This window comes from Homo sapiens, chromosome 1, assembly GCF_000001405.40.
Source record: "Homo sapiens chromosome 1, GRCh38.p14 Primary Assembly".
NCBI lineage: Eukaryota > Metazoa > Chordata > Mammalia > Primates > Hominidae > Homo > Homo sapiens.
In genome coordinates, this window is record NC_000001.11 from 50,027,875 (window position 1) to 51,181,307 (window position 1,153,433).

The following is a 1,153,433-nucleotide window of genomic DNA, read 5'->3' on the forward strand; positions in this document are numbered from 1 at the left end:
GGTGTAAGGCCTAAAAATAACACTATATGCTGCCTTCACATCTAGTAAAAACAGGAGGGCCTGGAATTACCTAACCACAAGTTCTCCTCCCCATTCTCCTCACACAGATAAGGTCTCCAAGTCAAACAACACTCCTTATCAAACAGATCAGGTATAGTTCCGATTATCCCTGAGTGGTTTCAGTTCCCTACCAATCCACAGAATTATTCAAACAAGCCAATTAAATCCTCTCATAGGAAACAGGGAAGCACTCAACCCTTTTGAAACTACAAAGCCTGCTTCCTACAGCCACTGATTGTTCACTGTGTTCCTGAGTATAACCTCCATTTGGCCCTTTGATGGTGTACAATGTCATCTTCTCCTGGGCTGTGAGTATATGTGACTAATAAACTGCTCTCAATCTCATCTGTCATGTCAGGTGTCATGTATTCAGCCATTCCCATAACGCCAGGGCAGGAATTTCCCCTCACCAATGGGGTGAATGGAAAGTAATTAAACAAGTAATTAATGCTTTCCTCTATAAATCAGGAAGAAGAGAAGGATGTCCACTGTCAACACTTTTATTTAATATTGCACTGGAAGTCCTAGCCAGTAGAATAAGACAAAAATAAAATTCAGATAGACTGAGAAGGAAAATATAAAAATGTCTATATTTACAAAAGACATGATTGTTTGTATACTTAGAAAATCCAAAGGAATGTACAAAAAGCTACTAGAACTAATAAGCGAGTTTTCTATATGCACGTCAATTGCATTTCTATATACTAACAAAAAAACTTCAGGTTAAGAAAATAATACTATTTACAACATAAAAATAAAAGTACAGATAAATTTAACAAAATATGTGCTAGACTTGTACAGTGAAAACTATAAACTATTTTTGAAAGAAATTAAAGAAGACCTAAATAAATGAAGATATACACCATGTTCATGGATCAGAAAACAATATTGTTAAGATGTCAATTCTCCTGAAACTTATCTATAAGCTCCACTATCCAATAAATATCCAATAGCTACATGTAGCTATTTAACTTTATATTAATTAAAATTAAATTAAAATTAAAGTTCTTTGGTCAAACTAGCCAAATTACAAGTTTTTAATAGCCATATATGGCTAGTGGCTACCACATTAAACAAAGCAGATAAAGAATAGTTCTCAGCTGGGCACAATGGCTCACACCTGTAATCCCAGCACTTTGGGAGGCCAAAGCAGGTGGACTGCTTGAGCTCAGGAGTTCAAGACCAGGCTGGCCAACATGGCAAAACCCCATTTCTACTAAAAATGCAAAAATTAGCCAAACATGGTGGTGCATGCCTGTGGTCCCAGCTACTCAGGAGGTTGAGGTGGGGGGATCATGAGCCCAGGAGGCAGAGGCTGCAGTGCAATGAGCCAAGATCATGCCACTGCACCCCAGCATGGGCAACAGAGTGAGACCATCTCAAAATAAATAAATTAATTTAATTTAATTTTTAAAAAAAGAATAGTTCCATAATCACCAAAAGTTTCATTGGACAATAGCAATTTATAAATTCAATGCACTCTCCATCAAAATCCCAGTCATTAAATAAATTTTATAATTAAAAATGACAAGCTAATTTTAAAATTTATATATAAATAAAGGAACTAGAAGAGCCAAAACATTTTGTAAAAGAAAAACGTACTAGGCTAGGTGCCTTGGTTGCTCATGTCTGTAATCCCAGAACTTTGGGAGGGCGAGGTGGGTGGATCACTTAAGGTCAGGAGTTCAAAACCAGCCTGGCCAACATGGTGAAACTCATCTCTACTAAAAGTACAAAAATTAGCCAGGCATGGCGGCCAGTGCCTATAATCCCAGCTACTTGGGAGGCTGAAGCAGGATTGCTTGAACCCGGGCAGCAGAGGTTGCAGTGAGCCAAGATCACACCACTGCACTCCAGCCTGGGCAACAGAGCAAGACTCCATCTCAAAAGAAAGAAAAACATACTTAATAATAAATTACTAAATTGAAGGACTTACACTACTTGGTTTCAAGGTTTACTATAATGCTACAATAATAAAAACAGCATCTGATTTGCATAATCACATAACATACAGCATATAGACATATTTTATAGATCAATACAACAGAATAGCATCCAGAAAAAGGTTATACATGTATGGTACATTGATTTTTTTTGACAAAAGAGCTAGGGTAATCAATGGGGAAAGACAGCTTTTTAAACAAATGGTAGTAGAGCAATTGGTTATCTATATGCAAAAGTAACATGAACTTGGACCAATACCTTTACCATATGCAAATATAAACTTGAAGTGGATCATAGACCTAAAACTAGAATAAAAACTGTAAAACTTTTAGAAGAAAGCATCAACAAACATTTTTGTGACCTTGATTAGGCAGAGTTCATAGGACACAAAAAGCGTAACCATAGAAAAAATTGATAAATCAGACCTCATCAAAATTAAAAATTTCTGCTGTTCAACTCAGTATTAAGAAGACAAAGACCAACAACCCAATTATGGACAAAATGGTTGAACAAGAAGATATGCAAATGGATGATAAGCATGTGAAAAGATGTTCAATATCATTAGTCATTAGGAAAATGCAAGTTAAAATCACAATGAGATACCACTACCAAACACTATAATGGTTAAAATTTCAAAGACTAAGAATACCAAATATTAGTAAGGATGCAGAGCAACTAAAACTCTCATATATTGCTGGTGAAAATGCAAACTTGCACAGTTACTTTGGAAAACAGTTTGGCAATTTTTTTTTTTTTTTTTTTTTTGAGACAGAGTCTTGCTCTGTCAGCCAGGCTGGAGTACAGTGGCACAATTTCAGCTCACTGCAACCTCCACCTCCCAGGCTCAAGCAATTCTCCTGCCTCAGCCTCCTTAGTAGCTGGGATTACAGGCATGTGCCACTCACATGCCCAGCTAGTTTTTGTATTTTTAGTAGAGACGGGGTTTCACCATGTTGGCCAGGCTGGTCTCGAACTCCTGACCTCAGGTAATCCTCCCACCTCGGCCTCCCAAAGTGCGGGGATTACAGGCATGAGCCACCATTCCCGGCCAGCAATTTCTTATAAAGTTAAACATACTCTTATGACCTAAAAATTCTACTCCTAATTATGTACTCAAGACACTAAAACCAAGTTGCTGATATAAACATGAGCTAAATAAAAGTGGTAAATCCAGCTACCAAGAAAAATAGAAGTGAGGCTGTTGGCCTAACAAGGAAAGGAAGAAAACTTGCAACAGATGGAGACTGTATCTTGGAGCAATAAAGAACTAAGGAGCAGGTATTTTATTAACTTTTTTCCCAGACCATATGACTATCTTCAGTGGTCTCCCAGCAATGTTTAGAGGCATAGGAAATTATTTTCATGTTATGGACTGAATGTTTATGTTCCCCAAAAATTTATATGTTGAAGCTTTCAATGTGATAGCATTTGGAGTTGGAGACTTTGGGAAGTAATTAGGTCATGAAGGTGGAGCCCTCAAGAAGAATAGTACCCTTACAAGGAGAGGCCAGAGAGCTAGCTAGCTATCTTTCTACCATGTGAGGATACAGTGAGAAGTTAGCAGTCTGCAGCCTGGAAGAGGTCTTCAACAAAAGCCAGCCACACCTTCACCTTGATCTTGGAATTCCAGCATTCAGAACTGTGAGAAATAAATTTCCGTTGTATATAAGCCACCAGTTAATATTATTTCTTATAGCAGCCTGAGCGAAAACACTTCATATAGAGAGAAGATCTGGGAAGCACATATCAAATATTAAAAAGAAAAAATTTAAAGATGAGCATGAGTGAACATAGCTAAGTTAATGAGGAGGGTCTCCTTGATTACATGAACACATATAAATGCTGGATAAAATACTAAAATTTTAAAACATGGCTTAATTCAAAAGAAAGGAAAATATTCTGAAGTTAGAAGGAAGCTTGAAAAGATCATGCTCTTCATTAATACATTCCATTACCTCCCAGCCTTCCCCATACCAAGCTCTCAGATTATATCGATAACTTAAAGGCAGCCTAACTTAATGGGCAGAGTATTTTCTCGATGATGGCTGAGTATCTGGATGAGTCAGACTTGATACTGGCTTGAAGAAACTCACAGCCTAGGGAAAGAGACATTGTAGCAATTTAAAAATGGAGAAACCTCTCCCCTTACTAGCTCCTGTCTCTCAATCATGGTAACTCATGCCATCAAAGAGAATTTAACTGGCACTGACACCACTCTTTCTGGGTAACAAAGTGGAAGAGCCACTGACAGCTGGTTTAGTGGGTTTGAAAAATAAACCAAGCTCAGGAGAGTACCAACAGCTTCCTAGCACAACAATATTATACTAGGGGCTACTCTTCTGAAAGGAGCAAAGCTAAATGCGACTGATAGAAAGGAAATGCTGTCCTTACTAAATTTTTTATTGTCTCCAAGAAATATGAATGCCCAACCCACTGTCTTGGTGAAATGTGATAACTTCTTAGGAAGCAAATGAGGAAATCAACAGTGATTCATTGATCTTATAATGGCTGAGAAGGGTAGTAATCGATGGAAAATTGACCCAAACCAGGTATACTGAAAAGGTCAGAGAGGCAGACTGTCCTCCTTTAGAGATGAAGAGCACAGTTCCTAAAGGAGGGAATGAGAACATGGCCCTCAGGGATCTGGAAGGAGATGGAGTTAAAGAAGAAAGGTCAGGTAAATTGAGAAGGGAAAGAGGTCCCAAGGATGGAAATCCTCACAGAGGCCACTCTCTTTTTAAAGGCCCAAATCTGAAAACTTCCCCTTTTCCATTAGATAGACTGCTGAAAATAGATGGGCTGCATTCTGTGTTTCTGCCACTCCTTGCTAAAGATAACTCCTTAAAGAACTTTGTAAACTTCACATAATTCTTCATTTGGATGAGATTAGCAGGACAATGTAGTTCAAGAAGGGCCAGACCTCATTGACCTCTTAGTATCTAGGGACTTAGTGAACATGGGGCTAGCAAAGGCATTATGGCCATATGTAAATTTTTTAATGGGTATATTACACCAGATACTGTTTATGCCTTAGTTTCATAACTTAATGTTAATTCATAAGAATTTCTTCATGTCATGAAGTATTCTTTGAAAACATTACTCCTGTTGCTATAAAATCATCATAAACGTGCATCATAACTAATTAAAGCATTCCCTTCTTGGATATTTGAGTCCTACTTTTTTCTGTTATAAATAATGCTGCAGTGAACATCTTTGTATACCTTTTGTCATCATTTCATCACTTTCTTGGTTTGGATTTCTATACATGAGGTCACTGGGTAAGGGGTATGAAGCGTACAAGGCTCTTGAAATGTATTGACAAATTGTCCTCCCCAAAGACCTCATCCCTTTATGTTCCCACTGTCGAGTATGCAAGTACCTGTCACATGATACCTTTGTCAACATTGTGCCTGTGATATTACAGGGGAAAATGTTTTATCCAATTAGCCAGGACACATGACTTGAACTTAACCATCTGCCCAAATGAAATTTGAGAAGTTTGGTTTAAACATGGAAACATGGAAAAGCTAATTGTACTTCTCACAGATGTGGCACCAGCAGAAAAAGGGAAAAATTGTTTTCAACATTTTATTTCCATCAGGAGAGAGGGCTTATGAACCCCAGGCTTCATTTTTCTTTCTGGAAAAGAGTATGTGGTATGAACTAGGTATGCTAGATCTCTATGGTTAACTGGAGAAACAGATAAAGATCTCCATTTCTCTTCATGCTCATGCCCTTAACTGGTACTTATTTACAGGGTATTTGGAAGAAGACAACATAGGGCATGTAAGCCTAGTCTATTTTAATGGCATCAGATGTTTTGATTCTTTAAATTTATTGAAGGATTAAAAGAGTTGGAGCTAAGAGGCTCTGAACACTCATTTTGCTACATCCCCAAGTATCATTAAAATTTGACTTTCTTACTGATGTAACAAAATATTTAAACACACTGAGATTGAAATTCTAGGGAATAAAACAAGGCTGTTGCTGGCTTGTTCAAGGAAGTGAAGACATTTAGACTGAACAGGAGGCCATAGAACCTCATTCATTCCAAATTTTAGAGTATTAGAGTTCCATCGTGGAAACGGAATGACCATTTCAGAAGAGATTCATAGATCATGATGTCAGTGAACCTAAATTTTCAGAATTGCTCTTGGAGTGCAGACCTTAGGATGTGACCAAATATATATATAAGTATCTCCTCTATTAGTTTTGTTTGTTTGTTTGTTTTTTGTTTATTTCTTTGTTTTTTTGAGATGGAGTCTCACTCTTTGCCCAGGCTGGAGTAAGTGGCACCATCTCAGCTCACTGCAACCTCCACCTCCTGGGTTCAAGCAATTCTCCTGCCTCAGTCTCCCGAGTAGCTGGGATTACAGGCATCTGCCACCATGCCGAGCTAATTTTTTTGTATTTTTAGTAAAGACAGGGTTTCGCCATGTTGGTCAGGCTGGTCTCAAACTCCTGACCTCAGGTGATCCACCCGCTTTGGCCTCCCAAAGTGCTAGGATTACAGGTGTGAGCCACCATGCCCAGCCTCCTCTATTAGTTTTAAGAGGAGATGATTGATATAAAAGTTAACTATGTCCAGTAGAGTCATAGTATCCCTGAAATCATGTAGGCAAGTATATAAATCCCAGAACTACATGGACATTTATGGCTATGTAATGAAACACTAGGCCATAATTTTCTTTATAAAACAAGCAAAAAGCAGAATATCACAAATAGGGATATAAATCTAGAATTAGAATTTAGGTGTTCTCTGATTTAATATACACAACAGTTTTAAAGAATAGTTTAGCCTTCTAAAAACATATATCCTCACAAAATAGATCAATGACAAATACTATGCCTAAAACTATATGCCTTTTTCCTAGTAATAAATGTAATTAATTTTTATAAAACCTTCATATGACATCTTAATTCCACATTTTTGAACAGCCTAAAGGTTTCACTTTCCATCACTGTATTTAAAAGTATGATACACATAGATAACGTTCTATTATAGGCATTATATAGGTTTGGAGAGCAATAAGTCTAGTTACAAATCCTGGCTCCATCACCCCATAAAGTTCTCTCCTTGACCTTTAAGAACCTACATAACGTGGAGAGGTCTGTCTTTGTGGTCTCACCTCCTACCACGTTCTTCCCCACTCATGATGCTTCAGCCCCATAGGCCTCCTTTGGTTCCTCAAGCACCTCAAGCTAGCTTCCCCCTTCACAACCTTCAGTGTTCTCTCTGCTTGAGCTACTCTCCCCTCACATCTTCACATCACTTGCTCTCTCACTTCATTCAGGCCTCTTTTCAAATGTCATCTCCTCAGAGAACCCTTCTCTGTCCATTCAATCAAAATAGCTCCCACCCTCGGTTACTCACAATCTCACTACTCTGTTTTTCTTTACTGTCTAAAATCATAAATTCTATTTAATCATTTATCCACGTATTCATTGACTTTCTTTCCAATAGTAAGCTCTGTGAGAACAGGAACCTTACCTATTTTGTGCCCTGATACATCTTCCATAGCTAAAACAACTTCTGATACATAGTGAGTGAATACTTTATAAATATTTTTAATGAATGGTTGAATAAATGAATGAACAAGAAATGATATGGGTCGGGTGCGGTGGCTCATGCCTGTAATCCCAGCATTTGGGGAGGCCGAGGTGGGTGGATCATTTGAGGTCAGGAGTTTGAGACAATCTGGCCAACATGGTGAAACCCCATCTCTACTAAAAATTCAAAAATTAGCCAGGCGTGGTGTCGGGCTCCTGTAATCTCAGCTACTCGGGAGGCTGAGGCAGGAGAATCGCTCAAACTGAGGAGGTGAAGGTTGCAATGAGCTGAGATCACGCCACTGCACTCCAGCCTGGGCGACAGAGGGAGGCTCTGTCTCAAAAAAAAAAAAAAAAGGCATGATAGGTCCATGTACAGATAATTGGAGAGTACAAAAAAAGATCACCTAATTTAAACTTTCAGTTGAAACAGAGTGTAACCAAAGGAGATTTCCCAGAGGAAGGTAAAATGTGAGCTGAATTTTAAAGGATCATCAGAAGAAAATGAGGATCCTAGGTCAAAGAAACAGACATGTAAGGATAGAGGTAAGAAAACACAGCTTAAATACTAACTGCAGGTGATCTGAAATGACTTGACAATAAGTTAAACAGTAGAAAATGGCTTCTCTGTGGGTGGAGAAGTTGAGTATAGTCCTAGAAGCTCTATAAATAATTTGAATACCAAAAGTGGTAAAAACATTGTATTTCTAAAGCCCCCAGAGATGACCAAAATCATGTGGACTTTCTTTCTAACACAGTTTACAGCAAAACAGGAAGTTTAAAATAACATTTATTGGGGAACTTCTCATCTTCAAAATCCTCTGCATGTGCCCTGTTCACCTCCCTCTCATACACGCTCTCCAACTAAGATCTGGCAGAAACTCAGGCCAGTTACCCTTTAAGACATCCAACAAGATCCATAATTATAAGCCAGCTTCTCTGATGGGATTAGAGACAGATTCTGTATGGTGAGTTCATCTCACAGTAGCTGTATTTAATAATATCCAGTAATTGCTACTGTTACCACCTGTGTCTTGGCAGATGTTTTAAGTGGTAATCTCCTCCCATCCCTCACCCCTCTCACATGCCACACAATAAACTGATTGTCAGGGATACGATTTCTCATATGTATATTTTTAATGCTGCTACAATTGCCAACTTAACAGCCACATGTCTTCTGAACTTGCCGGCTGGGGCGGGGGAAGGGTATATGTTGCTTTGCAGCAGGTAAAATGGTCCAAACAAAAAACTATATCCCTGCCCAAGTAGTCTGTTATCCAAAAGCAAGAGTAGGCAAGCTTCAGAACGTAGCAGAACAACACCCACACAATACAGGCAGATGGAGTGGCGTATGGCCACCACAGCTGGAAGACTTTGTGAATGATGCCCAAACCATTGCTAGTCTTTGAACACTTCCCCAGTTCAAAGTATAGAACACCATCTATTATCAACAAACTCCTAAAAGCTAAATGAGATGTTTAAGGTGTTCTTCAGTAGAGGTCATATTCCTAAGTGTGCAGACCTAAAATAGAACGCTTTCTGACAAAAAGTAAACTATTGCCCCTTCACAATACCATCCACCCTCAATGGTAACACATTCTGTACCCTTGTTGTCAGAGGCAAGCACCATTTACTGACTTTTTGTGATACGATGCCATTAACCAGTGCTTAAATGGATACTTTAGATCAATGTTTTGGGTGGGCAAACAATGGAAAAGGGTGTAGCAATTACTCTCTTGCCTTATATTGACCAACCATTAAAGCCTGGTACTGTTATTGCCTATTTTGTTGCTAATGTTTAGGAGCAGTAGAAAGGTAAATGGGATATGGTGGAAAGATCATTGGAACTAGGGAGATAAGCTGTAAAATTCTTATCAAGCCACCTCATCTTTCTAAGCTCCACTTTTCTTTGCTATAAAGTGGGAATAAATAGTTGTATCTACTTCACTAGACTATTTTAAAAATTAAGTAAGATAGTATAGGATCATCCAAATGTTAGAACTTATTATGTAACATCCGTTGTTTCTGTGTTCTTCTAAATTTCTGAGGAAGCTCTTAAATGACCCTATAAGCATTTTTATTTGTTGAGCTTTTTAAAATATGAATTTCCATTTTTAGAATAGTTTTAGATTTACAGAAAAATTAAGAAGATAGTATAGAGTATCCACACACCTCACACACCGTTTCACCTATTACTAACATCTTATATTAGTATGGTATCAATTTGTTACAATTAACCAGCTAATATTGACGAATTATTATTAATTTAAGTCTCAATTTTATCACATTTTCTTAGTTTTATCTAGCATCCTTTTTCTTTTCCAAGATCTCATGCAAGATACCACAGTCAACCTTAAATAACTAGATTCAGAAAATATGATTAAGGATAGAGTTTACTTGAACACAAATATTAAAGGTGGTCATGTGGAAACATTGACTCCAAATGAATGGGGTCAGGTTCCCAGGTGAAGAAGTTGAGGTTTCACTTAATAGGCAAAGGCAGAGAAATTTTAGCAGGATTACATTTTCCCCATAGATCAGTGCATATATTACAGCAATTTGATTGGTTACAGACTGCTACATTCCGAGGAAGCTTTTTACTTCAGAAGGAGGGGCAATGATCTGAGGGATTCTTATCTCTGGTGCTGTTTGGTCTTAACTTTTTTTTTTTTTTTTTGAGACAGAGTCCCGCTCTGTCACCCAGGCTGGAGTGCGATGGTGTGATCATGGCTCACTGCAACCTCCACCTCCCCGATTCAAGCGGATTCTCTTGCCTCAGCCTCCTGAGTAGCTGGTACTACAGGCACGTGCCAACACACTCAGCTAATTTTTATATTTTTAGTAGAAATGGGGTTTCACCATGTTGGCCAGGCTGGTCTCAAACTCTTGACCTCATGATCTGCCCACCTTGGCCTTCCAAAGTGCTGGGATTACAGTCGTGGGCTACTGTGCCCAGCCTGGTCTTAACTATTTACGGGGGAAAAAAAGCAGAAGTTGCTACTTCATGCCATGTGACTCAGGCTGCAGAGCCACATCCCTCTCAAGGGTCAGAATAATTTAAAGTTTCAACAGTTTTAAGTTTGAATTATTCTATTTCACACCACATTACATTTAGCTGACATGTCTCCGTAGGCTATTTTTGCTTGTGATATTTTCTCTGACTTCCCTTGTTTTTGATGACATTGACAGATTTAGGGAGTACTGCTCAAGTATTTTGTAAGACGCCCCTCTAATGGACTTTGATGTTTCTCTCAAGATTACGCTGGGGATATGGGTTTGGGGAAGGAAGATTACAGAGGTAAAGTGTCATTTTTATCACATCAAATGAAGGGCACATACTATCAACATGATTTATGACTGTTGCTATTGACCTTGATTACCTGGTTGAGGTAGTATTTTTCAGGTTTCTCTAGTGTAAAGTTACCTCTTTCCATATTACATTCTTTGGAGAAAGTCACAATTTGCAGCTCACAATTAAGGAATGAGAAGTTATGCTCCCTGTATCTGGTTTTGTTTTTATCAAACAAAAGTAGCATTTCCATGGGGCAGAACTTGCCCACTTGCAATAGAGAGAATATTGGGGCTAAATGATATTTCTAAAGAGTTGGTATAAACTCACTCTTTTTTTAGAAGAAAAACTATAGTAAGAGGAGTTTTCTATTCCTTGCCTTGAAGATCATAAGTTTCCACTTTTTCTTTAAGATAATTTTTATCTTGAAGGAAAAAAAAGTTTATTTGTTAGGTTTGCCATTGAATGCTTGAGGGGGCCTGTCTTCTTCGTATACTATTGTCTTTTCCTTCTTTTTACTTTCTTACCAGCATCTTCTCTAAAAAGAGAGCTCATACATTCATTTCTTCTTGTAGAACTTTCCACCATACTACTTCAAGTATGTTGTCTGTATAATTTTCTGAGAGAAAAAAAATTAGAATCCAAAGCTTCTCTCTGAGGGAATATTACCTTTGAAGTTCAAGGAGGCATCAGAATCAAAGCGAAATCTACAATTTATTTCCTTAGGACAAATTCTGGGAAGATAAAACTAACAAGATACAAAAGGAAAAATCTGTTTCAAACTGATAATAAATATGCTGTGATAAGTAGACAAAAGAAAACATGAGGAAGTCATGAAAAAAGTTACTTTGTTTACAACGTTGGATTTCCCAAACCCCAGCAATATGGGCAGCCAAAATCACTGAATCTTTGTATCTCAAACTTTCCTAAGGAAACTTCAATTTTCAGAATACTAGTCTCTGAGGCAGAATAAAAACACAATAAACATACAAATACACACAGTGAAATCTGACACAAGAAATTTAGATAAATTAAACTAAGTCATCAATATTTTGTTTTAAAAGAAAGCTGTGTAGCAGTAAGCAACATTTTTTCTAACGATAGTCACGTGGATACACAGTTCTTGTCTCTTCTCTATCAAAAACATACCCATATCCGGGAGAGAAATTTAGCACTTGGCTAACAAACCATTGAGACAATTTCTTTTTTAACAACAAAAACAAAACAAAACAAAAACAAAAACCCACCAAGATTAACAGCTTCTTTAGTCAAAGGCAATACAGCATAGAGGATCAATTATTACTTTTGGAACTAGAAAGATTGGATTTAAATTATAGCCTCTCCACTTACTAGCTATATGGTCCTAGATTACTTATTTAACCTCCCTGAATCTCAGATTCCTTATCTGTGAAGTAGACACATTAGTGCCTACCTTGTGTGTCCTTATTACAATTAGAGATAAGGTAGTTGGAAACGTAGCAAACAGCCTAATTGAAACATAGCAGGCTCTGAATTAGAGAAAGAGATGATGCTATCCCTGTCTTCACTGGGTTAATAAGCTAATAGAAGAAATAGAGATTAACCAAGGAATAGCAAAAATAAATGTAAAATTATCAAAATAATAAATTATACAAAGTGACTCAGAATTATTGAGGTATCATGGGAACTACATGGCTGGGAAAAGAAGTGTCTATTCTGTCATGGTCAATGGTAGTTCCATAAATTTTCTTTGTTTTTAGATTTACCTTGATTTTAAAAATTATAATGTTCAAACAGCTAAGGAACAGATAAGCTGTGAGATATAAATCACAATTTCACTAATTGAATGTATTTTCTCACTTTCTCCCAGCTTTTTTCCTTGGAAACACTGGGAAGGGACATAAGGTGGCATGAGAGAACACTAGATCCCTGTATACTCCTCCTGGAGATCCCACCATTATGGGTTAAAAATAGAAGCTGTTGAATTGGTGAACTGGATGTAGTTAAAGCCCCACTGTAATTAGTGCAGGAGCCCCACAGATTGTTAATGAGGCTGTTTGAATTAGCACCTGCTCCTGCAAGGGTCCGTTTTGAGCCGGTTGGCAATCAGGTCCCTTGGGTCAGTAAGAGGGAAATGGGAGTGGAGGGGGTGGAGTCCCTGGGCTGTCTTGTAGGTGTTTCTGAGAGTCTCTGAATCAATTTTATTTTCTGTTTATTTTACTACGTGCAAAAGGCTGGGCCAGATGTTAAAGGATATGTAAAGGTGAAAGACACACCGCTTGCCCCCCAAGAACTCACACAGAGGGGCAAGACATTTACACAAGGAACAAGTCTCCAAAGCATCTATGAAGCAACGCAGTTCAGCAAGAGAACTCTGACCTGGGAGTGAATCATGGTCCTTCTACTTTCTAGCTGTGTGATTTTGCAAAGTTGTGTAATCTTTCAAAGCCTCAGTTTCCTTATCTGTAAAATCAGGATTATTGGATATTTATGAGGAATAAATGATAGCCATGAGTAAAGTGGGCAGTATATCACTGGGTGAATAATAGGTATTCAGTAATTAAACTGACTTCAAAACCAAATAAATGCAAAAAGTGCAAAGAAATACCAATGAAATGCTTTGGAACTCCAATGGAGGAAGGTGTCATATCAGGAAAAACTTTTTGGAAGTGGTATGTGAGATGAACCTTATAGCAGTTGTCTGATTTTAAAAGGAGGCAATGTAGTTGGGGAAAAAGATTCCCAGGGACAGATGGCATAAGCAAAGGCATGAAGGCAGGAAAATCCGTGACACTCCAACTAGTAGATGTGTTTTTTGCTTAAGTTGTAGTTACATAGACCATAAGTCAGTCTCCAACCTCAAAAAGCTCATAGTCTAGTGGGGAGACAGACACACAAACTGAAATTGACAAAGCAATGTGACAGCAGTTGTGATAGAGGACTGCAAATGTGCTGTGGGAATCCAGAGGAGGCCCACTTGGATCAGCTGGGCTAGTGCTGACCAGGTGGTATATCAGAAGATGAAGAGGGTGTGCTGAGATTCTAGAGGATGATAGAGAAAATGCTGGGCACATGGCCCATGCTCAGTAGAAGTGCCAGGCATAACATCATGCTAGGCACACAGGATGGGACCTAGGAGTTGAGAAACACGATGAGAACGAAAACTGGGTTGGTAGCACTAAAAGGGTAAGAACAGTGACCAGGGAAGAAGCAGGAATATGAGAGAAAAATGGCTGAATTCTAGAGCTTGAGGGTGGAGCCATTTAGTACTATAATGAAGCCTGAGATCAGCTGTGAACCTAGGTGGCTGAAATTGAGGAGAAGGGAGACACTGGAGATTAAGAGCTCAAAGATTACGGGGAGTAAGCAACTTGAAATATCACTGTTGTCTGATGATGACCCAGAAGGCAGAGATAGAAGGAAGCCTATGTGGAAAAAAAAAAATCAATAAGCCAAGTCTAAAAATCACTCCGAAAGAAGGAATTGTGTCCTGAAGGGCAATAGATGGCTTTGGTATTTGAAATGTGCTAGCTACTTACTGCTGAGCACCAGTTTTATGCCAGGCACTTTAGACTCATTATGGTATCTTCAGTTGTGTTGGTTAGGATATTGGTTAGGTTGCTGTGAAAGGAAGGTCCAAAATAACCATGACCAAAGTAAGATAGAAGCTTATTCCTCTGTCATGTAAAAGTCTGGGTATGTGGTCCATGGCTGCTATGACAACACATAATCATCAAGGTTTCAGAGGCTTTCTGTTTTGTTGTCCTGCCAATTTCTATCTCAGCTCCCACCATTACAGCTCCATGACATCTGCATTCCTGATAGTTGGAAAGGGCAGTAGATAGCATGGCCCAGAATCACTAAGAGTGACCAACATTCAAAGGTAGGAGGATGAGATTCCCCTCCTGGTAAGGGAGTGACAAGGTCACAATGCTGAAGAGCAGGTGGGTAGGAATATACATTAACCAGCTAATAAAGCAAGTTCTCTGTGAATGCCATTTTTTCATCTACCAGTATCCACAGAACAAATACTTTTTAAAAGTACGTATTTCCTTCTCCATTCTAAAAGGATTTAAGGGATACGTGTTAGAGTAGAAATGCCAGTAAAATGAAATAGTACTCAGAGATTTTGGTTGTCAGCATGTTGGAAATGCCCAGTGAACGGTAGCCATAGCCAACTGGGTTCTATTTGTGGATCTGCTTCTCACAAGCTGTGTGAATTTGAGCAGATCACTGAGCTTCTTTAGACCTGACTTTCCTCACCAGTAAAATGAGAAGGATAATATCAATAATTTCTAAGGTCCTTTCCAGCACTAAAACCTACATGAAGACTGAGTACTCTTTCTCTTATTTCCTGCTATCATGATTGGCCGAGTTATTGTCAACTACTAAGCAATTAATCGTCTAGTCTATTAAGTGCAAACGACAACTGTTAAGGAGCAACTAAGAATAGTTAAAACTGTGAGAGCAAAGGCTCTAATCAAATGTTTCTGAACATATGCTCATGGGCTTACTTGAGAATAGCACTTATTCATTGTTTGCATTAAAATCTCATGTGATGAAATATTAGAGATTGCACAAATTTTGTTGTATCCATAATAGTCAATAAAAGTATTATACAATGTAGCTTTACTATGAAAGTAGAATACATTTATTTCACAGCTATGTAAAGTAGATATTTTTAAAAAGTACCTCATCAAGCTTTGATGTTCAGCTTTTCTAACTCCTGCTTCCTTAAAATTCAATACTGGAATCGTTTTGGTTCCCACCCCACCCCTGACCCGCTCAGAACTATCCCAGTAACCACCCTCCACCCACCCCCACATATACACATACACACAGCCAAGCTGCTTTGGATGCTCCTGCTCTGCACTCTAGAAGTCCCTCTTGCTTCTTTCTGTGTTGGTACTTGTTACACTGTATTGTCATTGTCTGTCATTTCCTCACCTACAGTCTCCTCAAGCTGTGATCATCTCGAGAACAGAAGACAACTCTACCACCAGGGGTTAGAGTGAAGCGTGGACATACTAGGTGCTCAATGAATTCTTGATAAATGACTACGGTTCCTTTGTTCCCCTTAGGAGATGTTGAAATGAATACAAGCCATGTTCTATCTTATGTCAAGTTCCCAAATTCTTCAAATATCCATAATTTCACATAAGCCAATTCTTATGTTGGTGTGCATAGTTGGAGTTTGTTTTGAATGTGCCCAATGCAGAGGTGAAAGCGGAAAGAGAAGCAACTAGTATTAAGCAGCCACTTTACATATTTTTTCCAATAACTTTAAAAATCATCATCTTCATAGCAACCTATAAGGTAAGTACTATTATTTCTATTAAATACAAACTGAGGCTCAGAGAGAAAAAGGAACTTGCCAGGGATCATGCAGCTCCTGAATAACAGAGGTGGAATTCATCTGACTCTAATACTACACAGCACTCCACAGGGAGGAGCTGGGCTAGGGGTGTGGGTGGAGACTCACTCTCATGCTCTGAAACCTCTGTTTTAAAATTGACCTATCCCCTACATTTATGCTTACTAACCCTGAATTTTAGCTCTTTACATGTAGGTTCAGCAACAAGTGCTCCCCACCATAACTAATACCTCTATTCTTCACCATTCATTATTTGAGCCATGGAGTTTACATGGATGCTATTGTTAAGTTGTTCTCATTAAGAGAGAAACAGGGCGGGACAGGGGAGGAGTGTGGCAAATCAAATCCTCAGGTCAGATCAACAAGATGAACAAAGAAACACAGGTGCCCTTATAACTGAGGTGCACAATGAGCTTGTAATGCCTTTGTGTGAAGATTTGGGACTTTTAAAGAAAAATAACATTGTCCTTAATACAGGAATTGCCTTTCCAAGGAAGAAAGTAAGTTTCCATGCTCTTACTGATTGCTTTGTTACATGAAGTTGACTATTCTAGAGCCACAATATGACTAGTAATTGTAAAATTGTAGATTTTACACGTTTACAAATTTGGGCAAAATGATCACAGATACTATTTATGGTTTGTATTGGGAAGGAATATAAATTAATAATTTGCTTTGGAGATTTTTAACATAATTCCCAAACACTTACTTTAAAATAGTTAATACTATCCTGATAATATTTTAACTATGTACATATATGTATACAGTCATATAAATACATGAGTAAGCCTAAAAAATTTTTCAACTGATGAGAAACTTTTTTTTCCTATTACATGGTTCTTAATTCTATGATGAGGTACTATTTTGATAAAATTTTTCATGTAAGTGGTATTACCTTAATATATTTGATTCCTAGACCTTTCTTAGATTACTTCTGAAATATCAATAAGATAAACAGAAATTATAAAATTGGAGTTTTATTTTTAAAGTCTCTCTGTGGAGTTTTTCAATTGTTTTTGAAAGAGCTAATAAATCCAGAGAATAGATTAAATCATTAAATATAATAAATAAAATGTACAATAAAGTCCTATGTATGCCAGATTTTTTATTTTGAAGAATTCATAGCTGAGCTGACTTTGGAAAAGTTAAAACTGAAAGAATTAATAATCTTTGTATGTCTTGTGTCTGGATTTAACTTCTGTTTTAGTAATATGAGCATATGTAAATGCTACATGGGTTTCTTTTAAATAGGGACAGCTTTCCACTATGAATTGTGACAGGTCACACATTTACACAACCTTTTAGTGTTAAATAACAATATGTTTATATATCAATATAAGGAACACGTACTAAAATCTTTATATTAGAGTGTGACAAAGAACTTAAAATTTTTTTAATTTGTAATCATTTTTACCAGGGACTGTTCTTAATGCTTTCTGTATATTAACTTCTTTAATCCTCAGAACAAACCCCATGAAGACAGTTCTAATATTATGCCTATCTTACAGATGAGAAAACTGAGGCACAAAGAGATTAAGTACGTTACCCAGCATCACAGAGTTACTAAGTGGTAGAGTTGTGAATCAAACCAAGACAGGCTTTTACCCACCACACTAAACAGCCAAATTAGATTCCCTGGAGAGGTGATTTCAGTAATAAGATGGTTATAAAGAGCAAAACTTGCTACAGGGTTCTGTCTAAATCATTAAAAACAATAATGTGCATCAAGTTTTTGTACATATGCCTACCAGTGTTAGGCTACGTGCTTTAAATGATCCCTTGCACTTAATCCTCACAACCACACTATGATATGTTTATCTAGCTGTGTAAATTTGGGCAACTTATTTAACTTCCCTATTTAAGCCTCAGTTTCCTCATCAGCTGACGTGGGGAGGATATTCTAGAGTGATTAGCACAGTGTCTAGTACAAAGTAAAGTCTTAAAAAATGTCAGCTATTAATATCATTACTGTTTTTAGGCTTTAGAAGGATCAAGCAACTTGTTCAAGATGACATATCTTGAAGAGGAAAGAGCTAAGATTTGAACTTAGGTTTCATCAATACCCTAACTACAGTGGTTAAGACTATATTCTTTACTATGCTAAACTGCACTGAATTTTTGCCTGCTGGCCTTTGCCACAATGCTTTGCTCATTGTAGTTATTTTGATAATAATTAGAGATAGTGATACACTAAAACTAATGTTTTATTTTAATTCTAAAATAATAAACATTTACTACTGATTTTTAAAAAAAACACAGGCAAAAGGGAAATATGAATCATGCATCATCCCACCTTCCAAAATAACCAGTTACCCTTTCAAAAAACAGGATCATTCTGAAGATACAATTTTATGAACTGCTTTTCTCACTTTGAAATATATTGTGAACAACTTTTCATGTTGATATTCATCAACTGTATCATTCCTAATGTCTCCAGAATATTCCATTGTATGATCAGTCTTCTTTATTGACTGATCTGAAAAATCAGTCAACAAAGATGTTCACAATATCAAGTTGACTGATAGAAAAGTTATAAATAATATTGATAATTTTTCCATATTTCAAAGAATGCCCCAGCAAAAATCATAGACCCAAATCTTTGAACATGTTAATGATTATTTACTTAAAATAAATTTATAAAAGTGGAACTACTGGATCAATGGATTTGAATTAGCAGAATTTTGAGTTGGTATATCCCCAACTGCTCAGCAGCAAAATTCCTTTGTATTATATAACCAAAGAAGATTGTAGGAAAAAAGCTTTTATAGCCATCAGTGATTGTTCAATTTTAAGGCTGCACTAAGAAACTTGAATTGCATGAGATGGTCCATGGAAAGTACATAGCGCTTGGCATAGTGTCAATAACATAGCTATTATTATAATGAAACCATCATCAAATTTGTTCCATTTGTCATCCCAAATCTTTTTACTACCTAGGATTCCTCTTTAGTTTATTTGGGCCTATTTGAAGTTCTGAATCTTGCCCAAGTCTTAAAAACAGGGAAAACTTGAGAATGCTGACAATTGTGAGGTAAAGCAATAGGCTAGGGGTCGGGAGAACTTTTATAATTTTTCCTCCTGATTCTTTTGTAATCTGGGGCAGGTCTTCCCTGGACCTCAGAGCCTTCACCTATAAAGAGACACTGGATAAGATGACCTCTTTAATATTTCCATTCTAACTCTTGATACTAAGCTTACCTTAGCCCAATAATTTTTACTGATACCTGTATTTCCTGTATTTTGAATCAAGGTAGATTTTCTTTAGGCAATAGTGGCCATTCTCAACAATTCAACTGTTAGTTTCTGAGCCCTAGGAGTAGAATTTTATGAAGGTCAAGGAGGGCCAAACAAGCCACTTTCCCATTTTTAATGATCATCCCATTACCTACCACTGAACTAATGTTGTGTTATTCAAACATCTAGCGTGGTTTAAAAGGCCACAGAGTAATGGAAGGGCCAGTAACTATTTTTACGTGAAATCATAGCTCACAAAGGACTTCGGCATTTTGTTTGGGTCAATTGTTTCCATTTCTCACTTTACTTTGGACATATCTTAGACACCAAACAGCCAAACATGACTTGAAGGATCTACTTAAGGTGTCTACATTCCCTGCCAAAGACAAGCCACCTTCTCCATGCTCCTCTCCCCAAAGGGTAAGATTTATTCTAAGGGTTCTGAATTCGTCACATTTATAAACCCCGTGGGTCCGGCACAGCAATTAACATTGGTCCAAACGGTGTCAGTGAACTTTAGCTGCAAAGAAACTACCTCATTTAAAATTTAAGCAGACCACAGGGAGTAGCATTGGAGGAAAGAGAGGAGATTTTCTCCTTCAACATTTTGAGCATACTGGAATGCCAACCCCCTAGGTAGGTGCCAGGGCCACCACAGGAACCTGACTCGCAGGAGTCGTCCTCCGTCTCTACGCGAAGCGCCCCCTCGAGGTGGGCAGGGGGTGGCGGCGGCGACGGTGGCGGAGCCGCAGAGCGAGCTAGAGAGCGAGAGCGGTGAGACTCTGCGGACGTCTTCCCGCCCGCCGCGCTCCGCCCCACCCAGCCTCCGCAGCCTCGGGCCGGATCGCCCGGCGGGGAAGATGCGCCTCAAGAACCAGGTAGAAGCGCCTCGGCGCAGGCCCCGCACCCCCGACTCTGCCCGCCCTCTGTTACGGACACCCGCTGGGCCACGTGGTCGCGACTGGCTTCTCCCAGCGGCCAGCCTGGCCACCCCGACTCCCAGGGAGGGGGAGAGGGCCCTTGCAAGAGGATCCTGCCCCCGCGCTGCCCAGACCTGAGGGCTCCTGGCGACCCCACCCGCAGCCCATCTGGCGGCTCTGGCCCCGCAGGTCAGGGTCACACCCCTGCCGGCCTCCTGAGACTTCCCGGCCCCAGGGGAGAGAGCTGAAACTTGGGTTGACGCGCGCCCCCTCCCCAGCGACAGGCGACCCCGCAGCAGCCCCGCGCCACTCCTCTCTGCGCCTTTCCGTAGTTGTCCTCGAGGTGGCTTTGTTGAACGTCCTGGTGGCGCCAAAAAGTCCAGGCAGCTTCGGGCGATCAGGGTCCCGAGGCGCTGGGCGCGCGGACTTGGATCCTCAGGGGGCCCCTCTGTGTGACTTTCGCTAATTGTCTCACAGGGAGGGCAGCACCCTCCCCTATCTTTCCTCTATTACACCCCGCTGTGGACCTGGGACTTGGGTATTTCTAGACGAGATTGGGAAGGCGCGTGTGTTACACTAAGCAGTGCTCATGTTTAGCTGAGGAAGAAGGAGCCTCAAGTGTTCGTAGGGTGTACCTGTGTATGTTGTAATTGTTGTCTCTCTTTGGGCTGGGGGCTGTTATACATGTAGGATTTAGTAAACACAGGTCTTGAAGTCTTGAACCTGCAGGAGACTCATTTGTTTCTACAAGGAGAGAACCTCCCCTCCCCCAACATATGTTAAGGGACTTGAGGAGACCACAGGGAAACCGAAGGGAGGGACTTCTAGAAAACAATTCCAGGTTTGGGGGAAAATGAGTCATATTGATTCCCAAGCTGTTAGCCAATACCACTCAAGGGTAATAATTTTCATAAAATCTTCCCACTGGGGACTTAAATACAGGGCTCCACAACACAGTTTGTTGAGAGCTCTCTGGTGCCTTTAAGCCTATCCATGCCCCTTACCTAAATGCTTTAATTTAGTAGAGCTCCTTGAGAAGCTGCCTCACATTATCCTCCTGCATTTGTGCGCCTAGCTTTTAATATTTTATAATACTTGCAAATTGACACTGAACAAGCTTTAACCTCCATCATTTCAGAATAAGTTTGATGTTTTAAGTGAGATGTGAATGGAACTCCATTCATGAGGGAAGTAGTCTGTGTGAAGTGTTTTGTAAATGTGAGTGGGTTGAGTTTAAAACACTGAATAAAATTAACGTAACAAGGAATCAAAAGGTTCAATCCAGATGTTTGCCTCCTTGCTTCTTCAATAAAGTGACAGTACAATGCTGCATGACACCACTTGCTTCCTTAATAAAGTGACAGTACAATGCTGCGCGGCACCTCTCCTTTCAGTTTTTAGGTAGGGTAGACTGTGGCACTGTGGCTTATGGGGTCAACCATGAGCAAGTGGATGGCTGGATTCCTTCCATTCATTTTTTAAAGCACTAACAAAATCCTTGGGGCCGATGGGGTTGTGACCCACCCACCTATACAGAGGATTTTCCTCCTCTACTAACTACTCTAGAAATACATGAGGGATTTACATGCAGGTTTTTAGTTGAAGAACTAAAGTAATCCTCTTTAGTTATCATTAGTATTAGCCTCTGAAACCTTTACTTGCTTGCTAAGATAAGGTACTTGGGTGTGGGTTGTAATAGAGGTGGAGTTGTGAGTTAGAGCTGGTGGCCTTACTAATTCCTCTACTTACTGTGTGCTTTGGGTTGACAGAAAACTCCTTAGCATTTGTGTAAGTGCAATATAGTTTAGCATGAGAGATTTTAAATTAGATATTCTTGGTTCCGGTCTGACCTCACCACTCAGTAGTTATGTGACTTGCATAATTAATTTTTTGGTCCTTCCTGCCACTTTTTTCGCCATAGATACATGGGGTTAATACCAACCTCGTAAAGTTGACATGAGAATTAATATTATATATGTACAGTGCCTGCCATATGGGCATTCAGTAAATACTGCTATTATCAACCAAACATAAACAGTAGCTATTACCACCATTGCTACTACATCTGCTTAAAAATGGCTCCTTGTAGTTGGGGAGGGAGATTTGGCTACAAAGGGACAGGAGGGAGCTCACTGGGGTGACTGAAATATGCTTTATCTTGATTGGGGTGTTGGTTACAAAGGTATATCCATTTGTCAAAACTCATCAGAGTGAACCTTTATGATCTGTGCATTTGATTTTATGTGCATTATATATCAATAAAGTTCATGCTTAAAATTAACATCCAGATGTGTTAAGTACATGCCTTTGGGAGGCCTAATTCTGCATAATAGCATACCTTCTTCGTAAGTTTATCCTGAGCCACAGGAAAGTTAGAGAAGGTGCTTTAATTTTTCAGGTTGATGTCAGGAGTGATGGTCCATGGAAAAAAGTGATTGTCTTGTGCCAAGATTATATTTAATTTGGTACTAGTTTTCATTAGTAGCTTAAAAAAAATTGAAATGTTTTATTTGAGCAGTACTGCTCATTTGCATAATATGATAATGGATATTATAATATCCATCCATTATTCACAGTTGCTGAAAAATCATAGTGATTTTGCATCCCTTTTCCTGCTTTCAATAAATTCTATGCATTGTTTTAGCTAAGTGAAATATGTAAAGTGTGTTTAGCACAGTACCAGGCACATGGTAAATACTGATACATGCTAGCTGTTAGTTTTTAAGTTGATATATTCAAATTCATCTTTTTTATAGGGCAGAATCAACACTATATAGATTATAATATCAATCTATCGTAAATATGCTGTTAAAAGTTTTTGAGGTAGAAACAAGCCAAAAATTATTAATAAAATGTTGTAAAACTGAAATCTCACTTATCTAAACTTAGTAGTCATGAACTTTTTACAACATTATGTCTTGGGAATATAGGCAAATCTGTGAGGGAAGCAAAAACTTTTCTCAAAAGCAAACATATATCCACAAAGAGTATGCTAACTCATTTACTTAGAGGCAAGCTCCTCTCATATTCCCTCAAGCCTTTTTATTTTTACTTCAGACATAGTTCTAACATGTTTAGTTCCTTAGTTTCTCAGCCTATAGTAGTTTAGAAGCCTTGCTAGATACAAGTTTCAAGAAATATTAGCTGAATGTAAGGGGCGAATGAATTATAAAGATAAGACATGAGAAATCAGTCTTATTCTTGGGCCAAAGTAAAACTTGAATTAGAGTACTGAATAGTATTGCTGATTTATTGGACATTTTAATTTTTATTCTTTAAAAAAGTTAAATTGTATATTCTCTCTAAAAAGTGGGGCAGTATATAATGATGTATTTTAGAAACATTTCCATCTGATAGGATTAGATTACAAACTTAGGCTTGTTAAGGGCAAGCTTCAGTTATCTGGATATCTTACTTAATGTGGAATGACTTATTCACTCATGGTACTGCATAAATGAGGCATCTATCAACTTGTGATTTTTTTATTGGGAACTGGATTTTTAAAATCTATTTCATCTTTTGATAGAACAATATGATGAGATGAATCATACATAGAGTATTAGTTTGCTAGGGCTGCCATGACAAATATCACAGACTGGGAGGCTTAAACAACAAAAATTTATTTTCTCACAGTTCTGGAGGCTAGAAGTTCAAGATGAAGGTGTTAGCAAGGTTGTTATTCTGAGATCTGTCTCCTTGGCTTGTAAAATGGCTGTCTTGTCTATCTCTTCATATGTTCTTTGCTCTGTTTACGGCCTAATCTCTTCTTTAAGAATACCAGTCCTGTTGGATTAGGGCCCACTCACATGACCTCCTTTTACCTTAATTACTTTTTTAAAGGCCCTATATGAAAATACAGTCACATCCTGAGATACTGGGGGTTAGCACTTCAACATATGAATTTGAAGGGACTTAATTTAGCCAGTAACACATGGTTTTAGTAAAAAGCTGTATTGATTCTTTCAAAATAATTCAGCATGCAGAATATGAAACAGGTGAGATTTTAATTCTTGTTTTAGAACAGTTCAATTTGGATTTACATGTGAGAAACCCCAAAATACTCATCATGTACCAACACACACACATACAGATACACCTACACATACACACCCCACACTTTTTGTGTGTAAAGCTGATTATAACTGAAGCTGAGTTAGGGTCATTGTCCAAGCTGAGTTTAATCTGTGATAAGGTCCACTAGCAATGTCTTTCATTGATCAAAAAAGACAGCTGTGCAGTAGCTTCCTAATCTTTCTAGTTTTATAGTATCTTAGGTGATGGAAGCAGAAGGTTTGACTTTCTCAGAAGAAACCATTTACCACTTTGATACTTTCATACCCCCTTGTCATTTGAGCTCTTTGACCCTCTGGTATCTCTGAAACAAAATAATTATACTAATCCCTTGATGCATCTTTTCCACATATTCAAACCATGAATTTATGGACCAAAATTTGCCACACAAGCACCTTTGTTCACTCAAATCAGAGTCTGGCAATAGTTTACTCAGAGGAACCTAAACTGCCTACTACACAGTTTATTCTCCTCACTAGTTTGAAGTTCATCTCTGTTCCACATGTTCATGCATCAGAGTATGATATTTTATCCAAAGAAAAGAAAAAACTGCTAAACTTATGTTGTGCAAAAATGACTCCCAAAAACCCTATGTGTGTTACTGTTACTACCAGTTTGTGCTAATTTGCACAGCCTCTGAACAACTGGCAAAGTGGCTAGTGTTGACATTGCAACTGCTACGGAGTTCCCAGTTGCTGTAGGAATTTTTAAATTTTATTAGTATAATAACAGAGTTTACAGTTATTCACAGTATGTTAATTGCAAACGCTTATTATCTATAGTACCAGCTTGATACTTGATCTTATGTTTCTTTTAATAGAAATACTGCAGCTTTTACTTTTCATTGTAATGAAGGTTAATCATCACTATGAATTTTCACCTATGAGCAACAATTTTGCAACAAGTTATAGTTGGGGTGAGTCTATTATATTTAAAATATAACACCAAAATAGCTTCTTTTTGTACTTTTAATACTTCCATTGACAAACAATTGCTCATGTCTCTGAGCCTCCTACAACCATTTCAGATGACTGATGGATGATTGGTTTTTGTTTTTTATGTTTTGTGTTTTTGAGACGGTCTTGCTCTGTCACCCAAACTGGAGTGTAGTGGCATGGTCACAGTTCACTGTAGCCTTGACCTTCTGGGCTCAAGCAATCCTTCAACCTCAGCCTCCTGAGTAGCTGGAACTACAGGTTCACGCCACCAAGCCTAGCTAATTTTTGCATTTTTTTGTAGAGACAGGGTCTCTCTATGTTGCCCAGGCTATTCTCAAACTCCTGGCCTCAAGTGATCCTCCCACCTCAGCCTCTCAAAGTGCTGGGATTATAGGCAAGATTGATTGATAGATTCAGTGAATGTTTATTGAGTGTCTGGTATGGACCTGGCCCAGTTGTAGCTGTTTAGGATGTATCAGTGAACAAAACTCAGCTATCCCTGTCAGCAAAGGAACAAGAGAAAGTAGACATTAAAAATAACCATAATCAAGAAGTGCGTCATAGAGCACGTTAGACAGTTATAAATGCTATGTGGGAAAAAAAATAGAGTAAGATAAAGAGGGATAAGGATTCCAGTGGAGGATTGCAGTCTTGAATACAGTAGGCCTCACTGGTAAGTGATATTTGAACAAAACTTGATGAAGATGAAGAAGTTTTAGTTGTGTGGCTATCTGGGGGTTATAAGCAGAGGGAACAGCCAGGGCAAAGGCCATATGGCAGGAGTATACCTAGAGGGGTTCAAGTTACAGCAAGGAGGTCAGTGTGGCTTGAGAGGAGTGAGCAAGGAGGAAAACTATTGTAAATTGAGTTATAAGTTTTATATACTGAGTAAATGTTGACGTAAATATTGTCTACCAGTAAGTAGATGCTTAGCATAGTGATTCTCTCCAAATGCTTGTTGAATGTTTCTTTGGCAAATGAATTTGTGCTTATAAGAACTGGTTCTGAAGTGCAATAGAAAATGGACTTCTGCTAATTCTGCTGCTGGCAGAAGTTAGATTAGGATCTGGAAAAGGGAGGAAGGCAGGAAAACAACCTGGTAGATGCTGATGTGTAGGTGTCTGAGTCCTGCCCAACCATTGTCACTCCCATCTTGCCAGGGGAATTAATTTTTCACTTATTTAATACTGAAAATTCCCTTTTCTGTTTGATTTTTGTCCTCATGATTGGAACTTTTAACCAGAAAGAATAAATTCCAGTGTAAAGAATATACTAGATTTAAAAGTGTGAGATCTGTCAACCTTAGAAGACTCATACCATAGATTGGTATTATTCTTTTTTGTTTATTTCTTATAGGATAGACCTTATAATTATTATATTTGTGTATTTTGTTTACAGTTTACAAAGTATTTTTACATATATTAATATTATTAATTTGATCCTCACAGCAAATCTATGTGAGAGGTGGACAGCCATTATTAAGTTTTGGGCTGAGTATCTTTCATTTGCCCTTGAGATGTTACTCTCTACCCTTTTCCCAATCCTTTCTGTGGCCTTAGGGCTGACCTTCATAGCTTCATCAACAAGCTCCCTTGCACTCTTGCTTCTGGAAGGATTCAGCCAATACGGAGCACTTACAGGATATCTCAGACAGAAGAAAAGTGAGTTTGGAATATTTACTTCTCCAGCTCCCTCCCTTCCAGGTTACTGGCTAGCAGTGGCTAGCAGTGGCTGCGTGGAGGCCACATCACCTATCCAATCTACAGCTACAGCTTTCTCTCTCTCTATGGGTTCTCTCAAGATCTAGGGCTGGGTCTCCACTGTTTCTATCTTCAATGACTTATCTTCATTAAATCCTGCGCAATTTCCCTTTTTGAATATGCCTTCTGTTTCCTGTTGAGACCCTGACCAAGACACCACTTTAAAAACGACAGTCTTGGAGAAGTTGGATGACTTGCCCAATAATAGATATCCAGTAAATGACAAGAATAGGGACTTAAATCCTGGTTTTGTGACTTCAAAGCATGATCAATTTGTTTTGTTTTTTTTTTGTTTTGTTTTTGTTTTTGTTTTTGTTTTTGTTTGAGACAGAGTCTCGCTCTTTCTCCCAGGCTGGAGTGCAGTGCCGCGATCTTGGCTCACTGCGAGCTCCGCCTCCTGGGCTTACACCATGCTCCTTCCTCAGCCTCCCGAGTAGCTGGGACTACAGGCGCCCGCCACCACACCCAGCTAATTTTTTGTATTTTTAGTAGAGACGGGGTTTCACCGTGTTAGCCAGGATGGTCTTGATCTCCTGACCTCGTGATCCACCCGCCTCGGCCTCCCAAAGTGCTGGGATTACAGGCGTGAGCCACCATGCCCAACAATCAATTTTAAATATACCACAAAGGAACTTATCCCAACTGGTGGATAGTGTTGAAAAAATCTTTCTACTTTGACCTTCAAAATTCTATATAGGCCAGGCACGGTGCCTCACGCCTGTAATCCCAGCACTTTGGGACGATCAACAAGTTATTTATTGAGCAAATGACTTAGTATGAGGCTCCTTCAACGAAAACCTTTACAGGAAAAGTTTTGAAGTTGTGCTGACTTGAGTTAAAATTTCAGAGAGGTAGGGTGGAGATGGGAGTAAGGAGAAAATAAAAAGCAAAAGTTCTGAGTAGTCATCAACTGCAGACTGCCTAAATAGGAAGTCTACGCCAGGAAGTCATGTTTTTGCTGCTGGAGGTTTGAGTAGGACTCTGTATAACTTTGCTCTCTTATGCAACTTGTGATTGATCTGGGTTAGTTGGCTCTGCTGCTATTATAAAAGGGATTTCCTTTTCTTTCCCTGGAGATTGGGTGCCCATCTTTTTCCCTACATTTCTGATAGTAAAGGTCTTTTTATTCTCACAGCATGAGTTTCTGGACAAAGGGTCATCTGGGAAGCAAAAGTTGAGGATCTTACTCAGGTCACTGGAACTAGTGTTCTAGAAGTGCCTGGTGCATGATGGTAATAATATAAGTCACACCCCAAGTTTGTATTACTAATAAGAGTTTTGTACTACAAACTTTCCCTGTCTGTTCTTGTTGAGGGGGAAATGGCACTGAGTGTAATACTGTATGGTCATGCACCACATAAGTACGTTTAGGTCAACAACGAAGTTCATTTATGATGGAGGTCCCCTAAGATTATAATGGAGCTGAAAAACTCCCATTGCTTAGTGACATCATAGCCATTGTAACATCGTAGCATAATACATTACTCATATGTTTGTGGTAATAGTGGTGTAAACAAATCTACTGTGCTGCCAATCATATAAAAGTATAGCACATACAATTATGTACAGTATATAACACTTGATAATGTTAATACATTACTAGGTAACTGGTTTATGCATTTACTATACTATATTTTTATCATTATTTAAGAATGTACACCGGCCGGGTGAGGTGGCTCACGCCTGTAATCCCAGCACATTGGGAGGCCAAGTCAGGCGGATCACGAGGTCAGATCGAGACCATCCTGGCTAACACGGTGAAACTCCATCTCTACTAAATATACAAAAATTAGCTGGACATGGTGGCGGGCGCCTCTAGTCCCAGCTACTCAGGAGGCTGAGGCAGGAGAATGGCGTGAACCCGGGAGGCAGAGCTTGCAGTAAGCCAAGATCGTGCCACTGCACTCCAGCCTGGGTGACAGAGCAAGACTGTATCAAAAAAAAAAAAAAAGCACACCTACTTATTTTAAAAAATAGTTTATTGTAAAACAGCCTCAGGCAGGTCCTTCAGGAGTTATTTCAAAATAAGGCATTGTTATCACGGGAGGTGACAGGTCCATGTTTGTTATTGCCCTTGAAGACCTTCTAGTGGAACAAGATGTGGAGGTGCAAGACAGTGATATTGGTGATTCTGACCCTGTATGGGCCTAGGCTACTGTGTGCATTCTTATCTTCATTTTTAACTGCAAAGGTTTTAAAAGTAAAAAAAAAAATAATAGAAAAAAGCTTATAGAAAAGGATATAAAGAAAGAAAATATTTGTGTACAGCTGTACATGTGTTTGTGTTTTCAGCTAAGTGTTATTATAAGAGTCTAAAAGTTTAAAAATTTATAAAGTAAAAAAGTTACAGAAGCTAAAGTTAATTTATTATTAAAAGAAAAAACATTTTTATAAATTCAGTGTAGCCTAATTGTACAATGCTTATAAAGTCTACAGTAGTGTACAGTAATGTCCTAGGCCTTCGTATTCACTCAGCACTCATTCATTGACTCACTCAGAGTAATTTCCAGCCCTGCAAGCTCCATTTATGGCAACTGCCTATAAACATGTACTGTTTTTAATCTTTTATTCTCTATTTTACTGTACTTTTTCTATGTTTAGATACACAAATACAAGCATTGTGTTACAGAGGCCTACAGTATTAACTAGTCACATGCTGTCCAAGTTTGTAGCGTGTGAACAGTAGGCTATCCCATATAACCTAGGTGTGCGGTAGTCTATACCACCTAGGCTTTGTGTAAGTGCATTCTGTGATGTTTGCATGATGACAAAATTGCCTGACGTATTTCTCAGAACGTATCCCCATTGTTAAGCAACACGTGACTGTACTATAATATGATGTCAAGTTACCATGTTGTTTGGGACATATGACAAGAACAGAGCTCAAGAAACTTTTGTATACATGGGACAATCTTGTGAGTTGAAATAATATTTCTCTCACCTTCAAGGGTGTGATTTATTCTTTTTGGGTATAAATTATGCAAGCAAAGCTAGAGTATTCTTACAATAAAATAATTTTAAAAGACAGCACCGAAACATTTTTCCAAATTAAAGGAAGCTTGAGTTATTTTTTTCTGATTTTTGAAATGGAAGAACCAGTCCACGGGGGGAAGTGATCAGAGTAAACTAAAATTTAGTGCTATGTCCCTCTAATCACAAAGTGGTGTCATATAGGGGTCACAGTGGACCATGATCTGCTTTTATAGATAAATGATGTTCTGTGGGAGACGTTCTCCAATTCATAAGCTAGAGAACAGATTTAAATTTACAAAACCAAATTGGGATAACCAGTACTGTAAACACTGTCATTATAACCATGGAGCACTAGATTGATGTGAGATGGATTGACATTCAGCAGGGGTAAGGACAGGATAGGATATATAGGAGGAAACCAAACCACAAAAAAATTAAATGGGAAATTTTGAAAGGGGCAGCATTCTTACCTTATGTTTCTATAGCACCCTTTCACTTTTCTTTTACACTTATCCACATGGAAAGGTTGTTATAAAGGGAGCATGAAAATTGAAGATTAAAAAGTAAAAATGACTTCACTTGACTAGCCTAAAGAAAAAAAAAAAGTAAAAATGGACCTCCGCATTAATGGTAAGAATTCTAAGATAATTCCTTTTTTTTTTTTCCTGACAGTGTCTTACTCTGTCACCCAGGCTAGAGTACAGTGGCACGATCAGGACTTACTGCAGCCTCCACCCCCCAGGCTCAGGTAATCCTTCCACCTCAGCCTCCTTAGTAGCTAGGACTATAGGCATGCACCACCATGCTTGTATTTTTTTTTAGAGATGAGGTTTCCCCATGTTGCCCAGGCTGGTCTCAAACTCCTGGGCTCAAGCAATCCATCCCCCTGAGCTTCCCAAAGTGCTGGGATTACAGGCATGAGTTACCGCACCTGGCCCAGGATAATTCTTTTATTATAAGTGTTCTTGTTCCTTTATTCACTATTCTGGTTAATGGCACCACCATTTACCCAGTGGCCCTAGGCAGAAAAATATTGAATCTAGAAATTATCCTAGATTCATTTTTCTTCCTTACTGCCTGCATTAAATTTTTCAGTCTCTGGGTCCAGGTGGTCAAACTGATACCTTTAATTAGCCAACATTTATTGAGTGCCTAGTAGAGTGGTATAAATAAAAATTGCCACCCTTGTAGAGCTTGCATTTTCTTAAATATCAATCATATTTCTCTGATTCTAAGATAAGATTTCTGAGATGGAATGCATTTTACAATAAAGTTTAAAAAATACTACACTAAAACTTAGCAAGTTGTGATGCAGTTGTCATTGCCTATACATGCACGGACTTAGTGGAGCTCACAGAAAGTACCTGTTAAACTGTCACTTCAGTTCATTTATTTGCATTTGGAAGCCTCATATAAAATGAAATTTTAACTGAAATTTGGATCCCTGATTGTTATTTAAAATGTTAAGAAATAGCCAGCAAACACATAAAAAGATGTTCAGCGTCATTAAAACCATAATGAGATACCACTTTACACCTACTAGCATGGCTATGATTTAAAAAAAAAGTATTGGTGAGGAGGTTTTTTAAAAAAAAAAACCGTTGGAGAAAATGGAACCCTCCTGTTTTGCTTTCAGTCCTTGGCATATATACCCAAAGGAATAGAAAACAAGTATTCAAGTACAAGTACACACATGTTCATAGAGGCATTATTCATAAATGGCCAAAAGGTAGAAACAGCCCAGATGTCCATGAATGGATGAATGCATAAACAAATTGTTTTATATAATGCAGTGGAATATTATTCAGCCATGAAAAGAAATGAATTCTGATATATGCTACAACATGGATGAACCTCCAAAACATAAGTGAAAGAAGCCAGACACAAAAGGTCACATATTATATTATTTCATTTATGAGATATCCAGAATAGATAAATCTATAGTGTCAAGGCAAATTGGTGGTTGCCAGGGGTTAGGGAGCAGGGGTGAATGGGGAAAAACTGCTTAATGAATAAGGGGGAATAATGGAAGTGTTTTGGAACTTGATAGAGGTCATGATTGCACAAAAATGTGAACCTACTAAATGCCACTGATTGTTCACTTTAAAATGGTTAGTTTTGTTTTATAAATTTTATCTCAATAAAGTATTTTTCAAATATTCCACTGTGCTACAGAATTGAAATGAAGTTATTGTATGCCCTAAAGTTTACCTGTCATATACTGTTCATTACAAGTAAAAACAGAATAGTCAAATCTCTTTATACAAAACCTAGAATTTCAGAGTTCAGAGAGATTGTTATGACCTTTTCAAGTGTCATCAAGGAATGTCATTTAGGCACCTGCCGTCTGTTTATCAAAAGCTCGACTTCCAACAGAAGCTGTATGACTTTTCATGATACATAATTGGGTATAACAGGAGTGTCCACATTCCTTTTCCCCTCAGCAGCTCAAACTACATCAATATGCCACAATCAGGAATCATAAGTGATGTCATGCTTTGCAGCTAAGTCATAGAGAACTGGTGGCAGAGTCACAACTTGGCTCAGGATCAAGATCCAGAGCAGTGACTAAGGACTTCATGAAGCAGAATCTCCTGCTCTTACTATGGAGGAGGGCCTGGGTCGGCCTCTAGCTGAGAAGGTGCTACACTGGGTCCTCTGTTCTAACTACTGCACTGCCACCAGTATGATCCTACTTGTAGGAATACTTTCCCACTGTCACCTGCCAAGTCTCAAACAAGTCTCAGAACTCAGTGAGACTCATAGGCACAGTGAGCCTATGTCTCCACACTTTACAGGCCCAGAACCTGATTTCCCCACACCACTCCATCTCTTCTTTGTCCATTGTGGCTGGACAAAGTTGTCTGCCTACTTCCTCTGGCCAGGTACCCTGAGTGCCTTGTAGCACTCAAGCATGATTTACATCCCTCATTCAAGATAATTTTTCTTCTATTTCCCTTGTTGGAGAGGAAAAAGAAATAGACATGTGTTTAATATCCAGCACAGAGTATCTCTATACATTTAAAAAATCAAAGCTTTGAATAACCAAATGCAGAACAAACCTCAATATTCCGTGATACCTCTTGAGATTGTAATATCAATCCTAAAGTATCAAAGAGGTCAAGTTCACCAGCATGGATTTTGAAAAGTAAGGTCCTTATGATGCTCTGCGCTTAACTGTCAGTGAACAAAAGTGATGGAGAAGATATTTACATAATAGCTTTGGTTTGTTCATAAAATTATATGCCAATTTAGTTTTCAAGGTTTGACTCTTTGCTGGGCTTGAATAGTGGCTATTTTCTTTGGTATTGTTTTTAACCTGAATCCCTTAAGGCAAGGCATGTACTCTCCAGTTAGGCTATAGAGACCATGGGCCTCCTTTCCTCTTTTTTAGGTCCATTTACACATTTATGTTTCCTACCTATCCCCTGTAGTCATTTGAGTTTATAATTACTAACATAGACTCAAGTTTTAAAATTACATGTAGTTGTATAGATAACTCACAGTAAGACCAAATCCTTAAATAATGCATACTAAATTCTGGGCACTGTTTAACATGTTTAATCCATAGTAACTAATGGAAACCTCACAACCCCATCAGGTAGTGTGGCCCTCATGGAGGTGCACCATTCAGATCTGCCTTTAAGAGGAAGCTTATGTTTGTTTGCAAGGAGTGCAGTTAGATGACAGTCTCCAGTTGCAGTGCCTGTAGGCCATGCTTTTGCTGGGCGGTCCTAGCCAATGACTGAACACTCTGGGAGTACTAAGGCCTGGCCATTTCTGCCCAGTGTGGGAACTCCCCTAATGGGTAATCTTTATTTCAGAGCTCTCCATTAGGTTGGCAGGCCTTTGTCTGATTTGCCTCATAGTCTGAGACTCTGTCTCCAATTCTACTTTCTTCACCCTCCTCGCCCCAAAATTTTCACAGCAAACTAATAAATCTCTTGCACTTCTGTCTGTCTCATTGTCTGTTTCTGGGTAGACCCAACTAATACGGATAAGTATTATTATTATCCTCCTGTCACAGATGAAGAAACTGAGGCACAGAGAAATGGCTCAAGGTGTCACAGCCAAGTGAGTTTCAGTGTTCTTCATCATGTTTTTAACCATTATGGTATGTTGCCTTCCCTTTCTGAAGTTCATGTTCATCCAGTTAAGTATCCTTTGTATCCCAGAAACTTGGCTGGATGCTAGAAGTATATAGATGAATAACATAGCCTTTGATCTCAAGGAGTCCACAATCTTGTGGAGAAAACAAGGAGAATAAGCAGATAGCATCGGTCTTTGCTCTAAATGCAATGATGAGATATGTGCAGGGTGCCCTGAGAGCCCAGAGGAGGGACCTAATTTGTGTCATTTCTCACTTCTTCTACCTCTGAATGGACTACTCTTCCTCCTCTTGTTCCTGTAGCCATGCCATCATATTTATCTGGGATGCCTGTTATGTCTTTGGACCACCCCAAATTGAGTTGGGCATGACTATTCTGTATTCTTACAGGAACCCTCTGCACTTACCATACCACACCCACCTTAATTGATATTTCCCAGCCTGTGTCCTGCTTGTCTGTGTGCTCAGTGCTACTTCATGCCTGCCTTGGGCCCTGGCCCCTTGAGGAGCTTAGGAAGTGTTTGTTGAATCAATGAATGAGGAGAATCATTTGTTTGCTTGGCCTGTAAGATGTGAATAGAAAAGAGATTTGAAATAGAATACACAGGAGGGAAAAGGTGGGGGCAGATGAATTCTACCATTCTCTTGAGAGTATCTCACCTTATTTCTCACTGTCATCAGCAGGTGTGGATTTGGGATGTTTCCATTCCCCTTTAAATTTTTGGTTCAAACATGGACACATGCTTTCTATCTTGCTTCCCGATGATACAAATATGTTAAGCTGAGTTTTTATCCATTAATCCATCCATCCATTCACCCATCCATACTTGTTTGTTAAGTCTACCAACCCATATTTATCTAGTACTCTCATGTGTCAGGCCCAGTGCCAGGTTCTGTTCACACAGTGGTGAACAAAAAGCACAGTCTCTGTCCTCAAGAAGGTTTCATTCTGGTAGGATAATTGGATTCTAAACAAATGTAACCTGAATGTCCTCTAGACCCCTCCAGTTGGATCCTAGGAGAGGTCACTTTAAATATTTCCAGTGGATATATAGTCTTCCACCTACAAAATGGCACACTGTCAGCCTTGCTCCTTTCTTGTATCTCTCTGGACATCCTCGAGGCCATTTTTTCCATATGAAATAATGCATATTATTAATAGATTCTTGGTAATTGAGTAAACGCTTCATACATGGTGAATATTATTTTTATTATTAATGATATTTATATAATGTGTTCTGCTACTTACAGTTTTGCCTTTCTTTTCTTCCGATGACTCTTCTCACCATATTTCCTGGTCATTGTCTACTGTTGTTTTGTTTGTTGCTTTAAAGCTGCCTGTACCTTTCTCCTATGCTACTGCCACTGTAGGAAACACGTACATGTTATATTACCTGATGGTTTTTTAGCTTCCTCTATGGCCACTGTCTCCAGATCTCTGTTCCTATATCAGCATTTGCACTCATCTATTTTGATAAGCTTATCTCTCTGGCTAACCACCCTCTTTCTGTAAGACCTCTTCGAGCGTTTCCACCATCACTTGGGGACTTTTGCCATTTTTCCTGCTTCCAGATCTCAGGTGCTCCTCTCTTCCCAGTTCTTGGTGAAGCATTTTCTTCTTGTCTGGACTGCCTTCATGGTAGTCCCATAGCATTGTGACATGCGACCCTAGTAACAGAATTATTTCATTCTTTATCACACTGCCTTCCTTTTCTCAGACTGTTAAATGTGGCTTTCAGTTAGAACCTCTTACTGGACCTGGAACCACCAATCTCATCTAGCTTCAGGCCCACTGTATCAGCCTCTTTCCTCATGTATGGTCTTTTCCCACCCAGGGATTCCTGTTTTCCCTATTTTCAACTGGAAGTGACATTTAAACTAAGGAATAAAGGAAAATTAGGAATTATCTAGGGGAAGAGGGAAGGCAGGATTGAGTATGGTACATAGAACAAATGAGGAATCCCAGAGAAGGAAAAGCTTGTGCCAAGTCCCAGAGGCCAGGAGCAGCATGGGTGTGTAATAGAGAAAGGTGTGCTGAGAAACTGCAGTCATTACAATGTGTCTGGTGTGTCATAGAGTGCAAGGGCATAGGTGGCAAGAGGTACCCCTGGGAAGTTAGGTTGTGTTAGATCAAGGTGGGTCTTTCCTGGGTATTGAGAACAGAAAGAAAATAATCTGGAAGTGAAACTGGTTGAATTTTCTCAAGTGCAGGTGTTTTATTCTTACCGATTTTTTCCCTGGCCCCTAAGGGCTAGAACACCACCTGCTGACATTCTGTATGTATGATGCATGGCTTGCATTGCTTCTTGGCCCTTTTCTCTATCTTTTTTTCTACTCCCTGGACTAGACTAATCTTACTATTCATTTTCTAGATCTATTGATTGGCATGACGTGGTAGTTGTTTCAAGTTTCCAGGATCCAGCTATCAGTCCTGCCAACTTCTGGATATGTTGGAACTCTCAGATGAATCTTTTTTGTCTACATACTAGGAATTGGCCTTGTCCAAAGTCACCAGATTTAAATAGTCACCACATGAATATCTTGAAGATACAGTCACCATGACAACCCAAAACAAGAATCATACACCTATGGCAGTGACAGGCTGTGTTCCCACAGAGAATTTCCCATCCTATTATCCCTCCCATGTGAAGGCTTGCTGGATAGATCTAACATACTTTTCTCTCACTCCACTTTGAACTCTGGAATCTGACTGTTTATTCCATTCATTTGACAATTAGTAATACCCTCTTACTTTTCATCTCTTACTGTTCCTTTAGCCTTTTGTATATTTCTGTCTTGCATCCCCAAGTGGTGTTGAGTTCCATGAGGGCAGGGAATATGGGTTTAACTGCTTTGAAGCCTCCTCAAGGGCCAGTCTTGTGCCTAGAGACATAGGGGATATTTGGTATATGTTCAGTAAGTGGAACTGTCGGCTGGCAATTAAGCCTTAAGGAAGGCATGGAGAACCTGGAGACCATTCAGAAGAGTGGCCAGGCAACATGGGTGTTGGCTGTGGAGTTACTAGACTTGGAGTTACAGCCCAACCAGTCTGCTCACCCCCCACCTTTTCCTCTCACCTCTATAAAACAAAGGTGATGGTGGAAACTTAATGCTTATTGTAAGGATCAAATGAAATAACATATCAACAAATGAAGTCAGTTTTTGCTGTTATTTATAGAAATGGCCTTTTGAGTTAGAACAATCAGAAGTGAAGGAAAAGGTTAGAACAGATTATACCGGAGAAGACTGGGAAAAGTTCCTATTTGTTGGATTAAGGAAAAGATGCTCTTTCTTAGATTAAGTGCTGCTCTGAGGTTGGACTGCCAGATTTGAATTTCGGTCCCATTGTTTGCTAGCTGTGCAACACTGGAGCAAGTTAACTTAACCAATGTGCACCTTGATTTTATTATAATCTATAAAATGGGAATAATAATATTTACTGCATAAATTTATTGTGAGAAACAAATGAAATAATCAAATAATCCCTGCAAAGTGCTCATTAGCAGAATGCCAGACACATAGTATGTCTCGGGGTGGACTGGTTTATTTATTGTTACTTGTATCAGTTACCTATTGCTGTATAATTAACCACCTCACATGCAATGGTTTGAAACAGTGAATGTTTATTATTGCTCATGAGTCTACAAGTCAGTTCTTTTTATCTCAGTTGGTCTTATTCTTATGTTTTAGTCAGCTCTTGGGCAAGAAGGTAGCTCTGCTGATCATGACCAGGTTCTTTCACATGTGTCGGGGTTGAGGGCTATAGGCTATCTAAGGATGGCCTTGGCTGGGCTCACTGGACTATCTTCCATGTGATCTCTTTTCCTCTAGAAGGAGAACCAGGGCTTGTTCATATGACAGCTGGGCAGGGTACCAAGAGAGAGCGAAAGTAAGGAAGAAGTGACACGGTGGAATTTCTACTGCATCCTATTGGCCAAAGCAGATGACAAGACCAGCCCAGATACAGGAGTGGGGAAAGAGATTACATCTCTTTTAGGAAGATCTGCAAAGTCACATTGCAAAGGGCATAGTTATAGGTAAAGATTGTGCTAGTTTTGCAGTTGATCTACCCTACCACCCTTACATTCCTTCTAGAAATAAGAGAAACAAATCGTTGTATCATGTTTTACAGATTACAAAGACCTTTTGCCTGTAACCACTGAGTCTTGCAATGAGACTGTGAGTTAAGGATGTTTTAGCCTTCATAACATGCTAGATACTATCTTAGGCACATACTTCTTTTGAAACCTTTTTCTTGTCCTTCCAGCACACATTGATCGCTAACATTTGAATAGTAAGTTTTCCTACTAATCCTACTGCTTTCCTGATTCTTCAAGGCTTATGTTATTTTCTTTCATCATTTCATGTTCTACCCATATGCAGAGAAATTGATACTCCAGCCTAAATCCCCCAGAGCTTTGTTTTTCCATGTCTAACTGCTGTTGGCCAACTCTTCATACTTGTCACATGGCTGCCTCAAACTCAGCACGTCCAGATGCATAACCAGACATCTTATTATTTTAAAATATAATTAGACTCATAATTTGCAGAGTAAAAAATACTATGAAGATAAAAAATACATGTAGTAATTGTTTGACTCTTTAAGTCCTGTCTGTATGATTTTTCACCCTCTAAAGTTTTGGATACACTGAAAATGGCTTTCTATAATTAATATTCTTAGGAAAATACTCTCTACACAAAAGCATTTTTTACTCAGCCTTAATCTTAGGTCAGTAGGTAGGGTCCTGAATGCAGATGCCAAAGAGCTTAGGAAATTTTCAGAGTTTTTATTTAGGGTTTCAGTGGTGCTTCTAAATATAGCATGTCCCATTTTTCCTTTTCCCTCAAACTGTCTCATTGATGTAACATGAAACCAAATAGAACAGTGCCGAACAGCTTGAAAGAGTGAATATCATGTGTTGAAAAGGAATATCACAGTATCACCTGGTAAAAATAGCTTGTACCCACAGCAAGCAGAGATTGGTGCACTCTGGGAGAGTGCATGTTTTTTAAAGGTTTTATTCACTTTCCCCTCCCCAAGAAATTGACAGGTGTTTGCAAAAGCCCTATCAAGTAAGAGGTTGATGGATTGTAGGAGGTGGGAGGAAAGAACCTTTAAGCTTAGTGGCCAAGTAATTCTTAAAAGGAAGCAACAGAAATGTGGTTAAAATGGTCCTTTACTTTTCCTTGTCACCAATCAAATATGTTCGTATTCTTGAGGATTGAGGTAGTGATTTGACAAAGTTAAGATTAAGAAGCCTGCAGAGGAACAAGTAGGGAACCATATCATGTATTTATTCCATTTAACAGGCATTAACCAGGAAACACTCTACCTCAAGTGTCCAGAAGATACAAAGGTGAAATAGACATGGATCCTCAAGGAGTTTCCAGCCATGTAGGGAAGATATATGTATGTATATAAATATGCATATAAATACTACCAAGTTGAAAGGGACAGATGTAGTCAGAAAGATATAGGTAAACCGATACAGGGTTTGTATGTTCTGTCATTTATTTATTCTGACAAAAATTGATTGAGTACCTATTGTATCCAGGCACTGTGATAGGTGCTGGGGACAAAGTTTACATTCTAGCAGTGCATGTAAATAACAAGCTTATTGTATTAGTCCATTCTCATGCTGCCATAAAGGAGTGCCTGAGACTGGGTAATTTATAAAGAAAGAGGTTTAATTGACTCACAGTTCCACATGGCTGTGGAAGCCTCAGGAAACTTACATTCGTGTCAGAAGGCGAAGCACACATGTCCTTCTTCACATGATGGCAGGAAGAAGTGCCAAGCAAAAGGTGGAAAAGCCCCTTATAAAACCATCAAATCTCCTGAGAACTCACTCGCTATCACAAGAACAGCAGCATGGAGGTAACTGCCGCCATGATTCAGTTACCTCCCACCGGGTCTCTCCCACAACACGTGGGGATTATGGGAACTATAATTCAAGATGAGATTTTGGTGGGGACATAGCCAAACCAGCCAAACCATATCACTTATAAACCACTAAACAGACAAAATAATGCAGTTTCAGATCATCATTAAGTGCTGTAAGGAAAATAAAGCAGGTTAAGGGGGATAGGTTAGGGGAACTTGTTTTTCAGTAGGTGGTCAGGGATATGTAGAGATAGGGGTGGCAAATTGAAGATCTTCCTGAAATCTAAGACCATGCATAACTAGACATGGGAGAATAAGGATGTCTTCATGCAAGAGCAGTCCACTTTGGTATGGCGGTGGGTGAGAGGGGGTAACAAAGCTCAGAAATGTAGTGAATCTCCATATTCTAGTATTTTGAAGGATTTTCAAGAGGTAGAAGACAGGACCAAGCTGGGACCAATGGCTGGAGGTTTCAAAAGTGAAAATCTATGCTGTCTAGTAGTAGAGTGTAGAAGGGCTTCTGGCACACTGTTGTTAAAGCCTGGTCAACTGCTTATGAACTCCACAGGGGCACAGGAGTGGTGCCTTTGTCATTGTCAAATCCTTGTCATCTGCCTCAGTGTCTGGCATGTAGTAGATGATCAAGGGTTGATTTTTGAACTGCATTTCTGACCGTCACATGTCTGGTTGTGTGAAATCTGTGGATATTCTAGGATATAGTAGGTGATTAAGAACTGATTTTTGAATTGCATTTCTGAACATCATGACTGGTTGAGTGAAATATACGGATAAGTTAAGATGGCTATGGATTTAAATGGAAGTCTGCAGATAACATTTTCCAAAAAGAATGATCTATTCTGGTTTCAGCATCCCTGGATGAAATGAATTAATAACAACGCTTTACTTAATAGACAGTTTCTCTTTCTAGGATCACAGAGTGGTTTTATTGACCATAGAGCTGTACCTGATTTAAACAGGGTATGGTAACTGAATTTCATTTATTCCACTTATTCACAAAACATTTATTTATTTTAGAGAGAATAAGTATTTTACCCAGGATTTCACAGGTAGTAATCACTGAGGCCTTGTGGCTCTAAGTCCATGCTCTTTCTACTACATCCTGCTGTCTTACATGAAACAGATTTTATTTCATTTTATGCATTTCTGTTTATGTATCTCTATGTCATATTTTAATTTCTGTAACAGCAGCATCATTTACCAGCTAAGAGGACTGCCTGCTTTGGATGGAGACCTAGCCACTGTGGTGACAAGGACACCTCATTCTCTGTGAGGTCTTCTGCTTAATGAAGCCCTTCTGGACCTCTCTGGCCTCTATTATTGTCTCCTGTCTCTGATTACCTATAGCATTTGTATACTGCTCCACACCTCACACTTAGCTTATTTTCTTGTTAATTCTGGTTGAGTCTTGTCTCCCTAGATGTAGAAAATCCAAAGGCTGTTTTTTAAACCAGAAGCTCCATTGTCCAACACTAGACATGGGTGCCTGTGATCTATTTGTTTGATTTAGAATCATTCATGGCTGAAAGGAAAGTTGAACTCTGGCCCAGAGAAGTTGTTCAATAAATATTTTTTGGATGCATAGTCTTGGTTCCCCTACAACCTTGCAATTTATTCTTGGCATCATTGTTTTCCGGTGTTCCTCTTAGTGATGTTGTTAACCTCACCATCCTTGAATCAACGTCTGGGGTTTATCTCTGTAATAATAATAGCAGCTTATTTTTTAGCATTATTACTGCATATAAAGCATCATACTAAGTACTTTATACAAATTCTCTTATTAAGCCCTTATCATCACTCTCTGAACCTAGACAGCCTGACCCCAGAACCCACACTCCTCACCTGGGTACTATATTTCCTTTGTAGACCCTTCTTGTGCTTACCAACTCACAAGGGTTCAGCCCTTATGAATTTCTGGTGAAGGTGTGTTGAAGATATTACCTAAGTATTGTAAACATTTCTAAGTCCTTTCTATTTTAGTGTCAAGGCTGTTTTTAATATCTTCTATAAAATTCTGTGGTTTCTTTTTCCTCTTAGGTAGATTTGCTAAGTATAGAAGTGTGCAGGGAATAGCTAGACTAGCATAGAATTGATATATTTGCCACTCCTGGATTTGCCAGGCAACAGGATTCCTTGTTTTCCTGAGCTTTCTTGACACTGTTAATGGTGTTGGACATAGAAGGATAATGTGGGATGTAAATAATGAACACTGGAATGAAGTGGATAGCAGTTCTTGGGACAGTGTTTCTAGTTTTTAGGAAATAGAATAAAACTTCAAAGGCCAGAGAGGGCTGAAGACTGCATTTATTTTCCTGAATCCTTATTTGGATTCCCACTCATTTATTACTATTTGACAGTGACTTATTGGGGATAGGGAGAATGGGGTCCTCTATGGGACTCCCTGCCTCATCATTTTCATTTTCCTTTTAACTACCCTGTGCTTTCATTTGATAGCAAGACTAAAGAACATGAAAATGCCACCGTGGCTGGGCGCAGTGGCTCATGCCTGTAATCCCAGCACTTTGGGAGGCCAAGGCGGGCGGATCATGAGGTCAGGAGTTCGAGACCAGCCTGACCAACATGGTGAAACACCGTCTCTACTAAAAATACAAAAAATTAGCTGGGCATGGTGACAGGCACCTGTAATCCCACCTACTTAAAGGGTGAGCCAGGAGAATCGCTTGAACCCAGGAGGCGGAGGTTGCAGTGAGCAGAGATCGTGCCACTGCACTCCAGCCTGGGTGACAGAGTGAGACTCCATCTCAAAAAAAAAAAAAAAAAAAAGCCACTACTAAACGGTGACGTTTCAGAAGGGCAGATAAAGTTACATAATATTTTTAGGCTTCAACTTTTTGCTTTGGAAATACCACATACTCCATAGGACTGTTGGTGGAATAAATAAGATCCAAATTCCTAACTGTGGCTTGCAACATCCAGTATTATCTGATCTCAACCTGCCTCTCAGACACTCAGATCTTGTTGACGCTTGCTCACCCCACTTCAGTCTCACTGGCCCTCTTGCTCTTGTTCCAGGATGTCCAACTGGCTCCTTAGCGCCATCCTGCTATACCTGCACCTCCAGACCCTCACACGGCTTCCTCCTTCACTTGGCTCAGGCTTCTGCTCTCAAGGACCCCCCCTCAGAACAGTCCTTCTCTCATCTGCAGTCCAGAAGAGCTCTCCCTCCCTCCATCATTCTGCCTATCCACCTTATCCTGCCTTGTTTTCCTTATACTACTTATTGCTATCTAAAACTATTTTAATTTTTTATTACTTGTTTGTGCTACCTTCATTTGAATGTAAACTCTATGAGGGCAAGGATTTTGTCTATCTAGTTTCCTTGTCTCCTCATTACGCCATGGACATAAATGTGCCTGGCACTATTCATTCCACAAGGAATGTTTAGACTTCCTAATTTCAGCTTTGTAACAACTTTTTTTCTTGAGTCGTGCATCTTTTATTTTTGCAAATGTAGCCAATAAAACTTAATTTGACAATTTGACTAGCCTCAGAGTCAAATTGAAGTTCATCGTGAATGCAGCTTCCTACTGGACCACATAGCCACATACACAAAAGATGCCTTTTGTGTAGGAAACATTAGGGGCAGGCCTATCACTAGCAGGTGATTTTGAGAGAAGCAGCTAAGGTAAGATGGAAAGAATTGAATATGAGTAAATCAAGAGAACACCAAGAGCTGTATCTGAACATGACGGAAACTGTAACCAAACTGGATGGGCAAGGGGTACCAGAAGCCCTATACTTATAGGGTGACTTTGATCAAGTCCTTTTACCTCCTCTGCATTTCAGTTTCCTTGGGTGTAAAATGAGGCCCATAGGTGGAGAAATGGGAGGAGGAGAGGCTCCCTACCACATAAGGGTGTTGAAAAACTGTTGAGAGAACATACGTGATAGCAGTCTATATTGAGTAGCACTCACATAAATTGACATAAATGCATATAAAGTGCTTGGCATCCAGTAAGTAGTCAACAAATAGTACCTATTACTATTAATATTAACATTATTAAATCACTTGGAAATGATTTGAAGCACTTGTAAAGATTTGGATCTCTTACTAGTGTTAATGATTATTTTCTTTGAATTTAAGCAAAATTTCGAATTGTCTTCTGTTCCTGTTTGCATTTATAAGCATGGGAGGGCCCATGAGTGCAGTGAGTAAGAATCTAGACTCTAGAGTCAAGACAGAAATGGGTTCAAGTCCTGAAGTAAATGAATAAATAAATAAGCAAATTGACTAAAGTTCAAACCTAATCTTACCCCAAGCAAGCTTTTATTTTCTTTCTCTATCAAATTCCTGTCCATCTTGTGAAGGAGACACTGTGGCCAAAAACTAGGAGCAAGAGAAACTGTAGGCTGGGTAATTCATGGATGCCTTTTGTACCTCTCTATGAACGTGAACCCCCTGTATTCCTTCTCCAGCAGAGACATGAGCATGCTTTGTCCACACAGCCCCGCTGGGCCTTCTCACTGTTTTATGAGACAGATACCAAGACACATCAGAGTGGCAGCCCCTCACTGCCATCATCACTGATGAATGACAAAAGTTTGGAAAAGAAAGAGCTATGGACAAATAACTCTCTCCCTCAAGCTCATCAAGTGGGGACACACATCCTCCTTGTCTCAGTGGTTTCCTGATGTACCTTGAAGGTCCTTCACATCTGTGGTCCTTGCAACTGCTGGGAATGACATAAATCATAATCCTGATATAAAGATTGATTGAATTCTTGCCAAATGCCAGACATTGTGCTTAATCCTTTATCTGAATCCTTCTACAGCACTAGGAGTTGTAGGTACTATTATTGTCCTCATTTTTACAGATGAGGAAACTGAAGTTTCAAGAGATGAAATAACTTTCCCAAGGTACCCCAGTTAAAAAGTAGAAGAGTTAGGCTGTCAATCAAAGTCATCTAACACCAGAGCTTGTCTGTTTTCTGCCAGACTGTAAACTCTTTGGGAGGAGAGACAACCCTCTCATTCACCTTTAGTCCCCATCTATACCCAGTTTCACCTCAGTTAGTAGTTATTAAGATGAAATTTTAAAATCTTTTCATGTGGATGATGCCCTAATGTACCATGAGTGTATCTTGAGTTGCAAGGTAGAAGCTGTCTTCACCTGTGCATTCTACTCAGCCTTTGCACAGACACACAGTCTCCCTCTAGCCTCATGGTACCAGGGAGTGGAGGGTACATCTCTACAGAGGAAGAAACATTCTGCCAGTCCTTCATAGTAAGTGGTGGAGTTAGGATATAAGCTGAGGGCCCTCAACTTCATATTTGGCCATTTTCCCTCTTCTGTATCTTTAAACTTTAAAGAAATGTGGAGATTTTGTGGATGGGGACAATGATATTTGACAAATTCTTTTTTATTATTTTAAAAAATCCTAATTGTGAGGCAAAAGTTATTTTAATCTCTAATACAGGCAAAAATGCTTCATTGATTTTTTTTTTAAAGCAAAGTAATAAAAACCCATGTCCTTTTTTTTGGAATAAATATTATCACTAGGTGTTGAGGTCTGCAAGATGCTAAATAAGGATTCGAGTAAAATGCTTTGCAAAACCATTTCAATGCAAAATCAATAATATGCATTAAAATTTATGAAAAATGAATTAAGAAAAAACAACCCCTTACCTTTTAGTGGATACACACACACATGCACAAACACACACGTACACACACATACACACGAAACATTAACATGAAATGTTAACTTTTGGTCGTCCACTGGAGTTTGAGGAATAATGGCTTCGTAAATGAGAAAAACACCAAGAGCTTTGTATGAATATAATGATTGCCATAACTAACTAGATACGCAAACTAAATGCACAAAGACTAAGTGCATAAGAAAGTAGAAGTCTAACACAGGATCCTAGAAATCCCAGAAACTCTAGACTTTCAGATAAGAATCCTATACCTTTAGTTGCCTTCTGGACATCTTCATTGGATCTTGTGAATGAGACTGTGAACTGGTATTTAGCTAAGCATGGCTGCAAAGCATGCTGAGTCATCAGCATGGTAGGTAAGGAGAGGTGAGTGGTGGCCAGCAGTCCAGAAAACATTATTTTGAAAGGTTTTACTGGTAAAGCTTCAAGATCAAGGGTCCTGGGGCCATAGATGTGCTGGCCTGGCTGGCTGGCTGGGCTGTGCTTCTCTAGTTTATGGCTAAAGCCCAGCCAAATTCCCTTAGAGTAACTTAAGATTTGTTTTATAGTTACTTATATTTTTTGTCTTATCTCTCTGTGAGTTCCTTGAGGAGCCAGTCTCTGACCGGTTCATTATTTTAACTGTTCTTGCTGTATTTACTTCAGAGTAGGCACTCTAGAAATCTCTCTTGAGTGAATTAAAGGATGATTTAAAGAGCATTCACAGGAAGATCGGGTACAAAAATGGTACTACAATAATAATGACAATAATTGCTACCATTTACTGAGCACCTTCTATATGCCAGGTGCATTGTTCGCATTTCTGATTCCTGTCTTTCAGGTCAGCAACCTTTTGTCAAATATTCACTGAGGCTGATTATATGTCCGGTTTTGTATTGGCTCCGGAGTTTTCAGGGAAGAAAGGGACCCAGTCTGTTGCCTTGAGGAATTCACAGAAAAGATAAAGTGCAATTACTATATGGTGAGCTCAGTGCTTCAACAGCTGTGGGAGTTTATGCACAGTGACCTAATAACCTTGGGAAAAGAGGGGTCATGGTGGAGCTAAATCTTAAAGATGAAATAGGAATTTGCCAGATGAAGACACTAGAGGAAGGCAGGGGACAGTGGATCAGTCTGGGTAGACAGAACAGTAAAGGCAGAGGTAGGAAGATGCTCAGCTATGTGATGGGTTTATGGAACATTAATTAAGAAAATATATAGAACACTGGCTGTGTGCTAGGCACTGGGGATGTAATTATGAGCAAATCCTCATAGAGCTTATAATCTAGTATTTATGTTATCTAGGGGATAGCATAAATAATAGTAAAAAGACAAACATTTATCTACAAATTATAGTAAGTTCTATGAAGGAAATGAATTAGATTCTAAGAGAATAGAACATAATTTGGATTTGGTCTTTGTGAGAAAGGTACATTTAAGCAGAGACATAATGGAATAACAAGGAAGTGAGTAGGATGAAGTGTGTGTCAGATGGGGAATTCCATGTGAGTGTAAAGGCCCTAGGGCAGCCATGTTTAAGACGATGTAAGGCCACCAGGGAGACAGCTAGAAAGAGATCACATCAATTCCTTTAGGAGACATTTTAGGGAATTTGCATTTTATCCGAGGTGCAAGGAAAAGGTATTGAAAGGTTTTAAGCAGGGGAGCAGCATGAGTTTTTTCCTTCATTTTTAAATGAAAATTTTGAAGCATACATCAAAGTTAAAGGAATTTTAAAGTGAGCTCCTGTATACCCATCACATAATACCATTTTCATTTTATTGGATACAAAGATGTGATGTATTTTTAAATGCTCTGTCCTCTTTGTAGAAGAGTACTGAAGAGGAAGGAGAAGGGGAAGTGGGAGCTCTAGCCCTAGTCTCATCATTTACTGTCATCGCAGGTAAAGAAGAGCTCCAGCATGGAGGCCTGGAAGGCTGCTCTGCACAGTGTGTGGCAGAGGCCAGACCACAGTGGGTTTTTTGTATCATGCCAGAGTACAGGTGGTCCTATACTTACAATGGTTCAACTTACTATTTTTTGACTTTACGATGGTGTGAAAGCAATACACATTCAGGAGCCCCTCGACTTAACAGTGGGGCAACATCTTGATGAACCCGTCATAAGTTGAAAATACATATTGTCAGCTGAAATTGCTTTTTGACTTATGATATAGATATAGATAGAGAGAGAGAGACAGAGAGACAGAGAGAGAGAGAGTCTCACTCTGTCACCCAGGCTGGAGTGAAGTGGCATGATCTCGGCTCGCTGCAACCTCCACCTCCCGGGTTCAAGCGATTCTCATGCCTCAGCCTCCTGAGTAGCTGGGATTACAGGCATGCACCACCACACCCAGCTATTTTTTTTGCATTTTAGTAGAGATGGGGTTTCGCCATGTTGGCCAGGCTGGCCTCAAACTCCTGGCCTCAAGCGATTGTCCCACCTTGGCCTCCCAAAGTGCTGGGATTACAGGCATGAGCCACCGCACCAGGCCAACTTATGGTATTTTCAATTGAGATGTACCCCGATCATAAATCAAGGAGCAGCTGTATATGTAGGCCATGGGGAGATTGTAGAGGATTTCAGTTGAGAGTAAGGTAACCTCTTATCAGTGGTTTTACTTTCCACAGTTTCAGTGACCCTTGGTACTTGACCTTGATCCCAACCTTCGTCAAAAATGCTACATACAGTAAGATATTTTGAGAGAGAGAAAGAGATCACGCTTACATAACTTTTATTACAATATACTGTTATAGTTGTTCTATTTTATTATTAGTTATTATTGTTGATCTCTTACTGTGCTTACTTCATAAATTAAATGTTATCATAGGTATGTATGTATGTATGTATACAAAAACACCATAGTATATATTGTGTTAGGTACTATCTCAGTTTCAGGCATCCACTGAAGGTGTTGGAACATATACCCAGTGGAGAAGAGGGAACTACTGTAGTGTGAGCAGGCTTGCATATTCCAAGGGTCCTGGAGGCAAAAATGTGTAAGGAAATGTCTGACATGAGATAGACCTGGGCCTGGGAAGTGAGTCTGGAGCCTTTAGTCCTATGCAAGAAAGAGGATAAGCTGTGTTCTGTAAGGCCAGGGAGAATGGGAAGAAAGAGAGAGGGGGAGGGGAAATATTTGACGATTATTTAGGGGTATAATGCCTGAACCATAATAGTTGCTTGATAAGCATTTATTGAGTGAATTAAAGTACAATCAGCAGGACTTAGAAAGTCCTGGTGATGAAAGACAAGGAGATGAGTTGTAACCTGTGCAAGTCACTCAACTTCTCTAAGCCTCAGCTCTTCATCTGTGAGAGGGGAAAGCTAAGGGTACTTCCTATTATATTTGTCAAAAATCTCCAGAGAAACAAAGTAAATGGGATGTTTCTCTCTCTCTCTCTCTCTCTCTCATACATATATGTTAGATACATGACCCTATACTGCACAGCTTATCCTCTTTCCTAAAGAAGACTAAAGCCTCCAGATTCACCTCCCAGACCCAGTTCTATCCCATGTTAGATACATGTATATAAGTAGATACATGTGTATATGTATTAGGTGTAGGGGAGACATATAGGGAATTGGCTCACATGATTGCAGAGGGTCACAAATCCCAAAATCTGTAGTCAGCAAGATGGAGACCCAAGACAATTGATGGTATAGTTTTAGTACAGATGCTGGCAGGCTTAAGCCTGGAAAGAGCCAATGTTTCAGTCTGTGTTCAATAGCAGGAAAGAATTGAAGTCTCACCTTAAGACAGTCAGGCAGGAGGAGTTCCCTCTTACTTGAGGGAGGGTTGGCCATTTTGTTCTATTCAGGCCTTCAACTGATTGGATGAGGCCCACCCAAATTAGGGAGGGCAAATGACTTTTTTCCGTCTAGGGAGGGCAAATGACTTTATTCAGTCTACTGAGCCAAATGTTAATCTCATTTAAAACACCTCACAGACATATCTAAATAATATTTGACCAAATATCTGGTCACCCTGTGACCCAGTCAAGTTGATACATAAATTAACTATCATACTTACCCTGCTTGCTGTGAAATGCTGTTAAGTTTTAAAATACTGTACACATGAAAGGAAGTATCACTATTGATTCAAAGAGAAAAGGTTACTTTAATGATAATAGCTTAATTTTATCCAGTGCTTCCCATATCCCAATTATTATTTGGTCTTACTAGCATTATCTCATTTAATTCTCTCAATAACTTTATCCCTCTGTTTACCCGTTAGAGAGTCCATGTCTACAATTGTTGCTGCACACAGATTCCCTGCATTAAGACATGGTGAAGAGGAGCACAGTCTCTGGAGCCAGACTTCCATGGTTTCAATCCCAGCTCTGTCACTAGCCTACATGACCTTGGGAGCAAGTTACTAACTTCTCTGTCCCTGTTTCCTCTTCTCTGAAATGGGATAATTGCAAAGTGCTTAGGACAGAGCCTGGCATTTAGTATACAAATATATACCTTGTGTGTGTGTGTGTGTGTGTGTGTGTGTGTGTGTGTATATAGTATTTGTGTGTTTATATATCTATGTGAATATATTGCAGTAGTAGTGGTGGTGATGACGACAGTGATTACACAGAGAGCAAACTCTCATGCCTTCAGGCACCAGTCAGGTAATATCAGTGTGTGAAGCGATAAATAATAGGTCAATATGGAGTGGGGGAAGTGAGTGGAGAACTAGGGAGTGTCCTCTTAACTTGAAGGCATTAAAATCCAGGAATTTCCAAAACACTACTTGGGCCACCTAAAACTCATTTTTTTTTTACCCTCAGGTTGCCGTCTGCCAAACTGTAATGAGTGTTTCACAAGTACTTCCCTTAACAATTGTGCTAGCAGAGTGGCCCATTTTACAGATGTCAAATTCGAAGCTCACTTACAAGGTAGTCAGTACCAGGGGAAACTGGGACTGAACAAAGGGAACAGAGGTCTGACTCCAAAGCCAGTAGGGCTATTTGGATGGTCTCAAGGTTCCTAGGTGAGTGGAACTGGAACATTCAGTTCGTCCTACTGTCTGTCATCTCTAACCCCTTTGAGGATACGATCTCTCACTGATCTGTGGCAGAGGTAGAGCAAGTGAAAGAGGAAAGGTGCCTGTGGTGCTTGCAGTCTCCCTGGAATGTCTTCTGTGCTCTCCCTGTGCAAATCCCACATCCTGCTGACACCACCCTCTCTTCTCCATTCCCGTGCCTATCACATGTGCGTCTGTTGGTGGCCATGCAGGTTATGGCTGTTTATGTTTGTGATGCTCCTTCCATTGTGAGCTCAGAAGGGTTAGACCCATATTCATTTTTCCATCTCCTACCTGTTTGAGTTTCCATTGAGTACCATCCATTAAATACCATCTGCTGGATCTGAGTTCTAGTTATTATCCATCTCTCATCAAGTGATGAAGTCTGGGTGATTCATTTGCCATCTAAGATGTTCAGTTTCTGCAACTTTTAATTTGTAATTATTTATTATTATTTTTTAGATGGGGTCTTGCTTTGTTGCCCAGACTGGTCTCGAACTCCTGGGCCCAAGAGATCCTCCTGCCTCAGCCTCCCAAGTAGCCAGAGCTACAGGTGTGTGCCACTACACCTAGCTCTCCATCTTTAAAACTGGGATAATAACTGTCACAAGTTGTATTCCCCAGGAAGTAGATTCTGATGTAGACTAGCATGTAGGAGATTTATTAGGGAGCGTTCTTGGGATCATCACAGGGGAAGAGAAGGGAAGGAAGCAGGATCAGGCAAAGGGAGAAGAGAGGTTACAGTACATTTTTAATGAAGGCCTCAGCCCCTTCCATGAGAAGCTCTGAAGCTAAGATAGCCTTTCAAAATAGTCCTGAGTCAGGGTGAGGGTGTCAGGTCTTTATACCCTATGTTGATCACTCACTGGATGTGGACACCTCAAGAAGGGGGCATGACCTTGGGAAAGACAATTCTCTCAGTCAAGGCAGTTTCAAAGAGAGTTGACAGTTGAGGGTTGTCTAAACTAAAGTTATTCTGTTTCAGAGGAGGACTTGGAAGGCATCACAGCCTCCCAGTAACCCAAGAAACCAAGTTGGTTAACCCAGTTACTCAAGTAACAACTTCACAGGAAGGTTGATACATGTAAAAGCATACTGTAAGGTGTTAAACTTAAGGTTTTAGTTGTTGTTAATGTTAAAAGTAATATTACTGGGGCTGGGTAAATACTTCTTCAACTGAGTTGATTCTGTGTTTTTAGAGCAGCTTCTCAATAAAACTCATGCAGTTAGTATACACCCTTGTTTTATTCTTCTCACTTCCCAAAGACACCCTTCTCCCTCTCTCTTTTGTTATTAAGCTCATCTTAAACGTGCGTATGCCATCCTATTTTAAAACCTCTAGGGTTGGTTTGATTTGATTTCCTTTCCACTGAAATGACTGTTCTGAACTCTGACCTTAATCTGGGATGGTTAGAACAGCTGGAAGCACTTTCTTGACTGTCTATCTATCTTCAGACTTTATATTCCATACAGTCTCAGAGAAAGTTTAAGTGCGGTCTTTAAACATTGCTAACATTAACAATTCCCATCAATGAAGTTAACTAAATGTAAATCAGTACTGGCACTAGCATTCCCAACTTTGTACTGATCCTGGATAGGCTTGTAAGGCTCAGACGTCAGAATATCTTAGCAGAAGCTGACAACAGGAAAAATGAATGTTCTAAAGATCAAGAATATTGAGCAACTATGAGTCAATTCCAGGGACTAGCTGCTTATAGAAAAGAACTGTGTATGGGAGTTCAAAGGTGTAATATGTTGTTGATTTCACACACACACACACACACACACTCACACACATACTGATGTGGTCAGGCAATCATTCTCTGAATTCCATCATCATTTGATTTCTCTCAAATATATATGTGTATATATTTCTAACTCACAAATCTCATTGTGTCATTTCCCTGATGAAATATCTTCTGTAGCTCCCTGACATCTCCATCAGAAAATCTAAAGTCTTAGCAAAGCTCTTATGTTCCCTAAATATGCCAGAATTTTTATGCTGCTGTGTCTTTGGGCATGTCGTTTCCTTTCTGCAGAAAGCTTTCTCATTGCTTATGCATCCTTCAGGTCTCAGTTCAGATGTTACCTCCACTGGACAGCCTTCCCTGGCTTCCCCACAATGACACTTGCTGTTCTGTGCTGCCTTTCCTCCAAGACAGTGAGCTGCAGGATGGAAGGAAATAAATTCGTGGACTAGTTGGAGGGGTGAGAAGATCAGGGTAGAGAGAGAATGGGAGAAGTTATATGCAAAGCCTTTGTACTTAAAACTTTCATCTTGCAGAGTCGATACTCGGTTATATGTATCTCTAAAAGTGTGACTTAATATATCTGATATTTCATTTTGTTCTTGGCTTTAAGAAGAACCAGAATCTTTTGATTCAAGGATTAGAAGAGCTTCTAAAGGTAGGCTTTCTGACAAAAGGAAAACTTTCCCCTGACTGCCCTCTTGTGGAGGTGCCAAAATAGCCCAAAGATGGCAAGTCCATAAAATCATCATAAACCTTAATTGAGAGAGCAGTTTTCTGTACTGTCTGTTGTACTGGTTAGTCAAGCTGCCATATGCATATAATTACATATTTTTAAAATTTGAATGTGGCAAGGCATGCCCCAAACTGAATTCAGTTTGTCTCTGGTAAATCAGATGGTTCTTCAAGAATACAGAATACCCAGAGTGAAGGTTATGAACAGCACATGGAGACAGGCCACATGTGATTAAGAGCGGTCTCTGGTGGATGAAGTGCTAGATGCACACTAGCTTTCACTAGCACTTTAAGTTCCATTTCCCCTAGGCTCATGCCATGCCTAAGAATCATCTGCTGACCTATGTTAAAATGCTGATTTCTGAGCCATTCATCCAGATTCTGATTCAGTGTGTCTGGGCTAGAGCCCAGGAATCTGCCTTTAATAAGCACACCAGGGTGATGCTAATGGATGTAGCCCTTTTGAATCTTGCAGTGGGGATGGGTTTTATAGAGTCATTTACATGCTTTTCTACAACTGGGGCAACTTTCTTATTTTATTTTGAAAATTTTTTATTGTTATACTTTAAGTTCTGGGATACATGTGCAGAATGTGCAGGTTTGTTACATAGGTATACACGTGCTATGGTGGTTTGCTGCACCCATCAACCCGTCATCTACATTAGGTATTTCTCCTAAAGCTACCCCTCCCCTAGTACCCCCACCCCCTGACAGGCCCTGGTGTGTGATGTTCCCCTCCCTGTGTCCATGTGTTCTCATTGTTCAACTCCCATTTATGAGTGAGAACATGCAGTGTTTGGTTTTCTGTTCCTGTGTTAGTTTGCTGAGACTGATGGCTTCCAGCTTCATTCATGTCCCTGCAAAGGACATGAACTCGTCCATTTTTATGACTGCATAGTATTCCATGGTGTATATGTGCCACATTTTCTTTATCCAGTCTATCATTGATGGGCATTTGGGTTGGTTCCAAGTCTTTACTATTGTGAACAGTGCCACAATAAACATACATGTGCATGTGTCTTTATAGTGGAATGATTTATAATCCTTTGGATATAAACCCAGTAATGGGATTGCTGGGTCAAATGGTATTTCTGGTTCCAGATCCTTGAGGAATTGCCACACTGTCTTCCACAGTGGTTGAACTAATTTACACTCCTACCATCAGTGTAAAAGCATTCCTATTTCTCCACATCCTCTCCAGCATCTGTTATTTCCTGACTTTTTAAAGATCGCCATTCTAACTGGCATGAGATGGTATTTCATTGTGGTTTTGATTTGTATTTCTCTAATGACCAGTGATGCCTTTTTTCATATGTTTGTTGGCCACATAAATGTCTTCTTTTGAGAAGTGTCTGTTCATATCCTTTGCCCACTTTTTAATGGGGTTGTTTGTTTTTTTCTTGTAAATTTGTTTAAGTTCTTTGTAGATTCTGGGTATTAGCCCTTTGTCAGATGGATAGATTGCAAAAATTTTCTCCTATTCTGTAAGTTGGACTAGGACAACTTTTTATAGAAGTCATGATTTTACCTATTCTCATCTATTGTCTCCATTAGAGCACTCTTTTTAGAACTTATGCCTTGATTTTTGGCTTGAAAGACATGGTCTTCATTTCCATACATGAGATTGCTAGTAAGAATTAGGCATTTGATCTATAACTATGGAACAGACTTTCTTTCCTGTCTCCTTTCCTCCTTCCCTCCTTTTCTCTGTAGCTACCTACCTGTCTGCCTAACTATGTACCTATGTACCTACCCACCTGTATTTACAAACCAACCTTCATTGTGCCTTGTACCCAGTGAACCAATGTGAACTTCAGAAAAGCCAGCCTTTCAGAATGGGGATTACCCTGGGATTTTGACCTTTTTGATAGGGAAAGATGAAAAAGCATTGGCCAGGAAGTTTAGCTCTCCTAGAGAATAATACCAACAGCCATTTTTTTAAGATATGGAGTCTCACTCTCACTCAGGCTGGAGTGCATTGGCATGATCATAATGCCCTGTAGCCTCAAACTCCTGGGCTCAAGTGATCTTCCCACGTAATCCTCCTGAGTAGCTGGGAATACAAGCACACAACACTTTACCTGACTAATATTTTTTATTTTTTTTATTTTTTGAGACACTGGGTATTGGTTTGTTGTCCTGGCTTGTCTCAAACCCCCAATGTCAAGTGATCCTCCCAACTCAGCCTCCCCCAACTGCCATTTCTTGAACACCTGCCAGATACCAGGCATTCTATAAGACTTTTTAGGTACATTATTACTAATTCATCAAAGTAGTTCACAGGTGAGGAAATTGGAAGCTTAAAGAGGTTATGTACTATGTAAGTCATCTAGAGTCTTTAAGGTTGAACTATAACTTGAATCAGGTATGTCTGACTTCAAAGCTCCTTCCTCTCTCACTGGATGAGCATGTATCTAACTACCTGCAGGTGGATACCAATGGTCATCAGCCTTCTCTGGGTCTACTAGTTAGTTTTGTTGTCATTAAACATAAAATTTGGGGAGAAAACTCCATATTCAAAAAAGTAAGTTAGCAAATCAAGCATTTCTCCAGGGCACAGCTGCTATTTTCCCACTTTCTGAGAAATCTGAAAATCAGTATTGAAATAGAAAGGAAAAGAATGCTTACTGTGAATTTTTAGAAGTTTCTGAAGATTGTTTTAGGACCACACTGGGCAGCCACGTATCTTAATTTTGCATTTTGTAAAGAACCTGTGGCATTGTTGACACTCCTGAAAGGTCAATAACTACTTGTTTGGTATTTCAAGTTAATTGTGAGTTTCTGCATTTTGCATAGCTGAGTCTTTATTGTTAAAAGGTCCCTCATAAATGTTGCATTCCCCTCATTGTTGAGAGCTGCCTTGAATGCCTAGTAGGCCAATGGAAATACATTTGTTGCAGTGGAAAGGCATTTGACTTAACACAGCGTAATTAATTTTTCTTTAGCCATCAGGACATTTTTAAAAATCAAGTTTGTGTTTTTCTGATTATGAAAGAAGCACATGTTCAGTGTTAACAATTAGGAACATATAAAACAGTATAAAGATGATAAATCATCCATGATCTTCTTACCCAAGAGTAATTATAGTAGTAATTTTTTTAAAGTTCTTTAAATAAGGCATGTTTACCATGTGTCAACTCTGTTGTAGGGTAGGTGACATAATTCTAATTTTATAGATTTGGTAACTAAGCTTAGAAAGGTTAAATAATTGTCCTGCTTAGTTTACAACATTCTGTTTTCCCCTAGTTCCAAAGCCTATACTGTCCCACATAACCACTGTTAACATTCTAGATTGTTTCCTCCAAGTCTTTTTTTATGCATATTTTTTCATGGCTGAGATCATACTGTGAACACAGTTTTGACCCTCCCATTTACCCTTCACATAATGGTATAAGCATTTTCCTTATATAATATGGCTCTGCCTCCCTCCCTGCCTTCATCTCATACCTGCCCCCTTCTGTCTTGTATGCCACACTCCAGTCACATTGGCCTTTTTTCTGTTCGTGGAACAAGTCAAGAATGTTCTTGCCTTGGGACCTTTGCACTGGCCATTTCCTCTGCCTCAAACACTCTTGTCTTAGATCTTAATGGCTCATTGGTTAGTTTTTTCTCATCCTTTAGGTAGGTGTCAGCTTCAATATATAGGTTTTCCCTGAAAGTCTTATCTCACATAGGTCCTGTTTTCTTTCTTAGCACTTGGTGGATTTCCTTCATAGCACTTCTTATAACTTACCATTAGTTCATTTTATTTGCCTTTTTATTGTGTTATTGTATCACCTTCACCTTTATAGGTCTGGGCCTAACATGGGCTTATACATGATGCTGCATTGAACATTTTTCTATATAAAACACTTTCTCTATCATTATGATAGTTTCATAGAAGTTCAAACTAGATCAAAGTGTAGGAACATTTTGAGGGCTCTTGCTTCACATTACTGCAAAAATTTCATCCCAGCATCCCAAAGTGTATACAACTATAAGCACTGTGTGGGGGTGCCAGTTTCACTGCATCCTTGCCAGCATCATCAGTTTTTAAAGTCTTAGCTATTTTGATAGGTGACTTAAACCATGCCTGCACACTGTAGGTGCTCAGTAAATTTCATTTGCTAAAGAGATGATATATAAAGTTGACATTTGGCCAGAGTTCCAAGAACACACACATCCTTTCCTGGACTCCTTTTCCTTTGAGGTCACACAGAGAATGTAATACAGAGAACAGCAGTAGCCAGTGCCATGGCGTACACCTATAATCACAGCACTTTGGGAGGCCAAGGTAGGAGGATGGCTTGTGGCCAAGGGTTCTAGAGAAGAGCGGCAAGTAGAGGTGCCCAGATTGGCTCTATTTTCAGCCTTCATAATCTGGGCAGGATCTTCTGAAAACTTTATTTTGCTAGGCCTAGAGGTAGCCATTGTCTAAAAATACAGTTGCCCCTTGCTCCTTTTCCTCTAAATCTATATCCAAATAGTAAGGAAGGACCTATTCAGAGCAAAGAAAGCATATTTGCGTTGTCATTGCTGGCATAGACCTGTCCAAATGCCATTTCAATATTATCTCCTTGACAGATGAGGTACCATTTTTATTCAGATATCTAATTAGCAATCGCTTTAAAAATTCATCATATTTAATGCATGGCATAGTAAATACTTTATCCTCTGAGACTTTAACCCAATATAAAGCTCTTGAACCTGACTGTATTTACAGCTGCAAGCCTCCTTCTTAGGGAGGCAGCGAAGGGGGAGATAGATGCAGAGATATCCCCTTAGCATTATTTTCATGTATGAGTTTTAAAACTAGTTGTGAGGGTAGATGTTTTCCCACATGTTTGTTCACCAGTTGTAAGTCCTATTTGGGGTAACTGTTCATGTGTTTTGTCTGAGTCTGTATTGTGTTTTGTAATACATTTATGTGAGTGCTTTAAGTAGTAAAAGCAGTGATCTTTTTTTTTGTATCTTTGGTAAATATTTTTCCAGCTTGTCTTCCCTGAAACTTTTTCTGTTTTAGACTTCCTGAAGTTTTAAATGTACATGTAGGCCATTCCGTCAATATTTTTCCTTGTTAATTGCTTTTAAGCTTATAAGAGTCCAAGATTGGCTAATGGGTTACTTTTTTTTCCTAGTTATTTTATGGTTTGATAAGCATGTCTTGCTTAGAAGGTCCTTTCTACTTGTATAAAGGAATGTTGAAATTGTATGAAATGTAAATACCTGGTTCCACAGCATTTTCCTTGAAATTGGGAAATTTTTCTAGTTTGGCTTTGAAAAAAATAGATTTCAAAATAAGGTATAACTAGATAAGATTTAAAGGTATTTCTTTGTTTAGTTCCTTGGAACCATTCAGCTTTTATATATATATATATATATATATACTCTCTCTGCTCTGCCTCCTGGAATAGTATGCGGAGGAACCCTTTAGCATACTAATATAATAAGGATGCTTTTTATGGCTTAAGAGATCTTGGGAATCCTTGGGAAATTGTTCAGTGACTCTCTGCAATGGAATTAATGTTTTAAACCCAGAAGCATGCATTCTATATAAGAGATATATTTTCAGAGCTCTTCTTGCTATGAGCTTTCCAACCCTTGCCTCCTACCACCCTGGGAGTGGTGCACCCTCCACACCCCGCACCCTCCACCCCCAGATAATTGGATTGGAGCTAGTGTTCTTTGTTGTTTGCTTTTCAGAGAGGGGTGGTTGTGTATTATATTCTGGAAGGAATAGGTACTGCTGTAGTGTGAGTGCATTCTCTCGGGGACTCTGCAGATCCAAGGCCAGTTCTTCATTCTGAGCCCCTCAAGTCACTCCTTGGCCTCTGCTGTTCTTTAGCTAAAGGAAGAGATTCCCATTGTTCCCATCTATTTTTCCAAAGGGAGAATGCCAGTACTGAGGAAGAGGGTGGGCTTAGAGAGTCAATCAATTATCTTTTGGGCTTAAAACTAAAGAAAATGAACCCATGGTTCAAGGATATCTACTTCATCATTTATTATTTTCCATGTGAAAACCCCCTTGGAGCAGGATAATCTTTTTCTAATCACTGTACTGAATGGATCCCCAAAACAGCCAACCAGAAATGGAATTTTAAAACATGGCTTATTTTAAATTAATTTATTTTCTTTTTTAAACCAATATAATGAGGAAGCAGAGAGGTACAGAAAGGGCTAGGGACTTAGCCAAGGTGACAGAGCTAATTAGTGACAGAGCAAAGATGCTTGCTGTTCATGTCTTCCACTCTAGTACTTTCTACTGTCTCTTTTCTCACAATCTTCAGAGGTGTATAGTTTACAACTGTGGCTATGTACAACAGACTATGTCTTCTAGATTGTAATTTTTTAAACTTAGCTAAAATAACCTATTGAAGATAAATATATTTTAATTTTTATAAATTTCACCTTAGCGATGTGACCTAAAATGTAACCACCTCAAGTAGACACTGAATTTTCTACACGAAATTTGCTGTGGACTAAATTGTGTCTTCAAAATTTGCATATTGAAGCTCTAGCTCTTGATGTGACTGTATTTGGACATAAGGCTTCTAGGGGGTAATTAAGGTTAAATGAGGTTATAAGGGTAGGGTCCTAGTCTGATAGGATTGTTGGCCTTATAAGAAGAGGAAGAGAGAGATCTTTCTCTCCACCATGCAAGGACACAGTGAGAAGGCAGTCACCTGCAAACTAGGAGGAGAGTCCCCTCTAGAACCCAACCATGCTGGCACCCTTATCTCAGACTTCCAGCCTCCACAACTACAAGAAAATACATTTCTTTTGTTTAAACCACCCAGTCTATGGCATTTTGCTATGGCAGCCCAAGTTGACTAATATAAAAGCTTTATTGCCTCACTAAATTCTGGTTTCTAGACCCAGTAGACATACAAATTACAAGATCATTGAGGCTGATCTGTGTTTTAGAAAAATCATTCTGATAGTTCCTTTGAGGCTCTGTGTGCCTTTTGTGTGATTGAGTTGTGAGTGCTTCAGAGCACTTGCTTTAATTGTAAGGAATAGCTTATTGTTGACTGGAAACATCCTGGCTCACAAATGAAATTGATGAAAGCTGGCCTGTCCTTCACTGAACCAGGAGTGAAGGATATATTAGCATTGTGATGTCACTGTGGCCAGAGGCCTTTGCTGGACTGGGAACTCACTTCTGAGTTCCTGAAATCACTTAATTATAGGCGAATACACATAATACCTGAACAGCATCACTGCACTATTTTTGTCTTCCCTTCCATGCTGACTTATTCATTAACATTTGTGTAAACCATCTGAACCATAGAATCCTTTTGGGAGGTCCTCCAGCTCATCTCTTCTATCTGTAGACCAACTTTTCCTCGAGCATCTCTAACAAAACTCAGAGGCTCTCATCTTCCCCACTGAAGAGTTGGTGCCCTTGAACTGATGGATTCAGCTGATGTCAAAATTGGAAACAAATATTAACGAATATTTAATTCAATCTCGGACAAAGTAAGAGATCTAAAAATGTGTGGTCCCAAGCCTCTTAAACTTCTTGAAATCAAAGAAAGCCAACTGCTGGCCTGAAGGTCTTGGCAGAATGGTAATGCTACTTCTATAGCATTAACCACCAAAAGCCCTTCATCTCCAAGGATAGACAGGCTCCTTCAATCACTCGGTGCACTAGAAGCCAGGAAACAAGAAAGGGCACCCACCCACACAGCCAGTCAGCACCTCTCATATCCTCCCACAGACCCTGTTCTCCAAATACTAGACAGCAGAATAATCAGTTAAGCCTTAGTGACTGCCAGGGTGTTTCAGATCCATTCAAATGACTGTGTTGGTTTTACCAGGCTTGGCAATTGTTCTTTGCAGAAGGCTGAGTCTAGCAATAGCCCCATTTCACAGCTGATGGTGCTAACCCATGGCAAGGCTTGAAGTCTCCACAGCAAAGGAATTGAGCAGCTCTGACTACAAGCCACCTGAAAGTGAATGAGCTCCTCAAATATTATCCGCCATTCTGCCACACTGCCAGTCACTAGGATAAAGAGAACCAGAAATGGTCGCTGGCTTTGTAGAATTCTCAATGTAGCAGAAAAGAAAGACTCATAAGAACTTATCATTACAGTGTGAAAAGGGCTGTAATGTTGGAAAGGAAGCAAGGAGGCTACAGGAGCAGAGAGGAGGGTAACCTAATGCAGATTCTTAAAAACTGGCTAAATTAAATTAAAGATGTAAGGCATTGTTAACTTTAAAGGTTTTCCTTTTTAGATTCCAGGATGATCTCTGTACCTTCTAATATAGTTTTTTTGAAAAAACAAACTTGATTTTTAAAAACTTTGGTTTAATTTCAACATTCTCTCATGTTGGCTTTTTAAAAACCTCTTTCTGGCTAGGTGTGGTGACTCATTCTTGTAATCCCAGCATTTTGGGAGGCCAAGGTGGGCAGATCAATTGAGCTCAGGAGTTTGAGACCAGCCTAGGCAACATGGCAAAACACCATCTCTACAAAAAAGTTTTAAAAATTAGCCAGGCATGGTGGCATGTGTCTGTGGTCCTGGCTACTCAGGAGGCTGAGGTGGGAGGATCACCTGAGTCCAGGAGGTTGAGGCTGCAGTGAGCCATGATTGCACCACTGCACTCCAGCCTGGGCGACAGAGTGAGACTTTATCTCTAAAACAAACAAACAAAAAACAAAAAACCATCTTTCTAACCCTTTCTGTTTTTAGCGTGGGCTTGGGGAATGAGGTGTATTTTCTCAGTGATACCATCAGGGGTGGGAAGGATAAGGCCAAGTACAGTGGGAATACAGACGGTTCCTAGGGTCACCTGCAGAAGAATAGCCAGATGGGGAAACTCAACGCCTAAGAGATTCAGATGTTTAAGAGTCATGTAAAAGCCTCAAAAGCATTTGAGGTCCCAACATGTAAAGTATAGGAATTCTCAGGTTGGTATTTGGGCATCAGAGAGTTGGGTGGAGGTTGTAAAAAGGTCTGCCACAGAGGACAGTTGGAAGGTTCTGGTGCTGAAATCAGTGGGGAATGACAGAGGCTAAACAGGCTCAGGCAGAGGTTATGTATGACAACTGAGTCTCTTTTTTCCTCCTGTTAAAAAGTTAGTGATTTTATCTATCTCAAGTTTGTTGTAAGCTATAAATGAAACTCTCACATATAAAAAGACTAGTCCTTGAAAAAATCCCCACCTCTCCTTTCTCCTACCCCCTTCCTCTGCATTCTCACACTACTCTTTTTCACTTTTCAGAAGCCAGTAGTGTAGAGAAAGAGCTATTCTAAAATATTCTATACAATGTGTGCCACTAGGCTTCTAAGGGAGATGGTGATGTAGTAACTTTCAAGACACTTAGTCTAGTATTGCAATTGAAAAAAAAAATTGAACAGTATATATTAGTCAGAATAGGCCAATTACTGTAACAAACAACCCTGAAATCTCAATGGTTTGACACAGTCAGGGTTAGCTCTTGCTCATTTCACAGTTCAGCATGGGTCCATAGGATGCTATACTCCACTCAGTCATTCAGGGACCCAGGTGCCTCTCATCTAGTGGCTCTGTTCTCCTTTAGGGCCTCAGAGTTCTCCTTTGTACCCTTTGCATCTACTTGGTAGGCAAAGGAAGAGAGAGAGTGAAGATGGCACATCATAGAGAAATTGTTAGAGACTAGTCTTAAAAGTGATGTGCATCACTTCCACCCACATTCCAATGGCCGGAGCTCAATCACTCAGCCCCACTGTATTCTAGCTGTATGGCTAGGCAGAAAAGGAAATAGGACTGGGTGGACACTTGGCAGTCCCTGCACCGCAGTCAGAGGTAGCCCAAAATGAGGCAAATTATTGGAAAAGTAGTGAATGAGCTCCCTTTCACTGAAGGTATGTAAGCAGAGTCCAGTGACCCCTTATTTTCCAAGTCCTACTGGAGTAAGGTGGGGGAAATTTAAGCTAGAAGAATGCAGAGGACCTTTCTATCTTTGAGGTTCTCTGATTCAGTAAAGCAGAAGGGAATTGGAGCTGAATTACCCATCTGAATTTCCGGTGACTTAAACTGAGTTCTTGGAGTAGAAATAGAATGTTGAATTTCATTTCATGAATTGTTCTTCCAGCTTGACGTATTGGAGATTTTTAGCACGCACGCTCACACCTGGCTGCTCGCCACCTTCTGCCATTGCAGATACGCTTACAGGAAACCGTAAGTGGATCTGCTTTTGATGCTGGCAGCGTCTTACTAAAATGCTTTTGCTGGCATCATGGAACAGGAGCAGAATTCAGCTGGGACCAATAATGAGGCTATTTAGAAAGTTCTCTCCTCCACCCCCTGACAAGGCAGATGTGGTAGGGATTTTTCCACTCCCATTCTGTCGATGGTGGCCAAAATTAGTTCAAGGCCATCAGAAGTGTTTAGACCTCAAGAGTTGAAACCCCAGACCCATAAAGAGGACAAATCCTCTTCCTCACGTCTAGCAAGAGAAGAAGAAACTCACCCCCAAAGACTCCCAACACAGAAATTTGTCACCTATTGTTCCGTAACAGACTTTAAAAAGGCACAGCCATGTGTCAGTTTGGAAGGAAAAGAAGCACTGACCTCCATTAAAAATATCTCCAAGTAAGTTAAAGTTGCTAATGCTTTCCTTTTCCTGAAACCATGTTGTATTGAAACAACATTTTCTTCTAAGCACTTTCACTTCTATCATCTCATGTTAAAATCCCCAGCCATTGTAGTGTGAGGTAGGGATGTCATGTTTTATCCCCATTTAATAGATGAGACTTCTTGAGGTGCAGAGAGATTAAGTGGCTCGCTTAAGGTCTGTGAGACATGTATGCAAGATGAGTACCCAAATCTCTATACTTCCAAACTCTTTCGCCTAGACCACACAAGATTGTATCAGCTGATGGGTTTTTTGGCCATTCTAGTTCACTGTAACTGACTCTGTCCATCTGTTGATCCATTAATCCATCTGTCCATCCACAAACTGTACCAGGCATTGTGCTTCAGATACAGAGATAAATAAGGGTCTTTGCCTTCACAGCTTAGTAGGAAAGATGGAAATAGAGATAAATAAATGATGGATACAAGTACATATATAGACAAGTTATGATGGGTATATGTGTGGGGAAGGGCCAGGATTGGAAACACAAAAAGAGCATGGTAAGTTCTTCCTTAGAAGGTCAGGGATGATGTCACAAAGGTGACATTTGAGCTGAATCTTATAGGTGTATGACCATCAGACACACAAGGGGTCGGGGGCATCCCAGGCGAGACACCAACTTGTGCAAAGGCATAAAATGTGGCCTATGCAGGGATGTTCTGGCATGTTTCGGGATGGTTTTAGAGAGTAATGAACCCAACGGGGGCACCCTGGCAGCATTGCTGAGCTAAAAGTAAAAGAAGATATTCTGTAATACTTGTGTGCACCCTTGTTCCTGGACTCATGCGACATCTCAATTCTCTGACTTTAGGCAGTGGTTTGGGTCTGACCCACACAATTTAGTCTTTGATTATGTACTCTTGCCTTATTCTGCCCATGTTTTCATCATTAGGCGTGGGCTCCCTAGTCTGACTGTAAACACTAATAACAGTACATTGTGAGTGCCAAGGGACTGCTTGGTGATTTTTAAATATTCAGAAATCAAGCAGTGAGCCCAAGAGAATATGAGCAGGATGTAGCACCATGAGAGGAAAAATATATGGACTTTAGTTCAGTTAGGTAAACCAGCACCATGCCAGGCATGGAGGGCACAGAAGTTGTTGACGTCAAAGAGCTTACAGTCTTGAGTGGAAGGTAGACAGGGAAGCTAGTAATCACAATTCAATAAGGACAAGAGTAACCTGTGGAACAAGTTCTGTGAGAGCTCAAATAGGGAACCATTAATTCTGCCTATTCTCACTCCAATATAAATTCCCAGGGCAGGGGATTTTGTGTGCCTTGTTTACTGTTGAATCCCCAATGTCTGGCACATAGTAGGTGTTCAATAAATATTTGCTGAATGAATTTATTGAAATTAATTCTTGAACTTGATTTATGATCATCAAGGATAAGTGGGGACAAGTGTTCCAGACAGAGAGAGAATAGCTTGGGCAAAGAAACATACATAGGTGCAAGTTTTAATTTGCCCAAATGTTGTTTCCCTAAATGTACTGCCAGAGAGTGTTCTTATAAAGTTTGGATATCATTGAGATTTCTGGATGGTGGCCTTTCTTTCTTTTCTTTTATTATTGTTTGTTTGTTTTTAAACTTTTGATTGAATTCTCCCCACACATTACTGTGCTCAGTGTCTTGAGAAGATTGACCATACTGGCACATTTTAACCAGGGCTTCTGTCAACTGATGTCCTTTTGAACCACCTGCATTAGGGTGCACATTGTTGCATCCTCTACCCTCATCCCTCTGTTGGAAACCATAGTGGCTATCAGGTAAAATTGGTCATAGGTAATGTGACCATGTGACCTGGTTTGCCATTACTGGTTTATGCCTGTTGTCTTGTTGTAATTATTAATAGAGACTCCTTGCACTCTCAAAAATATCTGGGTTTGCCCGAGAGAAGCATCAGTCAAGAAAAGTGGTTGATGTAGAAAGCCCCATTACCAGACATTGGGAGCACTAATTCAACACTTACTTAGCAGATATTTATTGAATGTGATTCTATTCTGGACACTTCAGGGACCCGTAAGTATGAACAAAACGTGGTCTCTCCTTTGCCCTTAATTCAAAGTGATGATTGTACATATCCTAGCTTTCTCGTGGTTATAAGAATAACACAGTAAATACTCTGTGAATATTTGTTGAATGATTATAATGAGTAAATGATGTATGTTATTTAACCTCTTTCTTAGTTTTCCTTATATGTCAATGCAGAGATAATAATAACAGTACCTACCTTATAGGATTGTTGTGAAACTAAGTGAGTAAATACATATAAAGAGCTAAGAGTAGTATCTGACACAGTAAATGCTCAATAGATAGCAGTATTGTCTGAAAGCACTTTGCAAACACAACAGAGCTACCTATAGCTTTCTGCAGCTTAAAAATGAGAAAAGCAGCGATTTGGAAGCTTTGTCTAGGAAAGGTTGCATTTGTTAATTTATTTAACTATCATTTATTATGAATCAGATATAAGCCCCATCCTCAAGGAGCTCAAGTGGGACAGACATGCAAAAGAAGACTATGAATCTACATACATTTATGTCATAAAACCATGTCCTATAAATTTGTGGGTTTTGTTAGAGGTCTGCTGGGTACCACTTTATAGACCATTCATTGACAGTTTCAGCAGAAGGGGTGGATGTTGATTGCTATTAATCAAGGAAGCAATGTGGTTAGATTGGAATTTAAGAAAGGTTACTGTGGCTGGTAGATGGTATTCATTTAAAACTGAAGGTAAAGATACGTTGATGGTAATAATTCAAGACAGGATCAAGATACCAGCTTTATTTTCCCAGCCCTCTCTCAGTATTTGTGAAACCTGTGTTGTCAAACTTGAGTGTTTCCATTGTTAATTGTTGTACTTCATGTTTCTATAAGTAAAGAATAATTAGCTGGGTGTGATGGCTCATGCCTGTAATCCCAGCACTTTGGGAGTCCAAAGTGGGCAGATCACCTGAGGTCAGGAGTTCGAGACCAGCCCGGCCAACTTGGTGAAACCCTGTCTCTACAATAAATAAATAAATAAATAAATAAATAAATAAATAAATTAGCTGGGCTTGATGGCAGGTGCCTGTAATCCCAGCTACTGGGGAGGCTGAGGTGAGATAATCTCCTGAACCCGGGAGGCAGAGGTTGCAGTGAGCCTAGATTGCACCATTGCACTCTATCCTGGGCGACGGAGTGAGACTCCATCTCAAAAATAAAAAAATAATAATAAAAAAAATTATTCGGAGGAAGATTAATTGTGAAGCATTCAGGTAGGTGAAAAGTGTGAGAGGAGTAAGCACTGTTATCCTGTATGCTTGGGAGGCCTCAGCAATGGAGACATTCCATTTGGGATTTCAGATAGCAATGACTGAATGCTTCAAAATGAAAATAACAGACAAGGAGGCTTGAGTTCAGTGGAAGTGCTCAGGGACTTGCCTAAGGTCACATAGCTAGTTTACGGCAGCATTGGTGCTCAAACCCGTCTTTTGACTCCCAGTTCACTTTTCTTTCATTATAGTATTATTTATACTAGACTAGATAAGTCCCTTTACTGATTGCTGAGTTCCTTAGGAACTGCGTGGGTGTGGGGTAGGCATTAATGAGGCCCACCCTTCCCCCAACTAGGAGAACAGCACTGTTCTATTTGTTTATATATTGAGGGTTTTCATAATATTTTGCTTAGAAAAAAGCACTTGCTATAAAAAAGAAAAAAAAGGTTGAAAATAAATCATCTGAAGCTACAAATTAGCTAAATAGCCTGATACTCCTGTAGTGTAAAACTATATAGTCTCCTTTTAAACTAATTTTATATTTATATAATATATAATTTTTACACACACACACACATACAGCCACACATATTAACTAATGTCACTGCCTATATAGATACTCTGTTAAGTACTTGCACTTCCTAGGGTTTTCCCAGAGACCTGGTTGTATAGATCTGAGAATATGGGCTACAATATCAGCAGTGCCTTCCTCTTTTCCATAGCTTTCACACCATCCAGACCTATTGGAGTTCTCTGTGACTAAGACTTTCCAGCTATGGAAGCACAAATTCAGGGGGCAAACCGTCACATTATTCACCAAATAAGGTTGTAGCCAGAGCATCCCCATCTCTATCAATAAAACAGTGCCTGTGTTGAAAGCTCATAGCATGAGCTCAATGGATTTGTTGAGTTTGAAGAGCAACTTCCACTTTCGAGTTTCTGATTTTAGTCACTTGAACATTTCTAAGAGGAATAATACCTTCCGTTGGTAGAGCTTTCTCACAACAGAAAAAAATGATTTTGTGGAAAGGTGGATTCCAAAAGTTTTTGAGTCATCCTTGGGATTCATCTACTCTTCATGTATTTCTAAGAGAGGCCATATCTCAGCCTGCCATATGAATATATTTATTTTACTTTAGCAAATATTTATTGAGCACCAACTATGACAGCCACTGTGCTCAGCTGGAGGGAAACAAAGACAAATAAGAACAGTCTTTGCTCTTGAGTACCTTGAAAACAGGTGGGAGAGACAGACCCGTAAACAACTGTGGTAATGCTCTGACATGAGTTCTGTGGAGTCAGAAAGAACAAGCTAGTATGAAAGCTCAGATAACAAAGAAGATCATTTTGCTTAGTGAGGCTGAGGCCTTGAAGGATGAATATGATTTTCCATACAGAGAAGGCATTCTAGATGGAAGAAATTACAGGCATAAAGACAAGTGTTGTGAGAGAATAGATGGTCATATCTAGAGCTGTGTATAGGGAAAGGAATGTCTTGGAGGTATCAGGAAACTTAAATAAAGACAAAATTTTAAAGAGCCTTGAATGCCGTACTGAATAATTGGCCTTGAAAAAAGCAATAAGGATCTTAGAAAGATTTTTAGGCAGGGGAGTAACAGAACATAGGGCAAACCATAAGAAATTGACCACGTTTGACTGCTTTTAACCTAAAAAACAATTTCATGTTTCAACCTAATAAAAAATAGTGAACATTTTTGAGTAAGTAGCAGCATGTTACACCCCACAATACATGCCTTACATGGATTATCTCATCTAATCCTCACAAGTTTAGGCATTATTGTTGTCCCCAGTTTAAATATGACACAAAATTCAGAGAGTATCTTTGGACTTAATCAAGGTCCTGGTCCCTGACTTTTAAAAGCCCATGGTTTTAATGATTTTAACCAACCATCTCCAGTTCTGCATTTTATTAAAATAGCTTGGTTAGGCACAGTGGTGCATGCCTGTAATCCCAGCACTTTGAGAGGCCAAGGCAGGAGGATCGCTTGAGCCCAGGAGTTTGAGACCAACCTGGGCAACATAGTGAGATCTTGTCTCTACTAAAAATAAAAATAAAAATTAGCTGGGTGTTGGGGAAAAGGCCTGTAGTCCCAGCTACTCAGGAGGCTGAGGTGGGAGGATGACTTAAGCCTGAGAGGTCCAGGCTGCAGTGAGCCATGATCATGCCACTGCACTCCAGCCTGGGTGACAGAGCAAGACCTTCTCTCAAAAAGAAAGAAAAAACAAAACCTCTCGTGACCAGACTGGGCATTAGAGGAACATGCTACTACCCCGGCTCTTTCTTTGAGGCAGATTTAAAAATCTTCTTCAAAAGCTTAATTTCCCTTTAGCCAGCATTATTACAGTGTAAAGTCAGTTGAAAATCTGAGTAAACCCTACTGAAAATGTTGTTTGCTAATTAAAAACTACTTATTTATAAACTCTGACATATTAGAACTGGCAGAGACTTCAGGAATCATCTAGTTTCATTTCTTATTTACTCAAGAAGGTTCTGGTCCAGAGAGGAGAAGTGGTTTGCCTGAGGTCATAGAATTACTAGTAGCAGAGATGAAACTGGCCTTGATGTCTCCTGGCTCTTCCTTTATGTTCCCTAGTGAATTAAAATGGATCTTACTTTCACAAACATGCACTAAGCACCTACTGTGTATAAGGCCCATTGTTCTAGGTATGTTCTTCTGTTCTCTTACACATGCAAATGTGTACAAATTCATGTTAGGTAGATGGTTCAGTTTGGCTAACTACTGACACTACGTCAAAGATATAGGGGGAATCTGTCTTTTAGCTATCCATATCATGGAATTGGCAAACATACATTGATAATAAATTTTTAATAGTGAAGATATCCATTAAGATTACTGTTCTAAGTCCTTGTGTGTTTTGTTTCCTTTTGCCCCAAGGTACCCATGTGCTAACAAATAATAAAGAAAAAATTTCAAGCAGGAGTTTTTACATTACTTGAGTTGTGAAACCTTGAAGATGATGTAAGCATTTCAAAATCCTTGAACAAGATGTAAGTTTTAATGGTATGCATAACATATATGACACACATTTACATTCATAGGATTTTTGAAGGCTAGCAAAATTTTTTGCAAGCATTCTTATTTCACTGACAATGGAAAAATCATCAATGTGATGATTATTTGATTATCCCACTGTCCATTTTATGGATAATGAAGTGGGCAAAGTAGGTATCAAATAATAAAATTAGTAAATACTCTTTATTCACTCTTCTCAGTAAGGGAGGAATAGCAAGTGGTTAGACTGAATAGTGAGTTCAATATCAATAACCCTTTTAAAATAACTTAAGTGTAATTTCTATAATGACCTAGGATTAATGATAACTTGGTTAAAAAAATGAAAAGTTATGTTTGTGAGTAATTTTAGGGAAGGACCAGGGCTTTTCTAGACACTCAAATTTTGTAGAAGCCTAGCATCATTGTGGTTACCTCATAATATCATAAAGGAAGGTTAACATGAAATAAGCACTTGTAGCAAATAAGGCTTTGGGTGTTGTAATGTTAAAACTTCTGTTCAAAAACCTTACATTAAAAAAGTACTCATCTTCATTAAAGATGTGATCCTTTTCACAGAGGTATTTTGAACTTCAAGCTGCTGTTGCTAAGGGGTTGCTACGGGAAATGAGCTACTCAGCATTAATGTGTAACTTTACTCTTCTGCTTAAAAGTAGTTAAATCATTTCCCCAGCTTTAGAGTCAGAGAGGGGAAGAACTAAAAAGGGTCAAGTGGAGAGTTGCCTCTTTCTGACAGTTATATAGCATGCCTCTCTTGTTTTTCACATTTTTTTATTTGCCTCTCATAGAGAAAGGAAGCATCCTTTCTGGGCATAAGAGGGTTGAAAACTAGACTACCAAGTAGGGCAGGGCTTATAATAAATGTAGAATGTCCCTGGCTAAGGCAGAAGGGAAGTGCCTGACCACTGAAAGAAAAGCAGCCGTGGGCTGTTGATCTAAGGCTTCTGCTGGTGACCAACCTCAGGAAAGGGCTTTTTATAATAAGTCAGCATTGAGGATGACTTGATAAAGAAAGTTATGTATTAGTGAATAGAGCATTGACCACCAAATAATTATATCCTAAGCAGTTGGTTCAAAAGTTTTTCTGAATTATTTGAAATCAATAATTTATATCTTTTCTTGAGTGCCCACCATATTCCAGGTACTGTTATTCCATGTGCTGGGGTTATAAGGCAAATAACGTACAATTTCTGCCATGCAAGCTCACAGTACAGTGTGAAAGTAACAATGAACTGGCTGGGTGCGGTGGCTCACGCCTGTAATCCCAGCACTTTGGGAGGCCGAGGCAGGTGGATCACCTGAGGTCGGGAGTTCAAGACCAGCCTGACCAACATGGAGAAATCCTGTCTCTATTAAAAATACAAAATTAGCCGGGCATGGTGGCGCATGCCTGTAATCTCAGCTACTTGGGAGGCTGAGGCAAGAGAATTGCTTGAACCAGGAAGGCAGAGGTTGCAGTGAGCCAAGATCACACCACTGCACTTCCAGCCTGGGTGACAGAGCGAAACTCCGCCTCAAAAAAAAAAAAAAAAAAAAGAAAGAAAAAGAAAGAAAGTAACAATGAACTATAATCCATTGAATGCAATCTGTAATTGAATTGTTTGAAAATTACTGAAGTCTGGAATTATGTTCTCAGTGGATTTTTAATAAATAAAATTTGGAAATATTTGTAAAGATTAATGCTTTGGGACTTTAGCAGACAATTTCATCTGAAGATCAGTCACTCTCTACACCACTTCCAAGCCTGGAGAATGGAATAGCACATGCACGAAATAATGTAGACAAAATGTTTCCCTTGTAATCCTCATAGGACCAAGGTTCTGTTATCACCTGGTGGCAGAATACAGAATTTACAGGCATAGATTATTTTGATTGTTACTGTTTTAAATGTCAATAGAAGTCAAAGACATTATTTTGAATGTTAGTTTTTGAGTATAGAGTAACACAGAAAATAAGACTTAAATATCTTTAGATTCACACTTTTCTGTGTAAGTTGGTATGTTATAGAGAAAAGACTGTGGACTGAGGTTGGGCATACGTAAGCATGAAACTTAAATTGGCCTCTTACTAGTTACATGATCTTGAGAAAATCAGTTAAATTATGTAATCTCTAGTTTTCTTATTGGAAATCTCAGAGTTGTGAGATTAAATGAGATTTATAGGCACAGCACCTACCATAATGTTCAACACACAGTGAATGTTCCGTCAATATTAATTCTGGTTCCTTTTATAAAGAACGTACTGAATAAGAGGTCTGCCCGCCCACAGTCGTCATATCATAACATCCCTCTGTTTATAGCTTTTAAAAATGGAGGAGGTTGGAATAGATTCAGAGGAGCCTTCATAGGGGTTCTGGCTAGGATGCGATGGCTGTCAGTATTTCTTTCCTTTCCCCCTACCCCACCTCTATTCTTATATGAAAAATATTCTGCATTTTCCTAGCCAATTCTTATCATTCTTTGGATCTCGCCTCAGTTCAGGCTTCTCCCACGAAGCCTTCCCCATCACTCCAGATCTCATCCTCATTATCAACTATCTCTAACACTTAATTTTGGTATTCTTTTTACATCCTTCCTTAGGCTATTAGGATTCATGCATAAAAAGGAAAGCTCCTTCCCAATCAGATTTTAAGCTCCTTGAAGGTGGGGACTATGACTTCTATTTCTTTTTATTGTTCACACCAATAATTTAGCACTGAACTTTGCTCACAAGATTAAGTAAATGTTGATTTGCAGCAGGCACTTTTTTATTAGAACTGGAACAGACCATTCAGCCTTTGTTAGTTATGATTTTCTTGTTATTCTCTAGTTGTTTTGAGAGTCTTTATATCATATCTTCCTCAACAAGACTGAATTATCCTGAAACTAATACAAATTTATGCATTTCCTCCCCATTCTACATATTAGTAATAATTGCTGCCATTTAGAGTGATGCCTCCACCAAGTTTTTTTTTTTTCTGGCAACAAACTATAAGTGAAGTATTATTGTGCCCATTTTACAGATGAGGAAATTGAGGCTTATGGAGCCTAACATATCATTTTTCCCTAAGGAGATGTTCAGCCACCCCTAGTTGAATCAAACAAAATGGGCCTTGGGATAGTACTTGAAGTGTTAATGAGTGGGACTATTGATCTTCGTTCATTCCCCATAACTCAGCACTACTTGGAAATAAGGACATATAACTTAATTCAACTACTGCTTGTTGAGCAACTACTGTATGTAAGGGGTTTTTTCAGGTTTAAAAGAGGAAAAACGGGTAGGGTTGGGGACCCAATCAGGTACTCATCCTGCTTTCTAAAATGCTTTGCTTTCCAGCTTTAATCTTTTGTATTTCTCCTATTCCAAATTTACAGCCTGATTATAATAATAGATTAAATGAGATATCTTGAGGACATACCTAGCTAAAAGCATGTCACAAAGAAATCTTTTTAAGAAAATTTTTTTAAAGAATATTTTTTAAATTTTTTAATCTTGCTATTTTTTAGTTGAGAAAAAATTGAGCATGACTTTCACCTTCCCTTTCCTTTCTCTTCTAGTCTGTGCCCATCTTTCTCACTGATTTCAACAAATATTTACTAAGGCTGGGCACAGAGGCTTATACCTATAATATTAGCACTTTGAGAGGCTGAGGCAGGAGGATCTCTTGAGGCCAGGAGTTCAAGACAAGGCTGGGCAAAATACTGAGACCCCTATCTCTACCAAAAAAGAAAAATTCTTAATTAATAAACACAAATATTTACTAAGCATATTCTTCTGTGACATAAAGGAAGAGATATCTTACTTTTAGATAAGGAAAACACATTTCTAGAAGTATGCTTAGATACTATAATTGTCACTACTGACAATTTACTGGGTTGAGTAAAATTGTGTATGTCAAGTGCCTAATACAGTGTTTGGTATACAGTAGACTCCCGGTAAAATATAGCGTTTTCATTTGTGCTTTAGAATTCCTGTTAATTTCATCCAGGTGCGGTGGCTCACGCCTGTAATCCCAGCACTTGGGGAGGCCGTGGCGGGCAGATCACGAGGTCAGGAGATTGAGACCATCCTGGCTAACACGGTGAAACCCTGCCTCTACTAAAAATACAAAAAATTAGCCGGGTGTGGTGGCGGGCACCAGTAGTCCCAGCTACTCAGGAGGCTGAGGCAGGAGAATGGCTGAACCTGGGAGGCGGAGCTTGCGGTGAGCCGAGATGGCGCCACTGCACTCCAGCCTGGGCGTCAAAGCGAGACTCCATCTCAAAAATAAAATAATAAAATAAAATAAAATAAAATAAAATAAAATAAAATAAAATAAAATAAAATAAAAACTCTGCCCTAACTGGCAAGTCAAAGAATTCCTGTTAATTTCGTTATTTCTTCTTCTCCTCCCTTTCTCCCCTCCCCTCCTCTCCCTTTGACCTTTTCTTCCTTCTTTCTCCTCCTCCTCCCTTCTTTTTCCATGGATGTACCTTCTTTGCCTTTTACATCTATTCCTTTATTATTAGTTACAGAATTATAAATGAGTCCAGAATTTTTTTAAATTCCATATCAAGTCATTTTCAAAAATTTATTAAACTGACCAAACACTATATCCTTTAATGGTATGAATAGCTACTCCATACTTTACCTGCTCGTGCACTTAGATTTATAAAAATTTATACATATACCAGGGTTGTTTGTTTGTTTCTTTGTTTTGGTTTTTTATTTTTAGTAAAGCTCATCTGAACTGATATGAAGAGGCCCCAAATCCCTTAATGCAGGGATCTTCAGAAATCTCTGTGTGTTTTCACATTGACCCTGCTGAGTTTTTTGGGGGTTATGATGAAGAATATATCAGGGAAAAGTCCAGACAGCCATTCCACCTAAATCAGATGCTTGGATAAATGTGTATTTACCTTTTTTTTTCAGAATTTTGTAAGTAAGATAGTTTTCCTGTACTTCAAATTTTCTTTCCCAGAAAGACATCCTAGTGCTTTAAGAGTATGGTCAAAGGCACATTTGAAAAAGTAAGCATACACTGACTCTGGAAAGGAAACTTTTACTTTCAGCTACTGTTCTTGCATAAGGCTTAGGAATATGAAGAGAAAGCAGGAAGATGAAGTATGAATCTACTCTTAGGTCCATTTACCTGCACAGGTGAACTCTTGGCGATTTAGACAGGTTAGACATCCATTTGTCACATTTCCCCCCACAGTAGCATTCTTCTAGCTTTCCCACAATCTGTAGTAGACAAAACTACTTAGGAAGGAGAAAGGCATTATTGACTATCAGGTCATATATCTCACAGAGAACATTCGACAGTGAATTTCTGATAGACTCCTTCACATCAGTCTGGTGCATCTTTCTTGCCTCTGTAGTATGTTTGCATTTTCCTATAAAAATTGATTTAATGTTTCTACATGATAAAGAAAAAAAAAAGACAGAAACCAACACCACAATTCAACAAAGGAAAATTAAGCTTTAAATTTTCTCAAAAGCTTTTACATATAGTATACCATTTTCTGGGCAGACTGATTGTATTTTTCCTAAAGAAGGAAATGCCAGCAGTCTAGGTTTATTTTTCAAGGGAAGAGGTAAAGGATGAAAATAAATTGAACCACAGGAAAATGTCAGGTCATAGTCACTGATGACGCTATTTAAATGGTGTGCTATAATCATATTAGGGCAGAGCACATGGAATTCCTGATTTCTGCATGACAGTGAAGAAGGGCCAGCAATTATCTATATGTGTGTGTGTGGATATGTGAGTGTCTGTTCACTCTACCTTCCCACCCCATTTTGCTAATTCAATTGAGGGGCAAGAAGAGGTAATCCAGACAGCCGGAACAGGAGGAAAAGGTCTGCAGCTGTGTTCGGAGGGACTGGTGTGAAGAGAGAGGCTCAGTCTGACTTGGAGTTTTGTGCTGTTGCACGTGAATGCTCTGGAACTGCCCTAATCGACTGAAAATGAGCCGGCTACAGTCATATGGAACAGGTCTGTTTAGCCACATCACTGGATAGCCTGGCAGATGGTAGACCGTCAATGGGTGGTATTGATTGGCTGGATTTGCCTTAGGGTAACAAGACTATGGGTCCTTAAAAACCCGCTTCATCTTATTTTCCTTTGTGCAGCTTCATACAGTAGTGGTTTTCTCTTCTCTCTCCCCCCAGTCCCCAGTATCCCCTTTTACCCTTTTCAAATTAAAAGTCTTCCTTGGTAATCAAAATAGAGAGGTTACCTTGAGATAAACACTCTTTAAATTAGCACCAAGGCAAGAAAACTTGAGAATATTTTATTTACTAGGCTGATTACATTTTAATGTTTGAAGAAAGTGACATTTTTTAATTAGTGTTTAAGACATATGGTGAGTGTACAAATTAGCTTATTTCATACAACCAGAATTTGATGAGAGCAACTCCTCCTTCTCACTCCCCAGTTAAAAATTGTCACTTGAAACTTAATATATGCAAGGAGGTTAAATGGTATTAAGTGATGCCGTCTTGACTTAAAGATGAAGGACATAGTCACTATTGTGTATGGCTAAATACGGCCTGGATGGGCTGGGAAAATATTACTGTCAACACCTGTGTTTGCAAGAAAATGTGGAGGTTCCAGACCTTTAATTTTGTCCAGCCAAGAAAAGAAAATCCCAGGTATCTGTGTGTGTTGGTTTCTGTTTTAGACACATGTGGAACATAGAATGGTGTTGCATGCTTTATAAGTAATAAGATCCTCCTTAAAATCAGGCCATATAACAATATAAGTGATGTAATTTATTTTTGTTCAGGTGGTTCTATATCCTTTTAACATACCCCCAATCACTTGGAGCTTTCAACTTGGGACATTCTGTTTATTCTTGGCAGAGGAGCAGATTAATTGGAATAGAGTGATACAAAGGAGATGCCAAGTTAGCTATACATCCAAAATAGTATACGACAGAAATGTTCCACTTCGAGGCAGATCTTCGGGAAAAAGAACAGCAATGGGTAGAGACATGTGATTGGCTTGCTCTTGTGGTTGTTTATCACTATTCATATAATTGTATTTTTAAAAGAGAGGCTTAATATTTTGTATTTTTTTTCGGTGTCTTTACTTTTAAGCTTTCAGTTATTTCTTATCAGGAAAGACCCACATTAAATAAACCTAATTTCTACCCAGAAGAAAAGTTGCACCCTTAAACTCTTGCCTCCATCTTGTATGTGCTTCATCCACATGCACACTTTTGAGTTTTCATCACTGTGTGTGAATATTTTTCTGTTTTTGCTAAAGAGAAATATTTTCATGAGGTTTTTGGCCTTCCCCATTGCTCTGTGTTGATTGTATTTTCCTTGTTCATCCTTTGCTGAATGAAACAAAGCTTGTTTGTGTTTCATTCTTCGCAGTTCTTATTAGAATTTGTGGCAGTGTTTTGTTTTGTTTTGTTTCATTTCCTTGCTTTAAGTCAAGAGAAGGAATTTTATTTATTTATTTTGACAAGATATAGTGAGAGACAATCTTGCCTGTTAAGATGCTAGTGTTTCTCATGTCACATTTTACACCCAAAAGCTATTCCAAGGGGAAAAAAAAAAGAAATCTTTTAAGATGGTTCATTTGAATCTGTGCACTCTACCCACCTGGTGGTTATATAGTGAACTGTTACTTTAAAGAGTAGTTTAAACACCAGCCATGTTTGGGGCAGGCTGCTCTTGCAAAGAGAGCAGTACATATAACAGGAGTCTACTGTGTGTGAGATAAGGGGAAAATTCAGCTCACTGACTAGAGGTTTTAATGTACGAACTCTAGGGAAATAATATATTGACTGTTCCGTGGTGCGCAAGAAAATTGAAGAACCCTTTGCAGACGGAGTGCTTTGCAAAGGATTCTATCTGTTTCTCTTAAAACAAAATCTGTGGCAAGATGTTTGAAATCAGCAGGACGCTTAATGCTGCTTTGTTAAATAATGAGGTAATATTTTGTCACTTTTTTCTGGGCAGCATCTGTTTTTCCCCCCTCTTCTTTTTTTTCCCTATATTTATGAAGGATTCCTTTTTTTCCGCCTCATGGAAGTCAAGGAAATACAATTCACGCTTCCATTTCTGTTCCTTCCTTTTGGTGCTTTTGGAGAATTTGGTTGTCTTTTTTTATTTGCAGTTTCAGCCGGCTGCTGTTTCCTAGCCCATTGTGCCACGTAAGGCTTCTCCACTGCGCGGAGTAGGTAGTTATTAACGCTGAATTGGCTTCTGGTACAGTCCATCTGGACTCTGTGTGGGAAAGCTGGCTGCCGGCGACTGATGCTGAGATATCTGCAACCTTTGGGATGTGTGCATGGTGGCAAGGGGCTGACTGATATGAGATTACTTCTTTTAAGGGAAATTGTCATTAATGAGTCAAGAAACTGCTCATTTATGGTAAGAGGAATACAGCGGCGCTGGCAGCCCCACAGTGCTGGGATATCATTTTTAGGTTGCCTTAGCTGCTTGAGTGAGACAAGTTTCTTTCTGTGGTGGTGGATTGTGGCAGAAAAAAAAAATCATGCATGACTGGGAGACTCGCCTGCCTGATTCTTGAGATAATATATTGAGAATCTGTTGCTTTACAAATGTCACATCACTGATGTAGCGGTCAGCCCCTCACTCTGAAAGATGAATTGTACTATTGGAAATGCGATAATAAGGTTGACTTTTCCCAACAATAGGATTCTGCCTTTGTCTTTAGAGAAAAGGCCTCTGAGGACATTTGTGCATTTGTTTGAGGATTCTGTTGAAAGACTTTAAAGTGGAGGTTTGTGGAAAAGTGATCAATATACAAAATGCATGAATTTTTAGCCTAGCAAAACCAGCTAGTTATTTATACTGTATATACAGCTACTATTTTGGAAAAGTGGCCAGAATACCTTTTAATATACCTAATGTTAATTTATGGTTCAATAAGTGTACTGAGGTTAGTATGGATGGGAGAAAAGGGTTTTTAAAATTTTTATCTTTTATAACCTCCAGAGAAATCTAAGTAAATATTTTGTTCCAAGTGAGCTGTTTTTATTTGTGTTTGTCAGCATTGTCTTAATGTTTACTTTTCACAATATTTTAATATTGGTGAAATTGCACTCAGAGTTTATGTTGTTGATTTGGGGCACACATACCTACTCTGTGTATATATGCTGAACCATTTAGAACACTTTAACCTGTGAATTCACCCTCAGTACACAGTTCAACAGATACTGTAGTACTATTGTGACTCACAGGACATTTTATACATTTGCTAAAGAAATTACTTTAAAAGTTTACTTAACTGAGTATTGTTCCACCTTAAGGAATTATAGTTTTAACATTTGTACTTTTCTATTTCATGTATTTTCATTTCTAATAGCTGAACGTATTCATACTCAAGTCTAATGGATTATGCAGTGTACCCAACACATATTGTTTTATGATGTATCTGTATTTTCTGAAGTGTGAATATATATGTATGTTTATATGTGTGTGTTCATGAAACAGCATCTTGGACAGAATAGTTTTAATCTTGAAAAATGTAAGGTTATTTTCTTTCCTAATAATTTTTCACAAACCCATTTATTCTTGGACTTTGAAACCCAGAAATATAGCTTATTTTTTGGTCTGTATGTCTACTCTGCCTAGTTCTGTCTCACTGTCAACTCTAGTCAAAGATTAAAGATTACATTGAATTTTGTATTTGGTAATATGTGTTACCACTGTGTATTTATTGAAGAACAAATTGATTAAATTATGAGTTAAATAAATAGTGACACATTAGTCTTTTGCATAGGTGTGAAGCATGAACTTCTCAGGTAAGCCACTTAAAAAACCCAAACCAGAACAAAAAATACACTACTGAAGGCTTGGTAGTGTAGAGGTTGTTAAATGTGTAAATAGGCAGACAAACTGTATACCTCACCATACACTTGCTAAATGTCTCTTTGCAAATCTCTTAAGAGGCCAAAGAAAAAAAGACATCCCTTTGAAGGAGAGAAGCAAAATCACTTATTTAGTTAAGCAAAATGAACACTCTGCACAGGTTTTGAAATGAGGCTGTTGTCAAAAGCATGTTTTACCTTTCTCTAAAGGGGTAGGAGAATGTGTTTTAGTGGATTTTTAAAAATTCAGATCATGTTCCTATCCAACTTGAAAAATAAATTCATTTAAGTAAATCATTCATCATCCTCAGTTTTGAAAAGCTCAGACAGAAGGCAGAAAGGTAGAGGCTGACAGCTGCCCCTCCCTTACCCCCACCATTTTTTTTCTTTTTGTTTATTAGGAAATAGTTTTCTGAGACAAACTTGTATGAACCTAGTTCACGGAGCAAGCTTAATCCCCAACTTGCTTGCTTTTGAAATGTTGGCCATGTTAGCTGGAGAAGGAGCATTACTTACTAAAAATCAGCAATATCTGGAAATAATAAAGTTAAATTGTAGATGAATTAGCACATTAAAGTGCTTTTGTTGTACCTTTAAGCCTACAGGCAGATCATTAAATATGCATTTCGCTAGAAAGCAACTGTCTAGAAAGATAAGGTGGTTGAAAATATTCTACGGTGGAAAAGCCCTCCATCAGAGAGGTGGCACGGTTCGGCCCTCAGGATGGGAAAAGAAGGACCCTCCCACTGTTAGTTTAGGTTTGCAAGCCTCCAGTGACCTGCAGTTGTTACAGTACTTTTGAGCTGGGAGGAGGGAAAAGGTAAAAATACAAGTATGGCTGTTGTTGCTTCAGCCGGGCCTTAATTACCAGACACAAGAAGCAGTTCAGAAATCTGGTCTCTGTTGTTGTAGAGGTCACCAAATCATTAACATCGTCAATCTGGCAGTAGCTAATTTAAATAGCACCTGATGTTGCAACGCCTCCCTTCGTTTCCCCAGCCAATCAGATCCAGGCTTCGGCTGACAGATGGTCCCATAAATGGATGTAAAAAGGGGAAGCTTCGAGCCAATTTCAGCAAGGCTCTGTTCAGTTGTTCTTATCTACATCCTAGAATCGGGGGTTTCAGCTCACTGCTCCTTTTCTTTTTTTTCTTTCTCTCCCCCGCCCACCCCCCCAAAAATAATTGATTTGCTTTACAATCATCCACACTGTGTTTTGTGGATCTTTAATTATATATAACAATAGTAGTCATTTTAAATATATATTCTGAAATCTTTGCAAATTTTAACAGAAGAGTCGAAGCTCTGCGAGACCCAATATTTGCCAATAAGAATGGTTATGGTAGGTATGACTAGATTTATAATCTGTTGTTTGTGTTGCTGGAGGGAAGAAAAGCATCTACACCTTGACCAGTCTTATGCTTGCACAAGAGTTTAGTTCTGTGCTGCTGTTTGGTTCCTACATTTACTATCTCTTTTGTGTAGAGAGTGCGGGTAGGTCCTTTTATTGAAAAGCAATGGGGATATAAGATTGTCATTTTTAGCAAGTCGTTGTCAGTTTTCCCTTCAACATAAAGGCAAGGGGTGGAGGGGGAGGGCTGAAATAATTGCTGGTTTATTGAAAGAGGTTATATTACTTGAGACATAATGGCAAAAGAAGGGTTTTCTTTTTTGTAAGGGAGAGGGGGTTTGTCTACGTGCCTGGGTTTTGTGGGGCTGGGGGTGGATGCAGCGGGGTTAGGAATCTCTCAATTTCCGTGCTGGAAATTTAAACCTCGAGAGGCAGCTCCTGGATACTGAACACTGAGATGGGCAGTTGTGTTTCGGGGGACTGCGCAGTCAAAACGGCAAAGAGAGTGATTTATTTGGGCTTCAGTAAATGCTGCATCTTGTATTTCAAAGAGTTTCCTGTCATGACCTCATAAAAAAGAGGAGGCGGCTTGTATGTGTAGCAGTGCCTGGCGTGTTGAGTTGTTGCTTCCTTCTCTGGGCAGCAGCTCTGTAAGAAGGAATGTCAGCTTTTACATAACGTTCCTTTCCGCTTTTGACACACTGTGTGAGGGTCCATCTTCTTCTGATCACAGATGGAGTGGAATGGCTTGAAGATGGTAAGTGAAAAGAGGAAGGCAGCCTGGAGGTCCCAGCCCTGTGTGTGTGTGTGTGTGTGTGTGCTTGTATGTGTGTATGTGTAAGGATGCTGGACTGTGCATCGTAAATCACTGTGCTGATCGTTTGTGTGTGTATGTATGTGTGTGTTTATTAGTATTTCTCTTTTCTGAAAACCAGAATCCATCTCCAAGTGTAATGGCACTGCATGCACACAAGGCACACACACTGCCTCTTCCAGCAAACACACATTTTAGCCAAGGAAGGTTGGTGTCTTTTTTGACAATCAATGTCACCGTCACTGTTGGCTGGCGTGTCCACCGCCTCTGTGAGCCTTCAACGGAATTACACGACTGCTAAAGTTAAAGGCACATTTCTTTTTCAGTCTCATGCTAGGAGTGATGGGGAAGGATGGGAATGAGGGGTGGAGGAGGTGAGATTCAGTACCAGCCGATGCAATTGTGAAACAGGACTTTCGGATGTGGAAGGGGAAGTGGAAAACCTTTCTGCCGAAGTAGTAAATCTATTTTTAGCATCATCTTTTTCTGAAAAAAGAAGCAGGGAAACTCCTTGAGTGCCGCTTCTGTCGCCTGATGTTGACCCTGAAGATATGGCACAAAATGGCATGATTAGATGCCACGAGTGCCCACTTTGACTTTGAATTTTCACCAGCAATAGGTTTCACAAGGTTTCAGAGCTGGGTATGGGGGCAGGCTGTAAATTCATAACCATCTTACTTATTTTTCCCTAGAAAAGCCTGGGGAGGACTTTTTGCTCTGCATAGATGTTATAACAAAGCTGTGGTCTTTTTCCCATTCTTAGAGGATTGCCTTTGTCTGGCTGCTTGTTTTGATGGGTGTAAAACAAATAAGATTAGACCGAGCAGCCCAACTGAAAGCGATAGCTGGGAGGAAAACCCAATGAAAGGTTGCCGGGGAAACGAACAGAGGAGAAGCCGAGTAGGGAGCAGGTGGCTATCATGAGAACACACTGCAAACAGTGTAAAAAAAAAGGGGAGGGGGACAGGACCTCGATTATCTTTGCTGTTCTTTGTGGCCAGCCCAACTTTAATTATTCGTTATTAATAGGTGTTAATTACATTTCTAACTCTGGTTTACAGTGATTTTTAGAAATCTATTTTTAAGCATCTGTTCTGTCTCCCCTGTTTTTGTGTGTGTGTGCGTGTGTGTGTGCGCGTGTGGTTTTTGTTGTTGTTGTTGTTGTTTAAAAAACCCAGAGAGGAGGTGAGGGGGAAGGGAGGGTAGGGAATCTTGCTTTTTTTTTTTTCCTTTTTCCCCCTTTTCCCTGGTGTGAAATTGTACATGCGAAAAATCGCAAGGAATCCTGTGAGACCATTTGAAAAAATGTAAATTATATTGAATGAAGTTGACGGAAGCATAATAGTGAACTCCCACAGCTGATAGGTTCTGCAAATGATTTCTTAGAAATTTCCAGCAAATATTCATAGGAAAAATATAGGTAGAATAGATCTACCCTAAGCAATGATTTGGGGTTAGGTGATTTTGGTATTTTTACTAAATCGGATGTTGATACTATAGTTTCAGGGGAATTCATTGTACCTCTCATTTTTTTCCTCAGTAGAAATTACTTTACAAAATAATAAATGAAGAGCTTTTTGCTTTCCTTCTTTCCCCATGCCCACAGTCACAGGATCCATCAGGCTTGCACTCTCATAACCACTGCCTTCCATTTGGCATTTGGTCCTGATTCTGGTCTTGGCACAAACTGAGTGAAAAGCTGATTTTTATATTAGTGTCTTTGGACGTCTGGGACCCATGTGTGCACTGGGTGACAAGCATCTCTCTTTTTTCTCTAAATGTGCTTTACTAATAGTCTCTTTTTCTCATGATGGTGGGTACCATAAGGATTGAAAGGTGTAGTATTTGGGTGAACAGGAGATAGCGTAAAAACAATTGAAATGGTGATCTGTTAGGGTTTTTTACTAAAGGACAAAATAGATGCATGATCAGGGAGCTAATTGTAAGCCCAAAAATGAGAGATTTAAAAATGCTGAAATACACTAAAAGATTAGGAAATATAATTGGCTTTATTGAAAGTACACTTAATTTTTGCTCTCTTCATTGCAAATCCCCCCAATTCTTTTTTCCTTGCAGATGCGTCTTTTTGTTTTCTCTTCTTATTAGGGGATTTAAAAATTTTATTTTCACTCTTGAGGTAAAAATAAATAAACTTGTATTTTTTGTCATACACTTGAAACTTGCGGCCATATGTTGAGTGCATAAGCCTGTGTCACCTTTAAAAAAATAGAATTTTTTTAAGTCTCCAATATAGTTTCTTTTTTTATTTTCTGAGAATTTTCTGGCAATTTTTAGTTAGGGGAAAATAATTTCTGTAAGAAGTGTCATCTTGGCTTGGGTTGTAAAAAAGACACGTGGTTCTGATGCTGACCTTTCTCGATCCTTTGTCTTAAAAATATTAATGCCTACTACCTTCATGTGGAGTTGTGCTCTTATGGAAGCACAAGGCTGAATGTGCATTTATTAAGAAGTGAAAATCCAATTGGAAATATTTCTGCAAAAAACATCTGACTAAGTAGCAGTTTTAATGATCAGAATGTCCATATATCTCATAGTAACATAACAGCTAAATCATTTAATATTTAAATTTTTGAAAGGGTAAAATTAACATAGATGAGGAAGTAGCTGAAAAATTACTTTGAGAATTGTTGATTTACAAGACAATTTAATATCTCATTTTTTAAAAAGCTAACAAACAACTTAACCATTCATTTGTGATCTCAGTCCCATTCATTTTTACCTGCCATTCATTCAAGTCATTCTCCTGGCCAGATGTAGATGGCCTTGCTTCTGTTTGATGGTTTGCACAAAACCTTAAAACTTTTTCTCTCCCAATACTCCTTCCTTGGTCCTTTGAAAATTAGGGTGTTGTTATGAGAGGAAGGCCAGATTGTTGTGAGATAATAACAATAGAATATTTAGAAAGAGAGAGAGAGAAAGAAAATGAACTGCGCATTTGCCTTTTAGTTCTAAACTTAGTCTTGAAATTGGATTTGGGACACTTTGGACTTCAGATATTTTAAACTTAGGATTTCTATTAGGTATAAGCTATTTGAAATTTCACATCTAGAAATTATTGTTTGAATGGTGCTTTGTATGTGTGTGTTCAATATCTCTAAAAGGACTTGTGGATGAATTGAGATGTTTTTCTCAAGTTAGAGTTACTGTGAACAACAATGGGATTTCCTCAGAGTAAGTCTTTTTTTTTTTGGTTTGATTTCTTCCCTTTACACTTATTTCCTTATTATAGGTGGGTTCTTTTCCTATATGTAGGCCAAATACTATTTCTTCCATGAGGAGATATGCTGCTTCATTTAGCCCTGAGCATCTTAACACCTTATTTTAATTTTTTTAAAAAAAGAAACAAATTGTCTGTATGTACCTCAAGTAAGAAATGGTTGTCTTCATAGAGGTCATCATACATAGACGAAAGTACTTTGGCCTTGACAAATTTCTTCATTAGCTCCAATGATCTGTGGCCACCAGGCAGTTAATTTATATGCCTAGACATTTAATATGTACATTTGTTGGTGAGCTGGCCAGAGGATGCTAAACACACGAGTATGCGCTGGCAAATGCTGCAATGCAGTATTTTTTTCCCAATGTCATTGGGAATTTTGGGGCTAGGAAGGGACATGAACATTTTCAAGCTTTTATCTTACTATTGTCCAGTCGATGGGCCATGTTGTACAGATTTGGTCAATTCTCCTTTTGAAAGTAAAGTCAACCTTTTATTTACCACTATCCATTCCCCCATCCATGTAATGTATATGTGGAAAGTGTGTGTGTGCGAGAAAGAGAAGCAGAGAGACTCTGTGTGTATCAGTATAAGTGTGTTGCAGATTCCTGCACCTGTCTTAGGCTTTCCTTATTTGGTATTACTAAACATGTATACACACTTACTTGCAAGTATATGTGCATCTATAAATGGAGAGAAAACCAAACTGGGCTGCTTCCCATAAGAACTGGTTTCTCTTCATGACTCCAAGAGTTCTCATATTAGAAAAATATGAAATTTCAAATATTCATTAAAAAATATATATTCAGACCCTGCAGTCTGTTAGTAACCAAACACCTTTCTTTAGCTGCCACTTAAGAAATTATAAGTGTGCAAATGCATAACAATGTTTGTGAGCTAAAAGCCATCCCTTCAATCAAGGGCCTGGGTATGAATTAAAATGTGTGTATGTGAGTGTATATGGATATGTGTATATGTATGGGGGGCGGTGGGCAGGATGTTTTTCTTTGAGGGCATTTGAACCTAGTCTTTACCATTGGTAAAAATAAGGAGGCGGTAAGATGGAAGTGTTAACATCTGTGCTTTGCTTTGTAAGTTGGTGTGCAAGTGTGTGTGTATTAGGAACATCCTTATATTTGTGAAATCTCCACGTATTTTAGGGGTAAAGGGCTTTTATAGGTCACTGGCTTTCTAAGGGTAAAAAAAAAAGAAAAGGTGATCTGTGGGTGGGTGGGAGTCACAAGCAGTAATTGTCTTAAATTAGCTATTTAGCAGTGAAAAGGAAAAAAAGGCTGGAAGACAAGAGTGTAGAAGAGTACCAACATGTGGGTCTGCATCTTTCCGGTATAGGAGATAATGAGTGATAAATTTGAACTGGTGCAGTGCAAGATGCCCGATAATTTCTCTGAACCTTGACTTTGCAGGTCCATTACTTCCTTGCTTGCTTGTTCACACCTTTAATTATATCCAGTTTGGGATGCTAGCTGGGGGCACCACAGATAAGCCATTTTGTTTGTTGTTTACTTCATTAAGTATTCAGGCAGTGTATTCACAGTAGCTTTGGAGCATCAGTGTTAGGAATTGAGCAGTTTGGAAATGGAATTGTTAAAAAAGAACAAAAAAATAAGACAGCAATCAGCCAGCTAGCTTGCTTTGGATGTTCACATCCACTCTGCTTAATGGTAATATTTATGCTTTCCCTTGCACATTAATTAAGAAATAACTTACGCAGTGTCAGGGCTCTTAATAGGCTGGTGACTTTCTCTCTCTTTCTCTGTCTCTGTCTCCGTCTCTCTGTCTCTCTCTCTCTCTCTGTCTCTCACTCTAGCTCCAGCTGTCTCTTTCTCTCCACCCCACCCTTGAGACTGTCTTTGCTCAGAACATTTTAAGACCAACCAATTTTGCTTTAGGGGAGCTCATATTCAGATCCTTGTTGTATCTAATACCAAAGGTATTTCTCCCCTCAATAAAGATCCCCCTCTACAAGGATCAAGAAATGCTGAGAGCCCTAAAGGAATCCTTAAATAAATTTTGGTTGAGAAAGCAGTAGAAGTGTTGAGGAAATAAGGTCAGTGTAATTTTTGTGCTTGCGTTTTTGTTTTTTGTTGTTTTTGGAAAGTCTTATTTTTAACCCCAAAAGTAAAATGCAAAACTAGCATATGGGATTTTTTTAATGAAAAAAATATATATGTCTTAGGTCTCTCCTGAAAATAACCTCCCTTGGACTCTTCATTTGAAAAATAACATGTAAACTTTAGCTTAATTTTTGAATTACTCATTTTAAACTATAAAATATAGTTCATAAATATTTTTTCCATAGGAAGTTTAGTTCTTTTTTCAGGCTATGGGGAAGCAGAGAAATGACCCAGCGAAGATGGTGAATTCTGAAAAAAACACAGCATGGAGGTTTCCTCTGTTTGCACTTCGTAGCATTGAATCTTCTCCTGCTTCTATGAGTTATCCTTTAGCCCTTAAAGTTGTTTTGCCAACAGTGTTCATAATAGAGACTGACTGTCATTCCTTGTTGGGTGAAGATGTATTTGTTGAGGACTTACTATGTGCATTTCTTTGGAACGTGGAATCCAAGGTCACCATTTCTTTTTCTTTTGACAATGATCAGAAGACATAATTAATTAGAGGATAAGTCCCTGTGATTGGAGATGAAGTTAGGGTGAGGGATTTTTAAGGTGGCACATTGCACAATGAGGTTTGTGTCAAATAGTAAGAAAAGGTCTGCTGGAACATTCAAGTACATAAATGTCTTTCCTTCTGTATTTATAAGCATCTAGGTGTGACTCCAAAAGATAGAAATAAGAGATCTTTTGGACATTTTAGTCTATAAGGTTTCATGTGTCCACATCTTCAGCCTCAGGAAGAAATATAGAAGTTTGGACTGTTGAAAGGAACTTGTCTTTCAGTCAGCAGCCCATGAAGCTTGGCTGAAACTGGTTAATTTTACAGAAACACGAATGTCTTGCCTCCTTGCTTCTGATGTAAGTGGCTTTTTGAATTCCTTTTCCTCTGTTACCTCCCAGGAGCATCTGAACAGATAGTGACCGTTTTGGCATGCCAAATTGGAAGTTTGCTAGTGGAGCAGAAATCATAGTTACTTTGTCATATACATCTAAATACTGTGGTGTGTGTGTGTGTGTGCGTGTGTGTGTGTGTGTGTGTGTGTGTCATGTGTTGTAGACAGCTGGGAGCCCCGGTGTGCCGTGGGATGTGCCAATAATGGCTTCTAAAGTACTCTGTGTTTTCCTAAGCTGCCAGTCTAAACCCTTTAAAGGTTTGCTTTCTAATTTGTACATGAAAAATAACAGGCTGAGTTGAACTTTTTTTTTCAAGTGCCCCCTTTGAAGATGCAGCAGTAGTAAATACTGCTCTAATGATAAACTTTAGTTCTAAGTGCTACTTAAAAGTCTGTAGTAGAAAGGCTGAGAACTTGCCATCTTTACTAATGAAGCTTTCCTTAGGAAAATGCTCACTTAAAAGGGAGTAAATGACCAAGTCCCTGAAATTTGTGATTTTTACCAGATTTGACTTATCTTTTCTTATTTTACTTTTTGTAATGCAGCCAACCACACATCCAAAATTCTTGGTATTATACATGTCTTCAACATTAATTATCTCTGTTGATGCACTGGGTACAGATAGTACAGTTCCCACAAGTCCAGATTCTTACTGTAACACCAAAACAAAAGTGATATTTATGAATAATATTGGGAAAGTTGTCCTCATAGTAACCATTCCCCAAAGGAAGCTTTACATAAATGTGCACTTATTATTCAGGATATTAAAAGGGAATCGTTAGCTTTTACTTTTTAATTTGGGCTAAAATATGTAAATTGGTTTTATTTTGGAGTTTCTCTGTTTTAGGTGACTTTGGGGGAGGATAACTTTCTAGCTTGATTATATTTTAATCACCTCTCTAGTGGAAAAGTTAATCTTAAAAGCAACCTGCTTATTGTGATTAGGACCCAGAGGGCCTGTGTTCAGATGGGGCTAAAAACATATTATATTGACCTGTACACACGTAGAAAAATTAGATTTATTTCTACTAGATACCGCTATTACCATGCCTTTGTTGGCAAGGCTATCTCAGAGACCAGAGAACCGTGAGTCTGCCTCTGGCCTCCGAGGAACATCACGGTGTGCCTGTACAGGCAAGCCTCTAAAAAGATTGTTCTTTGTCTTAAGAAACTGGCAAGTGCAAAGGACTTCAGAGTCAGTTGAACTTAAGTTGGAATCCTAGCTCTTCCAGTTACTAACTGGGCAATCACAGATGAGTTACTTCAACATGAGCCACAATTCCTCATCTTTAAATGGTGATGACAATATCTAACTCACAGGGTTTCTGCAAGAATCAGATGAGAAACAGTATTTGAAGGCACCAGTCATACATAGGACTTGAAAATTGAAGGTGCTTTGAGGGTGTTAAGTCTCTTTCAGTCTGTCAGTCTTTCTGTCCCTTGGCAAAAGCCCTTCCCCAGAAAGAGGCCCATCTGCCCATGCCAGATGTCCTGGGCAGTGACATTGTATGCTACCCTCACTGTCTCCATACTGTCCCCAGCATGCAAGAAGGGTGGCACACAGTGTTGTTGTTTTTTTCTATATAGACAAGCCCTCAGTTCTTCCTCGGAATTGTATGGCTTTATTAAGTTTTCTGCATCCTCCTAGGATTTCACAAGCTGTATCCATGATCTCCTTTGGAATTAGAATTCACTTGGGATTTAGTTGTCAAAAGAGAAAAACGATGAAGATAAAATTAATTTTAACCAGTGCTGTTTTTTTAATTTCATGAAAGAGCCTGTTAGGAAAGTTAAAAGTCAGCCAGAAAGAAAATAAAAATAGGCTGAGCTTAATTGATATGGTCCCATCTTTGCTGTCTGTATATTGTAACTTGCAAATTATTTGACTTTTTCCCAGAAACCAACTTACTTCAGATCTATTTTTTTTCCTTTTCACTGTATCAGCTGTTTTCCTCCTTTCCCCTTGTTTTCCCAATAGGCTGAACTTTGAAGTTCTGTTTCTCACGGAATGGTGAAGAGGTTGAGGCAAAAAGTGGCTTAATGAGATTTTTGTAACTTGCCATCAGTTTTCCTTCTGCTTGGCAAGGCAGCATGATGGATGGCTTTGGCAGTGTGAACACCTCTAGAAGTGATCAGATTGACTGAAGAGATGTGCAGGATGTCAGCAGAATGCTGACCCTCAATTCATTACCCTCCCATTTGAAGGAAAAAAAAAGAGAGAGAGAGAAAAGAGGAAAACAACCACAAAAGCCTTGGCGTAGTTGTTGATTACACACACTTGGGAAGGGGTAATGGGTCGCGTCAGGACTGGTGTTAGGTTAAACCTAATTTTGTACCTTTTCCCCAAGGGTCTGAAGGGGGAAATAAATAAATAGGCACCATAAATTAATTCACAAATTGTTCTAAATGGGGACCTGTTGCTGTGACCTGTTGCCGTTATGAAGAAATAATACAAATTGTCCTGAAGGGATTCAAGATTCAAATTGAAAACACAATCTTGAAACACCGATTTTGAATTCTACTTCATATGCTTACAGGAAGGATATAAAGGGAAGTCGATTTTTTTCTTCAATGTAATCCTTAAAGTAGGGGAAGGGGTTATTAGTTGATCTGATATCCCAAATGCCATTTTGCAGGTCCTATGCTAAAAAAAGAAAGAGAGAGAGAGAGAGAGAGGGAGGGAGGGAGGGAGGGAGAGAGAGAGAGAGACAGAGAGAAAGAAAGAAAAGAAAGGAAAGAAAGAAAGAAAAAGAAAGAAAGAAAGAAAGAAAGAAAGAAAGAAAGAAAGAAAGAAAGAAAGAAAGAAAAAGAAAAAGATCCTTTGCTATGGAACAGGCAGACAATAAAACTTTTCTCTTTCCATATGAATCTATTTTAAGTCTTCACCAAGAATCTTTGGAGGATTTTGCAGGTGTGTGTCTATACATATTGTATGTGATGTGCAAGCTCTCTGGAAGAATTTGGTTGGTTTTTAGACTGTGTTTGTATGGGCAGAAATATATCTGTAAAAAGCGGGAGGGACTTGATTTTGGAGAAGGGATGGTATAGAAGATGTTTGTCCATATTTTAGCCTTGGAAAATCTCATGCCTATTAATGAAGGACAAAAAAGAAATGATTTACTGATTTGAGCAGGCAAATGAGAAGGTTGGATATTCTTAGGACCTTCTTGCTAGGTAGGTGTTTGTTTATTTAAAAGTTAAAAATTCATCCATATTTAGGTCAATACTTGAATCTCAGTTCCTTCTTTTTTTTAGATTTCTGGCTGAAGTTTTTCATGAGAAGAAAAAAGACTTGGAGCTTAGAACTGCTTTAGTAAGAACTATTAAACAGGTCTCCAGTCATTGAATTTTGGAGGCATGGGCTTGCAGTTGGTATAATCTTAACAGTATTCTTCCTGAACTATCCCATGTCCATTTCCCAAGAACAGAAGAACAAGTTCGCATTCTAGAACTTCAGCTGTTCTCAGCATAGTTCTGCTTGTAACAGATCTGTGACCATAGAGATCATCTTTCATGTTCACTCAGCCTTGTATAATTTTTGCCCTATGGTGTCAGTTTGATCTCTTTAATGTAATTAGGGCAGGTACTGTTAACTCTTTTTTATAGAAAATAAAGCTTAGCCACTTGACTAAGCTTGCACGTTTAGTAATATCAGAAGTCTTCGCTCCAGAGTGTTTGGGAATATGTCCAGCTCAGCCAAAGTTTACTTTTCTTGGGGGAAAAATAAGGTAATTTCTCTTCTATATCAAATTTTTCGTTGGAGAATCAACAAATATATATATATATATATAGCATGTCTGTTGCATATAAACCATATTCTAGATGCATCCTGGAGCATCATAGTATTTAAAATATATTATAGTAAGCAAGGACAATGGCAAGCAGAATGATGTGGACAGTGTCTCAGCAGAGGAGGTACAATGTACAAAAGAGGGAGACATTAGTTCTTGTTGGGGGAAGGAGACAAGCTTCATGGAGGAAATGCCATTTGAGTAGAGCCAGGGAAACTGGATAGATGGAAAAATTAGAAGAAAGGGGAATTCCACATGGAGAGAATCATATGAATAAAGGCATAGAGATGGGAACTTACAAGGCCTACTTAAGAAACTGTAAGTAATCTGGTGTGAATGCAGCATATGTTGTGTAAAGATAAAGCTAGAAAGAGATAGGTAAAAGCTATGATTTAGGAAGGTTCAGTTGTTTTGACTTGGTTTTGACTTTGAATTGGTAGCTATGGAATGTCTTAGGTCAGAGGACTGTCCTTTCTTAATTCTTTTTCAGGGTCAAGACCTGTCTTTATTAAGCCATTATTTCTCAGAAGTTGAAGTCACCCTAAAGATACTTCTAAATTAGACATTGGTTAGGGGAATCAGCATTAGAGCACTCTTCTGGTCATAATGTGATGTTATGATGATGATGCTCATTGGTGAAGTCACATTAAGGACTGCTTTTAGGGTTATAGTGGCAGAAAGCAGTAGGAGGAAAAATATCGACTTTACTTCAGATTGTAAAGAAGTGTGCTATTAGAGGAGTACACTGCATTCTCTCACCAACAGGTCTCCAGTGCTCATTTTGTGGGATAATGTGTGGCCAGAGAGAAGATGGTGGTGAGTGGGGAATATGCTTATTTTCTCCAGTATAAAAATGTACCCACTTCAAACTTGCAAGTACACGTACCAAAGCATGCTTGTCTTGACTGGTCATCTGTTAGCCCTGGAGGGCATAGATCATGTCAAATCCTCTCTTACTTCAATGTCTAATACATAGTAAGTACTCAAAAAAAATGTTTATTGAATTAGGTTGTCATAATATGGCTTTTGTTGGGGGTTTTGTTTTTATCTCTGATTTTTAAAGAGACTGAACTACAGAGTTAGACTTGTGGATCTTGGATCTGTCATCAACTTCTAGGAGCCTATTTAGCCCAACTAACATAACCTTTCTGACCTTCAGTCTCTTAATATGTAAAACAGAATGAATACAACTTCATGGCTTAATGGGAGGATCCATTGAATTGTATCCTTGATACACTCTATTGGACAGGATAATAATATTAGTAAGTTACTAGATTCTAGTTTTACCTATGGATAGTTTATTGGGTCTCGACCGGCATTAAAAATTAAAACAATGGAATGATAGAATTGAATGAAATAGAAAAGAAAGTATCATTGGGTGGTACTTATTAAGGGTTAGTATTATTTCATGAATCTTTGCTTCAGTTACCTATGTTATGAGTTGTGATATGAAGCTGTGGTGTTCCATATGGTGTTCAATATGTTCCTTACTTTTTTATTTTACTTTGTTGGGTCATGGTCAGAAAAGTTTGAGAAATACTGGTCTAGATAATAGTGAGCTCTGTATTATACAAAGGAAAAATAACAGTCAGCTTTTTTAGAACTATGCAATGCAAGATCTCTAGTATCTTCTGAGTTATTAAAGAAAGGATGACTTCTAGTTGTTTTAGATTTAATATGAAGCATCATATCCTACATCTTTGATAACTACTGATGTCTGCATGATATATGTTGGGGCTCTTTATTAACCAAAGTATTTATTAACTAGGAAACCTTATGCCTTGGTTGTGCTACATAGCAAAACCTGGAATGTAATAATAAAAGTGACAATAATCAGTAGTGAATGTGACCTAGAGGTGGGACTAGAAATAATAAGATTAGTTTTCATTTCTTGAGCTCTTGATATGAGTCAGACACTGTGCCTTACAAACACCATCCCTTTTAATCCTTAGAACAAACTTAAAAGGTAAATGTTAATTTCTCTATTTTATGGACAAGCTAACTGAGGTTTTGGTGGGTAAATTACAGCCAGTAATTGGTTGGGCCAGGATTTGATTTGAACCCAGATTTGTCTGACTCCAGAATAAAATTTCAAAAATTTATTCAGTTCCATGAAAATGTATTAAAGTGCCTACTATGTGTTAGCTCTGTACTCCTCTACAAAGATAAGTCAGTCTCTGTCCTTGAGGCTTTACTAGCTGCCCTTTGTATTTTACTATGTAAGAAGATGAATAAGGATTTATTTTATCACAGCAGGAGATAGGACAGGCACATAGAGTACTGTATATTTTACTTCAGAAGTGTTAAGAAAAGTGCCTGACACACAGTAGGCATTCACTAAAGATTTATTACATTGAATTGAAGTTGGATTAATTCTCCTCTAGGGATTAGGGAACCTTTGTACTAAAGAAACACTGTACATTTTTATATGTTTAGCTGTATATGCCTAGTGGCATGGGTATTCTTACCTGCAATGTGGGCAGATCCATCTGTCCCAAATCCATTCAGTGCCTTTTGGAGCTCCTAAAACTGGCAGCACAGAAAAGCCAACAAGAGCTCAAGAACTCAAATTGTAAACTTCAAGTTTCATTCAGCCAGAGAGAACATTTTCCATCTTAGTGTGAAAAGCAAATCCCATGGCAGAGACATTTGGAGAATGATAAATGGAAGGTGGGCTTCCTTAGAATGGAAAATTGTTATTATCATTGTTAATGTTATTTTTACAATGCCATTTACTAGCTTTATAAATTCAAGCAAGTTATATTACCTCTCTAAGCCTCAGTTTCCACATTTTTAAAAGGATTAATACCACTCAGGATTGTTAGGATTAAATAGACCCATTTGATAAAAACTTACTGAGACTTACTATTTGGTAGTCTGTAAATATGTAGTAGTAAAGGAGACATGGCCCCCCGTCCTCAAAGAGCTGAATATCTGGTGAATGTGCTGTGAGAAGTGGGATTCAGACTCCCACCACCTGCACAGGTCACTATTGATAGGATGCAGCACTCTACAGTCCTCCTTGGGGTATGTATATATTGTCATATACATGTCTCAATTGCATCATCAGAATTTCAAGTTTATTGAGGGTGAGTGAGCTCAAATATTCATCTGTTTATCTCCACCTACCCCTAAGTTTCATCCTTGCCTGTTGACACAATGTTACCTTATACAGTAGTTGCTAGATGAATCCAGCCCAATTCAGCAAATATTTACCAAGTGGCTCAGGGTACAGTGCTGGGAAAGGGAGGGTAACATTTGCTGAACAGAGTTGAATTTAAAACAACTTTAGAGCATAAAAGGGGAACAGTGTCATGAAGTGGTGATATACTACACTAGTGCTAAAAATACCTGTGATCTACTCAGGAAGAAATTAGGGCTCTAAAGAAAATTCGGCAGTAAGCCTAAAAATAATGTATTTTTTCACTCTCCCAGTGCTGTTTTGTTTGTGTTTCATGGAGAAACAGTGTATTTGCTATAAGCACACAATTAAGATGAGATTTCAGAGATGGCTACTTAATTCATCTGTGGCTCAGGACCAAGTCTAGGTAGCTTCACAAAACCCAGGAGCCCCTCTGTGGCCAGACTCCTCTCCTTTCCAGCCTCCCATCTTGGGTCTCTTTGCCTTCTGTTCATGCTCCACTGTAGAACTGCACCACGGTGTTCCCTACTGTTGCTCACACAGATCCCTCGGTCTCCAACATCTTTCTGCTTTCTTCACCTGGCTTCATGAGACAAATAGGAGGCCTGTGTCACCCAGAAAGGCTTGCCTTAACTCACTGTGGGTTGTAGCCATCTCTGTTAACACTGCCAGCATCATTCCATCATTGGTCTTCCACACTCCATAATCAAATGTTTATTTTTCTAGGTTTCACCACTGCCTCAACAATCAGCACTGAGTTTATCTTTATGCTTGGCACCAAGTAGGTGCTCAGTAATTGATTGTTAACTGATGTAGTCAGATATTAATTAGGTGTTTCATAATGTGTTCCCATCAGGTGCCCCCTAGCTTATGAGTGGGATATTGGACCCAAATCCCCCTTGTTGTGAAGACTGGTTTTGACACAGCTATTGCTCACCAACCCCAGTTCTGTAACTTTGAGCTGAAGATCTTGAGTATATCTATTTACATTAAACTTTTTCCCTGATCACCATGACTCACCTGTAATTCCTCAGTAATTCTTCTTTCCTCTAGACTCCTTTATGTCACTTGCTGTCTGTACCACGCAGTTAACAATGACACATCACAATAATAGTGACCCTTTATGTAATGTGTGTGTCAGACTTTGCAGAAAGAACTTTACTTAGGTTATCTCATTAAATCTCACAACGATTCTAAGAAACAGATATTTTTATTCCCATTTTGAAGAAAGAGGACAACGTAGTTTAAGTAACTTGTACAAGGTTACATGGCTAGGAAAATATCAGACTGGGAATTTAAAACCTAGTTTGTTTCATTCCAAAGCCCATGTTCTGTCTCCTATTTTATCTTACTCATCCCTTAAAAGGTAGGAATTAATGAGAAACATTTAGCCTAGTGGTTATTAATAGGGATATTTTTGAGATAGGGTCTCACTCTGTCACCCAGACTGCAGTGCAGTGGTGCAATCACAGCTCACTGCAGCTTCAACTTCCCAAGGAAATAGAGACTTTTGATCAAGACTACCTGGATTCAAATCCTGGCTTTATCAGTTGTGACCTAGGGGAAATCATTTCCACTCCCTATGCCTCAACATTTTCATCTGTAAACTAGGGTTGTTGTGAGGATGTGATGGACCAATGAATATTAAGGATTTAAAACAGTTACTTGGCATATAAAGTGATAATGATCATCATCATTATTGTTATCATACAATATTAATTTGTGTCCCATTCTTCAAATTTTTGTTGAGTGCCTGCCAGACACTGTTCTAGGTAATGGTGATAGCAGTGACTAAGACAAGTCCTTGCCTTTATGGAGCTTTCATTTTAGAGGAAGAAGACAGAGAATAGAGTAAGTAAGTAGTAAGTAGAACATGGCATAGTAGTGTGTGCCTGTAGTCCTAGCTACCCAGGAGGCTGAGGTAGGAGGATCACTTGAGCCCGGGAGTTTGAGGCTGCAGTAAGCTGTGATCACACCACTGCACTCCAGCTTAGGTGGCAGAGACTCTGTATCTTTATTTAAAAAAAAAAAATAAAAGTAGATATTATATATTATGTCGTGTTTTATAATTTCACATAGTGAAATGATGTTTAAAAAATAAAAGATGCTAGATTAGAGAGTTACACTAACGAGTCCTTGTTTGTGGCACACAGTGAGGCCACAATAGTTCAGCCAGTGCCTTGCTTCTGCTTGATGAGCTGGAACCGTCAATGCCCTACTCTGAAAGGCTGAGCTTCATATGTCCAACTACTAACTCTTGGAGACAGGCTTGCCTGACCTGCATGTGGTGTAAGGTGGTCATCTGTGGAATGATTGGACAATTGGACTGAGGTGTCTGAGCCTCAGGAAAACTTAAGATAGAGAACTCATAAAGAGGCCAGGGGTCCCAGCCTTTGAAGAGAGGTCCTATTCTGTGAAATGGGACAAATGTTCCAGGAGGGTCAGGAGGAGGATTTGGCCAATCATTCAACTAAGAACAGGGTCAGCCAGAATGTCTTCTCAATTAAGGCTGTTAAGATCTCCTGATGGCTCCTTGCAGGAGCCTGAACCTAGAAGGTGAGTTAGCCTTGGCATTATCATAGGATTCTACCTTTCCATGAGTGTTCTGCTGGTTAAGGGCATCTTAGGAGTCTGCAAAATGGGGTGTTTTTTTCCTTCACTTACTTGTAGTGGGGTCTTGGTAAAGTCATTAGCCTGTCTGAGCCTCAGTTTCCTTATCTGTAAAATTGGGCTAATAATACCTTCCTCCAAAGCTTGTTTAGAAGATGAACTAATTAACATGTGTAAAGAACCTGAATCGGGGCCCGGCACCTAGTAGGCATCTAATAAAGGAAGATTTTTAAAATAAGCTCAGTCCCCCTAGGGTGTGCATTTTAGGTATTGGTAATTTATTTTGGGGCTCACAGGGAGAGAAGAGAAAAATGAGAGCTACTTCCCATTCTATAACTTTCAAAAAAGTGAGCAGATAATCTCAAAACCAAAGATATGTCATCTCAGAAAGGACTGTGAAGAAAATAAAATTAGATTTGCTGTAAATCAGTATGATTGAGACTGGTCTCTGTCAAAGACTGTGTTGGCCCCATCCTCTTGGTGTCACAGGCTTTTAGAGGCCTGGGGCTCTGTGAAGAAAAGCACTTGGTTAAAATGGCTCTGGAGTCTTAAATCCTGAGTCCAATTCTTTCTAGTAATAAGTTAGAGTATTTACTTTTTAGTGGGGGATGAAGGGGATGGATGATTTGGTTATTTTCATATGTCAAAAATTTCAAGGAAGGACTCCTGTGCTAACTGGAATTATACATAAACCTAATTGATGCTCTGGTGAGAGCAACTGGAAAGCACTAGTTTTAGAATGTAGACATAAACCTTTATGTATTGTATCTCCTGTCTCCATTGTGTATACTGTTACATAAAATTAAAGATTAAAATTAAACTTTTAAATTTCACTGATTAAAATCAATTTACCTGATTAAAATTAAGATTGAAGAGAAAGAGAGAAAAAAGCACAGTTTATTCTCATCCCAAACCTCCTTTGTTTTCATTAGCAATGTGTAGACCTGAAATTACCTTAAAAACAAAACAAAACTCCCCCATGAAACACATTTAAGAATAAAAGAATGATTTTCCAAATATTTGTCAATGCACTTTTTGTACAGGGCACTGAATGAAACTTTAAATATTTTTTTCCTCTTATGGTTAGTGACATGTTAGTATTGTGATTCACTCAGAATTTATTTGACCCCCTTGATCACTAGTTCACATTTGTTTTAATCTTGATGGCTACACTCATCTAAAATAAACAGAGCAGGAAGAGTAAGAGAACGCTTAAAAAAAAAGCATTTTAAAATAAAGAGTCACCCATTCCTCTTACGATTATCTCAGCATGCTGAGAAAGAAGCCTGATGGGTTGGAGATAAGGATGTCTCCTCCTATGTCCCCGTGTGCTCTGCCTCTAAACTCTCCTAGCACCCTGCACCTGCCTCTGATAGCTGATCCATTCAGTGGGCATTGGTTGAATTCCCCATGTACTGCCTGCTGGGAGTAAGAAGTCAACCAAAATTCAGGCCTTATTTTCAAGGCATTCCCTGTCAGTGGGGAGACAGGCAGGTAAAAAGCGACTCAATATAGGGTGGTAAGTACCAGGACAGAGGAGAGAGAGGAGTTGTCTGAAGCTATGTAGGTCAGGGAGGTGGACTCCAGGGAGTCTTGCAAAATGGCAGGGTAATTTAGATGGTGATGGCGAAAGCATTTCAGTGGACATATATGCAAAGACATGGAAGGGACATACTGCCAAAGGCATTCAGATTATGGTACTTGGCTCACTGCATCTGGAACTTTGTTTTCAAATGTCTACTAACCTTCCAAGACTAAATTCCTAGAGGGCAGTGATCAAGTGCCATGGAACTCAGTTATCCAACAGTAATAGATTTAATCTTTGCCACATTCCTGTGAACCACATTTCTGTGAAGCCTATAACATTATCCTATTGATATGCCCCAAGTTACATTTGGAAAACCGAGACACAGAATGGTTAAGTGACTTGTCCAAGGTCACACAGCTAAACAGGAATTTAAACCTGGGCAGTCAAGCTCTAGTGACTGTTTTCTTAACTATTATGCTATGCAATTAGTATTTAATAAATGTTTGAATTGATGTTAATTGAATGGATGTAGAAGTGATTATGTGATAATTTATTTATTCACTTATTTAAAAGAAATAACATGCCAGGCGTGCCCAGATCTAATAGTTGTTGCAGGAAAATGTCAAGAGCCCCCATTGGCTTTGGCTTTGGCTTTGGCTTTGTGACTTACAGAAACTCTTAAAGGTAGAAATGTTCTGCAGGGCTGTGAACCTCAAGATGGTACTTCAGATTTCAGCCAAATTCAGACTCAACGTGGAAATAAAATATGAGTTTAGGCCTGAAACAGAGGAGATCTAATTTCCTATGTGGAGATGAAGAAACAAAGGCTGTAAACATGGCCTTACTTGGAAAATGGAAGGCCCTAGGTTTTGAAAACAGCCTCTTGGGATAGTTTGAAGGAAGTTGAGTGAGACAACAATGATGAGGGCAATATAGCTTTAAAAGAATGAATTCACTCTTACTTTTGCATTGATTCTGAAGAGGAGAGATAAGCGAGGTTTATGGTGAGAGCAAAGTGGTGATGAACAGGCAAGGGAAGCAGATTTGGCTATAGAAAGCAGGTGAGGACCTAGAGAGTCATCCATTTATTCATTTATTCTACCAGCAAAATCATGAGCTCTGCGCTGTTCCCTGGGATTACAAATGAATCAAACACAGTCGCAGTCCTCAAGGAGCTCACAGTCCAGTGATAGAGAAAGATAGGAGGCTGGAGAGTTTCAATGCTATGTGGCACATGTCCGTAATGGAAATGTGTGTGAGAGACAAAGGTAAGAGCCATGATGGGGGATTGGAGAAGGGGCATGCTAGGTCTGATGGCAGAGAGAGGAGGGCTTTCCAGGCCAAGGGAGTGCTTATGTGCAGAGTGTGGCACAGGAGAGAACACAGTGTGTTCTGGTTTGTCATTGCTGGCTGCAGAAGCCTACAGAAGGCTGTGGCCTGGAATGTGCATTCCAGGGCTTATGGAACTTGTAGTGGGTAAAGAAGGAAGATGGGAGTCAGTGACCAGAAGATGTCAGTTCAGATCCAGGCTCTGCACCATGTGAATATTGGCTAGTTAGCTTTACCTTTCATTTGCTCCTTAACCCTTAGTTTGCTCACCTGTAAACTGCAAGTGATGGCAAGGGAAGACACCACCTATCTCTCAGGATCTTCAGGAAAATTAAGTGGGGTGGTGAGTGTGAACGTACTTACAAAATCCTCTGAGTCCAGCATGTAATTTAATTATTATAAATTATTATAAAAAATTATTTTATTATTTTGTAAGTGAGGGTTTTGTAAGGGCTTTGTAAGAGTCTCATTTCTTCAGGGGGAATGACACTTGCTCTGTTATCTCTACACTTCCCACCACACCTTTCTGACTGTGCCCTGGAAAAATCCTCTGGAAGTGCATTCTGTCAGTTTAGCTGCTTATTGGGGTATACAGTAAGAAAGGAGCAGTCCAAGTGGAGGATGGACCAAGAACAACCCTGCTCTTCCACCCTGAGTTTCCTTGTGGGGAGCCGGAAAAGCCCTCTGCTGTCAGTATGCAGAGTGCACTGTGGCAGTGATCTGAAATTTCCCAGGAAAACATGATGGTTTTCCTTGTAGGAAAGCAGAAACCCTAATGACTCTTATTAACATTTGAAGTACCTCACTTGGGCCATTCACAGTGGATGGCTTTTTGAAAGGGCAAAAGATACCAGAAATTGTGTTTGTAAGTGTCAAACATGCTACTTTCATTATTTCTTTTTTTAGAATCCACATAGCCCCTCCCCCTTTGCTATGTGTTTACTGGTTTGGCATTATTGTGAGAGCTTATTAGTGGATGTTTGTGGAGCATTGTGAAGATGAATAGCTATTGGCATAGGTGATGAGTAGTAATGTTTTTAAGTATACTTTTCTATTTCAGAAATTAAATTCCAAGGATAAATCTTACCAGCTCTTAGATTAGTCAACTTTGCCACCTGCAGCACATTTTAATGGGCACATATTTCAGAATGTTACCTTTTGGACAAGGAAAATGAACATGTACTGAGTGCTTACTGTGTACTGAGCTCTGAACCAGGTGCCTTCAGATTTGTTGTTTTTCTCACAGCAACCCTGCAAGACAGATAGAATTGTTCACATTTTTCAAATGAGTAAACTTAAATTGCACTGCAGAGAGTCTGAACTGGCTAAACCAAGGTCAAGGCTGGTGGTGGATTTCCAACCCAAGTCGGATCACCTCCAAATCTCATGCTTTTTCCATTATACCATGTAGAATTTTGAATTTTGAATTATGGTCTTTCCTGTAACACCCATTTATTGGGCAGTATTTACTGACTAATAAACAGCAGATACACAGGCTAGTTGATTTTAATAGGGTTAGATAATTTACATTCTCTAAGATTACTAGGTTGCATTTCATAGTGATAGGAAAAGTCCTCAGACTTAGAGATTGAAGAAAGGGCACAAATTTGGTTTCAGCCTTGGGTTCAAGTTACAGTCCTAGTTAAGTGACAGTGGACTCTGCCTGAAGACTCATTACTCCATCATGTGTAGAGTGACAGCACTTCTACATCTGTAAATGAGAGGAATGACAATACCCACTTCTCAAAGTTGTGTGAGAATTAAGTGAAGTGATGTATGTAAAGACACCTCTCACCATTTCTTATTAGTACCATTGGAAGGACTTAATGATAATTACTTGCCTAAATATTTTCCTGTGTAACTCAAAGCACTTTTTAATCAGCATTATAACAGGATTTCCCTTTACTGAGTGTTTGTCATATTCCAGGCACTTTGTATGTACTTTTTCCATTACTACACTTATGACATTAGACAGTAATTTCTTATTTACTTATTTATTTACTTCCTTGCAGGCAGGAACTCTTTCTCTCTCCTTCATATCTCTGGCATTCAACATAATGGTTTCTGGCCCATCGAAGGAACTCATTAATGTTAGGAAACTTAGCTTGGCTTTTGTTCCTTCTTTTGAGAGCTAACTTCAGTTTGGGGGAGGGGCTGCTCCAATGAAGTACTAAATTAACATCATTAAATTGTGTCTCATAACTTGCCCTCAAATATATACCTGTAACTAAAGAAATTTTAGATTGCTCTAATTGACAATGGATGATTCTGAATATGTGTTAACATTTTACTTTTTAAAAAAGGTAAATTTCTGGGATAAAAAGAATATATTAAGAGTTGCAAGAGTTTACCAAACAAATTTTCTTTGTATCTGTGATTCAAAGGACAAGCTTACCCTACTCAGAAAAGTAATGTTTTAGTTTCAAAATACATGTATTATATCCATTTGATAAATATACATGATAATATACATGTATCATATACTAAATATTCTTAGGGACATAGTAAATTAATTCTAAAAGGGTCTTATCTGAGAATTGTAGATTATGCAGCTTGAATTATAATACAAATGTAATTTTTGAAATTTTATCATGTCTTTTTTATAATTTAAAAGTTTTATTTTTGATTTTTAAAAATGCCAACTTGACTTTTGCCCAATTAGTGAGTGTGACCTTTCAAAAGCATATTTTGAAAAGGCAAAAGATTGTGAAGACAGAAATACTAACTTATTTATTCTCTTATAATCTAAAATTCTATTTTTATGTGGCAAATCATAAAAATACATACAGTAGGAGTTTTTTTAAAAAAATAGAACAATGGGCCGAGTGCGGTGACTCACACCTGTAATCCCAGCACTTTGGGAGGCCGAGGAGGGCTGATCACAAGGTCAAGACATTGAGACCATCCTAGCCAACATGGTGAAAACCTGTCTCTACTAAAAATACAAAAAAATTAGCTGGGCTTGGTGGCGCATGCCTGTAGTCCCAGTTACTCAGGAGGCTGAGGCAGGAGAATCACTTGAACCTAGGAGGCGGAGGTTTCAGTGAGCAGAGATCACAGCACTGCACTCCAGCCTGGGGACAGAGCAAGACTCTGTCTCAAAACAAACAAACAAACAAATAGAACAATGAAGAAAGTGAAATTAAGGGAAACTAAGAGGATTTTAAAAAGATAAATTCAGAAGTAAAATTTATGTTTAAAAAAAAAAAAAAAACCAGAAGTTTGCAGTGAGGTCCCATGCTCTTTACACACAGAAAACTATAGATTTGGCACCCATTTTCCTAATATTGAAAACAAAAGCAAACCCATCATGCAGAGGACAGAGAATATTAGTGGTTTAATGTCATAAAAAGTGCTTGCCTCAGAGCAGACGTAAGTATTCCGATACTTGTGATTTCTGGATTTTGTTTGTTTTTTTCCATTTCTACTTTGCTTGCTTCTTGTTCATGATATTTTTAATCGATACGTATTAGAAGGATGTTCAAATGCAAGAAAGAGAGAGAGAAGCTTAAAAAGCGTGGTATGGAATGCCACTTGACAGTGTCATACATTCACAAGATGTCCTTGAAGATGGAGCACAGAACAGAGATCAGGGAAATTTTGTCAGCTGCAGTTGGGAAAATAAATGGCTGTTGTGTGATTGGGCAGATCCTGAAAGCAGACTCCTGCTCAAACCATGTAATTAACAAAAGTGGGAGCTTTTGTCCAAGTGCAAAATGTTCATAATATCAGAGTTTGTCAGCAGGAGCTTTTAGAACGGATCAGTACTTTTCACTCCCTGATCCAGGGAATGGTTTTCTTATAAATCATCTTCTCTCCTTGCTGTCCTCATGAAGGTTGCTGCCGGGCGATAGGCAGACTTAAGATTGTAACCTTGCTAATTCACAGTGATTTAGGTGAAGGGGAGACTGAACCAGAGACTGTTTCTAGAAATGTGATTTTTATTCATTTGGGCTCCCATGAGTACTCTAATGTAGGAACAAACAGAGTGTGTCCAAGGAGAGATCCTACAGGATAGCTCTGGGGAGGAGACAGAATCATTTTTAATACTGTGACTCCAAACTGGTTTGAAGGACTTGACATTTTCTTTCTTTTTTAAAAAACAACTTCCTTTCAGATTATAAAACTGCTGTATTCTCACTGTAAAAACAAAACAGAGTTGACAAATAAAGATGGAGAAAAGTGTAACAATCACCTGTAATTCTGCCATTTATTCTAGTGTTTTTTATTTTTCCCTCCTACTCTGTACTTGTTTATATAATTGAGATAATCAATCTTTTATTTCACTTCTTTTTCTACATTGATCATATACATTTTCTCACATTATAAAAACCCATTATAAACATAACTTTAGCAATTGCAGAATACTGTATCAAAAAACTGCACAATGAGTTATTTAGCCATCCCCCTTGTTAGACTCCTGGGCTGTTTCCGTTTTTCTCACTCCTCTTAATATAACTCATTGTATGTACTTCTGGTCTGCAGAATTTTGGATTCTTTTCTGAGTTTCAGAATGGACCAGTGGGTCCAAGAATATGAACATAAGAAGAGATGTGCCAATTTATCCTTATACCCATAATTATGAGAAAGACTATTTCACTGCATCTTAGAACTTGACAGTTGCAAACCTTAAATTTCTAGTTTCCATGTAAACATGTTGCCCACAAATAATTCAAAGGCACACTTCTCCTCACCCAGGCCTGAATTCTCACCAACATTGATTTGGTGGAGTCCAGTTTTACTCCTGCCTCCACTACCTTCCCAGGGAATGTTTAGGGGCAATGGTATCCAACTGGCCCTCAGAGGAAGTTTGAGGGATAAAGTTCTCCTATCAAGTCAAAATGTTCTTTTTTTCTAACATTTATCTCTTATAAAAAGAAAGAAAGAGAGAGAGAAAGAAAGAAAGAAAGAAAAGAAAGAAAGAAAGAAAGAAAGAAAGAAAGAAAGAAAGAAAGAAAGAAAGAGAAAGAAAGAAAGAAAGAAAGAAGCAGTGAAGGGAGAAATTAACAATAAACTTTCAAGTGTGATAAAGTAATTTTCAGATTTAAAACTACTCTATCAGAATAACATTCAGGATCTTTTCATGAATGAACATGTAGCTATATGAGGCTATATGAATTGTCCATGAGTATAATTTATCACGGCCAGTTATATATGCATTGAGGTGCTAAGAACCATTTTATTTCACTTATTATCTTCACCTTCAGAATGACTTAATTTTTTGAATTGCACAATTAGAAGAGCCATTGACCTTACACAATTTCTCTTAAAAAGAACAAGACTTCTACACAGATTTTTCTAGACACAAACTCCCTCTACTCCCTTTTACTCCTCCCCTCTTCCTCACCCTGGTTATGTTAAGAAAACAAGTGTTAATTTTCAAAATAAAATATATTTCTATGTAGATTTCTGAAGAATTTAATCTGAGTGTGCATAAAACTTAATTTCAGAGATGTGACCTAATGCTTTAGATCATGATACATATGTGGAATAGCACATTGCTGTTTACAAGTAAACCTCAAGAGTTTGCTGCGACTGAGCCACTAGCCAGGCATTTTATAAATATACAATACTAATGTTTACATGAATTGTGCCATTGGCTATTGTTTATGCATTTAATTGGAAAGATAAGTCTGGCTTAATCAGTTTGTGGGCAGTTTTTCAAATGATTCATTAATTATGAGAAAGACTGTTCTTTGTATGGAAGATGAAGATAATGTATTTCCCATCACAACTGGTTCCCATCCCAACAAGTATCCAGAGATTATTATTAGGCATTTTAGTTATTTTATCCACATTAAACCTTCAGAGTTCAGAGGGTCTTAGGGAGCAGAATGGGAAGAAATTGTTTTCCAATCGATTTTCTTTTTATTAGAGCTGATACTTTTGCAGGAAAGCTGAGCTTGCCCACAAAATTGTATTTTTATTAAAATGCAAACATTTGTCTTTTTCAAATCTGACTTAAACAAAGAAAGCTTATTGAAAGTACGGTACTGTATTTATTTACTGGCCATTTTGGAAAGGAGAACCGAATTGTGGGGGATGAAGGAAACGTTCCCTCATCTTTATAATGTGCTGAATGATCAAGCTGTCCCTCAGCTATGGAGAGTTTGTTGTAAAAGTCAGTTAAAACCAAATACCCAGGGGTCTTACCAGAACTGCATCAGGATGGACACACCAGGAAATCATCTTAGGCCCAAAATGAAGCTCTAAAGAAACACTGTAAAATGTAAAGGAGGCCAGTATTTATTTAGGAGGGGAAATGGGTGTGATGTGTCTGGGGAAGAAGATTAAAACTTGGATTTCCGTGAATTTGAGAATGATGCCTATGAGAAATTAAATTTTGATTATGCTTTTCATATCCGTGCTGGCCCTGCTATTTTAAGTATTAATGCCTCTTGTTCTCTCCAGTGGCTGCTGATTTTTTAAAAGCCCTGACTACCACCACTGAGAATACTTTTGGCATGCCTGGTGTTCATCTCCAGAGCAGAAGTTGCTGTTTGAAAGAAGGGATGCCTCACGCTTACCTCATTGTTACAAATATAAGTTCCTTTTAGATTATAAAGCGCTATATTCTCATTGTAGAAACAAAACAAAGAGTTGACAAATAAACAAGTCATTTGTTTAGGATGTAGGCATTTATACCAGGAAAAGGACAGTCAGTTCAGTATCAAAACAGGTAGGATTAGTCTGAGTGTATACGATTTATATGCTTTTGCTGAGGAGGGGGTGTCATTTGAGAAACTCTGAAGGAGACTGCTTAAAACAAAGGGATATACAATTGATTTTAATGAATTATTTGTTTGCCTGCCCTCCTCTGCCATCCTCCCAGCTTCAACCCTCTACAGGGAGGGACCAGATTATTTTTGTTTTCCCACCTTCTAGAAGAATGCCTTGGCTTATAATTGCATTCAATAAACTTGTGTTGAATTGAATACACTTGTTTTAAGGATATGCTGAGAATTTATTACCACATAACTTCCCAGAGTAAATAGGTCTTTCAGGTTATTTGTGCCTCTGCCCAAAGGTATTATTAAGCTGTCAGCATGTGTTTCTTGGATGGAATTAAATATTTTTTTCTAGAGTTTTCTAGTTACCTTCTGGCAGAAGCTACAGAAACATGGTATGAATGGTTTTGGGAAACATGAGTGCAGTCTTTAGCCACAGTCCCCTAGTCCAGTGGTCTTTGTGAGTCATCACCTGTAATTTGGTTGGAAGGGTGGTATTTCCAAGTTCCCTTTTCCTAGAGTTATCAGATCATCAGTCTCAGCTCCTCCCCTTGGGTCCCATTAATAACATATGTCTCCTTCACAGTTGAATCATAACCAGGAAAGTGTTGCATTTCAAAAAAAAATATTAACCTGAAGGGACTTGAGCGAATTAAAGCCTCTTGAAAAGAAGGACGGGAGAGAATAGATTTTATGAGCTGATCTAAGACACTTTAAAGAAATATGAAATTGGGGAATTGTAACGACATTTTTAGTATCTTTTAAGGAGCAAGAAGAGAAGTGAGGAATTTTACAAAAAAAAATAATGTCTGTCTTCAGGAACACAGAGCCTGCTGTGTAATTTTCTAACTTTGGGAATTTGTTTTTCAGGCTTGGAAAGGTGGGTGAGATGCAGTAGTCTGGGCTATTGCATCCACCAGAGTCTAACATACTACATGTCAGAATTTTACAAGGGTTAAGTGGGAAATTCCTACAAAGAGAATTAGGACTTTTATTTTTGTTCTCATTAATAATTTAAATCTATTTCTTTAATGGTTCAATTCAGTGACTGCCCTTGGTAAACATTATTCTTCATGCACCTGAGAGAGCTTGTTCTATTACATAAGGGTTAGCTTTATACATATATTTTCAAAAATCCTTCCAACATGGTAAAAGAAAACACCTTTACATACTCATTAAAATATTTAATAAAATACATGCATGAGTCTCAGGTGTACACACCTGAGACATGTTTGCAATCAGTACATTCCTTTAACATCTTTCTCGTTTCTGGGAATACTGACTTTTAAAGGTAGCTGAAAGTAGAGGATAAGGGTATTTGTAAAAGAAACATCATGTTCTGTGACCTTCTTTGGTTCTTTCCTCTTGATCCTTTCGCATGAATTGTGCAGTGAGGCTATATCTCCGCCAGAAAACCAGGAGTTAAGGACTGCCAAAAGTATGGTGACAGGTGTACAAGAACCCTGCACTGGGCTCTTAGATGATGAATGTCAGTACTGAGTTCTGTATCAGGTCAGATTCCTGTAATGTAAAGTTGTAACCTTTGATTTGCCTCATGAAGTAAATCCTGAAAGTAGGTGTAGGTTAACTAGATTAAAATATCTAAATGCAAAACAATAACGTGGGGTCGTATGTAGGTAAAGTGGAGGGGATAGGGTAAGACAGGGTTCTAAACCTTGCTATTAAGAAGTAAAAGAGTGTTAGTCTACACTGAAGTATTCCAAAAATGTCACAGGCTTGAATGGGAAGGAACAGTTTGTGGACTTTCCATCTTTATTTTTATACTACCATTTTTAGGGAAAATATTAGGACAAGGACACAATATGGTGTGGTTGGCAGGATGGTAAGAAGACTATGGTAGCAACAATGATTCTCCTCCACTGTGAGGAGGGGGATCAATCCTGTAACTCTAGCCTGATTGCCCCAAACTTGAGAAAATTAAAGCTTTGTGAAGAGTGGAGGATGGAAGGAGGTGTAAGAAAGTCATGAGCTAATGGAATAAATATTAACTACTCAGGAGGTTGAGGTGGGAGGATCACTTGAGCCCAGGAGTTCAAGTCCAGCTGGGGCAACATAGAGAGACCCAGTCAAAAAAAAGGGAAGGAAGGAAGGAAGGAAGGCAGGAAGGAAGGAAAAAAAGTTTTAAGGGAGCTTTAAATACATTTTTAGTACATCCGTACACTTTTAGATTTTAGAATAGTCTTGCTTAATATACTTCAAAGATTTTCCTAGTCACAAGACATGCTGCTGTCTCTTCTCTGACATGTGGACCCTTCATCAATAAATATTTATTTGATTAGTAAATTAATGAATTCTGAGAGCAAGAAATCATATGAAAAGAGTGGTTTGGGAAGGAAGGAAAGGTTTTACTTTTGATTATATTGCTAATCAGCTTTTCTTGTCTAACTCTTAACCTAGTTTCTTAGGTATTGGTTTTTATCTTTCTCCTTGTTCTCTTCTAATAATATTAGCATCAGTCACCACTAGCATCTGTGGAGGGATTACCATGCCAGGAATAGTGCTGAGTGCTCCATGTACATTATCTCACTGAGTCCTTTTTATACCAGTAAGAGCAAAGGCTGCCCTGAACCACCAGGTTCTATTCTTTTCCTTTTGACTCATTAAATAGGGCTGAGATAAAAGTGTGGAGGGGCCGAGTGAAGATGATTGACACTATATGCTGCCAACATGCTTAATTAACAGTTCTCAGCCACCTTGGTGTGAGGTAGGTAGAGGGCAGAGGGTAGGTCAGTGGAAGGGCTGGGGTAAGGCCGTATTCTAAACTTTCCTATCAAGAAGTGAAAGAGTGCTAGTCTACACAGAGGTGCTCCAAAAATGCTGCAGGTTCGAATGGGAAGGAACAATTTGGGAACTTTCAATCTGGAGATAATAGATTGGCTTTAGTGAACATAAAATGCTGTTTGAGTGTACATTTTTCTGAGGATATAGGGCCAAGGCATTCAATAGGTTTTCTGAGGATATAGGGCCAAAGCATTCAATAGTAGACTCATGCCAGCCAAAGCTTTAACCCTCCTGCTTGAATGAGTGCTTTTTTTTTTTTGAGGTGGAGTCTTGCTCTGTCACCCAGGCTGGAGTGCAGTGGCGTGATCTCGGCTCACTGCAACCACCGCCTTCCAGGTTCAAGTGATTCTCCTGCCTTAGCCTCCCAAGTTGCTGGGATTACAGGCACAGGCACCCGCCATCATGCCTGGCAAATTTTTGTATTTTTAGTAGAGGTGGGGTTTCTCCATGTTGGCCAGGTTGGTCTCAAACTCCTGATCTCAGGTGATCCTCCCACCTTGGCCTCCCAAAGTGCTGGGATTACAGGCATGAGCCACCACACCTGGCTAATGAGTGCTTCTTAAAATCTGCATTTGACATAGAGATGGAAAGTAGAATGGTAGTTGCCAGGAGCTGGGGAAAGTAGGGGAATGAGGAGGTATTGTTTAATGGGTATAGAGTTTCAGACTTACAAGATGACAAGAATTCTGCTGGTGGCTGCAAAGCAATATGAAGGTACTTAATGCCACTGAACTGTATACTTTAAAACTATTTAGTTGGCAAATTTTGCTATGTGTATTTTACCACAATTTTAAAAATTGAAAAAAAATCTGCATTTGAAAGAATATTTAAGTGTATGCCTGGCATATAATAGGTGCTCAGTAGGTGACTGGTTGCTTACCTGTCCTGTTCTTTTGTTATCTGTAAAATGGGGATGATATTAGTACTTTATTGGCTTGTACTTCACAGGGTTGTTTGAGAGATCCAGTAAGCTAATGGACATGTAAGGACTTTCATTCATTCTACAGTCCTTTATCTGGGACCTACCGATTGTTAGGCTTTATTCTACATTCAGGAGATGCTGTAATAAACAAAACAGATGTGATCTCTGTGCTGTGGACCTCACAGTTCAGGTCATGAATTTTAATGAACTGTAAAGTGCTATACTCAGAAAAGTATGGAGGTAGACATGTCTCCACAAGTCTGTTGAAGTACATTCTGGTCCTCCACTTTAAAATTACAGGGTTGGGCTTCATGGACCCTAATGTTCTCTGGTATCTGTTGAATTCAAGAAGGGTCTGCTCTTTGTCTTTGTTATCTCTGTATCCCCAGAGTTCAGCACAGATCTCGGCTCCATCTCTGTTTATCTAACATACCCAGATCTAGCCATAGTGGAAGTAAACCCTTTTTAAATGTGCGTATGACCTGACATATCCAGGAACTAGTGTTACAGGTAACTTGGGTAGATAAAAGGAGCCTGGATTGTGTTGAGAGAGGTGCCAGAAGGGAACAGAGGGGTGGCTTTTTAGTTTCCAAGAGCAGGAGGCTGGCTGAGCCTCTGCTCCTTACCTCCCCTCTGCAGATATAAACGACCCTGGTGATGATCCGGCAGCTGCACGTCTGAAGCCTTCCCTCTTGCTTTTGTTGTATATTTTGCAGAAAAGAGTGGTGGGAGGGGTGAGGTTAATGCATTGAGTGTGAGTAATTAGTCATTCAAACCATCGACATTTACGATGACAGGATTTGAGTGCCTACGTTATTGTGCACCGCTCTAATAGTTTATCCCTGAAATTTTCTGCCTGTATAATGTTTCTTAAAATATATCACAGAAACATAAAAGATTTAATGTAGTGCTTTGTACATCCATTAGAGTTCGAAGTCAACTGAACCTCCTCAATGATCTATCCTGGATGCTGACTGTAATTCTGTTCTTAATTGCTATTCAAATGAGGAAAGGAGGGCAAGTCAGGGGCTTGGAACCTGGTCAGCTGCAAAGTTGGCTGTGAGACCCACACAGAATGTTTCATTAAAGTACATATGCACACTTGAGTAACTGATATATTTATTTGCAATGAAAATTGTGCTGTTAGAATATCAAAGGCGTTAGCCTGAGGAAGCAAGTGTTCTGATTTTGCCCAGCCAGCCTCTGTACTTACTGGAGGATGTGCTTTCTACCAACACACATCTTTTCTACTCCTGTTCTGTCCCTCTGTTTCCCAAGCAGAGAGAACAGGTGTCCTGTCTTTGAGGTCTATCATGTAACCTTAAAATGCTGTAGTTTCATATTCGTGCATTTAATATCTTTACATCTTGGCAACTTCTCTTATTTTCCAGGTAATGTTTTAAAATCCTCTTGTTTCATTCACATGTCAGATTTGATTCTGATGTTTTACATTTCTGATTTTTTTTTTCAGCCTGTGTTGCATCCTAAGATGCATCATTAAGACCTGTGAGGGGTCTTATTATAGGATGTATATTAACACATTTGCAAATGTTTCTCAGCTTTCAGACAGCACACTTTTATTGAGAAAACTCTCTTTGTATGTGTCCATTTGTGTGTTTTCATCAGTTCCTTCTGGATACACAAAAGAATAACTGTGTAGTGTAGATGCAGAGCAAAGAGAGCTCCATCTACATTGGATGAGAATGACTTGACCTAATTTATAGATGTGGTCAGCTAAAGTAGCTCAGTAGTGAGCATTGTATCTCATGGCTCCTTTTAGAAGCTAGTTGGGACCAGTTGGGCTGTCTAATCTACAGACAGGACTCACCTCCTGGAGTCAACATAGATTAGGAAATCCACATAGAATGCAAGGAAGGCCACAAAGCTGATGCGGGGACTGAAATTACTTTGCTGCAGCCTTGTTACTTCACAGGCCTTCCTGGAGGAGGTGGACCTGTGAGATGTTCACATGGACAAGTGCTGGCTTTCACCACGTGTCTGAAAACGAAAGATGAACCTGACTATCAGGTGACCTTTATGAGTTTTGGTCCCACAGAATCTCAACATGAAATTCTTCCACATACTCCATCACTAGCACCAAATAAGCTGCCTTGGTGTGGGATATTTTCTAGGTGTTTGTTGGGGAGCTGAAAGAAGGGTAACCTGAAAAAGGTAGAAAACAGAGAAGAGTTTCTAAAGATTGTGGGCCTGGGGGGTTTTTGCCATTAAATCGAATGTAGTAGTCCGGCCTCCTGAATGGATAAATTCTGATTTTCATGTTCATTATCGAGTTGGCAGTGCTTCTTATGTTTGTTGCCTGGACACCTGACTCAGTGAAGCAGTGAGACAACACAGCAAATGGAGGCACTGCAAAGACCCAGAAGGCCCCACAGCTTGGCAGAGCTGAAACCTGCCTCCTAGCCAGGAGTTGTGCTGATGCTCTGTAATGCCATCCCTTTAGCATGCCTCCTTCCCTGGGGACCATCTCCCTGATTCTTTTCCTGGACCCTTGCCTCGAAGGCAAAGTGGCTGAATAGGCTTTGCTGGGTACAACTTCTATCAGTCCTGAGGGGAGCTTGATTTAAGATTCTTCTCAGAAGCTTTTTGCTTTCTCCTTGCTGTCTGGACCAGCCTTCTAGAATCCTAAAGTTGACCTGAAGCCAAGAAGAAAATTCTGGTGATGGGAGAAGTGGAGCCACTTAAATTACTTACATGATGGTAAAGAATCTTAGATGCTCCCCATCTTTCTTAGTCTGCTTTATTTCCTTGGCTCCTCTTGAGCCATGTTTTCCTTTTTGTTTCATTTATCATTTGTGACCATCAGAAGATGAAAGAATTAGAATAACACTCACCTACGTGGGGCATGATGAGGAATAATAGTTATGATGCCTCTGGGCCCTTTGTATTTTAGACATTTAATGTACATTATCTCTCATCCTGAAGATAACCCTGCGTGGCAAGCTTTTTATTCCAGTTTTGCTGAAGAGGAAGCTGAGGCTCAGAGTATTGAAGTAACCTGCCTCAGATCACACAGCTAATAAGTGGTAAAACTAAGTTTTTTGTTTTTTTGTTTTTTGAGACGGAGTTTCACTCCTGTTGCCCAGGCTAGAGTGCAGTGGTGCAATCTTGGCTCACTGTACCCTCTACCTCCCAGGTTCAAGTGATTCTCCTGCCTCAGCCTCCCGAGTAGCTGGGATTACAGGTGTGCACCACCACACACACACAGCTAATTTTGTATTTTCAATAGAGACTGGGTTTCTCCATGTTGGTCAGGCTGGTCTTGAACTCCTGACCTCAGGTGATCTGCCCACCTCGGCCTCCCAAAGTGTTGGGATTACAGGTGTGAGCCACCGCACCTGGCCTAGAACTCAGATTTTAAATCACCTGTTGTCTTGACTCAAACACTCATTCCATTTTTACTATACCACTCTGCTTCAGATGAGAAAATAAACAAAAACAAAAACAAAAAATAGTCTCTGAACATTGATGAGGATGTGGAGCAACTGGAACTTTCATACTCTGCTGGTGGGAATATAAATGGATACAGCCACTTTGAAATACTGTTGGCAGTATCTACTGAAGCTAAATATACATACACCCTATGATCCCAAAAACAGAATCCTAGGACTATCCCCAATAGAAATATGTACATTTTTGTACCAAAATGTTGTACATAACGCTCATAGCAGCATTATCTATAGTAGTTCAAAATTAGAAACAATCCAAATGTTCATCAACAGATAAATAAAATGTAATATTTCCACACAATGGAAATTGCTATAGCAGTGGGAAGAACAATGCATTGTTACATGTAACAGAGCAGATGACACTCCATACATGTGTGAAAAGGCACAAAAGAGTATGTGTTGTATGAGTCCATGTATATAAAGGTAAAAAAATAGGTAAAACAAATCTGTGGACTAGAATTCAGAATAGTGGTTACCTTTGAGGGGTGAGGTAAATGACAGGGATGGAGAACCTGAGAAAGGCATTTGGGGTGCCAGTCATGTTCTGTATTGTGATCTGAAAGGTAATTACCCAGTTGTGAATTGTGTTCACTTTGTAAACATTCTTTGTGTTGTACCCTTAAGATTTATACACTTTATTACATGTATGTTATAGTAAATGAAAATGCTTCCCCCCTAAATCCTCTGAGCAGGCAAATGGTAATAATAATGGAAGCTACTAGTTATCAGATGTCTGCTATGCCTTGGTTTCCTCATCTATAAGACATAGAGAATATTAGAATATGCTTCATTGCCTTCTTGTGAGGAGACAGTGAGAGAAGTCACATTGGATGATTGGCAGAGTAACTAATAAACATCAGTGATTGTGGTTATGTGCCCACCACTGTTCTGGTGCTTTACATAAGTCATATCACTGGATCGGTTCTTACCGCTTTGCCATACGGTGGCATTGTTCCCATTTTTCAAATGAGGAAAATGAAGACTCTTAGGATTTAAGTCCCTTGCCAAGGTCACACAGCTAGTAAGTGGCAGAGTATGATTTCATTTCCAAGGAGTTGATGATCAGTTTCTGAGGAGATGGAAGCCATTTTATGATGGACAAATAGAGGACGGTGTAAGACAAAATGGAAAGTTGCGAATTATGGGCTGCGTTTGGGGCCAGGAAATCCGGGTGCAGGCCTGGACTTTGCCCCCATTTTTCTATGATAACAGAGAAGTAACTGGACATCTCTGGGCTTCATCTCGAATGTGAGTGTTGAGCTAGATTTTGTTCCCTTATGTGCCTTCTGGCTCTGCAATTTTGCAATTCTCCATGTTTGTCATTCCATACAGGGCATCTTCATGACCTGACTTCATGAGCTTAAACTCATTTTTCATATAAAACCCTATTCCAGCATTTTCTCAGAACTGTCCCTAAATCTCCCTATCCTATAAGCAGAAGTAATTGCTTCTGTATTGCATGATCACTGCCCTATACCAGCTGTTTACCTGTCTGTGTCCTCTATAGACTATAAGCTCCCTGAGGATAGGGATTCATTCATTTCTTTATTCTCATACGTGCTACCTGGAACATTCACACCAGCCAGAAATCTTTGTTTAATTAAATATTTTAATCAAGAGAAAGTCCTTTTTGAGTAATATGTGAGTGGACAGCCTCAGGCGGTGCTGGACCTAACGTGGAGACCTAGAGAAAAGTTTGCCTCCATGTTTTTTGTTTTATTAGAGGTCTGGGAGAAACAATAACAGAATGGCTAGATTAAAAAAAAAAAGACATTAGATGACTTTGCAGCTCCCTAGAATGTACCTGTAAAATCTAAAATTTGATCAGTGATTAAGCATCAGTGAAAATTTAAACCCTTCCCATATTGAACAACCCCACTTAATTTAATGTCATTTTATTTTATGAGATAGTTAATAAACAGGTACTGTATTTGATCTTGTGAGTGTAGTCCTCTATATTTAGCTTTTTCAGCTTTAATGGAACTATAATTTTAATCATGATTATTACTTTACATTTTAATTATAATTTGGTGTGGCTTAAGTATACATTTCTGAGAGTGATTGTGTAATGAAAACAGGAATTAGCTTTTCATTAACAAAATAATGGGAGAGTTCCTACTGCATTCTAGTCTGTGTTCAAAATCTATGGGCTGGCCTAAAAATAGAAAGAGGAGTTTAACATTTTGGTTAAAAACATGCTTCTAAATTGGCTGTGTTCACAACCCAGTCTCTTGCTCCATCTTGCTTTATCTTCTTCTCTTTCTTTTCAAAAAAATTAATAAACTTTTAAAAGAGACTTTGTGTCTGAGATTTCAAAAGGCTTTTTCAATTGTTTTTATTTTTATTTAGATAATTAGCACCATGGAGCCTCAGGTGTCAAATGGTCCGACATCCAATACAAGCAATGGACCCTCCAGCAACAACAGAAACTGTCCTTCTCCCATGCAAACAGGGGCAACCACAGATGACAGCAAAACCAACCTCATCGTCAACTATTTACCCCAGAATATGACCCAAGAAGAATTCAGGAGTCTCTTCGGGAGCATTGGTGAAATAGAATCCTGCAAACTTGTGAGAGACAAAATTACAGGTATGCACAGGATTTGAAGCTATGTTGTTCCATTAGATGTGCAGATCTTAGCAGAAATGCACATGTGTGATGGTGCACCTGAATGTCTATATCATGTACCCTGCATGCAAGATGGCATGGATACACAGTCATAAACTCACACTACATACACCACATAAGACCTTATTGTAGATTGGTACTGCTGGGGAGCAGATGAAGATTTTGGTACATCTTCATCTTCATGTAAAATGATCCTTTGATTTTGTCTCCTTTTATTCTTAATCAGCCATTCCTTCCCTTTGTTCTATAGTTTCCAGTCCCACAACTCTGCCCTCCCTATACTATACACTAGTTTTTGCTCATGTATTCTCCTCCTCTCAATATTTGCTTCATGTGTGCCCAGTGTTCTTCCATGTGCCTGAAACAAGTGTTTTAAAGGGGGCCACTGTGGATGTGTGGACAGTTGACACAACTGCCCTTGTCCCTGGGGAGAAACAGGCCCTAAGGATAGCAGATTATTCTGGAATACAACTACTCTGCAGTAGGAGGGAAATGCTTAATGAAGATCTGCATTTGAGGTATTTTGTTTTATTTTATCTGTCTGTTCGTTTTGAAGATACTCTTTGAGATGTGAGGGCATTTTTACTTGAAAGTGAATCAACACCCTATACAACTTCAATACATGAGATTTTTAGGTTCTGATTTTCTCCTAATTGACAACTGTTCATTGAGAACCAAATGTTTGCCAGACACTGACACTATAATTCTTTGGGGGAAAGTTTCCCTATAATCTTATTGGCAGTGAGAATATTTTCTTGGAATATATTAGGCTACATAATGATGGCAGTGAAGCTGCTACTCTCTGATACTCCACTCCTGAAATCATTCATATCCAACTTTGAATACTTGTCAGTTTTGAGTATTGACTTTTGTTTCCCTTTCCCTAGACAGTTTAATTAATCAGCAACTGTCCTAGAGTTTTTTTTTTTTTAAAAAGGAAGCTGCATCATTAAAATAGGGATATACATCATCTTTATTTTAAATCAGAGAATACATTCTATATGTGTGTGTGTAGATATATACATTCTTCTGTTCTCATAATTCACATGTAAATCTGTTCCCCTTATAAATTAAGTAGTTTGCAAAATCATAAAACTTAAATACCACTGCTACTTTCCAAAATACAAGTCACCTAACACTCCAGACATAATTTTCTTATTTGAAAAACTGGAAGATAATGCTTGTCTCAAAGGGCTTATTGTGAGGATTAAATGAGAGACTAGATATATTGCATCTAGCACAATGTCTACTGCACAGTGGTCCCTCAGTAAATAAATCTATTATTGTAAGTACAGCTAGTATGCTTCAAGGAAAGTGGCCAGAACAGAAAAAAAAGTATCTATCAAATTCTCCAAATAGGGCCAGGCTTTGATTATCTTGTACCAGAGCACTGGAACATCTATCCTTAAACAGAATTTCCCATACGTTCAGAAAGCCAATATTTAGATTCCTGAATAATCTTTATATAATAGGATGATAATTCAAACCAAATTAAAACCAGTTAACCATATGATTCTTCCTCCTACTCCTATATAGAAAATGTATTTTTAGTATAGCCTTACCTTCAAAATACAGACTCTGCCAGCTATATTAGTGAATATTATTAATCACCTTTTCAGAATTCCTTCAGAACTGTAGCGAGATTTTTGAGAAGTACTGATTCATGGTGTTGTTCCTTGTTTTCTAAAGACACATGTTTAAACAAGCAGATTCCTTTACTGAAAGAATGCTAATTTGGTAGTTCACCGAGTGGATTTGAATAGGAGTGACAGCTTCGAAGACAGCCTTTAATTTGGTATACAAAACCAAAATTGTCAACTTTGGTTTGTTTAGCACCCTCTCCAGCACAAGCAGAGACATACAGTAGCATCTGAGCTTAAAGAAGAAGCTTATGGGGTTGAAAGCAGAAATACAATTCAGGCATAAATTTATAATTATGCATTCTTCTTAAATTCAGGCCCAAAAAATTTTTATTTGTAGAGAGCTTATGGGAATGAGGCAGGGAAATATAGAGAGAGACCAGAGATATTTGCCCTCATTTGACAGCAGTGTTTAATAGAAGTAAAACTTGTGGTTGTAAAGAGTGCTTATTAAATTCTTCATTTACACTACCTAATTAATTCTAGCATTTTAAATTAACAGTGAAACTAGTCCCTGCTGTACCATTCCATAGATGCAGCATATTTCCTCCATCCACCCGTTGTTCAGGTTTAATTGGCTATGCTAAAAGTCAGAGAAGGAGGGAGAGATAGGGCTGTGGGGAAATGGGGAAGGAGTGGGAATTGCTCTAGCGGAGGACCTCCCCGAGGCCAACATTTGGGGTTAGGTCACAATGCAGGCTGGAAGAGGTGAGGTATATCACACCAGGCAAGTGGAGAGGCTGCAGCTGGTGGTTCAGAAGTCAGGGTAAATGACATCATGGGTATTTTTGTTGCCCTGATTTTTAACATCCTAGTCCCCCTTTTTCCTCCAACACCTCCTACAGATCTCAATGCATCTCGATCCTGTGAAGTTTACAAGGAGTTCTAAATATCCAGTGGGAGGATTGGGGGGTGGGAGGTGGCAAAGAGATAAGAATTCAAGATTAAGATTTTCCAGCCCCAACCACTCCCTAAGAGAATGTAATGGATTCCCTTAGAAGGTTCTGGCTTCTGCAATGTTAAAATCTCTTTACAGAGAGAGGAAGTGACTCTGTTGATAGCCTTACCAGCAGGCTAGATTCATCCCTGGCTGTGAATTGTCAATGAATTCTCCGTTTGAGAACAGATAGAAGAAATTTGGTCATGGAGTTAAGTGTTATGTGCTGGGGACATAAACATCACCATTTATCAAGCACTTCATCTGTGCTGGATACTTGCTAAGCGCTGGACATACCCTATTTCATTTAACACGGAGCCTCCATTTTCTTAGATGAGGAAACTGAAGCTTGGTGATTTCCCCAGGCAGCATAGTTATTAGCAGGTGGTGGAGCTGGGAGTCACCCCTACTTTCCAAAAGCATGATTTTATTTGGAGGCATGTACAGGGTAAAGACCCTGCCTAACCTGCACTTCATAACCCAATGCAACATTGTGTTCTGCTGAGCAGAGGTTGCTGGGCACCCTCTGGAGAGTCTATCTAATGTACCATGGCTTTAAACAAGACTCATGTGTATAAAGGGAGCAAAGATAACAATATTTATCATCCTCTGGGGATATAACTCAGCCTTTGTCTTCCTTCAGAGTAGAACCAAATTTACTGAAAATGCCAGTTTTAAGATACCTTGCTTTTGGACATCTCTGTTACTTATCTTCTCAGAGACATTACATTTTTCTTTTTCCAATTGGGAAAGGACACTCACCAGAATAATCCAGGTACCAGGGAGAAGAAAGGCATATCCTGAGTTGCTTTTGTGTACAGCCGTGACACATCATGGCATTGGAAGCTAAGTCTTTAGCTTTTCTTCTTCATCTACCTGCAGCCTCTGCTGCTGGGGAAAACAAAGGAAGTGTCATGTGACCCACAGAGTTCATGCAACCTAGAAACTCAGGCAAAGAACACCAAATACCTGGTAGAAATTATATTATTCCCATGGACTCCAAGGAGTTGATTTAGTTTCTTATTTTTTTGTTTTGTTACCATTTTGGTTTTGGTTTTGTTTTGTAAACATTGAGATTGCCTTACTGAATCCAAGTTCCTATGTGATCAGTATTTTAGGGGAGAAAACATGTGGCTTGACCAGGGCAAGGTTAGGTGGCTCAGGGTATGTCTTGAAACCAGCAGAGCTGAATTATTATTATTATTTCTTTGCCTTTTTTGCATTTTTATAAGTGTTTATCTTGTTACCGCCCCAAAACAAATAAGGAAAGAAAAAAAAAGAAAAATCTCTAGAAAGAAATTAGGCCAGGCGCAGTGACTCACGCTTGGAATCCCAGCACTTTGGGTGGCCAAGGCAGATGGGTCACCTGAGGTCAGGAGTTTAAGACCAGCCTGGCCAACATGGTGAAACCCCGTCTCTACTAAAAATACAAAAATTAGCTAGGCGTGGTGGTGGGCGCCTGTAATCCCAGCTACTCGGGAGGCTGAGGCAGGAGAATTGCTTGAATCTGGGAGGCGGAGGTTGCATTGAGCTGAGATTGCGCTCCAGCCTGGGTAACAAGTACGAAACTCTGTCTCAAAAAAAAAAGAAAAAGAAAAAAGAAATCAGTGTAAGACAACAAACAGTTTTGACCTGCCTATTTACATTGTGTGATTATTTGCATCACAGTGATAAAAAAAAGAATTGTATTTTTACTTCATGTCACTCTCTGTGTACCCATGCATTGTCCTTTTTTTTTTTTTTTTTTTGAGATGAAGTCTCACTCTGTTGCCCAGACTGGAGTGCAGTGGTGCAATCTCGGCTCACTGCAACCTCCACCTCCTGGGTTCAAGTGATTCTCCTGCCTCAGCCTCCCGAGTAACTGGGACTACAGGCACCCGCCACCACGCCTGGCTAATTTTTGTATTTTTAGTAGAGACAGGGTTTCACCATATTGGCCAGGCTGGTCTCAAACTCCTGACCTTGTGATCTGCCTGCCTCGGCCTCCCAACGTGCTGGGATTACAGGCATGAGCCACTGTGCCTAGCCACAGTGTACTTTGTTTTTGAGGACAGGACAGACCAAACTGAACATTATCAATAACAAAACTGAATCTATTAAGAGACAAGTATATGGAACATGCTATTAATACGTAAGTGCTATAGGTGGTTGGAAGAGGTGAGGTTGGTGTTAGCTGGAGCTGTTGGGGAAAGTTTAAAAGATAGGGTAAGGATTTAGGTAGAGGAAAGAAAAGCAAAGGAATAGAGCTAAAATTTTAGTCAAAGAACAAAAGCATTTTTTATTCCTCTGTGCTTTGGACAAAAGAAGTAGCGCTGGAACATGTCTCTTTGGAAGCAGTGGTCTAATATGAAGCAGCATGGTCAAATGAAGTTAAGCATACCAAAAAATTCAGTCAGTTAGAGTTGTACCCCAATGGACAAAGACAACATTTCCTAAACACCACTTCTAATCCGTGTCTTCATTTCTTCCTTTATAATACGTCTCTTTGGTTTAATTAATATCATTTAGTGGAAAAAGAATAAGGCCAAATAAATGACCTTCACTACTGTGGGCAAGAGGGTGGATATTTTGCTGCTGCCTTTGTATCTGAATTTACAACTCTAATTAAAGGAACCAACTCAGTTTTGATGCAGTAACACTGGGTAACTTGTGTTCTTTCTTGAATTTCTGAAAGTGCTAACAATCCTGAGCGTGTCTCTCTCAGTAGGTGAGATGTGGGAAATGGACCACAGCGGTGGCCACAGTATCTATTAGAGCATCTAGGCTTTGAGTCATGACAGAGTACAGTCTATTGGGTTGAAGAGGAGAGGGGAGTGAGGGTTCTGGATTGTTTTAATGTACCTTATATACTTTCATGTACTGGACTTATAGGAACACTATGGGAATTTGGTTGAATTTTACTTCTGAGATAACTATATAAACAATAAAAGGCTCTGAAAAATCCTAAGATATAAAAATTCCTTGAACTCACTCCCAAAATGTGAATTCAGCCCCAAGGTGAGTTTATTGGCATAATTTCTTACAACACCCAGCAGACATATAAGAATAACTGCAACAGCTTTTATTTTTTGTGTGTGCCTTAATATGTTTACTGGGCACTATAATAATGCTTTAAATATAGTAGCTTATTTAAATAATAAATCAAGCTATCTTGGAGAATCATAATGGCCAATGCTTTTGAGTACTTACTGTGTGCCAAGCATTGTGCTGAGATCAGTAGACGGAGTCTCACATAATCCTCATGATGGCCATTTTACAGATGCAGAAACTTGAAATCAGGAGCAGTTGAATTACTGGCCAACGTGACTTAGCTTCCAAGTTAAGGGAGGTGGTACTTGAACCCAGCACTGACTAATTGTGAATTGTCAAATTTATACTTTATTTCTGGCAGTTTGCCCCAAAATACTAAACTGACTCCTCCCCTTTACAAACTAACTCAGCTTGTATACCTAGGGAATGAAATTTTTGAATACCGGGAAAACATAATTAGAGCTCAGAATCTTTTGTTTTGGAAAATAGCACACAGTGCATTAAAAAGATAAATTTTTGGTATTAAACAGGTCACTGCTTAGCTAAACAAAGAAGACTAGACTTGGAGTGGTTTTTTCACTTCTGATATTCTCTTTTCGTGAAATACTCTTCAGTATGTTCACCTTTTCTTTATTGTGCAGGCACTGTATTGAAATGGATGCTGCCTACAATTTAAGCATAATAAAAACCCAGCCTCATTTAGGCATATCCAAGAAAATCCCAAGATATTGATTAGCTAAATGAACTTTTCTACATGCACATAAGACGGAAAGTGATTAGTGATGGGAAGAGTACAGCAAATGGTAGCATTTATCAGCATATTTTGCTGCTGATTTGGAAAATGTGCTTAGTACAATGTGATGTATCTCCTGATTTCAGAGGAAAATCAGGCAGATTCGCATCTGTCATTTTATTTACCACCTCCCTGCAGTCATACATATTCTACAAAGAAGAATAAAAGAGTTTTGATTTGTTGACTCGGGAAGAGGGGGTTGGCTATTGTTGGAGGTGAGTGGAAAATTTTTAGGTATGGAGAAGATTTGGCAGCCTAATGGGGTTGCAAAACAGGAGAATTGGAGTCTGCCTTATTAAGGGGAACTTGAAGAACGTCAGAACGTGTAGTGCAAACAGTAAACCATGTAATCATTGTGCTTCTTACACACTCATCAGGGGGAATCAGAGACTTTCCATCCTTTCTAATTAGGGCAGGTTGGCAGTTGAGTGGAGCTGTGAGGTTTAGGGTTTGTGCAGGTACATTATGCATCTTCTGACACAATTTTTTCCCAGGATGTCTGTAGTCAGGATTACAGACCAGGTATGGTTTCCTTTTGCCTCCTGGCTGTGTTCCCCTTCATCTTACCTTCCAAATCAGACAGTTCTGCCCTGCTTCCGAACTCAGATAACCGTAGGAAAGTATTCTCACATCCCAGAAGAGATGTCTCAAAGGATTTTTACCTAGGATGTGAATCAGGCTGGGTATTTTAAGAATTTTCTATTTCTGTACTTTAGCTGACTGTTTGGTTCGTAAGACCAATTCCCTGTTCACGCAGCCTTCTCTTCTTCCCCCAACACACACACACACACACACCCACACATTCACTCACTCACTCCTCCCTTCTCTGTAGAATGCCCTGGTTGATTGAGACTAGGAACTAAGGAGGAAGGTAATGTCAAACTGAAATTTCCACACATTATCTAAAAATGTAATTCATCAGCTTCAGGGTAGGAGGAAAGTGCTTTCTGAAATGTGTTAATGGGAAATTCATTTTCTTCTTGTCTTCTGTGAGGTGTAGTAGTGGTGATTTCTTTTTCCAATCTGCCCCCTCGCCCCCATTCCACATCTCCCTGACTGCTCTTAACTGATAAACTCTGTATCTGTGTTTATTCCTCGTAAGAACTAAAGATCATTAAGTTGCTTTTTCGTTTTTTCTACAGTCCCAAAATTGAGCTTTGATAGGAGAAGATATTTCTAGTTTGGAGAGAAGATAAAATTCAGATAGAGATCATATATTTGTATAAGGTTTTTATATTTGTAAAACATTTTCAATCAACCAACAGTATTTATTTAGTGTCTACTCTCTCAGACCAAATAGATATTATTCCCTTTCCTTCCCTTCTCTGAAATTCTGTATCACAGTCTGTGAGGAGGTCAAAATGGATAAGTCATAGTTTGTGCCCATGTGTTGCTGCAGGACCAACGAGCCAGGGAAACCAGAACAAATGACAGCCCTTCATGAAAGTCTGGAAGTGACGGGGAGCTGGCTGCTTATTATGCATATTAACTACACATCTACCTTGCTGTTTTGTGGGCGGGGGCAAGAGGGAAGTGGAGGTTGTTTTGTTTTGTTCTTCACCAAGGCCCAATCTTACTTTTCCTTGGTCCTGGCTATTAATGTCATTGGAAGGATGGTGAAAAAGGATTCATAATGATACAATGAAGTTGGAGGTTTGATGGAATGCCTACTGCGTGTCAGCTACAGTGCTAGGCATATTATAGATGTTATCTCATTGAAGCTTTATATCAGTGTTGCCTGATCAGTGATTTTATTCCCATTTTGCAGATGCAGAACCCAAGACCTAGAATTAGTCAGCTGGTGAGTGGGGTTAGGGCATCTGACTGCAAAGTCTATGGTCTTTCTGTTACCATACCACTCTGTCTGTGCTGAATGAAGACAACATCAGTTATGGGTGTTCAAAGGAGAAAAAGATGACAATAGACTGAGATTCTCAAAGCAAGTGTCAAAGAAAAGCGAGCCTTCAACTTGGCCCTGAATTTGGTAGAGATTAGATTGTAGGAGACCAGTCCATGCAGAGGAGGCAGCTGAGCGAAGCTTCAGAGACATTGTTATGGAATGAATGTTTATGTCCCCGCAAAATTCTTATGTTGAAGTTCTAACCCCCAATGTAATAGTTTTTGGAGATAGGGCCTCTGCAGAAGTAATTAAGGTTAAATGAGGCCATAATGGTAGATCCCTGATCTGATAAGATTAGTGATCTTATAAGAAGAGGAAGAGAGACTGGAATTTTCTCCATACATATGCAACAAGCAAGAAGGCAGCTATCTGCAAGCCAGAAAAAGAGCCTTCACTAGAACCCAACCATGCTAGCACCCTGATCTTGGATTTCCAGACTCCAGAACTGTGAGAAAATAAATTTCTGTTGTTTAAGCCACCCAGTCTGTGGTATCTTCTTATAGTAGCCCAAGCTGCCTAATACAGACATCTTCAAGAGATAATGAATAGAACAGGCAGGACTACTCTGTCGGGTAAATGGGGATACCACCTTTGTGTCAGTGAAATATCTGAAGCTCAGAGATGTTAAATAATTTATCCAGGGTCACAGTTAATAAGCGGTGGAGCTGATATTTGAACCCAAGTCTGATTCTGAGGTCTGCGTTCCTTCTACTTTGCTAGTAACTAACTCTACCTAACACAGAAGGAAGTTGACAGCTTTCAGACTTCCCATGGCGTCTGTGATCTGAGAACCATTATTTATCTCTCTAAGGTGATGTACCCATTTGCTCAGTGACTTGCTTTCCACCTACTTAGTTCTTGCGGATTTCTAAGTTGAGTTTTCTGCATGTCCCTTATTTTGTAGTTGAATGTCTGGTGAGATACAAGGCCTCATAAACACAAAGTGGATACAGCTAGCTAGGGTAATAACTCTAATTCCTATGGCCGCTAATGGAATTTCTCATCACAAACTTCTGGAATCAGATTAAATAATTTTATTGGTGATATAAGCATAAAATATACACTTAGCAATCCCTGATATTTGCCCTTAGTGTTTGTTTTCAGAGGCTTTTATACTCAGTACTTCCTTTGACGAGTCAAGAGCACTTGGCTGCTTATTTTTCTTGCTCTTTCTTCCTCTCTTTTCTTTGCCTGGTTTGTTGTTGTTGTTATATTTTGTGTGTGTGTGTGTGTGTGTGTGTGTGTGTGTTTGTCCTGCTTCCTCTTTCTGCCTTCTTGTTTTTTGACATGTCACTTTGATCCAAAAAGGATTTTCATTGGCTTATTAGATAGTATGGAAAAAACTAAAATTGAAATAGCCATCAATTTTTTTAAAAAACAGAATAGAAGGAAATGGATATAGAATGGTAAAAGGAGACCAGAGGAAATTTAGTAAATTAATTGTGGTTAAATGACTCAAACGGACCACCTAGTTTGAGTTTTCTTTTTTTTTAATTATTATTATACTTTAAGTTTTAGGGTACATGTGCACAATATGCAGGTTAGTTACATATGTATACATGTGCCATGCTGGTGTGCTGCACCCATTAACTCGTCATTTAGCATTAGTTATATCTCCTAATGCTATCCCTCCCCCCTCCCCCCACCCCACAACAGTCCCCAGAGTATGATGTTCCCCTTCCTGTGTCCATGTGTTCTCATTGTTCAATTCCCATCTAGGAGTTTTCTTTACATCAATGAAAATGAATGGTGACAACTTTGGTTCCTTTCTCAAGTAGTTACCAGAATCCCCACACCCTCTCCCACCACTGGCCCTGTAGCCCTTTCTCTGGAGACAGGCCTCTGATTGTAGAGACACTTGCCCACTGTAATGCAGGATTGGATAGAAAGCCTGAAATCATATACATGGAATTTTCCTCATCTTTCTTGCCTGGGTCCATTTTGGATTGATTGACTTGCTTTTTATGGCTAGGGCAGGCAGTAACACAGAGAAGCTGCCTGAGTGGAGTTCTTGTTTTTATTAATATAAGGTATAAACAATGTGCCCTATGGAGGAGGTGTTCTGAAGCAGGCCTTCCTTGCCTGCTGCCCTGAACTGAGGTATTACTGAAGTATTACTGCTTTCTGAGTCACTTCAGTCTTTCCTCTCCCTTCAGACCCCAAGGCTGGACATGCAGGAACTTCAGTTTTCAGCTTCCGTCTTTCTCGTGAGGGTTTCTGCAGTGAGTTCTGTCTGGTTTCTCATTACCCAGAGCCCTGAGCTGGACAACAAACAGGAAACTCAAATGTCACTCTCATATCCTGGTCCTAACTGTGGAAACTGGAACTAGTCCTCAACCACCTTTGCTCTTCCCAGTGCCCCTCACCAGTCAATGGACACAGATCACCCTCTAAGTACGAGAGAGAGACAGCACTACCCAAGAGCTCCGCACACCCCAGCACACACACACATCCCCCAAACACTTTTCTGGCATGCATGTGCGTGCACAGGCACGCACACACACACACACACACATCCCCCAAACACTTTTCTGGCAGGCATGTGCGCACGCAGGCACACACACAAACACATCCCCCAAACACTTTCTGGTCAGAAATACCAAACCCAGTGCATCAGACTAACCAGAATTGAGACAGACTTCACTGAAAGTCCTGCCTTGCCTTCCCCACCCCATACTTGATAGATGTATTTGAAACCTTATGTAAGTCATGTTATCCCTTTGGATCTCCATTTCCTCAATACACAGTAGAGAAGATAAATCTTAACCCTACCTTCTTTGGATGGTACTTGTGAATTCAAACCAGGTGATACATGCGAAGGCACTTTGTAAATGAAAGCAGTCTATAAATGGGTTGCTCCTATCTCGTAACTCCTAACCACTTCTCATCAAGGGTGTTAGCCCTGGGCCAACAGATGGATAAAGGGGGAGGAGAGGGAAGGTGGATGTCTGTTCCTGGTTCAATCCTAGGTTATGTAATTCCAAGTAGGAAGTAGGAGATGGCATCTGAGAAGGCAGGAGAATAGAATGGAAACTTACGTTTACTAAGCACCTGCTAGATGCCAGATGTTAGATGCCGCCTTATATTTATCTCATTTAATCCTGACCACATCTACAGTAGGTACACATTAGTGACCCCCTTATTTAGACAAGGAAACCAAGGTTCCTGGAGTTTAATGTGACTAGCCTAAGGTCACACAGCAAGCAAGTGGCCAAGCCGGCTGCATACCCATGTCTGTCTGCCAGCTGGGACGAGAGACCTTCACAAGAGAGGGTTTCCCACATTCTTGCTGTTTCATCCTGAGTCATGAATGTGGCTGTACATTGTATTCCAGTAAACCTCAGGAATAGCTGCAGAAATAATGAACACCAATTTCAGTGGTTCTGGAAGATTGTAAATGAAAGCCTTTAGTTCAATAAGATGCTCCTCCATTTACAGTGGGATTATATCCTGATACACCGTCATAAATTGAAAATATCATAAGTTGAAAATGCATTTAATACTCTGATAAACCCATTGTAAAGTCAAGAAGTCATCATAAATCCAACCATTGTAAGTCGGGGACGGTCTGTAGTTGAATATGTCAGGATAATTTCTGAGATTTTTTTTAAAATTAGGCCACTTCTATAAGTGGTAACATGATAAAGTGGAAGGATCCACTAAGTTCTTGTTCTCGGGCTAGCTATGGGACTTTTGGTGGATCAAGCCATTCTGTGCCTCAGGTTGTTGTGCATAAAATGGAGATAATACTGACTTTTCGCACCTTTCTGTGTGTTGTGAGATCAGATGATTTGCTAATGTGCTGGTAAATTCAGGATATTACTGTGGTCACCTATAAGATAGGACATTGTAAGCAGGGGATTTATGAGGGTAAAACAAACCCTTAAACCCCCTGTGATAAGCTATCTTTCCTTCCTAGTCTGCCTTCCAGAAGTTTTGCTCAGTTATCTGCGTACATCTCAACAAAAGCTGATTAACTCTCTCAGACATCAGTGTCTAACTGTTATTAATGCTCAAGCTGATCAAATTACAATGCCACAGATCCTACTTGTGCTGTTAATATTAGATTTTGGATTCCGGTCTATAATGAATGATTTTTCCTCCATGCATTGGGAAAATTGGTTAGCAGAGTTCATAAGAAAGTTTAATTAGCAGGCTGTTTGTGAAAATAGCGGCTGTGAGTCATCATTCAGAATGAACTAACATTTCTCAGGCTTGAATTTGTTCTTTTGTTCCTTGAGCAGCCACATAGGATCCTTGTGTTTGGGAAGCTGGTGTCCACATGTTGCCCATTTGAATGGCACCATGTAATAAACTAATAACCAAAACATCAGATTTAAAAAACCAGAGAGGAAGAGGAGGTATAGGGTGTTTGTATATATAGATATGTGTATCTGTGTCTGCTAAGGGAATATTTTAGGCCTAAGCTAATCCAGCACGGTGCTAGACAGGATAGTCTAGTGATTAAGAGCTAGACTACCTATATCTACGTCTCTGCCTTATCATTTACTAGCTGTGTAACAGGCAAATTTTTAACTTCTCTGGGCCTCAGGTTTATCATTTATAAAATAGTGATACTGATAGGATTATTGTGAACATTAATTTATGTAAACTACCCAGAACAACACCTGGCATATAGTAATATAATTCTTACAGGAGTTCTGTGAGATGTAGGTATTATTAGCTCCATTTTATAGATGAGGAAACAGCTGTGTGATCTTGGATAAGAAAGTAACTTATCTAAGATCACACAGCTTCTAAGTGGCAAAGTCGAACCAATGTTTATTTGACTCCAAAGCCTCTGTTTGTATTTACTATACTGTACTAGCTTCCAGGGTCGTATGCCTAGTTCATTAAGTGTAGATACTCTGTTTGTGTGTGTGTGTGTCTGCATGTGTGTATGTGTGTACCTATGAGAGTTTGCTCCTGCTTGACTATCCATACAGCCACACACAATTGTTTTGCATTTTTTTCCTTGGGTCTTTGGTTCTCCTAGTGAAACTTCAGGAGCTCACTGCTGACTACTCACACAGTGAGCTAGAACCAGACTTGTACAACTTGTACCAACATGAAAATGTGTCTTCAGATGTCTGACTCCCCTCCCCACTATGCAATTCTGTCCTGTGTCTAGATTATCCCAGAAGCAAGACTCTGTGATGTCATCTGAGAAGCCAAATCATAGACTGTCACAGTGAAAAGAGACCTTAAAAGTACTCCATGGCAGCCAGGCCTGGTGGCTCACCCCTGTAATCCCAGCACTTTGGGAGTCCAAGGCGGGTGGATCACGAGGTCAGGAGTTTAAGACCAGCCTGGCCAAAATGGTGAAACTCCATCTCTACTAAAAATACAAAACAAGCTGTGCATGGTGGCAGGCGCCTGTAATCCCAGCTATTCGGGAGGCTGAGGCAGAGAATTGCTTGAACCCAGGAGGCAGAGGTTGCAGCAGTGAGCCGAGATTGTGCCACTGCACTCCAGCCTGGACGACAGAGCAAGACTCCTTCTCAAAAAAAAAAAAAAAAAAGAAAGAAATACTCTGTGGCTTGGTCTTATTTTCAACTGGCAGGATTGTTATTTCAGGAACTATAGTTCAGGTTTGGGGACCAGATCCCCCACCTTAAGTAAAAATCTTGAGACAGTATTCAGTCCTGTTTCAAAGGGTAATATTCATTTGAGAATTCCATCTAAAAATCTTTTCCAAAGGCGCTTAATTGATAATGTTTTTTAAAAGGGGTTCTGTGACCAAATGAGTTTGAAAAACTGAAGTGAACCAAGTTTAAAAGTGATTTATTGGTGGGGCATGGTGCCTCATGCCTATAATCCTGGCACTGTGGGAGACCGAGGCAGGCGGATCACTTGAGGTCAAGAGTTCGAGGCCAGCCTGGCCAACATGGTGAAACCCCATCTCTACTAAAAATACAAAAAATTAGCTGGGCTTTGTGGTGGGTGCCTGTAATACCAGCTACTTGGGGGACTGAGGCACGAGAATCACTTGAACCTGAGAGGCGGAGGTTGCAGTGAGCTGAGATCACACCACTGCACTCCAGCCTGGGTGATGGAGCGAGATTCCATCTCAAAATAAAAAAAAAAAATGGGGGGCTCTTTTTATCAGTACTTCTCTGAACCTGTGCTAACACGACGTGAAAAGGAATGGCATAATATGGAGCATTACCCAAGGAACCCTTTTCCCTCCAGCATTTTGTATACTCTCCTTTCTAAGCCAGTAGAGAAGAATGGAGTCCTTGGAGGATAAATTTGAGGGTGGGAGACAAGGAGGCAGTTTGCAACAGTTCCTACATGAAGACCTCATTTATTTCATTAAGAAAGAGGGGAGATCTTCTGCTGCCCCGGGGTGGGCAAGTAAAAGCGTTGGTGTCCTGGGAAAGTCTCACCTACTCCCAGGAGGAACAGAAAATGATGCCATATGGATCCAAACTCTAGCATCAGCACAGTCCCATCTCACACTAGGCATTTTTTTGAAAATTATTGAGTACTGAGCACGTTCTGGGTATGATTCAAACCGTGGGTTCATTTGGTGTCCTGACTGTCAGGGTGACATTCCATTTTCCATTGCCTGGAAGAGCTGAGCCATTAGAAGGTCTTCGTATTTTGCAATCTCACTCGTATTCCTGGGCACTCCTTCATTTTCACATCTGCCACGTACTTGACTCCATGTAATGAAGCTGGTCATTCTTGCTTTGTGTAGCCATTCCCCAAGAATCCCGAGCTTTTTAGAAAATCAAAGAAGATGACGTTCCCCCGCAATTTCTACCCTAAAGACCTATTTCTGCATGAGTTGTTCTTGGGTTTTTATGTCTTTATTTTGCCTTATTTCCTACCTGCAAGTTAAATAGCAATGAAAAGGGAAAACATACTTTTGTTTCTTGTTTTTTTTCTTCTTCATGGATCTGGGAATTTCTTTCTTTTTAAACATTTGTTGAAATCAAACTAAGATGTTAGAACATGGTGGTGAGCTTCATGCCTGGCACTTTACTATCAGCGAACTCCTCGATGATAAGGACAGAGGTGTCCATTTCTGCATTTCACACAGATATTAGTGGTAGATCCAAGGCCAGAGAGCACCTTAGTGTTATTTCAGAAAGGACACGCTGACAGAGGTTTTCAAAGTCCTTCAGCTAACATTTGGCATCCTGACTTATCTCTGTATGGACAAGTTATTTATCTCATCTCCTTGAGTGAGAGCCATAAATGTCTTTCACTTTGAATAAGGCAGTTTTAATGGATTTATATTCTGTTAATGTTTATGAAGTATTACTCTGTGCCAAGCCCTCTCACATAACTTATCCCTTTTGATCTAAATCCCAACATGATATCAGGAGCTTCTACATGCGCTTTGTAAGAATGGTGTCTGGTGGGAGTTTTAGAAGCCATTGTCTTAGTGTTAAATATAGCAGTTCCTTTCATGCACAGACATTTCACCCACAGAAAGTCTCATTTTGCCCAAAGGCTAATTACAGTGTATGTAATTAGTATTAACCTGATAATTTTTTCTATCTCTTCCTCTTTTGTTGCTAAACCCTCGTGGTTAACATCAGCTGCATTGCTGGAATCACCTGTTGGTTTGCATCCACTCTGGGTGGAATGTCTTGTCTATCTGACACCCAGACCTTTGTTTCATGTGAGAGTAAGCCAACCAAGAATTAGGAATTCTGGTTCATTTTTCTGGCTAGCTGGGAGTTTGCCAAAATCATCCTCTTTTTTTTTCAACCCTTGTTAAAAACATTTTTAAACGTGTGACTATTCTTTCCTGTCTTGTAAGAATATTCTGAACATAATTTAATTTAATGTTGCTTCGATTAAGAATCTTTCATTGCCCCAGGGTCATCAGTCTGAATACTCCTTCTTTTTGTATGATAAATGCTGAAGGTGAGATAGTTGTCACTGAGGCTTCTATTGTCCTAGTGCACTACTTAGAATATCTTTTCCTTTTCAGTTTTTTTTTAACTAAGTACTTGATACCAGCTTTTATCTTACAAATTTCCTTTCTTTTCTGAACAAACAGAAGAAAAATCAAGTTCAGATTAGTTCAGTTTTTCGTTTATTGAGGTGTATTTTTGAAATGTGTATTTAAAGATCTGTCATTTGGAGCAATTTATTTTATATAACAAACCAAAAGGGTGGGGGAGTGGAAGACAAGAAAATACCTCCTTTGAGAAATAGTTGGTTGGCCTTTCTTTTGTTTGTTTTTTGAGACAGGGTCTCCCTCTGCCATGCAGCCTGGAGTGCAAGGGCAGGATCGTGGCTCCCTGCACCTCCTCCTCCCAGGCCCAAGCAGTCCTCCTGCCTCAGCCTCCCAAAGTGCTGGGATTATACATGTGAGCCACTGCACGCAGCAGTTGGCCTTTCTTAATGAATAGTGTAGCTTTGTAATTGGTCTTTCTGCTTTTGGGACTGCTAGAAATGAATGTATATAGTCTGTGCATTTTCATGTTCAGAGACATCATTTTACATCTGTGTGAACAATTTGGCTATCTTCTCTGAAATCAGAAACTCTATTAAAGGCCTGTATGGGCTTTGGAGCTGGATGGATGTTCAGATCTTGGAATCTGAGGCCTCCTTGATTATAAATTGCAATGATAATGCTTACCTTGTTGGATTGCTTTAGACAATAGATGAAATGATAGAAATAAAATGTTTAGTATACTGACTGGCACTCACAAAATGATAACTGTTTTTGTTACTATTCATTCACTTATTGAATTCATTCATTCATCCATCCATTCAACATAGATTTCTTGAAAATCTACTATGTACCAGACATTGGTCATAACAAGATCCATGTGGGTCATAATAAGACTCACGCGCCCGCCCTTAAGGAACTTAGGGTCTATTGAGAAATACATTCAGTTCAACAAGCTTATATTAAATACCTACTGTAGGCCAGGCACTTTGCTTGTTGCCATCTTTATGCCACATGATGAGTACAAACATCTACTTAGGAAGCCAGAATATACCCTCTGGAAATAACCAAGGACTGGCCCAAGGTAATTTTAAATACTTTGGGAATTCGGGTCCTGGGTTTGTTGTTGTTGCGTTGATGTTATTTTGAGAGAGAGTCTTGCTGTGATGCCCAGGCTGGAGTGCAGTGGTGTGATCTCGGCTCACTGCAACCTCTGCCTCTTGGGTTCAAGTGAATCTCCTGCCTCAGCCACCCAAGTAGCTGGGACCACAGGCACATGCCACCACACCCAGCTAATTTTTGTACTTTTTGTAGAGACAGGGTTTTGCTATGTTGGTCAGGCTGGTCTCAAACCCTTGACCTCAAGTGATCCACCTGCCTTGGCCTCCCAAAGTGCCAGGATTACTGGCGTGAGCCACTGCACCCAGCCAGTCCTGTTTTTTTAAACAATATTGTTGGCAGAGAGCAGACACACTCAAAATTACAGATGCTTAAATGCTTCCTGAATCTCTGCCAGAGATATAAGGAGATCTCATATACACATCTGAGAATGGATTCAACTTAGAAATGGTATTGACAGTACAGGTTGACATCAACAACAAGTGGAAGTGATGACTATAAATTTCGTGACAGTTCTTTCTTCTCGAGGAATGGGTGCTCATTGTGTCCTCTCCTTCTGGAATGCTCTACTATACCTGTTGCCCTTGACTGCCTATTGCCTGGCTGTCTCCTGTCAATTTTTTCAAATTAGTCTCAATTCAGATATCACATCCTCCAGAAAGCCCTCTCTCATCTCACTATTGTAACACTTAACTATACTCTACTATCACTGATAATTCATGAGTCTGACTTTTCTACTAGATCATGAGCTCCTTGCTTCTTTCTTTGTCCTCAGTTTCCACATCTGTAGAAGGGATTTGAAGATGGCTGATACTAAAGTCTTTTCCAAGATTGTCATTCTATGATGTACCAGATCCAGTTTGAAAGGCACAGCCAAGTTGGGAGATGGGAATGGGATACTTTGGGATATATATTGGAATTAAATGGGAGAACAAAGACTTGGAGTTGGTACTAGAAAACCCATGCTCTCTCGCCGGGTGCAGTGGCTCACGCCTGTAATACCAGCACTTTGGGAGGTCGAGGCGGCAGATCACTTGAGGCCAGAAGTTCGAGACCAGCCTGGCCAACATTGCAAAATCTCGTCTCTACTAAAAATACAAAAATTAGGCGGGAGTGGTGGTTCATGCCTGTAACCCCAGCTACTCGGGAGGCTAAGGCATGAGAATTGCTTGAATACAGGAAGCAGAGGTTGCAGTGAGCCCATATCATGCCACTGCTCCCCAGCCTAGGTGACAGAGTGAGATTCAGTCTCAAAAGAAACAACCCAAACAAACAACCGCATGCTCTCTCAAAGTCTCAGGCATACTATGCTAATGTCAGGTATTTAGCATACAAATGAGCACATATTCAAGAAACCAGGGCACAGCAGAAAGTACACTGGCTCTAGAGTCAGATGGGCCTAGCCACTATTTTCTAGACAAGAAAGCTACTTCTCCCTCTGGGCCGTAATGGGCCTTAATTTCCCCTTTAGTAAAACAGATATCAAAATACCTGCTTCAGAGGGTTGTAAAGATTATGTAAGTAATGATATAAGTGAAGTGCTTGGCCCATAATGCGTGCTCAAAAAATATTTGCTATTATTTTTATTTTCTCAGTTAGAAATAAGTATAAACTGAAACCCACTATGAGCATTGAGTCTAAAATAAATATAATTTAGAACCTTTAAAGGGATCTTATGGGTCAGTCTTACCTACTGCTCTAGCATCCTCAGACAAATAGTAGGTCTGGCTTCTGTTTGCACATGTCTAGGCATGGGGCTCTCGCTACCTCACAAGGCAGCCCACCCCTTAAAAAAGCATTATTAGAAAGTTATCCTTTTATAAAGGCAAAAATCTGTTCCCTAATTTTCTTCCACTGCCTGACTCTCATTCTCTCCTTCAGGGCCCCACATAGCAAGTCTACCCTTATTTTCCCATCATGACCTTTGAAAATATTAGAAGGGACTTTGAGGTCAGGCACAGTGGCACATGCCAGTGCTTTGGGAAGCCTAGGTGGAAGGATTGCTTGAGGCCAGGAGTTCAAGACCAGTCTGGGCAACACAGCAATACAATATAAAAAATAAAAGAAAGGGCTTTGGATACCTCTAGAGTCTTCTCTCCTTCAAACTAAATGCCCACAGGTCTTTCACATGTGTCTTATGGGATCGGGTTCCGCTTACCAACTTCCTATGGACATGGGTAAGGCTCTGGTAAAAAAAAGATTTTGCTGCTTTTCCCGGTCCTTTTATGTTTGGTATTTGGGAGACTGAAGGTAGTTAAGAGAATGTAAATATCCATGTGAATAGATAATATTCATTAGTTTACCCAACAAACATTTACTGGATATCCAATAATGTCATGGGCCCTTTGTTAGTTCCTGGGGAAAGAGAAATGAATAAAGCAGCATCTTGTTCCCATGTTGCTCCCAGTCTAGCGGGGAACAGAGACACATTACCAGACAGTTTTCAAAGGATGTGTCAGTGAGAATGTTCGCCTGATCTGCAAGACTGAGGGGAGGGGGCCACTGTAGTTTTTTCATACATGTCTTATTCAGCAGCATGGTAATTCAGATTGAAGAAACTAAGGGTGCCCCTTTCCTCTTTTCAGTCATTTGACAAGCGTGATGATGGATTGCCCTCACATTCACTTGTGCCACTGCTCCAACATGCCAAGCACGTTCCTGCTTCAGGGCCTTTGCACATGAGATTCCTTCTCCCTGGAATGCCCTTTTCTCTAACAGAAGTGACTGGCTACCACCCTTCAATCACCCCAGCCCTTTCCCTCAGATCTCTGCTCTAACATCATGTTAGCAGTGAGGCCTTACCTGACCATCTGTATTAGTGAGGGTTCTCTAGAAGGACAAGAACTAACAGGAGATATATATATATATAGATATAGATATAGATACACACACACACACACTCACATATATATGTGTGTGTATACATGTATATACTATGCATATATACGTATATACATATACCTATATGTATATATAGTATATATGCATATACACACATACACGTATATATGTATACATATATACGTGTATGTATACGTATACATATATATGCATAAATATATGTATATAGGTATATATATGTGTGTATATATGTATATGTGTGCATATACATATATACACACATATACATATATACTTATATATGTATATACATGTATATGTGTGTATATATACATATATGTGTATATGTGTGTATATGTGTGTATATATGTGTATATATATGTGTATATGTGTGTGTGTATATATATATGTGTGTGTGTATATATATATAAAGGGGAGTTTATTAAGTATTAACATACACAATCACAAGGTCCCGCAATCGGTTGTCTGCAAGCTGAGGAGCAAGGAGAGCCAGTTCGAGTTCCCAAACAGAAGAACTTGGAGTCCGATGTTCAAGGGCAGGAAGCATCCAGCACAGGAGAAAGATGTAGGCTGGGAGGCTAGGCCAGTCTCTCCTTTTCACGTTTTTCTGCCTGCTTTATATTCTAAGGCAGCTGATTAGATCGTGCCCACTAGATTAAGGGTGGATCTGCCTTTGTTAATCTCTTTTGGCAACACCCTCACAGACACGCCCAGGATCAATACTTTGTAGCCTTCAATCCAATCAAGTTGACACTCAGTATTAACCATCACAGGTCCACCCCTTGTCAGCTTGAACCCATACACATCTCTTGAGGTTATAAATAATCTTCAAATAAAGGTAGTAATAAGCTCATGATTACACCTAACATAATACAACTATCCTTCAAACAACCAGAAACGCACCCATCCCCAACCCAAATACCATTATACTGAGTTAACAATACTTAAATGCTGATATGAAGTCAATAAATCTTATGTCACATGATAAAGGAAAAGGAAATAAAATAAAGACATTTTCTTAGTACAAGTGTATACATGCACAAACATGTCTTTAGCAAAAGAAGGAGGAAATACCCATGACAATTACAGTCCCTGTTTCTGTACCCATTTGTATTCCCTTTGCCTTCAGCAAGCACCTCAGCAGGTCATGGTTTTTTTCCTGGTGGAATGACCCAAACCTTCATTCCTGAGGTGTCTGGGCCATTTGCAGTCCTGCCTGGATTGGACTGTTGTAGCTTCCCATTGACCTTAATCACAGGGCGTGGTAATACTAAGAGACACCCTAATGAATCTCCTGTATTCCATGTATATTCTTCCTTACCTCCATTGTGGAGTAGTAGACTAATTTCATCTTGATAGTCTGGGTCAATCACCCCAGCCAACACTGCAACTCCCTTCTTAGCCTGTTGACTTAAAGGTAGGAGGAGCCCAAAGTGTCCAGGCAGCAATCTTAACTTCTAGTTTAATGGAATTGTTATTGTGTCTCCTGTTGGCAGCGTTCCTCCCTCTGGAACTAAGACCTCTAGGCCAGCAGAACGTGGTGTTGCAGGAACAGGAACAAAAATTTTGCTAGTGGATCACTAGAGGTGATGGTGAGTGGTGCCACTTCCACTTCCACCCCTTGATTCCTGGACCCATGAATCCTGGCTATGGGAGAAACAGTACCATATATTGGACACTGATTCAGAGCATACACAGCCTTCTGGAGAACTTTGCCCCAGCCCTGCAAAATATTGTCACCTAGTTGGTTTTGTAATTGTGACTTCAAAGGCCATTCCATCATTCTATCAATCCAGCTGCTTCAGGATGATGGGGAACATGGTAATATCAGTGGAATTCCATGAGCAAGAGCCCACTGCTGCACTTCTTTAGCAATAAAATGAGTGCTTTGGTCAGAGGCAATGTTGTGTGGAATACCATGATGGTGGATAAGGCATTCCGTGAATCCATGGATGGTAGTCTCGGCAGAAGCATTGTGTGCAGGATAGGCAAACCCATTTCTGGAGTAAGTGTCTATTCCAGTGAGGACAAACCTCTGCCCTTTCCGTGATGGAAGAGGTCTAATATAATCAACCTGCCACCAGGTAGCCGGCTAATCACCCCGAGGAATGGTGTCATATCAAGGGCTCGATAGTGGTCTCTGCTGCTGGCCAATTAGGCACTCAGCAGTGGCTGTAGCCAGGTCACCCTTGGTGAGTGGAAGTCCATGTTGCTGAGCCTATGCATAACCTCCATCCCTGCCACCGTGGCCACTTTGTTCATGACAGGGGTGGCTGGGGAAAGAGGCTGAGTGGTGTCCACATAATGGGCCATTCTATCCACTTAATTATTAAAATCCTCCTCTGCTGAAGTTACCCATTGGTGAGCACTCACATGGGATACAAGTATCTTCACAGTTTTTGACCACTCAGAGAGGTCCATCCACATACCTCTCCCCAAATTTCTTTGTCACCAATTTTGCAATCATGCTTCTTCCAAGTCCCTGACCATCCAGCCAAACCATTGGCTACAGCCCATGAATCACTATATAATTGAACATGTGGCCATTTCTCCTTCTATGCAAAGTGCACACCCAGGTGCACTGCTCAAAGTTCTGCCTACTGGGAAGATTACCCTTCACCGCTGTCCTTCAGGGATGTCCTAGAAAGGGGCTGTAGTGCAACAGCTCTCCACTTTCGGGTGGTGCCTGCATAGTGTGCAGAACCATCTTTAAACCAGGCCCTAGTTTTCTCTTCCTCTGTCAACTGATCATAGGGAACTCCCCATGAGGCCATTGGCGCAAACTGGGGAAGAGAAGGCAGGGTGGCAGGAGTGTCCCCAGCTTCATCAGGGTGGCAGGAGTGTCCCCAGCTTCATTAGGATCCTCCCACACATCCCCATTCCAAGTTTCAGGGTCCCATTTTTTCCAATCAATGCCCTCACTTTAACAGTAGACACCTGGCGAGGCTGTGCATGCATCTTTAGTTGCGGGTCAGCCACTCACATGATAAGAGCTCATGTCTGTTTTTCCGTAATTTCAGCTCTTTCTCTACAAGAGATAAGACTCTCACTCAAGGCAATCTCAGTAGATTTGAAGCTCAGTATCTGCTTCTGAAGCTGGGAGACAGAATCCCTGAGTTCATCATTTTCTTTCATCACTTTGTCCACTGAACTTAGGAGCAACCAACCAGCTTCATTATGTTCCTTGGTTCTCCACATACAGTCAAAGGTATCATGTATAGAGTCACTAAACTCCTTGCCACTCACGAGCGGTGAATCAGGAGTATCAAATTCATTTATTTTGCATAACGCTCTAAACAGGTCATGCCAAAGACTGTCAATGTTCTCTGTGCTATTAGAAGTAGAGTTCTTAGCATTTTGGGGTCTAATCATATTAAGCAGCCAACTCCAAAAATCCCAAAACTAATTAAAGAACTCCATCCTTAATATTCTGTTCCTCTAGAACCACTCCTGGTACCAAAATCTGTATTAGTCAGGGTTCTTTAGAGGGATAGAACTGATAGGAGATATGTATATATATATATATATACACACACACATATATATATGTATATATATATATATAAAGAGGAGTTTATTAAGTGTTAACTTACATGATCACAGGGTCCCACAACAGGTTGTCTGAAAGCTGAGGAGCAAGGAGAGCCAGTCTGAGTCAAAGAACTGAAGAACTTGGAGTCCGATGTTCAAGGGCAGGAAGCATCCAGCATGGGAAAAAGATGCTGGATCTCTGGGAGGCTAGGCCTGTCTTTCCTTTTCACATTTTTCTGCCTGCTTTATATTCACTGGCAGCTGTTTAGATGGTGCCCACCAGATTAAGGGTGGATCTGCCTTCCCCAGCCCACTGACTCAAATGTTAATCTCTTTTGGCAGCACCTTCCCAGACACACCCAGGAGCAATACTTTGTATCCTTCAGTCTAATCAAGTTGACGCTCAGTATTAACTATCATACCTATTTAAAAACCATCATACCTTTTAAAAATCGCAACTCCACCCCCTACACTGCCTTTCCTTCTTCTCTGCTTTATTTTCTCCCTACAACTCACTATCATCTGAAAAACGTTATATTTTATTTATGTATTTCTTGTCCATTTCCCTCAACCCCAATCAGAATGTAAATTCAGTGATGGCAGAAAACAAGTAGGTTTTGTTCTCTTTTATATTCCTAGTGAATGGAATATGCCTGGTACATAACACATGCTCACTAAATATCTGTGGGATAAATGTAGTACTTAGATTCAGCCCTCAAGTTCGAATGTCATCATTGTGATAGGGAAACTCTATCAAAACTCTGCTTTATCTTCAAAGCCCAGCTCAAATGTCTCCACCTCCATGAAGCCTTCCCTACTCTACTCAGTCAGAATCAATTTCAACTTCCTCTCTGTTCTTATATATAGCTTTAAAAGAAAAATACCTGTTATATGTATTATTTTTGCTGGGCTATATGTATTATTTTTTCTGGGCTATAATTAGTTTTTATACCTGTGTTTTCCTTCTACATTATAAGCTCCCTGAATGCGGGGACAATTTTTTGGTCATTTTGGGGTCTACCCATAGTGTCTAGCATGTGGTAGGTGCTAGTTATATGTGGGATTTGTGTGCATGTTAAATATTATATGCTCCAATGTAAAAGAAAGGCATCAGAAGCAGCCTCTACCTTCAAGAAGGTTGCGGTTTCATTGAGGAATAACATTCACATAGACCACAGTGTCAGACAGTATCTTGTGGGGCATGAGAGAAGAAGGAAAAGGAACCAACATCTATTGAGCATCTGTTTTATGGCAGCGACTTTACATGCATTATCACTTTTAATCCTCCTATTAACCCCTTGAAAAAAGTAATATTAGCCCCATCTTATAAATGAGTTTATTGGAGCAGAAAGACGCAAAGTAAGAATGTAAATTCTGGGGACAAAAAGAAATAGCATATACCAAGAAATTCTGAGAGCTTTCCCATCAGAGCTTCCCTTCTCTGTTACCATGAGTTGGGTGTGTAGTATCCCCAGAAACCAAGGCACAGGGAGGTTAATTTAACTTAGCCAGAGTCACACAGCAGTAAATTGAAGAACTGGGATTCAGACACACGTCTGACCAACTCCAATTCCCTTTCTTTCCAGTGTTTCTCATCATACTTTAAACCAATGCTTCTTAATCCTTCATGTGCATTTGACTTACCTGAGGATTTTGTGGAAGTACAGATTTTGATTCAGTAGGTCTGGGATGGGACCTGAAGATCTGCATTTCTCACAAGTCCCTGGGTGATGCCAGTGATGCTGATACAGGAACCACACCTTGAGTAGCAAGGTTTTAAACCATTCTTAAGCTGGGCATGGTGGCCTGTAATCCCAACACTTTGAGAGGCCAAGGCAGGAGGAATGCTTGAGCCCAAAAGTTGGAGACCAGGCTGAGCAACAAAACAAGACCTGATTTCTTAATAAACAAATAAATTTAGCCAGGTGTGGTGGCATGCACCTGTAATCTCAGCTACCCTGGTTGCTGAGGTGGGAGGATCGCTTGAGCCCAGGAGTTTGAGGCTGCAGCAAGCTGTGATCATGCCACCATACTCCAGCTTGCGCAAAAGAATGAGACAAAACAAGCAAACAAACAAAAAAACCCCACATACTTAGTTTGAGGAAATTGTGTGAATGACCAAAAGAAAATAAATCCTCTGACTAGTTGGCTGTAGTAACACTGGGCTTGCAGGAAATAAGCCAAGACTCATTGTAAGCCTCTCAGAGGTGGGATGGGAGGGAACAATCATAGGTGCTCCAGAACCCCAAGGGATCCCCAGTCAGTGTGTTAAGAAGGAGAAGAGACCCCCAGTGCAAGTGAATGTATCCCCTTGAGTAACTGCCTGATGCCAGACACTCTGCTGGACACTTAAACTTGGGCCAGTCCCTGTAGAGAGAAAGTGTGAACTGAGATATCCAACAGACTGGAGTTCATTCAAATCCTAGCCTCAGAGCCTACTTGCTGGTTGACTTCAGACAGATTATTTAACATTTCTCAAGCCTCACTTTCCTTATCTGCACAGTAGGCCTGATGATACCCATTTCACACAGAATTAAATGAGGTAACATTAATAAGCCACTTAGCACAGTGCCTGGCACAAAGTAGGCACTGAATAAATTGTAGCTGCTATTAGTCCCCATGTTAATATAATCTTCACAGTGATACTTTGATTGTGAGAATTAAGGGATTATCTCTGTTTTTTCCAGATAAGAGAGCATACTGATAAAGCTTAAATGACTTAACCAAGGTTATACAGCAAGTAGTTTTGAACCACACACACATTGATACATGCAGTAACAACCATTCATCTGACCCTTTCTTGGGTGTGTTTGGGTAGATTTAAGCCTGCTGAAAGCAAGAAAGACCTCTCAGAATGGGCAGTGAAGGAGTCCCAGGATATGGAGTTGGCTGCAATTAACCTAGTATGTGGATTACTGCCATGCAGGTAATTTTGAGGTGACTGGGGATTTTATCATGCACTTTCAGAACAGGATTTCAGCCTGAACTAGGGGTTCTAACTTCCATAAAAATTCCTTACTCAACTCAGAAGTTTTCAACAGCAGCTACCCATCTGGCTGCCTCCTCAGGGGCTTTGTAGATGAGGGGAGTAACTGTTCGGTTTCTGGAGAATGATGGTTTTTAAAAAGCGAAAGAGCAAGGTGTGCAGATTGGCAGTGCAGAAATGCTGAGGTTCTTTCTGGCCAGCTTCTCTACTGCAGCCATCAACCATAAGGATGTCAGGATCAGAATAATCTCCAGGATCCTAAAGGCAAGGAAAAGCTACGTCTATCCAGAATGGCTGGGAAAATAAGGGGTTATAACCAGCTATGCTCTCAACACTTTCTAGAGATTAAATATAACAAAAATGCTTAACACAAACTACTGGAGATAATTTACTCTTTCACAGCAGATTCAAAAAGCCTCTGATACATTTCAGGGTCTCAGAATCATTGTTATTATAATAACATTTTAGTTCAAATGGAGTAACTAGTTGTGGCAGAGAGTACAGGATTTGAAGTCAAATGATCTAGATCGGAAGATAACAATCTACAGCTCATGGGCCAAATTGGGCCACTACTGCCTGTTTTTCTAGAAAAAGTTCTATTGGAACACAGCTACACTCATTTGTTTACATACTGTCTATGGCTGCTACACAATGGCAGAGTTGTCAGGGACCCTAAGACCTACCAAGCCTAAACTACTTACTGTCTTGCCCTATACATAAAAAAGTTTTCTAACCCCTGATCCAGACTATGATCTAGCTCTGTGATCTTAGGCAAATCACCATTTTCTCTGAACTTCAATATCCACATCTATAAAATGATAATTATCTCTCAAACAGGGTTGTTGAGAGAATCAAATGCATAGAAGGATGGGAAAGCATTTTGTAAACTCAGAATCTCTGTGGAAAGGTGGATAAGGGTGATTTTTGTTGTTCATCTGATCTGTGCCAGAGGAGAACCTACCCAGGACATTTCTTGTTTGTGTTTTGTTTTCCAGCCCCCGGAGTCAGTTTATTGTTGTGTCCTCTCTTTCTCACAAATGCAAAATTAATTCCCTGGGTACCCCCTCTTTTCCCCCTCTTCCCCCAAACTTACCAAACATTCTGGTTATATGCTTTCAGTAATGGAGGACTGGTACAAATGCATACATCCATTCTTTCATTTATCAAGCATTTGTTGATGACTTACTATGTGCAAGGATAGAAACTTTTATGAGCTAGTTATTATGGGAAGATGTGTTTTGTTTCTAAGGGGAAAAGTTGGATATACAAATTATTATAACAGAATAAAGATGTTGCCATGTCATAGTAGGAGGAGACATTGTGTATTTGTGTGTGTGCCTATGTGCCTATGCTTTATAAAAACAGAAATATTGAAGTTCAGATTTAAGAGCAGCTTGTTAAAAACAAAAACCTGTTTAATTCAAAATACTCTGAAGTGCTTTAAAGTGTAGCCATTATGTATAGCAGTTTTCTCTTGGAAAGTACATTCTGAATTATAAGTTTCCATCTCAAACTGCCAAGAATGCATTTCCTGCCCATGCATGATAACTGGTGACCATTCACACATGCCTGCTGGACAGGATTATTAGGGACTGGTCACAGTAAGGGTTGTAGGTCACCTGGGCACCAAGGGGCCAAATGCTCACTATAGTTTCTAAATTTTGGAGGCAGTCTTAATTTCATATCTCATTTTTTAATAAAGAGGATTCAATAAATGTAACTTTGATGATTTCCTTTTTATTTGTTCAACTTCCCATCAAAATAGACTCATAAATTGGGAACAAAAATACAGCTTGTTTTAATTTTCTGTTCTGAAAATACTGTTGCCATCCCTATGTTCTCAAATCTTGCTACTGCTGATAAAGGGAGAAGATGTAGCCATTTGGAAAAAAAAAGAAAGAGTAATAAAAAGATATTATTTCTGGAATACAGATACAGATACACTAGCTCTGGGCTCCAGACTGGATCCCTCAGGCCCTCCCAGCATAGCATTTCTCTTGGTCCCCATAGAAAAAGTGTTGCTATTTTTTGTGAATGCGTTTCATCTATTTTTTTCTAGGTACACTTAGCATACAGAACTGCAAATATAAAACCCATCACCAATATATGGCCACCAAAATTAAAACATAAAATTTTTCCTCATTTTACTCTCCCTTACTACTGAAATAGTTTCTAAAAGAAGTAAAGCTTGGGTTTTTTTATTTTCTACATAGAGATTTAATCCTCTACAGGACATGTTAAAAGAGAATGCTTAGATCCATAGAGTGCTTTTTATTAGACTTAGCTGAACTCCTATGATGGTGAGAAGCATGTTAAGAAAACCTGTTCATGAACTAGGCTAACCACAGGTAGTTTCATTGTGGTACCAGACTATCTCATATCTTTCAATTCACAGGCAAGTTTTTCTGCCTCTGTCCTCCTCTTGTTCTATGCAATGTTCTGTTTTAGAGCTTGAAGTTCATTATTTCATATCAAGGAGAATCATCATCATTTTTCCTCTTCCTTTCTGAAATGATGTTCATCTGTTTTTTGTTTGTTTTTTTTTTTTTCATTTTCCCAAAAGCACCCTCATTCTTGATGTTAAATGCAGTCTCTCTCTAAAGTTAGAGCAGGTGATAACACAGTTGTGCTAATTGCAGTCAGGAACTAAGGTGATGGTGGATTTGGGACTGATAGAAGCAGGTGGCTTGACATGATACATCTTGCTGGGCAGGGCTCCTTTCCCTCATTTGACCTTCAGAATCTTCCTAGGACTTGAATGTATTTTCCTTCCTCCAGAAGCAAAGGTCTAAAACAAAAATAAAATATAGAATGTGAAAATTATGCCCATTATATTTATTTTAGATTTTCATCAATATATGAGTAATTTTAGAAAGATGGATAGTGTGTCAGGAGCATGTACCACTCGTAAGCATGATTCCTCCACATATATTCCATCAGTATAAATAAATCAAGTACTACTCCAATGTGAGTTAGGTCTAATTTTTGCTGTTAAGTGGTGTTTTGTTTATATTTTTCATAATTTATTTTAATTTTACGCAAATTAAATTGGGCTGGATAGATTGACCATCTGACCAGTTTCCTAGAACTTATGCATAAGGTTTATCATTGAGATAATTGTTTTAAAAATATCCTTTAAAAGCAGCTCAACTTGGTGAATGTTTTTAAAAAGTGATTATAAGAATACTTTTGTACAGCAATTTTTAAAGCTTCTCATATATGCAAGGTAAATATGACTGAGAAATTTGCATGATGAAAATGTATTTAATTAGGTGAATTATTTAGCTAGGTTTGATGAGGTGACACCAAATTTCGGATAAATGATATTTTTAAACCAATGAAATTGGTCTCTGTATTTTTGTATTTGCAAAATGAAATTTCTGGGAACATATGGCAGGGTCTTGTAATTCACCTCCCCCTGCCCCCACCACACGTACACACACACACACACACACACACACACACACACACGCCACTCACACACCATACTTACACAGTGAGATGGAAAGAGAAGGGTCCCAGCAGCTGGAGTGCACCCAGCATTCTCTCCTTCCTCTTCAGTTACTAATCCTGGCTGGTGAAGGGCATGTCTGGTAAAGTTTGCCCCTGTCTTTCTTCTTCTCACCCTGTTCTTCCAAAACAAAGGAATATCCTAATGGAAGTGTCATTTTGGGTTTTCCATTTGGGGTCAAATGCCATTGAGCTTTCTTGTGATTCTCTTTGCTCCATCCTATAACAAAGTCACCCATTTTCTCATCCAGAACCCAACTTGTTTTCCCAGGTTTCCTCCTACAACCAACACAAACACAGACATTTACCAGCAAAACAGAAGCTGTTGGAAAGATTTTTTGGCCGCTGAAATGGGCTCCTGTCACCAGGACATGGCAGGCTTTTTGCTGTATTATCTCCCAGCCCTGGCCCCCGTACTCCAAAGAGAGCTTTATGTAATCAGTCTTTGCTGACATGTGACGTCCTGTCATTTTCCTCCCCTTCGGCTCTGCTGCCGCCCACAAATCAATAACATTGCTTGGGAAGTTCAGGCTGGTTTTGCAGCCACCCCAAGCTCTGTGTTTCTTAAAGGGTATGTCAGAAAATGTAAAGTTTCCTAATGATATTTCTGGCTGATGACACATGGCAGAGCTGATGGACTATTTATAATCAGTGGCACGATTGCAAGCACATTATTTTTATTTCACTTGGGGGGAGCCCTGTCACTTGCTACCTCTCTTTGCAGACAAGTTGATGCCATCTCCACCTAAAGTAGCTAAATCCTCTTTTCAGAGTTTATTTGCACTCTTAGCTTTGTGTTAGGAGCTCCCCAGCTCTTTCCAGTAGAAACCCCCTCTCCTTTTTCTTTATTGTTCTTTGGCTCAGGGAATGATGAGGGTAAAGAATGATTTGTAGCAACTGCTTTGAATTCTAGCCATGCCTGCATCCTTAACTATACACATCTCCAGTCTTTGCTACTCAAGTCTTGCTACATCCCTCTGAATGTGGGTGTGGCTGGCATGACCGAGGCAATAGACACTGCTACTGTGTCCAGCACTTGCCTCAATTTTACAGGCCTGAGCAGAGCATAGCTGTCTTTTGTTGAGCACCTACTCCAATCTAGACAATGTACTTGGTAGGCATTTTATACACAATCTCTCACTCTCTCAAACCTACCTGAGGTAAGTGCTGTTATCTCCAGAACAGAGATTGGAGGTGGGAGGGGGAGAGAGATTAAATTACTTCCTTACAAAGTCGCACAGCTGATAGGGAAAGCTCTAGGACTCCAGTTTAAGTCTCTTCTGACAAACCACACCTGTTCTCTTTCCGCTACCATGTCCTGCCTCTTCCTGATTATGTGGACACTTGTGTATCTCTTGTGTGGCTGTGCAGGGGCACTTACCCAGTTTTAGCTTGCACAGCTCCTAAAGTTTAATAGCCAATGAGAGTGAGAGTTGGAGGAATTGGAAACCTCTCAATCTGGGGGTAAACCCTGGTGTAAGAGGAACTGTATACCAAAGGAGAGTTTTGACTCACTGCAGTGGGAAGTGTTGCCTCTATAAAGATACTGAGCATGCTCTCTCTCTCTCTCTTTCTCTCTGTCTGTCTCTCTCTCCCTTTCTCTCTCTCTTTTTAATATTTCCACAGGACAGAGTTTAGGGTATGGATTTGTTAACTATATTGATCCAAAGGATGCAGAGAAAGCCATCAACACTTTAAATGGACTCAGACTCCAGACCAAAACCATAAAGGTAAGAGGTGATGTGCTGGCTCCTGATTCAGGAGGCTCTGGTTAAATTTCATTCTGTTGATCTGGTAAATCCAGGCTATGTGGGGGCTGGAAGCAGTGTTCTTGATTTATTCAAAGAACATTTACCATCCACTATACTAAATGGGAGACACAGAGTGTTACAGAAGAGTGAGGTGAGGGTTGAGTAGAGGGAAGGGACCACAAGCTGTGAGACCTCCAATTAAGAGGGCAGATGGGATATTTGGGATTCAAGACCCCACAAAGAGGGCCTGTGAGCCTGAGTCTGCAAAGATGGCCAGAGCTGAGCCAAGGGAAAAGGCTGAGGCCAGGAAGCTGTTCCAGGCAGAGGAAACAGCACATGCAAAGCTGTGAAAATGTAAGACGTTGTGAGCAGGGACAGCATATAAATAGTGTGGCCTAAGTTTGGATGGGAAGGTGAAAAGATGAGGATGGGAGGTGGCAGGGCCAAATCAGGAGGCTTTGTGTGCCAGGCTGCAGCTTGGCTTTACCTAAGGGTGGTTAGGACCCTCCTAATCGAGACTCGAAAAGGGAGCATCAGTTATAAATAAACGCACCAGTGTAATAGGGATGGGTACTATAATAAAATTGATGAGAACATAGTATGGGAATGACAGAAAAAGTAACATTTCAGCAATCTGAAAATAATTAGGTGGGTAGATAATATCTCAGGAAGGGTTGTTTTAAGTCAAAAAAGAAAAACAGTAACCCAGAGCCTGCTCCTCTAGAAGGAGGTTTAAGTTTCTGTCACTGGATAGTCATACTCTGGGTCCAGACTTCACCTATGGGATCCTTCAGGAGGTAGTGCTGTTTGCCTTGGGGGATTCCCTTGGGCAGCCGGTGGTGGTCTAGTGGATGGAGCCTGCCTCCTCCTCGGCCTTCCTTCCCTTTCTTCCCCTACCTCCAGGCAGCGTCCTGCTTAGGGGCAGCTGCCAGCCAATTAATGAGTCCCCATCTTTCATAGCCTATTAAACTGCAGGGAAGTGTCTCCTGGGCGCTCTTATCCTCACGACAGCAGGTCTGACGCAAAGTAGGACAAAAGAGAAACCTCTCCCAGAATGGAAATCTATAGATGGCACCAGCTCTCAGCATCTGAAAACACAAAACCAGAACTTTTTAGTCCAACAAAGCTACTTTTCCAACATCCAGCCTGATAGAGGAGACTACTGGTATAAGATAATCTTAGCTGGAAGGTAATCAAAACAAAAACAAAGCAAAACCTTTCTCTTTTTAGAATATGTGATTATCTTTCTTTCTTTTTTAAGCAGCTTTACTTTTGCAATTGAGTTTAGCTTATTTCTAAAGATGATTGCTTTCCCTGATCTCATACAGCCTGATACACAAAGATCCCAAAATGGACCTGATTCAGGCTCCTCAGTCTAGGCTTAGAATCATTTCCTATGAGTTCTCTAATGAGGAAATAATCAAGAGTTGTTTAATTATGGGGTAGTCCTCTGAGAGGCAGGAGGATTAATTTCTTTCAAAGTAAAAACATACCTATTTTCATGCTTTAAGTAAAGACGGATGCTCATGTCACCTGACTCTTTGATGAGGCCACACTAGACTGAGAGCTGTATTTGTAGGTTTGATTGATTTTCTGTGCTATCCAGTTCAGCATTAGAATGTCAGATGTCTACTCTTCCCTTGACAGACACCCTGACCTTGAACTGAAAAAGGTACTTTTCTTTACAGTTTTCTTGAAACCCCAACTCTTCTCCAGGGGCTTAGGATCAAATAATCAACTTTCCATTTTGCTTTTTTTTTTTTAAGTATTCCATAAGGCCACTGTGGTTCCCCAAAGACTGAGTAGACCTGGCTTTTCTGGTCTCAGATGTACCCCCTAGCCCATCATGCCATCAGATGCTTTATCTAAGTGGATCTTAGAGACAAGGATCATTGATTATTTTCTTTCTGTAAAGAGTCAGTCTGCCTCCTTCCGTTATCTATATTCCTTTCCCCACCCCCTCACCCACCCTGTATCAAAACGCTGCCAACACATTTGCACCCAGCGGTAATGTGGGCTTCTGAGACACTGTAGGATTCAAAATGCACGATGCCATGGCTGAATCAATAATTTCCATTCTCCTCTACAAATGAAAATTTAATGTGCAAACCTGGGGACTTCAGCCCTTTCATTAAAGCAGTTTATTTGCTGTACTAAAAATTAAGTTTGAGTGATAGGTTCCTTTATTAACTTTTCTTCCCTTTTCTAAAGGGACACAATGTTTAAGGTAAAAATCATATTAAAGGAAAGAAAAAAGCAAACCCCTTTTGTATGCTGTTTAATAGTCTCATCATTTATTAATTTTTTTAAATTGCTTTTTTGTCTTTCAGGCCACTGTTTACCTCTGCTTCAGTTTGCTTTGATAAGTGACATGAGATCTATCTCTTTGCTCTGACTCCCATGAAGGAATAGTTAACTTGCCTATCTGGAAAAAAACCAAGTATCTTCTTTGGAAGCGTACATTACAGAGGTCTCAGGACCATCTAGTACATGTTTGTGAACTTTGGTCAAATTTCCCCCTCCTTTTCAAATTTCTGGAGTGCAAAACACTCTACTTTAAATGTTATGCACAAAGTAGGTTCAGGCAAATCAATAGTTAATTCCAAAGCTGTGAAGGTTAATGATTAACAGCTGGATTCAGGGAAGGTTCTGGAAAGCTCTAAGGCATCGGTGGAGACTGTAGTGAGCTGTAAAGAAGACAGCTATTCTGCTGCTGCTGCTAACTGTTTAAACCCAGATTGTTGCCAGATCTACCAGTTGTCCAATACACATGAAAATCTAGATTTTTTTCCTGCCAATCTCCCAATTTTTAAAAGCTAGAAAATAACTCAAAGAATTTTAAGAATTATGTAGGTGGGCCAAACAGAACTTAATAGTTGACCTTTTGACAGGCAGTTTGCAAACCACCCCCCAACCCACCCCCACCAAAAAAAAAATGAACTCAAATTTAAATATGAAAACATCGTTTTGCCAATTGGTAGTGAATGGCTCATTACAGGTCCACTACAGGCTGAGCATCCCAAATTGGAAAATCTGAAACCCAAAATGCTCCAAAATTTGAAACTTTTTGAGCACCTACATGACACTCAAAGGAAATGCTCATTGGTGCATTTTAGATTTCAAGTTTTTGGATTAAGGATGTTGAATCAGTATAATGCAAATATTCCAAAATCTAAAATTTGTGGTCCCATTTCTGATAAGGGATACTCAACCTGTACTAGGAGGTACCCACAAATGATGGTTCCCAGTCAACAAATATCCATTTCCCTTTTATTAGGGGCAGTGTTACATGACTCTGTGTGAATACTGACAGCATTCAGAGAGCAATCTGACCTCTGTTCTCCAGAAGCATGCAATCTAGGCATCGGCACAGCACCAAAGCAGAGAAAGAGCATGATGTGTAATTAAGCTTCCAATGCATAGTGTGGATGGTGACTCCAGGGGAATTGTTCTTTGGGTTATAACTTCTTTAGTGGGAGAAAGTTCCCACCACACATCTTGGAGATCAGGCTCAGAGACACTAAGTGACTTGTCCAAAGCCATACAACAGGCCAGCAGTGGAGCTCAAGTTAGCTTCAAAAGGGCCTCTGAAGGATTCTGCCAGAAGAGGAGCTGCTTAATATGTTAGCATGAGCTTGAAATAATAATAATAAAGATTAATAGTAATGCTAATTTATAGTGAGTATTCACTCTGTATCCAATACTATTATAACCCTTTTACATGCTTAATATCATTTCATCTTTGAAATATCCCTGGAGCTAGGTGCTTTACACACATCAACTCTAATTCTTAAAATAGCCCTGTCAGGAGGTACTATTACCTCCTTTATACAGGTGAGGAAACTGAGGCCCAAGGAGGCTTAGAGACACACCCAGGATGACACAATTGATAAGCAAGACTTGGAGTAAGAAAAAATGTTCTAAAAATAACTCTCTGGCAGTAGGTCGTAAGTGTTGGAATGTCACACTGCCTGCTTGCTCAGCAACACGTGCATTCTGTGAGGGTGTGTGGGTGTGTATTTGGCTCTGTGCACACATGGGTTATACTCTCTGGCATGGGAAGGAGAATAAAAAGCAAACAAATGAATTGTGTGTCTCCTCCAGGTTCTTTAGTAAACAGACATGGCTCAGGGCTTCTGCTATCAACCTAGGGACAGACCTGACTTCATTTCTTCTTGGGTCCCTGCTTTCCAGGCTCTGTGCTAGGTCCTCGGATTTAGGTGAATCAGAAATGACAGTGCCCTAGAGATTCTTCCATCCATGTGAGTCAGAGAGCTATGGAGTATGGACCATGGGCTTACATTCACTAGCCTGCCAGAGCAGCCTGGAACCCCACTTAGGAAACTGGGTCATTGTTCAGTGTTTCAGCCCTGAGCCCAGCCCAGTGGAGATGACTTGCCTCATGTAGGAGTTTGGGATGCTATTTGTTTAGCTTTGTTTTTGGTTTGTGTGTATGTGTGTGTTTGTTTTGTTTTGTTTTGTTTTTTTAGACAGAGTTTCACTCTTGTTGCCCAGGCTGGAACGCAATGGTGCGATCTGGGCTCACAGCAACCTCTGCCTCCTGGGTTCAAGCAATTCTCCTGCCTCAGCCTCTGGGGTAGCTGGGATTACAGGCATGCACTACCACGCCCGGCTAATTTTGTATTTTTAGTAGAGACAGGGTTTCTCCGTGTTGGTCAGTCTGGTTGCGAACTCCTGACCTCAGGTGATCCACCCGCCTCAGCCTCCCAAAGTGCTGGGATTACAGGCGTGAGCCACCGCGCCCGGCTAGCTTTGTTTTTAAAAGTCGTCTCCAATAGGGATCATTTTAGACTCTGCAAATGGCTGTGGATTCTGAAAAATTATTCCTGGTACTCCTTGACCCCACACCTGATGCCTGTCCCAGGCCTGACCTTCTGTTGGGCTCCAAAAGAACAGCTTCTGAATTTACATTGTAATTTTATCCTTTTACTAAGAACTGCTTCAGTGAAGTTGCATTTGGTCCAGCTCTGTCACATTAATCAGGAACAAAGAAAATTAGTACCTTCAAAAGAGAAATACGTTTACCAAAGTTTTGGATTGATGTTCAAATTACATTGAGAACCTTCAGTAAAAAGTGATCCAAAATGGAATGTGAGGGTTTGGTATCACACCCACTAAACCTTTCAGAGTGTTGGGACACCTGTTTGCGTTTTGACCTAAATGTCAGGAGTAGGATTAAACAAGCGTTCACTGCTGGCTCTGCCTCCAGAAGCTCCTGTCTCATGGGGGACACAGACATGCAAAGGACCAACTCTAAAGCAGTGGGACAGGGCAGTCATGGGGCTGCAGAGGTTTCTGTTTGATATTGGGGTTGGGGAGATAGGGAGCTGTGCAAGGTTTGAGTGAGCAAAAGATCTGATCAAAGTAAAGTTCCAAGAAAGTTCATCTGTCAACGACGTGCCACATAGAATGTTTGACAGATGAAACCAGAGCTTGCAGGCTGCTGTGGTAGGTTTTTGTCAGCCTTAGACATTGGTTTTCATCAGCTCTATTAGGAGCCTTATCCACTCATTTTTAAAGCAAAACATGCTTCTTTGTAAATAATTTGGTATGTACAGAATCATATCGTGAAGGCAATATCAGCCATTCCTAAGCCAACAGTGTTAACATTTTTATATATTTATATATTTCCATCCTTTTTTTTTTTTAAATTAAGACAGGGTCTCGCTTGGGAGTGCAGTGGTGCAATTCCAGCTCACCATAACCTCCACCTCCCGGGATCAAGCAATTCTCCTGCCTCAGCCTCCCGAGTAGCTGGGATTACAGGCACCTGCCACCACGCCCGGCTGATTTTTGTATTTTTAGTAGAGACAGGGTTTCATCATGTTGGCCAGGCTGGTCTCAAACTCCTGACCTCAAGTGATCTGCCCACCTTGGCCTCCCAAAGTGCTGGGATTACGGGTGTGAGCCACTGCGCCCGGCCGATTTCCATCCTTTTTTTATTGTATTATATGTGCACAAATGACTTAGTGACTTACCTTTTTCTAATAATTATATTAAGCTATTACCCAAAGGATTAAAATATGATTTTAAATGAAATATTTCCAGAGGACAGGTATTGTGAGTGATTGCAGCACTGGATCTGGGATGAAGGGGTAAAAGAGCTGCTCCTGCCACTCTGAGCAAATCTATGAGAGTTAGCACTCAGGCAGGCAGCCGGTGAGAGAATAAGAAAGACACTTAGCCATGAGGCAGTGGCCCAATTCTGGAGGGAGCAGGAGTAGAGAAGGGGAAGGTGTGTGAGGGAAGGCTTTTCAGAAGGAAACACCTTCCTTCTCTGGGAAGGAGAGTGAGCTCCTTCATTTCCACCTCTTCCTGTTGTGATGCTGCTTAACCACTTCTCCATTTTCGCTTTATTCTTCTAATACCACTAACAGTGCCTCCGGGGGTCTTTCCACACTTGAGCTTTGCAGGTTCCAGTTTGCCCCTCCCACTTCTTTCTCTTGCCAGGGGTCGTCAGGGAGCTGCGCCTCCCCCTCTCCTCCCTGCATCCACCTGCCTTGCTAAGGGCCTCCATTCCGCTGAGGCATCTTTTCTTTGCATTCGGCATAAGCAATTATTTCTCCTATCACTGCTCTTAATGCTTCCTGGAGAGTTAGCAGATCATTTTTTGCTGATGGATATCACCCCACACAGAAATGATGGACTGCCTCCCTCAGTCTTGTTAATAGTAAAAAGGCATTTTCTCTCCTCCTCCATTACCGCTAGTCACAACCTGGGCGAGAATGCTTCTCTGCCAAGGTCAGCAGGGGCGGCTGGATCACTGAATCCCCAGGGAGCCAAGAGAGAGCACGTGGCAATGCCAGCAGAAACCAGAGACACGTTTACCCCAGTTGTGCTAGCAGCCCTCTCTTGTGGGAGATTTTATTTGGCTGCTCTGCTTCCCAGTGCCCTGTTCACTTCCTTTGAGTGAATAATTTCAAATACAAGGATAGGAGTTGGAGAAATGGAAATACAATTCCCCTCTTCTCTCTGCTCAGTGAAGGTGATACGTTCCCAGTATCTTGAAGTTCATTCATAGTGTCCTGTGTCCACATCTAAAAAGGAAATTAGACCGGTATGGGTTGGGAAGGCACAGGTTTTCAGAAGTACATGGAATGGGGTCTGGGGGCTTTAGCTGTCTTCAAGTGTAAAAGAAGCCAACAATGTGATGTGAGCTGCTTCAAAAAAAAAAAAAAAATCAGCACAACTTTAGTTGTGTTGGGAGAATTATGGACTCCATATCACAGAAAATAGTGGTCCTTTCTTGTCCACTCTGGTCAGCCCATCCTAGTGTCTTATGTCCCATTCTCGGCTTCATATTTTAAAAGATTGTCTAAAGGTGAATGACAAAGATGGGAAAGAAGTCTCTGCACCCACCCACAGATTCACCTCACAATGGTTGCTTTTCTATTCTCTAGGAAAGAAAATTCTGCAGTGACCCTGAGGCATTAGTTTGATCCTATATTTCAAGAATCTGGGAAGAGAACCTGTGTAGCTATCAGAGTAGAATGTTTGCCTTGGGTGGTAATGAGGCTCCGATCATCGGAAGCATTCAGATGAACTCATAAGGGATGATGTAGACAGGATTTCAGTCCCACAGTGGAGTCTGACTAAATGATCCTAAAGGTCCCTTCTAGCTCTAAGATGCTATAATTTTGTGTTATTTCTGATTGTAGAGCTGCTCTGTCCAGCATAGTAGCCACTAGCAATATATGGCTATTTATATTTGAATTTAAATTAATTAAAATTTAATAAAATTCAAAGTTCAGTTTCTTAGTCACACTAGGCATGTTTGAAGTGCTCAGTAGCCACTTGTAGCTAATGGCTACCTATATTAGACAGCACAGATAGAGAACATTTTCCTGATCCCAGAAAATTCTGTGGGACAGTGCTGGCCTAAAACATCAGTGGCCCTGCGGATTAAAGACTCATTTCTCCATGGTGCTCCTGCAGCCTCTGGGCAGGATGGCTGGTCTGTCAGTGATCATAGAGCACCACACTCCTCTTCCTTCTCCCCTTTTGTCCATTCAAAAGAGCTCTGAGTTCAGATGGAAAGTCAAGTTCCAGCTCTGTCAAAAACTGCTAAGGATGACCTTGGGCAACTTACTTTACTTCTTTGGACTGGTTTCCTCATCTGCAAAATGATTTTTTCCAGTTCCAACAGTATAACTAACAAATTATAGTGTGATCTTTCTGGCTTGGTAACCTTTCAGGGAAAGTAACAGTTTGTGCCAAGCACACGGCTTTTATTTCACTGTCTGGATTAGTGTGCCATAGTGGAAACATCCCAGAACATGGAATTATATCCCAGTTTGTCTCTTAGTTCAGCTGTGTGACCTTGGATAAGTACTTGATCTCACTGAGCCAGAGTTTGTCATCTGGAAAATGGAACTAATGATATCTTACTTGTAGGGAATCGTAGCTTACAGTGGATGCTCAAGAAATGCTCCCCAGGATGAAGATGATGGTGAATGGTGCTATCCCTAAAGTGAACATTACATGAGGAGAGGGGGGGACTTTTTTCCATCTACATGTTTCAGTGATGAGTAAGGGAGTAAAGAATGAGTCTGAATTTTACTAAGATTCGGGCAACATATATAAAAAGCTTTGTATAGGGGAAAGTATTATGAAGCTTCCAGCTGGCCACAGTAATCGTATCAGTCTTTTATAAAGCAGGAGCCAGGAGTTGCAGTCTAGTGAAGAGACTGAATCTGGGGCCCTGAGCCCAAGACCAGATATTCCACTAACCAGGCCATGAGACCTTTACACAGCTCTCCCTTCTGAAGGCCACTAGATAGACAGAGAGAACTTAGTACGTACTAAGTATGCCTCTTTGATAATTTGATAGATATTTTAAAAGAAGTTGCAAGACACATGAATCTATCGTCACATCTTTTCTATTCTTTAAAAGAAATACTTGTCTGGCCTACTAGGTGCCAGACACCCTTATGATATTCGTAGATACCCTTTAACTGCATGATTCTTTCTGGCTTCTTCATCACATCAGAGTCAGCTCTTAGAAAAGAAGCTAAAATCCGCGGCATAAAGTATATGATACATTTCATTTCACTTGAGAGAGCATTTTTTTTTGAGCTCTTGCCCTGATAAAGCTTTGAGACTAGGTGCCACAGGGGTCTATGGAGATCACCAGAATGCTCAGACTCATAGGGCAGGTAAGGTGTTATCACACTTGTAGTGCCTGGGATCTGGGATCAGGATGCCTGTAGTGGGAGGTAGGGTAAGTGTAACTATTGCCACTGAAATATACTGCTGTGTATCTTCTGTGGAGTCAAAGGAGAGGAGAGTCATTTGTGCCTGGGACTCGTGGAGGAGGTGGCATTCAGTATGGGCTTAGAAAGATGGGCAGGAGTTTATTCTGCCATGATGGTGAACAAACAGCAAAACAAAGACATAGAAATAGAAATTTTCTGGACATATTCAGAAAACTGTGACATGTTTTTGTCTGAACTGGAGCATAGGGTGCATGAAGGGGTTGGCAGGAGATGAGAGGTTGGGCCAGATTCCAGAGGGCTTTGAATGCCCAGGTAAGGGGTTTAGACTCCCATCACAAAATGGCACAATCGGAACTCATTAGAACCATTTCCATGAAGTTTCACCTCTGATAAAATAGCACGTATCAGGTGGCAGGTAGGGGAAGTGTAAAGAGTGGTGCTACATAAGCAGATGCCTGTCCTGCCTGTGAACAGGCCTACAGCCACAGGCACAGAGGTAAACTGATCCTCACAATCAAAGCTGCGGTTTCCAGGAACCAGTTGGCTTCTTTCTTCTGTCCCTGCTCCTAGAGGTGGGATTGTAGGTCCTTGAGAGGATTTGTTCCTAGAAGGCCCTGGCAGCATCAGAATCTGTTCCCTGATTCCATTCTCCTCATCTCCCCAGGGACTTGTCTGCTCTGGGGAGTTTGTATGCACTCAGAGAAAAGGGTGTTACAACAGATTGGGGAAAATCTGCAGCCTGATCTTCTGAAATGATTGGTTTGTGTGTGTGTGTCTCCTCTGCTAGACTAATAGTCCTACATGTCAGGGACTGTTGTATTCATCTCTACACCCTTGGTGTCTAGCATAAGGCCTGATTATACAGCAAGTGTATCAAAGCCATTGTTTATTGAGCATTTACTGTGTGCCAGGCATTGTGCCTAGAAGTCTTAAATGCATTTTCTTGTTTAACCCTCAAACAGCTCTGTAACAGAGCTTCTAAACTATGTATTCAAGTGATGCAGCTCAGAAAGGTTAAGTGACTCACCCCATAGTCACACAGCTAATAACGGTCAGGTTTCAAGTCCACATCTCTCCAACCCCAAAGCACTTGCTCTTAATTGCTGCCTCCTTTTCATTCTAGAGCAGGTGCTCACTTTCAGTTAAAGTAACATAAACAAGAACTTCTTTGGAGTGATTTGTCTCAAAATATAGTTACCCAATACTCTAACTAGCACCTATCAATGAGACCCATAGGATAAGGGGTGGTAAGGACAGAAAAGATGGCCCTGGGGTGTGAAGCTAGAATAATAATAGAAGAATGGAAGCTACAGGGGAGACAGATGTGAACTCAGTAGAAGGAAAAACTTTTCAACAATTAATGAGGCTGGGCATGGTGGCTCTCATCTGTAATCCCAGCACTTTGAGAGGCTGAGACGAGCAGATCATCTGAGGTCAGGAGTTCGAGACCAACCTGGCCAACATAGTGAAATCCCTTCTCTACTAAAAATATAAAATTAGCTGGGCATGGTGGCGCATGCCTGTAATCACAGCTACTTGGGAGGCTGAGGCAAGAGAATTGCTTGAACTCAGGAGGCAGAGGTTGCAGTGAGCCAAGATGGTGCCACTGCACTCCAGCCTGGGCAACAGAGTAAGACTTGGTCTCAAAAAAAAAAATTAATCATGGCCAGCAATAGTGTAGGATGCCTCATGAGGTGGTGAGCTTCCTGTCCTTGGAAATGTATACATTGAATGGTCGGCTGTCTTGGATCATGCCATGAACTTTTGGGGCCACTTCCAGCACCAAATTTCTGTGAAGCAGATTTCAGGAATATAACTTTCTGCTGAGTTCCCCATTGCCACTGTATGTCACCTTTATGTGACACTTACTATGTCTCCACTTACTATGAACCACAGTTATAGAAATTTGCAGTTTTGTGAACAGAATGCCTGGCTCATGAAAAAAATCCAGTCAATGATAGAGGCCACGTCATTACTCTAATCCACAGGGGCCCAACAAATGGCGTTGCTGTTTTCCACATCCAAGTTCTAAACCAATTGAGAAGTAAGACAAAAGAGAAAAGTGTATGGAATCCTAAGGTCATCTTTATTGCCAATTAAGGCCTGGATGGGTTGCATGGACACAGTGGGCTCCATAACACTGAACTTTACACTTTGACAGACTGACACACCCTGTCACAAGTGCTCTAGACCCCACAGGCCGAGAGCAGAGCCTGCCCCCATAAGACTGAGAGCCTGGAACAGAATGTGTGCTTCCAGCTGGCGTCTGGCTCCCAGAAGGGAAGAAGCAGGCAGCATTTGAGCCTCACATGCCCATTTCTTTTATTGAAGCCTCCATTCAGAGGAGTCACTTCTTTTCCCTGGGGAAGAGTGGATGAAGGGATAGCAATAGGCCTGGTCTGTTGCTGCAGGGGGTTCTCTCCACATGGAAGGAAACACTGGGAGTGGGAAATGAGTATCTCCCTGTTGGAAGCAGCCCTCTGTATTGCATGCTTCATTTGTTTACTTTCCTTTCCAGACTGGGATTCGTGAAGCAGAGACATTCCCAACACCCATCCCAGGGCCTGGCACATAGTAGATGTTTAGGAAGGGGAGGAATGAATGAACTCCCATCTTCTAATGCCAGTGTTTTTCTAAAGGAGCAATTTTCTGGGGCTAAAAAGGATGCCTTTTCCCTCTCATTTTATCCTCCTCATTGCACCCAACATGCCTTTATCGTGTTTTCCATGTCCTCTCCCTTTTCTGTATTATGGAGGACAGACAAGGAGTGAGGTATTGCTGGATGATTCAGGGAACATTCTTCCTCAGGTCATGCTGTTCTTCCCACCCTGCCCAGGCCAAGCCCTGTGTATGAACAGGTAAAGGGAGTTGTGGGTGCTGCATGGGAAGAGGCAGCCCTCAGCCCTCGTCCTGATGCCCCATCTGTGATGAATGACAACGCCTGCTTTACCCACCTTGGTGAGACTTGCTGAGAGCAGAATTGGGAAGTCACTTTGGAAAGTGGAAAGTACTTTGTCGGCATAAAGCAGTGGGATCTGTGGAAATGTGTTAGAGGACATTCATGTCAGTAAAGTGGTAAAAGATGGTCCAGACCCCACCAGGGTGGCAGAGGAGGGCAGTGCCTCTACAGGCATTCCCTGGTAGTGTTCCACATGTTTTTTTTGTTTGTTTTTTGGGGGTTTTTTTCCGGTGAAATTGGAGGGTATGTCCCAATGGGAGCTAGATTCCCAGGCTGGCCCACAAAAGCCTGTATGACTCATCACATAATAATATGTGTAAGTATCTACTAAGTTCTAGGTATGTGCTAGACAAATATATCAACTCAGTTCTTACAATAACCCATCAAAGGATAATTGACCCCCTTTTTACGAGCAAAGATGTTGAGACTTATCAAGATCAAATTACTTGCCTAAGGTCATGCAGCTAGTGAGTACTGGAGCTGACCCACAGTCAGGGATCATAAGCATGATGCTATAGCATCCTTCTGGTGGAGGATGGGAAGACTGTGAGCACCAGGGATGGGGAGAGCTGAGGAGCTTGGAGGGACTTCAGATCTTCCATAGAGATCATCTGTAAAGTCAGCTGCTTACAGTCACCTGGCTTTGAGCCACCCCTACCCAGAGAGAGGAGTGGCTTCTTCACTCCCAGCCCTTTCTGAGTTCCAGAAGGAGGTCAGTGCTGGCCTAGAGATGCCAGTCTTGTCTTCAGAGATTCTGGATGAATGAAGCAAACAGGATCCTGACTGAGGCAAGGGGGGTTCTCCAGGGCGCTGGCTCCAGTGTTGGAAGCCCTGTGACTCCAGGCCACTGGCCCAGGGGCATTAATATGCCATCAATGCTGACCCTGAAAATTGGCAATTTTTTGGAAATCTTTCAGCCTAACCAAGGGCCTGACCACTGTAGTCATTCAGTTAGAATTTAATACATGTATATGGAAAGTTGAAAATTTTAGGTACTAGGATGAACATTTGGATATTCAATGCAGGAAGATCTTTTTTCTGTCATTTTTGTTTATCCATACGCCACAGGTTTCATGGACAGGAAACTGAGAGAACAATAGACTTAAGGTTCCATATAGGTGAGAAATACTAAACAGGAATTAGACTTGGTAGAGAATGATTGATGTGCTGTTCACCTTTGGGATTTGTTGCTGCCTTTGGGGATTTAGGGTCTGTCTCTGGAGATGTGTTGCAGTAATTCTCCCTAGCTGAGATTCTACCTATGTTGGAATCAACTTTTGGGGAAATGGTTTTTGTTGTGTCACCAACTTTCAAGTGCCAGCTCCTCTTCCCTGGCAGGGTTCACCCTGTTCCCTCTGTACCCTAGCTCTGGCTGTGCAGAACTAATGGGAGTTAAGGTCATGACTATCCATTATGCATTTATTGGGTGCCAGGTACTGTGCTAAGCCCTTGATCTTCATCACCTCATTTGTCCTCGTGACAGAGGAAGGCTATTATCAGGCCACCATTACCTGACTCCACCACCACCTTTCTCACCACCAGTCTCAGCTCAGCTGTGTCTCCTTCCCGGCCCTTTTAACCTTTGATTAATCTCTCCCTCCTCTGTGTTTTAGTCACACTCATATGTATCCCTGGCATAACACACACATCTTGTGGCACTGTGATAATTGGTCTGTATGTTTACTCATCCATTCTTTTGTTCAACACATTTTATTGAGTGCCTCTTATGTGTTGTCTGTTGCCCTCTTTGGACTTGGAGTTCCTTTACAGCAAGAGACTATGCCTTGTTCTTGCTGTGTTGCCAACACATACCACTGTACCTGGCTCATAGTAGATCCTCAGGAAATATTTGCTAAGAGAAGGCCTCTATGTGAGGTCTAGTCCTAGAACAATCTTCTTTCAGTCCTTCCAGCCCCAGGCATTGGAAAATGGGAAATATGTCCCTTAGCTCTTAGCTTGGTGGAGAAACACAGCTGGGATTCTGGGTGCCTGACTCTCAGTGGTCCACCTTACTGGAGTTACAGTTAACTCCAAAGAGCCAATAATATCAACATCATTTCTCATGAGCTGTGGGTGTTTATTCATTTTTTCAGTAGGTGTTGAACACTTTATAGGTATCAGGCTATGTGCTGGGAGCTAGAGTCACAGAGTTGAATAGGACACACACACACACAAGACCTACAACCTAAAGAGATCATCAGCCTAGATGGAGAGGTGGTCAGTTAAGGTTGAAACGGGTTAAGTACCATGGTTCATTGAGAACACTGCTGGGGAGATTTTTAGGAGAAGGTGAGATTAGAGAAAGCTGCCTAGAGAAGATGTCATTTGATCTGAGCCCTGAAGAGGAGTAGGATTTGGACTTGAGGAAGTAGGTATAAAAAAAATGTCTGTATGAGCAAAGGTATAAAGGTGGTAGGTTGTGTTTTGAGGGAGCACAAATGTCATTCGGATAATTAATTTGTCAGTAATTGGCAAGGTGAAACAAGGGTGACCCTCATTGCCATGGGCATATCACTATGATGTTTTTATTTCCTTCTTCCACTTCTTCCTCTTACTCAAAAAATAGTTCTGCTATTGACACACTTTGTCCCTTAAAGAACAGGGGTGGGAGAACCTTCTGTGGAGTGAAGCCCTGTCCAGACAGTCACATGGGGTTCTTAGTCCTTCAGCCCACACTGCAAATGCACACACTGGGACCCCCTATATAAAGGCCCCTCTACATCTCAGCCATGTGCTGAGAAGGAGCCCACAGAGGCCTCCCAGCCCACCCGTGAGTTTCTAGAAGATGGAGATACTGAAGGCAGCTGCCTCACTCCATCAGCAGGAGGAGGCCAGGGAGGCAGATTAGTCACTCACATCATTTTATCTGTTGAGTCAACATCTATTTTTAGGCATGGAACCCATAAAGGGACCTGGCATGTCTGTCATGGAAAGGGGGAGAGTGCCATGGATGAGGGTTCTGCTCATCCTTCATCTTCTTTGCTAGACCCATTCTCTCCCCTGAAGGTCACAGAAGCAGGGTCCACATTACTGCTGGAGGTTTAGGTCTTAATGTCAAAGGTCTGGTTTAATGTGTTCAATTCCTTTTGCACACATGCTTTTGTGTGCACGCACACACACACACACACACACACACACACACACACACACACACACTCTCACCCCTACAGTCTTAATAGGTCTTATGAATCAGTTGTATGGATTAAATAGAACTTCCAACTGAAAAACGCTAAGGCATATAGGTCTCTTCCTGTCCAACGTTGTCAGATGTGCTCTGAAATGACTGTTTTCATCATCTATTCTGAGCCATAACCACCCCAGAAATAGCTTTAGCAGGAAAGTGCTTTTGTTAGACTAGCTGTAAATTATATTTCAAATGTCTGATGTTGTTTTCTTAAAAAATAAATAAATAAGTAAATGAAAGTCTAAAATTAATGACTGCTGGGGTTTGCTTTGCTTATGTGTACTGCTACAGATTTGGCTTCTTGCAGATGGAATTTCAGATCTGTTTACACTTCTGTGTTAGCTTTTGGGGGGAAGAAAAGCAGTTGAGAGATCTGGGAGGACAAATTTACAAAGTCGAACTTATTATAACCATTGGTGAGGCTCTCTTCTCTCTCTCTACTGCCCTTTCCCTCCCTCCTTTCCATCTTGCCCCCATTTTATTTGTTGTGGTTTTTATCTGCCCTGCTTCAAAGTTAGAGGCGACTGGTCCTTGCAGATGTGACGACAAGGTCACATATCCAGTTTCGCAAGCAGATGTTCATTCAGCCCTATTTCACCAGCACTTTGTCATTTGGTGAGAGCAGACCTCATGGGAACAGACTGGAGCAACACAAAGGATGGAACATAAAAAAATCTTGCAGAGAACCTGATTGCTTTTATGTATTCAGGAAGAAGGGGATGGGGGTAGGGAGGGTGGCAAGGAGAGAAATGTGCAGAGCAGAATTTCATGAGGTTTTTTTTTTTTTTCTGGTTTATTCAAAGATTATTATGTGTTGGATACAGTAAATCATCTATACACCCACTTCCAGGAGGTAAATCTTCAGAACTCCATGTGTGGGTAGCTCTGCATTTAACAGCTGCCATACAGTAGCTATTTTGTTCTGCACTTAGAGACCCTTATCTGTGCATTTGTTTTAAGTTATTGTCAACTCTCCTGTTGTTCCTCTATTGTTGTTCTCCTGGTTCTCATTACTATTACAAGGGTAGCTAAAAATCTGAACTACTGAGTGATTTAAACTGACACCATGAGTTGTAACGGTAGATGAGGGGCTGTCATCTTGGTTGTGGACTCAGCATCTACTCTGAGGGTGATTGCCTATAATGGAATTAGCTCCTCTTGCCTTTTCCTAGGTCTCATATGCCCGTCCGAGCTCTGCCTCAATCAGGGATGCTAACCTCTATGTTAGCGGCCTTCCCAAAACCATGACCCAGAAGGAACTGGAGCAACTTTTCTCGCAATACGGCCGTATCATCACCTCACGAATCCTGGTTGATCAAGTCACAGGTTAAGTGTTTCTTTGTAATTTCTTTCCTTGTATATCAATGTCATCAGCCCTGTTACTCATAAGAGCAGAAGGCTGATGGCTGCTTAAAGCAGATGATATGGATCATGAATAGACAGATTTTTGACTTGGAAGAAAGACTTCTTATCGGTCAACTGCCCAAATTTAAAATGGGCCATCTTGGGAGGTAGGAGTTCTCCATCATGGGACTTGTTTTAGCAGCAGCTAAACTACTTGCCAGGGTTGTAAAAAGGATTCAGGCATCAGGCTGAGAGTGGAACTGTATGACCTTCAAAGTCTGATTCAGCCCTCAACCAAATAACATTACTTTTGTATGTGAAAAGAACCTGTATGCATAGCTGTAACTCCAATTCATAGCATTATAGAGTTAGAAGGAATTGTCCCATTTCACACTTGAGGAAACAGGTTGAAAGTGGGGGATCTGACTCCCCAAAGCTAGTTAGTAGCAGTACAAGGATCTGAACCGAGGATCTGGTACTGGTGTTCTTTGTCCATAATAAAGAAAGGCAGCCACCACCTCTCAGTAAGAAATGTCAGGTACTCTGGGTTGCACTTTTAATGACAAGGTGTTTTCGCCTACCTCCAATTTGATTCCAATTTAGAACTCACCCCCTGAGAATAGTTTAGCACGTTTATCATGTGATTCATGAGACAAACCTTCACAGAAGTCTGCTCTGCCCTAGACATTGTGCAGAGGGACCCTGGAGACCAAGAAAGAAGCAGGCACTGCCCCACCCTTACAGGACTCCAGTGTGGAGTCCAAATACTTGCTAGAAGCTGTCAAGTGCCCCTGAGAGCTCAGGAGAAGGTGTGCCATGCCTGGTGGGAATTGCTAGGAGGGCCCCATTGAGGAGGCAATGTTTGAATAGGAGTTTGGAGGATGTTTCAGAGGTATCCAGCAAAAAGGAGGGACAGAGCAGTGTAAGTGGAGAGGAGAGCATATCCCAAGGCATGGAATCGAGGAAGAACAGTCTATTCGAGGAGGATCAGGCAGTTCAGGGTGGCTGGTGTGAGCCTCAATAGGGAATTTGGGGCCAGATTGCCAGAGGCATTGAATGCTGTGCCAAGAAGTCTGGACTTTATCTGGGTGCAGAATGGAGCCATGGAAGGGTATTTTGTAGGTTTTGTTTGTTTGTTATTCATTTTAGAATGGGAGTCAGTGAAGAATAGGTACTATGCACAAGGTACAAAATTCAAAAAGTACAAAAGAGATACAGAAGATGTTTTTAAAGCATATCATGTGGTCAGAGTTCACTTTTCAAATAGATTGCACACTAGCTACATGTGGAGGACACATGAGAAGACTAGAAACTGGACAGTGAGTGATCAGTTATAGTAACTTTTGGGAGGTGATGATGGGGCAGAGCAGTGATAGAGGACTAGAGGGGCCAGATGCAAGAGAGCCCTGTGTTCTGTGGCTGGGAGGCATCAGTCCAGAGCCATGATAGCAGGAATGCAGGTAAACGTGTTTTGATTGGTGAGAGAGATCAGGGAGCTGGGCTCAGCCCTGGCACCACAGGTGGGCTTACTCCTCACACAATATCCACAGGACCCATCTCTTCCCAAAGATGTTTACCAGTTTGGTGTGTTCACTCTTTACAAAGGCTCTTTCTCTTTCCCCAGGAGTGTCCAGAGGGGTGGGATTCATCCGCTTTGATAAGAGGATTGAGGCAGAAGAAGCCATCAAAGGGCTGAATGGCCAGAAGCCCAGCGGTGCTACGGAACCGATTACTGTGAAGTTTGCCAACAACCCCAGCCAGAAGTCCAGCCAGGCCCTGCTCTCCCAGCTCTACCAGTCCCCCAACCGGCGCTACCCAGGTCCACTTCACCACCAGGCTCAGAGGTTCAGGTAGGCATGCCCAAAGAGGAAGAAGCCCTGCTACAGGGGTTCATAGCTGGGCAAGAGCCAGGGAAGCCCATGGTCCTGACAAATGGGGCAAGGGTAAAAGCTTCCACCCCCAGGAATCACTGTGCAAAACTCCCCCCGAGCCTCAGTTTCCATTCCTGTAAAATGAGACAGTTGGAGCAGATGCCCTTCTAAGCCCTCTTCCAATTTACTACTGTGACTGTATAAACTTTAGATTCTTTGGTAGAAACAAAATGTCTGTATTTAACCAAACATGAAGGTTCAGTTTCAACAAGAGTTAATCACAGATCAGTGACCACATTCAGCAGATTAGACTTAAGGCTGGACAGTGGCTTTTAATAAATTCAAAAAATAGACCATAAGGCAGATCCTTGCCAGAAGGAGTTGTTTTTCCTATCTTCTTTTCCCTCGGCAGGTAACTCTGTTGAGTTCAGGGGAGGGGGAAGTGCCTTTGGTGTTAACCTTATTATGTTAAGTCAGTAGATTCTGGGAAGATAGGGAGGAAGATCCTGTCCAAGCCTGATTAGTGTTTCCTTCAAGTACCCAACCCCCAGGAAGCTCCTGGGGCAGGGGGGCATTGCCCTTCTCCTGGGACTTTTCTAAAAGACAGGTTTCTCTCCATGAAGGCAGTATGACCTTGACTGGTCTCTATTATACAAGAGATAAAAATATGTTTGACTTACCCATGATAAATTCTAAACAATTACTTTATTCCACACCACAGCCCAGCTTCCCTTTGATGAAAATGTTTTTCTCTTTGAGAAACTTCACATGGGAAATAGTAGGTCCTTCTATCTAGGATAGTATGCTCCATCTGGCTACATGAGGAGAAAAATCATCCTCTTTCGTGTCCTCCTATGCCCTGTGAATTTGAAATGGTTAATGATTTCATGAAGAGTCCAAGTCATCTAATTTTTATTTTGCTTGAGAGCACATGCAGTATTTATGTAAAAAGCCTCTCCAGCAGACTTCTAATGGTGGAAACTATCGTTACTACTGCCCTATGGTGTGAATAGCTTGTCCCCAAGTAAGGTAGTGAATGTGAGGAAGATTATAGCGTAATGGCAGTTTGCTGGGAGGTGCTATCAGGCAGTAAACAGTAAGCCACTTTTTAAAAATCTTAACCTGCAAACTCCCCCTGCCTCCCAAAAATGTGTGTAGTAAGATGATTTAGTTAATGTAGCAAGGCTAACAGAAAAGATCTGTTCTGATACATATTGTGTGCCTGTGTATTGTTAATCTGGAACAGAGACCTTTATTTACAAGTTTAATTATAGTAAAAAGGTGAACAATTTAAGAAGCCCCCGCTTTGAACAATTTCACTACAATATAAAACAAAATCCACACAAATGTTCTGAGAGGTGGGGGGAATGGTATTAATTCAGACCTTGAAAGAAAGGGAGACTCATTAGACACTTGCTTTAAACTCTAGCAATGACCTGAACATGAATTACTTGCAGTTAGAGACAGAAAAGGGGGAAACTACCGGTGGATAGACTCCTAAGCAGTGGGGAAAGTTGTTGAGCTTTTCTTCTTTGAAAATGGAGCATTCTTATTAATAGTTCCATTGAGCGATCTTGCCATCTGTGAGGCATTAACCCAGAGACCCTCCTTCTCTTTGCAGGCTGGACAATTTGCTTAATATGGCCTATGGCGTAAAGAGGTAATTAAAACTCCACAGATTGCCAGATGTCCATGTTGGCACAGACTGGGGCTAGAATTTTTTTTTTTTAATTCACTAACTTTACTTTAAAAGAAAAAAATTCTTCCTTTTTCTTCCACCAGCATGTCAAATTCTTAATTTTAATTTCGGACCTCAGTTGATTTTGTTTCTTTTAGGGCACACAAAATGTATTTGTGTGTTTCACTTTTTCTTTTATTTGCAGGTGGGCTTCTCCTATGGTTCAGGTGCCACAGCTACCAAGCCCTTAATAATCTGGTCCTTTGAATGGCTCCCCTAAGGGGAAAGGCTCCGACTCTTTGCTGGCTGGTTTTGCAAACTTGCAGAGCAAACTGTTTTGCATTAGCAATGCCAAGATTCAGTTAAGAGGGCAGATTCCAGCAAATCAGAATTAGAACATTTTGCTAATTGTGGTTGACAATCTTATGATTTTTCAGTAGAAAAATTAGATTTTGGACTACCAGCTCTGGCCAAAGGATAAACAAACACGTGGATGACTTTCTAACTCCTGCCCCCACTTCAGTGTGCATTTCAGAGCACATCCTGAGAATGAAGTGTATCTGTGTGCACCTCAACCAGGGGTTTCTTTTGTTACAGGTTTTAACAGTTCTTATAAATCCTCCCTTGGTTATATGTTATGTGTGTTTTAAACTTGCTGTTCCTGTCACTGAAAGGCTTTTTGTGGGGTTGGGGGCCCAGAGTCAAGGCTTTTGGGGCTCTCTGAATGCAGATTCAAAGTTTTCCAGACCCAGTATGAAATCTGAATCTTGGAAAGTTGGGTGTGTGATGTCACTGTGTCCATGAGATTCCCATATGTGCTTCTGATAAGCTCCACTGCACTGCTAGGGACATAGTGTCTTCATCATCTTGCTCAGTAGAGCTGCACACTTTAATTCCCCTTCCTACAGTCAAGGGAAAGAGATGTAGTCTTTAATAGTCCACATCACACCCCCAGTTCTTTCACTGGCCATCCATGGTAAGTACCCTGACTCTGGGAACTGGTGCATGGTAGAGGAAGTAACCTGACTGCAGACTTCACTATCAGAGGACCGGCCTTTCAAATCTCAATCCCAGCATCAATGAGGATAACTATGAATTATCTCCACATTTCCAGCACACTGTTTGCCTGTTCCCAGGGATTTTACATCTTTCCTAGCTCTATCTCATTCCTTTGCTCCTCTCTGATGTTAGTGAGGTAGTGCTAAATGTTGTGAAAAGAGAAATGCTTATAAATAGATAAGATAGGGGAAGACACAGCTGTAGTAGGCCTGCCACCACCTCCTCCACTGCCCCACCCAGAGTAAACATCACTAGCTGATAATAGCATTCTCTTTTCCTATTGAACCCAGATTTGGATTTAGAACGCTTCCTACCAAAATGCTGCAATTAACTGTCACCAACTAGGATAGAGGCTGTACTTGCAATCTCTTTGCTGGCCCTGACCTTTGACTTATAATAAATACTTAGCTGTTTTCTACCTATAAACAGAAAGAGGTCAGTTCACCAGGGTCAACTCACTTGGTTGGAGGATAGAATATTAAAAAGACAATCTTCAGAAATGATACAAGTTACAAATAGACATGGATTTGCACGTCTAAGGATCTACACCATGATATTTTTTGGCTTTTTCTTGTTAATTGTTTTTAAACAAGAGGGAAGATTGACTTAGTGAATAATAGCAAAAATATTGTCTATTGAGTTGTTATATTTAGCATATATTCAGTAGCCATTTGATTATCCAAATTCTAGTTAGATACAGAACTATTCTTTAATAGGACTTTCAAATCTCCAAGAATATTTGCTTATTTTTAAAAACAGTTGTAGCTCACACTTTACACCATGCTCTTCCCTAGTTTTTGCTTTCTCTCCTTTTCCTATCTCCCCCAGTAAAACCCTGGCCAAATGAAAAGCAAGAAACTATTCAGTGTATAGCATCAAAAATCCGTATATAAGCTCATGCCTGTAATCCCACCATTTTGGGAGGCCAAGGTGGGTGGATCACCTGAGGTCAGAAGTTCAAGACCAGCCTGGCCAACATGGCAAAACCCCGTCTCTACTAAAAATACAAAAAAATTAGTCAGGCATGGTGGTGCGTGCCTGTAGTCTCAGCTACTCAGGAGGCTGAGGCAGGAGAATCACTTGAACCCGGGAGGCAGAGGTTACAATGAGCCAAGATAACGCCACTGCACTCCAGCCTGGGTGACAGAGTGAGACTCCATCTCAAAAAAAAAAGAAAGAAAGAAAGAAAGAAAAAAAAAGAAAAAAGTCCCTATGTAAGTTTGATATGAAACAAAACATTAACAAATATTGTTCTGCTATAGGCACTGGTAACCTAATTGTTTCATCTGGTACATCCCTCACAAATTACACAAGGATTTATTTCATCAGACAGTGAATAGAATTTAAAGGGTCATTTTTTCTTTTCAGGATTGCACAAAAACTGAGAAGATTTCTAAACCTAATACAAAAGCAGTTGTAATAGGGCAAATAACAATTCTATGCTTTTCTAATGTATAGCGATTCAAGATATATAAATGCACAAACCACTTGCAGTCTTGCTTCAGTGATACTTAGGAATAAATTCCAGATAACATAGCATAAAGGAGTAATACATCTTTATTATTATTGCTTGAGTTTGTGGGGGAAACCCTTTTGAATAAATGCTAAATGAAACATGAACCACCCATCTGTTTAATAGCAAGAAAGGCCTGTTCATTGTCACGTATCTCCATCCTCACCAAGAAACATTTGACAACCGTAGGTCAAGGGAGTGCAAAAATGGTAGACTTAAGCACTTTAGGGCCATCTCCTAATCTGCCTTTAAAAAAAAAAACAATGAAATTTCCCAAGCACTGGCCAAAGTGAGTCACTTATTCAACCAATAAATATTTATTGAGCATTTTCTATGTGTCACTATATCTGTGAGATTCCCATATGTGCTCCACTGAATAAACAAATAGAGCCACAGAATGAATGAAATAGACCCTTTCCTCCAAGAGCACATTGTCTATTGTTGGGGTGGGGTGGAGTCGGGGTGGGGTGGAGTCAGGTTGGGGTGCGCTATGAGCATATACTGTGATAGAACTGTTACAGAGCCTTGCTCTGGGAGCCCTGGGAGTCCCTTATGGTTTTTAGAAATTGACCTAGGTCTTTCTCTCAGCATGAACATGCCCTAGCCAGTCAAGCCATTCCCATCAGAGGAAATGACATAGACATTAGTTTTTACATTTTGGTTTTTGAACCCTGAAGACTCTCCTGTAAACACTCACTCAGCCCTCTGCCCCATGTCTGTGTCTGTGCATCTGTGTGTTATCCTTGGTCAGACTGATGTCTGGACCAGTCCCCCCTTCTGCTTGTCCCCCCAGGTTCTCCCCAATTACCATTGATGGAATGACAAGCCTTGTGGGAATGAACATCCCTGGTCACACAGGAACTGGGTGGTGCATCTTTGTCTACAACCTGTCCCCCGATTCCGATGAGAGTGTCCTCTGGCAGCTCTTTGGCCCCTTTGGAGCAGTGAACAACGTAAAGGTGATTCGTGACTTCAACACCAACAAGTGCAAGGGATTCGGCTTTGTCACCATGACCAACTATGATGAGGCGGCCATGGCCATCGCCAGCCTCAACGGGTACCGCCTGGGAGACAGAGTGTTGCAAGTTTCCTTTAAAACCAACAAAGCCCACAAGTCCTGAATTTCCCATTCTTACTTACTAAAATATATATAGAAATATATACGAACAAAACACACGCGCGCACACACACACATACACGAAAGAGAGAGAAACAAACTTTTCAAGGCTTATATTCAACCATGGACTTTATAAGCCAGTGTTGCCTAAGTATTAAAACATTGGATTATCCTGAGGTGTACCAGGAAAGGATTTTATAATGCTTAGAAAAAAAGAAAAAAAAAAAACAAAAAATACCTTTGATGCATTGAATGTTCTTTCATAGCTGTCGTTGTTGAATATAATATACATAGATAGCGATGTGCAGGGATTTTTACCCAGCCAGCTAACTTTACTACCTTCCTTGAAGGTGGATCTTTTTAAGATGACCATTCGCTCATTTGAAGAAGAAAAACAAAAAACAAAAAAAATAATAAAAATAAAACAATTTTTACAAAGTAATGGGATTCAAAGAAAGGAAAAAAAGATTTTTCTTTTTTGTCAAAATATCGATCCAATCAGATTGGTAAAAACCCCCACACAAATTAAAGAGGAATAATAAAAATTGCAAAAATAAAAAAAAACTTTTGCAAATTTTTTTATTTTTCCTTCTTTCTTTTATATCATGTGAACTAAAACAGTCTTCTGTTAGGGGATGGGGGCAAGGGGGATACCTGATGACATTAACAATTTAATAACATTAACATTGTTGCCAAAGAGGTGGTCTCTTTGCTGAAAATGGGTTTCAAGAAAAATCTATTTTTATAAAATATAAAGAATTTTTACAAGAGAATCTGGATTTGAGAAAAAAATATTTTGACTGGCTAATTTAGGGGAAATTGACAACTTTGTCGCGTTCATACTGCACTGGTAACTTTTTAGAGATCAAGATGTGTGTTTTAAACTGGATTCGTAGACTGTTTTTTGAAGGATGGGCTATAAACAGATGATCTTCATATCTTTTCATAGCATGTAATAATAATTAAAAAACAATTATTAATTACTAGGGGAAAGGAGTGTTCGTTCTACCCAGGGTACCACAGTTCCCCACAGTCAAAACCCAAAAGCAAGGAGATGAGTTGAAAGACAGTTTTTCTTTAAGTCATCAGTATGGGATGTCAGCAGAACAAAAATTAAAAAGATTAATTTTCCTTTTGATCTAAAACTTCCTTAGTTTGAGCAGTAGGTGCTACAAAATTATTTACATATCTTAGTATCATAGTTAAATGTAATGTGTTTAGGAGAGGAAAACAAAAGATACATTTGCTTTAAATTCATTAAGAAATTTTCAAATTCACTTTGTAGCCCATGCTGATAGAATTGGGCTGTGTTGGTACATTTGAAACACTGTTTATGTTGCTTGAAACACTTATTTATTTAATCGCCGATGTGATGATGCCTATGGCCGAGATCAAATATAGCTAGATTGGCTAGACTACTTATTTGTTTACTTAAACTATGGGAAGAAGCATATTATTGTGTCATTCTGTTGTGTGTGTATGTGTATATACAATATAAATATATATATATAAAGTTATTTTTTCTTTGGGTTAATTTATTATAAGTTGTAACACTTGGCTAGTTTTGTTTGTATATGTCTTAAAATGTTTTCTTATGATATTTAAGTGACAGTTAAAGAGGTATCAAGGTAACTTGTGTAGAACTATTCTTTGATATATTGTCATGTTTGTTGTGAATATTTTTTCTTACTGCACAGTAGAAAAATAAAAACAACTGAGTCTTTATTTTAATGTAACTCAGATTGGGGAAAACAAAACAGAGCTAAGGGAACAAAATGACTGAGGGAGCACTCTCCCACGTCCAGTGCACTGATCATTTTAGTATGTTTGTGCTTTGTACGGTTATATATTTAAAACGAAAACAAAACAAAAAAATACAAGGGTTCATGCTCTTCCCTGGGTAATAGAAACAGTTACTCGCTATGCATAATCTAGTTGATAGTTAAATTTGCTATTGCTTTTCTTGTCTTGTTATATAAAATCTTTTCAATACAAGTTTAGTCTTAATGGTAATAAAACGTTATGGTTATTTATAACTTGTGCTTATTTTGTGCATTTTTTCCCATGCTGAACCCACTAAGTGCATGTAGACAGGACTGTTGTTTTCACACTGAAAAGGCAAACTTTGTAGTAGTCGTTGTAGTGGTAGACAGATAACGAATACCAAGGCTGCATCATAGACTCCTCCTTTAAATTTTTTTTCTGTTTTTTTTTCCTCTTTTCGGTTTTGGATATAACACCAGATTTCAGTTCAGAGAACACTCGTTCAACATTCAGGGAAAGCTTTTTACGTCACCTGCTATGAATGAACGTAGTTTGCTGGCAAAGTTTTGATGCATTTGCTAAGCATTAGTGGGAAAGGCATGCCAAAATCTTCTCTATAATGTGTTCAATCTTGGGGGAAAAAAAAAGGAAAAAAAATCTTAGGACCAGGCAGTTGTATACTTTAGTTATTAATGAATGACTTCATGTTAATCTTGCTAGTTTAGATGATTTCCAAGGGAAAGTATTGTAAATGTTTTTTTTTCATAATCTTGTTGTGTTTGAATTATTTGTACTTTATCTGTCCAGACAATAAATGAAAGTGTGTAGAATGGATTTGACTTCCCAAATTTTTAAATGTGTTTATTTAAACTTTTTTTCTGTACCATCTTCAGATTTCCCCAATATTTTTATCATTAAACCAGGGAAAAGAAAAGGCAGAGTAAAATTTTATTTTACAGCTTAGCCCAGTCTCTTAAAGTCAGCTCGATATTCAGAAGTCACTGTTCTGGTTCCATGCTATTAAAAGTGTGGTGGTCCCCAACCAGCAGTATCAGCATCATCTGGGAGCTTGTTAGAAATGTAGAATCTGCATTTAACCAGATCCCCAGGTGAATGAATCACTGGTACTTTCAAGTTTAAGGAGCACTGCCCTGGTTCATAAGCCAGAACACTTGGCCTTACCTTTGGTGTTATGATACATTAGCACCTGTTATTCATTTATAAGAAGGCTTGTGACTTGTTCAGAGGACAGGGAGCCACCATTTGCAGAGCACCTATTATGTAACGGGCAGGCTGTATGGTATCCTCTATATTCTCTCACTTTATCCTCAGCAACCCGAGGAGTGTAGACAACCTTATCCTCATTTCACAGATGACAAGACTGAGACTCAATAAGAATAGTAACTTGACACCATAAGCAAATTTCCAGCTGGGATTTGAATCCAAGTCTGATTCCACTGCACAGCACCTCAGCATTAAGGTCGCAGAACTTGAGCATTAAGAAATATTAAGAAAGCAGACCATTTGTATTGAAAGTGACAGCTAAGCAAGAAAGGTCATCTTTTTATTTTAGCACTCATTTCTGTTTAAAAGTAGGAAATATTTGGCTTTCTTACCTTTGAATAGAAACTCAAAACAAGGAATTACTCATAATGTGTCTAAAGAACATGATTTAAGCTCAACCTAGGGAGAAAAATACTGCCTACATTATCATGAAGTCACATTAAAATATGCCCTGAACTTTACAGATTAGCTTTTTAGTGATTTCCTGATACAATCACTCACTGATTATCTACTGTCTTTCATTTTCATTTCCTCACTAACTGAAAATTTATACTCTATAAAACATTGCCATCCATAAACTGACACTTCATGAAATGCCCCCACTGAGCCAGATGAACAAATAGTCAGATTCTCTTCTATTTCTAATTAACCTCTTTTTTATTATTATATTAAGTTACCACATTAGTTGGAATAATTAAATTCAGGGCAAAGAATGAGATTTAATTAACCAAGCTAAATATTAAACTTCTAAGTCAGGCTAAACCTCATATAGTTGAACTTAAAGGTTCTTATTATAGTTTTATCTTAAAGACAAGTCCCTACGTTTCTTTTCTGGAGAAAAAAAAAATGGACATTCAAAAGAACAGTTTCCTACAGGGATAACACAGCTTTACAACCGTGTTTGTAGGTCTAAAAATGTTGCTGCCAAACCTATGATAGTTGCCAGTCATCACCACCCCTGCTCCTTAAAGGTGCCATTTTAGTGTACTTTAAATGGACGGCTGCATTATTTTGGAATATCCAAAGTTAGTAGAATCTTCCCAGTTCATAAAGTTCATTCACTAGCCTCCTCCTACAGATCTATGCAGAAAGTTTTACAAATAGATGTAGGTATTTAAATAGGTCTTGACAATGTCCATAGAAGACATTCTGCATATACTCTCTCAGAAACACTTTCTAGCATCAGCACAATGTGTCTGCCTAACATCTAATAAAAAATTCATCTTGTTGCGAATATAAGCCTGTTACCTTAAATCTCCAGGCAAACATATATAGTTTCTGTAGGTGTTTGTGGAAAACGTCTAACAAATCACAAGAATACTGAGATTATTACATTTCTTTGAGGTCCTAGGTACATTGTATTTTGCTTGGTTGAAAAATTGCATGTCATAGAAAGCTGACGGCATTTACTTAGTGTTATTTTTGTCAACGTGATAGGAGGAGTGAAAAAAATGTGTTTGTGTCTAAAACCACCCCACATCATCACCATCAACATCAAAACTTTACTTACTTCTATTACCGAAGATCAAACACTGACCAAATGATGGTTACTGCCAGAAATTTTGATCACCTGGGGTCCTGTTTATCAAGATCAATCAACCTTTGTTCATTTGTAAATAAAACATTTTAACCCCCAAAGAATAACATTTAAATGTACGTTTGAAACTCACAAGGTCTTGTGGCGCCCATACTCTCCTTGAGTCACTATTTGGGTGTAGATACTTTTAACCTTGTCAAAATGCAGCACACAATTTCCTTTGCCATAGGTAATTCCGGAAACTCCCAGTCCTTGAAATTATTTTGCCCTTACTTCCTGTAGGCACTATGCATTTGTTCCTTAACAGACACACACAGGCAAACATACAAGGCAAGTATTTGTATAATTATGAATTTTTTAACTTTCATCTGTGAATTCAAAAATGATACCTGATAAGATAGCGTTAACAGCAAGAGTGTGTTTTCTAAACCAAAGAGTCATTAAAATCTTAATTTGAGGCCATCCTGCCTGGATCCTTCCACAGCCTTCATGAAAGCTCACAGAACACAGCTTCTAATATCCTTGCACCCTTGACTGCCTTTGTTCTACCTGAAGAAGAGAATAATAAAAGGAAATTACATTTTATTTCCATGAGCTGAAATCAAGTTTTAATATTGTCCAGAAATGACTCGTACCATTCCCTTATCTTATTAGCTTTTTGGCGTATTAGGTAATAAGATAATTTCTCATGGTACAGTATTTATGTAAGAATCATATTTCTCTCTGTGCAGATCACTTACAGAAGTGTCTGTTAACAGGAGAGAATGATACATAATCAGCACTTAAGATTAAAATAGACCTGAGAACATAAAAGTGTTCCTTCAATTAAAGGAATAGCGTTTTTCCCGTCTCATCCTTTTTGTTTCTGCAACAGAATGAAAACTGGTTTAAAATCACCCAACCCCAGGTTAATTCCCAGAAGGCTTTTCTATGCGAGTTCAGCTTAATCTACTAGTGGTTCAAATGCAAAGTGGACTCACATGACATTCCAGTATGCCATGTAATTATTTCAAACAATTTTCGGCAAGGTCCCTAAGGTTTAAGAAATTGTTTCTAGAAAGACCACTGGCATTTATTAAGTTTTTCCTATGGCAGGCACTCTATATGTATATAGCGTTAGTGAGGGGTATCATCCCCCTTTTACATTGAACAGAAAGAAACTCAGAGAGATTAGGTATTTTGTGAAGGTGTGTAAGTACCAGGTCTGTCTGATCCCCAAGATCCCCAGTTACACACCGTGGCTCCAAGTCCATTATGCTAGAATTAGAGCCAAAATAATTACCACATGGTCCACACTTCAACTAAAGGTGAGATGAGTCCTATTATGTAGGAAATAAAGGAAATTACATTCATGTACTGTGCCTGAGTCTAACCCTCTCCCCAAATCTTTAATGGAAAAACAGACCAAATATCAATGGTTTACAAGCAAATTAACAAAGAATAACTAAAAGTGATAGTTTTTAAGCACTGTTGCTCTGCAGTATTTAAAAATGAAATTAGTTTGTTAATAGGTCTATTTTAACCACCACAAATCATTGAGGTAGAAAGGAGTTGAGGATAGGACAGACAGGTAAGAATGTTAACAAGCCAACTTAAGGACCATCAGAGCTGGCCCCATGGGTCTCCCCAAGTGATAGCTCCCACTATGACACACAGATGGGTCCATTGTGTGGACCAATAGCACCATAGTGGCCACTCCTTTCACTATCTGTATTGCCTCTGAATCCTCAGAACAATCCTGGGAAGCATATAAAGTAATCCTCATTTTACATCTAACAAAAACAGAGAAGTTAAATACCTTGCCTAAGGTTACACAGCATGTTGCAGAGTGGGAATTTGCACAAAAGTCATCCGGTTCCAATACAATGTCTTTCTGCTAAACCATATTGCTGGCTTTCAATGTGACACCATTTGTTGATCATCTGCCTAGGTGTGAGGTATGGCAGGGTGGGGGTTGAGGGGAATCAGTCTAAGCCTTGTCTACACTAGAATCCTTACTCTGAACCCCTGCCATATGCCAGATACTGAGCTAGGGGCACGGCAACAAATAAACATGTCTAGCTTCTTTTTTTTTTTTTTTTTTGGTATACCTGTTTTGTGCATGAAATTGTGCAGTGGGTTATGACAGAAAACCAAAAAAGCAGGAAAGGAAATTTAGAGTTCTATTACGAAGACAAGACCTGTGGAGCAATGATCTGGCCACAGAGATGTAGCACAGGTAACTTTTGTGTTGGAGGGAGAATTTCAGATTGTGAAAATCTGTGGGGAATGCAAGGAGTATTCTGGGATCCAGGAAGGAAGGAGAGTTTGCCCTGATGGAAAGAGGACTAGCTTTAGTGAAAAAGTTCTGGGTTTGGGTCCCTGGGACAAAAATTTAATGTCTCTGAAATTCCTGATCAGAGAAGGGAGGATTAGAAGTAAAATATGCCAAGTTCCTGGCACTGACTGAAGAGTAGCAGGAATTAAACAATAGCCAGAAAGAGTTCCCAGAAGAAGAAAACTTTGGCCAGGCCCTTTGGCAGGGAGAGGTGGGTTTAGTGGATGCCCCTGAATGTAAAGAACCAAGAAATCCTGTTTGGTCACTTCAAGTGAGGGAGGGAAGAAATAGTAGGAATACACGTGGGAATAAGTTGCTGGGAATCTCACTTGGCCTCATGGAACTTAAGCTGCTTTTGAAATACAGTAACTCCAGCCACTTGGCAGCAAAAGCTCTGATTGCCCTCAGCAACCAGAGGCCCTATTGGTCCCTCCTCTGGTGTCTGGCCATTACAGTGACTCAGCCACTCCATCTCATTCACCCCTGAGAATTAGACCGCTGGGAGCATCATGGAAGAGTCACAGAGACTTCCCCTCAGGGTAAAGGAGTGGAGGCCACACTAAGGAGCTTAGGTGGGCAGCAGTGGAAAGGGAGAGCACAGGAATAAGAGGAAAAGGGTTGGTCATGCAGGCTGAGGCAGGAAACATCTTTAGGAAAGCAGAGTACCAGAAGGCTTTTGAGCAAGGAAGTGAGGGCCCTTCGTTCATAAATATCTGGTAAAGGGCAAATATCTCCAAGCCCTACTCCTCTTGGCTGTAGGAATAAGAAAGAGTCAAAAGTTCAGTCTCAGCCAAGATGGGAAATGAATCCAATTAAACCATTTGTAAAGGGTAGTCCTCCCCTGCTTGTCACACAATCAGCCTTGTCATTGCCTGGTTACTTAGCTCTGGAAAGCCCTTGAAAGTCAGTTCAACTTCCTCATTTGAATCCTTGGGAGAAAAAGGGTTTTGACTTGTCCTGCCTTCACTTCACCCTATGTAACTAGTTTTCATCTTATTCCACAAATATTAGGGTTCTTCCCCTTAAAATGCCCTTTCCTCCACTCCAAACCCACATTTTTCTCAAAGCATGCATGCACCACCCACCTGGCTAATCCTGCTTGTTCAGCTCAGGATTCACTGCCTCCTGGAAACCTTTCTTGACCCTGGCTGGGTTAAGGATTCCTTGATAATCCCACATCCCTCTGCTTTCCTGTATCACAGCATACTCACATACCATATTTGTACTGCTGCATGCAGCCTCCATGGGGACAGAGGAATCAGGCATGGTGCCTGCGCTGGAAAAGCTCAGGTGTAAGCAGAGTATAGAAGGGCAAGAGCAAAGCTGCAGGGTATTTGGGGAGCATAGAGAAAAGAGCAGTCAATTCTAAATTTGTGGGGTGAGGTAAGGTTGAACTGTAACATGAAAGGAATCCTAGACATGTTTAGGAATCAGCTGTCTCATGAAGGATAGAACAGACTTGGACGGGTAGGCACTGGAGTGAGGCAAGGAGCATCCCACTGGGAACAATGGAAGTGATCCAGGACCAGGAGTCAGAATCCTCAGCTCTGCCCCTGACTTGCTGTGTAGTGTTGGGCAAGTCACTGCCCCTCTCAATTTCCCAGAAGTTAAAGGAAGGTGTGGGATGAGATGGTCTCTGATGGTCTTCCTCCTGCTGACTCCTAGACATTCTTCTGCCCCTACATTTTTCATAGGGTCAGCAAGTATTTATTGGCCACCTATTATGTGTTACTGAGGAAACAATGAGAGGATGAAAAGCAGCTATATACAGCTGAGGTGAGTGCTGTCAAGGTCAAGTACAGGCTGTTCTGACAGTGAGCAACAACACCTGCCTGGCTGAGGAGGAGGAACACCCTTTCTCAGACAGTGGCATTTGAGCAAAGATCTGAAGGATGAGGACAGTGTGTCCCATCCCAGGCCAGGGGAACAGCATGGGCAAAGGGCCAGAGTAGACGGCAGCAATGTTCAGCTGAGGGACTGAGAGGAACCCAGTGACTCAGCAGTGGAGAGGGGAATGGGGCTGATGGTAGCAGGGACCAGATTATCAAGGGTCTTGCAAGCCACAGAAAGGACTTTGATCCTTAAGAGTAATGGGGAGTGCCTACATTTCAGCCAATGGATTCTCTTCTCTCAACCTCAGTTTACTCATAGTGATGAGTAATAATAAATAATAAACCCCCTCTCATATATCTAACCTATATATTTATATCTTTCAATCTATCATCTCCTGTCGGTTCTTTTTCTCTGGAGAACCTTGACTATTACACTTATCTGTAAAATAGAGATGACTGATAACAGTACTTATAAGGCCTCTTATAAGGGCCTTATTCAGTGTTGAGAGGGTCAAATGCATTAATATGTGTTAAGTGCTTAAAACACTACCTGGCAGATAGTAATAACTATATAAATGTTTGCTATTACTATAGCTATCATTCTTAATATTAATCTGACTAATTCTTACACATGCCTCAAAATTCAACATGAATATCCTCTCCCCGGAGCTCATTCCTCAACCTCTCAGACCAAGTTATGAACCATTTCTCTGTGTTCCCAAAGTCCTCTCTTACCCTGTAGAATAGTTTATTGTCTACCTCTATGCCTTCTCCCCTAAACCATAAGCTCATCAATGGCAAGAACTGTGCCCTATTCATCAGTACAAGATTGTTCACAAAAAGAATGCCAGTGAAGGTGTGCAGCTGTGGTAGGCTGAATAATGGCCCCCTAAAAATGTCCACATTCTAATCCCAGGGCATGTGAATATGGTATCTGTCTTAGTCTATTTGTGTTGCAGGACTTTTCCTTAGTTCAGCTAAAGACAGGGTTCTTTGTCCCACAGCCATGAAAATTCAGGTTGGCAGACAATTTCGATGGTGAGTAAGACAGGGTTTTATTGGGTGAAGTGGAAGTAAAGGGGGCACAGGGACTCTCACAAGGCCAGAGTCCCTGCTAGAGCACTTCCCACCTGGCCATTTGAATCCCGGGTCCCACACAGGAAGAGGAGGGGCCAGGCTCTTCCCCGCTGCAAATGTCGGGAACTTCCCCAGGCTCCTCCTCAAATGGGCAGGCTGGATAGAGTTTCTCCACGGACCTCCTCTCACCTGGCTGTCTCATTTGGGCTGCTATAACAAAACAACTTACAATGGATAATTTACAAACAACAGAAATGTAGGGCTCACATTTCTGGAGTCTGGAAAGTCCAAGGTCAAAGCACTAGTAGATTTGATGTTTGGTGAGGATTTGCTGTCTGTCTCATAGTTGTCACCTTCTTACTGTGTCCTCACATGGTAGAAGGGGTGACCAAGCTCCCTCAGGCCTCTCTTATAAAGGCACTAATACCAGTCAGAAGGGTGGACCCCTCATGATCTACTCACCTCCCAAAGTTCCCACCTCTTAATAATACAACATTAGGGATTAGGTTTACATTTACTAATTTTGAAGGAACATACACATTCAGACCATTGCTTTACCTTAAATGGTTAAAGGGACTTTACAAATGTAATTCAGTTAAGGATCTTAAGGGGAGATTATTGTGGATTATCCAGGTGGATATATATATAAATGTTTGCTATTACTATTGCTATCATTCTTATTATTCATCTGGCTAATTCTTACACATACCTCAAAATTCAACATGAATATCCTCCCCCCTGGAGCTCCTTCCTCTACCTCTCAGACCAGGTTAGGTACCATTTCCAGGATTCCCCAGTGTAATCACAAGAATCCTTTTAAAAGGGAGGTGGGAGGATTCAGAGTCAGTAGTAGGAGAAGCAACAATGGAACCAGAAGACTGTAGTAATGCGAAGAAGGACCCATAAGCAAAGGAATGCATTCGGCCTCTAGAAGCTGAAAAAGGTAAGAAAATTGACTTTTTTTCCTGAAACCTCCAGAAGGAACACAGCCCATCTAACACCTTGACTTTAAACCTCTGACCTTCAGAACTATAAGAAAATAAGTTTACATTGTTTAAGCCACTACATTTGTGGTAAGTTTTTATAGGAGTAATAGAAAACTAATACATCAGCCAAGCATAAAGCAGGAGTTAGAAAAAGGATAGTTGTGTGGAGAAGCCAATGTTCAGTCCAGACCCTCCCTGGCTCCTGGCATCGGTGAGAATAGGAACAGAGTTAATGGTGGCCACTGTATCTACCCTCTTAGCACACGCTGACCACTCTGGGCCCTCAGGAAGCAAGCTACCACCACCATATTAACATCATCATTCCTGGATCTCATGGACTTGGTGGATGGTGGAGGGGGAGAAAAATCAGTGGGTCCAAAGATATCAGTGAACTGTCATGCTGGGCTCCAGAAGAGACAATATGGAATGTAAATTAGGTTAATAGAACAGTGGCCTGGGAGATCTAGGTTCCTGACCCAGTTCCTGGGTTCAGTTTTGCATATGATTCTGAACAAATTATATACTCCATACTTGCTCCTTCTCTTATGTTCCACATCTCAATTAATTGTGGGAAACCCAGGAGTATTCCTAAACTCCCTCCCCTCCCCTCAACCATCTAATCAATTACCAAACCCTAACAATTTTAATTCTCCTGAAAATTTCTCAAATTCATCCCCTCCTCCCCTCTTTATTGCCACTATCCTGATTTAAGTCTTATCACCTCATTCACAGGCTATTAACTGAATCCCTTCTATGTACAAGGATTCAGACACTATCCTTATACGAGACCTTTCCTCCTCACCTTCTGCAACTCCACCCACCCCCTCCGTCAGGACAATCTATCTAAAACACTCATCTGGCCAAATCATTGGCCCACCTAAATCCCATCAGTGAATTCCTGTTACCCAGGTGATACAGTCCAGACTCCTGAGCATGACTTACAAGACCCTGTATCATCTAGGCTCTGGCGGCTTAACCAGCCTCATCCCCTTCCTCTTCCTGCCTCACAGTTTGTGGTCCAGCTCTGCAAAATTACTACCTGTTCCCCGAATACAACACAGTGCTTGTCACAGGCCTACTCCTATTAACTCTCTTCTTCCTTACTAACAGAATCCTGATTTTTTTAGGGCAACAAAATGTCTAGCTACAAAACATCTTTCACATCACACAGCTCTGGCCAATGAGAAGTAAGAAGTCCCTTGTGAGTCTTCTAGGAAAGCTCCCTAAATGGGAGCAAACTCAACTGGCACACTGTTTTCCCTTTGCCATTGCCTTCTTTTCCCTCTCCATTCTTCCCATTTGGAATGCTGGTGTGATATCTAAAGCTGCATGTGCCATATTGCAACTATGAAGGAACAGACAAAAACCATGAATGGCAGACTAGAAACACCTGGAAAGCCTATGCCCTCAATGGTGTCCCTAGGCTGCAATAGCCCCTGGATTATCTCCTCTGAACATCTTATTATTTGAGAAAAATACACTCCTTACTGAAGAGCTTCCCAACAAATGAACACATTCTTTATTAATGTGCTTAATTTATTTCTTCAACCCTCTGATCAGACAGGTGGGGCCCTGTGCTGTTAGAGTCCCCAAGCCATTCATCTCTGGCCCCAAACAGCCCATCCCTCTACCCTGCTGGGCCATACAAACATTTTCGTGTGTGTACTGCTGTGTAACAAAATGTTACACAACTCTCTCTCTCTGGTTCAAAGTCTGATTATTGCTCTATCCCACTTGACCATTGCCTATGCACTGAGATTTCCAACGTTCCTCCACGTGTCTCCACTGCCAGAAGCTCCATAACCACCTGCCTCCAGATTTTCATCAAATTATTGCTGCCTGCATTAGTCTGCCATGCATCTAAGACTCCTCTTGGGCCACCCATCCAGTAGCACTGATCTATCTTTGACCCCCAGTGCTCCTTGGAGCCTCAGTTCCTGCCATCATACTGACTACAATATCTCAACATCTTTGCCCACCTCCACATCTCTAGAGCTCCTGTCTCTCTCCCCAACTCTCCAACCCGCCCTCTTGCTCTCTCACTCTTGCTTGTCATCAAAGATCCACCTTTCCTTTCTTTTATCCCATTTTGATAAGGAAGGAACAGTTCTACCACAGAGTTGCTTGGATCCCTAATGACTCAGTAAAATATATATTTGCTGGCAGGGCCCGGTCAGAGAAGGCTAAAAAGAGCTTTACACTATGCCTACAAATAGTGCTCTTTAGCCCTGAACCCATTTGCTACTGTGGTCCTCAGTGCTAGACTTTCTCCTCACCTAATTTTTTTTTCCCAGGAGTCCCCATTATCCTTATTATAATCTGGATTCCCATGCAATGCCCCTGTCCCCATGACCTCAATACCCATCAAATAGGCTTATATATGCCTCATCCTCCAATATGAACCATCCACGTTCTTACTCACGGGGTCTATGCCAACCCAGGGATGTAGCTAGACATGAGAGGGCATGAAATGTACATAGAGTCCTGAGCTTCCTGCTACTGAATGAATAATTAAATTCTCCAAGTCTCAGTTTCCCCAACAGTAAATGTAATAGCAGGACTACCTGGTCTCAGTTTCATCAGCCTGACACCAGGAGGAACCCCAGGGACAAGCTTGAGGCCCCAGAGTACTTTAGAACCAGTATAGAAGCCAGGATAGAAGGAGAAATGAGGGGGAGAGGAAGTTTTCAATCAGGTGCTGGGCTTTCACTGCCAAAAAATTTCCCACAAACAAACCCACCCCAGCAAAGGAAGCTACTGTTGGCTGGCATGCTGCAGAAAAGAAGGCGGGCATGAGGCCTCATTAATCCGGCGGCTGTGGGATCAGTTGCAGATACCCCCCAGCCCACCCACTTTTTGCCATCTGCTGCTGCTGCCGCTGAGCCAAACGTATGCAGCTCTGGTGGGAGCCCAGCCGGAAGCCAGAAGAGGGGCCCAGACCCTTGTGTATGGGGCAATCCCAGCAGCAGGGACCTTTGAGCCCAGGCTCCTGACGCAGCTGTGTCTCCCAACCCCACCCCCATCCCCCATGCAATGCTGCAACACTCCACAAGTTGGAAGCCGCTGAGGGAGAAGTCCCAGGGCCCTGAACAAATATTAGACAAATAACTGACTAAACTGCATTGATTGAGAATTCACTGTGTGCCAGACACATACCTTATATCCCATAAATACTATCCCAAACCACACAAAGATTTCAAAACTACATCTGTCATAATTCTTGATGATTTCAATATGCACAAAGACAATCTTTCCAACACCTCGGCTCCTCAACCTACACTCCTCCTTCCACCGCAGTTACTCCCTTCCTGCTCCTCCCGTAGGGCTTAATAGCTTAATTTCAATGGCAAGCATCCTCTTGTCAATACCTACTTCCTATCTCACTCCCTTTACTATCCTGACTCAAAATAACCCTTCAACCCTCCTGGGACCTTCAACTCACTTTTACTGTCCCTCACCACCACCATGTCCTCACTTCCCTTTCTACCCTGTTTAAATTCCATATAAAACATATCATCCTTCCCTTGTGTACACTTTCATTTTCCTCACCCCTCCCTCAGTTCATTGTATTCTTTTGTTTCAACCAAAGCTCTCCATCTACTGTGTACCTGCACCCTCACGGCTGAACATGCACTGCAAGAGAAAAACACATATTCATGCTGACCAGACTCCCTTTACGTTAGTGACCAGCAGCCTTGCGTGGGCCCTAAAACTGCCTGAAGCTCACACTGTATTTCTCTAGTTCAATCACTCTCCCTCTCCCCTAGATGGTATTTTCCTACTTTCTCCTCTTTCTTCGAACCTCTAACACCTCCCTCATCTCCCTCATCTTCATTCTCAACTGAAGACCCAGCTTCCTATTTCACTGGAAATTGAAGTAATGAGAAGAGAACTCCCACTAGCCCCCTGCTCCCCCTTCTCTCCTGTTACCATGGATGAGCTGTCCATTGCTCTTCTACCTGTGTGTTAAATCCCACCCCTCACCAACTCAAGAACATAGATCCAGCAGTTCTCCTCTCTTATCCTGCATCGTTAGATTATTCCCTCTCTACTGAGTCATTCCCATAAGCATACAAACATACTTTTACTTCTCCCATCTTAAAAAAAAAACTCGCTCTTTACCGTAACTCCTATTATTACCCCATTTCTCATTTTCCCTCAGCAAGAAAACTTCTTAAAGTATAGTGATATTCACTGCCCAATTTCTCTTTTCCCATTCTCCCTTGAACTTTAGTAAGATCTGCTTCCCCACTACTCTTCCCAAACTGCTCTTGTCAAAGTCACCAGTGATCTCCCCATTGCCAAATCCAAATGGCAAGTCTCAGTCCTCGTGGTACTCAATCTTGCAACTGTATTTGTCTCAGCCAATCACCTTCTCCTCCTTGAAAAGTCTTCTTTACTTGCCTTCCGGGACTCCCCATTTGGCATATTTTCTTCCTACCTTTCTGGCCATCCCACAGTCACCTCCTCTGTTTGACCTCTAACTGTTGGAGACTGAGTTCTAGGAATTCTTCTCTAACTACAGTCACTCCCCATGGTCACTCATCTAATGTCGTGGCTTTCAATACAATTAATGTTCTAATGACTTCTAAATATATTTCTAGCACAGACCTATCTCCTGAACTCTGGAGACATATGTTCTACTGTCTAGTATACATTTCCACCTGGCTACCTAAAGGACATCTCAAACTTGCCCCCCACCCCCACAAAAAAAACCCACCCAATTTCTTTTTGCCCTTTCCAGCCAACCTGCTCTCTCCATCTCAACAAATGGAAGCATTATCTTCTCAGTCACTCAGGCCAAATCTCTTAGAGTCACACTTACTTCCATTTTTTCCTACTATTCTCTAAAAAGTCTCCCCATTGTGTACAGATTTGTATCTATTTTGCTTACTATTATAACTTCAGCTCCTAAAAGAGTGCCTAGCCCTTAGTAGGTACTCAATAAATATTTGCCAAATAAAGGTATAACTAAATTAATCAGCTGTTCATTGAATAAATAAAATAATTATTACAGATTGTGATAAGGGATAAGAAAAATGTGCTATGGAATAAGATAACTGAGAGGTTCTACTTAGAAAACAACAGAGGGGTTCTCTTTTCCCTGAGGAAATGACTTTGAAATGAGACGGAATGAGACATTGTGGAAAGAGCCAGGAAAAGAACATTGATGTAAAGGCCCAGAGGTAGGTATGAGCTTAATGGGTTCTAGGAAACAACAGATGGCCAGCGTGGCAAAAGAACCGAGAGAGAAGGGAGAAAGGTACTGGGAGACATCGGGGAGCTGGAGAAGTAAGCAGGAGCGAAGTCATGAAGAGTCTTGAATGCCAAGTGTGGTCATTTTTGCATTCAGCACAGAGATGAGGCCCAGAAAGCCTCAGGAGAGGGAGAGGGTGGGGTGAAATTTAAAGGCCAAGGGAGGGCCACCAGAGACTCCTCCAGATTCCAAGGTCTGCACCTCCTGCTATATAGAAAGCCAAGGACTAGAGTGGCTCACTCTCTTGGTCCACCCCAGGGTTTTATTGTGGGTTTGACAAAACTAACCAACTAAAACTCCAACTAAAAGCGGAGTGGATTGGTTATTCAAACTTAGCTATAAATCTAGTAACTGCTTGTATTTACCTCATGTCACATAGTTTAACTGTCTCTATGGGTGCCCCAGAGGACAGACACTATCTGTGGTTGAAATATGTCTCTCTCTGCAAACCATAATTCTAGGCCCTCCTAAGCTCAGGCCTTGCAAGAATCTCTACTGCCCAACAAGTCCCTACAAGATGGCATTTAAAAGCAGTCCCTCACGCACTGCAAACCTTGAGTGATAATATGGAACTTATAGCAATGGGCATTCTATCCCCATCCTCTGACTTTAGGACAGGGACTAGAATCTAGCACAGAGCACTCAGTGGGTACTTAAAAATGTCTGTTCAATTGAATAATAGGAAGGAATAAATTCAACATCAGTGAGAGCTGCATGGGTAACAATGAGTGAATGAATGAAACCCTTTAGCCTCTCTCACTTGCCTGTCTTCTTATAGAAGGTTCAAACCTCTTCCATCTTAAAAACAAACAAAAGACCACCTTGCTGGATCTCCAGCTCTTCCTTCTAGACTTCTCCTGGAAAACTTCTCTCTCAAATTCCTTTATAGACAGTTTCTTGGGTGTCTATACTTACCTTTTGTGGGAAATTTTACCCAATCCCATGACTATAAGTACAGTTTGTATTCTGATGCACAAATCTGTATCTTCAGCCTCAACCTTTGAACCTATGTTTCTGGTATCCATTAGACCTCTTCAACTGGATGTCAACAGGTACTTTTGGACATGTCAACTTGACATGTCCAAAACAGAACTTAGTATCTTCCCCCTGAAATCTGCCTCCTGAGGTGTTCTCATGTCAGGGACTGTCACCTTCAATTATCCCCATTTTATCTGGGTTTTGCCCTTGACTCCCCATTCTCCCTTATCATACACATCCCACCAAATAGTAAGAATTTCTAGATTCTAAATCTTGTCTCTGAAATGTCAGTTGTCCTTGGATTCTTTCTGTAGGGGGCGTTGTCACCAAGGGTGGCCCCAAACTGTGTGAAGGATAGAGAGATCAGCCAGAAGCTCCTGGGAGCCTGAAGGGAAGGAGAGTCCAGTGGCCCAGCAGCGCTTGGTCCTTACTGTGAGCCTTCTCAGAAATTCTCTCTACAGCAGTGACTCATGGTGGTGAGACATGTCCCAAAGAGTTAAATAAACCAAAGACTAACAGAAATTCTTAGTTTTCAGGATGGCAGATAAGAAAAGAAACAACCTGTCAAAAAATACTGAAACTCCCTCCTCTTATGAGATGAAAGAACAGACTGAAATCAGTTGGAAACAAGATGCCCAACTGGAGCTTGCGCAGAGCGACCTTGCTGACATCACAGCCACCACATTTCATACCAACTCCTCCCGAATTTGCACATGCAACCCATGAGTTAGCATGAAGACATAATTGTGCATGCCCAAGGAATTTCCCGACCTCCCTTTTCCTTCCACCGATCACCTACTTGCTAATCTCAGAATCCACCCCCTTGAGCCTTTTCTAGTAAAAATACTGCCTTAAAGCCAGCACAGGGAGACAGGTTTGGGCTTGACTCCTATCTCCTTGGGAGTCAACTCTCAATACAAAGCTTTTCTTTTCTCAAAAAAAGTCGATGTCATAGTATTGGCTTCCAACACATCGGGCAGCAAGCCCCTTTTGTTTTATAACAGTGGCACCTCTACCATCCCTCTTCACCTCCACCAGTGTAAGTTCTGGTCAGAAACCCATGGAGATGATGTCTTGGGAAAAGCATGAGGGAGTTCACAAATACTTTGGAGGAGGCAAAGGTAAATATGAGCAGCCCAGAAAAAAGAAAATCAAGATGAACAGAGAGAAAAGGACTAGGGATGAAGTGGCTCCCTGAGGATGACCCCAAGTGTGCAAGTGCTAAGATGGAAGTCCCATAGCATCTCCCGGCTAGGGTTTGTTATCCTGCAGATGAGATGGAGGTGGAGCACCAAAGTGAATGAGTGACTTCACAGTAACACCTTCTCTCTTTCTTCATCTCCCACATCTAATTCATCAACCCATCAGCAAACTACCTTTAAAACTAACCCCAAATCTGACCACTTCTCACTGCCTGTCCCACCACTACTGTTGTTTTATACATATATATATAGTTTTATACATATATAGGTGTATATATATAGATGTATATATATAGATGTATATATAGATGTATATATATAGATGTGTGTGTATATATATATGTGTGTGTATATATATATATATATATATATATATATATATATATATATACACAGAGAGAAAGAGAGGCAGAGAGAGAGAGTCTGTTTGCCACAGTAGAAACTAAGCTGCATTGGAATGGGACCTTGATCTTGTTCACTGCTTTATTCCCATTAGCCAGTGGGGTAAAATGGCTGCTGCATAGTTGAGGATCAATAAAATTTTTACTAAATAAATGAATATAAATGGGTAGATTGATGGATGGTTGACTGAATGAACCAGAGAGACTGTATCTTCAGCCTCAACCTTTGAACCTATGTTTCTGGTATCCATTAGACCTCTTCAACTGGATGTCAACAGGTACTTTTGGACATGTCAACTTGACATGTCCAAAACAGAACTTAGTATCTTCCCCCTGAAATCTGACTGAGTGTATATCAGTCAGAATTAGCTAGGTCATGCTACAATAACAAATAACTCCAGAGTCTTGATGACTTAAAACAACAAAGGTGCATTTCTCATGAGATATCCATTGTGGATCACCAGGGAGGCCTTGCTCATTGCAGTCACTCAGGCACCCAGGATTATGGAGGCTTTATCTTGACTGACAGTGGCTTTCACCACAGCAGGGGAAAGAGAACAATCTTGCACTGGTTCTTAAAGCTACCTTCTGCAGGTATTACTTCCAGTCATGTAACTAGCTAAAGTAAGTCATATGGGCATGCCTAAATACAAGGGAGCAGAAACGTGCCTGAAAGGGGAAGATAAGTGAGATCCCTGTGGACAACCTTATGATTACCACAGAGTGAGTGGGTCATATCCATGGAGAGGCATGTGTGCGATATGCAACTAGTGTCAATGATAGTGGAATGAATCTGCATGCAACTCCAGGGGAAATCAGTAAATGCTTACAAGAGTATGCTAGTCAGTTGTTCATATTCTCTCCCCCTCTTGCCTAACCCTTGCGTGGAATCTGTTCTCATTATCCAAGGCCTTTCCCTATGTCAATGCCATTTTCAGAGTACTCTCTCTACTGAGGATAGACAGTCTGGGGCTCCACTGCACCTCAACACCACTGTCTTTTGACAGAAACCCTAAAACACTGGGCCTTGCTTTCATTAAAATAAAGCCCTTAGACTCCTGGAACTTGGTGATTTGACCACCTGCAAAGCAGACCAACAATTCTATTTCTTTCAATTTCCCCATTCCTTATGTTAGCCAGTTTCCACTTTCCATTTGCTCTTTCTTCTTTTCTAAGGACTCCTGATATACTGTATTCCTGGCCTTCTCCTATCCCCATCCCACATACGTACTCCAGCTCTGCTCTAAAAAAAGACACATGCATTATGGAAAGAACATGGGGTTGGGGTCAGACCTAAGCTCAAATCCTGACTGTACCACTTACTGACCATATGACAGTTGGTTTTCTTGTCTTGTAAAATAGGGGCAAAAATGACAACCCACATGGATTACTGTGAGAGTTAAATGAGAAAATATATGTAAATCACACATAGTAAATTAAGACAGCTGTTTTTGCTGTGGTGATCTTATGGCCATGTGTCATATCTTCCCTACTAGACTAAAAAGTCCATGATGGCAAAGACCTAGATTCTTGCCAACACTGACTCCCCGGCCTCAGCAACTAGCACAGTGTCTGAAACCTCATAGGTGCTTAATAAATATTTGTCAATGAATATAAAGAGTTTTGTTAATATCAACTAAAGAAGATCCTGAGACAAGGCAGATAGCACAGACACACCAAACCAAAGCTGGATCTATCCTCTCTGAAACTGGCATCCAGTTGTCATCATTTTTATATATATCAAGAATTGCACACGTTATTAAAATCTCAAAAAGTGACTTCCCTCCCAAATGGCCTTCTGCTGCAATGAAATGACAAAGATCTGACATCTTTATCACACAATTACTAAAACATCCTTTTGAGTTGTCATTTTAAAATATTTGCCCAATTTAGCTGGAGTTTGAGTTTAATTATAGGAAGAAATGTGGGCTTGAGTTAGGTTACACTGGATTCGGGGAAGGGAAGAGCAGATAACTGGATCCCTCCCACTCACCGAAAGACTTCAGCTGGCCAAGACAACTCCCAAATAGGACTAGACATGTCAAATAAAGCAAGAAACACAAAAGAAACTTGGAAACCTTGAAAAGAAAGACAAGGTCATGGAATAGGAGTTTAAGCAGGCCTCGCTGAAGCTTAAAATCCTTCACTAAAAAAAAAAAAAAAAAAATCCTTCACTGTCCCTCCAGGGCCTCAGAACATAGGGCAAGATGCCTAGCCTGGAGTTCAAGCTTCCTGGGATCTTGCCACCCCTCCAATCTCTGCAACCCTTTCTCCTCCCTCTCCCAACTTCCCCCCATCACTATGAATCCCACTGGCCTATGGGCCTTGGAGTCTCTTCCAGCTTCTTTCTTGACTGGGCCCACTTTTATTTCTTCTTCACAGTGGCCTAGACTGGGCAGTTCTAGTCCATCTGCCAACAAATACTTATTTGGGACTTCTTATGCACCCAGCATGGTTCTAGATGCTGGGGACAAAGCAGTTAACACAATAAAATAAAATTCCCTGGCCTTAAAAAGGAAACAGACAATAAGAATAACCACATTAAAAAAAAAACTATAGCCTTTTAGATGTTGACAATTTCTTACTAACTTAGATATTTTTTCTTTTTCTTTTAGGACTGGTAAGTGAAGGTAACAAAACAAAATTCGTGCTTGATTCAAGGTACAGTTTTTGAAACATCTTTCTTTGATCTTCTAAAAACTCAGGGCAACACCCAGAACCTTCCCTTACTATTGTATTGACACCCATTAACTGGTATTTCTTGCACATTATATTGTCCTTCTGACTTGATAGGGAGCTACTTGGAGGCAGGGATGGAGTTTGATTCTCATGAAGCCACTGGAGACTATCTGCTGAAAGAATGAGGGGGAGATTGTGCCAACTCTGAGCTGTCTGTCTAAAAAGGTCTTCTAGGGATAAAATCCCTAACAGCTGAGATGCCTGATGACTTTATAGCGTCTTGGAGAGAAGCATGGCTATTTCTCAACCCAACTCCATGGAAATAATTATTGCAAAACTCACCATCTAGTGAGAATCTTCTATTGCCAGGCACCATGCTGGGCCCTCAACATAGAATGTCTTTTTAGTAAGTAAAAAGTTCTCCTTGGTAATCCTCACAGTGCCAATAACTGTGAGAAGTACATGGAAATTACTAGCTGCTATCAATATTACTATGTCTAAAACTACCGTTTTCCCCTGCATTAGAACAATCTGAACATTGTTAGGCAAAGACATCTAAGCAATTTTAAAATTATTTGAGTCATGACAGAGAGACTCACAACTGAAATATTTACCTTTCAATTTCAGGTGAGGACGTTCCCGGAGATTGAAGATGTGACAAGTTCCCACATCGTGTGAGCATCAGAGAAAACTTCCCCTGACAAGTCACGTGCAGAGATAGGAACCGTTGATTAAGGAGAGGATTAATTTTATCTCCCAAGTATTTCTACCGGTAAATACTCTTAAATACATAGAATAGTGGGGCTGAAAGAGTCCTTCGAGGTCTCCTCCTTAGCTTCTTTGTCTTATGGATGGGGAAACAGAGGCCCAGAGATCAGAATTGCATTCTAATTATTCAGCCCTCCTTCCACTCCCCCCTCCAATCCATCCTCCAACTAGAATTTATTGAATGATTAAAGGAAAAAAAATGAAGGAGGCATTTGGTCTTGATTCGCCCATTCGTTTATTCAGAAAGTATTTATTGAATATCCACTATTTGCCAGGCACTCTTCTAGGCACAGGGAACAAAGCAGTAAACAAACCAGACAAAAATCCCTGCCTTCATGGAGCTCACATTCTAGAGAGAGGCAGTAGACTGCATAGATTGATGAATGGTTATAAATGCTAGAAAGAAGAATAAAGCAAAAAGGAGGGCTAGATACATGGTTTAGCTCTGTGTCCCACCCAAATCTCATGTTGAATTGTAATTTCCAATGTTGGAAGAGAGACCTGGTGGGAGATGATTGAATCATGAGGGCATAGTTCCTCCTTGCTGTTCTCATGATAGTGAGTGAGTTATCATGAGATCTGGTTGTTTGAAAGTGCATAGCACTTCCACCTTCACTCTCTCCTCCTCCTGCTCCAACATGTGAAAATGCCCTCGCTTCCCCCTTACCTTGAACCATTATTGTAAATTTCCTGAGGCCTCTCAGCCAAGTTTCCTGTACATCCTGCCAAACTGTGAGTCCATTAAACCTCTTTTCTTCAAAAATTACCCAGTTTTGGTTGGGTGCGGTGGCTCACACCTGTAATCCCAGCACTTTGGGAGGCTGAGGCAGGCAGATCACTTGAGGTCAGGAGTTCGAGACCAGCCTGGACAACATGGTGAAATCCTGTCTCTACTAAAAATACAAAAATTAGCTGGATATGGTGGTAGGTGCCAGTAATCCCAGCTACTTGGATGGCTGAGGCAGGAGAATCGCTTGAACCCAGGAGGCAGAGGTTGCAGTGAGCCAAGATCACACCACTGCACTCCAGCCTGGATGACAGAGCGAGATACCCTCTCAAAAATAAAAATAAAAATAAATTACCCAGTCTCAGGTAGTTTTTTTGGTTTTTGAAGGTTTTTGTTGTTGTTTGTTTGTTTGTTTGTTTGTTTGTTTGTTTTTTGAGACACAGTCTCGCTCTGTCACCCAGGCTGGAGTGCAGTGGCGTGATCTTGGCTGGCTGCAACATCCACCTCCTGGGTTCAAGCAATTCTCCTGCCTCAGCCTCCCCAGTAGCTGGGATTACAAGCACATGCCACCATGCCTGGTTAATTTTTGTATTTTTAGTAGAGATGGGGTTTCACCATGTTGGTCAGGCTGGTCTGGAACTCCTGACCTCGTGATCTGCCTGCCTTGGCCTCCCAAAGTGCTGGGATTACAGGCGTGAGCCACTGCGCCTGGCCTCAGGTAGTTCTTTATAGCAGTGTGAGAATGGACTAATACAGAAAATTGGTACCAGGAGTGGGATATTGCTATAAAGATACCTGAAAATGTGGAAGCAGCTTTGGTACTGGGTAATGGGCAGAGATTGGAACAGTCTGGAGGGCTCAGAAAAAGATAAGAACATGTGGAAAAGTTTGGAACTTCCTAGAGACTCATTGAATGGTTGTGACCAAAATGCTGATGATGACATGAACAATGAAGTTCAGGCTGAGGTGGTTTCAGGTGGAGATGAGGAACTTACTGAGAACTGGGAACTTACTGGGAACTTACTGGGAAGTAAAGTTCACTTTTGCTATGCTTTAGCAAAGAGACTGGTGGCACTGTGCCCCTGCTCTAGACATCTGTGGAGCTTTGAACTTGAGAGAGATGATTTAGGGTAGCTGGGGGAAGAAATTTCTAAGCAGCAAAGCATTCAAGATGTGACCTGGCTGCTTCTAAAAGCATATGGTCATTTACATAAACAAAAAAATAAACTGAAACTAGAACTTATATTTAAAAGGGAAGCAGATCATAAAAGTTTAGAAATTTGGCAGCTCAACCATGTGGTAGAAAAGAAAAACTCATTTTCTGGGGAGGAATTCAAGGCTGCAGAAATTTGCATAAGTGAAGAAGAGCTGAATGTTAATAGCCAAGACAATGGGGAAAATGCCTCCAGAGCATTTTACAGACCTTCACAGCAGCTCCTCCCATCACAGGCCAGGAGGCCTAGAAGGGAAAAATGGTTCTGTGGGCCAGGCCCAGGGCCCTGCTGCTCTGTGCAGCCTCAGGACATGCATGGCACCCTGCATCCCAAATGCTCCAGCTCAGCCATGGCTAAAAGGGGCCAAGATAAAGCTCAGGCCATTGCTTCAGAGGGTGCAAGCCTCAAGCCTTGGTGGCTTCCACATGGTGTTAGGCCTGTGGGTGTGCAAAAGGCAAGAGTTGAGGGTTGGAGTCCTCTGCCTAGATTTCAGAGGATGTATGGAAACGTCTGGATATCCAGGCAGAAGTCTGCTACAGGGTCAGAGCCCTCATGGAGAGAACTCTACTAGGGCAATGCAGAGGGGAAATATGGGGTTGGATCCCCCACACAGAGTCCCCACTGGAACACTGCCTAGAGGAGCTGTGAGAAGAGGGCCACCATTCTCCAGACCCCCAAATGGTAGATCCACTAACAGCTTGCACCATACGTCTAGAAAAGCCACAGGCACTCAATGCCAGGCCCTGAAAGCAGACACAGGGGATGTACCCTGCAGAGCCACAGAAGTGGAGCTGCCCAAGGCCTTGGGAGCCCACCCCTTGCATCTGCATGCCCTGGATGTGAGACATGGAGTCAAAGGAGATTATTTCAGAACTTTAAGATTTAATGACTACCCTGCTGGGTTTTGGACTTGCATGGGGCCTATAGCCCCTTTGTTTTGGCCAATTTCTTCCTTTTGGAATGGAAGAATTTACCCAATGCCTGCACCCCCATTGTATCTTGTAAGTAACTGACTTGTTTTTGATTTTACAGGCTCATAGGTGGAAGGGAGTTGCCTTGTCTCAGATGAAACTTCCAAAGTCTCTTGGACTTTTGAGTTAACACTGGAATGAGTTAAGACTTTGGGGAACTGTTGGGAAGTCATGATTGTATTTTGAAATGTAAGAAGGACATGAGATTTAGAAGGGCAGAAAGATATGGTTTGGCTCTCCGTCCCCACCCAAATATCATGTTGATTTGTAATCCCCAATGTTGGGGGAGGGACCTGGTGGGAGGTGATTGGATCATGGGGTTGGATTTCCCCCTTGCTGTCCTCATGATAGTAAGTTCTCATGAGATCTGGTTGTTTTAAAACACATAGCACTTTCCCCTGTTTGCTCTTTCTCTCTCCTGTCACCATGTGAAGTTGTACTTGCTTCCCCTTTGCCCTTCCATCATGATTTTAAGTTTCCTGAGGCCTCCCAGCCATGCTTCCTGTACAGCATGCAGAACTGTGAGTACATTAACCCTCTTTTCTTCATAAATTACCCAGTCCCAGATAGTTCTTTATAGCCATGTGAGAATTGACTCATACAACCAGCGAAGGGGAAGTAGTTACAATTTTAATACGATGGTCGTAGAAGTCCTCTCACTTAGAAAGTGATGGAAGCAGGGAATGGAGCCATGTGGCTATCTAGTGAATAAAATCCAGACAGAGGGAATAGAAAATGTAAAGGCCTTGTGGGTCCAAATAGCAATGAGGAGGCCAATGTGGCTGGAGTGAGCAAGACGCGAGATGTTTGTTGGACATCATCCCAGAGAAATAATAGGGGCTGGGGAGGGGGGCACCATATCCTGAAAGTCCCTGTAGCATCAGTGGTTAGTTTCCTCTCATACTCCTCCTCCCCTTCTCTGTACTGCTTCCTTGCCCTCAGGCTTCTGGCTAGATTTGGCCAATAGGAGGCACTGTCAGCAGATTAGAGAGTGGGAAGGAAGAAAAACCAGGTCTCTCTTTTTCAAATGGTGTCTCTAGCAGGGGCCACATCTCTGGCTCTAGCTCCCGACAGACAGACCTGCCATGTTTCCAGCTCCAGTGGGGCAGCTCCAGCTCTCAGACTCCAGTAACATGGACTCCTCTCTTTATTCCCACATGTCTTGGGAGAATTGGTGGGCCCTGCATTTGTTAAATTTGTGGTTACCCCACTTTCTCTTGGTTACTCTTTCAGCTCTTCTAGCATGTTTATAACTAATTCCCTACATTAAATAATCTCTACTAAATTACCTGGTATGGATTGTGTTTCCCAGTTGGACTCTGACAGATAAAGACTTCATAGGCCCCTGTAAGACTTGGGCTTTTACTCTAAGTAAAACAGGCAGCCACTGGAGGGTTTGAGTAGAGATTCATGAGTTGCCTTGAAGCCTGAATGAATAGAAAAACAGTTGTGTCTCCAAAAATGTTTCTTTAATTGAAGACACCTGCCCAACATCACACAGAATTTGTGATGGGACAGACTCATGGTGCCTGCTCCTCTGCTCTCTGCTCCATTTTAAATAAATGGCATTGAGAACCTCAGAAACTTCAAAAACACAGAGGGATGTTTGCATATTCTCTAACAGTTTTGTACAAGACTCCAACTCTTTGAAGGCCTTTGGAGGTCAGAGATGACACTGAGAAGGGCCAGCCATCATTGACAGGACCTCACCAATAATGCAGAGGAAGGTTTTTGTCTGTTTGATTTCCTGGGAGAGTGCCAGTTTTAGCAGAAAAGGGGAAGAAAATCCAGCCCCTGAGGAGCCCCTGCAATATCCTAGGCACGCTGCCAAGCAATTTTACATCCAATGGCTCATTTAATCCTACAAGGACACTGCTCAGTGGATATTAATATCTTTATTTTGAAAAAAAGTGCTTTCAGAGAAGTTAGGTAACTAGTCTAAGGTCACACATCCTCTTATTCCATCAATAAGTGGATCAAGGACCAGTCTAACCCCTCAAGGTGGCCATGAAGGCAGTAGAGTGTGGGAGTCTTTGAGCAAAGTCTTTGAATGAGAAAGCCAGGTCTTTGGACTAAAAGTCATTTTGCCTCTCTGAGTCTCAATTTCCTCATTGGTAAAGTAGGAATAACATCAGTGCTATCCATTTCAAAGAATGTTTCTGAGCATTTAAATGAACTAATGTGTGAGAAGCACCTGGCAAATTTTAAAGCTCTGTACTAAAGACCCTTAACCCAAGGTCCATGTCTGAGCTTTGAGGTCTATGAACCTCTTGAAGATGATGCTAAATTTTATATATATAAGCAGAGACCTGCTGGTCCATCACACAATCTGAATTCCCCTGTGCCTCTTATATGTGAGCTTCTTGCTGTGCTGGAAGTGATTCTATTATTTAAAGAAAGACTTTTTCATACAACATGGCTCCCAAATGTAAACCAACTAACTTCTATATAGATACTACACTATATACTCTGAAGTTTTGAGGGCATTCACAGGATTTGCAAGGGTAATTTCAACTACATGTGATTTTTGTCTCACAGACTATCTTTAGAGCTGAACACCTGAACATGATGTGACTCCTCTGTGCATTTGTGACTGGAGAGTCCATGGCTTCCAGCAGCAGATTTTTAAAGAAGGTGATTTAAAGTTTATTGGGAAGTACCATTTTAGACAAATACTGGAAGTATTAAGATGTTAAAAATGATGAATATGATATGATAATTATAATTACATATACATTAATGGAGCATCTACTATGTGTAGGGCACAATTCAAGAGTGAATTAGAGAATACACTAGCTGCATTCTATAAACATATCCCCTGAGGGCTCATAATGCCATGGGGACAACAAACCACATGTTGCTCGCAGATTTCTTGGAGGAGGTGGGATATGAGCTAGATCCTAAATGATGCTTGGAATTTTAACAGGTGAAGTTAAGATAAGAGCCTGCCAGACAGGAAGACTGTATTGACAAAAGGCATGGTGTAAAGAATGTAGCAGGGCCTGCACAGGGAAAGGTGTGAGCCTAGTATAGGCTGAGATGTGGAATGAGCAGGGAGGAGGCTGAAGTCCGAAGAAGGCCTGGGGTTCAACGTCAGCCAGGATGCAGACTCTATTCTCCATCTCAATTTCCACAACTCATTCAGCCCTTTCTCTCCCCCACTACCTATTCCAGAGCTAAGCACCCTATGGATGCTCAACGATATCTTGTTCTGGGGGAGGGAGACCCTTAACCTGACAAACTTGGATGCTGGTCCTGCTTCACCTACTAGCCAGCTGTGTGACCTTGAGCAAGACCCTTTCCCTCTCTGAATCTCAGTCTCTTAATTTGTAAAATGGGAATTGTCATACTTCTCCTGCCGATCATGCAAAACAGGGTGTTTGCCTCTTAGTGGAAGCTCATCTCATGTTAGTTAAACCGCCATCTTATGGGGTTCTTGGGGGACATCAAAGAGGCAGTAGACGGTCTAATGCTTAGGAACAAAGACCAAGGACAGCCTCAAAGTCTGCATTATTACCGTGGTCACCACCTTTGAGCAGCTCTCACTTCCTCCAGAGGCAGCAAACATTCAGCCTTCTCTCGTCACGGCACGTTCCTCCTTCTGCAGCAAAGGAGACAGAAAGGAGATTCACCAATTGCCTGGGCTGAGGCCAGACATTGAAAGTCTCCCAATGCATGCTAATGCCATCGACCCTTGCTGAGATGTGCTGGGCTATCAAACAAACTTATTTGACTCTGATTCACCTCTGGATAAGGTAAAGTTTATGCTACTGATATGAAGAAATACTAGGGGAAAAGTTGTCCAAACAACTCTTCCCAGACCTCAATTTCATAACTTCTGATTGAGTTAAGATGATACAACCCTTCTTAGAGATGCCATCATACTATCATTCACTCACTTGATTATCTAACAAGTGCTCACTTTAAGTAGACCCTGTGCTGGGTCCTGGGAACACTGAGGGAACATAGAGCAGACTCTGTGCTAAAGAAGCTCACAGTCTATGGGCAGAAAAGGGGAAAAACCCTGAACCCCAACAATTGTGGACATTGAAATATGATGGGTCATTGGACCGGGATAGCCCAGGGTGCTATGGGAGCCAGAGAAGAAAGCACTCACTAGCCTGAGGTGGGGTTTTAAAGACACCAGGCCTACTACAGACTGGGCCCAGTTCCAGCTCAGCACTCCCTGTTGCAGCACCTGTTCACACCATTTGCACCAGCCATGCCAATGACTTGCAGCCTTTCATTTGCACCAGGCTATTTTATGCATTCATGCCCATGGTGGATGGAGTATGTAAAAACAAGGCTTGGGAACCAATAAATGAATGCCCTTCCAGGAGAGGGTTCAAACAAGGTCTCATAGGGAGGTGCTTGATCTGGATCTTGGAATCAGTAGAAGTTCACCCAAGGAGTGGTCAAGGGGAGCTGCATGGCATTTGGGTAAAAGAGAAAGCATGTGCAGGGAATAGTAAGAAGTTCAATGTAACTAGAGCACTAGATAAGTATAGGGGAATTTGTGAGAGTTGAGGCTGGAGGCAGGAGCAAGGTCACCAACGGCATTGGATGCCAGGCTAAGGAGTTAGGACTTTATCCTGTACATAATGAAGAGGACTTCAATGAGTTTTAAGCAAGGTAGTAACTTGCTCAACCAGAATAATGACCCCTGGAGCCCTTAAAGTAAGCTCATAAGAGCCCAGACTTCTATAAACTAGTAGAAAAAAAGCCTCTGAAATTTGACTCAAAGGCAAGAAAGTGCATTCCAGGCCCCTACAGAGATTAGGCCAGCGAGCAATCCCTCCTCCTGCTAGACTCCAAGGGGACCAAGACTTCCCAAGGTCACCTTCTCCTGATAGCCTTTGACGTCTCCACAATTTCTTCACCCTCCAAGACCATTGCCTTTCGGCAGTCTCTGTGCCAAGGACAGATTTGATAGCAAGAAAATGGCCCACTGGAGAAATAAAATGCCTGTGTTTCTTCAGCAGGGAAAGCTGTTGGGGTTTTTTATTATCATTATTATTATTTTTCTCTGAGCTGAACAAGTGACAGGACATAATAATATCGTTTATTCCAACTTGCTCTTGCAAATCAGAACTTTTTAATATTTTCCTTTCAAATGAAAATGCCATTTATCATTATCAAATGAAGTGCTAATGAAAACAACATGTAGAAAAAACACATTCACACAGCAGAGCATGATGGAGCACCTTGTCAGCGGTCCATAGTCTCGCCGTTAATTTGATTTCTGCCAAAAATCACTTAAGTGAGGCTTGGGGATTTTTTTTGTCTCAATGCTCCAGGCCTTTCTGCTGAGGCCTGTTTATTCCTCTCTCCTGAGAAGGCACTGAAATCCCGAGTTCATTTTAATCTGACTTTTAATGGAACTCCCATTGATTGCATGAGGGAAGTGTGCATATCAGGGAGCATAAGGGACTATTCTTGCCTGTCTGTGTGTCATTGCCCATTTCTTTCACCCAACACATATTTGGCTGGTGGGCTTTGGCTGTGTCCTTGTTTAGGTAGTGTGTGTTTGTGTACTTCAATCTGGTGTGCCGCTATGGGTGATTATACGTTTGTGTCCACGAGCCAGGAGGACAGTAATTATGTCTATTTGTTAACCACTGGAGGCCCAGCACCTGGCCTATTGCCTGACACATAGTAGGCCCTCAATAAGTATTTGTTAAATGAATAAGTGAATGTTTCTGTATGTTTTCATGAAGCATGTGTTTTAGTCTGTATGGGTTCAGATATATGTGCTTCTAATCCCAGGAGTGGAAATTTCAGGGACAGGAACTCTGAATCTCTAGTGTTTACTTAGTACTTCACACATGTCAGGCACTTAGAGAATATTTTTTGAGTATATATATATGTTTCCATATTTTTTAAATTAGGTAAAGTTTACATAACATAAAATTAACCGATTTTAAGAGTACAGTTCAGTGGCACTTTGTACTTTCATAATGTTGTGCAACCATCACCTCCATCTAGTTCCAAAACATTTTCATCTTCCCCCAAAGAAACTCTGTACCTATTAAGCAGTGACTCCATATTCCTCCCTCCCCCAGCCCCTGGCAACCTGTTTTCTGCCTCTATGGATTTACCTATTCTGGATACTTTATGTAAATGGAATAATACAATATGTGACTTTTTGTGTCTAGATTGTTTTGCCTACCATAATGTTTTCAAAGTTCTCCATATATGTTTTTACATCTGTGTGTATTTAAGTCTGTAGGTGTGTGTTCATGCGTGGGATACTTGGCACCACAGCCGCATCCCTAGAGCACAGGGCCTGACAAAGAACAGCTGGGCAATGAGGAAAACTCTTGCCATTCCTTTCCCTACTTTCCTGCCAGGTGCTCCTTGGCCCAGATCATCTTTCCTTCCTTACCCCGACCTCTGCTGTTTCCTGGCAAGCTCTGAATGATTACTTGGTGATCTGTCCAAGTGTCATCTATTCCAGGAAGACTTTCCTGACCCCAGGCTAGGTTATAAGACTCTCCTCTGGACTCCCACTGCCCTTGCACTTTCTTTTGTCATCACTTTGCTCCCTTGTGTGATCATTGTCAATTTACTTGTCTCTCTCTGTTAGATCATGAGTTCCTGAAGGAAATGGACTGCGTCTTCTTCATCTATGCAGTCCCAGTACTTAACATGATATTTAGTTTATATTGGGTGTCCCACGGGTGTTGGTTGAATGAATAAATGAATGAATTTTGGGGGAAAAGTCATTCCACATAGAGAGAACAGCCTGTGCAAAAGCCCTAAGGCATGAGACAGCACATTCGTTATTAAAAAAATTATAACAGTTTGATATGACTTGAAGCCTGTCATATGTGAATGAGGAGGAAAGTGAGAGTTAAGATAGGAAATAAGAAGTAGGAATTGGCCTATCATAAACCTTCCTGATGGCAAAGGGAAATGCGTCAATGGTTTAAGCAAGGACATGACATAGTCAGATTTGTGGGTTAGAGGATTCCTTAGCTACCAAGTGAAGAATGGATTAGAGAGGACCAGAGTGGATGAGGATGGACCACTTAGGAGACTACTGCAGAGTACAGGCAAGTGATGATGGCTCAGTTCAGGGTGGTGGCATAGAATTAGAGACAGAAAACTTGAGCAGTGCTCAACAAAGTGGTCTGTGAACTGGGGCTGATCTGTGAACTACAGTCCACAGCAAGACAAGTACAAAAAGCAAGAGAACAAGGACTTTATAGTAATTTGACATTTCTGAGACATTTTTATTGTATTTTACAAAAGTATCAGTCTACAGCAAATTGAAAATGGAAAAATAAAAGGTACTTCACCACAGATAGTTTAGGGAACATGCTAATAAATGGAGTACATTAGCAGGTGGGAGAGAGAGGAAGCAGGAATGACCCCGGCAAGACTGTCAATGACAGAAGCATGTCAGAAGCATTTCCATTTCCTTCCTTGGGGAGGAAATGTTTGCTAAATAAACTTCCAGGGTTCATCAAAAGCTGATGGTTTTGAACAATGTCAGTGATTTCACAAGATGCCAGAAAGGAGGAGGACAAAAAGCTGGGTTCAGAGAGAAAATTGTATCTGGGCCTAGGTGGTCATCAGCCACCGAGAAGTACAGCTACGCTTCCTTCTTCATCTTCCTCCAACTTTTCCCTTCCCCTGCTAAAAGGCATAGGATAGTATGAGCTTCTGTGGAAACTGGGAGTCATGCTGAACTCCTCCCTGACTAATATGGTTTGGCTGTGTCCCCACCCAAATCTCACCTTGAATTTTAGCTCCCATAATCCCCACATGTTGTGGGAGGGACCCAGTGGGAGGTCATTGAATCATGTGGGCAGGTTTTCCCGTGATGTTCTCCTGATATTGAATAAGTCTCACAAGATCTGATGGTTTTATAAAGCACAGTTCCCCTGCACATGCCCTCTTGCCTGCTGTCATGCAAGATGTGACTTTGCTCCTCCTTTGCCTTCCACTATGATTGTGAGGCCTCCCCAGCCATGTGGAACTGTGAGTCCATTAAAACTCTGTTTCTTTATAAATTGCCCAGTCTTGGTTATGTCTTTATTAGCAATGTAAGGACAGACTAATACAGTAAATTGGTACTATGAGTAGGGTGTTGCTGTAAAGACACCCCAAAATGTGGAAGCAACTTTGGAACTGGGTAACAGGCAAAGGTTGAAACAGTTTGGAGAGCTCAGAAGAAGACAGGAAAATGTGGGAAAGTTTGGAACTTCCTGGAGACTTGGAAAGCTCAGAAGACAGGAAGATGCAGGAAAGTTTGGAACTTCCTAGAGACTTGTTGAATGGCTTTGATCAAAATGCTGTTAGTGATATGGACAATAAAGTCCAGGCTGAGGTGGTCCCAGATAGAGATGAGGAACTTGTTGGGAACTGGAGTAAAGGTAGCTCTTGCTATGCAAAGATACTGGCAGCAATTTGCCCCTGCCCTAGAGATCTGTGGAACTTTGAACTTGAGAGAGCTGATTTAGGGTATCTGGTGGAAGAAATTTCTAAGTGGCAGTGTTTAAGAGGAAGCAGAGCATAAAAGTTTTGAAAATTCACAGCCTGATGATGCAGAAGAAAAGGAAACCCCATTTTCTGGGGAAAAATTCAAGCCGGGCAGCAGAAATTTGCATAAGTAACAAGGAACCAAATGCTAATCACCAAGACAAAGGGGAAAATGTCTCCAGTGCATGTCAGAGACCTTTCTGGCAGCCCCTCCCATCACAGGCCCAGAGGCCTAGGAGGGAAAAATGGTTTCCTGGGGTGGGTCCAGGACCTCCCTGCTTTGTGCAGCCTCAGGACTTGCTGCCTTGCATCCTAGCCACTCCAGCCATGGCTAAAAGGAACCAACGCACAGCTCAGACCAGGGCTTCAGAAGATGCAAGCCCTAAGACTTGGCAGCTTACATGTGGTGTTCAGCCTGTAGGTACACAGAAGTCAAGAATTGAGGTTTGGGAACCTCCACTTAGATTTCAGAGGATGTATGGAAATACCTGGATATCCAGGCAGAGGTGTGCTGTAGGGCTGGAACCCTCATGGAGAACCTCTGCTAGGGTAATGTGGAAGGGAAATATGGGGTCAGAGCCCCCACACAGTCCCCACTGGGACACTACCTACTGGAGCTGTGAGAAGAGGGCCACCGTCTTCCAGACCCCAGAAGGATCCATCGACAGCTTGCACCATGCACCTGGGAAAGCTACAGGCACTCATCACCAGCCTATGAAAGCAGCCAGGAAGGGGGCTGTACCCTGAAAAGCCACAGGGGTGGAGCTGCCCAAGGCCATGGGAGCCCACCTTGTGCATCAGCATGACCTGGATGTGAGACATGGATTTAAAGGAGATCATTTTTGAGCTTTAAAATTTGACTGCCCTGCTGGATTTCAGACTTGAATGAAGCCTGTACCCCCTTTGTTTTGGCCAATTTCTCCCTTTTGGAACATGTGTATTTACCTAATTCCTGTGTCCCCATTATGTCTAGGAAGTAACCAACTATCTTTTGATTTTCCATGCTCACAGGCTGAAGGGACTTGCCTTGTCTCAGATGAGACTTTGGACTATGGACTTTTGAGTTAATGCTGAAATGAGTTAAGACTTTTGAGGACTGTTGGGAAGGCATGATTGGTTTTGAAATGTGAGGACATGAGACTTAGGAGGCCCAGGGGTAGAATGATATGGTTTGGCTGTATCCCCACCCAAATCTCATCTTGAATTGTAGCTCCCATAATCCCCATGCATTGTGGGAGGGAGCCAGTGGGAGGTAATTGAATCATGGAGGTGAGTTTTTCCAGTGCTGTTCTCATGATAGTGACTAAGTCTCCCATGATCTGATGGTTTTATAAAGGGCAGTCCTTCTACACATGCTCTCTTGCTTGCTACCATGTAAGACATGCCTGTGCTCCTCTTTTGCCTTCTGCCATGATTGTGAGACCTCCCCAGCCATGTGGAACTGTGAGTCCATTAAACCTCTTTTTCTTTCTAAATTAGCCAGTCTCAGGTACGTCTTTATTAGCAGCATGAGAACAGACTAATACACTGACCGTCATCCCTCACACTTAAGCAGCTACCAAGCACTGTGACCTCAAGAAGCAGTATAATGTGGGGTTGAGGACATGGACTCTGGAGATAGTCTTCCTGAGTTCAAATCCTGACTGACTCCAACACTTACAAGGTATATAACCTTGAATATGTTTCTACAGCCCTCTGGGCATGTGTCTTTGGGTTATTGTGAGAACGAATTTAGTTATATATCAAGCACTTAGAACAATGCTTGGTATATAGCAAGAATTCTATGTGTTATGCATTGATTACTATCATTTTAGTGGTTGCTTCTACTTCTAAGTATCTCATGAATGAACTCCATTCCTTGTACTGCTGCCCCAGTCCAGGCAACCACCATTCCTCCTCATATACAGCAACAGCCTTCACCTCAGTGGCCTCCCTGTCTTCTGTTGGGTCTTCTCCTATTCCACTCTGGCCCCAAAATGCTCTTTCTGAATCATAAATCTAGCATGTCACTTTCCTACTTAAAACCTCTCTGTGGCTGGTTATCCATGGTACCCAGGCCCGGCATGATTCAGCCCTTTTCTTCCCCTCATGGCCTCAGCATTTGCCACAAATTTTTTTGCCCTCCATGTGTCAGTGGCATGAGCCTTTCTTAGTTTCCCCCAACGGCTTTTGCATATTCTGCTCCCTCTGCCTGGGCCAGCATCCCCATCATCAAACCAGTTCTACTGCTTCCTTCAAGTCTTAGCTGGGTAGTTATATCTTCTAAGGTGTCTTGCTTGACTCTCCAGGCAGAATTAGAAGCCCCAAATTTCTGTTCTCATAGCTCTTGTGCCTCCTTGAAATAGCACTGACACAAGAATGCCATCTTTGTTGTCACATATCTGCCTCCCGAGACTGTGAGTCCCTCCAGTGCAGACCCTGGGCCTGATCTATCTGTGTAGATACTCAGTAAACTCATGTGAAATGGGATTGAATTGGAACCAGCCCAATATTGCACTTTAAGAGCCAGAAAGCAGAATAAAGTGGCTGAATCCAACTACTCCAGGAGCGGTTCATGCGTGGGCAAGGGGAGCATGAGATGTTCTTTTCTCACACCATCCTCTTCCTGCTGCCAACCCCCTCCTAGCTGCGTGAGTCTCGTGAGCTGAATACAGAACGGATGGGCTTGGCAGCGACTGCCTGGCTGTGTGCCCACCACCCATGGGCACCCAGGAAACATGCTGAAAGGAGCTGAGCACCACCCAAGCAGTCCTACCCTCTGACTCCTACCATAGGACATTGGAGACAGGAGTAGGTGGAGCACAGAAGGGGAGTCACCTGAACCTACAATATTTCTAGGCCTCAGTCTTCTTCTCTACTAGATGGATTCAATAATCCTGCCTTAATGGTTGCAATGGGGAGTTAAAGAGATCACAGATGTGAGCACATAGTGGTTCCAGACTTGCATGGGGCCTATACCCCCTTTGTTTTAGCCAATTTCTCCCATTTTGAAGATATGTAGTTACCCAATACCTGTACTCCCATCATATCTATGAAGTAACTAACTTGCTTTTGATTTTACAGGCTCATAGGCAGAAGGGACTTGCCTTGTCTCAGATGAGACTTTGGACTGTGGACTTTTGAGTTAATGCTGAAATGAGTTAAGACTTTGGGGGACTGTTGAGAAGGCATGATTGGTTGAACCTTGTTAACCCTTCTGCTTGAACCCTGTTAACTTTCTCATAATCACCAGGGAAACTGAGGTGAAGAGAGTGAGGAAAAGTACAATTTTGGGTAGGATCCCACTTTGATGCAGCATAGGTGAAAGGTGCTCTGCAAATGTACAATATCTTCTGAGAATCTGATTCATTTTTAAAAGCCTTCACAGGTGGGGAACCTGGGCACAGATTTGTAGTGGTAAGGAGTCAGAGATGAGCAGTTCAGGAAACAAAAGATTACATATGGAAAAAAAGTGAACTGAAATACACCACTGCCAATGGTATCTAACATTTATAGAGTACTTATTATGGACAGGGACTGTGTTAAGTGCTTTATACGTATAATCTCAATTAAGCCTCACAATAGCCCTATGAGTAAAGTATTATTATTATTTCCACTTTACAGATGAGAAAACTAGGTCAGAGGGAGTTAAGCAATTTCCACAAGGACCCATTAAAGCAGAGGCAGAATTTGAACCCAGTGGCACCCGATTCTCAAGCCCCTGCTCTTTCCATCCTGTGCTAGATATGGTCAATTGGTCTTTCATGTACCATCATGGCTGGAGACCCAAGAACTACATTTTTCAGACTCCCATTCCAGCTGGGTTCCAGTCTGCTCTGCAGCTGAGGGACACACATGGGCCATCAGAAGGCAGGAAGAAAATTGAAGCCATTGTTGGCTTCTGTCATCTGTGGGAGTGTGGGCTCTTGTATTCCAGGAGCTGCACTGACATTGGCTCTAGGAATGTCTCTTCAGGAGTGCAGCCTCCACTGTCTCACTTTTACTTCTTCAGACCTGGGATCAGTAATCACTTCCTTATAATAACTAATCTCTGAGGAGCTCCCCCTTTCCCCTTTTGCTCTCCAGTCCATCAATATCTTTGTAACCAAGTCTTCTGCTTGAAATGCCCAGAGGGATTTGCTTCACTGCAAAGTGGACACTGGTTGACATGATGTTACTCTTTCTGCTCCTTCAGCTAGAAGGAATACCCAGTTATAGGATCAAGGTGTCAGCCAAGTAGGCTGAGGGCAAGGCTGAGGCCTCTGTAGGACACTGGAGATCTATCACGGAAACTGCAGCAAGCATCTACTGGGCCACCACCAAGAAAGGAGGATATGGATCAGAGAGCTCCCAGCAGGCATCCAACATGCCAGGCTCAGGCTGTGAGCCTAATTCCAGAACCCACCCACTATTGAGGCTAAGCCCAAAGCCATCCTGCCAGCTTCAGGATGGCCCAGGGCCTGAGCAATGCAAGAGAGCCTTGGGGCTGGCAACTGAGCAGGCTAGCAGGTGAGGACCAGCAGACTATCTTCTCCCCGCCACTACTGCCCGTGAGAAACCATATGTGTTGACTGGTCTCTTCATTTGGGAACTTGACTGAGAATAAGCTTTGGGAAATTGACAAATCTGGGAGCCCTCTGACCCATATTCCTTACCAGCTAGTTCTGTGAGTCATTTGGTTCCCCAAACCTGAGCCTCGGTCTCCTTATTTATAAAATGGGGGCTGTCATGCCCATTGCACAAGTGTGAGGATTGAATGAGATAATGTATGCAAAGTACTTAATTCAGCTCCTGGCTGGTTGCAGATGCTTAAAAAATAAGTCTCCCATTCCCCTCCCTTCTTAAAAATAAGCTCCCTTATTTAGTTATTTACAATATCCTATATACATGTCTCTCACACTCCATGATAAGGTCTGAGAAAATAAAGACATGTCTTAGCTTTCTTTGTCTTGCTTAGAGCATCTAGTTCTTTAAAAAATAATAATATGCCTTTAATAATAAATTAAAACCTTCACACTCATAAAAACTAAAAAGAGAGAGATGGAGAAAGAGAAATGAAGCTTCTCTATTCATCCTTAATATTTTGCATCAAGAAAGTCTAAAACTCTACAATCTGCTCAATTTATTTTAGTATAAATTCATTCTTCTTTCCTTATCAGTCTCCTTTCTTCCCTCCCTTTCTTTCTACCACAGATATTTATTTTCAAGGCCCAAAAATGCAAAGATAAACAAGTAGAGTCCTCACCCCGAGGAGCTCAGATTCTAATGGGAGAGACATCATGTCAACAGAGGATGACAACCCACTGGTACAGACACAGAGCACTGATCTACACTCCCGTAGCACAGATCAGTGCCATGACAGAGGGAAGCACAGTGGTGTGGAGGCCACAGAGGAAACCTGAGGAGCCGGGGAGGCTTCCCGGGAGAAATTACTCATGTGCTGCGTCATAATAGAAGAGTGGAAAGAAGCGGTGTGAAGCAGGGGGAGTGGGATGCAGTAAAGGAGCACAGACACAGAATCAGGAGAGCCAAGTTCAGAGCCCTCCCAGCTGTGTGACCCGATGTGACTCATGTCCCCCCTTCTGTAAGGCAGAATAATAATACCTGCTGAACAAGGTGGTCACAGGTTCAATGGCAATACAGAAAGTACGTGGTGTAAAGTAGGTGTCAAGGAAATCAGGTGCCTCCCACCACCACTGTGACAATGGCCTTTCCTGAAGGACAAAGGAACTCAATGTTAGAAGTGTGGGGGACTAAAATGTCTCTCTCTTCTTTTTCAGAAGAGTTTACTTAGGTTTATAGAAAAAAATGAGCAGAAAGCACATATTTTGCATATATCCTTACCCCATCTCCACACGATTTCACCTATTTATTTTTTTTATACTTTAAGTTCTAGCGTACATGTGCACAACATGCAGGTTTGTTACTTATGTATACATGTGCCATGTTGGTGTGCTGCACCCGCCAACTCGTCATTTACATTAGGTGTATCTCCTAATGCTATCCCTCCCCCCTCCCCCCACCCCATGACAGGCCCCAGTGTTTGATGTTCCCCGCCCTATGTCCAAGTGTTCTCATTGTTCAATTCCCACCTATGAGTGACGACATGTGGTGTTTGGTTTTCTATCCTTGCGATAGTTTGCTCAGAATGATGGTTTCCAGCTTCATCCATGTCCCTACAAAGGACATGAACTCATCCTTTTTTATGGCTGCATAGTATTCCATGGTGTATATGTGCCACATTTTCTTAATCCAGTCTATCATTGATGGACATTTGGGTTGGTTCCAAGTCTTTGCTATTGTGAATAGTGTCGCAATAAACATATGTGTGCGTGTGTCTTTATAGCAGCATGATTTATAATCCTTTGGGTATATACCCAGTAATGGGATGGCTGGGTCAAATGGTATTTCTAGTTCTAGATCCTTGAGGAATCACCACACTGTCTTCCACAACGGTTGAACTAGTTTACAGTCCCACCAACAGTGTAGAAGTATTCTATTTCTCCACATACTCTCCAGTACCTCTTGTTTCCTGACTCTTTAATGATCGCCATTCTAACTGATGTGAGATAGTATCTCATTGTGGTTTTGATTTGCATTTCTCTGATGGCCAGTGATGATGAGCATTTTTCATGAGTCTGTTGGCTGCATAAATGTCTTTTTTTGAGAAGTGTCTGTTCATATCCTTTGCCCACTTTTTGAAGGGGTTGTTTGATTTTTTCTTGTAAATGTATTTAAGTTCTTTGTACATTCTGGATGTTAGCTTTTTGTCAGATGGGTAGATTGTAAAAATTTCCTCCCATTCTGTAGGTTGCCTGTTCACTCTGATGGTAGTTTCTTTTGTTGTGCAGAAACTCTTTAGTTTAATTAGATCCCATTTGTGAATTTTGGCTTTTGTTGCCATTGCTTTTGGTGTTTTAGTCATGAAGTCCTTGCCCATGCCTATGTCCTGAATGGTATTGCCTAGGTTTTCTTCTAGGGTTTTTATGGTTTTAGGTCTAACATTTAAGTCTTTAATCTATCTTGAATTAATTTTTGTATAAGGTGTAAGGAAGGGATCCAGTTTCAGCTTTCTACCTATGGCTGGCCAGTTTTCCCAGCACCATTTATTAAATAGGGAATCGTTTCTCCATTTCTTGTTTCTGTCAGGTTTGTCAAAGATGGTTTGTAGATGTGTGGTATTATTTCTGAGGGCTCTGTTCTGTTCCATTGGCCTATATCTCTGTTTTGGTACCAGTACCATGCTGTTTTGGTTACTGTAGCATTGCAGTATAGTTTGAAGTCAGGTAGTGCGATGCCTCCAGCTTTGTTCTTTGGGTTTAGGATTGTCTTGGCAATGCGGGCTCTTTTTTGGTTCCATATGAACTTTAAAGTAGTTTTTACCAATTCTGTGAGGAAAGTCATTGGTGGCTTGATGGAGATGGCATTGAATCTATAAATTACCTTGGGCAGTATGGCCATTTTCATGATATTGATTCTTCCTATCCATGAGCATGGAATGTTCTTCCATTTCTTTGTGTCCTCTTTTATTTTGTTGAGCAGTGGTTTGTAGTTCTCCTTGAAGACGTCCTTCGCATCCCTTGTAAGTTGGATTCCTAGGTATTTTATTCTCTTTGAAGCAATTGTGAATGGGAGTTCACTCATGATTTGGCTCTCTGTTAGTCTGTTATTGGTGTATAGGAATGCTTGTGATTTTTGCACATTGATTTTGTAGCCTGAGACTTTGCTGAAGTTGCTTATTAGCTTGAGGAGATTTGGGGCTGAGATGATGGGATTTTCTAAATATACAATCATGTCATCTGCAAACAGGGACAATTTGACTTCCTCTTTTCCTAATTGAATCCCCTTTATTTCTTTATCCTGCCTGATTGCCCTGGCCAGAACTTCCAACACTATGTTGAATAGGAGTGGTGACAGAGGGCATCCCTGTCTTGTGCCAGTTTTTAAAGAGGATGCTTCCAGTTTTTGCCCATTCAGTATGATATTGACTGTGGGTTTGTCATAAATAGCGCTTATTATTTTGAGACACGCCCATCAATACCTAGTTTATTGAGAGTTTTTAGCATGAAGGGCTGTTGAATTTTGTCAAAGGCCTTTTCTGCACCTAATGAGATAATCATGTGGTTTTTGTCTTTGGTTCTGTTTATATGCTGGATTATGTTTATTCATTTGCGTATGTTGAACCAGCCTTGCATCCCAGGGATGAAGCCAACTTGATCGTGGTGGATAAGCTTTTTGATGTGCTGCTGAATTCAGTTTGCCAGTATTTTATTGAGGATTTTTGCATTGATGTTCATCAGGGATATTGGTCTAAAATTCTCTTTTTTGGTTGTGTCTCTGCCAGGCTTTGGTATCAGGATGATGCTGGCCTCATAAAATGAGTTAGGGAGGATTCTTTCTTTTTCTATTGATTGGGATCGTTTCAGAAGGAATGGTATCAGCTCCTCTTTGTACCTCTGGTAGAATTTGGCTGTGAATCCATCTGGTCCTGGACTTTTTTTGGTTGGTAGGCTATTAATTATTGCCTCAATTTCAGAGCCTGTTATTGGTCTATTCAGGGATTCAACTTCTTCCTGGTTTAGTCTTGGGAGGATATTTGTGTACAGCAATTTATCCATTTCTTCTAGATTTTCTAGTTTATTTGCTTAAAGGTGTTTATAGTATTCTCTGATGGTAGTTTGTATTTCTGTGAGATCGGTGGTATTATCCCCTTTATCATTTTTTATTGCATCTAATTGTTTTTTCTCTCTTCCCCTATTATTAACCTCATGTATGAGTGTGGTACACTTGTTGTAATTGGTAAAATGCCTGTTGAAGATGCTTAGCTGGCTGCAGCATGTGAAACAGCTCCCACCTTCCCCCACTAGATCTCCTTTCTGAGCAGGGCTTATTGCTAATTACAACATTTTAAAAACAGCGAATAATGGAGAATCCAATCCCCTGTTCCCACCCCAACACATACATCCCTGAGGTTAGGACCACCCAGAACACAAGCAGTCCAGGAGACTCACCAGATTTCGGTGAGCCCCTCTCAGTTCACATCTTCTCTGCCCTTTTAGATTTGAGACACCACGACACAAGAAGAAACCATCCCTGACTTTCTTCTTCCCTTTTCAAACTGAACAAGTTCCTGAACTTGTCAAACATAAATGCAAAATTATGAAAAACAATCGTAAGTGAAAACTCCAGTTATTAAAATGTATGGGGACTAATTATTGATCTGATGAAATGCTGAATAAAAAGAAAGAGACACGCTTGGATAAATAGAAATCTTTTAAAGTCATTAATATACATGTGTTTATTTTTCCTCATCTACACTGGAAGCTGCAGCAGGGCTGTATTGTCTAACAAATTAGAAGGGGTGACAATGCCATGTTCAGCCCTATGTGTGATGTCTCTCCACTCAGACTTATTAATTTCTGCCAAATTAAAACAAGCCCTCCCCACCCCTGCCCGACAGGCTGCAGGAATGTGTAGTGCAAATACAAATGCCGTTAGGAAGACCTCGCCTTTGGGCAGCTGCCGGGAGAGCCTGCACACTGGCTTGAAGCTGTTTCAGCACAGACAGGAAACTGCTAGGAAATTGCTGTCCCCAAACTAGGCGCTATCAAAAGGGGAGCTCTTCCAGGCATGGCTGCACCTTGGTTCTCTTCCTGGTAGGGTGATCCTTCCCACTTGTCTCTGCCTCAGTTTTCCCCAGGGGCAATCCTGAGTCCTGCACCACTGACCCACAACCCCATTTCAAAATGATCACCTTGGTCCTGAGCCTTGGTTTTTACAGGCATATTGGCCTGGCCAGCTGATCTCTGACTACTACACACTCTTCAGATTTCTGCAGGAAACTTGGGCCCAGGGCCTTGGCCTCAGAGTGTGTTTGTAACAAGTTTGAGTATCTCTGCTCATGCGCAATTCCTATCCTGCTATGCCACATGGCCAATCCTTCCAGTCTGTGTGGCCTCCTTCAGGAAGTCTTCCTGGAGAGCCCACTACCACCTCTGGTGCCTCAAGTTATGATTACGCCTTCAGATGTCCATCTCTCCCATCTGCAAGTGAGCACCTGGAAGGCAGGGTGTAAGTTGCACCCAGCTCTGAGCCCCAGGGCTCAATACAAGGCCTGGCCCCGGAAAATGGACACAGTAGCTAACATTTATTCTGAACCAGGCCCTGGGCTAACCAATTCACAAACACAATCTCATTTAACCTCACAGTATTTCATAAGGTGAGAAGAAACCTCATACAGTTTTACAGATGAGAAAATGTAGGCTCAGGGAAGTCAAGTCCCCTACTCAGTGAGTGATTGGTGAATCCTGATGAGACTCCATGTCTGTCTTCCTTAGAGCTTTAGCCACTCCAGAGCCTCAACCTTAACCACTGCTCCTTAGGGGAAAGAAAGGAGGGGGAAAGGAGGAGAAATTGCCTCACTTGTCCCTTTCAGCTCTGACTGGGGCAGGGACATCAGTTAGCATCCAAATGGGTGAAACCCCGTCTCTATTAAAAATACAAAAAAAAAAAAAATTAGCCAGTCATGGTGGTGGGAGCCTGCAGTCCCAGCTACTTGGGAGGCTGAGGCAGGGGCACGTGAACCCAGGAGGTGGAGCTTGCAGTGAGCTGAGATCACGCCACTGCACTCCAGCCTGGGCGACAGAGTGAGACTCCGTCTCAGAAACAAACAAACAAACAAACAAAAACTGACAACAGCCTCACTAGGGCAGGGGGAAGACGAGCTGGTGGTAGAACAGAGAGATGCTTAGGAAGAGGCACCTTCAGGATCTGTCCACTTGCTGAATGAGGGAATGCCAAGGGAGTCAGATGGATCAATAGGTAGATAGTGTTGTTGTTGACAGAAATGTGAACTTTGAATCATCACTCTATCATCAGCATCACAGATAAAGAGAGCTAACTTCATGCCAGGCACTGTAGTAAGTACTCTTCATACATTGTCCCATTCAGACCTCATGGCAACCCTGTGAGAAAGTATTATTGTCCCCATTTTATATATGAGAAGATGGAAGTTTCCAAAGAATACCCTGTTGGGGACAGTTTACATAGAAAATTACCTGAACCTTGTAGAGAAATATTTTTACTGAACCCTTTTAACCATGAAATATGTTCCCTGGCTTCTCAGTCCTTCCCCTTAGCATAAAGAGATTGGGGTGGCCTGCAACCCCTACTTATTGCCCCATAGCCACAGTTCCAACATGGGCTGGGCCCATGTGGGACCGAGGGATTGAGGCAAGGAGAGACACTCCACAAAGTTCCAGTATCCCAGGGCCTGCCAGTCCCTGAGACACTCCCCAGCTACCTCTCCAGCAGGTTTAACAAGTCTGCCCACAAATAGAACAAATGGAATAGGCATCCAGGAGTTCTCCAGGGGGGCAGGCAGATCAGCATCCCCCTCACTGAAGTACCCAGATTTCTGACGGCCACCTGGGGCCTATATTCCACTGCTTCTGAAATCCCCCAACTTTCCCACCCTTCCTGCTCAAGGACTCACTCCGTGTCAGGATCACAGCCACTTGGAGCCCCCACCCCTGTAGAGCTATCAGAATTGGGTAAATGCAGCTGTTGTTTTGAAGGAGTAAGTTGAGGGCACTTAGCAAATCAACTTCCTAATGAATCTTTTCAGGTCTGGATGGGAGCTGGTCCGTTACTATGGAACTTGGCTTGATTTGGAAATTAATGTGGTAATTTACAGCCACTCTGCCAGGCAGGAAGATTAAAAGAGAGAGAGAGAGAGTGAGGGGAGACAGAATGAGGGGAGAGAGGCCTCTGCAGTGGCAGAACCTTAAGAGGCACCAGCTTAGTGCATGTCTGGAGGGCTAGACCACATGCACTGGGCACCGTGAAGGTGGTGTCAGCTAGGCTGGGCCCATGTGGGACAGAGGGATGGAAGCAAGGAGAGACACTCCACAAAGTAGATCAAAAATCAGTATCTCAGGCCCATTTGGGACTGTACCAGTGCAGGGAGTCCTCGCTTTAGAGATTGTGTGTGTGTGTGTGTGTGTGTGTGTGTGTGTGTGTGTGTGTGTCCCTAACTTCTGGGATTCATTTCCGAAAGTCAGCTTTTGCCATGACCATAAGTCACCGATATCATTATTTACTTTATGTTTTTCTTTAAATTTACTCAATTTGTATCTTAAACGAGTTTTATATCACTTCTATCATAAATGGAAAGCCAATATTACATACTAAGAAGAAAAAGTAAATGTAAAATTAATTGCACTGAAAATAAAACAAAATTACTAAATTCTAGAGCAGCCCTTGCCTGCCAAATGCTCTGAGTCTGAAACCTGCCCCTATTTTGGGAAAAGCATGTTAGAGAGGTGCTCAAGACATATTAGTGCAAAACTGAGGTGTGAGCACCTCTTGATGTAATCAGACAGATTGAAAGAAGAGTTAAATGGAAACTACTTTTGCACTTGTGAGTCAGTGCTGTGTAATGCTATGATCTTCGCATTTTATTTATTTAGCAAACATTTACATAGCACATACTATGTGTCAGAGGCTGTTCTAAAAACTTTTTAAAAATCAACTCATTTAATTCTTATACTAACCCTAGATAGTATAGCATTATTTCCATTTTAGGGAGAGGAGACTGAAGTATGGAGAGATTTGGTAGCTTGCTAGAAGTCACCTTAAACCATCTAAAATCCTGTACTGGTCATTCTACACTTCAATGGGCCAGAGTGGCCCAGAGCCCCTCCAGCCACTGTCTGGACCAGAGCTACAGACATATGGGAAGGAGCAGTATGCAGACAGGGAGTTCTAGATAACTGCAGACTGATTCCTCAGGGCCAAGGCCAGGCCAGACCAGTGGTGGCATCGCTGGGTGGACCCTGGCGGTCACTCCTCTTAAGCCCTCTGAGGCTCTCCATCTGACTGTAAGTCTGGGTTCTATGGGTGGTGGGCAAGAGACAGTTGGATGCTGATCCAAACAATAGTCTCCAGGAGAGAAGAGAGTGATTTTCTCGCTTTTTGTTTTGTGAAATTTTTTAAATATATAAAGAGATATAACACAAACCCCTAGAGATTCTGCTTTTCTCTTCTAACTGTTCTTGGCAGAAGTCTCCGAACAGTGCTCTAAGGATCAGACAGGGGCTGCCACTGGTAGTCAGGTGGCTGGGATCTGAGGAGACAGCAGGTTCCCTTGGCACAATGGCAGTGGTGGGTGCAGATGGAACAGTGTAGAGATGAGGGGCCCTCTTTGGAGGGAGGGCTTCTGTGACTAGCTGCCTCTGGAAGTGCAGGGAGGTGCCCTTGAGGGGCCTACTGTGGCAGTCCCTCCCTGGACAGCCCATGCCTTGTTCTGGTCTTGGGATGGAAGACATACTGCAATCCGAACTACAATCTGAATTGGGTGACAGGGGCCCTGTATCATTATTAGGATAATAAAAAAGTAGCAGAGGGAATATTTTGGAAATTAATAAAGCATTATTCTCTTTTGCATCCCCAAGTACATGAGTCTTGCCCCATCTAACTAGCATGAAGTTGAGAATCTCTCAAAAGGGATTCCAAGAGAAAGATAAAGTAATATTCAGCCTCTGACATTTAAAAAAAGGCCAGAATTTTATCCTGACCAGAACTAAAAGCAAGAGAGGAGGCTCAGAAGGAAGGTCAGATCATCAACAGAAAAAAAAATACATTCTTTCTGCAGATTTGAGTTGGAATGTGAGTTAAATTTGAAACCCTACTAAATAGCTCACATTGGGCATTTCCTTTGTGTCAGTTCATTTATTTGCCAAATGTTTTATATGTACAGCCTCTTTTAATCTTCTGAATAATCCTGAGGTTAGTGCTGTTACTATCCCCATTGTATGACTGAGGAAAGGGAGGAGATTAAGTAACTTGGCCAAGGTCAGACACCCAGGAGGCAGTAGATCAGGGATTTGAATCTTCAGGCATTTCTCTAGACTGTAGCAATTGTCCCCAAGAAGCTACTAGGCCCCATGGCCACCATGATTCATACCTCCCAAGAGCAACCAGAGCACATCTTAAGAGAGAATCTGTCTTGTCTTCAGATGTCAGAACCAAAATTCTCGGGCTCATGTCAGTCAAGGCCTCACCCAGGGACCCTCCATGGGCCTTCTCAGGAAAGGAGTAATGATTCTCAGCCAGCCCCTCACAGATGCCACAGCACATAAAGGTTGGAAAGGCCATTGGAAATACACGGGCCCCACACTAGAGGATGTGAACTGTGGAGGCATTTGCCTCTTCTGGTCTCCTTACACAGGCTAGGCATGTGCTACCACACAGATTCCAGATCTATCAATAATGCAGATCACATGTCCTCACCAGGATCTGGGGCTTTACTAGTTTTCTCAGCAGCCCAGTGAGCCCCTCAGCTTCCAGAGGCTCAAGGCACCAGCCCACCAGCCCACGTGAGGGTCGCTGGTCCCCTTTCTCCAGTTGGAAGCTCAAAAGTCAGGAAGGATCTGGCTTCCCCACTGGTCCCCTGGACATTGGAGAAGGTCTGCCTCACCTGTCTACCTTCCCAGCCTTGGACCCTTTAGACATAAGCCCAGCAGAGAGGGCATGAGGCCATGTTCATCCGCAGACCTCGCTCCCCTGGGGTATCCAGATCTCTCCCCTTAAGCCTGAGGCCTGGAGGCCAGCCTGGCTCTGCTAATGCTTGCCGCATGATCTTCAACAGGTGAGTTACCGTCTCTGCATCTCAGTTTCCAAATAAAGGGTTGGAGCCTCTGAGGTTTAGCAACCACTGTTCCCCCAGTCTGGAACACCCTTCCTCTCTACTTCTTAGACTGGCTAACTTCTAGGTCTTTCTAGACTCAACTCATCTTATCAGATCATTTAGGAGGCCTTTTTCCATCCTCCATCTTCCAACTCCTATCCTAAGCTGAATTGCGTTTCTCCTCTCTGCTCCAATAATTATTATTATGTTTTCGGTATAATGTCAAACTTTTATTAAGCACTTACTGTATGTCAGGCAGTGTTCTAAGACTTCACATATATGAATTTATTTACTTTTCACAACAAGTCCATAAGGTGGATGCTAGTAGTGTCCTTATTTTACTACAAAGGAAACTAAGAAATAGAGGCAAAATGAATTACCTGAGGTCATCTAGCAAGGAAGTGTCTGAGCTGGTATTTGAACTCCTCCATGGTTCTAAAGAATGATGAAAAAGTACGATGGGGCATGAGGGAAGCCACCTTTCCTGTCAGAGGTTCCATTGTGGTATGTGATCCCGTTCAGGGAGGCCCAGCCAAAGTTTATAGTCAAATCACTTCTTTTACAGCTTAGCAATGACCTCCAAACCCAACTTGCTGCTCCCAGCATCAGTAATTTTGTCTGTTGTCATTGTCACGATTACCCCAAATTCACCCCAGAATAGAAGTCCGAGCTGTGGAAGGACAAGGACATGGCATCATGAATCAGAAAATGGGGTAAGATCTGAGGCTGAGTGTGATTTGGGCAAGTTCCAGCTCCTCTCTGAGCTGTTCTCTCATCTGAAAAAAATGGAGATACAATACCTACCTCAGAGATTTGGGGAGGATGAAATAAAAGAACTGGTGTCTTGGGAAGCCAAGGTGGGAGGATCGCTTGAGACCAGGAGTTTGAGACCAGCCTTGACAACAGTGAGGCTCCATCTCTACAAAAAGTTTAAAATTAGCTGGGTGTAGTGGTGTGCATCTGCAGTCCTATCTACTCAGGAAGCTGAGACAGGAAGATTGCTTGAGCCCAGGAGTTTGGGTCTGCAGTGAGCCATGACCACACCTCTTAACTCCAGCCAGTGACAAAGTGAGATCCTGTCTCAAATATGTATGTGTGTGTGTATATATATGTATGTGTGTGTGTATATATATATGTGTGTGTGTGTATATATATATTATAGTCATACATATATATATATATATATATATATGTATACATATGGTGTCAAGGCCCTGAGCAATTAATTCAGCAAGAACCTGAATAGCAAGGACCTATTCAGCAAGGACCTACGGCTGTTGCTGTCAAAGAGGGAAAAATGTCCCTGCCCTCAGAGAGTTTACATTTGAAGATGGTATTTGCACTAGAGTTGTTCCCCAGATCAACTCTTCCTGAAGGAAACTGTCTCTATTCATGAAATCACTGTGTTCCCATCATATGAGAATCTCAGAATCCATATTGACAGGTACCCTACTGCCCTACTCACTGCTATCTCCTCTTCTCCTTCCTCTGTCCCCACCTAGGTAAATGAGAGGCCTCTGACAGCTCACCCTCTTCTCTGGGTATTCTTCCTCCTCTCTAAAATAAGGAGTTTGGGTTGGACAGATTTCCAAATCCTTCAAGGTGGCCATTGATTACTGAATGGTTTACTACTTCTTTAGATGGTGAGGGTGGCAGGTGGGCAGAAGGATAAACCAAGCATCTATGAGGACCTTAGGAGATTCCCAGGCATGTCCTCATTGAGCCTGAGGCACTAAATTTTACTCTCTGGCCACATCAACACCTTTAAATTCCCTTCACCTCCTACTGAGAATACATTCTGGTTCTCACCCATGTGCCTTTGTCTATGTTGTTTCCTTTGCCTGGGACACTTCCCTCCATTCCTTGCCTTCCTAGCCAGTCCCTATATTACCTTTAAAACTCAGAGCAGAAGTTGCCCCCTCCCTAGTCTGCTATTTTTGCATTCAGTGCATTAAAGTATAATCTCATCATTTGAATATCTGTTTTTCCCGCAACACTGAGGGCTCCTCAAGGACAGGTACTGTATTTTATAAGGTCGTGTCCCCAGCCCCTAGGTCAGCGCCTGGCTCATAGTAGGTGCTTAATTGGTATCAGTTAGATTGAATTGAATGTGATTTAAAGTCACCTGCTGCAGTACCCAATATCAGGAAATGGCAGAACTAGGACTTGAACCCAGGCCTGAAGACGCCAAGTCCAGCACGTATCTTCTCCCTGCAGCTGTCAGGAGAGGCAAAGAGAAGACCCACTGGCAGAGGAGGGGTGTTCAGACCAGTTGCTTTCATCAGCCTTCCACAAGATTGGAGGAATCTGTGGGAGGGGTCCTCAGGGCACACTGAGGCCTCTGTTTGTCCATGCTGCCCATGCTGTTTACTTCCCCTTTTCCCCTTCAGCCCAGCCCCTGGCTTTCTGGGGATTGAAGTCAAGCCGTACTTCCCCACTTCTGCTTCCTTTCCCCAGACCCCTGTAAATACAGTGGGAACCTGGCTTTCTGAATGAGATGGGAGGAGAAAAAGAGAGCCACCCACCCCCATGCCTGTCGAGTGCCCAGTTCATATTCCTGCTGCGACTGTATCTAAATTTGCAAATCGTCACCCCGTGCCCCACCATCATGTGTCATCTTTTATGCATGGCCACCTCTGCCGCGCTGCTCGGCCGGTTGCTATGCAACCAACGACAGCGCCGCGGGGGCCTGACATTAGTGAAAGCAAATTGACCAGAGGAGCCTTCATCCTGCATGCAAAGCAGCCAGGGCCTCACTCTTTGGAGAGGCTGCTGGAGCTGAGGCTGGACCACCTCTTTCTATGGGGGCCAGACCCTTTGGCTGCAGCCTCCCCAGCCTAAGCTGCAGACACTGGGAAACCTTAGTCCTCCTACTTCTGGAAAAGGCTGAAATCTGACCAGTGACAAGAGCTGCTTCCAAAGGGAAGTGTGGGCAAATGCATCTTCAGGCTCTAAAAATCTAAACCTCCAGTATGATGGACATTAGCTCCTGCAGCAAAAGAGTTACTATTCATTGAGCACTTACTATGTGCTGGGCACAATGTTTGGCACAAGAACAGTACGATGCAAAAAGCTCTAACTTCCTGGATCCCAGCCCAGCTCCACCATTACTCAGCTGTGTGTTGTGCATGCAAATTATTTATCAGGACAGAGCCAGCCACTGAAGGCTGTCCCTAGACATCTTGGAAAGCGATAAAAGGCTGGATAATGGGGAGGGGGAAGGAAGCCAGTACAGCAGCAGGAGTGAGAAGATGAGAGAAAAGAAGGAAGGGAGGATACTGCCTTGCACTCCTAGTATTGGAGGCCTCTGAGCCTCCTGTTGGGAAGAACAGAGGAAATTAGAAGCTGGTAGTTCTGGTCTCCCCTTCTGCACAACCCGCCATGGCCCCCACTCCCAGGTATGTGACCTACAATTTCCCACTCGAGCATGCATACACTATTTTGCACTGGGAGGTAGCAAGTTGTGCTGGAAAGAACAAGGCTTTGGAATTCATTAGAACTGACCTCAAATCCTGGTGCTCACCCTTCCTAGCTGTGTGACTATAGCCATTTACTTCTTTTTTTAAATTTCAGCTTCTCAGTCTGTACAATGGGCATGATGATACCTACCTTCACAGGGTTAAATGGCTGCCATATGTAAAGCACCTAACAGAAAATCAGTAAATGCTACTTCCCTCCCCCAAACTTCAATGGCTCCCAATTGTCAGAAGAACAAATCCGCTTCCTTAGACTGACATTGTTCCCACCCACCTCCCCAGCCTTGCCTTCCCAACTCCCTGCACCTCTGCACCTCTGCATCTTTCCTCTGGTGCAGCTTCTCCCTAGAAGCCCTTCCCCTTGCTCTTCATTTTCTAAAATCTAGTCCACCTCTAAGGACTATAAAACAAATTAAAACTAACTTCAGCAAGGAACCCTGCCCACCAGGCCATTCCCCAATCCACTTTCCAGTGGGAAAATTCTTGGAGCGGGGGATCAAGAAAAGACTCTCTTTTCTTGGGTGGTGAGTTTGAGAAGCTATCTCTCAAAGCTCAGTCGCCCATTGAGGAATGTCGTTCTGTGGCTCCTGTATCCTGAGGACTACGTCTCACCCTGAGGATGGGCATGGAGCAAGCTCACAAAACACAGCTCAGGGACTTACCAGACACCCAGCATTGTTCTAGGTGCCATAATACCACTGTGGTTTTGTCCAGGGTTTAACACTCACAACCACTAACTAATTCACAATTACTCATTAACATACCAACATAATCTTTACTTTTCATACAAATCAGTGAGGTAGACATTACCCCCACTTACTGAGGAAGAATGGAGGCTCAGAGAGGAAAGGCAACATGTACAAGACCACACAGTGGGTGGGTGCTGGTCAAACTGGGGCAGGTGTGCAGTTCTACGTGAAAAATGGGCTATGCGGTTGTAATGTGTGGACTTTGTCTACATCATCAGTCATCATTAACACTTCAAACTGGTTTACCCATTTAAAAAAACTCACAAGTTGAAACAAAAAACCACTTACCTGTTTCTCGTAAAGACAAAAAACCTTTACCAAACCCAGAGAGAAGCAGCTTGGGGAGTGCAAAGGGCACCAGCTCAGTTGGATGACCCTGGGCAAGTGACTCCATTCTCTTGAGCCAGGGATTCCTCTCTCTGAAATGGAAGACAAGGTTACCTACCACATTCTCAGGTCTATTTTGAAGGGCAAAAATGATACAGACAAAGAAAGTACTCAAGTATGGAGTTTTGATAGGTATTAATATACCCTTAGAAGTAGCATTCCTCCAAACCAGAGGTTGACAACCTGTTTCTGACAGATGCTTTTCTTTAATTATTCAATGTTGAGAACTGTGTTGTTGTTGTTTAAAAGGAGATGTGCCAATTGTATTGCCTTCATGTTGTATTGAAAAGCATTTCTTCATTATTTGGACTAATTTCCAAACAAATTAAAAACTGTTGTAGCAGTCAAGCTCTGACTGCTCCATCCATTAGATTCAGAAGATGGCAAATTCCTTAAAACACAGATACAAACAATTCTGGTAACACAATCTGATTTTATAATTAATTTTCTGCCTGGGAAGGCAAAAGTTCTCCTTCTCATGTTCTTTGTCCTCAAGTTCCCGACTGTTCTCCCACTTCTGGCAGACTCTTAATTAAGGAAAAGCAGATTCTGTTACCTGGAATTCTGTTGTGTTGCAGGTAAAAAGGCAAATTTTTTCTCAAATGTGCTTTGATCACAGAGATGGTCAGGATAGAGGCAGTCACGAAGATCTTCTGTGATCGGACCTTAGTGGTTCCTGTTTCTACCTTACTGCAGCCACTGTGAACACATCCTCATCAGAGTGTGGTCACTCAGCAAGCCAGCCCTTGTCAGCAGCCTGTAGAGGCCCCACAGTATGCCAGCCTGTGGAGGAAGATGTGTCCTGGGAGTGCTTAAGGTCTAATACATGTGAGACTGAGACAAGAAACATGTGAGCAACAGGTTGTTTAAATATCAAGAGAGTGGCGCACTGGGCCCCTTGTGAGATGATGAGCATATTAGATGGGTCCAGATTTAGTCTATGACTAGGTCAGGGCCAGGTTTATGACTCAATCTATAGCCAGGATCAGTCCTCAGCATGGACCAAGATCAGGGCTCAGGCTGTGACCAAGATTGAGGTTCAGAGAATGATCAGGTTTAGGGTTCAGTCTGTGGCCAGAATCAGAGCTCAGGCTGAGGCCAGGATCACTCAGTCTGTGGCCAAGACCAGGGCACTTAAGACCTGAGGTCCAGGACCAGTCTTTGGCCAAGACCAGGCTAAACTGTAGTCAGGATCATGGCTCAGTTTGTGATCATGGCAGTGGGATTCATGAACGACTTAGATCTAGTCTCTGCTCAAGTATTCCATAGTCTTCTCTGGGAAACATTAAATTGAAATTATTCTATCAACTATTAAGAGTTATGACAGAGGGAAACAGGAAAGAAGAACACAGGACAGTGCCTCCTTTGCAGTCTGGGGCTGGGGGTGGTGGATGTGCCAGGGAACACCTTCCAGAGAAGGTGATGCCAAAACTGTCCAGAAGGGCATGAGTAGCTTCATTTCAATGTCCTTTTTTTGTATCATCACCTTGAGCACGTGGCTTCATTCCCTTTGCAATTTTCCAATTTTCCCCAGCACTCTGCACTGGATGCAATGTGTGCTTTGAGGGACACTCTTGTACTTCCTCTGGACAAGATCCTGGGGAACACATCATTTTCTTCAACCTCAGTACCTCCTATTATTTTCTGTCTACCATATAGGCACTCTGTGTAGCCCTGACACTAACTCCCAGCCGCCTTTGTCTCTTGTTGGTTGCACTGAATTTCTATACAGGGATCCATTTACTCACTTGTACTACTCATCTTCATCTTGTAGTACAAAGCTATGAACATTTTCCCCATGTTTATTTATAGATCCAGTAGCTCACAGAGGAGCAGCATGGTAGAGAAAATCAGATGATGACATCAAGAAACCAGGGTAGGTGTGTGGCCTCAGGTAAGTCACACAGCCATTCAGAGCTTCAGTTTCTTCATCTAGTAAATGAAGCTGATATCTTCCCTGCCTTTATTGTAGGATGTTTTGGAGGCCCACTGAGAGAACTGATGTAAAATGCTCTAAAGATGAAGAGAATTACAACAAATCACTCATGGATGGAGGCAGAACAAGTTCAGCTCAGCTTCATGGGACTGGCCAGTTCTTACTGTGGTCCTAGGAGGTAGGATTCATGGTCTTCTGTGTCTGTTCACAGCCCAAGAACAGGAAGAAGGGACAGAACATGTTTCTGAGCTCCTGCACTGGGGCATGAACACAGTTTGCATTCCCGCTTATATGTCAATGTCTGTACCCACATATACAGTTTGTATTCACATTTATATGTCAATGTCTATACCCACATATGGGTCATAGGTTGGCTTCTTCAGAGCAGACCTTGACATGGAGATACATATGCAAGTGATTTATTTAAGGAAATGTTTCTAGGAGAAACCAGTGAGGGAGTAAAGAAAGCAGGACAGGAAGGAGAAGGAGCCAAATAAGGCTGTGTTCTCAGGCAAAAGTCCTGCAGAGGGTAGATTTGAGCCTGATCCTGAAGGGGAAGTCTGAAATATACATCATCCCAACTCAAGGCAAGGGAGCTGGGCTTTCACTCTCCCCCTTCCAACATCCAACAATTGTTGTAAACTCCCAGACACCTCTAGCTGTCTGTACTAATGGGCTAATGCTAATTCCCAGTAGCCTAAGAGCCATTCACCAAAGAAGAGCCAGGAGTGCTTTTGAAAGCATATTAAGTGAGGTGTGGGGACTTCTGTGGAGCACCAACATTTTCTGCTAGAATGTTCCTAGGTGTGCTGGTCTCCCCAGCCTCACTGGCTATCTCTTCTCAGTTTTGTTTAAGAGTTCCACTTCCTCTATACCTTAAATGATGGCATTTCACCTGCTTAAAACTCTTCCCTGGTTCCTGACTGCCTTGAGGATAAAGTACAAGTCCCTTCACATGATTAAGAAGTCCCTTCATCCTCTGCCCTCTGCTGACTACCCCCAAGCCTCATCTTTCACATGGCCCCTCACTCTACTGCAACCAGACAAGACCTTGCTGTTGTATAGGAATTGTAGAGGGGTCCCACAAAGCCTTAAAACTGCTCATAGACCACTGGAGAAGACAGAAATGTGACAGGCAAATCTAGAAGTTTACGGGAATAGAGATAAGGTACCTAACTTAGCCTGGGTTCAATGAAGACTTCCCATGGGGAACAAATGTGAAGGCAAAGCAGGAAGATAAGTGTAGAAAGAGTGATCCTGGCAGGATTTGCAGCACTGGGGAGAGGTGGGGAATTGTGAGCAGGCATGGAACAGAGTGGTCACAAAATAAATATTTGTGCAATGAATACATGAGTGAATAGCCACACAAGTTTTACACATTATGGGCTTTGGAATTTAAAAGCCTTGATTCCGGTCTCCTCCTAATTACTCACTGAGAAACCTCAGACAACTTATTTAACCACTCTGAACCTCAGTTTTCTCATTTGGAAAATGGGGCTAATGAAAATATCTGATATGAAACAATGGATGCAAAAATATTCTGTAAGCTGCAAAACCCTGTTCAAATATTGGCTTTCATTCATTTATTTATTCAAAGAATAGTTTTGAGTTCCTACTGTATTACAGGTCATGCGCTGGGAATTTGTCCCGGAAATAGGAACTAGATGGGGACTCTGTTTCCAAGTAGAGAGGAGAAAAGTTTAGGAGAGGAGGCAAGGAGACAAGGAGAGGAGAGAAGTTTAGCTCATAATGAGACATGTTGCCATAGTTACAATCTGGGAGCTGAGAGAGCTCAGTGAAGGTTTCACAAAGAAGGTAAAATTTGTATAAGTGTGCCCTGATGGCTAAGGGTGGGTGTGTCAAGTGAAGGAGGGGTCCAAGTAGAGAGAAAATATATGAAGACACAGGGGGTAAAAAAACAGTGTGTTTAGACCAGGGGGATTGGTCTGGATGGCATAGTGTATGTGGGATGGTGGTAGGATGTGAAAAGGAATGAGAAAGTCTTTTGAGGTCAAATCATAGAGAGGAAATTTGAATATTTTTCTATAGGTATTGGGGACCCTTTTTGGCATGAGAGTTGCAGTGGCACTGAGATGACAGGAATAAGTGAGCAAAGCCTGTTTGAGGTCTAGGAAGAAGAGGTGTGGTAACGGTACCTTAAGAACTGGAGAAACTTCTGGACCTTCACTGCCAATGCACAACCATCACCGCCACCAAGCTTCAGCAATCTCTCCCTTGGACAGCTACCTGCTGTGAAAATACTTGCTTAATGTAGTTCCTCTTGAAAATGTTGTTCCTGCATTATGACTTTCATTACACATTTCCCAATGAGCTTTGTTTGGTTATTTTACTTGTGTTTCTATTGACAGGGCATAGGATGAAACACCTTCTAATTACCTCTGAATATCTTTACTGGTTATCTATGGCTGTGTACAAACCATCCAAAACTCAGTGGCTTAACACACCCATTTACAGAGGTCATGATTCTGTAGGTTTGTATTTGGGCTATCTTCAGGCAGGCAGTTCCACTGCTGATCTTGGCTGGGCTCATTCACTTTGTGTATAGTTTTGAGTCAGTTGGGAAGCTCTGCTTTGGAGATAGGCTGGCTATCAACTCTGTGGTTATGGGTATCAACTGAGCCATGTGTTTTTTATCATCTAGGAGGGTAGTCTGGGCTTGAGCACATGATGGTAGTCTCAGTATTCCAAGAAGAGCAAGAGATGTAGCTGCAATGCCTCTTGAACTAGGCTTATAACTCACCCAGTGTCATTTATATTATTGGCCAAAGCAAGTCACAAAGCCAGCCTGAAATGCACTCCACCTCATGATGGGAGAATTTGCAAAGTGCTGTGGCAATTTTCCCAATATGCTTCAAGGTGTATAAACTTTCTTCCATTAATCCTGGCATATGCAAGGAGGAAAGAATGGAAAACATTCCAAAGAAAGTTTTTGTTATTGTTGTTATTTTCTATAACCATAACAAATACTGGAAGCATGATGATTCCCTATTGTTTACACATTATCATTATTATTTATTGAGCACCTCATATGTGCCAGAGACCAGTCAAATAACAATGAAAAAGATATACACAGTACTTGTTCCCATGGGGCTTACAGTCTGATGGAGAAAATATATTAAACAAGTAATTCCAATAACTTGATAAGTATTATGTCTAAAAATTTTATAGCTTTATTAATTTTTCCTTTATGTTTTTGTCTTTGGAGTCCTGAGTTTTAAAGGCTTCTCTGGATTAAATAAATATTAATTTCTATAAAAGGGCTTTTGAAAGTTGCACCCCTAGCAGGAAGCTCTTTTACCTTGGGATGCCCAGTGAGCAAACCTGGGCCCAGCCAGAAATTTAAGAACAAAGGAGAGAAACCCCAGTTCATCTCCAGACCTAGGCTTTCACCCTTTCTGGAAAAAACCAATACTGTGCTCTTTTCACATTGTGTCCTCACCCCAGGTGATCACCCTTCTACAGAGGTTAAAGGCCCTACTCCATCAGCTTAGGCCTGATATTGACACCCCAATTCCAGGCTGTTTTCTGTTGCCCAAGCTCCTGTTGGGCCCCTACCACAGGTGCTTTAATGTACAACCTGATGGATATTTAGAGCTCTCAGAAGCATTTGACTGGACTTCATTCCAGTATATACATACATACATACATACATACATACATACATACATACATAGCGATGATAGATAGATAGATAGATAGATAGATAGATAGATAGATAGATAGATAGATAGATGATAGATATAGATAGATGATAATAGTTTTCTTTTTTTTCCATTTAACATTGTATTCGGAATCTTGCCCTATGGTGTTAAACAAACCCACCCTGGGGGATATATCATGGATAAATGTATATTAAAATATCCTAAAAGAGAAGCTGTTTGTCCAAGCATCTCTCCTTGGAGGGCCTCTCTACCCCATCCACCCATTGCAACTGGGTCAGCTCGGCACTGGGCATAGGGGTAAGCCCCACTCTCTCTTACTCACTCCCTCCACTTTTCTGGGCATTGGGTTAATATTTCCTTGAATCACAGTGGTAAGATATGAGACATACATTTGGGCATTGGTGGCCTGCTGTGGTGTGGGGAAGTGCAATCCTAATGAGCTAGGGGAAAGGCGCATGCCCAGCAGCCCAGCTCAGCTCCCTGGGGTTCTTGGTGCTAGGCATTGGAATGAAAACCTCAGTTTAGAGTAAAGCATGTCTGCGCGCTCCAGTTGATTTGCTAGTCCCCACCCTGTGCAGTAATATCCTTAGAAACATTGACAGGAGAAAGGGAAGAAAAGGAGGCTTCACCATAATGGGATTCAGCTGGTCTTGGGTCCCTCAATCATAGCACCATCTAGTAGCAAACTGGTCTTACAAATATTTCCAACATTCAGCATGGAATGCTGTAAGGGGGAAGCCCACTTCATTCATTTATCTGTTCAATAAATATTGTCTCTTATGTGTGGCGCTCTTCTAGATTCTGGGGTTGCAACAGTAACTGAAACAGACCTAAATCTATGCCCTCCGAGAGTTTGCATTCTGGTGAGGGGCTGAACATAAAATGTGTAAGAAGAAAAACAAGGGAAGCAATAAGCAATGTCTTGGGTGGTAGCTTTAGATTGGGTGGTCAAAGAAGGCCTCATGGAGAAAGTGACATCTGAGCAAAAACTTGGGGGAGGTGAAGGAGAGAAGGGTGCAGGAAAGCAACACAAAAATAAACAGCAGAAATGAAGAAGGGGGCAGAGGTATATCACATGTGAGCCCAGAGAAGAACACCTAAGCCTATTTAAGGAATCTTCCCAGGGAGATGATTGCTGAGAGGGTACTTCAGGGATGAGTGGAAATTTGGCCAGCAGACACAGGCACAAGGGCATTCTAGCAGAGAAAAAAAGTGTGTGCAAAAATACAATGAAGCCATGAAACATGTCTCAGCTGTGAACCATGAAACCCAGACCCAGAGGGGTTCAGCAACTCAGTCAAGGCCACTCAGTAATAACAATAAAACAAACTAATATTAACAATGATGTGTATAATCAACACTTGGTGAGCCCTTACTGTATGTCAGACCCCATGAAATTCTTTCTTTATGTTGACTGCCTTAATCATCACAACAACCCCATGAAGTACTGTGCACAATCCCATTTTGCTAAAGGAGTTGAGAACTCACCCAAGTTTACACAGCTTTTAAGTGCTAGAGCCAAGCTTTGGTGCCAGCAGGCTGGTTTCAAAAGCCACACACTGGGACCCAGGACTGCATCCTTCTCCACCAGGCTGCTTCACTGACTTCTAAAGTTCCTTTAGTCCAGCCCCGCACCTTTGGACTGGTAAGAGATGAATGGCCTCATTTGACACACTAGGCCCTTGAGGCCCAGGAGATAAGAGCCCAGTCAAGTTCACACAGGTAACGATAAAGACCATTTCCATATTCCAGGGAATGTGACCATCTGGGGATCCATCTCACAGGAGACTTTCTTTTCTTTAAAGATGAAGCTCCTAGAGTTCATCCAGTCCAGTATTTCTCAGTCTTTTCTTAACACCACAAATATACTATGTACCTGTTTATGTAATACACATTTATTGTTTTACACATTAAAATAAGAGTACACTCTTTCCACCCTCCCAAGAACCACTTTTTACCCTCTTGAGGGCAACATCACCTGCTTTGAGAATGCATGATCTAATCTAGCCCTGTCATTTTATAGTTGAAGAGACTGATGCCAGAGAGGTGGAGGGAATGCCTCAAGGTCACTTAACTCAGACCAAATAGAATCAAGAGCAGATCCCAGGGCTCCTGGCTCCTCCACTCCACACTGCCTCAAGTATAATCATGGAAGCCTTTGCTACCCCTTCCCCTAATCTGACACTCTCTGCCTTTCCTTCTGCATCTAAGGGCTCCATCCAAATTCAGACCCCCAACTTTCTAAGAGTAAGATGGTCAGCAACTAAGGAGCCAGGTACCTCCTAGACACCCCGGGTTAATAGTCAGGGACCAGCCCATCAGGAGATCCAAAGGGGCACCTGGGCTTCCTTCACAGAAGGCTGGCATGAAGGGACAAGCATTGCTCAGCTCAGGTCTTCACCATAGGGCCAACAGAGATCACACTGACAGTTTCCTTAGAGGTTCAGCTCCATCACCTTTTCCAAATGCAAGACAAGCATAAAACTACTTCAGCAATGGAAAAAAAATCAACTTGGAAATAATTAAACAGCAAGGCAGCCACCCATAATGATATTCTGCAGCACACTTTGGGGACAGTTTGCTGCAAAAGCGCCCGAGCACTCCGGTTGTTTAATTAACATTGAAACGGCAGTTCCACAAGAACTAAAAACCCTGTTAATTTATGTGTCTCTTAATGATGCTCATTTAAATACTGTCAACTTTCCATTGGTTTAATATTCATGATTTTGCGTCATTAAAACACAACGATCAGCTTGGGGTGCGGGGGGAGACTTTCTTAAACACCCAGAAACACAAACCGTCTGAAGACAACAATTTCTAAATCCATACCTTTCCAACCCTCCCCGCAAAAGTTCAGCCCCTTAGAGAAGTTGTAAACCTGCTGGAGTGCTTTCAGAGCTGTGGACTGTGCAAGAGGTTGAGTGTAGTTTTATCATTTACTGCCCACTCACCTTTAAAACCAAGCTGGGCCTGATCTCATTGTCAGCAGATACAGAGCTGGGGAGCTCAGCTGGCAAATGCAGGCACTTGATATGCACCAAGAGACCAGGCTCCACACCCAAGGGTGTTCAGAAGTTTTTAATCATGGCTAGGAGACACAAGTTACCCTGAAATATATTTCTGACAGAGAGGGACATTTAGGGCTGGTCAGGGTAAGATACTAATGAGGGGAGGAGGCATAGGGCTCAGAAGGGGGTGGGAATACCCTTATAGGGAACACGCAGGAAGTCAATGCAAGGCCCAAACAGGAGCTACACACACCATGCAAACTGTGGTGAGCCCACACAGATAACCCACAGACTCAACACCCACAGGTACTGGCAGAGACACAAGCCGACTCTCTGTCAGAGCATGGCCAGTAAGAATTCTGTCAATCCAATTCAGGATTACTGAACTCTGACTACAGTCCACACACTATGATGGGCTCTGAAGATTCCAACCTGATCAAGTGGGGAAGACAAACAAGTTAACAGGCAATGACCAAGAGAAGAGAAAAGAGCCAGGGCAGATGATAGTAGGAGGATGTGGGAAGCTATTTAGAGGAAGGGGCACAAAGGTGGGAAGTGGGACTGGCAACAGAACAGGCGGACACGTGGTAGACACTTTCTAAATGTTAGTCCCACCCTCTTCTCAAGCTCTGTCTCTGCAGAACCACTTCACAATACTGGATCCTGCTTTCACTGAGCTCAAAACCAAGTCCCAGGGTAAGTCAAATATCAGCATCTCCTTATTTATACATCCTTCCCAGACAGATCATGATAAGTGCCATGGGAGTTGACTGGAGCAGAGGTCAGAGCACTGACCTCAACTCTACCTAGAGCAGGGTTCCACTTACTACTCATATGACCCTGAGCAAAATCGGTTAACCAGTAAATGTCCGAGTTTCTCCTTTGCAAAATTGAGATAATAGCACCCAATATTATTTGTATTAAAAATATCTGTTAATAGGTGTGTCTTCTCCACTAGAATGTGAGCTATAATATCTGATTTATCTCCATATTTTTAGGGCATGGCACATAGCAGGGACCAGAGGTATGCTGAGCTGAACTGAACAGCTGACCTCACAGGGATGCCTTAATGAATTAATAAAATGAAAGATATAAAGAGCACTTAGTAGGTCCTCAATAAATTATTTTTGGCAAGGGAGAGGATTACGGAAGGCTTCGAGAAGTTTGAATTTAAAGTAGACCTTAAAGGGTAGTGTAATGTGAGCCAAAGAGAAAAACATCTTAAGTTGAAAGAATAGAGTACACAAAGAACCAGGCCAGGAAAGCCCAGCCCCACCTGTCTCCCTCTCCCCACACCTGGCTCCACCTATATACCTCCTGCTGATCATACCATTCTCTTTCACAACTTCTTTTCTGTCCTCAGAATATTATATTCTCCCTCAATCACCCAGCTAACTCCTATTGGGCTTCAAGAACTGGTTCAGGAGTCACCTGTTCCAGGAAGCCTCCCTGCCCTCCTTTAGGTTCCCTTTCTGGGATCCTGAAACTTCTCTGTCTCAGCCGCAGCACACCATGTTGTCATCACTGCTATGTGCCTGTCTCCCAACTTGGAAGACAAAGTCTGGTTCTGAATCATCACTGCATGCCCAACGCCCAGCACAGAGCCTGGCACAGAAAAGTTTTTGCCTTATAGATGGTATGATGGTTAATTTTATATATCAGCTTGACTGGGCCAAAGGTGCCCAGATTAAATATTATTTCTAGGCATTTCTGTGAGAATGTTTTTGGGTGAGATTAGCATTTGCATCATTAGACTCAGTGAAGTAGACTGCTCTCATCAATGTGGGTGGGCCTCATCCGATCCACTGAGAGCCTAAATAGAATGAAAAGCAGAAAAAGGGAAGATTCATCCCCTTCCTGCCTGCATATCTGTGCTAGGACATCAGTCATCTCCTGCCTTTGGACTGAGATATACATAATGGCTCCCCTCATTCTCAGGCCTTTGGGCTTGGACCAGAATCACACCACTGGCATTCTTGAGTCTTCAGTTTGCAGAGACAGATCATGGGACTTCTCAGTTTCCATAACTGCATGATGACTCCTTATTTTGTGTGTGTATATGTGTGCATGTGTATTTCACTGGTTCTGGATTCACTGGAGAACCTGACTAGTACAGATGACAAGCAAACAGTCTGGGTTTGAACAGCAATTCAAGAACATTGCCCTCTGTACACTGTACACAGACAGCTGTCTGTAGTGGCCACCTGGGCCAAGTCACAAAGGCCTGGGCCAAGCCAGCTTCTTCCTCTTCCTTCCTCCACCCACCATCCAGTCATCATGCACTAGAAGGTCATTAGTCTAATAAGATTCTATTCCAGTCTGGATGTGGTGGCTCACGTCTGTAATCCCAACACTTTGGGAGGCTGAGGTAGGAGGATTGCTTGAGCTCAGGAGTTTGAAACCAGCCAGGGCAACATAGCAAGACTCCATCTCTAATGAAAAAAAAAATTAAAATTATCATATGGGCATGGTGGCATGTGCCTGAAGTCCCAGCTGTTCAGGAGGCTGAAGTGGGAGGATTGCTTTAGCCCAGGAGATCAAGGCTGCAGTGCTGTGATGCAATCACGGCACTCCAGCCTGGGTGACAGAGTGAGACATTGTCTCAAAAAAAAAAAAAAGATTCCATTCCATCCGTCCCTCCACCTCTCTGTCTCTTGATCCCTATTCCCACTGCCCCCTACTCAGGCCCCACCAACTCTCTAGCCTTTTTATTACTTGCCTTGGGTTGCCACTGTCTCCTGCAATCCATTCTCTATGCCTAACCACATAAATTGAGCTAACAATCAGGACTCTTCCTCAGAGGAGATATAACAACCTGACCTGGAAGGCCCTCTGGATACCAGCACTGCCAACCCCTCTGCCGGTCCAGCCTCATCTCTCCACCCTGATGGCTCCAGCCATTCCCTCTCTTATCTCCAAACCTCCCACCTGCTATTTCCTCCACCTGGAAAACACTTTCTCCTCCTCATCCCCCTTTCCCAGATCACTTCTTTTCAGCTTTCAAGTCTAAGGTGCCAGTGTCACCTTCTCTAGAAAGCCTTTCCTGACCCTCCTCAGGCTGAATTAGGCCTCCTCCTGCCTTCACTCGGTCTCTCCCTTAGACAATGGACATTTGTCAGATAAGAGGGAAGGTGCTCGGGTAGTCAGAGATAACATTGTGGGGAGGGAGAGAGTCTCCAGTAGGGCTTGCTCTTTTCTGGTTTATTTTACTCTTGGGGCAGCTCTAAGAAGGTCTCCCCCACCAGCACATCTGTGGGGACTTGGCCAGAGTGGGTGAAGCTGCTGGAGCAACAGCAGCTTCCTCCTGACCTTCTGCCTCTGCATGTTCCCCTGACTCACTGATGGAAAACATCCACCCTTCTGGGCCTCTTCCTTATTTCATCACTTTAATAAATTAAGAACAGATTGAAAAGCAGAAAACATTGTCTCCCGGGCCCCAGCACCCACATTCCAACTCAATTACATGATTTGTTTTTGGGTCTGGCCAGACGCAGAAGCAACTGAGATGCAGCAGAAAGAGTGAGACAAAGAGGTGAGATCAAGAGACCAGAGAAAGTAATTCCTATCCCAGCTCAGTCACTGACCAGTGGCCTCAGGCAAATCCATTCACCTCCCTGAGCCTCCCCATCTCTCCTTATCTGGAAAGTGAGTGGTAACAATGACACATGCTTCACAGGGTGATGGGAGCATGTCAAATGAAGTAGAGGATATAAAACTGCTATGTAAATTGTCAAGTCCTAGACCACGTGAGAAATAGATTATTTCTATTCTACCAATTCTCTTGGTCAGAGATGACATGGCACCAGGCCCTCCCTCCCTTCTAATAGCTTAGTCTTGGAACTTTGAACAAAACTCTTGTATTCCTTGAGGTCAGATCTTCATTCTCTCACTCCTTGTAGCAACTAACACTGGAAAGAGGGACTCTGTGGATCTTCAGTTATATATGCAACAGTTGTCGTTGTTGTTGGTGGTGGTGTTGCTGCTGCTGCTGCTGCTGCTGCTGTTTTCAGTTGACAGCCAGAGTGCTCTATTGGAAAACAAAAAAAAAGAGTATAGGTCTGGATGCGAGCTGTGAGACATAGTTTTGTTCCTGGCTGCACCACTTGATTTCTTGCCAATTGCATCATTTCTGTGGCTTGCAGTTTCAGTTTCTCCATGTATAAAATGAGGGCAGAGGGGCAATGAGTTAATCATCCTTATCTTGATAACCTCATAGGGTGGCAATTAAGATCGAATTAGACCTTTTATAAGCTGTAAAGTTCTATACAAATATAAACTGTTGTTAAAAGAATATTAATAATTCAATTATTGTAATAGTTACTAAATAGTGATGATGAGGAAAAATATCTTAGCTAGATGATAATGTCCCCTCTTCTTCAGGGAGGAGAATTGCACAACCTCTTTTGGTCAGCCCTTCTGAGTTCCCTACAATTTACAACATTGGAAGTCCTTCCTTTCTCTAACCCAATTATCTCATGCTTTAGGTTAAGCCAGTCTCATTTTCTGCTCTTAGTTGGAAAGGAGAATAAGGTCACCATATTCTTTAAGACAACTTTCACCCAATTTAAGGCCTTTCATAAGTCACACTTCTTCCTTCTGACATGCTATCTGAAGACAGCATGTTGGAGGAAAGAGATGAATTCTGTTTTGGAAAGGTGAGTTAGAGGTGCATGTAGAACTTTCAACAGGGATACACAATAGACTAGCTGGAAATAAAGTCAGGAGTTCAAGGGAGTGCTCTGTGCTGAAAATAGTGGTTCAGGCGGCCTCAGAATAAAAGTGGCACCCGAATAGCTTCAGTCTCATTAAACTACTCTCTATTTCCTGGCCAAGTCATTCACTTTCATGCCTTCCTGCCTTTGCTCCTGCTGTTTTTTCTGCCTAGAATGTCCTTTCTCCCTTATCAACTCTGAAATCCTATGCATCACCTCCAGAGAGGGTCTAACATTGCTAAAGGTTTCACTCACCCCATAGCAAAGTATTTCAAGGTATCTTCTATGTTTCTGTGTTTGCTTTACTAGCTCTTTCCTACTTAGTCCTCACAACACCACTATCAGATAAGTATCATTTTTCTCACTTTACGGATGAGAAAATAACTCATCCATCTAAAGCTACACAGCTAGTTAGAGGTAGAACTAGGATTCAAACCCAGATCTTCAGATAACAGTTAGTCCAAAGATTTCAGTGCAACAAGATTCTGCCAACTACTCCAACAGCAAGAGATGTACGTTGGGAAAGGACTAGCTTCCAATTCTGAAGTCAAATTCAGATATCAGCCTTACCTGGGCTGGGTGCAGTGGCTCATGCCTTTAATTCCAGCACTTTGGGAGGCTGAGGCAGGTGGATCACTTGAGGTCAGGAGTTCAAGATCAGCCTGGCCAACGTGGTGAAACCTCTCTCTACTAAAAACACAAAAATTAGCCAGGCATGGCAGCACATGCCTGTAATCCCAGTTCCTCGGAAGGCTGAGGCAGGAGAATCGTTGAACCCGGGAGGCGGAAGTTGCAGTGAGCTGAGATTGTGCCACAGCACTCCAGCCTGGGCGACAGAGCGAGACTCCATTTCAAAAAAAAAAAAAAAAAAGTAGATATCAGCCTTGTCTGAATTTTGGACAGAGTCACTCTGGTTTGGGATTGAGTTGACCAGGTAAATCAGCTGGTGAGCAGCCAGGCTCTCCTTTGAGGTTTGGAGCTCTCCGTGGTACTGACACAACTTCCATCTGCCAGCCCTGAAAGCTTGATGCATTCGCTCCATAGCAACTGTGTGGGTTTGTCAGGGACAGGACCGTGGCCATTTCCCAAACATATCCCCCATCTCCAAACTTTAATCTTGTTTATTCCTATGCCAGATACTGCTCCTTGTTGTACCTGCTGAATTTCTCATCATACTTCAAGACTTGGCTCCCATTGGCTTCCCAATATGAAGAAATCTTCTTTGGCTTTCTTAGAAAGAGTTCTTAGCTACCTACCATGTGTCAGGCACAGTGGTGATGACTTTCATAGGCAATACCACTTATTACATACCAACATACTATATAATTTATTATTTGTGATATTCATTATTTATTGTCTCTGGGGAGCCCTTCTGGAAGTGCCTGCATTAGGAAGAATCCTGAACAATATGATAGAAATTTTGGACTCTGTTCTAAAAATTATAAGTAGCAGGATAATCAGGGACAAATTCCAGGACTTAGGACCTTGGCCTCTTTATTGCTGTCCTCCACTCTATCAAACCTTACTGTAACCAGCCCTGGGAATCCCACACCATCAAGACTTAGGTATAGGAGCATACTTTATTTAAAAGATCCTCATTTCCTGCCTCTTTGTGAAATTCCGCTTGTAGGCAAGGTGGTAACAAGGGTAGGGTTTGCCTTCTCATGTAAAACAACCCCACTCCCCCCAAAAAAACAGACAAAATATATAAAACAATGGTTTTTAAAACAGTGGATATGAAGCAACAATGGTTTGTATTGTTTCTCAAAGAACAATAGTCATCTTTGAGAAACAAGCAAGGTGGGCCCTACCATTGCCCCCAACTTACTGCTTGAGAATTTCCATGCCTCAGCACAGGGAGGGAGGATCTGGTGGACTCCCTGAATAGTAGAGTCAGAGCTGAGAGTCCCAGGAGAGCAAAACTACTAGAGTTCACAGGAAAGGGTACTGGAGAGAAAGACAGCACTGCACAAAGAGAGAATTCTAGAAATCTGTGACAGTTTCCCAGTGAACAATGAGTGCATATGTGTGAAGAAACTACATGAGGCCAGGGAAAGACCCGTCAGAGTCCAGTACTCACACAGGATCAGAAACAGTATCTGTTCCTACCAGCCAACTTGAAAAAAAAATCATAATTCGCAGGGCATTGGGTAGAGCACTCAGAAGAATCTTCTCTTAGTTATGGGGAATAATTTGCTCTAGACCACAAGCTGCTCTGATCCTGCCTAACAGATCTTAAAATAAAGACCCAAAAGGATCAAAATGTTTCCAAGTAACTTAACTGCATCCCAGAACAAATCTCAAGAATACTTAAAGAAATATAAAAATATCCAGCTCCAAACAAGGTAAAATTCACAATGTCTGGAATTCAGTCAAAAACTACAAAGCATGTAAAAATGCAGAAAAATAGGACCCACATTGAGAAGACGCATATTCATTAGGAACTGACACAGATATTAGAATTAGGAAATATAGACAATAAATAGTTATGACTGTATTCTCTCTGTTGAAAAAATTAAGTAGAGTCATGGAAGACATAAATAAGGATCAAAATTAAACTTCCAGAAGTGAAAACTGCAATGTCTGAGAGAAAAATTCAATGGAGTAAATTAAAGACAGACTAGACCTTGCAAAAAAATAGTAAAGTTGAAAAAAATCGAAACTATTCAAAATGAGACACAGGAAAAAAAGAAATTTTAAAATGAAAAGAACATCAGTGATCTACAGGACAACCTCAAGAAACCTAATATATGTATAATGGCAGTCCCTGAAGGAGTAGCGATGCAGAAAAATTATTTGAAGAAATAATGGCCGCAAATTTTTCCAACTTTGATGAGAACTATAAACTCATAGATGCAAGAAGCTCAATGAACCCCAAATACAAGAAAAATTAAGAAAATTACCCCAAGGCACATCACAATCCAATTTCTCAAAATCTGTAATAAAAGAAAAATCTTAAAAGCAGTCATAGAGAAAAGAAATGTTATAAAAAGAGAAACAAAGATAAGGTGAAAAAGGAGTTCTAAAGAGAAATAATGAAGCCAGGAGACAATGGAGCAGCATCTTTAAAGTATAAAAAGAAATCTGCTCAACCTAGAATCTTATACCCAATGAAAATATCTTTCAAAGGTGAAGACAAAATAACTCTTTTTCTGACATATAAAAGCCAAAATAATTCACCACCAGCAGAATAGCACTATAAAAAAATTGAAGGAAGTCCTTCAGTCAGAAGGAAAATGAAACCAAATGGAAATATAAATCCTCACAATGGAATGAAGAATACCAGATTTATAAGATTTTAAAAATATGATTTAAATCTCTTTAAAGGATAGTTGATTGTTTAAATGAAAATAATAACAATGTTTTATGAAGTTTACAAGTAAAATGTATGACTAAATTAGCATAAAGGCAAGGAGGAAAAAAGGGAGGTACACTATTTTAAGGTTTTATACTACATGTGAAGTGCTGCAACAACGCTTGAAAGCAGACTGCAATGTTAAAGATGTATACTATAAACCCTAAGGTAACCATTAAAATTACACACCAAGGAGCTGATAAGACAACAAAAGAAATAAAATAAGAGTCACTTAAAAAACTATCCAAAAGCTACTGCCCAAAAAATGATAGACTGAAACCTAACCACATCAATAATTACATTAAATGTAAATGGCTTCCGTCTCCCTTAGCCTGTTGAAATGAACTTCTGAAAAGTACTCATCCCTCATTATCTGGATTCAGCCCTCAAAGCCATCCTCTGAGATAGACAGATCACAGGTTATTGTCTCCTACCACAGATTAGGAAACTAGGACCACCTGAGGAAAAGTGACTTGCTCAGGTCAACAGTAAATTAGCAAATGAATCCTCAGTCTTCCCAATCCTAAGAAGAAGCTGCTTCAACCAAGCCCTTAAATAGACTCTTCACTTCAGAAACTCATTTATTCCCACCTACTTCTACTCTTCCTCTCTCTCTCTCTCTCTCTCTCTCTCTCTATCTCTATCTCCCACCACCCCCTACCCCCCTGCACCACCACCCCGCCCCCCGCCCCCCACCCCCTGCCCTTCTCAAAAGAAGAAATACAATTTGGCATGAATTAATGATAAGCCTGCTTGGCCAATTACCAGAGCTAAGTGCTGTCCTGCTGGGAGTGGCTCCCACAAAGCACTAAGTGATGTTGGACTAGCCAAGGGGCCCCGCCCAGCCAGGCCTAAGGCCCTCCTGGGTCCAGGCTTAGAGGAAGCAGCTTTCCAATTAGCTCTTGCCAGACAGACTGGCTTCTCTGCACAGCAAATTGGGTTACAGAGCTCTCCTCCAGCTGTTCTCCTTGTCTGGTCCCCTCCGCCCCAGCAAAGAGGATGCTAATCAACTGTAGGCCAAGCCTGCAGATTTCAAGCACCCATGGAGAAAGGTATGTGCAAACCCAGACCCTGTCCCAATAAGGTGGCATTCCATAAGCCAGTAGATATGCCCTATACCAGTCAGACAATGGCCTCAGAGCCCTGAAATCCAGGCTTTTGAGCTAGTCACAGAAAGCAGTGCCTAAAGGAAAGAAGCTGAAGTCCTACACTTTCTGCCTGCCCATAGCTATCTCCCGCTCCCACCTCCCACCCCCACAATAAGGCAGTGTTAGGGCTGCCCCCTTGCCATCAGGCCGGGTTTTCTTTTTCTAATTTCCTTCTCCTCTAGCAATTCAAAGATAGCCCAGCTTGCTCTTTAAACCTGGAGAGAAGTGCTGAGGAGAGGGGAGCCAGGGACCTCAACATGAAGCGTCCTGGACCCTGCATCCCCTCTTTCTGGGCCAGCCTGAGTTCTAGCCCAGAGCTGGCATCCACTGTCCCCATGTCTCCAATATAAGGGCCTGGCCTGCTCTGCCACTCCCCCTAGTGGGCATTGCCACCTGACAGCACTGAACTTTCCCCCACAGAGAGTAAAAACACAGCACTTCACAGTTTACAAAATAATTTCAGAGACATTGTTTAACTTGATCCTCACAACTACTCTACTAGGTATGATGAGCAAGGGTTGTTATTCCCATTTAAGAGGTCAGGAAACAAATTTAGACAGGTGAAGAGAGAACTCAGAACCAGTTTGAAGCAGAGCTGGTCCTGAAGCTCAGGCTTCTCTCCAACCCACTGCTGCACTGGGGAGCATTCTCAGGTCCCCTTCATGGACAGTGTACCACTATTTGACTCAGAGCAATAGGGAAGGGTCTTAGCACAATTTACCCACATATCCATCCAACCATTCACCCATGCAGCACATATTTGTCAGCAGCTACCGTGATCAAGGTACTAGGGACACCAAAGTGAATTAAACCAAGTGTCTGCCTTCAGGGAGCCCACAGACTTGTTGGGAAAATAAACAGATAATGACAACACAGTGTGAACAGTATAATGATGGAGGTGCCCCCAGAGACTGGGAGGTGCTCAGGGCAGGCTCCTTGCCCAGAAGAGAGGTGACACCTGAACCAAGAAGAAGAACAAGTAGGAATTCACTAAGCAAAGATGGAAGGGTGGGCAGATGGAGAACATCCCAGGCAGAAGGAACTATAAAGAAAAGTGAAATCACAAGATGCCTTCAGGAAACTTTTCAGTAGTGCTGTAGCCTGGAGCATGAGGGGGCATAGAGGCATGGCATGGGGCTGAGATGTGGCAGGGCCAGACCATAAGCATTCATGCATGCCCAGCTGTTCAGGTCAAGTCTTTGCCAGGATGCAGGCTCTGCAAGGTGCTGGCTGCAATCCCACTAGCCAGGTTTATGGCCAAATGTTCTCATATCAGCCAGGGGGCTGAGCAGAGACAGGGCCTTTGGGGAGTGAGCAGCTGGTGATGCTGGAAAGTGTCTGCCAAGAGAATTCAGCTGAGAACACTTCCCATTCCCAAGAGGTCAAAGAGCCCTGTTGCTCCTCCCTAGTGGAGGCCCTGAGATCACACTGTCATTCATAATTCACTCAGCAAACACTCATTGGGCCTCTGCTTGTGCCAGGCTCTGAGCTAAGCTCTGGGGACACAAAAATAAAAAGGCATGGTCTCTGCCCTTGAGGAATGCACGGTTCTGGAGTGGAAGAACAGACTTGGAAGTTATTGCAGTACAGTGAGAGATGGGCAAAGAAGGGGAGCAGAAAATCCTTTATGGGAGCCAAAAAGGAGGGGGTGTTGAGCTAGGTTTTAGAGGATGGGTTAGAGTCTGTCATGTAGGAAAGGGCAGTCTAGAAAGTAGGAAGAGTGTATGAAGCATAGGCCATAAAGGGGCATTGAGGCGCAGGAGAAGTGGCTGTGTGTTGGGGTAGATTGTGGGAGATCAGACCAAAAGAAACTGGTTTTTACAGGCTGAGCAGGGATGTTCTCCTAAGGTCAGGTTTGGGTTTTATAAAGATGACTCTGGCAAAAAGAGTGACAAGCTGGGGGCTGAAGCAGAAGGATTAGGTCTGAGAAGCTAAGACAGAGTTGACAGGGCCAGGGAACTAACTGACTGACTATGTGAGGAGAGACATTCATTTGTATCTTGCTTTTTAAAATTGCCATGCTTAGCTAAGTGAACCTCTTCTGCAATGCAAATGTGAGGATTCAATAAGCTAAGGTAAGTGAAAGCCCACTGTACAAACCCCCACCCCTACACCCAGTGGGTATGGAGTCAACATTCAATAAGGCTCTGCTATAGCTGACTCTCTACATGATGCAGTGAATGAGTAATGAATGAACAAATGAATGAGAAAATTGATGGCCTATGGGTCCCCCAGCACGCAGCATCAGAACCACACAAGTCTCTATGCCCCACCAGAAGTTCTCAGAAAAGAAGGCCGGCTTAGTGGTGTGTGTTTCTCAGAGACACCCTCGGGGAAAGTCAATCTCAGCAGCTGCCTAGGGGTTTGAGGTCCAGCTGACTCTCCTTGGAGGATCTGGCCTTCATTCTTTTGGCAGATGTAAGGCAGTGGAGGAGTGATATGTCTGTGCCTGACTCTGGGAAGCCCTCATATCTGGGATACAGGTTTGGGCCTGGCTATACCAGCCTCACTGTGCAAATATCAATAAGACAGAAGACAACATGTGAGAAACAGAATAAAGCTCAGGGTAGTAATTGACATCATCTAGTCACCTACTACGCAGAGGCCTCCTGCTAGGTACATTATTTCTATTATCTCATTAAACATAGCAATCCTGGAAAAAGGAGGATTTATCCATATTTACTGATTAGGAAACTGAAGCATAGAGAGATGTAGCTTTTCCTAGGTCATACAACAATATTCTGGACCAAGTCCATCAATTTGTCTATTCTTGAAGCAACACATTACAGAAAGTTGGAAACAAAGTAAAAGAACTTACAATTTCATCATCCCAACACAGCAACTATTATTTTGCTTATCTCCTGCATGTTTGGTACATACTTGAGATTTTATTATTCATACAATTTGGTTTTTACTTTTCTCCTTATTTAACATTATATCATAAGCATTCTTTCAGATTACTATGTTGCCTTCAGAACCATTATTTTTCATGGCTACAGACTGTCAAATTGAGTGTAAACACCGGATTTTATTCAACCATTTCCAATGGTTAGGTACTTAAATTGCTTCCAATCATTTGATATTATAAATAATCAATCTTTTCTTTTATTTAGAATTGTCTTATTTTGGAAAGATTATTTCCTTAGAGCAGACGCCCAGAAACAGAAATACTAACACAAAAGGTATGAACATTTTTAAGTCTTTTGATACTTGCTACCAAATACCTTTCTTGTGGGGCCTTTCTCCTTCTCCCCCGTGTCTGGGTGCCTGATTTACCTCTCCCTCTCTCTGGTCCCCCTGGCAGAGGCACAACAACCCCCGGACCCTGTCTCCTCATCTATGAGATGGAGTGAATGACCCTCCTCTGCCAACCTCGTAGGCTGGAGAAAAAGTGATTCAAGACCCTATGACAGGCAATACCACAGAGTGGCTAAACAGCATAATGTTGGTGCCAGACTACCTAGGTTTGAAGCCCTGATCTCCTACTCCAGAAGCTGTGTAACCTTGGGCAGGTTACTTAACTTCTCTGTACCTCAATGTCCTTATCTGAAAAACAAGAGTGATGAAAGTAATAGCAACTTTTTAGGGCTGTGGATGAGGCTTTAAAGAACTATTTTATGCAGAAATCATGTAAGGAGAGCTGTGGTTATTATAAAGGTGATGTCTGATGTGGAAGGCAGCACTAGCAGAAAAAGCTTCAGCATTCCTTCCCACAGGGGCTGCCCCGAGGGAAGGGGGCAAGAGCCAGGTGCCTAACAGGCTTTTTGTAGAAACAGCTGATCAGCTCTAATGGCAATGACCACTACTCCCTCCCTGCAGCCTCCCCAGTGCGGGGTCTCAGTCTCTCTTGCCCGCCCCACCCACCACCACCACCTCCGCCCTCTGGCTGCTGTGGCCAGATCTTATCCCTTTTTCATCAGGCTGCCTAACTGACCGGAAAATGTAAACGCATCCCTAAACGCATGCAACTGCTCCCCACCCCCCAGCACTCTCCCCCTTTCCGGGAAGCCAGGCCCCAGCACCAGCCTGACAAGCAGCACTTAATTCTTTATTGAAAACCATTAACTGGAGTTCAGTTCCCTGAGCCCCAGTTTCAAATTACTCACAGGAAACGCCAGACCGGGAGAGTGGCTTTCAAGGGCAGAGCCATCTCCTCTAACAGACTGGCTCCAGAACCCTGGCTATGAGGAATTTTTTTATTTTGAGAGGCAATAACAACAACAAGGACACAGAAACAGCAGCAATAGCTTCAACCCCTACCACGCATGAGAGCTGACAAAGCCCCCTCCTCTTCCTCTCTTATTAACAATAGCCCAGTGCAGCAGGTCTGGCAGGAAGTAGTGCCACTCCCTGATAGATGAGAAAACTGATGGCCTCGGGGTCACACAGGCAGGCAGAAATTGAACTGGGCTCCAGATCCCCCTGCCAGTGAGCCCACAACCCCGGCCCTTCACAGACTTCACAGACCACCTACAGTGGGGCCTAACCTGTGGGAGGCACAGCAGGGGAGACAGGTGAAAAAGATGCGACACCTGCCTTGAGAAGCTACCTGATTGGGAGAGGGACGATGAAAAAGAGTCCTAGACTAGAGCCTCAGAAACCCTAGTTCTATGCTGGGTCTGCCACTAACTGCCTGGCACACTGTGGGTGTTAATTATCATTAATGGCACAGGCAGGAAGGAATAAGGCCAGGGGAAAATGGACAAGAGGAGTGAGGGAACGGAAAAACAAATGTGTCCTTGGTCACCTCTATCAATATTTCTAGCCAACCTAAAAGAAACTGTATTCAGTCATTCATTTTGAATTGCCTGAGGTCTTGTATGTGCCAAGCACTGAGAAAGTACTTTACAAATATTTCTTATTGAATTCTCCAAATAGCCTTTTGGAATAGGTACCATTATTATAACTATCACCATTGACCAATAAGGAAAGGGAGGCTCAGAGAGTTTAGGTAACTCATTCATGATTACACAGCAGTGTCAAGATTTGAACTCAGGTCAGCCTGACACCAAGATTCCCACTGCTCATTGTGTTACTATTAATAGTATCATTATGGTTCTATAAACAACTACACAGTGACCCAACAAGAGCAGAGAGAATAACAGGCCTGTGTGGGATGTCAAGGAAGTTTCCTCAGAAGCTGTAGAATCTGAGTTGAAGGATGGGTGAGACTCAGCCAAATGAAAAAGGCAGGGGAGAATGTTCCACGCAGGGACAGTAGCATAGGCCAGGGCCAGGAAGTATCAAAAGACACAGCATGTTAAGGCAAGTCATGAATTGCTGAAACATCTGAATTAAGCACAGAGAGTACAAAGGGACACTGGCCTCCAGGAGTGTACAGCCCCAGAGAGATGGAAATATGTCAGATGACTTGATTTTTGAGGTGAACTGGGTAAGAATTTTTATCCAAGAACAAACAGTGTTCTGCTTGTGTATCTCACTCACCTCTTCCATACAGCAGTCCTGAGAAGTAGCTGAACAAGGATGCCCTTGGCTGGGGCAGGCAAAGGGCTCTGGCCTCGGAGTCTAGGGGCCTGTTTCCCAGAGGTTGTGCTACTTACCCCCTCTGAATCTGGGTTTCCCTTCTCTACAAAGGGGTCACTGAGAGCCACTTCCTAGCACAGTAACTTCCAAGTTACTGTACTTTCCAGTAGCCTGGAAAGAATACATTGGGGTTTATTTTCATTTACTTCCTTTTAAAAATGTGGTCACTGAGGCTCAGAGACTTGTCTGCGGACACCTTCAGAAAATGCTTGATCTGAAATTTGATCTCAAATCTGATGGATTTCTCTGCCATGCTGTCACTTCCACCTACTGAGGCTAGTTTAGCCCTCTGAAGTCCAATACAATAAGCCTGCTTCTTCGTTCACAATACTCCCTTGGATGGATGAAGACAACAGCTGTGTCCCCAAATCTCCTCTTTCCAGCCAAACACTCCCAGATTTTCACCTAGTAGGATTTCCCAACCCTCAACAGGGCTTAGTTGCCCTTGAGGAAGAGACAGGAAAGAAGAACAATAGGAGTTGCCTAGTGCCCTGGCCAGGACTGAAGCATCCCCATCCTCAGAACCAGCAGCCAGGCACAGAGAGTATCAGCTGCAGCTAACTCCCCATGGAAAACAGCAGTCACAGCCTGTTTGCCTTCTCCAGTCCACAAACTGCCATGGCCAAGCTGGACACCAGCTTGGAAACCCAAGGGACCTGTCTCCATCCCAAACCTTGTCTCATCCCTGCCCCAGATGGCCCTTATTTGAGCTGGATCCATTTTCTTGGCCACCTTACTGAATGCGGTGCACACTCATTCAAGAAAATGCTGACCTCTGCTCCAAGCCGCCTTGTCGGCAGTTTCCCAGACATAGCTCGACTGTTTATTTATTTATTTTTGTGTTAGCAAAAAGGAGAAAATCACATTGGCCTAAAATGAATACTAATGAAATGCTTTCGTTAGCGTCCTTTGTGATAAGAATGAAAAATCGGATTTCCGCAGAATCACAAGCTATACATTTCTTTTCCCCAACTTTTTTTTTTTTTTTTTTTTTTTGCCCTTTCCTCTAACAGAAAGATTAGGGACAGCCTGGAAGGAGAGTAAAGTCATTTCATTAAAAATATCTGCATTTTTAAGGGCGACTTTGTTGCAGAGGGACGTGGCTGTGCAATTTCTCCAAACCCACTTTTCTCAGCCTGTAAAGCAAATGTACCTATTTGTCCTCTGCTGCAACAATGCCAGCTGCATTCAATCAACTGAGAAGCTGCAAGCCATAAACCTTCTTCCCCAGCTAAGGGGGGAAGGGGGGTGGGGAGAGGGAGCAAGCAAGAAAGGAGGCATGCCATAAAAATTCATCAGAATAATGTAGGGATGAGACAAGCTCCGATCGCGGGCAAGCAATCAACCAATCACTCATTCCGTGGCATTTACAGCACGTCTCATTCCCCTGTTCCTTAAGGACAATTGATTTTTCCTGATTCCATTAGCATAACAGCGTGGAAAATGTCTGCAGTGCAATATTTCTGGAAAGTTCCAACAAGTGGGCTGGGCACTGGAGTGTGACCATCTCCATAAAGCTTCCTTAGGCTCTGCGGCAGACGCTGTCATAGCCGCCACAAAAGGCCCAGAGAGAATGACGCAGTCTCCAAAATTTGGGGGCCAAGGGCACCTCAGGGGTGTCAAAGAAGGTAATTGGCACCGACATGAAACCTCTTATCTTCTTGTCCCTGAACACAGAAGCACTCTCTTCTGCAAGATGTGATATCATGGGGTGGTAAGAAGCAAGTAAAACCCACCTCGCCTAGGAGTGACTATGTCACACATACTGAGTCCATTTGTAACCTTCTAAAGCTCCTGCACTTAGAAGCTGAGGAAAGAATGCTTATTGTGATTACTCCTTTGTGTGTGAACAAGAAGGCTGCAGGGGTAGGTGCCCAGGGGCTTTACTCTGCTTTTCTGTCAGCTAGGTCTCCACCACATTCTCCACTGAGACCACATATGCATAAGAAGGGAATGTGAGGCATTTGGAACCATGCAGACCCGGGTTCAAATCCTGCCTCTTCCTTTTATTTGTGTGTTTGGCCATGGGCCACAGGTAATTAACCTCTCTAATCCTCAGTTTCTTGTTATAAAATATGAAGACCTCATTACTTCACAGGTTGTTGGGAGAATTAAATGAGACTATGTAAAAAGCACTTAGCATAGTGCTGATGCGTAACAACAGCTCAACAAATCAGATTCTCCTCCTTCCCTGTTTCTCTGCATTTCATTTTCCTCCTGCCCACCAGCAATATAATTCCCTCAGTATCAGCTTCTGCTGGTCAAGAAAGTGAAACTTTCCAATGCCAAAAGAAAACATATAAAACACAGAATATTTCCATCTGCTTTTGCAAGCAAGATTAAAACCTGGCTATGCCTTTTTAAATGTGCTTTGGGAGACTTCTTCTTATTCAGTCTCCTGAGTCATTCCCTATCTCTTCTCTCACCCCTCCTCTATTCTCACATTACACCAGAAATCTCTCTAAAACACACGTGACCTTGTCACACCCCCGCTTAAAACCCCTCAGTAGCTCCTCACTGCCATCTTCTGTCTTCAAGATTCACCTCAGGCTGTGTCTCCTCCAGGAAGCCTTCTTTGACCCTCACTCTCCTTTAGGATCCCACAACCCCTGTGCACATTCTCACACTCTGTGTCCATGCTTTGTCCATCCTAGACTGTGGGCTCCTTACGGGCAGTTTTCTAGTTCCATGTCCCCAGAACCTGTCATCTCACCTTACGTTTAGTAGATGTTCAGTTGATGTTTGTTGAGAAAACCAACTTACAAAGGCAGTGCTGATCTCATCACCAAGGCTCTAGGTTTATTTAGCTCAGTGTTTACGGAAGGCAGTGTGGGTGCTGGCCGTGGTCCTGAATCTGTAGGGGCTGAGGAGAGAAAATGTAATCAAGAAAACTTGGGTGTGGTGAATACAGTCCTTATTCATTCAAATAACCTCCAGACAGATGGCATTTTGTTTGGAAAGTGGAAGGAGGGCAGGGATTCCGGAAACTTCAGTTTCAGTCCTGGCTCTGCTGTGAACTCTCTACTCAAGACAAAAATCTTTCTGGATTTCCGTTTTTTCATACGTCAAGTGGAAATAAAACCTGACCCTCCCATGTCACAAGATTGTTCTAAAGAATACAAAAGATGATGTCTGTGAATCTCTTTGTAATCTTTTTTAAAGTGCTTGCCATGGAAGACCTCAAAGATTCCTCCCAGCCCTTTCAGTGCTCACTGGTTGAGAGTTATCTACACTGACCACCTCCAATTCTTCACCTCCAGCTTGCTCCTTGGTTCACTCCCATGTGGCTTCTGGACTCATCATCCTGACAAAACAACTCTCAATAATGACCTCATGCTGCTAAACCTATTCTTCAATCCTCATTATACTTGCTCTCCTAGGACTATGTTTTTAGCACTCCAGCACTTACCCCAGGATATAATTATACATTCATTTATGTGCCTGTTTTATTAATACTTTCTCTTTAACTAGACTCCATGAGGACCCAGAGTTCCATGAGTGAACTCCATGAGGCTACAAACTGTGTCTGGTTTTGCTTGTCATTGCACTCCCAGGTCCTAGTAAAATGATCACAAGAAGCAGCCTCCCCCATGACTTGGAAGGTAGGCAATGTGCCCAGAGCAGACCTGGCCATGTCCAACACTGGCAGATACCAAAAGAAATCCTGGAACCTCTATGGAAGTCCCAGATTCAACCTTCCTGTGCTCCACTGCCAAGGCTTCTGCCTGATGTGACTTGGAGCTCTGATGAGGCCTCTGCCTCTTGAGAAACACAGAGAGTACAAGGAGGACTGCATGGTGCCCAGCAGCATAAGCACAAGAGGTGAGTATGTGGGGTAAGATCTGGAGCACCACTAAGTCCAGCTGCCCTGCTGTGTAGAGAAAGAAAACTAAGGCCAGAGAAGAAATGTAATCTAAGATCTTACAATGAGTTAATGTCATTCACAGCCCAGAAAGAGCTAGAGGCAGGAAATGTGATCTCTCAGATCTCCTATGATCCTTGCTCTGGGATACTACGAGCCCTGGGCTGCCCTCTACTATAACACATGTCTGCCTGGGTTGCCATTGTCTGTTCACATGTTTACCTTCTCCTGGAGGACAAGGAGAGTGTCTGCTGAATCTTTGTATTCCCAGGGATAGCCCAATGCATGACACATAGTAGGACTAAACCAATGTTTCTTGACTAGACACTGGATAGCAAAGAGATTAGGAGAGTGGATGCCAAATGTTAAGAAGGCTGACTGGGAGCCAGCTCAGAATCCCTCTTAGCCTGAGACCCACCCACCCCCAAAGCCCAGAAATAGGAAATAGTCAGTCTCAAGCCTGAACATCCCCAAGATCCAGTAGTGGGCTCCATGGTGAAGTCCCTAAAATAGATCTGCTACTGAATTCCTGCTGAATTTCCAGGCTGTTCGTCCAAGAAAGCCAGTGCCATCCTGCAACCCCCTGGGAAGAAGAGAGCTTTAGAGTTTATGATTTGCCCTTACAGGTAACACAAAGCACAGAACATTATTTGCATTTGGAAGCCAGGGAAACTGAGGTTCTTTCATCCATTCCATAAGGATGTAGAAGCAAGTTATATTATTCAGGATTTTCCAGAGAAACAGAACCAATTAGATAGATAGATAGATAGATAGATAGATAGATAGATAGATAGATAGATAGATAGATGATAGATAGATAGATAGATAGATAGATAGATAGATGATAGATAGATAGATAGATAGATAATAGATAGATAACAGGGGATTTATTATGAGAATTAACTCATACGATTATAGAGGCCAGGAAGCCCCACAATATGCTGTCTGCAAGGTAGAGAACCAGGAATGTCAGTGGTATGATTCAGTCAGAGTCTGAAGGTCTCAGAACGAGGAGCTCTGAAGTCCAAACGCAGAAAAAAAAAGGATGTCCCAGTTCAAGTAGAGAGCGTGAATTTGCCCTTCCTCCACCTTTTTTTTTTCCATTCAGGCCCTCAGCGGATTGGACGATGCCTGCCCACACTGATAAGGGAGATATTTTTTACTCGTCTACTGATTCAAATGTTTACGTCTTCTGGAAACACCCTCACAAACACAACAAGAAGTAATGTGTTACCAGTCATCTGGGTATCCCTCAGCCAGCCAAGTTGACACATAAAATGAACCATCACATAGGGGCTTTGCAGTCAAACCCACAACTGTGAATTCCAGCTCCTCCACTTACAGCCATACATTCTGAGTCTACGATGTGGATTTGAGTGGTTATAGAAGATATTGACTCTACCTTCAAGGAGCTTACAATCTAGTGATGGAAAAAATATGTTTACAAGAATTCTAGTGCCAGGCAGAATGTGATTCTAGTGGGAGGCTCACAGCCTACTGGGAGAAAAACTTAATGGAAAAGTTTCTCATTTGAGTCTTTAAAAATGCATGGGATTTTAATGGCAAAGAAAGGAAAACATTCCTGGTGAAGACAGAAGAGAGCATGGGGCATGTTCCTGGAATGGGAAGTAAGTCTATTTGGCTGGAAGGCTTAGGGATGTGTGGAATATAAATGAGATCTGAGGCCATGAAAAAGGAGTTGGGAGAAAGAGAGATTTGAATGCCACTCAAGCGCTCAGAAAGGTTAAATAACTTGTCCAAGGACACAAAGAATCAGTGGAGGATCTAGGACTGGGCTTCAGGACTCTTTCCTTTCACCCCTCTGCCCTCATCTTCAACATTAATAAGGCATAGTGGCTGGCAGGGGCCGGGGGCTCTCCCATTATAAAAGCACGTGAAAAAGAAACAGTCAGAATTAGTGTGGCTGTAGGGGAGGAGCTCAGAGCCGTTTGACAAATTAAAAAGGGAATTTCAGGATGAAAGTAAGTAAGTATGTTCTGTCCCACATCTCTACAAGTGGCATATTCTATTGCCCATCAAAGCCATGCTTAGAATGAGTATTAATCTTTGCTATGGGTACATCATGTTAATATAGTTATCATAAATTAAACATCCCCACACACATTTTTTCTTCAGAAATAATTACCTTTGCTAAGACTTTTCATGGAAAATGCAAAGGTAAATTTCAGGCCCACTCACAACTTCTGAATTTTTGCAAATTTTGAATGTTAGTAGAGAGAAACTGAGATTGGAACCATGTTGATTGATTGAAATATTCAGCATCTGCAGAATAGTCTATCAGAATGTTTCAGAATCTCCCAGGCTCTAACATATTTGAGCAGGGACTCAGCCAGACCCAGGTCCAAGGACCCACTCAGATTCTACCTGTCTGTATGACCCTGAGACCCTCACACCACCTCTCTGGACCCACCTCATATCCTAAATATAAAATAAATCAGATAATGGATTTGGAGTCCATCAGGGATCTCATAATCTAGAGGGGGAGACAGCAAAGGAATAAAGCAGGTGAAATAGGATGCCCCAGCTCTGCAGGGAGGATTCCAGGCCAGAGGTAGATAGCTATTTGGGTGTTGATGGGAGGCATGAGGCCATCTTTTCCTCCTCACACCCTGAGAGGTACTAAACCTAGGCTTTTATGTAATTATGTCTTACTATTGTAAGGCAGGTTATTATGTCCCCATTTTACACAAGAGGTGAATGATGCTCAGAGAGGTTAGTTACTCACCAAAGGCAAAAGAAGGGGCAGATGCAGATTCAAAGCAACGCCTCTCTAAGGGTAAAGCATGAATGCCCCGTCTCTACACTATGCCACCTTCTGCGTGAAGTCTGCTGGGTGTCACTGGAAATCTCATCTGCACATCCACCTTGGAATTCTGGGATATCAGCAGTCTTTCTACAGTGGGGCTCCAAGAACCTTGGGAGTAATGGCAAAGAGAACTTTATGACTGAGGCTCATGTAAGAGTCACAAATTAGAAGGGGAAATTCAGACTGTATCCACCCAGGATGGAGGACTAAGGCAAAGGCGCCATATGAGGTAAAAGAGCATGAAATGCAAGGGTCTCCCTAGGGAAACTAAAGAAGCCCCAAGGTTGGGAGGGGAGCTCCAGCTCAGGAGTTCAAAAGCAAAGTGGTGAGGAGGGGTTGTGCTGGTCCCAGGCCAAGGCTCTCAGGCACTTCCTGCTTCCCACCAGGATGGGTGAGACTCAAAGTGTGGCTGAGGACAGGGAGGGCCTAAATGTACCTGGCTGTGGAGGGGTCTGAGATAGAGGAAGAAGCTGAAAGTTGGGCAGAGTCTGATGCTCATCCTCTTAGGAAGGCACACGCCTGATCAAGGAAGAGCAGTACCCAACACTTCTGCATCCTTCAAAACCCTACCTTGACTTCACTGGTGTTAAAATGATTTCCATGAATTCTTCCCTAGATTTAATTCATCCCTCCCTCTGAATTTCTGTTGAAACATCTTCTTGACCACATTGCCCTTCTCAATGTACATATCTATCTCCTTGTCCAGAGTGGGAGATTCTCTGGGGCACAGACCTACATCTGAGGCATCTGTGGGTCTCTGGGGCCTCGCACAGAATCCTGCATGAGTACAAGCTCAGGGACTTTTTGCTGAAGTGGATGACAAAGAGAGCAAGCATCCAAAAACGACTGCAGAGGCATGAGAAGAACGTGTGTGTGTGTGTGTGTGTGTGTGTGTGTGTGTGTGTGTGTGTGTGTAGAAGGGATGCTTTGGGAGGAGGGACATGAGAAAAGGAAAGCTTTGTCTAGGGAGAGGAAGAGGCCAGGCTCTGCCGCTGACCCCTGTGGGGAGCAGAGCTCATTTCTGAGCTCCCTAGGACTGAGCTGAGCCTCTTGTCTGTACCAATTCCAGAAGTTGTTCAGCTGCCTTCACAGCTTTTAGGTGCTGTAATGGGGTTCGTCAACAATTACTGGTGTTTTCTAATGAAGTTCAACTAGTTAAAACCATCCTCAAGCTAATGAACATTGTTGGGGACTTCCAGGAAAAAAATGCAGATGGACACCCCATCCTTTGCCAAACAAGTCCTCAAATATTTAAATTGGGGTGATTGAGCAGACTCTTCTTCACAGCCATCAGAGGGATCTTCCCTAAGCCTGTCCACATCATGGCCAAACTTAAATTTGAATTTTAAGGCAGTTAGCCCTCTGCCTCTGCCATATTGCTCTCCTCACCCTTTGCCAAGCATAGTTTGCTCACTTCTGTGTCTTTGCAGATGCTGTTCCCTCTGCTAGAAATTCCTTCCCCATCTCCCCATCCCCACTTCATCTGGCTCAGCTGTCCCAAACACAGGGTCTGATGCATTTTAGGAATTGCCTTACTTTGGGTTTCCCCAGAAGCAGATTCTAAAGCAAGGACTCAAGTGCAGGTAGTGAATTTGGGAAATGACCCCAACTGACACTGAAGGGACATTGAGAGGTGAGATAGAGTAGGGAAAGCACCAACAAAGATGCATTTTTCAAGCAAGTTACCTCCATGAGTAACTAGAACCTAACTCTGGGAGCCAGTGTAGGACTCCTGTCTCAGAGTTATCCCACCCAAAGGAAGAAGTGGGGTTTCTGTCCACCAGCTCCTATACACATTGGCTGAGAGCTGCTCTGGGCAGTGGGGGCCAGAGGGAGGTGTAGTGTTAACGCCCCAGTACTTCTAGCCTGCCCCTTGTGCTCAGAATTGGTCAATGCCAGGTGCATGTGAATGGGCACTGATGGCATCTGCTTCAGGCACATAAATTTTGCTGAATGAATGATTGACACACAAACAACTCAATAGTGATAATAATCATAACTAATATTTATTGTTTGGTATGTGTCGGGCACAGTTTAAGTACTTTGTACCTACCCACTTTCTGCATCCTTTTAATAACCCTTCAAGGTAAGCTATTATTACGTTCCTTTTACAGAGAAACAAACAGCAACACAGAGAGCTGAGTAACTTGCCCAAGGTCATGCAGCTAATGATTGACAGAGCTAGGATCGAACCTTCGCAATCTGGCATGGAGGTGCTGCAATCACTCTACCTGCACACTCAGGAGATGCTCCACCTCAAAGGCCTCTGCCATCTCTGACACTCCCAGTCTTATAATTCAAACAACTTCCTCCAACCTCCCAGGACCACCTCACTCTGGTGCACAGACCCTCATGGGCTCCATTTGTCTATTCCATGAAGCAAAAGCAGCCCCAGCATCCTGAGGGGAGCTTGTCTTCCTACCTTCCACTCTACCCACTGAGCTAAGGATCTCAACACATTGGCTACAGGAAGCTCCAACCCAGAGCCGGGTCTGGGAGTCAGATTCATCCTAGCTCTACCATCTCCAGCAGTGTGGCCTTTAGCAAGTCACTTAACTCATTCAAGTCTCAGTCTCCTCATCTATAAAATGATGATCACAATCCCTGCCCTAAAGGGTTGTGGTGAGCTTGTGGGAAGGCCCAGGCATATAGTGAGTGCTCAAGGACAGGCAGTTTCACATTCTTTGCTCTGAAGAAGTACACAAATATATTTCCATTAGGGTAAAACAAAAATATCTTAATGTTCACTTTATTCTAAGCCCTGGAGGCCTTTAGCAGGGCTGACAACTTTGTCTGGAGGATGGTAAATATTTGTCTATTTCAGAGGCAGTATTTATCTTCTAAGGCATTTGTGCCAGTCCCCGTGCTGACAAGCAACTTGTTTATTTATTACCTTAATAACAAATACATTGTCAGGCCTGGAGGCTTTGCACACACTGACTTAAGGATGGGCCGCTTTGAGCCCCAGCCAGCCCAGGCTCTGTCCCGCTCTGGGGGGTCTTGGGAGCTGCGGGAGTAGGGCAAGAAGGGACCTGGCTGCCTTCCATGTCCTGCCATTTATTCTTTCATTTGTTCTACCCAAACCCCTCCCCTTATCGAGCCCATACTGTGAGACTTGCCATGGGCTGGCCCTGGGCTGCAAGGAAGAACCACACACAGCCACTGTCCTTAAAGGGTTCAAAGTCTAGAAAGAGGGAGATGATGGTGATAAAAATAATAAGGATAATAATAATAATAATTAATAATGGCCAGGTGCAGTGGCTCACGCCTATAATCCCAGCACTTTGGGAGGCCAAGGCGGGCGGATCACGAGGTCAGGAGATCGAGACCATCCTGGCTAACAGGGTGAAACCCCATCTCTACTAAAAATACAAAAAATTAGCCAGGCGTGGTGGCGGATGCCTGTAGTCCCAGCTACTCGGGAGGCTGAGGCAGGAGAATGGCGTGAACCTGGGAGGTGGAGCTTGCAGTGAGCCGAGATCACACCACTGCACTCCAGCCTGGGTGACAGAGTGAGACTCCGTCTCAAAAAATAATAATAATAATAATAATAAATAATAATAATAGCAGTAAACACTCTGTGCCAGGCACTGTGCTAGGTACTTTACACACATTGACTCATTTAATTCTACTTATAAGTAGATACTATTATCCCCATTGTATTGATGAGGTAACTAAGGCATAGAGAGTCAAGGGGCTTACTCAAGCTTACCCCTACAAAACTCATTACAGTACACAGCAGGGGTAGATACCAAAACTACATAATAATTATGCAATAATAATACTTACATTTTTTATGATAGCCGCAAGGCTTCCTGGCTATTTTTCCCACATACCAGACACACTCCTGCCTCAGAGTCTTTGTGTTTGCTGTTTCCTCTTTCTAGAAGTCTTCCCCCAAAATCCACCTTGCTCACCTACTTCAAATCTTTATTCCAAGTCACCTTTTCAGTGGCACCTCCTCCATTTACCATTGCTGCCCAATCTGACCCTCCAACCTCCTTTGCTTAATCAGCTTCCATAGCACTTATCACTGTAGTATGTCCTACTTTTGTTTGCCTCTTCCCACTCAAGTGTACTGCCATGGGGCAGGGTTTTTTCTGCCTTGTTCTCTGCTACATTCACAGTATTCACAGACAAGAGCCTGGCACATAGGAGGCATTCAGTTTGTTGAGTGAATGAATTATTCCTTACGGTTTAATCTCTACAGCCCTCCCCTGAACTGCTGGCATTTCTCAGGATCCAGACACTGCTTCTCCTTTCTGGTGTCACCAACACACTCTCCTTGGAGGATTTCACACCTTCCAGGGATTCAGGTTCCAGCCTCCTCTGAGGACTCTCAGATCTTTGTCTCTAGACCAGATCTTGCTCTTGTGTTGACCTCTTTAGGTAAGCATCCAGGAGACTTCACCAGGGCTCCACCTAAGTCAGAGTCCAAAGCCTTCTCACCACCTTCTACCCACATGCACCCCTCCACCTGGGGAACCAAGTCCCAGTCACCCAAGCCAGGAGCCTGGGGGTCAAGCTTCAACTCCTGCCCTCCTTCATCCCACTATCAACAGTCCCAGGTTCTAAAAAGCATCTCTGGTCTTCCCCTTCTCTGTCACCACCTCAATTCAGGCCATTATCAAAAGGGGACTATAGCTCCAGCCTCCCTCCGGGACTGCCACCAGTCCCTCCCTGTGAAACCATCCCCTATGGTGTTTCTAAAACACCAGCATGCCCATTTAACTTCCCTGCTCCAGGCTCTTTAGTGGCCACCCATTGCCTACTGACTAAAGGCCAAGGCCATAGCCCCAACCTACCTTCCCAACCTTATTATCCCAGCCTTGGCATTCCCCCTTCCCCAAACACATCACGCACCCACACCTGTACTTGGCTCACTCTTTCCACCTGAAATGTCTGTGCCCCTCTCCTCTGTGTGTAACACGCCTCCTCACCTTTCATGATCCAACTTAAATGTCACCTCCTGCATGCATCCTTCTCTGAGAGGAGAGGAGGGGCATTGTGAGGACATGGACACAGGAAAGAATGAGACAGGTTTGGGCAATGGACCTTGCAGCTTCAGGGACCCTCCATCAGAGCTGGGCTCCTGGAATCTCCCGTGGGTGGTGAACTTACCACTGGCTTCAAGGTGGGGGTTGTAATTGGTCAGTGTGGGTCACAGACCTGACAGTGGGTCACAGACCTGACAGACACACAAAGCACCTGGACCCTCAAGAGCTCATGTCAGAGGTGTCTGGTGCCTGAGACCATGGGGACTACCAACCACATGATACGCTCTGGGGAAAAGACCTTCCAGATATCTGAGGTATCCTCTCCTGCTGCTGATCACGGGAGGCCAGGGCCCCAACAGTGATCCTGGGAGCTAGTGTGAGGCGGTATGGTGTGGTGGTTATGCCCATAGAGATCCTAGAGCTAGGCTGTCTGGGTTTGAATCCTGGCTCTACCACATTCTACTGCTGAGGCCTTGGATAAATTACAAAAATATTCTGTGCCTCAGTTTCCCTATCTAAAAAAGAAGAGTATTCATTGCACCTACCTTATATGGTCATCATGAAAACTAAATGACTTACCACAAATCAAACATGTAAAATATAGTAAGCATTATTTAGGTATGGTTATTATTGATGTCATTATTCACACTGTGGTTTGTGGTTTGACAGGCGAAGCCCAGAAATGAGACAGAGCAATGACTGGGCATTGCCTTCCAGGAGGGGAGTGGCTTGAAGGGAGTGACCTTGGGGCCAGGTGGGTCTCCTCTGTGTCATTCTTCAGGACTCAGCTCCAACGCACGCTCTCCATTATTCAAGTAGCCCTCCCTGATCCTGGCCCTCCTGAGGTCCCCTGCAGCCCCCCACCTCTGTATCACCCTGTGTTGTCATTATCTGCTTATGTGTCTGTCCCCACACCCAGGCTGTGAGCTCCAAACTGGCATGGTCCACCCCAGTGCAGCTCTTGGAGCCCCAGTGCCTTTCTTGGTGCCAGGCCCACAACATATGCTCCACAACTGAGCCGAGCTGCCAAGTCCTCCCCAGCCCAGAGCCTGTGGCCTGAAATCTAAAGCCTTTAATGCCTGCCTCAGAGCTGGGTGCCACAGGAGGGATCACGCCCTCAGACCTGGACATCTTGGGGGAAGGTTTGTTCCTTTCCAGAGAGTAATGCCTCCAAAGCCACTGAGACTGCTCATGAGCTGGAATTCAAGACCTGGGAAAAACCTAGGGTGTGTGTCTGGTAGAGAAGGATGGGGGCAGGGCCCACTCCCTGTGAGAATCTTCCCTGGGTAAAACTGGACATTTAACAACAGGCTCAACCCAAGGCACTGACCAATCTGGAGACCCTGCTATGCTCACCATTAACCCTGCACTTGCTTGACCATGGGAGGGCTGAGGATCCTAGAGGAGATGACAAGACAGCTATTTGCCAGCCAACATAAAAATATTTCAGTATTTTGACAACCAGCAGGGCTCTATTTGTACAGCCCAGCTATTAGACCTGAATACAGCAACAAAGGAGACTCAAGCTCTTGTCCTCCAGGAATTTACTGCCCAGTGGGTTGCTGGGGAGCCAAGGCTGAGAGACAAGCAAGCAGTCATCACACAATGAGACAAATGCTATAAAAGAACTGCATGCAAAATGCTATGAGAGTCCAGTGAAGGAGGAGTGCCCAGGCTTGGATGAATCTGGGGCTATTGAAGAAGGAGGAGGTATTTTGGAGGCCTTGGAGTTTTAGCCAGCTAGATTAAGAGGAACAGTCACTGCAGGCAGTGAGAACAGCAAGGACAAAGGCCTGGAATTGGGCAGGTATGGGGCATGTTGAGGGAACAAGGCCGGTAAGGAATGTAGGAGACAATGGAGGAGGAGCAGGCAGGGGTCAGACTGTGAAGAGTGAGACTCATATGCCCCATCAAGAAGTTTGGAGTTTTCCACAAGTGCCACAATAAACATACGTGTGCATGTGTCTTTATAGCAGCATGATTTATAATCCTTTGCGAATATGCCCAGTAATGGGAGGACTGGGTCAAATGGTATTTCTAGTTCTAGATCCTTGAGGAATCGCCACAGTCTTCAACCATTGTGTCCTCAACCATCATCCATCTGTTGTTAAATTTCCAATTTTATCCAAGGAAGACTCTCACAGGGAATGGGCCCTGCCCCCATCTTTCTCTACCACACACACACCGTAGGTTTTTCCCAGGTCTTGAATTCCAGCTCGTGAGCAGTCTCAGTGGCTTTGGAAGCATTCCTCTCTGGAAAGAAAGAGAAACCTTCCCCCAAGATGTCCAACCATTGTGGAAGACAGTGTGGTGATTCCTCAAGGATCTAGAACTAGAAATACATTTGACACAGTCATCCCATTACTGGGCATATATCCAAAGGATTATAAACCATGCTGCTATAAAGACACATGCACACGTATATTTATTGAGGCACTATCCACAATAGCAAAGACTTGGAACCAACCCAAATGTCCATCAATGATAGACTGGATTAAGAAAATGTGGCACATATACACCATGGAAGGCTATGCAGCCATAAAAAAGGATGAGTTCATGTCCTTTATAGGGACATGGATGAAGCTGGAAACCACCATTCTGAGCAAACTATCATAAGGACAGAAAAACAAACACCGCATGTTCTCACTCATAGGTGGGAATTAAACAATGAGAACACTTGGACACAGGGTGGGGAACCTCACACACCAGGGCCTGTCGTGGGGTGGGGGGATGGAGGAGGGATAGCATTGGGAGATATACCTAATGTAAATGACGAGTTGGCGAGTGCAGCATACCAACATGGCACATGTATACATATGTAACAGACCTGCATGTTGTGCACATGTACCCTAGAACTTAAAGTATAATTAAAAAAAAAAAGAAATTTGGAGTTTTATTCAATTGGCAGAGAAAAGCCAAAAGTGTATTTTAGATAGGCGAGTGACATGGCTGGATTTGGCAAAAAAACTAAATCTGGCTTCAATGTGGAGAGTGGGTTGGAGGGGGCCAGATGGGAGGCAGGGGGGCCAAGCAGAGGCTGCTGCAGGGCCCCCATTAGGGAGAATGTGGAGTGGCCAGTGAGACAGTTGAAAGATGGGGGGCATAAGTGAGCAGCATCTTCTCAGAAAAAAAAATCAGCCACATTAGGCCAGTCTTGGTCAAAAGGAGTAGTTAATCTTCTGGATGGAGGGAACCACAAAGCATCCGAGAGCCAATGGGATCCTGATAGATAAGGAATTTAATCCTCATGCATTTAGCCAGACCTGGGAACAACAAACAGGGGCAGGTTATCGGCTGGGTCCCCGTAGTAGGCTCCCACGCCATGACTATCTATCTGACTCGCCCATTATAACCCCCAGACCTTGAAAAAGACAGGAAGAAGTAGCTCCAACTCACTGCACAAGGCTCAGTCGCCATTTATCTTTCAACAAGTGGCTCTGTGGGTCAGCATTTGTCATTCGACCCATCAGAGAACAGCTGCAAAGCATGGACTCGGAAGGCCGTGGTTTGAGGCTGAGCCACGGAATGAGTTCTGGGCCAGGGGTCCTGCTGCTGCCACTCACTGGCTGTGTCAAAGGGGACAAAGTCAATCCCCTGCATCTCAGCCTCAGTTTCCTCATCTTGAGAGGACTGTTATGCATGTCACCTGAGGATGGCACCTCTGCTTGCTGTCCATCTTCTGCTTTGAGGTAATGGGCCAGCTACCCAGCTTCTCAGCTGGCACAATGACAAAAGCAACTATTCATTAAGCACCTAGTGTGTGCCAGACTCTGCGAAGGACACTATAAACACATACATGCACACACACACACACACATACACACACAGACACACACACACCCCAAACCCCTCCAATGCAGACAGACACTATTATTACCATTTTAGAAATATGAAAATAAGGCCGGGCCCAGTGGCTCACACCTGTAATCCCAGCACTTTGGGAGGCTGAGGTGGGTGGATCACTTGAGGCCAGGAGTTCCAGACCAGCCTGTTCAACATGGTGAGACCCCATCTCTACTAAAAATACAAAAAAAGAAATTAGGTGGACGAGGTGGCACATGCCTGTAATCCCAGCTACTCGGGGGTGGGGCTGATGACCAAAATGAATCTGGGAGGCGGAGGTTGCAGTGAGCTGAGATTGTGCCACTGCCCTCCAACCTGGGCAACAAAGCAAGTCTATATCAGAAAAGAAAAGAAAAGAAGGCAGAGGAAGGAAGGAAGAAAGGACGGAAGGAAAGAAGGAAGGAAGGAAGGAAGGAAGGAAGGAAGGAAGGAAGGAAGGAAGGAAGGAAGGAAGGAAGGAAGGAAGAAAATGAGACTCAGAGAAGTTCAGTCTTGTTAAAGACCACACAGGGAATAAAGGGCAAACCTGGGATTTAAACATAGATTTGTTGGATGCTAATATGTACAAGTTTCTGCAAGACTAGGCAGACTAGGCAGGTATGAGAATGTGAATGGGACTCAGACGGACTCAGGGCTCCTTGTCACATTCAGCAAACTGGAGGGCCCTTCCACTCCCTCAGGGCTTGCCCTTCTCTCTGAAATATACACAAACCACCTGAAATGGCACACTAACCATCTGCCCTTTCATCCTTTAAAAAAAGTCTTTCTACTTCCCAGTGGAAAATGAAAATATGATTATGGCTCCACCTCCTTATTGTTCTTATAGTTCAGTGATGAAGAGTTTTGACGTTGTTATCATTCAAACCTGTTACTTTCTAGTTGTGTGACCTTGGACAAGTTGATTAACTCCTCTGAGCTTTGATCCCATCATACATAAAGTAAGGACAATGACAACAATAATCTCCTCCTCATGGATTTGTAGTTAATTCATAGGGATCATTTTGCTCCAAGCCTGGCCCACAGTAACAACAGTATCCACAGCACAGATTCTAGACTTAGACTGGCTGGATTCCAATTCTGGCTCCACCATTGGGTAACCTTGGGGAAGTTATGTAACCTCTCTTTGTCTCAGTTTTCTCATCTGTAAAATGGGATCTTATAGAACCTATCTCATAAATGGTTGTGAAGATTAAACAAGTTAATACATGTAAAATGCTTGGGAATTTTGGGGCATCTCATCAGCACTCAATAAGTGTTGCCTATTTTAGATCATCTTCACCATCTACTATGATATACTATAGAAAACCATTTGTAGACACTTTGACTCTTATACAAATATCTGGCAACCTACAGAGAATAATTAGAACAAGAGAACTTAAATTGGGGAAAGAGGGGATAAAAGGGGTATCAACTGGGATCAGCAGGGTTAAAGAACCAGGTATATGTTGGAATGTTGAAACGGAACTCAGGGCAAAGTGCTGGCTAAGACAGAAGGAGTTGCCTCTCCCTCTTTCTCTTCCTCTCCCCACCTCCCTCCCACACTCCCTCCCACCTTTCTTTCAATTGTTGTAAAAATAAAATGGGATGATAATGCATGATAGAGACTGGCTAGCTCTTTACCAAACCCATGTCCTCTTCTCCTGGGCACATGGCTAGACTACACTTTCCAGTCTTCCTGTCATTAGGATTAGCCATACATCTGCATCCCGAACAATGGAATCTGAGCGTAAGTGATGTATGCTACTTCCTGACCTGGCACATAAAAAAAAACTTCCATGCTCTTTCCCCTTCTGCCACTGGGTGTAGATTTAGAGCATGCCTCTAGAGCCACATGTTGAACTTGAAGAGCCACAGTATATAAAGAGCCTGGTCTGACTCACCTCTTGAAGGAGAGCTTCCCATCAGTCAAAACACCCATTCTGGGCTTTATCAGAGAAAGAAATAAACTTCTATAGTGGTTGAAACATATGCTTTCATGGACTTATTTGTTATAGCAGCTAATGACAACCTAACTAATGCTACTGCTTGCAAAAAGTTTAACGCTGTGCCTGGAACATAGTGAGCACTTAGTTTATAGTAGCCAAGAATTCAGGAGATCAGAAACCCCAACAATGCTGCAGATTATAAGATATCAAAACTTGCATTGGTTTCAGAAAACAAGCCTTTTGCACCCTCTCTTCTAAACTCACAAAAGCATAGAGGAGCCTCTTTGGGTCTCTGTGAAACAGACTTAATGAATCCATCCAAAAGAGTGACCCCGAGGCATAAAGAAAATAATTATAATAACTATCATTTAAGCAAAATATGGTTGTGCATTAGGCATTTAACTATTGACTTTATCTGTATTACCTTACTTATTCCTCCTAAGTATACTAATAATTCCCATTTTACAGGTAATGAAACAGAGGGTCAGAGGTTAATGCCCAAGTCACATAAATAGTAAGTAGGCAGCCAAGCAAGGACTTGAACTCAGGTCTGATTGATTATACAGCCAAACTCCTTAAACCACTCCCCTTCCCTGGGTGAGGAGAGGCCCTCCAGGGCCCATCTTGGCTGACTGGCTCCACACCTGGATCCTCAGCCAACAGGGAAGGGAAGTTGACCTTGGAGTCACAAGGGACAATAAGTTGAGACTCAGTGTAAGAGATTTTGGGTCTGTCTGACTTAACCCAGCTCTCCAGGCTTAGCTCCCTCTTCAGCCTCTGCGACCCAGCCAAGCTGCAGCTAGACCCAGTATTGGTGCAGCATGTAAAAAGCTGGAAAAAAAAAATAGGGGAAAATAGGTTACCAGTAGGGAAGAGGAAACTTGTCATCCCACTCCCTTCCACCCCACACTGACTACCAGGAAGCAGTTAGACATTGGGCCCTGGCTTTCCCTGCCAAGGTCACCTTCATGACAGTTCCACCAGGGCTTCAGCTGGCAGCACCCGCCAACGCCAGGCCATGATGGATTACTGCTCGCTCTGGCTACTGTTCACTGCACAATCCAATCTAGGAGACACACATATTTCTCAATTCAGGGACTTCTTTTATTTTATGAAAAAATCAGCCAGCTGCTCAGGCACGAGTAGCTGGGCTTGGCGAGTGCTGTGGATTTTGTGAGTCTCCTCCAGCCCTGTTGCCTTCCTGAACTGCTCTTCCTTCTGTCCTATCCATTACCCACTCTCAGCCCCATAGAGTGTGGAAAAAAGAGCCCAGGCTTTGGAGCCAATTAGTCCTGGGTTCGAGCCCCACGTCTACCACTTACTCTCTGGGGGATTTTGCACAAGTTGCTCTCTGTGCAACTTTCCCTGAGCCTCAGTTTCCTCGTGTGTACTGTGATGGTGATGCTACCCACACTCCAGAATTATTAAAAGGCATAAATGAGTCATGAGTGTGGTGTCCTGGCACAGCAAAGAGCATACCTGCAACTACTACACATAGGAACCTATTCAGTTTCCTCTTCTCCATCTCTATTCTTAATCAATTTCTCATTTTCTCTGTCCTCTGCTCTTCCTCCCTCTTCCTCTTCTCTCATCTCTGCTCCTCTGTAGGTCATATCAACTTTAAAACTTCCAGAGAATGTCCCAGACTGCTCTGTCCTAAAAATCAGAGCAATTACTACCACAAGCCCCTTGAACTAAGCTTCTTCTTTATGCTCTGGATTTGTACGAACAACTACGGTCTATCTTGTGTTATGATTAGAATATAATCCTTATGACTTGGAGAGTGGTTCTGAAACTGTGTTACTGACTTCTGGAAAGGCTGATTCCAACCCTTAAATCTCTTGTCACCACCCTTCCAAATTCTAGTAAACCATTGTTCTCAGTTCTTCGCCTGCTTTCTATATTTCTGATTTTATTGAGGTACCCCTACCAGCTCAAAGACAGAGGAAAGCATTCTCTGTGGGAAGTGATCAGGGGATTATCTTTATGAAACTGAGCAAAAGAAAAAAAATAGGCTGGGAGTGGTGGCTCACGCCTGTAATCCCAGCACTTTGGGAGGCCGAGGCGGGCAGATCATGAGGTCAGGAGATCGAAACCATCCTGGCTAACACAGTGAAACTCCATCTCTACTAAAAATACAAAAAAATTAGCCGGGCATGGTGGCAGGTGCCTGTAGTTCCAGCTACTCAGGAGGCTGAGGCAGGAGAATGGTGTCAACCCGGGAGGCGGAGCTTGCAGTGAGCCGAGATCACACCACTGCACTCCAGCCTGGGTGACAGGGCGAGACTCCATCTCAAAAAAAAAAAAAATAGTAGCCTGATCTGGCCCAGGAGTCCAAGCTCCCCACCACTTCATGAATAATTTGAGTCATCTTGTTAATAAACGTTTAAATGGAAAGAAAAGCAAGGAGATGAGTTAGACTGAAAAATCAAAGCTGGCCAGGTGCAGTGGCTCGCGCCTGTAATCCCAACACTTTGGGAGGTCGAAGCAGGCGGATCACTTGAGGTCAGGGGTTCGATATCAGCCTGGCTAAAACTGGCAAAACACCATCTCTACTAAAAATACAAAAATTAGCCGGGCACGATGGCTCATGCCTGTAATCCCAGCTACTCGGGAGGCTGAGGCAGGAGAATCACTTGAACCCAGGAGGCAGAGGTTGCAGTGAGCTATGATCACACCATTGCCCTCCAGCCAGGGCAATAGAGCTAGACTCTGTCTCAAAAAAAAAAAAAAAAAAAAAAAAACCACACACACACACACACACACACACACACACAAAATAAAATAGTAAAATAAAATAAAAATAAAAGCCAAATTAGTGCTTTAAATGAAGATGAAAATTGAGCACAATCTTAGAAGACATCTCTATGTCTCCTTTTGCTAGTGCCAGCTTGAGGGTTAGACGAGGTTGTTCCTTCAAGTCAAAGGAGACCAGAGACCCTGGATCAGAGACAGCCCCACTCTGAGTACCGGCACCAACAGCCAGAATAGAGCTGGAGGCCTTGGGGTGCCTGAATTGCCGGCCGCCATGTCAACATCAGAACACAACACCAGAACATCTTCCCAAACATCCTTGACTTCCCCGCCTTCCCCACTCAGACACTCAACCATTCTCCAAGCCCTCTCAAATACCTAGCAAGTCCATCCTCTTCTCTCCATCCCATTTCCTCTGTCTTATTCCAGGCCCCATGACCTCTCACCTGAGTCACTGCACTAGCCTCCTCCCTGATCTTTCAGCCCTTGCCCCATCCCAATCCTCTCTCTGCACAGCAACAAAGTGATCTTTCAAAAATACCAAACTGACTATGTCTCTCTTCTCTGTGGAACCGTCAAAGGCCTGCCACTGTTCTCAGGCTAATCTAACTTCTTAGGCCAGAAAACTTCTGTGAAGGGCCACAAAGTAATTATTTTAGGCTTTGCAGGCAAATGGACTCTGTTGTAACTACTCAAGTGTGCCATTGTAGCAAAAGTGGCTATAAACGGTAAATAAATACATGAACATAGCTGTGTTTCAATAAAATTCAACTTACAAAAACATGCAGTGAGCCAGATTCAGCCAGCAAGCCATCATTTGCCAACCTCTGTGACTTAAGCCAACCCATGATGCCCTGGGTGACTTAGCCACTGCCTCACAGAGGCTATCCTCACCAATCACCATGCTTAATTTTTTCTTTACAATCACAAAGTATGACTCAGTTCCTCCAAACAGGCTGTGTTTTGTCAAACCCCCATCAAAACTCTTTCTTTTCCCTCTCTCTCTCTCTCTCTCTCTCTCTTTTTTCTTTTCTTTTTTTTTTTTAGAGACGGTGTCTTGCTCTGCCACCTAGGCTGGAGTGCAGTGGTGCAAATGTGACTCACTGCAGCCTCAACCTCCTGGGCTCAAGCGATCCTCCTGCCTCAGCCCCGTAAGTAGCTGGGACTACAGATGTGCACCACCACGCCCGGCTAATTTTTGTAGAGATGGGGTTTCGCCATGTTGCCCAGGCTGATCTCCAACTCCTGAGCTCAGGCATTCCACCAGCCTAGGGCTCCCAAAGTGCTAGGATTGCAGGTGTGAGCCACTGCACCCAACCCAAACCTCTTTCCATGCTGTTCCTTTTGCCCATGGCTTTGTCTCAGTAGTTCTTACTCATCTTAGATGACTCAGCTCAGTCTTTGAAGGGAAATTTGGTAATGTCCATCAAAATTTGAAACACATATGCCCTCTGTTTCCTCAGCAATTCAACTTCTAGGAATTTGTCCCACAGACAAATTCAAACAAGTGCTTAAAATTGTACCTGTGAGAATGTTTGTTGCAGTACTGTTTGGAGTGCTAAAGAAAATTGAAACAACTTAAATGTTGATCAGTTGGGGAGTGATTACATTGTGGCACACACATGTCATGAATATTATACTGCTATTTAAAATAATGTAGTAAAAAATAGAGTAGATCCAGATGTTCTGATCAGAAATGATTTCCAAGATTATTAAGAAAGCAGGATGCAAAAGATTGTATGTGACATTCCATTTGTGTAAAAAAAAAAAGGATACACACATACACATAAATGTTTGATATGTATAGGACATCTGAAATGATACACAAGAAATGTGACAGTGGTCTTACTCCTGAGGAATGGAACTGCAATTGAATGGTTGAGTCAGGGCTGCCAGGTATTGTGGTAAAGCTTGTGCACTGTGCAAGCCCACTTGGAGCCACATATCTAGACCATAATGGCAACAGTGTCCCCTGGAACTGTGCAACATAGCAGAAGCTCTGATTTTAGAGAAGGGAAACTTTTCATTACCTGCTTTGATAATACTATTTGAATTTTTACCACACCGAAGTGTGGAGCCTAAGAGTGAGCCCTAGATTTGAAGACTGCAACATAGCTATTTGTCAGCCTGCCAGACTGTGAATCCTTTGAAGGCAAAAAGCCTATCTTATTCACAGCACAGTGTAAGTCATGCCATCAAAGAAAGGTGTAAAAGATACAAAGAGAGCACAGGTTAGCCTGATTTGGAACTGGATCTTGCCAGATAGAAAAGCAGGGAAGGGCACTTAAGCCAAAGGGAAGAGCAAATGCAAAGGCATAGATAGAAGAAAGAAGCTGCACAGTCAGGAGATGTTCGGAGTGATACAGATAAATAGCTTTTGCATATGTGCAAGTGGGTATTTGATTTAACAAACAGTCACCAGAACCTACCATGTGCCAGAAAGCACATTAGACAAGTCATGACAGTCTGTGATTCCAGGGTTCCTAGGAAGGGAAAGAAGATGAGAATAAGCTCAGATTCCCTTAGGATAAGACAAACTTTACTGGCATGCTGGAGGTCAGAGGCAAGAGACAACTTCTAACAGGGGCTGTAACAGAAAGCTTCTTGGGGAAGCTGGCATATGACACGGTGCACGAAGGATGAGGAAGATTTCACCAGGCAGAGATGGAACAGGGTAGTACAGGGGTGGGCAACACCTTAAGCAAAGGAAGGGAAATAAGAGAGCCCAGGACACGTTCAGAGAGCTGAAGGACAGAGCCACATGAGAGGAAGGCTGTAGAGAAAATAGGCGAGGTTGGTTTGTAGCTGGAAAGAGCTTTGAACATGAGGCCAAGGATACTGGCCGGTTTCCATGCCTCTGGTAGAGTCTGGGTTTCCAGCTGACATTCTCGGAAGCTAAGGGTCATTATCCAGGACATTAAGTGGCTAATGGGCCCACCCCAGTACCCTGTGCAGCCTGGAGCACAAATGTTTTCCAAAAGCCATTTTTATCTCCTGGCAACAGTGAGGCCAAGCCTTCTGAGCTACAAGCCTGGTACTTGTTGTGGTTCACTCTCCTCTCTACTGCTCATGGCCTAAAGCCCTAAGAACCGTCTCCTCCTCATCACCCCAGCCCAGCCCCAACCCAGCTCAGCCCTTCTCCAGAAACAAAGCCAAGCCCACACCTGCTATCTCTGACCTCATTTCTTCCCCACTAATTGATCAGAATACAATAATAGCAGGCATCAGGAGGACTAGTCCCTGATGGACCCAGGGCTCAGGAGAGAGCCTCAATTACTAATCCTGCACCAGCTACTAGAGCCAACAGCTCTCCTGGGTGCCCAGAAGGGTTGCCTGGTATTGGATGGGGGTGATGTCAGAGTGGAGATGGTGGCTGAATAAGATGCAGCAGCTCATCTGGAGCCATGGGACAACAGGATCTGGTGCCTTGCCCTGAGTAGAGAGACCTGCTGGCCATCCTTGGTGATGCTGAGGGACAAGGCCATTTGGAAGGCCCTGAGGACACTCTTCCCTGGCCTTTCTGCCATAGGTGACTGAGGCCTCCCCTTCTCAAACAGGCCCCCTGCATAGAAACAGAGGGAGAAGAATAACAGAGGCCTTTTCCAGCCATCTCAACTAGGTCCAAGCCTAGCACCATGCAAGTTTTCTCTCCGTGACTCTAAGGGACCTACACCTGGGCGTACAAATACAATTCTCCCACCTCTGCTTGCCCTAGCTGTACCTAACCTCCATGGCTAACCTAACACAAGACTCGCCTCCTCCAAGAAGTCCTTGACTGATTCTACCCTCCCTGACTCATATCTTTCTAAATTGTTTTTATGCTGAGCCACTCCACGGAGTCCACAGAATTATTGCCGGTTTTGCAGTGTTCTTTTATGGCTGTGAGCAGCTGCTGTATTCTTATAAACTTTTTAAGGACAGGGCTCTTCTCCTTGCTTGTGGGAAAAGAGAAAAGGCACAGAACTGGGAGTATACAGGAATAGGTTTCAAGCCTGATCTCTGCCACTAACAAGGTGTGTGACCTCAGAGAAGTCACCCAACCCCTATGAGCCTCAGATTCTTAATCTGCAAAATGGAGAACATAATAATTCCAGCCTCCCCAGACACGTTGAGAAGGGCCAGTGGGGCTGTGCTGCCCCCACCTCTTTACCAAGAAGCTCCACCTCTCACTAGGCCTGCTATCCCCACTCCCCACAAACACTCTGCGCTCTCCATAAGACTTTTACTTGTTTAATTAAAAATGATATAAAACAACGTATGTATTGATGATTTATTGCACTCACCAGGCTGCTGATATCACTTAAGGGGCATGTTCTAAACAGAACAGGTTCCATGCTCAACAAAGAAATACATAATAACAATACCTCTTAAAGTGAAATTCCCTGGCAGATAGGCCAGGAGCCAGGCATGACCCCGGGATACTTTTAGAACTTACTGCTCTTGCAAGAAGGGACTGAGAATTCTGGGAGCCAAGACAGCCATGTAGAAGTAGACCAGGTCTTGGAATCATCAAATATTAGCTGGTTCAAATCCTACCTCTTCTTTGAAAGTGGTCAGTTTTCCTCTGAGCTTGGGTTTCATAATCTGGGGATAATCCTACCTCAAAGCATTGTTGCAACAATCTCTGTAAAATGCCTGGCATATAGTGGGTACTCAATAAACAGTAGCTATTTTTTTGCTGTTTTGGGGGGGGGTTGATCAGCTTTCTTGAGGATAATCCATATACCATAAAATTCACCAATTTTAAGTGTATAATTTGATGACTTTTAGCAAATGTATATAGTCATGTAGTCACCATCAAAATCATGATATTAACAATTCCATCATCCTAAAAGCTTTCCTTGTGCCCCTTCTCAAGCAATACCCACCCCCTGACTCATGGCCCCTAGCAGCCACCAATCTGATTTCTGTCCTTACAGTTTTCCTCTTCTAGAATTTCATATAAATGGAATAACGCATTCTGGAGTCTTTTTTACCTTTCTTCTTTCACTTAGCATAATACACCTGAGATTCATCCATGTGGTTAAATGTATCAGTAATTCATTCCTTTTTATTGATGAGTAGTTTTTCACTGTATGGGTATACCATAATTTGTTTATCCTTTTGACAGTTTGACGGACATTTGGGTTGTTTCTATATTTGGACTATTACGAATATCACTGCTATAAATATTGAGTATAAAGCTGTGATTATTAGTTATTTGGAATCACAGAAAATCAGAGCTGGACTGTTCCTCAGAGATCACCAAGTCTAGCACCTTCATATTGAAGATAAAGAAAATGAGCTCACAGGGGAAAGCTCATGGTTTAACTCCTTGCCACTGAAAGTGTAGCCCATGAATCAGCAGCATCAGCATCACCTGGGAGCTCATTAGAAATGCAAAATTCAAGACCCCACCCTGGACTTAGTGAATCAGAATCTGCATTTTAGCAAGATCCCCAGGTGTTGAATAGTCACATTCGAGTTTGAGAATCACTAGTCTAGCAGACAATAAATGAATTTGGGATTAAATAATAAGTCACCTGACTCCTGGCCCAGAGCTGCTGTCTTTGAATCACAGTGATTGGCAGTGAGTAGTGGGCAATTAGGGCCAACAGCCTCAGGTCCTGAAGAGCTCCTCTAATTTGAGAGGGTCTGCTGGTTTAGTGAAGGGCAGAGCTGCTGCTGCCTCATGGCCTCTTGGGGACATAGGGCCTCACAATGTCTGGGTCAGCTTAGGTCCCAGAGGTCCTAGGATCCTTAATTGAAAAATCATAATTATTTATTTAGATGACACTGCTGTTAGCATGCAGAATTAATGACAGCCATGTGGTCTAGGTTGAGGGAGGCAGAAATGGAGGGCAAAAGACTTCTGGGTGGGGATTTCAGAGCCCAGAGGTGCTCCATAAACTCACCTTCGTGGACACCCCTTAACCATGTTATGTTTATTAAACAGATACACAAAAGCATAAGCACACTTTCCCTTAAAGCTTAAATAATAGCTACGAATTGTTTCCAGTTTTAACAAATTATAAAATAGTTTGTTGTTCTCATTACAGGTTAAGCATCCAAATCCAAAAATACAAAATACAAAGTCCTCCAAAATCCGAAACTTTTTGAGTGCTAATGTGATGGACACTCATAGGAAATGCTCATTGGAGCTTTCTGGATTTGAGATGCTCAATTATAACTGCTAATATTCCAAAACCTGAAAAAATTTGAAATCCAAAACACTTCTGGTCCCAAGCATTTCAGATAAAGGATACTCAATATGTAATTGGTGATAATTTCAGGATGATGGGTTTATAAGTGAAAACAATATTGCTGTCATGAAATTTTCTTTTATTCTGTAATTGGCTGTTACAGTGTGTTTCTTAGCTAGGAAACAAATGTGATTCACCCCAAGATGGGCCAACCAGCCAACTCACCACCTAAGAGAGAGGGTATCTCTTTAAGGTGTCACTGATCTTTAGACACTTACTGGATGTCTATGATGTTCTGCCAATTGAAAGCAGGGGATAGGAAGACATGGAAGAGTACCTGCTCTCTGAGAGTTTATAGGCTAATGAAGGAGGGAACAAGATAAAGCTGAGACAAGATAAATAACCATACACAGCAACCTATCCATGACCAGAGAGTGGTACCAAGTGTCAGTACTTCTGTAGCTCAGAGACCAGAACACCTGTGACTAGACTGAGCAAGGCCTTTAAAAAAAAAAGAAAAAGAAAATGAGAGAATGCACCATAAAGGAAGAACAGCTTGAGAGGAGGTGTGGAGGTGGGAAATCTATATGCTGCAAACAGTCCTTGTATGGCTAGAGTGAGAAGTGGAAGATGACAATGGTGTGAGAGAGATCAATCTAGAGATGGAATTAGGAACATAATTATTAATTTATGTAAATAAATAATTATATGTTTATATAAATACAAAATCAGCAGTCAAATAATAACATGTAACCCCTATATAGCCCACACCAGGCTAAGAAGGCAGGACTTTGTCTTAAAAAAAACAGGGGTCATTGAAAAGTTTATACAGGGGCTTGATGTGGTCAGATTTATAACTTTATCTTGAGGAAATTATAGGCCCATAACGTATTAGATACAGAGAGAAGCAATTTGTGCACATGGAGTGTAGTCCACGGACACAATCACCTTATTGCTTGTTAGAAGCATAGATTCCTAGGGCCCACTTTGGGCTAAATTAATGAAAGTTTGGGAATATGCCTTAGTTTAATAACACTGATTTTAAGGCCCTTGTTTTTTACAAGGGGAAACTGAGGCTTAAAATGACAAATGAATTTCCCAAAGGCCATACAGCTGGTAAGTGGCAGAGCCAAAACTGCCTGATTCTAGATACCATCCCAGAGCTCTTCCTTCACCAGACTGATTGAAAGTGTGTTGTGTTTTGTTTTTTTTTTTAAAAAAAACACTTACATTATCCAGACGTTGTGCCCCTTAGACATATCCAATAGGACTATCCTACTCATAGCTTTTCCAGCAGGAAACATTCTAGTACTTTCTGCACACCCATCTCCACTAGCTGCCTTCCAACCTTAACTCCCACCCATGCCACTCAATACAGACCAGACAAGGCCGGTCCACGTCAGTCTTCTGAAGATCTTCCTATTACTGTATATAGAACACTAATGCCTCTCAGCATCTGCTGGACCCAGGTGATGGGTGTCACATGAGCAGATTAGGAGTAGAGAAGGGAGAAGTCAGTCTAATTGCATTTCATGTCACAGAACACCGAGATTTCATCGAGGGTCAAATTATGCAAAACAATTATGCCTTATCCCATGCAATCTTCCTTGATGTGTCCTGCCCTTCAGACTGAGACCCTTGGAACTCATTCTCACAGGTGGGCTAGGAGGAAAGGAGGCATGGAATCATACCTCCTGGTACAGGTGCCCCTGCTTTAAGTGAAGATCCAAAATACAAAATCAGGAGTCAAATAATAACATGCAGCCCCTATGTAGCACTCTGTGCTAGATGCTGTTCTAAGTGCTTTACATTTTTAGCCCTTGTAACAAACCCATGAGGTAATTACTATTATTACTCTCAGTTTACAAATGAGGAAATTAAGACCCAGAGAAGTTAAGTGACTGGCCTTGGGTCTTCAGGCTAGCGAGTAGTAGAGTTGACATTCAAACACAGGCAGTCTGGGTCCAGAGCCCACGCTCCTAACCACAGTGCAAAACCTACTGTTTGCCAAACCCTGTGATGGAAGCTGAATAAAAAGCTGAACCAGACCCAGCATTGAGGGAGCTCACAGTCTAAAGGAAGGACATAATAGTAGTCACCAACACAGACAATAACAACAGTGTAATCAGTGCTGGACAGAGAGAAGCCTAGGGCTCTCGAAGCCCAGAAAAGATTTTCCCAAACCCAACCCAGGGATCAGGAAGGCATCCTGAAAGGGGAGGTACCTGGGTTGCCCTTGAAGGATAATCAGCTGCCAATAATTGCTCCTCAGGAGGCAGGCATTAGTGTTTCCTGTGCCTGGGCCAGCTCTGGTCCTGATAATCCCTTCCCTTCCTAATTAGATCTGTTATTCACAACCAGATCCTGCTCCTAGTGAGAGAAAACTCAGCAAAGCCCTACTTCCTGGATTCTGAATATTCAGGTCCCATTGGAGGCTCCAGCTTAACAGTCTCCCAAATATCCATGACTACACTGTGGAAGAGTACTGCAGTAAACCTTCCAACTAAACACAATTCAATTATGTCCCCAGATCCCAAAATAGAATGATTCTCTTCCTCTCTCTTTTTTAGAATCTTTATGGAGAAAGGAGCACACACGGGACACTGGCTTAATCCAGCTACTGGAAGGTTTCAGCAAAGGAGAGACATAACAGGGAAGTGGACAATAGCCCCCTAGGTTCCTGCCTGAATTATGGGGAGGACAGCCCTTAACTGAGATTATGAACAAAGGATAGCATGTCTTGGCTAAGGCAGCCTGAGCAGCTGAAAACATGCCTAGGGAGTATGCCAGCTGTATTAGTCTTCCATCTGGAGTCCTTTGAACACATAACAAAGTACCTGTGGCTTGGTGTTTGTTTGCAGGGGCACCCCATGCAGAGATGGGCATCCTAACCCATCTCTGGGATTTTATCAAGCACTTCCAAGGCTAAGTACTGAATGGAGGAGAAGACCAGAACTGCCCCCATAGCAAGGGGGAAGTCCAAGAGAACATGACTTTGGCCTGTCTTCCAAACAGACTTGCATGAAGACAGAGTTCTGGGCACTAAGAAACTGAGGGTTGGCTGGAAAGAAATGGGGTAAAGTGACCAAGATTCAGCTTCTGGGCTTATCACTTTCTCAGAGTCTCAGTTTTCTCATCTGTGAGTTGAGGCTAATCATCTGTGATAAACTCATCCCTAGCTCACAGAACTGTTGAGGGAATTGGATAGGATAATGGCTGTGAATTCTCTTTGTAAATGGATTCAGGGTACAAATGTGGGTTTACAATAATAAAGTCCAGTTTTCTTTATGCTCAATCACTTATCCTCATTCAGGAATACAACTACACTTTTGTTTGTTTACACCTATCATTTTATCATCATGGGTATTTTTTTATTCTATACAATTTCTGTATGGTAGATAGGACAGGTATCTCCCATCCCATAGAAGAGAAATCAGGAGCCCAGAGACGTGACTCAAATATAACCCAGGACATTTTCTTCTGTATCAAGCTCTATATATAGGAGGAATAAAAACAATTAACATATATATTGCTTTATTAGTTTATAATTGACAAAACATTTTTCCTCAGATATTTCTTGATTATCCCTGCAACCCTGGAAAAAGGAAAAGTAATCCTTCATCTTATGGGACAACTGATAGTCCTAGAAGCAGGAGCAGCAAGTGCAACGCTACACAACCAGAAAGAGACGAAGCCAGAACTGAAACTCAGCCCTTCTAATTGCTTCTCTCCAGTGTTCCAGCTCAAGCCACTCCTAGGCAGAAATTCCTTCTGGTCAGTGGTTTCAGAAGTTGGGAAATGGATTTTAGCTTTTGGTTCCTGACCTGGACTAACTTTGATTAGTTGAAATGAAGTCTTTTGAACTTCAAATGCACTACTCTATAAATGGGTGCCCCTCCTTTGCAACTACTCTGAGTCCCACATAGACTCCATCATTGCCTGTGACACTTGAATGTACCTGCTTATTTCCATGTCCCACCTTCTACTAGCCTGAGAACCCTCTGAGAGCAGAGACACTATCTTACCCATCCTGTGGCCCCAGTGTCTACACACAAACGCCTGCCATAAATGACTTCATAGTATTATACAAGTCACTCATTTATTTAGATTTCTGTTTTCCTGTCTATAAAATGAAGGAGTAGTAGGAGGAGCAATCACTCTCTAAGGTTCTTCCAGCATTAAAGTTGTTGGATTTCTTGAGAATTATGTTTCCTCTACCTATCAAAATCTCACTCACCTTCCAGTGACAGGTCAGCTCCTACCTGCTCTCAGAGAACTTCTCTAAACCCCGACAGGTCTTTGGAGTGAAAGCAGTGACTATCTGAGCCATTCAACAGACTTTAACTCACACCACCTCATTCTATTACCTTTTTCCTGAGTACTTGTACCTTGTTTCCGCACATTAGATTGCGTCGCTTATTGCCACAACTCTATTGTAGCTTCAGAGCAGAAGCCATGCATTACCCTTCTATTTTACCTCCCTATGTGCTAATTTCAGCCTTGGGTTCATGAATGGGAATCAAGAGAGTTGGGTCCTACCCCTAGCTTCTTCGTTGACTCTCTATGTGACCTTGGACAAGCCACTAGACCCCTGACCCTCAGTTTCCTTTAGTGTAAAATGGGACTAACACAACCTGTCTCTAAGATTATTGTGAGAATCAATTTAAATAACAAGTAAAAGCACTTTGTTAATTATAATAATCTTACAAAGGATTGAGCAGTGTAATTGGTACTCTGGCATGGCTGTTATTGAGTACCAATTGCACTATGGTACTAAGGACTATGGAAGAATAAAAACAGCATGCATGTATTCATTTGTTCAAAAAAGCATTCCAAGCACTAAAATAGATTCCAGATGAAAATACAGGTGAACAAGACATGGCCCCTACCCTGAAAGGCTTCACTGACTATAGGAACCTCCTAGTGAAAACAGATCTGAATTTAGTCAGAGACTTGGGCTTGAATCTCAGTTCTGTCACTTACAAGTTGTGTGACCTTGGGTCAAGTCATTTTTACCTCTCTGAAACCCAGGTTCCTTACATTTATGAGAGGGGTGAACCAGGCCATCCCTTCTAGCTCTAAGAGTCTAGGATTTTATAAGCATAAGAAAATTCATGTCATCTTTTCAAACTCTAGTAGATCTGGGGTAGTGGAGAAGGATACATGATTAACTTCTGAGTGGCGGCTGTCACGCATAGGAAACAGAAAAGTGCACCATGCCTTAAGTGGAAGGCACTGTCCTCAAATAACACATCTCATAAGCACCACCGGGCCCTGGCCTGCCTGTGTCCTTTATCGAGGCCGTGAGGCAGAGGCTGTTTCAGAACCATGGATAGCTCCATGGTGCTGCCCCCAAGGCCGGGAGCCTAAACAGGCCTTTCCACCACCAACCAGATGTTCCTGTTTCCTCAGCCAGCTTAAGGCTAAAACAAACCTTTTCAACCAGGGTTTATCAGAGTTTCTAAATTACATACTGGGAAGAAATTTAATTGGTTTAATTAAGAAAGTTTATTTCATGGTAATTCAGTTTTGTTATGCTGCAAGACTTAATGTGTCCTCTGGTAGGAGCGTCTGTTATAAATATTCATTGCCTCACTCAAATACCCTCTCCTGACCCTAATCTCCCTCCCTTACCCCATAGAGTTTGAAAATGTGTCTGAAGAATATTGAGGAAAGTGAGGCCTTCCTGAGCAAGGACACCAGTCCTGGACAAGGTCAACTGAATTCAGTGTGGAAGGCATAGAAGGTTGGAGTTAAAGGGGCTTTACAGCTATAGTGTGCTGCTCCTGCATCTTATAGATAGGGAACTTGGGCTTAGAAGGGAAAGGAGAAAGGGTAGGTAACACACTTAGTCAACGGCAGAGCTGGACATAGGGACCAAATCTCCTGATTTCCAATCCACTGCTTTTGTCTCACAAATTCTAAAGTTAAACTATTTTAAAACTAACTCTAGAGATCATCTGGTCAACTTTCTTATACACAGAAGAAAAAACTAAGGCCTAAACAGGAAGCTAACTTGTCCTAAGCCACATACAAACCCATCTACCTCCCTTCCTCTGCAGGATTCCCAAGCCCTGAGAATCATGCAACTTCTGCTGGATTACCCTCAGTGAAAAACATTTCAGTATTACATTTGTGCACCTAATGCTGGTCATTAGGGGATGAAATTGAGATTTGACATTACTTTTCCCTGAAGGAGTTTACGGTCTAGTTGGGGAAAGGAGATAAAATGAGAATAAGAGACATAAATGATAATGATGGGCTGAGCTCCGTGGCTCACGTATGTAATCCCAACACTTTGGGAGGCCATTGTGGGTGGATCACTTGAGGCCAGGAATTTGAGACCAGCCTGGCAAACATGGTAAAACCCCATCTCTACTAAAAATACTAAAATTAGCTGGGTGTGCTAGTGCACACCTGTAATCCCAGCTATTCAGGAGGCTGAAACATGAGAATCACTTGAACCTAGTAGACAGAGATTGCAGTGAGCCGAGATCACACCACTGCACTCCAGCCTGGGCAACAGAGTGAGACCCTGTCTCAAAAAATAAAATAAAAATAAATTATAACAATGAACACCCCTTATGCATTGCTCAAACTACTCACAGTTTCTCTAGTGTGCCCTGATCTCTCCTGCATCTGTGCATTTGCACATGGACACCATTCCCCAATGCAGCTGCTTTGTCAACCCCAACTCATTCTTCAAGACCCTGGAAAACCTTTCCAACCTCTCTCCTGACACACACAACCATGACTGTCTTTCTCTCCTGCGTGCCCCACTCTCCTCTACCATCCTTTCTCATAGCATTTATCACGCTGAACAGTTACTTTTTTCACTTGTCTGTCTCCCCACGAGGGTAAGCTCCTTGGAATCACCAGTGCCAAGAGCACTGTCTGGCAAAGACTAGAAGTTCAGCAAATAGTAGCTAAATGGATGAGTATGAAACTGATTTAATGTGGAGTTTCAGCTCACTGGGTTATAAACCCAGAATAGTTTTATTTTTCCAATAATTGCTACCAACTGTGCTCTGTTGAACCCTCCCTTTTCCTGCTGGGTAGCAGACTGCCTTAACAAACTCAATCTGAGGCCATAACTTTTCAGTCACTTCCACTTACTAGAACAGTTTTACTGGGTTCTTTAGGATTCAATCCTATTTAATTATATTTTGTATTCTTACGTTTGATTCAAAGCTCTTCCTACCCAGCCCCTCTTATTCCCTGCCTCCTCCCCTCACCATCCCTAATCCAGTTCCAGCATCTGCTCCCACTCACCTCCTCCCTCTTCCACTGCTCTGGCATTGGGGTGTGAGGAGAGAGACAGGAGGTAGCAGACTTCTGGTGTAACAGCTCACAGTGAGACAGTCCTCTCCTAATTGTACCCTAGCTGCTGACCTGATTTTTTGTCTGTGGGCTCCTTACAGGTGCAGGGGAGACCCCCATAAACCCTACTGATGGGTGCCCTCCCTGACCAGCTTACTATGCAGTGCCAATCCCAACTGAGATTTGCCTTATCATTGACTGACACTCACTGTCATAGTCTCACAAACCCAGTGCCCTGATGCCCCTCACTGTACAAGGTCTCTAATCTCATCCAATCTCTGTGAGGAAGAAAGTCTTTGCCCCTTTTGTCTGGCTAAACCACCACCCTTTTCTCTCTATGCTCTTCGTTTGCTATGGCATAACAAGGCCAGGTAGTTAAATGAAGAAACACAATGTCAGTCTACTTTTCCTTGGGAAAAAGTTCAATCCTTTGTTTCTCCCAGGGAAATGGGAGAGGAGGTAACAGCTTTTTCTCCTCTTCTAGGGAGAAGAGGTCAGAGTAGGGCTGGTTTTTAAAACCAGGAGCCCCTCAGCCAGTCCTGTGAGAAGGTGGGCACCATGACTCTTAGTCTGTTTAAAATGTAAAGACTTTGTGCCTTTTTTTTTCAAGCAGTAAACTTTAGGTGTCAATTCCTAGCTGGGGGCAGGGGCAATGATCTACTCTGCACTTCACTCTGTCCTTCACACTATTTCCTGGAATTGAGGCTAGCACAAGAGAGGTTTTAAAAAGAGTGCTTCTTTGTGGGTAAACAGGGGAAACTTCCTTAAAGCAACAGTCTGAAGTTGAACCTTAAAGATTAGAAAGAATAAAATTGCTGAAGAAAAAATGTGATCTCAGCATGGGGAAGAGGAAAAGGAATCATCATGACATTGTTCAGGAGATAGCACAGTGTTCAGTGTATAGTAGGCATTCAACAAATAAAATGAATTAAACTGTTCCACCTACAACTAGAAGTTCTTTCTTAAACAAACAAAAAAAAAAAGCAGGGACTGCGTAGCTGGACAGACTGAATTCAGACCACCACCCTTCCATTAATTTGGCATCTTCTCTAAGTCTTTTGATCTCTCTGAGCCTTTCTTTCCCCAGATTTTTAAAAAAGGATAATAAAATCATTTAGAGAATTGTTATGAGCACTAACAAGTTGCATAGCACATTGTAGCTGATAAAATGCCATGTGTCCACCAAATAGGTTTATTTTCCTCCTAGGCACACAGTTGCCTTAAGGAACCAAGAGTCTGAATTCTGGTCAGTAGAATGTGGGCAGAAGTGAGGCATGCCACTTCCAGCCTTGGCCCCTAAACCTCCCGTACAATCTTCCATACTTTTCTCTTGCCCTTGTCAATGAGGGTGAAAGTGAAAGAATCCAGGAAGGTAAAGTTAGAAAAGATCTGTTCCCAAGAGTCACTTGGTCTACCACTGACTATGGTGGTTAAGACATAAACTTTTGTTGTTTAATCCGCTGGGGTTTGAAGGTTGTGTGCTCCAGCAGCAAGCACTTTACTTCAACTAATACACACATATAAAGTACTTGGTAAATATTGGCCATTATTGTTAATTATATTTTTATATCACTCTTTAGTTCACAAGTACTTTTTATTTCTTCACATAATTGATTCTCACAGTGCCCTTGTAAATGAATATGGAGAACAGAGAATACTGCCCCATTTTATAAATGAGGAATCTGAGATCAAAACGCACAAGTGAATGGAGGTGCCCACTAATTACACACAAGAAAGGAAGTCACATGACCAAGACAAAAACCATTATACTTGACTGAAGGCCCCTCTTATTCTGCCTGAATCTGAACAGTTGTTTGCTGGGTCACATTACCAGCTCTAGCCCCGCTGGGATCTTTCCAGTCCACAGAGCAACAGTGCCAGGGAGAAACCCAAATTTCTTAGGGTCAGTGGCAAGACACAAGAAGTTAGTAATTCCCAACAAGCCTCAAGTATGAGCAGATAGGCTGGATATCAGATACGAAAGTCAGGTGAGGTAACATCACCAATTCAGAAGACCACATGCCACCATGGAAAGAATGAAGGGATGTGGATTCTAGTTGTAGTTCTGCCATCATCTTGCTGAGCAGCCTTGGGCAAGTCACTGTGCCTCTCTGGACTTCAGTTCTGAATCAAAGTCTATAGCGCAACATCAGGACTGACGGGTCAGACTTTCCTGGGAGGCCTGGGGCCCTCTTGGTTGCAGAGTGATTAGAGTATCCCACCTCCAGGGGACCTCAGGTTTTCCCCTCAGAGGCCAACTGAGAGTGGGCCAGCTCCAGTCCCCACCCTCACCCCACTCAGCTCCTCATGCTCCAAAATCCCAGGCAAAAGGCATCTGTCACCAAAACAAGTGGCCCGCCATTTCAGCAGGGAGCAAAAGCTGGGAACAAATGGTGTTTTGTCTAAACAATTGTTTCGAAGAGCAATTCATTTTCCAGGATGGCTTTTTTTTTTAATTATGTTGGTTCCCTAATTAGGTTGGGACACAAAAATAATTTCCAATGTACAGATAACAAATGCCTCCATCTGAGGGAATCAGCTGTCCTCAAACTGCCAACCCTGGTGAATCACCACCTGCCAGGGATGGAGGAGCCTCAGAACCAGAGACCACAATGTGAGATCCTAAGAGGAGAGGGTAAGCCAGGCGCAGTGGCTCATGCCTGTAATCCCAGCACTTTGGGAGGCTGAGGCAGGCAGATCACGAGGTCAGGAAATCGAGACCATCCTGGCTAACACGGTGAAACCCCACCTCTACTAAAAAAAAAAAAAAAAATACAAAAAATTAGTTGGGCATGGTGGCGGGTGCCTGTAGTCCCAGCTACTCGGGAGGGTGAGGCAGGAGAATGGCGTGAACCCAGGAGGCGGAGCTTGCAGTGAGCGAGATCGTGCCACTGCACTCCAGCCTGGGCGACAGAGAGAGACTCCATCTCAAAAAAAAAAAAAAGCAGCAGGTAAAAGGTCACACACAAATTAGAGACCAGAGACAATGCACTCTTGACTCTGAGTGTAATGTCTGGCCAGTAACTGTTACTAATATAAATATTATCATTATTGTCATTACTATTGTTGTTATTTTAGAACTAGACAGAGCTAGGCTTGAGTCCTGAGCCTCCACTTACTAGTTATAAGCCCCTTTTTAAGTGTCAACTTTTTCATCTGCAAAATGGGTGAATAATTTCTATCATCTCAGGATGATCAAATAAAAAAATATGTAAATTGTCGGGCCCTTAGTAAGCAACTTACCATTCTTAATTAACATTCAAAAATAGGTAGAAAAAGACCCAGAGGAAAAAAATAGCACTGTGGTTAAGGGCACAGATCTAGAGCTGGATTGTAGGGGTTTGAACTCAGTTTACCATTTATTAGCTATGTGGCCTTAGGCAAGCTACTTACCCTCTAGCGCCTCAGTTTCTTCATCTTCCAAATGTGGATAACAACAATGATTATGATAGTGATGATGGTGATAATTCATATGTCATAGGGTTTTATGAGAATAGATGCATACAGTAAGTATTATAAAAGTGCTAGCAGTTATTAATTGCAATTTTGCTTCATTCCCGCTAGGTCTTGAACTCAAGTTTCCAGCTATGAGTCCTGAGTTCCTCCTGGCCTCTGACAACAGCTGCCTAGGCCATGGGGCAGAGTGAGGAGAGAGGGGTCCCCCCCACTTTCCACCAACACTGCCTCAGTTCTATGCCAGACCTAGCTCTGCCATCTCTTGATTGTGTGACTTGAGCAAGTCCCAAGGCCTCTCTGAGTCTCCTTGCCTCCTCTTTAAAGGGGGTATACTAATTTTTGTCCTCCCACCTTCCAGGCCACAGTGAGAACTTGGTGTGAAAATTCTTTGAACGCTGAGCAGGAGTGAGGCAAAATTGGAATTAATATCTGCTAACACTTTTATAATACTCACTGTATACACCTATTCTCATACAACCCTATGACATATGAATTATCACCACCACCATCCCTAGCATAATCATCATTATCATCCACATTTGGAAGATGGAGAAACCGAGGTGCTAGAGGGTAAAAAGTGCTAGTGGCTGAAAGTGGGCCTAGGAGCTACATGAACCAAGAAAGATGAGTGAGAACAGATAACACTGCATGGCTAGCTATGAAGGTGGGCAGGAAAAACTAAGGGTGATAACTTTACCTGAATTGATTTGACCTGTAGGGCCATTAACTTTATGCCTCCCACTTGGTTAGGAGCAAAGCCAAGCCTGACTGCAGCTACTTGCAGCCTATTGCCTCTGCTGCACAGATTAGAGAGAAGAGAGCAGTCGCCACAGAGGAGGAGGCCAGTCAGGGTCAGGACTAGGGTGAGATGAGCAAGGTGCCTAGGGCACAAAATTTAAGGAGGCCCCCACCCTCCAGATTGTGCAAGTGCCTCCTTGGTGCTTCACTTGCCTTACCCTACCCCTGACCCTGAGATGAAAATAGGCCCCAGCCTGGGGATCAGGACCCCTGTATTGAGGTCCTGGTTCTGCTACTTGCCAGGCAATTAGGGAACTGGATTTACCTCTTCCCAAAAATAGAGGTGTGCATCCCTACATTCAAGAGTGATGTGAGGACCGGGTGAGAGGTGCTGAGCTCATACAGTAAAGGCAGCCTTTAGTGACCACCTGCTCTGCAGACAAGGAGACATGCTCCCCACCTGCACTCACCAGCCTCTCCTTTACCCCCACTCCATAGCCCAACCTGTGTGTTCACTCCTAGTATAGGCCCCACACCCCTGCACAGGCTGCTCTTACCTTCTCTCCAGGCCACAGGACCCTCCCCTTCTCATCTCTGGCTGTCTCAATCGTCTACCTTTCCTTCTCTAACCGCCAAGCTCCTCCTCGCACCCCTGCCACATTAGCTCCACAGGACACACATGAGCTGCTCTCGCCCCTGAACCATTTTCTGTGTGCTGGCCTCAGATCTCCAGCAAGAAGGGTATTATGGACTTAATTTTGTCCCCCTAGAATTCATATGTTGAAGCTCTAATCCCCAGTGTGACTTTCTTTACTTGGAAATAGGACCTTTAAGGGGCTAATTAAGGTTAAATGAGGTCATAAGTATAGGGCCCTAATCCAATAGGACTAGTATCCTTCTAAGAAGAGGTAGAGATGCCAGGAGTGTGCACCCACAGAGAAAAATGCCCTGTGGGGACACAACCAGAAGGTGCCATCTACAAACCAGAAAGAGAGGCCCTACCAGAAACCAACCCTGATGGCATCTCCATTTTGGACTTGCAGCCTCCTGAACTGTGAGAAAATTAAGTTCTGTGGTTTAATCCTGTAGTATTCTGTTATGGCAGCCTGAGCAGACTGATAAAAAAGGGCCTGTATCACATTTCACATGTGATCTTGGATGGTCACTTCCTTCCTCCAAGACTCTTTCTATAGCTGAGAAAAGGAGTTAGCATGGCTAGGTGGTTTTCCACCAGCAAAGTCACAGAAGCTTGAAACAGATGAACTGCACTGCCAGGGAAGGTGTGCTCTGAAGACGCTATGTGTGATGAGGCTAAGGGGCAGGGCCAGGTTGTGAGGGTCCTGCTAAGCCACGCAAAGGGCTGTCTCCTTTCTGAGGAGGGGCAGAAAGGAGCCATTGGAGAGTTTTGAAGAAGGGAGTGATATGGTTTGTGTTTTAGAAGGGCCACGCTGGCTGCTATGTGGGACCTGGATTGGAAAGGCAGTGAGGAAGGTGACATGGAAAGCCAAACATGGGGTGCTGCAGGAGAAGGGACAGTGTGAATGACATCAGGAGACAGAATAGATAGGATGTGCTTGTCTGGATGGGGAACAGGGAGGTTAGGGATGCTGTGCCCCATTCTCTACTCAGGAAGTGGCTGGGTGGGCCGGACCAGGGTAGAGAGGGGCCTATGGATGTGGAGGTACTTTCTACATTGTGGTGGCAGGGGCTGGCGGGGGGGCTGTTGTCTACCCTAGCAGCAACAAAATACTAGGTACATGACAAATGCTTGAAAAATATCGGCTCAATAAATAAATATGAAGAAATGAAATGTTAAGGTTACCACCTTGGTCACACTCTTGGTCTAAAATGGAATCTCAGCTCCCAATAATGAAGCTGGCAATCCCTTTAATTACCTCTTTGACCTCTCAACCAGCCATACCCCAGCAGGACCAGAACCAGAACTCAGATCCTACTACTCAGGGGCCATTTGCTATGGGACTGATGCTTTCCCACTCAACACCTGTTTTAATTCCTGCAACAACAGTCTGAGGGAGAGGAGATCAGCCCCATTTTAGAGACGAGGAAACTGGGGCTCAGAGAGGCTCAGCAGCTGGTTCCAGGCCACCTTCCTTCACTCCATCCCATGGTTTCTTGTTTCCTTGAAGGCTACGAACTCTTCACCTTTGATACAGAACAAGAACAAATTCCTGGAAGTCCTCTGCTACACCATTTGGCTGGAAAATATTTCTTTAAAAAGATATGCTGTCATCTTCTCCTTTTTTCTTCATATTTCAGAGTCTTGGGCCGCAGCTCTTAATCTGCTGGAAAATATAGCCTAGCCATGTATCCTGTCACTCTGATCTGAGGCACAGCTCTCAACCACAAATTATTTCCACTTCTCATTAAGAATATACATTCATCACATTCTATCCAGGGCCCAGTTATTCCTCCCTGAAACATATAATTAGAATAAAATTAAAAATTCAGAGTGTCAGAATATTCCCTGGCCTGACCCCTTATTGTCACATGGGGAAACTGAGGCCCAGAGAGGAAAAGGGGCCAGCCCAGCATCACATAGCCACTCCATGGACTTGAACCCCCATTTCCTGACTCCCCTCCAGTTGTCCTCCCACAGTCCTTGCATACTGTAAATGAAATCAAAAACTACATGCAGGTCACTCTTGCCAATCTGCCGTTTTGTTTGAGATGGATTCTGTGTGGTTTTATTACTGAGTTCTGAGCTGCCCACTGGGCCCTCCCTCACTCACTTGCTTCTAGAAAAGAAGTAACCATGTAGCAGAAACACATGCTAACACGGTGGTGTAAAGACCCCATGGAACAAGAAAAGGTGAGCAGAAAGAGATTTGGGGCAGTTGAAAAAAAGGTGGGAGCCAAAGAGCAAAGAAGCAAATGAACCCCTATTTTGAACATCTACTCATCTCAGACACTGTGTTAGAAAAGGTGTGCTCATGTTCTTGTTTAATCCCCTATGAGGAGATTATTAAGACTTCCATCTTAAAGATGAGCAGATTGAGGCTCAGGGAGATTAAAGTAACTTGTCCAAGGTAACTTGCCAATGGGGTGGAAAGATTCACAGTCTGTTTAACCCCAAGTCCAGTACTCAGTCTGTTACATCTGGCTCTCTCTCATGTACAGATTATGTGCCCTTGGGTAGGTCTTTTCCCTCAAGTGGCCCCATCTGGAAAATGAAACAAGTATAGCTTCATCACTGGAGAAAACCAAGAAAAAATAGAACAGTAAGAGACACAATTAGAAAGAGACAAAGGGAGAACCAAGCCTCTCTGCCAACCAAAGCCATTAACAGCAAACTCTGCTGATCAGAGCAGAGGTGGGTTTATGTGCATATCCACTGCCATCCCCACCCTACCCCCCAGGTGTCCACTTTAATATGACTCAACCTCTCCCAGGTTGCTCCTTGGCTCTTTGGAATGTCCCCCCACCAAGGGTAGGGCCTCTGATGGGTTTCCTCTTCCCTGCACTTGGCTCCCAGACTTTTGAGGCCCTCCCTCAGTGCCAGCCCAGCAACAAGCTCACAACCTCCCTTCCTGCCAGGGAGGCCAGGACAGGGAAAGGAAAGGGGCAGGGAAGCCTGGGTCCCTTCCAAAATGCCCATCATGTCCATACTAGGTACTACAATCTCAGAGTCATTCAAGTATGTGAGAGGCCCTATGCAGGGACAGAGAAAGACAAAACTGCAAACAAAGAGCATTAACCTGGTTGAGCCTCAGTTGCCTTATCTGTAAAATGGGCACAGTCTTCTTCATTTAACCCACACACAACCTATGAGGTAAGTGTAATCGTTAACCCCATAAAAGTTCAGCCCAATTCACAGAAAGTGCTCAGTAAACTAGAACTATTATATTACACAAAAGCACAGTCCCTGCCCTCAAAGAGCTCCCATCTTAGTGGGGAGGGTGTGTACCCAAGTAACAAGGTTTGCTACCATTAGGTGAACAACTCCTCTTTTCAGGCACTGAATCTGTGGTATTTCTAATCTTCACAGAATCCTACAAGTCCTAGCATCTTCCATTTGGCACTGAGGAATCTCAGGCCCCTAAAAACTTGCTTCGGGTCACTCAACTAGGATTCCAAATATTAATACCTCCTCTCAGCCCACTCTGTTACAAAGTAGAAATCAAGAATCTCTGGAGTTGACATCCAGGCCAAAGTCTGTATTATTCCTCATTAGCTCTTTTGGAGGCCTGGATTGGGACATTAGAAGAAATCAAGCTAGGAGGAAGTCCCAGCCAGCCAGCTGGGGGCTGGCCCAGAACTGTAGAGGCCTCCGAGGCAAGTGGGTAGCCAAGCCAGAGAGTGCCCACTTCATGGAGTTTTTAGAAGGAGCCACTGGGAAGGGCCAAGCTTCCCCACTACAGAGCCTCTGGGAGGGTCCGGCAAGACCGACAAAGAGGCTGGGGCCATACCCAGGTGGCAGAGAATTAGGCCTCACCGTGACTATGAAGATGGAGAGGAAGGGATGCCCTGTCAACAAGCATCCACAGGACTATCCACTTCAACCCTTTGGGGAATACAAGGAAAATGCCTGAACCCCCACCCTCCTGAAGCCTTCACTTCCCTCTGTGAGAGGGGCCCTAAACATAGGAGAAGGGAATAAATTATTCTTCATAACAACCCCATGCTGCAAAAGTTATCATAAATCCCAATTTTCAGATGAGGAAACAAGGCTCTGAGAGGGGAAGCAATTTGCTCCAAATCACACAGATAATGAAGCTAAGCCCCTCTAGTTTTTGCTCCTCTGAGCCACATCACTCATCCCCTCCTTGTCCAGTTTATCTTGTTCTTATAAGAGGAGAGGAAGGAACATATGGACCTTCACCATGGTGTTCCTATGGGCTGGCTGCATGAGATGCACTTCTAAAGATTTTTAAACATACTGATCCCCAGATCCTGCCCATGCAGATTCTGATTCAGATGGTTTGGACAGATTCTACAAATCTGTACTTTTAAATAAGTGCTGAAATTAATTCCAATTTTCAGTGGTGGCTAAAAGCAAGATGACTCCCTTGAAATATTCCTCATTTCCTACCTCTAGCCCAAGGCCCAGTGAGTAGCGTGAAAAGCAGCTTCTGCACAGCAAAAGAAACTACCATCAGAGTGAACAGGCAACCTACAGAATGGGAGAAAATTTTTGCAATCTACTCATCTGACAAATATCCAGAATCTACAAAAAACTCAAACAAATTTACAAGAAAAAATCAAACAACCCCATCAAAAAGTGGACAAACGATATGAACAGACACTTCTCAAAAGAAGACATTTATGCAGCCAACAGACACAAGAAAAAATGCTCATCATCACTGGCCATCAGAGAAATGAAAAACAAAACCACAATGAGATACCATCTCACACCAGTTAGAATGGCAATCATTAAAAAGTCAGGAAACAACAGGTGTTGGAGAGGATGTGGAGAAATAGGATCACTTTTACACTGTTGGTGGGACTGTAAACAGTTCAACCATTGTGGAAGACAGCGTGGCAATTCCTCAAGGATCTAGAACTAAAAATACCATTTGACCCAGCCATCCCATTATTCCCGACTCCTTCGGGGACTTCAAAAGAGCTTTGCTATGTCTCTCTGTTCCCTCTGCTTCATCCTCCTGTCCAATGTCAACCACCCTTGAAGTCCAGCTCCAATCTCTCCTCCTTCACAGACACCCCACACTACAGGCTAAAATAGACCCCTCCTCTCTCTGCCCTGTGATATAGTTGGCATTTACTGAGTGCTAATCATGTGCTAGGCTCTGCAGTGAGCCACCACAATCATTACCTCTTCTAATCCTGGCTACTACATGAAGTAGATGCTTCTATTCTCCCCAATTTAGAGATGAAATGCAGAGGATTAGGTCACTTGCCCAAGTTCACATGGCTAGTAAGTGGCAAAGTTAGGATTTCACCTTGGGAAGACTGGCTCCAGAGGCCCCACCCTTAATTGTGACATGACACTGCCTCTACATACCACCATTAATGTTCTCATAACCTCCAAGAATTTCTCCTATGGTGGGATTTTTCAGTGCAAATTAAATACAATATGATCCTTTAATTAAAGAGCGCAATTTACACTGAGCAGATCACAGTTAGTTATAACACAGTGGAGGGGAGGAATCTGCTACAGGTGAACTAGAGAAGGAGATGGTAGGCGCTGAAGAAGGCGTGTCCTGATGTCTTTAGGATGCCTCCTTAGAGGGACTCGATGCTTTGTTACTCCAGCAGAGGATTGTCAAGGTGATTGGAGGTCTGAGCTAGTGATAGTGCTGGGTGACAGGGGAAAAAAGGCTGTTCCTCTTGAACAAAATCATGAGGAAGTCTAAAACTGGATTTGCTCTGTGATGTTCATCTTTTACAGCCATACACTTATAGCTGTAAAAGCACCTTTATTATTGACATTCCTGAAGGAAAAATAACATTTTTATGGCGTCTGACACTCTCAAACCCCTAACCTCATTTTCCCCATTGAAGCAATTGTCTCTATAATTCAATTTTTTATAATACAAGATTTCTTAAGAATGCAAACTCCACATCCTAAGAGAGCATAGCACACAACTGGTATCCTTCAGGATGTCTGTCTTCCCTGATTGAGCTCCCCAAGGGTGAACATAGGTCAGCTCCATAGCTGGGGCCTCAGAAACCAGCACAGAGACCAGTCCAGAGCCTGGCATGGAGCAGGTGCCCAACAGCTGTTTGCTAGGTGCTGCCTCTGCCACCACCTGCCATCCCTCCTGAGAACCCACCCTTTATTTCTCTTCTGTGTCATGTCCTTTGGTAAATGTAACATCTCCAGCTGGTTTAACCTCCCCTGATCTGTCTCCTGCAAACAGCCTGAATCATTGCATGCCAGAATTGCCCAGAGCCCTTATTCATGTGAAATCAACACACACCATCTTATGCTGCCACCACTACCATTACAAAACTCTTAGCAGCCCATAGAGAACTGAGTTCAAATCCCCCCTCTCCTTGACACCAAGGAGGCCAGGTGGCAAGCCCTGGATCACACAGGTCCCACAGACCCTATCAGCTCCTTCTGCTTTCATACACAATTAATTTAGCAGAACCCAGAGGCTCCCTCAAGGCAGGAAACAGCACCCTGAGAGGAGGGCAGGTGGCTCTGATGGTGGCCAAGGGTTTGAATAGGCCAGCCAAGTCTACAAACTTAGACACTGAACTAGACCTGCTGTTTGCCTCAATTTCTCCCTAAAAGCCCAAGACCACATTAGCCATGGGATGGTGACACTTCTGCTCTGGTGACACCACTGACAGTCCTGCACCAAGAGCTGGAAGCACTGGGCATTACCTTCTATTCACACAGTTGGCAGCTGTGTGACTTTGACTTCCCCTCTCTGAGCCTCCATTTCCTCACCTGTCCTTCTCCAGGGATGCTAACACCTGCCTTGCACAGTTATTCAAGGATCCCATCACCTATTGGGCATAAAGTACCTAACACAAGACCTGGTCCACACAGGTGTGCTCAGTAAATGGAAACTATTTGAAGGTTATGATGATGGTGGTGATAATGATGATGATGATGATGATGATGATGACGATGATGATGATGAAAATCTCTTCTCAGCAAAGTGAGACCAAGGCCTCAGTGAGATTTGGAGCCCACCTGAATAAGCACTGAGCATGTTTATCCTGATGGGTCAGGGGACACTATTAGAAACCCGGGTGAACCCAAGTGCTACTGAAGGTTATTATGCCCAAACCTGCCCTGCCTTCACCTTCTTCAAGTCCTTGAGTAAAGAAAGTAACCAGGACAATAATTAGAAAATAGAAAGTTAAGTGACACTGATTTTTAACAGAAGCTTTGGCCCCAAACTCAGTGCTGAAAATTGAGCAGGCCTATGGGGAAGTCTCCTTACCTGGATGAGGTGAACCCCTCTGGTCAGAAACTAAGCAGGCCCCCATCTGATTAGTTCAGCCCATGACCAAATGGAAATCCCAAACACTGGCAACACAGCCCCTCTGTACCTGGATAAACAGAGAAGGAGACCAAGGATGAAGGAGAGAGGCTGACCAGTGTCTTAAGAAGAGCAGGGATGGAGCCCAGACGGCAGTGGGGGAGAAAAAAAGGCCACAGCCATGGGCAGACCTTGGTCACCTCTGAAGTCTCTAGAAGCCCCTGGCCCAGAAAAGATCCCGCAGAACACCTCTCCTCTGAAGGAAAATAGAGGGGCCCCCAGATTCCCCCAGGGCCTCTAGGTGGGCCCAGTCCTCTGCAGCTGGCATGGGAGCTGCAGTACATGCTGCAGGCCCTGAGCCCTCCCACTTCATTTCTTGCTGTCCCTGTGTCTCTGCCCCAGCCAGGCCAGCCCCTTGCTGGCTACGGCAGGCAGTGAGACCTGGCTCTAAGGATTCACACAGACACTGTGCCTTGGGATCCAACCCAAATCCTTTAATCTGGTGTTTCAGGCCCAGGTCTCTCCTCCCTACAGCACCAGGCACAGTGCACCTCCATTCCATTCATCCACATCCCTGTCTTCCCATGCTCATTCCAAGCTCTGTTGCCTCCAAGAAGCCCGCCCTGCCTGCCCCAGTCCCCTCCCTCTTCTGAGCCCTCACCGTTCTTCCTCTCTGGTCCCTCATTTGATAAATCAGCTGTAAAATCTTTCATCAGAGAACACCTTGTATTGCTCTGTCTTAACTTAGGATCCTGATTCCCCAGCTCTAGAGAAAGCCCGTTGAGCTCTTAATCTGGCCAAGCTTCAGTTTCCTCCTATGTAAAACAGAGACATTGACAACTAGATTTTTAGCACCCACTCTATTCCACTCCCAATATTAGGGGTTGTGGGGAATACAAGAAGGAAAATGCACAGTCTCTGATCTCAAGGAGCCACTGGACACTCATAACAAGAACCCAAGGTGGTGTGCAGTAGAGGGACAAAGCAGAGACAAGCCTTGTGTGGTGAGGGTTCAGGGGAGGGAAAGATGCAGGCAGTTTTCTTGAAAGAGGTAGTATTTGAGCGGTCACGAGAGATGACTGGTCTCCAACAGGCAGATGTGGGATACAGAGGGGATTCAAGGTAGAAAGATAACATGAGCAAGAACACGGAGGAGGGAAATTTCAGGGCCTGTTTGGTAAAGTAGATATTTCCATTTGCCTGGAATCTATGGTACCAGTAGGCTGTAGAGGAAATACTGCCAAGTGATTTCAGCCTTTGGAGTAAAGCACCTTGAAAGGAAGGATGATAAACTTGCTCCTATTCTGTTGAGGGAAAGTTTTTGAAGAAGACCAAGTATAACATGACCAAAATATCTTCATAGAAAGATTAATCTGGCAGGCCGAGAAGAATGGATTAAAATGGGAAGAAACTGGGACACAAATAGGTCACAATGAAATGCCATTTCACATTCACTAGATGGATCAAAATTAGGATGTCTAATAACACCAAGTGTTAGGGAAGATATGGAGCAGTGGAAATTCTCAGACACTGGTGGTGGGAGTATTAATTACTACGGCCATTTTGGAAAACGATTTGGCATTATCTTACATAGCCACACATTTGCATATGTTCTCTGCGACCCTATAACCCAGCAATTTCACCCCTAGACCAGTATTCTCCAGAGCAACAATTCTCAAATTGTGGTCCAGGGACTTGAAACTTTTTCAGGGGATCCATGAGGTCAAAACTATTTTCATAATATATTTGAAAAGTATTATTTGACTTTTTTACTCTTGTCTCACAGGTGCACAGTATTTTTCAGAGGATGCATGATGGATGATATTGCAACAGATTGACCATGGATGCAGATACAAGAATTCAGCTGTCTTCTGTTAAGCCAGACATTAAAGAAATTTTCAAACACGTCAACAACATCACTCTTTTCTATTTATTTTGTCTCAGAAAATAGTTATTTTTCATTTAAAGTGTGTGATTTATGTTAACATATAATGAGTTTCTTAATCATTTTAAAATGAATTAATAAATACATTTTTCTCAGCTTTAATTTCTAATATAGTGAATATATTTAGATATAACTCACATAAACAAAAGCTCTTTGGGATCCTGAGACTAAAATGTTCGATAACCACTGCCCCACACAAACTCCTGCACATTCTTCTGAGGCTGTGAACAAGGAGGCCTGTAACAGCACTCTCTTGGCTAAATATTTGTAGTAGCAAAAACTGAACACAACTCAAATGTCCACAGACAGGAGAATGGATAAAATAAATTGTATATTTATTTTGGTATATTATACAGCATTGTATATTATAATGGTATATTATACAGCATCGAAAATAAATGAACTACAGCTTTAAAAAAATAGATAAATCTTAGAAAAATACATTGGTAAAAACAAGACAGGTCCAGAAGACAACAAATATTATATCAATTTTACAAAGCTCAAAAACAAACTAAGCTAAACATGTATACTTAAGAATACATACATATGTGATAAAGCTTTTTTTAAGCAAGAAAATAATAAATACACAATTCACCCTCTTGGATGGAGTCTGAGGATTCAGTTAAAGGAGGAGCACATACCTCTTGTTGATAATGTTCCAATTCTTCAGTTGGGTTGTGGCTGATAGGCAGCCATGTTACTATTATGCTTCATAATTACATAAATAATACATATACTCTTTCGTATGTACCAAATATGATCTTAAAAAGATAACCCCTAGTACCCAGACTGTGGCCTCTAAATACCATTTCCCAGTAAACAAACACAAAGGTTCCTCAGAGAGGCAGATTGCAGTTCTGGGGCAGGAAATGTACAAAATGGTACATCTTGTCATTCTAGAAAGCAGGGAAGCTAGCAGAGACTACTGGGATAATAATCAAAAGGGCTCAGAAGCCAAGTTGAAGAGATTTCCATTGGCCAAAAACAGGATAATTTGAGTGTCAATAAGGATAAAAACTGAGCTTCTCCGAGAAAGCACCAAATGGTGGATGACGCCGGTGCAGCGGGGCGAGGGGGAGGCCCTGGGGACCCTGGGATGGGGAACTGCATTGGGTTCCGCGGAGGTTTCGGCAGTGGCATCCGGGGCCGGGGTCGCGGCCATGGACGTGGCTGGGGCTGAGACCGCGGAGCTCATGGAGGCAAGGCTGAGGATAAGAAGTGGATGCCCGTCACCAAGCTGGGCCACTTGGTCAAGGACATGAAGATCAAGTCCCTGGAGGAGATCTGTCTCTTCTCTCTGCCCATTAAGGAATCCGAGATCATTGACTTTCTCCTGGGGGCCTCTCTCAAGGAGGAGGTTTTGAAGATTATGCCGGCGCAGAAGCAGACCCGTGCTGGCCAGCGCATCAGGTTCAAGGCATTTGTTGCTATTGGGGACTACAATGGCCACGTCGGTCTGGGTGTTAAGTGCTCCAAGGAGGTGGCCACTGCCATCCGTGGAGCCATCATCCTGACCAAGCTCTCCATTGTCCTCGTGCGCAGAGGCTACTGGGGGAACAAGATCGGCAAGCCCCACACCGTCCCTTGCAAGGTGACAGGCTGCTGCAGCTCTGTGCTGGCGTGCCTCATCCCTCCACCCAGGGGCACTGGCATCGTCTCGGTGCCTGTGCCCAAGAAGTTGCTCATGATGGCTGGTATCGATGACTGCTACACCTCAGCCCGGGGCTGCACTGCCACCCTGGGCAACTTCACCAAGGCCACCTTTGATGCCATCTCTAAGACCTACAGCTACCTGACCCCCGACCTCTGGAAGGAGACTGTATTCACCAAGTCCCCCGATCAGGAATTCAATGACCACCTCGTCAAGACCCACGCCAGAGTCTCCATGCCGCGGACCCAGGCTCCAGCTGTGGCTACAACAAAGGTTTTTATATAAGAAAAATAAAGTGAATTAAGCCTGGGTTTTTATTTAAGAAAAATAAAGTGAATTAAGCCTGAAAAAAAAGGATAAAAACTGAAATGGATTGAAACATATCTCATGTATTTAAACCCATATGAACTCATTATGAGTTCATAATGATACAAAGTAATCTCATTGATTACCTTTGGATAATGCTAGAGAACAAATTCATTATTTTTAAAACTGAAAACAAATAGGGAGAATCAAGCATTTACCCTGCCTTCCCTGAATGAACAGTACTTCAGGCTAACCAAGTAGTTTATGAAAGGATGTTACCCTTTATAAAAGTCCAGCTAACAAACAAAAAAATGATAAACGATTACAGCTAAGTGCAGGGGCTCACACCTGTAATCCCAGCACTTCGGGAGGCCAAGGTGGGCAGATCGCTTGAGCCCAGGAGTTCGAAACCAGCCTGGGCAACATGGGGAAACCTCATCTCTACAAAAAATACAAAAAATTAGCTTGCCTTGGTGGTGCATGCCTGTAGTCTCAGCTACTCGGGAGATTGAGGTAGGAGGATCACGTGAGCTGGGAAGTCGAGGCTGCAGTGAGCCGTGATCATGCCACTGCATTGGCGCAAGACTGTCTCAAAATAAATAAATAAATAAATAAATAAATATTACTAATATGCAAATTCTGAAGAAATAATGGATCTAGTCAGTAATCATCAACGGCTGCTAATAACAAAAAGAGAGATGACAATTAGGCAGTTTGTGCTCCTTGGTAAAAGTTTGCAGCACCACCTCCAAGGCGTTCTTGCCAAAAATCAAATCTGAATCTGATGAGACCTCTAGATGCAACTAGTGATATACAGGAAACTCAGGGAACAGATGAACACATTAAACACCACCATGGGATTCATTCAGCAAAATCCAAATGTGGAAAATGGATAAACAACCCAGTTTCTTCAATAAATACACAGCTGAGGAAAAATAAGAAGAGGGATGAGCATATACATTAAAAACAAATAAAGACACTATGAGCCAATTGCAACATATGAAATTATTGGGATCCTGAATCAAACAAATTGTAAAACAATAAAATAAAATTATAAGTTAACCTAGGAAGTTTAAACACTATATATTTCATAATATTAGGGAATTTTTTATTATTTTTAGGTATGGTAATGATATTATAATTATATATTTTAATGCATCATTATATTGATAGATGTGATGATATGCTGTTTGGGTTTTGTTTCAAAACAACCTGGAGGCAGGTTAGGATGAGAATAGTGAGCAGCAGCAGGTGAAACAAGATTGGCCACGGGCTGATAACTGTTGAAACTCGCTGACAGGTACATTGGGTTCATCATGTTATTCTCTCTATTGTTGTATAAGTTTGAATTTTCCATAATAAAACATTTTTTAGAGAGCAGAGACAAAATAAAAATATTTCCAAACAACAACAAAAGAGAGATAATGAAGAAGTCGCAATTGTTCAGATGGAGGCCAGTGATGCCATGCAGACAGAGCAGAAGCAGCCTGGAAATGCTGATTCTGAAATGCCACACACCGTTGTTTAAATATCCAACCAGAAATCAGTGTGTCTTGGAAAGATCATCTCTGGGTCAGCAAAGAAAAACATCAAAACTAAACAAACAAACAAGTTCCGACACTGCCATGGAGATCCTTTCCTTATGCTTTTTATCCTGGAAAGTGGTTGCTTATCTCTCCCTTGTGTTTCCTGTCCATAAGCCAGATCTGCTTCTGTGACAGTTTCCCCAGTCCCATGGTGACTCAAATGTGATGCAGCAGTCGATACCTTGGAAACCACTGGAAAAGGGAGGAGACCCTGATGGGGGTCCCAGAATGCTTCTCAGATTAAACGACTTCACTTCTCCTGCCAGAGAGTAACTGAAGCCTACAGAGCTGAGGTCACTCACTAGTGCCCAGTAGAGCCACCTGAGAAAGCAGGGAATGGAGAGTCAGTCAGAGGACCCTGCAGCTGAGCCCAGCCCTGCACTCCCTGGGCAAGTGACCCTAGAAAGCCTTTGATTCCTCATTTGTAAGGTGGGGCCTGCAGTCACACATGCATCACACAGCAACATGCAAGCACACATGGCATGCAAACTCCTGAGCACGTTACAATTCCTGGATGGTGGTTATTTATTATTTAGACAATTCAAGCCTGGTGCCTCCTACCCAGGGCCATTCTACAGTGCCATCACCAACAACAGACATGACCTGAGCATCTACTCAATACCAAACATGAGTCTTCTCTCCTTTCTTTCCTGGTCTTGTGTGAGACACTATCATAGTCTTCTCCTTGCTAATGAATCCTGCCCCAAAATAGCCTGGGAACTGAGTCTCCACTACCCGAAGAGGTGCCAGGATGAGCACAGACCATGGCCTCTGCCTTATATTGGGCTTCCTAGAGACAGACTCTGGAACTAAGAGTTGTGTGCAGAAGGCTCATTGGAGAGTGCTCTTTGGAGTCGCACCTGCAGCTGGGCATGGGGCCAAGCTGACTCATAATGAATTACAACATCTCAGTCTATCCTCTATGGAACTTTGGAGCTAGGGTGGCCCCTCAGAATTGTCTCAAGTTGGGGAAAGAGGGTTGGGCTTTTATATCCCTGCCTCAGCCAATCATGGTCACAGCCACCCCTGAAGGGAAGAGTATGCTAGAGTGAGGCAGTTCCCATAGCCAATGGCAATTTCCAGTGGGCTGCCACAGGACTAGCCAGCAACCAAAATCCCCAGCAGGTGGCGGTTGCTGTGTCGACCCTGGAGAGGGGATCTAGACAGAAACACCACAGTATCCACTACAACCTCAGAGAGACCTGAGTTTCAAACTTGCTTCTGTCAGTTACAGCTTTGTCACCTTTGTGGAGATCTGCTGCTTACTGGATATTGGGAGTCTTAAATAAAAAAGACTGGATAAAATTGTCTGGATAAAAATGAATTGGATAAAAATTGAACTTTAAGGCTTAACTTCTTGCCTTCTCTATACTCTCTCCCCTTAAAATGACAGGAAAAGAGAAGATATAAACCCATAAGGACAGGAAGAAAGGAAAAGGAGTCATTTATGGATGAGAGAGTTCAACAAATTTCTATAAGATTAAAGGGAGATGGAGGTGTGAGTGGTAGAAGCCACAACACAACCTAAGCTTTCATGATCCACCAACACTGGGTGAGCATTCTCAGGGGAGCCACACTCGCCAGTCTCTCTACAAACATTATGGGCTGAAAACCTCGTCAGGTAGGCTGTTCCTTCCAATGCCCGAATACATCTCTTCCAGTTAATCTGTCTGCTTTCCCAGAAACAATTGCTTATTCCCAAACTTGTTTATGCCAGTGGCACTTGCTTTTGTAATTATGTGATTCCATTTAATATTAATAAGCCAATAAAATATGGTTGTAAAAAGGGAGTTGTTTTATGAAAAACTATGTTGGACACTTTGAAAGACTCAATGAAAGCAGACTGCCATTTAAGAAAAAATGTTTATCAGAGTTACAGACAAGCAGTTGTAATAGACTTGGAGGAAATCACATAAATCTAGAAGGAATCTGTACTCAGATTGTTCCATAAGCGCCTTTTAAGTTTTAGTTGCACAATAAAGGTGAACCTGGAAACGGTAGACAATGTTTTATGCATTGGGATTTGTGCAAGAAAGACCTTATAGAATTCCAACTAACAGGTCCATACTCAAAGAAAATGGAATAGACATCAGTATGTTTTCAGTCAAAATAAAATAAAATCATTTTTAATGATTTATTGCTTGAAACAATTTTTTTTGATTAGTCAACTGGTTTCTACTGAGTTAGATAAGACCTGCAGAAGATGTACCAATGAGAAGAAAGGCAACTGCCTGTAGAGGGGGAAAAGGGCATGAGATTTGAAGGCCAGAAAGGGCTGAAAACAGCAGGATTAACTGAGAATCTGCTTAGGGAACAGCCAGATCCCCCTGCCCCAGCCGTCTTCCCACTCTATAAAAAACATGGCAGTGACTCCAGACCTATCACTATATGCCAGGTTAAAAACTTTACATAAATAAACTCAACAACCCATGCAGTACTATTCTTATTAGGCCTAATTTACAGATAGGAAACAGGCAGAGAAAGATTAAGTGACTTGTCCATGGTCATATAGCTAGAAAGTGGCAGAGTTGAGATTCAAACCCAAGTGATCTGACTCCAGAATCCATCCTCTTCACCACATCCATCCTACCTTACTGAAGAAACAGGGCAGTCCCAAAGAAAAGAACTCCCCTTTTTTGATATTTATGTGTCCCCCCCACAAAACAAAAGGCCAAGTCCTGTCTGGTCCACCCAGAGGGAAATCAGCCCCATCTGCCTTCACAGACATCCAATGCCAGTCAACTTCTTGGACACTTATCCTTAACTATGGACAAAAGCCAAGGACCAGTAAAGATTAAAGAAGCCTCCAACCAACAGGAGGAGAGATGCAGAACCACAGAGAGACCACAATAAAGCAACCAAACAAAAGAGGGAAGCTGGAGGAGACAGAGATAAGTCAGCAAACCGGAGGGAAAAAAATCACTATTGATATCCTCAGAGAGATAAATACAGAGGCTGTATCTATGTTGTGGGGTGGGGGGAAGGAAGAACAGAGAATGAACAAGTATGATAGCTGAAATTAAAAATTCAGTAGAATGGTTGGGACATATATATAACGAAATAGCCTAGAGAGTAGAAGAGAAAGACAAGCAGAAGGGAAATACAGAAAAGTGAAAAGACACAGGAAAAGCAGGGCTGGAGGCCCAAGCTCCAACTCGCAGGAGTTGTGGAGAGCAAGCAGACAGAAGACTACTAAGGAAAAATAAAGTTTCACAGGACTAAAAGACAAGTTTCCACATTGAAAAGGGCCACCCAGAGCCTAGCACAACGAATGATAAAAGCCACCACGTGACAAGTTTTGTGAAATTCCAGAATTCCAAAGATTAAAAAAAAATCCTCAAAAACAGCCAGAGAGAAAGAAAAGCTGCACATAAGGAACATGAATCAGAAGGCATGAAGCTTCTCAAGGGTCACTCTAGGTGTTCGAGACAGTGCAAGGCACCCATGTATAAAGGAGAATGATTTCCAACCCAGAATTCTATGCTTAGCTGAATTATTGATCAAGTGCAAGGGCAGAATACGGAAAAGTCCACATGGATGAAAATTCCCCCACCCCTGCCCAATTTCTTAGGAAGCAATTAAAGTTTTCAAAAGAAGGGAGCAAACCAATAGAGACAGAGGACCATGAAATGATCCTGGAGAGACACCCTTGGACCAGAGGGTTCCTGCAGACAGCTGGGTAGTGCAGTTTGGGAGGGAGCATTCCTCAAGGCAGAATACCGAACATGACAGAGGAGGTTTTGTCGGGAAGCTATAGGATGAGAAGCCGTGGCAGTTTTGATACAGGTTTTGGGAAAACTAACAGCTACATTTTCTTAAAAGGAATGCTGATCACTGAATTACCTAAAAATAGTGCTTCAGATATACCGGGCATGCGCATGGGGCTGGAAGACAGCTAATTCCTTATTTATTCTAACAGGGAGACAACAGATAAAGTCTAGCGTTGGTAAATTAAGAAATCGCAGCATGAGCATATTATTTTGAAGTATGAGGGTAAATGCCAGAAAATACAGGTAAAAGTGGCTAAAGTGGTTGCCATCAGAGTGCAGAACTGGGAGGATGGATTGGGTGAGGCAGGAGATGGCTGTTTTTCCATAAAGAAGAAGCCTTTCCATTTGCATCCAGCCTGGGCCTCAGATTTCCTGAAGCACTTTCACATACAATATGAATTGGTTTCCTCAAGAACCCCCCATTACAGAGACAGGAAGCAGAGGCCCGGACAGAACAGTGACCGCTCAAGGTCACGCAGCAAAGCCTGGGCCCCCAGCGCTGGTTTGGTAGACCCCATCCCCACCCCGCCACCCCGTCACCCCACACCCAGAACCACACCCAGAACCAGAAACCAGCTAAAGGCCAGCTGGGGCGCCAGACGACTCGCCCTGCCCCGTCGACGCCCCAGACGGTGTTGCCGACCTCCGCCCCGCAGCGCTGGTGTGGGCGCGGCCGGACCTCACTCAGCCTGCACTGCCCCGCGCCGCTCGCCGCGTCCACACTGTCCTTGGGAGGACGCGCGGGGAAGCCGCGCACGATGCGGCAGCGCCCCCTGCCGGGCTCCGGGCGCTCCGCTCCCAGCCGGCTCGGCGAGTGCTCCGGGAAAGGGGTCCGGACCCCACACGCACTGGGTTCCAGGACAGGCTCTCGCTCGGGCTGGGCCGACTCTGGCCCGCCTAGGCCCCGGGCACGCTGCAGTGAAGGCGGTACCCTCACCACAGTCACAGAACGTGTCGGCTGCCCGCGCGTCCTCCCAAGGACAGTGGACGGGAGCTGGGGCTGGAGAGGGTAACGACCTGCCCAAGGTCACACAGCACCGCAGTGGCACAGCCAGGACTGGCACCCACACCTCCCGCGGAACCTTGCAGGGGCCCAAACCACCTGGGTTCTAGAGCTCCTTGAACTGGCCTCTTGGGCTTTAGGGAAGAGCTGGGGACGAGGGAATGGGGTGGGGCCACACCACATTAGCACGGACCCTTGGGTGACTTGGGCGGAAGACGGGGCGTCAGGGCCGCCTGCGCGCGCGTGACCTCCAAGGGTCCTTCTGGCGCTCCTCCGGCGCTGCGTGCGGCGCTGGGCTGCGGCTCACCCGACACACCGGCGGCAGCCGCGGCTGCCCCCTACTGGCGGAAGGAAGAGTCGCCGCTCCGGGGCCCTTGGCGGCCGCCGCTCTTCGCGCCTCCTTGGCCTGGCTGCCACCCTTCCACCCTCGGGGGAGACCCCGCGCTCTGTGCTCACTCGGGGAAGAGAGGCTCAATCACGGCCTGGACCAGCACTAGGGACCTAAACGCTCTTCTCAGTGTGCGTGAAGCCAGGTCCTCAAATCCGCCTTCAGTAAGAGCAGCACAGGGTCGTGGTTAAGAGCATGGACTGCAGAGCCCGACTGCATGAGTCCTGGCTCTGCCTCTCCTCAGCTGTGTTACCTTAGGCAAGTTACCAAAACTCTGTGTGTCTCAATTTTTGCTACCACAAAATGAAAATAGTACCTAATACATAGACATTGTATGTATGTGAACGCTTAATTTAACTGCATAGCAACCCTATGACGTTGATACAGTTATTCCCATTGAATGATGAGCCACAGACAGGTCAAGTAACAACCAAGTTTCCGCAGGAAATAAGTGGTGGAGTTAGAATAAAAATCCAAGTAATCTGGCTCCAGGATCCCTGCTTTTATACACCATGCTAGACCCGGATGGTAATAGAACCCACATTTTAGGGTTGTCCTGAGGGTTCTATGAGCTGACGGATGTAAAGTGTTTAGAATGGTGACTGGCACACAGTAGGCAGGAGGTAAGTGTTCACTGAGCACCTACTGTGTGGCAGCACTGTACTAGGCACCTGGGATACAGCAGTGAGCAGGCTGATCCAGCCACACCCTAGTGAAGCTGCCAGCCTAGAGAGGCAGACATTGAACAAGCCTGACAAACATTTAGGGTGCCCTGAGATTGAGGATCCCAGGTCAGAGGGTGGCCCAGACCCATACCCAGCCACTGACAGAGGGCCAACCTCAGGGAAGAATCCAGTACAGAAATCTCAGAGTAGGAGACAAATACCCCAAGCTGAGAAAGGCACTCAGAGGAGGTGCCTTCTGACTTGAGCCTTGAGAGCTAAGGTCTTTGCCAGGCAGAGGTGAGATGGGATAAGGCCCCTCCTCTTGCAGCCATTCACTCTGCCCCCACCTGGAAGTCCTCAAGTCCCCCCTTCTAAGGCAGGAATCGCTGGCGAGCTGGTTTGGATCCACAAGACAAATTATCTTGGTTTAAAGAACCACTCCCAAAGCCCACAGAGAATATTTTTCCAGGTGGGGGAGAGGTGTGATGAGGGGAGCATGAGGCCCCAGAGAGATTAACTCTAAATGGGCCACCTCAGGAGGCAGAGAACTCATCCCCATCAAGGTGGACAAGAGGCTGGAAAGCCACCTGCAGGTGTCTTGTGGGGGCCTCCCTGGGCAGCCAGAGCAGTGGAACAAGCTAACTTCACTGGTTCCTCTCTGTGACAAATCAGATTGCCCTTTCAAAATGTCCTTGTTGATGCCCCTCGGAGGGCTGCGTGGATCTCAGCCGCTCTTCCCCCGTGCCAGCCAGTTTAATCAGATGGCTTTCCTCCAGACTCCTGACTGTAGCCTGAGCTTGCCAGAGAAGGGAGATGTTAATCAGGTAAGGATGGATTCTAGGAAAACAAACAGGAGAACTTTGGTGGGCTGGACAAGCAGCAGACATTTGTTGAGCCCTTCTTTTGTGGCAGATCCCTTACTAGATGCTTTACATTTACGATTTTATTCTTAATCCCCAGAGCAGCTGTGTGAGGCAGAAGTAGTATTTATTATTCCCCATTGTCTATGTGATTGAACCAAGACTCCGGAAGCGGCAGAACTTACCCAAGGTCACAGGGCTGGCGAGCAGCAGAGGCAAGATTTGAAACCAAGTCTGGGTAACATTAGAATGGGAATCTTTTCCACCACATTCCAGTGTTTCCTTAGAGGAGCCTGATGCAGGGTAGAAGCGATGGGGGAGCAGAGGGTTGGGGAGAAAAAGATGGAGGAGGGGTTTTTGCCAGGCAGGCAAAGACAAAGAAATGCAGGTTGGAAGGAGACAATGTCTCAGCCAAGGTCTTCATTTTCTCCCTAGGCCACATAAAATCAGCTGGGCCGAGGCCTCCTCCCTCTGCAGGGTATTTTGAAAACCACCCACCTCTAAATTTCTTCTGTTCCTGTGCTTTAAAGTTCCTCTAAAAAGTTGGAATAAATTTGCCTGTCTTTTCTCCCAGACAAATGCAGAGGAGGAAAACAAAAAGAACACGTATTTTATGAACGCAAATTTGGGACAGTGACACCTCCAATCATTATTTTATGGCATGATGATATACAGTAATTAGGTGTCAAGAGTAATCTATGGCCACAAGAACAGAGTCATCTCTGCGAAAAAAAATGCTCTTTCCTCCCAGAAGGAAATCTGAGTGTGGAGAGGGAGGGGGCGGGAACTGAAGCCTGCAGAAGGCAACGCACAGCTGCCTACTGGGCATGAGGCGAGGAGGCCCAGCAGCTGGGATGGTGCTCCTGGGGGGCGGGAGGAAGGGCCCTTTCCTGGGGGTCAGGAGGAGGCCTAGATATGAGTCTCACCTCCTGGCTCTGACACCCCTTTCCTGTAACCTTGGACAGAACTCATTCCCTCTCTGGAAGACATTTCCTTTAATTGCCAGGACCTGGAGCCCTCCTGGAAGGTTTCCTGAGAAGTGGAGCTGGAGTTGGGCCCCAAGAGATGGGAGGATGTGGATGGGCATGCAGAAGCAAGAAAGGCCTTCTGGGCTAAGAAGCTGGCCCAGGAAAAGGTATGGAAGAGGGAAATCTGCCTTGAGGACCCACTTATGGGGAGAATTGTTTTTAAGACAGCATCATTCACGACAGCTGCCAATTTATTCTTTTATTTCTCTGAGATAAAATGCTGAGTTTTCACCTTTGTTTTCTTTCAAAAACACTACCTGAAAGGGCACTTTGTATCTGATGAACTGGGCTCAATTTATCTCTACCACTTCCTCAAGCAAGTAACTTAGCCTTTCAGCCTCCGAAAGAGGTATAATTTTATCTGAGGCTATTGTGAGAATTACATGAAATAATATAACCAATTCCTAGGCCAGGGCCTGGAATGATCCTCTCCCAGACCTTCACATGGCTGGCTTCTCCGTGTCACCCTTCAAACCTTAGATGAGTCAAAGGTTTCTCAGGGAAGGCTTCTCTGACCACCCAGCCTGGAGGAGGTGTTCCAGTTCCTTCCATCTCAGCATCCCCTTCACCTCCAGGGTAATATTACAAACGAAAGTCAACCTGTTCATCCATTCAGCTGCCTGCTGTCTGTCTGCCCCACAAGAATATAAGCTCCATGAGGGCCCTCTGTCTTGTTTGCAACTAGAGTGCCCCCTAGCACATGATAGGTGTTCAGTTAAATTCTTATGAAGTAAATGAATAAATATGGAACACAGTAGGTTTCAATAAATGTTAGCTTTGTTCCTTACCCTGCCTCACCCTGTCATTTTTACCTTTCTCCTTTAGCCAGGATTCCACTGGAGTGAAGCAGAGAAGCCCAGACCGTATGGCCTGTCTTACAGTTCTCTAAGACTTGACATCTTCAGCCTGTACTGTCTCAGGTTAAACTGAGGCATCTAGAGAGGGTCAGTATCTTGCCCAAGGTTACACAGCTCATAAGTGACAAAGCTGGAACTGACACTGTAGCAGCAAGTCCAGCTACAGAGTTTATGCTTTCAAGCACTATACCATATGCCTCTCCTAACTAACACTATTAGGGGTCCAAAACAGCTCTAACTACTTCACATATTTTTAATTTTTATTTTATTTTATTTTATTTTATTTTTGAGATGGAGTCTCGCTCTCGTCCAGGCTGGAGTGCAGTGGTGCGATCTCAGCTCACTGCAAGCTCCGCCTCCTGGGTTCACGCCATTCTCCTGCCTCATCCTCCCCAGTAGCTGGGACTACAGGCGCCCGCCACCAAGCCTGGCTAATTTTTTTTGTATTTTTGGTAGAGATGGGGTTTCATCGTGTCAGCCAAGATGGTCTCGATCTGACCTCGTGATCTGCCCCCCTCGGCCTCCCAAAGTTCTGGGATTACAGGCATGAGCCACCGCGCCCGGCCATATTTTTTATTTTTAAGTGATCACTATTCTCCATTATCTTTTCTTTTATGGTTGGGAGAAACTGAGGCTCAGAAAGTTTATGAATCTTGCTCAAAGTCACCAACAAGTCAGTGGCAAACCTAGCCTCGAACGAAGGTGGACTTGACTCCAAACTTATCAGTATATTTTTAACAAACTTTATTTTTTAAGAAGTTTTAGTTCACAGCAAAATTGAGCAGAAGGTACAGAGAGTTCCTGTATACCCCCTGCCCCCACACACAGCCTGTTCCACTATCAACATCCTGCATTAGAGGGCTACATTTTTTACCATCAGTGAACCTACAATGACATGTCATTATCACCCAAAGTCCATAATTCACATTAGGGTTCACTCTTGGTGTTGTCTCTGGGTTTGGACAAATTTATAACACATATCCACTATTACAGTATCATACAGAATATTTCCACTGCTCTAGAAATCCTTTGTGCTCCACCTATTCATCCTTCATTCCCCACTTGGCATCTTTTTTAGTGAAGTATGTGTTCAGGTCTTTTGCCCATTTTTAAAATAGGGTTGTTCATTTTCTTACTGTTGCGTTTTAAGAGTTCTTTGTGTATTTTGGATAACAGTCCTTTATTTAATGTATCTTTTGCAAATATTTTCTCTCAGTTTGTGGTTTGTCTTATTCTCTTGAAGGTGTCTTTCACAGAGCAGAAGTTTTAAATTTTGATGAAGTCCAGCCTGTCAATTATTTCTTTCATGGATCTTGTCTTTGGTGTTTTATCTTAAACATCATTGCCATACCCAAGAGCATCTAGATGTTCTCCTATGCTATCTTCTAGGAGTTTTGTTATTTTTATTTTACATTTAAATTTATGATCCTTTCACAAAATTAACAAAAATGAGCTAATTTTTGAAAGGTTTAAGGTCTATATCTCGATCGGTTTTTTGCCATGTGAAGCTTCAGTTGTTCTAGCACCTTTTGTTGAAAAGACTGTCTTTTCTCCATCGTATTGCCTTTGCTCCTTTGTCAAAGTTCAGTTGACCATATTTATATGATTCTATTTTGGGGCTCTCTGTTCTGTTCCAATGATCTATTTGTCTATTTTGCCAATACCACACCATCTTGATTACTGTGGCTTTGTAGTAAGTTTCGAAGCCATGTAATGCCAATCCTTTAAATTTGTTCATCTCCTTCAATGTTGTGTTGGCTATCCTAGGTGATTTGCCTCTCCATATAAACTTTAGAATCAGTTTGTCGATATCTACAAAATAACTTGCTGGGATTTTCACTGGGATTGTATTGAATCTATAGATCAAGTTAGGAAGAACTGTCAAATAGATAGTATTGAGTCTGTCTATCCATGAACATGGAATATATCTCCATTTATTTAGTTCTTCTTTGAGTTATTTCATCAGAGCTTTATAGTTTTTCTCACACAGATGTTTTACATATTTTGTTAGATTTATACCTCAGTATATCATTTTTCACAGTGTTAATGTAAATGGTAATGTGCTTTTCATTTCAAATTCCATGTGTTAGTTGCTGGCATATGGAAAAATCATTAACTTTTATATATTAACCATGTATCCTGCAACCTTGCTAAAATTGCTTATTAGTTCCAGAAGTTTGCTTTGTTTTGGTTTTTTTTGTCAATTCTTTCAAATTTACTACACAGATGATCATGTCATCTGTGAACAAAGATAGTTTTATTTCTTCCTTCCCAATCTTAAACTTGTTATTCTCTTTTTTTTATTATTATACTTTAAGTTCTAGGGTACATGTGCACAGTGTGCAGGTTTGTTACATATGTATACATGTGCCATTTCTTGTCTTATCAGATCGACTAGAAATTCTAATGCAATGTTGAAAAGAAGTGAAGAGATGAGACATGCTTGCTTTATTCCTACCTTAGTAGGAAAGCTTCTAGTTTCTCATCAAGTATAATGTTAGCAGTAGTTTTTTGTTTGTTTGTAGGTTTTCTTTATCAAGTTGAGGAGAGTCCCCTCTATTCCTAGCTTGCCAAGAATTTTTTTTATCATTAGTGAATATTGGAGTATGTCAAATGCCTTTCGGCATCTCTTGATACAATTGTGTGATTTTTCTTCTTTAGCCTGTTAATATGAATCACAATAATTGATTTTCAAGTGTTGAACCAGCCTTTCATACCTGCCATAAATTCCACTTGGTCATGGTGTAAACAAGCGTCTCAATACTTTTTTAAAGTTGTCATTATGGACATTTTGAAAAATATACAAAAGTAGGGAGAATGGTGAACCTGCATGTACCCATCTCCCAACTTCATCAGGTACCAATCCCTGGCCAGTCTTGATTCCTCTACATTTCTACTCAGTCACCCCTTCCAAACACTTGGGTTGTTGGGTTTTTTAAGAATCAAATTCCAGCCGGGTGTGGTGGCTCATGCCTATAATCTCAGCACTTTGGGAGGCCGAGGTGGGTGGATCACCCGAGGTCAGGAGTTCGAGACCAGCCTGGCCAACATGGTGAAACCTTGTCTCTATTAAAATTACAAAAATTAGCCAGGCGTGGTGGCAGGCACCTGTAATCCCAGCTACTCGGGAGGCTGAGGCAGGAGAATCACTTGAACCCAGGAGGCGGAGGTTGTAGTGAGCCGACATTGCGCCATTGTACTCCAGCCTAGGTGACAAGAGCAAAACTCCATTTCAAAAAAAAAAAAAAAAAATCAAATACCATTCATTTTATTCCTAAATATTTCAACATGTATCTCTAAAAAGCAAGGATTTTTTTCTCTGTTTCAAACAAATACCCTAACCTAACCTACCTTAAAATTTTAACAATTTATTAATATCATTGAAAATTAAGTCAGCCAGGTGTGGTGGCACATGTCTGTAGTCCCAGCTACTTGGCAGAAGCTGGGATCCGAATAAAGGTCTACTTGGAGTCTAAAGCTCAGCACCACCCACCCTATCCCAGGCCATCCCTCTTCTAGAATCACAGACTGAGCCTCTCTCACACTTGTTGATGGCCACCCAGCCCCTTCCAGTGAGCATGTCCATTCAGTTTACTTCCACAGTCACTGAGCCAACAGTGCTGCTCCGAACTACCTAGGTGGATACCCAGGGCCCAGTACCAGGCCTTTCCCAGGTACTGGGGTTTGTGGACCAGAAGGAAAACCTCCACCTTCTGAACCTCAGAGGTAGACAGTGAGGCAGGGAGAAGAGGGTCTCCAGAGCACTAAGAGGAAATCAGCTATCTATCCGACACCTTCCCCTTCTCTCTCATTTCCCCCGTTCTCCTCCCCTCCTCTTGGCCTCCCCTTCCCATTCTCGCCAGTTTCGTCCCACTCCCCTCCTTCACCCCCATCTCCTCCTCCCTCCTCCTCCCTCCTCCTCCCACTCTCCTCCTTCTCTCTGCCTCTGTCCCACAGCCACCTGCACCCACCATCCCTACTGACAAACCCCCTGATCCCCTTCACCAAGTGTCTTCAACAAGTGAGGGGAGAAAACATAATTTAAACTTGAGCCTCAGGAGAAAAAGACAAAGGAGGAAAGCAGAAATGAGAGTGGCTCCTGCAACAAGGAGTTGTCACTGCCTTTAAGTCAGTGCCAGCAGGGAGACCACCCTGGATCCTGTCATTCTCTGGGCTTCTTATCACCAGCAACCTGTGCCCAGCCTTACTAAACACCAGGAGGGAGAACAAAGGAAGAAAACAGGAAGAAAAACAGGTGTGTGGGGGAGGGCTGAGATGTGTGAGTAATATCACTTAGTTTTAGCCACCTCTAATTTTCCATCTTGTCATCACATACAATTTCTTCTTCCCTCTCCTCCCCATTCCCAGCTGAACAATGATTTCCAAATTAGTGGCTCATTCTGGCTTTATCATACAATAAATCTGTGGGCAGCGCACTTCTCTCACGGAAGACATCAAGTAAGTGAGCGCACTAAAATGGGCCCCCATCTTCTGAAAGAAAGGGAGATTAGGGGCGCTTGTCATCTTTAGCTTCATGACCTTAAGCAAGTTATGTGGCCTCTGGGCATCAGTTTTCTCATCTCTAAAGTGGGGATATATATAGTGGCTCTCTCATAAATTGATGGAGATTGAAGGAGTTACTATGTGTAAAGCACCTACAGTGCCAAGTACATAGGATTAAGTGCTCCATAAATGCTACCTAAGTTATTACCGTGATGGACAGCATCCTCAGCTGCAGCTCTGTGGCTGAACTCTGCCTGTCTGAAGCACGGGCTGCTCCTGGGGGCACAGAAATGCTGTCTGAATACTCTTAGATTTCACTCAGGATACAGACTAAAGCTCAACTCTCATGCCTCTGGGGTTTGCATGTGCTTTTGACCCAGGACTCTTTTCCTCCTTCTCCTTCTTCCTCTTTGAAGAGCTGTGCATCTTCAAGACCTAGCTCAAATGTCACCTGTTCTAGGAAGCCTTCCTGACTTCCCAGACCATTAGTCCCTCTTTGCTCAGTGTACCTGTGTCACGTTGTGCAGAACCTTTACCTAAGGAAGCAGAAGGGCTCTCTGTGTCCAAGGTGTGGTTAGTATCTGTTCAGCCACTTCTGTGCAGCAGGTGGTGAATACATGTTCCCTGTGTGGAGCTCAAATATGGATCCCCTGGATGATGGAGATTCGTTGTTGATTCATTAGCCAGCATTCCACCACAAAGAGTTAGTGAGGACCTGCTGTGAACCAAGGACCAGGTCCTTGAAGTTTTAATCTATAGCTGAAGAATTACCTATGTCAAGAAACAGTCTGTACCACAACATTCTAAACCTCAACCATGTCAGATGTTTGGTAGAAAACAGGACACACAATATCCTCACACTCAGAGTCTTTGTTCTACTCAGGCCAGCTTGTAAGTCAGTAGACATACACAGAGAAAAAGAAAATACAGAAATACAGCAAACCTAAGATAGATTAAAACCAGCTGTCCCCAAAGGGGATAAAAACCAGCATTATGGATCAACCATTTGTTGCTGGAACTTTACATTCCCTGTGTCATCTCATCCCTGTGAGGCAGGGACTATTATCATTCCCTAGATAAGAGAGCTGAAGCTCAGAGAGGTAAAGTGACTTCCCTAGGCTCACAGTCAAATGTGGCAGATCTGAGACTGCAGCCCAGTTCTGTCTCACTGGGAAATGTGTGCTTTTTCTGCTTTATGAGGCTGCCCCAAACATGTGCCAGACGCCATCAAATAATCTCCCCTCCCTCCATTTGACTCGGCTGCCTCCTGAGCTTCATTCACATCCTGAGGTTATTTATGAGTTCACCATTAATCAGAGATCAGTTGTCCACATATATTCTGACTTTGCAGCATCCATGAGGGAAAAAAAAGACCTCCAATCTATTCAAAGCTCTGTGTCACCAAGGCCACCTCTAATATACAGGTGTTCGAGCGAATTACCATAGACATGTGTGTCAGGGACTCAGTCAGATGGCAGACAGGACTCATGTAAACAAGAGAAATAAAACTGTCTGCTGCACATTATAACAGCTCATAACTGGGTGCAGCCGTAAGGTTGACAACACATAATGGAAGATAGATGCTAAATTTCATCCTTATAAAACTCAGGTTAAAAAGGTGACATAAATATTTTAGCCCTTTATCTCAGGCTCTGCCATTAAAGAATCATTATGTTTTTTTGGCCTCTTTCCATTTTTAGAGAGCATGTCCAACCTGAAAGACCTCCCTCTGTAACACCCACACCAGCTCAAATCTCTAAGGCCCTCCCTCATGTCCTAAAAATAACAGCATGTAAAGCCCACTCCACCCGGCTCGCCTTTTCTTTCTCCCCTGCCACCCACCTGAATTGGGAAAGATTTCATGCAGCTGCAAAGGTGTTTGCTGTTTAGACGGCAACTCAGGTAGAATCCATTAGTAGCTAAACATCTTTCTGTTGGAAGCCTCCTGCTCCAAAGGACAGCAGAATTACACAGGGACTGCGGAACTGCACGGTGCCAGTGCCTGCCTTTTATTTTGTTATTTACATAGAGCAAATGCGTAGTGTACACGGCCCTTGCAAACAAGCACCAATCTGCAGGGAGCAACCATCCTGTGCAATATTGCTGGCTTCCCTGCCATGCCAGCTGGAGGGGAAGGCCATCCCTGGGACAGGGAATAATGAGTCCATGAGACTCCAACCTCCTTCTCCTGGTCCCTGGGCAGGCTCGTGATTTCTGTTTGGTGACATTCAGAGCTTTCCAGCTGCCCTCGCAGCACTGCCTGCCTAGAGGCCTCTCTTGAGTTCTCCACCTCTGCAGCTGTTGCCCTCTCTCATGTGGCCCTGGCCAAGACCAAGGAAAAGATCTGGAACAATTGAGTCTCTCACACTCCAGTGCTAATTCTAGCTCTGCCAGTTAATGGCTGTGTGACCTTGGGGAGGTGACTTAACCCCTCTGAACTTCAGCTTCTTAAGGTGTAAAGTGTCTGACCTCCAGATTGTTCCAGTTCTCATTAAGGGGCTTCCACAGAACATGTGTCCCATTCTCTTCAAGAACCTGGGACAAGTATTTGCTGGAAGTCTGGCCTGAAATACATGTCAGAGTCCCTGCTCAGAATTTCCTCTCCTCTGAAGACAGATCACTGAGTTCAGTTCCTGCCTGGACTCCTTTCCCAGATTCCAGGGACAGGTTTTGTTCCCTTTTCTTCAATTCAAGGCTTAATATTGGTGTCCTTAGGTCAGAGTTTTCTTTACGCATCTTTCTCCCAGAAAACCAGTGCATATCCTTGCAAACTAGAGTCCCGGTGAGCCATCCTAACATCAACACTAGCAACAACCTCAGCTAACAGAACTGGGTACTTACTAGGGCTAGGCCCTGTTCTGAGCCATGTGAACTGTATTATCTCATTTAATCCCTAGCATATCCCTGTGAATAAGCATCTGCCTTTTACAGATGAGGAAGCTGAGGCACAGAGAAAGAAGCAGCTAACTCTGAGAGAATCATGGAAGACACCCTGGAGGAGGTGACTTAGGAGCTCACTTGCTGGATGGAGAAGGGGGAGGGTCTTCCACATGCCCCTCTTCCCCATTGTGTTTGTAGCCTAGTGACTGAAATTCTTTAAAGTTCAGATCCCAAGTTGTTCAGATCCCAGCCAGGCTCTGGCAGAAGCAAAGTTCTTAATTTTTGTGCCCATTTACTTATCAAACTAATGCAAGCTGAAAACACAATCTTTCCCAGTGCAGTTTAAGTACAAATTACAAAAGTTTCCTTTGACAAGGAACAGACTCTATTCTGGCAAGCATACTCAAGGAGGAGGGACCTGGGGAGTAGGAGTTGTGCAGGTGCCCAGCGACAAGAGAGAGAAGGTGAGAGAGGGACAGGGTGAGCTGGGCCCAGCTCACTCCAAAAGAGCAAGGGAAAGTGGAGGTGGGCATGACCTGGACCTGCCCACAGGGTGGGGTCCCTGGCCCCATGGTCAGAGTAATGACAACCTCAACTCTAGTCAGGGTTTCTGTATTTGTTGCAGGGTGAGGAGAGGCAGAGACCTTGGCCACATGGTATGATCATATCAGACAGCCTTATGCCCCACCTGCTGAGAGCTGAGGGGGCTCTGAATGGGGCAGGCCTGGACCTGGACATTTGGGATGTCATGCACCAACTGCACAGAGAGCTGGTGCAGATAATGGGGAAAGGATGTGAAAGAGGTTCTATCAGGAAAAGTTCGGACCTGCCTTCTCACCTGTCCCAAACTTCTGTGACCTCTGACTCATTATAACTTCTAAAGAGTGCCTGAAGGTATTAACATTTCTCCAGTTGCCAAGTTAGATAAATTCTGAAATCTCAATGGCTTAACACAATGAAAGTGTATTTCGTGCTCACATTCCTGGCTGGACAACCTTCCAAGTGCTCCTTCAGGAACCCAGGCTCCTTCTATATTGTGGCTCTGCCCCCAGTAGGTCTTTGGTGTGCCCTCCATCCAGCCAGGAAATGGAGAAAGAGAAAGAGAGGGCATGGAACCTCTGATTCCATCGGAAGTTTCAGGGGCCAGGCCTGGCAGTGGCTAATGTCACATCTGCCCACCTTCCTTTGCCAGAAGTCAGCCACACAAACACATCTAACTGTAAGGGAGGCTGCAGAAACAGTCTGTGTGCCCAGGAAGAAAGGGAAATGGGTTTGACAAACATCAAGCCAGCGTTTGTCACTTCAGATCACTTCTTGGCACTTTGAATCACAGAACCCTAGAATCATAGACCCAGAGAATATAAGGACTATGAGAGAATCTTAAAAATAGGGAATTGTTGAACTTTCATGTCTCATAATCATAGAATCCCAAAATAATACAATCCTAGTCTTCAAAGAGTTGGTTGTGGATGTGTCCATCTCCTCCATCAGATTGTAAGTTACTTGAGGGAAGGGAGGGTATGTTCTGAAACTTCTCAGTACCCACCACACTAAGTATCATAATAATAGTGGCAGTCATGGTTGTAGAAAGTACATGGTGTCTACTATGTACCAGGCTCTCTTCCAAGCCCTTTGAATATTTTAATTCATTTAATCCTCACAACAACCCTATGAGGTAGGACTATGATTATCCCAATTAACAAATAAGAAAACTGAGGCAGAGAGGTTAAGGGATGAACCAGGGTTCAGGCAGCTAGTAAGCATTCAATAAATTATCTGTTGAATGTGTAACTGTTGAACTAATGTGAATTGCTGTCCAAATCTAGCTGTTTTCCCTTCACTTTATCGCTCCAGTTGCAAAAGACGAGGACAGTAAGTCATCAGGGCATAAGTGAAATATAAAAGAAATCCACAGATGGAGAACAGTTCACTTTGTCATTTGCTCCCCAAACTTCTGAAATGAATTCCCTATCACAATGGGAAAGCTGTCAGAGCCTTATTAATTTCTGGGAGGGGGTCCGAAGTCGGTTTGAAGCAGAGCTATGGTGGGGCTTATTCAGCCGCTCGTGGAGGAGGCCTCGCTGTCTCCATCTAATTAACAATAAGCCAGATGCCCCTACACAATCCACTTCTACATCTGTAACATGCTGACAGTCTAAAAATGCCAGCCTCCTCCTTGTGTGTCAGCTAAATGTCACTGGCGACATTTGATGCAATTCAGAGATGAAAGTAAATCCAATATTATCACTGACTAAATAACCACAGGCCCAATCAAGGGCCCCCAGGACCCAGAGCAGGATAGGGAGAGGAGGCAGCACAGCCGGAAGGCGGGGGAGCCAGCTCCTTCCCCAGTGCGCCCAACCCCCAGATGCCCACAAACAGGAAACCAACTTGCTGGCCCAGTTCTGCTTGGGAAGATCAGGGTTTGCAACCCCCAAAGCCACCTGGTTAGGGACAGAGGGCTATTTCTCCTCTCTGAGCCTCAGTTTCTTCACCTGTGAAAGGAACAGAGGCAAAACATGACTTCTAGGGAAGAACTGCTGCTGCTGTGATGTGCAGTAATTTATTCATTCAGTCAACCCCTATTTACTGAGCAGCTATTATGTGGCAGGTACAGTTCTAGGTGCTGGGGATATATCACTCCTTTAATCATCTTCTCCACTAGACTGGAGGCATCATGAAGGTAAGTACCAGCTGTTCTCTCATGTTCACCTCTGTATCCTAGCTTGGCCCACATACGTGCTCAGTATATATCTGTGGATCTGCGGAATGAATGCATGGATAAATGAATGAGTCTACTTGCCTGTCTTCCCACTAGCCAGGGAGCTTCTTGGGAGGCTGTGTAATCCTCAAGGGCAAGGATTAGGTGCTTCTTATCTCCTGGTGCCCAGTTCCCAGGAGAGCAATGACAATCATGATGCAAATCGTACCAATTCCCACCATGTGGGACACAGGTGAGGGGAGCAGGTGAGATACTTCCCTGTGTTCCCAGCATTTTAAAAAATTTAAAACACAGCCGGGCGCGGTGGCTTATGCCTGTAATCCCAGCACTTTTGGAGGCCGAGGCAGGTGGATCATGAGGTCAGGAGATCGACACCATCCTGGCTAACACGGTGAAACCCCGTCTCTACTAAAAATACAACAAAAATTAGCCAGGCGTGGTGGCAGGCACCTGTAGTCCCAGCTACTCGGGAGGCTGAGGCAGGAGAATGGTGTGAACCCGGGAGGCGGAGCTTGCAGTGAGCCGAGATAGCACCACTGCACTCCAGCCTGGGTGACAGAGCAGGACTCCGTCTCAAAAAAAAAAAAAAATTTAACACATAGACCAGGGGATGAAAATAACATCATCAACGAGAGGCACATGGACATTGCTTGCCTCTAGATGTTACCCTGAGAAGGACACCTTAATATCACTGTTATTCAGTGCTCCAGCCAGCAGTGAGGCTGACAAAGAGCTGAGAGAAAAGTTTTCCCACGTCTTGTATCATAGTTCCATCTCACCAAGTAGATCACGAGTTCCTCAGGGGCTCCCCGTTGCAGACAGAAGAAAACCGCATGTCCTTAATGTGGCATTCAGGCTCCTTTGTGACTTCCAGCCTCCTCTGACAATCACATCTTTCATCTCCCACCTATTCCTCTACCACACCCGGCTACTCACCATCCCTCAAAACTGCATCATAATAATTGCTGCCTTCATTAAGCAACTGGTCTCTGGTACTGGGTACATCCCTGGGTCATTTCATTTAATCCTCACAACGGCCCTTCAACTTAGGTGCCAGTATTTCCTCTAACAGATGGCGAATTAGAGGCTCAGAGAGGCTGAGTGACTTGCTTAAGATCACACAGCTAGACCCAGACTTTAAATCAGATCTCTTTGATCCCAAAGCCAGGCACTTTCCAACATATTGCACTGTTCCACCCTCCAAGTGCTGCTTGGATAAACATTTCCAAAGCACCCACTCGGTGCTGGGCTCTGTGTTAGGCACTGGGGGTACAGATGCAATCAAACCCCACTCCCAGTCTCCAGGACTGATGATCTGGCCAGAGAGAGGTCAGGGCTGAGGCACGGTAAGGGTCCCTTGTCAGGGGTTAATGTCAGTGTCAGGGTTCCAGAGTCTGGACCTCTGACCCTCGGAGCTGATCTCAGCAAAAAGGTTGGGCCTGGACCAAGTGATGGTGCAGGTGGAGTTGAGAAATCCTTCCCCAGCCCCCTGATCCTGTGAGTCAAGCTTGGCACGGGTTTCAGGTTGCTGCTGGGTTAAAGTGCTGGCCTTTTCCATTAGTCAAGTCTCTGCTGCCCTCTAGTGGTACATACAGAGATGACAGGGAAGAGGCTTCCCCAAGAAAGAAAGAAATCTCTGATAACTCCACTCTGCTCAGCCTAGGGTCTGCGAGCTGGTTCCCAAGTTTGTGAATAGACAGACCTGGGTTTGAGCTTGCAGTTGTGCAGGGGTCAGTCTGCTTCACCAGGAAAGTTGCTCAACTTCTCCCAGATCATACAGTGAGCACAAAAATAACCCCAGACAGAGCCCTGCTAAGACTGAGCCATGACTGTGGTCATAGCCTGAGCCTGACCTTGGCCATAGACTGAGTTATAACTTTGTCTAGAGACTAACCCCACCTTCAGAATCCACCAAACATATGCTGTTCCCCTTGCCTGCCTCCCGGGAGCCCTTTGGCAGCATTCTGCAGCCCTGGACCTCCTGAGGGCCTCTGGGCCTCTCCCCTGCTCTTTTCTCTCAGCTGACCCCACTGCTCCTTCCCCTGTTGCCTGGGTGACCCCTGGTGGATCATCTGAACCAGCACTTACAACACCCTGCACCCCTGCCCTCTTAGTCCGCGGCCCAGTGACCCACACCCCCACTCCACCATCTATCTGCTCAGCTCCTGTGCTGGCTGAAGTAGGCTTCCCTGCTATGCAGAAGGCTCCAGCACACCTGGTCCACCACAGCAGGGCCCCCACACTGCCCTACTCTTGGCTCACTCTCTAGAAGCACTTCCTCCCATTCCCCTTTCAAGATGCCTGCACCACTCTTCTCCAGCTCATTCAGCCCCACCTGCTATGCTCACGTCTCACTACAATGGGAAGATTGAGGCATCAGGCTGGAAGCACCCCACACTCCCCTCACACACTATAAACCACTCCTGCCGCCTCCCCTTCCATCTTAGAAGATAAGCATCCCTCCTCTGTCCAAGTCCAGCCTGTCCCCAGTGCCTGGACCCTCAGGGAGCACACATCAGCCCCTCTCAACTGGGCATCATTAACATCTCCCCTCAATCTATAAACATCCTCAAGTCTCTTCTGCCCTAAAGAGAAAGAGAGAGCGAGAGCGAGCGAGCAAGCGAGAGAGAGAGAGCCTCCCTCAACCCTTTTCCCTTGAGCTTTACCAGTGTCCTCCTTATCCCGTTTCACAGTCAAGCTTCCTCCAGAAGTATCTACCCTCATAGATGAACTTCCTCATTTGCGCACTTTCTCTGAATCACCTGCAGCCTGACTTCATCTGCATTCACCCAGCACTGTTCTCAAGGTCCCCATGCATCCTCATGTTGCAGTGGACTCTTTTCCATCATTCCTTATCCTGGTTGCATTTGCAACCACCTTTCCTGATTTTCCTCCTGCTCCTCAGTCTTTTTGCAGGGCCCTCTTCCCCTCCCCACGTGAGAGTAACATGCCGGTGGTCCCCAGGCTTCCATCCTAGGCCATTCTCCTTCCACCTAATTTCCTTGGGAGATCTTGAATATTTGCATATTAGTTGGGACTCTTGCTGGTAGGAACAGAAGCCCCCTGAAGTCAGCTGAAACCAAAAGGGATTATAAGACTATAGGAAATCTCAAAATCCCAAGGACAGATGGTCTGTGATATGGAAAGGAGGCAGGGAAGTGCTGGGTAGAGAGGGGCAGGGTCCCTGGTGAGGGCTCCACCCTCAGGCCTGTGCCCACAGACCTAAGTGAGGACAAGCACTCCTGTTTTTGCGCCCAAATGTTGCATTTTCCAAGACCAGTCTGGCCCATCACACCCCCCATCCTGTGCCCATTAAAAACCTGGGACCACAGCAGGCACACCCACAAGCAGCTGGACATCAAGAGGAGCAGAAGAGCACACCAACAGACACCAGCAGACACTACAGGCCGTTGAGGCAGGATGATGCAGAATTCGATCGGGAGCCCAACTCCACCAGAAGACCACCTTCCCACTCCATCCCCCTTCTGACTCCCCATCCACCTCGCTGAGAGCTACCTCCACCACACAATAAAACCTTGTGCTCATCTTCCAAGCCCACGTGTAATCTGATTTCTCCAGTACACTAGGGCAAGATTCCGGGACACAGAAAGCCCTCTGTCCTTGCGATAAGGCTAACTGAGGGTCTAACTGAGCTGATTAACACAAGCCACCTGCAGACGGCAAAACCGAAAGAGTGCACTGTAACACACACCCACTGGGGCTTCGGGAGCTATAAACACTCAACCCTAGACACTGCTATGGAGTCGGAGCCCCATGACCTGCCCTCTGCATGCTCCCTAGAGGGGTTTGAGCAGTGGTGCACCAAAGAAGCAAGCCACACCCCTGCTTCACACCCTGTGAGGGGGTAAGAGAACTCCCGTTTCATCACGATCAGACCAGACCAGGGCCTGGAGCACTGTAGGGAGCCCAGGAATTTTTTTTTTTTTCTTTTTTGAGATGGAGTCTCACTCTGTTGCCCAGGCTGGAGTGCAGTGGTGTGATCTCGGCTCACTGCAAGCTCCGCCTCCTGAGTTCACGCCATTCTCCTGCCTCAGCCACCCAAGTAGCTAGGACTACAGGCGCCTGCCACCATGCCTGGCTAATTTTTTGTATTTTTAGTAGAGATGGGGTTTCACTGTGTTAGCCAGGATGGTCTCGATCTCCTGACCTCGTGATCCACCCGCTTCGGCCTCCCAAAGTGCTGGGATTACAGGAGTGAGCCACCGCGCCTGGCCAAGCATTTCTTTCTCTTGGTGTCTCTCCTTTTCTCTTAATGTCTGCCTCATTTTTCTCTATTTCCAAAACCACTGCACAAAATATTCCTGAAACAAATAGCTCCCAAATTTACATCTCATAAGAATCTCTGAGTCCCAATTTCAAATTTCCAGGAAAGGATGCTGATCGACCCAGTGTCAAGCACCCCCGCCAATCCCCAGCAAACAACTATGGCCAGAGCTGAGGTTTCTGAAGAATATGACATTTCTACAGCAACCATGAGAACAGGTCAGAGTGAGTCCCAATTCCAAAAAAGCAGAGGGACTGGGCAGAGAGAGCACTGGTATCACAGGTAGTGAGCCAGAAAGCTGGGATAAAAAACAGATCTGTGCCGGGCGCAGTGGCCCAAGCCTATAATTCCAGCAATTTGTGAGGCCAAAGTGGGAGGATCACTTGAGCCTAGGGATTCGAGACCTACCTGGACTCGAATGGACCTGCCACATTTGGCGAAAGCCCACTTCTACAAAAAATACAAAAATCAGCTGGGTGTGGTGGCAAGCACCTGCAGTCCCAGTTACTTGGGAGGCTGAGGTAGGAGAATCGCTTGAGTCTGGAAGGTTGAGGCTGCAGTGAGCCAAGATCATGCTACTGCACTCCAGCCTGGGCACCAGAGTAACACCTAGTCAAAAAAAGGTTGGGGGGAATCTATCTAAATTTGATGCCAGTGCTCTTTTCACCATGATATTTCTCAGAGATTATATCTGTTTATTTGTTAATTTATTCATTCATCAGTTATTTATTGGGCATCAACTGAGGACAAGGTTCTGAAGTTTCAGCTGTAAACAATACAAACAAGGCCTCTTTCCTCACAAACATCAGAGACTATTAGGAGCAGATATTGATAGATCATTATAACATCACATCTAGTTTCTGCATGAACACTTCCAGTAATGGGGAACTTATTACTGCATGCAGAGGTCAAATCCATTATTAGTCATCTCCAGTTAGGACAATAGATGTCCACAGTTTGGAGAAGAGCTTCAAGATAAGCAGATCCAGCCCCCTACATTCTTCAGGCCAATAAATGAATCAGTCTTCCAGGATGTGAACTGCTACACATGGCCTTAAAAACTTGGCAGGAAGGTGCATCCGTTATCAATGGCTTAAATGCAAGAAGAGTTTTGTTCTCTCTTTATCTCCAAGAAGTCCAGAAGTAGTCAGTGAATGATTAGTAAAACCCTCCACATGAGGGGGACCCAGGCTTCTGTCCCATTTCTCGGCTATGCTTAGTCTCCATTTCCAAGGATACCTCAGGATTTAAGGCAGCTACTGGTAGAAACATCTATACCCACATTCCATATAAAAGGGAAAAGAATAAAGAGAAGAAGGGCGCATCCAATCTCTTAAGGACATCTCACATAAGTTTTGAGCATCACTTCCACTTACATCTCATTGACCAGAATATAATAACCTGGCTGCATCTAGCTGCAAGGAAGACTGGAGAGTGCAGTCTGTATTCTAGTCAACCATATGTTCAACAATGAATTGAGAGTGTTATGGGTATTGGGAACCAGCAGTCTTTACCATAGAAGTCTTTCCTTTTAGCTCCCTCTCAGTCATCTCCACTATTGGTATAGATTCTGTTAGGAGCTACTTAGAGCAAAGTTGTGCCCTTTTTCACCCAACAGCAGTGCTGTGCCGGAGCTGACTCATACCAGATTACAAGAGCCAATCATTAAATTGGAAGTATCTTGCAAACCAGTTGGTAAACATCACTATTATTAAAAATTAAATTATATAGCCTGTAATCCCAGCACTTTGGGAGGCCGAGGCAGGTGGATCACCAGGTCAGGAGATCAAGACCATCCTGGCTAACACGGTGAAACCCCATCTCTACTAAAAATATAAAAAATTAGCCTGGCATGGTAGCGGACGCCTGTAGTCCCAGCTACTCAGGAGGCTGAGGCAGCAGAATGGCGTGAACCCTGGAGGCAGAGCTTGCAGTGAGCCGAGATCGCGCCACTGCAATCCAGCCTGGACAACAGAGCGAGACTCTGTCTCAAAAAAAAAAAAAAGTAATGACAATAATTTTTTTGAAAAACAGCAGATTGAGATGCAATTCCATCTGTGAAGTTATGGTTGAATCACAACCATCAGTTAGCCACAGATATGAGTTTGGCAAAAAACAGTGAAAGAATCCTGAGAAAATCAACTCGCTATTTAGAATTTACATTAAAGAATATTGTATATTTTATTATTATAAATTTTGTGTTATTCATATGGGTAAAATTTATAATGAAGTTATGTATGTATAAATATACATACATTTTTGGAGAGTTGGTTACTAAAGTTTTGCTAGCACACTACTGGCCAGCAACCCTTTCAACACCCCGAAGCAGGAAGCTCTATCCCTCCTTCTATAAAAGGCCTGATTTACTCATGTCTGCCTACACCCAGCCCCCTGGTACCAGGGACCTCGCCTCCGTTTTCCCTGCTCCCTTTCCTTTCAGAATTTGGATCTCTGATTTGTTGTATTTTTGCTTATATATTTTCCATCTGTATCTTCTTGCTTTACCTTTCTAGATACTCCCTCAGCTTTATCTCATAACCCCTCGTAATTGAGCTTTTTATTTATGCTCTCAAACGTTTAACATCCAAGAGTTTTTTTCTTCCCTGATCATTCCTTGTCGTGGCATCTTGTTCTTCTTTAATGGATGCAACAGCTTCTCTTGGATCTGAAAATATTAATGATAGCACGTTGATTGTTTTTTAAGTTCTTATCTCCCTGGTTAGTCTCTGCTTCTGCCAAGTAACTTGTATCTGTTTCTTCTGTTTTGTCTCTATCTTTCCTCCTGGAAGCTCTCCTTGGCTCTCTCATTATCTTTGGCTGTCTATGTGAGGCATTATTTAAAAAAACAAACAACAACAACAAAAAGTTTGGTTGAAAATCTGGCTAATTCCTGGCCTGGGGCGGGAAAAGTAGTAGATGAGCCCAGAACATCTCTCTGTGACAGAAAGTACTCAAACAATTCGGGACATATACCAAAATGACATAAGAGCCAGCTTGAAGGGGCCTCCGATGGGGAAACATAGAGCAAATTGAGCACACACACACACACACACACACACACACACACACATATATGTAGTAACAACTATGGCTTTTGGTTGAAATACAATCCAACAGTCTGCACTGATATAACTTAATAAATAAATATATGGGACAAGGATGTTTTGAGAGCCCCCAGCTAAATTGAGGTCCAGTGCCAGAGCAGCTAGCCACCCAGCCTTAATGGGAGACAAAGGGGGCCTGGATGTGGGTGTTTACGGTGTGTCTTTCACAGGATGCTTCTTTTAGCTGGCAGGTGGCCTAATGCCTACTTGCCTAAATTGTGACCGAGAGTCCCTCACACAGGAAACTTGTTTAGACTGCCAGATGTATAGACCGCTGTGATTCCTGTCTGACCCATGTCTGTTTGTGCCTGCCTGACCATCGCTCTGGCTCTGGGAACCTGACCTTCTGTTCTCCCTGGTAAGCTGGGGAAAACCCAGCCTGGGGTAGTCCCTGGTTCTTTGGATGCAAGGTGCAAATTCAATGCACCACCACAAAAGGAAACAAGTTCAAAGATTCTTTACTTGCAGATCCTGGGCAGGGAGGGAGCCATGAGTTGGGAGAGTTGTCCTCCATCCCCAGATCATGTGAGGCAGGAAGGAAGAGTCTCTCGTTACGGGCTAATGCAGATGGTGACTGTCAGTTGAAGCCAATGCTCATTTACTATTCTAAAAATCCTAGGGCCCCTAAGCACTATGCTAAATCTACTCTGCCCGTGCTCTAGAAATGGAACAACAAAGCCAGGATGACAGCACATCTGTTTACAGCATGGTTTACTGAATATTTTAACCCCACTGTTGAGACCTACTGCTTAGAAGAAAAGATTCATTTCAAAATATTACTGCCCAGTGACAATGCACCTGTTCCCCCAAGATCTCTGATGGAGATGTACAAGGAGATGAATGCTGTGTTCATGCCTGCTAACACCAGGTCCATTCTGCAGCCCATGGAGCAAGGAGTAATTTTGACTTTCAAGTCTTATTATCTAAGAAATACCTTTTGTAAGGCTATAGCTGCTATAGACAGTGATTCCTCTGATGGATTTCAGCAAAGTAAATAGAAAACCTTCTGGAAGGGATTCACCATCCTGGATGCCATTAAGAACATTCATAATTCATGGGAGGAGGTCAAAATATCAACATTAACAGGAGTTTGGAAGAAGTTGATTCCAACCCTCATGGATGACTTTTAGTGGCTCAAGACTTCAGTGGAGGAAGTAACTACAGATGTGGTAGAAACAGCAAGAGAACTAGAAGTAGAAGTGGAGCCTGAAGATGTGACTGAATTGCTGTAGTCTCATGATCAGGTTTGAACAAATGAAGAGTTGCTTCTTACAGATAAGCAAAGAAAGTGGTTTATTGAGATGAGTCTACTCTGGTGAAGATGCTGTAAACATTGTTGAAATGACAAGAAAGAATTTATTATTTTACTTAAACTTAGTTTATAAAGCAGTGGCAGAGTTTGAGAGGACTGATTCCAATTTTGAAAAAAGTTTAACTGTGGTTAAAATGCCATGAAACAGCATCACACACTACAGAAAAATATTTTGTGAAAGGAAGAGTCAATTGATGTGGCAAACTTAATTTTCATCTTATTTTAAGAAATGGCCACAACCACCCCAATCTTCAGCAACCACCACCCTGATCAGTCAGCAGCCATCAACACTGAGGCAAGATCCTCCACCAGCAAAAAGATTACCACTCACTGAAGGCTCTGATGATTATTAGTGTTTTTTAGCAATAAAGTATTTTTTATTTAAGGTATGTACATTGTTTTTCAGACATGGTGCTATTGCACACTTAGTAGGCTGCAGTATCATGTAACCATAACTTTATATGTACTAGGAAACCAAAAAATTTGTGTGACTTTCTTTGTTAAGATATTTACTTTATTGTTGTGGTCTGGAACTAAATATGCACTGTTTCCCAGGTATGTCTGTATATATATTTTTTCTTTTCTCACTCTTTCTGAATTTTTTCCTGATAAGTTCGTAGTGGCATCAAGTAACCTCTGTGGTGAGTGACAGTCTCCATTTATGCTTCCCGCTTCTTGGTCCGGCTGATTATCTTGGGTCGTTTTGGTTCAGTGCATAATGACGAGGAACACCTGGGGAAGAGGTACCTTATTGTAGACTCATATGCCGCTGTCTCCTGTTGCAGGGTGTGCCCATCACTCCTCTGAAGGATCAGGGTCCGTATCTACCAGTACAATCATTTTTTAAATTACTGCTAGGGTTGGCTCCCAAACCCCAGGAGTGTGGCACTAGAGCTTTGCATGTTTACAGGCAGCAGCACTGAGCAAAACTCACACAGCTTCCGTGGGAGATTTGCATTTATCTAAGAGCTTCTTTACATCCACTGGTGTCTTTAGTGGGGCAGGGATCAGGTGTTCATGGCATTTGTATTTGCCCACTACAGTGCCAGTGATTAGACCCATGATACTCCCTGGAGTTGGGGACAAAAGGAGACAGCAGCAAGGAATGCGGCAACAGAAGAGGCACATGCCCCCGTGGCACCTACTCTTGCAAGGCTTCATGAGGACTCAGGTGAAGTCACCCCCCTCTGAGGTTAGGGTTAGGCAATTTGATCCTTTCACCCCAGCTACACGTCACCAACACAGAAAGCCCAGCATTGTATCACCCTCTCTGACTTTCCTACGGGGGAATCCTTGCTCTGCAGGAGCCTGGGAGCCTGTATCTCTATCACCAGCGAGATGGAGGTAGAGCTCCACCATCTTGACCAGCTCGCTCTTGCTCAACGCCAGGATTTCACAACCTATAGCCAGCACAGTCCTGATTACTAACAAGATCCTAGGTCATTGGAACTGTGTACCTGGCACAAAGGGCTACATAACCTAAAGTAGTAGCCCATTGTCTAAGGACCCAATCCTAGGAAGGACAGCTGACGCCATGCAGGAAAACACATCCTTCTTATACTGGGACCTGCCTGCAGAGAGCTGCAGGGGAGTCCTATGGTTCCAAGTGCTATCCACAGCCACCACAATTTCGAGAGAATCCCCAAGGCAATACCTGACAACAGCACGACACAGCAGTGCAAAGCAGCTATAGTTACTAGCAAGCAGTGGTTCCTTCCCAAAGGGACTGGGCCATCTGGAAGAGGCCGTTAGTACGCCATTCACAGCTAATAGACATTGTGAGGTGTATACCCTGCACTAACACATCCCATCCTTCATGGCCAGTTGATTTGAGAGCCCCCAGCTAAATTGGGATTCCAGTGCCAGAGCGGCTAGCAATGCTGTTCTAACAGCAAATGAATGGAACTGGATGAGGGCGTTTATAGTGTGCCTTTCACAGAATAATCGTTTTACCTGTAGGATGGCCTAATGCCCATCACCAGGGGTGCCTCACATGGGAAACTTGTTTATGCTGGCAGATGTCCTGGCAGCTGTTGCCTGACCTGTCTAGTTTATATCTGCCTGACTGTCGCTCTGGCACCAGGAATTCAACCTTGTGTTCTCCCTGGCATACTGGGGAAAACCCAGCCTAGGACAGCCCTTGGTTCTTCAGATACAAGGCACAAATTCAATACACCACCACAATAGGAAACAAGTTCAAAGCATCTTTACTTGCAGATCCTGGACAAGGAGGGAACCATGAGTTGGGAGGGCAGCAGCTCTTCAGCCCCAAATCATAGGAGGCAGGAAGGAAAAGTCAGGCAGAAATAGAAAAGCGTGAGGCAATTGAGAGGAAAGCGTGGGGCAATTAGTGGCATATATTAGGGAATAGGGTGAGTCACTAAGTTTACAAGCAAATGTCTGAACGTCCATTTAAAGGAAGTGGCAGGAAAGTAAGGACCCCACTCTGCTGGCAGGGAGAAATGTCTCAAAGAACTTCTCTCTGAACACTGGCTTGGGCCATTTGGGTGTGGTGTAGACCTGGAAGCTGTCAAGGGTGACTGAGCCCTGTTCCTATTATGGGAAATTTAAACTTATATTCAAAATGAATGCAGAGGGCCGGGCACAGTGGCTCACGCCTGTAATCCCAGCACTTTGGGAGGCCGAGGCAGGCAGATCACTTGAGGTCAGGAATTCAAGACCAGCCTGGCCAACATGGTGAAACCCTGACTCTACTAAAATACAAAAATTGGGGCGGGGCCAAGATGGCCGACTGCAAGAGCCAAAACAGCATGCAAATCCTGCACCAGCAACTGAAGTGTCCAGGTTCTGTCATCAGGTCTGACTAGGCGATTGGCATGACCCATGGAGAGGAGGGAAGAGCAGGGTGGTGCGTCAGCCCACCCGAGAGCCACACGGGGCAGGGGAGCCCCTACCCGCAGCCAAGGGAGGCAGTGAGTGAGCATGGTACCCAGCCAGGGAAACAATGCTTTTTACTTGGAATTGTGAGGCCACACCACCGGGCCTTGGGTCCCAACCACGGAGCCACGCAGATTGTCAATAGCCACTCGGCTGGAATCTGTCTAAGACCACCCAGTTCCCAGTGGGAGGGGCGGCCATTAACAGTGCTGCTGCCTGCTGCTGAAGCCATCTGAGCTCCTTGGGGGAGGGGCGGCAGCCACCACTGCGGCTGTCTGAGACAACCGAGCTCCCTGACTGAGAGGCGGCCCTCACCACTGCTACTGCCTGCTGTCTAAGCCGTCTGAGCTCCCTGAGGGAGGGGCAGCAGCCATCACTGCTGCTGGCTGCTGCTAGCTACCTAAGACACTAAGTTACCAGGGGGAAGAGCGGCAGCCATCACTATAGTTCCAGGCCGCGCTTTTCCCCTTCTGGAGCCGGGGAGACTGGACAGCTTGGTCCAAGAGGTATTCCCCACAGCACAGCACACTGGCTGTGGCAGGCCGTGACCACATTGCCTCTTTAGGCCAGACCCTGGCTCATCCCTCCTCACTGGGCAGGGCCTCCCGGCAGGAACTCCAACGACTCCAACCAAGGGCTCAGGGACAGAACTCTGATCTCTCTGGGCCTGAGCCCCTAGTGGGAGGGTTGGCCATGGTCTCCAAGGACCAGCAGTCTTAGTCTTTCCTCCTGCAAGCTCTGAGGAATCCAGGCAACTTAGACAAGTGCGTTTCCCCCCAGCACAGCACATCCCCTCCACCAAGGGACAGCCAAAGTGCTTTGTTAAATGGGTCCTGGTTCCTGTACCCTGCAACTGAGTGAGACTACCCAACAGGGGTCACCAGACACCCTATACAGGAATGTTCCTACTGGCATCACGTTGGTGCCCCTCGAGGTCAGAGATCCCAGAGGAAGGAGCAGGCACCCATTTTTGCTGTTCTCCATCCTCCTTGGGTGACACCTCCAGGTGCAGAAGTGACCCAGATGAATACAGCCTGAAATGAACCCCCAGCAAATTGCAGCAGCCCTACAGTAGAGACAGTAGAGGGACTTGACTATTGAAAGAAAAACAAACAGAAAGCAACAACAACAGCATCAACAAAAAAAAGTCCCCATGAAAACCTCATCCAAGCGTCAGCAGCCTCAAAGATCAAAATCAAGCAAACTCATGAAGATGAGAAAGAATCAGTGAAAAAATGCTGAAAACCCAAAAGGTCAGAGTGCCTCTTCTCCTCCAACTCATTGCAACACCTCTCTCAAGCAAGGGCACAGAACTGAATGGAGGGTGAGATGGATGAATTGACAGAAGTAGGCTTCCAAAGGTGCTTAATAACAATTTAACTGAAGTAAAGGAGCATGTTCTAACCCAATGCAAAGAAGCTAAGAACCATGATAAAAGGTTACAGGAGGCTGGGCATGGTGGCTCACGCCTGTAATCCCAGCACTTTGGGAGGCTGAGGTAGGCAGATCACGAGGTCAGGAGATCAACACCATCCTGGCTAACATGGTGAAACCCCGTCTCTACTAGAAAAAATACAAAATACTAGCCAGACGTGGTGGTGGGCACCTGTAGTCCCAGCTACTCAGGAGGCTGAGGCAGGAGAATGGTGTGAACCCAGGAGGCGAAGCTTGCAGTGAGCTGAGATGGTGCCACTGCACTCCAGTGTGGGCAACAGAGCGAGATTCCATCTCAAAAAAAAAAAAAAAAGGTTACAGGAGCTGCTAACTAGAATAACCAGTTTAAAGAGGACAATAAATGACCTGATGGAGCTGAAAAACACAGCATGAGAACTTCATGAAGCATACACAAGTATCAATAGCCAAATCAATCAAGCAGAAGAAAGATAATCAGAGCTTGAAGACCAGCTTGCTGAAATAAGGCAGGCAGACAAGGTTAGAGAAAAAAGAATGAAAAACAAACAAAAAAAATGAACAAAACCTCAAAGAACTATGGGACTGTGTAAAAAGACTGAACCTACGACTGACTGAAGTACCTAAAAGAGACGGGGACAATGGAACCAAGTTGGAAAATACACTTCAGAATATCATCCAGGAGAACTTCCCCAACCTAGCAAGACAGGCCAACATTCAAATTCAGGAAAAACAGAGAACCCCAGTAAGATACTCCATGAGAAGATCAACCCTAAGACACATAATCATCAGATTCTCCAAGGTCAAAATGAAGGGAAAAATGTTAAGGGCAGCCAGAGAGAAAAGCCAGCTCACCTACAAAGGGAAGCCCATTAGACTACCAGTGAATCTCTCAGCAGAAACCCTACAAGCCAGAAAAGAGTGGGGTGGGGGTGGGGGGCAATATACAACATTCTTAAAGAAAAGAATTTTCAACCCAGAATTTCATATCTGACCAAATTAAGCTTCATAAGTGAAGGAGAAATAAAATCCTTTTCAGACAAGCAAATACTGAGGGAATTCATCACCACCAGGCCTGCCTTGCAAGAGATCCTGAAGGAAGTACTAAACATGGAAAGGAAAAACCAGTACTAGCCACTGCAAAACACACTGAAATACAAAGACCAATGACACTCTGAAGAATCTTCATCAACTAGTGTGCAAAGTCACCAGCTAGCATCATGATGACAGGATCAAATTCACACATAACAATATTAACCTTAAATGTAAATAGGCTAAATGCCCCAATTAAAAGACACAGACTGGCAAATTAGATAAAGAGTCAAAACCCATCAGTGTGCTGTATTCAAGAGACTCATCTCACGTGCAAAGACACACAGAGGCTCAAAATAAAAGGATGGAGGCAAATTTACCAAGAAAATGGAAAGCAGAAAAAAGCAGGTGTTGCAATCCTAGTTTCTAACAAAACAGACTTTAAACCAACAAAAATCAAAAAAGACAAAAGAAAGGCATTACATAATGGTAAAGGGATCAATTCAACAAGAAGAGCTAACTATCCTAAATACATATGTACCCAATATAGGAGCACCTAGATTCATAAAACAAGTCATTAGAGACCTACAAAGAGACTTAGACTCCCATACAATAATAGTGGGAGACTTTAACACCCCACTGTCGATGTTAAACAGATCAATGAGATAGAAAACTAACAAAGATATTTGGAACTTGAACTCAGCTCTGGATCAAGTGGACCTGATAGATATCTACAGAACTCTCCACTCCAAAACAACAGAATATACATTCTTCTCAGTGCCACATGACACTTATTCTAAAATCAATCACAGAATTGGAAGTAAAACACTCCTCAGCAAATGCAAAAGCATTGAAATCATAACAAACAATCTCTCAGACCACAGTGCAATCAAAGTAGAACTCAAGATTAAGAAACTCACTCAAAACCTCACAACTACATGGAAACTGAACAACCTGCTCCTGAGTGACTCCTGGAGAAATAATGAAATTAAGGCAGACATCAAGAAGTTCTTTGAAACCAATGAGAACAAAGAGACAATGTACCAGAATCTCTGGGACGCAGCTAAAGCGGTGTTAAGAGGGAAATTTATAGCACTAAATAACCACATCGGAAAGCTAGAAAGATCTCAGATCGACACTGTAACATCACAACTGAAAGAACAAGAGAAGCAAGAGCAAACAAATCCAAAACCTAGCAGAAGACAAGAAATAACTAAGATCAGACTGGAGCTGAAGGAGACAGAGACATGAAAAATCCTTCAAAAAAATCAATGAATCCAGGAGTTGGTTTTTTGAAAAAAAAAATAGTAAAATAGGTAGACTAATGAAGAAAAGAGAGAGGAATCAAATAGACACAATAAAAAATGATAAAGGGGATATCACCACTGACGCCACAGAAATATAAACTACCATCAGAGAATACTATAAACACCTCTATGCAGAGGTGTCCTACTATAAACTAGAAAATCTAGAAGAAATTGATAAATTCCTGGACACATACACCCTCCCAAGACTAAACCAGGAAGAAGTCAAATCCTTGAATAGACCAATAACAGGTTCTGAAGTTGAGGCAGTAACAAATGGCTTACCAGCCAAAAAAAGCCCAGGACCAGATGGTTTCACAGCCAAATTCTATCAGAGGTACAAAGAGGAGTTCATACCATTTCTTCTGAAACTATTCCAAACAATTGAAAAGGAGGGACTCCTCCCTAACTCATTTGATGAAGCCAGCATCATCCTGATACCAAAACCTGGTAGAGACACAACAAAAAAAGAAGACTTCAGGCCAATATCCCTGATGAACATTGATAAGAAAATCCTCAATAAAAACTGGAAAACTGAATCCAGCAGCACATCAAAAAGCTTATCCACAATGATCAAGTCAGCTTCATCCCTGGGATGCAACTCTGGTTCAACATATGCAAATCAATAAATGCAATCCATTATATAAACAGAACCAATGACAAAAACCACATGATTATCTCAATAGATGCAGAAAAGGCCTTTGATAAAATTCAACATCCCTTCATGTTAAAAACTCTCAATAAACTAGGTATTGATGGAACATGTCTCAAAGTAATAAGAGCTATTTTTGACAAACCCACAACAAATATCATACTGAATGGGCAAAAGCTGGAAGCATTCCCTTTGAAAACCAGCACAAGATAAGGATGCTGTCTCTCACAAGTCCTATTCAACATAGTATTGCAAGTTCTGTCCAGGGCAATCAGGCAAGAGAAAGAAATAAAGGGTATTCAAATAGGAAGAGAGGAAGTCAAATTGTCCCTGTTTGCAGATGACATGATTCTATATCTAGAAAACCCCATAGTCTCAGCTCAAAAGCTCCTTAAGCTGATAAGCAACTTCAGCAAATTCTCAGGATACGAAATCAAGGTGCAAAAATCACAAGCATTCCTATACACCAACAATAGACAAGCAGAGAGCCAAATCATGAATGAACTCCCATTCACAATTGCTACAAAGAGAATAAAATGCCACCTAGGAATACAGCTAACAAGGGATGTGAAGGACCTCTTCAAGGAGAACTACAAACCACTACTCAAGGAAATAATAGAGGACACAAACAAATGAAAAAACATTTCATTCTCATGGATAGGAAGAATCAATGTCATGGAAATAAACATACTGCCCAAAGTAATTTACAGATTCAATGCTATTCCCATCAAACTACCACTGACACTCTTCACAGAATTAGAAAAAACTACTTTAAAATTCATATGGAACCAAAAAAGGGCCCATATAGCCAAGACAATCCTAAGCAAAAAGAACAAAACTGGAGGCATCACACTACCTGACTTCAAACTATACTATAAGGCTACAGTAACCAAAACAACACGGTACTGGTACCAAAACAGACACATAGACCAATGAAACAGAATAGAGACCTCAGAAATAAGACCACACATCTACAACTACCTGATCTTCGACAAACCTGACAAAAATCAGCAATTGAAAAGGATTACCTATTTAATAAATGGTGCTGAGAAAACTGGCTAGCCATATGCAGAAAACAAATTGGATCCCTTCCTTACACCTTATACAAAAATTAACTCAAGATGGATTAAAGACTTAAATGTAAAACTCAAAACTGTAAAAACTCTAGAAGAAAATCTAGATAATACTATTCAGTACATAAGCATGGGCAAAGACTTTATGATGAAATCACCAAAAACAATTGCAACAAAAGCTAAAATTAACAAATGGGATCTAATTAAACTAAACAGCTTCTGCACAGCAAAAGAAACTATCATCAGAGTGCACAGGCAACCTACAAAATGGGAGAAAATTTTTGCAATCTACCCATCTGACAAAGGTCTAATATCCAGAATTTACAATGAACTTAAACAAATTTAGAAGAAAAAAGAAAAGCAATCCCTTCAAAAAGTGGGCAAAGGACATGAAAAGACACTTCTCAAAAGAAGACATTTATGCAGCCAACAAACGTATTTTAAAAAGCTCAACATCACTGATCATTAGAGAAATTCAAATCAAAACCACAATGAAATATCATCCCCTGCTAGTCAGAATGGTAATTATTAAAAAGTCAAGAAACAACATATGCCGGCAAGTCTGTGGAGAAATAGGAACACTTTTACACTGTTGGTGGGAATGTAAATTAGTTCAACCATTGTGGAAGACAGTGTGGTGATTCCTCAAGGATCTAGAACCAGAAATACCATTTGACCCAGCAACCCCATTACTGGACATATACCCAAAGGAATATATATCATTCTGTTATAAAGATACATGCACACGTATGTTTATTGCAGCACTATTCACAATAGCAAAGACATGGAACCAAATGCCCATCAATGATAGACTGGATAAGGCACATATACACCATGGAATACTATGCAGCCAAAAAGGGATGAGATCATGTCCTTTGCAGGGACATGGATGAAGCTAGACGCCATCATCCTCAGCAAACTAATACAGGAGCAGAAAACCAAACACCACGTGTTCTCACTCGTGAGTGAGAGTTGAACAATGAGAACACAGAGACACAGGGAAGGACACAACACACACTGGGGCCTCTCAGTGAGGCGAGGGGAGGGAGAGCATCAGGACAAATAGCTAATGCATGTGGGGCTTAATACCTAGGTGATGGGTTGGTAGGTGCAGCAAATCACCATGTCACACGTTTACCTATGTAACAAACCTGCACGTTCTGCACATGTATTCTAGAACTTAAAATAAAATTTTAAAAAGTAAATAAATAAATAAGTGAATAAATGAAAACCTCACATTCTAAAAAGCAAATAAACCAACAAAAATTACAGGCACATGCCTGTAATTCCAGCTACTTGGGAGGCTGAGGCAGGAGAATTGCTTGAACCCAGCAGGTGGAGGTTGCAGTGAGCCAAGATCACATCACTGCACTCCAGCCTGGGTGAGAGAGACTCTGTCTCAAAAAAAAAAAAAAAAATGCAGGGCAACATAATTTCTAAGAATTCACTACACAAGGGAAAGCTCTTCCTGATAGTTGAAAACAAACTGATAAATATAGAAAAAATAGTGGAATTAGAAAATTACCACCAGATAGCATCATTATAACAATTGATTCAAGCAAGAATCATCAGTGATGCTAAAACTAGTAAGAGATAGGTGCTTATTAATTACAAAATGAAAAACAATAACTACACTGGAGAAACCTGGCAGGCACCTCCTTAAACATGTGATTAAAGTTAACATCACCAGCAACAGTAATAGATACCATGTGCCTCCTGATATGATGCACTGAGAAAAACACAGCATCACTTCTGTGATGTTCCTGCCAACAGTGCACGACCTAAATGTAGCTTGTAGGAAACATTAAACAAATTCAAACTGAGAGACATCCTGCAAAATACGTGTCCTATACTCTTGAAAAAAATGTTAATGTCATGAAGGCAAAGAAAAACTAAGGAACTGCTACAGATTAAAAGAGGCTAAAGAGACATGACAACTAAATGCAGTACAAAATCTGGAATTTTTCTGCTCTAAAGGACATTATAGGCACAGTTGGCAAAACCTAAATAAGTTCGTTACATAAAATAATAGCCCTGAATCAAAGTCCCTTCCTTCCTTCCTTCTTTCCCTTCCCTTCCCTTCTCCTTCCTTCCTTCCTCCCTCCCTCCCTCCTTCCCTTCCCTTCGCTTCCCTTCCCTCCATCTTTCTTTCTCTCTCTTTCCTTCTCCCTTTCTTTCTTTCTTTCTTTCTTTCTTTCTTTCTTTCTTTCTTTCTTTCTTTCTTTCTTTCTTTCTTTCTTTTCTCTTTCTTTAACAGAGTCTGACTCTGTCATCCAGGCTGAAGTGCAAGTAGCATGATCTTGCCTCACAGCAACCTCTGCCTCCTGGAATCAAGCAATCCTCCCACCTCAGCCTCCCAAGTAGCTGGGACTCCAGGTGCCCATCTCCACACCTGGCTAATTTTTTTTTTTTTTTTGTAGGGAAGGGGTTTCACCATGTTGCCCAGGCTGGTCTTGAACTCTCAGCTCAAACCATCCTCCTATCTTGACCTCCCAAAGTACTGGGATTACAGGCATAAGCCACAGCGCCCAGCCTAAAACCCATTTCAAAGTTTAAAAGCATGTAAAGGGATAAAGGGGCATCCTTATATTTTTTAAAATGCACATATTAGGGGAATCTGGTGTGAAAAGTAGATAGGAATTCTTATAATTTTTTCCCTGTCTGAAATTTAGGGAGAAAAATTTTTTAAAAGAGAAAATTTAAAAGCTGGTCAGGTACTGTGTGCACATGGGTCTGGTTTGTTGACAGTAGGCAGCCCTGGAGTCGGGGTGTTCTGACTGGGCCATTTCATTGGGTGTCTCCCCACACCAACTCAGTACCATCTTCCAGTCTCCTGCCTGGAAGGAGGTGCTAGGAGCCCAGTGAGGCAGCAAAAGGGTGCTGTGCTGAACATGCAGGACATAAACATTCACCTAATCTGTGTTCAGTACAGGGTTCCCACTCCCAAGCACCTCCCCTCCCAGGCCACAGACCCTCTGTTTTATCCTCTCTAAATAAACCTCTAGTCTTCTGGATTATAGGGGGAGAGTGTCATCTGACTGCAGGAAGAAGAATCAAGGGCTCTAACTACTTTCTGTTTTTAGCCTAACCTACTTCTAGAAGTGCCTGAGTATTCTGGGGGTTCCCAGTGTAAACCCAGTTGCTCATGTAGACCTGTTAGGGTGTAAGATGCAGCTTTCTGAGGTCTGTTGCGTCAAATGTTGCTCTCTGCTCCAGCTTCCAAAATGCTGCTTGAAATTTGCTAGGAGGGTAAGACTTAAGTATTCTCACTACACCAAAAAAGAAAAAAAAAAAAAAGGTAACTGTATGAGGTGACAGATACGTTAATTAGCTTGGTTGTGGAATCATTTCACAATGTATGCCTATATCAAAACATCATGTTGTACACCTTAAATATATACAATTTTTGTCAATTATACCTTAATACAGCTAGAAGAAGATTTTAATGCTACTGTCTTCGCTGTTGTTCTCTTTGTCCTTGTGGGTTTGAATATTTTAATAAAATCTCTTTGCTGTCATTTTAGTAGAGTTTCAGGAAAAACCACATGTCCAACCTGTCATCATCAACTGGAAGTCCTTTGCTATGTTTTCTAATCTTCTACAATGACATGCATTGCTTGTGCAATTTTAAAATATATTTAAGCACATAAAAGAACTAAATGTTGTGAAACCATATAAAACAGTTTAGAAATAGGATGTTCATCAGGCTTCTGACGGGAGGATAATTAAGCTCTGAAAAGCGGCTGGGTGATGTGAAAGAACTTGAAGATTGGGCTCACATCCCAAGGCTGTCTTTCATTGGCATTGTGACATGAAGGTGAATACAATCCTCTGTGAACGCATTTTAACCCTCGGTTACCATATGAGGGGAGGCGTCTGTAGGGTCAACTGCACAAGGCTTGAGAGTTCAAATCTCGCTGAATTCTAGAGGCAAAAAAGGAGGTCCTGCACCCAGGCCAAAGCCCTCCTTTGGCGCTGAGGCTCAGGAAAGAGCACGTCAGTACCCGCTGTTAACTCGGAACTGAGGCTGCAGCCAGGCCTCTGTCCCCCGCACCAAGAACAAGGTAAAAATAAATCCAGAGAGTGAGTCAAGTCAGGGGCTCGGCGCCAAACCCACAGCCCCGGCCCCATGGATGCATAGGGCGGTCCACACCTGTATCTACCAGCGCTCACCTCCAGCGTTAAACCCAGGTGCGCGGCGGCCGGGATAAAGTGGGGCACGCGAGGAACTGACTTTCTATATTATACCACACGGGGGCAGCAGAGGACAGGCAGAGAAAACCGAGAGGGTCTTGGGAATGGGGTGGGAGAAGGTAGGAGACTGGGAGAGAATATAAAGGGACAGAAAATACACTAAAAAGAGATGGCAGAAAAAAGAAGGGCGCGGGAGACAGACTCGGGGCGATAAAGGGAGGAAGCACTACTAACGTAGTGATCCCGCACATATGGACAGTTACTATGTGCAAGGTGCTGGGCACTCACTGTGTCATGGAGTACAGGAGCTCGTTTCATAGTTGAAGAAACAGGATGGGAGGTGGCGTGGCCAGCCTTCAGTCACAGCATGGGCACCAGCACCTACTGGCAGGGTTATTTAACTTCTCTGTGCCTTGCTTTTCTTATCTACCTCACAAGGTTGTGAGGATGAAATGAGATAACACGTGTAAAGCTCCAGAACAGCACCTGGCACATGGCTAACATTCAACAAACGCCAACGATGATGATGATGATGGTGGTGGTGGTGATGATGATGATGATGGTGGTATAATGATGATAGTGATGATGGTGATGGTGATGATGGTGATGATGATGATGGTAATGGTGGGGGTGATGGTGGTGGTGGTGATGGTGGTGGTGATGATGATGATGGTAGTGATAATGATGATGATGGCGATGATGGTGATGGTATAATGATGTTGGTGATGATGATGGTGATGATGATGATGGTGGTGGTGATGATGATGGTGATGGTGGTGGTGATGATGATGGTGACAATGAAGATGGTGGTGATGATGATGATGATGGTGGTGATAATGATGACAGTTATGATGGTGATGGTGATGGTGATAATGGTGGTGGCAATGATGATGGTGATTATGATGATGATGATGATGGTGATGATGATGATGGTGATGACGATGGTGATAATGATATTGTTGAATCCCTACATGGAGGAGGACCCTTGGTTTCCAGGTTTGTGGAGTGCTGTTGAAAAAATCTTCCCCCATATTTCAGATGGGGAACTGAAGCCCAGTAAGATTGCATGACAGCACAGGGACCTACAGCCATGCAATACGAGGGCCAGGATTCAAAATCAGGTCATTTGACCCTTTCCACCTCACCCTCTACCTCAGCACGGGACAGAAAGTGCCTGTTCATCCCAATTGCTAAAATATGTGCCACATTTACCTGCTGAGTGCAGCCTGATGCCAGGCCCAGGGCTGACACCATGTTTTGCTCTCAAGCAGCTTACTCTTGGGAATGAAAGGTCAGAGCGAAGAGCAGGTGGGAGGTCTGTTGGACGTGCTCACCATCCCTGTTGTGGACAAAGAGAAGAGGATCCGGTCCTGCTCATGTCTCACACGCCCAATTTCTGGCCTGTCAGGGACAAATATCTGGATAGTGAGCATGCCAAACAGATGTCACCAGGAGAGGGAGCATGTTGCTATGGGAGGAAGGCTGCACCTGGTCTCCAAAGCCTGACCTCCAATTGCAGCTGGGTGCCCCTAGGTCAAGTACTTAAACATCCTCCTCTGCCGCAACCTCTTCATCTGCAAAACGAGAATAATAATGATCCTCTCTTCCTCAACAAGGCAGGGTGAGAAGATGAAATGATGCGATTAATGCAAAGGGTCAGCCTGGCACACAGGATTCTCCAAGCAGGGAGTTCTGTTATCTGGAAAAGGAGAATGATAATATTCTCACTGGGTTATTTCATAGAGTGACAGAAATTATTGGTGTTCCAGTGCCTGAGACACAGCAGATATTCAATCAGCCCTGCTGCGTTAAATCAGATCTGCTGCCATGCTTCGTAGCATTGGAGTCCCTCACAGGGATGCAACGTCCCAATACAGGTTGGCCTTTTCAGCTAACAACAATAACTTGGGAACAATGCCTTTGCACCTCTCAACCATGTACCTCAAGAAGAATGTGTGCATGGGACGGTGAACACTTCAAAGGAGAGTGAGCTTCGGGACCTCCTTCAAGGAGCCCTGGGTCAGCCCCTGCTGTGTCCACTGGTGACCGTATGGTCCTCTCTCCTGATGCATCCCCTCCTTCCTTGGCCCTCACTCACTCTTAGCGGGTGACCCCAGACTGATTCACAGAGCCAACTGTGGCCCCAAAACAACCCCTAGCAGCTTTCTTTTCAACAGTGGCCAGCAACCTCCACAATCCTTGCCCCTGTCCTTCTGCCCCTCTGAAAAGCAGAGTCCTTTCTCTGGCCCAAAGCTACTCTCTGCCCATGCACCTCTTCATCCACCAGTTCCTCTCTCCTGGCAGCTTCCCACCAGAAGTGAAGCTGGCTCCACACGCCAGCAGATCGCCGCCACAGTCTTCGCTTTCTCCCCTCCTGCCCAAATGCTCTTCTCCTCTCCCCTGGCTTCCACCTCCACCCTACTCCTCTGAAACAAAGGCCCCTTGTCGCCTCTTGAAAGTTTCTCACCCTCTCTGAAGAGGCTTAGTGAATTTTCCAAACAAGCAATGAAAGGAAACCTCTCTATTTACCAAAGCAGCCCTTTAGCAGCCTGAAGCAGTGTCAACCCTCCCTCCTTAAAAACCTCCCATGCTCCTTTGATGCCAGCGCTCCAGGTTTTCCTCCTATCTCTCTGCCCACATCTCCTTTGACTCCTCAGTAGACTCCTCTTTTTCCCTGCTGACAATTCCTGAAATCTCTGTCTTCAGCCCAAATCTTTCACCTGAGCACAGACTCACATGCCCAGCTGCCTCCTCTCCATCTCCACTTGCATGTCCCACAGAAACCTTTGACCCAAAGTGTCAACAAATGAGCTGACTTCCTTCTCCCCTCCTCAGACTTTGCCATCTCCATGCCCTCAGCCAACCAAGCCCAAAAACTCTGCCAGACCCAGTGCTTCTCTTGTTCTCATCCCCGTGGCCAATCAACCTTCATGTCCTGTCAACTCTGCTCTCCAAAACTCCCTTGGGTCCACCTTCCTCCAGTCAGCCCAGGGAACACTCAAGACTACATTCCTCCAGTCCACCTGCTCTGGGAAGTCTTCCATGCTTGCCCCAGGCACCATTAGGGGCTCCCTCCTTGGAGCCCCCTGCCCTCTGTACACCACAGGTTGTGCACTGGCCACTCAGGGACCACAGCCAGCCTTCAGATGTGTAGTGTTTTCCTTCACTATGAAGGCCATCACACAGCTTTTAAAAACAAGTCACTACCAACTGTTGCCTAGAGCTGCCTAACATAACTGGCTGACTTAAAGTAACAGAAATTTATCCTCTCACAGTTCTAGAGACTAGGAGCCTGAAATCAAGGTGTCGGTTAGGTATGCTCCTGCCAACGGCTCTAGGGGAAAATGCTTTCTTGCTTCTTCTAGCTTCTGGTAGATGCCAGCAATACTTGGCATTCCTCAGCGGTGGCAGCATCACTCCAATCTCTGTCTCTGTCTTCACATGGTCATCTTCCCTCTGTGTCTCTGTTCTTGCTTTCTCTTCTTAGATAAAGACACATTGGATTAAGACCCACCCTAATCCCTATGACTCCATCTCACATCTGCAAAAAAACTATTTTCAAATAAAGTCATATTCTGAGGTTCCAGGGAGACATAAATTTCGGAGGGAAAGTATTCAACTCAATACTTTTTTTCTTTAAGTGATGATGTGTCTCCCTATGTTGCCCAGGCTGGTCTCAAACTCTTGGCCTCAAGACATCCTCCCATTTCAGCTTTCCAAAGTGCTGGGGTTACAGGCATGATCCGTGACACCCACCCTCAACTCAATACATTTAAAATAAGGAAATTTCAAATAAATATCCAGATTACCACTTCTCTTTTAAAAAATTGGATTTGGCCCCATATCCTGCATCTCAGATTCTTGCGTAGCTGCTGACGCTGAGAAGCAGCCTCCTCAGTCCCATTTGCACCGGGCATATATTCTCCACTTATCACAGTCCCTTCCACAAGGGGTCCAACAACTGCAATGGCAGGAAAGTGTTAAAGAAATATCCCAAACTTATCCCCCTGGAAACTAGTAGTAACTTTCTGTCAGAGTAAGAGAAAGTGGCAAAGGGGAGAGTTGTGTGCAACTTTTCAAGAGGAACCTGCTGTCACCCCAAGCACTTCTCTCATTTACATTATCTGCCTTGCCCCTGTAGGAATTTTCATCTGGAGCATGGCTGTACAACAATGGCATGTTCATGAGACTCTCACTCACTGGATGACCCTGTCCATACCCCACCCATATCCCCTTGTCCTTATTTACCATTCCTCAGCCTGTCTACTCACCTTCCAACTTCGATCATCTATGTTACTTTACCTAAGAGCTTCCTCTGGCTACCAGAGCCCCTTCTTCCTACCCATGGGCCATCCCTTAACCACGGATTGACAAAAGTTGGTGTATCAATACATCAGCTCCCTCACCCCTCAGGTGGAATCATTCTAAGGCATGAGTTCTACACTGGAGTGCTCACAGTCCCCCCGCAGGGTGAAGCTCCAGCTACTCACAGTGGCAACTTGTTTCTGTACCATACCCTCTGTTGGCTCACTACCTGCCCTGTCTCTTTTCCCTCTCTCCTGGAGAAGTGCTTCCTGGGATCCCCTGTCGAATAAGCTATTTGCACATGAGCCCTTCTCTCAAGGTAGGCTTCTGGAGAAAACCAAATTGGAGGACAGAAACATGGCCTGTTTGCCATATTCATCTCCCCATCCACAGAACACAGCACAATTAATAAGCACATCATAAAGAGTACTCATTATTCATCCATTTATTCAGCTATGTGTGTCTAGCTCCACTTCATGCCAGGCCTGGGCTAGAGGCTGGGATATATTGATGAGAGGGTGCACTAATTTTCCTGCCCTCCTGAAGCTTCTAATCCAGGAAAAACCAACTTTCAAGAAAACAGAGACTGCTTTCCCCTAGAAGCCAACAACATGGTCCTGAATAAACTTAGAAATGTTAAAAAAAAAAAAAAAAGTGGAGAAATAGCACAAGCTAGCAATGAGTAGGAACTAAAATGAGTGAGTTGATTCTTCATTCACCTGGCAAATATCCACTGAGTACCTATTCAAGCATTCCTGGCACATGCATGAATACTTAAACAGTCAAACAGAATACCAGAAAGTCAAAGTCAGTGTTCCCATAGAGAACACAGAGAATGTGGCAGCACCAAAGAGGAACTAACTCAGCCTGGCAGGCCAAGAGGACTCCCTGGAGGAGGCGTCACCTGAGCTGGGTCTTGAAAGACAAAAAGGTATTTGCAAGACATAGAAAGGAAAAAGCATTCTAGGTAAAGGAAACTGCAATAGAAAGATAGAAAGGTGTGACAAATAGATAATCTAAGATCACATCTCAAGGAGCTAGAGAAGCAAGAACAAACCCAAACCCAGCAGAAAAAAGGAAATAACCAAGATCAGAGCAGAACTAAATAAAATTGAAACAAACCAAATACAAAGATAAATGAAACAAAAAGCTGGTTCTTTGAAAAGATAAATAAAATGTGTAGGCTATTAGCAAGATTAACCAAGAAAAGAAGAAGATCCAAATAAGCACAATTAGAAATGAAATGGGAAACATTTACAACCGATACCGCAGAAATACAAAAGATCATTCAAGGCTACTATGAACACCTTTAGAAAACCTAGAGGAGATGGATAAATTCCTGGAAATATACAACCCTCCTAGATTAAACTAAGAAGAAATTGAAACTCTGAACAGATTAATAACAAGCAGTGAGATTGAAATGGCAATTTAAAAGCTGCCAAAAATAAAGTCCAGGACCAGATGGGTTCACAGCTGAATTCTATCAGACATTCAAAGAAGAATTGGTACTAAACCCATTGACACTATTTCAAAAGATAGAGAGGGAATCCTCCATAAATCATTCTATGAAGCCAGTATCACTCTAATACTAAAACTAGGAAAGCACATAACGAAAACTACTGACCAATATCCCCAGTGAATATAGGTGCAAAACTCCTCAACAAAATACTAAATAACTGAATCCAACAGCATATCAAAAAGATAATCCACCATGATCAAATGGGTTTTATACCAGGGATGCAGGGATGGTTTAACATAAATGAGTCAATAAATGTGATACACCACATAAGCAGAATTTAAAACAAAAATCACATGATCCTCTCAATAGATGCGGAAAAACCAGTTGACAAATTCCAGCATTGCTCTATGATTAAAACCCTCAGCAAAATCAGCATAGAAGGGATGTAACTTAAGTCAATAAAAGCCATCTATGACAAACTTACAGCCAACATTATACTGAATGGGGAAAAGTTGAAAGCATTCCCCTTGAGAACTGGAACAAGACAAGGACTCCCACTTTCACCACTTCTATTCAGCATAGTACTGGAAGTCCTAGCCACAGCAATCAGACAAGAAAAAGAAATAAAGGATATCCAAATTGGTAAAGAGGAAGTCAAACTGTCACCGTTTGCTGATGACATGATCATATACCTAGAAACCCCTAAAGACTCATCCAAAAAGCTCCTAGAACTGGTGAATGAATTCAGCAAAGTTGCAGGATAAAAAATTAATATACACAAATCAGTAGCCCTGCTATACACCAACAGTGACCAAGCTGAGAATCAAATCAAGAACTCAACCCCTGTTACAATAGCTGCAAAAATAAAAATAAAATACTTAGGAATATACTTAACCAAGGAGGTGAAAGACCTCTACAAGGAAAACTACAAAACAGTGCTGAAAGAAATCATAGATGACACAAACAATTGGAAACACATCCCATGCTTGTGTGAAATTGTGAAAATCACCATACTGCCAAAAGCAATCTGTAAATTCTTTGCAATTCACATCAAAATACCACCATTATTCTTCACAGAACTAGAAAAAAAATCCTAAAATTCAAATGGAACCAAAAAAAGAACCTGCACAGCCAAAGCAAGACTAAACAAAAAGAACTAATCTGGATGCACCACATTACCCAACTTCAAACTATAGTATAAGGCCATAGTCACCAAAACAGCATGGTACTGGTATAAAAATAGGCACATAGACCAATGGAGCAGAAAAGAGAACCTAGAAATAAAGCCAAATACTTAGAATCAACTGATCTTCAACAAAGCAAACAAAAACATAAAATAGGGAAAGGGCACCCTATTCAACAAAATGATGCTGGGATAAGTGGCAAGCCATATGTAGAAGAATGAAACCAGATCCTCATCTCTCACCCTATACAAAAATCAACTCAAGATGGATCAAAGACTTAAATCTAAGACCTGAAATCATAAAAATTCTAGAAGACAGCTTTGAAAACCCCTTCTAGACATTGGCTTGGGCAAGGACTTCATGACCAAGAACCCAAAAGCAAACACAACAAAAACAAAGATAAATAGAAGGAACTTAATTAAACTAAAAAGGTTCTGCACAGAAAAAGAAATAATCAGCAGAGTAGACAGACAACCCGCAGAGTAGACAGACAACCCACAGAGTGGGAGAAAATCTTCACAATCTATACATCTGACAAAGGACTAATATCCAGGGTCTACAAGGAACTCAAACAAATGAGCAAGAGAAAAACAAACAATCCCATCAAAAAGTGGGCTAAGGACATGAATAGACAATTCTCAAAAGAATATGTACAAATGGTCAACAAACATATGAAAACGTGCTCAACATCACTAATGATCAGGGAAATGCGAATCAAAACCACAATACGATACCACCTTACTCCTGCAAGAATGGCCATAATCAAAAAAATAAAAAACTAATAGATGTTGACGTGGATGTGGCAAAAAGGGAACATTTTTACTCTGTTGGTGGGAATGCAAACTAGTAAAAGCACTATGGAAAACTGTATGGAGACTCCTTAAAGAACTAAAAGTGATCCACCATTTGATCCAGCAATCCCACTCCTGGAGGGTATCTACCCAGAGGAAAAGAAGTCATTTTACGAAAAAGATATTTGCACATGTATGTTTATAGTAGTACAGTTTGCAATTGCAAAAATGTGGAACTGGTCCAAATGCCTATCAATCAATGAGTGGATAAAGAAAATGTGATATATACGTGTGTGTATACATATATATGCCCATATATACGTGTGTATATATAAATGTGGTGTGTGTATATATATATATTATATATATAAAATATATATATATAATGGAATACTACTCAGCCATAAAAAGGAACGAAATAATGGCATTCCCAGCAACCTGGATGGAATTGGAACCATTATACTAAGTGAAGTAACTCAGGAATGGAAAACCAAACATCGTATGTTCTCACTCATAAGTGGGAGCTAAGCTATGAGGACACAAAGGCATAAGAATAATACAATGGACTTTGGGAACTTGGGGGAAAGGGTAGAAGGGGGGTAAGAGATAAAATACTATACATTGTGTATAGTGTACACTGCTTGGGTGATGGGTGCACCAAAATCTCAGAAATCACCACTAAAGAAGTTATCCATGTAACCAAACACCAACTGTTTCCCCAAAACCTAATGAAATCAAGGGAAAAAAAAAGAAAGGTAGAAAGGAGTGGAGATGGGTCTATTTGGGTAAGTACAACTGGCTCAGTGTGGCTGGGACAAAGAAGAGGGCTCTCAAGGGAGGAGAAACAGGCAGAGGCAGAATTATGAAGGAGTTCCTGCACCAATCAGAGGCATTCAAACCTCCTTAAGCCTCAGTTTTCTCCTCAGTGGATGAACATCATGAGGCTCTTGTAAAGAGAAAATGCACTATTGCAAGGGAAGATGTTTATATGACATCTGGCATTTCACTGGCCCTCAGGGAGCAGTAGTCACTTTATGCTAAGAATTGCAGGATTTTAAACAGCACAACAGCACAGTCAGCTTGGAGCCTTGAAAGATGCCAGTGAGGAGGCTGCTGTGATCTAAAGGGAGACATTGGCTGCCTGGAGTCCACATGCCCTTGGCCTACTCCAGAGGTCACCTGCATAAGTTCCAAACATGCAAACAGATTCTTAGGTCTTGCTGCCAGAGAACTTGGTCTAGTATTGGATTCTACTTAGCTACATGCAGGGCAGGCCAGAGTGCTGATGAATTAATGCCCCAGGAGCAACTCTCAACCCATAAGGGATGGGCATTGGTGGATACATGGCCCTCAGTGGGACAATTCTGAGGAGCATTCCACACAGCCTCTCAGAGGACCCCTAGTTGGACTGAGCTCCAAGGACCCCTCCACAGGTAGCCCACTCATTAACCTAACCTTTCTTAGCTTTTCTCTCTTTCCTGTCTCACTTCTCCACTCCCTCACAGTGCTTCCTAGGATCACCTCGCAAATAAACTTCTCACACCCAAATTCTCAGGATCTACTTTTGGAGAAATGCAAACTGAACAATTGGTACCAGATGATCCTGGAAAGTAGAACTCAGGAGAGGATTCTGGAATTAAATCACTAACCAACCAGACAGGAAAAAATATATATATAAATTCTGGTAGTAAGTGGCATGCTTTTTGCAACATCACAATTCATTAAGACTCCCCTGTGATGGACTGGGCACATATACAAGTAGAAGGAGAATCAAAGGATATGTCATAGCTCCAGCACTTGAAAGACATGGCAATGGCAGCTATAGGGGCTGTGGAGTTGATGAGTTTTTGTTGTCTGCCACTGAAGCCTTAAAGAAACAGAATCTGTTGAGCTCAGATAAGTACACCACCAGCTCAGGGCACTTTATGAAACCTGGAAAGTCTCAGAGGCACCATTTAAAGAGACATTCATCTCCTGCAACTACAGGGTGGACTGTGCCAAAAATCAGAGCTCAAAATTTTACTGTAAGCATGCTTGAATCAAAAAAGAGACTGAATTCACAGCCCCAGTCAGTCAGGCCCCCAGTACAGCAGAAGAAGTAGGACCATGAGACTTGGTATTCAGACTTAAGAACTTTTGACCCCAACATTCTCCTAAGTCTTGTAGGTTGGCATAAGTGTCTTCCTTCCTCTTACAAAGAACAGCCTCCCATTGCCAGGAGCCCATGCGATAGTCCTCACCTAAAACATATGTCTTCCAAGATAATGGTTGTCCTCCTGCCTCTCCCTCATCATATCCCGCCCTTAGACAAAAACTATGTGTGCTCTCATCCCAGCATGGCTTAAGGGAAGCGGTGTTTCTTACATGGGAGCTTACACATTATTCACCATCAGAGCTGCAGAAATTAAAATATACGGAGAGGAACTGAAAGAATATGTGTGAGAGTGTGTCTTGAGGATATTGCATCATGGTGGAGGGAAACTATAAAGGCTAGGTAGGAGATAGTTTATTGAAGTGGGTGCTCCTGTAAGTTGCTGCTGTAACTCAAGATTTCACATCCTAACAAGAATGCGCAAAGCCAGTCTTAACACATAGCTAGAATAGTTCCTTAAAGCTTGAAGTACTTTAAAGCTTGGAGTACTGTACAGGCCTACAGTAAATTGGGTAGAAATGCCATAACTATGTTGGCAGTGTATTACGGAAGAGATCAGAAGGCTCAGAGAAGTGGGCATGCTAGAATGGATTTATGGCATAAGACCAAACAGCTACTAAGTTGTGTAAGAAGGCTAGAGAACACTCAGCTTGCTAAATGAGTGTGCACTATGGAATAAAGAATGCACTATGAGAAACTCAGTGGTGGCTTTCCTCTGTAAGCGAAGTTGATGGTAAAGATGTAACTGTAGAATTGAACTATCTAGTGTAAATAGGAAGATAGATTCTGAACTTTCAGGGTCCAGGAAGTGACACTTAAACATCAGAGGCAAGGTGTGTGTTATTGGCAGCAAAACTGGAATGGGAAGCAGAGACTCTGACCTTCAGAGATCTGTGATGATGGCTAATAGAACATGGTGTCTCTAGAGATGAGACGCATGGGCAGCCAACTAGTGTTGACTTATAAACCAAAAAATATCGAAAGCATGGAAGCTGAAGACTGACAACCAGTTGCCACAGTGGAAAATCATAATTCATGGCAATTTGAAGATTTGAGCCTGTTCTCAGCCAGAGCCCATTGATTGGAGAGGTGCCCAAATCCCCTTGAGGAAGGACACCACAATGACTTAGCATGCATGTGTAATACATAATTAAGCCCTTTCTCAAAAAGCCCTATAATCAGTTACCAGACTAATTGTCTACTGGAGAAGGGAGAATACCCAAGTCTTTTTTTCAGCTTTATTGAGGTGTACTTGACCTCCTGGGCTCAAGTGATCCTCCTGCCTCAGCCTCCCAAGTAGCTGGGACCACAGGTGTGCACCACCATGCCCAGCGTTTTTTTTTTTTTTTTTTTTTTGAGACAAGGTCTCACCATGTTGCCAAAGCTGGTCTCAAACTCCTGGGTTCAAGTGATCCTCCAGCTCCCAAAGTGCTGGGATTACAGATATGAGCCACCACACCTGACCTGTATATATTTAAAGTATACAATGTGATGGTTTTGTATACATATATATTGTGAAACAATTACCACATTCAAGCTAATTAACATATCCATTACCTTACATAGTTATGATTTGTGTGTATATGTATTTGGTGAAACACTTAAGATCAACTCTCTTAGTAAACTTCAAGTATACAAAACAGTATTATTAACTATAGTCTCCATGTTGTACATTAGATCTCCAGAGCTTATGTGTCCCGAATAACTGAACCTTAGTACGCTTTGACCAATACCTCCTCATTTCCCCCATTCCTCAGCCCCTGGCAACCACCATTCTACTCTGCTTTTATGAGTTCAACGTTTTTTAGATTCCTCATATGAGTGAGATCATGCTGTGAATCTGTTTCTGGCTGATTTCACTTAGGAGGATGTCCTCCAAGCTCATCCATGCTGTCCCAAAGGGCAAGATCTCCTTTTTAAAGGCTGAATAATATTCCATTGTATATATCTCTCACATTTTCTTTATCCATTCATTCATCAACTTAGATTTTTTTCATATCTTGGCTATTGTAAATAATGTTGCAATGAACATAGGGGTGCTGATATATCTTCAAGATACTACTTTCATTTCTTTTGAGCATATATGTGCCCAGAAGTGGGATTGCTGGAACATATGCTAGCTCTATTTTAATGTTTTGAGGAACCTCCATACTATTTTCCATAATGACTATACCGATTTACAATCCCTTCAACTGTGTATATGGGTTTCTGTTTCTCCACAGCCTCACCAACACTTGTTTTCTTTTGACAATGCCATTTTAACAAGTGTGAGGTTATCTCTTGTGCTTTTGATTTGTACTTCCATGATGATTAGTGATGTTGCACACCTTTTCATGTATCTTTTGGCCATTTGTATGTCTTTTAAGAAATGTCTATTCGGAGGGGAAGGGAAGGGAGGAGGGAGGGAGGGAGGGAGGGAGGGAGGAAGGAAGGAAGGAAGGAAGGAAGGAAGGAAGGAAGGAAGGAAGGAAGGAAGGAAAGAAAATTGGAAAGGCTCCTCCTCTCCCTCTCCCTCCTCTCCCTCTCCCTCTGCCTCTCCCTCTCCCTCTCCCCACGGTCTCCCTCTCCCTCTCTTTCCACGGTCTCCCCCTGATGCCGAGCCAAAGCTGGACTGTACTGCTGCCATCTCGGCTCACTGCAACCTCCCTGCCTGATTCTCCTGCCTCAGCCTGCCGAGTGCCTGCGATTGCAGGCGCGCGCCGCCACGCCTGACTGGTTTTCGTATTTTTTTGGTGGAGACGGGGTTTCGCTGTGTTGGCCGGGCTGGTCTCCAGCTCCTAACCGCGAGTGATCCGCCAGCCCCGGCCTCCCGAGGTGCCGGGATGGCAGACGGAGTCGCGTTCACTCAGTGCTCAATGGTGCCCAGGCTGGAGTGCAGTGGCGTGATCTCGGCTCGCTACAACCTCCACCTCCCAGCTGCCTGCCTTGGCCCCGCAAAGTGCCGAGATTGCAGCCTCTGCCTGGCTGCCACCCCGTCTGGGAAGTGAGGAGCCTCTCTGCCTGGCCGCCCATCGTCTGGGATGTGAGGAGCCTCTCTGCCTGGCTGCCCAGTCTGGAAAGTGAGGAGCGTCTCTGCCCGGCCGCCATCCCATCTAGGAAGTGAGGAGCGTCTCTGCCAGGCCGCCCATCGTCTGGGATGTGGGGAGCGCCTCTGCCCGGCCGCCCCGTCTGGGATGTGAGGAGCGTCTCTGCCCGGCCGCCCCGTCTGAGAAGTGAGGAGACCCTCTGCCTGGCAACCGCCCCGTCTGGGAAGTGGGGAGCCCCTCCGCCCGGCAGCCACTCCGTCTGGGAAGTGAGGAGCGTCTCCGCCCGGCAGCCAGCCCGTCTGGGAGGGAGGTGGGGGTCAGCCCCCCGCCCGGCCAGCCGCCCCGTCCGGAAGGGAGGTGGGGGGGTCAGCCCCCCGCCCGGCCAGCCGCTCCGTCTGGGAGGTGAGGGGCGCCTCTGCCCGGCCGCCCCTGCTGGGAAGAGAGGAGCCCCTCTGCCCGGCCAGCCGCCCAGTCCGGGAGGGAGGTGGGGGGGTCAGCCCCCCCCCCGGCCAGCCGCCCCATCCGGGAGGTGGGGAGCCCCTCTGCCCGGCCACCGCCCCGTCTGGGAGGTGTGCTCGGCAGCTCATTGAGAGCGGGCCATGATGACAATGGCGGTTTTGTGGAGTGGAGGGCGGGGAAGGGTGGGGAGGGGATTGAGGGGTCGGATGGTTGCCATGTCTGTGTGGGGAGAGGTGGACATGGGAGACTTTTCATTTTGTTCTGTGCTGGGAGAGATTCTTCTGCCTTGGGATCCTGTTGATCTGTGACCTTACCCCCAACCCTGTGCTCTCTGAAACATGTGCTGTGTCCACTCAGGGTTGAATGGATTAAGGGTGGTGCAAGATGTGCTTTGTTAAACAGATGCTTGAAGGCAGCATGCTCGTTAAGAGTCATCACCACTCCCTAATCTCAAGTACCCAGGGACACAAACACTGCGGAAGGCCGCAGGGTCCTCTGCCTAGGAAAACCAGAGACCTTTGTTCACTTATCTGCTGACCTTCCCTCCACTATTGTCCTGTGACCCTGCCAAATCTCCCTCTGCGAGAAACACCCAAGAATGATCAATAAAAAAAAAAAAAAAAGAAATGTCTATTCAATTCCTTAACCCATTTTGAGAGGGGGTCTTTTTTTTTTTTTTTGCTATTGAGTTGTTTGGATTTCTTACATATTTTGGATATTAACTCCTTATCAGATGTATGGCTTGCAAATATATTTTCCCCATTCTGTAGGTTGCCTTTTGCCTCTGTTGATTATTTCCTTTGCTGTGCAGAGCTTTTTAGTTTGATACAATCCTATGCAAATCCTTTTGCATTTGTTACCTGTGCTTTTGGTGTCATAGCCAAGAAAACATTGCCCAGACAAATGTAAAGATGCCTTCTTTCTATGTTTTCTTCTAGTATTTTATGATTTCAGGCTTACATTTAAATATTTAATCCATCTGAACTGATTTTTCTGTGAGGTGTGAGATAAGGGTCCAGTTTCATTCTTCTGCATGTGGATACCCAATTTCCCCAAAATCATGTATTGAAGAGACAATCTTTCTATTGCTGCTGATGTGAGTAGGCAAAGAATAAAATAAAACCAAATTTAAAAGTATAAAGAGACCATTCTTGACCCATTATGTGTTCTTGACACCTTTATCAAAGATCAGTTGACTATAGATACATGGGTTTATTTCTGGACTCTCCATTTTATTCCATTGGTTATATGTCTGTTTTTATGCCAGTACCATACTATTGTGATTACTGTAGCTTTGTAATATATTTTGAAATCAGAAGTGTAATGCCCTCCAGCTGTGTTCTTTAGGCTCAAGATTGCTTTGGCTATTTGGGGTTTTATAAGAATTTTAAGACATTGTTTTTGTATTTCTGTAAAGAATGCCATTGGGATTTTGATAGGAATTGAACTGAATCTGTAGATCACTTTGGGTAGTATGGACATTTTACCAATATTAATTCTTCCAATTCATGGACATGAGATGTCTTTTCATCTTTGTCTTCTTTAATTTCCTTCATCAATGTTTTATAATTTTTAGTGTACAAGTCTTTCACCTCTTTGGTTAAGCCTATTCCAAAGTATTTTATTCCTTTTGTTGTTATTGAGTATGGGATTACTTTTTTTTTTTTTTATTTTGAGACAGTGTCTCACTCTGTCACCCAGGCTGGAGTGCAGTGGTGCCATCTCGGCTCACTGCAACCTCCATCTCCTGGGTTCAGGCGATTCTCCTCCCTCAGCCTCCCAAGTAGCTGGGATTACATTATACCTGGCTAATTTTTTTGTATTTTTAGTGGAGACAGGGTTTCACCATGTTGGCCAGGCTGGTCTTGAACTCTTGACCTCAGGTGATCCACCTGCCTTGGCCTCCCAAAGTGCTGGGATTACAGGCGTGAGCCACTGTGCCCAGCCTGGGATTACTTTCTTAATTTCGAATAGTTCATTGTGTATAGAAACACAACAGGTTTTTTTTTTTTTCTTTTCTCAACTTCTATTTTAGGTTCAGGGGTTACATGTACAGGTTTGCTACATGGGTAAATTGCGTGTTGCTGGGTTGGGTATCCAAATGATTTCATCACCCAGGAAGCAAGCATAGTACCCAATAGGTAGTTTTTCAACCCTTACCTCCTCTCATCCTCCCCACTGAAGTAGGTCCCTATTGTTCCCATCTTTGTGTCCATGTGTACTCAATCACAACAGATTTTTGTATGTTGATTTTTTTATCCTACCATTTTGCTAAATTCATTTAAGTCTAACAGTTTTTTGTTAAGTCTTTAGGGTTTTCTACATATATGATCATGTCATCTGCAAACAGATAATTGTGCTTCTTTTCTGATTTGAAGGCCTATTTCTTTTTTTAATCACTAACCTCTTTTTATTGATTGATTGATTGATTGATTGACTTTTTACAGATGGGTTCTCACTATGTTGCCTGTGCTGAACTTGAACTCCTGGGCTCAAGTGATCCTCCTGTCTCAGCTTCCCAAGTAGCTGGGACTACAGGTATACATGCCACCCATCTGGCTTATTTTTTGTTTTTTAATTGACACATGTAATTGTGCATATTTATGGGATACAATTTGATATTCCGATACATATATACATTATATAATGATCAAATCAGGGTAGTTAGCATATCCATCACCCATGTATTTATCATTTCTTTGAGGTGAGAACATTCAAAAGACTGGCCTTCTGGCTATTTTGTAATATACAATACCTTACTATTAACCATTGTAACCCTACTGAGCAGTAGAACACTCCTATCTTACTGTAACTTTGTGCGTGTCTCCCAACCTCTCCCCCTTTCCCTCCTCCCCAGTCTCTGGCAACAACTGTTCTACTCTCTACTTCCATGATTTATTTTTAAGATTCTACATATGAGTGAGATTAAGCACTATTTGTCTTTCTGTGCCTGGCTTATTTACCTTAACATGATGTCCTTCAGGGTCTTCCATGTTCTCACAATTGACAGTGTTTCATTCTTTTTATGGCTGAATAATATTCCATTGTGTATATATGACATATTTTCTTTATTCATTCATCCATTGTTGGACACTTAGGTTGATTCCATATCTTGGCTATTGTAAATAGTGCTGCAATAAATATGGGAGTGCAAATATCTCTTCGATGTGCTGATTTCATTTCCTTTGGATATATGCCCAATAATGGGGTTGCTGGATCATAGAGTAGTTCTAGTTTTAATTTTTTGAGGGACCTCCACACTGTGTTCCATAATGGCTATACTAATTTACAATCCCACCAACTGTGTGTAAGTGTTCTGTTTTACCCACATTGTCACCAAAACTTTTTTTTTTTTTTTTTTTGAGACAGGCTTTTGCTCTGTCTCCCAGGCTGGAGTGCAGTGGCACAATTATGGCTCACTGCAACCTTGACTCTCGGGCTCAAGTGATCCTCTTGCCTCAGCCACCTGAGTAGCTGGGACTACAAGCATGAGCCACTACACCTGGCCTATGTGTGTCCTTAAAACTAAAGTGGGTCTCTTGTAGACAGCATATTACTGGATTTTTAAAATGCTCCAGCCATCTATATCTTTTGATTGGAGAATTCAATCCATTCACATCTAAAGTAATTCTTGATAGATGAGGGCTTACTCTTGTCATTTTCTCATTGTATTCTGTTTTGTAGTTTCTGTCTTTCTTTCTTCCACTCTTGCTATCTTCGTGATTTGATATGGATTCTTTTTTTGATAGTGGTATGCTTTAATTCCTTTTTCTTTATCTTTTGTATATCTACTGGAGGTTTTTTCCCTTGTGCTTACCATGAGGCTTACATAAAGCGTCTTGTAGTTATAACTGTCTATTTTGAGCAGATAACTTAACCACAATCACATATAAAAATATACCCAAGTCTTTTGAGAGCTGTTGGATAACAGGCCTGCACTGGCATTTTTACCAGGAAACCTGTTTTGCCATCATTTCTCCCTTGTTATAGTAAGGTCATATGAAAGATGGTACATGGAGTCCTGGCCCAAGTCCATCTTCCACTAGGGTCCATACTGTGATCATTTCTCTAGTCCTTGGGTACATATTCAAGATAGATATACTTAGTATTGGTTCTCTGAGAAGTAAAAGACCTTATGGGAGAAAAGGTCAAGTGAGAGCCCCTGAAACTTTTCCCCACCCTGGCCAAGACAGGGAATCAGAAGCAATACTACATGATGGGTGGAAGTTAATGGGCAAAAATTAATGCCACCCTTAATGATTTAAAGGATGCAAGGGTGGCGATTTTTACTATATTTCTATTTAACTTACTATTATATCCCCTGCAAAAGAAATATAAATCAGAGTGAACAATGGTGTACTTCCATAAACTTAACCAACTGGTAGATCTGACTACAACCACTGTGCCAGATATGGTGTCTCTACTACAACCAATCAACACTTGGTTGTTGCTATTGATAAGGCAAATGTATTCTTTTTATCCCCATCAAAAAGGAAGATCAAAAGCAGAGTACAGTTATCATTTCACATTCACCTAGTGTGAACAGCAGTACACATTGCTGGAGCTCTGATAATTCTCTTTTCTGTCACAATATAAGCCAAAGGAATTTTGATCATTTTGACATTTCTACAAAACATCATTATGATGGTCTACCATACTGATGACATCATATTCATTAGACCTGGTGAACAGAAGGAGTATTTTGGATGCCTTGTATCTTAGTCAGCTTGGGCTGCCATAACAAAATATGATACACTGGGGGGCTTCAACAAAAGGAATGTCTTTCTTACAGTTCTGGGGGCTGGGAAGTTGAAGATCAAGATGCTAGCCAATCTGGTTCCCTGGTGAGGGCTCTCTTCCTGACTTACAGATGGCAAACCTCACTGTGTCCTCACATGGCAGGGAGAGGGAGGAAGAGAAAGAGGAAGTAAGCCCTCTGTGTCTCTTTTTATAAGGGCACCAGTTCCACCATGAGAACCCTACCCTCATGAACTCATCTAAACCGAATTATCTCCCAAAGGCCCTGTCTCCAAATACCATCACATTAGGGGTTAAGACTTCAACACATGAATTTTGGGAGGACAAATTCAATCTATAGCACCTTGGAAATAAACATGCATGCCAGAAAGTTAGAGATTAACCTTACAATGATTAATATGTCTGTCACATCAATAACATTTTTCGTAGTCCAATGGTCTAGGGCATTCCAGGATATTCCACCACGCCAAGGTAATGGATAAGGTATTGCACCAAGGGATGAAATGTTTTTACCAAAGGGCACTACAATGGTTTCACTGAACCTAAAGCTATGGACTGTCTTTTGGTCATTTCAGATTCTTCATGCTGGTAAGCCTCCAAGCAAAGAGAGGAGTAATTATATTGGCAAGGTATTAATCCTGATTATCATAAGGAAATAGAAGTGTTGCTATATAATGAGAGCAGGAGGGAATGTGTTTGAAATTTGGTGTTCTCTGTGACTAGTGACAATACACAAACGGGCAGTTGCAGCAATCATGGCCTTACAAGAACAAGATAACTAGTGGCCCAGATCCCTTTGGGTAGAAGGTCTGGGTAAGCAATCTAGACTAGCAGAAGTTCTGGCTGAGGCTGACACTAAGAGACATCTAGAATGAAAAGAAGAGGAGGGAGTTGATGAATATCAATTATAGCCCCAGAGTGAACTGTAACAGTGGAAACTAATTTTTGTCCCAAGAATCCTCCTTTTGTAAATTTTGTATTAGGGATTATAAATGGCCACCACCTTGGAGAATCTGACAGCATACAATGGACTTGATGTAGGAACAGAGTGGATCTGAGCAGTGCAAGAAGATACTATAGCAAATTCTGTACATACTTCACCTATGTCCTTAAGTTTTAAAAATTCTAAAGAGCATGGCCAAGTGCGGTGGCTCACACAATCCCAGCACTTTGGGAGGCTGAGGCGGGTAGATCATCTGAGTTCAGGAGTTCGAGAACAGCCTGGCCAACATGGAGAAAGCTCATCTCTACTAAAAATACAAAAATTAGCCGGGCATGGTGGCACATGCCTGTAGTCCCAGCTACTTGGGAGGCTGAGGCAGGAGAATCTGAACTAGGAGGTGGAGGTTGCAGTGAGCCGAGATTGCACCACTGCACTCCAGCCTAGACAACAGAGTGAGACTCCATCTCAAAAAAGAAAAAAAAAAATTCTAAAGAGCATGTGGCCATATTTTTTCAATATAATATAATAATTTCTGTCTTTAAATGATGTGTTTTGTCCATTTACTTGTTTGTGGTTTCTTAGATGCTTGAATTTATTTCTAACATCTTATTTGGGGCTTACTGTATTTCCTCCTTTGTTAATGTTTCTGTTTTCTGTTGCTTTCTACTAGATTGACTGAAGCCTTTTAAATTTCTCATTGTTTTTAAATTGTATACTCTATTTTTTATTCTTTTTTTTTTTTTTTTTGAGCTGGAGTCTCGCTCTGTCACCTAGGCTGGAGTGCAGTGCCATGATCTTGGCTCACTGCAACCTCTGCCTCCTGGGTTCAAGCAATTCTCCTGCCTCAGCCTCCCGAGTAGCTGGGATTACAGGCAGCTGCCACCACACCTGGTTAATTTTTGTATTTTTAGTAGAGACAGGGTTTCACCATGTTGGCCAGGGTGGTCTCAAACTCCTGACCTCAGGTGATCTGCCTGCCTCAGCCTCCCAAACTGCTGGGATTACAGGTGTAAGCCACCGTGCCCAGCCTCTATTTTTATTCTTAGAGCTACCATTAAAATTTTTTTCTGTATGTTTGTGCCTTTTCTTTAACTTATTTTAGGTTCAGGGGTACATGTGCAGGTTTTTTACATAGGTAAACTCGCGGCACAGGGGTTTGATGTACAGATTATTTCATCACCCAGGTACTCAGCCTACTACCCAATAGTTATTTTTTCTGCTCCTCTCCCTCCTCCCAACCTCCACCCTCTGGTAAGCCCCAGTGTCTGTTGTTTCCCTCTTTGTGTCCATGTGGTCTCATCATTTAGCTCCTACTTATAAGTGAGAACATGCAGTATTTGATTTTCTGTTTCTGAGTTAGTTTGCTAAGGATAATGGCCTCCAGCTCCATCCATGTTCCTGCAAAGGACATGATCTCATTCTTTTTATGACTGCATAGTATTCCATGGCATATATATATACATATATATACCACATTTTCTTTGCCCAACCTTCCACTGATGGACATTTAGGTTGATTCCCTGTATTTGCTATTATGGATAGTGCTGCAATGAACATACTTGTGCAAGTGTTTTTAAAATAGAACAATTTATATTCCTTTGGGTAAATACCCAGTAATGGGATTGCTGGGTCAAATGGTATTTCTGTCTTTAGGTCTTTGAGGAATCGCCACACAGTCATCCACAATGGTTGAACTAATTTACACACCCACTAACAATGTATAAGTGCTCCCTTTTCTCTACAACCTCATCAGCAACTGTTATTTTTTGACTTTTTAGTAATAGCCATTCTGACTGGTGAAGATAATATCTCATTATGGTTTTGATGTGCATGTCTCTTCTTTTTGTTTGTTTTTTGAGACAGAGTTTCACTCTGTCCCCCAGGCTGGAGTGCAGTGGCCTGATCACGGCTCACTGCAACCTCTGCCTCCCAGATTCAAGTGATCCTCCTGCCTCAGCCTCCCGAGTAGCTGGGATTAGAGGCATGCACCACCATGCCTGGCTAATTTTTGTATTTTTATTAGAGACAGGGTTTCACCATATTGGCCAGGCTGGTCTCAAACTCCTGGCCTCAAGTGATCCACCTGTCTCGGCCTCCCAAAGTGCTGGGATTACAGACGTGAGCCACCACGCCCAGCCTGATGTGCATGTCTCTAATAATGAGTGATGCTAAGCTTTTTTCATATGATTGTAGGCCGTATGTATGTCTTCTTTTGAAAAGTGTTCATGTCCTTTGCCCACTTTTTAATGGGGTTGTTTGGTCTTTGCTTGTAAATTTGTTTAAGTTCCTTACTAGATCTTTGTCTGATGCTTAGTTTGCAAACATTTTCTCCCTTTCTGTAGGTTGTCTGTTTACTCTGTTTATAATTTCCTTTGCTGTACAGAAAACTCTTTAGTTTAATTATATCCCCTTTGCCAATTTTTGCTTTTGTTGCAATTACCTCTGATGTCTTCGTCATGAAATCTTTGCCTGTTCCTATGTCCAGAATGGTACTGCATAGTTTGTTTTCCAGGGTTTATATTGTTTTGGGTTTTACATTTAATTAAAGGATTAAGCCTTTAATCCTTCTTGAGTTAATTTTTGTATATGGTGTAAGGAAGGAATCCAATTTCAGTCTTCTGCATATGGCTAGCCAGTTATGCCAGCACCATTTATTGAATAGGAAGTCCTTTCTCCATTGCTTGTTTTTGGCAGGTTTGTAGATCAGATGGTTGGAGGTGTGTGGCCTTATTTCTGGGCTCTCTATTCTGTTCCACTGGACTATGTGCCTGTTTTTATACCAGTACCATGCTGTTTTGGTTATTGTAGCCTTGTAGTATAGTTTGAGGCTAGGTAGCATGATGCCTCCAGCTTTGTTCTTTTTTCTTAAAATTGTCTTGGCTATTCAGGCTCTTTTTTGGTCCCATATGAATTTTAAAATAGTTTTTTCTAGTTTTGTGAAGAATGTCAATAATATTTTGATAGGAATAGCATTAAATTTGTAAATTGCTTTGGGTAATATGGCCATTTTAATGATATTGATTCTTCCTATGCATGAGCATGGAATGTTTTTCCATTTGTTTGTGTCATCTCTGATTTTTTTGAGCAGTGTTTTGTAGTTCTTGTTGTAATGACCTTTTACCTCCCTGGTTAGCTGTATTCCTGGGTATTTTATTCTTTTTGTGGTAATTGTAAATGGGATTGCATTCCAGATTTGGCTCTTGGCTTGACTGTTGGTGGTGTATAGGAATGCCAGTGATTTTTGTATGTTGATTTTGTATCCTGAAACTTTGCTGAAGTTGTTTATCAGCTTAAGGAGCTTCTGGGCCAAGACTGTGGAGTTTTCTAGACACAGGATTATAATCATCTGCAAAGAGGGATAGTTTGACTTCCTCTCTTTCTATTTGGATGCACTTTCTTTCTCTTGCCTGACTGCCCTGGCCAGGACTTCCAATACTATGCTGAAAATAAGTGGTGAGAGAGGACATTTTTGTCTTTTGCCAGTTTTCAAGGGGAATGCTTCTAGCTTTTGCCCATTCAGTATGATGTTGGCTGTGTGTCTGTCATAGATGGCTCTCATTATTTTGAGGTATATTCCTTCAATACTTAGTTTATTGAGAGTCGTTAACATGAGGGAATGTTGAATTTTATCAAAAGACTTTTCTGCATCTACAATTTTTAATACACATATTTGACTTAAGATCTAAAGTTAAAGAACTCTACCCTCATTTATATTATACAGTGACTTAAATCTTTCACTCCAATCACTTCCTCCATATACATGTTATCATTTTATAATATTTTTGTTTCAACTTTCTATTTATACCACTCAAAATTAACCTTTATTACCACTTTATATAATCAATGCTTATTTAGTAAGCCCAAATTTATGTATAATTAAATACATATATAATTTTTAAATTATCATTGTATTGTATATTTATTCCTGAGTTAGATTTCCTTCTTTTAGAAGTATATCCTTTAGTTGTTCTTTAACCATAGGTCAATTACTGGTAAATATTTAAGTCTTTATCTAAAAAATTTTCCCCTTACTCGAATGTTTCTTTATTTGGGGATAAACTTCTAGGTAGATACTTATTTTCTCTAGCTACTTTGACAATATAATACTGCTGAACAACTGAATACCAGCTTCTATTGTTGCTGTTGATGTCTAAAATTACTCTAATTTTTATTATCTGTGGCTAATATCTTCATTCTCTCCAGTTATTTCAAGATATTCTATTTGATTTAGGGGTTTTTCATTTTCACTTCAGTGTGTATATGTATAGATTTTTTTTATCTTGCTTAAGATGTTTTAGCCTTTCTACATCTGAAGATTTATGTCTATCATGAAGTCTGGATAATCCTTATTTGAAATTGCTTTGAATATTGTCTCTCCCTCCATTCTCTTTTTTCTCATCTTCTGGAAATTTTATTAGATGAATGCTGAACTTTCTCTTTCATCCCCTATGTTTCTGAACCCATCTTTTACATTTTCCATCTCTGTATCTATGCATACACCCTGGGTAATTTTCTCAGTTCTATCTACCAGGTCACTAATTCTCTCCTAAGCTGTGTTTAATCTCATATTTAGTCATTCATGGAGTTTTTAATTTTAATGATTATATTTTTCATTCTAGAAGTTCTATCTGATTATTTTCCAAGACTTCTTTTTTCTGTTTCATAGTGTCTTGTGCTTTCATTATGTTAAGCAGATTCAGGGTTGTTACTAAGGTACAGCCTGGCTTAGCCTGCCTAATTCAGTATGCTTATTTGCATTGTTATCATATGTCTCCCTACTAGATTATATGCTTATGAGGGCAGAAACACATCTGTGCTTAATCAAGTGAGGTCGTTATTAACTTTTATACTCCAATTATTTCATCTTTGGCCAAGGGGAGCCAATGCTGGCTTCTATGTGCTTTTGACCCAGCTCCACTTACTTTTTGACAGCATCATTATTTTCTAGTAGGAGAAGGTGTCCCAGACTCATCTTGTACATTACCAGCCTGTGACCTGGAATCAGTCATTTTTCCAAAGAGCCCTGGTTCCCCACAGTACCATGATGAGGGAATATTTAGGACCAAGTTCTGGGTGATAGGAGTACTCATTTCTCCTGGGATGCTTCTAAGCTTTTTCATTGAACACAGTGAAGAAATAGAAATATGTTAATATTTTAAATAGTGAATTTAATTTAATATTTCTAATTCAAAATAACATTATAGGAGTCTTAGTTAATTCCTTTGATTTCTTAATAGCTTTATGGATGCATAATTTAGACACAATGAAATTCACTCTTTTTTTTTTTTTTTTTTGACGGAGTCTTGCTCTGTCGCCAGAGCAAGAGTGCAGTGGCACAATCTTGGCTCACTGCAGTCTCTGCCTCCTGCAATCAAGCAATTCTCCTGCCTCAGCCTCCCGAGTAGCTGGGACTACAGGCACACGCCGCCAAGTCTGGCTAATTTTTTTGTATTTTTAGTAGAGATGGGGTTTCACCATGTTGGCCAGGATGGTCTTGATCTCCTAACCTCGTGATTCGCCTGCCTCGGCCTCCGAAAGTGCTGGGATTACAGGCGTGAGCCACTGCGCCCAGCCAAAATTCACTCATTTTTAGGTGTACAATTGTGTAACATCAAAACCCTAAAATATTTTCTCATGCCCCTTTGCAGTTGATTCCCTCTCCTGACCCTCAATCCCTGGCAACTACTGATCTACCTCTGTCACTTTAGTTTACCTTTACTAGAATTTTACATAAATGGTATCATATTGTTAAACAAAAATTATAGGGGGCCTTTTTTGGGGGGGGAAATGGGGTCTCACTCTGTCACCCAGGCTGGAGTGCAATGGCATGTCACAGGTCACTATAGCATTGACCTCCCGGACACAAGTGATCCATCTGCTTCAACCTCCCCAGTAGCTAGGACTACAGGTGTGCACCACCACATTGGGCTAATTTTCTTATTTTTATTTTTTGTAGAGATGTGGTCTTGCTGTGTTGCCCAGGCTGGTCTTGAATTCCTGGGCTCAAGCAATCTTCCCACCTTGACCTCCTGAAGTGCTGGAATTACAGGTGTGAGCCCATGCCCTGCCAGGATGCCATTGTTTTGGACTAAACTCCTATACTGGGCCCCAATGGACGAGACTAAAACTCAAAATGGAGTTACCCCGGCTCACCAAACCAAAACTAAGCTGTTATCTGGCCTTTTGAGAAAACAGGAGTGAGAAGGAGCCTAATTTCCCAAACAGGCCAATTTCAACCTTCTATCAGCATGAGAATGAAGTTTCCTCTGTTTTAATCCTTACAACAAAGAGTAACCTGGAGTAACCTGTTGTTAACCCATCAGTTATCTTCCCATTGTTCTGTCTTCCTGTCCCTGACTTACAAAGAAAGTAACTTGGAAATGACCAATCCACTTTTTGTTATTTGTTTTGCTTTCTTCAGCCCTTTTACTGTCTATAAAACCAACATCCTCTGCTTGAGCCATGGGAACAATTATTCTAGCTTATGGAATAAATGTTACCCAATTCTAGAATCTTGATAAAGCCAACTGAGACCTTTAAACTAAATTTGTTGCAACATTTTTTTGATAATATGATATGTAGTTTTTTGTGTCTGACCTCTTAATGCTTTTGAGATTCATACATTTCTGTATATATTAATATTATGTCAGTTTTTATTGCTGAAAATATAATTCCATTGTATGAGTATACAACAGTTTCTTTATCCATGATGGACATTTGTGTTGTCCCCAGCTTTTGACTATTATTAATAAAGCTGCTGTAAACATTCCAGTACAAGTCTTTGTGTGGACATGTGTTTTCTTTTTCTCTTGAAAACAACACCTAAGAATAGAATTGTTGGAAAATATCAGTGCATGTTTAATTTTATTAGATATGCCAAGCTGCTTTTCAAAGAAGTCGAACAATTTTGCATTCCCATCAGCATGTATGAAAGTTCTAATTATGCCACAAGCTTGTCATCACTTGTATTATCAGACTTTTTCACTTTAATGATTCTAGTGATTGGGTAATGGTATCCCATTATAGTTTTCATTTGCATTTCCCTGCTGATTGGTGATATTGAACATCTTTTCTTATGCAACTCAATTTTACAATTTTCTTTGGCACTAAAATTATAATTTTATAATTTTCTTTTGCACTGAAAATTATGGTTTCTAACAGCTATTTGTTTGCATTACTGGATTTATTTCCCTATATCTTTTCCACTGCTATTAGTTGCTGGCTGTAAGATTCAATAATTCATGGGAAGCAGCAAAGTGAGACAGTGAGGCTTTTGGAGTCTGTATTGACCCTGTACCAACACCTTCAGGCTGAGTGATCTTGGACAAGTCCCTTAAGATCTCCAAGCCTCTGTCTCCTATTTTTTAAATGGAGATTGTTATCATCAATAATAATTGTTATTATTAACTACTGTTCATTAAACACCTTCTAAATTCTAGGCTTTATGCTAAGTGCATTACTTACATACTAAGTATGGTTATGTTATGTAAAGTACTTAGAACAGTGCATAGAACAGAGTGAGCACTATATTTGTATTATATTTTAAAATTTTTTTTTTGTGGTAAAATAGTCACAACATAAAATCTACCATTTTGACCATTTTTAAGTGTACAGTTCAGTAGCATTAATTACCCTCACCTTGTTGTGCAACCATCACCACCATTCATCTCCTGAACTTTAATCATCCATACTAAAACCCTGTACCCATGAAACACTAATTCCTCTTTTCCCCTCCCTTCAGCTCCTGACAGCCACTGTTCTACTTTATTTATCTATAAATTTGACTATTCTAAATACCTCATATAAGTGTAATAATACATTATTTGTCCTTTCTGTCTGACTTATTTCACTTAGCATAGTATCTTCAAGGTTCATCTATGTTGTAGTATGTATCAGAAACTCATCCCTTTTTAAGGCTGCCTTACTTATTTTCTGCCTGGTTGTTTTATCCATTATCGAAAGTGGGTTACTAAATACTATGACTATTATTGTAGAACATTCTACTATCTTCAATTTTGTCAACTTTTCCTTCATATATTTTGAGGGTCTGTTATTAGGTGTATAAATGTAGTAATCATTATCATCATTGTTATTAATCTTGACGATTAATAATTTTTTTTGAGACGGAGTCTCGCTCTGCACCCAGGCTGGAGTACAGTGGCAGGATCTCAGCTCACTGCAACCTCCGCTTCCCGGGTTCAAGTGATTCTTCTGCCTCAGCCTCCCGAGTAGCTGGGACTACAGGCGCGTGCCACAATACCCAGCTAATTTTTGTATTTTTAGTAGAGACATGGTGTCACCGTATTGGCCAGGATGGTCTCAAACTCCTGACCTTGTGATCTGCCCACCTTGACCTCCCAAAGTGCTGGGATTATAGGCATGAGCCACCGTGCCCGGCCAAAGTAAGACCATTTTTATCCCCATTTTGTATATGAGGAAAATAATATACAGAGAAAAGAGGTATCTTACCTGAGGTCAACACTTATGATAATAATTTTTTTTTAAGAGATTAGGTCTTGCTATGTTGCCCAGGTTGGTTTCAAACTTCTGGCCTCCAGTGATCCGCTCACCTCACCTTCCCAATGTGCTGGGATTACAGGCATGAGCCACTATGCCTGGCTCATAATGATAATTTTTAAAAATGCATTTGTCACTATTGGAGATAGCTATTGTGTCCATTCTTAACTCTGAATTTGGCAATTAATGGAAATTATTAAGCATTGATCCTGACTTTCCTATTCAAACTGCATGTCAAATTATATATAACCATAAAGCCTTGGCTGATGAGGAAATATTTATTTCTTACAAAAGAATTCCAGCTAGAAAGTGTTGATGAAATTAGAAAAACACTTTTTTGTAACCCCTCATGGAATAATATTCTAGGTAATAATGAATGGATACAAAATACATTTGATGAAAGTTCAGTGGATATGTTTCCTATTGCTATTGCAACAAATTACCAGAAAGTAAGTGGCTTAAAACAATAATAAAGTAAGTGTATTATCTTATAGTTCTGAAGGTTAGAAGTCTAAAATGCATTTCAATGAGCTGAAATCAAGGTTCACACAGGCTGTGTTCCTAATGCAGGCCTGTCCTAGTCTGTTTTATGCTGTTATAACAGAATACCACAGATTGGCTAATTTATAACGAATAAAAATTTATTGACTCACAGTTCTGGAGGCTGGGAAGTCCAATATCAAGGTGCCAGTACCTGGTAAGGGCCTTCTTGCTGCATCATGGCATGGCAGAAGGCATCACATGGTGGAAGGGCAAAGAGAGGCAGAAGAGGGCCAAACTTGCCCTTTTATAATGGCATTAATCTCACCCATTAGGGCAGAGTCCTCATGGTCTAATCACCCCTTAAAGGTGATTTAATTACAATGGCAATTAAATTTCAACATGAGTCTTGGGGAAGATAAAGATTCAAACCATAGTCAGGCCCTAGGAAAGAATCAAATTATTTGCCTTTTCCAGGTTCTAGAAGCTGCCTGCATTCCTTGGCTAGTTGCCCCTTCCTCTTTCTTCAACACCAGCAGTGGAACAGCTTCAAACCTCTCTCTGACTCTGACCCGCTCTAAGCCTCCCTTTTCCACTTTAAAGGACCTTGTGATTAATTGGGTTCACCTGCGTTATCCATGATACGCCCATGATAATCCTTTTAAGGTCAGCTGATTAGGAACTTTAATTCCATCTGCAACCTTTATTTTCTATTGCCATGTAACAACATATTCACAGGTTCTGGAGATTAGGGCATAACCATATCTAGGAGAGGGCATTATTTTGTCTGCCACAATGGGGAACTGGAGACTTATGAGGTGTCAAGTTACCAACTCACAGATTAGAGGTTGGTTATAAGGTGGAAAACACACTTTAACAATGAAGGAGTCAGACTATCCCCACCTGAACCCACTGGTAGATCTTAACATCTCTAGAGGTGGAACCATCAAACATGGCATGCATTCTAATGTTATGTAATATAAATAACATTGCCCATGAAATAGTCTTACCAAGAAAGCTTTATTTTACTTTAAGCAACCTTTTGGGTCTTTCAGTTTACCAGAAATACAGGGAAGAGTAGAAAAAGTTAAATGATACCATGAAGAAACAATCAGACAAATCCTGAAGATGGGTCATTCTAGTGGAAAGCTGCCTCTATGTCCTTCGTAAATCACTGGCATTTAAAAAAAAACAGTTGAGGGTCTGGCGCGGTGGCTCACACCTGTAATCCCAGCACTTTGGAAGGCCAAGGCGGGCAAATCACGAGGACAGGAGATCGAGACCATCCTGGCTAACACGGTGAAACCCCATCTCTGTTAAAAATACAAAAAATTAGCCAGACATGGTGGCGGCCGCCTGTAGTCCCAGTTACTCGGGAGGCTGAGGCAGGAGAATGGCGTGAACCCAGGAGGCGGAGCTTGCAGTGAGCCGAGATCGCGCCACTGCACTCCAGCCTGGGTGACAGAGCAAGACTCCATCTCAAAAACAAAACAAAACAAAGAAAAGTTGGGGACTGTTCTGGGTTAAATGATACTGGTTCCTCCAGGAGCAGACCCTGATACATGGATCCAAGTTTATTTGGGAGGTACTAGAGATACCAGTAGAGAAGTCAGGCAGTGAAACAGAAAAAGAAGAGAGTCCATGATGGGTTTGTTGTTGAGCTGGCCACCACAATGAGCAGCCGGACCTCAATCCCAGGAGAAACTCACAGTGACACAAAACACCAGATTCACAAAGGGCAAGGCAGCTGAAGTATTTATACACTGACTCACAAAAGTAATTTGTAGAGAACTGGTCCTTGGGTGTGTTAATTTGGCACTTTGGGCCTGTGGTAAACAGGGAAAGCTGTCTTTTACCTGTGGTGGGCCTCAAATATTTCACACCTGTGGGGCATTGCAATTTAAGTCCCTTTCTCTATATGAAAAATTAGGTTCATAAATTATTATGAAATGAAAGTAGTGGGAAAAATTACATAGAAAAGAAATGCAGACAGTGACAGTTCTTTTGTTGAAATCTGTATGTATAAGTATGACATAAAATAATATTAAATAAAAATTACAGGATAAAAAGGAAAACATAAAAACTTTAAAGATAATTAAAACCTTACATTAAAGTCTTATATTTCAATTTTTTTTTCTTTAAAATGAGTGAGTTTTGTACAGGGGGGTTAAATGCTTTTTAGACAAGAAAAAAAAACTGCACTAGAATCAACTTATTCATCATCATTTTCTTCACCTTCATCTTCCTCCTCCTCCTGATCCTCTTCATCTTCCTCCCCTTCCTTCTTCTTCTTGCTTTTTTCAGCCTTGATGACTCCCTTTTTTGCTGCATCAGGCTTTCCTTTAGTTCAATATGCAGCAAGATCCTTTTTGTATTTTTCCTTCAGCTTCACAGCTGTCTTTTCATAAGGCTGCTTGTCATCTGCAGCAGTGCTATTCCACATGTCTCCCAGTTTCTTTGCAACATCACCAATGGACAGGCCAAGATGTTCTTTGATTTGGGGCAACACTCAGAACAGAACACGAAACAGGCTGCAGGAGGCCACTTGGGTGCATTGGACTTGAACTTCTTTTTTGTCTCCCCTTTAGGGGGGATATAGATTTTCATTTCTCTTTCATAACGGGCCTTGTTTGCCTTTGCCATATCTTCAGATTTTCCTTTCTGTTTAGCAGATATGGTCTTCCACCTCACTGAGCACTTTTTTTTTTCTTTTTCTGAAACAGAGTCTCTCTGTCGCCCAGGGTGGAGTCCAGTGGTGAGGTCTTGGCTCACTGCAGCCTCCGCCTCCCGGGTTCAAGCGATTCTCTTGCCTCAGCCTCCCAAGGAGCTGGGATTACAGGCACCCGCCACCACATCTGGCTAATATTTGGATTTTTAGAAGAGACGGGGTTTCACTATGTTGACCAGGCTAGTCGTGAACTCCTGACATCAAGTGATCTGCCTGCCTCGGCCTCCCAAAGTGCTGAGATTACAGGCATGAGCCACCGCACCTGGCCTCTCTCTGAGCACTTCTTAGAAAACTCTGAGAAGTTGACTGAAGCTTCTTATGCTCCTTCTGACAAGTTTTCACAAGAAATGCATATGATAACATTTTGCCTCTTGGCTTCTTAGGATCTCCTTTGCCCATGTTTAGTTATTTTTTTCCTCAGTGAGGCACAGAGTCACCCAGTGCTCATCCGGCTCCCACTTGCCCTGGCGCTGTCTCTATGGAGCTCAATGTACTGTAACAGCTGTCAGAGCAGGCCTCCTCACTCTCTCCACTCTGTGAAAAGTTTCTTTTACATGAAGCAACCCATATATAAATGGTTTGTCAAAAATTCCTAAAAACCAATTTCACAAGTTCCAAAAATGATAATACTGTACATTACTTTGTTTTAGAGGGATGAATTCTAGTGGATTTCAATGGTCTCCAGAATTGAAAATTTCCACTAGAGAATTTTCACAATTCAACACAAAAACAAAAAAACAAACTCCCCCGTTTTATTTTGAAAATCCGATAATATTGCAGAGTGATAGCAAATATTGGCATTATTTGAGTCATTGCTTTAAAATGAGTATATAGCTCTTGGTAGAAATGATCAAGTCATTCAAGCATAGTCTTTTTATTTATTCTGGCATCTTTTGTCATTTCTCCTGGAATTCTTCTTCAAAGTTTGATTCTTTTTTTCCTTGTAAATATCCATTCTTTTTGTGTGGCATAGCCGAAAGTCTTCTCCACATTTTTTATGTGCCAGTGTTCAAGACTGAGATTTACTATACATTACTCAAGGCTGATTCTGGCTCTTCACAAAAATTTTTGTCTTATTTTAATAAATGGCCACAACCACCTCAACTTTCAGCAATCACCAACCTGATAAGTCAGCAGCCATCAACACTGAAGCAAGACCCTCCACTAGCAAAAAAATTGTGACTTGCTGAAGCCTTAGCTGATCACCAGCATTTTTTAGCAATAAAGTATTTTCAATTAAGGTATGTACATTGTTTCTTTAGATATAATGCTAGTGCACATTTAATAGACTATGATATAGTATAAACATAACTTTTATACACACCGAGAAACCAAAATTTGTGTGACTTGCTTTATTATGATATTCACTTTATTGCAGTCATCTGAAACTGGAAGGTATGACTGTATCTCGAAAGTCAACATTAACCTAACATCACAACTAAAAGAACTAGACAGACAAGAGCAAACAAATCCCAAAGCTGGCAGAAGACAGGAAATAACCAAAATCAGGGCTGAAATGAAAGAAATTGAGACACAAGAAATCATTCAAAAGATCAACAAACCCCGGAGCCAGTCTTTCGAAAAAAATTAATAAAATAGACCACTAGCTAGACTAATAAAGAAGAAAGAGAGAAGATTCAAATAAACACAATCAGAAACAACAAAGGGGATTAACACTGACCCTATAGAAATACAAACAACTGTCAGGATAGTACAAATATCTCTATGCACATAACCTAGAAAATCTAGAAGAAATTGATAAATTCCTGGACACATATACTCTCCCAAGACTGAAGCAGGAAGAAAATGAATCCCTGCACAGACCAATTAACAAGCTCTGAAATTGTCAGTAATAGCTTACCAACCAAAAAAAGCCCAAGACCAGATGGATTCACAGCCGAATGCTATCTCATGTACAAAGAAGAGCTGGTACCATTCCTGCTAAAACTATCACAAAAAATTGAGGAGGAGAGAATCCTCCCTAACTCATGCTATGAGCTCAGCATCATCCTGATACTAAAATCTGGTAGAGACATAAAAACAAAAAAGAAAACAAAACAAAACAAAAAACCCACTTTAGGCCAATAATATCCTTGGTGAACATTGATGCAAAAATCCTCAACAAAATACTGGCAAACTGAATCCAACAGCACATCAAAAAGCTTATCTGCCACAATCAAGTAGGCTTCATCTCTGGGATGCAAGTTTGGTTCAACATATGCAAATCAATAAATGTGATTTATCACATAAATACAACTAAAGACAAAAACCACATGATTATCTCAATAGATGCAGAAAATGCTTTCAATAAAATTCAACACTCCTTCATGTTAAAAACTCTCAATAAACTAGATATTGAAGGAATCTATCTCAAAATAATGAGAGCCATCTATCACAAACCCACAGCCAACATCATACTGAATGGGCAAAAGCTGGAAGCATTCCCCTTGAAAATCAGCACAAGACAAGGATGCCCTCTCTCACCACTCCTATTCAACATAGTATTGGAAGTCCTGGGCAGGGCAATTAGACAAGAGAAAGAAATAAAGGGCATCCAAATAAGAAGAGAAGAAGTCAAACTATCCCTGTTTGCAGATGACATAATCCTATATCTAGAAAACCCCACAGTCTCAGTCCAAAAGCTCCTTAAGCTGATAAACAACTTCAGCAAAGTCTCACAATACAAAATCAATGTGCAAAAATCACTAACATTCCTGTACACCAACAACAGCCAAACCAAGAGCCAAATCAGGAACACAATCCCATTCACAATTGCCACAAAAAATTATAAAATACCTAGGAATACAGCTAACCAGGGAGGTGAACAATCTTTACAGTGAGAACTATAAAACACTGCTCAAAAAAATTAGAGATGACAAAAACAAACGGGAAAACATTCCATGCTCACGAATAGAAAGAATAAATATCATTAAAATGGCCATACTGCTCAAAGCAACTCATAGATTCAATGCTATTCTTATTAAACTATCATTGATATTTTTTGCAGAACTAGAAAAAAACTATTTTAAAATTCATATGGAACCAAAAAAAAAAAAAAAGCCTGAAGAGCTAAGGCAATCCAACTCCACTCAAAGTATACTACAGGGCTACAGTAATCAAAACAGCACAGCACTGGTACAAAAACAGACACATAGAGTAATGGAACAGAACAGAAAGCCCAGAAATAAGGCCACACAGCTACAAGTATCTGATCTTCAACAAAGCTGACAAAAATAAGCAATGGGGAAAGGATTCTCTGTTCAATGAATGGTGCTGGGATAACTGTCTGCCCATATGCAGAAGATTGAGATTGGACCCCTTCCTTATACCATACGCAAAAATTAACTCAAGATGAATTAAAGACTTAAATTGAAAACCTAAAACTACAAAATCCCTGGAAGAAAACCTAGGTAATACAATTCTGGACTTAGATTTCATGATGAAGACACCAAAAGCAATGGCAACAAAAGCAAAAATTGGCAAATGGGATCTATTTATACTAACAAGCTTCTGGACAGCAAAGGAAACTATCAACAGAGTGAACAGACAACCTATAAAATGGGAGAAAATTTTTGCAAGCTATGCATCTGACAAAGGTCTAATATCCACAATAATGCAATCCACAATAATGCTATCCACAATAGCATCTATCAGGAACTTAAACAAATTTACAACAAACAACCCCATTAAAGTGGGCAAATGACATGAACGCTTTTCAAAAGAAGACATACATGTGGCCAACAATCATATGAAAAAAAGCTCAACATCACTGATCATTAGAGAAATGCAAATCAAAACTACAGTGACATACCATCTCACGCCAGTCAGAATAGCTAGTATTAAAAAGTCAAAAAACAACAGATGCTGGCATGGTTGTGGAGAAAAGGGAACAAATTTACATATTGGTGGGAGTGTAAATTAGTTCATTGTGGAAGACAGTGTAGCAATTTCTCAAAGACCTAAAGACAGAAATACCATTCGACCCAGCAATCCCATTACTGGGTATATACCCAAAAGAATATAAGTCATTCTATCATAAAGACATGCATGCATGCCTAGGTTCATTGCAACACTATTCACAATAGCAAATACATGGAATCAACCTAAATGCCCATCAACAGAAGACTGGGCAAAGAAAATGTGGTACATATAAGCCATGGAATACTATGCAGTCATAAAAAGAGTGAAATCATGTCCTTTGCAGGAACATAGATGGAGCTGGAGGCCATTATCCTTAGCAAACTAACTCAGAAACAGAAAACCAAATACCGCATGTTCTCACTTGTAAGTAGGAGCTAAATGATGAGACCACATGGACACAAAGAGGGAAACAACAGACACTGGGGCTTACCAGAGGGTGGAGGTTGGGAGGAGGGAGAGGAGCAGAAAAAATAACTATTGGGTAGTAGGCTGAGTACCTGGGTGATGAAATAATCTGTACATCAAACCCCTGTGCCGTGAGTTTACCTATATAAAAACCTGCACACCTGTATCCCTGAACTTAAAAGTTAAATAAAAAAATAAAAATAAATTGTCCTTACTGTGCACACAGCTTAATTTGCCTGGTATAATCTGTTTCAGTGTTATAACTACATTTGGCAGCATTTTTTATAGATGAGGAGAGATCAGAAAGAATGGATAGTTTTTTCTAAAAAGATGCAACAAAAATTTTTTATTGTAAATTGACAATTTATAATTGTATAAATTTATGGGTTACAAAGTGATGTCACAAATTGTGGATACAAGGTATAATAATTAAATCAAGCTAGTTAAAATACCCAATACTTCAAATACATTTCCTTTTTTTTTTTTTTTTTTTGAGATGGAGTTTTGCTCTTGTTGCCCAGGCTGGAGTGTAATGGTAAGATCTCAGCTCACCACAACCTCTGCCTCCCGGGTTCAAGCGATTTTCCCGCTTCAGCCTCCCAAGTAGCTGGGATTAGAGGCATGCGCCATCACGTCCAGCTAATTTTGTGTTTTTAGTAGAGACACGGTTCCTCCATGTTGGTCAGGCTGGTCTCGAACTCCTGACCTCAGGTGATCTCCTGCCTCGGCCTCCCAAAGTGCTGGGATTACAGGCATGAGCCACCACAGTTCAAATACATTTCTGTGATGAGAACATTCATTTTGAAATGTATAATACTCCACTATTAAGTGTATGCACCACTCAAAAAAAGTATAACAGAAGTGTACAATAGAACTCAAAAAGAGTATAAAACATATTTTTCCTGTCTGAGATTTTGCACCCTTTGACCATCATTAAATTTTTTTTTTTTTTTGGAGATATTCTCACTCTTTCACCCAGGCTGGAATGCAATGGCACAATCCCGGCCCACCACAACCTCTACTTCCTGGGTTCAAGTGACTCTTCTGCCTCAGCCTCCCCAGCAGCCGGGACCACAGGCACACGACACCACACCCGGCCAACTTTTTCTGTATTTTTAGTAGAGATGGGGTTTCACCACGTTGTCTAGGCTGGTCTCGAACTCCTGACCTCAGGTGGTCCGCCCACCTCGGCCTCCCAAAGTGCTGGTACCACAGGTACAAGCCACGGTGCCTGGCCTAAATTTTTATGAGGCAAAATATCAATTTCAAAACAGCATCAAAAAGTGAGCAGGCCAGGCATGGTGGCCATGCCTGCAATCCCCAGCACCCTAGGAGGCCAAGGCATATTTTTCTGTACTAAAAATACAAAAATATTTGTCTCTACTAAAAAATACCAAAAAAAGAAAAAAAAAAGCCCACTGGGCATGGTGGTGCATGCCTGCAATCCCAGCCACTTGGGAGGCTGAGGCAGGAGAACCGCCCGCACCTGGGAGGCAGAGGCTGCAGTGAGCCAAGATCACGCCACTGCACCCCAGCCTGGGCAACAAGAGCGAAACTTCATCTCAAAAAAAAAAAAAAAAAAAAAGAGTCAGCGTATTTAACCATCCCCATCTGATAATAGAGCAAATAGGTCAACAGAATAATAATTCATGCTATTGCATGAGTAATGAACTGGCAACAAGAGAAAGTTGGTGGAAGGAAAGGCAGAGGAAATGTGTCTTGTAAGAATTAGAATCAAGGGGCTCCATAATCATCGGACATCCATTCAATGTTGTATCTATGGTTAGAAATGTACATGATAGGAACTCCAGGAATCTTACAGATTCTTCTTTTAAGGTCCCAGTCAACTGTGGCAATAATGTAACACTTATGCTGAGTTATTTCTGTACTAAGCAGTCATCTGCATAGGTTCCTTGGTGTGCACATGGTAATAGTTCAAATCTTGGATCCTTGGTGATCCTTAGAGCCACTCTATACTTCTGCCCCAATTTCTCAATTTCAGCCATTACACAATCAGTTATACAAGGGATACACTTGGCATACAGACAGTCCATCATTGACTGCATTAAGTCCAGTTTGGCTTTTATGGAAAAGTTGATAAAGTTGGTATCAATGAGGATGTGGTAAGGTGGGCCGAGCTGTGTATTATATTGGAAAAATAAGTGGGAAGGGTGTTGGGGAACTTCCCTTTCCTTTAATGTGTTGGGATCCTTCTTTTCTTTCTTTTTAGGTTTTAATCTATCCTTTTCTTTAAGCCTCTGATCTCTGAGACTAAGGATTTGCTTCATGGTTGCGTACTTCCTTGTTCTATTTTGCTTCCCCACGGTCACATCACACTTCTGTTTCTTCTGTAATCACCAACTGAATGGATAATTTTTTTAACAAAGTTTGAACAAATGTCACACATTAAAAACACTTCTGAAAGTGTGAACACCATAAAGATTCAGAGAATGATTATAAAAGAGACAAGTAACGATTTGGGATTAATATCTCCCATTTTTACATGAACTGCACCATGCATACCAAACAAAAATATTGTGCCTCAGAATTCACACTTTGTTTTACTGTTTTAAATTTTTAACACAAATAAAATCTCTAAGAGGGCACATAAAGTAACAGATTTAAATAACTCAGGTTCTGATTCTTCACCTTCAAGTCACTAAACTATCATTTATTTCATATCTACCATTTAAATAGGAATATGTAGTACAACAGAGGTTGGAGAAACAAACTGCACACTGAGCAAGCGCCCACAGTTCCAAACCTTTACAAACTTACTCTTGAAATAAATGTGGCTTATATGCTGAGTCTACATGTGTTGGGACCAACTGTTTAACTGGGATTCCTCTGAATGAACTTCCATGTAGAATACAGTGCATAGTGAAGAATATGTAATTTAAAAGTGATCATTTGGTTCCGGTTCCAGTTAAGATGAAGTAAGCACATTTAGCCCTGTCTCTCACATTAAATGCAACAAAAAATCCTGGAAAGAATGCATGAAGCAGCGATCTGAGGACTCTGAAAAGTAAATAGTAACAAGAGGATTGGGAAAGGAAACCAAAACTTGAAGAATCATTGCTATAGTGGTGAGTTTTCTTGGTTTTTATTCCTCCAATATCTCCCAGCCTGGACTTAGAGGCAGCCTGAATCCCAGAACACCACACCCAGTACTAATACCATATTTAATGGGGAAAGACTGAATGTTTGCACTCCAAAATGGGACAAAGCAAGAATCTCTATTCTCATCACTCCTATTCAATACTGTAGTAAAACTATCCTTACTTACAGATGACAAGATTAACCATGTAGGAAATTCCAAGGAATATACAAGCAAAGCTCCTATAAATAATAAGTGAATGCAGCAAAGTTCTTGATACAATGTCAGCATTCAAATATGAAATGTTCATCTATATAATAGTAATGAACAATTGGAGACCAAATAGGTATAAATCTTAAAAAAAAAAAAAAAAAAAGAAAAGAAAGAAATAGGGGGGCCAGGCATGGTGGCTCATGCCTGTAATCCCAGCACTTTGGGAGGGAGGCCGAGGAGGGCAGATCAAATTGAGGTCAGTAGTTCAAGACCAACCTGGCCAATATGGTGAAAACTCATCTCTACTAAAAATACAAAAATTAGCCAGGCATGGTGGCACATGTCTCTAATCCCAGCTTCTTGGGAGGCTGAGGCAGGAGAATCACTTGAACCTAGGAGGTGGAGGTTGCAGTGAGCCGAGACTGTGCTACTGCACTCCAGCCTGGGTGACAGGGCAAGACTCTGTCTCAAAAAATAAAAATAAAAAAGCTAAAAGCAGGAGTGAAAGAAGGGACATTACTACTGACCTTACAGAAATAATAAGGAACAAATTCCTTATTATAGATATATGTTATAGATCTGAACAGGTCTATAACAAGAGATTGAATTAGTAATCAAAACCTACCCATAAAGAAAACCCCAGACCTAGATGGTTTTATTGGCGAATTCTGCCAAACACTTAAAGAATTAATACTAATTCTTCACAAACTTTTCCAAAAAATCAAAGAGGAGGGACCACTTCCCAACTCATTCTATGATACCAGATTATTTTGGTACTAAAACCAGACAAAGACATCACAAGAAAAGAAAACTATAGACCAGTATCTTTTATGAATATAGATTTAAAAATTCTCAGCAAAATACTAACAGGCTAAATTCAGCAACATACAAAAAGTATTATACACCATGAGCAAGTGGGATTTAACCCAAGATTATGAAGTTGCTTTAAAATTTGAAAACCAATTAATAGAATATACCATATCATGGCAGGGTGCAGTGGCTCATGCCTGTAATCCCAGTACTTTGGGAGGCTGAGGCAGGCAGATCACCTGAGGTCAGGAGTTTGAGATCACCTGGCCAACATGGTGAAACCCCATCTCTACTAAAAGTACAAAAATTAGGCAGGCATGCTGGCATGTGCCTGTAGTCCCAACTACTTGGGAGGCTGAGGCAGAATCATCACTGGAACCCAGGAGGTGGAGGTTGCAGTGAGCCGAGATCACATCACTTCACTCCAGCCTGGACAACAGAGCAAGACTCCATCGCAAAAAAAAAAAAAAAAAAAAAAAAAAAAAAAAAATATATATATATATATATATATATATATATACACCATATCAATAGAGTAAATGATAAAAACCATATGATTTTCTCAACTGATGCAGGAAAAAAACATTTTATAAAATATATAAAATTTAACACCTCATTATAATAAAAACATTCAGTAAACTAGAATAGAAGGAAACTTCTTCAACCTGATAAAGGACATCTACAAAAAATAACAACTAACATGATATTTAATGGGGAAAGATTAAATGATTTCACCTGAAGAACAAGAACAAAACAAGGATATCCAGTCTTGCTGCTTATATTCAACATTTTACTGAAGGTTCTAGCCAGGAAAATTAGGCAAGAAAATGAAATAAAAGGCATCCAGATTTTAAATGAATAAGTGAAACTACCTGTTTTCAAAAGACATAATCTTGTAAAAGGAATATCCTAAGGAACCCACTGAAAACAATTAGAACTAACAAATTAGTTTGGTAAGGTTGCAGGATACTAGGTCAATATTCATAAATCAATCATATTTCTATACATTTGTAAAGAACAATCCAAATATGAAATTAAGGAAACAATTCAATTTACAGCAATATCAAAAACAGTAAAATACTTAGGAATATATTTAGCAATAGAAATGCAAAATTTATACTCTGAGAACTACAAAGTATTGTTGAAAGAAATTAAAGAAGACCCTAATAAATAGAAAGACATCCCATGTTCCTGGATGAAAGACTTAATATTGTTAAGATGGTAATACTTCTCAAGTTGATCTACAAATTTAATGCTATTCACATCAGTTTCCAGCTAACTACTTTGTAGAAATTGACAGGCTGATTCTAAAATTTATATGGAAATTCAAGGGACACTGTGTAGTCAAAACAATCTTGGAAAAGAAGTTGGAAGACTCATACTTCCCAATTTCAAACTTACTACAAAGATACAGTAATTGATACAGTGTGGTACTGGTATAAAGATAGGTATATAAATCAATAGAATAAACTGAGAGTTCAGAAATAAGCCCTCACATTTATGGTTAATTGAGGGATTCTTTTCATTTAGGTTTTTTGTTTTCTTTCATTGTCAAAGCTCTTCTCAGGGTTAACTGAGTTTTGACAAGGGTCCCAAGACAATTCAATGGGGAAAGAATAATCTTTCTTTTTAAAATCTTTGTACTTTTAATTTTTGTGGGTACATATCAGGTATATATTTATTTGGTATGTGAGATATTTTGATACAGACATGCAATGTGTAATAATCACATCATGGGAAGTGGAGTATCTATCCCTTCAGGCATTTATCCTTTGAGGTATAGTCTTTTCAACAAATAATGCTGGGACCGTTGGATATTCACATGTAAAAGAATGAATTAAGATAATATCTCATACATATGCAAAAATTAACTAAAAATGAATTAAAAACTTACATATAAGAGCTAAAACTATAAAACTCTTTGAAGAAGAAAATCTAGATGTAAATCTTCATGACCTTGGTCTAGGTAGTGGCTTCTTAGATGTAATACAAAAAATACAAACTACAAAAGAAAAAAAAAACAGATGAACTGGACTTCATCAAAACTCAAAACTTTTGTGTTACAAAAGACACCACCAAGAAAGTGAAAAGACAAACCACAGAATGGAAGAAAATACTTGTAAGTCATCTAACTGATAAGAGGCTTGTATCTAGAAGATATAAATAAATTTTACGATTCAGTAGTAAAAAAAAAATACAATTTCAAAGTAGTCAAATGACTTGAATAGACATTTTTCCAAAGAAGATACACAAGTGGCCAGAAAACACATGAAAAGATGTTCAACATTATTAATTGTCAGGGAAATACAAATCAGAACCACAACGAGATGCCACTTCACACCCACTAGGATGGCTAGAATTAAAAAGATAGATAAAAATGTCCAGGCAAAGTAGCTCACACTTGTAAGGCCATCACTTTGGGAGGCTGAGGCAGGAGGATTGCTTGAGTCCAGCAGTTCAAGATGAGCTTGGGCAAATAAACATAAGGAGACCCCATGTCTACAAAAAATTTAAAAATTAGCTGGGCACGGTGGCATGCATTTGCAGTCCCAGCTACTCAGGAGGCTGATGTGAGAGGATCACTTGAGCCCAGAGGTCGAGGCTGCAGTGAGCTGTGACTGCACCACTGCACTCCAGCCTGGGCGACAGAGTGAGATCCTGTCTCGAAAAAAAAAAACAAAAACAGATAAAAACAGGTGTTGGTGAGGATGTGAAGAAACTGATACCATATTGCACTGCTTGTGGGAATGTAAAATGATGCAGCTGCTGTGTAAAAAAAAAATTTGGTAGTTCCTCCAAAGATTAACATAGAGAAAAATGACCCAGCAATTCCACTCCTAAGTATATACCAAGAGAATGAACACATATAGCAGAAGTATTCATAATAGCCAAAAAGTGGAAACAACCCAAATGTCCATCAACTGATGAATGGATAAATTATATATATATATATATATGAATATATATAGGAATATTATTTGGCTATGAAAAGGAATGATGAACCGATGCATGATACAACAGGGATGAACCTTGAAAACATTTATGCTAAGTGAAAGAAGCCAGTCACAAAAGGCCATAAATTGTATAATTCTATTTATATGAATTGTCCAGACTAAACAAATTTATAGAGACAGAAAGTAGATTCGATGCAGAAACTCCTCTAGGATTGGGGAGGTATTTACCTGGAGAAGCGAAAACTTGTGATCACACAAAAGCCTGTTTGTGAACGTTTATAGCAACCTCATTTGTAATTACCAAAAACTGAAACAACCCAAATGTCCTGTAACTGTGAATGAATAAACAAATAGTGATAGATCAATACAACTGAATATTATTCAGCAATAAAAAGGAATGGACTATTGACACGTGCAATAATTTGGATGGATCGCAAAGGGATTATGCTAAGTGAAAGAAGCCAGTCTCAAAAGGCTACATACTGTCTGGTTTCATTTGTATAACATTCTGGAAAAGAAGAAACTGTAAAGACAGAGAAACAGGGAACAGATCAGTGGTTTCCAGAGATTAGGGGTAGGGGGGAGGATTTGATTATAAAGGGGCAGCACAGGGAAGCTTTCTGGGGTGACAGAGCTGTTCTGAATCCTGATTGTGATGGTGGTTAGATAAATATATACATACGGTCAACCTTTTAGAAATGTACTATGAAAAAGTCAATTTTACTGTACGTAAACAAAAAATAATAGTTGTGACAATTTGTGATATATATAAATAAAGAAATATGTATAGTGTGTGTGTTTGTGTGTATACACACACACATAATTTAAACTCAACAATCACTGCAGGGCCTGTTTAGACCAACAAAAGTTCTTTGAGGTGAGAAATATTTTATCTCTGACATTGTTCAGAATTGCTGGGAAATGGTAATAACTTAAAAAGCAGACCAACTTTTAGTATTATTATTGTTTTAAATATTCTACAAACAACGAGCCTTCTTATTGCCTTCTCTAGGAAGGATGGGTCCCATCATTACAACCCTGGTATGTCTCCCTTTTGTGGTTCTAGAATAGAAGCCCTTTGGCACAGAGAAACTGATCTTGGAAGTTGGAAATCAGTAGACTGAAAGGTCAAGGGCTACGGGTGGGGCTCTGACAGTGTCTGCTATAGGCAACCAAATCCTGGTTTGAACAAATCAATTGTTAAATTTAAAAAAATTTCCAACTGGGGCAATTAGATAAATGTTAATATATATTGAATATTAGGTTATATAAAGGGATTATTTTTAATATTGATAGTATACTAATGTACTGTGGCTTTGTAAGAAAATATCCTCACGTTTTAGTGATGAGGTATTCACATTGAGGTATTTCAGAGTGACATTTCACAATGTCTGTAATTTGCTTTTAAATACATCAAAGGAAAACTAAGGTGAAATAAATATGACAAAATGTTAAATAGTTATTAAAGTTATGAGATTAGTATACAAATATTCAGATTTATTATACTATTCTCTACTTTCTTATACACTTGAAATTTTTCATAGTAAAAAGTTTTTAAAATAAAAAACACACTGGAAAAGCATTTCTTAGTGCCAAAGCCAGTGAACCCTCACTCTAATAAGATCCCACGACTCTGTTATGGCACATCACAAGACGCTGAATCAAAGAACACCTGGAGCATCTCAGTAGCCTTCGGAAAAGAACATGGAAAAGCAAGTAACATCCTTCTAAAGCTCTTACCCTAAAATGCTAAGACAAAGACAATTTAGGGCTGAAATGGGCAAACATTCAGCTATCCTGAAAGCTTGATTTTCCAGTAGGTCCCATTCCCTATTGGTTCTGGGATGGAAAGATGACAAAAGTCTAGTCAATGAGTCTACTACAAAAGAGAAAGTAGAATGCAAGCCTGAGGTCACCAATGGCCATTTGCACTTCATTTGGAGAAAGTCTGCCTGATATGAAGACAACTTAGAGTACAGCTGATCTAAGAGATGGAGAAAAGCAGCTCAGTTGATGGTGTTTGAGCACCTGGTTCCGACTTTTCCAGAGATAAACTCTGGAAATTTCAGTTGTAAATGTCTATAATTATTATTGTCATTACCATGAAGAAGAAAAAAAGGAGAAAATTCCTTCTTTTTAAGTCAGTGTGACTTGAGAGTCAATAACTTGCAAATAATACACTCTTGTCACATTCTCTGACCTATGAGGTTAGGTCATAAAAGGCCCTGTAGCTTCCACTTTGCTCTCTGGAACATCTGCCTTGGAACCCTGAGTCAACATGTAAAAAGTCTGATATCTTGAGGATACCATGATGGAAGTGCTCCAATCAACTGTCCAGCTGAGCCCAGCCTTCCAGCCATCCATACCAAGGAATCACAGATGTGACTGAACCTGTCTTGGGGTCTCCAGACCAACACATCTACCAGCTGAATACCACCAAGAGATCTTGGTCAACAATAAAAAAAGCTCTGCCCAAATTTCTGACCCATAAATGATGCAATAAAATGGTTATTGTTTAAACCACTACATTTCAGGGTCATTTGTTATGCAACAATAGTTAACAGGAACAGGCAGCCATGAGGGTGCAGCTAAACTGGGCAGTGGCAGATGCAGTTTTTTTGTTTTTTGTTTGTTTTTTGTTTTTGAGACAGAGTCTCGCTCTGTTGTCCAGGCTGGAGTACAGTGATCTCTGCTCACTGCAAGCCCCGCCTCCTGGGTTCACGCCATTCTTCTGCCTCAGCCTCCCAAGTAGCTTGGACTACAGGTGCCTGCCACCATGCCCGGCTAATTTTTTGTATTTTTAGTAGAGATGAGGTTTCACTGTGTTAGCCTGGATGGTCTTGATCTCCTGACCTCGTGATCCGCCTGCCTCAGCCTCCCAAAGTGTTGGGATTACAGGCGTGAGCCACCATGCCCAGCGGGCAGTTGCAGTTTTTAATGGGGCCTGAAGTTTTAAGATAGAAGTCGCTTGACTGTATGCACAAAGTGCAAGACCTTGAGAGGAACATGCCAGGTGTGGAGCCCTGAAGTTTAAGCTTCATTGGTTCACAGTGAGTCTACCTGTGAAACTGGACCCTAGGGAAGGTGAGGAGAGTCCTTAAAGAAGAGAAAAACGAGAAGAGCTTTCCAGGCAGAGGTGACCTTCATGGAAGAGGCATGGTCTGTTATGTTAAGAGGCCAGTCCTCTTGGCACCAAGAGACATGGTGAGAGGGTCTCAACACCTCTCCCAGGCCCATGGGCTCCACTAAGGGAGTCCTGTGTCCTCAGGGGACAGGGAGCTGGGCCACCTCATTCCTCCAAGATAACAGCTGACTCTTTCTACCATTTGGTGTCCATGCTGAGAAGACCTACATGTCCCTCAAACTCTGAAGTTGAACACGAAGCTTCTTCTCCCCGCCATCAAATCTTGTCTCTGCTCCAGGTGGAAATCAGCCCTCTTCCTTACTTACTCCCAACACTGGATCAACAGTGGGTAGTTTGGCTCCTAGCAGTTCTTGAAGGGGCCCTCTTTTCTCCCTCTCCCTACTTCCACTGATCCCTTTTTGGCACAACCATTTGTCACGGCTCCTGAGGGAGAGGTTGGGCCTGTCTCCAAATAATCTACCAAATCCAGATGCAAATCTTACCAGGTCCCGTTGTCAACAGCTCTCAGTACTGAAGTCCAGGCCCAGTTTCTGGCACTCAAGTTTCTCCATGACCTAACGTCTGACTCTGTGCAACCTCAACAGCCTGTCTCCACCTCCTCCCTTTCCATCTGCTAGTCCAGCGGGACCCCTGACTGCCTCCCCAATGTCCTACAACAGATCACAATGCTGCCCCTCACCAACCTCCTCAGGACTCAGCTCACTTCCTCTGAGGCATTTACAGAACCACGCTCTCCCATCTGTCTGTGTGGCCCCTTGCCTTAGGCGGGGTGTCTCCCATAATCTGTGACACTTTAGAGGGCTCAGAAGCCCCATTTGCTCCAGTCACTGGATCCCTCTGAGCTGTTGACTTCTTTGTTAAATGGGGCCACACCATCCACACCAAAGGATATGAGAATTGTAATAGTGAACACCTAGTGAGCAAGCACTGAGCTGAGAGCTTTTGGATATTATTTCATTTACTCCTCACAGCATCCAGAGAGACAGACCCCACTATTCCACCATTTAATTGAGGCAGAGTGCCTTGCGGAAGTGGCCTTCCCCGGCCAGATCTCCCTTGTGTGCACTTGTGTATCCCAGGGTCCTAGAACTGGGCCTGACATACATTAAGTACTTAGCAAATATTTGCTGACTGAAGTAATTCAAGAAAGAATAACCCCAGCCAGCGATTGAGCCTGGACCCCGGCTCTAGGCTCTTCCTGGCCCACCGAGCAGGATTCTGCTGGGGAACATGGTTGGTACAGGACTTGGCATACAGAAGGTGCTAGTGTGTCGCTGCTGCTGCTGTTGTGCAGGAGGGGTGGGGCGGGGAAGCTCCCCACCAGTCGGAGCTACCCGCGGCGGCCCGGGTTCGCATCCTCCCACTGCTCAGACCGAGTCGGCTCCAGCTTGCTTTGGGAAGCATTCAGGAATAAACGTGGACAGTAGCGGTCAGGAAGGAGATTCCCGTTTCCCCTTCTCCCAGGAGGAAAAGAGGTAACGCTGCCGCCACTGCCCTCTCTTTCCAGGGTGGGAACGCCGCCCGAGACCGGGGTACCCCACACTCCTCCCTAGCGCTGATCCCAGCGGAGCTCAGGCCGCAGTCCCCTCCTGCCGGCTGCGGAAGCTCCCAGAAGCGGAGACTCAATCGCCCCCCTGCCCCTGCTACCAGGCCAGAGTCTGGAGTACAGATACTGGCTCCCTGGGGCCTGGGTGTGCGACCCCAGGCCGGTCATTGCAGGTCTCTGCGCCTCCCTGTTCCTGACTGTGCAATGGGCAGCGGGTCAGGGGCGCACCGTGGGCGCAGTACGTTCCCAGGCGCCAAGGGCTGTGACTGACCGACCTGGGCTTCCACCGCGGGGCCTGGGCCATGGAGACGCTCCGGGCCCAGGAACGGGGGACCTCGGGTGCCCCACTACCTCACTCCTAGAACGCCCACCGCTCACGAAGCCTTCCTGAGCTCTACCCGAAGGTGCTGACAGCCTGGAGCTGAGGCCAAGGCGCTTGGGGGCACGCTGCTTCTCCCTGGGCCTCCTATGTTCACGGAAGGAGAGTTTCCGCAAACCTCTCACTCTCGGCCAGCAGACCCCGCTTCATGAGAGGAGGAGACCCACTAGGGGCGGTGGAGAGGCGAAGTGATCCAGGGTCCCGGAAAGTTGGACAATTCCCTGGACCAGATGGCTCTCAGTTTCCTCCTCTGTAAAATGGGGCCGGTAATAAGCAACTCTCTGGATTCACCCCGGTTTGCTGCGAGGATGAACTAATATAATAGTCTTTAAGTCTGTGACGCTCCAGATGTTCTTGGGAATGAGTAACGCGGGTCCACAGGCCGCCCCCTCGGGTCCGGCCAGAGCATCGGCAGGAACCGAGGAGCCTCGGGGGACCCAGCGTAGGTCCTTCCCGAAACCAACACCTTGGGTGCGGTGGGGCAGAGGACGGGGATGAGGCGGCCGGAACCGCCCTACGAGGAGAGGCTGGGAGGCTCCGAAAACCTGGGGTAGGGGGAGCGCACCGGGGCTTTAGAGGGCGCAGCGGCCAAGGGCAAGAAAGTTTACACTCCCAGAAGCTTCCGCACGCTTTCTCCCGCCTGCCTCTTTTCTTTCTAACTCTTCCCTCTCCTGTCTCCTCTCGCCCTCTTTTTTCTCCTTTTTTATCCCCTTTTCGTCCATCGCTCTTGCCGGCATCTTTCTTCTCTGGGTCCTTCTCCCCCACTTTCATCTCATCGCGCTCGCACTTCATCACCAGACAGCCAAACCCCCTTTCCAATTAAAGTGGAATTAGGCAACTCAATCAAATTAGTTCCCCATTAAAGCCCTTCTTTATTAAACCGTTTTCTTGTCCTGCTATTAAGTTTCACTGCCTGGCGGAACTCGAGCCGGCCCCAGAAGTTTACCTTGGGATGTCGCCGGACCCAGCCGAGGGGAGGAGTCATTCTTTTCCTGGAGCGGGGGAGTCACCCTGCGGGGAGCGGGAGGGACTGGAGGTTGAAGGAGAGGGTCGGCCCAGGAGCGGCTAATTTGCTCAGCTCGGCGTGAGGAGGGAAGGTGAAAAGGGTGAGAGACGAGGTCTGGCTCGAAGTCGCGTGCTCACGGCCCCTCTCCCAAATTACACTTTTTCAAGGAAGGCAGCATGCCACCCCCAACTCCCCAGAACCCCATAACTCCCAGGCTGTAGCCCTTGTCAGAAGAATGGTAGCAGCCACCCTGCCCAGCCGTCGCCTTCGTTGCCTGTGGTTCCAAATCTGAGATGGGGAGCGCGCAGTGTGTACATCCAAATCTACACCTCGGAAAGAGCAGGGACTGGGCCCCCAGCCTTGCAAGATCCCTGTGAAGACTGGGGCCGACGATCCAAAAACTAAGAGCCGGGGCAAGGTGACCCCTCCGCAAGGGTGCCCAAGCTGGGGTACACACTGTGTTCCCTCTGCTCAGCGGTCGCGGGTCCTTCGGGAGTTGTGAGCCCCGCGCCACTCTGGTGGGATAGGTCTTCCGAGTACCACAGGAAGTCTCCTCTCCCAGTAGCCCCGAGGGTCGGAGATCCCACGGGACCTCGGACAAGCGTCTCCTTAGCGCCGCGGCCTGAGTGGGAAATCACGACCTTCCCCAGCGCCCCACCCCCACCCCCTATTTCTCGAGGAGCGGGACGGGATTCGGCATTGTTTTCTTAGAAAATAACATTTATTTCTAGCTCATATCTATGCAAAGGAAAGCACAAAGTGCTGCTCTGCAGCAGCGTTTTCCGCTGCGGGCCCTTCAGTCAGGGCGTTTGGCGAGTCCCGGGAGGCGAGGATGGGCCCGCGAGCGGGCGGTTCTGGCTCAGTCACACGTCGCTCTGTTCCTGCTTCAGTGCGCACCTTGACGGCTCCTTAGGGACAGACCAGCCGCAGGCAAGAGGGGCAGGTGGGCAGGATTCATCCCGAGTTTCCAATATATTTAATCTCTAAACCTGATAAGTACAATGCGCGCATAGTCTAATTTTTTTCCATTTTGTCCCTTTTTTTGCTTGTTTTGAATGTTTTTCACGTTAATACCGAGGTCACCTACAGATTACAATTAATAACTTAGAATTCCATTTTATAACATTATACACTGGCTTGTATATATATATGTATAGATTATATATAGATTTATACATATATAAAAACACACTGCACCAAGGAAACCCATGCTTATCGGCATAAGCAACAAAGAGAGCGACAAATACCGCAACGAGGAAAGTGCACCTTAAAACTTGTTTCCTTTTTTTTTTTTTACAATTGTATCGATATATATGTGTGTCCCAAAGACTCAGTGCCAAGAGATTTATACATCCTAAATTTATATTTGTTAGAGCGAATATTTAAATTTTTTAAAAGTGAGGGCTGGGGAGACACAGAAAAGACTCTCGGATTATCCTGCCATCCACTGAGAGCCGGATGAGCACAGCTAAGGAGCCGCAGGAGCCTGCGCTGCTGTCGCAGCCTCTGAATTCTCATGAATTCCCAGCCTTTTGGAAAGGGGGCCGGGTGAGGCTGGAAGAGGGATCCGGAGGTAGGAGATGAGGACCCAGGCCGCGCACCCCCTCCGAGAACACCTGCACCTGTCTGTAGCTGCTCCCCCTTTGCTCAGCCTTCCCCACCCACCCTCCTAAACAAAACCCAAAAACCACCTTAGAGTGAGAAGACGCCCAGCCAGGGCGCAGAGAGAGCGCTGGGCGAAGAGGGGTCGATGGCCCGCGGGAACAGGGCTGGGGTTCCTGTTTGGGGACCGGCCGGCTGCCAGGCCCCTCGCCCTACTGCTTCTCCGGAGCGCCGTTGACCATAGGCCCGTACAGGCCGCCGCCGTAGGTCGGCTCCTTGTGCACCGCCGCAGCAGCGGCGGCCGAGCGGTCACGCATGAGATCGCTAAAGGCGTAGTCCATGGGTGGGCGGAAGCCGAGCGTGGGCACCAAGCCGGCAGTGGAGTAGGGCGCCATGAAGGCCAGACCGCGGCTGTGCGCCGCCGCCGCGGAGTAGGCCAGGCGCAGGGGGCTGAGGCCGAGCGGCGCGCCCAGCGGGTAGGCGCCCGCGTCGGCACCGAAGTGACTGGCGTTGGGCTGCAGCGGCGAGAAGGCCGAGCGGCTGCTCAGCGAGCCCAGCGCCCCAGGCGCCATGGCGCCGGCCAGCAAGGGTCTGTGGTGCGGAGGTGCGGCGGGCCCCGCCTGCAGCGGCGCAGGCAGCCCAGGCCCCCCGGCGGCGGCGGCGGCGGCGGCGGCGGCGTCGACGCGGCTGGGCCACGCGTCGTCTGCAGCTGCTGCAGCACCCACGGCGGCCTTATCTGGGGGCGCCGCAGGGCCCAGGCCGGCCGCCAGGCCCCCACGGTGGTGGTTCAGCACCTGCTCGATGGCCTGCACCACGTCGCCGCCGCAGCCCTGCAACACCAGCTCCAGGACGCCTCGCCGGTGGCCTGGGAACACGCGTGTCAAGATATCCAGCGGCGTCCGCTGCCGTGGACCCGAGCCTCCGCCCAGCCCTGGCGCCGGCGCGGCCTCACCCTCTTCTTTGTCAGCCTCTGAACCGGATTCAGAGCCCAGAGGGCTAGCGGAGCCCGGGCTGTCCTCCTCGCCGCCGCCGCCAGGGCCAGCGCTGCCTGGGCAGCTGCCACCTGCCTCTTTGGAGGCCCGAGCTAGGGGCGAACCAGAAAAGGACTCGCCATCGCCGTTCTCCGAGCCTGAGCCGGGCCGCACCTCTGGGGACGACGTCCCGGGCCCCGAGTCTGCGCCGTCGGGTGATAAGGGCTTCACCGGCGGCGGCAGCGGGCTGCCCGGGCGGCCTGCCTGCAGCAGCGTCTTAGGAAACAGGTCAAACTTCTGCAACTTGGCCTCTGGGAGGGGAGAAAACGTGTCGTGAGGAGCGGTTAGCTAGAAGACAGCAGTCACAGCACCTCGGCCCTTTGGATCTCAGTTTCCTCTCCCTCAGCCCCACAGCCCTTATTCACTAGGCTCCAGTGCCCCTCTTTCTTTTTGCTCTAGCATTCCTTCCGCTCTGAGCCCCTACAGCCCTGACCCCAGGGCTCCCTCTCTTTCTGTACTCCTCAGAACCCCAACTACCTGTGCCCTGTAAACTCGATGTTCAGTGCTGCTTTCCCCACGTCTGTGCCCCAACACCTCCACCCTTAACTGCCCTTCCAGTCCTGCCCTGCCGTGGAGAAGTGGCCAGGTCCAGGGTTCAAACAAGAGACAACATAACTTCTGCCTAACCACGCTGTACAGAAGAGCCCACTGTATAGAAAATGCCTGCCCTGGCAGTGCAGCCTGTAAGGAAAGGCGCCTTGGTTATCTAGGAGGTCCCAAGCTTCTCTACAGGCAGAAGTACAGCCCCTGTTTCTAATCCACCCTTTCCAAAATTGAGACCTGAGAAGTTCTTCCCTCCCAAGTTTAGAGCGGATCCCTCCTTTCCCTCAACGGCTCTGGCCTAATTTCTTCCCTCCCCACAAAAAGCCACGGGGGTCCAGAAAAAGAGGGTGGTGCTAGGCAGGCAGTAGGAAGCGAAGAGGAAAAGACATAGGAAAGCAGACCTGAGAAACCAGGGAGGGTGCGGAAGAAACTAGAAGGAGGGAGGGCGCAGCAAGCGGTTGTCCAGAGGGCGTTAGGAACGCGAGAAGGGGAAAAGAAACTAGGGCGTCTCAGAACCTAGGGCGTCTCAAAACCTAGGGTGTCAGTTAAAGGGGGGGGGATTCCTTAAGGGAGTTGGGAAGGAGCAGAGGGAAAGGGCCTGTGGAGAAGCGCAGAGCGAACGAAGATGCGCAGGTTTCCACCTGGGGAGAAGACGAAGCAAAGAAGCAGGGACCTGCCTGCGTTTGGGTAGAGGCGAGTAAAAAAATTAAAGCGTGTACATTTCGGCCCGATGCAGGAGAAAGGGGTAAAGTGCAAATGCTCCAGAAGCGGGAGAAAGGAGAGTTTCTGTACCCACGCTCCATACCCGAGGCTGGGCGAGCGGTGAACCCTAGCAGTCGCGGCGACTGGACACGGGGGTTCTACTCTTTCTGAACCGAGACAAGCCCCTGGGCCCCGTGCCCCAGAGCTACGATCCTGCTGCCCCTACCTGCGGCCTGGCCGCGCTCTCACCTGAGCCCCCTGCGCCAGCTGCTCCGCCTCCGGTCCCCGCGGGCGCTCCCGCTCCAGGTCCCCCGCCGTCGGCGGCGCACACTGAACCGAAGACCTCGTAGGCGGGCCTCGGGGGGATGATGCCGTTGGCGGCGGCCAGCGCCAGCCCCTCGGCAGTGCCGTAGAGCAGCTGCAGCTCGCGCGCCTCGTTCTCCTCCTGCGCCTGCTGCCTGCGCAGCGCCACCTGCGCCGCCATGACACGCTGGCGCTCCGCGATGAGCGTGCACTTGGCGCACAGGCAGTCCTTCCAGCGACAGTAGCGTTTGTGGCCCTTGAGGGCCGACACCACGCCATGGTTGCGACAGCGCGCGCACTTGGGGGTCCGCGGGTACTTCTCGGCTGCCCGCAGCAACAGTGGCGGCCCCCGCAGCAAGCCGCCTGCCACGCTCACCGGTAGCGATGCAGCGGCCGCCGCGGCTGCCGCCACCGACGCCACCGACGCCACAGGCGGCCCCGTCGCTGTTGCCGCCGCCGCCGTCGCCGCGCCGGGCACGCTGGGCAGCTCCGAGCGCAGCTCCATGACAGGACCTGACGGGAAAGAAGGTGGGAGAGGGGAGAGACCTGGTGAGGAGCACACCGCGCGCTAGGCCAAAGCGCCGCCTTGAGGAACCCAAGCTGGAGAGGGAAATTTGGGCCGCGGAGGCTGGGCTAGAGGGGCCAGAATTGCTGGGAGGAGGTGCAGTCGGAACCTCCTTGTGAGCCCTAGCACCTTCACCCCAGTCTGGCCATGGCTGCTCTTAGACCTGATATACACGCTAGGGGTAAGATTTTGTCTGAATTAGTGATTCCGCTGGAAAAAATAAAGAGACATGTAAAGTGTGAAAGTCACTGATTCAGATGGCTGTAATGAGAATTTGGAAAAGTTAAGATGATACCCCAAAGCTTAGCCTAATTGGGGTGAGACGGGTGAGAGAAATGCTCGTTTGACGGGACTGGGATTAGAGCGACAGTTTTGGCCCAGAAGTTAGGCTGATGCCAAGGGCAAAACAGGAAAACCCGGAGCAAAACGGTCAGTTTGGTGGAAGGGTGAAGAGGAGAGAGATGTGAAGGCGCAGATGTGAAGGCCGGTTGGGCCGGAGTTTTGTTTCTTTTTGTTTGTTTATTTTTAATGCAGTTTGGGGCAGAAGCTTTGGAGAGAAAAATCAACAACAGAAAGAATAGCTTTAGGAAGCAGAGTGAGGACGAGGAAACAACTTGGGCAAAGTTAGGCCCAGTGGCTCTGGGACCCGTAAAAATGTGAGCGCCAAAAGTTCCACGGTGAGGGCCTCCAGAGAGTGAGAGACAAAATGTATGTGGAATTTAGCTTAGGACTGGGAAGTATTAAAGAGAAAAATTCGGCCAAAGAAACTTTCTGTATAGGCAAACCCAGCCCAAAGATGAGCTTCATGGGCAAGGAAAACAGTGAAAAGCAGCTGATCTGGGTGTCCGGGATCCAGGGGCCGCGCCTGGGAGAGGGGAATGTGTAAGAAAAAACCCCACAGGCAAATGCTGGGGGAGGGGATTGGGTAAAACCTGTGGTGCAGTTTTTTAGCTTCGCAGTCTGGAGTAGTAGTCGGGGCGGAAGACGTATCCTGCGAAAAGTTAGGCATTTCGGGAGGGGGATCTTTCTCGAAGACCACCTCACACTGCCCTCCCCTCCCCTCCGGGTTTAGGGACAGAGTCGTCAGACACGCCCTCCCCGTCTTGGGGTCCCAGGGGACCCCTCTCGAGCGCAGGCTCCTGCGTTCTGATCTCAGAGTTGGGGTCCTAGGACACGGATGGCCCAGCAGGCCGCACCAAGCCAGGGGAGTCGCCTTCGCAACTGGCCATAAACGGACACCAGAGTCCCTCCCACGCCGCAGCCCCATAAGGCCCAAGCAGGCCCAGCTCCCCGCTTCTGCCGCGGTCTCCTCTGCTTCCCGCGTTCCCCGTCCCTGCCAGAGCCCGCGACAGAGTCCTTGTGTCTCCGTCCGAGAGTCCCAGACCTCCTCTCTATGAGCGTTGCCTCCTCTCCCAGACCCTTCGGGCGTCCCTAAGGCCCACGGGGCCCAGGCCTCCTCAACAGGGGCCGCAGACCAGGTCTCCACCCACTGCTCTCCCTGCGGCCCTCAACTACCTGCCTTGGGCTCCGGGATCCTCCTCCTCCGCTGGCGCTGCACGCGCCTCCCGGCTCCACTGGCGACGCTGGAGCTCTTGGCCGCTTCCCTTTGCCCCCGGCCCCTTATCTGACCACGTCACCCTCCTTCAGTCACCATGTCCGAACTTCCGGACCCCTCAGAACGCAGCGCAGTCCAACCCTCCCTTCAGAAATCCGGGTCGGAGGCTCGTCTGCGGGCCGCGTGGTTGGAACCCGCGACCTGACTCTCGCCGTGCCGGGTCCCCTCGCGGTGCGCGCCGGACGCTGCGCGCAGCCGGGGCCCAGTTGCCCGGCGCTGCCAGACTCTCAATGAGCCGCTCGCCCGCTCTATTGTTGGTCCTTAGGGCTCCATTAGACAGAATTGGACAACAATGTGGCGCCTGCCATTGGCCAGGGGAGGCAGACGGCGCTCTGATTGGCCGGGCCCGCGCCCGGGGAGCCCCGCATTCTGCAGTGTCCGAAAGATTCGAAACTCCAAAAGCTCCACTGCGTGCCTCTGGGAGGGGAGGGGGCGCGCCAGGAAAGGAGTGGAAAAAAGTGGGCGAGGAGGAGCGTTGAAAATTTCCTGACAAGTAGTTTCCGTGCGCCCGAGAGCGTGTGAATTGCTCCTAATTACCGTGTCCGGTGCGCCTCTCTGCGTAGACTTGTGTAACCTCTCGGCTTCTGGGGCGCCGGCTCGGCTGCACCGCTCTTACTGGCCTGGGGCGCTTGGCAAAGCCGAGCTTCCCAAGTGGCTCTGGAGCCCTGAGGCGGGATGGGGGGCAGGTGACAATTCAATTACTGCGGTCGGGGTAGGGGCGGGACAAGGGTGCGGGGGTGGGGAAGGGAGGGTGTTCAAGGCATAAATGCCAGGACGATTTTTCCTGCCTTCTTCCTGCTATGTTTCGGCGCGCTCCCAAATCCGACGAGTTTGGGGTAGTTGGGGGCTGCTTTGGTTTTTTCCTCCTGTCTCCTTAAAGCTCAGTTACTTTATTTTAAAAGTCCTGATACGATAGTCATCCTGGAGGGTAAGTGTGGTTTATGAAGATTTTCGTGTTTAAAGAGAAGCTCAGCGAAGAGAAATGAGATTGCACTTCCTGTCGGTGCCCGCCACGTCCCTCGCGCCCTGAGCCTTTCCTCTCCCCGCCCCTCTTTTCGCGTCCCTCAGCCCCTTTTGAGCTCTCTTTTCCTCACTTTTCAGCATCTCGATTTCTTTTCCGTGGTGGTGGGATTCTTTTTGTCGTTATTGCAAATGAACAAATAGCCCCCCCCCCTTTTTTTTTCTTTTCTAAACGAAAGTAAAAAGTGGCCTCTGTGTCTCCGCAGATTCTCTTAAACTCAGGACGCGCATCGGTCTGTCCGACCTTCCCGGCAAGAGACAAAGTCACTGCTGGGAGGCCCCCTCGGACAGTTTTCAGTTTTAACTTTCGCCTTATTCTCGTCTTGTCTTGATGTCACGGCCCTGAGGAACAGCTCGTTCTGCAGAAGAGGTAACAGGTTTCAGATTTTGTTTCCTTTTTGAAAGGCTGTTGCCTTTCAAACATCTGGAATTAATGCCGCGGCCCTCGGGCGAGTCGCCCTCGGTTTCTGTAGCTCTGATTTTATCTCTGTGTCTTTTCCCCTCTAATTTCTAAAGTTCTGTTTTTCCCTCTAATTCTGTTTTTCCCTCTAATTTCTAATGTTCTGTCACTCTCGTTTTTGTTCTCTACTTTTCTCTCTCTCCTTCAGAATAAAGAAAATTCGTTTAAATAATGAGGAAAATGAGCGTTCCTGTCGTTCTCCCTCCACTCTTGACCGTGCGTCTCTGCGTTGCTCTTTCGAACCTCCAGGCCGGCGGGAATCTGGGCGCGCAGACTCGGCCCGGGTCGTCGCGGCCTCAGGACGCAGCCCATTCCGCCTGGCACGACTACTGGGCCGCGTCTTGTCAGTCTATCAGCTTCTGAGCCCAGGAATGGGGGTGGGGGAAGGACGGTGCGACTAACGGGCCCCCACCCGAAGACCGCAGAACCTGGCGCCCCGGAAGAGCCCTGGAAGATGCCCACCGGGAGGCTGAGGCTGGAGGGAGGAGTGGGTGGGGGTGATTCGCTGGAGGACCGGGCGGAGAGCTTCCAGAAAGTTCACCAGGCCCCGGCGCGAGGGCGCTCCGACACGGACAAGGTCTATGATAGCGATAAAAAGCTGGTTACTCGCTCCCAGAAAATGCCACTTGCTGGAGTCTGTGAATGGGTTTAGGAGAGAGAAGGGTGTCAGCCCCCGCGAGGGTCTCCCGCGTGAAGTGAGGATAAGGGAGTGCTTCAGGGATAATATGTCCTCTAGGAGCGCAGGACCCAGACCCCACCTTCCAACACCTGGAGGTTCCGAGGCCAAGTATGTCTAGCCCCGGCTGCACCTGGGTAGGTGAGCCATGGGGTCGGGGGAAGAGCGCCGACAACCGCCGGATTCCGCGCAGGGGCCGCCAGGCGCCTGCTCCCAGAGCTCCTTTGGACAAAGTTTTCGGGAAATTCTATTAAACCGAAAACGAAATAAACTATACAAATCTGCCTAGCTTTTGAGGGGGCGGTGGCCCAGGTATCCTTCTCGCTTGAGGCCAGGTCACCGTGAGATTTCCCCACTCCGGACCGGGGATCCCGCAGAAGCCAAGGGTGTAGCCACGAGGACTCGGGAACCCGAGGCGGCCCAGCAGATGCGTGAGGAACTTCATTTTCTCAGGAGTGGGAGGAGGAGCATCCTGGCATCTAACACAGCCCAACCAGAGGGAATCCGCCCAACCCCTAGTGGCGGCATCTCACTCTTCTCTCGCTCCTCTTTTCTGGCATTCACATCCCCACAGGTCTGAGACCCACAGCCTTTTCTCCCACTCCCCGGAGGTTAGGGTGTTCATGTGAGTGAATGTGTTATGGAGGGAGGCAAAATAAACCCGTTATGGAGGGAGGGCAAATAAACCCAAGGTCATCTCACCCACACTTCGACAGGGCAGGATATCCTCTGCCCAGCTTCCCAGGCCGCTCCAGGGCCAGTTCCTCCTGATTTGGATTGGGTTGGTCGGAGGGGAAAGCAAGGGCATGGCCCAACTGAGCCACCAGCACTAGTAGAGCACGCCCAGGTTGAGGCAGCAGGGTCTACCCCCTTCCCAACCTGAGTGTAGCTTCACACTTGGACACACCCCCTCCCACGTGCGTGTGACCACTCTCTGCAAAGTTTGGGACACACTCTCACGCCAGCATTCAGAGAGCACCACCGGGCCCAGGCTCAACTCTGATGCTACCCTCCGGCTCAAGGGGACCCCTTCAGTGAGTTTGACCTCACAGTGTTCTTATAAGCATGTCCCCATCCTGGGCCATCCACTTGGTGTGTGACATTCCCAGACTCCCACAGATTTCCACCTCGGTGATAGCACACGCCGACAGGAGCACATTCTTACGCAGGTATGCCCTGGTTTATGCGCGGAGCTCCAGTCTTACTTCTACAGTTGGGCCCCGGGCAGAAAAAGCCAAAACCCTCCGGGACAAATGAGGCGGCTGAGAGCAGAGGGTCTTCCTCACACATCCACACGCGTACTCTTAGCTCAGAATCATTTGCTGACGCCTCTGCTGTGCCAGGGGCTGGGGGCCCGGGTGAGAGGGCCCAGCCAAGAAAATCCACCCCATCCCTATTCGCCCCCGGCCCCATCCCCCACGCCCACGCCCAGGAACTGGTGGCGTCCAAAGGGACTGCGTTGGGGTGAGGCCGGGGTTGAGGGCCTAGGGCGCAGAGCCGGCTGGAGACGCGGCGTGGGGAAGGGGGCCGAGGGTGAGTAGTGTAGCTCTGAGTAAAAGAGCCAGGGGCGCCGATGGGGGACCCGGGAGGCATTGACTTTTGCGCTGTTTGCCCGCGGCCTCGGAGCAAGCAGACGCCATCTGTTTGCCGGCTGCGACGCGTCCCGTTTAATTACCCTCCCGGCAGCCTAATAGAGATGATATTAAACTAAATCTTTCTGACATTAAAAGTAATTATCCCCAAACCGGTGGCTCCGGGACGGAATGGCCCCTCCCGCACCCACCCCTTCCCTGGCCGCGCCGGATTCCGTTAGTTTGGCTGATACTCTCCGCCCGGGAATGGGGCGCAGAGGAAAGGGGGAAAGTGCCTTTGGGAGAAGGAATCTCCACGGGTTGCCCTACACGCGTTTTCCCGCACAACCACAGACTCTCCTGTTCCTATGTGAACACACGCACGTGTACACACAGACACGTAGCGACATTTTCCTCCAGATCAACTCATGAGTCATGCTGATGAAGACCCTCAGCCGCGCACACCCTCTGTGGACAGGGAGACGCGCAGCTTGGTTTCCTGTCCCCGTCCTCTGACACCGCTAAAATGGTCATTTTCCGTGGTCATAGCCACGGATCTATGCCACGACCTGGGACCGGGCATAATTTCGGAGCCAGAAAGTACTCCTGTGGTGGCGCCGGGTTTCTCAGGCGCTCTTCCAGCTAAGGGCCAGGAGCCCAGCGATTTCCCTACAGTTGCTTACTGAAGTCGCACCATTCTCTGCGAGGCAGGTCCGATTATTCCACTTGTCAGGTGAGAAAACAGACTCGGAGAGGTGAGATGACTTGTTCCACATTATCACAATTAGTGAGTAACAGTGCAAAAATCAAACCCGGGAGTACCCTCATCCAAAGCCAGGTCTGTCTGCACAGTGCAGGCGCAGCGGGCGCTGCGAATCGGCTCCTGGCCCAATGCACCCCTCCACACCCGTTGGCCGGGAACCCGCTGGTGCTCAGCTTCTATCCGGACCCCGGACCTAAAGGCCGGGCAGAACAACCAACTGAAGGTGGAGGAGCGAGGGCACTGGTGCTGATTGAGCGGCAGGAGCCCCCGAGGCGGAGTCCCAGCGGCTGCAGCCCTCCTTTGGATCAAGCCCTCGCGTCTTCCGGGCAGGCGGAAGGGAGGCGTCTGCCCAGTGTCGCCAGGCTTCTCACGATTTTCTGGTTGGGAGCATCTAAGCCTGAGACAAACGCATGGAGAGCGGTGTTCACCGCCCCACTATTTGTTTCTATTTGTGAGCGTCTACTGAGTACAGCCACTCTGATAAACACTCGGTGTGTGCTCTCTTGCTTGGCACGCAGTCCTTGGGGGAAGATGCGATGTTCCACATTTCAGACACGAGGTAGCCAAAGTTCAACAAGGCGACATAACTTGCCTGGGGCCAGAGTGCTGCCGAACTTCGAAAAAGACAGAAATCCAGATCCAACTCCCACTCTTAGGTTTTTTTCTCCTCACCTTCCGTTCCGAGTGGGTAGGATCAGACCTAGGGGCTTCCATTTGGTTCGATTCCATTCAGTTCACTAATCATTCACAGAAACATGAAAGTAGGAGTCATTCATTCATTCACTTATTAATTCGTTTATGTAACAGCATTTGTTGAGCATCTAGTATGTGCCAAGCTCTACGGATCCGAGACAAATCAACCATAATGGGCCCTTACAGAACTTGTTAGCCAACTGGGGACACAGTCACCTATCAATGACCTCACAGTGAGAAGTCTAATCTTGGGAATGGGGGAAGGAGAATGAGGGGAAACTTCCCCAAGAAAGGGACCTCTGATGTGAGAGGTTAGGTTTCCCAAAAGGAAACACTGTTATTGCTTGTTCTGATAGAATAAAAGTCTTATAAAACATTTTAGAAAATTCAGCAAAATATATTTGGTGAATTTTGCTAATTTTTTTTCCTGTTTACCTACACTGACAAAAATATACTTTACAGTACTTGGTTTTTGTTTACAAATATAAGGATTTTAATATTAATCTATCTACATAACCTTTTAAATGATTGTTTAATGTTCCATTGCATGGATCCCTCTTTCTTTAGCCATTTCCCTGTTAATAGGTATTTTGTTTGTTTCCAGTTTTTGCTCTAATAAATATTGCTACCACAAACATCCTTTGTGAATTTGCCAATTATTTACCTAGGATAAATTCCTAAAAATAAGATTGATCGGCCAGAGGCTTTTTACATTTTTTAAAGGCTTTTGATAGCTATCAAATAGCCCACAGGAAAGGTATCAATGAACACACTCAATACAAGCACATCTTGCTGATCTTTTAAATCTTTGCCAATTCAAACAAGAAAAATAGTATATCATTGTTATAATTTGCATTTCCTTAGTTATTCCTTACTTTTTCCTACATGGATCGGTCAGTTAAGTTGTTTTAAAAATTATTTATATACATCATTTGCTTATTTTTCAATCATAGAGCTTCTACTTTCCTTAATTTGTAATAGTAATTTATATATCAAGGACAATAGTATCTTCTGTCTGTAACATGTGCTGCGTTTCCTCACTTTTTTGTGGCTGTCTTGCTATTGTAATGCTGGAGTTTTAAAACGTTTATGTAGACCAAAATTTATATATTTTTTGTAGAATCTATTTACAGTTGTATATGTAAGGATTTCTCAAATCCAACCGTCTACAAGCATTGGCCTATATTTGTATTAGCTCTTTTTTCATTATTTACATTTATATCTTTAGTTTATTGGAAATTAATTTTGATGGAAGGTGTGGTTTGTAGCTTCATTTTCCTCAATAATTAGCCATTTATCACAGCACTCTTCAATGAACCCTTTCCCCTACTGACCATATACTATATACCAAATTCTCAGATGGCTGTAGGTTGATCTCAGCATATTCTCTTCAAGGGAGCTGTTTACTCTTCTTGCACCAGCCTCACCATTTTAATTATTGTAGTTCTGTAGTATTTGGGAGGGCAAGTCATCCTTCTGATTTTTCTTTTTTTCCACATTCTCATGGCTATTTTCAAAATACAGGCTTCTGAATAAATATTTTAGGAATTTTAAAGCTACTTCCAAAAAAGTAAAAAATATTGGGGGGGGGGGGAATTTAAGTACCTTTAGAAATTAATTTGAGGGATATTATGCATCTTCACAATGTGAGACATTTCCATCTAGGACTTGGTGTGACGTTATCATGACTTTTATGTATCTTGGTAACTGCTGTCATTTTTTCTCAACAATTCTGTTTCTTAAACATATATTCTCCCTTCCGTATTTTATGTAGCTATTGTGAATGGAATCTTTTCACCCACTACAGCGTCTAACAGGTTATGACAGGATCATAAGAAAGTTACTCATAATAGTATATTTATCTTGGAACCCGCCTCCTTTGTGACCTCTCTCCCATTAACAATTTTTAAGTTAGTTTTTACAGTTTTCCCACCCAGCTGAGTTTGGAAGGACCCGGAAATGACCAGGAGGAGGGAGGGATGAGGATGTAGAGTGTGATTTGCAGGTCTTCCTGGGGCATTGCGGATGGTGTGCACCGGCTACGTGGTCTTCTTTGGGCCATCCTTCTCCTGGTTTCCATCTCCCAAGAGGACCCCTTGAAATAGCGATTCCGAGAATCGGCTCCGGGGCTGATGAGCCATCCAGATACGGAGCTTCCGCCGCACTGTGTGACCGTGAGCGAGTCGCCAGCCCTCTCTGGGCTCGCCTCCCGGCTACCCCGGAGTCAGACTGCCTGGAGGATAGGCAGCCAGGCCACTACTTGTGGAGAAAGGAGACTGTAGAGAGGAGGGGCATTCGGGCTGGTTCCTGGGCCGGGTCAGCCTGGGTTTGAGTCCAGACTCCCTCCCTCCGTAGTGCGGCGAGTGACCTTCGGCAGCCAAGTAGTCCCAGCCTATTCCCAGCCTGTAACCTTCGGGTTATCCAACAAACTGGAGATAAGGGGAACAGGTCTGGGAGGGGGAAGCCTAATACACACACACACACACACACACACACACACACACACACACACACAGCCCTGTTGGCGGCTTTCCCTCAAATAAAGAGTTCTACTCGGACTTCTTCCCCCACCCCTCACATTTCCTGCTGAGATGCGCAGTCTCCTAGGCTGTGTGTGGACCAGGGAGTTTCTAGCTACCTGACTGGCTCAGGGCCTGCCTGGCCCATCCTTCTTCAACTTGAAGCTCGATACTAGTTGGTGCACAGCCCAACATAACTCTTTCCTGGCAGGGTCGGGGTGGAGGAGCTGGCGCACAAGTAGACAGCCTGCTGCGATGGGAGGTAGGGACTCCAGGCTTGCTGCGGCACTGACGCACATATGTCTGCCTCCTACAGATTCCCAGTCCCAAGACATCAGTTACCTGGAGAACTTCTACTCACCCTTTACGACCCAGCCTCAGAGATCTTGTCAGAGGCACAATAGGCACACACTGACTCCGCAAACTCTCCAAGTACCTCTGCATTCTACCCTCTCCGAAGCCACATAGTTACCCATCTTTACCTCGGATTTATACCAGAGGAAACTGAGGTATACAGAGCAGGTGACTTTCCCAGGGGCATACAGCCAGTGGGGGGAGGGGTGAGAACTGTTCTTTGGGTCTTCAGGAGAGAGCTGGTTGGAGACTTGAAAGTGGGATTGAGGCCACTTTCCCTCCCCAGTTCCCTGAACTGGTTGGGGCACAATGGAGGGAGCACTTCCTTCGCTGTTTGAAAGAAGCCTCTTTCTTTAGGGGCTTCTTCACTCCCTTCTGTGCACCTACAGCCTCCTTTACCCCACAGGATGGACTACCCTATGTTCTCACTGCCAGTCAAATGTTTGACAGCCCCTTCAAGTGTCCTCAGCACCTCTGGTCGCAGGGCCTGGGCTAAGCAGGGCTACTAGTGTGGAAGCTGAGCTGGGCTGGAGTCCTGCATTTAATACATGTAACATGGGGGTAGAAGCAAAACTTTCATTGGGTCATTGTGAGGATTCAATAATGCAATTCATGTAAAGTCCTTCTCAGTGCCTGACATATAGTAAACACTCAAGAAGTGCTGGGTATTATTATTTATTAGGCAGTTACTGAATGAGTGAATCCCTCTCTGCTTTCAGTCCAGAGAGGAACAGTTCCCTTCTCAGCACCCTTCTGCCTTCATGAGAAGGAAGACTGGGGAGCTGGGAGCCGGCAATAGGAGGTGCCTTCTCAGGTGCCTCTGATTTTGAACCATAATCTTAAAACTCCCTTCAGAACCAGAATTCTGGCAGATTTGCATGGCCCAGACCCTTCACTGGCCTGGGATGCTCAAGATCCCAGAGAGATTCTGGGCCATCTCCTTCCCTAGGTCACTTCATCCACTCCACCTACCACCCTCTCCAGAAGCTCAATTAACCAGAACCTGTTTGCCTCAAGGCACAAAGTGGTACTGCCCCAGTAAATAGGAAGAAGCACAGCCCGGGGCCTGCCCCAAGCCTCTATGGGAAGTGCACCTGCCCCCCTTCACCCCATCTCTTCTCAGGGCCTCCACTCCTTGGGGCACACCCTAGCACTGCTGGCTTCTAGTGGGGCTCCCCAAAGGCAGGGGCTGGGCTCCATGCCCCCATGACACAGTGCCACTTTTATTGCAGAGAATGTGTTCTTCTCTCTGAGCCCCTGACCTCCTGCAACATGTAAAAGATGCATAAAATGCACAGCTGGAAGAAACCAAGGCATGCAAGTGATAGCTGCACAAACTAGTTCCTCACTGATGCTTGCCATGGTTAAAGGCATGCCAGAATGGAGGCTGTGGCAAGTCACTTCACTGCTCTGAGCCTGTTTCTCCATCTATAGAATGAGGAAAGGTAGACCTACTGCATTTGGAAATGATCTGAAATGAGACAAGGACTACGCAAACACAGTTAGGAAGATTATGATTCTCGTGTGAGATGCTCAGCTGAGCCCTTGGTGCCCATCTCTGGGAATATACCAAAGTTCCTGACTGCCCACCTGGTTCCCCTTACCTGTGCTTCCACCTGACCCCCAAATCAGAGAAAAGTTTCAGTAAGACTCTCTTCGTTGTCTCCTCAGAAGTCCTATACAAATGTTACCAGTGTGTAAGGCAGGTAACATTTCCAGGAGCCTGGAGATCTGATCCCAGAAGGGCAAGCTCCATTCTGATCCTGTAGGATGCCTCCTTTTTCTAATTCCGGGATCTCAGATTACCAGGCTCCCAGATGGGGTTTACCTATTCCCAGAAGCCTTTCTGACAGCCCGGACTGGGGACCTCCTCTGGGTTCCCACAGCTCCTGGAACTCTTCTAGCACCACCCTGAAATTGGTGGCCCCAACCCACTCCAGCTTGGAAGTTCTGGGTCAAAGGTAGAGGCTAAGGATCTGGTGTTTAAAGACAGCAATGAATGGATGAGTCAAATCTAACCTGCTCTCCATAAGGCAAAGGTACTTAAGTAGTACTTAAATTAAATGCTGGTCTGCCAGAAATGCATGGTGGGAAAAATATTTGCTTTGGAGATAGACAGCCTCAATCATGGGTCATGGATATGTCATATAGTAGTTATGAGACTTTGGGCAAATGACTTAACTACTCTAAGCCTCAGTTTATCAATGTATGAAACAGCTATGGTATGATCCACCTCATAGGGTAGTGTTGGAGTTCATTCACTCATGTAACACTTACTGTCTGTGCCCTGTGTTGGGTCATGTGAAGATGGACCTGTCAGGGTCCAGAGAGGGAGACTTCTGTACAAATAATCACAATAATGTGATAACTGCTCTGCTAGGGGCAAAGAAAGGGACTAGAAGAGGACTTTGACTTGTCCTGGGGGTTGGGGAGCCTTCCTGGAGAAATAGTGAAGTATAGTACTAGCCTGAACTCTGGAGCCAAATTGCCTGTGTTTGAATCCTGGATCCTTGGTTTACTAGCTTTGTGAATGTAGGCAAATTACCTCTTGTGCCTCAGCTTGCTCACAAATAAGTTGAGGATAATAGCTCCTACTTTATACGGTTGTTGAGGAGTAAATGAGTTAAAACAAATAAATCTCATAGTGACCGGCATACAATAAACATGATAGAAGTGTTCACTGTATTATCAATAGGTACTTATCAAGCACCTATGCAGAGTCAGACCTGTGATGACGATAAGACAAGTCAGATTGACCCTACTCTCACGGAGTTTAGACCTTACACAAAATTGGAGCTGAGTCTCAAAGTACAGATTGCCTCTTATCTAAGGAGAGTTTGAGAGAAGAGCAGCAAACTGAGGAAGGAACTCAAGGGCTGCTGACGTTTAATAGGCAGGCAGAAAACCCTACATAAGAGACAGAGAAGGACCTTTCAGAGAGGTGAGAAGAAAATGAGGGCAGTACAGTATCCTAGAAAGCAAGGGGGATGGGAGTATGTGAGGATTTTTATTATACTCTACTCTCTGTGGGTTAGAAGTTCCACCACTGAAGCATCTCAGGAACGGGGACCTCATCAATGAGGGAAAACAGCAAGCATGAGCTTTGGGCACAGATCCAGAGTAGAAGCCCAGCTCCTCTCCCTACTACCTGTGTCTCTGAGACAAGTGACACAATCTTTCTGAATGTTTTCTTAGCTGTAAAATAAGGATAATAATAGTACCAACCTCACAGAGTAATTCTGAGGATGGCATGGGAGGACAGAGTCTATTAAGGCCCTAGCAGTGTGCTGGGCTTACCTAGGTACTCAAAACCAATTCCTTTAGTCTTTTTCTTTCCTCAGCAGCTCCAATTGGTTTTGCTTCAGCTCCAATTAATTAATAGTTCAGTAACCATTGGGTGTGTGACTGTTATGTGCCAGACCCTGGGCTGACTCTGGAAATAAACGGATGATTAAGATCTGGTCTCTGCCCTCTCAATGTTCCCACGAGTTGGATGCTAGAGATGGAAGTGGACATCTAATTAGTACATGGATGCCATTATTTATTTTTATAAATTAAGTTAATAAATCCAAACTTACTGTGTGCTTATTATGTACTAGCCATTTGATTAGGCTTCAAGAATATGAAGTAACTCAGGCCATTTGCGGGGGTCCCAGTCTGGGGGTTAGGGGAGAAAGAGTATGCAAGCTGAGAGTTACAGCTCAGAGTGATCCAGTGCTATGAAAAGGGCAGCAACAAGTCTGAAGACTCACAGCACTCCTGTGTCTAACCCGAGGAGTGTGAGGAGGGTGTGGCAATGGTCAAGAAACCATCTTGAAGGAAGTGAAGTATAAACTGAAAGTGAAGGATGGATGGATGGTAGGAATCTATTAGGGCAGAGGACACAGTGTGCAAGGCCAGAGATGACAGAGAACTGGCACTTTCAGGAAACTGCAGGTAGCTCAGGATGTGTGTTGAGGGCATGGCTGGAGATACAGATGGGGAGGGAGGTAGCGGCCAGATGACAGAGTTTTAAATCCAAGCCAAGAGTTTGGATTTTATTTGGAGGGCAACAGCAAGCCTTTGAGAGGATCAAAGCAGGGTGTGACACAGTGAAGCAGGTGTTTTAGAAAGCTCTTTTTGGCAGTTGTGTGGTGACCGGTCTATAATAGAAGGGACTGGAGAAAGGGAGATCAATTAGGATGCAGTTTTTTTTTTTTTTTTTTTTTTGAGATGGAGTTTCACTTTTGTTACCCAGGCTGTAGTGCAATGGCATGATCTCAGCTCACCGCAACCTCCGTCTCCTGGGTTCAAGCGACTCTTCTGCTTCAGCCTCCTGAGTAGCTGGGATTTCAGGCATGCGCCATCATGCCCAGCTAATTTTGTATTTTTAGTAGAGACGGGGTTTCTCCATGTTGGTCAGGCTGGTCTTGAACTCCTGACCTCAGATGATCCGCCTGCCTTGGCCTCCCAAAGTGCTGGGATTACAGGAATGAGCCACCGCGCCCGGTCTAGGGTGTAGTTTTATAACTCAAGTGACAGACAGTAAAGGTCTGAAGGGAAGAAAAGGTAGTGGGATGAAGGATGAAGGAGCAGAGAATGGATTTTGAAGATGTCAAATAAGTAGAATATATAAGATCCTTCTTAAATCACTGCATGCACTTATAAGGTGTTGCTTAAATTCTAGCTCCTGACACATTTCTATATAACATTAGCACTAAGAACCGTATGAAGAATGAGTATTTTGGAGAGCTGAGTTTACTATAAAAATATGACTTTACCCCTCTTAGCATCCACCAATACTTTAAAAATGTTATTATTATTGCCATTATTAATTGCAACGCCTTCGGCTGGGTATGGTGGCTCACTCCTGTAATCCCAACACTGGTAGGCTGAGGCTGGAGGACTGCTTGAGCCTAGAAGTTCAAGACCAGCCTGAGCAACAGAGCAAGACCTTGTCTCTACAGAAAAAAAAAAAAAAAAAGAAAAAAAGAAAAAAAGAAATGCCTTGGTCATATATGACACTTTCCTTGAAGATACTGTATTGTCATAAACACAGCAGGGGTTTTTGAGTCAAAGGTCTTGGTCCAAAACTCTGCTCTGTTCTTTATAAGCTGTTGAACTCAGGCAAATCATTTCACCTTTTGAGCCTGTTCCCTCTTCAAAATAGGGCCAAGACCACCATCTCATAGAGTTATTGTGAGGTTACATGAGGAAAGAGGTCTGTAATGCTCCAAGCACAGTACTGGGCACATTGTAAGTGCTCAGCAAGTTTAGTTCTCCGCCTCCTCTCTTCACATCATGTTCTCGGCTTTTCTGTAGACACCCGTAACACAGTGACATTGTGCAGGGCTCTCTGACCCTTCTCTGATGGGTCCTAGAGCAGTGCTCCTGGACTTCCTGTGTCTACTTTTCACATTTTCTGTGTCCTCGCCCACACACTTCTCACTGCTGCCATCACCCACTCTCCTTTCCTGTGATAATCCCATGAGTTTACAGAACAGATAACAGCTTCCTAACTGTTCCACATTAATTCACTTAATCTTCATAAAACCTTATCATCCAGGTACTGTTATTTTCATTTTATAGTTAAAAAGCTGAGGCACAGGAATGTGAATGCGAAATGACTTCTTAAGGACACGTTGCTAGTAAGTGGAGGAGTGGCTAAGACTCAGGCAACATGGTTCCAGAGGCTGTGTTCCTAACCACACATCATACCACCTCTGAGAGCCCAGAACCCCAACTAATAGACAGTGTACAAAGAGTTTATAGACTGAAGACTGGAGATCATGTCTCTTTTATTAATATTTTCTTTCAGACCAAACTTTCAAAATGCAACAGTGAGGAGCTGTGTGGCCAGTTGGGGTTAAGTGTCACCTTCCAAAGCAGATTATTTGAGACAAGGACAAAATACTAAATGCAGAGATATTCAAGGCAAGAAAGTCTAGTGATTGTATTTCATCCTCTGGAGGTTTCTTTTAGATAAAAATACGGATTGATAAAAAGAATGGACAGATTCTTCTCCCCAAATAGGATGACGTAAATGGTGATTCTTAAAATTTTTTGATCAATAGGTCCCACTGAGAATCTGATGAATACAGATTCCCTTTCCAGGAAAATACATGTTTAACCTTTCTTTTTTTTTTTTTTTTAAAGAGATGAGGTCTTACTCTGATGCCTAGGCCAGAGTAGCAGTCGCACTATCATGGCTCACTGTAGCCTTGAACTCCTGGGCTCAAGTGATCACTTTGCCTCAGCCTCAACAGTAGCTGGGACTACAGGCAAGTACCAGCATGCCTGGCTAATGAAAAGTTTTATTTTTTATTTATTTATTTTTTTAGAGACAGGGTCTTGGTATGTGGTCAGGGCTGGTCTTGAACTTCTGGCCTCAAGCAATCCTCCTGCCTTTGCCTCCCAAAGTGATGTTTAACTTTTTATGTACAACTGTAGAGGATTCCAAGATCCGTTCTTGAATATAAAATTTAGAGATTCTTGGCCGGGCGCCGTGGCTCACGCCTGTAACCCTGGCACTTTGGGAGGCTGAGGTGGGCCGATTACCTGAGGTCAGGAGTTCTAGACCAGCCTGGCCAACATGGTGAAACCCTGTCTCTACTAAAAATACAAAAATTAGCTGGGCATGGTGGCACATGCCTGTAATCCCAGCTACTTGAGAGGCTGAGGCAGGAGAACTGCTTGAGCCCAGGAGATGGAGGTTGCAGTGAGCCGAGATCGTGCCACTGCACTCTAGCCTGAGCGACAGAGCGAGACTCTGTCTCAAAAAAAAAAAAAAAAAAAAAAAAAAATTAGAGATTCTTTGTAGACAAGCAGTGGAAAATTAGAGTTAGCACTTTAAGTCCTGACCCTTCTACTGACATGCTGTGTGATTTTAGGCAAGCCACTATCCTCTAAGCCCCTTGTGCAAAAATGGAATCATCATCTCTGCCCTGCTTCCCTCATAGCGGGAGACTATTATGATGTGTGAAAGGTGTGTCCAATTGCAAAGTGCTATCAGAATGTTGTAAGGACACTGAGGTTCAGAGAGGTTACTTACCTTAAGGTCACGCAGCTACTAAGTGGCAGAAGAGAGGTTCAACTTGGAAGACACTGAAGTCTCTGGAATGTGTGTGTATGTGGCTGTGGTTATATGTATGTGAAGATCTCTCTTCCTCTAAGAATTTTAAAAAGGATCAAAAGAGAAAATACAGGTGAAAGGGTTACACAGACTATAATGTGCAATGCCTATATGAGTTACTCCTGGACTGAACTAAAGACTCCAAGTCCCATCCACTTGTGGGGACCCAGGACTGGATGGCTAAGGGACAGAAAAGGATGGGTAGAAATGTGTCAATCAGTGATGCTGTTGTGGAGAGAATTAAGACCCTCTCCCACATTCAAATGAAAAAGTCTATACTTTGGGGGAAATTTGCCAGAGCTCTCCACCTCTTAAAAACCTATTCTACTGACCAGCACACTTAGATGTTATTATGTGACTAATATGTTTCTAATGTCAGCAGCAAGTAAAATCTATAAAAGCATAAATCTTACTCTCTTATGTTAAAAAGGTAGATTCCATAAAAGATGCTCTCATTCATCTTTGATTCTGGATGCTTACAATCCAGAGATGAACATCTGTGTGTGCTATAAAACTAGTAGTGCCAGAGAATGGCAACATCCGAAATCAGAAACCTCCAAAAAAATCCCTGCACCTTCTTAAAGGCAATGGGAAATTGGCAACACTTCCTTTAACTTTCAAACTAATGCTGCAACTGCACATCCAGCAGTCCAAGAACACAAGGGAGTAAACTGGAATGGGGGATGACAAAGAGTCCTGGAGCTTCACTGTCAACAGTTGGGCATAAGAATGCCAAGCAAATATTCAGACTGACTCACTTACTGGGCCTGGAGGCTGGGATGTAAAGCCCAAGGAAGCCTAATGGTAGGAGGAAGAACTGCAGAGGACACTGCTATTTCTGTGGTGATGGGAAGTCATTTTAATGCTCTGCTTGTATGAAAAGGATAAAATTGCTTTGGCCTTTTGTCTGAAGCTTAGTAGACCATCATGTCCTGAGTGAACAGTGACAATTAGCTGAGGCCTTTCCCAGTTATGAGGCCTAGAGCATAGGAAATCATGGGGCTGAGTAGGCCAAAAGAACTTTCTAAGGCAGGTTGAAAAAGGTTGTATCAACTTCACACACATTCAAGTAGCATTTAATAACTTCCATGAAATTGGCTTTAGAGTAAAGTCTATATTGTTGTAATACAGAAGTGAAGGTGAGTGGGAGGGAACAATATAATGAAGAAACCCAAGTCAGATGGAACAGGTTAAACATGAAGGTGAATTCAGAGTACCTTCCCTCAAACCCCACCCACACCCCTGCTGCTGTTCCTGAGTATGACCTGAGTTCAGGGCTGCAGCTTCTTCACAGCAGCTACAGAACAAGGTCTACCTAGAAAAAAAAAGAGGTGGTGCCCTGGTGCATCTGTAGCACTGGAAATGACTATCTTGTAGAGCCATTAGATTAGGAAGATAGGAATAGAGCTGGAGAGAAGTGTTCAGTTTGAACTCCCCTGAACACTTCCCCTGAAGGGAGACCCATGGGTCTCTCAGCCTCCCTAGAGAGACCCCTGCTGCCAGAGAAAGCCCATACCTAGGCAGATGTAGCACTAGTCTGTGCTAGATAGTAATCTGGAGAGGTCCCTGGTTGGAGCATCAGAGAAGACACAAGGTGTAATTTTCCTGGCCAACATCCACTTCTGGGCAGAAGGAAAATGAGCAGACCTATCTCCAGCTTTGGTTAGAATCTTCTGAGAACCCCTTGGCCGAGGCTGGGGGAACAAACCCAGCATTTGAACTCTTTTTTGGACAAGTACAAAATGTTAAAATCAGGATCCCAACCCCTAGGATAAAACCCACAGGTGACACAAAAACAGATATGGAGAAATATTTCAAGACTAAAAATAAATCATTGGCTGTGAAGGTATAAACGGTGTTCTCATGATCTAAACCCCAAACCCCAAATCTGTAGATTAAGAAAAATCCACACTTACTAAATCAAATCAAAAATTATTATATGCAGGTTTCAGGCAACACATGTCTTCTGAGTTGAGTCCCCAAGTTTGCTCTCTTCAACATATGAAGTCTGATTTTTCAGCCACAGAATGAGATCCCTTTCATTTGAGTCCAATATCAAATACTAAAACATTAAAAGAATAAAATAGTAGAGCAAGTTCCTTATTACAGGAGAGTCCATGGGGCTGCTCATCAGATTTTGTTGATAGGCAAGGTGCTTAAACACCAAGTGACAAGGTCCAAATGTGTGAGGGAGTAGAGAGAGAGAAAGCAAGAGAGAATTGTGTTCAGTTTACACTGATGGACTAGCAACTTGGGAGCTGGTATCTGTGAGGTTCTAACTGCCCAAATGCAAACCTAACAGTAGCCTCTTGCCATTGGGCCAGATACTGAAGTTTTGGTACTGGCCTCTCTGCACATGATCTCAACATTCACATTGTGTGCTTGAACAGTTTCCCTATGCTGCAATGGAACAGCAAATACCTCCTAGGTAGAACCTGGAGACCCAAGGCAGCAGCAGTAAATAAATATCTTGCATATATGTCAAATTCAGTCCTCAAACAAAACCTGACATCTTAGTAAAGCCATCAGAAAGTTCTAACAAAAATGGTATACTTTTTTCCTACAATGTTTAATCTCCATGCCGACAATGTCTCATTTGACTTTTTTTCCCTCTGCCCCTTAAAATTAGGTGATGAAGTAGAAATTCAGTCATGAAAATAAAAAGACATATATCAAATATACAGCATCCTGGTGTCACAGAACAGACAGAACTGTCCTAGACACTGTGGGGAAAAGATGGGCACTGGAGAGGTAAAAATTCTATTTAGTGATCACTCACACTTGAACAATGCATTCGTCATTGAAGGAGGGTGAAGTGCAGGGGGTAGGGGAGGGTGGCAGAGTTGTAATTCTCTGTAATAAGGGTTGGGAATATATACTCATGGATGGGAAATCTTAAGTAGCTATATTTATTATTACTTTTTCCAGCAATTTTGCAAGAGGCAGAAGTGTGACATTGAATTGAGTGAGACGAGCGTGTGGGTGGGTTGGCGAGGAGCCCTTCTCCTGACGCAGGCTGCTGGCTTGTCAAGGAATGGCTGGTTCCACCGCTGGGCCGTGTTTACTCTTTTGCTTCAAGGAAAAGGGTTTCTTGAGGGAACAACTTTACCTCCAATAATGATTTATTTGGGTCCAGTTGAGTTACCTAAAAAGATGAAGAACACATATTCAAAAGACTGAAACAAGCACTATATTCTCTACATGGCCTTCATTTTATCTATGCACACTGATTCTGAAACTATGCACTGGCACGAAGAGTCTCGCAGTATCTTAGTTGATCTTCAAAATAACCTGCAAGGCAGGTGTTGTTATTCTCATTTTATAAATGAGGAAACCAGGGCTCAGGAAAATCAAATCTCATAGTCAAGTTTGGTGGAGGTACCTTTCTTGCACAGCTCAGCCTGGCTGGCAGAACAGGGGGCCCTTGGGAAAGGTGCTGGTTAACAACTGACTGGCATTCCTAGAGACCTCTGCTTGGTTAGCCCCTAATAGAGGGGAGGGACTCTTCTGCTTGGTGGGACTACAGCTAAGCCTTTGGGGCTGATCTTCCTCTTAGAACTACATTATAAACTGTAGAATGGCCATTCCACCATGCCCAACGATGAAGATCTCCCCTGGTGAGGGGAGGCATATCATACCCTTGTTGATGGTATATTTAGTTTGGAAAAAAAACAGGCAATGTCATAATACAACTTTATATTTTAAAAATTAAAAAAAATCATAATTTTGTAATATGAACTATTGAAAGTCAAGCTAGACAAAATCTTGGCTGAGTGGGATACGTTAATCATACAGGGATCCTAAATTAGGTTTATGCCCTCCTAGGCAACGGGCAGGGATGGGACATGAAGGTCTTCTGAATCTGCGAGTGAGAGAAGAAACAAAACTTTCCTGTTTATCAAAAGAGGTCACAATGTTTAAAAGTTGAGTAATACTGGTTTAGTGGAAACGACACAGGCTTTGGAATTAGAAAGACTCTACTTTAAATTACAGCTGTGTTGGCTATCAGCTTTGTGGCTTTGGAGTTAGTATCAATCTTGCAGGACTCATTGTGAGAATTAAATGAGAAAAAATATATAATTAGCAAAGTGTCTTGCCCAGAACAGGTGTTCCATAATGACTGCTGTGTGTGAGAGCAACTGTAAAGATGGTGGACACACAGATAAATGGGCAACTCCAAGTGTGTGATGGGAGGGCAAGCAATCTCTAGTCAGGCCTGAGGCTGCTGCTCTGCTGCTCTGGGCCTGACTGCAGCACCTGAGGCAGGCAATCTTATCTTCTGCTTAACTCAAGCTGCTCCTAATAAGATGGTTCTGGTGTCTTCTTCCATGGAGGGGTGGGGGATATGGGGAAGTGGAGGCCCTGGGGGCCAAGGCCAAGTATCAAAGGCAGGCTGGCAAGGGGAAGGGGAAACTATCTTCAGCTGTATCTAGATGGAAACCTGGTATGCTCAGGAGGGTCTTTAAAAAGACACATCCGCCCCTGGAATCCTCTCCGCTTATAAGGAACTCAGAGCAAAGCACACTGTATTTGTATCTCTTGGGTTGTGGGCAGATGGACAGGCAAGGAGTGGGAAGGGCCTAGCCTGTCTATCTTCCAATGCACTGAGGGGCAAGCTGCTGGCAAATGTTTACCCACTTCCCCAATTAACGTACAATACTCATTGGCTTCTGTCAACAAACAGAGCTACTCTGCCTCTGCTTCTCATTCGTTGGCATTTTCTGCCCACCTGCTTCTGATATTGTTCTTAATTAACATGCCAGAGCTCTTCCAGCATCTTCTACTTTGTTATTTGTGGCTTGTAAATATGATGTTTGTTGGGAGAAACGATCATTGTAATCGTGTGCTAGGAAGCAAAAGAGGATGGGAGGCTGAAGTATCAGGCCTGAGTTGCACCATGCTGGGGTTGTCATATGCAAGATTAGAGGTTCATAAACCACACCCAGTTTTCATATGAGAAAGCTGCATCCAAGAAAAGTGGCTTTCTTCAGTCACTTTGAGTGGGAGAGCTGGAATTTGAGAAGGAGGAAACTAAAATTTCTTGAACGCCTACTATATGCCAGACAACATATCCATACAACAACCATGCAAGACAGTGGAGATGATTAAATTGAAGCTCAAAGTGGTTACCACTTGTTTACAGCCATATGGTTAATAAGTGTCTATAAAGCACAGTGGTTAAAAAGAGTGAAGCAAACCTAGAGTCAAATCCTAGGTCTGTCACTTCCTACCAGTATGACTTTGAAGAAATTATATAACCTGAGAGCCAGTTTTCTCACCTGTAAAATGGGAATCATAGTTTCTCCTTCATAGGTTGTTGTGATTATAGTTAAATGGAATAATGTTGGTGCAGCCTCTGGTACAGTGTCTGAGCCAATGAGTACTCAGTAGGTTGTAGCCATTACTGACTGGGTAGGGGCCCTGATCTTTCTAACTTCAAAGCTGCAGCTCTTTCACCAAAACCTCCTGGAACCCTGATCTATACCAGGCTATCTTTCTTGTTTCTTCCCCACGGCCCAGCAAGAGTGCCCCCCCTTTCCTGATCAGGTAATGCCTCCATCTCTGGAGACCCCCGTCTACAGCCTCAGTGAGGCTGTGTCACCATTGGATTGCTTCAAAGCAAACACGGCTGTGCTGGCTGCTCCCTCTGGTGCCCTAAAAATAAAATCAAGCAATTTTTTTTCTTTGAAGGTCATTTTAGGTAAGAATTTCAAAGTGAGCAAGGACAATCTCTATTTCCATTCTCATTTGCCTGGCTTGGACAAACCAATTGAGAGAAACCTAGGGGGATGTAGGACATCATGTTTCTCCCCAGCAAGATGGTGGCCATGCTGTGAAACTGTCCTGCAGTGCTCTGGGCCCCATTCAAGAAGGACATGGAGCATGCCAGGAGGGACCTCCTGCTTAGGAAAGAGCCTAAAAGCTATGTTCTCCGAGAGACAGCTAAAGAATGGGAGATATCTCCCTGGAGAGGGGGCACTGAGAAGTGGTGGTGTTGATGTTGCTATATGGGTAGGGAGGGGGCTGTGTCAGCCCTCTTTGAATATCTGAAGGGCTGATAAGTAGAAGACAGAGCAGATGTGTTCTGTGCAGCTCTGGGGGATACAGCTAGGGCTGGTGAAATAAAATCACAGGGAAGCAGAACCCAGCTAGTCAGAAACAACTTTTTACAGACAGACAGCAGCTGCCGACGTGGCTACTACTGCTTCTCTTATCTTTCTCCCTCCTCTCTCTGTTCTTTATTTTCTTGTTCTTCAGTCATCATCATAGCAGCAACTATCACTTATCGAGTGCCTACTATGTAGCTGGGAACCATGTTAAGTACTTTATATACTTTTTATATAGTACCTTAACTAGACCTCACAACAGCTCAGTGAAATAGGTACGATTCTTTCCATTTTATGGATGAAGATACCACAGGTTATCTTGCCCAAGGCTGCAGACAGAATAAGGTTTCATACTCAGGTCTGACTCTAAAGCTGATGATATGAATGATTCTGACTAACATGTCAACAGGCTGCCTTGGGGAAATGGAGGTAGGGAGGGTGGGATGGGTGAACTCTCTGCTGTTCCCAGAAGCACTCAAATAGGGGCTTACTTGCAGATGATGACTATAGAAGCTAATGTTTATTGAGCATTTACTTTGTGCCAGGTATAGTCCAAGCACTTTAATATAAAAGGTAGGTTATCTGAGGTAGGGACAATTATTTTTATTTTATTTCAATAGTTTTTGGGGAACAGGTGGTTTTTGTTACATGGGTATGTTCTTTAATGGTAATTTCTAAGACTTTGGTGCACCCGTCACCCAGGCACTGTATATTGTACCCAATGTATAGTGTTTTATCCCTCATCCCCTGCAACCTTCCCGCTGAGTCCCCAAAGTCCATTATATCATTTTTATGCCTTTGCATTGAGGTAAGGACAATTATTATCCCCATTAAGCCAAAAAGCCAATGGAGAAATTGAGCCCTGGAGCAGATTAAGTAACTTGCCCAAGGTCTCAGAGCTATTAAGGGCAGAGCCAGGCTGTGAATCAAGGCAGTCTAGATTTGGAACCCGCTACATTACATTTTCAGAGATATTGCTGAGAGTAGTTTCTATATAGAGAAAGAAGTTGGATGAGATGATCCTGAAGTTGTTTCTAACCAAGCTTCCGGGATATAAGATCTTCACTTTAAGAATGGCAATAGGTCAAGGGTCAGGAAAAAAGTCCTGAAATGTTTATAAAATATGAATACAAAAACCCAATCTGAGCTTGTGTTGTGCCATTTACTTGGGACTTTACTGAATTATCGACTCTCTAAATCAACAAAGAAGCCCACCTTTTGGGACTCCTTGGGGGAGAAGGGTCATTCTCAGATAAGAGGTATGGCTTGATTTTGTCTATAGTTAGAAAAGGAAAGTCAACCATCTTGACATTTTCTTCACTATACTTAGAAAACCTGAATGGATATATTTTCTCATTAGCTTAATCATTTAGCAAATTGGCTTTGTGAAACATGTTTATGTAACAAAAATGGGACAGGTGTTCTTTGCCAAACAGAGCTATTCCTTTCTAGATCAATTTTCTTAGCAGACTGAAATTTCATATACTGTTTCTATTACTTCCCTGGGCTTCAGTTCCTTTTCTAAAAAGCCTATCACTGCTGTTGAGAAAAATGTGAATCCATGGGACAGATTCTCATCCTAGGCCACACTGCGAATCCTGGAATGTTTGGGGTTGTGGGGGGGAAGCTCCTTAAATGCCAAATTATCTAACCCCTTCATTTCATAGAAGGGCGATCTAAAGCTTAGAGAGGTCAAGTGACTTAGCTGAGGTCACACGGTTGAATAGGAGCAGACGCAGCACTGCATGTGCAACACCCACAGAGTTTCTGACTTCTGTTTTGGGGCTCTTTCTAGTCACATCCTTCTGCCTCTCACTTTTTAGTACCTGAGCATAAACTACAGGATGAGTATCACTAATGTAAAAATCCCAAATATTTCAAAATCCAAAACTTTTTGAGTGCTGACATGATGCTCAAAACAAATGCTCTTTGGAGCATTTCAGATTTTGGATGTTCTGATTTGGGATGCTCAACCAGTAGGTAAATGTTCCAAACTCTTAAAAAATCCAAAATCCAAAACATTTCTGGTCCCATGCACTTCAGATAAGGGATACTCCACCTGTACTATTAGGCTGGGAGCGACCTGAGGGCAGGAGCTGAGTAATACTAAAAAGAATAGCAGCAGCAATACTTGCATAGCCCTTCATAGTTTGTAACATATTTACACAAACATTAACTCACAATCATGTGAGGAAGTTAGATCTTTTACATTTAATATTTCTGAGGTAATGCTTTTATTTTGAAATTGAATAAAAGAAAGTCTGGATCTAATATTTCACTTTTAGAAAAAATGCTAGGTTGGATTTTTTTCTTCTTTTTCTTTTTAATGTTCCTAATGCATTTAACAGTTTATGGGGGAAATGCATTGCGGTAGTACTTGGAAATCAGCCCCACTCTGTAGATTAGGAAACAAGACCCAGAGACTGGATTTGTCTATGATCACATAGGTAAGTGGTAGAGGCAGAACCAGAACCCAGGCCTTCTGCTGGTTCCCTAATAATTTTCATAGTAACTCCCCACCTCTTACAAGTAGCCTAAAAGGGTTCTCTCTCATTCCATGAGTTACAGGCTTTAGGTTCAATATGTGGAACTGGAAAACAATAAACCAACAGAGGCTTCTCAAAACATATTCCTGCTTTTTTTTTTTTTTTTTTTTTTGAGATGGAGTCTCCCTCTGTTGTCCAGGCTGGAGTGCAGGGGCACGATCTCGGCTCACTGCAAGCTCCGCCTCCCGGGTTCATGCCATTCTCCTGCCTCAGCCTCCCGAGTAGCTAGGACTACAGGTGCCCGCCACCACGCCTGGCTCATTTTTTGTATTTTTAGTAGAGACGGGGTTTCACCGTGTTAGCCAGGATGGTCTCGATCTCCTGACCTAGTGATCCGCCCGCCTCGGCCTCCCAAAGTGCTGGGATTACAGGCGTGAGCCACCGCGCCTGGCCTATTCCTGCTTTTAAAATAAAATTTGCATTTGAGAAAGTTCCAGCATCTTAAAGGCAGAAAAGCTCTTGTTACCAAATTTTGTCTAGTATTTGTTTGCTTGCCTTGCCTCTGGTGACCAATAACTTTCATTCTCTAGACTGTGTGCTGATAGCACTGTGAGTTGAAGGGACCCTGAATAGCCTGACTCTCAGGAGCAACCCTTTGCCACGCTGGCAGAAAATCTGTAAGTCTCTTTGAGTCCACACAGAGATCAAACTCCAAAACCTCATCCATCTCATCTTACCTCTTACGCCAATGTCAAGGACAAGCAGGTCTAATCCTCTACATTAGACACAGACAGAGCAAAATAAGTTTCTCCAAGCTTTAGGAAATCCATCCCTTCAGTTATAGACTATGTACTTCAGAAAACCCTCTCCTCTCTGAATTCCTCTGTGCTGACTGCCAAGGCTGTACATTATCTAATGTTATCAGGATATAAAGGACCAGACTATATGGGTTCCAGTCCTGACTCTAGCAGTATGACTTTGGACGAGTCACTTTTCTTGTCTAGGCTTTAATTTTTGCATTTTTAGAAGTGTGAGGGCGAGTCAGTGGAGTAAACTGGATTGCAGTTAAGCTTTGGAAATATAATACTAACACTTAAATTCAAATCTCTTAGCCAAGTCAGTAAGATGCTTACTTGTGCACTAGTTCCCTTCTCCACTGGGTGAAAGGTTATTATAGGGATTGAAATAGCCATCAAGGGCCTGACACATGGAAGCTATTATGATTCAGTGCCTTCTTTATGTGTAAGTAGATGGTGTCTATGTGGTTTGAGTTCCCCAGTGGCTGGAACTGTTGAAGTGTGATCCCAGGGAGGGATACCTGGGTTGGATTCCCACTGCTATAACCTCCTAGCTGTCTGATGACCCTGGGCAAATTCAATGTTTATTTATAAAATTGAGACCTTTTTTTTGCCTCCCAGAGTTGTTGTGAGGGTCAATAATATAAAACTTATAACTCTTGTTGGGGGAAGTATTTATTTCACATTTATGTATCCACATGGAGTGACTTCTGGATGTGTTCCCTATCTCCCACACAGGGGTGAGAACAAACTTATTTGCCTGGTGAATTTGGGAGAAGGATCTGAGCTCAGCCCCTTCCTTTTCCTTTTCTGGAACCAACCTGCTCTCATGTTACAAGGTACGAGGGCCTGCAGTGTCCAGCTATACCATGGACTGAGTGGGCAAGTCTGTTTAATTTACAGGCAAAGAATACATCAGCAAGCCCCTTGGCTGCTTAATCTCAAATCACAATCTCTGATCAACTTTTCCGGTAACAAAGGAGGTGATATTTTTATCCCCACCTGAGTGCTATGTCTATCTTTCAATTGGTCTTATGTCTTTCAATTAGTCTTGAACTAGTTAAGTGAAAGGGTATTATTTAATGGCTCCTAAAATCCCAAAAACCTCAGAGCACTAAGCAAGTACTTAACAATTAGGTTTTGATGTAACATGATACGAGGGTCACAGCTTTTTTTTTTTTTTTTTTCAAAGTCTGTTTGGTCTTGATTAAAAGATGGGAAAATCAACTAGTCAGGGCATAAATAAATTTTAAAATACATTTCCCATCTGTAACATAAAGCCACAACAAAGATTATTCTTAAAGAGATGCTTCTTTAAAGCCAAGCTATTTGAACACAAAATGAATGTGCTACTAAACTTCGTTCTGAAGAATGCATACATAATAGTATTATTTTACAGTTCTCAAAACACTTTCACATATATTATCTAAACGTTAAAGCTATCCTAAGATTGGATTCATTTATCCTCATTTTTACAGATGAGAACACTAAAGCTCAAATAGGGGGACATTTCTTATGCACAGTCGTACAACCAGAAATTGTCGGGGCTCAAACTTGAACGCAGGTCCTCTCCTTTCAAATCCTAAGCTCTTTGTACTCTGAGGCATATTTATGGGCTGCATATGTAAGTTCCCAGATTATAGTGAAGCTGACTATATTTGCTTTTGATTTTGTTCAAAATTAGCATTTACTTTGAACTTGGGGGAACAACTTTTTCTTTCTTTTTTTTTTTTTTTTTTTGAGACAGAGTCTCGCTCTGTTGCCAGGCTGGAGTGCAGTAGCATGATCTCGGCTCACTGCTACCTCTGCCTCCAGGGTTCAAGTGATTCTCCTACCTCAGCCTCCCAAATAGTTGGGACTACAGGCATGCACCACCATGCCCAATTAATTTTTGTATTTTTAGTAGAGACAAGTTTTCGCCATGTTGGCCAGGATGGTCTCGATCTCTTGACCTCCTGATCTGCCCGCCTCGGCCTCCCAAAGTGCTGGAATTACAGGCATGAGCCACCGCGCCTGGCCTAACTAATCTTTTTGGTATGCTATGAGTAATCTATTCTATTAGTTACTCTATTAGGAAAACATGCTATTAAATATCAGAAGCTTAATAAGTAATTATTAACATCATCCCTATAAAAAGTTACCATGGCTGGGTGTGGTGGCTCATGCCTGTAATCCCAGCACTTTGGGAGGCTGAGGCAGGCAGATCACTTGAGGTCAGGAGTTCGAGACCAGCCTGGCCACCATGGTCAAATACTGTCTTTACTAAAAATACAAAAATTAGCTGGGCGTGGTGGTGCACACTGTAATCCCAGCTACTCAGGAGGCTGAGACAAGAGAATTGCTTGAACCTGGGAGGCAGAGATTGCAGTGAACCACAGTCATGCCACTGTACTCCAGCCTGGGTGACAGAGCAAGACTCCATCTCAAAAAAAAAAAAAAAAAGCTACCATTCATTTGGTGTTAGGTGCTAGGCACTAGGCTAGTTGTTCTATATATTATCTAATTAAATGGTCCCAACAATTCTATGAGATAAGTACTCCTATTATTTCAATTTTACAGATGAATTCTCTGAGGTCAAAAATGGTTCTGAGACTTGCTCAAGATTACATAGCTAGGAAAGAGAAGGCCAGAATTGTACCCTGGTTTGTGAGCTTCCAGCCTATATCCAGTCATTACCCTTCACTGCCTCTCAACTTCTGACCTACTTCTAAACGGAGGACAGTTAACATGACTAACTGGCTTTCTGTTGGGCATAAAAAATGCTGCACTCTGCTGCTATGTCATGGCTTATGTCCCTAATGGGCTTTGGTGTTCCAAACAGGAACTCAAGCTGTCTTTTGTTACTGTCAACTTAGTCCTAACAACTAATCGTCTATTTTCTTTAATCACCTTTTGATGAGCTAGGAATCCCTAAAGAAAGCAGTTATACCCACAAAGTATCAGAGGGGGAACTTAGGGGAATTGCTGGGCATATGCTGAGTCAGGGTATAAAAAAATCTTTGGTAATAATAAAGTCCTTTGCAACATAAGGGATTACAATTATTAATAATAATTATTATAAACAACTATGACAACAATGTCAGTTGTACCTCTTAGCAATTTCTTCTTTACCTTTGCTGCAGGTGGTAACACACCCCAAAATGAAACTTCCAATCTGGAAGGGTCCCACTATGAGACTACTCTATGGTTTATCTCAGCTTCCTATGCAATTGCTAGGCCAGTCTGTCTCACTGGACCACAAGAAAGAAGTGGCACTGGGGTGAGGGCTTCCAGGAAACAGTGACAGATGCTCCTCTTTTCATTACTGAACTGTGACAGATCAACTGGGGTGCTAGAGAGTGAGGCTGGGTGGGTGTCTGTGGCTGCAAAGCATAGGTGTCGAGGACATTTTCTTCCTTTGATGACGTTTTTAAGGTGGGAAAGAGAGAATGAAAGAAAAATTAAAGGAAGAACAAGGGGAGAAAAGATTAAAGTAAGAGAGGAATAGAAATTGTGCCTTGTAGGCTGCCCTGTTTGTTCTTTGTTTTATTAAATTATAATAATGGTAACAAGAGCTAACATTTATTGGGAGCTTACTAGGTGCTAACTGTGCTAAGTGCTGTATAAGCACTCATACAACTCTATGAGGGAGGTATATTACCTCCACTTTAAAAATGAGGACAAGAGGCTCAGCGAGATTATATAATCTGCCTAAGAATGCACAGGCAGGAAGTGGCAGAGCAAGGATTTAAAACTAGGTCTGACTTCAAATCTGTGTTCTTAACCACCACAGTAGATTATTTTAGTATTGTAGTCATGTACTAGACTATTTATTCTAAGTCCCTTGCTTGGGAGGACTGTACCCTTCGTGTAACTGAAATGCATATTTCCCCCATAACAGAGTGTATTATTACCTTAGGCATTTGGGTGAAATTTAGTCATTCAATTATGACAGAGCTAGTAATTGTTAGAGCTGGATGGGTCTTTAGAGGTCATCTCTGTAGCATATGGGGACAGAAAAGCCCAGTGAGTGGAAAGAACTTACCCAAGTTTATTCAGCATTCATGGCAAATCTGGATTCTTCATTCCTAGCCTATGCCTTTAGATGGACTGTTTAGTGAAGACACCAGCTCTAAGGTATTATAATGTTAAAATGGTCTCAAACTTGGCACACTGTCGGGGACACCCTGGGCACCAAACAAAAGCTGTAACCTTCTCCTTGCAGTGGTATCCTTGATGGTGGCTTTGGTCACTATACTATTAAATGACAATATAAGTGGGGAAGGCCCAGAGGGGATTCTATTAAGAATGGAATGGGGAGGAAAAAACCGTCTTAGTCTAAAAACAGGAGATGATCCAAGTCTTCAGAATGAGAATAAAGAACATAAAATGAATATACAAAGAACGAGAACAGGCATGTTTCCCCATCCTGGAAAGTCCTGGAATCTGGAAGACATAATTTCAAGCAAATAAAAGAAAGTCCCGCTTTACAGAACAATTTGCAAGCTCATTGCCCCTGAAAGCATAAACTGGACACAGGCAAATTCATAAGTGAAGATTCTGTAGTGTGGCAAGATAAACCTAATGCAGATGAGCCCCAGCAGTGTGCCCAGCTTACAGGTATGCTAAGATACTGATTCTTCTCAACTCTTGGGGCAGCCAGGAACCTCAGAGCTGGGTTGCTTCTGACTCTGAGCAGCCTAGTATGGTTCTCCAGTAAGACACACAAACACCATTTTCAATGTGTGTGGTGACTTGAAAAAGGCTGGGAATCACTGAGTTAGGGGACATGCCTCACTTTCCAAGGCCAATACCACGGAAGCAGCCAGGACCTTGTATAAAAGGTTGGTCCATAATGCTAACCACTGTGTTTGGAACAAGACATTAAGAGACAAATGAAAGGGGAGACACCTGTTTTCTGGTTAGGTTTAGAACTGTTAAGTTAGCTTAAAAGCCTTCTGAGAGATCCTGATTATTGTTAGCCTCAGAGTTTCACTAGTAGGCATGGATTAAGTGCTAATTAGGGAGGCAGTAAAAAAAAGCACTGGTGGATTTAAATCTTAGCACTGCATGTGTGCTCTTGAGTAAGTCATTTAACCTCTTACCATGAGATAAGATCCAAATTTCTCATCTGTAAGTTGGTGACAACATCACCCAACACCACATGGTCTCTTAATAGACCACATCCCTCTGGGTCTATCTCCTTCACACTTCCACTAGTGAGAGTTGAACAAAATGTCTGATCCTGTCCTGCTCCTTCTCAAAGTTCTTAAATGACTCCTTGCCAAAACAGGATAGTTCCCTTTTGCTTTGGCCTCACTTTCCCAGTTTGTACACGGTAGTGTTTCTGAGAAGGCTCCTAGCAGGACTTCAATGAAAGACGTGGCTGGAAAGACAGTTTGGACATAGATCATTAAGAGCTCAAATACCTTATTAGGTTATCATTTAAACTTCTGAAAAAATCTTTTCTCCTTGGCTTCAGAGAGATCTGGAGTGGTGGGCTACATGTGCTCCTCAGGCCCAGTGGGCTAGGGAGAAAGTGAGCATTTTGAATGAATTTTAATATCCAAGCAGGGCCATGCGAGCTGGTGTGTGCATTGCTCTGCACGCAAACACCACTCAAGAGCTGGGGCTTTGAACAGGAGTTAAAAGAGTTTAGTCCCTAACGACATACAAAAGACTTGCCGGTGTGATTTATTCTGATGTATTTACTTATCCAATTACCAAAACAGCAGGAGATCATTAAATTTTCTAGTTACCAGATGCAGCACGTTCAATATCTTAAATGTTACCAAGGCTCTCTCTGAGCTATTTTGATAGTACATTTCATCTACCCAAAAGCTTATAAAACTGGAAGGCAAGAATCATGAACAGAGCACGTGTTTTCTTTGAAGGCTGGTCCAGCAGCGGCCTGTACAATACCAAACCTATACCCAAAATTCCCAAACTCCTGGGCTTAAGCAAAAGCACCATGATGAGAAAGAAAAGTATTTAGGAAGAGAGGATGCTAGGAAAGTGGTACTTGAAGGTGGCTGGAGATATGCATTTTACCTGGCCAGCCTTTTCTTCATGCGTATTCCCTATCAGTTTAGTTGCCATATCCACAAAGGGTCAGGGCTCAGAGCTGGGGAGGGGAGTCAGAGAACAAGCATCATTTGGGGAACTGCAAACCTGCCTCCTGACCCTAGCATACTGCTCTGATTACCTGTGTGCTCTAGGACAAGTCACTTTTTGTCCTCTGAGATTCCTTGTCTGTTAAACAAGGATGTTGATATCTGTCTGGTGTACCACCTTATGGACCTGCTATGAGCATCATCACAGCTTATCACAGTAACAACATTTTAGAAGTGGCAAAATATTTTCTCTCAAAAAATACATCAAATAAGTGAAATCTGGGTCTAAATTTTCGAACAGGGGGTAGGGGCTTGGCCCCAACATTGCTTACTATGCTGATCTCTAAATATTATCCTCTCATAGACCCTATGTGCCAGACAATTAGAGCAGTTTGCTATTCCTCAAATATGTCTTGTGCTTTTCCTCCCTGAACCTTTGCTATGTTGTTTCCTCCACCTAGACTGTCCTCCCTCTCCAGTTCTACCTGTCCCAACCTATATGTCCTTCAAGGCTCAGCTCAGATGCTACTTTCTCCATAAAATCAGGCCTGAGTGACAGAGCCTAAATTAATCTTTCTCCTATTCCTGTAACAGAGTTAATCATAGCTGGAATCATTCACTAGGCCATCGGCTCATGGAACACAGTGACCATATATGTTCATTGTGGTCTCTCCCTCATATGCCTATCCCATTATCCTGCATGTGGTCAATCCATGTTTACCGGACTAATACCTTTATTTCACCTTAGGATCCTCAGACAAGGCAGTTGCCAAGGTCTGCTGGCTGACATAAGGTCAGTGTTTAAAGTGGAATGCAGGTACTGGCAATGCCAACCCTGTCTTTTGCTAAAACAGCATTCTTATACTTTGACCAGGCAAGAGATCCTAGAGGATCTAGCTCAAGGGATCAGCCACAGTTTCACACTGAGTTATCTGTTGTGCCTTTTGATTATTTGTTTATGAGTCTGTCTCTCCAGCCAGGTTGAATTCTGAGGGCACATAAGAGATTTTACTGGCTACCTATCCCCAGGTCCTAGCATACTGCTGGAAACAGTGTAAGTTCACTACATGTTTGCTGAAAGACTGATCTACTGAATGACTAAATGGAAACTCCCCACTCCTCCCTAGAGCCTCCATGAATTCAAAGAAATGGAGTCTAGAGGAGCTGCATCCTCAGACCTCTTCCCCCAGCCTCATTCCTACAGCAGGCAGACTCCGTTGGTGATACCATCAGCAGGTCATTCCAGCAGCTCCCTTGGCTCTGGAAGCTCTCTGGCTCTAGCTTCTGTCAGTTCTGCTACACAGATACAGGGGCTGACAGTAAGTCTGCATCAGTTGCCCTTTCAGAGGGGACAGAATTTTCCCTAAACTGCTGTTGGAATTGGCTAATTAGAAGGATTTAAAAAATCTTAATACTCTAAACAGAGAAAACTGGTTCTGAATTATTAAGCAACATTTTCAATGCATTTGAATAACCTTAGGTGACTTAGCTGCCACCTGATCCTAAGCTCTAGCTCAGATAAATAAATGTGAAATATTGTCAAAGCCTTGGCTTATAGAAGCCTCCAGCTACAGTAAATAAAAGCTTAACTCCTCATAAACTGCCTGGGACAGAGACACTGTCATATAAAAGGAAAGAAGATGATCTTAAATAAAGCCAGTAGGACCAGGAAGCCAATGGTTTTGTTCTAGTTTTCGGAAGAGAGTTGTCAATGGGGCATGTATTATCAACATCCAGGTCATTTAATCACAGAATCACATAATATCAGAGCTGAAAGAAAATTAAGAAAACACTTAATCTCTTCATATTTTAGATAAAGAAAAAAAGACCCAGAGACGTATGTACCTTGCTTGAGATCACATAACAAGTGGCTAGAAGAATTAAAATTTTGCCCCAGGAGACATGGTTCCCAGCTTAACCCCCTTCCTACTGCACTACATTCTTCTCACTTTTGTTTTTTTGATTAAAAAAATTTTGGGGGCCAGGTGCATCACTTGAGGTCAGGAGTTCGAGACCAGCCAGGCCAACATGGTGAAACCCTGTCTCTACTAAAAACACATAAATTAGCCGGGCAGTAGATGGCATGCACCTGTAATCCCAGCTACTCAGGAGGCTGAGGCAGGAGAATCGCTTGAGCCTGGGAGGCGGAGATGGCAGTGAGCTGAGATGGCACCACTGCACTCCAGTTTGGGCGACAGAGTGAGACCCTGCTTTAAACAAAAAAAAATTTTTTTTTTTTAGAGATGAGATTTCACTATGTTGCCTAGGCTAGAGTGCAGTGGCCTATTCAGGCTCAATTATAGTGCACTACAGCTTGGAAATCCTGGGCTCAAGTTATCCTCCTGCCTCAGCCTCCTGAGTAGCAGGGACTACACTGCAGGCTTGTGCCACCCACAATCTTCTAAGAATGTCTTGCTGGAGATGTCAAAATGAGAGGCTGACAACTGGCTATAAAAACACATCTGAAAATTTTAATCAGATGGGTCACTTCTGGTGCTTGAGTTCTAGAAACTCCATGCTCCTGCCATGCCTCCTCCCCCAAACTTGGGAGTGTTACTTCCAAGACCACCGTAAGGAGGAGGTAAGGGGAGGGTGAGAGAGAAAGAAACCAGGAATGTCACTATAATGTGGCCTCTCACTTGCCTGTCCTCAAGCTATGAAGATACCATGAGTTTCTGACTGGTAAGATGGAAAATATAAAACCAACCAACCAAACAAACAAAAATAGTGGATGAATAGCTGGGAACATTTTATTTCTTCTAATTTATTTACTACACAAGTATTTTCGGAGTGTTTACTACATGTAAGAAACCATGCTAGGTCCTGGATTATAATAGTAAACAAGACACTATTTCTGCTCTCAGGAGTATACAGTCTAGGGCAGAATGCTGACAAGAAAAGAATTTAGAACACTGAAATTCAGAACAGTAAAGGGCCACAAGAGGGAAAAGGGTACCAGGAAACTACAAGGAAGGCAAATGCCTGGCTCAGCCCTAGGGTGTCAATTAGTTCCACATTTTTCTTTCCTCCTTGTCTCAAACTTCGTGTGTACAATTTTTTGTTTAAAAAATGTATATCTTACCTTCACTTTGTGACTATGTAAACTTGAACCAGCCATTTCTGCTTTTGGTTTTCCTAAGCCTTGGGCAAGTTACTTCCCATTTCTGCATCTCAGTTTTTTCATCTAGAAAATAGGTTTTTTTCCCCTAGTTTTCACAGTAAAGAATGCATGCATGAGGAAGGCTTGTTCACACAAGGTCTCACATAAAGCCAATTAGAGGAGGGAAAGTGAAAAAAAAAAAAAAATGGAAATAGCAAAAGAATCTTCAGGTTTGGGATTCAGCCAAACCTGAAGATTCAGATTTAGACATTAAACCTGAAGGCTTGAGGTCCTGGTTCTGGACGAAGAACAGGGTGTGGTTTTGGTGAAGTAGGCTGGGGCTGCAGTTGGCACTGCGGTGAGGTCCTGGGGAATCTACCATTTGATGCATGTGCTAATGCACTCTAGAACTCCAGTACTGGCTTTGAAAATTACAAGGAGTGTCTAGAAAAGGTTAATCTGCGCACATACACATTTGCAGTTGTTTGTGTTTACAATGGGGTTATTATACAGACTTTAAGTGAGCAAAGCGTGTCTGCGAAAGCAACTAGAATACGGAGCACAGAACTAACAATTTTTAATTTATGGCTGGATAAAATCAGATTAGATTGTATGTACAGCCTTCAAAAGCTTATTTGATTTCTTGGTCAGGTGTGGTGGCTCATGCCTGTAATCCCAGCACTTTGGGAGTCTGAGGCAGGCAGACTGCTTGAGGTCAGGAGTTTGAGACCAGCCTGGGCAATTCGGTGAAACCCCATCTCTGCAAAAAAAAAAAAAAAAAAAAAATACAAAAATTATCCAGGCATGGTGGTGTGCACTTATAGTCCCAGCTACTGGGGAGGTTGAGGCTGCTGTGATCACACCACTGTACTCCAGCCTGGGTGACAGAGTAAGACCCTGTCTCCAAAAAAAAAAAAAAAAAAAGGTAAAAGTTTATTTGGGGAAGGGTAAATAATTTTGAAAAGGTTATCGACCGGGCGCGGTGGCTCACACCTTTAATCCCAGCACTTTGGGAGGCTGAGGTGGGTGGATCATCTGAGGTCGGGAGTTCAAAACCAGCTTGACCAACATGGAGAAACCCCATCTCTACTAAAAATACAAAATTAGCCAGGCATGGTGGTGCATGCCTGTAATCCCAGCTACTTGGGAGACTGCGGCAGGAGAATTGCTTAAACCTGGGAGGCAGAGGTTGCAGTGAGCTGAGATTGAGCCATTGCACTCCAGCCTGGGCAACAAGGGTGAAACTCTGTCTCAAAATAGTAATAATAATTTTGAAAAGGTTTAAGTATATCAATATACATAAACAGTAATAGTCACTCCATTTTATGTTCAGCATAGTATGGGGAAAGGACCTGGGTTTTGAGAATCAAATATTGATATTGACACTTACTGGACAATATTGAGAAATTTAAACTCTTTGAGCTTCAGTGTTCTTATTTGTAAAATGGAGACAATATCTATCTTTCAGGGAACTAATACCTGGCATACAATAGGCACAAAAAGAAATAGCTATATTCATTGTCATCGCTCCCCACCATTCCAAGTCCTCTGTAAATAAGTTAGAAAGCGGTAAGGGCAAAATTTTTAAGGCTCTGAATTCTACGCAGCTCATCTGAAATGGCTGTAATAACCTCAAACACATTTAAAAAATTCCTTTGTGCACTTCTTTCATCTGGTCAGACGCATACAATGATGGGTTTTCTCATAAAATGCCACTGGTTCCCTCAATATGTCTGTGGTTTAGCAACTGTTTCCTCTTTTTGCCATCAATTTCATCATAATAGCTTAGAAATGCTGAGCATTTACTATGCTAGTGCTTTATGTGTAACACTTCATTTCATTTTTACAACAGCTCTATGAATTTCGTACTATCATTATCCTTATCCTACAGCGAGGAAACTGAGCTACCTAGAGGCTAAGTAATTTACACAAGATCAAACACCTAGGAAATGGTAAAAATGAGATTTAGTCTGGGACTCCAGAACTCAGTCTCCCCTGCCCTGCCCTTTTTTTTTTCTTTTTTTTTTTTGAGACAGAGTCTTGTTCTGTCACCCAGGCTGGAGTGCAATGGCACTATCATGGCTGACTACAGCCTCAACCTTCCAGGCTCAAGTGTTCCTCCTGTTTCGGCCTCCTGAGTAGGTGGGACTACAGGCATGTGCCACCACACCTGGCTAATTTTTTTTTATTTTTAGTAGAGACGATGTATTGCTACATTGCTCAGGCTGGTCTCAAACTCTTGAGCTCAAGTAATCCTCCCACCTTGGCCTTCTAAAGTGCTGGGATTACAGGTATGAGCCACCATGCCTGGCCCAGAACTCAGTCTTTTAACTACTACCCAATAAAGTCTCTCTATGGCTTATCTTCAAATCTGCTCCAGTCACTGCCAGGGGCATTTTCTGGTGTTGAGCCATCCTCACAGTTTAAATCTCTATTCTCTGCTAGAAAGTACCACCTAGACTTTCTCCTGGTCCCTCAGACTCAACAAATCCCAAAGTGAACCTGCCTCTCCATTTATCTTCCTTGATTTTTGCTTATGGTACTATACCATCTTTTTAGTTGTTCAGGCTGGAGACCTCTAAGTCACCTCTGAAAACTTCCTATCCTCCCGCAACCTTGACACAGCCAATTATTAAATCCCACTGATCCTTCCTTCTTCCTGATTCTGTTGTCTTCTCTTCATCCCAAATTGTTGCCATCTTAGTACTGTCTCCCACAGCCTGTTTAATTTTCTAGTGCAATAGTCATATCTGGTCTCCCTTTTCCAGGCTTTCACTACTTTAATCCTTCCTAATCAGAATAATCAACAGTGTTGAGAAGTGGGGAAAAGGCAGAAATGTAGAATCAAAAGACCTAGGTGAAGCCACTGCTCTGCAACTTAGCTAGGTCAATTTGTATAAGCCGCTTGGCAGCTCTAAGTTCAATCTTTCATTTTTAACATAGGGCCTAATACCTACCAACAAACTAGCATTATAAATGGTTTTATGAGGGCAAGAATTCTGTCCTCAATTAGTGGACGTATAGTAGTAAAGAATTCTGTGGAGCACTATGCATAGAATATACTCATTTTTCCATGTATAGTTCTTCATAGAAGTATTCACTACCATGTCCCAAATGTATTGTGCATAACAGGTGCTCAAAAATATCTGTTGGATTAATGCGTAGAAAACTCTTCCATATTTTTTCATCTCTTATTTTATTTCCCTTTATACCTGACCTCATAGCCTAAATTCCAATCACAGAAAACTGTATGCAATTCCCCAAACATATCATACTGATTTATATTTCTATGATTTTGTTCACATTTCTGCTGCTTGGCAAATGCCCATTCCTTTCTTTCTGTTTTCAAAATGTCTTTTTTTGCAGTATATTTAGTGTCATGTTTTTCACATTTGTGTGCTTTTTGTTAGTGATTTTCCTGTTTAAAATGGTTCCCAATCATAGTGCTGAAGTGCTGTCTAGTGTTCCTAAGTAAAGGAGGGCTGTGATGTGCCTTGTGGAGAAAAATATGTGTGTTAGATAAGCTTCATTCAGGCACGAGTTTTAGGACTATTAGCTATGAATTCAATGTTAATGAACCAACAGTATATATTAATGTGTCTTTACATATATGCATGTATGTGTGTGTGTATGTATATATATGTGTGTGTGTGTGTGTGTGTGTTTGTGTATATACACACACTTTTTTTTTGAGGCAGGGCCTGGCTCTCTAGCCCAGGCTGGAGTGTAGTGGTGCGATCACAGCTTAATGTAGCCTCAACCTCCCAGACTGAAGTGATCCTCCCACCTCACTCTCAAGTATCTGGAACTACAGGATGCACCACCATGCCCAGCTAAGTATTTGTATATGTGTGTGTGTGTGTGTGTGTGTGTGCAGAGAAAGGGTCTCACTATGTTGCTCAGGCAGGTCTCAAATTCCTGGGCTCAAGCCTTCCTTCTGTCTTGGCCTCCCAAAGTGCTAGGATTACTGGTGTGAGCCACAGCACGTGGCCTAAGTAAAGTGCCTCTAAATAGAAACACACATAACATATATAACAAAGTTATGTACCGAGTGGTTGATGAAAATGTGACGAGAGGCTCACAAGAACTTAACCCTGTATTTCCCCTAGGAACAGTGGTTGAGTATCCACTAATTCAGTGTTTGTGGCAACATTATACAATATAACTACTGTGAATAATGGGAATCAACTGTATTTCCCAGTTCTAAAACCAATAGCTCCCCACAGCCTATAGAATAATATTCTAATTTCTTAACCTCAGGTGTATTATTACAGTCTGCACCACTGATAGAGGACTTTTTATTCAGCCAAATCTGTGTATTTTTCATGTTGTATCTAGCTTGGCAGTATGTGCCTCAAGTCTGCCAGGATGATCTTCTCCTGTCGTATCTGCCCTGCCACACTTGGTTGGCCCTTATAGACAAGACTGTGTTGTAATTATCATCACACCCTTCAAAGTGTATACCTGTCATTCTTCATCTATCTATCCATCTACCTACCCACAACTCAGCGAGCCTCTACTTTGTGCTAGACCTGTGTAAGTACTGTGCCAGAAACTGAGGGTACAAAGGCAAATAAGACAGTATAGCTGCTGCCCTAAATGAACTTATACAGAGCAATTCCCAGAGGGCCCTGACATAAATGAGGTAAAAAATCTCTATGAGGAAATACGCCTGTCTCTCACACTAGGAAAAACACCATAAAGTAACTCAGGAATATTTCCAATTATGAAAGAAATCTGCTGGTTTGGTAAAACAGAAGACAAATGTTAAACTCTAGATATTTCTAATTGAACACCACTCTCAATCTTTTGTTATTAGGCATGTAAGGCACATTGTTTGATATCTTTACTTGAAAACTGGTAGTTTCCAAACAGTTGATATTGGACAAAGATTCTTTGTCTTCTTGAAACCAAAACACTGAAAAAAAAAAAGAAAAAAAAAAGAGGAAGGAGGGAATGGGGTTGGGGAGAAAAATAATCACCATTACCATCACACCAGCTATACTATTAGATTCTTACCCTGTGTTAATTTTATATATATTATATACATTATATATATTTTATATATTATATTATATATTAATACCAATATATAACATATCAATATTTTATATATATATATACACACACACATATATATAAAAACTTGGGAGGTTGTGCCTGGTTTCTCCTGGACTTTGCCCATGTACCTTTTCTCCTTGCTGATTCTGCTTTGTATCCTTTTGCTCTAGGAACTCATAGCCCTGAGCATAATTATATGCTGAGTCCTACGAATCTTCCTAGGAAATCACATATATATGAATGAAACATTTTATATCGATTTTTAAATGCTCACTACATGCCTCTGAAGCAGGTATTGCTACTTCCATTTTACCAAGAAATTAAGTAACCTAAGATCACTCAGTGAAGAGTTGATCCATTTGACTCCACAACCTGTGTGTTTTCTTGATTCAGTCTACAATGCCTATGAAATGTGACTGAGGAGAGGTAATATTAAATAAATCATCCTTACAGTGTTGATCTGTATTTGTTTATAGTAACAAGCAAGAAAAATAAATATCAACAACTCCTCCCCTTTTTAAAGTAGCCAATTTGAAGAAAGTATTCTCCCTAGGCAGTGTGGGAAAGTGGCTGCAGGCTCAAGGACAACCGTAGGGGTTCGGAGCAGACCATTATAGAATCTGGGGCAAATTTGCATTGAACACGCTGATACTCTACAAACTAGGTGATGGCTATCTCTAGGGATTGTGCTTCCCTCATGATGTCTTGAAAATCTCCTTTGAAAATACAGGTTGATTGGTGCTTGTTAGGATTCTTCTGAGACTACTTTTATACCCTTTGCTACAGGACTAAGTTATGTTCGAAGGTGGGAAGTTTCCCTGTTTATAGAGGTCCCCTTACATATCTAGCAGTAAACTCCAGAAGTGAATTTGAGACATGAATATCTTAAAAAACAAAGTTATATATTCAGAGAAAGGTTAACACAGCAGGACTGCTACTGTTTGAGAGGCCTGCTTACAAGGTTGGCAACTAGAAACTTGGGTTTGAGAAGGGTTACCATTATTCCCAGAACTGATAAGAGTAGCTCATTATGCCTAAACTGTTTGTGCAAACAATATAGTTTATGATGAACACTTGCTTTCCTTCTGGGAGTCTGGCATTTTGGTATATGTCTGGCAGAGTATACCTATGTGTTCAGCACCCAATAAAAGCCCTGGGCAGAGTCCCTATAAGCTTCCTTGGTTGGCAACATTTCACATGTGTTGTCTCAAATCACTGCTGGAGGTAATTAAACACGTCCTGTATGATTCCATCGAGAGGACCCTTGGAAGGTTGTGCCTGGTTTCCCCTGGACTTTGCCCATGTACCTTTTTTCTTCAATAATTTTGCTTTGTATCCTTTTGCTGTAACAACTCATAACCACAAGTGTGATTATATGCTGAGTCCTGTGAGTCTTCCCAGGAAATCACTGAACTTAGAGATAGTCTTGGGGACCCCCAACACATTATATGAAAATGTTTTCTGTTTAGGGTAAAGAGCATAGACTTTGGAGGTTAGAATCCCAATTATCTCAGTTACTATGTGTGTGGTGCTGGAAATAGCACTTAATATCTCTTAGCCCCAGTTGTCTAACCTGTAAAATAGGACTACTATCTATGCTTTAGGGTTGAATGAAAATTAAATGACAGAATACTTTCTGAAATGTCTGCACAAGGTCTGGCGTGGAACAGAACATTAGTAATTGTTAATTCCTCTGTCTAACTGAAAGCTGGAAAAGGCTGTAAAAACTGAAGAGGTCCTGAAATCAGCCATAAAAATTTCAAAGAAAACTTTCACATCGGAGATCCACCACCTCTTGGAAGGCTCAGGCCCAACTGTTCTTAAAACTAGGCAGAAAATTCTACCAACAAAAGTCACTCAAAACTTCTTGGATGTTTGGTCACATTTCCATGTAACCCTAGCTGAGAGGATTTTGCTTTGTGGAAAAAAGTAATGTTGAGAGAAGACAGAATATGCTTCCTTAGAGGAAAGTAGGAGTGAAAGTGAGATGGTGTGATGTCATCCTATACACCCAGAGGTAGGTCTAGTTGGTGAGCTGTGCTATTCTTTCCCAGCACAAGGTCTACACATCTTAAAGCCTCACATGTCTTGAATGTACCATGTGCCATGTCTGTGTCCTCACATTACCTCACTTAATTCTTTATTTTTAAATTTTTATTTTTTATAGAGATGGGGGTGTCTCTCTATGTTGCCCAGGCTGGTCTTGAACTCCTGGGCCCAAGCGATCCTCCTGCCCTGGCCTCTCAAAGAGTTGAGATTATAGGTGTGAGCCACTGCACCTGGCCTTCACTTAATTCTTATATCCAGCGCAAAGGTGGTTATTATTATCTGCCTTTTACAGGTGAAAGAACCAGTTTAGTGTGGTTATGTGACTTGCCCAAGGCCCCCCTAATAGTTGGTTCTTTGTGTTATATCATCATGCTGTCTCCCTGTCATTGCCAAGACTCAGAACACATTTTTACTGCATTTTACTAAGGGGAATGCAATAAACAGTGGACTTTCTTCCAAGGAAGAGTCTGTTATAATGCAACTGGCAAAGTGCAAGTCACTGTCATATTAAGAATGAAGAATGTGTCTAAAAACTTATTTTTTAAAAGGCCAGAGACAGGTCAAAAGTAGTGAATTTTGGGACATGGATTAAAGAAGTTTAGCCATTACCAACTCAAATGGCATGGCCCTCTGCCAGTTACCAAGTATTTTCATTATCACTTTTGATCTTATCATCACAATTTATCTGTGAGGACACATGACATTATCCTCACTTGAAAGATGAAGTAGCTGAAATACAGAAAAGAGAAATGATGTACTCAGAGTACCTCAGCTAACAGGTGGAAGTGCCAGCATTAGAACAAAGATCTGTCTGACTCCAAGTATACAGAGGACAGGAGAATCTATGGGCCATTTACCAAATACTTAGTCTAGGCATTGGTAACCTTTACATCCAATCATCTCTCCAATCTTCCCCTGCCTGGTGGTATTTCTATCATCTCATTTTAAAGACTACAACACCCTTAATTATTCTTCTGGCTTTGGTCTTCATTCCATGTTAATTCATCTTTCCAGGTTAACAGTGAGATATAACAGAAAGAATCACTACCGTCACATTTAAGTGCCAGCTCTGCCACTGCTTGGCTACGTGATCTTGGTTAAAACACTTAATTTGCAGTTTCAGTTTTGAAGCTATAAAATGGAGATAATATCTGCCTGGTATAAAAGGTTTTGGACATGAGTTTGAAATCTGCTTCTTTGAGCTTTTGATTTCTTAACTGTAAAGTAAGGATACTCCAATCTCATAGGGTTGTTGTAAGAATTCAATTACATGATACCTGTAAAGTTCCTAGCACTTTAACATATAATGGGAACATACAAGGGGAACTCAATAAGTAGAAGAGAGCATTATTATTATTTCACAGGCTGTTTGTTAATTTGCATCATTCATTCATTCATTCAACAGGTATTTACTGAGCGTCAGTTAGGTTTCAGGTACTGTCCTAGGTGCCAGGAATGTATTAGTTAACAAATAAAGTTCTTGCCCTCTAAGAACTTTTATTCTAGTAGCAGGGAGACAGTAAACAACTATATACCTATTATGTCAGATAGTGAACAGTTCAGTGGAGAAAAAGAGAGCAGGATAAGAGGAATAGGGGTTGTCAGTCTGGCAGGGTGGGGAAGGTAGGGCAGAGAGGGCAGGGAAGGAAGACTATTATTTTATATGGGTTGGTCAGCAAAGGCCTCAATAAAAAGGCAGTATTTGAGCAGCTACCTGAAGGAAGTGAGAGCATGAGCACTATCTAGAGGAAGACTATTTCAGTAGAAGAAAGTGCAAATGCAAGGCCCTGAAGTAGGAACATGTTTCATGGTGTTGTACAAATAGCAAAGATGCCAAGGTAAATGGAAATGACTGAGTGGGAGAGGGGTCAGAGAAATGCCAGCAAGTTAGATCGAGAAAGGCCTTTCACTCTGAACTGATGGGGAGCTATTACAGGGTTCGAAAAGAGAAGTGACGTGATTTGCCTTATTAAAAAAAAATCGCTGTCTTTTTTGAAAACAAGATTGAAGGGGATCACAGATGGAGGCAGAGGCCAGTAGGATATCATTATAATAATTTGAATAAGAGATTATAGTGGCTTCGGCTAGGGTTCAGTTGTAGAGGTAGTGAGAAGTAGATTCTGGGTATACTTTGAAAGTAAAACCAACAGATTTTGCTTATGAGTTGGAGAAAGGAGAGAAAGAGGAGTCAAGGATAACAGTAAGGTTTCTTGCCTGAACAAAAAGAATGAAGCTGCCATTTAATCAGATAAGGAAGACTATGGGAGGAGCAGGTTTTTAGGGGACAGTAGGAATCAGGAATTAAGTTCTGACTGTTTCATGTGAGACGCCTACTGGATGCAAAGTGGAGATACTGAGTAGATCGTTGTATGTAGAAATGTTTGGAGTTGAGGAGAGAATTTAGACTGGATATATATATTTGTGAGTTGTAACTGTGTATATCACATTTATTGCCACAAGACTGGATGAGAGCGCTTAGATAATGCCAGTATAAAGAGATCAAAGGACTGACATTTATTGAGCACCTGCTATGTGCCAGGTAATGTAAATCTGTAAATTATGGAATAATGTATGGGTAGTTATTCTTACTGTAATGATAATAATGGATGACTACATCATTCTGTAACTCAACAAATTTTATGTGGAATAAAGCCAAGCTCCTTCGCCTGGTATTCCAGTTTTATATATCCTGTCCCCAAACCCCCTTCAGCCTTTTCTCAGGACTTTATTAGACAAAGCCCCCTCATTTCAGCCAGTCTGGTCTACACTCTACCATATAGACATGGCTTTGTGCTTTTCAACATTAGACCTTTTTCCTCAAGCTGCCCTAGCTGGTGGAGAATGTTCTCCTCATAACAATCTACCAAAAAATCCTATCTATCTCAGTTTTGTTCAACTGCTATCTCTTTTACACAATCTCTCTTGGTTACCCACGCCAGCAGGGATCTATTGCCCCTTTTGCTTGACTATTCTTTGGACCCACTGCATGAACTGCAGTATGAGGACTGTTTGTATGAGAGGCTGAAATATTCTTAAATGTGGGACCATGACTTATTCCTTGGCACTAAGCAGAGTGGCTGGCAAAATAAAACTGTATTGGATAAACAGGGTGTGAAATACAACTAAGAGTATATTTTACCAGCATCTGGCAGTGACCCAGAAATAGGAATTATAAGGTGAGATGAATAAATCAGAGATGATGAAATCTTTCCAAATATGTAACACTGAGCTTCATTTACACATTGAAAGTATTTTTCTTTTTGGGACGGGGTCTCACTCTGTTACCAGGCTGGAGTGCAGTGGCGCAATCTCGGCTCACTGCAACCTCTGTCTCCTGGGTTCAAGTGATTCTCCTGCCTCAGCCTCCCGAGTAGCTGGGACCACAGGCATGTGCCACCATGCCTGGCTAATTTTTTGTATTTTTAGTAGAGGCGGGGTTTCACCATGTTAGCCAGGACGGTCTCGATCTCCTGACCTCGTGATCTGCCCTCCTCGGCATCCCAAAGTGCTGGAATTACAGACATGAGCCACCATGCTCAGCCTTGAAAGTATTTTTCTAGATGATAATCCACCTGACTGATTTATTTCTTATTTGGCTCAGGAAGCATGATGGCATAAGGATTAAGAACACAGGCTCCGCAGTCATATACCTAAGGTTTATATCTAGTTTTGATATTTACTATGACACTGGGCAAGTTACCTAACCTCTTTTGTGCCTCAGTTTCCCTATTCCAAAGCAGGGATTGAGTATTTTAAACGTTCTCACCTTTTAAAAAAAGCAGGTGAGGTGACAGATGTGCTAATTAGCTTGATTTACTCTTTCTACAATGAATACATATATCAAAATATCACATTGCACCAGGCACAGTGGCTCATGCCTGTAATCCTAGCACTTTGGATAGCCAAAGTAGGCAGATCATCTGAGCCCAGGAGTTCGAGACTAGTCTGGGCAACATGGCAAAATCCCATTTCTATAAAAAATACAAAAATTAGTTGGGTGTGGTGTCATGCACCTGTGGTCCCAGCTACTCGGGAGGGTGAGGTGGGAGGATCACTTGAGCACAGGAGGCTGGGGCTGCAGTGAGCTATAATTGTGTCACTGCACTCCAGCCTGTATGACAGAGTGAGACTCTGTCTCAAACAACAACAACAACAACAACAAAACTGCATCACATTGTACCCCATAACAATATAAAATTATTATATGACAATTAAAATTTTATTTGTATGTATTTTTTTTGAGACAGAGTCTTGCTCTGTCTCCCAGGCTAGAGTCCAGTGGTAGGATCTTGGCTCACTGCAACCTCCGCCTCCCAGGTTCAAGCAATTCTCGTGCCTCAGCCTCCCAAGTAGATGGGATTACAGGTGCACGCCACTACACTTGGCTAATTTTTTTTTTTTTTTTTTGAGATGGAGTCTCACTCTGTCGCCCAGGCTGGAGTACAGTGGTGCAATCTCAGCTCACTGCAACCTCCGCCCTCCAAGTTCAAGTGATTCTCCTGCCTCAGCCTCCCAAGTAGCTGGGATTACAGGCGCCTGCCACCGCGCCTGGCTAATTTTTTGTATTTTTAGTAGAGATGGGATTTCACCATCTTGGCCAGGCTGGTGTTGAACTCCTGACCTCGTGATCCACCCACCTTGGCCTCCCAAAGTGCTGGGATTACAGGTGTGAGCCACCACGCCCGGCCTAATTTTTGTATTTTTTAGTAGAGGCAGGGTTTCATCATGTAGGCCAGGCTGGTCTTGAACTCCTGACCTCAAGTGATCTGTCTGCCTCAGACTTCCAAAGTGTTGGGATTACAGGCATGAGCCACTGCGCCTGGCCAACAATTAAAATTTAAAAAATTTAAAACTTACAATTTAGAAAATAAATTTCTTAAACAAAATGAATAACCTAAAGAAATATAAACTGCCCTTGCTAGTATTTTTCCCTTTAATTAGGTTGCTGTTGTGTCAGATTAGAGTTTCATATATAGACCTATTTAAGCAGCAGCTGTATTATTCTTTTAAACCTTTTGCTATTTACTTTTTTTTGAATGTTGTAAATATTATGTAAACAGTTTTTATCAAATGACTTCTACCTAAAAATTCAGGTGTCCTGTCAAATAATCCAGGACCAGTTTTCTTTACAACAAAACTTTTGAAAATAAGCCAATCAAGAGGCCTGGGCTGCAGTCCTCAGTGGTCATTAATTAATTGAATGTACACTCTCAAGCAAGTAATTTCATGTCAAGACCTCATGTTCCCCATCTGCTGAATGATATTAACACCACACCTGTCTTGGTATCCCCCAAAGCTGACAGAAGAGGAGTGGGATAATTCTGTGAATGTATTTTGTACCTTAGTGAGGTCTCTTGTTTCTTTCAGTCAAGCAGTTTATTGTGGTTTAATGATGAGATGCATGTGCTGAGGAGGTAATCAGAAGAAGTGAGAAAAGGAGACGGTGTGAAATTTTGAAGATTTTATATGCCATGGTAAGGAGTTTGGACTTTTTCTGCAGGCCATTAGAACCCACTGGAGGCTTTTAAGCAGGAGAGAGACAGAGATCATCAAAGCCGTTTAAAAAAATCACTCAAGAGACAGTGGGGAGCATAGACGTGGGGAGGCAAAACTGGAGGCAGGGAGATGAATTAGGAAGCCATAGGTTTAATTTGGGCTATGACGACTTGGGCAGTGGTATAGAGGGAAAGAGAAGAAAAGAACAGATTTGAGAGAAGTTTAGAGGCAAAATTAATGTTGCGACCATCTAGATACTAGTTGTGTTCCATTACACAATCATAGTTCTTTTTATCTGAATCTTGATTATTTAGGGATACTGAAAAATTTCAAATAACCAGATATAGTGACATAAAATAACTGAGGGGAATGGAACAAGCTCAGCAGTAGTACCTTTAACATGTATTTCACCAATTAGATGCTTCATCTTGGCTTATTTTGAGAACAAAGCTTTTAAGATACAGTCATTCAATTGCATTAAAGTTTTTCCTTCTGGCTCTTGTTTTTTAAAAAAATAAAACTTAGTCTAATATAAATTGAAAATCAATCCCACTGCAATATTAGAGGTATTACCATAGGAAGGTTTTTGTAGTACAAAATATTTTAAAATACTGGTGCTTGCAGCTGCAATTTATTGCATTTACTAGGTGGTCTCTAATGTTGATTTTTCTAGTTCTATGACTCTAATTTTAAAATGGAACTCTATAATTTATTAACAGTTTTTAAAAGGACTCAATAATCTCAAAAAGCAATGGTCATAAGAAAACTTGGATGTCAGTATCAGCTCTGCTTTTATAATTGTTCAAGTGACTTAAGTGCTTAATTTTACCTCCCTTGATTCTCCCACCAGTAAAGTGGCAGCATTGGCCTTCATATCTCTGAGATCCTTTGCAAATATCAGATATTAAGATTTCAATGATATATTCTTAAGCCTGGGTTACAGCTAGATATTTGTAACTCAAATTTGATATCCATCACTGTTCTAGAGAAAGAATTCACTGCTGCCACATTTTCTTTAACTGTAAGCCCTTCCTACCTCTTCTGCTTCTCTCTATTTAGTATTATTACAGCAGATACTGTTTTATGTGCTATGAATATAGTAATTTATATTCACTTAATATAACGCTTACCACAACCCTGTCAGATATTATCATTTCTCTTTCAAAGATGCAGAAATAAAAGTTCAGCAGGGTCAAGTAAGTTGTCCAATGTTCAGTATGATGGAGTGGGATTCACATGCAAGACTAACTACCACTGAACCATTTACTTCTGACTTTGCTATTCTGCTTCCACTCACTGAACATCTCTCTGAGCAAGGCTCAGGTAAAATTAACTTCCTTTATAATACTTTCCGTTATCACAGCCTGCTGAAATTACTTATCCTTCTAACTGTGGGTATAATTTGCAATGCAATTTGTTTTGGATGTGTGTTTTTACTATAACGTGAACTCTTCAAGGTCAGTAACAATTTTTTTAAAATTTCTGTATCACCAGCACCTGGTATGAAGGCTGAAACAAGAGCGGTTGCACAGCAAATGTTTTGCTATAATGAGAGAATACATGAATTAAATGCGAATTAAACTGCTTCTATCTCCTTATGGTGGCAAATAGTATCCATGTGTTATCGATGAAGTCAAGTCAAACTTCATCTAGATGTAGCTTCTGGATTCAGACTGTAAATTCTACAAGGGTGAGATCTATGCCATTGTTTTTCTTCACTGTGTTTGCAGTGTTTAGCTTGGTGCTTAGCATAATAAAAGTGGATGGGTGACAGAGGAAGGAATTTGTATACCCCAAATTTGAAAGGCTTTTCCCCCAGTACATTTAAACAAAACTTTACTGAAGGTCTACTCTAGGAAAACCATGCTGGAGCTTGATTATACTCATTCTCCTGTTCCTTTAAGTCTTAGAGGGAGAAACAAAAATTATGAGTTATAGTTACAGAGATAAAAACCTAGAAAGCTGGGGCAAAATATAAATTCCCTCATTACTTTGTTTTAGATATAAAATATAAGAAAACAGTTTATTCCTGAATGCATGTCTGTCTGTTTGGGGATTCATATCTATAGATCTAGAAAAAGGCACGTTCCCTAGGCTAGAACAGGGGCTGTGTCATTATATCAGTGGCAATACATATGGGCTATCAGTGGACTCTTAGAGTTCATCTGCCATTCCTCATCCTCCTTTCCTAGTGCTTTCCAGTCATTTTATAAATTGAAAGATCTCACTTTCCAATTGTAGACAGAGCTCCTCTGAGGGATGTGGATATGGGTAGGCAAAAAATGGAAAAAGAGTAGGCAGAAAGAAGAGTTGTGGGATAAAGAAATAAGGAGAAGGGAAGAATGGAAAGATGGAGGAGAAGATAAAACAGGTAAAATAGGATTGGAAAAAAGGGAAGGGGTAGAAAAGGAAAGAGGAGAGAAAACGGAAGATAAGGAAGTGGCACAGAGGAGGAAGGCTGGGGGATACTGACAACCTCTTACCAAGTGGCATGAGTGATAATCAGCTTTTCTGGGAAGGGCCTATGTTTGGGCTACCGTAGGTCTGGAGGGGAGCTGGGGGAGCTGGCAGCAATCCCTTACTCTAACTCAGAGACAGGAGTTGGCCTATAGGAGGAGTAGTGGGGTGAGTGTCATTACTCAGCTTTTAGGACTCAACTACCTCATTTCCAAGGCAATGCCCAAGTAAGGCAAATGGGCCACTGATGTACATACGGCTCTAACATGTCCAGGAGGTAGAGCTCTGGAAATAAATACTATTCCTTCTCTTAGTAACTGTTATTAGCAAAATTGGGGAAAACATACACACACACACACACACACACACACACACACACACACACACACACACACACACAAACCCCAAAACCAAGTAACTCAATGCTTCCACAACTTGAATCAGTTTTCTGGGGAAGGCCTATGTCTGCGGCTATTTTGGTTGTCCTACAGTGCTCAGTTCAGGGAATTATGCTCAGCAGACATTTAGTAAATGGTTAGACAGCTCGGAAATCTTAACATGAAGTATTGTTTTGGTTGGGGGCGGGTGGCAGGCATGGGAGGTACAGAAGAACACTTACCAGGTCCTCTGCTGAGAAACCAGTCTCTGCTTTGTGGAGAAAAGGCTGAAGACACAATTAAGACTCCTAGAGTTAAGGCTTATATTATTTGTTATTAAAGAGGCAAGGCCTTAAGATGTGCTTTTTAACAGTCTTTAGTTTGGCTGTAATTTAAGATGACTTTTACAAATTAGATCCTAATCCTTGCAGACACAGATGGCTGTTACAGAATAGCCTTGCAAAAACACTAGTCATTTGACTTGAAAGAGAATTCAGAGAAGAATGAAGGGCCTTTAACTCTCACCCCACCCCTGGCTCTAGGAGGCCTAAAGAGTCCTGGGTGGGCTTTCTTAGTTTAGGTCTGGAATCTGGGTGGGCCTAGAGCATCTGTTCTCATTTGGACCAGCCTCTGTTCATTCTGGAACCAGAGATTAGGGGAGCCTGAGGTTATTAACATTCAACAACAGTTACTGATGCTTATATATGAAGCACTATGCTGGCAACCACAGGGAGATAGTAGCAGGCCCAAGAACACTCTACATTTCACATCACATTTCCCCAGTTTCCTTTCAACAGCAACTTTCCACAGTCCAGAGTTTTACCCTGTGGAAAGAGGTTCTTAATAATGATCAAAAAGCCTAGCTCCTTTTAAGATATTTTCACCCCATCCCTGTCAGTAATAAGCTTTAAAAATTAATTTGAAAGAAAATAAAGTTTAATTTTAAAATGCAAAGTCCTTAAACTCTATTTCTTTCAGTACTTCCATTTTTAAAGATGAGACCCGTTCAGAAAGGGAGTGACTTAAAACTAAGGGTTGGGAAGGGCAAACTTAGCTCCTAAGTTTTTTAAGTTCTCTGAGGTGAGATTTTCATCACAGAACATAAAGTATGAGAACAAGGCTGATCTTGAACACTTTGATAATGGTTCTTTGTTAAATGTTCACACACTGAGAGTTCAACTTCAGTGACAGAAGTTAAGGTAGTTTTCATACTTGGCTGTGTGGTAAGAACATATGCAGGCATGTGTTCCCTTGTGCATGTTTGTGTGCCTTATATACAAATAAAGGGGATGACCTTGGAGCAGTAGGCAGGGCCAGTGAGAAAAGGAACAATAGTCAGCACCTGGGATCCACTACAGTCTCCTGGGCTTAGAAATAAGTGGCAAGATCCTCATTCCACCCAGAGGGGATATTACTAGTTTCTGTCTCTATCCTGCAAACCTGACAGCCAATGTGAGGGACTTAGATGTACCTTAATGAAACTCTGGGTTTTGGTATGCTAGGTTACTATACCTAGATCACAATGGAATCACAGAAGATTTATTGTATATTTCAGAGCTAAGCAAGTCCAAGTCCCATTCCATATAAAGCAGGAATACCAGAGATGAATCCCTCTCCATATATATATCTGTTATTACTGAAAAGAGTAGTATTTGGTAATCTCCAATGATAGGAAAATTAACACTTCACGACACAAGATATTCCTTTCTTAGAAAATGCTTTGTTACACTATGCCAAATTTGTCTCGTGTAACTTTCAACTCATTGGTCCCAGTTCTGCCCCTGCAGCCTCAAAAAATCAGATCCCTCTTTTACAAGGCACGCCTTCAAGTAGCTGAAGACAACAATCACATCTCTCATGGTCCTTCCTTCTTTAGAGGTAATGTTCCTTAAATGACATGATTTCCAGCTCCCTCACCTTCCTACCAGCCCTGCTCCAGACATGCTCCTATTTCTTCAGGCTTCGTTTTTCAGCATGAAGCCTAAAGACTATTTCAGGGGTAGTTTGTTTTTTTTTTAAATTTTTTATTTCCATGGGTTTTTGGGGAACAGGTATTTGGTTACATGAGTAAGTTCTTTAGTGGTGATTTGTGAGATTTTGGTGTACCCATCACCCAGTGGGTAGTTTATCTTAGTGCAGAGTTAAACAGGACCATTAAGTTAATCTCTGGTTGGGATTACACCTCTAAAACAGGAGCTAGCTTTTTTGTTGGCAGCCACAACGCGTTATTAACGTGTATTCAGCTTAATTCGACCATAACCTCTACTAAAGGAATCTATTTCTACACATTTCTGTGAAATTTCTGCAGCTTCATTTTGTGTAAGTTTCAGTATTTTAAGTTTTTCTTGAATCTTATTTTTCATAATCTATAAATCTGATAAAGTCTTCATTTAGGTTGCCAACAAATATGGTAAGTAATAAAAGATTAAATACAGAGCCTCTTGGTTCCCTACAAGGAAATGGTGGTTAACATTTTTTGGACACAACCATTTAATCAGCAATGAATCTAACACATCTATATCTCTCTACTTTGCCCCAGAATACTATGAGAGACTATCAAATATTGTGCTGTAATGCAAGCACACAGTGAATACAGGTCACCCTCTGTAACTTCCCAGGGTAGTAAGACTATCAAATCACAAAACACTGTTTGTTTTGCATGACTCATTCTTAGTGAACCTACATTCATTGACCCTGATATCTAACTGTTAAGCTGTTAAACATACAATTCTCAGGTATATTCTGAGGGCTACAGATATATCTCATTTGAGGAATACAGATGAGACATCAGCAAAGACTGGAATGCTGGAATAGGGAAAACAGCTAGGAAGGAAGATCTAGTACCTAATTTCTTACATAGGCTACTGGGTACATATCTGCTGGCCTGGGAAGCCATACTTTCTCCAAAAGCTAAGGAGAGAATGGTGTGCAGAACAAAGAAGGACTCCTGTTTGTCTTGTAGTTGCCTGCACCATGGGACTTTTCTTGAACTACTTTGTTCAGCTTTAATGATGGCACATCTCCCACCTGGATATACTTCCTGAGATAGGTATGGGAACTTACGTCTCTCCTAGGAAAGGTGCTCAGTAACTTGTACTCATCCCATGGAAATCCTTTGGAAGCTACAAAATCAAAGACAATCTGGAGCTTGTTGCTGGCCAGGAAACGCCGCTCCAAGAACTCGCCACTGGGGGTCCGGATCCGCAGTTTGCTCACAGGCTCAGCATTTTCTTCCTTTGGCTCAGGAGGCAGGGCTTGCTCTAAGGACAGCCGGATGGCCTAGGGAGAGCAAAAACCAGGTGTTAAAATGTGAGAAGGACTGGACTATGGAGAGTGGGGAGGAAGACACCAGAAAAAAAGCTGCTGTTTTCTAGAAATTCATTGAAAAGTCACTGCCCTATTTATTAGCCAAGCCAAATGCTTGAACAATAGAATAATGTATTTTTCATTTTCTTAATATTAGTCCAATAGGCAAGTAATTAAAATAAATTCCACCTTGATGACACATATTATTAAATATATAGGAAACTACACAGAAAAGGCATTTTTTTAACTGAAGGGCTCAGATATTTGTGATCAAAGACATTCATATCAAATACCCAATTGATACCTTTCTAGGGTATGAATTAAAGCTATTAGATGCATTCAGAAAAGACACACACAAACAGAGATATATTTATATTTGAGAAATACAAGTAGAAGTAACTGCAGAATACTGGATTATTATGTTTATGTCAAAATGGAATGAGGAAATTCTGTTTAGGGTGATGAAACATTTTGGAAATAGTGGTGGTGGTTGGACAATACTGTGAATATAATCAATGCCACTGAATTGTATACTTAAGAATGGCAAGTTACTGTATATATATTTTGCCACAATAAAAGAAAAGTTTTAAAAAATGGAAAGAACTTCAAATATCAGGTTTATTGGCAGAAGGAGACCACAGTCCTAGTTCTGGCTTTGCCACTAACTCGCTATGGGATTTGGCCAAATCTTAGTGGTTGATTTCTGGACCTACAGATGGACCAAACCCTTCATTTGACTTAAGCAGGTGAAGCAAACTGTTGGAAGGTCTCATGGCTAGCGTGGGCTTGAATCCAGGTTTTAGTATTACATTGTTTCACATGTGACATTCCATTAGAAGGAGATTGTCTCTGAGGTCCCTAACAACATTGGAATCTATAAAAATCACTAAAACCTTTTTTGTCTAGAACCCTGAGAAAGACTTCATGTTAGAATCCATGAAATTCATCTAAAGCAGTGCTCTGATGAAATTCACAGCCTTAACATTCGTATGCCATTATAAATTAAAGAATAAAAATAAGTGAATTAAGAATTAGATTTTAAAAGCTAAATTATCAGTGTCTGGTAATAAAAAAATTTAAAAGCTAGTGAAAAAAAACCAATAAAATAAGTGGAAGGAAAGCTGAGAATAACAGTATAAAGAAATAATTTAGAAAAAAAAGAAATATATAACTAGTCAGCTTATAAGCTGGTTCTTTGGAGGTAATAAACTTACACAAATAAAAAGAAACAAAAATGGTAACCTACAGAGGGTAGGGGAAACAAGGTGGAAGAGGTGACATCTGGTGTTTTCTGCATATGCCTTTCTATTTTGACCTATGCAAATTATCTGTTAAAAAATGTTTAACCAACAGAAAAAGTTTGCTCAGACACAAGTATGGATAAGAAATTAGGTAATGTGTGTCACGCAGGTGAATTTGGTTGGTTCTAATACTGAACTATTTTTTTTAAATCATTCAAAATTTCTGCAATGTATAGACAAAGCTAGTCTAGCCTATGACTGAGGTTACTTTCCTTCTGGAGGCACTGAATAACCACCTACCTTATAGGGGATTACAGAGATGGGAATTATATAGACCATATATATATAAAATTTTCAGTATGGCATCTGACACATAATAGGCTTCAGTGATAGCTGCTTTTCTTATAATGAAGAGATCTGCACAGAATATCAGATCTGGAAGGGGCTGCATTTGTCAAACAGCCCAATACTCTCATTTTTTATATGGGGAAATTGATGCCCAGAAATGGAGACATAAGAAATACAGTTAAAAATATATTTTTGCTTTTTTTTCAGTCACTTTTGCCCTTTTTTCTGATAGCATGAGTAGCAGTTTACCTGATATTGGTGTTCTGCGACAGCAATGAGTTTCAGCTGAGTATTTCCAAATATTAAACTATTTTAGTAACATTATCATATATTAGTAACCCAGTGAATGGATTAACATCTGTGTATATCAAAATTAAATGCTAGTTGATATGTCAATTACAGCATTCACTATTTAGTACCATAGTTATTTATTTAATGCCTGGCCTTCTTACTAGCCTGCAAGCTCCATAATGGCATGGGAGCATGTATTACTTCTCATTCCAAATACAGTGCATAGCACAAAGTAGATGCTCAATATGCACTTGGAAGGGAAGGAATAAACTAACATGCTAACTGAAATAATATATGTAAAAGTGCTTAGTATGATTGTAGGCACGTACTAGGTGTTCAATAAATGCTAGAAGAATATGAATCTCATAGCCTCTACTTCTAGTAACTAAGAATTAAACATCTTCTCCTTTCTCTGAGGTATGACTCCTCCTTGCACTAACTGTTCAGATTAATTTTCCACATGTGTCCCTTAAAGGGAAACCATGAGTTGCTTGTAAGTATAAACCTCTGTGGATTAGAGTTATATACATTTTCTAAACTGTTAATGGGATCATCTATTTCTCAGTTACAGTGGTGGTTCTTTTTTTTTTTTTTTGAGATGGAGTTTCACTCTGTCGCCCAGGCTGGAGTGTGATGGCGCAATCTCGGCTCTCTGCAACCTCCGTCTCCCAGGTTCAAGCGATTCTCCCACCTCAGCCTCCCGAGTAGCTGGGATTACAGGTGCGTGCCAGCACACCTGGCTAATTTTTGTATTTTAGTAGAGATGGGGCTTTGCCATGTTGGCCAGGCTGGTCTCAAACTCCTGACCTCAAGTGATCCATCCACCTAGGTCTCCCAAAGTGCTGGGATTACAGGTGTGAACCACTGCGCCTGGCCACAATGGTGGTTCTTTACAACCATATCTTTTGAGATTATAAAACATTTTTCCCAATTACAAAAGTAATATAAATTCATTGAAAAAACAGATTAAAAGTAAAACATTAAAACTAATCTGTAGATTCACCATCAAGATAGCCATCACCATCAGTTTATATCCACTAATTTTTAAAATATTTTAACCATTGTTAAATGTACAATTCAGTAGCATTAAGTAAATTCACAATGTTGTACAACCATCACTACTATTTATTTCCAAAACTTTTTCATCACCCAGATACTCTTCCTTAATTTTTCAGGCATATTTTATATATTTGAAACTTTTTTCAAAATTTGAGTCAGTGTTGTATTGTATAAAGCTTTATCCTTTCTGTTCAAAATCATGTATTTTGTAATTGTTTTAAAGTTTTTATTAAAGTATAACATACATATGAAAAAGTGCACAAATCTTAAGTGTACAACTTGATAAAGTTTCAAAGTCAACATATCTGTAAAACTACAACTCTGATCAAGTATCTCAGAAGCATACCCTTTCCTGGGAACTACCTCCCCTCAAAGTCAGTATTCTGACTTCTGACAGTGCAGTTTAAAAAATTTTAATTAAATGCAATGTTATGATTAGAAACATAGGTTTTGGGGTATGACAGACATGCGTTCAAATCCTGGGAATTAGGCAAATGACAGTCTTTATGAATTTCAGTTTCCTCATAGGAATAGAGCCGATAACATCTTCCTCACAGCATCCTTCTATAAGATGCAGAATGTTTTTAGGTGGGCCGCCACACCACACTGCTCTACCTTCCTCTCTGGATCACGCCAGCTGCCTAGTCAGTTCTGATGAGAGAACCTGAATACTTGGTTGCTGGTGCAGGATTCACATGCTAATTATGGTTCTTTTTGATGGGAGACTCTGCTTCTAATCGGCCATCTTGGCGCTGTCCCTGACGCCACTTAGCAAATGCTGACACTTGGTCAGCACTCAGTGACAAGTGCTGAGCATTGATCCTCATGCTATATGTAATACTGTGATCAACATATGACAGCTGTTGGTGTTATCATTTTTGTTATGATTATTCCTTTTCGCCTACTTTAAATCAGAACTTAATGTGATATTTCTTGGTTTTCTCTCCTTTTCTCCCTTTAATCCACCTGTCTGCTTGCTTTCTGTTTTGACATTTCCCTGCATAGTATAACAGATGCTACATTATTGTCTGAATTCAACCAATTATATTACAGAAGAATAAACAACAGTAGCTCGTTACTTCATTCATTATACAGACAATGTCTGCTCCTCAATGTATACAGTCTCCAGGGCTTTTCCCCAGAAAGAAAACAGACCTCATACATCCCACACCAATGGACCAATGTGGAAAACAATGAAGAGATACGAGGTAAATCAGCAACCTTGAGATTTGAATATCCAACAGTTCTACTGCCAAAAAAATAACAAAAATACATCAGTAGTTCAGTTTCAAACATACTGGCTAAGAGCAAGGGCCTCCTGTAAGCAAACACTGTTGTAAAACAACAACATAAAGGACACCTACACTCAAACGAGTCATGGTTAACACCAGTGTTAAACTTCAGTTTGATTTGCTCAACAAATATAGTTTATTTGCATTATTTTTGGTTTGTAATAAAACAAGGAAACCTGGTATAAGTTAGAAATATGAACTGATCTGGTACTTTTTTTTCTACTAAAAATATGTGAGTATTTAAAGCATATCTGAGGGATGAGAAATGGGGCTATTTTTTGAAGTGAAATTAGGCAGTGAAAATAGATACCCACAAAAGACTGTCACTACAAGGTTACATTTTTTAAACAGAAAGAATAATACACACTTACAACAGTCTCTTACAATAAGAATCAAAGACTGCCTTAATTTACTTATATACACAGATGTATACATAAATATATACACACAAAACAACCTCTAGGTTTCTATGAGTATGTATAAATAACGGTTTATAGCTGGCTGAGGCACAGTGTTAAATAGGCTAAAGCTAACATTCATTAATTCCATGAATTCTTACTGAGCATCTTCTATGAGTCAGGCATTGTTCTAAATGATGGCAAAATAGCAGTGAACAAAATAGATAAAAAATTCTGCCTAAATGGAGCCTACATTCTAGTAGGGTAGGGATAAAGACAACAAAGACACACATAAGAAAAGATAGTATGTGCCACATAGGGACTTTTCAGTCAACGATGGACTGTATAAACCATGGAGGTCTCGTAAGATTATAACGGAGCTGAAAAATTCCTATTGCCTAGTATTTAGTGCACTATACTTTTATTTGTTATTTTAAGGTATACTCCTTCTACGTATTTTTTAGAAAAGTTAACCATAAAACAGCCCCAGGCACGTCCTTCAGAAGGTATTCCAGAAGAAAGCATTGTTATAATAAGAGATGACAGCTCCGTGTGTGTTACTGCCCCAAAGACTTTCCAGTGGACAAGATGTGAATATGGAAGACAATGATATTGATGATCTAGACCTTGTGTAGGCCTAGCCTAATGTGCATGTATCTTAGTTTTTAATAAAAAGTTTAAAAAGAAGGAAAAATTTTTAATAGATAAAAACTTATAGAATAAGGATATAAAGAAAGAAAAATTTTGGACAGCTGTACAATGTGTGTTTTAAGCTATTACAAAATAATCAGAAAGTTAAAAAAATTAAGTTTACATAAAGTAAAAAAGTTATAGTAAGCTAAGGTTTATTCATTGCTGAAAAAAGAAAAAAAGTAAACCTAGTGTGGCCTAAGTGTACAGTGATTATAAAGTCCGCTGTAATGTAATGTCCTAGGCCTTCATATTCACTCACCACTTGCTCACTGAGTCACCCAGAGCAACTTCAGTCTTGCAAGCTTCATTCATGGTAAGTACCCTACACAGGTGCAACATTTTTTATCCTTTGTACTGTACCTTTTTATCATTTTTATTGTACCTTTTCTACATTTAGATATACAAACACTTACCATTGTATTACAGTTGCCTGCAGTATTCAATACAGTAACATGCTGTACAGATTTGTAGCCTAGGAGCAACAGGTTATACCATATAATAGCCTAGGTGTGTAGCAGGCTATACTATCTATGTTTGTGTAAGTAAAGTCTAGGATGTTTGCACATCAACGGAATTGCCAATGACACATTTTCCCATCCTTAGGTGATACAAGACTATATCATTTTTCACAAAGTGGTGAGTGCTATGGAGGGAGTGCAGGGAATGCTGGTAGAAGGTGGGGGGAGGGGTAAAATTTTAAATACTGTAAACCTCAGTAAGCAAAGGTCTAAAGGAAAGAGGGTTCCACATGGATATTTAGATCTAAAAGAAGTATATTATAGGCAGGAGTCACAGTAAGTAGCAAGGCCCAGGTGCCTGGCTTGACTGAAGAATAGCAAGGCAGCCAATGTGGCGGGAATGGAATGAGCAAGGGGAGAGGGGTAGGAGTTAAAGTTACAGTGGAAACAAAGGAGAGGGGTGATTAGATCATATATGGCTTTGGGAAGGACAATTAATAATTATTTTCCTATTTTAAAATTAAGGTATAATTTATATACAGCAAACTCTATCCTTTTAAATGTACAGTTCTGTGAGTTTTGACAAATGCATATATTTGCATAAGTACCATCACCAACAAAGAAGAGTTCTATTACCTCTCTCCCCGTTCAAATTTCTTCATCCCTAGCTCCTAACCTCTAATCTTTATTCTGATCCTAGTTTTGTGTTTTCCAGAATGTTATATAAATGTAACCATAAATGTTACATAAATGACTTCCTTCACTTAGCATAATATATTTGAGATTCATCCATGTTGTTGAATATATCAGTAGTTTGTTTCTATTTATTGCTGAGTAGTATTCCATTGTATAGATACACATACAGCTTGATGACCCCTTCTCCAGTTGAGGGACACCTGAGCTGTTTCCAGGTTTAGATGACTACAAATAAAGCTGCCAAAAACATTTTCATACATATTTTTGTATGAATGTAAACTGCTTTATGTGAAAGCAGTTTACTGTTACTTTCATTTCACTTGTGTAAATACATACCTAGGAGTGTGACTGCCGGGTCATATGGTATATGCATGTTTAACTTTACAAGAAAGTTTCAAGCTAATTTCCAAAGTGGATGTGGATGTACTATTTAGCATTCCCGTCATTAATGTGTAAGAGTTCAGTTGCTCCTCATCTTTGCCAGTACTTGGTATTGTCCCTTTTTCTTTTAAAAAGTCTTCTAAAAGGTGTACATATATTGTGGTTTTAATTTGTATCTCCCTAACGGCTAAAAATTTTGAGCATATTTTGATGCACTTATTTGCCTTCTGTATATTTTCTTTGATGAAGTGTCTTTTAAATATTTTGCTCATTTTAATACTTGGGTTGCTTTCTTATTATTGAGTTTTGAGAGTTCTTTTTGTATTCTGGACATCAGATATATGATTTTCCCCTTGTCTGTGGCTTGTTTTTTCAATTTCCTAGCAGTATTTTATAAATAGTACAAGTTTCTAATCTTGATAAAGTCTAATTTACATATTTGTTATTTTATAGGTTGTGTCTTTGGTGTCAGATCTAAGAAATCTTTGCCTGACTCAAGGTCATGAAGATTTTCTCCTACGTTTTCTTCTGGGACTTGAATAGTTTTAGATTTTACATTTAGGTCTATTACCCATTTTGAGTTAATTTTTGCTTGTGATGCAATATATGAATTGAAGCATTTTAAAACTGGTTTTCTATGGGATTTTTTTTGGATATAAATATTCAATTGTTGCAGCATCATGTGTTGAAAAGACTATCCTTTCCCCATTGAATTGCCTTTGTATCTCTGTTGAAAATCAATTGACCATATATGTGTGGGTCTATTTCTGGACTCCATTGATTCATGGGTCCATTTTTTTTTGTAAATACCACTATGTCTTGATTATAGTAAGTCCTGCACTCTAGTAACGTCCAACTTTGTTTTCTTTTTCAAAATTGTTTAGACTATTCCAGTTCTATTGCTTTTTCATATAAATTTAAGAATCAGTTTATCAATCTCTATAGAAAATCTTGTAGATATTTGATTAGAATTACTGTAAGAATTCAGGTTTTATTTTGAGATGTAAGCCACTGCAAGTTTTTGAAGTGACATGATGTGACAAATGATTTTTAAAGGATTTATTAAGACTATAGGAAAGGCAAAAATGGAGATGTGGAATCAAGTTGGGAGGCTACTAAAGTAATCCAGATAACAGACAATGGTGGCTTAGATGAGGGTGATAGTGGTGGAGTTAAACATTTAAGTTCTGCATATATTTGCAGAGCCCACAGGATTTACTCATTAAATATGGATGTAAACGAGATAAGTCAAGGATAATTCCAAGGTTTCTGGCTCTAACAACTGGAAAGATTTTCCATTTACTGAGATAGGGAAGACTGCAGAAAGAGCAGGTTTGGGTGGGGAGGGTAGGATCAGTTGTGCAATTTAAAACATATTAAGTTTCTGATGTATATGAGACATCTAAGTAGACATGATGGGCCAGCAGTTAGATATTCAAGTCTGGAGTTCAGGGAAAGGGAGGAGCTGGAAATATAAATCTGGGAGTCAAACGTATAGACAATATAATATAGCCATATAATATAGTCAATATAATAGTCATAATACTGGATGAGATCACCAAAGGAGTAGAATGGATCCCATATAGAGACAGTTGATTTGACCCGATTCTGCAGTCAATCTCTATTCCTGGCAACCTGGAGAGTATGGATAGCTTACTACTCTACTACTATGACCTCATTTCTGGATAAAGTAAGTAAGGCAAATGATCATATTTCCTAAATCAAAATTCAAATAGATGATTTTTGCTTGCTTCTGGATATAAAGAACAGTCTGTAGGCTGTGATTTGGACACCATGAAGCTAGAATTTCTGGACTGTTTTAATGGTTCATGAGAACAACGGAACACTTCAAACTGAAAGTACTGAAGAAATAGTGGATATACATATATATATAGTCTCCATAATTATAATAAGGTATATTTATGTATTGGCACCTACCTTATTGAATTGTAAAAATTCAATAAGATAATTAATGCCTATAAAGTGATCACCACTGAGTTTAGCACATATTAATTGTGCGATAGTGGTGATAATGCCAATGATGATGATGACAGGGATGATTATAATTATGGCCCAGTGTGGACAAAAGCAACTTACATAAGATAAAAATACAAATTATAAAGAGCAGTTTTACCTTAATAACCAATTTATGGTCCCACCTTCATTCTTTGAATTTGGATTAATAAGTAGAATGAATACTGGATAGAAGCTCTGGTTCTGCTTTTATCAGGCTTATACGTTAGGTAAAAATTTAAAAGTAGGCTTAAAAATATCTTTTTAAAACTATTGTTTTTTTTAACCAAACACCACATGTTCTCACTGATAGGTGGGAATTGAACAATGAGAACACTTGGACACAGGAAGGGGAACATCACACACCGGGGCCTGTCGTGGGGTGGGGGGAGGGAGGAGGGATAGCATTAGGAGATATACCTAATGTAAATGACGAGTTAATGGGTGCAGCACACCAACATGGCACATGTATACATGTGTAACAAACCTGCATGTTGTGCACATGTACCCTAGAACTTAAAGTATAATAAAAAAAAGAAATTATTATTATTATTATTTTTTTTAAATAGAGATAGGGTCTTGCCATGTTGCTCTGGCTGGCCTTGAACTCCTAGGCTCAACTGATCCTCCCACCTCGGCCTCCCAAGTAGCTGGGATTACAGGTATGTGCCACTGTGTTTGGCCAAAAATAGGTTTTTAAATCCTGCTATAATCTTACTTTCATCCTCTGTAAAACAGTAATAATAATATCATCCTTACCAATTGTATTAGTCTGTTTGCACACTGCTACAAAGAACTACCTGAGGCTGGGCGCGGTGGCTCACACCTGTAATCCCAGCACTGTGGGAGGCCAAGGCAGGCAGATCAGGAGGTCAGGAGATCAAGACCATCCTGGCTAACACGGTGAAACCCCGTCTCTACTAAAAATATAAAAAATTAGCCAGGCGTGGTGGCAGGTGCCTGTAGTCCCAGCTACTCAGGAGGCTGAGGCAGGGGAATCACTTGAACCCAGGAGGCAGAGGTTGCAGTGAGCCGAGATTGTGCTACTGCACCACTGCACCCCAGCCTGGGCAACAGAGCGAGACTGTCTCAAAAAAAAAAAAAAAAAAAAAAAAAAAAACCAAAAAAACAAAAAAACAACCTGAGACTGGGTAATTTATTAAGAAAAGAGGTTTAATTGACTCACAGGCTTAACAGGAAGGATGACTGGGAGGCCTCAAGAAATTTACAATCATGGTGGAAGGCGAAGGGGAAGCAAAGCCCTTCTTCACATGGTGGCAGGGGAGAGAGAGAGAGAACAACGGAGGAAGTGCCACATTTTTAATCCATCAGATCTTGTGAGAACTCCATCATGAGAACAGCAAGGGGAAATGGCGCTCCCATGATCCAATCACTTTCCAGCAGGCCCTTCCTTCAACATGTGGGGATTACAATTTGATATTAGATTTGGGTGGGGACACAGAGTCAAACCATATTACCAATTTTGTAGAGTGGTTGTGAGGTGAAACAGAAAACTGAAGAGGAAGTGCCAAGGTTTCTAATTCCATGTTCTTCTGTTTTCCCACTTAGTAGTCATTAATATTACTTAATATTTTCTACTTAAGGTGGCACGAAGGCATAAAAGGAAACAGTTTGGGTAGACAGGCAAAAATTAACTTTTCTTTCTAGAGAACCATCAGCAAAAGGGAATAGCTTAGTATCTATTTTAATTCACCCAAGATTCGCCAAAATTCAGGCCTTTTAGCCATAGCTCTAATAATTCGACTGTGTTCTAAGTTTGTTCATTTACTGTTCCCTGAGCAAGCCCTGTGCCGTTCCCCTTTTGTTCATGACTACTCTTGCACTTCCCTTTGGTGTCCATCCAACCATCCATCCATCTATTCATTAGTCCAGACAAAATGCTCTTCTACTTCATCTTTAACCATCAAAGTCTGTGAAGTCTTTTTTTTTTTAAATTCACATCTCTACGGGCGCACCGTGAAGTCTTTCTTGTTGCCTTCCTAGTTAGATATCAGCTTCCTCCAAATAAACATCCTGTGCTATTTTAGTGGTTTTTATAATGTATGGTATCTTTTCCTGTAGTGATTTTGCATTTGTCTACCCTCTTGCATTAGACAGTAAGCTCCTTGAGGGCTGGACTATGCCTCGCACCTACAGCATAATGTCCACAGCACCTGATTTAATAATTTGCACACAGAAGGAGATTAACTAAATATTTGCTAAATATTGAGTGAATAAAAGATCTGAGACTCAAAAACCTTAGCTGAAAATTTCTCTGCTTACCAAAAACTCAGTAGAAAAAGGCAGTACTCAGGAAGGCTTTCTTGGAGTATATATATTTCACGCATTTCTCTAGTTACTATAAAGTCCATCCCTTAATCAGAAAAAATGTAGTATTTGGGCCTTTGCAGGGATGATTTTACTATATTGTACTTTAGCCTTATGATTTAGAATTACATTTAAAAAGTTTTAAGGAGCTGTCATACATAACTTGCCATTGTCACACATAACTTGCCATTGTCACAGTAGCTATTAGATATAGTTGGGGTTAGTATTCACTACATTGCACAGCTTCCTCTTGAACAGGAATATAGGAAACGTTGCTCTAAAATCTCATTGCTAGAAAATGTGGAAAAATTCTGAGAAACTAGCCTTCAGATCTGATGTTACGCACAAAGTAAAACTTGTAAACTATCATATTTTCCTTTGTTTTGGCCCAAGATAAGTATAGAACAGATTTTATGGAACAAATGTACAGCACCCTATCACATGGATTTGGTGCTTGTGCTAGATTATCTGTTGTCAACATGTTAGTCTTATCTTTGGCATTATCTTCCTTTGTCCTTTTCCTTTATTTCTATATCTACTCTTTCTTAATCCCTTTGAATTGCATGTATTCATGTAAGTTTCTTGAAACTGATTTTGGAAAGAATAAGTACATATATAAATTAATAAAACAGGAGATCTTTGCTGTTGTTTTTCCCTCAGAATAGTCTTACAGCCTTTCTCCTTATTAGGGCCAATGACCAGATCAATATACTTTTCTAGATGTTTGATTTCACTCCAACAGTTATCACACAGCAAAATGAGGCTAACCATTAAGGAATTTCCCTGCAACCAAGGTGATTTTACTGTTCAATACTTCTTTTTTCTAAAGGATCTTAGAATATTGAAGATAATCAAAACAATAAAACCACTCTTGTTTCTCAATGTAATTATATGGGTTAGGATTTCCAGTTAGAAGACAGGTAGTGTTGCTGTGAAAAGTCAGGTGACCCGGCTTCTGATCCAGATTAGGTGTTCAACCAGTTTGGTGACCATAGGTAAACCATATAATCTTTCTGGGTCTCAGTTTCTTCAGAGGTTGCACAATACCAGCTTTTCCCAAACAGTGGTTTGTGATACACTAGGGTGCCATGATATGTTAATTGTTGTTCCATTTAAAAAAGGGGCAAATAAGTTTGGATAAGATTGGACTAAATGAAAATAAACCATTTCTTAATGGTGGGATTTATAAGAGCCTTTGTGACACTTGGTTAAGGGAGAATAGAGTGCATAGTATTATCCAAACTTGCATTTTATGGGAGCATATCAATAGAAAAGTTTAAGTAATGACTAGGTGCAAAATATGGCCTGTCCTCTCCCCCACTGTACCCCAACCTCTCACATGTTAACAGCTGGAATGCATATACTGAATTATGTTTATAGGGTCTTCTGTAAGATGATGGGCTTTTATCTACATTTGGAAAGAAAGAAAGTTTCAGCTCATGGTAAATTAGATAAATCATCAGATGAAATTACATACGCTGCCAAGCTTTAGATCCAGAACACTGAGTTAATTGTGTACCCTTGACATTTTAGCAAGCCAGTATGGTTGACGATACACTAATACACACACAAACACACACAGAGCTAGAGAGTGTGTGCATGTGTGAACGACAGCATAAAGGAGCAAGAATCCTAAACTATATTTCTTGAAATAGCCTAAAAGGATAGTGACTAATTTCTCCCTTATCTAAACTTTTGTGAAACTTGGCATATATGACTCCTGTGGACACAATGATATAGGGTTTTGTACTGGAATGGAGTATGAGAAACAGCTTTATAGTCATAAAGTCCTGGATGAGAATCTCAGCTGTTCTCATTTTTGTATGTGTAACTCCTCAATGAACTTCAGTTTTTTTCACTTATAAAGATAAATCTCTAACCTTGTAGCTTGTTTTAATGGTTAATTGATAAGCATACGTAAAGCAGCTAGCAAACTATTTAATACACAGAAGACATTCAACAAAATATTTTCTACCTTCCATTATTGACAGTCCTCAGAGTGCAGACTAGGGTTTGTCAGGCATAATATCTTGTATATATGTGATAGATACTCACAACAGTTTTGACATGAATAAACTTTGATTTCCAAACAGTTAAGTTTCACTTATCTTTTAAGACCTGACTCAAATATTACTTCATCTGTACATTGTCTGATTATCTCAGCTGTAAAAGATTTTTCCTTTGGCCTTGAACTCTCTAAGTATTTTGCTTTTATTTCTATGTCATTTAGCACATTTTTTCTTGATTTGCTGTTACTCCTAGACAGGCTGTATATTCCCTCTAAGATGTAATATCTTCTTATAGGCAGAAAACGTTTTATTATCCTTTGTTTCCCTGGCAGTGCTCAGCACAGGTCTTCTTCAAAAAACATTTGTTAAACAAGTGAAAGTGGTGTCATACTTTGACTGAGAGTAATAACTAACAGAGTTTTCCTCAACCCCAGTTAGGGCCCTTCAGGCCTTTCCATTGCTTGTTAGATGGCTTCCTCTTTTTATAAGTGAATCTTGCCATTAATCCTACATCTGGAAAAAAGTTCTGAATGTTCTTTTCTATGAAGCCAGCCTAGGAAGTCATTTGACCCCCATTCTGTTTGTGCCTACTGCACCTTAGGCATACCTCTATAATAACGTTTACATACAGTATTATAATTCTATTTTTATAAGAGTAGGAACTCCTGGAGAGCAGGATCCATGTCTGCATCACTGTTCCCTAACAGATTTGGAGCACATAGTACATATCCCAAAAATGTTTGCAAAATGAGTGAATGAAGAAAAATCCTCTATATTGCTATGGACATGACATGAACTCATGGAAAAAATCAATGAAGCTAAATGAATTTCCCATATTTGGGAGCTCAATGCAAGATGTTACAAAAGTAACTCACAGTATCTTTTGGTGGGTAAAGTGAAGACTGTGGAAGGGAGAAGAGATACAATCTTTCTATTCTTAGGGTGAAACAATATGCAGGAAGGATGAGAAATATTTGCCAACAAATATTTGTTGGCACAAAAGGCAAAGATTATAGAAAATCATGAATCTAGTACAAGATCAAGTTTTCTAAGAGTTCCATACAACAGATCAGGAATAATTAAGGAAACGTTAGGTCTTCCATACTAAAATGAGTCTAGGAAAAGTAGAGAGAAATAAGTTGTAAGAAATATTAACAGTTTTGCAGCTGGGTGCGGTGGCTCACGCCTGTAATGCCAGCACTTTGGAAGGCCAAGGCAGGTGGATCACTTCAGGTCAGGAGTTCGAGACCAGCATGGCCAACATGGTGAAACCCTGTCTCTACTAAAAATACAAAAATTAGCCAGGCATGGTGGTGTGCACCTGTCAACCCAGCTACTTGGGAGGCTGAGGCAGGAGAATCACTTGAACCTGGGAGGTGGAGGCTACAACGAGCCGAGATGGTGCTACAGTGAGCCCAGATGGTGCCACTGCACTCCAGCCTGGGTGACAGAGCGAAGACTCTATCTCAAAAAGGAAGGAAGGAAGGAAGGAAGGAAGGAAGGAAGGAAGGAAGGAAGGAAGGAAGGAAGGAAGGAAGGAAGGAAGGAAAAAGAAAGAAGGAAGGAAGGAAGGAAGGAAAGGAAGGAAGGAAGGAAGGAAGGAAGGTAGGTTAACAGCTTCAGTATCAAATACAACCCAGCTTTTGAATAACTTTTCTTAAAATTATGCCCCACCTCACGTTCCTCTTCTTGTTCTTTGCGAATCTGCTCCAAACGAAACTGTTCTGCCATCTCTCTCTCGTGAGCTTCCCTCTGTTGATAAAACAGAAAAGGAACAAGCACTTAACACATACTTGTTTACAAAGAAAGAGAGAAATAAGGAAAGAGAAAAAAGAAAAGAGGAAAGAAAGAGTATGTGACATTCAAAGGCTCATTGTCAACATGACTCAGAGGTATATTGTGGTAACGGAAATGTTTCTAGAACAAGAATGGAAATGAAAGCAAAAACAAAGCATAGGTCTCTGATAATGTTAGGTTCCTATTCAAATACCTTTGATAGCTCTGGGTAAAGTGGCATTCAAGATCCTTCAGGACATCCTTTGGTCTTCCTTTCTGACCTTTTCTATCTACCCTGTACCCAAATCTAAAGCTATTTAATCAGCCTCTATCCATCCTCCATGCATTCTGGACCCTTGATGCTAGCTTATACTGTTTCCTCTTCCCTCCTACTGCTCTTTCTCTGTCCAGTTCACATATACCATCTCTTCTTTGAAACATTCCCAGTATAGTCCCACTCCCTGGCTCTCCAAAAAAAACCTGGAAAAAAATTTCCACTGAAACTCCTACTCACTGAACTCTCACAGAACTCAGTGCTTCCCTTAGGACATTTAGGATTCTTGGCTTATGTTACAGCTACTTGTGTTCTTTACTTAATCAACTCTACCACATTGTGAAACTTCCTTTGAGAGCAGAAACTGTGGCCTATTCACTTCTCTCTCCTTCAAAGCTCAACACAGAAGCAGGTGCTTAAGTAGTATTCAATAAATCAATAGTTCCCAACCCTGACTGCACATGAGAATCACCTAAAGAGCTTTCCAAAAATTGCTGGTTTCTATCATAGACCAACTAAGAAACAAATGAGATAGATACTAGGTTCATCTTTGTTCTCATTTTTCATGAAACAAACTTTATTTTGTCAAAATGAACCATGCTTTAATAACCATGGATAGGATTATATTCTTTCTGTTAACTAAATCTAGCTTTCTCTATTGCAAACCCAGTATTTTTAGGGATCAAAGTGATAAAGGTTGGCATTTAAATAATGAACAATTGAGTTCTTTATCCCAGAAGTACTTGACCAAGCCTACCTTTGCTCTGTCAGCCTCAAGTGAAAGGCGATAGGCCTCATCTTGCTCTCTCTTCACATTTTCTCTGGCTTCACGTTCATCCTTAAAGAAAAAGATTCAAATATTTTTTGACATATAACTTTTTTTTGAAAAAAAAGAGAAAAAAAACTAATGGTAATCCCTTTTTTATTCCTATATGAACTTATAATTAAATAAGAGACTTTTAAAGTGTATAGGACATAAATAAGCAAACAAACAATAAGATGAGCAGCATGGTACATAGTGGAAATAAGAATGTTTGAATCCTAACTCTACAAACTGTGTGACCTTGTATAAGTTATTTAACTTCTCCAGGTCTCAGTTTCCTCACTTGCAAAACAGAAATAATATTTGTCTTATAGGGTCACTGTGAGAATTAAGTGCAATAATATACAAACTATCTAGCAAAGGACCTGGCACTTAGTTCATTTTCATTATTAGTTCTCTTCTCCTTTTCTCCTGATTTTTCTGAGATAAACTTGGAGACTGTCAGTATTGGAACTAAGGACTGGGAGGGAGAACAAAGACTAGGAAGTAATCCCTGGGTCAGTGTAGAAAGAGGCCAAAAGCAAAATACTCTGGTTAACCTCATTCCATACCACACCACACCACACCACTAAAGCTCTGGTTACCAATTTAGTATTTCCCCATTACATTCACACTCATGAAGTGTGAATAACAAAAGTTATCTAAGTTGAAAATCTCTTAGAATATTTTTAGCTTCTGAAATGATTATACCATCTGCCCATATTTAAATCACGAATTCATTTAAAATTAAAAGTTAATTCATGAACAGAATTTCCCATTTGTTATATTCAGAAGTATAGCCAATATACATATACTTAGCTTTAATAATAAATACCCACACCTGTCTACACTAGAGTGTAGGTTCCCTTTTTGGTCATTTATTTATTAGGCAGAACCATATAAAGCCACCAATATTTGTGACCTATAAAACTGGAAATTTCATATAGTTAATTTCTCACTTTTTTGTCTCCCCAATATATGCTTACTCAAGGCTGAATATATGCTCAGCATTCTCTTAGGTGAGATAGCTAATCAAGACTGGCCTTATTCCTGAAGCCTAATACATCTTCTAGTTCCAATAATTCAACTAATTCCTAAAAGCTCTGGTATGAATAGGAACATTTCATTGCTTCCTAATCTTTCAAATAAAAATTAGAAAGAATTAGATGTTGCTGGCCTGAAGGTAATTGTTATACTACAAAATATGAAAAATCATGTTAAACCTGATAATGTCTACCCTTTCAGTCATCGATTAAAGGATTAAACTTCTTTTTTTTTTTTTTTTGAGGGGGAGTCTTGCTCTGTCACCCAGGCTGGAGGGCAGTGGTACGATCTCCACTCACTGCACCTTCAGCCTCCTGGGTTCAAGTGATTCTCCTGCCTCAGCCTCCCGAGTAGCTGGGATTACACGCACCCGACATCACGCCCAGCTAATTTTTGTATTTTTAGTAGAGATGGGGTTTCACCATATTAGCCAGGCTGGTCTCGAACTCCTGACCTCAAGTGATCTGCCTGCCTTGGCCTTCCAAAGTGCTAGGATTACAGGCATGAGCCACCACACCTAGCCAAGGATTAAACTCCTAAGAATCCTATGCCTCTGTGGATAAGTCTATCTTTTCAAATTTAGATATCTCTTGAATGTAATCAACCAACTATGAGAGTAATCTTACCTTTCTATATTTTAAATGGGGGAAATGCACAAGATGTTTAAAATTTTAATTTGACCTTACTTTCCTGACTTCATCCTTTCAAATTAAAGTTTCTCACAACATTCTGTACTTTCCCTTTAAAGCACTTACCATAATTGTAATTAATTATCACATAATTATTTATTTAATGCTAAACTACCCCATGACACTGTAAGCTCCACAAAGGCAGGGAACTTGTCTATATTATATATCTCTGTATTCCACATACTGCCTAGTTTTGGGAGGTGTTTAATAAGCATATGTTAAATAAATTATCTTTCCAGGCATAAAATACTTATTGTTTACAGCAACAATTAAAGAAAAAGACATAGCTCATCCACAAAATGGCTGGCCCAATCTGAGCCTGAAATTGACTGGCTGGGCAGGAATGACTTGTTATGCCACTATGTACACGTAAAAAACGGACCTTCTAAAAGCAATCACAGCTGGAAGCCCTATGATCACAAATACAGTTTATAATAAAAGAGGGTAAACAGCTCTGTTGTAAAACAGACTGTAGGAGATATGAAAGGCCATCAAATACAGGGATCTTGGCACCTGTTGTGTGTTCTTTCCCTTACTCACAGCTCTCTCTGACCATCCTGACAGATGGGCTGGCTTGGGCATGTGGCTCAGGATGAATTTTCCCAAATTTATCATGGTCATAGCTTCTTGTATGTTTGGTAGTTGTTGGTGAATGGTTATCATTTCTTCTTATCTGTTCCTCAGATTTTATACTTGCCTCTCCAACTGTCCTCTTCAGAGTCATCTCCAATTTTGAGAGAGAAAACTGCTTATGTGTTTCCCCCATATTATTCTATATTATCAGATTTTTTAGAAAATCCCAGGTATTGTGGTTAACACTTCATGTATAAATTTGTTCTCATAACCTGTAGATGTGCCTCTGGAACTTCTCTTGTATTCTACAAATACTGTCCTTGTAGAGGTTCCCTTTGCTAAATCTAAGAGGACACATCAAAGTAACTAGAAATTTTTACACATCGATTGGGTGGAGGTAGAACAACTGGATTATGAGATTCAGAAACAGGTCTTACGTGTTGCCTAGGCTATGGCTTGGGCTACTTGTCATTCAAACACTCCTTGCCACACCAAAGTGAGAAGCTGGATTGCTCAGAAGTAAGTAATAGCCCCAGTAGGCAGCTTTCTTTGTAACATACTTGTCACTGCTCTCATATTGCGCTGTGCTACACTCATTTGTGTATTTGTCTCACTGGTCCCTACCTGAGCTGTACACTCCCAGGGGTAAAAGACTCTATTTCATATGTCTTCGTATTTCCTATAGCATCTAGCATACTATCTTACATATGACAAGCATCTGAAGTATATATTTATTGGATGAATAAATGGAATTATCAGTGCTCAACAGTTATATACTAGAAATTCAGAAGCCTCTAAGTATTCTTCAGTCTAGTAACTTTTATTTAAATATATTTTCTGTCCTGAGTATTATGATGAGTTGTTAAGAAGTGTTAGAATTATAATTTACTTATTTTTAGTTAAAAAAATTTTTTTTGAGTACATAGTAGGTCTACATATTTATGGGATATGGGAGATATTTTGATAGAGGCATGCAATGGGTATTAATTACTTCATGGAAAGTGGGGTGTCCGTCCCCTCAAGCACTTATCCTTTGTGTTACAAACAATCCAGTTAAAATCTTTGTGTTATTTTTAAATGTACAATGATTTTTACTATAGTCATCCTGTTGTGCTATCAAAGGCCAGTGTTATTCACTCTTTCCATATTTTTTGTACCTATTAACCACTCCACCTTCCCCCACACCCCACTGCCCTCCCTAGCCTCTGGTAATCATCCTTCTACTCTCTATCTCCATGTGTTTAATTGTTTTGATTTTTACATTCTACAAATTAAGTGAGAACATGTGACGTTTGTAGTTCTGTGCCTCACTTATTTCACTTAACATAATGGCCTCCAATTCCATCCATGTTGTTGCAAATCACAGGATCTAATTCTTTTTTGTAGCTGAGTAGTACTCTTGTGTACATGTACCATGTTTTCTTTATCCATTTGCCTATTGATGGACATTTAGGTTGCTTCCAAATCTTGGCTACTGTGAACAATGCTGCAACAAATATGTTAGTACAGATATCTCTTTGATATACTGATTTCCCTCCTTTTGGGTATATACCCAGCAGTGGGATTGCTGGATCATATGGTAGCTCTATTTTTAGTTTTTAAAGGAACCTCTACACTGTTCTCCATGGTGATTGTACTAATTTACATTCCCAATAACAGTGTACAAGGGTTCCCTTTTCTCCACATCCTCTCCAGCATTTGTTATTCCCTGTCTTTGGGATAAAAGCCATTTTAACTGAGGTGAGATGATATCTTACTGTAGTTCTGATCTGTATCAGAATCAGAATTTAAACACAGTCATTCTCACCATAAAGCCTGGTTTTTCCCCACTGTGGCACACTACGTAGTTCAGCATAGTCCTCTATCTCCGAGACAATAGCCATTGAATTTTATTACAATTCACTGAAAATGATGACTATTAAAAATAAAATATTTTATGAGTTGCCAAATGGTTCCCACAGTAAGAATTTAACCAAAAAAAAAGAAATTTAGATGTAATTTATGACACCCTCAGTAGTGTTAAAGATTAGTAATCATCAGTTAACTCCTAAAAGACTAATTCAAAATTCCAAATTATTAAACTGAAGTGGCTATAGACTTTTTTCAAATACTTACCAAATGCATACACACATAGAACACTTATTGGTTTTTCTGAATGCCCAGGTTGGAATGAATACCCTGCTCCTTGCTCTACCAATAGGTCCTTGTCATCAGAGACATGGCCCTGCTATCTATCTCTAGAGATACAGACCAAGATAACCTGAAGTTCTCTCAATATAAATACTTAGAGATAGTAGGTAAAACATAACAAGTATGTTCAAAAGCATTACTAAGCATGTCAGAAAGAAAGAAATAAAGAAAGAGAAGTTTCTAGGTACCAGAAATAAAGAGGAAACTGAAAGTGAGAGATGTAAATGATGAAGTAATTCAGAACCTGACAAGGTAGGTTATCCATCTTGATAATCCAGAAGCCCCACTGTGACCAGAGATCTCATTTTGGACTTAAGCAAGGTGAGGAGGTGTAAAAGTTATCTCTGGGGACCAAGCACAGTGGCTCATGCCTGTAATCCTAGCACCTGGGAGGCCAAGGCAGGTGGATCACCTGAAGTCAGGAGTTTGAGACCAGCCTGACCTACATGGTGAAACATGTCTACTAAATACAAAAAAATCAGCCGGGCATGGTGGCACATGCCCGTAATCCCAGCTCCTTGGGAGGCTGAGGCAGGATAATTGCTTGAACCTGGGAGGAAGAGGTTGCAGTGAGCTGAGATTGCACCATTGTACTCCAGTCTGGGCAACAAGAGTCAAACTCCATCTCAAAAAAAAAAAAAAAGTTATCTCTGGGATAACTTTTGCAGCCTAATGTAAGTGAAGTTGGAGTCTGGGAATGAGGTGTGGGGGTGAGGTGAAGAAAAGTTACTTTAAGAAATAATCATTGAAATTTTTTCAAATTTGATGAAAATGAGAAAGCCACTGATTCAAGAATCTTAACAAACATTAAGCAAAAGAAACATGAAGAAACTACACCAAGGCACATCATAACCAAATTACTTAAAGTTAATAATAAAAAAAAATCTGAAAAGCAGCTGGAGAAAAGAAAAGACATAATATGTACAGGAAACAATGACAGCCGACTTTTCATCAGAAACAGTGCAACTGAGAAGACAATTGGGCAACATCTCTAAAGTACTGAAAGAAATAAAACAAAAAACAAAAACAACCATCAACCCCAGAATTCTATACCCAGTGAAAATATTTTTCAAAACTGAAGGTAAAATACTTTTCAAACATATAAAACCTGAAAAAATTCATCAATAGTATATGTATTACAGTAAAAGTTAAAGGAAGTCTTTCAGGTAAAAGGAAAAGGATACCATAAAGGAATGGCTTTGTGTCTAGACAAGGGAATAAACAAAACTAGAAATGGGAGCTTCATAGGTAAATTAATAGACTTTATTATTCAAAACTCTTTTTTTTTTTTTTTTTTTTTTTTTTGTGACGGAGTCTCACTCTGTCACCCAGGCTGGAGTGCAGTGGTGTGATCTCGGCTCATTGCAACCTCCACCCCCCCAGGTTTAAGCAATTCTCTGCCTCAGTCTCTGGAGTAGCTGGGATTACAGGTGCATGCCACCATGCCCGGCTAATATTTTGTATTTTTAGTAGAGACGGGGTTTCACCATCTTGGCCAGGCTGGTCTTGAACTCCTGGGCTCGTGATCCACCTGCCTCGGCCTCCCAAAGTGCTGGGATTACAGGTGTGTGCCACCGCGCCCGGGCTCAAAACTCTTTAAGAAACAATTGACTGTATCTCAATGCCATTTTTTACAGAAACAGAAAAACCCATCATAAAATGCATACAGAATCTCAAGGGACCCCTAATAATCAAAACAATCTTCAAAAGTAACAAAGTTGAAAGAGTCACTTTTCCTGATTTCAAAACTTACTATAAAGCTACAGTAATTGAAACCGTGGTAGTGGCATAATGATAGACATATAGAAAAATGAAATAGAACAGAAAGCCCAGAAAGAAATCCTCACATATATGTTGGATTGATCTTCAACAAGGGTGGCAAGACCATTCAATGAGGAAAGAACAGTCTCCTCAACAAATGATGTTAGGAAAGCTGGATATCCACATGCAAAAGAATAAAGCTGGACCCTCATCATACCTCATATTAAAAAAAAAGCTTAAAATGAATCAAAGACTCAAATTTAAGAGCTAAAACCATAACATTCTTAGATAAAAACATAGGTGAAAATCTTCATGACCATGGATTAGGCAATGATTTCTTTAGTACGTCATTGAAAGCATAAAAAGAAAAAAACAGAGAAATTACACTTCATCAAAATTAAACCTTTTTCACTCAAGAGAGTGGAAAGATAATCCACAGAATGGAAGAAAATATTTGCACGTGATGTCTGATAAAGGATTACTATCCAGAATATATAATAAACTCCAACAACTAAACAACAAAGAAACTAAACAAGCTAATTAAAAAATGGTCAAAGGCTGGGACAACTGTAATCCCAGCACTTCGGGAGGCCAAGGTGGGTGGATCACCTGAGGTCAGGAGTTCGAGACCAGCCTGACCAATATGGTGAAACCCCATCTCCACTAAAAATACAAAAATTACCTGGGTGTGGGGGCGCATGCCTATAATCCCAGCTACTCAGGAAGCTGAGGCAGAAGAATTGCTTGAACTCGGGAGGCGGAGGTTGCAGTGAACCGAGATCGTGCCACTGCACTCCAGCATGGGCGACAGAGCGAACCTCTGTCTCAAAAAAAAAAAAAAAGAAAAAAGTCAAAGGACTTGAATAGACATTTTCCAGAGAAGATGTATAAATGGCCAGTACAGGCATGTTCATAGTAGCATTATTTACAATAGCCAAAAGGTGGAAATAATCCAACTGTTCAACAGATGAATGGATACACAAAATATGGTATATACCTACAGTGGAATATTATTTAGCTATAAAAAGATTTTAAATTCTTATATCTACTATAACATAGATGGACCTTAAGGACATTGTGCTTCAAATGTGAAAGGATCAACATTGTGTTTCCACTTACATAAGGTACCTAGAATAGGCAAACTCCTAGAGACAGAAAGTAGATTAGAGGTTGCCAGAGTCTGAGGGGAAGGAGAATGGGGAGTTATTGCTTATTAGACTGGCTAGAACTGCCAATTCAATGGTGAATAGAAGTGATATGAACAGATATCCCTCCCTTTTTCCTGATCTTAGCAGGAAAACATTTGATCTTTCCCCAGTAGGTAAGATGTTAGCTGTAGGGTTTTTTTTTTTTTTTTTTTTAAATAGATGCCCTCTTTATCAGGCTAAGGACATTTTACTCGATTCCTATTTTACTGGAAATTCTTATCAGGAATAAATTAGCTTTTGTCTGATGCCGTCTCTGCATCCACTGAGATGATTATATCATAAATTACACTGACTGATTTTCAAATCTGATAAGGCAAGAAAAATTAATAAAAGGCATCTACAATGAAAAGGAAGTAGAACTCTCTTTATCCACAGATAAAATGATTAGAAATGTGGAAAATTCTAAGGATTCTACCAAAAAGCTATTATAACTAGTAAGTGAGTTTAGTAAGGTTGCAGAATATAAAATAAATAACAAGCAACCCCTTCCCCTTCCCTCCCCTTCCTCCCTTCTTTCTTTCTTTCTTTTTTCTAGTCAAGTGACGCAGTGGGAGTGGAGAAAGAACAAAGAAATTTGTTACTGGTTGTGGTCAATTAGCTGTAAACACCACTGCATTTGGACCAGCCTATATTTCTATATACTGGCAACAAATACTCAGAACTTACAGTTTAAAAATATCATTTATAATAGCATAAAATATATGAAATACTTGGGGATAGATTTAACAAAAGATGCAAACAATCTGTATGTCGAACATCATAAAACACTGCTGAGAGAAATTAAAGACATAAATAAATGGAGAGATAAATAAGTCATTCTTGTGGATTAGACAAATCAATATTTTTATGTCAGTTCTCTCCAAATTATCTACAGATTCAACATAATTCCAATCAAAATACCACCAAAAATTTTTTTGGTTAGCTGATTGTAAAATTCATGTGGAAATGCACAGGACCTACAATAGCCAAAAGAATTATGGATAAAAAATAAAATAACTAAATTAGAGGACTTATACTACTTGATTTCAAGATTTATTACAAAGCTGAAGTAATAGTAATTCTGTATGGTACTGTTGTAAAGACAGAAAAAAAATGGAAAAAAAATAAAGTCCAGATATAGACCTATGCATATATGATCAACACATACGTTTGACAAAGGTGCAGAGGCAATGTAGTGGAAAAAGGAAAACCTTTTAAACAAATAGCACTAGAACTACTGGATATCCATCTCTTCCTGACTCTGAAAAAAATAACTTCAATACATACATCACACTATATACAAAATTTAACTGAAGTGGATCATAGACCAAATGTGAAGTCTAAAGCTATAATACTTATAAAGGAAACATAGGAGAAAATAGTGACCTTAGGTTAGGCAAATATGACCCAAAAGCATGATACATAAAAGAAAAAATATTTAAATTGGACTTCATCAAAATTTTAAACTTATTTTCTCCTAAAGACAATTGAAAATGATATTGAGTGTGCCTATGTTAAAGTATCATGTGTACCCCATAAATATGTACAACTATTATGTATCCATAAAAGTAAAAATAAAAAAATTAAAAATCAAAGTTAAAAATTAAATGTGAGGTATGTAGAAGACAAATATTATTACTACAATTATAAGCTGTTCATCTAACAGTAGACTTAAGAGTTATAAAACATTTCTTGACCAGGGAAATGCTATCTAATATTTATTCTAGTGAATTATCGTGATATAGTAAGAAATATTTTTGAATAGTAGCAACAATAAAATCTCTGTATATTATGTTCCCTCAATAAAACTATAATTCTACTACTAAATGCAAAATATTCACTGCAGAGTACATTGAAATAAGTTGGTATTTATGAAAAAGAAAGTCATAGTGACAAAACCATAGACTGAGAGAAAAATCTTTGCAAATCACATTTCAAGTAAAAGACTTGTATCTAAAACACATAAAGAACTTTCAAAATACAAAAATAAAAGGACCCCAATTTTAAAATGGAGAAAAGATTTGCAGACACTTCATCAAAAGACACATAGACAGCAAATAAGCATGTCGAAAAATAAATGCTGTCTCATTAATCGTCAAGAAAATGCAAACTAAAACCACAGTGAGACACTACTACACACCTATTAGAATGTCTCAGTTTAAAAGACTAACCAGGCCAGGCGCAGTGGCTCACGCCTGTAATCTCAGCACTTTGGAAGGCCAAGGCAGGCGGATCACGAGGTCAGGTCAAGACCATCCTGGCTAATATGGTGAAACCCTGTCTCTACTAAAAATACAAAAATTTAGCTGGGCGTGGTGGCAGGCACCTGTAATCCCAGCTACTCGGGAGGCTGAGGCAGGAGAATGGCATGAACCCAAGAGGTGGAGACTGCAGTGAGCCGAGATTGCACCACTGCACTCCAGCCTGGGTGACAGAGCAAGACTCCGTCTCAAAAAAAAAAAAAAAGAAAAGACTAACTATACAAAATGTTGATGAGGATGTGGAGGCACTGGAACTCTCTTATACACTGCTGTTGGGAACGTAAAATGGTAAAACTACTTTGGAAAACACTTCGGCAGTTTGTTAGAAAGTTATGCATCTATCTACTGTATGTATGATCCAGTCATTCCAGTCTTAAGTAAGTAGTTACCCAAGACAAATGACCATATTACCATATGCCTATATAAAATGTGTACACAAATGTTCATAGCAGCTTTATTTGTAATAGCCAAAAACTAGGAAATAATCCAAATATCCATCAACAGGTGAACATTCAAAAAATTGTGAAAAATATAAACACTATAGAAAGCAGCAGTAGTGGCTTTTATTGTACAGAGCAGACAGGTGTGGTAACCTCTGTTGTAATGTAACTATTTATCATCATAAGATTTCAAAAAATAGGCATAATAAGCCCTTTATCAGTGGCTTTCACATCAACTTTAAGCCAATCATAACTGGGTTTGGAGAACTGAGTTCTCTAATAAAGACCAACTCTCAGTTAGAGACTCAAAGGAAGAGTGTGCTTAGAACTGAGTGACTTAGGGTCAGCAACACAAGGCAGACTCTTAAAACCCAAGAAGACAGCAAGGAAATGCAAGGTTACATGAGACTGCTCAGCCTCACTCCTAAAACAGGATATGGAGAGAAGAAACAATTTAGTGAGAACTGAAACTACCCATTCATAGCTTAGCCCGCTTGATTTTATTAGCAAAAATTATGATGGTCACATACAGGGTTGTATCAAAGACTGACAGTCTTTTCACTGGAGACTGGGGGCACATGAGCATTCCGAGTGAATTAGGTAAAAGTACAGTATTGGTTTCATTGACTGTTTGACAGGAACTAAGGTCAGGCAGTTGACTCACAAGTATAAATTGTATAACCATATCATAGTGCTCAGTGGCTGCTGGAGGCTGGACTTGCCGTATATGTCAGCAGCCTGTTTTAAGATCCAGGTTAGCTAATAATAAAGTGTTGGGGTCTGTTGGAATACTGTATTTTAGTATAGCTGAATATTCAAGCTTTCTTAGGTGTATGTGTGCATGATGGGCTACTCAGAAAGAAAAATACAATATATTGTATTTGAGCTATTTTGCTGTGTTTTTAAACTTTTTTTTTCTAATTTAAAGAAACAGGGTCTCACTCTGTCACTCAGGCTGCAGTGCAGTGGCATGACCATAGCTCACTGCAGTTTTAAACTCCTGGGCTCAAGTGATTTTTTTTTCCTGCCTCAGCCTCTGAGGAGCTTGGATTACAGGTGTGCACCACCATGTCAGGCTAATTATTCTAATTATTATATTAAAAATGTTTTTAGAGATGGGGTCTCGCTATGTTGTTCAGGCTGGTCTCAAACTCCTGGCCTCAAGCAGTCCTCCTGCTTTAGCCTCCTGAGTAGCTGGGATTACAGGTATGAGCCACTGCACCTTGCTCTTATTTTTAAAAAGGCAGTTATGCAAAATTTTTAAATATAAAGGTTAAATTATCCTATTAACACTGTTAATAATTGCTAAATGGTAGTTGTGCAATATTGCAAATACAGTAAATGCCACTGAATTGTATACACTACAGTGGTTAACTGTATCTTATGTAAATTCCATTTCCATAAAAAATTGTATAGATATTGTTAATGGGCCAGGTGCAGCAGCTCACACCTGTAATCTCAGCACTTTGGGAGGCAAAGGTAGAATTGCTTGAGGCTAAGAGTTTGAGAACAGCCTAGGCAACACAGCAAGACCCCTGACTCTACCAAAAATTTAAAACAATTAGCTGGGTGTAGTAGTGTGTGTCTGTAGTCCCAGCTATAGGAGCCTGAGGAGACTCACTTGGGCCCAAGAGTTTGAGGCTGCAGTGAGGTATGACTGCACCACTGCATTCCAGCCTGGGCAACAGAGTGATTCCCTGTCTCTTTAAAAAAAAAAAAAAAATTGCTAAAACCAAAACAAAAAAAAAAGTAACATGGTGGTATATCCATGTGGTGGAATACTATTCAGCAAGTAAAAGGAATGAATTATTGATATATGCAACAATGTGGAGAATCTCAAAATAATTACACTGAATGAAAGTAGCCAGACTAATGAGTATATACCATATGGTTTAATTTTTAATAAAATTCTAGAAAACGCAAACAAATCTATGCTGACAGAAAGTTCAGTGGATATGTGGGACTTGGCTTGACAGACAGAGACAGCAAAGAGGGATGACAAAGGTACAAGAGGAAGCCCTTGAGAGTGATAGTTCACTATTTTGATTGTGGTAAGGATTTCATGGGTGTATACATATGTCAAAACTTGTCAAATTATATACTTTACATAGGTGTGGTTTATTGTATATCAATTGTACCTCAATATACATTTAGAAAATAAATGATTAATACTGCAAAAAATTAATAGATGGATGACACAGTAGCTTGGACATAGGTAAAGGGAGAATTAATGAAATGTGAGTAATCTCAAGAAGTTATCTAAATTGCAACACAGAAAGATACAGAGAAATAAAATATGACAGAGAAGTTAAGAGATGTGGAAGATACAGTCAAGAGTATCCAATATGCATCTACTAGGAAGCCTAAAAGAAGAGAATACAGTGGATTAAGCAATACCTAAAGAGATCATGTTTTTGAATTTTCTAGTATAGATGAAAGACAAGTACCCAACATCAATTTCAATGAAACAGTAGCTTGGACATAGGTAAAGGGAGAATTAATGAAATGTGAGTAATCTCAAGAAATTATCTAAATTGCAACACAGAGATACAGAAAAATAAAATATGAAAGAGAAGTTAAGAGACATGGAAGACACAGTCAAGAGTATCTAATATGCATCTACTAGGAAGTCTAGAAGAGAATACAGTGGATGAACCATACCTAAAGAGATCATGTTTTTGAATTTTCTAGTATAGATGAAAGACAAGTACCCAACATCAATTTCAAATGGTAACACCCAGTTTTAAAGAAACTCCTAAACTGAATAAACAAATAAATTGGTTGTCCTCATCATAGTCAAGGACTAGATCACTGAAGCCACCTCACCTATAGAATACCAGCCCTGATTCTTAATGCTGCTGATCCAATGATAAGACCCTGGATGACTAGGTTATAGTAATAGAAATAGTACTTAGAACCTTGTTAACCAAAGTATGGTCCAAGGACAAGCAGTATTGAAATCAATTTGGAGCTTGTCACAAAAGGAGAATCTTGGGCCCCACACTTCAGAATAACTGCATCAGAAATATGAACTTTAATAAGACCTCCAGGTGACTCCTATCATATGCAGATTAAATTTTGAAAAGCACTGCTTGTAAGACTGTAGAAGTCTTCTGAGTGGGGGATCTTACTGATCTTATAGAAAGCAAGAATATTTTGATTAAGGTAATATATCTAACACTGCTGAAGAGTGGTTGGGATGTTATTTTTGCTTTCAGGAAAGACATGAATGGGGGAAGTTAATCCACACTGGGGGAGAAGAATGGTTAAATACCAGAACTGGGACCTAATCCTTTAGCAGCCAGTCAGGAGTTTGGAAGACAAGACCTGGGCTTTTGAACAGACACCTCACAATAGGTTCCCAAATGGACATGGAAATTCCTTACACAGGAACATGTTCACTGAGAGCATACATTCTGAGAAAGGCAATAGAGAGAGACAGCCAAACACCTATTCCTCTCCAAAATGGCAGCCTTGTTATGTGGTATATCCAGCTAAATGGTCTAGAGAATTTTGGGGGTGTGTGTATGTGAGTGTAACAAAGAGATGATATAATGGTCACTGATAAAAGCTGAATACTATGTTCTGTGGATACTTCTCTGGTCAGGATTCCTTCCTGAAAGGAGACAGATAAGACAATAGAAAAATGCTTACTTTCAATCACAGGTTAGTAAACTATGTATGGTCTTTGGGCCAAAACTGATTTGTGGCCTGTTTTTGTAAATAAAACTTTATTGAAACATGGCTATATTCATTCATTTGCATATTGTTTATGGCTGCTTTTGTGCTACAATGACAGAGTTAAGTAGCTGTGACAGAAAGTATATGGTCCCCAAGGCCAAAAATATTTACTATCTAGCCCTTTATAGAAAAACTTTGCTGACCTTTAAAATCAATATAAATGTTGGTTTCAGCCTTCTAAACTTTCAACTTTCACTAAGCAGGGAATAAAATCCTAATGGGATTTAAAGTTTAGAAAATCTAGGGAGAGCTTCAGGAAAAGGAAAGGTCAAATGGAAAGAGTAACTAATCTGTTCATTACAAAAAAATCAGAAGCTATAATTTAGTTCTGACACTAGTGTGAAAGATTTAAAGTCAAAGGTCTCAGAGCAGCCTTTACATGTGCCAATAGTAGAAAGTCTTGAAAAGGATTTTGCACCACAGATAAAAATGATTTGATTAAGCATATGAGGGCAAAGGAATAATGGACAGGTTTCTAGGTATCTAGGACAAGTGGAGGAATAATTTCTAATTATAGACACAAAAAACCCACCTGTCTTAGAGGCTTATATATAGAACTTTACATTCTGAACCACTTGGTATTTCAGCTTTGTTTCAGGTAATGACTCTAATGAACACCTAATCTTAACATAGCTGGCCTTAGATACTTTTATCAGCTTCACTGTCTGCTTTCCCCTTCCACATACTCTACGCTTGACCCAAACAAGCCCTCTCACAATTCTCACAGACTAGACTTTTGGTGACTCTCTGCCTTTGTCCATCCTTTATCCTTGGCCTGGAATACTCTCCACCCCTTCTCCTTCAGGCAAAATCACATTCATCTTTCAGGCCCAACCTAAGTGTCCGCTCTAAGCAATCACAGGTACTCCCTCCTCCCCAAATCCTGGATTGAGTAGCTTCACTTCTGTACTATATTCACACTGTATTATTATAATTATATATTTACATATTTGTCTCTCACTAGACTGTGAGTACTTAGCTGGGACACTTTTATTAACCTCTGAATTTTCAGCGTAAGTTAATGTATGGTTGATGCTTGGTAGTGAATGCTTACTATACATACCCTTCTAATTATTTTACACATTATTATCTTATTTAATCCTCACATATGTTGAGGGACAGATGACAGAAAAGAGGAAAGAAAAGAAGTGACCATATATACAACAAGAGAAAAAAGGAAAAAAAGCTAAGGTACCTGCTGTAGAAACTCATGGATCTCAAAAGTGTCAATAGCCTTTGCGAGGTAAATGTTCTTGCTTTACCTTCTTCTTCCTGCCATTACTGCCATTACCTCTATCTTAAGTTCTGACATTTAAAAGACGGCTGGAAGAAATGATAATAGGGAGGAATGGGAATGGGAATGGGAAAATAGCTCTACCGAGGAAAATTATCCTTTTGTGTGGAGTGTCAGGTTATTCCAGGACTACTACCTTTTGTAACATAATCTACATGCATGACATATTTCTTTTCATACTGGACACAGGGCAGGGCACTTAGTAGGTATTCAACAGATGTGCACTGAATTAAACTGCAAGGAAAACTAACTGACCTCCTGAGTCACTAAAATAGACAAGCAAGCCCCTGCCAAATTTGTAGACACAGTGATGTCAAAAAGAATAAAAGTAAAGTAACTCAGATATTTGATAATTTAAAGTCAAGTTTTCAAAATCTGCCCCCAAAGCTAAATTGATAATTACATTTTCTAAGTTAGTACCTGGCTGGTGTGAGAACAGAGGAAGCAGAGATTTCAGTAATGAAAACATTTTTACGGGGACTAGTTAGGCACTAGGAAGATGTTAAGAATCTGCCAGGTACAGTGGCTCATGCCTGTAATCCCAGTGTTTTTTGGGGGCCAAAGTCGGAGGATTCCTTGAGGCCAGGAGTTCAAGATCAGCCTGGATAACATGGCGAGACCCATAAAAAATAATTTAAAAATTAGCCTGTAGTCCTAGCTACTCAGGAAGCTGAGGTGGGAGGCTGTTTGAGCCCAGGAGTTCGAGGTTACAGTGAGCTACCATCATGTCACTGCCTTCTAGCCTGGGCAATAGTGTGAAACCCTGTCTTAAAAAAGAAAAAAGGTAAGAACTTGTCTCAATTTCTTCTTTAGTGATTTGAGCAGTGAAAGGTTTTTAAAAAATTTTCCCCAGGTTATGGTCTAATCAGGATAGAATTAAAATTCAGATATTTCAGATCTTATTTTTGAAAATTTCTCAGGTCATAGGACATTCTGATAATCCTGCTTACAAAACAAGATATTTACATACTACCACATATTTTCAAAGTGTCAGAATTAGAGATTTCTCCAAAGAAGATATATTAATGGCTAAGGACATAAAAGTAGTTCTACATTAGTCATTAACGAAATGCAAATCAAAACCACAAACAAGATACCACCTTTATACCAGGATGACTTTTGTTTTTTAAAGGGAAAATAAGCACTGGTGAAGATATACAGAAATTGGAACCCTTGTACATTGCTGGCTGGAATGTAAAATGGTGCAGCCTCTCTAGAAGGTTCCTTTTTGGTTCCTCAAAAAGTTAAACATAGAATTACCATATGACCCAACAACTGTACTTCTAGGAATATGCCCCAAAGATCTGAAAACAGGAACTAAAAGAGATTGTTAACACATGAATGTTCACTGCATCATTATTCACAATAGCCAAAATGTGGAAACAATCTGAATGTCCAGCTACAGATGAATACATAAACAAAATGTGGTATATCCATACAATGGAATATTATTTAACCACAAAAAGAATGAATTACTGATACATGCTACAACATGGATGAAGCTTGAAGACATTAAGTGCAAGAAGTCAGACAAAAAAGTCATATATTGTATGATTCCATTTATAAGAAATATCTAGAACATGCAAATCCCTCAAGACAGAAAGAAAATGAGTGTTGTCAGGGGCTATGTGTAAGTGTGTGGGGATGGAGAGTGACTGCCTAATGGGTAGGGGGGTGATAAAAATGTTTTGGAACTAGACAGATGTGACAGCTGTACAATATTGTGAATGTACAAAATACCCCTGAATTGTATACTTTTTGATTTTATTTATTTGAGATGGAATCTCATTCTGTCACCCAGGCTGGAGTGCAATGGCACAATCTCAGCTCACTGCAACCTCCATCTCTCAGGTTCAAGTGATTCTCTTGCCTCAGCTCCTGAGTAGCAGGGATTATAGGCATGAGCCACCACACCCTGCTAATTTTTTTTGCATTTTTAGTAGAGACGGGGTTTCACCATGTTGGCCAAGCTGGTCTCGAACTCCTGACCTCAGGTGATCCACCCACCTCGGCCTCCCAAAGTGCTGGGATTACAGGCGTGAGCCACTGTGCCTGGCCCAAATTGTATACTTTAAAATGGCTAATTTTCTGTTATGTGAATTTCACCTAAAAAAATTATCAAAATTATAGAGGGAGGCCATACAAGCTGCTGTCTTGATGGCTACCAAGCCAATGGCTAAACAACAAAATGTGGTATTATCCATACAATGGAATATTATTCAACCATAAAAAGAATGAAGTGCTGATACTTTATGGCTAAACAACAAAGCTGTCTGTAGTGAAAAAGAGAGAGAGAAAAATATTTTAATCTTTCCACATCTAAAGTATAAATGATGAGGGCAATGCTTAAAAAAATGTTAAAATTGGCACTCAAAAGAAGTGCAGGCCAGGCACAGCATCTCATGTCTGTAATCCCAGCACTTTGGGAGGTTGAGGCAGGAGGACTGTTTGAGTCCAGGAGTTCCAGAACAGCCTAGGCAACACAGTGAGACCCTATCTCTACAAAAAATTTAAAAATTAGCTGGGTGTGGTGGCACACACTTGTGGTCCCAGCTACTTGGGTGGCTGAGGTGGGAGGATTGTTTGAGCCTGGGAAGTTGAGGCTGCAGTGAGCTGTGACTGTACCACTGCATTCTAGCTTGGGCAATGGAGTGAGAATGTCAATAAATAAATAAATATCAAAAAAGCAAAAGAAGTGCCTGGTAATATGGGCTTCCTGGAGTACTAGGACCAGGACATTCATCTTCCAGCCAAATGACTTGGATTCCAGTCCTCCTTTCATCTTGGTGGCCGAACAGTACAGGGAAAAGGTCATGGGCTTTCAAATACAGACAGCCTTGCTTTGAATTCTAGGTCTGCCACTTAATTTCTGTGCCCTTGGGCAAGTTCCTTGACCGCTTCCAACACTGATCAATTTTATCTCTAAATTAAAAAAAAAATGGCCAGGCACAGTGGCTCATGCCTGTAATCCCAGCACTTTGGGAGGACGAGTTGGGCGGATTGCCTGAGCTCAGGAGTTCACAACCAGCCTGGGCAACATGGTGAAACCCTGTCTCTACTAAAATACAAAAAAATTAGCCGGGTGTGGCGGTGTGCACCTGTAGTCCCAGCTGCTCAGGAGGCTGAGGCAGAATTGCTTGAACCTGGGAGGCGGGGGTTGCAGTGAGCCGAGATGGCACCACTGCACTCTAGCCTGGGTGACAGAACGAGACTCTGTCTCAAAAAAAAAAAAAAAAAAATTTAAATTTAAAACTCCAGTAACTAGATTAACAGAAGGATGAAATGAAATCAATATATCACATAGCATCTGGGACTATGGCATGTAATTGATGACTATTAACCTAATAATAATCCCAATAATATTAATCTTCATCCTTTCAATAACTAGATGTGTGACTTTAGGGAAAATAGCTGAATTTCCCCTAAGGACTGTTTAGGGAGGACCTGGGGCAAATCAGCTGTCACTAAATAGCATCATTTTTCTATAGGTAAAATGGAAATGGTAGAGGGGGGGAAGCAAGGGATGATTCATGAATAATTACATGAACATGAGCCTCAGGTCTCTGAAGCATCCTTCCATTAGTCCCTAACCGACTGTTACACCCCACCACTCAAGTCAGTCCCTATGTGTCAGGGCTCTGATAAGTGTCCCAGGGCCAAAAATAAGAACATTAGAGGTCTTAACCACGGATTATGCACCAGATGGAATTCAGAAGAAAATACTTAAACTGTAAACACATTTCAAAAGTCTGACAACATTCTTATTTTTCTCACAATGATTACTTTGATTTCTGAAATACCAAATTTCAAAAAGGTTTCTCTTTTTTTTAAGGACATACATAAATGAGTAATTTTAATATACTAGTCAGAATAGAGATTACATGTAGAGGAAAAAGATATTTGAGAGGGTTACTAAAGCAGTTTCCAAAGTATTGTTATTAGTCTATTTTTTAACTCAGTGTCAAGTACATAGGTGTTTACTTTATTTTAAACTCTGCCTATGTATTATATACATTCTTTTATATGGAAGACATATTTTATCTATTAAAAAGTCCCCAAATTCTAGAAAGTTAATTTCTTGTCTTCCTAGATTATACATTGAGTAATAAGCTCATCAAATGGGAAAAATTATGTAAGGCTCTCCAAATGCATTTAAACACAGCAAAAGCAGTAACAGCCATGGTAGTAGTCATCTCTTCACCCTAATTAGTGATGGCAGTTGAGGCAGATTAGTAAAGTGAGCCAGGAGACTAGTGACCCAAGTGTCATCTTTTTTAAATTACTTTTAATTATTTTTATACTTTAAGTTCTGAGATTTTATTATTATACTTTAAGATCTGTGTAGAACGTGCAGGTTTGTAACATAGGTATACACATGCCATTGTGGGTTGCTGCACCCATCAACCCGTCATCTACATTAGGTATTTCTCCTAATGCTATCCCTCCCCTAACCCCCCACCCAACCCAACAGGCCCCGGTGTGTGATATTCCCCTCCCTGTGTCCATGTGTTCTCATTGTTCAACTCCCACTTATGAGTGAGAACATGTGGTGTTTGGTTTTCTGTTCCTCTGTTAGTTTGCTGAGAATGATGGCTTCCAGCTTCATCCATGCCCCTGAAAAGGACACGAACTCATCCTTTTTTATGGCTGCATAATATCCCGTGGTGTATATGTGCCATATTTTCTTTATCCAGTCTATTACTGATGGGCATTTGGGTTGGTTCCAAGTCTTGGCTACTGTGGACAGTGCTGCAATAAACATATGTGTGCATGTGTCTTTATAGAATGATTTATAATCCTTTGGGTATATACCCAGTAATGAGACTGCTGGGTCAAATGGTATTTCTGGTTCTAGATCCTTGAGGAATCGCCACACTGTCTTCCACAATGGTTGAACTAATTTACACTCCCACCAACAGTGTAAAAGTGTTCCTATTTCTCCACATCCTCTGTAGTATCTATTGTTCCCTGACTTTTTAATGATCGCCATTCTAACTGGCGTGAGATGGTATCTCACTGTGGTGTTGATTTGCATTTCTCTAATGACCAGTGATGACGAGCTTTTTTTCATGTTTGTTGGCCACATAAAAGTCTTCTTTTGAGAAGTGTCTGTTCATATCCCTCACCTACTTTTTGATGGGGCTGTTTTTTTCTTGTTAACTTGTTTAAGTTCTTTGTAGATTCTGGTATTAGCCCTTTGTCAGATGGACAGATTGCAAAAATTTTCTCCCATTCTGTAGGTTGCCTGTTCATTCTGATGATAGGTTCTTTTGCTGTGCAAGAAGCTCTTCAGTTTAATTAGATCCCATTTGTCAGTTTTGGCTTTTGTTGCCATTGCTTTTGGTGTTTTAGTTATGAAGTCTTTGCCCATGCCTATGTCCTGAATGGTATTGCCTAGGTTTTCTTCTAGGGTTTTTATGGTTTTAAGTCTTACATTTAAGTCTTTAATCCACCTTGAGTTAATTTTTGTATAAGGTGGAAGGAAGGGGTCCAGTTTCAGTTTTCTGCATATGGCTAGCCAGTTTTCCCAACACTATTTATTAAGAATCCTTTCCCCTTGCTTGTTTTTGTCAGGTTTGTCAAAGATTAGATGGTTGTACATGTGTGGTGTTATTTCTGAGGCCACTGTTCTGTTCCATTGGTCTATATATCTGTTTTCGTACCAGTATCATGCTGTTTTGGTTACTGTAGCCTTGTAGTATAGTTTGAAGTTCAGGTAGTATAATGCCTCCAGCTCTGTTCTTTTTGCTTAGGATTGTCTTGGCTATAACGGCTCTTTTTTGGTTCCATATGATACTTAAAGTAGTTTTTTCTAATTCTGTGAAGAAAGTCAATGGTAGCTAGATGGGGATAGCATTGAATCTATAAATTACTTTGGGCAGTATGGCCATTTTCATGATATTGATTCTTTGTATTCATGAGCAAGGTTTCTCTTTTTATTTTCACTGTCTATCTATTGATTTGGTAAATCTGCTCTGTTGGTGTCCATAAGTGCTTAGTCTGCCTTTAGGTAATCACACTCTAAGTGCAGAAAGTGGGGACAGATAGAGGAGGAAGGTACTTTTTTTGTATGAGGGCCCAGAGCAAGCCTCTAGGTTTGCTCTACATTAGGGTAGTCCAGACTGTGAGGATCAAATGGAAAACCAGATGGTGGGACTCTGCTCTGAAATGTACTAAGCGTTTCCAGGCTGGAAGGAAAAATCAGCAATGACTTAGAAGGCCTCATCTATGTGATAAAAACGAATTCTCACTGGCTAGGCATGGTGGTTCACGCCTGTAATCCCAGCACTTTGGGAGGCCAAGGCGGGCAGATTGCTTGAGCCCAGGAGTTCAAGACCAGCCTGGACAAGATGGAGAAACCCTGTCTCTACCAGAAAAAAATACAAAAATTAACCGGGCATGGTGGTGCATGCCTGCAATCCCAGCGATCAATACTTGAGAGGCTAAGGCAGGAGAATTGTTTGAGCCTGGGAGGCGGAGGTTGCAGTGAGATGAGATCGCGCCATTGCACTCCAGTCTGGGTGACCAGAGTGAGACTCTGTCTCAAAAAAAAAGAATTCCCTAGCCCTAGGCCTAACTTATCATTGTGGTTCCATTCTGCAAAAAGTTCTCATTTGGTTTCCATTCTGCAAAAAGTTCTCATTTCCTTGTTTATCTCACCAAATCTACCATTAACTAAGTAAGTATTTGCAAAGGAAAATGTACTAAGTACTAATGAATATCCTCCTACCTATATTTTTACCTAAGACTTTAAATCCTTTAAAGTCTTATATTTCAAAGCTTACAAAGCACTTTTACATGTGATACTCACAACAATTAGGCTGGCCAGGAAGGGACTTTTATCCCTATTCAGAGATGAGGAAACTGAGACTCAGAAAGTATAAGTGATTTTCCCAGAGTCACATAGCTTGTTAGAATGCAGACCTCCTGATACCTAATATACAGCTCTTTCTGTTATTTAATTTATCTTCAACCTACTTGCTTATTGTATTTCTCCATCTCTACATTTTCTTCCTTCCAAACAGTGCAAATACAATCCTTGAATTAGGGTAGCAGACTGTTATGGAATGATTTTCCTGGGTGTGTAAGGAATAATCTGTTTCAACTTGCTGAATGAATTGTATGGGAAAAACAAATATGGGTTTAGTTCATTTAATTCTCAATGGATTCTCCTTAGAGAAGAGCAAGATGCTAAGGAATGATATTTACCTCCAGCCTTATATTATTCTGCAGAGTTGTCACCATTTATTTATATGTCTATTTCTCTTTTCAGACCTTAAGCAAACTGAAGAGACTTTGCCATATTTATCTCTTTATTCTGACCCCCAAGCAGTGCTTGGTGTTTAGCAGATTTTTAAAAAATGAACACCAAATGAGCATTTGGTTCCACATACATCTGCATTATAAGTTCATATCTGCTAAATGGATTTGTCTGTAAAATCATTATCTGCTGGTGCTCAAAAACAGTGAAATAAGGATTATGGCAAATCTGACATGACACTCTTTCAGGTTACTACTTATTATATCAAAGATTGAGCCTTTAATATAATGTTAGACTACCTGGTTATTTTTGTAAACTCCAGTAATCAACAGTTTTAAACAGAGAAATTTCAAAATAGTTTGTGTAGGACTATAAAAACAGAGATGAATTCACAAGTAGCAAGTAACTTCCAAGTCCTAACTGAGATTGTCTTGCTTTGCTAGAATGTAAGTCTCTGGAATTTCTGATGGAGATGTTTAGAAAAGATTCTTTTTCATCTGGATAGAAGTGGTATGTGGGAGTCAGCTAAAAAGCTGGATTTAGGACTGGCTTACTAATTTCTTTAGTGACAGAATTTCAAACTATGGATTGCCATCTCAGTGTCTGCTTTAGATGAAACTGGCTAACTAGTGAGAGTTTATGTTAAGGCTAAACCAATCCAGAGACAATGTACACATCTGCCTGGTAACCTAGGATGGAGCCTGTACATTTTTCAAGAACGATGCCTCAGTTTAGATCCGGTCATCACTAACTCACAGATTATGGCATTAACCTGTTAATCAAGTCTCCTAACTTCCAGTTTTTCCCCATACAATTTGTTCATCCACTTACACATTTATAAAATATTTACTGCACACCTACAAGATGTAGGCCCTGTGTTAGAAACTGGAGATAAGATGAGTAAGACAGTTTCCTTCTCTCATTAGTTGTATGAGATACATATATAAGCTTAGAAAGGAAGTCAATATATAGGAGGGTCTATTATGGTTTAGTCATTTTACATATGCTCTTTCTTTTCATTCCCACAATACCACAATGGGGTATTACTTCTACTTGACAGATGGGGAAACTGAGACTTGAATTGGCTATGTAACTTGCCAATGGTGTATATCTCATAAGGAACTGAATCAGGTTTTGTATGTATTCTAAAGCCTATGTTCTTTCCACTAAACCAGTGGTTCTTAAATTTTAAGATACATAGAAATCACTTGTTATACAGGAAATTTGTGAAAACACAGACTCTCTGGCCCACCTGCAGAGATTCTGATTCAGTAGGTCTAGCTTGGAAGCCAAAGGTATGCTCAAAGACCATAGTTTGAAAAGCACGGTAGTTCAGACAGCAAACAAAATAACAGAAATTATAACAAAATGGTATTATCATAAAGATAGGAACAAAGTGAGTAAGCAAATGTCATACCTATCAAATTAGTTTCCTAAATTGCAAATCTAATCTTGCTAATTTCCTGCTTAAGAGAAGCGATGAATACTTACTGCCCACAGTTTAAGGTTCAAGCTTTATAGCAGAACATAGACATACCTTCAAAAAAATGTGCCCTAATGCACATTTTCAGCCTTCTCCCTCCTCACTTCTGTCTATAAACAACCCCTTCTTGCCTTATTGAATTACTTCTTTCCCACATATCCCAAGCCATTTGACACTTCCAAGCTGTATCACATACCCAAATTTTTATGTTCTTCTTTCTTAATCCAAATGATTCTTCCTACTCATTCTTCCAAACTTAGTTTATATTATTAGTATTACTGCAGATAATATTTCCTGATTATTTACTAGATGTCAGGCACCAGTCTAAGCACTTTACATGTATCAACTGATTTAATCTTCACAACAATCTTATCAAGTGGCTACTAACTGAAGTACGTGAGGCACAGAAAGATTAAGTGATTTTTCTCAAGATTATACAGCTGCTAGGTGGAAGAGCTAGGATTTGAATTCAGGCAATATAGCACTGCAAACTCTTAACCACCAACTTACAGTTATCTCTCATGAGTCATGGACTCTTCCATTTACCCAGGGCCTAATTCAAACCCTATCTCTCTTTAGATTCACCTAGCCTATCCTCATCTCTTATTCTTCTGAACTTCCTTCCATTCCACTTGTTCGTGGACTATATCCCTCCGTTTTGAACCAATCTGGTCTCTAACAGCTTCAGGTACTGAGTTTTCATTTTTAGAGATAAGTGGCAAGTACCCTAAAGGTAGAAACCATATTACCCTGTATACCTTGGCTTGGACTTGTCACATGGCAGACACTGAATGAATTTTTCTTGGACCGAAATACCAAGCACGCATTTTACCAACTAAACTATATTCAGTGGTTAAAGAGATAGCACATGAATGGGTAGAGTCCCTCCAAAGTGAAGAGGGAGTGAGTAGGCAGGTATATGTTAGACAGCTCCTTTCTTGACAAAAGACTAAGAAGCAAATGCAAAATGGCTCTCAAGCATATGTAGGTTTGTTCTCCATGGTTGGCTGGTCCTGACTTTCAAAGTGAAATCCTGTAGTTCAATCTTCCAGTAAACAGTAATTAGATATCTACAGCTATACATTCAAATTTATCTTTGGATTAAAAAGCTGCATAGAAGGTTTCACTCCCTTTCCAGATAAGAGATTTTCACAAACACTTTGGATTGGTTGCAAAGTTGAATCTATCTACTGCTTTGCAGCATGAATAAACTAGTTCAGGATTACAAAGTGTATGTTCTTTGTCTCAGTTACACCTGGAATATTTGCAGTGAACAGACTCCATAGGTTGTATTCTTTGTATTTACATATCATTATTCTAGTATATCTTTTCCTCAGGGTAAATATTTTACAACTACAAAAATGGTATAATCAAATACATTCATGTGCATGTAAGAGATTTATGAAAAAGAGAATTTAAGGCAGTATTTTTCTAATAAAAGTGCATGTACAAATTTTTTAAAAGAAAAATGCTATTTAAAAACAAAATGCTAGAATTCAAAATCATTTGCAAATCTTTTTCCCCAGCCCCTGCCCTTACATACTGGATACCCCCATTATAAGATAACTATTTAATTTGAATTAAGATAAAATAACACTAAAAGGAGAAAAAGTAACAACACAAAAGGCCTGACTCTGTAAGTGATCTTGGGCAAATAACTCATATAGGTCTCAGTTTCCTAAACTGTAGAATAATGAAGTAAGATTAAGTAAATTCTAAAGTTCCTTTCAGATAAGCCTAGATTAAAAATAACAGCAATAATAGATACTTTTATTTACATAGTGCTTATTACATACTAGGTACCAGTGCATGTTAATAGCAGGTAGGTACTATTATTATCCCCATTTTATTTAAGAGGAAATTGGAAACTGGCAATAGGTCAGAGGCCCAGGAATGTATTTTAAACAAGCTCCCCAGGTGATTGTGATACTAGTAGTCACTGTACTATATTTTGAGAACTCCCACACCAATGGCTGCAGTCTATATTAGGAAAGATTGTGCAATCCCAACTGTTGTCTGTCAAATAAGATATTTTTCCAATTAGCATATGACTTGGGAAAGTCATTAAATGCTCTGTGTTACAGTTTCCTTTTCTATAAAATGGGTATAATAAAACCTGCCTTACAGATTTTGCAAATGGCCTAGTCTTATGCCTATAATGGTCACCATTATCAAAGGCATCCAAAAAGTTATTAAAACAAATGAAAGAACAATAAAATTTTGTTAAAACCCATTTTAAAGTCCATTAAATAAACTTACTTTTCCTTTTTAATTTTATTTCCAAATGAACATACAGTAAAATGGATTATTTTTAATGTACAGTTCTATGAATTCTAACGTATGTATAGATTCATGTAACCACCACCACAATCAGGATACGAAACAGTTTCATCATACAAAAAATATCCCTTGTGGTATCCCTTGCAGTCCACGCTTTCCTGAATACTCTCTAGCAGCCGCTGACCAGTTCTCTGTCCCTACACTTTTACCTTTTCAAAAACATCATATAATAGAACTGTACAGTGTATAACTTTTAGAGACTGATATATTTTACAAAGCATAATGCCTTTGTGATACATTCAAGCTGCTGTATGTATCAAAAGTTTGCTCCTTTTTATTTCTGAGCAGTATGCTTATTCGTTTAACCCACCAAAGGTCAATAAAGGATACTAAAGGACATTTGGGTTGTTTTTAGTTTTGGCAATTATGAACACAGCTTCAGCTTCTATAAACACTCATGCACAAGTTTCTTTCTTTTTTTTTTTTTTTAAGACTGAGTCTCACTCTGTTGCCCAGGCTGGAGTGCAGTGGTGCCATCTCGGCTCACTGCAAGCTCCGCCTCCCGGGTTCACGCCATTCTCCTGCCTCAGCCTCCTGAGTAGCTGGGACTACAGGTGCCTCCCACCACGTCTGGCTAATTTTTTGTATTTTTAGTAGAGACGGAGTTTCACCGTGTTAGCCAGGATGGTCTCAATCTCCTGACCTTGTGATCTGCCCACCTCGGCCTCCCACAGTGCTGGGATTACAGGCATGAGCCACTGTGCCCAGCCACAAGTTTTTGTGTGAATCTAAGTTTTCATTTTTCTAGAATAATACCGAGCAGTAGGTTGCTGTATCATAAGTTAAATCTATGTTTAACTTTCTGAGAAACTGCCATGAAACTGTTTATCAGAGTGGCTGAACCACTTTGTATTCTTGACGGCAGTGAATAATAGCTTTGGTTGTTCTCCATCCATTGAAATTCCCAAAGCTGTGCAAAGCTGTGATGTGTATTTTAGCATACAAGCAGTGAATTTCTTCAGTGAAACAACAGTGGGCAGTTGATAATTCCAAAAGCAAATCTATTAAAATAGTTTTCACGGCCAGGCACGGTGGCTCACGCCTGCAATTCTAGCACTTTGGGAGGCCGAGGTGCGAGAATCACGAGGTCAGGTGTTTGAGACCAGCCTGGCCAGCATGGTGAAACCCTGTCTCTACTAAAAATACAAAAATTAGCCAGGTGTAGTGGTGGGCACCTGAAATCCCAGCTACTTGGGGGGCTGAGGCAGGAGAATCGCTTGAACCAGGAGGCGGAGGTTGCAGTGAGTCGAGACCACGCCACTGCACTCCAGCCTGGGTGACAGAGCGAGACTGTCTCGAAAGAAAGAAAGGAAGGAATGAAGGAAGGAAGGAAGGAAGGAAGGAGGGAGGGAGGGAGGGAGGGAGGGAAGGAGGGAGGGAGGGAGAGAAGGAAGGAAGGAAGGAAGGAAGGAGGAGGGAAGGAGGGAGGGAAGGAAGGAAGGAAGGAAGGAAAGAAAGAAAATAGTTTTTACTAGTCTGCTACAATTTTTGATAGGGGCGTTTTGCCTATATATGTCCAGGCATAAAACCAAAAACCTCTAACACATTTTGGTGTGGTTTATGCTAAAAATACTCTGCAAAGATGAGTATAATAGGAAATGAGAAGTATGTATGGCTATTGTTAAAGTGAAATATCTAATCTGAAATTAGAATCTTTCTGCCTAACCAAGTATCCCTAACTTAATTATGATGTGTGTTATTGGCTGATAGTGTACTCCTCCAATCTAACCATCAATTGGAAAAGTACCCTTCTTTCTTCTAGAAGATACTTCTCCACAAGTCTACCTGCCACAATGCTGCTAATTTGTTGTCTCAGCTTTAAAAAATTTGCCCTGGTGAGGCCTAACTCTGCTAGGCAGCTCTAACACCCTACATGTATCTCCATCACGGAATTTATGTCATAATACATGCAATCCTTTGTTTGCATGTCACTGATCATCTAAAGGAATGCATCATCCATATATCTCCTGGTGTTGAGCACAATGCGGATATATAGCAAGTCCCTAAAAAATGTGTAGATTTAATGGTCAAAACAAATTAATGGTAGTTTACCTACTAAATGTCTACATATCATCCTTTAAGACTCAAATGTTTACTCCTTAAGAAGTCTTGTTTGTGTCATTTCCGTATCATACTTATTGCCATTGCTGTTTTTCATACCATATTGCAAGTACCTGTTTCCTGGGATGATAGGTAATTGGAAAGAATAACCAGGGTCAAGGCAAATCTGTAACTGGAAGAAAAATGCCAGATAATTCTCAGTATCCCCCATGAGAGGCATGAAAATCAGGATAAAGTAATTTGGAGAGGTAAAAGTGACATGTCAAAAATACTAATGGAAGGCAACTGAGTATCCTTCTCTGTATTTTTTCTACACAAATTGTCTACGATCTGCAAACTGGACCAACATGAATTCAACTTCTTTACACTATTTCTTTGCTCATGTTTTCCCAATCTTGCAATCATCTCTCCTTTTACCTCTGCACATGCAAACTGTACTGTACTTTCCAGAACCAGATCAAATCTTACCTCTTAGGCCATGCACAGGGGCTCGCTCCTGTAATCCCAGCACTTTGGGAGGCTGAGGCAGGTGGATCACTTGAGTCCAGGAGTTCAAGACTAGCCTGGGCAACATGATGAAACCCCAACTCTACTAAAAATACAAAAAATTAGCTAGGTGTGGTGGTGCACGCCTGTAGTCCCAGCAACTGGGAGGGAGGCAGGAGGATTGCTTCAGCCTGGGAGGTCGAGGCTGCAGTGAGCCCTGACTGTGCCACTGCACTCCAGCATGAGCAACAGAGTGACACCCTGTCTCAAAAAACCAAAAAACTTTAGCTCTTTATTAAAGTCCTTTCTGACTATAAAGATTGTTCCTTCTGAATTCTTCTAGATCATATAACAAATCTTTGCTAGGGATACTTTTTGTAAGGATATGCTTTGGTTCTCCAACTTTAGATGACAAATTCCTTAAAGAACAGGACTGGCACTCATACTGTTTTTTATATATTAATTCATTATTTTTAATTGACAAAAATTGTATATATCATGTATAATCTGATGTTCTGAACTATATATACATTGTAGAATGGCTATATTGAGCTAAGTAACACATGCATAACCTCACATACTTATTGCTTTTTATGGTGAGAACTCACACTATTTTTTTAATGTCCCCAGAAACAACCAGTAGTAGTCCCTCAGTTTAGTAGTAAACAAGGTAAAGGTACAATGCACATGAAAGTGTACTTTCAGCTCCCAAATTCTCGCAAACATGGCCATATAAGGCCCCATGGGAAATAAAAATTCATGAGGAATATGACTGTCTCCAAACATAGGAATTCAAGTTAGTGTTATATTTAAGGCAAGAACAGTTTCTTCCAATTCTTTTTAAAAGAATCTGTATAAGAAGAAAAAATGTTTCTAGGTGCCTGTCAGGTTTAAGACATTGGGAAGGTCTCAATAGCCTCTTGAGAAGGCTTTAGAAGGTTTCAATTTTTATTTGGAAAATACTAAGATGGCTACTTTTTAAATGTTACATAAAAGAAAATACAACTAGATATATTACCCCCAAAGTCAGCTAATATTTCATAACTAGAAAATTAAACATACTTTCTTAGGCCTTGCCATTACTGAAAACAAAAAGTGGACAGGTTGGGCCAGCTATTTAACAATGAATGCTTTTACAGTAATAAATGGTGACAGCCCAAATCAAAAAAGAATGCATTACTGAGATATCATCAATTGTGTTCTGTCATTACATGGCAACTCCACCCAGTCTAAGCTTGTCAAAAAGTGTTACTGTAATCCACGAAGAAGTCTTCACCTCAGGCAAAAGGGAAAAATGTGGAGGGCTGGCTCTGAACAGGTGTGCTGAATTGTAACGCCAATGTTGAGTCACAAATCTCTTTACATCAGTTTCATATATGACAATTATTAACTTCTACTGTGAGGTGTCAGACATGGATAAACTGATCTATCAGCAGGCACTTTAAGAACAACAAATGTAAACAGGGACGGTATGGATATATCTTTTTAAAAGTGAGCATTATTCCATGCACAAAAGTAGAAGTACGCAATTAAGAGAAACTTTCTTATTCTAATCTAGTGAATATAATATTTGCGAATATGGCAATGTCTCATCTGCTCTTCAGATCATCCCACTCAGATCCTACCTAATCTTGGTAAGAGCACTGATTCAGTTTATCCCATAAATCTTTAATATAATTGTACCTCAGTTTTACAAGGGATCATGAGGTATCAAAAGCCTGTAAGTGTGTATTCTGGCCTTTACACAGTTGTATTACCTTGGGCAAATTGCTTAACCTCTATAAGCCTCAGTTTCCTCTCTCCTCAGTAAATGGGGGCAATTACTATCTCTTAAGATTATCATAAAAACTAGAAGAGATGATTTAAAGGAAGTATCTAACAAAGTGCTTGGCCCTAGCAATTCACAGCACAAGCTTAGTCTCTTCTTTAAGATACTTCACCTGACTCCTTACTTCCCTACAAAATAAAAGTTTGGAATTTAATACAGAGTAACAAACTGCTCAGGATTAAAGTTCATGAAGGCAGAGCCCAAATCCTTTCCACTCTATGTCAGTTCCCAGTAGTACCCCGTAAGTACTGAGCCCAAGAATCAATAACTTTTCCAATTTCCAGCCCATAGTAACCTGTCGCTTCTCTGCACTCAAGAATTGAAAACTATATTATTTGTGCTCTTTATTATTATTGTAAAATATACATAACATACAATATAGTATTTTAAGTATACAATTTAGTGGCATTAAGTACAATCATAATGTTGTGAAACTATCACCACCATCTATTTCCTAACATTCTCATTACTCAAAAAGAAACTCTGTACCCTTTAAGCAATAACTTCCCAATTTACCCTACATCTTTAGTTCCTGGCAAACTCAAATCTACTTTCTGTCCCCATAAATTTGCCTATTTGATTGTTTTCAAAAATTTGCCTATTGATGAATCATACATTTGTCCTTCTGTGTCTAGCTTATTTTACTTAGCATATTTTCAAGATTCATTTATGTTGCAACATTTATCAGTACTTCAATCCTTTATTAAGGCTAAATAATATTCCATTGTATGGATATACCATATTTTTATCCATTAATCTGTTGATAGATATTTGGATTATTTCCACTTTTTGGCTATTATGAATAATGATGCAATGAACTTTCAGGCACAAATACCTATTTGAGTCCCTGTTTTCAGTTCTTTTGGGTATATGGCCAGGAGTGGAATACCTGGTTCAAATGGTTACTCTATATTTAACTTTTTGAGTAGTCAACAAACTGTTTTCCATAGCAGCTGCCATTTTACATCCCAATCAGCAATGTACAAGGGTTCTAAATTTGTGTCTACATCCTCATAAATTCTTATGTTCCATTTTTAAAATTATAGCCATCCTTCTAGGTATGAAGTGGCATCTTATTTGTGGCTTAGATTTGTATTTCCCCAAAGACTACTGACATTGAGCATCTTTCCATGAGCTTGTTGGTCATCTGTATATCTTTGAAGAAATGTCTATTCAAGTCTTTTGCCGATTTTTTAATTGAATTGTTTAATTTTCTGTTGTCGTGTTGTAGGAGTTAATATATTTAATATATTCTGGATATTAAACCCTTATCAGATATATGATTTGCAAATATTTTCTTCCATTCTGTGGGTTATCTCATTCTTTTTTATGGATGTATAGTACTCCATGGTGTATATATACCACATTTTCTTTATCTAGTCTCCCATTGATGGGCATTTAGGTTGATTCCATGTCTTTGCTATTGTGAACAGTGTTGCAATGAACATAGACATGCAAGTGTCTTTATAACAGAACAATTTATATTCCTTTGGGTAAATACCCAGTAATGGGATTGCTGAGTCGAATGGCATTTCTGCCTGTAGGTCTCTGAGGAATTGCCACACTGTCTTCCACAATGGTTGAACTAAATTACACTCCCACTAACAGTGTGTAAGCGCTCTCTTTTCTCTGCAACCTCGCTAGCATCTATTTTTTTTTTTTGACTTTTTAATAATAGCCCTTCTGACTGGTGTGAGAAGGTATCTCATTGTGGTTTTGGTATGCATGTCTCTAATGACCTGTGATGCTGTGATTTTTATTCATATAATTGTTGACCACATGTATGTCTTCTTTTGAAAAGTGTCTGTTCGTGCCCTTTGGCCACTTCTTAATGGGGTTGTTATTTGTAAATTTAAGTTCCTTATAAATGCTGGATATTAGACCTCTGTCAGATGTACAGTTTGCAAAAATTTTCTCCCATTCTGTAGGTTGTCTGTTTACTCTGCTGATGTGTGTTTTGCTCTGCAGAAGGTATTTAGTTTAATTAGATCCCATTTGTCAATTTTTGCTTTTGTTGCTATTGCTTTTGGCATTTTTGTCATGAAGGCTTTGCCCATGCCTATGTCCTGAATGGTATTGCCTAGGTTGTCTTCTAGGGTTTTTATAGTTTTGGGTTTTCCATTTAAGTCTTCAATCTATCTTGAGTTAATTTTTGTATATGGTGTAAGGAAAGAGTCCGGTTTCAATCTTCTGCATATGGTGAGCCAGTTATCCCAGCACCATTTATTGAATAGGGAGTCCTTAACCCATTGCTTGTTTTTGTCAGCTTTGTCAAACATCAGATAGTTGTAGGTGTGCGGTCTTATTTCTGAGTTTTCTATTCTGTTCCATTGGTCTATGTGTCTGTTTTTGTACCAGTACCATGTTATTTTGGGTACTGCAACCCTGTAGTATAGTTTGAAGTCAAGTAGCATAATCCCTCCATCTTTGTTATTTTTGCTTAGGATTACTTTGGCTATTCAGGCTCTTTTTTTTGGTCCCATATGAATTTTTTTTTTTGAGACAGAATCTTGCTCTGTTGCCCAGGGTGTAGTGCAGTGGTGAGATCTTGGCTCACTGTAACCTCTGCTTCTCAGGTTCAAGTGATTCTTCTACCTCAGCCTCCCAAGTAGCTGGGATTACAGGCACCTGCTACCATGCCTGGCTAATTTTTGTATTTTTAATAGAAGCAGGGTTTCTCCATGTTGGTCAGGCTGGTCTCAAACTCCTGGCCTCAGGTGATCCACCCGCCTCGGCCTCCCAAAATGCTGGGATTACAGGCGTGAGCCACTGTGCCTGGCCCCCATATGTATTTTAAAAGTTTTTTTCTAGTTCTGTGAAGAATCTCAATGGTAGTTTAATAGGAATAACACTGAATCTATAAATTGCTTTGGGCAGTATGGCCATTTTAACAATATTGATTCTTCTTACCTTTGAGCATGAAATGTTTTTCCATTTGTTTGTATCTTTCAGATTCCTTACAGCTAGTGTACAGAGATACAATAGATTCGTATGGGTTAATTTCATATCCTACAAGTTTGCTGACTTTGTTTTAAGCTCAGTTTTTTTGTTGGTGTGGAATCTCTAGGGTTTTCTCATGTAAGATCATGCCATCTGCAAATAGAGATAATTTTACTTCTTCCTTTCCAATCTGTATGCCTTTTATTTCTTTTTCCTACCCTGGCTAGAAGTTACAGTCCTATGTCAAAAGGCAGCAGGGAAGTTGGAATCCTTGCTTTTTTCCTGATCTTGGAAGAAAAGCTTTGAGTGGTTCACTATTGAGTACGATGTTGGCTGTGGGTTTTTCATATGTGGGCTTTATTATGCTGAGGAAGTTCCCTTTTTTTCCTATTTAATTGTGTGTTTTTATGATGAAAGGGTGTGGATTTTGGCCAATTTTTTTTCTGTGTCAGTTGACTCTTGTTAGTATCAGAGTTACAGATTATGTTGCATAATAATGTGAATGCAAAATACCTGCATGTATATTTCCAGTACACTCTTTCATCTTAATTTGTGTTCCCTATAATTCATTGGTAAAGAAGCTGACATTAATTCCTTTAATACTGAGTACATGATACTCACCCAGATGCAAACCACAAACTTTAGGAAAATTTTTAAGATCATAACTTTTAGATAATAAAAATGAAACATAACATTTAAATAATACTAATGATAGTTTCTAAACAGTAGAAGGTAATTGATATCGTTTGCGATATTTCACAAAGGTTATTTATATCCAGTTTAATGACTCCTGTTTTGACCTGTAGGTTAGCTTTCATATCCCATTTTTTGTAGAGATAGGGTTTTGCCATGTTGCCTAGGCTGGTCTTGATCTCCTGGGCTCAAGCAATTTGCCTACCTTGGCCTGCTCATGGTGGCATGAGCCACCGTGCCTGGCCAAAACAATTTTAAAATTATTTATTATTTCTAGGCTGGGCATGGTGGCTCACACCTGTAATCCCAGCACTTTGGAAGGCTGAGGTGGGAGGATCTCTTGAGCCCAGGAGTTCAAGACCAGCCTGCACAAAATAGCGAGACCCCATCTCTATTAAAAATAATAATAATATTTATTATTTTTAAATAATTTTAAAATTTTTTTCATAGAGATGGGAGTTTTTCTGTGTGGCCCAGGCTGGTCTTAAACTCCTGACTGCAAGCAATCCACGTGCCTCTGCCTCCCAAAGGGCTAGGATTACAGGCATGAGCCACTGTGCCCAGCCTCCACCTTTTGGTTATTATGAATAATGCTACTATAAACAGTCATGTACAAATGTTTACATGGACACAGGTTTTCATTTCTCTTGAGTATATAACTAGGAGTGGAATTGCTGGATTACATGGTAACTACATTTAATCAACTGAAGAGCTGCCAGACTGTTTTCCAAAGCTGTTGCACCATTTTACATTCCCACTAGCAGCCAATGAGGGTTCAGATGTCTCCACATCCTTGCTAACATTTGTTGTTACCTGACGACTTTTTTTTTTTTTTTGAGACAGAGACTTGCTCTGTTGCCCAGCTGGAGTGTAGTGGCGTGATCTCGGCTCACTGCAACGTCTGCCTCTCAGGTTCAAGTGATTCTCCTGCCTCAGCCTCCTAAGTAGCTGGGACTACATGTGCGTGCCACCATGCCCAGCAAAGATTTTTATATTTTAAGTAGAGACAGGGTTTCGCTATGTTGGCCAAGCTGGTCTCAAACTCCCAGCCTCAAGTATCTGCCCACCTCGGCCTACCAAAGTGCTGGGATTACAGGAGTGAGCCACTGTGCCGGGCCCCTGATGACTTTTTTGATTCTACAAATTGTAGCAGGTATGAAGTGGTACCTCATGCGGCTTTGATTTGCAGTCACCTGGTGAGTAATAATGTTGAGCTTCTTTTCATGTGCTATTGGCCACTTGTATATCGTCCTTGGAGAAATATCTTTTCGAACCCTTTGCCAGTTGTTGCTGGGATAATTTGTCTTTTTGTTATTGAGTTGTAAGAGTTCTTTATATATTCCAGATACAAGTCCCTTATTATTAGATTAATGATTTACAGTAATTGTCTCCCAATCTGTGGGTTGTACTTTCACTTTCTTCGTGGTGTCCTTTGAAGTAGTTAGTCAACAGTACTGATTCTGCCTCATCTTTTAAAATTTAACTCAGCTTGCAAAATAATCACTAAGTGAAAAACTTCTGTAATATATATTTCTCACTGATAATAGAATAAAGAGTGATGACTACTTCCACCTCTTCAACATTCATACAGCACATATGACAAGAACTGATTCTTACTTTGCACACATTAGTAGTTTCATCCAACTGTAAAGTATCTCTCTAGTAGTGTTCACAATATACTTATCACTCTTCCATTGACCACCCCATTACCATTGTATATGCCATCCAACAGTGTCATTTGATGAAGTATTTAACCCAAGAACTTACTCTGCTGTCTCTCTCTCTCTCTCTCTCTCTCTCTCTCTCCCTCTCTCCCTCTCTCCCTCTCTCCCTCTCTCTCTCTCTCTCTCTCTGAGACAGGGTCTTACTCTTGCCCAGGCTGGAGTGCAGTGGTGCAATCACAGCTCACTGCAGCCTTGACCTCTTGAGCTTAAGCAATTCTCCCAGTTTAGCCTCCCGAGTCGCTGGGACTACACCACCATACTTGGCTAATTTTTTTTCCCTATTTTTTGTAGAGATGGGGTTTCCACATGTTGCCCAGGCTGGTCTCAAACTCCTGGGCTCAAGTGATCCTCCTACCTCAGCCTCCCAAAGTGCTGAGATTATAGCCGTGAGCCACTGCACCCAGCCTGCTGTCTCTTTTGAGCATTAGCTTCTTATGGCCAATTTTGCAGGGGCTTTACAAGTTTCTTGGCAATAGCAGGGTTTGCATCCATTTTTACCTTGAGTGTACTTATAAACAATTTCTCCTCTGGGATTTTGCATCTTCTCTGCTTTTAGCAATAGATTTTTTACTTTAGTGATATTATTTTTCTTCTGTTCTAAAAAAAATTCTATTGATTTAACAGAGAGGTAGATCATTAGGCTTTACTTAATAATGAAGCAAAAACTTTGAAGGGCTCATGCTTTTATCAAAAAATGTTCTAAGAAACACTGACACTAGGGGTAAATGGATTCTTTCTCTTATATGATCAATTTTTATATATTCACTTCCTAATCAAATTTTCTTTTATGGAAACTAGTATGAAAATAATCACACTCAGATTCAGCTGCCTTGGCATCTTCTATACTGGTACTGGAGTTCCTTGAATTATTTCTATACTAATGTTGAACCACAGTTGACCCTTAAACAACAAGGGTCTGAACTGTGTAAGTCCACTTACATGGAGAGTTTTTTCAATAGAAGTTATACAGAGTGTGCCTGCCTCTTCTGCCTCCTCTTTCACCTCCTCTACCTCTTTTGGCTCTGCTTCCTCTAAGACAGCAAGGCCAACCTCTCCTCCACCTCTCCTCAGCCTGCTCTACGTGAAGGTGACAAGAACAAAGACCTTTATGATAATCCACTTCCACTTAATGAAGAGGCAATACATTTCTTCTTCCTTAGGATTTTCTTAATAACATTTTATTTCTCTAGTTCACTTTATTAATGCGCTATATAATACATATAACATACAAAATACATGTTAATCAATTATATTATTGGTAAGACTTCTGGTTATCAGTAGGCTGTTAGTAGTTAAGTTTTGGGGGAGTCAAAAGTTATACCTGCATTTGACTGTGTCAAGAGTTGACACCCTAACCTCCACGTTGTTTAAGAGTTAACTGTAGTTTGAACTACACTAGTTTGTACTGGTTTGCAGTTATTTATTATACTATATTCATCATTACTTTTATGTTTCAATGAACCATTGTTGAGCCATGATCCATTTTGGGAAGCTAAGAATATAATTGACTTAAGCAAGGAAAAATGAATGTAAATCTGACAATAACATATGAATGACATGAAGTTCAGATGTCAGAGTCAAACACCTCTGTTAAATGAATGCTTGCCAAGACAAAACAATCAATGCAATCAATCCTTATTATCTATTAACAGTCTAATAAATTGTAACAGATGTGATAAATTAAATGGGATTTGGAAGAATATAATTTATCTTACATTCAAAATGTGAAATAAATGTGAACAAAAATCAACCTGTTGCTTATTCATATCTAACTGCTTGGGAATCTTAGTAGATAGGTACTCCAGTAGTTCAGGAATCACACTGAGAAACATTGCCCCAGAAGAAAGAACCCAGCATGTAGCAGGAAGCTGAAGAATAGCTGTTATTATCTACATTCTTACCTGTTCCACCTGCCTTGTAGCTTGAGAACATGTCTGGCTCACCCTGGCTAGTTGCTCCCTGGGCTTCATCCACCTGATTAGTTGATAAACTTTATTGGAATTTCTGGGTTGTAAGCCTAAGGACCTTGTTTATCTTGCTCACAGCTGTGTTCTTAGGCCCTACACAGTGTCTGGTATACACTAAAAGCTCAATAAATATTTATGAAATGAATACATAAATCAAAGTGAGAGAAATTAATTTTCTGTGATTTGGGCCTCAGAAAGGAGAAAAATCACTGGATAAGTAACTATTTTTCTAAGCAGAATGTAGCTACCTTCAGAAAGGCACCTATGGTGTGGTTGGCTAACCATTTAGTAACCTAATCATCAACAGTTAACACAGCCCTTTCTCCTTGAAGTTACTTTTAAATATTAGAACTTTTATAATTTTAGCATTTTCAGTGGAATTCTAATGTTTAAAAATATCGTATTTTTGGATTTTTAATCTCACATATAAATTTATATACAGCTATCTCAGGGAAAATTCTCTTAACAGAACTACTGACCAGTGAGTAGTTTTGCTAGCTTTAAGAAGTGGTGTGTGTGTGTGTGTGTGTGTGTGTGTGTGTGTGTGTATGTATATATGTATATATGTATGAGTGTGTGTGTGTGTATTTTTTAAAGACTAAGAGTAAAATCTCCTTTTAAAGGTCTGTTTAGTAAGTTTTGCTTTAATTTTTGTACCAAGAGATTGTTTTTGTTCTCTGTGTCTTGAGATGATTTATTCCTGCTTTAAAGAAAACAGCAATAACTCATGGTCATAGATAGTAAAAGGATGTTACCAGAGGTTGGGAAGGGTGGTGGGGGGAGGTGGGGATGTTTAATGGGTACAAAAAGAATAGAAAGAATGAATAAAGCCTACTATTTGATAGCACAACAGGATGACTACAGTCAATGATAACTTAATTGTATATTTTAAAATAACTTAAAGAATGTAATTGGATTGTTTGTAACTCAAAGAATAAATGCTTGAGGAGATGGATACCCCATTCTCCATGATGTGCTTATTTCGCATTGCATGCCTGTATCAAAACATTTCATGTACTCCATAAACATATACACCTACTGTGTACCCAAAAAATGAAACAAACAACCAACAAGAACAACAACAACAAAAAACAAACTGCAACAGAAGCCAGAATCAGTATTCTGTTTGTCATTGTTAGCTCTGCAAACAGAAGGGGTATGATGGTGATGAGATTTTAAACAAAGGAAAGGAAAAGGAATGCACTGCTGAAAACAGACTAAGACAAAGCTTAGGGGAAAAAGTTACACACTTGTAGCAAACAACAAAGCCAACAATTTCCTTTGGCAACAAAAAGGCTGCTGTGAGGTAATAAACGTTATCTTCCCTACAGTGTGGCAATGCTGTTTTTAAATCCTAAATTAGAACCCTTTAAAATAAGCCTAGAATGCCCCTCTGGCATATTTTGCCCATGTTCCACTAATGTATTCTTAGAATTCCTAGAGATGAGAATGATGTAACTGCCCTTGAAATCTGCCCTGATCTCCAACATCTGGATTGTGATAATTACCGAGCTATTGTTCAGATACAAGTTAATCAGAGAGGTAAGCCTGGAAGTGAGTAATCCTTGCAAGCAGGATAGAGGATTATAAACTAATTTGTGTTGAATGAATAAACAAATGAAACAATAAATAGATCACAAACTAAGTATCACAAACTCTTGATTATCAGAGGTTTCTAGGTAGCTTAAAAAACAGTGCATATAAAAAAATCAATCCATTTACATGTTAGGAAGCATCTATTATTTGGAATCAGGCTTTAGGCAAAAATAGATTCTAAAATGTCGCTACTGTAATGTAGTAATACTTGTTTTCCTCCTCACCCACTCTTTGCCAATAGCCCCTCATTAAAGCAAAAGATTTCTTTGTCCCAAGGACCTCATCCAGTGATATGTACTTGGTAGGTACTTTGTAAACCTTTACAAAACCAAATACTACTAATGAAAATGTCTAAGAGAGAAAGCTATAGGCAGTTCTGTCAAAAACAGAGATCCATATAATGTATATACCCTGGTTAAAAATAGAGCAATCAGTGATATAAAGGTTAGTCCTTTCTGGGCCACTGAAGAGTGATTCAGTGTATAAATATGGTTCAGGCTTGGGTTTATTTAACAAAAGTTTTAAACATAGGTATTTCCGGTTGTGCTATGGAATCATCAAAGTGATGAATACAATTTAAAGTTAAATTTAAATAAATTCAGGCCTAGGAAGCCAGCCTCCAAACCTGTTCACTGATTTAATTTTAATTTCAAACTTAAGTCTTATTTCTAATTTTTTAAAAATAAAGGCAAATTCACAATTACAAGGGACAGTGTTTCTTGTCACATATTCAGCAGCTACCAAATCATTATGGTCTATGTATAGTCCAAAAGAAGTCTTTAAAGTTAGAAATGCTTTTCTTAGGAACTCTATTATAACTTGAGCTATAACTTTCATGAAGACACTCTAAAAACAAAGAGAAATCCTTACCTCTTGCAATTAAATTTCAATAAAAATTTCAATTATATGGAGCATTGGATTTTTCCTGTAACCCTCATATTCAATTTTGTGCTCAGTATTAAAGGAATTAAAGTAAATTTCTTTACCAGTGCATTATGGGGAACACAAATTAAGATGGAAAAATGAACTGGGAATAAGCATGCAAATATTGTGTATTCATATTCTTATACAGCATAATCTGTAAATCTGGTACTAATGAGACTCAAGATTTAAATGGCTGAAGAATGTTTTTAGTGAATTATTGTCAATCAATGCCTCTGTTCCAGGATAAATGTAATCTTGAAAGGCAAAACACCTATTATTACAAATTCCTAACTAAGTACAGTACTTCATTATTTCAAAATGTCACTGTCAATTTATAGAGTAACAGATAAACATCTTTCTACCATGTATCTGAATGCCTTTCCTTCAGAGTAAATGAAACATTGACTATTAAGAAAAAGTATAAACCATATTTTTATAGCAATAGAAGATACCTAGTGAGCATTAAAACTCTATAAACTAATTACAGTGCTCCAAATTTTCATATTTGTTAATGTGGATATATTGGGTTTCATTTTTTAAAAATATTTTAAAATTTATCTTTTTGGTTTGTTTGTTTTTAAGAGACAGGGTCTCACTCTGTCACCCAGACTGGAGTATAGTGGTGCAAGCATAGCTCACTGCAGCCTTCAACTCGTGGGCTCAAGTGATTCTCCCACCTGAGCCTTCTGAGTAGCTAGGACTACAGGCATGCACCACCATGCCCAGCTAATGTTTTTAAAATTTTTTTGTAGAGATGGGGCCTTGCTATGTTGCCCAGGCTGATCTCAAACTCCTGGCCTTAAGCCATCTTCCTGTCTTGGCCTCCCAAACTGCTAGGATTACAGGTGTGAGCCACTGTGCTGGGCTATACTTGTTACAGGGTCCCACGTTGTTGCCCTGGCTGGAATACAATGGCATGAACATGGCTCCCTGTAGCCTCAGCTCTCCAAGTAGCTGGGACTACAGGCACGCAACACCACCCCTGGCTAATTTTTGTATTTTTTATAGAGATGGGGTTTCACCATGTTGCCCAGGCTGGTCTCTTAAATCCTTAGCTCAAGTGATCCATCCACCTTGGCCTCCCAAAGTGTTGGGATTACAGGTGTGAGCCACCCCCGAGCCCTGGCCAGGTTTTATATCATTGTAACCAAATTTTTTTTTCAAGTTACTTTATTTTATGTAAATTCAAATGTTCATTTATTCAATTGCTTAACAAACATTTACTAAGTGCTGACTTTGTCCTAAGTACACTGTTAGGGGACAGACTTACAAAGATGAATATGGTATGACTCTTGCTCTCAGTTTAATGTAATACAGCGATAAATAAACTAAAATACAATAGTTCAGGGCTATATTAAAATTGTCTATATGTTTCACATTTGCAATACCTAAAGGATAGTCTATTAAAACTATCCTTAGAAACTTTTCATCATTGTTCAGAAATAAAACTCTCCCTTACGTGTTCTAGGGAAATCTTTTAAAAAGAAATTTAAAACACATAAATTAAAAATGATAATCTTACCAATATCTGTGAACATAACATCTCAAATTAACAAATGCTAATATTTGTTTCATATTTTAAGGCTATTTTCTAAATCCAGAAATTTCTTGAATGATCCACGTAATAATGACTTCTTGAGATAATTATTTATAGCTCCTACCAGCTATATGGCCTTGGGCAAATCTACTTAATTTTGACTCTCAGTGTTCTCATCTGAAAAGTATAGATAATCATACCAATCTGTGCTAGATTATCTGCCATTTACCCCCTCAGGATCCATGTTCTCTACACAGCTTTTTGCCCATGGAGGCTCTCCTACCTTCCAGCTTCTAATTAGGCTAAATTAATAGGGATACTAGCAGAAGATTAGAGAAGGAAGGTGAAGCTATTCCCTACTTTCCTCTCTATTAGGCCACCAAGGTTGGCTATATCCCTCTGTCAGAAGCAGTCCTCTCCATACAGCACCCTCTCCTAGGCTTTCAGGCCTAGAGATGATAATGGTTCCCTTTAGCCTTGGGGTCTATATTATCTTCTGCTGATAATTTTTTTGAGACATATTCTCACTCTGTCACCCAGGCTGGAGTACAGTGGCATGATCTTGGCTCACTGCAACCTCCACCTCCCAGGTTCAAGCGATTATCCTGCCTCTCAGCCTCCCGAGTAGCTGGGATTACAAGCACATGCCACCATACCCAGCTCATTTTTGTATTTTTAGTAGAGATGGGGTTTCACCATGTTGGCCAAGCTAGTCTTGAACTCAGTGATCGACCTACCTCAGCCTCCCAAAGTGCTGGGATTACAGGTGTGAGCCCCTGTGCCCAGCCTCTTCTGTTGATTTTTGAAAACCCTGCCCACATCTTTAAAAATGGTCACCTTATTAAACTCTTCTTAAATAACCTAGTTTAAAAGTGTCTATTTACTGCCATAACACTGATTGATATACAACTTCACGGGTTATTTTGAGGATCATATGAGATGATGATTAGTGCTTAGCACAGTGCCTAGCACATGATAAATACTAGGTAAGTATTGAACACTATTGTCATCGATAATGTTTTTATTATTATTTTATTTGAGGTTCTATGTTCATGTTATCTATAACACCTGAATATGTTTAGGAGGTTGAGAAAACACCTGAATATGTTAAGGAAGCTGAGAAATTCAGAATGCTGGAGATCTTTTGCTAATGCTCACAGTACTTCAAAAATATATTCAAATGTAAAATGTGTTTATTGCTAATTAATCTCAATATTTAAAAAGAGTAAGAGGACCATAAAACTGAGTGATAAAATCCATATAGTAGACATAATTTCCTGGACTACAGTTTCTTCTATAAACATGCTTCTGAACTAATTTCTTGCAAATCGACTTCCTGTACCCACCCCAAATCTAGCAAAGTGTAAATAGTACATAAATTAAAACAAATTATTGGGTCTTGGGGTCATAAAAAGAATGGACTGAAAGGTAAACTCCATAGCATAAAAACCCTTGGTAAATTTGGAAATGCATCTTCATCATCCTTATTTATCGATCATATCATAGGCATGTATCATCATTTGACAAATTAAAATCCTATTAAAATCTCATCAAAATCCTATTAAAGATCTGCATAACCTTACCTCGTCCTTTATATCTTCCTGTTGTTGGGCTGTGAAGATCTCCATTGCAGCCATGAGTCTCATCATTAACTCATCTACTGTTGTGTTCCCTAAAAACATATAGAGATTGCCAAACTTTTATAATCATTTTATATATAACTTCAAATTATTAAAGTATTAGAAACTGGAAAGTCATTCTAGAATTAACCAGAAAGGAATAATCAGTCTAAAAAAATTACAGTTAAAATACTTTTGTGGTTTTATTGAAATGTTTCATATGTTCAATAAGAAATAGTAGTATACTGGCAGTTGAAATTTCGGAAGTTATATTTGAGGGAGCAGTTTCTTAATGAGAAGGACTTTTAGCACTATATAGAAGAATGTCCAAATCATGAAGTTCAAAAGTTCTGTCAAATTATGAAAACATATCTTGTTAATAACACTAGCAACAACTACCAATTGTTTATATATCACTGATTAGGCTAAGCACTTTTATACCATCTCATTTAATCTGTACAACAAATCTATGAAGGATTCATTATGATTTGGTTTTAAAGAGAAGAAAAATGAGTCTTAGCTCAAAAAAACCTCTCTGACTAAGGTCAAGCTGGTTAAGTGGTGAGGCCAGAATCTGAAACCAGAAGAGGCTGACTCGAAGCCTGTCCTCTTTGCCGCCCACCTCAGTCTATTACCTTTACTTACAATTATCTTCTATCATCAAAAATCCTCCAGTGAAAGAAATAGTAATTCAATTTCTGAAAAAAAGATTTCTTTTTTTGCCCAATTGATATTTCTCCCTTTCAGCTGCTTTTAAATGATTCTTATGATCTTTATAAAGAAGGTATTTTTAATGTTTGATTTTCTTTAATGTCATTTTATTCCAACCGAGTCCATAACAAACATATAGCACATATGTGCCATTTCCTGAACACATTTAAGTCATTGTTATTTGCTTGGGATGTACCTACAAAAGAAAAATTCATGAGGATATATAAAGATATGACAATTCTCTTCTCTCAAACCTACAGGCAGAAAGAGTTAGGTTTTCTCCAAGGCTTGAGAAGGGATCTTCTTCTCCATTAATGCAATGGCCATCCTTTACAGGACAATAAAGACCAAACATTCTTGCTGGCATTTTTCCAGAGGGCTTGACTAACATGATCTTTCAGTGGTCCTTTCCCTAATTATCCTTATGACCATTGGCAGCATGGGTTTAGGGAACATCTATGGTCCTTGGCAAAAGAAATGATCTAATTTGTTCACATCAGTACTACTCACTCAGTAAATGAGTTACAGGACAAATGCTATCTTGGCACTAAGAAAACAGAACTGGTTTTATAGTCAGAGTTCTAACTCTAATTCCATTACTTACAAGCTATATAATCTAGTACCTGGAAATTGGCACATGACAAAGGCTTTAATGAATATTTATTCAATAAATAAATAAATGAATAAGTGAATAAATGGACTGTAGCTCTCTAAGGATCAATTTCCTTTTCTCAAAATGGAGATAACACTATGTAGTGTTCTTAGAAGGAGTGGAGATAACGTAAAGTATATACAAATCATTGGTAGTTAATATTAATAGATATGACAGATGACAAAAGAAGTTTAGGAGCACCTTCAGTGTAGATTTTTTATTCTTTTGAGACAGGGTCTCGCTTTGTTGCCCAGGTCTCAAGTGATCCTCCCACCTCAGCCTTCCAAGTAGCTGGGATTATAGGTATGTGCCACCACACCTAACCAATGTAGATTTTATTATTGGGCAAGTCTCTGGGTTTCTATGTTTTATTTAAAAACTGTAGTGGCTAAGACTCGGAGCATGGGAAATGGGTACTATATGGAGTACACTGGAATCATCAGTGGGAAAATACTATAGTTGTATAGGTTGACTACATACTGACCACTAATTTTTAGGCTTAAGTCACTGCTTATCAGCTATGTTTTAGCCCTAACTGGAAGGCTCCATTGCCAAACTGGACTTGTAGGTACTACATATTTAAGCCCTTATTGATCAAAGACAGAGAAAAAGTATACCAGTTAATGCAGTTCAGGGCAAACTTACTCTTTATAGTTGATTGCAGCAGTTCTCAAACTTTTTGGTCTCAGGACCCCTTTACACTGTTAAAAATTACTGAGATCCCCAAAGAACTTTTGTTTATGTGGATTATGGCTATTAACATTTACTGTGTTAGAAATTAAAATAGAAATATTTAAAATAAATTTATCAATCCATTTAAAAGTAACAATAATAAACCCATTACATGTTAATATAAATATTACATTTTTATGAAACATGACTATTTTCCAAAAGAAAAAGTTTAGTGAGAAGAGCAGCATTGTAACATTTTTGCAAATCTCTGTAATGTGTGTGCTTAATAGAAAACAACCGTATTCTGTATTCTCGTACCTACATCTACACTAACCAGTTACAATATATTGTACTGGTTGAAATTTACGAAGAAAATCTGGTCACACAAAGATATGTAGTTGGAAAAGGGACAAGTATTTTCATAAATGTGGATGTTCTTTGATAATACACTTAAACTGACAAGTGTAAGTTTTCTTCAAATTAGATGCACATGGAATTTGAAACCGTATCAATGAAATCTGTGTACTCTGTTACATTAAAATCTATTGCCCTTTGAAAGGATCTTTTATCTATACATGATTTTATAACATACATTGGTCATTTGTAAAATATTGGTTCACTGAGTTATGCATTTCTCTGCTGAATGCTGACACACTTCATTATAGGATATTAAAAAAAAAAAATCACAGAAAACATCTTGGCAACTACCCAGGCTACATAAGCATAGTTTGCCTGTCAGTAATATTTTCAAGTAAAAATAATTTCTATAAGAAATAAAAAGCAAGTATTTCAGTGTAAGCAACCACACCAGTGCTTTTCTTCCAGACCACCAGTATACTTTAGTATGCAGCAGAAGTGCTTTACCCATACCTCCCATTGTGCCACATAAACTATTAAAAGGGTTAAAATTTAATAAAAGTAATAATTTTTACTGCTTCATCAAGGACATTCTTAAGGCTTTTTCTTTTCTTTTTTAACTAAATACATGGCAATGAAGAATATGACTACTATTGCAGTTTTGTGTTATGGCTTTGATTCGTGCTAAGGTGCCAAGAGTTTTTATAAACTATTCCTTTTGAGCCACTAGTGCAAATGTCAACACAGTAAAAAAGGCAAAAAAAAAAAAAAAAAAGTCTTATTACAGTTAGGAAAATAATTTTGACCTTACAGATATCCTAAAAGGGTCTAGTCTGATGTCTACAAACCACACCTTGAGAAACACTAGTTCTTGCAACATTGCCTCTGACAGGGAAAGCAGGAATGAAGTGTTATCTTCATTATCCATTTACCCTATGCAAATCAGTTCCCCTGGAGGTCTTTTTAAACACTGTTTATGAAATTGAATGCTCTAGTTATAGAGAAAACATAAAATGCTAGAGGTCTGGTTTTATTTGGGTTTTAAAGGCACTGCAATTTACACATATCCCCTCCTCCCAATCAGACTTAAATGGAGGCAGAAATTAGTATACCAGATATAGTTTTAGCTTGAGGCACTTGAAAATCTTTTCCCCAGTGGCATAGAGAAGATATACTGTTCAACCTAAGCTTTGTAATGAACAAGGTAATATTTTACACCAACCCTTGGAGTGCATTACTAACAGTAAACAAAACAAAATCATTCACTTCTTTTTTGGTAAAGAATGTGCACTGTGGTTAAATTCACAGGCATCCCACAGCTTCATGCTTCAGGGTTGCACCCTAAACATGGAATCATACAAATAAGAAGAAACAATTGTCACTGTGAAAAATTCAATCTTCAATATACAGTGACTGGATTTTCTAGATAACTAAAGATAAGTACTTCTTCCAATTAATCAACATTATAACAATAAATCAATATAAATAGAAATGTCACACTTGACAACTGATTATGTCCTAATTGATAGATTATACAATTTAGCAATTCTGAACATTTAACTTGAACATCCTGTGCCCCAAGGGTTGTGCAATTTTATTAAGATGTTTCTTTTAGATTTTCATGCAGCATATTATTTTTTATAGCACCTATATTTTTTGAAGACATTTTTCAGGATATTCTATATTTTCAAATGCAAAGATATTTACTAATAGAAATATTGTCAGCTTGGGTGGAAAAACTATAAAGTTATCACATACCAGGAAGGCTTTACTCTCCTTGTGACATGTACTTTACCTTGTATCACATTCAACACTTCATTAGATGATCGCTTTCCCATAATAATCAGGAAAAGCGGAAACTGATCCGTTTTTTGAGTCCGAATGGTTTGTGCCACAACACTGCCAAAGTGTCTATTGCACATAGTGAGAAATCTAAAAGGAGACAAAATACAAAGTAAGTTTTGCTTTGTAGTTTAATAGATTTACTAGTACTTCAACAAAGAACTCATTGTGTTATTAGTTATGTTAAATTAGACAGCCTGCCTGATATCAATATGTAAAATCTTGCTATATTGAGTTTTCAAACATATCTGACATAATACAGAAGTGATTATCATATAGAAAAGCAGGAAGCATACCCTAAATGCTGTCTGGGGCTGACAGCATAGGATTCTTTTCTTAGTCTTTTTTTTTGAGACAGAGTCTCTCTCTGTCACCCAGGCTGGAGTGCAGTGTTGTGATCTCGGCTCACTGAAACCCCCGCCTCCCGGGTTCAAGCAATTTTCTGCCTCAGCCTCCTGAGTAGCTGTGATTACAAGCTCCCGCCACCACACCTGGCTAATTTTTTTTGTATTTTTAGTAGAGACAGGGTTTGACCATCTTGGCCAGGATGGTCTTGAACTCCTGACCTTGTGATCCACCTGCCTCGGCCTCCCAAAGTGCTGGGATTAGAGGTGTGAGCCACTGCACCCGGCAGGATTCTTAGCCTTAAACACTACAACACTACCTTTAAACTATGAGAAAAACAAACTACATTAATTTCAAGAGGATAAAATTTCTTAAATAGAATAATATAGTGTTGTGCAAAGATAAATTGACTAGCATCATCCTAAAAAACAGAATTTAGCAACGTTTTCACAAGTCTTCAGAATCAACAACTGTACTTTACAATTATGTTTTCTCCAGTAGTAGTAGGTCTTCTAGTTTCATACTTAGCATGAGATAAAAATAATAATTCTAAGCTTTTGACCAAAAAAAGCTCTGAGATATTAGCATACTGAAGTCTAGCATTAGTATTCTTAACACGATCTGGAATAAATGAAAAAACTGATAAAGCTTTTCTCTTCTATTAGAGGACTGTTTGAAATTAGCATTTCTTTCAAGAGAAAAGGGTAGCTTATGATATGTTTTCAGATCTGATGGTAAAAAGTAAATGTCATAATAATAATGAATTATGAAAGACCAAATGCAAATATAGAATGCTTTAATAAGATCCAATTTAATAAAGTCTGTAAAAATAATGGACTTTTAATAACACAGGTCACAAAAGGCAAAACAGTGGAAATTCTGGGGACTAGCCACTGGTACTGGCTTATTAATTCTTAATTATGTTCATGAAAGGCAACTTAAATCGTGTGTTTTCTTATGCCTTATGATAATATTTTAGGTAACAACTCCTCTGAAATGTATGTTCTAGCTGATGAGCAAAGTCCTGTCATCACATGCATTAGAAGGTAAATCTATTTGAAAAGACAAACGGCATTAAAATGTCATGTGTTCACATTCATTTGATATCCAAATTCAAAACAGAATCAAACCTCTTAATTTTTAAAGCCAATACATTTTCTGTCTATAGAAATTCATCTCAGAAATTTAGACTGAATCCTCCATAAAATCTGTGCTATGACTATAGAAAGTAGGTGCTGCTAAGGGCCACTAGAACTGTTGGCAAGAGTGTTAAGTTAGCACCATTGCAATAAGTTCATTGGAAGGCAGGTTTAAATACACATTCAGAAGAGCAATAACCAGACCTCATGGCAATTTCATATCAGTGCCACCATCAAAATTCAAATTCTCACATTCCACAACTATGATGGGATAAAAGGTGCTCAAGCAGCCTAACCTTCTATGCCAAATTTCACACCCATATAGCTTAACTCATCGATAGGGATGTATAGATCGTGAGATTAGAAAATTAGGATCTTTTTGTGCTTTTTTCTAAAATATTTTGAGTCAGTCTTGACTCTGGCCTGATCATTGGCAACCTCAAAAACAAAAGATGTCAAAAAAATAGTTGGAATGTCATTTCCCACAAAAGGGAGTAAGTCCTTGTTGCTTTCACACCAATGGATTAATTAAGCAGATATAACAAATTATCTGCCCATAAGTGCTATTAAGTACTAGTACTAGCTAAACAGGATACCTACCAAAAAAAGAAAGAACAAAGAAATAAAGGAAAGAAAGAGAGAGAGAGAAGAGAAATAAAAAAAAAGGGAAAAGCAGGCAAGTTCAGTGGTTTTAAGGATTCCATCTCAACATAATTTTGCCTGGAAATTGTGTACTTCCCATATTCTTTTTGTGAAAATGAGCAAGAAGATAAAATAATTATGAAAATGTAGATATCTTATTGGGTATAAAATAATATATAACAAAACTTTCACCACTATACAAAGCATGTTTGCGGTGCAGATCGCAAAGCACACAGCCATTCAATAAATTATATAAAAACAACAACAAAGTGATCAATTTTCTGCTAGTTATTGGAAAATCACTCTAATTTTTTGGAAGTAGTTGGGAGATACACAGGAATCACACAACCAGCTGACACTTTATGGTAGCCTTAACCAACAATTTGTTCTAATCAAAGAGAGACTTAAAATTTTAATTAATCTGATCAATCTTCCTAAAATATGAATTATGTTTGAGATTTTCAAATTGCAATCATCAAGAGCCTGTAGGGCTGATGGACAGTATGAAATTGTAAAAATTCCTACTTGTCAATTCATTCCATTATAATTAACAAGAAGGTGGTACTTCACAGTACAGATGTCAAATCTTTCTCATGGCTAGGAGACTCTGCTTCTTCCTCCCAAGATCATTTATGCACAGGGCTACCATTTATAACACTACCAGCAGCAAAAAATTCAGTTCAAAACATTAGAAGGAAAATAGATGGGGAAAAACCAGTCATTTAAAGATAAAATGCATGGTTCTCATAATTGTGGTATTTTCTTCCTTTTGAAGAGATAAAAGTGTACCAGTGCATCCAGTGGCAGGGCCAAAGTTGTCAACCCAACTGCACATGGCATTCATCAGAGTTAGATGTCATAAAGTGATAAATGGTTTCCATAAGTAAATTCCTGCAATCTCAAACCCAAAGTGGGGAAGCAAGGGCAAACCACTCTACAACAAAGGGAAATGGCTCTGTTTTTAAATAATACAATTTCTGAATAAATTGAACAGCCTGCCCATCATAGAACATTTGAGGAGGGGACTAACGAGTTGCCAAATCAACCCAAGGCCAAATGCTAAAATTACAAATTTGAAAAGACAATAAATGCCCTCACTAAGGGAATGATACAAGGGAAGAAGGGAGAGAAGGATGAAGGAAGGGTTGAGGCAATGAGTGAAATGAAATAGTTAATCATAAGTCAGATATACTTTTATATTTTCCAGTTCTTGCTATTAGAAAACTGGTAAGATAAGATGAAATGGTTTTAATCTAAAGTTTGGAGAGAAATATAAACAGAATATCTGATGGTTAGCATGTATTAATCACTTGTAAAATTTTTCATTGCTGAAGCATAGATATTTCTATCTTGTTAACGGAAACCAGGATTACTAATAAATCAGATATGGCAAAAAGTAATCTTGTTTAAATTCAAAACAGGATATTGTTTAATTTCTTTCAACTTAAGTCATAATTACCTAAGTCACTGGCTTTCACCAAGCTATACTCTAACATAAAATATATATTAAATGGAACCTAGCAATTTAGGGGAAGGGAGATGAAATTCCACAAATGCTCACTGCCTACCTACCGTATACCAGGTGCTGTAAAAGGAAGAATATTTGATAAAAAATAGAGGGCACAAAACTGTCAACTACTCTATTTAAGGGTTCCTGATTACTACATATTTCAGTGTGATTCCCATGAGTTTAAAAGAGCCTCAGGTATAAAGTGGAAATAACACTTACCTTTAAAACACTTGTCTTCTTGTAAGGATGAAATAAGTTAAGATACAGAAAACACTTGGACTTGTGCCTAAAATATGGTAGGCCCTTAAAATTGGTCGCTATTTTACTATTATTAAATGCATAATAATATTTAACACTTTTATCATCATTTCTTTTAGGATTAAAAATGATAGTTTATAGCTACAGGCCAGCTCTATGAGACTTTATTTTGCACAGGAAGATACATTAGCAAAGATTTGTTGACTAAACCAACACTGTCACTGTTTTTTTTTTTCCATTCAGAAAATGAATGGGCAGGTATCAATATTTAGAAAATAAGACAATACATTATAGATGCTGCATTTGTACAATACCACAAAATTTTAAACATTTACAACTGGATACAAAACTAAAATCACTATTTTCTTTTAAATACATTTATATTTAATCATAATATGGCGAAAGGTCAAGGGGGAAGTGGATCCATGTGGAAAGGGCATCCTCCCTTTATAACAACTTGCTCTCCTGGGAAGAAATCCATTCCTGGGATTGCTAAACTAGCTTAATGAGAACAAGAGGGAGAACCCACTACCATGAGAACAGTCAAGGACATGGTGGGTCCATGACCCAGGCATCTCCCATTAGGCTCCACCTCTTAAAGGTTGCACCTCCCAACATTTCCACACTAAGAATTAAGGTTCCCATATGAGTTTCGGTGGGGATGCTCAAACCATAGCATAATCCTAAATCTTTGGTTTAAACTAAACTAAGTTAGGAAAACAGAGTATATGACTAAGCTAGGGGAAACTAAGGTAAAGGCAGTGATCCTAAACCTTTAGTGGCCTATAAATCACCTAGGGAATTTATTTAAAAGGCAAGTTCCTCAGCCCCATTCCCACAGAGAAGGTGATTCAATAGATTTGAGTCAGGAAACAGCCTTTTTAATACGTCTCCAACCCCACCCCAGGTAATTTTGATGCAAGTGATTAATGGCCACACTTTGAGACACATTGCTTTCTGGACACAGGACTCTCTTTGTAAGACTTTAATCTGTCTCTGAAGGCAGTTCTTAAAAGAAATCATCATAAAAATATTTTGGGCAATGATAGCTTCACTGGACCAAGTGTCTAGTCTCCTGAGTCAACCACTTTAAAAATATTAATTCCCACTTGCTTCATTTGTATGGGTAAACTCCAATCTGATCTGAAAAAAATACTAATAAATATCTCAAAAGTCTGTGAGCTCCATGTGATGGAGGGAAAACAAAGCAGGGAAGGGGAGGTTGTAATATAAAATAGAGTGGTCAGGGAAAGTCTCAATGAAACGCTGACATTTGATCAAAGACTCAAAAGAGGTGAAGGAGGAAATGAAATATTTATCTCAGGGAAGAGAATTTCAGGTGTAGAGAACAGGAAATAAAAGACATTGAAGTTGGAAAGTATCTAGCATATTTGAAAGGTAACAAGGAGGTTACTATAGTTGGAGCAGAGTGAAGCATAAAAGACAAAAATTGATGAGTTTTATTAAACTTACATGGTAAAACACACACACACACCACAGAAAAAAACAAAAACAAAAACACCATAACTAGGCCAAAAGATAAATAACAAACGGGGAAATTTTCTGAATTCCAAACCACAAAAAAGAGGCTAATTTACTCATTATATATAGAATTCTTACAAACTAGTAAGTAAAAGATCAACAAAAAATAAAGTTTCTAGAAATGGAAATAGTAATAGCACATAAGCATGTTAAAAAGATATGCAAAATTACACATATTGAATTTGCTCCTAATTATAGCTACATATATATATATATTCGAGATGGAGTCTTGCTCTGTCACCCAGGCTGGAGTGCAGTGATGCCATCTTGGCTTACTGCAACCTCCGCCTCCCGAGTGATTCTCCTGCCTCAGCCTCCCAAGTAGCTGAGATTATAGGTATGTGCCACCATGCCTGGCTAATTTTTGTATTTTTAGTAGAGATGGGGTTGCACCATGTTGGCCAGGCTGGTCTTGAACTCCTGATCTCAAGTGATCCACCTGCCTTGGCCTCCCAAAGTGCTGGGATTATACAGGTGTGAGCCACCATGCCCACCTAAAGCTATATTTTAAAAAAAAAGAAAAAAGAAAAAAAAAACATTTTTCACCTGTCAGATTAGTAAAGAAAAAAAACTGGCTTTGGCAAGGTTACAGGAAAACCAGGAAAAAGTCACTACTATACACTGTTAGTATAAGTGAAACTGATACAATTCCTTCATGGGCAATTTGCCAATAAAAATTATAAATCACACATACTCTTAAACAAGCATTTAGTCTATAGATATATTTTCATGTGGAAATCACCTATGTACACACAGTTAATTACTGGATGTTTGTAACAGCAGAATACTGGGTGTAACCCATCAATTACTGGATGCAGTAGCTCACACCAGTAATCCCAGCACTTTGGGAGGCCAAGGTGGGGGGAGGAAATTGCTTAAGCCCAGGAGTTGAAGACCAACCTGGATAACAAAGTGAGACCTGCCTCTACAAAAAATAAAAAAATTAGTTGGCAAGGTGGCATATGCCTATAGTCCCAGCTACTTGGGAGGCTGGGGCAGAAGGATCGCTTGAGGCCAGGAATTTGAAGTTACAGTGAGCCATGATCATGACACTGCACTCCAGCCTGGGCAACAGAGTGAGACCCTGTGTCTAAATCAATCAATCTTGGTTAAATAAAATTATAGTATATTATGGAATTTAAAGAGATACTATGTAGCCATTAAATAGATTTCTTTATTAACTGATATGGAATATCTTTATGAAGTAATGTTAGTGATAAAAGGAAGGTATTAAATTGTGTTTACCATTTGTGTAAAACTGGGGAAAAATAAATACATATTAATTTGGTTTCTTTTTTTGTTTGTTTTTGAGACAGAGTCTCACTCTGTCGTCTAGGCTGGAGTGCGGTGGTGCAATCTCAGCTCACTGCAACCTTTGCCACCTGGGTTCAAGCGATTCTCCTGCCTCAGCTACCTGAGTAGCTGGGATTACAGGCACGCGCCACCACACCTGGCTAATTTTTGTATTTTTAGTAGAGATGGGGTTTCACCATGTTGGTCAGGTTGGTCTCGAACTCCTGGCCTTGTGATCCTCCTGCCTCAGCCTCCCAAAGTGCTGAGATCACAGGCATGAGATACCGCGCCCGGCCATTAATTTGTTTATATACAAAATAACCTCTGGATGGATAAATAAGAATGTTGCCTCTGGGGAGGGTCACATAGATATGGGTTTAAGAAGGAGACTTTTTATTACATACCTTTTTATGCCTTTGAATTTTGATTAATGTGAATGTGTTAGCCAATCATAAAACTGGTAAAAGAGCAAGTCCCTTACATGAAGAAAAACTGCATGTAATCCCAAACCTTTAACAGTGTTAAACATATTTTTCTATTTTATATGAGTCTTCTGTTCAAATCTATCTTTTTTGCAGTGGTGTGATATTGGCTCACTGCAACCTCCGCCTCACGGGCTCCAGTGATCCTCCTACCTCAGCCATTGGAGTAGCTGGGACTACAGGTAAGCGCCACCATGCCTGGATAATTTTCGTATTTTTTTTTTTGTAGAGATGGGTTTCACTGCATTGCTCAGGCTGGTCTTGAACTCATGGGCTCAAGCAATCCACTGGCCTCACCCTCCCAAACTGCTGGGATTACAGGCATGAGCCACCACACCCGGACCTCAAATTTTTTTCTAAACAGACAATATAATGCCTCACGATGCAAATGCACATATTGTAAGCATGTTGGAGAACAAACCAAAGGTAATGTTAAGAAAACACAGGATGAGATTTTGGGAGAATTTAACCTAAAAAAGCATATCTCATCTGCCTGAGGCTTCCAGTAATAGTAAACTGTTAAATTATCTCAATAGATTAGTAGTCAGAGTTTTAAAAAGCCACGTAATTTTTTTTTTTTTGAGATGGAGTTTTGCTCTTGTTGCCCAGGCTGTAGTGCAACGGCGTGATCTAGGCTCACCTCAACCTCCCACCTTCCAGGTTTAAGTGATTCTCCTGCCTCAGCCTCCTGAGTAGCTGGGATTACAGGCAAGTGCCACCACACTGGGCTAATTTTGTATTTTTAGTAGAGACAGGGTTTCTCCATGTTGGTCAGGCTGGTCTCGAACTCCTGACCTCAGGTGATCCACCTGCCTCGGCCTCCCAAAGTGCTGGGATTACAGGCGTGAGCCACCGCGCCCGGCAAAAGCAATGTAATTTCTTAATCTTTCTCCTTGTTGCCATCTAGAAATAACTCAAATGCAAAAGGCTTTGAGGCACTTAAAGTTTAATAACAAGGGTATAGCTAATCTATAGGAGACAATTTATCCTAAGTTTTTTGAGGAACAATAATCATAAATAATAATTGGCTTTTTCTTACCACTAAGTAAGAACATAAACATTTAAGTACTTGAAAATTTCTTCATAAAAATGGTGTTTACTTTTTCTCAAGTGTTGATCATAGACTCTTAGGAGGGATAATAGAGAACATCTAATTCAATCTCTTATCAAATGCAGAAATTCCTTCTCTAGCAATGCAAAGAAAAGATTCACTTTCCAGGGCCTGAATAAGAGAGCCAATTTATGTTTAATGCCATATAACATTTCTTCTGTGTTTTTGCCTTTTACCAACCAATAAATATTTATGAGGGCCCACCAAATATATGACGAGATAAGACATGGTTTTTGTCTTTAGCATAGTAAGAATATTTTGCCTTTGATAAATCAAGGCCCCCAAACAGTAAATGTAATCTAGTATATTACTGGGGCCTACATTTAGTGGTTCAGATGAAGTGCTGGGGAAAATCAGAGAAAGGAACGGGTGCTTAGAAGTCAGGGAGAACTTGATGTTGTAAGGTGCAACTCCTAGGACAGCTAGTAGAAGAACCATTGCTTACTCACCTCTGTATTCCTAGCACCTACTATATTTGTTGCATGAATGGGCCAATTCATGCTTCAATAACCTTTATCTTCACTATGACAATGTTGACCATACAATCTTCCTTTTTCTCTTCCAACTACTTTTGAAATCAGTTTAATTCAAAGACAGTCAGTGTGAATAATTACAGTCTTCAGGGCCCTTTTCACTGTGTTTCCACCTCCACAGGCCACTTGAACCCTCAAAATAAGCAGGTGTTGGTCCACAAGTTTATGATTCTAAACTTACTGTCTAATTTTTAGCAAACTGTACTTTTTATATAATTTCATCCTGTCACCACCCACTGACTGAAAATGTGACTTAGAAAAGGTATAAAATATCCAAATATTAATATATTAGAGAAATTAGGAATTGCTGCAAGCAGCATAGTATTGTGGGAAGAACAAAGACTATGGAGTCGAACAAATCTGATTTTGTAAATTAGCTGTTTCTTTGGATAACTTAAGGGCCTCAGCTTTCTCATCTATAAAATGAAGATAATAATACCTACTTTTGGAATTGGTCTGTGGATTAATAAATTCTACTTGTTTTTCTTTCTTTTTGTGTGCTTCAGAGTCAAAATTGGTTTTTCCACCCCCATCTCTCCAAATTAAAGGTATGGTGAAATGTTTCCTAAAATAAGTTATAGCACCAATCTCAGACTCAGATCACTAAACAGGAAGTTATTCTTTACACCATGCTTGCCACTGTATTATACTGCTGCATAACTTCTAGAATATGCACCAACATCATTGTAAGATAACGTCCTACTCAGAGCAGAGATTTAAAGTATATGTATCTCTACTTTAAATCTATCTATATATTTAACGTTGTCATGTTCCCTAAATTTTCTAGCTGCCAAATTTAGAGACTTTGTTTTTTGTTTTGGATTTCTTTTAAAGGGGTGGGGTCTCACTCTGTTGCCCAGGCTGGAGTGCAGTGGCATGATCATAGCTCACGGAAGGCTTGAACTCCTGGGCTCAAGCGATCCTTCTGCCTCAGCCTCCCGAGTAGCTGGGACTACAGGCATGCACCACCATGCCCAGCTAAGTTTTAAAAAAACAAAATTTAAGGCTGGGCATGGTGGCTCACGACTGTACTCCCAGCACTTTGGGAGGCTGAGGTGGGCGGACCACGAGGTCAGTTCAAGACCAGCCTGGCCAACAAGGTGAAACCCCGTCTCTACTGAAAATACAAAAAGTAGCTGGGCGTGGTAGTGGGCACCTGTAATCCCAGCTACTCGGGAGGCTGAGACAGGAGAATTGCTTGAACCGGGGAGGTGGGGGTTGCAGTGAGCTGAGATCCCACCACTGCACTTCAGCCTAGGTGACACAGAGAGACTCCATCTCAAAAAACAAAAACAAAAACAAAAAAATTAAGAGACACAGACTTGCTATATTGCCCAGGCTGATCACAAACTCCTGGGCTCAATCGATCCTTCTAAGTAACTGGGATTACAGGCATGAGCCACTGTGCACAGCCAAATTTGGACACTTTGTGATTTTTATCATTATATAAAATGTTTCAGCATCATTTATTTCAGGGTTGGTTGGTTTCTCTTGGAACTTTGACATTTACACATAATGTCCTCATGTATTTGAAAACAACTATCACCCTAATGGATATAAAAATGTGGGAGTGCATGGCTGGGCACCGTAGCTCACGCCTGTAATCCCAGCACTTTGGGAGGCCAAGGCAGGCAGACCACGAGGTCAGGAGATCAAGCCCATCCTGGCTAACATGGTGAAACCCCTCTCTACTAAAAATACAAAAAAATTAGCCGGGCATGGTGGCAGGCACCTGTAGTCCCAGCTACTTGGGAGGCTGAGGCAGGAGAATGGCGTGAACCCAGGAGGCAGAGCTTGCAGTGAATCGAGATCGCGCCCCTGCACTCCAGCCTGGGCGACAGAGTGAGACTCCGTCTTTAAAAAAAAAAAAAAAAAAAAAAAAAGTGGGAGTGCTTCAGTTGCAATCTCACCCACAGGAGGAAAGTCTTTAACAGATAAGTGACCAGGAAAACAGAATATTGGCATCTTAGTCACTCATCAAAGCTTTCAAGCAAGAGCTGATTGTAACCCAGCACTTATTAAGCTCAATTCAGACAGCTGATGTTTAACACAAAGAGCTGAATAGACAGGTTGACTGTGTAGGCTCTTCCTCTAAACTTTATACCTGTTATGAGTTAGGTAATCATAAAGGAGTATTTAAGGACCACATCACCTAAACTCCCTAAAGAATTATCATTACTGAAAAAAAGATTAAATACAAAGCCCTCTGCTTTTACAGGGGATTTATATTTTAAAAAACTATTTAAAATAATCTGTCTTCTGCAAAACAACAGTAGAAGTTTATTGTCTATTACTTTTCCTAAGGACTCTCAAATAAAATCATGCAACAAAACTCTCCCTTGACTTCAGTGTCAGGAAATCTTGAGAAGAACTATTATGATTCCATATGTCAGAAAATGAGAACTGTAAATGGTAAAATGTAAATGCTCTCAGGTGTGTGATCTGGCATATAAGAGAAATACAATAGATACATATGGAATGGACAGATGAATAAATGATTATATGCCTATGACATGTCCTTTCTCTCCTTTATCTGCTGGAATTCTACAGCTAAACTTCAACTCAGGTGCTTATAAATATTCATATCTATTTGCTACTTTTAATTGGTTTTCATCCAATTTTATTTTTTATTTTCCTATTTTATATTGTATGTACAGAGATTATGAGATTACGTATAGCTATTATGTCAATTTTTTAAAGGAGGCAAACTGTAAATGCTAAATGGAAAAAAAACCCAGACATATATACAGAGGGAAAATAAGAGGAGCAAGAATGTTTTCCCAATTCAAGCACAGTATATGGTACACAGTTTAATGGTATATAGTACACAGTATATGGTACACATATGGTACACAGCTTAATGAATACTTTTTTGGATAAAGAAATGAATAGATGGTAGAATGAATGAGACAGTAAAAAGCTAAAATTAATGATAATGAAGTAACTATCATGAGGAATCTGTGTCCCTAAAAACATGTAAATACCATGATTTTAAAATGTACAGACCAGTAAACTTGCTCACAATACCCACAAAACTTTAAAAAGTCACTTAGAAAGATGGTTTATGAACAATTAGAATACAGTAGCGATGAATGGCAGGCAGCATAGGCCCTTAAGAACATACTATTCCCAAAACTAACTGTGAGTTTCCTAGACTAAGAATGCATCAGCATTCCATAAATTTTGACTATCTGGATTTCAGTAAGGCATATAATAAGGTGTTCCAAAAGATCCTTTAGATAAGATTCAGAAATACAGGCTAAGGTAGACAATTCATTTGTCATCAGGAAATTCAATCTGTAGAATGCTACCAAATTGAGAGTAGTCTCAAATAGTTTACTAGCTGGCTTTGTCCTGTTAACATTTTCATAAATATCTGAGACAAATAAAATACTTACATGTAGATAAATGCACTGAGCACTTACTCTGTACCAGACTTTAAAATCAATCATCCCATTTAGTTCTAATAACTCTCTGATGAATGTAGTTTTATCTCCATTTCATGGTACGAAAACTGCAGGCCAGGTGCGGTGGCTCATGCTCATAATCCCAGCACTTTGAGTTGCCAAGGCGGGCGGATCACCTGAGGTCAGGAGTCCGAGACCAGCCTGGCCAACATGATGAAACCCTGTCTCTACTAAAAATACAAAAAAACTAGCCAGGCATGGTAGTGTGCGTTTGTAGTCCCAGCTACTCAGGAGGTTGAGGCAGGAGAATAGCTTGAACCCGGGAGGTGGAGGTTGCAGTGAGCTGAGATTGTGCCACTGCACTCCAGACTGGGCAACAGAGTGAGACTCTGTTTCCAAAAAAAAAAAAAAAAACTTCAGCTAGAGGGTTTAAGCAACTCACCCACCACAGTCACTATGGTGGCCTAGTGGCATAGCTAGAATTCCAATCGTGGTCTGAATAAATCCAAAGCTCATTCATATTCTTAATCATCATGATGCTCTGAATTCTTATAACATCAACAAATAATTATTTAGCATTTTAATAGGAAACAAAAGTGGAAAAGATTGATATAACTCTTATCCTTATAAAGCTTATATTCATTGGAAGAAATAGAAAATAAATGTTAAAGTAAGCAAAAGTAATGGCTTATTATGGAAAGTTCTATGAAAGTGCTATGAAAAAGAATGATGGTGAAGCCTTCTCTAGAAAGGTTCATCAGACCTTTCTGAAGGAATATATAGACAGGATAGAAAAATGGGCTCATTTCTGTCTTTCTGATAACTTCTTTTATTCTCAAGCAACTAGTGGGGGCAGCTGGGAGGGGAGGTAGAGAGGGGAATGATATATTTGGGGAATGAAGAGTAGTATGAAATAGATATCTCAGTTAGGCAAAGAAAACTAACTAGAGAATCCCAAATCCCAGTAGGCTTGCCCAGCATTATTGTGTGCTTATTTGAAGCTTGTGTTTATTTAAAAGAGAGAGAGAAAAAAGAGAAGAGAAAAGACAGTGTGATTTTCTCTAGCTGTGTTCAACTGCAAGGGTACAGGCATACAGAAGGTGAACAGGCGGGTCTAACAAAATGAGTGTAACAGAGAGAGTTTAAAGTATCACAAGGAAATTACAACGATGAACCTCAAAATCTAAACAGGATGAGGAATATGAAAACTGGATATAGGAAAGGGTAGATGGGGTGAGAGAAAGGTCAATAGATTGGAAGGCATGAGGAGATAAAAAAATCTTTAAGACCAGTGATACTTGAACAAATAAATAGGAGTGGTAGGAAGTGGTGATCAGAGCCAGATGTTTGAAATCAAAATATATGAGGCAATATAGTTTCTATTAGTGACCCCATCTAAATGTGGTAAATACAGAGAAGAAGAAAAATTTTCTGGAGAACATGTCTAGGAACCGAGAGGATTATCAAGAATGATGACAGGAGTAGAGATGATAAGGACTTAAGACTCATTTGTGGGTGATAAAACTTGTGAAGGTCAATAGACAGAATCTGAACCCCAAATGATCTTGTCAATCAACTGCATTAGTAAAGAATGGCAGAAATCTGGTTTAGCATCAACTCAAGCTGGAAAACAATGGGGTTTTAGATGATTCCCTGAGTTCAACAGAAGCCCACAATAAAATTTCAGATAGAACTGTGCACAGCACCAGACAAACCTCCTCTAGAGCACTATGCTTGATCCCGGCACCTTTAGAAGGGGCTGGGTCTAGACACACTATCATATGAAGAACAGTGAAAAGAACTAATTATATTTGGTAGGAAGAGGCAGGGAAAATAGGAAAAATGAGAACTAGAGTTACATTGATAAAAGGTTATAATGCTATAGAGAAGTTAGGCTTATATCAGGTAACTGCAAAACCAGAACCAAAAAGGATAAAGTTGAGGAAGCTCTCTATAGAAGAAGCATTGTAGTAAAGACATTTCCAGTTTTCAGAGCAGCTAAAAAAAAAAGCTATCTTTTGAAGCTTTCATTTCCCTGTCTTGGCAATATTCAAGCACAGGCTGGAGCAACATCAGCTAAGCATGTTATAGAAAAAAAGGCCTGGGTGGCTGCAAGTTGTACTGCTAAGGACACGTCTAATCCCTAACTCTAAGACTGGGTGAATTTCACGTTTATTTGTTCCTTGAACAAAAGGTCCATGGACTTCCCTTATACCTCCTGCAGGACTTTGCACACTAGATAATTATCTAGTACATTTTTGTTGCTGAATCATTCAGCATGGCAAGATCATGGGAAAAAAAGCATTATGTGGTAGAAAAGCACAGGTAGCATTGGGATTTATAGCTGGTATAGCCATTGCAATGACCTCACAGAACCTCTCTGAGCCACAAATAGTTTCCTCACATGTGAAATGGGATCTTGCTATTTACCCTGCAGAATTGTGGAAAAGATTAAATGAGGTAAATATATATATATATATATATATATATAGAGAGAGAGAGAGAGAGAGAGAGAGTCTTAAATTAGCACATTTATATAGTGTCTGGCACTATAATTAATTAAGTAGGTACTTAATTAATGGTTGTAGTTGTCATCATGTAGTTTGGCTTCTTAAAAAGCCGTACTATAGTCTTGCTCTTAGCTACTAATATACTTTTAACAGATATTCCTTGTTACAAAACGAAAGAGGAAGAAAATTACTGTCGTCTTCTTCACTACACCCCACTAAAATCACTCTGATCAGATTATTACAAACTGGAAAGGGTAGCATGCTTATGTTATAATCTGATATATCAAACCTCACCAAAATTTATTTTAAAAATGAACCCTTGCTTACCTCACATTTTTCTACTGAAAACAACTGTATCCAAGTCAGAATATTACAGACAAAGGTCTCAGGTCAAATAGGTGAGTCACTCTCTTTTCATAGATGAAAAAGAAAGATCTAGAAATGTTATACTACTTGTCTAATATCATCTTGTTTTTCGTATTTCCAGCCTGACTGAGCCTTACTTCTCAATTGCTCTACATTCTATGATGATTGACATCTGTCTGTCTGCACAAACAATGAGAAAACAGTTGTAATGAAAAATTGTGGTTTCTATGAGCCCAGGAGACCAGCCTGAGCAACATGGTGAAACCCCTGTCTCTACAAAAAAAAAATAATAATAGCTGGGCATGGCGGCATGAGCCTGTAGTCCCAGCTACTTCAGTCAGGAGGCTGAAGTGAGAGGATCACTTGAGCCCAGGTGGTCGAGGCTGCAGTGAGTCAAGATCGTGCCACTGCATTCCAGCCCAGGTGACAGAGCGAGACACACACACACATACACACACACCAGGACCCTGACACACACACACACACACCCCAGGACTCTGACACACACACACACACACCCCCCAAAATAAAACCCAAAGCTTCTAAAAAGCTTCTGCATAGCAAAAGAATGGGAGAAAATACATCCGACAAAGGATTACTATCAAGAATCTACAAGGAACTCAAACAAATCAGCCAGAAAAAAACAAATAATCCCATTAAAAAGTGGGGAAACAACATGAACAGACATTTTTCAAAAGAAGATGTACAAATGGCCAACAAACATGAAATAATGCTCAATATCACTAATCATCAGGGAAATGCAAATTAAAACCACGAGATACCACCTTACACCAGTAAGAACAGCAGAACAGCCATTATTAAAAAGTCAAAAACTAATAGATGTTGACACAGATGCAGTAAAAAGGAACTCTTATACACTGTTGGTGGGAATGTAAATTAGTACAACCTCTATGAAAAACAGTATTCAGATTCCTCCAAGAACTAAAAGTAGATCTACCATTTGATTCAGCAATCCCACTACTGAGTACCCAAAGGAAAAAAAGTCATTATATCAAAAAGATACCTGCATGCATATGTTTATTGCAGCACAATTCACAATGGCAAAGATAGGGAATCAACTTCAAGTACCCATTAACCAATGAGTGGATAAAGAAAATGTGGTACGTATACATATATATATATAAAATTAGGTGTGTGTATATATACATGGTGTATATATATGGTATGTGTATATATTATATATATGGTGTGTATATATATGGTGTGTGTATATATAATAGAATACAACTCAGCTATAAAAAAGAATAAGGTCTTCAATGAAACCCCGTCTCCACTAAAAATACACAAAAAATTAGCTGGGCTTGGTGGCGGGCGCCTGTAGTCCCAGCTACTCGGGAGGCTGAGGCAGGAGACTGGCGTGAACCCAGGAGGCGGAGCTTGCAGTGAGCCAAGATCGCGCCACTGCACTCCAGCCTGGGCGAAAGAGCGAGACTCCATCTCCAAAAAAAAAAAAAAAAAAAAAAGAATAAGGTCTTCTGCAACAACCTGGATGAAACTGGAGGTCATCATGTTCTCACTTAGAAGTGGAAGCTAACTATGGTTATGCAGGGGCCTATAGAGAGGTATAAGGGACACTGAAGACTCAGAAGGGGGAAAATAGGAAGGAGGTAAGGAATGAAAAATTACCTATTGGGTACAATGTACACTACTTGAAAGACGGGTATGCTAAAAACTCAGATTTCACCACTATACAGTTCATCCATGTAACTAAAAACCACTTGTACCCCTAAATCTATTGAAATTTAAAAAGAAAATTGGCCAGGCAGAGTGGCTTATGCCTGTAATCCCAGCACTTTGGGAGGCTGAGGTGGACAGATTGCATGAGCTCAGGAATTTGAGACCAGCCTTGGCAACATGGTGAGACCCCGTGTCTACAAAAAGATACAAAAATTAGCTGGATGTAGTGGTGTGCACCTGTAGTCCCAGCTACTTGGGAGGCTGAGGTGGGAGGACTGCTTGAGCCTAGCAGGTTGAGGCTGCAGTAAGTTGAAACTGTGCCACTGCATTCCAGCCTGGGCACCAGAGCAAGACCCCTGTCTCAAACATAAAATAAAATAATATAAAATAAAATAAAATAAAATAAATAAAATAAAATAGAAAATCAGTTTTCTTTAAGAACAGCAACTGACACATTTTAATGTGTACAAGTCTGCTTCAAGAACTAACAAGTTAATACATAGCTTTCCTAATAGCCACATAATAAAATTTGTTGCTGAGACAGTAAATTATTTGAGAGCTGCTCAGAGAATCCAGTAGCTCATTTATTACTGGGACTAGGCTATGTAATTTCTCAGATTTGAGGTATGGCAATCAAGGCTTTTTAATTTTTCACATAACCTTGCCTCATTCCTTCCTTAGCTGAGGTGTGTAGAAAACTATTTGCTGAAAAGGACTTTCTTGGTGCTGATCATGTATTGAGGGGAAGAAAAGCACATGAAAGCAATCTATTTAGGATTCTTAAATTGTTGCTGTAGCTACAGACTGAGTTAGCCAACAGTAGATAAACTGTCAAACAGCTTTTAAAAAGTCTTTAGAGTTAACTCTGTTTTGAATAATACAAAACTATCTGTCACTCCTCTATTACCCTAATGCTATTAAGTAGAGAGACACAAACATATGCTTAAGGAAAGGACACCCAATCTATTCTTTAATAATTACCTGAACACATCAGAAACAGGATTCCACCTTACTCTCCAATTCCAGACTAACAGAAACTTTGCTTTTTTTGGTGGTATATTTGGCAGATTAGAACATTAAGATTGTTGGGCTTTAAAATATCTTTTAGCATCTATGCAGACTGACAAGCAAACACTGTAAAATATGTCAGAGGAACCAAATTACTTATATCACTGAACTAACATGTTTCTTTTATAATTTCTCTGACTGTTTTACTATCAGTGTTTATAGAAGAGGAGAAATGTGCTACCAATTTCAATGGCATAGGTGATATTATTTAGTAAAAGGTCTGCCGAAATATCATCAATATAAAAATTATTAATGAGAGCAGTTAAGGAAACAAATCTTTTCAGACCTTTTTAATTTCAGGCAAGAAGAAAAGCAAAATACACGATGGCATATATATATTTAAGATATTTCACTTTATAAATATCTTATTTATTTATTTATTTATTTAGATACAGGGTCTTGCTCTGTTGCCCAGGCTGGAGTGCAGTGGTGCAATCTCGGCTCACTGCAACCTCTGGCTCCTGGGCTCAAGCAGCCTCCCAAGTAGCTGGGACTACAGGCATGTGCCACCATGCCAGGCTAGTTTTTGTATTTTTAGTACAGACAGGGTTTCACTATGTTGGCCAGGCTGGTCTTGAACTCCTTGCCTTAAGTGATCCACCTGCCTCAGACTCCCAAAGCACTGGGGTTACAGGTGTGAGCCGCCGCATCCAGCCTAAATATCTTATTTTTAGAATAAGATATTTATCTTATTTTTAGAATAAGATATTTATCTTATTTTTGGAATGTGTCATTAGATTACTCATGTTTTATATCAATATAAAAACTGTATGTTCTAAAATACAAGCATAACCAGCTATTGGGAGTAACTATTTGCATATAACTATACATGAGTACACTGGTGGGGTCGGGGGACGGGTTACAGAATGGGGAAGGATTCAGCAACAGATCACAAACAGGGAAAGGTTTGGAATTAACCTCAAACTTCATCTTGAGACAGTGATGATTCTTTTAATTCTGTGACTCTCATAATCAAGATACCTAGAATATTCAAAAAATATTCAAAACACAGAGTAATTGGGAGATGACCAAGGAGAACACCAACAGACTTATAAGAAAGATCTAGTGCATGAGAAAAATAGAATGTGATAGAAACTTAAAATGTTATTCTTTTGGAATGGCTTGCCAATAATATCACCTTTGTATCTTAGCTTCTAACAACAGTTTTCATAGGCTATTTATTGACAACTGTATCTGAGTTAAATGCATATTTCCTGAATAGCATTAATTAGATTAGTGCAGAGGAAAATGAGCTCTTTTTTAAAAACAAATGCTTTGATTCAAATACGATGCATGTGCAACCAGGCAGTTATAACTGTAGTACTAGGTAGGAGTGTAGGAAGTATCCAAATCAGAGTAAAAAAGGCTCGTAAATTGGTAATTTTAAATTATCTCAAAGAACATTTTTAAAAGGATAATCTATTTTGGCCGGACGAGGAGGCTCATGCCTGTAATCCCAGCACTTTGAGAGGCCAATGCAGGTGGATCACCTGAGGTCAGGGGTTCGAGATCAGCCCGACCTACAAGGTGAAACCCCATCTCTACTAAAAATACAAAAATTAGCCAGGCATGGTGGCAAGCGCCTGTAGCCCCAGCTACTTGGGAGGCTAAGACAGGAGAATTGCTTGAACCCAGGAGGTGGAGTTTGCAGTGAGCCAAGATCACACCAATGCACTCCAGCCTAGGCAACAGAGCGAGACTCCGTCTCAAAAAAAAAAAAAAGGATAATCTGTTTTAAGAATGTTGAATGTACTATAAACAGTTTAGCCATCAACTATATAGAGACTGACTTATTCTCAATTGTAAGAGGCCATCACTTTTATCCATTCTCCCTTTCCTTTTTTCCTTTCAGTACTATTAGGAAACTATTCACAAGTGTACCCTTGGACAATGCTGAGCAGTAATTATGACTTGCTGACAAAGAGATATGAACAATTACTGAGCCCATTTTGAAACCCTACACTAATAAAGTCATTAGATGCTGCCCTTGCCATGATCCCTCTAAAAGCTTCTGAAGTTACAAGAACACACGGCATTGTTTGCAGGGACAATTGCTGCTGGCAGAACGCAAACCTTGAGTTAAACCATGCTGCAAATTGATCTTGACATTCTGTTAAGACCGCCACTAAAAATCAAAAGCAGAAGAGAAAAGGAGAAAATGAGTGGGTAGGATGTAATCATGGAACAGGAGGGGTTCCTCCTCACCTTCTCTCCTCCCTCTTCACAAAACAAACCAGGGAGAAAATGACAAACTCTCCTGGTGTTTTGGAACCTTCATTTTAAAGCATTAATTAAGCCCTTGACCTGGGATGTTTAGGATGGCAATACACTTCCTTTAAAAGTACTGGAAGGAAAATGTTGCATAAAGGGAATAAAGAAGTTTGGAGAAAATTATATGGAAATCTGGCACGAAGGCTCTCCTGAAGTCTTAGTACCCTGACCACAACATGTTCATCTGTTTTATCAGCTACCTCTGCAGAATCCATATTTGTACCTAGGGTAGCAGCTGGAAATTAATACTCCTGTGTCTCCCATGCAGACTCCACACCTGAGCTATATTTGCCAGATCAAATGGAAGTGTAGGGTTAGAGTAACATGGTCAGCAAGGCTTCAGCCAGGCATGAACCACTGAGTAGTTTGGAATTAAGGGTAAGCCACTGTGAATATGGCTAATTACTGAGATGGAAAGTACATGTGAAGACAGCTTACTGATAATAAGTGCTTTAAGTCAATTAACTCTTGCCAAAGATTAAGTAATGTGGAAAACTATCACTTGAATATTAAGCCTAACAAGTACCTGTCAGCACAGCAGCGGAAGTTTGCAGTGACCTGAAATACCACACCCAAGGGCATTAAGTTCAAAAGCTAATACTGACAGGCACAGAATTCTGTCTGTGAATATTGGTATTAAATGTGTGTACAAAATTTAATACAATGCTATGTGTATGTTACAAGCAACCTGTGTAACCCAAGCACTATTGGCAACTCCTGGGGAACTGTTTACAGCTACTATGAACACTGCTTAGAAATAGTGTGCAATGCCTGATTTAACACTTAGTAGCATGTACACTGATGTGCAAAACATTTTCATCTCAGGTACTTACATAAGCAATTCATTTTCCAGCACTCATAGCCAGCTGATTACCCAGTTGGCACTATTCCAGTCAAATTCAATGTTTGATTCTAAGTGTTCTAGAATTAGATAATCTAAACCAGCACCTATATTTGCTTTGTGGACCCTCCTATTCAGAACAAGAGATACCCACTAACCCACTTATTACTGGTTAATACTGGTGGTTCATTGTGTCACATATGTGATGTAGCTTTCCTTGATGAAGCAACTTCAGCTAAGAATCCACAGCTCAGCCTGGAGGGCACAGCCTTTATAGAGGGAAACAGATTAATACTTACTATGCTGGTGCTTTACATAGTACTATTTATGGTTAATTCTGATGGTGTTCTAATAGAACATGCCTGAATGCTTGGTCTCTTCCACCGTGTAGCCACTCTAGCACTCCGGGCCTGGGACATGTTGAATCAGTTCTCCCACCATTGTAGAAGGTTCAGTACCATCCCAGAATGGCCCAATTTGGGAGGCCAATTACTTCTGGGGTATCACAGAGGTTTGGTGAAGTCTGGGGAAGAAACTCTAGAACCAGGATGAACTCATCTGGGTTGGAATTCAAGCCACTTTCCAGATGGCCTGGGAGCACCTGAGGCATATGAGCGTACACCATGACATTCTGGGACCCTACAATGCCAGCAGAAGATCAAGTATCCAGTCTGAACATTTTTAGTTCATTCTGTAAGGAGAATGAAGGCTTTAGTACCATATATTAGTACCATTAGTGGCTACAGGGGAAGATCACACAATTAGAGGAATGTAGCTGTATTTCCAATATTCTTGCCATTACTCAAACTGGTACTCTCTTGCTATTTTTCAATAAGCCTATTAGAGATGATTTATTATCAATATAGTACTTACTCTTTAAAAGGTAGTTGTGGCCGGGCGCAGGGGCTCATGCCTGTAATCCCAGCACTTTGGGAGGCTGAGGCAGGTGGATCATGAGGTCAGGAGTTTTAGACCAGCCTGGCCAATATGGTGAAACCCCATCTCTACCAAAAATACAAAAATTAGCCAGGCGTGGTGGCACACACCTGTAGTTCCAGCTACTCGGGAGGCTGAGGCAGAAGAATCACTTGAACCTGGGAGGTGGAGGTTGCAGTGAGCTGGATTGCGCCACCGCACTCCAGCCTGGGTGACAGAGCGAGACGCCATCTAGGACAGACGGATGGACGGATGGACGGAAGGAAGGAAGGAAGGAAGGAAGGAAGGAAGGAAGGAAGGAAGGAAGTTGTGTAAACCAATGGGATTACAGACATAGCTCCCTCAGGGAGCTGACAACCTAGCAGGGAGATAGACAATGACCATACAATGTAATGAGTGCTATTAGTACAAGTTAGTACAGATATATTATGGGAGCATACAGAATATGCATTTTAACCCTGACTGAGGCAAGAGAAGGATGGGGAGAGGCAAGACTTCCCAGAAGTGATACCTGTCCTGAATTTTAAGAAATTATTCTTTCATAGCTAAGCACTCATTCATTAAGAATACATTGTACTAACAATATTTTTATTAGTTAAATCTATGATGGTTTTCTACATGTTACATATCCAAAAGAATATCTTATCCCTGCTTCACTGTCTGCCTGTAGACATATGCCAATGCTGGATGAATCATTAACAAAACATCTTCTTTGGATTTGTCCATGTTGGCTGGTTGACTTTAATTCTCAATCTGGTTCAGATTATAGAGGATTATATTAGCTAGCCAGCTCCCTCTATTCCTTCTCTCCTCAATTATTTCAACCACTGACCCTTTGTTCCCCATACGTAATTATGAGGCTTTAAACACCAATGCCCTTTAGTAAAGAAGAGCAAAATCTGCCACCCAAAAGACTAGGAATGCTACTATGGTAATATAAAAATCTCTAAATAGAAAGAGTAAAGTTCTAACTTCATCTTTATGTGTATCATCTCTTTCAAGTCCCTCTTTGACCCCCTTGGGTACAGCAACTCTGTATAAAGTTCATCTATACTCCTAAAGTACCTTGTACATACCTCATATTATATATTAGCTCTTATGTCTGTTTTGCCTACTAGACTATATGTGTTTTGAGGGTTAGGATTGTGTCTTGTTCCACCTTTCATTCTCAGATGACAGCACCATTCCTGGTTCATATTAAATATTCAGTGTTTACTCAATGAACAAACATAAGAAACACAGTTGGTCTTCTGCATCTGTGGGTTCTGCATCTGTGGGTTCTGCATCTGTTGATTCAACTAGCCAAGTATCAAAAATATTCAGAAAAAAATTGTGTCTATACTGAACATGTACACTTTTTCCTTGTCATTTTACCTAAACAATACAGTATAACAACTATTTACATAGCACTTACATTGTATTAGGTATTATAAGTAATCTAGAGACGACTCAAAGTAGATGGGAGGATGTGCATGGGTTATATGTAAATACTATGCCATTTTCTATCAGGGACTTGAGTATCTGTGGATTTTGGTATCTGCAGGAGGTCCTGGAACCAATCCTGCATAACTATGAAGTGATTTGCAAGATCTTCTTGTTTACTATTACCTATCTGTTTTTAGCTCTTTCTTTTACAGGTACATCCTACTATTTCCATCAGAACTACTGGTCAAACCAATATTTAAGAAATTAGAACGGGGCATGGTGTCACACACCTGTAGTCCCAGCTACTCAGAAGGCTGAGACAGGATGATTGCTTGAGGCCAGGAGTTTCAGGCTGCAGTGCACTATGATTACACACTCCAGCCAGGGCAACATAACGAGACCTTGTCTCTTAAAAAAAAAAAAAGAAATTATACCTTTAGCACTTCTCAAGACTACCAAGGGCTTCCTGTCACTGTTTTAAGAATGGCTCTGAAATCCAACTAGATAAGGTGGCCCAAAAGACTGTACAATATTTTCCAAGGAAAAAACCTCCAATTTAGATATGCAATATTGAAATTATAAGCAACATTCTTGGATGGAAATAAATGCATACATTCATTTGCTAAATGCTTTCTGGGTTTCTTTTTCCTAGAATTTAAAAAAGTGCCTTGTTTACTGAAACCAACAAAATGAATAAGCTCTTCAGGAGATCACAATTTAGCAGGGGAGATGACAGACATTAATCATTACAGCTAAAGTTTCATGTCTCAGTTCATATTTGGAATGTTCTAAGATCAACCTAAGAATTATTCCAACATATTTTGTACACAGTGGGCTGGAAAATCTAAGTATTCCACTAAGAAAGAAGGTTATTAGAATCATTTAAGAGGTGTAAAAATCCAAATCATCAACATCACAGGGGTTATGACATTCTATAGAAATGTTTCTTTTCTTATTCCAATTTGTTAGAGAAATTAGGAAATTTAATTTATAATAGCAAGTGATACTCATATTCTGGTGACTTCATCAAAGCATTCACTTAGTTTAATATCCTTCACTTATCTCCTACATACATGAGAGATCCACAGTATACTGTGATTGAAGAACTAATGCCTCTATAGGCTTAGTCAGAGTAATCCTTAAGCAAAAGTATATCTGCTTGGCAAGTCTCTTCCCATATTGGATATCAACATCCTCAGCTATAATATCAGATGGTAGTCCTAGGAAACCACTACAAAAACATCCAAATGGCTTACAGGTCCAGGACTCTCTAAATTTTTATGGCCTGTCTGAACTAGGTTAACCAGATATGGGACGAGGCAAGCTATTAACCAGGAATTTATTTCCAAACTTACATCTATCATAAAGAAATAACAGTTAAAAGGAAGCCCAAAACAACAATCTTACTTGTGATGCCTAGAAATCTCTTCTGTATTTCCATATATTAATATGTCCCCATTTCAGCTTGCTAATCATATGCAAATGATGTCATAACACCTTTTGACATGTACCCCATGGATCAATAAATATTAGTGCAAGCAGTCGTCTACTGAATTGAGAGTGAAAGCTTGAGGTTTTGTTACTCAAAGTTAAAAGCATCTAATGAGTGATGCAATCAGTTTTCATGATAAACACCTCTGGATAAATGTGGTGTAAAAATCCAAGAAAGATAATACAGTAGGAAACCCAATTAGACAATTTTATTTAGATGAATCTGTGATATGATAGGTGGCAAGAAAATTGTGGTTAAGTTAAACCCTTTTTTTAAGCAATAAACCAGCCTAATTAATTATCTTACAGTTTCATATGTCAAAGTCAATCCCCTTTTTGGGAATATGTCATTCTAATGAATTTTCACCTTGTGTTTATAAAATGTGTATTTTCCCATTTGCCTTAACAGTAGTAATGATGGATCAAAAGTAGCTATGTAATTTTATTTGTTTTTTTTTTATTACTTGCTTTTTAATTTTTTGACATTTTAAAAAAACTTTTATGTTTGGAGGGTACATGTGAAGGTTTGTTACATAGGTAAATTGGTGTCATGGGTGTTTGTTTTACAGATTGTTTCATCAACCAGGTATTAAACTCAGTACCCAGTAATTATCTTTTGTTACTTTAATATAGAGAAATATAACACCTTTTAAATTTGTAATATGGACAGAACTATTAATAGATTTTGAATAAGGATGCCAAGTATCTTAAATTATAGAAATAATTCCATTCCCCTATTGCCCCATTTGTGGTTCCTATAAATGTTTATTAAATTGAATTCCTAGATGTTCCTATTTTCAGTCTTTAATATTACCTTTTACAAATTTTCATGACAGTTGCTTAATTCAAAATGTAGATTGAAATATCCTATCATACTTAATAGTCAGTCCTGCAGTTCATTGAGAAATAGCTCTAAAGCCTTAAACAACACCTTTATTTAGTGTTTTTAAAAAAGTGTCATAAGGAGTTAATAGGACACAGCTGTACTGGCTCTTTCTAATAAGCAGCTTCTGTCGCTTTGGTCACCACAGGTGTCTCTGTAACCTGCAAACTCTTATTACTAGTGTATCAAAGTTGTGCTACTTAACAGACTTCTTTAGTAAAACATAACAAAGCAATTACATGGCTGTTGATTGCCATCATAAAAAAAAGAAACCCTCAAACACTGTTTTTCAAAAGAAACTACACTGCAATTTTTTGTCATTGTAAAATAAAAGGAACTAAGGAATTAAATGGAGGATAGAACAAAATAACAGCAGGTAGCCCACTGAACTTAGCCACTACAGATGGTTTAGAAATAGTGTTTCCTTCTCCATCAAGTTGTGGATAAAAGGAAAGGAGGAGATTCCTTACTGCCAGTGAATGGCAAAAGATTTAGCCAAGTCTCCAGTCTCTGTATTTTGCCTCATGAAAGACCTTCGATGTGGCATTTTTATCTGTTTTTGGCACTGCTTTTCATCACCTTTAACTGAGTGTGAATAATAACCTGATTTAATTTAAACAAATACAGGTGCTAAAGATTCTTTATTTATGTATAACAGGGAATATTTCCAAGGCAAAACGAAGTCATCTCATGAAATTTCCTAACCATTTGCTTAAAGAAATGAAGTATTAGATTATGAAATAGCTTCAACATTATTTTGCCTCACATTTAAGGAAAGAATCATGTTCTTTTCTGATTCAGATTAAATAAAACAAAGTCTGAATGATGACCAAAAATTCAGTGAGCCATAAAATAACAAAAAGACAAATCAGATGGTTTCTAATTGTTCTATAATCGTTTAAATTAGGTGACTAAAATATGCTTGCCTTGAAATGAATTAATTTAATCTCCCTGTTCATGAACCAGCAGCCTGTGATTATGATTGTGTTAACACACCCAAAGTAGCATCATGGGATGTTACGGCCACATGTGTAATTAAACATGATGAAATATATTTCAGATGGGAAACTGAAATAGGCAAAATATGAAGAAGTGTTAATCACTTGAAGATACTATGATTAACAAACTAAGTAAACTCATCCTGACAACTAGGAAAGGAATTTTTTTTTCCCTATTGAGAATATGGATGTATTGTTGGCTGTGTGCAAAAGAATGTGTGCAATAAAGCGATTACATCAATTAGCATATGCTAGAGTTAAGCTATTACCAACTCCACTGGACTTGTGCAGAAAGTCCTGCCTTCTTCACTGAAGTTATTAAAAAATAAACTTACTACTAGGATTATATATTAGACTTGTTTTGCCTTTTCTGAACATCATTAAAAACATCAGGTTTCTCTAAAAGTTCAAAAACATATTAGAAATGTCTGTTGCACTGCAAATATAAGATGAGAAATGTATTTTTGTTTTCAGGTTATTCTTGAATTTAAAAAGTTTTTATAAGTTAAGGTACATTTTCACAATTGCAAATAACTGCATGTGTTAGCTGCAACGAGCAGCTTTTGTCTAATGAAATGCAATGGTAGAGAGTTTAATGCTGAGGATGAAAAATGTTTATGATGATGATAAACACAATGATTTTTTTTTTAATAGAAGCCCAACTTGTAACTTGTGAACAACAGTATTACCTTGCTCTGTTGGAGTCCTTTGTCAGATCCCAAGCCCAGGTTATAAAATTTTGACTCAGATAAGAAACAATGGATTCAGCACAAAGCATTTGTGAGCAGAACACGTTGGTTAACACACTTTCATCATGGTGGAGGTAGATAGCAAGAAGCTTTCTCTGAAAAGAGGAGAAAAATCTGATCAATTAAAATATCCACTAATGTAAGATTTCTTAAATTTTAGAGAGGCATAATTAGTCTATATGAACAGCAAAGACAAAAATTAAATGCTATTCCCTAAGAGAGTACTTTACATTTTGGAGTTCCTAAAGCATCTAAAATATCAAAAAATTTTACTTTCTTACACTTTAAAAAGGCTGGGATGATTATATCTAATTCTGCAGACTGCTATTGCAGATTTCTGTTGACATGTGCAAGCCTATCTCAAATGAAGTTGCAAAGGAATTGTATTTTGCTTAAAGGAAATGGATTTACTATTCTTTTCATTTAATAGATATATGTAAAGAGAAATATTAACTTTGAACTGTTCAACAATACAGAGAAAAAATATTCTTTAAAACAGAATGACAAAATTCCTCTTACATATTTTTTATGGTTTTAATCTGAACAATGGATAGTCTCTTCCATTTGAAAGGAAAAGGTCTGAAATCAAGTTTTCTTTTTGTTCTATAGATAATTTTAAAGTCCTTAATGTATTCTCATATTAAGCCCTTATTTATCAGCATGTGACATGTAATTGACATTTGAAGAGATAGAAAAATATTCAGTTCACATGCATTCTTTCTAGTTTATATTTCAGAAAATGTCCACTGTGGCTCTTCATATAGAAAATTATTCTTTCCCTTTTGCCATAATAAAAGTTGCTTTCAATAAATGACACTTGGTCTCTTAAATGTGTCTTCTGTCATAGTTGGATACTCAATGCAATAATTAAAACTAAAAACTGAAACTGAACAAGGTAATAGGTATAATAAAAACAATGGCTATAAGTAGCCATTGATGGTTTGCAACATGTTAGCTTTACCAACAATGACTATAATGATTAAAGAGCTTAAATTGTTGACTAACTTCTTGGTACTACCTCAAAGAAGAGCTGAGTTTAACAATACTCACAATTACCAGGGAAAGGAAAGATGAAATTTTATGGTAAAGACAACATACAAACCAATCTTTGAAATTCTGTCAAAGGAAAATTTCAAGGAAGCTTAGTATCTTTCCCTTCAAGTTAAATAAGAATGTGATGACAGCAAATGAAAATTTGCTGTGTGGGATTCTGAACAAAAGAAGGAAACTTACAGAAAAATATAAGGCTCATGCTGATGAAAGGCTAATGAAATCTGATGTTAGGAATTATCTAGATAAAGAATCCAAATAATAGTAATAGTAATCATCATTAAAATTGTTTTCTTCAAAGGTAAATTTCGTAATAGATGAGGGTAGCCACAGTTAGGTAGATTAAGATTCTAAAAGCATCTACTATGAATAGGAGACACTGTTACTTTCACAACCATTATCTACTTTAATTTCCAGAATAAATCTTTAAAATAGCATCCTTAACCCCATTAGCATATGAGGAAACTGAGGTTTAGAAAGCGGACTTGTCCCAAATGTCACAGATAGTTAGTAACTAATACAACGAGGATTGGCTCTCAGATTGTCTAACTCCAAGTCCAAGTAAGTGTTTTTTCTCTGATACTACAGTGGTAGCAGGGAAATCAACCACACTGTAGTCAAGGCTTATGGAAGCACTCATATAACATGAAGATGCCAGACTGCTTTGGGCTGAGACTCAGAGACAGCTTGTAATGGGAATAAGGGCAGGACTCCTGGGTATAAGTAGCTCAGCTGATCCCACCCTGCTTCTATGTGTTAATTCATTTATTCATTCATTCAACAAGCATTTGTTGAAATGCTCTTTGTGTCAGGCTCAGCAGGAAGCAGTGGCAATAAAATGGTGAACAAGAAAGACTCGGGGTTTCTTCATCTATGTTGATGTCTGCAGAGAACAGTATCAGCCTTCTAGGAAGTTTGTAATCAGATACATTGTTAGAGAGATACTTATCTAGTAAATTCCTACTCATCCTATAAGGCTCAAAACAAATGCCTCTATGAAACCTTCCGTGATTCCCTCAGGCAGAGTTAAGAGCTTCCTTTCCTGGGCCTCTATCTCCTTCCATTAGTATTATAACTGTTTACCAGTTTCCCCTCTAGACTAAATTTCTCAAAAGAGAGAATGAGGTCTCTTTCAGTCTTCTTTGCATCTTTAAACTAGCCTGGGTCCCAGCCTGTTTGATGAAAGAAACAAGAACACTGATACAAGCCACAGCCCCTTGGCAAAAAAGATACCCAATAGCAATGGCAATGTAAAATCAGTTTTAGTAAATGAATCAAGAATTCTGATGCTTTAGGGAAAGTAATGTGAACCTGGCACCATTAACAAATTCAGAACTCTTCTTCTTAGGAGCTCTCTAACTGAACAGACAGAGGGATGTCAACCCCTAATTCAGCTTGATCGTATCTCAGCAACTACATTTAATGAGACAGTGGGAAAAAGAGAGCTGTCCACTTTTAAATCAGCATATTTCTAACTAAACAATGGCAATGGCTAAATCTTTAAAATGCCTATTTCTCTCAAGAACACTGCAATGGAACATTTAGACTTTGGGAAAGAGATTAGTGATTTACATTGCTATCTCACTGATTTAATTTAAATGCTCTTCCAAACCAAACACACATGTGCCGAAGAGGCTACTAAGAAACCCAACATGCAGAGTTCTCTATAAGTGCAGCCGACAGTGTTGACTGAAACTAAACTTGGAAATCCAGGGCACTAATGCACAATATCAAGCAATAAAACGGCATCTCTTTGGCAATATTTAATTTAAAAAAGAAGAAAGAGACAGGCGAAGATCAGGCACTGTCTGTTTTGGAGGATCAACCATTCTGCATTTCAAAGCATTGGTCCCTGCAATATCCAGGTTACTGTGCTAGAATCTCGACTATTATATCGCAGTTGTGAGAGGGAGGGCAAAGATGTGTTTACTCAGTGATTAGGCCCTTAGAATAAGCCTCTAGCTCCTAGAGAGACAGCTCACCACTTATTCATTTGGGCCAATTCACAAAGCCTAGGAAGATTAAACATCCATGCTGAGAAGACAAGCGAATGCAGACGGTGAAAAAGAAATAAAAATTCTTTAAAAACTCTGAGATGACTTCATTATTTTTCCACAAGGAAACTTTAGGAAAGTGTTTAGTTAGAGAAAAACCCACATTGACCTCTCTCTAAACCCTTAATCTTTCCTTTGTGGTGGCACTGCTTTGTGGTAAGCGACTGGCTCGCCTCGCCCCTCTTTTCACTGGAAGCTGAGAGAAAAAAGACTCTGGAGAAACAGTTTTCGTTCCAGGGACACAAACCCCTGACACTGTTAAACATGAGATGCCAGGAAAACACACTTAAAAAAAAAATTCCCACTTTAAGCTTTAGACTGAATGTGAGAAAGGAGATGATAAAAAGAGTATCACAAGAGAATCTTCAGGCTGTGGGTACCCCAAAGTAGCTTTCAAAAGGAAAACTAATAATTTTAAAATAATCTTTTCTCTGACATAAGCTTTCAACAAAAAATTTTCTGCTGCTTTTATAACAATAAATAAGCAAAATATAAAGACTCAATAGTATGGAAGTGCTAGTAAATTTAGGCTATATAAATCTGATTAAATTACAGTCACAGATAAATGGACTCCAGACTCAGATTTCTGATTATCTTACTGAGCTCAATTAAGCACAGGCCAAAAGAGTGAGAACTGGATTAAGCATATCAACCAATTTGGAAGAGTTGAAATGGCAAACTAATCAGAAAACTGCTTTCGTGAAGAAAGCAGTACCACAGAAAACGAGTAAGAAAATGTTTTGATTTCTATTACTATAACCAGTTTTTCCTTTGGCCCATTTAATAATTTAGTTCAATAACATTTGAAGAGTACCTATGTATTAGCGATTGAGACTATAAAGATGAATGAAACAGTTTCCTTACCCTCAAAAAGTTGTGGGAAAGAATGTGCGGAGGCAAACGTTTAATTGTATACCATCTAACAAATGATAATATTGGGGCATTAAAAAGAATATATTTTATTTGTCCTTTCTAATTTGGCAGAGAGGGTCTAAGTCTGGCAGACCACAAAGGCAAACAACCAAGCTACATTCTCCTGATTCCCTCTCTGTAATCTAAGTTTTAGTAACACAGTGCAAAAGGAAGTCTCCAAGCTTTAAAGTAACAGAGAGCTCTGTTCTAAATCCAGTTCTGCCATTTAGCAGCTGTGTGACCATGGGGCAAATGGGTTGTTGTAAGCATCGCAGATAATGTAGGTTAAGTACCTATTTACAAGGCCTGGCCCATAGTAGGTGCTGAATGAAAGGTAGCTGTTAGGATGAAGATTCCTGAACTATCCATGCAAAATAAAGGGTTTTGAAAGCAATTTCAAGAGAAATAATGGCCATGAAAATGTATTAAAGATTAAGCAGCTCCTTCATTTTTCCTACTGGCAATAGTGTCTGGGATGCTTATTGTGTCTCTGAGTTCGGTGCCTCACTAATCTTCACATTCAAATCCAGGAGCTAAGGTACTAAGTTGATGCTTAAGAAATGCCCAGCTGACAGCAACCAATGTGACTTGGCCTTGAGCTACAGTAGCTATTGTATTTAGACTCTTAGTGTCACAGAACCATAGAATATTAGAGCTGGAAGAAATGTGCTGTGTCTCAAAATAAGCCAGGCAGAGAGCAGATACTAAGGAAATATTTGCTGATGAACTAAAAAGAAAGGGTTGTATTTTGAGTACCAGAATATCCATAATCTGCATGTTCAATGCTTTTAAAGTTGATATGACAATTTCTGGGAATGGTACAATGTAGTTCATAGTTTTTTTCAGTGTTAAAACTATAGTATAAAATAATTTCCTTGTGTAAATTGGACCTGACTTGCTTTCTCTCCTTCCCATTTCTGTTCTCCTTTTCCCTCATCATTATCATCAGTAATCAGAATCATTATCACTATCACTTTTTAAGTTTGGAGATGGCTCATTGATACAAACAATGGATACAATGATACAATAAACACCTATTTATTCTTCACCTAGATTTACCAATCATTAGCATTTTGCCATATTTGCTTTATCATTCTTTTAATACTTCCCTGAAACATCTGAATGTTTGCAGACACTATGACACTTCTACCCTAAAGAAATGTCTTGAGAATAATACATTCCCTTACATAATCATCATATTTATATCACACCTAAGACATTTAATATTGTTACAATATCATCTAATAAACAGTCCATATTCAAATTTCCCCCAAGTACTCCCACATGTCCTTTGTAGCTGTTTTATTTATTGTTTTAAATCCAGCATCTAATTTGGATCATTCCAGTACTTGCCAACTTCTACAATGCTATTCTTGTATATGGATGTTCATAGGTACCACATAGCATACAATCATGACTCAAGATAAGTGCAATGTGAGAACACAAGCAGGAGAGTAGGAAGCCACACTATCTGGATTCAAATTCCTGCTTTGCCATTGCCCTGCTATGTGACCTTGGGAAAGTCACTACACTTTTGTGCTTGGGTGGCATACAGTTCTGAAGGTCAGAAGTCTGTTAAAACTCTTTTCTAGATGGGAGTAGTGAGGAAGTAAGGCTGGCAAATCAGTAGTAATGAGTAGTAATAGAGGAAGTCCTGGGTTCTAGGCATGAACATCAGATTGGCTGCTTCTTTATGAAGATGATACTTTAAAAAAAAATTGTTTTTAATAGAGATGGGGTCTCACTATGTTGCCCAAGCTGGTCTTGAACTCCTGGGCTCAAGTGATCCTCCTGACCTGGCCTCCCAAAATGCTGGGATTACACACCTGGCCTGCGAAGGTGATACTTGAGCTGAATTTTAAAAGTAGGACATCAATGCTATAAGTAGAAACAAACAAACCACAGTAAAAGCAGGAGAGAGTGACTTCTCTGTGACTGAAGCTGAATTTTTCTTTTCTTTTTTTTTTTTTTGAGACAGAGTGTTGCTCTGTTGCCCAGGCTGATGGCACCATCTCAGCTCACTGCAAACTCCGCCTCCTGGGTTCAAGTGATTCTCCTGCCTCAGCCTCCTGAGTAGCTGAGATTGCAGGCAGCTGCCACCATGCCCGGCTAATTTTTGTGTTTTTAGTAGAGATGGGGTTTCACCATGTTGGCCAGGCTGGTCTTGAACTCCTGACCTCAGGTGATCTGCCTGCTTTGGCCTCCCAAAGTGCTGAGATTACAGGCGTAAGCCACTGTGCCTGGCCTGAAGCGGAATTTTAAATATACGTGAGAGTGAGAAAAAGAAGAGTAAAAAAGATAAAAAACAAAGGAAAAGTTTGGGAAAGGCCCAGCAATGTCAATGGCCCCATATGTTCAAAGAACTCCAAGCTAGTTATCTTTAAAGAGTAAAACACCAGAGTGCAGGTTGTATTGTGAAAAGAATCACAAAACTTAGCCCTGTTTAGCTCCTGAATGTGATTTCAGAGACCAACAAGCATCAACCAAATTGGAGAGGTTCCAAAAAGAAAAAGTCAGCTACTGAAGATGAGGAGATGCCAGGATGGTGTCTTTTTCCCCTCACTTTCTGAGCAGATGTTGGGATAGCATTCTGAAATCTTGAGGACACAGATATCTGAATCTTGCATAGGGAGCACTGTCATATGGAAGTCAGAGGGTTAAAAACAAAAAAAAAAAAAACAAAACAAAGCCTTCCCTAGGTGCAGTGGTTCACGCCTGTAATTTCACCACTTTGGGAGGCCGAGGCAGTTGGATCACCTGAGGTCAGGAGTTCAAGACCAGCCTGGCCAACAGGGCGAAACCCCATCTCTACTAAAAATACAAAAAATTGGCTGGGTGTGGTGGGGTGCGCCTGTAATCCCAGCTACTTGGGAGGCTGAGGTAGAATTGCTTGAAACTGGGAGGCAGAGGTTGTAGTGAGCTGAAATTGTGCCACTACACTCCATCCTGGGCAACGGGGCGAGACTCTGTCTAAAAAAAGAAAAGCCTAAAGTAAAATCAAACTCTCAAAATAAGCTGACAGATGTTCATTGGGTATAGATCTTTATCAGTTTTCATTGCTTAGACTGTAATACTCAGGTAATACAATATATTTGAGGAAGGCCACCATGTGGCAAAAGTTTTTATGAATAAGGACATGAGAAGCTGAAACGATTGGCTCTTACAGCAAGTTACAGAGAAGCAGGCATGCTCTTTGGGGAGGCTGGAAGAGGGACTGGGTAGGCAAGGAAGTAGGCAGTGTCAGGCCAACTCTCATTGGTTTTCCAGGTAAACATTTAGACACAGTACTAAGGACTTTGGTACAGTAGTCTCTTAAAAGTGCAGGAAGGATTTTTCTAACCCTTTACTATTCTCTATGGGGAGGGATAACACTACTCCTAGTCAGCAATAGGCCTGTTAAACAAGCATGACAAAAGGAGTGCGAATGTCAAGTGTACTCCTCGCCCCCACTTTTAGGACACTGAGGAAGAGAACAAGAACCCATAGCCTACTTATATCTACTTCCACATTCCAAAAGGTGACAGAGTATAGCAGTAAAGACTTGAAGATAAATTAATAATTTTTCATTAAAAATATATTAATAATGCATTCTTACTGAAAATCATAAGAATTACAATGATTTATGGGTATACATGTTCAGTAGCTTTTTAATACCATCAAATATTGTCTGACAAACAGGTTTCTAAGTAGAATATTATATATCATAAAAACAAGCTGTGTTTAAGCATATAGAGTTGTATTAACTCTTTTTTTTTTTTTTTTTTTTTTTTTTTTGAGACAGGGTCTCGCTCTGTCACCCAGGCTGGAGTGCAGTGGCATGATCTCGGCTCACTGCAAGCTCCGCCTCCTGGGTTCACGCCATTCTCCTGCCTCAGCCTCCCAAGTAGCTGGGACTACAGGCACCCGCCACCACGCCCGGCTAATTTTTTGTATTTTTAATAGAGACGGGGTTTCACCGTGTTAGCCAGGATGATCTTGATCTCTTGACCTCGTGATCCACCCGCCTCGGCCTCCCAAAGTGCTGGGATTACAGGCGTGAGCCACTGCGCCCAGCCAAATGGCAGTGTATGTCTAAACTAGTAAGTTTTGAACTAATTTAAGAAATAATTTTAATATGGGCACTAAAGATTTTTGCAATTTTAATTAGGCAGATCTGATAATTGGAGAATTAAAGGCAAATTCTAAGTGGTACTAACAAATATACTATTTAGTAGAAATATCTAATTACAGAACAGCAGGTTTGGTATGGTTGTATTTATATAAACTATATCAGCTTTTTGACTGATATACATGTTTATAGATTTTTTTAAAAATCACATTTAGAAAGTAAAAGCATTTAATAAATAGTGGTTATTTTCAGGTTTGGAATTATGTGGTGTCATTTTCTACTTAAAATGCATCTGTATTTTCATTCTCTTACAGCAAATACATTATTTGTATAATTCAAATATATTTTTCTAAAAAAAAAATTAGCATTCTAAGTCTTATTTCACACATGTGCAGGATGCTGTCCCAGCTGTCATACAAAATTACTATAAAAGACATTGTCCTGACTTTAAGGAATTTAAATGGAAAAAATAACACAGACAAGATAAGCAGACTGGGCATATTTTCCAAAGCACAAAGAAGTTTGTTTGCCTGGTTTTCTGGATATTGTGTGGTGAGCTAGAAACTTACCAACTACAGCTGTGGCCTCAAATTTGTATAGAACTTATTTTTCTTAAAAGACAATGAGCAATGATGGCATTTAGATTTCTTTCAACACGAAGCAGTAGAAATAGCATGACTTTAAAATGGGCTGATTTAAAAAATAAATATAATAAAATTTGATAACTAAGAGCACTGTTAAACGTGAACTACTAATTTTTGTGGTAGAAATGTTCATGGGGTTCTCAAAATTCCTTTCTGAAACTGTTCCTAGAACTAGTTCATAATTGAATGAGAAAATCAGTTTTGTTATTTTACAAACATTTCTCAAATTTGTCCAAAACTGCTTAATGGCACCATCTGTCTTATCCACAGTGCTGGGTGCATTTATGGGTAGCATCCCACTTAAGTCTCAAAACAACCTCTATAAAGTAAATACTATCATCATCATGTTTTTTCCATATTAGACATAGGCTCATTACTTGTTTAGGGCCACAGAGCTACTAAGTGGGAAATCAGCAATTGAGTACTGAGTCCCTTAATTTATGTATAATATTTGGAAAAAGCACTGGTGTGAAGTCAGATCTTTGGAGCTGTAATGAAATTACTAATATCAAAGCTCAGACTCCCAAAGGGATGCTTGGGAAAGGAACAATCCTTCACATGGGAGATAAGCCCTGCCATTGAGATTTTTATTCCTGTTGATTTTTAGTTACTATAAATGTCTAATGATTCTCCAGGGTACTTTTGGTGGTGTAGAAGAAGAGAATTCAGGGACAGTAGGCATGAGAGGTGGGGAGGCCCCAAGGAAAAAAAAGACTCATCTCCGCACCGCCCCCCCCCCGCCACCACCCCTGCACCAAGATATGATCTTGTTCTCTTGCCCAGGCTGGAGTGCAGTGGCACAAACATGGCTCACTGCAGGCTAGACCTTCTGGGCTCAAGTGATGCTCCTGATTCAGCCTCTTGAGTAACTGGGACCATAAGCACATGCCACCGCACCTGACTAACTGTTTTTGTTTGTTCGTTTTTCTTTTTTTTTTTTTTGTAGAGATGGTGATCTCACCATGTTGCCCAGTCTGGTCTAGAACTCTTGGGATCAAACGATCCTCCCACCTTGGCCCCTCGAAGTGTTGGGATTACAGGTGTAAGTCACCATGCCCAGCCTAAAAACAGATTTTAAATGTCAGCTAATGCCAGGGCATCACAGGCCCCTTCATGCCTTGGCCCCCACTGATTTTATCAGCATCATGCCTAGCAATGCAACTCCGTCCTGCATTTTTTTGCTCCAGTAATACCAAACTGGTTGTCGTTTCCTCACTTTAATCTTCCATTGCCTTTACTTTTGTTCTTCCTTCTGTTTAGAATTCTGTTATTTGCCTAAGTTTTTCTCATCATTTAAGATTCAGGTCAGAGGTACGTCCTCTAGAAATCTTCCCCCTAGGCTGGGCGCGGTAGCTCATGCCTGTAATCCCAGCACTCTGGGAGGCTGAGGCGGGTGGATCACCTGAGGTCAGGAGTTCAAGACCAGTCTGGCCAACATGGTGAAACCCCGTCTGTACTAAAAACACAAAAATTAGCAGGGCGTGGTGGCACGCACCTGTAGTCCCAGCTACTCAGGAGGCTGAGGCAGGAGAATCGCTTGAACTCAGGAGGCGGAGTTTGCAGTGAGCCGAGATGGCGCCACTGCACTCCAAACTGGGTGACAGAGTGAGACTCCATCTGGAAAAGAAAAGAAAAGAGAAGAGAAGAGAAAAGAAATCTTTCCCCTGAACTTCTAAGGTAGTTGAAGGTACCTCTTCTCTTTGCTTCTATGGTATATTATACTATATGGATTGTTTATATTGTTTTATTTACCTCATTAGACTGAGCAAAAGCAGGAAACCTCTATTTCCCAGATCCTTAGAGAGCATGTGATAAACATTTATAGCCCTCAACTGGATGAGTGTCCTTCATAGTTAAGGGCAAGGAAGGAAGTCATAAAACTGATCAGTACATTATCAGAAGTCAATACTTTGTCACGATATACTTAAAAGAAACATGAAAACTTAGAATAACTACTTTACCAAAGTTGGAAGCTCTGCTTCGTACAGTACTGTAAATTCCTCAAGAAAAAAGGCAAAAAGAACGATGAGTACTCTCACCACCAAGTGCTCTCAAATGAAATCAGTTTGAAGCAGTTTTCATTAAGATGGATTGAATGTGGCATCGTGAGAAACACTTTATCAAATGTAGTGTTTTACTTAGTGATTAACTATATACCAGTTGATGAAGCTCCCCAAATCCTTTGTAATCCCACCACTCCAATAAACATTTAATGAGTATATAAGTTCAAAAAGCCTAGCAGAGGATTTAAACCTTCAATCTTGTTTTTATTTACTCTTGGAACTCAATTTCTCACTTCAAGTGAAGAATGCTGGTGTTTGAGGCTCATCTGTTGCCCTGGTAAAATTAATGTACCTCCCCTCCCACAGTTTAAATTAAACATGTGATATTTAAGATGAAGAAAATTTAGTAAGAGTGCCACAGTATCCGTCATATTTGCCTTAAAATGTTTGAACATGAGCAAACTGTTTTCTGAAAAACGATTCATTCAAAAATTTTAAAAAATAATCTTGAGCAAAATCTGTTTTAACTCTCAAGTGTGAAATATGAAAAGGAGAGATGAAGTTTGATTATTAAATCCTGAAGTACAGCAGTTAGCAATGAAAACTCAAGTGTGGTGGGATAGTGTAAACCATATTTACCTGTCATGGAACATGTGAGCTCTTATTTGGTCCCTACTACTTACTATCAGTGTGTTGTAGGCAAGTCATGTAGCTTTTCTGGACTTTCTCATCTCTAAAATGGGAATATGAGGATTATATATCCCTATTTCACTGTTTGGTTGTGGAGTTCAAATGAGATATGTATAGGAACATGTTTTATAAACCACAGAGCATCACAGAATTCTGAGGTAACATTACAATTACTATACGTACACAGTTAAAAGAAGATGTATACAATCTGCTTGATGACTTCAATAAATGAACCTGTTTAGATTTAATTTTGAATAATTTATCTCTCATGGAGTTAAACTTTAGTTTATAGAAATGTAATAAACTGTACATAAACTGTTGATCTGTAACTTGGAAAAGAGAAATGAGGAAAGAAGAAAGCCCTGGACAAAGAAATAAAGACATTTTTATCAGTCCAGAGAGGTCAGTGGATTTTGGTTACAAATCTAATAGGAAGCAAAATATTTAATTACATGAACCAATAATTTTTCATCTGCTAAAACACCTAGACACTAAGAAAAGCAAACAATCAATTGTTTCATTAGAAATATCCAGGAGTTAATAAACAAGAGCTTATATTCCTCAGGGGATTATCAGTCTGAATAAATCCAAATGCCAATTTACTGTACAAGACACTTAGTAAAAGTTCTTTTGTCTACGATATACTGTATTTTTAAGTGTAAGTTATCTGCATTTAAAGCTAAAATGTGTGAGGTATACATAGTATATCTTACAGAAGCTTTGGAAATGGGCTTTTAAAAATATCTATACCTATTTTGGGAGCTACAGTTTAAGTTACAAAAGGCTGTGACATTTTCTGGTTACTTCAACTACTGGTAAGCAGAGAAATGCACTATTATCAAAGAATAAGTTGAAAAATACATTATTTTGAAACTATAATTAGATATTCTTTCAAACATATTTATGTCTAATAAGTGATTGTTTAAATATAACAACATGGCCATACAATGAGACTCCATAACCATTAAAAATCCTGTTAAAATAAAATATTCAGCATTATTTTACAAAGCATGTCACCTAAATCTAACAAAGCTTTTAGACCTAATATCCATTTTTCAGGAAATCAGAAAAATAATATCACAAGGAAACAATCACACAAATCCAGAATTTGGAACCATCTACAAGTCATCCGGTCTGATTTCTTCACAAAGCAAACGCCAGGAGGAAAAAATGGGGAGAGATGGTGCTTGCTTAAAAGGTATTTAAGATATCTAATACTCAAATATAACTTGTGATCCTTGAGTGGATTGTGGTTCCAAAAAAAACAGCTAAAAAGAAATTCTGGGGATGACTGGTGAAGTTTGTATATGCACTGGATAGTAGATAATATTAGAGAATTATCGTTAATTTTGTTATATGTGAAAATGGTATTGTGATTATGTAGGAGAATATCATTATTTTTGGAAAATGCATGCTGAAGTTTTTAGGGGTAAAGTATGACATCTATAATTTATTTTGAAATGGCTTAGCAAAAAATAATAAATATACAGTATACCCTAAATGTTTCTGTGCAGTTTAAGTTTCAATAACTTCAAAAGCTTAACTGCTAAAAACTATTAAAATTTATTTGAAGTTTTAATTATTTATATTTATTTTATACTTGTTTGTTTTTGTGAATTTTGAATAAATTTTTAATTTATTTTCTGTTCCAGTCAACATTTGTCATTTTTAATCAGAGGAACTGAAACAAAAATTTATAAAAATTTATTCATCAAAATCACAAATCCAAATAAGTATAAAAATATAAATAAATTTCAAATGCTGCTCTTTTGTCAATCTGTAGCAGTTAATCCTTTTAAGTCATTAAGCCTTAAAACTCCATTAAGACTTTGAGATGCCTATATATGGAAGATAAAAATATGGCAAAATTTTCCTAATTATTAAAGGTAGGTATAGGGGATTTGGCTATTTATTGTACTATAGTACTTTTTCTGTATTAAAATTTAAATAATTTTTTATAATAAAAAGTTAAAATACTATAAAAGAAGTTATAATTAAGAAAGTGATCATATAATATTAAAAGGTAAAAAAAGCTGTTATTACAGGATTATAACATGACTAAATTTTATACTAAAAATCCATATATATGGTCAACTAAACATACAATAATATGCAAAGAGCATAACAAAGTTAACAGTTAATCTGTGTTAGAATACTTTCTCTTTGCTTTTCGGTATTTTCTTTTTTCCTTCCAAGAAAGAATATCACCTATTATCCAGGCTGGAGTGCAGTGGCATGATCTTGGCTCACTGCAACCTCCACCTCCTGGGCTCAAGCAATCCTCCTGCCTCAGCCCCCCAAGTAGCTGGGACTAGAGGCATGCATCACCAGGCCTGGCTAATTTTTGTATGATTTTTTGTAAAGATGGGGTTTCACCAGGTTGCTCAGGCTGATCTTGAACTCCTGAGCTCAAGTGATCCACTCGCCGTGGCTTCCCAAAGTGCTGGATTACAGGCATGAGCCATCACATCCAGCCCAGTATTTTCCATAAACCTATATTTATGAACACCATAAACATATATTGCCATAAACATGCAATTCTTTAAAAACAGCCATTTTTATATAGATTGAACAGTTGAAACATAATTGCTTAAAACAGCTTTTAAAAGGGCTATTCTGCTATTCTTAGGGTAAAGAAGTTTCTTACTCTAAATTCATTAGACTGTCAATTATAGCTCTAATTTGATTAATCATCTTGGAATTTGATTTTTAAAATTTATTTTTAAATGAATTTTTCTTTGTATCAGAATTTAACATACTCTAGAAAATAGAAATCTCAGAGGCATCCTTGCACTCTGTTCTCAAACTCCTTGCCCTCTTTAATTCCAACAGCTTTCCCCTCTACTCCATGTACACACTATTCCTTCCTTCTTCCCTTTCTTTATTCCTTGATTTATTAAACATTTACTGAATTTTTACTAAGTACAGGGACATAAAGGATAGTCCCTGCCAAAAGAAAATCAAAACTCCTGGGAAGACATATGTAGAATGGATAATTATAAACACTGTGTTAAGTGTAACAATAAGAGATAAGCAGAGGGTTTTTCACTGGGAAGTGCTAAAGGGGTAGGTGCTGCCAATGTGAGAGAAGGGGAGGAGGTGGAAAAGGTAAGTTTCAGAGGAGGAGGAGGAGTCATCCAGGTAAAGAGCAGAATGAAAGGCATTTCTAGCAGTGGGGAAGCATGAAGAAAGAGTAAGATTATGGGGCAATACAAATGGTACACTATTGCCAGATTTATTTATTAAGTGTGAGGCAGGGAATGGGAAGAGCTGAAGCTACATAGATAGGCAGGAGCCAGATTGCTGATGTCTTGACTGCTGTGACAACATACAAATAGTGATTAGAATCTTCTTGCTCAAAACTTATCTTCTAAATTCTTGTTATGGGCTTCTTCTTATAGACTTCAAGATCACAAAGTCCATTTCTATGTTTAAAACCTTTTTTTGGGGGGGTGGGCAGGGGCCCAAAGTGACTTTTGGGGAAAAATATTGCAGTTGTTAGATATATATCACTACACAGAATAATCATTTTGGGAAAAGACTAAAGAACAAATCTATCAAGAACTAGTCATTTGCGTAACTGAAAAGAATACAAATATGTAGCTTGGTCCCTTCTAAGCACATCCACCTTTTTTCCCATTTAAAAAAAAACCCTATTTCAGTGCTTCACAAGGCCTTCTGCAAGAGCCAGCAGTACCCCTATCACATTAATGTCCCTTGTGAAATGGGTATCTTGGTGAAGACTAGGTTAGCAGATGAACCAGAAACAAATAAAGTCTCCAATCTCAAAATGAAAACAGAAAACGGTGCTTGCTTCAGCAGCACATAATACTAAAATTGGACTTATACAGAGATGATTAGCATGGCCCATGCACAATGATGACATACAAATTCGTGAAGAGTTCCATGTTTTTGGAAAAAAACAAAAACAAAAACAGAAAACATTTAAGCATTGCCTCAGCCCTAGTGGTAAACCTGTGGGATGCACTTTTTAATCAGAAAAGGTCAAACTGTACTTACATCTCGGGCTTTCACATAGAAGGCCTCTTGAAAAGCAGCTTCTAATGAGCCAATAAAAAATACAGGATGGCAATCACCATATCTATAGGAAAAAGTGAGTCTATTAATTAAAATACTTTTCAAATTCACTTCAGATTTCACAAGTCTAATCAATGACTTTTAAGTAAATGTTGGGGCTAATGTCTAGTGCATACTAAACATAAAAACATTTCTTTAAAAGCTTGGAAATGAGCTTTATTGGTTTTTAGAATTCTTCTTGGCCTATACTGATATACTAAAATACTGGAATTTTAAGTACACTTAGCAAATGAATTTAATAAGTGCTATAAAACCATGCCATTTATAAGAAGAAACTCTTGGTTACTCACTTTCATATGATTTTACTAGTTACATTAGCCTTATTTTCCCACTTCAGTTCATTTATTCCAGAATTCCAATAGAAGGAAAAAACTGTTTCTTTTAAAAGTCTCCATATTATATTTCAACAGAAAATATCACTAAAACAATATCATTTACACCAAATTGAGGATTAAACATTAATTCTCTTTATATTTGAATACCTCAGCAGACTCTCAAATGCATATAAAATATTTTATATTTGACACTTAAGGAAGAAATGTAAAGCAATTCCAAAAGAAAAAAATAAAGGAAAAAATTCACTTGGATTTAAAATGTTTAAAGTATTTTTAAATTTAATATTATTTTAAAGGATTTTCCATTTGACTGTCCTAAGATATACTAAAAATTACTATCCTATATCCTAGTCCTTTGGGAATATAATAAAAATATTAAATTAGGATCCATTTATTGAACGTCCATAAACATACAGAAATAAGTTGAATCTATCTCTAAAGTGGCATAAATGGTTTACTGGTTATTTATGTGTTTCACTATTAGGACTATATAAATTAACAAGTATATCCTTTGAATACTTTAAGGAGAAACTTTAAACAATCTATAATTAAAATTGCCCAAGAAAAATCACAGTAGCATAAAACAGCATCAAATTTATATAGTTAATGTCCTAACCCTACCTTGAAGAAAACTCTGCTGTAAATTGTAATAAGGCATCTCCTTCATTTTCTGCGTTTTCTGGCACTAAAAAACAAACAAAAGAAAAAACAAAAACAAAAAAACAAAACAAATAGACACAAAAACAAACCACATAACATCTAATCCCACATATAAGAAATATATTCAATCAATAAAGAGGAAATAAAATTAAATTTTAGCTTCTGTGATATATCTGAGGGGATAGTTTAACTCAACATATATTAGATCTCATCAAACCAGAATCAAAAAGAACCTTAAAATATTCCAAGCTCATAAATTTTGAAAAACCAATGGACACAATCCTGCTAAGCATTTAAAATATGTGCCCAGTTGTCATTTAGGATTTCAATGTTTTCTTGAAATAGACATCTTGTGACTAAATTATATTAAATGGGTCTGATATTATTTTAAAGACTTCATTAATTGGGAAAATAACCAATTTTATGTAAACATCACATCTATTTCTGCCCACAGGAGTTCTCTAATTTCACAAAGTAAATAGGCCATTATTATTTTAGTGGTCATTTTGCACGTAGCATGTCTTGTTATTCTATAGTACACATCTTGTAAGTGGAAGTGAAAGAGATGGTACATTTAGTTTACTTTTTTCCTTCCAAAGATGGGTACCGTTGAATAGAAAAGTAACATTATTACTCTTAAAACTGATATCTCTAATAAGATGTGGGGAAACAAGTATCGGTCACAGAAAGTACACCTGTTTGTTAATCAGCCTCTAGGTTTAAAGAGAGACAGTCATAATTCATTATACATGTAAAACAAAAGTTACACTACCTTGCATTTTTAATGAATTTTCCTAATGCACTGAGAATTTTTGAGTTTAATAAAATCTAAATTCAAAAGGCTCTGGTTCTAATGAAGAATGCCTACTCTCTATTATCTTATCTCCTCAAACCTGGAGGTCAGTAAGAGATGTTTAAGTTTAATGTTCTTCATAAGTTTGTGTACTAGAAGAAAGAATTCTATTGCTGGACCCAAAGAGCTATTAATACTCACTCATTGGAGATTTTCTCAAGGCAGATGACGCCATGCCAAATACTTCTCCATCATCCACCCCAAATTCTGTAGCATCTTCAAAGTCATCTCCATCGCTATCACTAACCATATGAACATCGGTGATTTGCTATTTAAGGAAAGTCCTGATTAGTTTCATATTGATTTTGGCCTATCAAATTCTAAGAATAAGTTATAATAATAACAACAGGACATAAGCGTTATAAAATTTTTATCAAATAAACTCATTTGCTAGAGTAAAGCTTACTATTTTTTCCTTTTAAGGCTTACATACTTCCTAAACTTTCTGTGATACCTGTAGACCGAAGGTCTCCAACCTTCGGGAAATGAAGAATGCTTACAAACTAAATAAAGACAGGGATTTTTGTCTTTTTCCCCAGCATATAGTATACAAGTAAGTGCAAAACAAATGAGAAAATGGGTACAACTGGAGAAGTCAGAGACAAAGTAAGTTATGCGTCTCTCAAAAAGCTCACATTAATTTATATTTGGCAGGTGGAGGCAATGGTAGCATTTCTAAACTTTCCACTTCCTTACTGCAGTGGTTCTCAGGTTTCTCTTTGTGAAATATGGTACACTATCCTCACATTGTTATGGATAACATGAAATACACTACATATGAAAGCTCTTTGTAAACTGAAGATGAGATGTAATAATAATGTTTTACATATGAGTTGTAATAATAATGTTTTAATTCAGTAAAAATTACTGAGAATTTACTACCTGCTGAGCACTGATGAATATGCTCTGTTTATTTTGTTTTCAGCAACATCAATTGAAAAGGTATTAAAAACATCTGCTTCAAAGAACTAGGCTGTTATTCTCTAGGTTAGAATGTGATTCTGAAATACTGAGATATAAAACTTTTGGACTGGGCTGTAAATACTGCTGAATATTCATGCCTTAGGTAAGAAGACGGTCCAAGCAAGATATCTGGCTACATGCTTGTCTGTCCTATGTTCAATAAATAAAGTCTATAAATATTACTTAGTAAATAAAATTTCTATCTTTTAAAATGTGGCACTATGTACTTAAGTTATAAAATGGGGAAACTGATCCTTCAGTCTATGTAGAATAACCTAATATAACATAAATATTTTGCCAGAAAAGCATTAATAGAAACAAAATATAAGACTCATAATTAGCCTGGGCATCATGGCCAGATCTCATCTCTACATAAAAAAAAAAAAAAAAAAAAAGAAAAAAGTCTGGCATGATGGTGTGCCGCTGGTCTTAGTTACTTGGGAGGCTGAGGCAGGAGGATCACTTGAGCCCACGAGGTCAAGGTTGCAGTGAGCCTTGTTTGCACCACTGCACTCTAGCCTGAGTGACAGAGTGAGACCCTGGCTCAAAAATAAAAGACTCATAAAAATTTAGCTAGAGGGAATGTCAGAGGTTAGACAGTTGTTGAATCATAGATTTTAAAGCTGGAAGGATCTTAAAAATCTGTCATCGGCGGTTTTCTAACTTATTTTCATAGGGTTTCCTCCCTCCCCTAGGCCCAAACAAAATATTACAATACATAAAAGTAGGACTACTCTGGTTGATACAGGGAGAGGTCAATGGGGAGCTTAATGCTCTTGGAGTTGGCCTTTTCTTCCTTGTATCTGTTGACACCTGGGGTATAGCCAGAGGATCTCAGGACCCCATGAAACACTTTTTAAAACTGCTCATCTAGTGATTCTAAGAGTTCCAAATGAGAAAGTCAAGATGTTTCTCATTTGACTTAGTGTCAAATGTCAGCATTTCCTCCTTGGGCATACCCAAGCATTAATGCAGAGAATCATAATCATATTTTCCCTCTCAACTTTAAGACAATCTTTCTAATGCTTTGAATAGACAAGATAATGAAGATACATTTGTTGCATGAATAAATAAATGGTCCTTCCCTGAAGCATTTACCTGCCATCTTAACTCTACTTCTCACGGAAACACTGGTCCTCCTCCCTTAATAGTTTGTTCGTAGATCTAAGATCTCCTGGTTTAAGCTAGTCAACAGCTTAAAAATCCACAATGCTTTCTCATTTTAGAGCAGTGAAAGAGCCTCCTCCACAAAACAACACATTTACTAGGACAACAGTGCTTGAGTTCCCGCTGTGTTTCAGGTAGTCAAATATCTGGAGAATGAAGTTGCCTTTAAATTTGAGGCTTAGTCTTAAATAGGTAAAGGCTCAAGATTTACAAGATATACCACATGTTCTTTTACAGTGCCTAGCCAGATTCACAGGCAACTGAAAAGAAACAAAGGACGAGTATGACAAATCTTCTCACATCCTCTATCAGGTAAGCTATCAATTCAGTCTTTGCTTAATCTTGCCTAGTACTCACCCCCTCCTTTGAGGCATCAGGTTAAGAACAAGGGGTGGGAGACACAGGGGAGAAAAAAGGGAATGTTCTATATATACTTCTTTCTATACTTACCCCTTTTACTTTACTGTCCCACATCCATCCTCTTTCTCCAAATCCTGTTCAATACATTAGCTCCTTCTATAACAACAGGACCTTACTTCATACTAAGATAGTGATTTTAATATTCTCCATGTGTCTCCATTATTCGTTTTCCCTTCACAAAGTAGAGAATCCCCAAACCTCTTAAAATTCCAGAAAACAAAATCCTATAACCACAACATCTTCAAAGGGAGGTATCTAAAAAGCCAATTTTGTTGAAAAAAGTATATTTCAAATATGAATTATTGAAATATCTGCAAGAATGAACTACTTAATTATGTATAAGGAACTCCCAGTCTCTTCATATTTTTTTATCAGCCATCTAACAGGTTAGAAAAAGCTTTTTCTAAAAAATAAGATAAACTTTTTTTCATTAATGTTTGCTGATGAGAATAGATAATCTCTCGGTATCTGTCATGGCTGCCCTAAAATTCTTTAAATCCAGAAAAAGTATTTATTCATAATTTTAAAAACAGCTAAAAAATTAGTGATTATGCTTATTGCATTCATTTATTACCTTTAACATTTAACAAACATTTACAAATCACTGTTAAGTGCTACGCTGTTTGGACCTATGTGGAAGATACAGTATATCCTCTCTTAAGGAGCACCATATATTATACACAGAGTGATTAGTGCTATGACATGTAAATTCAGAAGAGAGGACCTAAATCATAGGGGGTAGGAATCAGGAAAAACTTCCTGGAGGAGATGATAACTAAACCGTTTAAGGTAAACATTTAGAACTCATAACTGGCATTAAAGCAAGCTTATAATTGAAATAGATGTTCCTTTCAGCAACATTCACCAACTACCTATTATGTCAAGGCACTATGTTAAAAACTAGGTATGTCAGCCAGGCATGGTGGCTCATGCCTGTAATCCCAGCACTTTCAGAGGCCGAGGCAGGCGGATCACTTAAGGTCAGGAGTTCGAGACCAGCCTGGCCAACATGATGAAACCCCATCTCCACTAAAAACACAAAAATTAGCCTGGTGCGGTGGCAGACGCCTGTAATCCCAGCTACCTGGAAGGCTGAGGCAGGAGAATCACTTGAACGTGGGAGATGGAAGTTGCAGTACGTGCCACTACATCCAGCTAATTTTCATATATTTTGTATAGACAGGGTCTCACTATTTGCCCAGGCTGAATGTGAACTTATTTTAAACTATTTGTCAGGCAATTCGTGTATCTCTAATTCTTTAGGGTCAGTTACTAGAGTTTATTGGTTCCTTTGGTGGTATCATCTTTCCGAAATTCCTTATGATCCTTGTATTCTTGCAAAGGTGTCTGTGCATTTGATGAAAAAGTTACCTCTTCCAGACTTTATGGGCTGCCATCAGTAAGGAGAGACCTTCACCTGTGGGTGTGGAGAGAGGGTAGAGAAGGAGAGAGGCACTCTGGGGCATGCTGTGGCATGGGGTCTAAGGGCACAAGATACCAAGTGGTGTGTGTGTGTGGTGACTTGAGGTCTAGGGGGGACACTGAGTCTTGTCAGCCTAGACAGTTAAGAGTCTGTGACATTGGCACCTGTGTGATCCTTGACGGCAAAAGTTGTGGGAGGTCTGCAGAGGCTGCAAGGGCTACTGGAGTCCTCTGCTGTGCCTCTGTGTCCAGCAACAAAGGGCCATGGCTAGCAACAATGAAGGCCAGAGCCAGTGAAATGCACATCCTCTGGTGTAGAGGCTGGCTGCAGACATGCCTCTGGCAGCAGATCCAGATGTAGCCTCATGCACTGGGGTAAGTGCTGGAGACAGAAACAGGAGATGGGCAAGACTGTAAGAGCACATGTGGGATGGTCAGGGCTGGAAGCTTGCTTATCCTCAATTGCAGGGACCAGCTAGGGTTAGGTGACAGGAATTAGACTATCTGTGTATATGTGGGCAGCTGCAGGGCCATCTGTGATTGCAAGCACAGTGGTAGGGGCAGGAGCCAAGGGGCAAGATCACCTACTTATAGACATAAAACTGTGACAGCCAGGGCTGGCAGCATGCAGTAGCCTAGCTGCTGGGGTAAGCCTCAGGTACATGTAGTGGTGGGTTTGAAGCCTGTGATGAGTGGTCACAGAGCTGTTTTCAGGCACACATGCAGTAGCTGTGTTGTGTCCCTGGGCCAAAGAACCCACAGGGGCAGCAGCTGGGGTGGCTCTGGGGAGGAGGGATTTCAGGTGCTTAGGCACCTGAAAAATACGAAGTCTGCTGAGGAGGGATTCTAGACCCAAGCAGGAGCAGCTCAGGTGACTCCAGGTGGGGAAGGGAGAGGAGTGGTAGGTCACACACCCAGAGACTGTCAAGGCTGCTGGGCTGTGTTCCCAGGCCAGAACAACTACAGCAGTAGCAGTCTTGCAGCTCTGGGTCTTTGCCCATTTTTTAACTGGGTTGTTATATTACTTAGTTTTAGGAGTTCTCTATATTTTATAGACATTGATCCCATATCAGATGTATGATTTGCAAATATTTTCTCCCATTCTGTGGGTTGCCTTTTTAACTCCATTGCTAGTGTTTTTTGATGCACAAAACTTTTTAATTTTCACCAAGTCCAATTTCTCTATTTTTTCTTTTGTTACCTGTGCCATTAGTGTCATACCAAGATATCATTGCCAAATCCAATGTCATAAAACTTTTGCCCTATGTTTTCTTTTAACAGTTGTATTGTTTTAGATCTTACAGTTAGGTCTTTCATATATTTTGAGTTTAGTTTTGCATATGATATTAGGTAAGGGTCCAACTTCATTCTTTCGCATGTGGATATCCAGTTTTCCCAGTACCGTTTGTTGAAAAAACTTCCCTTTCTCCATTGAATGGGATTAGTGCCCTTGTCAAAAACCATTTTATCATAATATGCTGGTATGTTGGGGCTCTCTATTATATTCCATTGGGCTATATGTTAGTCTAGCACTGTACTGTTGAGATTACTGTATCTTTTTACTAAACATTGGAATCAGGAAGAGTGAGTCCTCCAGCTTTGTTCTTTTTCAGGATTGTTTTTGGCTATTCAAGGTCCCTTGAAATTCCATATGAATTTTTGGATAAGTTTTTCTATTTCTGCAAAAAACCACCATTGGAATTTTGATACGGATTTCTGTAGACTGCTTTGGGCACTACAATATTACGCCTTCCAACCCATGTACATGAAATGTGTTTCCATTTATTTATATCTTCTTTAATTTTTCAGCAATGTTTGGTAGCTTTCATAGTACAAGTCTCCCGCTTCTTTTATTAGTTAATTCCTAAGTATTATTCTGTTTGATGCTTTGACATTGGAATTGTTTTTCTAATTTTCTGTTCAGCTTGTTGACTGTTGGTTTATAGAAATGCAAGTGATTTTTGTGTGTTGACTTTGTATCTTGGTATTTTGCTGAATTCATTTTTTAGTTCCAATAGTTTTTTAAAAATGTAATCTTTGGAGTTGTCTACATATAAAATTATCCTCAGTGAACAGAGATTATTTTAATCCTTCCTTTTATTTCTTTTTCTTTTTCTTGCCTAATTGCCCTGGCCAGAACTTCCAGAACTATGTCAAATAGAAATGGTGAAAGGGGTCATTCTTGGCCGGGCGCCGTGGCTCACGCCTGTAATCCCAGCACTTTGGGAGGCTGAGGCGGATAGATCACCTGAGGTCAGGAGTTTGAGACCAGTCTGACCAATATGGTGAAACCCTGTCTCTACTAAAATTACAAAAATTAGCCAGGTGTGGTGGTGTACTCCTGTAGTCCCAGCTACTCAGGAGGCTGAGGCAGGAGAATCACTTGAACCCAGGAGGCGGAGGTTGCAGTGAGCCAAGATCGTGCCACTGTACTCCAGCCTGGGCAACAGAGCGAGACTCTGTCTCCAAAAAAAAAAAAGAAAGAAAGAAAGGGGTCATTCTTATCTTGTTCCTGATTTTAGAGAAAAAGTTTTCAGTCTTTCACCCTTGAGTATGATGTTTGCTGTGAGTTTTTCAGATATGTCTTTCATTATGTTGAAGTAGTTTTCTTCTATTTCTAGTTTTACCATGAAAGGGTGTTGAATGTTACCAAATGCAGATGATGACGTGTTTTTTTCCTTCATTCTGTAAATGTGCTGTATTACATTGAGGATTCCATTATCTCTTGCTTGCACTAGTACAACAGACTCATACCTGATTTCTCTGTCTTCTGTCTTGTTTCTTTTAAATCTAGCCTGTGCACAGCAGAGCGCTCTTCACTAAACTGTGTATTTGTGGGGAGATATCACTCCCCACTTAAAAGTCTTTTACTGCTGGCCAGGTGCAGTGGCTCATGCCTGCAATCCCAGCACTTTGGAAGGGCGTGGCAGGTGGATCACGACTTAAGGTCAGGAGTTACCAGCCTGGCCAACATGGCGAAACCTCGTCTCTACTAAAAATACAAAAATTTCACCGGGCATGGTGGTGGGTGCCTATAATCCCAGTTACTCAGGAGACTGAGGCACGAGAATAGCTTGCACCCGAGAGGTGGAGGTTGCAGTGAGCCGAGATCGCACCACTGCACTCCACCCTAGGCAACAGAGCGAGACTCCATCTCAGAAAAAAAAAAAAAAAAAAAAGGCTTTTACTGCTTTCTACAGTTCCAAATTCTCAATGTGTCATACAAGACTTACTCACTTTCACCTCATCTCTTATCTTCCTTTTCCCCCGACTTTCTTCTGCACTAACAGCAACCTACACTTATCTCTTCTCATTTGCTACATCAAATCATGCTTTTTTTCTCTGAATGGAATGAATGGAATATGATTCCTTTGATTCTTTATTTGGCTGTGACTCATTCTTTATAATCCAATGTGGATGTCACCTCCTCTAGTCTTTTTTTATTTCCTTTATTTAAAAAATATTCATTTACAAATAACTATTCTGTGTCTGTTACATGCCAGGCACTATGCTAGGTGTTAGGGCTACAGAGGGGAGAAAGACAAACAAAGTTCTTGCCTGCAAACATTCTTGAAAGTTACAACCCACCCCCATTATCTATGCTCCCCTAGCATCTCATGCTTGCCTCAATTTTCTCATTAATCATATAATATAAAATTATCAATTTATATTCATCTGACTAGTACATAGTGAGCATTCAATAAATGTTTCTTTAACCATAGTTATAAACTGATGCTTTTAACATTACATTAAAACTTTTTGTTGTTGTTAAGTTTTTGGATTTCTTCTCCTTCTTCACTGTCAACTGAGAACTGAACAATTCCCAAGGAGCCAGGGTCAACAAGGCCCCCACACTGTCTCACCCAAGCAACTGAGGATAAATTGTTACCTAGCTAGGTATCCAGAAATATGGAAAAATCATTAAACGGGGGCTCAGGAACAAGGGGAGGATGAGAAGAAAAAATATTAAATGATCGTAAAGAAACTGTGTCTGTAGGGCCAGAGAGATGATGTAAGAATCAAAATTCTCCCAGCTAAAGGAAATATAACTACAATCCATAAAGTCTAAAACTTGAATTTAACTGCTGGTCTCAAATATTTCCTTCCTAACTCAAAGTTTAAGAAAGTCAACAGCAAAATGATTATTGTTGGCTGGGCACGGTGACTCACACCTGTAACCCCAACACTTTGGGAGGCCAAGGAGGGCAGATCACTTGAGGTAAGGAGCTTAAAACCAGTTTGGCCAACATGGCAAAATCCTGTCTCTACTCAAAATGCCGGGCATGGTGGCACATGCCTGTAGTCCCTGCTACTTGGGAGGCTAAGGCACGAGAATTGCTTGAACCCGTGGGGAGAAGGCTGCAGTGAGCTAAGATTGTGCCACTGTACTTCAGCCTGGGCAACAGAGCAAGACTCTGTTTCAAAAAAAAAAAAAAAGAAAGAAAGATGATTGTCTTAAAACACACAAAGTCATGTAGGAGTAGAACCGGAAGACAGCAGTAGAATCACTGGGTAGAAGGTACAATTACACATATTTCAACTTAATATAAGGAAGACAACAGAAAAAGCTGCTCAAAAATGAAACTGGTTATTATAGGAGGGCAAAACTCCTAATAATAAGATATTATTATTCAGTAATAATAAGATATTACCGAGGTTGTGAATGTTTTAGTTTGGCAAAGCCTCCCAATCCCACACTACCATTTTCTCAAAATAACCTAAATAGTGTGCTAGCCTCACAAACACTGCTCTTCACTATATGGAACTGACTTCTCTCTGCTGATGGGACCACCCAAATAACACATATAATAGTGAGGGTGAGAGAAGAAAATAAATGAAGTGAAACAGTTACCTGTCACCTCTCAGATAGGACACAGAATAATTAAAAATTTTGGTTGGGGCTAGTTGGCCACCTTTTAATGTTAGTGGATTTATCCATTAAAGAGTGGAAGTATGACCTACTCTAGCCATTAAAAACAGACTCAAGCACTTTAAAGAAATATCTCATTAAATTATGTCCGGCAATTTCTGCCAAGCAGTGAAACTCAATATTATCTTTCTTTCACAAGGGCTAGTGAGATAAAGTGCTTTAAAAAAAAATGGTTTGGTCTCTTGAAAAGGAATAAACATTTTTGGAGACCAAGTATAGTACAGTATAATACAGCACAGTCATATTATTAGCAGGGGAAAACACTTCCTTCTCTGTGGTTTTCTAAAAAATGTTAAAAACCAGAGTGGCAAATTATAATTTTCACAGGATGATTATAGACTACAACTTCAATTACATAACTCCATTTCTCTTTCACATGTTTAAGTGATATAAATACGTATTCAAAGGATGGCTGGAGAAGTCCTGTGGTAGCTTCCATAATGGGTGTCCAAAATATATAGGCAGTTTAAATAAAAATGAGCAACCACATTTTGTATAGAATGTAAATGGAAAAAAATTTTTATCTTACTAGCCTAAGCTTTTAAATACTTGAATCATGCTCTGTCTTAAAAAATTCTAGTTTAAGGCCAGGCGTGGTGGCTCACACCTGTAATCCCAGCACTTTGGAGGGCTGAGGAGGGTGGATCATTTGAGGTCAGGAGTTCAAGACCAGCCTGGCCAACATAGTGAAACCCCGTCTCTATTAAAAACACAAAAAATTGAGCCGGGTGTGGTGGTGCGTGCCTGTAATCCCAGCTACCTGGGAGGCTGAGGCACGAGAATCACTTGAACCCAGGAGGCAGAGGTTGTAGTGAGCCGAGATCGCACCATTGCACTCCAGCCTGGGTGACAGAGTGAGATCCTGTCTCAAAAAAAAAAAAAAAAAATTATAGTTTAAATAAAGTTCATCTGTGCTATTTAGTTATGACCTCCATTGTATACACTTTTGAAGTCTTGGTGATGACTTTTCCTAGCACATAGTAAGAGCTCAATAAATATTTCTTAAATAAGTTAAAACATCCATGCTCTCTTTCCCATTTCCTTATAACCATGGTCAGAGTTGGGCATGAAAGTGCTGTTTGTAGCCATGGAACAGAATTTAAATATTTCCTTATAATATTCTTTAGGCTTGGGCCAGGCGTGGTGGCTCACACCTGTAATCCCAGCAATTTGGGAGGCCGGGGGGGGTGGGGGTTGGGGGTGGATCACGAGGTCAGGAGTTCGAGACCAGCCTGGCCAATATAGTGAAACCCCGTCTCTATTAAAAATACAAAAATTAGCTGAGCGTGGTGGCGGGCACCTGTAGTCCCAGCTACTTGGGAGGCTGAGGCAGGACAATCGCTTGAACCTGGGAGGTGGAGGTTGCAGTGAGCCGAGATCGCTCCATTGCACTCCAACCTGGGCAACAAGAGTGAAACCCCATCTCAAAAAAAAAAAAAAAATTATATATATATATATTCTTTAGGCTCACTTAGACCCAAATAGGCACAACACACAAACAAACGTGTTCAATCTTATCTGCCCCTTCTCTTTGTTTCTTTAGGACCCCTGTGTGCAACACTATCACTGCATTTTTTATATTATGCCATCACTATTATTATTATCTTTTTATTTTTATTTTTTTTTGAGATGGAATTTCACTCTTGTTGCCCAGGCTGGAGTGCAATGGCACAATCTCGGCTCACTACAACCTCCACCTCTTGGGTTCAAGTGATTCTCCTGCCTTAGCCTCCTGCGTAGCTGGGATTAAAGGAATGCGCCACCACACCCAACTAATTTTGTATTTTTAGTAGAGACGGAGTTTCTCCATGTTGGTCAGGCTGGTCTCGAACTCCTGACCTCAGGTGATCCACTCACCTTGGCCTCTCAAAGTGCTGGGATTACAGGTGTAAGTCACTGTACCTGGCCACTGTTATTTTATCTATCACCCTTGACTCTCAGCACTTTGGTATAGGTATAGTGTTATTCATCTTTGTTATCTAAAGATATTAAGCACAGTGTCTGCTTCATAGTAAGTGCTCCAACCCAATGAGTTAAAGGACTTCCGGGGTCAATCCTAATGAATCTACTCAACTACACAGTCAATAGCAAAAAAAAGTTTCTTTTTTCTTTTTTGAGATGCATTCTCATGCTGTTGCTTAGGCTGGAGTGCAGTGGCGCGATCTCGGCTCACTGCAACCTCTGCCTGCTGGATTCAAGCAATTCTCATGCCTCAGCCTCCCAAGTAGCTGGGATTATAGGTGTCTGCCACCACACCTGGCTAATTTTTGTATTTTTAGTAGAGACGGGGTTTTACTATGTTGGCCAGGCTGGTCTCGAACTCCTGGCCTCATGTGCTCTGCCTGTCTCGGCCATCCAAAGTGCTGGGATTACAGGCGTGAGTGACTGTGCCCAGCCTAGAAAGTTCTTTGTTAGCCTGATGGTTCTAAGTAAAAATCATTTCAACCAATCCATCTGAATTCCGTCTGTTGAAACATGAAACTAACAGAGCGAGAAGGAGCACATTAGTAGTAACCTTGCATGGACAGTTTCTGCCTTCAAGAATTTACCGAGATTTAATTAATGCTACATTAACTTTATCTGTTCATTGCTCTGGCAGATAAAAAAAAAGGGAAGTGCGCAGGTAGGTGGGGGATGGGCCTTCTGTTCAAAGAAAAGCTGGCAAACAGGCTTACTTCTTCCGACTGTTCCCGGGTCTGTGCAGGTGAAGATCTTCTTCCCACTGTAAGTCGATGGCAGGGATAAGAGAGCCCTGATTCAGCAAGACACATCTGCAAAAAGTAGAATCCATCATTTGTAAACAAAATACGGCCATGTTTCACAAAAGGATTTGACTTTTCAGGTATTTTCTATTATTGCTGAAGCTAGATTAGAAAGCTAACTCTAGTATCCTGGGTATTACATTACCAGGAAGGCTTTGAAAATTTGAAATTTTTCCACACATGGGATGTTATGGTAGCTAAGGCTAATTTTCATTAGATGATAGACTGAGGTTCTAGGAAACTGGTATGAGCCCAAAATAAGGCAAATCATACATACTTGCCCCCAATCCCCCACTGCCTCAATGTGCGTCTGCTACTTTTCTGATTAGCAGAATAATACCTCATTTTCCTAACTCCGAAGGCAGTAGGGATAGAAATATAAAATTGTAGGTGAGATACAAAATTTAAAATTTCCATAAGATACATATATCAGAAATATACAAAAATCTAAGTTTAGGTTTTATCATAAAGGAAGCTGCCTTATATTTGAGTAGTTACAAAAGTTCTCCTATTACAGGGTGCTTCCTCAAATACTTCATTTTCAATACACTGTTTCGACAGATTAGCCTTAAATAACCTGAGTCAATGATGCTTCAGGTTCTCCCAGAGTTTACTTGTCAAAACTGGTTAATAAAGAAGACAATGATAAGACATGATTATTCCTAGAGCTCTGTATAATCTCACAATTGCAAGTATTAAAAGTCCTTATAAACCTGTCTTTAAAAGATACTTTGAAAAATGTCTTGGGAAGATGATGAATATACATACATAGGACAAATGAAACCAAAACAAAACAAAAAATAAGCAAATGAAAAAATTACAACTGTCCTTAATGACACCTAGATAGGGATAGTATTTGATTATTACTTTCTCCACAGCGTAGGGATAATAAGGTTGAGTTTATGGGTAAAGCAATGAGAAAATGCCTAGCACACAGTTGGTGGCTCAACAAACATTACTTTTTACTAGTCTGTGAAGAATATCTGTGGCTTGAGATAAAATGTCCAGCGAAAAGGATGGACTCTAGAAAACATGACTTTAGCAGAAACACCTTCCTCACCTAGACTGTTCCATGAGAGAAGCCCACTGTCACCTTATATTCTGGGGTCTTTCTAAGTTAGCCTGTTCCTTAATTAACACAAGAGTAGTTATCTTATTCAATTCAATTATTTAGTCTTTACAATGTCAACCAAAAAGAAAAAAAAAAGTGACCCTAGTGGTGATGATGATGCTTATATATAAAAAAATGCCCATAGAATTTGAATAAATATCATGAAATATGAGGGTAGCTACAAAAGCAGTATTTGTAAATTAACATTATATAATATTAACATTATTTTAAGTATATGTGTCCAATTAAATAATTTGACAATTATACTACATCAACACAAAAAGTTTATGCATTTAAATTATCCAAAGAAAACCCTTTTTCACAAAAATAATTATTATTTTACAGTATTTATATTTTTAAGGCCACATCTTAAGGAAAAAATAGCTATAGTTGGCAAGAATTTAATTGTTCTTGTCAGCTGTCAATGATTGAAATATAAGGATGGTAAATCATTTTTTGACAAGACATGAAGAAAAATGAACAAAATTAAGTAAATTTGTTCTGTTAAAAAGTAATCCATGGAAAAGGCAGGCACTTAACAAATTCTTGTTGATCCCTAAAGGAACTTTTTCTATTTAGTAACAGGAGACGGCTAAGTGTAGAATGGACTTTTAAACTCAGAGTGTCCTGAGTTCAAATTCACTTCTACTATTCACTCGAATCAATATTTTCCATCTCGAAACTAAGTTTCCTGGCTGGGCGTGGTGGCTCATGCCTGTAATTCCAGCACTTTGCAAGGCTGAGTCAGGAGGATAGCCTGAGCTCAGGAGTTCAAGACCAGCTTGGGCAACATAGTGAGATCTTGTCTCTAAAAACATAAACAAAAGATTAGCTGGGTATGGGGGTGCACGCCTGTAGTCCTTGCTACTTGGGTTGCTGAGGCAGGAGGATCACTTGAGCCCAGGTGGTTAAGGCTGCAGTGAGCTGTGATCATGCCACTGTACTCCAGCTTGGGTGACAGAGTGAGACCCTGTCTCCAAAAAAAGAAAAACCAATTAGCTGGGCATGGTGGAACACACCCATAGTCCAGCTACTAGGGAGGCTGAGATGGGAGGATTGCTTGAGCCCAGGAGGTCAAGGCTGCAGAGAACTGAGATCATGCCACTGCATTCTAGCCTGGGTGATAAAGCAAGAACCTGTCTTTAAAAAAAAAAAAAAAAAAAAAAAGGCTAAGTTTTCTGTTCTGTAAAATTAACATGACCTTTCCTAACAGGCTTTCTGTGAGGATGGCTTAAATGAGAATACACTTGCTACATAGTAGATATTCTATCAGTGAGTGAATACTCAAAGTCCATTTGAAGTTTTTTCTTTTCTTCTTACAAACAGTATTTAGTGTTAAGAACATACTGTGCTGGGCGCAATGGCTCATGTGCTGGGCGCGGTGGCTCACGCCTGTAATCTCAGCACTTTGGGAGGCTGAGGCGAGTGGATCACCTGAGGTCAAGAATTCGAGACCAGCCTGACCAACATGGTGAAATCCCATTTCTACTAAATACAAAAAATTAGCCGGGCATGGTGGTTCATGCTTGTAATCCCAGCTACTTGGGAGGCTGAGGCAGGAGAATTGCTTGAACCTGGGAAGTGGAGGTTGCAGTAAGCTGAGATTGTGCCATTGCACTCCAACCTGGACAACAAGAGTGAAACTCCGTCTCAAAAAAAAAAGAACATACTATGTGATTCTCAAAGTATGTACTACAGGCACAGGGTTCTTGAGATTCTTTCAGTAGTTCCATAAGGTCAAAATTATTTCATAATAATACTTAAATGGCATTAGACTTTTTCACTGTGTTGTATTTATTTATTTATTTTCTTGAGAGGGAACCTCGCTCTGTCACCCAGGCTGGAGTGCAGTGGTACGATCTCAGCTCACTGCAACCTCCACCTCCCAGGTTCGAGTGATTCTCCTGCTTCAGCCTCCGAAGCAGCTGGGATTACAGGTGTGTGCCACCATGCCTGGCTAATTTTTGTATCTTTGTAGAGACGGGGTTTTAACACGTTGGCCAGGCTGGTCTTGAACTCCTGACCTCAGGTGATCTGCCCACCTCAGCCTCCCAAAGTGCTGGGATTACAGGCCTAAGCCACCACACCTGGCCACAGTGTTTTTATACTGATGTTAAAAAAAGCAATGGTAGGCAAATCTGCTGGTACTTCAGCACAAATTAAGGTAGTAACACCAAGCTGTTAAAAATCTCCAGTTCCATTTACTCACTGTAAAAATGGCAGTTTCATTTAATAATGTCCCTGTTAAATCAGTAAAAATTATTAAGTAATTTAATTTATTTATTAAGTAAATTTTGACTCTTAATACATGTCTTTTAATATTCTATGTGACAAATGGGAAGTATGTATAAAGGACTTCTACAGCATACCAAAGTATAATGGATGGGTTGAAGAAAAAGCATGTGTGTTTCAGTTATATGCTGAATCAGCCACTTTTTTTCAGAAACACCATTACTACTTAAACAAATGATGGGCAGACAAACTGTGGTTATTTGGATTTGGTATTTAGACAAGTATCCCTTATTTAAAATGCTTGGGACCAGAGGTGTTTCAGACTTAGAACTGTTTTGGGTTTTGGAATATTGGCATCATATATACCTAACAGTTGAGCATCTCAAATCTAAAAATCCAAAATCTGAAATGCTCCAATGAGCATTTCCTTTTAACATCATGTTGCTGCTTAAAAAGTTTCAGATTTTCAGATTACGGATACTCAACCTGTGATTGAGTATCCCTAATTGCTGAACATTTTCTCCAAAATGAATGAAGTGAGACTACTACTTCAAGGAACAGGTCTGACAGTATTAATTGCCAATGACAAAATTTGAGTTTTCATGTAAAAATTAAGAGTTTTAAAAACTATCAGCCATCATGAGCTTGACAGCTTCTCAATGCTTAAAGCCTTTGTGATGCGTTCAGTGGTTATATTAATATAATAGATGTGACTTTTTATATCATGTAATGAAATGTGTCAACATTTAGAAAATCTGCATAACTCACAAGACCAATATTCTCCAAATGAACAGTGATTGCATGATGTTATAAAATTATGTATGGATAAAGGTTTAATTCAAACTGTGAGGCAGACCAATGTATCTTACTGTGACAAAGTATTAATACAAAATGTATAGTGGTAGGGCTTCAGATTCTACATTGAAAGTAACATTTAGCTTTACCCGAGAAAGCTCCTTGCCACATATACACACACAAAAAAATTAAAATAAAAAAAATAAGACTAACCTTTAGGAAACTACCACTTCTCAAGTTCTAGTTTAGTATCAAAGAATAATATCTATAATTATTTGAAAAGACTATTAAAATACTCCTCCCTTTTCCAACTATAGATCTGTAGGAGGTCAGATTTTCTTCATATTTTCAATCAAAAAAATTCATTACAACAGGTTAAATGCAGAAGAAGGAAGACACGAAAATCCAGTTGTCTTCTATTAAGACAGACATTAAAGAGATTTGTAAAAGTATAAAAACAGTGTCACTTTACTTACTGAATTTTTAGAAAATATAATTACTTTGTATAAAAATGCTATTTATATTAACATGTAATTCACTTGTTATCTTAAATATTATTTTCTTCAATATTAATTTTTAGAATGGTAAATGTCAATGAATATAATCCACATAAACAAAAGCTCTCTGGGGTCTTTGATGATTTCTTTACAAGTGCAAAAGGATCCTGAGACCAAAAAGCTGTGAACTGCTGAACTATGTAATGTGTACATATGCAACTAATTTTCATGAATAATGACAACTATTACTTGAAACAACTGAGAAGACAAAAAAGCTCTTTCAAAATCTTAGAATCTTTTCGATGTTTCTTCTTTACACAATAAACAAAGCATATAGTATTTTCTTTGTATTATTCTTTATGTTATTCTTCACATGAAAATAAAATACTAGGACAATATGCAAAGGAAAACTCCAGTAAACCATCATGACTGATCTCTGGCTATGTCTAACAAGTTGTTAGTAAAACACAGTATTATCATGTTAAGCTTGGTCCTCAGAGCATTTAAGGCCATTCTTAATACTTCTTTCTTTAAAAATATGAATTAGTAGGCTGGGCGTGGTGGCTCGGTGTGAGACACCTGTAATTCCAGCACTTTGGGAGGCCAAGGAGGGCAGATCACTTGAGGCCAGCAGTTCGAGACCAGCCTGACCAACGTGGTGAAACCCCGTCTCTACTAAAAATACAAAAACTAGCTCGGCATGGTGGCGGGAGCCTGTACTCTCAGGCACTCGGGAGGCTGAGGCAGGAGAACTGTTTGAACCCGGGAGGCAGAGGTTGCAGTGAGCTGAGATTGAGCCGCTGCACTCCAGCCTGGGTGAGACTCAGTCTCAAACAATACATATATATTCATATATATATATATACACACACACACTATATATATTCATATACACACATATATTCATATATACACATATATATTCATATGTATACATATATTCATATATACATATATTCATATACATATGAATTAGTTCTTCAAAGTATTTTTTATTTTATAGCCAAATTTTAACCCTCCCCAAATACATGCTTGCAGTCTGTCTTTTTTTCTAATTATAAATGACAAAGAATAAGACATTTTAAGAGTATTGGAAGCTATAAAACCTGTTATGGGACCTTGGGTCAGTAACCAAGAGTCTTAACATCTCCTTTTGTAAAATATAGGTACGACCAACTAAATGGCCTCTCAGATCCCTTCTAGCCCTAATGGGCTATGATCTTCATACATCACTAAGGAGATTTGGTTATGTCACCTGCAGACTCCTTGCTCTGCATGTGACACACCCAGTAACACAAGTGAACGAGATTCAAACTACAGCTTTACTGTTTTTATCTTTTATTCACTCAGTTTGTAAAATACAATTCTCTTGTGTTTTAAGAAGAACAATTAATATGAGACATTTTTTAAAAACCATATCTCAAGCTTGTCATCGTCCTCACAAGACACTGATGTAATTTCATCCAGATTTGGGAATGCTACCGGATATTAGCACTGACTACACTGCACTGATGATCTTTTTAATCTGTGTATTTGTATGTCAAGATGTATCCAACTGTACACTTAAAAAATGTATGGTTTATTACAGGTCAATTATACTTCAATAAGGCAGTATTCAGTGCTATTAATATATGCATTTATATCCTCATATAAAGTATTGCTTTTTTTTTTTTTTTTTGAGACAGAGTCTCACTCTGCCACCCAGGCTGGAGTGCAGTGGTGTGATCTCAGCTCACTGCAACCTCCGTCTCCCAGGTTCAAACGATTCTCCTGCCTCAGCCTCCTGAGTACCTGGGACTACAGGTGCATGCCACCAAGTCCGGCTAATTTTTGTATTTTTGTAGAGATGGGGTTTCATCATGTTGCCCAGGCTGATCTTGAACTCCTCACCTCAAGTGATCTGCCCGCCTCGGCTTCCCAAAATGCTGGGATTACAGATAGGAGCCACCTCACCCAGCCTAAAGTATTGCTTTTTGACATATATATACATACACCCATGAAACCATTCCGTATTTTAAAAAGCAGTTGTATAATAACTGCTACTATTAAGAGCTCAGTATGTATTGTTATTACACAAAGTGCTTTACACGCACTACCCCACTTAATTCTCACAATAACTCTGCCAGGTAAGGATTATAATCCCCACTTTAGAGATGAGGTTACTAAATCTCACACAGAATAAGAAGGTTGCCCAAAGTCAAACAGGTACTGACTGGTGAACCAAAATTAAAACTCAGGCACTTTATCTCACAACCATTTAAAAAGTATCCAATCGAACAACTATTAAGGCTCTAAGATATCTTGTCTTACTATCTGATAACCAGTAATTACTTTCTTTGGCTTAATTAAAACAGCTACTCCTAGATACCATCCATTAGTCAGAAACTACATAGTAAGTGCTTAACATATGTCTACCATACATGACAACTCTGTAAATTAAAGACTATCGTGATTGTACAAATCATAAAACAACCTTAGAGTAGTGGAGTAACCTGTCCAAGATAAATCAGGTACCAGATGGCAAACCAGATTTAACTCCAAAAGCCATGGAGTTTTCTATTACATCACATTTCCAACGTAGATAAGGTTTTTTATAGTAAGGAGTCCTGAAGATGACTTCTAGAATACCCCTTTTAAATTTTCAGATGCTTACTGTTCAGCTAAATAGATTACTGAGGTAGTTTTAAACCGAACTGAGTCATGAGGCTAAAATTTCATTTACTGCCAACCAAAGCGCAACTCTAAAAAGCTTATTTTTATTCACAATCCGAGGTTTCTTCTGCCCTTCCCCCAGCCATTTTTTTTGTCACTTATGTGCTAGAAAAGTCACACAGAGCTTTAATTTGTGGCAGGTTGAAGCAAGCTTATCAAGAATGCTAGTTACCAAGTGTACATGCACTTGTCTGGACTAGCCCACTGCCACATTCTTGTAGCAGGGTTAAACAGCAGTTTAGTCACCTCATAAAAAAGCACACTGTTAAAAAGGAAGTGACTAATAATATTCTGGAACCAACAGAATATTAAAAGACATGTGCAGGTCAAGATCAATTATCAACAAAACTCCTGTGTAAATAGCTCAAAAAACTGTGTTCTCTGCCTGGCCTTGCTGCGTTATAGTCCTCAATTGATTTGGCAAGTTGGTAAAGTTTAATGAAATAAACACCAACAGTTACAAGTTCTCAGGCTTTTTGCTATGTACATAAACACAAACACTACCATGTAAGCAACCGGAGCTGGAAGAAACAAGGATGGCTGCTATACATGGCTTCATTTTACACACAAGATACTAGATTTGGAAGAGTCCTCAGAATTCATCAGTTGCTTGTATCCCAACCAGGAGATCTTGAAGCCTTAGCTGAGTCAAGTGCTACTGCCATATCTTCCACCACTCAGCATCTCCCTTGCCCCATTCCAAGCTAGTAATAAGAATTTCCAGAGAGAAGGTATCAGCAGCCTTCTCTTAAACTTCTATCAGTGATCCCACCATCCCCAACAGATTCCAAATGAAAGGCAGTTTCTCCTCACAAGATAAGGGTCTAATCCTCTCACTTAACAGGAAAAGAAACTGAGGTATAGAGAGGTAAAGTGTTTGTCCCAAGTCTCACATCTGCTTAATGATAGCACAAGCATGTTCTCTTCTTGACTCCTAATCTCGGTTTTTCTTTTTCTTCTTTTTTTGTTTTTTGAGACAGTCTTGCTTTGTTACCCAGACTGGAGTGCAGTGGTACAATCACGGCCGACTGCCACCTCGATCTCCCAGCATCAAGCAATCCTCCCACCTCAGCCTCCTGTGTGGCTGAGTCTGCAGGTGCATGCTGCCATGCCCAGCTAATTCTTTAATTTTTTGTAGAAATGAGGGTCTCCTTATTTTTTGTAGAGATGGAGTCTCATCATGTTGCCCAGGCTGGTCTTGAGCTCCTGGGCTCCCCCTTTTGGCCTCTCAAAGTGCTGGGATTACAGGTGTGAGCCACCACACCCAGCCAGCTATGTGTTTTTTAAAGATGTTACAGTTAATTGTAAAATACTAACAAATATCTTGATTTAATTATCTCATATTTTCTTTTTAAAAGCTTTTGGAAATATATATAGTAATTTTAAATGCTCCTGACTTACTTTTTTGGTTTCTTTCATTTAATCTGGTGGGACTCTCAAAATCAAGGAGAATCACCTGATGCTATTTTCCACATTATAATTACCCACTTTTATGCTTCCTTATACTGTCCCAACATTATCTTGAGATTTTGGCTATCAAACAGAGGTTGCTCAATATAAAAGGTTTTTTTGTTTGTTTGTTTTTTTAATCTTCTAGGGCATTTCATCCCCTAAAACCAGATTATGTCATAGCGAGATAAAGAGCTGCTCACTGTAACAGAATTAGCACAATTTCTAAATGGATATGCTTTTATAACTAAACACAGACATCAATATTCTTGTACTTCATTACTTATTGATTTTAGTGAGTACACTAGAAGAGGTTCTGAAGTATTTTACGTCATTAAAATACTTCTGAAGAGCATTAAGTTACACAATAAGAAATACAACCCAGACCAGCCTAACACTGTCTAATGGCATAGTCCCTCATACCTTTTTAGAGAGAATGGTCAACTTTACCTATATAAAAAAGTACTATCCTCAGGTAAGTAAGTGCTCAAGATGTTATTTGTAAGGCAACTTTAAACCAAAGTTATTTCAGCTCAATCAAGAACTCTGTTTCAAAGTCAACTTTTTTTTTTTTTCACAGAGGCCAATAATCCACACTGTGAATTAAAATAGCCCTTCTTTCACAGTTCCTATCACTACAGCTTTATGCCATTTAGTTGCTTATGAGCACCCTCTGGTGGAGGGCAGAAGAGGGAAAAGAACATATTAAACACATTGCCTATAACCAGTAAGAAGGGTGAGGGGGAAAGAGAGATCTGGAATATGTGCAGATTTCTCTTGACTCTGCTTTTCTTCCTCATATTATTTGATAATTTAGAACTATTTGTTGAATGTTATACTAACCATATAGTTACTCAGAGTTGATAACTTATTCAATAAATATTAAGTTATTATATGTCAGGCACTTGGATCCAAATAACCTGGCCTTGGAGCCAGGCTTTGATAACTAATGTCATTTCTCAGGAAAGCTGCTTATCTCAAAACATCTCAGTTTCCTTGTCTGAGAAATGGGAATAATATCTTTGTTGACAGCAATAAAGAGATAAGTGAAAAAATATGTAGCATAGTGGACTAGATTTTCAACTTTAAAAAAATAAAAATCACACACCACCTCATCTTTGTGTCCTTGCCAGAAGGATTATCATATAGGTGTTTTCAGTTGCAATGCCCAATTATTTTTAAGAATCTAAGCCTAGATGACAGAATTGGTATCATTTAAGTATTTTATATCAACTTATGTCAATTAAATTTAACTGTATTAGTATATGTTCTAAAACATATAACAACCAAATATATTATTCAGTCTTTTCCATACCAAAGATATCCAAATGATGCCGACCAATGTTAAAGAAAAATTTCTTCCTAAGTGAACAAATTTAAATTATAAAGAGAGAAGGGTTTCTTATCATTTCCCACATAACATTCTTGTGAGTGCCAACCTGTGGAGAGCATTTTTGTTTAGATATATTGTAGCTGTGAGAGTTGCTTTTTTTTTTTTTTTTTTTTTTTTTTTGAGACGGAGTTTCACTCTTGTTGCCCAGGCTGGAGTGCAATGGCACGATCTCAGCTCACCACAACCTCCGCCTCCCAGGTTCAAGCGATTCTCCTGCTTCAGCCTCCCGAGTAGCTGGGATTATAGGGATGCGCCACCACACCTGGCTAATTTTTTTGTATTTTAGTAGAGACGGAGTTTCTCCATGTTGGTCAGGCTGGTCTCGGACTTCTGACCTCAGGTGATCCGCCCACCTCGGCCTCCCAAAGTGCTGGTATTACAGGCGTGAGCCACCGCGCCTGGCTGAGCTGTGAGGGTTTCTAAGGGCCCATATCTTATATCACTCATTACCTGCTTACGACTGGGAATTTCGAAAGGATACATTACATAGCCATGTCCAAAAGTGGAACTTGCTCCAGGTTTCCCATTCAATTCCTGCGAGAGGAACTAAACCAAAATTGAGAGAAAGAACAACAGGCTATTGGAGGCAAAAATAACAACAACAAAAACAAACAAACAAACAAATGAAAAACTAAAAAGGTATCTCTGTCTGCTGCAATGACTTTGAGGGACCAGTTAAGCCTCCTGAGAACATTTAGCTTAAAAACATTTAACTAGCCTGTAAGCCACCTTTTTTTTTCCTGTTGCCACCATTAAAGCAAAGCAAAAATTGTTCTTTTACATCTTTAGGCTTCATGGTGCCCTTGTATGACTCCTTTCTGCCATAAGTCAGCCTGTGGTATGATTCCAGGTGTGTAAATACTTGGGAAAAACACTATATATAGAGCAAAGGACCTGGGTTAAAACTCTAAATCTGCCTCTTATTCATTCTGTGACCTTGATCGACTTTCTTCTCTAAGTTTTATCACCTGTATGATGAAAAAATTGGACTAGATGATTCTCATGTTTTCTCTCACCCTGAAAACTTTTTCAGTCTGATGTTCAAGGCCATAACCCTGCCCACCTTTCCAGCCATTACCTCCCACTATTTTTGTATACAGGTTTCTTTGCTCAATGATCCAAAAATGTGCCTTGCATGTGCCTACTCTTAGGCTTCTGCTCAGTCCATTACTCTTGCCTGGGTTTCCCTCACCATTCTTTTCCATCTGTCTATTTCTTAGGCATGTGAACATAATATGAGGAAAATTTAAGTGACAAAACTTCTTCAAAACTCAGCTCAATCTCTTTCTGAAAGCCTTCTATATGACCTCCCCAATTTCACATTTTTCTGTCTCCAAAACACTTGGTATCTTTTGGTAGTCAATCATATCCAGTGACACTCGGACAAATCTTCCAGATAAACCTCATTTATTCAGCTAGTTCCTAAGGGGAGACCCAGAATCCCAGGTGGGAACTGAGTAGACAGAGGCAATGTGGATGTCACAGTGATGCAGGGCAGGCGAGTCCCAAAACTAGGGCTTAGCACAGAAGGGTTCTTGGCTTTGCCCAGAAAAGAATTCAAGGGTGGACCAGAGGTGTTAAGACAGCAACTTTTATTGAAGTGGCAGTGTACAACAGTAGCAAAGCTACTGCTCCTTGCGGAGCAGGGCTCCCCCATAGGCAGTGTGCTCAGAGTAGCAGCTCAAAGGCTGTTCTGCAGTCATATTTATACCTGCTTTTAATTACATGCAAATTAAGGGGTGGTTATGCAGAAATTTCTAGGAAAAGGGGGATAACTTCTGGGTTGTTTAGTTGTTGACATGGAAAGGGGCAGTAACTTCTGGGTGTTCCCATGGTAATGGTAAACAGACATGGCACAATGGTGGACATGTCTTATGGAAAGCTGCTTTTGCCCTGTCCCTATTTTAGCTAGTCCTCAATTTGGTCAGGTGCCTGAGCCCTGCCTCTGGAGTTCAGTCCCGCCTTGCACCTCAATAGACAAAGGTTTTACATGAGTGGGTCAGGAACTGGACCCAAAGGAGGGGAAAGCCAAATTCCTAGAGATCAAAACTCTGTCATCCTACATCTTTGGAAGTCTGCCCAGGCCATAACCATGTATGACATTTCTGTTCTGTTCACTAGGGAAATGGTAATCCTAAGAGAGGCTGCAACATTGCTTCAATGAGTACAACGGATGAGGGGACCTGCTGTCCTAGGAGGGGAGGGGAAGAAGTAGTGTCTTACTGAAGAAGGAGAAGTCCTACCCCAAAATGTCTCCCCCTATCTCTCAAATCATTTGTATCACTGACAACGAAGTATCTGGAAAAATGTGTCATTGTAAGGTAACTTCTTTGGTAGGTAGATGTCACTATACTTCGTTGCAGAGGTATAAAAGCAGAGCAATTATGAACTTGGACTCCAAAGCCATTCTTCTAGGGTTTGAAATCCTGGCTCTGCTGGTTAAGAGCTTGTATGACTCTGGACAACTCTCTCACCTTCTCAGTGCCTTAATTTCCACCTCTGTAAAGTCTTATAAGTTACAAGATTGTTGTGAAGATTCAAGAGTATGTGTATCTGAATCTGTCTATCAACCAATATATCTATCTATGCTTGACTGTATGAATGTTGCTAAATCACTCTGGGGGAACAGACAGACAGTACTATAAGTAGAGTGCAAAATACCATTATCCACTCACTTAACTAATAGTTACTGAACAACCACAATGTGTCAAGACCTCAGCTGAGTGCTAGAGATAGAGCCAATGGTGAACAGTTTCTGCTTTGATAAAGCCAATAATTTTCCAGGCTTTAGGTTTGTGAATAAAGTATAGATCATGCTAGTTCTATTTTATGCTATTCTGCCTAATCCTTGTTATTCCCTCTTAGTAAGAATGAACCTGGCATAGCTTGCCACACCGCCATTTCACAGACAAGAAAAATGAGGCTCATATTTTCACCCAGGGTCGATCACAGACCTAACAGACAGCAAAACTGAGTCAGAACTAACTTCATCTCTAGTATTTATTTGAGGCAAGGTCTCACTCTGTCACCCAGGCTGGAGTGCAGTGGCTTGATCACAGCTCACCACAGCCTTTACCTCCCAGGCTCCAACAATTTTTCCACTTCAGCCTCCTGAGCAGCTGATACTACAGGCACATGCCACCACATCTGGCCAACTTTTTTTAAATTTTTAGTAGAGTCTTGCTATGTTGCCCACACTGGTCTCGAACTCCTGGGCTCAAGCAATCCTCCTACCTTAGCTTCCCAAAGTGCTGGGATTACAGGTGTGAGCTACTGCGCCTGAAGATTCCCAGCTTTTAAAAATGACATCATCTCCACCTGAAACATAAACCAACCAGGCTGACTTGTCAAGCTTTTAATTTTGGGGATGCAGGAACATGGTGAAGTTGAATTATGGAAAAAAAAAAAAAGTTAAGTCATTAGATTGCCCAAAATATAACTATATTTTAAGACCATGAAAAGAATAAAGAGAACAACTTATGTTGCAAAACCACGTTTCACCTGTTTACTCCCCCACACCCCCACAGTTAGCTTCTATAGCCAGGAAATTTATAAACAAAAATCTCACTTTAACTTTTCTATACTCTACTCAGGTCAGGCAAACATAGTCATTAGTGATTTGAATTAGTTTGCTAAATAAATTAAAGTATACTTTTAAAAGACAGCTGTCAAAGAAAAAGACAATGGATTGTGTTTGGAGAACAGATTAAAAAACATTGATCAAATCTTCCGTGGTTCTTACTGTACTCCAATACAGTGGGGTTCATATGATGACTTGCAGGTCATTCAGCTCATTCAAATATATGTATTACCTGTTTCATATATGATCCATATGATGATATGTTCAATACACTGAATACCTCTCAAAGAAACTGAAAACCAAACTTTCAAGCATTTTTCTAATTGTGGAAGTATCCTTTCCCAAAAGAGAACATAATTTTCTACACATTACTTGAGATTTCACACCATAATGGCTTACCACAAAAAGAAGCATGGAAAAAGTTTTCTGTTATTAAAACTACTTAAATATCAAAAAGAAACCATGTTAAAATAAAAACAAATGCATGTTTTTCAACAATTTATATTTCACGTTAATTGTTATTGTTGTTATTGTTTAATTAGGCTGTATGAAAATATCTCTTGAAAGGTATTTAGAAGTTTATACTAAATGGGTGAAAAATCTATCTTGGATGCAATGTGCTCAGGTTATAAAAGCATCAGTGCTTATTTTATCTCCCCACAAAGTGTCGCTGAGATAATTACTGCTGACAGCTTTATTCAAGGTTCATTTCACTTTTTCTGCTGTTTTTCTCGGTTAGAAGTTCAAGAGAGCCCATGGGAAGCCACACCCCTCACACCTGTTAGGCTTCTTCATGTTACAGAGGGCCAGTATGGACATGTCACTTCAAATTAGCATTGTACCAAGGCACTAGCTGTGACAATTACTTATCACAGGTTTAACTAAAGAAAAAAAAAGTTTCTAATTCAACCACAAAAACAGTGTCACAAAATGTAATTTAAACCTGTAAAAGCAGGTTGCATAAAAAACATTCAGAGAGCTACAAAATAGGTTCCCAGGGTTGAGCTTTGTGCAGCATCTGAATTATGCAGGAATGCTATACAAGTGAACATTTCCTTTAAAACAAAATCAAACCAAAAAGGTAAACAAGGCAGCACCAGCAATTACACTTTACCAGCCAGCAATGGTGATGAGTGGGCCTCTTTAAATTTACTTCATTGTGCTGGAGTATTTGATTCACTTTGTTAATTCTTTTGTGTCAAGTTACTAATTCAATAATGAAATTTCCAGTTAAAGCAAAGCAGCTACTTTTAGACTTATGAAAGACTTAGCTTTGTATTAGGGAGAAAGAATTTTCTTCTAATATTTGCTTTTTTCCACTTACAAACCAGAAAATTATCATTAGACAAGGTAGATATTAACACAAAAAGAAAAAGGAAAAACCTCACACCCTTAAATGTGCTTCAAGCTAGTTATTATAAGCCTCTCTGTTTCAAGTGCAAAATAATCTCAAAATTATGCCACCTCTGAAAGACCTAGGATAGTTGGAGGTAGTTAATATGGACTGCTGTGAGGCTAATTGTGGATCTTGAGTTAATTACTTTCTGCGGATAGCAGATTTTAAAAATAAATAAGATGGTCTTTTACTCCATTTTTACTTCAATTTAAACTCAAGGAAACATGAGATGATGATGGTTAAGCTCTGAATACTTCATTATTTGCTGCTGCTATTTAGATGAAGACCCAGAAAGTCTGAGAAATATGTCCACATCATAATCAATGCTAATGTTCACTAGGAAAACAGGAGTGGACAGATACGTATTTTTCACAATGCACAATTTGATTCACAAATACCCACCGTACATTACTTGGTCAGAGTTAACAGGAATTAACTGTCATTTCTCACCCCCCACCAACCTCCCCACATACCCACACACGTATATACACATGCACAGGCTGGAGGACACAAGGCAGAGCTCATGGAAACTGGCTTTGAAACAGAAAGTGTTAAACACATGAAAAGCAAAGGGCAAAATAATGACGCTGAGCAGGAAATTCAACAGAAGAAATTGCTTGTTTGTAGAAAATCACACATATTGGTGAACGAAAACAGTTCGATGGTAATCTTGTTATGGCCACATAATTTCAGTATCTTAATAGTTTGAAAAATTTAAAAACCATCATACACAGGAAAAGTGCATTATTAGAAATGTAACATTTTCTGAAGATATTTTTCTTCATTTTCCTAACATTTAGATAGTCACATTAACAAAAGCATATAAAGTCAACACATGATATATTGATTATAACAGTCTAGGATCTTATCAAAACAAGCCCTTTGCCTTATTCTACAATCACAACAAATTCAGAGAATCAAGACGAAATCTTCAGTTACAATGAAAAGGTTATTTTACCTCAAGCAGATTCCTCATTTTATTATAAGTTTGATAAATAAAGAGGTTCCGTTAGTGGAGAAACCTCATTATTTTAGAGAGCTACTGTATTAATCAGTGGTCATTTCAGCTCATCATAACCACAGAACCTTCAAATATGCAAGGATACATCTCAAGCCTGCTTTGTATGCATGAAGGGTACCAACGAGCCACTTGGCTCATGTCTAGTCAATAGTGAGATGCCATTTACCCCTCAACACTGTGGAACTCTTTGGATAGCAAATATAAGAGCTCTGGATATTTTTCCAGCAGCATCTAATTCCTTGGCAAAACCTAGGCAGTCATGCTAACAACTTTGGTCTCGGGACATGGACATAGTGCTGCTGGGCATCTTGTCCTGGCTTTTCCTCCTAGGAAAAAAGAGTCTGAATTAACTATACCATGTTAGGCACACCAGCATAAATGGGTACTATCTAGAAACAAGAAAAAGTAATTTCACCTTGCCAGTTAATCCTTGCTGGCTCAGCCTAGCCAAGTAATTTTTTTCCTTCTGCTCAACTCTTAAAACCGTTATTGTGAAGCTCTAGAATTAGTGTTTTGTGATTTAAAAGAACTACAACTTTCATTGTATCTGTGTTTAGGTGACTCTAAGGTCCTTGAAGACACAGCCTGGATCTTATATTCTCATTTTTAGCTGCCATGGGGCTCTTAGTAGGTTGCTTTGTATATGCCATGCAATAAATGTCTAATGCTCTAACTTATATGGGTACTTTTCCTACTTTCCTTGCCAAGATAAAATATGAAAGACTTGTAATTTTCTAGAGAAATATATAACCTACCTAGTCCTATAATCCAAGGCCTGGAAACCACTCCAAAGTGAGATAAACACTAAAAACTATCATTAGAGTTTAAATAACTATCTGATTGACATCTGGGCCTCAGTGAAAAGTATAAGGTTCAAAAGCATTCTGACATGATATGGCATATTAAATTTAATTCAGTAGTCACAAAGACTTAAAACTACCAATCAAAATATGCAAAATAAAGACCAAATTTACCTTCAACATAATTTGAACTTACGCATCTTCATTTTTTGACAGACATACTGTTTTCATTTCATACTTAATGTTCCTGTATAATTAGCTTTGCATTCTAATGTATTTCATCTCTGTGGACTTCATGGGAATTACAGTAATCCAAATGTCATTCAGCTCTACGTTGTAAGACATGATTGCTCTTAAATTTATGAGGATGAATAATGTAGCTAATAAAAACATTTTCAAATTTATAATGTATATTAAACATTAAAAAAATCCAACAGATTTGAAATGTCTCACATAAGAATAATACACAAGGAATTATACTTTTTAGGACTCCCACTCAAGTAAATACAAGAAATAGTAAGTAATCACTCAATATACATGTGTTTATTTACTGGTTCTTATATATACACATGCATTGCAAGAAAAATCTTTTATATTAAAAAAACAAACAAACAAAAAAACCAGGCAGGGCATGGTGGCTCACACCTGTAACCCCAGCACTTTGGGAGGCCGAGGCGGGCAGACCTCAAGGTCAAGAGATCAAGACCGTCCTGGCCAACATAGTGAAACCCTGTCTATACTAAAAATACAAAAATTATCCGGGCGTGGTGGCACGTGCCTGTAATCTCAGCTACTTGGGAGGCTGAGGCAGGAGAACTGCTTGAACCTGAGAGGTGGAGGTTGCAGTGAGTCGGGATTGTGCCACTGCATTCCAGCCTGGCAATAGAGTGAGACTCTGTCTGAAAAAAAAAGAAAAAAAACACACACAAAAAAACCAAGAGACAAAAATGGGAAAACCCTCAGATCCAAAACTCTTTTCAAAAATATTTTGGCACATGGTAAAAGAATGATCCATTCCCAAGACAAGCATGTATTCTATGGGCAGACTCATACCTGCAGCACTTATTTACGTCAATGCCACAAATCTGAAAGCTGTGAAGTGTTAACTCTTCAAACCAGGCAGAAACTATTGTTGTGTACTACTAAGTCCGATTATTCAAAAAACTAGTTTACCTGTAACTTCAAGCTGAATAAATGTATTGAAATATTAGAGTTAAGGGGGGAAAAAAAAGAATGTTTATGTGAGTGTAAAAAAACAAAAACTGCAAAATATTTTCTAGAGACTGGGAATAAATCATTTTATAAATTATTTTGATCAACACATAGTAATATTAGAAATCTTCCTTTAAAAACAAAACAAAATGGGCTGGGCACGGTAGCTCACACCTGTAATCCCAGCACTTTGGGAGGCCAAGGTGGGCGGATTACCTAAGGTCAGGAGTTCGAGACCAGTCTGACCAACATGGAGAAACCCCATCTCTACTAAAAATACAAAATTAGCTGGGCGTCATGGTGTATGCCTGTAATCCCAGCTACTAGGGAGGCTGAGGCAGGAGAATCACTTAAACCTGGGAGGCAGAGGTTGCAGTGAGCCGAGATCGCGTCATTGCACTCCAGCCTGGGCCGCAACAGCGAAACTCCGTCTCAAAAAAAAAAAAAAAAAAAAGTTTCCCAGCAAAATGAGAAAAAAAATGACATGAGAATGTGAGCATGATTTATTTTTATTTTTTAAATTTCAACTTTTATGTTAGACACAGGGAGTACATGTACAGGATTTTTACATGGGTATATTGCACCCAGGTAGTGAGCATACTACCCAATAGGTAGTTTTACAACCCACACCCTCCCTCCCTGCTCTAGTAGTCCACAGTGTCTACTGTTCCCATGTTTATGCCCATGTGTGCTCAGTGTTTAGCTCCCACTTGTAAGTGAGAACACACAGTGTTTGGTTGTCTGTTCGTGCATTACTTAGCTTAGGTAATGGCCTCCAGCTCCATCCAGGTTGCTGCAAAAGATATGCTTTCATTCTTTTTCCAGGCAGCATAGTATTCCATGGTGTATATGTACCACATTTTCTTTATCCAATCCACCACTGATGTCCACCTAGGTTGATTCCATGTCTTTGCTATTGTGAATAGCACTGCAAGTGTCATTTTGGTACAATAATCTATTTGCTGGGGAGGGGCTGTATATACCCGTAATGGAACTGTTGGGTTGAATGGTAGCTCTGATTTAAGTTCTTTGAGAAATCTCCAAACTGCTCTCCATAGTGACTGAACTAATTTACATTACCACTAACAGTATGTAAGTGCTCCCTTTTCTATGCAGTCTTGCCAGCATCTACTGTTTTCTGACTTTTTAATATAGTCATTTTGTCTGGTGTGAGATGGTATCTCATTGTGGTTTTAATTTGCATTCCTCTGATGATTAGCATTTTTTCATATGTTTGTTAGCTGCTTATATGTCTTCTTTTGAGAAATGTCTGTTTATATCCTTTATCCATTTTTTAATGGGCTTGTTTTCTGCTTGTTTGTTTCAGTTCCTTACAGATTTTTGGATATAGAATTTTTGTTGGATGTAGAGTTTGAAAGTATTTTCTCCCATTCTGTATGTCATTTACTCCGTCAATAGTTTATTTTTCTGTGCAGATGCTCTTTAGTTTAATTAGGTCCTACTTGTCAATTTTTGTTTTTGTTGCAACTGTTTTTGGGGACTAAGCCAAAAAAATCTTTGCCAAGGCCCTTATTGAGAAGGGTATTTCCCACGTTTTCTTCTGGGATTTTTATAGTTTGAGGTTTTACATTTAAATCTTTAATCCATCTTGAGATAATTTTTGTATATTATAAAATTTAAGGTGCCTAGTTCCATTCCTTTGCATATGGCTAGCCAGTTATCCCAGCACATTTATTGAAAAGGGAGTCCTTTCCACATTGCTTGTTTTGTTGGCCTTGTCAAAAATCAGATGGTTGTAGGTAAGTGACTTTATTTCTGAGTCTTCTATTCTGTTCCATTGGTCTATGTGTCTGTTTTTGTATCAATACCATGCTATTTTGGTTACTGTAGCCTTACACTTTAGTTTGAAGTCCCATTTTGTTCTTTCAGCTTAGTATTGCTTTGGGTATTCAGGCTCTTTCTAGGTTCCATATTAATTTTAGAATTTTTGTTTCTAGTTTAGTGAAAAGTAACATTGGTAGTTTGATCGGAATAACACAGAATCTGTATGTTGCCTTTGTCACTGTGGCCATTTTAATGATACTGATTCTTCCAATGCATGACTATGAATTGTTTTTCCATTTATTTGTCATCTCTGATTTCTTTCAGCAGTGTTTTGTAGTTCTCATTTTAGAGATCTTCCACCTCCTTGGTTAGTTGTATTCCTAGGTATTTCATTTTCTTTGTGGCTAATGTAAATGGGATTGTGTTCTTAGTTTGACTCTCAGCCTGGGTGTTACTGGTGTATAGAAATGCTACTGATTTTTGTATACTGATTTTTTTTTTTTTTTTTGAGACAGAGTCTCACTCTGTTGCCCAGGTTAAAGTACAGTGGCACAATCTTGGCTCACTGCAACCTCCACCTCCTGGATTCAAGTGATTCTTGTGCCTCAGTCTCCTGAGTAGCTGGGATTACAAGCATGCGCCACCATGCCCAGCTAATTTTTGTATTTTTAGTAGAGTCAGGATTTGGCCATGTTGGCCAGGCTGGTCTCAAACTCCTGACCTCAAGTGATCTGCCCACCTCTGCCTCCCAAAGTGCTAGGATTACAGGCATGAGCTACCGCACTCAGGCTGTACATTGATTTTATATCCAGAAACCTTGCTAAATTGTCTATCAGTTCTAGGAGCTTCTGGCAGAGTCCTTAGGGTTTTCTAGGTATAGAATCATATCATCAGCAAAGAGATACAGTTTGACTTCTTTTTCCATTTGGATGCCTTTCATTTCTTTCTCTTGCCTGATTGCTGTGGCTAGGACTTTCAGTACTATGTTAAATAGGAGTGGTGAGAGTAGGCATCCTTGTATTGTTCCAGTTCTCAAGGGAAATGGTCCCAGCTTTTGTCCATTCAGTATAATGTTAGCTGTGGGTTTGTGGTTAATGATAGATGGCTCTTATTATTTTGAGATATGTTCCTTCAATGCCTCATCTGTTGAGGGTTTTTATCAAGAAGTGATGTTCAGATTTTATCAAAAGCTTTTACTGCGTCTATTGAGATGATCATATGGTTTTTGCTTTTAATTCTGTTTATGTGGTGAATCACATTTATTGATTTGTGTATGTTAAACCAACTTTGCATCCCAGGGATAAAGCCTACTTAACTGTGGCGAATTAAGTTTTTGAGGTGCTTCCGGATTCAGTTTGCTAGTATTTTATTGAGGAGTTTTGCATCTTTGTTCATCAGAGATATTGGCCTTACTTCTCTTTCTTTATGGTCTCTGCCAGATTATAGTATTAGGGTGACGCTGGCCTCACAGCATGAGCTAGGGAAGGAGTCCCTCCTCTTCTGTTTTTTTTTTTTTTTTTTTAATAATTTCAGTAGCACTGATACCAGTTCTTCTTTAGGTGTCTGGCAGAATTCAGCTGTGACTCCATCTGGTCCAGTGCTTTTTTTGGTTGGCAAGTTTTTTATTATTTATTCAATTTCAAAGCTTGATACTCGTCTATTCAGGGATTCAATTTCTTCCTGATTCAACCTTGGGAGATTGTGTGTTTCCAGGAATTTCTCTATTTCCTCCAAATTTTCTAATTTGTGTGCATAGAGTTGTTCATAGTACTATGAAGATCTTTTGTATTTCTGTGGAATCAGTTGTAATGTCATCTTTGTCATTTCTGATTGTATTTATTTAGATCTTCTCTTTTTTCCTTTGTTAATCTAGCTAGTAGTCTATCAATCTTGCTTATTTTTTCGAAGAGCCAACTCTTGTTTTCATCTTTTGTATGGATGTTTGCATCTCAATTTCATCATGCACTTCTCCAATTTTGGTTCTTTTCTTCTGCTAGCTTTGGGGTTTATTTGTTCTTTTAGTTTTTTTAGGTTTAATGTTAAATTGTTAATTTTAGAGCTTTCTAACTAATTAATGAGGGTGTTTAGAGCTATAAACTTTCCTCTTAACACTGCTTTAGCTGCATCCCAGAGATTTTGGTAATTTTCGCTAATACTGGTGTTCACTCAGGAGTTATTCTGGAGCAAGTTGTTTAATATCCATCTGTTTGTGTAGTTTTTAGAGTTTTTTTTTTTTTTTTTTTTGTATTTTCAGTAGAGATGGGGATTTACCATGTTGGCCAGGCAGGTCTCGAACTCCTGACCTCAGGTGATCAGGCTGCCTCGGCCTCCCAAAGTGCTGGTATTACAGGCATGAGCCACCGCGCCCGGCCACCTAAATCTTTTTTAATGCCAAAAACTTGTTTTATGAATCTGGGTGCTCCAATGCTGGGTGAGCATATATTTAGGATAGTTAAGTCTTCCTGTTGTGCTGTACCCTTTATCATTACATAAGGCCCTTTATTGTCCTTCTTAATTTTTACTAACATTTGTTTTATCGAATATAAGAATAGCAAAGCTTGCTTTTTTTTTTTTTTGAGACAGAGTCTCACTCTGTCGCCCAGGCTGGAGTGCAGTGGCACACTCTCAGCTCACTGCAGCATCTGCCTCCTGGGTTCCAGCGATTCTTCTGCCTCAGCCTCCTGGGTAGCTGGGATTACAGGCGTGCACCACCATACCACCATGCCCGGCTGATTTTTGTATTTTTAGTAGAGACAAGGTTTCACCATGTTAGCCAGGCTGGTCTCGAACTCCTGACCTCATGTAATTCACCAGCCTTGGACTCCCAAAGTGCTAGGATTACAGGTGTGAGCCAGCACACCTGGCCCCTTGCTCTATTATGTTTTATTTCTGCGTGGTAGATCTTTCTCCATCCCTTTACTTTGAGACTGTGGGTGTCATTATGTGTGAGATGTGTCTCTTGAACACAACAGATGGTTGGGTCTTATCTTTTTATTCAGTTTGTCATTCTGTGTCTTTTAAGTGAGGCGTTTAGCCCATTTATATTCAAAGTTAGTACTGATATATGTGATTTTGATCCTGTCATTGTGGTGTTAGCTGGCTGCTATGTAGACCTGATTGTATAATTGCTTTTCAGTGTCTGTGGGCTATGTGCTTAAGTGTGTGTTTGTTGTAGTGGTATCATTCTTTTGATTCCAAGTTTAGTACTCCCAGAAGGACCTCTTATAAGGCTGGTCTATTTGAAACACATTCCCTCAGCATTTGCTTGTCTGAGAAGGATTTTGTTTCTCCTTCACTTATAAAGCTTAGTTTGCTGGGATATGAAATTCTTGGTTGAAATTTATTTAAGGATGCTGAATATAGGCCCCAAATCTCTTTTAGCTTGTAGGGTTTGTGCTCACAGGCCTGCTGCTAATGGGGTTGTCTAGCCTGATTGGGTTCTCTCTGTATATGACTTGACCATTCTCTCTAGCTGCCTTTAAGATTTTTTCTTTTACATTGACCTTGGTGAATCTGATGAGTACATGCCTTGGGGATGGTCGTCTCATATAGTATCTAACCAGGGTTCTCTGTATTTCCTGGATTTGCATATCAATTTTTGTAGTGAGATTAGGGAAATTTTCATGGACTATATCCTCAAATATATTTTCCAAGTTGCTTATTCTCTCTCCTTCTCTCTTAAAAATGCCAATGAATAGTAGATTTGGTCTCTCTCTCTCTTTTTTTTTTTTTTTTTGAGACAGAGTCTTGCTCTGTCTCCCAGGCTGGAGTGCAATGGCACAATCTCGGCTCACTGCAACCTCTGCCTTCCAGGTTCAAGCGATTCTCCTGCCTCAACTTCCCAAGTAGCTGGGACTACAGGTGCCCACCACTACGCCTGGCTAATTTTTGTATTTTTAGTAAAGACAGGGTTTCACTATGTTGGCCAGGTTGGTCTCGAACTCCTGACCTCATGATCCGCCCGCCTCGGCCTCCCAAAATGCTGGGATTATAGGCGTGAGCCACCGTGTCCAGCCTAGATTTGGTCTCTTAACATAATCCCACATTTCTTGGAGGTTTTGTTCATTGTTTTAAATTTTTTCTTTATTTTTGTCTGAATGAGTTGATTTGAAGAACCAGTCTTTGAGCTCTGAGAGTCTTTCCTCCTCTTGGTCTATTCTGTTGTTCATACTTGTATTGTATTATGAAATTCTTGTAGTAAACTTAGCAGCTCTAGAAATTCAGTTTGGTTCTTTCTTAAAATGACTATTTCATCTTTCAGCTCTTGGATCATTTTGCTAGATTCCTTGGATTGGGTTTCAATTTTCTCCTGAATCTCAATGCACTTCGTTGACATCCAGATTCTCAATTCTGTGTCTGTCATTGCAGTCATTTTGGAATGGTTAAGAACCATTGTTGGGAAACTAGTGGACTTGTCTGGAGGTAAGGGGACACTGGCTTTTTCAACTGCGAGAGTTCTTGTGTTGATTCTTTATGTGTGGGTGAATTCTTGCACTTGGTTTCACAGGTGTATATATTAGCAGGATAATTTTTGTTTTTGCAGTTTGAGCTGCGATCCAGTAGATGGTGCTTAAGAGTAATGGCCAGTAGCTAGGCAAATATCCAGCCACATAGATCTTTTGTACTTTCTTGCATTCTCAGGTGTGCTCTGTGGTGTGGGAGGGGAGGAGATGGCTCCCTCACCAGGTCTGCTTCTGAGCCTTGGGGGTGCCCCCTCCAGTCACTGGCACTGTGCCTGCATTTTCTTTTGTTAGGTGTTCCGGGCCATGGGGCCCCCTCAGGCAGAGGCTGGAGCAGGGAGATATGCCGCACACTTTCCGGACCAGCCCTGTGGAGGGAGGCACACCCTGCTCCTACCCTAGTTCTCAGTCCTCTGATGGTGGGGGCTCCTCCCCTGCTCAAGTGTTGGTCTTAGATCTTGGCTCCATACTCCTAAGCTACATGCCACAGCCCTGGAAGTACCAGGAAGTCCCACAGCTCAGGGTGGGGTTATGGCTGTGCTGGGGTTTCTGATGTGCTCCTGAGTCACTGGGAAAATACTCAGGTGGAACAATGCACTCTGGCTGGGCTGCAAAGGGGGTGCTGTGTACACGCTCCTGCAAGGCAGCTAGGAATGGGCCTTCGCAGGAGCCAGTGAGCAGGAGGGCTTGCAGATATGCCCCAGTCTTACGGGGAAGTTAGCCCCGATCTTTCTTTTTTTCTTTTTTTTTTTTTTTTTTTTTTTTTTGAGATGGAGTCTCACTCTGTAGCCCAAGCTGGAGTGTAGTGGCGGGATCTCAGCTCACTGCAACCTTCGCCTCTGGGGCTCAAGTGGTTCTCCTGCCTCAGCCTCCCAAATACCTGGGACTACAGGGGCGCACCACCACACAGTTAATTTTTTTGTATTTTTAATAGAGACAGGGTTTCACCATGTTGCCCTGGGTGGTCTCGAACTCCTGAGCTCAGGTGATCCACCCACCTCGGCCTCCCAAAGTGCTGAGATTACAGGAGTGAGGCACTGCACCTGGCCCAGCCCCGATCTTTCTTAGGTTGGAGGTTACCTGGGGCCAGCACCTCCTAGAGGAAGATGAGGAGCCCTGGAGGGTGGGTGTCTATGGCTAATCTCTGCCAGAGCTGACCAGCACACAAAAGCTCCTGGGCTCCATGCCGACCACACTCCTGTCTGTCTTGCTCCCTAGAAAGATTCCCCTGCTGGCCAGGCACAGTGGCTCACGCCTGTAATCCCAGCACTATGGGAGGCCAAGGCAGGCGGATGGCCTGAGGTCGGAAGTTCGAGACCAGCCTGGCCAGTATGGTGAAACCCAGTCTCTACTAAAAATACAAAAATTAGCCGGGCATGGTGGCAGGTGCCTGTAATCCCAGCTACTCAGGAAGCTGAGGCAGGAAATCACTTGAATTCGGGAGGTGGAGGTTGCAGTGAGCCGAGATTACACCACTGCACTCCAGCCTGGGCAACAGAGCGAGACTCCATCTCAAAAAAAAAAAAATAAAAAGAAAAAAAAAAGAAAGATTACCCTGCCAGCTCACATGTCCATGGAGGATAAAGGGTCCGCCGTAGCTAGGCTGGTCTGTGGCAAGAGTGAGCTATCCCTCATTTCCTTAATACACCCCTTTCCCAAAAGCTATTCAGGGCCAAGAACTAGCACCAGCATTCAGATACTCCACACAAGGTTCCCAGCTTCCTCCCTTTTCAGCCTTGGCTTCAGCATCTCCTCACCAGCCACTCTTGGCATTTTCTCTCCTAAGAGTTGCCCAAATTATGCTGACTTGATGATTTGGTCTCTCTCGGTAGAAGTGGCACTTCCAGGCCGCATTTAGTTAGCTATCTCATCCACTCTCTTGAGAGTTACTTTTAAAGGATATTAGTACAATTGTCATCCAGGAATCTAATATTACTTGAAATTTACCTGTTTTTAATTGATCCATTTCATTTGCTGAAGGACATGTATTAGAATTTTACAGAATCATAAAATTTCAGAGTTAAGGGAAATCTTGGACTTGGGGGTGGGGAGGATGGTAAAGAGGAACAGAGAGGATTCCAGTATTTATTGGACACCTACTATGACCTCCTCTTTACTAAAGTGGGATATCCCTGAAAATACTGTGAGGAGTAGGGGAATTTGGCTTCTCTGGAGAACGTTTGATAGTATACCTGTGCACACCAGGAAGCAGTGGTAGGCACAATTGGTCATAAATGAGAGGTAGCTTGAAGTTTCTTTTAGATTCTACCCTTATTCCTCAAATCTTCCTCTAGGACCTGATTCTCTCCCTCATTATCTTGCACTTGGTGGTAATCCCATACTGTACCCTAGTTTTTGCTCCCTAGGGCTCACTAATATCATCTTCTCCTACACCATGACCCTGTTCTCACCGGTTCCCAACTTTACTGAACTTTACCTGTATTGCTTCATTTCCTCAGATCCTCAAGTATCAATAAGCTCAATAAGTGCATCGAGTTCAAATCAGCCCATATGAAGTAAAGAGCATTTGAGGACACTGCTAGATTATATTCATTCATTAAAACTGTGGCATTTGGGAGACAATCTTCCATTTTGAGTGTAGTTTGGGAATTTTTAGAAATTTTGGCTCAGGTTAGGACAGGCGTGGTGGCTCACACCTGTAATCCTAGCACTTTGGGAGGCCAAGGCGGGTGGACTGCCTGAGCTCATGAGTTCGAAACCAGCCTGGGCAACATGGCGAAACCCTGTCTCTACTAAAATACAAAGAAATTAGCTGGGTGTGGCGGCGTGCACCTGTAGTCCCAGCTACTCGGGAGGCTGAGGCAGGAGAATTGCTTGAACCCGGCAGGTGGAGGGCAAGTTGCAGTGAGCTGAGATCGTGCCACTTGCACTCCAGCCTAGGCAACAGAGTGAGACTCTGTCTTGAAAAAAAAAAAAAGAAAGAAAGAAAAGAAAAAGAAATTTTGGCTCAGGTTTAAAAAAATTCCTCATAAACCAGAGCACAAATGAGGCCAGGTGTGGTAGCTCATGCCTGTAATCCCAGCACTTTGAGAGGCCAAGGTGGGAGGATCACTTGAGCCCAGGTGTTCAAGACCAGGCTGGGCAACTTGGCAAAACCCTGTCTCTACAAAAAATACAAAAAATTAGGCAGGCATGGTGGTATGCGCCTGTAGTCACAACTACCCAAGAAGCTGAAGTGGGAGCCCAGGAGCCAGGAGGCAAGGCTGCAGTGAGTTGTGATTGCACCACTGCACTCCAGCTTGGGTGACAGAGCGAGACCCTGTCTCAAAAAAAAACAAAGAAAGAAGAAGAAGAAGAAAGAAGAAGAGGAAGAAGAGGAAGAAGAAGGAAGAAGAAGAAAGAAGAAGAAGAAAGAAGAAAGAAGAAGAAGAACCACAAATACAAATGGCACTGTATGCTAGTGTTGCCACTAGAAAGACCACGTAGTTCCGTGGCAGGCAGTCAAGTAGAAATGACTAGTCCTAGTCCAGACACAACTTTCGAACTTTTTTTTTCAGATGCAGTCTATCTCTGTCGCCCAGGCTGGGGTGGAGTGGCGTGATCTCAGCTCACTGCAACCTTCACCTCCTGGGTTCAAGCGATTCTCCTGCCTCACCCTCCCAAGTAGCTGGGATTATGGGTGCCAGCCACCACGCCCAGCTAATTTTTTGTATTTTTTAGTAGAGATAGGGTTTCACTGTGCTGGCCAGGCTGGTTCGAACTCCTGACCTTGTGATCTGCCCGCCTCGGCCTCCCAAAGTGCTGGGATTACATGCGTGAGCCACCGCGCCCGGCCAACTTTCAAACTTTCTAGTGTTCTTGCAAAAGTAATTTATCTCTCTGAATCTCAGTTTCCTTATTTGTAAACAAAACAAACAAAAACAATAACTCCTTTGCCTGATTAAGCAGATATGAAAAAAATGAGTTAATCTATATGAAAGGATTTTAAAACTGAAAAACAGAGGGCTTCAACATATGAAAAGGAAAACAAAAAAGGAAAAATAGATAATTGATTTTATTTCTCCAACATTTTCTAACTAGGCTTATCCTATGCACTAAATAAGAACAGCATTACCATATCTCTAACTTTTCACATATATTCCCTTGGTGTGACTTACAAGACCCCAAAGTAGAATCCAACTGTCATAAGTAGATGTGCAATAAAAACATGTGATTGTTAACCTTCTCCATTCAAAGTGAAATCAGGTTTAACTCTCCCTTTTATACAGCACTAGAATCCCACACTCTTTTTTTTTTTTTTTTTTTTTGAGAAGCAGTTTTGCTCTTGTTGCCCAGGCTGGAGTGCAATGGCATGATCTCGGCTCACTGAACCCTCCGCCTCCCAGGTTCAAGAGATTCTCCTGCCTCAGCCTCCCGAGTAGCTGGGATTACAGGCGTGCACCACCACGCCCAGCTAATTTTGTATTTTAATAAAGACGGGGTTTCACCATGTTGGTCAGGCTGGTCTCGAACTCCTGACCTTAGATGATCCACCCACCTCAGCTTCCCAAAGTGCTGGGATTACAGGCGTGAGCCACCGCTCCCGGCAGAGAATCCTACACTCTTAACAACAATACAGGGAATCCACTACTACAGCATAAATTTGTTCTGATACAACTTCTCACACCTTAAAATCTGGCCATTCCTCATTTCTTCTGGGCATTCTTCTCTAATCATCCTGTCAACAAATATTAAGTATCTACTATGTACCTAAGGATAGAGAGAGAAAAAGAATGGTATTCTTGCTTTTGAGGGGTTCACAAACAGTAGTGAATAAACTTATACACAAGAAGTGTAACTAATTTTACCAATGTGGTTAAGTCCCACAATCAATGCTTTGGTAGTACAAGAAGAGATAATGTCTAACTTTGCCTGAAGACTTCAAGAGAAATGTCACAAAGGAGTGTCAGCTGAGTCTTAAAGGATGATTTAATTAAAGAGGAGGGTAGGCGGAGTGTAAGCACCTTAGAAGAGAAAGAAATGATATGCATAATGGCAAGAAAAAAGGTAACACATCTAAGAAACAAGTAGTTTAGAGTGGTTGGAGGCCAGGTAAGGCACAAAATGGTGAGGAACACAGGTAGGAAGGGAGGCACTGATCAGATTATGAACAGTCAAATATGTTCCATTAAGGAGTTTAGACATTATCTTGTAGGCAACGGGAAACCACTGAGAGATTTGAAGCAAGCAAGTAATAAGATGCAAATGCATTTAATAAGATAACTCACATTCCTCAAGTTCTGGAGAATGGAGTGAGGGAAGTAAGACAGAAAGATCTGAAACAGGGAAATCAGGAGAAAGTTATAAGAGTCTAAACTATGGTAAGAATGGTGGAACTACAGGAGAGACAGATCAATAGATCAAAAGAGCTGAAACCATACTTGTTGTCATGTTTTTGCATATTCCAAAATCAAAGTTAAATTAAATAATTATAATCTTCAGTAGGAAGAATCTATCTGCTTGGGTATAATGATCCCAATTCCTTAAATTTTGTTATTGTGTTATATTTTCAGATGTGTTTCCAAATATGTCATCTTATTTAAACTGACAACAATGTCACAGTTGTTAAGAATTGGAAACTGAGTTTTAGAGAGGTTTATTCATTCAAACAATCTTTATTGAGCACCTACTATCCAAAGGGATTAGGTATGCAATAATGAACAAAAACAGACATATGCCCTTGTGGAACATATGGTATAAAATAGGAAATAATCCCTAAATAAAATATAAAATCACAACTGTAAATGCAATAAAAGGACAGCTTCCATGAAGAAATGTTTGAGTTGAAAGAATAAGAATTATACAGGATATATCAGGGAACAGGATAAAAAGCCCCAATGATGGTACCTCAGAAGAACTCTCAGACCAGTGTAGCTAGTGAACAGAGAACAAGAGGCAATAAAATATAAGATAACACTAAAGAAGTAAGCAAGAAGTAAGACTACTTTGCAGAAGTAAGCAAGAATCAGACTATGCAGTGCCTGGTTAGTCATATTAAGGGGTCCGGTCTTTACATGGGAAGATTTAAGCAGGGAGATTACTTGAGTAGATTTATATCTCTTTTAAAAAGTGTTATTCTGATATAGTACGGAGAGTTGATTGAGGGGAAGTGAGAGTAAATATAGAAGCCCAATTTGGAAACTTCTGCAATAAACAGTCCACAATGAAAAGTTGGTATCTTATATTGGGGTAGTGGCAGTGGAAATAGAAGTGAATGAATGGGAGATATGTAGGAGCTAAAATGGACAGGAATTGATGATGATTTACATAAAGTCAGCAAGACAGAGAGAAATTAAGAATAACTCTTATCTTGCTTGTGGAACTGGATGGATTGTGATGCCATTCATGGAATTAGAATACTTAAGAAGAAGATCAGGCATGCGCAGGGAATAATATGAATTCAATTTTGGATATGGTAAATTTTAGTTCCTTTGGGACCTCTAAGTGAAGATGATAAGAAGGCTCTTCTGGAGCTAACATGAGAAGATGAGGCTAGAAATATAAATTTGTTAACAATCTCACATGAGTGATAATTTAAATTGTAGATATGATAAAGAATACCTAGGAAGAAGATACTAAGTGAGAAGACATGAGTACATGGAACTGAGTCTTAAAGAACTCCTATATTTAGTGACAGGGTAAAGAAGGATGAGCTTGCAAAGGAGATAGAAAAGGAGAAACTAGGAGCCAAATGAAAAAGCGTCTCAGGAAGGAGTTTTCAACAGGTTCAAATGCTCCTAGAAAGTATTTTAAATAGCCCAGAAGTGAAAACTATCTAAATGCCTGCCTCATCAATAGTAGAACAGATAAACGGGTGAAATATCCACACAATGGAATATAATAAAGCACTGAGAATGAATGAGCTATAACTACATAGAAAAATATGGATCCATCTCATAAACGGAAGGTTGGACAAAGAAGGAAGGAAAGGAAGAAAGGAGGGAGTGAAAGAGACAAATAGTACATACCGCATGATTCATAATATATAATGTTCAAAACCAGGCAAAACTAATCTATGGTCTTATCTTTTGGATAAAGGGAATGTGAGGGGGGGCTTCTGGGATACTTTAAAATGTTTTCTTTCTTAATCTGGATGCTGGCTACATGGCAGTATTTACTTTTAAAAATTCATCAAATTGTACATTCATGATTTGTGTATTTTCCTAATTGTTTTCAACAAAACATTTTTTTTTTTAAATGCTGCTAAGAAGTCAAGAACAGTGAAGACTGAAAGTCTACTTGATTTAGCAACATGGCAGTCATTCGTACCTAAAGAAAAGCTATTCTGGTGGAGAAACAAATTGAAAGCCAGAATGGCATGAGTTGACGAATAAGTAGAAGGAAAAAAATTGAGATAATAACTGCAGATAACTCTGAATTTTGGCTGTAAAGAGAAGAGAAAGTAGTAGCTAAAGTCAGGGAGGATTTCTTGGTTTTGCTTTAATGGTATGTTTATGTTTCTGTGTGTGTGTATGCGTGTGTGTTTCTGTTAAGATGAGAGACTTGCCATGTTTAAATGTGAACAGAATTTCTAGTACAATGAGATCAAAGAAAAAATATATTAGATATTATTGATAACATATGTTTCCTGAGAAAATAGAAGGTGATGGGGTACAGAACACAGGTGAAGAAACTTATTTTACTCAGCCTGAACTAGAAACAACATTTTCTGTCCCCATATTCATTGCTCTTTTTCTACACACAGCTATCTGATTTGAAACTGTAGGATTTTGGTCAGTGGCAATACTCTAATGTTCAGTATAAGGAGCTCCCAAGTTTTAATCCTGTCTCTGCGGCCTTGGACAAATTTTAAAGTACCTAGCCTTTTATCTTCATGTTTAACTGGGGATATTTAATATCATTTCTTAAGTTTTATGGATCAATTAGTAAACCCTTGGCTAACAGTTTTAGAGATGAAAAAGGCTAGAAGGACAATACCTTCTCCTTCTTGGATGTCAAAAGCTTAAAAGTGATTAAACTTGTCAACTGTCTCTAGACCAATGCAACTAAAAGAATTGTCAAACAGGTGCACACAGTAGTCACACTTCACAGTAAATTACAGAAAGACCTAGTTACCGTTTTCATCTCACATTCCATAAAAATGGAACTATGGCCACAATGTGTAGCATGCTCATCATGAGTTGCTACCCAGTGAACATTATTCACCTAAAGAACACAGATGACAGGTTTTCACAGACATCCTGTCACTGATCTTCTACTACTAAGAGAGGCACATAGTGTGGTAAGGCCATTCTTTGGGGGTTCAAATCCCACTGCTACTTATTATTTATGTGGTCATATCAATATAATTCAGTTTGCTCAACTGTAAAATGGGGTGAATAATAGCCTTCAGCTCATAGGGTTGCTGGGAAGGTTAAATGAGTTATTATATGTGTATTAGACTAATGCCTTGTATATAATAAATATTTTTAAGTGATATCTATTATTGTTATTCCCAGAGAGGCATGAGCTTAAGGCAAAAAGATCAATCTTATAGATCCAGATAGATGCTTTTTTTTTTTTTTTTTTTTTGAGACGGAGTTTCACTCTTTCTTGTTTCCCAGGCTGGAGTGCAATGGTGCGATCTCGGCTCACTGCAACCTCCGCCTCCCGCGTTCAAGTGATTATCCTGTCTCAGCCTCCCAAGTAGCTGAAATTATAGGTGCATGGCACCACGCCCAGCTAAGTGTTGTATTTTAATAGAGACAGGGTTTCATCATATTGGTCAGGCTGGTCTCGAACTCCTGACCTCAAGTGATCTGCCTGCCTCGGCCTCCTGAAGTGCTGAGATTACAGGTGTGAGCCACCGTGCCTGGCCTCCAGATAAGATTCTTTAAGGAAAATCTCTGACTGTGCATAATAGGTAAAATTGGGGAACTATGCTAGGAAAGAAAGGATAAGAACTTGGGATTTAAGGTTCACAGAGAAATAATTTATGGTATAGTAAAAAGAGGTAGCCTTTAGTCAAACACGGGTCAAGATCCCTTTTCAATACCCCTTCTTTCTGTGTTATTCAACAAGTTGTTAAACCACCCTAAGCCTCAGTTCCTTAATGTGTAAATGTGGGGATAATAACATCTACCCTTCGGGATTGATTAACGTGAAGATTAAAGATAAAACATATAAGGCCAGGTGCAGTGGCTCACGCCTGTAATCCCAGCACTTTGGGAGGCCGAGACAGGCAGATCACCTGAAGTCAGGAGTTCAAGACCAGCCTGACCAACATGGAGAAACCCCATCTCTACTAAAAATACAAAATTAGCCAGGCATAGTGGCACATGCCTGTAATCCCAGCTACTCAGGAGGCTGAGGCAGGAGAATCGCTTGAACCTGGGAGGCGGAGGTTGCAGTGAGCCGAGATCACGCCACTGCACTCCAGCCTGGCGACAGAGCGAGCCTCTGTCTCAAAAAAAAAAACATATCGACGTTCAGCAAAATGCCTAGAACAAAGTAAGATACATAAATATTGTTTAAATATTGTTCCTGTTACTAATTATTTATTAATAAAGCAAAGATAATACAGAAGTCAAGAGAATGGTTACAGTTCATGTAAAAATTTATTTTGGTTCCCTGGAGTCAAGTCACAAAAATACTCCATGTTTAGTTGTAAGACATATTTTGCATTAAACTAAAATTCAAAAAGCGATTTTAGTGCTCACTTCAAAACTTGTGATGTCATACTGTAAAAGGCTAATTTTCATTACATCTGAAATTTACAAACATCTGAAAATAGATAAATATCATAGGTAAGAACTATGATAGCATTTTTGAACTTCTGGATTCAGGAATAAGTTGCCATGTTAGTAAAAAGAGCCAATTCCCTAAATATAACCGTTTTTTAACATGCAGTCTCCCCACATTTTTTGAGACTATATGCCCTTTCCCCCTATTCTATAGGTTGCATAATTTTGTTTGCTTTCTTATTTTGTTTTTAGTAGCAATTATAAACTGATAGTTAAGTATTCTAAAACACTGAGGGAATGACATAATATTAAAGACCTTCTCAGTGGATGACAAAATTCTGGGAAAGTCCCTTTAAATGGATAACCACAGTATTGAAAAGTGTATCATATAATAATACAATTCTTACAAATCTCTTTTTCCTCTTTTGTTTAATATCGTAGTCTCCCCTTATCTGTGGTTTCACTTTCCAGTTTACATATCTAGTGTATCATATCTTTTTTTTTTTTTTTTTTTTTTGAGAGTCTCACTCTGTCGCCCAGGCTGGAGTGCAGTGGCACGATCCCGGTTCAAGCAATTCTCTGCCCCAGCATCCCAAGTAGCTGGGATTAAGGACACCTGCCACCATGCCCGGCTAATTTTTGTATTTTTAGTAGAGATGGGGTTTCACCATCTTGGCCAGGCTCCTGACCTCGTAATCCACCCACCTCGGCCTCCCAAAGTGCTGGGATTATAGGCATGAGCCACAGTGCCCAGCCTCTATTTTCATTCTCCTACCATTCCTCTGCCACACTGCAGTTATCTCTACTGTCTAAACGCATTTTTTTCCTAGCTATCCTGTTCCATTGTTATGAAATGGAACTCCAGTAGTCCCTCCTTATACACAGTTTTAGTTACCTGCAATCAACTGTGGTCCAAAAATATTTTTGTTATTCCCAATTTAATATTTATTCATGTTTTAAATTGCATGCCATACTAAGTAGCATGAGGAAATCTTGCACCAGCCAGATCTGTCCCCATCAGGACATAAATCATCCCTTTGTCCAGTGTATCCATGCTGTATACTCAACCTGCCTATTAGTCATTTAGTAGACCTTATCAGATTTATCAGATTGACTGTCAAGGTATCACAGTGCTTGTGTTTAAGTTACCCTTATTTTACTTAATAATGGCCCCAAAGCTCAAGAGTAGTGATGTTGGCAATTCAGATATGACAAAGAGAAGCCATAAAGTGCTTCCTTTAAGTGAAAAGGAGAAAGTTCTTGACTTAATAAGAAAAAACAATCATGCTGAGGTTGCTAAGATCTCCAAAAAGAACTTGTTTTCTATAAGTGAAATTGCATTTGAAGGAAAAAGAAACATCTGCTAGTTTTGCTGCTGCACCCCAAAGTGCAAAAGTTACAACCACAATGTCTGTGGTAAGTGCTTAGTTAAGATGAACAAGGCATTAAATTTGTGGGTGAAAAACATAAACAGAAAATATTTTCCAATGAATGGTCATGTGTTGCACCAGAAAGCATTGAACCTATATGAAGATTTCAGCAAGGGATCCTCTGAAATAAGTGTTTGATTTTATTATTAAAATGATTGTCCTGTTTTACTATTATTGTTGCAAATTTCTTATTGTGCCTAATTTACAAATTAAACTTTACTACAGATGTACATGTATATGAAAAAACATAGTATATACAGAGGTTGGTATTATCAGTAGTTTCAGGCATTCACTACAGTCTTTAAATCTATCACCTGAGAATAAGGGGGACTACTGTATATCAAAGCAAATGACTGATGATTAAGTTAACAATAAGAAGTAAGGGGTACGATGAACACTATAGGGTAACAGAGTGTTAATAAAGGTCTACTAAATATCATTTGAAAATGTCATATTTGTCACTAGTCTGAAGGTTACCTTTCTTAGTCTGAATTACAAATATTTGAATTTTATGAGAGTTTAGCTTACATCTATTCTAAATAAGACTGAAAGGTTAGAAACGAGTAACACAAATCAGATCTCCAGTTTTCAACTGAACATCTAATTCAAGATAACTGATTGGCTTTTATTAAGCCAAATTGCTCTTCTGAACCCTCATTCATGTGCAATCCATATGCTTGTTCATCAATAAATCAGGAACACATCTATTAGAAATTGGGAACACATCTATTCTTTTTAATCTCTTCAGATTCTCAAGTTACTTCTCTATTTAGTTCATTCTACTTGCTTCCAGTTTAACTGTGAATTACATTTACACTTTAGGGGTAAGATATCTAAATGCTTCCTATCTCCCAGCAGATTCGCATGGTTCAATTTGGGGTAGTGTCTCCGATTCTTCTTGACATTTTTTGTTTTATTTTGTTTTTGGTCTTTTGCCTCTTTCTCAATAACATCAGCTACCCAGACAGTGGTTTCCAGCTCTCAAGGTGTCCCACACTTATGCATTGTTTGTGGTGTTCTTCTTCTTCCAGAATTAAGATTAATAACTCTCCTAGCTTTAACAGTCTAGGTGAAAGTATTGGCTTCTTATGACCTCCTCTATGATCTTTCCAGGTAAAATTCTATTTTCTCTAGTTATTTCTCGAACTGCTTTCCTTCTCAGTGTTCTTCTCCATCATCACAGGTGTTTTCTTCTGAATTTGAAGCAATTCAGATAAGGTGCTATTTTTAAATTATCTATTTTTAATTATTGCAATGCTGAGAATAGTGAAATTATAAATACCCCAACCAAGAAAATGTTAAAATAAAGCTACTTGCCTCTAAACAACAAAATGTTGAAGCAATAGTTTCAAATGAGAAAATGGTAACAGAACTGAAAGATAATTTCTGCACTTTGGATGGAACAGCCAGCAGGGTTCACAAGCAATTTAGAAGTTGGGTGCATTTACTTATTAAACAAGTGGCTAACTGTATTGCCACTAATAGCTTAAAATGTCCAAATTAACTTGTTACATATGGTTGGCGAACATGTATTGATTCTTTAAAGTTTTATTCGTAAAATCAGTCCTGTATCTTCTAACCTGTCATAATTAATTCCATCTCCTTGCACTTTGAAATCTCCACAATAATAAGAACTTTATCAGGCTGGTGTTGGTATGAAGTGGCACAGCAAAACAAAATCCCAAGGGGAGCAGTCCACAGACTTCTCTTCTAAGCAGCAAAAAGCTGTTATCATTTTCTGAATTACAGGAACTATAAAAGGACACTCTACTCAAGCTGCCGCTGAATGTCACCTGAAAAGCAATCACAAAAGGGCTCTGTCTTGGCTTATCTCTGAGCTCTGTCACTACGGCAACCAGCAGGGAATAAGTATCTGTGGGTCTATGAATTTCAGAATCCCATAAAAGCCAGGGCTAAAAAGGCATGTGCAGCCTCTCAGAGATTGACTGCATTAATACATTAGCAAATACTGTGAAACACTGGATAAATGTCAGCAATTATGGAAAAAGCGTCTAATAACGATATTCGTTGCCTGTCAAACCCCCGTGAGGTTTGATATGTAACTGCCACTCAAAGCTGTCTGTAATTTTATCTCTTTTATACATCTGAATCCACAGCATTCAAATTTGTACTTTGAAAGTAATAAACTGTAAAGCAGTTCATTCCATGTTGATCACAATTGTCAACAAACATACAATAAAAGAACAAAAAGACTTTCATTGGCTCTGGGAACAATCAGTACCAGCAATCTCCTGTGGATATTTATTTTTTAAAAACTATATATATTCTACATGTAGAATATTAAACAATGTCATGATGCGAAGCAACAATTGATTTGACTGTTGATTAAGTCACCTTGGGTTCAAAAGGCTACTTACCATGCATAAATGTTCATTTTCAGCCTTCCTTTTGGGTGAGAAAATTTGTAAGACTTTACAGCCAATTAAACACAGTTGTAAGCACCCCTCTATTTTTGCACATCAAAAAAAAAAAGAATTTCTGTTACCTCCAAAACAGTTTATAATGCTATCTTCACAATCTTTCTCAAATACAGAATTATAGGTAATTGATTATGTTTAAAACCCAAGGGTCTAAAAGTACAACTTAATAAGCTGGACTACTACTTCAGCAATATTTCCATTGCTCAAGAAAATGACTTATTAAGAAATCGTATCACATATGTTACAGCTGTTCAAATGCAATAGACAGCATGTTAGCTTGCAAACACAAATGCCAGAGATTAAGTAGTGCACATATGTATTATAAACAACTTTCCATTTTTCAGTTATAAAATAGGGTTGGGTACAAGGCTGCCAACAAGACCTTTCTCTGTAACAAAAAAGAACCTGTTTGTGGTTTTTGTTTGTTTTAAAGAGCAGGGGTGTCTCTGGAGAAAGCAGTAATATGTATTAGAATACTGGGCTAGCAGTTATTAAATGCAATTTAGAGCCAATCACTGATTTTTCAGTGCCATGCTTAATATAATGCAAGAAACTTTTACTATTCATTTTACTCCAGAGGCATTCTGGGCACTTTAGAAACAAAGATGACTAAGACCTGTTTCCTGCCCTCAAGGAGTTCACAGTCTCATAGAAGGAAAATGATTACAAGCACTAGGCAGAAAAGGGTGGTTTCAAGCAACCCTAAGGAAAATTTAGGATAACAGATAGTAACTATATTCTACTGTATATAATTTCTATTAAAAATTAGTCACTTATAATCTACTACTTGGCTCAGATAAGATCATGTACAAGAAATACACTTTGTAAACTACAAATCACTATATACATGTCTCTTAATATACTCATCTACACTTTAAGTAACTGTGAGCACCAAAATAGAGTACTACTGCTATTTCCTGACACATTAATAATATGGCTACCATTCAAGAACACACAGACATACAAACCAAAGTACCATGATGAAAATTTGAAATTCACTTATGTTCAAAGACATACTGCCTACCTAATAAAGGAAGATAAAGGCACATTTTTGCTTGTTTCTACCTTTTACTGAATAATTGTAAACCTTCACATTCAGTTTAATCACATGAAGACAAAGAAAAACTCAGCCTAATTTCTCTACTTTCCCTCTACAACTTGAAATGCAAAGAATCTAAATTATTTTTAGCACACTGTCCTACTCCAGAGTAATCTGGTTGTTGTTTTGTTTTGTTTCTTGAGACCATGTCTCACTCTGTCACCCAGGCTGGAGTGCAGTGTCATGATCATGGCTCACTGAAGCCTTGACTTCCCAGGCTCCAGCAATCCTCCCACCTCAGCCTCCTGAGTAGCTGCGACCACGGGTGCATGCCACTATACCCAACTAATTTTTGTATTTTTGATAGAGATGGAGTTTCACCATGTTGCCCAGGCTTGTCTCGAACTGCTGAGCTCAGGCTGGTCTCAAACCGCTAAGCTCAAGCAAACCACCCACCCTGACTGAAAACTCAATTGTATAGATGCCATTTAGCTCACTCATCTGGCCTTACTGACTCCTTGATGTCATGCCTGGCCTTTGCCATTGGTTTCTTAGATTAGCGCAGAGGTAAAGATAATTGCTCAACTGATAAATAGAAATTTAGGTCAGCTACTAGGGGAATAGACTAAATACTTTGGAAAGCCATCCATGCCTCTTGGTATTATAATTCCCAAACCTCAATAAAGGCATATGGTTTGGCCAGTGTAAATGCAATTATAGGATAAATTGGACTGGATATTTTAAAACTGGAACTGTTCTGAGAAGCAAGGACATATAAGAAATGGCATGGTACAAGAGAAAGCAAAAGGGAGGGGAGACAGATTTGATGTTGAATCCTGGTTCTGTACTTTGTCTTCTCAGTTAAGGTCTCAGATCAACATACTCATCCTAAATCCACTAATTAAAAATAAAACTGATTGAGGTCTAGTTATCTACAGTAAAATGCACCCATTTTAAAGCATATTTAGAAGAGTTTTTATATATCTATACAATCTTGTAACCACTAGTATAATTTTCAAATTATAGAAAATTTCCATCACTTCTCAAAATTTCCTTGTGTTTTCTAGTCAACTACCATACCTGATCTGAGGCAAACACCATGAAATTTGTATTTTCTCTTAGTTTGGGGCGTGTCCTTTTTTTTTTTTTTTTTTTTTTTTTGAGACAGAGTCTCCTCTATCATCCTGGCTTGAGTATAGTGGTGCGATCTCAGCTCACTGCAATCTATGCCTCCCGGGCTCAAGCGATTCTCCTGCCTCAGCCTCCTGAGCAGCTAGGACTACTATACTTTTAGTAGAGAGGGGATTTCACCATGTTGGCCAGGCTAGTCTTGAACTACTGACCTCAGGTGATCCACCTGCCTTGGCCTCCCAAAGTGCTGGGATTACAGGCGTGAGCCACCGCGCCTGGCCTTGTTTTTATTTTTAATCCTGTCTTTTGAAAAGCAAAAGTTGCCAATTGTAATGAAGTCCAATTTATCCATTTTTTTTCCTCTTAGGAGCTTTTAGTGTCCTCTCTCAGAAATTTTTTCCTATCCCAAGATTTTCTCCTATATTTTCTCCAACAAGTTTAATAGTTGTAGCTTTTGCATTTAAGTCATCTCTGATCTAAGATAAATTTGTGTATGGCATAAGGTAAAAGTTGAAGTTATCTATCTTTACTGATATCCAGTTGCCTCATCGCCATTTGTTAAATAAAGAACAAACTGTCTCCACCGCATTACTTTGTTATCTTTGCACAAAACCAATTAACAGCACATACATATGGATCTATTCCTGAACACTCTATTTTACCTATTGATTTATGTCTGTCTTTACACAAATATCACATTGTATTGAATATTATAGTAATATTTTTTGAAATCAGGGAGTGTAAGTCTTCCAATTTTGTTCTTTTTGAAAACTATTTTAGGCTGGGCATGGTGGCTCACATCTGTAATCCCAGCACCTTGGGAGGCCAAGGCAGGTGGATCACCTGAGGTCAGGAGTACGAGACCAGCCCAATAAACATGGTAAAACCCCATTTCTACTAAAAAAAAAAAAAAAAAAAAAATACAAAAATTAGCCAGGTATGGTGGCAGGCACCTGTAATCCCAGCTACTCGGGAGGCTGAGGCAGGAGAATCGCTTGAACTTGGGAGGTGGAAGTTGCAGTGAGCCAAGATCGCGCCATTGCACTCCAGCCTAGGTGACAGAGCAAGACTCCGTCTCAAAAAAAGAAAACAAAAAAAAAAACCCAGAAAATTGTTTTAGGAACACTAGCTCTTTCACATTTCCATACAATTTTTGGAATTAATTTGCCAATTTCTATGAAAAATGCTATTGAGATTTTGATTGGCATTGCAGTGAATCCATAGCTGTCTGGGAGGAGGTACTGCCTTAAAAATACTGAATGTAGGCCAGGCTCTGTGACTCACTCTGTGGCTCACACATATATATATGTGTGTGTGTGTGTGTGTGTGTGTGTGTGTGCGTGTGCATATGTGTGTATACATATATACACATATATATATAGTAATGAAGTCCAATTTACCCATTTTTTCCCTCTTATAAGCTTTTAGTGTCCTCTCTCAGAAATTTTTTCCTATCCCAAGATTTTCTCCTATATTTTCCCCAAGTTTAATAGTTGTAGCTTTTGCATTTAAGTCATCTCTGATCTAAGATAAATTTGTGTATATATATATATACACCAACACATGATCATGGTAGCTCATTCCATGTCTTAATTTTGTTAATTTCTCTCCAATTATTTGCCATTTTCAATGTATAGATCTTATAAATATTTTATTAATGTATCCTTAAATATTTCATGTTTTTGGATAGAATTGCGAGTCATATAAGTTTTCTAAAACCCATTTCAAAATGTTGTTTGCTATTATATTGTAACACAATTGATTTTTGTATATTGATCTCATGGCCCATGACCTTGCTAATTTCACTTGTCACATCTATTAGCTTTTTGGTGGATTATGTTGGATCTACCAAGAAACAAACTACTAAATATTTTGTAAAACAAAAAAAGTTTTATTTCCTCCTTTCTAATCTGCATGTGTTTTCTTTCCTCCTAACCTTACTGTACTAAGACTAGCAGTATAACATTGAATAGAACTTGCGCAAGTGAACATCCTTACATCATTTCCAATCTTAGAGTGAAAGTATTCCCCCATTAAATACGGTAGGTATTGCTTTTTCTTTTTCTTTTTCTTTTTTTTTTTTTTTTTGAGATGGAGTCACGCTCTGTTGCTCAGGCTGGAGTGCAGTGGCGCAATCTCCGCTCACTGCAACTTCTGCCTCATGGGTTCAAGCAATTCTCTGCCTCAGCCTCCTGAGTAGCTGAGATTACAGACGCCCACCACCATGCCCAGCTAATTTTTTTGTATTTTTAGTAGAGACAGGGTTTCACCATCTTGGCCAGGTTGGTGTTGAACTCCTGACATTGTGATCCACCCGCCTTGGCTTCCCAAAGTGCTGGGATTACAGGCATGAGCCACCACGCCCAGCCTAGCTATTGCTTTTTCATAGAGTCCTTCTATCAGGCTGGGGAAATTCTTCTCTATTCCCAGTTTGCTAAGTTAGTTTGCTTTTGCTTTGAAAAAAAACTTATTTTTATGAAAGACTCATTTACATATATAAAATACACCAATATTCCAGTTGCACAATATTCCAATAAGCACAAACACAATTCTAATACACACATTTCTATGACTCCCAAAAGTTTCTTTGTGTCCCTATTGGAGTCAGTCTCCTCCATTACTCCTTGGCAACCCACTGACTGGATTTCTGTAAGTTATAGCTTTGGTTTTTCCACATTTCATAAATGTGGAATCACACAGTGATGTAGTCTTTGTGCCTGTCATCATTAACTTAAGTATTGTATCTATCAGTAGTTTGCTGCTTTTCATTTGGAGTAGCATTCCATTGTATAGATATATCACAATTTGCTTATCATTCACTAGTTGACGGACATTTGGGTTGCATCTGGGTTTTGTCTACTATAAATAAAGCTCCAATAAAAATTCAAGTACAAATCTTTGTGAGAACATGTTTTCATTCCCCTTTGGAAAATATATAAGAGTTGAGATTGTATGTTAAGTGTCTACTTAATTTTCTAAGCAGCTGCCGCTGTTTTCCAGAGTGGCTATACTACTTTGCCTTCCTACCTTGCTGATAGATTTTTATCATGAATGTATGCTAAATTTTATTAAATGCTTTTCCAGGACCTTATTCACCTGATTGTATATGTTTTCTTAGTTTTGTTAATGAAATTAGTTACATTGGTTGATGTTCCAATGTTGCACCATCCACGTACTCCTGAGATAAATCCCAATGATGATGCATAACTCTTTTTGTTCTTTTTTTTTGTCTTCTTTTTCCCATCCTTCCCTCTTCTTTCTTTTTTAAGTAACAGCTTTGGCTGGGCGCGGTGGCTAACGCCTGTAATCCCAGCACTTTGGGAGGCCAAGGCGGGTGGATCACAAGGTCAGGAGTTCAAGACCAGCCTGACCAATATGGTGAAACCCTGTCTCTACTAAAAATACAAAAATTAGCCGGGCATGGTGGCATGCACCTGTAGTCCCAGCTACTCAGGAGGCTGAGTCAGAAGAATCGCTTAAACCTGGGAGGAGGAGGTTGCAGTGAGCCGAAATCATGCCACTGCACTCCAGCCTGGGTGACAGAGCAAGACTCGATCTCAAAAAAAAAAAAAAAAAAAGTAACAGCTTTGTTGTTATTTGTTGTTATATGGTACCATACCATATAACATAAAATTCACCCTTTTAAAATGTATTATTCATGTACTATTCTTTTTATTTACTGTGAAATTCAATTTGGTAAAATGTGTTAAAATTTTTAACATGTATTTCATAAAGGATATTGGTCTGTAGCTTTTTGGGTTTTTTCCCCAATGTCTCGGACCAATTTTGGTATAAATGTAACAGCAGCCTCATAAAATGAGTTGGAAAAGAATATGAAGAGGATTAGAATTAGTTTACCTTAAATATCTGGTAGTGTTTGGCAATGTAATAAGCTGGTCCTGAAGTTTTTGTTGTGGCAAGTTTTTTTTTTTTTTTGAGACAGAGTCTCGCTCTGTCGCCCAGGCTGGAGTGCAGTGGTGCGATCTCGGCTCACTGCAAGCTCCGCCTCCCAGGTTCACGCCATTCTCCTGCCCCAGCCTCCTGAGTAGCTGGGACTACAGGCGCCCACCACCATACCCAGCTACTTTTTTTTGTATTTTTAGTAGAGACAAGGTTTCACCGTGTTAGCCAGGATGGTCTCGATCTCCTGACCTTGTGATCCACCCATGTTATGGCAGGATTTTTAATTGCAAGTTCAATTTTTAAAATTATATTTGGGCTTTTCTAGTTTTCTATTTCTCTTGGATCAATTTGGTAATTTTAACCTTTCAAGCAACTTGTCCATTTCAGCCTAGTGTTGCAGAATTTATCGGCCCAAAGTCATTCACATTTCCTTTTCATCTTTTAACTGTCTGTATGATTTGTAATGATGTCCTCTTATTAATTACTGGCACTGTTAATTCATATCTAGTCTCTTTTTCTCTTGATCAGTCTAGCTAGGAGTTTATCAGCTGATTTTTTTTTTTTTTTTTTTTTTTGAGACTGGGTCTCACTCTGTCGCCAGGCTGGAGTGCAGTGGCACCATCTCGGCTCACTGCAACCTCTGCCTCTGGGGTTCAAGCAATTCTCCTGCCTCAGCCTCCTGAGTAGCTGGGACTACATGTGCGCACCACCATGCCCAGCTAATTTTTGTATTTTTAGTAGAGATGGGGTTTTACAATGTTGGCCAGGATGGTCTCGATCTCTTGACCTCATGATCCACCTGCCTCAGCCTCCTAAAGTGCTGGGATTACAGGTGTGAGCCATCACACCTGGCCTAATTGATCTTTTCAAAGAGTCAGCATTTGGTTTCAATAATTTTTCCTAATTTGTCTTTTATTTCATTGATTTTTTCTTATCTTTACTATGTCATTTAATCTACTTGGATTTAATTTGCTCTTCTTTTTCTATCTTCTTCAGGTAGATGATTATTTCATTGACATTGGACCGCCTTTTAAATATAAGCATTTAAACTATGAATTCTCCTCTAAGCACTGTTTAACTGAATCCCACAAATTTAATATGCTATGTTTTCATTTTAATTTAGTTTAAAATGTTACCAATCTTTTCTGATTTCTTCTTTGACTCATGAATTTAAAAAAATAGTATGTTTTTTATTTCAAATATTTGAAGAGCTTCAGGCCACTGTGTTAGTGATACATAATTTAATTATGTTTGGTTAGTGATAATATTAATTACAATCATCTAATGTGTATTGAGACAATAAATAAATATTTATGGTCCAGGTTATAGTCTATTTTTGTAAATGCATCATGCACACTTGAAAGGAATATGTATCCTGCTATTATTGGGTGAAGTGTCTACAAATTTAAATTAGGCAAAGTTGATTAATCATGTTGGCCAAATCTACATTCTTACCTATCATTTTTCTGTAAACCACTGAGAAAGGAAAATGAAATCTCTACCTGTGTGTCAGCTTTGGCTTTGCGTATTTTGAAACTGTTACCAGGCACATACACATTTAGGATCATTCTGTCTTCTGGATGAAATGACCTTTTAATTATTACAGAATCTCTTTTTTTAGTCCTGATAATATTCCTTGTTCTGGCCAGGCGCGGGGGCTCATGCTTGTAATCCTAGCATTTTGGGAGGCCAAGACAGGTGGATAGCCTGAGATCAGGAGTTCAACACCACCCTGGGCAACATGGTGAAACCCCATCTCTACTGAAATACAAAAAATCAACCAGGCATGGTGGCGGGTGCCCGTAATCCCAGCTACTCATGAGGCTGAGGCACGAGAATTGCTTGAACCCTGGAGGCGGAGGTTGCAGTGAGCCAAGACTGTGCCACTGCACTTCAGCCTGGGCAACAAAGTGACACTTTGTCTCAGAAAAAAAAAAAAAAAAAAATCCTTGTTCTGTATCTTTTCTGATGTCACAGTCATCCCAAATTTCTTATGTTTAGTGTTTGGATGGCAAATATTTTTATGCTTGTTTAGTGGAAGAATGTTAAAAGTAGATCAACCTATTGTTCTCATTTAAAATATAATTCTTGGGCCAGGCACGGTGGCTCACACCTGTAATCCCAGCACTTTGGGAGGCCGACGCGGGGGGATCACAAAGTCAGGAGTTTGAGACCAGCTTGGCCAATACGGTGAAACCCCGTCTCTACTAAAAATACAAAAATTAGCCAGGCGTAGGGGCATATGCCTGTAATCCCAGCTACTCAGGAGGCTGAGGCAGAAGAGTCACTTGAACCCGGGAGGCAGAGGTTGCAGTGAGCCAAGATCACGCCACTGCACTCCAGCCTGGGCGACAGAGTGAGACTCCATCTAAAAAATAATAATAATAAAATAAAATAAAATTCTTGTAGTCAGTTGAATCTTGTTTTTTAAAGTTCATTTTTAATAATCTTTTCCTTTTAATGTAATTCATACTTACTGTAATTATCAATATGGTTAGATTTAAACCATATTGCTGTTTGTATTTATCCCATCTGTTCTCTGTTCCCTTTTTTTCTGTTTTCTTTTTTGTTGTTGTTGTTTGAGACAGAGTCTCATTCTGTTGCCCAGGTTAGAGTTCAATGGCACGATCTTGGCTCCCTGCAACCTCTGCCTCCCAGGTTCAAGCGATTTTCCTGCCTCAGCCTCCCAAGTAGCTGGGATTACAGGCACCTGCCATCATGCCTGGCTAATTTTTGTAGACAGGGTTTCACCATGTTGGCCAGGCTGGTCTTGAACTCCTGACCTCAGGTGATCCGCCCGCCTCGGCCTCCCAAAGTGCTGGGATTACAGGCATGAGCCACCACGCCTGGCCTTTTCTCTGTTTTATTTGTACTTTTTTCAGCATTGCGTTTTATCTCTTTTAATGGATTTTTAGCTATATTTCTTTTTCTTTCTTTCTTTTGTGGCTGCTGTAAGGTTTACAACATGCATTATTAACCTAACAGATTACCTTTGATTAACAGTATACAACTTCATTTATAATGTAGGATCACTAATGGTACACTTCCATTCTGGTTTTTTTTTTGTGTGCTACTGTTCTTAAACATTTTACTTCTACATGTTAAAAATTCCATATTGCTTATTAATTTTTTTCCTAAAATTTATCTTTTAATGGGAACTGTTTAATGGGAACAGTTTCTATTGCTGTATCTTTAAATTCACTGATCTTTTCTTGGGCATTGTCTAAGCTGTTATTTATCCCATCCAGTAAAATTTGTACTTCAGATAGATACTATATTATTTATCTCTAGAAGTGTTACTTTGTTCTTTTAAAAAAAATTTTTCTTTTATTTGAGACACAGTCTCACTCTGTCACCCAGGCTAGAGTGCAGTGGCACGATCTCAGCTCACAGCAACCTCCGCCTCCCAGATTCAAGCAATTCTCCTGCCTCAGTGTCCTGAGTAGTTGGGATTACAAGCATGCACCACCATGCCTGGCTAATTTTTGTAGTTTTAGTAGAGCTGGGGTTTCGCCATGTTGGCCAGGCTGGTCTCAAACTCCAGAGCTCAAGTGATCCTCCCGCCTCAGCTTCCCAAAGTGCTGGGATTACAGACAAGAGCCATCGCTGCCCCCACTCCCACCCTGCCATGATACTTTGTTCTCTTTTATATATTTTATTATTTCCTCTTATGTTTTCACTTAAGTCCTTGAGCACTTTCATAGCATTTATAAAAGCTACTTTAAAGTCCATGTCTGCCAATTTCATTATCTAAGTAACTTCCATGTCTGTTTCTTTTGACTGACTTCTTTTCTGGTTATGGGTCAGATTTTCCTGCTTGTTCGTATGTGCAGTAACTTTTAATTGGATGCTGGACTTTGTTTTTAGAGGCAGTTACCTATTAATCAGCTTATTCCTTATTCAGGCTTCTTTTTAAGCTTTTAAAAAGTCCTGGAGTAGCCTTCATTCTAGGGCCAATTTATCCACTCCACTAAGGTGTTAACTCTTCTGAAGATAGCTACTGAATGCCCTGTGTATTCACTGAGGTGTCTCTACAATGTGTAGTTGGAAGAAACTTGAAGCAGTTTTAGTTTTGTGTAAACTCTGGGGATTGTTTACCTTATAGCTCCAGTTAACTACTCTTTTTCCTAACAATTTCTCTTTGCTTAGCCTTCTGGATTTTCACCCTATGCATGCACAGAGACTGGTATTCAGCTAAAGACTTGGGGAACCCCATGCAGATTTCTGGAGATTTTTCTCTGCTGGTAGTCTGCTTTGCAAAATATAGCCGCTGGAGCCTCCCAAAACTCCAATCTCTGTCCCTTCAACTCAGCGAAATTACCAAGTTCTGTTTTACTTTCCCTTTCCTGCTATGGGATCCAGAAGTTGCCTCCAGGCAGAATTTAAGACTCTCATAGAACTCTTGTTTCCTTCTTCAGAGTCCTGTTGGCTAATATCTGAAAACAGTTGTTTCATGTATTTTATCCTGTCTTGCAGTTGTTTACAGAGAGGGGGAAAATCCCAAAGCAGTTATCCCTTCATGGGCAGAAGCAGCAGTCTACAGGTTTGGGATTTTAATAAACTGAAATCAAGACCCACAGCATCAGGTCTTAGTGCTTGTAAGTTTCCAACTGGGGCTGTCTTGCTTCCATGTGTTCTTCTTCATATTTACTGAGCAAACATTTCCCTTGAGTGCTTCATCCACATTCCCAAACTTCTCACTCTTGTTCAGAATAGAATTCATTTCACAACTTTTCTTTTCTTTTAAACCCAAACTTTCTTCTACTGCTTTCAAAGCTGTTCTTTCCATCTGTTTAGTCTTTGCCTGTGTTATTTGCAAAAGACTCTATATGTTGACAAGGGCAATGAACCCTCTGAAGCTACTGAGTCTCACCACCATCAGAAGCAACATTATCCATGACCTTCCCAAATAATGAAAAAGTCAGTGAAAATGTCCAAAGATTGCCTGAATCTGTCTGCCCTAGGACAGGCTAACAAAGTAATTTAAATAGCATAAGATGACCCTGAAGCTATTCAAAGAATGCTTCTGATTCTGCATGTGTATGCAATATAAAGAAGGTGCTTACTCAAGGGAAAGAGAGTTAATGTTTGTTGAATGCCTACTAAATGCCAGACATTACACCAGGGGTTGGCAAACTTTCTCCGTAAAGGGCCAGACAGTAGATATTTCAGGTTTTGTGGGCCACATGGTCTTTGTTTGCAACTATATATCCCTGCTTATAGTGTGACAGCAGCTGTGGCACAGTACATTAAGAAATCAATGTGGCCAGGCGCTATGGCTCATGCCTATAATCCCAGCATTTGGGGAGGCCGAAGGCGGGGAGAACCTGAGGTCAGGAGTTTGAGACCAGCCTGGCCAACATGGTGAAACCCCGTCTCTACTAAAAATACAAAAATTAGCCAGGCGTGGTGGCACCTGCCTGTAGTCCCAGCTACTCTACTCGGGAGGCTGAGGAAGGAGAATCTCTTGAACCCAGGAGGCGGAGGTTGCGGTGAGCTGAGATCACGCCACTGCAGTCCAGCCTGGGGGACAGAGTGAGACTCCGTCTAAAAAAAGAAAAAAAAAAGGAAGAAAAAAAATAAATCGGTGTGAATGTGTCCCAAGAAAATACTATTGACAAAAACAGATGCTGAGTGAGATTTGGGCTCACAGTCATAACTGTCAACCCCTGCATTATATTATGTGCTTTACATATTAGATATAATTGTATGAAACTTCTAATCTGCAACCATTTTTGTCCCTAAAAAATGGCAACTTCATATGGTCCCACCTAATAATATGTTAACCCATGTAATCTTCACAATAGGTTTTCAAGTGTGTTAATATCATCTCCATTTTGTAGATAAAGAAACTGAAGCTCAAACATTAAGTAACATCTAAATAATAGTAATGTTAGGATTCAACAAACTTGGACTGGTTTGCTCAATTGCATTCTCCTCCACCTCCATTTCCTCTGCCTCCCACCCATACATATATACACACACACACATTGGTAAAAATCGGCTCACAATGTAGCTCTGCACACTCCTAAATCTGTTATTCTACTTGCTGCTATAAAATGCTTAGTTTTGATAACTTAATTTTTATTAGAAATAAATGATTCTCAAAATGTTTATCCAATTACTATACTCATACAAATCGATCCTTTAGTTGTTTATTGCCATAGATGTCAACTTTGTGGAGCACTGAACAATTTAAATAAATGAATGCAATTTAAATAAATGCCTAAAACACTCTTTGATATAAATGTGAAGACATTTCTTACTTCCAATGCTTATAATTTACAAAAGGAGGAATACAAGTATACAAATTAAAACATAATCAAATGTCCCTTTCACTGAGAAGTCATTTTTTCACTACCACTAACTGTTAGCAAAATTGGTTGTTCCCTCTTCTATGATCCCATTGCATTTATATACTTCAGTTGTCATTGTTTATATATGTCTCCCACCAAACTCATCAATCTCTGAGAAGCAAGATCTTATCATTGCAACTTTAAGGGCCAGCACAGTTACTGGCCTGTAAGAGTTGTTAAAGCGAACTAAATATGATCTCAGAAGGACTCTATTTCTTCTTCTTTCTTTTGAGACATAGTCTCGCTCTGTTACCCAGGCTGGAGTACAGTGGCATGCTCTTGGCTCACTGCAACCTCCGCCTCCTAGGTTCAAGCAATTCTTGTGTCTCAGCCTCCTGAGTGTCTGGGATCACATGTGTGAGCCACCACGCCCAGCTAATTTTTTTTGTATTTTTAGTAGAGACAGGGTTTCACCATGTTGGCCAGGCTGGTCTCAAACTCCTGGTCTCAAGCAATCCACCTGCCTCAGCCTCCCAAACCGCTGGGAGTATAGGCATGAGCCACCATGCCCAGCCTAGGGCTCCGGACTTCTACATTTGAGTCCTGGTGGAGGAAGCTTAACCTAACTTAATAGGTAGACAAGACTGAAAACCTAACTTATGAGCATATGCCTATAATAATAGTTAAGTCTTGGCCAATCTCAGCAGCCATTCTTCAACCACTGATACACTGCTAAATGTTCAAACTGTTTCCAAATAAGGCAAATGCCAACCTGTAACCAATACAGCTGTTTCTGTACCTCGCTTCTTTCTGTACGTCACTTTCCTTTTTTTGTCTATAAATTTGTTCTAACCACGAGGCATTCCTGGAGTCTCTCTGAATCTGCTATGATTCTGGAGGCTGCCAATTTGCGAATCATTTTTTTTTCTTGTTCAATTAAACTCTGTTAAATTTAATTTGTCTGAAGTTTTCTTTTAACAGAGTTGTTCCACAAATGTCAAGTGAATGAATAGATAGATTAAAACAATAAATAAAACACAGTAATAGCCAAAAGTCAACCATGTTAAGGCATTCTTTCTAGTACATACTACTTCAGTCTTCAAAATAAACCTAGCAGTAAGTATTCTTGTAACTACTGACTCTTTAATCTTCACAATAACTCTACGAGTTATTGTTCGACAGTTACGGAGACTGAGATCCATAGACATTAAGTTGCTTGTGGTGACCCAGATGAAGCCAGAGAGGAGGAAGGAAGGGAGAAATGAAGGAAACAAATAACAAAATAAGAAAAAAGTGAAAAAAACTTAAGTAGAAGAAGAGAACTATAAATGCATTTCTAAGAGGGTTGGAGAAGGCAGCACGGGAAGAAGGGCATAGGCAGGGTTTCTCAAAGAAAAGGTCTTGGCTGGGCGCGGTGGCTCACGCCTCCAATCCTGGCACTTTGGGAGGCCGAGGCAGGTGGATAACCTGAGGTCAGGAGTTAGAGACCAGCCTGGCCGACATAGTGAAACCCCGTCTCTACTAATAATACAAAAATTAGCTAGGCACAGTGGCACACGCCTGTAATCCCAGCTATGAGGAGGCTGAGGCAGAAGAATTGCTCGAACCCCGGAGACAGAGGTTGCAGTGAGCCGAGATCGTGCCATTGCACTCCAGCCTGGGTGACAAGAGTGAAACTCCGTCTCAAAACAAAACAAAACAAAACAAAACAAAAAAACAAAAAGGTCTTCAAGGAAGGAGATAATTGTTGTAGGTATTCTAGGTGGAAGGAAGAGTATGATTAAATGACAGAGTGGGAGAGTACCAAGTATATTCGAAAAATAGTAAGATAAGTATTTAGCTAAAGCTGAGACACATATGGTGTAATATTCAATCATTCATTCAACAAATATTTATCAAGTATTTACTCAGAGCCTGTATGGGAAAACAAACCTGGAAGGGAAGTTTCAGACTAAAGAATGAAGGGTTTTGAATGCCAGCATAAAAATCTGTACATAAAGGAGCCATTGAAAATAAGTAAGCAAGGCTGAATGTGATTCATGTTGTACTTCTATTTAGAAATATTAACTTTGGCTGGGCGCGGTGGCTCATGCCTGCAATCCCAGCACTTTGGGAAGCCGAGGTAGGCGGATCACCTGAGGTAGGAAGTTCAAGACCAGCCTGACCAACATGGAGAAGCCCCAGCTCTACTAAAAATATAAAATCAGCTGGGTGTGGTGGCGCATGCCTGTAATCCCAGCTACTCGGGAAGCTGAGGTAGGAGAATCACTTGAACCCAGGAGGCGGAGGTTGCGGTGAGCCAAGATCGTGCCATTGCACTCCAGCCTGGGTAACAAGAGCGAAACTCCATCTCAAAAGTTAGGGGGCCTGGCCCTAATTGTTTGTAACTTTAGTAGAGACAGGTTTCAATACGTTGGCCAGGCTGGTCTCGAACTCCTGACCTCGTGATCCGTCTGCCTTGGCCTCCCAAAGTGCTGGGATTACAGGTGTGAGCCACCGTGTCCAGCCTTCAGATTCATTTCTATTTAAGAGTGGGGTGGGGAGAGGGCTGTGTGCAGTTTTCATTTTATGTATTTATTCATTTTAATTTTTTTTTTTTTAGACAGAGTTTTGCTCTTGTTGCCCAGGCTGGAGTGCAATGGCGCAATCTCTCACTGCAACCTCCGCCTTCCGGGTTCAAGCAATTCTCTTGCCTCAGCCTCACAAGTAGCTGGGATTACAGGCATGCGCCACACACCTGGCTAATTTTGTATTTTCAGTAGAGATGGGGTTTCTCCATGTTGGTCAGGATGGTCTTGAACTCCTGACCTCAGGTGATCCACCCATCTTGGCCTCCCAAAGTGCTGGATTACAGGTGTGAGCCATTGTGCCTGGCTCTTTTTATTTTATATAAAAGCCACTGTGTAATGGTTTTACTTGTAAATTATTTCACATTCTCAATGTGAAAATATTTAATAAGTAGCTTTCTGAATCCTAACACACGCCCAAAGAGCTTTGATTCTAAAATTCCTAGTTTCTCAATTCTGAGTGAATATTTTGTGGCCAATGACAGAAATACAGAAGAGCATTAGTAATCAAGAAAGAAAAGTCTGGGCACAGTGCCTCATGCCTGTAATCCCAGCACTTTGACAGGCCGAGGCAGGTGGATCACAAGGTCAGGAGTTCAAGACCAGCCTGGCCAACTTATGAAACCGCGTCTCTACTAAAACTACAAAAAAAAAAAAAAAAGAAAAAGAAAAAAATTAGCTGGGTATGATGGCACGTGCCTGTAGTCCTAGCTACTCGGGAGGCTGAGGAGGGACAATTGCTTGAACCTGGGAGGTGGAGGTTGCAGTGAGCCAAGACCATGCCATTGCATTCTAGCCTGGGGGTGACAGAGTAAGACTCCGTCAAAGAGAGAGAGAGAGAAAGCACAATAATAAAGTATTAAGCTGGGCACGGTGGCTCATGCCTGTAATCCCAGCACTCTGGGAGGCCGAGGTGGGCGGATCACCTGAGGTCGGGAGTTCGAGACCAGCCTGACTAACATGGAGAAACCCCATGTCTACTAAAAATACAAAATTAGCCGGGCGTGGTGGTGCATGCCTGTAATCCCAGCTACTCGGGAGGCTGAGGCAGGAGAATCGTTTGAATCCGGAAAGCAGAGGCTGCGGTGAGCCGGGATCACACCATTGCACTCCAGCCTGTGCAACAAGAGCGAAACTCTGTCTCAAAAAAAAAAAAAAAAAAAAAGTAATAAAACTGAAAGAGTTGGCCGGGCACAGTGGCTTAGGCTTGTAATCCCAGCACTTTGGGAGGCCGAGGTGAGGATCACTTGAGGCCAAGAGTTCGAGGCCAAAAGTTCAAGACCAGCCTGGCCAACACAGCGAAACCCTGTCTCTACTAAAAATACAAAAATGAGCTGGGCATGGTGGTATACGCCTGTAATCCCAGCTACTTGGGATGCTGAGGCATAAGAATCACTTGAACCTGGGAGGCAGAGGTTGCAGTCAGCTGAGATCTCACCACCGCACTCCACCCTGGGTGACAGAGCAAGACTGTCTCAAAAAAATATATAAATAAAAATAAAAACAAAAAACTGAAAGAGTTTTCTTTGTATAAGCATTATTAAATCCAGGAATTTAAAAAGAACTACATGTATTCATATTGTCTGCATTGTAATAAGGTATCTAAACATAATTCACAGTGTTAAAATTATTTCTCCTATCTAGAAACCAAGAGCTTCCTTGTTAAAGTGTAAAATGAGATTTTGCCTACTTGTAACTCCTTGTTCTCACAGCTGAACTGTCACAGCATGAAAACATTTTCCTACTGGTAAAGCTTTAGATACCTATTTCCCTGATCAAAGAGTACAAAAGGAACGGAGTTACTGACAATTCATACAGTATCCCACACCCTATTCGAGTACAACCACAAGCAAAGAAAATACGTTAACTCTGAAGGGAGATGGGCAACAATGTTGTAAATGAGTGTTGACTTCACTGAGTAACCTGAAAATGCCCAAGACTGAAGTCTATTAGGTTCATAAGAGACTCAAGATTATAAAAGAATTGATTACAAGAGGTCTATTTCTTTCTCCTGTTGGGTGAGTCAAAGGTTAATGAGAAGTATACTGAACAAAACATCTCTTGTGTTACTGCAAAGTATTTCTCATGCAGGATAAAAATGTAAGTGAAAAAGTATTTTAATCTAGTTAATTAACTTCTTTTTTAAAAAAATAGCTTCACTGAGGCATAATTTATATGCCATAAAATTCACTCATTTTAAATGTTCAATTATTTTTTAAAACTTTAGAGATGTGCAACCTTTACCACAATCTAATTTTTAGAACATTTTCATCACCCCAAATCCATTAATTTCTTGATCTATGGTATTTTCATAAATTCACAGAATCCAATGATATCTAAGGCTACTGTATATTTAAAGCCACACAAATTTCTTCAACTGAGCAATAAAAGTACAAAATGACCTCACTTTTAATGACCTTTATAACCAATCCTCTACTCTGGCACTAGGAAGCAAATGTTCAGGTGCTTTCTCTGAAAGTTAAACCATTCTAAGTATTAAGTTATGGCACACTGTCTTGGAAAGAAATTAATTATATTTTTGTTGGTAACACATTTCAGGCTGTTTACACAGCTGACATTTCTCAGCTGTACCCAATTCATGCCCTAAGCTGTGAGGACTATTTTGTTTTGTAGCAGATGCCTCCACTTGAATGATTTCAGTAAGTATAAAAACACCACCGCCTGCAACAAATATAGACTACAAGTACCAGTTTTATGAGTTTTTATACTCCTAATGAAAAAGGTTTTACGACATATTATTTGGCCAGGATCTCCTCAGAATACTAGTTATAAGCCATTTTTGGCTAAATTCAAGCACTGGAGCTAGTGAATCTGCTGTGGCATCAGTTAAAAGCAGCCTGGCCCTAAACATCTTTGTTGTATCAAATCATGCAAGCTCAAGGCAACACCCTGCCAATGCCGCAACATTTGCTCTGGGGAGGTGTGGGCAGGCACCACTTCACAGGTTCTGGGACAAGGTGCAAATGGCAATAATGAGGCTAAAAGAATCAAGCCTCTTAATAGGGATTCCCTCTTGTGTTTGCTGTGACTTAAGAGCACCAAGTAGTATTACAGTCTTGGAAACAAACAGTTTTAGCTGCTTTCCATATTTTCCTATAGTAATTAGACTGCATGACAACTCTTTGGCAAAAAATTAAATGTTATAAAAACCATTAAAACATGGGTCTCATAAAAGACCATGCCAACTCAATTCAATGAATTAGCACCTAAAATGTATAAGGCACTATTTTACAGGCAGAAGAATTGATCATATTTCATCGACTTTGCCTATCATTCTTGGAACTTGTACCTGATAAGCCAATTTCAGTCTGGTTTCTACAAGGGTGGGGTGCAAAAGCAGTTGGCTTTTCCAACCCTGTGAAGCCCCACATTTCCAGAGTTTCTCTATTATCTTATGTCCCTGCTCTTAAACAAGACAACTATTTTTGCTTTAAACTTTTTATTATGAAAATTTTCAAATATATACAAAAGTTGAGAGAACAGTATAATAAACCCAATATATGTATCACCTAGATTCAACAATGATTGATAGATGCCTAATCTAAATTAGCTCTATCCTCACTCACTCTGCCACACATAGGTTATTCTGAAGCAAGTCTCAGACATCACTTCATTTCTTTAAACCAGCCAATTCTTGCCTGTAATTGTAATCTGTAATTACAATAACTTTTTTTGCAGTTATCTTAATTATAATGTCGACTCATTTACTGAGTGTCTACTATGAGCCAGGTACTGTATTTATATTATCACTTATCTTCATAATAGTTCTGCAAATTAGTGACAAAATTAAAGCTCAGAGAATTTAATGATATGCTCAGGTCTTAATTATCTTCTTCTATTAATATTACTATTTCTTGTAACAAGTTCTTAGACAATACTGAGAACATTTCTGTTTTCTTCATGCCTCCTCAGGTAAACAGTAGACCATCATGTATGAACATTATTCTTTTATTTTTGTAAAAATAAAGGTAGCACATTTTCTATCAAATTTCTCACTCAAGCAAGAAAAACAACAAAAAAAAAACCACAAGAAAACCACAAACACATCCCTATCCTTAGCCATAGATGACCAGCCAATAATTCTAATTATATACTATAACATCAATGCTAAAATCAGTTTTTCAGAAACAAATTTAAGCACCTAAACCTAAAGATTTTTTTTTCTGGAAGTGTTTATTAAAAATAAAGGGGCTTTTGTTTTTGTTTTTCAGATGGAGTTTTGCTCTTATTGCCCAGTGGAGTGCAATGGCACAATCTTGGCTCACTGCAACCTCCCCCTCCCAGGTTCAAGTGATCCTCCTGCTTTAGCCCCCCAAGTAGCTGGGATTAAAGTCACAAGCCACCACGCCCGGCTAATTTTGTATTTTTGGTAGAGACAGGGTTTCACCATGTTGGCCAGGCTGGTTTCAAACTCCTGACCTCGGCCAGGCACGGTGGCTCATGCCTGTAATCTCAGCACTTTGGGAGGCCGAGGCAGGCTGGTCACCTTAGGTCAGGAGTTCAAGACCAGCCTGGCCTACTTGGTGAAACTTCGTCCTTATTAAACATACAAAAATTACCCGGGTGTGGCGGCAGGCGCCTATAATCCCAGCTACTTGGGAGGCTGAGGCAGGAGAATCAATCGCTTGAACCCAGGAGGTGGAGGTTGCAATGAGCCAAGATTGTGTCATTGTACTCCAGACTGGGCGATAGAGCAAGATTCCAAGTCAAAAATAAATAAATAAACAAACTCCTGACCTCAGGTAATCCACCGGCTTCGGCCTCCCAAAGTGCTGGGATTACAGGTGTGAGTCACCGTGCCTGACCAAAAATAAAGGTTTTGCTATTTTCTGATTATTAAAGTTTCTGATTTTTAAAATTTCATAATCCACAAAGCATGTTCCAAAGGCATACTGTTTACATTGTAATTAGATTCAAGTAGCATCTACATAAATTGTCTTAAAACTTTTCTGTCTTCCACAAAGAATTCTTTTATATTAAAATATATAGTGGTGATGCTGGAAGAGGAGTGAACTGTAGTTATTATCCAGGCAGAAACATAATATTTACTAGAAAATGTTAAAAGATAATTCAATTCCTAGGCATAATCATTATTTCAGTATTGATCATTACAAGATGTTTACAAAGTCCCAATTTCTTTTTAGCCCTATTTATTTTAAAAATTAGATGTAACTTGAGATTTCCAGAAACATTCTCATTTTTACTTTTACTTTTTAAAAAAACTTAGGTATCTGGTTAGAATAAGCAAGTTTATGGGGAAAAGTGGCCAAAACTGAATTTCAGATGGCCTCCTTATATAATGAAATTTACTCTCATAGAAAACAGCAATGAGTGGAAATGACAGAGATAGGAAAGGCTTCAAACATTTACAATAAGGAAATCATTATAAAATATATAATAAGGGTAAAAATGACAGACATTTTCTTCCAGCTTCTTATGGTAGCAAAATTTATGGGTATGTTTGAGATTAAAGTGTTATTAACTATAAAAATTAACTTTTAAGTATCAGTCTACTATGAAAAAGGTAGTTTTAAAATTAAATATAATGATTAGCTTGATTTTGAAATATCTGTAATTTAGGAAAGAAAATGTTTTTGCCTTGAACATTTCATTAGTAGTATCTGAATATATTCTTCTCATCAAGAAAAAAACTAAGTCAAAGTCAAATCCAGCAGCATCAAATTTTTGCATTGATACTGTAACATTACCAACAGAATGTTGACCTGCTTGGCTTGTGATATCTGTTCTAAAAGTGAACTCAAATTATTACAACTTCTCTTACTTTCACATTGCTTGGTTTTAGATATTTCTTTTTTTTTTTTTTTTGAGATGGAGTTTCGCTTTTGTCGCCCAGGCTGGAGTGCAATGGCGCAATCTCGGCTCACTGCAACCTTCACCTCCCAGGTTCAAGTGATTCTCTTATCTCAACCTCCTGAGTAGTGGGATTAGAGGCGGCCGCCAAGTGATTCTCTTATCTCAACCTCCTGAGTAGTGGGATTAGAGGCGGCCGCCACCATGCCCAGCTAATTTTTGTGTTTTCAGTAGAGATGGGGTTTCACCATGTTGGCCAGGTTGGTCTCAAACTCCTGACCTCAGGTGATCCACACGCCTCAGCCTCCCAAAGTGCTGGGATTACAGGCATGAGCCACCGTGCCTGGCTAGATAATTCTTTCAATGGAAGACTCAAAGCATTTAATTGTGCTTATTATCAAAGCCAATTAGACTGAAAGTGGCAAAAGAGAAAGGAGGATATAAAACTGAAAATTTGACTGTCACTTACTGAGTCGTCTGTAGCAGAAGTTGGCCAGCCCTCCCATAATTGGTGGCGAACGGGGATACTTGTAAGGTCATACACATTTCTCTTTACCTATGAAAAGAAAGAAACAGGACAATTAAAATAGAATTTTCACATGACTTACAGTTTCCAATCAATTTATGAGACATACAGTGTATTTCTTGTTTTCTTCTAGATTCAAAACAAGAATTTGAAACTATAAAAACCCAAGTCAAAAAATTTTGTAAAAAAGAACAAAATCAAATTTAAAAGCAGATTCTCAATGAAGACTAGATGAAATAAGAGTTAAGAAATATCCTCCCTCTCTTGTTTTCAACTCCTGGCTGACTTCATTTCTTTTCAGTCAAGAAACTTCAGGCACCCAGTTCACTAAGGGCAAAGTACGATTATACATTTTTATAATTTATTTAATCGTAAAAATGCACAATGATTCAAAACCAAAAACATATATTTCAAGTTTCTATGTGGAATAGTGAAGGGTAGTGGGGTTTTATTGAAGGGCAAGGGGGGCAGGGGAGGAAAAACCTAAAATTGTCTTCATATTTTTTATGTAAGTTTCAAAGATACAGAAACTTATTATTAAAGTAGCACAGGGCCGGGGACGGTGGCTCACACCTGTAATCCCAGGACGTTGGGAGGCCAAGGCAGGTGGATCACCTGAGGTCAGGAGTTCGAGACCAGTCTGGCCAACATGGTGAAACCCCATCTTTACTAAAAATACAAAAAATTAGCCAGGCGTGGTGGCGGTGCCTATAATCCCAGCTACTTGGGAGGCTGAGGCAGGAGAATCGTTTGCATCCGGGAAGCGGAGGTGGCGGTGAGCTGAGATCATGCCACTGCACTCCAGCCTGGGCAACAGAGTGAGACTCCATCTCCCTACCACCGACCAAAAAAAAAAAAAAAAGTAGCACACGTTATTTTTTTGAAATCAATCCAAATTAAAAACTATTTCATGTAATATTTACTAATATCAGAGCTATAGGCCCTTCCTGAAAATTAAATACAAAAAATGCATTAAAGATGAGAAACTATTTTTCCCAACATGCAACATTATACCTTTTACTTTGAAAGGAAAGGAGGTAAACTTATCAGAATAAAGTGTTGGAAGGTTAAACTCTACGTCAGCCAGTAATTAAGAAGTGTTGGCTAGGCATGGTGGCTCACGCCTGTAATCCTAGCACTTTGGGAGGCCGAGGTGGGCAGATCACTTGAGGTCAGGTGTTCAAGACCAGCCTGGCCAACATGGCAAAACCTTGTCTCTATGAAAAATACAAAAATTAGCCAGGTGTGGTGGTGTGTGCTTGTAATCCCAGCTACTCGGGAAGCTGAGGCAGGAGAATGGCTTAAACCCAGGAGGCAGAGGCTGCAGTGAGCTGAGATCGTGCCACTGCGCTCCAGCCTGGGCATCAGTGCGAGACTCTGTCTCAAAAGAAAATAATAAAAATAAAAATAAAATAAAATAAAAGAAGTGTTACTGGGCGTGGTGGTTCACATCTGTAATCCCAGAATTTTAGGAGGTCAAGGTACAAGGATCACTTGAGCTCAGGAGTTCAAGATGAGCCTGGGCAACATAGTGAGACCACATTTCTACCAAAAAATAACAAAATTAGCTAGGCATGGTGGCTCATGCCTGTAGTCCCCACTACACAGGAAGCTGAGGTGGGAGGATTGTTTGAGTCCAGGAAGTTGAGGATACAGTGAGCCATGATCATGCCACCGCACTCCCACCTGGCAGACAGAGTGAGACCCTGTCTCAAAAAAAAGAAAAAAGCAGTATGTCTCTCTTCAGGGTTTTTTTTTTCTATTTTAGTTTTTATTCACAAATAACGAATCATAATAATGGAGAGATTATCCATTTTAATTAATTCTTCAAGTTAATTATGGCATTATTATCCTACTGTATCAAATGAAGTTAGGATTGAAATGCTCCCCATCATATGTTCTATGTTAAGACTTGAGGCCAGGCATGGTGTCTCATGCCTGTAATCCCAACCCTTTGGGAGGCCAAGCTGGGAAGATCAGTTGAGCCCAGCAGATAGAGGCAGCAATGAGCCACGACTGTGCCACTGAACTCTGGGTGACACAGTGAGACCCTGTCTCAAAAAACAAAACAAAACCCAAAAACTTCAATAGGGTTCTTCATACTTCAACAAGCATCATGCATTTATGTTTTAAAAATGCAGAAGCCTAAAGTATCATGTTGTCCAATTATAGCATTTTGTTTTCACATTACCCTTTCTTATACATAATCACATCTAAGTTACCATTCCAGTGAAATAGAGATACTAGTTCACTACGGAAAGGAGAAACAAAAAATAAAACAAAAACACAGAACTCACTCTATTTTTATCTCTAATTCACACCTGTGGAAAAATGACTTAGTAAATGAGATCTGAGGAGCTTGGGGAATGGCTTGATCTGTACTCAATTCAAACAAACAGGTTTTCTTTAGAGGTTCTTAGCAAATGGCTAGTCTACCATGCAATATTTTGTTTATAGTCAGTCACATCATTTGGAAATTTTTATCAGTCATTATCAACCCAACAATTTAACCAAATGCAATTGGGTTAACCTCTAACCACTTTCACTAGCTGTTATTATTTTGTCATTTTTAAACATTAGTGTTCTTAACGAGAAAGGTGTTCCACAAACCGAGAGTGTTACGTTAATAAAAGATGAAGGATAGAAGAGGGAGTATGAGGAGTCTTTAGGCTTCAAGACAAAATAATTTCTTAAAACTATTTCTTAAAATAATTAAGAAATTATTACTTTGAAATAATTTCTTGAAATTATTTTTCATTATGTTATCTAGATATAACCAACCTTATCAGCTATTTTTGAAAAAAAGCAGGACAAATATTTACATCCTTTTGGAAAGGCCGCAAAGCTACCCTAGCATTGTAAAGTACACACAAATACTATAAGTATACAAACAAATAACTTTGGAGTGGGATTCTTTGAATTCCACCTTAATTCCAAAATACAACAATAAAGTATTATGAAATAAACAGTATTTTCTTTTTTCATTAACTCATCTGTAACTGCACTGAATTGAATAACATTCCTTTGCTATTCTAAGCCTGAAAAGCATGTCCTGGCTATAGTGTTATGTTGGTATTAAGCACAACGCCAGACTGATGTGCTGAACAAAAGTGATCAAAGTCAGAGTAATGTTAGCCATTGCACAAGTATTTGGCTTCATTGTTCTCCCCAGAATGACATCTGTTAAGCAACTTGTCATAGAATAAACTGGCTAATGCAGACAGAACTTGGCTGAGAGAGTCCCATGTAAAGCATATTAGGCTAATGTTTGATTGTTCCAATGCAAAGGCTAAATTCACAGAGTATTCTGAGTTTAAACTAAAAGAATCTTATGTTGAACCACAATCACTAAACAACAATTTAGTGTTTTTCAAAAATAATTCCATGCATACCAATGCTGTTACCATACGTAGATGTTACCAGTATATGGATGAAGCACAAGTGATAAGATAGCAAAAGCATCAAAAGAGTGGGGATTTTACTAATAGATTACAATTCCATTTTCTTTATTGATGGTTATATTTAATAAAAAATTGAAATCATAATCCTGCAGGGAAGAAAAAAATCCAAAATGTACACAAAACATAAAAACGATTCTGAAAAAAGTTAGTATTCTAGGAAACCTCAATGATAAAATACAGCTTTGTATAAAATGATACAGATGAATTTAAAGTCATCATGGATCAGATGAAGGACACAGTTCTTTCAGAGAAGGAGGGAAGATGAAGAAATATGAGGAAGAAAGAGGGAGGGGGAAGGGAAAGGGAGAAGAAGGGGAAAAGGGAAAAGGAGGAAAGAGAAGAGAGGAAGATGGAGGGTAAAGAGATAGGGAGAAATAGATGATAGGGAAAGAAAGAAGAGAGGGAAGTGAGAAAGAGAGGGGGAAGGACACTGATTGATTTGGGACTTGAGAGCACTTTAGAGAAGTAAAAAGAACACACGCACAGGCTGGGGTGCAGTGGCTGGCATGCCCAGCTGCCAATATTGTGTTGCTTCTGACGGAGTTTCATCTTTAGAGTATGTTAAATTCCAGTTAAGGACAAGTGGCACTTCACAGGGTAACATTTCCTAAGGGCCTTTTTGTCTTACACATTTTTTTTTTGATCAGCATTGGCTCAAGATCATGCTGAACCTTCATGATCTTTTCAATTCTTGTTTTACATGCAAATGTTTCAATTAGTTCAGGAGGAATTTAATAAATGCTTTGATTACCAGCTGAACATTAAACTTACATTACAAACTATACTGTATTTGGATCTAGAGTTCTAGATTGACAACAGATTTTCTAATTTGCATTCAAGATTTTCTAAAGGTATAGTTTAATTTCTTCCATATCGTTTCAGATAAGACAATCGTTTGCAACTGAGAAAATATATAAATCAGGTTAATTTTTAATAGTATAGAATTAATATGGTACTGATTTGTTTCCTTATTTGTCATTGCTAATAAACACCTGTTTATATACTATAATTAATGTGAAAAACTAAGTAATAATCTCTACTTCAAACTTCATACTTCCTCAATGTCTGTGGGAATTTCAACGCTAAACACAGCACTGGGGGAAAGATCATTTCATTATAAGCTACTCAATATAAAATTATAAAAGTACCTTCATAACATATTCATCTCCCACAAACTTTTCTTTTGATTCATTTAAATTTTCAAACAGTTTTATTTTTTAGTTAAATTTCATCAGAATTTCTTAGGAAAGTAATTCTTAGGAAAAGTTGCTCTGCTAAAGGCTAAACCATGAAGCTCAGATTAGCCTCAAATGAGTTGTTCTAAACTATTTTTATATTGAAAAATATAAAATTCAGTAGATAACATTCTCAGTTATAATAAAACCATTCCTTGTGAGCTAAATATCTATCAAACTATTGAAAAACTTTTAGGGAATTTTAAATGTCATTCAGGTATTATTCTCGTGAAAGCAAACTAATAAAAAAGTCACAAAGTTTAAGGTGTTGCGGCATACCTCGAGGCAGAGAACTAGATTTCTTTCTTTTTTTTTTTTTCCCAAGACAGTCTTGCTCTGTCGCCCAGGCCAGAGTGCAGTAGGTTCTCGGCTTACTGCAACCTCCACCTCCTGGATTCAAGCGATTCTCCTGCCTCAGCCTCCTGAGTAGCTGGGATTACAGGAGTGTGCCACCACACCTGGCTAATTTTTGTATTTTTAGTAGAGACGGGGTTTCACCATGTTGGCCAGGCTAGTCTCGAGCTCCTGACCTTGTGATCTGCCCACCTTAGCCTCCCAAAGTGCTGGAATTACAGGCGAGCTACCTTACCCAGCCAGAGAACTAGATTTCTAATCCTAGTTCTGCTCAACTGTTACTGTGGGAAAATTGGTGGAGCCATTCTGAGACCTCATGTACTCCACCTTAGAAGAGAATAAAACATGATCGTTTCTGATTTTCAAAGCTCCAAAATGTTATTATTTCGTGAAAATACTGGAGTTAATCCTAGGTACAGGAAAAGAGGTGCTAAACATATACAAGACAAGGAAGTAATGAGAGAAAATTTAAAACTATTAATGCTACAAAATGGAGAAACAATAGAAAAAAATATAACAGACATCAAAAAGAAAAATGGCAAATAATTTCACATGAGAAATAAAGATAATAAGCATTTTAGTACTTTTTTTTGCATGAGATTTGGCATTTACTTTTATTATACTTTTTAAAAAACACTAATATTTTCCCCTTATGAGATCTCATTTAAAAATAAAGCCTGTCACACTGGTTTCCCAGAAAACTATTCTATCAATCTAATGTCATCAAAGTGGTTATATGATTTTGCCAGAACGCTACTGTGATATAGTTTTCAAGTTTTATTAATTTATCTCAACATTTAAAATTTTTTGAAATCTGGCCCACGATTCTTCACATATCAAACATTTTGATATGGCAAAATACAAAAACAAAATGTTCAGTAATCAGTGCTTTAGTTTCTAGATTTTCTGAATTAAGATACTATCGCACATCATAGTACAGCCCTTACAAAAAAGTACCCTGAAACTACAGCCATCCATCTCATTCTTTTATCATTCTTAGAAGAAAAAGGACTCTGGTCATATGAAAACCTGAGCTTAGACCGAATTTTAAATATATCAAACTTAAGCTCCCAGTGCATCGCATTATCAGATGTTCTGGTTAAGAGTTTGTTAAATAACTGCATTGAGCAAATAAGTATTTGTATGTGTGTGTGTTTAAATCAAAATAAGGCATACAAACTAGGCTTAATTCCAGTATCCTAGCAATCACTGGCACTCTGAAAGGCTTATAGTTAAGAAAGCAGTCACTTCTGAATCAGAAGTGATTCAGAATGCGTTCTGAACACATACTTCATACCTAAGGCCTTCTTTTCCTCTTGTTTTTAAAAGTATTGTATACACGTTGCAGTTGCACATGGATTTGTTTTACTAAGATGCAAGTTAAAACCCTCCTTAAAATCCTTTCTGAACAAAAAACGCTTGAAACCGGATGGTGCAAGGGGAATGAGAAGGTGGCATCAGTAATCAAATGTTAATTAGCAAGCTTTTTTTTTCTTCCCCCTTCCCCCAGGGCTGGCCTGTGTTGGAGAATTCAAATCAGAAATCAATGCTCTAAGTGTTTAACTATTACTTCTTCTCATTAACCATTAAAAAGACCAAGCTATTCTCTCCTCATAAAAACAGTAACTGGAGACATTTCTTTTTCTCAAATACTATCTTTCCAGAAAACAATGAAGATCTGTTTCAAGAAATCTATAAAATTGAAGTTGCTTTCAATCAGGCTTTGAACTGACTGGATTCTGCAGTTTTAAAAAATCTTTTGCCTCTAAATGAATTCTTCATTCTAATAACTGTAACTTAGTTTTGCTTTGTACCATACTTTAAAAACTTATTTCAACTCTTACTTGGCTATAAAGAAATTTGACAATTGCCTTTCTAAGAGATTACTAGGATGATGATAGTAAAGTTAATCAAATATGTAAACTAATTTAAATATATTAAGTTGGAGACGGATTTTGGCCATCCTGAAACACTACCCAGCATAAGATTTAACACTTCCATGGGTAACATGGTTATGTTGATAATTTCCTATACTAAAAGTCTGATGTGGGTGAAAGCAACTTGACAATTGCAAAGTTAGATATTATTTAAAGTAACAACTAATAATCACACATTTATTAAAATGAATTTGTATCTTTTTTTTTTTTTTTTTTTTTTTTTTTTTTGAGACGGAGTCTCCCTCTGTCGCGCCCAGGCTGGAGTGCAGCGGCGGGATCTTGGCTCACTGCTGCTAGCGCCGCCTCCCGGGTTCACGTCATTCTCCTGCCTCAGCCTCCCGAGTAGCTGGGACTGCAGGCACCCACTAGCGCGCCCGGCTAATTTTTTGTATTTTTAGTAGAGATGGGGTTTCACCATTCACAGGATGGTCTCCATCTCCTGACCTCGTGATCCGCCCGCCTTGGCCTCCCGAAGTGCTGGGATTACAGGCGTAAGCCACCACCCAGCCATGAATTTGTATCTTTAGTAAAAGGTCAAACCTGGATTTTACGATAAAAGACAATTCCTAAAGTGCTAAGAAAATGTTTATAGATGAGAAAAGCTAAACATATTTCACAAATTAAAAAGAAGCTAAATTTTAGAAGCTTTCTGAAAAACACAAGTTTATAGAAACTGTGAAGTTGCAGGGATTATAACTGAAAAAAAAGGTTAATTATTTTTCTACAACAGTGGTTCTTAAAGAGGGTGGCTGGACCAGGTATTAGTATCACCTGGAAACTATCAGAAATGCAAATTCATGGGCCCCACCACAGACCTAGTGTATAGAACACTCTGAGTGCCCAGCAATCTCTGTTTTAATAAGCTCTTTAGATAACTCTTACCAAGATAAATTTTAAGAAGCATTGCTTTTTTTTAAATTTTAATTTCAATTTTTTTTTTTTTTTTTTGAGACAGAGTCCAGGCTGGAGTGCAATGGCACAATCTCAGCTCACTGCAACCTCCGCCTCCCAGGTTCAAGCGATTCTTCTGCCTCAGCCTCCCAACTACCTGGGACCACAGGCACATGCCACCACACCCGGCTAATTTTTGTATTTTTTTAGTAGAGACAGGGTTTCACCGTATTGGCCAGGCTGGTCTCGAACTCCTGACCTCGTGATCCACCCACCCTGGCCTCCCAAAGTGCTAGGATTACTGGCGTGAGCCACCGCGCCCGGCCAGAAGCACCGCTTTAGAATGTGCAAATAATATATAGGCTCTTCCAGAGAGCCATGCCTCTCAAGTTTACTGATACTAAAATTCTTTGAACTCTGCCTAAGGTGGCCAGTCACTTTTGAGAATAAATATAATTAATAATCATTTGTTACAGAAATTCTAAAAATGTTGCAATTTCATTTGGATGATGTGATTTTATTAGCCTAAGAAATTAATGAGAGAAGATACTACCTCTTTACTACAGACTTCATTGCATTCTCAGTTTAATCTAAATTTCTGCTAATTGAAAATCTGTTAATCTTTTTTTTTTTTTTTTTTTAGACAGAGTCTCGCTCTGTCACCAGGCTGGAGTGTAGTGACGCGATCTTGGCTCACTGCAACTTCTGCCTCCGGGGTTCAAGCAATTCTCCTGCCTCAGCCTCCCGAGAAGCTGGGATTACAGGAATGTGCCACCATGCCCAGCTAATTTTTGTGTTTTTAGTAGAGACGAGGTTTCACCATGTTGGCCAGGATGGTCTCGATCTCTTGACCTCGTGATCCGCCCACCTCAGCTTCCCAAAGTGCTGGGATTACAGGCATGAGCCACTGTGCCCGGCCAATCTTTAGTTTTTCTGTCTCAAGCTTAAGTGTGACTGCTTCCTGGTCATAATACATATTTGGAACTTGCAGTAAACCTGCAAACTCACAATAAATGACCTATTGGTCTCACTAAATAAACTTGGAAGATATCTATATATGTCAGATAAACTGAAGAAATGTCCCTAACCACTAGAGAACTATGTTTGAGCCATATAAAACAACTAAACAGAAGGCTGGGGGCGGTGGCTCATGCCTGTAATCCCAGCACGCTGGGAGGCCAAGGTGGGTGGATCACGAGGTCAGCAGATCGAGACCATCCTGGCTAACACGGTGAAAACCTGTCTCTACTAAAAATACAAAAACAAAATTAGCCAGGCATGGTGGCGGGCGCCTGTAGTCCCAGCTACTCAGGAGGCTGAGGTGGGAGAATAGCGTGAACCCAGGAGGCGGAGCTTGCAGAGAGTCGAGATCGCGCTACTGCACTCCAGACTGGGCGACAGAGCGAGACTCCGTCTCAAATAAACAAACAAACAAACAAACAAACAAACAGGTTATGTTTTCCTATCGTAGGCTAGCTGAAACAAGGCCCAAAAGAAATAGGTTAGTTTCCTAACAGTCAGACAAGACCTTGTCACGAAGGGCAATATTTCCTCTGTACACTTTATGGAAACAGTGAGGGAACAATACTTTTCCAATTATTTAATGGCTTAGTAAATAATATGAAAAAAATGTTTCTTACAGCCTGCAATAAATAAAATTACAATCACTCAATAAAAGCTCTTAAAATCTCATTTAAAAATCAAGTAAATTAATCAATTTATAATTCTTTCCAGGAAGGAAAACACCAATTAAGCCCAGTCAATTTTAGAAATAACTGGAACAATTATAGAAACATTTTTAGGAATTTTACTTTAACCTAACACCATTTTGTGAAATTCAATTTTATATAACACTTTAAAGATTGGACACATGAATCAAGAAATACTGTGGACCTGAAATGTTTTGATTTTTAAATCTGAATTTTAGTAGTCAATCTGATACAATGTCAGAAGCAATATACTAGTTAATCTTAAAGACATAATCATACCTGTAACCAAATATTTCGCTACAAGGATATTCATTGCAGCCTTGTTTATCATCACACAAAATCATATCAAAACACAAAATTGGCATAATCTAATATCCAATAATGTAACAGTTAAATAAATAAAATACTGTGCGGTTATTAAAGTGATGAACCAGCATCAGCAAAGCAGAGCCCAGAGGTCAAATCCAGTCTACTGTCTGTTTCTGTCCATAAAGTTACACTGGAACACAGCCACATCCATTTGTTTACATATTTTCTCTGGCTGTTTTTGCACTACCAAGATAGCAGAGTTGAGTACATGTAACAGAGACTGCATGGCCTAAAAAGCCCAAAATAGGAATTATCTGTCTCTTCCCAGAAAAAAATTTGCTGACCCCTAATATGGAAGAATATTTGGTTATATAAAAAGTTGTTACGTGATCTTTTTAAAAACCAGGTTACAAAATAATATGCATCTCTGTTTAAGTTATGTCTGTATAAGTATAGGTACATATGTATGCATACCATATGTATGCACAGAAAAAAGATCAGGCCAGGTGCAGAGGATCACACCTGTAATCCCAATATTTTGGGAGGTCAAGGTGGGCGGATCCCTTGAGGTCAGAAGTTCAACACCAGTCTGGCCAACATGGTGAAACCCTGTCTCCACTAAAAATACAAAAATTAGCTAGGCGTGGTGGTGCATCCTGTAATCCCAGCTACTCAGGAGGTGAGACACAAGAATTGCTTGAACCTGGGAGGCAGAGGTTGCAGTGAGCCCAGATCAAAAAAAAAAAAAAGACCAGGTGATCTGCCCGCCTTGGCCTCCCAAATTGCTGGGATTACAGGCATAAGCAACCGCGCCCGGCTGGACACTTTTTTTGTGTTGAGACAGTGTCTTACTCTGTCACCCAGTTGGAGTGAAGTAGGGCCATCACAGCTCACTGCAGCCTGGATCTCCTGGGCTGATAAGATCCTCCCAACTCAGCCTTCTGAGTGACTACAGATGCATACCACCACACCTGGGTAATTTTTAAACTTTTTGTAGAGAGGAGGTATCATTATTTTGCCCAGGCTGGTCTCAAACCCCTGGACTCAAGCAATCCTCCCACCTCAGCCCCCTCAAAGTGCTGGGATTACAGGTTGTAAGCCACTGTGCCCAGCTACCGGACACTTTTATAATTGTAACGTGTATGAATCTTCTATGAAACCATTTGCACTTAATTCTAAACAGTGGTCATTAAGTAGTAACAAGTGGGTGGGGTGCAGTGGCTCACGCCTGTAATCCCAACACTTTGGGAGGCTGAGGTGGGCGGATCACCTGAGGTCAGAAGTTTGAGACCAGCCTGGCCAACATGGTGAAACTCCATCTCTACTAAAAATACAAAACTTAGCCAGGCATGGTGGCACACATCTGTAATCCCAGCTACTCGGGAGGCTGAGGCAGGAGAATCGCTTGAACCCAGGAGGCAGAGGTTGCAGTGAGACGAGGCCACACCACACTGCACTACAGTCTGGGTGACAGAGTGAGACTCCATCTCAAAACAACAACAACAACAACAAAAACTAGTAACATGTGATCAACTATGGGCAAAGCCCCTCTTATGAGAGCAAATGAGCCTTTCCACAGCTGCTGTGCTGCAATGGATAATGCAGTTACAGTCTGTCCACTTTGTACTTTTAAGTGCTGTAGAGGAAGAACAACTGCCAGAACAAATAGCAACTTGTTATTGTTTCAACAATTGAATGCTTCACAGAAAGGGGGCAGAGTTCCTGGTGTCACACACATCTGAGAAAGATGGCAAGATAAAAAATTTCCAAGGAAAATAAATCAAGGAAAAAGGAGAAGAGCATATAAAAATAGTTAAACTTTATCATGAGAGTTACCAAGGCTCTTCCTCTTATACACTTTTGGCCAATGCCTTCTGAGTCTCCTTCACCCCTTACATTAGTAAGGATTTTAGCTGGAATAAAAGAATATGAAGATATTCACACTATGGGCCTGCTACTTCTACTTGGCCAATGGACAGTAAATCAATTATGCCCTATCCTGTTATTCTAGTTTTCTCTCTCTCCACAGTTGGGCACTCTTGCCAACTCCTCTTCTATGCTTTTGATCTGGACAAGTGAAACTCTTATCAGAAACAGCTGTGTCTTATTTGTAACCTTTGTAAGTTCTAAACTAAAACTGCGTCTATAAGGAAGACAATGTAAAACAGTGCCATTAATCTACTCTGCCCACTTGTTTTTTATAGAATTGCACTTCCTTTTTATTTCATGTGATTTAAAAAACACAAGTGCACACATGCGCAAACACAGACAAATTAAGCTACTTGCCTAAATGTCATTCACTTAGTTAATGTCTAGGTCAGAACAATAATGCGGATTTTTAAAATTCTTAATCCATTTTCCTTTTCTTCAAGAAAAAAGATTTTTTTTCCTTGAAGAAAAGACCATTGCTTCTACAGCAAGCTTCAAACTTTTTAAAATGCTGACAATGTTAATGCTTTTGGCAAAGAACCATCTTTATATTTTGATAATGACTATATCCCTTCCCACTCTGGTAGCACCACGCTGATGCTCAGACGTGATGTGATGTTTATGTTTGCTTTGCTGTTTTCTGTTGCCCATCCAGGCCTTTGCCTTTCTCTGAGATGTGAAAAAAGTGGTGGGAACCATCAGCAACAGAACCTCAGTCTATAATCAGGTCTCTCATAATTTTATCTTTTCTAGTTAACAAAAAAATGCAAAAAACAAAGACAACAAAGGGACTTAGTGTTGGGGTCTGCCATGAATACTAAAGTGGCCTGGGGGTGTGGCTCATCAAGTGAAAATAAACCATTCAAGTCATCCACATCAAGAAGAAAGTTTGGGAACAACTAGGCCAGTGTTTGCATTTGGGGCCCTGGAGTCAGGAGAGTTACATTTCTCTTCTCTCTGCATAACTAACGCACCAAAGACAACCTACTTAACCTCTCCTTTAGGAAATATTAAGTAAGCTCCTCCAAAGAACAGCCCTGAGAGATACTTAAAAGTGTGTCTGGTCAGGTTATCTGAGTCTAACTTGCTACTTTGCAAGATCAGCTTTCAGCATTACTCTCAGAGATTTGTAGGCAGGAGGGCAGAAAGCCTATCTTAAGAAAAGTAGCTGCCTTGGCCATGAGCAAAGTTATAAGAGTAAAGTCACCAAAATTACACACCTAGTTAAGTTTAGGTGAATACAGTAGAGTTGGAAACTGGCTCCAAATGACAATTTAATTAAATCGTATCAAATGAATTGACACTATGAAAGAAAGTCTACTACTGCACACCAAACCCTAAGGACTGATGCTGCCAATGCTCAAAAGCTCCATACGACTGGCCTTTAATTAAGAAAGTAAAACCCAACCCAAGGATTCACTGTTAGGGCTGGCTCTGAAATGTAGATATAGCTATTTTAGAAAGAAAATACCAGGAATACCTTAGCAATCCCACTTAATGTATTATTAAGATCAGGAAAAAAAATTTAACCACATGATTCATTAAATAAGGAGGCATTCTGAATAAACTGCCTGAAGTCTCCTGTTAAAAAATTACTCCTATTTATCCATTAACAAAGCTATTCCTTAGCTCATCCCTGCCATAACCTGCTCTATTCAAAACCATATGGGAAAGGACATTAAAAAACCGCCACAAACCATGGACTTCTGGTATTAGTGCTACACACAGTATACCCCTATTCATTATTCTACCTCCCTTGTTTAATCTATCATTAAGACTCAGTGACCCTACACTAAATTTAAAGCAGATCCTTCCTTCCTCCCATGCCTAAATTCACATACTTTTCTAGTTGGGGATGCCCTCAAGTATTAACAACTCTACGGGGTTTCTCTAATCTCAGCTCTGAACTATGTCATGCTATAGAACCAAGAAATTGCTGTTTTACATCTCTAACTATGGAGGCTTCCATAAAAAAAAAGACCATATAATTTACTTAATAAGATAAAGGGGGGAAAATCACCATTTAATAAGTAGTTTTTCACTGTACATGGTAAAAAAGGCACATGGAGAGACACTGTCATAGACTGTGTTGTCTTAAAAATGAATAATACCTAGAGGCATTACTTTGACTGTATTGATCACAGAACTTAAAAGTTTTAAGGTAAAAATTGTCAGATGTTGACTATCTTAATGGAACAACAAAGGAAAAAAATGTTGATTTAAACATATAGTTGATAAAAAAAATTGGGGGAAAATAAGATTTCAAGAAAGCAAAAGTTAGTATTTCTAGGACATATGAAACTGCATTATCAAATTACAAACAAAAACTGTAATGACAATGTAGCAAAATAAAGGATAAGTAATTGTGTATGTAATAATCTATAAGAGCAAACAGAATTTTCTATGAAGATAAAAATGTTCTTTGTGCTGTCCAATATAGTGGCCATTAACCACATATGGCTACTGAGCACTTGAAATGTAGCTTGTCTGCCTGAGGCATAAAATTTTAAACTTTAGGCTGGGCGCAGTGGCTCACGCCTGTAATCCCAGCACTTTGGGAGGCCAAGGCGGGCGGATCACTTGAGGTCGGGAGTTCGAGACCAGCCTGACCAACATGCAGAAACCTCGTCTCTAATAAAAATACAAAATAAGCCAGGCGTGGTGGCGCATGCCTGTAATCCCAGCTACTTGGGAGGCTGAGGGAGGAGAATCGCTTGAACAAGGGAGGTGGAGGTTGCGGTGAGCCGAGATTGCGCCATTGCACTCCAGCCTGGGCAACAAGAGCAAAACTCCGTCTCAAAAAGAAAAAAAAAAAAAAAAAAAATTAAACTTTAAAAAAATGTTTTAAGTTTATTTATTTATATTTGGAGCAGCCGGGGGTGAGATAGGGGAGGGACAGAGTATCACCCAGCTAATTTTTGTATTTTTTTGTTTGTTTGTTTTTTGTAGCGATGGGATTTCGCCATGTTGTGCAGGCTGGTCTCGAACTCCTGGATTCAAACAATCTGCCTACCTGCACCTCCCAAAGTGCTGGGATTACAGGTGTGAGCCACGGCGCCTGGCCAGCAATTTAAGTTTAAATTGCCACTCACAGCTAGTAGTGACCCTATTGGACAATATATTGATATTACTTAAGAAAGTAGAAAATATAGAGCAACATAAAAACAGACTATTGATAAACTAGATACTTAAACATGCTTCACTTCATTCTTATTTCATTATAGTCCTTGAACTATAAAGGTAGAAATACTGCAGTTAAATTAATTCTTCAAAATTATACTTTTATTATTTTTAATAATGTTATTTTAAAGTAGTCTGAGGCAGGGTGCCTGGATTCTCAGGTTCATGCCTGGAATCTCAGCACTCTGGGGGCTGAGGTGGGTGGATCACTTGAGTTTAGGAGTTCCAGACCAGCCTGGGCAACATGGCAAAACCCCGTCTCTATAAAATACAAAAATTAGCCAGGTGTGGTGATGCATGTCTGTAGTCCCAGCTACTTGGGAGGCTGAGGCAGGGAAATTACTTGAGCCCAGGAGGTGAAAGATGCAGTGAGCTGAGATCCCACCACTGCATTCCAGCCTGGGTGACAGAGTAAGACTGCCTCAAATACATAAATAAATAAAGTAGCTTGATAAGTATCAATAGAAACCATATGCTTGAGTATTTCAAAATTGAAGGGAGATAGAATATATATAGAATGTATGTAAATAATACCTTATTTGAAAAAAAAGGAAATAATGGGCTATATTTATAATCATCAAATAGTCTAAACATTCTTAGTTAAAAATGTAAGTTTGAAGGCCGGGCACAGTGGCTCATGCCTGTAATCCCAGCACTTTGGGAGGCTGAGGCAGGCAGATCACTGGAGGTCAGGAGATCACGATCAGCCTGGCCAACACTGTGAAACCTCATCTCTACTAAAAATACAAAATTTAGCCAGGCATGTTGGTACGAACCTGTAATCCCAGTTACTCGGGAGTCTGAGGCAGGAGAATCACTTGAAACCGGGAGGTGGAGGTTACAGTGAAACAAGATCATGCCACTGCACTCCAGCCTGGGCAACAGAGCAAGACTCCGTCTCAAAAAAAAAAAAAAGGTAAAGTTTGACTTCCATAGCTGCCACATGATGCAACCTAGGATCTAATTTTCATCAATCCATACATTCACAAAACGATTGCTTGAGCATGATTACATTGAATTAGATGTTACTGTAATAGATAATGTTAACTATATACCTGGCAGTTTTTTATTTAAGAGGGTGAGGATTCAAACTTAATCCCTTTTTTTGGGTCAAGATCCTTAATGTATTCACGTAGTAGGTTAGCAGCAGGTGTAATGGATATTACAATCACTACCAGTCTCAGATTCAATACCTTATCGATTCATTAAGTACCTACTGAACATTTTAATTTTTTTTTTTTTTTGAGACAGAATCTTACTCTGTCGCCCAGGCTGGAGTGCAGTGGTGCCATGAACATATTAAATTTTATTATTTACTTTTAGAGACAGGGTCTGGCTGTGTCACCCAGACTGGAGTGCAGTGGCAAGATCAAAGTCACTGCAACCTCAAACTCCTGGATTCATCTGATCCTCCTGCCTCAGCCTCCTGAGTAGGTAGGACAGGTACATGCCACCTAATTTTTACATATTTTTTTGTAGAGAAAAGGTCTCACTATGTTGTCCAGGGTGGTCTTTCTTTTTTTTTTTTTTATTATTTATTTACTTATTTATTTATTTTTTGAGACGGAGTCTTGCTCTGTCACCCAGGCTGGAGTACAGTGGCGCGATCTCAGCTCACTGCAACCTCTGCCTCCCCGGTTCAAGGAATTCTCTGCCTCAGCCTCCCAAGTAGCTGGGATTACAGGCACCTGCCACCATGCCCAGCTAATTTTTTTGTATTTTTAGTAGAGACGGGGTTTATCTTGGCCAGGCTGGTCTTGAACTCCTGACCTTGTGATCCACCCGCCTCAGCTTCCCAAAGTGCTGGGATTACAGGCGTGAGCCACCGCGCCCCAGCCAGTTTTGTTTTGTTTTGTTTTGATTTTTTGAGATGGATTTATTAACATTTGGAGCAGCTGGAGGTGGGATGGGGGAGGGACAGGGTATCACCCAGCTAATTTTTGTATTTTTTTTGTTTTTTGTAGCAATGGGATTTCGCCATGTTGCGCAGGCTGGTCTCGAACTCCTGGATTCAAACAATCTGCCTACCTCGACCTACCAAAGTGCTGGGATTATAGGCGTGAGCCACGGCGCCTGGCCAGCAATTTAAGTTTAAATTGCCACTCACAGCTAGTAGTGACCCTATTGGACAATATATTGATACTACTTAAGAAAGTAGAAAATATAGAGCAACATAAAAACAGACTATTGATAAACTAGATACTTACATGCTTCACTTCATTCTTATTTCATTATAGTCCTTGAACTATAAAAGGCAGAAATACTGCAGTTAAATTAATTCTTCAAAATTATACTTTTATTGTTTTTAATAATGTTATTTTAAAGTAGTCTGAGGCAGGGTGCAGTGGTTCATGCCTGGAATCTCAGCACTCTAGGGGCTGAGGTGGGTGGATCACTTGAGTTTAGGAGTTCCAGACCAGCCTGGGCAACATGGCAAAACCGTGTCTCTACAAAATACAAAAATTTTAGAATGGCCGTGCACAGTGGCTTATGCCTATAATCCCAGCACATTGGGAGGCTGAAGCAGGTGGATTACCTGAGGTCCAGAGTTCGAGACCAGCCTGACCAACATGGTGAAACACCGTATCTACTAAAAATACAAAAATTAGCCAGGTGTTGTGGTGCATACCTGTAATCCCAGCTACTCAGGAGGCTGAGGCAGGAGAATTGCTTGAACCCGGGAGGCAGAGGTTGCAGTGAGCCAAGATCGTGCCACTGCACTCCAGCCTGGGAACAGAGCGAGACTCTGTCTCAAAAAAAAAAAAGAAAAGAAAAAAGAAAATGCATAATGTATTGCTAATAAAGGACTAGAATAATTTCCCAATGGATGTATAAGCAACTGATAAACCTAAGTTTAACAAGTACACTGAGTGCTAATAATTCATGAGCATCCATTCCGTTGTGCAGCAGGCAAAAAATACATACTGAGTACCTAATAGCAGGAAGGTATTATTTTGTAGTAGTGACTAAAAGAGACAAAGCTTCTGTGTTCATGGAACTTATATTCACTCTATAGTATGCTCATGGTGGTAAGGGAGAGTGAGGGCGGAAGGAAACAAAAAGAACTAAGTGAATATATAAATTCATAAATTTCAGAGTTAGATACGTGCTGTGATGGGTGATAAGAGACTCTTGACAGTCATTCTTTATTTTAGATGGGTTGAAATCTGAAGAAGAAGGTATAACTTCCAAGGGTGTTCCAGATAGAGAAAACATAAAATGCAAAGGCTCTGTTAGGTATATTCATATATCCATTACACATATACACTACAGATATATTCTCTAAAACTTAATATCAAGTAACATATATACATTACATATATATTCTCTAATACCATCATCAAGTTCAATGCAGCTTTTATTCTCTCTTTAAAAAATAAACTGAGGGTCCCAAACTCTCCAAAGTAAGTAGCAGAAGCAGAATTCAAAAGGAAATCTATGTGACTCTGAGGCTTTTTTTTTTTTGACATGGAGTCTTGCTCTGTCACCCAGGCTGGAGTGCAGTGGCATGATCTCGGCTCACTGCAACCTCCGCCAGCCAGGTGCAAGTGATTCTCCTGCCTCAGCCTCCCAAGTAGCTGGGGTTACAGGCGTCCGCCACCACACCCAGCTAATTTTTCTGTATTTTTAGTAGAGACGGGGTTTCACCATGTTGGTCAGGTTGGTCTCGAACTCCTGACCTCCTGATCCACCCACTTGGGCCTCCCAAAGTGCTGGGATTACAGGCGTGAGCCATTGCTCCGGGCCCCAAGGCAATTTTTTTTTTTTATTGTACCATGACACATCCCTAAAAACTGAAACTGGAAAACTCTGTTCTTTTTCTGTAGATCATCCCCTCCCCTCACTCCTTGCCAAAGAAATTGTTACTCACACTATTCACTTACTTGGCTAACTCTTCCTTCATATATTTATGCTTTAGTTCAACTAAATAATCATAAATCCTAAATTACTGTCAGGTACAAATTAATAAAGTTTGCTATAGTGATAGCTAACTCAAAGGGATATTTCAGAGATTCTGATCAAAGATACCTTGCCTTCAAACACAGGTGGGTGTTGTTTATATGGTTTTGTGCAAGTGAATATTGTCATGCAGTCCAAAATAAACGGTAACTGCATTTGATCATATTTTATTTTTTGGCGTGTTTTACTGCATTATGACAGTAATAAGTAAATTTGAGGTTGTCTATCCTTGAAAATTGTCACAGCCTGGCAATCATAGCCAATGAAAGTCACTTATTTCAGAGCATCATTCTCTCAATTCCCCAACATTATCACTCATGCTTCATACTCTATATTGAAAAAGAAAAGATGAGAACAGCTATTGCTAGAGCAATGCTAAACCCCTGTCACCTTGTACTATTTTATTTTATTTTATTTTATTTTATTTTATTTTATTTTATTTTGAGATGCAGTTTCGCTCTTTGTTGCCCAGGCTGGAGTGCAGTGGCGCGATCTTGGCTAACTGCAACCTCCGCCTCCTGGGTTCAACCAATTCTCCTGTCTCAGCCTCCCAAGTAGCAGGGATTACAAGTGCCCACCACCATACCTGGCTAATTTTTGTATTTTTAGTAGAGACAGGGTTTCGCCATGTTGGCCAGGCTGGTCTCAAACTCCTGACCTCAGGTGATCTGCCCGCTTGGCCTCCCAAAGCACTGGGATTACAGGCGTGAGCCACAGCGCCCAGCCAGACCTTGTACATTTTCAAGTAAATCTGGTAAATTTTCTCTGTGTGCATATATTAATGTTTCTTCTTTCTTCCTTTCAACAAACATTTATTGAGTGCTTCCTTGAGTTCCAGACTCTCTGGCAGTCACTAGAGCAGCAGTCGAAAATGCAAATTTCAAGAGCCGCCCAGTAAGTAACACAAATGAATGAAATGTGATGGGCAAATGGCATTCAGCCTTTGTTTCGAGGATACAATATTGGAATGTTAGGGACGATGGCAAATTAGAGAGCATTGCCTATCCAAAGAGGCAGATGCTGCTCCAGACTAGCTGATTGCTGTTATAGAAAATGTAGGGTTCAGCATTACCAGGATTTTCTGATTCTTTGCAAGAAGCCAGAAGTCAGGAATCCTGTTTCATTTTATTTTAAATGTGAAACCTCCTAACTTTTAAATGTTGGCAACCAGTGCACATTTAAAACATGCTGGGACCCAAACTGGTTGCAAATAAAATAATCTTGTGGTTGCCAGTTTGCAACCTCTGCAGGAGAAATACAAAGATAGATAAAGACACAATAGTCTTGCCTTAAAGGAACACACAGTCCTCTAAAAGTCATATCCAGAAACAAATGTTTATGATACAATGTGATAGTTATAATGATAAAGATATCAATAAGGTATAAGAGGCCATTATAGTAGCTGAAACTACCATTTATTGAGTAGCAGAGGCACTGGTCCAGGTACTGTGCATGTTACTCTATTTCATGCTCACATCAATTCTATGGGTATAGAAATTGCTTTATTATGTGGTAGAGCTGAATGTGAATTTGAACCCCTATTCTTTGTGACTTCAAAAATCAGTGGGTCTTTTTCCTAACATTTCACACTGCCAGCCATTCCTCCAACCAAGTCTTAATGTTTGGAAATCAATCATATGAACATTTGAAAATGAAACTAGGGCCAGGCACAGTGGCTCATGCCTGTAATCCCAGCACTTCGGGAGGCCGAGGCCAGCAGATCACCTCAGGTCAGGAGTTCAAGTCCAGCTTGGACAACCTGGTGAAACCCCGTCTCTGCTAAAGATAGAAAAATTAGCCAGGTGTGGTGGCAGGCAGCTGTAATCCCAGCTACTCAGGAGGCTGAGGCAGGAGAATTGCTTGAACCCAGGAGGTGGAGGTTGCAGTGAGCCAAGATCACGCCATTGCACTCCAGCCTGGGCAACAAGAGTGAAACTCTGTCTTAAAAAAAAAAAAAGAAAGAAAGAAAATGAAACTAATTTATTTGCCACTTATTTCAGTAAAAAAAAAGAAAAATGTAAATATTATTTTCAATGTAACAATCACCCTGGAATATAATATAAAAATATATTCAAGGCTGGGCACAATGGCTCATGCCTGTAATCCCAGCACTTTGGGAGACCGAGGTCGGCAGACCACCTAAGGTCAGGAGTTCAAGACCAGCCCTGGCCAACGTGGTAAAACCCTGTCTCTACTAAAAATACAAAAATTAGCTGGGCATGGTGGCAGGTGCCTGTGATCTTAGCTACTCGGGAGGCTGAGGCAGGAGAATCGCTTGAAACCAGGAAGAGGAGGTTGCAGTGAGCCAAGATCCTGCCACTGCACTCTAGCCTGGGCAAAAGAGCGAGACTCCATCTAAATATATATATGCATATATATTTTTTTCAAGATGTAATTTTAAGACATTAACACTTGAGATATAGGAGTACATACTTTTAACCAATATGCTATGCTGCCTCTCTCCATTCTATTCCAACTGTGATATACATGAAAAAGGGCAATAAAATACACACAGCAACAAATACTTAGTAGTAAAATTAACAATGTGAATTGGGTGTTTTAGTATTGTTATAAACCATTGCTATATGCACATTAGTCACTTTATAATTGAATAAATACTAAAGTAACTTGGTTCAGAAAGAATAATATTATTAAGATAAACCCATACACAAAGAAAAATGGGTAACTTCACTTAGTAATTAAGGAAATGCAAATTAAAACAAGGTATCATTCTCACCTTTCAACTGGGCAAAAACTAAAAATACTGTCATATCTGTTGTCAGTAAGAATATACTTGTGTATATTCTAACATGCCTGCTCACATACTCTAGCTAGGTGAAGAAGTAGGTAACACTTTTTTGAGGAGCAATTTGGCAATATTAAAATAAAATTCATGTACCCTTCAACCCTGCCATTTCATTTCTAAGAACTGATCCTGGAGAAATTCATGCAATTCATAAAGATGAGCTCTTATGTTTTACATTTCTGAATTCCTGAGTCATTTATAATAAAAATGACTCATGTATTTCTTTAGTAATTAAAAAAGTAAACACTGTGATGGAAAATTGTTATACTTCTGAATGTCAATCTGAATAAATGAAATAATTTCATTTTAGTTCTTATTACTAAGTTTTAAAAATATGAATTGGGGCTGGACACGGTGGCTGACGCCTGTAATCCCAGCACTTTGGGAGGCCAAGGTGGGTGGGTCACCTGAGGTCAGGAGTTCGAGACTAGCCTGACCAACATGGAGAAACCCTGTCTCTACTAAAAATACAAAATTAGCTGGGCATGGTGGGCGCATGCCTGTAATCCCAGCTACTCAGGAGGCTGAGGCAGGAGAATCGCTTGAACCCAGGAGGCGGAGGTTGTGGTGAGCCGAGATTACACCATTGCACTCCAGTCTGCGCAACAAGAACAAAACTCTGCCTCAAAAAAAAAAAAAAAAAAAAAAGAGCAACTAGTTTTTATCGAATTATGCAGTTCTTGCCATCTTCCTTGTATTCTATTTACAAAAATGGTGAGTTTTGTGAGATATGTAGGCTAGAGGCAAAACAGATTCTCTACAGTACCCTAGTCAGTCAATGAACTTACCCTTCCATATATGCTTGGCACTGACACTAATGAACTTGCCCCATTAATATATGCTTGACATTGCCTGACCCATGAGTTAATAAAACTGACATTGTGGTTTCAATAGAGTACAGTTGCCTGGTTACCCAGTCTCTATACACTTGCCTATGAGGCTGATGCTGTTTGAACTTATGAAAGATTGGAGAAATTCCTATGCAGTTTTTAGATTCTATATTATGGGATAGTTCAAGGGGGGTGGGAGTAGTTAAAGCTGGGTGGAGCAGGTAAGGGCCTAAAGTCTAGAGTTAGTTTTGAATGAAAAGTGGTTATATCACACAGTCTTAAGTTATCCAAAACATACAAATTAGTACTTTCCCTTTGTAATTTACACATTTGGCCAGATTTTCTTCTCCAGATCTTTCTTCTGTGCCTAGCCACTAGTTGCTTTTTAAAAAATACATTTTTTGGTCAGGTGTGGTGGCTCACATATAATCCCAGCACTTTGGGAGGCCAAGGTGGTGGATCACGAGGTCAGGAGATAGAGACCATCCTGGCCAACACGGTGAAACCCCGTCTCTACTAAAAATACAAAAATTAGCTGGGCATGGCAGCAGGTGCCTGTAATCCCAGCTACTCAGAAGGCTGAGGCAGGAGAATCGCTTGAACCCGGGAGGCAGAGGTTGCAGTGAACCGAGACTGTGCCACTGCACTCCAGACTGGTGACAGAGAGACTCCATCTCAAAAAAAAAAAAAAAAAAAAAAAAAAAAGGCCAGTCATGGTGGCTCACGCCTGTAATCCCAACACTTTGGGAGGCCGAGGCAGGCGGATCACGAGGTCAGGATGATTGAGACCATCCTGGCTAACATGGTGAAACCCCATCTCTACTAAAAATACAAAAAAGTAGCCAGGCGTGGTGGCAGGCGCCTGTAGTCCCAGCTACTCGGGAGGCTGAAGCAGGAGAATGGCATGAACCCGGGAGGCGGAGGTTGCAGTAAGCCGAGATGGTGCCACTGCACTCCAGCCTGGGTGACAGAGCGAGACTCCGTCTCAAAAAAAACACCAAAAACATTTTTCTGTGCCAGATCTTTTATCTACCAAACATGACAATTAACACACAGTACATTGTTTTGTAACTGCTATATGTGGCAACAAAATTACTGATGGAAAGCAAGCCACTTCCAATTTTTTAAAGCTGTAGTTACAGGCTTTGAATATCAATTTCAGCTGCTCTGCCTATGGAGTAACCATTCTTTATTCCTTTACTTTCTTAAAAAAAAAAAAAGTACAAAAAAAAAGAATAGCATTTCATTCATTCATTCTTTCAAGCATTACATGCCATGTGCTTTATACATTAACACACTCCTCAGTAACCCTATTAAATAGATGGCATTATTTCTACTTCACAGATGAAAAAAAAAAAAAAGACACCTAAGGATTTGCCCAACAGATGATCCTGCCTCTCTACTCAGACATTTAACAGACAATAAATAAAAAGGTAATATAGCCAAAACTAAACTATCCTCCTACCTGGTCCTCTCCAACCAATAAATGGCACTACCATGAACTCAGTTACTCAAGTCATATATTTAGAGATCATCTTTCATTCCCCTGAATCTCACTAGCCACATTTTTACTGATGAATAAAAGTATAACATTATGTAGTTAAAATGTAAAGCACATAGTAGTAAATATAAAATGAAAATATTGGTAACTGCTATTTATTTCCACAGGTAGTTGCATGTCACAGACATTCTAAATGCAAATACTAAAACATAAATCACTTCTGTACATGCATTTACTTTAGTACAGTCTAAACCGCACATCTCGGCAACTAAGACATCTAATAACAATACTACATAAATTCACAATATATTCAATTTCTGGTAAATGACTTAAACAGGAATAAGTTCTAGAGCCTGGTAATAGTTTGTCTTGAGTTAAAATCTAGCTAAAATAGAAAAATCACTTTCACTGTGATAGATCTATAATACAGTAAATGCTTAAGAAATTACTTTTGTTTCATGTTGAATTAATTATAATTCAGAATTAGGAAATCTTAAAATATTAAAATGATGTTTTCCAAGTTGAAGAAACATTTATCTCTGATAGTGTATAACAGATTGATAATAGAAGTACTGAATTAATGTTTTATGAAACTAGGGTTTGACTGTTATTGACACTTAGTTTTATCACTAAATATTACAACTTGTTTTTTGGTTTGTTCCCTGCTATACCTTAAATAAGGTACATTTTATAGAAAGAATGCCTTCACACAGAAGTTATAATATTCTCTCATATTATTAAGAAAACACTTAGAAATATAATATTCTCCCATATTATTAAGAAAACACTTAGAAAATCCATCACAGGGCCAGTGGTTCACGCCTGTAATCCCAGAACTTTGGGAGGCCGAGGCAGGCAGATCACCTGAGGTCAGGAGTTTGAGACCAGCCTGGCCAAACTGGGGAAACCTCGTCTCTACTAAAAATACAAAAATTAGGCGGGTGTGGTGGTGGGTGTCTGTAATCCCAGCTACTCAGGAGGCTGAGGCAGGAGAATCACTTGAACCCGAGAGGCAGAGGTTGCAGTGAGCTGAGATTGTGCCATTGCACTCCAGCCTGGGCGATGAGTGAAAACTCTGTCTCCAAAAAAAAAAAGAAAGAAAGAAAATCCATCACAGATTCTAAGAACTTCTGAGTCAAAAGTGACCTAAGGGATCGTCTAGTCAAAACACTCAATGTGGTAGCCCCCATAACATCAACTTCTGACAAATGGTCAGAATTTCGAGAGTTTTCATCTGTTTCCACAATGCTCAGATCAACTTAAACACCTCTGATTTTCTTGTTTGTGGAGTCAGAACACTGAAGCATAGAATTTAAGCAAACCAATTAAAAGTAGAGTCAACAGAAATCTATATGGTTACCTTAACAGATGCATTTACATATACAAACTAGCCATATATTATAGATTACAAACACTACATTCAGAATAATAATAATAATAATAATAATACGATGATGATGATTTGAGACAGAGTCTCGCTCTGTCACTCAGGCTGGAGTGCAGTGGCATGATCTCAGCTCACTGCAACCTCCGCCTCCCAGGTTCAAATGATTCTTCTGCCTCAGCCTCCCAAGTAGCTAGGATTACAGGTGCCTGCAACCACACCCAGCTAATTTTTGTATTTTTAGTAGAGACAGGGTTTAACCATGTTGGCCAAGCTGGTCTTGAAGTCCTGACCTCAAGTGATAAGCCTCCCTCAACCTCCCAAAATGCTGGGATTACAGGCATGAGTCACTGTGCCTGGCCTAATTAACTTCTATCACTTAACTTTTCCACAGAACAGGCATGGTTTTATTAAAATTTCATCACTTCATTATTCTTTATTTTTTACATCTAGAATACATATTGGAGCTCTTATTTTTAAATATCTTCAATAGCTGTGGTATACAAATTCCACACAGCACAATCTTTCTTTTCTTTTTTTGAGACAGAGTTTCACTCTTGTTGCCCATGCTCGAGTGCAATGGCGCAATCTCGTCTCACTGAAACCTCTGCCCCCCGAGTTCAAATGATTCTCCTGCCTCAACCTCCCGAGTAGCTGGGATTACAGGCATGTGCCAGCCTGTAATCCCTATTTTTTTTTTTTTTTGTATTTTTAGTAGAGACAGGGGTTTCACCATGTTGGACAGGCTGGTCTCCAACTCCTGACCTCAGGTGATCCACCTGCCCTGGCCTCCCAAAGTGCTGGCATTACAAGCATGAGCCACTGTTCCCGGCCTCTTTTGTTTTTTTTGGTTTTTTTTCCTCTTTTTGAGACAGGGTCTTGCTCTGTTCCCAGGATGGAGTGCAGTAGTGCAATCTGGGCTCATTGCAACTTCCACCTCCCAGGCCCAAGCGATCCTCCCACCTCAGCCCCCTGGGTAGCTGGGACCACAGGCACGTACCACCATGCCTGGCTAATTTTTGTATTTTTTTGTAGAGTCAGGGTCTCACTATGTTGCTAAGGCTGGTCATGAACTCCTGGGCTCAAGCAATCCACCCACTTTGGCCTCCCAAAGTGAAGGGATTACAGGTGTGAGTCACCACACTTGGCAGTATTTCAATGTGTAACTGAGTAACTGATGCCAAAGGATGTACCTCTAGAGATAGAGGGTACTTGTACCTAATTAAAACTGTGAGGCTGGGTGCAGTCCTCACATCAGTAATCTCTGCACTTTGGGAGGCCAAGGTGGGCCCATCGCTTGAGCCCAGGAGTTCCAGACAAGCCTGAGCAACACAGGGAGACCCTGTCTCTATTTTAAAAAATAAAAAAATCAGCTGGTTGTGGTAGCACGCACCTGCAGTCATAGCTACTTGGGAGGCTGAGGTGGGAGAACTGATTGATTGAGCAGGGAGATTGAGGTTGCAGAGAGCTGTGGAACTGTGAAGGTTTTTGCATCTTTCAATAAAACCAACAAATATGCATGTCGTCTTATGTTACTTTCTGTTTTGATTTTACCAACAAAATATTAAACCTATTGTTTAAAATGATGGCAGAACTCCAAAACAAAAATTATGTTGGTAACTGATTAGCCTACTTACCTCCTTGGTTACAAAAGTAAATCTGCTATATATTTAGTATTATATATACTGGTATTATCTCAGCCATTTTGAAAGTAACTTCAGGTACTATAACTAACAGTAAATATGGTATACCGAACATAAAACTGAGAACTTCAGGGAGAAGCTGCTATTTTTAGTCTTTTAATATTTAGTGTTAAGATCTGAATATGGCCGGGCGTGGTGGCTCAAGCCTGTAATGCCAGCACTTTGGGAGGAAAAGGAGGGCGGATCATGAGGTCAGGTGATCGAGACCATACTGGCCAAATGGTGAAACCCTGTCTCCACTAAAATACAAAAAATTAGCTGCTTGAACCTGGCAGGTGCAGGCTGCAGTGAGCCGAGATCACACCACTACACTCCAGCCTGGTGACAGAGCAAGACTCCGTCACAAAAAAAGAAGAAAAAGGAAATCTGAATATAGTGCACTTATCTTATCCAAAATTTAACAAGAAATTAAAAATAGTTTCAGGTTTAGATGACAATAGATGTTACATAGGATGGTTAGAAAAACAGTATTTTAAAAAAAAACATATATACATCATGGTTATGGAGGATGTTTTAGAGAAAATACAAAATCCTAATGACTCTTAACATTATACCTCGGCCGGGTGTGGTGGCTCACGCCTGTAATCCCAGCACTTTGGGAGGTCGATGCAGGTGGATCACTTGAGGCCAGGAGTTTGAGACCAGACTGGCCAACATGGTGAAGCCTTGTTTCTACTAAAAATACAAAAATTAGCTGGGCATAGTGGCATGCACCTGTACTTCCAGCTACTTGGGAGGTTGAGGTGGGAGAATCCCTTGAACTCAGGAGGCAGAGGTTGCAGTGAGCCGAAATCGCGCCACTGCACTCCAGCCTGGGTGACAGAGTGAGACCCTGTCTCATTAAAAAAAAAAAAAATTATATCCCAATTTCAATTTTATATAAATGTTACTTTTGATAAAACTGATAGGAACCTTAATAGAAAATACAAGTTGTTTTAATATAGTAATTTTTTAAATGTTTTTGGCCGGGTGCAGTGGCTCATACCCATAATCCCAGAGCTTTGGGAGGCCAAGGCAGGCGGATCACCTGAGGTAGGGAGTTCGAGACCAGCCTGACCAACACGGAGAAACCCCGTCTCTACTAAAAATACAAAATTAGCCGGGTGTGGTGGCACGTGCCTGTAATTCCAGCTACTCGGGAGGCTGAGGCAGGAAAATAGCTTGAACCTAGGAGGCGGAGGTTGTGGTGAGCCAAGATCGCGCCATTGCACTTCAGCCTGGGCGACAAGGGCAACACTCCATCAAAAAAAAAAAAAAAAGTAATATTTTAAGGCCTCAAGACATTACATTTTTTATTTGTTGGTATTATAGCATCTATGACTAGGAAAAATTAATCAGTTAGTTACCTCTTATAATGTGAAAGGAAATCTTTCAGCTAATTTGAGATGGTTCACACTATTGGTTTCCAACTTGGAAATTGAAAGGTGAGTTAGTTAAGCAATAGATGCCAAAAACTTAGTAGTAGCAAAGTCATAGCAGGAGTAGCTTAACAAGGTGATAATAGACAGAAATGCCATCCTTACTGTGCTATTGAAACATGTGTGTTTAATAGCCTTGATTTCCAACAGACTTTTTTTTTTTTTTTTTTTTTGGTTCAAACTCTGAAGCAGAAAGAAACTACAGTCTATGACAATGGACCATTTTAAAACTCAGTCTCAAAAAATTCACTAGATTCTGAAATTCGGTCTCTGCCAGCAGGGGTCAGGCAGTAGAGGAATAAAGCAGCTGATATACTCAATCACTTATTTATTCATTAATTCAGCAAAGAATGTTCCTATCACAGTCGAGGCATTCAGGCAGAGATGAACTTGAAGAAGCTCATACTCTAGTGGGGGTTACAGACATACAACCAATGATATACCGGTAAATGGCTCTCCCAAAACAAAAAGCAGTGTTTTTAAGAGTTTGCCAATCTCCATGAGATAAACGATCCCACTGAAGCCAATTTCAAGGTACCAACACTTTGTCAGATTCACAAAATTCCTGAATATTTAATAATCAGCTTTTTTGCACTAAGCTCGAGCATTCAACTAATAACTTCAATGGAATGTTTGCAAGTTAACACCAATAACTGCTACAATATAGATAGAACGTGATATAGATTGGTTTAATGAAATTGAATTAATTTCAACAAATACTATTTGTTCTTTGACTCTTCTTAAAAAATTCTGTATAGAGAATATAAACATCAGTAAGATATAGTACCCCTCCTCGAAGAGTATATAGGCTATAAGATGGCCTAAACCAATTATACAAATGAATGTTGTATGAGGCACAATATCACTGTGTGGTATTTCAAGGCTAACTCAGGAGATAAGGAGAGGTTATCTTCATATACGACACAGAATTATAGAAGGTTTCCTGAAGGATGTGTCAGCTGAGTGTAGTCTTCTTGAAACACATACGGATCTTTGAATGGCATGAGGAGAAGGGGTAAGGCTGAGGGAGAAGAGCTGAGGGAACTACATGAGCAAGAAATCACATCCTTTTAAAAAATTTATGTGTTCAGAGGCAGGTAAGTAAATATCAGTTGGTAAAATCTGAGGTACATGGAAAGACAAATAACTTCTATAAAAAGTATTCTAGAGTTAATAAAGTTGTATTCACCTACATTGTCTCACTTTCATTCTCACAAACAACATGTGTCAGGGAAGTGATCCTACTGTTATGCTAACTTTACTGATAAAGAGTCCGTGTAGCGAGATAGAAGGAGGGTGAGGTAAACTACTGCTATAGTATATAGTATAGTATAGTTAATGGATGAAAGATTTAGGAAATGGAATCAGAGAAAGCACTACAAATCATAAAATGGGGAAAAGCAATGACCTTACTGTGAACTCTTAAATACTACTTACTTATCTTCTGCATCAGTATCTCTGTTTATATAGCAAGAATAGTTGACTATCAAGTCCTATATTCACATCCTCAGCAGGACCATTGTGTTGCACAGCCAGGAGATGCCATTTTCATCTTGTTCAGCTTTATGTGTACAAGTGTACAGCTACTGACACTAGTAGATGCTTTAAGAATCAAATGAACTAAGGTTGGAGAAATGAGTTGAAAAGTATAAAACATTAACTCAATATGAAGCTTCCTCCTCTTTCCCCTCAATGAAGTTGGCATGAATTTTCAAGGTCAGTAACTAGAATATCACTGACTAGCAGATTTTCCCCAGAAATACACTCAAATTACTATGAAGTAAAAACCATTCTCCTTTCTAATGGATCTCAACTAGAAATATAAATGATACATGATAATTTCCCCATTGAGAATATGCTTTCCTAACAGGCTAATTAATATCTTTATTCCCTAAAGTATTCATCCCCTGCTCAAATACACTTTCACTACATTATAGTAACAGAAAAAATACTGATGGAAGCACTATGCAAGGTTAGTCACAGAAACCCTGTATGATAATGTAAACGGTACCCAATAATAGTACCACTGTCTATATTATAACCTAGAAAAATTGCTATCAACCCACTTGAAATGTTATTCTAGTAGTTCAACATAACTGCCATCTAATAGTCAGAAACAGAGTAGAAATATGTCCCCTTTAAAAAATGTAACAGAAGCTGGGCCCGGTGGCTCATACCTGTAATCCCAGCACTTTGGGAGGCCAAGGCAGGCAGATCACCTGAGGCCAGGAGATCGAGACCAGCCTGACCAACATGGAGAAACCCCGTCCCTACTAAAAATACAAAATTAGCTGGGTGTGGTGGCGAATGCCTGTAATCCCAGCTACTCAGGAGGCTGGGGCAGGAGAATCACTTGAACCTGGGAGGTGGAAGTTGCCGTGAGCTGAGATTGCACCATTGCGCTCCAGGCTGGGCAACAAGAGCGAAACTCTATCTCAAAGAAGAGGAGGGGAGGGGAGGGAAGAGGAGGGAAGGGGAGAGGAGGGAAAGGGAGAGGAGGGGAGGGAGGGGAGGGGAGCGGGGGAGAGCGGAGGAACACGTATAAACTATGGTTCCATAAAACTATCCAGTGCTTAATATCAAACTCAAGAAAACTGTATCCAACATTACAAAGTCTATTTTTTCTTGGTTTAACTTCAATAGAGAGGAAAAACACCTAGGCAATATGACAAAAAGAGTTCTTTAAACTCTTGGAAAACATTGGTATATTGAAACTTGTTTTTCTTTTTTGGGGTTTTTTTTACACAGCACCACATTCTGTCGCCCACGCTGGAGTGCAGTGGCGCGATCTTGGCTCACTGCAACCTCTGCCTCCCGGGTTCAAGCGATTCTCATGCCTCAGCTTCCTGAGTAGCCAGGATTACAGGCGCATGCCACCACGCCCAGCTAATTTTTGCATTTTTAGCAGAGACAGGGTTTTGCCATGTTGCCCAGGCTGGACTCGAACTCCTGACCTCAGGCCATCCGTCCACCTGAGCCTTCCAAAGTGCTGGGATTATAGGAATAAGCCATGGTGCCCGACCTGAAACTTGGCATTTTTATATTTTACCCAAGTGGCATAATTCCCGATTCTCTAGTTTTCCTTTTCGGAATAATTTTTTATTTTGTATGTGTAGCTGTCTTTTAAGCTCTCAGTTCTCCATTTCATATTTAGTTTCCTTTTTATATTTCAATGTACAACTCAGTGGTTTTCAATATATTCACAAAGTCATACAACCACCTTAACCAATTCCAGAACGTTTTATCAATCAAAAAAAAAAAAAAAAAACCCAACCTGAAAAATGGGCAAAGGATTTGCATAGACATTCCTCCAAAGAAGTTCTATAAATGGTCAATAAACACATGAAATGATGCTCAAAACTGGCCGGGTGCGATGGCTCATGCCTGTAATTCCAGCACTTTGGGAGACTGAGGCAGGTAGATCACCTGATGTCAGGAGTTCGAGACCAGCCTGGCCAACAAGGTGAAACCCCGTCTCTACTAAAAATACAAAAATTAGCCAGGCATGGGGCGCGTGCCTGTAATCCCAGCTACTTGGGAGGCTGAGGCGGGAGAACTGCTTGAACCTGGGAGGCAGAGGTTGCAGTGAGCCAAGATCGCACTCCAGCCTGGGCGACAGAGCAAGACTCCATTTCAAAGAAAAAAAAAAAAGGAAATGATGCTCAAAATCACTAGCCATTACAAAAATGCAAGCCAGAACCACGATCAGATACCACTTTACCTCCATTAGAATGGCTATTCTAAAAAATGAAACACGCGGTGGCTCACGCCTGTAATCCCAGCACTTTGTGAGGCCAAGGCGGGCGGATCACAAGGTCAGGAGTTCGAGACCATCTTGGCTAACACAGTGAAACCCTGTCTCTACTAAAAATACAAAAAATTAGCTGGGCGTGGTGGCAGGCACCTGTAATCCCAGCTACTCGGGAGGCTGAGGCAGAAGAACAGCGTGAACCCGGGAGGTGGAGCTTGCAGGGAGCCGAGATCGCACCCACTGCACTCCAGGCTGGGCAACAGAGCGAGACTCTATCTCAAAAAAAATAAATAAATAAATAAAAATAAAAATAAAATAAAATAAAACAAAACAGAAAATAACAAGTATTGGTTAGTACATGGAGAAATGGAAACTGTTCTGCATTGCTGGAGGAAATGTAAAATGGTATATTCACTGTGGAAACCTGTTCCTCAAAAACTTAAACACAGAATTACCATATGATTCAGCAATCCCATTTCTTGGGTGTATACGTAATAGAAATGAAAGCAGGACCTCAAAGATGTATTTGTACACCCATGTTTATAGCAGCATTATTCACAATACTCAAAAGGTGGAAACAACCCAATGGTCTATCAGTGTGTGAATGGATAAACAAAATGTGGTACTTACATACAATGGAATATTACTCAGCCTTAAAAAAATAATAAAATTCCGGCCAGGCGCGGTGGCTCACGCCTGTAATCATAGCACTTTGGGAGGCCAAGGTGGGTGGATCACCTGAGGGCGGAAGTTCGAGACCAACCTGACCAACATGGAGAAACCCTGTCTCTACTAAAAATACAAAATTAGCCGGGCGTTGTGGCGCATGCCTGTAATCCCAGTTACTCGGGAGGCTGAGGCAGGAGAATCACTTGAACCCGGGAGGCGGAGGTTGCGGTGAGCCGAGATCGCGCCATTGCACTACAGCCTGGGCAACAAGAGCGAAACTCTATCTCAAAATAAAATAAAATAAAAATAAAAAATAAAATAAAATAAAATTCTATCATGTGCTACAACATGAATGAACCTTGAAAACAGTAAGCTGAGTGAAATAAGCCAAATACAAAAGGCCACATACTGTATGATTCCACTTTATGAAGTAACTAGGGTGGTTACATTAAGAATTTGACAGAAAGTAGAGTCATGGTTGGCTAGGAGCTAGAGGCAAAGGGGAATAAGGAGTTACTGTTTAATGGGTACAGAGTTTTAGTTTGTAAAGACAAAAAAGGTTTTGAAAATGGGTTAAAGTGATGGTTGCAAGAGAATGTGAATGTTACTTGATGTAACTGAACTATACACGTAAAAATGGTTAAAATGCTAAATTTTGTTATGTATATTTTACAATTAGAAAAAACACAGAAAAAATCATATATATGATAAAGTAACCATCTGACATAGCAATTCTACTCCTAGATATATAACAAGAGAACTGAAAACATATGTCCAGGCCAGGCGCAGTGGCTCACGCCTGTAATCCCAGCACTTTCAGAGGCCGAGGCGGGTGGATCACGAGGTCAGGAGATACAGACCATCCTCGCTAACACAGTGAAACCCCGTCTCTACTAAACATAGAAAAAATTGGCCAGGCATGGTGGCAGGCACCTGCGGTCCGGACTGCTCAGGAGGCTGAAGCAAGAGAATGCCGTGGACCCGGGAGGCAGAGGTTGCAGTGAGCCGAGATTGCGCCACTGCACTCCAGCCTGGGCGACAGAGCGAGACTCCGTCTGAAAAAAAACAAAAAACAAAACAAAACAAAACATATGTCCAAACAAAAACATGTACATGAATGTTCACAGTAGCATTATTCATAACAGCCAAAAGGTGGAAGTAACCCAAGTATCCATTAATGAATGAACAAAAATGTGGTATGCCCACACAATGGAATATCATTCAGTCTTAATGAATAAAATACGGATTACATGTGGCAACACAGATGAACCTTAAAAACATGCCATTCTATTTTCTGTTACTTTATTTTAGAATTCTGAAAATTAGCCTATGTAGGGAGAGGTAATACAACAAAAACAAATTTGTACCCATTAAACATTAAGATTTAAACAGACTCTCCATGTTTATTAAACACTCTACAGTATACATAGGAAGATCATTGTGCTGTGTTTAAATTACATTATATTTCTTTTTTTTTTTTTTTTTTTTGAGATGGAGTCTTGCTCTGTCACCCAGGCTGGAGTGCAGTGGTGCGATCTTGGCTCACTGCAACCTCCGCCTCCCGGGTTCAAGCAATTCTCCTGCCTCAGCCTCCCAAGTAGCTGGGATTACAGGCACATGTCACCATGCCCGGCTAATTTTAAGTAGAAACTGGGTTTCAGCGTTAGCCAGGCAGGTCTCGAACTCCTGACCTCAGGTGATCCACCCACCTCAGCCTCCCAAAGTGCTGGGATTACAGGCGTGAGCCACCGCACCCGGCAAATTACATTATATTTCTTATATAAAATTGTTGCATACTGGCCAGGCATGGTGGCTCACACCTGTAATTCCAGTACTTTGGGAGGCCAAGGTGGGCAATCACAAGATCAGGAGTTCAAGACCAGCCTGGCCAACATGGTGAAACCCTCTCTACTAAAAATAAAACAATTAGCTGGGTGTGGTGGCACACGTCTGTAATCCCAGCTATTCGGGAGGCTGAGGTAGGAGAATCGCTTGAACCTGGGAGGCGGAGGTTGCAGTGAGCTGAGATCGTGCCACTGCACTCCAGCCTGGGTGACAGAGCAAGACTGTCTCAAAAACAAACAAACAAACAAAAAAAACTGTTGCATACAAAGAAAATAATTATTTGAAGAAGTTTAATATTTAAAATGCATTGTGCTACATAACTTGTGATTATTAATGAAATGTAAAAACAAAAACAACAAAAATTCAAACCCAATAGCAACCATTAACTATTTTCCCTTCCCTCCAGCCAGATGCCCCAGAGACTTGCCTACTCTCGGCATTTGATATAAACGTAATTATATAATATGTGGCTTTTTGTGTTTAGTTTCTTTCATTTAGCATGTTTTTAAGGTTCATTAACATTGTCATATGTATCTGTATTTCATTCCATTTTTTTATGACTGAAAATATTCCATTGTATGGATATACCACATTTTGTTTATCCATTCATTCATTAGTGGACTTCCACATTTTGGCTATTATGAACCATCTCCTATAAACATTCACATACACATTTTTGTGTGGATGCATGTTTTCAATTCTCTTGTTACATATCTAGGAGTAGAATTGCTGGGTCAGATAGATGGTAACCATGTTTAACATGTTGAGGAACTATCAAACTTTTTCCACAGCTACTACATTATGTCATAATTCCACCAGCAATGCGTAATAGTTCTCATTTCTCAACATCTTTGCCAATACAACACTTGTCACTGTCACCTTTTTTTTTTTCCAGACAGTTTCACTCTGTTGCCCAGGCTGGAGTGCAGTGGCACGATCTCAGCTCACTGCAGCCTCCATCTCCCGGGTTCAAGTGATTCTCATGCCTCAGCCTCCCCAGTAGCTGAGACTGCAGGCATGCACCACAATGTCCACTTCACTTTTGTGTTATTAGTAGAGATGGGTTTCACCATGTTGCCCAGGCTGGTCTCAAACTCCTGACCTCAAGTAATCCGCTGGCCTTGGCCTCCCAAAGTACTGGGATTACCGGCATGAACCACTGCATACAGCCTACCTTTTAAAATTCTAGCCATCCTAGTGGTGTGAAGGGGTAGTTCATTTTGCTTTTTTCTTTTTTTGAGACAGAGTTTCTCTCTTGTTGCCCAGGCTGGAGTGCAATGGCGCGATCTCGGCTTACGCAACCTCCACCTCCCGGGTTCAAGCAATTCTCCTGCCTCAGCCTCCCAAGTAGCTGGCATTATAGGCATGCACCACCACGCCCGGCTAATTTTGTATTTTTAGTAGAGGTGGGGATTCCTGGGACTATAGGCGTGAGCCATCGTGCCTGGCCATTTTTCTTTGTTTTAATTGACAAATAATAATTGTGTATATTTATGGGGTACAAAGTGATGTTTTGATATATGTATACACTATGAAATGATTAAATTAAGCTAATTAACATATCCAGCAGGCCAGGTGTGGTGGCTGACACCTGTAATCCTTTGGGAGGCCCAGGCGGGCAGATCACTTGAGCCCAGGTGTATCAGACCAGCCTGGGCAACATGGTGAAACCTCATCTCTACAAAAAATACAAAAATTAGCTGGGCATTGTGGCACGTACCTGTAGTCCCATCTACTCAGGTGGCTGAGATGGGAGGATCAATGGAACCCGGGAGTTCGAGCATGCAGTGAGCCTTGATTGTGCCACTGCACTGCAGACTGGGTAAGAAAACAACAACAACCCCCACATATCCAGCACTTGAAGTATTTACTGTGTGTGTGTGTGTGTGTGTGTGTGTGTGTGTGTGTGTGTGTGTGTGTGTGGTGGGAACATTTAAATTCTAATCTTTTAGCAATTTTGAAATATATAACACATTACTAAATATAGTCACCCTGCTGTACGAAAGACCATTAAAATTTATTCCTCCTGTCAAACTGAAACTGTATCCTTTGACCAACATCTCCGCTTTCCTCATTCCTACCCGTCCACACCCCACCACCAGCCTCTGGTAATCACTGTTCTCCTCTCTACTTCTATGAGTTTGACTTTTCTAGAATCCATATATAAGTGAGAACATGTTTATTCACTTAGCATGCTGTCCTCCAGGTCTTCCCATGTTGTTCCAAATGACAGAAGTTTCTTCTTTTTAAAGGCTGAATAGTATTCTGTTGTATATATTCATATATACCACATGATCTCTATCCATGTATTCACTGATGAACACTTACATTGCTTCCATATCTTGCTTATTGTGAACAATGCTTCAATGAATACTGGAATGCAGGTATCTCTTTAACACACTGATTTCAATTTCTTTGGATTTTTTATTTGCATTTCCCTAATGACTAAAGATGTTGGGCAACTTTTCATTTGCTTATTGGCTGTTTGCATATCTTCTCCTGAGAAATGTCTATTCAGATCTTTGCCAATTTTCAATTAGATTATTTGTCTTTTTATTATTGAGTTGTAAGAGTTCTTCATATATCCTAGATACAAGTCTCTTATCAATATACAATTTGGAAATATTTTCTTCCATTCTTTAAATTGTCATGTCATTTTACTGATGATGCCCTCTGAGGCACTAAAGTTTTTAATTTTGATGAAGTTCAAATAACCTATTTTTCCTTGTTTGTAGTTTTAGTGTCCTAACTGAGAAACCATTACCTAACCCAAAAACCACGAAAAATTTTTCCTGTTTTCTTCTATGAGGTTTATAGTTTTAAGTCTTAGATTTGGATCTGTGATTTAAGTTAATTTTTCTTTCTGTCTGGTGTGAGGGAACAGTCCAGTTTCATTCTTGTGCATGTAGATATCTAGTTGTCCCAGCACCATATGTTGAATTTTCTTGGTAATCTTGCTGAAAATTAATTGACCATAAATGTAAGGGTTTCTTTCTAGGTTCTCAATTCTAGTGCACTGATCTATCTGTCTGTCCTTATGCTGGTTCCACAGTCTTAATACTCATATGGAATTTTAATTCACTTAACACAAGTAAAGCTAATGACATCAAATTAGTACCATTTACATTTATTATCTCTCAATATTATAAAATCTTATGTATTAGAAAGCCTTGTTATGTATATATAATTTACTTTTACAATCTTATTGTAGCATATGCATATAAGGTAAAAGTCTACTTTAAGATAAAAAATAAAATTTCTTATTATTCATTAAAAAAATTGATTTATAGAAATTCAAACACCACGGCAACAGAAAACGCTATTTCAACCCTGAGCCCTTTAAGTAATACCTTAAGGATTAAAAGATTACTTACATTTCACAGCAACATATTTACACATTTACTTATACAGTCACTGCCTACAGACTAGCACACACCCCTCTCTCTCACACACCCACATAAATGGTTCAATTGAAGCACACGAGATTTCTAAATTCCCACATAATGACCAAATTTTAGAGTCAATATTTGAAATAAGAATTATCAACAGAAATCAAGACTCTTAAGATATTTACTATATTTCTGATATTTCAAATTTCAAGCAAAGTGATCTATATGTATATGTGTCATTATATATATACATGACATATATGACATATATATGACATATACATGACATGTATGACATATATATGACATATACATGACATATATATAAAAAAAACTGACCAGCAAAAAAACAGCAGCCTTTAAAAATACCTTATTAAGATTTCCTTGTTTAGGATATGAGGAATAAGGGAAACATCTCCCGATTCAACAGCAATGAACTGATATTTAAATGATATGCTTTTCTTATGATGATAATTATAGGACATTATAAACATACCTCTTAGGAGGAATTATTTCACATTTTCATTAGGCAAAGGCAGGCAGGCATGTAAATATAATGTGCCTTTGATAACAGAACACCAAAAGGACTAGAAACAAATGCTAATAGCATATTTTGAATTTCAGCTACATAACCTGTAACTCTAATATTTGCTCTTGAAATTGAGTTTTCATTAAAAAAATCAGGAATCTTACTAATTATCTCACTTATAATTAATTTTATTTAAATGTGATTTTCTTTATAAGTTTTCCTTCATAGTAATGATTATGGATCTCTTCTATAACACTATAGCCAGGAAAAAAAAAAAAACCCACAAAGGTCTCCAAACCAAAACTTTATTAAGTATTTGCTATGGTAACTACCATAACGTGATAACAATATACCTACAAAAAGTTATGGCATGTAGGCCAGGCTTGGTGGCTCACGCCTGCAATCTCAGCACTTTGGGAGGCCGAGGTGGGCGGATCACCTGAGGTCAGGAGTTCGAGACTAGCCTGGCCAACATGGTGAAACCCCATCTCTACTAAAAAATACAAAAAAAAAAAAAAAAAAAAATTGGCCAGGCGTAGTGGTGGGCACCTGTAGTCCCAGCTACTCGGGAGGCTGAGGTGGAGAACTGCTTGAACCCAACAGGTGGAGGTTGCAGGGAGCCGACACAGTGCCACTGGACTCCACCTTTGGCGACAGAGCGAGACTGTCTCAAAAAAAAAATTATGGCATGTATTAAATTGATAGATTCTAACTGTCAGCAAAATAGAAGGAAAGAGGCTAAGAAAGTCAATGTGTAAAACAAAATTTTCTATTCATCTGAATAAAGCTCTAGTTACACATAGATTCTTAACTTTCCTAAATACTTTAAAGATTGTTGGTTGGGCACGGTGGCTCAAGTCTGTAATCCCAGCACTTTGGGAGGTTGAGGCAGGTGGATCACCAGAGGTCAGGAGTTCGAGACCAACCTGCCCAACATGGTGAAACCCCATCTCTACCAAAAATACAAAAATTAGCCAGGCATGGTTGCATGCACCTGCAACCCCAGCTACTCAGGAGGCTGAGGCAGGAGAATCGCTTGAACCTGGGAGGTGGAGGTTGCAGCGAGCAGAGATTGCACCATTGCACTAAAAAAAAAAAATCATCCAGTGGTGCCACCTTGGATAGACATCCACTGTATTAACATCTAAAGGAGGCTTATTTCCAGCAGAGAACAAAAGGGGAATTATATAAATGAATACAAATTAATCCTCTGGAAATGTGTCATTTAACTATACATTTAAGAGGTCCCACAGGTATATAAAAATTCTAGAGTTGCTTATCTTTAAAATCTATAAAATGGAGGGCCCATCTCTTTTATAATATATATGATTTCTCTCTATAAGACAAAGTTTTTTGTTTTTGATTTTGTTTTCCCTGAGACAGAGTCTCGCTCTTGTCACCCAGGCTGGAGTGCAGTGGCGCGATCTCGGCTCACTTGCAACCTCCGCCTCCTGGGTTCAAGTGATTCTCCTGTCTCAGCCTCCTGAGTAGCTGGGATTACAGGAACCCACGACCACACCTGGCTAATTTTTGTACTTTTAGTAGAGACAGGGTTTTGCCATGTTGGCCAGGCTGGTCTTGAACTCCTGACCTCAGGTGATCCATTCGCCTCGTCCTCCCAAAGTACTGGGATTACAGGCGTGAGTCACCGTGCTTGGCCTTTTTTTTTTTTTTTTTTTTTAACTACTTGGTATTAAATGGCTAGGCAAGGGAAATTCTATCAATATTATTTAAGATTCTCCACATGGACAACTTGAAAACAATTCAAATTATATAAGTCAAATAGGAAATCATGGCACCTTGATTTCTAACAATGGAAGAGGTATTACATGTGTAAGATAGAATCTTATTTTGAACATTGCCTAGCTCTCTCATTCCATAGTGTAATCCTGGATTTCCTCTGGAGTATATCTTATGCTCCTCTCCCAAAATACATAAAAAATAAGGTTTACACTTTCCCAAGCAAAGGTAACTTAATGCTACATATCCTCCCAGAAACAGGCCTAATTTTCCTTTATACAGTCTTTCCTTGTTTTGGAGGGAGAAAATGTTCTCTTGGGTGCCTACAGTCATGTCAAAAGCTTTACTAGGTTCCTGTCTCAGCTTCTTCTGGAATTAGTCAAATCACATTTATTTCTTCATTAGATTCTTTTTAATCAACCCCAACAAACATTTGCCTTTGATTGTTATGCCTCAATTACTTAAACTTTGTGGGTATTTGACTTTGCAGCATCAAGTTTTTAGGAAATTATAATCATAATCAATGTGTGGAATAGCTGTAGCCAAAACAGAAAAAGATTCCTTCCTAGCCTTCATCTAAATGGATACCATATATCTCTGGATACTATGGACTAAAACTGTACTGGCATTTTTTTTAAATTCTATTTTGAACTCTAAGTACAAACAGAATTGGTTTCTCTGTGTCACTCATGGGACTTTCCCAGTATTATTCTTTTCCAAAGTACCTTCTTTCCTCACGCTTCCTTCATTCTTTTCCATCAAGCGTCCATGTTCAGTATTATTTTTCCTACTGCCCTCCCTCCACCCCCATGCATTAGCTGTAAGTAGATGTAAAGCTTGGTGTAAGTCCAAAAATTGTATGATCAAAATATATACTTAGCAAATTGTTTGGCTAAATCTTTCATGTAGGATGAAAGATTATTACCACAATTCATTAGCAAATTATAGACTTTGAAATGTAGGCAGACAAATATTTGGCCCTGTATCAATCAATTTGGACCAGCTGGGTAGAAATTCACACAATCCCAGGAAACCTGGGATGTGAGGTGCTCTTTCATTTTTCATTCACTTGAAACATTAAAGAAAAATTATCATTCTATAAAAATGTCCACTTTTCAAGATTTCCGCAAACAATTTTAGAATAGGTCTTATTTTCAGCCAATCACTACTTTAGTGACCAATAAACTAATTTTTCTTGCAATTGATTGTGGAAGAATAGTGCCTAATGCATACAGGGACACTCTAATACTTAGCCATGATAATCCAGTTTAAAAAGCTAAATATTTAATAACAGTTCTATTGCTTTTAAAAGGTGGGGGGCTGTACTATAGACATTAAATAAGCCCAGAAACTAATTTTGCAGTTATTCATGATAAATAATATCATTAACATTCTCTCTCTGGGCCCCCCTAGCATACTGAGGTGACCCTGTACAAAGATTCTGATTGATCCTATGTCTGTCTGTTTTGGTTAAGCTACAGGGCCGTATATAGGAACAGCTGCACTTTGGGAGCAACTTAAAACAAATTTCATCTTAGTGGCATCTAATCCAGTGCTTGGTACAAGACTCATGGAAAAGTCAGTGTCAAAATTAAACAATGCCGGCTTTGCAATGAGCAGATGCTTTTGCCTTGCAGCTGTAAAACCCTAGAACAATCCAGTACTCTACTGTCTGGTCACGCAATGACCACAAAGCAAGGAATACATTTTGTCATTTATATAAAATGTTTACTACAAGCTTTTAAAATCTTTTTTCTCTAAAAAAAAAGTTTTTCAAAATAATAATAGGAGTACATTGAGGGTAATAAGGTACTATACTATAGCCCTATATTGAGCAGCAGGATTTTTTAAAAGAATATTTATCACAAAAAGTATGTTTGAAAAAGAAAAACTCCTTAACTGTATAACACTGAGTCATACACAAGACACATTAGACAAAAGAAAAATTACCATAACCAGATATTTGAAGAGGTTGTAACCAAATAACCTTTGGCATATAAAGATAAACATGTAAATAATTTTCTACATGCAGGCCTTATCTTAATATGCCAAGTCTTGGTCCAGCTTATATTTATGAGCACTTTATATTCACTTACCCATCCTTTGGTTTAATTTCTTGTGTGTGTGTGTGTGTTTGTTTTACAGAGGGTTGGGGAGGAATGAAGAGGTTGGTTACTATTTCTTATCTTAGGACTAGAAGATAGTTAAACATTAAAATAGTTCTCAGCTTAAGTAATGTGGTACTTACCACATCTATGAAGAAATTATAGCCTTTCCCAACACATACCCTAGGAAAATAACCTTGTCTCTGGCATTCAGGAATCTAGGAGTTAATATTTTAATACTGAAAAAGAAAAACCTCTTCTTCATGCATGAGGAGCACTGTCTCTGTGAAACCAAAGAATCAGCCCCATCTAAGTAAGTGACTACATGGTCATGATCAATCCACTTCTGCTAACTGAGGTTCTGCCTTTAAAGATAGCTTTTTATTGTACCTACAAGAAAGAAATCTAGTACCTTTACCTTTATTTTAAATGGTCTGCTGCAAAAAATTTTTTGCAGTGAGTTTTTCTTAATCTTTCATATTTTTTCTTGAAATGTTTTTCTCCCCAAGGATATCAATTCATTAATGCCTCATTACTTACAAATTTCATTGTATATTTTGCTGGTGGAAGGTTTGGGAATTCTCCTTATATCCCTCCTCACCCTATAACTTACATTTCAATGAGCACTCCCAAAGTATGAGTACATTAATATGAATCAAATTTTATTTTAAATATATAAAAGGCATGCTACCTTCTTAAATGAAGTCTTTAAGAAATAAAAAAGATTTTTGGGGTTGCTTGTGCATTTCTGTGTTTTATTTTCTAAAAATGTAATTAAAACTTATTGACATAAAAAGCTTATTGATGCAATATGCCTTTTAAAATATAAATTCTAGACATTAATTTGAAGAGACGATACAAACTTTAAGAAGACTATGAAACATTTACAATTATCATGATGAACTATTGGTATGATTTTGTTGTATTCTTTGATAATAGCTATAATTAAAATTAAAATGAACATGGTGGCGGTAATATATGCCATCAAACAAAAGTAAACAATGCCACTAAAATATATCACAAGAATTAAATTTAGAACTACAAAAACATAAAAAGCAGGTGATGTATATTCCTAAATTTGATTCCTTGTATCCTAACCCACATAGTTTACAATAAGAACTAATTATTTCACAGTCTTAGTATTCCAAATTACAGTACTATACATGAACAGCTTTAAGGATAAGGAATAACTATAAATTTGTACAAACTGGACAGGTTTTTTTAATCTCATAACTTTGGTTAATAATCAGAATTATGACAACAGAACTGTGTGAAAATATTGTTTGAAAGCATATTCCAAAGTAAGATTATTAATTATACAACTGCAATTCACACTTAATGTACTTTATTACATTACATATTTTTATAGGACCATCTAGAGATTTGCAAAAAATGGTTGGCTCAAATAAATGGTTCTCTTTTAAGTGCATTTTATCCCTTTAGGTTCACACAATAACAGCAATATATTTTTAAAGTATATATTTTACTCAAAAAATACATAAGTAAGTCAGAAACCAAAAGCTAACAGATGTGTGACTTCTAATTAGTTATAATAATCTCTGCTTCAATGCCATTAGAATGAGCCTTCCTTTTCTTTTGAAAACTAAAAAAGCTTTCCTTTGAATTTTAAACTGTCAGGGTGCTTCAAAGTCAATGTACAAAATCTGCTTTGATTAAAATTTTAGACATCTACAGTGATAACTTTATGAAAGGAAAATATTAAATTATAATTATCCTAAACAGACACAGTCTTGTGAAACTAACCCTACATTCATGTTAAAACACAAAGAGTTGAATATAATGAATTTGATTCATCCTCGGACACAAAGCTTCACCACAGTAAACTCAGTCAACTGTTGCTCTTGCGCCTATATTCATGGTGCTTAAATAGCGCACTTTAAAACAAAAAAAACTCCAATTGGCTTTTCATACATCCACCCTCCCCAAAAATAACGCACTTGAAAAACTCAAATGATATGAAAGGCTTCAAGGCCTCTTTTCTCCCTTTCATACCCCCCTTTTTTTTTTTATTTCTGTTTGCAGTAATCTGCCTTTCTCTTTCTCATTGCTACAGAGCAAGCGAGGAGGCTCAGAGCTTTGAAAAGGGGGCTGTGTGTAATGGGTCCACTAGAATTAATTTACTTGCACCAAATCCATTGAGCACAGAGGTTCTTTTCCCCCCTCTCTCTCTCTCTTCTCAAATCATTTGGAGTCGAACGCAGCCCCCGGCCTTTGTAATTCTAGTAAAGCACTTAAAGTGCACAGTAGGTGTTCATGAGGACCATCTGGTCAAAAGCAAAACAAGCTGCTGATTTTGCCTTTGAATAGAATGAAGCAAGTGTGAATTAGTCTCTTCAATTAGCACTATTACAACCTGTCAAGTGCATATTGTAAAACAGGATTATTACAGTATTGGTCACCAGTGCAATTATTTACTCTCTGCCTTTTCTTGCATATAAAAAAATCTTATGTTTATTAGTTTCTGATAACTGAACGGAATTTCTCTTAACCCAGGCATTTCAAAACTACCAACACATAAATCACAGATGATGAAATGTGGTCAGCTATCATGTTTGATACACATATCTTAAGTAACAAAAGGCTAAAGACTGTTCTTAATTCTTAAAATGTCATTGCTTCTATCGTCTTGAAATGCAGGTAGACAAATACTTATATGGGCCAAAAAAGATATCCAATCCAGATTATTCTAAAATAGTTCCAGAGAGGGGAAAAGACTTGTCAGTTCCAAAGAGCTGCATTATAAATATTAAATTTATTACTTCAGGGGATAATTTGTTAAGAATCACAGGAAACCTCAATATTTATAAAATGATCCCTACTGATTTATATTCATTTGAAGTGGTATGATTTCAACAGATCTCAGTTTTCAAATGCAACTTGAAACTAATAATATATATGCATATTTAAAAGATGCATAATCGTCTTTTCTGAAAGCTGAATAAAGGCTTGAATTCACTGCCCAGTTGCAGAAGAAATTATCTCTTTCATTCTTGCTAAAATGTCATTCGTGATTTCAAATTTTAAAAAATCAAACTATAATATATGTTAATTAAATTGGTTCATTCTAATTGATCCAATATATGCCATTTATCTTGCAGTAAAAACAAACCACTTACACTTTTAATTAAATAAGCACACAACTTAATTTACCCTCTTGCATATGCACATTCTCAGTTACCCTACTCTTACTTCAGTTCTGTGCCAGCAACCCCAACCCTCCCCATACTGGAAAACAAAACAAACAAACCAAAAAAAACACCCAATACTTTAAAACATTTACAGAAAGGCCATGTTAGTTAAGGAGTTATAGTCAACCCACTACTAGAACATCAATAATTAGCACAATCTGTGAAAGACTACATATTTTAATTACTGTTACTGGCCACCAGCATTAAAGGAGAATAGTCCAAAATATACGCTAGTCAAGCAAGTTAAGAAAGTAGCAAGTAGAATAATAGACACAACATACAAAATCCGACGTTAGGTTCAAATGCTCAGAATCAGAGTTAGCCTTATCATTATTTAGCCCAGATTATTTTTAAGGATTGGTATAATCTGTGTATTTAGTTCATTCAGTTCCTGAGACTTATTCAACTCTATTGGCTTCCCATTTAATCACTACTTTGTACAAACTGTAATAGTACTGAAATGTTTTACTACTCCCTGCAAGATATATCTTTATAGGTTGCCAATTTTCCCCTTTCATGCCATTAAGAACTAAATCAACAATAATAAGAACAGTGAGATTTCTGAGGTAAAGTGAAACTTGGAAGAGGATTTAAATAATTCCAATAGCTATTCATCATGCTTCTTGTTGTAACAGATAAGTAATACTCCATAATTCTGCACTAAAAATACTTAGGTTTCTTATTGTTATTCTGGGTCATGTGTATATTCCTTAAATTTATATGACATCTACAAAGAAAACAATATTTTGCCTAACAGAAGCTTCTGCAGTAGTAAGGCCGATAACAAAGAATCAGTTTCCAAGAAAAGTTGGCTTGATTTCAGAGACTTCATATCCTTTTCCACACCTGGGTTTTGGATTTGCTGAAAGCAAATCAATCTTTTTTCCCCTTAATTTAACCCACCCCAAGTGCATTTGTAACCACAGATCTTTAATAGTATTAGTGAGAATTACTAGAATCTGCACAATAAACTGTTGACAAATCTGAATTCTCAGCGTAAAAAAAATTCATTAAAATAAGGTAAGCCTGTTTAAATTTAAGGAAACTCACAATTTTAAAGTGTGACAAATAGTTAATTTAGGACCCAAAAAGGTTGAAAAGACAGACTATCACAGAGTTACTGTCACATTCTTTGATATTTTTTACAAGCTGTTTGGTCATAATGGAAAACAGAAAAGATTTTTCGTCTTTAAGACTACTTGCAACTCTCTCCATTCTGACCTTTTTATACTGTCACTGCTTTCTCCCCAACCAGGAGGATAATGTAACTGGAAGGATTTGTACAGAGTTTTAAAAAAACAAAATCAAAATGAAAACCCTCAATAACTAACTGGCTTAAATTAAAATCTAGAGCACCTAAAGGACACAAGTCACGCATTGTGAGGCAGCAGACCACAAAGCCAGAATGAACAAACACTTGTACAACTCTTGGTTTATCACCATTAACTTGCAATGACCATATGGTCATTGAATAGTTTATTTGAAATTCAAACTGCATTTTAGTTCTATTTTCTAACTCAGTATTTTAAAAAAATGTACTTTGTTCTAATTAAAAGTTGAAATCATAGTGCCTTTTTCAATCCTGTTTCATTTAATAGAAATTTCCCTCTGGGTGAAAAATAGTGCAAAGTTTTCTTTTAAAAATGCAAGGCTTTCAAAAATTAAAAAAAATATATATATAAAATACACTAAAAAAATGACCAGGAACCTTTGTGTTTTGAACATTTTTTCCTTTCCCTCAATTATATTAGTCAGGATTTATTCTTGGACCTATTAATACTGAAAAGAAATTCCTGAAACTGGTGAGATAGATTAATTTACAATTTAGCACATATGGTATCATTAAGCTTTCACATTAATAAAAGACAAATACTAGCATTATAAAATAAAACTACAAAATAGTTTCACAATTATATTTTTATCTTGATGCAATCAAACTAACTTTCCAATCATGCAACAAGAAAAAATGTACATACTTAAGTGTCATTGTGGATTGAATAGCTGTAGATAAGGGCACCTTGTCCTTCACCTGAAACTACCCCCTCCATCACAGGTGTTGCACAAGTTGAAGCAGAAAAGTCACAGAACTAGGCCCAGAGAGGTCCCACATCCTTTATCTAAGTTGTACAGAATAAAACAGCCTATGTGTACCTGTCTACTCACAGAGAAGCAAGTGACATAAGTAGCAACTGCATTTATTTGTTCCTGGCAAACTAGCATTTAAAAATATTATTTTAAATTAACTTAAAGGGAAAAAAAGGAAAAAGGAGAAGAAACCAAATTCTTGACAAGAAATACATAAGAATATCTGTCTTTGCAAAAATATTTCTGGAACATTTTTAAAATGACATTTAGAAAATGGTATAAAAAAGATTTACTGTTTTAAGTCCTTGAAGCTTAAGATATATTTGATAATCTACATAGCAGGCCACGGAGAACAGTTTCAGCCAACTGTGGCACACAATGGCACATTTACAGAATTTTAAATATTTCTTTTAATAATTGATGTAGTCATTTTGAATCATTCTGCATAGGATATCAGGTGTGAGCAGATTGCATTAACGCTGCTTAAACATTTCAACTTGTCAGTATGGCCAACTCGATTTCGGAAATATTTGCAGTATTTTCCCATCGAAACAGTAATAAAGGCAAAATAAATATATGCCACTACTTTATAATCACCGAACATTAATGAATATTTTATGTCTTTTTAAATCTCCCTGTTTAATTTAAAAGGGTGAAATTAAGTCTCCTCCCTGCAATATGCCAATTATCTGTAAATCAAACAATAACTTGGCCATTATGCTCCTTTTTGTTAATATAAGAGAAGCTAATTTGAAAACACTGAATAGCATTTTTAGGCTATCTGCTGAATAGTCCTTTCTGCCCTCTTGTGGGAGAAAGCTGAAACACACTCAAATAACAGAAACTAGGGGTGGGGGTTGAGAGGGTGGCAGCAAAATTATGGCTAGAAAATTCAACCCCGAAGGAAAAAAAGGCAAACTATATTTATTCATCATACATTATACTATTCTTCAATTATCAAGTCAGCAATAAAATGAATTTACCTCTTATCTTTGTCATGTTGGTTAAACTGAAGTTATTTTAAATCTAAATTTCCTTGTTTCATATATTCACATATACAATTTAGATTTTACTATCCTGTAAAATTTCAGATGCTATAATAACTCGGAGATGGAGCCACGGCAAAACATTATTTCTACCATAAAAACACAAATGATTCTTCAAGGAATTAAGTTTTTTAATTTAGAGAATAAAATACTCATTATGGAGGTTGAAAATGAAATTACAATTTATACATATTTAAAATCCTGAAAAAAAATTAAATAACGCAAACCTACAATTCAGTTTAGGAATCAGATCAGAAAAAAATTTTAAAGAGTTTAGTTTCTAGAGTCAACAAACTATTCAAGTAATCAATGAAGAAAATAAAGCAATGAGTTATTCATGTCAAATTCAGAAGCTGAAATTCATTAACACAATATAAAAAAGGAAACCATTAATAGTCTACAGAAACAGTTCATATATTTCTGAAAGAAAACACTAGGGTGAAAACTGGTTCTTTCAAAATGACATTAAGTGATTATTTTAAGAAATGTAGTCTAAGAAAAACATTATAAAATAATCCAAGATTAAGCATGATTAATTCTCTTTAGAAAAATTAGTAGACAAATGACTGTTGCTTTCATAACTTATAAGGTGTAATGCAACATAGTCATCATTTCAATGTTTCTAAACATAAGTCCTGTCATAGCCTTAAATGTTCCCCCCACCCTCCATGAAGATAGAATTACTAGCTTTTAGGTGGCTGGGGCCCAAGGCATACCAACAAGGTACCTCTTCTCTCTTGGGGGAGGTTCTCTTTTGAAACAGTGGCCCTGGTTGGTCGTGTTGAAGAAAATACTGACACTATAAATAGACTCTTCTCATATTCTAAGCTAAAAGATAGTCTCCAACAGCATCTTAGGCATACTGCCCAAGGGCAGGATGGAGCTGCTTAAGAAAAGTCCCCTCAAATTCCTTTTAGAAACAGGCAGAGTACACAATATAAATAATTATTTGAGAGCAACCTTTCAAATAAAATATAAGCATCCTCCAAAATGAATGTTGTCAACAATTTCCATAGTATTTTGAATAATGACTATAAAACCATGAAATATATTACATAATAATCAGTTATTTTTAAGCAGCGTTTCAAGTTGACTAGTTTAAAAATTATCAAGAGTTCCCATTTACATCTTTCTAGGTCAAGTCATTTAGTATATCTACAGTAATCATTGATGCTCCAGTTAATTAAAATTTAAGAACCCAATAATGAAACATAAAGAGAATTTCCAACCAGAACAGATAAGCCCTCTTTAACAGGGTCAACATTAGCTATAATGAGCTACCTTTATTTCTTAGCTGTGAGACATAACTCACCTCTTGAATAGTACTGCTTCCTGAGAAGTTCAGGTTGTACTCCCGCTGGACTTCTCGGTGGGTGATGATCAGCATGAAGTTTTGATTTAATGACTCCTGCAGGGCACTGAAAGGGTTGAAAGAAAAACAAGGAACTCAGAGATGAACAAGTTCTAGCTTGCTTTACAGCTAGCTGCAAAAACCCCAGGAGTACCCTAACCTCCACACAGGCATGTCTGGGCCCAATGTTATCATATTTTCAGCTCCTAAAGGCAAGAGAACACACTGAGAACAACCAAGGGGAGCTAACCTGTTAACTCTTTCTCTACCAAGGTGTTTTTAAATTTCAAGTCTAAATGCTTTGTATACTTAAGAATTTTCTACAAGTCATAGGCTAATTCATAATATCTGCATACGTATCTCCTCCAACAAAGCTGTCAATTATATCAACTCCAAATATGCTACTAAAATGTATATTCAAAGACTCTGGTTCAATTCCAAGTGAAACAGCTGTTCTAGAATAACAGAAGTATGAAACTATTATTTATATTCATGAATCTGATTTCAGTCAAAATTCAGAAGATATTGAAATCTACAGAACTTCAATTGTTATGTAAAAATTCATTCAAAATAATTGTGCTTTCACTTAGGACTCAGTAATACACAGAATTTAGAAACTGGAGAAATCATAGCAACATTTTGTAAAGCCTATAACAAAGTTCCAAAATTTAGAAATTTATCAGAACCATGAAGAGTATTTGAAATTAGTGAAAAAATCAAGAAATGTAAGTCATGGTTCTATTTTTATCTCCTCCTGGAACTGTCAATTATATCAAATTCCAAATATGCTACTAAAATGTATACTCAAAGACTCTGGTTCAATTACAAGTGAAATACAGAAGTATTAAACTAATATTAAATGAGTATTAAACTAATATTAGAAATATTATTTTCATCAGTATTGAAAATAAAGACCTATCATCAGTATGCCTGAATAATTTCTACTGTCTGTCTCAAGTGTAATTTTGCCATGCCTATGGTACCAGGAAAATATTTTGGGTGTGCTCCATGGTTTTAACCTTCAACTTTCCTCCTTTGCCCATCTGTAACTATGTGACAAATACACACACAACATAAAGATCAGAATTAGACAGATAGGACGGGCACGGTGGCTCACGCCTGTAATCCCAGCACTTTGGCAGGCCGAGGCCAGTGGATCACGAGGTCAGGAGATCAAGACCATCCTGGCTAACACGGTAAAACCCCGTCTCTACTAAAAATGCAAAACATTAGCCAGGTGTGGTGGCGGGCACCTGTAGTCCCAGCTACTTGGGAGGCTGAGGCAGAGGAATGGCATGAACCTGGGAGGTGGAGGTTGCAGTGAGCTGAGATTGTGCCACTGCACTCCAGCCTGGGTGACACAGCGAGACTCTGTGTCAAAAAAAAAAAAAAAAAAGAATTAGGCAGATAATCTGTCTGCCCTATTGTCTTCCATAGCGTTCACAGGTTAATTGTAGACTATACTTAGCGAGCACCAATATATGTAACATGAAATATTAGTAACCAAAATAAAAGAAAATCACACCCAACTAAAATAGAATTTCTTGAAGCAAGGACCTTTGTCATTATATCCATAAAAATTAAGCATAATGGGCTGGGTGCACTGGTGCACACCTGCAATCCCAGCACTTTGGGAGGCCAAGGCGGGTGGATTGCCTGGACTCAGGAGTTCGAGACCACCCCGGGTAACATGGTGAAACCTCGTCTCTATTAAAATACAAAAAAAAATTAGCTGGGCGTCGTGCTGGGCTCCCAGCTACTCGGGAGGCTGAGGCAGGAGAATCACTTGAACCCAGAAGGTGGAGGTTGCAGTGAGCTGAGATGGCACCACTGCACTCCAGCCTGGGCGATAGAGGGAGACGCTGTCCCAAAAAAAAGAAAGAAAAAAGAAAAGAAAAAAGAAAAAAAGGAAAAGAAAGAAAAGAAATTAAGCATAATGTGTGGCACACTACAGATATTTATTGCATAATGAATGGTGAATTTCTAGAAGGCAAGAGTCATTCATCTTTGTATCTCACACAGAAATGTTGCCTTCTGGAAACTACCATAGGAGTTAAGACTTTGATTTTATTCATTTATGTATCAACATTAACTTGATGACTTGCACTGTTCCAGGTGCTAAGGAGCTGCGTGCGCCACCACGCCCAGTTAATTTTTGTATTTTTAGTAGAGATGAGGTTTCACTATGTTGGTCACACTGGTCTTGAACTCCTGACCTCGTGATCCACCCACCTCAGCCTCACAAAGTGCTGGGGTTACAGGTGTGAGCCACAGCGCCCGGCCCGCCCCTGGAACATTTTATAAAGAGAACTAGTAAGATATGACTTACATTTACATTTATACAAGATTATTCTGGCTGCTCTGGCCACAGTGAGCAAAGACTGGGGGTAGGGAGAGCAGACAGGAGGCTGGTTCAGGAAAGAAGTGACAGTAGCTTGGACTAAGGTGGTAGAGGCACAGATGAAAAACTGTCAAGTTCAGAATATATTTTAGAGGTGGAAGTCAGACCACTTACTGATGGAGTGTGAGAGAAAAACATAACCCCAAGGTTTCTGGCCTAAGTAAATAAGAGAATGGAATTATATTTAACAAGAAAAAGTGGAGTAGTGGCAGGTGAGGTGGAGAAATTGAGAGTGAAGTTTTCGTTCAAAGTTTGAGATGTCCATTGAGATGTTTTGAGATGTCTATTAGACAGTCAAAAAAAAAAAATGTCATGTAGAGTTGAATATAAGACTCAAAGGTCAAGTAAGAGAGCCCAGAGCAGGAGAGTCAGTACCATATAGTCAGTTTTTAGGCTTCGAGGCCAAAACAAATCACCTAGAAAAATAAGTGACACAGACAAAAGAGAGGCCAAGATGGAACCCTAGGGCATTTCAGTCATTTGAAATCAAGCAGAGGAGAATGAGTCAGTTTAAAGGAGATTGATAAATCATCAGTGAGAGAAGAGAAAAATCAAGAAAGTCTAGTATAAGGGAGCCAAAAGAAATAACTGTTTCAAATAGGAGGGTGGGATCAGTTACGCCAAATGCTACTGAGGCATTAAAGGTGGGAAGGGCAGAAAAATGACCACATTCAGGAAGCAGCCAAAAGCTCAATGTGACTGCAGTGAAGGCTGCGTGAGAGAAGTCTACTGGGAAATGAGGCTCAAACAATAGATGGGGTCAATGATCAATATATGTATGTTGAATGAATTTGAGGACAGAAATGGCGAGTAATGGAAAGACTTCCTGAGGTTTGAAGGCCTTTCAAAGGTAGATCTATTGTACAACTATTCTCCAAAATGTGGCTTTTTCTCTAGAGCTTGTCTGACATCCCCTCATGTCAAAAACAAGCTCACTACAATCTTTGTTCATATTGTTCTCATCCTCCTTTCCTTTGCTCCCTTCCAAATACTGCACAGCTTTCAGATCACCTTTCAGGCCTCTACTTGGGTTTAGTAATGACCTTCTCTTCTCCTCTGAATTCCTATATCACATACTTTATTGTCTTGTACAGTTTGCTTTGTTTCATGTGTGGATACCCTGAATTCTAGACTATATATGTTTTTATAATAACTGATTACTTATCAGTATATCCCTTGGAAAGTAGCACACTAGAAGGTGATTCAATTCAACTGTATAAAGATTCAAGAAATACTTCTGCATATTCTGAACTGCATACAAAGAACTACTGATTATCATTTTTTTAGCCTGAGGTTTCATTTTACTCACAAAATTATACTTCTGAAAGGTTAATTGCCCCTGGTCATCAAGCTACAAAGAGGTGGAACTAATTGTCCCTGGTCATCAAGCTACAAAGAGGTAGAATCCAGCCCCTAACCTATATTTGATTCTATGTTCTTCAAACCTGAGCATCCTATCTCCCAAAAGGCTAGGCTGCTTGGGCGATACAAGGTGAACAAGACTCCTGCCTGCTAGAAGTTTACCGCTCATTCATTCACTCTATAATTATTTGATTCCTATTATCTGTAATAATACAGGAATAAAAGATAGAAATCACTGACCTCAGAGAGGTTCGAAAAGATGTTAAGATTGTGGAGAAGGGAGAATACTTTAAAGTACTATGAAGAAAAATGGACAATAATTTGATAAGTAGATATGGAGGATGATTTCAGACATAGAACAGTTCAGAAACGACGATGGGGGAATATTAAGAAACGTGTTAGAAAGCAATGAGGAAGAAGTGTAAGGTGATGTGAAGAAAGGTTTCTGACAGAGAAAACCTTAACAATGTTAAAGACCTCCATTATGGAGGGCTTCAAATGCTAGGCTGAGGAGCTCGGAGTTCCAGAAGTCTTGATTGTTATATAGATCTTCCTTTACCTTTACATATGAATCTATGCATATGTTTAATATTTTTAGTGCTTGCCTTTATGCAATTCCTTAGATATGTCTCTTGATCTTGACTGGCAGACTTGTGTAATAACTTTGCAAACAGGTTTGCCAGGACCAGTTTGACTGCCAGACTGCTTTAGAACACCAATTTTGTCTAGTTCTACAATTCCTGGATAGCTGTGGAAGAGGGTAATTTGGCAAGCATAATATTTATGGCTTTAAACTGCTTTGGAGTCATAAAGCCAGATCTGAATCCGTTTCACTACTTGCTAGTTCTTTGACCTCGACAAGTCATTCATTCTTTTTTTCCCCATTCATTCTTTCAACCATATTTATTGAGTGTCTAACATGTAAAAGACCCTATTTTAGGCACTTAACCACTCTGCAAATTCTTAGAAGAGGAAGATAATCCTTCACTCATAGAACTATGAATATTACATTTAAAAACCCTTTTTTTTTTTCGAGACAGAGTCTCGCTCTGTCACCCAGGCTGGAGTGCAGTGGTGCGACCTCGGCTCACTGAAACCTCTGCCTCCCGGGTTCAAGCGATTCTCCTGCCCCAGCCTCCTGAGTAGCTAGGACTACAGGTGTGTGCCACCACGCCCGGCTAATTTTTTGTATTTTTAGTAGAGACGGGGTTTCACCATGTTAGCCAGGATGGTCTCAATTTCCTGACCTCGTGATCCGCCCATCTCAGCCTCCCAAAGTGCTGGGATTATAGGCATGAGCCACCGAGCCCGGCCAAGTGGCATTTGTTTTTTTTTTTTTTGAGATGGAGTCTTGCACTGTCACCCAGGCTGGAGTGCAGTGGCGCAATCTCGGCTCATTGCGACCTCAACCTCCCAGGTTCAAGCAGTTCTCCTGCGTGAGCCTCCTGAGTAGCTGGGATTACAAACACACACCACCACATCCAGTTAATTTTGGTATTTTTAGTAGAGACGGGGTTTCACCATTGTGGTCAGGCTGGTCTCAAACTCCTGACCTCGTGATCTGCCTGCCTCAGCCTCCCAAAGTGCTGCGATTACAGGCATGAGCCACCGCACCCAGCCAAGTGGGAATTTTTATTGCACATAAGTTATAAGGTGAGCTATTACAACTTACTGAAAACAGAACACTTTTGAAGGGTACTCATACTTTAAAATCTTACAGTGATAGTGAAACATCAGCAAAAGGATCTACAGTGCTTTTGTAGTAGTTACTTTTCATGTTTTAGTTCTATCCCCTGGCAGGAGTTCATACAGAATAAAACCTTGTTTTGATCACCAAACATAACTGTATATTGTGCCTAATGTTATCCACACTGACTTTTTTTTTTTTTTTTTTTTTTTTGAGATGGAGTCTCACTCTGTCTCCCAGGCTGGAGTGCAATGGCATGATCTTGGCTCACTGCAACCTCCACCTCCCAGGTTCAAGCGATTCTCCTGCCTCGGCCTCCCGAGTAGCTGCTACAGGCGCATACCACCATGCCCGGCTAATTTTTGTATTTTTAGTAGAGACAAGGTTTTACTATATTGGTCAGGCTGGTCTTGAACTCCTGACCTCGTGATCTGCCCGCCTCAGCCTCCCAAAGTGCTGGGATTATAGGCATAAGCCACCACACCCGGCCTGTTCTTTTTTACAGAGGTCTTGTTTGGGGTTGATTCTACCACATTCGTGCTCCTTATGAGTAGAGTTTGTTTGGAGAAGTCAGATAAGGGTATTATCTTTAAACTTAGACTCTAGCCTGCTCCATTCACTTAGCCATTAATAATAATGACTAACACTTAACAAGCGCTACCACATACCAGGCATTAAGAGATTCATATCATTATGAAGTTATTATCATTATTTCCATTTTACAGATGAGGAAACTGATGTTACTTACTTAATTACTATCATACAAAAAAGGTAGCAATGACCTAGGTCTAACTTCAGAGATAACACTCTTATGATTGGACCTTCAGGTACTAAGGAAGTGAACACAGTAAGATCACATTTCTGCCCTTATTGAGTCTACTGAGGGATGGGCAAAGAAGCAAACTTGCAATTCACATATAGTACCCCTGTGCTTCTGTAATACTGATTTTCCTAAGGTGCTATGGAAACACAGAATAACAACTAAATTAGACCAGTGATGCTTTCCACAGAAACTGGCATGTGAACTGCTTAAGTTTTGTTTTGTGATGACTCTGAGGAGAGGGGTTAGTGGGGAAGGCTGTAAGAAATACGCTATGTTTGCTGGGCTTGGTAGCTCACACCTGTAATCCTAACACTTTGGGAGGCAGAGGTGGGTGTATCCCTTGAGGCCAGGAATTTGAGACCAGCCTGGCCAACATGGTGAAACCCTGTTACTACTAAAAATACAAAAATGAGCCAGGCGTGGTGGCACACGCCTCTAATCCCAGCTACTCGGGAGGCTGAGGTATGAGAATTGCTTGAATCTGGGAGGCAGAGGTTGCAGTGAGCCGAAATCGCACCACTGCACTCCAGCCTGGGCAGCAGAGAGAGACTCTGTTGTAAAAGAAAAAAAAATGCCATGGTAATCTGTGTAATTTGCAAAGACATTTTTGCTAAAATGTTATCTAGGCAAACTGATCCTAGCTTCTAAAGCTAACTATGTGTTGAGTCCTCAGCTGCAGCATCCAGGAGCAATTTTCTCTCACACAGTACCCCCTAATTTATGTTGGTTATGATAGTTAGCCATGGTTAAGCCACCTTGGAGCAGTCTTTTACCTTCAAGTTGGGGGGGCGCTGTGGCTCACACCTGTAATCTGAACACTTTGGGAGGCCAAGGTGGGTGGGTCACTTGAACCCAGGAGTTCTAGACTAGCCTGGGCAACAAGGTAAAACCCAGACTCTACAAAAAATACAAAAATTAGCCCAGCATGGTGGCACGCGCCTGTAGTCCCAGCTACAGGAGGCTGAGGTGGGAGGACCTCTTGAGGATAGAAGGGGGAGGTTGTAGTGAGCTGAGATCACACCACTACACTCCAGCCTGAGTGACAGAGCCAGACCCTCAAAAAAAAAAAAAAAAAAAAAAAGTTCACGCTGCTTCAACTTTTGATCTTCAGGGTCAAAAGGATGAGTGTTAACCAAAGAAATAATGAAACAGTTAAAAAAAAAAAAGGCATGTTTTCTTTTTCTTTTGTTTTGAGACACAGTCTCTCACTCTGTCACCCAGGCTGGAGTGCAGTGGCACGATCTAGGTTCACTGCAACCTCCGCCTCCCAGGATCAAGCGATTCTCCTGCCTCAGCCTCCCTAGTAGCTGGGACCACAGGCATGTGCCACCACACCTGGCTAATTTTTGTATTTTTAGTAGAGACGGTGTTTCACTATGTTGGCCAGGCTGGTCTCGAACTCCTGATCTCAGGTGATCTGCCCGCCTTGGCCTCCCACAGTGCTGGGATTATAGGCATGAGCCATCGCGTCCGGCCAAAAAACTACGTTTTCTTTTCAATTAGAGACAGAAAAAAAGATATAAGCAAACGTAGAACCTTTTAAAAAAAAACAAAGACAAGGTTTTGCTATGTTGACCATGCTAGTCTCCTCCTGGCTTCAAGTGATCCTCCTGCTGCAGCCTCCTGAGTAGTTGAGATTACAACCGTAAGTCACTGCGCCTGGCAAATGTAAAAGCTTTTTTTTTTTTTTTTTTGAGATGGAGTCTTGCTCTGTCACCCAGGCTAGAATGCAGTGGCATGATCTCGGTTCACTGTAACCTCTGCCTTCTGGGTTCAAGCAATCCTCCCGGCTCAGCCTCCCACGTAGCTGGGTTTACAGGCACCCACCATGCCCAGCTAATTTTTTTGTATTTTTAGTTGAGACGGGGTTTCACCATCTTGGCCAGGCTGGTCTGGAACTCCTGACCTCGTGATCCACCCGCCTCTGCCTCCCAAAGTGCTGGGATTACAGGCATGAGCCACCGCACCTGGCCTGATATACAAACTTTTTAAAAGCAGTTTGAATTTTAACTCAATGCAAGAAATGGTTTTGACAGACCATATATTCATTCTCTCTTCACTGGTATAAATATTTTTTTTCTTCATTATGATTTTTTTTCAATAGAAATATTTGCATTATCTTCGCCTGGGTGTCGTGGCTCACGCCTGTAATCCTAGCACTTTGGGAGGCTGAGGCGGGTGGATTACTTGAGGTCAGACGTTCAAAACCAGCCTGGCCAACATAGTGAAATCGTGTCTCTACTAAAAATTAAAAAAAAAAAAAAAATTAGCTAGGTGTGGTGGCGGCCGCCTGTAATCCCAGCTACGCAGGAGGCTGAGGCAGGAGAATCTCTTGAACCTGGAAGGCAGAGATTGCAGTAAGCCAAGACTGCCACTGCACTCCAGCCTGGGCAGCAAGGTGAGACTTTGTCTCAAAAACAAACAAACAAAAAACCAAAACAAACAAACAAAAAAACCTCCACATCTTCATGAACCCTCAGACGCTGGAGCTGGGTATCAGTTTTTTAGCCAGCTTTTGTGGGAACTGCCTTTGACAGACCTATTAAAGAAGGAAAGGGGGTATGGAGTCCCAGCCACTCAAGAGACTGGATATCCCCCAAGAATGGCTTGGGTTAACAGCTATGGACCCTTGGAAGATGAATCAAATCCTTCTCCTCACTGGTTTTTCTTTGCAAATTCATTTGCTTTTATTTTTCTAATAACTCTAAGCTCTGTCTATTTTCCATGTTCTCAGAGCCCCTGGGCAGACAGACACAGCTTGATTTCAGAGCAGACGTAGGCCAAGAAACCATAGCATTGAGTGTCCTGAGTCCAGACAAATGATATTTATATACACATCCAAATTTGAAGAGAAAATGTATTTCTTTAGGTTTCAAACACTGTAACAGATATAAAGTAAAAAAAAACCTGTTGCAAAGTTCTAAAAATATATATCTATTTGCATTATCAACAAGGACACAATTTGGTTTCTACAAACAGAAAAAGACTATTAAAACTAACAGTTCTTCATCTACCCTCAGATATAGACTGAAGTTAATGTTCAAAATATAATCAGAATCACAGACTTTGTCCCTGGGGCTCCAGTGTTATTTGCAACAAAATAAAATGAAAGTTAACATTATTAAGCACTGAGTATGCAAAATGCTAGACATTTTCAAACATATCACCTTATAATTTTTCTATACTGTTTCTTAATTTTAAAATTGAAGGTGGCGGGGTGGGAGCCAGGCACAGTGCTGTGTGCCTGTAATCCCAGCTACTTAGGAGGCGGAGACAGGAGAACTGCTTGAGCTCAGGAGTTTAAGACCAGCCTGGGCAACACAGAAAGGTCCTGTCTCAAAATAAACAAACAGATAAATAAATAAATAAATCTGGCATGTAACAGAAGATACTATTAAAATATAGATAGATAACCACTTTAAAATTCTCAGTACTATTACTAAGCATTAATACCTATGCCATTAACAGTTCTAGAAATCTTTTTAGTAAAACTTCTTTTCTCTACTCTCTTCTTTGTCCACAAGTCTTAGGCTTCCAATGCTCTTTCATTAGCAGAATGTCCATCTAGCTATGCCTGGGGAGATCCCATTCCAATTTAACTATGAATATTTATCAGGAACAGAGAGGTTACCTGTAAAATACCAGCCTTCTAATGAGTACCAATGTAATTTTAAGTCACCGGCTTAGTTTATACATTTTACATACCCCTCCACATTTTTTAAAAAGGGGAAAATTAGGTATAGCAAATTTTAAAACATAGGCCCTAATAAATTTGAAGCTCTAGCACAGGTATTTTTATATATATGAACATACAAAGCCATATATTATTAGCTTACATATATCAAGTATTGATAAAATCATCAACAACACAAAGAAAATAAATGTAACACTCTTTATTGTCTTGACTGAGTTTATGTCTCATTCAGAGAGTACTTCTGCAACCCACTTGTAAGAAAGCACAGGGTTATTTTAATACACAAAGTAATTTTTCAAGGTGAACTTAAGGTTGAATTATGTTAGTAAAACAATCCACTTTATTAATTCCTGATGAAGAAGAGGAATGACTTCCCTCCTGCCAACTAGCAGCAGGCCCATTTCACAGGGTACAATAGTAGTAGGCAAACTGTCTTGAACCAATAATAATCACAGTAATTTAAGGATTTCCTCTCTAGGAATTCCTTGAATCCAGAACTCCCTCTTAAAGTCTTCAGTAGACAGAAGAATTAGCTAAACTAACCCATAGCCCACCTATTAATACATTAATAGTACTAGGGGAAGCACTCACTATTATAAAGTATACATCAAAATTAAACAACTAGACTAGGAAAGATTAATTCATACTGAGAGGTGAAGCCAGCTGGACTTCCTGGGTCGAGTGGGGACTTGGAGAACTTTTCTGTCTAGCTAGAGGATTGTAAAATGCACCAATCAGCACTCTGTGTCTAGCTAGACAATTGTAAATACACCAATCAGCTCTCTGTAAAACCACACCAATCAGAGCTCTGTGTCTAGCTAAAGGATTGTAAATGCACCAATCAGCACTCTGTAAAAACGCACCAATCAGTGCTCTGGGTCTAGCTAAAGGATTGTAAATACACCAGTCAGCACTCCGTAAAAACACGCCAATCAGTGCTGTGTGCGTAGCTAAAGGACTGTAAATGCACCAATCGGCACTCTGTAAAATGGACCAACCAGCAGGATGTGGGCAGAGACAAATAAGGGACTAAAAGCTGGCCACCCCAGCCAGCAGTGGCGACCCACTCGGGTCCCCTTCCACGCTGTGGAAGCTTTGCTCTTTTGCTCTTCACAATAAATCTTGTTGCTGCTCACTCTTTGGGTCTGCACCACCTTTAAGAGCTGTAACACTTGCTGCAAAGGTCCGTGGCTTCATTCTTGAAGTCAGCGAGACCACCAACCCACCAGAAGGAAGAAATTCCGTACACATCTGAAGGAACAAACTCTGGACACACCATCTTTAAGAGCCGTAACACTCACCGCGAAGGTCCGCGGCTTCATTCTTGGAGTCAGCGAGAACAAGAACCCACTGGAAGGAACCAATTCCGGACACAATACCTGGGCTTCAGGGCTGCTATGAACTGAATGTTTGTATACTTTCCAAAATTCATACATTGAAGCCCTAACCCCCAATGTGATGATTATTTGGATATGGGGTCTTTGGGAGGTAATCAGGTTTAGGTGAGGTCATGAGAGTGGGGCCTTGATGATGCAATTAGTGTTCTTATAAGAAGAGAAAGACAGATAAGAGCTTTCTCTCTCTTTCTGCCTTGGGAGGACACAATGAGAAGGTGACAAAGCCAGGATGAGGGACTGATTTTGTCAGCACCATGGTCTTGGACTTTTGACATTCACAAATAAAGGGCTATTGTTTAAGCTACCCAATAAATGGTATTTTGTTATGGCAGCCCAAGGGGACTAATATAAAGGCTTTTAGGGCCTCTGTATTCATAGTACTCAAGTAAACAGCTGTCATGAGTTCAGCACAGGCTTCTAATGTACAAATCCAAATTGAAATCTCACTCACTAAAATCCCTTTTCATAGGGTATCACAGAAAGCAATATACTTTTGTCAAAACTCGTATAACTCAGAGACACTTAAGACCTGGCTGGGAATGGTGGCTCATGCCTGTAATCCCAGCACTTTGTGAGGCTGAGGTGGGAGGATGACTTGAGGCCAGGAGTTCAAAACCAGCCTGCGCAACATAGCAAGACCTCATGTCTGTAAAACAATTTTTAAAACAATTGTATGTTTATTGTATATGAATTATAACTCCATAAAAACATTAACCATAAAAAAATGCCTGAATAATCGAATAGTGACCATTTTTACAGTTACATGGGCCCTATATTTTTAACTTCAAAAATACAATCCTTTATTTATTTATTTATTTATTTATTTATTTATTTATTTATTTATTTATTGAGACGGAGTCTCGCTTTGTCACCCAGGCTGGAGTGCAATGGTGTGGTCTCGACTCACTGCAACCTCCGCCTCCCGAGTTCAAGCGATTCTCCTGCTTCAGCCTCCCAAGTAGCTGGGATTACAGGCACCCGAGTAGCTGGGATTACCACGCTCAGCTAATTTTTGTATTTTTAGTAGAGACAGAGTTTCACCATGTTGACCAGGCTGGACTCAACTCCTGACCTTGTGATCCGCCTGCCTCAGCCTCCCAAAGTGTTGGGATTACAGGCATGAGGCACCGTGCCCGGCCACAATCCACTTTTAATCAGTGTAAATGGGAACCATGGACTTGCTGCATCAAGTAGAGCAAATAACATTATATGTCCACTGACAAATATGAGCTCTCAGCAGTGAAATTATACTTCTCAAATCAGTGCTATGTGTGCAGTTAAGACGAATATAAAGTACTAACATCAATACAGTGATTGAAATCTCATTTCATTCCTGTTATGTGCATATGTTATTTCTTTTCTTGCACTGTATATTTTAAACAAAAATAACAATTTAAAATTGGCTTATAAGGTTCATCTTCACTAGATTTTATTTTCTAAATATGGCCTGATAGTGAAGCAAGAACAAAGACTTTATTTGAGATTACTGTGATTTTTTTAATTATAAAAATGTAATAATTTTAAAATGTGGTATTGAATTTTTCATTAATACTTTACCATTTATATCTTTCCAAATGCCCTAACATTTTTTCTCTCTTTTGTCTCTTTAGGAATACTTTGTGATCTACAATATTATTTTTATCTCTTTAGCTACATCAAGATTTTAAATTAAAAAGCGTGACACATGGCAATTTAAATTTCCATTCTAAACTTACAGAGTCATATGAGTTCTTGTCAACAAAAGACCAAATTTACCATAATTATGGGTTATTTACACTAAAACAAAATAAGAAATCAATATGTAAATGTAATGTTTGTTGTAGCTAATGCAGCTAGCAATGACAGATTAGGTTCAAATAGCAATCAGTTTGAAAATCTGGCACATATGTAAATGAGCTAGGGCCTTGATGTTTACATTAGATTGTATTTCATTCAGGATTTTTAAATTGTCTCAGGAACAGCATAAAAATAAAATGTTAATCTTTCCACTATAAATATGATTTGAGCTCTCATCACAACTGAAACTAGGTTTTGCTCCTGTCCAGCTAAACTAACATATACTAATAATTCTGAGCTGCAGATTACATCATTCTTAATTAACACCCTGCTACAGTTGTTAACATCCTCCAAGACACCATGTTATCATCACCACAAGTTCTGTAACAATCTTAAAACCATGTTTAACGAAGGTTGGCCTCTTACTCTACAGCTACTTTTAATTGCTTTCTTTGCTGGCAATTAAACATGTCTAGATAAATAAACATTTGGTTTCACATAATTTCTAATAACATTTTTCATGATGATTTCAAAGTTCAGGTGGCCTCAGGTCTATAATTACTGTTTAATCAATATAGTGATATATTGGATACATCAAAATGTATTAACCAAAGTATGTAAAATTAATCAAAATGTGGTAATTAGTGATGATAGTGATATATTGTGATGCATCAAGTAGTACATGGCAAAACTGTCAAAACACAATTCTAACCATCTAGACAAAATTTGAAAAAAGCAAAGAAATATTTATAGACATATCAATTTTTGTTTCCTAGAGTAGTGACCAAGTTTCTGACTATCCATTAAATCAACCGTAGAGAATACCCGCAGTTCTTTTTCAAAATGTGATGCTAACAAGCTAATCTCAGTAGTCACTGAACTATCAATAGGCAATAAACTGTATAAATGGGTTTGGTACCTCACTCCAATTAGATGTGTTGTGATTTCCATCAGTGCTTTAATTGAGGACAAGTTTCTTCTTTCATCCAGAGTGCATAACTTTTGGGAAATGTCCTCTTCTTAAAATTAAACACACTTTTTTTTTTTTTTTCTTTGAGAAGGAGTCTTGTTCTGCCACCTAGGCTGGAGTGCAGTGGTGCAATCTTGACTCACTGCAATCTCCACCTCCTGAGTTGAAGCAATTGTCTTACCTCAGCCTCCCAAGTAGTTGGGATTACAGGCATGCACCACCACACCCAGCTAATTTTTGTATTTTTAGTAGAGACGGGGGTTTGCCATGTTGGCCAGGCTAGTCTCAAACTCCTGACAGGTGATCCGCGTGCCTTGGCCTCCCAAAAAATGAGCCACTTTTAAGTGGCCCCTTATTAAAAAACATTTACCAGCCCAGTACTTTCAAATTTCACTTTTAAAAATCTAACAATGATGCTCACTACAATTAAATTTAAGTTGAACAGTAATCACAATGTACTTGAAATACTGATTATATCAATTTATTCTTGAGAAATGAAATTACTTTAAGAATAATATATCAAATCATGCATTGTTCTAATTACAATACTGATAACTTAAAATACTTTTACGGATAAATATTGACGGAGTTCAGGAAATGCCAACCCCACAATATGACACTTTGGTATGCTGCTTACTTTGAACTGAGGGCACTTGGGGAACAGCTGACACAAACACAGGCTTTCTATGAGCTCTCCTTATCTGCCTAAAGACAGATCCTCCAAAAGGAACTCAACTGTCCTGAACCCCCACCCTAGGAATCTTATCAACCAGGGAAAATTAACTCATGTTACAGAAAAGGAGACTGAAGGCTGAAACCATACCCAGACAGATGATCACCTCTTCTTCTGAGAGCTACTCTGAGACCATTTTTACTACCTGAGAGACCTTTTATTTGTATAATAAGACAACCTTTATTCACCATACATTTCCTCTCCTTACCCTCTCATAACTTGTATCATACCATCCACCAGAAGCCCCACGCTCCTATTCCTTTCTGTAGCTCAGGATGCCATATAAGTTTCAATCATTTGATCATTCTTCGAGTCTCATATTTTGTGGGGCTTCTATGTGTACATATATAATTAAGTATGTTTTCCTCTTGTTAATCTGTTTTATGTAAATGCAATTTGTACCCAGCCAAGACCCCAGAGGGTGGAGGGAAAACATTTATTGCTTCCCTACAATATCATTCATGAAAATAACAAAAAGTTGTTTCGTAAAGCACTTTGGGAAATTTTTTTTTTTTCTTTTGAGAGGAGTCTCACTCTTATCACCACGCTGGAGATAAGTCTCACCACCAGGCTGGAGATAAGTGAGACGAGTCTCACTCTTATCACCAGCGATCTCTGCTCGCTGCAACCTCCGCCTCCCAGGTTCAAGCAATTCTCCTGCCTCAGCCTCCAGAGTAGCTGGGACTACAGGCACGCACCACTACGCCCAGCTAATTTTTGTATTTTTAGTAGAGACGGGGTTTCACCATATTGGCCAGGATGATCTCGATCTCACGACCTCAGGATCCGCCTGCGTCGGCCTCCCAAAGTGCTGGAATTACAGGTGTGAGCCACCGTGCCCGGCCGGAAAAAAAAATTACAACTGAATCATTCAGACATTTACTTACATATATAAAGTTTTCAAAAAACTTATTTACAGGCCACTTTAAGGTCTCATTTTCTTTTTATTAAATCATTTTTTGTTTGTTGGTTTTGGAGACAGGGTCTCACTCTGTCACCCACGCTGGAGTCAGTGGTACAATCTCAGCTCATAACAACATCAACCTCCTGGCCTCAAGCAATCCTTCCATCTCAGCCTCCCAAGTAGCTAGGACTACAGGCACGTGCCACTATGCCTGGCTGATTTTTTACTTTTTTGTAGAGATGAGGTTCCACTATGTTGCCCAGCCTGGTCTCAAACACCTGGGTTCAAGCAATCCTTCCACCTTAGCCTCCCAAAGTGTTGAGATTACAGTAGGAAGCCACTGTGCCTGGCCAGGTCTCCTTTTCTGCTGCACTGCTAAAACCTCACAAATACTGATCACTAAAAAAGCCAGCATGAAGAAGTCACACTCACAGAAAAATCATTTCAAAAGAAATTGTAGCAAATTATTTGGAGATATTAAAAAGTTAAAAACCTACTGTTTTTTTCTACTTTGAAAACAAAAATACTTAGCCACAGGAGTCCCCCACTGGCAATTGCTCATCTATTCCTGAAAGAGCATCATCGCTTCATCCATTCACTTAAACAACTTACTGAGCATCTACAAGGGCCAAAAAGCACTGTTTCTAGTTTACTTCATAAATGAACTAGATTGAAATGAGACTTTATGTTGAGGACCACATTGATTCTGACCTTTTGAGCAACCTGTGAGTTGGTTAAAAACTCACCTCTAGAATGCTCAAAGACACGAATAACTTGGAATTAAGAGCACTATAAGGCCGGGCGCGGTGGCTCACGCCTGTAATCCCAGCACTTTGGGAGGCCGAGGTGGGTGGATCATGAGGTCAGGAGATTGAGACCAGCCTGGCTAACATGGTGAAACTCGGTCTCTACTAAAAATACAAAAACATTAGCCAGGCGTGGCGGCGGGCGCCTGTAGTCCCGGCTACTCGGGAGGCTGAGGCAGGAGAATGGCATGAACCTGGGCGGCAGAGCTTGCAGTGAGCTGAGATCGCGCCACTGCACTCCAGCCTGGGCGACAGAGAGCGACAGTCTCAAAAAAAAAAAAAAAAAAGCCCTATAAAATCTAAGTCCTGGCTCATCCATTAACTAGCTCTGTGACTTGGCAAAGAGAAGTTACTGAGCACATGCACTGTGCAAGGCCCGCTGCTCATATATGCTATCTTATTTTATCACATACTGACCTCTCTAAAATCCTATAAGGCAGAAATCATCCTGATCATTCTGAGTGAAGAAGCTAAGGCGTAAATCGACCATTTTACTTCCTCTTTCAGTACCTCTCCTAGTCAAAAATAGGACTGAATTGGCTGATTGATTTAGCTCCTTCCAAAGCTGGTATCCTAGAGCTTTCCTCTCAATTCTAAGTCAGAGCTCTCATGGATGTGACTTATGTTGTATTAAGGAAGGACACCAAAGACTGAAATAGTAGGAAATAGACAAGAGAGAAAAATGTAAGGATTAATATTTGTGCAGATTATGAGGTGGTGGAGAAACAGAAACAGGATGAGGGCTGGGTGTGGTGGCTCACGCTTGTAATCCTAGTACTTTGGGAGGCCAAGATGGGTGGACCACCTGAGTTCAGAAGTTTGAGACCAGCCTGGCCAACACGGCAAAATCTCATCTCTACTACAAATACAAAAATGAGCCAGGTGTGGCGGCATGCTCCTGCAGTCCCAGTTACTCAGGAGGCTGATGCAGGAGAATTGCTTGAACCGGGAGGCAGAGGTTGCAGTGAGCGGAGACTGTGCCACTGCACTCCAGCCTGTGCAACAGAGCAAGACTGTCTCCAAAAAAAAAAAAAAAATAAGTAGGATGAGAACTATTTGAAAGCGTCCTCAGCATGTCCTTCTAATAACTAAGTCTCACAACAGTTCTACTATGACGCTTCTCAGTTATCTTTCATGGTTGGGATAACAGGGAGAGAGGAGAGTAGAGTGGCTAGAATGGCCTCAGTACAGGATGACAGAGAGAAATTACCAAAAGAAAAAGCCACACTGTATGAATATCAATACACATTCCGACCAGGTGCAGTGGCTCACACTTATAATCCCAGTGCTTTGGGAGGGTGACATGGGAGAATCACTTGAGGCCAGAAGTTCAAGACCAGCCTGGGCAACACAGCAAAACCCCATCTCTTTTTTTTTCTTTTTTTTCTGAGACTGAGTTTCGCTCAGGTTGCCCAAGCTGGAGTGTAATGTCCTGATCTTGGCTCACTGCAACCTCCGCCTCCCAGGTTCAAGCTATTCTCCTGACTCAGCCTCCTGAGTAGCTGGGATTACAGGCACCTGCCACCACACCTGGCTAATTTTTGTATTTTTAGTAGAGATGGGGTTTCACCATGTTGGGCAGACTGGTCTCGAACTCCTGACCTCAGGTGATCCACCTGCCTTGGCCTCCCAAAGTGCTGGGATTATAGGCGTGAGCCACCACACCCAGCACAAAACCCCATCTCTACAGAAAATTTAAAAATTAGCCAAGCATGATGGCACATGCCTGTAGTTAGTCCCAGCCACTTGGGAGGCTAAGGCAGGAGGACGACTGCTTGAGCCCAGGGTGGTTCAAGGTTACAATGAGCTATGATAATGCCACCACGCTACAGCCTGTGTGACAGAGCAAGACTGTCTTTCAAAAAAAAAAAAAAAAAACAACCATATATATATACATATACACACACACACACACACATACACACACACACACACACACACACACACACACACCCCTGCTCAGTGGATGCATGCACCTCTTTGCTAGGACGAGGGCTAGGAGCACAGGTAGATACCTATTACCACTGCTGCTGGATGGTTATAAGAAGCAGAGATAAAGAGTATTTCAGAATTTTTCGCTTATTGTACCAAACTTAATGGGTATAGTGGAGTGCATAACAAACACAGAGAGTCTGAAAAGGCTTCAGGGAGAAGGTGTAAGTTTCTTTTGCTTTTTCTCAGGCTTCTGCCTCTGTTCACAGGGAAGATAAAATTTCTGCCCATGATGATTCTCCCCACAAGGGTAGAGTTTAAATGAGAAAATATGTAGCTTTCCCACTCCCCCTTCCTCCATTCTAGATTTGTTTCTCTTAGTGGAAAAATAGAGCCAATTAGAATTACTTACAAGGTCATACATACCACGTTAGATTTCACAGAAGCCAGGGACAAGACCAGCAGTTTCCTCTTTCACTTCCTGTGCCCTAGTTCACTAAGTTCTCTACCATTTTTTTTACCCATTGTGGTAGGTGCACTCTGGACAAAGCTTACCATGAGATCTCTAAGCTGTCTTTCCAAATGTGACTAGGTTAGTAAGGCAGGTCTACTGCATCAGTCCATCAGGCTCTGAAGACTCAATCATAACTCCTACAGACCACATGAGCATAAAGGTTCTCAGATTTAGATCTAGAGCAAGATTTAAATTTAGATTTCGATTTAGATCTAGAGCAAGAGGTAAAAGACACCATTTAGGACTCAGGTCTAGGCCACATCCTCTCCATCAGGTGCTTGCCCGGCCATTAAAGCAGTTTTGTTTTCCAATTTGGCTACTGATTTCTATGTGTCTAATCTACTGCTAAGAACCTTAGAAGAAAGGAAGGATGAGTGGCATTATGAACACCTAAAACTCTAGAAGAGCCTCTATTTTTTGGTAGGATCTGAGGCCCCGTGCAGACTTCCCTAAGTCATACAGTGATTCTGAAGCCAAGCTGGACCTAAAACTCAGCTATCTTGACTTACTACTCCTCAATTTCTTCCACAGCACCCACTGGAAAATATAAGAACTCTATTCTCGCTTAATTCATGGCTACTGTAATCTGCTTTCCCACCAATGGTTTTCCAAGGACAAAAACAAAAAGACATTTAAAAAAAATTTTTTTTGAGACAGAGTCTCGCTCTGTTGCCCAGGATGGAGTACAGTGGCATGATCTTGACTCACTGCAACCTCTGCCTCCCAGGTTCAAGCAATTCCCGTGCCTCAGCTATACGAGTAGCTGGGATTACAGGTGTGTGCCACCATGCCCAGCTAATTTTTGTATTTTTAGTAAAGAAGGGGTTTCGCCATGTTGTCCAGGCTGGTCTTGAACTCCTGACCTCAAATGATCCACCCTCCTCCGCCTCCTAAAGTGCTGGGATTATAGGCGTGAGCCACCACACCTGGCCAAAAAGCCATATATTTTAACACCACTAGTTTACTCAACTATCACAGGAGTCCCATTTAGTACCCTGAATTTACTCCTGCTTGAACAAACAGCACTAATTCAAAGCCATAGTTAAATGCAACTTCACAACCCAGAGGCCACAGAAGACAGTGATATGCTTGACTGCAGGACTAGAGCTCAATAATACCCTCATATGAAGCCATTAAAATATTAACTGGGGCCAGGCGCAGTGCCTCATGCCTGTAACCCCAGCACTTTGGGAGGCCAAGGAAGGTGGATCACTAGGTCAAGAGTTCGAGACCAGCCTGGCCAAGATGGTGAAACCCTGTCTCTACTAAAAATACAAAAATAGTTAGCCAGGCACAGTGGTGGGCACCTGTAATCCCAGCTACTCGGGAGGCTGAGGCAGGAGAATCACTTGAACTCAGGAGGCGGAGGTTGCAGAGAGCCGAGATTGTGCCACTATACTCTAGCCTGGGTGACAGAGCAAGACTCAATCTCAAAAAAATAATAATAATAAATAACTGGAACCGTAAGTCCAGCACAAAAAGATAAAAGTTCAATAGCAAGACTCAATACTACTTGTAAAAGGGACAACTACAAACAATGGATACCCTATTTTCTGTCACACCTTGCTGTTATATAAAAATGAAGAAAATAGGCTGGGCACGGTAGCTCACGCCTGTAATCCCAGCACTTTGGGTGGCCGAGGCGGACAGATCACGAGGTCAGGAGATCAAGACCATCCTGGCTAACACGGTGAAACCCCGGCTCTATTAAAAATACAAAAAATGGCTGGGTGTGGCAGCTCACGCCTGTAATCCCAGCACTTTGGGAGGCTGAGGTGGGCGGATCACAAGGTCAGGAGATTGAGACCATCCTGGCTAACACAGTGAAACCCAGTCTCTACTAAAAATACAAAAAATTATCTGGGCGTGGTGGCGGGCACCTGTAGTCCCAGCTACTCTGGAGGCTAAGGCAGGAGAATGGCGTGAATCCGGGAGGCGGAACTTGTAGTGAGCTGAGATCACGCCACTGCACTCCAACCTGGGTGACAGAGCGAGACTCTGTCTCAAAAAAGAAAGAAAGAAAAGAAAATGTACATAATTAAAATGGAACTAGACATTTTCATCACTTACTAGACCGTGACTAAAGCAAGTTGCAAAGACTGTCTTTTATTATCAAGACATTTCTTCAGTCCTTTTCTAGCAAGGTGATCATCAGCAATACAAAGCCCAGAAATGTCAAACCTTCTCCAGTTATATTTATACATGGCCTTAGGGCTTTGGCACTAGCCATACCCCCATATTCTTCACTCTGCCCTTCACTTAGATGGCCCCTCCATTTTTAATGTCTCAGCTTAAATAGTCCATCTTCAGTGAGGCCTTTATTGACCTTACAACCCACACTAGTCATTCAATTATTCACTATCATGTCACCATATTTTAGCTTTCTGGAAAGTACTCACTATCATCTGATATTTTTTCTTGTTATCTTCTCCATAGTTTTATTATAAACCAGATACACCTCTATACATATTATACTGTAAATTCTATGAAAGCAGGACCTTATCTGTCTTGCTCATTATATCCCTAGCACCTAGAACAAAGACTTAACACATTGTAGGATGATACTCAATATATATCTGGTCAATCAAAAGAAATCAAAGCTAAGGCAAATGTCTTTAGAAATGTGTCACTTTACAATATTCGTTCCACAAACACTTCCAAGTATCTACTATGTTTCCGACACTTTTTTAGGTGGTAGGGATACAACAGTGAACAACAAAAAATCCCTGATTTTCTGTAGTTTTACATTGTGGTGAGAGAAACAGACAACAAATATGAATATAAATAAATTACTGTGATGGTTAATATCGGGTGTCAACTTGATTGAAAGTATTGCTCCCTTGACTGAAAGTGTCTGTGAGGGTGTTGCCAAAGGAGATTAACATTTGAGTCAGTGGACTGGGAGAGGCAGACCCACCCTCAATCTGGGTGGGTATTGTCTAATCACCTGCCAGTGCAGCTAGAATAAAGCAGGCCGACTCCAAGTTCTTCAGCTCCAAGTTCAGACTCCAAGTTCTTCAGCTTTTGGACTCTTGGACTTACACTAGTGGTTTGCCAGGAGCTCTCGGACCTTTGGCCACAGACTGAAGGCTGCACTGTCAGTTTCCCTACTTTTAAGGTTTTGGGACTCGGACTGATCCCCTCCACTGCTTCCTTGCTTCTCAACTTGCAGATGGCCTATCATGGGACTTTAGCTTGTGATTGTGTGAGTTAATTCTCCCTAATAAACTCCCTTGCGTATATACATATATCCTATTAGTTCTGTTCCCCTATAGAACCCTGACTAATACAATTACTAATATCACTAATATAATGCACGGTAGGGATAAAGCAAGATAGAGAGAGGGTATAACAGAGGGGCTGTTTTAGATAGGGGCATCAAGAAAAGCCTCTCTGAGGGTGTGATATTTGAGTAGAGGCCTAAATAAAGTGAAGAAATGAGCCAAGTTGTTACCTGGTAGTATCATTACTGGCAGGAGAATAGCAAAATATAAATGCTCTAAGGTTTAAGCACACTTAGAAGGTTTAAAGAGGAACAGTATGGCTGGTGAGCTATGAGCCAGAGGGACAGCGATAAAAGACGAAGTTAGAGAGAAAGACAAGGATAAGATTATGTAAGTCTTTTATAGGTCCCAGTAAGGAACTTGGATTTTTATTAGAAGTGTAATAGAAAGCTAGTGGAGAGGGCCAGGCACAGTGGCTCATGCCTGCAATTCCAGCACTTTGGGAGGCTGAGGCAAGTGGATCACCTGAGGTCAGAAGTTTGAGACCAGCCTAGCCAACATAGTGAAACCCTGCCTCTACTAAAAATACAAAAAATAGCCAGGCATGGTGGCACATACCTGTAATCCCAGCTACTCGGGAGGCTGAGGCAGGAAAATCGCTTGAACCCAGGAAGCGGAGGTTGGAATGAGCCGAGATTGCGCCACTGCACTCTAGCCTGGGCGACAGAGCCAGACTCCGTCTCAAAAAAAAAAAAAAGAAAAGAAAAAGAAAACTAGTGGAGAGTTTTGAGCAGGGTAGCTATAATCAAGCTGTAGTTTTATGGAGAGGACTAGTTCATTTACATCTTAGTGAGACAATCTGAACTTGGGGGAAGATGCTGTTTGAAGATAGTAGAATAGATACAGGGAAAAAAAGTCATTAAATAGTAAGGCTGAGAGAAGCCAAAGAAAACTTTATCTATCTATCTATCTATCTATCTATCTATCTATATATATATATATATATATATATTTTTTTTTTTTTTGAGGCAGAGTTTCGCTATTGTTGCCCAGGCTGAAGTGCAATGGCACAATCTCGGCTCACTGCACCCTGCGCCTCCCGGGTTCAAGTGATTCTCCTGCCTCAGCCTCCCAAATAGCCGGGATAACAGGCATGCGCCACCATACCCGGCTTATTTTGTATTTTTAGTAAAGATGGGGTTTCTCCATTTTGAACAGGTTGGTCTCAAACTCCCGACCTCAGGTGATCCACCTGCCTCGGCCTCCCAAAGCGCTGGGATTACAGGTGTGAGCCACCACGCCCGGCCTATCTACTCATTTTTATTATCTATGGTCACAAGTGAAATGTACCCGTATTTTTTCTTTTATTTTCTTTTTCTGATTTTGGTATCAAGATTATATGAACATCATAAAATAAGCAGCAATCCTAGCTCAGTGCAACCTCTGCCTCCTGGGTTCAAGCAATTCTCATGCCTCAGCCTCCTGAGTAGCTGTGATTACAGGCATGTGCCACCATACCCGGCTAATTACTGTACTTTTAGTAGAGACAGGGTTTCACCATGTTGGCTAGGCTGGTCTCAAACTCCCAATCTCAGGTGATCCGCCTGCGTTGGCCTCCCAAAGTGCTGGGATTACAGGTGTGAGCCACTGCACCAAAGCTATCTCACAGAACTGTTTATGTAAGATTGGGATAGGCCAGGTGTGGTGGCTCACACCTGTAATCCCAGCACTTTGGGAGGCTGAGGCAGGTGGATCACGAAGTCAAGAGATTGAGACCATCCTGGCCAACATGGTGAAACCTCATCTCTACTAAAAATACAAAAATTAGCTGGGCGTGGTGGCACGTGCCTGTAGTCCCAGCTACTCAGGAGGCTGACGCAGGAGAGTTGCTTGAACCCAGGAGGCAGAGGTTGCAGTGAGCCCAGATTGAGCCATTGCACTCCAGCCTGGTGACAGAGAGAGACTCCTTCTCCAAAATAAAAAAAACAGATTGTGATAATTTGTTCCATGAAAATTTATGAAAAATCCTCTGGAGGGTGAAGGGGGTTGGAGCAGCATGCGGAATTTTTGACAACTAATTCAGTTTATTTAATAATTATCATTTTTTCAGGTCATCTCTTTTTGTACTCATTTTAGTACTTCATATTTTATATAAAATTTTCCATTTCACCTAAATTTTGGATTTTATTAGCATAAAGACATGGATATTTCATTGTTTATTTTGAAATAATTTATTAATTTATTATTTGCTTAGTATTATTTAATAATTATCTTATTACTTTAAAAATCTCTTCTTAATCTGTAGTTTTAAGTCCCTTTTTTTCATACCTAGTATTTTGTTTATGCTTACTCTCATTTTTTCCTGGTTTGACTTTTCAAGTAAATAGTTCTTATTCTTGTTGCTTGCCTCTGTCATTAATTTCTGCTCTTTAATCTTTCTTTCTATTTTCAGTGCACTTACTCTGCGGTTATTATTCTATTTTCTTAAGTTAAACACACAATTCAATTATTTTCTATCTTTCTTATTGTAGTGAATTCTTTAATTTTATGTTGCTTCCACATTCATTTTGAACATTTAATTTTCTCATGCCAGAAGCAGGGCTCCGCTACTCTTGACAGAGTTTCCAGTTCTATACTATACCCAAATGGCTCAGGCCAGTGGTCAGAAATAAGAACTTAGAGGCATCCCTCCTGCCTAACAGACTAGGCTCCACATTTTCTTGCAGCTTCCTTTATCAGGACCATTCAGGTATTTGCTCTTGAACTTCCCTTATATATATTGCTAGTTGCTACACGCTTTTCACTCTCTCTCTGCCCAACTCTTCATTCCTGCTTCACATGACACAGGGACAGAGGACTACCCTCCCAACTCATGTCCTTCTTGCCTAGGAACTGAAAGTAAAAATATCTCTGAACTTGCTTCCTATTGTGTTATATTGAATTTGCACCTTCCATCTGAAGAACTAGGAACTGCCCCAAGCTGGGCTTTCCCAGAGATACTGGAGAGAACAAAAGGTCAGGCTCCTAGAGCCAGAGTGATGGTCACGCAGGCAAAAATTGGACACGAGCTAGACAAGAGCCACAAAGACATCTACCAGTATAAACAAGTTTCCTGTGTGAGGGACCCTCTGGTCACAGGTTGGACAACTAGGCTTTAGGCTGTCCACCATGTGAAAGAAGCATCCCATGAAAGGCACACTATAAACACTCCTGTCCAGTTCCCCTTGATTTTCTGTTAAGGTAAGGTAGCTAACTGCTGAGGTACTAGAAGTCCAATTTAGCTGGGGGCTCTCAAAACACTTGTCTTTCTGTTTTATCTTTTCTCTTTTTTTTTTTTTTTTGAGATGGAGTCTCACTCTGTCCCCGGGCTGGAGTGTAGTGGTACAGTCTTGGCTCACTGCAAGCTCTGCCTCCCAGGTTCACGCCATTCTCCTGCCTCAGCCTCCCCAGTAGCTGGGACTACAGGCACCTGCCACCACACCTGGCTAATTTTTGTATTTTTAGTAGAGACGGGGTTTCACTATGTTAGCCAGGATGGTCTCGATCTCCTGACCTCGTGATCCGCCCGCCTTGGCATCCCAAAGTGCTGGGATTACAGGCATGAGCCACCGCGCCCGGCCTCAAAACACTTGTCTTCTAATTGGTGGACTTAAGACTACAAATTTCTAAGTATCATTTTGGCTGTATCCACAGTTTTAGTACCTAGCAATCTCATTTATGTTCACTTCTAAGTATCTGATGTTTGCTATTATGACTTCATTTTTACCCATAAATTGTTTTGAAGTAAATTATCTGTAGGATCCAAATGCATGGGGGATTTGGGATATATGTTTTTATTATTACTTTACTTATAATTTTATTGCATAATGACCAGACAATGCAGTCAATATGATAGTGATTCTTTGATACTGGCTTTGTGTTCTACTACATGGTCAGTTTTCTAAGTATTCCATGAGTGCTTTACGGGGTTATTAAAATCTTCTATAGCTGACAAAGATGTATTGCTAAATACATTATTATTATTATTTATTTATTTATTTATTTTGAGACAGAGTCTGGCTCTGTCGCCCAGGCTGGAGTGCAATAGCCCGATCTCAGCTCACTGCAACCTCTGCCTCCCAGGTTCACGCCATTCTCCCACCTCAGCCTCCCGAGTAGCTGGGACTACAGGCGCCCGCCACCACGCCTGGCTAATTTTTTATATTTTTTAGTAGAGACGGGGTTTCACCATGTTAGCCAGGATGGTCTCAATCTCCTGATCTCGTGATCTGCCCACCTTGGCCTCCCAAAGTGCTGGGATTATAGGCATGAGCCACCACACCTGGCCTTAAATACATTATTTTCTGAAAGATTTTGTGTTCAATGTGGAGTTGGTCTATATCTTCTTGTAATTCTGTCCAATTTTGTAGACTTGTGCATACAAGCCTGCAATTGTCATATCTTCTTGGCAAATTGTCTTTCAATGCTATTTGCCTTAAATTCAATTTTATGTGATATAAATATTATTACTATAGTATATTCTTACAGTTAATATTTCCCTGGGGTCACTTTCTTTTCCTTTATTTTCTCTGTCATTTCTTTAAAAGATGTCTCTTTGGTAAACAACATATGGCTATTTTTGTAAATTCTATTTGAGAGTTTCTGTCTTTAATAGGAGAGTTTAGTACTTTCTTGTTCATGGAGAATTCTGATAAATTTTATTTTTCTTTTTGCCATCATATTTTCTGTTTTCTATTATACTTGTTTTCCTGTGTTTCTGTTTCAGTTTCAAATTGCTGTTTGCTGATGTATTGACTGAGTTCCTCATTCCTTTCTTTCTTCTAGATGTATGCAGGTTATTTACTTCTTTTTTTTTTTAGTGTTTATTCTCTTTATTTATAACACTTATATTTAGATTTATGTTTTTAAAATACAGACTAAAGTTAATCAGTATTTCTAGCCTTCTTCAACTGTAGTTCCCAATAACCACTATCTCTGTGTCGTCACCTCACCTCTACCCCAACTCAGTTTCTCTATCTGCAAAACAGGTAATCGTATCTACTTGTGATTTATTATGATGACCTAATAAGATAACATATATAACAGGCTTGCCAAAAAACCTGGCTTCATAAATGTTAATTACTGTGTCACTGTCACTTATCAGTTTAGCTTCACACTTCCTTAACATCCTTATTCTCATAACTATTACCTATTTTCTATTTTGATGTTATCTATAATTTGGAATCTGTCATCAACCATTACTGTAACAGTACTGAAATCTAGATCCCAGAAATGTTCTCCATCTGTCTCCAATCTTCTATTATTACACCTTTCCTACTGTCTCTAAACCTGTTACCTAATGTCATTTCAACACTTAATCCCTGGGCTCCACCCGTATCTCTCTGCTATGAACTGAATTGTGTCCCCCTAGAATTTATATGTTGACTCTCTAACACCCACTGTGACTGTACTTGGAGACAGCATCTTCAGGATACAATTCAGGTTAAAGGAGGTCATAAGGGCTGGGTCCTAATCTGATGGGATTGATGTCCTTATAAAAAGATGAAGGGAAACCAGAGTTCTCTCTCTCTCCTCTCTCTCTCTGCCATATGAGGACATGGCAGGAAGTTGGGCTTGTAAACCAGGAAGAGAGCTTTCAACAGGAACTGACTCTACTGGAACCTTCATCTTGGAGATTTCCAAACTCAAGAACAAGGAGAAATAAATGCCTATTGTTTAAGCTACCCAGTCTATGGTACTTTGTTATAGCAGCCCTAGCAAACTAAAACAGTTCCATACCCACTCTGCTGCCCAGGCTTGAGTGCAGTGTTGCAATCTCAACTCACTGCAACTTCCACCTCCAGGGTTCAAGCAATTCTCCTGCCTCAGCCTCCTGAGTAGCTCGGGTTACAGGCGTGCACCACCACACCCAGATAATTTTTGTATTTTTAGTAGAGATGGGGTTTCACCATATTGGCCAGCCTGGTCTCAAACTCTTGACCTCAAGCAATCCACTCACCTCGGCCTCTCAAAGTGTTGGGAATACAGGCGTGAGCCACTGCACTCAGTCTTTGGCCACATTTTCTATTTTGGTTTCACTTGTTTACATTTTTCCTACTTGCTGTCTCTTACTCCTTGTGCTTCCAATACTTCTCAAGTATCTTACCTTGACTTCTCCCTCAACTTCTCCTTCCTTCACCATCAAGTTTTCTGAAAATAACAGTAATCATTTCTTCATTTCTTGTTTATCCATGAAAATCTACTATAATCGAGTTCTCATTCTCACCATTCTACCAAAAATGATTTTAACAAAGTTATTAATTACTTATATTCCCAACCCAATGGCTTTTTTAATAATCAGCATCTTGGTTAGAATACACTTCAGTATTTTATACTGTTGGACATTTGAAACGAAAAACACATGTAGGCCGGCCAAGATGGCTCAAGCCTGTAATCCCAGCACTTTGGGAAGCCGAGGCGGGTGGATCACGAGGTCAGGAGATTGAGACCATCCTGGCTAACATGGTGAAACCCTGTCTCTACTAAATATACAAAAAATTAGCCGGGCGTATTGGCGGGCGCCTGTATTCCCAGCTACTCGGGAGGCTGAGGCAGGAGAATGGCGTGAACCCAGGGGGCGGAGCTTGCATTGAGCCGAGATCACGCCACTGCACTCCAGCCTGGGCGATAGAGCGAGACTCCATCTCAAAAAAAAAAAAAAAGAAAAAGAAAAACACATGTAGTAGTACAGAGACATATGATTTTGAATTACAGATAGGACACACACAAATGAAAAACTCCACAGGCAACTGGGACATGTGAGTTGCTAAATAGAGATTTGTAAGTTATCTATACATATTTAGAAATTGAAGAGTTGAGGGTAGATATCAGGGAGAAGGTACAATAAGAAAGACTGCTGAGAAGAGAACTCTCCAGAATACCAACATTTAGAGCAGGTGAAGAAATGAAGAGTTTAGGAAGGAATCTGGGTGAAGCAATCAAAAAGAACACCAGGAATGAGTTGGTATCTAAGAATATTTTCTATACAGGAATAACTTAAGAAAAGGCCTAATCATCTTAATAAATAGGTTACAGGCTACCTGAGGACACAGCTTGTTTTTATTAAGTAATCAATAAGTCATTGATGAACTGAATCTTTCCTGTAATAATATGAAACAGTATAATTAACAGTTTGTTTTCTCCTTCCTAATTTTACTGTGATTTATAATAGAATTTATAGTTGTATCACAGAGGCCACTGGAGTACTGCTTCACCCTTTCAATTAATTAGTGAAATCTGATTTCTTTTTTAAAAGGGCTTAAAATGCTTTTCAACTGTTACAAAGATTATGATTAAGAGTTTGCTCTTCGATTCTCAGAAAGCTTGAAATTCTGTTTTCTGAAACACATAATTTACTTTAAAAACATTCAGTTTACAATTATAGGCACTCATATGGTAATTTTGCTGCTCTTAGTTTATACCATTTCTTCCCCTAGAAAGAAATTATATTAATACAAAGACTCAATTACCAGGCACCCCCTAGTGGCAGTAAAATCAAGTTAAGAAGTTTTTTTGTTTTCTTGTTTTTTAACAGGACATGGTTTGAGATACAGTTTTCTGTATGTATACTTCTTTAACAAAACTTAAGAGTGAGACGGTTTGTCAGTGAACAATTTAATAACTATTTTATTTTATTTATTTTATTTAGAGACAGGGTCTTGCTCTACTGCCCAGGCTTAAAGTACAGTGGCATGATCTCAGCTCACTGTAACCTCAAACTCTTGGGCTCGAGCAATTCTCCTGCCTCAGCCTCCTGAGCAGCTAGGACTACAGGTACGTGCCACAACACCCGGCTATTTCATAAAAATTGTTTGTAGAGATACAGTCTCGCTATGTTCTCCAGGCTGGTCTCAAACTCCTATTGTCAAGTGATCCTCCCACCTCAGCCTCCCAAAGTGCTGGTGTTATAGGCATAAGCTACGGTGCCCGGCCAACATGTTATTTTATATCTACATTATATTAAATGATTAATAATATACTGTAACTAAGAGTGAATTCACACACTGAAATTTCATGCAAATTCTTAAGAATTATAAGTGAGGTAATATACGCCAATGCAATAATATATACATAAACCTTCCCATTTTACTCTACCAATTACACAGTTGTTATATTCATTTGCCAATTCCCAAATATAACACTTAGAATCATAATTATCTTTTTTCTCCTTTTTAGATTATAAATTAGGTTACAAATTACAAATAAGATTTCTAAGAATCCATCAATTGTAACAAAATTCTGCAAAAGCAAATCAGTTTGATTCATTATGAAGTCTAGTACAAAGCAAGTTTATCTGTCTACCATTTTTGATAATATGATATGCTATATAACTTACTAGGATATTGTTTGTTTGATTCTATTATATAGTTAAGATGTAAAGTGGCTGGGCACAGTGGCTCACGCCTGTAATCCCAGCACTTTGGGAGGCCGAGGTGGGAGGATCACCTGAGTTCAGGGGTTTGAGACCAGCCTGTCCAACATGGTGAAACCCCATCTCTACTAAAAATACCAAAAATTAGCCAGGCGTAGTGGTGGGCACCTGTAATCCCAGCTACTCAGGAGGCTGAGACAGGAGAATTGCTTGAACCCAGGAGGCGGAGGTTGCAGTGAGCTGAGATCATGCCATTGTACTCCAGCCTGGGCAACAAGAGCGAAACTCCGTCTCCAAAAAAAGAAAGAAAGAAAAAAAAAAGATGTCAAAATATTTTTATTTGATGAGTCACAAAATAAAACTCACAACTTAAAAATAATTATTACCATCAACTTTTAAGGTTCTGCATGGATTTTGTTTTGTTTTTTAAATTGTCTCCCACAAAATCAGCTTTCAATATATATGCTATTTTAAAAATCTCTAGTTTTATAGAAAGATACATTGAATAAACATACTAAAAGAAGTAAACCCTAGCTTTTAAGTTATGTGTTAATAAAAAGTACATTAACATAACTTTTACATTAGCAGGAGTCTCCATTTGTCCCTCCTCCCACTATGTTTTTTGTTCACCTTTGAACTTTTCTCTCTTATTCTTCCAATACAAAAAAAGAATCATTATAACTTGGTAAAAATCCACAAAGCCAAATAGAGAAGTATATTTTAATGCTAGATAAAGTACTCATTCTCCAATAAACACTGCATTTCAGCAGCACTGTAGACTCCTGCTTGCCTAGGGAGTGAGTGACTGGCAATCAAACTAAGGTCAGCTACATGGCAATGAAGAACGTTTCCATTAGCCCAGGTAGACATTTTGATAAATCCATTTAATCACGCTACTGGAAAGCAACAGATTATAAACAATGACATCTCCTGTCTGCTTTTAATTATGTGGATTACCTATTTTATGACAGTGATTACACTTTGTTAACTAACCTACAAAATAATGTTCTACATGACTAGATACAGAACCATACCTATAACTATTTAACTTAATTTCATCTGAGGTTCACATCAACATTATTATAAACACATGGACCATAAGTTTGTAGTTTGTAATTTTGTAACTGTGTGCAAATTCCACTTCCCATTAACATACGGTCTAAACATAGAAAATAAAGAGCAATCCAAGAACTCTTTAAATTCTTAACCCAAAACCAACTATTAACAGACCATCCAATACAACTACACAAGATTTAACTTTTTCAGTTCAGTGATTTCTACTTCAGTGAAGCCAAATTTAATTTTATTTTTGCTACTATCTACCTAAAAATCAAGACATTTGGCAAGTGGTGGGGGGAAAGCTTGACAATGTTCAAAATTTAGGGACACAAGTCTCCCTACCACAAAAAAATCACCAAGTTGTTGTATTTAAAAGAGAAAAATTTGTATCAACAACAGAAAATCTAAAAATAAACATAGTTCTGGAATAATACTGTATGAAAAGATTCCTCATAAAAATTATTATCACTAGCATAATCATCCACTATAGGTCAGTTTGCTTCATTAAACAATAAAAAACGTAATGTATAATTAAAAATTAAAATCATGTGATCATTGTATAAATGTATTGAGTTCCACTGTGAAAACTGAAAAAACAATGAGACCCTCTATTCCAGAGAGAAAATCTTAATAAAAAATTTACATCACCAGGCACAGTGGCTCATGCCTGTAATCCCAGCACTTTGGGAGGCCGAGGTGGGCAGATCACCTAAGGTCAGGAGTTCAAGACCAGCCCGACCAACATGGAGAAACCCCATCTCTACTAAAAATGCAAAATTAGCTGGGCATGGTGGCACATGCCTATAATCCCAGCTACTCAGGAGGCTGAGGGAGGGGAATCACTTGAATCCGGGAGGCAGAGGTTGCGGTGAGCCAAGATCGTACCATTGCACCTCAGTCTGGGCAACAAGAGTGAAACTCCGTCGCAAAAAAAAAAAAAAAAAAAAATTATATCAGTGTTTTTCAAGCTTTACTCTGCAGAGCTCAATGAATTTTCCTCAAAGGTATGCTTTCTTTAGCAATGAGAGAGATTGGAACTCCATTTATACTTTCTCTTCCTTCCAACTTGGATCCTTTCCCTTCAGTCAGAGAAGTACCATTTTGACAATTTTTAAAAATTATACTGGAGTTATGCTAAAGACTTTAAAGTGGTATAAGAGGACTATACCGTTAAAACAAACTATCCAGAACAAACTGTTTCAAACCTGATATACTTCATAGTAGTTGGTAAGGTCAATTTCAACAAGACTTGTATTTGATTTAATTTTGAGGTTTATATACAACTTAAAGCAATTTTAACAACTGAGTTTTTCATTTCATGTTCCCAGGAAATATAAACAACTTACCCAGCATGACTAGATGATGAAGGTGGTGGCAAATCTGGTGTAAGGACATAAAGACTGTTGTTTTTTGGCAAGTGTAGAGATTTTAGGACCGTCTGAAAAAGAAAAAACACAGCAAAAAATGAATGTTGATGTTGATTATTCATTATTGATTTTTCCTGTAATTCTTGAAAAATTGTTAATTTTGTAGTTTTTTTTATCTTTTGATAATTTCCTAAATAGGGTAATGCAAAAGAACTACTGAATCCAAGTAACCTTATTGCCCATATATATAATATATACATATATAGGGGAAATATGGTTGTATACCTATATATATTGTATGTATACAACATTCAGGTTTATGCTAGTTTATTTTATATATGTATATGCATACATATATATGTGTGTCTATATATGTGCATGTGTACATGTGCATACATATACATATGTACATGTGTACACGTACATGCATATACATGTGTACATGTGTACACGTACATGCATATACATGTGTACATGTGTACACGTACATACATATACATATATGTGTGTTTATGTGTATGTGTATACATGTGAGTGTATGTGTATGTGTGTATATATGTGTATACACACATACACATATATAAAATGAACTAGCATAAACCTGAATGTTAATATATAAACTCTTTAGCTCATGAAGCAACACAAACAGATAAGAACACAGTTGGGACTCAATTACTTTTTCACTGAAGAAGTATATCCTTGCAAATAATATATACTTCGTTTCAGGGTCATCATGGCAAAAATTGGCAATATAGGTTTTCAGAGATCATTAGACCTTGAAAAGATCACTGAGAGCACCTCAAGCCAACGATTTTATAGATGGGAAGCTATATAGCCTGAGAGGTTAGGTAACTTGGATGAGGTCTCTGGTGTTACCTATATATCTTTTACTCCAGATATCTTTTTTGTTAAAGCTCTCACTCTTTGAAATGAATAAATTACTATTGTACTACATATGACCTACTATCTTGATAAGCACAGAAAATTTCATTCACCAAATTTCTTTGCCAGAAAATTCACATACATTTCAAACTCCTAACCTGAAGGTAAAAACTTGCTGAAGTACTTCAAATGTTTCTTGAAACCAATACACATTAAGAAATACATTGTATACCTTTACATCATAAGCCAGGAAATGCACTTATCAACAGATATTTTTTGAGCCACCTACTCTGTATCAGGACTACTCTAGCCACTGAGAATATAGCATTGAACAGAACAGCCTAAAATAAAATTCTCTGATCTTAGGGAGCTTACATTTGAGTAGGAATAAATAAGTAACCCTATATAGTTGAATGTTGAAAGTGACAATTTTTTGACTAAAAATAAAGCAGGGAAGGGGGGATAAAGAATGTGGGGTTGAGCTTAGCAATTTTAAACAGGGCCATCAAGGTGGGTCTCACTTGGAGAATGTGACATTTGAGCAAAAACTTAAAAGGTGAAGGAAGCAAACCATGAGAATATATAGAGAAAGAATATATTCCTTCCTGGGGAGGGGCAATCTTACACAAGCATGGAACATATGGAACTTATTCTTAACCCCTCCATGAGAGGACCCAGCTTATTAAGTGTGCAGTCTTAATCCAAGGGTATTGAGACTTACTCTTGACTCATATTAGTTATGTGTTAAATGAAAAGAAATACATAATTACCCTTATTATTTGAAATACACTCTGGCGTTTCCTATTGTATTCTATTTCTCTTTTTTCATTTCTTTCTTCTTCTGTTTTGTTTGTTTGTTTTTGTTTAATGCTGCTGACTATAACCCACTCGATTAACTTCCCAATCCACTAATGGTTTATGGTCCATAGTTTGAAAAAAACATTGCATTTGGCAATTACCTATAACTTTACAATTTACCAGGAGACATGGACATCCTGAAACTTTATGTCAAATATGTGATATCCTTTTGAAATTGATGAGTTATCTCTATAGAGTTAACATGCAAACAACACACACACACACACACAAATTATTTTTCTCTTTTTATCTTTCATTGTTTTACTTTGTGAATTATTGGTAAATGCTTGCCATTTGATCATTATTGTTCTTTTTCCATGCCACTATCCAAAGATTTTCTATTAAATTTTCCCATCAAACCACATATGGAAAGATTAAATAAAATGGATACTTTCCTTAAGTTATTTACTCATGCATTCATCCCATAAACATTTATTTCAGGTCTGTTATGCCAGGCTTTAAATATACGATGATGAAAGAAACAGATATGGTCCCTCTATTAATACTGGTGTGATGGAGAATGCTGGGATGGGACCAAATTAGATACAGAAGCCTGTTGGAGAAGGTAACCTTAAGCTGAGACTTGAATGATGAAAAAGAGACACCCATGTGAAGAACAGGAGGTAAAGCATTCCAGGCAGTTGAATAGCATCTGTCAGACAAAGATGTAAAGAGCTTGAGCCTATTAAAAGATTTCAAAAAAGGTTTCTGTGGCTGGAACATGGAAAGTGAGAGTAAGAAAGGCTCAAGATGATGTTGTAGAGGCGAGAATGGGGTAATACAATAACTTTTAAACTATTGTGAGTAGTCTGAATTTTATTTGAAATGTAATAAAAAAGCTATGTTTTAATGGGAGAGTGATATAATTCAATTTATGTTTTTAAAAGATCACTCTGACTGCTGTGTGGAGAATGCACTGGAAGAAACACTGAAAGGAAGCTGAGACAACAATAATGAAGTTACCATATTGCTCCAGACAAGAGATGCTCATGGCCTCATGGCCTGAATTAAGCAGTTGCAACTGAAATACTAAAAAGTGGCCATGGTTGAGATACATTTTAAAGATCGAATCTACAGAATATAACAAAGGATTAGGTGCTGTAAGAAATGAGAAAAGACTGATGGCCAGTTTTGGATTCAGCAGTGGCTATAATCATTGTGCTACTTCTTGGGGGAAGATTGGTAGAGATATGGGATAGGAGGGAAAATCAAGAGTTCCATTTTAAACACGTTAAGTTTGAGACACCAATAAGATATACAAGTACAAAAGTCAATTACCAGTTTGGATATGTGAATTCAAAAAAGTATGAGCTGAAAATATAAATTCGGAGGCAATCAGAAAATTAATGTCATGGGAATAGCAGAAATCACCTAGTGAAGAGTACATAGAAATAAGTAACTGAGGCTGGGTGCCATGGCTCATGCCTGTAATCTCAGCACTTTGGGAGGCCAAGGCAGGAGGACTGCATGAGTCCAGGAATTCAGGATCAGTCTGGAAAACATAGCAAGACCCTGTCTCTACAAAAATTTAAAAAAAAAAAAAATTAGCCAGGCGTGGTGCACATCTATAGTCCTAGCTACTTAGAAGGCTGAGGTAGAAGCATCACTTGAGTCTAGGAGGTCAAGGCAGCAATGAGCCATGATTGTACCGCTGCACTCCAGCCTAAGCAACAGGGTGAGAACTCATCTCATAAAAAGAAAAAAGAAGAAGAAAGAAGTAAATTGAAGTATTTGTAACCAAGGCTGTGTTCAAATTTGGGAGGGGGGGTGTGGCGGGGGAGAGAGACTCTTGCTCTGTCGCCCAGGATGGAGTGTAGTGGCAAAATCTCAGCTCACTGCAACCTCCACCTCCCAGGTTCAAGCGATTCTTGTGCCTCAGCCTCCTGAGCAGCTGGGAATACAGGTGTGCACCACCACGCCCAGCTAATTTTTATATTTTTAGTAGAGACAGGGTTTTGTCATGTTGTCCAGGCTGATCTCAGACTCCTGGCCTCAAGTGATCTGCCTGACTCAGCTTCCCCAAGTGTTGGGATTACAAGGGTGAGCCACTCCACCCAGCTGACTGATTCATACCCACAGGTTTCTCAATGAATGAATGAATAAATAACTACAAAAGCGAACTCATTTTGGTGTTTTCTTTCTGTCAAGGTTGTTGATTTACTCAGTCAGCACTTTTAAAAAGTTTTAATCCATGCATCAGCAGCAGCGGGGGATAGCAAACTATGGCCTGTGGGTCAAACCCAGCCTGCTGCCTGTTTTTGTATGGCCTGTGAGTTAAGAATGGTTTTCACTTTTTTTAAAGGTTGGAAAATAAATCAAAAGAATATTTTATGGCATGTGAAATTACATAAAATTCAAATGTCTGCATCCATAAACATACTGAAACATAATTATGCTCGATGTTTCACATATTGTCTACGGCTGCTTTCCCACTAAGAGAGCAGTGATTAAGTAGCTGTATGGCACACAAAGCCTAAAATATTTACTATCTGACTCTGTACAGAAAAAGTTTGCTGCCACCTAATCTAAACTTATCTGTATCTTGCCAACCCAAACTTCCTGTAAATATCTCACTGAAATACTCAGAACATCTCCAAATTTCAAATGAACTCATATATAAGTACTTATAAACACAATGACTGCAAGAAGCCATTCACGAAGAAGAACTGAACCAAAAGTTGAAGTTTTTATATTTTTATTTATTTTTATTTATCTTTTTTTTGAGATAGGGTCTCACTCTGTCGCCCAGGCTAGAGTACAGTGGCACGATCTCGGCTCATGGCAGCCTCCACCTTGTGGGTTCAAGCAATTCTCCCACCTCAGCCTCCCGAGTAGCTTGGATTACAGGGGCGTGCCACCACGCCCAGCTAATTTTTGCATTTTTAGTAGAGATGGGGTTTTACCATGTTGGCCAGGCTGGTCTCGAACCCCTGACCTCAGGTGATTCACTTGCCTCGGCCTCCCAAAGTGATAGGATTATAGGCGTGAGCCACTGCGCCCAGCCAAAAGTTGAAAATTCTAAGTTTATGCCTGGCCATTAAAATGACCCAGTAACTAATGTGAAAACATTCAATAATTATTTCCACCTCAAACATCTAAAACTCTAGAACTAACTCATTTTTTTTCCTTCTTTCTCCACTCTCTCTGGAAGAAAAAAAAGTGTGTAAGCCCAGGTGCAGCAGCTCACACCTATAATCCCAGCACTTTGGAAGGCCGAGGCAGGTGGATCACAAGGTCAGGAGTTCGAGACCAGCCTGGCCAACATGGTGAAACCTCATCTCTACTAAAAATGCAAAAATTAGCTGGGCGTGGTGGCACGCACCTGTAGTCCCAGCTACCTGGGAGGCAGAAGCAGGAGAATTGCTTGAATCCAGGAGGCAGAGTTTGCAGTGAGGCGAGATCATGCCACTACACTCCAGCATGGGCAACAGAGCGAGACTGTCTCAAAAAAAAAAAGTGTGTAAAAAATGTTATATCTGAGGTTGCTACTGGGTTCCTAAGAATAGCAACTATTTCCTTAAAATTGCAATACTCTCTGCAAATTCTTAAAATATAATTCATTCCATGCACCTGCCACTATCCAAGTCAACAAGGAAAACAACATCCTTATTTAAATTCTCCAAGTTTAAAAAATTTCCTATTATCTTTGTTCCATAATCAATACTTGACATAAATGTATACGCTGCATGTGACTTCTTTCGGACCAATATGTAATTGCTCAGAAAATTATTATTCCAGGGCATTCACTGATACTCTAGGAGGTTTGAGAAAAAGGTAAAGCCTCTCAAAAAAAGGGCCAAACTCCTTTAAAAGTTAGAAATAGGAAAAACATGCCATATACTGTTTTCATTTACAAATCTACTCATTTACAATTGTTATTGGTTTATCATGAAATATTTTAGCTTAGAAAACACTACTTGCTGATTCCTTAAACTAAATTACTATTGCCAAATCTACTACTGCCATATGTAACAACATTAATTAAAACCAATTTTTACATATCATTTAATCAATGGCATAACTTAATTTTCTTTTATTTCTATGCAATTAAGAAACTCACACTGTCTTCCACATCTCCCGTCTTCCAGCCTTTTAACAGCATTTTGGACACAGGTATCTGAAGTTCATTTTCTAGAATCTGTTTAATCTCTCCTGTATAAATAAGAAGAGATCAAATATTACTAACAAAATAACACAGTTAACATTTGTCCATATCCAGAGCTAACACTAATATGTGGCATACAGTGTACAGTCAATGACATTTGTCTGATGAATATTTCTGTATCTATAAAATGGGAAATAATATTATTTATCTTATCTTGCCTTAGGATCTGAGGATGACAAAAGATAGCATACATTAATGAAACTAAAAAATAAAGCTAGGCTGGGTGTGGTTGCTCATGCCTGTAATCCCAGCACTTTGAGAGGCCAAGGTGGGCAGATCACCTGAGACCAGGAGTTCAAGACTGGTCTGACCAACATGGTGAAACTCTGTTGAAACCCTGTCTCTATTAAAAATACAAAAAAATTAGCCAAGCGTGGTGGCACACACCTGTAATCCCAGCTACTCAAGAGGCTGAGGCAGGAGAATCACTTGAACCTGGGAGGCAGAGGTTGCAGTGAGCCGAGATCGTGCCACTGCACTCCAGCCTGGGTGACAAGAGAAAAACCCCATCTCAAAAAATTAAAAACAAAAAATAATAAAGCTAATATATAGATAATAATATATAGGAGACAATTTAAACTGTATTAAAGAGAAGAGCAACAAGAATTTCAGAAAAGAAAAAAAATGTTGATATGGTTTGAATTTGTGGCCCTGCTCAAATCTCATGTCAAATTGTAATTCCCAGTGTTGGAAGTGAGGCCTGATGGGAGGTGACTGGATCATAGGGGGCTGATTTCCCTCTTTGATGCTGTTCTTGTGGTAGGGTTCTCAGGAGATCTGGTTGTTTAAAAGTGTGTGCTACCTTTCCTCTCTCTTCATCCTGCTCTGGCCTGCTCCCACTTTGCCTTCTGCCATGAGTAAAAGCTCCCTGGGCCTCCTTAGAAGCAGATGCTGCCTTGCTTCCTATAAAGTCCATGGAACAGTGAGACAATTAAACTCTTTTTCTTTACAAATTATCCAGTCTCGGGTATTTTTTATAGCAGTGTGAAAACAAACTAACAGAGAGAATTGCTACTGAAAAGTGGGGCATTGCTATAAAGACACCTGAAAATGTGGAAGCGTCTCTGAAACTGGGTAATGGGCAGAGGCTGGAAGAGTGCAGAGAGCTCAGAAGACAAGAAGATGAGGGAAAATTAGGAACTTCCTAGAGACTTATCAACTTGTTGTCAACAAAATGCTGACAGTGATATGGACAATGAAGTCCAGGCTGAGGAGAGCTCAGATGGAAATAAGGAACTTATTGGGAACTGGAGCAAAAGTCACTTTTGTTATGTGTTAGCAAAGAACCTGGTGGCATTGTGCCCCTGCCTAGAGATCTGTGGAACTTTGAAGTTGAGAATGATGACTTAGGATAACTGGAGGAAGAAATTTCTAAGGAACAAAGCATTCAAGATGTTGCCTGGCTGCTTCTAGTACCCTACGCTCGTATGTGTGAGCAAAGAAATGACCTGAAACGAACATATATATATATATATATATATATATATATATATATATATATATATTTTTTTTTTTTTTTTTTTTTTTTTTTTGAGACAGAGTTTCACTCTTGTTGCCCAGGCTGGAGTGCGACGGCGTGATCTCTGCTCACCACAACCTCTGCCTCCTGGGGTCAAGCAATTCTCCTGCCTCAGCCTCCCAAGTAGCTGGGATTACAGGCATGCACCACCACACCTGGCTAATTTTGTATTTTTAGTAGAGATGGGGTTTCTCATGTTGGTCAGGCTGGTCTCAAACTCCCAACCTCAGGTGATCCGTCTGCCTCAGCCTCCCAAAGTGCTGGGATTACAGGCATGAGCCACCGAGCCCGGCCAATGAATTTATATTTTAAAGGGAAGCAGAGTGTAAAAGTTTGAAAAATTTGTAGCCCAGTTATGTGGTAGAAAAGAAAAGCCAATTTTCAGGGGAGAAATTCAAGCGGGCTGCAGAAGTTTACATAAGTAAAGAAAAGCCAAGTGCTGATAGCTAAAACAATGAAGAAAAGGCCTCACAGGCATTTCACAGACCTTCACAGCAGCCCCTGCCATCACTGGCCCAGAGGCCTACGAGGTGGGTGAGACCCAGGGCCTCACCACCCTGCACAGACGCAGGAAACTGCTCCCTGCATCCTGGCTGCTCTGTATCCAGCCATGGCTCAAAGGAACCTGGGTACTGTTTGGGCCGCTGCTTCCATGTGGTGTTAAGCCTGCAGGTGCACAGAATGCAAGAGTTGAGGCATGGGGGCCCCCGCATAGATTTCAGATGCTATATGGAAAAGCCTGGATGTCCAGGCAGAAGCCCTCATGGAGAATCTCTACTAGGACAGTGCAGAGAAGAAATGTGAGGTTGGACCCCCACACACACAGTCTCCATTGGGGCACTGCCTGGTGGAGCTGTGAGAAGAAGGCCACCATCATCCAGACCCTGGAATGATAGATCCACTAAATACCCTGCACCTGGACAAGCTGGAGGCACTCAACACCTGCCCTTGAGAGCAGCCATGGAAGCTGAACACTTCCAAGCCACAGGGGTGTAGCTGCCCAAGGCTTTGGGAGCCCACCCCTTGCATCATTGTACCCTGGATATGAGACATGGAGTCAAAGGAGATTATTTGGAACATTAAGATTTAATGACTATCCTGCTGGGTTTTGAACTTGCACAAGGCCTATAGCATCATTCTTTTGGCCATTTTCTCCCTTTTGGAATGGGAGTATTTACTCAATGCCTATACCCCCATTTTATCTTAGGAGTAAGTAACCTGCTTTTGCTTTTACAGGCTCACAGGTAAAAGGGACCAGCCTTGTCTCAGATGAGACTTTGGACTTCTGAGTTAGTGCCAGAATGAAGTAAGACTTTGGAGGACTGCTGAGAAGGGATGATTGTATTTTGCAATGTGAGAAGGACATGAGATTTGGGAGGGGCCACGGGTGAAATAATATGGTTTGGATTTGCATCCCCAATCATGTTAAATTATAATCCTGAGTGTTGGCAGTGGGGTCTGGTAGGAGGTGACTGAATCATGTGTGACAGATTTCCCCCTCTGGTGCTGTTCTTGTGATACAGTTCTCGTGAGATCTGGGTGTTTAAAAGTGTGTGCCACCTCCCCTCTCTCTCTTCCTCCTGCGCTGGCAATGTGACGATGTCTGCTCCTGCTTTGCCTTCCACCACGAGTAAAGGCTCCCTGAAGCCTCCCCAGAAGTAGATGTTGCCATGCTTCCTGTATAGCCTGCAGAACTGCGAACCAATTAAACCTTTTTTCTTTATAAATTACCCAGTCTCAGGTATTTTTTTATAGCACTGCCAGAACAGACTAATACAAATGTGTTGTATCAGATAGAGAAAGCTTTGTGAGAGAAATGAGACTTAAATTAAACTTGAAGTATAGTTGGTCTGCAAAGGACAGACAAACCAAAATAAGGAAGGATACTCTATACAGTAAAGAAAAATGCCAGGCGTGGTGGCTCATGCCTGTAATCCCAGCACTTTGGGAGGCCAAGGCAGGCAGATCAACTGAGGTCAGGAGTTCGAGACCAGCCTGCCCAACATGGTGAAACCCTGTCTCTACTAAAAATACAAAAAATTAGCCAGGCGTGGTGGCACATGCCTGTAATCCCAGCTACTCAGGAGGCTGAGGCAGGAGAATCACTTGAACCTGGGAGGCGGAGGCTGCAGTGAGCCAAGATTGCACCACTGCACCTAGATGACAAGAGTGAAACTCTGTCTCAAAAAAAAAAAAAAAGAAAAGAAAAAAAGAAAAATGACTGAAAGGTAAAAAAGCAAAAATAGACATGATGCTAATGAGAAACAGTGAGAAATCACAATTTTCCCTGTGCCCCACAATTATTTTTCAGGAATCAAATCTACTTATAAATTAATCAGCTGATTTCTGGCACTACACTATTTTAAAGATCAGTGAATCAGAATGTACTTATCTTTCATATATCTGCTTATGTTAGGTTGCTGCTAGTCTACAGTTTCAGATTAAAATATAATTCAATTCCATTTACAGTTAAGTACATGAATACCAAAAAGACTGATTATATTACATATTAAAAGAAGAAAAATAATTCCATGCTGATGAAGAAAAAGAAGAGTGGGGGGAGAACTTAAGATACACAAGTTCTATGGGAACACAACTACCTAAGTAAGCAATGCTACAATGCAATTATTCATGGTCTCAATGATACTTTTTAACTTTCCTTAAAAAGATCCCTATCTGAGCACTTTGGATAGTGATTAACTATCATAAAAATAATTCTGGTTCAACACTATAGTTGTGGAAGCAAAAACTTTAATCAATCTTGGCCTTCAAAAATGTCACTGCTGACAAAGAATCATTCTGTTTATGGAAAGAGTAGAAAAATAAGTCACAGTTTTTATACCAAACACATATAAACATTGCCTTTTTGCTTGTGGCTGAGGTTGATATTTCTAGAGCTGTACCTGTCTGGAACTGAGCTTATGCATTTGCAAGTCTGTCCAGTGCTCAGAAACCAATCTCCAAGACCTGACACCACCTTCTTACACTCTTGAAAACACTCTGAGCCCTCATGACTTAAAAGAAGTTTCTTAAAGGAAAAACAAGAAGGGACTTTAACTTAAAGTCCCAGTTACTCTTGCAGAAAGCCTGGGTAACACATGAGACAAATAGCCTTTTGTTCCACAGAAAGAGAGGAATAGAAAAAAAGCTGGAATCATGACAGCAACCTGAGTTCCTCATATTTTAAAAATTACTCTCTATTGCAAGGTGGCTCATGCCTATAATCCCAGCACTTTGGGAAGCCAAGGTAGAAGGACAGCTTGAGCTCAGAAGTTTGAGACCAACATGAGCAACACAGCAAGACACCACCACTGCAAAAAATTTTTAATAATTAGCTAGGCATGGTGGTACATGCATGTAGTCCCAGCTATTCAGGAGACTGAGGCAGGAGTACTGCTTGAGACCAGGAGATGGAGGCTGCAGTGAGCCATGATCGTTGCCACTGCACTCTATCCTGGATGACAGAGTGAGAACCTGTCTCAGAGAAAAAAAAAAAAACACGATTCTCAGCCTCAATCTCTTCTTCTGCAAAGTGGAAATGACAACCGTAGAACAAACACTTCGTTGGGTTGCTGTATTAAGTGACATAATTCACGAAAAATGTTTTGCAGAGTGCCTAATACATACTAAGGAACTCAAAAAATGTTATTTTGAGTTGTATTATTATTATTACAATTAATGAGATAACATACACATAAGTGCCTAGCATAGTACCTGGGCAGTATAGGTTCTCAAAACACAGGAGTTACTGTTTTTAGGAAATCCAAAATAATTCAGGGGAACAAAGTACTGGAATGTAGCAAGTTTCAGAGCCAGAATTCATATTTGTGTCTACCTAACTCCAAAGATCTTACCACAAGATGGCACTGCCACTGCAGTATCCCACCCCAGGCCACGTTCCTTGAAAAATTGTGAAGACATGCAGATGTCATCAAGAACAAATCACTGAATCCAATAGCATACTTTTGTATTTAAAAAATTAACTTAAGTGCTTGCTTTGGCAGCATATATACTAAATTTGGAACAATACAGAGAAGATTAGCATGATAAATAAGAATTTAAAACATTAACTTAATTGGATTATGATTTATATGTAATAAAACTCACTCATGAGTTTAGCCAAATATATACAGTGTTATAACCACCATACAATCAAGATAAGAACATTTCCCATAGCACAAAAACTTTCCTCATACATTCTTAGATCAAAAGCCTGCCCCTACTCACACTGATCCTCCTTCTCACCCTAAAGATTACTTTTGTCTGGGTTCCTTTGTTTGGAGTAATGTTTTCGAGATTTATCCTTTTTCTTTTCTTTTTTTTTTTTTTTTCATTTGAAACAGTATCTCTCTGTTGCCCAGGCTGGAGTGCAGTGGCGCAATCTCGGCCCACTGTAACCTCCACCTCCTGGGTTCAAGTGATTTTCCTGCCTCTGCCTCCCGAGTAGCTGGACTACAGGCACATCCCACCACACTCAGCTAATTTTTGTATTTTTAGTAGAGACGGGGGTTAACCATGCAGGCCAGGCTGGTCTCAAACTCCTGACCACAAGTGATCTGCCTGCCTTGGCCTCTCAAAATGCTGGGATTATAGGCATGAGCCACCGCACCTGGCCAGATTTATCCATGTTTATATGCGTACAAACAAATAGCTCCAAGTTTAGCTCTTTTTTTTTTTAACATGAAATGGGTGTTGAATATTGTCAAATGCTTTTTCTTATTTACTATACTAATATGGGGATGTACAGTGATGGATTATAAGCTGTTAAACAAGCTGTACATCCCCATATTAGTATAGTAAATGAGAAAAAGCATTTGACAATATTCAACACCCATTTCATGTTAAAAAAAAAAAAGAGCTAAACTTAGAGCAAAGTAGGAATATAAGGCAGCTTTGTAAACTTGATAGAGGGCATTGCTGAAGAACCTACAATAGTTGATAATGAAATACTAAATACTAAGTATTTCCCTCCTACGATCAAGAGCAGTGCTAGGGCCATTCAGCACTATTCAGCATTTCTATTTGTTTGATTGTTTGTTTGTTTTGAGATGGAGTCTCACTTTGTGGCCCATGCTGGAGTGCAGCAGCATGATCTCGGCTTACTGTAACCTCTGCCTCCTCCGCCTCCCAGGTTCAAGCAATTCTCCTGCCTCAGCCTCCCATGTAGCTGGGACTACAGGCACGTGCCACCACGCCTGACAAATTTTTGTATTTTTAGTAGAAACAGGGTTTCACCACGTTGGCCAGACTGGTCTTGAACTCCTGACCTCATGATCCACCCACCTCAGCCTCCCAAAGTGCTGGGATTACAGGCGTGAGCCACTGCACCCAGCCTACTATGTTTTTGTAAACAAGCCACATGGCCTACTTGGCTATGATGTATACTATAAACGTATTTATACATTTTATTATATTTTACTGAATTCAGTTTGCAACTATTTTGTAAAGGATTTCTCCCTCCATAGTTATAAGAAATATTTTCCTGTAAAAATCTCTATCTAATTTTGGTATTAGGGTAATGCTAGCTTCATAAAATAAATGAGGCAATGTTTCATCTCTCTCTTTTTTGCGAAGGACTGGTAATAGTTCTTCCTTAAATATTAGACAGAATTCACCAGAAAAGCCATCTAGCGTTTCAGGTTTTCTTTGTGGGAAGGTTTTGTTTTTGTTTTTGTTTTTTGAGACACAGTCTCACTCTATTGCCCAGGCTGGAGTGCAGTGGCACTATCTTGGCTCACTGCAACCTCCGCCTCCCAGGTTCAAGCGATTCTCCTGCCTCAGCCTCTTGAGTAGTTGGGACTACAGGCGCGTGCCACCACACCCAGCTAACTTTTGCATTTTTAGTAGAGACGGGGGTCTCGTCCTGTTGGCCAGGCTGGTCTCGAACTCCTGACCTCAGGGGAGCTGCCCACCTTGGCCTCCCCAAAGTGCTAGGATTACAGGTGTGAGCCACCATGCCAGGCCCTTTTTGTGGGAAGGTTTTGATTGACAATTCAATTTATATATTTGATGTACAGCTATTCAAATTTTTTACTTCTGTGAATGTGGTAACTTGTACCTTTAAAATAATTTTTCTAACCTTTTAGAGTTTCATGTAAATTTACCAGCATAAGTTTGTTCTTAATATCACCTTATAGTCCATGTAATGTACGTAGGCGCTTCTTTCATTCCCAATATGAATAACTTGTGTTTTCTCTTCTGTTCTTGTTTTTCACACTAGCAAAATAATTATCAGTTTTATTAATCTTTTTAAAAAACAGCTTTAGGTTTTGTTCATTTTCTCTACTACTTATCCATTTTCCACTTACTGTTTTCTGCTCTTATACATATTATTATGCTTCTGTACTTACTTTGGGTTTGATTTGCTCATTTTTTTGGTTTTGTTTTGTTTTTTTGAGACAGTCTCATTTTGTCACCCAGGCTGGAGTGCAGTGGGGTGATCTCAACTCACTGCAGCCTCCGCCTCCCGGGTTCAAGTGATTCTCCCGCCTCAGCCTCCAGTGTAGCTGGGACTACAGGTACACACCGCCACACCTGGCTAATTTTTGTATTTTTCAGTAGAGATGGGGTTTCACCATGTTGGCCAGGCTGGTCTCGAACTCCTGACCTGAAGTGTTCCACCTGCCTCAGCCTCCCAAAGTGCTGGGATTACAGGTGTGAGCCACTGCACCCAACCATCATCCTCTTCAAAAGGTCTTAACGGCTTCATTAAGATGTGTTTAACGTAAAATAAACTGCACATATTTGAAATCTAAATTTAATAAGTTTAAACAATTGAATCCAACAATGAAATCACCACCTTAATCAATGTTATGAATTTATCCATCACCCTCAATGGTTTCCATGTGCCCCTTGGTAATTCCACCATACCATCCCCAACCTCTTCCCTAGAGAACCACTAATTTGATTTCTATGACTGTGCCTTAGTTTGAATTTTCTAGAATTTTACATAATGGAATTGCAGAATGTATTCTGGATTCTTTCACTCAAAATGAACTGAGATTTTTCCATATCATTGCAGGTAACAATAGCCCACTCCTTTTATTAATAAGTATACCACTGTATGCATATACAACAATTTGGTTTATGTACATTTGGGGTTGTTTCCTGTTTGGAGCTATTACAAAGAAAGTTGCTATAAACAATAATGTACACGTCTTTGGTGGACATATGCCTCCATTTCTCTTGAGAACCTATGTAGAAACTACCAAAGTGTTTTACAAAGTGGCTTCCATTGCAATGTCTTCAAGTTTACCAGTATTTTCTTCAATGTCAGATCTGCTGTTAATCTCATCTGGTGGCTTTTCACTTCAGACATCACAGTCTTCAACTCTAGTTGTTCAACTGGGTCATTTCTACATTTCCAATGCCTTATTTTAAACCTTCCCTCTCTCTTTTTGAACACAGGTAATACAGTTAATAATAACTGCTCTAATGTCATTATCTGTTCTTTTTTTTTTTTTTTTTTGAGACATAGTCTCGCTTAGTAGCCCAGCCTGGAGTGTAGTGGTGCGATCTCGGCTCACTGCAACCTCTGCCTCCAGGATTCAAGCAATTCTCTTGCCTCAGTCTCCTGAGTAGCTGGGATTACAGGGGTACGCCACCATGCTCAGCTAATTTTTGTATTTTTGGCAGAGACGGGGTTTCAACACGTTGGCCAGGCTGGTCTCGATCTCCTGATCTCGTGATACGCCCACCTTGGCCTCCCAAACTGCTGGGATTACAGACGTGAACCACTGTGCCCAGCCTATCTGCTCATTCTAACATCTAGGTTAGACCTGGGTTGGTTATGATTGATCAATTTCTCTCCTCATTATGGGCCAGGTTTTTCTACATCTTTGCGTGCCTGGTAATTTTTTATTGGATGCCTGACATTGTAAATTTTATCTTGTTAAGTGCTGGATATTTTTGTAATCCTATAAATATTCCTGAGCTTAATTTTGGGATGCAGTTATGTTACTTAGACACAATTTAATCCTTTTGTGTTTTGCTTTTAAGATTTGTTAGTCAGCATTGCCCAAGCAGTATTTAATCTTGTACTAGTACTCTCCACCACTGAGGAAAGATCCTTCTGAGTAGTGTAACCAAAGCCACATGAATTATGAGGTTTTCCAATCTAGCTGGTAGGAACAGACACTATTACCAATTTTGTTCCCACTAAGCCTTTTGGGTGGTTTTTAGTTGTAATAGGAATGACAGTAAATCTGATTCCTGTTATTCCATACTGGCTGGAAATGAAATGGACTTTTCCTACTTCTTAGATGGAAGCTTTAGTCCTTGCTTTTACAACTTTCTTTATCTGTAATTAAGCATTTGAACCATAAGTTTCCCTCTCAATACCAATTTCTCAGTATCAAACAAATGCTGATATGCCATGTGTATTAGTCCATTTTCACACTGCTGATAAAGATATACCTGAGATTGGGCAATTTACAAAAGAAAGAGGTTTAATGGACTTACAGTTCCAAATGGTTGGGGAGGCCCTATAATCATGGTGGAAGGCAAGGAGGAGCAAGTCACATCTTACATGAATGGCAGCAAGCAGAGAGAGGTTGTGTAGGGAAACTCCTCCTTACAAAACCATCAGATCTGATAAGACTTGCTCACTATCATGAGAACAGCATGGGAAAGACCCACCCCCATGACTCAATTACCTCCCACAAGGTCCCTCCCACAACACGTGGGAATTCAAGATGAGATTTGGGTGGGGACACAGCCAAACCATATCATTCTGCCCCTGGCCCCTCCAAAATCTCATGTCCTCACATTTCCAACCAATCATGCCTTCCCAACAGTCCCCCAAAGTCTTAACTCATTTCACCATTAACTCAAAAGTCCACAGTCCAAATCTGAGACAAGGCAAGTCCCTTCGACCTACGAGCCTGTAAAATCAAAAGCAAGTTAGTTACTTCCTAGATACAATGGGGGTACCGGCATTGGATAAATACACCCATTCCAAAGGGAAGAAACTGGCCAAAATGAAGGGCTAAAGGCTCCATGAAAGTCCAAAATCCAGCAGGGCAGTCAAATCTTAAAGCTCCAAAATGATCTCCTTTGACTCCAAGTCTCACATCTAGGTCACATTGATGCAAGAGGTGGCCTCCCATGGCCTTGGGCAGCTCCGCCCTTGTGGCTTTGCAGGGTATAGCATACCTCCTGGCTGCTTTCAAGGGCTGGCACTGAGTGTCTGTGGCTTTTCCAGGTTCACGGTGCAAGCTGTCCGTGGATCTACCATTCTGGGGTCTGGAGAACAGTGGCTGTCTTCTCACATCTCCACTAAGCGGTGCCCAGTAGGGACTCTGTGTGGGGGCTCTGACCCCACATTTCCCTTTTGCGCTGCCCTAGCAGAGGCCCTCCAGGAGTGCCCCACCCCCACAGCAAGCTTCTGCCTGGGCATCCAGGCACTTCTACACATCTTCTGAAATATAGGCAGAGGTTCCCAAACCTCAATTCTTGACTTCTGTGCACTTGCAGGCTCAACACCACATGGAAGCTGCCAAGGCTTGGAGCTTGTACCCTCTGAAGCCACAGCCCAAGCTCTGCATTGACTCCTTTCAGCCACAGCTGCAGCAGCTGGGATGCAAGGCACCAAGTCCCTAGGCTGCACACAGCACAGGGACCCTGGGTCCAGCCCACGAAACCACTTTTTCTTTCTAGGCCTCTGGGTCTGTCATGGGAGGGCCTGCTGTGAAGACCTCTGACACGCCCTGGAGACATTTTCCCCATTGTCTTGGGGATTAACATTTGGCTCCTTATTACTTATGCAAATTTCTGCAGCTGGCTTAAATTCTCCTCAGAAAATGGGATTTTCTTTTCTATCACATTGTCAGGCTACAAATTTTCTGAACTTACATGCTCTGCTTCCCTTATAAAACTGAATGCCTTTAACAGCACCCAAGTCACCTCTTGAACACTTTGCTGCTTAGAAATTTCTTCTGCCAAATACCCTAAATCATCTCCTCAAGTTCAAAGTTCTACAAATCTCTAGGGCAGAGGCAAAATGCTGCCAGCATCTTTGCTAAAACACAACAAGAGTCACCTCTGCTCCATTTCCCAACAAGTTCTTCATCTCCATCTAAGACCACCTAAGCCTGAACTTTATTGTCCATATCGCTATCAGCATTTTGAGCAAAGCCATTCAACAAGTCTCCAGGAGGTTCCAAACTTTCCTGCATTTTTCTGTCTTCTTCATAGCCCTCCAAACTATTCCAAACTCTGCGTGTTACCCAGTTCCAAAGTCACTTCCACATTTTCAGGTATCTTTTCAGCAGTGCCCCACTCTCAGTACCAATTTACTGTATTAGTCCATTTTCACGCTGCTGATAAAGACATACCTGAGACTGGGTAATTTATACAGAAGAAAGGGTTTAACGGACTTATAGTTCCACATGGTTGGGGAGGCCTCACAATCATGCTGGAAGGCAAGGTGGAGCAAGTCACATCTTACATGGATGGCAGCAGGCAAAGAGAGAGAGCTTGTGCAGGGAAACTCCTCCTTATAAAATCATCAGATCTCATGAGACTTATTCACTATCACGAGAACAGCATGGGAAAGACCTGCCCCCATAACTCAATTACCTCCCATCAGGTCCCTCCCTGTGGGAATTCAAGATGAGATTTGGAAGGGACACAGCCAAACCATATCATCATGTTTTCATCACAATTCAGTTCAAAATATTTTCTACTTTCCCTTGTGATTTCTTCTTTGACCTATGGTTTATTTAGGAATATGTTGTTTAATTTCCAAATATACAGGGATATTCCAAATTCTTGTGATTTCTAACTTAATTCCATTGTTGCCAGAACACTTGTCACTTAATTTAAACAATTTTAAATTTGTTTTGTGACTGAGCATATGTTCTACCTTAATGATCAACTGCCCAAGAAAAGAACATGTCTTTTGCTGTTATAATGAGGAGTATTATATACATTTTAAGTAAGTCAAATTGGTTTCTATGCTGTTCAGATTTTTTGTCTGTTGTTCTGAACATTATAATGAGACAGGAGTGTTATAATCTCCAATTGTGAATTTATCCATTCCTTACTTCAGTTCTGTCAGTTTGGATTTGTCCATTTCTTACTTCAATTCTACCAGTTTTTGATTTTAAATATTTCAAACTCTGTTATTAGATATATACACAGTTAGGATACTTATGTCTTCTTGATGAATCTACAGTTTCATTATTATGAAATGTCCCCATCTGTCCTTCATAATATTCTTTGTCCAGAGTCTAGCTCATCCCATACTAACATAGATCCTTCAGGTTATGATTACAATTTTCATACATATTTTCCAGTTCTTTTCATTTTTAGTTTTTATTCAATTTCTATACTTTATAAAGCAGGTTTCCTGTATATATCATACAAACGGGTTTCCCTTTTTTATTCAGTGTAACAATCTCTACCTTTTATTATAACATGAGATCATTTATATGTATTATAATTATTTATATGGTCTTATTTCTTTTCTATTGGTCTTATCTATTTCATTTATCATCTTCTTTTCTTCATTGGGGATTTTTGAGTATTTTTTAAGTACTCTATTTCATCTCAACACTGAGCTTAATGACCATTATGTGTATTCACGGTTTCAGTGATTGCTCTAAAGTTTACAACATAATTTTTTTTTTAATGTAGTCTCACTCTGACACCCAGGCTGGAGTGCAGTGGCATGAGCTCAGCTCACTGCAACCTCTGCCTCTGACATTCAACTGATTCTCGTGCCTCAGCCTCCCGAGTAGCTGAAATTACCAGCACATGCTACCATGTCCAGCTAATTTTTGTATTTTTAGTAGAGACGATGTTTTGCTATATTGGCCAGGCTGGTCTCAAACTCCTGACCTCAAGTGATCTACCCACCTTGGCCTCCCAAAGTGCTGGGATTAGAAGAGTGAGCCACCATGTCTGGCCTAACTTTTGTATTTTTAGTAGAGACAGGGTTTCACCATGTTGGCAAGGATGGTCTCAAACTCCTGACCTCAAGTGATCCACCTGCCTCGGCCTCCCAAAATGCTGGGATTAAAGGCATAAGCCACCACGCCCAGCACAACATACATTTTTAACTCAACAAAGACTACCTTCAAATCAGACAGAAATCTGTCTTACGACAGAATACTTCTAGTTCCCTTTCCTATTCTTCATGTTATTGTTGTCATACCTGTACTTGTACACATTTTACAAATGCTATAATACATTGCTATAATTTCTACTTTTAAATGTCAATTCTCATTTAAATAAATTTAAAAATACAGAAAAGGTTTTTAAAAAATGTGTAACCAAATATTTACAATTTCTAGTGCTCTTCATTTCTCTGTATTAACTTAATCTTCCATCTGTTATCGTTTTCTTTCAGGCTGCCTGGGTGCTTACTTTAACATCTCTTATAGCTTTTATCTGAAAACTATCTCCAGTCTTCATTTCTGAAAGATTATTTTGTTCAATATAGCATTCTAGGTGAAAATTTTATTTCTTCAACACTTACTGCATTGCCTCCTGGTGTGCGCTGCTTCTGATAGAAGTCTGTATTTTTTATTATTATTATTGTTATTATTTTGAGATGGAGTCTTGCTCTGTTGCCCAGGCTAGAGTGCAGTGGTGCGATCTCGGCTCTCTGCAAGCTCTGCCTCGTAGGTTCACACCATTCTCCTGCCTCAGCCTTCCGAGTAGCTGGGACTACAGGCACCAGCCACCACGTCCAGCTAATTTTTTGTGATTTTAGTAGAGACGGGGTTTCACTGTGTTAGCCAGGATGGTCTCAATCTCCCGACCTCATGATCTGCCCGCCTCAGCCTCCCAAAGTGCTGTGTATTTATTATTCTTAAATCTCTCTTTTATTTTAATTTTTTTAAAATTATTATTATACTTTAAGTTTTAGGGTACATGTGCACAATGTGCAGGTTAGTTACATATGTATACATGTGCCATGCTGGTGTGCTGCACCCATTAACTCGTCATTTAGCATTAGGTATATCTCCTAAAGTTATCCCTCCCCCCTCCCCCCCACCCCACAACAGTCCCCAGAGTGTGATGTTCCCCTTCCTGTGTCCAAGTGTTCTCATTGTTCAATTCCCACCTATGAGTGAGAATATGCAGTGTTTGGTTTTTTGTTCTTGTGATAGTTTACTGAGAATGATGGTTTCCAATTTCATCCATGTCCCTACAAAGGACATGAACTCATCATTTTTTATGGCTGCATAGTATTCCATGGTGTATATGTGCCACATTTTCTTAATCCAGTTTATCATTGTTGGACATTTGGGTTGGTTCCAAGTCTTTGCTATTGTGAATAGTGCCGCAATAAACATACGTGTGCATGTGTCTTTATAGCAGCATGATTTATAGTCCTTTGCATATATACCCAGTAATGGGATGGCTGGGTCAAATGGTATTTCTAGTTCTAGATCCCTGAGGAATTGCCACACTGACTTCCACAATGGTTGAACTAGTTTACAGTCACACCAACAGTGTAAAAGTGTTCCTATTTCTCCACATCCTCTCCAGCACCTGTTGTTTCCTGACTTTTTAATGATCGTCATTCTAACTGGTGTGAGATGGTAACTCATTGTGGTTTTGATTTGCATTTTTCTGGTAGCCAGTGATGATGAGCATTTTTTCATGTGTTTTTTGGCTGCATAAATATCTTCTTTTGAGAAGTGTCTGTTCATGTTCTTCACCCACTTTTTGATGGGGTTGTTTGTTTTTTTCTTGTAAATTTGTTTGAGTTCACTGTAGATTCTGGATACTCGCCCTTTGTCAGATGAGTAGGTTGCTCTTTGTCAGATGAGTAGGTTGCATACTGGTAAAGGGATCAATTCAACAAGAAGAGCTAACTATCCTAAATATATATGCACCCAATACAGGAGCACCCAGATTCATAAAGCAAGTCCTGAGTGACCTACAAAGAGACTTAGACTCCCACACATTAATAATGGGAGACTTTAACACCCCACTGTCAACATTAGACAGATCAACGAGACAGAAAGTCAACAACGATACCCAGGAATTGAACTCAGCTCTGCACCAAGCAGACCTAAGAGACATCTACAGAACTCTCCACCCCAAATCAACAGAACATACATTTTTTTCAGCACCACAACACACTTATTCCAAAATTGACCACATAGATGGAAGTAAAGCTCTCCTCTGCAAATGTAAAAGAACAGAAATTATAACAAACTGTCTCTCAGACCACGGTGCAATCAAACTAGAACTCAGGATTAAGAAACTCATTTAAAACTGCTCAACTACATGGAAACTGAACAACCTGCTCCTGAATGACTACTGGGTACCTAACGAAATGAAGGCAGAAATAAAGATGTTGTTTGAAACCAACGAGAACAAAGACACAACATACCAGAATCTCTGGGACACATTCAAAGCAGTATGTAGAGGGAAATTTATAGCACTAAATGCCCACAAGAGAAAGCTGGAAAGATCCAAAATTGACACCCTAACATCACAATTAAAAGAACTAGAAAAGCAAAAGCAAACACATTCAAAAGCCAGCAGAAGGCAAGAAATAACTAAAATCAGAGCAGAACTGAAGGAAATAGAGACACAAAAAACCCTTCAAAAAATTAATGAATCCAGGAGCTGGTTTTTTGAAAGGATCAACAAAATTGATAGACCGCTAGCAAGACTAATAAAGAAGAAAAGAGAGAAGAATCAAATAAATGCAATAAAAAATGATAAAGGGGATATCACCACCGATCACACAGAAATATAAACTACCATCAGAGAATACTACAAACACCTCTGTGCAAATAAACTAGAAAATCTAGAAGAAATGGATAAATTCCTCAACACATACACCCTCCCAAGACTAAACCAGGAAGAAGTTGAATCTCTGAATAGACCAATAACAGGCTCTGAAATTGAGGCAATAATCAATAGCTTACCAACCTAAAAGAGTCCAGGACCAGATGAATTCACAGCCGAATTCTACCAGAGGTATAAGGAGGAACTGGTACCATTCCTTCTGAAACTATTCCAATCAATAGAAAAAGAGGGAATCCTCCCTAACTCATTTGATGAGGCCAGCATCATCCTGATACCAAAGCCAGGCAGAGACACAACCAAAAAAGAGAATTTTAGACCAATATCCTTGATGAACATTGATGCAAAAATCCTCAATCAAATACTGGCAAACCGAATCCAGCAGCACATCAAAAAGCTTATCCACCATGATCAAGTGGGCTTCATCCCTGGGATGCAAGGCTGGTTCAATATACGCAAATCAATAAATGTAATCCAGCATATAAACAGAACCAAAGACAAAAACCACATGATTATCTCAGTAGATGCAGAAAAAGCCTTTGACAAAATTCAACAACGCTTCATGCTAAAAACTCTCAATAAATTCGGTATTGATGGGACGTATCTCAAAATAGTAAGAGCTATCTATGACAAACCCACAACCAATATCATACTGAATGGGCAAAAACTGGAAGCATTCCCTTTGAAAACTGGCACAAGACAGGGATGCCCTCTCTCACCGCTCCTATTCAACATAGTGTTGGAAGTTCTGGCCAGGGCAATTAGGCAGGAGAAGGAAATAATGGGTATTCAATTAGGAAAAGAGGAAGTCAAATTGTCCCTGTTTGCAGATGACATGATTGTATATCTAGAAAACCCCATTGTCTCAGCCCAAAATCTCCTTAAGCTGATAAGCAACTTCAGCAAAGTCTCAGGATACAAAATCAATGTACAAAAATCACAAGCATTCTTATATACCAATAACAGACAAACAGAGAGCCAAATCATGAGTGAACTCCCATTCACAATTGCTTCAAAGAGAATAAAACACCTAGGAATCCAACTTACAAGGGACGTGAAGGACCTCTTCAAGGAGAACTACAAACCACTGCTCAGTGAAATAAAAGAGGATACAAACAAATGGAAGAACATTCCATGCTCATGGGTAGGAAGAATCAATATTGTGAAAATGGCCATACTGCCCAATATAATTTATAGATTCAATGCCATCCCCATCAAGCTACCAATGACTTTCTTCACAGAATTGGAAAAAACTACTTTAAAGTTCATATGGAACCAAAAAAGAGTCTGCATCGCCAAGTCAATCCTAAGCCAAAAGAACAAAGCTGGAGGCATCACACTACCTGACTTCAAACTATACTACAAGGCTACAGTAACCAAAACAGCATGGTACTGGTACCAAAACAGAGATATAGATCAATGGAACAGAACAGAGCCCTCAGAAATAACACCACATATCTACAACTATCTGATCTTTGACAAACCTGAGAAAAACAAGCAATGGAGAAAGGATTCCCTATTTAATAAATGGTGCTGGGAAAACTGGCTAGCCATATGTAGAAAGCTGAAACTGGATCCCTCCTTACACCTTATACAAAAATTAATTCCAGATGGATTAAAGACTTAAATGTTAGACCTAAAACCATAAAAACCCTAGAAGAAAACCTAGGCATTACCATTCAGGACATAGGCATGGGCAAGGACTTCATGTCTAAAACACCAAAAGCAATGGCAACAAAAGCCAAAATTGACAAATGGGATCTAATTAAACTAAAGAGCTTCTGCACAGCAAAAGATACTACCATCAGAGTGAACAGGCAACCTACAAAATGGGAGAAAATTTTCACAACCTACTCATCTGATAAATCTCTCTTTTAAAATATAGAATGTAGGCCAGGCGCGTTGGCTCATACCTGTAATCCCAGCACTTTGGGAGGCCAAGGCAGGTGATCACCTGAGGTCAGGAGTTCAAGACCAGCCTAGCCAACATACTGAAACCCTGTCTCTACTAAAAATACAAAAAAATTAGCTGGGGCATGGTGGCATGCGTCTGTAGTCCCAGCTACTCGGGTGGCTGAGGCAGGAGAATCACTTGAACTCAGGAGGTAGTGGTTGCTGTAAGCCGAGATGACGCCACTGCACTCCAACCTGGGTGACAGAGTTAGGCTCCATCTCAAAAAATAAATACATAAAATATAAAATAAAACAAAATAAAATATAAAATGTATCTTTGTTTCTCTGGCTCTGGCTGCTTTCAAGACTTTTCTAATACTGATTTTTAACAATTTGATAATGATGTGCCTTGATGCGGTTTCCTCTGAGTTACTCCTGCTTGTTGTTATGAAACTTCTTAGATTTGTGAGTTTATAGTTCTCACCAAATTTGGCTAGCATTGAGTTATTCGTTAAAATTTCCCCCTTTCCACTCTCTCCTCTATTTTAGGGGCTCTAATCAGACATACATTGTACCATTTTATATTTGCCTAGAAGTCGTTCAGACAACATCCTTCCCTCTCCAGCCTCTAGCTCCCAGTATTTTTGCTGTGTGTGCTTCAGTTTGCATTGTTTTTATTGCTATGTCTTCATATTCACTGACCTTTTCAACAGTTAAACTGTTAAATCCATCAGAGTAAATTATTGATATCACATAATGTATCGACATTTTGTTAATATCATAGCAAAGTGAACCAATATTTTCCAAATGACCAATGGATTTTAATATAACAGAACATTAAAATTTCATTGAAGTGGTTTCAGGTTTTACATTGCAATAAACTTTTAAGAAACCACCATTTCCCAAATTTCAGTGTACTATCAATTAAGAATGTCCATAATTATCTGACTATTAAAATATCCCTCCCTTCACCAACTATATAGCTGTTTGGTGGCATTTTCTTTATATACTTCAACAGAAGTAACATACTGCAACAGAATAAATGGAGGAGGAGATATAAGAATCCAGCTTTTATATGGACAGATATTGAAGAGTTTGCAATGCACCTAAGAGAATACCACTTTCTCATTACTTTTTTTGTTCTGAAAAATTATTTTTCATTAAGAGTCTTATTTATGTTAATATGTAAGGAGTTCATTACTATTATTAATTAAGAAATATTTTTAACTTCCTCAGTTTTAATTACTAATATGGAAAATATTTATTCTGGGGTCTCAGTACTAACTGTACCCTGTGTGCGACAAAGTCTTTTTCCTCTGGTGGGAAGGAATTCAATAGTATTCTAGTCTTACGTATAAGGTCGAGGAATTGTTCAGCGTACTCAATCGTGTAGAGATTACTATTCAGCCAAAGATTTGCAGAAAGCATCATTCAGATACCTGCATGTTTCCCTATGTAGCAATCTTTCTCTTAGTACTGAGCCCTATACATTCCAATCTCAGTCTCAGGGAATCTCCTAGCTCTTTAACTCTGCAGGACCGTTGGGCTCTGCTTACATTCCCTTTTTCATGGACTGTTGTATAGAAATTTTCTCCATGCAGAAATCAGGGGCATCTACAGGGCTCACCTTGCTTGTTTCCCATTTCTCATGAATCATAGGCCTACGCTGCCTAATGCCCAATGCCTGCAAGCAGTTGTTTCATATATTTTCTCCAGCTTTCCAGGTGTGTACAGCAGGAAGAGAGGTACTATATCAGTTATTCCTTCAAGGGCAAAAGTAGAAATTCTGTTAATTTTCTAAGGTTCATTACTGCCAAGAAAAATTTCAATGTTTTCTCAGATTTAGAGTTTCAGATAAACTAACCTGTCAGAGATGTAATTTACAAGAGCTTATTCCTCCATATTTTGGACACATTAATTCAATTTTACATGAAAATGTCTATCTTTACGTTGGAAACTAGGGTGGTTCACATTCATGTGGCTCTATGTTAACACAAACCAAGTTATTACCATAAATCATTTCACCTAACAATTTATCTTACAGATTAATATGGATATTGCAAATGCTGCTCTGAGTACAATTCTTTGCTTTATGTTTTTAACAGCAATCTTTCTCTAGAATTTTCCAGGGCATAGTGACAAGAAGGCTACAAAAAGAAAAAAGGTCTAACTCAAACCTAAGTAAGCAATAATTCCAAGTGGATATTTGCCTGCCCAGGAGAGAAATAATTAGCAAAAGGTCATTCAGTTTAGTTGGCTACACTCCAATAAACTGAAAACACTTTACACACACTCTATCTGCCATTTAAATGCCTAAAAAATAGATCATTTGGAATAGTGTTTTTATTTTTCTTCAGAGTCTCAAATTTTAACCAATACATTATCTACAGAATTTAATACCTTTTTTCAAGGTCATTTGGAAGGAATTTATTCCTTAATTTATAGTATTAAACCTTCATAATTTCTAGAAGGCAACTAAACATTAAGGATAGGGGACTCTGCTCCTATAAAACAAGTGGCTATTAATATAGTCCAATTATTTCCATTCAGAGAAAAAAAATGTAGTGAAAGTTGGATACTGTAGCTCTACTAACCATTTCTAATCAGAATGTAGCACATTACTGCAATCTTACAATAACTAAGATGAAAAGCATAATCCCTATATATGACTAAATGACTATTACTGAGCCAAATTACAGGCCCTCTATGGGCTTCTGGACCTCAAATTCCACATGATTTAAAAAAGAAAAAACTACTAAACACATTTCATGTTAATACTGCCTGTTACCACTTTGTAAAATTTAAAATATCAACATTAAAAAGAGTAAAATAGGGCTAGGCATGGTGACTCACACCTGTAATCCCAGCACTTTGGAAGGCTGAGGCAGGTGGATGACCTGAGGTCAGGAGTTCAAGACCAGCCTGGCCAACATGGTGAAACCCCGTCTCTACTAAAAACACAAAAAATTAGCTGGGCGTGGTAGCGGGTGCCTGTAATCCCAGCTAGTCGGGAGGCTGAGGCAGAAGAATAGCTTGAACCCGGGAGGCGCAGGGTGCAGTGAGCCGAGATCGCGCCATTGCACTCCAGCCTGGGCGACAAGAACGAAACTCTGTCTCAAAAAAAAAAGTAAAATGAGACCTAGCCCATCTCAGAGTAGAAACAATAAAAAACTCAGACCTGTTACCCAGAAGCAACAAAACATGCAATAATATTACATCATTTGGATTTTTCTCAAGCACAATTATCAAAAGCAAATTTCTTCTTTGTTCTATTAACATGTTTTATAATATGAGAAATCATTCACTGCCTCCATTCATTTCTTTCTTTTAAACATTATAAGCCATTACCCCCTAGAATACTTTTTGTTTATAAACTATGAAAGTTATTGCTTTGAGCAAAATCAAATTAAGATTCTATATGGGTAGAGATAATTCAGACTCTTATGGCCAGAAAGGACCCATCCAAGAAGATGTTTAAAACCACTCTGGGGAAGTGCTGAAGATGGCCAACTAGCTGCAGCCAGGATGAACATCTGCTGCCACCAAGAGACTGGGACATTAGGAAGCCTGGGGCATTCTAAGCAGATCTTTGGAGGGAAGGCATTCAGAGTGGATGAAGGGAGGACAAAGATGCTGGACCAAAGGGGTAGGAAGCTGGGGATCCAGCACAGGGCTACCGTGCACAGGTATTCATTCTTGGCCCCCAACAACTCCAAAGGAAGGGAAACAAAGTCAGTTGACTAAACTCACCTTATACCACAATCAAACCCCCAAGGGCATCAAAGAAGATAAAAACAAACAAACAAGCAAGCAAGCAAAAAAAAAAAAAAAAAAAAACCACACATCCAAAAGACAGCAACTTCAAAGACTGAATGCTCAGCTCATACAGATGAGAAAGAACCAGTGTAAGAACTCTGCCAATTTAAAAAGCCACAGTGTCTTCTCACCTCCACACAACCACACTAGTTCCCCAGCAATAGGTCTTAACCAGGTTGAAATGACTAAAATGACAGAAACAGAATTCAGAATATGGATAAGAATGAAGATCATCAAGATTCAGGAGAAAGCTGAAACCCAATAAAGGATTCTAAGGAATACAATAAAATGATTTGGGAGATGAAAAATGAAATGGCCATTGTAAGAAAGAACCAAAGTGATCTGATAGAGCTGAGAAACTCACTTTAAGAATTTCAGAAGACAATCCAGTATTAACATCAGAATTAGCCAACTGGAGAAAAGAAACCCAAAGCTCAAACACTGGTTCCCCAAAATAACTCAGACTAAAATTAAAAAGACTCAAAAAAGAACAAACAAAACCTCTAAAAAATTTGGCATTACATTAAGAGACCACATCTACATCTCACTGGTGTCCCTGAAAAAGAGGGAGAGAAAGCAAGCAACGTGGAAAACATATTTTAGGATATAATTCGCGAAAATTTCCCCAGCCTCACTAGACATGCCAACATTCAAATATAAGAAATGCAGAGAATGCCTCTGAGATACTATATAAGACAACTATGCCCAAGACACATAGTCTTCAGATTCTTAAAGGTCGAAATAAAAGACAAAATAAAAGACAGCTGGAGAAAAGGGACAGGTAACCTACAAAGGGAACCCCACAGACTAACAGTGTACCTTTTGGCAGAAAACCTATAAGCCAGAAGAGATTGGGGGTTTATATTCAGCATTCTTAAGGAAAAGAAATTCTAATCAAGAGCTTCATATCCTGCCAGATTAAGCTTCATAAATGAATCCTTTTCAGATGAGCAAATGCTAGGAATTTGTCACCACGAGACCTGCCTTATAGACACTCCTTAAGGGTGTGCTAAATATGGAAAGGAAAGACCATTACTAGACACCACAAAAACTCACTTAAATACATAGGCCATTAGCCCTACAAACAATTACACAATCAAGTCTGCATAATAACCAGGTAACAATCCGATGACTGGATCAAATCCACACCTATCAATATAAACTTTGAATGTAAATGGGCTAAAAGCCCCCATTAAAAGGCACAGAGTGGCAAGTTAGATACAGAAGAAAGACCCAACTGTATGCTGCCAAAAAGAGAACCATCACATGTGCAATGACACCCACTGGCTAAAAGTAAAGGGACAGAGAAAAATCTACCAAGTCAACAGAAAACAGAACAAAACAGGGGTTGCTATTCTAACTTCAGACAAAACACACCTTAAACCAAAAAGATTAAAAAAAGATAAAGAAGGGCATTACATAATGCTAAAGGGTTCAATTCAACAAGAAGACCTAACTATCCTAAATATATGCACCAAACATAAAAGCACCCGGATTCATATAGCAAGTTCTTAGAGATCTACAAAGAGACTTAAGATAACCACACAATAATAGTAGACTTCAACACCCCACTGATAGAATTAGATCACTGAGGCAAAAGACTAACAAAGATAAAATCTGAACTCAATATTAGACCAAAAGAACCTGACAGATATCTACAGAACTCTACACCCAAAAACAACAAAATATATATTCTTCTCATCTGTACATGGTACATACTCTAAATTCCATCACATAATTGTCCATAAAACAATCCTTAGCAAATTAAAAAAAAATAAAAACAATAGCAATCACACTACTGAACCAGTGCAATAAAAATAGAAATTGATAGTAAGAAAATCACTCAAAAGCATACAATTTAATGGAAATTAAACAACCTATCCTGAATGACTATGGGGTAAATAATAAAATAAAGGCAGAATTAAAGCAATTCTTTGAAACTAATGAGATCAAAGATGCAATGTAACAGAAACTCTGGGACACAGCTTAAGCAGTGTTAAGAGAAAAGTTTATAACACTAAATGTCCACAGCAAAAAGTTAGAAAGACCTCAAATTAACAATCTAACATCACACATCACACCTAGAGGAACTAAAGAAACAAGAAGAAACCAATTACAAAGTTAGGAGAAGACAAGAAATAACCAAAATCAAAGCTGAACTGAAGGAAACTGAGACATAAAAAAATATACAAAAGACTGAGTCCAGGAATTAGTTCCTTGAAAGAATATGACTGATAGACTACTAAGTAGACTTAAAAAAAAAACAGGAGAGAAAGAGAGAGAGATAGCTCCAAATAAACACAGTCAAAAATGACAAAGGGGACATTACCACCAAACCCACAGAAATACAAAAAACCCTCAGAGACTACTATGAACACCTCTATGCACAAACTAGAAAACATAGAAGAAATGAATAAATTTCTGGAAACATACAACCTCCCAAGATTGGACCAGGAAGAAATTTAATCCCTGAACAGACCAATAGTAAAGTGAAATTGAATGAATAATAAAAAGCCTACCAACCAGACAATGCCCAGGACCAGATGAGCTCACAGTTGAGTTCTACCAGATGCATAGAGAGGAACTGGTATTGTTCCTACTAAAACCATTCCAAATGCTTGAGGAAGAGAGACTCCTCCCTAACTCATTTTATGAGGCCAGCATCATCCTGACACCAAAACCTGGCAGAGACACAACAAAAAATGAAAGCTTCAGGCCAGTATCAATGATGAACATGGATGCAAAAATCCTTAACAAAATACTAGCAAACCAAATCCGGCTGCACATCCAAAAGCTAATCCTTCATGATCAAGTGGACTTTATCCCTGGGATGCAAGGTTGGTTTAATATATACAAATCAATTAATGTGATTTACCACATAAACAGAACTATAAGCAAAAACCACATGATCATTTCAACAGATACAGAAAAGGCTTTCAATAAAATTCAACATGCTTCACGTTAAAAACCCTCAACAGGCTGGGTGTGGTGGCTCACGTCTATGATCCCAGCACTTTGGGAAGCCAAGGCAGGTGGATCACTTGGGGTCAGGAGTTTGAGACCAGCCTGGCCAATATGGTGAAACCCCATCTCTACAAAAAATACAAAAATTAGCTGCGCGTGGTGGCCCATGCCTATAGTCCCAGCTACTTGGGAGGCTAAGGCAAGAGAATCACTTGAACCCGGGAGGCGGACGTTGCAGTGAGCCGAGATCACGCCACTGCACTCCAGCCTGAGTAACAAAGTGAGACTCTGTATTAAAAAAACAAACAAAAAACCTTCAACAAACTAGGCCCTGAAGAAACATACTTCAAAATATTAAGAGCCATCTATGAAAAACCCACAGCCAACATCATACTGAATTGAGCAAAAGTTAGAAGCATTCCCCTTGAAACCAGAACAAGAAAAGGATGCCCTCTCTCACCACTCTATTCAACATATACAGCACTGGAAGTCCTAGCCAGAGCAATCAGGCAAGAGAAAGAAATAAAAGGCATCCAAATAGGAAGAGAGGAAGTCAAACTATCTCTGTTTGCAGATGATATGATAGTATACCTAGGAAACTCCACAATATCTGTCCAAAAGCTACTAGCTCTGATAAACAACTCCAGCAATGTTTCAGGATACAAAATCAATGTACGAAAATCAGTACCATTTCTACATACCTACAATGTCCAAGCTGAGAGTCAATTCAAGAACACAATCTCATTTACAGTAGCCACAAGGAAATGCAATACCTAGGAATACAGCTAACTAGGGAGGTGAAAGATCTCTACAATGAGAATTACAAAAGACTGCATGAAGATATTAGATATGACACAAAGAAATGAAAAAACATTTCATGCTCAATAGGAAGCATGAATATTATGAAAATGGCCATACTGCCCAGAGCAATTTACAGATTCAATGCTATTTCTACCAAACTACCAAGGACATTCTTCACACAATTAGAAAAGACTATTTTAAAATTCATATGGAACCAAAAAGGAGCCTGAATAGCCAAGATAATCCTAAGCAAAAAGAACCTAAGCAGAAAGCTGGAGGCACCACATTACCCAACTTCAAACTATACTACAAGGCTGCAGTAACCATAACAGCACGTTACTGGTATAAAAACAGACACACAGACTCATGGAATGGAGAGCCCAGAAATAATGCTGCACATCTACAACCATCTGATCTTCGACAAAGTTGACAAAAACAAATGGGGAAAGGCTCCCTATTCAATAAATGGTGTTGGGGTAGCTGGTTAGTCATATGCAGAAGACTGAAACTGGACCCCTTCCTTACAGCATATACAAAAATCAACTTAAGATGGATTAAAGACTCAAATGTAAAACCTAAAACTACAAAAACCCTAGAAGACAACCTAGAAGATACCATTCTGGACATAGGCCCTGGCAAAGATTTCATAACAAAGACATCAAAAGCAATTCCAATAAAAACAAAAATTGACAAATGAGACCCAATTAAACTAAAGAGCTTCTGCACAGCAAAAGAAACTATCAACAGAGTAATCACACAACCTACAGAATGGGAGAAAATATTTGCAACCTACAGAATGGGAGGAGATATTTGCATCCAATAAAGGTCTAATATCCAGAATCTATAAGAAACTTAAATTAATGAGCAAAAAACAAACAACCCCATTAAAAAGTAGGCAAAGGACACGATCAGATACTTTTTGAAAGAAGCCATATATTTGGCCAAAAAAGCATACACAAAATGCTTAGTATCACTAATTATCAGAGAAATGCAAGTCAAAACCACAATGAGATACCATGTTATACCAGTCAGAATGGCTATTATTAAAAACAAAAAATAATGGGCCCAGCACACTGGCTCACACCTGTAATCCCAGCACTTTGGGAGGCCGAGGTGGGCAGATCACCTGAGGTCAGGAGTTCAAGACCAGCCTGGCCAACATGGTGAAACCCCTTCTCTAGTAAAAATACAAAAATCAGCTGGGCGTGGTGGTGGGCGCCTGTAATCCCAGCTACTCAAGAGGCTGAGGCAGGGGAATTGCTTGAACCTGGGAGGCGGAGGTTGCAGTGAGCCAAGATCGTGCCATTGCACGCTAGCCTGGGTGATAAGAGTGAAACTCCGTCTCCAAAAAACAAACAAACAAACAAAATGCCAACTATGTTTAATTTTGAAATTTCTCTTCTAAATGCAAAAAAAATTGACAGAAGTAGAGCCCTTGGGAAAAAGCAGAGATTATGGATAAGTTGTAGGGAAATACAGAAAAAGATTACGTGTAGGTAAGTATAATAGTGAAAAATTGTAGATGTTGCTCAACTGCAAGAAACATTTTTTTCTCAAGTTAATCAGTGTCTTTTAATGTATAATACCATAAAAGTCCTTAGTAAAAACAATATTCTGAAAAATAAATAAATAAATAAATAATAGATGCTGGCAAGGTTGCTAAGAAAAGGGAATGCTTATACACTGTTGGTGGGAATGTAAATTAGTTCAGCCTTTGTGGAAAGCAGTTTGGCAATCTCTCAAAGAACTTAAGAAAGAATTACCGTCCTACCCCACAATCCCATTATTGGGTATATACACAAAGGAACATCAATCATCACACCATAAAAGACACATGTACTCATATGTTCATTGCAACAGTATTCACAATAGCTAAGACATGGAATTAACCTAAATACTCATCAATGGTAGACTGGATGAAGAAAATATCGTACATTTACACCATGGAATACACCACAGCCATAAAAAAAGAATGAGATCATGTCCTCTGCAGCAATATGGATGGAGCTGGAGGGCATTATTCTAAACGAACTAACACAGGAACAGAAAACCAAATATTGCATGTTTTCACTTACAAGTGGGAGCTAAACACTGAGCATACATGGACACAAAGAAAAGAACAACAGACACTGGGGACTACTTGAGAGTGGAGAGTGGGAGGAGGGTGAAGATCAAAAAAACTACCTATCAGGTACTATGCTTATTACCTGGGTGATGAAATAATCTGCACACCATACCCCAGTGACACACAATTTACCTATATAACAAACCTGCTCATGTACCCCTGAACCTAAAATAACTTTAAATAAAATAAATATCATTAGACACCCATTAACATCTAATTAATAAAATTTTTAAAATAAAAAACAAAAGCACTTTGGGATAAGGCTACTCAAGAACAAGAAATGATTTAATGGCAAAGACTACAAGACAATGCCCACTGCCTTTCCCTATGTACTATTCTGGTATCATTAATTGAAAGATGTAACTCCTGTATATCTTGCTACTTATAGACATAAGTTTACATTTAAAATGCTTTAACATAACACCTACAATTAAAAAAGGATTATAAATATGTGAGTATTTTGAGGTTCTGGACAAAGGATTCCAGGAAGCTCAGCTGGGGAAAATTGTTTGAGCCTAGGAGTTTGAGGCTTCAGTGGGGCATGACTGCATCACTGCATTCTAGCCTAGGTGACAGAGTGAGACTCTGTTTTTACTTTAAGTATGACATTTAAAAATGTGACATCAGATCCAGCCATCCCACTTCTGAGTCTGCAGCCAAAGTAATTAAAATGTGTTGAAGAGATGTCTGCACTTCCCTGTTCGTTGCAGGATTATTCACGATAGCCAAGAGATGGGAACAATCTATGTGCCCGTCAATAGATGAACAGATACAAAAATGTGGTATATACACAATGGCATACTATTCAGCCTTAAAAAAGAACAAAATTCTGTCATTTGCAACAACATGAATGAGTCTAGAGAACATTCTGCTAAGTGAAATAAGACAGGCACAGAAAGACAAATATCACACACATGCTCTCACTTACATATGGAATCTAAACATCTGAATCCACATATGAAGTAGAGGGTATAATGGTAGTTACCAGAGGCAAAGGCATACAGTGAGCTCCGTGGATAAAGAGAAAATATCAATCAGAGGGTCTCTTTGATCAGTTAGACAGAAGGAAAATATTCTGGTGATCTAATGCACAGTAAGGTGAATACAGTTAAGAAATAATGTATCACTCAAAATTGCTAAAAGGGTGGATTTTAAGTCTTACCACAAAGAAATGGTAAGTATATGAGATGACGGATACGTATTTACTCATTCTAAAATGTACACATGTATTGAAACATCATATTGTACCTCATAAACATACACACTTATTAAACATCAATTTAAAAATCTGAAGCTGAATTAAAGAATATTTCTAACGCATAAATAAACTATGCACATTGAGACCACAGTTTGAGATGCTACTTTATTCAGCTTTTAAAATGACCCAATAATAAATTATTTGGGGAGTACACAATTGATGGCACGGAGGCAACAGACATCAGTTTGCAGGTAGACTAAACAATACTACTAACACACAACATTTGCTGTCTTTCTTCCCCCAAAATACAAGCTATAATCAATTTCATTGTCATTTCATGCTGATAGCATCTTTCAAGACACACAAAATTGTCACTCTTTCCTTCTTTTCACATGTACTAATAACAGAAGAACATTTAACTAGTATTTATTACTCATAAAGCATGGCTGAGGCATGTGGGGGAGGGATAAGGCATTTGCCAAACACTATACAGCTAATAAGAGTCACAGAGTCGAGATCAGAATCTGAATTTATAGATTCAGGACAAAACCTGGTTTGAAACAACCTGAACTACTTTTTCAGACTGAAAATGCACCTGCTAAATGTTTTAAATCTTTCCATATTCAACCTGAGTTCTTAAAAACTAAAATAGTATCCAATATAGTAAAAGTAGCTTTAAGAAAGATCAAAAAGAGAAAAAATAAGATAAATGGTTCAAATAATAACAGACCTATTTTTCTGCTATATCTCAAAAACAAAATTAAAGCTATGCCTACTAGGCTCCAGTAAATTAGGTTTGTTAACAGCACTGATTTAACAAACTTTATTAAACAAATAGCTGCATGTTAGGTTAAATCCATTGCTAGATCTTAGAGATCTAACAATATACAATAATCCCTACCCTCAAAGAGATCACAATACTTCACATCAGACACCATTTTATAGGAGGACAAATGCTTTAAAATAATTCTTTAAATTTATTCAAGATAAGAAAACAGAATTCAGAAGGTTTTGGGTATTGAAATGAAACTGCAATAAGGACCCTAAAAACATTAACAACCCAGTGAAATTACCACTAGGTGTCACTGTGATACAAAGTTCTTAGCTGCCTTTGGGCTCGCTTTCAAACCTTGTTGCATCTTCCTGGTAATAACGTGGAAAAGGTGCATAATCTGATTGAGCATCTCTTTGCATTGTATTATTTATATGTATACAGCTACAGAAAAAATATTATTTATATAATTTCAGTAACACTGAAATGAGTTATATCTATAATAATTCTATTGCTGGTCACATAAACTTTAATGAGTGTACATTTTTAAAATTTCCTGTGATGGATGAATTAATATATACACATATATTCATATACTCATTTATTGAGCCATTTGTTTCCTCAACAAGCACTACTCTGTGCCAAACACTGTGCTAGAATAAAGAATCTAGAGAGGAATAAGACCTGCTCTCTAAGTGTGAGGAGTTAACATTCATAAGGAAAATCTGAAACACAAAGGGTAAGATGTGTTAAAATCCATGTTTAAAGCATATACAAAATTTTATGGGATCATAGCGGATGATTCAACTTAACTGTATGTCCAGAAAGGTTAGGAAAGGCTTCATAGAAGAGGAAATATTTACATGGGATCTTGGAAGCTGTGTAGGAGTTTTCTGGAAAGCTAAAGCAAGAAAAGGTTTATCAAACAGAATAGAGGAAATACAGAGCCACTGAAAGGCACATGAGGAGATGCGTGTTTTAGAAAAATCACCACAGGGCAACTATATAGAAAAGATGGACTAAAGGAAGAAAGAAACGAACATATGGAAATCAGGGGAATTATCTTAATTAATCAAAGAAATCCTTGAACTGTAACAAAGGGGGACGAAAAAAAAAGGAGAGATTCAGTCATAATGTGATAGAATTCACAAAACTTTATTGACTAAGTGCAGTGAAGTCAGAAAAAAATTCTATCAAGTCTAAGTATTATCCTTAAGTATGCCTTCCCTAGTTACACATACAAACATGCCAACAGGGAAAACAGAGAAAGTATATAACATGATTCTCTGCCTGCCATAATACTCATAAGGCAATAACTATAATCCAGAACAAATAAAACTGGAACAGCTAGAAGAAGCAGGAGCAGGTAGATATCATATAATAACAATATCTGATTTAAAATTCATTTTGAGTCAAACTGTGTTTATAGTATGTCCATAACTATGAAGAATATGACTGGAAATATTTTAAAGCTTTATCACAGAAGTATATGAAAGAACTTCCAGGGATCACTTTTCGTAAACTTTTGGCTTTATCATCCACTGTAAAAGCTAACTTATGCTCAAGTATGATAGAGTAGGAACAGCCAAGCTGTCATTCGGTTTGAAAACAAATACAATTAAGACAGCTACAGACACATTATAAATACAACTGGACTCAAAATGAATTTTAAACCAATATGTATCTACTCCTGCTTCTAGCTCTTCCAGTTTTATTTGTTCTGGATTATAGTTTTACCTTATTATGAATCATATGGCAGGCAGAGAATCATGTTATATGGTTTCTCTCTAATATATTTAAAGTGTAACATTAACATACATAATCCAGAGAAGCCAGCCATTTCTGATCACCACACTCGAAATAAGCAGAGGATTTTTTTTAGTTGAAAAAATACTTAATAGTCCATCAAAAAAAAGAACAAGGTTTTTCTGAAGTGATACACTATTCACTCACATGAAACAGACACATGCAACAAGATGGCAGTTAAAATTTATTTAATATATAATTGCATTCCAGTTTTCTTAAAACAAAAAAAAAAATCTGAGGTAATTTTAAGATTTAAAAGAAAAAGTGTGATGTGGCACTGAATTTGCCCCCTTGGATAATAGAAATATTTGTCATTAAACTAAGAAAGTAAAGGCTAAATCATATCCCTTTCAGTGGTTCCCAACTAATAAACCCGAGATGCCTTAGCAATACTACTAAAAATCCATACAAACAAGAAGCATCATCAATTCTGACCAACTGATATTGTAAAGATAAATAACATTACTTTTAAAACGTCAACAGAGGAAGTTTGGTGATTTAAAAAAAAATATACAGAATCAGCCAGGGTAAGTAGCTCATACCTCTAATCCTAGCACTTTGGGAGACTGAGGTGGGGGGATTGCTTGAGCCCAAGAGTTCAAGACCAGTCTGGGCACATAGTGAGACCCCATCTACAAAAATGATAATAATAAAAAATAAAATAAATAATATAGGCTGTCAAGTTGGCTCACACCTGTAATCCCAGTCCTTTAGGAGGCCAAGGCAGGAGAATCACATGAGGCCAGGAGTTCAAGAACAGCCTGGGCAACAAAATGAGACCCCATTTCTTCAAAAAGTGAAAAAAAAAAAAATTTGCCAAACATGGTGGCGTGCGCCTGTAGTCCCAGCACTCGGGAAGCTGAGGTGGGTGGGAGGATCACTTGAGCCTAGGAGTTCAAGCTCAACAGTGAGCTATGGTCATATCACTGCATTCCAACCTGGGTGACACAGCAAGACTCTGTCACTTAAGAGAAAAAAATCATTTCAAGTCACATGAATTCAAAAATGCCATAGTGAATTTGTAACTGCATTTCATTATTATATATTTCCTAAGTCAACACTATAAAAATATTTTTTCAAGGGGACCTTAAACTGGAAAAAAATGAAAAAACACAGATACGGTAAACTATACCAGAGGTATCCTCAATGCAGCTAAGAAAATTTGATAAGTTTGGACAATCAATCTGAAATAAGAATGCAGATGGCTACCAAGTTAGAAAAAAGATTTCCAGCCTGTTATGAGGGCTAAATTCAAAATGAACTTTGGAACCTGAATTCATTTTAAGAAAAAAAAAAAAAAAGGAAATTCAGAAAGGATCAGGAATATGACTAAAATTGAAAAGATTAACCAGATTAAGTGATGGCAAGGATAGGGAGTAACTGGAACCCTGTTCTACTGGTGGAAGTAAATTGGTTCGACCATTTTATAAAAATGTTTTGCTACACCTGCTAACTCTAAACAAACATATATCTTCACGCTATGATTCAGCAGCTCCACTTGAAGGTCAAAAGAAGAATGTTTATGTATGCCAAAAACATGTACAAGAATGTTCACAGCAGCTTGGTAACGCTAGAAAGAACCCAAATATCTATCACCAGTAGAATGGGTAATTTATGGTATTTTCATATAATAGAATTCTACATAGCAATTAGAATGAATGAATTATTGAATCTCAAAGACATAATATTGAGTGAAAGAAGTTAAACACAGTATACAATGTATGATTTCAATTATACGAAGGTCAAAATACACAAATGCAATCCAAGGTGACAAAGGTCAAAACAGTGGTTTCAGAGGGGAGATTAAATTGCTAGTAGGAGGAATGAGAGAGGCTTCTAACGTGCAATAAATATTCTCTATCTGGATCTGGGTGGTGGTGGTTCCAAGGGTATAAATTTAATATTTACATATAATTGACTCTTGAATAATGGGGGTGGGGAGGTTAGGGTACCAATCCTTCCACACAGTCAAAAATCTAGGTATAGCTTTTGACTCTCCAAAAACTTACTAATAGCCTACTGTTGACCAGAAACCTTACTGATAACATAAACCACTGATTAACAAATCTTTGGTACATTATGTGCATTATATATACATTTCCCACAATAAACTAGAGAAAAGAAAATGTTATTAAGAAATCCAAAATATATTTACTATTCATTAAGTGAAAGTGGATCATCTTCCTCACTGTCTTCATGTTGAACAAACTGAAGAGAAGGAGGAAGGGGAGGGGTTGGTCTTGCTATCTCAGGGCTGGCAGAGACAGTAGAAAATTTGCTTGTGCCCAGGAGTTCAAGGCCACAGTAAACTAAGAGTGTGCCACTGCACTTCAGCCTGAGTGACAGAGCAAGACCATCCCTTAAAAAAACAAAACACACAGACACACACACACACACACACACAAATAGAGCTTGCTGCATCGATTAACTTCCTTTCATGAAAAGTTTTGCTGTAACATATGATGCTGTTTGATAGTATTTTACCCACACTAGAATTTCTTTTACAGTTGGAGTCAATTCTCTCAAACCCTGCCACTGTTTTATCAATTAAGTTTATGTCACATTCTAAATCCTTTTTTTGTCATTTCAACCATGTTTATGCATAGCGTCTTCATCAGCAATAGATTACATCTCAAGAAACCATTTTGTTTGCTCTTCCATCCAAGTTTTATGAGACTGCAGCAATTCAGTCACGTCTTCAGGCTCCTCTTCTAATTCTTTTGCTATTTCTACCAGATCTGCAGTTACTTCCTCCACTAAAGTCCTGAACTCCTCAAAGTCATCCATGAAGGTTGAAATCAGCTTCTTCCAAACTCCTATTAATGTTGATATCTTGACCTCCTCCCATGAATCATGAGTGTTCTTCATGGTATCTTAGAATGGTGAGTCCTTTCCAGATGGTTTTCAATGTACTTTGCCAAAATCCATCAGAAGAATCACTACATATGGCAGCTACAGCCTTATGAAATGTATTTCTTGAATAACAAGACTTGAAATTTGAAATTACTCCATGATCCATGGGCTGCAGAACTGATACTGTGTTAGCAGGCGGGAAGATACTATCAATCTCCCTGTATATATTGATATCTAAATATATATTTAGATATGAGATAAATATAGAAAATTATATATAAAATACTCTATAAAATATGTAAATGAATACAAAATTTTAAAAAATATAATTTGTGACACCAATAACAAAAAAACGTTTGGGGGTGGAGGGAAGTAAAAGAGTATTTGTATGTGACTGAAGTTAGATTGTTACCAGCTTAAAATAGATTCATATAACTATAAGATGTCTTATGGAAACCATAGATAATACATTTTTTAAAAATTAGAAAAGAGCTGGGTGCAGTGGTGCACACCTGTCATCCCAGCTACTCAGGAGGCTAAGGCAGAAGGATCACTTGAACCAGGGAATTCAAGACCAGCCTGGGCCGCTTAGTGAGAGCCTGTCTCTTAAAAAAAGAAAAAGAAAAAGAAAAAAAAGGAATCAAAGCATATCACTACAAGCACACATGCACAGACAGACAGACACACACACACACACACACACACACACACAGAGGAAGTAAAAGAGGAAGTGTAGGGGGATCTACAAGACAGAAAACATATAAGAAAATGTTGACAGTAAGTCCTTTCCTATCAGTAATTGCTTTAAATTTAAATGGATTAAACTTCCCAACCAAAAGACATAAAGTAGGTGAATGGATATAAAAACAAGACCCAATTATATGCTGATTACAATAGACTCACTTTAGATTTATGGACATGCAAAGTCTGAAAATGAAAAGATACAAAAAGATACCCCAATGTATAGCTGGGGAATTCATGTGGAGGTCAGAGTGGAAGCAGGTGTGAGAGGGTCCAGCAGAAGGAAATATAGCTGCCAAAGGGTTTTAGTCCATCACCAAGTTTGACCTGGCCTTAGCCATACCAGAAAGTGTGGTGAACTCTGCCTCATATAATGTGGATGCTGGGTACAGAGCTATCATCTTTGACCGATCCCATGGAGCACACAACACCGGTAGAGACAGGGACTCACTTTCTCATCCCCTGGGTACGGAAACCAATGATCTTTGACTTTCACTCTTGACCACACAACATGCCAATCATCACTGGTAGCAAAAATTTACAGAATGTCAGTGTAACTGCACATCCTCTTCCAGCCTGTCTCTAGCCAGCTTCCTCACATCTTCATCAGTATCAGAGAGGACTATGATGAGCATGTGCTGCCACCTATCATCACAGAAATCCTCAAGTCAGTGGTGACTTGCTCTGATGCTGGAGAACAAATCACCCCGAGGGAGCTGGTCTCCACACAGGTGAGTGATGGACTTACGGAGTGAGCAGCCACCTTTGGGTTTATCCTGGATAACGTGTCCTTGATGCATCTTACCTTCAGGAGGAGTCACAGAAGTGGTGGAAGCCAAACACATGGCTCAGCAGGAAGCAGACAGGGCCAGAATTGTGGTGGAAAAGGCTGAGCAGCAGGAACAGGAGGTCATCATCTCTGCCAAGGGTGACTCCAAGGCAGCTTAGCTGATTGCCAACTCACTGGCCACTGTGGGTGACAGCCTGATTGAACTGTGCAAGATGGAAGTCACAGAGGACATTGAGTACCAGCTCTCACACTCTCAGGACATCATTTACCTGCTGCCAGGGCAGTCAATACTCCTCCGGGTGCCCCGGTGAGGGTCTACCCTGCCTGCACCTCTTTGGCCAACTAGGCCAGAGCCTCAGTGATTCTTACCACCACCTTCTTTCTGCCTCCACCCCAGAAATCACTGTGAAATTTCATGATTGGCTTAAAGTGAAGTAAATAAAAGTAAAATCACTTCAAAAAGAAAAAAAAAAAGATACTCCATGGGAATGGTAATAAAAAGAAAGTAGGGGGTGTCATATTTATATCAAACGAAATAGAGTTTAAGTAAAAAACTGTCACAGGAGATAAAGAAAGACATTATATAATGATAAAATGGTCAATTCACCAGGAAGATATCCATAAATATATATGCATCCAATACTGAAGTACCCAAATATATGAAGCAAACACTGACAAAACTGAAGGGAAAAACAGACACCAACATACTTATAGTGGGAGATTTCAACACCCCATTTTCAATAATGAATAGAAATATCCAGACCAGATGATCAATATGGAAACTGAGGACTTGAACAATGCTATCAACCAAACAGATCTAACAGACATATACTGAACATCCATTCTATCACAGCAGAATACACACTCTTCTCAAGTGCAGAGAATATTCTATGATATAGCACATATTACTCCATAAAAAAGTCTTAAACTTAAGATGACTGAAATCATATTAAGTGTCCTTCGCAACCAAAATAAAATGAAGCAAAAACTAAACAATAACAGAAGGAAAACTGGAAAAGTCACAGATACAGTCATGCTCCTCATAACAATGTTTCCATCAACAATGACCACATATATTATACCAAGGTGGTCCTGAGCTGAATAACTCCTATCATCTAGTGACATCTTAGCCACTGTAACATTGTAGCACAATACATTATTCATAAATTTTTGGTGATGCTGGTATAAACAAACCTACTGCACTGCCAGTAATATAAAAGTATAGCACATAGAATCGTATATAGTACATAATACTTGATAATGATAATACATATGTTACTGGTTTATGTATTCACTATACTATACTTTTTATTGTTATTTTAAAGTATACACTTTCTTTTTGTTTTTTTTAAGTTAACGGTAAAACAGGCTCAGGCTAGTCCTTCAGGAAGTATTCTAAAGGTATCATTACCCATAGCAGATGACACCTCTATGTCTGTTACTGCCTCTGAAAACCTTCCAGTAGGACAAGATGTGGAAGTGGAAAACAGTGATATTGATGATCCTGACCCTGTGGTAGGCCTAGGTAATGTGTGTGTTCGTGTCTTAGTTTTTAACAGAAAAGTTTTAAAAGTTAAAAAATAATAATTAAAAAATTTCAAAACAAAAAAGCTTACAGAAAAAGGATATAAAGAAAAAAACATTTGTACAACTGTACAATGTGTGTTCTCAGCAAGGTGTTATAAAAATGTCAAAAAATTTTTTATTTTTATTTTTTAAAGTAGAGACAAGGTCTCGTTATGTTACCCAGGCTGGTCTCAAATTCCTGAGCTCCAGCAATCCTCCCACCTAGGCCTCCCAAAATGCTGGGATTACTGGCATGAGCTACTGTGCCCATCCTCAAAAAGTTTTAAAAGTTTTAAAATTTATAAAGTAGAAAAGTTACAGTAAGCTAAGGTTAATTCTTATTAAAGAAATATATTTTTTAATAAATTTAGGGTAGCCTAGGAGTACAGTGCTTATAAAGTCTGCATCAATGTACAGTAATGTCCTAAGTCTTCACATTCACTCACTGCTCACTCATTGAGAGCAACTTCCAGTACTGCACACTCCATTCATAGTAAGCATCCCATTAAGGTGTTACTTTTTATACCATATTTTAATATACAGAAATAATAGGAAAAAAATCAACAATACTGAGTGTTTTTTTTAAAGATCAACCAAGTTCATCAACCTTTATCTAGAGTAAGAAAAAAACAGAAAAATTAAATTAAAAATAATTATAACAGACTACTATGAAAAATCATATGCCAACAAATTAGATAACATAGAAGAAATGGATAAATTCCTAGAAACATACAACCTACCAAGACTGAATCGTGAAGAAACAGAAAATCTGAACAGACATACAACTAGTCTGTTATAGAGAGTGAATCAGTAATCAAAAATCTCCCAACAAAGAAACATGCAGATGGTAACATTAGGGCATGTTACCGAACATTTAAAGAATTACTGCCAAGCCTTCTCACACTCTTCCGAAAAACTGAAGGAGGGAATACTTCCTAACTTCTTTCACGAGGCCAGCATTACATCAATACCAAAGCCAAAGAAGCTATCAGACGAAAAGAAAACTACAGTCCAATATCCCTGATAAATACAGATGCAAAGATCCTCAACAAAATATTAGCGAAACTAAATTCAACAGCACATTGAAAGTGAAACTAAATTCAACAGCACATTAAAAGGATTACACACCATGGCAAAGTGAGATTTATCCCTGGGATGAAAGGATTATTTAACATAAAAAAATCGGCCAGGCGCGGTGGTTCACGCCTGTAATCCCAGCACTCTGGGAGGCTGAGGTGGGCGGATCACTTGAGATCAGGAGTTTGAGAACAGCCTGGCCAACATGACGAAACCCCATCTCTACTAAAAATACAAAAATTAGCCAGGCATGGTGGCTGTGTGCCTGTAATCACAGCTACTGAGGGGGCCGAGGCATGAGAATCACTTGAACCTAGGAGGCGGAGGTTGCAGTGAACCAAGATCACACCACTGCACTCCAGCCTGGGTGACAGAGTGAGACTCCATCTCAAAAACAACAACAACAACATATGAAAATCAATCAATGTGATACACCACATTAAAAGCAAGAAGGATAAATGTCACACAATCATCTCAATAAACAAAAAGCTTTTGACAGAAGTCAACATATTTTCATAATACTGAACAAACTAGAAATAAAAGGAAATAACCTCTACATAATAAATGCCATATATGAAAGTCCCACAGCTAACATCATATTCAAGGGTTAAGAACTAAAAGGTTTTCTTCTAACATCAGGAACAAGCTAGGATACCTTCTCACCACTTCTATTCAACGTAGTACTGGAAAGCCTAGATAGAACAATTAAGCAAGAAAAACAAAAGACATCCAAATTGGAAAGGAAGAAATACAACTATCTTTGTTTACAGACAACATGATATTATATGTAGAAAACACTAAGGATTCTACCAAAGAAAAAAAAAACTTAGAACTAATAAATAATACAAAATTCATCAATCTTTTATAAGATGCAAAATCAACACATAAAAATCAGCTGCATTTCTATATACTAACACTGAACAATCTGAAAAGAAAATTAAGAAAACAGTCCCATTTACAATAGCTTCAAAAAGAATAAAATGCTTATGAATAAACTTATCCAGAGACAAAAGACTTGTCCACTAAAAACTACAAAACATTGCTGAAAGAAATTAAAGACGACACTGGAAAAGCTTCCCATGGTCATGGACTGAAAAATTTAACATTGTTAAAATGTCCATACTATCCAAAGTGATCTGCAGATTCAATGCAATCTCTATCAAAAGCCCAATGGTATTTTTTGCAGAAATAAGGAAATAATCCTAAATATCATAAGTAACCACAAGGAACTCCAAACACAATTGTGAGAAAGAAGAACAAAGCTGGAGGCCTCCTACTTCCTAACTCCAAAACATATTACAAAGCTAGAGTAATTAGATCAGTTTGTTAGTGGCATAAAGACAGACACACCAACTAATAGAACAAAACTGAAATCCCAAAAATAAACCCACACGTATACAGTCAAATGATCTTTGACTAGAGTGCCAAGACCCCACAATGTGGAAAGGATAGTTTCTTCAAAAAATGGTACTGGGAAAACTGGATATCCACATGCAAAAGAACTTGGAACCTCATAACCTCATAACATACACAAACATCATCTCATGGTATTGTGTGAATTAAAGACATAAACATAAGACTTGAAACTATACGAGCAAAGACCTTGCTACTGTCCTCCAGCCTGGGTGACAGAGCAAGACCCTATCTCAAAAAAAAAAAAAAAAAAAAAAAGACTTGAAACTATAAAACTTGTAGAAGAAAGCAGAAGAGAGGAAATGCTTTATAACACTGATCTTGGCAATGGTTTTTTGGAAATGACTCCAAAAGCAGAGGCAATGAAAGAAAAAATAGACAAGTGGGACTTTATCAAATTAAAAAGCTTCTGCACAGAAAAGTAAACAACAGAGTAAAAAGGCAACCTACAGAATGAGAGGAAACATGTGTGAACCATATATCTAATAAGGGGTTAAAATACAAAATACAGAAAAACTTCTATAACTCAACAATAAAATATCAAATAACCCATTTAAAAAAATGGACAAAGGACTTGAATAGACATTTCTCCAAAAAAGACATACAAATGGCCAACAGGTATATGAAAAGATACTCAACATCACTAATCAGACAAATATAAATCAAACCCACAATGAGCTACCACTTCACATCTTTTAGGATGGCTACTATACAAAAAAAAAAGGAAAGAAAAGAAAAGGGAAAGAAAAGAGAAAAGAAAAACAGAAAATAATAAGTGTTAACAAAGTTGGGGTTGGAATGTAAAATGGTGTAGCTGCTATAGGAAACAGTATGGAAGTTCCTCAAAAAATTATAAATTAAACTACCATCTAATCCAGCAATCCCACTTTTGAACATACTGCCAACAGAATTGAAAACAGGATTTCTATGAAATATCCACACTCCCATGGCTGGGCACAGTGACTCATGCCTATAATCCCAACACTTTGGGAGTCTGAGGCAGGAGGATCACTTGAGCCCAAGAGTTCAAGACCAGCCTGGGAAAGAAAGTAAGTGAGACTCCTTCTCTACAAAGAAAAAAAAAAAATTAGCCAGTCATGGTGGCACACGCCTATAGTCCTGCTACTCAGGAGGCCAAGGCAGGGGGACTGCTTGAGCCCAGAGTTTGAGGCTACAGTGAGCCGCGATCACGCCACTGCACTCCAGCCTGGGTGACAGTGTGAGACCCTGTCTCAAAAAAAAAAAAAAATCACATTCTCATGTTCATTGCAGCGTTATTCACAACAGCCAAAAGGTATAAACAACCTAAATGTCCATTTATGATGTTAATGACTAAAAAAAATGTGATATATACACACAATGGAATATTATTCAGTTTTTAAGAAGAAGAAAATCCTGCTATATGCTACAACATATATAAGCATTGAGGACATTATGCTAAGTGAAATAAGCCATCACAGCGGGCAAATACTGCATTATTCCACTTCTATGAGGTATTTATAGTCAAACTTACAGAAACAGAAGATAGAATGGCAGTTGCCAGGAGTTTGAGGGAGGGGAAAATGGAAAGTTGCTATCCAATGGGTACAGAGTTTCAGTTATGTAAGATGAAAAAGTGCATAAACAATCTTGTGCTGTACACTTAGAAATATATTGACAGGCTAAATCTCATATTATGTGTTTTTTACCAAAATTTTTTTAAATAAAAAACAATCTACAGGAGAATATTTGGGGGCATGCAAATGGGTACAGGGTGAAGGGGTTTATCTAGAAGAATAATCTACATAGAAGAAGAAACAAGTATAAAGGCCCAGACCTATTTGGTAAACTGAAATAAGTCCATTATGGCATAGGCATAGTGAACTAGGAGAGTGGTGATAGATGAAACTAGAAATGCAGGTAGGGGCTTGATCAAACAGGGACTTATAGGCCATGTTAAAGATTTGAATTATATCCTAAAATCAATGGAAAGCTTTTGAATGGCTTTAAGAAAAGGAATAACATAATCTGAGTAGTGTTTGGGAATGAACTGTTAAGAGTTTAACAGCTTTGCTTTCCAAGACTCAATTAATGAAATAAAATTCTACAAGGATCTCCCCTAAAAGGAAAACAGGGAAATTTCCAGAAACATCTAGAATTCAGATTTAAGGTAAACCACATTAAGAGAAAATTAATATGTGGTTCTACAATGAAAATGGATCAGATAATCTGAATCAAATGTAAGTTCAACATAGTTAAACTATAGTAACTTGGTAAAGTCTGTCCAGAAATGGCAGGCATATACTTTCACCTCCTTTTGAAAAACAGCATTTTTTCAACTGGCAGAGAGAAAAGTGATGGAAACATGTCTCATGTCTGATTTCTCATTAAACATAGTGTGATGGTTTGAATGTATCCCCACCCAAATTCAGGTATTGTCTATGTGGTAGTATTAAGACGCAGGTCCTTTAAAAGGTGATTAGGCAATGAGAGCTTTGTTAATGGGATTAGATGCCCTTATAAAAAGAGTTTGATGAAGGGAGTCTGTCCCTTTTGCCCTTCTGGTTTCTGTCATGTGAGGACACAATGTTCCCCACTTAGGCGGATACAGCATCAACGTGCCATATTGTAAACAGTGAGCAGCCCTCACCAGACATCAAACCTTCTAAGCCTTAATCTTAGACTTCTTAGCCTCCAGAAATGTGAGAAAATAAATTTCTGTTCCTTATAAATTACCCAGTCTCAGGTATTGTTATAGCAGCACAAAAAGGATCAAGATATATCCTATGAAAAATGAGTAAGTCTCAGTTGTAAAGTGTGATATGCAATGTACTTGATTAGGGTATTTTTTTAAAGCTCTTAGATGTTTGATTTGCATCAGCCCTAAAACAGCATTGTATACCATTCTACTTGCATGGAACAAAAAAAATTATTCTCAAACTTACCTCAATCTCAACACAGTATTTAAAAATAAAGCATAATAATCAGTATTGGAAAGTTACCAGTTTCAACTTGCTTTTTTTCCCTTCTTGCACTGGTAGTCAACTAGAAATAAAAAAAATATAACCTGAATGTTTACCTAATTATTTATTTGTGAAGGCTTTATGGCAGGAAAAACCTTACCAACAGTACAGGTGTCTTCAAGTACCACATCAACATTTCTGTCTCTGTATTCAACCCTGAAGTCCAGCATCCGAGGTTGCCTTTCTACAATCTGCCTGGATGGCATTACAGGTCGAAACGCTGAAGAAGAAGAGGAAGTAGGAGCTGAAGCTGGATGACTTGCTGGATTAAATGCAGGTCCTGGTATGGTCTCACCTCCATATTCACTAAAATGTTGACATAAAAGAAGGATTATTGTCAACTAAATCATTACAGAATACTACTAGGGACCCTCTCCATACTTGGCTTGTGTTGTTCTTCCTATCAAGTAAGTTTACCTACATGTGTGTCAAGGCCAGACTTGAGTTCTACTTCCTCCATAAAATCTTTCCCATTGACTGAAGGCCACATTACTCTCCTTCCCATCCTTGCCTTTCTATGTTTATTAGCAGTATCATATCATTTAGCATTTAATCAGATTTTTACCTTGTGTTGTTATAATATTGGTAAAACATCATTTTTAACTCGGTAAATTAAGAACAGTGTCTTCTTCACTCACTCTCATTTACTCACTGGATCATTATTTGACTCATTAACTCTGCTTTCCACGGATTATTTTGAAACTTTACAGTCCTTAAACCTCAATTCTCCCCAATTCTCCCTATCTCACATCTCAGTGTTAAAAGGTATCTTTTTCCATTTTGCCAAGAAAACAAAAGCCATCAAGAGAAATTTCCCTTATCTTCTTAACATCAAATCCACAAACAAGCCCACATAAGCACTCTCTCTTTCTCACTTCCTATAAAATAGAGGGGATATCATTTTTTTAATCTGTTCAAAATCTAAAACAATTCTTTTTGTTTGTTTGTTTGAGATGGGGTCTCTCTCTGTTATCCAGGCTGGACAGCAGTGGCACAATCTTGGCTCATTGCAGCCTCAAACTCCTGGACTCCAGCAATCAATCCACCCCAGCCTCCCAAGTAGCTGGGACTACACATGCATGCCACCAAGCCCCAGCTCATTTTTGTATTTTTTTGTAGAAACGGAGTCTTGTTAATGTTGCCCGGGCTAGTCTTCAACTCGTGGCCTCAAGTGATCCTCTCACTTCTGACTCCCAAAGTGCTGGGATTACAGGCATGAGCCACTGTACCCAGGCTAAAATAATCTCCTCATTAGCTCTACACTAAGTATTATCCCTTTTATATCCAGTATCTTTGACATCTCTTTCTCTTCTGGATTCTTTTGAGTAACACTTAAAAATGTTCAAATCTCTCCCTTCTTAAAAAGTAAAAATGAAATCCTGGCTCTACCCACTTAATAGCTGTCCCGTTTGTAAAATGGGAACAATAATTATATTTGCACAACATCTGGTACTTAGTAAGATCCCGGACCCCCAACTCAGTATGTCCACAGCTTAGTTCATTAGTATTTCCTCAAGTCTGACCCTCCTCCATTACTCCTAGTATCAACTCAATCCAGAAACCTGTGGTGTTATCCTTGATCCCTTCTTCTCTTTCATCCCACATACCTAATCAGTCCTTTAAATTATATCTCCTAAGTATGTTTTGTATAAGTCATCCACCTTTACCCTCTGATGCTGCCACTCTAGTCCAAGCCACAATTACCTCCTGTATGAACTAATGCAATTGCCTCCTAACTAATCCCTTTATATGTACTCCTGCAACACTGAATTCCATTCCATCATGCCCCTAGAGTGAAATTAAAGACACAAATGTCTTCATATCATTCTCTTTCTCAACCCTACTCTCCTTTACTCTTCAGATACATACTTAAAGTGGCGTATGAGGCCCTGTATGATCTGAATCCTACCTAGCTTTCCATCTTCTTGTGCTACACTATCTCCAGCCCTCTATGCTAACAGGCGCATGGTCTTTCATTTCTTCTCTCACCTTAATCATTCCCGTTTCACAGAGGAACACAGGCTATTCCCTCTAAGAATATCCTTTCCTCCATTACCCATCCACTTCTATCTTTCTTCTAACAAATTATACTCAACCTTTCATATCTCAGATTGAATGTTTTTCAACTCAGGGCACTAGGTCTAATTCCACACTACTAACTATAAAGTTAGTAGTATGATTAATGATTTGACATCTATGTCTCCACTGGAATATAAGTACCACAAGAATAAAGCTCTTATTTGTATGTTTTGTTTTTTGTTTGTTTTTTTGAGACACTGTTGCCTGGGCTGGAGTGCAGTGGGATGATCTTGGCTCACTGCAGCCTCCACCTCCTGGGTTCAAGTGATTCTCCTACCTCAGCCTCCTGAGTAGCTGGGACTACAGGTGTGCGCCACCACGCCTGGCTAATTTTTGTATTTTTAGTAGACACGGGCTTTCACTGTATTGGCCAGGCTGGGCTCGAACTCCTGACCTCATGATCCGCCTGCCTCGGCCTCCCAAAGTGCAGGGATTACAGGCGTGAGCCACCGCACCCGGCTTTATTTGTGTTTTTAATGGCTGTATCCTCTGCCCTGAGCTTAAGATTTTATACATAGGAGGCACTCAAATATTTGCCAAACTAACGAGTAGAGGAATAATTATTTTAAAATTTGACTTTTCTCTGACTTAATTTATCTTATGTATTGCCACTTCTTTTTTTTTTTAACTCTCTGAGAGAAGGTGGTGGGGAGAGAGAGAACCATAGGAGTGTTTCAGTTGTAACATCAGTATTGTATGTATCTTCCACGACCACTAGAACTCAAGACCAGCTCTAAAACATCTTTCCTCTCAACCTGAATTTAAGAACAATGTTCAATTGTTCATACAATTAAGCAGAAAAATATTTATATTTATATTTATTTTATATTTAATTTCCTTCATACTATTGCTTTGAACAGTGTTCATCAAACTATAGATTACATAGTCGACTTGGTGAGTTGTGATCAGTCTTTTAAAGATTAGAATAGAAATTATCAGTATGTGTCACTTAACAGGACCAACTATTGTTCCATAAAACTTTTTATTCTGTTACATAGATGTATATGTGTGTTTGGGACTCCAAGTATTTCTCATTGTAAATCATACTCCAAAAAGTTCAAAAACAGTTAGTTTTTCAATCAACAGAGCTCAGATACTCCAGTAATCACTGATCCAAGACAAAAATCTACCCTTTCTCCTAGTTGTTAAATTCAAAGAAAGTAATCTTGTACAAAAAAACATGGGAACCAAGAAAATGTCCAAAGGCAGGAAAGAATGCCACAGCTGAAATCCAAAGTGAGCTCTTAAATATCTATGAACAGAATCTGTGCGATGACATTTCACATCTAAAGCTTGTCATAACTTCTCAGAACTGAAGAAAAACCTAAGAAAAAGCTAGTCACTGACTTACTGTTTTTTGACTTCAAATCCACCTTTCTATATAGTCTACTCTGTGATGCTGGGGCCAGTATTCTGCAAAACTGTATTTTCTTCTGCTAGATGGTTTCCTGTTAGATTCTACCAAGAGGAGACACTATCTAGAGATTAGTAGTTAAAGAGGGGAGGAGATTAGTAGAGATTAGTAAAGAGGGGAGGAGAGACTTCTTTTTTCCTGCTTGCATTCATTTCCATCAGTATCACCCTGTAGGTCTTCTGCTCTTTTCAGCATTCTTATAACCAGCTTCTTGATATTCCCTTAGACATGAGCAGCAGCTGGACAGTGTACATTCACAGAGGTCTGATCCCCAGCTTCATGAGTCTCCTCTGCGCTTCATGATTCTGTTAACCCCTCTGTTCCCTAAACCTAACAGTGGTAGCTTCCTCTGGCATTTATCATATCCATGTTACCACTTTTTGCTCTTTCAGTCTTCTATACCTATGTAACCAATCCTACCTTAAATTTCCTCTGCTGAAATATCTAGCATGTTTCATTTTCCTGATTGGATCCTGATACAGTGAAGAGTTCCCAGGAAACATACTTTCAAGGACAAGATTCAAGAATTGGCTTGATTATGTGTCCTTGACCTTCAATTCACTGCTAGCTCCTTGTCAATAATAAATGGGATACTAGTGATCCATTCCATGCATTGGCATAATGATTTTTGCATTATCACCCATAGCTAATTACGATGATATGCCTATTGAAACAAGTGTCTAAGACAACCATATGACTGTCTGACTTGACTATTTTGATGGTAATAATGACACCAAGGACTCGAGGATGGCTGCTTCTGACTCGGAGACTTAAAAAAGAAAATGATACAGAGTTTGTAAGTTTTTAACTTTCAGCTCAGGTCATGACAAGATAGCTACAAAATTTTAAAAATAGCCTTTTTAAAAGTTTCTTACTTGTAACCATAGGTACAACTCTGCCAAGAATTGGGTCCAAAATTTAATTTTGCAGATTGTAGAATTATGGTGAAAGTTGAATAAACATACTTTCTAAGTTTCCTTTGTTTTGGAAGGAGTGAGGCCCTAAGATATGGAATGAGGATACCTGGGTGAACAGCTCCTTCTCCCATGACTGAGAAGGCTAGCCTCCACTTCTGTGAAAGCTCTTAGCTTAAACTCTTAATAGTTTACTATTGGCTAAATGAAAACTCTCAAAAGAGTCCACATTTCATGAGGATGAGATGCCTGAACCTTCCTAGCATAATGCAGAAGAAATATAGATGCTTAAAGAAACAGGAATGCTGAAGTAGATTTACCATGTATAACCTGAATATATACATACCATCCTATACATCATCCATGAGGTCCTGGAGGATACTGCATTAAAGCATTTTAAAATACATTAGTAAGGGAATCTGTATTTGAAAAACTCTGTGGTGACTGTTTTCTGTGAGTTGGGAATGACATGGGGAGATGACACGATTGAGAAAGACTCCTGAACAAGCTAATCAGATTCCAGAATGGCAGAGGTCAAATGGCAAAATTTGACAGAGAAAAGGTAAGAACAATCATGTTAATGCACAGCATGGACAGAAAGTGGCAATCAGAAGGTTGTGATGTACAAGACCTGCAGAGACCTTTAGAAGTACTTAACTGAGCATGGGTTTTTTTGTTTGTTTTTGTTTGTTTTCTTTTTTTTTATGGCGGAGTCTCGAACTGAGCATGGTATTTTTAAGGAACAAAATTAAAGGTCAGTCTACTAAAATACTACTTGATCTATAAACAGTAGAAACCCCAGACTTGGTAGCCTAAATCCTGACTTCAGTGACCACTGTGGAGAACCACAGTCACTTCCGGTTTCCAAACACAAGTTGGTTCACAGACATAAAGCCCCTGGATTAAATGAGGCATGGTCCCCTAAAACACAACAGTGCCACAGGTACTTATTGTAAATTTTCCTCTAAGATTTCCATTAAGACACTTGCAGCTGTTTACTAGAGTATCTGTGTGCCAATAAAAAGAAAATATCCAGATTTTTAGGAGATTACTAGATGCTAACTCTAAAATGATGCTAATTACTGGGGAATTTACAAAAGTGAAAAATTAGAATTGGAAGTGAAGTTTTGGCCCAAATCAACTCACAGTAAATTTGATCAGTCAGTCAGTCTATCCTGCAGTTATTTCCCTAGGCCCTGGAGGTATAATAGAAAAAAACACACTCGGTAACTGGTAGATATTCCATATTGCTTTCCTGATCCATGGAGTTAGGACTGTAACGTAAGAAGGGACCACTGGAAACAAATGATCTTGCATACGTGTTTTATTTTCTATACTAATTTGTAAGCACTGGGACGTGCATTTTGCTTTCACACAGCAGGGTAGACTAATACCTTCATTGTCTTCCTAAAGATTACATCAACTCTCCCGCTCTTTGTCATAATAATAGTCTATAGAGATCTTGATTAACTTGACATTCCAAAGAACGATACTACACTGATGACAACATAGATTGGTCCTGAATTGCATAAGCAGCAAGTATAGGTTAAGTCTCCCTAATCCATAAGTCTGAAATCTGAAATGTTCCAAAATCTGAAACTTTTTGAGCACTGACATTAACACTCAAAGGAAATGTTTACTGGAACATTTTGGATATCAGATTTTTAGATTAGGAATGCTCAACCAACCAGTACGTATAATGCAAATATTCTCAAATCTGAAAAAAACTGAAATGTGAAATACTTCTGGTCCTATGCACTTCAAATAAGGAAAACTAAACCTATACTTTGATACTTTGGTAGGACGCATGCATGTTAGGGATTAGCAGACACACACCACAAAAATACAAGGGCTGCCACCTTGGTAAAGTTTCTAGAATGCAGTGGTTGAAAGCACATGAAGGTGAAAGCTGTACTTTGTATTTCCCAACAATAAATAAGAAATAACTAAGTTAACTGAGGAAAAAAAAATTTGGACTGGGAAGAGAAAAAATGATTATGTAAAATATGCTGGCACCAGCCAAAATTACACTGCTGTAGTACTACGACCACAATCAATGATAACCCTGAAAGACAGCAGTGAAAGAAAAGCCCCCCACTGGGGAGAACTTAATGTTGTACTACGTTCACCACTTCATCTGGAAGGAGAGATAGCCTGAGGTATAAATCTACATTGAATCATAGGCAATAGATGGTGGGTTGGCCAGCTGTTCAGGTCCTGAAAAGAATAAAATTGGAAAACTGGGTGACAAGAAAGTCTAGAGAAGAGATATGAAAACAGATCCTTTAGAATGCACACAGAATATAAACATATTTGGTTTTGTTTGTTTGTTTGGAGACAGAGTTTCACTCTTGTTGCCCAGGCTGGAGTGAAATGGTGCAATCTTGCCTCACTGCAACCTCTGCCTCCCAGGTTCAAGCGATTCTCCTGCCTCAGCCACCCAAGTAGCTGGGATTACAGGTGCCCACCACCTCACCCAGCTATTTTTTTTTTTTTTTTTTTGTATTTTGAGTAGAGACAGGGTTTCACTATGTTGGCCAGGCTGGTCTTGAACTCCTGACCTCAGGCGATCCACCCGCCTTGGCCTCCCAAAGTGCTGGGATTACAGGCGTGAGCCACCGTACCTGGCTAAATATATTTGTTTCTTAAGTGAATATTCTCTAAAGGCTAAGCAATTTAAAAAAAGGATCTTAATAACATAGATAAGAAGACATTGTTCAGTCAGCTTTTTTTCCCTTGCTACTGAGGCTGCTTGATGCATTAATGTACAATGTGGCCATGTCAACAGAGATGGAGGTTAAGCATGGACACCACAACATGGACTGCCCCTCACCAAGGCTGCATCTAGCTAGAGAAACTATGGAGTGCCTAAACTGCAAATGACACAGACTAATATTGAGTCCCCAATAAGGTGCCATTTCCCAGGGACCTGGTAATAAAATATTTCCATCATGGAGGGGGCAGTGATCTATCTTCTCTGAAAAAGACACTTTTCTAAATAGGAACTTGACTTGCCTGACAGCAATGCATCTGTCAGGACCACCATTCATGGACTTTGCGAATACCATATTGATGGCTTCCCACACAACCTTGGTTCTAACTAAGGAACTTGTTTCACAGCAAAAGAAGTGCAGCACTGGGATCATCGTGTATGCCATTACCTAGGAGCAGCTAGCTTGGCAGAACAACAGAATGACTTACTAAAGATTCAGTTATGACACTGGTTAGGAGACAACCTCAAAGCTTGGGGGTCCTCCTTAAAGTATGTGGTATAAATGCTTTATATCAGTGTCCAAAACACCACACTATTTTTCATACTGCCAGAAAACACATGTATGGGAATTAAGTGTTGACAGTGATTCCTCTTACATGCCTAACAGCTTACTAAACTTTTGCCTCCTACAACTTTGGGTGCTGATGGTTCAGAAATCATGGTTCCCAAAGATGTAACATTTCCACAACACTTCCATTGAATTGGAACTTGAGAATGTTGCTTGGCCATTTTGTACTCCTCATGGCACTGAATTACCACCTAGGGAAGGAGTACCGGATAGAGTGACTGGTCCTGATTACCAAGAAAAAAATTGGGCTGCTGCTACACTATGGACTATGACTGGAGCCCAGGAGATTTTCTGGGGCATGTCTAGTAAGAATGGAAAATTACAACTAATCAAAAAGCAGGTAAACTGAGGATTCTGACTCTTCAAAAATGAAGGTGAAAGATGCTTCACCAGGTAAAAAAACAACAACAACAAAAAAAAACAAAAACAAAAAAAAACCCTGACCATTTGAGGTGCTGGCTGAAAACAGGGAATACAGAATAAATAGTGAAAGAAGAAACTCACAGTATCAACTATGGCCTTATGACCAGTAACAGAAACAAAAACTTTGGCAGCAAACACACAAACACACACACACACACCCCTATCTTCTTGCAGTTTGCACACTGATCCTATCAACATCACCCTAGCAGTGACATATCACCCCAACACTGGCACTCATTTTGTTTTAGCATCAACCACTGATGTTAGCTTCTAGCTTTTTTTTTACGGCACCTTTTCCATAAGTCTCTCCACATCCTGCCAAAGCTACCATTATCAGCTGAACAGGACTTCCTTCTCATATGTCTGGTGCCAAGTTCCTAGGGCTCTTCCGCTGAGCTACAAATAAAGTTCTGTTAACCTCAACCTCCATCAGCCTCTTTCCTTTGTTCCTCTATCACTTTCCTTTGTGCCCATTGGTGGTCAGCAGGGGGCTTTCCCTGGTAGATGTGTTCTAGCTGCTGCTTCTTGGCCTGGAATGGGAATCATGACCTCTACATCCCTACCCTTCTCACTGAAGCTATGAGTCTGCTCTTTCCCTGGGCTCCTTTCCTCGTCAAGCAGAAGGAACCACCCATACCTGGACTTGGTGGTCCAGCTGCCTCCTGCAGTCACTCTATCTAGGTTGTCTCAGTATCCCTTTTCTGATCTTTCAACCTTCTCCACATCTGTGTAACTGACTCCCTATATAAAATTCCCTCTGGTAAAATTTCTTGGGTAGACCAGGTGAGGTGGCTCACACCTGTAATCCCAACACTTTGGGAGGCCGAGGCAGGAGGATCACTTGTGCTCAGGAGTTCAAGACTAACCTGAGCAACATGGCTGGGGCGAAACTCCATCTCTACAAAAAATAAAAAAATTAGCCGGGCTTGGTGGCACATGCCTGTAGTCCCAGCTACTCAGGAGGCTGATGTGGGAGGATCAATTGAGTCAGGGAGGTAGAGGTTGCAGTGAGCTGAGATCATGCCACTGCACTTCAGCCTGGGTGACAGAGTGAGACCTCATCTCAAAAAAAGGCAATCCAAAAAAATGAGAGGAAGAGAGAGATCTTACCAGTCAATGAAGGATCCCATCAGTTTTCACTAACATTTAATGAGACCCAAAGAATACAAAAGCATCCAAAATTATTGAATCAAAAAAGAGTAAATGTATTTTTAACACTTCCCAGCTGTGAAAACCACCATCTTATAATCTGACCTTGCTATTCTTTTCTATTTAATCATCTAACCATGTAATCATTATAGATTTACTAATCTATAAATACCTTTTTTAAAAAAAGATATTGATTGAATGCCAGGTGTAGTGGCTCATGCCTGTAATCCTAGCACTTTGTGAGGCCATGGTGGGAGGATGGCTTGAACCCAGTAGTCTAGAACTCCTGGGCAACATCATGAGACCCCATCTCTACAAAGAATACAAAAATTAGCTAGGTGTGGTGGCAAGCGCCTACAGTCCCAGCTACTCAGGGGGCTGAGGTGGGAGGATCACTTCAGTCCAGGAAGTCGAGGCTGCAGGAGGCTGTGATTGTGCCTGGGCTACAGAGCAAGAGCCTGTCTCCAAAAAAACAAACAACAACAAAAAAAGATACTAATGGGAAACTGGGCAAGGTGTCACGTGCCTGTAGACCCAGTTACTCAGGAGGCTGAGTCAGAAAGATTGCTTGAGCTCAGGAGGAGTTCAAGTCCAGCCTAAGCAGCATAGCAAGACCTTAAAAATAAATAAATATAAAAATAACACCGATTTGGAAGCTCTATGTAGAAATCTATTTTAGTTCTAAAACTTCAACCAAATAAGTGTTTTTATCCTTACTCAACTTTCCTCTACAAACAACTCAGGCTCTTGGAAGGCAATGAACAGAAAGAAAACTAAACAGGAACTCTGCACTTGTTTATTATTTCAATTCTTTAAAGTCCATGCCATGGCAAAATTTTTAGGCACCTCCTTAAAAAAAAAAAAAAACTCCGCATTTATTTTAGAGATAAACTTGTGAATCAAATCAGATTTTTTAAATGGAAATTAGACAAAGCAATACATAGAAACTAACTGGCTATAATGGCTATTTTTTAAGTACAAAACCTGGGCATTTACATATTCTGAAAGCCTAATGGTCAAGGTTTGAAAATAAACATCTTCTCTAGGTGTTCTCAATGAATTAAACAATGGACAAATGAACAAATTGTACACCTGTCTGGGTAATAAAACAAATATGAGTTAATAAATACCATCCACTTAGTGAGTGGCTAAAATTATGCTATTAATTTATAAAGTTTACTTTTAGAAAACATAGCATCAGCTCTCCAGTTATACAAGTAATTCACTAACATTTCTTCCTAAAAATATCTCCAAAAACAATTTTTAAAGAGGCTCTGGACAATATGTTAAATAAATAATATACTGGACCATGTAAATACACAGACTCAGTGTCTGTTTATGACTGAATGAATAGTTTACATTTATGACTGCATAAGTTACACATAGTATGCTGTGTTAGCAATATACTGTCTCATGAAATAAGCCTTGGAGAAAGAGTCAGAAGACTTGCTTATATTCCTGACTCCATCAACATCAGGCTGTATCATCTGGGCCAAGTCACTTTATGACTTATCCTATCTACCTGTAAAATGAGGAAGAATAATATCTGCCTTTAATAGCTTACGACTAAAATAATAACTATAAAAAACCAAGCTGTGGAAGACAGACATTATGTACATGTATTGGATTTCACCTTCTTTACCCAAAATAAAAATCTTTTTCTGTTCGTGTTTTTTTTAAGATGGAGTCTCACTCTGTCACCTAGGCTGGAGTGCAGTGGTGCAATCTTGGCTCACTGCAACCTTGGCCTCCCAGGTTCAAGTTGTATTTTTAGTAGAGACAGGGTTTTACCATGTTGGCCAGGCTGGTCTTGAACTCCTGACCGCGAGTGATCTGCCAGCCTCGGCCTCCCAAAGTGCTGGAATTATAGGCGTGAGCTACCACGCCCAGCTCTCAAAGGAAAAATCTTAAAAGTTTGGAAATACCTCACTGACTGATCTTGAAGAAGACAGAGTAATAGAGAGGATAGAGCATGGCTTTTAAAATAAGACAATCTAGACTTCACTACCTGCTTCTATGCTTGTGAACTTGGGCAAGTCTATGTAAACTCTCTAACTTTGAATTTCCTCATATGTAAAATGTAAACATTTACCTCTTACAGGTTGTAGTGAGTATTAAATGAAGAAAAATATGTCAATTGCCCAGCACACTGCCTTAAGCATTCAAAAAAAAGTTTCTTTCCCTTGGAGTTTATGGTTACATTAAAAATCATATACCCTCTTGGATTCACACAAAAACCTGATTTCAAGAAAAGCTATAAGGCACACACTGGCTCTTCTTTCTCTTAAAAAAAAAAAGAAACTTCTTTAGATTGCAGATAATTAGTACAGTTTTTTGTTTTGAATAATCTCTGGTCAAAGGAATTTAGTATCAACACATGTATCAGTGAGGTGGGTATTTATTTCCTACCAAAAGTTCATTATCTCATGAGAATATTGCTTTATATAGTAATTTATTTAAACTATAGTATTTGATACCTCCTTTCTTTGTTAAGGGATGGACTAACAATTTAACAGTCAGATGTATACACAGACTGCATATATTCGACTTTATTATAAAAACCAAACATACAAAACAAAGATCCTTTTAACTGCCTGCATATACCATTTCCAGCATCGTGCCTTCTACTTTCAGTGTTCAGCTTATAAGAAAGTACACAAAGAGCCCTCTTTTGTTTTCCTCTGGTCAGTAGACATACAAGAGGAATTTTCAGTTATGTTAAATCCACAATGATTTCAAAGCTAAAGAACAAGGTTAGGAAGGAAATAGTTGAAGAATATTACTAGATACAACTGATTTTCTCATGTAGACATATGTTTCATTCCTTCAAAAAAAGCAAACAAAACCAACAAAATCCTACTCTGATCACAGTTCAACCCCAAATATTATAGTAACTTTATGAGAAATCAGTTTAATACTGAATTTCTAGTCATAAAATATATTAAATAAAAAGTATAATCTGTGACAGGAAAGATGGAATGTTTCCAGGGGAGAAGAAGTTTCTACAGTTCACCTATGGCAAATGCTATTAATTGGATGATATATCCAATATGTACTCAGAATCCAGTAGCTGAACCCACAGATTTTGCATAGCAAAAATTTTGGCACAAAAAGTGGCAATAACATTTACTCAAAAATAAAACTGGAGTGATATTTAGCAGTGTGAAACTTTCTAAACTAAGAAAAAAATAGCCATAAAGGAAGTTCATCTGGTTTGCTTTCTAGACAAGGGCTTCGATAGAATTGAATGCTCTGGAACAAACAACAACAAACTAAAGATTAAACAAACAGAAGTTGGTAGAAACTCTAGAAATCTGCCACATTTACTCTGGATGAAAATCTTTCTGACAGTTTAGAAGAGAGGAACGGGGGTATAGGTCTATTTTATCATTGCTTTCATCTAAAAACCATCAACCATTAAAGGTGGTACAGGTATCAAACAAATTTTGCTTCCATCCTAAATATATGGTTTCTTATCAAGAACAGCATGTCTTGCAGTTCATGGTGAACTTCCTGATGTTTCTGCAAGAGTACTTTTCTTGCTCTCCAAAACGACCTCATTCCTAATCTGCTGTTTCTGTTCGCCTCATCCGCACTTACCAGATCATGCTTCAGTGACTTAGAAATCCCAGCCACCAAAATTCAAGCCAATGTTTGAATTGAGAGGAAAGGGGGGAAAATCAAGTAATTAAACTACACTTGGAAGGGAGAATGGTTTTACCTCCTAAGACTTTATAAAGTGTTCTTTAATTCAGAACCAGAGTCTCCAATTTTAAGGAGACAAAAGTTATGAATTTATTTTTAACTCAAGCAATTACATTGCAACTATTATAATTCTCTTGGCCACATCTTCCAGTTTTACCTTCTGGCCATAACACAAAACCTCTAAAACCATTCCACTTGTTAACACTGGATACTTCAAGTAAAATAGTTCAGTACTCTGAAGAGTTGCATTATTAAGAACTGCCTCAAATTGTTGCAAATTATCATATACTTGATTTAGAACCCAAAAGGGAAGGAGAAAAAGTCTGTAGTAAGCCTGGAGATAAAGCCTGTATAGTTAAGTTTGATAACCATATTCTGGGGTTAGTAAACCAATAGCCAGTGCTAATAGTTTAAAAAATTCAGTTCCTTTCATCTTATAAATCAAAGGATAAGCTTGAAAAGCTTTCTTAAAAATTAAAACCACCTTAAAAGATGGTGTTACCAAATATGCAATAATTTTATACAGTTAAAAGTTGGAGACTTTGGGGAATTAATATAACACATAGAAATATCTGAAAGAACAATGTTAATGAACTTATATACCCCAAATCAATGCTCTATTAAAAAATAAAACAAAAAAATTAACAGCTAGCTCTGTTCTTTGTTCTGCTAAGTCATCTTAACTGGTAAGCACTTTATAACATACCTTTGTAGAATGCCATTTTCCTGTGGTATTACACCATTGATAGCTGCCTGCAAACAAGAAACAGAGAAGGCCATTTAAAGAAACAGATAAATGCCCAAGTGTGGTGGAGAACACTTTAAAAGGAAATAAGTATATTTTTAAAAATGTATTTAAACATAATACTAATTTTTTTAGTGATGCAAAATGTTGTCTATTAAATGTTTCTATATTTCTCAGTTATAAAATTGTATTTTAGAAAATTTAAAAACATGCATTTGACATGTAATATCCCCAAACCTTGAGTCATAAAGTCTAGTTCCACAGTTCTGATTCAGGCAAAACACTCACAGAACCCAAAGTTTAAGGATGTCAAAACAGGAAAAATCAGTAACTTCATCTTATAAACATTATTTCCTTTGTCAAACTCAGAAGAGCAAGATGTAAAATCACAAATGAATGTATTATTTCATGTTATGATTACTATTCTTTTTTTTTTTTGAGATGGAGTTTCACTCTTGTTGCCCAGGCTGGAGTGCAATGGTGCAATCTCAACTCACCACAACCTCCGCCTCCCAGGTTCAAGCAATTCTCCTGCCTCAGCCTCCTGAATAGCTAGGATTACAGGCATGTGCCACTACGCCCAGCTAACTATGTATTTTTAGTAGAGACAGGGTTTCTCCATGTTGGTCAGGCGGGTCTCGAACTCCCAACCTCAGGTGATCCACCCGCCTCGGCCTCCCAAAGTGCTGGGATTACAGGCATGAGCCACCGCGCCCGGCCATTATATTCCTAATGAAAAGAACATTGAGAAGAAAATAATATAGAGGCAAAAGTCATTCAATAAACCTAACACCATGACTATTAACAGGTAACAAAAGGAGGTAGCATTAGAGGAGAGGTTTCCTTATATAAAACATCCCTAAAATTAATCTCTGAGCTAACAAGTTACCAAGTAGTCAGAACATAGCACAGGTATGACAGGACATGTATGTTTTTGAAGGCTATTAAGCAAGCAGGCTGTCGAATCCTGGAATGTAGACAGCTTACTGCAGGGTAACAGAGAATATTCTCAGGAAAACAAAACAAAAACAAACAAACAACAACATAAGCCCAACTTTTCCAACTCTGTCTTTATACCATAACAACTTCTCCTTCCCTACCCTTCCGTATCCACATCAAAATGAATAACCCACAAAAACAAAAAACACCTACCAATTCAATGTTTTATCAGCTGCCTGGAAATCAACTGCCAAAAGGAGTTTGGGTATTTTGTGAAATACTAACTTAAGTATTTGCCACAGTTTTGTCAAATTCACACCATCGTACTGTTGAATGGAAATAAATAGAGTGTAGGGTGTTTGCTATGAATTTTGAGAGCTGTAATGTTCCAGTGGAAAAATAAAACAAATCCATAGATTAACATAGACAATAGATACCACAGAACCCTGACGACTCTGGAGGCTTGTAAATCCTTTGAGTAAAGCAAATGCTAAAATCAGTTTTCAAAGACACAAATTCAGTGGAAGTATTTCTGCCCAGTATCAAGTTAACTATCCTCTTTTGGTCAACAGCATTGGTTCCATGTACATGTATCTCCTTTACTAAGTAACAGTAAATGGTTAAGAGAATGCTCTGTGGTGCTGGAAAAGAAACAAAATACCAGAGCTTAGAAAGATTTGGTTCAAATCTTTCAAAAAACATTTTCACTGAGGAATGCCAAAGTATAATGGGAAGAATACTAAGGACTCAGAAAGTCTAAAGTCTGAAACCAGGCTCTCCCATTTATTAATTTTGTAACCTTAGTATATTCACTGAACTTATCTGAGCCTCAGTTTCCTTATCTGTGTAATACGTAATTGTATAATGAGCTAAACATTACATACTCAGCCACAAAAGTCCTACCTTTTTGTTTCTCAAAGGCCTGTCTGGCATAGTGTCTGCACAATAAAGGCACTCAATAATTATTTATTAAAGGAATTAATAATAGAGGAATACAAAGAAAAGTCACCTATTCAAGACTTAAAGCAGGCTCAGAAACACCTGGATAAAATAATGCCTCACCTGAGGCTGAAGAATGAGTGAAAAGTAGCAAGATGGGGAGGGGATTCTATACAGAAGGAACAGTGATACAAATCCACTTTTCAACCCTTTCCTTTCCCAAAACCTTAGATTATTAAATAGTTAATTTATCTTGGAGAAGTTAGCAAGTGACCTCAATCTTATGTACAGCAAACTCTGTACATAAATAAATAAAATGTAATCCAGAATAAAGGTACAATAAAAGTATAATTTGGTAAAGGAATAGAGAATAGGGAAACAGATTTTTGACTGTGATGATTAAGGAAAACTTTAGGGAAGAGGGAACATTTGATCTATGCTTCAAACAATGGGAAGATACAGAAGCAAAGGAAAATTCCAGATTCCAACATGTTCAATTTTGAACATGTTAACTTTCAGGTCACAGGAGAATATCAATTGTTCATATAATAAATGTGTATTAATTGCCAACTATGTACCAAGCACTATGCTAGACAATTAAGACATAGTGATGAACATAAGACAGCTTGCCTTCTACGTAGGACCAAGTATATTCAACAATTAGTTTTACTATGAAAAATTCAGCTAATACCAAAATGGAGATGTCCAAAAAGTAACTGAAAAATCACAGCTACGTTCAAGAAAGCAACATCTGCTTAAAGGCAAATAAACGAAGCCCTAGAAATATTTTAATTCACTCCCTCACTCAGCTATCTTCTTTGTTGAAGAAAAAGGAGATGAAGATAAAATCTGGAGTAATTCATTAAAAACAAAACAAATAAAAATAAAAATGTAAAGGACAGACAGGAGGAAAAAGACTGGGAAAGTGTTACAGAGGAGGCAAAGAAGAAACTATAAGGAGCTATTACACAAAAGCTAGAAAATCTGAAAATACACTAAAATTATGAGGCCTAAGGTTATTAGACATAGTTTAAAACAGTTTAACAATAACTAAATTATAAAAGCTAAAAAGATACATGGGAAACTAAGAATAATTGACTCTCTTAAAACATTTGTGTGAAAAGCATAAAGACAGAAACTGTAAGAAGAACAGCTGCAGTAAGTTTTTGTTTGCTTTTTTTCCCTCCATAAGAATATTGATTTCTTGAGTTTATAGAATCCACAGGAAAGAGAGACAAAAAAAGCCACAAGAAACAGGGATAAAATTGAAAGTTTGGTTAAATACAACACTCTTACCAATTGCCTATTCATTGCCAAGCACTACGCACTACTTTGTGGATAGCCCAGTACCTGATCTAGGGCTCAGGAGAGGGGCTCAGATGGAGGGGATACTTTTAGAAAAGAGATCAATAAGATCTGGACTGTAGACTAAAAATTATACTGAGTTTATTATAAGAACTATATCACTTGCTAAATACTAACTATCTCATTGCTTAATATTATTTTTGCTAGGAAGATATTATATCTCTCACTCTATAATAGGAAAATGATAGACTGATTAAATATTTGGTCAAAATAATAGAGAACAGAATCAGGACAATATCTCCATTTCTGAGACTGACTCAAACAACTATGGTGGATCATTATCATACTGTAATGTATTTTAAGAAGAACATCTTGCCTTGACCTAGTTTATACTCATTTGAAACTCCATTTTGGTATAACTATTACTGCCTTCATGCTAATTATGTTCATATTTTTAATCCAATTAATGTACCTCAATCAAAATCCAGCCCCTAAATTCTGTTTAGCAAAACTGACAACGAAAACAATACCCTCTAAAATGCCATCTTCCATAGCACACTAAAAGGCATGTAAGGTATGCATAAAATACAGTGGAAGCCAATGTCAGAGATGACCAAAGGAGCCTTAACAAAAGGGGAAAATCATGACATTCATGGTGGGCTTTAGACCTTTTGGGGGAAGGAAATGGCAAAAATTTCTATAAATCTCATTGTAACATCACATATGAAAGGAAACCAAGTCACTGGTAAATTGGTAGATTACAAAACAGTGGCATGTAATATAAATCATACCCTACATGGAATGCTAGGATATCCTTTCTCTAATATACAGAAAATCTTAACTTTAGTCCTTTTTTGTAAACAAAAGACCCTTAAAGAAAATGGCAATGACAAATTTTTAAGAGGAATGAAGATGAGACAGGGATGTAGAGACAGCATCCAAAAGCCTCAAAAATAACTTATGAGTAAAGGAGTTGTGGTAACAATAATGGCAGCTAACACTGTACCATTTTTATTAAATGTGAGGCATTTTCAAAGTACATTACATATATCAATTCATTTAACTCTCACATTACCTCAATTTTACAGAGAAGGACACCAAGAAAACAAAGAAGAAAACTGTCACAACAATGGGTAGGCAAATGATGAAAAATAAAGAATTGCTAAATTGGACATTAAAATTCATAGTGTTTGCCCTTTGAAAGATACCATTAAGAAAATAAAAAGACAAGCTGCAGACTAGGAAAAAGTATTTATAATACATGTATCTGAGATAGATTTATATTAAAAATTTATAAAAATTCTGGAGACTTAACAAGACAAGTCAATAAGAAAATGGGGGAAAGTCAATAAGAAAATGGGGGAGACAGACACTTCTCAAAAGAAGGTATGTGAATGATGAAAAGCACATAAAAAGATATTCAAATTAGTCATCAAACAAATACAAGCTAAAACCACAATAAGATACCACCACACACCCAATGGTTAAATTAAATCAGATAATACAAGTATTAGCAATAATATCAAGCAACAGAACATCTCATACACTGTACAAACAACTTTCAAAACTGTGTGATAGTTTGATATACAGGTAAACATGTGACGGAGGCAGCCGACACCAGTGGAAGCACATACCACAGCCCTGCTTCCACCACTACCCCACTCCATTTTATGTATGTGCACCCTGCCACACTACCACAGCTGCTGAAACACAAATGAACGCAGAGCCCACTAACCCGCTGAGACAAAGGGCATTGGCTAGCACCACCCATGGAGGTGTCATGGCCAGAGGATTGGGAACATCTCAGAAGCTCCAGTACAGCATGTTCCTAACCTCAAGAGTCCAGACAAGAATGCCGGGGGCCTGGTGTCAGGCCCCTAAAGTGAGAGCATGAAGCCTAGGAGGGATGAGCTTAGCCCTAGCTCCCTAAAATCTTTCACAAAGGAAGTGACTTCACTGAACTCACCTTATACTACAATTAAACCTCCAAATGCATCAAAGAAGACAAAAGCAAAAAAACAAACAAACAAACACATTCAAAGGATTAGCATTTTCAAAGATTGAAGGAATATCACCCACAATGATGAGAAGGTACCAGTGCAGCAAGAACTCTGGCAACTCAAAAAAGCACAGTGTCTTCTCACCTAAAAACAACCACACTAATTCCCCAGTACTGGGTCTTAACCAGACTGAATGGCTGAAACGAAAGAAACAGAATTGAAAGTATAAATAGAAACAAAAATCATCTGGATTCAAGAGAATGTTGAAACCCAATAAAAGGATTCTAAGGAATACAATAAAATAATACAGGAGATAAAAGACAAATGGCAATTGTAAGAAAGAATCTGATAGAGCTGAAAGACTCCAACAATTTTAAAACACGGTCACAGGTGTATTAGTTCATTCTCACACTGATATAAAGAATTACTTCAGACTGGGTAATTTATAAAGAAAAGAGGTTTAATTGACTCACAGTTCCACAGGCTGTATAGAAGGCATGGCTGGGAAGTCCTCAGGAAACTTACAGTAATGCCGGTAGGGCGAAGGGGAAGCAAGCACATCTTCACATGGCAGCAGGAGAGACAGAGAGACTCAAGGGGGAAGTGCCACACACTTTTAAACTATCAGATCTCATGAGAACTCATTATCATGAGAACACTGGGGGTAAATCCACCCCCATGGTCCAATCACCTCCCACCAGGTCCCTCCCCCAACATTGGGAATTACAATTCAACATGGGATTTGGGTGGGGACACAGAGGCAAACAATATGAACAAATATTAACAGCAGGAAATCAACCAAAGAGAGGAAAGAATCTCAGAGTCTGAAGACCAGTTCTCCAAAATAATTCAGTCAGACAAAAATTAAAAAAAGAGATTCAAGAATAAACAAAGCCTCCAAGAAATATGGGATTATCTAAAGAGACCAAATCTACATCTCATTGGCATCCCTAAAAGAGAAAGCAAGAAACATGGAAAACATGTTTTAGAGTGTCATTCATGAAATTTTTTCCAACCTTGCTAAACATGCCAACATTCAAATTCAGGAAATGCACAGAACCCCTGCAAGGTACTATAAAAGACGACCTTGCCCAAGACAGAGTAATCAGATTCTCTAAGATCAAAGTGAAAGATAAAATATTAAAGGCAGCTAGGAAGAAGGAGGTCACCAAAAAAGAAACTTCCTCAGGTTAACAGTGGAACTTTCAGCAGAAACCCTACAAGCCAGAAGAGATTGAGGGATTATATTCAGCATTCTTAAAGAAAAAAAATTCCAACCAAGAATTCCATATACAGCCAAACTAAAATAAGCTTCATAAGAAAAGGATAAATAAGATCCTTTTCAGACAAGCAAATGCTAAGGGAATTTGTTACCACTAGACCTGACTTACCAGAACTCCTTAAGGGAGTGCTAAATATGGAAAAGAAAGACTAATACAGGCCATCATAAAAACACACTTAAGTACATAGATCACTGATAATATAAAGCAACCGCACAATTAAGATGCGTAACAACCAGGTAACAACAAGATGACAGGATAAATCCTCACCTATTAATATTAACCTCGTATGTAAATGGGTTAATGCCCTAATTAAAAGGCACAGACTGGCAAGTTGGATAAGGAAGCAAGACCTAACTGTATGCTGTCATCAAGAGACCCATCACACATATAAATGCAAGAGACCTATCACACCCACAGGCTCAAAGTAAACAGAGAAAAATCTACCAAGCAAACAAAAACTCAACAAAGCAGAGGTTGCTGTTCTAATTTCAGATAAAACACACTTTAAATCAATAAAGATTTAAAAAAAAAAAAAAAACTTTTCTCCCTAACACTGCTTTAGCTATATCCCAGAGTTTCTGATATATTGTATATCTGATCTCATTAGTTTCAAAGAATTTCTTGAATTCTGCCTCTATTTTATTGTTTACCCAAAGTCAATCAGGAGCAGGTTAACTTCCATTAAATTGTATGTTTTTGAGTGATTTTTGGATCATTCAAAATACTAGCAAAACAAATCCAGCAGCACATCCAGTAAGGGCATTACATAATGCTGAAGGGTTTAATTCAACAAGAAGACCTAACTATCCTAAATATATATGCACCAAACACAGAAGCACCCAGATTCAAACAGCAAATACTTAGAGATCAATGAAGAGACTTAGTAACCACACAATAATATATAGGAGACTTCAACACTCTACTGACATTATTAGACAGATCATCAAAGATACAATATATCAGAAACTCTGGGACATAGCTAAAGCAATGTTAGGAGAAAAGTTTATAGCGCTGAACACCCACAGCAAAAAGTTAGAAAGACCTCAAATTAACAACCTAACATCACACCTTGAATTAAAGAAACAAGAGGAAACCAACCACAAAGCTAGCAGAATAACCAAAATCAAAGCTGAAATGAAGGAAACTGAGACATGAAAACAGCATATAAAAGATCAATAAGGTCAAGAGTTAGTTCCTTGAAAGAATAAATAAAACTGACATAATAACTAGCTAGACTAATGAAGAAAAAAAAGATAAAAGCTCCAAATGAACACAATAAAAAATAACAAAGGGAACATTACCACCAAATCCAGAGAAATACAAAGAACACTCAGAGACTGCTATGAACATCTCTCTATGCACAAAGGCTAGAAAACGTAGAAAAAATGAATAAATCTCTGGAAACATACAACCTCCCAAGATTGGATCATGAAGAAACTGAATCTCTGAACAGACCAATAATAAATTATGAAATTGAATGACTAATAATAAGCCTACCAATGAAAAAAAGGCCAGGACCAGACACAGTCATTCACAGCCAAATTCTACCAGATGTATATAGAAGATCTGATACCATTCTTAGTGAAACTATTCCAAATATTTAAGAAAGAAAGACTCCTCCCTAACTCACTGTTTGAGGCCAGCATCATCCTGACACCAAAACCTGGCATATTTCAACAAAATATGAAAGCTTCAGGCCAATATCATTGATGAACACAGATGCAAATATCCTTGACAAAATACTAGCAAACCAAATTCAGCAGCATATCCAAAAGCTAATGCTTTATGATCAAGTGGGCCCTGGGATACAAGGTTGGTTTAATACACACAAATCAATTGGCTTGGCGCAGTGGCTCATGCCTGTAATCCCAGCACTTTGGGAGGCTGAGGCCCGTGGATCACATGAGGTCAGCAGTTCGAGACCAGCCTGACCAGCATGGTGAAACCCCATCTCTACTGAAAATACAAAATTAGCCAGGAGTGGTGGTGCATGCCTGTAGTCCCAGCTACTTGGGAGGCTGATGCAGGAGAAATGCTTGAACCTGGGAGACAGAGGTTGCAGTGAACCAAGATTGCACCATTGCACTCCAGCCTGGGCAACAAGAGCGAGACTCTGTCTCAAAACTAAAAAAATTAAAAAAAATACACAAATCAATTAATGTGATTTACCACATAAACAGAACTAAAAACAAAACAACATGATCATCTCAAGATACAGAAAAGGCTTTCAATAAAATTCACCATCCTTCATGTTAAAAAACCCTCAACAAACTAGGCACTGAAGGAGCACACTTCAAAATAATACAAACCCATCTATGACAAATCCATAGCCAACATCACACTGAATGGGCAAAAGATGGAAGCATTCCCCTTGAAAACCTGAACAAGAAAAGGATGCCCTCTCTCACTACTCTATTCAACATGGCACTGGAAGTCCTATCCAGAGCAATCAGGCAAGAGAAAGAAATAAAAGGCATCCAAATAGAAAGAGAGGAAGTCAAACTATCTCTGTTTGCAGATGATATGATTGCAAACCTAGAAAACCTCATAGTTTCTGTCCAAAAGCTACTAACTCTGATAAACAACTCCAGCAACATTTCAGAATATAAAATTAAGGTACAAAAATGGTCAGGCCAGGCACGGTGATTCACACCTGTAATCCCAGCACTCTGGGAGGCCGAGATGGGTGTATCACTTGAGTCCAAGAGTTTGAGGCCAGCGTGGCCAACATGGTGAGACCCCGTCTCTACTGAAAACACAAAAATTAGCCTGGCATGGTGGCACCTGTGGTCCCAGCCATTCAGGAGGCTGAGGCAGGAGAATCGCTTAAGCCTGGATGGCAGAGGTTGCAGAGAGGTGAGATCGTGCCACTGTTCCAGCCTGGGTGACAGAGTGAGACTCTGTCTCAAAAAACATGGACCAGGCATGGTGGCTCATGGCTGTAATTCCAGCACTTTGGGAGGCTGAGGCAAGAGGATTGCTTGAGCTCAGGAGTTCAAGACCAGTGTGAGCAACATGGCATAACCCCGTCTCTATAAAAAAATACAGAAATAATTAGCCAGGCAAGGGAGTGTGCATCTGTAGTCCCAACTACTCAGGAGACTGACATGGGAAGATCACTTGGGCCCAGGAGGCAGAGGTTGCAGTGAGCCAAGATCGAATTACTGCACTCCAGCTTGAGTAACAGAGGGGTCAAACAACAAAAACAACAACAGCAAAAACAACAAGAACAACAAAACCAATATACAAAAATTAGTAGCATTTCTATATACCTACAATGTCCAAGCTGAGAGTCAATACAAGAATGCAATTCCACTTACAATAGCCACAAAGAAAATGAAATACCCTAGGAATACAGCTAACTAGGGGAGGTGAAAGATCTCTGTAATGAGAATTACAAAAGATTGCTCAAAGGTATCACACATGACACAAAGAAAGGAAAAAACATTTCATGCTCATCAATAGGAAGAATCAATATTGTGAAAATGGCCACACTGCCTAAAGCAATTTACAGATTCAGTGCTATTCGTATCAAACTACCAAGGACATTCTTCACATAATTAGAAAAGACTATTTTAAAATTCATATGGAACCAAAAAGGAGCCTGAGTAGCCAAGACAATCCTAAGCAAAAAGAGCCTAAGCAAAAAACTGGAGGCACCACATTACCTGACTTCAAACTATACCATAAAGCTGCAGTAACCATTACAGCATGGTACTGATACAAAAACACATAGACCCATGGAACAGAATAGAGAGCCAAGAAACAATGCCACACTCCAACAACCACCAGATCTTTGATAAAGGTAACAAAAATAAGCAATGGGGAAAGGACTCCCTGTTCAATAAATGGTGTTGGGGTAGCTGGTTAGTCATATACAGAAGACTGAAACTGGGCCCCTTCCATACAGCATATACAAAAATCAACTCAAGATGAATTAAAGACTCAAATGTAAAACCTAAAACCTCAAAGATAACCTAGGAGATACCATTCTGGACCTAAGTCCTGGCAAAGATTTCATGACAAACACGCCAAAAGCAACTGCAACAAAAACAAAAAATGACCAATGAGACATATTTAAACTAGAGAGCTTCTGCACAGCAAAAGAAACTATTAACAGAGTAATCACACAACCAATGGAATGGGAGAAAATATTTGCAACCTACAGAATGGGAGAAGATATACGTATCCAAAAAAGGTCTAATATCCAGAATCTATAAGAAACTTAAACAACTTAATGAGCAAAAAACAAACAACCCCATTAAAAAGTGGGCAAATGACATGATCAAACACTTTTCAAAAGAAGACATACATGCAGCCAGAAAGCATACGAAAAAATGCTCAATATCACTAATCATTAGAGAAATGCAAATCAAAACCACAAGAGAAACCATCTCATATCAGTCAGAATGGCTATTATTTAAATCTCTAAAAATAAAAGGTGCTGGTGAGGTAGCAGAGAAAAGGGAGTGCTTACATGCTGTTGGTGGCAATGTAACTTAGTTCAGCCATTCTGGAAACCAGTTCGGCAATTTCTCAAAGAACTTAAGAAAGAATTACCATTCGACCCCACCATCATTACTGCGTATATACCCAAAGGCATATAAATTGTTCTACCATAAAGATACATGCGTGTATCTGTTCATCACAGCACTATTCACCATAGCAAAGACATGGAATCAACCTAAATGCTCATCAAGGGTGGACTGGAAAAGAAAATATGGTACATTTAGACCACAGAATAACTACCCAGCCATAAAAATGAGCAACAATATGTCCTTTGCAGCAACACGGATGGTGCTGGAGGCCATTATCCCAAACTAACGCAGGTACAGAAAACCAAACATAGTGTGTTCTCACTTATAAGTAGGAGGTAAATACTCAGTTACATAGATACAAAGAAGGGAGCAACAGACACTGGGGCCTCCTTGAGAGTGGCGGGTGGGAGGAAGGTGAGGACAGAAAACTACCTATCAGGTACTATGCTTATTAGTGATTAATTAATCTGTACTCCACACCTCTGTGACACACAATTTTCCTATATAAGAAACCTGCACATGTACTCTTGAATGTAAAATAAATTTTAAAAAAAAGAAAAGCACAGGGGAAAAATTGAAAAAAAATTTCATTTTTTAAATTATTAAACTTATACATACTTATTGCAGAAGAAATCAGAAAATAGAGAAAAGTATAAAGAAGAAAATTTCACTGAGAGGAAAACCATTGCTAATATTTTAGTGTATATCCTTCCAGTCTTTTTTCCTCCTGCATACACATTTTTCCAAAAATGAGATCTTACTATATGTGCTATTTTATGCTTTCCTTTTAAAAAAATTTTTTTTTGAGACAAGGTCTCCCTCTGTTGCCCATGTTGGAGTGTAGTGGCACAATCATAGCTCACTGCAGCCTCAACCTCCATGGCTGAAGCAATCCTCCCACCTCAGCCTCCTGAGTAGCTCGGACTACAGGCAAGCACCACCATGCCCAACTAATTTTAAAAATTTTTTTGTAGAGACGGAGTTTCACCATGTTGTTGAGGCTTGTCTCAAATTCCTAGGCTCAAGTGACTCTCTCGCCTTGACCTCCCAAAGTGCTGGATGCTTTATGCTTTTCATTTAACACTGTATTGTCGGCATCTCTCCATACCACTCAGAATAAATCCACAGCTTCATTTAAAAAAAAAAAATGACCTAGCAATTCCACTCTTAAGTATTTATCCTGAAGAAAATGAAAACATATGCTCCAAAGATTCATACTATAGTTCCTCTTTGTCTTCAGGGAATACATTACAAGACACTCAGAAGATGTCTGAAACTACAGATAGTACCACACCATATATATATACTATGTTTTTTACCTATACATATAGTTATGATAAACTTTAATTTATAAATTAGGTACAGTAAGATATTAACAGCAATAATAATATAGAACAACTGTAACAATATATTGTAATAAAAGTTATGTGAATGTGGTCTTTCCCTCCCTAAATATCTCACTGTACTATACTGCAGGTAACTGAAACCACCAATAAGGGAAGACAACTCTATACTAATATGCATAGCTGCATATAAGGCATAATATGCCTAGGCAAAGTAATACTAGGTATAATATTAGCCTAATATTATAGCTGCATATTATATGTACAGTATACATAGTAAGTATGCATATTAGTGTATGCTATATTGCAAAATAACATTAGGCATCATATTACTAATATTATACCCAATAATTAGAAGCAAACCAGATGCCCAACTACAGACAAATGTTGTTTTGGATATATCATATTGTGTGGGTACAATAAAATAAAAAACAAACCGACTACAGATAAATTCAAAAAAACAAACCAACTACAGATACATTCATCTACATGGCTGTATCTCAAAAACATTATAGATATTCAAAAAACAAGCCAATTATAGATATATTCAACTACATGTATGTATCTCAAAAACATTATGCTAAGCGAATAGTTAGATACGTAAGAGTAAATACTAACTCAAAACAAACAAAAACCAACAACCTTATTTAAAAAATGGGCAAAGGACTTGAATAGACATTTCTCCAAAGACATACAAATGGCCAATAAGTACATGGAAAGATGCCCAACATCACTAATCATTAAAGATGCTGAGCTCCACAAATCATTAGAGAAAAGCAAATCAAAACTACAATGAGATACCACCTCACACCCATTAGGATGGCTACTATCACACACACATACACACACAAAACCAGAAGATAAGTGTTGGCAAGATGTGGAGAAATTAAAACCCTTTTGTACTGCTGATGGGAATGTAAAATGGTATCGCTGCTGTCGCAAACAATATGACATTTCCTCAAAAAGTTAAAAAGAGAATTATCATATGGTGCAGCAATTCCACTTCTGGGTATACAATAAAAAGAATTAAAAGCAGTCTCTTAAAAAGATATTTTAAAATTATTTTTAATAATTTCAATAATTATTTTAGATTCCGGGGGTACATCTGCCGATTTGTTACATGGCTATATTGCATGATGCTGAGGTTTGGTGTATGACTGATCCCAGGTCGTGAGCAGAGTACCTAATAGGTACTTTTTCAACCCCTGTCCACCTCCCCTCTCTCCCCTCTAGTAATCCCGTGTCTATTGTTGCCATCTTTATGTCCCTGAGTACCCAGTGTTTAGCTCCTGCTTACGTGAGAATGTGCTTTGGTCCTGAGTTAATTCGCTTAGGATTATGGCCTCCAGCTGCATCCATGTTACTGTAAAGGACATAATTTCATTCTTTTTTATGGCTGCATAATATCCCATGGTGTATATGTACCATATTTTCATTATCCACTCTGTTGATGGACACCTAGATTGATTCCATGTCTTCGCTATGGTGAATACTGCTGTGATGAACACATTTTGGTAGAAAGATGTATTTTCCTCTGGATATATACCTAGTAATAGCATTGCTGGGTAGAACGGCAGTTCTTTTTAAGTTCTTTGAGAAATCTCTAAACTGCGTTCCACAGTGGATAAACTAATTTACATTTCTACCAACAGGGTATAAGTGTTTCCTTTTCCCTATAGCTTCATCAGCATCTGTTATTTTTTTACTTTTAGTAATAGCCATTCTGGCTGGGCACGGTGGCTCATGCCTGTAATCCCAGCACTTTGGGAGGCCGAGACGGGCGGATCACTTGAGGTTAGGAGTTCGAGACCAGCCTGGCCAACATGGTGAAACCCTGTCTCTACTAAAAATACCAAAGAAGTTAGCCAGGCATGGTGGTGCATGCCTGTAGCCCCAGCTACTCTGGGGGCTGAGGCAGGAGAATCGCTTGAACCTGGGAGGTAGAGGTTGCAGTGAGCTGAGATCAAGGTACAGCACTCCAGCCTAGGCGATAGAGTGAGATTCCGTCTTAAAAAAAAAAAAAAAAATTTTAAAAAAGCCATTCTTCCTGGTGTGAGATGGAATCTCCTAGTTTTGATTTGCATTTCTCTGAATATTAGTGATTTTTTTTTCATGTTGTTGGCCATTATACGTCTTATTTTGAGAAGCGGTCATTCACGTCTTTTGCCCACTTTTTTTTTTCCTTTTTCTTTTTTTTTTTTTTTTTGAGACGGAGTCTTGCTCTGTCGCCCAGGCTGGAGTGCAGAGGCGCGATCTCGGCTCACTGCAAGCTCCACCTCCCGTGTTCACGCCATTCTCCTGCCTCAGCCTCCCGAGTAGCTGGGAGTACAGGCGCCTGCCACTATGCCCGGCTAATTTTTTGTATTTCTAGTAGAGATGGGGTTTCACCGTGTTAGCCAGGATGGTTTCAATCTCCTGACCTCGTGATCCTTCCGCCTCGGCCTCCCAAAGTGCTGGGATTACAGGCGTGAGCCACCACGCCTGGCTTTTGCCCACTTTTTAACGGGGCTATTTGTTTTTTAGCTTGTTCAAATTTTTAAGTCCTTTGTAAATCCTGGATATTAGGCCTTTGTCAGGTGCATATGTTGCGAATATTTTTCTCCCATTCTGTAGGTTGTTTGTTTACTATATTGATAGCTTCTTTTGCTCGGCAGAAGCTCTTTAGTTTAATTAGGTTTCACTTGTCAATTTTTGTTTCGGTTGCAAATGCTTTTGAGGACTTAGTCATAATTCTTTGCCAAGACCGATGTTTAGAATGGCATTTCCTAGGTTTTCTTCTAGATTCTTATAGTTTGGGGTCTTACATTTAATTCTTTCATCCATCCTAATTTAGTTTTTGTGTATGGTGAATGGTAGGGGTCTACTTTCATTTTTTTCTGAATACGGCTAACCAGCTATCCTAGCACCATTTATTGACTAAGGAGTCCTTTCTTCGTTGCTTATTTTTGTTAACTGGTTGAAGATTAGATGGCTGTAGGTGTGCAGCATTATTTCTGGGTTCTTCACTCTGCTCCCTAGGTCTATGTGTCTGTTTTTGTACTAGTACCATGGCGTTACGGTTACTTTAGTCTTACAGTATATTTTGAAGTCGGGTAATGTGATGCCTCCAACTTTGTTCTTTTTGCTCAGGATGGCTTTGGCTATTCATAAAAGAGATAATCTTACACCCATGTTTGTATGTTCATAGGAGCATTATTTACGATAGATAAAACATGGAAGCAACCCAAGTGTCAATCAACAGACGGATAAGCAAAATGTAATATATCCATACAATGGAATATTATTCAGCGTTAAAAAGGAAGGAAATTCTGACGTGCTACAATATGGATGACCCCTGAAGATATTATACTAAGTGAAATAAGCCTGTCACAAAAGACAAATACTCTATGATTCCATTTACATGAGGTAATGAGAGTAGTCAAAATTATAGAGACAGACAGCAAAATGTTGGTTGCCAGAGGCTGGCTATACAAGTTAATGGGGAGTTACTGTTTAATGGGTACAGGGTTTCAGTTTTAAAAGATGAAAAGAGTTAGATGGGTGGTAGTGATGGTTGCATAAAATTATGAATATATTTAATGACACTGAACTGCAAACTTAAAATTGGTTAAGATGGTAAGTTTTATGTTATGTGTATTTTGTCACAATAAAAAAGATTTTAAAAAATTTAAACAGAAATAGAGATTCACTACTAACAGGCACAGGGTTTCTTTTGCTGGGGATGAAATGTCCTAAAATTAGATTATAGTGTTGGTTGCATAACCCTGTGAATATATTTAAAGAGTACAATTTACTCTTTAAATAGGTGAATTCCATGATACATGAATTATATCTCAATAAAGCTGTAAACAAAGAATATTTTATCTTTAATTCACAAAATATTTTCAATAGTACATATTCTGCAATAATAAAAGGCTCGAAAAAGGTAAATACTATATGATTCCACATATATGAAAACTCTAGAAAACAAAAATCTAATCTATAGTTAAACAAAACAGATCAAAAATTGCTTGAGGTGGGCAGAGAATGGACAGCAAGAAAATTTAAGGATAACTATGGTGTTAGTTACACAGGTGCACGTATCTGTCAAAACTTATCAAATTTTACAGTGGAAATGAGTTTATACATAAATTATACCTCAATGAAGTTAATTTTTAAAGAAGAACCACAAAAAATTCCATCTTAAACACACTAAAGTGCGTGAAATTAAAAAGACTATCAACACCAAATAATGGCAAGGATTTGGAACAAGTGGAACTCTCATACATTACTGGTGGGAATGTAAAATGGTGCAGCTACTTTGGAAACAGCATGGCAGTTTCATATAAAGCTAAATAAAACTCTCATATAAAGTTAAGCTGTATTCCCACAATTCCACTCTTAAGAATTTACCCAAAAGAAAAAATGTCTACCAAAGACCAGTATACAAATATTCGTACCGGATACAACCAAAATGTCCATCAACCAATGAATAAACAGATTGAAGAATATTCACACAAAAGAATGCCATTCAATAATCAAAATGAATTTCTTATACATGCAACAATATGGATAAATCTCTCAGACATTATGTTGAGTGAACAATGCCAGGTATAAGAGTGCATACTGTATGATTTCCTTCATACAGCTTGAGTCTCCCTTATCTAAAATGCTTGGGACCAGAATCATTTTGGATTTTGGATTTTTTCAGATTTTGGAATATGCGCAGACCCACAATAAGAAATCTTGGAGGCCAGGCGGGGGCCGGGAGGCAGAGCTTGCAGTGAGCTGAGATCGCGCCACTGCACTCCAGCCTGGGCGACAGAGCGAGACTCCATCCCCCCACCAAAAAAAAAAAAGAAATCTTGGAGATGGGACCCCAGTCTAAATACAAATTCATTTATGCTTCATATATATCTTATACACATAGTCTGAAGTTAATTTCATACAATATTTTAAATAATTTTTTGCATTAAACAAATTTTTGGCTTCATTTAGACTGTGACCCATCACATAAGGTCAAGGGCAAAATTTTCTACTTGTGGCATCATGTTGGCATTCAAAAAGTTTCAGATTGTGGAGCATTTTGGATTTCAGATATCCAGACTAGGGATGCTCAACCCGTATAGAGTTCTAGAATAGACAAGACTACTAACATGTGGTAATAAAAATTAGATCCGTGCTTGCCTAGAGTAGAGCTGGGGGTTACTAACCAAAAAAGAAATTTTCTGACATGATAGAAATCTTGATTGAGGGAGGGGGGATTGGCCACATGATATATATGTGTGCCAAAATTCATAGGGCTATCTACATTTAAAATCCGTATGTTTTACTATATGTAAATTGCAGTAGCGCACGCCTGTAATCCCAGCACTTTGGGAGATTGAGGAAGGGAGATCGAGTGAGCCTAGGGGTTTGAGACCAGCCTGGGCAATACAGCAAGACTCTGTCTGTAGAAAATTTAAAAATTAAAAAAAAAAAATTAGCTAGGCATGGTGGTACACACCTGTAATCCCAGCTACTTGAAAGGCTGAGGCAGAAGGATCACTTGAGCCCAGGAGTTCGAGACTGCAATAGCTATAATCACACCACCATACTCCAGCCTGGTCAACAGAGCAAGACTGACCGACTGACTGACTCACTCACACACACACACACACACACACACACACACTCTCTCTCTGTATATATATATACATATATATATACATATATATATACGTATATATATATACATATATATACATATATATATACATATATATATACGTATATATATATACATATATATACATATATATATATACATATATATATATATATAGTATTGTATACCAGCTATTGTATATCAGCTTCAGCACTTACTAGGAAATTTATTTATTTATATATGTAAATATATTTATATATTTATTAAATATAAATAAATATTTTTCCACTTTAATTGACAATTTCATGGAATGCTAGAAAAATGCAATCTCAGATGCATGTGTTGCCCCATTAGCTAGTATAGCAATCCATATGTCGTTTGTACGTGCACGGCATCCTTTCTCCTCCCCATGCCTTTTTATATGAGGTACTTAAAGTAGTTGAATTCACAGACACAGAAAGCACAATGGTGGTTACTAGGGGATGGGGTGGAGAGGGTAGGGAAGAGGGAATTGTTGCTTAATGAATATGGAGTTGCAGTTTTGCAAGATGAAAAAGTTCTGGAGATTTTTTTCACAACAATGTGAACATAGTTAATGTCAAGTATTCGTATTCTGATAGACCTGTTTTCAAATCCTGGTTCTAGCATGTATTTATTACCCATGTGATGTTGGTGATGTTTTTCTCCCCAGGCTTAATGGGGTATAACTGACAAATAAAAGTTGTGTATATTCAAGGTGTACAATGTGATGATTTGATATATGTATACACTGTGTAATGATTACCATAATCAAATTAAGCAACACATCCATAACTACACTTAGTTACCTTTTGTGTGCATGTGTGTGTGTGTCCATGTGTGACAAGGACACTTAAGATCTCCTCTCTTAGCAAATTTCGAGACGTAAACAATATAGTATTATTAGCTATGGTCACTATGCTGTACCTTAGATCCTCAGAATTTATTCATGTTACAACTGAAAGTTTGTACCCTTTGACCAACATCTCCCCATTTCCCAGCCCCTGGTAACCACCATTCTAACCTCTCTGTTGCTATGAGTTTGACACTTTTAGGTTCTACATGTAAGTGAGGTCACACAGATGTTGGTCTTTTTGTGTCTGGTTTATTTCACTTAGCATAATGTCTTCCAGCTTCTTCCATTTTGTATTTGGCAGGATTTCCTTCTTTTAATGGCTGAATAATAATGTGTGTGTGTGTGTGTGTACACATACCAGATTTTCTTTATCCATTCATTCATTGATGAACATTTAGGTTGTTTCCGTATGTTAGCTAATGTGAATAATGTTGCAATGAGCACAGGGCTTGGTCATGTTACTACTCTAAGATTTGTGGTTGGTGCAAAAGTAATTGCGGTTTTTGCCATTACTTTCAATGGCAAGAACCACAATTATTTCTGCACCAACCTAATAGTTTCTTCATCTATAAAATGGAGGAAATAATGCTGCCTGACACCACAAGGTTGTTATAAGAATCAAATGAAATAATACAGATAAAGTACTCTGTGTTAGCTGCCATAATTAGCTAACATCAATATGCAACTTTAAAAAAAATCTATTTTGTTGTGTGTTATATGCCAGTGGAGCATAAATATCTGCCTCACACTGGGCTAGAAATTCAGTTATATCAAACTCCTGCTTCCAGTGAGGTAGTATGGAATGAGTGCCAGAAATCATATTTTTTTACAGGCTCCTCAAATGATTCTGAGGCACAGCCACATTTGAGAAAAATTCAGATAGTTTTTAGCATACATATTAAAGGAACATAAAAAAACTTTTACTATGCCATACCATTCTTATTTCCCATGGGCCCTTTATTATTTCAGAAGTTAATGTCTAAAGGCATAGAGCCTTCATAAACTCATATATTATTAAATATGCTCAAAGTACTCGGGCTCTGGAGCCAGAAAGCTATTGTATACCAGCTCCAGCACTTACTAGGAGCATAATTTTGAGAAAGTTACTTAGTTTCTCTCTGCTTCAGTTTTCTCCTGGTAAAACGGAAGTGGATAACAATACCTGTTTATCAGGTTTTTATGAAACTTGCTAATACATCAAAAGTGCTTAAATAATGCTTGATACACAGAAAAGTACTCAATAAAGATGAACTGCTTTTACAGTAATTATTGTCATATTGATACCCTTTTTTAAAATCACAAATGGTTTTCAATCAAAATTTTTGAAGGCAAAGAATGAAAACACTATAAAGAAGTAGATTGCAGACAACTTATTTCTCAGATGTTTCCTCTTCATTTGTTAAATGGCCTACGGTCACCGAAATGCTCTATTGATTACAGATAAGATGAGGAGACCAAAGCAGAAGAAAAGTGGGTAGGTTAACAGCCCTACAACTTAAATTTTAAATTTCTTTTTATTAACCCTGCTGTATATTTTTGCAGTAGAAAAGAATTCCAACCGGCAATCCTAGATCAGATCCTAACAGCCAAATATTTTGTTTTAATAAGTTCTAATTTGATTTTTTTTCCAGGAGAAAAAAAGAAACCAGAATGCAGAACAATGTAAGAAATGTAACCATTCCACAATCTGTTTTTAGTCAAATGTAAAGAATGTTCACTGAACTCTTCCAAGTAGATATCACTATCAAAATAGCCCAACAGGCAGAATCAAGACTGGTCCAGACGAAATTAAACACAAGGGAATATGAGGCAGATCCTAAAACTAATGGTACCTTAAACAATTCACCTCTTGTCAAATTAACATCTATGAGTGAAAACCAAATAGCAGACTGGAAAAACTACAGGGCTAGGAACAAAAGGATTTGACAACCAAGATTTCATTTACTGAAACCAAAATAAAAGAAAGGTGTTTTGTGTGACAGTCACCTACTTCTCCTTCACAGGTCTTTGCCCCACTCTGGGTAACACAGTGATTAGACTTTAGTCAGCCTCACATAAACACCCACTCACCTCTCTTCCTTCTGCTCACTGTATAACTGCCTTCTCTATTCAATGAAATGTGGAGAGGAAAGGAAGATTGTCAACTAATAGTCCTTTCCCAGATTGAATTTGCGAGCTAAAACCTAAAAGCAACAGAAATGTCTAAAGGCTAGTAGTTTTTTTGGTGTTTTTTCTTTCTTTCTTTCTTTCTTTCTTTCTTTTTTTTTTTTTTTTTGAGACGCAGTTTCGCTCTTGTTGCCCAGGCTGGAGTGCAATGGCACGATCTCAGCTCACTGCAACCTCTGCCTCTCGGGTTCAAGCGATTCTCCTACCTCAGCCTCCTGAGAAGCTGGGGTTACAGGTGTGCACCACAACACCCAGCTAATTTTGTATTTTTAGTAGAGACAGGGTTTCTCCACGTTGGTGAGGCTGGTCTCCAACTTCCGACCTCAGGTGATCTGCCCGCCTCGGCCTCCCAAAGTGTTGGGATTGCAGGCTTGAGGCACCGTGCCCGGCCAAGGCTAGCAGTTTTAAGGGTTTATGAGTTAGACATCCCGCAGTATGCAAGGGAAGATTTTTGGATCGGATGGTTGAACAAAGCCATAAAGCTATATCTGCTTTATATTACAAGCAGCAGCAGAAGGAAAACACTCTTCCTTGTTAACAGCAACCCTGAATATAGCTGCCTACATTTTGAGGTTGTTGTACATTTAAAATCAATTTAATTCAGGAAAGTAGGTGGCAATTACTCGGTACAAAGAACTGTGCTGGGTATTGTGAATAATACATGGACAACACAGCCCCAAACCCTGGGGAACTAGAAGGAGGAATAAGATAAGCACAGAAGGAATAACATAAGCACATAAAATATCTACAATATTAAGCAGAATACAGCAAGTGTCTATACCTCATTAAATAGCAATTCCATTCTTCCATCTGGCCAGGTCAAAAATCTCACAGTTATCCTTGACTCCCTCTTCATCTCATTATCATCATTTTAGATCATAACAGTGAACATAAGGTAAAGTTCTTTTCCCAAAAATGTTCCAAAGAAAAGAGAAAACTACCTTACCAATGAGTTGTTCTACTTACTTTATTTTTGAAAACAATAAAAAAAAAAACTGGAAAAGACATACATCCTGAAAAACAACTTCAAGGAATATCGGTTTGGGACACTGAAAAGAGATTACCCAGCGAAAACAGTTAAAAAGAATGGCAAAGAAATTAAAAACAGATTTCATAATTATTTGGGGGGTACAGACTCACAATTAAAACTTTTAGATCCCAATATAAATAGTCCCATTAATGATCAATTGAAAGGGTTTCCTTGGAAAGCTCATGAATAGCAAATGATTACTTGTGACAGGAGATAAAAATTCCCAGGGAAGGTATTATACTTAGATTTTTAAAAAATGCTTTATTTAAAACCATGTAAGTAAAAATTAAAATCATGTGTTCTGGAAAATTATAAAGGAGACTAAATCTGGTAAAGAGAAAGGCTAATTTTAAAATGCATATGAAGAGTGTAAATAATGTCATTTCATAAAACAAGTATAAAAAATTTTCTAAAGTAATATATACTTTTAAATATGCATGTATGACTATTTTAACAAGCTAAATACAATAACTATTTCTTCTACTAGCTTAAAAGTTTATACATTCAAGTTAATTTATTTTAAAAGCATCTAGGCTTATCCATTCCAGTAGGCACCAAGCCCAATTCAAGTCTCTCCTCCATTACGTGAGCTTTCTCAATCATTCTCATCCTCTCTCAATTTTTACTGCCAAAACCTATTTGAAGATAGTTATTATACTGATCATTCATTTAGCACATACTATAGTCTGCCTTATAATAATGTTAATCCTTTTTCTCGCCTATATTTCTTCTTTGCATCAACCATAGCACTTAAAGTTGACTGATTAATGCGAAAAAAAAAGGAACACTTGTACATTGTGGGTGGGAATATAAATTAGTACAACTACTATGGAAAACAATATAGAGGTTCCTCAAAAAACTAAAGACAGATTTACTGTATGATGTAGCAATTCCACTGCAGGGTATACATCCAAAGAAGAGATAGTTGCACTCCTATGTTTATTGCAGCACTATTCACAACAGCCAAGATATGAAATCAACCTAAATGCCTATCAGTGGATGAAGAGATTTAAAAACATATGGTGCATATACACAATGGAATATGATTCAGCCTTAAAAGAGAATGAAATCATGTCATTTGAAGCAACATGGATAGAAATGAAGAACATTATATTAAGTGAAATAAGCCAGGTACAAGGAGACAAATTACATGTTCTCATTCATATGTCAGAGCTAAAAAAAATTTTATCTCATGAAAGTAGAGAGTAGAATGATGGGAGGGATAGGGGAGGTTGGGAAGGGTAGGAGAAAGGGGAGATAAGAGAGTTTAGTTAATTAGTATAAAAATACAGTTAGACAGAAGCAGTAATTTCTAGTATTCAATAACACAACAGAGTGACTATAGTTAACAATAATTTAGTGTGTATTTCAAAATAGCTAGAAGAGAAGATTTGGAATGCTCCCAACACAAAGAAATGATAAGTGTTTGAGGTGATGGATATCCTGATTACTGATTGTATCATTACACACTGTACACACGTATCAAAATACCACATGCAACCCATAAATATGTACATTATGTGTCAATTTCTTTAATTGGGGAGGAAAAGCCCAAAAATATTTCTGAGACAAACCTTAAATATAAAAACCTAAAAATGTTAAAATGAAGTTTGCAAAACTAGAAAAATAAATATCATGAAAATACTAACAAAAGTTTTGTATCTACTAACTATGCAACAAATATTACAAAGTCCTATGTAATACAAGACATAGGACTTTTAAGGCAAGAGGGAGGTCTTTTTCATAATGATAAAAGGGTCACTCTACCCAGAATATGTATCATCTCTAAATCTGTAGATACCTAATGAGCACATGATCAAAACAGAATTAAAAAAATAAATAGAAAACTCCATAATCATAGGGGAGATTTTAACGTATATCTACCAGTAATTGATAGAGAAGGGGAAAAAAACAAAATTCTTACTAAAGAATATAGAATACCTGAACACAAAAAAAACCCGACATAATAACAAAGATAACTGGATCTAACAAATCCAGACTAGGCATTCTTTTCATGTGTACAAAAAACATTTACCAAAATTTCAGTATGTATTGACCAATAAAGCAAATATCAATGAATTTCAAAGGACTGAAATCACATAGTACATTTTCTAAACAAAGTGGAGTTAAGCTAGAAAACAGTACTAAAAAGTTAAATAGAGAATGCTTCTATACTTGAAAATCAAGCAGTATACCTCAAAATAACTCTCAGGGTCAAAAAAGAAATTAAAACAAATTCCATATTTAAATTAATGTTTAATAATGAAAATACATGATGGCAAAACATACGATATGCATCTAAAGCCATGTTTGAGTGGAAATGTATAGCCTTAATGATACATATTAAGTATGAAGACTTCAAGAAATGATCTAAGCACTCATATCAATAAATTACAAAAATGAAAGCAAATTAAAACCAAAGAAAGAAGAATTTAAATGTAAAGATAAATACGAAAAATTTTAAAAAGAGTAAACAAATACTCTTTCTTGTGTGGAGAAAGCCACAAATATTCTCAAAAGTCCATAAAAAAGAATCCAGTAAAAACTGGATCTTTAAGCTGGGCACAGTGGCTCATGCCTGTAATCCCAGCACTTTTGGAGGCTGAAGCGGGTGGATCACTTGAGATCTGGAGTTCAAGACCAGCTTAGCCAACATGGTGAAACCCCGTCTCTACTAAAATACAAAAATTAGCTGGGCACAGTGGCACACACCTGTCATCCCAGCTACTCAGGAGGCCAAGGCAGGAGAATCACTTGCACCTGGGAGGCAGAGATTGCAGTGAGCTAAGATCGTGCCACTGCACTGGAGCCACCTGGGAGAGAGTGAGACTCCGTCTCAAAAAAAAAAAAAAAATGGATCTTTATTAAGACTACTAAAATTAATACACCCTTGGCCATAGTCAAGAAAAAGAGGCAGTGGATCCACATGTTCAGTATTAGAAATAAAAGAGGAAAGTCTGTACAAATCCCACAGATATTTAAAAGATCATAAAAGAATATTATGAACTTTATGCCAATAAATATGAAAATTTAGATAGACAAACTCTTAACAAAATACAACCTGTGAAGACATAAGAAAAAATAGAAAAATCAGTTTAGTCTTATATCTACTAAAGATACCAAATCTTTAATTAAAAACCTTCTCACAAAAAAATTCCAGACACCGTCTGGGAAGTGAGGAGCGCCTCTGCCCAGCCGCCCCGTCTGGGAAGTGAGGAGCGCCTGTGCCCGGCCGCCCCGTCTGGGAGGTGAGGAGTGCCTCTGCCCGGCCGCCCATCGTCTGGGATGTGAGGAGTGCCTCTGCCCGGCCGCCCCGTCTGGGAGGTGAGGAGCGCCTCTGCCCAGCCACCCCGTCTGGGAGGTGAGGAGCGCCTCTGCCCGGCCACCCCATCTGGGAGGTGTACCCAACAGCTCCAAAGAGACAGCAACCATCGAGAATGGGCCATGATGACGATGGCGGTTTTGTCAAAAAGAAAAGGGGGAAATGTGGGGAAAAGAAAGAGAGATCAGATTGTTACTTTGTCTGTGTAGAAAGAAGTAGACATAGGAGACTCCATTTTGTTCTGTACTAAGAAAAATTCTTCTGCCTTGGGAGGCTGTTAATCTATAACCTTACCCCCAACTCCGTGCCCTCTGAAACATGTGCTGTGTCAACTCAGGGTTAAATGGATTAAGGGTGGTGCAAGATGTGCTTTGTTAAACAGATGCTTGAAGGCAGCATGCTCCTTAAGAGTCATCACCACTCCCTAATCTCAAGTACCCAGGGTCACAAACACTGCGGAAGGCCGCAGGGACCTCTGCCTAGGAAAACCAGAGACCTTTGTTCACGTGTTTATCTGCTGACCTTCTCTCCACTATTATCCTATGACCCTGCCACATCCCCCTCTCCGAGAAACACCCAAGAATGATCAATAAATACTAAAAAATAAATAAATAAATAAATAAATAAATTCCAGACACAGCTTCACTAATGAATTCCACCAAACATACCTAAAGATTATTTAAAGAATACCTAAATACGTAAATAAAATATCTGAATAAAAATATCTAACGAATATCTTAAAAATACCTAAACCAATATCAAAAGAAAAATGTACATAATTACGACAGAGAGCCTAAAAGAGTACTAAGAGATAAACAAAGACAAGTTCAATAAATGGAAGGATATTCTATGTTCATAGATTTGAAGACTTTATACTGTAAATATGTTAATTCTTCCCAGATTCATCTTCAAATCTGATATGATCTCAATTACAATCCTGGAATATTTTTTGAGGAAATTGATAACTTGACTGTAAATATATGTGAAGATACAAAGACCCAAGAATATCCAAGACCATCTTAGTAAAGAAAAAGTTCAAAGACCTACACTACCAGGTTATCAAGACTTTTAATAAATAAAACAGGGTAGTACTGAATGAAGCAAGTATAGACAAATAAACAAATATAAAAGACTAGAGAATTCAGAAACAGTCCCATACAGGTAGGAATACTTGATTTATGACAAAGATGGCACTGCAGAGAAGTAGGGAAAAAAGGGTCTTTTCTTTTTTTTTTTTTTTCTTTCTTTTTTTGAGACGGAGTCTCAGTCTGTCACCCAGGCTGGAGTGCAGTGGCACGATCTTGGCTCACTGCAAGCTCCACCTCCTGGGTTCACGCCATTCTCCTGCCTCAGCCTCCCAAGCAGTTGGGACTACAGGCGCCCGCCACCACGTCCGGCTAATTTTTTGTATTTTTTAGTAGAGACGGGGTTTCACTGTGTTAACCAGGATGTTTTCGATCTCCTGACCTCGTGATCTGCCCACCTTGGCCTTCCAAAGTGCTGGGATTACAGGCCTGAGCCACCGCGCCCGGCCAAGAAGGGTCTTTTCAATAAATGATGGTTAAATGGATACCCCATGAGAAAAACAAAACAAACTTCAGGCTCTCTTATACCAACACAAAATTAACTTTCGATAAATTACGACATTAAATATAAAAGGTAAAAACAATGCTTCTAAAAGAAACGCAGGAAAACATCTTCATGAGCTGAAGGTGGACAGGTTTCTTTGAAAACAGGATCCAAAAGAACAAAATCAATAAAGGAAAGAATAAACTGAACTACACTAAAATTAGTTATTCTTGCTTATTAAAGACTCATTAAAAGGGCAAAAACACAAGCCACAGAATAGATGATGATCTCTGCAACACACAACAAAAAGCTTCTATCCAGAAAATATAAAAAACTCTTGTAAATCAACAGGAAAAAGACACACAGTTCAACAGAAAAGAAAAAGATTTGAATAGGCACTCACAAGACAGCATCCCCAAATGGCTATTAATAATCTGGGAAGTATAATTTAAAACCACAATGAAATGCCTCTAAGCTCAAAATAATGGATTAAAAGCTAAAAAGGCTGACAGGTAGTGAGTGGCAAGAATGTAGAGCAACTGGAACTCTCAAACTCTGCCAGTAGAGAGTAGGAGATAGGTTGTACTGACAACCACTTTCATGAAAGCAGTAATGTGATATAATCATAGTGTGGTGAGGGGTGGGTAAGGGAGAGGCATTCCTGTGAGGAGCTGTATTTTAAAATCAAAGCAGATGATGGTACCAGGCCAAATTGAAGGGTCTGTTGTGTGGTGGGGTAAAATAAACAAAAAAGGCATTATCCTTCCATTTCTTTTTTAATGAGATCTCACAGTTTTGCTTTCACAGTATCACCTACTATGAATACAGAATGTACTGTAAACTATAAATCAATTCACCCCCAACAAAGTGACCTCTCATTAGAGTCTAACCTCAACAGTGTTGACAACCATCTGCTGCCTTCCTTAACACATTCCACAAAAGGAAAACAGGCATGTGTGCCAAAGTAGGAAGCTGAGACTGCAACTCAGGATTAAAGGCAGTCAAAGGTAACACCCCTTCCCAAAAGTCCATTTCTCTTTCAGAGCTTTCTGTACTTAGTGGAAACATCAGGAAAACAAGAAACTACCTACACACCCTTCTCTTTTTTCCTATTCCACTTGTTTCTTCTAAATCTGGACAGCTGACATTATATCCTGTAACTGAGTTGCCAATTATTGACAAATCAAGAGCCAGCATTCCAGTTGTTTAAACGTCATGAGCCAAACTGCTTTTGCAAGTGAGAAGAATAAGAAAAATATCATTGTAAATCAAAAAGCACTACTAGTTTGAAAGAAATTGTGAGGTTACAAAAGAAATAATGGTTTGGTAATTAGAATCTGGCATGCAGGTACCACCTAAACCTTGTTGTCTTGCTATGTCCCTTTTAGGTTCAGGTGGGCTGATGGAAGAGAACTGCATCTACATCAGAGACATCTAGATTAACACAGTATGTCTAACTCTCTCTTCATGACCCCCAAGGTATCATTCTTGCTTCTTTTTGTTTTTGTTTTTTGGGTCTTTTTGGTTTTTTTGAGACAGAGTCTTGCTGTGTTGCCCAAGGTGGAGTGCAGTGGCATGATCTTGGCTCACTGCAACCTCCACCTCCTGGATTCAAGCGATTCTGCTGCCTCAGCCTCCAGTGTAGCTGGGACTACAGGCACGTGCCACCATGTCCAACTAATTTTTGGTAGAGATGGAGTTTCACCATGTTGGCCAGGCTGGTCTCAAACTCCTGACCTCAAGTGATCTGCCCACCTCAGCCTCCCAAAGTGCTGGGATTACAGGCGTGAGCCATTGCGCCCAGCACCACAGGGTATCATTTAAGATACAGAGACATTGGGAAAAAGGTTGTTCTTATAAACTTTCTATGATAGTTATTAGAGTTAATTCAAATTGACCATTAGATCAATACAGACTGACCATCTCAGCAACTAATACATCTTCTATAAACATTTCCAAGTTTTACCAACCTATATTTTGTAATCTGAATAGAATTTGTTATTAGTTTATCAAATAGATTAGCCAGTGTATACTGTGGCTTCCTCCAGTGCTCAATTTTTTTTTTTTTTTTACCAACTCCAATGGCTTCCCATCTCATTTTAAAATAAAAAATAAACACATTTAAAACTTTACTGAAGAACATAAAAAGGAATGTTGAAAAAAATGAGAAGTTATTCCAGACTGCAAAGACTACTGAAATGATGCCAACTGATCCCAAATGAACTTATAAGAATAAAGAAATTCTAGAAGTAATATCAACAGAATCTTTTTTGTAACCTAAACCCATTTGGAAGAAAAAAACTTGAAAACCACCAAAACATTTTTGTAAAAGAGTATAATGAAAATATACTTGACCCATCATTTGTAAGTAAACATTATAAAGCTACATTAAGGAAAACCATTTGAATCTAGTTCAAAAACAGATTTTTAAAAATCACAAAAACAACAAAGGAATAGCCCCAAAGAAACCATAGTATATAGAAAAATTCAACATATGCTAAAGGTGAATTGAGTCAGTAGACAAAGCAGGGATTTTTTTTTTAAAGTTCCTAATTAACAAATAATTAGCTGAGAATTTAAATCACTATTTACACAGTAATAGATCTTTAATGCACTCTTTAAGTGCACTCCGTGATCCAGCAGCACTTAAGAACCTATGACTTCCTAAGCTACTCTCTTTTGACCCAGTGTCTTTACACTTGATATTAGCTTTTTCAGCAAATTCCCTGTCTTTCCTCAAGATTTAAATGTGCAACTTTAGGCCCCTCCAGAACAAATATAGAATCTGTCTTCTGTATTCCTACAGCACCATGCCCAGCCTGTCATATTGTACTGCAGATACTGGTGTCTACATCTGCCTTCCAGTGACACTGGGAGCTCCTTAAGAGCAAAGAATATATCTGCCGTCTTTCTCTACACCGTCCCCTTGTACAGTGTTGGGTTTCTTTAAATGTCTGTTGAGCAAATGAATGAATATGATCAAGAGAAAACAAGACCCCTACTAATAAGAGTTTTATCTAATTGCTAGTAGCTTCCTATAGTGGGTTGAATAGTGTGTCTAAAAAATTCATGTCTTTTTCTAAAAATGTGAGCCTTACTTGGAAACAGGATCTTTGCAGATGGAATTAAAGTAAGGATTGGGATTACATAATGTTGGATTATGGTAGATCCTAGAACCCATAAGAGTATCCTTATCAGAGACAAAAAAAAAAAAAAAAAAAGGACTGAGACACAGAGAAGGCCCTGTGAAGGGTGGTAATGTGAGCCACTCCCCATCACTCATATTACCACCTGAGCTCCGCCTCTCGTCAGATGAGCAGGAGCAATAGAGTTTCACAAGAGCATGAACCCTATTATGAACTGTGCATGCGAGGGATCTAGGCTGTGTGCTCCTTATGAGAATCTAATGCCTGATGATCTGTCACTGTCTCCTATCACCCCCAGATGGGACCATCTAGTTGCAGGAAAATAAGTTCAGGGTTCCCACTGATTCTACATCATGGTGAGTTGTATAATTATTTCATTATACATTACAATGCAATAACAGAAATAAAGTGGAGAATAAATGTAATGAGCTTGAATCATCCCAAAACCATCCTCTACTCCAGTCCGCAGAAAAACTGTTGTCTATAAAACCAGTCCCAGGTGCTAAAAAGGTTGGGGACTGCTGATTTAGAGGACTACTAGCAGAAAAGACATTAGCACCAGCAGCCTCAACAGTTGTTACCACTGTCCAGTACTGGCACAGAATCCAGCAGTAGCAACAGGAACAAATTGGTCACTCAGCACTTCCCAGACTTAGTATCAACTTTGATAAAGAAAGATTTCTAGCTCTCTTGATTGCCTGGGCTAGTAAGTGCCAATAGCACCCTCAGAGTACAGTAAAGATGTTTTCTAAAGCTCCCTGTTTAACATATATGAGAGTTTGACAAACACTAAATTTAAAGTGTGCAATTTCAATAATATTAAGAAGACCACCTTCCTCACAGTGTTAAGTCCAAGTGAAGAAAATCCTCAAAACCAAAACTTTACAACCTTGGAAAATGATGAGCAAGTAAGGATAGTTATTTGTTTTTACTGAAGGTTCTCCACCTCTTTTCCCTGTCTTTATGCTGTTTCTGACTGATAATCCTCTTTCTGTGTGTTTTAGGGAGCTGTTTCCCCATGTGGGAAAATAACATTTTCTGTGTAAATCTGAAAATAACTATGTCTCTAGTTATAAAGTTCCATTTCTTTGCATCCTCTTTTGAAGCTAAGGCAGAAATAAAAAAAAATTAAGCTATTTATTTCTCTCAAAATAGAATACCTAATTCTCTGTTTAAGTCAACATAGGCTTCAAATCTTGGAGTCCTTTTTTGCAGCGAAGACAGGATCTGCAGAGAAGACAATCACTCTACCATGCTGTTATGGCCTTTTTTTCCCCCTTACACCAACCAATTCTGACATCAACTTTAAAATTCTCCAATCCTCTGAACACCAACTGGGTCTCCAACAATTCAATTCTATTCTGACACTAACTACCCAGAGTTAGTGTCAGACTCCGTAGGTTTAAAAGTCCACAAGATTGCCCTCACTTCAAATGCCAATTGCAAGTATTAGGTCCCCTGGTTACCCACAATGCAGTCCATCTTGGCTACAAATTTGAAGTCTCCACAACCCCCTCCTGAGGTCTGATATTTGGCTAGTACTCACAGAACTCAGGAAAATGCTTTTTCCTTACCATTACAGGCTTATTATAAAAAAAAAAAAGAACTCAGGAACAGCCAAATGGAAAAGATACACAGGGTGGTAAGGTGTGTGGGGGCGGGTGTGTGGGAGACAGTGCTTCTATGCACTCTCCAGGTATGCCAACATCTCAGCACCTCACTGCATTCACCAATCTGGAAGCTCTCCAAATCCTGTTGTTTAGGGGTTTTATGGAGGTTTCATTACATAGGCACAATTGATTATCATTAGCCACTGGTGATCAACTTAATCTCTATCCCCTGTCCTCTCCCCAGAGGTTGGGGAGGTCATGCTGAAAGTTCCAAGCTTCTAATCAAGGCTTGTTCTTCCTGGCAACTAGCCCCCATCCTGAAGCTATCTAGAGGCCCACCAAGAGTAGACTCATTAGAACAAAAGACACTTTTATTACCCTTATGGCTCAGGAAATTCCAAGGGTTTTAAGACCTCTGTGCCAAAACTCAGGGACAAAGACCAGATATCTTTCTGTGATACCACATCTGCCCTTACCATCTCAAATTGTAAAGTTTCTTTCACAATTATTTCTCCTTTTCCAAATATTGATCACATTCCAGGCGCTCATGAAACCACATTACTCTCTTAACTGGTCTCTCTGCATTCATCTGGTTTATCCCCTTTGATATGGTTTGGATTTATGTCCTTGCCCAAATCTCATGTCAAATTGTAATCCACAATGTTAGAGGAAGGGCCTGGTGGCAGGCGACTGGATCATCGGGCGGATTTCCCCCTTGCTGTTCTCATGATAGTGAGTTCTCAGGAGATCTGGTTGTTTAAAAGGGTGTAGCACCCCCGCTTCGCCCTCTTCCTCCTGGCGCCAGCCATGTAGGACGTGCCTGCTTCCCCTTTGTTTTCCTTCCACCATGACTGTAAGTTTCCTGAGGCCTCCCCAGCCATGTTTCCTGTACGGCCTGCAGAACTGTAAGCCAATTAAATTTCGTTTCTTTATAAATTACCCCATCTCAGTTAGTTCTTTATAGCAATGCAAGAATGGACTAATACACCCTTCCAACACATCCTACACATTCTGTCAAAGTGAAACTCGTAAGACCACTACCAACATGTCATCTCTCTGCTCAAAACCCTTCCCAAGAAAATCAGAGTCATTGGGAAAGACAGGTAAGAGGTCAGGAAACACTTAATTCAACCTGCTATTAAATGGATGAGATAATTGAGGCCAAGAGACCAAGGCCAAATTACAGTAACTTGCCTAAGAAAGTATGGCAAATAAGTGGCAGAGCCAAAACTAGAAATCAGGTCCCCTAATTACTATTCCAATACTCAGGATGAACAAAGCAAATAAATATAAAAGTCACAACAACCTCTATGGAAAAACTGATATATGTTAGCCTCCCTAAGGAAAAGTATATTCATAGTGTGGGGATTAGAAGGAGGTTCACTAATCTCCATTCAGTAATAAACATTTACTGAACACTGAAAATCTGTGAGGTGTGACTTTCAAGGAATTCACAGTATTACAGCAAAAGGCATGAAAACAAATAGTTATAATGTAGTTCTATAACAGATGTATGCACACGGCAAAGAAAAAATACCTAATACAGCCAGTGAAGGCATTATAAAGACTTCCTATAGGAACTTACTCTTTGGAGTCTTGAATAATGAATGCAACAGATAACACAGCAAAGAAAGAAAGACTAGGGTAGTAACAATAATAAGGGCAAGCAGTTATGACAGACTAAAGCTTTAATTCCATTTTTCAGTGTGGCTGAAGAGTAGCACAGATGTGAGGAAGTATGTGAAGATGAGAAAAGAAGGCAAGAACTGGATTATATGAAGTGCTTTATTTGCCATTTTCATTCTATCAATGAAGAGAAGCACTACGACCAGAGTGGGATTTTAGAAAGATCACTCTGTCAACAGCACAGAAGCTTAACTAAAGGAAATAAGGTTGAATACTGAAAAACTGAGTAGGTAGGCTCTTCCAGTAATCCAAACTGAGACTTAAGCAATGGTAGTGTTATAAAAAGTTAAGAGAAAGATTTAAGAGAAATTTGCTTATGTACATTGTAAAGAATGCAGACTTTAGAAAGTTTAAGACCTAAATTCAAATCCCCTAGTCACTGTCTATGAGCTTTGCAACTTAGAACAAATCATTTAACAGGAGGCTGAGGCAGGAGAATCGCTTGAACCCAGGAGGCGGGGGTTGCAGTGAGCCGACATTGCGCCACTGCACTCCAGCCTGGATGACAAAGCAAGACTCCATCTCAAAAAAAAAAAAAAAAAAAAAAAAATCACTTAACCTTGTTAAGCCTATTTCCAAATCTCTATTATGAAACTGTAAAATTGGAGACACCATCTAAACACGGTAGCTGCTGAAAGAATTTAATAAGATTCATGAAAATCATCGAACACATAGAACCAGATATTAAATATGTACTTGAAAAACATTACTTCTCTTCCCCATTTCTTCTCCCCCTAGAGCCAATTAGGTAAGAGTATAGTAATTGTAGGATGGCTTCCAGATATGCGACTGGTCTATTTGGGTAGATCAAGGCACCATTACCAAGGAATAATCTAAAGAGGAAAAAAGGAACAATTTTGTGGTACACTGCATTTAAAATAATCTGTGGGACATCAAGGTTGATACAGGGAAGACTGCAAGGCTTAGGAGGGAAGTCTGGGCACAAAAGTAGCTGGCTATGATCTTGGGAATATTTCTCTAAAACACACTGTTCATTTGTAAAGTGAGGAAAATACCACCTATCTCATCTATTTCACAAAACAGAAATAGGATGTACATAAATACTCTCTCTGTATGTAGTTTTTTGGGGATTTTGTGTGTGTGTGTTTTTGTTTTTTGTTTCTGTTTTTTTTTTTTTTTTTTTAGACAGGGTCTCATTCTGTTGTCCAGGCTGGAGTGCAGTGATGTGATCATAGCTCACTTTAACTTTGAACTCCTGGGCTCAGGCAATCCTCCCACCTCAGCCTCCCAAAGTGCTGGGTATAATAGCATGAGTCACCATGCCCAGCCATGTTTTGTAAACTGTAAAACATTCTAAAATCATGGAGTAGCATTATTAAACTGTAGGAAACAAAATAATAAATAAGTATTGAACATATATTCAATAATCTCTTACAAATGGTAATGTTAGGGACAAAAATTGGACCAAAATAGTAAGTTGCACTGTCCTAATATTACAGTTTATTCTTTGTGGAGATTTTGTCCCCAGCTTTTTAAAAAAATTTCCATCTAGAGAAAACTTGAAAGAAAAGTACAATGAACATCAATGTACCTTTCACATGGATTCAATAATTGTTAATACTCTGACAAGTTTACTTTCATCCTTTCTGGCCAAATACATATACCATTTCTTTCACATTTGAAGGTAAATTGCAACCTTATAAACATACACAATTATTATGTGTCAATTAAAAATAAAACAATTTTAAAAGAAAGTAAATTGCAAGCATTATGACACTCTGTCCCAGCATTTAATCTTAAGAATAAGGATATTCTCTTTATAACCACAATATCATTATCAAAGTCAAAAAAATTAATATTGACTCTATATTGCAACTACAAAATAGTACATATTTGAATTCTTCCAACTCTTCCAATTGTCTCTTACAAGTGTATGTTATGTTTCTTTTTTTTTTTTTTTTTTTTTTTTGAGATGGAGTCTTGCTCTGTCGCCCAGGCTGGAGTGCAGTGGTGTGATCTCGGCTCACTGCAAGCTCTGCATCCCAGGTTCACGCCATTCTCCTGCCTCAGCCTCCCGAGTAGCTGGGACTACAGGCACCCGCCACCATGCCCAGCTAATTTTTTGTATTTTTAGTAAAGATGGGTTTCACTGTGTTAGCCAGGATGGTCTTGATCTCCTGACCTCGTGATCTGCCCATCTTGGCCTCCCAAAGTGCTGGGATTACAGGCGTGAGCCACCGTGCCCGGCCATATGTTATGTTTCTTGTTCTTGTTTTGGATCTAGATCTACTTGGGGATCACGCATTGTTGTATTTAGTTGTCTTTTCTCTTGGTCTTCTTGAATCTGGAACAACTTCCCCACCTTTTTGTTTGCTTTACATGCCACTAACAATTTTAAACTATTTTATAGAATAACCTCCAATTTCGACGTGCCTGGTTGCTTCCTCATGATTAGATTCAGTTAAATATTTTTGGCAAGAATACTACATAAGGGATTTCTTTCTTTACAAATATTTTTAAATGTTGATTTGAATATGGATTATATGTTTTCTACAAAAAGAGTAAAACGCTAGTCAAGTAACTTCTATTGTATAAACTCAAAGACAACAATTGAAGGATAATTACTAGATCTAACATTGACCTATAAAGTTTGTACCAAATACATACCCAATCTGGAAAGTAAATTCAGACCTCAACTTTATGAAAATAGTAAAAGATAGGGTTGGGAAAGGGGAAGCTCCTTTTTTTTTTTTTTGAGACAGAGTCTCACTCTGTCACCCAGGCTGGAGTGCAGTGGCGTGACCTCAGCTCACTGCAACCTCTGCCTCCTGAGTTCAAGTGATTCTCCTGCCTCAGCCTCCTGAGCAGCTGGGACTACAGGCGTGTGACACCATGCCCAGCTAATTTTTTGTATTTTTAGCAGAGACGGGGTTTCACCGTGTTAGCCAGGATGGTCTCCATCTCCTGACCTTGTGATCGGCCCGCCTCGGCCTCCCAAAGTGCTGGGATTACAGGCGTGAGCCACCGCGCCTGGCTGGATGCTCCTTTATACAATGTGTCCCTTAAAAACATAAAGCACCTCTATCATCCCTTAAAAAAAAATCAAATCATAAAGGCATGCACAGCTTTTTAAACATATTTTGGTATATCACAACAGGATGGTTTTATGGGCTGAACCATCTGGGGTAAAGCCTGCAGATACCATCAGATGGTGGATGTTTCTTTAAAAAATAAAATAAAATGAAGAATCTATACTTGAGGATATTCATCAACTGATATTTTCAAAGCTCTGAATTGTTTAACAAAAAATTTTATCCTATGAAACTCATGTAAACTATAGTATTAACATATATTACATTAACTTATAATTTTACATGTTAATATAAAATTTTACATTACTTTTAATTTTACATGTTAATGTAAATATAATTTTACATGTTAATGTAAAATTGTAAATTACAAATATATAATTATATATAAATATAAGCTATGTTTTGTTATATATATAATTTTACATTAACATAATTTTACATGTAGAATTATAAATTAAAAATATATATATTTTATATAATTATAAAAATTAAATTATAAATTATAAATACACATTATTCTGCAATTTCTATAGAAAATATCTGTGACAACCAGCTGCTCCCACAGATGTTACTGGGTTTTGCAAATATAAACATTCTAAATAATGTAATTTTCTCTCAGAGAAATAACATGCAGAGGATTTTATTTTGAAAACTCCTTAAATGTGATAACTATAAAGAACACATCACTATTACTATCAGATTTAGTAATAACTCTTTCAAAATTGTAACAATAAAAGTATCCAAATCAGATTCAAATTCAACTCTGGCCAATCCATCAGATGGTGTTCTTTATACACTAACACTGGAAGCTGAATATATGTTTCCAGTATTCACTACCAAATTATAAACCCCTAAGATCAATGTTTGTGACAAAAACACAAGGGGGAAAATATCCAACTTAACTGTGCTACCAGGCACACCTATGACCTCAGGTACTGCTTTTTTTGATGTGATCAGAGCACAAAGAATTCTACTGCAAGAAGCAGAGAAGTTTTCTTCATAAAAATAAATATATGTTTATTATATTTATTACCCTGCTGCTTGCTTAATGACTGCATATTTTGTTGGCAACTGTGCAAGAAAAGCAGAAAAAAAAAGGAGTTCATTTCATTTCTACTATTATTTTTACAAACAAGAAAAAAATCAAGCTACTGCCTACTTATGAGATGCATTTGGTTGCATTAGTTTACAATGACCCCAACACCAAGCAAATGGTCACACACTCCAAGTTCACATACTCCCGCTAAAAATTCACAATATTTGTTTGATATGCAAAGAAGTCTGGTATTAATAGACTTTAGTCGCATTTCATATTTATAAATTACTATTTCTCCAGGTGCTTTATTCAACCAGAATTTCATAAGGCCATGATCACTAATAATAGCCTGACAAGAGAAAAAGATGTCAGTAAGTAAAAGCAATAAAGAAAGGGCCTAAATACTGTTGATCAGATTTTGCTAATTCTAACATTTTATGCTTTCACAGGAAGCAAGAGTGAGGTGTTCTACACAAGGAGACTTATGACCTGTCAGGTCCTTATAATACTTGTATCAAGATGGCTAACGAACCTGTTTAATCTTCAATACCAGAAAACAGTTGGACAAAAACTAGTAATTGAAAAAGAAGAAAGAAAAATATCTGGACATGCCACACTGAAAACAAATACATTACAAATCACATTCTACTACAGCCATCCCAAGATACTTGAACAAGAATAAAAGAAAAAGAATTTCAAAAAGCTAAGGCTTTTCAAATTTAATCAACTTCCAAACATACAAAGCCTAGATCCTGACTGCTTATACTTCAATACTATGAACAAACCCATTCCTCAAAGCCATAGCATAATATCTCTGTAAATCTAACTGATGTTCAATAAGGGACAAGGCAATTTAATAAGGAAGGAATAAGCTTTTCAAAACTGGTGCTAAAACAAGTGAGTATCCATTTGGCAGAAAAAAATAAAATAAAAAAACTTCAAACCTACACTCACACCATACACAAAAATTACCTCAAAATGTATCATATACCTTAACATAAAAGCTAAAAACTGTAAAATTTCTAGAAGAAAACATAGGAAAAAATCTTTATGGCCTTGGTTAAGGAAAGGATTTCCCACAGAGGATACGAAAGCATAAACAATAAAATAATTCATAAATTGAATTTTATTCAAGTTAAAACCTTTGACTGTCAAAAGACCCCACTAAGAAAATGAAATGGCCGGCCACATACCAAAAATGTGTTTATTCTACAAATACGTGACAAAAGACTAGTACCCACAATATATAAAGAACTTCTATAACTCAATAATAAGAAGAAAATCCAAATATAATGCACAAAAGATTTTAATAGATACTTCACCAAAGGAAAAAAATAGATGGCCAATAAGAACACAGGAAGATTTATAAGGAATCTTTCTGTGACAATGGAAATGTTCTATACACTGCTAAAGGTATTAAATACACAGACATATAGAACTGTCAAAATACATCTAACTATATACTTTAGATTTATGTATTTCACTTTATAAACACTATAACTAATAAAAGTATTCCATAATGCCTAGTGTTAGCAAAGACCACACTGTTATCTATAAATTGGTATACTTCTCAGGCCCAATCAGGCAATTGATATCAAATTTGACTAAGCAATTTCACTTTTAGGAATTTATCCCAAGAAAATTGTCAGACAAGTAAATATAAGGGTATTTATTACATCATTGTTTTACTTATGGTAAAGAAAAATTACAGAGCCTAAATTTATATTAATAGATGATTAATTAAATAAATTATATCCTATAATGAAATACCACTCGGTCAAGAAAAAAATGATCATATGGGTTACTGAAGTTAAGACTGGTACTGATGCCACATACTACTGAGTCTGGAAGTCCATCAGGACCCAGCCACTTCACACATGAATGCTATTATTTGATAAAAATAGTTAATAGTGAACACAAACTGTAAGAGTGGTAACAGTAATCTTACATCCCAACTATAGCACTACTATGGCCAAAGATGTGGCGCAGCAATGGCTCCACTACAGCAGTAAGAAAAAGATTTAAAAGAAGTTTCAACAACAGCACATGATAACGAATGAAAAAGATCCTTGCTGATGACTGATTCCTAAATGCCCTTGACACATATATATAAAATTTTGTCTTCAACATTTACGTATTTTCTCTCATCTATAGGCTTCAAAATTTTTAAGATATTTGTGACCCAAAAGAGTTTAAGAAAAATTGGTATGTATGTACACATGCTTATATATAGATCCCAGGAAGAAAAAAAAGACTAGAAGGAAACATACCAAAGTGCCAAAAGTTGTAGTGTAAGATGGTGACTTTCTCCTTTGTGTTTCCATATAGTTTTAAATTTTTCAATAATATCCATGTATATTCATGCATTAAAACAAAATACATTGAAAAAATAATTAATATTAGTAAACTCAGAAGAAATACAGGATAAACCAAGCTTTTTTTTCCCTTTCTTTCTTTGCCTTTAGGGTTGTAGCAAAAAGGAAGATAAAGGCCTAGGCCTTTGACTAGCAAAGAAAAGAAAGATATGAAGTTATCTGAAAAACAACATTTTGAAGTAGCCAATCTGTTAACATGGCAAGAAATGAAGATAATTGTAAAAAATAAAAAGCCAGATAGTAAAATTTTTTTTAAGTTATTAAGGTAAAAAGAAAAACCCACATATGGGGCATAAAATTTTAAGGAGATCAATTAAAAGCATGGCCTGAATAAATTAATGATTCCAAAACTTCACTTTAACCATCAGTTTGTTTCCTTTCCATAAACCTTCATACCAGTTGCTAAGCAATAGCTGCCTAAGTGCTGGACTGTTATACTTCCTGACTAAGAATGCTGGATCATTACATTTCCAAACTAAGAGTTTTGGACTCTGTTACACTTCCTGACTGACCAGGAATGCAAGGGCCTCATTATACTTTCTAACTTACTTGGAATTCTGAACTTTATTTCTCCTTACTGAACAAAAACTTTAAGACTCTGTTATACTGTAAGTATATTAAGAGTCATTACCCTAAGCAGGAGTGTTGGATCCTCACTAACTAGGAGTACTGACCCTTTCATGTTGACTAACTAAAACCAATACTTTCATTCTCATGTAAAAACTCTAGATTTTGAGTTCCTAGGTTGATGCAGCCCAAATGGTGTAAGGGAGGTAGGTAGATACCAAGAAAAAGAGTCAAGGGTCTGGGTAATTATTTCCTTGAAACAATAATTAGCTTTTAGCTTGCCATTTGAGGTCTATATTAAGAGAAAACCATTTTGTAATCCAAACCAGTATAATTTTAGATCATTCTTAAGCATATATTTTAATACTACATGCATTACTGAAAAAATCATTTTTGGATTATGAATTATCAAACTAAAATATTCTTGCCACACACAAAATTCTTGTCTACAAAGTCCTATAAAACCAGACCCCTACCTCTGCTTGGTCTTCTCCTCTAGGCACACTCCTTTGCTCACTATATTCTAGCCACATTAGATTTCTATCTCTTTTTCCAACACATTTGCTCTCACCTCAGGGCCTTTGTGTTTGCTTTTCCTTCTGTTTTCACCTGGCTGGCTCCTCGTTCTCACATTTCAGCTAAAATGCTACCCCATAAAATAACCCTACCTGACTCTACAATATAAAATAACCCCCTCTATATCTTTAGTCATGCTATTCTATTATTCTATTTGGTTTTCTTCGTGGCATTTATCATATTATAAAATTACACTGTATATTTATAAATTTACTTCTGCAGATTATCTGACTCCCATCTACTCAAAAATATAAAATCCAATAAGACTGTGGATTTTCTTTGTCTTGTTCACTGCCACATCCCCTGTGCCTAAAACAGTGCTAGCACACAGTAAGGGACTCAACATAATATTTGAATTCATTCATAATAAGAGAATGAGATAAATTCATTTTGGAATTATTTACTAGCTTTATAAAATATCACAGCAGGTGATGGAAATAGAGATGTTATCGAATGCCAATTACCTTTGTCTAAAACCAAAACCTAAATTTGCTACTTCAACATTCTACTAGTGATCACAACTGATATTTTTTTAATATTGAGGGCCGTGTGTCACATATGTGATAAGAGGGTTTGCCTATGGTTTCCGACCTAATTCTTTTTCTTCATTTTATGGATATATAATAGCCGTATATATTTATGGAGTACATGGGATATTTTGATACAAGCATACAATGTACAATGATAAAATCTGGGTAATTGGGATAACCATCACCTCAAACATTTATCATTTATTTGTGTTGGGGACACTCCAAATCTAGCTATTTAAAAATATACAATAAATTATTGTTAATCATAGTCAGTCTATTGTGCTACAGAACATCAGAACTTATTCCTTCTATCTACTTTTGTACACATAAACCAACCTCTCTTCATCCCCCGCTCCCTACCACCCTTCCAGCCTCTGGTTACCACCATTCTGTTCACTACCTCAATGAGATCAACCTTTTTAAGCTCTCACATATAAGAACATACAATATTTGTCTTTCTGTGCCTGATGTTTTATTTAACATAATGTCCTCCCGTTCTACCCATGTTGCTGTAAATAATAGGATTTCATTCTTTTTATGGCTGAATGATATTCCATTGTGTGTGTGTGTGTATTGCATTTTCTTTAATTCATTCATCCTTTGATGAACACTTAGGTTGATTCCATATCTTGGCTACTGTGAACAGTACTGCAATAAGCATAGGGGTGCAGATATCACTTCAAAATACTGATTTCCCATATTTTGAATATATACCCAGCTGTGAGAATTGCTGGGTATATGGCAGCTCTTTTAATTTTTTGAGGAACCTCCATACTGTTTTCCATAATGGCTGTACTAATTTACATTCCCACCAACAGGGTTCAAGTGTTCCCCTTTCTCTGCATCCACCAGCATTTGTCATTTTCTGTCTTTTTTATAGTAGCCACTTTAACCAGGGTGAGATGATATCTCATTATGGTTTTGGTTAGCATTTCCCTGATGATTAGTGATGCTTAGCATTTTTTCATGTACCTGTTGACCATCTGTATGTCATCTTTTGAGAAATGTCTATTCAGATCATTTGCCCATTTTTTAAATCATAGTATTTGTTTTTCTGCAGTTGAGTTGAATTCCTTATATAGCCTGGTTTTTAATCCCGTCAGGTGAATAGTTTGCAGATATTTTCTCCCATTCTACAGGCTGTCAATCACAACTGATTTTTAAGATGCTTTGAAACAAACATGGCTACAGGGAGAAATATGTGTACGTGGCAGATACTTAGATATTCACTTTTTCTTGCTAAACCTGTACATAATTCCATAAACTTAATATATTGCTTGAGGCAGACACTATCAATGGCCTTTGCGCACAGCAAAATATAACTGAACAGAATTGGCTTAAGTGTTAAAACTGTTTGTCATATCTAGTATACCGGAATCTGAATCTAGAGTCTGAAGACCTGGGCTTCGAGTTTTCATCCCACAGCAGTGTCAACATAATGATGGAGCCAAGAAACTGATTCGGGAAAAATGAATACAAAGAATCTGGAAGATAATGTGAAGGTAGCAGTATCAATAAATTAGAGATGCTACTGTGCTTCAAGTATTTTCCAAGTCACGTTATGGGTATGAGATGGTGTGAGAAAAGAGAGGTACCTGAAAATAAGATTATAAAGGGGCTGTCAGTGATTGGTAATCATAAAGTTATGGTCAAGATTATAGCAGAGGGTGCCCTGAGCAAGATAAATGTTTGAAAGGCTGTGTGGAAGAAAAGATTTTAAGTACCAAGGAACAGCGATTCCAAATAAAGGTTCAATAAAAGAAAAATAAAGGTTTAATAAAATAAAAGGTACAGAAATGTAAAATGTGGTGGGACTTCCAGCTAACTTAAGTCAACACTGACTGCTTACTATCTGTCATCCAATATCTCCATCTGTCTCAGTTATCAATTTATTGACTCTCAGATCCAAAAGCATCCTTCAATTATGTTCTGTGATTTAAGAAAAAAAAGAAAAATCTCTTTAGATATCTCTCTCCTTTAAAGTAAGCATGATATTAACCTTTCTCTGTAAAAGGCACTGGAAGGACACTGCAGAAGGAAGATGTACGCCTGCAGTTTCTGGCTGCAACTTGGGAACCAGCAATATGAGCGTAAGGATACCCAGTATTCTCAGCCATGGGTCCAGAACACTCTCTCTCTGCAACCTTGCAGTCTTAGCCTACCAATAACCTTTCCATGGCCTTCTCAACATGCAAACGAGTGTTCAAAGGCCTCCTGTCCACCCACTAGGACTCTGACTTCCTCTGTAAAACCTTGTACACAGCCTGCCTGTGGTTAGAGGGTTCGCACCAGGCTGCTGCTCCTGCAAATTGCCCACCACCATGTACAGTCTGTCCATGCACAGAGGGACCCCACACTCTTTGCAAGCCCACTGTGTACCCACTCTTCTGCTTGCTGATTTGCTCCCCCACCTGCACAGAAGATGCTAACTGCTTGTCCAGTGACTACGAACCAGCCCTAGCCTGGTGTAGCCAAACCAGTAAGCATCTTTTCTATTCAGTAGGCTGAACTACATCTTCAACAATATGTGAATCCCTTCTAAGTTTGCCCTTCCTTGGGACAATTTCTTGGGAGAAATTTCCTGGGAGAAATAAACCTCAAACGAAACCTAACTCAAAATTATACTCAAACTCTTAGCATAAATAAAGGAAGACTCGTGGCCAGGCGTGGTGGCTCATGCCTGTAATCCCTGCACTTTGGGAGGTCAAGACGGGTGGATCACCTGAGGTCAGGAGTTCGAGAACAACCTGGCCAACATGAGGAAACCCCGTCTCTACTAAAAATACAAAAAATTAGCTGGGCGTGGTGGGGCACGCCTGTAATCCCAGCTACTCAGGAGGCTGAGGTAGGAGAATCACTTGAACCCAGGAGATGGAGGTTGCAGTGAGCCAAGATTGTGCCACTACTGCATTCCAGCCTGGGCAACAAGAACAAAAGTGAGAAAGGAAAAGAAACGAAAAAGGAAAGAAAGGGAGACTCGTTTCCAGGCATAAAATCTATTTGCCTTTGTCTATACTATGCTACATACGATGTACAGCTTTCAATAAAAATTACAATGCATACAAAAAAAAAAAAGAAAAGAAAAAGTACATTTGCAAGTGACAAGCTGTCATCAGAAACAGACTCATGCATGAGGGGGCCCAGGCTCATGCAGCTGAAGCATGCTTTTGCCGCCCAGGAGACGTCAGGCCCGGCCACCTCCAGGTCCCCGCCATCCCTGCCATCCCGCCCCTTCGCGTCCTGGGAACCAGCTCGCTTCCGAGCCGCACGCATCGAGCCTCCAGGCATGCCCCGCTATAAGCTGGCTTTAATCCTGAAAGCCATGCCGCGGCCAGACTGCTGCTGCTTTGAAACATACGATAGAGGTTCTGATGGAAAAAGGAGCAATAGTGAGGAACTTGGAAAACCTGGGTGAGTGAGCGCTTCCTTGTAAGATCTCCACCCACAATCAGTGGCACAACAGAGGCGGGTATTTCCTGGTGAATTTTTATGCACCAACCACAACTGTTGAAAGCATGATGGAGCACTTCTCCAAACGTAGATGTGATTAGACCGAATATTGTCAAACACCCTCTGACCCAGGAACTAAAAGAATGTGAAGGGATTGTCCCAATCCCACTTAAAGGAAAATTATATTACACAAAGAAGAGGAAGAAGTGAGAAGATTCACCAGGAATTAGCCTTATATTTAATCCCTTCATATTTGAGCAGCATGGATGAGAAGAAATAGTTTACAAGCTTGGCCTTTTATATATAAGAGTGTATTGCAGGTGCTGTTTGATTTTTCTGAGATATTTTTAGCCCTTGATCCCCTTTGCTGCAAGAGGTGAGGAACTGCTCACTGACAGCTTCTCTGTAATCTGTGATACAAGCGGATCATTCTTGATTTTGTTTTCATTTCTTTGTCAGTGAGGACTTTTCCCCTTACAACAGTAACACCATTCTGAAGAGCAAAACTTGTAATACCACCTGGGATTGTGAGTTAGTCATTCAGACTGCATAATCATGCAGAAATAAAAATTGAAGACTAATGTATTAATTATATGGGCAATTTTGGCTTTGATAATAAACGTGATTTTAGAAATTAAAAAAAAACAGACTGAGATAGGACACAGATGTTAGAACAGGAAATTTTAGATGACTATGATTAATATGCTAAAGGCTCAAATAGAAAAACAGACAATACCTAAGCCAGATGGGTAATTACAGCAAAAAAAGATAAACTATGCCTGAAATTAAAAAAAAAAAAAAAACAGTAACAGAGATGAAGAATGTCCACAACAGTCTCATCAGTAGAACTGACACAGTCAAGGAAAGAATAAGTGAAATTGAAGATAGATCTATAGAAATTACTAGAGCTACAGAAATTACTCAAACTGAAACACACTGAAAAGAACAAACAAAAGCTGTAGAACAAAAAACAAACTATTTAATATATGCATAGTCAGAATCTTAGAAAGAGGAGAGAGAAAGAAAAGAAAAAATTAATCATGAATTTTCAAAACCAACTAGAGGGAGCTGGTGGGCTCACAACATTGTGAATACACTAAATATCCCTGAATTGTATGTTTTAAAATGGTTAACTGTATATTATATAAATTTCTCCTCAATAAAAAAGAAAAATATTTCAAAATCACAGATCCAAGAGCACCAACAGCACCCAAGGCTGTAAGGCTTTAGAAACACACAAACAAATGCACACATATACACACACACACACACACCCCTCTAGGCATATCATATTCAAACTATGAAAAACAAACACAAAGAAACATCTTAAAAAAGGCTGTCAACACAGAATTCCATATCCAGTGAAAGCATCTTTCAAAAATGAAGAAATAAAAACTTCCCCAAACAAAAAACTGAGAATTTATTGCCAACAAATGTACTCTACAAGAAATGCTAAAGTAGTTCACCCAGAAAGAATATGCCAGACAAAAACTTAAACTTATACCAAAAAATAATTTAAAAAAAACAATGGAAATAAAACAAATGATAATTAAATTAACTTTCCCCCCACATTTAATTGCTCAAACAGATAACTGACTACCAGAAGTAAAAACAGTAGCAAAATATTATGTTCCTGGCATATGCAAAAGTAAATTGCATGACAAAAATAATACCAAAAAAGTGCGAGAAGAATTGGAAATACAATGCCGTATAGGGCTGTTAAATGAAGCAGTATTATTACCTAACTGTAGAATCTGTCTGATTATATTGTGAAACCTAGGATAACTACTAAAAATAATTTTAAGAGGTATAATTATGTCAATGGAGAATAAAAAATTCATTGGCAAAAGTTTAATAAGAAACAGGATATTTGCATAGTCTCAAAATATTTCCCACAAGATACTTACTAATTACAAAGGGAAGCATGGTAACTCTCCATTGGAGAAAACTGGGAGACGCTATCTTAACCACATGTCAAAGTTAACAGCACCAGTAATAACACATATTGACATCATATACCTCCTGTTACACTATGAAAAATAAAAAATCACACCTGTGATATTCTTTCCAAGAATGCATAAACTCACTCTCTCATGAAAAAACATCAGACAAACCCAAACTGAGGAACATGCTCCAAAATACCTGATCAGTAATCTCTCAAAGTGTCAAGGTCATGGAACAAGGAATGGCTGAAGAATCAGCACAAGTTGGGAGAGGCTACAGAGACGTGAAAACTAAATGTATTGTAGACATTAAATGTGATCTTGAACCAGAAAAAGCACACTAGTAGAAAATCTAGTAATAGTCAGATAAGGTCAGTAGTTTAGTCAATAATATTGTACTAAGCCAGGCGCAGTGGCTCATGCCTATAATCCCAGAACTTTGGGAGGCCAGGGTGGGTGGATCACAAGGTCAGGAGTTCGAGACTAGCCTGGCCAATATGGTGAAACCCCGCCTCTACTAAAAATACACACACAAAAAAAAATTATCCAGGAGTGGTGGCACATGCCTGTAATCCCAGCTACTCAGGAGGCTGAGGCAGGAGAATCGCTTGAACCCGGGAAGTGGAGGTTGCAGTGAGCCAAGATCACAGCACTGCACTATAGCCTAGGCGACAGAGTGAGACTCCGTCTCAAAAAAAAAAAAAAGAAAAAAGAAAATTACCAGTAGCACTATGCCAATTGTTGTGTACTGTATTTATAAGATGTTAACATTAGCAGAAGTTTGAAAAAGGGTATTTAGAGCTCTACACTATTTTGCAATTTTTCTGTAGTTCCTTTACATTTTTAGATATCCTTGCATTCTAAACACACTGCTATCACTCATTATACATTTTAAAATATTAATCCTCTGTGCAGTAAATCAATTACTAAGAAAAAAATAAGTCCCAAAATTCAAGCATAGAATTTGTGAGAGTGCTATTGGACTTGCCACACTCCTAAAATATAGACTATATTTTAGTCTATACAGACTATATAGACTATAGTGTACTATACAGAATGACTGACTATATAGGCTACTAACCTCTAGACTATATAGACTACTAACCTCTAGAACTATACGTCAGTTTTGGCATAAGTAAAACATAATAAATATCCTTGTAAAAAAAAGAGTCAAAATGCCAACATGTTGGTAACAACATAGCATTACATTAGAGCTACTTAAATATCTTCAAAGACATCTACACAGCCACTAGTCATGGCTTTATTAAAGGTATCATATAATGCATTTCCCCTGCTATATCTATGAATCAAAGTGTACATTTATCAATACAGCTCTTCCTTACACACCCTAGCTGGAAATCATTTAAATCCTTTCAACAATACACATTCTCTTTAAATGCAGAATTGTGTGTGTGAGGGAAAGAGGCAACAAAATAGTGTCAGGTGTCCCTACTGAAAGAATAGTCTGTTAAGGAATAAAAGGGATAAAACTTCGGGTCAGCTTTAAAGGAAAGATGAAATTTGGATAGTTCCTGAAGGGTTAGGAGCTACGAAAAAAAAAAAAAAATTGAATGGTCAACAAGAAATAGAGGAAAACATCCAAGGGAGATCTATAATAGCAAAAAACTTAGAGGTAGAAATACATACGGCATGTCTGAGAATATAGGCTAACTAGCTGGATTACGAAGCTATACATACTCCAGGAGTTATGGAAACTCATTCATGATGAAGAGGAGGGGTTAAATGCTAGAACTTTCAACATTAAGCTAAAGAGGAAAGCCCAAATCCAGTAACAGAGGCCTTTAAAGAACAATTCCATTATTCAGTTTCCTGTAACTAAAGCAGATGTATGTACACAAAGATTAATCTCAGAAAACCTTGGAATCTGAAGAATTATATTTACCACATAGATAAATTTTAAACTTGGCTTTTTAAGATATAGAGCAAGTATGTGTTTGAGAGAAACTGAGTACATGCACAAGAGATGAAGTATTTAGATGAGCATAATATAAAAATATAAAATATTAAAAAATAACTAAAGCATCAAATTAAATCAAATCCAAAAACATCTTATTAAAAGATAAAAAAATGAGTACCTGGCAGGTATAAGTAGGAAACAGAAATTTTGTACATGAACACTTTAATTAATATTTTACTTAAAGATAGAGAAGTATAACTAGAAATTTTAAGAAATTATATTATCATTAAATAGCAAATTTTTAAAAAACTGACAGTATGAACAGGAATTTTAACTGTCATATTATTTTTTCTTTTCCAAGTACACACTGATTTATGTCAGCTGATTTTTGAAACTAGCAAGAAGAATTGCCAAGGCATCATATTTACAGGTGTGCTAAACCACTGACTTTGCTACAATGATATTTTGTTTAAACTTCCAGTAATAGAAATTAAATCAAGCTAAATTGTAGGTTAGTAAGCTTTAAAAAATATCAGTACACAGTGCATCTGATTGATATGAACAATCCTAAAAATGGAGCAATTTACATTTTTTTTTTTTTTTTTTTGAGACAGTCTCACTCTGTCACCCAGGCTGTCATGCAATGGTGCGATCTCAGCTCACTACAACTTCTGCTTTCCAGGTTCAAGTGATCCTCCTATCTCAGCCTCCTGAGTAGCTGGGACCACAGGCATGCGCCACCAAGCGGGGCTAATTTTTGTATTTTTTGGTAGAGACGAGGTTTTGCCTTGTTGACCAGGCTGGTCTCAAACTAAGTGACCCACTCGCATTGGCTTCCCAAAGTGCTGGGCCTATAGGCGTGAGCCACTGCACCAAGTCTAAATTTTTATTTTCTTTTAAATATCCAAGTCGTTAAGCAGCATATGCTACTTCTTTCAGAATTAGCATGAAGCCTCTAAATTGGTTTTCCCGCTGTGAGCTGAATCCCTATTTCATTTAGTTTATTTTCTAAAACATATATTTATACTGCCAATTTACATAAGTAGTACTAGATATCAAAAAACAGTACATATTAGCCACATTTCCAAATTGCATTCAACCATGGGCACCAGCGTGTTCTGCTAGATGATTAACACAGCACATTTTTACTGGGTCCTAAAGCCTCTGAACTGTTGTCTACCATAGATTTTATAAAACAGATGTTTCTTTCATGCAATAAAGTAATTCTAGAACTAGATTATAGGAAAAGTGATACAACAGGTAGAGCAAGATCCAATGTAAAAATAAGCAGAAGGTAAAATTGCCATCAAGAAAAACTGTGAACCTCAAAAGGTTTCAATTTGATCAGGTAAACCAATGTGAGTTTAGTGAACTGAAAATTTCATGTTTCTAAAAACTGAGATTTTCCTCGGAAAGGTAAAAAAAAAAAATTCTTTCATAACTATTTAATTATAGTTTAGCAGTGTTTTATCACCCCAAGTTTTCTCCTGAGAATCAGAACCGATAAAAACTTTCAAATAGGTTAGGCTATATAATGAGCTTTCCTTATATAGAATGGCACAACCAAATATAAACAGGAAAGAAAAAAAGATTTGTATGACATGCTTAGAAAAAAAATGCAAAGAAAAGATTCATGAAAAGTATTTCTCAAAAAAAGCCACAATAGGTAGAAATCATGTAATTTTACTAGTTAGATATCAAAACTAACCCTTTCTTATTCCTTGGGTGTCTGGGTTGTCCCGCTCTTTCCTCAAACCTTATGTTTGCCAGACAAGAAAAAGTAATATCAGTAAGAGTCAGAAGTCTTAACAGCAAAGACGTTCAAATATCCAAACAATAGAGAAAGAACAGACCTAAAAGTAAGCTTGCTAATAACTCAATCAGTCAAGTATTCATTAGGCAATTACTATATGTCACAGACAAAATTAATAAGAAACACAATTCCCTTCCTCTAGAACTGAGAATCTATTTGAAAACAAAGCAGAAATGTATTTAGAGTAAAGCACTACTATGTGATTACAGCCAAAGCTCAATATGATATTATTTATAAGTGGTAGGAAGAAAAAAGCCAGTACAGAGAAGAAAAGCATACTAGGTAGGGAAAATGTGATAAGTAATCTTAAAATGTGGTTTACCGCTATGACAATTCCTCATGAACTGACAGGCCTGGGTTCAAAACTTTACCCCTTAACAGCTATGTGAGCTTGGACAGTTTACTTAACTTCATTAGCCCTCAGTTTCTCATCTATATAATAAAACTAACATTTACCTATTTACTTTTGGGGACTGCTGTGAGGATTAAGTGAAATAATGTAAGTGTATCACTGGATATGATGCCTAACACAAAATAAACCCTCAATTAAAGAAGAGACAATAGAAGATGGAATGGTTGTCAGGTTAAAAAACAGAGAAATTGAAAAATTTTGTAAATAATGGGCTGTAGCAAAGAAGCAGAAATTGATATGATGAGCTATTCTTTCACAGTAACTTATCTTTTGTTGTAGCAAGCATCTGTGCAAATATAAACCAGTGTCTGATAGCCACTGATGAAGGGCAGTGCTCAATGCTTGGCTGCTTTCGGATGAGGACAGAGACTCATTATTATCAATGGTTAGTCTATTCATTCATAAAACTGCAGGTGTTCATAACACTGTATAAAGTAGAAAAGCAGTGCACATTTGAGGACCTCTACAGCCACATCCTGAGCAGAGTAGTGGAACTGCTACATGAAATTTTAGGGCAAACATTAAGATATGTTCCTTCAAAAGTGAAAATTGGAGGAAATTTCTCAAAGTACCTCAATGGATCTTAAAATGAGGCAGATTATGTGCAGTACAATTTTCCTTAGTTTTGACTCTTCAGTGTATATGACTGTACTATAAGCTTCTATTAGTACAAAATTATCTTCGAGGACTAAAAATTCCATGACAATATAGAAACACATATGCGGATTTGTTTCACTCTTGTAGGTTGAAACATGTAGTTAAAGACAAATATAAGCACTCTGAATAGAGTCTTTCTTCAGCAAAACAGCAATGTCAGCACAGGCAGCAAACTACAGCAGAAATTGAGTGCAAAGTTCAAAAATCATTTCCTAAGAGTATCAAGTACTTAAAACGTAGTATGGCTAGGTTAATGTTTACTTTCACTTTATTTCACTTAACATTGGGTTATCAAGTATATGTCAGATATCTTTCCCTGGATCTGCTACAGATTATTGGAAATTTTAATTTATTGAAGGAGTTTCATATCTAGAGACCGTGTGTAAAATAAGTGGCAGAGCATCTTCTCCTGCCATCATCTACACTATAAAGTTGTCAAAATAATTTTTAATAGTATGTATACAAATGTTTCAAACTTATGAAGATCTATTAAAAATCTGTACTACTATTTATAATTGACTGCTATTCATTGAATTTTAACAAAAAATTAGGACAAAATAGATCCTTCAGAAATACTTCATATATCATGGAAGCTTGAGTATAATCTAGGGTACAAACCCTTCATTTTATATGAGGAATTCAGAAGTTAGAGAGAAGTAACTTAGCCAAGGCCATACTCAATAAATTACTAAGAGGTCTGAAAAGCCAGGGCTCTTCATTCAATTAATGCAGTGTGTTTACCACTATAGCTAACATTTTGATTAGTCAAAATTACACAAGCCATATAGATTTTTATTCTCCCCTGACCCAAATTCTTCTATAGTGAAAACAGAAAGTGAGACGTGGGTCAATTCTGGGGCCCAGATTAGAATTTATAATGTTCATGTAGCACACTTCCACGGAAAAAGACAGCCCTTTGGTAAAAGATTCTAACTCACTGTCACTAGTTCTTCCTTATGTACTTACCTTTCTGGGTATAAATGGAAAATACTCATCTCAAGGGAGGAATCTCAGCTGTAATGACATTCATCTTCTCTTAACTCTAAGCGCAGGACAATGTGAAAAATGGTAACAGTCAGAGGGAGATAACCTTGGGACAGACCTACAGGGTTCCTGTCAAGTAAAACAGTAGGCTGAGACATTTCCTAAAAGTATTAGTACATGTAACTTTGTTTTCAGAATTTTGACATATATAATCTAACCTGCAGTTACCCCAAAATAAGTGGAGCCAAGTGTAGAGTACTTAAAACATAGAGTTTGGAATACCTCTTTTGCAGACAGCAGCCCACATAACAAAAATAATGTGCCAGGTCTGGGAAAGTGACTAATAATCAGAACTCCTAGGACTGGGCTCTATTTTCCTATAGAATAGCTGTTATCAGTGTGTTTAGATCTACAAAATAGCTAAAATATTTGCAATCACCGTTTTTTTAGGAAGTTACTTTGAGCATCCCTAATCCAAAAATCCAAAATCCAAAGTGCTCCAAAATCCTAAATCTTTTGAGTGCCAACATGATGTTCAAAAGGAAATGCTCGATGGAACATTTTGGATGATGTTTGAAAGGAAATGCTCGATGGAACATTTTGGATGATGTTTGAAAGGAAATGCTCGATGGAACATTTTGGATGATGTTTGAAAGGAAATCCTCGATTGAACATTTTGGATTTTAGATTTTTGGATTAGCGATACTAATATTCAACAGTATAATGTAAATATACCAAAATCTGAAAAAATCCAAAATCTGGACATTCTTTTGGTCCCAAGCATTTCGGATAAGGAATACTTGACCTGTGTAATACACACAGATCAGAGATCATGTGTCTTATTGATTTTTTAGCACAATTCTCAAAGTTAGAGACTACATCTTGTTATATTTTTTAAGCCCCCACTCTTTATCTAGCAAAAATCTGGATGCACTGTAAGCACTCAGTGCTCACTGAATGTGTTTTTTTATTAGATTTTTTTTAAGTTCATCACAATTCCAGATTGTAGTGCCTAACTCAGATTCCTTTACATTTCCCTAGCAAAAATGTGCACAAAAACACTGGAGAAGAGGTCCAAGTGATATGTGCAGGAAATATAAAATACAGACATATCCGAGGTTACAACTCAATTAATGCAAACTGTTCTGTAAACCCTAGAAAATGCAGATCAGTGATAGTCATAATTTATAAACACAAACTATAACACACAGGCAAAATATAGAGGACATCACATAAAGTTCCATGATGCTACTGAAAAGTTTAAACTAGTGATGGATTATTCAAAATATTTGTTTCATTTTTAAAAACAACAAAGTGAATGCTGCATGAAAACAGGATAAATGATAAAATGTAAACAGCAAGATAGTTACAAAGCACAATAAATCTTTACTGTGAATAAAAGTGAATTATTTGTGAAGAAAAGCCAGCTAGGAGATAGACATATCTCAAAAGAAAGCCAAAATTTAAGGTTCTGAAAGATAGCCTGATGTTTTTGCTTGGGCCTGATACAGTGTATGATTGCATTTCTGCACAAATATAACACCAGTGTTTTAACCCCAAGTGTTGTTAGAATATTCTCCAAAATAAAATAACTCAGAAATAGTGGAAGAGTACCTTACCATTCAATTATTCAACATTATCTGGGAAAATTCTCCTTTTACAATATTCTGCATAGGCTGTACTGATAAAAATATTCACTACCAGTAAGTGTTTTAACCTTCAAAATTAGTGGACACGAACCAATAGGAAGCAGATAAGGAAAGAACATATATCCATCCCCAAAACTGGTAATTCCTCCATTAAAGACTTGTACTCCCAGCCCACCATCACCCTTTCCTCTATTCCATATCCCTCTTACAAGTATCATGCAAGAGGGGCTTGGAGGAATTTTTAACCACCCCAATAACTTCCATCAGCCTCTCTAATAGACACTCCCAAAATATACAACTAAATAAAGCAAAGCACTTATTATTGCAAAAGAAGACTCAAGACAAGAAACTTGGGAGCATCGTTTCGATTAAGCCACTGCTCTTTCTCCCTTCCTCTACATGGCAATCATGGAGCTGTCACCTATATCATGCTTTGTTGGAGTATAGCAACAATGGTTAAAAGCATGAATTTAGAGTCAAGCTATACAAATATTTGTAAATTTTGACAAGTACCAAAACACAAAAAAGATAAGGAAGCATTGGTTTAATGAAATGGAAATATCAAAAATATACATAGTTGGTAGAATTTTAAATTAGTAAAACCAATCTGGAAGTCCATTTGGTTAAAAGTATTCAAAACTCCAAAAATATGCATGTAATTTGCCTCAGAAATTCAATTATGAATTGAATTTATTCAATTTCTTCTGAAAAAAATAGGTTAAATATGTAACATGTATATGCAGGAATGTTCTCTACAGTAATGTTCATAATAGCAAAATGCTGCAAAAATCTTAAATACCCAACAGCATAGGACTAGTTGGTTAATTATGTTACAGTGACACTATGAAATACTATGCAAACATTAAAAAGAATGATGAACAGCCACAATTAAGTGAAAAATGCAGATTACAGAACAGAAGGTATAAAACAATCTCAGTTGTCTATTTTTTAAATTTAATCACATAATTATAGAAGATAATCTGGAATAATATACCTTAAAAATGTGAAACAATTATTATCTGAGTGATGGGATTAAAGGTAATTAATATTTTCTTTGTAAATTTTTCATCTCATTTCATTACATTAAGCATCATTACTTTTAATCTGAAAAGAAAAGCTTTTCATATTTTGAGTTTAAAAAAGTATTAAGTCTACATAAAGCACACAGACACCAAGAGTTAATTATGTAAGTCCACATAACATATGTGTGCATATACCTACATATCTAAACTCACTTCTATAAGTACACATCTTAAGTTTTGACTTTTGAAAATTAGCACTTCTTCAAAATTATAATTTAAACTTTTTTTTTTAGCATTTCTAAGGCATTAAGAGACATCTGTGTCATCCTGACACAACCAATACTGCTCCAATGCCATTATACAATCCATTTTTGGTTTGCTTTGTAATAGGTGAATGTTTAGTGCTATGCTGTGCCTCGCCTTTTGATTACTGCCAAAAAAGAAAAAACTAAGCCACCTCTATAATATACTGCCTGAAGTTTCTAAGGAAAACCATAGCAGAATGCAACTACTTTAACAGCTTTAGAAAAGATTAATTATCAGTGAAGGCCCCAGAAGTGAGGGGGAAACATCAAATATGTTATTCAGACAGACAACTCTGACTCTTCTCTCCTTCCGAGCATCTCCACCAAAAAATTACGTGGGAAGATGAACCATAACACACAGTAAAATAAGAGAAAAACTTTAAAAGTCAATTAAATTATCTAAGTATTCATAATAACTTAATACTGAGCTAAATATAAACTTCATATTAAAGATATGGCATTTAGACTTTATTAACTCAGCTTAGAGTTATAGATGAGCTATGGTATGCTGAACCCATCTATAAAAAATAATTAAAGACATTCAAGAATTCATAAAATTTGATTACTCATCAGAGAAAGAAAAAAGTACTTACCACTAAGTCCCAATTATTTTGTTCAAGCAATGTAATAGCTTCGTCAATGTTTTCAATGCCAGTACATGCCTGGAAAGAAAGTAAATAAGCATTTTACATATAATTTTAGAAATAGGGAGGTAAATCAGACTTAAAAATGTAAATAGCATAATATGTAATTTAAATTCAAATAGGTATATGAATAAAGCCAAAACACTAAAAGTTTAACACTTCTAAGCATTTTACATATATGGTGTGAACATTGTTAATTACAAAGTAAATTTACATTGCTCTGAAAAAAAGACAATAAAGCAGGAAAAGAAAGTATATTTAAATTTTGAGCTTTGATACCCAGGATGATCTCTAATTACCAAGAACAACTTTTAGTCAAAGATTCTCATGGGCAACCACATGTAAAACAAATGAATTTCAACCCATACCATGCACTTTATATAAAAACTAACTCAAAATATATAACAGACCTAGACCTAAACTAAAATCGAAAACTATAAAACTAGATCTGTGCTGTCTGATAGCCACTACCAGCCGCTCTCTGGTAGCTGCTAGACACATGTGGCTAGTGAGTCCTTGAAATGTGGCTCAACTGAGTTAAGATGTGCTATAAGTACGAAATACACACCAGGTAAGACTTAGCACCAAAATTAAAAATGTAAGCTATCTCATTAATAATTTTTCCTCTGAATACATGTTGAAATGGAAATTTTTGACATACTAGCTTAAATAAAACATGTTAAAATTAATTTCACACATTTCTTTTTACCCCTTTAACATAAATACTAAGAAAAAATTAACTACATATATGAAATTATATTTCTGGTGTTGTTCTTGAAAAAAATATATGAGGACATACTTGTGACCAAACTAAGCAAATATTAACTAGCAGGATGCCATTTTTAAGCTGGGCACATTAATAAAGTCAGCCATTCTCTGGTGACCCAGCTCATGGCAGTGTAGGCATTTTATTCTCAGGCCACCAAACCAAATCCAACAGCACATCAAAAAGTAAATTAACCACAATTAAGTATACTTCATTCTTGGGATACAAGGTTGGTTGGGCATATGATTCACCACACAAACAGAATTAAAAGCAAAAACCACACAATCATCTCAATAGATGCGGAAAAAGTTTTCAATAAAACCCAACATCCCTTTACAAGGAAAACCCTCAAGAAAGTAGGCATCAAAGGAATATATCACAAAATAATAAGAGCCTAACTCACACCTAATATACTGAATGGCCAAAAACTGGAAGCATTCCTCTTGAGAACTGAAACAAGGCAAGGATGTCCACTCTCACCACTTATATTCAACATAGTACTGGAAGTGTTGGCCAGAGCAATCAACCAAGAGAAAGAAATAAAAGGCATCTAAATAGGAAAAGAAGAAGTCAAACTATCTCACTTCATAAATAATATGATTCTGTATCTAGAAAACCCTAAAGACTGCAAAAAGGATCCTGGAACCGATAACTTCAGTAAAGTTTCAAGACACAAAAATCGATGTACAAAAATCAGTAGCATTTCTACACACCAATAACACTCCAGCTGAAAGCCAAATCAAGAATATAATCCCATTTACAATAGCCACAAAGAAAATGAAATACCTAGGAATGTGGTTAACCAAGGAGATGAAAGATCTCTACAAGGAGAACTACAAAACACTGCTGAAAGAAATCAGAGACCACACAAATAAAAAACATTCCATGCTCACAGGTTGGAAGAATCAATATCATTAAAATGGCCACACTGCCCAATGCAATCCAGAGATTCAATGCTATTCCTATCAAACTACCAATGTTATTTGTCACAAACTAGAAAAAACTAAAATTCATATGGAATCAAAAAAGAGCCCAAATAGCCAAAGTAATCCTAAGCAAAAAGAACAAAGCTGGAGGCATCACATTATCCAACTTCAAACTATACTGTAAGGATACAATAATCAAAACAGCATGGAATCGATACAAAAACAGACATAAACACTCATGGAACAGAATAGAGAACCCAGAAATAAAGCTGCTTGCACAACTACAGCCATTTGATCTTCAACAAAGCCTACAAAAATAAGCAATAGGGAAAGGACTGCCTATTGAATAAACAAACAGTGCTGGGATAGCTGGCTACCCATGTACAGAAGAATGACACTAGACCCCTACTTTTCACCATACACAAAAATTAACTCAGGATGGATTAAAGATTTAAATGTAAGACCTCAAACTATAAGAATCTAGAAGAAAACCTAAGAAATGCCATTCTGGACATCAATCTTGGCAAAGAATTTACTACTAAGTTATCAAAATCAACTGCAACCAAAACCAAAATTGACAAGTTAGACCTAATTATACTAAAGAGCTTCTGCACAGCAAAAGAAACTATCAACAGGGTAAACATACAACCTACAGAATAGGATAAAATATTCACAAACTACACATGTGACAAGATCTAATATCCAGAATCTATAAGCAACTTAAATCAACAAGCAAAAGACAAGTAACCCCATTAAAAAATGGGCAAAGGACATGAACAGACACTTCTCAAAAGAAGACGTACACATGGCCAACAAACATGAAAAAATGTTCCACATCACCAATCACAGAGAAATGCAAATCAAAACTACAATGACATACCATCTCACACCAGTCAAAGTGACTATTATTAAAATATATTTTTTAAAAAACAGATGCTAGTGAGGCCGCAGATACAAAGGGAATATTTATACACTGTTGGTGGAAATACAACTTAGTTCAGCTACTACAAAAGCAGTTTGTAGATTTCTCAACTTAAAACAGCATTTAACTCAGAAATCCCTATGTATATATTAAAAAAAAATTCATTGTACCAAAAAGACAAATTCACTCACACGTTAATCGCAGCACTATTCACAATAGCAAAGACATGGAATCAACCCATGTGCCCATCAACAATGGACTGGATAAAGAAAATGTGGCATGTATACACTGTGGAATACTATGCAGCCATCAAGAGAACTACGTCATGTCCTTTGCAGCAACATGGGTTAAGCTGGAAGCCATAATCCTAAGCGAATTAATGCAGAAAGAAAAAACAATACACCACATTTTCTCACTTATAAGTGAGAGCTAAACATCAGGTACTCATGGACAGAAAGAAGGCAACAATAAAACTGCACTACTAGAATGGGGAGAGAGGCAAGGGTTGACTATTCAGTACTATGTTGAGTACCTGAGTGACAAGATCATTTCATACCTCAAGCATCACACAATATATCTAGGTAATAAACTTCTATCTGTACTCCCTGAATCTAAAACAACAGTTGAAAAACAAAACACTAGTAGACCACATATTAAAAACAAGAGACTGCTATGGATTGAATATCTGTATCCTCCTATGGTGACATCCTAAAATCCACTATGATGGTATTTGGAGATGAGGTCTTTGAGAGGTAACTAGGACTAGATGAGGTTATGAAGGTAGAATCTTCATGATAGGATTAGTGCCCTTACATGGATGAATCTGGAGGCCATTATCCTTAGTGAAATGACCCCGAAACAGAAAGTCAAAAACCGTATGTTCTTACTTGTGAGAGTTAAACAATGGAGACACATAAACATACAGAGTAGAATGACAGACACTGGAGACTCCAAAATGTGGCAGGGTAGGAGGTAGTAAGGGACAAAAATGCTACTTATTGGGTACAGTGTACACTATTCAGGTGATAGGTACACTAAAAGCCCAAACTTTACCACTATACAATATATCCATGTAACATAACTGCACTTGTATTCCTAAGTCCATAAAAATAAAAAGTTATTTAAAAAAAAGATTAATGCCCTTGTAAGAAGAGATACCAAAGAATTTGTTTCAAGCTTGAAAGACTAGAAAGGAAAACTAAATAATTAAAAAAAAAATTTCTGTCTCCCTCACCACCCCATCAGGTGAGAACACAGCAAGACAGCAGCCATCTGCAAGTGAGAAAGAGAGCCCTCACCAGAAACTGACTACTCTGGTACCCTGATGACACACAATCAGCTTTCAGAACTACAAGGAGATAAATGTCATTTGTTGAAGCCAACCAGACTATTGTATTTTGTTATGATGGACAAATAGACTAAGACAGGAACCACTTATGACAAAGAAAACAAAGTTACAAAAATAGTTTAGAAGTCATTAAACAAACAACTGCAACCCACAGAAAGCAACGAAAAAAAAAAACACATGGGAATGAGGACCAATCTAACTTCCAGAGATATCATACTGTATGTTTTAAATGTCTATTTAAATACATGTAAAGTATGCAGAGAACCAACAAAGTATGTGGCCCATTCAAGAGAGAAATTAACAGAAGCTGTACAGAGGAAAAACAGACATCCAACTCAGTAGACAAAGTCTATCAATCATCATCTTAAACATACTTATAGAGCTAAAATACCATGAACAAAAAGCTAAAAGAAATCAGAGGAATAAAGTGTCAAAAATAGAGAACGCTGGATAGAGAGCAAAATGATGGTAACGAGCAACTGGCAAGGGCAGTGGGCAGAGGAGAATAAAGATGGGATAGTTAATGGGTACAAAAACACAGTCAGATAGAGGAATAAGATCTCGTATTTGTTAGCACAATAGAGTAACTGCACCTCACATCTCAATACTAACATCAAACGTAAATGGCCTAAATGCTCCACTTAAAAGATATAGAATGGCAGAATGGATAAGAATTCACCAACCAAATATCTGCTGTCTTCAAGAGACTCACCTAACACATAAAGACTCACACAAACTTAAGGTAAAGGGGAAAGATATTCCAGGCAAATGGACACCAAAAGCAAGCAAGAGTAGCTATTCTTATATGAGAAAAAAACAAACTTTAAAGCAACAACAGTTAAAAAAGACAAAAAGGGACATTATATAATGATAAAGGGACTAGTACAACAGGAAAATATTACAATGCTAAATATACATACACTAAACACTGGAGCTCCCATTTATAAAAGCTCTAGGAAATGAGATGATGGCAACACAGTAATAGCAGGAGACTTCAATATTCCACTGACAGCACTAGACAGAAAGTCAACAAAGAAACAATGAACTTAAACTATACCCTAGAACAAATGGACTTAACAGACATTTACAGAACATTCTACCCAACAACTGCAGAATATACATTCTATTCATCAGTACATGGAACATTCTCCAAGATAGGTCATATGGTAGGCCACAAAATGAGTTCCAATCAATTTAAGAAAATCAAAATTATATCAAGTATTCTGTCAGACCACAGTAGAATAAAATTGGAAATCGACTCCAAAAGAAACCCTCAAAACCATGCAAATACATGGAAATTAAATAATCCGCTCCTGAATGATCTTTGGGTCAACAATGAAATCAAAATGGAAACTAAAAAATTATTTGAACTTAACAATAATAATGGCACAACCTATCAAAACCTCTGGGATACAGCAAAAGTGGTACTAAGAGGAAAGTTCATACCATTAAATGCCTAGATCAAAAAGTCTCAAAGAGCACAAATAGACAATCTAAGGTCATACCTCAAGAAACTAGAGAAACAAGAAGAAAACAAACCCAAACCCAGCAGAAAAAAAGAAACAACCAATATCAGAGCAGAACTAAATGAAATTGAAACAAACAAAACTACAAAAGATAAATGAAACAAAAAGCTGCTTCTTTGAAAAGATGAACAAAATTCAGTATTTTATTGAGGATTCTTGAATCAATGTTCATCAAGGATATTGGTCTAAAATCCTCTTTTTTTGGTTGTGTCTCTGCCCGGCTTTGCTATCAGGATGATGCTGGCCTCATAAAATGAGTTAGGGAGGATTCCCTCTTTTTCTATTGATTGGAATAGTTTCACAAGGAATGGTACCAGTTCCTCCTTGTACCTCTGGTAGAATTCGGCTGTGAATCCATCTGGTCCTGGACTCTTTTTGGTTGGTAAGCTACTGATTATTGCCACAATTTCAGAGCCTGTTATTGGTCTATTCAGAGAGTCAACTTCTTCCTGGTTTAGTCTTGGGAGAGTGTATGTGTCGAGGAATTTATCCATTTCTTCTAGATTTTCTAGTTTATTTGCGTAGAGGTGTTTGTAGTATTCTCTGATCGTAGTTTGTATTTCTGTGGGATCAGTGGTGATATCCCCTTTATCATTTTTTATTGTGTCTATTTGATTCTTCTCTCTTTTCTTCTTTATTAGTCTTGCTAGCGGTCTATCAATTTTGTTGATCCTTTCAAAAAACCAGCTCCTGGATTCATTAATTTTTTGAAGGGTTTTTTGTGTCTCTATTTCCTTCAGTTCTGCTCTGATTTTAGTTATTTCTTGCCTTCTGCTAGCTTTTGAATGTGTTTGCTCTTGCTTTTCTAGTTCTTTTAATTGTGATGTTAGGGTGTCAATTTTGGATCTTTCCTGCTTTCTCTTGTGGGCATTTAGTGCTATAAATTTCCCTCTACACACTGCTTTGAATGTGTCCCAGAGATTCTGGTATGTTGTGTCTTTGTTCTGGTTGGTTTCAAAGAACATCAAACTATACTACAAGGCTACAGTAACCAAAACAGCATGGTACTGGTACCAAAACAGAGATATAGATCAATGGAACAGAACAGAGCCCTCAGAAATAACACCACATATCTACAACTATCTGATCTTTGACAAACCTGAGAAAAACAAGCAATGGGGAAAGGATTCCCTATTTAATAAATGGTGCTGGGAAAACTGGCTAGCCATATGTAGAAAGCTGAAACTGGATCCCTTCCTTACACCTTATACAAAAATCAATTCAAGATGGATTAAAGACTTAAACGTTAGATCTAAAACCATAAAAACCCTAGAAGAAAACCTAGGCATTACCATTCAGGACGTAGGCATGGGCAAGGACTTCATGTGTAAAACACCAAAAGCAATGGCAACAAAAGCCAAAATTGACAAATGGGATCTAATTAAACTAAAGAGCTTCTGCACAGCAAAAGAAACTACCATCAGAGTGAACAAGCAACCTACAAAATGGGAGAAAATTTTCACAACCTACTCATCTGACAAAGGGCTAATATCCAGAATCTACAATGAACTCAAACAAATTTACAAGAAAAAAAACAACCCCATCAAAAAGTGGGCGAAGGACATGAACAGACACTTCTCAAAAGAAGACATTTATGCAGCCAAAAAACACATGAAAAAATCCTCACCATCACTGGCCATCAGAGAAATGCAAATCAAAACCACAATGAGTTACCATCTCACACCAGTTAGAATGGCGATCATTAAAAAGTCAGGAAACGACAGGTGCTGGAGAGGATGTGGAGAAATAGGAACACTTTTACACTGTTGGTGGGACTGTAAACTAGTTCAACCACTGTGGAAGACAGTGTGGCGATTCCTCAGGGATCTAGAACTAGAAATACCATTTGACCCAGCCATCCCATTACTGGGTATATACCCAAAGGACTATAAATCATGCTGCTATAAAGACACATGCACACGTATGTTTATTGTGGCACTATTCACAATAGCAAAGACTTGGAACCAACCCAAATGTCCAACAATGATAGACTGGATTAAGAAAATGTGGCACATATACACCGTGGAATACTATGCAGCCATAAAAAATGATGAGTTCATGTCCTTTGTAGGGACATGGACGAAATTGGAAATCATCATTCTCAGTAAACTATTGCAAGAACAAAAAACCAAACACTGCATATTCTCACTCATAGGTGGGAATTGAACAATGAGAACACATGGACACAGGAAGGGGAACATCACACTCTGGGGACTGTTGTGGGGTGGGGGGAGGGGGGAGGGATAGCTTTAGGAGATATACCTAATGCTAAATGACGAGTTAATGGGTGCAGCACACCAGCATGGCACATGTATACATATGTAACTAACCTGCACATTGTGCACATGTACCCTAAAACTTAAAGTATAATAATAATAAAAGAAAAAAAAAAAGAAAAGATGAACAAAATTCACAGACCATTACCGAGATTAACCAAAAGAAAAGATCCAACTAAGCTCAATTACAAATGAAAGGGGAGATACTACAACTGATACTAACCAAATCCAACTGCATATCAAAATGAGAATCCACCATGATCAAGTGAGTTTGATACCAGGGATGCCAGGATGGTTTAATATACACAAGTCAATAAATGTGATACACCACATAAACAAAATTAAAAACAAACATCACATGATAATCTCAATAGATGCAGGAAAAGCAGTTGACAAAATCCAGCATTTCTCTGTGATTAAAACCCTCAGCAAAATCAGCATAGAAAGGACATACCTTAAGGTAATGACAAACCCACAGCCGACATTATACTGAAGTTCCAGGAAAAGCTGAAAGCATTCCCCCTGAGAACTGGAACAAGATAAGGATGCCCACTTTCACCACTTCTATTCAACATAGTACTGGAAGTCCTAGCCAGAGCAGTCAGACAAGAGAAAGAAATAAAGCACATCCAAACCAGTAAAGAGGAAGTCAAACTGTTGATGTTTGCCGATGATATAATTGTATACCTAGGAAACACTAAAGACTCATCCAAAAAGCTCCTAGATATGATAAATGAATTCAGTGTTAGTTTCAGGATACAAAATCAAATACACAAATCAGTAGCACTGCTATACACCAACAGTGATCAAGCTGAGAATCAAACCGAGAACTCAACCCCCTTTAAAATAGCTGCAAAACAAAAAACAAAAAACCTTAGGAATATACTTAACCAAGGAGATGAAAGACCTCCAGAAGAGAAACTACAAAACAATGCTGAAAGAAATCATAGATGACACAAATGGACACATCCCATGATCATGGATGGGTAGAATCAATACTAGAAAGATGACCATACTGCCAAAAGCAATCTGGAACTTCAATGCAATTGCCATCAAAATACCATCATCATTCTTCACAAAACTAGAGAAAACAATCCTAAAATTCATATGAAACCGAAAAAGTGACCATATAGCCAAAATAAGACTAAACAAAAAGAACAAATCTGGAGGCATAACATTACCCAACTTCAAACTATACTACAAGGCTATGGTCACCAAAACATCATGGTACTGGTATAAAAATAGGCATATAGACCAATGCAACAGAATACAGAACAGAAATAAAGCCAAATACTTATAGCCAACCAATCTTCAACAAAGCAAACAAAAACATAAAGTGTGGAAAGAACACCCTATTCAACAAATGATCCTGGGATAACTGGTTAGCCACATGCAGAAGAATGAAACTGGATCCTCATCTCTCACCTTATAAAAACTCAACACAACATGGATCAAAGACTTAAATCTAAAACCTGAAACCGTACAACTCAAGAAGATAACATTGGAAAAACTATTCTTGACATTGGCTTAGGCAAAGACTTCATGACCAAGAACACAAAAGCAAATGGAACAAAATCCAAGATAAATAGATGAAACTTAACTAAACTCAAAAGCTTCTGCACAGGAAAAGAAACAATCAGCAGCATAAACTGACAACCCACAGAGTGGGAGAAAATCTTGGTAAATTATGCATCCAACAAAGAACTAATATCTGGAATCTATAAGGAACTCAAATCAGCAAGAAAAAAACAAACAATCCTATTAAAAACTGGGCTAGGGACATGAATAGACAATTCTCAAAAGAAGACATACAAATGGCAAAAAAAAATGAAAAAATGCTTGACATCACTAATGATCAGGCAAATGCATATCAAAACCACAATGCGATACCACTTTACTCTTGCAAGAATGGCCTTAATCAAAATCTAAAAAAATTATAGCTGTTGCTGTGGATGTGGTGAAAATAGAACACTTTTACACTGCTGGTGGGAATGTAAACTAGTACACCACTATGAAAAACAGCATGGAGATTCCTTAAAGAACTAAAAGTAGATCCATCATTTTATCCAGCAATCCCATTCCTGGGTACCTACCCAGAGGGAAAGAAGTCATTATATGAAAAAGACTCTTGCACACACGTTTATAGCAGCACAATTTGCAATTACAAAAATATGGAACCAGCCTAACTTCCCATCAATCAATGAGTGAATAAAGAAAGTGTGGTATATATATCCCATGGAATACTACTCAGCCATAAAAAGAAACAAAATAATGGCACTCACAGCAACCTAGAAGGAGTTGAAGACCATCATTCTAAGTGAAGTAACTCAGGAAAGGAAAACCGAACATTGCATGTTCTCATTTATAAGTGGGAGCTAAGCTATGAGGATGCAAAGGCATAAGAATGATACAAGGGACTTTGGGGACTTGAGGGGAAGGGTGGGAGTCAGGTGAGGGATAAAAGACTACACATTGTGTACAGTACACAGTGCTTGGGTGATGGGAGCACCAAAATCTCAGAAATCACCACTAAAGTACTTATCATTGTAATCAAACACCACCTGTTCCCCAAAAACTATTGAAATTTTTTAAAAAAGATAAAATAAAAAATGTAAAAAAGAAAGTACTAGTATTTGCTTTCATTATTTTCTCTATTTTTTATTTCACTCATTTCTGGATTCATCTTTATTATTTCCTTCTTTCCACTTATTTGGCTTAAGTTGCTCTTCCAGCTTCTTACGGTGGAAGTATAGAGCAATGATTTTAATCCCTTCTTCCCTTCTAATGTAAGCATTTATAGCTGTAAATTTACCTCTAGGCACTGCTGTAGCTACATCTCACAAATTTTTATATGTATGTTCATTATCATTCAGTTCAAAGTTTTTTCTAAAGTTTTCCTCATGATCTGTTTTTTGGCCCATGTGTTGTATTTGGAAGAATGTTACTTAATTCCTAAACACATGCAGTTTTCCAAACATCTTTTTGCTGTTGATTTGTAATTTAATTCCATTGTGGATGGAGAACTTTATCTATATGATTTCCATCCTTGGAAATTTATGAAGACTTAATAGCCCAATAATCTGTATTGCTAAATGTTTCATATGCATATAAATGTGTATTCTATCTGTTATTGTGTGGAATTGCCATTTAACTCTATAAATGTCAATTAAGTCTAGTTATTGATAGTACTGTTCAAATTATCTGTATCTTTACTGATTCTACTTGTTCTATTAATTACTGAGAGAGAACTCTGAAAATCTCCATTTGTACTTGTGGATTTGTCTATATCTGCCTTCAGTTTTGCCAATTTTTGCTTGACAATGAGTGTACACAAATTTGAAGTGTTACCTTCTTGAAAAATTGATTCTCCCGCGATTATGTTTCTTTTATCTTTGGTAATATGCCTTGTACTCAAGTCTACTTAGTCTGGTATTAATATTGTCATCTAGCTTTTCAATAATAGTTTCATAGTATATAATTTTCCATATTTTTTAACTGTGGCTTTACTTTTATAGTACATTTCTTTTAGACAGACTATAGTCAGGTCTTGCTTTTTATCCACTACAACAACATCTGCCTCTATATCAAAGTATTTAAAGTACTTATATTTCATGTAATTATTATGGTTGGGCTTGAGTCTGCCACACTTCTACTTATTTTCTAATCATCCCATTCTCTGGTGGCTTTTAGTGCTTATTTTTTATTTTGTTATTATGAGTTAAGTATATGACATGGTGTTTGTTGTTGCATGTTTTAGTAAATCTAAGACATTCTCAACTTTTATTCATTTGAATATTATCTCTCCTACATAATCAATTCTGCTCTTTCAGAGCTCCTACTTGCCATGGAGGTGCATCTCATTCTAGCCTCCATGTCATCTTTTAAATTTTCTATACAAATTTGTACAGTGATGATTTACTTTATCTTCTATACCATTTTTTTAAACCTATAGTTTTCCAATTTACCTACCTAGTATAGAGTTTTTTCTTTGAGGATGTACTTTTAGATTCTTTATAAAATCCAATCTATTCTATTTTTTCACTATTTCTGGCTTATAAGTTCTATTCTCTACAGTTTTACATATTTTAAACATATCTACCTTAAAGTCTCTTTGTTACCAGTTCTCAAGTTGTTAGTTCTATGATTTTGGCATCTGCTGAATGTGATTGTGGCTTCTCCTGTGGTATATAACGTCTAACAACTGAGTTCATCTTCAGAAAGATTTATTTTCATACCATGCATTATGATGGTATCCTTATAAAGTGTTTCCTGTACATGCATTTGCTGAACTTTATGGACTTCATTAGTTCTAGACCAGTTTTAATTTGCATGAATTCAATCTTAATCATTTGACAGAATTTTGTATAAGCAAACACATTTTATTACACTCTACAGCACCGTGAAGATATTGCATTTTTAAAAAATTGAAGGGGCCGGGCACATTGGCTCACGCCTATAATCCTAGCACTTTGGGAGGCCAAGGCGGACTGACTGACTGAGCTCAGGAGTTCAAGACCAGCCTGGGCAACACAGTGAAACCCCGTCTCTACTAAAATACAAAAAATTAGCTGAGCATGGCAGCATGTGCCTGTAGTCCCAGCTACTCGGAAGGCTGAGGCAAGAAAATCACTTGAACGCGCGAGGCACAAGTTGCAGAGAGCCGAGATTGCGCCACTGCACTCCCGCCTGGGTGACAGGGCAAGACTCCATCTCAAAAATAAAAAAGAAAGAAAAAATTAGAGGTTTATGGCATCCCTGCATCGAGCAAGTCCATCAGAACCATTTTTCCAATAGTACACGCTAATTGCATGTTTCTGTGTCACATTTTGGTAATTCTTGCAATGTTTCAAACTTTTTCACTATTATTATATATATTATGGTAATCTATGATCTTTGATGTTACTATTGTAATTGTTTTGAGGCGCCACAAACCATGCCCACAAGACAATGAACTTCATCAATAAATGTTGTATGTGTCCTCACTGCTCTGCTGACCTGCCAGTTCCCCATCTCTCTCCTCCTTGGGAGTCCCTATTCTCTCAGACACAATATTGAAACGAGGCCAATTAATAATCCAACAATAGCCTCTAAGTGTTCAAGTCATGTTTCTCATTTTAAATCAAAAGCTTAAAATGATTAAGCTTAATGAGAAAGAAATGTTGAAAGTTGAGATAAGCTTAAAGCAAGGTTTTTTTGCACCAAATAGCCACATTGTGAATGCAAAGGAAAAGTTCTTGAGGGAAATTACGTGTTACTCTAGTGAATATACAAATAATAAGAAAGCAGAACAGCCTTACTACTAATATAGAGAAAGTTTTAGTGGTCTGAATAGAAGATTAAACCAGTCGAAACTTTTGCTTAAGCCAAAACCTAATGCAGAGCAAGGACCAAACTTGCTTACATTCTACGACACAGGTGAGGACACGCAGAAGAAAAGTTTGAAGCTTGCAGAGGTTGGCTCAAGAAGTTCAAGGAAGGAAGTCATCTCCATAACATGAAAATGCAAGGTGAAGCAGCAAGTGCTGATGTAGAAGCTGTAGTAAGTTTTATTCAGGACCTAGCTAATTGATGAAGATGCTTACACTAAACAGCAGTAGTAACATTCTATGTGGATAAAACAGCCTTCTATTGGAAGAAAACATCATCACAGCAAAAGAGAAGTCAATGCCTGGCTTCAAAGCTTCAAAGGGCAGGCTGACTTTCTCATTAGGGGCTAATGCAGATGGTGACTTTCAACTGAAGCCAATGCTTATTGACCATTCTGAAAATCCTAGGTCTCTTCAGAATTATGCTAAATCTATTCTGCCTGTGCTCTCTAAATGGAACAACAAAGCCTGAATGACAGCACATCTCTTTACCATATGGGTTACTCAATATTTTAACCCAGCTTCTGGGACCTACTGCTTAGAAAAACAGATTCCTTTCAAACTATTACTATTCATTGACAATGCACTTGGTTACTCAAGAGCTCAGATAGAGATGTACAAAGAGATCAAAGTTGTTTTTCTGGCTGCTAACACAACATCGATTCTGTAGCTCATGGGTCAAGGATTATTTTTGAATTTCAAGTCTTGTTATTTAGAAAAACGAGGCGGGCGGATCACGAGGTCAGGAGATCGAGACCATCCTGGCTAACACGGTGAAACCCCGTCTCTACCAAAAATACAAAAAATTAGCCGGGCATAGTGGCGGGCGCCTGTAGTCCCAGCTACTCGGGAGGCTGAGGCAGGAGAATGGCATGAACCCGGGAGGCGGAGGTTGCAGTGAGCCGAGATTGCGCCACTGCACTCCAGCCTGGGCAACAGAGCCAGACTCCATCTCAAAAAAAAAAAAAAAAAAGAAAAAGAAAATACATTTCATAAAGCTATAATAGCTGCTGTAGATAGTGATTCCTCTTATGGATCTGGGCAAAGTACACTGAAAACTTTCTGGAAAGGATTCACCATTCTAGATGCCATTCATAATTCATGGGAAGAGGTCAAAATATCAACATCAACAAGAGTTTGGGAGAAGTTGATTCTCACCCTTATGGATAATTTTGAGGGATTCAAGACTTCAGCAGAGGAACTGCAGATATGGTGAAGACAGCAAGATAACTAGAATTAGAAGTGGAGTGTGAAGATATGCATGAATTGCTGCAATCTTATGATAAAACCTGAATAGATACGAAGTTGCTTCTTATGGATGAGCAAAAAAAGTGGTTTCTTGAGATGAAAATCTACTCCTGATGTAGATGCTGTGAACACTGTTGAAATGTAAACAAAGGATTTAGACTATGACATAACCTTAACTGATAAAGCAGCAGTAGGGTTTGAGAGGATTGACTCCAATTTTGAAAGAAGCTCTAGTTTGTGTAAAATGCTATCAAACAGGCTGGGCGCGGTGGCTCATGCCTATAATCCCAGCACTTTGGGAGGCCGAGGCAGGCAGAACACCTGAGGTCAGGAGTTCGAGACCAGGCTGCCCAACATGGTGAAACCCTATCTCTACTAAAAATACAAAAAAAAGTAGCTGGGTGTGGTGGTGGGTGCCTGTAATCCCAGCTACTCAGGAGGCTGAGGCAGGAGAATCGCTTGAACCTGGGAGGCGGAGTTGCAGTGAGCCGAGATTGCGCCACTGCACTCCAGCCTGGGCAACAACAGCGAAACTCCGTCTGGAAAAAAAAAAAAAATTGCTATCAAACAGCACTGCATGCTACACAGAAACCTCTCATGAAAGAAGGCCAACCAATGCAGCAAATGTAATTGTTGTCTTATTTTAAGAAATTGCTAGAGCCACCCCAACTTTCAGCAACCACTATCCTGATCAGTCAGCACCTATCAACGTTGAGGCAAGACCCTTCACCAGCAAAAAGATTAATACTTGCTGAAGGCTCAGGTGATAATTAGCATTTTTTTTAACAATAAAGTGTTTTAAAATTAAGGTACATGCTTTTCTTTTTAAGACATAATGCTACTGCACACTTAATGGGCTACATAATAGTGTAAATATAACTTATATGCACTGGGAAACCAAAAAATTAGTGACTCACTTTATTCAGATATCTACTTTACCGCATTGGTCGGGAACTGAGCCTAAAATAGTTCTCACTTTTTGAGGCTAACGATGCCTTTTTCCCCTATGGCCCTGGGTAAATGGTCACCTTTTTTACTGCTTCCCTGAATCTTCACGAAAATTTTACTAGACATTATTTGAAATGTACACGCCAGGCTTTTATAGCTCCTTCCTTGTATGACAAGACACCAGCAGGACTTACTTCCCCATCTGGGCAAGACAAACTTAAGAAAATGGCCAGAACCTGCAGATGGCGCCAAAAGCAACCTCTAGTGACACTCATTGTTCATTAGCATAAGATACTCCGACCAACACCATGATACTTTACAAATGCCACAACTCAGAAGTTACCACTCCTTTTCTAGGGATTTCTGAAAAACCTGTGCCTTAATTTGCATGTAATTAAAAGTGGGTGTAAATTATTAACCAACAGCCCACAAGGGCTCTCGGCACACTGCCTATAGGTTAGCCCTGCTCCGCAAGGTGGCAGTGTGAGTTTAATAAAGTTGCTGTGTTTCACTGCTGACTCATTCTTGAATTCTTTTCTGTGCAAAGCCAAGAAACCTCCCAGGCTAAGCAAATCTTGGGTCTCGCATACCCTGCATCATTGCTAGAGAACAGAGGTCTTATATCTCATCTCCAGGCATAAGACCAGTCTTCAGCCCCTAGTATCTACATCCAGTTGAGAGGGCCAGTTGCTGAAAGCAACTGTAGAAATGATGCAGGGTATGTGAGACCCAAAATTTGGGGCTTAGTCTGGGAGGTTCTGATAAAACCATTGCAATGACACTGATTTCCCTTTTTGGTTCTAGTACCTGACAATTGTCTATTTTTGCTTTCTAGCTTGACCATATTTAGTATTTTTGTTGTTAATACTTTATTCTACTGGCTGATTTTATTTAGTATTAAAGAGGGTCTTCAGTCTACCAGACCATTTGAAAGTCTATTGTTTATTATTTTCTTCATTCTGTCTTAAAACTAATTTCTTAAACATAAAAATAAAACCATCCCATACCCTGGTATACCCTCCATCAACACTTCATAATTTTAATATTTGCTATATGTTTTTAATTTATTGTTTTGAGACAGAGTCTCACTCTGTCACCTAGCCTAGAGTATAGTAGTGTGATCACAGCTCACTATAATACTGAACTCCTAAACTCAAGTGATCCTCCCACCTCAGCTCCCAAGTAGCTAGGACTACAGGCGAGCACCACCAAACCCAGCTAATTTCTTTACTTTTCGTAGAAATGGAGTCTCACTATTACCTAGGCTGGTCTTGAGGTACTGGTCTCATACAATCCACCTGCCTCAGTCTCCCAATGCACAAGGATTACTGGCATTAGCCACCATGCACAGCCAACTGCCCTATATATTTCAAACCCACTTTCTAAAAAAGTCAGAAATGTTTATAGATGATTTAAGTCTCCATCCCTTCTCCATCTTATTTTCTTTTCTTTCTTTTTTTTTTTTTTTTTTTTTTTTTTTTGGAGACAGGGTCTCACTCTGTCACCTGGGCTGGAGTGCAGTGGTGCAGTCACAGGTCACTGCAGCCTCAACCTCCCGAGCTCAAGCAGTTCTCCTGTCTCAGCCTGTAATGTAGCTGAGACTACAGCCATGGACCACCATGCCCAGCTAATCTTTGTTTTTCGTTTTCTGTTTTTGTAGAGACAGGGTTTTGCCATGTTGCCCAAGTTGGTATCTCATTTCTTTTCCTTCTTCCCTTCCCAGAAGTGTGAGAAAGTTATACCACCATGTTTTTTATATTTTTACATTATATATGAATTCATATTAAAGAATACTGAATTTTTTTGTTTTTCAAAGTATTCTATAAATCATACCAATCTGAATCTATTGTTTTGTTACAAAAGTAATGGTTTCCAGCTGTCCCTATACTCATTTATTTCTTATTTATTTCATTTTATTTATTTTCAGACTGTAGATTTTGGGGGTTTGTTGTTTTATTTATATATTTTAATTAACAAAAATTGAATATATTTATCACGTACAATATAATGTTTTGAAATATGTATACATTGTAGAATGGCTAAATGGGGCTAACATATGTATTACCCTACATATTTTAGCATTTTTTTGGTGAGAACACCTACAATCAACTCTCTACCCAACTTTCAAAAATATGATACATATATTCTTTTTTTCTTTTTTTTCTGAGACAGGGTCTTACTCTGTTGCCCAGGCTGGAGTGCAGTGGCACAGTCTCAGCTCACTGCAACCTCCCTCTCCCAGGTTCAAGCAATTCTCCTGTCTCAGCCTCCCAAGCAGCTGAGATTACAGGCACTTGCCACCATGCCCAACTAATTTTTGTATTTTTAATAGAGACGGGATTTCACCATGTTGGTCAGGCTGGTCTCGAACTCCTGATCTTGTGATCCACCCCCCTCGGCCTTCCAAAGTGCTGGGATTACAGGTGTGGGCCACTGCACCCAGCCTCTAATACATACATTCTTATTAAGTACTGTCATCATGTTATACAATACAGCTCATGAACTTACCCCCCTAACTGAAATTTTGTATCCTTTGACCAATACCTCCCCAACTCCCCAGACTCTAGTTTTGATAAAACCAGTCATTCAAATCCTCCTTTAACTATCACTACCATCCTTTTCCTCAAAAAGACAACTGGTTTAATTTCGTATGTGTGTTTTTGTGTTTTAACAAATAAGAATGCTCCAACTATTGCCCTGAAGCAGCTCACTGTCTAAGAGGACAAAAGCATGTAAACAATACTATAGTAGGATATGTGCTATAATAGTATGTAAAATGTGTAAAACGACTAAAAAGAGACAGTAAATGACCTACAGAAAATAAAGGTATGCATTCCAGAGGACACAGTACTTGAGCAGGCTTCGTGCTTCTCAAGATGAAATGGAGTACGTCAGGCAAATAAAAGGTGGAGAACATTCCATACAGAGAAAACATTATGGCCAAAGACACAGATGTATGAAATTAAGGTACGTTCTGGAAAGTAAAAGTAGGTCAAATCAAGAATACCTAGTACCCAGATCTTATTTTCTAATACCACTGTTCAATAAAAGGAACCAGTGTTCCTTGTAGAAATGGCTAATTCTAGGACTGATATTAGGAAGGCAATATACAAGACGAACCTGGAACACCTTGTAGTGCCAGAATGCAAGTAAGTGTTCAAATGTAAACACCACACATACATACACACGTACACTAATGATGGGGATACGACAAACGAATACGTCAAAGGGATATAAAGCTAACTGAACTCCCAATGGCCAAAGCTAAAACATTTGTTTTTTTGTTTTGTTTTGTTTTGAGATGGAGTCTCACTCTGTCACCCAGGCTGGAGTGCAGTGGCGCAATCTCAGCTCACAGCAACCTCCGCCTCCCAGGTTCAAGTGATTCTCCTACCTCGGCCTCCTGAGTAGCTGGGATTACAGGAGCACCACCACACCTGGCTAATGTTTGTATTTTTAGTAGAGATGGGGTTTTGCCATGTTGGCCAGGCTGGTCTTGAACTCCTGACCTCAGGTGGTCCGCCCACCTCGGCCTCCCAAAGTGCTGGGATTACAGGCATGAGCCACCGCACCCAGCCAAAAGCTAAAACATTTCAACAAAGTGAAGTAGTATTGAATTACAACCTAAATTATAAAATAAATATCCATGAGTCCAGATAGATATAAATAAATGATTTAATAAATAAATAAACAGGGAAGAGACAAATTCCTTATGTAAAAGAATTTCAAATAATTTATGTAGCTACTCCACCCTCAAGGAGGTTGAGTATAATTTCCTATTCCTAAAGTATGGGATGCACATAGTAACTTCCTTCCCAAGGGCGACAGCACAGGTAGTGGGGAGAAAGAGTACCTTTACAGTGGAGAAACCTAACAACGCTCAGTCAGGTGATCAAGGTCAATATCAACAATGCTAAGTCATGTTAAAATATAATGTGATGAAAATGGTACTTTACCTCTGTGGTCTTCCTTCCCAAGTCCCATAGTTCCAGTTTAATCATGAGAAAAAGATTAGACAAATCCCTACTGATGTACACTTTACAAAATACTTGAACAGTATTCTTGAAAACTGTCAGCCATCAAAAACAAGGAATGGCTGTGAAACTAACACAGAAGGAGGAGCCTAAGGAAGTATAGTAACTAAATCTAATGTGGTATCTTAGATGGCATCCTGGAACAGAAAAGAACATTAGGTAAAAATATCATATATTATGTATTAAAAATACATGTAAATATACATTAGGGTTAGAGCTACCTACACCTAACCCTAATATAGGTATAAATATGTGATGTTTATAATAAATATTTATATTACATATGTAATATATGTATGTTCCACTAGTTACATTATTCCTTTTTTATACCAACATGTAACAGTTCTTTGTTTTCTAAGTACCCTCCTGGCCAGGAAGAAATGCTTCCTCATTCTAATTAGTGTTTTCTCCCTTCAGTTTACTGCTGACTAACAGAAACGGCTGTTGTGAAAGTTAATTATATAAATTCTTGTGATACCCAACTAAATCAGAGACAAGGAGCCAGAGGGAAAAAGCTCTCAGAGCACATAGTACTTGCTGCAAGAATTATTTTCCACAAGCCCAGTTGCTGAAATGGCCTTCTATAACCCTAAGAACATTTTCACCTAGCAGCTGCTGAAACAACCTGTTGTTGCTCTAAGACTGGTTTTACCTACCACTATCACTTGCCAATCTGAGCTTGCCAGCTCACAAAAGCTTCTGTAGTACCAATTAGCTTTCCTTCAAAACAATATATAACATTTCTCTTTTTAATAAAACTAACCTTCTCTTTGTTCTTCAGACATACAAAAGACCACCCAGTCTGTGTATGCCCCAAACTGCAATTCTTGCTTCCCAAAATATAACATTAAATTTAGAAATTTGTCTCCATATTTTACTGACTTCAACACTGTGCCCTTTGAAACAAAATGAACTTAGTAAGCATGAAAGTTGTTTTTGATGAGTTACAGTGTTGTCCACTGGTAGTCAAAGCTATCTATTTTCCTAAGCAGTCCTCAGAGAACTAAATTCAGCTATTACTCAAAAGCCAAAGAAACCAGTAAGAGGCTAGGATTCTAGTCAGGTAACTCACAACCTTTTGAAACAGACACAGAAACATCTGCTGTGGGTGGTTTCTTCTCATTTCACCCTAAGACCTAGAGCTAAGATATAAAAGTTATCAAAATACAGCAAGGAATATTCAAGTAACAGAATTCTGAAATTAAGGAATTGAGGCCACAGAAAACACTCAAAATCAATTTGGTATCCTCACCATAAAACCCTTACACATTAGCAGCCAACTAAGAAGTTATTTATGATGAGCCAAGCAATTTACAGTACCTTTTAATCCTCTCAATGATACCACAAGATAGATATTATTATGCCCATTAAAATCCTTACACATTAAAAACTAACTAGCAACAAGTTACTGTGGACCAGGCAACTTAGTTTATCTCATTTAATCATCTCACCAACCCTATGAAGTAGATACCATTATGACCATTTTAACAATGAGATTAAGCAATGAGCCCAGAATCACAGTGTTAGCAAATGATATTAGAATTACAATCCCAGAACACTTTCCCCCACAGCTCTGTCTCTCTTGTTAAATGTTACTAAATGAAAGCATAAGTGAATCAGATTAGGGCAGGTATGGTGGCTTATGCCTATAATCCCACCATTTTGGGAGGCCAAGGTGGGCAGATCACTTGAGGTCAGGAGTTCAAAACAAGCCTGACCAACATGGTGAAACCCCGTCTCTCCTAGAAATACAAAACTTAGCCGGGTGTATGGTGGGCACCTGTAACCCCAGCTGCTGGGGAGGCTGAGGTATGATAATCTCTTGAACCCGGGAGGCGGAGTCTACAGTGAGACAAGATTGCGCCACTGCACTCCAGTCTGGGCCACAGAGCGAGACCTTGTTTCAAAAAATAAACAAATGAATGAATGAATGAATGAATGAATGAATCAGATTAATGTAATTCATCTATGACTGGTTACCTCAATTCATTAGAAACCAAATGGAATTTGGTAACTGTTCTCTGGTGGGAGGGTGAATACAAAGATGACCATATATTCCCTATACTCAGAAATTCACAACCTAGTATATGTACAAACAATTAGCTTTATGAACCAGAATGAAAATAATTGCTATAATATATGTTAAAAACTGTATCTGATGAAAGAGAAAATAAAAAATTAATTCCAATTAGGTAGATGGGAAAGATTCAGGGGCAGAAAACATTTAAGCTAGATCATGAAAGAGAACTAGGATTTCAACAACTGAAAACGGGAAAATACATCAGATTTACAAATGTAATTGTCTTTTGAGGCTAGGTAGGTACCTCAAATTTGTGGTTCTCAAAGTGTTGTTCCTAGACCAGCAGCATCAGCATCACCTGAGAACATGTTTGAAATGTAAATTCTCAGGCCTGACCCCATACTCCTAAATCACAATCTCGGGTTGGGGTCCAGTAATCTGTGTTTTAACAATTCCTCCAGATGATTCTGATGCAAGCTAAAGTTTAAGAACCACTGCCTTAATTGGCTAAGGCAGTCAGAAGAAGTAGGATGATAAGATGTGGAAGGGACTATGGGAATCTGCCTAAGAGAACTCCAATTCAAATTTCTAGAAACACTGAACCAACAACAACAACAAAAAGCATAAGTCTTGACAAAGTAGAGAAAAACACATATCATTTCATCTTCTCTATTATTTATGCTAAAGCAAACACAAGATAGCCTGGGTTAAAACTTCTATTTTGGCCAGGACACAATTTCCAATCCACTGACTCCTTTCTAGCCTGCTAATATTAAGGAATGTTACTGGTTTCTATCCAGTAGTGTCTAAGGAGCATGCTTTCATGAAGAATTAAATTGATGTCAAGCAATAAACAGACCAGCCAAGGAGCTGATATTCATGTCTTGATTAAGAAATAAGATTTCTGTTAATTAAAAAAAGGGAAAAAGGGCTATCACAAAAGAAGTGGGGGTAGAGTGAGAGGAAAGGATTTTGTAAGAGTATCATGCTCCAAAATATAAAGTATTAGGAACTGCATGTTTATGCCCCTCCTCAATTCATGTTAGAGCCCTAACTCCCAATGTGGCTGGCCGTATTCGGAGTAAGGAAATAATTAAGGTTAAATGAGGTCACAAGGACGGGGCACTGATCCAACAGGATTACTATCCTTATAGATAGAAATACTAGAGAACTCGTACACTATCTCCACATGTACACACCAAGGAAAGTCATATGAGGACACAGTGAGAAGGCAGCCATCTGCAAGCCAGGAGGAGCCTTCGCTAGAAATGATATCATGTGAAACATTGATCGTGGACTTCTAGCCTCCAGAACTGTGAGAAAATTTGTTTCTGTTGTTTAAGGCACCCAGTGTACGATATTGTTACGGCCACCTGAGTAAAATGTGGCATAACAAGAGCAATTAATGTAGGGCAGAACAAAAAGAGAATAAGTTTGACTTACAATATTATAAATTTCATGAGTTGTTCAGTCGTAGAGTTACCATCATAGAAAGGAAAAAAACTAAACTCTAGCACACCATTTGGCTCTGCAATTTCAATGGTACTTGTTGGTTTTCAGCTTTGGAATCACCTTCTGGACCAGTGGTTCTCAATGCTTGCTATATAAAAGAATTACCTGGATATATATATATTTTAAATGTCAACATCACTAGCTTACAAACTCAGAGATTCTGATTGTAATTAGTCTGAGTGGGGTTCAAACATTAGTACTGTTTAAAAAGCTCCCCAGGTGATTCTAATGAGTGTAGCTAGTATGAGAATCACTGTTCTAGACAAATACAAGAATTATTTTGCTAAAACTTAAAAGTGAAAGAAAAATAAAAAATCCTAGGCCCCATTCCCAGAGACTCTTTTTTGGTTAGTTTTTGATGAGGCCCAAGAATCTGTATTTTAGAAAATTCACTAGGTGGTTGTGATGTAGGTGGCCCCCTTATACAATCTACTGAACTTCTCTGGCACAGAAATATTTTTGGTATTGTTCTTGTGCACATGCTGTTTCCTCAGTCTGGAAGGCTACTTTCAAAGTTGTCCTCCTGGTGAACTCATCCTGAAAGACCGAAAACTTAAGTACTGTCTCAACTTGAGTTTCATGGTAACTGATTATTTACATGACTGAATTAATTATTCCAAAAATCTACCTATCACACTCCCTCACACTACCAAAAGAAGGAACATCCAGTCTACAATGAAGTCTTCCACATATTATGATACAGAGGATACTGGGGATTTGAGTAAATACTTCCATACATGTCAGTAAGTTGAAAGTATCAATCGGGAAGACCCTTGGCAACACCTGCAGGTATTTTTGCAGAGCTGATGTTGTTTTCCATATAGCAAAAAAAACAAGCTTATCACTGTTATCTCTCCCATTACATGAGTGGTTTCTAAAACACTTGAATCTTATTTCATCTACCACAGAGGATTATATTAAATGCCTATATATAATTTTAATGTTGAACTAAGAAATTCTTTAATAGCTGCAGAAAAAGTGCATTTATGAGAAGGCAACATTAATATGTGCATTGAAAACATATACAGGTAAAGCATAAATTTTTCAGCTGGAAACCCTGAAAATTGTAAGATTTTTGCTCTTCAGTTGATGTATTTGGAGATTATGTATTTTAATGGTGACTTCACACAAAAGGCATTGTTTCAATACCCATGAAAATAACAATGCTTTAAAAAACAGTAAGCATCTAAAATGTCGTCATTACTCTAAACAAAGATTATTGCACCAAAATACAAAATACATAAAATATATAATACACATAAAAACACATAGTTGAAAAGAAACCAAGTTCCATATTACTTAAGCCTAAGCCCTAAATTAAGCCCCAAAAGAAAACACCTTGGAAGAAAAAACTCTGGCTAACAAAACAAGAATGGTAAATGTACATTGTAAGAAGATCTAAAATGAAAGATAAGTTGCTGCATTAAATATACATATGTAGGCCAGGCACAGTGGCTCACACCTGTAATCCCAGCACTTTGGGAGGCCAAGGCGGGTGGATTACTTGAGGTCAGGAGTTTGAGATCAGCCTGGCCAACATGGTAAAACCCTGTCTCCACTAAAAATACAAAAATTAAAAAATTAGCCAGGCATGGTGACACATGCCTGTAATCCCAGCTACTCAGGAGGCTGAGGCAGAAGAATGGCTTGAGCCCGAGAGGCAGAGGTTGTGGTCAGCCAAGATCACCTCACTGCAGTCCAGCCTGGACAACAGAGCAAGACTCTGTCTTAAATAAATAAATAAATAAATAAATAAATAAATAAATAAATAAATAAATGTGTATGTATGTATGTATGTGTAAACACACACAAACTAAAAATACTAGGTTAATGGCTGGGTGCGGTGGCTCACACCTGTAATCCCAGCACTTTGGGAGGCCAACGTGGGCAGATCACCTGAGGTCAGGAGTTCAAGACCAGCGTGGCCAACATGGTGAAACCCCATCTCTACTAAAAATACAAAAATTAGCTGGGCATGGTGGCAGGCACCTGTAATCCCAGACACTCGGGAGGCTGAGGCAGGAGAATCACTTGAACACGGGAGGCGGGTTGTAGTAAGCCGAGATTGCGCCACTGCACTCTAGCCTAGGCAACAGAGTGAGACTCTTGTCTCCAAAAAAAAAAAAAAAAACTAGGTTAATGCATTGATTTTGAAATGCAGCTTAGAGATCTAAAATCAGGACTCATAAATGCCCACCAGATTTGATAACCAGGAGGTCACTGTTTGCCCCACCTGGAAACCCCTATTTACGCACCTAGGATGCAATTCAAATGCCTAAGTGTCCAAAACAACACTGGGCAACTAACAGATGTATGGGACAATCTGAACATCAAAAATAAAAATGTCTGAAATAAAAAGAAAAATAAATAAAAATGCCTATACTGAATTATAATACACTGAATAAATAAAAATCCATGTTGATTCTTTTAAAAATGGATTTTTATTTGCAAAATGCTAAAGTATCACCCCCAGATTACTTGCTAATTTGCCAGTTACCACCTAAACTAAATGACCAAACTAAGTATCACAAATACTAAGACAACGTCAGGTTATAAGCCTTCTGGTATACGATATAAAGTTGACAGTATCACTCATGAAGCAAAGTCTTCCACCAATGTCTTATCAAGCCTCTAGACTTAAAGGAAGAAGACAAGTCAAATGACACCATGAAGAAACAACTGAACAACTCTAAAATGCACATTTCACAAGACTATCCTGGACCCCTCACAAGTTAATGTTATTCCCTCCCCTCCTTCCACAAAGAGTTAGGAGACCTCTTCCACACTAAAAGAGACTAAAGATACAACCATCAAATGTAATATACAACTGTAAATTAGATACTGACAGGAAAAGCTGTAAAAAAAATTTTTTCAGCATAACTAGGAAATTTTCAGTGTTGCCTGGATTTTAGAAGATATTATGGAATTATTAATTTACTGAGACGTACAGTATTGAGTATACGGGAAATTAGGCCAGGCGCAGTGGCTCATACCTATAATCCCAGCACTTTGGGAGGGTGAGGCAGGCGGATCACCTGAGGTGAGGAATTCCAGACCAGCCTGGCCAACATGGAGAAACCCCGTCTCTACTAAAAATACAAAAATTAGCCAGGCATGGTGGTGCACACCTCTAATCCCAGCTACTCGGGAGGCTGAGGCAGGAGAATCGCTTGAACCCAGGAGGCGGAAGTTGCAGTGAGCCAAGACTGCACCACTGCACTCCAGCCTGGGCAACGGAGCGAGGAAGTACTTAACAATGAAGTATAATGATGTCTACAAGTTACTTTCAAACAACAAAGCAACAAACTTGTATGTATACATAGAAATAAAACACATGACATGTTAAAAATTCTTAAATATAGGCCAGGCACAGTGACTCAAGCCTGTAATCCCAGCACTTTGGGAGGCCGAGGCGGATGGATCACTTGAGGCCAGGGGTTCAAGACTAGCCTGGCCAACAGGCGAAACCCTGCCTCTACTAAAAAAAAAGAAAAAAAAAATACAAAATTAGCCGGGCATGGTGATATGCACCTGCAGTCCCAGCTACTCGCGATGCTGAGGCAGGAGAATCGCTTGAACCTGGTAGGTGGAGGTTGCAGTAAGCTGAGATCACGCACTCCAGTCTGGGCCACAGAGTGAGACTCTGTCTCAAAAAAAAAAAAAAAAAATTTTTTTTCTTAAATACAAGCAGATTTACTTGTGTATGCTGAACCATCCTTGGATCTCTCAGACACATCCCCCTTGGTCATGATTAATAACTTTTTTAATGTGTTGTTGAATTTTGTTTGCTAGTATTTTGTTGAGGATTTCTGTATCAGTATTAGTTGGGGATACTGAACTGTAGTTTTTTTTGGTTTGTTTTTTGTTTTGATGTGTTTTTTTCTGATTTTGGCATCAGGGTAATACTGGCCTTGTAGAATGAGTTTGTAAGTATTCCTTCCTCTATTTTTCATATTAGGTTGAGTAAAATTGGTATTCGTTCTTCTTTATGTATATAGTAGAATTTAGCAGTTGAGACCATTGAGTCCCAGGCTTTTCTTTGCTGGCAGATTTTTCGTTACACCTTCGATCATGTTGCTGCTCGTTATTGGTCTCTTCAGGTTTTAGATTTCTTTATGGTTGAATCTTGGAAGGTTTTATTTGTCTAGAAAATTACTTCCTTTAGATTTGTCAATTTATTGGCATATAGTTGCTCTGAGTAGTCACTAATGAACCTTTGAATTTCCACAGTATCAGACATAACGTGTCGTTTTTCATCTCTGATTTTATTTATTTGGGTCTTCTGTCTTTTCTTAGTCTGGCTAAAGATTTGTCAATATTGTTTATCTTTTCAAAAAAACCAACTTTGCCTTTCATTGATCTTGTGTATGTTGAAGTCTCTAGCTATTATTGTATTAAGGTTTCCCATTCTCTCCGTGTCTCTTTCTCTCTCTCTCTCTCTCACACACACACACTCTCTCTCTCTCTCTCTCAATATTTGCTTTACATATCTAGGTGCCCCAGTGTTAGATGCATATATATTCACAATTGTTATGGCCTCGCTGAACTGAGCCCTTTATCATTATACAGTAACCTTTGTCTTTTCTTATAGTTGTCCTGAACTTTATTTTGTCTGATATAACTATAGTTATGCATGCTCTTTTTTGGTTTCCATTACATGGAATATCTCTTTCCATCCCTTTATTTTCAGTCTATATGTGTCTTTATAGGTGAAGTGTGTTTCTTGTAGGCAACAGACCATTTGGGTCTTGTTTTTGTATCCATTCAGCCACTGTCTTTCCATTGAAGAGTTTAGTCCATTTATATTCAATGTTACCATGAATAAGTAAAGATTTACTCCTGCCATTTTGTTACTTGTTTTCCAGTTGTTTTGTGGTATTCTCTTCCTTCTTTGTTGCCTTCCTTTCTTCCTTTTACAGAAGGTGACTTTCTCTGGTAGTATGAGTTAATTTCTTGCTCTTTCTTTCTTGTGTATATTCTGTATGTTTTTATATTGGAGGTTACCACGAGGCTTCCAAATACTATCTTATAACCCATTATCTTAAGCGGATAACAACTTGAAACTGTTTACATAAACAAAAAAAAGAAGCAAAAAGAAACACTCTACATCTTAACATCAGCCCCCCTCTTTTTAACTTTTTGTTTCTATTTATATCTTCCTGTACTGTCTATGTTTTGAAAAGTTGTTGTAGTTATTTTTGATCAGTTCATATTTTAGTCCTTCTATTTGAGAATGGTTTACACACCAAAGTTATAGTATTATATTATTCTGTGTTTTTCTGTGTATTTACTGTTGCCAGTGGTTTATTTTACCCTCAAGTGATATCTTATTGCTCATTATCATCCTTTTCTTTCAGATTGAAGTACTCCCTTTAACACTTCTTGTAGGACAGGTCTGGTGTTGATGAAATCCCTCCGCTTTTCTTTGGGAAAGTATTTCTCCTCATGTTTGAAGGATATTTTCACTGAATATTTTATATTATTCCAGGGTCAAAGTTTTTTTCCTTCAGCTTTTTAATTACTATACTTTAAGTTCTAGGGTACATATGCACAATGTACAGGTTTCTTAGATATGTACACATGTGCCATGTTTGTGTGCTGCACCCACTAACTCGTCATTTACACTAGCTATATCTCCTAATGCTATCCCTCCCCACTCCCCCCACCCCACAACAGGCCCCGGTGTGTGATTTTCCCCTTCCTGGGTCCATGTGTTCTCATTGATCAATTCCCACCTATGAGTGAGAACATGTGGTGTTTGGTTTTTTCTCCTTGCAATAGTTTGCTGAGAATGATGGTTTCCAGCTTCATCCATGTCCCTACAAAGGACATGAACTCATCCTTCTTTATGGCTGCATAGTATTCAATGGTGTATATGTGCCACATTTTCTTAATCCAGTCTATCATTGATGGACATTTAGGTTGGTTCCAAGTCTTTGCTATTGTGAATAGTGCCGCAATAAACATACGTGTGCATGTGTCCTTATAGCAGCATGACTTATAATCCTCTGGGTATATACCCAGTAGTGGGATGGCTGGGTCAAATGGTATTTCTACTTCTAGATCCTTGAGGAATCCCCACATTGTCTTCCACAATGGTTGAACTACTTTACAGTCCCACCAACAGTGTAAAAGTGTTCCTATTTCTCCAAATCCTCTCCAGCACCTGCAGTTTCCTGACGTTTTTAATGATCGCCATTCTAACTGGTGTGAGATGGTATCTGATTGTGGTTTTGATTTGCATTTCTCTGATGGCCAGTGATGATGAGCATTTTTTCATGTGTCTGTTGGCTGCATAAATGTCTTCTTTTGAGAAGTACCTGTTCACATCCTTCGCCCACTTGTTGATGGGGTTGTTGTTTTCTTGTAAATTTGTTTGAGTTCTTTGTAGGTTCTGGATATTAGCCCTTTGTCAGATGAGTAGATTGAAAAAATTTTCTCCCATTCGGTAGGTTGCCTGTTCACTCTGATGGTAGTTTCTTTTGCTGTGCAGAAGCTCTTTAGTTTAATTAGATCCCATTTGTCAATTTTGGCTTTGGTTGCCATTGCTTTTGGTGTTTTAGACATGAAGTCCTTGCCCATGCCTATAGCCTGAATGGTATTGCCTACATTTTCTTCTAGGGTTTTTATGGTTTTAGGTCTAATAATTAAGTCTTTAATCCATCTTTGAATTAATTTTTGTAGAAGGTGTAAGGAAGGGATCCAGTTTCAGCTTTCTACATATGGCTAGCCGGTTTTCCCAGCACCAATTATTAAACAGGGAATCCTTTCCCCATTTCTTGTTTTTATCAGGTTTGTCAAAGATCAGATGGTTGTAGATGTGTGGCATTATTTTGGAGGGCTCTGTTCTGTTCCATTGGTCTATATCTCTGTTTTGGTACCAGTACCATGCTGTTTTGGTTACTGTAGCTTTGCAGTATAGTTTCAAGTCAGGTAACATGATGCCTCCAGCTTTGTTCTTTTGGCTTAGGATTGTCTTGGCAAGGCAGGCTCTTTTTTGGTTCCATATGAACTTTAAAGTAGTTTTCTCCAATTCTGTGAAGAAAGTCATTGGTAGCTTGATGGGGATGGCATTGAATCTATGAATTACCTTGGGCAGTATGGCCATTTTCACGATATTGATTCTTCCTATCCATGAGCATGGAATGTTCTTCCATTTGTTTGTATCCTCTTTTACTTCATTGAGCAGTGGTTTGTAGTTCTCCTTGAAGAGGTCCTTCACGTCCCTTGTAAGTTGGATTCCTAGGTGTTTTATTCTCTTTGAAGCAATTGTGAATGGGAGTTCACTCATGATTTGGCTCTGTTTGTCTGTTATTGGTGTATATGAATGCTTGTGATTTTTGCACATTGATTTTGTATCCTGAGACTTTGCTGAAGTTGCTTATCACCTTAAGGAGATTTTGGGCTGAGACGATGGGGTTTTCTAAATATACAATCATGTCATCTGCAAACAGGGACAATTTTATTCCTCTTTTCTTAATTGAATCCCCTTTCTTTCTTTCTCCTGCCTGATTGCCCTGGCCAGAACTTCCAACACTATGTTGAAAAGAAGTGGTGAGAGAGGGCATCCCTGTCTAGTGCCAGTTTTCAAAGGGAATGCTTCCAGTTTTTGCCCATTCAGTATGATATTGGCTGTGGGTTTGTCATAAACAGCTCTTATTATATTGAGATACATCCCATTAATACCTAATTTATTGAGACTTTTTAGCATGAAGGGCTGTAGAATTTTGTCAAAGGCCTTTTCTGCATCGATTAGGTTTTTGTCTTTGGTTCTGTTTATATGCTGGATTACGTTTACTGATTTGCGTATGTCGAACGAGCCTTGCATCCCAGGGATGAAGCCCACCTGATCATGGTGGATAAGCTTTTTGATATGCTGCTGGATTTGGTTTGCCAGTATTTTATTGAGGATTTTTGCATTGATGTTCATCAGGGATATTGGTCTAAAATTCTCTTTTTTTGTTGTGTCTCTGCCAGGCTTTGGTATCAGGATGATGCTGGCTTCATAAAATGAGTTAGGGAGGATTCCCTCTTTTTCTATTGATTGGAATAGTTTCAGAAGGAATGGTACCAGCTCCTCCTTGTACCTCTGGTAGAATTTAGCTCTGAATCCATCTGGTCCCGGACTTTTTTTGGTTGGTAAGCTATTAATTATTGCCTCAATTTCAGAGCCTGTTATTGGTCTATTCAGAGATTCAGCTTCTTCCTGGTTTAGTCTTGGGAGGGTGTATGTATCGAGGAATTTAACCATTTCTTCTAGATTTTCTAGTTTATTTGCGTAGAGGTGTTTACAGTATTCTCTGATGGTAGTTTGTATTTCTGTGGGATCGGTGGTGATATCCCTTTTATCATTTTTTATTGCATCTATTTGATTCTTCTCTCTTTTCTTCTTTATTAGTCTTGCTAGCAGTCTATCAATTTTGCTGATCTTTTAAAAAACCCAGCTCCTGGATTCATTGATTTTTTGAAGGGTTTTTTGTGTCTCTATCTCCTTCAGTTCTGCTCTGATCTTAGTTATTTCTTGCCTTCTGCTAGCTTTTGAATGTGTTTGCTCTTGCTTATCTAGTTCTTTTAATTGTGATGTTAGGGTGTCAATTTTAGATCTTTCCTGCTTTCTCTTGTGGGCATTTAGTGCTATAAATTTCCCTCTACACACTGCTTTAAATGTGTCCCAGAGGTTCTGGTATGTTGTGTCTTTGTTCTCATTGGTTTCAAAGAACATCTTTATTTCTGCCTTCATTTCGTTATGTACCCAGTAGTCATTCAGGAGCAGGTTGTTCAGTTTCCATGTAGTTGAGCAGTTTTGAGTGAGTTTCTTAATCCTCATTTCTAGTTTGATTGCACTGTGGTCTGAGAGACAGTTTGTTATAATTTCTGTTCTTTTACATTTGCTGAGGAGTGCTTTACTTCCAACTATGTGGTCAATTTTGGAATAAGTGTGATGTGGTGCTGAGAAGAATGTATATTCTGTTGATTTGGGGTGGAGAGTTCTGTAGATGTCTATTAGGTCCGCTTGATGCAGAGCTGAGTTCTATTCCTGAATATTCTTGCTAACTTTCTGTCTCACTGATCTGTCTAATGTTGACAGTGGGGTGTTAAAGTCTCCTATTATTATTGTGTGGGAGTCTAAGTCTCTTTGTAGGTCTCTAAGGACTTGCTTTGTGAATCTGGGTGCTCCTGTATTGGGTGCATGTATATTTAGGATAGTTAGCTCTTCTTGTTGAACTGATCCCTTTACTACTATGTAATGGCCCTGTCTCTTTTAATCTTTGTTGGTGTAAAGTCTGTTTTATCAGAGACTAGGATTGCAACCCCTGCCTTTTTTTGCTTTCCATTTGCTTGGTAGATCTTCCTCCATCCCTTTATTTTGACCCTATGTGTGTCTCTGCACGTGAGATGGGTTTCCTGAATACAGCACACTGATGGATCTTGACTCTTTATCCAATTTGCCAGTCTGTGTCTTTTAATTGGAGCATTTAGCCCATTTACATTTAAGGTTAATATTGTTATGTGTGAATTTGATCCTGTCATTATGATGTTAGCTGGTGATTTTGCTCGTTAGTTGATGCAGTTTCTTCCTAGCATTGATGGTCTTTACAATTTGGCATGTTTTTGCAGTGGCTGGTACCAGTTGTTCTTTTCCATGTTTAATGCTTCCTTCAGGAGCTCTTGTAGAGCAGGCTTGGTGGTGACAAAATCTCTCAGCATTTGCTTGTCTATAAAGGATTTTATTTCCCCTTCACTTATGAAGCTTAGTTTGGCTGGATATGAAATTCTGGGTTGAAAATTCTTTTCTTTGAGAATGCTGAATATTGGTCCCCACTCTCTTCTGGCTTGTAGAGTTTCTGTCGAGAGATCCCCTGTTAGTCTGATGGGCTTCCCTTTGTTGGTAACTCGACCTTTCTCTCTGGCTGCCCTTAACATTTTTTCCTTCATTTCAACTTTGGTGAATCTGACAATTGTGTCTTGGAGTTGCTCTCCCTGAGGATTATCTTTGTGACGTTCTCTGTATTTCCTGAATTTGAATGTTGGCCCGCCTTGCTAGATTGGGGAAGTTCTCCTGGATAATATCCTGCAGAGTGTTTTCCAACTTGGTTCCATTCTCCCCGTCACTTTCAGGTACACCAATCAAACGTAGATTTGGTCTTTTCACATAGTCCCATATTTCTTGGAGACTTTGTTCATTTATTTTTATTCTTTTTTCTCTAAACTTCCCTTCTTGCTTAATTTCATTCATTTGGTCTTCAATCACTGATATTCTTTCTTGCAGTTGATGAAATCGGCTATTGAAGCTTGTACATGTGTCATGTAGTTCTTGTGCCACGGTTTTCAGTTCCATCATGTCATTTAAGGACTTCTCTACATTGGTTATTCTAGTTAGCCATTCGTCTATCTTTTTTCAAGGTTTTTAACTTCTTTGAGATGGGTTCGAACATCTTCCTTTAGCCCAGAGAAGTTTGGTCTTCTGAAGCCTTCTTCTCTCAACTCTTCAAAGTCATTCTCCATCCAGCTTTGTTCCGTTGCTGGTGAGGAGCTTCATTCCTCTGCAGCAGAATTCTAAAAATTCTGATTTTTAGAATTTTCAGCTTTTCTGCTCTGGTTTCTTGCCATCTTTGTGTTTTTATCTACCTTTGGTCTTTGATGATAGTGACATACAGATGAGGTTTTGGTGTGGATGTCCTGTTTGTTAGTTTTCCTTCTAGCAATCAGGACCCTCAGCTGCAGGTCTGTTGGTGTTTGCTGGAGGTCCACTCCAGACCCTGTATGCCTGGGTTTCAGCAGCAGAGGCTGCAGAACAGCGAATACTGCTGAACAGCAAATGTTGCTGCCTGATGATTCCTCTTGAAGTTTCGTCTCAGAGAGGTACCCAGCCGTGTGAGGTGTCAGTCTGCCCCTACTGGGGCCTACCTCCCAGTTAGGCTACTCAGGGGTGAGGGACACACTTGAGGAGGCAGTCTGTCCGTTCTCAGATCTCAAACTCTGTGCTAGGAGAACCAATACTCTCTTCAAAACTGTCAGACAGGGACATTTAAGTCTGCAGAGGTTTCTGCTGCCTTTTGTTCAGCTATGCCCTGTCCCCAGAGGTGGAGTCTACAGAGGCAGGCAGGCCTCCTTGAGCTGCAGTGGGGTCCACCCAGTTCGAGCTTCCCCGCCACTTTGTTTACCTACTCAAGCCTCAGCAATGGTGGATGCCCCTCCCCCAGCCTTGCTGCCACCTTGCAGTTCAATTTCAGACTGCTGTGCTAGCAATGAGTGAGGCTCCATGGGCATGGGACCCTCCAAGCCAGGAGTGGGATATAATCTCCTGGTGTGCCGTTTGCTAAGACCATTCAAAAAACACAGTATTAGGGTGGGAGTGACCCAATTTTCTAGGTGCCATCTGTCACAGCTTTACTTGGCTAGGAAAGGGAATTCCCTGACGCTTCATGCTTCCTGGGTGAGATGATGCCTCACCCTGCTTTGGTTCACGCTTGGTGCGCTGCACCCACTGTCCGACAAGCCCCAGTGAGATGAACCTGGTACCTCAGTTGGAAATGCAGAAATCACCCATCTTCTGTGTCGCTCACACTGGGAGCTACAGACTAGAGCTGTTCCTATTTGGCCATCTTGGAACCGCCTCCCTTCAGCTCTTTAAGTATGTCATGCCACTCTCTGCAGCCTGTAAGGTTTCCACTGAAAACTCTGCTGCCAGACATGCTGGAGCTCCATTGTATGTTGTTTCTCTTCTCTTACTGCTTTTAGGATACTTTATCTTTGATCTCTGGGAGTTTGGTTATTAAATGTCTTGAGGTAGTCTTTCAGTTGAATCAGCTTGGTGTTCTATAACCATTTTTTAATTATATACTAATATCTTTCTCTAGATTTGGGAAGTTCTGTTATCCCTTTAAATAAACTCTCTACCCTTATCTCTTTCTCTACCTCCTCTTTAAGACCAATAACTCTTAGATTTGGCCTTTGAGGCTATTTCCAAGATCTTTTGCCTAGAATGAAGGCATGCTTCATTCTTTTTTATTCTTTTTTCTTCTGTCTCCTCTGACTGTATTTTTAAGCAGGTTGTCTTCACACTCACTAATACTTTCTGTCTGATCAATTCTGCTACTAAAAGACTTAAAATGCATTCTTGAGTAGTTCAATTGCATTTTCAACTCCAGAGTTTCTGCTTGATTCTTTTTTAATTAATTCAGTCTCTCTGATAGACTTCTGAATTCCTTTTCCATATTATCTTGAATTTCTTTGAGTTTCCCTCAAAGCAGCTCTTTGGAATTCTCTGTCTGAAAAAGGTCACATATCTGTTTCTCCAGGATTGGTCCCTGGTGCCTCATTTAACTCATTTGGTGAAGTCACGTTTTCCTGGATAATCTTGATGCTTATGGATGTTTGCTGGTGTCTGGGCATATATATGAGTTAGGTATTTACTGTAATTTTTGCATTCAGGGCTTCTTTGTATCTGTCCTTGGGAAGACTTTCCAGGTATTGGAAAGAACTTCGGTGTTGTGATCTAAGTCATACCTGCATTAGGGGGCACCCCAAGCCCAGTAACACTGTAGCTCTTACAGACTTCTAGAGGTATTGCCTTGATGGTCTTGGATAAGATCTGGAAGAATTTTATGGATTAGCATATAGAAACTATTGTTATCTTCCCACACTTTCTCCCAAACAAATGGAGACTCTCTCTCTCTCTCTCTGTACTGAGTTGCTTGGAGCTGGGGGTGGGGTGACACAAGTACTCCTATGGCTGCCACACTGGGACTGTGCTGGGTCAGACCTGATGCCAGCACAGTACTGAGTCACATCCCAGGCTGCCTGTAACTACTACCTGGCTACCAACTATGTTCGCACAAGGTCCTATGTCTCAAAAATCAGCAGATGGTGAAGCCAACCAAGCTTATATCCTTCCCTAAAGCATGAAAATTTCCCCCTAGGCCTTAGGGCAGGTCCAGGGATACTGCACAGAAGCCAGACTAGGGTCAAACACCTTAGAAACCTACCTGGTATTCTATTGTACTGCGGCTGAACTGGCACTCAAACCACAAGACTACAGTCCTTCCCATACTTCCCTCCCCTTTCCATAGGAAGAGGAGCCTCACCCTGTGGTAACCACCACCACAGACCCATAGGGACTACTGCCAGGCTACTGCCAATGTTCTCTTGAAGCCCAAGGGCTGCCTGTAATCCCAACACTTTGAGAGGCCAAGGTGGGCAGAACCCTTGAAGCCAGGAGTTCAAGACCAGCCTGGCCAACATGGTGAAACTCCGTCTCTACTAAAAATATAAAAATTAGCCAGGTGTGGTGGCACATGCCTGTAATCCCAGCTACTCAGGAGGCTGAGGCATGAGAATTGCTTGAACCCAGGAGGTGGAGGTTGCAGTGAGCCAAGATCACACGACTGCACTCCAGTCTGGGTGAGACAGAGAGACTCTGTCTCAAAATTAAAAAAAAAAAAAAAAAAAAAAAAAACTCCAAGGGCTCTTCAGTCAACTTGTGGTGAATGCTGTCAGGCCTGGGACTCTCTCTTCAGGACAGTGGGCTCCCCACTCTGGTTGGTCCAAGGCAGGTCCAAAAATGCCAACCAAGAGCCAAGGCATGGAGTCAGGGACCCCAAGAGCCTACCTGGTGCTCTACCCCTGTGGCCAAGCTGTTACTTAAGGCGCAAGAAAAACTTATCTTTAATCCAACAGCTGCAGAGTACACATTATTCTCATTAGCACATAAATCATTCTGAAGGGCAGAACATGTATTAGGCCACAAAACAAGTCTTAAGACACTAAAAAAAAAAAATGAAATAATATAAAGTACCTTCTCTGACCACAATGGAATAAACCTAGAAATCAATAATGAGGAATTCTGGAAACTATACAAATACATGAAAATTAAACAATATGCTCCTGAATGACCAGTGGGTCAATGAACAAATTAAGGAAGAACTTGAAAAACTAACTGAAACAAATAATAATAAAAACACAGCATGCCATGCCAAAACCTATGGGGTTACAGCAAAAGCAAGAGGGAAGTACCAAATATCAAGAGGGAAGTTTATAGGTGTAAGCACCTACATCAAAAGGTGGAAAAGCAAACAACCTAAAGATACATCTTAAAGAACTGGAAAAATAAACGCAAACCAAGCCAAAAATTAGTAGAAGAAGAGAAATAATAAAGATCAGAGCAGAAATAAATGCAATTGAAACAAATAAAGCAATATAAAAGATCAATGAAACTAAAAGCTGGTTTTTAGAAAAGAAAAAAAAATTGACAAATCTTTAACCAGACTAAATAAAAGAGGAAAATAAATAAAGTCAGAGATTAAAAAAAATTACAACCTATACCACAGAAATTCAAAGGATCATTAGAGGCTACCATGACCACCTACATGCCAATAAATTTGAAAACTTAGACCAAATGTGGCAATTTCTAAACTCATACCACCTACCAAGACTGAACCCTGGGGAAATCCAAAATGTGAATAGACCAGTAACAAGTAACAAGATCAAAGCTGCAATAAAAAGTCTGCCAGAAAAGAAACCCCTGGGACCCGACGGCTTTACCTGATGGCTTCACTGAATCTTACCAAACAGTTAAAGAAGAACTAATACCAATCCCACTCGAACTATTACAAAAAACAGAGGAGAATACTTACAAACTCATTCTATGAGGCCAGTGTTACCTTGATAGCAAAACCAAAGACACATCAAAAAACAAAAACAAATAACAAACAAACAAACAAAAAACTACAGGCCAACATCCCTGATGAACATTGACGCAAAAATCCTTAACAAAATACTAACAAACTGAATTCAACAACACATCAAAAAATCATTCATCATGACCAAGTGATATTTATCCCAGAGATGCAAGGGTGGTTCAATATACACAAATCAATCTATGTGACACATCATATCGACAGAATGAAGGACAAAAACCATATGTTCACTGCAATAGATACTGAAAAAGCATTTGATAAAATTCAACATCCCTTCATGATTTTAAAAAAAAAGCCTCAACACACTGGGTATAGAGAGAACATAACTCAACATAAGAAAAGCCATGTATGACAAACCCACAGCTAGCATCATACTGAATGGTGAAAAACTAAAAGTCTTTCTTCTAAGATTGGGAACACAAGGATGCCCACTTTCACCACTGCTATTCGACACAGTACTGGAAGTACTAGCTAGAGCAATCAGACAAGGGAAACAAATAAAGGGTATCCAAATTGGAAAGGAAGAAATCAAATCATCCTTGTTTGTTATCAAAAAATAGAAAAATTAGCCCAGCATGGTGGTGCATGCCTGCAGTCCCAGCTTGCTACTCGAGAGGCTTAGTTGGGTCACCTGAGCCCGGGAGGTTGAGGCTGCGGTGAGCCATGATTGCACCACTGCACTCCAGCCTGGATGATAGAGTGAGACCCTGTCTAAAAAAAAAGAGTATATGGATTGTTTGTAACACAAAGGATAAATGCTTGAAATGATGGATACCCTATTTACCCTGATGTGATTACTACAGTGTATGCCTGTATCAAAATATCTCATGTGCCCCATAAATACATACACCTATGTTTTTTAAAAAAAGAAAAATGAGAAAAGATGTAAAAGGAATATCCACATTCCCATGTTCACTGCAGCAATATTCATAATAGCCAAGATATGGAAGCAACCTAAGTGTCCATGAATGGATGTTAAATGGATAAAGAAAATGTGGAATATATGTGCAACAGAATATCACTCATCCCTAAAAAGGCAGGAAATTCTGACATACGCTACAACATGAATCAACCTTTAAGGACATTATGCTAAATGAAATAAGCCAGTTACAAAAAGGCAAATACTGACTGTATCATTCCACTAAAATGAAGTACCTAAAGTAGTAAAACTCTTAGAGACAGAAAATAAAATGGTGACCGTCAGACAATGGTGTGAGGGGCATGGAAAATTTGTGTTTAATGCATACAGAGTTTCAGTTTTGCTAGATGAAGAAGAGTTACGGAGATGGATGATGGTGATGGTTGCACAATTTAACTATACTTAATACCACTGGATCTGTATATTTAAAAATGGCTTCAGATGGTGAATATTACATTATGTGTATTTAACCAAAAAAAAACACAAAGAAAAGAAAAAGTCAATTGCTTTCCTACATACCAGCAATAAACAAGTGGAATTTCAACACATTTCAACACAACACTATTTACATTAGCTCCAATTAAAAATGAAATACATGGGTATAAATCTAATAAAATATGTGCAAAATCTATATGAGGAAAACTATAAAAGTCTAATGAAATAAATTAAAGAATATATAAATAAATGGAGAGATAGTCCATGTTCATAGACAGGAACACACAATATTGTTTAGATGTCATCTATGAATAACTCCCCTCATATCACTACCCCCTTATGAGGTAGTGTCAAACTTTCACCATTTAATACACCACTTATCCAATATGCACTGATGTGCATGGGCAGAGGAGAGTGTGATTGTCTGTTCCCACAATTTAAACATTCTGGAAAGACACATCTATATTCCTTTTCCTATATTAAATAAATGGATAAACATGTAGATGAAAAAATAAATGAATTTTTTAAGTGGCCAGCTGATCTTTTCAGAGGTATTATAAAATATATGGCTATTTTCAGAGGGAACTGGACTAGGTCACTTCCAATGTGACTCCTCACACTATATCCTATGTATTTTATTATCTCCAAAGCTATAATAAATGAGAAAAATGGCTGACAGTGTAAATGTTCACTATAAAGTCGACCTAAAAACATTTCTAATTTTATAGAACAAGGACAAAATGGACTGTGGTATTGAACCCAATTCTTCAACCTTCCATGCATCCATACCATTCAACTCTATAGTCCCTCCTGCTAACATATATTTTCCATTCACTAGGCTCAGACATATGACTTTACTCTATCAATGCAAAACATGGTCAGAAGTCACATTGTGACAATTCTGAGCCTATGCCTTGAGAAGTACCATGAGTTTCTGCTTGCAGTCTTAACTTTGTGTCATCATGATCATAAGATCTTTGATTTATCTGTGATCTCATCAGAGGATATCAGGATAAATGCACATGGAACATATCTGAGCCCAATCTGTTCCATCCAACCAGATCTGCAACTTGAAACAGTCACCCAAACAATCAGCCAACTCCTGGCAAATATCTGAATGAGAATAAATAATTGTTGTTTTCAGCCACTTTACTATGAAGTTGTTTGCTACACAGCAACAGCATTAGTTTCAAGTGAAATACTATGTCTGGGGTTTGCATTTTAAAAATACTCCAGCCAGGCATGGTGGTGCATTCCTGTAGTCCCAGCTACCCAGGAGGCTGATGGGAGGATCACTTGAGCTCAGAAGTTAGAAGATATAATGTGCTATGATCATGCCTGTGAACAGGCACTGCCCTCCAGCCTAGACAAACAGAGCAAGACTCCACCTCTTGAAAAACAACAACAACAACAACAAAAAACTCTAGGAGTACTATGCAGCTATAAAAGAAATAAGCTGATATCTATACCTATACAGATAGACACATTAAATATTTACGTATATTTGAGCTTGTCCTATATTCTACAATGAAGAAATCTCCAGAATATATCCTTGAATGAAAAACACAGCATAGAAAATTCTGTATAATATGCTACCATTTATTATTCATATATGAAAATATAGACACATTTACTTCTATTTTTTACAATGAAAAAATAAAAGATAATTTCTGTAATGTTTCCTATAGAAGGGAGAGAATAGGGCATTCTCCAGGACAGACCACAAAAAACTATACCATACACTTTAAAAACAAAGATATTCCTTCACTGACTTTTGGCTTGCATTATTATTGGAAGTCTTCTGTCAGTCTTATCTTTGTTAACTTTGTGTATATCTTTTCCTTTGACTGTTCTTAAATTTTTCGATTTTCACAGGTTTTAAGCAATTTGATTTGATGCTTTCTAGTTTTCTTCATGTTCCCTGTGTTTGGGGTTCAATGACTTCTTTGATATGTTGGTTTATGGTTTTCCTCTAATTTGGAAAATGTTGGTGGTTATTTCCTCAAATATTTTTGTCTTCTCTCCCCTCCCATTTCTGCCTTCTGCAGATTCCAATTACACGTTTTTTAGACTGCTTGAAGTTGTCCCACAAATCACTGCTCCTCTTTTTTTTCCAGCTTTTTCTCTGTTTTGTTTTGCATAATTCCTACTTCTCTGGAATTCACTAGTATACAAGTTCACTAGTATACAAGTTCACTAGTATTTTTCCTCTGCAATGTCTACTCTGCTGTTAATCTCACTCATTGCATTTTTCATCTAAGACATTATGCTGTTCATCTGAAGATGTTTGATTTAGGACTTTTCACATGTTCCATATCTTTCCTTAACCTATTCATGCTTTCCTCTACTGTCTTAAACATATGAAATATAGGTATAACTTTTAATGACCTTCTATCATCTATATCATTTCTAGGTCTCTCTCTACTGATTTTTCTCATGATTATGGGTCATATTTTCTAGCTTCTTACATGCTTGGTAATTTTTGATTGGGTCCAAATACTGTGACTTTTATCCTTGTTACATGTTAGACATTTCTGTATTCCTTTAAATATATATATTTTGAGACAGAGTCTCACTCTGTCACCCAAGCTGGAGTGCAGTGGCAACAACCTGTGCCTCCCATGTTCAAGCAATTCTCCTGCCTCAGCCTCCCGAGTAGCTGGGAATACAGGCGCGTGCCACCACACCCAGCTAATTTTTGTATTTTTAGTAAAGACAGGGTTTCACCATGTTGGCCAGGCTGGTCTTGAGCTCCTGACCTTGTGATCCACCCACCTCGCCTCCCAAAGTGCTGGGATTACAGGCGTGAGCCACCACGCCCAGCCTCCTTTAAATATTCTTGAGCTTTGCTCTGAGATGCTTGAAAATAATTGATCTTTCTCAGGCTTCTTTCTAAGTTTTGTTAGGTACCACCAGAGAAAGCGTTAGTATTAGGGCTATTTTCCCCCCTACTACTAAGGCAATATCCTTCTGAGTACACTAGGGTGCCCATTTATTTATTTAGGATGTTCCATTTATTATAAAGTATTTTCATTCAGCTGGTGGGAAGAAGAAATAGTCTATGCTTTGTGTGAGTGCTAGAGATATTTTACTTCATAAATACTTTCCATTTACTTTACTTTTTCTTCATTTTTTGTTAATAGCTCTAGCATTTCTCAAAAAATTTTAATCATCTGAGAAATGCCTGGAAAAATGGGTTTCATGGCAAGTAAGCTAGGAAACTGTATACATTCTCTCTCTCAGACACTTACAATGAATTTTAGCATATTAAAGCCTACCTAAACACTTCATAAAAGAAATTCTTACAACTTTTCTAAACTAACTTAATGAAGACTAAAAGCTTCATTTCACATAAAATATATTACATCTCACAATCTTAGAAAATACTGTTTTTCATTTTTATTGCTTTCAATTTTGTTTCTCTTCAATTATTCTAATCTTTGGGGAAATTAAGGTGTTTTTTGTTGCAATGGTGATTATTGTTTTCTTCTTAATTCCCTGCATTAAACAGAGTTATGATGGATTGATGGACAGATGGATGGATAGAAGCAATTTTGAGAGTGACCGAGCAAAGAGCATAGGCTTTGGAGTCAGACCAGTCTGACTCCAAATTCACACACTTTGAATTCACAAACTTTACAAGCCAGAGCAAGTTACTTCACCTCTCTATTATCTACAGAGAAAAATAATAACTTCCTTATGAGGTTGTGAAAACTAAATGAGATAAATTAAGCAACAAGCTCACAGCACATGCTCAGTAAGTCTCTTTTTCACATTTCCCTTTCAGTTAAATACAAAGGTTTCCAATATAAATCGTCATTTTTTATAAATATCATCAGTACTAATATATAGTATAGCCTCAAATGAGTATTTATTCACGTTCATCTTTCACTTAGTAAATTCTATTTATGTGTGTGTGGGTATACATATACATATGCTATGTATAACTATATAGATTTCTAATAGAGGTAAAATCACTTCCCCAGGTACTGTTACAATTTAAAGATTTGATCTTGATGTGATTTCTAATAGAGGTAAAATCACTTCCCCAGGTACTGTTACAATTTAAAGATTTGATCTTGATGTGACAGTGAATTGTTTAAAACATTAAAAAAAGTAGATAGAAAAATATGGAAGTATTTCAAAATGTATTATATATTTATCTACTTGTTTTTCATTAATAACATCTGTATGAAAATAATCTGAATCTATGTTCTTCTAATCCAGCTACTTACTTCCTCTTAAAAAATATAATCCTGCTTGGAATGGTTAGGATTCCACCTGCAGGGCTAAGATTTATTGTTCTCAGAAAAAGGCAACAAAAACCATCAAAAGAGAAAAAGACAGAACCCAGGGCCCCTTAAGGGGATGGGGAAGAAGGGAATAAACAATGAAAGATCAATTATTTTAATTCCAAGTAATTTTATTATAAATAATACTTCAGCTTCCCCAAAACACATTTGTGCCTCATTAAAGCCAAATGTTACAGGGCTGAACATGGTGGCTCATTCCTGCAAGCCCAGCACTTTGGGAGGCCAAGGTGGGAAGATTGCTTGAGCCCAGGAGTTTGAGATCAGCCTGGGCAACATAGCAAGACCTAGGTTCTATAAAATAAAATTTAAAAATTTAAAAAGAAAAAAAAAACTGTTGGCTGGCCACAGTGGCTCAGGCAGACTCATGCCTGTAATCTCAGCACTTTGGGAAGCCAAGGCAGGTGGATCACTTTGAGCTCAGGAGTTCAATACCAGCCTAGGCAACATGGTAAAACCCTGTCTACAAAAAATACAAAAATGTGTCGGGCATGGTGGTGCATGCTTGAGGTCCCAGCTACTAGGGAAGGTGAGGCTGGAGAATCACTTGAACCCAGGAGGCAGAGGCTGCAGTGGGCCAAGATCATGCCACTGCACTCCAACCTGAGCAACAGAGTGAGACCCTGTCTCAAAAACAACAACAACAAACCCTGTTACAGCCAGTTAACAATCACATGGTTTAGAAGTACTATAAGCAGATCTTTTAGAACAGCTCTTCAAGCATCTTTGCACACTGTAAACCATCTCTAGATAGCTTTGATTAATGAAATTACAAAGTACCTAATTTTCATTAGGAAATAATGAACTTCCGAAGAAAGTAACTTTTGTTATTGCATCACTCTCAAAGTTCCTCATAAATCCTACTAATATAAGGATTTCAGTCCATGTCAGATAGAGGTGATCAGTTGATTACTGTAAACAAGATCCTTCCATAATTATAAAAGGCAAAGTACTTAAAGGATTTTTTAAAACTATTCCAGAAATTCTAATGCTTTTAATAGAATCTTAAAACCTGTGCTATCTAATATGGTAGCCACTAACCACATGTGACTACCAAGCATCTGAAATATGTGTAATAAGAACTGAGATGTGCAGTAAGTACAAAATACACACTACATTTCTTAGAAATTAAAGAAAACATTTCATTAATAATTTTTATGTTGATTACATGTTAAAATAATACTCTGGATACACTGGGTTAAATGAAATGTATTATTAAATTTAATTCATCTATTCTTACTTTCTTTAAAAGTAGGGCTACTTAAAATTTTTAAATTACATATGTGGCTCACACTCTATTTTGGACATGTACTGCCCTAAACTCACCTCCCTTTATTCAAAGTCACACAAACTATATGCAGTTGTCTCTTGGTATCCATGGGGATTGGTTCCAGTACCCCTCCCTTGGATACCAAAATCTGAGAATGCAAGTCTCGTCTATAAAATGGCATAGTATTTGCATATAACTTATGCACATCCTCCAGTATACTTTAAATCATCTCTAGATTACTGATAATACCTAATACAATGTAAATGATATGTAAGTAGCTGTTATACTGTATCTGTTTTTTATATATATTATTTTTATTGTGTTGGGTTTTCTCCCGAATATTTTCAATTTGTGGTTGGTTGAATCTGGAAATGCCGAACTCAAGAATATTAATAAAAATCCTACATTAACTCATTTGTGGTGAGAGTTTCAGTCAAATCACAGCTATCCAACTACACAATTTGGGTGTTATTTCTGGTAATCTTGGTCCTTCTCCTTATTACTCTCCAACAAAACCTGGGCACTTATCAGACTATAATTTTGTTTACATACCTATCTTCTATCTCCCCTACTAGATTCTTATCTCTTGAAATGTAGGAACTGTCTTAAGTCATCTTTTTATCCCCAGTGCACAACACAGATACCTGTTCATATCTAATGCATATTCAAACTACTCTCACACCTTTTGCTCAAGTTGTTTCCTATGTTATTTCCTTGTTTATCATCTTCTCTGCCAGCCAAGATATTTCATTAACTAAAGCCTTCCTTAATTATCCCTACCCTCTAACCCTCGAAAGAGTTACTTACCTGTGTTTTCTTAGGACTTTGTATCTCAAAGTTCCTGAGATACTTATAAATTATAATGATTAGCACACTGTGTCTTTATATAGTCTCCTCAAGATATGACTGGTGTCTTGTCCATTTTTGTAGCTCTGTCATCTTATAACTATATCTAGTGTAGTTAATGGTAATAAATGTCTTTCAAAGGAATTAAATGATGTATCTTTAGTATATGTATAAATTAAATCACTGTACATGCACTAGCAAAAATTCCAGTTTCATAACAAAAAATGTTGAAACATTTGGGCACCTAATAAAAATGGCAATAAATAGAGGACATCAGGAGAAAAAGGGAATTTTAAGGAAGAAAGATAAAAGAAAAAATTCAATTTGCTAACCAACCACATTAGTGATATTGTAATATACATCTGGTGACAAGTCCAATAGCAGCAACAGATACTAATTAGCAAAGAACTGAATTATCCCTGGCTCCCTTAACAAGAAATTAGGGAAGAGTCTCCACTCTGTTATTTCTAGTCTCCTGCTGGCTTGGTTTCCAGCATGTTCTCTCTACAGGTTGCACATACAGGATACTTGGCTTCCAAGTCTCTCTACTGGAACCTCACAAAACAAGCTACGTACATGAAAACTGTATAAAACTTCTACATAAGTATGGCAGCCCTCAAAAAATTAAATTTAGAATTAACATATGATCTAACAATTCCACTTCCGGGTATATATTCCAAAAACTAAATGAAAACAGGGATTCCAACAGATATTTGTATATCAACGTTCATAGCAGCATTATTCACAATAACCGAAAGGTGGAAACAACCTAAATGTCCATTGATAGATGAATAAACAAAATGTGGTCTGTACATACAAGAGAGTATTATTCAGCCTTTGAAAGGTGGGAAATTCTGAACATGCTACAGTGTGGATGCACCCTGAAGACATTAATGAAATAAGCCAGACACAAAGGGACAAATACTGTATGATTCTACTTATATGAGGTACTAGAGTAGTCAAATTCATAGAGACAGAAAGTAGAATGGTGGCTGCCAGAGCTGGGGAATGGGGAAATGAGGAATTAAAGTTTAATTGGCAAGGAGTTTCAGTTTGAGAAGACGAAAAAGTTCTGGAGATGAATGGTGGTAATGGACACAAAGCAATTTCAATGTACTTAATTCAACAGAACAATACATTTTAAAATTATTAAAATGATAGATTTTATGTTATGTATACTTCATTATGTATGCATGTTTACTTTCCTAAAATCCTGTTTAAGACAAGCCCTCAGTAATATCTAGTTGTGCTGAGATTTTCCTACCTATGTCATCAAAACAAAGTTTGCAAATATTTCCCTAGTGGATTTTATTTGGGCATTTACCATCTCAAGGGTAGAAATCTTCCTGCTTATAAATATTACTAATGGTCCTAAATAATAATGTTTACATTTCACTTTTCCGTATTTTGAGCAAAGATGAACTGCCAGTTTCCACAAACCTCCTGAAACAAATATAACTACTACCCAACTAAAAAAATACATTATCAATATCTTTTAAGCCATCTGAATAATATTTCCTATTTTTTTCCTTTTTTTTTTCCTTTTTTTAATATACTTTAAGTTCTAGGGTACTTGTGCACAATGTGCAGGTTTGTTACATATCTATACATGTGCCATGTTGGTGTGCTGCACCCATTAACTCATCATTTACATTAGGTTTATCTCCTAATGCTATCCCAACACCAGCCCCCCACCCCACAACAGGCCCCGGTGTGTGATGTTCCCCACCCTGTGTCCAAGTGTTCTCATTGTTCAATTCCCACCTATGAGTGAGAACATGTGGTGTCTGTTTTACTGTATTTGCGATCGTTTGCTCAGAATGATGGTTTCCACCTTCATCCGTGTCCCTACAAAGGACATGAACTCATCCATTTTTATGGCTGCATAGTATCCCATGGTGTACATGTGCCACATTTTCTTAATCCAGTCTATCATTGATGGACATTTGGGTTGGTTCCAAGTCTTTGCTATTGTGAATAGTGCCGCAATAAACATGTGTGCATGTGTCTTTAAAGCATCATGATTCATAATCCTTTGGATATATACCCAATAATGGGATGGCTGGGTCAAATGGTATTTCTAGTTCTAGATCCTTGAGGAATCGCCACACTGTCTTCCACAATGGTTGAACTAGTTTACAGTCCCACCAACAGTGTAAAAGTATTCCTATTTCTCCACATCCTCTCTAGCACCTGCAGTTTCCTGACTTTTTAATGATCACCATTGTAACTGTGAGATGGTATCTGATTGTGGTTTTAATTTGCATTTCTCTGATGGCCAGTGATGATGAGCATTTTTTCATGTGTCTGTTGGCTGCATAAATGTCTTCTTTTGAGAAGTGTCTGTTAATATCCTTCACCCACTTTTTGATGGGGTTGATTTTTTCTTGTAAATATGTTTAAGTTCTTTGTAGATTCTGGATATTAGCCCTTTGTCAGATGGGTAGATTGCAAAATTTTTCTCCCATTCTGTAGGTTGCCTGTTCACTCTGATGGCAGTTTCTTTTGCTGTGCAGAAGCTCTTTAGTTTAATTAGATCCCGTTTGTCAATTTTGGCTTTGGTTGCCATTGCTTTTGGTGTTTTAGTCATGAAGTCCTTGCCCATGCCTAAGTCCTGAATGGTATTGCCTACGTTTTCTTCTAGGGTTTTTATGGTTTTACGTCTAACATTTGAGTCTTTAATCCACCTTGAATTAATTTTTGTATAAGGTGTAAGGAAGGGATCCAGTTTCAGCTTTCTACATATGGCTAGCCAGTTTTCCCAGCACCATTTATTAAATAGGGAATCCTTTCCCCATTTCTTGTTTTTATCAGGTTTGTCAAAGATCAGATGGTTGTAGATGTGTGGTATTATTTCTGAGGGCTCTGTTGTATTCCATTGGTCTACATCTCTGTTTTGGTACCAGTACCATGCTGTTTTGGTTATTGTAGCTTTGTAGTATAGTTTGAAGTCAGGTAACGTGATGCCTCCAGCTTTGTTCTTTTGGCTTACTATTGTCTTGGCAATGCAGGCTCTTTTTTGGTTCCATATGAACTTTAAAGTTCTTTTTTCCAATTCTGTGAAGAAAGTCATTGGTGGCTTGATGGGGATGGCATTGAATCTATAAATTATCTTGGGCAGTATGGCCATTTTCACAATGTTGATTCTTCCTATCCATAAGCATGGAATGTTCTTCCATTTGTTTGTATCCTCTTTTAGTTCATTGAGCAGTGGTTTGTAGTTCTCCTTGAAGAGGTCCTTCACGTCCCTTGTAAGTTGGATTCCTAGGTATTTTGTTCTCTTTGAAGCAATTGTGAATGGGAGTTCACTCATGATTCGGCTCTCTGTTTGTCTGTTATTGGTGTATAGGAATGCCTGTGATTTTTGCACATTGATTTTGTATCCTGAGACTTTGCTGAAGTTGCTTATCAGCTTAAGGAGATTTTGGGCTGAGACGATGGGGTTTTCTAAATACACAATCATGTCATCTGCAAACAGGGACAATCTGACTTCCTCTTTTCTTAATTGAATCCCCTTTCTTTATTTCTCCTGCCTGGTTGCCCTGGCCAGAACTTCCAACACTATGTTGAAGAGGAGTGGTGAGAGAGGGCATCCCTGTCTTGTGACAGTTTTCAAAGGGAATGCTACCAGTTTTTGTGCATTCAGTATGATATTGGCTGTGGGTTTGTCATAAATAGCTCTTATTATCTTGAGATACGTCCCATCAACACCTAGTTTATTGAGAGTTTTTAGCATGAAGGGCTATAGAATTTTGTTGAAGGTCTTTACTGCATCTACTGAGATAATCATGTGGTTTTTGTCTTTGGTTCTGTTTACACAACGGATTACGTTTATTGATTTGCGTAAGTTGAACCAGCCTTGCATCCTACGGATGAAGACAACTTGATCGTGGTGTATAAACTTTTTGATGTGCTGCTGCATTTGCTTTGCCAGTATTTTATTGAGGATTTCTGCATCGATGTTCATCAGGGATATTAGTCTAAAATTCTCTTTTTTGGTTGTGTCTCTGCCGAGCTTTGGTATCAGGATGACGCTGGCCTCATAAAATGAGTTAGGGAGGATTCCCTCTTTTTCTATTGATTGGAATAATTTCAGAAGGAATGGAACCAGCTCCTCCTTGTACCTCTGGTAGAATTCGGTTGTGAATCCATCTGGTCCTGGACTTTTTTGGTTGGTAGGCTATTAATTATTGCCTCAATTTCAGAGCCTGTTATTGGTCTATTCAGGGATTCAACTTCTTCCTGGTTTAGTCTTGGGAGGGTGCATGTGTCAAGGAATTTATCCATTTCTTCTAGATTTTCTAGTTTTTTTTCATAGAGTTGTTTATAGTATTCTCTGATGGTAGTTTGCATTTCTGTGGGATTGGTGGTGATATCCCCTTTATCATTTTTTATTGCATCTATTTGATTCTTCTCTCTTTTCTTCTTTATTAGTCCTGCTATCAATTTTGCTGATCTTTTCAAAAATCACCTCCTGGATTCATTGATTTTTTTGAAGGTTTTTTTGTGTCTCTATCTCCTTCAGTTCTGCTCTGATCTTAGTTATTTCTTGCCTTCTGCTAGCTTTTGAATGTGTTTGCTCTTGCTTATCTAGTTCTTTTAATTGTGATGTTAGGGTGTCAATTTTAGATCTTTCCTGCTTTCTCTTGTGGGCATTTAGTGCTATAAATTTCCCTCTACACACAGCTTTAAAAGTGTCCCAGAGGTTCTGGTATGTTGTGTCTTCGTTCTCATTGGTTTCAAAGAACATCTTTATTTCTGCCTTCATTTCGTTATATACCCAGTAGTCATTCAGGAGCAGGTTGTTCAGTTTCCATGTAGTTGAGTGGTTTCGAGTGAGCTTCTTAATCCTGAGTTCTAGTTTGATTGCACTGTGGTCTGAGAGACAGTTTGTTATAATTTCTGTTCTTTTACATTTGCTGAGGAGCGCTTTACTTCCAACTATGTGGTCAATTTTGGAATAAGTGTGATGTGGTGCTGAGAAGAATGTATATTCTGCTGACCTGGGGTGGAGGGTTCTGTAGATGTCTATTAGATCTGCTTGGTGCAGAGCTGAGTTCAATTCCTGGATATTCTTGTTAACTTTCTGTCTCATTGATCTGTCTAATGTTGATAGTGGGGTGTTAAAGTCTCCCATTATTATTGTTTGGGCGTCTAAGTCTCTTTGTAGGTTTCTAAGGATCTGCTTTATGAATCTAGGTGCTCCTGTATTGGGTGCACATATATTTAGGATAGTTAGCTCTTCTTGTTGAATTGATCCCTTTACCATTATGTAATGGCCTTCTTTGTCTCTTTTGATCTTTGTTGGTTTAAAGTCTGTTTTATCAGAGACTAGGATTGCAACCCCTGCCTTTTTTTTTGCTTTCCATTTGCCTTCTAAATATCCCTCCGTCCCTTTATTTTGAGCCTATGTGTGTCTCTGCACATGAGATGGGTTTCCTGAATACAGCACACTGATGGGTCTTGACTCTTTATCCAATTTGCCAGTCTGTGTCTTTTAATTGGAGCATTTAGCCCATTTACATTTAAGGTTAATATTGTTATGTGTGAATTTGATCCTGTCTTCATGATGTTAGCTGGTTACTTTCCTCATTAGTTGATGCAGTTTCTTCCTAGCATCGATTGTCTTTACAATTTGGCATGTTTTTGCAGTGTCCAGTATTGGTTGTTCCTTTCCACGTTTAGTGCTTCCTTCAGAAGCTCTTGTAAGGTAGGCCTGGTGGTAACAAAATCTCTCAGCATTTGCTTGTCTGTAAGGGATTTTATTTCTCCTACACTTATGAAGCTTAGTTTGGCTGGATATGAAATTCTGGGTTGAAAATTCTTTTCTTTAAGAATGTTGAATATTGGACCCCACTCTCTTCTGGCTGGTAGAGTTTCTGCCCAGAGATCCGCTGTTAGTCTGATGGACTTCCCTTTGTGGGTAACTCGACCTTTCTCTCTGGCTACCCTTAACATCTTTTCCTTCATTTCAACTTTGGTGAATCTGACAATTATGTGTCTTGGAGTTGCTCTTCTCGAGGAGTATCTTTGTGGTGTTCTCTGTATTTCCTGAATTTGAATGTTGGCCTGCCTTGCTAGGTTGGGGAAGTTCTCCTGGGTAATATCCTTTAGAGTGTTTTCCAACTTGGTTCCAGTCTTCTCGTCACTTTCAGGTACACCAATCAGATGCAGATTTGGTCTTTTCACATAGTCCCATATTTCTTGGAGGCTTTGTTTGTTTCTTTTTGCTCTTTTTTCTCTAAACTTCTCTTCTTGCTTCATTTCATTCATTTGAGCTTCAATCACTGATACCCTTTCTTCCAGTTGATCAAATCAGCTATTGAAGGTTGTGCATGCATCATGTAGTTCTCATGCCATGGTTTTCAGCTTCATCAGGTCATTTAAGGTCTTCTCTACGCTGTTTATTCTGGTTAGCCATTCGTCTAATCTTTTTTCAAGGTTTTTAGCTTCTTTGCGATGGGTTTGAAGATCCCCCTTTAGCTCGGAGAAGTTTGTTATTACCGATTGTCTGAAGCCTTCTTGTCTCAACTCGTCAAAGTCATTCTCCATCCAGCTTTGTTCCGTTGCTGGTGAGGAGCTGCATTCCTCTGGAGGAGAAGAGGCACTCTGATTTTTAGAATTTTCAGCTTTCTGCTCTGGTTTCTCGCCATCTTTGTGTTTTTATCTACCTTTGGTCTTTGATGATGTTGACGTACAGACGGGGTTTTGGTGTGGATGTCCTTTCTGTTTGTTAGTTTTCCTTCTAACAGTCAGGACCCTCAGTTGCAAGTCTGTTGGAGTTTGCTGGAGGTCCACTCCAGACCCTGTTTGCCTGGGTATCAACAGCAGAGGCAGCAGAAAAGCAAATATTGCAGAACGGCAAATGTTGCTGCCTTATCCTTCCTCTGGAAGCTTTGTCTCAGAGGGGCACCCGGCTGAATGAGGTGTCAGTCAGCCCCTACTGGGAGGTGTCTCCCAGTTAGGCTACTCAGTGGTCAGGGACCCACTTGAGGAGGCAGTCTGTCATCCATTCTCAGATCTCAAACTCTGTGCTGGGAGAACCACTACTCTCTTCAAAGCTGTCAGACAGGGAAGTTTAAGTCTGCAGAAGTTTCTGATGCCTTTTGTTCAACTGTGCCCTGCCCCTAGAGGTGGAGTCTACAGAGGCAGGCAGGCCTCTTTGAGCTGCAGTGGGCTCCACCCAGTTCGAGCTTCCGGGCCACTTTGTTTACCTACTCAAGCCTCAGCAATGGCGGACGCCCCTCCCCCAGCCTTGCTGTGGCCTTGCAGTTCGATCTCAGACTGCTGTGCTAGCAGTGAGCAAGGCTCCGTGGCCGTGGGACCCTCCAAGCCAGGCGCGGGATTAATCTGGTGTGCCGTTCGCTAAGACCATTGGAAAAGCGCAGTATTAGGGTGGGAGTGTCCCGATTTTCCAGGTACCGTCTGTCACAGCTTCCCTTGGCTAGGAAAGGAAATTCCCCAACCCCTTGTGCTTCCCGGGTGAGGCAATGCCCCGCCCTGCTTCGGCTCACACTCCGTGGGCTGCACCCACTGTCCAACAAGCCCCAGTGAGATGAACCTGGTACCTCTGTTGGAAATGCAGAAATCACCCGTCTTCTGCATTGCTCACACTGGGAGCTACAGACTGGAGCTGTTCCTATTTGGCCATCTTGGAACCTCCTTTCACCTTCCTTTTTCTCCTAAGGTAACCACTATCCGGAATTTTGCTTTATTTATTTATTTACTTATTTATTTTTGGAGACAGAGTCTCACTCTGTCACTCATGCTGGAGTGCAGTGGTGTGATCTCAGCTCACTGCAACCTCTGCCTCCCCAGTTCAAGCAATTCTCTCACCTCAGCCTCCCAAGCAGCTGGGATTACAGGCCACACCACCATACCCAGCTAATTTTTCTATTTTTAGTAGAGATGGGGTTTCACCATGTTGGCCAGGCTGTTCTGGAACTCCTGACCTCAAGTGATCTGCCTGCCTCGGCCTCCCAAAGTACTGGGATTACAGGTGTGAGCCACCACACCTGGCTGCCTTTATTATTATCTTGTTTTCTTGAGAAAAACTTCTTCCTGGCTGGGCGCGGTGGCTCACACCTGTGATCCCAGCACTCTGGGAGGCCAAGGCAGGCGGATCACTTGAGGTCAGGAGTTTGAGACCAGTCCGGCCAACATGGTGAAACCCCATCTCTACCAAAAAACACAAAAATTAACCAAGCCTGGTGGCACCTGCCTGTAGTCTCAGCTACTCGGGAGGCTGAGTCATGAGAATGGCTTGAACCCAGCAGGCAGAGGTTGCAGTGTGCCAAGATGTTGCCACTACACTCCAGCCTGGGCAACAGAGTGAGACTCTGTCTCCAAAAAAACTATTTCTCCCATGAATGGGTAAAATAGCCATAAAATTTGTACTTGGGCCAGGCATGGTGCCTCACGCCTGTAATCCCAGCACTTTGGGAGGCCAAGGTCGGTGGATCACTTGAGCTCAAGAGTTCAAGACCAGCCTGGGCAACATGACGAAACCCCATGTCTACAAAAAACATACAGAAAAATCAATCAGGCATGGTGGCATGCCCCTGTAGTCCCAGCTACTCAGGAGTCTGAGGTGGGAGAAACGCTTGAGCCTGGGAGGTCAAGGTTACAGTGAGCCGAGATCTCACCACTGCACTCTAGCCTAGGTGGCAGGGTAAGACACTATCTCAAAAAAAAAAAAAGGCAGAGTATTTAGAGGACCTGACGCACAACGAAGCACACTATTATTGTCAGTGCTTCAATGGTGACAACAACATCATTTCAAAAATACCACCAACTTCAAAATTATGGAGAGAGAAGGGCTTGAGCTGCCGCTAGACAAGTCACTATTACAGAAAGCACAGGAGACAGGAATGGTGTATTAAAGTGTTTACGGTGTTGTCCTCATCCTTCCTACATCAGATTTACCTGAGATGCTTGTTTAAAATACAGGTTTTTAGACTCTGTCTCAGACTACTGAATCAGACTTTCTAGAAGTAGGATTCTAGAATCTACATTTTACAGAGTATCTTGGGTGATTCTTACATTGATTAAAGTTTGAGAAGCACGAGTATAGTGGAAAAGGAGCCTTGCCCACCACCTGCCCCATCTAGGTGGTGGTATTCTTAGAAAACCACTTTAACTCAGTGCAGAAGTTTTAGTGTTGTTAAAAAGATGATTGAATTATACTAAACCTTACTAAGCTTAGTGTGTTGTTCTTTTTAACATCATTACTCTGGTTATCACAACCTACACAGATGCTTGAATTGGCAGTGTGTACTCAGAAAAATCATGTCTCTCTACTGTTTCCCAAAAGAAGTTGCCACATGACTCTACACTATGCAATCTACTCACATGTTTATAAATGCTTATAAATGCCAGTGCCACAGTGTAGGTGCATGCACATTTTGTCAAACAGCGGTTTAGTATTTGAAAATATCAATCAATTGCTTACCCATTCTCAGTTTCTTAAATAACTTTTCTTTAAAAGTTTTTGTTAAAACTTAAATTTAAAAAAAAGATGAAGTGTAGAAGCCACACCAAAACTGAATTCTGATAAACTATGTTTCATACAACATTCCCTTCATATAACAAGTTATGCATACATTCAACTCAACTAACAGAAATGAACCAGCCAGTTAGTGAATTGGGGCATTCAAGCCTTAAAAAGCCTTAAACATTTTGGTGCTGCATTTTTTAAAGCACCTCTAAAAACACTTATAAAAATGCTCTGTCACTTATTATAGCACTTACTACACAGTTTTATAATTGCCTGTTTGTGTGTCTCTCTTCCCCACTGTACTATACATGGCATGAGTGCAGGGATTATGACTATCATGGTCAGTGTTATAACCCAATACATAGCAAACTGCCTGGGACACAGTAGATTGTTCAATTAATACTTGTTAAAAGGATGAATGGATCGACTTTATACAAATACATTTCTTTTGCACTGCTCAGATATTTTAAACACATTAATTCATAATTGCCTCATCATCCGTACAAGAGAAGGTACACCAATAAGAAAATACAAGCTTAAAGAGATCAAGTGGCATGTGCAACTTACTCAGCTACTTGGTGGCAGAACCAGAATCTGAATCTAAAGCCACAACACCAAAGGGCTGAATCTATCCATTAGAGACCTTGCAGATTTCTTCAAGATGTTAACATCAAAAAAGGAAGAGAATCTGTATCACAGTTTTACAAAGACTTGAATTGTTTTCAAATTTCATCAAGAGTAAACTGTCAGCAACAGCAGATAATTATCAATCAAAATAATGACAATAATATATGTCTTAATGAGTTTCTAACAGAAGTAGTCTGTACACATTATATTGGGGGAAAAAATGAGAAGGAAAGAATTTGTCTATTACTTTCCAAAAGACTAAAGATATCGTAAAGATACTAAAAAATAGTACTGATGGAACTGATGGATGAATATCCAAACAGCAGAAATAGAGCAGGAAGAACTTCCTAGACTTACTATGGCCTGAGTAAACCATCCCCCAAACCAATGCAGGTAATTTGTTCTGTTTCCATGCTCACCAATCCATGTTCTGATGACCAAATTGGTTTTTCAGGTATCCTACCAGGAAGAAGATGCTCTGAATAATGATTACAAGTCCTGTGGTCAATGTAAAAATGTCTATCTCTTTGTAAATTAATATTCCACACAACAGATCAATCTCCTGTATATCTGTTACTCTGAATCTATTTACCAGAACATTAACACTGATGGATGACAGAAAAAAATCAAATATTTAAGTCTGCAAAGCAAAGGACGAGACCATGGATTCCTGATGACTCAGCCAAACTCTTATTTTTTCAGCCACATTTCACAGAAATATCAGAACCTGGTATTAACAGCTATGATTTAATTTTAGCAGTGTTTTAAAGTTAGATCTTCTCCATTCATCAAATACACCAAAGAGGAAATTTGGTTTATGATACCAAAGGCATGTAAATAAGTATACAAAACTATATAGGCCAGTAAGAAGCATTTTTAATATAAGCTAGAATAAAATCAATGCTACTCTCTAATTCTCTACCATCAATTCTTAATTCTTCTTCAAGCTTACCCACTGGCAAACTGCTTTTCCAAAACTATTCTAGTTAGTGCATCAAAACAAAAACCCTGATTTACTTAGCACATTTCATTTTGAGAATGTGACAGATAAAACAGGCAAAAGATGACAGACTTTATGCCTTTATGCTTAGGCTACTGAAAAACACAGTTATGCCTATTCTGTTATCTTCTGAGTAAATGTATCAATCACTGCGCATTTAATTATATTTTGTCTTACTCTACTATTTGCCTTATAATGTTATTCAACTTCTTTCTTGTCTATTTCTGATCCCTCCCACATAACTGAAAAAGCAATAGAAGGGACAATGTGCTATACTTAACATATCCCTTCTATCTCGCTATCAAAGTAATGTCCAAATGGTCATCCTAGACCTCCCCTTTCATCTCATTCCCTAGATCCAAACAAATCACTATCAATATATGCATCCACCTTTTTCATATCCTTGTTTTCACCAGCCTAGACTAAGCATGTTTCTCTCTATCCTTGGATTTCTGCAATAGTTTCCTAACTGGTCTTCCTAAATTATGAACTCCCAAATCAGCTCTCCACATTGCAAAGTTTTTAAAACACATCTGAACTTCTGGTTTTAGGCTCACAGAGGAAGATGCTTCTGTCCTCTTCTACTCTTCTTTTTCATCACTTAAAAACAAGAACAGCTGGGCATGGTGGCTCATGCCTGTAATCCTAGCACTTTGGAAGGCTGAGGCGGACAGATCACCTGAGGTCAGGAGTTTGAGACCAGCTTGATCAACATGGAGAAATCCTGTCTCTACTGAAAATACAAAATCAGCTGGCCACGGTGGTACATGCCTGTAATCCCGGCTACTTGGGAGGCTGAGGCACGAGAATCGCTTGAACCTGGGAGGCGGAGGTTGCAGTGAGCCAAGATCACGCCATTGCACTCCAGCCTGGGCAACAAGAGCGAAACTCCATCTCAAAAAAAAAAAAAAAAAGAACAACTTACTGAAAAACAAACTCCATCTTTCATTCAATAGAAGATATCTATATCCCTGAACCATGTTAGGATGCAGTTAAAAATAGTCAACCACTTAGACGAGTAGAAGATAAAACCTAACTGTTTACAGAGATGATGTCTGGTAAATAAGCTGATTTGCCCTGAAGAAAGGCTCAGGAATGGTATGTACCAGGTACCTCAGGAGGCAGAGGTAAGGCAGGGGGCTGAAAATAGGAGATTTTTTTTTTTTAATCCACAAGGAACCTCCCAGTTCCCAAATTCCATCTTCACACAGTGAAGCAACTAACCTTCCTCTTAACCTTCTTACGAGAAAAAAGGTATGTATTCTAGAGATGTTGAAATAAATATTTCAGGCTCATGAAAATTAGTCCCATAGGAGGATAAGAGTGAACTGTTGGACTGAAAATAAGGCTAAGTCAGCATTCTGAAAGGTGAGATCCACAGTCCCTATTCCCATCCAACTCTAGAACACTAGTGGACAAGCAGGAACCTTTAAAAATCCTTTTTTTTTCCCCTAAAGCTGAAAATAACTTCATACACTGACACTTGGATGTTCCCAAAGAAAAAAGCGAATCAAACAATAACCTTAAGAGATAATACAGCCCTCTGTTTGATAATTCCAGCCCATGTCCTCTGAGCTTCTAAGTAATTTTTCAGTACATACTCTTAAATGTGAATAGATAATAAAAGCACCAGACATTTGAGGAAAGCCTAGCACATGAAAGACAGACAAAAACAAACAAAAGGGGGTCGTAGGAGGAAGGGTAGAATGCAGGACAGGCACCATGCTAATTCTTATACTTACTATTTACTGTTGATATTATTCAGTCTTGATAACATTCTGTAACTTATTATTCCCATCTTCTAGATGAGGAAATGACACAGGATTAAGTAAATTATTCAGTCACACAGCTAATTTTGTGGTAAAGACAGGAAAGGAATCCAAGGCTACCTGACCCCAATACCTGGGCTTTTAACCATAAGCATTACCATTCCCTTTAGGACTTATCTTCACATACAAACACCTCGATTTCATAATAATGATGCCTCTTTCTTGTGGCACTACCCTCCTCCTAATGGACAAGTTGAAAGTGCTTTCTCAGAGTTCTAGAGCCCCACTTCCTCAGGAGCCTCAATGTAAAATGAACCTCTCTAAACGTAGAAACAAAGATCTTCAAACTGTTCACAGCATAATAATTTCCCATATGACATACTCCCTGACAGGTTGCAAAGGTCTTGACAAATGAAAGGAGAGGAGCACTAACAAATCATAGATTGGAAAGAGAATGGAAGCCTTCATATTACTTCTCCTAGAAGACTTAGGGAAACATAGAAATGAAGTTTTAATAATCAAATGCTGCTGAGAATAGTAATTATTAGCAAAGGACAGAATTAATGTCAATAAGTAAGTAAAGACAGTATCTATCCTATCCATTCATGGATTAGAAGCAAAAGACAGAAATAAAAAGCAGATAGATCAAAGGAAATTAAAGATAAGGAGAAATGAACCAAGCTGTAGTTTTAATTTTTAATTAGCCAAGTCCTAGGTAACTGGCAATGAGAGAAAGTTTCTGCCAGATGAATCGTGATAACTACAATGTCCCGAATCTATCACCCTAAGAGAATCAGCTATCAAAAAAGACAAGGAAAGGAGGAAGAAAGAACAGTGAAAGATGATGGCTTATGCTTGGGTAAACAGCAAAACTTAAAATCCAAACTATTTTTAAAAAGTATTCTCATCAATGCATTCAAAAGGTTTTGGTTCCAGATGGGCTAGAGTAGCTTGCAGAAGACTAACTCTTGCTGAGAACAAATTGAAAAGCTGAAAGATACACTGCAATCATCTATTTGCAGGCTCAGAAAAGCTTCTTCACAGAGGCAACAAGAACAAGATGGTATAAGATCCTGAAATCGAGAGAACTTAAAGAGGAAGCTGACTTCTGCTAGGGACTTTTTAATTCCGAGCAAGAACTTGAAAATACAGGCTTTGCATCAACAGAACCAACAAATAAAAATAGAAACCAGCAGAGATTTTTGCAGCAATCAGAGGGCCTCAAACATAATGCCAGATTTTTTGCCAAGCAACATTTGCTAAATTCAATGTATTAATGTATTCATTGAGTCAGATAACTAAAAAGCTTAATTTAGTTAGAAGCCAAGGAAAGGAAAAAGGAAAGGAAAAGAAAGGAAAAAGGAAAGGAAAAGGGAAAGGAAAAAGGAAAGGAAAGGAAAGGAAAGGAAAGGAAAGGAAAGGAAAGGAAAGGAAAGGAAAGGAAAGGAAAGGAAAGGAAAAGAAAGAAAACCAACATAGTTTTTGGCAGTTTTACAAAACAAAATTACACATCAGGACCAGCCAGGGTTAAGACCTCAGACTAAACACCAGAATCTAAGGTGAAATAAAAAGGTAAGTCACACACTGGGAGAAAATGTTCGCAATACATTTATCTGATGAACCTCAGAGGCATTAAGCTGAGAGAAAAAAGCCATACTCAAAACAGTGCATGCTGTATGACTTCATTTACATGAAGTCCAATAACAGGCAAACGTAATCTACAATAATAGAAATCAGACCTATGGTTTCACACAGGACATTAAGAATGATTGAGACTATGAAGAAACCTTTCTGGCCTCAAGTGATCTGCCCACCTCAGCCTCCCAAAGTGCTAGGATTACAGGAGTGGGCCACCACACCCTGCCTATATAATTATTAAAACTCATCAAATTGTCCACTTACAAAGAGTACATTTCACTGAATGTAAATTTCTTTTTTTTTTTTTTTAATTTTTTTTTTTTAATTATACTCTAAGTTTTAGGGTACATGTGCACATTGTGCAGGTTAGTTACATATGTATACATGTGCCATGCTGGTGTGCTGCACCCACTAACGTGTCATCTAGCATTAGGTATATCTCCCAATGCTATCCCTCCCCCCTCCCCCGACCCCACCACAGTCCCCAGAGTGTGATATTCCCCTTCCTGTGTCCATGTGATCTCATTGTTCAATTCCCACCTATGAGTGAGAATATGCGGTGTTTGGTTTTTTGTTCTTGCGATAGTTTACTGAGAATGATGGTTTCCAATTTCATCCATGTCCCTACAAAGGACATGAACTCATCATTTTTTATGGCTGCATAGTATTCCATGGTGTATATGTGCCACATTTTCTTAATCCAGTCTATCATTGTTGGACATTTGGGTTGGTTCCAAGTCTTTGCTATTGTGAATAGTGCCGCAATAAACATACGTGTGCATGTGTCTTTATAGCAGCATGATTTATAGTCCTTTGGGTATATACCCAGTAATGGGATGGCTGGGTCAAATGGTATTTCTAGTTCTAGATCCCTGAGGAATCGCCACACTGACTTCCACAATGGTTGAACTAGTTTACAGTCCCACCAACAGTGTAAAAGTGTTCCTATTTCTCCACATCCTCTCCAGCACCTGTTGTTTCCTGACTTTTTAATGATTGCCATTCTAACTGGTGTGAGATGATATCTCATAGTGGTTTTGATTTGCATTTCTCTGATGGCCAGTGATGATGAGCATTTCTTCATGTCACTGAATGTAAATTTCACATAAACCAAAACTTTTTAATTATAAGGAACAAAATAAATGAACTTTTACTCATCAATAAAGGCAGAATAAAAAAATTATGAAGTGTCAGGAATGTTATTTCCTTAATAATTTTGTTTTATACTCTTTAACAAAATGTTTTTAAATACCCAACAGATAGGTTTACCACTAATTCTAACTCCTAAATGAAAAACATGCAAATAATGAAAAATCAAAACAAATAAATTTCCAGATAAACAAAAGCTGAGAGAATTTCTCACCAACAGATCTGCATATAAAAAACAGTAACGGTTTTCATGCTGGAGGGAAATGATACTAGATGGAACTGCTAATCTACACAAAGAGCATCAGAAATAGTAAATGTAAGACTTTTTTTATTATTTCTTATATTCTTTAAAAAACAATTCTAAGCAAAAATCACAGAATGAATTATAAGCTATATAACACGTATAAGTAAAATACATGAAAAGAATAAAATAAAGGCTGCCGGGGGGTAAATAGAAGAATTTTTTTTTTTTTTTTGAGACAGAGTCTCGCTCTGTTGTCCAGGCTGGAGTGCAGTGGCACGGTCTCGGCTCACTGCAACCTCCGCCTCCCGGGTTCAAGCGATTCTCCTGCCTCAGCCTCCCGAGTAGCTGGGATTACAAGCACCTGACACCACGTCTGGCTAATTTTTTTTATTTTTAGTAGAGACAGGGTTTCACCATGTTGGCCAGGATGGTCTCGAACTCCTGACCTCGTGATCCACCAGCCTTGGCCTTTTACAGGCGTGAGCCACCGCACCCAGCCGAAGAATATTCTTATAAAGTTCTTATACATGAAGTAGTATAAAGCAATTAAGAGGAACTGTGATAAGTAAACCATGTATGTTGTAATCTCTAGAACAAGGGTGGGAAAAAAGAAATGTAAGAAGTATAGCAAAGATGAGATCTGCTGGTTTCATACTGTATCAACTCACCTAAACTGAAACTAAATTCCTGAAAATTCCTTCCCTGAGTGGTCTGAGGTCAGGAATGGCCATAACAAAACATGTGCAGGCCAGGCAGTGGCTCACACCTGTAATCCCAACACTTTGGGAGGCTGAGTCAGGTGGACTACCTGAGGTCAGGAGTTCGGGACCAGCCCAGCCAACATGGTGAAACCCTGTCTCTACTAAAAATACAAAAAGTTAGCTGGGTGTGGTGGCACTCGCCTGTAGTCCCAGCTACTCGGGAGGCTGAGGCAGGAGAATCGCTTGAGCCTGGGGGGCAGAGGGTTGCAGTGAGCCAAGATCGCGCCACCACACTCCAGCCTGGGTGAAAGAGCAAGACTCTGTCTCAAAAAAAAAAAAAAAAGTAAAGAAAGAAAATATGCTTTGGAAGGTGGAAGAAAAACAGCAGGCATTACTGCTCCCAAAAAGTGTAGGTACAGCCCCAAGTACTACTGCAGATGACAGACATTGTCCCTGATTGCCTGGCTCATGTCACTGATACGTGGCAGATGCACCCAAGATTCCTCTAAATCCAGGCCAATTTTCCTCATGAACATAGATGCAAAAATCCTTAACAAAATATTAGCAAATCAAATCCAGGATTATGTAAAAAGGATAACAAATCATGACCAACTGAGGTTGCTCCCAGCAATGCAAGGTTGGTTTAACATTCAGAAATCAGTATAATTTACCATATTAACAGAACAAAGGAGAAAATCTATATCACCATCTCACTAGAATATTCAAAAAAATTAATAAACATTCATAATAAAAACTCTTAGCAAACTAAGAATAGAAAGCAATTTCCTTTATCAGCAGAAGGACATCTATGAAAAACCTATAGCTAACACCATACTTAATAGTGAAAGACTGAATATTTATCCCTAAGATTAGGAAAAAGGTAAGAATGTAAAGAATGTTTGCTGTCACCACTTCTATTCAACCTCTATTGTACTAGAGGTCCTATCACAGGCAATAAAGTAAGAAAAAGAAAGAAAAAGTCATAAAAATTGGAAAGAATTATAGCTATCTTTTATCACAGACAAATGATTATATATAGAAAACCCTGCATTCTTTACATTAAAAACCTCTAGAAGAAATAAGTAAATGTATACAGTAACAAAATACATCTATGACAAAAGCCCACTGTGTCCCCCAAAAAATCAAACATACAATTACCATATGAGGTACACACTGTCCAGGGGCCTTAGGTTGGCCCACCCTGCCCACAACCGCCAGAGCCTGGGTGAGCCATCACAGGGCCTAGGGACCGACCTGCCCCACCTGCAGTAGCCAACACCCCCAGATGCCATCCTAGAGCCTGTGGGCTGGCCTGCCCAACTCTGCAACGCACTATCAGTGGCTGCGTGCACCATCCAAGAGCCTGAGAATCAGCTTGACACCTCCTGCCTGTCACCACTGAGGGAATTCTTAACAACAAGACCAGCTCTACAAGAAATGTTTAAGGAGGTCCTACATCTGGAAGTGAAAGAATAAAATCTATCGTCATGAAAACACATTAAAGTGGCCAGGCATGGTGGCTCGCGCCTGTAATCCCAGCACTTTGTGAAGTCAACAAGCGCAGATCATTTGAGCCCAGGAGTTCGAGACCAGCCTGGGTAACATGGTGAAATCCTGTCTCTACTAAAAATACAACAGTTAGGAATGGTGGTGCCTAGCTACTAGGGAGGCTGAGTACATGGAGTAGTCCTAGCTACTAGGGAGGCTGACGTGGGAGGATCACCTGAGCCAGGAGGCAGAGGCATGCAGTAAGCCAAGATCACACCACTGCACTCCAGCCTGGGAAATAGAGCAAAGACCTTGTTTCAAAAAAAAAAAATTTAAAGTATAAAATTCATTGGTAGAGAGCAGACACACAAATGAGAAAGAGAAGAGGACTCAAATGTAACCACTACAGAAAACTACCAAATGGCCAGACGTGATGGCTCACACCTGTAATCCCAGCACTTTGGGAGGCCAAGGCAGGTGGATCACCTGAGGCCAGGAGTTCAAGACCAGCCCGGCTAACATGGTGAAACCCCGTCTCCACTAAAAACACAAAATTAGCCGGGCATGGTGGCGTGCACCTGTAATCCCAGCTACTTGGAAGGTTGAGGCAGGAGAATTGCTTAGAACCCGGGAGGCAGAGGTTGCAGTGAGCTGAGATCACATCATTGCACTCCAACCTGGGTAACAGAGAGAGACTCCGTCTCAAAAAAAAAAGGCCAGGCGCAGTGGCTCACACCTGTAATCCCCACACTTTGGGAGGCCAAGGCAGGCAGATCACCTGAGGTCAAGGAGTTCGAGACCAGCATGACCAACTGGCAAAACCCTGTCTAAACTAAAAATACAAAAATTAGCTGAGCGTGGTGGCAGGCACCTGTAATCCCAGCTACTAGGGAGGCTGAGGCAGGAGAATCGCTTGAACCTGAGAAACGGAGGTTGTAGTGAACCAAGATCGCGCCATTGCACTCCAGCCTGGGTGACAGAGTAAGACTCTGCCTCAAAAAAAAAAAAAAAAAAAAAAAAGAAAAGAGAGAGAGAAGAGAAGAGAAGAGAAGAAAAGAAAACCACCAAACTAAGCTAGGCCGCAGTGGCTCATGCCTGTAATCCCAGCACTTTTGGGAAGCCGAGGAGGGTGGATCACCTGAGGTCAGGAGTTTGAGACCAGCCTGACCAACATGGTGAAACCCCATCTCTACTAAAAATACAAAATTATCCGGGTGTGTTGGTGCATACCTATAATCCCAGCTACTTGTGGGGGCTGAGGCAGGAGAATCACTTGAACCCAGGAGATGGAGGTTGCAGTGAGCCAAGATCACGCCATTGCACTCCAGCCCAGGCAACAGTGCGAGAATCCACCACAAAAAAAAAAAAAAAAAAAAAGGCAAAAGATCAAAAAAGTTGGTTTTTTGAAAAGATAAAAAAGATCAATAAACTGCTCATGAGACTAACAAAAGAAATTCAGAAATGAAAATGAAGTCATCATAACTGATACCAAAGAAACACAAAAGATCATTGCAGGATATTATGAACAGCTATATACCAACAAATTGGAAAACCTAGAGTAAATGGATAAATTTCTAGATACAGATAACTACCAAGATTGAACAATGAAGAAATAGAAAACCTGAACAGAGCCATAATGAGCAACAAGATTGAATCAGTAATAAAGTCTCCTAAGGCTAAGTGCAATAACGCACACCTATAATCTCAATGCTTTGAGAGGCTGAGGTGGAAGGATTGCTTAAGCCCAGGAGTTCATGACCGGCCTGGGCAATATAGAAAAACCCATCACTACAAAAAATATTCCAAAAAAATTTAGCCAGGCAAAGGGGTGCAAAACCTGTAGTCCTAGCCTGAGGCAGGAGAATCCCTTGACTCTAGGAGTTTGAGGCTGCAGTAAGCTATGATCATACCACTGCATTCCAGCCTGGGTGACAGGGTAAGACCTTGTGTCTTTAAACAAAAAAACAAAAAACAAACAAAAACTTCCAAAAAAGAGAAGCCCAGGACCAGATGGCTTCACTGCTGAATTCTACAAAACTCTTGAAAAAAACTAGCACCAACTCTTCTCAAATATTCAAAAAATTAAAAAGAAGGGAATTCTTCCTCATTCCTTCTATGAGACAGCATTACCCTGATATCAAAACCAGGCAAGAACACAACAAAAAAAGAAAACTACAGGTCAATATCCCTGATGAACATAGATTCGATAGAATCCTCAACAAAATACCAGCAAACTGAAATCAATGGCACATTAAAAAGATCACTCACCATAAGTGGGATTTATGCCAGGAATGCAAAGATGGCTCAACATGCACAAATCAATAAATACAGTACATCAAAATAACAGAATCAAGAACCAGAATCATATTTTCATTTAAATAGACATTGAAACAGCATTCAATAAAATTCAACATCCATTTCTGATAAAAACTCCCAACTGAGTATAGAAGAAACATAACTCAATGTAATAAACCCATATATGACATACCCACAGCTAGCATCATACTGAATGGGGAGAAACTGAAACACTTTAATATCTGGAACATGACGAACATGCCCACTTTCACCACTGTTATTCAACATAGTACTAGAAGTCTTAGCTATAGCAACCAGACAAGAGGAAGAAGTAAAAGGTATCCAAATTGCAAAGGAAGAGGTCAAATCATTCTTGTTTGCAGACGACATGATCTTACATATAGAAAACCTAACACTTCACCAAAAAACTCAGAACTGATAATGATAAACAAACTCAGTGAAGTTGCAAGACACAAAATAAACAAAAATCGGCAGTACTTCTACACACCAAAAAGGAACAATTTGAAAAAAAAAAAACAAGAAACCAATCCCATTTACAATAGCTATCAAAAACAACAACAACCTAGGAATCAATTTAATCAAGAAGGTAAAAGACCTCTGCAATGAAAATTACAAAACACTAATAAAAGAGATTGAAGAGAACACAAACAAAGGCATCCCATACTCATTGATTAGAAGAATTAATATTGTTAAAATGACCATACTACCCAAAGCAATCTACAGGTACAGCATCATCTCTATAAAATACCAAGGACATTCTTTACAGAAATAGAAAAAGCAATCCTTAAGTTCATATAGAAGCACAATAGACCCTGAATAGCCAAAGCAATAATCAGAAAAAAAGAACAAAGCTGACTTCAAAATATACAGCAGAGCTATAGTAACCAAAACAGCATAGTATTGGTATAATAAAAGATACATAGGCTAGGCACAGTGGCTCACGCCTGTAAACCCAGCACTTTGGGAGGCTGAGGTGGGTGGATCACCTGAGTTCAAGAGTTCAAGACCAGCCTGGCCAACATGATGAAACCCTGTCTCTCCAAAAAATACAAAAATTAGCTGGGTGTGGTGTTGGGCACCTGTAATCTCAGCTACTCGGAAGGCTAAGGCAGGTGAATTACTTGAACCCAGGAGGCGGAGGCTGCAGTGAGCTGAGATCGTGCCATTGCACTCCAGCCTGGGTGACAAGAATGAAACTCCATCTCAAAAAACATAACAAAACAAAACAGATACATAGACCAACAGAACAGAGAACCTTGAAATTAAAAATATTAATAAATCCACATATTTTTAGCCAACTGATACTCAGCAAAAGTGCTAAGAATACACATTGGGAAAACAACAGTCTCTTCAATAAATGGTGCTAAGAAAAATGGATAGTCATATGCAGAGGAATGAAACTAGACCCCTATCTATCACTACATACAAAAATTAACTCAAAATGGATTAAAGACTTAAATGTAAGACTCAAAACTATAAAACTGCTGGGTGGAATCACGTCAGGACAAAAACACAGACAACAAGAATAGACAAATGGGACTGTACTAAACTAAAAGGCTTCTCCACGGTAAAAGAAACAATCAACACAGTTAAGAGATAACCTGTAGATAGGAAAATACTTACAAATCGTTTGACTAACAAAGAACTAACAACCAGAATATACAAGGAATTCAAACTTAGCACCAAAAAAAAAAAAATCCCACTACTACAAAGTGGGTCAAAGATCTGAACAGACATTTCTCAAACGAAGACATAGAAATGGCCAACAAATATTATCTCACCCCGCTCAGAATGGCTATTATCAAAGACAAAAAATTACAAATGCTGGCAAGGATGCAGAGAAAAGGGAACTCATACACTGTTGGTGGGAATATAAATTAGTATAGTCACTATAAAAAACAGTGTTGCACTTTCTCAAAAAACTAAAAATAGAACTACTATATGATACAGCAATCACACTACTGGGTATTTATCCAAAGGAAAGGAAATCAACATCAAAAGGATACCTATACATCCATGTTTATTGCAGCACTATTCATAATAGCCCAGATATGGAGTCAGCCTAAATGTCCATCAACAGGCAAATGGATAAAGAAAAATGTGGTTTATATACACAATAGAATACTATTCCTCCATGAAAAAGAATGGAATTGGGCCAGATGTAGTGTGCCTCATGCACGTAATCCCAGTGATTTGGGAGGCTGAGGCAGGAGGGTCGCTTAAGGCCAGGAGTTGAAGACCAGGCTGGGTAACATAGCAATACCCCATCTCTATAAAAAGTAAAACAAGTTAGCCAGATGTGGTGATACATGCTTGTAATCCCAGTTACTCGGGAGACTGAGGGGGGAGGATCGCTTAAGCCCCAGAGTTTAACATTACTGAAGCATATGATCACACTACTGCACTCCAGCCTGGGCAACAGAAAGATCCTGTCTCTAAACATAAAAAACAAACAAACAAACAAAACTACAAAGAAAAATAATGAAATCCTATCACTTGCAGCAACATGGATAAGCCTGGAGGATACTATGTTAAACTAAATAAGGCACAGAAAGATAAATACATGCTCTCAGTCATATGTAGGAGCTAAAAAGAATTCTGAGCTCATGGAATTAGAGTATACAACTGTAGATATTGGAGACTGGGAAGGGCAGTGAGAGGGAGAATGGGGAGAACCTGGTTAACATATAAAATTACAGCTAGATAGGAGGAATGAGTTCTGGTGTTCTACAGCGCTGTGGGGTGACATGGTTAACTATAATTTATTGTATATTTTCAAAAAGATAAAAAAGCAGACTTTAAATGTTCTCAACAAAAAAAAAAAGTTTAAGGTGAAGGATATGCTAATTACTCTGATTTGATCACTACACATTGCATATTCTTATGAAAACATCAGTTGTATCCCATAAGTATACACAATTATTACATGTAAACTAAAAATACAAGGGAAAAAATTACCGTATGATCCAGTAACTGCACTTGTGGTTATGTACCCAAAAGACTTTTAAGGAAGCAAGGAGTCAAGACATATTTATCCACCCATGTTCATAGTACCATTGTTGACAATATCCAAAATGTATAAACAACTCAAATGTCCATCCATAAATAAAGAACATGTAGTATGTTCACACAACAGAGTATTGTTGCTCCTTAAAAAGGCAAGAAATTCTGACACATGCTATAAAACGGATGTAACTTAAAAATACTATGTTAAGTGAAACAAGCCAGACATAAAAGAACAAACACTAAATAATTCCACGTCTATAAGTACTCAAACTCACAGAAGCAGAAAGGGGAATGGGGAGTTAATGTTTAGAAGCAGAAAGGGGAATAGGGAGTTAACGTTTAATCAATAGAGTTTGGGAAGATGAAAACGTTCTAGAGATGAGTGGTGGTGATGCCACATAACAATGTGAGGGTACTTAATACCACTGAACTGTATGTTTAAAATGGCAAAAAGGGTAAATTTTATGTTATGTATATTTTACCAGAATTTTTTTTTTAAAGCTTACTGCATGGGGACCAAGCGTGGTGGCTCACACCTGTAATCCCAGCACTTTGGGAGGCCGAGGCGGGTGGGTCACTTGAGGTCAGGAGTTCGAGACCAGCCTAGCCAACATGTTGAAACCCCGTTTCTACTAAAATGACAAAAAATGAGCCGGGCATGGTGGCATGTGCCTGTAGTCCCAGCTACTTGGGAGGCTGAGGTTGCAGTGAGCCAAGATGGCACTCTGCCTGGGCGGCAGAGTGAGACCCTGTCTCCAAAAAAAATAAAAGCTTACTGTGTGGTTTCATATACATAAAGTTTTAAAACTGGCAAAACTAACATATGTGTAATGTCAGAAGTCAATGTACTAAGTTATGCTGAAAGGTGAGGGGTAATTGAATGGAAGAAGGAGGCTTCTGGAACTCTGATTATATTCTTCTTTTTCATTTGTTTAAACAAATTTTTTTTCTTACAATTCTGAGACTAGAAATCCAATATCAAGGTGTCAGCAGTTTGCGTGTCTTCTGGGGCCTCTCTTCTTGGCTTGTTGATGGCTGTCTCCTCCCTGTGTTCACATTGTTCTTCCTTGTGTCTCTATGTGCCCTAATCTCCTCTTTTTCTTTTTTCTACTCGTTACATATTCTGTTCTTTTAACCAAAGAGTTGTTTATATGGATGTGTTCATGTTGTGCAAATTCAAACTATACTGTTAGGATTTGTGTTCTTTGCTGAGTATTATGCCCTCATAAAGTTTAGAATTTTCATTTGCTTCAGTTAATGACAGACTGTGATTTTGCTGAGGTGAGGATCTGGATGATGTTCACAGCCAGACTGGTTTTCAGGAACAAGTCACCTGCCTAGTAAGTGAGCCCTGCTTGAGTCCAACATCCATGCTATGGTGCACTTTTACTGCATGCTCTCTGTCTTTGGCACACAGACGACAATTTTTCTGAAATGGCAAAAATATTGGTTCTATTTCAAAAGTGGCCTCAAAATGAAAGTCAACTTCTACTATAAATAATAGAATGGAAAAGTCTAAGAAAGTAATATGAAAGTCTCTTGAGTATATGGAGAAAAGAACGTCAAGAATCTATACCTTTGTTTAAAAGATTTATTCTACATGTCAAAGCATTTCCAAAGCCCAGCTGCTTTTAGTCTCAGCGGCATTAATTCTTTAGAATAAAAATATCACACTTAAAAGAAAATAGGTGTTCTGTATTTAAAAACTGAGGAAGGCGGCCAGGCGCAGTGGCTCATGCCTGTAATCCCAGCACTTTGGGAGATCAAGGTGGGCGGATCACAAGGTCAAGAGTTCGAGACCAGCCTGGCCAACATAGTGAAACCCCATCTCTACTAAAAATACAAAGTATCAGCCGAGCATGATGGCGGGCGCCTGTAATCCCAACTACTCGAGAGGCTGAGGCAAGAGAATCGCTTGAACCTGGGAGGTGGAGGTTGCACTGAACCGAAATCACGCCATTGGACTCCAGCCCAGGCAACAGTGCGAGACTCCACCTCAAAAAAAAAAAAAAAAAAAACTAGGGAAGGCTGGCCAGGCACAGTGGCGCATGCCTGTAATCCCAGCACTTTGGGAGGCTAAGCTGAGCTCAGGGGATCGAGACCAGCCTGGCCAACACGGTGAAACCCCATCTCTATTAAACATCCAAAGAAATACCCAGGCATGGTGGCGTGCATCTGTGGTGCCAGCTGCATGGGAGGATTGCTTGAGCTCAGGAGGCACAGGTTGCAGTGAGCCAAGATCATACCACTGTACCCCAGCCTGGGTGACATAGCAAGACACTGTCTCAAAAAAAAAAAAAAAAAAGAAAGAAAAGAAAAAAAAACTGGGAAGGCTAGCAAAATGATTCTTTTTTTAATCAAAATAAAAAATGTTTTGAATTATTAGGAAATGATGTGTTTAATAATACTCTCAAAGTATATCCCACAATATTTAATAGAGTTTTATTAACAGAATTAAAACAGAAAGTTCTTTCATCATTCATACAATTTATACATAGGAAAGCAGAAGGAGTGGGCTCCCAAAACAGTGCTATTTAAGTTCTACATTGAGTACTAGTATATAAATTTTATCCTGGATAGTTTTAAAAAATGATACTTGAGCAAGAATTAATGCATGTTTTATGAATATATGTGAACTAAAAGATCTTTGGTTGATAAAATTGTATTCAGATCCCTTCAAAAAAATAAAAATTTCCCTAAATTTTACACACTGTTTATATTATATCTTTTGGTAACAAAAACTAGAGAATAGATTCATTGTAAGAGCTTACATTATCTTTTCTATCCACAAGAGGGAGCAAACATTTAACACATCTTGGGAATTTCATTACATGCTAGTTTTCACACAAGACTTTCAGGAAATAATAAAACTGCCAAAAATATTCATTGAATGTCTATCATGTGCCAGGCATAGTGTTAGGGTCTGGAAATATAGTGGGAAAAAGATGTGGCTCCTGCCCCCACGATTCACAATTATTCAGGTAACAAAGTACATCTAAAGATTTATAAGATTATTTAAAGGAACACAAACCATACTTAGCTTTTTTATAATTATTATAAGCTATAACTTATAAGTATTCTGTCTTACCAGAAGCTACAAATATAATGTAACGCTATACAAATTGTCAGTAATTTACAGTCTACAACTCTTAAAAAGCAAATAACATATATTAGGCAATTTATCGCATAAAGAATTAAGCACCAAGATGCAAATACCTTCTTTTTTCCAAGTAGACTCCAATGATCTATGCCACTCATTTTTTTCATTTAGCTTAACCAAAATGTTAGCAAATTAACATTTATTTAGGGTAATCTGGGGGTGTAGTTAACAAAGCATTTCAAGAGAGGGATATCTTTGAAATGTACTGATAAGTAGTAAAATCATAATGCCAAAGTGGGAAATTCTCAATTACAGCCTGTTAATGACATTTTAATACATCTTGGTTCTTTTGTTTTAAAGAAGAATGGATTCCAAAAGGGCATAATGAGCTAAGCAGGTGACCTCAGGAGAGTTCTTCCAAGTAGGTGTGTTTATACAGCAGCAAAGTTTAGGGTACAGTACTATTCAGGAAGGTATATTGGCAGGAAACAATGTGTAGTGGAAAAAAAGCTCTGACTCAAAGCACAACTAGCTTCAAATGCAGTTTTACCATTTAACTAGCCCTGTGACTTTAGTTATTAACCTCTCTGAGTCTCAGTGTTCTCACTCATACAATGGTAATAACAACAATCTTGCAAAGCTGCTGTAAGGATTAATAATAATGCAGGTGGCCAGGCACAGTGGCTCAAGCCTGTAATCCCAGCACTTTGGGAGGCCAAGGCGGGTGGATCACGAGGTCAGGAGATCGAGACCATCCTGGCTAACACAGTGAAACCCCGTCTCTACTAAAAATACAAAAAATTAGCCAGGCATGGTGGCGGGTGCCTGTAGTCCCAGCTACTCGGGAGGTGGAGCTTGCAATGAGCCGAGATCGTGCCACTGCACTCCAGCCTGGGAGACAGCAAGACTCCGTCTCAAAAAAGAAAAAAAAGTAGGTAAAGCACCAAATAGCCCAATTTTACAATAAGAAAACTAAAGAAGGCAATATAACTTAACTAGGGTTAGAAAGCAGAAAAACTGTGTGCCAGAACTTCTTTATTTTTAGTAATACTCCTTAACTTGAAGTCTTAGTCTAACATTATTAATTAATTACAGCAGATTTGTTATGATTAGTGTCTACATGATATATTGTTTGTCCATCCTTTTATTTACAACCTAGAGAAGCATCTTTATATTCCAGATGCTTCTCTTATACGAAATATAGATCAATATTTAATTTTCATCCAACCTGATGGTCTCTACCTTTTGATTACTATTTACCCTATTTACATTTAATGTAATTACTGATATGGCAGTAGTTTACTGTAAGTTTACTATCTTGGTTCTCAGTTTACTATCTTGGTTCTTTTATTTTGTTTTCAATCTGTTCCAATTGTTTTTCTTATTGTTATAGTTTCTTATCTGCATTGTTTATACTTTCTTATTGTTATACTTTCTTATCTGCATTCTTTAGGGTTGAGCATATGTATTAGTTTGTTTTCACGCTGCTGATAAAGACACACCCAAAACTGGAAACAAAAAGAGGTTTAATTGGACTTACAGTTCCACATAGCTGGGGAAGCCTCAGAATCATGACAGGAGGTGAAAGGCACTTCTTACATGGTGGCAGTGAGAGAAAAATGAGGAAGAAGCAAAAGCAGAAATCCCTGATAAACCTATCAGATCTCAAGAGACTTATTCACTATCACAAGAATAGCACGTGGGTGGGCGCAGTGACTCACACCTGTAATCCCAGCACTTTAGGAGGCTGAGGCGGGTGGATCACGAGATCAGCAGGTTGAGACCATCCTAGCTAACACAGTGAAACCCCATCTCTACTAAAAATACAACAACAACAAAAAAATTAGCCAGGCATAGAGGCAGGCGCCTGTAGTCCCAGCTACTCAGGAGGCTGAAGCAGAATGGCGTGAACCAGGGAGGCAGAGCTTGAAGTAAGCCGAGATCGTGCCACTGCACTCCAGCCTGGGTGACAGAGCAAGACTCTGTCTCAAAAATAAATAAATAAATAATAATAATAATAATAATAATAATAATAATAATAATAGCACATGAAAGACTGACTCCCATGATTCAATTACCTCCCCCCAGGTCCCTCCCACAACATGTGGCAATTCTGGGAATAATAATAATAATAATAGCACATGAAAGACTGACTCCCATGATTCAATTACCTCCCCCCGGGTCCCTCCCACAACATGTGGCAATTCTGGGAGACGAAAATTCAAGTTGAGATTTGGATGGGGACACAGCCAACCATATCATTCCACCCATGGCCCCTCCAAATCTCATGTCCTCACATGTCAAAACCAATCATGCCTTCCCAATAGTCCCCCAAAGCCGTAACTCATTTCAGCATTAACCCAAAAGTCCACAGTCCAAAGTCTCATCTGAGACAAGGCAAGTCCCTTCCACCTATGAGCCTCTAAAATCAAAAGCAAGCTAGTTATTTCCCAGATAAAATGAGGGTACAGGTATTGGGTAAACACAGCCATTCTACATGGGAGAAATTAGCCAAAACAAAGGGGTTACAGGGCCCATTCAAGTGTGAAATCCAGCGGGGCAGTTAAATTTTAAAGCGCCAAAATGATCTCCTTTGACTCCAGGTCTCACATTCAGGTCACACGGATGCAAAAGGTGGGTTCCCATGGTCTTGGGCAGCTCCGCGCCTGTGGCTTTGCAGGGTACAGCCTCCCTTCTAGGTGCTTTCACAGGCTGGCACTGAGTGTCTGCAGCTTTTCCAGGCACAGGGTGAAGCTGTTGGTGGATCTGCCATTCTGGGATCTGGAGGATGGTGGCCCTCTTCTCACAGCTCCACTAGGCAGTGACCTAGCAGGGACTCTGTGTGGAGGCTCTGACCCCACATTTCCCTTCCCCACTGCCCTAGCAAAGGTTCTCCACGAGAGCCCCACCCCTGCAGCAAACTTTTGCCAGGGTATCCAGGCATTTCCGTACATCTTCTGAAATCGAGGCAGAAGTTCTCAAACCTCAATTCTTGACTTCTGTGCACCCGGAGGCTCAACACCATGTGGAAGCTGCCAAGGCTTGGGGCTTCTACCCTCTCAAGCCATAGCCCAAGCTCTATGTTGGCCCATTTCAGCCATGGCTGGAGCGGCTGGGACACAGGGCACCAAGTTCCTAGGCTGCACACAGTACTCCTGGGTCCGGCCCACAAAACCACTTTTCCTCCTGGGCCTCCGTGCCTATGATGAGAGGGGCTGCTGTGAAAGTCTCTGACATGACCTGGAGACATTTTCCCCAGGTAACATTAGGCTCCTTGCTACTTATGCAAATTTCTGCAGCCAACTTGAATTTCTCCTCAAAAAATGGGTCTTTTCTACTGCGTCAGGCTGCAAATTTTCTGAACTTTTATGCTCTTTTGTCCTTTTAAAATGGAGTGCTTTTAACAGTACCCAAGTCACCTTTTGAATGCCTTGCTGCTTAGAAGTGTTTTCTGCCAGATACCCTAAATCATCTCCCTCAAGTTCAAAGTTCCACAAATCTTTAGGGCAGGGGCACAATGCCACCAGTCTCTTTGCTTAAAACATAACAAGAGTCACCTTTGCTCCAGTTGCCAACAAGTTCCTCATCTCCATCTGAGACCACCTCAGCCTGGACCTTATTGTTCATATCACTAATAGTATTTTTGTCAAAGCCATTCGACAAGTCTCTAGGAGGTTCCAAACTTTCCCATATTTTCCTGCCTTCTTCTGAGCCCTCCAAACTGTTTCAACCTCTGCCTGTTACCCAGTTCCAACGTCGCATCCAAATTTTCCAGTACCTTTTCGGCAACGCCCCACTGTACTGATATCAATTTACTGTATTAGTTTGTTTTCATGCTGCTGATACAGACACATCCAAAACAGGGAACAAAGAGAGGTTTAATTCGATTTACAGTTCCACATGGCTGGGGAGACCTCAGAATCATTGAGAATCATGACAGAAGTTTTACATGGCAACGGCAAGAGAAAAATGAGAAGGAAGCAAAAGTGGAAACCCCTGATAAACCCATCAGATCTTGTGAGACTTATTCACTATCACGAGAATAGCAAGGGAAAGACCAGGCCCCATGATTCATTTATCTCCTCCTGGGTCCCTCCCACAACACGTGGGACTTCTGGGAGATACAATTCAAGTTGAGATTTGGGTAGGGACACAGCCAAACCATATCAGCATATTTTTAGTAATCTATTTTATCTCTTCTATTAGCTTTTTAACTATATTTCTCCTATTTATTAGTGGTTGTTCTCAGAATTACAATATCCCTCCAGAACTTATCAGTTTACCTTGAGTTAATATTACCGCACCCCATATAATGTAAGAACCTTACAATACTTCTTTCCTTTCTGCTACTGTTGTCACATATTTTACTTCCACATAATTTTTTAAATACTTACCCATATATATGAAATTTTCAGTGTTCTTCATGTCTTCTGTAGATCCATATTTCCATCTGATACCATTCCTCTACAACCCAAAGAAATTTCTTTATAATTTCTTATAATATGCAGGTCTGTGGGCAACAGATCTTCTCATATTTGATCATATAACACTGTCTTGGCCAGGTATGGTGGCTCATGCCTATAATTCTAGCACTTTGGGAGGCCAAGGCAGGAGGATCACTTGAGCCCAGAAGTTTGAGACCAGCCTGGGCAACAAAGTGAGACCCCGTCTCTACAAAAAAATTAAAAAATTAGCCAAGCATGGTGGTGCACACCTGTGGTCTCAGCTACACAAGAGGCTGAGACAGAAGGATCACATGAGCCCAGGAAATCAAGGCTGCAATAAGCCATGTTCACACCACTGCACTCCAGCCTGGGTGACACAGTGAGTTTCAAAAATAATAATAAATAAGTGACTGAAAAAATTTTAAAGTCTTCACTTTTGGTTTTGAAGGATAATTTTGCTGAATATAAAATTCTAGTTGATTTTTTTTCTTTCAACACTTTAAAGATATTATTCCATTATCCTCTGTATTCCACTGTTTCTGATTAGACATTAGCTATCACTCTTGTCACTGTTCTATTCATGAATGTTTTTCCCCCTCCTCTGGATGTTTTAAAGATTTTTCTCTTTATCTTTGGTTTTTAGCAATTTGATTATGATGTGCCTACATGTGATTTTCCTTGCATTAAACCTACTTGGTATTCACTAAGCTTCTTAAATCTGTATATTTATGTCTCACACCAACTAACTGCAAAGGTATTGAAAAATGTGGCAATAAGATCCATATAACCAACAAGAAATATTTGAGAATTGTTTTAAATAGGAGAAATGGTAGAATTTCAAAAGGAGAGAAAAACAAAAATTAAGATAACTACAAACTTTGTATGCTGCCATCAATTAATGCCAAAATTTTATAATTAATAAAGATGTTGGCCTATACATATTTTTCTAGGAAGGATGATCATTACAAATCACCATGAATTCATTATGAATAGTTCATGCCAAAATATTTTTTGATAGATAACTTGACTAGCATGTCAAGAATATAACATATATTTCCCAGGCTGGTCTCAAACTCCTGCCTCGGCCTCCCAAAGTGCTGGGCTTACAGGCATGAGTCATCACCCCTGGCCTGATTTACTCTCTCTTTTTTTTTTTTTTGAGATGGAGTCTCATTTTGTCACCCAGACTAGAGTGCAGTAGCAGGGTATCAGCTCACTGCAACCTCTGCCTCCCAGGTTCAAGCAATTCTCATGCCTCAGCCTCCCAGGTAGCTGGGATTATAGGCACCCACCACCACGCCCCCAGCTAATTTTTGTATTTTTACTAGAGATGGGGTTTCACCATGTTGGCCAGGCTGACTCGAACTCCTGACCTCAAGGGATCTTCCTGCCTCAGCCTCCCAAAGTGCTGGGATTACGGGCATGAGCTACTACGTCCAGCCAGATTTATTCTTAAAGCTAACACATAGAAGTAATTATGAACGCTACTAGTGATGTGGTATATTTGCAGCATCAATGTTTTCATCTGATTTCAACTTCATTTGCCCCATTTTAATAAGTACTGACATCCTGAAATTTCCTAGGCAATGTACTAGGTACTAGTAATACTGAGATGAACATGACACAGTCCCAAACCTCAGGGCACTCAGACAGTGTTAACTAACAAACTAATGTCCATTTACATATGCAAATGACAGAAAGCTAAAACAGCTGCATTCTGATGACAAAATAAACATCCAAAGACCCAACCATTATCTTTTCCTTCTTATTTCAACAAGCTCAAAATTAACTAGTTCAGCTCAATTTAATATTCAGTGAGAACGTACTATGTGCCAGGAAGCATGCCAGGTACCAGAAATAGCAAAACAAGTAACATATACTTCCTGGCTGTAAAGAACTCACAAATTAGTAAGAAAGACAAACAGATATTTACAAAGTAATGTGATAGCTATAATGACAGATGGATATATAGGAATGAGAAATACATATGGGTATTGCAGATCTATTTTTTTAAAAAAGAAGAAGAATGAGAAATACAGAGGAGGGAGTAAGTAACTGTCAGAGAAGACTTCACAGGAGATAATAATGCCTACACACAAGTCTATGAAGACAGAGTCAGGCAAAACTAAGAGTCAGGAGAACTGACAAAAGCAGAGACACAAAATGACGTAAGTTCAAGAAAATTACAAGCATCAAAGTATTACTACAGCAGAAGGCATAGGGCATATAAGGCCAAATTACAAGGAGCTTTGTTAGCCTGCCAGTGAACTCGACCTTCATTCTATGTAAGCAATTTAATATGAAATTCAAAGGAGGACAGAAATGAGGCTGCTGCTTTTGGACTTAGCAGCTTATATTTAATGGATAGTGAAAACCAAGGAAAGGATGATTATTTGGAAACCACATGGGATGCGGTAGAGTGGAAAGGAAAAGGGGACAGGACAGACTCTTCATGTACATTAATGCTGAAGAGAAGAAATATGAGGGGAAGGAGAGAGAAACATGGAATCATCTAGAATAAAACATAGGATCAATGAAAGGTATTTTTACACTGGGAGAAACTTGGCAAATTTTTAAACCTGAAATAGGCTGAGAAGAGGGAGTCAGACGAAGCAGAGATGCAGAAGCCAAAGGAAATGTAGGAGAAAACCAATGGAGCAAATTCCTACAGAGAATCATCTCTGTAGGAATTTAAGAGCAGGTAGAAAGATTCAAGTTGACAAAGTTCTTCATTGAGCTGGAGAAATTCAAATGATTGAATTTAGGATGAGGGAGGTATGCCTTACTCAGGTGGGATCTTTATGTTACCACCCACTCAATATGTGTCAAAATTTTAAGGTATTACTATTAATTGTGCATTAATAATAATACAATGTGCACAACTAGGTGAAAGTCCACTCTACTGTATTCCAGATCTCTTTTGGAATATTGTATTGACTCTTGATCTCTTCTTTTGAAGTGTTTCATTGACAGACAAGCACATCCAGAGGGGAGCTAAGTAGTAAGAGTGGTGGAAAGAACTGAAAAATTAGGACTTAGATAAGAGTTAATGCTAACATAGTTGCCTTCATATGGTGGGGTGGGGCGGGGCGCAGATTCTGTATAGGTCCAGAGTAAATCAGTAAGTTACAAAGAGGTAAAATTTTATTAGCTGCCTTACAAAGTAGTGATCCCCTAATTACCAAAATTTTCAAGCAAAAGATGGACATGAGGAAAGATACAGAAGGGATTTCAGCCCTGGGACTTTGTACCATATGATTCTCATGGTTTTACCAACCATCTGATAGATAGTTGTATTTTGCCCTATGACATATCTAATATTATTAGTTTAAAGTACTACATGAGTATACCCATTTTAACCACTGGAGCCAAGTTCTATATTCCTTTATTGTTATTCTGCACTACAATTATTTACAAGGATTTTAAGAAAAATGCCCCTATCTTAATTTTTGTATCTCTTCTTCCTCTTCCTAATCCCTATTCACCTGTACCTAGTATAATGCCTGCCACAGAGCAGATAATCGAAAAATCTTTGTCAAGTGAGTGAAAATATGAATAAAAACCATGTCGGGTAATATGTATTTCTCTGTATTCCTTACATCCTTGCATCACAAGACATGTGAGGTCATTTAAATATCTGTTGAATAAATTAATGCCTGGTATACCCTCAGTACATACTGATTTAAAGCAGTAAGAATTAAAGACACTGTTTTTTTATTAGGCACAATCGCTTATACTGACAAAACTCCATGATATACCCATCTGTCTTCTCTGACCACAATGCCAACCATACCACTAAGAATATTCTGAGTAAATGTCTGGTTAGGCAAGCTCAGAACATCCTATCTGACATTACTATAGCAATTGTGGAAAATAACTAAAAGCCAGGACTCTACAGTTTCACACATTTCCCATGGGTAACAAATAGCAACTGCAAGACAGACGTTCCCTGGCCAGGAGGGAGCTCCTTGCCACTACCTTCATAAAGGTCTCCTAAAAACTCAGTAGGAATGTATATGAAACTGAGTCCTAGGACCAGCTATGTATGTCACCAGTACCCTTTCATCAAAAGATGGCTCTGTATCCATTATTAACTCAGGGTACCCCCAGGATCCATCCCCTGGAAATGCTATGGCTCTGCTATAAACATACACAATCTGCATAGACTTGCAAATATTTTCTCCCATTCTGTAGGTTGTCTGTTTACACTGTTGATAGTTTCTTTTGCTGTGCAGAAGCTCTTTAGTTTAATCATGTCCCACTTGTCAATTTTTGTTTTGGTTGCAATTACTTTTGGGGACTTAACCAAAAATTCTTTGCGAAGGCCAATATCAAGGATATTTCCTGGGTTTTCTTCTACTAGGATTTTCCTGGTTTGAGGTCTTTCATTTAAATCTTTAATCCATCTTGAGTTAATTCTCATATATGGTGAAAGGTAAGGGTCTAGTTTCATCCTTCTGCATACAGCTAGTTATCCTAGCACCATTTATTGAATAAGGGGTCCTCTCCTCATTGTTTTTGTCAGCCTTGTCAAATATCAGTTGTAGAAGTGCAACTTTTATTTCTGAGTTTTCTATTCTGTTCCATTGGTCTATGTGTCTGTTTTTGTACCAGTACCATGCTGTTTTGGTCTCTATAGCCTTATAGTATACTTTGAAGTTGGGTGGTATAATGCCTCCCACTTTGTTCTTTTTGCTTAGGAATGCTTTGGCTATTTGGGCTCATTTTTGCTTCCATGTGAATTTTAGAATAGTTTTTTTAGTTTTGTTAAAAATAATCTTGGTAGTTTGATAGGAATAGCACTGAATGTATAAATTGCTCTGGAGAGTATGGCCATTTTAATGCTATTCATTCTTCCAATGCATAAGCATGAAATGTTTTTTCATTCATTTGTTTCAACTTTGATTTCTTTCAACAGTGTTTTGTAGTTCTCCTTGTAGAGATTTTCACGTCCTTGGTTAACTGTATTCATAGGTATTTCATATTCTTTGTGGCTATTGTAAATGGGATTGTGCTCTTGATTTGACTCTAAGCCTGGGCGTTACTGGTGTATAGAAATGCTACTGGATTTTTGTACACTGATTTTATATCCTGAAACCTTGCTAAAATTGTTTAACAGTTCTAGGAGCTTTTGGCAGAGTCCTTAGGGTTTTCTAGGTATAGTTTGACTTTTTCATTCCCTATTTGAATGCCTGCTCTGGCTAGGACTATGTACTATGACCAGTACTATGATGAACAGGAGTGGTGAGAGTAGGCATCTTCATCTTGTCCCAGTTCTCAAGGGGAATGGACCCAGCTTTTGCCCATTAAGTATGATGTTGGCTGTGGGTTCATCATAGATGGCTGTTATTACTTCAAGGTATGTTCCTTCCATGCCTAGTCTGTGGAGGGTTTTTATCATGAAAGGATGTTAGATTTTATTGAAAGCTTTTTCTGCATCTATTGAGATGATCATATGGTTTTTGCTTTTAATTCTGTTTATGTGGTGAATCACATTTATTGAAGGTCATTTTGAAGTAAATTCTAGATATATCATTTCACCCATAAGTATTACAGTATGTCAATAAAAGTACTTTTTTATTTTCTTGTTTTTTTCTTTAAGACAAGGTCTCACTCTGTCATCCAGGCTGGAGTGCAGTGGCATGATCTCAGCTCACTGCAACCACTGTCTCATGGGTTCAAGTAATTCTCGTGCCTCAGCCTCCCGAGTAGCTGGGACTACAGGCACGTACCACCACATCTGGCTAATTTTTGTATTTTTTTGTAGAGATGGAGTTTTACCATGTTGCCTAGGCTGGTCTCAAACTCCTGAGCTCAAGCAATCTGCCCACTTCGGCACCCCAAGGTGCTGGGATTACAGGCGTCGAGCCACCATGCCCAGCCACAGGACTCCTTTTCTTAAAACCCAGTAAGTACATTACCAGATTTAAAAAAAAGTTATTTCATATCATCAAATATCTATCCAGTCAGCATTGGCAGAGTATTTTTACTATATTATTCCAAAGTAATCAGTAAGCATTATTTTACTCTTCTAAAATACAATGCAGTTTACAACAAAGTTCACATGTATCAACTTGCCACTATACCATTATGTTTCTGTTGTTCATTTGTTTTGTAGAGATGAGGTCTCAATATGTCGTCTAAGCTGTTATCAAACACGTGGTCTCAAGCAATTCTGCCTCTGCCTCCCAAAGTGCTGGGATTATAGGCATGAGCCAACATGCCTGGTCTACACCATTATTTTTGTTTCAAGTTCTACTACTAGGACGTTGGGAATATACCCAAAACTGACAGTATGCCCAGAAAAATTAAGCAAATTACTTTGCATTGATATAGATTTATACTAACATAATTATTTACAGGTACTTTCAGTACTTTCAAGAAAGAATTTTAAAAATGAAAGTAATGTACAGGCACTGATGAACGTAAAAGTGACGTAAAAATACTAGTAACTACGTAATCTCAGTAGCAACCATTGTCACACACAACTTGAAGATAAGCAGTCAATAAGCTCTCATTTTTTGGGAAGATTTTGTTTCTCCATCTCTCTATTAGCCTTGGTCAATCCAGGGACACCAGCAAAACTACACTGTCCTCTCTTTTTGCATACCATAAAGCTACAATAAATTTTAAAAATCACCTTTAAAGAATAAAGATAAAGAAGGGATCAAAAAATACTTGGATGCAGTTTGGGGTTTTTTTGGTTTTTTTTTTTTTTTTAAGACACAGTCTCACTCTGTCACTCAGGCTAGAGTGCAGTGGCACAATCTTGACTCGCTGCAACCTCCATCTCCCAGCCTCAAGCAATCCTCCCACCTCAGCTTCCTCAGTAGCTGGGACTTACAGGTGCGCGCTGCCACGCTCAACTTTTTGTTTTGTTTTGTTTTGTTTTTGGAGACAAGGGCTCACTCACTCTGTTGCCCAGGCTGGAGTGCAGTGGTGTGATCTCAGCTGACTGCAACCTCCGCCTCCTGGGTTCAAGCGATTCTCGTGTCTCAGCCTCCCGAGTAGCTGAGACTACAGGTGCCAGCCACCACGCCCAGCTAATTTTTGTATTTTCTTTTTTTGGTAGAGATGGGGTTTTACCATGTTGGCCAGGCCAGTCTGGGACTCCTGATCTCAAGTGATCCACCCATCTCAGCCTCCCAAACTGTTGAGATTACAGGCATGAGCCACCGTGCCAGTCCTCAGCTAATTTTTCAAGTTTTTTGTAGAGACAAGATCTCACTATACTGCCCAGGCAATACTGAATTCCTGGGCTCAATCGATCCTCCCACCTTGGCCTCCAAAGTGCTGGGATTATAGGCATGACCCACTGAGCCAAGTTTGGATGCATTTGAATTTGCTTTATAAAAGACAATGTGGTAAAGTGCAGTACTTATTAATAATTTTTCCACAACTGTGGGCATAACAATAGAAGGGAAATATGTTCCCTCATTGGAGGGAAACACGTTCCCCCATTGGACCCAAAGAGAAGCAAGCTACCTCCTTACAATGTCTTTGAAACCTAATTTTCTATTTAAAATTCATGTAAATTTTATACATACTTTGTGAAAATGATTTTTAATATTTTTTAAAACCATGTATTTCTTTTTTTATTATGCCAGTAAACTGCAGCTGAGTACTGCCTAGCATACCCATTTGAGAAAATGTGGATATATAAGGTCATACATACATTTTACTTTGTAGTCGAACAAATCTGAGTTCCAATCCCACCCTTGTTACTATCTGTCATTAGATAATTACTTAACCTCTTTACCCCTCCATGTTCTCCATCTTTATATGGAAATAACAACAATGGCTGTTACAAATTAGATGGCATATAACAATTAGATGAGATAATGCAAATGAAACAGTTATCACAGAGCCCAACAGAAGGAAAACGTTCAGGCCAGATGCGGTGGCTCATGCCTGTAATGCCAATACTTTGGGAGGCCGAAGTGGGCAGATCGCTTGAGCCCGGGAGTTTGAGACCAGCCTGGGCAACATAGTGAAACCCCATCTCTACAAAAAGTGTATATATATGTACACATAAATTAGCCAGGTGTAGTAAGCCATGATGGTGCCACTGCACCACATCACATGTAAACTTTGTTGTAAACCACACTGTATTTTAAGGAAGGGGAGGGGAGGGAAAGGGAGGGGAAAGGGAAGGGAAGGGAATTAAATGTTCAGTAAATGTTAGTTGTAGTTATTATAATTACTATCTCTAAGATCAATATGCAAAATGAGGGATTACCTACCTTGCAGGGTGGTAACAACTACAAAAAAGCTAAGAATCCACCCTACTTACTGGCAAGCTAACAACCTGGCCTGTTACAATTTCATGGATATTGGAGGAAGATACAGGACTCCTAAGACAAGGACAAAGCAATTTATTCCTCACAATAACGGCAGCCAGAGTTTTAGTTGTCGTTGTTTTTTTTTTTTTTACAGAGTATCAGCAATTTTTACACCAATTCCCAAGGCCAATTTCCCATAGGGTGACACAGAGTGGGCCATACATCATGGATTGCGTTACGGGAGAGGAACCCTGTGCTTAGGGAATGTGAATCTTTCATAATGGACTGTAAGCATACCTGACCTTTGCTGTGGAGGGAGAAAGTATCTTTACCTTCAAGGTGCAAGCAACCAGCCCTCTGGGGAAACACTATCTAGTCTGGTAGCAATATAACATCCTTGAGAAGAAAATCTAGAACAATCAGTACCCTATTCACAAGATGTGCAGAAACATACGAGACATAGAGAATTGTGTCCCAACAACATCCACTCCTCATTTCTAACCATCTTGGCAGCTGATAAATTTTCTCACAAGTATGCCACTATCAGGCACTCTGATTAATCCAACTGACAGAGGCTTGAACTAAATCTGATCAATTGGTATCATACATCATTTAATTAAGGCTACTATCAACAAGACTCCAAGCAGCAGGATGAGGTCAATTTTCAGAACTGATTTCAACCATGTTTCTTAGAATCCCACACCCAAATAAGATAATGAAATCCCATAAGCCATCAGGGTCTACCTCAGAAAGCCAAGTAGCTTTCTGTATTGATCTTTCCTTTTGGCCTAAGATATTAATCTAGGAACAATAAGATATATTAGTTAATTGTACAGACTCTGCCTTGGCTCACAAGAAAAAAGTCCAGGGCAATTTTATCATCCATAATAACTCTTGTCAGTGAATTGAGGCAGACCTTAATGCCTTCCAGGGCCAAGGTGTTGTCATTGGTTAGTTCAGTTAAAAAGTCAGGAATGAATTTTGCACTGCCTAGTCTAATTGAATGACTCCCCTTATAAAGATAATTCTTCACAGGGTGTGCCTAAATAACTAATCAGTTATCATTCCAGGAAGTTTCCCCAAGCAAGCAAGCATGGCCTCATTTTAGAGAGCTCTACACAGTTATCTAAAGGCAACAAGATTTAATGGTGTTTCCTTAAACATTCAAAGGTAGAGGAAGGTCCATGTTTCTAGGAGGGAGATAAGCTAATACCTGGGTTACACAAAAGAAGTACAGTCCCAAGGACACACATGGTACATCGGAAAAGAGAGGGTTGTTCAGAATCACTAGGTCTTTCTAAGGAGAACCTACATCAGTCAAGGAGGCATTGTCAAATTGTGTCGCAGCACAAGGTTCCCACTCAGTTCAGTTCAGAACAGTGAGTCTAGTCCTTGTTTTTGAAAGGACTGAATGATGGCAGTCAGTCCAATCTGTCCCATTTGTCCAGGCCATAAGCCAGGTGGCCAAAATCTACCCCACAGAATCTGAGTGAAGTTGATGAGATGGGAGTAAAGAAGTGTTCACAGGTGTTTTGCATGGAAGGTACATGACCTGGAGCCAACCACTGCTGTTTCCAGTAGACCTCCCAGTAAGTTTACAGGGAATGACAAATCATGATCAGAGCCATGGGGGATGGCAGACCCAGCAGGGATGGCAGACCCAGCAGTCAGCTAAATTTAATGTGATAACAACAATTTGGAGGAGCTGCACCAGAGTGTTTTCTTTATGAGGAAGGCTTCAAGGGCGATTCTGAAAGAAAATGAACATTAATGTCTTTACCTTCTCTAAACCTCCTGGGGTCTAAGATGGTCCCTCCACCAAGTGTCAGGATTGCTGCTCTCTGTCCATTGCTACAAAATCAGTATGTCCCATTCCAGCAGCTATAACTTCACCTTTTTCCCAATCACCTTTTACTCACAACACCCAGACCTTTCATCTGGAAATGTCAGGCGCAAGAGGGTCAAGGGAATTTGCATAAAACCTACAGAAACCCATTATGGTCCCCACTGTCTACCATACAGAGACTCAGCAAGCAGTATACTCAACCAAATAGTCACTATCCTGATGACCTAGAATAATATCAATTCAACAAGAGAATCTAGGTAACTGAACAAGAATTAAGTCTGAATTCCTTAAGCCATCTTTTGGCCTAGCTGCCACATAGAAGATAGATACCAACCAGGCTGGCCTTGGGTTGTTACTAGGGGGTAAAAAGAAACATCATGCCTAAAATTGGTCAGGGTGGAATCCTGAATTCTCAAAATAGGGCTATATAACCTCCCACCCCTTCCATTCTGATCATTACTCAGGAGTGATCAAGACGAGATAATCCTTTTCTGGGGACAGCTACAATCAGTGGCAAAACTGGCTTTCTAATAAGTAAGGTGTGTGGATCAAGAGGAGGTGAAGGATGTAGAATCAGAAATCGTTGAGTCAATTTTTGAAGAAGCTGTTCCAATATTCAATGTTTATCCACATACCAGATGCCTATGAACGGCAGGGAGCATGGAAGCATCAAATACCTTGACAATCAGTTCATTGCTGAGTGGCTTGTACGATAAAAGGTGCACTACTGTTAGACTGCAAACAGTCCAGAAAGCCAAAAGTATAACACAGATTGGTTTCTAGGGTCACGATGGCGTGGCCAGAGCCAGCTGATTGGACTAGAACAGCAACATCAAAACCATAAAAAAAAATGGCAACAGGAGTGAGGCACCACTGATAGGAAGCTGGCTGAATAGGCAGGTCAAAGGTCCAATGTATTCAATCTGCCAGGAGCAAGCAGGAGCCACATCCCATGCCACTGGCTTCTCTCATCATGTGACAAACGGTTAAACTTTTAGCAGGAGGCACAAGTCTGGCATGTAATGGCACCCTCTGTGTCACAGTCCTTTGCTTTGTGTTCAGTTTATGATAGTTGATATTCGTCATATCCAATATAATGAATATGGCTCTGGGCAGTGTACACTCAATCAGAAGCTTGATTCCAGTGGGCTTCATCAGAAGACAGGCCCTTACTAAGGGCATCTAGATGAGTGATCCAGATGGTTTGATCAGCAAGTATAATTTGTTTTCATAGTTCACAGCTTTAACAAGAGCTATCTTTAACTTGCCAGTCTATAGCTTTCCAAGTGGCAGACCAAAGAGCTAGGCCATTAGCAACAGGCAAAGGTCCGTAGAAATACAACAAGTTTCATCAAGAAGAGTACCAATCAGAGCTATAAGAAAAGCCTTGAGTTCTGTCCAGAGAACAGAGCAATCACATCCATTATCAGTCTGCATAGCTAGTACAGAGGCTGAACAGCCCTAGAAGTCAAGCAGACACAGTAAGCTTTCAGCTTGACTAAACCATCAGCAAACCAGGACCAGGTTTAGGGTGAAACCTCTATGAATTAATGACCCCACTGAGCTGACGGCTTTGCTTCAGACAGTGAAGTGGGAACTAAAGTTTCCTCCAGAGGACGGGCTGAGCCATAAGACATTATGCACTCCATCTCTCAGGCAAAGCAAAATTCTAACAACTTTCTTTTCTGCCCACGTTAAGTTACAAATTTGCCTCCTTTCACACTCAGTGTAGGTACACATACATCTGTAAGTCTTGTCTGAAAGGGAACAGAAGCTTTTGCCCAATCAGGACAAATCTCCCTAAGTTGTTACACTGGGGAGGATTTGAGGGTGACCTCCAGATTGGTGAAAAATATCCTCCCCACCCAAAGGAGAGTTGGCAACAACCAGAGGAATGTTCAGGCAGCTATCTTTGAACCTATGTCCTGGAACTCAGTCTGTAACCACTTCCCCAATATCTCGTCATTAATAGGCAATAAAGTAGAGAACCACTTAATTTGGGCAACATGTTTCTACCAATTCCCAAGGACTTCCCTCAAATTCTGTTAACCAACCTATGAAGACACCCTCATCTTTCTTCTTCCAGAATGTCACGTGTCTGTCAACATCCATCCTTGCTGCCAAAACTTAAAAACTAAAGGATCTGAGTTTTATCCTGCTAGCAAGCTAACAACTTAGCCTGCCAGTTTCGTGGATGCTGGCAGAAGACATTGACTCCCAGGTCAGAGACAATGAACTTTATGATTCACAGCAATATTAGTAGTCAAAGTATCAGCATGTTCTTGTGCTGGTTCTCCAATCCCATTTCCTATAGGGCAACACAAAATAGACCAAGTGATACCTGCACATGCAGTGGAATGCAATACAGAAGAGGAACTCACAGCCTAAAGAACCCAAATCTTTTAGAGTGGAAAGTATGCCTACCTCCCTTCACCCAAGAGGGAGACATTATCTCTATCTTTCAAGGCTGTTAGGAATACAAAAATCTTTGGAAAGATGGAAAAAAAGGCATTCAGTGCCTCTGCTGAGAAGATATACAGAAATCATTCATGGAGAACCATATCACTATATCCCAATAAAAGATCACTGTAAAGATTAGATGTTAAGAGCCTAGCACAGTACCTGACATATACAAAGTAACCAAAAGCTAGAAGTTACTGCTATTACTCTTTCCCTATTAAAGAAAGGATACATCTAAAATTGATTTTAAAAAACAAATTCAACCACTACTTCCCTTAGGGAAAAAGAGGATGGGGAGGGCAAAAGAGAAGAAGCTTTCCTCTCACTAACACTCTTCTATTATAGTTCAATCATTAAAGAATCCAGGGAGCCTGGATGAACTGCAAAGAGAAAAACTAGGTGACTCAAACCCCACCTGAAAGCCATTAAGGTGCACATAACCTGAAAACTCCTCCTTCTTCCTTTACCACAACCTGACATCTCATTCTTCCTATCTCTATTATTCCCCCATAACCACAAGTAAATATAAAGCCAGGTGTAATTATTCTGTTAATTTTACCAGACTGCTTTTTGAAATTAACTCAAACTCACCTTAAAGTCAATGACTAGTGATTTAACATGGTGAACAATTTTGACTTGAAAATAAAATGTATGCCTTAAAATCCATTTGAGAATGAAATTATAATCAGGAAGAGTGAATAAAACAGCAAATTCAGCAGCAGCATTCAAATTTTACAAAGTTCTTGGCCTCAAGGCCTATATTTTATCACATCTTATTGAGCCCCTCAATAAAAGCTAAACAAGAGCAGAAGTGTTTTGTACTTCTCTATATATGCATCACTTTAAAGTTACAACCCTCAATTTAGTCAAATCTTTATTTTCTCAATGACAGATTTTATTATTCAAAATCATGTCAATGATAGATATCAAAAATACATAAACATTTACAATTCTATTCCATTTGTACCATAACAGCCTAAACTAAGAATATTCCTTCAGTAAATAGTCACTGAGCACCTTTTACTAGATACTGTAGGAACAGATGGTTAAGATCCAGACAGTTGTTTCCCCAACAGAGCTGACAGTACGAGAAAGAAACATGTAAATTGATCACTGACAATCTAACATAAGACTCAAAAGAAGAGAGATGTACAAAATAGAAAAGAAACTATTAACCCTAACTGGGTACAAGGTATGAATGTTACAAGCAAAAGGTAGGAGGTGGTTTTTGAAAGAGAAATAGAAACTTTCCAAAGGAACATGAAAAGTAAGGATCCAAAAATGTGAAGTCATGAAACAGCCTAAGCATCAAGCATCAGTATACTGAAATATACTCTGTTAGTCCATTCTTGTGTTGCTATAAAAAAAATCTGAGGCTGGGTAATTTATACAGAAAAGAGGTTTGTTGGCTCATGGTTCTCAAGCTATACAGAAAGCATGGTGCCAGCATCCGCTAGCTTCTGGTGAGGGCCTCAAGGAGCTTACAATCATGGTGTAAGGCAAAGCGGGAGACAGCCTCTCACAGTCAACCCAGACTATCACATGGCAAGAGAGGGAGCCAGACAGAGAGAAAATGGTGAAGATCTCAGACTCTTATTTCTTTTTCTTTTCTTTTTCTTTTTTTTTTTTTTTTGAGGCAGAGTCTTGCTCTGTCGCCCAGGCTGGAGTGCAGTGACGCGATTTCAGCTCACTGCAACCTCTGCCTCCCAGATTCAAGCGATTCTCACGCCTCAGCCTCCCAAGTAGCTGGGACTACAGGTGCACGCCACCATACCCAGCTGTATTTTTAGTAGAGATGGGGTTTCACCATGTTGGCCAGGCTGGTCTTAAACTCCTGACCTCAAGTGATCCACCGGCCTTGGCCTCCCAAAGTGCTGAGATTACAGGTGTGAGACACCACACTTGGCCCTAGACTCTTAAACAATCAGATCTCACGTGAACTAACTGAGCAAGAATTCACTCATCACCAAGGGGATGGTGCTAAGCCATTTATGAGGGATCCACCCCCATGATCCAATATCTACCTCTAGGACCCACCTCCAACTTTGGAGGTCACATTTCAATATAAGATTTGGAAGGGACAAACATCCAAACCATGTCATAAAACGTTTTGCTAAGTCACAGAAATGGAACAGTACTTAAGATCACAAAATCAAAGAATCACAGGAATGGACGGAATTTCAAAAGTCATCTAGCTCAGCAATTCTCAAGTGTAGTCCTTGGATCAGAAGCATCAGCATAACCAGGAAACCTGGTAAAACATGCAAATTTGCAGACCCTACACCAGACCCACTGAGTCAGAAACTCTGAGGTGGGGGTCCAGCAACCTGTGGTTTAACAAGCCCTCCAAATTATTCTGATGCAAACTAAAGTTTGAGAACCATTAGTTTAAATCAGGATTCTCCAATACTGTCAACATTTTGAGCCAGAAAATTCTTTACTATCGGGCGATGCCTGTGCATTATAGAATGTGTAGCAGCATCGTTTGCTTCTGTGCACTAAATGCTAGTAGCAGCCCGAAGCTGTGACAACCAAAGTGTTTCCAGACATTGCCCAATGTCCCCTGGGGGACAGAAATCACCCTTGGTTGAAAACCACTGATCTAGATCAAGGATCAGCAAACTCTCCTAAAAGGAGCAGGGTAAATATTTTAGGCTTTGCAGGACATGCAGTCAACTACTCAACTCTGCTATTAAGGACAAAAATAACCAGAGACAACATGTAAACATACGTGCACGACTATATTCCAGTAAGACTTTATTTACAAAAAAAGGTGGTGGTTTGGCCCTCAGGCTGTAATATTCTGACCCCTAATCTAGGTCAGTTATCTGAATTACAATTGATTGTCCTCAGTCCCACGGCTGCCAAGTGATTCTCTGGATTCTATTTGGCCTGACCTAGTCCAGTCTTCTGCTTACAGGTACATATAGCTCTACACAGATTACCATTCTTTTTTTTTCGAGACAGGGTCTCTCTGTCACCCACCCAGGCTGGTGTGCAGCGGTGCAATCATATCCTCTTACCTCAGCCTCCTGAGTAGCTAGGACTACAAGCACATGCTATCACACCCAGCTAATTTAAAAAAAAAAAATTTATTTTTTTTTGTAGAGACACGATCTTGTTATGTTGCCCAAGCTGATCTCAAACTCCTGGCCTCAAGTGATCCCGTGCCTCTTCTTCTCAAAGTGCTGGGAATACAGGTGGGAGCCACCACACCTGTCCCAGATCACCATTTTATAGACTGAATAAATGAAGCCTACAAAAGGCAAATGACTTTCTCAAAGAACCACAGCTAAGAAAACCTAAAACAAAACAAAAAGACAACAGCTACAGCCAGTCTACCTAAGTACAATGTTCTAACAACTGCCCCTTATGGAGGTGTAACCACATATTGCCACCTAGCAGGCATTCAAACACTCCAGCCCTCTGAATTTACTAAAACCTAGAAAAGTACTGATTTCATGGGGGGAGCGGAGAAATAACTTTACCTTAAATGCCCAGACAGTAAATATTTTAGGCTTGTAAGGCCATTAAAATCTCTGTCTCAACTACTCATCTCTGTCACTCTAGCAAGAAAACCACCACAGATAAAGGTAAATGAACGGGTATGGCTGTGTTGCAATAAATCCTTATTTATAAAAACAGGCAGCTGGCCTGCAAGATATAGTTTGCTGACCCCTGATCTACAAGGTCCATAAAACCAGTCAGGCAAACAACAGGCATCAACTCTATCATACTCAGCTAATCTAGAGACACTATGTGCATTCCAAGGCTTCTGAACACCTGTGAACACAGAAGCATGGCACTAAATGGTAAACAAGGAATAGACAAAGTGCCACCTTTCTCTTCCTTCCTTCCTTCCTGAAGATCTACTACATGACAGCCAAGCACTGCTAATTTATTTTATACGTAAGTTTCCTCATTTGTAGAAATTTCTAAAGAGCAGTTTTTGTTTTCTTCAAGAACTCCAAGCTGACAAATTAGCTGGAAAATGAACACTCTTATATGTACCTGGATAAAATATTTGTTTCAGCCAGGCAAAGTGACTCATGCCTGAAATCCCAGCACTTTGGGAGGCCGAGGCGGGCAGACCACTTGAGGTCAGGAGTTCGAGACCAGACTGGCCAACATGGTGAAACCCCATCTCCACTAAAAATATTTAAAAAGTTAGCTGGATGTGGTGGCACACGCCTGTAATCCCAGCTACTCAGGAGGCTAAGGCAGGAGAACTGCCTGAACCGGGGAGATGGAGGTTGCACTGAGCCAAGATCACGCCACTGCACTCCAGCCTGGGTGGCCGAATGAGACCCTGTCTCAAACGAACAAACAAACAAAATTTGTTTCAAACCAACCTATGACCTTGTACAAGTCATTTCTCTTTTCTGGGTCTCAATTTCCACAAAGGGAAAACTGGTAAGCTTCAAATAGATGATCTCTGAAGTTCCCAACAGAGAACAAGTACATACCTTAAAACTGTCAAAAATAACAGCTAAAATTTATTGAACACTTTCTATGTCAGACACCTTTTCTAATCACTTTACATGTGCTATCTTATTTTTCATATGGGGAAACTGAGGCAGAGGGGTGTGAGGTGATTGGTCAAAGATCACCAGAAGAGTCAGTGGTAGGGCTGTGATTTAAATACAAGTGGTCTGAATCCAAAGTCCATGTCCTTAACCACCAACCATTAAATTTAATTCTACATGCAAAAACCTTATTTTCCCAATGACCTACAACCCAAATACTAAAACAACATGATTTGTCTCTTTAATAAATAAAGAGGACAGAGGAGAAAGGAAAGAAAGGACAGGTAACAAGATTACTTGCTCCCAGGAATGAAAAAATATGATGTTCCATGGATACTTAGTTTGGTCCCTAATCCGCAACATCACAAAAGATATCTGTTTGGATCAATACCATTTCTGCTCACACAGTCTGGTATTGTCTTTTGTAGACAATATTTCTTTGTGTCAAACTAAAAAAGAAAGAAGTGGGATTCACAACTCCATTTAGAAAGAGAAAATATTATAAACGGACAGAAACTACTTATGTGTCACTCAACGTAAGTGACTTACCAGTATGCAACAGAAAAGTCCATATTTCAAAGAGGAGCTCATATGCAAAGTTTCAAAGACCCATGGTGATAACCCAATATAAGAAAATTTGGCCCTCTCCCTCTCCCCTTTCTACGGTCTCCATCTCCCTCATCTCCCGTTTCCACAGTCTCCCTCTGATGCCCAGCCGAGGCTGGACTGGACTGCCGCCATCTCGGCTCACTGCAACCTCCCTGCCTGATTCTCCTGCCTCAGCCTGCCGAGTGCCTGGGATTGCAGGCGCGCGCCGCCACGCCTGACTGGTTTTCGTATCTTTTTGGTGGAGACGGGTTTTCGCCGTGTTGGCCGGGCTGGTTTCCAGCTCCTGACCGCGAGTGATCTGCCAGCCTCGGCCTCCCGAGGTGTCAAGATTGCAGACGGAGTCTCGCTCACTCAGTGCTCAATGTTGCCCAGGCTGGAGTGCAGTGGCGTGATCTCGGCTCGCTACAACCTCCACCTCCCAGCCGCCTGCCTTGGCCTCCCAAAGTGCCGAGATTGCAGCCTCTGCCTGGCCGCCACTCCATCTGGGAAGTGAGGAGCGTCTCTGCCTGGCCACCCATCGTCTGGGATGTGAGGAGCCCCTCTGCCCAGCCGCCCAGTCTGGGAAGTGAGGAGCGCCTCTTCCCGGCCGCCATCCCGTCTAGGAAGTGAGGAGCATCTCTGCCCGGCCGCCCATCGTCTGAGATGTGGGGAGCGCCTCTGCCCCGCCACCCCGTCTGGGAACTGAGGAGCGTCTCTGCCCGACCGCCACCCCGTCTGGGAGGTGAGGAGCATCTCTGCCCGGCCGCCCCGTCTGGGAAGCGAGGAGCCCCTCCGCCCGGCAGCCGCCCCGTCTGGGAAGTGAGGAGCCCCTCTGCCCGGCCGCCACCCCGTCTGGGAGGTATACCCAACAGCTCATTGAGAACGGGCCATGATGACGATGGCGGTTTTGTCGAATAGAAAAGGGGGAAATGTGGGGAAAAGAAAGAGAGATGGGATTGTTGCTGTGTCTGTGTAGAAAGAAGTAGACATAGGAGACTCCATTTTGTTCTGTACTAAGAAAAATTCTTCTGCCTTGGGAGGCTGTTAATCTATAACCTTACCCCCAATCCCGTGCTCTCTGAAACATGTGCTGTGTCCACTCAGGGTTAAATGGATTAAGGGCGGTGCAAGATGTGCTTTGTTAAACAGATGCTTGAAGGCAGCATGCTCCTTAAGAGTCATCACCACTCCCTAATCTCAAGTACCCAGGGACACAAACACTGCGGAAGGCCCCAGGGTCCTCTGCCTAGGAAAACCAGAGACCCTTGTTCACATGTTTATCTGCTGACCTTCCCTCCACTATTGTCCTATGACCCTGCCAAATCCCCCTCTCCGAGAAACACCCAAGAATAATCAATAAATACTATAAAAATAAATAAATAAATAAATAAATTTTTAAAAAAAGAAAAAAAAGAAAATTTGGCCAGACGCAGTGGCTCACAGCGCCTGTAATCCCAGCACTTTGGGAAGCCACAGTGGGTGGATCAACTGAGGTCAGGAGTTTGGGACCAGCCTGGCCAAGATGGCGAAACCCCATTTCTACTAAAAGTACAAAAATTAGCCAGGCGTAGTTGGTTCTCGCCTGTAATCCCAGCTACTTGGGAGGCTGAGGGAGGAGAATCGCTTGAACCCAGGAGGCAGAGGTTGCAGTGAGCCAAGATCACGCCACTGCACTACAGCCTGGGCAACAAAAGCGAAACTCTGTCTCAAACAAAAAAAAAGAAAGAAAAGAAAATTCATCAAGCAATTTAGGCAGCAAAAAGTATTACTAGCTGAAAAGACTAGGGGTGAAAAACAAAAGCACATTTGTGTGTTACAGAAAACATAACTGAAAATAACATCAAATCAATGCCAAATTAGAGAAGAAATAAAGGGACTCTTAATCTATGACCAATGGAACTAAATTCAGAAAGAATACATTTTTTTTTTTTATTTGAGACGGAGTCTCCCTCTGTCGCCCAGGCTGGAGTGCAGTGGCGCGATCTCGGCTCACTGCAAGCTCTGCCTCCCGGGTTTATGCCATTCTCCTGCCTCAGCCTCCCGAGTAGCTGGGACTACAGGTGCCCGCCACCATGCCCAGCTAATTTTTTGTTTTTTAGTAGAGACAGAGTTTCACCATGTTAGCCAGGATGGTCTCAATCTCCTGACCTCGTGATCCACCTGCCTCAGCCTCCCAAAGGCCACCACGCCAGGCCAAGAATACTTTTCTAGCAAGGCAGATAAGGGCTTCTCAGAAAGTCTAAAACAAAATATTACTACTAGTGAGAGTTGTTCTTTTTCTTTCTTCACTTGAGTACAGCTATGATGTCTGCCTCTGTATTAACAGCAACAGAGAAAAATAAATAGAAAAACAGGTAACACCAGGCCAGGTGTGTTGGCTCATGCCTATAATCTCAGCACTCTGGAGGCTGAGGTAGAAGGATCACTTAAGGCCAGGAGTTCAAGACCAGCCTGGAAAACGTAACAAGACCCTGTGTTTCTAAAACAATAAAAAAATAAAAAATTTTGATTTTTTTTTTTTTTTTTTTTGAGAGAGTCTTACGCTGTCACCCAGGCTGGAGTGAGGTGAAATGATCTTGGCTCACTGAAACCTCCACCTCCCAGGTTCAAGTGATTCTCCTGCCTCAGCCTCCCACAGCTGGGATTACAGACACCAGCCACCATGCCCGGCTAATTTGTGTGTGTGTTTTTAGTAGAGGCAGGGTTCCACCATCTTGGCCAGGCTGGTCTTGAACTCCTGACCTCAAGTGATCCGCCTGCCTCGGCCTCCCAAGGTGCTGAAATTACAGGTGTGAGCCACCATGCCTGGCTTAAACATTTGTTTTTAATTAGCCAGGCTTGGTGGCACACATCTGTAGTCCCACCTACTCAGGAAGCTGAGGTGAGAGGATCACTTGAGCCCAGAAGTTCAAAGGGGCAGTGATCACTCCATTGCACTCCAGCCTGGGTAACAGAGTGAGACCCTGTCTCGCCAAAAAGAAAGAGGTTAAGGAGGAGAAGACTCTAGACCAAAAGAAGTAACTGATATTATTGAAATTATTTGATAGCAATCGCAATTATTTGGATAACTATTTTCACATATGTAAGCAAACCAAATAGGGTCTCAAAAGTTTCAGACCAAATGATTCATGTTCTCTACTTCAGCCTAAAAAAAAGTTAAAGAATTCTACAATTACAAAAAGAACAGTTATTCTATAGTTACAAAAAGACTTGAAACTTTCACCTGAATGCATCTCTTTGTTACAAAACCATTAAAGGAGGTAGGGGGAACTTCATGATTCATCAATGCTGCCTGCTTTTTTAAACCCAGGAAATTCCTTTACACCCCCTCCTGGCTCTGGCCAGCAAGAACTGTAGGTGTACTACTCTAGTCATTCCTTTATCAGTAACATACTATGTACGTGTAAAACTGATTTTTGGTCAAATATTCCAAATTCTAAATTCATTTGCTCAGAGCTGATTTTTAAAATAATTTATTAAACAGGATGCTGACATTCTCTCCATTCAAAATTTTGGTGGTGCAGCCACTATAGAAAACAATATGACAGTTCCTCAAAAAAATTAAAAATAGAATGACTATGTGATCCAGCAATTTAACTTCTGGGTATATATGCAAAAGAATTGAAAGCAGAAGCTGGAACATATATTTGAACACCAATGTTTATGGCTGCATGATTCACAGTACCTACAAGGTAGAAACAACCTAAATGTCCATGGAAGGTGAAAGAATAAGCAAAATATGGTATATACATACAATGGAACATTATTTAGCCTTTAAAAGAAATAAAATCCTGACGCATGCTAACATATATGACTCTTGGGCACATTATGCTAAGTGAAATAAGCCAGTCACAAAAAAGGGCAAATACTCTATGTTCCACTTATATGAGGTACCTATTAATAGAAGAGTCGAATTCAGAGATAGAAAGTAGGATGGTGGTTGCCAGGGGCTGAGGAGAGAGGGATATAAGGACTTATTGTTAAATAAGTACGGTAACAGATTTTCAAGATGAAAAGCTTTCTGGAGATGGATGGCAGTGATAGTAACAAAGCAAAATGAATGTACTTAATGCCACTGAACTGGCATTAAGACTTTAAAATGGCTAAAATGGTAAATTTTATAAGGATTGTACCACAATTTTTTTTTCATTAACAGATTGGGGGAGGATTTTCTTAGAGGACAATTTGGGGTAATATTTGCTTTGTAATAAATTCACCCATCTATAATATTCCAAATCTATCCCATTAAGTCTGAGCTGTAATCTTCCACCCACTACTTATCACCACTTCACTGATTTCAACAGAATTCTTTTCTCTATTGACTTGAAATAGTCAAAAAAAAATACAAAAATCCTTCTCAAAGGTTTTTCCACATTTAGACACAGTATCTAGCAATGATCAAAATGTGATTTATTTTCAAATTCTAATCAAATTTGGAAATTATGTCTTTCCTACAAAGATAATACTGAGCTCTCAAACTATTATTGAGTCTCACAATCATATGATATAAACATGTAATTTTACCATATTCACTTTTGGTGAGGAAACTGATTTGCCCAGTTACAGAAGAAATCAGTGTCATCCAAGTATCCGTATGCCAAGTCTTAAGCTGCAATCCTTAAATTAAATGATTTGAGCCGGGTGCGGTGGCTCATGCCTGTAATCCCAGCACTTTGGGAGGCCAAGGCAGGTGGATCACCTGAGGTCGGGGGTTCGAGACCAGCCTAACCAACATGGAGAAACCCCATCTCTACTAAAAATACAAAATTAGCTGGGCATGGTGGTACATGCCTGTAATCCCAGCTACTCAGTAGGCTGAGGCAGGAGAATCACTTGAACCCGAGAGGCGGAGGTTGCAGTGAGGCGAGATCATGCCATTGCACTCCAGCCTGGGCAACAAGAGTGAAACTCCATCTCAGAAAAAATAAATAAGTAAATAAATAAATTACCTGGTTTTCTTATAACTGAATAAATGCTTACTTTTAAGTCAATCCTATAAAAATTGAGATAATATAAAAAACAGGAAGAATCATCACTTTTTACTAAGACGATCATTTGTAAGAGAACTCCAGGTTCCTAAACACACAAATGGCTAATGTGTTTAAGGTGTGTAGTTTTCCAAATAATTTTTTCTTCTATCAATAACATTCTTTTACCTATTTGACAATATAAAATTAACATTATTAGGCAAACAATTGTTCACTGCAGATGCCATTCTATTTTTCCCATTTTTAAACAATTGTGTATAGCATTACCATTGGTCTGAAGAGAAAAACTTATTCCCATCTTATTAATGGGATCGAAATTTTCATTTTCTTTTTTTTTTTTTTTTTTTTTTGAGACAGAGTCTCGCTCTGTCGCCCAGGCTAGAGTACAGTGGCGCAATCTCAGCTCGCTGCAAGCTCCGCCTCCCAGGTTCACGCCATTCTCCTGCCTCAGCCTCCCGAGTAGCTGGGACTACAGGCGCCCGCCACCTCGACCGGCTAATTTTTTGTATTTTTTTAGTAGAGACCGGGTTTCGCCATGTTCACCAGGATGGTCTTGATCTCCTGACCTCGTGATCCGCCCCCTCAGCCTCCCAAAGTACTGGGATTACAGGCCTGAGCCACCATGCCCGGCCGAAATTTTCATTTTCATTTCCAAACCAAAATCCCTGGAAAATCTTGCTTTGCCTGAGTACAAGAAGCCTAAATTTCCTGTCCTTTAGCCAATATAAGGTTAACAGTTAAGCATAATAATTGTCACACACAAAAAATAGAAAGCAGATGCAAGTTATTAGAGATAAAAAGGTAAAATTAAAACAAAGTTATAATTACTTTATAAAGTTTTTAATGAGGGAAATCAGAAGACAATTTTGTAACACGGTAAAACTACACCTTGAAATATAGAGTCCTTTTTCAAACAGTGCATTCCACATTAGATAAAAAATGGAACTGGAGAACAAAAACAAAACAAAAAGACGATGATGAAAAACTTAGGCAGGGCTGGGTGTTGGAGCTTACACCTGTATTCCCAACACTTTCGGAGCCTGAGGTGGGTAGATCACTTGAGCCCAGGAGTTCAAGACCAGCCTGGGCAACATGGCAAGGCCCATCTCTAAAAAATTTAATTAATTAATTAATTGAAAAATTTTTTAAAATGTAGGCAGGCAAAAAGCCTCAGGCCAATCCTAAACCTACAAAACATCAAAATCTTATGGTCAACTTTTATTATAAGGACACTCCTTTATTAGTTTGGAGGTTATGGTTTAATCAAACTGTAGATATATGCATATTCCTAATACCTGTATATCAGATTTCACTGGGTAACCAAAACAGCAAACTCTGAAAATGGTTATCTGAACGTTAATTTGTAAAAATAAGGGCCGGGAGCAGTGTGGCTCACGCCTGTAATCCCAGCACTTTGGGAGGCCGAGGAGGGTGGATCACGAGGTCAGGAGATCAAGACCATCCTGACTAACACGGCGAAACCCTGTCTCTACTAAAAATACAAAAATATTAGCCAGGCGTGGTGGCCGGCGCCTGTAGTCCCAGCTACTCGGGAGGCTGAGGCAGGAGAATGGCGTGAACCTGGGAGGCGGAGCTTGCAATGAGCCGAGATCGCGCCACTGCACTCCAGCCTGGGCGACAGAGCGAGACTCCGTCTCAAAAAAAAAAAAAAATTAATTAATTTTAAAAAAAATAAGGAACTTAATAGAACAGAGAGAGAGAAAAGCCCAACAAAATTTCAGCAAGGAAAAATACTGCCTACTAAGCTAGTGTTAGAACCTGTGCAATGTGAGTATTAAAAAAGAGGGAAAAGTCTGCCTATACTTGACAGTAGCTTCTAAGTTGATGCCAAAATGGCCAAAAATATCTCACTAAAATAATTCCTTCACCAAACATCAAAAGGCAAAGGTAGCACTCACAGGATATTAGTTCTAGCTCCAAGTCTTTCACAATGCATACAGTTCTACTTTCAAAGGGCCTTCCTAAGATACTTACATGTCAGTGGCACTACGACTGGGTTTATTAAGAGAACAGCCTTTACTTATCCTTTAAAGTATTCCTGGAGAAAGGACACCAACCAAGCAATTCAAGTCTGTAGGGGAGGGGAATCCGCAAATATGAATAGGTAATTTATTAAGCTTGTGAATTCATTGCAGAGATACTCTGGAATATATAGTCTTATCTGTCTCCTTGTTATCTTCTTACCCTCCAAAGATTCCAATTAGGCAAAGTCTCAAATGTTTACTCCTCTTTGAAAAGGACCTCAGTACCCCATTGTCATTGCCCTCGCCATCTCATCATTCTGCTTTTTTACTCTTCCCTTAATACAATATAAATACACCACGCCCATAACACCACACGCTCCACGCTCACACTCCATACATCTCTCCCCACAGAACCACCCAAAACATCCCATACTTAATGGTCCAACACCAATTAAAACAAAAACTCTACACGTCCCCCCATATAATACAGGAAACACTACACATTCCACACACATTGTAACCCAAGTCATTAATACCTCCAATCCCATTCAACCCGTACTTAACACATTCTACACACTCATGATAGCATATAAATTATACGCTTCTCCATAGCTCGCCACACACACACACACACGCCACGCACCGTATAAAAGCCTAAATGACACACCACTGCAGCGTTCAAACGCTGGGAAGAAGACTCCCTTGTGGCACCGGAAACCCACGAGGTTGGAAGTGGGAGGGGAAGAGGGCCAGATACTTCACCTGAAAATCCGCCAGGATCATCTCCCGGTCCATGTTGGACGCCATGGCGGCCGCCGAGTTCCGCGGCTCCGGGAGCGAAGCGCGCACCTGGGAGGCAGACGGCACCTCCTGCGACCGTCGCCGCCACCGCCGCCGCCGCCGCCGGGCGCCGAGGGGCTGGCGGGCGAGCCGGCGGGCGGGTCGGCGGGCCAGCGGGCGGGGCAGCGCGGGAAGCGCTAGGCGCTCATGCACTCGGTAACCTTCAGGCGCCCCGGCCGCCCGCCTGCAACCTGCGGAGCCCGCGTCGCAGCAGCCCGGACAGGAAGATTGGTCTGGATGTGGGTCCGGTCTTACAGTCGCGGGCCAGGATGAGGGCAGGTTGCGACAGCGCGCACCCGGATACCTTCAGCGGCGTTAAGCCCGGCGGGGGCGGGGAAACCGAGCGAGCGAGCGGGCGGGCGAACGCCGCGGCCGCCTCCGCCTCCTCCGCTTCCTCCCTGGCCGCCGCCTCCGCCCCTGGTTGGCCAGCGCCACGGCTGTCGCACATTTTGCCTGTCATCGAGGTCGCAAAGCGCCGCTTTGCGGCTCCACGTGACCACCCTCCTGTCAAGCGCTGAGCGCGCGACTACCCGGCCAGGATCTCTGCGCTGGCGGCAGAGACTGCAACCTGCAGCTGCGGAAGCTTCAAGTCTCGCAACAGGTTATTCCAGTTTGGATTTAAGCAAAGGCCTCAGGATAGCGCCTCCCCCTAGCTGAGGCGGGGACCAGATTGTGCACCTCACGTGGTTAGTCACACAAATACACACCACCCTCACAAACCAACTAAACACACTGTTACAACTCGTCTAACAAACAGCATTTCAGAAATATATGTTTTTCTCTACAATGTTTCAGCAAAATACAGCTTCATATAGTCTCTCACGCTCAACCTGTCAAAACCGAATCCACACTGTCACACCCAGTCCCAAGCTCCCTGACGTCTGCATCCTCAGACTCCGTAACACAGAAGTAACCAGACTGCCATGGTAGACATGGGAGAGACGAGGAAGCTGAGAAAGGTAAAAATCTCGTTCCAGAGAAGAGGAGGAGCATTTTTTTTAATTGATAAGGTAGTTATGAGAAATAACAACCTCGAGTTAATAGGGTTGCTCCAAAGGGGGAAAAAAGGGAAAACCTTTCTACTGCTGCAGTTATATTTGTTTTTTTAAGCTGAGACATCTTACAAATGGGATAAAACTTGAATCCAGCTTTGAATATAGTCAGTCTATTTTTATTTATTTATTTATTTATTTATTTATTTATTATTTTGAGACGGAGTCTCGCACTGTGGCCCGGGCTGGAGTGCAGTGGCGCGATCTCGGCTCGCTGCGACCTCCGCTTTCTGGGTTCAAGCGATTCTCCTGCCTCAGCCTCCATAGTAGCTGGGATTACAGGCTCCCGCCACCAAGCCCGGCTAAGTTTTTTTTGTATTTTTAGTAGAGACGGGGTTTCACTATGTTGGGCAAGCTGATCTCGAACTCCTGTCCTCGTGATCCGCCCTCCTCGGCCTCCCAAAGTGTTGGGATTACAGGCGTGAGCCACTGCACCCGGCCTATTCATTTTCATAAGAAATTATTTTGGAATATTCACCAAATATTGAAAGTTTCAACCCATGGTCAGAAATTGACAACCTCTGTAACTAAAACAGCCAAAGACTATGTACAATGAAGTGTGACAGTTTGTAATTGTCGTCCAGGTTAGAGAAAGTGTGACAGTGGAAGTTGTTCATCCTTGACTTGGGAAAATATCAGCTTCTGGATTGTCATGGGGCATTTACTTGCTTTGGAAAGTATGTAAAAGCTTGAAAATGTGAAGTAAGATTGCTGATTTTATCCTGTAGAGCTAAAATAACTAGTGAAATCATCATGTAGCATGAAGGCCTAGGCTTCCCTTAAGAACTTTTTAAACTTGTATCATTTATTTACTTTTTTAGAGACAGGGCCTCACTATGTTGCCCAGGCTGGCTTCCAACTCCTGTGCTCAAGCCATCCTCCCACCTCAGCCTCCTGAGAGTGGGGATTACAGGTGTGAGCCATACCACCACACCCAGCAAGGCCTAGGCTCCATAAACTGGGAATATATTCATGAGAAATCAGAAATATGACCTAATTGTTCAGTTTCACTGAATATAAAGAAGTGCACTGTATTATGATCTGAGTTTATTCTGTGTGTTTCCTTAAATGAAAATAGGCTGGCCTACAGTTCTTAAGTACTAATCTGTGTTTAGACCAGAATTAGCTAGATAATAGAACCCTCCACAGTCACATGAATCAAAATGTCTTGCTTAATTTTCAGCCGTAAGAAAATAATTCCATGGCCAGGGCAGTGGCTTATGCCTATAATCCCAACACTTTGGGAGGCCGAGGCAGGCAGATCACTTGAGGTCAGGAGTTCAAGACCAGCCTGGCCAACATAGTGAAATCCCATCTCTGCTAAAAATAATACAAAAATTAGCTGGGCATGGTGGCATATGCCTGTAGTCCCAGCTACTAGGGAGGCTGAGGGAGGAGAATCACCTGAACCTGGGAGGTGGAGGTTGCAGTGTGAACCAAGATCACACTACTGCACCCCAGCCTGGGTGACAGAGTAAAACTGTTTCAAAATAAATAAATAAATATTTTTTTAAAAAGAAAGTAATTCCAAAAGTCAGCACAAATGTGAATCATGAGGCAAAACACAGCACCAATAATATAAATGTGGCAATTCAGTTGCCCCATTCATATAGGCCACCCTCAGTATAAGGCAGGTGAATAATTGTTTCTAGTTATATGGCCAAGGATTAATGCAGTCCTAAAAAGTTGAGAGTTTTTCTCTGTAATGATGCGTGTGTACCTCAGAACCCATTCAAATCCCATGTTGCTCCCTTTTTCTTTCCTTTCTCTCCATCTGGAAATTAAAACAATGTGGTATGTAGAACAATGGGATGAACACACTAGACATTCAGGCATATATTAGTACTGCTTTTCCAAATAATTAGCTGAGGGAACTTGGATGAGTCATTTAATCTCTCTGACTTCAGCTACTCACAGGACTATTTCCTCTGATAAATGAAAAAACAATTATGAAAATGCATGGAAAATATAAAATATTGGTATCACACTAACATAAATTTAATAGTCAATAATTGTGGTTTGAGTTCTAACTCTGCTCTTTAACAAAGGCTCTCTGGTTCTATTTCTTTATCTCTAAAATTGGGCTAAAAAGCTTGTGATTTTGAATGTTGAATGATCAAATGCTTGTGAAAATTCCTCATAAACCTTAAAACTCTCCAAACATATTAGTTATTACTCTGTATACCAATTCCTAAATGCTTTTCTCAGGACCACCCCTTTCATAAAATTTAAGCCAGTAAGGATCTTTCTCCTTTCTAATTACTGCTTTTACTATCTTTACAACACAACTTAGTGCTCCAGTAAATTTTGTAATTTTTTTCTCTAATTGTTTTCATATATGTATGTTTAATCTCCCCCCAAAGGTTGAAAGTTTCTTGAGATTATAAACCGCTTTATGCCATGTGTTTTTATATTCACCATAGTGCAAACATAGCAAAGTCTTGTGAACATAACAGATGGCAAATGCTTTTGAATTTATTAATTTTTATTGGGAGTCTACTATGTACAGATACATTACAAACTTTATCTCATTTAATATTTACAACTACTACTTTACAGAATATAAAGCTGCTCTGGCAAGTTAAGAATTTGCTCAAAGTCATGCTACAGAGTGACAGACCTAGGATTCAAGACTAGGTCAAATTAGTGCTCCTTCCACTTACCATGTTGCCTCTGTACAATTTCCCTTCCATGCTGCTTAGTTTATACCATTCCCAAAGACACTGTTTCTTCCCTATGGCCTAACTCTTCATGGTTGGATACCTAGCATCCAGAGTGGTTATCTACTACAGATAAGAGAAGGGAAGAAAAATAAATACTGAATTAGGAGAAAAAAAATCATTTTTCATTTCTCCAGAATTCCATCCTTAAGAGAAACAATTTCAGTTAAGTGTCATAAACCAAAAGAAGGAAATGTAAAGAAATTTGGTCCATGCACGAGCAAAGAAAAGTAATTTTAATTTATCTATTCTCATAGTTGGCCCACAGTAGTTCATGGAGCTCAGCCTAAGTTAAATACAGATCTTTTTCTAGAATCTCCATGTTCTTTTAAAAGAAACTTTTATATCATCTTTATTTCCAATATAAATAATAAATATTATTTATATTTTACTAAATTTTTATTTGAAATTATTTTAGAATACTTCCAAAGACAGTACAGAATGTTCCTATATGCTTTTAGCCCATTTTTCTCTAATGTTACCATCTTATTTAACATGGTACATCTATCAAAACTAGGAAATTAACACTGCTAAATACTACTAGTTAAATTCTGGAGGCTCTATTTGGATTTTTACACTAATGTCCTTTTCTTGTTCCATGGTCCAATAATACCACATTACATTTAGTTGTCATGTCTCAGTAGCCTCTTCCAATCTGTGACAGTTTCTCAGTGGACACTTCTGAAGAGTCAGGAACTTTATAAAATCTCCCTCAATCTGGGATTACCTAATGTATTCTCAGAATTACACTGAGATGTGTATCACCGCAGAGGTGATATGTCCTTGTTACATCATATCAAGGCCATGTGTTATCAACTTGAGTTATTACTGGTAGTGATAACCTTGATTCTTTGGTTAAGATAACCAATTTCTTAAATAATACTTCTTGCTCATAATGTAATTCATGAGAAAACTAATGCTACTGCACATATGTATTTCATCTAGTGATTTAGTGTTGTTTAGGATACTAGTGGCGGACCCTGGACTAATGGAAAAAGTATAAGGTTTGGAGCCCCAAGAACTGAATTCAAATCCTATGTCTAGTATTCACTGACTTTAAATCACAATTTCTGCCAGCCTCAATTCCCTCACCTGAAATACGGGGATTATTATCACAGTCACTTCACAGAATTGTTGTAAAGATTAATATATGCATTGGCTGTGTGTGGTGGCTCACACCTGTAATCCCAGCACTTTGGGAGGCCAAGGTGGGCGGATCATGAGGTCAGGAGTTCGAGACCAGCCTGACCAACATGGTGAAACCCTGTCTCTACTAAAGATACAAAAATTAGCCGGGCGTGGTGGTGCGCACCTGTAATCCCAGGTACTCGGGGGCTGAGGCAGAAGAATTGCTTGAACCTAGGAGGCAGAGATTGGAGTGAGCTGAGATCGCGCCACTGCACTCTGCCTGGGCGACAAAGCGAGATTCAGTCTCAAAAATATAGATAGATAGATAGATAGATAGATAGATAGATAGATAGATATGCATCATATTTTATAACCATGAAACACTATACAAATATTAATTGTTGCTATTATTTTTCAGCTTTTGGGTTGCTTACTGGGCTTTTTTTCCTTCTTACTTTAACGAAGAACTTTCAGGCCGGGTGCGGTGGCTCACACCTGTAATCCTAGCACTGTGGGAGGCTGAGTCGGGCAGATCATGAGGTCAGGAGATGGAGACCATCCTGGCCAACGTGGTGAAACCCCATCTCTACTAAAAATACAAAAATTAGCTGGGTGTGGTAGTGGGCGCCTGTAATCCCAGCTACTCAGGAGGCTGAGGCAGGAGAATGGCTTGAATTTGGAGGTGGAGGTTGCAGTGAGCCGGGATCGCGCCACTGCACTCCAGCCTGATGACAGAGAGAGACTCTGTCTCAAAAAAAAAAGAACTTTCAGCCTGGCCAATATAGTAAGACCCCATCTCCACAAAATTAGAAAAATTATCCAGGCATGGTGGAGCATGCCTGTGGTCCCAGCGACTCCAGAGGCTGAGGTAGGAGGGTCACTTGGACCTGGGAAGTCAAGGCTTCAGTGAGCCATGATCATGACCAAGCCACTGCACTCTAGCCTGGGCAACAGAGTGAGAACCTGTCTCAAAAATAAAATAAAATAAAAATAATAAAAAATTTTCATAAATAAGTACCTATATGAAAAAAACCACTGAATCTCAGAAATAAAATGCTGAAGCTACAATTATAAAGTCACATAAAAGGCTGCCTGGGGGTGCCCAGTCTGTTTTCCACCTCTGTTGATCTATAAATACAACAAAAAGGAAAACTTTGAGACCAGTTAAATAAATGGTAAATACCACATACACATTTCCAAAAGTTAATCATTCAGAAACTGTACCTACTTGAGTCAATGAGGGAAAAGCACAGAATAATTTGACTGAATCACATTTCTATTCTATGTCAATGAGGGAAAAGCACAGAATAATTTGACTGAATCACATTTCTATTCTATGTCTCTTTTTTTTTTTTTTTTTGAGACTGCTGGGCCGCCACTGCCTCCCAGGTTCAAGCAATCCTCCTGCCTCAGCCTCCTGAGCAGCTGGGATTACAGGCGCCAGCCACCACGCCCAGCTAATTTTTTTTTGTATTTTTAGTGGAGTTGGGGTTTAACCATGTTGGCCAGGCTGGTCTCGAACTCCTGACCTCAGGTGATCTGCCCACCTCAGCCTCCCAAAATGCTGGGATTATAGGCGTGAGCCACTGCGCCCGGCCACTTCTATGTCTCCTTAAATGATTATGAACTGCTGGAGCAAAAGGTTTCCATGACTGTTAATATTTAATATCTAACTATAAAGGCTATATTTCAGTATTTGATGTACTTATCATTTTGATGTTAAAAAGGAAAGCACCACTCTCAATATAGTAGAAACTTAACTATGAATTTTTCTTGTAAGCCATGTTAGAATATAAGCTTATTGAGGGTAGAGATACCCTTGAATCTGCTGTAGTGAACTAGCCCTCAATAAATACTAGATTTTCATTGGAGTTACTGTGTAATACTTATGTATGCCTTCTGAACTAAGACCCTAAGCTCTGCACTGCCAATTCTGGTTTACCCAACAGGCAGATGAAGCATATGCTTCAGGGCACCAGCAAAACCAGAATGTTAAAAAAAAAAAAAAAACCTTTGCCAAATAATTTAATATCTCAGCAAAACCACTGAAGTAGCCATCATGGGAAAAAAATCAGAACTTTGTTGGACTTTTTTACTGTTATTTTGGGGTTCTGTTATTTTTCTTTTTATTTCTATATAAGGAAGAGGTGGTAGAACATCAAAATCTTTTCAGTGCTTAGGGCCTCCAAAAATCTTAATACAACTCTGTGTACATCTTAAATTATCATAAGTTTTCCTTAGTTGTTCAGCAATAAGCATTTTATTTCATGAAAATTATAGTACGTTTACCCGTACTTTATGTAATCATACAATTTAAGATTCTTCCTCTTTACAATTTATCTCTAAGCAAGAAACCATAATAAATGCTAGAAGGCAATCCTCATAAATTGGACTAATACCAGTTCTCTTTTATCAGCCAACAGTGCTAATATGTCCTCACACCCTCTGGCTGTATGAAAAGATTACACAGTTCCCAGAATAATCAAAAGTAAATTATTATTTATTTCTTACTGGTATAAATGGAATCTTAAATGTTTCTATTTGAAACGTCTACATATATGTAAGAAAAAGAGAGTTAATTTCTTGTTTTGTAGTTCTCATTTGATTCACAATTCAAGTTTAGTTACCTAAGAAAAGAACTCTAGTTTTTTTCTCAACAATTACATTAAAGAAAACACTGCCAGATTCTTCCCAGTTTCAACTTTCCCTCTACCTACCAATCTCTTGCTGGATGATTACCCAGATATTTCTGGTGTGTTTTGTTGCTAATACTCCCAGTGTACTTCAAGAAGGGTACAGATACTGCTTGAGGATCCGCTTGCCAAAGGCCGGTTCTAATTAGACTTGTCATTTTTTGCTTGGTTTCATTTTGACCACTGGGTGCATCATGCAACCGTGTTGGATATTTTTAAGAGTATAAAAATACAGAAAGCAATAGTTAATTAATCTCACATAGCTAAAAGAGGAAGTTAAAAGTACTGGAAATTGGTGTCGGATGATTAAATAAAGGATTAGGAGAGAGACCATTCTAGACACCCTCCCCAACCCCACATCCCCAAAATCCAAGCCACTTCTAAGTAGTGAGAGAACTTCGGCAACCAAGAAATGGCTTTGTTAGAAAACACTTCACACGACTTATTTTAAATTTTGCTTTAAATTTAATTGCTTTTCTCCTTTTTCTCTAATAATAGGACTATTTCGCAGTTTCCAGTCCTTGATTAATTAAGGCTTCAGAGTTCGTTCTTACATATGCCATGTCTTAAGTTTTCATAAAATTCAGTCTACACAAGACTTGCTTTTTGTGAGCACTGTGCTTAGTGGCAGTCCGGATTTTTCCCTCCACCCCCGCGGCCACCCCTGCCCACCGCGCCGTCGGGCATGGATCTGGCAGGTGCGAGGCCGAGGCCAGGGCTCAGCGAAGGACGCCGAGTTTACAGAGCGCGCGCGCCTAGAGGAGGCAGCAGCAGCCGCAGCCTGGCCGCCCGAACTTTGCGAGCCTGGCGGGGGAGCACAGAGGCGGGCCGACCTGCCCCGCTAGCGCTGAGGAACGACTCCCTTTATGCCAGCTCGCTGTCCGCCTTCCCGCAGCGTACGCTGCGGAGCCTCAAAGACCCTGCGGCCCTCCACAACCGTCTTAAATAACAAACCCCTGTCCTCGCCCCCGTAGGAATTGGGGCAGCTGGGGGTTCGCGTCACAGACTCAAGCCCGCCAGCAGAAGGGCAGGCCGGACTTCGCGGGGCCGAACCCCGCTCCAGCTGGGGACAGGCCGCCTAGCCGGCAGGAGGGAGCCGGCGCGAGAGACTTGACGGGAGGAGGTGGAGAGCGGGAGGCGGGAATGAGGGCGCGGGACCGGGCGGGCGGAGCGTGCGAGACTGCGAGCGCGAGCGCCAGCAGGGCGGAGGGCGGGGCGTGGGCGGCGCCCGGCCTTCCCGCTCCCGCGGCGCTGCAACTCTGCCGAGCCTCCTTAAAACTCTGCCGTTAAAATGGGGGCGGGTTTTTCAACTCAAAAAGCGCTCAATTTTTTTCTTTTCAAAAAAAGCTGATGAGGTCGGAAAAAAGGGAGAAGAAACCGGCACCCTCTCTGAGAGGCAACAGAAGCAGCAATTGTTTCAGCGAAAAAAGCAGCAAGGGAGGGAGTGAAGGAAAAAAGCAAAAAAGGGGGCGACACGCAAGTGCCTGTAGGGGTGAAAGGAGCAGGGACCGGCGATCTAGGGGGGGATCAGCTACAAAAGAAACTGTCACTGGGAGCGGTGCGGCCAAGGAGGAAGCAGTGCTGCCAGGCTCTGCTCCAGGGCACAGCTGGCTGGCGGCTGCCCTGTCCGCAGCAAAGGGGCACAGGCCGGGGACCGCGAGAGGTGGCAAAGTGGCACCGGGCGCCGAGGCTGCTGAGCGCTCGCCGAGACGGCGACCGGACTGGCTGCCCCGGAACTGCGGCGACTCTCCCTACTCAGAACTTGGCCTACGTTTCCCAGGACTCTCCCCATCTCCAGAGGCCCCCACAAAACCGGGAAAGGAAGGAAAGGACAGCGGCGGCAGCAGCTCAATGAGTGCCTACAGCAGAAAGCCTGAACGAGCTCGGTCGTAGGCGGGAAGTTCCCGGGGGGGCTGCCCAGTGCAGCCGCAATGCTGCCGCGAGCTGCCCCAGCAGTCCGGGCTCCGTAGACGCTTTCCGCATCACTCTCCTTCCTCGGGCTGCCGGGAGTCCCGGGACCTGGCGGGGCCGGCATGACGGGCTTCTCGGGGGCCCGCCGCACGCCCGGCAGCCTCCGGAGACGCGCGCCGAGCCCGGCTCCCACGGCCTCTGAGGCTCGGCGGGGCTGCGGCTGCCTGGCGGGCGGGCTCCGGAGCTTTCCTGAGCGGCATTAGCCCACGGCTTGGCCCGGACGCGACCAAAGGCTCTTCTGGAGAAGCCCAGAGCACTGGGCAATCGTTACGACCTGTAACTTGAGGGCCACCGAACTGCTACTCCCGTTCGCCTTTGGCGATCATCTTTTAACCCTCCGGAGCACGTCAGCATCCAGCCACCGCGGCGCTCTCCCAGCAGCGGAGGACCCAGGACTATCCCTTCGGCGAGACGGATGGAAACCGAGCCCCCTGGAGGACCTGCCCCTGCAGTTCTGCCTCACACGGCTCAAGTCACCACCGTGAACAAGGGTGGGTGAATGCCTTTTCTTCCCCCTGAATGTCTTTCCTTCCGCGGTATTTTCTGCCCCGATCTATAGTCCCTTGAGTCTCCACACACACTCCTCACAGAGATCTGTAGCGTAGGTACGTGACAGCTCTGCCTACATCTGACGTCCGGAGTCATTAACCAGGAATGTATGTGTGTCTGTGTGTCTCTCTGTGGAGTCGTCAGAATTCTTCATAGGGGTTAAGCTAAAAAAGCGAGGCGAGGAGCCCCTCTCCAATGGCTCAGTTTTGCTGAATAATCACGTGTGAATCGAGGGGCGGGCTTTTGGCAGGCAGATCTTACTAGTATTTACTACCAAGCTCTACTCCAGATTAACCATCCCAGTCCTTCTGTCAGTCTCCGATGCCATCATGCAGCCTGGTTAGGAGCAAAGGAAAGGGGAAAAAGAAAAACGACTAATTCATCTTTTCCTGATCGTCAGGACCCTAAAGAATGGCCGAGCCTTGGGGGAACGAGTTGGCGTCCGCAGCTGCCAGGGGGGACCTAGAGCAACTTACTAGTTTGTTGCAAAATAATGTAAACGTCAATGCACAAAATGGATTTGGAAGGACTGCGCTGCAGGTTGGTATTAAGAGAGGTGGGGAAAACAAGTCAATAATGTTGCCTACGTGACCCGGGTTTCTAGATTTACAGCTTTTAAGCTTTCAGGGACATAAAATTTCACTGTTTTTAAACCTAGTTGGTTGCCATATTTTATATCTTTAAGTGGATGCAACTTCTCAAAATGACGTACTTTGAACAAACTCCTCAAATCCAATAACATCCTTGATATCAAGTGGGGTCCAGATTTGGTCTTAGTTTTTGGAATGTTTTTGTGACGGTGGGGATTTTAAAGTAGTCAGTGTAGGGCCGAGGTTTGTTTGTTTTGTTTTGTTTTTAAAGACAGCTCTGTAAACACATTATTATGATTATTATTTGAAGTAAATACACTGCTATTAGTGGTTTTACGTACTTTGCCCCCAATAATAGACTTTAACGTTAATTTTCTTGACTACTGATGAGGGTGTTTTTCCTTCAAATGCTTCAAGTTTTGACAAACGACCTTTCCTCGTTTGGAATGGGTGGCCTGGGCACCGGGACAGGATGTACATTTTACAGTTAATGTAATACCATCCACTCATTCAGGAGTCGGGAGGAATAAAAAGTTGAATTTTCTAATCAGAGCTCAGCTGCAGTGTCTTTGTCTCTACGGTCATGCCGTGGTGTGCTCTAATTTTCAGTAATTAGATTTACAGGCAACAATTGACACATGTCCAGCTGCCAAGTATTGTACCTGATAATTTTTTTCCTCTTCTGAATGTTATCATGTAACTTAGGTGAAAGGCTTAGAAACAGAAAAATGACAAAATAGTTTAAAATAGTTGCTTTATCAGAGTTCTGATGATATTCTTATGAGCTATTCTTATTTGGAAATGCAACACTTGAAGCTGTTTTTGAAAACCCAGTGGGGAGAGGGTTTTTAGAGGGCTTTGTTTCGGTTACAAGAATTAAAAATTTAAGTGCCAAGAGATATACTATTAACAAACAAAGTCCATACAGTCTGTACATTTTCAGTCAGAATACACTGGCCTTGCAAAAATTTCAGTATTAAGGAAGTTTATGCACAGATACTAAATTATTTATCTTGTTATTGCTGCTACATTAAGTAATGATTTTTTTTCCTTTTTCTACCTAGTAGTTTTGAACAGGTTTAGTGATGATAGCAAAGTAACAAATTTAATATATTGAAAAGTTTCCTTTTGAAAACTCAAAAGATTATATAAACTTCACAAAGAATGAACTACTTAACCCATGTTCATGATAAGATTTTACAGGATTTTTGACGAACAGGAAGACTGGGAAATTAATAATATTCTTTTAAAAAGTTTTGACAAACATTTTTAATACAACTTTGCAATCTTGTTTATATTAAACATACTTATCAAGATACTAACACCCACTTATTGTGGCTTAGTCCTTGTACATATAACGAAACACACACACAGAAACTGGAGTTTCAAGGCTTATTTTCAATATGTATAATCCTGACTCTGAAGTTGTGTCATAAGTCAAGAAATAACTTTCTTCAAAACCGTTTCCAATATTGCTATTATTTTCTGTGAAAAAAGGTGAATTTTCTTCTACAATTATGTTTATTTAACTCAATTTCAAAAGCCTTTTCCACCTTCCTAGTGTACATTTTTCTATCAGGTTAATATCAAAGGCCTTAATCGTATGTTTGCTTTACGAAGATCCAAGGTATCTGTCTCTTATTTTTCTCATTCCAGGTCCTTAAATATGACTAAATCTTTAGGGACAGTTGTGGTCGTATCAATTTTTAATAACCAAAAAGTATGTTTCATTGAAGTTCTTGAAATATAAATTATGTATCACTGTTTACCACTGCTCCAAAGGAAGAGCTAAAAATCAACAGTTTTATCAACAGGGGAGCTTAATATCTTGTCCATCTATGTAGTTTGCATTTACAAAATATTACTCATTTTAAATATATTTTGTTATTTAATGTGTGATTAGATTTTTTTAAACAAACATTTAAAAAAGATAGAACGACTTTGTATTTTCCATTAGCATTTAATTTCATAAACATTGAGTGTCTATTATACAAGATATTTATTATAAATTTAGATTATTATGGATATACCTAGATATAAATAAACCAGTGTAAATTCTGAAAATGTGTGGCATGTTAATGAAAGTAATATTTTTTCACAACTAAATTATATGTATTTTATATTTGCATGCTGTTCTACAAGATACTTTATAAGAGACCACTGTTAGAGTGAAATATATTCAAACAATAGTAGATAATCTTTGTTATGTGAATTATTTGTATGTTGATAGCAAGTGTTAATACCACATTCTGACTTTTAAAATGTTGGCAGTTTACAAATAGCTGTTCCTTAAATGCTTGATAATAACTGAAAAAGGAACTAACACAGGATCACCAGTTGATTATTAAATGAGCTCAAACCACAAGACAAGGCTGTCCGTGTCCCAAAACACCCATTAAATATCTTATTTTTTCTTCTTTTGCTCATTTGAAAATCAGGAGGCTTGTCAGAACTTTGAGAAACAGTATATAATGTAATAGGGTGACTATTTCATTATTTTCAAGAACAGTTGTCCTACAATAATTTCCTACTGTGATACAAGGCATATCAGGAACTTAGTTTTATATAAATTGATATCATAAGCAATTTAGAACACTGTGGCTTATTTAACACCTTAATAATCAGTACTGTTTTGTAACTTAAAATGAAGGATTCTAAACATTGAATACACCTAGTAGCCAATATTAAATAACTTGCAAATAAAAAATATTTTTAAGAAATGCTTGGAAATTTGGAGCTATATCTATTTGGAGGGAACTTGTAAAAATTGATCATTTAAGAAAATATCAGGCCTGGATTTTTAAAACATCATTTTTACACTCACTCATGGAGTTGGTTTAGAGAAACTCAACATCCTTATTTGTTTGCAGTAGCTATTTAGAAAATAAAGTTTAACCACATATGATTTTCTAGAATTAATACCACAGGCACATTTTATGAGCATGAACAATCAAACAGAAGGAGACTCTTATTTAAATCCCAAATTCCATTTCTGTTATTTTAATAAATTCGTGAAATTACACAACTCTTCATGGAACATAGAGAACAGAATTGTTAGCAAATGCTATACATGTTGCACAAATTCTATCTTATTGATCAATTTATCCTACTTTTGGGCCCATTTAAGACGTTCCATCATAGAAGCTCAATTTTTAGAAGTTGTCTTCTACTTTCACCTACTAGCACTTTTCTGCATTTGACCCCTTCAAGCCCCATCCTATGGGTCTTCCGCAAGAACTCCATCAAAAATAAATAGTTACATAAATGGAAGGACAGGCAGATATTTTAAAATATCTCTGTAGCATATGCACTTGAAGGATTCTACCATTTCTACTTCTTTTCCAGGTTATGAAACTTGGAAATCCCGAGATTGCCAGGAGACTGCTACTTAGAGGTGCTAATCCCGATTTGAAAGACCGAACTGGTTTCGCTGTCATTCATGATGCGGCCAGAGCAGGTTTCCTGGACACTTTACAGACTTTGCTGGAGTTTCAAGCTGATGTTAACATCGAGGATAATGAAGGGAACCTGCCCTTGCACTTGGCTGCCAAAGAAGGCCACCTCCGGGTGGTGGAGTTCCTGGTGAAGCACACGGCCAGCAATGTGGGGCATCGGAACCATAAGGGGGACACCGCCTGTGATTTGGCCAGGCTCTATGGGAGGAATGAGGTTGTTAGCCTGATGCAGGCAAACGGGGCTGGGGGAGCCACAAATCTTCAATAAACGTGGGGAGGGCTCCCCCACGTTGCCTCTACTTTATCAATTAACTGAGTAGCTCTCCTGACTTTTAATGTCATTTGTTAAAATACAGTTCTGTCATATGTTAAGCAGCTAAATTTTCTGAAACTGCATAAGTGAAAATCTTACAACAGGCTTATGAATATATTTAAGCAACATCTTTTTAACCTGCAAAATCTGTTCTAACATGTAATTGCAGATAACTTTGACTTTCTTCTGAATATTTTATCTTTCCTTGGCTTTTCCCTTGCTTCCCCTTTTGCCAATCTCAACACCCAAGTTGAAGACTTTGTTTTTAAAATGGTTTGTCCTGATGCTTTTGTCTAATTAAAACACTTTCAAAACAGGACAACATTTTTCTGTGATTTTCCCTCCTTTAGAACCCATACACAACTTATCACTTGCTAAGGAGAACTGTACTAAAAGTTATTGAATGTCTTAAGTCTTTACACTAGAAAAGGTAGACCAACTGGAAAACTAGACATACTCTCTTGATGATTCAGTTGTTTTCATCCTTTACCCATGTCCCGTCCACCTTGGTGCCTAGTATTTCTGCTTTAAAACAAAATAAGGACAACTTTTTTTTTTTTTGAAGATTAAGCCTGAAATTTCAGTGTGAATTTCCCTTAATGTCCAATCTTCCCTTTTTCTCGACATTAAGTCAAATAGTTGAAGGACAGAGTTCAGAAGTAGCAATCTGAAAACATATTTTAGCTCTAAAGTTTTAAAAGAAAATGCCACCTTAAAAATGCTTACCACTAATGGATTTTTAATCACAAAATGAAGCAAATGGTTAAATAATACACTTCCCAAAATTATATCATAAATACACTAAGTGTAATGTGGACTTTTTCTCCCTGAGTGTAAGAAATGTAAAATTACAAAATGTTTAAGCATTAAAGTGCAAATATCAATCTTTAGGCAATGAAAAACAGCGAGACAAATGTATAAATTACATATAAAGGTCATAACTATTTCAGAATTTGCAGAATAATAAATGTAGAAAGTTTTAAAATAATAAATGAGCAACTCCCACAAATGGTACTTAATTTCCACAAAACTTTTTAGTAAAAGAGTATACAATCTTTTTAGGAGCACATTTACCTAAAAAAAATTTTTTAATTTTTAAATTTTTTTTAAGGAAGTAGAAATATTAAATTTCCAAGACAATTTTCTAGCATCTACTACTTGGTCATTTTAATTTACACTTTTCAACAACAGATTTCAATACAGTTATCATTTGCAAATTCATACATACTTTATTCATCATCTACCACATGATCAAAGATGTTTTATGTGAACGTTCCCTCCTACTTCATAAGCTCTCTGCCCTCACTCCAAAAAGAATAAAATGCCTCAAGGTTTATTGAAGGACATGGTTCTGATGCCTGACCTAACAAGGATTGGAATGGCTGGGTGGCAGGCAAGTGGTTTTCAATAATTTATTTTCCATGATAGTATAAAAGAATATAGAAAGAAAAGATTAATCCTTTTAATTTTGCAGTAAAATTTACATTCCCTAAGTGCAAAAAGACCTCATCCTCTGACACCTTTAACCACAAATTACTAAATAAATTTATTTTTGATGGCAACAAAATTGAAACACTTATTTAAGAAAAACAGAGATTGAGGTGGTTTTGAAGTAAAAGTGTCATATTTTGGATTCTAAAATGGAGTCAATATACAAAATATACTACTTTGATAAGCCGAATATTTTTTAACAGAACACTAACTGAAAGTAATTTTTTTAAAAAACCCTCTTACAAGTTACAACTGTAAAGATGGACGGTCATGATTTTAAAATCCAGTTTAATGGACTTCACAGCATCCAACATGTCTCGGCATTTACTTTATTTAATAGAATAAAATTTCCCTTTAGAGATTTCAAATATAAAAGCATAGGACATTCATAAAGCAAAAGAGGAGTTACTTCTGCAGTTGCTTTGTTCTCGGGTGGTCGGAGCACAATAGAGGGAGAGGACGCTCTATCTTTTCATCAGTCTAAAAGTTGTTAGGCATTAAAACATCGCCATATTACTCTAGCTCTGTGCGGGAAGTAGCTTTGCTAATCTAAGTATTTTAGAAATGAGTTATGTGGTCCCCTCTAGGAAATATGAAAAGCCATTATTCAATCTCAAAAACCTCAACAATATTCTGTAAGCCTCTTGAACATGCCGAAATGTATAGGATGGATGAAACGGTGCTGCTGGGGACCTATTTTTCAGCGACCTGAGGTGGGGAGGGAGGGGTCTGAACTTATTCAGATGCAGAGAGTGGGGATGCAAGTGCTAATTAATGGAGTGTCCAGAGCTCCAGGAGACGACGCTGTTGTAAGGATGGAGGATACAAAGCAGAGGATGCGCTCTCAAATTCAGTTCTTCACCGCTGCGTCCACATTCACGTCGGGAAACTTGGTCTCAGCCTTTGCCCAGGAAGCTGAAGCCAGGCTTACACCTGGGGGTGGAGGGCACTAACATGACCTCGGTTCAAGTTCTGGTCCCCGAACTGCTAAACAAAGTGTCTTTTATCACATTTTGGTAGTGAATTAAGTTTTCTGATAAACATTATGCATCTTGCAACGGTGTGATGAGTTCATGTACACACACACCACAATGGGCGACTGATCAATAAGTAGGTTAAGTATTCTGTCCCGAGAAAGCAATATGATGTATTTCCCTTATCGTATTGATCAAAAGAACGTTGTGGATGGAGTCCGTGGCCCAGGACTGGTTTCGAAATCTCAGTTCCCAAAAAGGTGCTTTCGGCTTTTGCCGGGGGTAGAAGTAAATAGTCCATAGGCGCCGGGCAGTCACAGTGCTGGAGCAAGAAAAGGTCGTGCTCACAGCCTTCCTGGCTGCCCTAAGCAACCTTCATCAAAAGGCTACGGGGGAAAGTCCCTGTCTCGGTCTCTGGAGACTGTTCTGCTTTTATATGGCAGTCCCATGAAAACAGCTCCACGCAGGAACCTAGTGAGAGGCAGGAAACAAATTTCCCACCTGAGACCCCGGGTAAAGCTCTGCCCATAGCCAACCCAAGCCTTCCACGGAGGGGCTGCGAAGACATCTTTTCTGTCCCTCTGAAACTCCTTCTCCAGACTCCAGCTCCAACTCCCGGGGCCCTAGTGATAGGAAGCTGGAGCCCAGAGCTCCCTCAGGGCGCGCAGAAAAGCCAGGGGTGGGGGTGGGGGAGCTTCAAAACCGTTAGCTCGCGTTTTTTCCCCCTCCCTCGCTAAGGTTTCTTTTCTTTTCTCTTCCTGTCCAAATATTTCAAATTTCCGCGCCTTAAATAACAGTCTCCTTTTATTTAGTTAGTTTCCTCGGCAGGTTTGGCAGCCCGCTTGTCTCTGCCCCCCTACGGGCCCGGGGCGCCTCGGGCGCCTCGGTGCTGCCTGCAGCCCCCGCGCGCTGCCCCCAGCCCAGCTTGCGCTGTACGGAGCGCGCCCGCCGGAGTCACAGCCCCCTCCTGCCGCGACCTCGCCTGACCCGGCTGTCCGGGCACCCGGAGGCAACTAAGGCCGCCCCCTGCCCAGATGCCGGCCTGCCTCTCAGCTTGACTTCCCTCCCCGGACTTTGGAGTGTCTTCTGCGTTAGGATTTGGATCCCAGTGGCCCTGGAGCGGCAGAAGGGCCGCGGCGATAGGAAAGCAGCGAAGGAGGCCAGTGGCCGGAGTCTGCCCCAGCCCCCACCCGCGGGTAACCTTGGAGGCGCCCTCGGAGTGAGTGTGTGCGCGGCCGCGCGGCCGGCCGGGGCGAGCAGGAGCACCGCGCCGCGGGCAGGAGGCGGGAGCGGGGGGGCGGGGAGGGGGAGCGGGCGCCGGCGCCTCCCGGCCGCCGGCGCAGCGCCCCGGGAGCTGCGGGTTCCCCGGGCGGCCAGGCGACCCCGGTCCTGGCCCTCAGGCAGCGGTCCCCGAGGAGGCGGCAGCCATCCCACTGGACGGTTCTGGCGACCTGTGCCTGAGGACCGGGGCCGGAGGGCGGCCAGGGAGCAAGGGCCAGCGGGCCGGTGAGTGCCTAGCTCTTCGCGGAGGTGAGCTGGCGGCGGGACGCAGCGGGGAGGCTGAGCAAACGGCGCCCGACCTCGATGCCAGCACTCCCTTCCCCTCCCCCCATGACAGCTGAGGACAGCCGGGCTCTGAGCCTCGCGTCCAGTTGCGAGGAGGCAAATGCCTCTCTGGCTTCTTAGCCCCTCAGACTATTCGGGAAGTTGACCTATGGTTTTGTCGGTCCCCCCCCCAACCCCACAAATTACTAGACGCCCAGGACTGACAATGCACGTTCAATTCCGAAAGACCCTCCTCCCGAAACACCGTGAACTGCAGGGCTCGGGTGCGCAAAACACCTAGAAAGGGGTCTTTTTTCAACCCGAAATAGTTTTGAAAATCGAGTACTGTAGGGATCATCAGCGACGCCTCAAAACAATTAAAAAAAAATCCCCAGATCTGGACACAGACTTGCTAAATTAAGGTTCCAGTGAAATGTTTTGTCATTTGCTCTAGAAACATTGTGCGAGCTTCAGGTGTTAGGATGTGGGTTTGGAATTTTCTGTGGTGTCTTTAATCCTCAAAGACATTAAATAACAGCGTGGTTACACCCCCCGGCAAGCGAGCAAAGGTTATCCTTGCCACCACAGCACCTGCAGAAGCACAGTGGAACTCACATATTTTGCTTCCTGAGTTCTAAAATGGCTTCTGAACAGTCCAGAGGTACCAGCACATAGGAGCAGGGGGACCGGAGACCGGGAGAGAGATTGTACATTTAAAAAAACTACGCAGATACTATTACACTTCAATTGTTCCACCTCACCTTTCTCCCCCAGCCCTCATCCTCATCGGACAAGGAAGAATTTTAGTGTAGGCCTGTTCAATAATTCTAAATACAGCCTTTTTCTTTTCTCTCATGTCTCCCCCCACCACCAAATAAAAACAAAAACAAAAAACAACCAGCCAAAAACATCAGCTCTTTGGGGGAGGAAGTAAAAAACCACCAATCCTTATCCAACTACACGTCATTTCTTTTGAGCACTAAGAAGAAATGCTACATACAACCAATGCTATGAAAGAAATAATTTATCAGGACTTCATACGCATTTAATTTGGTATAATTAAAGTGATATTGTCTTTTAACATGAAAATAATGGGACAGTTTCTGAAACTGATGCATGAAAAACTCAAAAATCTTCCTGGACATTTTTGGAGACAGAAGCTTCTGCTCTTTTAATTTTCTAAGTAACTAAGAGTAGTTACTTAGAAAAAGCTGATACTTTATCTTGACCATATAAAGCAGTATCATGCGAATTTTATTTTCATTATGTGTCTTAGATTTTCAGATTAGTTGTATGAATAGTGAAAGATCACATAAAAAGGAAACTGCCAACATCTTTTAATGTTGAATTTTTAATTTAGAAATGCAACTAAATTATTTATCACAACTCTATTAAAATACAGTCCACTCCCTGTTCCTTCTCAGTGGACAGTCTGCACAACTGGCTGGTAAAGAAGTTTGTCCTGAGCTTAAAATTTATGCTTTGGAAACATTATTTTCTAAAATAAAAAAAAAACTTACTGATTTTTAGGAATAATTATTCTATAATTTGGCTACTCCGTACACAACTAATGTAACAGTATATCCTGTCTTACATTTTGGAACTTTTTTGGCAATTCTTGTTCCATAGTTTTCTCCTTCTGATAATTTTATTAAAAAGTAACTGTCCTCAGTGATATATCAGCATTCTGATACCGATTCTGCTAATTCAGGCACTTCACACCAAACCTATACAGGCCATTTAAAAATGAACATGTATTCTTATTTTTGTCAAACTTTGGAACAGCTGTGAATAAATACTAACAATTGAAAGGCCTAGAATAATTAATTTGCAAATCAGCAATAATGTTATAGTGTGGTGATGATTCAAGATGAAATAAAAACTCATATATTAGAAGAATAAATAGGATGAAATTGTTAAATTAATCAGCACTTGATGATTAACAGGATAATATTCCTTGTTTCAGTATTCACATAGACAATACTGTATACTGTGGTGTGCTTTTTAACTATGAAAGATAACATTTAATAATCGTGAGATATAAAAGTAATTGATCACTCCAGAGTATCTTTTTCAAAACATAATTAAAAACAATGGTTTACAAAATATTTCACTATATTATCACCTATAGTTTTGGCTGTCCACCCCACTTTTTAAAAAAATTTCTCTGTATATTTTTTTGTCTCCACATTTTAGGTGATGAACAAAAGTAGCATGTAGATAGAGGTTTTCAATACTTCTTTACTCCTGATTCTTCAGCCACCTATTTGCCTGTTCACAAACATTACTTCAACTTTTAAAGTCATGTTTAATGATGCTAAAAGTAGTTATTATCCCCATTAATTCAAATTTATCATAGGCCTATGAGTGAAAAAGCATTCAGCCTATATTGTATTTAAAATAAAGTTAAGTGAAAAAAAGTGTACATTAGATTACATCAATTGTGTATTTATGTTTGGCATATAAATTAGTTGAAATGTTTTATAATATTTAACATTTCAATACATGCTAACATTTTCAGCATAGAATTAAGATCTAGAAAATCTTAATTTGTGATCTTCAGAAAATAACATTTTAATTTGTCATATTGATAAGACTAATCATTTTAAGAAAATGTTAATTTGTTAATACTTTACAGAAAAATATGAGGAAAAGACTGTGGTATGAAATCCAAAGCAATTTTTTAAAAATAAATTACTCCTACTGGTAAATTACATATTTTAATTGTATTGTTGTTATTTTATAGTTACATTTTGCACTTTGTATGTGGACCAAAGCTTGCTATGTTTATCCATAAGTATATAGTTGGTACTAACCAGTTAATCAAAATAATGTTGTTGGTCCTGTCCTATATGAGTATCCTTATGTATATGTGGATATGCTGAGATATTTCTTACTAAAGTTCAGTACTGAGCAAATGGATGTGGAACAAATACTATCAATTCACTTCACATTACTATTTTAAGATGACAAATTATGATCTACTAAAGAAATATAAACTGATTTTTTTTAGATATAGGTTAAATCATTTTAATTAATGATCCTGGGAAAGATAGAAATTAAAATCTTAGAACTGAAAACACCAATGCAGCTCCTCATTCTACCTAAGTTAATGTTTCAAAAGCTTGTCATGAGGCAAATATATTAAAAAGTCACTTATCCGCAATTTAGAAATTTCAAACATTAGAAAAGAAAGTATGACAGTGACAAGAGGAACAATGAATATTTTAAAGTTTTAGATAGCAATGCCTATAGGTTAATTTAATATTAATTACATGGTGGACAACTTGCTAAAGAATCCAAAAGCAAGGACAAAAAAAGACCAGTAAAAGACATTTGCCCAAGAATCCAAAAGCAGGGCAAACAAGACCAAAAAAATTTCCTTCATTATATCACAATGGTAAATATAAACAAATTAACTTTCTTGGTATGAAACATTTTCCAGTTTTGTGGGAAGTTTTTTTATCATTTTCATTTGGATAATGCTTTTGAAACACATAGTAGAAAAACACACTACTTGATATATATCATGTATAAATTACATACATAATTTACATGTTTTACTAACATACAGCAGACACATATTCCATCTAAAAATAGCAAGCACAACATCATTCTGAAAGGGTGAGTGGATACAGTTGGACATCTGGACTAGACTGAGGGACTATTCAATGTGAAGCCGGAGTAGGGCCACATAGGAGAGAGCACTGAACTGACTGAAGGCTGGTTAATTTGCCCAAGACTGATCAAAATGACTCTGAGCTAGTATAAATTGCCTGCAGTTGTTTAAATATACCATGCCCCTAATGGAAAAGCAAATAACTGTATAAAGACAGTTAACAGAAAGAATATATATATGTCTTTTTAGTCCAGAGGGACATCACAGATGTCATAGAGAAAATATTAATTTGGCAATATAATAGAGAATTGTACATAACAACATCAGCTGAAGATCAGTGATTGCTTTCATTTTCTTTTAAAAAGGCTTATTTATCATATTTTAAAGGTTCAAAATGCACAGTTCTTCAACTATATGACTACTATCTATAAACAATGCATATTAACTTATTAATATTCTAATTTTTAAAATTTCCTCAAGAAATATTCCAGAACACTTGTTGGTTCATCAAACCTTATTGAAAGATCTTGCACCATGCCCTAAGATCAGCAAGTAGAGGTTTTGGCTTACCAACATAAAAGAATTTTAAAGATTAGTGCCTTCTAAGGAAAATATTCTGTTTTGAATTACCAGGATGGAGATCTGGGAATTTTTAGTAGCACTTTTTTGTTTTCCACAAACAAAGATATTATCTTTAAAATCAATGTACAATTAATTTATCATTTCTACAGTAAAGTCATGTTTTATATCATTGTTTTGAGTTTAAATACATAGAATTTAAACAATAGAACAGTCTATGGCCATTGTGAGGTTTCTCTACTCAGCAACAGAACATGCTGAAGAGAAAGCGGATTGAAATATCCGACATAAAATTCAAGCTATGGAACAACGATACTAAATTACCTGATAGAAAAATCACCTCACACAAAAATCATCTACTAATTTGGGGAAAAGGAGTGGTGAAAAAAGCATTTAAATATCTTTCCATTAGATTAAAAGATTACTGTCTCCTATCCAATATTGTAGGAGGAAATAAAATCCTAGATATTTAGGAAAAGGATCTGAACATGCTAAAAACAAGTGGTCTGCATTTACAAGTGTGATGGTGATTGATCTGAGAGGATGATCTGAAGATGTTTTAATGTAGTTGTGAATATGTTCGCATAGAAGAATGCTAAAAACTATTGAATTATATTGAATTTTGTCATAATTTATAGGCTATTAAATCATATTTATACAAAAAAGATACTTTGATAAATGTCTTTTCTTGGTACTTCTTAATTTATTCACTTATTCATTCAGTGTATATTTCAGTGAGAGAAAAGAAACACATAAGCAAGTTAATAAATCAATATTTATTTTGCATCTGTATGACCTAGTTTAATATTTAAGACTCCTTCATGGATTGGGCTTTATTATCCCATTTTACAAATCAGGAACTCAGATTTGATGACGCTAAGTAACTTGTCCACAGTCACAAGCTAGTAATTTATAGCATAAGGATACAAACTGGTGTCTTTTTCTACTGCACTATGGCCAGATGGAAAGATCTTTCAGGAAAATTACCACAAATCCATCAACTCAACAATCACATATTAAGGACCCATCATTATGGTCACTTAATAGGTTTACAGTCTTGGGACTAATTATATCTGAGGCTTTCCACATCTGTGAAATGGGGGTAATAATACCTAATTTGCCATGTTATTGTAAATAATAAATGAAATGTGTGCAAAGTTCCTGGTACTCAGTAAGCCTTTAATAAATGACAGCTATTACAGGAATACACAGTAATAGAAAATCCATGCTTGACCTCAAGGAACTTAAAAACGATTTGGGTAAATGAAGTTTACATATGGCATACTAAAGCAACTGGAAAGTAAGCAGGGTATAAGCAAGTGCATAGTAGTGTGTGGTGCACATTGCACCCAAAAGCACCCTTATCATGGAAAATCTTATAGAAGGCTAATGATATGGATTTGAATGTCCTACAGTGGGAACCTTTCCTTACTGAGAAGAAAAATGTTTGTTTTTCTAGCATGTAACCTCTGAGGGTGTTTATGTCTAACAAATATATCAGGTGAACAATGGAAAGTGACTGCATGGACAGAAAATATAAAAATCATACATAAGCAGGTCTTTTGAAAGATACCTTTCATTATTTTGGAATAAGTAAATATTATGATACTCTGATACAAATAGGAATAGAAAAACAGCAAGGAGTTTCATAATCATTACAAAATGGGATCCATAATAAGTAGTATAGAATAGTGAATGGCTTTAGGGCAAAATAAACTTGTTTCTAACTCTGGTACTTATTATGTATCACACCTTGGAACAGGCATTTAATCTTTCTGACCTTTACTTTCTGTATTTGAAAAATGGGTATAACAATATTTACAGAGTTGTAATATTTACAAATATTATTTATTAATAAAGTCACTTCAAACTCTAATACAGGAAACTTGAAAGGCCGTAAACCTATAGGTTTCCTGAGACCTAGATTTAATTATATTAATCAGAAAGAAAAGAAAACCCATCCTAGGTGACCATGACCCTGAGTAACACAGACATTTGTGAATTAATAAAAACTTCAAATTAAGACTTAAAATTATCACTCCAAGCAACTTTACATACCTATGCATCTGCTCAATATACAAGTACATTCAGTTTAATAACCAATAGGTAATTTACAAATACCTATTATATGTGAGGTATTGTTCTATATGCTTGTATTCAATGGTAAGTAAGACACCATCTCAACTCTCAAGAAACTAGCAATTTTGTGAGAAACAAAATGCCATGTACAGAATACAATAGAATATTAGGCATAATTGAGATGTAAAATAAATAACAAATTTCACTTGGAAAGTAATAATAAGTACCTGAGAGAAACCAAACCCCATTTTCAGAAAGTTATTATTGAAGAATCAAGTAGACTTCCATTTCCAACAAAATGAAAATTAAATATCCTAAAAAATCTTGCCAGCACACAACAAATAAATTTTTGAAAACATATTTTGGAATGCAGAGTTGCATTAGTAAAAAAGTAAGAAAAATCTACAGAGACCAAAAATGAGAGAAAGCCAAGTCCTGATGCCAGCTGCTCTGGGGGGCAGCTACTGATCCCTGGTGTATTCGTTTCGTGGGGCTGCTGTAAAAATGTACCACAAACTCAGTGCCTTAAACAACCAAAATTTATTGTCTCACAGTTCTGGTGCCTGGAAGTCTGAAATCAAGGTGTTTATAGAATTGGTTCTTTCTGAGGGCAGTGAGGGGAATTGTTTCATTCCTTTCTCCTGGGTTCTGATAGCCTCAGGCATTCCAGGCTTGTAGATGGCTTTCCTTCAGTGTCTTCACTTTTCATAAAGACATCAGTCATATTGAATTAGGGCCCACCCTAATGACTTCATCTTAACTCGATCATCTGCAAAGATCCTATTTCCAAATAAGGTCACATTCACAGGTACTGGAGGTTAGGACTTCAGCATCTTCTGGAGTGACACAGTTCAACTCCTAACACCTGGTAAACTACAAATTTCATTTTAAAGGGACTCAGAGAGGGATAAAAGCCAAAGCTTAGGGAAACTGCAAAGTGAGAAGACTGATAGAAGGCCCCTTTAAAAAGCTAGTATCCCAAAGGGTAGTACATCTAGGGAAAAGTTAAATTAAGTGTTTATTCAAAATTTTTGCTCATCTTTATGTTTCTGTTTTATTATCTTATTATTGAGTTTTGAGAGTCCTTTGTACATTCTGGATACAAGTCTTTTATCAACTATGTGTTTTGTAGATATTGTCTCCTAGTCTGTGGCTTGTTTTGTCATTTTTCTTGTGTCTTTTTTTTTTTTTCCCCAAGACAAGGTCCCACTGTGTTGCCCAGCTGGGCTCAACTCCTGGGCTCAAGTGAGCCTCCCACCTCAGCCTCCCAAGTAGCAGGGATTACAGATGTGTGCCACCATGCCCAGCTTGTGTCTTTTGAAAAGAAGTTTATAATTTAATGAAGTTAGGAAGCGCTGTATAAACTGATATGGAGTGATGAATAGATGAACAAAATATTGTATCTATACAAAGAAATATTTTTAGTCATAAGAAGTGCTGATAAATGCTACAACATGGATGAACCTTGAAAACATTATGCTAAGTGCAAAAAGCCAACAAAAAGACCACATATTGTATAATTCAATTTATATTAAATATCCAGAATAGGCACATTTATACAGACAGGAGTAGATTAATGGTTGTCAGGGGCTGTGAGAGGGGGAGACTAGGAATGACTGCTAATGGGTACAAAGTTCCTTTCAGGGTGATGAAAATGTTGGTGAACTGGATTGTGGTGATTGCTGAACAACTTTATGAATATACTAAAAACTACTAAATTGTAAACTTTATTAAAAGGATGAATTTTATGAGATGTAATTATGTATCAGTTTTTTAAAAAGGAGAGAAACAAATTTTTTTAAAGATGTACACCTACTGCCGTTTACTTAATACAAAGATAATGATGACTACAAATATAACTTGTTCTTTAGATTTTTAATTTATGTAGCTTCTTGGAGTACTGAAAAGAGTTTGTTTCCTTATTTCTTTCCCACTATAGACAATGAAGAAAAGCGTTTATTTTGCTCACTTCACTATCTAATTCCTAGCATGGTAACTAGAATATGGTAGGCACCCAGTAAATATATGTTGAATTTAAAAAGAAAGCAGAACGAGTGATAGAATTAAGAAATCCTATTTTCCCACAAATGTAATATTCAATTAGAAATTGAATTAGTTTCATTCAATTAGAATGAAACTTTGCTGGGGAACAGGATATTTACATAATCTCAAAGTATCCAATGGAGAGATCTTTTGGACACCACTTTAATCAAGTGATCAAACTTAGCATGACCATAACGGAATGAACTCACCGTTGCCTCCTGATGTGATACAGTGGGAAGTACACAATATCAGCTATGAAGTATTCTTGCCAAGAATGTTTAACCTAATTTTTGAAAGGCAATACTTAAAAACAGATTGTGAGACATTCTGTGAGACAATTGGCTAGACTATTTTTTTTATTTTTTTATTTTTGAGAAGGAGTCTCACTCTCTCGTCCATGCTGGAATATGGTGGCACCATCTCGGCTCACTGCAACCTCCACCTCCCGGGTCCAAGTGATTCTCCTGCCTCAGCCTCCCGAGTACCTTGGATTACAGGCACGTGCCACCATGCCCAGCTAATTTTTGTATTTTTAGTAGAGATGGGGTTTCACCATGTTAGTTGGCCAGGCTGGTCCCGAACTCTTGACCTCAGGTGATCCACCCACCTCGGCCTCCCAAAGTGCTGGGATTACAGGCGTTAACCACCATCACTCCTGGCCTTTTTTTTTTTTTTTTGAGATGGAGTTTCACTCTTGTTCCCCAGGCTGGAGTGCAATGGCGCGATCTCAGCTTACCGCAACCTCCACCTCCCAGGTTCAAGCGATTCTCCTGCCTCAGCCTCCTGAGTAGCTGGGACTACAGGTGCGTGCCACCATGCCCAGCTAATTTTGAATTTTTAGTGGAGACGGGGTTTCTGCATGTTGGTCAGGCTGGTCTCGAACTCCTGACCTCAGGTGATCTGCCCGCCTTGGCCTCCCAAAGTGTTGGCATTACAGGCATGAGCCACCGCGCCAGCCCGCCTGGCCATATTTTTATAAGTCAATATTATCTAAGGGAAAAAAAGCAAGGGGAACTTTTATAGATTAAAAGTGACTAAAAAGATAATACATGCAGCAACAATGCATGGTCTTTGCTTGGATTCTCAACTGAATAAAGACAACTTTGAAGGACATTTGTGGACAATTAGGGAAATGTGAATATGGACTGAAGATTGGACAAGATTATCATATCAGTTTTAAATTTCTTGGGTGAGATAATGCCATTATGATTACCTGTAGGAGAATATCCTTGTTCTTAGAAAATACCAAGAGTTGATATTTTGAAAAGGTTAATAATACTGATATACCTTTAGCTAGATTGACCAAGAAATACAGAAAACAAAATTTATTACTACAGATATTTAAAGGATAAAGGAAAATACTGTGAACAAATTTATGCTAAAATGAGAGAAAAAGAAAGAAAGAAATTGAATTCTTAATTTAAAACACTCCTGTAAAAGAAACTCCAGGCACGAATGGCTTTACTGGTTAATTTTACCAAACTTTTAAGAAACAATACTACACAAACTCAGAAAATAGAGAAGGGAGAAATAATTTTTGATTCATTTTATGATGTCAGCATAACCCGATACTGAAACAGGCATTACAAGAAAATAAAAGATTATCCTTCACGAACATAGATACAAAAATTCCTTTTTTTCATTTTATTTATTTGTTTATTTATTTATTTATTTTTGAGACAGAGTCTCACTCTGTCACCCAGGCTGGGATGCAGTGGCACGGTCTCAGCTCACTGCAACCTCCACCTCCCAGATTCAAGTGATTCTCCTGCCTCAGCCTCTTGAGTAGCTGGGACTACAGGCATGTGCCACCATGCCCAGCTAATTTTTTTTAATTTTTTTTTAGTGGAGATGGGGTTTCACCATGGTGGCCAGGCTGGTCTCGATCTGACCTCAAGTGATCCTCCTGCCTCGGCCTTCCAAAGTGCTGGAATTGCAGGCATGAACCACTGCATCTGGCAACAGATACAAAAATTCTTAACAAAATATTAGCAAATAGAATTCAGTAATATATAATATAGTTTGAGCAAGTGAAGTTTAGTGCAGAAGTCCAAGGTTGTTTTAACATTCAAAGGTCAATCAATTTAATTCACTACATTCACAAAATATAGGAGAAAAACCATATGGTCAATTCAATTGATGTAGAAAAAGCATTTGCAAAACTCAACACCAATTCATGATTGAAAAAGAAACTCTCAAAAATAGTAAGAAAATAGAACTTCTTTATTCTCTAAAGGGCATTTAGGCAAAACTTACAGCTAACCTCATTTTTTTTCCCCCGAGATAGAGTCTCGCTCTGTCACCCAGGCTGGAGTGCAGTGGTGCTATCTCGGCTCACTGCAACCTCCACCTCCCAGGTTCAAGCGATTCTCCTGCCTCAACCTCCCGAGTAGCTGGGATTACAGGCACGTGCCACCACACCTGGCTAATTTTTGTAGTCTTAGCAGAGATGGGGTTTCACCATGTTCACCAGGCTAGTCTCGAACTCTTGACTTTGTGATCCGCCCGCCTCGGACTCCCAAAGTGCTGAGATTACAGGTGTGAGCCACCATGCCCAGCCAGCTAACCTCGTATGTAATTGAGGTTTCTCTCTCAGATCAGAACAAGGTGAGGATGCAGACTCTACTTCTATTCAATGTTGCACTGGCCATCTTAGTCAACACTATCTTAGCCAACACTAAGCCAACTATATTGGCTCCAGCACAACACTAAAAATGCACATAACCTTTGATCCAGCAACTCTACTACTAGGAATCTACCCTAAGGAATTATAAATTTCCCTTAAACTCATTTGTACAACTGTTTACTTGACATCTCTTATTGTGTGTCTAGTAGGCATCTCAAATTTATGATGTCCCAAACTAAACTTTTAACTTTTATTCTTTTAACTTTTATTCCATAAAACTTTTAACTTTCATTCCATGAAACTTTTAACTTTCATTCCAGGAAACCATGTTTCCTCTCAGTAAACGGCCTACAATCACCCAAATGCTAAGGACAATCAATCTTGATTCTTCCTGTCTGTTATCTAAATTATTAGCAAATTCTGTCAGCTGCATCACCAAAATATATTTATGTTTTATATATACTTATATGTGTATGTATTATGAATCTGATGACTTTTTACCTTCTTCATCATCGTGCCTTACTGGCTCTAATTAGCTGGTATACCAATCTCTGATGTAATCACTATGGCTTTGGCCAAACTTGAGTCATGCCCATCTCTGGGGCATTGAGTGATTTCTCCCCAAAGCATCTGGATGAATGGATACTGGCAAAAAGATAGATTTTGGCTAAAATGCTGTGGGATGACTGTTTAATTGCTTATGTTCTCTGTTATAAACATTAAAATTCTATACATATGTGGTAGACTAGGAAAAATGGAAAGAAAAACAGCATTTAGTGTTATGGTGCGCTATAAAATATTCTCATGTGTAAACATAAGAAAACATGCTTGTTTTCAAATGTGAATTAATTTATGCAACCTAAACAAATCTTTTTTTAGCATATTTTAAATTATCTAGAGCCAGTTTATTCTTTTAAAAATTCATATTAATACTTAATAAATCCTTTTTGACATAGAATGGAACAATTTGATGTTATATGCAATCATGATAAATTCCTTTATATGGCAAAAATGCTTTCTGTTTTGTGAGACAGAGTCTTGCTGTGTCACCCAGGCTGGAGTGCAGTGGTGCGATCTCAGCTCACTACAACCTCCACCTCCCGGTGCAAGCAATTCTCCTGCCTCAGCCTCCTGAGTAGCTGGGATTACAGGTGCCTGCCACCACGCCCGACTAATTTTTGTATTTTTAGTAGAGACCGAGTTTCACCATGTTGGCCAGGCTGTTGTGGAACTCCTAACCTCAAGCAAGCCACCTGCCTCGGCCCCCCGGAGTGCTGGGATTACAGGAGTGAGCCACCACACCCAGCCTAAAAATACTTTTCTCTTTCTTTGTTTTCTTTCTTTTTTTTTATTTTTATTTTTTATTTTTTTTTTAGATGGAGTCTCGCTCTGTCGCCCAGGCTGGAGTGCAGTGGCGTGGTCTCGGCTCACTGCAACCTCTGCCTCCCGGGTTCAAGTGATTCTCCTGCCTCAGCCTCCCGAGTAGCTGGGACTACAGGTGCGTGCCACCACGCCAGCTAATTTTTTTTTTATTTTTAGTAGAGACGGGGTTTTACCGTGTTAGCCAGGATGGTCTCGATCTCCTGACCTCGTGATCCACCCACCTCAGCCTCTCAAAGTGCTGGGATTACAGGCATGAGCCAGCATGCCTGGCCAAAAATAGTTTTTTCTAAGGGGCTCTTTAATTCAGTGCTCACACACTTAAACATAAAAGTAGACCTGCTTTACATTTTTGTTCAAGTATCCTTTAAAACCTCTGCTCAGTCTATTGCTGATTTATCTGGTTTCTTCATTAGACCCCCAAGAGAACAGTTTTCTTCATTTGAAATATATAATTGCCAATTAGGGCATAGTTCTAAACTTGAAACACAGTCTTATAAAAGTAACTGTAATAACTGCTTTAACTGCAAAATTTTAGAAGAATTATAACTCTTTAAAAGAAATAAGTTCTTTACATTTAATCTCATATGATTGTTGCTATTCAAGAAAGTTATGTCTGTCGGATGCAATTTGTACATTCAATACACATGTACAAATTAGATCCAACAGTACCACTATATGTGAGGACTGTAATAGGTGCTGAGGTACAAAATCTTAATTTTTGCCTACATGGAATTATAATTTAGGCCTATTTATATAGAAGTGGTTTGTGCTGCCTCCATATGACCTATGCTTATACATAATTTATTATATTTATTATATTTATATTGATATAAATATAATTCATTTTCAGCTGACACCTAATGCCTTGTTCCCATTGATTCCCTTGTCCTTCAGTTCTAAGGGTGTTGCTAATGGCTTCTGGCTGTCTTTGGTTCTTAAGATGTTTTTCTTCTCTTTTTTTTTTTTTTGTTTGTTTGTTTGTTTTGAGACAAAGTCTTGCTCTGTCGCCCAGGCTGGAGTGCAGTGGCACAATCTCAGCTCACTGCAACCTCTGCCTCCTGGTTTCAAGCTATTCTCCTGCCTCAGCCTCTTGAGTAGCTGTGATTACAGGTGTGCGCCACCACGCGCGGCTAATTTTTTTTGTATTTTTAGTAAAGACGGGGTTTCACCATGTTGGTCAGGCTGGTCTCAAACTCCTGACCTCGTGATCTGCCTGCCTCAGCCTCCCAAAGTGCTGGGATTACAGGTGTGAGCCACCGCACCCAGCCTCTTCCCTTGTTTTTTTCCCTTAATATTGTCCACACCTCTGTAAATAGTTTTTTCTTTTTTGTTTGTTTGTTTTTTTTGAGACGGAGTCTTGCTCTGTTGCCCAGGCTGGAGTGCAGTGGCACAATCTCGGCTCACTGCAACGTCTGCCTCCTGGGTTCAAGCAATTCTCCTGCCTCAGCCTCCCAAGTAGCTGGGATTATAGGCGTGCGCCACCACACCCGGCTAATTTTTGTATTTTTAGTAGAGATGGGGTTTCACCACGTTGGCCAGGCTGGTCTCAAACTCCCGACCTCAAGTGATCCGCCCACGTGGGCCTCCCAAAGTACTGGGATTACAGGCGTGAGCCACCGCACCCGGCCTCTAAATAGTTCTATAAAACTCTCTTAATTTTAGTCCTTTTGAGTATGCCCATCTGTTTTATGCAAGGACCTTGATTAATACAATCTTTGTGAATATGTGATCTGAATGAAGGTTGATGTTTGAAATACTCAGATTCTGGTTAGCTATAGATTTGTCTGAGTAAATGCATTAAAAAGCTAGCTGCTTATTTTTGAAAGTAACGCTCCCTCCACCTCCTTTATTCTTCATCTCAACATTGTTTGTTTCCATAACTTTTATCTAAAGAGTTTTGTATTAATAACTCTTATCTAAGATTTAACCTTTTTACTTGCTTTTTTTATAATCTTCTCCAGTAGATTGTAAGTTACATGAGGACAGGGACCATGTTTATTTTTTCACCATTATATTCCTTGTGACTGCCATATAGTAGATAATACATATTTGCTTGTCCACTTACTTAACAAACAATTATTAATTGAGCACCTACTATGTGCCAGGCCGTTTTAGGTTCTGGAAACAGAAAAACATGGCCCAAGTTCCTTCTCTTATGAAATGAATAAAACATTGCCTTCCAAATATAGGTCTGTGTGATATTAGTCGCCCTTACATTAAAACAAGGCATTCTATGAACAAATATATTTGGGAAATATTTACTTGAAAGTTAATTTTTTGTTGATTTTTGTCTCAGTTACTTAATAGGCACATTAGAATTTCCAGGAGGGGGTTGATATATATGCAGTGTTTTCCAAACTTTTAAATCACAAAGCCCTCTTTTCAATGAGCAAAGATTAAGACTTCAAGCCTGGCATTGTGGCTCATGCCTGTAATCCCAGCATTTTGGGAGGCCAAAGCGGGAGGATTGCTTGAGTCCAGGAGTTCAAGGTTACAGTGAGCTATGATTGTGTTACATGGTGAGACTCTGACTCAAAAAAACAAAAAAATCAAGGTAGGTCATAACTTTTTTATGGAAGGTAGGAGAATGGTTGTTGTTTTGGATTTTTTGGGTCAGGAAAAATTTGACTAAAGGTACAAATTACCTGTCAAGTCCATTCCCATTTGTTATCCTTTAATTGATTAAAATTATACAATGCCCAATAATCTTTATGAATTTAGGAACCAGTGATGACTCTTTTAAAAGATAGAAAAGAGGGAGGCCGAAGTGGGTGGATCACTTGAGGTCAAGAGTTCGAGACCAGCCTGGCCAACATGATGAAACCTCATCTCTATTAAAAATACAAAAATTAGCTGGGCATGGTGGTGGGCACCTGTAATCCCAGCTACTCGGGAGGCTGAGTCAGGAGAATTGCTTGAACCTGGGAGGCACAGGTTGCAGTGAGCAGAGATCACACAACTGCACTCCAGCCTAGGCGACAGAGCAAGATCTGTCTCAAAAAAAAAAAAACGATACAAAAGAAATTTAAACAGTTTTGCAGTTGACTCATGGGGAGATGTATAATTAATAATGGATCTTTAGTGTAATAATTTGCTCCTCAAGAGATGTGCATGACATTTAAACAGTTGGTATAATATCAAAATCATCAGTGTTCAATTCAAGGTCATACCAACATAAATTTAATCTATTTTACTGACTCATCAGTATGTACTACTGCACAAACCATATACCTTCTCAATCCCACAACTTGTGTGTTCTTTTTCCCCCAGAAGAGGTCCTAGTTACACCTCTTTTTCTTTTTAAATTTTTTTTTAGATGGTGGGCTCACTGTGTTGCCCAGGCTGGTCTCAAACTCATGGGCTCACGTGATCCCCTTGTCTCGGCCTTCCAAAGTTCTGGGATTACAGGCATCAGCCACCATGCCCAGTTTAGTTACACCTCCTAATCGCTATGTATTTGAAAAAATTTATCATCATTGAGCCTCAGTTTCTTCAACTATAAAATGAGGTAATAATAGCTACCTCACAGGATTAAGTAAGTTCATATACATAAAATTTCTCTCCTGAGTGGGAGATTACCGACAAGCCAGGGGAACAGGCTAGAATAATCCATGTGGTAGTGGACTAGAGTTGGAGATATCAGTAAGAACTCATGTTTAACTTAATATAGATACAAATGGTTACATTTATAAATATTTACAGATATGTGTATACACATGGATTAGTATACGCACATATATTTCTTTGATCTATCAGCTGAGAAGGCCTAGAAGAAATGATACGCCATTAGCAATGAGCAGACTTAGTGCCCAGATCTTGGTTTCTAATACTATTCTCTATGAAAAGGATCCAGGGCTTCTTGGAGAAATAGCTGATTCTAGGAACTGGGGCAGCAAATACACAAGATGAACCTGGATCATCTTGTAAGTAAGGAATTTTTCAAAACACCCCCCCCACACACACACACAGATGGGATATGTCAAGGGGGCACAAAAGCCCATTGAAAGAACCCATAATGACCAAAAGTGAAACAATTTGAGCAATAAAATAAATAAAGTAGCATTGGATTATACCCAAACTATAAAATAAATATCTACGAGTCCATACTAATATAAATAAATGATTGAATAAATTGATAAATTGAAGCAAATAGATACATCTCTCATACCAAAGAATTCCAAATATATTATGCAGATACTCCACCCTAAAGAAGGGGAGCCTCTCCACTCCTGAAGTGTGGGCTGCATATAGTGACTTTTCTACCAAAGAGTACAGTATGGAAAGGCAGAAAAAAAGAGACATTTTACAGTGGAAAACCCTGACAAACACTACTTTAGTTGGATGATGAAGGTCAACATCAACTGTCCTAAACCGTGTTGGTGGTATATAATCCTGCTGTGTGATAAAAATGGCACTTTACATTCGTGATCTTCCTTTAAAAAATTTATAACCCCAGTCTAATCATGAGAAAAACATTAGACAAATTCTAATAGAGAGGCATCCTACAATATAACCTGACCAGTACTCTTCAAAACTGCCAAGGTCATCAAAAACAAAGTCGGAGAAAATGTCACAGCCAACAGGGGCCTACGGAGACAATAGAACTAGATGTAATGTGGGATCCTGGATGGGATTATGGAACAGAAAAAGGACATTAGGTAAAGCTTAAGAAAACATGAATAAACTGTGGACTTTAGTTAATAATAATGTATCTTTTGGTTTATTAATTATAACAATGTACCATACTATAATGAAAGATGTTAATAATAGGGGAAGCTGTATGGATCGGGTCAGGGATATAAGGGAACTCTCTGTACTTACTATCTGCTCAATTTTTCTGTAAATCTAAAACTGTCCCAAATAATAAACTTGATTAATTTTTTAAAAGCCTCTCATGATGCCTGGTATGTGAAAGCTGATAATCATTGTTATCATCATTATCATTATTAATAATATAACCTATGTTTTTCTAATTTATACTAGTTTATGGTCATAAATATAATCTTAACTTATAATAATCATCCTTGTTTCAATGGAAGCCACTGTGGCATAGAGAAGAAGCATGTGAGCTTTAGAGAAAAGCACACAGATTAAAAGCCTGGCCCTGAATCTTTACAAGCTTTGTGACCTTAGGCAAGTTGTACTTTACCTCTCTAATTCCCTCATTTTAAGGATGGGGCTAAAAATAGCAGCTACAATGACTGTATAAGGTTACTGATAGAATGACATGTAGTAAGGTAAACATTCTTTCATTCATTCTATTCATTTTTATCGAGTGCCTACTGTGAAGAGAACCAAGAAAGAAAAGGGCTTTTTTTTTGATGGAGGGAAGACAGAAAATAGTAGGAGTTCAGTTTTAGACCTGTTGAATTTGAGATGCTTATTAGATCTCCAAGTGATAAAGTCAAATAAATGGTTATATATAAGTGTCTCGAACGCTGAGAAGAGGTTAAACCTGGAGATAAAATTTAGCTTTACGGTTTTGGGACTGGGTAAGTTAACCTGGGGAACATGCCAACAATTAGAGCTCAAGTATCAGAAGAATCAGGAAAAAATAAATAAATGGCTGAAGAAAAAGAACCAGAGAGGTGAGGAGAAAAATCAGGAGACAATGATGTCATAGACATAAGAAAGAAAAGTTCAAGAAGAAAAGTGTTGAAGACTGCAAAGAGGTCAAGTAGAATGAGGAAAGATTGTATTTGGTAATACTAAGGTTGTTGGTGACACTGGCAAGAGTAGTCTCAGTTACATATGAAGTAATAAGGGCAGAAGCCAAAATGAAGTGGGTTGAAGAGTAAATGGGAGATGAGGAAGAATGGACAGTGAGTGCAGAAAAGCTTGAGAATTTTGCTGTGAAAAGGAGCAAAGAAATGAGGTGATAGGTGAAGGTGAATTTAGTGTCAAAGGAAGGTTTCTAAATATAAGATACTAGAGTATGTTTGTAGGAGTAGAATGATCCTATGAAAAGTAAGAAATCTAGTGTACAGCTGGGTACTTAAAGAGGTTTTTTTAGGTATTATTATTACTATGATTATTATTATTGGATCTCCAATCTCCCACCTCCAAAATCTCACCCAGCTATGTCTGAAAGTCTGAGCATATCTCATGTGAGGTCATGAATAGTCCCTCTTCTACCATCTGTCATGTAGTACTCTTCTGCTAGACTCCCTTCAGTGAAATCTCCTGACTTCCCACTGCCTGTAGTATTACTTAACGATGCCTCTGCACTGCCACTGGCCCTGATGCCTAGCATCTTGAATATTCTGATGTTCATTCCAAAGGCATTATCTCCTGATGCCCCCAAAGCTGATAGAAATCCTTTAGGTGCCAAAATAGTATAAACTTCTTCAAGTTCTCAGTGGGCAATATTTGGGGCAGAAGAGGTGAGAATGCCCTTCTCCCTCACTTTATATACCTGGGAACCAAGCAAAGCCAATTGTGACTTATGGTCTCCCAGAGTAATTTCTAAAAATAGCCATTTGGGGAAATCAGACAAGAGAACAAATTAAAGGGCATCCAAATTGGAAAAGAAGAAGTCAAATTATCATTGTTTGTAGATGATATTTTCTGATATTTGGAAAAATCTAAAGACTCCACAAGAAACAATTAGAACTGATAAACAAATTCAGAAAAGTTGCAGGATACAAAATCAACATACAAAAATTGGTAGTGTTTTTATATGCTAACAGTGAACAATCTAAAAAAGAAATTAAAAAGTAATCCCATTTACAGGCCGGGCGCAGTGGCTCACGCCTGTAATCCCAGCACTTTGGGAGGCCGAGGCAGGTGGATCATGAGGTCAGGTGTTCAAGACCAGCCTGGCCAACACAGTGAAACCCCGTCTCTACTAAAAATACAAAAAATTAGCCGGGCATGGTGGTGGGTGCCTGTGATCCCAGCTACTTGGGAGGCTGAGGCAGGAGAATCGCTTGAAACTAGAAGGTGGAGGTTGCAGTAAGCCAAGATCGTGCCACTGCATTCCAGCCTGGGTGACAGTGCAAGACTCCATCTCAAAAAAAAAAAAAAGAAAAAAGTAATCCCATTTACAATAGCCACAAATAAAATTAAATACCTAGGAATTAACTTAAAAAAGGAAAAGATCTCTATAAGGAAAACTATAAATCACTGATGAGAGAAATTGAAGAGAACATCAAAAAATGTTAATGGAGTGGAAGAATCAATGTTAAAATGTCCATACTACCCAAAGAAAGCTACAGATTCAATGCAATCCCTATCTAAATACCAATAACATTCTTCACAGAAATGGAAAAAAAAATCCTAAAATTTATATAGAACAACAAAGACCCAGAATAGCAAATCTTAGGATAAAGCAAAAAGAACAAAACTGGAGGAATCACATTACCTGACTTAAAATTATACCACAGAAATATAGTAATCAAAACAACACGGTACGGGCAGAAAAACAGACACAATAGACCAATGGAACAGAATAGAGAACCCAGAAATATATTCACACACCTACAGTGAACTCATTTTTGACAAAGGTGCTAAGAACATACATTGGTGAAAGGACAATCTCTTAAATAAATGGTGCTGGGAAAATTGGACCTCTATCTGCAGAGAATAAAACTAGACCCCTATCTCTCACGATATACAAAACTCAAATGAAAATGAATTAGAGACTTAAATCTAAGACCTCGAACTATGAAACTACTAAAAGAAAAGTTGGGGGAACTCTCCAAGACATTGGTCTGAGCAAAGTATTTCTTGAGTAATACCCAAAAAGCACAGGCAGCCAAAGCAAAAATGGACAAATGGGACCACATCACATGAAAAAGCTTCTGCACACCAAAGGGAACAATCAACAAAGTGAAGAGACAACCCAAAGAATGGGAGAAAATATTTGCAAACTATCCATCTGACAAGGGGATTAATAACTGGAATATATAAGGAGCTCAAACAACTCTATAGGAAAAAAATTTAATAATCCAATTAAAAATGGACAAAATAGTTGAATAGCCAGGTGCGCGGTGGCTCACGACTGTAATCCCAGCACTTGGGAGGCCGAGGCGGATGGATCATGAGGTCAGGAGTTCAAGATCAGCCTGGCCAAGATGGTGAAACCCTGTCTCTACTAAAAATACAAAAAAATTTAGCCAGGCATAGTGGTGGGTGCCTGTAATCCCAGCTACTCAGGAGGCTGAGGCAGAGAATTGCTTAAACCCGGGAGGGGAGGATGCAGTGAGCCGAGATTGCGCCACTGCACTCTAGCCTGGGTGACAGAGTGAAACTCCATCTCAAAAAAAAAAAAAAAAGTTGAATAGACATTTCTCAAGAGAAGACATACAGGCCAGGCACGGTGGCTCGTGCCTGTAATCCCAGCACTTTGGGAGGCCGAGGCGGGTGGATCACCTGATGTCAGGAGTTTGAGACCAGCCTGGCCAAAATGGCGAAACCCCATCTCTACCAAAAAAAAAATTAGCCAGGCGTGGTGTCACGCACCTGTAATCCCAGCTACTCTGGAGGCTGAGGCAGGAGACTCCCTTGAACCTGGGAGGCAGAGGTTGCAATGAGCTGAGATCATGCCATTGCACTCCAGCCTGGGTGACAGAGCGAGACTCTGTCTTAAAAAAAAACAAAAAAGACGTACAAACAGGCATAGATGCTCAACATCCCTGATCGTCAGAGAAATGCAAATCAAAACTGTAACGAGATATCATTTCACCTCAGTTAAAATGGCTTATATCTAAAAGACAGGCAATAACAAATGCTGGTGATGATGTGGAGAAAAGGGAATCCTTGTACATTGTTGGTGAGAATGTAAATTAGTGAAACGAAAATAGAGAACAGTTTGGAGGTTCCTCAAAAAGCTAAAAATAGAACTATCACATGATCCAGATTTGGAAGCAACCTAAGTGTCCATCAACAGATGAATGGATAAAGAAAATGTGGTACTTATACATAATGGAGTACTATTCAGCCATAAAAAAGAATGAGATCCTGTCATTTGCAACAACAACATGGATGGAACCAAAGGTCATTATGTTAAGTGAAATAAGCCCAGCACAGAAAGATAAACATCACATGTTCTCACTTACAGGTAAGATCTAAAAATCAAAACAATTGAACTCATGGAGACAGAGAGTAGAAGCATGGTTACCAGAGGCTGGGAAGGGTAGCGGGGGTTGGAGGGAAGTGGGGATGGTTAATGGGTACAAAAAAAATAGAAAGAATAAATAAGACCTAGTATTTGATAGCACAACAGGGTGACTATAGTCAATAATAATTTTATTGTACATTTAAAAATAACTAAAATAATATAATTGGATTGCTTGTAACACAAAGGATAAATACTTGAGGAAATGGATAACCCATCTTCTATATGCATTGCATGCCTGTATCAAAACATCTCATGTACTTCGTAAATATACACAGCTACTATGTACCCATAAAAATTAAAAATTAAAAGTTAAAAAATAAAAATAGCCTATTCGGTTTCTAGATTGGAGTACTGGTCCCTAAGGGGCTCAAACTTAAGTTCATTAGGGGGGGCCCATTCTTTAGGACTCCCATGCTACCTTCCCAATTGTTACATTCACTTAAAAACAATTTTTTAAAACAGGGTCTTGCTATGTTGCCCATGCTAGACTCAAACTCCTGGCGCAAGAGATCATCCTGCCTCAGCCTCCCAAGTAGCTGGGGTTACAGGCATGCAACCACAGCACCTGGTGTCACCCTGCTATTTTTATGACCTCTTCCTCCTCTCCAAACTTCATGCAAATCAATTCATGCAAATTCCTAGTTGGCCTAATACACTGGTCTTTTAAGTCTAAATACCAGAAATAGGGATATAGCTTAGACTAAAACTAGAAACCTACCTAGAGTCAGTGGTGTGCCAAGGATTGGGTGGTGGGAGTAGTCTGCTCTGAATGAATGCATTAAGGAGGTAAGCTAAGTGTAGAGAATTTGAAAGTAGTAATAAAACTGACTGAAGATAGATCTACTTTTTACTATCACCATGCACCAGCAATTTTAAACTATGTCAGTGATAAAATACCCTCTCCTCAAAATGTTTTGTTGGTCTAAGTTCTAGACAATTGTGCAGTTACACTATGAGTTTTAACAATATATACGTTTCCAATTAGCACATTTTTAATTACTTAAACAACATATTCTACATGGAAGTCTATTCAGAGTCAGCCTGTGACACAATCATACTCAGCTGCACATTTGTTTTGAGTAAGTTCATAATGGTTCAGAATTGCTTGAGCTCACTGCAGATGCTGTTCTTGTCTCTAACCCCTGCATTTAAACAGTAAACTTGGTATAAATAATGATACTAGATTGTAAAGATGAAGAAACAACATGAGTTACTTTAATTCTGTTATTTTACATGACTACGTGGAGTTATCTGTGTTTAACAGCTAAAATTTAAAACACAGAAACATTTGAAAGCCACTCAACCCTGAAGAAACAGACATATAATTTTTAAACTTCATTGTGAGAGGGGATTGCTATGAATCTCTGCCACAAACGTTCTTTTTGTTTAAGACGTCCTATTTGTAGATAGGATACTTCAATTGAAGAAAACTTTTCAAAATTAAAATTAATAAAAAGTTCTTCCATCAACAGTAAGTGAAGACAGATTGACAAATCTGGCTATACTGTCTATTGAATATGAGTATGTGAAGATTAACTTTGATGAAGTCATTGACAAATATATAGAAATTAAGGCTCAAAAAAAAGTCATTTGTTACTGCAACAGACCAATATGTAAGTTATGTAAATATAAGTTTCTTTCCCACTTACTTTTTTTTTTTTTTTTTTTGACACAGGGTCTCACTCTGTTGCAGGTGCTGGAGTGCAAGTGGCATGATTTTGGCTAACTGCAACCTTGACCTCCCAGGCTCAAGGAATTCTCCCACTTCACCCTCCGGAGTAACTGGGACTACAGGTGTGTGCCATTATGCCTGGCTAATTTTTGTATTTTTTGTAGAGGCAGGGTTCCCAAGGATGGTCTCCAACTTCCGGGCTCACGGGATCCGCCTGCCTCAGCCTTCCAAAGTGCTCAGATTACAGGTGTGAGCCACCGCACCCAGCCTTTCTTTCCCATTTAAAAACTAAATTAATTAAAAAGTATTAATTTGTTATTTTTTCATTATTTCGTACTTTAATATTTATTTTTCTCTTTTGAACAAAAGAAGATTTTCACTGTTTCTGTTTATTTTCTGGCCATTATGATTATTCATTTCATTTTCTGATTTTTATTTTAGATAATCTTGTCATCTAGAGGAGAAATGTGTTAACAAAATTATCCAATCCTGGTGTCAAACATACTACGTATACCACTACTTATAGTAATAACAATTTAATATTTTTACAATGACATTTGAAGTGTTCTTATTTCCTGAACAATCTATATCTGAATTCATGGGACTTATTTTTTATATTTCATTCTGAATCATTCACCAATTTTTGTATCTTACAAATAAGAATTATCTTTTCTCTCTCAAATAGATTGTAAATTCCTCAAGGTCAGTTCATGTAATAGAAAATCAATAAATAAAAATGTAATAAATATTCCCACTGCATCTTAACCAAAAACTAAATTTGATTTTGAGAAAGAAAAAGGCTAACCGCTGAAATATATCGATTCCAAATTTAGCTGCTCTTGTACTAAGGCAACTTCATTCCTTTTTTTTTTTTTTTTTGAGACAGCGTTTTGCCCTGTCTCCCAGGCTGGAGTGCGGTGGCATGATCTTGGCTCACTGCAAGCTCTGTCCCCCTGGCTCAAGCGATTCTCCTCCCTCAGCCTCATAAATAGCTGGGACTACAGGCATGCACAACCACGCTTGGCTAATTTTTGTATTTTTGGTAGTGACGGGGTTTCACCATCGTCTTGAACTCCGGCCTCAAGTGATCCTCCCGCCTCGGCCTCCCAGGGTGCTGAGATTACAGGCATGCGTCACCACTCATGGCCTAGGCAACCTCATTCCTAATTGAGAATAATTATTATAACAATGACATGTCTCCCTCTGTAGCAGATGTCTCTGGCACTCATGTTACATATTCACAGGCCATCTCTTGATTTCAGCCACATCTGTGTTAGTCCATTCCAGTTCACCTCACATTGCCATTTCCTCCTCCAGTGAGCCTGCATTCTGCCTTAGGGCCCTCTCCAGACATCATGGAAGCATGCTCAGCCCATTCGGCAAGCACAGTCCAGAGTGAGAGGAAGAGAGGGGAGGGAGAAAAGTTATAGATCTGAGGTGACAGACGGTATGAATAGTTCTCTATGAGAGTGGTAGAGTAATATAGTACAATTTCTGAAAAGCATTAATGGCCCACTTGAGACTAGTGGTGATAAATTTAAAGTGAGAGTGGCCATATTGTTATGTTCCTCTCCAGTCACATTTAGCTATGTGAGAATAATGGTAGAGAGTGTAATTTAACTAGTCTTGCCAAAGTGAGAGGAATGCAAGGCAGGTTGTGTGGCCCTCCACACAATTATAATCATTAACCATAGAGTTTAAAGTAGGTAAGAATGGTGTGAGGTCATAAGTGGAATGAAGGACAAGTAAAAGGTCATAGGAGCAATAGGGTCTAAGTCTCAGGTGACTTTGAGAATTATTAAAGTCAGGAGCTTAAAGGGAGTGAGTGGAAAGACAGGAGATGATGGTTAGAGACTGACATGCATGAAATTGATTAGGGAAATTAGAGAAAGGTTATAGTTTATAGGTAAGACAAGATCTAGGCTGTTAATATGGTAGTGAGTAGCAGAGGTAGGTGGGAAAAGGGGTCAGGTAATGAAATATGCATAGTCTAATGGAGGTTATATCTGGGGTAAGAGGGGTGACCTGTGAACTGACTTTTTGTAGTGATTGATATAACAGAGATAAATGGCAAGACAAGATTACTCCTGAAGGTCCCAAAGAAGATTTTGATAGTAAAGTAGTAATTAGTGCAAGAGAAAGTCTTGCTAAGCTGAGAGTTTTGGGCCACACCTTGACTTCTAGTGGAGGCACTGAGGTATAACAAAACTTAGCATTTATTGAATGCTAAGGTGCTATACTCAGAATAAGTATAAGAAAATCTTGTTGTCAACTTATTGAGGTCTGGCTTCAGTTTCTATCCCTGTCCTAGAAAGGTGCCGGAGAGCCAGATTGGGTCTTCTTGAGAGGGACAAGGCAGATGGGTGGACTGCCAGAAACTGTTATTTTTTATTTTTTAACTAAGGAAGATTTTTTTTTAAATAATGTTGGGTGGAGTTGTAATTAATATGCTGGAATAGGCATTGAGAACAGAGAAATACCCAGGGAACTTAAAAGAGGGGGTCTACAAAAAAGCCCACAAAAGTGCTCTATTAAAGTTAGAGCCACTGATTGTGCAACTGCCACAAAGAGCACCCTGGAGGCAGATTATAACTGCATCAGTCAAGTGAGATTTTTCTGCCCCTTACCTCCTCCCTCTCCCTTGTTCTAATCCAAAATACAGTCTTGTGAATGGGGGAGTAGGAGTGGAAGCACAAAGTGGTGAAGTAAAAAAGAAGTCAATTATGTCACTCTCCCCAACTAAGGCTGTTACATCTAAAGCAGGCCAAACTGTGTACAGGATAAGTTTAAATTGTATGAGAGTTTGAAGTAGGAGAGTTTGGACTGGACTTTTTTTATTTTAAAAAAGAGACTTCATTTGATTAACTGGTAGGTTTTTTGTTTATTTTTTTTGTTTTTTAATTACTAAAAGTGACCAACAAAGCTGTGAAGCTTGCCTGAGATGTCATCCAGGAATGGAGATAAAAAAGTTGAGAGAGTAGGCTTGAAGAAATCAGTGAGAAAGAACAAAATTACTTTGTGCTAGTACTGTACCAGGTCCAGCTTGTTCAATGAAAAGGTTACAATTATAAGGAGAAAAATGGTAAGTGTCACAGGAAAAGAAGAGGAAAAGTTCTAGCAGGGTTGAATGAAAAACAGAATCTAAGAAGTAAACTGGAAAAAGCACTATTTGAGCAGGACCTGAAAATAACATTGTTTACTTCAGAGGAGGGAAATGGATTGGGAGAGTGGATAGAATTTAAAGGAGAGAAGGAAAGACTACTAACTTACAAGATTTGTAGGTTTGGGTTTCCTAGAAAACAAATCCTGAGGCAAAGCTGAATTGTTTATGTAAGAGTGAGGGAAAAAGGGAATTGAGACAGGAAAAAATTGGGAGCAAATTTAATGTGGTTCATTACTAAACTGGCCATTACTTCTCAAAGTTACATAACCAGAAACTTACCCATGCAGGACATCTTTGGGCAGGTTATAAAGAAACACCATGTGGAGGTGGCTGGTAAGATGGCCAAATAGGAACAGCTCTGGTCTGCAGCTCCCAGCAAGATCAACACAGAAGGAGTGTGATTTCTGCATTTCCAACTGAGGTACCTGGCTCATCTCACTGAGACTGGTTAGACAGTGGGTGCAGCCCACAGAGGGTAAGCCAAAGCAGGGTGGGGCGTCGTCTTACCTGGAAAGCACCAGGGGTCGGGGAGCTCTCTCCCCTAGCCAAGGGAAGCCGTGAGGGATTGGGCACTTTGGCCCAGATACTACGATTTTTTCACGGTCTTCACAGCCCACAGATCAGAAGATTCCCTCAGGTGCCTACACTACCAGGGCCCTGGGTTTCAAGCACAAAACTGGGCAGCCATTTGGGCAGACACCGAGCTAGCTGCAGGAATTTTTTTCCATACTCCAGTGGTGCCTGGAACCCCAGCGAGACAGAACCATTTACTCCCCTGGAAAGGGGGCTGAAGCCAGGGAGCCAAGTGGTCTAGTTCAGTGGATCCCACCCCCACAGAGCCCTGCAAGCTAAGATCCACTGGCTTGAAATTCTTGCTGCCAGCACAGTGGTCTGAAGTTGACCTGGAATGCTTGAGCTTGGTGGGGGGAGGGACGCCCACCATTACTGAGGATTGAGTAGGTGATTTTCCCCTCACAGTGTAAACAAAGCCACTTGGAAGTTTGAACTGGGCAGAGCCCACTGCAGCTCAGTAAAGCCGCTGTAGCCAGACTGCCTCTCTAGATTCCTGCTCTCTGGGCAAGGCCTCTCTGAAAGAAAGGCAGCAGTCCCAGTCAGGGGCTTATAGATAAAACTCCTATCTCCCTGGAACAGAGCACCTGGGGGAAGGGGTGGCTGTGGGCGCAGCTTCAGCAGACTTAAACATTCCTGCCTGCTGGCTCTGAAGAGAGCAGAGGATCTCCCAGCACAGCACTCAAGCTTTGCCAAGGGACAGACTGCCTCCTCAAGTGGGTCCCTGAACCCCGTGCCTCCCGACTGGGAGACACCACATAGTGGGAGTCGACAGACGCCTCATACAGGAGAGCTCCGACTGGCATCTGGCGGGTGCCCCTCTGACGAAGCTTCCAGAGGAAGGAACAGACAGCAATCTTTGCTGTTCTGGAGGCTCTGCTGGTGATACCCAGGAAAACAGTGTCTGGAGTGGACCTCCAGCAAACTGCAGCATACCTGCAGCAGAGGGGCCTGACTGTTAGAAGGAAAACTAACAAACAGAAAGGAATAGCATCAACATCAACAAAAATGACATCCACACAAAAACCCCATCTGAAGGTAACCAACATCAAAGACCAAAGGTAGATAAATCCACGAAAATTGAGGAAAAGCCAGCACAAGAAGGCTGAAAATTCCAAAAACCAGAATGCGTCTTCTCCTCCAAAGGATCACAACTCCTCGCCAGCAAGGGAACAAAACTGGACAGAGAATGAGTTTGACAAATTGACAGAAGTAGGCTTCAGAAGGTGGGAAATAACAAACTCCTCCGAGCTAAAGGAGCATGTTCTAATCCAATGCAAGGAAGCTAAGAACCTTGAAAAAAGGTTAGAGGAATTGCTAACTAGAATAACCAGTTTAGAGAAGAACATAAATGACTTGATGGAGCTGAAAAACACAGCACAAGAATTTTGTGAAGCATACACAAGTATCAATAGCCGAATCAATCAAGCAGAAGAAAGGATATCAGAGATTGAAGATCAACTTAATGAAATAAAGCCTGAGGACAAGATTAGAGGAAAAAGAAGGAAAAGGAATGAACAAACCTCCAATAAATATGGGACTATGTGGAAAGACCAAACCTACGTTTGATTGGTGTACCTGAAAGTGACGGGAAGAATGGAATCAAGTTGGAAAACACTCTTCAGGGTATTATCCGGGAGAACTTCCCTAGCCTAGCAAGACAGGCCAACATTCAAATTCAGGAAATAGAGAGAACACCACAAAGATACTCCTTGAGAAGAGCAACCCCAAGACACATAATCATCAGATTCACCAAGGTTGAAATGAAGGAAAAAATGTTAAGGGCAGCCAGAGAAAAAGCTCGGGTTACCCACAAAGGGAAGCCCATCAGACTAACAGTGGATCTCTCTGCAGAAACCCTACAACCCAGAGATAGTGGGGGGCAATATTCAACATTCTTAAAGAAAAGAATTTTCAACCCAGAATTTCATATCCAGCCAAATTAAGCTTCATAAGCAAAGGAGAAATAAAATCCTTTACAGACAAGCAAATGCTGAGAGATTTTATCACCACCAGGCCTGCCTTACAAGAGCTCCTGAAGGAAGCACTAAATATAGAAAGGAAAAATGGGTACCAACCACTGCAAAAACATACCAAATTGTAAAGACCATTGACAGTATGAAGAAACTGCATCAACTAATGGCCAAAATACCAGCTAGCATCATAATGACAGGATCAGATTCACACATAACAATATTAACCTTAAATGTAAACAGGCTAAATGCCCCAATTAAAAGATACAGACTGGCAAGTTGGATAAAGAGTCAAGACCTATCAGTGTGCTGTATTCAGGAGACCCATCTCACGTGCAAAGACACACATAGGCTCAAAATAAAGGGATGGAGGAATATTTACAAAGCAAATGGAAAGCAAAAAAAAAAAAAAAAACGGGTTGCAATCCTAGTCTCTGATAAAACAGACTTTAAACCAACAAAAATCAAAAAAGACAAAGAAGGGCATTACATAATGGTGAAGGGATCAATGCAATAAGAAGAGCTAACTATCCTAAATATATATGCACCCAATACAGGAGCACCCAGATTCATAAAGCAAGTTCTTAGAGACCTACAAAGAGACTTAGACTCCCACACAATAACAGTGGGAGACTTTAACACCCCACTGTCAATATTAGACAGATCAACAAGAGAGAAAATTAACAAGGATATTCAGGACTTCAACTCAGCTCTGGACCAGGTGGACCTAATAGACATCTACAGATCTCTCCACCCCAAATCAACAGAATATACATTCTTCTCAGCACCACATGGCACTTATTCTAAAATTGACCACATAATTGTAAGTAAAAAACTCCTCAGCAAATGCAAAAGAACAGAAATCATAACAAACAGTCTCTCAGACCAAGTGCAATCAAATTAGAACTCAGAATTAAGAAACTCACTGAAAACTACACAACTACATGGAAACTGAATAAACCTGCTCCTGAGTTTATTCAAGACTACTGGGTAAATAATGAAATTAAGGCAGAAATAAATAAGTTCTTTGAAACAAATGAGAACAAAGACACAACGTACCAGAATCTCTGGGACACAGCTAAAGCAGTGTCTAGAGGGAAATGTATAGCACTAAATGCCCACAGGAGGAAGCGGGAAAGATCTAAAATCGAGACCCTAATATCATAATTAAAAGAACTAGAGAAGCAAGAACAAACAAATTCAAAAGCTAGCAGAAGACAAGAAATAACTAAGATCAGAGCAGAACTGAAGGAGATAGAGACACGAAAAACCCTTCAAAAAATCAGTGAATCCAGGAGCTGGTTTTTTGAAAAGATTAACAAAATAGCCAGACCACTAGCCAGACTAATAAAAAAGAAAAGAGAGAAGAATCGAATAGACACACTGGCCATTGATGCAGCCACTGGGGCAAAGCAAGCAGCTGATGGTCAGGAAGACTAGTGAAGAATCTGAAGCAATTCATAAAGTGTCCAGGTATACTCCAAAATCTACATCTGTGGTCCAGATATTAGCACTTGGATAGGCCACAGGTGTCTCAATCTCAACATCTCCCAAAATATTTTTAACCTTTTTTATTATGATGTATTACATACTGACAGAAAAGTAACAAAAAATTCACAGAGGGGGAGGAGATATTTGTAATACATAAAACTTAAAAAAGACCCATTCTAGAAGAATATGTAAAAAGCTCCTTCAAATCAATAAACAGTAAACAACCTAGTAGAAAAAAGAGGCAAAAACTTAACATATATTTCATAAAAAGAGAAATGCAAATGCCCAATAAATATATGACAACAGCTCTACTTAATTAGTAATATGGAAAATTCACTTTAAGTCACAATAATTCATCTTGTAGATAGGATAGAGTAGGAAAGATACATGAATATTCTGCTGCAACAACTAGAAAAAAAGATAAAGCCGGGCACAGTGGCTCACGCCTGTAATCCCAGCACTCTGGGAGGCCAAGGCAGGTGGATCACTTGAGGCCAGGAGTTCAAGACCAGTCTGGTCAACATGGTGAAACTCTATCTCTACTAAAAATACAAAAATTAGCCAGGCATAGTGGCATGCCCCTGTAATCCCAGCTACTTGGGAGGCTGAGGCAGGAGAATCGCTTGAACCCAGGAGGTGGAGGTTGCAGTGAGCTGAGATTGTGCCACTGCACTTCAGCCTGAGAGATAGAGTGAGACTCTGTCTCAAAGGAAAAAAAAAGAAAAGAAAAAGAAAGAAAGATCACAAAAATCATTTTTCAATACATCAGTGTTCATTTAGATGAATTAAAATTTCAGCAGGAAGAGTTTTTTTGCTAGATAAGCTGGCAATGACTTTTCCTTTCTCATACTGTCTTATTCTAGGCACAGACTGAGGAATTGCGCTTGGCCTAATAAGAATGATTCCCCTGGGGGAAAGAAACAGAAGAGCATTTGACAACTACATGGGCTGGCATAATGGATTGGAATTTAAAGGTGCTACAAATGTGCCACCAGTTTATCACATGGGACATTTTCTCACCGAGTGAAGCAGGAAGCTGGTGGGCCTAGGCCAGGAAGGCAGAGTGAAATTTCATGACGCTTAGAAGACAAAGAGCCTTGCTAAAATTAAGTGAATGGTCCTGCAACAAATACACAACAGGTCTCCCTTCTTAAGAAATCCACCAGATTGTGAAACTGCATGGGGAGAGAAGCACGAAAGGATTAAGTTTAAAACTCCAAAGCACAGAAAAATGCTGAGGAGACAGGGACTCACGAGGCTTTCAATCAGAAGCCTGAAATGGTCACACTTGAGCATGTTGCTGGCTGGAAAGGCAGAGTAAAATGTCTTGTGATTTCATGGTGTTCAAATCTCTGAAGGACAGATGACTCTCCATTGGTATTTCAGGCTTTCCCTACAGTAGGCAAGTACTTTGGACCTACCAGTCTTTCAACAAAAAGCTCAGAAGGGTCACCTCTAAGGAACAGGTATAAATCAGAGGTGAACTAAGTTTCATTAAAACTATACCTCAGCTCCAACCTAGCTCAATTCCAGATTGGATGTGGTGATTTTCACCTTACCACATCTAGTTAACAAGGAAAAGTTTGCACCATCTCTGGGGGAAAATAGTATCACCTGTACTTTCTACTATACACAATATATGCATATAGTTAAAATTATAACGCATATAGGAGGAAGAAAAAGGATATCAATAATCAAGATAAAAAACAAACAGAGCCAAATCCACCCATGATCTATATGGTGGAATTAGCAGACAAATATTTTAATTTAATTTAATTTTTTTTTTTTTAGAGATGGGGTTTTGCCATGTTGGCCAAGCTGGTCTCAAACTCCTGGCCCCAAGTGACCAGCCTGCCTTGGCCTCCCAAAGTGTTGGGATTTACAGGAGTGAGCCACCATTCCTGGCCCCAAAAAATTAAAAATCACTATTACAAATTTTAAAAAAATAATTGAAGAAGAGATATAAAAGTAAGTGAAAAAGTAGAGTGAAAATGTCTAGTCAATTAAAATTTATTTAAAAGAATCAAATGAACAATCCAGAAATGAAATAATAAACTAATCAAATGGGTTTAAGGACATATTAGAAAGACTAGTGAACACAAAAACAGGTCCAATAAAAATATTCAAACTGAACATAGAAAGAAAGAAAGAATAAGAAAAACAACAGTAATAAAAGACATGCAGGACAGATTCAAATCGCCTAACATATATATAATTGGAATTTTGAATGCAGAAGAGAAAGAGAATGGGGCTGAAGCAATATTTAAAGAAATAATGGCCAAGGATTTTCTTAAATTGATTTAAAAAATGTATCAGGCCAGGTGCAGTGGCTCACGCATATAATCCCAGAACTTTTGGAAGCCAGTGCAGGTGGATTGCTTGAACTCTGGAGTTTGAGACCAGTCTTGGCAACATGGTGAAACCCCATTTCTACTAAAAAATACCAAAAAAAACTAGCTGGACGTGGTGGTGTGCACCTGTGGTCCCAGATACTCGCAAGGCTGAGGTGGGAGGATTATCTGAGCCCAGGAAGTTAAGGCTGCAGTGAACCATAATTGCACCACTGAACCCAGCTTGGACAACAGAGTGAGACCCTGTCTCAAAAAATACATGTATATTAAATAAAATACATATTCAAGAGGTTCAGGATAAATGCAAAGATTACCATGCCCAGATACAATTTGGTAAAACTTCTGAAATCAGAGATAAAAAACTAAAATATTAAAATCAGCTAGAAAAAAATGAAGCATTATCTTTAAAAGAGCAACAATGAGATTTCCAACTGACTTTTCAGCAGAAGCAACAAAGAATATGGAATGACATCATTCACTTGCTAAAAGAAAAAAATTCCCAACCTAGAATTCTATACCAAGAAAAAGTTTTCTTCAAAATAATGTGAGATAGGTTGGGCACGGTGGCTCATGCCTGTAATCCCAGCACTTTGGGAGGCCGAGGCGGGCGGATCACTTGAGGCCGAGAGTTCAAGACCAGCCTGGCCAACATGGTGCAACCCTGTCTTCACTAAAAATACAAAAATTAGCTGGGTATGGTGGTGCATGCCTGTAATTACTCCCAGCTACTTGGGAGGCCAAGGCAGGAGAATCGCTTGAATCTGGGGGGCAGAGGTTGCAGTGAGCTGAGATAGCACCACTACACTCCAGCCTGGGCGACACAGTGAGACTGTGTATCATAAAAAAAAAACCAACTTTGGACCAAAGGAAAAAACAAAACCCAGAAAACAAAAACTAAGTGAATTTATTTCTAGAAAATCCACACAGTAATAAATTCTAGAAGAAGTTCTTTAGGCTGAAGGAAAATGATCCCAGTTGAAGTACAGAGCTGCGGGAGAAATGAAAAATAACAGAGTGGTAAATATGTGAGTCAGTATAAAAGTAACCAGATTTTTTAAAAAGCGACAATAATACAGATGGTTCCCAACTTGCAATGGTCCGACTTAAGAGTTTTCAACTCTACAATGGTGCAAAAGCAATAACATTCAGTAGAAATCATACTTTGAGTACCCATACAACCATTCTGTTTTTCATTTTCAGTATCATATTTGGTAAGTTACATGAGATATTCAACACTTTGTTATAAAGTAGGCTTTGTGTTAATTTTGCCCATGTAGGCTAAGGTAAGTGTCCCGAGCATACTGAAGGTAGGCTACTCTAAGCTATGATGCCAGGTAGATTAGGTTATTAAATGCTTTTTTTTTTTTTTTTTGAGATGGAGTCTCGCTCTGTCGCCCAGGCTGGAGTGCAATGGCACGATCTCGGCTCACTGCAAGCTCCGCCTCTCGGGTTCACGCCATTCTCCTGCCTCAGCCTCCCAAGTAGCTGGGACTACAGGCGCCCGCCACTGCGCCCAGCTAATTTTTTGTATTTTTAGTAGAGACGGGGTTTCACCATGTTAGCCAGGATGGTCTTGATCTCCCGACCTCGTGATCCACCTGCCTCGGCCTCCCAAGGTGCTGGGATTACAGGCGTGAGCCACCGCGCCCGGCCGATTAAATGCTTTTTTAAAAAAAAAAAAATATTGAGACAGGGTCTTGCTCTGTTGCCCAGGCTGGAGTGCAGTGGCAAGAACAGGACTCACTGCAGCCTCAGCTTCCTAGGCTCAAGTAATCCTCCCGCCTCAGCCTCCTGAGTAACTAGGACCACACGTGCATGCTACCACATCTGGCTAATTTTTTTTTTTTTAATTTTTGTAGAGGTGGAGTCTCCCCAGATTTCCCAGGCTGGGTTTTAACTCCTGGACTCAGGCGATCCTCCCGCCTCAGCCTTCCAAAATACTGGGATTATAGGCGTGAGCCACTGGGTTCGGCCCTAAATGTATTTTTGACTTATGATATCTTCAATTTAGAATGGATTTATCTGAACATAACCCCATCATAAGTTGAGGAGCATCTATGGTGTCTTGTGAGGTTTATTCCATATATAGAAATAAAATATATGACAACACTACAAAAGTTTGAAGGGGGATAAAAGGAATTAAACTGTTGTAAGATTTCTCTATTGTTGTAGAAGTACTGATGTATTTTTACCGTATTTACTGCCTTATTGATTAGTGAGTATAATGAGTCAAATATAAAGAGGTCTCGAGAGTATTGTGTAATCTGATAGCTAGTAGCCACATGTCACTATGGAGCACCTGATGTGACTAGCTCAAATTGAGATGCAATGTAAGAATAAAACATCCACCATATTTGGAAGCTGTAGTATGAAAGAATGTAAAATATCTCATAACAATTTTTTATATTAAATATGTCTTGAAATGATAGTATGTTGGGTACATTTGGTTAAATAAAAACATTATTCAAATTAATGTAACCTCTCTTTTTGCTTTTTTAATGTGACTACGACAAAATTTAAAATTACATATATGGCTTGCTTTTATATATCTATTGCACAGCACTGCTCTGGAGTGGTAATTTTCAACCAGGGTTGATTTTTGCCACCCCAGGGGACATTTGCCAATGTCTGGAGATTTTTTGGATGTCACAATGGAGAAGGGGTAATGCTGCTACTGGGTAGAGGCCAGAGATGCTGCTAAATATCCTACAATGCACGGGACAGCCTCCCACAACAAAAAATATCAGCTCCAAAATGTCAATAGTGGTGAGATGAAGAAACCTTGCTCTAAGGTGATCTTTAAGAGACTAATACCAAAAAATGTATAACTAAAAATTCTCAACTAGTCAAGAACAAGAAGATGAGGAGGAGGAAGGTGACAATAGGAAAGGAGAAGTAAAGAAACAAAGATAAATGAGACAGAAAACAAAAGGCAAGATGGTAAGTTTAACTCTAAATATATGAGTACTTATATTAGATGTACATGGACACTCCAAATAAAAGAAAAATATTGTCAAAATGACGAAAAACAAGATCCAATTGTGTGTTTTTTACAGAGAACATGCTATAAATATAAGAACAGGCCAGGCGTGGTGGCTCACACCTGTAATCCCAGCACTTTGGCAGGCAGAGGCGGGTGGATCACCTGAGGTCAGGAGTTCAAGACTAGCCTGGCCAACATAGTCTCTACTAAAAATACAAAAATTAGCTGGGCATGGTGGCACGTGCCTGTAATCCTAGCTACTTGGGAGGCTGAGGCAGGAGAATTGCTTGAACCCAGGAGGCTGAGGCAGGAGAATTGTTTGAACCCAGGAGGCAGAGGTTGCAGTGACCCAAGATCGTGCCATTGCACTCCAGCCTGGGCAACAAGAGTGAAAAGAGCAAACTCCATCTCAAAAAAAAAAAAAAAAAAAGAACAGAGAAAGGTTGAAAATAAACCCCTAACTAGCTGGTGCAGTAGCTCAAGCCTGTAATCCCAGCACTTTGGGAGGTCAAAGCAGGCAGATCACCTGAGGTCAGGAGTTCGAGGCTAGCCTGGCCAAAATGCTGAAACCCTGTCTCTATTAAAAATACAAAAAAATTAGCCCGATATAGTGGTGTACGCCTATAGTCTCAGCTACTTGGGAGGCTAAGGCAGGAGAATCACTTGAACTCAGGAGGTGGAGGTTGCAGTGAGCCGAGATTTTACTATTGTACTCTAGCCTGGCGACAAGAGTGAAACTCTGTCTCAAAAAAGAAAAGAAAAGAAACCCTAACCAAAAGAAAACTATTATGGTTTTGTTCATGTGGGAAAAAGTAAACTTTAAGGCAGATGTATTGCTAGATATAAAGAAAGACATAATGAATAACATTTCAATTCAAAAGCAACATAAAACAATCCTAAATTTGTATGCACATAATAACATAGTTTCACAATATATAAAGAAGGAAGGAAAAAGGGAAGGAAGGAAGGGAAGGAAGGAAGGGAAGGAAGGGAAGGAAGGAAGAGAAGGAAGCAAGGGGGGAGGGAGGAAGAGGGAGGGAGGAAGGAAGGAAGGAAAGAAGGAAGGAAGGAAATAAAATGAATGATCTGTTAAAAAAAAAAAAAGACAGTATTCATAATTAAAACCCTTTCCACAAAGAAAATTTCATGCCTAGATGGTTTCACTGGAGAATTATTCCAAACATTTAAGAAAAGAAATAACACCAATATGAACAACTCTTTAAAACTATAGTGAAAGAATGAACGCTTCTCAACTCATTTTATGTAGCCAGCATAACTCTAACACTTGACAAAGACAATATAAAAAAGGAAAATTGCAGGCCAATATCTCCCATGAATTTAGATGCCAAAATCCTGAAGAAGGTATTAACAAATTAGACCTTGTGATATGTGGAAAGGATAACATATGATGACCAAGTTAGATTGGAAGTAAAGTGGGTTTAACATTTGAAAAATCAATTAATTTAATTACCACATTAACACAATAAGAAGAAAAACAATATGATAATCTCAATAGCTACAACAAAAGCATTTGATAAAGTTTAACACCTATTCCTGATAAAAACTTTCAGCAAACTAAGAAAAAAAACTTTTAAAGACTGATAAAAAGCAACTGCACAAAGCCTACCACTAGGATATAGGGGTAACACTTTCCCCCCGAATTTGGAAACATGACAACAATGTTCACTACTATCTATTTAGTATAATACTAGAAGTCCTAACCAGTGCAATAAAAAAAGTTCAAGGTATAAAGATTGGAAAGAAAGTAAAAAATACATTATTGCAGATAACATATTGTATATAATAGAAATTCTACAAAAAAAAAAAGTGTATTGGGCCGGGTGCAGTGGCTCACGCCTGTAATCCCAGCACTTTGGGAGGCCAAGGTGGGCAGATCACCTGAGATGGTGAGTTTGAGACCAGCCTGACCAACATGGAGAAACCCCATCTCTACTAAAAACACAAAATTAGCCGGGCATGGAGGCACACGCCTGGAATCTCAGCTACTCAGGAGGCTGAGGCAGGAGAATTGCTTGAACCTGGGGCGGGGCGGAGGTTGCAGTGAGCCGAGATCGCGCCATTGCACTCCAGCCTGGGCAACAAGAGCGAAACTCCTGTCTCAAAAAAAAAAAAAAAAAAAGTGTACTTAGCAAGGTAGGTGGATACAAGGTTAATATATAAAAATTAATTATATTTCTATATACTAGCTACAAATAGTGGAAAGTGAAATTTATAAAGCAACACCATTGACAATAGTGCTTAAAAAGCCAATACCTAGGAATAAATCTACCAAAAGATGTGAAAGAACTTTACAGTGAAAACTCCTAGACATTGCTAGGAGAAACTGAAGAAGATCTTCATAAAAAGATAATTTATGTTAATGGAGGAAAAAACCTTAATAATAATAAGATGCCAATTTCCCACAACTTTATCTATATATTAAATGCAATCCGAATCAAAATTCCAGGTTTGAACTTTGTGGAAATTGACAAGCTGATTCTAAAATTTATATGCAAATGTAAAGGACCTAGGATAGCCAAGATAATCTTGACAAAGAACAAGATTTTAAGACTTACTATAAAGTTAGAGTGATTATTGTGGTATTGGCACAATAATGGTGCAGAATAGGGACTTCAGAAATAGATTCACACATGTACAGTCACCTGATTTACAATGAAATTGTAACTGTAATTAAGTAGAAAAAATTTTTTTAAACAAATGTTGCTAGACAATTGAATACCTGTATGAGAAACAACAAAACTTAACCTCTAACTCATACCATCCATAAGAGTAGTTGAGATGAATCACGAATCTAAATATGAAGACAAAACAATAAAGTTTATGGAGGAAAAACATAGAAGAATATCTTTATGACTTTGTTGTAGACAAAGATTAATCAGGATACAAATAAACACTAACTGTAAGATAAAAATTAATAAATTGAGCTTCATTAAGAGCTTTAATTCATCAAAAACACCAGTAAGAAGGCCGAGGTGGGTAGATCACCTGAGATCAGGAGTTCAAGACCAGCCTGGCCAACATGGTGAAACCCCGTCTCTACTAAAAATACAAAAAATTAGCCGGGCGTGGTGGTGGACACCTGTTATCCCAGCTACTTGGGAGGCTGAGGCAGAGAATTGCTTGAACCCAGGAGGCACAGGTTGCAGTGAGCCAAGATCGTGCCACCACACTCCACCCTGGGCAATAAGAGTGAAACTTCGCCTTAAACAAACAAACAAACAAAAAACCAGCAGTAAGAGAGTGAAAAGGAAGGCAACAACGCAGAGAAGAGATTCAAAATACATACATATAACCTTTGTTTGTATCCTGAGTTTATACAGAATTCCTACAAATAAGATAAAAGAAAACATTTTTTAAACATTAAAATGGACAAAAGAATTGAACAGGTCCTCCTAACAGAAGATATTCAAGTGACCAATAAGTAGCCACATCATTATCATCGGGGAAATGCAATTTACAACTACAATGAGATATCACACCCCACCAGAATAACTAGTAATGAAAAAATTAAGAATCGAAGAAAATGTAGATCAATTAGAACTCATACATTGATGGTGAAAGTATAAATTGGTACAACCATTTTAGAAAACTTTTTGGCAGTATCTACTAAGCCCAGAAATCCAATTCACTGCAAAAGAACCCACTCAAAAGAACTGAATGCATATATGAATTCAAACAACATATCAACATATGCAAAGAACATTTATAGTACTTTTATTGTAGCAAACAAATGAAAACAATGCAAATGTTAGTGAATAGTAGAATGTACAAACTGACAAAATCATACAACTAGAGACTACCCAGCAGTAAGAAAAAAACACCTAGTACTGCGATGTATTAACATGGATGAATCTCACAAATATTATGATGAGTGAAAGAATAATTTTTTTAAATTTAGAAAGAGTATGAGAGAAGGCAAAATTAATCCATGGTAATATAAGTTAGAATAATTGTTGTCTGGATGAAGGATAGTTATAGATAAGAAAGAGGCATGAGAGAATCTGGAGTGCTAGAAGTGTTCAATATTTTAATCTGAGTGGTAGTTACAGAGGTGTTTACATATTTCCATTCATAGAGTTTTAGACTTAATGCACTTTGCTGTATGTATATCTCATACAACCTCAGAAAATGGTAGTATGGCTACTACAAAACCGTCTAACAATGTGTCATATTCAGAATAAAATTTTAAATCATAGGATTTTCTTGAAAACACTTCTTGACCTGGACTTTGCCTTTCCAGAAATATTTCTGCACTCTAACAATAAGCTCCTGTTTACTGGCTATACCAAAATATTTAGTGTTTTTTAACAATATACCACACACTCTTTAACCTCTTTGCCTTTGCAAATGCTGTTCTTTGCTTGGGATATACTTACCATCCTCTTATTTTACCCTAAATGTTCCCTAGTAATTTCCACAAAATTTGCATCTTAATTCAGTCATTACCTTATCCAGATAACCTTCCCAAGCCATCTCAGGTGTAATTAGGCACATCTTTGCTATGTTCTTTTAGCACCCTATCATAGCATTTTCAAACTGTATTAAAAGCTTTTCTTATTTTTCTGACTCTCACTAGATTATAAAGTCCTTGAGAATGGGCATTTTTGTTTTGTTTTAAAAATATTATTAGTATATAGCATAGGGTCTGACATAAAGTAGGCACAATAAGAGTTTTTGTAAGTGTCGGAACAAGAAAACAATTAGGGAAAATCCTAGTCGGTTCTATATTGAGTTTCTCCTGCATGTTCAGTAGTAGATTGGGGCTTTTCTATGGTCCACAGGCTCAGAAGACACAACCCCATTATTACGGACTTGAATATTGCAAAGATGGTACTAAATTTACTTTCTTTAGTTACAGGGAGACATTCAAACACAGAAAATTGTTCATAATCCCAGAAACCATTTTATCAGCCAAGTGACCTAAATACTGGATAGAAAATTCTGTCCACGGCAGGCCCAACAATCAGTAGATCTACTCTCTTTCCTTAAGAGTAGCCATGAGAACAAGGAAAACTGGGACAAATTAGGCTAACACAGCTTGTTCATATGCTCATTCATCAGGAACACAATGGCATTAAACATTAGAAAACACAGAAATGGCTGTCTTCATAGCACTTTTAAAGCTCATTTATCATAGTTAAAATTTTGAAAAGACCCATCTTCATTTAATAATCATCAAAAATAAATTCTCCTAAAATATCACAACAGTTATACAGGATTATCTTTTATGCTGAAATGATGGATATTTAATTGGTAAATAAATATATACCTACAATTCAGCCTAGTTGTGTTACTATAGGTCAATACACTTTTTTCCTTTAAATCAATAGATGTTCTCAGTAACACACCAAAGCTACTAGAAATCATGTTTGGTCTCTATCTACATTTTTAAAGTAACTTTTAAATGGAAAACATTAACTTAGCAAAGGTGTAGTCAAACGTGTTTTTAAGACATGATTATCACATTTATTTCATTGTAAACCACTTTTTAAAAACTAGAAACTGAGCTAAAATTCTCAAAGGACATAAATTGGCTGCTAGTTAATCTCTCAGAATTCAATGTTAAAATCTATTGTAGTTGCTTATTTTGTTGTAATTTATATTTGAGATTGCCTTATCCATTACATTCCTCTTGATTTTGATAGCGATCTAATGTAAATTTTTTAGCCAGATGATCTCTAGAATATGTTATAAAGTCTGGCATAGATTAGTCTAAACAACTTATGATGTTTTAATAGCAGGAAATTCTATTGCTGAATTTGTTAATATCCATCTACTTCTACTAGAATTTTAATAGTAATTTTGCTTTTGTAAACATAAGGTCAAAAATATTTGGGAATGTGTATGCAAAACCAAATTTGGAAGAAAATGAACCACAGTAAACTTTTAACAGAAATAGAACTTGAGAATTTAGAAATTTATCATTTTAATGACATTAGAAATAAGCATTTTTCCTAAGAAGCCACCTGTAACACATTAAGTATAAATCATAGTTTCTTAAGTGCTGTTTTGGGACCTTTGTGTTGCAATTCCAGATGCATAAGTTAAGTTGGTTAAGCAAGGGAATTGTTGCATTTGGGGTAAGCAAAAAGAAAGTGATGAAAGCCAGGTCTTAAAATAAGTTAGGGGTGAAACACTTTGGAATTTAAACTTCATATACAGTACATGTAGGGGAAAACAACAAAATAATTAAGTTTTTAATGTGTAAACATTAAACATTTACATAGCACAGGATCATTAATTCACTGACCTTATTAGATTTATTATTTTTAAATTATGGCATGAAAAAACTCCCTGCTATTTAAAAATAAAACAGCACCAAAAGATCAAAATGAAAATAAAAACTATGTATTTCAACATTTAAATGTACGGTATAAAATAGAATTCAATCTTAAACCTAGAGTCCCTTAAAACCTTTACTAAAAATCCTCATTATTTTTTAATAACACTTTTATAGTGCTTACAACATACCTGTTACTGCTCTAAGCATTTTACAAATATTAAGTCATTAAATCTTTGTAATAACCTCATCAGGTAGGAACTATTATCCTCATTTTACAAATGAGGAAACACATTGCTTTTGTCTAGATAAAGCCTCAAAGATATGGAAGTTAATTGACCAAGATCACAAAGCTTTAATAGTAAGTGGCAGAGCCACACCTAAACACAGACAATCACTCCAAAGTCTATGATCTTATCAAATATATGTTCTGCTGCCTTCCCAAAATCTAATATCAAGCCTTCAGAAAGTTAACTAGTATCAGAAAATAGTAATATTTGAAAATTTTTAATTGAATGAAATGTCAAAGAATCTAAAGGCTAAGGAGATACACTATATTCAACTAAAACTCCTCATAAATACTTGAACTCTTCATGAAGATCTTCAAAAAAAGATCATATAGACTTTACTTCAATACCTCCAGTGACAGGGAACTATATTAAGGTAGACAATTTTATTTCCTGAAATCGGCCTCCTGTAAACTACCATATTTCTTTTAGAAGTAGGGTCTCGCTCTGTTGCCCAAGTGGGAATGTTTTACCCTGTTTCTATCCTATCTTCTAAAGTCAAACAAAATTAATCTCCCTTCTCTTTTACACTGCTGCCTTAAAATATGTGACGAAACCAATTATGTTCTAATTCTCCACCCCCCCACCCTTGGTTAAATATTCTATTTCCTTCAAAATTTCTTCATGTACACAGTGGAATTTCCTCACATTTCTACTTTTTTGTTTCTGGACATGCTCCAATTTTTCTTCTATCTCTTAAAGTGCACCATTCCCAAACTGAATTCCATATTCAAGAAGTATTTTGACCACAGTAGATTAGCACCATTATCAGTCATTCTATTTTTACTTTTTTATATTTATTTTTTCCTAATCTTCAGGAACCCCAATCAACCATTCATTCTAAATGGTATTCATGTAGATGAATATTGACTTTTTAGACAGCAAAAACATATAGGTTCATATCAAGTTTACTACAAAATAATGCCTCTATGATATTTTCCACATATATTGGAGCTAATAAACTTGATTTTTGAAAATAAATTCAAAATTATTTACCCTTATGAAATTATTATAAATCAGTATCTTATTAGAAATCAGTCAGTCCATTATTCCAGCCTATTGAGATCCTTTAAAATCTTGATGATCTTACTTAGCAAGTTAGCTATCCCTTCTAGCTTTTCTCAACCAAATCATTGGGAAACTATCAATATTTATGATAGCCTTTTTTTTTTTTTTTTTTTTTTTTTTTGAGATGGAGTCTCACTCTGTTGCCCAGGGTGTAGTGCAATGGTGCGATCTTGGCTCACTGCAACCTCCGCCTCCCTGGTTCAAACAATTCTCCTGCCTCAGCCTCCCTAGTAGCTGGGACTACAGGCACAGGCCACCAAGCCCAGCTAATTTTTGTATTTTTAGTAGAGACAAGGTTTCACCATGTTGGTCAGGCTGGTGTTGAACTCCAACCTCACGTGATCCACTGGCCTCGGCCTCCCAAAGTGCTGGGATTACAGGCATGAGACACCACTCCCAGCCTAGAGTATTGTTTTTAATATAATTAAATACTCATCTTTTTTTATTACTTATCAAGTAAACATGCCCTGTGTTATACACCATCTGTTGTCAAAGTAGATTAGGTCCAGAGAGAGTTAACTGAAATCCAGACATGATATATAATGGTTTTCTTCTTCTAATAAAAGTCTATTAATAATTTCTTCTTTTAAAATTATTTATTTATTTATTTTTAAAGAGATGGGATCTCATTATGTTGCCCAGGTTGGTCTCAAACTCCTGAGCTCAAGTGATCCTCTAGCCTCAGCCTCCCAAAGTGCTGGGTTACGGGCATGAGCCACCATGCTTGGCCCCTATTAATAATTTCTAATGACACTACTCAAAAGAAAAGAACGGGATTATTTTATATGGTTTCTTATGGAACACAGGTTATGGGCAAGCATGATTGAAAAAGATTTAGGCCATGTGCAGTGGCTCATGCCTGTATTCCCAACACTTTGGGAGGCCAACGCAGAAGGATTGCTTGAGCCTAGGAGCTCAAGACCAGCCTGGACAACATAACACCACCTTGTCTGTACTACAAAAAAGGGAAATAAAATCAGCCAGGCTTGGAGGCGAGTGCTTGTAGACCCAGCTACTCAGAAGGCTGAGATGGGAGGATTGCTTGAGCCCAGGAGATCAAGGCTGCAGTGACCAATGATTGCGCCACTGCTCTCCAGCCTGGGCATCAGAGCAAAACCATCCATACCCCCATCTCAAAAAAAGAAAGAAATGAAAAAAAAAAAAAGATTTGAAGAACAAGGTATCACAACCTGAAAGTAATTCTAATTCTGTAAACCTGTTAAAAATGCAAAAAAATACTATCATGCATAAATGAAGGATAATATGTGGCAAGCATTTTGTAATTATCCTTCTTCACGCTGGGTAGATACTTATTAGATTGTGAGCCATGTAATACATGCTTGCCTTCCCATCATTTTTTGCCATGATCATAAGTTTCCTGAGGCTGCCCTAGCCATGCTTCCTGTACAGCCTGTGGAACCATGACCCAATTAAGTCCCTCTCTCTTTTTTTTTTTAAATTATACTTTAAGTTCTAGGGTACATGTGCACAACATGCAGGTTTGTTACATATGTATACATGTGCCATGTTGGTTTGCTGTACCCATTAACTAGTCATTTACATTAGATATTTCTCCTAATGCTATCCCTCCCCCATCCCCCCACCCCATGACAGGCCCCGGTGTGTGATGTTCCCTGCCCTGTGTCCAGGTGTTCTCATTATTCAATTCCCACCTATGAATGAGAACATACAGTGTTTGGTTTTCTGTCCTTGCAATAGTTTGCTCAGAATGATGGTTTCCACCTTCATCCATGTTCCTACAAAGGACATGAACTCATCCTTTTTTATGGCTGCATAGTATCCCATGGTGTATATGTGCCACATTTTCTTAATCCAGTCTATCATTGATGGACATTTGGGTTGGTTCCAAGTCTTTGCTATTGTGAATAGTGCCACAATAAACATACATGTGTGTTTGTCTTTATAGCAGCATGATTTATAATCCTTTGGGTATATACCCAGTAATGGGATGGCTGGGTCAAATGGTATTTCTAGTTCTAGATCCTTGAGGAATCGCCACACTGTCTTCCACAATGGTTGAACTAGTTTACACTCCCACCAATGGTGTAAAAGTATTCCTATGTCTCCACATCCTCTCTAGCACTGTTGTTTCCTGACTTTTTAATGATCGCCATTCTAACTGGTGTGAGATGGTATCTCATTGTGGTTTTGATTTGCATTTCTCTGATGACCAGTGATGATGAGCATTTTTTCATGTGTCTGTTGGCTGCATAAATGTCTTCTTTTGAAAAGTGTCTGTTCATATCTTTTGCCCACTTTTTGATGGGGTTGTTTGATTTTTTCTTGTAAATTTGTTTAAGTTATTTGTTGATTCTGGATATTAGCCCTTTGTGAGATTGCAAAATTTTTCTCCCATTCTGTAGGTTGCCTGTTCACTCTGATGGTAGTTTCTTTTGCTGTGCAGAAGCTCTTTAGTTTAATTAGATCCCATTTGTCAATTTTGGCTTTTGTTGCCATTGCTTTTGGTGTTTTAGTCATGAAGTCCTTGCCCATGCCTATGTCCTGAATGGTATTGCCTACATTTTCTTCTAGGGATTTTGTGGTTTTAAGTCTAACATTTAAGTCTTTAATCCATATTGAATTAATTTTTGTATAAGGTGTAAGGAAGGGATCCAGTTTCAGCTTTCTACACATGGCTAGCCAGTTTTCCCAGTGCCATTTATTAAATAGGGAATCCTTTTCCCATTCCTTGTTTTTGTCAGGTTCGTCAAAGATCAGATGGTTGTAGATGTGTGGTGTTATTTCTGAGGGCTCTGTTCTGTTCCATTGGTCTATATCTCTGTTTTGGTACCAGTACCATGCTGTTTTGGTTACTGTAACCTTGTAGTATAGTTTGAAGTCAGGTAGCGTGATGCTTCGAGCTTTGTTCTTTTTGCTTAGGATTGTCTTGGCAATGCAGGCTCTTTTTTGGTTCCTTATGAACTTTAAAGTAGTTTTTTCCAATTCTGTGAAGAAAGTCATTGGTAGCTTGATGGGGATGGCATTGAATCTATAAATTACCTTGGGCAGTATGGCCATTTTCACAATATTGATTCTTCCTATCCATGAGCATGGAATGTTCTTCCATTTGTTTGTGTCCTCTTTTATTTCGTTGAACAGTGGTTTGTAGTTCTCCTTGAAGAGGTCCTTCACATCCCTTGTTTAAATCTTTTTTATTTATAAATTACCCAGTTTCAGGTATTTCTTTATAGCAGGGTGAGAATGGACTAATACAAAAAGCAAGAAAGAAAACATTAAAGAGAGTTTAAGAGCTGTTAGAAGCTCTAACATATGTCTAAGTAGAATCCAGGAAAGAATGGAAGAAATGTAATACTTGAAGAGATACTAGCTTAAAATGTTCCAGAATTGAAGAAAAACATGGACATACAGATATGAAAAACCGTAGCATATATTAGTCAGGATAAGCAGAAGAAAAAGAAAAAGGAAATGAAATCTACTACTAGATATATTGCTGAGAAACTTAAAAACATATATATAGATGAAAAAGGACAGACCTTAAAAATAGCCAGATAAAATGTATAGGTCACCTTTCTAGAGAAAAAGGACAGCTCACAATACTTAAGGCCTGGGAGAAGACCTCCCAGCAGCTATCACTGAAGCCAGAAGAAATGAAATAATACCTTTGAAGTGCTGAGAAAAAATAACTTTCCCCCTAAAACTGTATAGCAAAATTATATTTCAAGAATGAAATGTACCAACATGTGTGTGGTGTACCAACATATATGTAGTGGAAGTCTCAGAAGGAAAGGAGAGGGAGAAAGGGATAGAACAGTTAACTGAAGAATAATGGTTGAAATTTTCCCAAATTCGATTAAAATAAGAAAACATTAAATACTCCAGAAGCTCAACAAACCACAGGTAGAAAGAAAAAAATCAAAAGGATCAAGAGAAAAAAGGATTTAAAGACAGGGGAGCAACAATATGATTAACAGCTGACTTCTCATCAGGATCAACGGAGGGCAAAAGGCAGTGGGATAAAAAGTGCTGGGGGCAGGGTCAGGGAACTGCCACCATTCTATAATTATAATAAGGAAAAAATAAATATATTCCCAGATTAAACAAAGACTGAGTGAATTCATTGCTAGCAGTCCTACCTTATAATAAATAAATACTAAGGAAGTCCTTTAGGCTGAAAGGAAATGACCTAAGACAGTAACTTGAATCCATAGGAAGAAATGAAGAGCATCAGAAATGGCAAAAATGTAGGTAAATATAAAAGTCTATATAAATATCTATTTTTCTATTTTCTTAATTTCTTTAAAAGACAAGATTATATGAAGCAGTAATCATAACTCTGTGTTGTTGAATTAATGGCATATATAAATACATATAACAATATTAACACAAGGAAGTTGCTATATTTTACTGTAGTTGAATCAGTATTAACCTGAAGTAGATGGTCTTATTAAGAAGCATATTGTGATCTCTAGAACAAATACGAAAATAATTACAAAATATTCAGATAAAAAAATCAACAAAGGAATTGAAATTATACATTAAATTATATGAAACACAAGAATGCAGTAAAGAAAAAATAGAGGAATGAAATAGACATTAGACATTACCAAAACAGCAGATGTATATCCAACCACATCACAATGAATTAAATCAAATAGACTAAACACCCCAACCAAAAGGCAGAGGATTTCAGGCTTCTTTCTAAAAGCCAAGATTGAAGAACTATACACCGCTTATAAGAGACACACTTTAGATTCAAAGACACAAATAGTAAAAAGTAAAATGATAGAAAAGTAGAATTAAAATGACAGAAAAATATATATCACAGGAACAGTAACAATAAGAAAGTTAGAGTAACTATACTGATATCACACAAAATATATTTTAAGACAGACTTTTTTTTTTTTTTTTTTTGAGATGGAGTTTCACTTTTGTTGCCCAGGCTAGAGTGCAATGGCGCGACCTTGGCTCACTGCAACCTCTGCCTCCCGCATTCAAGCAATTCTCCTGCCTCAACCTCCCAAGTAGGTAGGGTTACAGGCATGTGCCATCATGCCTGGCTAATTTTGTATATTTAGTAGAGACGGGGTTTCTCTATGTTGGTCAGGCTGGTCTCGAACTCCTGACTTCAGGTGATCTGTCTGCCTCACCCTCCCAAAGTGCTGGGAGTACAGGCGCGAGCCACCACACCCGGTGACAAAGCGTATTTCATAATGTTAAAAGGTTCAATATACCAGGAATATATAGCAATTTAAAATATGTATACACCTAAAACAGAGGCATGAGATACATGATGCAAAAAATAACAATTAAAGGGAGAAACTGACAGTTCAACAGCTTGGGGTACAAATTTCAATATATCATTCTCATAACTGATAGAACAACTAGGCAGAAAATCAACAAGAAAAGAGAAAACACTGTCAACCACCTTGTCCTAGGAGGCATTTTTAGAATAGTCCACCCAACAACAGCAGAATACACCTTTTTGACTGGTCATGTTGGCTCATGCCTGTAATGCCAGCACTTTGGGAGGCTGAGGTAGGAGAATTGCTTGAGGACAGGAGTTCAAGACCAGCCTGGGCAACATAGTGAGACCTCATCTCTACTAAAACTTTAAAAACTGAGCCGGGCGTGGTGGCTCACACCTGTAGTCCCAGCTACTCAGGAGGCTGAGGCCATAGGATCACTTGAGCCTGGGAAGTCGAAGCTGCAGTGAGCTGTGATTATACCACTGTACTCCAGCCTAGGCAACAGAACAGTCTCTGTCTCAAAAAAAAAAAAAAATACACCTTCTTTTCAAGCACACATAGACTATTTTTCAGTACTGACCATATGCTAGATCATATGGTCATATAAAACAAGTTCCCAAATTCAAAAGGATTGTAATCATTAAACACATGCTTGCCAATCCATAGAATTAAATTAGAAACCAACAGCAGAAAGAAATTTGGGAAATCCCCAAACATTTGAAATTAAACAAAATAATTTTAAATAACTCATGGGTCAATGAAGAAATCACAAGAGAAATTAGAAAACATTTTGAAGGTAATGAAAATGAAAACATAACACACTAAAATTTTTAGATAAAACAGGGCCAAGATGAAAATGTAGCTTTAAACACATATATTAGAAAAAAGTAAAGATTTCAAGACAATATCTAAGATACAACCTACAAAACAAACAAAATGAATTAAACCCAAAGAAAGCAAAAGGAAGAAAATAATAAAGAGCAGAGAGAATCAATGAAACAGAACATAAAAAACAACTTTAAAAATCAGTGAAAACAAAATTTGATTCTTTAAGATGATCAACAAAATTATTAAACCTTTAGCTAGATTGACAGAGAAAAAAGACCCAAATTACCAAAATAAGGAATGAAGGAAGGGATATGCCACCAACTGGCAATCCTACAAAAAAAAAAAAAAAAAAAAAAAAAAAATCAGGGTTAAAGGGATTATTGTGAACTGGTTGGGTGTTGTGGCTCACACCTATAATCCCAGCACTTTGGGAGGCCAAGGTGGGTGGATAACTTGAGCCCAGGAGTTCAAGACCAGCCTGGCCAACATGTTGAAACCCCATCTGTACTAAAAATACAAAAATTAACTGGGCATGGTAGCACATGCGTGTAATCTCAACTACTCAGGAGGAGAATCGCTTGAACCTGGGAGACAGAGGTTGAAGTGAGCCAAGATGGTGCCATCACACTCCAGCCTGGGCGACAGTGAGACTCTGTCTCAAAAGAAAAAAAAATAAAGAAAAACAACTTTATGCCAAATTAGACAATTTAGATGATATAGACAAATTCCTAGAGAAGCACAAATTATCAAAACTAACCTGAGAAGTAACAGAAAATCTGAATAGACATATAACAAGGAAATAAATCAGTAATAAAACAATTACACGCACACATATAATTGTATATATATGTATACACACAGGTTCAGATAGAATCACTGATAAATTCTATAAAACAGTTAAAGAAGAAATAATGCCAATTACATATAAACTCTTTCAGAAAATAGAAGAAGGAACACTTCTAACTCATGAAGACAATATTACTCTGATACCAAAACCAGAAAAAGACATCACAAGGAATCTATAGACCAATAGTCTTCATGAACACAAATGCAAAATGTTTAACAGTGTATTTGCAAATAGTTTTATTTTAGATTCAGGGGTACATGTGCAGATTTGTTACCTGGGTATATTGTGTGATGCTGAAGTTTGGGGTATGATGGATCCTGTCACCTAAGTACTGAACACAGTACTCAATAGCTTTTCAATCTTTGCCTCCCTCCCTCCCTGCCCCCTCTAGTAGTCTCATGTTTCTATTGTTGCCATCTTAATGTCTGTGAGTGTCCAGTGTTTAGCTACCACTTATAAGTGAGAACATATATTTGCTTTTCTGTTCCTACATTAATTCACTTAGGATAATGACCTCCAGCTGCATTCATGCTGATGCAAAGGACATGATTTTGTTCTTTTTTAATGGCTGCATTGTATGCCGCAGTGTATATGTACTATGTTTTCTTAAACCACCAGTGATGGGCACCTAGATTGATTCCATGTGTTTGCTTTTGTGAATAGTGTTGTAATGAACATGTGAGTGCATGTTTCTTTTTGATAGAATAATTTATTTCTTTTTGGATGTATACCCAGTAATGGGATTGCTGCGTCAAATAGTAGTTCTGTTTTCAGTTCTTTGAGAAATTTCCAAATTGCTTTCCACAGTAGCTGAACAAATTTACATTCCCAGCAACAGTTACATTCTCTTTTCTTCAGAGCCTGGCCGACATCTGATTTTTTTTTTTTTTTTTTTTTTTCCTAAGACAGGGTTCTTGATCTGTTGCCCAGGCTGGAGTGCAGTGGCATGATCATGGGTCACTTCAGCCTTAATCTTCAGGGCTCAAGTGATCTTCCCACCTCAGCCTCCCAGGTAGCTGGGATTATAGGGGTGCACTGCTGCACCCAGCTAATTTATTTTTATTTTTATTTTGTAGAGATGGGGTCTCACTATGTTACTCAGACTGGTCGTGAACCCGTGGACTCAAGTGATCCTCCTGCCTCAGCCTCCCAAAGTATGGGATTACAGGCATGAGCCACTGTGCCTGACCTTTGCTTTTTAATAATAACCATTCTGACTGGTGTGAGATGGTATCTCATTGCAGTTTTGATTTGCTACATTTCTCTGATGATTAGTGATGTGGAGCATTTTTTCATGTTTACTGGCCGATTGTATGTCTTCTTTTGAGAGTGTCTGTTCATGTACTTTGCCTTTTTTTTTTTTTTTGAGACAGAGTCTCACTCTTATCGCCCAGGCTGGAGTGCAGTGGTACAGTCTCAGCTCACTGCAACCTCTGCTTCCCAGGTTCAAGTGATTCTCATGCTTCAGCCTCCCAAGTAGCTGGGACTATAGGTGTGTGCCACCATGCCCAGCTAATTTTTGTATTTTTTGTAGAGATGGGGTTTTGCCATCTTGGCCAGGCTGGTCTCGAACTCTTGACCTCAGGTGATCTGCTCACCTCAGCCTCCCAAAGTGCTGGGATTACAGGTGTGAGCCACCGCACCTTGCCCTTTGCCCATTTTTTATGGGGTTATTTGCTTTTTGCTTGTTCAATTGCCAAATTCCTTATAGATTATGGACATTAGACCTTTGTCAGATGCATAGTTTGCAAATATTTCCTCCCATTCTGTAGGTTGTCTGTTTACTCTGTTGATAGTTTTTTTTCTGTACAGAAGCCCTTTAGTTTAATTAGGTCCCACTTGTTAGTTTTTGTTTTGGTTGCAATTGGTTTTGGGGACTTAGCCAAAAATTATTTGCCAAGACCAATGACAAGAAGGATATTTCCTAGGTTTTCTTGAAGGATTTTTCTAGTTTGTGGTCTTTCATTTAAATCTTTAATCCACATTGAGTTAATTTTTGTATATGGTGAAAGGTAAGGGTCTTGTTTCTTTCTTCTGTATACAGCTAGCCAGTTATTCCAGCACCATTTATTGCATACCCTGTCCTCTCCCCATTGCTCGTTTTTGTCAGTCTTGTCAGAGATAAAATGGCTGCAGGTATGTGGCTTCATTTCTGGGTCTGTATTCTATTCAAGGAAGCCATCTCTTACCACTACTAGTCAATATTTTAGTGGAAATTATAGCCAATGTAATATGTAAAGAAAAATATATTAAACATTTTCTCTTATTCATATTTGATGTTTGTACTGGTTATATTTATTGAAATATTAATATAATTTTATGTCTGACAAATATAATAATAAAAATTAGCTTGCTTTTTGTATATCTCTTTTACCATTCTTTTTTTAGCTAATGTGTATTTATTTAGTTTTCAAAAGTATTGGTATATGACAGATAAGCACCTGTAATCCCAGCACTTCGGGAGGCCGAGGCAGGTGGATCACTTGAGTCCAGGAGTTCTAGACCAGCCTGGCCAACATGGCGAAACCCTGTCTCTACTAAAAACATAAAAAATTAGTCAGGTGGCCAGGCATGTTGGCTCACATCTGTAATCCCAGCACTTTGGGAGGCTGAGGCAGGCAGATCGCTTGAGGTCAGGAGTTCGAGACCAGCCTGGACAACATGGCGAAACCCTCTCTACTTAAAAATACAAAAAATTAGCTGGGCGTGGTGGCAGGCACCTGTAATCCCAGTTACTTGGGAGGCTGAGGCAGGAAGAATTGTTTGAACCCGGGAGGTGGAGGTTGCAGTGAGCCGAGATCACACCATTGCACTCCAGCCTGGGTAACAGAGTGAGACTCTGTCTAAAAAAAAAAAAAAAAAAATTAGCCAGGTGTGGTGGTGCACACCTGTAATCTCAGCTACTCAGGAGGAGGCTGATAATCACTTGAACCTGGGAAGTGGAGGTTGCAGTGAGACGAGACGGCACCACTGAACTCCAGCCAGGACAACAGAGCAAGACTCTGTCTCGAATTAAAAAAAAAAAAGTATTGGTATATGATCAATAAGAAATAAAACCAATTTTTCACTGTACAGAATTTGAAAAGCATTGCTCTGAACTAAATTACTGTCTGATCCTTTCATATATTGAGATTCTGGAACGACTTCTACAGATATTGAAGTTTCTGTTCAGCAGGCAGAGCCAATGCTATACAACAAAGGCTGTTAGACCAGTTAGGCCTTATTTATTAAATGTATTAACGAATCTAAAAAAAGAATATTAGAAACAGGATATGTCATCCAAGAGCATAGAAAAAAAGCAAATAGTAGCAATACCTGTCTAAGTAATGTCCAAGGGTATGGTAGGTGGCCAACTCCTTTGTTTATTTCAATCATGTTTGCAAAGCCATGCCTACAAGACAGACTGATACAAAGAGTTATAGCCAAAGGAAGTGAAATAGTCTCACTCTTGTAGCATTATCATTCTTTCTATAGAATCTTAGCTGTGGCATTAACCATTACATTCAGACTCTGAATTTGTGATTTCATAGAGCAGCGGTCCCCAAACTTTTTGACACCAGGGACCTAGTTTCGTGGAAGACAATTTTTCCGCAGGGCGGGGGGTGGGGGCTCCCCTAAGGAGCGCACAACCTAGATCCCTCACACGCGCAGTTCACAATAGGGTTCGCGCTCCTGTAAGAATCTAATGCTGTGGCTGATCTGACAGGAGGCAGAACTCAGGCAGTAATGCTCGCTTGCCTGCCACTTGTCTCCTGCTGCATGGCCCTGTTCCTAACAGGCCACCAAGTACTGGTCCATGGCCCAGGGGTTGGGGACCCCTGTCATAAAGGATGGTGAACTAGTTGTAGTTGCTGGCTGTCTCAGTTATTACCTTACTATCCCTAAGCTCCAAATCTATTCTTCTACAGTGTAGAATCTACACTATGCTTTGTGAGGCTATTTCTGTGATTCTGCAAACCTTAACTAGGTAGCTGGTAGATTTCAGGACAATTCTCAACAACTAACATAAGAACTGTGAGAAAACTTTCAGGAGATTAAAAGTGGTTCTACCATAGCTGGTGACTGAGGAGGGCTACAAAGATGCAGGAGAAAGAAGAAACTTGCTCTTTTCTATTTGTTCTGTTTCGGCTTCTGTGAGCCTCTGTCTGCCTACATTTCCCACGAGTGGCATCCCAGTAATTCTTCACCCACGACAGGAGTTCCTTCCCATCACCTCAACTAAATCCAGGATGCAGTTATTCCAACACTTGCAAACCCAGCTTCATTGTTCTTTTTTCTCCCCAAAGGTACTAGCTTCAGCCTGTGGATGCCCCTTTTCAGAGGTTTGGGTCCCAGGCCTGTGAGGCCCCTATTCAAACTCAAGAGTTACCAGTAGCAGTCAAGCAATACTGCCTCCTCAGGTGTCTGAGTCTATCTTTGTGGCACTCATTCTTCAAGTTTCCACATTTTAGTAATTCTCATCTCTTCTCTGTGTTCTTTCAGCCCTAGGAGTGACAGCAGCTTCCTGCAGTTGCTACTTCCGGCATACCTTACAGTTCTCTGTTGCCCTTTCGGTTACCTAGATAAAAATCTTTATATTAAATTCTTTATGTATAAATAACCTGACCAGGCATGGTGGCTCATCCTGTAATTCCAGAACTTTGCGAGGCCAAAGCCGGCAGATCACCTGAGGTCAGGAGTTCAAGACCAGCCTGGCCAACATAGTGAAACCTCATCTGTACAAAAATACAAAAATTACCCCGGCGTGATGGCGGGTGCCTGTAATCCCAGCTACTCGGGAGGCTGAGGGGGGACAATTGCTTGAACCCAGGAGGTGGAGGTTGCAGTGAGCCGAGATCGCACCACTGCACTCCAGCCTGGGTAACAGAGTGAGACTCCATCTCAGAAAAATAAAATAAATAAATAAATAAATAAATAAATAAATAAATAAATAAGTCTTTATATATAAATAACCAGTATAAGCATTGTCTCTGATAGACTCTAATTGATCCACTGGCTGTCTCCATTAAATGCTGTACTAGAAAGGCCACAGGAAAGGGGACTTGATAGATCTCAGATCCATTCTCATCAACTAACTCAAGAGCTATAAAGAAACTTCAGAGAGATTTCTCCTACAAAGTGTAGGAGAAAGAATGTCCTGTAGTCAAAGGGGACTAGGGACCACAGACAAGGGACAAGATAGAAGAGAGATTTCTAATTGCACTCCTTTCTCTTCCGTGTTGCTTTATGCAAGTCCAACACCAATGAAAGTGTGATCCACATTGGGGAGACTGGGTTTTTACTGGCTGGTGATTCCCTATTGCTTTAGTACATTGAGAATACAAATGAAATGGCACACTAAAGCAGAACCGATCAAAAGAAATCAGTAAAAAGAGAAAAAAAGAGAGAAAGGGAGAGAATATAGAATTAAAATCAGAAAACAATCACAGCTCTCTTGTTCTGCTTTCCATACTTCACATCTTTCATTTTTATCTGGTTTTTTAAAATTAAAAATAACCCACCTTTAAAAAAATTATTGTGTTCTTTGGGGGCCATTTTACTTAGAAAAAAAAATCTTTTAAAAAGTGCCATGTTCAGGCACGATGGCTAATCATAGTTTCAGATGGCATAGAGACCAATTTATTTATTTATTTATTTTGAGATGAAGTTTCGCTTTTGTTGCCCAGGCTGGAGCACAATGGCGCGATCTCGGCTCACTGCAACCGGGTTCAAGCAATTCTCCCGGGTTCAAGCAATTATCCTGCCTCAGCCTCCGGAGTAGCTGGGATTACAGGCGATAGCCACCACGCCCAGCTAATTTTTGTATATTTAGTAGAGATGAGGTTTCACCATATTGACCAAGCTGGTCTTGAACTTCTGATCTCAGGTGATCCATCCGCCTCAGCCTCCCAAAGTGCTGGGATTACAGGCGTGAGCCACCGTGCCCAGCCCCCATAGAGACCAATTTTACTGACCCTGTCTTTTACATCTGATTTTGGAAGAGTCAAGATGCCCCTCGGATAACAGTAGAGGGGATGGAATAGTGTGAAGTCCTTTGCAACAAAGTGCAAGATTTTCTTTCTGCTGTTGTGCCCTGGAAGGCTTATGTTCAGCTTTGCCCGTCCGCCAGGAGCATGGGTAGAATGTTATGCTCACTCTCTGTAGACAAGAACACTGGATGATGATGATATGAATGTAGATAGCTGTAGAAATTCATTTGCAATGTCTTCATTTGAGCTGTGTCCTTCCACTGCCCCTATTCCTTCTCCATACATGGTTGCTGGTTGGAGGGAGCAGATATGTTTCTTTGAAAAACAGTGAGGGGGCATGTGGCTTCTTGTTTATTTAAGGGTGGGCCTCTTTGGGCTCACCAAGAACTGTTTACTTCCTGTGTGTACTTGTACAAAATTTGGGTTCTGAGAGCTATGCGGTGAATTCAGTGTTAGCTCATCCCAGACCTCAGTGTTAGCTCCTCTAGGCAGTAGGACATCTGTGTTTCTCAGGGCAGGCTCAGGTTTGGGGTCCTCTTGGGGATAACTGGCATTGGAAGGACACAGGTCATCTAAATGGAGCTCCAGTGCCCCTTCTCAGGGTCCAGTCAGAACTTTCCCCTTGGGCCCCCTAGAAGATACTGCTGTCTTACACCTGGACACACCTTGGCTTTGGGGTATACATCTCTTCTCTCCCCACTGATTGGTATTATAACATCAAACTGCTCCAGGCCTGGTGCGTGCTCTCCAGGAGAACCAACCGGGAAATTCTCCAACAGGTAAAGTCCTTAAAAATGATACATTTGGCCAGTTGTGGTGGCTCACATCTGTAATCCCATGACTTTGGAGGCTGAGGCAGGTGGATCATTTGAGCCCAGGAGTTCAAGACCAGCCTGGGCAAAGAGGTGAAGTCTCTTATATTTTTTTCAAATGATACTTTTAGCTACCTAACTTTGGGGACCAAATGCCTAAGAGGGAAAGGAAGCAGTCTAATGCAAATTGAATACATCATACCAGAGTCTGGGAAAATTAATTAAATAACACAGGGTAGTCATAAAATCCTTGTGGGATGTTACAGATGTAATAACCTAATGCTTAATATGTTGCTACCTTAAAATGAAGAGATAAAATAAACAACCTGTGAATTTTCTTCATATAGCTGATAAAGACAAGTTCCAGTGGTTTGTAAGACATAATTTTGCCTGTACCCAGGGGGACTTTTTTTATATGACATAGGATATTAAGCAATGTAAAGTTGCAGATGTAACTAGCAAATTTGCTTTTAAATGTCATTAACAGATTTCTGTTGAAACTGCAAACCTAAATTATTGAAATTTAGGAATGCACAGGGACTTAAAGACTCTGTCACACACACCCATACATGCACACACACACACACTTACTGAAAGCTGTTGTGAGATGAAGGAGACCTATGTGACTAACAAGTTCAACTTCTTTGTGCCTGGAAAGAAGGGACTGGAGCAGCCAAGAGACTCACTTTCCCCATCTCACTTGAGTCTTTATGCCTGAGTCTCTCCAGCACATGCACACATGCATGCACACACACACGTGCCCTATCCAAAGATGGCTGCGGACTTCTCCTGCCGGTTCTGCTGGTTGGGGCTGGGGGGCAGGGTGGTCCCATAGAATTTGTTCTGGTTTCTACGATATAAACAAGATAACTCGAAGCTATGTGAACATTGCCTTGCTTTCTAGACGGTGGAATGTAACCCTGCACCTTTAGAAGCACAATCATTAATTAATTTTTTTTTTTGAGACAGGATCTGGCTCTGTCACTCAGGCTGGGTTGCAGTGGCACAATCTCTGCTCACTGCAACCTCTGCCCCCACCAGGCTCAAGCCATTCTCCCACCTCAGCGTCCTGAGTAGGGGTTACTATAGGCACGTGCTACAATGCCCTGCTAATTTTGTATTTTTTGTAGAGATGGGGGTTTTACTGTGTTGCCCAGGCTGCTCTTGAACTCCTGAGCTCAAGCAACCATGCCTGGCCCAATAACTTTTTTTTAAACTCCCATCTATCCACATTGGAGAAATCAACAGGTTCTAGGAAGTAAATATGTCTCTTTGTAACCTAAAAAAAGAAAAAGAAAAAACAACCACAGATAAAACCAAGATTTTAAACTTGTATAAGAAATGATGAAGCCAGATGTGGTGACTCACACCTGTAATCCCAGCACTTTGGGAGGCCAAGGTAGGCAACCACTTGAGCTCAGAAGTTTGAGACCAACTTAGGCAACATGGCAAAACCATGTCTCTACAAAAAAAAAAAAAAAAAAAAAAAAGCAAAAATTAGCCAGGCATGGTAGTGCTCACTGTAGTTGTCCCAAGTAGGGAGATCGGGATCACTTGAGCCCTGGAGGTGGAGGTTGCAGTGAGCCCAGATTGCACCACTACACTCCAGCCTGGGTGACAGAGTGAGACCTATTTGCCAAAATATTTGAAAATTTAGATAAATAAATTCCTGGAATGATTTTTTAACTGGAAAAAATAGTACAACATATAGCAGAACTTTCATAAACAAATAACATATAAAGATGATGAAATAGAAATCAGCTCCCCTTCTTCCCCATTTTCTCGTTCCCAATGCTAGTGTCAAACGGTAGAGTTCTATCAAACTTTCCAAGAATAGAACGTAGAAATAGAGGGAAAGCTAATTCTTTTTGAGATAAGAATAACTTTGACACAGCATACATGTAAGGATAGTATTGAAAAATTTACAAACCAATTTCATTTAAGAAAATAGATGTAAAAATCCTAAATAACTAAATCCAACATGTATTAAAAAACTGCAACATGATTAAATGGACTTATCTTAGCAATGTAAATAAATTTGTTATTGAAATTAGCCATGTTAATGGACTATGGTAACTCTTTTAGACTAGTTTTCTCAAACTGTGTATTTGGAGAGGTTGGAAAGCTTTCAAAAATACTTCTCCCAGATTCCTTTTGCAGCTAGAGTTCTAGACACGGATGAGGTTCCATCAATCAAATACACCCAAATGAGAGTTGGAAGGTGGAAGTATTACAGTTGCTATTAGCTATAGGTCTGGTCTATTGCCGCTAAAAAGTAAGATTTGTAAATGTACAGCTTTCTGTAATAGCATTCCAGTGTCTTTGACCCTGTGAGTAAAGAAGCAGTAGTCATGGCAAGGTTTCTCTACCTGAACTCATACTTTGTAATCTCTAGTTTGCTGTGTTAATACTCATTCTTTACCTTCTTTGGCTAAGAGACAGCTGTGGCAGCAGTTTTTTAAAGCATAGATGCAATGGTGGTCTCAGTGGTAGTTGTCTCCCAGTGTAGCATGTCAGACTTATTTTGGTAGATATTCTAGGTGTTAAGCAGCTGCCCCCTCAACTCTCCAAAGATTTTGTAAGCACCTAACTCCCTACATTAAATCACTTCCTGCTTAAAATGTCTAGTGTCACTTCTGTTAACTGGACCAAACCCTGACTGACAGAGTATTTAATATTAAAAATGGCTGATGCTATGGCAAAATTACTCAAATAAGCAGTGTCTGCTTAATAGTCTAGCAGTTCATGGAAAGGAAACAATTGCATGCTGGAAAGCTGATTATCTTTGTATACTGTGGCAAAATACTTCATAAAATTGTTGCCTCTGATATCATGGAAGTACAACTGTGTGCTAACAGACCCTGAATTTCTAGATGAACGAGTTAGAAAATATCAGAATGTAATGTGTATTGGCTCTTCATTGCTGTTTGTAGCAAGATATAAGAAAGCAATGAATTCAGGCAAGAATTGGCCAATTTTCAAACAGATATGAAAGAAAATTCAGTTCTGTTAAAGGAGTCTTTCTGCCAGTGGACTAAAATCTAAACTACTCATGCCCAAGAAAGTTAAAAAAACTCAAGTGCTCATGTTCCCCCAGACAAGAGAGTATAAGGCCCCAGCATTTTCTCAAGCTTCTTCCATTTAGATTTCTCTTCCAGAAAAATTGCAGCTAGTATATCTGCAAAGATTAGATTAAAGATGGTGCCTTCCCACCCAAGCCTGTTATTAATTTAAATGGACTCAAGATAGCTGCCATTAAATTAGGAGAGGATAGGTCTTGTACAGACAAATATGCAAATAAATTAGTCTTGAGAAAACAATTTTGCAGTGTGATTATTAGCACATAGAGCTTTTTGGAAGCAAGTCGGAAATCTGCTAAATATTTCCTAAAGTATTTTGGGAAGTTGTGTTGCCAAAGGAAACATAAACCTGGCTTACAGAAGCCTATGATTGTGTCTAGGTGTGGATTTCTTTGAGTTAACCCTACTTAGAGTCCATTAAGCTTCTTTAATGTGTAAACTAATGTTTTGGAGTCAAATTTCAGAAATTTTGGGCCATTATTTCTTCAAGAATTTTTTCTGCTCCTTTCTCTTTCTTCTTCCCTTCTGGGACTGCCATTATGCATTATGTATATATACCATTGTGAATATGAGAATGCACAATTGAGATTATCTGGTTTGAGGAACAGAAAGAAAGAAGAATGAACAAAAATAAATAGAGTTTCAGAGACCTGTGGAACACCATCAAGAAGATCAACGTATGCATAATGGCAATTCTAGAAGAAGTGAAATAAAATATTCAAGTATTCTTTCCAGGCAAGAAAAAATATTTGAAGAAATAATAGCTGAAAACTTTCCAAATGTTATTAAAAAACATTAAAAACATATCTACATATTGAAGTAGCTATATGGACTCCAAGTAGAATAAATTCAAAGAGATCCACACCTAGACACATCATAATCAAACTATTGAAAGACAAATAGAGAATACTGAAAACAGCCAAGGAGATGCAACTTATCATGTAAAAGGTATCCTCAATAAAATTAATTGCTGATTCCTTATAAGAAACCATGGAAGTGAGAAGACATGGGGTGACATATTTAAAGTGCTAAAATAAAAAGACTGTCTGACAAGAATTCTATATCCAGCAAAACCATCTTTCAAAACTGAAGGAGAACTTGTCATTCCCAAATAAACAAAAATTGAGAAAATTCATGGCTAGCAGACCTGCACTACAAGAAATATTTAGGGGAATCTTTGAGGTCAAAAACTACACTCTGATACCATTTCTCACCTGTCTAATTGACCAAACATCACAAGCTTTTCAACACAATGTGTTAGAGAGGCTATCAGGAAACAAGCGCTCTCATATTTTGTTGATGGGAATGCAAAATGGTATCTTCCCAGCCGGGTGTGATGGGTGACGTCTGTAATCCCAGCACTTTGGGAGGCAGAGGTGTGCAGATAACTTGAGGTCAGGAGTTCGAGACCAGCCTGGGCAACATGGAGAAGCCCTGTTTCTACTAAAAATACAAAAACTTAGCTGGGCATGATAGCACACGCCTGTAGTCCCAGCTACTTGGGAGGCTAAGGCAGGAAAATCGCTTGAACCTGGGAGGCGGACGTTGCAGTGAGCTGAGATCACACCACTGCATTACAGCCTGGGGGACAATGTGAGACTCCATCTAAAAAAAAAATAGTACCTTCCCTATAGAGGATAATATGGCAATATCTAACAAGTTAAGAATACATTTATCCTTTGAGTAGCAATTCCATGTCTAGGAATTTGCCCTAATGACACATCTCCAACAATACAAAAATACATATGTACAAGGTTATATGTTGCTCCCTTATTTATAATTACAGAATACTGAAACAAACCTACATACTCATACATAGGAGATTAGTTGAATAAATTGTGGTACATCCACGCAACAGAGTATGTAGTTGTAAAAGCGAATAAAGATCTGTATGAACCAAAATGGAGGGGTTTCCAGGATATAGTGTAATGTGGAAAAAAATAAACTGTAAGAAGAGTAAATATGTTACCTTTTGTGTAAGAAAGAAGTATAAATAAGAGAATATACTCATATCTCCTTATTTTTACAAAAAAGAGAAGCATATGACAAACAAACAAATAACTGACATAATTGACTACCTAGGATTGGTGGGAGAAAATAAGGTGAAAGGGTTAGGTAGGGTATGGTAGACAGCCTTCATGATGGCCCCCAGTGATGTCCACCTCCTGGTATTCATGCTCTTTTGCAGTCTTCTCTCACTCTGAATCAGGGCTGGTATGTTCCACCACTAGAATATGATGGAGCTAACAATATGTGTAATTTCCAAGGCTAGGTGATACGAGGCATTGCAGCTTCTCTTTTGGTCTCAGATTTACTTTGGTCTTTTTCTCTTGGGGAAGCCAGCCACTATGTTGTGAAAACACTCAAGCAGCCCCAGGGAAAGGCCTACGTAGAGAGAAACCAATGAGCACCAAGCTGCCATGTGAGTGAATAAGATACTTTACAAGCAGATCTTCCAGCCCCAGTCAAGTCTTAAGATGGCTGCAACCCTAACCAATATCTGACTACAACTTCATAAGAAATCTCAAGCCACAACAAGCTGCTCCCAAATTCTTGGTCCACTGAAAGTGTGAGAGACAGTGAATGATTATTGTTTTAACCCAGTCAGTTTTGGACAGCAATAGATAAGGAAATAACACTTCTTTGAGTATACCTTTTAATACATTTTTGACTTTTGGAATCGTGTTAATATTTTGTACTTCAAGAGATAAAATAAAATCAAGAAAAATAGGAATAAACCCCCAGAATTGAATGCAAGCAAAAAAAACCAAGCGAACTATATTCCAAATGGATAACATAACTACTCTAAAGAGAAAAAAATAATCTAGGTAACTTTTGAACCCAGTTCTTTGACTATATGACTGCAGTCTAAAAACAAAGAGAACTCTCAAAAAAATTTAATCTCTTTTGGCAGGTTTGTTGGGTTATTTTTCTACTGTTATGGGTATAATAATTCTTAACTACTTTATGTGTATTGCTGGATTGAGTAAATGAGTAAATACATTGATGCTATGATGCTGTGGGTAGTCAGGGTTCTGATTGTGGGAACATATATGTGTATATACTTGGTTGAACAATATGAAATTACCATTTCCTTCAGCTCTGTTCCTACAAGGGCCTAATAGCAGTGATACTCCAGTAGCAATAAAAATGGTAGAGCCCAGGGCTGAGGCTGGAAAGTAAAAGCCGAGTATGGAGCATCTTGATATGTCAGAGTAAGAAAGTGCTAAAAAAAAGGATGCGTACGTGCCAAAAAAAAAAACACAAAGCCAAATTGAAGGGGCTCCCACAGGCCAAATCAGAGACAATTTGAACATCAAAATGAATAAGGATAACAATGGATTATAACCTATAGGAAAAAGTAAATATAAAAATAATTAATACAAATGTTCTTATTATTAATAAATAATAAATTACTATTATTATTATTTTTGAGACAGAGTCTTACACTCTCGCTAGGCTGGAGTGCAGTGGTGTGGTCTCGGCTCACTGCAACCTCCGCCTCCTGGGTTCAAGCGATTCTCCTGCCTCAGCCTCCCGAGTAGCTGAGACTACAGGTGTTCACCACCACACCCAGCTAATTTTTGTATTTTTAGTGGAGACGGGGTTTTACCATGTTGGCCAGATGGTCTTGATCTCTTGACCTTGTGATCTGCCCGCCTTGGCCTCCCAAAGTGCTGGGATTACAGGCATGAGCCACCATGCCTGGCCTATTATTTTATGATAACAAATAAGACAGAAGGGAAAGCCCTTCCCTACAGGAGAATGATAAGTAATAAATATAGGAGAAATAAGAGTGTTAGGAAAATCACTTTTGGCTGGGCATGGTGGCTCATGTCTGTAATCCCAGCACTTTGGGAGGCCGAGACGGGCAGATCACTTGAGGTCAGCATATCACCAGCCTGGCCAACATGATGTAACCCTGTCTCTACTAAAAATACAAAAATGAGCTAGGCATGGTGGCACATATATAGTCTAGCTACTTGGGAGGCTGAGGCAGGAGGATCACTTGAGCCCAGGAGGCAGAGGCTGTAGTGAGCTGACAGCATGCCACTGCCCTCCAGCCTGAGTGATGAGAGGGAAACCCTGTCTCAAAAAAAGAAAGAAAAATCACTTTTTTGCAAGAATTATAGTAATAACTGGTTCAGGCAAGAATCATCCATGGATGCTAAAACTATTCAATGAAAGTTTGGGCCAGGCATGGTGGCTCACGCCTGTAATCCCAGCACTTTGAGAGGCCACGGTGGGTGGATCACTTGAGCCCAGGAGTTTGAGACCAGCCTGGGCAACATAGTGAGACCCCATCTCTACAAAAAATACAAAAATTAGCCAGGCATGGCAGTGCATGCCTGTAGTCTCAGCTACTCAGGAGGCTGAGGCAGGAGGATCACTAGAACCCAGGAAATAGAGGGTGCAGTGAGCTGAGATTGTGCCACTGCACTCCAGCCTGAGTGATGGAGCAAGACCCTGTCTCAAAAAACAAAAAGAAAAAGAAAGAAAGAAAAAAGAAAGAAAGGAAGCAAGGAAGGAAAGAAGGAAGGAAGGAAGGAAGATTGAAGAGAAACAATATATTTACATAGTCTCCAACTATGTCCTTACAAATTACTTACAGATTATGGGGCAAACTGACATGATCACTTATGTATTGTATTAGTTCATTCTCACACTGTTATAAAGAACTATCTGAGACTGGGTAATTTACAAAGAAAAGGGTTTAATTGACTCGTAGTTCCACAGGCTGTACAAAAAGCATGGCTCTGGAAGTCTCAGGAAACTTACAATCATGATGGAAGGGAAGCAAGCCCATCTTCACGTGGCGGCAGGAGAGAGCTAGTGAAGCAGGAAGTGCTACACATTTTTAAACAACCAGATCTCATGAGAACTCATTCACTATCACAAGAACAGCAAGGGGGAAATCCACCCCCATGATCCAATCACCTTCTTTCCAGGTCCACCCCCTCAACATTGGAAATTACAATTTGACATGAGATTTGGGTAGGGACACAGAGCCAAACCATATCATGTAGTATTTGGCCAAAAATGTATAACATGAATCTAATCATGAGGAAACATCAGACAAATCAAAATTGAGGGATATTTTGCAAGACAACTGGGCTGTATGCTTTAAAAATATCAGTATCATGAAAGACAAAGAAAGGATGAAAATCATTCCAGATTAAAAGGAGATGAAAGAGCTGTAGCAACAAAATGCAAGGTGTAAGCCTAGATTAAATTGTGAATCAAGGGAAAAAAATGCCATAAGAAACATTACTAGAAAATTGGCAAAAATTGAACATGGACTGTATATTAGATAATACTAATGTATTGATGTTAAATCTCCTAAATTTGCTGATTGTATTGTGAATATAGAAGCATGAGTTTTCTTATTCTTAGGAAATATACACAGAAGTATTTTGGAACATTATAACTCTCAATCTCAAGTGACTCAGGAAATTCTATCCGTACATGCACAAATATACTTATATATCCTAAATATGTATGTATGTGTGTGCATGTAGGGAGAGAGAGAAAGTGAAAGGGAGAAAGATGATTTTTTTTTTAAGTAGCAGAACATTTACAAGTAGGGAATTTGAGTGAGGGGTACACAAGACTTTGTAGCATTCTTGTTATTTTTTGTTTTGTTTTGTTGTTTTGGTTTAGAGAAAGGGTCTCACTTTGTTGTCCAGGCTGGAATGCAGTGGCAATCATGACAGCCTTGAACTCTAGGGCTTAAGCGATCTTCCTGCCTCAGCCTTCAAAGAGCTGGGACTACAGGTGTGAGCTACCATGCTAGGCTAATTAAAAAAATTTTTTTTTGTAGAGACGGGGGTCTCACTATGTTGCCTAGGCTGGTCTCGAGCTCCTGGCCTCATGTGATCCTCCTGCCTCAGCCTCCCAAAGTTCTAGGATTACAGGCATGAGCCACTGCACCTGGCCCAGACATTTATCTTCTCACAGTACTGAAGGCTGAGAGTCTGACATCAGTGTGCCAGCACAGTCAGTTTCTGGTAAGGGATCTCCTCCTGGCAAGCAGATGGCTATCTTCTGGCTATGTTCTCCATGGTGGAGAGAGAGAAAGCAAGCTCTCTGGTGTCTCTTCCTATAAAGGCACTAATTCCATCATGAGAACTCCACTCTCAAGAACTGATTAAATTTACCTCCCAAAAGTCTCATCTCCAAATATCACATCGAGGGTTAGGACTTCAACAAATGAATCTAGGAGGGATTCAGTTCAGTCTGTAGCTAGCAAAGACCTTGCCAATAACTAGGTTTAACATAAACTAGTTAATGGGATGCCATTTGAATATTATTTTAAATCTTGGCATTAAAAATTGAGGAGATCATTAAAAACATACCCATTAATCTATGAAGTATAAAAGGTCCAATTTATGTTTGTGTTTGCAACTTGCATATCATTTTATTACTTAATATTCCATATGAGGAAATATATGTTTACAAATAATAAAAAATTTTGGTAATGAAATGCAGTAATTTGAACATCTGAAATGCATAAGTGAGTATTATTATAATAAGAGCATAAAAATTGATGGTAATTTTGTCATATACAATGATGCGTCAAACACTTCTACGTTTTAATTCTTAAATTCCCATGTTAACATGTTAACCATGGCACCATCTTGTGGATATTTATTAAATAGTCGGGCTATACAAATATTTATTTGGAAATGTTGTAAATGAAAGTTATTTACAAAAAAAAGAACATTAAAGAATGTTTAAGTTAATAAAATGAAATGCTTGTAAGTAATTATCCTCACTTTCAAAGTGCTTCAACTATATAAATAAACGATTGAAATAGTTCTAGCATGGTTAAATTGTTTATATGAAATTTCAGGCTGTGTGCCATGGCTCACGCCTGTAATCCCAGTGCTTTGGGAGACCAAGGCTGGAGGATTGCTTGAGCCCAGGAGTTCGAGGCTACAGTGAGCCATGATCATGCCACTGCACTCCAGCCTGGGCAACAGAGCAAAACCCTGTCTCAGGAAAAAAAAAAAAATTAAAACTGGCCAGTGGTGCTTAACACATCAAGTGGATATTTTAGTTTGATATATTTTCGTGTGTATAGTGTATGTATATGTGTGTTTACATATATAAATGCAAATGTGTATTTGTTTGCTACTGTTTTTATTTTATTTTATTTTATTTTATTTTTTGAGACAGAGTCTTGCTCTGTCACCCAGGCGGGAGTGCAGTGGCGGGATCTTGGCTCACCGCAGCCTCTGTCTGCCAGGTTCCAGTGATTCTCCTGCCTCAGCCTCCTGGGTGGTTGGGATTACAGGCATGTACCACCACGCCCGGGTAATTTTTGTATTTTTAATAGAGACAGGGTTTCACCATGTTGGCCAGGCTGGTCTCAAACTCCTGACATCAGGTGACCCGCCCGCCTCAGCCTCCCAAACTGCTAAGATTACAGGCATAAGTCATTGGGCCTGGGCTTTTATTTTGATTTAACTTTAGGATCTGTAAAAAATGGGCATATACAAAGTAGTTTTTTTTAATGGAAAAAAGAAACTTTAAATCTCAGTTTAATCAACGACTGGTTATGAACCACTTTTCAAAAATCAAATCATGGGTGCAATTAATATAATTTTTCAAGAAGATTATAGAATACTTTTTTTTGTAACACTTTCATTAAAAGGCTTCGGTATTTAGAGTTTACAATTACATTTAAAACTTTTCAGTTGGGCTCATACTTGTTATCCTGGCACTTTGTGAGGCTGAGGGAGGAAGAATACATGAAGCCAGGAGTTTGAGGCCAGTCTGAGCAACAAATTGAAACTCTATCTCTATAACTTTTTTTTTTAATTAACTGGGTGAGGTAGCATGCACCTGCAGTCCCAGCTACTCAGCAGGCTGAGGCGGGAAGATTGCTTTAGTCCAGGAGTTTGAGGCTGCAGTGAGTTATGACTGTGCCACTGCATTCCAGCCTGGGCAATAGAGCAAGAGTCCGTCAAGTTATAATACAAAATAAAATAAAATAAAATAAAATATATTTTTAAAATTTTTTAAAAAGGAAAAAACTTTTCATTACTATATTTACACAAAGGAGAAAGGAGAAATAGCCTTTATTGTAGACCCTACTATAAGCTAGGCATTTAGATACATTATCTAATACAATTCCTTCCAACAATCTTTTGAGGGTTTTTTTTTGAGACGGAGTCTTGCTCTGTCGCCCAGGCTGGAGTGCAGTGGTGTGATCTCGGCTCACTGCAACCCCCATCTCCTGGGTTCAAGAGATTCTCATGCCTCAGCCTCCTGAGTAGCTGGGATTACAGACACCTGCCACCATAGCTGGCTAATTTTTGTATTTTTAGTAGAGACGGGGTTTCACCATATTGGCCAGGCTGGTCTCGAGCTCCTGACCTCAAGTGATTTGCCCGCCTCGGCCTCCCAACGTGCTGGGATTACAGGCGTGAACCACTGCACCCAGCCTTGAGTTGGTATTTTTATTTCTACTTTGCAGATGAGTAAAATTGAGACTCTTGGTAGTTACATAACTTAATCAATCTCACACAGCTATTAAGAAGCCATGATTTTAACCCAACTCTACAAAGCCCAAATTCGTGTCACAACACAATCCTGGTTCTTGGAATTTCAGACTATATAAGAGATTTTAATATGGAAATTTAATTTAAAGATCTATGTACCCAAAATCCTACAGACATTTCAAATTAAGATTGTTTAATTTTTGTATGCAAAATGTTAAATGTACTACACTTATTCTCATTGTATTCTGAGACAAAATTCTTTTTTAAAAATTTCAACTTTGGCCAGGCACGGTGGTGGCTCACACCTGTAATCCCAGCACTTTGGGAGGCTGAGGCAGGTGGATCACTTGAGGTCAGGAGCTCAAGACCAGCCTGGCCAAAACGATGAAACCCCGTCTCTACTAAAAATACAAAAATTAGCCTGGCGTGGTGGCACGTGCCTGTCATCCCAGCTACATGTGAGGCTGAGGCAGGAGAATAGCTTGAACCCGGGAGGCGGAGGTTGCAGTGAGCCGAGATCGCGCCATTGCACTCCAGCCTGGGCAACAAGAGCAAAACTCTGTCTTAAAAAAAAAATTCAACTTTTATTTTAGATACAGGGAGTAGATATGCAGGTTTGTTACATGGGTATATTACACCCAGGTAGTGAGCACAGTATCCAAAAAGTCAGTTTTCAACTCATGGCACACCCCGAGGCCCACTCTAGTAGTCCGCAGTGTCTATTTTTCCATTTTTATGTCCATGTATGCTCAATGTTTAGCTCCCATTTATAAGTGAAACCATGCAGTATTTGGTTTCCTGTTCTTACATTAATTGTTTTAGGATTATAATGTCCAGCTCCATCCATGTTGCTGATAATGACATGATTTCATTATATTTCATGGCTGTGTATTATTCCATGATTTTCTTTCTCATAAGTACCACATTTTCTTCATCCTATCCACAATTGATGGGCACCTAGGTTGATTCCATGTCATTGCTATTGTGAATAGTGTGGTGATGAACATGGAAATGCATGTATCTTTTCAGTACAATGATTTTTTTTTCTTTGGGTATATACCCAGTAATGGGATTTCTGTGGTGGAACTAATTTACATTCTCACAACAGTGTATAAGAATTCCCTTTTCTCTGAAGCCTTGCCAGCATCTGTTGTTTTTTGACCTTTTAAAATAGCCATTCTGACTGGTATGACATGTTATCTCATTGTGGTTTTAATTTCATTTCTCTGATGATTAGTGATGATGGGCATTTTTTCATATGTTTATTGGCTGCTTATTTGTCTTATTTTGAGAGGTGTCTGTTCATGTCCTTTGCCCATTTTTAAATGGGGTTCTTTGTTTTTCCTTGTTAAGTTCCTTATAGATTCTGGATATTAGACCTTTGTAATAGGGATAGTTTCCGAATACTTTCTCCCATTCTGTAGGTTGTCTGTTGACTGCTGATAGTTTTTTTTTGCTGTGAAGCACTTTAGTTTAATTAGGTCTCACTTGTCAATTTTTACTTCAGTTGCAATTGCTTTTGGGGACTTAGCCAAAAATTATTTGCCAAAGCCAATGTCAAGAAGGATATTTCCTAGGTTTTCTTCTAGGATTTTTCTGGTTAGAGGTCTGTCATTTAAATCTTCAATCAATCCAAAATTCTTCTAATAATGCAACATAATAAAACTATGGGAAAGCTGATTATATTATGACAACATTCTAGATAACTATAAACAAGAATAGAAAATAAATGGGAGGTAAATTGCCTTAATGATTATGTGAAAGCTGTCAGAATCAAAATTTCGTTTGTGTTAAAAACTCTGACAACTAGAACTGGGGAAGGTCATGAAGGGAGAGTTCTCATATGAATGCCTGGTAATAAGAGCTATCATAAAAGACTGTAGAAACCACAACCTTGCACAAATGCCATCAGAACCTTACAAAAACCAAAAAACTTCTATGAGAATATCTGCCCAGCATGCCCAGCAACTGCCTGTCCAGCCTTGGACAGGAGCCACCCTTGTGAATGATACTTATAGTCAAGGATAATTATCTCAAAAACTATGATGTAATCCTCCTCATTTTTCCTTCAAAAACGTTTGTCTTCCTTTACCTCCCTGAATACACACATAATTTACTATGGCATGTAATTCCCATTGCAATGTCTATTCCTGAATAAATATTTTAGAGAGTCTCCCTCATTGTTTGTTATTTAGGTTGACAGTTAATATCCTTTTAATCATTATTTTGTTAAAAAATTGTACCTTAAAACTCTTTACAGAAAGTGTTTAAGATACATATTTTCTGAAATTCATCTATTATAAAGTGAAATGAACTAGAGGCTTGAAATAAATTGTTCAATTTTTTTCTGTTATGTATATAGCTACATCAGTGCAGTTATCATATGTAACTAGAATCTTTGGTCCTTGCAAACTTCCCTAACTCTTTTCAGGCATACTTTTAAAAAGTAATCTAAAATTCAATGACAGAAGTGTTTTCTGGTCTACAATATTATTCAAAAAAAGGTTTTGAAACTCATTTTCTCCCTTAAAAAGTCTTGAGCAACAGACAGCTCACAGAAAGAACATACAAGTACCTCAAACACATTAAAAAATAATTTTCCTCCTAATAAGAAAAATAAATTAGAATTACATTGTGATATCATTTTCCCCACTAAATTGGCAAAGGAAAAAAAGTTGAATATACTACCATGTTGGTGAGGAGGTGGAGAAATAGTAATTCCGCTACATTGTTGATATTAGCATGTAGTAGACTTCCATGAGAGCAATTTGGCAAAATCTATCAAAATTACAAATGTACAGGCATACTTTGAAGATATTGCAGATTCAGTTATAGACCACCATAGTAAAGTTAATATTGCAATAAAATGAGTCACATGACTTTTTTATTTCCCAGTGCATATAAAAGTTATATTTACACTATTCTATAGTATATTAGTGTGGAACAGCATTATGTCTAAAAAATGTACATACCTTAATTTTAAAATACTTTATTGCTAAAAAAATGGTAATATTCATTTGATCCTTTAGTGAGTCATAATCTTATTGCTGATGGAAGTTCTTGCCTCAAGGTTGAAGCTGCTGACTGATCAGCGTGGTGGTTGTTGAAGGTTGGGGTGGCTGTGGCAATTTCCCTTCCTTCCTTCCTTTCTTCCTTCCTTCCTTCCTTTCTTTCTTTCTTTTTTCTTCCTTTTTTTTTTTTTTTGAGACAAGGTCTTACTCCGTCACCCAGGCTGATGTGCAGTGGCACAATCATGGCTCACTGCAGCCTTGAATTCCTGAGGTCAAGCAATCCTCCCACCTCAGCCTCTGGAGTAGCTGTAACTATAGGCACATGCCACAATGCCTAGCTAATTTTTAACACTGTTTTGCAGAGAGGGGGTCTCACTATGTTGCCCAGATTGGTCTTGAACTCCTGAGCTCAAGTGATCCTCCTGCCTTAGCCTCCCAAAATGCTAGGATTACAGGCACTAGCCACTGCGCCTGGCCCACAATTTCTTAAAAATAAGACAACAGTGAAGTTTGCCACATCAGTTGACTCTTTCATGAAAGATTTTTCTCTAGCATGTGATGCTGTTTGATAGCATTTTGCCCACAGGATAACTTCTTCCAAAATTGGACTCAATCCTCTTAAGCTCTACTGCTGCCTTATCAACTAAGGTTATGTCATATTCTAAATCCTTTGTTGTCATTTCAACAATGTTCACATCTTCATCTGGAATAGATTCCATCATAAGAAACCACTGTTTGCTCATCCATAAGAAGCAACTCCTCTTCCATTCAAGTTTTATCATGAGATTGCAGCAATTCAGTCATATCTTCAGGCTTCATTTCTAATTCCAGTTCTCTTGCTATTTCCACCAATCTTCAGTGACTCCTTTCCCAGAAGTCCTGAACCACTCAAAGTCATTCATGAGGGCTGAAATCAACTTCTTTCAAACTCCTGCTAATGCTGATATTTTGACCTCCCATGAATCATGAATTTTCTTAATGGCATCTAGAATGGTGACTCTTTTCCAGAAGGTTTTCAATGTACTTTGCCCAGATCTGTAAGAGGAATCATAATCTATGGCAGCTATAGCCTTACAAAATATATTTCTTAAAGAATAAGACTTGATACTCAAAATTACTCCTTGACCCACGGACTGCAGAATGGATGATGTGTTACCAGGCATAAAAACAACATTCATCTCCTTGTACATCTCCATCAGAACTCTTGGATGATTGGGTGCATTGTCAATAACCAGCAATAGTTTGAAAGGAATCATTTTCCTCAGGAGTAGGTCTCAAGAGTGGACTTAAAATATTTAGTAAACCATGCTGTAAAGAGATGGGCTCTCATCCAGGCTTTGTTGTTCATTTAGAAAGCATAGGCAGAATTGATTTGGCATAATTTTGAAGAGCCCTAGGATTTTCAGAATTCTCAATGAGCATTGGCTTCAACTGAAAGTCACATTCTACATTAGCCCCTAAGGAGAGAGTCAGGCTGCCCTTTGAAACTTTGAAGCCAGGCATTGACTTCTCTTTAGCTATCAAAGTCCTAGATGGCATCTTCTTCCAATAGAAGGCTATTTTGTGTACATTGAAAAATCTGTTCTTTAGAGTAGCCACCTTTATCAATTATCTTAGCTAGATCTTCTGGATAAAGGTTGCCGTAACTTCTACATCAGCACTTGCTGTTTCATCTTTAACTTTTATGCTATGGAGTTGGCTTCTTCCCTTAAACCTCATGAATTAACTTCTGCTAGCTTCAGACTTTTCTTCTCCAGCTTCCTCACCTCTCTCAGCCTTCACAGAATTGAAGAGAGTTAAGGCCTGGCTCTGAATTAGGCTTTGGCTTAATACAATATTGTGGCTGGTTTGATCTTCTATCTAGGCCACTAAACTTTCTCTCTGTCAACAATAAGTCTGTTTTGCTTTCTTATTATTCATATGTTCACTGGAGTAGCACTTTTAATATCCTTCAAGGATTTTTCCTTTGCATTCACAACTTTGCTGTTTGGTGCAAGAGTCCTAGCTTTCAGCATATCTCAGCCTTTGACATGCCTTCCTCATTAAGCTTAATTGCTTTTAGCTTTTGATTTAAGATGATAAATGTGCAACTCTTCCTTTCACTTGAACAATTAGAGGCCATTTTAGCATCATTAGTTGGCCTAATTTCAATATTCTTGTGTCTTGGGGAATAGACCCAAGCAGGGGGAGAGAGATGGGGGGAATGTCGGTTGGTGGGGTAGCAAAAACACACCCAATACTTATCAATTAAGTTCACTATCTCATATGGGTGCAGTTTGTGGTGCCCCAAAACAATTACAATAATAACATGAAAGATCACTGACCACAGATCGCCATAATAGATATAATAATAACAAAAAATTTTAAATATCAAAAGAATAACCAAAATGTGACAAAGACCCAAAAGTGAGCACATGCTCTTGGAAAAGTGACACCGATAGACTTGGTCAGTGCAGGGTTGCCACAAACCTTCAATTAATAAAAAATGCAGGATCTGTGAAGCACAAAAAAGCAAACTACAGTAAAATTAAGTATGCTCGTATCAGTTTTCCCCACATCACTTATGTAAGGGGCTATCCTTTCCCCATTGTGTGTTCTTGGCACCTCTGTCAAAGATCAGTTGACTGGGTTCTCTATTTTGTTCCATTCGTCTATATGTCTGTTTTTATGTCAGCAACATGCTGCTTTGATTAATGTCACTTTGTAATATATTTTGAAGTCAGGAAGTGTGATGCCTCTAGCTTCATTTTTCTTGCTCAAGATTGACTTGGCTATGTGGGGTCTATTGTGGTTCCATATAAATTTTAGCATAATTTTTTCTATTTCTATAAAGAATGCCAGTGGGATTTTGATAGAGATTGTACTGAATCTGTAGATCACTTTGAATAATGTGGCTTTTTTTTTTCTTTTTTTTTTGAGACAGAATTTCGCTCTTGTTGCCCAGGCTGGAGTGCAATGGCGTGATCTCAGCTCACCGCAACCTCCAGCTGCAGGGTTCAAGGGATTCTCCTGCCTCAGCCTCTCGAGTAGCTGGGATTACAGGCATGCACCACCATGCCTGGCTAATTTTGTATTTTTAGTAGACACGGGGTTTCTCCAAGTTGGTCAGGCTAGTCTCGAACTCCCCATCTCAGGTGATCCACCCACCTCAGCCTCCCAAAGTGCTGGGATTACAGGCATGAGCCTCTGTGCCTGGCCTAATGTTGACATTTTAAAAATATTGAATTTTCCAATCCATGAACATAGGATGTATTTCCATTCATCTGTGTCTTCTTCAGTTTCCTTCATCAATGTTTCATAATTTTCAGCATGCAAGTGTTTCTGTTTTGGTTAAGTTTGTAGCTATTGTAAATGGGATTGTTTTTTAAATTTCCTTTTCAGGTAGTTTTGCTGTTTGTGTGTTTTAGTATGTTGGTTATCCTGTAACTTTACTAAATTGGTTAGTTAGTTCCAACAGATTTTTTTCCTTTAGGGTTCTGTACATATTTGATTGTGTCATCTGCAAACAGAGATAATTTTACTTATTCTTTTACAATTTGGATGTTATTTTGGTCTAATTATTCTGGCAAGAACTTCCAGTAATATGTTGAACAGAAGTGTCAAGCATGAACATCCTTGCCTTGTATTGGATCTTGGGGGAAGCTTTCGACCTGTCCCCCAAGGTTTGATTGTGGTGTTAGGTTTGGGCTTTTCATATATGATCTTTGTTGTTTTGAGGTAAGTTCCTGCTATATTTATTTTGTTGTAGCTTTAATCATGAATGGATGGCAAATTTTGTCAAATGTTTTTTTCTGCATCTATTGAGAAGATCATGTGGTTTTTTCTTTCATTTTGTTAATGTGCTGTATCTCATTGGTTGATTTGCATATAGTGAACCATCCTTAACTCCCAAGGATAAACTCAAGTTGGTCATAGTATATGATCCCTTTAATGAGCAACTGAATTCAGTTTGCTAGCATTTCATTGAGGACTTTTGCATGTATATTCATTGGGACTATTGCTCTTTAGTTTTCTTTCTTTCTTTTTCTTTTGTATAGTGTTTTTGTCTGGTTTTGGTGTCAGGATGATGCTGGCCTCATAGAATGAATTTGGAAGTATTCCTTATCTTTTTGGGAAGAGTTTAAGGAGAAAGGGTATTAATTATTTTACAAATGTTTCATACAATTCACCCAGGAGGCCATCTGATTCTGGGCTTTTCTTTGCTGGAAGGCTTTGATTATTGATTCAATGTTCTTACTTGTTATTGGTTTCTTCAGGCTTTCTATATTTTCTTAATTCAGGGTATATGGTTCTAATCTTCTAAGTTATAGTTTATTGGCATATAATTAAATTGTTCATAATAGTCCCTTATGATTCTTTTTTTTTTTTTTTTTTTGAGACAGTCCCACTCCATCACCAAGGTTGGAATGCAGTGGCATGATCTCAGCTCACTGCAGCCTCCACCTCCTGGGTTCAAGCAATTCTCATGCCTCAGCCTCCCAAGTAGCTGGGATTACAGGCATGTGCCATCACACTCGGCTAATTTGTGTATTTTTAGTAGAGATGGGGTTTCACCATGTTGGCCAGGCTGGTCTCGAACTCCTGACCTCAAGTGATCCACCCTCCCTGGCCTCCCAAAGTGCTGGGATTATAGGCGTAAGCCACTATGCTCAGCCGATTCTTTTTATTTCTGAGGCACTCTTTGCAATGCGTCCTCTCTTATTTCTGGTTTATTTGAGTTTTTTTTCTTTTTTCTCAGTCTAGCAAAGACTGAGATTTTTTGTTGATTTTTTGTTTTCAAAAAACCAACTCTTAGTCTTATGGAATCTTTTCTCTTGCTTATAAAATTCTCTATTTGAGGCCAGGCCTAGTGGCTCATGCCTGTAATCCCAGCAGGAATCAATTCCTGAGGTCAGGAGTTCGAGACCAGCCTGACCAACATGGTGAAACCCCGTCTCTTACTAAGAATACAAAAATTAGCCGGGCATGCTGGTGGGCACCTGTAATCCCAACTACTCAGGAGGCTCAGGCACGAGAATCACTTGAACCCGGGATCATGCCACTGCACTCCAGCCTGTGTGACACAGTGAGACTCTGTCTCAAAAAAATAAACAAATAAATAAATATATTCTCTATTTCTTCTTTGATCTTTATTAATTCCTTTATTCCACTAATTTGGGGCTTAGTTTGCTCTTTTTCTAGTTCTTTGAGGTGTAATATCTTATTTGAGATCTTTCTCCTTCCTCCCTTCCTCCCTCCCTCTCTCCCCTCCCTCCCTCCCTCCCTTCTTTCTTTCTCTTCCTTCCTTCCTTCCTTTCTTTCTTTCTTTCTTTTCTTTCTTTCTTTCTTTTTCTTTCTATTTCTTTCTTTTTGAGACTGAGTCATGCTCTGTCACCCAGGCTGGAGTGCAGTGGCATGATCTTGGCTCACTGCAACCTCTACCTCCCAGGTTCAAGTGATCTCCTGCCTCAGCCTCCCACGTAGCTGGGATTACAGGCACGCACCACCATGCTTGGCTAATTTTTTGTATTTTTAGTAGAGATGAGATTTTGCCATGTTGGCCAGGCTGGTCTCAAACTCCTGACCTCAAGTGATCCTCCCACCTCGGCCTCCCAAAGTGCTGGGATTACAGGCATGAGCCACTGTGCCCGGCCTTCTTTCTTCTTTTAATGTAGGCATTTATCACTATATACTTCCCTTTTAGTACTGCTTTTGCTGCACCCTATAAATTTTGGTATGTTCTACTGTTTTTCTCTTTTTTTTCCCTTTCTTTCTCTCTTTCTTTTCTTTCTTTCTTTTTTTTTTTTTTTTTTTTTTTCTTTGCCCAGGCTAGCCTCAAACTCTTGGTCTCAAGCAATTTTCCCATCTTGGCCTCCCAAAGCAGTGGGATTATAGATGTGAGCCATCATTTCTAGCCTCAAGATACTCTTAAAATTACCCGTTGATTTCCTCTTTGACCCAAGAGTTGTTCAAGAGTTTGTTGTTGAGTTTCTATGTGTTTGTGATTTTTCCTATTTTCTTAAGATTATTGATTTCTACTTTCATCCCTTGTGGTCCAGAAAGATACTTGGAATAATTCCAATCTTCTTAAATTAGGTCACTTGTTTTGTAATCTAACATATGATCTATCCTGGAGAATGTTCCATGTATGCTTGAGAAAAGTGGATAATCTTCTGTTGTTGGGTGCAAATTTCTTTATATATCTGTTAGGATCATTTGTTTTATAGTGTTTTCTGTTTCTTTTTTGATATTCTGTACATTATTATAAGTGGAGTATTGAAATCCTCTACTATTATCATGTTACTGTCAAATTCTGCCTTCAGATCTGTCAACATTTGCTTTATATATTTAGATGCTCTTTGTTCAGTATATACATATTTATAATTGTTACATAATCATGTTGAAATGATCTTTTTATAATTATATCAAGACTTTGTCTCTGCAGGCAGCTTTAAACTAAAATCTGTTTTGTCTAACATAAGTATAGTTACCCTGCGTATCCTTGGTTACCATTTGCGTGAGAAATCTTTTCTCATCTCTTCACTTTTAGTCTATATGTGTCTTTAACTCTAAAATCAGTCTCTTATAAACAACATACCATTGGATCCTGTTCTTTCAAATTACACAGCCACTCTATGCCTTTTAATTGGTGAGTTTAATCCATTTACATTTAAAGTAATTAGTGATAGCTGAGGACTACTATTGCCATTCTGTTAACTGGTTTGTGTCTTTTGCAGTTATATTGCCCCTCTCTTCCTCTCTTATTATATTCGTTTGTTATTTGATGTTTTATAGTGATTGCTTTGATTCTCATCTCTTTATGTTTTCTGTATCTGTTACAGATTTTATTCTTTGTGGTTAACTTGAGGCTTATGAAAAATATCTTGTATTTCTAACCATCTATTTTTAAGTTTATAACTATTTCAATCACATCCAAAACCTTTATACTTTTGGCCAGGCATGGTGGCTCACACCTGTAATCCCAGTGCTTTGGGAGGCTGAGACAGGAGGATTGCTTGAAGTGAGGTGTTTGAGACCAGCCTGTGCAATGTAGTAAGACCTTGTCTCTAAAAAAAACCAAAACCAAAAACCGTTTTACATTTTTACTCCCCACCCCTACACTTTGTGTTCTTGTAGTCAGTTTGTTGCCTTTTATATTGTGTATCCTTTGACAAATTTTTATCTTTTAATTTTTATATTAGGGTTAAAAGTAAGTTAGGCCCCACCATTATAGTTTTATATTAACTATATTTGTCCATATATTTTCCTTTACTCATAATATTTATGCTTTTATATGTTTTCATTATACTATTTAGTGTGTTTTCATTTCAATTTGAAGAAATAACTCTTTTAAACATTTCTTTTACGGCTGGGCTAGTAGTGACAGACTCCCTTTGTTTTTGTTTGTCTAAGGAAGAATTCATCTCCCCTTCATTTTTAAAGGATAATCTTGCCAGATGTAGATTCACGGTAAGTAGTTTTTTTTTTCCAGTTCTTTCAATATATCATCCCATTCTCTTCGGCATGCAAGGTTTCTGATGAGAAAGCCACTGATAGTCTTATGGTGATTCCCTATATGTGATGCATTACTTTTCTCTTGCAGCTTTAAAATTCTTTCAGTGTCCTTTATTTTAGACAATTTGATTAAAATGTACCTTGGTATAGTCTTGAATTGATCCTCTTTGAAAACCTGTAAGCTTCATGAATCTGGATATCCATTTCCCTCTCAAAATTTGAGAAGTTTTCAGCCATTACTTCTTTATTTTATTTTATTATCATTATTATTATTATAATTTTTTGAGAAGTAGTCTTGCTCTGTCACCCAGGCTGGAGTACAGTGGCACAATCTCAGTTCATTGCAACGTCTGCCTCCCAAGTTCAAGTCATTCTCCTGCCTCAGCCTCCCGAGTAGCTGGAATTACAGGCACCTGCCACCACACCTGGCTAATTTTTGTAGTTTAAGTAGAGACAAGGTTTCACCATGTTGGCCAAGCTGGTCTTTAACTCCTGACCTCAGGTGATCCACCTGCCTCGACCTCCCAAAGTGCTGGGATTACAGGCATGAGCCACTGCACCTAACCCATTATTTCTTTAAAAAAGCTTTTTACCTCTTTCTCTTGCTTTTCTTCTTCTAGTACTCTCATTATGCACATATTGGTTTGCTTGATGGTGTCCCATAAGTCCTATAAATTTTCTTCACTCTTTTTCATTCTTTTTTCTCCTCTGACTGGATAATTTCAAATAACCTGTCTTCAAGGGCACAAATTCTTTCTTCTGCTCAATAAAGTCTATTTTTGAAGTTCTCTATTGTGTTTTTAATATCAGTCATTAGGTTTTTTGGTTCCAGAATTTCTTTCTTTTTCTTTTTTTTTTTTTTTTCTTTTTTTGAGTTGGAGTCTCATTCTGTCACCCAGGCTGGAGTGCAGTGGCATGACCTCAGCTCACTGCAACCTCTGCCTCCCAGGTTCAAGTGATTCTCCTGTCTCAGTCTCCTGAGTAGCTGGGATTACAGGTGCACACCACCATGCCCAGCTAATTTTTTGTATTTTAGTAGATATGGGGTTTCACTGTGTTGCCCAGGCTGGTCTCAAACTCCTGAGCTCAGGCAATCCGCCTACCTTGGCCTCCCAAAGTGCTAGGATTACAGGTGTGAGCCACCACTCCCAGCCTGGTTCTTTTTTATAAGTTCTACCTTCCTGTTGAACTTCTTGTATTGTTCATGTATTCTTTCTCTGTTTTCAGATGAAATCAGACATGTTCGAGGTGGTATGGCCGTAGACTCTTTTTCTGTTTTCACTGAGTTGTCCAACTGTGTTCTCCTATTGCATGCTGAACTTCTTTAAAAACAATTATTTCTAATTGTTTGGAAGGCAATTTATAGATATCCATTTCTTTGGGGTTGGTTATTGGAAAATTATTGTGTTCCTTTGGTGGTGTCCTGTTTCTTTGATTTCGTGTGTGCGTATTTCTTGTAGCCTTGGGCTGTTTCTTTGCATATTTCATGGAGGAGTAACTTCTAGAGCATATGAACTGGCTTCATGGAGGAAGACTGTCACCTACAGGTTGGTGCAAGTGATGGCAGCAGTGGCCTGTCTGGAGTAGCCACTGTGAAGATGCCGGCTTCAGCAGGGGAAGCACAACTGGGGCTGCACACTCTGCTGAGCCCACGGGTGCCGGGAACAGGTGGGAGCCCCACCCCCTAACAAGTCAGTGGAGCAGGAGCCACATGCTCCCAGGCACAGCTGCAGCTTCTCAGCTGTAGCCACAGACCCAGGCATCCCTGAGGTCTCAGGGGCCCCGGAAGCCCTTTGTTCCCGTAGGCTTGAAAGTGCCTGCTCCCACTGCCTGGCCTCTCCCTGCTCCTGGCCCCCACTCTGGGGCAGAGCAAAGTTGTGGCAGAGCCCAGGCACTGTTGTGACCCAGCTGGGTACCCAAGCACTCAGGGCAGTGCTGACATGCCAGCCCCCTGCTGTCTCAGGCCATCCAGACTTTGGGAACTGAAGAGCACAAGAGGGAGACCAAGGGGTTGCTCAGGGTGGCTCAGTGTGGGCCTGTAGGCAAACCTCAGCATGAACAGCCTGGGCGGCATGGACAACATGTTGATGGTGACAGGAGGCAGACAGGCTCCTGGGCAGAAAGGGGCAGGTTCCCAGTGAAACGCAACCTTCAAGCCATGGATGGCATGAAGCCTGGGGGCTGGGCTGTCAGCTCCAGGTGGAGTCTGCGGCCTGGAGTGAGAACTTATGGTGCTTTTTCCAGGCCCGCCCATGGCCACCCATGGGCCAATCAGAACACACTTCTTCCTTTCTGAGCCCATAAAAACTATGTTACCTAGCTAGACTCATACAGATGTCAGGACTACCAGCTGCAGGAAGGAGCTACCCACTTCAGGTCTCCTCTACTTGTCAGTATGACCTGCCTGTGGAAAAGAGCTACTCACTCTGGGTCTCCTTTCTGCTGAGAGTTGAACACTTGTTGGGACAACCTGTCTGTGGAAAGGAGCTACCTACTCTGGGTTTCCTCTCCCCTGAGAGCTGGACACTCATCTGGACAACCTGCCTGCAGCTAGGAGCTACCTTCTCTGGGTCTCTTCTCTGCTGAGGGCTGCACTCGTCAGGACTACCTGCCTGCAGAAAGGAGCTATCCACTCCAGGTGTCCTTTCTTCTGAGAGCTGGACACTTGTTGGGATGACCTGCCTGCAGGTAGGAGCTGCCCACTCTGGTCTCCTCTCTGCTGAGGGATGCACTCGTCAGGACTAACTGCCTATGGAAAGGAGCTACCCACTCCAGGTCTCCTCTCCCCAGAGAGCTGGACACTTGTCAGGATGACCTGCCTGTGAAATGGAGCTACCCAATCTGGGGCTCCTCTCTACTGAGGGCTGAACTAGTTGGGATGACCTGCCTGTGGAAAGGAGCTACCAACTCCAGGTCTCCCAAGAGCTGTTCTGTCACTCTTTTGCTCAAGAAAGTTCCTTTCTGCCTTGCTCACCCTCCAGTTTTCTGCATACCTCATTCTTCCTGGACACAGGACAAAAATTCAGGACCTGTTGAATGGTGGGACTGAAAGTGCTATAACACAAACAGAGCTAAAACACCTGCCTCCACCCCACTCGTCACACTGCAGGCAATGAGAAGGAGAGAAGAGCTGCAGCCCTTCAGGGAGCTCAGATGCACAGGCTCCCCCAGCCAGGGCTGTGACACCCTCTTTGGGGCTCTGTGGTTTCTAGTGTCTTGGAGCTTCCAAGTGCCACCATGTTCCCCTTGTCCAGATGTGAGTGCCCAGAGCAGAAGCCACTTATAGTGCATCTGATCCAGCCACAGGCTTGAACAGAGCCAGCACCTGTGGTGGCACCTGGAACTGCCCACCCCACCACAGCAGCCAATGCTTGGCTGTGTGCAGCAGCCAGACCCCATGCTTGCTTACTTGTGCACCCCTCTCCTCTCCATGCCTGGATCATTCTTTGAAGGTGTGGGAGCCAGGCCAGTAGCATGAGCTGAGTGCAGCCTGCCAGGCCGAGTGGGTGGAACAAGCCCAGCAGGCTTGAGCAAAACTCTGGCAAAGGCACCACTGGCCACAGAGGTTTCCAACTGGAAAAGTGACACCTGGAGGATGCCATGACACAAGGATTCTGACTGATGGGTATGCAGCCCTTGGTACAACACTGAATATAAATGGTAAGAGTGAACGTCCTTGTCTTATTCCTGATCTTAGGTGGTACTATGGTTTGAATATGATTTGTTTGGCCCTGCCAAGTCTCATGTTGAAATCTGATCCCCAGTGTTAAAGATGGGGCCTGGTAGGAGTGTTTGGGTTGTGGGGGTGGATCCTTCATGAATAGCTCTGTACCATTCTCACGAGAGTGAGTTCTTACTTTTAGTTCCCACAAGAACTGGTTGTTGAAAAAAGCCTGGTACCTCCTCTAGTCTCTCTCTTGCTTCCTCTCTCACCATATGATATGCATATACCAGCTCCTCTTCACTTTCTGCCATAAGTGGAATCAGCCTGGAGCCTTCACTAGAAGCAGATGCCAATGCCATGATTCTTGTGCAGCCTGCAGAACCGTGAGACAAATGAACCTCTTTTCTTCATGAATTACCCAGCCTCAGGTATGCCTTTATATTAATAGTAACACAGACTAAGATGGGATAATTTTTTCAAGCCTTTCACCACAAAGTGACATTAGCAGTGTGTTTTCATAGATGCCCTTTATCAGGCTGAGGAAGTTTCCTTCTATTCCAGGTTTCTTGTTTGTTTTTTTAATCATTAAAGTGTGTTGAATTTTCTCAAGTGCTTTTTCATATCTATGACATGACTGTTTGGCTTTTGTCCATTATTCTATTAATATGATATATGATAATGTATGCTGAGCCTGTATTCATGGAATAAATTCCACTTTGTCATGGTCCATAAATATTTTTATATGGAGCTGGAATCATTCTGATAGTCTATATTCATAACAATAGTTTATATTCATAAAGTTACTGGAAAGAATTTGGCTGTTAATCTTATCAAGAATACCTCAGAGATGATGAGCTGCTTCTGTCTTTCTGCTTTCAATATACTCTCTGTGCCCTTGGTTTTCCAGTTGGTTATGTTGTGTATAGGTGTGCATCTCTTTGCATTTATACTACAGTATAACCTTGAACAACATGAGGGGTTGGGGTGCCGACCCCACTAGTCAAACATCCACATATACATACCTGTGAGAAGAGGGTAGAAAAAAAATCCACATACAACTTTTGACTTCCCAAAAACTTAACTACCAATAGTCTACTATTGGCCAGAATGTTACTGACAACATAAACAGCTGATTAACACTTTTTTTAATGTTATAAGTATCATATACTGTATTTTTACCATTAAGCCAGCCAGAGAAAAGAAAATAATAAGGAAAATATATTTACTATTCATTAAGTGGGTAATCAGAAAGGAATTCATCCCCTCTGTTTTCACATTGAGTAGGCTAAAGAGGAGAAGGAAAAAGAGGGGTTGGTCTTGCCATCTCAGGGATGGCAGAGGTGAGTAAAAGTTCCATATAAGTGGACCTGAACAGCTCAAACCCATGTTGTTCAAGGGTCAACTATACTTGGAGTCTGTTGAGTTTCTTTGATGTATAGATTAATGTTTTTCATCAAACGCTGGCAGTTTTTGGCCATTATTTTGTCAAGCATATTTTTTGCTCCTTTTTCTCTCTTCCGAGACTACCATTATGCATAGATTGGCATGCTTGATGGTATCCTATAGATCTGCAAGGTTCTCTTCATCTTTGTTAATCTTTTTTTCTTTCTCTTTCTCAGACCAGATTTTCTCAATTGGTTTATCTTCAGGTTCACTGATTCTTTTTCAAATATGCTCTTGAAACCCTCTAGTGAATTTTTTTGTTTCAGTACTTTTTGACTCTAGAATTTCTATTTGGTTGTTTTATTTAAAAAGAAATTATTTAAATGTCTATCTCTTTATTGATATTCTCTCTTAAGTTTTATATCATTTTCATACTTTCCTTTGGTTCTTTATACATAGTTTCCTTTAGTTCTTCAAACATTTAATATCGCTGATTTAACAACTTGGCCTTGTAAGTTTAGCATCAAGGCTTTCTGAGGGACAGTTTCTATTAACTGCTTTTTTTTTCCCAATATATGGGCCCTACTTTGAGTCTCATAATTTCCTGTTGAAAATAGTCATTTTACATAATATAATGTAACAACTATGGAAATCAGACTCTCTCCCATCCCAGGGTTTATTAATATTGCTGGTTGTTTATTTGTTTTGTTTGTTGTTGTTGCTGTTTCTTAGTAACTTTCCTGGACTAATTCTATAAAGTCTCTATCCTTTTTCAAGTGTGGTCACTGAAGTATCTGCTCAGTTTGCTTAGTCATCAGCTAAGAATTGCAGAAATTTCCTCAAATGTCTAGAACAAATAAGTCTCCATAAGTCTCCCAGGCTTTGCTAAGAGTTCCTGTGGGCACATTGTGGCAAACCTTTAACACTCAGGCAGGTAGTTCACATCTCTGCTTTAGCTGTAAATTCCTCCTTGTGCAGACTCAAGGTCAGTCAGAGGTAAGAGCTTAGGGCCTTCTCAAGTCTTTTCTGACCATGCCCATAGCTCAGGCATGTCCACAGTCCTATGTATGTGAGTAGCCTTCAGAATTTCCAGGTAAATGTCAAAGCTTTTCAAAGCCTCCATATGGACATCTCATTCCCCAGATTTCAAGTTCTTCAGTCACATTCTTGTTTGTCCCAAATGTTATTACCACCATAAGCAGCCTAATATTCATACATACATACATACATGTGTGTATATATATGTGTGTGTGTGTGTGTGTGCATGTAAGCCTTGAACAACATGGGTTTGAGCTGTGCAGATCCACTTATACACAGATCTTCTTCCACCTCTGCCATCCCTGCAACAAGACCAACCCCACCTCTTTAGCATACCCAATGTGAGTAGGATAGAGACCTTTCTAACGATACACTTCCACCTAATGAATAGTGAATACTTTTTATCTTCCTTATTATTTTCTTAATAACATTTTCTTTTCTCTAGCTTGCTTAATTACTATACAGTATATAATACATGTAACACAAAATATGTGTTAATTGACTATGTCATCGATAAGGGTTCAGGTCAAAAGCTATTAGTGGTTTTTAGAGTGTCAAATCAGGTCAAAAGCTACTACTGGTTAAGTTTTTAGAGTGTCAAAACTTATATGTGGCCAGGCACAGTGGCTCATGCCTATTATCCCAGCACTTTGGGAGGCTGGGGTGGGCAGATTGCTTGAGTCCAGAAGTTCAAGACCAGCCTGGGCAACATGGCTGGACCCTATCTGTACAAAAAATACAAAAATTAGCCAGGTGTGGTGGTATACGTCTGTGATCCCAGCTACTCGGGAGGCTGACGTAGGAGGATCACTTGAGCCTGGGAGGTCAAGGCTGCAGTGAGCCGTGATCATGCACTGCACTCCAGTTTCCTCAGCGACAGAGCAAGACCCCGTCTCTTAAAAAAAAAAGTTATATGTGGATTTCAACTGCATGGGGTCAGTGTCCCTAATCCCCATAGTGTTCAAGGGTCAACTGTATATAGTTAGATACATGGACACAGAGACACACACACACACACACATACACACACACACATAGAACAAAAACTGAGAGACTTTCCAAGGAGGAAAAGGCAATCCTACCAAGCATGGTGGGAAATTTTGTTTATTGTTTTTTACTGTAAAATAAAACACAGATAAAGAGTAACATATAAATGTGTAGCTTAATGAATTATTAGAAAATGACACCCTTAAAACTATGTCAGAGGAGCATGCAATTCATTGTGTTTCTCTGAATCCTCTATTTCTTGCAAGTTGACAGCTAAACCCAGAGGTTTGAGCAGACTCAGGGTCATTCACTTTGGCCAAACAATATAGTGCTGTGGTCTTTCATTAAGAGGCACATCATGTCTGGTTGTGATGTGAACAATTATTGCTGTTGAATACTTATAGCCATTAATTTACTGGGACTTTCAAAGTGGTGGTATCCTAATTCTAACATTTCTTTTTCTTTCTTTTTTTCTTTTTTTTGAGACAGAGTCTCACTCTGTCACCCAGGCTGAGATGCAGTGGTGTGATCTTGGTTCATTGCAACCTCTGCCTCCCAGGTTCAAGCAGTTCTCCTGCCTCAGCCTCCCGAGTAGCTGAGACTACAGGCCTGTGCCACCACATCCAGCTAATGTTTTTGTATTTTTAGTAGAGACAGGGTTTCACCAGGTTGGTCAGGCTGATCTCGAACTCCTGATCTCAACTGATCCACTCACCTTGGCCTCCCAAAGTGCTGAGATTACAGGCGTGAGCCACTGCACCCAGCCTTCTAATGCTAACACTTCTATTTCGTTAGTTGAAATACTTCAATAAAGTGATGCTTCTCTTCACCTATTATTTGGTTATCCAATGGTATAGTTCATGTAGTAAAGGCAGGATAATTTTTGTGTGTGTGTGATGGAGTCTCGCTCTGTCGCCCAGGCTGGAGTGTAGTGGCATAGTCTCAGCTCACTGCAACCTCCACCTCCCAGGTTCAAGTGATTCTCCTGCCTCAGCCTCCTGAGTTGCTAGGATTATAGGTGCGTGCCATCACACCCAGCTAATTTTTGTATTTTTAATAGTGACGTGGTTTCACCATGTTGGCCAGGCTGGTCTTGAACTCCTGACCTCAGGTGATCCAGCTGCCTTGGCCTCCCAAAGTGCTGGGACTACATTCATGAGCCACTGTGCCCAGCTTGGGAAAGGCAGGATAAATTTTTGATCTTTCCCTTTATTGGTTTTCAAGGTAACACATTTGTTTCCTATTATTTTCTAATTGTGAGCAATTTTTCTATCATTATGAACTCATGGATTTGATGAGTTTCACTCTATTGTGATTATGATCCTTATTGAGGCTAAATTTATCTCATATCTGGAGTGGGAACCACTTCAAGTTTGGGTCTGTGTCCTTTTGATTTAATCCTAGTGTATTAATCTGTTTTCATGCTGCTGATAAAGACATACCTGAGACTGGTCAATTTACAAAATAAAGAGGTTTAATTGGACTTACAGTTCCACATGGCTGGGGAAGCCTCACAATCGTGGTGGAAAGCAAGGAGGATCAAGTCCTGTCTTATGTGGATGGCAGCAGGCAAACAGAGCTTGTGGAGGGAAATTCCCACTTTTAAAACTATCAGGTCTAGTGAGACTCATTCATCATCAAAAGAACAGCGCAGGAAAGACCCACCCCCATAATTCAATCATACCCCACTGGGTCCCTCCCACACGCATGGGAATTATGGGAGCTACAAAATGAAATTTGGGTGGGGACACAGAGCCAAACCATATCCTTCTGCCCCTGGCCCCTCCCAAATCTCATATCTTCACATTTCAAAACCAATCATGCCTTTCCAACAGTCCCCCAAAGTCTCAACTCATTTCAGCATTAATTCAAAAGTCCACAGTCCAAAGTCTCATGTGAGACAAGGCAAGTTTCTTCTGCCTATGAGCCTGCAAAATCAAAAGCAAGGTAGTTACTTCCTAGATACAATGGGAGTAGAGGCATTGGGTAAATACAGCCATTCCAAATGGGAGAAATTGGACAAAACAAAGGGGCTACAGGGCCCATGCAAGTCTGAAATCCAGCGGGGCAGTCAAATCTTAAGGCTCTAAAATGATCTCCTTTGACTCCAAGTCTCACATCCAGGTCAAGCTGATGCAAGAGGTGGGTTCCCATGGTTTTGGGCAGCTCCGCCCCTGTGGCTTTGCAGGGTACAGCCTCACCCAGCCCAGCTTTCATGGGCTGGCATTGAGTGTCTGCAGCTTTTCCAGGCACATGGTGCAAGCAATCAGTGGATCTACCATTCTGGGGTCTAGAGGATGGTGGCCCTCTTCTCACAGCTCCACTAGGCAGTACCCCAGTAGGGACTTTGTGTGGGGGCTCTGACCCCACAGCTTCCTATCACACTGCCCTAGCAGAAGATCTCCATGAGAGCCCCACCCCTGCAGCAAACTTCTGCCTGGGCATCCAGGCGTTTCCATACAGCTGCTGAAATCTAGGTGGAGGTTGCCAAACTTCAATTCTTGACTTCTGTGTACCTGCAGGCTCAACACCATGTGGAAGCTGCCAAGGCTTGGGACTTGCACCATTTGAAGCCACAACCCAAGCCCTACATTGGCCACTTTCAGCCATAGCTGGAGTGGCTGGGACACAGGGCACCAAGTCCCTAGGGTGCACACAGCTCGGGGACCCTGGGCCTGGTCCACGAAACCACTTTTTCCTTCTAAGCGCCCAGGCCTACCATGGGAGGGGCTGCCATGAAGACCTCTGACATGCCCTGCATACATTTTCCCCATTGTTTTGGGGATTAACATTTGTCTCCTCACTACTTATGCAAATTTCTGTAGCTGGCTTAAATTTCTCCTCAGAAAATGGGATTTTCTTTTCTATGACAGTGTCAGGCTGCAAATTTTTCAGACATTTATGCTGTTTCCCTTTTAAAACTGAATGTTTTTAACAGCACCCAAGTCACCTTTTGAATGCTTTGCTGCTTAGAAATTTCTTCCACCAGATACCTAAATCATCTCTCTCAAGTTCAAAGTTCCACAAGTCTCTAGGACATGGGCAAAATGCCACCAGTCTCTTTGCTAAAACATAACAAGAGTCACCTTTGCTCCAGTTCCCAACAAGTTCCTCATCTCTATCTGAGACCACCTCAGCCTGGACCTTATTGTCCATATCACTATCCGCATTTGGGGCAAAGCCATTCAAAAAGCTCCAAACTTTCCCACATTTTCCTGTCTTCTTCTGAGCCCTCCAAACTGTTCCAATCTCTGCCAGTTACCCAGTTCCAAAGTCGCTTCCACATTTTCAGGTATCTTTTCAGCCATACCCCTCTCTCGGTACCAATTTACTGTATTAGTCAGTTTTCATACTGCTGATAAAGACATACCCAAGACTGATCAATTTACAAAATAAAGAGGTTTAATTGGACTTACAGTCCCACGTGGCTGGGGGAGCCTCACAATCATGGTGGAAGGCAAGGAGAGGCAAGTCCCGTCTCATGTGGATGGCAGCAGGCAAAGAGAGCTTGTGCAGGAAAATTCCCATTTTTAAAACCATCAGATCTAGTGAGACTCATTCACTATCACAAGAGCAGTGCAGGAAAGACCCACCCCCAAAATTCAGTCATCTCCCACCGGGGTCCCTCCCACAACATGTGGGAATTATGGGAGCTACCTACAAGATACAGGTGTAGGCAAGCCTCTAGGGATAGTTCAATCATGCCAAGCTCAATACCTGTAGTAGCCAAGATGCCACCACCCCTAGGCCCAAAGAGACAAGGAAAGGGAGGTTATAATTTGAAAAGGAATAATTTTGTAAATTTAGCTATCTTGAGAGGAATAGCCTTTTGTCAAGAGATACAACCAGGTGATCTTGTAAGAAGAAATCCAGGGGAATAATTACCCTGACCTCAGCTTTATCCCTTTCTCCAAGGTCTTGTTGGGGATCCTTCACTTGGATTACTCACTGCAATACCCTCCTAATTGGTGTCTATGCTTCTTCCACCGTTGTATTCCCAACACAGCAGCCAAACTGATCGTGTTAAAATAGAAGGCAGATGAGGTCACTCATTATTTCAGTATTCTTCAATAGTTTCCATCTCACTCAGAGTAAAAGTCAAAGTCCTTATGACAACCCACAAGACCCTTCATGATCTGAATCTCCTTTCATTATCATTCCAACCTTACCTTAATATCTATGCCTCCCATATTCGGTTCCTGCCACACCTATGTCAAGTCTGCGCTTGATATTTCATCCATTGGAATACATTTCCTACAAATCTCTGCTTGGCTCCTTAGACACTGTCCTCCCTGGCCACAGGGAAGATTGCAACAGTCCCCACCATAGCCTGCCTACCCCCATTCCCTACTTTCTTTTCTTTCTTTTTTTCTTTTTCTTTCTTTCTTTTTTTTCTTTTGAGATGGAATTTCACTCTGTTGCCCAGGCTGGAGTGCGGTGGCACAATCTCACCTCATTGCAACCTCCGCCTCCTGGGTTCAAGCGATTCTCCTGCCTCAGCCTTCCGAGTAGCTGAGATTACAGGCGCGTAATGCCTGGCTAATTTTTTGTATTTTTAGTAAAGACAGGGTTTCTCCATGTTGGCCAGGCTGGTTTCAAACTCCTGACCTCAAGTGATCCACCCACCTCGGCCTCCCAAAGTGCTGGGATTACAGGCATGAGCCCCCATGCCTGGTCCCTACTTTCTTTCTCTTTGTTTCTTTTTTTTTTTTTTTAGATGGAGTCTCGCTGTGTCGCTAGGCTAGAGTGCTGTGGCATGATCTCAGCCCACTGCAAACTCTGCCTCCCGGGTTCAAGTGATTCTCCTGCCTCAGCCTCCCAAGTAGCTGGGACTACAGGCACACGCCACCACACCCAGCTAATTTTTGTATTTTTAGTAGAGACGGGGTTTCACCATATTGGCCAGGATGGTCTCGATCTCCCGACCTCATTATCCGCCAGCCTCAGCCTCCCAAAGTGCTGGGATTACAGGTGTAAGCCACCGCACCCAGCCCCTATTATTTTTCTATTCAACACTTACCAACTAATGTGCAAGATATTTTTCTGATTTATATTTATCTTTTTTTGCAAGGAAAAATAAATAAATTATTTATATTTATCTTATTGCCTGCATCACCAATCAGGATGCAAACTCCATGAAGAAGGAACTTTTGTCTGATTACTCCTATGCCTCACACAAAGTAAGAAATCAACAATTATTTGTTGGATCAATGAATGAAAGACTACGATTTAAGAAGTAATAAGAAGTAATCTCCCCTTGATATCCGTTAAAAATGGCTCATGTATTTTCACCAGTTTGCATAATGTTTTTCTGAGCTGCTTACAGTTATAAATGCTAGCCTGGGCTTGCTAATTATAATTTAGAACTCTGTCTGTTCCACTAGATGGTGTCTGCTTTTCCTCTATGACATAAATGGGGCTAAATGAACTAGAGGCAAAGACCAAAAATATATAGAAGAGGGACACAGGTTTGAGCTTTGGAATCAGATAGACCTGGATTTGCATCCCAAATACTCCACTTGAAAGTGTAGGTGACTCTTTGTGCCTCCACTGTTGCAAAATCAATGTGAAATTAAAACCAGCCCAATTTTCCCATAAAACTAAGCTTGAGAAATTTACATTTGTCTTATCTGAGTTTCTTTCTCAGGAAACCACCATCAGGCCTCCCAGATGGTAGCAGGGAGCTGAGGCTTTCCAGATCACCACACCTGAACAATGAGAGGCACCTGCTCCTTGTTGACCAACTCCTCTTCCTTGTCCCTCCTGTTTTCCTTCCCTGTTATATAAGCCCATAATTTTAGCCAGTTAAGGAGAGACAGATTTAATTATTAGGTTGATGTCATCTGCAATAAAGCTTTCCTTCCTGGGCAATATTCCTTTTCTCAGTGATTGGCTTTCTATATGGAGAGCAATAAGACCTAGGCCAAACTCCTGGCATTTGGCAACAAAATAGTGGAAAGAGCACTTTGGCTTAGGAATGTGAGTCTTGGATTCTAATCTAGCTGTGACTTTGGGCAAGTTATTTAATTTATTGCACATTCTCAAATTCCTCACCTGTAGAATAAGGATAATATCTCCATTATGGGATTCTTCTAAAAGTGAACAACAAAGCACCTGACACAGAAGGTAATTGGTAAATGTTAATTTCTGTCACTAATATAGGGTAGTCATGACTTTTCTATCAAAGATAACTTTGTTCATTGGTAAGAAGACACTCACTCTAGAGGTATTTTTTCCCATGACTTTTATCCTCCTAAGGAGTCTAGGGTAATTGTGTTTCAATATGACTAATAACCCTATCACTAGACACTAAAACCAGAAGCATATTCCTATTAGGAAGATTTTACCCAGAAATATACATTCCTAACAGAATGGAAAGTGATAGCGAGTACTGCCAGCTTACAACATTCCTTTTGCATACACTGTCTGTTTTCTATTACAGGTGGAATCCATTTTAATGAATACCATTTTAAACATCTGTTTCTACACAGTGAGGCTATTTTTGTGTTCTAACAGATGGGCTACAGGAACCTTGCTTTGTTGACTTGGCTAAAACAAATTCTAAAAAATGAAAATTCTTTCTTCACAAATACTGTCCCTGCAGAAATAAGTTTTTTAAATAAAAGGTAATTATCCTTTGTAAATGTGATAACTTAGCCTAGGCTAGTTCCAAGAAAACAGATAAAGGGCTGGGTTGGTGGATGGCAAAGTAGACTAGACAGCCAGAGAAAATAAAAGATAAAAATGGAGCAAAGCCCTCAAGTAAGGTCTGTTAGAAAGTACTTAAGCCAGAACTCTACTTATAAACATAACCTCTCCTTCCACGGCCAGCTCACTCATGTTACCTCCTCTACAAAGCCTTTCCAATTCCCTCTACACATATAACTCAGTTCTCTGTCTCCCGTACTTTCAATTGTTTAAATCTGGGTAGTGGCATTTATCAGTGTTTGTCTTGTACCTTTAAAGGTAATCGTTTTCTGCTCTTTCCCTTTCCCCCACCAAGACTGTGAGCTCAGAGCACTAGGACGAAGAATGATTCAACTTCCTATGTCCAATAACTAGCACAGAGCTTAATACTCATGGATGCTTAATAAATGCTCATTGAATTTAACACCTATGAAGAAGTATTCCTGTGCTTGAATTGAGCATTCTTACCTAATTTGGGTGCTCCCTGAGACCAAGAACTATGTTTCATTTCCTTGGGATTTGGCACAAAGACTCTTAGTACCACATGTTGGTTGAAAAAAATTAAATTACTATGCCAAAGTTAATATGCAAAGTCAAACTGACCTTTGTTTCACGACTTGGATGCACATATAAATCTACTACATGCTGCTGAATTAAATGCTAATAGTAAGTGACTCAACTACAGTGTGTCCTGGGGAAACTCAGCCTAAAGCTCTTCACTGTAGCCACTGCCTAGAAGGAAGGGCAAAGGCGAAATTCTCCAAGACGAAGACTTGACACACCACCGGGTTTGGCGAGCTGCGGAAACAGGTTACCTCAAAAAAACCTGAGTCTGGATCTGGGACTGTGGCAATTGACTTGAAGGAGACCGCTGGGAGCACAGTGGAGGGCTTGGTCCCCTTCCGTCAAGTTACATCCAACTAAAGCCTGGCGCCAACTTCAGCTAACCATTCCAAAAGAGGCGACAGCTTCTGACCCCCGAGCCCCAGGCTTCCTGCCTTCAAGTCCCGGCTTTCCAGAGACTCTGGCTTCCAGGCCTGGCCTGGCTTCGGGCGCGAGGCTCTGGCTTCCAGCCAGTAGCAGAGGCACCGCCCAGTTGCGAAAGCTCTGGGCACGCCCGTCACCTCTAGGCTCATGAGTTGGCCTGGTTGGTCTTCCCACTCCTCACTCGTCCTCAGTCCTCACTCTCCATTACTGCCACCTAGCAAGCTTCGAACGTACTAGGGGGAAAAATGGCCCCCGCTCTTTTTGCTCCTATGGGGGTTGGTGGCCTACGTGGAGTCTCCTATTTGCAGGTCTGAGTTAGCAACATGGCACCAATTTTCACTCGTTTTCTCTTGCTCCCATTCCTTGGCATCCACTGGGCTTTGGGGATTTGGAGTCAATGGCATTCCTCTCTCTGATCTAGAGTCACTTGAAGAGTCTGTGCTCTAGTTGACGCCTGCGGCTTGCAATAAAGGATCCCTTGTACTGATTGTAAGGGAAAGGCTCAAATCTTTTTAAAAGGAGAAAGTGTTAAGTCTAAAACTAAGAAAAGTTGCCTTATTCTCACCCTTCCAAAATGGTCTTTGGAATAATGACATAATCCTCATTCCCCACTTCCTTATATCTGAACACTTTCTGGAAAGAAACTTATTTCCCACCACATGCTAATTAAGGTAGAAGTCAGGAGCCTGTCCTTTAGGGATGACCTCATTTTTGCAGGGTAATGGTAATGAAATGTACTAGGGGTAAAAAGTAATATCAAGGCTAACTTATTCCAAAATTAAGATTTGCTGAAACTTAACATATGAAACATAAGCACAGAACATGATAAAAGCAACCAATTCAGCCTGAATATATTTTCTGTTAGTATAATCCATCAAATGTTTTTCAAAATGGGATCCATCTTATTCACTGTCAAAAGTGATGTGTGTTCAAAGTTAGTATTTCACTTTTGAATTTCTATAGTCCCACCCTCTGAGTTTATGCAACATATGAATATAATTGCCAGCCAATGTAACATGCCTAATGAATTGGAAAAAGAATGTTCAAAACAAGTTAAAAGGTAGTATAAATATAATGGAGTGTAGGCTGTGTGGACACATGAATCTAAGCTATTTATTCGCTGTGTATCTCTTTAAGCAATTTATTTGTCTTAAATTGGGCTCCTGCACAACTATGGCCCTAAGACAAGAATTAGGATACAGAGAACTTTATTTGGGAAGCATGGTAAGGAAGTGAGACTGGTAAGAGAGGAAAGCCAATAAAAATTGTGTCAAAAAATAAGGTTTCTACTGAGGGCAACTGGAACTCAATTCTACTGGAGACCCTCTGAAAGACTATATAAAACAGAACTCAGAATTATTCCACTGAGGGGCAAGAAAACTGAGATATACCAATTCCCTTCTCTCAGTGGTTGAGGGTTACTCCTGGGAATGTAATTCTCTGGTACTTCCCTTGGCAGCCTTCCCTTGAGCAGCATGCTCTTGCTGCCAGAAAGATAAGTAGTTGAGATTTGAAGCCATTGGCATGAGATGCATGGGAACTCCCATTGAAGCTGCAGGTGGCCTTAATGGTGGGCAAGAGGATGTGGGCAGGGTATTGATTATGTCCGTATTCATTCACTTTGTTTCTGTGTAAACTGGAGATAATAATTACCCATCTCATAGAATGATGTTAAGTCTCTGGCCCATAAAAATACTAAAAAATTATTTAAATGTGTTAATATAATGTGTATATAATAGGCACTTCTTTTTAAATTTTTTGGCATACATTAATATTTGATTGTGGTGCCACTCTATTTGTGGCACACATTCCTGTTTTCTGCAGTCTACTTCTATTCACACCCGTTAGGATTCTTAACTATTACTTTACCTGGAATATGTTTCTAACCTGATTCCTTAACACCCTGCTTTTTCCCCCTAGAATTATTTATGCATCCTCACTAGACCATGAAGAGAATGAAGACAGTGTAATTTATCCTTCAACAAAAATGTATGAAACACTTCAACAAACCAAGGAATACAAAGATTAAAAAGAAAGTCCCCTGCCAGTCACAGCCAGTCATAGTGTTTCCTGCCTGTAATCCCAGCACTTTGGGATAAGGCAGGCAGATTGTTTGAGATCAGGAGACCAGGCTGGGAAACATGGTGAAACCCTGTCTCAAAAGAAAAAAAAAAAAAGCCCTCACTCTCAGGGTATTCACAATTCAGGCTCAATATAAAGCAAAAATTAAACATAAATACATTATGGTACTCTGACAAAGGTAAGAAGCAAATAGGAGGAGTTAACTGATCCTGTCTATGAGAATCAGAGAAAACTTCAGGAGGAGATGGTACCTAAGAGATGGTACCTAAGCATAGGGTCAATGAATAAGTAGAATTTAGTCCAGAAGAATACAGATCAGACTGTTAACAGTGGTTATCTGTGGAGAGAGAAGTGTGAGTGTGTGTGTGTGTGTGTGTGTGTGTGTGTGTAGTTTCGAGAGGGGAGATCAAGATGAAGGAATACTTACCTTTTAACTGCGTGTATTTTTGTGTTGTGTGAATGTTTTACTAAGAATGTGTAATCATCAGTTGTTTGTGTAGTTTAAAAAAGAACATTAGCTTGAAGGTCTAATATATGCCAGCCCCTGTGGTAAATGCTCTGTATACATTATTGCATTTAACTCTAACAATCATCATTGTACATATACCAAGAGAGGCTAAACATCTTGCTCAGTTGTCACAGCTGGTAAATAATAGAACCATAATTTGAACCCAGGGTTTTTCTGGCTTCAGATCCGATGACTGATAGATACACCATTAGGATTAACAAAACCCAAGGGACTGCTATTAAATTTGTGGACCATGGGGTTTTGTGCTGCGTAGGGAAAGAGGTAGGGCTGGAAGTAAAGCCAAAGAGTGGTTATAAATTGGGGGTGTGGGAAGGGAAAAGTCAAGTGTATGGGAATCTCAATGCACTAAAATTATAGTGGAATTAAGGTAGTAAAAACTGAAATAATGATCAGAGAGAAGCGTATTATCATCAAAGAATGGAATATAAAAGTTGAAATTTCAGAGGCAAAGCAGTTTGGGACTGAGGTGGGGGAGGGTGGAGGACAGCATGGAAAATAGGGGGAGAGTGATCATAGTTAGCATTTATTAAGTTTTTAGAGTACTGGGTACTATACTGAGCACTTTGTGTGCATTGTCTTACTTAATCCTCACAATCCATAGTAAGGTAAATACTATCGTCACTTTCATTTAATAGATGATATGGTTTTGATTACTTTCCCAAATTAAGCTAATAGAATCAAATTTTCATAAGGCAGCTTCATTTCATAGTCAATTTTATTACTGTATTATTCAGCAGATTTTTTCCAATGTTATTTTTTAAATCATTTCTTAGAGTTTTACAAAATAATTATAATCACAAATATTAATGATTTAGTATTAAATAACGTGACTTAAAACACCTGTTTTGTTATATTATGGTTGTATTTTATTATGCTTTTCAGATCAAATAAAAGAGAATCAATGTGAGTGCTAAACTAAACTACTTATTTTGGACAGCTACCATTTTAAAATTCAGAGCAGGCTATACTTCAAAGAATTTAATTTATGGGAGGAAAATGATTTTATGGATATTCAAACTAAGAGTTTGAACACAAAATAAAGGTAAGAACTGGCAAAAAAACCTTTTATTTGGAAACATTTAAAAATCATTTTATAAAGCAAACAGAAGAAAATGTCAGCAAGATAAAAATATCTATAAAAAATCAACAAGAAAAAAACACTTAATTCTACCTTAACAGAAAAAGTGATATTGCTGGGAATTATAAACTTGAAGAAACATAGAGATATCAAATTATGTATTAAAAGAAAATTTTAAATTAACCAAAAAAAAGAGAAAACAGTTGAAAAGAATACCTAATCCAACATACTTTAATAAATATTAACAGTACGATCTGACACATGGTTGGTAAATGCATTGAGAAATGCTCCTGGAAATAAAAAAAGGTTTAGTAAGCATCTTAGTATTAAATTTAACTAACTCTCTTCGGAATGACAAAAACAATCACTTCAAACTAAAAACAAAAAATAGATATTATGTCTCTAGTAGATTGTTAACATTTCTTAACTCAAAGATAATTAGAGTTTCAGAACATGAAAATCATATGACCTGTTTAAACAACTGCCTTCAAAACTATTCTATGTGTTAAATAGGAAAATATAGGGACAAAAGTCCCGCAATGTTTTATTTAAAGCATGTCATGGAGGTTTATGGTCTTTACATGGTTTAATAAATGGTAGAGACACTTGGCAAGTGTTTACAGAAATATCATTTACCAACCAAAATTCACCCAAAAAAGGAAGTCAAAGTCCCTAGTCTTCCTAACTTCTGTTGACAAAAAACAACCAAAATTCAAAAGAGTCAAGTTACAGAAAATATAGATTTGATTGTAATACAACAAGAATATTCAAAGTATTAGTCAATGTCACATTTGAGTTATTAAATCACATTCAAATAATGCAAATGTATCAAAAAGCTATTAGATTTATTTAGAAATTCATGGCAGTCTCTTAACAAGTTGAATATATTATTAAAAACTTAAAAAACTGTCTTATTGTAAATATACGTATATATATATTTTTAAACTGCAGAATAGTAGCATCAGGGAAAAACACAAAAAAGAACCATTACATTTATTTAAAAATTCATGACAGTCTCCTAACAACTTCAAATGTATTTAAAACCAAAAAAATTGTCTTATTGTAAATAAATAAATACATATATATGTGTGTGTATATTTTAACTACAGAATAGTAGCATCAGGGGAAAACACAGGAACATTTTTCACAAATGTAAAGTATAATTTTCTTCTCATGGATTTAAAACTTGAAGGCCAGGAAGTCTTATGCCAGATAAACAAGACAAATAGGAAAACTAATAGTTAATTTTATATATTCCTTAGTGAGATGGATTACTCATCATTAAAATTGAACTTTCATAAGCCTGCTGCTTCAAGTACTTTAAATAAAAGAAAGACGTGCACCATAGATGATCAAACTGTCACAATAACTGTAGGTAAACTTGAGATCACAATGCTTTTCCTCTGTATGAGTACACATTATTAGTATTTTTAAATGTTATTTCTGAGATTTGAAAAAGCAGTCTATAGGCTGTATAGTTGTCCAAGAATTTCATAGATTATACTTTTGACGGTTAACCGGTTCTTCAATTTTCATTATTTAGGCTAATGTCATTGCATTGAAATATATCCTAGGTTACTAGAGAAAAGCTTCTGAAGACATTATTTCCCTATTTCTAACATAAAAGAACTGTCAAAAGGAATATGGACACCTGTGACTTTTAAACATATCTTGAACAAGAAATTAAGGATCCAAGTACTTTTCCCCTCTTCTCAAAACTTCTATCAGTTATATGTGTGACGTATTGTACTTAACAGGGGCTCCTTGAAATAACAGTTTATGTAAGCAGAGTGAAAGGGAATCGCATAGTGAGGTTTTAACAAGTCCTCTTTCTAGCAACAGATTATTTCTTTGTTGAAAACACTTGAAATTAATTGTGGAATATTTATAATTATTTCTCTTTCACAACATTAATGTAGTTCCCACCACAAGGGTACTAACAATTTCCTCTTTAACCATGTAAGTATGATTAAATGGATTATTTTTTCAGGGTAAGTAGGATGAAGTCTAATATGTGTTAGATTAGACTTCATCCTACTTACCCTGCGTGTGTGTGTGTGTGTACTTTTTTTTTTTTTTTTTAGAGACTCTGTAACCTAGGCTGGGGTGCAGTGGTGTGATCATACCTCACTGCAGCATCAAACTCCTGGGCTCAAGCAATTCTGCCTCAGCCTCCCGAGTAGCTAGGACTACCAGGCGCACACTACCATGCTTAGGTAAGTTTTTTTATTATTATTATTTCTGTAGAGAAAGGGTCTCGCTATGTTGCCCAGGCTGGTCTCAAACTCCTGGGCTCAAGTGATTCTCTCACCTCAGCCTCCCAGAGCACTGAGATTACAGGCGTGAGCAACCATGCCTGGCCTGAAATGTTATATATTTATATAATACGATGTTTTTGCTAGTTTTGCATAAATTGTCTCATTTAACTTTCTCACAGAAATCTTTCTTTTCTTTTCTTTTCTTTTTTTGTGAGACCGAGTCTCGCTCTGTCGCCCAGGCTGGAGGGCAGTGGCACAAACTCGGTCACTGCAAGCTCCGCCTCCCGGGTTCACGCCATTCTCCTGCCTCAGCCTCGCGAGTAGCTGCGACTACAGGCGCCCGCCATCATGCTTGGCTATTTTTTTGTGTGTGTTTTTTAGTAGAGACGGGGTTTCACTGTGTTAGTCAGGATGGCCTGGATCTCCTGACCTCATGATCCACCTGGCTCGGCCTCCCAAAGTGCTGGGATTACAGGCGTGAGCCACCGCGCCCGGCCAGAAATCTTTTTCACTTTAATCAAAATTCAGAGAAGTGAATGCCTCATCCAAAATCCCCCAGACCATAGCAGAAATTGAAATCAAGTCTCTTATTACTCCAGATCTCATGTTTATACAGACTGTCCTGTCTCTGTATGATAAGTAAGTGGTAATTCCTCAGTATCTGTACTCTCGTTTATATTTAGAGTCTGCTCTAGATAATCAGTTTAAGAAAAATGAAATATGTTCTATCTTTAGTTTTGAATGATGACTATGTAATCATAGTACTAGGCTCTTTATCTAAGGCTTCAATGCCTTTTGGGAAGAAAAAAGAAGACTCAAAGAAATAAAATATGTTTAACAGTCAGATAAGTTCCAAGAGAGATTTTCTATTTTTTTCCCTGTCAGCTACTCCAAATGTATCTCAGATGCCTTACACTAATCAGAAAAGGGAGTAAACATGTTCCCCTCTCTTCTGATTGAACAAACAAGGAAACTCAAATAAAGTTCAATTAATTCTGTACTCCAGTTTTACGATGGTAAAATTTAAATCATGCAGAACTTCCAGGAGAGATGAAAAGTTGGGCATGCAGGTGTGGCGGTGTGTGCCTGTAGTCTCAGCTTCAAGGCTGCACAGTGAGCTATGATTGTGCTACTGTACTTCAGCCTCAGCAATAGAGTGAGACCGTGTCTCAAACAACGACGACAACAACAACAACAACAACAACAAAAGCAAAGAAACAAAAAAACAGAAAGGAAAAGAAAAGTTGGCCATTGTATCCCCAATCCAGCTCGTTGTGCACAAATCATGTGTCTAGGACCACATCGCTTTTCTTGGGCATTTCCTCTACTGTTGAAAAATATCCTACAGAGAACTTTCTCTTCCTTAGAATACCTTCTTCTCTCTTTTCCCTGTGCCTGGCACATTTGAACTCTTTTGTCACTTCTTCCATACTCCAAAACACCCGCAATCTGCCCTCTTCCCCTCTATTTCAGGTTGTAGCCTTTCCTCTAACAGGTATGCCTAGAAAATCATGCCTTAGTCATGCGGTGGCACTTCATCATTATCATTTCTTTTGCCTATTTTCTCTGCTGGATGGAGAGGAGTAACTCCAAGCTTTTTCTTCCCATTTTCTCTTTTGTTTGTTTTTGGTTACTCTGGATATAAAAAAAAAATCAGACATCTAGACATCTCTCACTGTGAAAATTCATCTTGTATCAATAGCTCTCATCTGACATGTGCACTACATTCATATTCTTACTAGGCTAAGTTTTAGATCTTTTAATGCTAAAAAAGCATCTGTTTCTACTGACCCTTTGTTAAATTAGCCTTAGCACATGCATGCTCAGTTGCCTCCTCCTGACTTGTCTTGTCTTGTCTCGTCCGGTCCCATCCCTTCCCTTTGCCTCCCCTCCCTTCCCCTTTCCTTTCCTTTTCTCTCTCTCCCTTCCTTCCTTCCTTCCTTTTCTCTCTCTCTCTGTCTCTCTCTTTCTCTCTTTCTTTCTTTTGAGACAAGTTCTCACTCTGTCACCCAGGCTAGAGTGCATAGCTCACTGTATCCTCAAACTCCTGGGCTCAAGCAATCTTCCCACTTCAGTCTCCCAAGTAGCTAGGACTGCAGGTGTACGCCACCACACCTGACTTTTATTTTTGTAGAGATGGGGTCTTGCTATGTTTCTCCTGATTCTTGAGGGATTTTTGTTTTTCCTTCAATGCAGCAAATAGGGAATGTAGTCAGGGCACTCTGAGAAATATGAAAACATAGCTCCGAAAAGAGTTTACTATCTAGTGGAAAAGACAACCTCTTAGCTGTAAGAGGTCCTGCATTTCCTTAAAAAGGAGCTTAAGGAATGTGCATTCTCATTGGAAGTGAGAGTTAGGAGATTTGTCTTGAAATTGACAATAGCAAGCACACAATCTTTAAACTGTGTTTGGGATGGCTTGAGTAGAGACGTATTGAAATTAAGGGAGAACTAAAGTGACCAAACTGCCTCTTGGGCTGTCAGTCTCTTTCAGGTTCCGTTTCTGACTTCATGTGATTTTGTAAGGCAGATATATTCGTGAAATAGGCTGATGGTGCTATAGATAAACTGCAAACAGAGGTAAGAAAGGTGAAGGAGAGGCCAGGCGTGGTGGCTCACGCCTGTAATCCCAGCACTTTGGGGGCCTGAGGTGGGTGGATCACAAGGTCAGGGGTCAAGACCAACCTGGTCAAGATAGTGAGATCCTGTCTTACTCAAAATACAAAAAATTAGCTGGGTGTGGTGGTGGGCGCCTGTAATCCCAGCTACTCAGGAGGTTGAGGCAGAGAATTGCTTGAATCTCCGCCAGGAGGCGGAGGCTGCAGTGAGCCGAGATGGCACCACTGCACTCCAGGCTGGGCGACAGAGCGAGACTCCATCTCAAAAAAAAAAAAAAAAAGGGGGGGGGGGAAGGAGAATTAATTCCATCTGGTGAAATCTGAGATGGCTTCAGAGACAAGGTGGCATTTATACTAAACTTTTAAAAAGTAGGTAAGCTTCCAACAAGTAAAAAAGTTGAGTGAAAAGCATTCCAGAAGTATGGAACTAGGTAAACGATGACTAAAGAAGGAAAACCTGGTGCATATTTAGGAAGTGATGAGTATTCTGGTGTGAAAAGAAAAAAAATATGTATATGTATGGCAAGCAAATGCATTGGGAGATAGAGTTCGAAAGACAAGTTGAGGCAAAATCTAATTTAGTAACTAGAGTAGCAATGCTGCTAAGTATTGGAGCAAGGACTTGAATTCAAATCCTATCTCCAGATCCTACATTCATTCCTTGAACCATGTGGCCGGCTAGCAATAAAGAATTAGTAATGCCTTTGCACTCTGTTTGTATGCTTTCTTTATTCATAAAAAGATCTAGAATCCTATGATAGAAATTTGAACTTTAGGGAACTATTGAAACTATTTGAGCAGGAGTTTTTATTTTTTTATTGCTAGCATAACATACCTCAGTCACTTCACAGATCTCTTAATGATATAAATTTAACAAGTTTGCTTTTTTCCCCTCCATGTGTAAAAATGCTTCCTATCTTGCATATCTGTAATTTTCTCCTCTTTAAGCAGTTATAAACTGATGTCTACCTCAGCTCTTCATTACCTAAAGCTTAAAAAAGTGACCTAAGTTGGTGGGCAATTTAAGGGTAATATACTCTGAAGTAAATCTAAATTATTTTTCCTCTTTTTTTCTTTTCTTTTTTTTTACACCACTGCCCCCATTCTACCATTCTACACTACAGAAGAGAAAAAGAGAAAAAATAATTTCTCCACCACCACTTCGCCCTCCACCACCATTCTACTCTCTACTTCAATTACTTCAACTTTTTTCTTTTTTTTGAGACAGAGTCTCACCCTGTCTTCCAGGCTGGAGTGCAGTGGTGCAATGTTGGCTCACTGCAACCTCTGCCTCCAGCGTTCAAGTTATTCTCCTACCTCAGCCTCCAAGTAGCTGGGATTACAGGCAGGCACCACCATGCCCAGCTAATTTTGTATTTTTAGTAGAGACCAGGTTTCACCATGTTGGCCAGGCTGGTCTTGAACTCCTGACCTCAAGTGATCTGCCTGCCTCAGTCTCCCAAAGTGCTGGGATTACAAGCATGAGCCACCGCACCGGCTCAACTTTTTAAGATTCTATATAAGTAAGATCATGTGGTATTTGTCTTTCTATGCCTGGCTTATTTCACTTAACATAGTATCTACCAGGTTCATTTATGTTGTCACAAATAACAGGATTTCCTTCTTTTTAAAGGCTGAATAGTATTTCATTGTGTATTATACCACATTTTCTTTATCCATTCATCTGTTTATAGACAGTTAGGTTGTTCCCATATTGTGACAATTGTGAATAATGCTGGAATGAACATGGAAGTGTAAACATCTCTTTGATATACTGATTTCATTTCCTTAGGATATATGTCAGTTTTCTATATGCACAGGTTCCACATCCATGAATCCAATCAACTGTGGATTTGTGAAGAACGTCGTTGGTATTTTGATAGGGATTGCATTAAATCTAAAGATTGCTTTGGATATTATGGTCATTTTAATAATATTAATTCTTTTTTTTTTTTTTACGGAGTTTCACTCTTGTTGCCCAGGCTAGAGTGCAGTGGCACAATCTCAGCTCCCTGCAACCTCCACCTCCCATGTTCAAGCGATTCTCCTGCCTCAGCCTCCAAGTAGCTGGGATTACAGGCATGCGCCACCATGCCTGGCTAATTTTGTATTTTTAGTAGAGATGGGATTTCACCATGTTGGTCAGGCTGATCTCGAACTCCTGACCTCAGTTGATCCACCTGCCTCTGCCTCCCAAAGTGCTGGGATTACAGGTGTGAGCCACCGTGCCCAGCCAACAATATTAATTCTTTAGATCCATGGGCATGGGATGTGTCCATTTGTTTGCCTTCTTCAATTTCTTTCATCAGTGTTTTATAGTACTCATTGTAGAGATCTTTTACCTCCTTGGTTAAATTTATTCCTAGGTATTTTATTTTTTGTAGCTATTAGAAATGGGATTGCTTTCTGTATTTCTTTTTCAACTAGCTTGTTATTGGTCTATAGAAACATTACTGATTTTTGTATGTTGATTTTGTATCCTGCAACTTTACTGAATTTGTTTGTCACTTCTAAGAGTTTTTGGTTCAGTTTTTAGGATTTTCTATATATAAGATCATGTCATCTGCAAAGAGGGACAGTTTGAGTTTCTCTTTCCAATTTGGATGCTCTTTATTTCTTTCTCTTGCCTGATTGTTGTGGCTAGGACTTCCAGTACTACGCCGAATAAGAGTGATGAAAGTGAGCATCCTTGTCTTATTTCATTTCTTATAGGAAAGGCTTTCAGCTTTTTCCCCATTCAATATGATGTTAGCTGTGGGTTTTGTAATATATGGACTTTATTGTATTGAGATATGTTCCTTCTATGCCTAATTTGTTGAAGAGTTTGTATCATGAAGGGATGTTGAATGTTATCAAATGCTTCTTCTGCCTTTATTGAGATGGTCATATGGTTTTTGTCCTTCATTCTGTTGTTGTGGTATATCATGTTTATTGATTTGGATATACTGAGCCATCCCCAGGATAAGACCCACTTGATCATGGTGTCATGATCATATCTTTTTGATATGTTGTTGGATTCAGTTTGCTAGCGTCTTATTGAGAACATTTGTGTCTATGTTCATGAATGATATTGCCCTGTAATTTTGTTATTGCTGTTGTGTCCTTGTCTGGTTTTGTATCAGGGTAGTGCTGGTCTCGTAGAATGAATTTAGAATAGTCCCCTTCTCTTCAAATTTTTTGAATAGTTTGAGAAGAATTTGTTAGTTTTTCTCCAAAAGTCTGGTGGAATTCAGTGGTAAACTCATTTGATCCTGGACTTTTCTTTGTTGGGAGACTTTTTATTACTGATTCAATCTCATTACTTGTTATTGGTCTGTTCAGTTTTTTCATTCCTTCTTGGTAAAATTTTGGTAGGTTATATGTGTCCAGGAATTTATCAATTTCTTCTAGTTTTTGTATTGTTTTGGTGTATAGTTGTTGATAATAGTCTCTACTAATCATTTGTATATTTGTGGTATCTATTGTGATGCCTCCTTTTTCATTTCTGACTTTATTTGAGTCTTCTCTCTTTGTTTCTGAAAAAAGGGGGAGTGTTATGGCTCTAGGAAGTTAGTTAAAAATTAAAAAAAAAATTTTAACGGGAGTTAGTTTAGCTAGTGTTTAGCTAATAGTTTGTTAATTTTGTTTATCTTTTTCAAATACCAACATTTTGTTTCATTGATCTTTCGCAATTCTTTTAGTTTCTATTTTGTTTATTTCTTCTCTGATTTTTATTATTTTTTTCCTTCTACTAATTTTGGGTTTGGTTTGTTCTTGCTTTTCTAGTTCCTTAAGGTGCATCATTAGATTGCTTCTTCGGTCTTTTTACTTGTCATTAGTCTGTTCAAGCTACCTATTCTTTCTGATTGAGTCTTATTAGGTTATAATTTCTTTCAGGTTATCCAACTTGTTGGCATATAATGTTCATAATAGTCCCTTATGACACTTTTTTTGTCCTAAGGTGTCTGTTATAATGTCTCCACTTTCATTTCTGATTTTATTGAGTCTTCTCTCTTTTTTTCATACTTAGTACTTAGCTAGGGGTGTGTTGATTTTGGTTATTTTTTCAAAGAACAAACTCCGGATTTTGTTGATTTTTTTTCCTATGGTTTTACTGTTCTCTATTTAATGTATTTCTGTCCTGATCTTCCTTCTGCTAACGTTAGGTTTAGTTTGTTCTTTTTCTAGCTCTTCGAGGTTTAATGTTAGGCTATTTATTTGAGATCTTCCTCCTTTTTAAACACAGACATTTATTGCTATTACTCCCCTCTTGGAACTGTTTTTTTACTGTTGTCTTCTAGTTGTTTTGTAGGTCATTTTTTCATTGCTTTCTCTCTGTAGTCCACCTTTGTGATTTGGTAATTTTTTCTAGTAGCTAAGCTTTAATTCCTTTATCTTTCTCTTTGTGTATCTGCTATAGTCTTTTGCTTTGTTGTTACCATGGGGCTTACATAAAACTTCTTATAGTTACAATAGACTATTTTAAGATGGTAACATCTTAAATTTGGTCACATATAAATACTGTGGACTTTTACTCTTCCCTCCTAATTTACATTTTTGTTGTTTTTCTGATCTTGAATTATCCATTTGTATTCTCATATATCTTGCTGAGCTTCCTTAAGATCATTATTTTGAATTCCTTTTCAGGAAATTTATAAATTTACATTTCTTTAGGGTCAATTATTCGAGGATTATTTTGTTCCTTTGGTGATGTCATGTTTTCTTTTTCATGTTTCTCTGTCTGTGCATTGGTGTCTGCACATCTGGTGGAATTGTCAGTGCTTCCAAACCTTACAGAATGACTTTCATAAGAAAAGGCTTTCCCCTGCAGATGGGTCTTAGGGTGCCAGCTGGGAAGGGTATGGTGGCTTTGGTTACAAGTAGATGTAATAGTATAGCTGCCATGCAGAATCTTCAGCTGCAATTAACGTCAGTGATGACATGGGTGCCTTAGTGACCTAGGCTGCAGAAGTTTGTTGCAGTGGCATCAGCAGCATATGCCATTAGTGTCCTCCATGGCAAGGGCTTTTAGGGTCCTCCTGTGTTTGTTTTCCCCAAAATGGGGAGTCTTTACTGAGGGGATCCTTCTTGGTATCAAGTCTGACATGAACCACAAGCAACTGCAGTGGCACTGGGTTTCAGGGAGGAGATGCTCAGAGCAGCTGTGGAGCCAGGGTCCTGTGCTCAGGACCTCACCACTCTACTGTGGCACCTGGGAATTTGGACACATGTTCACTCTCTGAGGCATAGGTAGGTGCTGACTGCCATAAAGCTAAGGTCTGTGACTCTGGTGCATACCTCAGCTGCTCAGGCCTAGGGGGCTGGGTTGTTGCTGTGACTCTGCCCCTGCTCCTCAGGGGCAGCACTGGCCCAGCTCTGGTAAAGAAGGGGTGCTCTGGGCTGGGGATAGTGGCTCACGCCTGTAATCCCAGCACTTTGGGAGGCCGAGGCAGGTGGATCACCTAAGGTCAGGAGTTCAAGACCAGCCTGGCAAACATAGTGAAATCCCGTCTTTACTAAAAATACAAAAATTAGCCAGGCATGGTGGCGGGCGCCTGTAATCCCAGCTACTCAGGAGGCTGAGGCAGGATAATTGCCTGAACCCGGGAGAAGGAGGTTGCAGGGAGCTGAGATTGTGCCATTGCACTCCAGCCTGGACGATAAGAGCAAAACTCCGTCTCAAGAAAAAAAAAAAAAAAGCAGGGGTGTGCTGGAGGTTCAGGCTTTGGGAAGCAGGGCACAGCTGCAATTTGGGAACCAGAGGCTTATAGAGCACAGCAGCCACTCAGGCCCTGGACGGGGATGAGAACCTGTGTAGTGAGGACCCTGGACTATGGGATGGTAGGACACAGCAGCATTGCAGGCTCTGTGAAGTCAAGTGCAGTGGCACTAATGTCCCAGGAATGGCAGGGCATAGCTGTGGCTTGGGCCCTGGGGTACAGGGAGCAGCACAGTGATGACTCCACTCCCTGGTAAGGCAGGGTGCATCCTCTGCTAGGGGATAGTCTGGTTTCATGGAAGCAGGGTTCTGCAGTTGTTCAGCCTGGAGAGTAGGTTGTTTCAGTTCACCCAATCCTGTGTTTTCCTGGGATGTGCAGCACCACATTGGCTCAGCCCTGGGAACTGCAGCTGCTTGGCTCAGCTAAGGGACCCATAATCTTGTGAAGTGGAGTGACTCTTCAGCTCCAACACCGGGGGGGTGACTGCTCTGGGTGGCCCACAGCACCAGTTCCCTAGAAGGCACTACCTCAGGTCCAGTACAGGGGGACATGACTGCTCTGGGTAGCCAAGCCACCAGTTTCCCAGTAGGCACTGCTTCACCTCCAGTGCTAGGGGCATTACTGATCTGGGTGGCCAAGGCACCATATCCCTGGAAGGTAGGATACTGCTGCTGCAGCTCCTGCACTAGGGGGCAGGACACAGCAATCACTGGGAGGGGTAGGGCAGAGCAGCTTGAATCCATGGAATAGCGTGTAGCAGCAGCTTGATTTAGGGATGGTGAACCACCAGACAGTGGTGGTACAGGTGTAACAAACCCTCAGGAATGGAGAGGTGCAATAGCCCCTCACCTCCCGAGCAGGACTTCCTCCAGCCATGGTTCTGGATCTAACATGGCACAGCAGAGTAGCAGCCCATGAAGGGCAGAGCACAGCATTGACTCCTCTGGAAGAAGTGCAGCCATATGGACACCAGGCAGTTCCCTCTGCTGGGCTTAGCACCTTTGAGAAATACAGGATTTCCCAGTGGTGAGGACTGTAGTAATCTCAGTGGTGATGAGGGCTGCTGGGTTCCTCTTGCTTACCTTTCCCTTCACTGAAAAGTTTATCCCGGTTCTGAGCTGGTCCTGACTGGAGTATGGACGAGGTAGGATGTGAGCTGCTTCCTTCTTTTCTTTATGTAACTATCCTGGGTTTCTATGCTCTACAGAGTTTATACTACTACTTTTTTTTTCTTTTTGAGACGGAGTCTCATTCACTCTGTCACCCAGGCTGGAGTGCTGTGGTCTGATCTCGCCTCACTGCAACCTCCGTCTCCCAGGTTTGAGCGATTCTTGTGCCTCAGCCACCCGAATAGCTGGGTTTACGGGTGTGCACCACCATGCCCAGCTGCTTTTTGTATTTTTAGTAGAGATAGGATTTCACCATGTTGGCCAGTCTGGTCGCGAACTCCTGACCTCAAGTGATCCGCTGCCTTGGCTTCCCAAAGCGCTGGGATTACAGGCGTGAGCCACTGCACCGGCCTATACTACTCCTTTGATATATTTCTGTTTTCTCCTTCAGTTATTTTCATCAAAATATAGTTGTTTATTCATTTCTTTGGCTGTCTTTGTGTGGGAGACAAGCACAGGAGCTTCTAGTCAACAACCTAGCTGATGTCCTCCTCTTAAAATTTTAATTGAACCTATGCATGGTGGCTTATGCCTGTAATCCCACTGACTTGGGAGGCTGAGGTTGGAAGATCACTTGAGGACAAGAGTTCTAGGCCAGTCCGGACAAATAGTGTGATCCCACCTCTAAAAAATAAGAAACAAAAAAAATTAAAAATTAACTGAGCATGAAGATATGCATCTGTAGTCCCAGCTACTTAGGGAGGCTGAGGAAGGAGGATCACTTGAGCCCAGGGGTTCAAAGCTGCAGTGAGTTACGCTTATGCCACTGCACTGTAGCCTGGGCAACAGAGTCAGACCCCAGCTCTGAAAACTTTTTTAAGTTGAAGAGTTTTCATAATAGCATATTACCACTTATTAGTGGTAGTATTAATATTATTTGTACTTATATAATTGCATTTCTCTTATATATATTTAAATCTTACAATAAGCACTAAATGATGCTTTGGGATGTTAATACCTTAATGAAAATAATGAAGCACTATATATTTTATTACTATACCAAAAGCTATAAAAGCTATTCCTCAAAAGCTATAAAAGCCTTTCTTAAAAACTATAAAGTATAATGCCCAGCAGAGGATGCTGCAACTGCATGAAGAAAAGCAGACAATGTCCTTAGTGACATCACATCTTCCTAATTCAAGTCAGGGAAACTAATACATACTTATCCTAGACAGTGATGCACGTTTGTCTTCTGGCTTATGACCTACTGAACTTTTGGAAGAAGAGTTACAGTGAAAAGAACCTAGGAAAATTCAGAGGAAACTTGAGGGACAAAATTGGATGACTACCTTGGTGTGAAGGTCAGCAGACTTCTCTCATTCTCTAGTGGCATCAAAATGTACTTATATAATTCAACATCTGTTTTGGCATCTTTAAATAGTACTCCCTAACACCATTTTAAAAATGCCCTTAGTGATTGAATTGGTATATTAGCTGTTCTTGCATTGCCATAAAGAAATATCTGAGACTGGGCAATTTTTAAAGAAAAGAGGTTTAACTGGCTCATAGTTCTGCAGGCTATACAAGCATGGTGCTGGCATCTGCTCAGCTTCTAGGGAGAGAGCTTTTACTCATGGCGGAAGGTGAAGGGGGAATAGGCATATCACATGGTGAAAGCAAGAGCAAGAGAGAGTCGGGGGGCACACATTACAACAAAACAAGAACTCAATATCATGAAGACAGCACCAAGCCATAAGCGATCTGCCCCCATCATCTAAACACCTCCCACAGGCCCCATCTCCAACCTTGCGGATTACAATTCAGCATGAGATTTGGTGGGGACATATACTCAAATCATATCAATTGGTGACACATGTATATAGTGTGTCTTTCATATTGACAATTCAGATATTTCTATTGATGATAAGATAAAAATATATATTATCTTGCGGCATCCTTTGCAACTTCCACTTAGTTATTAGATGATTTCTTCAAGACCTGACATTTTAAAAAGTAAGGAATTCAACAGGTAAATTACTAAGAATCTCTAAGCAAACATACCCAATAAAAATCAAAACAAGTGAGATACAGATTACTGGAATAAATAGTCTTTCAGTGCAAAGACAGACATACATCCATAAGAGAAATCTGCAAACAGAGATCTCCCCAAATGAACAAAGCAAAGAACCAGTGACTGATCCTAACAAGATGACAAAATATGAGGTCTCTGACCAATTATTCAAAGCAGCGGTTTTAAGGAAACTCAGTGATCTCCAAGATGACACTGAAAAACAATTCAGAAATGTATAAAAGAAATTTAACAAAGATATTGAAATAATTTTCTAAAAATCAAGCAAATCTTGGAATTAAGAAATACATTGGCAGAAGTGAAAAATTCATTAGAGCCTCTCAGCAGCAGAATGGATCAAGCAGAGGGAAGAATCAAAAAGCAGGAGGAGGCCAGGCACGGTTGCTCATGCCTGTAATCCCAGCACTTTGGGAGGCCAAGGCAGACGGATCACTTGAGGTCATGAGTTCAAGACCAGCCTGACCAACATGGTGAAACTATGTCTGTACTAAAAATACAAAAATTTGCCGGATATGGTGGCATACACCTGTAATCCTAGCTACTTGGGAGGCTGAGGCAGGAGAATTACTTGAACCTAGGAGGCGAAGGTTGCAGTGAGCCATGATCATGCCATTGTATTCCAGCCTGGGTGACAGAGCAAGACTCTGTCTCAAAAAAAAAAAAAAAAAAAAATCGGGAAGACATGGCCGGGTGTTGTGGCTCATGCCTGTAATCCCAGCACTTTGGGAGGCTGAGGCAGGTGGATCACCTGAGGCCGGGAATTCGAGACCAGCCTGGCCAACATGGTGAAATTCCATCTCTACTGAAAATATAAAACTAGCCAGGCATGGTGGTTGGTGCCTGTAGGTGTCTGTAATCCCAGCTACTCAGGAGGCTGAGGCAGGAGAATCTCTTGAATTCAGGAGATGGAGGTTGCAGTGAGCCAAGATCGTGCCATTGCACTTCAGCCTGGGCAAGAAGAGTGAAACTCTGTCGCAAAAAAAAAAAAAAAAAGGCAAGAAGACAGGGTATTTGAAATTATACAATCAGAGGAGGAAAAAGAATGAAAAGGAGTGAGGATTGCCTAGAAGATGTATAGAAAGTTACCTCAAAAGACAAAATCTAAGAGTTATTGGTGTTCAAGAGGGAGTTGAGCAAGAGCAAGGAGTAGAAAGCTTACTCAAAGAAATAATAACAGAAAATTTTCCAAAACTTGAGAAAGATATAAAAGATATACAGGAAGTTCAGAGAACACCAGAGAGACTTGACCCAATTAAGACTAACCCAAGGCATATAATAATCAAACTTTCAAAGTTCAAGGACAAAGAGAGGATCCTAAAAGTAGCAAGAGAAAAGAAGCAAATAACATAAAAGAACTCTAAGCTGTCTGGCAGGAGACTTCTTAGTGGAAACTATGCAGGACAGTAGGGAGTGGGACTACATTTTCAAGATGCCAAAAGAATGTATTATGCATTTCCCCAAACCACTTAAATATGTATTCCTAATACATTATAGTTTTAAATATATCATACAAAGATTAATTGAAAAGAAGGATTAATTGGCACATTTGATATTATCTTAGGTGACATTATCACAAAACCAACTGTTTTGGTATATAATAAATATATGAACACAATAAATGTGTATTCTATGTGCTGTACAAATATTAACCACTATGGTTCATGAAATTATTGACCGTTGATAAAATTCCTCACTTATAATATTATTTTGTATTTTTTCTAATTACAAGCTGCATTTTTGATGTTACTAAATTTTGGCACAAAAGGAGATGTAGGCTCAGTCTACTGTTTTGATAAAACTCAAAATCAAATGGCATAATTTCTTAATTTACTTTAGATTCAATATCTCATTTGTCTCATACAGTAAGTCTGAGGGGTAGGGAGCTACAGCAGTTACAGTCATTTTCTCTCTCCTATATCAGAGGATCTTTAGATATAGGGTATTTGTGGATTGACTCATTTCCCCACATTATTTTTGTATATCAACTACCATGACAATGAGAGAAACTTGGAACACTACAAATTATAAGCAAACTTATATAAAGATAAAAATGATTGAAAAAAACTCAAGAAGGAATAGAAGACATCAATAAATCTATAAAAAGTAAAGATATTAAATTGATTTTTAAAACTTTTACAAAGAATATCCCAGATCCAAGTGGTATCACAAATGTACCCTGCCAATTTTTAATGAAGAATTAAAAACAGTAATTCACAAATACTTTTACAAAAGACAGAAGAGGAGGGAATGCTTTCTCATTAATTCTACTAGACCAGGATTACTATAATCTAACAACCACACAAAAGCAGTACAAGAAAAGAAAACTACAGAACATATCTCTCTTAAATGTCCACAAAGAAATATTCAAGATAATACTAGCAAACTGAATACAAACATATAAAAAGGATTACACACTATTACTAAGTGTGATAGTATGAACAAATACATAGTTTGTCTAACATGTAATAAACTGTTAGCTTTTCTGTCCATGTCCATCACTCCTGGAGTTTCTTCGTGTGTGTGTGTGTGTGTGTGTGTGTGTGTGTGTTACTTGTAAAAACACTTAACATGGATATGTTTGTTATCCTGATTATGATGGGAGTATCACAAGTATATGCATAAATCCAGACTCAAATAGTATACGCTAAACACGTGTGTGGGGTATACTAATTTTCCTTCAATAAAGTTGTTAAAAACAATGTAATACCCCATATTAATAAAACAAAAGGACAATTTTTAAAAGATGCTGAAATAAAGCTGGGCATGAGGGCTCACACTCGTAATTCCAGTGCCTTGGGAGTATGAGGTAAGAGGATTGCTTGAGACCAGGAGTTCAAAGAGCTGAAAGAAAAGAACTGCCTCCAAGAATACTGTATTCAGCAAGGAAAGATAGTCTTTCCAAGACAAACAAAAACTAAGAGAATTTACCACCACCAGTCCTGTCTTACAAGAAATCATAGAGTTTTTCAATCTGGAAGAATGAAACACTAACGTGCAAAAAGAAAACATTTGGAAGTATAAAACCCACCAGTAAAATTAATTATAAGGACAACCACAGAATATTTCAATAGCTTAATTATGGTGTGCAATCCATGCATACCTCTAGTATGAAGCCTAAAAGACAAATATATCAAAAATAACAATAGCTGTAGCAACCTGTTAATAGACAGACCATATAAAAATATGTAAATTGAGGCAACAAAATGTGTGTGGGGGCGGAGTTAAGATAGAGAGTTTTTTTAGTTTATCCTTTGTTTCTATTTTTTTGTGATCTAAGTTGTCATCTCTTTAAAATAACTAGTTATATTTATAAGATTTTTTGTAACCCTCATGATAACCATTATGCAAAAAGCCTATAATAGATACAATAAAAATAAGATGCCATGAGTTAAAACATACTACTAGTAAAAACCACTTAAGCACAAAGGAAGATGGGAAGAAAGGAAGAGAAGAGTTACAAAACAACCAGGAAACCATCAACAAAATGGCAGGAGTAAGTCCTTACTCATCAATAATAACACTGAATGTAAATGACTCTATTCTTTAATTGAAAGTCACAAAGTACCTGAATGTATAAAGAAACAAGACCCAGTTGTGTACTGCCTGCAAGAAACCCACCTCACCTATAAAAACACACATAGACTGAAAGTGAAGAGGTGAACAATGTTATTCCATGTAAGTGGAAAGCAAAACAGAGCAGGAGTAGCTAAACTTATATCAGATAAAAGGGACTGCACATCAAGACTATAAAAAGAGATTAAGACGGTCACTGTATAATGATAAAGGGGTCAATTCAGCAAGAGGATATAACAATTATAAATATTTATGCACCACCACTGGAGCACCCACGTATATAAAGCAAACTTTAATAGACTGAAAGGAAGAGATAGATTGTAATACAGTAATAGTAGGTGATTTCAACAGCCCACTCTAGTAATGGACAGATCATCACCCCACAGAAAATCAACAAAGAAACATTGAGGTTAAACTGTACACTAGACAAAATAGAACTAACATTTACAGTCCATTTCACCCAAGTACTGCAGAATACACTTTTTTTTCCATCAGCACATGGAACATTCTACAGAACAGACCATATATTAGGTCATAAAACAAGCCTCAACAAATTGCAAAAAGTAGAAATAATGCCAAGTATCTTTTTTGACCACAATGGAATGAAACTAGAAGTCAGTAACAAGAGGAACCCGAGAAATTACACAACACATGGAAATTAAACAACATGCTACCAAATGATAAATGGGCCACTGAGGAAATTAAGAAGGAAATTAAAACACTTTGAGGGTGGAGGCAGAGCAAGATGGACAAATAGAAGACTTAATTGATTGTCCTCCCAGCAACTATCCACAACAATTGAACAATGGTTCAATCCACAATTGAATGACTATCCACACAAAAAAGCACCTTTATAAGAACCAATAATCAGATGAACAATCGTAGTACTTGGTTTTAAGTTCATATCACTGAAAGAGGCACTGAAGAGGGTAGGAAAGCATTTTGAATTGCCAGTGCCACCCCTTCCTCATCCCCTACAGCAGCTATATGGTGCAGAGAGAGAATCTGTGTGCTTGGAAGAGGAAAAGTGTAGTGATTTTGGGACTTTGCACTGGAACTCAGTGCTCCCTGTCACAGCAGAAAGCAATACCAGGCAGAACTCAGACAGAGCCCGTGGAGGGAGCATTTAGACCAGCCATAGCCAGAGCAGAATTGCCCACCCTAATAGAACCATTGTCAGAACTTAAGTTCCAGCAAGCCTTGCCACCGTGGGCTAAAATGTTCCAGAGCCCTAACTAAACTTGAAAGGCAGTCTAGGCCACAAGGACTGCAATTTCTTGGCAAGTCCTGCTGCTGTGCTGAGCTTGGAACCAGTGGACTTGGGGGCAAGTAACCTAGTGAGACACCAACCAAGGCAGCCAAGGGAATGTTTGCACACCCCTCTTCCATCCCCGGGCAGCACAGCTCGCAGCTACAAAAAAGACTCCTTCCCTCTGCTTGAGAAGAGGAGAGGGAAAAGTAAAATAGAGTTTGTCTTGCAACTTGGATACCAGATCAGCCACGTAGGATATTGCACCAGGCAGAGTCTTGAGGCTCCCATTCCAGGCCCTAGCTCCTGGATGATGTTTCTAGACACACCCTGAGCTAGAAGGGAACCCACTTCCTGGAAGGGAAGGACCCAGTCCTGGCAGAATTCATCACCTGCTGACCCAAGAGTGCTTGGGCCCTGAATAACCAGCAGCAATACCCAGGCAGTACTTGCCATGGGCCTTGGGTGAGACTCAGAGACATGCTCGCTTTAGGTATAACCCAGCACATTCCCACCTGTGGTGGCTATGGGGAGAGCCTTCTTCTGCTTGAGAAAAGGAGAGGGAAGAGTAAAGGGGACTTGGTCTTGCAGCTTAGGTACCAGCTTGGCCACAGTGGGGTAGAGCACCAAGCAGGCTCTTGGGCCCTGATTTCAGGTCTTGGCTCTTGGACAGCATTTCTGGACCTGCCCTGTGCCACAGGGGAGCCCATTGCCCTGAAGGGAGAGACCCAGGCCTGGCAATATTCACCACAAGTTGACTGGAGAGCCCTTGGGTCTTGAGTGAATATCAGAGGTAGCCAGGCAGTACTTACCATGGGTCTAGGGTAGTGATGGTCATGGGGAGAGACTTCGCTTGTGGAAAGGGGAGGGAAGAGTGGGGAAGACTTTGTCTTGTGGCCAGGGTGCCAGCTCAACTGCAGCAAAATAGAGCACCAGGTAGCTTCCTAAGGTTTCTGACTTCAGGCTCTCAGATGACATCTCTGGGCCCACCTGGGGTCAGGGGGAACTGGCTGCCCTGAAGGAAAGGTTGCAAGCCTGGCTGGCTTTGCCACCTGCGATTGTAGAGCCCTAAGGCCTTGAGTGAACATAGGTGGTAGCCAGGTAGTGATTACCACAGGCTTTGGGCGAGACCCAGTACCATGCTAACTTCAGGTTTGAACTAGCACACTCCCAGTGGCTCTCCCAGCTATAGGCACCTCAGCACACAGAGCAATATTCCATTTGTTTGACAGAAAGTAAAGGAAGGGAACAAGAGTCCCTGCCTTGTAATCTAAAGAGTTCTTCCTGGTCTTATCCAAGACCATCAAGGCGGTACCTCTAGGAGTCTGTAAGAGCCATAGCATTACTCAGCTTGGGGTGCCCCCTAATACAAATATGGATCCCATGACCAAAAACTTAGATCACAACACCCAAGTCCCTTCAAATATTTGAGAAGCCTTACTAAAAAGAACAGGTACAAACAAGCCCAGACTGCAGAGACTACAAAAAATACTTAACTCTTCAATGCTCAGACACCAACAAACATCCACAGGCATCAAGACCATCCAGGAAAATGTGACTTCACCAAACAAACTAAGGCACCAGGGACCATTCCTGGAGAGAGAGAGAGATGTGACCTTTTAGACAGAGAATTCAAAATAGCTGTTTGAGGAAACTCAATGAAATTCAAGATAATACAGAGAAGGAATTCAGAATCCTATCAGATAAATTTAACAAAGAGACTGAAAGAATAAAAAAGAATCAAGAAGAAATTCTGGAGTTGAAAATGCAATTGACATACTGAAGAATGCATCAGAGTCTTTTACCAGCAGAATTGATCAAGCGGAGGAAACAATTAGTGAGCTTGAAGATAGGCTATTTGAAAACAGAGGAGACAAAAGAAAAAAGAATAAAAAAGAAAGAAACACACCCACAGTTCTAGAAAATATCCTCCAAAGGGCAAATCTAAGAGTTTTTAGTCTTAAAGAGGAGACAGATAGGGGTAGAAAGTTTATTGAAAGAGATAATAACAGAGAACATCCCAAATCTAGAGAAAGATATCAATATTCAAATACAAGAAGGTTATAGAATGCCAAGCAGATTTAACCCAAAGAAGACTGCCTCAAGGCATTTAATAATCAAACTCCCAAAGGTCAAGGATAAAGAAAGGATCCTAAAAGCAGCAATGGAAAAGAAAGAAATAACATGCAATGGAGTTCCAATAGGTCTGGCAGGAGACTTTTCAATGGAAACCTTACAGGGCAAGAGAGAATGCGTGACATATTTAAAGAGGTGAAGGAGAAAAAAAGTTTATTCTATAATAGTATATCCAGCAAAAATATCCTTCAGACATGAAGGATAAAAAGACTTTCCTAGTTAGACAAAAGTTGAGGGATTTCATCAACACCAGACCTGTAATATAAGAAATGCTAAAAGGAGTTCTTCAATCTGAAAGAAAAGAATGTTGATAAGCAATAAGAAATCATCCGAAGGTACAAAACTCACTGGTAATAGTAAGTACACAGAAAAACACAGACTATTATCACACTGTGATTGTGGTGTGTAAACTATTCATAATACCTTGAGTAGAAAGACTGAAACATGAACTGATCAAAAATAGTAACTACATCAACTTTTCAAGACATAGACAGTAAAATGAGAAAAAAAATTTGATTAAAAAAGGGCAAATGATCTTAACAGATATTTCTCAAAAGAAGACATCCAAATAGTCAATAAATATATTTTCAAATGCTCAACATTACTTATCACAAGCTATCTGCAAGGAAAAATCCCAATGAACTATCATTTCATCCCAGTTAAGATAGTTATTATAAAAAAGACAAAAATAGCAAAGGCTGATGAGGATGCAGAGAAAAGGGAACTCTTATATACTGTTCATTAGAATATAAACTAGTACAACCACTATGGAGAACAGAATGGAGGTTCCTCAAAAAACTACAAGTAGAACTACCACATGATCCAGCAATCCCACTACTGGGCATTTATCCAAAAGAAAAGAAATCAGTATATCAGAGTGACATCTGCATCCCTATGTTTATCGTAGTACTATTCACAATAGCCAAGATATGGAATCAACCAAGGTGTGCAGCAATAGATAAATGGATAAAGAAAATGTGGTGGCCAGGCATGGTGGCTCATGCCTATAATCCGAGAACTTTGGGAGGCCAAGGTGGGAGGGTCACTTGAGGTCAGGAGTTCGAGACCAGCCTGGCCAAAATGTTGAAACCCTGTCTCTGCTAAAAATACAAAAATTAGCCAGGTGTGGTGGCGGGCACTTGTAATCCCAGCTACTCGGGAGGCTGAGGCAGGAGAATTGCTTAAACCCAGGAGGTGGAGGTTACAGTGAACTGAGATTGTGCCGTTGCACTCAGCCTGGGAGACAGAGACTCTGACTCAAAAAAAAAAAAAAAAGGAAATTTGGCATAGATACAGAATGGAATATTATTCAACCACAAAAGTAATGAAATTCTGTCATTCACAACAACATGGATGGAAATGGAGGACATTATGTTAAGTGAAATAAACCAGGCACAGAAAGACAAAAATTGTATGTTCTCACTCATATACGGAAGTTAAAGTAAAGTTGATCTCATAGAAGTAAAAAGTAGAATTAAGGATACTAGAGACTGGGAAGTTTAAGGGGAAAGGAGGATAAGGACAGATTTGTTAAAGGATACAAAATAACAGCTACATAGGAGGAATAAATTCTAGTGTTCTGTACCACTGTAGGAGAATTATAGTTTGAAATAGCTAGAAGGTGGATACTGAATGTTCACAACACAAATAAGTGATAAATTTGTGAGATGATGGTAACTACCCTGATCTGGTCACTATATATGTATGAAATATCACTATGTACGCTGTGAATATGTACAATTATTTGTCAACTTAAAAGAAAAATGTGGTGGCCAGGTGTGGTGGTTCACATCTGTAATACCCGCACTTTGGGAGGCCAAGGTGGGCAGATCACCCGAGGTCATGAGTTTGAGACCAGCCTGGCCAACATGGTGAAACCCCATGTCTACTAAAAATACAAAAAATTAGCCAGGTGTGATGGGACGTGCCTGTAGTCCAGCTACTCCAGAGGCTGAGGCAGGAGAATCGCTTGAACCTGGAAGGCGGAGGTTGCAGGGAGCCAAGATCATACCACCACACTACAGTCTGGGTGACAGAGCAAGATTCCATCTCAAAAAAAAAAAAAAAAGAGAGAGAGAAAAAGAAAAAAATGTGATATATATATACACAAAGGAATATTATTATATTATTAAGTCATAGAAAAGAATGAAATTCTGTCATTTGCAGGAACATGATGAAACTGGGGGTCATTGTTACATGAAATAAGTCCAACACAAAAATACAAATACCTCATGTTCTCACTTATATGTGGGAGCCTAAAAAATGGATCTCTCCTAACATAGAGAAATAATGAATGTTTGAGGGGATGTTTATTCCAATTATCCTGGTTTTATCATTATACATTGTGTGCTTGTACCAAAATATCACATGTACTCCATAAATATGTACAACAATTATGTATCCATCAAATTATAAATAAAAAGGGGGATCTCGTGAAGATAGTAGATTGGTGGTTACCAAAGGCCAGAAAGAATGTGGGGAGGGAGTTGATTAATGGATACAAACATACAGTTAGATAGGAAAAATAAAACCTGGTATTTGATAGATCAGCAGGGTGACTGTAGTTAATATTAATCTATTATGCATTTCAAAATAACTAGAAGAGAACAATCTGAATGTTACTAGCATATAGAAAAGATATAGCCGGCCGGGCGCGGTGGCTCACGCCTGTAATCCCAGTACTTTGGGAGGCCGAGGCGGGCGGATCACGAGGTCAGGAGTTTGAGACCATCCTGGCTAATACGGTGAAACCCTGTCTCTACTAAATATACAAAAAATTAGCCAGGCGAGGTGGTGGGCACCTGTAGTCCCAGCTACTCCGGAGGCTGAGGCAGGAGAATGGCGTGAACGTGGGAGGCGGAGCTTGCAGTGAGCCGAGATCGCGCCACTGCACTCCAGCCTAGGCGACAGAGCGAGACTCCGTCTCAAAAAAAAAAAAAAAAAAAAAAGATATAGCCAGGTGCAGTGGCTCACATCTGTAATCCCAACATTTTGGGAAGCAGAGGCAGGAGGATCACTTAAACCCAAGAGTTCGAGACCAGCTTGGGCAACATAGTGAAACCCTGTCTCTACAAAAAAAAAAAAAAAAAAAAATTTTAATTAGCTGGGTGTGGTGGTGCACACCTGCAGTCCCAGCTACTCAGGAGGCTGAGGTGGGAGGATCACGTGAGCCTAGGAGGTCAAGGCTGCAGTGAGCTATGATCGCACCACTGCACTCCAGCCTGGGTGACAGAGCAAGACTCTGCCTCAAAAAAAATAAAATAAAATAAAAAATAAGATATATATTTAAGGTGATCGATATTCCAATTACCCTGATTTGATTCTATTATATCAAATTATCACATGTACCCTGTAAATACACATCTATTGTGAATCAGTAAAAATATAAAGTAAATATGAAAGGATGTATATCAGCTACATTGTTATCCTTGATAGAAAGAAAAAAAATAATTTCTCATAGCATCTTATTTAGGGACTATTTGGGAATAATGAACATTATTTAGGGATGTGGCAAAAGCCATCCTCAATAAAAATCTTATAGCAAATATAGTAATGTTTCTAGTCAGTTTATGCAAAAGCTGATCCAACTAATTTAAGAAGAAATTTAAGAAGGAAGGTTGAAATATCACCTTGCTTTATATAACATTGAAATTTTCTGCAATCACTGTAACTATAAGGTTTATAGCACTTTTAAATGTGGGAAGAAACGCTTTGATAGCATAAGGTGTGAGAGGTCATCTGAAATTAAGGATAGTGGTAGATGGAATTGAAAGCTTGAGCAAAAAGCAGAGGTTTAGAATAACCGCAGTACATTTATAGATCATCGAGAATAAAATGTCAAATAAGCTGACTGAAGATGAAACCCTACTCCAAAGAGTTAAAGAAACTAACAACAGATATTCTTGAGTTTGCAGGATGACACATAAGAAACAACTTGCTGAAAAGCTGAAACTTCCTTTGCTATTAATAGTAAGAAAACAAAACTGACTAAAATCAGTTGAAACCAATATGGCCAATTAGAGTTTGTGCAGAATGAATTTGCTGACATTACAGCCTGAATTTCCACCATATGTTTTTTATTAACTCCCCCTGAATTTGCACATGGGACCCATGAGAAAGCATGAAGAGATAAGTACACATGCCTGAGGACTTTCCAGACCTCCCTTTCCTTCCACCAATCACCTACTAATTTCAGAATGCACCCCCTGAACTTTTCTAATAAAAATACTGCCTTGAAGCCAGCATAGGGTGGCAGATTTGAGTTGGACTCCTGTCTCTTTGTTGGTTGACTTGCAATAAAAAGCTTCTTGGCTGGGTGTGGTGGCTCATGCTTCTAATCCTAGCAGTTTTGGAGTCTGAGGTGGGAGGATCACTTGTGCTCAGGAGTTTGAGACCAAGCTGGACAGTGTAGTGAAATCCCATCTCTACGAAAAAAAAATTTAATTTAAATTAGCTGGGTATGATGGCAAATGCCTGAAGTCCCAGCTACTTGGAAGAGTGAGGCGGGAGGATCGTTTGAGCCTGGGAGATTGAGGTGGAAGTGATCCATGATCAAGCCGCTGCACTCCGGGCTGGGCAACAGAGCAAGACCTTATCTAGAAAAAAAAAAAAAAAAAAAAAGCGTTTCTTTTTTCTTTTCTCAAAAACCCAATGTCATAGTATTTGCTGCAATCACATTGGGCAGTGAGCCTCTTTTGCTTGATAACAAAGATATATATAATTCATTGGATTTAATTTACTTTAAAAATAAGCAAGCTGGGCATGGTGGTTCACATCTGTAATCCCAGCGTTTGGGAGGCCAAGGTGGGCAGATCACCCAAGGTAAGGAGTTCGAGACCAGTCTGGCCAACATGGTGAAATCCCATCTCTACTAAAAATACAAAAATTAGCTGGGTATGGTGGTGGGTGCCTGTAATCCCAGCTACTTGGGAGGCTGAGGCAGGAGAATCAGTGGAACCCGGGAGGCAGAGGTTGCAGTGAGCCAAGATCATGCCACTGCACTCCAGCCTGGGCGACAAGAGCAAGACTTCACTCAAAAAAAAAAAAAAAAAGGCAAAGCAGAATTAACAAAAAAATGTTCCATAGCCTACCTGACTACTCACATAAGCGATTAGATTACAGAATGTACATTTACAGTTCATCGAGAATAAAAAGTCAAATTTGTGATGAAATATATAGTATAGTAATGGATCTATAATTTCAGAACGCTAAAAGGTTGCCCTTTTATGAAAAAAATGGTAGATTATACCCTATAAGTAGTGCTTTAGTGGCATGCTGTAAATCCTGATATACTGTGCTTTCATTTTATTTGTTGAAAATATCTTTTTATTTTCCTTTGAGACTTCCTCTTTAATGATTATTTAGAAATGTGTTATTTAGAAGTTATGGTAGTTTTCAATGATTTCTCTGTATTAGATAATGTATCATGTGTACTTGGAAAGGATATGCATTTTGCTCTCGTTGGGTTGAATGTTCTATAAATGTCAATTAGATCCAGTTGATTGATGGTAGTAACATCAATACGTGGCTTCCAAGGTTTCCCTAGGGATCATCTCCACCCCCGTCAGCCCAAAGGGAGAAAGATCATGAAGAAAATTGCCTGGAATGTTTTTATGACATCACTTCCACTCAAATTCTATTGGTTAGAACTCAGTCATATGGCTTCACCTAAAGGTATGAGAAGCTGGGTCATGTAGTCTAGCTTTTTGCCTGGGAAGAAGAGGAAAATATATTTAGACGAACAACCAGAAATCTATTTCTATTCTCTGGAAGAGCTTGTATAAGATAAGAAATACTTGAATCATGGGTATACAGTAGAAATTGTAAAGTTATTGGGGCTATTTTCTTTGGGGGAAATTTTGTAACTACTGATTCAATTTAACGGATACTGTTCATATATGTTTTCTATTACTTCTTGAGTCACTTTTTGTAAGTTACTTTTTAGGTATATATTATTTTGTATAAGTTTTCAAATATATTAGCATAAATTCATTGAAAGTATTTATTTTAACCTCTGCTCTATCTGTGATTATGTTCTTTCTTCATTTTTAATATTATTTATTTATGCCTTCTATTTTTTTCATTTGGTTAATCTTACTAGAGATTTGTCCATTTTATTAGTCTTTACCAAGAATCATAAATTTTATTTCATTAATTTCTGTTCTTTATTATTTTCTTCCTCTACTTTCTTTGGGTTTATTTTGCTGGTCTTTTTCAACTTGTAATTTGTATGCTAAGCTCATTAGTTTTCAAACTTCTTTTCTAATATATGCATTTAGGGCCATATATTTTCCTTAAATTTGGCTCCAGCTGTGTTCCTATGAGTATTTATGCATAGTATTTTCATTATTATCTAGTCCTGTGTATTTTCTAGGTTTCACTGATTTCTTCTTTAATTAATGAGTTATTTACAATGTGATTTTAAATTTCCCCAAGCACAGGAGCTTTTCTTAGGGTATATTTTAAGTTATTAATGTAGAGATTAATTGCATTATTGTCAGAGAACATGGTATATATAATAATGATTTTATAAAACTTGTTGAGTCTTGGCCAGGTACAGTGGCTCTCACTTGAAATCTCAGCACTTTGAGAGGCCGAGGTGGGAGGATCCCTTGAGGCCAGGAGCTCAAGACGAACCTGGGCAACATAGAGAGATTCCATCTCTACAAAAAATTTAAAAATTAGACAGGGATGGTGGCACACATGTGTAGTCCTAGATACTTAGGAGGCTGAGGTGGGAGGATCAGCTGGGCCCAGGACTTTGAGACTACAATGAGCTATGATCATGCCACTGCACTCCAGCCTGGGCAACAGAGTGAGATCTTGTCTCGAAAAACACACACACACACACACACACACACACACACACACACAAAAACCACGAAACAAATAAAAACTTGTTGAGTCTTGCTTTATGGCCTGATATTATTATATGCATGTTAAATTTCAGATGTCTTTCCTTTTTTTTTTTTTTTTGAGACTGAGTTTCACTCAGTCACCCAGGCTGGAGTGCAGTGGCGCAATCTCGGCTCACTGCAACCTCTGCCTTCTGGGTTCAAGCAATTCTCCTGCCTCAGCTGCCCCGCTAACTGGGACCACAGGTGCCCACCATCACGACTGGTTAATCTTGTGTGTTTTTAGTAGAGACAGGGTTTCAACATGTTGGCCATGCTGGTCTTGAATTCCTGACCTCAGGTGATCTGCCTGCCTTGGCCTCCCAAACTGCTGGGATTACAGGCATGAGCCACTGCACCCAGCCATTATGTTATTAATTTCTTATAATATTATCTTATTTATTGCTTGCTGTAATTCTGTGAGATAGTATGATTCTCATTTTTCAAGTGAGAACATTAAGATCCATCCAATATAATAAGTAGCTTTTCAAAGTTCACAGATCCAGTTAGGCTTATATCAGATCAAAGCAGACACCAACTATAAATAATCAATATGGTCCACTTTACATACTGGCTGCATATCAGCCCTGCATATATTTCATTATAGATTTTTAAACCTCAGAGTAAGGATTATTCTTATTTTAAACAGATTTTTATCCCCCTTAAGTCCCCCATGCAATGTTTCACACGTATTTGCTGTTCAACAGATATTTGTTGATTGGACTAAACCACTTATATACAGCATAAACCTAAGAATGAAATCTGGCAAAACTCAAGAAGAGCAAAATAAACAGGTAGTTTGTGAATACTCAAAAATAAAAGCAGGACTTATAGTTCAGGAAACATTGCAAAAAATAATCTGAAAATACTCCTGGTACAAATACTTAGTACTTCTGATTTAATACATAGGTCTATAACATATAAATATATAACACATAAATATATAAATATGTGAATATAGACAGGCTGAGGAAGAAGGACCTACAAATGCAATTATAGACATAGAGTTGGGAGGAAAACCAAGTGAATTTAAGTTACAGACATTAAGGCAAGAGAGGGAGAAAAATCAGTAGTGACCTTTGGATTTTGTGTTAACGAAGTTATTAATCACTGTGGAAATAGAAGTTGTATGGAAGTAGAAATTTTTATTTTAAGAAGTTTGGCTATAAATGGTAAGAAAAGGGCCAATTGTAAGCTGGAGGGTGCTGTAGTGAGACAGAGAGTTTTATTTATTTTCATATGGAAAAGTCATAATCAGGTTTAAGACTTAATCCCTTTAACTACACTATTTCTTACAGTCTAAATCTTAAGATTTGGCTTAAGTGTCATTTCTAGAAAACTGTTTTTGCATTGGGCCAAACTGCCTCTGTTGTTATACCACTGTAAACAGGTTATTCTCATAGCACTCAGGACATTTTAAGGAACATATATGTTTAAATGACTTGCCCCCTTCTAGATTGTATGCTCCATAATCGTGTGTTACTTTTCTTTTTCTTCTCCATTTTTTTTTTTTGAGATGGAGTCTTGCTCTGTCACCCAGGCTGGAGGTGCAATCTCGGCTCACTGCAACCTCCGCCTCTTGGGTTCAAGCTATTCTCCTGTCTCAGCCTCCCAAGTAGCTGGGATTACAGATATGTGCCACGACGTCTGGCTAGTTTTTTGTTTTGTTTTGTTTTTAGTAGAGATGGGGTTTCACCATGTTGGCCAGGCTGGTCTCGAACTCCTCACCTCAGATGATCTGCCTGCCTCGGCCTCCCAAAGTGCTGGGATTATTGGTGTGAGCCAACGCTCCCCACCTGTTACTTATCTTTGAATCACCAATTCTTGACTAGTAATTGGCAATAGAAAATTATCAGGCAATGTTTAACTATGCAGCCTTAAAAAAAAAAAACTTTCTCCTATCTTTCTATAGATCTTCCTATGTCTTTATTTTGTATTATTCTTCCATTATAACACCCATAATACTTTTAAATTGAACTTAAAAAATATGTATGTCCTTCCTACTAAGCAGCATACTTCTTGAGGGAAAGAACCTTATATTATCCATGTTTTAATACTAGCATCTATCATTATCCATTGAATATTTAATCATTTATTGAGTAACCAGTCATTATTCTAAACTCTGAGAATACTATAGTGGTTCTAAGAAGACAGACAACAGACAATAAACCAATAAATAAAGAATATTATTAATGATTATTATTAAAGACAAAGAAATAGAGTGATACAAAGAGTGACTATTGAAAGTGGGGAGTTACTTTAGATAGGATACTTAAGAGTGGAGTCAAAAAAGTAAAAATACTATCTTTGTATATAATACGACTTTATGATATATATTGACTAAACCTTTAGAATAGGAGCAGAACTTAGTGATCACACAGTCAAGCCTTCTCATTTTACAAATTGATTTAGACAGAAAGTGACACTCATTGAAGGTATTAGCAAATATGTAATTTTTCCTTCCCGTGGTAAAATGTTTTGGAAACTTTCATGTTCTTTATATCTCATTGCAATTCCCCTGAGAGGTAAATGATTCATTTAAACCAGGGGCTGGAATGGTGTACTAATCACACCTATTTTCTGTCGTAATAGAGAATTTTTAAGGAGAGGAAAGGTAGGAGGGCAGAGATTCTCAGAGGTGAAAGCTAAGTGGGCTATAAACACAGTGATAAAAATATAGAAGGTGCTACAAGGAGACTTGTAATATCTAAATAGATGAGTCAGGAATTATATATGAAAATTTAAAAAAAATTTTTCTGATTTTTCTAAGATATTCATGGTAGAAAATTTGATATATAGAAAGGTCTAGAGTGAAAATTGTACCTATAAGCCCTTACCCCAGGAATAACCAAAGTTGATTGTTTTCTTTATACAAATAGTTTTTGCTATCTCTCTCCCTATCTCTCTTTTTTTTTTAAACAAAATTGAGATTATGTTATGTCTATATTTTTTAAATATTTGAGAAAAGGAAATCGGCCTTGGCAAAAAAGTGAGACTCTGTCTCTAAAAAAATTAAAAAGATTAGCCAGGAATGGTGGCATGTGCCTGTAGTCCTAGTTACTTGGGAGGCCAAGGAGGGAGGATGAGAGGATTGCTTGAGCCCCAGGAGCTCAAGGCTATAGTGAGCTATGATTGTGCCACTGCATTCCAGCCTGGGCAACAGAGTCAGGCCTTGCCTCCAATACATATTGGAGAAAAGCAGAAAAAGGAAAAGGAAAAAGAATAGTAAACACCCATGTAATCTCCTCATAAATGAACATTTTTTTGTTCATCTAAGCTTCAGATCTGTAATTTTTTTTTTTTTTTTGAGACAGAGTCTTGCTGTGTCACCAGGCTGGAGTGCAGTGGTGCAATCTCAGCTCACTGCAACCTCCAACTCCCTGGTTCAAGCGACTCCCCTGCCTCAGCCTCCCGAGTAACTGGGATTACAGGCACACGCCACCATGCTCAGCTAATTTTTTGTATTTTTAGTAGAGACAGGGTTTTACCGTGTTGGCCAGGATGGTTTTGATCTCCTGACCTTGTGATCCGCCCACCTCAGCCTCCCAAAATGCTGGGATTACAGGCGTGAGCCACCGCGCCTGGCCCAGATCTGTAATTTTTTTAAAGAAATGAAATATTGGGCATGGTGGCTCATGCCTGTAATCTCAGCTACTCAGGAAGCTGAGATGGAAGGATCACTTGAGGCCAGGAGTTCAAGACCAGCCTGGGCAATATAGAGAGACCCTCCACTTACCCGCCACTCCATAAAAGGCTGCTCCGAAGGCAGTGAGTCTTAATTGATTGTGCACAGTCAGTTGCAGATCGAACTCCTTATTCAGTTCTTTCTTCTCTCATCACTACTGCACTTGGCTAGTCTAAAAAAGTGTTTAAGGAAAGAAAAACCAATGAAATATTATAGATAAAGTCTAAGTTTGTGTTCTATCCACAGTGCCATCCACCGCTTTCCCCACCAAAAGACAACTAATAGTAAAATTTGGTGTACTTTAATACTTTTTAAATATTTAATTGTTAAAAATAGTATTATTTTATGTTTTCTTTAAATGTGCATAAGTGAAATCAGTACATAATTGGAATCATTGAATATACATTTATAGAACTTGCTTTTTTTGTATTATTTTTTCAGTTTTATTCATACTGACACATATAGATCTAGTTTATTGATAAGTCATAAGTGGTAAGTTTGATGAAGTTTCAGTCAACAGACCTATAGAAGCAACATCCAGATCAAGAAACAGAACATTACCAACATCCCAGAACTCCCCCTGATGTTGGTGTTTGAACTTTATGTCTGCCTTCTTTTGCTCAGCATTACGTTTATAAAATTTATCATGTTGTGCATAGTTGTAGTTTATTCTTTCTCATTGCTGTAAATATTTTGTTTTCTTTAATTAATTCAACTTTTAAATTTATCCATTCAACTATTGATTGGCATTTGGACAGTTTCCAATTTGTGGGCTATGTCAAGTAGTGCTCCTATAAATATTTTAGTACATGTTTTTGTGAACACACATATGCTCCTCAGTTGGGTATTTGTCTAAGACTTGAATTGCTGGATCGTAAGTATGCATGTGTTCAGCTTTCATAATAATGCTAAACAGTTTTTTAAAGTATTTTACCAAATTACATTCTCACCACCAGTGAATGAGAGTTCAGGCTACTCTGCCTCTTTGCCAGTACTTCATATTTTCTTTTTCATTTTAGGCACTGTATATAGTGGTCATAGTATCTCATTGTGGTTTAATTTTCACTTCCTTAATGATTAATAACATTTTTACATGTTTATTGGCCATTTAGATTCTCTTTTATGATACTCTTAAATTTTTGGTTTTTTTTAATTGACGTAATTGTGCACATTTATGGGGTACAGTGTGATATTTTGATACATGTGTACAATGTGTAATACTCAAACCAGGGTTATTGGGCTATCCCTCACCTCACGCATTTGTCTTTGTATTTAGAACATTACAATTCTTATCTTCTAGCTATTTTGAAATATATAATACATTATTGTTAATTGTTGTCACCCTGCTCTGCCATCAAACATTAGAGAACATATTCCTTCTAACTGTATGTTTGTACCCATTAACCAACTTCTCATCATCCTCCCTTCCCCCACTCCCTTCCCAGTCTCTGGTAACCACCATTTTACTCTCTTCTTCATGAGATCCCCTTTTTAAGCTCCCACATATGAATGAGAACGTACAATTTTTGTCTTTCTGTTCCTGGCTTATTTCACTTATGACTTCCAGTCCCATCCATGTTGCTGCAAATGTTTCATTTGTTATTAGGACTGAATAATACTCCATTGTGTATATATACCACATTTTCTTTATTCATTCATTTATTGATGGACACCTAGATTGATTCCATATCTTGGCTATCGTGAATAATGCTGCAACAAATACAGGGGTACAGATGTCACTTTAGTATACTGATTTCCTTTCCTTTCCTTTAAATGTATATGCAGAAGTGGAATTGCTGAATCACGTGGTAGTTTTATTTTTAGGTTTTTGAGAAAACTCCTTATTGTTTTTCATAATGGCTGTACTATTTTGCATTCTCACCAACAGTCTATAAGGGTTCCCCTTTCTCTGCATCCTTGCCAGCATTTGTTATTTTTTGTCTTTTTGATAATAGCCATTCTAACTAGGGTAAGATAATATCTCATTGTGGTTTTGATTCGCGTTTCCCTGATGATAGTGATGCTGAACATTTTTTCATATACCTGTTGGTCATTTGTACGTCCTTTGAGAAATGTCTATTCAGATCATCTTCCCATTTTTAATAAGATTATGTTTCTTTGATGCTGAGTTGAGTTCCTTGTATATTTTAAATATTAATCCCTTGTCAGACGAATGGTTTGCAAATATTTCCTGCCATTCTACAAGTTGTCTCTTCGCTTTGTTGGTTGTTTCCTTTGCTGTGCAGAAGCTTTTTAGTCTGATATAATCTCATTTATCAATTTTTGCTTTTGTTACTTGTGCTTTTGAGGTCTTATTCATAAAATCTTTTCTCAAACCAATGTCCTGAAGCATTTCCCCTATTTTTTTTTCTAGTTGTTTTATAGTTTGGGCTCTTACATTTAAGTCTTTAATCCATTTTGAGTTGATTTTTGTATATGGTGAGAGATAAGGGTCTTCTGCAGATGGATAGCCAGTTTTCCCCACAAGAGGTTGTTCTTTCTCCGGTGAGTGTTCCTGGCACTTTGGCAAAAATCAGTTGGCTGTAGACATGTAGATTTATTTCTGGGTTCTCCATCCTGTTCCACTGGCCTATGTTTCTGTTTTTTATGCCAATGCTATGCTGTTTTGGTTATTATAGCATTGTAGTATATTTTGAAGTCAGATAGTGTGATACCTCCAACTTTTTTTTTCCCCTCAGGATTGCTTTAGCTATTCAGGGTGTTTTGTGGTTTCATACACATTTTAGAATTTTTTCCTATTTCTGTGAAGAATTTCATTGTTATTTTGATAGGGATTCTATTGAATCTGTAGATTGCTTTGGTTACCCTTAAATTTTTAACATCTATACTTAACTGTTTTTCTAAAAATAAAAATCTAAAGATATTCACTGCCTCTATTCCTTACCCAATCTAGATGATAAAGTCCCTTAGCAACATTTAAATTACTACTATTCCCCCACTTACCAGTTCTATTCTTTTGAGAAAGCTATTTAGCCTCAATTTGACTCATCTGTTTTCTCATATGTAAAGTGCAGAAATCATAGTATTTAACTTATAGAATTTGGAGAAGTAAATAAGTTAATGTTTATAAAGCACTTTGAATAGTGCCTGGCATATAGTATTTGCAGTATAAATGTTAGATATATTTTTCATATATAGCATCATTATAACTTATTTAATTGATTTCCTAATTTGGGGCATTTGGAGTTTTTATATTAAAAGTATCACTTTGAGAAATAACCTTATATAACCTTTTTGTACCACTAATTAATTCCTGAATGTAGACATTTCTGATCTCAAAGAAAACTAAGATTTGACAGGCACTATCTTGAAGCTGGAAATTACTTAGAAAACAATAAAAATATGGAAATGACAAAATCTTTATCATGTCATATTCTTAGTGGAACTTGATAATATATTCACACAAAGATCTTCAATTAGTTTTATACTCAATCTTTTCCCAAAATAATATACTCCTCAGTTGTCTTAAGGTTCAAGTTCTATAAAGCCTCCTATGAAAGCTTTCTTTCTCGGCTGAGCGTGATGGCTTATGCCTGTAATCCCAGCACTGCGGGAGGCTGAGGTGGGTGAATCACTTGAGGTCAGGAGTTAGAGACCAGCGTGGCCAACATGGTAAAACCCCGTGTCTACTAAAAATACAAAAATTAGCCTGGCGTGGTGGTGTGCACCTGTAGTCCCAGCTACTTGGGAGGGTGAGGCAGGAGAATCGCTTGAACCCAGGAGTCGGAGGTTGCAGTGAGCCGAGATCTCACCACTGTACTCCAGCCTGGGTGACAGAGCTCACTCAAAACAAAAACAAAAACAAAAACAAAACAAAACAAAACAAAAAAACAGAAAGCTTTCTTTCCTTCTTTTGTTTTTTGAAAGCTTTCTACGGTTTACTTTATGCAGCTTTCAGAATCTTAAGGAAGACTTGACCAACCTATAATTACCCCAAGCCTTCTTCATTCCTAATTATTTTTAATACATACTAGAATTATGATAATTTGTAGCAGGGATAAGATAATAGGAAAAAAAAACCCAGAGGTCTGGCTTTAATTTGCTGCATAACCTTAGTTTATTACTTTTCTTTCGTGGACCTCAATTTTACCATCTATAAAATAAAGGGTAATATCATATAATTCCTATAGGTTTTTCCAATTGTAAAATTGGTGATATACTTTTACTTTATATTGCTTTCATTTAGCTTTCTTTCTTTCTTTTTTTTTTTTTTTGAGAGACAGGTTTTGCTTTGTTGCCCAGGCTAGAGTGCAGTGGAGCAATTTTAGTTCACTGTAATCTCAAATTCCTGGGCTCAAGCAATCCTCCCGCCTCAGCCTCCTGAGTAGCTGGGACTAACAGGCAAATGCCATCACACCTGGTTAATTTTTTTTTGAGACAGAGTCTCAGGCTCGAGTGCAGTGGTGCTATCTCGGTTTACGACAACTTCCACCTCCCAGGTTCCAGTGATTCTCCTGCCTCAGCCTCCCGAGTAGCTGGGACTACAGGCATGTACCACCATGCCCGGCTAATTTCTGTATTTTTAGTAGAGACAGGGTTTCACCATGTTAGCCAGGCTGGTCTCGAACTCCTGACCTCAGGTGCTCTGCCCGTCTCAGCCTCCCAAAGTGCTGGGATTACAGGCGTGAGCCACGGCGCCCTGCCCCTGGTTAATTGTTTTTTAACTTTTTGTAGAGATGGTATTTCACTCTATGGCTGGGCTGGTATCCAACTCCTGGCTTCAAGATCCTTCCGCCTCAGTCTCCCAAAGTGTTGGGATTACAGGCATGAGCCGCCACGCCCATCCTCATTTTACCTTTTAGATAAAACTTGTAAAGATTTCTAAGATCTTAAAAATTCCTCATATTTGTTACTTTATTACTCTTATCTGCCTCCTTATAGAGATTGATAACACAAATCTTAAAATGAAAATCTTAAAAAGTCTTATGTTGGAGGCCTGCCAGGAATGATACGGGAGGGGAAAAAAAAAAAAGCTAGACTGAGAAGGAAGAAAAACAGATAACAAGGTGGTGGCAGCTGTACAAACACAAACGAAACCTAGGTTTCAAATATTGGCATCATCAAAGAAATGTGCCCTGGGCCATAATCATCAGGAGGCCCTGTGTAATTCTCTAATCCAGGGTCTTGGAGTTTATTAGAATTGCATGGGACTAGAATTCCCATCTCCCAATCTCCTGGTTAATGTCTTAACACTACAACATGCTATATCATTTGAAGTTTATCATTCAGTTTTACCTAGAGAATAAAAATACATGCATGAAATAATCTTTTGTAATTTGTTTGTATAGGTTTTTTTAATTACTTGACCTATTTTCTTGCTGCTGGTGCTGTCACTTTGGGAATTGGTTTCTTTGCTTTGGCATCAGCTTTGTGGTTCCTGATTTGCAAACGAAGGTAAGGATTATTCGAATATTTCTTTAACCTTTTTTTCTTTTAAAAATTCAATAAAGGACTTTTTCAAATGGAAGTAAACTTAAATAACTATGATAGTATTGATTGTTTAGTTTGGGATTTGGTTATAGACCCTTTGGTTGGGGACGGAAGGCTTTACATTTTTTAAGTAGCCTGAAAAAAGAAGTACTGGTGATAGGAATGTTCATGCATTAAAATTTTGAAGGATAACAAGACCTACTTTCTTTTCTTTTTTTTTTTTTCTTTTCTTGAGACAGAGTCTTGCTCTGTCGCCCAGGCTGGAGTGCAGTGGCGCGATCTTGGCTCACTGCAAACTCCACCTCCTGGGTTCAAGCGATTCTCCTGACTCAGCCTCCTGGGTAGCTGGGATTACAGGTTCGCACCACGACACCCGCCTGTTTTTGTATTTTTAGTAGAGACGGGGTTTCACCATGTTGGCCAGGCTGGTCTCGAACTCCTGACCTCAGACGATCCGCCCGCCTCGGCCTCCCAAAGTGCTGGGATTACAGGCATGAGCCACCACACCCGGCCTTTATTTTCTAGAAGACATAGGTTTGATTGTAATGGTAGGTGAAAATGTTTTTAAAAATTGACTCCCAATTTTAGAGATTGAAAACATTATAGAAAAGGAAAGAAACTTTTTCTTTAGGAGATATTTAAGAAAAAAGCTGACAGAATGCCCTGGTATGGTCTGAAAGTAGTCTTTTGCCAGAAACAGAAAAAGATCATTTGACACCTTAATTCCTTTCAACTGTAAAATTTGCTGTTTCTAATTATTAATTATTAATATTAATATTAATATTAAATCATTTCAGGCCGGGTGCCGTGGCTCACACCTATAATCCCAGCACTTTGGGAGGCCAAAGCGGACGGATCACCTGGGGTCAGGAGTTTGAGACTAGCCTGGCCAAAATGGTGAAACCCTCTCTCTACTAACGATAAACAAAGTTAGCCAGATGTAGCGGCACACACCTGTAGTCCCAGCTGCTCGGGAGGCTAAGACAGGAGAATCGCTTGAACCCAGGATGCAGAGGTTGCAGTGAGCCGAGATTGTGCCATTGCACTACAGCCTGGGTGAAAAGAGTGAAACTCCATCTCAAAAATACATACATACATACATACATAAATTCAGCGTTTGCATTGTCTAATGTTTAAAATATATAAATTGTAACATAATCTTCCCACACAGTCTTCCAGTGTTCCTTGTTGCAAATGAATACACACTACCCATCTACATTCAGAAGTCAGAAACCTAGAAATTATTCACTTATTCATTCTTCCAACAAATATTTATTAGGTGCTTGCCATTGTTCTAGGTATTGAGGTTACAACTGTGAACAAGTTTAAAAAGTTTCTGTTTAATAGATTTGCAATGCCACTAGCAGGGGACAGATAATGAACAGATAAACTAGTCAGGATATGTGTGTACTAAGGTAGGTTGTATTTAATCTGAGATCTGAGTTAGAAGGAACCAGACATAGGAAGACTTTGTGCAAGAGCTGTCTAAACTGAAAGCAGAGCAAATACAAAGACCCTAAGGAATGGTCTTGACATGTTTAACAAACAGAAAGAAGGCCAATGTGAATAATCTGCAGTGAGAAAGGGAAACAATCATGAAATTGAAGAGACATGTAAGAGCCAGATCACTTAAGAATTTGTAGGCTAGAACACGGAGTTGGATTTTATTTGTGCCATTGGCAGTTTCTAAACAAGGGGAATAGCACCGTCATCGTAATAGCTAACACTGACTGCTTTCTAAATAGGCACTGTTATAAATGCTTCATATGTTATCTCATTCAGACTTAGCCCCATGAGGTAAAAGTAATATTATCTCCATTTTAAAGACTATCCTAGGCCTGGTGCGGTGACTCACGTCTGTAATCCCAGCACTTTGGGAGGCCAAGGCAGGTGGATCACTTGAGGCTAAGAGTTCGAGACCAGCCTGGCCATCATGGCAAAACTTTGTCTCTATTAAAAACACAAAAATTACCCGGGAATGGTGGTACACGCCTGTAACCCCAGCTACCTGGGAGGCTGAGACACGAGAATTGCTTGAACCCTGAAGGCAGAGATTGCAGTGAGCCAAGATCCCACCACTGCACTCCAGCCTGGGTGACAAGCGAGACTCTGTCTCAAAAATAAATAAGTAAATAAAGACTATCCTATAGCTGATTTACATTTTAATAACTGTTTAAAATTGAGGTATAGTTTACATACAAGAAACTGCATAGATTTGAAATGTACAGCTATCAGTTTCAACAAATATACACCTATGTAACCACCACTCTGTCAAGATATAGAGCTTTTCACTGCCCTAGGAAGTTCCCTCATGCTCCTTTCCAGGCATCACTCCTGACCTCCTACCTCAGAGGAAAGATTTATTCAGGTTTCTATCACCACAGATTAATTTTGCCTGTTCTTGTATCATAATGGACTTTTTATGTCTGTTTTTTTCACTCAACATAATATTTTTGAGGCCGGGCGCAGTGGCTGACGTCTGTAATCCCAACACTTTGGGAGGCTGAGGCGGGCAGATCTCTTGAGGTCAGGAGTTGGAGACCAGTGAACAGTGAAACCCTGTCTCTACTAAAAGTACAAAAATTAATCGGGCATGGTCGTTCATGCCTGTAATCCCAGCTACTCGGGAGGCTGAGGCAGGAGAATCACTTGAACCCAGATGGCAGAGGTTGCAGTGAGCTGAGATTGTGCCACTGCACTCGAGCCTGGGCAACAGAACAAGACTCTGTCTCAAAATGATAATAATATTTTTAGATTCATTTATATTGCATTTATCCATCCATAGTTCATTGTTTTATTGAGTAATATTCCATTTTATGAATATACCTTGGTTTATCTATTCTTTTGTTAATGGACATTGGGGTCATTTTGTTTTTAGCTCTTAGGAAAATGGCTGCCATAAATATTCTTGTATAAATCTTGTACATATAAAGTACAAGTACTTTCACTTTTCTTAGGTAAATACCTAAAACTAGAATTGTTGGATCATATGATTAGCTTTATTAGAAACGGCCAAACACTTTTCAGAAGTGTATATACACTCTCACTAGCAATGTATGAGAGTTCTGATTTACACTTTTAAAGATATTTTTAAAATATCTTTATGTCTCTATGAAGCCTGAATTTTAATGGAGCAAGAGTGAAAGCAGAGAGACAAGTCTGGAGACTATTGCAGAGTCAGGGTGAGAGTTTACGGTGTCTTGCACTAACATGGAAGTAGAGGAGATGAAAAGATGGAGTTGGATCTGGGATAGGTTTTGCAGGTAGAGTCAGCAGATCTTGTTGACAGATTGGATGAAAATGGCAGAGTTAATGCTGATGCATAACTTTTTGCCGTAAGCAGATACGTAGTTTATACTTTACTCAGCTCAGTTAAGCTCAGCCATTTACTGAGACAAGGAGATGATGAAAGGGAGGAGCAATTTAGGGGGCTGGTGATAAAAATGAAAGACATCCTTGAATCTCCCCACTCCCACTAAACTCAAACTATCACTAAATTCTATTTACCTTACTTCATATATTGCTCATATCTACTCAGTTATCTCCTTTACCACTGCCACCATCCTATCCAAGTTCTCATTATCCCCCACAGAGACTACTGCAAAAGAAGTTAAAATTGACTCCACCTTCAGTATCGTACTCATTTAATCTTTTCTCCACACTTCTACCAGATGTTCTCCAAGGGCAAATCTGATCAAGTCACCCTACCCTTTTTTTTTTTTTTTTTGAAACGGAGTCTTGATCTGTCACCAGGCTGGAGTGCAGTGGTGTGATCTTGGCTCGCTGCAACCTCCGCCTCCCAGGTTCAAGCAATTCTCCTGCCACAGCCTCCTGAGTAGCTGGGGCTACAGGTGCATGCCAACACATCCAGCTAATTTTTGTATTTTTAGTAGAGACAGGGTTTTGCTATGTTGTCCAGGTTGATCTCGAACTCCTGATCTTAGGTGATCCGCCCTCCTCGGCCTCCCAAAGTGCTGGGATTACAAGCGTGAACCACTGCGCCCAGCCCAAACTACCCTTCTACCCCACACTCACTATATTTTAAAGGACTTTTCATTGCCTTTGGATTAAAGATAAAACTTTTAAGGGCTTACATGGTCTACCCCCACACATATTCCCCAATCTCATCTCCCACTTTCCCTCCTGCTTTCTGTGTTTCTGTTACATTGTCCTAATCTGGCCAGTAGGTCTTTGTATATGATATTCTCTCTGTCTAGATATACTTACTTTCACATGTCCCCTCTTCCACCACATTCTACCTAATAACTACTGCTGTTTCTTCAGATGCCCAGTTAAATCATCCCTACCTTAATACTAAAGGCTTCCCTGACCTCTCTAACCAGGTTAATTCCCTTAGTTACATCCACAATACCAGGTAGCTTTCCTTGACAGCAATTTCCACTCTTGTAATTTTTCATTTTCTTGTGATTACGTTATTAATGTCTGTCTTCTTTTCTAGTATTTAAGCTCGATGGAAGCAATGAGAGTTCCATGAGGGCAGGGGGCTGTTCTTTTTCCTCCTACCACTATATATACAACATCCAGCATAAAGCCTGGCACTTAGTAAATACTCAATAAATATTTGTCGAGAATTGAATTCAATGAATAAGTGAATCCTAATTGTTAATGCCTCATTAACATAATATGATCTCTTGAATTAATTTGGAAATATTCTAGTACCTCTGAAAGAAGAAATGGCAATGAGCATTATTATTATTATTTGGGAGGAGTTTACAATTGATGAATCTACATTAACACTTCACTATCACCCATATTTTATAGTTTACATTAGGGTTCACTCTTGGTGTTGTATATTCTGTGGGTTTCGATGAATGTGTAAAATCCACCATTATAGTATCACACAGAGTATTTTCACTGCCCTAAAAGTCCTTTATGGTCCATCTATTCATCCCTCCCTCCCCCTAACTCCTGGCAACCAGTGATCCTTTTACTGTCTCCATAGTTTTGCCTTTTCCAGAATGTCATATAGTTGGAATCATATAGTATGTAGCTTTTAAGATTGACCTCTTTTACTTTAGTAATACACATGTAAGTTTCCTCCATGTCTTTTCATGCCTTAATAGCTCATTTCTTTCTTTTCAATACTGAAAAATATTCCATTGTTCTTTAAATCCTTAAGTTGAGAATGACTGTTTGAAACTACATTCCCTTATACTTAACTGTCTTTGATCATCTGAGATTTTACTTGCTGCTTTCTTTTCTTTAACTCTCTCTCACTTACTTGTGGTTGCATGGATAAGAAAAGATTACGGTACTCTTCCATTGTGAGTCAATTCAGTTTTCTTCCTCTTATTTATTTATTTTTGAGGCAGGGTCTCACTCTGTCACCCAGGCTGGAGTGTAGTGATACAATCTAGGCTCACTGCAACCTCTACCTCCTGAGTTCAAGCAACTCTCCTGCCTCAGCCACCCTAGTAGCTGGGATTACAGGCATGTGCTACCATGCCCAGCTAATTTTTTTGTATGTGTTTTTAGTAGAGACAGGGTTTCACCATGTTGGCCAAGCTGATCTTGAACTCCTGACCTCAAGTGATCCGCCCGCCTTGACCTCCCAAAGTGCTGGGATTACAGGCGTAAGCCACCGCACCAGCCCCTCTTACTTTTTGCCAGAAATATGATTAAATACCAAAATTGACCAATGAGTTGCATTTTATTTAATTTCCTTCACCATTAAGGATAATTTTATGAAAAGGCTAATTAACATTAAAACCAACTAATTTTCTCACAACCAGAAAGAAGTATATCAAAGACTCCTGGCTAATATTCAAACTGAAAATATTAGCTCTGCATACATAACTTAATTTACATTTCATGAATAAAATAAATGGCTTAATTTATATTCTATGAATAAAATAGATGTAATGAAATCTAACATATGAGTAGGGAGTATGTAAATTGACTTGTGCTTTTAAAAATAAATATGCTATAATGTATTTATTCTGATTTTAAAGCTTTATGTATAAATATTGGAAATAATGATTTTAATTGTTTTATAATCTAACTCAGGTTTAATAATATTCTTTATAAAATATTTTTCAGAGAAATATTTCAAAATTCCAAATTTAAAGCAATTGATGAGAGATGCAGGCAAAGACCATCAATGGCGAAGATTAAATCTCATTCTCAGTGTGTTTTTATTTCTCGAAATTTTCATACTGGGAGATTCCAATTACAGGTAGGGTGTAATATTTTATAGTAATCTTTTCAAATAATTTCTTTTGATACCATGTTATTAGCATTGCTGTCTTAAAATCTGAAGGACAGAGAATCCACTATTATTTTTTAATTTGAGGGACAAACTAGTTAGAGTTTATACTATAGGAAAACTGAAAAGCTAAATGAAAATATATCACCTTCTACAGTTGTATCTTCATATCTCTAGCCCAACAACCTGCATTCCACATATTGGGATTGCTATAGGGATAAAGATAAATGGCATAAGAAAAACTGAAAGCAAAATTACCAGGCTTGTCAAAGGAAAAAGATCTGGAGATAAGAGATACTCCAGATAGCCTAACCATAGCAATTGAAATTAAATTCACTTTGACAATGATGTACTAAGCCTTTACTATATTCCAAGCTCCTCTGGGCCCCTTTATTGAAGATAGTAAGATATGGCACCTACCTTCAAGGTATATGTGTAGTACAAGTGAGAAAGGCAGACACCTAATTAAATTTGTGTGATATGGTAAGCGTCAACACAATGCTAAATGAACAAAGGAAAAAAAGGCAGAGACTAAAACTACAATAGCTAAGCAAAACAGTGTTTGTTTTGTAGATAGATAAATAGTGACAAACTGATAGGTTGTCAGAGTTTCACTATATATCTTGAGTATTCAACTCAAGTTGTACTCGGTGTTCATTGATTTAACAAACATTTGCTGGCTGGCCATGGCAGCTCATGCCTGCAATCCCAGCACTTTGGGAAACCAAGGGCGGGAGGATTGCTTGAGCCCAGGAACTGGAAACCAGCCCAGGCAACACAGCGAAACCCTATCTCTATAAAAATTTTAAAAATAAAAAAGTAGTTGGATGTAGTGGCTCATGCCTGTAGTCCTAGTTGTTCAGGAGGCTGAGGCAGGAGGATCCTTTAAGTACAGGAGTTTGAAGTTGCAGTGAGCTATGACTGCGCTACTGCACTCCAGCCTAGGTGACAGCAAGACCCTGTCTCAAAAACAAACACATTTGTTGAGTACTTTATATACATCAGCACTAGTTTTGCCACTGAGGCTATATAAACAAATAAGATATGAGCCCAGCCCTAGATGAGCTCAAAATCAGTAGAGAAGAAAAATACATAAACTAAATAAGTACAACATCATATGATAAGAGCTCACAAAGTTGAAGAAGTGCAGACAAAAAAGGCTGAATTGAGGAGGGCTTCACAGAGAAGACATTTTGAACTGGGTTTTAAGAAATGAAGAGAAGTTTGTCGGGAAGAAAGAGAACAAAGGACATCTCATGTTCAAAGGCTTGTGGCTATGAAAGGAAGCAATATATTCAGTAAAAATGTTATAATGTTCGGAGCCTAGGATTCAGAAGACAGTGGTGGAAAAAGACGCTGGGGATGAGATTGCGATGAGCCTCATTTGCACCCTAAGGATTTTGAAGTTTACCCCTTAGGCCGCACAGAACCACTGAAGGATTATAGTAATATGGTCAAGAGCATTGTCTGTAGAGCCAGATTACAGATTTCAATTCTGACTGTACCACCAATAGCTGTATAATGTTAGGCAAGTTACTTAACTTCTCTGTGTCTCAGTTTCCTCATCTGCAAAATAAGGATAATTTCACCTCCGTAGAGTTGTTGTGGGATTAAAGGAATTATGTGAAAAAGCACTCAGAATAGTGCCTGATCCTGTAGTGAGCACCGTACAATTCTACTATTATTTTTACTGGAAGATTTTAAGCATGTGGATGTAAACATCAAATTGATTCTAAAGGTTATTTCCTCTGACTTTCGAATGAAGGACAGTTTGAAATAGAGATTGCATTGCAGAGAAAAATTGTTTCTATGTATGCATTTAATATTAATTTATTCAGTACCCATCACGTACTAGGCATTTTGCTAGGTACTAATGATATAATAATACCATCATACTTAACGATGTATAGACACTAATAGACAATTACAAAAGTGTCATGAGTGCAATTTTGATTAGGTTGTTTATTATTCATTCAACAAATATGTAAGAAGTGCTTATATGCCAGGCATTGTATTAGGTCACTGGGAATTTGGAGATGACCAAGGGAGATAATAGCCCCTGCTTTTATGAAATTTTTAGTGTAGTGGGAGAGAGAAATAATGCACAAGTAAACACAAAAGATAATTCAGGATTCTTTTATTTATTTTTTAATTGACAAAAATTGTATATATTTATCATGTACAACATGATGTTTTGAAATATGTGTACTTTGTGGAATGGCTAAATAATGTTAGTTAACACGTGTGTTATCTCACATACTTGTCATTTTTTGTGGTGAGAACGCTTAAAATCTACTCTCTTAGTGATTTTCAACAATACAATACATTGTTATTAACTATAATCACCGTGTTGTACAATAGATTCCTTGAATCTATTCCTCTTATCTAACTGAAATTTTGTATCCTTTGACCAACATCTCCTCTGTCACCCTGCCACCCCCAGCCCCTGGTATCCTGCCATCCCAGCCCACCATTCTACTGTCTGCTTCTACGAGTTCAACTTTTTTAGATTCCACATTTGAGTGAAATCATGGGTATTTGTCTTTCTGTGCCTGGTTTCTTTCACTTAATATAATGTCCTCCAGGTTCACCCTGGTTGTCACAAATGACAAAGTTTCCTTCTTTTTTAAGGCTGTTATTCAGGATCCTTGATATTCAGTGACAGGAACCTCATTCAAACTAGAATAAGAAAAAAAATAGTATAAAAAGTTTAAGGTAGTGCTAACCTCAGCCAATTTCAGTACAAAAGAACTCTTTTGTATTGTCCCTGTTTTTCTTATCTCAATTTCTGCCTCTGTATTGGCTTCTTCCTCTTCTACTACAGGCAGACCTCTATGGGGCAGGAGGATAAAATGATAATAAAAATAGGTTTAATATAATAAAAAACTAGAGAATGATTTCTAACAAAAACTTTTATTGTGAAATATGACATACATACAGAAGAATACATATACACATACACATGAAATTTAAATAATAAATGGATTTTTTATACTCACTACCCAGAATAAAAATAGAATGTTACCAGTACCTTTGAGATATTCTGAGTCTTATATATCTGTCACACCTCCAACTCCCACCCTCCACTAAAGGAACCACTATCCTGTAATTACAGCTAATCATTTCCTTACTTTTCCTTATAGTTTTGCCATAAATGTTATAGAATAATATATTATTAAATTTCATGTGTTTTAGACTCCATATCTAATCTTTCCTTTTTTGTGCAGTATTGCATTTCTGAAATTCCTCCAGTTGATGTATGTAGCCATAGTTCATTGCTTTTACTGTTATCTGGTATTCCATTGTGTGAAAATATCAAATTTTCTGTGGTTTACATTAAGTTTGGAGTGGTTTTCAGCTGTTTCTCTATGAAATCTTTATAGAGGCTATACCTAAGAGTAGAATTGCTGCATTATAGGGTAAGTGCATATTCAACCTTATTAAATAATTCCAAATTGTTTTCCAAAGTAGCTGTGTCAATATATGTTCCCCCAACATATATATAAGTGCACAGATTACTTCATATCTTCAACAATCTTGGCATTTTCAGGCTTCTAAATTTCTGACAACCTAATGGATGTGTAACAGTATCTATAGTCTTCCTACCTAATTTTCTTCAAGCCATTGTAGATTCATAGCAAAACTGAGCAGAAAGTACAGAGTCCCACTATATTCTTTCCCCCACACAGGCACAGCCTCCCCAACTATCCACATCCTACACCAGAGAGGTGCATATGCTACTATTGATGAACCCACATTGACACATAATAATCCAAAATTCATAGTTTACAATAATGTTCACTTTTGGTATTATGTAGTCTATGGGTTTTGACAAATGTGCAATCATGTCATTACAGTATCATACAGAATGGTTTCATTATCCTAAAAGTCCTCTGTGCTTCTCTGATTTATCCCTCCCTCTGCTCTAACCCCTGGCAACCCCTGATCCTTTTACTGTTTCCAAAGTTTTTGCCTTTTCCAGAATAGGCACATTTGTCATATAGTTGGAATCACACAATATGTAGTCTTTTCAGATTGGCTTCTTTCACTTAGCAATGTGCATTTAAGCTTTCTCCATGTATTTTCATGGCTCGATGGCCTGTCTTAGTCTGTTTTCTGTTGCTCATACCAGAATACCTGAAACTGGGTAATTTATTAAAAACGAAATGTATTTCTTACAGTCTGGAGTTCGGAAGTCTAAGGTCAAGGAGGGGCACATCTGGTGAAAGCCTTCTTTCTGGTAGGATTTCTGCAAAGTCCTGGGGTGGCATAGGGCATCACATGGTGAAGGGGCTGAGTGTGCTAGTTCAAGTCTCTTGTCTTCTTAGAAAGCCACTAGTCCCACTCCTGTGATAACCCATTAATCTATTAATCCATTAAGCCATTAATGGATTAATCTATTTATGACCCAATCACTTCTTAAAGGCCCCACCTTCTGAATACTGCCACATTGTGGATTAAGTGTGGATTAAGTTTCAACATGAGTTTTGGAGGGACAAATATTGAAACTATAGCCTAGCCTATTTCTTTTTAGCACGGAATAATGTTCCATTGTATACCATAGTTTATTTATCCATTCACCTATGGAAGGACATTTTGGTTTTTTCCAAGTTTTGGCAATTATGAATAAAGTTGCTATAAACATATGTGTGGAGGTTTTTGTATAAACATAAATTTTCAACTTATTTGCATGAATACCAGCGAACACAATTATGGGATCTTATGGTATGAGTGTGTGTAGTTTAATAAGAAAGTGCCAATTTTTCTTCCAAAGTATATCACTCTGCATTTCCACCCGCAATGCATGAGAGTTCCTGTTGTTCCCCATTCTCACCAGCATTTGTTGTTGTCAGTGTTTTGGAGTTTCACCATTCTAACAAATGTGTAGTGGTATCTCATTTTAATTTGCAATTCCCTAGTAACATGTGATGTTGAACACCTTTTCATGTGCTTATTTGCTATCTATCTTCTTCGATGAGGTGTCTGTTCGATCTTTCATTCATTTTTAATTAGGTTATTGATTTTCTTATTGCTGAGTTTTAAAGAATGTAAGTTTTAAAGAACTTATATATAACAAGTTTAAAATATATATTTTATACACACATGTATATATATACACACACACACACACACACATTATATATATATATAGAGAGAGAGAGCGAGCAATAATCCTTTATCAGATATGTACTTTGCAAATATTTTTTCCCAGCCCATGGCTTGTATCTCTTGGTATTTCACTGTAGTTTGTTTTTTTTTTTTTTTTTTTTGAGACAGTCTCGCACTGTTGCCCAGGCTGGAGTGCAGTGGCGTGATCTCGGCTTGCTGCAAGCTTCGCCTCCTGGGTTCACGCCATTCTCCTGCCTCAGCCTCCCAAGTTGCTGGGACTACAGGCGCCCGCCACCATGCCCGGCTAATTTTTGTATTTTTAGTGGAGACAGGGTTTCGCCATGTTGGCCAGCCTGGTCTTGAACTCCTGGCCTCAAGTGATCCGCCCACCTTGGCCTTCCAAAGTGCTGGGATTATAGGCGTGAGCCACTGTACCTGGCCTCTTTGCACTATTTTTAAGGTGTGTTTTTGTTGCAGGGCAGCCGCCTCAAAACTGGGGTTTAGCCTAGGAGAAAGCCAGGAAAGAATTCAAGGGCAAGCTGGTGGTGTTGGACAGCAATCTTTTGTTGAACATTACTGCTCTTTGCAGATCAGGGCTAATTCATAGGCAGCACATCCAGAGACAGCAACCTATGGGCTCTTATCAACTGTGATTATACTCAGTAAACCCACATTCAATTACATGCAAATTAAGGAGTGGATCAATGCAAATGGAGGAATGGATTACTTAGAACTTTCTAGGAAAGGGGCAGTAATATCTGAGTCATTGCCATGGAAAGTGGTCATAACTTCTGGGTCACTGCCATGACACTGGTGATAGTGTCTTGTATTAATGAGCAATGAAGGCAGCTAGGGATCACTTTTGTCACCATCTGCTGGTTCCTATGGGTTTCTTCACTTTATTCTGTCTGGACAAGATCCTGTTTTGGTCAGCAGGGTTGTGACCAGAAAACAAGTCCTGCTGGCTTCCTAACCTCATTCCCCACCTCAGAGATTACTCTTCCTTAATCTTAAAGGGTCTGTGGAAGGGCAGAGGCCCATCTTCTGTAACTGCTTCTTGCTCATTTTATGGGTATAGGCCCTGCCTAGCATTGGAGGAGTAAAAATCTCTGGATACCTTACCCAAAGGGCCCAACGGGAAGGTGTTTTTGTTTTCAGGGTCAAAAGATGGGATGCGGTTGGAAGCCTTGTGCCAGCATCATCTTCATGTGTAATCTAGAAAGTATAAACTTTACTAGAAGGTTAAACAAGAAAAGGAATTAGAAGGAAGAGAAAAATTAATGCTCCAATGCCCACCCACAGCATCACATTATCTATTTATGCATTTGTGAAATAATAGCTTTCAGTCTTTTAGGGGGTTATAAACATAAGTCTGGTATCCTCCTCTTAGGCTTGTGAGGACTTATAAGAAACAGGCTTAATCCTGGACATATATCCAGCTAGTGATTCCCTTGAAGTTTAATAGCAGTAGGGTTTTTAGTTTTAAGTTTTTAGTAACACTAAGTCTTCCAGGAGGAGGCAATACTTTATTTCTATATTCTTGAAGGGCCTTGTAAACCTATCCTAAATTATAAAGGGGGCATAGTGCTGGATTGTAGGAATGAGTCACCATGCCCAGCTGTAATTAACTTTATAGAAGCCTTGCACATCTTATTTTGTTACCAAGCAATGAGCATTCTGTCTGACATGCATAGAAACCAATACTATGGCACCAGCTTTTTAGAAAAGAAAAAGCTTCATTGTAAGGTCAACTGGGCAAGGAGTTAGAAGGCAATGCTCAAATATGTCACCCTGAGCTGGAGTCTGGGAGCAGATTTGAAAGACAGAGAGTAACTATGAAGGAGATAGAAAAATGTAACTAGGCATGATCTGATTGGGTCCCAAAGAGGAGGTGCCAGGTCATTGGGTTTTAAATTTGTACTTCAGCAAAACAGGAGCTAGGTGCGGTGGCTCATACTTGTAATCCCAGCACTTTGGGTTGCTGAGGTGGGTGGATTGCTTGAGCTCAGGAGTTCAAGACCAGCCTGGGCAGCATAGCGAGACCCCAGCTCTAAAAACAAAAAACAAAAACAGGGAACCCCCTCACTTCTTAATTGGGTCCCTGTTCCTCAACTCAAGTTACTTAGGTTCTGCACGTGGTTAATTTTTCCATTCTGGTCAGCTCTGGGTCACATATCAGGCATGATTGGTTCATCTGGACATGCTCAAGTGTGACTTGCAACCTGGGGGCCCACTGCAACTGAGAAACTCAGTATTTTGTTACAATTGCTACTGACAAAGTATAACCAGAGTGAACTGGTTCTATAATTACATTGTTAGTTTTTATTACTGGAATTTTTTTGAGACAGGGTCTTGCTCCGTTGCCCAGGCTGGAGTGCAGTGGCAAAATCATAGGTCACTGTAACCTTGAACTCCTGGACTCAAAGGATCCTCCTACCTCAGCCTCCTGAGTAGCTGGAACTACAGGTACACACCACCATGTCCACTTTAAAAAAAAAATTGTAGAGATAGAGTCTTGCTGTGTTGCCGAGGCTAATCTCGAACTCCTGGGCTCAAGTGAGCCTCCTGCCTCAGCCTCCCAATGTGCTTATTACAGGTATGAGCCACTGCACCCAACTCGTATTACTGAAAAATGTATATGTTTGTGCTTTTGTGAAATGATTTTAAGTAACCTTTTAATTTTAGAATAATCTATGATTTATAGAACAGTCATGAAGATAATATAAAATTTTCCTATACCCTTCACCCAGTTTTCCTCCAGTGCTAAAATCTTAAGTTACCATAGTATATTTGTCAAAACTAAGAAACCAACACTGGTACATTATTATTAACTAAACTCCAGATGTTATTTAGATTTCGCCAGTTTTTAAGTGAATGTACTTTTGCTATTTCAGGACCTAATCCAGGATCCTACATTGCATTTGTTTCTTTAATTTCCTCTGCTCTGTAACTGTATCTCCATCTTTCTTGTTTAACCTAACCTTTACAGTTTTGAGGAGTGCTGGTCATGTTTGTAAAATGTCCCTCAATTGGGGTTTGTTTATTTTTTTTTTCATTATTTATAACTTGGGTTATGTATTTTGGGGAAGAATACCACTGAAGTGAAATTAATGTGATTTAAAAAATATTTTATTGATACAATTTTTAAAATATTTTGAGATTAATTACCTACAATAGAATGCAAAGAATTTAGATATTCCACTTAATGAACATTGACAGCTGTATATACATTCAACCAACACCTAAAACAAACTACAGAACATTTTTATCACCTAAGAAAATTCTCTCATGTCTGCTTTCTAGTCAATTCCTCTACCCATCCCAGGTATCAGCTTTCTGATTTTTTGTCATTTTTTTTTTTGTGTGAGATGGAGTTTCGCTCTTGTCGCCCAAGCTGGAGTGCAATGATGCAATCTCAGCTCACTGCAACCTCCGCCTCCTGGGTTCAAGCGATTCTCCTGCCTCAGCCCCGGAATAGCTGGGACTACAGACGCATGCCACCAAGCCCAGCTAATTTTGTATTTTTAGTAGGACAGGGTTTCACCATGTTGGCCAGGCTAGTCTCGAGCTCCTGACCTCAGGTGATCCACCTGCCTTGGCCTTCCAAAGTGCTGGGGTTACAGGTGTGAGCCACTGCGCCCAGCAGCTTTCTGATTTCTGACAAGGTTTAGTTTTTATCTGTTCCTAAATTATATATAAATTAAATTATATCTTTTATGTCTGATTACTCTCACTTAATAAAAGTTTTGGGGCTCACCCATGTTATTGTGTGTGTTAGAACTTTGTTCTTTCTATTGATAAGTGGTAGTCCATTATAGGAACATTTTATGCATTCTCTTGTTGACGGATATTGGGTTGTTTTTAGTTTTTGACTACTATGAATAAGGCTACTCTAAACAACCACATACTTTTAGTGAACATATATTCTCATTTTTCTTTTCTTTGTTTTTTTTTTTTTTTTTTTTGAGATAGAGTCTCGCTCTGTCACCCAGGCTGGAATGCAATTGCGTGATCTCAGCTCACTGCAACCTGCACCTCCTGGGTTCAAGCGATTCTCCTGCCTCAGCCTCCCGAGTAGTTGGGACTATAGGCGCGTGCCACCACGCCCAGCTAACTTTTTGTATTTTTAGTAGAGATCAGGTTTCACCATGTTGACCAGGCTGGATTAGAACTTTTGACCTCCAGTGATCTACCCACCTTGGCCTCCCGAAGCACTGGGATTACAGGCGTGAGCCACCGCGCCCAGCCTGTATTTTCATTTTTCATGGGAAAGTACCTGAACCTGGAATTGTCAAGGCTTGGGGAGACATACATGTAAATTTATAAGAAACTGCTGAGCAGATTTCCAAAGTGATTGTAACTTATTTCACTCCCACCAGCAATAAGTGAGAGTTTCAATTTTCCATGGACTTGCCAACATATGGTGGTGTTATTAGTATTTTTAATTTTAGCTATTTTAGTGGGTGTAAAGCCAGGCACAGTGGCTCACTCCTGTAATCCCCGCACTTTGGGAGGCCAAGGTGGGCAGATCACCTGAGATCAGGAATTCAAGACCAGCCTGGCCAGTATGGCGAAATCCCATCTCTACTGAAAATAAAAAAAATTAGCCAGGTGTGGTGGTGCTTGCCTGTAATCCCAGCTTGTCAGGAGGCTGAGGCAGGATAATCGCTTGAAATTGGGAGGCAAAGGTTGCAGTGAGCAGAGATTGTGCCACTGCGCTCCAGCCTGGGTGACAGAGCAAGACTTTGTCTCCAAAAATTAAATTAAAATAAAATAAAATAAAATAGCTTTTAATTTATATTTCCCTGATGACTAAAGACGGTGAGCTTGTTGGCTAGCTGTATATATTTGTGTGTGTGACCTGCTTGTTTCAGTCTTTTACCCACTTTTTAAACTGGAAAGTTTGTTTGACTTTGTTTGCTTTTTTTGCTTTTTTTGTTTTGCTTTGTTTTGTTTTGTTTTGAGATGGAGTCTGGCGAGGTCACCCAGGCTTGAGTGCAGTGGCACAATCTTGGCTCACTGCAACATCTGCCTTCCTGGTTCAAGTGATTCTCCTGCCTCAGCCTCCTGAGTAGCTGGGATTACAGGCATGTACCACCATGCCTGGCTAATTTTTGTATTTTTAGTAGAGACAGGGTTTCACCATGTTGGCCAGGCTGGTCTCAAACTCCTGACCTCAGGCGATCCACCTGCCTCGGCCTCCCAAAGTGCTGGGATTACAGGCGAGAGCCACCGTGCCTGGCCACGCAGCTAAATTTTTAAATTTTTTGTAGAGATGGGGTCTCAAACTCCTGGCCTCAAGTGATCCTCCCTCCTTGGCCTCTCAGAGCACTGGGATTATGAGTGTGAGCCGCTGCACCCAGCCCATGCTACCCTTTATAATCACTCCCTCCCTCCCTTTCCCTAGCTCCTGGCAACCAGCGATCTGTTGCCCATCTCTACAATTTTATCATTTCCAGAATGTTATATAAATGGAGTCATGTAACATGTGGTCTTTTGACATTGGCTTTTCTTTTGAGATTGTGCAGTGGCACAATCATAGGTCACTGTAACCTTGAACTCATGGACTCAAGGGATCCTCCCACCTCAGCCTCCTGAGTAGCTAGGACTACAGACAATTGCCACCACACCCCGGGAGACCCAGTTTAATACCTGTCTTATTCATTTCAGGCTGCTATAACAAAAATAACATAGATTGGGTGGCTTAAACAACTTTTATTTCTCACAGTTTTGAAGGCTGAGAAGTCCAAGATCAAGATGCTGAAAGATCCGGTTCTGGTGAAGGCCCTCTTCCTGATTTGGAGATGGCCTTTTTCTTGCTGTGTTTTCAGATGGCAGGGAGCAGAGAGAGCAAGAGCGCACTTTCACATCTCTTCTTATAAAGGCACTAATTCCATTCATGAGAGTCCAAGTCCTCATGTCTTAATTACTTCCCAAAGGCTCCACCTCCTAATATCATCACATTGAGGGTTAAGATTTCAGTGTATGAATTTTGAGCTGACACATACATTCAGTCGATAATAATATCCATACAATCCCTCCAAGTTGCTGCATCAATAGTTTGTTCTTTTTCATGGCTGAGTAGTATAACATTGTGTGTTATACTAATGATTAAATCACAGAGTTTAATCATTTATGCATTGAGGGATATTTGAGATGTTTCCAGTTTGCAGCTTGCACATAAAGGGCCACAAACATTCATGTACAGGTTTTTCTGTAGAGATAAGTTTTCATTTCTCTAGAATAAATGCCCAGGAATGCAGTTTCTGGGTCATATATTTAATGCCCAGGAATGCAGCTTCTGGTAAGAGTATATTTAACTTTTAAGAAACTGTCAGACTTCATTCCAGAGTAACTGTACCATTTTACATTTCCAACAGTAATGTATGAGAGATCCAGTTTCTTTCTTTCTTTTTTTTTTTTTAAGAGACAAGGGCCTTGCTATGTTGCCCAGGCTGGACTCTTAACTCCTGGGCTCAAGTGATCCTCCCACCTCAGTCCCCTGAGTAGCTGAGACTACAGACATGTGCCACTACACTCCAAGAAATGCAGTTTCTAAGCATCCTTGCCGGCATTTGATACTATCTATATTGTTTATTTTAGCCATTTAAAACTATGTGTTTTCATATATGATATATGTGTCCAATTTCATTCACATGCAATGGATATCTCATTGTCCCAACATCATTTGTAGAAAAGTCTTTTTTTCCCATTCCATTGTCTCAGCACACTTATCAAAAATCAGTTGACTGTAAGTGTGAGCATTTATTTCTGGACTCTGAGTTCTATTTCATTGATGTATATGTCTCATACCAACACCATGCTGTCTTGATTATTGTAGCTTTGTAGTAAATTTTAATATCAGGAAGTATGAGCCTTCCAGTTTTGTTCTTTTTCAAGATTATTTTGACTATCATAGTTTTACATCTTACATTTCTATGTTTGGTCCATTTTTAGTTAATTTTTCTTTTTCTCTTTTGAGATGGAGTTTCACTCTTGTCGCCCAGGCTGGAGTGCAGCGGCGCTATCTTGGCTCACAGCAACCTCCACCTCCCAGGTTCAAGCAATTCTCCTGCCTCAGCCTCCCAAGTAGCTGGGATTACAGGCATGCACCACCATGCCTGGCTAATTTTGTATTTTTAGTAGAGATGGAGGTTTCTCCATGTTGGTCAGGCTGGTCTCAAACTCCTGACCTCAGGTGATCTGCCCACCTTGGCCTCCCAAAGTGCTGGGATTACAGGTGTAAGCCACTATGCCCAGCCGTTAATTGTTTTGTATAAGGTGTGAGGTTTAGGTCAAGGTTCATTTGTGGCAGTACGCATGTCTAATTGTTCCAGTATTATTTGTTGAAAAAGTAAACACAATGAATTGCTTTGCTTTGCATCTGTGAATTGCTTTTGCAATTCTTCTCCTGTCTATGGCAGTTCCTCTTCCTCCTCCTTTCTCCATTTTAGTCAGTGGTAAGAGCTACTGTAGATGTCTTCTCTCTTATTAAGAGTTTGTCACTTTCTGGAGTTTCGTTTTTTGTTTTATTTTTAAAAGATGATTATTGGCTGGGCTTGGTGGCTCACACCTATAATCCTAGCAGTGTGAGAAGCTGAGGTGGGAAAATCATTTGAGCCCAGGAGTTTGAGACCAGCCTGGGCAACAAAGCAAGACATCATCTCTAGCAAAAAGAAAGAGAGAGAGAGAGAGAAAGGAAGAAAAAAAATTTAAAAAGATAGTTAAGCTTATCCATATTGCTTGTGTCATTAGAGTAAGAGCAATGGTCTTTTACAACTTTCTACATTTAAACCTAAAATAAGCAATGATTGGCCATGGATTGCTGGCCAGTAGAAATAGTCGTTTTCTGGCTAGTACATAGAAATGATCCCACTGCTGCCACACTACTAAATGCTTTGGCTGACACCACCCATTAGAGTGTAGTGACCAGTGGTCCAAGAGCACCTCGGCGCCCCCAGCAAAGTGAATTCCCAACCTTGAGCCAGAGAACAAAGTCAGGGCCCAGTGCAAGTACCTTAGAGTTAGAGCACACAGTCTAGGAATTGGGAGCTGAGGATTGGCTGCCTAAAATATTCTAGAAATGAAGCCAGTTGGCTGAATCCACCTTATACCAAAATAAAACCCTCAAGGTCATAAAATAGGTGAAAAGGAAAAAGAAAACATCCAAAGGTCAGCAACCTCAGAGATTGATGGTAGATAAACCCACAGTGCAAAAACCCTGACAATTCAAAAAGCCAGAGAGCCTTCTTTCCTCCAAATGACCATCAGCTCTCCAGCAAAGGTTCTGAACCAGGCTGAGATGGCTGAAATGACAGAAATAGAATTCAGAATATGAATACTAATGAAGATTACTGAGCTCCAGAAGTGCATTGAAACCCAGTGCAAGAAGCTAAAAATCATGATAAAACGATGCAGGAGCTGACAGACAAAATAGTCAGTATAGAAAAGAACCTCACAAACCTGATAGAGCTGAAAAACACACTACATGAATTTCATAATGCAATCACAAGTATTAATAGCAGAATAGACTAAGCAGAGGAAAGAAACTCAGAGCTTGAAGATGGGCTTTCTGAAATTAGATAGTCAAACAAGAATAGAGAAAAAAGAATGAAAAAGAATGAATAAAACTTCTGAGAAATATGGGATAATGTAAAGAGACCCAATTTATGACTCATTGGTATCCCTGAAAGAGATGGGGAGAATGGAACCAATGTGGAAAACATATTTCAGGATACCATCCATCTCTTTCAGGGGACTACAGAGAACTCCAGTAAGATACTTCACAAGAATATTATCCCCGAGACACACATAATCATTGGATTCTCCAAGGTCAAAATGAAAGAAAAAATGTTAAAGCCAGCTAGAGAGAAAAGTCAGGCCACCTACAAAGGAAAGCCCATCAGACTAACTGCAGACCTCTCAAAAGAAACCCTACAAGCCAGAAGAGATTGGGGGCCAATATTCAATGTTCTTAAAGATAAGAAATTCCAACCCAGAATTTCATATCTGGCCAAATTAACCTTCATAAACAAAGGAGAAATAAGATCCTTTTCAGACAAGCAAATTCTGAGAGAATTCATTACCACCAGATCTGCCTTACAAGAGCTCCTGGAGGAAGCACTAAATATGGAAAGGAAAGACCCTTACCAGCCACTACAAAAACACTGAAGTATACGGACCAGTGACACTATAAAGCAACCACGTAAGCAAGTCTGCAAAATAACCAGCTAACATAATGATGACAGGATCAAATCCACACATATCAATATTAACCTTGAATGCAACTGGGCTAAATGCCTTAATTAGAAGACACAGTAGCAAGCTGGAAAAAGAAGCAAGACCCATTGATATGCTGTCTTCAAGAGACCTATCTCACATGCAACAATACACAGGCTCAAAATAAAGGAATGATGAAAAATCTACCAAGCAAATGGAAAATAGAAAAAGCAGGAGTTGCAATCATAGTTTCAGACAAAACAGACTTCAAACCAGCAAAGATTTTAAAAAGACAAAGAAAGGCATTACATAATAGTAAAGAGTTCAATTTAAGAAGAAGATCTAACTATTCTAAATATCTATGCACCCAACACAGGAGCACCCAGATTCATAAAGCAAGTTCTTAGAGACCTTCAAAGAGACTTAGACTCCTACACAATAGTAGTGGGAGAGTTTTACACCCCACTGACAATATTAGACAGATCAATGGGACAGAAAATTAACAAAGATATTCAGGACCTGAACTCAGCACTGAATCAAATGGGCCTGATAGACATCTGCAGAACTCTTCACCCAAAAAGAACAGAATATACATTCTTCTCATTGCCACATGGCACATACTCTAAAATCGATTACATAATCAGAAGTAAAACACTCTGGCTGGGCACAGTTGCTCATGCCTGTAATCCTAGCACTTTGGGAGGCCAAAGCAGACAGTTTGAGACCAGCCTGGCCAACAGGGTGAAACCCTGTCTCTATTAAAAATACAAAAATTAGCCAGGCATGGTGGCATGTGCCTGTAATCCCAGCTACTCAGGAGGCTGAGGCAGGAGAATTACTTGAACCTGGGAGGCAGAGGTTGCAGTGAGCTGACATGGCACCACTGCACTCCACTCTGGATGACAGAGCAAGACTCTGTCAAAAAAAAAAGTAGAACACTCCTCAGCAAATGCAAAAGAACAGAAATCATAACAATCTATCTCTCAGACCAAAACACAATCAAATTAGAAACGAAGACTAAGAAATTCACTCAAAACCATATAATTACATGGAAATTAAATATACTGCTCCTGAATGTCTTTTGGGTAAACAATGAAATTAAGGCAGAAATCAAGAAGTTCTTTGAAACTAATGAGAACAAAGGTGCAAAATACCAGAATTTCTGGGACATAGCTAAGGCAGTATTAAAAGAGAAACATATAGCACTAAATGCCCACATCAACAAGTTAGAAAGATCTCAAGTTAACAACCTAACATCAAACTAAAAGAACTGGAGAACCAAGAGCAAACAAATCCCAAAGCTAGCAGAAGACAAGAAAGAACCAAAATCAGAGCTGAACTGAAGGAGAATGAGACACACACAAAAAAAAAACATTCAAAAGATCAATGAATCCAGGAGCTGGTTTTCTGAAAAAATAAAATAAAATAAAATAAAATAGACCACTAGCTAGACTAACATAGAGGAAAAGAGACTGTTCAAATAAACACAATCAGAAATGACAAGGGGGATATTACCAGTGACCCATAGAAATACAAATAACCATCAGAGAATATTATGGACACCTCTGTGCACATAAACTAGAAAATCTAAAAGAAATGGATAAATTCCTGGACACATACTTCCTAACACTGAACCAGGAAGAAATTTAATCACTGAACAGACCAATAATAAGTTGTGAAATTCAGTCAGTGGTAAATAGCCTATCAACCAGAAAAAGCCCAGGACCAGATGGACTCATAGCTGAACTCTACCAGATGTGCAAAGAAGAGCTAGTACCATTCCTGCTGAAACTATTCAAAAAAATTAAGGAGGAGGGACTCCTCCCTGACTCATTCTATGAGGCCAGCATCATCCTGATACCAAAACCTGGCAGAGACACAAAACAAAAAGAAAACTTCAGGCCTATATCTTTGAAGAACATTGATGCAACAATCCTCAACAAAATACTGGCAAACCAAATCCAGCAGCACATGAGAAAGCTTATTCACCATGATCAAGTAGGCTTTATTCCTGGGATGCAAGGTTGGTTCAACATACACAAATCAATAAATGTGATTCATCATATAAACAGAACTAAAGACAAAAACCACATGATTGGACTGGGCACAGTGGCTCATGCCTGTAATCTCAACACTTTGGGAGGCCAAGGCGGGCAGATCACCTGAGGTTGGGAGTTCAAGACCAGCCTGACCAACATGGAGAAACCCCATCTCTACTAAAAATACAAAATTAGCCGGGCGTGGTGGCACATGCCTGTAGTCCCAGCTACTCGGGAGGCTGAGGCAGGAGAATCACTTGAACCCGGAAGGCGGAGGTTGCAGTGAGCCGAGATCACACCATTGCACTCCAGCCTGGGCAACAAGAGTGAAACTCTGTCAAAAACAAAACAAAACAGAACATGATTATTTCAATAGATGCCGAAAAGCCTTTCAATAAAATTTAACACAACTTCATGTTAAGAATTCTTAATAAACTAGGTATTGAAGGAACATACTTCAAAATAATAAGAGCCATCTATGACAAACCCATACCCAACATCATACTGAATGGGCAGAAGCTGGAAGCATTGCCCTTGAAAACAGGCACAAGACGAGAATGCCCTCTCTCACCACTCCTATTCAACATAGTACAGGAAGTCCTGGCTAGGGCAATCAGGCAAGAAAAAGAAATAAAGAGCATCCAAATAGGAAGAGAGGAAGTCAAACTATCCCTGTGTGCAGATGACATGCTCCACTATCTAGAAAACCCCATTGTCTCAGCCCAAAAGCTCCTTAAGCTGATAAACAACTTTGGCAAAGTCTCAGGATACAAACTCAATGTGCAAAAATTACTAACGTTCCTATACACCAACAACAGTCAAGTTGAGAACCAAATCATGAATGCAATCCCATTCACAATTGCCACAAAAAATATAAAATACCTAGGAATGCAGCTAATCAGGGAGTTGAAATAACTCTATAAGAAGAACTACAAAACACTGCTCAAAGAAATCAGAGATGACACAAGCAAATGGAAAAACCTTCCATGCTCATGGATAGGAAGAATCAATATTGTTTAAATGGCCATACTGCCCAAAACAATTTATAGATTCAATGCTATTCCTATTAAACTATTATTGACATTCTTCATAGAACTAGAAAAAAAATCATTTTATTTTATTATTTCTATTTTGATCTTGATTTTTTTTTTTTTTGAGATGGAGTCTTGCTCTGTCACCCAGGCTGGAGTGCAGTGGTGTGATCTCAGCTCACTGAAACAAAAAAGAGCCTGAGTAGCCAAGGAAATCCTAAGCAAAAAGAACAAAGCTGGCGGCATCACACTGCTGCACTTCAAACTGTGCTATAGAGTTACAGTAGCCAAAACAGCTACTGTTTTGTACTGGTACAAAAACAGACGCATAGATCAACGGAACAGAATACAGAACCCAGAAATAAGGCCACACACCTACAATGATCTGATCTTTGGCAAACCTGACAAAAACAAGCAATGGGGGAAGAATTCCCTATTCAGTAAATGGTGTTGGGATAACTGGCTAACCATATGCAGAAGACTGAAACTGGACCCCTTCCTTATATCATGTACAAAAATTAACTCAAGACGGATTAAAGACTTAAATGTAAATAAAACCCAAATGTATAAAAACCCTGGAAGACCACCTAGGCAATACCATTCTGGACATAGAAATGGGCAAAGATTTCATGATGAAGACACCAATAGCAATTGCAACAAAAGCAAAAATTGACAAATGGGATCTAATTTAACTAAAGAGCTTCTGCACAGCAAAAGAAATTATCAACAGAGTAAACAAAAAACCTACAAATGGGAGAAAATTTTTGCAAACCATGCATCTGACAAAGGTCTAATATCCAGCATCTGTCAGGAACTTCAACAAATTTACAAGAAAAAAACAAGCAGCCCCATTAAAAAGTGAGGAAAGGACATGAACAGACACTTTTCAAAAGAAGACATGCATGTGGCCATGAATCATATGAAAAAAAAGTTCAATATCACTGATCATGAGAGAAATGCAAATCAAAACCACAATGAGATACCATCTCACCAGTCAGAATGGCTGTTACTAAAAAATCAAAGCTAGACATGGTGGCTCATACCTGTAATCCCAGCACTTTGGGAGGCTGAGGCAGGTGGATCACTTGAGATCAGGAGTTAGAGACCAGTCTGGCCAACATGACAAAACCCCATCTCCACTAAAAAATACAAAAATTAGCTGGGTGTGGTGGTGCACACCTGTAATTCCAGCTACTTGGGAGGCTGAGGCAGGACAATCACTTGAACCCAAGAGGCAGTGGTTGCAGTGAGCTGAGATCATGCCACTGCACTCCAGCCTGGGTGACAGAGACTCTGTCTCAAAAAAAAATAAAAAATAAAAAATAACATGCTGGTGAGGCTGCAGAGAAAAAGGAACTCTTACACACTGTTATGGGAGTGTAAATTAGTTGAATCATTGTGGAAGACAGTGTGGCAATTCCTCAAAGGCTTAAAAACAGAAATACCATTTGACCCCACAATCCCATTACTGGATATTACCCAAAGGAATATAAATTGTTAGATTATAAAGACACATGCATGTGTATGTTCACTGCAGCATTATTCACAATGGCAAAGACATGGAATCGACCTAAATGCCCATCAGTGGTAGACTGGATAAAGAAGATATGGTACATATACATTATGGAATACTATGCAGCCATAAAAAAGAATGAGATCATACCCATTGCAGGAACGTGGATGGAACTCAAGGCCATTATCTTTAGCAAACTAACACAGGAACAGAAAACCAAATACTGCATGTTCTCATTTATATGGGAGAGCCAAATGTTGAAAACACATGGACACATAGAGGGGAACAACACACACTGGGGCCTATAAGAAGGTGGAGGGTGAGAGAAGGGAGAGAATCAGGACAAAATAACTAATGGGTACTAGGCTTAATACCTGGGTGATGAAATAATCTGTACAACAAACTCCCAAGACACAGGTTTACCTGTGTAACAAACCTGCACATGTACTCCTGAACCTACAAGTTAAAAATATATATATATTTAAATTAAAAAGAAATCTTATTTATGTTTGTACATTACTTATTTTTATTTTTAAAATTGTGATAAAATACACATAACAAAATTTACTATTTTAACCATTTTGAAGTGTACAATTCAATAGCATTAAATGTATTCACGTTGTGCAACCATCACCACCATTCATCTTCAGAATTTGTTTGTTTGTTTTGAGACAGAGTCTTGCTCTGTTGCCCAGGCTGGAGTGCAGTGGCACAATCTCGGCTCACTGCAAGCTCTGCCTCCCGGGTTCACGCCATTCTCCTGCCTCAGCCTCCTGAGTAGCTGGGACTACAGGCGCCCGTCACCATGCCCAGCTAATTTTTTGTATTGTTAGCAGAGACGGGCTTTCACCGTGTTAACTAGGATGGTCTCAATCTCCTGACTTCATGATCCACCTGCCTTCACCTCCCAAAGTGCTGGTATTACAGGCGTGAGCCACCGTGCTGGCCCAGAATTTTTTTTTTAAGACAGAGTCTTGCTCTATCGCCCAGGCTGTAGTGCAGTGGTGCAATCTCAGCTCACTGCAACCTCCGCCTCCCAGGTTCAAACAAGTCTCCTGCCCCAGCCTCCCAACCAGCTGGGATTACAGGTGTGCGCCCCTATGCCCAGCTAATTTTTGTATTTTTAGCAGAGGTGGGGTTTCACCATGTTGACCAGGCTGATCTTGAACTCCTGACCTCAAGTGGTCCGCCTGTTTCAACCTCCCAAAATGCTGGGATTACAGGCATGATCCACTGTGCCCAGGCCATGATGTCTTTTCTTTTACATATGGATGATTTGATTTGCTAATATTTTACTTACATTTTTTACATGTCTGTAAATGAATGAAATCAGCCTCAAATTTCCTTTCTTTTTTTTTTCTTTTTCTTTTTTTCCCAGAGACAGAGTCTCACTCTTGCCAACCAGGTTACAGTGGAATGGTGTGATTATAGCTCACTATAACCTCAAACTCCTGGGCTCAAGCAATACTCCCACCTCAGCCTCCCGAATAGCTGGGATTACAGGTGCTCGCCACCACACCCGGCTAATTTTTGTATTTTTAGTAGAGACGGGCTTTCACCATGTTGGCCAAGCTGGTCTCAAACTCCTGACCTCAGATGACCCTCCCACCTTGGCCTCCCCAAAGCACTGGAATTACAGACATGAGTTACTGCACCTGTCCAAATTTTCTTTCCTATACTGTGCTGTCAGACCTTTGTATCAAGGTTATGCTAGGTTCATAAAATGAAAATGATTGGGGAGGGTTTCTTCTTTTTCTGTACTCTGAATAGTTTGTAAAAGAGTAAAACTATTTGTTTTTTGAATGTCTGTTAGGCTCAAATAGTCTTGGATTTAAACTGCCTTTGTAGGAAAATATTTAACTATTAAATCTATTACTTCACAGTGTTGTGTGACAAGGATAATTATTTATATGAAATACAATATAAATGGTGCCCCCTAGAGTTGCTATTGTCTTAGATTTTCATTCTTTCATTTTTTAAAACTTGTACGAACCATTATCATCGTTTTTGTATTTTTCTCAGTAACACTTCAGTAACACACAAACTCAAAATCTTAGTGCTTTATAACAACAAAGGTTTATTTCTCACATTACATATCATCTGTGGGTCAGCATTGGCTCTACTTGGCATGTTCTTTTCATTCTGGTATCCAAGCTGAAGGGAAAGTCTCTATAGAACATCCTATCCTTGTGACAGAAGAGAGATGTGGAACCACAGTGTTGGCCCTTAAAGCTTCTATCTAGAAGTGGTCACTTCTGCTCATATTTTATTGGCCAAAGCAAATTTCTTAGTCAAGCTTGATGTCAGTGATACAAAAAAAGTATAATTAGCTCACTGAGAATGGCAAATAATTAGGAACAGTAATGCGCTCTACTACATACAGGTACCATACAGTCAGTGTTTACTTAGATTTACCAACAAATTGATCACTTTCGTTGTCTCACGCCTCAAACACCAAACTGTTATTCTGGTATGACTTTTCTGTTTGTGCAAATTACATCCTTCAGAATTTATTTTAATGGGTATCTTTTGGTTCTAAACTCACTTAGGTTTTGGTCATCTGAAAATGACATTTTTTATTCTCTTTCTTTCAATGGATTCTAGGTTGACACTTCTTTTCTTTTAGTAGAGGGAAAATATGCCTTCTGGTTTTCATAGTTGCCACTGAAATAATACTAGCAGTCTAATCATAGTTCGTTTTTGTTCAGTTTTTCTAATGTGTATCTTAGGTTTAGATTGCTTTATGTTTAATGTTGGTTGTGATTTGTTTGGCTCTATGAATCTGTGGATTTTTGCCTTTTTCATTTGTGTAGAATTGGTATCGTTTATTCCCCACATGGTTGGTATAATTCAGTAGTCATCTAGAGTGTCCTTTGTGGAAAAGTTTTTAGCTATGAATGCAAATTCTTTGGTAGACATAGGGCTATTCATGTTACCTATTTCTCCTAGAATGAGTTTCAGTTATTTGTGCCTTTCAAGGGATTTTCCACTTCATCTAAGTTGTCTAATTTATTGGCATAAAGTTGTTCATGATATTCCCTTATTACTTATTTAATGTATCTGATATCTATAGTGATATTCTCTTGCTCACTTCTGATATTTATTTGTTTTCTCTTCCTTTTTCACCCTAATTGTTCTGGCTAGAGTTTTATCAATTTTATTAATATTTTCAAAGAACTGTATACTTGTTTTATTGACTTTCTTTGTTGTTTTCTATTTTATTGATTTCTGCTCTAGTTGCATTATTTCTGAGCTCAGACTTTTGATAGGTTAGCTCCACCCAATTCAAAGGAATCAGTGATCAGACTCACCCAAAGTAAATTATTGTATCTCAGTAAGGAGAAGTGAAGAGAACAAAAATATTTCAAGGAAATAAATTTTCCTCTAGGAAACTAGAGAAACGAGAACTCTACTGAAGTTTTGCTATGTTGAACAGGTGTGTACAGTGATATTAAGAAGAGATAAGGCCAGGGATGGTGGCTTATGTCTATAACCCTCGTACTTTGGGAGGCCAAGACAGCAGGATCACTTGAGCCCAAGAGTTAAAGACTAGCCTTGGCAACACAGACAGACCCTGTCTCTACACCTCCAAAAAAAAATTAGCTGAGTGTGGAGGCACATGCCTCTGGTTCCAGCCACTTGGGAGGCTGAGGTGGGAGGATCAGCTTAAGCCCAGGAGGTTGAGGCTGCCATGAGCCCGTGATTGCACCACTGCATTCCAGCCTGGATGAGAGGGTGAAACCCCATCTTAAAAAAAAGAAAAAAATCAAGTACTTATAATTAGCCCTGAGGTACTCCAAACTTTAGAGGTTTAGCACTAGTCAGTGTGGTAGAAAGAGAACCAAGAGGTGTCCCAAAAGCCTAGTGAAGAAGGTGTTTAAGAGGTGGGAGTTATGAACTGTGTCAAATGTGTGTATGGGTGTGTATTTTTATTGTTTCTGAACCACTTAAAAGTAGAATGCATATTCTTTTCCTTCACTCCTTAATACTTCAGTGTACATACTAAGAATGAAGATACTCTCTCATATTATTATAGCTTAGTTTTCAAATTAGGGAAATTTAATATTGATTCAAATACTCTCATATATATATAATTTTTTTTCTGTTGAGATGGAGTATCGCTCTGTTGCCCAGGCTGGAGTGCAGTGGCACCATCTTGGTTCACTGCAACCTCCGCAACCATGCCCAGCTAATTTTTGTATTTTTAGTAGAGACAGGGTTTCACCATGTTGGCCAGTCTGGTCTCAAACTCCAGACCTCAAGTGATCTGCCTGTCTCAGCCTCCCAAAGTGCAAGTGCTGGGATTACAGGTGTGAGCCACAGCACCCAGCCCAAATACTCGCTTATATTTTTAGAGCTTAGTTTTCAAATTGGGGAAATTTAATATTGATTCAATGTTTTCATATAATCTAAAATCCATATTCCATTTTTGTCTATTATCCCAATCATGTCCTTTACAGAATTGTTTCCCTTTAGTACAGGATCCAGCCTAGAATCACATTTGCATTTAGTTGTCATGTCTCTTCAGTCTTCCTTATTTAGGGACAATTCCTCAGCTTTTCTTCATCTTTCATGACATTGGCATTTTTGAAAGTCCACGACAGTTATTTTATACATAATAGGTGGCTCCTCAATTTGGCTTTTCCTCATGATCACATTTAATTTATCACATCTGAAGGCATACAGTGTTTATCTGTGGATTTTTGCCTTTTTCAATTGCATATAGAATTGGTGTAAATTATTCACCAAATGGTTGGTATAATTCACTAGTGAAGTCATCTAGAGTTTCCAATGTGGAGAAGTTTTTAGCTATGAATTCAATTTCTCTGGTAGACATAGGGCTATTCATGTTACTATCTCTCCTTGAATGAGTTTTGGTAATTTGTGCCTTTCAAGGGATTTTCCACATCAACTAAGTTGTCTAATTTATTAGTATAAAGTTGTTCATGATATTCCTTTATTATTTATTTAATGTATCTGGTATCTGTAGTGATATTCTCTTGTTCACTCCTGCTATTATTTTTTGGTTTTGTTTTTTGATTTTTATTTATAGGCAGAGTCACTCTGTGGCCCAGGCTAGAGTGGCATGGTGCAATCTTGGCTCACTGCAACCTCCACCTCCCAGATTCTCATGCCTCAGCCTCCCAAGTAGCTGGGATTACAGGCATGCACCATCATGCCTGGCTAATTTTTGTATTTTTAGTAGAGATGTGGCTTCACCATGTTGGCCAGGCTGTTCTCAAACTCCTGGCCTCAGGGGATCCACCTGCCTCAGCCTCCCAAAGTACTAGGATTACAGATGTGAGCCACCGTGCCCAGCCTCACTCCTGAGTATTATTAATTAGAGATTTTAGATTGATCGCACAATCAAGATGTTTGTTTTTTGTTTTTGCCACACTGTATTATTTCTATTTTTTACCCTTGCGATTAATAAACGACCTGTGTGAAGACACTTTGAAACCATACGAATATCCTTCTTTTTATCAGACTTTACTCTCTAGCTATACAAATTACTTGCGCCTGAGTAAATCTTAACTAAACTGTAGCAAAATGGTGATTTTCCAACTCTGCCATTCCCATCCACAATTGTCATTTAGCTTTCTATGAATGTAAGGAAGCAGCTGTCCCTTCTCTGTTATTTTATTACCACTACGGATTCGTGGATTTCTATTTCATTCAGCAGATTATAATCCATTACTACCATTATTTAGATGCCCAAATTTTCCCAAATTTAGTTAGTAGGTACTGCTTCAAGATTGTTCTTCTGTCTTTTTGATATGTTCCCATCATTTTTTGAATTATTCCATAATTACTGATATGTAGCATCATTTTTAACAGTTGAAAGAATATGCATTGTATTAATATCTATGTATCATAATGCATTTAACTATTTCCTTACTCGGGATTTTATAAAAATTAATTGATTAATTAATTATTTTGAGACAAGGTCTTGCTTTGTCACCCAGTCTGGAATGCAGTGGCTTGATGCGGCTCACTGCACGCATGACTTTCTGGGCTCAGGATATCCTTGCGCCTCAACCCCCAGAGTAGCTGGCTCTACAGGCATGCGCCATCATGCCCAGCTAATTTTTGTATTTTTTGTAGAGATGGGGTTTTATTATGTTGCCCAGGCTGGTCTCTAACTCCTGGGCGTGAGCCACTGCACCCAGCCATAAGCTTGGAGTTTCAAATTGCGGGTTTTAAAAAACAATGTTGGGTGAATATCCTGGTAGCTGAATGTTTATACAAAACCGAAATTATTTACTTGGCATAATAAATTTCTAGAAGTGGGTTTATTAAGTTTCACTAGAAAAAATTCTACCTGTGTACATGTAGCAGTATATAAGAATGCCCATTCGGCATTCCCTTATTTTGGGTAGAATTTTAATCAGTCTAGGGCCTTAATCTTTGGTTCCCAGACCAGCAATATCAACATTACCTAGGCGAGCCTATTAGAAATGCAGACTCTTATACCCCATTCCAGACCTTCCGAGTCAGAATCTGCATTTTAACAAGCTCCCAGGGTAATCTGTCAGCACATCAAAGTCTGAGAAGCAATATTCTAAAGTAATTTATACAGGAGTCACAGAATGAATTGGTCTTAAATCTAGCCAAGGTAAGGCCAGGAAGCCCATACTGGCATTTGTTAATAAAAGGTGAAAGTGACAAAGAATTAAAGTTGGCTTTGTAAAAAGTGCTGGTTGGGTGCCTGTAATCCCAGCACTTTGGGAGGCTACGGTGGGAGGATCACTTGAGCCCAGGAGTTTGAGACCAGCCTTGGGAACAAAGTGAGACCCCATCTGTACAAAACATTTAAAAAATTAACCAGGCATGGTGGCATGCACCTGTTGTTCCAGCTACTCAGGAGGCTGAGGCAGGAGGATCACTTGGGCCCCAGAAGTTGAGGCTGCAGTGAGCTGTGATCATGCCACTGCACCCCATCCTGGGTGACAGAATGAGACCCTGTCTCAGAAAAAAAGGGAGTTATTCTAACAAAATGAATAAAAGTATCCTAAATAAGCTTTTTTGGGAGACAGGCAAATGCAGATCAGCACAGAGCACTGACACATTTTCTCCCAGAACATAAGACGTGATACTATTATCTCTCCAGCTTCATCATCACTCACTCCATCCCAAACGCTCTATGCTTTTGCCTATTGTTTATCTAGTGATCTAAGAAAAACCTGAATTTGAATCACTTGCAGAATGTGTTACAGTGTATACTCCCAAGCCCACTTCTAGAGAATCTGTTTCAGTAGGGTCTGATATTATAACCAAGAATCAGAATTTTAACATGCACATCCGGTAATTCTAATCCCCTAAAGTTTGAGAACTACTACAACACTATACTTCCCAGAACATATCTGGAATGTATTGTTTAAGCAATGCTTTATTTGCTATAAAAAAATATTCCCAAGCCAGGTATGGTGGCGCACACCTGCAGTCCAGCTACTCAGGAGGCTGAGACAGGAAGATCGCTTGAGCCCAGGAGTTCAAGGCTGCAGTGAGCTATGATCATGCCACTGCACTCCAGACTGGGTGACAGAGCAAGACCCTGTCTCTAAAATAATAATAATAATAATAATAATAATCCCATTTTTATAAAGACCTTCAACCAGAATTCACTTTTTTGTTATTTTTGCTGTTAGTTCATTAAACAAGTCTAGGAATTCTAATTATTTTTTAGCATTCTCTAGTTCTGACCAAGTTGCTGAGGATGGAGAGAATGAATCCTATTTGAACTGTTATTCCTTATTCTGGAGACTGCCTTTTTGGACCAATCCAAATTCATTTCAGATGATACTTCAACTTTTTCTTTTCTGTCAATATATTTTGGTGAAAGAAATTCATACTGTGGAAAGAAACATTTTCCATTAAAAAATTATAATGTTAAACTGTATTACTCTCATATAAAATATATGAAAGAAGTTATATAAAAATTATTCTGATTTTAAAACACAAATAACTTTTTTTAATGTAGGAGGAGCAAAGAAAAAAGGAAGCAGCACATATAAAAGGTATTTTTTCTCAATAATTTATTAGAAGAAATCTTAATGAACTTTAGCAATTCACATCTTGAGAAATCAAGAGGCTATCCTAAATGTCATCTAAATATCTTAATGGTATGAAACTGTAAGGGAAACATTAATTTATTAGTATGTAAAAGGGCATAAATTTTTTAGAAAAAACAAAACTTGCAATATCGTATCTTAAACTAAAATGTGAAGTTTTAATTTTTATCTCTTATTTGTACTCAAAGGTATCATAGTCAATGTCATATAGTAATGCTTGAGGATAAAAAGATGTTGCATATTACATCTTAGTACCTCAAAACATTACCTCTTACATAATTTTAGAGATGCTGAATATAAAATATAACAAGATATTTTGCAGAGCTTTAAAAATGTAGAAAATACAAAAGTTAATATGTTTAGACCAGGCGTGGTGTCTCATGCCTATAATCCCAGCACTTTGGGAGGTCGCGGTGGGCAGATCACTTGAGGCCAGGAGTTCAAGACCAGCCTGGCCAATATGGTGAAACCCTGTCTCTACTAAAAATATAAAAATTAGCTGGATGTGGTGGCGCAGGCCTGTAATCCCAGCTACTTGGGAGGCTGGGGCAAGAGAATCTCTTGAACCCAGGAGGCGGAGGTTGCAGTGAGTCGAGACTGCACCAATACACTCCAGCCTGGGTGACAGAGCAAGACTGTCTCAAAAAAAAAAAAAAAAGTTAGTATGTTTGCAAGAATGGCCTTATACATAAATTTTTTAAAAAGAAAAGTTAATATGTAAAATGTTATAAAAGGTATTATAGAATATTGTATAGATATTATATTTTCTAAAACAGCATATTTTAATGGCAAATGTGCAGCCTAAATACTATAATGGGAAAAGCATGAGACAAACTAATGAAAATCTAGGTGGCTAAAATCTATTTTGTATCTGATCTGTAATGGGTCATTTATCTAAGTCTGTTTATTATTTTCGTGAAGTGGTGCTAATAGTAACTACCTTGAAGAATTATTAAGAGTATAAATAATATATAGAAGTATATCAAAATGCTTTGTAAATTGAAAGTCTCTACAGGAAGATTTGTTACTATTATTGGTATAAAGCCAATTCATACACCCTTCCCAATGCAGACCAAGTATTTTCTAATACATGCTTAAGGAGGCATGTACTTTTCTTTTTTGATGTTTAGTTGTCCTTATTTTAAAGTGAAACAAATTAGTTATAAAATCCTTTGCTCCAAGTAGAAACTATGTATATTACAAATGTTTTTTGCTTGGTTTTGAGTTTTAAAGATTACTGTAGTAGTTATTTCTAATATCATAAATAATTATTTCTCAGAAAGTTGAATTTGTAATGCAATATTTACACAAATTGAATAAGTGAAAAATGATAGTTTATTAATTATACCAGTATTGTTAAAATTTATTTTTAAAATAAGGCAATCAGTCTTTTCTGATTTTAAGGAACATTTTGAAACATTTCTAGCCTAATTAGTCTTTTTCTGTTTAAGCAGGTTGATTTCATTTAGAATAGTCTTTTCTATTCTTGATTATCATGAAAATATTGCTAATTCCTAATTACATATAACACTGTGTGGATGATAGCAACTCAGAATTTCTTTATAGCATTATCCTGCCCATTCTGACATTGTCCTTATAATTAAGAGTTGGCTTGTGAATATATAATATTCATAGTAAATCTGTTTTTACAGCAATTAAAGATCATTCTAAAGATGAACCCCAACTTGCAACAAAAAATATCATTTGTGATCCCTCAGAGACCAGCTCCACAACAAATCGCAGCAGTGTTACATTAAGCTTATCAACATTACCATCTGATTCTTATTACAGCCAAAGTATAGAAGCAGCTGATGACTGGTTTTCTGATGATTCTCTAGTGAAAAGGAACTCTCCAATGCCTTCTCTCGGGGAACCTCTAATGGAAAAAGTATTTTCATACCTGTCAACCATTTCATTAGAAGAGGGTACTGAAAGTGTACTGAATGACACTTTATGACCATCAAAAAGATGACTACATTAAGGGAAAATGTTCATGAAGAAACACAGAGGTTGAAATATAAAACCTTCAACATAATACTGAATGACTTTTTTCTTTTGAAACCTTGTATACAATCAGCTTCTGAGTCTCTTAACATGTCCATGCTAATATTGCTTTTTTTGTTCTTTACCATAGAGCGGCTCTACTTCCCTTGCTGGTTCTTATTTCTAGAAACAAAATTAGGAAGAACTAGAGTGATGTCATGAACATTAAGCTTAACTTATTGTATCTCATCCAAAGACATATTAAATAAAATGAGTGTATGTCAACAAACGGGAGAAAAACATTTAAAAATCTTCAGCACAAAAATAATACATATATTTTCTTTGAGACTGAGTCTCGCTCTATTGCCCAGGCTAGAGTGCAGTGGTGTGATCTCAGTTCACTGCAACCTTCACCTCCAGGGTTCAAGCGATTCTTCTGCTTCAGCCTCCTGAGTAGCTGGGATTACAGGCGCCTACCACCATGCCAGCTAATTTTTGTATTTTTAGTAGAGATGAGGTTTCACCATGTTGGCCAGGCTAGTCTCGAACTCCTGACCTCAAGTGATTCACCCGCCTTGGCCTCCCAAAGTGCTGGGATTACAGGCATGAGCCACTGCGCCTGGCCAGAAAAAAATATATATTTTTGAATAAAATATCCACAGCATTTCCTTATACTTTTGATGTTTTCAATTTTATTTCAGTGTGGGTAGGGCTGGGAGGAATATCAGTTTTTCTGAATTTAAAACACATAAATTACTTACAATTCAAATATTACCATGTTATGCTTTTAGTAAGCAGTATAATTTTGCTCCTGCAAGATAGCTTGAAATGCTGAATCCAGAAAAGAGGCCAGGCACAGTGGCTCATGCCTGTAGTCCCAGCAGTTTAGGAGGCTGAGGTGGGCAGATTGCTTGAGCCCAGGAGTTTGAGACCAGACTGGACAACATAGTGAGACCCAGTCTCTACAGAAAATGCAAAAATTAGCCTGGTGTGGTGGCACATGCCTGTAGTCCCAGCTACTTGGGAGGCTGAGGTGGGAGGATCATTTGAGCCCTGAAGGTTGAGGCTGCAATGAGTTGAGAATATGCCACTGCGCTCCAGCAGCCTGGGCAACAAAGTGAGACCCTGTCTCAAAAAAAAGAATTTAGAAAATAATTTTCATTTTCCTTTCCTATCTCTATTTCTCAGAATGTTCCTCACCCTCACTCTACTGTGATAAAAATGCTTGCAGGCACCTGACTCACACTGGATGATTTAGAGTTTCTCTCCAGTCTATGAGACCCTTGGTCAAATTTCTATTTACAGTTCTGAGGGATGTCTGACACTCGCTATGTAATCTTTTCTTTTTTCTTTTTTTTCCTAAACATTCTCCATGAAATTAATCCCCTTGGGAAAAAACGACTCATTAACAAGTATATTAGCTTTTGTGCTTAAATTACCCATACTAAGACCTATTCATACCTTCCTGAGAGATAAATCATACCTCCTACAATAAATGCAATGAACTTTCCCTCAAATAACATAATAGCATTACCCAGGCCTATCATTCCTATCCCAAGAGCAAATGTAAAAGGAGTTAGAACCACTCTCTCTTTTGAAGCACCTGGTCATTTTTACACAGCGTGCTATGGGTTCTAGCACATCTATTGCTATCCTCACCTAAATCTAAGTAAGCTCAAGCTCTTTAAGGAGCAGTAAAAACAAAAATTTTAATTGGCCTCTGTCTCTTGGCACCCTGAAACCTGTTTTACTCTCGATCCCAGAGAAGGAAATTATTTCTAATTTTGGTGATGTCCTAAAACTTCCCTAGGAATTTGGGATTGGAGATAAGAGATTCTGGCTTTCATCTGACTCTTCTCTGGAATAGAGGAAATACAAACTGGGGAACTATGGGTTGCCATTCCTACCATGTGGCTTAGGAAGGAAAAAAAAACCAAAAACACCAAATCTGCAGTGAGGGAGCAATGAAACATTTGCAAAATGAAAACTGGAGATGAGAGATTAGAAGAATGTGATTTCTGGCTTTCTAACAATGCTCTCTTCCCTTGTCCCAGCCTTCATGAAGTATGGCTATAAAGCCTACTCTTGGCTTGGTAAGGTATTCTTGTATCCTAATTATAAAATCCCCTTTTTGCTTAAACTAGCAAGATTTGATTTGTATTAATGGCCACAGTCCCGAAGGCCTAGCTTCAACTGTTGTTCTTGGCTTTGTTAAGGAACCCTTGTAATTTTATAAGAAATCCCCCTTTTGGTATAAACTAGAAAGACCTTTGTTTCTATTCCTACAATCAAAGCATCATGCCTGACCAAATTCTTGTTTATATTACAAATTATAAATAGATTTATGCATATAAAGTAATTGTTATCCCATAATAATATAATAAATTGAATGTCTTTCTTTTTTTTTTTTTTGAGACAGAGTCTCACTCTGTCACCCGGGCTAGAGTGCAATGGTGTGATCTCAGCTCATTGCAACCTCCGCTTCCCAGGTTCAAGCGATATCTCCTGCCTCCGCCTCCTGAGTAGCTGGGACTACAGACATGTGCCAACACGTCCAGCTAATTTTTGTATTTTTAGTAGAGACGGGGTTTCACCATGTTGGCCAGGCTGGTCTTGAACTCCTGACCTCAAGTGATCCACCCACCTAGGCCTCCCAAAGTGCTGGGATTACAGGCGTGAGCCACCACGCCTGGCCATAAATGGAATGTATTTCCTAAAAACTTAACACATTTACTTGTTTATTAAAATCTTACTCCATATCATAGGTATATACACTGTTCTATTTGAAAAGTCCTGTGAACAATACTTACGAAATTATGCCAGTCTAGAGTAATCTCATTTTCAAGAACTATAAAGGATCTGAGATTTCACTCTTTATGCAAGCTGACAAGGTATCCTGCAATAGTTTCATGTCTTTTGCGTTAGAAACAAGAGGCAGTTTATTGTTCATAGCAATAACAGTAGTCAGAGTTATCATCATTTTTGACATCCTTTTGCATTATTTCCTGGGCCTGCTGTTCCTGCAGGCTGATGTGAAAGAGGGTCAAGATAATGCCTGCACCAAGAGTGGGTTGCATTACAGGAAGGAGTTTAGGGAACCAAATATTTTCAAATGGACGGTAATGCATACCTGCCCTTTGTACCAGAGGGAGCCACTGTCTCTGTCTTCCAGGGTTGTTCACTATATGAACATCCTTGAAAAGATAGTTTGGAACATAGGCAATCTGTTTCTGCTCACAGACATGCAGAAATGTAAGAGACCCACAGTTGACATTGACATAGGGTATTAATTACAGATCTTTTGATTACATATACCTGAAAAGCAACTCAAGTTAGCTTGAGGAGAAAAATTTTGTTTCTTAAACAGAATCCAAATAATGTTTGAACAACTAAATGTAGGAAGTACAAGGTTGTAACCTGGTCTCAGGAACAGGTGTAACAGGTTCAAATTCCATCAGGACTTTCCCTATTTCTACCAGTCAAGGTTCAGTGAGGGAAGAACTACTTTTCGGATTGGGGTAAGAGATTTATTATTGGAATTATTATATCTTACGCAATTGTAAGAGGAACAAAGGAAGTGAAGTTTAAGGAGAGAAATTGGAGAATCAGAGAAGGAGTCACCAGCAAGATAATCTGAAACTCTGAACAAGAGATCTTTTGAAAAAAAAGTAAATAAATAAGAATAAAAAGTAAAACTTTTTTTTAAAGTGAATAACTAGAGAAACCAGTGTCCAACTGCCACAGTAAGACTGTAGAGGGAAGGCTTGTGGGAATGTTTACTGGAAGCTGTGCCTCAGCAGCGACTGCCTTTGGGTGTACAACCTAGTTCCGTGATTCCTAGCCTGGAAATATGGGATAACATTTAAAAATTTATTTTATTTTTATTTATTTATTTTATTTTTATTTTTTGAGACAGAGTCTTGCTCTGTCACCCAGGCTGGAGTGCAGTGGCAATGGTCTTGGCTCACTGCAACCTCCGCCACCTGGGTTCAAGCAATTCTCTGCCTCAGCCTTCCACATAGCTGGGATTACAGGCGCCCACCACCACACCTGGATAATTTTTTTGTATTTTTAGTAGAGACGGGGTTTCACCATCTTGGCCAGGCTGGTTTCAAACTCCTGACCTCATGATCCAAACACCTCAGCCTCCCAAAGTGCTAGGATTACAGGTGTGAGCCACCGTGCTCAGCCTATTTTATTTTTATTTTATTTTATTGAGACAGTCTCACTATTCTGCTCAGGTTACAACTGAACTGGGTCAAGCAATCTGCCTCAGCCTCCCAAGTAGCTGGGACTACAGGAGCACGTCACTGCACCCAGCTCGCAACTGCCTTTGACACTGTGCTGCCAAGCATCTTGTAGCAGACCCAGGGCCATTGTTTGCCAACAGGATCAGCAGTTGGAAGAACTGGACACTGAAAAGAACTGGACATAGGGCGGAGGAGTAAGGACAAACCAGAATCCACTGGCCTCTCTATAGTCTGTTTCCACATGTACGCAGATTACCTTCACAGAATAATGGCCTCTGCTTAGATTCTGCTTTCCAAATATTGCACAAATGCCTCTTTAGGCCAGCTTTAGCCAAGAACTATACATAGAAAAAGATTCTGAGAAACATAATTCCAGCTTAACTAAGTTAATACAGTACAAACCACAGTCTACCCATTATCAATTTAGCATTCGTTTACACTTTTTTTTTTTTTTTTTGAAACAGAGTCTCACTCTCTTCCCCAGGCTAGAGTGCAGTGGCACGATCTCGGCTCACTGCAACCTCCACCTCCCAGGTTCAAGTGTGTCTCCTGCCTTAGACTCCCAAGTAGCTGGGGTTACAAGCACAGGCCACCACGCCCAGCTAATTTTTATAGTTTTAGTAGAGATAGGGTTTCACTATGTTGGCCAGGCTGGTCTTGAACTCTTGACTTCAGGTGATCCACTGGCCTTGGCCTCCCAAATTGCTGGGATTACAAATGTAAGCTATTGTACCCAGCCTTATTTACACTTTAACCATACTTGAAACCTCCAAATAAAAACAATAGCAGAGTGATGTTGACAAGACATCCCTCTACAGCAATAGTAATTTAACAGGCATCCACAGACAAAAGTTCCTTTGTTAAGCTTTGGGATCCAGGTAGGAGTTTGTGAAAACCTGGTGCAGCCCAAGACCAAAGAGGGCCTTTTCTTTTTTTTCTTTGAGACAGGGTCTCACCCTGCCACCCAGGCTGGAGTGCAGTGACATGATCACAGCTCACTGTAGCCTTAAACTCCTGGGTTCAAGCAATCCTCCCATCTCAGCCTCTTAAGTAGCTAGGCCTACAGGTGTGTTCCACCATGCCCAGCTAATTTTTTTTATTTTTTTCTAGAGACAGGGTCTTCCTATGTTTCCAGGCTGGTCTTGAATTCCTGGGCTCGAGCAAGCCTCCCAAAGTGCTGAGATTACAGGTATGAGCCACTGCACCTGGCCTAAAGAGGGCCTTTTGAGAGGGCAGAACTGCCCTTGCTGGCCCATCTGCAAATGACCCATTTTCCCTATTGACTCAGCTCTGAGTCCTGTTTGGCCCTAGTCCTGCTACTAGAACCATTAGCCCAGGGACCTGTGAGGAGTCACACCCATTTATGCTTCAAGGTGACAGACCTGCTGACCTCAGTCCCCACAGTGTACTCAGAAATGGCTCTGAAACTTGACTGCAGCCCCTCTCAGCAGTGGTCAGAAATCAGAAGTCCTGCTGGTGGCATAGGGTCCCAGAAGGAGACATACCCACCTAAGTCCCCAGGGCCATTTTGCCAACCTTAGTTCCACAGCAGACTCTGAAATAGTTGTGACACTTGGCTCCAGCGCCTCCCAATAATGGTCAGAGATTAGTACTGCTTATGACACAGGCACCCAGAGAGAGATGTGCCTGTCTGAGTCTGTGGAAAAGGCTTGCTGACCTCTGTCTGGCTGTGGACACTGAAATAACCCTGTGACTTCATTGTGTTCTCTCTCAGCCATGGACCAGGATAGTACTGCCTGCCAAGAGACCCAGTAAGTGACCCAATAGGAAGCGTCCCAGGACACAGAGGAAGCCATACATGGCTGCATACCTAGTATCAGGCCCACTGTCTGCAGACCTTCAAGTGGATCTTCATCCAAGCACCAGCCCTGGAACAAGGTCCTAGAAACATTCTAATCTCCTTAGGGACCAGAAAGGATCCATACCCACTAGAGCTCCTGGTAACAGGCCTGCCATCTGCAGACCCCACTGCAGACACGGAAGCAACCATGTGACCCAGCTCCAACCATGGTCCCAGAGGCAATCTTATTAACTTGAGAGCCTAATAGAAGTTCTTAACCTACTGATAGCAATCTATAAAGACTAGAAGTGGTGCTTGTGCCTTCAAATGCAGACACGAAAGCCAATCTACATGGATAATGAAGAATCAGGCACACATCCTACCACCAAAGGAAACTAATAAAGCTCCAGCAACTGAATCTAAATAAATGAAGATCTACAAATTGCCTGAAAGAGAATTGAAAATAATTATCTTAAGTAAGCATAATGAGATGCAAGAAAATACAGATATACAACTAAATAAAATTAGGAAAACACTGCATGAACAAAATGAGACTTTAATAAAGAAATAGTAACCACGAAAAAGGAACCTAACAGAAATCCAGAAGCTGAAGGATACAGTCAAGAAAAGTGTAATAGAGAGCTTCAACAGCAGACTCAATCATGCAGAATAAGCAATTAGAAAACTCAAAGACAGGTCATTCAATATTAACCAATTAGAGGAACAACAACAACAAAAGGAATGAAGAAAGCATAGGGAACCTAGGGGACGCCCTCAAGTGTATGAATGCACAAATTATGAGAATCCAAGGAGAAAGAGCCCTGTCTGAAACTCCCCAAGTCTTGGGAAGGAGATGAACATCTAGATTCATGAAGCTCAAGGAATCCCAAGAAAGATAAACCCAAAGAAGAATACGCTGAGGAATAGTACAGTCAAATTGTCAAAAATTACAGAGAATTTTGAAACTAGAGAAAGAAAATAAACTTATACAAGGTAAACTCCATAAGGCTAACAGACTTCTCAACATAGACTTGCAAGCCAGGAGGGAGTGGATTGATACATTCAAGGTGTTGAAAGAAACAACTTTCAGCCATGAATACTATAACCAGCAAAGCTATCCTTCAGAAATAAAGGAAAGATAAAACTTTCCTAGACAAACAAAAGCTGAGGGAATTTATCACCACTAGACCAGCCTTTGAAGAATTGCTAAATGGAGTTCTTTGGGTTAAAATAAAGGATGCTTATTAACAAAATGAAAATATATGGGCCGGGCACTCATGCCTGTAATCCCAGCACTTTGGGAGGCCAAGGTGGGTGGATCACCTGAGGTCAGGAGTACGAGACCAGTCTGGACAACATGGTGAAACCCCACCTGTACTAAAAATACAAAAATTAGCTGGGCTTGGTGGTGCATGCCTATAATCCCAGCTACTTGGGAGTCTGGGGCAGGAAAATCGTTTGAACCTGGGAGGCGGAGGTTGCAGTGAGCCAAGATCATACCACTGCATTCCAGCCTGGGTGAGTGACAGAGTCAAATTCCATCTAAAAAAAAAGAAAAGAAAACATATGAAAGAAAAAAACTCAATAATAAATATATAGCCAAGTTCAGAATACTCTAATACTATAACAGTGGTATGCAAATCATTTTTATCTATACTATAAAAGTTAAAAGACAAAAGTATTAAAATAACTATAGCTAAAATAATTTTTACCAAAAACGCAATTTTAAAAGATGTAGTCTGGGTATGGTGGCTCACATCTGTAATCCTAGCACTTTTGGAGGCCAAGGTAGGAGGATCACTTGAGGCCAGGATTTGAGACTAGCCTGGGCAACATAATGAGACCCTATCTCTACAAAAATTTTTTTGAAACAACAAAACAAAACAAAAAAAGATGTAAATTGTGACATTGTTCTGCAGTGGGCAGGCATATGCAGACCTACCCCCAAATTCCAAAGAAGCTGAAAGGCTGAAGAAAGAGACTGGCATATCCAGTTTCTCAGAAAGAAACATTTAATAGAGTCTTACAAGCAGAAGCCATGTCCCAGCAGCCACAAGATGAGATGGTGGATCTCCACACCATTACTCTCCAGACCCAAGGCTTATATACCACAGGGAGGAATGTGTAGGACAATTGAAGTCAACCCCTCAGGGAAAGGCAAAAATGTTATGTGAATATGTATAAGGGCAAAATTTATGATCACGGTTGTTTTGACTTAAGGCCGGGATTGACAGTAGTTAAGGTAGAGGTCTTAGAGGCTTTCTCTGATTAACAAGGGTTAATCAGAAGTCAGCATGGCAGATTAGTATGCAAGATGGAGTTGCTCCACAGATATCAGAAACAAAATTTGAGGGGAAGGAGTAAAAGTGTACAGTTTTTAAGATGTGATAAAAGTTGAGTTGTTTTTTGCTCAAAATAACTTGTTTTAACTATAAGATGTATGTAAGCCTCACAGTACCCACAAAGAAAACACCTATACAAATACACAAAAGATGAAGAGAAAGGAATCAAAGCATACGATTATTGAAAATCATCAACTGACAAAGGAAAACAGCAAAAGAAAAAGAAGAGAGCAAAAGATCAATGAAGTAATCATAAACACCAGGCTCGGTGGCTCACAAATGTAATCCCAGCACTTTGGGAGGTAAAGGTGGGTGGATTGCTTGAGCTCAGGAGTTTGAGACCAGCCTGGGCAACATGGCAAACCTTATCTCTACAAAATATTTAAAAATTAGCCAGGCATGGTGGCACACACCTGTAGTCCCAGATACTTGGGGGCTGAGGCAGGAGGATCACTTGAGCCCAGGAGGTCAAGGCTTCAGTGAGCCAAGGTCATGCCACCCTTCTCCAGCCTGGGCAACAGAGCAAGACCCTGTCTCAAAAAAGAAAAAAAAAGAAAACCAAAGTAACCAGAAAACAACTAATAAAATAGCAGTAGCAGGTCCTTATCTATGAATAATTACCTTGAATGTAAATGGATTAAATTCTATGGAGTGGCTGAATCAATTTAAAAGGAACACAAGATTCAACTATATGCTACATACAAGAGAATCACTTTGGCTTTAAGGACACAGTGAAAGTGAAGAGATGGAAAGTGAAAGTGAAGAGATGGAAAAAAATTTTCTATGAAAATGGAAACTAAAGAGAACGGGTAGCTATACTAAAATCTGACAAAATAGACTTTAAGTCAAAAAAACTGTAAAAAGAGACAAAGAAAGATATTATATAATGATTAAAAGAGGTCAATTCAGTGAGAGAATATAACAATTATAAGTATCTATGCACCCAATAGTGGAGCACCCAAGTATATAAAGCAAACATTAATAGAATTAAAGGAAGACATAGACTTCAGTACAGTAATAGTAGGTGACTTTAGTACCCCACTCTCAGTAGTGAACAGACCATCCAGACAGAAAATCAACAAACTTAAACTATACACTAGACCAAATAGACCTAACTGACAGTTACAGACCATTTCACCCAACTGCTGCAAAATACACATTCTTTTCATCAGCACATGGAACATTTTCCAGAAAGATCACTTGTTTGGCCACAAAACAAGTCTTAACATCTTTTTTCTTTTTTTTAGTCTTTTTATTATTGTCTTTTTTTTTTTTTTTTTTAATCGAAGATCCCTTACTGGCCCTGCTTCCATGAGTAGCAATGATCAGGGGAAAAGGGAGAGGAAACAGCTGGCACAGGGAGGGATCATCTCCACAGCATTCCATTTATGCATAGAACTAAACAGACAATCGCAGAGTCACTATTGCGGTTAGAAGTTGGCAGCATGGGAAGGGGGAGGAACAGGTGGGGAGTAGGGGTGTTGTTAAAAAAAAATACAGGCCACTCCACAACTGGAGTTCCTGGGGGGAATTTGGTCTGCCTCAACCAAAGAGGAATCAGAAGATCAAAAGCAGTTTGGGAAGGCCAGAACCGTCAGGGATGGAGGGAGGAGGAAAATCCAAGGGGTGCGGGTTCTGTTTGGCAACTGGGGTGAAGGGATTGCCCTCCCTCTGCTGGGATCCCCCCAGCCCCTCTGGTCTGGCAGGAAGGGGGCAGCCTGCAACCCCCGAGGGCAGGTGTGGGGCTTCCAGATGCTCCAGGCAGTGGGCCAGAAGGGGCTCACAAAGGCTTGCCCTCCAGGGAGATGATGGCACTGCCCCCCAGCATCTCTGCCAGGGTGCAGTGGTCCTTGACATCCTCGTAGCAGTTTGCTTGTAATGCATGCTTGATCCCTGTCAGCTTCTTCTTGATGGCGTCCTTGGAGCTGGCATAGATTATTTTGCTCTAAAGGGGTGCAGACTCAGGGGCCCAGAAGATAAACACCAGGTCCTCCTCCTTGCTCTCCTTGGTCTCGTAGGTTGTGTCATAGAGGGTGTAGCGGTAGTCCTTATATGGCAGCATCTTGACAAAGGTGGCATAGAGGTTGTTGACAGTCTGGCCCACATCGCCCACCAGGATCTCCTTGCCCTCCTCCAGGATAATGTTCTTCTTGTCCTCACTCAGGCAGAAGAACACCACCTTCTTGCACTTCTTCACCTCCTCTGGCATTGAAGACTTATGCATCTTCATGTCCTTGAACACCTTGATGACACCATCAGAGACGGCCACCCCTGAGGCCATGTTTCCGGAAGTGAAAAGAAGAAGGCATGGAGAGCCTCAGAAGACACCGCTGCTAGGACCCACCTGAACCAAGTCTTAACATCTTTAAGAAGATTTGAATCAAATCAAGTATATTTTGTGGACAAAATGGCATGAAACTAGAAATCAACAAACAGGAGTAAATTTGGAAAATTCACAACTGTGTAAATTAAACAATGTGCTCCTGAACAACCAATGCATCAAAGAAGAAATCAAAATGGAAATACAAACATATCTTGAAATGAGCTAAATAGAAACAAAATATCCCCAAAATTGTGGGATTCAACAAAAGCAGTTCTAAGAGGGAAGATTATAGCAATAAACACGTACATTAAAATGGAAGAAAGATCTCAAATAAATAAGCTAATGTTATACCTCAAGGAACTAGAAAAAGGAGAACAAGCTAAGCCCAAAGTTAGTAGAAGAAATGAAATAAAGATCAGAGAAGAAATAAATCGATACTAGAAAAACAATAGAAAAGATGAACAAAACTAAAACTTAGAATTTTTGTATTATATTTATTAATACACAATTATTATACGTATTTGGGATATTTTAGTATTTCGATACATGTATACAATGTGTAATGATCAAATTAACATTATTGAGACATCCCTCACCTCAAACATTTATCTTTTCTTTGTGCTGGGAACATTATACTTCTTAGCTATTTTGAAATACATAATACATTGTTGTTAACTATAGTCACCCTACTCTACTAGCAAACATTTTAACTTATGGCTTCTATCTAACTGTATGTTAGTAGCCATTAACCAACTTCTCTTCACCCACCTCTCCACCATTCCTTTCCCAGCCTCTGGTAACCACCCTTCCACTCTCTACCTCCGTTAGATCCACTTTTTAAGCTCTCACGAATGAGTGAGAACATAAAATGTCTCTCTGTGCCTGGCTTATTTCACTTAACATAATGATTTCTAGTTCCATCCATGTTGCTGCAATGACAGGATTTTATTTTTTTGTGGCTGAATAGTATTCCATTGTGTATATATACCACATTTTCTTATTTATTCATCCTTTGATGGACACCTAGGTTGATTCCATCTCTTGGCTATTGTGAATAGTGCTAGTGCTGCAATAAACACAGGAGTGCAGGTAGTCTTCAGTATACAGATTTCCCATCTTTTGGATCTATCCCTAGCAGTGGAATTGCTGGATCATATGGCAGTTCTGTCTTTAAGTTTTGGAGGAACCACCATGCTGTTTTTCACAGTGGTTGTACTACTTTACATTCCTACTACAGTCTACAATAGTTCTCCTTTCTCTGCATTTTCACCAGCATGTGTTATTTTTTGTCCTTTTTATAATAGCCATTTTAACTATGGTGAGATAATATCTCATTGTGGTTGTGATTAGCATTTTCCTGATGATAAGTAATACTGAGTATTTTTAAATATACCTGTTGGCCATTTGTATGTTTTGAGAAATGTCTATTCAGGTCTTTAGCTCATTTTTTAATCATTTTTTTCTTTTACTCTTGAGTTGTTTGAGTTTCTTACATATTCTGGTTATTAATCCCTTGTTGGATTGATAGCTTACAAATATTTTTTCCCATTTTGTAGGTTGTCTCTTCACTTTATTGATTGTTTCATTAACTGCAACAGAAGCTTTTTGGCTTGATGCAATCCCATTTGCCTATTTGTGCTTTTGTTGCCTGTGCTTTTGAGGTCTTACCCAAAAAAAATCTTCGCTTAGACCAATGTCCTAGAGTGTTTCTCCAATGTTTTTGTCTATTAGTTTCATAGTTTTAGATCTTACATTTAAGCCTTTAATCCAAGAGTCCCCAACCCCCAGGCCATGGACCAGTACTGGTCAACGCAATCTCTATCAAAATCTCAATATCACTTTTCACAAAAATAGAAAAAAAAACATAAAGTTAATATGGAATCACAAAAGCCCCCTAATAACCAAGGCAATCTTTTTTCTTTTCTTTTTTTTTCTTTTTGAAACAGGTTCTCGCTCTGTCACCCAGGCTGGAGTGCAGTGGCACAATCCCGGCACACTGCAACCTTCACCTCCCTGGCTCAAATGACCCTCCTGCCTCCAATCTACAGAGAAGCTGGGACCACAGGCATGTACCAGCAGACTGGCTAATTTTTGTATTTTTAGTAGAGGTGGGGTTTCTCCATGTTACCCAGGCTGGTCTCAAACTCCTGAACCCAAGTGATCCACCCACCTTGGCCTCCCAAAGTGCTGGGATTACAGGTGTGTACCACTGCGCCTGGCCAGTCAAGGCAATCTTTAGCAAAATGCACAAAGCTGGATGCATTACCTTACGTTACCTCAAAATCTACCATAAAACTATAGTAATCAAAAAAATATGGTACTGGCGTAAAAACAGACACATAAACAAATGGAACAGAAAAGGTGCTCAACGTCACTAATCATCAAGGAAATGCAAATTAAAACAACAATGAAATGAAATATCATCGTTTGCTTGTTAGGAAGACTTTTATCAAAAAGAGAAAAAGTAAGTGTCTGCTGAGGTACAGAGAAAAGGGAACCCTTGTATGCTGTTAGTGGGAATGCAGATTGGTGCAGCCAGTGTGAAAAACAGTATGGAGATTCCTTTAAAAACTGAAAATAGAACTATTATATGATCCAGCAATGCCTCTTCTGGATATATACCCAAAGGAAATGAAATAACCCCTGGTAAAGATATCTACACCCCCATGTTCATTACAAACATTATTTATGATAACCATCATATGGAAACAACCAAAGTGCCCATTGACAAATGAAAGAGTAAAAAAATGAAACTGGACATATTACAACTGCTACCACAGAAATGCAAAAGATCATTCAAGGCTACTATGAACACCTTTATGTACACAAACTAGAAAATCTAGAGAAGACGGATGCATTCCTTGAAACATACAACCCTCCCAGATTAAATGAGGAAGAAGTAGAAACCCTGAACAGACCAATAACAAGCAGCAAGATTGAATCAGTAGTTTTTTTAAAATATTGCTGGCCAGCCACGGTGCCTCATGCCTGTAATCCCAGCACTTTGGGAGGCCGAGGCAGGCGGATCACAAGGTCAGGAGTTCGAGATCAGCCCAGCCAACATAGTGAAACCCTGTCTCTACTAAAAATACAAAAAAAAATAAGCCAGGCATAGTGGCGGATGCCTGTAATCCCAGCTACTTGGGAGGCTGAGGCAGGAGAATCGCTTGAACCCAGGAGGCAGAGGTTGCAGTGAGCTGACATCACGCCACTGCACTCCAGCCCAGGTGACAGTGTGAGACTCTGTCTCAAAAAAAAAAAAAATTGCCAACAACAACAAAAAATGATCACGACCAAATGGATTCACAGCTGAATTCTATCAGACATTCAAAGAAGAATTGATACCAGTCCTACAGAAACTATTCGAAAAGATAAAAAGGAAATCCTCCCTAAATCATCCTATGAAGCCAGTATCACCCTAATACCAAAACCAGGAAAGGACATAACAAAATAAGAAAACTACAGACCAATATCACTGATGAACATAGATGCAGAAAATCATCAACAAAATACTAGGTAACAGAATCCAACAGCATATCAAAAAGATAATACTTCATGATCAAGTAGGGTTTACACCAGTGATGCAGGGGTGGTTCACTATATGCAAATCAATAAATGTGATATATCACATAAACATAATTAAAAACAAAAATCATATGATCATCTCAATAGATGCAGAAAAAACATTTGATAAAATCCAACATCCTTTTATGATTAAAAACCCTCAAAAAATTGGCATAGGGCCGGGCGCAGTGCCTCACGCCTGTAATCCCAGCACTTTGGGAGGCTGAGGCAGGCAGATCACGAGGTCAAGAGATCGAGACCATCCTGGCCAACATGGTGAAACCCCCATCTCTACTAAAAATACAAAAAATTAGCTGGGCGTGGTGGTGTGTGCCTATAGTCCCAGCCACTCAGGAGGCTGTGGCAGGAGGATTACTTGAACCCGGGAGGCAGAGGCTGCAGTGAGCTGAGATCACGCCACTGCACTCCAGCCTGGTGACAGAGTGAGACTCTGTCAAAAAAAAAAAAATTGGCATAGAAGGGACATACCTCAAAGTAATAAAAGCCATCTATGACAAACCCACAGTCAACATCATACTGAATGGGGAAAAGTTAAAAGTATTCCCCTGAGAACTGGAACACAACAAGGATGCCCACTTTCACCGCTTCTATTCTGGATAGGAAGTCCTAGCCAGAGCAATCAGACAACAGAAAGAAATAAAGGGCATCCAAATTGGAAAAGAGGAAGTCAAACTGTCGCTATCTGCCAATGATATGATTGTATACCTAGATAACCCGGGCCGGGCACAGTGGCTCATGCCTGTAATCCCAGCACTTTAGGAGGCTGAGGCAGGTGGATCACCTGAGGTCAGGAGGTCGAGACCAGCCTGGCCTACATGGTGAAACCCCATCTCTACTAAAAGTACAAAAAATTAGCCAGGCGTTGTGGCATGTACCTGTAGTCCCAGCTACTTGGGAGACTGAGGCAGGGGGATAGCTTGAACCTGGGAGGCAGAGGTTGCAGTGAGCCAAGATCATTCCAGCCTGGGCAACAGAGTAAGACTCCATCTCCAAAAACAAAAACAAAAACAAACAAAACAAAACAAAACCAACCCTGAAGACTCATCCAAAAAGCTCCTAGACCCGAGAAATGAAGTCAGTAAAGTCTCAGGATACAAAATCAACATACAAGCCAGGTGCAGTGACTCATGCCTGTAATCCCAGCACTTTGGGAGGCCGAGGCAGGCGGGTCACTTGCAGTCAGGAGTTTGAGACCAGCGGGCCAACATGGTAAAACCCCATCTCTACTAAAAATACAACAAAAGCAGCCAGATGTGGTGGCAGACACTTGTAATCCCAGCTACTTGGGAGACTGAGGCAAGAGAATTACTTGAACCCAGGAGGCAGAGGTTGCAGTGAGCAACAGGGTGAGACCCTGTCTCAAAAAAAAAAAAAATCAATGTACACAAATCAGTAACACTGCTATACACAAACAGTAACCAAGCTGAGAATCAAATCAAGAACTCAATCCCTTTTAAAACAGCTGCAAAAAAAATTAAAATACTTAGGAATATACTTAACCAAGGAGGTTAAAGATCTCTACAAAGAAAACTACAAAACACTGCTGAAAGAAATCACAGATGACACAAACAAATGGAAACACATCCCATGCTCATGGATGGATAGAATCAATATCGTGAAAATGACCACATGGCCCAAAGCAGTCTACAGATTCAATGCAATTTCCATCAGAATACCATCATCATTCTTCACAGAACTAGAAAAAACAACCCTAAAATTCATATGGAACCAGGCTGGGCACAGCGGCTCATGCCTGTAATCCTAGCACTTTGTGAAGCTAAGGTGGGCAGATCTCTTGAGGTCAGGAGTTTTGAGACCAGCCTGTCCAACATGGTGAAATCCTGTCTCTACTAAAAATACAAAAATTAGCCAGGTGTGGTGGTGTGAGCCTGTAGTCCCAACTACTTGGGAGGATCAGGTGGGAGAGTCGCTTGAATCCAGGAAGCAGAGGTTGCAGTGAGCCAAGATTGAGACACAAGACAGGTGACAGAGCAGGACTCTGTCTCAAAAAAAAAAAAAAAAGAAAAGAAAAAAGAAAGAAAAAAATTCACTTGGAAACAAAAAAAAAGCCCACATAGCCAAAGCAAATCTAAGCAAATAGAACAAATCTGGAAGCATTCATTACGTTACCCAGCTTCAAATTATACTACAAGGCTATAGTTACCAAAACAGCATGGTACTGGTATAAAAATAGGCATGTAGACCAGGGAACAGAACTGAGAACCCAGAAATAAAGCCAAATATGTACAGCTAACTTATCTTTGACAAAGCATACAAAAACATAAAGTGGGGAAAGGACACCCTATTCAATAAATGGTGCTGGGAATACTGGCAAGCCACATGTAGAAGAATGAAACTGAATACATAAGTATATAATATATATATTATATAGGATTATTATGCATATTATATACAGGAATATTATTCAGCTTTAAAAAAGAAGGAGATCCTACCATTTACCACAACATGGATGGATTTGGAGGACATTATGCCAAGTGAAATAAGGCAGTTACAGAAAGGAAAATACTACATGATCTCACTTATATATGGAATATTAAACAAACAAATACATACGAATAAAGAGTAGAATGGTGCTTACCAGTGGCAGGGGTGGGTCATGGGAAGATGTATATCAAATGGTACAAAATTGCAGTTATGTGTGATGAATAAGTCTCAGATCTAATGTACAACATGAGGACTATAGTTAATAATATTGTATACTGATAATTTGCCAAAAGAGTAGGTTTTAAGTACTCTTACCATAACAAGAAAAAAAAGGGAGAAAAGGTAAATGTATGAGATAATGGGTATATTAATTTGCTTGACTGTGGTAATCCCTTCACTATGTATATGTAGATCAAGATAAGTACAGCAAAACATCATGTTATACATTCTAAATATATACAATAAAAAATAGCAAAATCATGCTTTAATCAGACATGATACAGTACCTTTTTTTTTTGAGTGGGGGTCTCACTCTGTCACCCAGGCTGGAGTGCAGGGCACGATCTCAGCTCACTGCAACCTCCTACCCCCAGGTTCAAGAAATTCTCCTGCCTCAGCCTCCTGAGTAGCTGGGATTACAGGCATGCACCACTATGCCTGGCTAATTTTTGTATTTTTAGTAGAGATGAGGTTTCACCACATTGGCCAGACTGGTCTCAAACTCCTGACCTCAGGTGATCTGCCCACCTTGGCCTCCCAAAGTACTGGAATTACAGGTGTGAGCCACCATGCCTGGCCTCAGAACCTCTTTTATAACAACAAAAAAGTATCAACTCTCTTGCTAAAAGAGGCTACAAAGTCCCCTTATCTGTCTTTGGGTGACATTTGTTTCTCATCTAGTGAGTCACAGATCTCTATTTGCATTCTGTTAACCTAAGTAATGAGATGCTTAGTTAACCACTATTAACAGATGTTAGATAGTAAGGAAATGACATAGGAGAAGAAAAGAAAAAGAATTGGTTAAAATATATACAAATACACTTCAAAGTAAGACTGAAATAGCTATAATTGCTACCATCATTATTTCTGTAACTGATCACATAGCTGAGACAGAAAGCAAAATATTCACTACTGGATTATTAGGAGTAATAGTGAGAGGAGTCACCCTTGTGTCTTGGGCCTGAGAATCCTGGCCATGAGACAGGCAGCACCATATCTTGGTAGCTGAGCATGTACCACATCCTGGAGGACATTTCCTGGGCCCTGCAAAGTATTGCCAGCCAGCCAGCACTATAACTGAGTCTTCAAAACTCCTTTTACTATTGTATTAGGCTATTACTTCAGGGTAATGGGAAACATGGTAAGACAAGTGAATTCTGTGAGCATTAACCCACTGACACACCTCATTTGATGTAAAGTAAAATTATTTTCTGGTCAGAAGCAATCCTTTCAAAATACCATGATGGTAAATGAAGTGCTCTGAAGTCCACGGAATGTGGTCTTGGAAGGCAAATCCATTTCCAAAGTAAGGGTATATTCCAGTAAGAATAAAGATGCCTTTGCACGGTGGAAGCAGTCCAATATAATCAACCTGGCTGCAGGTGGCTGACTCAACTCCCCCACCCCCTCCACACCCTCAGGAAATGGAGAACTAGTGTTGGTATCCGCCGTTGGCAGGTTGGGCACTCAGAAGTGGCTATAGTCATATCAGCTTTAGAGAGTGGAGGTTCATATTGCTAACCCATGAGTAATCGCCATCCCTTCCACCATGGCCACATTGTTCAGGAGTCTATTGAGCAAGGACAAAGGTGACTGTTGAAAGAAGGTAACTGACTTCATGGACTGCATCATCTTATCTACCTGACTATTAACATCTTCTGATGTTCCTCATTGAGGAGCTTCTAAATGGGGCTCAAATTTATCTTCACACTCTGTACCCACTCAGAGAAATTTATCTACATACATCTTCCTCAGATTCCTTGTCACTGATTTTCTTTTTTTATTTTATTTTATTTACTTATTTTTTATTTATTTTTATTTTATTTTATTTTATTTTATTTTTATTTTATTTTTTTGAGACAGAGTCTCACTCCGTCGCCCAGGCTGGAGTGCAATGGCACAATCTCAGCTCACTGCAACCTCCGCCTCCCAGGTTCAAGCAATTCTCCTGCCTCAGCCTCCCAAGTAGCTGGGATTACAGGCGCCCGCCACCACACCCCACTAATTTCTTGTATTTTAGTAGAGACAGGGTTTTGCCACATTGGCCAGGCTGGTCTCAAACTCCTGACCTCAGGTGATCTTCCTGCCTTGGCCTCCCAAAGTGCTGGGATTATAGGCGTGAGCCACTGCGCCCGGCTGTCACTGGTTTTCTAATTGTACTTTTTACAAGTTTCCAACCCTCCAGCCAAACCAATAGCTATTGCCGATGAATCAGTAGAGATCTGTATCTCTGAATATTTATCCTTTCAGGCTATACCAAGTGCACTGCTCAAAGTTATACCTACTTAGAAGATTTTCTTTCACCAATGCCCATCAGGGCCATACCTTAGCAGGACTGTGGTGTTCCAGCTGTGAACTTTCAGAAGATGCTGGCATATCATACAGAACTATCTGTAAACCAAGCTCAAGTATATTCTTCGTCAGTCAACTGGTGACAAGAAACTCTACTTGATGACATTGATATGTGTTGAGAAAGAGAAGGTCATGTAATAGGACCAAGAGCCATGGATCTCTTAACCATTTCCTTGTGCAATTTGTTTATGCCTTCAGAATATGCTCAAAGCCAATTATGTCCCAATTCCACTAATTGACTGAGTGCATATATGCATGCCTAACTTTATGTCTTGATGGATCAGACAACATTCACTTCATGGTAAACAGCTCAACTCATGTAGTAACTTGGTGACCATGGTCATATGTTAAGTTTCTAGTAGTTTAATAGCAAGCCATAAGGATAACAATTATTGGCAGAGGAGAACATAGCTTTGCTTCAAATTCTATAGGCTCTGATTTACCAATAGTGGTCTGTAAAAGTCTCCATTATAGCATCCCTATCTGCTATAGACATTTCAAGAAGCATGGATATGCTGGGTCATATGGCCCACGTGGCAGAACTACTGACATGGCAGCCTGGACCTGTTGCAGAGTGTTCTATTCTTCTGGGCCCCACTCACAACTAGAAGAACTCTTTCGGGTTACTCAGCAAATGAGTCAGAGTAGCACAGTTAAAGAAGTATATGTTACCTCCCATATCCAAAGAAGCCCACTAGACGTTGCGCCTCTTGGTGCCTAAGTGTATGTTGCCTCTAATATCCAAAGCAGCCCACTGAGCATTGTGCCTCTTGGTGGTTGGTGGAGTCAGATGCAGAAACTAGTCTTTCACCTTGGAAGGATATCTGAACATGCTCCAGACCACTCGATGCCTAGTAATTTTACTGAGGCAACACTCTCTTGAATTTTTTGGTATTTATTTCCACCCTTTGGCACACATTATATTATTGACTTGTTTAGAGTAGCTGGTAATTCTTGCTCACCAGTTCCAGTCAGGATGATCTCAAAAATATCCTATGGATCAAGACCCATTTGGACCAGATTATAACATAACGGAGGGTTAGAGAGGTAATACAGCCCTGAGGTAGAACAGTGAAGGTGCAGTGCTGATCCTTCCAGGTGAAATAAAACTACTACTTGTAGTCTATAATAACAGGAAGAGAGAGAAAAGCATTTGCCAGTGGAGTAGCTGGATAACAGATTCAAAAGAATGTGTTTCTTTGCTCCAGCAATGAATCAATGCCTGAAACAGTGGCTGTAGTTGGAAGAACCACATGATTACATTTGCAACAATCTACTTTCATTTTCTAAGATCTATTTTCTCCACAGACCAAATAGGCAAGTTGAAAGAAGATGTGGCAGAAATCACCACCTCTGCATCCCTTAAGCAACACTAATCACTACAATCTATGTGGTATTGCTCTTGGTTTACTATTGTGAAAGGGAAAACCATTCTAGTGGCTTCCATTTGGCATTTGCTACCACAATAACCCTCATTCCACGGGTCAGGGAACCTGTGTGGAGATTTTGCCATTTGCTAAGTACATTTATTTCAAATACACATTCTGGAACTGGAGTAATAACCATGGGCCCACTGAGATGAACCCAAACCAAAACTCCATTAATAACCTGACCTCCATAAGCCTCTGTTTTGACTAGAAGACCACTGTGACATTTTAGGTCTCCAGGAATTATGTCAGTCCACAACCATTATCTAGTAATCCATAAGAAAAATCTAGCTTTTATTTCCCTTAGCCTAATAAACTGTCACTCTGGTAAATGGCTGCAAAGCTTTTGTGGAGAGCCTAGGAGAAAGATTTACAGTGTAAATTTCAAACAGAGAGGCAGGGTCTTTCTTCAAAACCCATTCTTTATCCAAAGGGATCTGGGCCTGTGAACCGGCTCAAATCTGCGAAGTGGTTGAGGAGCCACAATTCTATACTGTGGTAGCTCAAGTCAGACATATTTATCAGAGCTAGAGCTTTTCCTCTTATTCAAGTCAAGTAAGTCTTTAAAGATTAAAGTCTGTCTCCACTGTGGTTGACAACAGCTGAAGCGTCTGCTTGGCTCTTTCAGTTCCCAGCTGTTGTTTTCTCCAGATCCCTTGGATTTTCACCCATGCATGTACAGTTCAAAAGTGAGCCAAGGATTTGAGGGGCATTTATATACAAATTTGGGGCTCTGACATCCACATCTCCCTCCTTTCTAGGATTTTCTCCCTTCCTTAATTTCCAGGCGCTCTGGCAGTTTGAAATTCCTTTTCTAATTCCTCAGGTCAATAAGACTCTAGCTTTCTGCTTTCAGATCTAGCCTCCAGGTATTACAGAAAGTCGGGAATATCCTAAGTGGGAAAGCCTATTAAACATATATCTTAACTAATGTATTATTGTTTCCTTCTTTCAAATGCCAAATCTCCAGCTTCTGCTCTGTTTTAGTGGCCCTTCAGTTCATAATCGTTATCTGCAGGAGAATTTATTCAGTATAAGCAATTATGTCATTACCAGAACTTTCTACTTTTTTTCGGTAGTTTTTCAATTATTTCTCAAGCATATTATTGAGGGCAACTGTCATATGTAATCAGTCTACTATCTTTTTTTTTTTTTTTTTTTGAGATGGAGTTTTGCTCTTGTTGCCCAGGCTGGAGTGCAGTGGCACGATCTCAGCTCACCACAACCTTCTCCTCCTGGGTTCAAATGATTCTCCTGCCTCAGCCACCCAAGTAGCTGGGATTACAGGCATGGGCCACCACGCCTGATCAGCCTACTATCTTGAAAGCAGTGTTCCAGTTTTACAGTCTCTAAAGGCCTCCAACCATTGATCAAACCAATATCTAAAAATTTTACCCTTCTAGGTCCTAGCAAGCAAGAAGGGGTGGTAAATTTATCTAATGGCTGAATTTCAGGCAAAAGAAAATCCATGATGCCCTGTTCTTATTTCAATATTGATTGGCCTCACAGCAGATGTGGAAACTAAGAAAGAGAATTGAAAAGAATGACATATCACCATAATTGTATGATATGTCTTTAAGTTATAGTAGTTTACCTTAAAATGCTATTATAGTATATTTGTATACATTTTGTATACAGTAATGCACCATATAATTTTTCAGTCAACAATGGACCACATATATGACCATGGTCCCATAAGATTACAGTGGAGCTGAAAAATTCCTGTTGCCTAGTGATGTTGTACCCATTATAACATAATAGCACAACATATTGCCTTTTCTATGTTTAAATACATTTAGATACACCAATATTTACCATTGTGTTACAATTTTGTACAGTATGCAGTACATTAACATGCTATACAGTTTTGTAGCTTAGAAGCTATAGGCTATATGCTGTATAGCCTAGGTATGTAGTAGGTTATACCATCTAGGTTTGTGTAAGTACACTCCATGATGTTTGCACAATGATGAAATCACCTAATGACACATTTCTCAAACCATATCCCTGTTGTTAAGCAATGCATGACTGTATCTAGTGCATATAGTACATTGTGTAAGTATCTTACAAGAGTATATGTCATTTCCCCCCACCATTCTTTGTGCTTTGTTGTCATGCATTTTACTGTTACTTTTGTTTAAAACGCCACACTACATCATTATTATTTTTACTTGAAATAGCAAATTATTTTTTAAAAGAATAAAAGCGAGGGCCAGGCGCAGTGGCTCATGCCTGTAATCCCAGCACTTCAGGAGGCCGAGGCAGGCAGATCACTTGAGGCCAGGAGTTCAAGACCAGCCTGGCCAACATAGTGAAATCCTGTTTCTACTAAAAATAAAATAAATAAATAAATAAATAGCTGGCCGTGGTGGTGCACACCTGTAAAAAAAAAAAAAAAGAGAGAGAGAGTGAGTGAGAAATGTATCAGCTTACAATGCTTTGCACAGACAAATGCAAGTTTGAAGATACCTAAGTTAAAATAGTATATATTTCTTTTTTTTTTTTTTTTTGAGACAGAGTCTGGCTCTGTCACCCAGGCTGGAGTGCAGTGGCGCGATCTCCACTCACTGCAAGCTCTGCCTCCCAGGTTCATGCCATTCTCCTGCTTCAGCCTCCCGAGTAGCTGGGACTACAGGCACTCGCCACCACGCCTGGCTAATTTTTTGTATTTTTAGTAGAGACGGAGTTTCACCATGTTAGCCAGGATGGTCTCAATCTCCTGACCTCATGATCTGCCCGCCTCGGCCTCCCAAAGTGCTGGGATTACAGGCGTAAGCCACTGCGCCTGGCCAAAATAGTATATATTTCTTTAAAAATCACTATGTATTAGAACTTGTGGGAAAAGGCAATAACAAAAATAAGAAAAAAATTTTTTTAATCACAGGTACTATTGAAGTATAAACAAGTTTTAGAAAGTACTGGTTATACAGGTTGTAGAAAACACTTTCACAGGACCTGAAATCAGTTTAAGGAAAATATCTGAGCCTTAAGCATTGAAGGCACTTGACTTTATACCAGCAACAGCACAATTACAAGAAATGCAGTGTTGTAGATGATTCCACCTCTCTGAAGTATGAATGGGGTACATACACAGCAAGTAGAGTTCAGGAAACTTTATCTTTCAGCCACCCCATCTAAGAGCAGGATTTTGCCTGCCAGTATAACCCAGATACACAGTCATATGCAGACACATACAACGAAGCTTCCAGAGCTTATCTGACTTCTTAGACAGAACTCACATAAGCACACAAACACAAACTGAAATCATAACAAACAGTCTCTTGGACCACAGTGCAATCAAATTAGAATTTAAGATTAAGAAATTCACTCAATTGGCTGGGTGCGGTGGCTCACACCTGTAATCCCAACACTTTGGGAGGCAGAGGCAGGTGGATCGCCCGAGGTCAGGAGTTCAAGACCAGCCTGGCCAACATGGTGAAACCCCATCTCTACTAATAATACAAAAATTAGTGGGGCATGATGCCACACACCTGTAATCCCAGCTATTCAGAAGCCTGAGGCAGGAGAATCACTTGAATATGGGAAGCGGAGGTTGCAGTGAGCCAAGATCACACCTGAGTGACAAGAGTGAAACTCCGTCTCTGAAAAAAAAAAAAAGAATCCTGAATGACTTTTGGGGTAAATAATGAAATTAAGGCAGAAATCAAAAAGTTCTTTGAAACTAGTGAGAACAAAGATACAATGTACCAGAGCCTCTGGGATGTAGCTAAAGCAGTGTTACAAGGAAAATTTATAGCTCTAAATGGCCACATCAGAAAGCTAGAAAGATCTCAAGTTAACAACCTAACATCACACAAACACAAGAGGGTATTTCAAGACACACACTTGCAAGTGCTCTTTCTACAGAAACAGCCAAAGTATTATAATATTCAGAATGTGGAAGATTGACACAGAGTCTGAGGATTTTGTTTTTTGAGATGGAGTCTTGCTCTGTTGCCCAGGCTGGAGTGCAGTGGCACAACCTTGGCTCACTGCAACCTCCATCTCCCAGGTTCAAGTGATTCTCCTGCCTCAGCCTCCCGAGCAGCTGGAACTACAGGTGTGTGCCACCACGCCCGGCTAATTTTTTGTATTTTTAGTAGAGACGGGGTTTCACCATGTTAGCCAGGATGGTCTCCATCTCCTGACCTTGTGATCTGCCTGCCTCGGCCTCCCAAAGTGCTGGGATTACAGGCGTAAGCCATCGCACCTGGCCAGTCTGAGGATTTTTTAGAGGAAAAAAACAAAAGACTTGGCAATATGATAACTACATAACAGATATGGCAATCTACAGGACAAAAAGACAGCATTTCATAAAACATTGTTCATACAATGCTGTTCATGGAAAACAGTAAAACACCTTTTAGCAGAGTGCGTGTTAACTCTTTTAGTAAGATTATCTGTAATGAGGTTTGAAAGTAAATCACTTAGTAGGCAAAGTAAAGCATTGCAGAACCAGGAAATAGCACCCATCACTTCTGCTTTAATCGTAACTACAGAAAGCTGAAAGTCAAACAATTTTTTAAAAGGCAAAGAAGCATTTCCCTTTGAATTCAGTCCTAAGATAAAAACATGAATGTTTTATAATTAATTTCAAAATAAGTATCTTTCAAGTGTTTTATGAAACATTTTTCCCTGAGAGGCAAATTCAACATTATGAAAACACGTATTTTGCCAGGTAGTTACTGAGAAATGTCAATCCTTCAATTCTATAGAGAAAAAGACACATGGATTTCGTCTCTGAATCCCACAGCCACTTTCATGTTCACTGCTTCTGCTTTACGTTCTGCATCGGTCTCTTAAGGTGGAGATAAAAGTATGATGCTCATTGCTAGAACATCAACAACAAATCAAAAGAAAAATCCAGTAAAGGATGGCAGGTGTAACAAAAACTGAGTTTCTGAGGAAGCAAAAACAAGAATTAGGTAAAGTTTTATAAAGAATTCTATAGAAAGACTTAAATATAAAAAACTCACTAAAAATCCTTAAAGCCTGATGGATTATTGCAATGTCAAGTTAGCTTAGGTCTACAGACATGTTGCTAGAAACGAAACTAAAGGGGGCATGTGAGAATATGTTCAAATAATTTCTGCCTTTCAGGATGTTATTTTTTTCCTTAGAAGCCACAGGTGACTTTGAACTTAAATTATTCACCAAAATCACAAAACCAAAACAATAATATAAGAAAAAGACCAACAGCATCATTAAGAAACTTGAATCTCCTCTTCTTTCTTTAGCATCTAAATGGTAGTTATCTAAATTTAACACATAACAGGCACTGGAAGTGGTGATTGTCTGAACAGCCTGATTATCCATAGCCTCAAAAGGAGATCTGATATTTTTGTGATTTGGTTCTCATTAAATTCCTATACCAAGTAAAATGCCAGTTCCTGTGGCCTATGTTTTAAGATGATAGATAGACAGATAGATAGATAGATAGATAGATAGATAGATAGATAGATAGATATACTTTTATATAAATATAGTTTTTTCTGAGAGCAACCTTACTCAGAATTATGAAGTGTATTTGCAGTAGCTGTTCTAAAATCTGTGTCTGCTAATACCATCATCTCTGTCATTTCTGTCTTTCTTTTGATTGATTTTTTTCCTAGTTAAAGGTCATATTTTTCTGCTTCTCCATTTGCCTGGTAATTTCTTATCTGATACTAGACATTGCGGGATATTTTGGTTTTTTGGTTTTCTTGAGACAGGGTCTCACTCTATCACCCAGGCTGGAGTACAGTGGTGCCATCTTGGTTCACTACAACCTCTGCCTCCCAGGTTTAAGTGATTCTTGTGCCTCAGCCACCCAAGTAGCTGGCATTACAGGTGTGGGCCACCACCCCCAGCTAATGTTTGTATTTTTAGTAGAGATGGGGTTTTGCCATGTTGGCCAGGCTGGTCTTGAACTCCTGGCCTCAAGCGGTCCACCTGCCTCAGCCTCCCAAAGTGCTGGATTACAGGCATGAGCCACTGCGCCTGGCTGACAATGTGGTTTTTACATTGTTGAGTGTATTTGCTTACAACACCAACAAAAATCCATCATTGGCGGATTTTTAAAAATTATTTAAATAATGTTGGACTTTGTCAACATTTTAAGGACATAGAATCAGTGTGATCCTTTTGAGTCTTGCTTTTAAGATTTGTTAGATTGGGGCTGGTCGCGGTAGTTCACGCATGTAATCCCGGCACTTTGGGAGGCCAAGGTAGAAGTATCACTTGAGGTCAGGAGTTCGAGACCAGCCTGACCAACATGGTAAAACCCCATCTCTACTACATATGCAAAAATTAGCCAGGTGTGGTAGCGCGAACCTGTATTCCCAGCTACTCGGGAGGCTGAGGCAGGAGAATTGCTTGAACCCCAGAGGCGGAGGTTGCAGTGAGCCATGACAGTGCCACTGCTCTCCAGCCTGGGCAACAGAGAAAAAAAAATTGTTAGATTGGGTCCAGATCAGCCTTTAATCTAAGCAAAATTTAGCTCCACTACTAAGGTGTTCCCCTTCTGAGGACTCTATCCGATCCACTATATATTATTTTGTCTTCCCACTCCGGCTTTGCACACAAAATATTCCCAGCCCTGGGTAAGCTATCGGAATTGTTTGGCCTGCTGCTTTCCAATATTTAGCTTCAGATAATTTCCTCATACATGTGCACAGATCAGTCCTCAGCCAAAGATTCAGGGAGAATCCTCTGCAGTTCTCCAAAGCTCTTTCTTTTTGCAGTTCCCTCCTCTTTGACAGTCTGCCTCACCAGTACTAGCTGTCTTAGCCTCCCCAAACTCCAGTGATTGTCTCCTCAACTCAACTAGACCACCAGACTCTTTAAATTCCTCTTTCCTTATCTGCCGTGTGGAAACTTCCTCCAGGCAGTAAGTCGGGAACTCAAGGGTTCACTTCATTTACTTCCTGTATCTTAGGGTTGATAGTCCTGCAATGCCTGTTACCCAATGTCCAGAAACATTGCTTCATAATTTTTTCTGGGTTTCTAATTAAGTAGAACAGTCCCTGTTATTGCATGATGGCTGGAAGTGGAAGTTCCTCCTACCTCTGGTTTTGCATTATTCCTCAAATCTATCATTTTCCTTATAAGGTCAGAGTGATATTTCATAAATGCAAATCTAATATTATCATTTCTCACTTAAACCTCCTCAATTGCTTCCACCTGAGACTAAACCCATTCTTAAATTCTAGGTTTCATTCATCCTAAAGGGTTTTTGGAATTCACCAAGCTGTTTCATGCACCTACACCTATTTTACTTTCTACCTTTTTATCCTGTAAAAGACAGCTCTCTGCTCCTTTGTGAAGATTTATGTAACTACTCTCTGCATTCGGGCAGTAAATTTCTTCCTCTTTTGGACCTGTGTTTTACCTCATGCTTAATTCTGTGTTCATCATACAGTATTATAATTATTTGTATATCTATCCCCTCTACTGTTTTATGAGCTCCTTAAAAGTAAGGCTTGTATCTTTTCAATGTTTCTATCCCCAGGATTTAGCACGATGCATAGTACATAGTAGATATATGAATTCAAAATTCATTTGAATTTTCAGAATTCATTTGAGAATTCAGAATTAGTCCAACCATCTCTACCTCCAAAATAGATCCCAGATTTGTTCTCTTCTATCTCATCTGTGTTACCCTAATTCAAGTCATTATTTTATCTTGCCTAGATTACTGTAAGTCTTATAAGTATCTCCCTGCTTTTTCTTCAACAATTCATTCTCTATGCAACGGCCAAAGTAATCTTTTTAAACATAAATCAGATTACCGCAATCTCCTCAAAACCTTCCAATGCCTCCCTATTGTACTAAAATTCCAGTCTGGGAGCCATGGCTCACACCTGTAACCCCAAAACTCTGGGAGGCCGAGGTGGGGGATTGCTTGAGGCCAGGAATTCAAGCTCATCCTGAGCCACATAGTGAAACCCCATCAATACAAAAAATAAAAAAATTAGTTGGGTATGGTTGCCTGCACCTATAGTCCCAGCTACTCAGGAGACTGAGGCAGGAGATCACTTGAGCCTAAGGGGTCAAGGCTGCAATAAGCTATGATTGTGCCACTGCACTCCAGCCTGGGAGACAGAGCAAGACCCTGTCTGTAAAAATAAAATAAGTAAATAAATTTCAAATCCTTCATTATATCCTGTACAGTTTTGTATGCAGCAAGTCTTTCCTGCCTCATTAATTTCATTTCAAACCCTTCTCCCCCGTAACTCGATACATTCCAGCCACACGTTATGGTTTTTTGTTTATTTGTTTGTTTTTGAGATGGAATTTCGCTCTTGTTGCCCAGGCTGGAGTGCAATGGCGCAATCTCAGCTCACCACAACCTCTGCCTCCCGTGTTCAAGCAATTCTCCTGCCTCAGCCTCCCGAGTAGCTGGGATTACAGGCATGCACCACCACTCCTGGCTAATTTTGTATTTTTAGTAGAGACAGGGGTTTCTCCATATTGGTCAGGCTGGCCTCAAACTCCTGACCTCAGGTGATCCTCCCACCTCAGCCTCTCAAAGTGCTAGGATTACAGGCATGAGCCACCGCACCCAGCCGGCTGTTACGTTTCTTAAACATACCACACTTAATTCTGCCTTAAGTCTTTGTATTTCTTCCTTCTGGCTGTAAGGGTCTATTTCCAAATTTGGGCATGGCTGACTCTTAAATATTATTCAGATTTCATCTCTAATATCACTTCCTTAGAAGGGCCTTAATGGGCCTACAGGTAGAGTAGAACCCCAGAAGGGGAAAAAGAACCCTGTGGTGTGGAATAGAATTGGAATTAGAGGTATAATTATGTATGTATGTATGTATGTATATGCATAGTGTGTGTTAATTTACACTGATACCTCTAACATCATATATTCATACTATGTATATTCATATTGACAACTCATCCCAGTGGCAATGAACACAGTTAATACCCAGATCTTGGTGTCTAAAAACTATTTCCCACTCAAAGGAACAACACTCCTTGGAAAAATGGCTGATTTCAGGGCCAGGTCAAAGAAAATATGAAGTGATTCTGGAACATTTTCTTGTGCCTAAAGTAAAGCAGTGCTTATAAATTGATGACACCATGCCAAGAGGACATCTAAGCCAGCTTGAAGGGGCTTCCCTGGTCAAATTAGGAAATATTTGAAATTAAAATGAATGACTACATTTATGTAACAGATTATAATATATTGAATAAAAAATAATCCAGCCAGGTGTGGTGGCTCATGCATGTAATCCCAACACTTTGGGAGGCTGAGGCAGGAGGATCACTTGAGCCCAGGAGTTCAAGGCTGTAGTGAGCTATGAGTGAGCCACTGTGCTCCAGCCTGGGTGACAGAGTGAGACCCTGACTCAAAAAAAAAAAAAATCCGTGGGCCCATACTGATAGTGAGAGGTGAAGCCTGCTGGGCTTCTGGGTCGGGTGGGGGCTAGGAGACCTTTTCTGTCTAGCTAAAGGATTGTAAATGCACCAATCAGCACTCTGTGTCTAGCTAAAGGTTTGTAAATGCACCAATCAGCGCTCTGTGTCTAGCTAATCAGGTGGGGACTTGGAGAACTTTTGTGTCTAGCTAAAGGATTGTAAACGCACCAGTCAGCACTCTGTGTCTAACTGAAGGTTTGTAAATGCACCAATCAGCACTCTGTCAAAACAGACCAATCAGCTCTCTGTAAAACGGACCAATCAGCTCTCTGTAAAATGGACCAATCAGCAGGATCTGGGTGCGGCCAATTAAGGGACTAAAAGCAGGCCACCGGAGCCAGCAGGCAATCTCTCAGAACCCTTTTTATACTGTGGAAGCTTTGTTCTTTCGCTCTTCACAATAAATCTTGCTGCTGCTCACTCTTTGGGTCCAGGCCGCCTTTAAGAGCTGTAACACTCACCAGAAAGGTCTGCAGCTCCGCTCCTGAAGTCAGTGAGACCACGAACCCACCAGAAGGAAGAGACTCTGCACACGTCCGAACATCAGAAGGAACAAACTCAGGACACGCTATCTTTAAGAATTGTAATACTCACCGTGAGGGTCCATGGCTTCATTCTTGAAGTCAGCGAGACCAAGAACCCACCAATTCCGGACACAATAGCAACCATCACCGTGAACAATTTTAGAACATTTTCATCACCACAAAAAGAAATCTCATACCCATTAGCAATCACTCCCCGTTTCTCCCCCAGTCTCTGCAACCATCAGGCCCAGACAACCACTAATGTACTTTCTGTCTCTCTAGATTTACGTATTCTGGATATCTCATATATATGGAATTACACATATGTGGTCTTCTGGGGCTGGCTTTCTTCACTTAGGTTGTTTTCAAGTTTCCTCCGTGTTACAGCATGTATCAGGACTTCATTCTTTTTATTGGTGAATGAATATTCTATTGTACAAACATACCAAATTCTGCTTATCCGTTCATCAGCTGATGAACATTAAGGTTGGGACTAAGTTTTAATGTAAGTTGTTTACCGACACAAGATAGCAAACTAAGTTACTTGTGTACTATATCCTGAGATGTTACCGACTCTGAAAAGAGTCACAGAAAAGAAAAGGTGGAAAATAGGCTGAATATGTAAAAAGTATTCATCTCAGCCAAAGCTACAGCCCAGTTATTTAAGCTATAGAGTTAGGCATTAGCAATGACATGATGAGCCATATTGAAATCTAAGATAAAGGGGAAAATATACATGTTTTCATGTATTTTTAGTGGTTAATTTTTTCGTAAGTAAATCATGAGTATTTTTAAAAATTAACAGATTTTTAAAATACTAATGAATTTGTTTCTATTAAAACCAGAAAAGTAGGACAGGCATGATAGCTTACACCTGTAATCCCAGCAATTTGGGAGGCTGAGGCAGGAGGATCGCTTGAGCCCAGGAGATTGAAATCTGCCTGGGCGGCATAGTGAGACCATGTCTCTACAAAAAAATAGAAAAAAATTAGCTGGGCATGGTGGTACACACCTTTAGTCCCAGCTACTCAGGAAGCCAAAGTGGAAGGATAGATAGCCTGAGCCCAGGAGGTCGAGGCTGCAGTGAGCCATGATCATGCCACTGCACTCCAGTCTGGGCAAAGAGCAAGACCGTGTCTCAAAAAAACAAAAACACAGGCCGGGGCAGTGGCTCAAGCCCGTAATCCCAGCACTTTGGGAGACCAAGGTGGGTGGATCACCTGAGATCAGGAAAAGACCAGCCTGGCCAATGTGGCGAAACCCCATCTCTACTGAAAATACAAAAATTAGCCGGGTGTAGTGGCAGGCGCCAGTAATCCCAGTTACTCAGGAGACAGGTAGGAGAATTGCTTGAAGGCAGGAGGCAGAGGTTGCAGTGAGCTGAGATCGCACCACTGCACTCTGGCCTGGGCAATAGAGTGAGACTCCATCTCAAAAAAACAAAAACAAAAAAAACAAAACAGAAACCCGAACACATAAAGTTATACTAAATTCTGGTCTGTGTATATACAAAATATTTAAACCTGAAATAATGTGAGTTTTAAAACAGCTACTTTTCAGTATTTTTCAACCACTTTAATGTTCTGAGAAATAAATAACCAGCATATACTAGCTGCATAAAATTAGTTAAGGAGTCCTCTCTATTTCTAATCTCAGAAACAGCAAGGTTATCTGTACCTTAGAAAATGTGCTAAAACTCACTTTGGTACATTTTTGTGAGCAGACTTTTAAAATTACTGATGCTTTTTGCTTGTTTGTTTTGTTTTGTTTTGTTTTGTTTTGTTTGAGAAGTGGTCTTGCTTATGTTGCTCAGGCCGGTTTCAAACACCTGGGCTCAAGCAATCCTCTCACCTCAGTTTCCCAAGTAGCTGGGATTATAGATTTGAGCCACAGCACCTAGCTTGATTCTTTTTTTTTTTTTTTTTTTTTTTTGACAGGATCTCACTCTTTCATCCAGGATGGAGCACAGTGAGGTGATCATGGCTCACTGCAGCCTTGACCTCCTGCACTCAAGTGATCCTCTCACCTCAGCCTCCTGAGTACTGGGACTAGAGGTTCACACCACCATACCTGACTAATTTTTTTTTAATAAAAATAGGATCTTGCTATGTTGACCAAGCTGGTCTCAGCCTCCAAAAGGGCTGGGATTATAGGCGTGAGCCCCTGAACTCAGCTCAATTCAATTTGTTATCATTATGGTATTAGCCAGGTTTCCAATGTCTTCTTGAGTTAATCCTGTTGACTTATACTTTTCTAAGTAATTACCCATTTTCATGTAAGCTTTCAAATTTACTGGCATAAAGTTATAGTTACTCTCTTATGATTTTTCATCTCAGCTGGGCATGGTGGCTCACGCCTGTAATCCCAGCACTTTGGGAGGCAAAGGTGGGCAGATCACCTGAGGTCAGGAGTTCGAGACCAGCCTGGCCAACATCGTGAAACCCCATCTCTACTAAAAATACAAAAATTAGCAGGGCATGGTGGTGGGTGCCTGTAATCCCATCTACTTGGGAGGCTGAGGCAGGAGAATCGCTTGAACCCAGGAGGCAGGCAGAGGTTGCAGGGAACCAAGATCACACCACTGCGCTCCAGCAGCCTGGGCAACAAAAGTGAGACTCCATCTCAAAAAAAAAAAAAAAAGGATTTTTCATCTCTGCTATACAGGTAGTTGTTGCTCATTTTTAATTCTTATGTATTTGTACCTTTGCTTCTTTTCCCTAAAATGATCTTAACAGGATTTATTTCACTATATTTTTTCATAGAGCCAGCTTTCAGTTTATTGATGCCCTTAAATGTTTGCTTCCACTGCAGGACATTGTTCTAGGCAAAGA

The 1,153,433-nt window shown here is 40.0% G+C and overlaps 5 protein-coding genes, 8 long non-coding RNA genes, 3 other non-coding genes and 7 pseudogenes across 68 annotated transcripts in view, besides 41 other annotated features; 14 read left to right on the plus strand and 9 right to left on the minus strand.

Moving 5' to 3' along the window:
- LOC105378708 (uncharacterized) overlaps window positions 1–13,341 on the plus strand; it is a 17,195-nt gene extending 3,854 nt beyond the window's left edge. The window contains exons 2-3 of the long non-coding RNA XR_947311.3: window positions 7,979–8,100; window positions 13,056–13,341. This is a non-coding gene — a long non-coding RNA (uncharacterized LOC105378708). The remainder of the gene's footprint in view (window positions 1–7,978; window positions 8,101–13,055) is intronic.
- A 6,839-nt stretch (window positions 13,342–20,180) lies between these two features.
- Window positions 20,181–175,898, plus strand: ELAVL4 (ELAV like RNA binding protein 4). Of its 29 annotated transcripts, none has more exons than XM_011540895.4 (8): window positions 81,046–81,324; window positions 113,898–113,984; window positions 117,083–117,323; window positions 149,215–149,318; window positions 165,891–166,044; window positions 167,687–167,912; window positions 169,555–169,593; window positions 172,935–175,898. In XM_011540895.4, the coding sequence occupies exons 2-8, from the start codon at window positions 113,979–113,981 to the stop codon at window positions 173,302–173,304; spliced, it is 1,140 nt and encodes a 379-aa protein (XP_011539197.1). In that variant the 5' UTR covers window positions 81,046–81,324; window positions 113,898–113,978; the 3' UTR covers window positions 173,305–175,898. The 29 variants fall into 29 exon arrangements, 28 of the variants coding, with proteins under 28 accessions (NP_001311137.1, NP_001138249.1, NP_001425668.1 ...); NM_001324212.2 differs by having other exon boundaries at window positions 172,977–175,898; XM_011540894.3 differs by lacking the exon at window positions 81,046–81,324 and adding an exon at window positions 81,959–82,090.
- LOC105378709 (uncharacterized) lies at window positions 33,018–35,785 on the minus strand. Of its 2 annotated transcripts, XR_947313.4 has the most exons (4): window positions 35,717–35,785; window positions 35,450–35,565; window positions 34,622–34,763; window positions 33,018–33,269 (listed from the first exon to the last, which is right to left on the minus strand). It is a non-coding gene; the product is annotated as an uncharacterized LOC105378709 (long non-coding RNA). The 2 variants fall into 2 exon arrangements; XR_947312.4 differs by lacking the exons at window positions 35,450–35,565; window positions 35,717–35,785 and adding an exon at window positions 34,861–34,967.
- Window positions 83,089–83,269: an enhancer, noted in NCBI's record as "heart enhancer 18". NCBI's record gives its function as "activates a minimal c-fos promoter by transgenic reporter assays in zebrafish embryonic heart {active_cell/tissue: heart(embryonic)}" and the evidence as "EXISTENCE:transgenic organism evidence [ECO:0001131][PMID:20075146]".
- ELAVL4-AS1 (ELAVL4 antisense RNA 1) lies at window positions 145,800–147,996 on the minus strand. The gene is made up of 2 exons (XR_001738045.2): window positions 147,572–147,996; window positions 145,800–146,866 (listed from the first exon to the last, which is right to left on the minus strand). It is a non-coding gene; the product is annotated as an ELAVL4 antisense RNA 1 (long non-coding RNA).
- Window positions 175,899–178,209: 2,311 nt separating the features above from the next.
- On the minus strand, window positions 178,210–230,882 carry LOC105378711 (uncharacterized). Its single transcript, XR_947315.4, has 10 exons — window positions 230,154–230,882; window positions 225,963–226,093; window positions 222,254–222,368; window positions 221,830–222,119; window positions 215,772–215,895; window positions 212,365–212,474; window positions 201,812–201,895; window positions 199,584–199,721; window positions 195,229–195,311; window positions 178,210–178,434 (listed from the first exon to the last, which is right to left on the minus strand). It is a non-coding gene; the product is annotated as an uncharacterized LOC105378711 (long non-coding RNA).
- Window positions 229,766–230,328, plus strand: LOC105378710 (uncharacterized). The gene is made up of 2 exons (XR_947314.1): window positions 229,766–229,812; window positions 230,047–230,328. It is a non-coding gene; the product is annotated as an uncharacterized LOC105378710 (long non-coding RNA).
- Window positions 230,883–238,057: 7,175 nt separating the features above from the next.
- Window positions 238,058–293,250, minus strand: LINC02808 (long intergenic non-protein coding RNA 2808). 8 transcript variants are annotated; one of them, XR_947319.3, is made up of 6 exons: window positions 293,143–293,250; window positions 272,085–272,138; window positions 267,546–267,732; window positions 256,056–256,244; window positions 252,161–252,310; window positions 238,058–238,715 (listed from the first exon to the last, which is right to left on the minus strand). It is a non-coding gene; the product is annotated as a long intergenic non-protein coding RNA 2808 (long non-coding RNA). The 8 variants fall into 8 exon arrangements; XR_947318.3 differs by lacking the exon at window positions 272,085–272,138 and having other exon boundaries at window positions 267,646–267,732; XR_947317.3 differs by lacking the exon at window positions 272,085–272,138.
- Window positions 240,270–240,470: a silencer, noted in NCBI's record as "peak211 fragment used in MPRA reporter construct". NCBI's record gives its function as "represses an SCP1 promoter by STARR-seq MPRAs in K562 erythroleukemia cells {active_cell/tissue: K562}" and the evidence as "EXISTENCE:reporter gene assay evidence [ECO:0000049][PMID:32103011]".
- Window positions 281,108–281,321: a silencer, noted in NCBI's record as "fragment chr1:50774654-50774867 (GRCh37/hg19 assembly coordinates)". NCBI's record gives its function as "represses an EF-1alpha promoter that drives an FKBP-Casp9 reporter gene in an ReSE screen in HepG2 liver carcinoma cells {active_cell/tissue: HepG2}" and the evidence as "EXISTENCE:reporter gene assay evidence [ECO:0000049][PMID:32094911]".
- Window positions 298,238–299,175, plus strand: RPS2P11 (ribosomal protein S2 pseudogene 11; annotated as a pseudogene).
- Window positions 305,014–305,514: an enhancer, noted in NCBI's record as "H3K4me1 hESC enhancer chr1:50798560-50799060 (GRCh37/hg19 assembly coordinates)". NCBI's record gives its function as "activates a minimal SCP1, AML or CMV promoter by ChIP-STARR-seq in naive H9 embryonic stem cells {active_cell/tissue: H9 hESC(naive)}" and the evidence as "EXISTENCE:reporter gene assay evidence [ECO:0000049][PMID:30033119]".
- Window positions 305,198–305,397: a silencer, noted in NCBI's record as "silent region_862". NCBI's record gives its function as "represses an Ori minimal core promoter by ATAC-STARR-seq in GM12878 lymphoblastoid cells {active_cell/tissue: GM12878}" and the evidence as "EXISTENCE:reporter gene assay evidence [ECO:0000049][PMID:35858748]".
- Window positions 370,988–371,496, minus strand: HMGB1P45 (high mobility group box 1 pseudogene 45; annotated as a pseudogene).
- On the minus strand, window positions 377,166–378,188 carry FCF1P6 (FCF1 pseudogene 6; annotated as a pseudogene).
- DMRTA2 (DMRT like family A2) lies at window positions 389,676–395,569 on the minus strand. 2 transcript variants are annotated; one of them, NM_032110.3, is made up of 3 exons: window positions 395,242–395,569; window positions 393,104–393,670; window positions 389,676–391,860 (listed from the first exon to the last, which is right to left on the minus strand). In NM_032110.3, the coding sequence occupies exons 2-3, from the start codon at window positions 393,660–393,662 to the stop codon at window positions 390,791–390,793; spliced, it is 1,629 nt and encodes a 542-aa protein (NP_115486.1). In that variant the 5' UTR covers window positions 393,663–393,670; window positions 395,242–395,569; the 3' UTR covers window positions 389,676–390,790. The 2 variants fall into 2 exon arrangements, with proteins under 2 accessions (NP_115486.1, NP_001424750.1); NM_001437821.1 differs by having other exon boundaries at window positions 393,104–395,569.
- Window positions 390,229–391,179: an enhancer, noted in NCBI's record as "H3K27ac-H3K4me1 hESC enhancer chr1:50883775-50884725 (GRCh37/hg19 assembly coordinates)". NCBI's record gives its function as "activates a minimal SCP1, AML or CMV promoter by ChIP-STARR-seq in primed H9 embryonic stem cells {active_cell/tissue: H9 hESC(primed)}" and the evidence as "EXISTENCE:reporter gene assay evidence [ECO:0000049][PMID:30033119]".
- Window positions 391,180–392,129: an enhancer, noted in NCBI's record as "H3K27ac-H3K4me1 hESC enhancer chr1:50884726-50885675 (GRCh37/hg19 assembly coordinates)". NCBI's record gives its function as "activates a minimal SCP1, AML or CMV promoter by ChIP-STARR-seq in primed H9 embryonic stem cells {active_cell/tissue: H9 hESC(primed)}" and the evidence as "EXISTENCE:reporter gene assay evidence [ECO:0000049][PMID:30033119]".
- Window positions 393,365–393,864: an enhancer, noted in NCBI's record as "H3K4me1 hESC enhancer chr1:50886911-50887410 (GRCh37/hg19 assembly coordinates)". NCBI's record gives its function as "activates a minimal SCP1, AML or CMV promoter by ChIP-STARR-seq in naive H9 embryonic stem cells {active_cell/tissue: H9 hESC(naive)}" and the evidence as "EXISTENCE:reporter gene assay evidence [ECO:0000049][PMID:30033119]".
- Window positions 395,570–395,671: 102 nt separating the features above from the next.
- On the plus strand, window positions 395,672–396,998 carry LOC105378714 (uncharacterized). Of its 2 annotated transcripts, none has more exons than XR_947325.3 (3): window positions 395,672–396,023; window positions 396,564–396,727; window positions 396,966–396,998. It is a non-coding gene; the product is annotated as an uncharacterized LOC105378714 (long non-coding RNA). The 2 variants fall into 2 exon arrangements; XR_007066076.1 differs by having other exon boundaries at window positions 395,672–395,882.
- Window positions 396,692–396,751: a silencer, noted in NCBI's record as "silent region_863". NCBI's record gives its function as "represses an Ori minimal core promoter by ATAC-STARR-seq in GM12878 lymphoblastoid cells {active_cell/tissue: GM12878}" and the evidence as "EXISTENCE:reporter gene assay evidence [ECO:0000049][PMID:35858748]".
- Window positions 398,576–399,569: an enhancer, noted in NCBI's record as "H3K4me1 hESC enhancer chr1:50892122-50893115 (GRCh37/hg19 assembly coordinates)". NCBI's record gives its function as "activates a minimal SCP1, AML or CMV promoter by ChIP-STARR-seq in primed H9 embryonic stem cells {active_cell/tissue: H9 hESC(primed)}" and the evidence as "EXISTENCE:reporter gene assay evidence [ECO:0000049][PMID:30033119]".
- Window positions 399,570–400,562: an enhancer, noted in NCBI's record as "H3K4me1 hESC enhancer chr1:50893116-50894108 (GRCh37/hg19 assembly coordinates)". NCBI's record gives its function as "activates a minimal SCP1, AML or CMV promoter by ChIP-STARR-seq in naive H9 embryonic stem cells {active_cell/tissue: H9 hESC(naive)}" and the evidence as "EXISTENCE:reporter gene assay evidence [ECO:0000049][PMID:30033119]".
- FAF1 (Fas associated factor 1) lies at window positions 409,154–932,393 on the minus strand. 5 transcript variants are annotated; one of them, XM_047442745.1, is made up of 20 exons: window positions 931,893–932,393; window positions 906,405–906,474; window positions 830,055–830,123; window positions 773,757–773,803; window positions 760,126–760,331; window positions 716,810–716,901; window positions 710,989–711,080; window positions 677,912–678,017; window positions 627,568–627,654; window positions 568,247–568,342; window positions 556,811–556,937; window positions 555,778–555,841; window positions 554,744–554,825; window positions 539,203–539,357; window positions 511,718–511,854; window positions 507,495–507,583; window positions 463,847–463,927; window positions 462,714–462,791; window positions 447,590–447,805; window positions 409,154–413,649 (listed from the first exon to the last, which is right to left on the minus strand). In XM_047442745.1, the coding sequence occupies exons 5-20, from the start codon at window positions 760,229–760,231 to the stop codon at window positions 413,566–413,568; spliced, it is 1,692 nt and encodes a 563-aa protein (XP_047298701.1). In that variant the 5' UTR covers window positions 760,232–760,331; window positions 773,757–773,803; window positions 830,055–830,123; window positions 906,405–906,474; window positions 931,893–932,393; the 3' UTR covers window positions 409,154–413,565. The 5 variants fall into 5 exon arrangements, with proteins under 5 accessions (XP_047298701.1, XP_047298699.1, NP_008982.1 ...); XM_047442743.1 differs by lacking the exon at window positions 906,405–906,474 and adding an exon at window positions 931,141–931,237; NM_007051.3 differs by lacking the exon at window positions 906,405–906,474.
- On the plus strand, window positions 413,614–443,282 carry FAF1-AS1 (FAF1 antisense RNA 1). 5 transcript variants are annotated; one of them, XR_001737633.3, is made up of 6 exons: window positions 413,616–420,733; window positions 433,425–433,622; window positions 434,318–434,439; window positions 441,564–441,670; window positions 442,860–443,015; window positions 443,187–443,282. It is a non-coding gene; the product is annotated as an FAF1 antisense RNA 1 (long non-coding RNA). The 5 variants fall into 5 exon arrangements; XR_007066079.1 differs by lacking the exons at window positions 433,425–433,622; window positions 434,318–434,439 and having other exon boundaries at window positions 413,614–420,733; XR_007066077.1 differs by lacking the exons at window positions 413,616–420,733; window positions 433,425–433,622; window positions 434,318–434,439 and adding an exon at window positions 423,922–424,010.
- Window positions 425,256–425,757: an enhancer, noted in NCBI's record as "NANOG hESC enhancer chr1:50918802-50919303 (GRCh37/hg19 assembly coordinates)". NCBI's record gives its function as "activates a minimal SCP1, AML or CMV promoter by ChIP-STARR-seq in naive H9 embryonic stem cells {active_cell/tissue: H9 hESC(naive)}" and the evidence as "EXISTENCE:reporter gene assay evidence [ECO:0000049][PMID:30033119]".
- Window positions 445,729–445,929: a silencer, noted in NCBI's record as "peak214 fragment used in MPRA reporter construct". NCBI's record gives its function as "represses an SCP1 promoter by STARR-seq MPRAs in K562 erythroleukemia cells {active_cell/tissue: K562}" and the evidence as "EXISTENCE:reporter gene assay evidence [ECO:0000049][PMID:32103011]".
- Window positions 541,000–542,743: an enhancer, noted in NCBI's record as "VISTA enhancer hs194". NCBI's record gives its function as "enhancer in: midbrain (mesencephalon)[7/9]" and the evidence as "EXISTENCE:transgenic organism evidence [ECO:0001131][PMID:17130149]".
- On the plus strand, window positions 554,530–554,637 carry RNU6-1026P (RNA, U6 small nuclear 1026, pseudogene; annotated as a pseudogene).
- Window positions 575,472–576,671: an enhancer, noted in NCBI's record as "MED14-independent group 3 enhancer chr1:51069018-51070217 (GRCh37/hg19 assembly coordinates)". NCBI's record gives its function as "activates an origin of replication core promoter dependent on BRD2, BRD4, P300/CBP and CDK7 cofactors, and independent of MED14, by STARR-seq in HCT116 cells {active_cell/tissue: HCT116}" and the evidence as "EXISTENCE:reporter gene assay evidence [ECO:0000049][PMID:35650434]".
- Window positions 630,495–631,012: an enhancer, noted in NCBI's record as "NANOG hESC enhancer chr1:51124041-51124558 (GRCh37/hg19 assembly coordinates)". NCBI's record gives its function as "activates a minimal SCP1, AML or CMV promoter by ChIP-STARR-seq in naive H9 embryonic stem cells {active_cell/tissue: H9 hESC(naive)}" and the evidence as "EXISTENCE:reporter gene assay evidence [ECO:0000049][PMID:30033119]".
- Window positions 671,649–673,240: an enhancer, noted in NCBI's record as "VISTA enhancer hs200". NCBI's record gives its function as "enhancer in: forebrain[10/11] | limb[4/11]" and the evidence as "EXISTENCE:transgenic organism evidence [ECO:0001131][PMID:17130149]".
- Window positions 671,706–672,371: an enhancer, noted in NCBI's record as "OCT4-NANOG hESC enhancer chr1:51165252-51165917 (GRCh37/hg19 assembly coordinates)". NCBI's record gives its function as "activates a minimal SCP1, AML or CMV promoter by ChIP-STARR-seq in naive and primed H9 embryonic stem cells {active_cell/tissue: H9 hESC(naive and primed)}" and the evidence as "EXISTENCE:reporter gene assay evidence [ECO:0000049][PMID:30033119]".
- Window positions 672,372–673,036: an enhancer, noted in NCBI's record as "OCT4-NANOG hESC enhancer chr1:51165918-51166582 (GRCh37/hg19 assembly coordinates)". NCBI's record gives its function as "activates a minimal SCP1, AML or CMV promoter by ChIP-STARR-seq in naive and primed H9 embryonic stem cells {active_cell/tissue: H9 hESC(naive and primed)}" and the evidence as "EXISTENCE:reporter gene assay evidence [ECO:0000049][PMID:30033119]".
- LOC124904727 (U6 spliceosomal RNA) lies at window positions 722,422–722,524 on the plus strand. The gene has a single exon (XR_007067274.1). It is a non-coding gene; the product is annotated as a U6 spliceosomal RNA (small nuclear RNA).
- Window positions 752,396–753,425, plus strand: PHB1P12 (PHB1 pseudogene 12; annotated as a pseudogene).
- Window positions 801,769–801,969: a silencer, noted in NCBI's record as "peak217 fragment used in MPRA reporter construct". NCBI's record gives its function as "represses an SCP1 promoter by STARR-seq MPRAs in K562 erythroleukemia cells {active_cell/tissue: K562}" and the evidence as "EXISTENCE:reporter gene assay evidence [ECO:0000049][PMID:32103011]".
- Window positions 818,472–819,266, plus strand: MRPS6P2 (mitochondrial ribosomal protein S6 pseudogene 2; annotated as a pseudogene).
- Window positions 845,783–846,077: an enhancer, noted in NCBI's record as "tiled region #673; HepG2 Activating non-DNase unmatched - State 13:Ctcf, and K562 Activating DNase unmatched - State 5:Enh". NCBI's record gives its function as "activates a minimal TATA promoter and a strong SV40 promoter by Sharpr-MPRA in HepG2 and K562 cells {active_cell/tissue: HepG2 | K562}" and the evidence as "EXISTENCE:reporter gene assay evidence [ECO:0000049][PMID:27701403]".
- Window positions 882,258–882,826: an enhancer, noted in NCBI's record as "H3K27ac-H3K4me1 hESC enhancer chr1:51375804-51376372 (GRCh37/hg19 assembly coordinates)". NCBI's record gives its function as "activates a minimal SCP1, AML or CMV promoter by ChIP-STARR-seq in primed H9 embryonic stem cells {active_cell/tissue: H9 hESC(primed)}" and the evidence as "EXISTENCE:reporter gene assay evidence [ECO:0000049][PMID:30033119]".
- Window positions 882,827–883,395: an enhancer, noted in NCBI's record as "H3K27ac-H3K4me1 hESC enhancer chr1:51376373-51376941 (GRCh37/hg19 assembly coordinates)". NCBI's record gives its function as "activates a minimal SCP1, AML or CMV promoter by ChIP-STARR-seq in naive H9 embryonic stem cells {active_cell/tissue: H9 hESC(naive)}" and the evidence as "EXISTENCE:reporter gene assay evidence [ECO:0000049][PMID:30033119]".
- Window positions 924,779–925,353: an enhancer, noted in NCBI's record as "H3K27ac-H3K4me1 hESC enhancer chr1:51418325-51418899 (GRCh37/hg19 assembly coordinates)". NCBI's record gives its function as "activates a minimal SCP1, AML or CMV promoter by ChIP-STARR-seq in naive H9 embryonic stem cells {active_cell/tissue: H9 hESC(naive)}" and the evidence as "EXISTENCE:reporter gene assay evidence [ECO:0000049][PMID:30033119]".
- Window positions 931,680–931,729: an enhancer, noted in NCBI's record as "active region_1012". NCBI's record gives its function as "activates an Ori minimal core promoter by ATAC-STARR-seq in GM12878 lymphoblastoid cells {active_cell/tissue: GM12878}" and the evidence as "EXISTENCE:reporter gene assay evidence [ECO:0000049][PMID:35858748]".
- Window positions 932,040–932,089: a silencer, noted in NCBI's record as "silent region_864". NCBI's record gives its function as "represses an Ori minimal core promoter by ATAC-STARR-seq in GM12878 lymphoblastoid cells {active_cell/tissue: GM12878}" and the evidence as "EXISTENCE:reporter gene assay evidence [ECO:0000049][PMID:35858748]".
- Window positions 932,200–932,359: a silencer, noted in NCBI's record as "silent region_865". NCBI's record gives its function as "represses an Ori minimal core promoter by ATAC-STARR-seq in GM12878 lymphoblastoid cells {active_cell/tissue: GM12878}" and the evidence as "EXISTENCE:reporter gene assay evidence [ECO:0000049][PMID:35858748]".
- On the plus strand, window positions 932,871–946,760 carry CDKN2C (cyclin dependent kinase inhibitor 2C). 3 transcript variants are annotated; one of them, NM_001429675.1, is made up of 4 exons: window positions 932,871–932,929; window positions 940,062–942,025; window positions 942,484–942,623; window positions 946,019–946,760. In NM_001429675.1, exons 3-4 carry the CDS (start codon window positions 942,495–942,497, stop codon window positions 946,394–946,396), a joined length of 507 nt encoding a protein of 168 aa, NP_001416604.1. In that variant the 5' UTR covers window positions 932,871–932,929; window positions 940,062–942,025; window positions 942,484–942,494; the 3' UTR covers window positions 946,397–946,760. The 3 variants fall into 3 exon arrangements, with proteins under 3 accessions (NP_001416604.1, NP_001253.1, NP_523240.1); NM_001262.3 differs by lacking the exon at window positions 932,871–932,929 and having other exon boundaries at window positions 940,832–942,025; NM_078626.3 differs by lacking the exons at window positions 932,871–932,929; window positions 940,062–942,025 and having other exon boundaries at window positions 942,371–942,623.
- Window positions 940,630–940,889: a silencer, noted in NCBI's record as "silent region_866". NCBI's record gives its function as "represses an Ori minimal core promoter by ATAC-STARR-seq in GM12878 lymphoblastoid cells {active_cell/tissue: GM12878}" and the evidence as "EXISTENCE:reporter gene assay evidence [ECO:0000049][PMID:35858748]".
- Window positions 941,140–941,209: an enhancer, noted in NCBI's record as "active region_1013". NCBI's record gives its function as "activates an Ori minimal core promoter by ATAC-STARR-seq in GM12878 lymphoblastoid cells {active_cell/tissue: GM12878}" and the evidence as "EXISTENCE:reporter gene assay evidence [ECO:0000049][PMID:35858748]".
- Window positions 941,440–941,709: a silencer, noted in NCBI's record as "silent region_867". NCBI's record gives its function as "represses an Ori minimal core promoter by ATAC-STARR-seq in GM12878 lymphoblastoid cells {active_cell/tissue: GM12878}" and the evidence as "EXISTENCE:reporter gene assay evidence [ECO:0000049][PMID:35858748]".
- Window positions 948,578–948,627: an enhancer, noted in NCBI's record as "active region_1014". NCBI's record gives its function as "activates an Ori minimal core promoter by ATAC-STARR-seq in GM12878 lymphoblastoid cells {active_cell/tissue: GM12878}" and the evidence as "EXISTENCE:reporter gene assay evidence [ECO:0000049][PMID:35858748]".
- Window positions 948,968–949,257: an enhancer, noted in NCBI's record as "active region_1015". NCBI's record gives its function as "activates an Ori minimal core promoter by ATAC-STARR-seq in GM12878 lymphoblastoid cells {active_cell/tissue: GM12878}" and the evidence as "EXISTENCE:reporter gene assay evidence [ECO:0000049][PMID:35858748]".
- Window positions 949,328–949,437: an enhancer, noted in NCBI's record as "active region_1016". NCBI's record gives its function as "activates an Ori minimal core promoter by ATAC-STARR-seq in GM12878 lymphoblastoid cells {active_cell/tissue: GM12878}" and the evidence as "EXISTENCE:reporter gene assay evidence [ECO:0000049][PMID:35858748]".
- Window positions 949,528–949,607: an enhancer, noted in NCBI's record as "active region_1017". NCBI's record gives its function as "activates an Ori minimal core promoter by ATAC-STARR-seq in GM12878 lymphoblastoid cells {active_cell/tissue: GM12878}" and the evidence as "EXISTENCE:reporter gene assay evidence [ECO:0000049][PMID:35858748]".
- Window positions 949,758–949,927: a silencer, noted in NCBI's record as "silent region_868". NCBI's record gives its function as "represses an Ori minimal core promoter by ATAC-STARR-seq in GM12878 lymphoblastoid cells {active_cell/tissue: GM12878}" and the evidence as "EXISTENCE:reporter gene assay evidence [ECO:0000049][PMID:35858748]".
- Window positions 950,158–950,217: a silencer, noted in NCBI's record as "silent region_869". NCBI's record gives its function as "represses an Ori minimal core promoter by ATAC-STARR-seq in GM12878 lymphoblastoid cells {active_cell/tissue: GM12878}" and the evidence as "EXISTENCE:reporter gene assay evidence [ECO:0000049][PMID:35858748]".
- Window positions 950,238–950,457: a silencer, noted in NCBI's record as "silent region_870". NCBI's record gives its function as "represses an Ori minimal core promoter by ATAC-STARR-seq in GM12878 lymphoblastoid cells {active_cell/tissue: GM12878}" and the evidence as "EXISTENCE:reporter gene assay evidence [ECO:0000049][PMID:35858748]".
- Window positions 950,889–951,398: a transcriptional cis regulatory region, noted in NCBI's record as "candidate enhancer chr1.6035 targeted for multiplex CRISPR interference". NCBI's record gives its function as "positively regulates CDKN2C gene expression in K562 cells {active_cell/tissue: K562}" and the evidence as "EXISTENCE:mutant phenotype evidence [ECO:0000015][PMID:30612741]".
- MIR4421 (microRNA 4421) lies at window positions 1,031,963–1,032,031 on the plus strand. Its single transcript, NR_039617.1, has one exon. It is a non-coding gene; the product is annotated as a microRNA 4421 (primary transcript).
- Window positions 1,032,032–1,032,143: 112 nt separating this feature from the next.
- On the plus strand, window positions 1,032,144–1,032,229 carry MIR6500 (microRNA 6500). Its single transcript, NR_106754.1, has one exon. It is a non-coding gene; the product is annotated as a microRNA 6500 (primary transcript).
- Window positions 1,043,800–1,044,300: an enhancer, noted in NCBI's record as "H3K4me1 hESC enhancer chr1:51537346-51537846 (GRCh37/hg19 assembly coordinates)". NCBI's record gives its function as "activates a minimal SCP1, AML or CMV promoter by ChIP-STARR-seq in primed H9 embryonic stem cells {active_cell/tissue: H9 hESC(primed)}" and the evidence as "EXISTENCE:reporter gene assay evidence [ECO:0000049][PMID:30033119]".
- Window positions 1,044,301–1,044,801: an enhancer, noted in NCBI's record as "H3K4me1 hESC enhancer chr1:51537847-51538347 (GRCh37/hg19 assembly coordinates)". NCBI's record gives its function as "activates a minimal SCP1, AML or CMV promoter by ChIP-STARR-seq in primed H9 embryonic stem cells {active_cell/tissue: H9 hESC(primed)}" and the evidence as "EXISTENCE:reporter gene assay evidence [ECO:0000049][PMID:30033119]".
- On the plus strand, window positions 1,074,354–1,124,408 carry C1orf185 (chromosome 1 open reading frame 185). Of its 5 annotated transcripts, none has more exons than XM_024446525.2 (5): window positions 1,074,354–1,074,375; window positions 1,084,590–1,084,695; window positions 1,090,792–1,090,927; window positions 1,117,850–1,117,886; window positions 1,124,165–1,124,408. In XM_024446525.2, the coding sequence occupies exons 1-5, from the start codon at window positions 1,074,360–1,074,362 to the stop codon at window positions 1,124,173–1,124,175; spliced, it is 306 nt and encodes a 101-aa protein (XP_024302293.2). In that variant the 5' UTR covers window positions 1,074,354–1,074,359; the 3' UTR covers window positions 1,124,176–1,124,408. The 5 variants fall into 5 exon arrangements, with proteins under 5 accessions (XP_024302293.2, XP_011539584.1, NP_001129980.1 ...); XM_011541282.3 differs by lacking the exon at window positions 1,124,165–1,124,408 and adding an exon at window positions 1,119,593–1,120,212 and having other exon boundaries at window positions 1,074,354–1,074,508; NM_001136508.2 differs by lacking the exon at window positions 1,124,165–1,124,408 and adding an exon at window positions 1,119,593–1,120,212.
- Window positions 1,103,581–1,103,630: an enhancer, noted in NCBI's record as "active region_1018". NCBI's record gives its function as "activates an Ori minimal core promoter by ATAC-STARR-seq in GM12878 lymphoblastoid cells {active_cell/tissue: GM12878}" and the evidence as "EXISTENCE:reporter gene assay evidence [ECO:0000049][PMID:35858748]".
- Window positions 1,129,565–1,130,666, minus strand: CFL1P2 (cofilin 1 pseudogene 2; annotated as a pseudogene).

Bases quoted from the DNA above. Each gene is read 5' to 3' on its own strand.
- C1orf185 (NM_001136508.2), top strand. The intron at 1,090,928-1,117,849 runs GTAGGGTGTAAT...TTTTTAATGTAG, and splicing joins CTGGGAGATTCCAATTACAG to GAGGAGCAAAGAAAAAAGGA. The intron at 1,117,887-1,119,592 runs GTATTTTTTCTC...CTGTTTTTACAG, and splicing joins GGAAGCAGCACATATAAAAG to CAATTAAAGATCATTCTAAA.
- ELAVL4 (NM_001438735.1), top strand. From the start codon at position 78,403: ATGCTGAGATATCTGCAACCTTTGGGATGTGTGCATGGTGGCAAGGGG. The intron at 78,520-117,082 runs GTAAGAGGAATA...ATTTTTATTTAG, and splicing joins CAAGAAACTGCTCATTTATG to ATAATTAGCACCATGGAGCC. The intron at 149,319-165,890 runs GTAAGAGGTGAT...GCCTTTTCCTAG, and splicing joins TCCAGACCAAAACCATAAAG to GTCTCATATGCCCGTCCGAG.
- CDKN2C (NM_001429675.1), top strand. From the start codon at position 942,495: ATGGCCGAGCCTTGGGGGAACGAGTTGGCGTCCGCAGCTGCCAGGGGG. The intron at 942,624-946,018 runs GTTGGTATTAAG...CTTCTTTTCCAG, and splicing joins TTGGAAGGACTGCGCTGCAG to GTTATGAAACTTGGAAATCC.
- FAF1 (NM_007051.3), bottom strand. From the start codon at position 931,937: ATGGCGTCCAACATGGACCGGGAGATGATCCTGGCGGATTTTCAG. The intron at 627,655-677,911 runs GTGAGTTATGTC...TTCTTTTCATAG, and splicing joins GAAGCAGTACTATTCAAGAG to GTAAAGAGAAATGTGTATGA. The intron at 462,792-463,846 runs GTAGGCTTGGTC...TTTTATCAACAG, and splicing joins TTGAGGCTGACAGAGCAAAG to AGGGAAGCTCACGAGAGAGA.
- DMRTA2 (NM_032110.3), bottom strand. From the start codon at position 393,662: ATGGAGCTGCGCTCGGAGCTGCCCAGCGTGCCCGGCGCGGCGACGGCG. The intron at 391,861-393,103 runs GTGAGAGCGCGG...CTCCCCTCCCAG, and splicing joins AGCTGGCGCAGGGGGCTCAG to AGGCCAAGTTGCAGAAGTTT.